The sequence below is a fragment of the Schistocerca nitens genome, chromosome 4 (assembly GCF_023898315.1).
Source record: "Schistocerca nitens isolate TAMUIC-IGC-003100 chromosome 4, iqSchNite1.1, whole genome shotgun sequence".
NCBI classification, from domain to species: Eukaryota; Metazoa; Arthropoda; class Insecta; order Orthoptera; family Acrididae; genus Schistocerca; species Schistocerca nitens.
Window position 1 is genome coordinate 445101769 of NC_064617.1, and position 1066899 is coordinate 446168667.

At 41.6% G+C, this 1066899-nt stretch overlaps 1 protein-coding gene across 2 annotated transcripts; it reads right to left on the bottom strand.

The window, feature by feature from the left end:
• Positions 1-485594: 485594 nt before the first annotated feature.
• Positions 485595-951645, bottom strand: LOC126253711 (phospholipid-transporting ATPase ABCA1-like). Of its 2 annotated transcripts, none has more exons than XM_049955246.1 (26): positions 951434-951645; positions 913809-914157; positions 859922-860128; positions 853897-854000; positions 843266-843424; positions 804690-804927; positions 793894-794058; positions 785753-785937; positions 783430-783685; positions 731198-731352; positions 715670-715825; positions 689283-689354; positions 675415-675553; positions 668765-669014; positions 615706-615800; positions 611828-611940; positions 587853-588308; positions 587465-587747; positions 559565-559690; positions 559271-559459; positions 549142-549375; positions 525815-526044; positions 525590-525737; positions 513010-513220; positions 502059-502278; positions 485595-487179 (listed from the first exon to the last, which is right to left on the bottom strand). In XM_049955246.1, exons 2-26 carry the CDS (start codon positions 914110-914112, stop codon positions 487000-487002), a joined length of 4875 nt encoding a protein of 1624 aa, XP_049811203.1. In that variant the 5' UTR covers positions 914113-914157; positions 951434-951645; the 3' UTR covers positions 485595-486999. The 2 variants fall into 2 exon arrangements, with proteins under 2 accessions (XP_049811203.1, XP_049811202.1); XM_049955245.1 differs by lacking the exon at positions 951434-951645 and adding an exon at positions 938945-939156.
• Positions 951646-1066899: the final 115254 nt, after the last annotated feature.

Consider the following 1066899-nt stretch of genomic DNA (forward strand, 5'->3'; position numbering starts at 1 on the left):
GCATTACAAGGCGTTGAAGATAAAAAATGACCACAAGGTGCGTCACTACATGGCACATATTGAAGGGAAGTATTACGGCGATTGGAAGCAACGTACAGTACACTCGTAATAAATATTAGCAGACAGCGCACGTAATTATGTACGAAACCAGTGGACGAAATGTTATCATTGTTTTCAGAATCAATTTTCTCTATGCAGTGGAATGTGCGCCTAATTAAAAATTACTGGTAGAATAAAACTGCGTGCCAGACCACAACTCGAATCCGGTACGTCTGCCTTCCCCAGGCAAGTGTTTTACCGACTTAGTTATTTATGAACGACTCACGATCGGCTCTCACAGCTAAGGTTCCAGGTTCGAGTCCCGGTCCGCCACAAAGTTTTAATCTGCCAGAAAGTTTCAATATCATCGTTGTTAGACAATAGCTTCTGTTGGTAGAACATGTTCCTATTTAACAATTATAAAAAGCCCATTGTGGACAATTACAAACTAAAGCATTAATTCCGAAAAGCAATACAGCAATGACAAACTTCTGTGTGAAAGTGGAATACATTTAACTATTAATACGAGCGTGGTTGGATCTCGGCATTGAAGGAAGTGTGATACTTGCAAAAAGTAAAATGACCTGTACTGTTAGCCTTTCAAAGCAACATTTTTCAAAGAGGCACTGCTTGGTACGAGGCAACATGGTACAAATTTATCTTCAACAACGAAACGTGCTGTCTCCATTAACCATCCCATATCCATTACCAATCTCCACAACATTAAAACATAAAAGCAGGGGAAGGGAGGTTACAGTGTGGTTGCCGGCCGCAGTGGCCTAGAGGTTCTAGCCGCTTCAGTCTGGAACCGCGCGACCGCTACGGTAACAGGTTCGAATCCTGCCTCGGGCAGGATGTCCTCAGGTTAATTAGGTTTAAGTAGTTCTAAGCTCTAGGGGACTGCTGACCTCAGATGTTAAGTCCCATAGTGCTCAGAACCATTCGAACAGTATGGTTACTATTACTTAGGGAAGACGCCGGATAGAACTCTAAAGGGCTTTGATAGAACACGACAGATTTTTCACATATACTATCGCGAATAATCAACTGTGAGACAACATGCTTGAAAAAGGAAAACTTTAGTCGACTATAACTTGTCGCCACACTGCGAAACCGATTCTGGAGTAACATAGTAAAAACATCCAGTGGGAATATAACATCGGACAATACCTTACATGTCGGTTTGCATCGTTCGGATCAATCCATCGCGGTAGTAGAACAAAATCCCTGACTCTTTAGGTGATGGACTATCACAATTTACGTCACAGTCAATAGTTCAGCTATAAGAATGCGGTCAGTGACTATAGTTAAGTTAGCATTTCCCTATGGCCGAGGACTACTCGTCGAAAACTCATCGAAATGTAACCAGCTGACTAGGCTAAACGCTTGAGAAAATTTTGTTACCCATATAGTACTGCCGCAACACACGCAGGAAAACACTGTTCGCCAGAAATCTATCTGCTTCACATACCACATCGTGCACTCATTATTTAAAAAAAGGCTCTTCCGTTTCCTCAGAGACCAATGACGACCTCTTTAAACAGCTTTGTGGACAGCTGCTTCTAACCATCAACAGGACAATACAACAGTGCTGCAACGCCCTAAAACGTACCCACAGAGGATATTGTAGCAAATATTGAGGCAGGTATCCGTCAGCTTCCACAGCAGTCCGCTGACGTAATTAGGATGGAAACAGCTAGGATTTTACCTACATGCAAGCCACCTAACAATAATTTGTTGCAGGCAGAAAGGAAGGCGCTGAGGGATATAAATGCAGATACAAAGATTATTGTTCTTAATACAGAAAAGGGTAATGCCATCGTCATATTGAACAGTGAGGATTATCATGGAAATATCAATGATATTTTGGTTCCCTCCGATTACAAAAAAATTCAGAAGGATTTTAAGAATGATAAATCGACTGGTGAAAGCGTCTTCATTCTCCTCCGACGATAAGAAGCTGCTTTATAAAACAGAAGCGCACCCACCTAGACTTTATGGATTCCCCAAAGTGCATAAACCTGAGGTCTTGTTGAGGCCACTGGTCAGCGCTATAGGCGAACCAACACACGAGTTAGCTAGACACCTTGCCTCATTGCTGCAACCTTATGTTGATAGGACGGACAGTCAAACAAAAAATTCAGCTCATTTCACTGACAAGCTAAAGGAAATAAGAGTGGGCCCGGATGGTATCCTCGTCAGTTTTGATATTGTGTCGTTTTCTACTATGATTCCGGTAAACGAAGCTATCTTACACATACTAGATATTTTTCCTACCGATATTGTGGCATTATTCCGACACTGCCTCACCACAACCTACTTCCAATGCAATAATCACTTTTATGAACAGATTGACTGGGTGGTTATAGGCAATCCTCTTAGTCCTGCTGTGGCTGTCTTGTTTATGGAAACTTTTGAACAACGGGCATTGCAGACTGCCAGTAAGAGAGCAGCCAGATGGTATCGCTATGACGATGACACGTTCGTAGTATGGACACACGGAGCAGAGGGGTTGTTACCTTCCAGATACATTTAAACAGCACTAATCCGGAAACCCAATTTATTACGAGGATGTCTCTGTGATTAAAAGACGGGACGGAACGTTGGGCCATAAGGTGTATAGAAAGGCCACACATACTCACCGTTATCTGCATAAAGACTCAAACCACCACCCTAGATAAAAAAGAGGTGTAATGAAAACCATCCGGCCGGAGTGGCCTAGCGGTTCTAGGCGCTACAGCCTGGAACTGCGCGACCGCTACGGTCGCAGGTTCGAATCCTGCCTCGGGCATGGATGTGTGTGATGTCCTTAGGTTAGTTAGGTTTAAGTAGTTCTAAGTTCTAGGGGACTGATGACCTCAGAAGTTAAGTCCCGTAGTGCTCAGAGCCATTTGATCCATTTTTTTAAAGGAAAACCTTGGTAGACAGGGCGTAAAGAATTTGTGAACCTGTTTATTTAAAAGATGAGACTGAACATCTACGGTCAACTTTCGTGAAGAATGGCTATTCTATCAAGGATAGAGATCGAGCACTTCGCTCTAGGCAGAGAATCAGGAGCAACGACAAACAACAGTCGCCCAGCGGCAAGGTTTTTCTTCCATTCATTAGTAAGGTCACAGATGGCATTGGGGAAGTGTTAAGCAAGTATGGAGAGGAAATTATTTTCAGACCTGCCAGGAAAATAAAAGAATACTTAAGATCGGCCAAAGATGCACGACACTCTTTGGCTACACCGGGGATATATAAAATTAGTTGTAGTTGTGGACAGGTTTATATCGGTACCACAAAGATAAGTGTTAACAATCGTCTTGTTGAACACAATAGGAATTGCCGTCTGGGTCACACGGATAAATTGGCCGTAGCAGAACATGTTTACCAGTAAGGTGGTCATGAAATAAAATTCAGCGATACGAGCGTCATATCCAAAATCTCGCATTATTATGTGCGTATGTATAAAGAGGCTATCGAGATTGATAAACACCGTAATAATTTTAAGAGGAAAGACGAAGGTGTTAAACTGGATAAAATTTGGATGTCAGCGCTGCACCGCAAGCGTGATCATCGATTACTTCCAGTCGAGAATGTTGTCAATACCAGAGACAGTCTCATAGCCTACGCCACGTGACGGACTGTGGCGCCCTCTGCACTGCCTATACTCGTATAATCAGCGCTTCCTCGAGTTCTCTTTGCAGTTCGCCGCTTTACCTCGGAGGATGTCTCCCGCAGTCGGAGACGAAACGTCAGGGGAGAGTGTCATACATTGACCACGGCGTATCAACCCGGGAGTTTTTAAGTGAAGACAATACTGGTCGTGAAATCCTACATTGTATGATCGGTGCTCTTTTCTATTTCCACGGATTGTTCTCCATCTGACACTGAATCTTAGCTGCAGCGGGAATTTTTTGCAGAAGCTGACATATCTGATGTGCAGTTTGGTTCGGAGTTGAGTAGTCTGTCAGTCTATGTGTTAGATGTATCGGAGATCGTGTTTGACATTTCTCTGATGTTTATATTCCGCAGTTATAGCGCTTACAGTGGAAGATACAGCATACGCAAATCGTCAGTGCTTTATTGAAAGCACCACAGCATCCGCTTAATGCCTTCTTGGAGATTCACGAAAATTCATAATCTCGAAGCCCAAACCTGGATCTTAACTTCGCTTCCTCGAGATGTGTGTCCACTCCTTAAGAATTGGACGTCCCTGCTCGGTGTCTACGTTGACTTATCCGGGCAGAAAGTACTGCTGTGCAGCTGTCGCATCGTGCCCGCTCGCCCCAAGATGATCGGTTTCATGTTTGAATATATTCACCCAGGTAGTCTATTATCTATTCTAACATAACACATATTTTTAATTAATATATATTTAGGAATGATATTAAAAATAATTATTTTTACGTATCGGATTATTGCTCAGAATATAACGAGAATTAGTCTCCTCGTCACTCAAGACTACCAACGGAAACTACGGAGACTCCGACTCTGCAAGACGAGGACCGGAAACCAACGGCATTATCGTTCTAACAAGTCCTGCAATTAAACGGGAGCGCCGCTAAGTAGTGCGACGTTAATTAACAGCATAGCTCGGACAAGACAGGTGCCCTCTAAGGATTACTGCCCGCTCTGACGTCATTAATTACCTGCCACGCCTCCTCTGGACAGCAGCGAATCATCGATTTTTGTCCCTACGTGTTGCTCGCCAGCCAACGAAAGTCCACGTCCTCCCAACTACCAACAAAATGAAAGTTAAATATTCTCTTTTGTCTCTTCTTCTTCGTCCTCACGTCCTACTTACAACAATACTTCTCTCTTCATGTTGTTAGTTTGAGTCTGTGGAGCTTACACAGAGTTATACTTACTATACATTTCTTCTACAGAAAAGAAATTACCTTGTTTCCTAACATTAGCTCTCCAAACTCCTTTTGCCGATATCTTCATTCTTCGCTTGTGTTCCAGCTGATGCACCACTTGTATCAGTTTTTAAAGACATTTATTTTGTTCTTCTCCCTGTTATCTTCTTTGCCTCTTATAAAGCAGGACACGTTTACAGAGCCGTCTTCAGCAAATTTCGCCGTATCAAGGAGTATATCAAATATATGCTAGAAACATGCTTTTCACATTTGTGTTAGGAAGTTGTACTCCAATCTATACCACTGCCCTGAGTTTTACTTAGAAAAAAAAGAAAAAAGTGGCACTTGAAAATATCACAAATCTCTTTATTCTTCGATCTAGACACAAATTTTATAACTGCAATTTAAATCACTACACTGTAAGCCGGCCACTCCTTTTCAAACTATACCTGAGTGTTCATACAACATTATAAACCTGGTTTACATGCTGACCTTTACGAAGAGGGGCTTATGTCAGAGATGTCACAGTAAAAGCAATTGGTATTATTTTGGAGGACAAAATTTAACGCTAGAGATTCACGAAACACTGGAAAATTTGCTTTCTAGTAAAGCAGAAGGAAAAGATCACATTCCTACTGAATTTCTCTAAATATTTGGCGTTATGATGACCAAAAGATTATTCAAGCTAGTGTGGATAAGCTGTGAGACTGAGACATCAGACTTCTGGAAAAGCATCATCCATAAATTCACGAAATAGCGATGGCAGGTAAATGCTAGAACTATCACACAATCAGCAAACATTAGCCGGCCGCGGTGGTCTCGCGGTTCTAGACGCGCAGTCCGGAACCGTGCAACTGCTACGGTCGCAGGTTCGAATCCTGCCTCGGGCATGGATGTGTGTGATGTCCTTAGGTTAGTTAGGTTTAAGTAGTTCTAAGTTCTAGGGGACTGATGACCACAGCAGTTGAGTCCCATAGTGCTCAGAGCCATTTGAACCAATCAGCAAACATTTTATGCAGCCAAGATGTTGACAAGAATAATATACAGAAGAATCGAAAAGAAAATTATCGGTTTGTTAAATGGCAGTCTGTGTGGCTTTAAGGAAAGGTTAACGCACCCGAAAGGCACTTCTAACATTGCGTTCGATAATGGAAACAAGACTTAAAAAATAAAGAAACGTTCATAGGAATATTTGACACAGGAAAAGAGTTCTCAGCGAATTGGCGAAAGCTGTAAGGAAAGACGTTTATATGTACAAGAAGCAAGAGGAAAAAATAAGAATGGAAGCCCCAGAACTAAGCACTCGGATTATAAAGGGCGTGAGACTGGGATACAGTCTTTTTCCGCCGCGTGGGGTAACGGCGCGTTCTAGGGAGCGTTGTTACGGTTAGCGCGACTGCCTCCGTCGGAGGTTCGAGTCCTCCCTCAGGAATGTGTGTATGTGTATTGTGTAAGCCTAGGGACCGATCATCTCAGCAGGTTGGTCCCATAGTCCTTACCACAAGTTTCCAAATAATCTTTTTCCCTTACTAGTTAATCTATACATCTAAGAGTCAGTGACAGACATAAACGAAATGTCTAGGAGCGGGATTAAAATTGAAGGTAAAACGATAAGATTCATTGATTACATTGGTACTCTTGAAAGAGAATTACAGGACATGTTAAACAGATTCAGAGGTCTAATGAGCAAAGACTAGGGATTCAAAGTAAACTGAAGAAAGAAGAAAGCAATGAAAAGTGCAGAAATGAAATTACCTGAACATCAAACATTGCGACCACGAAGTAGACAAAGTGAACGAGTTGTGCTATCTTGCAAACAAAGTAACACATGATGGGCCAAAAAGCAGTAGATAAAAAGCAGACTAGCACAGGTAAATAGGGCATTCCTACCCAAAATAAATCTCCCAAACCTGCTGAGAATGTACGTTCTGAGCAAAGCATTTATGGTAGTGAATCATGGACAGCAGGATACTAGGAAAGAAGTGAATCCAAGCCCAAGCATTTGAGATTTGGTGCTATAGAAGGATCACTAATACTGACATTTTGGCTTCGAGAGAATCGGCAGCTGTATAGCTGTTTAAAACAATTCTCATTTATGTTTCAGTCTCAGCTGTACATTTTTAATTACATGACATGCTTCGATCTCTCTGGGTCATCTTCAGATCGAACCATTGCTACAGCAACCCATTTCGTCTGTCTCTGAAACTCATACAGTACTCTATGAGGTTATGACACAGACGAGTTGCTGGGACAACTGCCTCAATCTGATCACATTTATTAAGCAGTATGTGTATAACATTTTGTTCCTGATTTAGACTCTCTAATTATGATTACTGAATCGTTTACAGAAAAGATAGGCGCGCCAAAGGTAGTAGTCCTTACTCCCAATGTTATGAAGGACATAAATGACGCACTTTCGTCAGAGCTGTACGGGAAATGTCTGTGGTTTGTTCAACTGAAAATCTTGAAACGGAAAGTAGAAGCTGGTGTACAATAAAAAAATAATAATGAAAAAAGGGCTATAGCAAAAATGTAAGCAATTCCCTTTCCGAAATTACATTTTTCTCCCAAGTTTATTAAGTGCTCACAGAGAAAATAGAAGTTTGCTGTTTGTTGTAGGCATTAGATATCTTAGTGTGATTATCGTTCCCCATAACGAAAAACTGATTAAATCTTTAATTTTCCATCTTAGGTATAGCTTGTACATCACCAAAGGAAACGAGGCAGAGAACTTTAAATAACCCCCAATATATACTTCATGTGCTATCTATTACCTACTGCTAAGTTAAAATACCGTAACAGTTTCACTATCAGTTAGAAATTCTACTTTGTTGTATGTTTCCTGAATAACTGTTTCGAATAAAACAAAATTTTGAGGTTTTGTGTAAACTGCACATAAAAGGTGACACAAATTACTTAATTACGGATTATCAAGCATTAAACTTTGTTGTAAAAGTCAATATTTCGTACATTGCAGCGTTGAAGGAATTAAGGATTTTTCGTGGCTCTACCTATCCAAACCCCCCCCCTTCCAGAAAAAAAGGAAATTGTTTAGTTGCTCGTGATTGGCATGCGTTGGCAATATGCACCAGGGACTATTAAACACTGAGAATGCACTAGGGATGTTGAGCAACGAAATATATGTTGGGGAAACCATACAGGAGACATACACACACCAGGTGAGTTGCGGTAGAATTCAGGATCTGGAGGAGTATACGATGCTTCGAGAACGTAGAGAGCGTGTGATACAGATAAAGTAATTATGAAATAGGGAAAAAATATTTCCACTTACTACAGCAGAAAACAGCAAACTGATACCAATAAATACAAAGAAACGTTGTGAAAATATCACGAAGCTTCTATATGGTTTTCATATGTTTTCTGCGTTGTAAATATTTCACCTTGACTGTACTGAGCCAAAGACGCACGAGCGCGCTGCGCGGGTAATGGATAAGAGACGTGACTCTCTGTTTAATGTAACCTGTGGTGCGCCTAGTCCCCAGTCATTTGTGCAACGCCAGGGGATTCTTATTAGAAGGATAGTAGCGAGCAGTTGAGTTGGAGATTTCTAGAGCTATGTTTCAAGGTAACCAATGCACGCTCAAGAATGAAATGTTTATTTGTTGGAACTATTAACTGAAGGAACTCTTTGTTCCTTAGATAACTAATAATAGTCATGATTAGAGTTAATTTGTTCTCTTTCTTACCACTACAAATAACGTAATTTGTTTAAATGTCTACAACTGCTGTAATGAATGAATTTCGTAATTGTTAGAGTGTTCTTATGTTGTACACTCTTTCTTTGACAGTAATCAGAGTTTAAATTTTCAGGAACAGTTTTCTTTAAAGTAAAGACTTCCTCCATCATTATTGGTATAGTTTTAAATATTTTGTTGTGTGTGCATTGCACCTTTCGCCACACGCAGCCACAGACTGTTTCTAACAAGGAAACAAAAAAATTGATAGTGAGTAGATTACTCTGCTGATTTCAATTTGCTTTCAAGTACGTCAGTACACCAGAGACAAATACCATGTTGAGCAAGGGGTAAGTTACTTTCTCTTTGTGACCCGACGGCACTTTGCATTCTTGAGAACAAAGAGTAAATTGTGTTGCTTGAGGCTTTCCCGACGGACATGTTGCATGTACGGTTCTCGGGCGAGACGTCGGACGTCATAGTGAAAACTCCACAATATTTCGTCAGCGCAACTGGCGGACATCTTCAGGTGCGACGAACACACTGCTAAGGCAGTTTTTTTTTTACTTTATTGTTATTTTAAAACCTGTACAAATCAGGTAGGCTGGCAGCGGCACACGACGCCGCTCTTCAGCCATAGCGTTTTACAAGAGTATAAAAAAGGTGAATGACAATGAACAAAATGACGGGCAAAAGAGAGAGGTCACAGAGACACAAAAAACACGGAGTCGTTCACATGTGACGATAACAACACTGAAAACACGTTGGCACGGCGCACAAAACACTGATGAATCCGACGGCACAAGTGAACGTAGTAGTGGGACGGCGGACACCAAAAACACTATACGACGTCACACACACGAGACACAGAAGGCGACGATCTCCGGCGCGCAAATGTTCACTATGCGTGTGCGAGTCCGGGGACCTGCCAAGAGAGGAGGTGGAGGAAGGGGAGTGGGAGAGCGAGAGGGGAGAGCAGAGATGCCACGGGCAGGGGAGATAGGGGGGAGGGAGGAAGGGGGAGAGGAAGCCCGGGGGAAGAGGGGGAAGGGAGGGGACGGGGAGATGGAAAAAGAAGGGAAGAGAAGAGAAGGGAGGGAGGGTGCCGAAAGGAAAGGACACGGGAAGTGGGGGGCGGGGCAGGGTCAAAATTGATAGGAGGGGTAGATGGAGGGGACGAGGACATCATCAGGGAGAGGGAGCTGGCGGAAGCCACCTTGGGAGAGGGTAAGGAGGGTGGACAGATGGAGACCGGGCGGGACGTGGGAATACAGGCGCGGCAGTGGGCGGGGGTGGGAGAGGATCGGGGAGACGAGCGGGTGAGGAGGATCAAGTTTACGGGAGGTGTACAGGATCCGTATCCTTTCAAGGAAAAGGAGGAGGTGGGGGAAGGGGATGAGATCATACAGGATCCGCGTGGGGGAGGGGAGACGGATGCGATAGGCGAGGCGGAGAGCATGGCATTCAAGGATTTGGAGGGATTTATAAAAGGGAGGGGGGGCGGAGATCCAAGCCGGATGGGCATAACAAAGGATAGGGCGGATGAGGGATTTATAGGTGTGGAGGATGGTGGAGGGGTCCAGACCCCACGTACGGCTGGAGAGGAGCTTGAGGAGGCTGAGTCGGGAGCGTGCCTTGGCTTGGATTGTCCAGAGGTGGGGAGTCCAGGAGAGGCGACGGTCGAGGGTGACGCCAAGGTACTTAAGGGTGGGAGTGAGGGCGATAGGACGGCCATAGATGGTGATGTAGAAATCAAGGAGGCGGAAGGAAGGGGTGGTTTTGCCTACAATGATCGCCTGGGTTTTGGAGGGATTGACCTTGAGCAACCACTGGTTGCACCAAGTGGTGAACCGGTCAAGATGGGATTGGAGAAGGTGTTGGGAGCGCTGCAGGGTGGGGGCAAGGGCAAGGAAGGCGGTGTCATCGGCAAACTGGAGAAGGTGGACGGGGGCTGGCGGCGGCGGCATGTCCGCCGTGTACAAAAGGTACAGAAGGGGGGAGAGGACGGAGCCTTGGGGCACACCGGCAGAGGGGAAAAAGGTGTAGGAATCTGCGTTATGGATGGTGACATAGGAAGGACGGCGGGAGAGAAAGGAGCCGATCAGACGGACGTAGTTAATGGGAAGGGCGAAGGTTTGGAGCTTGAAGAGGAGACCGGAATGCCATACTCGGTCATAGGCACGTTCGAGGTCCAGGGAGAGGAAGATTGCGGAGCGACGGGAATTAAGCTGTTCGGAAAGGAGATGAGTGAGGTGAAGGAGAAGGTCGTCGGAAGAGAAGGACGGCCGAAAGCCACACTGGGTAACGGGAAGGAGGCGGTGCTGGCGGAGATGCTGGTGCATGCGGCGGGTGAGGATAGATTCCAGGACCTTGCTGAAGACCGAGGTAAGGCAGATGGGGCGGTAGGAGGAGACGGCTGACGGCGGTTTGCCAGGTTTAAGGAACATGAGGATACGGGAGGTTTTCCACAGGTCGGGGTAGTAACCGGTGGACAGGACTACATTGTAGAGCCTGGCCAGGGTGGAGAGGAAAGAGACAGGAGCTTCACGAAGGTGACGGTAGGTGACACGATCGTGGCCAGGAGCGGTGTTGCGTTTCGTGCGGAGTGTAGCAATGAGATCCTGTGTAGTGATAGGGGCATTGAGTTCCGTGTGTGCAATGTTGTCCAAGTACTGGAAACCAGGAGCGAGGGGAGGGACAGATGTGTCAGTTCGATCGCGGACATCCGGGAAGAGGGAGTAATCGAACTGCGGATCATCGGGAATGGAAAATACATCGGAGAGGTAGGAGGCAAAGTGGTTGGCCTTACTAAGGGAGTCAGGGAAAGGGTGATCATCATGGAGAAGAGGATAATAAGGGGAGGGCTTAGTTCCAGTAAGGCGACGGAAGGCCGACCAGAACTTGGACGAGTTTATTGGTAGGGTAGCAGCTAAGGCAGCACCAGGGCCCCTATTTATGCCAGTTTTAGGCAGGAAGAGCGCACGCGTGGAGGCGCCAAATTCGATGGCCAATAGCGACGATATCAACTGATAGCTGGAAGGACAGTAACGCCACCTACAGGATGAAGGACCAAATACTTCGGCGCACGCGCGGAGGCTGCCGCCGCTGCTCTGCACTGCCATCGGCAGCCCCAGCGACCTCTGTCGGATGCCGCAAGGGCGGAGGCTGCCGTTGTTACTCTGCGCTGCCATCGGCCGCCCCAGCGACCTCTGTCGGAAGCCGCAAGCAAATCTGCGCGTCCACGTAGGCGCCTTGATTATCCTCCCGTTGTCAACAGAATATTTATGTTGCTGGCGAATCGTCGTCCGTCTTATGACCAATAGTATTCCTCTCTGCTCGAAGCGACTCCAATATGGCCAGTGCAGGATCCCATGCTGAACTAAGCTGAAAGCCCGTGTCTCTATTTACAAGATTCGTGGAGCTACGTATTTCCAGTGCTTCCTTAATAACACTGTCCCAGTACGAACTCGTCGATGCGAGAATTTTTTTATGTTGATAATTCATAGAACGTCCTGTACTGAGACAATGCTCGGCCACTGCAGACTTTTCTGGTTGCTCCAGACGAGTGTAGCGTCGGTGTTCAGTGCATCTCTCTTCTACAGTGCGACAAGTTTGTCCGATGTACGACATGCCGCAGCTACTAGGAATCTCGTAAACACCGGGCCTTCTTAGGCCAAGGCTGTCCTTAGATGAGCCCAAGAGAGCTCTGAGTTTTGCCGGCGGACGAAAAACACATTTAACTTTATGCCTCTTCAATAGTCTTCCTATTTTTGAAGAGACACCGCCGATGTATGGCAAGATGACCATTCCCTTTTGTTCTTCGCCTTCTTCCACTTCCTCACGTTGGGTAACCCGCTTTTGTTGTAAGGCACGGCGAATCTCCCGTTCGGAATATCCATTTTGTTGGAAAATGGTACGCAGATGGAGTAGCTCATTGGATAAGCTGTCTGAGTCTGATATGGCTCGTGCTCTGTGGACCAACGTCCTCAGCACGCCACTTCGTTGCGAAGGATGGTGACAGCTGGTGGCCTGTAAGTATAAGTCCGTATGTGTTGGTTTACTGTACACTGCGTGACCTAACGTGCCATCTTCTTTTCTCCGTACCAACACGTCCAGGAATGGAAGTTCGCCGTTTTCCTCCATCTCCATCGTGAACTTGATGTTGGGATGAAGCGAGTTAAGATGCTCAAGAAAAACATTCAGCGATGCAATGCCGTGAGGCCAGATAACAAAGGTGTCGTCCACATATCGCCAAAAACACGTAGGTTTCAAATCCGACGTCTGGAGCGCTCTCTCCTCGAAGTCTTCCATGAAAAGATTAGCCACAATGGGTGACAGGGGACTACCCATTGCGACGCCGTCAGTCTGTTCAAAGTATTGTCCATTAAATAAAAAGTATGTCGAGGTGAGCACATGTTGGAATAAGTCTAAAAATTCCCCATCCAGCTTCTCGCTAATGAGCAACAACGATTCCTGCAATGGTACTCGAGTAAAAAGTGAGACTACGTCAAAACTCACGAGTATATCTGATGGTGCGAGTCGTAAGTTCTTGAGTAGACGAATAAAGTCTTGTGAGTTACGGATGTGATGCTCACACTTTCCTACTAAAGGGCTCAATTATGCTGCCAGATGTTTCGCGAGATTATACGTTGGTGCCCCGATATTACTCACAATAGGCCGCAGTGGCACATTATCCTTGTGAATTTTGGGCAATCCGTATAGCCTGGGAGGTACGGGCGCCTGTGTACGTAGTCTCTTAGCAACCACATCGGAGATCGTGCTGTTTTTCAGGAGCTCCAAAGTTTTTCGCTGAATTTTTAATGTGGGGTCCTTATTTAGTGTGCGATATGCAGAGTCGTCCAGAAGCTGGTGCATCTTGCTCAGATACATCGACGTGGAGAGGATAACAGTCGCATTTCCCTTATCCGCCGGAAAAATCACAATATCACGGTCTTCTCGTAGGGATCGAACCACTGACCTCTCTGCAGCTGTCAGATTGTTCCTAGGCACTTGAGCCCGTGTCAGAGCACGGCAAGTCTCCCGCCGGATCTCCTCGGCAGATTCCCTGGGAAGTTTTAGGATGCCTTGTTCGACGGAGCTAATGATGTCCAGAACAGGTGGTGTCCTCGGAATGGGTGCGAAGTTCAATCCTTTCTCCAGGACCGATACCGCCGCGTCAGGCAAAGGTTTGTCCGCCAGATTGTATACAGTTCGTCTATGAACTTCGTTGTTATCTTCTTGTGGTAAACGGTCCCTGAAGCGATGAAACTTATAAATTTGACGTGCTGCGTCTTGTTGTTGTTTCCAGTCTGAGAACGCCCAAGTAGCGCTGTCAACCCACGTCCAAGAATCAGCGGACAGTCTTGACGATATCTTCAAATGAAGTGCCAAGAGCTCTCTTGATACGAAGTCCAGTTCTCGTCGAGTATGGTGAATCCTTTCTCCTACCAGTGCGTGACTTGCTCGATTTTTTATCCTTTTAGCGGCTGCAGAGGTTATGAAGTGCGTCACCTTAGCGAACGTCGGAATAACTCGATGATCTCGGCATCTTAATAAAAACGTAAGGGCACATAGCAGTCTGCTCCTCTTATTCCGTAGTTTATCAAAACTGTTAACTTCTTTTACCATCTCCTCCCCGTACAGGTATCGGATGTGTTGCTTGAGGCTTTCCCGACGAACATGTTGCATGTATGGTTCTCGGGCGAGACGTCGGATGTCATAGTGAAAACTCCACAATATTTCGTCAGCGCAACTGGCCGACATCTTCAGGTGCGACGAACACACTGCTAAGGCAGCACCAGGGCCCCCTACGTACACAGGCGCCCGTACCTCCCAGGCTATACGGATTGCCCAAAATTCACAAGGATAATGTGCCACTGCGGCCTATTGTGAGTAATATCGGGGCACCAACGTATAATCTCGCGAAACATCTGGCAGCACAATTGAGCCCTTTAGTAGGAAAGTGTGAGCATCACATCCGTAACTCACAAGACTTTATTCGTCTGCTCAAGAACTTACGACTCGCACCATCAGATATACTCGTGAGTTTTGACGTAGTCTCACTTTTTACTCGAGTACCATTGCAGGAATCGTTGTTGCTCATTAGCGAGAAGCTGGATGGGGAATTTTTAGACTTATTCCAACATGTGCTCACCTCGACATACTTTTTATTTAATGGACAATACTTTGAACAGACTGACGGCGTCGCAATGGGTAGTCCCCTGTCACCCATTGTGGCTAATCTTTTCATGGAAGACTTCGAGGAGAGAGCGCTCCAGACGTCGGATTTGAAACCTACGTGTTTTTGGCGATATGTGGACGACACCTTTGTTATCTGGCCTCACTGCATTGCATCGCTGAATGTTTTTCTTGAGCATCTTAACTCGCTTCATCCCAACATCAAGTTCACGATGGAGATGGAGGAAAACGGCGAACTTCCATTCCTGGACGTGTTGGTACGGAGAAAAGAAGATGGCACATTAGGTCACGCAGTGTGCCGTAAACCAACGCACACGGACTTATACTTACAGGCCACCAGCTGTCACCATCCTTCGCAACGAAGTGTCGTACTGAGGACGTTGGTCCACAGAGCACGAGCCATATCAGACTCAGACAGCTTATCCAATGAGCTACTCCATCTGCGTACCATTTTCCAACAAAATGGATATTCCGAACGGGAGATTCGCCGTGCCTTACAACAATAGCGGGTTACCCAACGTCAGGAAATGGAAGAAGGCGAAGAACAAAGGGGAATGGTCATCTTGCCATACATCGGCGGTGTCTCTTCAAAAATAGGAAGACTATTGAAGAGGCATAAAGTTAAATGTGTTTTTCGTCCGCCGGCAAAACTCAGAGCTCTCTTGGGCTCATCTAAGGACAGCCTTGGCCTAAGAAGACCCGGTGTTTACGAGATTCCTAGTAGCTGCGGCATGTCGTACATCGGACAAACTTGTCGCACTGTAGAAGAGAGATGCACTGAACACCGACGCTACACTCGTCTGGAGCAACCAGAAAAGTCTGCAGTGGCCGAGCATTGTCTCAGTACAGGACGTTCTATGAATTATCAACATACAAAAATTCTCGCATCGAAGAGTTCGTACTGGGACAGTGTTATTAAGGAAGCAGTGGAAATACGTAACTCGACGAATCTTGTAAACAGAGACACGTGCTTTCAGCTTAGTTCAGCATGGGATCCTGCACTGGCCGTATTGAAGTCGCTTCGAGCAGAGAGGAATACTATTGGTCATAAGACGGACGACGATTCGCCAGCAACATAAATATTCTGTTGACAACGGGAGGATAATCAAGGCGCCTACGTGGACGCTCAGATTTGTTTGCGGCTTCCGACAGAGGTCGCTGGGGCGGCCGATGGCAGCGCAGAGTAACAGCGGCAGCCTCCGCCCTAGCGGCTTCCGACAGAGGTCGCTGGGGCTGCCGATGGGCCGAAGTATTTGGTCCTTCATCCTGTAGGTGGCGTTACTGTCCTTCCAGCTATCAGTTGATATCGTCGCTATTGGCCATCGAATTTGGCGCCTCCACGCATGCGCTCTTCCTGCCTGAAACTGGCATAAATAGGGGCCCTGGTGCTGCCTTAGCAGTGTGTTCGTCGCACCTGAAGATGTCGGCCAGTTGCGCTGACGAAATATTGTGGAGTTTTCACTATGACATCCGACGTCTCGCCCGAGAACCATACATGCAAAGAGTAAATTAGTCAGAATTTTCAGATGTTGTGCTAACTAACCAGATTAGTTTACAGTGAACTATGAAGGTTTTCTTAAGTAGTTATTTTATTTCAAATTGAGTAGTTTTTTATTTTGTGGAAATTTCAACTTAGATATTGCACTACATGTTACGTGACTTTAATAACGTGCTTCACTATTGAGTTTCAGTTAAATAGTTCTCACTGAGTACACAATTAATTTCTTTGGAGATTTAATGAGATTCATTTTCATCATTTAAAATCCAGCATTTCACTAAGATTAAAGTTTTGTTTCACGACACTGTTCTCAAGCACAGCACAGGGCAAACCAACAGTCAGTATTGCACAACAGTTGAATACGATATCTTAAGGACACGTTACGCGAGGAGAAAGTTTTTGAAAAAGAATATTTAGAGTTTCATATACAAATAAATTACACAGAAAGTTTACACGTGTAGAAAATTCTCCTTTGTACGTTCGAGGGAAAAGCTGACAGAAGGATGCAAAAAAACTAATTACAAGCAGACAAATGCGTTCTGTATGTGATAGTATGTTTTCATCAAAATCACTAATTATTCGAAGCAGAAAGAAAATAAACAGCAATATTCTTCCAAGTTCACAATGGATGAGATATCATCAAAAAGTTGTTGCAATGAACACGTATCTCTTTGTGGAAGGTATGACCGATGTCAGCACTTTCAGTGCGACAAACATGTGACAATATTTCTTACCATTGGTTAGTTTTCTATGAAGGACAGAAAAGCTTCTGTCATGAAAGAATGATGTAGTTCACACTACTTCCCAATCACATGGGATGAATGTGGTATGATATCTTATACTCATATCAATGTGATGAGTGAATGAGGTCTCTAAGCTGAAGTACGAAAAGGAATGTACGAGCAAATAATTCTCGCCTGTAGTAGCCTTATTCATTTTTCAACGCCGAAGAAATACAATAGAAAACGACGTGTAAAGGAACCCTCAATTCTGGTATGCTAAAAGCCCGGAGCGCTGTTAATTTAAATTTTTAATTACAGCTACCGTTTGCTTCTCTGCCCTGGAATACAGCACACCAATGTACGCCTCAGCCACGGCTCGTCATGTCGTCAGAATAAATAGTGGCAACAGGCGGAAAAAAGGAGGGAAAAGCGTGTGAAATATGCCACTGGACACCAAGTTACATCCGTGCTTCTTTTAAAGCGTACGTTCGTCGCTGAAAAGCGTCCTGACTCTGCACGACACGTAAAGCAAAGAATTTTCCAGCTGAAAAATATTCAGAAAGCAACATGTCCGCTTGTACTTCCAACCAACGGAATCGTATCTACGTACGTAATTACTTTTACAATTTAGAACACACCTTACAGAAAGCTGCTGGAAAGGAACGTCTGCAAGACGTTACAGTATTGCAAAGAAGATAAATTAGTTTTAGCATGAGTCAGCTTGAAAAAATCGAAATTATTGATAATATCCGAGAGTGACAGACACTGCAGATAAAATGGAAGGTCAAGCACTGGTGAATGTGGACTTCGTCTGATACATACGCAAGGGGATACCGAAAAGTGATGTCAGCAGTTAGGACATTATTACCAAAAGTGACATTGAAAAGACGGCATTCGTAAAGAAGTTTGAGTCTGGTTTGACAAAAGTAACTTTGTGAAGTAATACGCTGTTCTAAGGCTCAGGAACTTCCACGATGTGCCAAAACGAAAGTGACAGACTTGGAACACATCGAAATGTACTTCTGGAGAAAAATGAGCGAACAAAATGAAGAACAAGGACAGAGGCTGAAGTAATGAATTAAAATTTTTGCCATGACCGGGACTTGAGGGCTTGTTCGCTGCTCACTAGATAGATGTGCTATCCACCACACCAACAGGTCATTGTGGCTAACACCGCGTTGCAGACTACCCTAGTCGAGTGCGAACTGTTCATTCTGTTTCTAGTTAGTATGGAAATTAGCGTTTGACGTCATTGGCCAGGAGGCCCCTTGCGGGGCAGGTTCTGCCGCCTTGGTGCACGTCTTATTACATTCGACGCCACATTGGGCGACCTGCGCGCCGGATGGGGACGAAATGATATGAAAATCCCCGACCCAGCAAGGAATCGAACCCGAGCTCGTAGTACGGCAATCCGTCACGCTGACCACTCAGCTATCGGGGCGGACTAGTTAGTATAATAGAATAAAACGAATGATAAATACACGTGAAGGTGCATGTACTGATTACAAACAAGGGCATATATAGAATTTCCTTTCACTGGGATTAACGATCAGAATAAAGTAGTGACCCCACAGCCTAACTGCAAATGACATGTAAGCTCTCGAGATAGTGTGGTATCAAGCTGTGAGACATTGTATGACAACTAACAGTTGAGGAACAAGTTGTCCTCTTGATTGTCTTGATGATTACCTTTCAGTCTGAGTTAACTGTTCTCCTCCCATGAGCTTCAGTTTTGGTACAGACAGCTCTTTCTGAGGAGTATGTGCTAGAAAAAGCACTCCATGGTCTATTCATGCCTTCAAATAAAACGATGAGAGGTTTGAGACAAGGTTACATTCCTTAATTACAAAGTAACAAAGTGCTGAAGAAATTTGTTATTGTTCAAAGCATAAAGATTCTCTGGTGCAAACTACTTAAGAATATATAAGCGATAGTAAGCTAATCGAGCTTCGATGGCATTTAAAACATGTATCAAATGAGAATATTGACTACACAGACTGCTATATACATAACGCGTATATGTTTAAAGAAAAAACTGGGCAGTCACTTAAATGTGAACTGAACAAAGTAGTACCATAGCCTGCGAGCTGAATGGTGACAAATGAACACTGACCGTTAGCTGAGATGTTGTGTGTGAAGGAACTAGGTGCTGTGTGTGAAGGTAAAACGCCAGATAAACCCCATGTCATAGTCTCTATCAGGAGGAGACTGTATGTCTTCCGTACGCTCCGTAGCCAGAAGAGACTGGAACTAACTTGCACTGAGAGAAACAGTTATGAGCGCATTAACGACGTAGTCACGGAAGAAAAGTGAATCAGCTGTCACTAGACCTGTAACACGTCGTGTTACGAACCCTTGCAAGAGCGCCACGTGCGGTGATGAGCACGTGGGTGACCGCACAAGGCCGGAAGCAGAAGATGAACCGAGAAGTAATTAATTAATGTGAAATCATGGAACATATTCGGGAACTTTTGACAGGAACAAACCGCTGTTCTATGCATAATTTGCACATAAATTTAATTTCGAAGTATCTCAAGATCCAACCGCGAATTAAAGCATCTAAATAATTATAGAACCGAAAGAAACCTTGTTACAATAATTCCTTACGTTCAGAGGAACCAAGATCAGTAAACAGATCTCGACTGACGTCATTTTGAGAGGACTTAATAAATTGTTCAAATTGACGGCAGCCGTTAAAAATATTCAATCTTAAACGACGCGTCTTCTTCGTCTTGAGGAGTGCATGAACACAGAACATCCCGCCGTCCCAACGGCCGAGGCTGCGCCAGGTTAGGAAACTCCTGGGGTAAATAAGAAGCGACCATGTCATGGCTCAGATGGTGGCAGCTACGTGCTTCACACCCAGCAAGTTAGGAAGTTGGCACCGGAACTACTTTTTTCAGCCATAGGCGCATTAGTGTGAGGTGCCCACCAGCTAACAAAACCCCTGAGCACCACCACTTCACCCATTTCTAGTACGTCTTCTTGAAGGTCTCGCCCGCAACCGTTGATTGTCCGTAGGTACGCTCGGCCAAGTGACGATAACGGTTCGTATCTCCGGGATCAAGCTAATAAAGATGCTCGGATTCGTTTCGCGAATATTTCGAGATACTACGGGAGGGCAGCAGTGCCAGCTTTGAGATAAGGTTCACCGAATTCTCTTACCACCTTTTTGTTGCCAAAACATAGTTCTCTCATGGTTCAGGAGTCACACTCAGAAGTGTTCTCAGTTTAACTTGCGTAGTTGCATGTGACCGCCATCTCTACATGTCATTCCGTGAATGTGTGTATGTCAGTGTAGGCTGCCCTCCGTTAAGAGTATGTGGTTCTGTGCTCATTTCAGAATATATCTCTTTGTGATAGTTTCTAAATCTTTTGTGTTCCGATTTCCACCACCTTCCCTCATTATCGATTCAAATCAGTGACTCCCTGCAGGTAGGGTCGTAGTACTTAATCTTTCCAAGGTCTGCTACTGGATACAATACTATCATGAGATCCCGATGGCCTATCAATATTTATCTCGCCCTCTAACTGGGGCAAGCTCTTTTCTATCAGGCCGCTTGGAATACAAAAATTGTGGCAGTCCAGTCAGTTTAGGTGTGGTGGTGCAAACTATGCTACGTGCAACGACAAAGTCTACCGTGAAGCTGCAAGGACGTATAAAACTGTTTGTAGTCACCGCAACCTGCTGTAAAGAGCTGTATTCTAACGTTTTGAAAAGTGATATGGTAGTAGTGAAGTGACTTGCTTAAATTCTTTAATAACCACCTACTTTGATAAACCGATGCCAGAATTTATTCCACGAAAGAGAGTAATAGAATAAAATTGGTTTATTGTTGTTTAACCGAGTTTAGTTCTTCAGCGGGAAGATTTTGTATTTTCTTACTAGTTAATTTCGTTGTTTGAAATGTTTCATGTATATCTCCACCTGAAGTCGGGTGGGGAGCCTGAAGTTTCTACAGTGAACAGTCTACACACCTGAAGTTCACAGCTCAGGAAACCATTGGCTGAAATCGAGCAACCTGTTCCTAGTGTCTGCATCCGTCCGCATATCACTGCATCCCTCGGCATCCACTTCTGAAGTACAATTACTGTGAAGAATTGTTACTAACCACAACTTTTCTAACCATTGTATGTCAATATATGTAAACACCGAAAAGAATTAACATTGTTCGCTAGTAAAAATACTTGAAATGAAAGTATAAACTTTTGCTCAAAAATGTAAGCAAACACTCAAATCACGTTTCAAAATGTATAGAAAGAAAAACTGTACAGCATGGACGGAAAGTGTGGACTCCCTCGTTCTTTAAGTACTATCAGTGATTTGATACTATCTGAATGCAGAACTTTGATCACGGAGCATGGAATTTCGGTGTGTCTGCAGATCCTTGTCATCTGCGCAGTCCGCCATGTTGTAATTTGGCAAGAAAATTTCCACTTGTCTGTAATTAATAAATAATTTTTTACCTATTCTTGGTTTTAAGCTTTATTTCAATATCCAATGAATAGGCTGATGTAGAAGCAAAATCTAAAAATATTTCCATTCTCCATTCTCCTGACATTTCCTGGCAGCCGTGTTGCAATTAGGAAAGAAACCAGAAGCGAGCATCTTTGGGCGGCACGTTGAGACTGCTGGAGATCGACACCGCGACAGAATGGTGACTACTGTGTTATAAAATAACACGTAACTCGAAGCCCCACTTCTCTTTCACGTCTTGTCGTAATCAGTTTTGCCATCATTTCTCGATGAAATCATTGTGATTGTTCAGGTATGATATTTGAGGGAACAAAAAAAGGTAATGTCTCATGTGCGTGTTCTTAATAAAAAATGATGTATCAGCATTAACCTAGATTCGAAACACCGAGTTGGAGTATCACCTTCTCTGATACATGAAATCAAATTAATAGTCTTAAGCCATCCAAGTATTATTGAAATAATGAACTTTCAGTTCTATTTGTTTTTTTCATTTACAGCGTGCTTCGCTTCGTACTTTTATCTGGCGTGCGTAATTAATAACATAATTCAGTTATCTGATTGTTTTTCAAGACAGTTAAGAATCTGCATCCTTTGTTCCAAATTCCGAGTGTCAAAGTTTAATTAATAATATTACTTGACATAAATTTTTGGACGCCAGACACGACAGCTAGGAGAAGTGACATTAAGAACATACGATGTTTCCTCGTCGATGTTCTAGTCTAATGATCAGTGTTAGAATCACATGCAGGGATACGCACTAGTGACAGCCGTAAGAAGTTTCCGAAGTTTTATGCTGTTTTTATTGTTGTGAGACATAAAGCTGTATTTCGAGCAGCATTTGCAACTGCCTCGAGTTCTACACTCTTTAGTGCTGTATAATTATTAAAACTATTAGGACGATATTTCAATTACAGAATTTTATAGTGAGTAAAATTCTAGTTTTATAACTTGTTGATGAGTAAGCAATACTTCATCTACTGTGCAACGTCTTGTACATTGAAATGGAAGAATGTTTTGCTATGGAACGTGTGATTTTTGTAAGTGAACTGTGGTTCTTTATTATCTTAAGAAGATAACCAATATTGAAAATGGAAATTTGTTTTAGTTTTCAATAGTTTCTATATCAAAATGTGTTAATCTTGTATCTGGTTTTTGACCATACTTCTACTTAATTTGATTTCACTTATTAATTATTATTAGACAACTAATTTAATACATAGATAATTGCACACAATACTCACAGGCTTTTCTCGACTGCAACACCTTTAAATTTCATTTGTTCCTAGGTAGATGCTCATATTGTACCACGACACATTTTTTTCACATTTAGAAAAATCTTACTTTTCCAGAGAACATTATAATTTCCGAAAAGACTGCAACACAAAAAAGTGAATACTTTCCTTTAAAATTAGAGTGACAAAATATATTAAACTTCTATTATTCGGCTGCTTAGGAGTGAAAGTCTGAAAACTGTTGCAAAGCTCAATACTTCCCCTGCCAGCACACAATGCAGGAATACAGAGCAACGTAAATCGTCCACTTGCCGAAAATGAGAGTAAACAAATGGTAACACAATAGAAATGAACACTGCTCATTTAGTCAATCGTCTCGAGTTGAAAGTTTGTGTGAGTAGATTTTACACCAACGAAAAAACGGTGGATATGTTACTCATCTACGAAGAATGTCAGTTAACGGAAGAGTAACTGCAATAACGTTTTCTTATTTACAATACACTCTCGTCTAATTTACTACTGTAGCAATTGCAAGCAATATTAAAAATTGCCTTACCATTTCTTTTCTTACTGTAGCTGAAGGTAGGCTTCATGCTACTCTGTCAGAGGAGCAGAAGCGAGAACAGTAACTTGGCGACTTCGTCTTACAAAGAGACCACCGAAAATCGATTTTTTGTAATTTTCTACTCTTATGATAGGTGAAGTTCAAAATTGAAGTATCGATCACCAAAGCAGTTAGTTGCAACTGTCAAATGTTTCGAGAACATCGATTTTGAAGTTTTCCGAGGAACGTTTATTTACTAATAATATGGGAATGTTTCACTCCGTAGCGTTGGAGAATAGTAATTTGATCATCAATGGAGCGCTGATTCGAATATCGCTAAGGAATTTTTTTCGTTTTGTTTTTCTCTTGAAATTCAAATATCTACATTATTCAAATACAAAATTCATCAAATATACTCTAATAAACAGGAATCTAATCACCATTCCTTAAGAAAATGCACGTCTTTTCTTTCTAATAACATATTGCCAGCAAAATTCCAGATTTTATTGCAAATCTAGACTCTGAATTATCGATATTTCATAAATGTTTGTTACTAAATTTGCAAAGTTTTCTTTAAATTTAAAAATTGTTTATTAATATTTTATAAAATATCGACGATTAAGAATTTATATTTGCAAGAAAACTTGAATTTTTACAAATGATGATGATTAGATATGCATTAATTAGCATATATTAGACGAATGTTATTTTTAAATGATATAGGTATTCGACCTGGACTAAAAAGTAAATAAAACGAAAAAAGGCCACAGTGAGATTCGAACCAACTCTTCATTGATTAACCGATTACCAGTCTCCGACGCTACCGAGCTCTCTTTTTTATTTATTTTTTTAGCTTGTTTCTTCCTTCTTTATACCGACAGGAAACCACGTGACCCGCTGTGAAAACTGCATCAGGTTTGGGGAATTATATTTCAAAAATTACAAAAGTACGGATATTGGGGGGTATCCATGTGAACTAATTCTACGAGTACTACGTTGGCTTGGGTTGAAACATCCCTCTTCCTGAAGCGTCACAAAAAGAATAGAAAACATCCGCCGGAAAGGTGGGCGCGTGTAAGGGTATCATTCTCTGTAGAGTTTCTCTGCCCAAAGACACAATACTTCGCGATTTAGTTAAATATGTACTCAGAACGGTGTACTGGTATACCATTCAGAGAATTTTGCGAAAACAGACTGCTACACTCTCACTACCAAAGAGATTGCAAGAAATGTGACCAAGATAATCACTACTCGTGCATCTATAAGAAGAACTATGTGGTTTGTCTTCAATAACGTACATGCTCAGATTCAGGCAACAGATCTGTCAGTAAGTTCTAGGAGGTTCTGGCGGTATGTAAAGTAATCAGTCGACAGATTCAAAACGCTCATCCACTCTCTCTTGAATTATTTGACGAAGTAACCGAAGACAGTAGACACAAATTGAAATACTATATTCTGCATTTAATGGACATTCACTTCCGAAAATATTACCGGACCACCGTTTGACATTCGTGAACAACCAAGATAAGAGATACTGGAGGGTGCTAAGACCTCCATATATTGAAAAGACAATTAATTACTCAAAGCAAAAAAAAAAAAAAAAATACGTCTCTGACGAAGCTGTCATTGAGCTTTTCATCGAATACTCCATGAAATTCTGCCCTCCTCTAATTTGTATTTGTCGAGAACTCTCTTACGTATTGTGAATACTCCAAAATGAGTGGAAAACGTCTATTCTACTCACAGAAAGGGTGGAAGAATAGATGCGTAGATCCAAAGACCAATATTGTTGATTTTCGTTTTGCGGAAATCTCCTAGCCAGTCTAAGGGGTATTACGAACTTTTATTTTTGTTCGTAATTTTCCTCTTAAATTTTCATCCGCAATGTTGAAGCACAATTCAGTGTGGCATGCAGGGGGTGGACAAAAATGAGGAACCCCACCTCATGACACTAAGAAAATTATTGTCATTCCAAACAGCTCACATTCGTTTCGAAATGGGCAAATACGGCTCCTGAATGTTTCTCGAGGGATTCTTATACCAATCTTACAGCAAAATTATGGCAAGTTCAGGTAACGATGAAGGAGGTGTGTAGCAATCATGCACCGTTCTCTCTAAAGCAGACCACAAAGGGTCAACAACACTGAGATCTGGTAACTGCGGCGGCCAGGCAGAAGCAACACATCATCCTCGTGCTCACAAAAGCAGTCCTGGACGTTGCAAACTGTGTGATCAGGGGTCCTGCCTTCTTTGAACACAGCATCATAATTGTGGAGCAAACTTTCCACGATGGAATGGGCCTGATCAGCCAAAAGGGTAGGATAATCCTTGGCAGCAATATGACGTTGCGGACTAGCCGTGGGGACCATGAAATACCACGGTATGGCTGGCAAAATCGCCATAAAACCCCCGCCATGTTCCACTCCTTGGATGTAAACTCGGCCAGAAGATGGAAACACTGTACAACAAAACTCATCCGAGCAAACGACTTTCTTCCATTGCTCCACATTGCCGTTTTTATGGCTTCGGTCCCGCATTTTCTTGTTATGGGCATTTGTGTCACTGATGACTGGCTTTGGAATTCAAGCTCGTCCTGCAATTCCCTTTTTATAGAACTCCTTTCGTGCTGTTTTGGTGTTAATTGGTTTCGCGAGCGTGCACGCAATTCTGCAATGACTTTCAGAGCTATCGTCATGTAATTATTCGACACAATGCTCTTGAATGACCGTCTGTCACGACCAGTAAACATACACTTTAGTCTGCATTGTGTCTTAAAGGAAGTGCTTTTACACTTTCCCTACACGCATTGTGAATCTTTGATAGGGTGCCGCTTGAAACACCAAACACTTCGGCTACCTTAGCTATGCAGGCATCCACCATAAGAGCACCAACGAGTTGCCTACACTCGAATTCACTTAGCTTCGAGATAATGTACTCACAGATACACAGAACACTATTCTGGCCACGACTGGTACTTGCAATGTACTGAGGATATTGCACAGGTGCCGATCGTGGTCAGATACAGCAGCGCAATGTACAGGCTTGTCTAGCATCAGCATTCACGTTCAAGCATGCATTTCTCATAGTGTTTCCGTATTTGTCCCAGACTCATGATAAGGCAAGTAGGGTCGCTGCTTCAGCAAAAGTTCCTTTCTTTCTATGGGACGTGCGGATAAACTACACTACTGGCCATTAAAATTGCTACACCAAGAATAAATGGAGATGATAAACGGGTCTTCATTGGACAAACATATTATACTAGAACTGACATGTGATTACATTTTCACGCAATTTGGGTGCATAGATCCTGAGAAATCAGTTCCCAGAACAACCACCTCTGACCGTAATAACGGCCTTGATAGGCCTCGGCATTGTGTCAAACAGAGCTTGGAGGGCGTGTACAGGTACAGCTGCCCATGCACCTTCAACACGATACTACAGTTCTTCAAGAGTGACTGCCGTATTGTGACGAGCCAGTTGCTCGGCCACCATTGACCAGACGTTTTCAATTGATGAGAGAACTGGAGAATGTGCTGGTCTGGGAAGCAGTCGAACATTTTCTGTATCCAGAAAGGCCCGTACAGGACCTGCAACATGCGGTCGTGCATTATCCTGCTGAAATGTAGGGTTTCGCAGGGATCGAATGAAGGGTAGAGCCATCGGTTGTAACACATCTGAAATGTGACGTCCACAGTCCAAAGTACCGTCAATGCGAACAAGAGGTGACCGAGACGTGTAACCAATGGCACCCCATACCATCACGCCGGGTGATACGCCAGTATGACGATGACGAATACACGCTTCCAATGCGCGTTCACCGCGATGTCGCCAAACACGGATGTGACCATCATTATGCTGTAAACAGAACCTGGATTCATCCGAAAATTTAACGTTTTGCCATTCGTGCACCCAGGTTCGCCATTGACTACACCGTCGCAGACGCTCCTATCTGTGATGCAGCGTCAGGTGTGACGGCAGCCATGGTCTCCGAGCTGATAGTCCATGCTGCTGTAAACGTCGTCGAACTGTTCATGCAGGTGGTTGTTGTCTTGCAAACGTCCCCATCTGTTGACTCAGGGATCGAGACGATCCGTTACAGCCATGCGGATAAGATGCCTGTCATCTCGACTGCTAGTGATACGAGGCCGTTGGATCCAGCACGGCGTTCCGTGTTACCCTCCTGAACCCACCGATTCCATATTCCGCTAACAGTCATTGGATCTCGACCAACGCGAGCAGCAATGTCGCGATACGACAAACCGCAATTACGATAGGCTACAATCCGACCTTTATCAAAGTCGGAAACGTGATGGTACGCATTTCTCCTCCTTACACGAGGCATCACAACAAAGTTTCACCAGGTAACGCCGGTGTGGTGTGCGTACTGTAAGACCTTCGGTACACACACCATCAGATTATTTAGACTTGTCGCTCTAACGAAGTAGGCGAGTGTCAGCAATATGTCTCGTGGTCTTATTGTGGCGTGTTTATCTTATGTCGTTAGGTCAGACGATAGAAATGCCACTTGCACGCTTAGTGTAGCAGATTGACGGTGACCAACTTTAAACAGAACTTGATTAATTTTCACTCACATTTATTAAAATAATAAAAAGAGTAGACATTACATAACTTGATTGTGGATGCTGTTTACAAGTGACAATCTGAAGTTCCTTTGGTCTTGGTACGTTAATCTTATTCTCACATATCTCTGATACTTGGCAAAGTGTCTATTCATTTATCTTCATGGCTATGTACAGGAATATGGTAATCTTATTAGGTGTAGACTGAAACTTAACTACAGACTAATGCACACTAATGCAGACTGACTAATCGGAGATCTGTACACGCGTTATAATACCTCGCGCGTTCAGGTATCACTGCGCGAGTGTGATCCGCGAGGAGAAAAGGTTCTACGTTAGCAGCAATCTCATTGGCTGCGTTACATATTAATACGCGGATCGGCGGAAGCAGAATTTGGTCCGTCTCTAACTAGCGCCATCTCGTAGTGCGGAGACGGACGAGCGCTGCGGCTGCGCTGTTGTGCTTAGCGTGGCGCGCTCTAGTGGGAAAGTTACGTACGCGCTGACTACGCGGAACTATGTACACAACAGCCGGTCAACTGCTGTTTGTGTATGAGAAATCGGTTGGAAACTTTCCTCATGTCAGCACGTTGTAGGTATCGCCACCTGCGCCAACCTTGTGTGAATGCTCTGAAAAGCTAATCATTTACATATCACAGCATCTTCTTCCTGTCGGTTAAATTTCGTGTCTGTAGCACGTCACCTTCGTGGTGTAGCAATTTTAATGGCCAGCAGTGTATGCGTGTCGGTGGCCAGTAGGAAGCCACATATTGACCACTGGCTGCCAACGAACGTTTGGTATCCATGCAAAACTCACTCTGGCATTGGCTTTCAGCGAGCAATGACATAAACCATCTCCTCTCTTTTCTAATTCCTCGGACTGATCGACAGCCTCATAGGCCACCTGGGCAGGTCCGTTTGTATTCCGTCTAAAGAATATATCAAATTAACTCTTATATTGACAGGACTCCTTTTAGATGTCCACATCCTTAACTATCCCAGCCGAGATCCACTCTGACCCTGCACAAATTGATGCCAGGAGTGGGAGCTCCCACCTTTCGGTCCACAAGGAAGAAAATAATTTCGTGGCAACATTTGCCACGTGTCAGAAAGAATCTAGCTGGGCCGTGCGCGAATTAACTGGCACGCAGCCATTGCACGTCCACTGCAAGCCATCCGCCATGATCTTCACATTCATCACCACCAAGCAAAGCTGGCCGTGTCTGTTGCAGTTCCAGCTGTAGTCAGGCCACTGAAAGAACGTCCCTGACAGTTCACGCACTTAGAACGCACTGTGTGGAGGGGACGCTCTTGAGAAAGTCCGATCTCTGGAATTGTAAATGTTGCAGTAGTGATGGTGCCGTGCTGCCGCGCCTACAGCTCTATGTCGCGCATGGTGCTATACTTCTCGGTGGGTGCAAAGCGTTTTGCCGCGTGTGAATAGTTTGATGTGGACGACAAGTTACCGATTCACTTCGTGTTAAAGGTGCGGTGTAAAATGTCGTATTGTTAATTTCAAACGAATGTGATAAGCATGAATAATTGGGGTGAAAGGAATTGAAAGGAAACGAGTTGGGAAATAGATAGGATGGAAATAATGATTTCCTGCCGCACAGGTATATCCTCCCTCTCTCCTTTAATTGTGTCGCTGTTTCCGTATGGGTTTCCGCACGTTCGCTTGAACGGCTGGTTTTATTAGCTGGTAGCAATGAAATTCGCTACGTAAGCAAAAACATGTTAAATTAGGTCATGACGAAACTTCGTTCCCAAACACAAATATGCTCTCAGCATATACAATACACGTAGCTTATTGAAAACCGTATCAGTAATGCCCAGTACAAAACAATGGTACGGAGAGAGATGATACAATCACTTGCGTAGCTATATTCTGGCAACGATCATAACAATAATATCCTGTTCCGACCTGATTTTAACGGTGAAATGCTTTTAAGTGTTTCACTAGGTATTAATTTCTCTTTTTAAATGATAGCTGTTATTTCACTGTTGTTGAGCAAAGATATTATAACTGATAAGGACAGAACTTTGAAATTTATTTCCTTTTGTAAATAAAGTCTGACTTTAACGTAATGACCTTCAAATATTACGCGAAACTGATTGAAACTATCAAGTTTAAATCCAGTCCGGTAGACCGTGTGTGTTCACCAGCCAGCAGCACCACGTGACCCGAGTGTAACGGCATTAACAGCAGTCACAAGATAACTGTAATGGTGCCTTAACACTTTGCTGCAGAAAAGCCCGAAGCTCGTAAATAATTTATGTTGCCGAGTTTAACGTAATGGTCGCCTGTGTGCCGAAAGAATCTCTCTGCCAGATTCATATATTATTATTTTCTTAATTATTTCACATGGAGTGAGATGAAATGGAGGAATACGCAGATACATTAAATACATACATTGTGAAAAGACACATATATTGCCCTCTGCAAGAAAATACGTCCGTATCTTTTCGCTTCCAGAAGCTCCCTTCCAGCCTGTCACCATGCTGGTCCGTCACACAGACATGGTAGGGCCTACTGGGCTGATTTTTATTTTACTTTTATACCTTTTTTTTAAAAAAATATTCATTTCTTAGTTTTTTATGAAAATAAAACGTGATAGACAAAAATACCACAATTCCGAGACTCAAAAGAAAACAGTTTTGTCTAGGAAGAGTACACTGAGACAAAGCTCCAGAACAAGGACAAAAACAAACATATTTATCCAATACCTTCACGATTAAAGATAAGGTGCAACGTAGTTGCAAATAAGGCACCACAGCGTGGAAGCTTCTGCCAGTGCAATGTGCGTTCATCGTATATCTGCGAAAAACACGGGGCTAGGGATGGTTGTCACACACGACTAAGAAGTGTCCGTAGTATCGGAGGAGCCATAAGATCTAATTAATCTTCGTCCGAAGGAAAACCGAGGAAGAAACTTCAGCTGATCGGATAAGGAAAGCCAGTTGTCGGCGAATGCAGTATCGGTGTTCCTGACCGCAAGAGGCAAGCCTGTGTGGTGATGCATCAGGGCTAAGACCAATAAGATAGTGGCGTTCTTTGGTAGGGATCAGATTATGAATGACCCTAGACCACGATGAGGCGACTTCCATCGGGAGGATAGGAAGACTTACTTGGAACACAATACGCTTTTCGTTATTTATGGTCAATTAACAATTTCTATACCATGGATATATCTTTTGTAAATCATTTTACAATTTGTTTGGACCTTCTGGCGACTTTACTAATCGATAAATGACAGGAGCATCTGCAAACAACCTAATACGGCTGCTCAGATTGTCTCCTAAATCGTTTATGTAGATAAGGAACAGCAAAGGGCCTATAACACTACCTTAGGGAACACGATACTTCCGTCAATTACTACGAACTGTGACCTCTCTGACACGAAATCACGAATCCATCAACATAATTGAGAAGATATTCCATAAGCACGCCATTTCACTACAAGCCGCTTGTGTCGTACAGTGTCAAAAGCCTTCTGGAACTCTAGAAATACGGAATCAATTTGGAATCCCTTGTCAATAGCACTCAAACTTCATGTGAGTAAAGGGCTAGTTGTGGTTCACAGGAAAGATGTTTTCTAAATCCATGTTGACCGTGAAACATTCCCGTCTCCTCTATATCTCTTCTGTTACACAACCATCCCTTCTACAATAACCTATGAGACCTTCCCTTAGGATTTCTATACTTGCTTAATAATAACAAATGAAATCTTCCCTTTGAAATTAATTCTCTTTCTCAATAATAATAAGTGCAGTCTTCGCATACAAATTTAAATGCTGCTTATTAAAAGTGATTTGGTGATTATTTCGACGAAACATAGAATGTGTCGTCGTCGTGGTCCTCAGTCGTTACCTGCAATAACCCAAAACCGTTTCCTTACCTTTTTTATTGTTACTGGATCGCCATCTGACTGCTACATCGAACTGCGACTTGAATATGCTTACTCTGTTTTACTATACTCTATTAGCTGCTGATGGGTTGTCATAATAAGTGGCTGTATTTATTACCAAAGCTGACGTTATTCTTTAATAGCAAAGCTGACGTTATTCTTTAATTAATTTGACTGAAGTTACGTAATTCATGGTTAAACTTTTTCTTGACAACAATAAAATTTTGCAAAGTTTTACGTTGATGGTTTTTGGGATGGATTATAATCAGCAATGCAATATTGCTGGCAAAAATTAATTATATTCTGAAAACGATTCTTCAAATATTTACTGTTGGTAATGAAATGATTTTACAAACGTTCAAATGGGACTTACTTTTTACAATAATCGTACAACTAGCGTTGCGCAAACATACCTTCAGTAGTCTTGAGACCCTCAAAAAAAAATCAATAATATTAGTTCCTCTTATGATAATAGTTAGCTGATGTCTCTGTACATCCGTTTATAATCTCTTGTAAATCCCTGCCACCATTACAAAATATATCAATGCGCGGTCTTTCCCGCTCTTTTCTTAAAATGTATCCATACGCGGTCTCTCCCGCCCTTTTTAAAATTATATCAATGTACGGTCTCTCCCGCCAACAATACTTTGGTGCAGACATTCCCCGCTAACATACTTATTTCCTAAATGACGAATATTAATCCTATTAATAAAAATATACACATCTTTCATAAATTGTGGTTTGACAATAGACAATAGAAATATACATTTCTTACAACCGTGTGTCAATGGACCGTTCTCTTCGAGGTAATTCCCAATTTTCGAACACAATATATGCACCAAAATCCTTCTGCGTACCTACATGCATGATATGGGCCTATAATTTAGTGGATTACTCCTATTACCTCCCTTTAATTTTGGTGTGACTTGTGCAACTTTCCAGGAGTAACTACGCAGTCCTGGAGAGAAGTAAATGCATCATTGACAATTGTATCAGTAACAAGAATGTCATAATGGTCGGTAAAGTAATTACAGATCGCTCTGAAAATGTCACATAGGGACATCACTATATGACAATCGGTGTGAGTGAGGGACGCGATACACGCTCATTTTCGACTCGCCCGCAACCTGATAAGGTGATATAAGGAGATCAGTTAATCATGTAGGAAAGGGCAGGATTTTGATAGTAGCCTGAGTTCTTCTATTTCTTGTCTCTTCGACTGAAGAATCCATTAACCATAAGCGAGCCTGTCTGGCACGTGTATAAAGTTGTCTAAAGTTGGAATAATAAAATTCCTGGCTCTGCCGGAGATCTCTCGCCCTCTCAGCGTCGTAATGCATTAAAGTTTTCCGGAGCAATGGTTTTCCATGCCCTGACAATCATTCCACAAGAGAAGGATAAAGGGGGTGCAAACGCAAACTACAGACCCAAATCTCTGGAACGATAATCTTTAGGGAAGGGTGCTTTAAGTGAGATGTGTTCAACATCCAGGGGTGGCGATACAGTTGTCGAGGTTGTGGCATATGGTTTAAGAATACAGCTAGGCACAGTGTTCAGTGAAACAAGAGGATAGCACGTGTATCAGTAAGAGTCGTCCACATAAAGAGTTAGAAGGATAAAAACGATCGAGTCTGCCGCTGGAAGTAGCTGTCAAACGCATATACCTGAAGAGAGTGGGATAGTGTGAGATCCATGCATCGCGTATTTGCAAATAGCGCACCACATCGTCTGGTTCCTTACTGAAAAACTGGGAAGGGGGACTGAGCCACAGGATGCGATAAAATATCCGCCTAACTGCAGTTCCTGCGGAGTTTTACGAAATAAATAACTATATCCTCTTCGTAAAAGCGCGCTCGAGCTGAGGGGCGGGCAGATCCTGAAGGGGTCATAAAGAAGAATTAAAGTAAGATCACAAAAAGCGCAGCCTATCTCACAACCATTATAAAAAACTTCGAAATCAATCAGAGGTATACCCTCTCTGTAATAAAACGCAGTACAAGTAAATAATTCACGCGCCACAATAAAAAAAAAAGCAGAAAAGCCAGTCAAACAACACTTCCTGTAAAAATATCACGTCTGCACTAGAATCGTAAATAAACTGTCACAGCGTCAGAGTGGAGATAATTTTTTTCATATTCAATGAAAGAAAGCTCAAGGATGCAACAGTGTGAAAAAAATTCGAAAACGTAATGCCGCACTGCCCGCAGAGCGCCTAGCGAGTCGGTGACGCAACCCGCCCGACTTGGCTCAGCGCTAGGCCGTCGCACCAAGGTACGGGTGCTGCGAGTTACTAGCAAAACTCGCAAGTGACCTCTAAAGTCGTGTTGAAACCTGTTCACTATGTGTTTCTGTGTTTCTGTATGAAATTTAGCCCAACATTACCTGCCATTATATAAAATTCTACTTATTACCAAAGCTATGCATCTAGATACTGTTATCCAAATTTTTGGCTAATCAGAACCTAGTTTGAATTGAACTGTAACTAGTCTGAATACAGTTTGTCTTTATATTAAATGAGAAATTGAATTAAAACAATTATCTGACCCTAATCAGAATTTCCATTTACCTCACGTCTTGACAACATTATTGCACGTTTCTCGGAAGCACAACAGTAAACAGGAAGCAGGTAGCGACTAAGATGGATTTTTATTGCTAAATAAATCTTCAAACTGTTGCTACCACAAGGTGCAATGTGGTAATGCGTGATGGTAAAAAGCTAGGTTGCGAGACTATCTGTCCCTGTGGAACGATATTCAAAGACAACGACTTTAGAGTGAAGTATGTATTAAAAACGACTGAGTATAATTTCACGTGATCTTCACATATAACATCGATATGAACAATACTATGCTTAACAAAGTGAATGGTAATTTGAAAAGGATACAACGTTAACAGAAAATTTCTATAAAACAACTCAGCTTAATATTTGATGTCTTAATGCACGTCTCAGGGAAGTGGGATGGTCTTTCTCTAAGCAAGTTAACTATCTAACATTAATTATTTTAAAAATTAGCAGCGCAGTGCTGCAGTCTTACCTCAAACTTCTTCTCTTCAGAAATAATAACATCTATATTCTCTTCGCTTTCCAATACATTCATCTTATTCATCTTTAGTGCCTTTTACAATAAATCCTTCTTCATCCAACAAATATGATCATAAATCAACTCAACACTACTAAATACATCCATCATCTACCACACTTCAACTAAGGGTGTATCAGACTGCGCAGAGTCAAAGACTGTGCCACAGTAAGACCAAAGTGTAACACAAGAATAACTTGCGCTCTCTCTCTCTCTCTCTCTCTCTCTCTCTCTCTGACGAGCACTTCGATAACTTACAAAAATCAAAATGACTTGACCACGTGACAGTGTATCACAGTCCATGACAGAGTTAATTGATAAATTCGAATGTAAAGGATAAGATACCTTTCTTCCACGCTCTTTCCGTTTTTTTTTTTTTTTTCTTTTTTCGTGATGTTGCACGCTCAGGTTGAAATGCTGTTTGTTGCGGCTTTGCGGGAAGGCGACAGGCAACACACTGACGGTTCGTCGTTTACCATCACCACGTGTCCCACTCGATACAGGATGGAGTTCTGGAACAGGTTTATCCTCGCACAATTCCAAAGAGGCCGTCTAGGTCTCGGGAGATACTTCGGACGGGTGCTGGCCGCTTTCGAACTTTGAACAGCATCTGGTATCATCCTGGGGAGGGGTGAAGCCTCCTCCAACTAAACCTTTTCAGTAGAGTGGAGAAGAGCAGAGGAATCATCTGGGTCTGTCTATATTTGTTTTGAAGTGGAAGTGGCGACAGGGCGATAGCTACATGGCAAAGTCCCTACGCGAGATTAACGAAAATGCGTTAGGACCATCAAGTAATGCCTCGTGCTGCCCCCCCCCCCCCCCCCGTAACTTCGATAGACACAATGTCTGTCACTTGGGGAACCAGCTTCGCTTCTTACGTTGTTCGTAAGTGGATTTTTAGACCGTGACATGACACGTGCAATTTGCATGGAGCTGATCACTCTCATTACATGTGAAACAGGTCCCTTCTTATCCTGTGTAAATTGTATGTACCCAGTATCCACACACGTGCAAATGAGAGGTGAATTCCGTTTTACCAAACCTGCAAACAAAGTTGAGTGGACCAGCGTTCCCGCCGCATATTCCTCATGGCCTCAAAAGGAAGCAGGACGGTCTTGAGCAAACTGTCATCAGCTTCGGGCGAAAGGTTAAACACCCTACCATCCGTATATTCCACCACCACATTCCCCAGAATTACCATCTTATTAGAACCATCACAATGAGTGAAAGGGACTTACTGTCCATGCCACAAAAGGACCGTGTCAGTCTGAAGCGGATGTAGAAATTTAACATAAAACTTATACGATTCAGCATCGAAGGAAGTAAGCAGTGTGAACCTTTTCTGAAGTAACCCTGATTGTATCTACAAGCCAATCATAAATTTCTAACGAACTTAGCCGCACATGCCGTGTGGACAAGTCGAAACTAAAACTGGCGGTATCTATGCATGAAATGTTCCTGGGAACAATGGACGACATCACGGCGCAAGACAATGCCGCGTCAAAACTGAGTCACGCCCAGCGATAAACAACGATGCGACGCACACGAGTACTCAGGGGCAACAAGGCAACTCCCGCAGCGCTACGATAGCAGCGTGAAGCGGCAATGCCATTCGGATACAGTTTCCTTCAGACCTAAATTCCCGCTTTTCGCACCGCAGCGACTCTCACCCATGAATCCCCTTTGTTTGTTTTTTGTATTTTTTTTTAATTTCTTCATCTCAGAGCAGCACTTGCAACCTACGTCCTCAATTATTTGTTGGATGTATTCCAATCTCTGTCTTTACAGTTTTTGCCCTCTACAGCTCCCTCTAGTACCATGAAAGCCATTCCCTCATGTCTCAACAGATGTCCTGTCATCCTGTCCCTTCTCCATATCAGTGTTTTCCACATATTCCTTTCCTCTCCGATTCTGCGTAGAACCTCCTCATTCCTTACCTTATTTTCAACATTCGTCTGTAGCACCACATCTCAAATTCTTCGATTCTCTTCTGTTCCGGTTTTCCCACACTGCATGTTTCACTACCATACAATGCTGTACTCCAGACGTACATTCTCAGAAATTTCTTCCTCAAATTAAGGCCGATATTTGATATTAGTAGACTTCTACTGGCCAGGAATGCCTTTTTTGCCATAGCTAGTCTGCTTTTGATGTCCTTCTTGCTCCGTCCGTCATTGGTTATTTTACTGTCTGGGTAGCAGATTTTCTTAACTTCATCGACTTCGTGACCATCAATCCTGATGTTAAGTTTCTCGCTGTTCTCATTTCTACTACTTCTCATTACCTTCGTATTTCTTAGATATACTCTCAGTCCATACTGTGTACTCATTAGACTGTTCATTTCGTTTAGCAGATAATGTAATTCTTATGCACTTTCACTCAGGATAGCAATGTCATCAGCGAATCGTATCACTGATATCCTTTCACCTTGAATTTTAGTTCCACTCCTGAACCTTTCTCTTATTTCCATCATTGCTTCCTCGACATACAGATTGAACAGCACGGGCGAAAGGCTACATCCTTGTCTTACACACTTTTTAATACGAGCACTTCGTTCTTGGTCGTCCACTCTTATTACTCCCTCTTGGTTGTTGTACATATTGTATATAACCCGTCTCTCCCTATACCTTACCCCTACTTTTTTCAGAATTTCGAACATCTTGCACCATTTTACTTTGTCGAACGCTTTTTCCAGGTCGACAAATCCTATAAACGTTACTTGATTTTTCTTTAGTCTTGCTTCCATTATTAAATGCAATATCAGAATTGCTTCTCTCGTGCCTTTACTTTTCCTAAAGCCAAACTGATCGTCGCCTAACACATCCTCAATTTTCTTTTCCATTGTTCTGTATTATTATTCTTGTAAGCAACTTGATGCTTACAAGAATCTATCTGCTCTCTCCTCTGCATTGAAAAGTGGAATTCCAGTTGCACTCTTAATGTTACCACCCTTGCTTTTAATGTCACCGAAGGTTGTTTTGACTTTCCTGTATGCTGATTCCGTCCTTCCGACAGTCATTTCTTTTTCGATGTCTTCACACTTTTCCTGCAGCCATTTCCTCTTAGCTTCCCTGCACTTCCTATTTATTTTCATTTCTCAGCGGCTTGTATTTCTCTATTCCTGAGTTTCTCGGAGCATTTTTGTACTTCCTCCTTTCATCAATCAACTAAAGTATTTCTTCTGTTACCCATGGTTTCTTCGCAGTTACCTTCTTTGTACCTATGTTTTCCTTCCCAACTTCTGTGATGATCCTTTTTAAAGATGTCCATTCCTCTTCAACTGTACTGCCTGTGAGCACTTGTCAGTTCTTGCCGTCTTCGGAATTGTGTGGATGATGTTTTCCGAAAGTCAGATGGTACGTCGTCAGACTCAGATATTCTACACACCAACGTGAATAGTCCTTTTGTCGCCACTTCCCCCAGAACTTCTGATGGAATGTTATCTATCCCTTCTGCCTTATTTGACCGTAAGTCCTCCAAAGCTCTTTTAAATTTTGATTCTAACAGTGGATCCCCTATCTGTTCTAAATCTACTCCTGTTTCTGCTTCTATTACATCAGACAAATCTTCCCCCTCATAGAGGCTTTCAATGTATTCTTTCCACCTATCTGCTCTCTCCTCTGCATTGAAAAGTGGAATTCCAGTTGCACTCTTAATGTTACCACCCTTGCTTTTAATGTCACCGAAGGTTGTTTTGACTTTCCTGTATGCTGATTCCGTCCTTCCGACAGTCATTTCTTTTTCGATGTCTTCACACTTTTCCTGCAGCCATTTCCTCTTAGCTTCCCTGCACTTCCTATTTATTTTCATTTCTCAGCGGCTTGTATTTCTCTATTCCTGAGTTTCTCGGAGCATTTTTGTACTTCCTCCTTTCATCAATCAACTAAAGTATTTCTTCTGTTACCCATGGTTTCTTCGCAGTTACCTTCTTTGTACCTATGTTTTCCTTCCCAACTTCTGTGATGATCCTTTTTAAAGATGTCCATTCCTCTTCAACTGTACTGCCTACTGCGTTATTCCTTATTGCTGTATCTATAGCCTTAGAGAACTTCAAGCGTATCTCATCATTCCTTAGTACTTTCGTATCCCACTTCTTTGCATATTGATCCTTCCTGACTAATTTCTTAAACTTCAGCCTACTCTTCATCACTACTATATTGTGATCTGAGTCTATATCTGCTCCTGGGTACGTCTTAGAATCCAGTATCTGATTTCGGAATCTCTGTCTGACCGTGACGTAATCTAACTGAAACCTTCCCGTATCTCCTGGCCTTTTCCAAGTATACCTCCTCCTCTTGTTATTCTTGAACAGGGTATTCGCTGTTACTAGCTGAAACTTGTTACAGAACACAGTTAGTGTTTCTCCTCTCTCATTCTTGTCCCAAGCCCATATTCTCCTGTAACCTTTTCTTCTGCTCCTTCCCCTACAACTGCATTCCATTCCCCCATGACTATCAGATTTTCATCCCCCTTTACATTCTGTATTACCCTTTCAATGTCCTCATACAATGTCTCTATCTCTTCATCTTCAGCTTGCGACGTCGGCATGTATACCTGAACTATCGTTGTCGATGTTGGTTTGCTGTCGATTCTGATAAAAATCATTGAACTGTTCACAGTAACACACTTTCTGCCCTACCTTACTATGCATAACAAATCCTACTCCCAGTATACCATTTACTGCTTCTGTTGATATTATCTTATACTCGTCTGACCAGCTGACCAGAAATCCTTGTCTTCTTTCCAGTTAACTTCACTGACCCCTACTGTACTAGATTGAGCCTTTGTACCTCCCTTTTCAGATTTTATAGTTTCCGTACCACGTTCAAGCTTCTGACATTACACACCCCGACTCATAGAATGTTATCCTTCCGTTGATTATTCAACCTCTTTCTCATCGTAACCTTCCTCTTGGCAGTCTCCTCCGGAGATCCGAATGGGGGACTATTCCGGAATCTTTTGCCAATGAAGAGATCATCATAGCACTTCTTTAGTTACAGGCCACTCGTCCTGTGGATACACCTTACGTGTCTTTAATGCAGTGGTTTCCTTTGCCTTCTGCATCCTCATGCCGTTGATCATTGCTGATTCTTCTGCCTTTAGGGGCAGTTTCCCACCCCTATGACAAGAGAGTTCTCTGAACCTCTGTCCGCTCCTCCGCGCTCTTTGACAAGGCCGTTGGCAGAATGAGAGTAACTTCTTATGCTGGAAGTCTTCGGTCACCAATGCTGATTACTTACCAAAATCCAATCAGCGGCGTGATTCAAACCCGGGACCGAAGCCGTTCTGATTATGATCCAAAAAGGCTACCCCTAGACCACTGGTACAACTCCCCTACTCTCCGATTTCTCATTCCCATAGGAGTTCGGACGTTGGCTGTACATCATACAGCCATTACGCCCACAGAATTATAGTTATGAGTGGTGCTTGCTTTGTTGGATATGTGGGACAGAACAATCACCATTCATACCTATGATATGCACACCTTCTGAAGCCGTAGGAAAATCTCCAGGGCCGCTCCCTTAAAGGGCCACTCAGGTGAGCCCATATATACAGTGCTATCTTGTGGAAGAAAAGGATAATGGTGGACCTATTATACGCCTGACGAATGTGTAGCAGCATCTCAGAGAATTGGTACGATTTCTGTGAGAAAAAATAACGGGGGACAAGTGTGTTGGAGTTCTACAGGAACCAATTACTGCTCTCACCACTCAAGGAAAGCCAGAATGCACGCTGCTAAGACGATGGGACTCTGTAATATTCAATAGGGCGCAATTCTATGACTTACAAATGACTCTGGATAGTATGATTTTGGGTATTTATCCACTTCATTATAAAGCAATAAGACAATTAAACTGCTGACGTTTCCTGCGGTCCTCTTCATAGTGGTTAACTGCCATATAGTGATGTATGTCTTCCCATAGGGTATGTTATACAGGGCGATTCACGAAGATATGCAAATATTTTAATATGTTATTCTACAAGTAAAACTAAAGAGAAAAGTTCATATAAACATAGTCCCGCAAATGTTTAGTCAGGGAGTGAAACAGTGATTATTTTGCGTTCCATGCACCGTGTTTTTGCATTGGATGCCATCATTTAGACAGCAACCTTATACGTCACAACGGACTCTTACTTGGAGTACAAAACTCATCACGTCCATTGTGCAATAATGTTAATTGTGAACAGTGCAGATCCTCGCTGTGCTAGTGTTTAACAGAATACAGTGAATTCTGCCAGAACAACTTGGTATTGTTGGTGCGAGTAGCTCCTCTCCCTGCTACACAGTATTTCTTAAAGGGCACATCATAGCAAGCATTGCAGAGAGCAGCAGATCAACTGACGCAGGAAGGACCAGGTACATGGGTTTAGGCACTCGGTAGTTAAATATCCACCCCGTTCCTGTGTCTAGGGAGTGTTGTACAGTCTCGAGTGCTAAAGACTAGCTTTTATTAGCACTACATATATACCCCCTTTCTTCGCGACCGTGTTACAAGGTGTTTTGGCGATATCGTATCTCACGAAAGCCTACCTACCGTATGAGCTGGCTATCTGCGGCGAGGAAACAGAGAGCAGTGTTGCAGTGCTGGTACGGCACTTGCGAGGCACGCTGGGTTGCAGTCATCATTACACGTAATAGTGAGGGCGAGGTAGGTGACGACTGTTCAGTTTGTGGCAGCCTCCTTGCAGCGTAGTGTCCCAACCCGTGCTCAGTTGTACAGAACCCAGTTTCAGCTCGATTATTTAGGTAATCGAGCGCAAGACTACACACCCTAAACAGAAGGATGCAATTGAAGAACTGCGTGATAAGAGCATCCTCTTGCAATTCGAGAGTAGCTTCCTCAGTTGGCAGGAGAACGAAGGTCAGGATGGGGGCTCTCTTTCTGGGCAGGCCGATCAGCAACGAATGTCCGACTTCACTGGGCAAGGCCAGATATATGACTGGAAATTACACTACTGCCCATTAAAATTGCTACACCAAGAATAAATGCAGATGATAAACGGGTATTCATTGGACAAATATATTATACTAGAACTGACATGTGATTACATTTTCTCGCAATTTGGGTGCATAGATCCTGAGAAATAAGTACCCATAACAACCACCTCTGGCCGTAATAACGGCTTTGATACGCCTGGGCATTGAGTCGAACAGAGCTCGGATGGCGTGTACAGGTACAGCTGCCCATGCAGCTTCAACACGATACCACAGTTCATCAGGAGTAGTAACTGGCGTATTGTGACGAGCCGGTTGCTCGGCCACCATTGACCAGACGTTTTCAATTGGTGAGAGATCTGGAAAATGTGCTGGCCAGGGTAGCAGTCGAACATTTTCTGTATCCAGAAAGGCCCGTACACGACCTGCAACATGGGGTCGTGCATTATCCTGCTAAAATGTAGGGTTTCGCAGGGATCGAATGAAGGGTAGAGCCATCGGTTGTAACACATCTGAAATGTGACGTCCACAGTCCAAAGTGCCGTCAATGCGAACAAGAGGTGACCGAGACGTGTAACCAATGGCACCCCATACCACCACGCCAGGTGATACGCCAGTATGGCGATACCGAATACATGCTTCCAATGTGCGTTCACAGCGATGTCGCCAAACACGGATGCGACCATCATGATGCTGTAAACAGAACCTGGATTCATCCGAAAAAATGACGTTTTGCCATTCGTACGCCCAGGTTCGTCGTTGAGTACACCATCGCAGGCGCTCCTGTCTGTGATGCAGCGTCAAGGGTAACCGCAGCCATGGTCTCCGAGTTGATAGTCCATGCTGCTGCAAACGTCGTCGAACTGTTCGTGCAGATGGTTGTTGTCTTGCAAACGTCCCCATCTGTTGACTCAGGGATCGAGACGTGTCTGCACGATCCGTTAAAGCCATGCGGATAAGATGCCTGTCATCTCGAATGCAAGTAATACGAGCCGTTGGGATCCACCTCGGCGTTCCGTATTACCCTCCTGAACCCACCGATTCCATATTCTGCCAACAGTCATTGGATCTCGACCAACGCGAGCAGCAATGTCAGAATACGATAAACCGCAAACGCGACAGGCTACAATCCGACCTTTATCAACGTCGGAAACGTGATGGTACGCATTTCTCCTACTTACACGAGGCACCACAACAACGTTTCACCAGGCAACGCCGGTCAACTGCTGTTTGTGTATGAGAAAGCGGTTGGAAACTTTCCTCATGTCAGCACGTTGTAGGTGTCGCCACCGGTGTCAACCTTGGGTGAATGCTCTGAAAAGCTAATCATTTGCATATCACAGCATCTTCTTCCTGTCGGTTAAATTTCGCGTCTGTAGCACATCATCTTCGTGTGGTAGCAATGTTAATGGCCAGTAGTGTATTTAACAAATATCCAATCACCTGTGGTCTGTGGTGTAGAGGATCGTGAACTTAACCTTTGTCATTAATAAACAAGTTGGTAGACGTGACCGAGTGGCTAACTTCTACTTTACTTATTAGGTAATTTTTCATGTTATCTGCCCCCTGACTCGTGGGAAGCTAAGCAGAACTGTTCTGGAAGCTCTTGCTGTGGGTGAAACATTGTGTTCCCATGGATGTTTGAAATCCCCATACATAAGATGGGAAATGAAAAGGACACATGGAAGGGCGGACCCACGATAATTGCAACATTTTTCGTTTAACGTTTCATATTTCTTTACAGAACACATTACACTAGCAAACGGAATACAATTTTAATGGCCGGCCGGAGTGGCCGAGCAGTTCTAGGCGCTACAGTCCGGAACCGCGCGACTGCTACGGTCGCAGGTTCGAATCCTCCCTCGGGCATGGATGTGTGTGATGTCCTTAGGTTAGTTAGGTTTAAGTGGTTCTAAGTTCTAGGGGACTGATGACCTCAGCAATTAAGTCCCATAGTGCTGAGCCATTTGAACAATATTAATCACGTCAAAGAATCAGCAACTAGACAATCTTTTCTTTCTTTTTTTTACAAATAAGTGGTTTAAGCCACTGATATTTAAGCCACTGATAAGGCCCCAAGGCACAAGCAAGAAATGAGTAATAAATCAAAGTTGTAAGATAATGAGGCAAGACGCTTCCTAATTAAACCAATTTGACCTCAGAATAATTGAAAGAAATACTCTCCCCAAAACCTTAAGAACAAGTTGCCACTTATGGCTCTTCAAACGGTTTTTATGAAAGGAAATGTAAATTAATTTTAATCTTAATCAGATTAGCCTTTGAAAGGAACATCTACAACTGCGATTACTACATCACAAGTCCAAACATTCAGTCTTCTGAGCAGACCAACCATTAAAGTTAAATGCCAACTGTTACGACACAGCAAGATTTCTTTGACATGGAATGAATACAATACGGAAGTGATAGCAAGATATTTAGAAGAATTTTTCATACATTTACCACTAGGGAGATTAATCTTATAGTTTCCAAATATTAGCACAACAAGTACAGTCTGAAATCATCTGATTTACAAAATCTGAAGATTAATCATAAATCAGATTATATTACCCATTTCAGAAGAGATGTAAAATATTCGGCTGAAAATATTAACATAAGAGCTTGTAAACAAGAGCGTAGGCTAAACAAACTTAAGAAACACGCTGCTAGCGTGAACAGCTCCACTAAGGTAATGTTGGGCCACAAACACACCATGCCGGTGCGTAACGCAAACTGGTCCCCGCTGCCGAGCGCCACTTCAAACAGCTGACCCCCAACTCATCAAACTAAGAGCTGTTAACAAACGTCGTTCATACGAAACATGAGCTAAAAGATGCAAGTTAAGAAAATATTATTCGCTTATGCATTAATACCGTAATGGCGTAAAACCTTCAAATATGCCATAATAATCAAACAGTAACGTTACTCAAAATTGCGTAGAGCAAACACTGGCTAATAACATAAAACGGTGAAATGATTGCATACTAAACGTCACCCTCAAAACAACCTAATTGAATAGGGTGAAATCATTAATTTCAAAAAGTTACTTGCAATAGAAAAACAGTGACTAAGTCACGTAGGCTACACAATCAGAGACTTGTTTGGACCCAGTTGAAATTTCTATGAGCAACAGAAGATTACCTCTTGAAGGTGGTATTTAATTGCTCGCATTTACAAGTAAGGCCCTCTTCCATGGCTCTTAGATTTCAGAACTATCTAAAACACAATTTGAACAGCATATATTAATTTACAAATTTCCTTAATATAATTAAAAAAATTTTTTGTGATCCATAAAGCGAGAATCACGGAGGCGGACATATCACAGGGCGAGCGATACCAGCCATTGCTACACAAGAAATCGTTATTCCATATTTTGAGCCCAGTGCAGAATGCCAGCATCCAAAAGCGCACAGCATGGACATTATGGAAGACAATTCAACTGAAACACACTAACGGGAGTATTGAAAACTTCGATGCAGCCACTAACGGTACATTCGCAACCAACCGGTCTCAGCCCAACACAGCCAGCGGCCCACACAGCCGACGGGCCGACCGCTGTCCGTGTTGCCCTCTCGCAGACGTACCCTGACACATAACACACGTGAAGCTAAGGGTAGTTGATAATTCTTCCGGGTTATATGGCCGTGGTCCATGGAATTCTTCTATTCCTTACGTGAAACTTCCAGAAGTCTAACTGATTTCGAGACATTCTCCCCGTAGAGTCTTCTAAACATACAATGAAGGTTTTCACGGCCGGATGGTACTGTTGTTGATATTTCTTCTGGGTTATATGGCCGTGGTCCATGGAATTCTTCTATTCCTTACGCGAATTATCAACAACAGTACCATCCGGTCGTGAAAACCTTCATTGTATGATTAGAAGACTCTACGGGGAGAATGTCTCGAAATCGGTTAGACTTCTGGAAGTTTCACGTAAGGAATAGAAGAATTCAATAGACCACGGCCATATAACCCGGAAGAATTACCAACAACAGTACCATCCGGTCGTGAAACCCTTCATTGTATGAAGCTAAGGGTAATTCCTGCCACCTAGTCGGGCGCGAGCGGATGAGGGGCAAGAAAAGATTAAATGAAGCCACCACGGCTCAAGGTTGTTAGAGGAAAATTTGTCTAGTCAGTGCCACAAGTCAATATTTTTATTGGGTTCAGTCACATGACGAATGGTTCAAATGGCTCTGAGCACTATGGGACTTGAATTCTGAGGTCATCAGTCCCCTATAACTTCGAACTACTTAAACCTAATTAACCTAAGGACATCACACACACCCATTCCAGAGGCAGGATTCAAACCTGCGACCGTAGTAGCCGCGCGGTTCCAGACTGTAGCGCCTAGAACCGCTCGGCCACCTCGGCCGGCCATGATGAATGTTTGGTGGAGTATATTGAAGAGGTTCACGACGTGATGACGGCTTTGTGCCTTGATGTTTCTGAATCATAAGCTGTTAGTAACATATTTGAAGGAATGTGTCTGGAGGACAGGTCGCCGATTTTATTTTGTGGTTAGTCCTAAACCTTCTCTGAGTTAGGCAGGTTGGTGTCCAGCATCGACAGCAGTGATAAGAAGCGTGCTCTGGCACCATTCGCTTCTAGAACACGAGAGCAGTGATCAGCCGCCCAGTACGATCAACCTAATGTCAGGTCTAATAATTCAAGGTCAAGGGCATGTCTTCAGTGCAGCCAAGTAGGGTGCTTGGGGTGGAACTGCCCAGAACCACGAGAAAAGTGCGAGCAGAGCCGATGCTGCGCGAGTGCAGGCGGTTACATAGATGTATGGGTTTGAATGGTTGATGGAACGTTGCAGGAAGGTCGGGGATCTCGCACGGACTGACTTCGTGTGCGCTACTGTGAATCATGAACTGGTCTGTGTGCAGTTAGATTTGGTGTTATTGTTCACTGGTGAAAAATTTTCTCGTATTTGTAAGTTCCCTGGTATTCAGAAATCGAATATGGTGTGTCGCGCTGTCAGTGGGAGGTTATTACCGGTGGTGGGCAATGTGCGATTGCATCTTGGCCTATTGAAATCACTGTTGTTGAAGGATGAAACACTAACGTACTTCTTGAGCTCACCGTATGAATGTTAAATTACGTCGAAAAGGTCATTACATTCAAATTCAGACCGGGGAAGAAATATTTTTTGTGCAGGAAATGGTACAAGTATGGGGTGTGTTCTGCAGAGGCTGATGGATCAGCTGCCGGTCTGGCAGTCACCCCATTGGTTATCATCACCGAAGATGCGAAAATTAAGAAAAATTTTTGTTCAGCTTTTGACCGATGGTGTAACTGGACCTATGCATCACCAATCTTTTTGGTTTCCAAACACAGTGGAAGCAGTACTGGTCAGTTGTGGATTATAAAGCGCTACATCAGAAGGTAAATTAGAAATATGCACCCTTGCCTGCCCTACATAATTGTTTTAGTTTGTTTTCCAGTGCACAATATTTTAAGGTTCTTGACCTGAATCAGTCTTACTATCAGGTTCCTCTTAAAGCTTTTTGCATGGACAGGATCCTATTTGAATATAACCAAGTACCGTTCTGGTTGGCTACCTGATCGGCTATATTATCGACCATAGAAAATTCTGTGCTGGGTGACTAGAAATTTAAGTGGGCCTACACAATCTGAACGGCGTTGTTACATATAGCAAAACCTTCAGTGGGCACCTGGATCACATAGGCCAAGTCCTTCAGTATCTCTGGGAGGCCATACTCATCGTAAAACCTACTAAGGCCAACCTGGCCCAAAAAAGAGACCTCTTTCTTGTGTCTGGTGAATGTGTGAGAGTGTGAGGGTGGACACGATCGAACTAAGGTTATTCATCCGTTTCCCAAGCCAAGGATGAAAACTATATAGCCAGAATCATGGAGGAGGTGAATTATTCACGCAAATTCGTTCCTAACTTTGTGCAGCTGGCCGTTACCCTTAACCAACTGCTGACGAAGAGTGAGCATTTTCAGCGGCCTGATGCTCAACGGGCATCCTTCGTTACATTGAAGACTTTATTGTCTAGTGCAACCATTCTAGCTGTTCCAGATTTTGACGAAGAGTTTGTCTTGGAGACAAACGCCTCCATTTCAGATGTCGTGGCCATCCTCCTCCACGAGAAAGAAGGAGACAAGAGGCCTTATCGGTTACGCCTCCAGGTCATTTTCACTAGCGGAGAGCAGGTACTCGGTATACGAACTAGAAGCGCTAGCCATTTTATTTGGATCGAAATGACTCAAGTTTTATCTTGAGCATAAGCCATTCCATATTTGAGACTGACAACCAGACCTTATCATGGGTGCTAGCTACAATGTGGAAGATGGAGCAAATAGCCAGGCGGACAGGGCGTATATCCGCCTTCCGTTCTGTAAGGGTTACGGGTAATCGCGTCTCTGGCACTCTTAGCCAAATGTTTCAACACGAATCTGAGCCAGGGGATCTCCTGCAAAGCGAGATGTGGCTATTCCGTGGATTAGCCGAAAAACAGGACACCGATCCTTGACTATGAAAGTAAAACGAGCTTAAGGGAGTGGAAGAGGTGCCAGGGTATTTGCTTATCAAGAAATTGTTTTGTTTTCGTACTCAATATGGTGCTGATCTCTTCAGTATTTAAGTACCCCCATCATTCCTGGGGAGAGGGATTGGGATATATGTCAATTATATGGTTGACCTACGACTGTAACTTAGTGCACCAGTACGAGGAATGTCTGAGAGCGAAACGTAACTCCAGTAAGAGGCTAATGACGCTTAGCTCAAATAGGGAGGGGTATACTATGTGAAAGGTGTTCACCGATTACATAGGTCCCCTCCCACATGCTAAAAGAGGTAATTATTTCTGGCTACAACTGAGTAGGGCAGGCAGGTACTATGTGTATGACCACATAGCATCTTAGTCATAATTTCTCGGTCTTTTGGATCCGAAAATTTCTGGTTACTGGCAATGCGCCAACTTTTCTGTCCCTCATTTTCAAAGATTCTGCTTTACCAGCACTATTTCTCATATAATCAGCCTCCCCTACTACCCTTTGCGGAGCATGTGATCCGCGATATTAAATCTGCTTTGGTCGTCTACCATGGGAAGTTCCAGATGAAGTGAGATGAATCCAGTGGGTGGTTTAAAATTGCCTTCAACATTGCTGTTCACGAGACTCATATGACCACACACTCCAAAGTTACGCTCGCATTCCCTGTTAACTCTCTTCTTTACAACCTATGGTTGACTAATGTACTCCTTCCTGAAAAGAACGATCCATAGGTCATTAAGACTGCACTTGTGGTCTAGAGGCAGCTTCTCTGAGTAGTAATCAAAACGTCCTGGACCCTGGGTTCGACATAGCCACTGCTGAAGACTTCCGGCACAAGAAGTCATCCACATCCTGCCAACGCCCATGTCAAAGAGAGCGGAGGAGCAGACAGAGGTGCAGAGCACTCTCTAGCCCTTCGGGTGGGGAAATGGCCCCTAAAGAGCGGAAGAATCGGCAATGATCTACGGCATGAGGATGCAGAAGGCAATGCAAACCACTGCATTAAAGACAATTTGCATGCACAGGACATATGACATGTCTCTGAATTGGTAAAAGATTCCGTGCGGATCTCTGGGAGGGGAATGCCATAGGGGGACTAACCAAGAAAAAAAGATTGAATAATCGACGAAAAGGTAACGTTCTACGATTCGGGGCTTAGAACGTCAGAAGCTTAAAAGTGGTAAACAGGTTAGAAAAGGGAAACGCTAAGATTCAACCTAGGTATAGGGGGTCAGCGGTCAGTGAAGTGAAATGGAAACAAGAAAAATATTTCTAGTCAGACTAGTATATGGTAATATACAACAGAAACAGAAAGCGTTAAACGGGAGTAGGCTTCGTTATGAATGTGTAGATAGAGCAGAGAGCGAGTTACTGTGAACAGTTTCAGTGATAGGGTTGTTCTTTTCAGAAGCGCCAGCAAACCAAAATCAACAACAATAGTTCAGGTGTACATGCCGACATCACAAGTAGAAGATGAAAAGATAGAGAAAGTATATGCGGATACTGGACGGATAGTTCAAATCTCACTGTCTTGGGGAACTGGAAATTCGGTTGTAGGGAAGAACAACGAGAGAGGGTTATGGGAGACTGTGGACTTGGTAGTGGGCATGAGAGTGGAGGAAGAATAGCGAATACTCTGTTCAAGAATCACAAGAGTAGGAGGTACACTTGCCTTAGGAGTCAAATTAGATTACGTATTGGATTGTAAGGCGTACCCAGGAACAGCTATAGGATCATAACACAACTTAATAGTGATAAAGATTGAGAGACTAGTCAGGAAGAATAAGTGCGCACAGAAGTGGAATGCGGAAATACTAAGGAATGAAAGGATACGCTTGAAGTTCTCTGCGACTATAGACAGTAAGATAGCTCCTTGGACAGCTCAGTTGCAGAATGGACACCCCTAAAAGGGCGAATCATATAAGTTGTAAACAGTAACATAGCTACGAGGAAGGTAACTGCTAGGAAACCATGGGTAACAGAGGAAACTCTCCAGTGAAGAAGGAAGCACAAAAATGTTCAGGGAAATTCAGGAATACAGAAATCCAAGTCGCTTAAGAATGAAATAAACGGCTAGTACAAGGAAGCGAAGGTGAAATTGCTACTTGATAAATATGAAGAAATCAACAAAGAAATGAGTGCCAGAAAGAGTGACTCTGCATACAGTCAAATGAAAAGCAAGGTGTTAACATTAAGAGTGCAGTGGGAGTTCCACTGTTAAATACAGCGGAGAGAGCGGATAGGTGTAAAGTGGACACTGAAGGCCTCTATTAGGGGAAGACTTCCCTGATGGCGAGATGGAACAAGAAACAGGATTCGACAGGGGAAAGGTAGGGGATCTAGTATTAGAATTTAAAAGATATTTGGACGGCTTAAGATAAAATAAGGCTGAACGTATAGTTAACATTTCATCGGAATTTCTAAAATCATTGGAGGAAGTGGCAATAAAATGATTATTTACGGTAGTGTGCATAATGTACGAGTATGAGACTGTCGACATACCATCAGACTTTAGGAAAAACATCATCCACATACTTTCGCAGACAGCAAGAGCAGACATATGCGAAAATTATCGCACAATCAGCTTAACAGCTCGTGCGTCCAAGTTGCTAACAAGAATAATATAGAGAAGAATGGAGACGAAAATTGACGTTATTTAACGATCAGTATGGCTTTAGGAAGGGCACCAGATAGGCAGTTCCGCGTTACAGTTGAAAATACACACATCAAAAAAAGTTTTGCATCACCCTCGTTCCCAGAACTCCTGAAGATAGACGTTGACTGTGGATATTGTATCACAGACACAGTCCCTTCGACTGTTCAGAGATGTTACTACACCCGCTCAAAGATGTAAACAACAATGCATGAGCAGCGCCTGTTAGACAAAGGGGTTTCGACAGCCGATCAGTTTCAGTCGTTCCACCAGGAAGGAGGTACACGGCTCGTGTTGTCTGTAGTTCATCCATGCCTATACGGTCAATACTGCGGTTCAATCGCGTCCGCATTGTTACTTTGTGCCAGGTAGGGCTCTCGACAAGGGAAGTATCCAGGCGTCTCAGAGTGAACCAAAGCGATGTTGTTCGGACATGGAGGAGATACAGAGAGACAGGAACTATCGATGATATGCCTCGCTCAGGCCGCCCAAGGGCTACTACTGCAGTAGGTGACCACTACCTACGGATTATGGCACGGAGGAAGCCTGACTGCAACGCCGCCATGTTGAATAATGCTTTTCGTGCAGCCACAGGACGTCGTGTTACTACTCAAACAGTGCACAATAGGCTGCATGATGCGCAACTTCACTCCCGATGTCCATGGCGAGGTCCATCTTTGCAACCACGACGCCATGCAGCGCGGTACAGATGGGCCCAACAACATGCCGAATGGACCGCTCACGATTGGCATCACATTCCCTTCACCGATGAATGACGCATATACCTTCAAATAGACAATCGTCGGAAACGTGTTTGGAGGCAACCTGGTCACGCAGAATGCCTTAGACACACTGGCCAGTGAGTGCAGCAAGGCGAAGGTTCCATGCTGTTCTGGGGTGGCATTATGTGGGGCCGATGTGCGCTGCTGGTGGTCATGGAAGGCGCCATAACGGCTGCACAATACATGAATGCCATCCTCCGACCGATAGTGCACCCATATCGGCAGCATATTGGCGAGGCATTCGACTTCATGGAGAAAACTTCGCTCCCCCGTCGTGCACATCTTGTAAATTACACCCTTCAAGATAACGACATCGCTCGACTAGAGTGGCCAGAATGTTCTCCAGACAGGAACCCTATCGAACATGTCTGAGATAGATTGAAAAGGGCTTTTTATGGACGACGTGTCCGACCAACCGCTCTGAGGATCTACGCCGAATCTCCGTTGAGGAGTGGGACAATCTGGACCAACAGCGCCTTGATTAACTTGTGAATAGTATGGCACGACGAATACAGGCACGCATCAATGCAAGAGGACCTGCTACTGCGTTTAAGAGATACTGGTGTCTACAGCAATCTGGACCACCACCTCGGAAGGTCTCGCTGTACGGCGGTACAACATGCAATGCGGCGTGGTTTTCATGAACAATAAAAAGGGCGGAAATAATGTTTATGTTGATTTCTATTCCAATTATCTGTTCAGATTCCGGAACTCTCGGAACCGAGGTGATGCTGAACGTTTTTTGATGTGTGTAAAAGCAAGACTGAAGAAAAATAAAGACACATTCCTAGGAGTCTGTTATCACGTCAGGAAATAACATCCATGGCACTAGAGGGAGCTGTAGAGAGTAAAAGCTGTAGAGTTAGGAACACATCCAGCAAATAATTGAGGACGTATGTTGCTGCTCTGAGACGAAAAGGATGGCACAGGAGAGGAATTCGTGGTGGTCTACGTCAAATCAGTCAGGAGATGACTATAAAAGAGGTCATTAAGAGGAATTGGGAATCTGCAAGAAACAGCATCAGACTTGCACACCAGAGGGAGGTTGCACCAGAGGGAGGTTATCCGACATAGCAAGCGTGGGCGTCGAACCTCGCTACAGCCGGGAGACCGAGTTCACTTGAAGAACTTCTTGGCGAATAGCAAGAGGACAGAAGGTCACTTCTGAGATGTTTTCATGGTTTCTGGGGCTATAAAGAATAATTCAAATGATTTCCCCAGTGAGTTTCCTGATCTGGGTCCTGCCCGCTTGTAAACTGACCAGTGGTCATATCAGCCATCTAAGGATCGCCACAGGGAACCAGGATACTGTGGAATCCTCTTACATCTTACGGCCCCCGCCCCTGCTAGAGGGGGTGGGGGTGGGGCTTGTGCCATGCGTGCGCCACATATGGGCGCTCAGTTACCGATAGTGTCTACCCTGTGTATGTCTCTGCCTCTTTGCTGGGAAACTGGAAAACTGTGGCGGTCGGTGGTTATATGGGTGCATGCGTGACAAGCAGAAGTAAAGAGACTTGCTGGCGGCAGTGTGGAGAGTTGGAGGTCTTGGTTTGCCTATGACGTGTGATTGCTCCGTTGGGCCGTCATGGCAGCTGGAATTTAACTGTCAACTACACGAACACTGAAGGAAGCTAGCCTACTCGGTGAACCGCTGCGTGCCTATATTGTGGACTTACTGGTGCACCGTTTTCTGTAATTTGCAGTAATATAGTTCTTAACTGATGCGTGACCCACAGCATCCTGATGTCTTTCGGATCTAGTTAGTATTTGTGGCCGTTGTTCTGATATTCTGCTGTGAGCGAAGGCGCTCATTTGTACTTTTCTACCAGGCTGTGTTTAGCCGATTTTCTGGTTATGTATTCGCTATTTGCGGTGAGCGTGGATTGTAATTTGGATTTAGATTCCCACTTACCGTGTTACTTGGTAGCGTCGCTTGGGTGATTGCGTATGCAAGCCCACGCTTGCTGTTTAAACTTTTCTGTATGGTACGTGTCTGGCGTGTTATCTATTCAGTTCTTGCCAGCCTTATTTTATTCATTGGTGCTTTGTATTTTATTAGAATAGCGTCTAATTCTACTTACGTGTGCGTATTAAGGGACAGATTAACCTTTTAATACCTTGTTTATTGAATTCGAGAGCCGACTCGGAAAGGGGTCTCACTGTTCGCTTTAGTTGGTCTTGTGGTCTTCATCAGATCATTTTTGGTAACGTACATCTAAGGAAAACGTATATATTTCGTAATACAGCTGGCCAGCTGATTCTAGTAAGTCGGCATTAGACCCTACTTGCTTTTAGCTGTTTACCAAACTAGCCAACTGCATGATAATTATATTGCGATTTGTATGTTTACTGTTCGTAATTCTTTCTGTATCTTTGATCGCCTTCTGCCGTTGTTTTCGCCCGTAAACCCTAGAGATTAAATGTTTCCTTATATACTTCAATCGCTTATGATACCGGCCACTGGATTCTGGAACCGCGCGGCCGCTACGGTCGCAGGTTCGAATCCTGCCTCAGGCACGGATGTGTGTGCCGTCCTTAGGTTGGTTACGTTTAAGTAGTGCTAAGTTCTAGGGGACTGATGATCTCAGATGTTAAGTCCCATAGTGCTCAGAGCCATTTGAACCATTTTATAATTACTTTCCCTTATGATTTACTACATTCGATTCCTTATAGACTCCGCTTAAGTAAATCTAAGCAACACCGTTTAGAGGCGGCATTTAGTGTAAGTTTGATTCGGCCATTGACAGCACCCTGTACGTTCTAGCTAATTTGCCGTGTAACTCTCACGAACTTCATGCCTTGTACCTGGTTTTCCATCGCCGTGAGCACATTGACAGCCTGTCCGCGCGGCTGAAGCGCGTTTGGACGTAAGATGCCTTAAAACAATTACTAACGGGTATGTTGTATTCTTAATCAAATTTCGTGTAAATCCTAATGCCCCATCACCCATTGCACATCTTGTTTGCATAGTCGGCGAGCTTGTACTGTGGCGAGGACAAAAAGCAAACTGTTGTGCGTGTCGTTCTTAGGACCCAAAGCAAATCTGTCATTATTTCGCGCCCCAATATGGGTAAAGGCACGAAAGCAGGCCAGGCAACGCCGCCAATGGAAAGAGCCCATCAACGGCTCGGTTGACTAAACTTCCTGATCGACGGCAAAAGCAGCAAAAAGACGATCGCATGTCTGTGCCTTCTTTGTGAATCGAGTGCAAAGGCACAGAACAGACAGCGCTGTACAATCACATGGCGGACTGTCGTAGGCACGAAATCGGCGTCGAGTCCGCGGACTCAAACACTATGCTGGAGCTAATGACAGCGAGTGTCACCGACAACAGGGCGCTGAAAGGCGCAGTGGTTGCCCACATCGTCACTGCGCCCCTGATGATGAGGCCACCGCCACCAAAGCAACGAAAGAAGCCCCTCCGCTCCTGAGAGAGCTGCCGCGACGAAGTAGCAGTCCAGGAAGGTCTGTGACGTGCAGGATTCAGCGACGATGCAGTCTAGCTGAACAATAGGACGAATAGATAAAAGCCTCCCTTGTTTATCGTCCCCACACAAGCGGTAGCGGCCCTGGCGGCATCTTCGAACTGCAGAAACTACTTGCCTTCCCTGTGAAGACAGAAACTCAAGCGCCCGACCTGGGCCGTAAGTCTCGGTGTTTCCGGTGCCAGCAGGTAGGTGAGCACGACAATAGCGCCAGAGGCCATGGCAAAACAGGAACGCCGGCTTGTGCCAGATGTGGTTGGTCCCATGTCGCCAACTGACGACACTACCCGGCTTTCTCAAGTCGCAGCCAGAGTGATGGCGGGATGACGGGCCCGACCACGAGGACGCATCGGCGAAGAATTCAAGGCAGCCGACCCCGGTTTCGCGCACGTCATTCTGCGTGGTGCGCAGCTGCAGCAACTGCGGGAGGAGCGAAAGAAGAGACGGCAATCCACGTCATCTCTCCTCCGCGCCCGCAGGCCACAGGAGAGAGTGGGTGGATGCCGCCACGCAGATGGAGACCTCAAAGGCCACTGTAGGAATGCCGGAAGCCATGAAGGTGATCCTGGAAGAGGAACAAGAAACGCCTGCTCCATGCCAGCGGCCGCTCAGCAGGCCGCTCCCGACGCCGTCGGCGCACAGGGGTAAGCGGCGTCATGGAAGGCCGCTCAGCGCCAGCACCGGACTGTCTCCCTCTCCCAGATGAGAGCAGTGTGCTGGCAGTGCTGCAGATCTCCATGGCTGTTCAGGACAGCCTATTCTCACATCCACATCTGGTATTACGTGCCATCCTCCCCTGAGAAGACCTGAGAGACATCAACGTCCCAGTGTTCACTTCCTACCTCTGGGACCAGGTTGCCTACCCTGCGGCTCAGACGAAGGATTAAGAATAAGAAGCGGAGGAACTAACGGGAGTGCAATATCACACTGCCAGGTCCCCCACTTCACAACTACTAACCGCTTGCTTCCTAGCATATATGTGTTCTCGCAGTTTTTCTTGATTTCAGAATCATCTGCAGCTATTCCATCAAGGGAGACAACAAGAAAATCTGTAAGTCGCGACTGTCCAGAAATAGCATCCCAGTGCTTAGCCTGCACCTGAGGCCTAGGTAAGGCCTGTCATTCTGGTGACCGGTGACCAGTGTCGAGGTTGTTGAGGCGGAAATGACCATGATGACTATCGGGCAGCAGGAACTCTACGAATACGATCAGAAACGAAGAACACAAGCATAGAAAGACGAAATATGTGGTAAACATCAGCAGCACCAGCCACGGTTGTCAGAAATTTCCTTTGGCTGTAAGGCAAATGTTGGAGTTGTTCCCAGATCTCTCCATATTCCCAAATAGGAGATAACAGCTCTACTTAGTCGGTTCCATTTATCTCATATTTTGCTTGAATGTTGTAGAAAAGTTATACATGTTTCCCGTGAATTTGCGGCCAATTCTTCCTATGTAGCCGCTGAGAATAGGCTTCCTACGTGCTGCATTACAAACGCGAGAGATTTGAGGGAGTGTGTATCACCTTTTATGCTCACTAAAACACATGCCTCATCCGAAACCGAAAGCATCTGATTGCCATGAAATGCACAAGCCACGTTAAACCTTTCTGGAGGGGAGATTTTATTTAAGTGTCAATACAGATACAATGCAATCGTCTACAAACTGAAAGAAATGCCGCACTCTTTACCACTACGTCTTGCTGCCTGGGCAAAATTTTTCTGATTACTAACGCTAAGCTTTTTGGCCGTGGACCCAAAGTGTACACATCCGTAAAACTGCGTCTTGCAATTGCAGCTGCTTAAGTCGTTTCGATGCTATAGTATCTGTCCGATAGTAGTGTGAAACGGTGGAATTTTCTGAGTGTTGCCCAAAATGCAAAGCCGTTTTTTAGCGATTATTTAAGCGAAGACAGTTGTAGAACAGAGTATTACAAATATGCCTTCTCTACCGACAGTGCAGGTACACGAGGTGCTTCAATACTGCTCCTAGTTACGATGAGAGATGCACATAAAGAGGTGCATGATGTTGACGATATGGAGACCTCGGCTGTAAACAACGGTAGAGGACAGTCGATGAGAAACATAGTTATGAGAATAAAATTGTAGGTCATTTTGAAAATATGTCGTTACTGTAAACATGACTCAAATGTTCAAATGTGTGTGAAATCTTATGGGACTTTACTGCTAAGGTCATCAGTCCCTAAGCTTACACACTACATAACCTAAATTATCCTAAAGACAAACACACCCACCCATGCCCGAGGGAGGACTCGAACATCCGCCGGGATCAGCCGCACAGTCCATGACTGCAGCGCCTAAGACCGCTCGGCTAATCCCCCGCAGCGTAAACATGACTCATTTGGATAAAAAATATCACATTGGATGTACTTGAAATATGTTGCTTAGGTGAGTTTATTGAAGCTTTACTACATATTTTCTCGAAACAAGCAACTTGTGCCTTATCATTCTTTACAGCCGAGGTCCTCATATACTTCACGTTTTGTGGTGTTGTAAGAGTCATATGACGACATGATGATGATGATGATGATGATGATGATGATGATGATGATGATGCTAATAATATTGACGAAGCTGTTGATAAAGTTTTCGTTACGACTTAAATGCGAACGCTCCACTGGTGCTTTGTCCTGGCTAGTGATCTCAATATTTAGGGTAAATTCCTATATAAAACTAAAATACTTGAGCGACAGCTAAAAAACTATTTTTCTTTTTTTTTATGAATTTATGTTATGTGTGTAATCTGTGAACTTGTTGGTGCTGTGAGTATTTTGTTTTTTCGGCTGACTGGTTACTCCACCTATGGCAATATTTGTGTGTGGTATAATCATGCACCACCAAATGATTGCGCAAATGATACAACTAACTGTGACGCACAACTGTGATGATAAAGTTCACACACACATACACAAAAAAACCACACACACAGTTGGGCAAACACATGACTCTATTCGAAATATTAGCTCGATATTGTCTTAGGGTCGAGTCGTGCATTGTCTGCTTTCATGCCCAGTAGCTAAACTTGGTGCAAAATTGTTTTAACTCGTGATTTTGCAGTCTAAATTATCCAAGTTTTGGTAAGTAATGCGAAATTAAATAAAACATACGACGAAATAAATGAAATATAAATAAATGGTCAAAGAGGTGTAATTTCGATTAATAAATATCAAATTATTCAGATTGAACGAACTGATGATTTATTCAGTCAGTAAAAACACATAAATAATTAAAATGGCCGTGTTACCAACATGCCTAAAAGCATGACATAAAATAGCAAAACTAATCTTTGCAATAAAAAATTTGTATTTCCGACTGTTACCAAATTCCCACATACTAACCAAACATCATTCATTGGTTAGTGAAATATCAAGTCTTATTCCTCTGAACTGTACACAAATTAATCCCTAGATAATGTCTTTGCGCTGTACTTAAAGGTAATTTTGTATTTCATGTACTTATTACCACTTTCAAGTAACCAGTGACTTTATTGTAGAGTGAATTAACATTTAATGTGTTTTGCATTATTAAGGGGCTCCGGAAAGTTTCAAAATTATGAAATGTTCAATTTTTATTTTTTGTATTTTAAACATGTACAGTCTTTCCCGTTTCATTTGATATATGATTTATTCAGTTCAGAAGACTACAACTATTTTTGAAATATTTTAGAAGTATGTTCTGCATGAGCGTGACCCATTGTGGCGCTGTTAAACTGCTGTCAAATGTTGTACTCATGAATCTACATGCTCATCACGTAAATTTTAGTGTTACAAAATAAATGATGCAGCTAACCTGTGACACTTCGATAGATTTACTTATAGGCCTAAATAATAGATTTCAGTTATCAGTCCTCCTTTATAAATTTTATTGGCAGATCTGGATTTCTGTTACAAATTAGCCATTCTCAATGCACTATCATTTTTGATCAATGCATGTAATGCCTGTTGGTTGGGGTTCATCCACAGTTCATTAAATACTCAATATAACAGTCGCTGAGTGCAACAGCCTTCTGAATGGAAGGTAACCTGACTTCGATATATATTCCTCGCTCGATTGTCGTGTGTTTCATGTTTATTTACTCTTTTGTAATCCTGAAAATATTCGTAGTGAATTCATTGAAGTCTCTGTTTTATGGAAGGATAATCATGGGTAAAGGTAAAGTGACTAGAAATCCTCTGAAGGCTTTTAAGAAATTTGGAAAGTCAAAGGCAGATGTTATTACCGTAAACAATAAATACGATAACCAGGTGTGTGAACCTAACCTTGCTGGTACACCTGTCCATTGCAATGAAAGTGAGGAAGAAAATACTTCGCAGATGAAGCTTGATTCAGCTAGTGAAAAGTATGAATGTTTTACGGGCGAATCGGATGTGAATGAAATATCTGATATTTCAGTTCTCAATGAAATTTTTGCAAACTGTGCAAGATGTATTCAGTGTAGTGAAGTCGGTGTGTAACTCTCAATAAAAATCACGTAGTACATACCAGTGAAACTTAACTAAGGTGTGGTAAGTGTTCATACATGACCACCTTTTGGAACAGTGTTGCAGTAACTCCAGATGAAGAAAATGGTAGCAAATTCTACGAACACAAAATTAGATTTGTTTATACCTTGCGTACGATTGGTAAGTCAGGGCGCTGTTTCCTGTGGCATGATGAATCTTCCAAATCCCTCAACTAAGTTTATAGCCTATAATAGACTTATAGGGTCTAAAGTAATAGACGTCTTTATAGAATCTGTGAAGCAAGCTGTGGTAGAAGCAATAACAGAAAACAGTGGTAATAGAGACTTGACTGCAGCATTCGAATAGAGACTTGACTGCAGCATTCGATGGTACCTGGCATAAGCGAGAACACACGTCTCTCCATGGTATCTGCCACCAGTATGTATACGGTGAAAGTTTTAGATTTACCAGTAATATCTAAATATTGTAGATGATCACAAGAAAATAAAGGAACACATGCAAATAATTGCACGGCTAACTATAATGGCAGTAGTGGAGAAATGGAAGTGGCAGGTGCTGCTAGCATATTTCAACGTTCTGTTGCGTGTGATAAAGAGCAATGTGTGAATTACCTTGGTGGCGGTGATTGTAAAAGTTTCAAACATATTCAAGAACTGAAGCCGTATGGTGATGGTGTAGTGCAGAAATTTGAGTATATTGGACGTATACAGAAACGAATGGGATCAAGACTTCGGCGACTGAAAGCTCCGTACAAAAAACAAAAACTCAATGACGGTAATGGGTTGGAAAGGAAGGGGAGCTTAACTGACGGTATAATTGACGACAATATACAGAACTATTACGGAATGGGTAATGCCGATGAAATGACGAAGCTGCTTCGGCTCTTTTTTTTTTTTTGTTACTTTTTCACCTTATGAAAGGCCGCATAATTACTCGTGTCTCAAAGGAGAAAACAGTTGATATAAATACAACAAGGGATCGCTGACTGTTAAAGTGTATATTCTTAAACACAGTCTACCTGATGCGGTAATGAAGGTGATAAAACCTATTTTTAGAGACTTAGCAGAACCTGAACTGTTAAAAAAGTGTGTTCACGGAAGAACTCAAAACCCCAATGAAAGTATTGTGTTATATGGTCAAGAATCCCCAAGACTATGTTTATCGGAATAGAAAGACTACAATTTGGTGTGTGTGACGCTGTTGCTATTTTCAGTGATGGCAACGTTGTAAGGTGCAAAATATTTCGAAATATAAGAATGAAGATAGGTTTCAACATGGTACGAACGATGCTTTCTTTAGACAAGAAACGTCTTTGGGCTGCTGACAGGGCTCCAAATAGCCTAGAAACACAAGTCAGAGTAAACAGGAAGAGGACAAAGAGGAAGCTCGAGGAGGAGTTTGCAGAAGACAAAGATAATCCATCTTATGGACCTGGAGTGCTGTAAAAAGGCAATCCAAACTTTGTCGCTAGATTCCCAAAAGTTTTCTTTTTTCATACAAATTACATGTGTTCTCAGGATATACCGAATCTGTTTGCTTCAAATTTTCAGGAAATGTTGCACAGACGCTTCTGCGTAACTTAACACAGTCTTTTCACAAAACCTATATATTGTTTAATTTATAAACAAAAATGGCACAAAAAGCAGTGAATTTTCATTACAATAGAAAAAATTAAATTCAAACAAATTAAATCAAATTTTTAAAATTCTCTGTGTGACCTCGTAGCCAACATTCTAATAAATAATCTCTACAAATTTCAACATCCTATCTCAAATACATTCTGAGAAAATATATAATTTATGAGCGCTATTTTAACATTCGAAAGATAGGACTTTCCGGACCCCCTTGAGCAATGGAAGTTCTCTCTGTTTAAGCCAATTTCAGCAGTATTTGTCAGCTATTTTGTGGAGAATTTTAGTTCGTCTATTCAAGACTAAGATCACTCATCAGATTTCTTACATGTTACATATTATGCATTCTTTAGAATCGTAATGATTTATCAAGATTTCTGTGCTATTTATGCACGTTAAAATCTGATACTTATTTGCGAGTAGTAGATAATTCCTTTTCATATGTAACAGTGCCTGCCTGAGGGTTTCCAGAGTTTTTCTACGGGATTACCTCTCACTAATGATGTGTTTTTTGGTTTTTTACTAAGTAATAAATGCTAATCCCATCTTTCCACAGAATCTTTTGTGTTTGACTATATTTTCGGCACTTCACGTAGATAATTGTACATGAAATACTCAAATGTTTGTGTTTAGTTGAAGTTCGATTGCTCAGAAGTTGAATCCAATCTGTCTCCTGTCTTGACATAGTTACTCCCTCTCTTTTTTCGAAATGTTATTCCTAAAAATTGAAAATACTCCTCATATATTTTGTTTTTACGTTAGCTACGACTTTCTCTTCCCATGTCTCTTTAATGTTTATGCTAGCATACGCAAGCTACCTTGCAGCCGTTTCCAATTAATCTGATTTGTATTTTGCCCCCTCCACTTTGCCATAGCTAGTGCAATTTTATATCTAGTCCAGTTACAATTTTCCTTAGAACGTTCCAGTACGTTTTCATGTGGTAACCTTTGTCGTTATAGAGTTCTGTGTTCTGACTGTGGACGAGTTCCGGATATCGTATTTCCTACAACTTTACAAAAAGATTCATAAGTCCACGAGAAAAACTTAATTATTAGCAGTGAAACGAAGGATTTGCGCTCCATGTACAAAATTAATATTGGGATGTACCGTTTGTGATGGACGCTTTCTAATTGCACTGGCTTCCACGCGTGAACAGAAAGTTTTTAGTCCACAGCTACAGCATTGAACATTGTACATTGCTTGACATTTGCCAAGAAACAGAGACATCTTAACGACAGGAATAACCACAGGCAATGAGGGACGAGATGAAACACAGTACACGTAATAGAGGTGGAATGGAATACAGGGTGAACATTATTAAAACCTACAAACTGCAGGGACGGATTCCAGACTGGAAATAGAGGAAAAAAGGTCCTATGAACAGATATCCGCAAATTCATGGCTGCCACGGTAGATGGCGCTGGCAAATGACAATTCCTCTGACCATGTGTCGTGTGTTCCTTATGCATTGCGGCTGTGTGATTGGGGCAGCGTACTGCAAGCCGGTATTCATAACGGGAACAAGCCGAGACTGTGTTTGTGTACGTCCAAGCAGATGGAAACAGTCGAGAGGCAGCACGACTATACCAAAACAAGTACCTCACAGACACCAGCCACATCACACAACATTTCAAGCCCTTTTTGGGCGTTTGTGTGATCATGGGTCGTTTCAGACAGACAAAATTGCCGGGAGGCGACAGACTTTGCATACACCAGATTTGGAGGACCGGGTTCTACAGGATACTGAGACGATCTTTAGTACAAGCTCCAGGCAAGTGGCCCGCCAACATGGAGCAAGCCAAAGTACGATTAAGTGTATCATACAAGACAACCGCTACTACCCCTAACACCTGTAACAAACAAGGAACACTCAGCACGTGGTCAGATGAACTGTTTTTCCATCATTTCCAGTAAGGAAACCGGCCGTGCATTTTGTCGGTTTTATTAATGTTTACCCTGTATTTAAAACGAAAAATGATACAGATTTCACCAAATGGAAAAGCACGATAACAGAGATAGGCTAAATAACGTTCATGTTTGACACAGGTCAGACTGCCAACATGAAGGTCGATATAGGACTCTCGGTAATGACTATGCTCCTCTCAGAGACTAATGCACACTTTGGACCTGTTATTCATGCTGGCTACCAAACTGCTGAGAGTCCTTGAGAGGTATTGTTCCACTTGTCTCTCAAGCGGTTTTCAGCTCTTTGACGTCTGTGGAGTGAGTGTTCGTTAACATACACTTCTGCAGAGAGTATTCCAAGCATGATCTATAGGGTTTAGGTCCGGAGAGTGCGATAGCCCTTCCATGCGTGCCATAGCTTCACTTTCCACTGTGTCCGACGCCTCTGCCGTCCATAAACAGGAAGTCGGGACTTACGGCACCCCTAAACATTCGGACATTATCCGATTACCCTCCCTTCAATACCGCTGTACATAATGTCTACCTGTACCACATCGCTTATGCCATACTGACAATTGATAGTGTGTAATGTGTTTCCCTCTCTCTCAACACTAAATGGTGGCCAGAATCACTTGCCACAAAGAAGCGCGATTCGTCGCAGAACATCACTCTGTACCACTGTTGCTGACCCCTACCTAAATGCTCCGTACACCAATGGCGTGGTTGAAATGAAATACATTTAATAGGCTTCGGAGCATACAACCAGTCTGATTGAATCGCCGCGAAATTGTTCTGGTAGACACACGGTAGCGGCTGCAAAGTCTGCAGCGACCTGCCTAGAAAATGGCTCTGAGCACTATGGGACTCAACTGCTGTGGTCATAAGTCCCCTAGAACTTAGAACTACTTAAACCTAACTAACCTAAGGACATCACACACATCCATGCCCGAGGCAGGATTCGAACCTGCGACCGTAGCGGTCGTGCGGTTCCAGACTGTAGCGCCTTTAACCGCTCGGCCACTCCGGCCGGCTGACCTGCCTAGGAGTAGATGTCTATTACTATTTGACACTAGAACTATGTATCGATCCTCCAGAGGTGCCGTGGTCCTTCTATGACCACCGGCATACTTCTGCATAGCATTTCCACCTCCAGCGTCCTTTTTTAATCGCGAGATGACGCTTTTGGACACACGTATTACTGTGGTCACAGTAGCGGTACACTGGTCGGCTTCGGGCAGTTTAACTACTCGTCCATGATTGTAAGCACTCAAATGACGTCTTGCAGACATTTTTCCCCGTATGACACTTCGTCAAACACTGTACTACATGAAGTGTCGAACGCCTACAGAGCTTTCGTGACCAGGCTTCATTACTGTTAACACGTCCCGCCCATCACATTTCCTTTTACCACCATTTGTCATGAGTTCCATAGCAGTTGTCGGTTGTTCTGTAGCATTTGGCAGTTGTTCCTTAGCAAGTCTTTGTTGTTCCCTAGCAACTCTCGACCTGTCCATTAATCTACCGCAAGCATGGAATATGGACTAGGCAGTGGGCTCGTGCTGCTAGCTACCCGTCTCCTAGCATGCAGTCTTAAAGGTCACATCCGTAGCATGCAGGCAGGTACCACGAGAATCACTAGGACTCGTGCCCCCCCCCCCCCCCCTTCCTCCGGACCTGCAACTGTGCCCTGCTTTACACCTCCCTCCCACAGAGACCACGGCTCACTGCTCCAGGACACTTCTCCCCTCCTCCCCCCCTGTCTGTGGCAGTCATCATCAATCAGTGAAATACGGTGAGGTTCCATCCCCACTCTCTGCGTCTTGTCTCCTTGGGATCTTTTGCTGACCTGCTTTTAAATGACGTTTGGCAGCATCTGACCGCGTTCCGACAATGCCCCTGGTCACGTTTTGAACAGAACGTAGCACCGAGCGAAGTGGTGCAGTGGTTGCCACACTGGACTCGCGTTACAGAGGACAACAGTTCAACCCCGCGTTCGGCCATCCAGTTTTCGGTTACATGTGATTTCCCTAAATGGGTTAAGGTAAATGCCAGGATTGTTCCTTTGAAAGCACACGGGCGATTTTCTTCCCCATCCTTCCTTAAGCCGAGCTTGTACTCCGTCTCTAGCCGCCTCATTGTTGATGGATTTTAAACAGTAACCTGCCTACCTCCAGAACGAAGCATCTTAAAATTTTGTATGCTGCTTGCCAACTAGGTACGTAATGTCTTTCCTCTATGTAATATTTAGAGTAATATTTCTCAATGGTTCATCGCTTTTTAAGTGTTTTAAGAAATGATGTCTTTTGTGTGATCTACTTTTAACTGATGTTTGAGCTGGCACTTACGTTAGCGTGCTGCTGCATTTGGTTGATTTATGTGTATTTTTGATATTATACTTGTCATTTTATTTATCCCTTGAAGGAGAGAAATACATTTGCAGTGTTCTTCAAGTCTAGAAGTTCTGTTCAGTGTTTAACCAACACTTTTGATTCTGATCACTGAATGAACTAACTATATATGTAGCCGTAGCATATCCTGATATGAGTTAAGAGAGTTTAACTTGTTTTTGAAAGTTGAAAGTGACGAATTTTTTGTTGTTTACTGCTTTTCAATGCTTGTGATTTTTGCTGTGACTACCACTGCAGTTCAGGCTATTTGAGTGAACACCCATGTTGAGTCATATCATTTGTTGTTTAAGTAATCGTGGTTAAAGGACTTATCCCGCTAATTGTTTTGAATGAGGACATTCATATGTTTCTCGCAACTGTTTGCACTTGTAATGCAGTTATTTGTTACAAAATGTATTCACAATCTTGTACTAATCTCATTTTCAGCATTGGGTTTTATTATAATAGGCTTTTTTTTTTTAAGAATCGGCCACAATGAGTCTGAGTTATCTATTTTATATTAATGCTATTGAAAAATATATTGTCATTTTCTTTTTACATTTTCAAAGAATTTTTGTTAAATTAATGATGATGTTATGGGAGTTAAAACGCTCGGGATTTTTTATGATGTAGAAAATTTATGAGCGCTATTGATGCAGTTTTATTGGGAAATTTTATTTATATCCAGTAGTATTATGGACATGTCTGACTAATATTAAAATACATCCCACATCTAACAACATCATAAATATTGGATCTGTTCAAGTTGAATACCTTTGTGCTCATATTTTGATTTTGTTTTGTGTGGCCTTGTACATAGATATCTGATTAATGTTAACTAACAGTATTAAAACATAATATTTCTTGTAAAGTTAAGTCTCATTAGCCAAAGGCCAAACTAGATTTTAGCATTTTTCTCGACGTTTCTTATAATAATGTTAGTACAAGTGTTCTAGCTCATAAAGTGTACGTTTTGTAGGTCAAAAGCTGTACCTGTTGTTCATGCTGGTCAACTGCTTTGAAGGAGTTATACCATGAGATCACGATCCGGTCATTCTTTATGCCAGTTAAAAATAAATACAAAAATTAAAATAAATAAATGAATAAATAAAGCCCATCTGACAAATTTAGCTGATGAAGCTCTTGTTGCCTCTAGCTATAAGCCCCCGAAACGATTTCCCCTGCCCCCTCCCCCACCACCCCACACTTTACCGGAGCCTTAAAGAAGAGGGGAGGACTGTGTAGGTCGCCTAGCCTGTCTGAGGAGTATTTCTAATTTTTATTTTATTTGTAACTTTCCACTTAAATTTTCGTATGCAGTGTCCAAGAACGTTCACTGCGATCTACATCTTGTTAGTTCTGTGGAATATACTGACAAACAAGCCACTATTTACCGCTGTCATTAGCCAATAGGAACTGTGGAAGAGAAATCACGTGTTGATCGCTGACTGCCACCATCGTGCTTCACCACCGAGCAAAACTCTCTCTTACACTAGCTTTCAACTAGCAATGACATGCACCTTCTGGTCTCCCCCCTTATTTCTCGGATTTTGTTCCCACCTAAACTTAATATCATGTCATGTCATGTCCACCATGACTGGCTGACGGTCTCACAGATCGACTTGGGTGTGCCCGTATGTATTCCGTCCAAATAACATGTCAAACCAGAGTTTACTTAAGTCTTTTATTTTAAGGACTCCTTTCAGATGGCCATATTCTTTATTATAAAGGCCAGCAGACATTTTGATCCTTCACAGTTTGTTGAAGATCCTAAAACATCGTGTAATCTCAAACTTTCTGCTTTTCCCGCTTGAAAACCAGGTTCTTTTAAAAAATCGCTTCATTTAAATACTGTGTCTTCCAAATAGCAGATGCAGGTGAACATGTAGATTCTGTATGCCTAGGTTTCCACAAGGTGTTTGATTCGGTACCTAATTATCGGCGAATAACGAAGACATGATCATACGAAACGTCATCACTGTATACGATTGACTCGAAGAAGTTTTGTTAAATGAAGTCCAGTACCTTACGTCAACGTTCAGAAGATGTTAAAGTAACGTCTTGTTTATCCCAAGGAAGCATAATTGAACCACCAGTGTTTTAACTATGCATAAATAGTTTATCATATGGCATCTGCAGCATTATTAGTTTGTCTGTTGGTGACGTTGTCTACTTGTAAGTACCGTCATTGTATTATCATAAAGGAAGTGAGTAACTGGAGAATACTTTCACTTGGTGATGATTGACAACATTCTTTTGAAGTAGGGATAACTTCGATTAATGCCGATTATAAAGTGTCGGTCCTCCTGCTATCCCTGCCACGTACATCCCTTCCTACATCACTGTGTTTCGGGTTGCCTACTCCGCAGGCAAGGCTGTGAGCATTGCTAGTACAGGCAGCTGTTCAACAGAGATCGCCTTTGACGAAGGAACTACTTCACCCCACCACTTGCAGACACCAACCGAGAACATCGATGACATTATCCAGCCAGAAGAGCCAAACGGGGACGAGCTCGTTATCTCCGGCAGGAATCCAGTGTATCCATCCACGTGAAGTTATGACCTGCAGACCATGGACTACAGGACAGTCGCAGTCGCAATCTAGAGTCGCATTCTGGTGTGGAATCCTACAGACAACAATTTTCTTCTACAGTCAAGTATCAGTTACGAAGTTACCTGCAGGAGCTGTGGACTATTTAGAGAAGCCGTACTAGAATACGTTGTGTTAGTAAATAGACTCTGTTTCTGGAGGAGATTACTACAGGTGATCACTTGCCATGGACTAAGCTTTAGTTGTATAGAATATTTGTACGCTAGAGTTTACCTCAAGGTATTTTGTGAGCTGTAATAAGGTACACTTATTTTACTTACACTAACTTACCTGCATAGCAGTTTCAGAACACTACACTGTTAACAGTTAATAGTGACGTAGCTCAACGTAAGGAGAGGGCATATCGCTACTATTGCTACAATGACGCCTATGCTTCAGTCAATATTGGGACATGGGACTTACTCATCAGATGCATTTCTCCAGTTATTTGGCATATATACTTAAAACCACTGAAGTGGCTCCACTTCACTGAACATTTCGGACATCGCCGACAAGATATTTAATGTAGCTAGTATGTGGTATAGTGTACTTTTCCTCCATTATCTACCTTCTAGTGTTGTCTTAAAAACTTACAGTGCATTGTGGACATAATGGTCGACACAAAATTGGTTCTAAACTCTGGCATGTACTGGTGGATATAACTTGAATTTGGTTACTTGGTGGACACTGTGACTGGCGGCGTGCAGTTTGTGGTTTGCTTGCGGATTGTGATTGTGTGTGACCCCTTCCACATGGTGCACCAAACTGATCTTACTATTCCAAATTTTAATTTCCTCCAGTCCCTGCACGTAGAAGCTGGACACGCCACCAGTTTCTCTTTCGATTCGCCAAAGGAACGGTGCCCCAGATGCGTGGACACACTAAAACAACATTTTACTGCACACAGAATGTTGAGTGATGTAAATAAATAAGCATTTTTCTTGTACAGTGCTGGAGCTTATATGTATGAACAGCTTCAGCAGTTTTCCCATATAAAGACTCGTAAGACCTGAGTTATTCAGATGATAAGGACAGGTTTGGTGGTTATTTTGCGAGCAAACTTCTCGTTGCCGTGATATGCTATAACTTTTATCTTACTTACAGGACACTTGAACATTTCTTTAAAGAATGGATTGTCACTTTGCAGTGCCTTACTCGCGACTGGCGATTCCAGTGCGGAAAAAAAAATTGTGCTGTTTCCTTGCGGATACTGCTGTGAGGAATATGTTAATTGTCCATGCTCCAGACACAGGGCTACGACTGGACCTTATTCGTTTGAATAATCCTACATTAAATGAGTGCTTAGCAGTTTTTCAAGCTTTTGAACAGACCAGGCGAACATAACAGGTTTGACTGGAAGGCAACTGAGCTTTTTCAGACACATTTTAGGGGTGCGGATGTTCATAAAGGGAAACAAAACGGTAATCAACGCTAGGCATTTAGACCTCGAGCTATGACCCGGAAAAGAGCAAATCGTCTTCTACCGGTAACTCCTCTCAAGTTAAACCTGGGTCTCAGTTTTTTTGTGACCCACGATAGACTATCCTGTTATTACAAACGCATTAAGGGCTTATTTTATCAGAAGCTGGATTACAAGGCTGAAGTTTGTTTAAAGAAATTACGTCACACCATACTTGTATGTTAATAATACTGACGATTTTGAAAATACAATGTACAGTTTTCTATAACATGATAGTTTTGAAAATAATGTACACATTGTCCTCTCACATGATCTCATATCTGACGCTGGTAAATTTCAAAACAAATTGGAGAAAGTTCTTTCTCATAATAGCGAAGCTGTGTTTGTGGATCTCACAATTAATGGTCAAACGGTTCAATTTCACGTAGACACTGGTTCATCTAAATCTCTTAGACGTTGTGACATATGCTTTAATTGGCTTATCTACGTTGTTCATGTTCCAGAGAGTTTTGTACAGTACAGTACAGCTCAAAGGCATGTCAAATATAAAGACATCCACTCGCAAATTACACATAAAATACGCAATCACGTACAGCGGCCAATGTCTTGGGACTAGATCTCTTTCAGTGCCTACGTGTCAGGGTTCACAATTCCAAAGCCCACATTCAGGCCACAGGTGTGGCCGTGGTATGTGCACCACTGCCTCCTTCCATGCCCGGACTGGAGCCACTGGAGCCATGGAGTCGACTCCTCCTCTGTTCCGATGGACCTTCTATGGAAATGCATTGGTTCCACCTGCTGGACACCCACTTGGAATACCCGTATGTGGTACAAATGGACAACACAGGCACACCCCATACACTGCGGGCATTACGGCGGATCTTCGTTGTGGAATCTCTTCCTCGCAACTGTCTGAATAACTACTGCGCCTCCTTTCAGTTCAAAGCTGCTTTTCCTACTGCACGACCTAAGGTGTACAGCAACTCCATAGTCATGGGAAACAGCAGCTCACTGCCGCGGCCATGGTGACCACATCAGTGACTTAGTCAGGACAGCACAGTGACAAGCGCCGACCTTACGTCACCAGAACCCAACCGTATTTTGGGGCTGTCCTCCCTTGTAGATCATAAAGCCCTTTTTCATTTGCAGATAACAAAGTTGCAGTCTCTCAGCTCAGTTACAGGAGCGCACGTTTCAGGCGTGGTTTGCGTCATCTCGAAAAATAACCGCGGGGAAACCTCGGAGATAAGGCACTGTTACAGGCCGTAACATGTCGTAAATGTAACACTTGCTGTCCAGTTCACCGGCTTCGCGAATGAGAGATGATGGTGTTTGTACCCAACAGCATACAATACTGGTGCTCGGCACTAATGTAGGACGCATGTAATGTAGAAATGTTCGCTCTACTCGTAGTCTCTCCAAACGAATATGTCAAATGTGATGTTCGCAGAACCGGGACTCGTCTGAAAAGACGACATGGTGCCAAAGTACCAAAGTTGCAGTCCCTCAGCTGCATCTTCACTCATAGGGGAAGGGGGAATTTCAATGTAGTTGTGGTCTACCGTCGCTGACGCCCAGCCATCAACTGTGGGTCCTGGACATAGAGACCTGCAACATCATCGCGGAGGCCAGAATGCAGATGAACATAATCTGCAATTTATTGTAGCGTCTGACGAAGAAGAGGCGGCTCTTCCCTCTCCCTTTAGGATAGGGGTGTTGGATACTCTGGCTGCCCCGCCGGATAAATCCATTCCCACATCGCCCTGTTACAGACTGTCTACTCTGCAGGCAACACAGTGAGCAATGTAAGTAATGCAAGTATCGGTGACTGCTCAGCAGAGGAACAAATCTGTTGCACCTCCCACAGACACCAACCAGGGACAATGACGACGTCACCTACGTTCTGTATATAAGGAGATTGCGCTTCGGGTTCTCCTGTTGTTGTTGTGGTCTTCAGCCCTGAGACTGGTTTGATGCAGCTCTCCGTGTTACTCTATCCTCTGCAAGCTGCTTCAGCTCCCAGTACCTAATACAACCTAAATCCTTCTGAATCTGCTTGGTGTATTCATCTCTTGGTCTCCCTCTACGATTTTTACCCTCCACGCTGCCCTCCAATGCCAAATTGGTGATCCCTTGATGCCTCAGAACATGTCCTACAAACCGATCCCTTCTTCTAGTCAAGTTGTGCCACAAACTTCTCTTCTCCCCAATCCCATTCAATACCTTCTCATTAGTTATGTGCTCTACCCATCTAAACTTCAGCATTCTTCTGTAGCACCACATTTCGAAAGCTTCTATTCTCTTCTTGTCTAAACTATTTATCGTCCATGTTTCACTTCCATACATGGCCACACACGATACAAATACTTTCAGAAACGACTTCCTGACACTTAAATCTACACTCGATGTTAACAAATTTCTCTTCTTCAGAAACGCTTTCCTTGCCATTGCCAGTCGACATTTTATATCCTCTCTACTTCGACCATCATTTTGCTCCCCAAATAGCTAAACTCCTTTACTACTTTAAGTGTCTCATTTCCTAATCTAATTCCCTCGCATCACCCGACTTAATTCGACTACATTCTATTATTCTCGTTTTGCTTTTGTTGAAGTTCATCTTATATTCTCCCTTCAAGACACTATCCATTCCGTTCAACTGCTCTTCCAAATCTTTTGCTGTCTCTATCATCAGCGAACCTCAAAGCTTTTATTTCTTCTCCATGGTAAATCGAATTTAAATGTTGTTTGTGAAAAGACTGCGTTACATCTTGTATATAAGAGGAGATAAGTCAACCACCACGTGTCAGACATCGGCAGCGGCAGCGGCAGCATCGTGGACTATCGAGACTGCGGCTTATCGTTTCGCGATGTTGTTGTCTTAGTCGGGAACCCGTGACTGTCATCCGAATACAGCGTCGATGCGTTCAGTATGACTATACTCTTCGTAATGCAGGATCTCAATGGCCCCAGGCAACTAGCACCCGAGAGGATATACATAATGTTCACTCGGGCGTGCAGGATGGTACAGCTACAGCACGCACCTTTAGTCATCAGAATAAGCATCTGAGAGTGTGATGACGTCTGGAGTACGATGAACTGTCAGCACGACTACCTTTATTCCTTTATTGCTACTTCTTTTGACGGGACAGCAGAGATAAAAGCACTGACGATTGTGCGCCCAACGACAACAGAGGACACAGGAGTGTCACCACGTCGTCTTTTCAGACGAGTCCCGGTTCTGCGAACATCACATTTGACGTATCCGTTTGGAGAGGCTACGAGCAGAACGAACATTTCTACGTTACATCCGTCCTCGTCGCTCGTGCCGAGCACCAGTATTGTATGCTGTTGTGTATAAACACCATCATCTCTCATTCGCGAAGCCGGTGAACTGGACAGCAAGCGTTACAGTCACGACATGTTATGGCCTGTGGCAGTGCCTTATCCCGAGGTTTCCCCGCGGTTGTTTTTCGAGATGACGCATACCACGCTTGAACGGTGAGCTCCACACGTTTCTCGATGCAGAGGGTGCTCGACTTTTGCCTTCCCTGCACGTTCTCCACGTGTCTCACCCATCAAATTTCAGTTTTCAGAAGAATACATATTAAATCTGTAGGTGAGCTGGAGGGTGCAAAATTTAGTACACAGCGATGCCACCTTTGACACAAACAGTGGCTGATCGACTAGAAGATCAGCCACTGTTGCTGTCAAAGGTGGCAACACTGTGTACTAAATTTCACACCCTGTATGTCTCCAGGTCACCTACAGATTTAATATGTATTGTTCTGAATAACTGAAATTTCGTTATGAATTTTCAACATAATTTAGGAGTGAAGACCAGCAACTTGAATTACTCAGTTTTATTTCTTCAGTTTGTGACACAGTTGAGATTAAATTTATGTTTGTTGTGACTAGTTTCGCACTACGCTTTCCATTCTCAGATTACAGCCTTCGTTGTATGTTAACATTTCCAACAAAGGCTACAGTTTGAGATTTTGTCGTGCTGTTGCAATCTTAATGGGAGGCAGTGTACTGACAGACCCATGACTGTTTTGTATCGTTGGTTGCAGTATAGGCTGATGCAAGGTGTGGTCACCGAGATACTTGCTTTGTCTTTCTCCTGGTTTGCGAATTTTCAGTGTCTGTGTTGTTCCGAAGTAGGATGCACTGTCCCTTCGGACATGCATACATATCTCCACTCTAAGGCCATATACATAATGGATGTACTAGTGCAGGTTGTAGACGCATGGTTGCCGACATACGCAGGTCTGGGTCTGGCTGTGAAGCGTGCTCGGATAGCTTACTGGTAAGGCAACCGCTAGTGATAAGTGGGAAATCCGAGATCGAGTTCCGGTCCAGCACAAATTTTTACTGTCGTCATTCCACTATACAGCAGATGGTTGTCCACATTCACAGTCGCTAGTACTTTTCCTGCATCCCAATTTGAGCTGTTCCTCTGTTATGTATATGACTGGAATTTTACTCGGCATCGGTATTTACGGATATAAGAAATCAGATAAAACTGATTACTTTAATAGTTTAACAGTCTATGGACTCTCAAATTTAAGGGTGGATTCGGTCCTCCACCACCCTGCCTAGAAATTAAGAGCATTATACTTTAGACTATCATGACTATTTCACTTCCTTCAGAAAATTTCCGCGTCGTAACGATGGATGAAATAAATAAATTGGTGTCTCTGATGCATATGAACTTATTGCATTTCCTAATGAAGTAAAAAGTTAATTTTCTCTTCTTTTTAGCCATTTCAAATTAAAATATCTCATAGTTTGCATTCACAACTGTGTTGAGTTTTGTGGTGCGTTGGAAACGACTTTCGCGCGCCCTGTCATATATATAGACACAAGCGGTTTCTTCTGCGCTGGCGAAGCGAATGAATTCTAACGGCAGGGCAGTTTTTGGTACCTCTTCCTCTAGGAAAGCACCAGCATGTAACTGGAGGGCGGGAGGGCTTGCCTCCGCATACGGTATAATCTGTACCGATACAAGTCACGCACCAGCAATTCCCTTTTTCTTGTCGCTCTTACAGTTATTCGGACAGCAGAGCGCCAACTTTTTCTGCCACCAACTTGGTAGGTCCAGATATCACAGATGTACTGCAGCTCTCGCCATGAATATTCAGCCAGCTCGCTGTTAATTTTATGTAATCGCAACGCGGAAATGAAATTCTCCGCCCACATATAAAACCGAGGCACATCTTTACGCATTTGTTGACGCACATCCCGTGTAGATCGAATGCTCAAAATTTAGCAGTTCAGCATTTGTTGAAGGCCCGTCAAATGACACTCTGTACTGTCTATGCGACAACAGGTACTTACCCGCTAGCCAGAATGTGAGGTAATGTAATGAGACATATTAATATAATGAGAAATATTTTGTCATTATTTCATTAAAGAAATCTGTTGTCACTGTGGTCTTCAGTCCGAAGACTGGTTTCATGTAGTTCTCCATGCTACTATGTCATGTGCAAGCTGCTTCCTCTCCAAATAACTACTGCAACCTACACCCTTATGAATCTACTTACTGTATTCATCTCTTGGTCTCCCTCTACGACTTTTACCCCCAACACTTCTCTCAAATACCAGTTCGTGATCCCTTGATGTCTCAGAATGCGTCCTACCAACTGATCCCTTCTTCTAGTCAGGTTGTGCCATAGATTTCTTTTCTCGTCAGTTCCATTCAGTACCTTCTCATTAGTTACGTGATCCACCCATCTGATCTTCAACATCCTTCTGTAGCACCACATTTCTAAAGCTTCTGTTCTCTTCTAAAATGTTTATCGCTGACATTTCGCTTCCATACATGACTACACTCCACACTTACATCTTGATAAAAGACTTCTTAAGGCTTAATTCTATATTCGATGTTAACAAGTTTTTCTTCTTCAGAAAAGCTTTTCTTGCTATTGCCAGTCTGCATTTTATATCATCTCTATTTCGGCAATCGTCAGTTATTTTGCTGCCCAAATAGCAAAATTCATCTACTACTTGAAGTGTTCCAATTTCCTAAGTATCGCCTGATTTAATTTCACTACATTCCATTGTCCTTGTTTTGCTTTTGTTAATGTTCATTTTATATCCTCCTTTCGAGACGCTCTCCATTCCATTTGAGTGCTCTTTCAAGCCTGTTGCTGTCTCTGATAGAATTACAATACAGCATTTGTAGACATAAAGAAAGATTTGACAGCATTGAGTAGGAAAGTTTCTATAAAACTCTGATCCTAGCAGGGGTAGAGTACAAGAAGTGAAAGGCTATTTACAACTTACACAGAAAGCAGATGGCAGTTATAAGAGTCGAGGGACATGAAAGAAAGCAGTGGTTGAGATGGGAGCGAGACAAGGTTGGACACTGTCTCCGATGTTATACAATCTGTACAATGAGCAATCAATAAAGGAAACCAAAGAGAAATTTGTAGAAGAAATTAAAGTTGATGGAGAAGAAATAAAAACTTTGAGGTTTGCCGATTACATTGCGAATGCATTGTGTATGATTGTAGCGGAATTTGCACCCGTGCTCTAGAGGTAGCGTCTTAGATTAATCGAAAGTCCTCGGTCTCTGGTTCGAAACCCGCCACCACTTAAATTTTGATGAATAATTATCATTGGCGGCCGAAGACTTCCAGCATAAGAGGTTAACCTAATTCTGCCAACGGCCTTCTCAAAGAGGGCAGAGGAGCGGACAGGGGTTCAGGGCACTCTCTTGTCCTTGGTGGGGGAAACTGCCCCTGAAAGGCGGAAGAATCAGCAATGATCAACGGCATGAGGATGCAAAAGGCAATGGAAACCACTGCATTAAATACACATAACGTGTATCCACAGGGCATGTGGACTCTAATTGAAAAAGCGTAAAGATGATCTCTCCATTGCAAAAAGATTGTAGAAAAGTCCTCCATTTGGGACTCTGGAAGGGTACAGCCAAGGGAGAGGTCACAGTGAGAAAAAGATAGAATAACCTACGAAGGATGACGTTCTAATAGTCGGGCCGTGGAATGTCAAAAGCTTGAACGTTATAGGGAAGCTAGAAAATATGAAATGGGAAATGCAAAGGCTCAATCTAAATATAGTACGCGTCATTGAAATCAAATGGAAAGACAAGGATTTCTTTCCAGATGAGCATAGGCTAATATCAACGGTAGCAGAAAATGGTATAACAGGAGAGGGATTCGTTATGAACAGGAAGGTAGGGTAGAGAGTGTGTTACCGTGAACAGTTCAGTGATAGCGTTTTTCTTGTCAAAATCAACAGCAAACCAACAACGACAAGGACAGTCCGGGAGTAAACGCCGACATCGCAGGCAGAATATGAAGAGAGAGAGAAAATATATCAGGATATTCAAAGCATAATACAGTACGAAAGGGAGATAAAAATCTAATAGTTATGGGGACTGGAATGCATTTGTAGGGGAAGGAGTAGAAAAAACGGTTACAGAGAATATGAGCTTGGGACAAGGAATGAGAGAGGAGAAAGACTGAGTTCTGTAATAAATTTCAGGTAGTAATAGCGAATACTCAGTTCAAGAATCACAAAAGGAGATGGTATACTTGGAAAAAGCCGGGTAATGCGGGAACATATCAGTTAGATGACGTCATGGTCAGACAGATTCCGAAATGAGATACTTGATTGCAAGGCATACCCAGGAACAGATATAGACTCAGATACAATGTAGTAGTCATGAAGAGTAGGCTGACGTCTGATATTAGGAAGAATGAATACGCAAAGAAGTGGGATACGGAAGTATTCAGAAATGACGAGATACGATCGAAATTCTATAAGGTTATAGAGAGGGCAAGAAGGAATAGCATAGTAGGCAGTATAGCTGAAGAGAAATGGACATCTCTAAAAAGGGCAATCGTAGAAGTTGGTGAGAAATACCTAGGTACAAAGAAGGTAACTGCGAAGAAACCGTGGTAACGGAAGAAATCCTGCAGTTGATCGATGAAAGAAGGAAGTACAAAAAGTTCAGGGAAATTCAGGAATACAGCAATAAGTCACTGAGGAATGGAGTAAATAGGGAGTGCAGGGGAGCTAAGACGAAATGAGTGCAGGAAAAATTTGAAGAAATCGAAAAATAAATGAGTGTCAGAAGGACTGACTCAGCATACAGGAAAGTCAAAAAACATTCGGTGAAATGAAAAGTAAGGGTGGTAACATTAAGAGTGCAACGGGAATTCCAGTCATAAATCCAGAGGAGAGAGCGGGTAGGTGGAAAGAGTACACTGAAGGCCTCCATGAGGGGAAGATTTGTCTGAAGCGAGAGACGAAAAAACAGTAGTCGATTTAGAAGAGATAGGGGATCCACTATTAGAATCAAAATTTAAGAGAGCTTTGCAAGACTTAAGATCAAATAAAGCAGAAGGGATAGCTAACATTCCATCATAATTTCTAAAACCATTGGAGGAAGTGATAACAAAACGAATATCCACATTGGTTTGGCAACATACCATCTGACTTTCGGAAAAATATTATCCTCACAATTCCGAGGACTGCAAGAGCTGACAAAAGCACAATCAGCTTAACAGCTCGTGTATCCAAGTTGCTGACAATAATAATATACAGAACAATGGAAAAGAAAGTTGAGGATGTGTTAGACGACGATCAGTTTAGCTTTAGGAACGGTAAAGACGCCAGAGAGGCGATTTGGACGTTGCGATTAATGGGGGCAAAATTAAAGAAAAATCAAGATATGTTCATAGGATCTGTCGACCAGGGAAAAGCGTTCGACAATGTAAAATGGTGGAAGAGAAAAGCAGCGGTAAGCTATATGGAGAGACGGCTCATGTACAACATGAACAAGACCCAAGAAGGAAAAACAAGAGTGGACGACCAATAACGAATTGCTCGGATTAAAAAGTATGTAAGACAGGAATGTAGTCTTTCGTCCCTAGTGTTCAATCTGTACTTCGAAGTGGTAATGATGCAAAAATAAAAGAAAGATTCGGGAGTATGATTAAAATTCAAGGTGAAAGGCTATCAATGATACGATTCGCTCATGATATTGCTACCCTGAGTAAATGTGAAGACTTACATGATTTGCTGAATGGGTTGAACAGTCTAATGAGTACAGAATATGAACTGAGAATAAATCGAAAAAAGATGAATGTAATGAAGTAGCAGAAATGGGAACAGCGAGAAACATTACATCAGGCTTGATAGTCACAAGCAGATGAAGTTAAGGAATTCTGCTACCTATGCAGCGAAATAATCAAAGACGGACGGAGGAAGGACATCAAAAGCAGACTAGCACTGGTAAAAATGGCATTCATGGCCAAGAGAAGTCTACTAGTATCACATTGGCCTCAATTTGAGGAAGAAATTTCTGAGAACGTACGTTTGGTGCACAGCATTGTATGGTAGTCTTGTTCATGTTGTATATGACCTGTCTCTCCTACCGGTGGTAGGAAAACAGGAACAGAAGAGAATCGAAGCATTTGATATGTGGTGCTACAGACGAATGTTGAAGATTAGGTGGACTGATAAGGTAAGGAATGAAGATGTTCTGCGCAGAATCGGAGAGGAAAGGAATTTGTGGAAAACACTGACAAGGAGAATGGGCAGGATGATAGGACCTCTCTGTTAAGACATCAGGGAATGACATCCATGGTACTAGAGTGAGCTGTAGAGGGCAAAAACTGTAGAGGAAGACAGAGATCGGAATACATCCAGCAAAAAAATTGAGGACGTAGGTTGCAAGTGCTATTCTGAGATGAAGAGGTTGGCATGGGGGGGGGGGGGGGGGGGAATTCGTGGCAGGCCGCAACAAACCAGTCACAAGACGGACAACTCAAAAGAAAAACAAATAAAGTAGTGGCGGAAGCGAAGGTGGTACAAAATTTTTTGGAAGGAATCGAACCAGAGGACAGATCGAGGGAAGTCCTTTTGATAAACCTAGAACCTTGTTGGAAATAGAAAGACTTTATAGCCAAGTCGAGAGTATTACGCTGGCAGATCAGCATCGGACACGGGCACAGACAAGTATAGAGAACCAGGGAGACAAATGAAAAACAAGGTAGCGAGGGAGAGTGGTGCATGTTTCTCGTGTCACAAAGAATGGCATATGGTGCGTGATTTTCCTCAAAAGATAAAAAGTGACGAATCAGAGTTAAGACTAGAGCGACGGTCTCAGCCTGCAGAAATAAAAGTGTCAATTAAACAGTATAATAGGATAAGAATTTTTAGTCAGTGGTTAACCCTTCATAGGCGATAGTGTAAATGTCGAATCAGTATGTGCCTTGCTGGAATCGGAAAGTTCGGTTTCCATAATGGGGGAGCATTGGTACAAGACTAATCTCAAGGTGCATAAACTTCTGAAGTTACGCAAAAGTAATAAGAAATGCGAGGCTGCAGAAGGATCAGCACTGAAGACAGACGGAGAAATAGTTGAAAAATTATTATGATGTTGGAAAATGAATAGAGTGATGACTTATAAGTAAACGAATGGTTTTGTATTAGAATACACCAGTGTCCAAAACGGAATGAAACTATTACTGGGCGGTAAGGCAATTTTCATTTAGATTTCGGCCAGGGAATGAGCATCCGTTCTGTAACCATCAGCTGGGGAAGGGGATTAACGAGGTACAAGGAGTTCAGGGTTCGATTCTGGAGCAGGTTGATGTAGGGGATCTACCGCCCCCAAAAAAGGAGGAATTTGATAAGCTCCTGGAGAAATATGGAGCTGTACTGACGGATAGATTCTGTGTGACTAACAGTATCGAATATCACATAAGGTTAAATGTCCGCAAGCCAGTAAAGCAGAAGCCGTATAGGTTGCCTCCTCTCCAAATACAGGATCTCAAGAACATTATCCATAATTTATTAGCCGGCCGCGGTGGTCTCGCGGTTCTAGGCGCGCAGTCCGGAAGCGTGCGACTGCTACGGTCGCAGGTTCTAATCCTGCCTCGGGCATGGATGTGTGTGCTGTCGTTTGGTTAGTTAGGTTTAAGTAGTTCTAAGTTCTAGGGGACTGATGACCACAGCAGTTGAGTCCCATAGTGCTCAGAGCCATTTGAACCATAATTTATTACATCAAGTCGTTATTCGACCATCTAATTCGCCTTACGTGTCACCTATATTTTTTGTTCCTAAAACCGGGTGAAGGGTTTTCGAACAGCAATGGACTAGATACAATTAAATAAGAAAGCTATTTTGCAATCAGTTCCGTTAGCAGATCCACTTATGTGTTTTGCCTGGTTTAAAGGAGCTAGGTAGTTTACCGTTTTAGATTTGAACCAGGCATACTACCAAATACCTGGACAGACTGGAATCTTTTTGAGTACCAGCGAGTTCCTTTGGGGTTGGCGACTGTTTCTGCTGTGCTCTCTCAGTTGTTATACCCTGCAATTGATGAGATAAACTTAAAATTTCTGTACCATTACCTGGATGATGTGATCATTGATAGTGCTTCTCTGGAGGAGCACCTGCAGCACGTAGGCCAAGTGCTACTGTGTTTAAGCTGGCCTCACTGTGAAACAATCAAAGGCGTCTTGGTGCACTCACAGGTATTGTTCTTGGACCATATCATTTCGGAGAAGGAAGTTCAGATGGATGAAGAGCGAACAAGGACTAGTCAGAAATTTCTTCCTCCTAAAATCGTGAAAGGGGTAGCTAAATTTATAGGTATGGTGATTGTTTTTAGAAAATTCGAGCCAAATTTTGCTCAGATGTTGTATGTTAACCGGGGACCTAGAAACGACGGAGAGGCTCCGTCCCCTCGCAGCCGCAGTGGTCCACAGCCCCACGACGACTGCTGCAGTCCACTTCACCCTCCACCGCCCCACACCGAATCCAGGGTTACTGTGCGATTCAGCCCTGGTGGACCCTACCAGGGAAAGTCTCACACCAGACGAGTGTAACCCCTATGTTTGCGTGGTAGAGTAATGGTGGTGTACGCGTACGTGGAGAACTTGTTTGCGCAGCAATCGCCGGCATAGTGTAGCTGAGGTGGAATAAGGGGAACCAGCCCGCATTCGCCGAGGCAGATGGAAAACTGCCTAAAAACCATCCACAGACTGACCGGCTCACCTGATCTCGACCCAAGTCCGCAGGGAGGATTCGTGCCGGGGACCAGGCGTTCCTTCCCGCTCCGGAAAGCCGTGCGTTAGACCGCTCGGCGAACCGGACGGTCTTTGCTCAGTTAGTGGCACCCTTAAATGAATTACGTAAAAAAGTAAAAAAATCATCTGGACGGAGTCGCAGCATGCCGCCTTTGAAGGACTTAAGCAGGCATTCATCAGCGCTCCAGTACTAGCAGTTCCCGATTTTGAGAAGGAATTTATCTGTCAGACTGATGCCGTCCTTTTCCAAGAAGACAGTGGTTTACGTCGACCGATAGCTTATGCTTCCAGACCACTGTCAGAGTTAGAAGCTCGGAACTCCGTCTATGAGCTGAAGCCTTAGCTGTTCTATTTTGCGATGGAGAAGTTCCGTTTCTGTCTTGAACATAAAAGCTTTGCTTTGGAAACCAACAACCACGCACTGAGTTGGGTGCCGGCCCGCCCACGGAAAACAGGTAGAATTGCTCGATAGGCGGCCCGTTTAACAGCATTCAAATTTGAGGAGAGGCACATCACAGGAGGTCACACTATCATAGCGGACAGTTTCAGCCATATGCTCCAGGAAGAGCCCGAGGATGAGCTAGGCAAGGAAAATGGGGAACGCTACCAGGTATGTGAGTAAGTTGTTAAGATCAGTAACATATTGCTGAGTCTGCTGAAGCTCTTTAAGAACATGGGCGTCTGTCAGGAACAGGGCAGGGAATTAAAGATTATTAAGGAACAACTTCAAAGGGGAAACAGTGTAAAGGGGTATTTCGTAAGGAGTTCAATCTTGTGCTTTCGGCGATGTAATGCCAAAGAGAAAATAATCTTGCCCAAGGAGTTATTGGGGTGGTCATTTAGGGATTCACAAAACTCAAAGAAAAATCAAGGAATATTTTGTGTCGAAGGAAATAGATAAAAATATATGGAAGTTGGTGGGACAATGCAAGGTTTGTAAATTAGTAAACCTAGTAATGACAGACATCGGGGCTGACAGGCGTCGACAAGGGAACAGGCCCCTTTGGATGAGTTGTTTATTGCCTACTGGGGCTAATTGCCTAGGTCAAAGGAAGGTAGCAGATATTTGTTTGTGGCTCTGGATGCTTTTGAGGGACTTGTGTGGCTGATTTCAACTAGACGAATGGCGGCCGGTGTTAGTACAAGAGCCTTGTGGAATATTTTTGCTAGCTTTGGGCCACCAGAGACCCTAGTTAGTAACACCAGGCCACTGATCACATGAGCACCACTCATTTTTATCCACAGCCGTCATTTGCAGAAGGAGTTAGCAGGAACCTTAAAGCGACACTGTGTGTGTGTGATCAGACACCGTGGGATCAATCGAATCCATGGCTGAGTTATGTTTTCAATACTGTCAACGACAAGAGTCATAAGACCTCTTTCGGTTAAGTCTATGCCGGCATATACTACTAATTACGCGCTATTTAACATGTGGAAAATTGACGATCTAATACCTGAAAAATATTATCTTGGCACGGCCAAAAGGAACTGGCGCAAGGCGAGGGCTAACATGTTCGTCGCGCACCGCTGGCACTCGGCAAGATATAATCTGGGGAGACAAACCACGAGGATGGAAGTTTGAAATAAGCTCTTCATTAAGAATTTTTGGGCCACAATCAAAGGGGCTGATAAAGTAAAAGGGAAATGTTGCCCAGATTTATGGGTCACTGTGAAACTAGCCCCAGTCTCTCTCCTGGTACGGGATGTGGCGTCTGGAAGGACTCACAGAGTAAACATGTTCTAGACTAAGACGGCATAAGGCAGTCTCCTGGGTAAGGGTAGTGGTAGGGAGGGAAGGTGGAGTCTTGTTCTGGGGGTCACGATAACATCTTGTTTGCATAGGGAGTAAACGTGCTGATTTTATCTCGTAATTAATGTAACCAGTCGTTTAACTATTGACAGAACTACCGATCTAACTATCGATGCTCAAGCAACCACGCAAAATAAAAGCGAAGGGGATGACTTGTGGTTTAAGGGGGAAGGGAGATTGAACCATGTTACATTGGTTCGAGATTTCCGCTGGGTTCGACTGACTGGTTTGTCTTCATGGAATGTCATTGGTGGTTTGTACGAGGCGTGCGAGGCCATCGAGAGAAGAGATGTGCGTGAGCAAGGAGGAGAAATGGCTCTGCACGCGCAGGAAGAGTTGACGAGCGTAACAGCTAGTGTGTGGACGGCTCTAGTGAGGATGCTGGGAGCAGAGTGTGTGCATGTGTGTATGTGTGTGTGTGTGTGTGTGTGTGTGTGTGTGTGTAAAGGAAGGCACATGCTCTGACTTTCGGTAGTGCGGAGAAAGAAGACGGCACGCCATGGTAGCCATCTTGTGTAGAGTGATGGTGTGACGCTTTTGGAACTTTTGAAACTTTTGATCATTTAAACCGAGGGAACTGGTTTTGGTTTCACCCGATGAAGTGATCTTGTTCTAGAACATCTTAGAATTATGTTGTGAAGGTGACCTCTTAAGAAGAGGAGAAATATGTACAACGGCGGTAACGAATAAGTTGATTTGATTTGGTGGAAATAAGGCACGAACTATAACCTTCTGTATTGCTTGAGAAGGACCTATTGTTCTGGTAGTCAGGCCTAAGAAATGTGGTACGAGTAGTACAAGTCACGACCGGTTCAAGGAGTGGGTAGATGTTAAGTAATTTTAGGTAAGGTTAGTCTGTACATAATACTTTGATAAAGGGTTGTCTTTTCTGTTATTGTAACATCTCACTGTATGCTATTATATAGTACATTGGAATTTTTCTTGTTTAAGGACTGTGGGTATTGGAGCAGTGTAGTAATTACCGGAAATAGTGGAGAGCTCTCAGGTTAATATGTTGGTAATTGTTCATGGTAAACTAAGTTCTACAAATTGCATTTTTTTTGGTTGACTAACTGTAAACAATCATGTGAGAACTTAAGCTGATGATTTTCTGCGTGAGCTTTGGTTAATTATCAAGTGCTCTCGTAAATGCTCTTGGTAGACTGATATAACTTGTGAAAATTTAGTGGTAAGTGTCCTCTGTAATTGTTAGTTTATGGATTATTGTAAAAGAACTGTCTTGTGGTTTTGTCTGAGTTTTATTTTTTATTTTTTTTACTTTTAGATTTTGACCTAAGGAATTGAAATGAAACTTAGTTCAGTGTAGGTAGTTTTAAAAAAATCGTTTCAATATTGTTGTTTAAATTTTTTGGGCATTCCTTTTCAGTAAGCTCTTGTGAGTGAATGTTAGAGAACAATACAGAAGGATTTCAGTGTAGGATGGAACTGATTAACTAACGACTGTCGGTTCTTAAATAAAGGAAATGGTAGGGCACAGTGTTGACTGTTCAGCCAATGTACAAAAAAGGTTGCTGGGGTACTGAAAATTAATAAACTTTTGTAATGAGGATTGTATGACTTGGGTACAACCGGTCGGATCCACTTCCCCACTCCGGAACCGTGCGACTGCTACGGTCGTAGGTTCGAATCCTGCCTCGGGCATGGATGTGTGTGATGTCCTTAGGTTAGTTAGGTTTAAGTAGTTCTAAGTTCTAGGGGACTGATGACCACAGCAGTTGAGTCCCATAGTGCTCAGAGCCATTGAACCACTTCCCCACTAAATCCTGTCTCTACCTTTCATAAATATTTTCTAACCCCTAAATAATTAGTTACGCGCTTATCTGCTCTAGATGAGGTAATTCGTCATGCACTGCCACACCCCAGTGCTAACAATGTGTTTGAAAACGGACCCTGGTTTTTCCATAAGCGCTATTGACTTGTTTGTTGTCCAACACCGCCGACCTCTCACTGCTGCAGACGAATTATTTTCACATGTCCAAATAAAAAAGCTTAAGAGTATTTATCATATAACATACATGCCTCTTTCTGTACTATCGTTTCGATATCTTGAACCGTTTATGAAATATGGTGGTTATTATGATCACATGATTCCCTGTAGCTTACTCCAATTTTTCCTGTCTGGATGTTTGCCTACAACTCAACTCAAGCAACTACTGGCTTCACACCGTAATTTCTGCTCCACAGTTTAGGTGTCGAAACGGCAGTGGATATCACATCACTTACCATTGTTGAAAATATTTCCCAATTCGAGAAGTCTTATGAACATGTCTTGGTTTTTCTTTTACTTTCATTCTCAATCCTAACGTCACAGCTCTCTGTACGGTGTTCTTGCGATCAGTTAATCTGAAGTATGTCCACGATGCTACAACGTCTGTTCACCTGGTATTAGTGACGTCTGTAGACTGAATCAAACGCAGATGGCTTTACCGGCCCCTCAGACACTGTGTGGGTCGCAGTAAGGAATATCAGCGACGAAAGCATGCAACGTAGTTATCTCCTAGGCGTCTGAAACTAATTCTGCCTCCAGCAGCACCATCCAAAATGAATGGAAACGACCTCTTGGGAGGTTTCCGAAGCTGCTACCTTACCCACTATGCCACAACTGTGCCAACCCTCAGATACTCGGAAACGTTAAGGTTACTTGTAGTAGATATCATTTTGAAGCTCAGACCACCCTGTGTGATGATCTCTGACCATGGAATAGTTTATCAGTCAAGATAAGTACCAGAGGTAATTGCACTGCACCATCACTCACAGGATGACAACTGACTACTACCCACAGACATATGGCCTCACACAACGCTAGTAGATATGCTTTCCATGTACACTGAATTCGAGCAGACAGATTGCGATACAATAGTGCTCGTCACATCATTTATCTATAATTCAGCAAATCAAATAACTACAGCCTTTGCACTGTACTTTTTGCTCCAAAGTCTCTAGGCCAAAACGTCAGTGGATACATCGTTCCTGTTTCAACCGGACGATAATCGGGATGACAACGTGATACGCCACATCACCAGATCCAAAGAAGCAAGACGGCTGGCTCACTTGCGGTCCCTGGACGCAGGAGAAGGACTGAGTCCGTTATAACGTCACGCACAGGCCACTGAAGATACAGCCCAGGAAACTTGGTAAGGATTTTTTAGGCATGCGCAGAAAATGGTACTTTCAGAAATGTTACTTCAAAGCTACCTTAGGCCATACCGTACACTTCGTCGCTTGTCGAACGTCACCTAGGAAGTCGAGGATACTGACCCTTCTTTTCCCTTCAGCCAGAGGATAGCTACGCAGAGATGTAATCCATTTCCTCCGAGGTGTAGAGCGACAATGAGGATTTATTGTACAAAGAAACTGGAGGCCCGCTCGACGATCGTGAAGCTTCAACAGGAGGTTCTCATCACAGTGCTGAGGATGGGACAACATGACCAAAATGAAGGATCCTCACGCGCTGCCGTGTAGACGATCATTGACAAGATGTAGATCTAGAGCATCTGACACAATCTATGGCTGTTTTCCCATCAGAAGGAGCAATGCCGTTAACTCGACTGCACAGAGTAGTAGTTAGCGACTAGCGGTGAGCACCGCCAGCTGCAGGTCGCTAGTTCAGACCTGATCAGCAGCAAATAGGTGGTTTTCGAAATTTATATTTGTAATGTCTGCATATTCTGGAATATTTGATACTTGTATAAAGAGCAGCAGTCTCCATCCAGGAAGCAGTTCTGTTATGCCCTTATGTTCTTGGCCATAGCAAACATGCTTTCAGTGCCAAGTGTTGTACTTCGTTGGCGACCCTCCTTGAAATTTGTACTTCCTTGTGGTTACCTTGTGACATTATTTATGGCTTCTTAACGCACTACTTGGTAAACCAATTTCTTATATAAAGCTGAAAACCGAACAAACTCCACTTTCCTCCTACTAACATTTATTTTGAACCCGTTTTTGGCGTATTAGACCATCGTCCTGACAAACGAATATTATTGCAACGAAAACGGAGTTGATTTCTTTTTCACCTTTAAATATTGATACAAAATTAGAACACTCAATCGGATATCAGTTTTGACGGGAGTAATTCGCTGATATTCTCTCCCGATCAGCTTACTGAAACGCCACATTGTTTGAATAACTTTACAAGACTAGTGGACTAATGATGTTTCCATTGAAAAGAAGATATTCGGCAGTTGAAAGTTGTCTCCCATTACAAGGAAGTAGTGGTAAATGCGAACTACATTGCCAGGCACTGAAACTGCAAAGGCAGGAAGGATATCAGAAAGCGAAATTTCACATATTGAGCGTACACAGTGCATTAGAAAGTCCTTTCTTGTCATCAGTCTTCTGACTGATTTGATGAGGCCTCCCCCGAATTAATCTCCTATGCCAACCTTTTCATCTCAAAGTTGCACTTACAAGCCGGCCGCGGTGGTCTAGCGGTTCTAGGCGCTCAGTCCGGAACCGCGCGACTGCTACGGTCGCAGGTTCGAATCCTGCCTCGGGCATGGATGTGTGTGATGTCCTTATGTTAGTTAGGTTTAAGTAGTTCTAAGTTCTAGGGGACTGATGACCACAGATGTTAAGTCCCATAGTGCTCAGAGCCATTTGAACCATTTTGCACTTACAACCCAACTCCTCAATTATTTGCTGGGTGTATTCCAATCTCTGTCTTCTCCTTCAGTTTTTACCTTCTACAGCTCCGTCGAGTATTATGAAAATTATTCTTTGATGTCTTAACAGGTGTCCTGTCATCTTGCCCCATCTTTTCAACGCTTCCTCATGTATTTCTTTTAGCGTCGGTTCTGCGCGGCACCTCGTCGTTTCTTACCTTATCAGCCCACCTAAATTTCAACATTCTTCCGTAGCACCAAATCCCAAATATTTCTATACTCTTCTGCTCCGCTTTTTCACAGTCCACGTCTCACTACCACACAATGCTTGCTCTAAACGTAGATTCTCAGAGATTTCTTCCTCAAATTACGGCCTATGTTTGATACTGTTGGATTCCTCTTAGTCAGAAATGCCCTTTTTGCCAGTGCTAGTCTGCTTCTTTTGCTTCGTCCGTCATGGATTACGTGGATTATTTTGCTGCTTAGGTAACAGAATTCCTGAACTTCATCTACTCCGTTATCACCAATTTTGATGCTAAGTTTCCTGCTGTTCTCGTTTCTGCTATTTCGTATTACTTTCGTATTTCTTTGATTTACTCTCAATCCACATTCTGCAGTAATTAGTGTGTTCATTCCATTCAACAGATCCGGTAATTCTCTCCACTTTCACTGAGGGTAGCAATGACATCAGCTAATATATCACTCATATTCTTTTCCTAAAAATGTCGGAAATTCAAGAATAGCCAACAATACGCATACCAAAGTGACAGTCATCTAACAGGCCCCCTGTTTTCTGTTTTTCTGAATATTATTTTTGTCAGTCGATTGTGCGATAATTCTCGTACTTATCGCCTCTTCCAGTCTTCGGAAGTGTGTCGATGATGTTGATGGATGTCATGTATAATTTTGATCTATGAATTTTTGATATCTCAATCGATGGTGAGCGAGCAGCGATGTTGTAAGCTGCAACGCGGAAGTTAAGTTGAAACACGTATGTATTCATTACCAGCGATGGCGAAGCATGACAGAATCTCTGACCAGAGAGTTATTTATCGTTGCTAGTCTGCGCTTTACCGCGCGAGTGTTCTGTTGTACTCGGTCAGTAGTAGCGAGTAGGCAGTTGCGTGTAGCGAGTCGGCAGGAACAGTTGCACTCTGTCTGCAGTTGGATAGTAGTAGTCCGTGCTAGTCGGCATGCGTCGGCGGCGTGCTCTTCTTGTGACTCTGGTCAGGATTGTGGTGGATGATGAGTATTGTTGTAGAAGGTAATGAAGCAGCATTGCGCACATCTAGTAATGTATGTTAATTGTAATTAATCTGTTCAAAAAATGCCCTCAATAATAATTTCTTTTATAAAGTAACTCTTTAAAAAAAAGTATTCATTTCAATTTAAAGAATTTTTCCACTCTTTTCAAGAAAAATATTCATTCGAATTTAAAGAATATTTCCTATGCATTTCGTCCAAGAATCAAAATTAAATATACGCCATCATTGCACGAAGCTGTGTGGATAGATAAGAGCAGATATAGATGCAGTTTTTATTGAGGTAAGAATTTTTTGCTTTTTTATTCTGAATAGAGGGCCGAAAGTCAGCGCTGCTGTCCTTATAAAATTTATCAGGTTTAATTATTTTACAGGGCCGAAGGTCAGCGCTGCTGTCCTTATAAAATTTATCAGGTTTAATTATTTCTGTTCAGATGTTACATTCAGTTCATGGTTCATTATCTAATTAATATTATTGTGGATTTATGATCAATCATCATTCCTTAACTTTTGTGGGGAGTTTAAGCTTGGTTCCATTTTGCATTTTTTATTCATTAATTTTTGTGGGGAGGTTACACATGGCTCATTATCATTGTCTTTTATTTCTGCGGGGAGGTTACACTTGGCGACATCCGGACCAGGATCGTGTTTCTTTGTGAATCTTCTGAGAAGTAGTCATATATCTGCTCTTATTTACTTAATATAATTAGCATTTGGCGCAACGCATTTATTAATTTTGTCACTTTCTTTCGCAGATCATCGGCAATTCGTTGCTCTCTGTTGTATTTGTGTTTGTTGGATTTTGCATTGTCTTTGTTTCATTTGTGAATAATTGTGATTTGTGTAAAAATGCCGTGAAAAACTGTTAACAGTACATCGCGATGTATAATGAGTGAAGTAACCCACTTAAACAACTTGACCGATAGTACTTGCGACACGCAGTGTAATGATGACAATCTTCCATTTACAATCAGTGCTTACCGACCACTTGTAATGATTTTTATCTTAACGTTGAACAAACGAATTCAATTGTCTCCTCTGTTAATTTAACGACAATTGATGACGCGGAGCGTTCTGTTGCAATGAGCGCTGCCCAGCTTGACACACCCGGTTTGCAGGATTTACATGACAAACAGATAAATTATTTTAATGAAAATGAACAGTGTACTCAAAGTACGACATATTTATTTAATTCCGGTGTAGTGACTAATAGTGCACATCCGATTGGTAAACCTTTTCAAGAATCACAGAATACCCAAATGGATACACAAAACGTGACAATTGCAGGTACGCCATTAAACAGCACTGAGAATAGAGTAACTAATTTTGGCTCGGATCAAATTACGGCATTGTTGGTACAGATTATTGAACATAATGAAAGACAAGACAACAATCTCAAACAACTTAGTAAAGATTTCAAACAACAACTTAATGAAAATTCTAAACAACAGAAATAAAAGACAATGATAATGAGCCACGTGTAACCTCCCCACAAAAATTAATGAATAAAAAATGCAAAATGGAACCAAGCTTAAACTCCCCACAAAAGTTAAGGAATGATGATTGATCATAAATCCACAATAATATTAATTAGATAATGAACCATGAACTGAATGTAACATCTGAACAGAAATAATTAAACCTGATAAATTTTATAAGGACAGCAGCGCTGACCTTCGGCCCTGTAAAATAATTAAACCTGATAAATTTTATAAGGACAGCAGCGCTGACCTTCGGCCCTCTATTCAGAATAAAAAAGCAAAAAATTCTTACCTCAATAAAAACTGCATCTATATCTGCTCTTATCTATCCACACAGCTTCGTGCAATGATGGCGTATATTTAATTTTGATTCTTGGACGAAATGCATAGGAAATATTCTTTAAATTCGAATGAATATTTTTCTTGAAAAGAGTGGAAAAATTCTTTAAATTGAAATGAATACTTTTTTTTAAAGAGTTACTTTATAAAAGAAATTATTATTGAGGGCATTTTTTGAACAGATTAATTACAATTAACATACATTACTAGATGTGCGCAATGCTGCTTCATTACCTTCTACAACAATACTCATCATCCACCACAATCCTGACCAGAGTCACAAGAAGAGCACGCCGCCGACGCATGCCGACTAGCACGGACTACTACTATCCAACTGCAGACAGAGTGCAACTGTTCCTGCCGGCTCGCTACACGCAACTGCCTACTCGCTACTACTGACCGAGTACAACAGAACACTCGCGCGGTAAAGCGCAGACTAGCAACGATAAATAACTCTCTGGTCAGAGATTCTGTCATGCCTCGCCATCGCTGGTAATGAATACATACGTGTTTCAAAGCGAGTATCTTTGAGCTTCGCTAGGGGGCAATGGAGCAGATGATGTTTAGCTTCGGTAGAGAGAGTAGTCGAAGTTCAGCTGTTAGGCAGATAATATTAGGAGTAAGGAAGCTATGGCAATATTGTGATTCAAATTTAATGTCTCAGTTTATCATTTTGTTCAATCGACATGATTATGAAAGTGATTTGTGAAGGAAGAAATCTAATGGAATGTCAGGTAAATACAATAACGATGTTACTTTTTTTTTCACTGTTGCTGCGTCATCGAACTAACTTGGTTATTGTACTGAAAGTTGTTAGATTTGAGAGATAGGAAAGTGTATTGTTTGGATGTTGCGAAGTTCATCAAATTTAAAATCTGCCTTGAGCACTTTTTCTCAATACACACAAAAAACCTATAGTATTGTCATTTATGCGCATATTTCATTTCCTTACCAACCTTTCTCTTACAGTTCTTTTTAATGGATCATCCCACCAAGTATGTTCGATAAACAGTTCGATTTTCAGTTAACAGAGAACTCATTGTACCTCTCGAGTGCCTCTGTGTAGCTACAGTAATTTGCAGCTTTAGCGTAGCGGCATGCAAGACAGAGCAGTACTGCAACGCGTTATCCAGATTTGCGCAGAATGGAGGTAAGGAGAAAATATTACGATTTTTTTTATTTATTCAATCAGGGTCTACTTAACGTTATTCAGAGACAGTTTTTTTGATCAAATTTTGCAAAGCCAATCACTCTAGGTTTCATGTCAAAGTTATTCAGATTGCTAACTTTTACAGTATGAAATACTTCCCTTTTCATTATGACAAATAATTACTTTTACAGTGTAGGTTGGGTTCCACATTACAACACTAGCAGTTTCATTACGACAGTTAATTTATAATCACAGATCAGGCTTACAATAAGAAATAGAGTACTTCAGACACCTTTTTATTTATTTAGATAACATTCCCTATATTTTTATTTATTTAGATAACTTTCACTTGGCGATGTCCTTTGTTCAGTACGGGCGATTTAGGGATATTCTGAAAAACACTCAGAAATTGTATACTGCTCTGTCTTACTTTAATTATTATTGTACTTTAGCGTAACGCATATTTTGCTAATACTGTGTTTTGCCTTTCAGCTTTGATATTATTGTTCTCAACTTCGTCTTTTACATTTGTGATTTGTTTTTATATTTCTCTGTTAACATGTCACGGAATACGTTTGTCAGAAAATCACGCACTACGATGAATTCGCAAAAATCTGATTTGCAAAATGCAACCGACAGCAACAATACCTCTGCTGATCATTCTGTTGTCACTAACCATATTTCCGATGTAATAATGCAAGACGCAGTGTCTTTGCAACCGGATAGTCAAGTCACGAACATTGTGGATACTCTTGATACTGACAGGACTCCGCATTCAGATAATACTGTTTGTGGTAATTCTGATATTTTATTTCCAGAGAATACTAATACCACACACATAGCTGTGGAAGATTCTCCACCTTTGCCAAAATTCGACACCCAGCCTTTACGGAAATTTTCCGACAGAACTGTCACGCAACAGCGTCATTTGAGTACACACAGTACGAATTTCACGCCGCAAGCTCAGTTAGATCGTTTGTTTCGGTTCTTAGGTGAAATGCAAAAACAGAATAATGAACGTTTTGACGACCGGAAAAACAGCAAAGAGTCCCTTACAAAGCGATTTCAATAACTAAATGAAAAAAATGAACTAAAAATCATGAATCCCTTACAGAACGTGTTGATGTACTGGATACTCATCTGGAAGAGCCTAATCACAAATTCGAAGAGAAAAAAAAATCTTTAGATGCGCTCCGTGACAATCAGAAATCACTCTCTGACGAATTAAAAGACAGCCACAAATCTTTAGCAGACCGTATAAATGATATTACAACAGAGGTCACCAATGTCACATCTAGTTTAAGCGAATTAACTGCAGCTCATTACAACCTTAATGAACGTACGTGAAACAGAGAATCAGCCGTTGATGAACAACTTAATACCATTTCTGAAACTCAACGATGATACTACCAAAATTCACAACCAATATGGCCATCTAAAAGCTGAATATGATGAACTCGCCGACAAGGTAGCACAATTAAAATTAAATCATGATAATCACTCTGAAAGTATGCAACCGGTACACTTCACTGACACTGAAGAATTTCAATCACTTGAAAACTTTCGGCAGGGACAGATGCAAATTAATCGTCAAATCAAACAGGAACTTAATAAACTTAATGCTCGCTTGGCTGATAATAAGAACGATACCATTTCTCAGAACTGCTCAAATAAGTTTGCCACGCATTGTACCGATCACAATACAGGGTGTATCAAAAAGGATAGCGTAAACTTGAATGGCTGAAAGTACACGATAATAGAAGCACAAATGTCCCAGTAAACACGGGTCTGCAAACGTGCCGCTTGCGAGATAATGACGACTGTATCGTTCCACACCGCCACTGACGTCATTATTTGTAACATCGTCCGGTTTCCCCTTTGCGCGTTGGCGGCCGTCCTATGTTCGCTGTTTACACAACGGAACATTGCCGAGAGGTGGAGTTGGAATCACACCATACAACGTACAGGACGGATACGGTACACAGTCTCAAAGAGAATCAGTCGCGTCTGAGGAGTGCAACGTGTGCTGTGTTGTAGTTACAATGGAACCGTACAGTAACGAAGAGTATGCGGACATGCATTTCATGCACGGTAGGTCAATGCACAGGAGGCTACACGCTTGTACCAAGAAACATATCCTGATCGAAGACACCCGGTAAGTCGTACATTTACAAGGGTCCACCAGGGGTTTTACACGGGGCAGAGCAGGAGGTAGGCCTGCTCGCTTTGCGGCTCAGGTTGAGGATATGGTGTTGGAAGCAGTACAGCGCTTTCCAGAAACGTCGACGAGAACAATTGCCACAAAAGTGCCTGTACTAAGCCACAGTAGTGTATGGAGAAAAAATGGTTCAAATGGCTCTGAGCACTATGGGACTCAACTGCTGTGGTCATCAGTCCCCTAGAACTTAGAACTACTTAAACCTAACTAACCTAAGGACATCACACACAGCCATGCCCGAGGCAGGATTCGAACCTGCGACCGTAGCAGTCGCACGGTTCCGGACTGCGCGCCTAGAACCGCGAGACCACCGCGGCCGGCCTGTATGGAGAATTTTACATCGCAGTTTACAGTACCCTTACCGCCTCCAACTAGTTCAGTGTCTCAATGATGCGATCTTTGTTCCTAGAGTGATGTTTTGTCAATAGGTGTTTCTCATGTAACATTTTATTTACAGGTGAAGAAGGATTCACACGCGATGGTGTGCTTAACTATCATAATACACATTTGTGGTGTGAAATAAACCCACATGCTGCTCATGAGTCACCACATCAGCAACGTTTCTCACTGAATGTGTGGTTAGGGGTACTAGAATATCAACTCATTGGGCCACACATTCTGCCACCACAACTTAATGGACGGATGTACCTTAGCTTTCTGCGGTGTCATCTTCCAGGACTGCTTGAGGATGTTCCCTTTCAGCAACGTCGGAGTATATGGTCCATGCATGATGGAGCTCCAGCACATTTTGCTGCTGGTGTGAGACGGGATATACGGCCAAAGATGGGTAGGTCGAGGCGGACCTGTACCTTGGCCTCCAAGATAACCTGATCTAAATCCTCTGGATTTTTGTGTCTGGGATCACCTCAGAAGCAAAGTGCACACCACATACGTTAACACGGTTGAAGAACTGGAGTCTCTCTAGCGGTTTTCGAAAGGATTCGAAATTCATTGCAGAGACGAGCACAGTATTGCATCCAGATGCAAGGAAAACACTTCGAAAACCTCCTTCGACAGACACCCCATACGTGAAATGTGAACTAATTGCGATGTACAACCCAATAGTAAAGTCTAAATTTCAAATTAATGTGTACTAACTAGAATGATGTTTAGAACTATGTCAGTGTCGGCTTGGAACCATACAGTCGTGGTTATCTCGCAAGCGGCTCGTTCGCGGACCCGTGTTTACTGGGACGCTGGTGCTCCTATTATCGTGTACTTTCAGCCTTGTTAAGTTTGCGCCATCTTTTTTGGTACACCCTGTATAGAACATTCTTCTCAACCTCAGTTTACTAAACCGGTCAGAGAAAGTGACGCTTTACAATCACTTGACAATCCTTTTCAACGGACAGCATTCGTTTAACAATTTTAGAACCGATGGTTTCGACTACAAGCAGTTTTTATCCGTCAGAAAATTCAGAGTGTTTCGTAATGGTCCTAACTGTCTACATCCCTTGGAATGGATTCAGCAGTTTACCTTTCCTTAGCCGCCAAAGAGGTCTGTCTCTCATAAATTAGAATTTATTTGTAGCTTTTTGGAAGCGGAAACGTCAACGAGAATGCGACCTATTGCACGCCATTTCAAAGCGCTTTCCTCGCAGCGTACTGGTCTGAGACGACCGAGCGTGCTGTAAAAGACAAATTGATAAATTTGCCGAACTTCAACAACTCGAATTTTGAAACGTTAAGACAATACTTTGAATGCATGGTACAACAAAACCATAATTTACTTGAGCCATTCAGCCCGTCAGGTTTGATCCACTTCTGTATTTCAAAGCTTCCAGGAAATTTGAAATGTGCGTTTAGAGCAGGTCAACAAACATCGAACATACGTGCTTTCCGTGACGTTTTAAAATTACTTGAAATTGATCAGCTGTTTTCTCAGCAGAAGAATAATAATAACTTTTATAACAATAACCGCAATTTTCACTAAAAACACAACGGTGGTCATTCTGGTACGTTTTTCGATCACAATAAGAGTAACTGTTTTGGGAATGAAAGGTGTAACAGGAATTTTAATGGTAATCAGCAACGACATTTTCAGCAGAACCAAAGTCTTTCTAATGACTACCAACAGCAGAATGAAAATTTTCAGCAGTCTGGACAGCAATATGTTAATTCCGGACAACAGCAGCAGTCATTCTCGCAAAATGATTCTGCTAATAATTCTGTACACATGAACACTTTCCGTAACTATAGACAACAGCCGTACCAGCAAAACTCTTATGGCTATGCCCAGTATTTTCAAGGTCACGACGGTAATAAGCAGGGAAATAGAAATATTAATCATAATTTCAGGAATAAAGGGCACTTTAATAACAACCAGTCTTTATGTTTAAATGAACCAGATTCACACTTTCACCTGCGACAAGGTACTCTAAATCATTCAGAACCCCAGCGCACTGTTCAAATCATTGAAGTCGCTTCCACCACCACACAGAACGCTGCACAACAATGACTAGTGGACCAGGCCTCAGATGATGTTGACGCTGCGCCAACACAGGGTACATCGCGTTCTGCACACATTATAGATCATACGATCCGCTTAGAAGACATCAGGGATTTACTGTTACGTGAAACTGAACAGTCTCTCATACATTTTTATCATTCTGTTATTACCAATCAATGTGCAAACACGTATTAAAAGCAGTTCTGGATTCAGGTTCTCCCGTTACTGTCAAAAATCAAAATAAATGGGGGCGTACCTGGTAAAAGCGTTGAAGTTAAATTTCAGATTCATTTACAATTTTCTACTCAAGGTCACACATTTTTCGCCAACTTTCTTATTGTTCCATTATTAACAACGGAAGTCATTCTGGGCATCGATTTCTTAAACAGAAAGAAAGCAGCGCTGGATTTTAACAACTCTTGTATTACGTTACAAAACGACGGCAACATGATATCTTTAAATTTTGATCAGAGCTTCTCTAGCGAGGAACAAGATACCAATCGCCTGCATTTTCTTTCCTCAAATAGAAATATCGATTGGTACACCACACAATTTAATTCTGCTGACCCGTTCTGTGAGCACAACGATGACGGCACGGTGACTGACATTTTCGACACGATTCAGAACAAAGTTTACAACTGTAAAGCCACCATGATTTTCATAAACAACAATTACGGAAAATCTTACAAACTCATGCTCACGTTTTCGATAATTTACCTGTCACTATTCGTGGTTTTCTTTATGAATTTCAAGTTAAGCCACACAATACTTTTGTTGGACGACACTACATCATTTCTTTTGTTTATCGTCAGATAGTTAAAGAATAAATTACATCTATGCGTCAAAAAGGTATTATTGAGCCGGCTACAGCCCTTATAACTGTCCGCTTGATATTGTGCGAAAGAAAGATGGTTCACTGAGGCTTGTTCTCGATTCGAGACAAATTAACATTACTATTATACCGGAAACCGATAGACCGCAAACTATGGAAGAGTTCCTTCAGAAATTTCATGACGTCACAGTTTTCTCCTCCCTTGATTTAAAATCTAGTTTCTGGCAGATTGAATTGCACCCTAATTGCCGCATATATACGGCCTTTCCCCTGTTTTGCCATATGCTATCAGTTCCGTAAACTTCCTTTTGGATTAAATATTTCGTCTGGTGTTACAGTCAAACTGAGGAAAACTGAATTTGGCAAATCTAACATCAAATTTTTAAGTCACGTCATATCTGTTTCTGGCATTGAACCTGATCCAGATAAGTTGGAAGCTATCCGTGACATCACCACACCCACTTTCAAACGTCAAGTCAAAAGTTTTCTCAGTTTGGTAAATATTTTTCGTCGTTTTGTGCACTACAATGTTCCCTATACTCCACGTTTGTGCCAACTTAGCTGCAAAAACTCCAACTGGTTGTGGGACGACCAAGCTCAAAAAGAATTTGTCAGTTTAAAACAAGCTTTATTGAACTGTCGTTATCGGTGTTGGTTTGCAGTCGATTCTGATGAGAACAACTCTGCCCTACCTTCTTATTCAGAACTAATCCTCCTCCAACTGGACCACTTTCTGATGATGTTGATATCCAAGCTTCTGACGTTCCTCACCCCTACTCCTAGAACGGTATCCTTTCGTTGATTATTCAATATTTTTCCCATGGTCACCTCCGTCTTGGTAGTCCCCGCCCGGAGATCCGAATGGGGGACTATTCCGGTATCTTTTGCCAATGGAGAGACAATTTTTCAATTGCAGCACACATGGCCTGTGGATACACATTACGTGTCTTTAATGCAGTGGCTTCTATTACCTTTTGTGTCCTCAAGCCGTTGATTATTGCTGATTCTTCCGCCTTTTAGGGGCAGTTTACCACCCTAGGGGCAAGAGAGGGCCCTGAACCTCCGCCCGCTCCTACACCCTCTTTAACAACGTTGTTAGCAGAATGAGGGTGACATCTTATGACGGAAGTTTCGGCCCCACTGCTAATAATTTTTAGAAAGACTACATGATTAAAATTGTTCTTGATTTGGTAATTTGTAGGATGCGCCAACATCATACTGCGGTTGTTCCGACTACGCTGCGGAAGTTTCGCCGGGAAGTCCTTACCCATCCACCATACAGTCGTGATCTGCCCCCGTTGGATTTCCATATTTTTCGACCCCTAAAGAAAGACATTCGTAGTCGTCGATATGCTTCGGACAAGGAGTTGCACCTTTGGGTACAATCATAGTTCCGCAGGCACCCGATTTTTTTTTTTTTTTCAGTTATCCATTCACAGTCTTGCCCGACAGTGGGATAAATGTATTAACAGTTACGGTGATTATTTTTCCATCCGTCTCAGCTTAGTTTGACTGTCCCTTATACTGTCGTGCGCGGCTGAGTGAACAATGTCTATCCTCTCTGTTGACAGTTGAGATCCTGCATGGCGTTGAGCATGGCAGTCCTGAACCGATCGACTCTATAGTAGAAAGATAGTCATGGAATTCTTACCAGCGGGAGCAGCAATATGGAGGAACAACAATTCACAGTTTATATTTTCAAAAACACCTGTTTCTACATGTACCTGCATATGTACTCCACAAGCCAGCACACAGTGCATAGCAGAGGATACCTTGCGATATTGCTAATCATTCCTTCTCCTGTTCCGCTCGCAAATGGACTGTCCGTGCTTATGTGTGAGCCCTAACATCTCTCATCATGACTTTCGGGGTCCTTACTCGAGATTTACGTTGGTGGCAGTAAATTATTTTGTTGCCTTTAACGAATACCAGTGCTCTCAACATTCACCATGGCATTTCGCAAAATGAGCGTCTTCTTCCATTCAGCCTTTCCCATTTGATTTCACGGAGCATTTCCTCAATATTCACTTCTTGGTCGAAACTTCCGATAACAAATCTAGCAGCACGTCCCTGGATTGCTCCGATGTTTTCCTGTAACCCGACCTCATGGCAGACCCAAAACATTCCATCACCACTCAACAATCGCTCGCAGAGGTCCACAATTCGCCTTCTCACAAACTGACTTTCTGTGCTCGTTTAATTTCATATCACTTTTCAGTTTAACGCCTGGACATTTAATCGATGTGAGTGAGTCAAACAGCATACTTCTAATACTGTATTCAGACAGTAATGATTGTTTTCCCAACTCATTTCCATTACCTCGCGTTCTGCCACGTGTAGAGCAAACTGCCGTTCATCACCCCAAACAGAATTCCGTCCAAGTCATCTCTTACAGCCACTCAATGACGACACATTTCTGTACATTAAGCGTCATGAGTAAATTGTCTCAGACTGCTGCTCGCTCCACCCGACATATCGTTTATTTACACGTATACAGAGGACAAGAGCGGTCCTGTCACACTTCCCTGGGACGCTCTTGACGATACCTTCGTATGTAATGAACACTCATCGTCCGGGACGACGTAATGGATTCTATTACTCAAAAAATCTTCGAACCTGCTGCTCTCGAATTCCGACACTTGCTGGTACACGTCTCTCCTTCTTACATAAGGCGTAAAGCGATCGTCTTGCAAACAAAGAATTTTCAATTGCGATTTCTGAATGAGAAAAACCACTGAGTTATATTCTCTCATATACAAAATGTGGATGACTTTACCTCTACCTATTTCGTGCGGTTGCACTGAAATTACAGTCGTTTGCATATCCAAGTATACAAGGTGAACAAAGACAAGCCATCCAAAAATAACTAGATCGAATAAATATATCAAGGTGCTCGCCAAGTTATAGCGGACAATATGTCAGTTTTCCTGCCGCTTGCAAGTAATTTTTATCGTTCATAGTCGCCGAATTATGACGCCAACTTTCTTTTTTTCTGATGTAGCTATACACTCTGTCTGTGCCATTTGAAAGAAGTTTCTAAAAGAACTTCAACAACATAACTTGTTTGACACTTGATCAAAGAGTATCAAGATACCACTGCCCCCACTGTGTCAACATCAGAAGAGAATCCTCAAATGTCTTCCCTATTATAGCAACTGAAGCAAAGCACGTAAATCAAGTACGGTTTGTTTATAACAGCTGTCATACAAAGTGCTTCATATGTTGACCCTGAGCGTTGCTACATCGGAAACAATTCAGTACCTTGTATTTCATCTGGAGTTAACAGCAGCACACGCCCGTATTTAAGGCATTTCACGACTTCGGCAGTCTTTGGTGTTTCCTAATAGATCTCTTAATATTTGCCACACAAAAAAGTGTAGACATGTTGAGTTTGGCCAGTATTCAGATGACTTTGCGTTACCTAAACGACCATTCCAGTGCTCTCGAAATGTCCTCTTAAGACAGTTTGTCATTACATGAGCGGAATGGGAGGAACATACGTCTTGTTGGTGCCACCCTTATCGCCCAATGTCCAATGGTATGTCTTCCAGTAACTGCGGCAGCAGCATATCTTAGGAGCTTGAGTGTATTTATATTCCTATTAATAAAACAGGGGCAAATGATGCGGGTCTTCAAAAATAAAGAAGGCGCTGTTTATACTTACTTCCTTGAGTCAGCGTGGATTTTCAACTGATGATTAATGCATATAGCGAAGATTGACTTACCTATTGTTTGTAAGTGATGCTTGCTCCTTAAACAAAATTTTGCATATGTAAGCCACATCGCTTTGCACTTTTCGTAGATAATATCCAGACGACTATAACAAATTCAGAACTCATTGCTATGAAGGTGCAGAATCAGCGGAAAGTGAAAAGGCTAAAATATGATGCAGAGCACACGTTTGGTTGTTCGCTCTTAGACGCTTCTTAGAGATATTTTCATTGTGTGTTACTGCTGCTAAAATATTAGTTTCATTTTTTCATCAGTTTCCCTCCTTTTTCCTCTCCAAACTTCCGGTTTCTACAACTTTTTCTTATAATGTTTGAAAAGACATATCGTCCGTGCTTGGCATGATCCGGAAACTCTTCAGCATACAACCACACCGCTAAGCCTTACGATCAAGATATCTGATTGCTACAACGACAGAACACAGACTCGTGAACTTCAGGCGCACAGGTAAACACAATAAACGAACCTGAGTTATGCGTTTGCCTACATTTGGTTTAATGGGGCAAATGTTTGTGGATCATCTTCTCCTGACGACGGGACAGTTGTTTGCGGCTCTGCTGTTTTATGCTATTTGATCAAGTCCCAAACATGTTACGTCGCTGAATTTCTCTTAGAAGTTTCTTTCAAGTGCTACAGAAAAAAGTATATAGTTCCATTAGAAAAAAGCCGAGGTAAAAAGTCGAGGTCGTAGTTCGGTGATCACAAACGATAAAAATTACTTGCGAACGTCAGAAAATTCACTACACTGTCCGCTATAGCTTCGCTAAAAGCACGTATGGATATATTTATTCTTTCTCGATGTATCTGGGGTGACCTGTCTTAGCTGCTTCACACTGTACAGTACAAATTGACTTTGAGCCAAAATATTATATCTAAGTTAACGCTACGAACGATGCTTATCATGTACTGATAATATGTGTAAGATCTGTTTTTGATCTTTTCAAAGAAGAGCAATACATCTTGGGCAATCGATCTGTTACTAGGTTACACTTAATTTTTTCTGCGAGACCAAGCCATTTCTGTACCAGTAGTTTTACTATAAAAATTACATAACTGAACCAGTATCGGGAAAAGGTATTGAAGGCCTGGTCACAGTCAATAGAGTCATTCATGTTCCTCTTGACATTTTAAGAGTACCAGAGATGTCACGTATTCACAATCGACAGATCTGGTGTTAGGGGATCGGCTACAATCACTGATACCGAATGAAACTAAGACTCACCTCGTTTTTTTTCCAGATCCACTAGACAATGACAAAAGAAGTAAAAATTCGAAAGTATTATTCAAGGAAGTTTACTGGATTTCTAGAATGGAGTTTCCACAACATGTATTTTTTGTTCTCAGTAACAGTGATAATGCGAGTCGCCTCCAACACGACTCGATAGAAAGCAATTTCCTAGAGATTGGCGTGTTTAGCGATTCGGTGTGCATATAAAAATAGATCAGTTCCTCTTTCAGTTTCCACTCGAGACGAAAGCAAATTCTGGCCTCTGTGAAACCATAGACTCGGTGTGAAATTGAGCATCCTAGATCGGATTGAAAACTACTTTTAGAGCTTTGAGAGTTGTCTTTCATTGAACAGCCTTAAGATATCCGCCGGCAGCACGCCTATGCAGTTGTCGCGCGCTTTTCAAGGGGTGGGGTGGGGTGGGGGGGGGAGGGAGGGACAGAGAGAGAGAGAGAGAGAGAGAGAGCAGGGGGCGGGTGGTGTAGGGTGGTCTATGAAAGGGTTATCGCACCGTAACTGGAATCTTCATACAAACTGATCTCTCCAGCTCACTGTTTTCTACAAGGAGACGCACACACCGAAAACGAATTCCACTGCTAGAGAAGATAGCGTAACATGCGCGAAGCGGTTTAATTGTGTGCTTATTACTCAATTTTACATTTCGTTTCCCCACTTTCTTACTATACATGCGTAGGTTTTATCTCACAAACAACGGATTCACTTGGTACGTGATCCAACAGCTGAATATCGTATCTTGGGAATTGCATTGCTGCCTCGTGATGCAGTGGTCGTTGCTTCAAGTCCTGAAACGGGCACAGTATGTGAGTTTCAGATGTTCCTTTACTGAATATATCCTTTACATCTATTAGTATGATATTCGTAGAATACTTTGGATTCGAGGTGCTCGACATCTGCGTTATAGTCTAATAAAAAATATAAACATGTGACAGATCTTTAGATTTTGGAGTACCGTTAAACAGAACCCCATACAGATTTTTAAAAAACTACTACTAGCATCGAACGTTCGGGCAGTTCTTTTCTTATGATTCAGTGCCTCAATCGATAAAAATGGAACCCTTAAGGTCAAATGGTTCAAATAGCTCTGAGCACTATGGGACTTAACAGCTGAGGTCATCAGTCCCCTAGAACTTAGAACTACTTAAACCTAACTAACCTAACTATCACACATATCCATGCCCTAGGCAGGATTCGAACCGTAGCGGTCACGCGGTTCCAGACTGAAGCGCCTAGAACCGCGCGGGCACACCGGCCGGATGAATCCTTAAGGAATCAATTTGTTGTCCTTGTGTCTGCCTGTCTGTCCGAGTGTTAAAAACCCATTTTCTCATTAACGGGTGGAGTATCAAGTTGAAATTTGTCACTGCTGAGGTCTATTGTTCTTTAGCGGTGTAATAAACTGACGCTTCTAAGTCAATGCAGTCAAAAGGTAAGGCCATTTATGTCATATATTTTAATGCTCGCAAACTCACTCATCAAAAGATATAGCGTACTTCCCGTTGCCCTAGAATCATGAAATTGGAAGTTTTCACTGTAGAACCAAAGGAAAAACTCCGAAAACTGTAAATTTGTAATTATATCACACAAAAAGCTTTTGTGTCATTTATTCGACAATCTTTTCGTCCTTCCGTTAAGACCTCGTTTTTCTCAGGAACTGGTAGACGTATCAAGTTGAAATTTATTTCAATACTAAGGTCAATGGTCCCTTGGCGGTATAGTAAACGTTAGCTAAGTCAACTCAGACAAAAGGTACGGCCTCTTATGTCAGATATTTTGGTGCAAGGTCGCTTCAAGACCTACAGAGTACTGCCCGCCTATCTACAATGATGGAAATTGGCAAGAAGTGAGAGTTTACAGTACAAGTAAAAGAAAAAAAATAAGAATTGTTAATATGTAATTATATCCAAAGAAAAAGATATTTCTTTTGTCATTTGTTATCCGACGTCAATCAGTTGTTCTACATTATTACAATAATGGTCGCCTGCCTCCTGCATGACTTTGTCACATTTGTATTACTAGAACTAAAACAATCTCGAAAATTTTGTAACCCCTGGGACCGATATCTTGCCAATATCAATGTCTATAACAGGCAACAGTGGTCAAGATTATAGATACCCGGAATGGAATGAACTATATACGAAATTGAGTTTGTACTGAACCTTCAGTGCACCAGTCCTACTCGCACCTGATCAATTTTTTAATCATTGAACCCAGGTGAGTAAATTATTAAAAATTACACTGATAAGCCAAAACATTATTACCACCAGCTAATACCACGGTAGTCCACCTACGGAATGCAGTACAGCAGCCATTCTGCGTGGTTGCTCTCGAAGATGTCACACCAAATGTCTGTGCACAGGCCACACGATTTCCGTGAATTGCCGGTCGGTGATTTGTAAGCACAGCGTCCCATATGCGTTTCGTCGCTTTCAGATCAGGCAAATTTGGTCCCCGAGACATCAAGGTCAGTTCAGTATGATACTCATCAAGCCGCGCAGAGTGGCCGCGCGGTTAGAGACGCCATGTCACGGATTGCGCGGCCCCTACCGCCGGAGATTCGAGTCCTTCCTCGGGCATTGGTGTGTGTGTGCATTAGCATAAGTTATTTCAAGCTAGTTTAAGTAGCGTGTAAGTCTATGGACCGATGACCTCAGCAGTTTGGTCCCTCAGGAATTCATACACATTTGAACATTTTTGATGCTCATTGAATCAGTATAGGACGATTCTGGTCATGGACCATGGGCAGTTATCAAGCTGCAAGACGCCAGCGTTGTCATGGAAGACAGAGGGTGTGCGTGGTTCGCCACATTGCTCAGCTACTGAACTTCTGTCATGATGCCCTCATCAACTATCACGGATTCCATGGCAGTACTGTAGAATATCCTTCATACCATAATGCTGTTCCACAGCCGCCCGCGTCCGTGATGAGGTGCATGTTTGGAGAATAGTTCGCATGGATGACGGAAAATTCGGACAAGACCATCGATCTGGTGTAACAAGAAACCTGAATCATCCAATCAAGCAATACGTTTCTAATGATCCACGGTACCAATGTCTTTGGGCTCTTTATCACTACAATTGTAACAGACGATATCGTTCGATCAACATGTGGACACGAAGGGATCATTTGCTATAGTGAATCTGCTCCAACTATGTGCGCGGCCCGGTGTGCTCCCAAACGTGTCTCCATCAATATGTACTCTGTCGTCAGAACTGCCACAGGTCGCTACCTATTGTACTTTACAGACCAGGAAAGCCTCCGATCTCCACGTTCTGTGATAAGGCTTGAGTACGCAACATGTCGTCGTCTACTCGTGTCCCACCGTTTTCAACCAGTTTCGATAGGTGTTCACGACAGTACCACGCGAGCATTCAATCATCTTCGCTATTTCCCAAATTCCCGTTCCCAGACGCCAGGTCACAACATCGTTTATACCAGTGGATTTCCCCATTTGCGACCCACATCGTCGGTAGACTGATACCAAACTCGTCTCCACCACGCGCCTGCTTCACCACCAAACGACATTTAATCTCGCAGCGTACGGTGGTCGTAATTTTTTTTTTTTTTTTTTTTTGCTCATCAGTGTATTTAGTACTTTATTCTGCTTTTATTCGCAACATTTCCTCGCCCACTCCCAAACTCTTCGCGTTCATGTGGCCACCTAACATTTTGGCAAGCGGTATTATTTTTACAACGTGTGTGTGTGTGTTTGTGTGTGTGTGTGTGGGGGGGGGGGGGGGGGGGCGCGGGCGCGCGCGTGTAATGTGGCATGAGGTGCAATCTCGCAGAACTGCTTCATGCTTTTAAGAACCCCTAAAATGGAACTACTCACCACTTACCAACAGAGAACAACTGTACAAACCAGCTGAAAAACCGGATGATTAGTTTTTTTATATTTAACCTGGCGCTAATAGTACAGTCGTGCCCAAAAGTATGCGAACAACCTGAATTGCATTTCGCCTGGTTCGAATGAAACCCACATAGCGCATCTGTCTAGCAGGTCCTCTAATCGCCCCTCGGTACAGTCGTTAGACTATTGAAAATGGTTCCAACAAGTCACCACTAGAAAACACTGCTCTGTATCGCAATAACTCAAGATGTAAAGTAATACCAAGGTACTACAAATATCAGGGAACAGCATATCACAGATAAGACGGTTCTTCAGGTTTGTAAGCTCACATTTATTACAATAAATGACATACATGAAACGTTACCACTCTCATTATTACGTCAGATAGGTGATTCACGTAGTAAGTTCGTAGAATTCATGATTTCCTCTTCAAAAAACATACCGTAATTATTATTTAACACAAAAAGAAAGTTATTCACGAGCAGCTAGTTGAGAATATCTATGAACTTCAAATGACACGACGAACCGTCTCGTTCTGCGTATGGATTCAAACCCAGGTCATGCAGACTAAGCAAAGACTTCGTGACTGACGGAAACTAACAGTCATTCCTGACTAGGCATACAGAGAGTGATATACATCGATTTTAGACAGTATCAGTTAGCAAATATCAACTTTAAATTACATAACGTAAACATTTTTAACGGACGCGAATTCCTACCCAGCATCTATTGTCCTTGTTAACGAACTACGAGAGATGTTAAAATTGCTTCTTCACAAGTAACTTACCTGAAATGCCGTGAGGTAAAGCTTTGTGTTGGACAGGGATTCGAACCCAGAACCCAACTGGATTGTCATCGAAGCACAATCAACTGTGACATATCGCATTTTCTCGGCAGTAGCTAGATGTTTTAACTGAAATGACGAGACGAAACATTAATTTTTTTGCTTCCCAGGACTCCAACCCGGAACCTATCGCTGTTATATTCTAGAGAAAACGAACGTTAAATATGGGTTTGTTACACCAGCAGCGACATGTGAGCATGTTTCAACTAGAACTAATATGACGAAGAGTTCAGTGCTGACTGGGTATTGAACCCCACACATATCGTTGTTGACTGCACACAAAGAGACGTCAGCTACCGAATTTTTCTCCACCAGCAGCTCGGAACATCCTTGAATTTACAATGATTTCTCAAACAGTTCTGTGTCTCACTGGGACTCAAAAACGTCAGATACCGTTAGTGTTGACAACGAATGAAAATACATTAAAAATCAAAATTATTACCCACCAGCAGATAGGTGTTCTCATGCTAGAGCTTGATAATACATAATGAAAGCTTCAGTGCCGGGCCAGGATTCGAACCCTTTCACTCGCAATATGTGGAGATGTTGAGGAATCTGCAGTTTTCAACAATGCATGGGGCCTTAATTAAATATAATGCTAATAATTTTAATTTTAGTAGCTGTATGTCCGGCTACGAAGTCTCGTAAACGGTTGGCCCTGACTAGTATTAGTACGCAATCTGACTGCATAGAATAACAACAAAGAATGAAAGGAAACTTCCGTTAACACAATTAATTAATTAAGTCCCCAGCAACTATAAAAGCTACGAAACAACAAAGCACAAGTTTAACTGTTCTGTGTATGGAAGTGTGATTCAACGTACACATCTGGCACGGTTGTTCCTCAATACGACAAGATATTTTAAACACCATTTACACAGAAGTAATTAAAAAAAAAAAACAGAAATACTATAATTGCACATAGAAACCAGAATTACACTCTAATACATGAAAACAAGCCAGATGCTTCGTTGATTGAACCTGTGACCAAGAGGCATTGTTATTTAGGAAAATTGAAATTAATAAAAAAAATTTTTACGTTCATATATATTGACGAAAAATACACTCTGATCATTACAACATCCCCATTCGAACAACATCTGCTGTCTAGCCCATCAAAACAACTGCACACGACATGCTCACAACTAGTACTGCTATCGACATCCTCTCAACTACGACTGCCCACGGCAACGTCTGAACTACCACTTCCCACAGCAACTTCTGAACAAGCACTGCCAGTGGAGGCGGCGGAATAAAACTCTTTCGCGCAATCTCTGGCGCTGTGACTCAGTGTAGCCACCTTTCATATGCCCCTCCCCCACGGGCTAGAATTTGATGGTATTTTTGCCAGCATTGGTGGTGAAAATACCACCAAATTCGTCAAAAATAATACAGACAAAAATAAAAGATAATATTAATAAGTAAATATCACATAACTAGATAAATTTTGGCTTAGCACTGACCCTTCAATAACCTAATATATAAAATACAGTAAGGAATACAAATGCTTGCACACATGTGATTTACATAATAGTTTACACAAGTATCATTCAATCAATGGCACCAGCAATGACGAATAGGTGTAGGTAAGAGTCTCATAACATTTCATAAACAGTAAATACACAAAAAATCAGTTTATACAAATATTCACATAAAATCTTGTCAATAGTTCAATAAACAAATAGCACTCCTCAGAGTAGTTGACAATTCCAGCAGTAGCACCCAGCAATGGTCAACAGGTGCAAATAGCAGTCTCATAACATTTTATCAGCAGTATTTAAACAGCTCCAACAGTGGCACCCAGAAATGGCGAGCAGGCGCAGACAGCAACAAGTGACATTATTTCATTGGAAGCAGTTCCAACAGTGGCACCCAGCAATGTTGAACAGGTGCAGACACCAACAAGTGACATTATGTCAGTAGAAGCAGTTCCATCAGTGGCACACAGCAATGTTGAACAGGTGCAGACACCAACAAGTGACATTATGTCAGTAGAAGCAGTTCCATCAGTGGCACCCAGCAATGTTGAACAGGTGCAGACACCAACAAGTGACATTGTCAGTAGAAGCAGTTCCATCAGTGCCACCCAGCAATGCTGAACAGGTGCAGACACCAACAAGTGACATCATTTCAGTAGAAGCAGTTCCATCAGTGGCACCCAGCAATGTTGAACAGGTGCAGGTAACAGTCCATAATATTCACTATCACTAATCAGACAGTTCATCAGAGTTTATCAGCAGAAATTAAACATTTCCAAGTGGCAACCATCAATGTTAATACGTGTAAGCACGAACAACACTTTGAACGCACACACAATTGCTTTTACAAAATTATTATTAATGCTCTTACACTAAACATACAAATTATAACAAACACATAAATGATATCAGATAATTGTCATATTAACTATTACAATACACAAATAACAGTAAACCTATAATATTTGTGGGTGTCAGTGCAAGCCACAACAAACACGTAAAATAATATTTAGGAGATAGGTCGGTACCAATTATTTGGTATTAGGAAAGGAAAACACACAAAACACACTCACTCATCTTTCATCCACATTAAGTGCTACTGTGTAATTGAATAGTGTTAACTGTGTAAATGCAATTTTGTCAAAGATTTTATGTTCGGCATGTGTATCAAGTAGTAGTGGCAGCAATGTATAACAGTCGATAATAGTTAGTCAACGTCATAGTCATCATGTCAAGACCAATGTTTGCCAAGCCAGATCACAATGTACGGTTGCTGAACAACTGTCCTTGTGCCAAGATATGCAATTACTTCCTCTCTCCAAAAAATGTATATACTGCTTATTGATTTAACGAAGTGTGTGTGTAGACAATCTTCCTTCCACTTCAGTGTTCTAGTCTGCCATCTTCATCCTCCTTGTTCCATATAAACCAACAAAAAAAAAATATGCTCCTCACTTACTTTACCTCTTATCCACCAAAATTCCAATAATCATCACCATCACATAATCTTAATACTTCAATAATGCCTCTTACGGCGATACATATAAACCTTATCATCAATATCATTTACTTTACCTCTTGTCCACCAAAACTCCAATAATCATGAACTTCACACAATCTCAATACCTCAATAATACCTCTTCAATACGTCGACACATATAAACCTTATCGCCAATATCATTTCATCTCCATAACAACTCTTTCCTCTAGTCAGTCTCCTCGAACAAGTACAGATAAAATCCTAGTGCAAACTTCAATTCATCATCCCATACAATCCGAAGACACAATGTCCACACACGACCTCTGTGTAATCCATCTGACCCAAATCTTCTACTCATTATGAATTATAAAATACATTGTGGTTACCTTGTCCATAATTAAATAAAAGAAGTACATACATGACCTCTAACAGGCTTTAGTTTGAATAACTTTCAGTAAATAAGTACGAGTACGGAGTGTGAATGATCGTAATATTTCACAGTGTGTACACCACTTCAAGAATCATGGCAAAACAGAAGCAAACATGTGGAGTATTTCTTGTGTCAAGTATCACTTGCTATTTCAATTGCTCACGAAGAATGTAGTGTAATAACTGTCAATGGTTTAAACCTAGTGTTGGTATGTCATGTCGTTAGCTTCCTTCCTATTAGCATAAATTTATACAGCTTTCATAAAACCTCCAGCTCATGTGACTTCAATGAAGTTTCTTGTACTAATGTCGTTCGTAGCATTATAGTAGTTCATTTTCTTATCTTAAAATATAAGGCACTGAGTGTACGCAAAACATGCAATAGCGAGTAAATATACCAGTAGAGAACAGAATGTCAACAATTGGATGCAGCACAATCCCTATAACGAGGCTCTGCCAAGCGAACAATCTATAATTAATACCATAGTGTGACCTAAACTCCATGTTCATACACCGCATATCAGCATTTCTATATACCAAATTAAAGAGTAGTTATGACAACAAAACAGAAATGTGTAAATATGCAATCCATACGCAAAGCAGCAAATATATATCTTACATAATAACTAGGATATTAGCATCATATCAGCATAAGCACTTAAATGTTAATATGTAATCTCAATAAGTAAACATTAAAGCGCAAGCAGATAAATCACAAAGTATAACTTACATATATAACCACATCAGCACAACTAATCAGGTGACAATTATAATTTAAAGAAATAGGCACAGCAGGCACATAATAAAAAATATGACATCAGTGAAAAGGCAGAGCAGCCAAGCGATGTATAATATACACAAGTAACAACCCTGTTCATTAATAAAACATTGTCAAAATCAGTTAACACAAAGTATAAATCATGTAATCGCGAGCAGCAAATTACGTATAAAGTACATACCTAAGTAGAAATATGTTACTTGAAAAATAAACTCAATTAATAGTTACCTTTTTAGTTTATTAGTTTCTTCTTCGAAATTACATTCTTCCTGAAATTTTCTCGATAGCAAGTCCTCTTAACGTCGGACACACACAGAATTTACCTGAAGTTCTTAAATATTTTATACAACCGTATCCTGAAAAATACTGAACGTTAATAACATAATTTATCAAGTCACTATAGCTTTATACTGAATTTATTCGGAGAAATTAGACTGTGTATTTGTTTACGGCTGTCAGTGCATTCGCACTGAGCGCTCGATCAGCTGTAGGTACGCGTGACGTAGGAAGTAATTGTTTGCGGTCAACGACTGCCTTGTGCGGCGCGCAGACTTGACTGTTGCTTTGAGTATGTGCCGCCGCCGGAACACGGCGCGGTATCCTTGTACTCTCCGTGTGTTTATGTATAACTGTTGATGTCTTAAAAGTATGTCATTCCACAAAAATTTTAACGTTCGATATATGATGTATTCCTTTAGAGAGCCGAGATTTAAGAGTTTCTACTTCGACAGTGTTATCATGAATAATTTTGCGAACTCTATATGGACCGTTATAAAGCAGAAAAAATTTGCGACACAAGCCCTTTCCTTTGTGAGACAAACGATGAAACTTAATTAACACCTTTTGTCCAGCTGACAAGGTTTTTAAACGACCAGGACGTTTAGCTGATTTCTCTCTTCTAGCAGCCGCAAACACAATATTTTGTAGAGCCAGGTTGACAACTTCAGAATGCCGCAATTTCCGTGAAGGCGGAAAAGGAACGATTTCAAAAATGCGATTTGTCGGTGCTTTATTTTTTAATATCAATATAGGCGGTAAAGAAGTTGGATCATTGGGGAGTTCATTCAGAATGTTTTGAAAAATATGATGATACTGATCCCACGTTCTGTGATTCTGATGACAATAAAGACGACACAATTTATTGATTTCCTTCATCCATCTCTCTGAAGCGTTAGATTGAGGGTGAAAAAGTGAAATGGAAATTGGTTTAATCTTACGACGCCGTAGAGTACGAAGTCAAATTTTAGAGCGAAACTGTGATCCATTATTTGATATAACCTTATCAACATGACCCACTTCTTTAAGAAAATGTTTGATGAAAGCATTAGATACTGAACGAGCTGTTGCTTTGCGTAAAGGTGTAAAACACATATATTTTGATGTCAATTCCACTGCTACCAAAATGTGCGCAAACCATTAGTAGAACGAACCACTGGACCGAACAAATCGACTGCAGCCAAGTCCTTTAATTTCGCTGGAATGATAGGAAACAGGGTGCTCTGTGAGAAATAGTTGGTGGCTTAGCCTTTTGACATAATTTGCATTTGGCAAGAACAGATCGAATACGTTTCTCCATATTACTGAAGTAGAAATTTTCTCGTAATTTATGAAAGCATTTTCTCGGACCAAAGTGTGCATAATTGAAATGTGTATACCAAATCAATGTATTAACCCACTCATCAGGAATACAAACTAACCAAACGGAGTTGTCGACCGATTTTCGTTTAAAAGGAATATCATTGCGAACTAAATAATACTATCTAATCGCTACGCTTTCCTTTCCCCTCCACTTCTCCTTAATGTCCTTCCAGATTGGATCCTTGTTTTGCTCCTTAGCGATGTCCTGGAGCGAAGACGAAATAAAATTTTCAAACGCAACACCTTGAATATACATCAAACAATAATTGTTTTCTTTGCAGTCCTCCTCAGCATTTTGTTTCAAACCCATAGGTGCACGTGATAAAGCATCAGCGATAATATTTGAAAAACCCTGTATGTACACAATACTAAAATCAAATTCCTGTAGATACAGTGCCCATCGTGACAATCTTCCATGAGTTAATTTTGTTGACATAAGGAATTCCAGAGCTCGATAATCGGTGTAAACCTTAGTATGTCTCCCATACAAAAATGTCCGAAATTTTAAGCCCAAACAACAGCCAAGGCTTCAAGTTCCGTAATCGAATAATTCTTTTCTGATTTAGAGAGAACACGACTTCCAAATGCAATAGTTTTCTGTACTACAACGCCGTTTTCTTCTATCTCTTGAAATAAGTGTGCACCTAGGCCTTTGTATGACGAGTCCGTCGCCAAACAAAAATCTTTAGATAAATCCGGATGTGAAAGAAGTGGAGCAGCAACTAAAGCATCACGAAGTTGTTCAAATTCTGATTGAGCTTCCTCATCCCAACACCAATTAGAATTCTTTCCAGGTGGTTCACGTAAACGAGGTGTGGCCAAATTGTCCAATCTAACAAAGCGTCTAAGAAAATTACAGACACCAAGGAAACTACGAACATCACGTTTTGTAGTAGGAATAGCACAATTACGAACAGCATCTAGTTTCTCTGGATCAGGAAGGAACATCACGTTTTGTAGTAGGAATAGCATAATTACGAATAGCATTTAGTTTCTCTGGATCAGTAAGAATACCTTCTGTAGAAATAATATGACCAAGAAATTTCACCTGAGAACGACCAAATTCAGATTTTTCCAAGTTCACTGTACTGCCAACTCTTGCAAAAATACGTAATAATGAATCCAAAATTTTGTTATGTTCACTCCAAGAACGTTTAGCAATAAGAATATCGTCAACATATGAAGTAATATTGTCACGAAGATAAACAGGTAAAATTTCGTTTAAACTACGAATGAATGCTGCAGAAGATATAGTAAGTCCAAACGGTTACCAAAGGCCAGAAAGGCAGTGTATTTTCTACAATCAGGGTGAAGTTCTATTTGCCAAAAACTTGCGCGCATATCAATCGTGGATAAAACTTTAATTCCATGGAAATGTTGAAGAATTTCATCTAAATTTTGTGGACGGTCAATTTCAGGAATGATGATATTATTTATCTGTCTGGAATCCAGAACCAAACGAATTGACCCATCCTTTTTAAGAACGACGTGTAATGGGCTGGTATAAGGACTGACTGCTGGCTCAATAATGCCTTGATCTAACATGTATTGAAGTTCACTCTTAACCTTGTCTCTATAAGCCAAAGGAATAGCGTACGTTTTTCCCTGAAATGGTGTGTGTTCTTTTACTTTAAATAAATATTGTAAGCCTTGTATAGTTCCTGTGTGATGACTAAATACTGTAGCATGTGAAGTCAAAATTTGGTGCAGTTCTTCTCTTGCAACGTCATCTGGCACTTCAGCTTTATTAACCTTTTCATTAATTAATTCTTCGCTATTAATTATATCATCCATCGCGTCTCTGCATCTATTGTCGTTGTCATGAATGAACACATTGTCGTCATAATACTCAGCGAAAACATCAGAAGTAAGAAACCTTAAACATTTTGTGTCTGATTCAGATTTCGTTAAACACTCGAAAAACTTCAAACATATCGACATTCCGGCAACAGTCAAGTTCACACTTCCCTCCTTAAAGTTTAAAATTCCCTTATGTGTGTTAAGAAACTCCATACCTAATATAATTTGTGTACTGAGTAATGGAACAATAATAAAATTAGCAGAAAATTCATATCCTTGACAAATGAAATTTAAGTTGGTCTGTTGTTTGACTTCCACACTTTTTCCAGAAATAGCTCCTCGAATTGTAGTTTTAGAAATAGGTAACACAGGACAAGCAATAGTTCTTACACATATACGAAAAACTGATTCACTAATAACATTCAATGGGCTCCCAGAATCTAAAACCGCAGTGAACTTATTCTTACCCACACATACTTCAATAACAGGGTGTAAAAATGCGTCTACATTATTTTCCTTTTCGTCTAGCAAAATGTCTCTCATGTCTTCCAGGCGTACGTAGTGTAAAGTCGTAGTGTCATTACTTTCTGAACCGTCTATATTGGTGCCAGAAGCCGAAGCTACAAGTCATTGTCGATTGTTTGCGTCACGTCTTTGATTATTCCCGTCATTTCGCGGATCAATTTCTACGATTTGCACTTGTCTCTCTGAATTTCTGTCACGCGGAGGATGCCAATTAGGTCCCTCCTGTCTGTTACATGTAAATTCTTGGTTGTGTCTGTTATTAAAATTTCTGTTTTCCTGGCTATCTGCATGACTACTTCTTGTGTAATTTCGACTGTCACTTCTGAAATTATTGTTATGTCTACTACCCTGGTTATTTTTGTAGTAAGAATTTCTATTATTGTATGAATAATTTCTGTCTTGATAATACCCTTTACTGTTTCCGTATGATTGATCATTCCGGTAGGAGTTACCGTTATTATAATTGTCTGTGTAATTTCTGTTAGAACGTCTGTTATTGTCATACGGCTGGTATCTATTGTCCTGTCTGTTTCGTCTGTCATTCTCAAAATTACCCATATAACGTCCGTTTCGATCATTATCCCTTCTGTCTGAAAATCTATTGTGATTACTGTTACTGAAAAAATTACAAGAAGTCCCGTCGTCGTTGTCATACTCAAGTTCTTGTAGAAAAGTCTTAAAAGTCTCAGTGTCGTCATTACATCTTCCGGCTAAAGCAATTTGTCGTATGGATTGTGGCAGCTTAGTTAAGCAAATGCGAATTAACTCAGTCGGGCTATAATGGTTGGAAAGGAATTGATTCTTTCGAATCATGTCTTCAAAGTATTCTGCCAGCGTGCGGAACTCAGACTGTTTAAAATTACGCTGCATAATAAGACTGTTTGACTCTGTATTGCGTGTTTTCGGACCAATATGCCGATAGAAATGCATGATAAAAATCATTTAAATTATTACAATCTCTAATAAGTGCGCGCATCCGCGTCGCCGGTTCGTTTTCTAAATATCCACACATAAATTCCAGTTTGTGACTTAGTGGCCAATTTGGTGGAAGTGCGTACATAAATTGATCTAACCATAAACATGGATGTATGTCATTCTTAGAATTGCGAAAGATTTTAAATTTCCGAACAGTTAAAAAGTGTTTATAGTCAAAGTTTTCGCCTCGTGGCGACAAAGACCTACCGCGTCTGTCCCAGTCCCAATGTCGATTATTGTCAAGTTCGCGCCCCTGGCGCTCTCTTGTTGCTTCTCGTAAATGAAATAAATTATTTTCTTCAAAGCCCTCTGCTATCTGTGATTCTAAATTTCTTCTACTGTCCTTTCCTACGATTTCGCTTTCAATTTGTATGACTTGCTTTCATAACGCCTCAAATTCCCTTTTAACGCGTTCATTAAATTTTCCCTGATTTTCAATATGTTTATTTATGTTCTGGTACTCTTCGGTTTCTGCAAATGGCAATGGAGCTGTATCATCTGAATCTCTGTCCCCATTTAAACTAAGACTTGTCAATTTATCTGAAATCTCCTCAACCCTTTCCGATAAGTCACCTATTTGTTCTTTCTGTTTATTTATGTCACGACTCGGGTTTCAGTATTAACACATATAGTAGTTAACTGCTCATATTGTTGTGTTAGATTATTTATTCTGTCACTTGGTACGGATTCCTCGATTCTTTCAAATATTTCTTCCTTATCGTGTGCACGTTGTAAATTTAACTCTGAAAATTTTTGTACTATCACGCGATCTCTTCCTTCCTGTTCTCTATCCTGTTCCTTTTGTCTTATTTGTATTGAAATTAATCTATTATTGTGAGCATTCAAAATCGGTTGTACTTCTTCTCTAATTTCTTTCTTTAATTCATCTTTCATCTTTTTGAAACATGTCCCTATTCGTCAGTCCAACCGTGTTTCCATTGTTCCCATATCAGTTTCTAACCGTGTTGCCACTGTTTTTAATTCAGATCCCAAATTTAATATTGCACTCATCAACTGCTCCATACTAACTGGTTCGCAACTCCTTTCACCCCTAACATTTCCCGCAAAACCAACTTCTTTCGTCATAGCTGTAAAGCTATTTGTGTTCGATATTATTCCAGAATCTTCTGTCGTTAATCTCGTATTCTGAAAATTTTTTGATTGTGAAAAGTTTTGAACTGGGTCCGGACTATTTTCCTTCTGCTTGTTACATTATTTTCTACTTCATTATTCATCATACTGTTCTCCTGTGTCGGCGAGTTCGCCATGTTAACAATTTCGTCATTCTGACTATCCATCATTTTTGCCTTTTTCATCGTTCGCGTAATCATTTACAAAACATACAAAACTCGTCACTTTACGAAAATTACACACAATATGAGACTTTGTCACCAACAATACCATTCACACGAAATGCTTCCCGACAAACACGATTAACGAACAATTGAAATCTTCATATTTGCACAAAATAGTCAAACGCGTATACAAGACATCAAAAATTAAATTCTGCAAAAATACCATTAGAAGAAAGACAAGACAACTACAAATGTTCATTACCAAATCTACACATGCAATATAGACTAAAATTACTAAACTACAAATTACTACAACAATACTACTGTCTGCTATTTTTACTATCAAAACAATTCCAAGGGACGATCAGAAGCAGCGGTCGCCACGTGCATGGGGGCTTAATTAAATATAATGCTAATAATTTTAATTTTAGTAGCTGTATGTCCGGCTACGAAGTCTCTGACTGCATAGAATAACAACAAAGAATGAAAGGAAACTTCCGTTAACACAATTAATTAATTAAGTCCCCAGCAACTATAAAAGCTACGAAACAACAAAGCACAAGTTTAACTGTTCCGTGTGTGGAAGTGTTATTCAACGTACACATCTGGCACGGTTCTTCCTCAATATGACAAGATATTTTAAACACCATTTACACTGAAGTAATTTAAAAAAAAAGACAGAAATACTATAATTGCACATAGAAACCAGAATTACACTCTAATACATGAACACAAGCCAGATGCTTTGTTGATTGAACCTGTAACCAAGAGGCATTGTTATTTAGGAAAATTGAAATTAATAAAAAAATTTTTTACCTTCATATATATTGACGAAAAATACACTCTGATCATTACAATATCCCCATTCGAACAACATCTGCTGTCTAGCCCATCAAAACAACTGCACACGACATGCTCACAACTAGTACTGCTATCGACATCCTCTCAACTACGACTGCCCACGGCAACGTCTGAACTACCACTTCCCACAGCAACTTCTGAACAAGCACTGCCAGTGGAGGCGGCGGAATAAAACTCTTTCGCGCAATCTCTGGCGCTGTGACTCAGTGTAGCCACCTTTCAACAAACAACAAATTGCAGTCGAGCTGTGTTGTCACGAAGGGATCAAATTCCGCGTTAAGGGCGGTCTGAGTTGCATTCCCTGATCAGAAACAATTTTATCAACATACGGAAGCTCAAATTAAAGATGGAATAAGTGTCCTGTGACCCTACATAGCGTTTGTTTCGTCACTAGAAATAAATAACTAGTATAAGAAAGGTTACTGTTGATAGAGTTTCTACGTGTCGCGACTCCTGACTTTATTGTGGTTCAACCTAACGTCTACTTGGTAGAGAAGGAATATCATGTTTAACATGAATGTCAGACCACAATGCCATTAAACCTTCTTCACTTGGCGTAGCCAGAAGAGAACAGAATCTGTCTCTCCTTATCAAAAATCATCAGCAGAAGTTGGAAGCGAAACCACACCATAAGTATATGAACCTAGCATCAATCAAAGAGACCACCAATTTCTCTTCTCCAACACTCATTTTTCTACCATAACAATGTTCTGACACACAGACTCCCTGTAGTGGTTTGCAGCATGTTAAGTACATTCATTTACTTGGTTGACCTAATCGCCATGAACAGCTGCCTCGGGTACCCAGTGCATACATTCGACTCTGTTTTGTAATCACCGAATTAAAATCATGTAACTGACACCTACACAGAACTGCCAGCAGTGTAGGATGCAGAAATTTGAACAGGAAGTGTTCCTTTCGCCTTGAGCTACTCTATTGCGCTATCTGTTTATTAAAAACATCGTGCAGTGCAAAAGAAAAGCTGTAACTGTCTGTCCCTTAGAAGAAAGTAAAATTCTATGTACCGACTTAACAGAAAATCCTAGGAAGTTCTGGTCTTACGTTAAATCAGTAAGTGGCTCGAAACAGCATATCCAGACACTCCGGGACGATGATGGCATTGAAACAGAGGATGACACGCGTAAAGCTGAAATACTAAACACCTTTTTCCAAAGCTGTTTCACAGAGGAAGACCGCACTACAGTTCCTTCTCTAAATCCTCGCACAAACGAAAAAATGGCTGACATCGAAATAAGTGTCCAAGGAATAGAAAAGCAACTGGAATCACTCAACAGAGGAAAGTCCACTGGACCTGACGGGATACCAATTCGTTTCTACGCAGAGTACGCGAAACTACTTGCCCCCTTTCTGACAGCCGTGTACCGCAAGTCTCTAGAGGAACGGAAGGTTCCAAATGATTGGAAAAGAGCACAGGTAGTCCCAGTCTTCAAGAAGGGTCGTCGAGCAGATGCGCAAAACTATAGACCTATATCTCTGACGTCGATCTGTTGTAGAATTTTAGAACATGTTTTTTGCTCGAGTATCATGTCGTTTTTGGAAACCCAGAATCTATTATGTAGGAATCAACACGGATTCCGGAAACCGCGATCGTGTGAGACCCAACTCGCTTTATTTGTTCATGAGACCCAGAAAATATTAGATACAGGCTCCCAGGTAGATGCTATTTTCGTTGACTTCCGGAAGGCGTTCGATACAGTTCCGCACTGTCGCCTGATAAACAAAGTAAGAGCCTACGGAATATCAGACCAGCTGTGTGGCTGGATTGAAGAGTTTTTAGCAAACAGAACACAGCATGTTGTTATCAATGCAGAGACGTCTACAGACGTTAAAGTAACCTCTGGCGTGCCACAGGGGAGTGTTATGGGATCATTGCTTTTCACAATATATATAAATGACCTAGTAGATAGTGTCGGAAGTTCCATGCGGCTTTTCGTGGATGATGCTGTAGTATACAGAGAAGTTGCAGCATTAGAAAATTGTAGCGAAATGCAGGAATATCTGCAGCGGATAGGCACTTGGTGCAGGGAGTGGCAACTGACCCTTAACAAATCTAATGTTTTGCGAATACATAGAAAGAACTATCCTTTATTGTATGATTCTATGATAGCGGAACAAACACTGGCAGCAGATACTTCCGTAAAATATCTGGGAGTATGCGTGCGGAACGATTTGAAGTGGAATGATCATATAAAATTAATTGTTGGTAAGGCGGGTACCAGGTTGAGATTCATTGGGAGAGTCCTTAGAAAATGTAGTCCATCAACAAAGGAGGTGCCAGAATGAGATTTTCACTCTTCAGCGGAGTGTGCGCTGATATGAAACTTCCTGGCAGATTAAAACTGTGTGCCCGACCGAGACTCGAACACGGGACCTTTGCCTTTCGCGGGCAAATGCTCTACCAACTGAGCTACCGAAGCACGACTCACGCCCGGTACCCACAGCTTTACTTCTGCCAGTATCTCGTCTCCTACCTTCCTTTAACAAAGGAGGTGGCTTACAAAACACTCGTTCGACCTATACTTGAGTATTGCTCAACAGTGTGGGATCCGTACCAGATCGGGTTGACGGAGGAGTAGAGAAGATCCAAAGAAGAGCGGCGCGTTTCGTCACAGGGGTATTTAGTAACGATGATAGCGTTACGGAGATGTTTAGCAAACTCAAGTGGCAGACTCTGCAAGAGAGGCGCTCTGCATCGCAGTGTAGCTTGCTCTGAAAAGTCCCCTTTGAAAAATTTATACATGACTGTGCTTAAACTGACACACAATATTTTTTAGCGCAACGCAATCTGACTTTCAATAATTCCTACAAAAGAATGGCCCTGACTAACATTCACCTATACCTTTCACAAATCACTTACCTCACAAAAATCTTCGTTACTCGAACTACTGCTATACAGCGAGCGCCACTACTGCCAGCTAAATAAAAGATTCAAACTACTGAAGGCACTAACTACTGACAGGCATAGTTAGCAAATGAAAGATTTTAATAGAGAACAAACAATGTATTTACCTTAATAGTCAAAATATATATAGCAGTTCATGACACCCAGTGTTACAAATTTCAAAACTCCGCCATCTCTCTCCCCACATCCACCACTGCTGGCGGCTCACCTCCAACTGCGCAACGCTACGCGCTGTTAACGTCCAGCTGCCCAACACTACAATGCCAGACAACAATGCAAACTGGCCACAGACTGCACACAGCACAGCCAGTGATTTTCATACAGAGCGCTACGTAACGTTGCCAATAAGAAAACATAAACAGCCTACTTACAGCTCGCCAGGTTTCGAGAGGGTGCGTTTCTGGATGAGGTATCGAATATATTGCTTCCCCCTACTTATACCTCCCGAAGAGATCACGAATGTAAAATTAGAGAGATTCGAGCGCGCACGGAGGCTTTCAGACAGTGGTTCTTCCCGCGAACCATACGCGACTGGAACAGAAAAGGGAGGTAATGACAGTGGCACGTAAAGTGCCCTCCGCCACACACCGTTGGGTGGCTCGCGGAGTATAAATGTAGGTGTAGATGTAGATGAAGTCTAGATCCGGCCATATGCATTATCTCACAGCACTGTGCAATGCGCAAGTTCTGGAGGAACTGTTGTTGCGTTCCGGAGGTGTTGTAGCTATGTGTCAGCAAGTAGCGTAACGGTAAGCGTCGTGCACTGTTGATAAGACGTCTCGACTTGCGGTACATTCACTGGTACATTTTTTAAAACGCCATACTGCTGTTTGCTGAAGTTATCGATCTAATGGAACTTTGAACATAATTCCCTTCACTTCTCAACCCAAAATAGTCGGATGTGGATAAAGGGCTAACTTCTGCGACGTTTTGTTCTTTTCAGGTTTAATAGATGGCCAGGCTGCAGATGTATCTCGAAACTTTTGTATTATATATGGGGAGAGCGCAACGTGCCAGAGTACGTCAGAAAAGTATTTTCTACATTAGCTGCCGCGTCGCAATGTCATTTTATTCTTCATTAAACCTTGTTTGACAGCTTTAACTCGGAACAAGTTTTCTACATGCATGTAATCAATAAACTGCATGTGCATTGTCAGACTGTTATAGATAACATCAGAGAATTCGCATATATCGTTGATGATTAATTTTTCTCTCATGTTAACTAATGATTTAACAACACTAAAAGAAACCGTACGAAAATTGTGCACTGTATTATAAGAAATGAAATAAAACTACCCACGATAACCTACGACGAAAGTCTGTTTCAATAAAACTGAGTATCTGTATACAAGCGTGCATCTATCGGCACGAATTAGTAAAATACTAATCACTTAGATTTCGATTGGGTCTGTGTTTGATTGGTTTGCTGTGTCATACTCAAGTGGTATGCAAATTTGGCATTTCATAAATAAAGTTATGTATTCTTAGAAACCCAAAATTTGTTTATCAGCAGCGGAAAGAGGCGTTACCTGTTGTGCAGCATTGTAGGTTTTTCATCACTGCACTATGATCCGAAAGTATTTTCTTGCGATTTCCTTATCGATGTGTGATCTGATTTCTTGTAGCTCTTTCACAGAAGGGATAAAAACGTTACAGTCAGCAAGACTGGAATCACAAACCATAACACACGCTTTCTCTCAGGTGTGTGTGTGTGTGTGTGTGTGTGAGAGAGAGAGAGAGAGAGAGAGAGAGAGACAGAGAGAGTGAGGGAGAGAGATAAAAATAAAAAAGAATGAGAGAGACAGAGTAAAAAATTGTTGCAAAGAAACTAAATCATGGTATGTAAAGAAATATTTCATTAAAATGACACGTTCTACATCATTACGAAATGTCGTATTCATGATCTATAGAACAAGTATTAATCTAATCTAATCATATCATATTGCTGACTAGTCATGAAGAGGCACGAATTACAGAAATTTTCGCCAATACCAGTAACAAATCTCAACTTGAAAAAAAAAGACAATAGTTTTTTTAGTAAACCGGGACTCCTCTAACGACCCTTTCGTCCCTGTTAACTAACGACGAAAGAAGTGTGATATACCTCCATTCAGAAGGAACAAATTGTTCAGGCATTATAGATGAAGCGCATGATGTGAAGTTCTGTGTCGGAAATACGAATCCAGCACGCAATCGGATTGTTAACTAAGTAAAATCAAATGTTACGTATCGGTTTTTCTTATCAGCTGCTAGATGTTTGAATCTAAAATAAGAATACATATTTTTGTGCCTGAGCGACAATCAAACCGCACACCTATCGTCCTTCTATATCATCCACCAACATAGCTGAAGTAACACTTGCTTATTCAGCAACAGTAAGATGTGTGAGTGTTTGACCAGAAATAACGACACCTATTGCGATTGTTGGCAACACATGAACAGACATTAAAAATGCACTTTAATTTTCACTAGCAGACTGGTATGCACGTGATAGGGCTTGAAATGACATTATGAATATTTTGGTACTGGATCAGGATTCGGACCCACATACTTACCTTTGGAGGAGACCTAGAGAAGATTGCAGTCTTGGGAAAAGGAACGAAACGATTGAACTATACTGTTCCGAGAGATTCAGATTCTCGAAAGATGAGATACGAATTCGAATCACAATCCAGCACCAAACTTTTCAACGTCTGTAGTTCAATCAATTACAAGAAAAATAAGAGTCCGGTTCCTTTAAATGGCTATCGTTTCATCAAATAAAATAAAATTTTCTAATGTAAGTAAGTTCACTGGAAACAGTATTTCTGTTTACCATGACTTCCGCCTATGTCATTTCCCAACGTAAACCGGCTCTGCCCAATTGGTAATGAAGGAACGTGATGTTTAATGCGGATTCTGGATTATAACGTCGTTCTCTTGAGGTTACCAGAAGTAAAGTAAACCTGTTTGTGCCTTTTAAAAGCAAATGACTGAACCCACGCATTGCACCTGTGATAGTTCGTTCCACCAGACCATTGTGGCCACATTTCCCAGCCCCAGGAGTGTGCTGTAACGGATGATGTGCTTAGCTTACAAAATTAGTCACGGTGGAAAAATTGCGGGTCTATTAAATGGTTAAGTAGAAGTAATCTTGTGACGTGGAGATTATGCTATTCTCATGTCACAGGATGTGAAGACTCTTCTAGGCATCATAGCCTCGATGTAAAGCCATTTTGAAATATTCACTAATTCAGAAAATTTCTTAGTACAAGAAAATCCACTGTGAAATGTGAAGTTACCGCATAATTCGATTATTACCGTCACTGTTACTTTCATTTTCTTCATACCGTTGCTGGAACACATGTGCTTGAAGATCATTTAATACCTTTTGGTCATTATAGAAGTAGTTGCCCAAGAAGAGGTTCTTTCCCTGTCTACGGAGTCCTTTTCATGTTAATATCAAACATCAGCAATTACTCGCAAATTACATTAAAACTAAAGTAATTGATGAAGGCGTTACTTAATACCAAAAACGCGCTGCCTTTCTTAATTTACTTGCGCCAAGAAATGGCTGTCGAATACTGCCAAACCAAAAGCCAAGGGATCTTACTGCCTTTCGTTATACGTCGCTGTCAGTTCTTCCAGAGGATTTGGTCGGCGTGACCTGTTTCAAGTTGTGTACAGCAGAGAATGTTTTAGAAAAACAAATGTTTTCCTTTGCAATAAACAGAAAGATTTTCATTGTAAGCTATCCAAGGTCACAATTTTCGCATTATTAGTTCAGATTTAATATTCACTTCTATAATGTAGGAAAGTATTTCACAGTTGCTAAACCCGCATCCGACTCATTGACCTTATACTTAGTCGCTGACCATAAATTCTAGCTCAGAGTGACACCAGCTTAAGTAACCTACTGCAGCGAAGACTGTTTGCCAGTGCTCTTTTTCACCGGAAAATATGCAATTCAGTCATGGGGCTCCAATAGTACACTGTAACAGTAATTTCTGTGTGTATGCAATGCATGCGGATTGTGGAATTTAGTGGTGCTCTCTCTTCCACTTCTGTATACAATATGCCTGACCTAACCGGGTCCAGCCGGCCGCGGTGGTCTCGTGGTTCTAGGCGCGCAGTCCGGAACCGTGCGACTGCTACGGTCGCAGGTTCGATTCCTGCCTCGGGCATGGATGTGTGTGATTTCCTTAGGTTAGTTAGATTTAAGTAGTTCTAAGTTCTAGGGGACTAATGACCACAGCAGTTGAGTCCCATAGTGCTCAGAGCCATTTGAACCTAAACGGGTCCTTTATCATTACAATGGCAGTGCAACATCATACTGCCAATAGTAATGTACTTATACTGACAGCCTCACTGTTCGTTTTAGCTGATTTTGTAATGATTTAAATAGAACAACGTGACCTTCCAGTGGGAGACATTTGGTCCCCCTTTTCCTTGTGTGAAATTTGTTAGTAAGCTTTTTGACTTCCAACCAGCGAAATGCGGCAGAGTACGGCCACTAAACGATTCACATAACACGATTTAGTGCCGTTAAGACGATTTCTTTAAACATTGTCATGGCTGAAGGAATTTGGTTTCTTCTTAAATCGTCTTATGCAGCAACGTTCACAGATATCTCAAATAGGAAAAGCTCTTTATCCAGGTACGGAGGTTGTGAGACAAACTTCCCACAGTTTGTGTCAGGTTGAACTTTTCGTCTGGTAGCAGTGCATAAGTATTTTGTCTAAGAGGTATCACAAGTAGTGTTCCTCTAGCTGTGGGAATCATTGGTTGAAAACGAGTTTAACACCAATGGTTACAGACTGCCAAATATTCAAAATGATTATCAATCTAAGTCTGAGTTCATGCACAAACAGAGGCGCATTTGTAATACTGTAGTTAGACTGTGTATCCTTGTCTTCTTTGAGTGGGCATTGGAAGACATTTACACACACGTATACAATACTATGAACACTTCGAACGCTGTAGATATCGTTGCTCTCAAATCTAATTTTAGTAGATGGGAGGATACAAAGAAACAAACAGACTCATGTGTGTGGACAGAAACTAAAGGGCAGAAGCGGGCACTGTGCAGATCTGCGCTTCTTCATCTTTCGATCTATACAAATAATGTATACAAATCAGCGTATGCATTGCTTTCATAATGTTTCCCTCTTGTTTAGTCTTCTAATGGTGAAGTGGATCCACACCCATGAGTCTGATTGTTTCTTTCATCTACTATCTTTGTGTGTTACTGCTCGGTGTTCAAAAAGCAAAATATTATGCCTGCTCCCACGAGGTATTAGAACGAGGTCGCAAGAAGGCTAACGAATTATAATCAAAGTACACTGAGACGCCAATTTGTCCGTCGTCATGATGTTAAGTCGGTAGATATAGTTGGGTATTATTGACTGCATCACCGGCATCCCATTGCCGTCTTCTCTTTCGTTTGTGCGTTGCGCATGGTACAAGAGAAATTTGTGTTTTGCTTTTTTCTGTGACGGGTTTCAGCCCACTGAATGCGAGCAAGCTCACGAATAGACTGTCAATAATTGGAATTACGCAATAATATACTTAAAATGTGTATTTTTGCATTGTGTATCCCGATGAAAATAATTGTAAATAGATTATATGCCTACATGCTTATTACTCGCGCTTCTCGATGCTTTCCTCAGAAAATAAAAATAAAAATAAAGAGAGGGAGAGAGACAGAGAGAAGAAACAGAAATGTATGTCAAATATCAGCTCGGTGACGCTATGTTCGTCTCGTGATGTAAAGCAAGGATAGTTGATAGGTAGTATCTCGTTGTACTAGCGATATGTATGGCTACAGGGGTCTTTCTTTTCTCTCTGCAAACAAGCAGAACAGAATTCAGTAACAAAGAGGTAAGAAGACCTATGCAGTGCGACAATTAAACACTCAGTCTTTCTTGGTTATTTTGTTAACCCTTAACAATCGTCTGTAATGCAGTAAACATCTTTGATTACTCATTTTTTATTACTACCATTGTCATTGTTATTCGTCACCTCACAACAGATTTCCTATCACTCAACGCTGTCGATGCATGTTACGAATGGATCAGGATGAATGGAATGTGGGATGTTTCGTCACGGAGAATATACACATTCCTCTTGCGTATATTACCTCAGGGTAATATGAAAATCTCAGTAACAGCAGACGACAACGGGATGTCGGTGATACAAGCAATAATATACAACTATTTCTGTCGACTTAACACCATGACTACAGGCAAATTGGCGTCTCGGTGTATTTTGATTATAATTCTTTAGCCTTCTTGCGACCTCGTTCTAATACCTCATGGGAGCAGGCATAATATTTTGCTTTTTGAACACCGAGCAGTAACACACAAAGATAGTACATGGAAGGATACAAAGAAACAATCAGACTCATGGGTTTAGATCCAGTTCATCATTAGAAGACTAAACAAGACGGAAACATTACGAAAGCAATGAATACTCTGATTAGTATACATTATTTGTATGGATCGGAAGATGAAAAAGTGCAGATCTGCACTTTAGTTTCTGTCTTAATGGGCATGATTTTTAGTTTCTTCTCTTCTGAATTTTCAAATGAATTGATTATTACATGACACGGAATAATTAGTTAGCTGTGTTTCTTACAGCTTCCATTCGCACCAACATTTTTCTACATTCTCGTTCAATTCATGAAATTCTACTTCTATGATCACAAGACTGCACATAGATGCAATCGATTTCGAGGTTCATAGTGTTTGTTATCTTACTTTCTGTAACAGGTGGGCAAAGTTTATTTCCAAAAACTTTTTAATGTACTGAAATAATCTTTTGTCACAAAGTAACAAGCTAAGTGTTTTATTTGTATATATTTCGTGGGAAACTGAAATCGTTATGGAAGATTATACACCTGAATGTTTGACACAACTGGTAGGATAAAACGCTGCATATTAACCAAACCACACGCCTCATCTCCGTATCCTGCTATGACATGAGCAGGGGGTTCTCCTCACATACCGCTACAGAGCTGTTCCTAGTACAGCTGAGAATTGGCAACACCGTCACAAACATTTGGCAACACTGTGACAGTGCAATCACTTCCACGTATGATGCTGGATTGACTCGCTAAATTCGCTTGATATTCTCTTTCCATTTGAATGACTCTTGCTATATAATCCTCATGTCAAGTAAGACACTAAGACTGAAAATTCAATTTTTTGGCTAAAGAAATACTGTTCTTCACATAAGTGACAACTTTTATTATCTTTCACGATGTGTTATGAGGCCGAGCGACCAATACCATGATGAGAGTGGAGTGCTCGCAGCAGTGTGTCCGTAGTCCCGTGGTACAGCCCGAGTCTCGTGTCGCAACGGCTCAATGAATCGTCAGTTCTAACCGTGGTAGGAGCAAGCGTGTGCGAGCTTTTTTCTGATTTATTTAATGGAACTACGAATTTCCAGAAAAAATTCTGTAACGAAATTGGAAGAAAAACCTTTACACTTCAAGTCCTCTTGGTCATAGATCTTGGCTTTCTGACTGTCAAGCTGCTTCACAATACAAGCGTCTCTGAAGAAATTCGAATCGACCGTCAACGATACGAATTTCAATCTTGTTCTTCACATAAGACTCACATGCCAGGGTGATAAATATGAAGGGAATGAACCTCTTGACTACTGTAGTGCCTCTATGCTAAATTTCCACAGTAGCAGTTAGGAACTCTCTGCAGACATTTACTAACAGCGGCTCTAGTGACTTACTTTTTCTCTGGGTAGCTTAAAATATGGGCAATTTTGTCGCCCTAAATCCAATTGAATATTTTAAATATCACTTCTGAACAGCGTTCACTTCTCCATTAATTAATATAGAGACCTCAAAACAAGCAATATGCCTGAGTAGCTATGTAGCAGGTTCTGAAAGGTTTTGCATCCATTTACCAGAGGGAATCAAAGAAAGGAACCAAACACATTACATTGCATTTACTCTCTGTCCCTTGACTTACACATATGAATCCATGAAAAAAATAAATTATTTGAAGAATCTCTTGTGAAAGGAAAACGAACAGGATATGACACTTTAATTATAGCGCACTGGATCACAATGAAATTAAATCTGTGCCACATTGATGTATTGCATACTAGTGTAATAAAATACTCATCAAAGAAAAACGGTTTTGTGCCTCTGTTGGTACTCTATTGAGTATGAAACACATTTTGTAGACAGATTTTATGGGTCACCACTCAACAACATTAAAGCACTTCACATCGTCGAGAGTGAGGAGTGGAGCAGACGTTGCCGGCAGAAGGCAGCGCAGTGCCTCAGCCCCCGCCGGTAGGCAGCAAACGGGTCACAGAGAACTCAAACGCATGCGGTGTTCAGAGGCGGATGGTCGGCCAAGAAATCTTTCGCTAAAATATTATTACCACTGTGACAGAAAGCGAAATATTTTGTAGATTCGCTTGAAATTCACTCATAGCTTCAGCTCCAAGAGGAAAGGGGTGATAAAAATTATGTCGACGTGTGCTCTCGGTTGCCAGATGTCGTAGTAGCTAGTCGTGCGTTTTACCTCAAGACTACTTTTTTTTTCATACGCTCTCCTTTTTTTGCCTTCGGCTAGTTTCTGCACTTTATCAGTTGAAGTTTTCTTTTTTATCTTCTTCTTCTTTTTTTTCAGCACGTCATATACCTCAGGCTGACAACCTCTCAAGCTCCTCTTCTCGTAGTACGGCATGGATGTATCCGTTTCGTTCCTGCATTTGGCGGTGTTTCAGATTCCTGAAGGCGTGATTCTAAATTGTCATCTCTTAGCGTTGAGAGCATGTTCGCCGAGATTGCAGCTGTGCTGTTTTCTTGCAGTCATTTACTGAAAGTAAGTGGGTACTATGTACTAAGTTGCATTCCTTGTGAATGTTGGACACAAAAACAACGAGATCAGAGATTTCACTTTCAGCATCGTAAACAATAAATACAAAGATAAATTTCTTTATAGATGAAAGATTGGTATCTAGAACGAAATACTGCCTCGTATGTGTAAAACGTTGTCAAAATCAAACTACACATGTCTTCTGGGTAACGTAAAAAACCATGAAATAAGTACATGCTCCACAAGTCTGTCATCCTGTAAGCATACTGCTTCTCTCGTACCTTAGGTGCACACATTGTGCAAACTATGAAGCAGTGCAGTCCGTAGAACTGACAAAATAGATACCCTGATAATAAAAGAAAGAATAAATAAAGCAATGAACGTTCCCATTGGTTCGTACACTTAAAGCTTCCCATCATTCAAAGCAACGGTGAGAAAATTCTGAAACTTTTCTTTATACTTTCGTAATCGTTTGATCGCGTAATATTCGGCAAGAAGATACATATGATAATCAGAAAGTGTAGGCGTTTTAGTCGACAGCATATACAATAGGAACTGTCCAATTAACCGGGTATAGCTATTATTTTTAGATTTCGGAAATAATTGCCAGTCCGGGTGGAATATATCTTGCAGGCGTATTGCGGATGGCGTCGTTCTATTAATGATAGCCAGTTTCATTCTCGTCCAATTCCAGATTTTTGTCTGATCTCTGCAATGTAACTACAGTCGCTGTGGAAAATGATGCACTCAGACTGCACTCAAGACTTCCTCCAGGAAGTGACGAAGTCTACAATGTAGCCTGATCGAGCATATTGCGAGACATAGAATTCTGATGGCAGCACGACTGTATTGTCCACCTTACGGACAATTTATTTGTTTAAGACTGTAGATACAACACATATTGCACGCTGAACACCCAGAAAAATTAACAAAACAAAATTATTTTATGAGAGCAACTATAGCTACAGCGTTCGAAGTGTTCATAGTATTGTATACGTGTGTGTAAATGTCTACCAATGCCCACTCAAAGAAGACAAGGATACACAGTCTAACTACAGTATTATAAATACGCCTCAGTTTGTGGATGAACTCAGACTTAGATTGATAATCATTTTGAATATTTGGCAGTACTGTAACCCTTGGTGTTAAACTCGTTTTCAACCAATGATTCCCACAGCTACAGGAACACTACTTGTGATACCTCTTAGACAAAATACTTATGCGCTGCTACCAGACGAAAAGTTCAACCTGACACAAACTGTGGGAAGTTTGTCTCACAACCTCCGTACCTGGATAAAGAGCTTTTCCTATTTGAGATATCTGTGAACGTTGCTGCATAAGACGATTTAAGAAGAAACCAAATTCCTTCAGCCACGACAATGTTTAAAAAAATCGTCTTAACGGCACTAAATCATGTTAGGTGAATCGTTTAGTGGCCGTACTCTGCCGCATTTCGCTGGTTGGAAGTCAAAAAGCTTACTGACAAAATTCACACAAGGAAAAGGGGGACCAAATGTCTCCCACTGTAAGGTCATGTTGTTCTATTTAAATCATTACAAAATCAGATAAAACGAACAATTGTCAGTATGATGTTGCACTGCCACTGTAATGATAAAGGACCCGTTTAGGTCAGGCAAATTGTATACAGAAGTGGAAGAGAGAGAACCACTCTAGGCGCAAGTAAATTAAGAAAGGCAGCGCGTTTTTGTTATTAAGTAACGCCTTCATCAATTACTTTAGTTTTAATGTAATTTGCGAGTAATTGCTGATGTTTGATATTAACATGAAAAGGACTCCGTAGACAGGGAAAGAACCTCTTCTTGGGCAACTACTTCTATAATGACCACAATCCGCTTGCATTGCATACACACAGAAATTACTGTTACAGTGTACTATTGTAGCCCCATGAGCGAATTGCATATTTTCCAGTGAAAAAGAGCACTGGCAAACAGTCTTCGCTGCAGTAGGTTACTTAAGCTGGTGTCACTCTGAGCTAGAATTTATGGTCAGCGACTAAGTATAAGGTCAATGAGTCGGATGCGGGTTTTGCAACTGTGAAATACTTTCCTACATTATAGAAGTGAATATTAAATACGAACTAATAATGCAAAAATTGTGACCTTGGATAGCTTACAATGATAATCTTTCTGTTCATTACAAAGGAAAGCAATTGTTTTTCTAAAACATTCTCTGCCTTACACAACTTGAAACAGGTCACGTCGACCAAATCCTGTGGAAGAACTGACAGCGACGTATAACGGAAGGCAGTAAGATCCCTTGACTTTTGGTTTGGCAGTATTCGACTGCCATTTCTTGGCGCAAGTAAATTAAGAAAGGCAGCGAGTTTTTGTTATTAAGTAACGCCTTCATCAATTACTTTAGTTTTATCGTAATTTGCGAGTAATTGCTGATGTTTGATATTAACATGAAAAGGACTCCGTAGACAGGGAAAGAACCTCTTCTTGGGCAACTACTTCTATAATGACCAAAAGGCATTAAATGATCTTCAAGCACATGTGTTCCAGCAACGGTATGAAGAAAATGAGAGTAACAATGACGGTAATAATCGAATTATGCGGTAACATCACATTTCACAGTGGATTTTCTTGTACTAAGAAATTTTCTGAATTAGTGAATATTTCAAAATGGCTTTACATCGAGGCTATGATGCCTAGAAGAGTCTTCACATCCTGTTGACATGAGAATAGCATAATCTCCACGTCACAAGATTACTTCTACTTAACCATTTAATAGACCCGCAATTTTTCCACCGTGACTAATTTTGTAAGCTAAGCACATCATCCGTTACAGCACACTCCTGGGACTGGGAAATGTGGCCACAATGGTCTGGTGGAACGAACTATCACAGGTGCAATGCGTGGGTTCAGGCATTTGCTTTTAAAAGGCACAAACAGGTTTACTTTACTCCTGGTAACCTCAAGAGAACGACGTTATAATCCAGAATCCGCATTAAACATCACGTTCCTTCATTACCAATTGGGCAGAGCCGGTTTACGTTGGGAAATGACATAGGTGGAAGTCATGGTAAACAGAAATACTGTTTCCAGTTAACTTACTTACATTAGAAAAATTTTTTTATTTGATGAAACGATAGCCATTTAAAGGAAACGGGCTCTTATGTTTCTTGTAATTGATTGAACTAGAGATGTTGAAAAGTTTGGTGCTGGACTGTGATTCAAATTCGTATCTCATCTTCCGAGGATCTGAATCTCTCGGAACAGTATAGTTCAATCGTTTCGTTCCTTTTCCCAAGACTGCAATCTTCTCTAGGTCTCCTCCGAAGGTAAGTATGTGGGTCCGAATCCTGATCCAGTACCAAAATATTCATAATTTCATTTCAAGCCCTATCACGTGCATACCAGTCTGCTAGTGAAAATTAAAGTGCATTTTTAATGTCTGTTCATGTGTTGCCAACAATCGCAATAGGTGTCGTTATTTCTGGTCAAACACTCACACATCTTACTGTTGCTGAATAAGCAAGTGTTACTTCAGCTATGTTGGTGGATGATATAGAAGGACGATAGGTGTGCGGTTTGATTGTCGCTCAGGCACAAAAATTTGTATCCTTATTTTAGAGTCAAACATCTAACAGCTAATAAGAAAAACCTATACGTAACATTTGATTTTACTTAGATAACAATCCGATTGCGTGCTGGATTCGTATCTCCGTCACAGAACATCACATCATGCGCTTCATCTATAATGCATGAACAATTTGTTCCTTCTGAATGGAGGTATATCACACTTCTTTCGTCGTTAGTTAACAGGGACGAAAGGGTCGTTAGAGGAGTCCCGGTTTATTAAAAAAACTATCGTCTTTTTTTTCAAGTTTAGATTTGTTACTGGTATTGGCGAAAATTTCTGTAATTCGTGCCTCTTCATGACTAGTCAGCAATATGATATGATTAGATTAGATTAATACTTGTTCTATAGATCATGAATACGACATTTCGTAATGATGTAGAACGTGTCATTTTAATGAAAGATTTCTTTACATGCCATGATTTAGTTTCTTTGCAACAATTTTTTACTCTGTCTCTCTCATTCTTTTTTTTATTTTTATCTCTCTCCCTCACTCTCTCTCTCTCTCTCTCTCTTTCTCTCTCTCTCTCTCTCTCTCTCTCTCTCTCTCTCTCTCACACACACACACACACACACACACACGCACACAGTCTTTTTTTTATTTTTATTTGTTTGTTGTGCTCCACTATCGGCGAGGCACGAAAACGTTCGTCAATGATTTTCTTAGTTTTGAGTACACTTACGAAAGATATATAAAAACAACTATGAGAGTTACCGATTTATGAAGCTTAGTTTGCAGTCAGTTCTGAGTATTATTAGTAACTACGCTCCAGTCTCTAAACCCAGTTACAGAAATGTGAATCAGAGGAATTACGTATTCCAGGCCGTAGCAGCCGCGTCTTTGAGGCGTCAGCTATAGTCACTTCCCAGCCCATTGTTGAATCACATCAGTTCGTCTTCTTCCTGCTGGTAATGTAACTGAGATTTGGCAACAAGGCAAGGTATATTTGGCAACTCTTTGATCGACGAGTTACTTCCTGGTTTGCACGGAATTAAGCCTCAAAGTTCACTTGATTTTTCCTGTCATTTCCATTGAATAATCTGAGTTATTATTAACGCTTGAGCTGTAACAAAAGATTGTCAATTTACTGTTACAGCCCAGGAAAGTCGTTGCACGTGAAAATCGCATCTAATCTCGTCCTTTAAATAGCGGTTTACGAGTTCCACTCACTACTGGCCTCTTCCCTAGCACTCTGGAAACGTGCTAACCTGAGAGAAAGCGTGTGTTATGGTTTGCGATTCCAGTCTTGCTGACTGTAACGTTTTTATCCCTTCTGTGAAAGAGCTGCAAGCAATCAGATCACATATCGATAAGGAAATCGCAAGAAAATACTTTCGGCTCATAGTGCAATGATGAAAAACCTACAGTGCCGCACAACAGGTAACGCCTCCTTCCGCTGCTGACAAACAAATTTTGGGTTTCTAAGAATACATAACTTTATTTATGAAATGCCAAATTTGCATACCACTTGAGTATGACACAGCAAACCAATCAAACACAGACCCAATCGAAATCTAAGTGATTAGTATTTCACTAATTCGTGCCGATAGATGCACGCTTGTATACAGGTACACAGTTTTATTGAAACAGACTTTCGTCGTAGGTTATCGTGGGTAATTTTATTTCATTTCTTATAATACAGTGCACAATTTTCGTACGGTTTCTTTTAGTGTTGTTAAAAAATTAGTTAACATGAGAGAGAAATTAATCATCAACGATATATGCGAATTCTCTGATGTTATCTATAACAGTCTGACAATGCACATGCAGTTTATTGATTACATGCATGTAGAAAACTAGTTCCGAGTTAAAGCTGTCAAACAAGGTTTGATGAAGAATAAAATGCCACTGCCACGCGACAGCTAATGTAGAAAATACTTTTCCGACGTATTTTAGCACGATGCGCTCTCCCCATATATAATACAAAAGTTTCGAGATGCATCTGCAGTCTGGCCATCTATTAAACCTGAAAAGAACAAAATGTCGCAGAAGTTAGCCTTTTTTCCACATGCGACTATTTTGGGTTGAGAAGTGAAGAGAATCATGTTCAAAGTTCCATTAAACTGTTAACTTCAGCAGACAGCAAAATTGCGTTTTAAAAAAATGTAGTAGCGAATGTAATAGAACACGCGACGTCTGATCAACAGTGCGCGACGCTTACCGTTACGCTACTAGCTGACACATAGCTACAACACCTCCGGAACTCAACAACAGTTCCTCCAGAACTTGCGCATTGCACAGTGCTGTGACATAATGCATATTGCCGGATCTAGACTTCTGAGGGACAGACAGTTACAGCTTTTCTTTTGCACTGCACGACGTTTTTAATAAACAGATAGCGCAATAGAGTAGCTCAAGTCGAAAGGAACACTTCCTGGTTAAATTTCTGCATCCTACACTGCTGGCAGTTCTGTGTAGGTGTCAGTTACGTGATTTTAATTCGGTGATTACAAAATAGAGTCGAATGTATGCACTGGGTAGCCGAGGCAGCTGTTCATGGCGATTCGGTCAACCAAGTAAATGAATGTACTTAACATGCTGGAAACCACTACAGGGAGTCTGTGTGTCAGAAATCTCATCGAGCGTGGTGCAACATTGTTATGATAGAAAAATGACTGATGGAGAAGAGAAATTGGTGGTCTCTTTGATTGATGCTAGGTAGAAGTCAGTCTGCGCTTGTCTGCGCGAGTCTGCAGTAGTAGTCAGTCGGATACAGTGGTAGTCGCTCGACTTTAGTAGCGAGTGGACAGGAGTAGTCTGCGGGAGTCGGCATGCTTCGGCTGTGTGCTCTGGTCGCGACTCTGGTGAGGACTCTGGAGGATGAATATTGTTGTAGAGGGTAAAGAAGCAGCCTTGCGCATAATTAATAATGTATGTTAATTGTAATCTAATGTGTTCAAAAAATGCCCCAGTAATAATTTTTATAATATAAAGTAACTCTTTTGAAGAAAAAGTATTCATTTCAATTTAAAGAATTTTTCCAATGCATTATCATTGCTTCCAAGAATCAAAAAAATATATATATATACGCCAGCATTGCACGAAGCTGTGTCGATAAATAAGAGCAGAAATAGTTGCAGTTTTTATTGAGTTAAGAATTTTTGCTTTTGTTATTCAGAATACAGGGCCGAAGGTCAGCGCTGCTGTCCTTATAAAAATTACCAGATATTATTATTTCTGTTAGGAGGTTACATTTCGTTCATGGTTCATTATTTAATTTATATTATTGTTGGTTTATGGTCAATTTTCATTCCTTAATTTTTGTGGGGAGGTTACGCTAGGCTCCATTTCCATTTTCATGTAACAAAATTTCGTGTGGAGAGGTTACAACCTTCTGCACTACCCTAGACTGAAACACGGAAAAAGGGCGTACGTGCTACACTTGAAACGTTTAGTAAAGAAAACAGTGGATTTTGTAGCAGCACTATAAGTGCCTAACAACTTCTTTAAATTGTCCTTAGATCACACTACACAACTGAATACAGACATAAATATTTTCTGACAGAAAAATTGTAAAAAATTCCGGTTGATCCGGTTGTTACTCTGCCTGAAAATGTTCATCACTGTCAAAAGATAAATAAATATAAATAAAGAATCTGTTTACGTTATTACCGTCACTCTATTTTTTCGCTCTCCTGAAAAAATAGTTTTGTCTCTTACCTCAGTTACATTTTCCAGTCTAAAATGATTTTAATTAGTATTATTGGCATTAATGTAGCAATGTAAATAATAAATAGCTTCAAAACTATGTCTAAATTTCTGTGGATAAGTTGAGGTGCACATGAAATATAAGAACATGATTAATAATGTTCTTATATTTGACGTACTCCGCAGCTTCTCAGAAAATACACTGATAAGCCAAAACATGACGACCACTGTCCGCCGGCTGCTGTGGACGAGCGGTTCAAGGCGCTTTAGCCCGGAACCGCGCTGCTGCTACGGTCGCAGGTTCGAATCCTGCCTCGGGCATGGACGTGTGTGATGTCCTTAGATTAGTTAGGTTTAAGTAGTTCTAAGTCTAGGGGACTGATGACGTCATATGTTATGTCCCATAGTGCTTGGAGCCATTTGGAGCCATTTTGGACCACTGTCCACCGCGAAGTTGGATGCGGCCTGGTGTCCTTGGGGGCACGTGATGCGGCAACAAGTGTGTAAGCGGAGCAGATAGGGAAGGGAAATCGCCCTAACGAAGACATGGGATGCAAATGGGGAAATCCGTTGAGATAAGCTATTTTGAGAAAGTGCAGATTATTATTACACAGAGCCCGTGAACGAATACCTCGAAAACGGCGAAGCTGGTCGGATGTGTACGTGCTACTGTCGTGCGCATCTACGGAAGGAGGTAGAAAGGACTAAGAAACTACCACGAAGAGCTAAATGATTGGACGTCCACGACTCTTCACAGAACGTGTGTTTCGAAGCACACCATTCATCGTACATCGTTGAACACAGAGCTCCGTGGCAGACCGTCCCTACGTCTTCACTTACTGATCCAACGCATTGTCAATTACAATTACGTAGAGCTCCGTAGCAGAACCATCCCCATGTCTTCACTTGTTGACCCAAGGGCATTGTCAATTACGATTGCAGTGGGCAGGGGACCATCGGGATTCGACCGGCGATCAATGGAGACGTATCGGCTCTTCGGGTGAATCACATTTTTGCTACACCAGGTCGATGGTCGTCTCCACAAACGCCGTCATCATCATGAACGGTGGCTCGAAACGTGCAGTGCGCCACAGACGCAGACTGGTGGAAGCAATATTAAGCTGCGGGAGTCATTCTCCTGCGCTTGCATGGGACCTGAAGCCACAGTGACCAGTGATGGTTCCTTGGACATTACTTAAGGCAGGACATGTTTATTAATAAGGGGTCTGATAACCACAGACAGCAGTAAATGCCATGTAACGTGTTCCCATGCTGGTCAATTGGTTGGTCGGAGTTATTGTAATAGGGCGTTCCATTCCTTCACCAGCGAGGTTGAGAGCTGTTGGATGGTCATTGATGCATATGGACGTGCTGAAATATGTCTCTTCATCGCATCCCACGGGTGCTCCATGTTACTTAAATCGGGGGAACGGCAGGACAGTCCATTCGCTAAATATCATCACATTCCGAGGGCTCCTCTTCCTGCGCTGTTCAATGCGGTGTCTCATTATCAAACATAAAAATGAAGTCAGACTCATATCGGAAAAGGGTACAGTCTCACATCAACGTCGACCAGTGAATGCAAAGTGTTCAAAAATTGGGAAACTGGTGCACCCATGCAACGTTATACCTACCCATACCATAATACCTGGACCACCAAAACGATCACGTTCGATAATGTACCTGAACCCATTGCATGTTCATACCTCTCTCTATGTGATGGGAAGTCCAGCACTGTCAAACATGTTTGTGCCGATGTTCGATGTGTTATAGTGTGGGGAAGCAAAATTTTGCTTGGGTGTACTGACCTATAAATCTTTGAATACACTACACTCACAGGTAAACATTAATGTAACGATATACACCTTTCCCATGTGCGATTTTTCAGCAGTGCATCCTACCCTGACTTCATTTTTATGGGTCACAATAAGCGACCGCATCGAATGGCGCAGGCGGAGGAGCCCTTGGAACGAGACGATATTTGGCGAATGGACTGGCCTGTCCGTTCCCCCGACTTACATCCCATGAAGCATCTGAGGGATGCGTTGCGAAGCGCTACTGTAGTAGCTCCACATCCACTAACAACTGTGCAGCAGATGTCAACCACGCTAGTGGGGGAATGGAACACCCAACCACAAGAACTCGTTACCAACCTTGTGGTCAGCATGGGAGCACGTTGCAGAACATGCATTTCTGCCTGCGGTTCATCAGACCCCTCATTAAGAACCACGTCCTGCCTTTTTTTTTGTCCAGAGAACCATAATTTGTCGTAGTGACTTCAATGTAGTTATTGTCCTTTAATAAATGTCATTTCAGTCGTACTACTACATATTTCTTTCAGTTACCTTCTGTACTAGATTGTAGCAGGTCTTTCTACGTGTACTCCAATTTCATCGAGCAATGTTACTTGGCAACGAAACGTCATTCGAAATTTACATTCGTCCGTAAGTTTTGCACACCAGGAAATATTTTAGTTACTACGTTAATATTTTTGTTATAGTACGAGTGAAGAAAGAAGTTTATCTGTGCCTGCATGTATCACTGGGCCTCATCCTTCGTGATTTTTATCTATGAGGTTATAAGTGTTGCTTCCGCCAGTGACTCAAGTCGTCAGTGCCGGCCCGTCAATAATCACTCGGGTATCGCACAAAACGAAGTATCAATTTAATCCTGTCGTATTAGCGAAAACCCAAACACAGCCTAAGAACACAGCATGTAAATACACTACTGGCCATTAAAATTGCAACACCGCGAAGAAGACGTCTACAGACGAGAAATTTAACCGACGGGAAGAAGATGCTGTGATATGCAACTGATTAGCTTTTCAGAGCATTCAAACAAGGTTGGCGCCGGTGGCGACACCTACAACGTGCTGACATGAGGACAGTTTCCAACCGATTTCTCATACACAAACAGCAGTTGACCGGCGTTGCCTGGTGAAACGTTGTTGTGATGCCTCGTGTAAGGAGGATAAATGCGTACCATCACGTTTACGACTTTGATAAAGGTCGGATTGTAGCCTATCGCGATTGCGGTTTATCATATCGCGACATTGCTGCTCGCGTTGGTCGAGATCCAATTACCGTTAGCACAATATAGAATCGGTGGGTTCAGGAGGGTAATACGGAACGCCGTGCTGGATCCCAACGGCCTCGTATCACTAGCAGTCGAGAGACAGCCATCTTATCCGCATAGCTATAATGGATCGTGCATCCAAGTCTCGATCACTGAGTCAACAGATGGGGACTTTTGCAAGACAACAACCATCTGTACGAACAGTTCGACGACGTTTGCAGCAGCATGGACTATCAGATCGGAGACCATGGCTGCGGCTATCCTTGACGCTGCATCACAGATAGGAGCGCCTGCGATGGTGTACTCAACGACGAATCTGGGTAGACCAATGGCAAAACGCCATTTTTTCGGATGAATCCAAGTTCTGTTTACAGCATCAAGATGGTCGCATCCCTGTTTGACGACGTTGCGGTGAACGCACGTTGGACGCGTGTATTCGTTATCGCCATACTGGCGTATCACCCGGCGTGATGGTATGGGGTGCCATTGGTTACACGTCTCGGTCACCTCTTGTTCGCATTGACGGCACTATGAACAGTGGACGTTACATTTCAGATGTGTAACGACCCGTGGCTCTACCCTTCATTCGATTCTGCGAAACTCTACATTTCAGAAGGATAATGCACGACCGCATGTTGCAGGTCCTGTACGGGCCTTTCTGGATACATAAAATGTTCGACTACTGCCCTGGCCAGCACATTCTCCAGATCTCTCACCAATTGAAAACGTCTGCTCAATGGTGGACGAGCAACTGGCTCGTCACAATACACCAGTCACTACTCTTGATGAACTGTGGTATCGTGTTGAAGCTGCATGGGCAGCTGTACCTGTACACGCCATCCAAGCTCTGTTTGAGTCAATGCCCAGGCGTATCAAGGCCGTTATTACGGCCAGAGGTGGTTGTTCTGGGTACTGATATCTCAGGATCTATGCACCCAAATGGCATGAAAATGTAATCACATGTCAGTTCTAGTATAATATATTTGTCCAATGAATAGCCGTTTATCATCTGCATTTCTTCTTGGTGTAGCAATTTTAATGGCCAGTAGTGTACTTCCTGATTCCTCATTTTCATTTCGATCACAATAAGAAATCAAAATTACTTTTCTAAAACTCTTAAATCGTTTGAAATAGTAAATACAAACAAACTAAAAGTGTCGCTGATAACATCAGTACAGATTTGTTTGGGAACAAACGCTGATCGTGGTTCGCTGGTGAGATCAGAGAAGGTCGCCGCGCTTGCCTCTGGAGAGAGAGGGCCTAGGTCCAGAGCAAACGGAAGATGGCCAGCATGGGTTAGGCTTTCCACACGAGCCGCTCCGCCCCTGCTGCTGCCGCCCGGGGGAGTCGGCGAGTATCGGCGCTCCCGATCAGCGCGGAATTAGCATCCTGGGCGGAGAGCGAGGGCGCAAAACCGCCCGGGGGCCGTCCGTCGCGCAGCCGCCGTCAAATTAAATCCAGATAGCGGCGCCGCGCCGGCCCGGCAGATAACCGGCCCAGGGGCCGCTCCGGTCACCGCTGACATTTCTCCTGCATCTCTACGTCTCATTAAATACCATCCTCTACATCTGATATCCTGTCAACTTTCTTCAGACACGGAGGTAACACAGAAACTGGAAAACAAATAAAGAAGTATATATGAATATTACGCTAATCAACAAATTACGCAAATGCTTACAAAAATTGCAACATTCCAAAATAATGACCCAAATTAGTAATTTTTGAGAAAATTTCTCATGGGGAATTACGATCTGGCGAAATGTATAAGGGGCGCTCTAAAAGAAACTAGCCGTGGTCTGGTATGCACAAACCTGTCACAGGAAAGTAATCGTGGCGTGTGTAATGAGGTGTGATTCTGACCAGAGCGCGGAAGTTCGCAGCCCGTTGCTACAGGGCACGTGACTATACAGAGCTAGCAGCAGCATGTATCAATCGTCCACACGAGTGGAGGAAAGGTTATGCCGACGTTCTTCTTTTACCAAGATGGACCCCTTCTGGTTCACTTCCTGCAGCATGGGATAACAGTAAATGCCCAGCATTACTCGCAAACCTTGACCACCCTGCGCCAAGCGATCAAATCAAAACGACCAGGCAATCTTACCCGTGGGGTCATTCTGCTCCACGACAATGTAAAGCCTCATACGGCCAACATAGACGCGGCACTCCTGCAGAAATTCAAATGGGAGGTTCTCGGCCACCCTCCATACAGTCCGGGCTCTCTCCCTGTGATTACGCCATTTTTGGTCCCCTTAAAAAGGCTCTGAGGGGCGAACGATTCCCCTCGGACGACAACGTCCAGCTGTACGTGCGAAACTGGTTAACATCGCAGCCCCAGGAATTTTATGAGACAGCCATTCACTGCCTTGTGTCACATGGGACAAGTGTCTCAACAGTCAGACTCAATACTTCTAACATACAGGTACTGGTTTCTGTAATTTAAATATGAATATAAAGAGTCTCGAATGCATAAAACTTTATTTTGTAGTAACTTCAGCTGTTGTTCGTGGAGCCGTAACACCCTTTCCATTCACCGCCACCGCCTACCATTATGGCATGAGGTCTGAAGATGGTCAAAAACTGACCACAACTAATTAACACCAAATAATTTTTCTTCTTTACCAGATATAAGAGATAAGGAATGCGAAGTTTCTCGTCATAACGTTCTTCTATACAACGTTCTCGGTTTTCTTGTCACGTCCACGCTGACTAAATCCCCAAGCTTTCGATAGTCACTTACATCGTCTTCGTGAGGCGCAACTGATTCCCGTGACTGCTTTTTTATTGTTATTTCAATTTTTTATGAAGTGCGGATGGTCAGCAGATAAAATCGCTTTTCAGCCAGAGGTTTTATTTATTAATATATCTTTTTAAAAATGCGTGTCAGTTTTTTGATTTATAAAACTTTTTACAGGATCTTATGTTACCATTGAAATACAATGAACGATGATAATAATGTTACTATCGTTTCTTGAATCACAGTCTCCCTGTGCTGTGGCGCTCTCTACTTAAGTCGAAAACAAAGAAAAGAGAAAGCACACGTTTCTAATACGTATGAGAATTGGATACACGCCCTAACCTCGGTCTAGCCTTTGTCCTTGTCCGTCTCCCCCTTCCACTTTCTTTGCCCATCACCTCGTCCTTCTCTCTATCACCTCCTCTCACTCTCCATCTTCTCCACCCCCCCCCCCCTCTCTCCAACTCCTCTTGCACCCATTCACTGCCCAACTCCTCCTTTCCGTCTTCTCTGTTGGTTGCTTGATTTGGGGAAGGGGAGCAAAAAGCGAGGTCACTGGTCCCATCGGATTAGGGAAGGATGGGGAAGGAAATGAGTCATGCCCTTTCAAAGGAACCGTCGTGGCATTTGCCTGAAGCGATTTGGAAATCACTGAAAACCTAAATCAGGATGGCCAGACCCGAGTTTGAACCGACGTCCTCCCAAAAACATATCCAGCGTGCTAACCACTGCGTCACCTCGCTCGGTCCGTCTTCTCTGTCCATTTCCTCACACCCCTCTGGCCATCTCCTCTTCCTCTCCCCCCCCCCACTCCCTTCCCCTTTGTATCTCTCTTACCTTATACTTTGTTTATTGTTATTGCTACTTCAGATTCTGTGGTAGTATACTAATCATAAACACCTAAAAACGTGCTCATACTACAGTTCAAGTTTGTGTCAAAATTTCAAAGCAATCGATCAAGAATTATCGGTGATTTAACAAGTTTCAACAAACCAAATTTACATTTTTATATCGTTTCCTCTTTTTTTACATATATCTCACATGGCATTTCAGTACTCATATAAAAAACGTGAGTATTCAAATGCAATTTTGTGTTAAAATTTCAAAGCAATCCGTGAAGAATTTTAGGAGATTTGAGAGTTGGAAGAAATGAACACTGAAACGCGTACGTTTCATATATATTCATTACCAGCGATGGCGAGGCATGACAGAATCTCTGACCAGAGAGTTATTTATCGTTGCTAGTCTGCGCTTGACCGCGCGAGAGTCCAGTAGTGTGTGTGGAGTCGACAGAGAGAATGGTTCAGTTGCGAGTTGCACTCTGTCGGCAGTAGTAGTGTGGTTCAGTTGCGAGTTGCACTCTGTCTGCAGTAGCAGTCAGTCGGCAGTAGTTGTAGCGAGTGGACGGTTGTACTGAGCGGCCGTCGGCATGGGTCGGCGGCGTGCTCTCTTTGCATCTCTGGTCACGGTTCGGGACGAGGTATATTGTTATACAAGGTAATGAAGCAGCATTGCGCTCAGCAAATAACATATGTTAATTGTAATTAATTTGTTCATGAATTGCCCCACTAATAATTTCCTTATAAAGTAACAGTTTTGAAGAAAAAGATTCATTTCAAGTTAAATAATAGTTCCTTTGCATTCTCTCCAAGAATTAAAATTAAACATGGGCCAGCATTGCATGGAGCTGTGCCGAAAAATAAGAGCAGGTCAAGTGTAACCTCCCCACAAAAATTTAAAAGTCAATAATAGTGAAATTGTAACCTCCCAGCAAGAATATGAAAGTCAATGTTGAGTGAAATGTTATCTTCCCACAAAACTGCATAATAAAATGAACCAAGCGTAACCTCCTTGCAAAATTAAAGAATAATAATGGCCCAAATGTAAACTCCCCTAAAATTACGGGATGATAATTGATCATAAACCCCACAATAATATTAATTAAATAATGATCTACGAACTGAATGTAACATGTGAACAGAAATAATTAAACCTGATAAATTTTATAAGGGCAGCGGCGCTGACCTTCGGCCCTGTGCAATAATTAAACCTGAACACAAAAACCAAAATTCTTACATCAGTAAACTGCATCAATATCTGCTCTTATTTTTCGGCACAGCTCCATGCAATGCTGGCCCATGTTTAATTTTAATTCTTGGAGGGAATGCAAAGGAACTATTATTTAACTTGAAATGAATCTTTTTCTTCAAAACTGTTACTTTATAAGGAAATTATTATTGGGGCAATTCTTAAACAAATTAATTACAATTAACATATGTTATTAGCTGAGCGCAATGCTGCTTCATTATTTATAAGGGCAGCGGCGCTGACCTTCGGCCCTGTGCAATAATTAAACCTGAACACCAAAACCAAAATTCTTACATCAGTAAACTGCATCAATATCTGCTCTTATTTTTCGGCACAGCTCCATGCAATGCTGGCCCATGTTTAATTTTGATTCTTGGAGAGAATGCAAAGGAACTATTATTTAACTTGAAATGAATCTTTTTCTTCAAAACTGTTACTTTATAAGGAAATTATTATTGGGGCAATTCTTGAACAAATTAATTACAATTAACATATGTTATTAGCTGAGCGCAATGCTGCTTCATTACCTTGTATAACAATATACCTTGTCCCGAACCGTGACCAGAGATGCAAAGAGAGCACGCTGCCGACCCATGCCGACGGCCGCTCAGTACAACCGTCAACTCGCTACAACTACTGCCGACTCTCTGCTACTGCAGACAGAGTGCAACTCGCAACTGAACCAGACTACTACTGCCGACAGAGTGCAACTCGCAACTGAACCATTCTCTCTGTCGACTCCACACACACTACTGGACTCTCGCGCGGTCAAGCGCAGACTAGCAACGATAAATAACTCTCTAGTCAGAGATTCTGTCATGCCTCGCCATCGCTGGTAATGAATACATATGAAACGTACGCGTTTCATAACCCTCCACTGTGGGGGCAAAAATTTGGCAGCTATGGTGAGTCATTTGGACTTGCCACGAGCAACAAATTTTTTCTTAACTAATTAACTTTACAAACAGAGAATATACAGATGTAGAACATGAAGTAAATATGGTGCACATGCACCGAGTACAAAACATATTAGGCAATAACAAAATGTGAGTACAAAACATATTAACAAATGACATAAGTGCACATGCACTGCAAAATTCTTCAAAGTTTTCACAACAGATAGACGTAATGAGTACAAATCTCTTGACAAATGACATAAGTGCACATGTACTGTGGTTCAGGACATATCAGCAAATCAAAAAAAAAAGTATTGGTCATGAATACAAATCATATTAGCAAAAAATGATTTTCACTATGTTACAGGAATTAAGATAGGAAAGGGAAGGATTGCATCATGGTTGTAGCACTTTAGGTTGCACGCAGCTGTACTGAAAGTCCATATCTTTCTACTGTAGCACAACACCAAGTGAAACAATCTGAAGTTCTTTTCCCAGAAGTATTTATCAGCGTACCCAAGACACTGAAATGTCGTAGTAATATTCCATGTTATCATTTTGGTAGTACATTAGGTTCACCAAACAGTGGGACCATAATAACATCTCCATCGCTCAAGGTGGTGGACAGCATGTCATGTCAACACCACGTCCTTGTAAGGTACACCAACGTAGAATTAGTGCAAAAACCAAATATAGTGCTCCATGATCAAGAGGATATACAGGACAAACGGATATTGCAGTAATTCAGGGTAGTTAGGCCAGAAGGTGAAGGACATTAAGTCACAAACTAGTCTTCACTGAGAATTACATTAGTAGTTTGCAGCATTCGGGGCCCAGTTATTGAACATTTCTGTACCATGTATGTAGTATTACAGAATAATGTTCATAAATTGCTTTACAGAGAACATTGTCACTCATTGCCTAATTATAAATCATCAGAAGTCATTACTTAATAATATTCATATAGTGTTTTACAGAGAACATTGGCACTCATTCCCTAATTACAAATCATCAGAAGTCATTACTTAATAATATTCATATGGTGTTTTACAGAGAACATTGGCACTCATTTCCTAATTACAAATCATCAGAAGTCATTACTGAAAACAGGAGGTAGTCAATAACGTAGTATTACAGAATAATGTTCATAATTAATCATTAGTCATCTCAATACAGTAATCACTAGCATTCATTTCCCAGTTACAAAGCATAAAACAGGAGGTAGTCAATAACATAGTATTACAGAATAATGTTCATAATTAATCATTGGTCATCTCAATACAGTAATCACTAGCATTCATTTCCCAGTTACAAAGCATAAAACAGGAGGTAGTCAGTAACATAGTATTACAGAATAATGTTCATAATTAATCATTGGTCATCTCAATACAGTAATCACTAGCATTCATTTCCCAGTTACAAAGCATAAAACAGGAGGTAGTCAATAACATAGTATTACAGAGTAATGTTCATAATTAATCATTGGTCACCTCAATACAGTAATCAGTAGCATTCATTTCCCAGTTACAAAGTATAAAACAGGAGGTAGTCAATAACATAGTATTACAGAATAATGTTCATAATTAATCATTGGTCATCACAATACAGTAATCAGTAGCATTCATTTCCCAGTTACAAAGCATAAAACAGGAGGTAGTCAATAACATAGTATTACAGAATAATGTTCATAATTAATCATTGGTCATCTCAATACAGTAATCAGTAGCATTCATTTTCCAGTTACAAAGCATTATTATTATACTGTAACCATTACTCAAAGTCTGTGGTTGGAAAACATCATTTAGTATTACTCATAACTCTTTTAAATTGGTAGCATTATTTGGGACTGGTAATACTTTCCTTTTTTTGTGTTAGCAATGCATTGCATTGGGTAATTACAGGGGAAAAAATTGCTTTTGGGTTGTTGCTGAAAATGAAAATTTGTAACGTCATTCGTCATGAGTCAGCTGTAGCAAGATTATGAAACAAGTAGAGTATATGTAATCACCTTCATAAATGACATAGACTTAATGAACAACTGCTTATAGCACATTAATTTCATAAATAATTTCTCCTGCAAAATATACAAAATGGAATATTAAACTGAAAGAAGAAACGCATTTTATGCTGAAAAGTAGTGAACTTCGAATTAACAGGTAGTGAAATGTGTATAAAAAATAAATGTGTTCCATAGCTGTCCCTTCCAAAACCTTCAGTCATCATACTATGCAATATAATATCTACTGTCAAAACGAACTGCAGCAAATACTTAAATAATTAACATAGCATAAATACATAACTTCAACATTATCCTCATCTGTAAAGAAAAAACTTCATTATCCATCACTTCATTATCCATATTATCATAACTCCATTATCATCATCACCTGTAAAGAAAAACTTCATTATCCATAGTAGCATATTCTTCATCATTATTCATCAGCATTCATTATCATCTGCAAAAAAAAATCACTTCATTATTCATTACACAATTATTCCTTATTCCTAGCATATTTCCTCACTAAAACTAAGATGTGAAGTTCTGTCTGACAGCCTGCATCAATCGCCTCGTATTCTGAAAGAAAAAATTAGTTAAGACTTCTATTCTACGATGTGTATAGTATATTCTTGTTAATGCCTGTTAATTCTGATCCATTTACTCTTCATCACGAAGTATTGCATTCTCTTTCGTTCATTCCGAGGGTGAAATTCCCATTTATGTTTAATTTATTTCCTTTACACGTTATTTCTTTCTGAAAATGATGAACAAAGATTAATGTCTTGCATTTACATCATATACTCATTAAATAATGACTGGTTTATGGTAACATAATTAAGCATACAGCATAACACGACAGAAAGCGTAATATGTGAAAAAACATAGATAGTGTTCAGAGGCAAAAATGTACCCAGAATATCACAATGCAGCAGCAAAAGTAAAGTAGTCACGATGTTGAGATATCATAAGGCAAAATGTCAAAGTCAGCTGGTGTTTGCTATATCTTAACTATTTCATAGTGCATACAAGCAAAACATGAAAACAATCGTACAAACATAAAAAAATGAAAAATGTGCACGGTCTGATGTGTAACGACAAGAAAAGCGACCTACTAACCTTACCTTGCCGGGCACTTGCCAAGAAAAATACGATAATCATCAGTAAGTAGTCATGTGAATATAATTTCATAAGTGATCATAAAATTAGCAAATGGCATTATAGCATGTTAAATCATAAGGTATCTTCATTAAATAAAAGGTTTGACGTTTGACCAGTGGTGGTTTCCTTTCGATTTTCTGGTTCTCAAAGTTTCGACGTGTAAAACATTAGGGTGAGGAATGCTGCGAATTCGATATGGACCTGCGTATAGAAGCTCAAATTTACTGCATCTACTCTTTCCTTCGTTGGATAAACAGTGTGTTTGTACTAATATCTTCTGTCCAATGTGAAAGTCACAGCGTGTACAAACCTGTTTTTGGTGTCTTCTCTGGCGCTCTGCGGCACGTTTGATGTTGTTCAGCGCAATGTCAATTATTTCATGGTGTCGTAGGCGACGAGATGTAGGAAATGTTACTAATTCTTTAATTTTGTTAGGTGGTTCAGCATTTTTCAGTATAACAGACGGAGATAGCATAGTGGATTAATTTGGTATGGAATTAATTACATCCTGGAATGAGTGTATGTGTGTGTCCCAATCAATATGTCTTTTGTGGCAGTATATTCTACACAGTTTACCAATTTCTTTCATTAATCGTTCACAAGGGTTCGAAGAAGCATGGTACCTGGATATATAGATCGGAGAAATGTTTCTAGCTCGTAACATACGTGTCCATATGGCAGATCGAAACTGTGATCCATTGTCGGAAATTACTTTCATCACATGCCCTACATGAAATAGAAAATGTTTTACAAATGCTTTCGAAACAGTTTTAGCAGTAGCTTTGCGTAACGGAGTGAAGGTAACAAATTTTGAAGTGAGTGCAACAGCGACAAAGATGTAGCAAAAACCTCTATTAGTTCTGGGAATCGGGCCAAAAATGTCTACAGCGGCCATGTGTCTTAATTTAACAGGTACAATGGGATATAATGGAGGAATATGTGAAGTCGTGTCTGACTTAGCTTTCTGGCAGATTTTACATGACGCTAAAACTCGTCGTATACGTTTCTCCATGTTGGCAAAATAACAGTTCTCAGTATAAGAAAACATTTTCTAGCTACGTAATGTGCATAACTTAAATTAGTATACCAGATTAATTTGTTAACAAGCTCGTCAGGAATGCATAATAACCAATTGTTGTTGTCAGGATGAGAGCGGCGAAACAGAATATTATTGCGTACAGTGTAAAGGTTTCTAATCGTAACATTATTCCTATCTTGCCAAAGGTGTTTAATCTCTTTCCATACGTTGTCTTTACTCTGCTATTGTGCTATGTCTTGTAATGACGACGAAATAAAATTTTCAAATGCAACTTGTTGAATGTACATGACGCTGAAATTTGCTTTGCAGAAATTGGTTGCTATGTCTTGCTGATTGTTGCTGAGAGAACGGGATAGTGCGTCTGCTACAACATTTCGTGTGCCGGGAATGTGAACTATTGTAAAATTAAATTCCTGTAGATAAAGTTTCCATCTGCTTAATCTGTCGTGTGTAAATTAAGCCGAAAGTAAAAATTGTATCGCTCTGTGGTCTGTGTAAACGGTGGTATGTCTTCCATAAAGAAATTGCCTAAATCTCGTAAAAGCCCAAACAACACATAATGTTTCCAGTTCTGTAACAGAATAATTTCGTTCAGCAGGTGACAGAATGCGACTTGCAAATGCGATGTTTTTAATTACTGTAGAGCCACCTTCTTCAATTTCCTGGAAAATATGTACGCCTAAAGCGGTGTTAGAACTGTCGGTGCCAATAGAAAAATTTCTAGTAAGATCTGGGTGCGATAAAAGTGGTGCATTCAACAAGGCTTCTTTCAGGTTCACAAATTCAGAGTGTGCTTGCTTATCCCAGGACCAAATAGTGTTTTTACCTGTCAATTGACATAATCTAGGGGTGTCTAAAGCAGAGTAACGAATAAATTTACGAAAAAAGTTAATTAAGCCCAAAAAACTGCGTAGTTGTTTCTTCGTCGTAGGAACAGTAATGTCACGTAGAGCTTGAAGTTTTTCCGGGTCGTGCGCAATGCCTTCTGCTGAAATTACGTGTCCAAGAAATTTTATAGAAGTTTTACCAAAGTGCGATTTACTGAGATTAACTGTGAGTCCTTGTGCACGAAAAGTTTGCAACAGTCGTTCTAAAATCACATTGTGTTCAGACCAGTTAGCTTCTGCGATAAGAATGTCGTCTACGTACGTCGTGATTCTGTCTTTAAGTTCTGTCGGAAGAATTGTGTTCAAACCGCGAATAAAAGCTGCTGAAGAAATAGTTAAACCGAATGGTAATTTACAAAATTGATAACAGTCACCAAAACAGAGAAATGTTGTGTACTTTCTGTAGTTCGGATGGAGTTGAATTTGCCAACATCCCGATTTCAAATCTACCGTGGAATAAATAGCAGTACCATGAAATTTCTGTAGAAGTTCTTCTAGTGTCTGAGATCGATCTGTTTCATTAATAATTATGTCATTGATGTGACGTGAATCAAGCACGAGGCGAAGTGAGCCATCCTTTTTCTTAACAATATGGAGCGGGTTTATGTACGGACTAACTGCTGGTTCAATAATTCCTTGGTCAAGCATATCTTGCAATTCTTTCTTAACTTGCTCTCTATGAATATACGGAATAGGATAATGTTTGGCTTTAAATGTGTCGTGCTGTTTAACCTGAAATTCATTCATAAAACCGGACATAGTACCAGGAATGTTGTCGAAAACTGGAGCTTGCTGTAAAAGAATTTTGTGTAGTTGCGTGCGTTCGTCGTCTGTATTTGCACTGCTTTGTTTAACTTTATCAGAAATCATCTGCATTACGTCGTAGTCACCTTCGTCTGGAGTATTACAGTTATGTACGTACGTATCTGTGAACAATGTGGAATTACAGTCTATGCCACGTGATACGGAAATGACCTCTGTACAATTAATTGTTTGTTCTTCCGCAGATAAAGAGTGCTGAAATTCTAAAGCCAATTGTACATTTTCATCCTTTAGCATTAAATAGGAATTTTGAAAGTCAATAATTGCGTCGTGTTGTACCAGAAAATTAGTACCTAAAATAACGTGTTGTCAATAATGGAACAATCCAAAAATTTGAGTGAAATGTATGACCTGCAATACAAAATGATAAATGTGTCTGTAAGTTTACATCAACCCCTTTACTCGATACTGCTCCTTTCACTTTCGTTTTGCCTAATGGTAATGTAGGATAGGTATTCTCTTTGTTACACTCGTTGAAAGTTTCTTCATTTATTACTGACATAGGTGATCCGGAATCGATTACTGCTGAAAATTTCGATGAACCAATTTTAATTTCGATGACAGGATGTGAAATGGTTTTCTGAACAACTGGTCTTTCCTGCAAAAGAGTGTCTGTGATATCGTCAAAAGTAATAACATTTTCGTGAACAACATTCTGCGTGTCAAAAGTAGTGCTTGTGTTACTGGAAGATGCGACCTGTACTGTATCTAGTCAAATTCTATCTGACGTGTTATTATTTTCTGGAGGATGCTGTGGCATTTCCACTATTTGAACTGTTCTGTTATTTCTTCCAGACGTATTACGCTCTGGATGATACCTACTGTCGGGTTCATTCATGAGAATATGTTGTTGCTGATCATTTTGCTGCTGGTAAGACCGACTGTTATTATACGTACGCTGAAAATTGTGCTCATTAATTTTACGACTGTCTTGATAATCATTCCTATACGGTGCATTGCGATAGGAATTGAAATATTGTGTTTTCTGCACGTAGTTATTTCCTTGCTGCCGTGCGTTACTATTTGTTGGAGCTAAGACTATACGTGCACGCGGCGAAACATTGAACCCCGGCTGACCTTGCACACTGCATTGTTGGTTAGGTATGCTAACCGGCTGGCTTTGATGCTGTTGCGGAGAAAAACGTCTATTGTTATTAAAATGTGGTTCTTCTTGCTGATAATTTTGTCGATACTGATAGTCAAAATTTTGTCTGCTATTAAAGTTCTGGTGGTTGTCGTTCCTAAATCGTCTGTTACCTTTGCTATTGAAATTGCGTGGTTGATCGTAATTACTGTAACTTTGTTGGCTTTGGTTGTTATATGAAAAATTTTTGTTTACGAAGGAATAATCCGATTGCTGTACTTCCAAAAGCTGTAACAGATCTCTGAATGCCGAAATGTTTTCCTTCTGCTGATCCGTTAAAAGAGACACTCGTAATGATCGTGGTAATTTAGAGATACATAGTTGAATAAGTGCAGATTCACTATAAGGTTCACTTAAGTACTGGTTTTGTTGGACCATGTGCTCAAAAAATTGCGTGACACTGGAAAAATTTGAGTTCTCATAATCTGGTAAACTAATTAGTTGATCTTTAATTCCGCGCTGTGTCGTCTTCGACCAGTATGCTGATAGAAAAGAATTCTGAAATTCTTCTACTGAGTAGCATTGTCTCGCGATCGGTCTCATACGAGTTGCCGGTTCGCCTTCTAAAAAACTGCAAATAAATTCAAGTTTATGTGTAACGGGCCAAGTCGGTGGAAAAGCAAAACTAAATTGTTGTATCCAATCCAGTGGGTGAATCTGTGTTCTGTCATTTTTAAATACACTCCTGGAAATTGAAATAAGAACACCGTGAATTCATTGTCCCAGGAAGGGGAAACTTTATTGACACATTCCTGGGGTCAGATACATCACATGATCACACTGACAGAACCACAGGCACATAGACACAGGCAACAGAGCATGCACAATGTCGGCACTAGTACAGTGTATATCCACCTTTCGCAGCAATGCAGGCTGCTATTCTCCCATTGAGATGATCGTAGAGATGCTGGATGTAGTCCTGTGGAACGGCTTGCCATGCCATTTCCACCTGGCGCCTCAGTTGGACCAGCGTTCGTGCTGGACGTGCAGACCGCGTGAGACGACGCTTCATCCAGTCCCAAACATGCTCAATGGGGGACAGATCCGGAGATCTTGCTGGCCAGGGTAGTTGACTTACACCTTCTAGAGCACGTTGGGTGGCACGGGATACATGCGGACGTGCATTGTCCTGTTGGAACAGCAAGTTCCCTTGCCGGTCTAGGAATGGTAGAACGATGGGTTCGATGACGGTTTGGATGTACCGTGCACTATTCAGTGTCCCCTCGACGATCACCAGTGGTGTACGGCCAGTGTAGGAAATCGCTCCCCACACCATGATGCCGGGTGTTGGCCCTGTGTGCCTCTGTCGTATGCAGTTCTGATTGTGGCGCTCACCTGCACGGCGCCAAACACGCATACGACCATCATTGGCACCAAGGCAGAAGCGACTCTCATCGCTGAAGACGACACGTCTCCATTCGTCCCTCCATTCACGCCTGTCGCGACACCACTGGAGGCGGGCTGCACGATGTTGGGGCGTGAGCGGAAGACGGCCTAACGGTGTGCGGGACCGTAGCCCAGCTTCATGGAGACGGTTGCGAATGGTCCTCGCCGATACCCCAGGAGCAACAGTGTCCCTAATTTGCTGGGAAGTGGCGGTGCGGTCCCCTACGGCACTGCGTAGGATCCTACGGTCTTGGCGTGCATCCGTGCGTAGCTGCGGTCCGGTCCCAGGTCGACGGGCACTTGCACCTTCCGCTGACCACTGGCGACAACATCGATGTACTGTGGAGACCTCACGCCCCACGTGTTGAGCAATTCGGCGGTACGTCCACCCGGCCTCCCGCATGCCCACTATACGCCCTCGCTCAAAGTCCGTCAACTGCACATACGGTTCACGTCCACGCTGTCGCGGCATGCTACCAGTGTTAAAGACTGCGATGGAGCTCCGTATGCCACGGCAAACTGGCTGACACTGACGGCGGCGGTGCACAAATGCTGCGCAGCTAGCGCCATTCGACAGCCAACACCGCGGTTCCTGGTGTGTCCGCTGTGCCGTGCGTGTGATCATTGCTTGTACAGCCCTCTCGCAGTGTCCGGAGCAAGTATGGTGGGTCTGACACACCGGTGTCAATGTGTTCTTTTTTCCATTTCCAGGAGTGTACTTTAAATTTTCTCACTGATAGAAAATGTTTGTAATCAAAATTATCGTCTCTGTATGTCGGAACAGGTTCAGGATTGTATGAGAATCTGTTTGACTGTGACTGTTCGGAATCTAACTCACGCACTCTTTGTAGATTACCTAAATTATACTGACTGTGTGAGTGTGAGAAATGTTCGGAATTCGCCGTATGCTGTGACGTGTTATTAACTGAAATATTTTTTATCTCTGTTACCTCTTGCTGTAAACTTGACAATTTTCTACGTAATGTGTTATAGACGAATCGATCTCATTGATTGTCTGCTGTAAGTTTTGGAATTCAGGAGTTTGGTTAAACAAAATCGGTGCAGTATCGTCTGATTTGCTGTCATTATTACTTTCAATAACGTCAATACGACTGGCCAATTCATCATATTTTTCAGTCAGTATTTTTACCTGATCATCGTTTTTAGTATCTGAAGCATTAATCTTTTTTTGTAATTTACGTGTGGTTTCGTTCAATTTTTTAATGTCGGCTTTGATGACATCGGAATGCTGTGTTAGTTTTAATTGTTCGAGTCTGTCGGTCACTGTTTGAAAATCTACTGTGTGTGTATCTGTTTTTGATTTAAGATCAGAAATTTCATCACGTAATTCTGTGTTCAACTGTTTGATGGTATTAATTTCGTCAGACACTGTAGCAATATTGTTGTCTACGTATGTTTTTGCTTTCGCGAACAATGTACGTTTATCTTCTTGTCTCTGTGCGGTGATTGTTTCCATGACTTTGTCGTTTTACTTTATTCTGATCCTGTATAAATTTACGGAAACGCGTATCACTGTATTGTAGGTGAAGATTAAAACGTTCATCAATCTGAGTGTTCTGTTGGTCGAATTTCGCGTCTATCTTTGCATCCATTGTGCGCGAAAGTTCTGCTGTCATTAATTTAAACTCGACGCGTAATTGTGTTGCTTTTTCAGAGCATTGTTTACCGACTGCACTGCTTTCCTCTCTAAGTGTTTCTGTTGTAGCTGTTTGCATATCCATTAATTCTTGAGGAACAGATCTAATTTCTTCGCTACTTTTCCTAGCACAAGCCTCAATTTCCTCGCGTAATTGTTTCTTAGTATCATGACATTGTGCGACAACGGCTCTAATCTGTTCACTAAGCTGTTTGGAATTGTTGTCTAATTTTTCATTAAAGTATTGTTTGAGATTTTCATTATTTTCATTAAGTTGTTGGAAATTTTCACTATTTTGTCTCTTCTGTTCACTACGTTGTTTGGAATCTAATTTTTCATTAAGTTGTTTGAGACTGTTCTCGTTAAGTTGTATCATTAATGCTATGATTCGATCCATGTCAAAATTCGCTACTGTATTCTTTGTGTTGTTTAATGGCGTACCTGCAATTGTCACGCTTTCTGTAACCATTTGGTTATTTTGTGATTCTTGAAAATGGGTGCTAATCAAATGTGCATTGTTACTCACTGCACCGGAATTAATTAAATATGTCGCACTTTCAGTACACTGTTCATTTTCATTAGAAAAATTTGTCTGTTCGTCACGTGAATTTTGCAAACCGGTTGTGTTAAGCTGGGCAGCGCTCATTGCAACAGAACGCCCTGCGTCATCAATTGTCGTCAAATTAACAGAGGACACAATTGAATTCGTCTGTTCATCACTAGGATCAAAAACAACATTAGTGGCCGGTACGCACTGATTGTCCGTAATTGTCATCATTACTCTGCGTGTCGCAAATACTATCGGTCAAGTTGTTTAGTTCGGTTATTTCACTCATTATTCCTCGCGATGTACTATTAACAGTTTTTCGCGGCATTTTTACATAAATCACAATTATTCAATAATGAAACAAAGATAATACAAAATGCAACAAACACAAATACAACAAAGAGCAACGAATTGCCGATGATCTGTGAGAGAAAGTCACAAAATTAGTAAAAAAAAATGGCTCTGAGCACTATGGGACTCAACTTCTGAGGTCATTAGTCCCCTAGAACTTAGAACTAGTTAAACCTAACTAACCTAAGGACATCACACACATCCATGCCCGAGGCAGGCTTCGAACCTGCGACCGTAGCGGTCTCGCGGTTCCAGACTAAAGCGCCTAGAACGGCACGGCCACTTCGGCTGGCAATTAGTAAAAGCGTTGCGCCAAATGCTAATTATATTAATTAAATAAGAGCTGATATGCGACTACTTATCAGAAGATTCTCAAAGAAATTCGATCCTGGTCCGGATGTCGCCAAGTGTAACCTCCCCGCAAAAATTTAAAAGTCAATAATAGTGAAATTGTAACCTCCCAGCAAGAATATGAAAGTCAATGTTAAGTGAAATGTTATCTTCCCACAAAACTGCATAATAAAATGAACCAAGCGTAACCTCCTTGCAAAATTAAAGAATAATAATGGCCCAAATGTAAACTCCCCATAAAATTACGGGATGATGATTGATCATAAACCCCACAATAATATTAATTAAATAATGATCTATTAACTGAATGTAACATGTGAACAGAAATAATTAAACCTGATAAATTTTATAAGGGCAGCGGCGCTGACCTTCGGCCCTGTAAAATAATTAAACCTGAACACAAAAACCAAAATTCTTACATCAGTAAACTGCATCAATATCTGCTCTTATTTTTCGGCACAGCTCCGTGCAATGCTGGCCCATGTTTAATTTTAATTCTTGGAGGGAATGCAAAGGAACTATTATTTAACTTGAAATGAATCTTTTTCTTCAAAACTGTTACTTTATAAGGAAATTATTATTGGGGCAATTCTTGAACAAATTAATTACAATTAACATATGTTATTAGCTGAGCGCAATGCTGCTTCATTACCTTGTATAACAATATACCTCGTCCCGAACCGTGACCAGAGATGCAAAGAGAGCACGCCGCCGACCCATGCCGACGGCCGCTCAGTACAACCGTCCACTCGCTACAACTACTGCCGACTGACTGCTACTGCAGACAGAGTGCAACTCGCAACTGAACCACACTACTACTGCCGACAGAGTGCAACTCGCAACTGAACCATTCTCTCTGTCGACTCCACACACACTACTGGACTCTCGCGCGGTCAAGTGCAGACTAGCAACGATGAATAACTCTCTGGTCAGAGATTCTGTCATGCCTCACCATCGCTGGTAATGAATACATATGAAACGTACGCGTTTCAACACCTATGTTTGTACTTATATAGAAACTGTAAATGTTTCTAATCGAAAGTCTTTGCAAGTTTCTGACCCAATGCTTTGCAATTGTAACACAAAGGTGCATCGGAAAATACGCGTTTTCGGAATACCTACTTTTTAATATATGTAACGTATAACTTTCTTTAAATTTAATAATAGACGTGTTTTATTTTATATATATAAAATAGTAGGTACCTAAAAACACGCCTGTATTGAAATGCAACGTTGTGTCAAAATTTCAAATCAATCGGTCAAGAACTTTCGGAGATACACGATTTTGAAAAATCAAACATTTACATTTTTGCTTATATAGCCTCGAACAACAACAAAAAGACATCACTGAATAATGAGCACAGCTCTTGTTACGAGATGCTAATGACAAATGCGTAATTTCAGTTAATTTTAATAACTTGATAAATGTGTCTGCGTAGTGTTGCATTAATCGCTACGTCCCTGAGCGTCGTACACTACTCCGCTATACATATGCGTGTAACGCGTACTCAAAAGCAGCGGTCAGAACTGTGTCCTGCTCGTACCAGTGCCGATACCGGAAAAACTGAAGATAGAACACTAAAAACTCAGACATCGTGACAGACAAATGTTACACGAAATCCAGTGACTGATATGGCATAGAAGTTCGTAGCAGTTTGTGTGCTGCAAAGATAAATTACGGAACTAAATGCACTAAAACTCAAGAAAATTTGTGAATTTAGATACTACGCTGACCCTTATGCCAACACTAATTTTAAGTAGTCCTATTACTGGAGACATGAAATGTAGCAACGAGGCCAAGCAGAATAAAAGTGAGGGTCGTTCGACCAGCCTGTAGCCGGGGGCGGAGAGTTTTTTTGTTCGGGCATTTACGACACTGGTGTTGTGGGGAAAGAGAGCGCACGCCGTCTACACATTTCGGCCGTGAATATTGTAACTTTTCTACTTCATAGAACTCTCTGTGTGTAATGGAGAGCCGGCCGAAGTGGCCGCGCGGTTCTGGCGCTGCAGTCTGGAACCGCGAGGCCGCTACGGTCGCAGGTTCGAATCCTGCCTCGGGCATGGATGTGTGTGATGTCCTTAGGTTAGTTAGGTTTAACTAGTTCTAAGTTCTAGGGGACTAATGACCTCAGCAGTTGAGTCCCATAGTGCTCAGAGCCATTTGTAATGGAGAGTGCACGAAACTAATTACTGAAAAAGGTGATTGCTTAAGCCCTGTATGTCGCAGTCGAGTAAACAGAGGTGTGCTGTCTGACGCCACAGTGGACAATTTTGAGCATCTGAAAGATAATGCCAAAATAAAGCCAACAAAAATGAATTGCTAAGTTTAGTCTGAATAATTTATACAAATTACTTTAATAAATTGTACTGCTCAGTTACGTGGCTGACTTGCGAAACAAAACTTAGAATATGAAAATTGTTTCACTGATTGATATATCACACTGTTCACTGAATTGCACTGTGACAGTGGTACCATGCATCAAACACTGTTAAGGTGTCTTATGAAACAGAGATGTAGATGTAGATGACATCTCGGAACATGCTCAGTGGGGCGCAACCATTACATTCTCTTTGTTGTACAACCTGCAGCGTTGACCCTGCTTCAGACAACTCACACATGCCATATTACAGCATAGTAATGACAGATGATGATGATGTTTGGTTTGTGGGGCGCTCAATTGCGCTGTTATCAGCGCCCGTACAAATTCCCAAAGTTTGCTCAGTCCAACCTCGCCACTTTTCATGAATGATGATCAAATGATGTGGACAACACAAACATCCAGTCATCTCGATGCAGGTGAAAATCCCTGACTCCGCCTGGAATCGAGCCCGCGACCCCGTGCTCGGGAAGCGAGAACGCGACCGCGAGACCACGAGCTGTGGACATCGTAATGACAGACCACACGTGGTGTAGGATGTGCAAGAATTCTTCTGAGAATGACAGACGGCACTGATTCCCTACTCTAGACATGTCTGTAATGTGCTCGTTGGTCACTGTTGACACTTTGTAGATTATCATATTAAAGTCTTGGGGAGTTTGCTACGAACATTTCCAGCACATCATTCCACAGCACTTAGATGAATTGGCTGGGCCTTGTGAGAGCTACATACGACACTTTAATATCAGAGTTAGAAGTCATATAATTATCCAAAATTCTAATCATTTTTTAATTATGTGTCTAATCTGTGATTTGAACTTGATTTGAGTTACAGATAACTACTTGGTTTTGCAGTTTAAACAAATATTTGCTTATAGTCAACTCACCTTTTGACTCATCACAGTTTTATCATACAGTGATCAGACATCCGTAACGAAAAGTTACTCAACCAGGCTCAGTGTTTTCTCCAAGGAATCATTTGTTTGCTGTAAGAGGAAAGCAGGAAAATTCGTGACGGGAGCTGTGCGTGTTTGAAGTCTGCATTATGAGTGCTGCCTTATGAGTGCTGCGATGGAAAGTGGTGTAGTTCACATACTAAGAATCATTTTTTCATGAAAAGAACGTAGGACCCCAAAAATCACCTGACTGTAGTGTCCGATTTCCTACACGACGATGCTGCACTTTTTTCCAAACGACGTCATCCGAGCTGGTAACACAGCGCACCTACACATCACGCACTTCCCCTAACGAACTGAATTACACTCCTTTGTCTTTCGCCATCTTGAGGTTTACATAAATTACATAAACTCACTGGATCTCAACTTGTCCGAAAAATTTTGGTCATTATAGAAGGCCACGTCCAGCTCGTCGACAAGTACACCGTTCGTCATTATAGACTGCCTTGCACGAAGCTTACCACCACGTACTACATCACATCACATCCGCGGGACGATAAATTAATGGAAAACTTCATTGTCCCTTTACTACCGAGTGGTATGGAATAGGGGACCTATGTCAACTGTTAACTTCTGACCACATGATTCTTTATCTGTTCTACTTGTTTTTAGAGATCTTATTGTTCTGTAATTTCCTGAAAATCCAATGTTGCTCTCTATTCATTTTATTATTTTCAATTAATGTTGTACCATGTTAAAGAGAAAACATTTGGAGGCAGATAATGTGCAGTATATTAACAAATATGTACGATTCAAAATAGAAGATAAGCATTTGATAAGAGCTTAACAGCTGCACTAAACAAATTCATGTAATCGCGGTTTAGTCACATTGGGGAGCAATCACCTCTAAATATTTTTAACGACGTGTGTAATGTGTGAAACGTGTGGGGTGTGCAAATTAAAATAACACTCATGAGCAGCTAATTAATTTGGCGTTTTCAGTTTTAGACGAATGTGATAGCGAAGCGATGGAGCAGATACTTCTTTCTCCCAATAAGCATCAAGGAGAACAACCAAATTCGTAGCCACAGCCACTATCCAGATCTCCAAGAGTGTCTTTCACTTTCACACAGCAGGTCAGTGTCACGATTTGTAATCCATGATGCGGGAAACTGACCTATAATATGGTGCTAAGGAGGAGAAGCTACGTACCCTACCTCACTACCTAACAAGGATGCCCACACCCTTTGCCAAGGGGGAGGGGGCGCCCTCTACCCCTTCTCTCTAGCTCTCAGGGAAAGGAAAAACTGTAGTGTAGTCAGGCGTTTCTCCTTCTAGAAACCGATTTAAAAGTCGGTATTACGGAGGTTCCTAACAGGGTCGGAACTGTAAATATTTATGGCTACTTATAAGTCCCCGTTCGGCTTCCAAAATGTTAAAAATACTCCATACCCTTGGTATAGGCCCTCCCTACAACCTTTCGTGTGGGATTCCTTGGAGCACCTCCTAAAAGGGTTGCATTTATTGACCTAAAACATTTGAATACAGAAGTACATAAGCTCGGAGATACAGCAGTGACGATCGAACAAGAAAATTATGAAAGAAGTCAGTAACTAATGAATTCTCTATTAGTGAAAGGGAGGGCTAAGACGAAATATAAGAATTTGGTGTAGTAATTTGTTTTTAATCAGAAAGCGTTCTTCACTGTATCAAGTATATAATAATGCAACCTATGTGAATTATAGATTACGGAGCACCACTGTAATAGCTACTCAGTAGTATTACATGTGACGTAATATGAATGATAATATAGATGAATATAAATAAAATAAATCGACATCCTATGATGCTTTCCAGTCAATACGATTGAGAATTTTCCTGTAAATATAAATTTACGAGCTCACCCACCTACTCATAAAACTGGCCCCGCTAAAATCCATAATTAATTTATTACCTGTGAAAACAATAACTGAGCACTTAACGACCGTAAAGCTTTAATGAACAGTTTTATCATCCCCATAAACTTAGTAATTACGTTATATCAAACAAACAGAATTATGACCCATTTGTGACTTGCGAAAACTTCCGCAATGTGGCATTTTAATTTTTCATTCACATCACCTGCTGCAAAGTTAATTCTTCGTGATATGATAATCTAAATGATTTCGGTTCCTCGATTCGTAGGACTAATAAACTATATTGTAGCAATAGAGTTCAAATTAAGTTAAATGGTCCAGCACTGAACGCCATGACGAAGCTAGGTAGTTTGGCACCCACTGCGGAGTTTTAACTTGTCACAGTCAGTCAACGCACCCCATAAATTTCTTTTAAAAAAAATCGTGTAGAAGCTATGTTTTGATTCATCTGTTTAAGTAAGTAAAGTAGAAGGTTAACTATTTTTAAGCATTTCTTATGAATGAAAATTAATACGTAAAACGCACTTTTATAAATACCGCTGTTTAATTGCTTTTTAATGAAGCAGTACAAATATCCAAACATCTTTACAGTGAAGTGTGACTTCCGCATGTACTTTAGTCTCTTCCTTCTAACTTATACTGCTGCAAATTTTGGAATTGTCATCAAAATCGATACCTTTATCTAACAAATATCAGTTGACGAAATTGCCACACTAGAGACCCGTGCTTGACTCATAGAGGGCCTGAGATAATTCTTAGAGTTTTTCGTAACTTCTCTCACACAACGCTACCGAAGCTCACAAAGTTAAGAAAAAAACGCCAAGATGAGGCTACAAACAGATTCTGAAAATTTATTTTCAACAACGAACTGTAAGGATCTTAAAGAAGTTCAACGAACAGACTCTTCTTTTGGAGAAATCTTTGTAGGTGCGGAATTTCTGCAAAAATACCATCTTCAAAACTCTCATCATAGCTGTCAACTATACTTTTACAATCGTAGGAAGTTCCCTTACTGAGATTTTAATCAGATTACTGGGCTCTAAAACAGCTAAACGATCTACTATACATTCCACGGTTATGCAACGTGTATAGATTTCAAGTAGAAAACTGTTGATGGTTTCTGACATTGACTTTCTCAGTTCCTGGTTCAAAGTTAGTGTTTAGTCTGCAATCTTCTCTTCAGGCACTATTTTGTTCTTCCTGACAGTTATACTTTTTCCACAGGGATTTCCATTTAGTGACGTGCCTCCTTCGCAAATCTAAGTGCTTCGCTAGTAAGATAATTTCTTTAACCTGTTCAGTTTCTTTGTGAATGTCCTCTGTTACCGTTTCTCCTAATTCGTTACTTATCATAAGTTAATGACACTGAATTTTTTACGTGCAAAATCAAGGGACTCGGACTTAGTACGCTGGCGATGTTTCAGAATTGTAACACAAAATGTTTCGTAGCATTAAAATACACTCCTGGAAATTGAAATAAGAACACCGTGAATTCATTGTCCCAGGAAGGGGAAACTTTATTGACACATTCCTGGGGTCAGATACATCACATGATCACACTGACAGAACCACAGGCACATAGACACAGGCAACAGAGCATGCACAATGTCGGCACTAGTACAGTGTATATCCACCTTTCGCAGCAATGCAGGCTGCTATTCTCCCATGGAGACGATCGTAGAGATGCTGGATGTAGTCCTGTGGAACGGCTTGCCATGCCATTTCCACCTGGCGCCTCAGTTGGACCAGCGTTCGTGCTGGACGTGCAGACCGCGTGAGACGACGCTTCATCCAGTCCCAAACATGCTCAATGGGGGACAGATCCGGAGATCTTGCTGGCCAGGGTAGTTGACTTACACCTTCTAGAGCACGTTGGGTGGCACGGGATACATGCGGACGTGCATTGTCCTGTTGGAACAGCAAGTTCCCTTGCCGGTCTAGGAATGGTAGAACGATGGGTTCGATGACGGTTTGGATGTACCGTGCACTATTCAGTGTCCCCTCGACGATCACCAGTGGTGTACGGCCAGTGTAGGAGATCGCTCCCCACACCATGATGCCGGGTGTTGGCCCTGTGTGCCTCGGTCGTATGCAGTCCTGATTGTGGCGCTCACCTGCACGGCGCCAAACACGCATACGACCATCATTGGCACCAAGGCAGAAGCGACTCTCATCGCTGAAGACGACACGTCTCCATTCGTCCCTCCATTCACGCCTGTCGCGACACCACTGGAGGCGGGCTGCACGATGTTGGGGCGTGAGCGGAAGACGGCCTAACGGTGTGCGGGACCGTAGCCCAGCTTCATGGAGATGGTTGCGAATGGTCCTCGCCGATACCCCAGGAGCAACAGTGTCCCTAATTTGCTGGGAAGTGGCGGTGCGGTCCCCTACGGCACTGCGTAGGATCCTACGGTCTTGGCGTGCATTCGTGCGTCGCTGCGGTCCGGTCCCAGGTCGACGGGCACGTGCACCTTCCGCTGACCACTGGCGACAACATCGATGTACTGTGGAGACCTCACGCCCCACGTGTTGAGCAATTCGGCGGTACGTCCACCCGGCCTCCCGCATGCCCACTATACGCCCTCGCTCAAAGTCCGTCAACTGCACATACGGTTCACGTCCACGCTGTCGCGGCATGCTACCAGTGTTAAAGACTGCGATGGAGCTCCGTATGCCACGGCAAACTGGCTGACACTGACGGCGGCGGTGCACAAATTCTGCGCAGCTAGCGCCATTCGACGGCCAACACCGCGGTTCCTGGTGTGTCCGCTGTGCCGTGCGTGTGATCATTGCTTGTACAGCCCTCTCGCAGTGTCCGGAGCAAGTATGGTGGGTCTGACACACCGGTGTCAATGTGTTCTTTTTTGCATTTCCAGGAGTGTACTTCAGTTCGCTTAACATTTTGTGCATACAACGTGGGATAGCATATTGCACATACTTTCCTTGCAACTAGCAAACTATGTTGAATACTAGTTAACGTTTGTATTACTGCAAGCGTGACAAGTCATTATTTTCTGTAATGTTGGGCCATTTGTTATCTCTCTGCGCTTTTCTTGCTCCTCATACTGGTGCTGAGTTACTATTTGTACTGCTCTATCCACCAGAAAAAATTTCCTCCTCTCTAATAACGTGGGATATTGGCTGTTGCCGGCCGCGGTGGTCTCGCGGTTCTAGGCGCGCAGTCCGGAACCGCGCGACTGCTATGGTCGCAAGTTCGAATCCTGCCTCGGGCATGGATGTGTGTGATGTCCTTAGGTTAGTTAGGTTTAAGTAGTTCTAAGTTCTAGGGGACTGATGACCACAGCAGTTGAGTCCCATAGTGCTCAGAGCCATATTGGCTGTTACCATTTTCCCGACAACGTTTTCCTTGATATGCAAATTTTTCTTGAGAAATACTGTTCCTTGTGTTACTGATTTTCATTTTGTAAATTACAGGAGTTTCGTGAGCAAACGTTTAAAAAATAGAACGCAGCAAGGAGTCCCGTGTTGTTTTGCACGAACATTACACTTGTTGCACAGATGTTCGTAGGTGTCAGGTCCACACTTAGTGCAGTTGTAGAGCGCTATTTCTTTTTCTTTTTACAGGCACTTCTATCTTGATGTATACTGGCATCACCTTACATTGCGTAGGAACTAAACAGACTTCCTACGAACATGAAACACTATACACATTTGTTTCGTAAAACCTAGCAAATTTAAACTTAACGTCCTTGTGTTTTTTAGGCAAGAGCTCAGCAGGAACTCCACGTTTATTTCTGCGTAATATTTCCACTAAAGCTGGCTTCAAGACGACTAAGGTTCCGCCAGGTTCCGCCATGTGGGTTTGCCAGTTATCAACGGTTACGTCTCTCCCCTAGCCTTTTGTGTGATCCTAAGAATTTACGAACATCTGAAAAATGATTAGACTGTCTGAAGGAACCATCAGACTGCTTTCCTGCATACGCATCAAATGTGGGCAAATATAAAATTCGATATTGTATTTTAGCAACCTGCTCTTACTCCTAATTTCTTTGGGTATTTTAGGTAAATACTGCTTAAATGAGCAGCATCCTCGACATGGAATGAGTTATTCATCACTTGTCAAATATTCTGTATGGGTATACGCTTTCACACATTTACATATATGTTTGTAAATTTTTAGTTTTTAGTCATGTGTTTTCTGACTGGTTTGATGTGGCCGTCCACAAATTCCTCTCATGTGCCAACCTATCCGTCTCAGCGTAGCTCTTGCACCCTACGTCCCCAGTTACTCCGTCTTTCCCTACAGTTTCTGCTCTGCAGTTCCCTCTAGTACTATAAAGATTATTCCCTGATCCCTTAACATGTGTCCTATGATCCTGTCCCTTCTTATTGTTAGTTTTTCCCATGTGTTCCTTTCTTCTCCGATTCTGTGGAGAACCTGCTCATTCCTAGTAAGTTCACCACATTTTCATCACTCGTCTGCGATACCACGTCTCAAACTCTGCCTCCTCTTCTGTTCCAGTTTCCCCACTGTCCACGATTCACTATCATACAATTCTGTGTTCCAAACTTAACATTCTCAAAATTTTCTTTCTCAAATTAAGGACTATGTTTGACACTAGTACACCTCATTGCCAGGAATGCCCTCTTGCCTGTCTAGTCTACTTTTTACTTCCTCCTTGCTTCGTCTGTCAAATGTAATTTGGTTCCAACGCAACAGAATTCCTTAACTTCGTCTACTTCGTGATCCCCAATTTAATGTTAAGTTTATCGGTATTCTGATTCCGGTTATATCTTATTACGTTTGTATTTTTCCGGTTTACTCTCAATCCATATTGTGTGCTCGTTAGGCTGTTCATCCCCTTCCAACAGATCATGTAATAATTCTTATTCACATTCACTGAGGATAGCTATGTTATAAGCAGATTTATTATTCATATCCTTTTCCCATAAAGGTCTGAAATACTAGAATAAGGAGACCTCTACATGCCATAATCACGTATTACCTGTTCATCTTACAACTGCCGACAGCATAACACCAAACTAAACTTTTTTTACATAGTGACGGGGCTGAAGGCGTCCGACAATACTTGACAGTACACGAATGACGCACGTGGCTCGTCATTGTACAGTCACGTTATTGTCACTGTGCGTTGCTGCTGCTGTGTATTCTGAGCGTCTGCTGAAATGGACAGTGAGCGCGCGAAGATACGTTATCGAAGAGAACGCTCAGACGGAAAAGTTTTAATTAATAACGTTGTTCAGTTCTGTCGAGAAGAAAAACGGAAAGATTTGCTGATACTGGTAAAAAGAGCCCTGCAGAGAGTAGTTACGTCTTCCACCCTACAACTGTCATCTGAACCCCATCGAACTTATCTGGAGTTAAGTGAAACCGAAAGTTTCATCGAACAACGTCAGCACCGTTACCCTTTCGCAACTTTTAAACAGATGAGGCAGAATTGTGTGCAGAAGAGACAGGTGTTCAGCACTTACAAATGGATTTTAGGTTGTTGAAAATATTGAATTAACTTTTTGCATTAGGTCACAATTTTTGTTCCTCTCTTTCTTTTTTCATTTGTAATCCTGGTGTACGTGATTTTAATTATTTTTATCTACCAATCATAGTATTTAAAAGTTTGAAGATACTGGTGTATTGATTAAAAAATAAAAGTAGAATAATCTGTTTCTATTGGTTGTGCAGTGCGGTCAAAAATGTATTTTTCGGGACAAGATTTAGTAATATAGTGTTCAGTCTTTTCGATAAAGATTTGAAAGGGAAAGAAATGTTACAGCACCTGACAACATACGTACCTACAACGTTTTGCATAGTAAGCAGGACATGTTGCCTACTGCACTGCTTCAGCTGACAATATGTGCTACCTATTTTAATGGTATGGATCCGAAACTTTTCATTTATCGTCCATTAGTTACAAATGAGGACCCACTAGGATGAATCGCTCCAGGATGCGATACCTGGGACCCTAACCTACACCACCGCATAAATGGTTTCAAAAGTGGAGCCCCCCCCCCCCCCCCTGGGGACCTCTCTTTGTTACTTATTAGATCGTACACCAAAATTTCTACTTCATTTTCATTCCTGATGCTTTCCTACAGAATAATGTAGTAACAGTGAATGTATTTTTATATGCTGCACACCCAAGTCATGTCATTAGATCCAAAAACAAAAGTTTAAATTTCGCACGATTCTCTGTAGAATAATGTGTTAGTAGCAAATGTATTACGAGTTCGCTTCAGTTATTAGATCGTAACACGACAGACTTTTTTTTCATTTCCTACGTTTTCCTGTAGAAGAATAAATTAAAAACGAATGTACCGTTGTCTCCTAAACGCACGCGCAGCTGGATTGCTGGAACGTAAAACAACAGTTTTATACGGTTATCTTCCATTTCGATTGTTTTTCTGTGTATATTTGTTTTATCTGCTGTACGTGTTACATTTTCATTGAGCGCAGTTATACCGTTCGTGCGTCATCCGAAACAACCAATAGCAGCACACGTCAACAGTTCGCAGTGCGCCCAGCTAAAACGGCAATTGTAAACTGAACGGGTAATGCTTAATATGTAAATACCGAGTGACCCCAGTATGTGACGTCACAGTTGGATTAAATAATTAACGCATATTGTGTTTTCTTGTAATTTTCAGTGTCTTTTGTTATGCTACGGTAGTGTTCCTCTCCCAGAGTGCCACGGCACACTGTTGTACCGCCACAAAGTGAAGGGTCTCACACAAACATTTACATATTATTAAAAGGAATTAAGGGATTTCGATTTTAGACGTACCGCGAATTTTTATGTTTTTAAAGAAATTGAATGTAATTTATTTTCTTCGATTTTATTGCTTATTCTTTAATTATTGAACACATGCTGATTACTGTTATATTTTGATGGAAATAAAATGTAATTTATGTACCCAATATAGTCCTTATAGTTTTCTATCTTAAATTCTGTTCTATTTCTTAACCACTCCATCGGCTATGCTGCTAGGGTAAGTGTCTTTTTTAATATCGCATCTTTTATCTTCGGCTGGCTGTATGTGCTTTTCATAATATTCTGAGGATTAGCAAAAATATCCATCTCTTATTATTTTTGTTGCCTTGTTCTGATATTTGTTCCAGTTTTTAGCAGCTTCTTAAACTTTATTGCTCTTTTCGTTCGCCTCCAATAGACGCACACGTTATCAGACAATAATATCGCATTTGAATTCAACAATATTGTTGTTATTCCATCCTGGACTTCCCGTTGTTTTCAGTTCAGTTTCATCACAGCTATGATCCGCAGTAGTGCGAATATTGTGACCGCTATGCAATTATTTTCTATTACAGTGTTATTAAACTGCTTATTTTCGATATGGATAAGTTCATTGAACGAAGTGGTCCGTCCTCGATTACCCCAAGTAGTGAAACTATCGAGCCAGAAAAAATAGACAGAAAATAATTCAAAGGCAATATAGTGACAATTATTTATCTTACCCGTTTCTTGGTGTGGTGACAAAACATACCCAACTCCTCCCAGTGTCCCGCGTGCGTGAAATACTCACGTCAGTAATGCTGCTACGGTTCCCAGCAAACTGAAACCACATTTGGCAACAAAACATTCCTCTTTCTTAAGTGAAGATAGGAATTCTTTTCGTCAGTTGTTGACACAAAATAAAAAACAAAGAAGCTCATGACTGCTTCGGTACGAGTTTCGCAAACAGTAAGGAAGGCTAGCTGTAAGGTAGCCGAAATTATTGTAAAGCCCAAAAACCCACAACAATAGCAGAAACGTTGTTAATTCCCAAGCATAAAGAAAGAAATGGCCCTTGGGTCAGAAACTGCTACTGAAATTTCAAAAATTTTCCTCTCAGCTGAAGCAATCAACCGCCGAGTCGATGACGTGTCCAGTGACTTCGAAGAAATTTTTAAGGAGAAAATAAAGAGCAGTCATACGTTCTCACTTCAGATCGACGAGTGCACCGATTGGCGGTCACACGCTACTCCTTTCCCCACTAAGACATGTTGACGGGAATGTAACTGCAAGTAAGGTATTTTTTGCAAAGAGCTACACGAACGGACAAACGGCGAACAAATATTTCGTGCGACTAATGAATATTTGGTCCTAACGAATCACTTCGGAGGACTAGTGTTTGTACAGATGGAACCGCATCCATTAAACGCCGAGTGAAAGAATTCGTGGGTAAAGTACGTGAAGTACTGTAAATCATAACTTACGAAGCCACCATTGCCTCATTCCGTGCGAAGCCATTTCTGCTAAGTCAATCATGGCCCCCAAAAATGTGTCTTTTTAACGTTTTGTGTCAAGAAATGGGATTATGGCAGACAACATTCCTGTTACATACAGAAGTGCTATGTTTATCCGGAGGTAAAGTGTTTATTCGAATGTTTGAACTTAGACGAAGGGCATGAGTACGCAGGTTTACTTTCAGATGATCAATGAGTACTTAAGTTGATATACCTTTCCGATATTTTCGCATGCTTGAATGAACTAAACAAAAAATGCAAGGTAAGAACGAAAATATTCTGGTTAGTATGGATAATATTCAAGAATTTATTGATAAGTTAAATGTATTGATTCCTACAACTGAAAATGAATCGTGTGAGATGTTCCCAACTGCAAGGCTTCTTCTGACGATAATAAGACGCTGAAGTACTTAATAAAAGAACATTTGGTACTCCTGTATCAGAATTTAAAAAAAAAAATATTTTGGAGGGAATGCTGACGAATTTGACAGGGTTCATGATCCTGTCGTGGAACTGAAACATCTTCCGAATAATTTAGGTTTACAAGAGGAATTGACAGATTTGAAAGCAAACAGCAGAATGAAAGCAAAATTTTACGAAGTCCCTTTTGGATAGATTATGGTTGTCAATAAGCAGTAAATACCAGTTTATCTCCGAGAGGGCAGTTAATGTGTTATTACCACTTTCTACAACATTTATGCGCGAACTTTCCTTCTCGATGTTGACGAAAAGTAAAACACGAAAGAGAGAGAGTCTCAAATCTATCGATGAAGAAACGAGGGTCTCCTTGTCAACGGATCCACCATGGGGCACATGTGGGCAGCTAAGCAGGCCCAAATATCGCATGAAGGTATTTGTTTTAAAATTTGTGTTACGTCTTCCACAGTGAAGTATTTCTACTGTTAACCATGTGTTCAACGCAGTTACCTTCCTTGTAGCTACGTTTTTCTCTCCAACTTCTGTGATTGACCTTTTTAGAGATGTCCATTCCTCTTCGTCCGCAGTGCCTACTCAGCTAGTAATTATCGCAATATCTATAGCCTCAGAGAACTTCAAGCTTATCGATTCATTCCTTAGTACCTCCATATTCCACTTCTTTACGCACTGGTCCTTTCTGACTGATTTCTTAAAGTTCAGCCTACTCTTCATCATAACGAAATTGTGATCTGAATCCACGTCTGTCCTTAGGTACGTCTTACAATCAAATATCTAATTTCGGAATCTTTGGACAACCATGATCTAATCTAACTGGAGTCTTCCTATATCTCCCTTCCTTTTCCAAGTACACCTCATCCTCTTCTGATTCTTGAACTGAATATTCACTGTTACCATTCGAAATTCATTGCACTACTTCTCTTTCATTCCTACTACCAAGCCAATATTCTCCAATAAACCTTTATTCTACTCCTTCCCCTACAACCCCATTCCAGCCCAGGTGTTGGCTTGTTGTCGATTCTGATAAGCGGAACCCCGTGACTGAACTGTTCAGTAACTCACTCCCTCTTCTAGCTTCCTATTCATAACGAATCCTATAGCCATTATTCCACTTCCTGATGTTGTTTCTATTATGCTATACTCGTCTGATCAAAAACCTCTGTCCGCTCCTCCGCCCTCTTTGACAAGGCTGTTGGCAAAATGAGGGTAACTTTTTATGTGTAAATCTTCTGCCGTCATTGCTGATGATTTTTATTCAAAATTTAAGCAGTAGTAAGGTTCGAACGCGGGACGCAGGACGTTTTGATTACTAATCAAAGCCGGCCGCTGTGGCCGAGCGGTTCTAGGCGCTTCAGTCCGGAACCACGCTGCTGCTACTGTCGCAGGTTCGAATCCTGCCTCGGGCATGGATGTGTGTTATGTCTTTAGGTTAGTGAGGTTTAAGTAGTTCTAAGTCTAGGGGACTTATGACCTCAGATGTTAAGTCCCATAGTGCTTAGTGCCATTTGAACCATTTTACTAATGAAAGAAGCTTCCCCTAGACCACGCGTACATTGACATTGACTTTACGTTAGAATGAAGACAGCTTTTCTCGTCACCAGTAATGATAACGGATAGAAATGGTTGGTGTTGTTCACGAGCCAACTGATGAAGGGCAAGCAGAGGTGAGCGTATGGCCGTACACTTGTAGTTTTAGGATTATGACGTCACAGAGCATGCGGTATTCATACAATCGATTTTCGAACACTTGCCATTGCATGAAAATGTTGAACGAATGTGGATCATTGTGAATTAATGCGTTTAAACGACCTTCATCAAACCCCCAAAGGTCTTCCTGAATTTGGAGAGTCACTAATGTCAAAATGATCGTCCTTAAAACGAGGAAATCATTTTACTGCCGTGCTCTGTCCAATGACGTTATCCCGTGCACGGCGCAAAAAGTTTCGTGCTGGCTCCGCTGGCGTGATGCCCCCCTCCCCCCCCCTCTCACTCTCTCACTCTACCCCCTAATGAACTCAAACAGAAGAATTTGTCGGGTAGTTAGGTTTAAGTAGTTCTAAGTTCTAGGGGACTCATGACCTCAGATGTTAAGTCCCATTGTGCTCAGAGCCATTTGAACCATTTTAACACACACAATTTATGGATTAGTACATGCACAACTTTTTGAACAATTTTAATTGTTGGCCGTCCTGTACTCGGAGACCATTTTATTATATTTTAATATAATTTATTCTATTTATTTAAGAAATTTGTGTAAGAAAATTCTGATTTTTATTTATTTTTGGTATTTTTAGTTATGATTTCCAGTGGTTTTATTTAGGTTTTAGCTTCAGTCTTTTAAAAGCTAAAGAATGTAAGTCTTTGCTTTTAAATACCACAGGAGAGCTAGATATATGTCCAGAAGCATCGATCTCGCTGATACTCCTCGTTGGAACTGCTCCACCTGAAATCTCTAAAATGTTTATTTCGCTACGAAGATCGTTCTGCAGAACTAGGTGCTAGGTTGTATGATGCGTATGGATTTATGTATCTGACTTCATCAATCTTTTATAAATTTATAAATACACACCTTGAATGCATTCACAGTGGAGCTTAATAGCGTCGCACAACAATAGCAAAATCTCTCCTACTTAAAACATGTCCGATCCCTGTAATCGCTTGACACAGAGTCCTCAAATATACATCCTTGGTTACTTATTCCAGAGAGATGTGTCCGTAGCACGGAACGTCCAATTCTCGCAGGCTGTTTATACTACTCTCGGAATTAATAATTCGCCGCACCTTTACGATCCATTACATCATCCACATGAGTGCTGAAAGGAATCTGCTAAACTTCGATTACACGATAAATCACCCAAATGTAAAGACCGTAAATTCAACTAAACACCTCGGAATTAAAATTACGAACAATTTAAATTGGAAAGAGTACATAGAAAATGTTTTGGGGAAGGCAAACCAAAGACTGCGTTTTACAGGCAGAAAACTTAGAAAGTGTAGCAGATCTACTAAAGAGACTGCCTATACTACACTTGTCCGTCCTCTTTTGGAGTACTGCTGCGCGGTCTGCACCTCTATCAGTCAGGACTACCGGAGTACATCGAGGAAGTTCAAAGAAGAGCAGCACGTTTTGTATTATCGAGAAACAGGTGAGAGGCTATCACGGACATGATACAGGACACATTAAAACAAAGGCGTTTTTCGTTGCGGCGGAATCTTGTCAAGAAATTTAAATCACCAAACTTTCTCCTCCGAATGCGAAAATATTTTGTTGACGCCGACCTACACAGGGAGAAACGATGATCATAATAAAATAAGGGAAATCAGAACTCGTACGGGAAGATATCGGTGTACGATTTTTACGCGCGCTGTTCGAGATTGGAATATTAGATAATTATTGTTAAGATGGTTCGATGAACCCTCAGCCAGGCACTTAAGTGTGATTTGCAGAGTATCCACGTAGCTGCAGATGTAGATAAGAAGACGTGACCGAGGGTATTCACCTACCTTACGGTGCAGCCTATGAGTGAAGTCGTCACAGCCTGAGCCCACTCTGTAGTGTGGCCAACAAGTTGGAATCAGCAAGGCGTCAATTTAACTGCGCTGGACTGGATATGCGTCCAGTGAAGGTCGTGTGGGCAGCAGCTTCCAGATTAAGAGACAGCCTGCCAAGGGACAATATCTGCCGCAGCCAAGCTAGTCAGCCTCCGCCCGAAACAATTACACTGATGTCATCCATGTGAAGAGGTTTCCGACGTAGTAATGGCCACACGACGGGAATTAACAGATTTTGAACGCAGAATGTTAGTTCAAACTACACGCATGGGACATAGCATTTCGGAAATCGTAAGGAAATTCAGTATTTTGAGATCCAAGAGTGTGCTGAGAATACCAAATTCTAGGCATTACCTCTCACCAACGACAGAGAGCAGCGATGTTTGTGTAGATTTGCCAGTGCTAACAGACAAGCAACACTGCTTGAAATAACCACAGAAATCAACGTGGTACATACAACGAACGTATGCATTGGGACAGTGCGGCAAAATTTGGTGTTAATGGACTATGGCAGCAGACGACCGACCACCTTTGTTAACAGCACGAATCGGCTGCAGCGCCTATCCTCGGCTTAAACCTACAGAACCGGAAAACAGTGGCCTTCTCAGGTGAATCCCGATTTCAGTTGGTAAGAGCCGATGGTAAGGTTAGAGTATGGCGCAGATCCAACGAAACCATGGACCCAGCTTGCCAACAAGGCGCTGTGCAAGCTGGTGGTGGCTCCATAATGGTGTGGGCTGTGTTTACGTGGAATGTACTGGTCCTCTGATCAAATTGAACCAATCATTGACTGGAAATAGCTATGTTCGGCTACGTGGAATCCATATGCAGCTCTTCGTTGACTTCATGTGCCCACACAACGACGTCAACGATGTCATGTCTTTGGGCCACAATTTTCGCGATTAGTTTGAAGAACGTTTTCGACAATTGTGTGAAATATTTGGGCACCCAGATTGCCCGACAGGAATCCTATCGAAAATTTATGGAACGTAATCGAGATGTCAGTCTGTGCGCAAAATCCTGCATTAGCAACACTTTCGAAATTACGGAAAGCAATAGAGCAAGCATGGGTCAATTTTTCTGCATGAAAGTTTCAACGTCTCGTTGAGTCCATGCCATTTCGAGCTGCTGCATTTTGCCAAATAAAAGGATGCCTGACATGATATTAGGAGGTATCTCATGATTTTGTCACCTCAGTGTATACGAGTGAGTGTGTTTCTTACTGACAGATTTGTGACTGTGGGTGGTAGTGAATTGTCACATTGAACTCATAATGCCTCGTGCCTCATTTTGTGGTCTAGCACACACTTAAAGGTCTCATGCACTGAGCTTTTCCCCCTGCTCTGCATCTGGGGCTATGCTCTGCTCTGTGGTTAATCACTGAATTCTTTTTATTGTTTTCCATTTAATCACGTATTTTGGAGATTATTTATCAGTGTCATTCATTGCAAGTTGGGCCATGGGCAGAGTGCCCTACTAGGTGATGTTTGGTTTTGTCGATGAACAAAAATACCTACATTAAGAGTTTTCATCTATGAATCAATTGTGACTATTTTGGTGGTTCTTCTGTGTAATGCTATTCTAAAGGGTAGAGTTTAGGCTCCTCAGAGTCTCCAAAGAACTTTACCTGGGGTTAAAATTGTTCTAATTTATTTCTTGTTATTTACCTTTTGCTTTAGTTGTTTGAATCTTATTGTTTTGCTTCAGACTGAAAAATTCCATTTGCATAAATTGTTTGTATCTTATTTCGAAATAAATATAAGGGTCCAGCCCCATACCCCGACAGTCCAGGCGAGAACGAGGCAGGATGCAGTGGTGAGGTCCTAGTTATGCTCGAGAGCGCCAAGAAAACATCATTGACAATAACACACTTATTAGGCAGTAATACAGGATTGTCTTCCAAAGCACAACCGGGACGGCAGAATTATGCCTCGTCAATGGCGGCAAGTCGGCGTGCGCTCGACCCACAGAAATATGGCCAGCGCAGCAAAGCATTGGGTATCGTCTGCTACGTCGTGGGCAGCCACTGACTGCAGACTCCTGCGGCCTCCAGTCTGTGTATCGATTTCCAAAGTGTTCGCACGAACTTTGAAGGTTTGCACTCATGAGTCTCGACACAGGTCCACCTGAAGTGTTTGCTTGCTCACAGGGGTCGGCTGTCAGCCCCCGTTTAGGAGACAGGAGTCAGCAGCATCGGTGTCTGCCTCGGGAACGGGATGAGCAGCAGCGATGCCCATCCACTCGAAGATGTATGACGGACAGCATCCAAGTCACACAGTCAAGCCTCCAGCAGGCTTGCAGGGTGATGGCGGCTTCTGCGCCCATCGCTGTTGAATCAGAAGTTGGCAGTGCATCTGGCAACAGCACTGTCATTCCAGCCAGACTTGTCGAGCTCAGAATAGGGAAGGACGGAGAAGGAAATCGGCAGTGCTCTTTCACAGGAACCATCACGGCATTTGCCTTAAGTGGTTTAGGGAAATCACTTAAAACCTAAATCTGGATGGTAGGACGCGGGTTTGAACCGTTTTCCTCCCGAATGCGAGTCTAGTGTGGCTATCACTGCGCTACCACGCTCGTTGTTGTCTTAGAACACAGCATCACCATTGAGGAATGAACAGTGTACCATAGGAAAGACCTGATCATTAAAATGGTCGATAATTCCTCGCAGTAATGCGACCTTGCAGAATAATCGTTGGACCTCTTGCGTACCACGGTATGGCCGGCCAAACCATCACCGAACCCCTGCCATGTTTCGCTTTTGGGACATAAATCGGTCGTACGTTAGAATCAGTGTGAAACAAGACTCATCCGGCCAAGGGACTTCCTTCTATTGATTCATAGTCCATGTTTTCTGGTTAAGGGCATTTGTATCACTGATGGGTGATTTTTGAATTTCATCAGCGCCCTGCAGTTCCCTGCTTATCGGGCTCCCTTCGTGCTGTTTTGGTGCTGACAGAGTTCGCGAGTGCGACATTCAGTTCTGCAGTGACTTTTGTAGTTGTCGACCTATTTTACGTCACAGTCCTCTTCAACGACCGTCCGTCACGATCACTCGATACAGTGTTTCGTCCTTTTCGTGACTAGGCGGAAGATTATTTTTCCTCTTTCCCTATATGCGACATAAATCTTCGATAATGTTCCTCTTGAAATACCACACACGTCGGCCACGTTCATCACGGAAGCACCCACTATAAGACCACCATCAAGTTCTCCAGACAGGAATTCACATAATCCAATACAATGCCCTCATAACTTTACAGAACACTGTTCTCACCATGACTGACACTTGTAACGTACTGAGGACATTGAACAGGACCTGTTCATTGTCGAATACTACAGCACAACATGCAGGTTTAGCTGGCATCTGCATTTATGTTCAACTGGTTCAAATGGCTCTGAGCACTATGGGACTCAACTGCTGTGGTGATCAGTCCCCTAGAACTTAGAACTACTTAAACCTAACTAACCTAAGGACATCACACACAGCCATGCCCGAGGCAGGATTCGAACCTGCGACCGTAGCAGTCGCACGGTTCCGGACTGCATTTATGTTCAAGCATGCATTTCGTGGGTGTTTCTATATTTTTATCCAACGCCAATAAGTCATTATTAGTGAGTAGTCCTGTAAAGCAGTTGCGTTAGCTGCTGCAATCCATGCGAGGTTATAGTGAAATATAGTTGTCGTACCAGCACACTGCCACTGTTGTAGTGCGCGGTAAGTGCCTGTTCACCAGTGAAGAATGGCAACTTCGTATAGCCGTTCCATTACAGCAATGACACGTTCACTTTTTTTGTGAGTAGAGGCCAAAAAAATAAGATATTAAAAGGGAACACTTGATATACAAGCAGTTGTCAATAAACGAACAATTATGTGTACTGGTATTTTTATCAGTCTGTGAAAAAAACGAGAAACTCGAGAAAATGTGAAAACAACAGCAGAGCTTCCATTTACACTTTTCTTGTTGTTCATACGTTTCACCATTTGGCTAATTGCGGCAGTCTACGTCTGCCATTATTACGACAAAAAGACTAATCGGAGAATTCTTTTAACTTTGTGGATGAATTTATTAACGTAATTACAGTCTGACTTCTCTAACTCTTCAAAGTTGTTATTCGCCAAAGCTATTTGTCATTTTGCAGTTCGCCCACGTTGCAACTAAAATGTAACATTCATAAACACATTAAAGTGGACGTTTCCACTATTCCGGTAAGGTACAACACATTCATGTGCATCATGCGATGTAACCAGAATATGAGGTCAAAAATGGTTCAAATGGCTCTGAGCACTATGCGACTTGACTTCTGTGGTCATCAGTCGCCTAGAACTTAGAACTAATTAAACCTAACTAACCGAAGGACATCACACACATCCATGCCCGAGGCAGGATTCGAACCTGCGACCGGAGCGGTCGCTCGGCTCCAGACTGTAGCGCCTATAACCGCACGGCCATTCCGGCGAATATGAGGTCAAAGTCAAGGTTCAATCGTTATGAAATCAATAAAATAATTAATTACATTAAAAGTCGGTTCATATAAACCCTACCAACGAAGTAACCTTCCAGCTAGACAACATCATTAAAAACTCCCTTTTTGTCCTATCTCTTATTCAAAAACCTTTCGTTTTCGACGTACGGCGTTTCTAGCTGCAGGTAGGCTTCCGAGAACACACAGTGGTGTGGCCTCTATCGGCAGCTACCTGTCTGTTTCTCTGTACAAATTGCAATCAGGTGTCGCTGTTACATTGGATGTCGGAGCTCCCTGGAGCATTCGGCGACGCTGCACTGTGTTCCCTCTATGAGTGGCTGTGACTAGCGCGAATAGTTTGCGAAAACCGGGGAATTTCAATAATGGAAGGTGCAGTCCTAGACAATGTATGGTGCGTGCTCCGCGTTATAAGCGAATAGGGTCGCTTCCGAGAAATCACTCGACTCATATTTACCTGAAAAGTTTGACACACATAATTTCTTCACCTCAAATGTCCTTTGATTCGGCAGTAACATAGCTAACTTTTTTTCGGCTAAAACGAATGGTAACAAGAAGGAAGGTTAGAGTTTAACGTCCCGTCGACAGCACGGCCATTAGGGACAGAGCACAAGCTTAGATTACGAAAGGATAGAGAAGGAACAATCCCGGCATCTGGATCGCCTGACGGGGATTTGAACCTTAATCCTCCAGAAAGTGAGTCCAGTGTGTTAACCACTGCACCATCTAGATCGGTGAGCAGCAATTGTTTTTTCCAATCTTATTAACCACTGAGATCAAAACTTCAACATAAATTTTTCGAATTTATTTTATTTTTTTAATAGTAGTTCTCTCTGAAAGAAATTGAGTGATGTTAGTATTTCTACTTTTATGTTGAGACTAGAAATTCCAAAATACACTATGTGGTCAAAAGTATCCGGACGTACCCTGAAACATACGTTGAGGAGAATGGGGCGCTCCGCGGAACTCACGGACTTCAGGTTCACTGTTTCCGATGTGATAGTGAAATGGAAACGTGAAGGGACACGTACAGCACAAAACCGTATAGGCCGACCTCGTCTGTTGATTGACAGAGACCGCCGACAGTTGAAGAGGGCCGTAATGTGTAATAGGCAGACAATATCCACACCATCACATAGGAATTTCAAACTGCCTCAGGATCCAGTGCAGGTACTATGATAGTTAGGCGGGAGGTGAGAAAACTTGGATTTCATGGTCGAGGGGCTGCTCATAAGCCACACATGGCGCCGGTAAATGCCACACGAGCCTCGCTTGGTGTAAGGAGCGTAAACATTGGATGATTGAACAGTGAAAAAACGTTGTGTGGAGTAACGAATCACGGTTCACAAGATGGCGATCCGATAGCAGGGTGTAGGTATGGCGAATGCCCGGTGAACCTAATCTGGCAGCGCGTGTAGTGCCAACAGTAAAATTCGAAGGCGGTGGTGTTATGGTGTAGTCGTGTTTTTCAGGAGGGGGATTGCACCCGTTGTTGTTTTGCGTGGCACTATCTCAGCACAGGCCGACATTGATGTTTTAAGCACCTTCTTGCTTCCCACTGTTGAAGAGAAATTCTGGGATAGTGATTGAATCTTTCAGTACGATCGAGCACCTGTTCATAATGCACGGCCTGTGGCGGAGTGGTTACACGATTATAACATCCCTGTAATAGACTAGCCTGCACAGAGTCCTGACCTGAACGCTATAGAACACCTTTGGGATGTTTTGGAATGCGACTTCGTGCCAGGCCTCACCGAGTGACAACGATACCTCTCCTCAGTGCAACCTTCTGTGAAGAATGGGCTGCCATTCCGCAAGAAACCTTCCAGCACCTGATTGAACGTATGCCTGCGAGAGTGGAAGCTGTCATCAAGGCTAAGGGTGGGCCAACAGCATATTGAATTCCAGCATTACCGACGGAAGACGCCACGAAGTTGTAAGCCACTCTCAGCCAGGTGTCCGGATACTTTTGATCATACAGTGTACATGTAGATATAATGATTAAAATTGTCCTTATTCTGGCTGATTGAATGACACGTTAAAGTCGCTTAATGGTGGGCGTCAACGGAGCGCGAGGGATTTCATATTGAAATGGAGGTATGTTCGCTCTAGACGGAATGTCAGCACATCCCATCGGACGACGCTCACCTAGTGCGGCATGGCGCAAGTGCGGTTATGAGACACCATCCGTGATAGAAAATGTCGGAATACACACTGCCTGAATAAAAAAAAATCGCAGTACCAAGAAAGAGTTGGGCGACGTAAGGCGAAGTTAGTAGGCGTGTTTCTACATCTGAAAGATGGTGTTTATTCAAATTTCTCCATCTACATCTATATAGATACTACGCAAGCCACCGTATGGTGCGTGGCAGAGGGTGTCCTGTTTCACTCTCAAATTGAGCGAGGAGAAACGACTATCTATTGCCTCCATATGAGCCCTAATTTCTCGTATCTTCGTGGTCCTTACGCGCCAAGCATGTTGGCGGCACTAGAATCGTTCTGCAGTCTGCTTCAAATGCCGGTTCTCTAAATTTTCTCAATAGTGTTCCTCGAAAGAACGTCGCCTTCCCTCCAGGGACTCCCACTTGAGTCCCGGAAGCATCACCGTAACACTTGCATGTTGTTCAAACCTACTGGTAACAAATCTAGCAGCCCACCTCTGAACTGCTTCGATGTCCTTCTTTAATTCGACCTGTTACGGATCCCAAACACTCTAGCAGTATTCAAGAACACTATCGTCCTTTATGCGGTCTCCTTTACAAAGGAACCAGCTTTCCCAGAATTCTCCCAATCAACCAAAATAGACCATTCGCCATCCCCACCACAGACCTCACATGCTCATTCCATTTCATATCGCTTTGGAACGGTACGCCCAGACTTTTGAGCAACGTGACATTTGTTTTTCCTATACATCCTCATTAACTTCCATTTTGCTAAATTTAGAGCTAACCACATTCATCACACCAACTAGAAATTTTGTCTAGGTCATCATGTATCCTCCTTCAGTTGCTCAGCTCGACGCATTACCGTACACCACAGCATCATCATCAAACAGCAGACTGCTGCGCAACCTGTCCGCCAATTCATTCATGTTTATAAAGAACAACAGCTGTTCTATCACACTTGCCTGGGGCTCCCCTGACGATACCCTTGTCTCTGACGAACACTCGCCGCCACGGACAGCATACTGGTTTCTATAACTTAAAAAGTCTTCGAGCCTCTCACATATGTGGCCCTATTCCATGTGCTCGTACTTACTTTAACTATCTGCAATGGGGCACTGGGTCAAAAGCGTTCCGGAAATCTAGAAATACGAAATATGCTTGTTGCCATTCACTCATAGTTCGCAGTAGGCCTGTATCATGTGAGAAAAGGGCAAGATGAGTTTCTTACGTGTGATTCTTTCTAAAACCACGCTGGTTCGTGGACATAAGCTTCTCGGTCTCAAGAAAATTTATTATATTCGTAGTGAGAATAAAAAATGTTCATATGTGTATGAAATCTTATGGGACTTAACTGCTAAGGTCATCAGTCCCTAAGCTTACATACTACTGAACCTAAATTATCCTAAGGACAAACACACACACCCATGCCCGAGGGAGGACTCGAACCTCCGCCGGGACCAGCCGCACAGTCCATGACTGCAGTGAGAATATGTTCAAGGATTCTGCAGCAAACCGAAGTTAGGGATATTGGTCTGTAATTTTGTGGGTCCATTCTTTTACTCTTCTTATATACAGGAGTCACCTGGGCTTTTTTAAAATCGCTTGGGTCTTCGTGCTGGGATAGTGATTCACCATAAATGCAAGCTAGGTAAGGGGCCAATGCGGTAGAGTACTCTTTGTGAAACCGAAATGGGATTCTGTCCGAACTTTGTGACTTACTTGCTTTCAAATCATTCAGTTGTTTCTCGACGCCAGGGATGCTTAATACTATGACGTTCAAATGGCGGTGTGTTTGTACGATTCTCCTGCGTGAAAGATTTCTTGAACGTGAAATTTAAGGCTTCGGCATTCGTTTGCTATCTTCCACTGCCACATCAGATTGGTCAACAAAAGCTGGATGGAACGGAGCGCTTAGAGATTTTACATGGGACCGGAATTTTCTCGGGCTCTCTCACGCACAAGAGTGGCAACAGTAGCGCTACTATTCGGATGCATATCCGGTTTGCTTTAAATACACTCTTTAACGGTCGAGAGCGCTAGTTACCTTTGAGACTAGACGTGGAGAGTTGACGTTAAAAAACAATACCTTTAAAGTGAAAAAGACGTCATTATCAACACCTCACTCAGTTTGAACGAAGTCGTGAATTGGGCCACGAGAAGTTGGATGTTTCTTCTGCGATATTGCAGCAAGATAAGGCAAGAATGTAGTCACTGTACATGATTGCTGTCAGCGATGATCACGAGAATGTAAGGTCGGCCAGGTGGCACTATCGAGAGGGAAAACCATCCTGTTCGGCGTATGGCCCTGGCGCACCGTACTGCATCTGCAACACCAGTTTCAGGAGCCGTTGGCGCCTCAGCGACACAACGAACTATTACAAATAGGTTACTTTAAGGGCAGCTCCGAGCCAGACGCCCTGTAGTGTGCATTCCACTTACCCCGAGCCACTGCCGTTTGTCACTTCACTGGTGTCAAGCGAGAGCTCGATGGAGGGCAGGGTGGAGGTCTGCTACGTTTTCTTATGAAAGCTGATTCTTACTCGATGCCAGTGATGGGTGTGTGTAGTTTAGCGGGATGTCAGTTGAGGGCCCTCAACCAACCTGTTTACGTATAAGGCACACTGGACCTACACCTGGAGCTATGGTCTGGGGTGCGATTTCGTATGACAGCAGAAGCACCATTGTAATTATCCCACGCACCCTGACTGCAAATTTTTACGTCAGTCTGGTATTCGACCGTTGTCCTGCCGTTCATGAACAACATTCCAGGGAGTGTTTCCCAACAAGATAAGGCTCACTCGCATACCGCTGTTGTAATCCAACGTGCTCTACGGAATCTTGACATGCCTTTGTCTTCTCGAACTCTAGGTATGTCTGCAATGGAGCACATATGGGACATCATCGGACGATAACTCCAGCGGCATCCACAAAGAATATTAAGCGTTCCTATATTTACGGACCAAGTGCGACTGACGTGGAACTCCACCCGAAAAACAGACTTCCGGCACCCGTAGAAAACAATGCCTGGACGTTTGCCAGCTTGCATCCAACATATTGGCGATTACACCAGTTATTAATCTACCAGCATTCCACTTTTGTAATGGTGTATCTCACGCTTAAATTAACATGTGATCTTGCAACTTTAATCACCTAAATATGTTACCTAGACAAATGCATTCCCGACATTTCATTACTCCACATTAATAATTTTTTGGTATTGCGATTTGTCCGTCAATGTAGTATCAGACTTAAGGAACTAGTATCACAGTAGAGTTTATTAATGGCTAACGTAAAATTCACAACATATGCCCTTCACATAGGTTGTATGGCAAGTTGAACACATTGCTGAGAAGTGAGAAAACAGAATATGAGTCGTGCAACCATTTCAGGTCATCACCTTTCATTTTCTCGAGGAAATAAATACAGAAAACAATATCTAGGTGGCAAAACAGAGCCAGTTCATGTTATCAATTGGATTTTATTTCTTTTTAAGTAGCAAATAACGCCAAAAAACTTTTTTCTTCAGCAGTGCATACGTTTACACTACCGTAGAACTGTGAAACATTGTGACATTTCTAACACTTTTGTGACATAACATTATACAAGTATCTACTACTACATTTAATTTCCACATATAAGGAATTTTATAGCCATTTTCTTTCAATTTTGATAGAAATAAAATTTTTATACGCAACGACGTATTTCCAGTGTGGAATATTAATTGTCACAGAGTTACCCCCAGCTCAGTACAACATTGTGATATACAGTCTAAGAAAGGGAAGCTAGTGTTAAATGCATCGGTGACTACAATGGGATGACTTAGTGTTTCTTTGACACACAGTTGTAACATTGTTATAAATGAGCCCAGTATTAAGATTTGTTTCTCCACACAGAGAAAAACATTCGTCACAATGTCTGCCAATTTGGTGAGATTAATTTTTCTAGTTTTCTAAATATGAAATAATTATAGGCCCAGCGTCACTGAAAGAAAAGAGTGAAAAAAGTAGACTACATCAAGCAAAATTATTAAACAAAACTTTTACACACTTCTTTATGCATCAGTTTAGTGGAACCATATGAAAAGAAGACAAGTCACAACACTTACTTGTAATGCAATATCCGCTAAGCAAGGTAATTAGTTCAAGTTATCTAACACTTACAAGTTCCGTGGCACATGAAAAAAACAGGACACATTCAAAACAGTATTCCGAATAACTATGTCATATTTGGAAAGAAAATGATAAATCGAAACAGAACTTCGTCTTTTTACTGAACCTTTCACAAATGTCAGTTATTTCATTAATGAGACTTGTTTTCTACAATTCCAGTTGCCACACTTCTTGCTGCAAGTATTGCTGCTATCACAAAGATACTCGTGTAGTCTGTGGAAATAACATCTTTCCCTTTTCAGTGGCCGGTAGGAACGTTTGTAAAATTTATCTCTTATCCAGAATGATCTTCACATAAAAATTATTTATATGAACTTATCTTCAAGTAGTCAACTCTTCGAAGATATTGGCAGTAGAAAAAAGTTTCTTAGAAACCTACACACATATTTCTCCACCTGGCAATAAAATGGCACTGTGAACAGCTGAAGTGTAACGCATGTGCTTGTAGCTTCCATCAGGAATTGCATTACCATGCAAAAATGCAGTGCAGCAGAGACATATGTTTAATGTTGAGCCGGATTACAGAATTTAAGAATGAAAAGATGAAGTGCGCTGTTGTCACAAAGCTGCCCAGCATTACGATATTTCGAAAAAAATTTTAACTGAAAATTTTCAACTATTGCTTTCTTATTTATCCACAACGTAGACTTTTTCTGCATCCTGGAATATAAAAATTTATATTTTCCTCTTTTTCATGTACTTAGCATCGTTTGTGTAGGAAAAATGTCCGATTTCAAATGAAACTTCCGCAGTGTGTCACGAAACCAAAGCAAGCAATAAAATAACCATTGAAATCCGCTATTATAACTTGCATCAGCACCACGGGAAAATGTTAACTTCTGATGTTACCAGATGACCTCACTCCGTTCCCTCCCACCACCACCACCGCCACCACCACCACCACACCACCAACGTCAAAGTCAAAATTTATTCAGAAGAAACCTTGAGATAGTTCCATTATTGTCTCGTTCCGGTGATGGCCTTGGTGTACGCCACCACTTGCAATGGTCTGTGATGTGTTTTCACGTTCCCTTACTCTTTTCGTTCCGTGACGTCCATTGCGAGTCGTCCGTTACACCACGCCATGCTCAACAGTAAAATATATTGTGAAATAAGGCCACTTGAGTGTACGGACGAGACCTGTGACCTCTGTAACTGATTAAATTGAACAAATCGGTTTCTTGGTCCTATATTAGTTTACTGAAATTCATGACCGTTTTCGGCTTTGCGGCATCATCAGCTTAAACGAGCACAGCAACGAAACATATGTGAGTAGCCAGTAATGTACTGCAGAGGTAAAATATTTTGCCGGTATAGGACACGCTTGAACAGCTGTGCATTATCATTCGGAAAGTTTGAATGATGTGCAGCGAAAACAGTGACTGCATGCATTTGGTAGGTATTCACAGTATACAGCACACACATTAAGTGAACACGTACATACATTCCAACAGAACTGATTTGCTGCCGGCCGAAGTGGCCGTGCGGTTAAAGGCGCTGCAGTCTGGAACCGCAAGACCGCTACGGTCGCGGGTTCGAATCCTGCCTCGGGCATGGATGTTTGTGATGTCCTTAGGTTAGTTAGGTTTAACTAGTTCTAAGTTCTAGGGGACTAATGACCTCAGCAGTTGAGTCCCATAGTGCTCAGAGCCATTTGAACCATTTGAACCACTGATTTGCTGAAATTATTTCTATTGCACATCATTCATACCATCCAAAGAACACGTTTTTGAACTTGAATGTTGGCTGTTATATTTTCCACTAATACTGAATTATTTTTCATATTAGATACGACAGGTTTACTGCAAAGATAAAATTCTGTCCCTAGTTATGGACAGCGACCAATACGGCTTATCTTTGGGTCGATTTGTACAGTATTCAGGAAGAATCCTTAGCGTTCCAGTTTAGCGGACCAATCACCTCACAGCACACCTCGCCACAAACTCGGGGCAGTGTGTTAGAAAACACACTTTTGTGTGGTGAGATGCTGTCTGACGGTATACAAGACACCAGATTCGTAATATGAGTTTGCTATTCGTTCACATAAATCAGGACGTGTATGAATAATTATTTTTTTGGTCCGCGTTGCGTGATCTGGTCTTTGTGCATTTGTGAGGAATTTATTTTTCAGTGATCGCTACAGAATCTGTTTGCTATTACTTCGTCTGAATGATAATGCTCCCTACCAATGGATCTTTGTCAATGTTTTGCGAAATTTATAGACTTTAGTTCGCAGCAAATTGTTGCGGCGTTCTAGTACAAGTGGATCGTAACAAGTAGTTATAGAGTTCTTTCCATTTTTCAAGTTAATATCGAGCATTTCCAATTATTCTCAGGTTACACTAAAACTAACTTAACTGCTGAAGACATTATTTCATAACAAAAAGTGCATTGCACTACTTAATTTGCTTGAGCTTAGCAACCACGCATGTAAAATGCTAAAACTGGCGGTAAAAACCAGTTTTTGTAGCCAGAGGATATTAATGTCTTCTGTTAGGCGTCGCGATCATTCTCTCCAGATGGTGCGGTCGACGTTATCTATTTCAAATAGCACAAGGAAGAAAATATTGCAGAAGATAAACTGGTTTCCGTTGCAATAAACTCATTTTACGTGTTCCAAGTTCACAATTTCGCGAATTACTCTAAGTTTAGCATCCACTTCAAATATTTCAACTTGCAAAACTGACAACCGACTCAGAGGCCTTGCACTTGGTCGCCAAACACAAATTTTAACTCTGTGGAACATCAGTTTCAGTAAACTGACGTAGCGAAGTATGTTTACCATTGTTCTTTCTCACTGGAAAATTCACAACTCACTTACTGGGCTCTACAACTATACTGCAACAGTAATTTCGAGCGATAGCAATGCATGCGAACTGCAGAACTTCATAGGGCTCTAACTTCCAGTTCTGTATATCCCTGACCTAAACTGGCTCTGCATCATTTCAGGCCCAGGTATTAAAAGTCATACTGACACCAATAGCGTGCTCGAACTTGCCAACTTCATTGTTCGTTTCACTGAAATAAATCACATGACCCCACAGCACGAGAGGTTTCATTTCGTTCCTCCTCTTCCTCTGGGAGATACGTTTTCTGGTCAGTAGGCTTTTCCCTAATAACAAGTGAAATGTGGCCAGTAATCGCTCCACAACCCGTTATTTAGTGCTGTTAAAACATTTCTTTTAACGTAGTGCCTCAGCGATACAGATAGCCGTACCGTAGGTACAACCACAACGGAGGGGTATCTGTTGAGAGGCCAGACAAACGTGTGGTTCCTGAAGAGGGGCAGCAGCCTTTTCAGTAGTTGCAAGGGCAACAGTCTGGATGATTGACTGATCTGGCCTTGTAACAATAACCAAAACGGCCTTGCTGTGCTGGTACTGCGAACGGCTGAAAGCAAGGGGAAACTACGGCCGTAATTTTTCCCGAGGACATGCAGCTTTACTGTATGATTAAATGATGATGGCGTCCTCTTGGGTAAAATATTCCGGAGGTAAAATAGTCCCCCATTCGGATCTCCGGGCGGGGACTACTCAAGAGGATGTCGTTATCAGGAGAAAGAAAACTGGCGTTCTACGGATCGGAGCGTGGAATGTCAGGTCCCTTAATCGGGCAGGTAGGTTAGAAAATGTGAAAAGGGAAGTGGATTGGTTAAAGTTAGATATAGTGGGAATTAGTGAAGTTCGGTGGCAGGAGGAACAAGACTTCTGGTCAGGTGACTACAGGGTTATAAACACAAAGTCAAATAGGGGTAATGCAGGAGTAGGTTTAATAATGAATAGGAAAATAGGAACGCGGGTAAGCTACTACAAACAGCTTAGTGAACGCATTATTGTGGCCAAGATAGATACGAAGCCCACACCTACTACAGTAGTACAAGTTTATATGCCAACTAGCTCTGCAGATGACGAAGAAATTGAAGAAATGTATGATGAAATAAAAGAAATTATTCAGATAGTGAAGGGAGACGAAAATTTAATAGTCATGGGTGAGTGGAATTCGACAGTAGGAAAAGGGAGAGAAGGAAACGTAGTAGGAGAATATGGATTGGGGCTAAGAAATGAAAGAGGAAGCCGCTTGGTAGAATTTTGCACAGAGCACAACTTAATCATAGCTAAAACTTGGTTTAAGAATCATGATAGAAGGTTGTATACATGGAAGAACCCTGGAGATACTAAAAGGTATCAGATAGATTATATAATGGTAAGACAGAGATTTAGGAACCAGGTTTTAAATTGTAAGACATTTCCAGGGGCAGATGTGGACTCTGACCACAATCTATTGGTTATGACCTGTAGATTAAAACTGAAGAAACTGCAAAAAGGTGGGAATTCAAAGAGATGGGACCTGGATAAACTGAAAGAACCAGAGGTTGTAGAGAGTTTCAGGGAGAGCATAAGGGAACAATTGACAGGAATGGGGGAAAGAAATACAGTAGAAGAAGAATGGGTAGCTTTGAGGGATGAAATAGTGAAGGCAGCAGAGGATCAAGTAGGTAAAAAGACGAGGGCTAGTAGAAATCCTTGGGTAACAAAAGAAATATTGAATTTAATTGATGAAAGAAGAAAATATAAAAATGCAGTAAATGAAGCAGGCAAAAAGGAATACAAACGTCTCAAAAATGAGATCGACAGGAAGTGCAAAATGGCTAAGCAGGGATGGCTAGAGGACAAATGTAAGGATGTAGAGGCTTATCTCACTAGGGGTAAGATAGATACTGCCTACAGGAAAATTAAAGAGACCTTTGGAGAAAAGAGAACCACTTGTATGAACATCAAGAGCTCAGATGGAAACCCAATTCTAAGCAAAGAAGGGAAAGCAGAAAGGTGGAAGGAGTATATAGAGGGTCTATACAAGGGCGATGTACTTGAGGACAATATTATGGAAATGGAAGAGGATGTAGATGAAGATGAAATGGGAGATACGATACTGCGTGAAGAGTTTGACAGAGCACTGAAAGACCTGAGTCGAAACAAGGCCCCCGGAGTAGACAACATTCCAAACTACTGACGGCCTTGGGAGAGCCAGTCCTGACAAAACTCTACCATCTGGTGAGCAAGATGTATGAAACAGGCGAAATACCCTCAGACTTCAAGAAGAATATTATAATTTCAATCCCCAAGAAAGCAGGTGTTGACAGATGTGAGAATTACCGAACAATCAGTTTAATAAGCCACAGCTGCAAAATACTAACACGAATTCTTTACAGACGAATGGAAAAACTAGTAGAAGCCGACCTCGGGGAAGATCGGCTTGGATTGCGTAGAAATACTGGAACACGTGAGGCAATACTGACCTTACGACTTATCTTAGAAGAAAGATGAAGGAAAGGCAAACCTACATTTCTAGCATTTGTAGAATTAGAGAAAGCTTTTGACAATGTTGACTGGAATATTCCCTTTCAAATTCTGAAGGTGGCAGTGGTCAAATACAGGGAGCGAAAGGCTATTTACAATTTGTACAGTAACCAGATAGCAGTTATAAGAGACGAGGGGCATGAAAGGGAAGCAGTGGTTGGGAAGGGAGTGAGACAGTGTTGTAGCCTCTCCCCGATGTTATTCAATCTGTATATTGATCAAGCAGTAAAGGAAACAAAAGAAAAATTCGGAGTAGATATTAAAATCCATGGAGAAGAAATAAAAACTTTGAGGTTCGCCGATGACATTGTAATTCTGTCAGAGACAGCAAAGGACTTGGAAGAGCAGTTGAACGGAATGGACAGTGTCTTGAAAGGAGGATATAGGATGAACATCAACAAAAGCAAAACGAGGATAATGGAATATAGTCGAATTAAGTCGGGTGATGCTGAGGGTATTAGACTAGGAAATGAGACACTTAAAGTAGTAAAGGAGTTTTGCTATTTGGGGAGCAAAATAACTGATGATGGTCGAAGTAGAGAGGATATAAAATGTAGACTGGCAATGGCAAGGAAAGCGTTTCTGAAGAAGAGAAATTTGTTAACATCGAGTATAGATTTAAGTGTCAGTAAGTCATTTCTGAAAGTATTTGTATGGAGTGTAGCCATGTATGGAAGTGAAAAATGGACGATAACCACTTTGGACAAGAAGAGAATAGAAGCTTTCTAAATGTGGTGCTACAGAAGAATGCTGAAGATTAGATGGGTAGATCACATAACTAATGAGGAGGTACTGAATAGGATTGGGGAGAAGAGGAGTTTGTGGCACAACTTGACCAGAAGAAGGGATCGGTTGGTAGGACATGTTCTGAGGCATCAAGGGATCACCAATTTAGTACTGGAGGGCAGCGTGGAGGGTAAAAATCGTAGAGGGAGACCAAGAGATGAATACACTAAGCAGATTCAGAAGGATGTAGGTTGCAGTAGGTACTGGGAGATGAAGAAGCTTGCACAGGATAGAGTAGTATGGAGAGCTGCATCAAACCAGTCTCAGGACTGAAGACCACAACAACAACAACATTAACGTAGTCGTAGGAACACAGTTTAATCATAAAGCATACTGAGCAGCAACGTCCACAAATAAACTGAATAAGAGAAGCTTATCGTCCAGGTAAGAACAGGTTTAAAAACAAAGTCTACGAAACCAGTTCGATCTTTTCGTCTGATAGCACTGCCTAAGAGGTATCACACGTTGTGTTCCTGCGGAAATCGTTAGTTGGAACCGAATTTAAAATCTAAGGGTAAGGTACCGTTAAAAATACAAAACGATTAACAAACGAAGCCTGAGTTACAATTCACGTTGTCCTCCTAAATTATCAAGTCTTTGTTTACAATGAATTACGAGTGTTGTTCGGAAAGTAAGGAACGATCGGTCGCGAAATGGAGACCACAGTGAAAATCAAAACTGTTTTCTTTGCACATTTAGCTACACCTTCCAGGTACTTCTCTACATAGTCGCCGTTCCGACTTGGACAATTGTCGGAGCGTTATGCCAAATTTCCAACACCATCGTTATAGGAGGCAGCCGCCTGTGCTTTCCGATAATTCTCTACGCTGGTCTATAGCGCGTAGCGTGCGCCCAAGGTTTGTCTTCGTATCCAGCGTTTCATGTGAATAGAGACGAGCCAATTAGTCCGCAGGAGCGTCTTCACTTCCCCTGCAGAGTGCGGCTGAGAATTGCCTTGAAGAAGGAAGTGCGTGGCAGTTGTGTTACGTGGGCTGCATTCATTAAGGCGAAGCCTCTCAGCGGGCCCTCCTACTTGGCGGGAGACATTGTCGTTCTAGGCACCTTCACCCGCTCACAACTGAAAATAGCGTCTTGATGCGATCGACGGGCATTCTAGAGACACTGCCCAAAACGTCTGTGAAAAGCTTTGTCGGATTTTCACAGTGGTTTCCATTTCGCGACCGATCGTCCTCACTTTCCGAATAGCCCTCGTAAAATATGTAGAAGCGGCAGAAATCGAACCCAATAACAACCGCTTTACTTACTCCACTATCCCTCCCACATGTACGAAGCGCTATTACCGACTTTCGTCGTGTAATATGTAAGGTAACACAGTTAACTATGATAGCTGGTGCAACGTGACATGCATTATAACAAGAATTGAAATTTTACCTTTAATCTCCGAAAACGGTGTCATAATTACTACATATGATGTTTGCAGACACATTACATATCCACTATAATCCAAACAATACTCACAAGGGACTATCTTTTTAATATTTTTTCAGAGCATATAATCGGGAATGAATTTGACTTCTGAGACGAAAGATATGCTCTCCACCTTACGTCGAACTTTGTTTCCTCCTGGCTTGTCAATCAGTACTTACTTGAGAAATGTTACTGCTCAAGGAATTTAATAAAGGTCGCTTTCTTGCGCTTTATGAATATGGATACTGTATCAGCGCCATTCCCCCTACCATAGGATACAGAAAATCTACGATACATCTCTGGGTGAAGAGCATGCCGGAGGAAGGACACGTCGACCGTCGTCGTCGTCCACGGACTACCACAGACGATCAAGACGATAGTATACTCCCTTTAGGGCTAGTACATATATTAGGAACATCCTCCAAATAAGTGTAAGCAGGTCGACCATTCGTCGTCGTCGTCTTCACAAGGAAGGTAGTTACGGACCAAAATCAGCGGTTAAGGATATGTTGATGGAGCAACGTAAGGTTGCCAGCTTAAACTTCGCACTAGCTTACTGAAGGAAACCGCTTTCGTACTGGGAGCAAGTTATATTTACGGTCGAGAAGGTTTTTTTGTACTGCACCAAATGCTGTGGTCCATGTTTGTAGACCAAGTGGAGCGAGATTCGACAGCACTTATGTCCATCAGAGTCAAAAGTGTGGACGGACGGCTGTCACAGCTTGAGGATGTATATCAGCAAGTGTTGGCAGCGATCTGTGGCAACTAAGCTGTCTATTTCACTCTTTTCAGTCGTTAAATAGACTCTTGATTTTAAGTTGTTTTACAACTATTGATCAAAAAGACTGAGACAAACATCAAGCAATTTTTTCTGTCGCATTGCACATGATGTCATCATCAGAGAGAAAGTATGTAGTTTTTTTACGTCCAGAAAAAGCAACATATTAACTTGTGTTCTCTTTATTCACATGAAGGCAGGACTCCAGTATCGATGAAAGCATAAAGGATTCTATTTTCTTTTAATTCCAAACAGAAATCATTATTCATAAAGAGAAAAAGTGGTGCAGGAGCTGTGATGTACACGTAGTCCAGTGTCTGAGTCCACTACATCTCCAGTTATATACATATGATTCTTGAAAATTATGAGAACATAATAATTCTCGTTATCCTCCTAAACTAATACCACGAATTACAATTAATGGAAGTGACAAGATTCGAACCCCTTACCTGCGAATTAGAAACTGACCGCTTTAACGACTACGCCAGTCTACCAGTTGAGTAGGCTGTACTTACGGAATGGTGTAATATGGTCTGTGGTGTCACCCAGTTTCCATGAAAAAGAAGTGATTTACCGAGTGAAAGCGACGCAGAGCGTCTTCGACAGAAAAACAGACAGTCCATCTGAGTTCGAATCCATTAACGCAGTTATAAAGAACATAAAGTAATTGAAAGTGACACAGTAGGTATTCTGTTAGGTTTTGTCAGATGTTTTGGAGATGCCGTGTGTGGGAGAGTGTGAGAGTTTAATAGCTACCGACGCAATTGTCATAAAATTTCGGCACAGTTATGGCAGTCACTGATGTCGCAATTGCTCATTAAGAAAATGGCTTCAGAATCTTTGAAGCATATATTCTATCAGCATGACTGAAATGTATCAGAGAATGCAGGTGAACAGTACACTTATGATATCTATCTTACGAATAAAGTATGATGTGACGAAAGAAAACTATTTCTTTGAGACACAGTTGTGAAATGATTCAGGTATATCACACAATAATCAAAATATATATTTACAATGCAAATGTATTTCTTCTGATCCAGACACAAAAAGAAAGATATGAAAAAGCGTGCAATTACGCTATTCAATATGTTTTTCACCTCCAGATTTACCTCGGTATATTCACTGCTTCCATAACGTGCTTCTAGCGAGGTGGCGCAGTTGTTAGCACACTGGACTCACATTGGGGAGGACGAAGGTTCAATTCCGCGTCCAGACATCCTGATTTAGGTTTTCTGTGATTTCCCTAAATCGCTCCAGGTAAATGCCGGGATGGTTCCTTTCAAAGGCCACGGCTGACTTCCTTCCCCATCCTTCCCTAATCCGATGAGACCGATGACCTCGCTGTCTTGTCTCCTCGTCCAAAACAACCCAACCAATAACGTGTTTCTCGGGTAATAATTCCCTAAATGACAAGCAACACACAAATTACCGCCATTATGGTCCCTTTGAGCATTTTCCGAGCCTTTCTTGTGAGGTAGCTATTTTCAAAACATACACTTCTGATCACTCCTAGAATGTAGAGAATGGAGTTTGTGAGATGGCTTATGATGCAGAGATTGTTTTATGGCATAGTCACTGAATTTCGTTTTGGGCATTTGCAGATAGAATAAAGGAAATGCGAGAAAAAGTTCAGAAGTGCAGCGTTTCTCCATCGAGACCCTAGTCGGCTAGCATATCAACCAGCTCATTGGAAATCGAACTTTTTGCCGCTAAGCCAACACGACAATGCAGTGGCATACCTTTTTTCATTACGTTCTTGTTTCCTAATGTGGATTGCTCGGAACATGACATTAGAAAGCAGTTGTAGCTTAGGTGCCAAATGCCAAATCTGGGTTCAAACCATGAATTTTACTTACTCAGCGTCACACCTTAAGTGGAAGCCATTCAGAATATTTCATCGAAATGACAAAGAACAGTATTAGACGTAAGACCTGGCCGCCGACTAGCCGCCGCAGAGACATAGTAGTTTGCTTAAGGCGGCCAATATTTCTGAGGACCACTCAGAATTTTAAGTCTAGCCCTATGCACTATCTGCCGACACTAGGATGCGGAAGTGTATGTACGGAGGCCTGTCAGTCTTCTCGAGTTGTTACGAAAACGTATCTGCTTCTAGTCGACTGGTAAGCTTTGTGCTCTGTAAACACGAAGTCTCGTATTTGAGTCCACTCCATCCCTAGTTTTGTAAATCGCATATCAGACACCTATTTGATGGAACCTCAAACATAATTCGTTTCATGTTCTAAGCCACCTGTAATAGGAGAAACTTCCAGAAACATTTCCGCTAAACAACTCGTGGCTGTGTCAAGATGAAAGCACCCTCAACCCGCAGCAGCTACTCGCTACCAACCACTCGTCTCCCGCCGCCAAAGTCAGATTCCTCCGAAAAGATGAACTTGGCTCGACGCTATGAGTGTATTTTTCAACGGTCATTCCCTTATTGGAAGTTTTGGTATTTATCTCGGTGTTACGACTGGGTTTTTGCATTCCTGAAACTTATGAACGTTGTTGAAGTGCGATAAATTACAGTCACAAGTGGAAAAAGGTCTAACATTTGAGACATGTTGCTCGCTTTGGTTTTATTAGAGAATGACAAGGTAGCAGAGGCACATCTGAACCTTTATATTGTGTTTGGGGTGAGTGCTTTTGGGCAAAACACATCAGAAAAAGACATTTTCCTTCGAGAGAGATTGTTCTGGCATGAATGATTTTGCACATTCAGGGAGCCTCGATGACAACCATGTGCTGTGAAATACGACCATTTACGCTTTGTGCAACATTTGCATTCAATAGGCGAGGGTCATAAATCAGGAGCAGTAATACTTCATGCTCTAATTTACAACAACAAAAATCAAAGGGATGCCTATTACTGCATTTTTGCTTGATCGTCGTCAGTTGGCTCATTGAGAATTCCAATGCTATATTCCTACTGGTGACTAGTTATGGTGTCTTTATATGAATTTCTTAAGAATAACTAATGGCTGAGCCCTAACAAGACATATACAGGAGCAAAGGGCAGTTTGAACATAATATTTTGCCTCTTGTGGCTCAGAAAGGGTCTTGTGCATTATGAAAACTTCCCCAATGGAGAGTATACCGCAGCTAGTATTTTTTGCGAATAACTAAGACATTTATGGCTCTCAATGGAAGGAAAATTACCAAGAAAGTGTCATCGATTGTTGATATTATATGATAACACACTCTGCTCATTTTACTAAAAAAAAATCCAGGAGCTTGAGAAGTCATCCCTCAAACACTTATTCTTCTCACCATATGCCCTCACATGTTTACCTTTCCAATTCCTTACGGAAAATAGTCAAGAAAATCCCTCTCTGGACGAAAATGCACTTCAAACCTGATTTTACGACATCTTTAACTCAGATCCTGTAGGTTTCTGCAGGTAACGAATCGGTAAACTACTTGAACGTTGCCAGACTGTTTCAAATAATGCGAGATAATATACTGTTGCTGATTAATTTCTCTCTAATGTTTCCTATTATGTTCAATAAAATAATGGACAACGCTATTAAAATATGCACTGTCCTAATCCAAATAATATTCAGATTACCACAATATCCTTAGGATGAAAGTCTATCTTAATAAAGCATAAATTATCTGTAACAGCAGTGTGCCTATATCAGCACGAATTAGTAAGATGTTACTCAATGTGGACTTCGAAACGGTCTGCGTTTACTGCTGCCCTGTGTCATAATGAAGTAATCTGAAAATGTGGCATTTCATAAATAAATGAAATTTCGTTATTGAATTTCGATCTGCCTGCTTATCATTCTGCCACTAAACGGCTAAATGGTTCAAATGGCTCTGAGCACTATGCGACTTAACTTCTCAGGTCATCAGTCGCCGAGAACTTAGAACTAATTAAACCTAACTAACCTAAGGACATCACACACATCCATGCCCGAGGCAGGATTCGAATCTGCGACCGTAGCAGTCGCGCGGTTCCGGACTGCGCGCCTAGAACCGCTAGACCACCGCGGCCGGCGAAACGGCTAAAAATGCACTCTCAGCAATACAGTAACCAGGGACTAAAGCATCCCCCACTTTACCAGCGAACACATTACCTCACAGCTAGCAGAATATTGCAACATTTCGCTCTGACTTCTTGTTCCAGTTGCTGCTAGGACAGATAAGCTAGCAACGTAAACTTTCTGCCACAGCCGAGTGAATAACTGCTTGCATTTTATGACAATAAGAATTTTTTCTCATAGTTTGGAAAAACTAACACAGGTTCAGTTAGCAACAGTAATTTTAATTTACTGAACACATCTTGGCCCACTAATGACCAGTGAAAATCACTTCTTTTTTTATATATGTGAATAAGAGACTGAGCTGTCTTTGCGAATTTTAGTATATTCTGTAATAATTTGCTAAAACACAAATAGATTGTAACTCCCTTTCAGCACATGCTGTTGGGAAATTGTGTATGGCTTCTATCAAACTAGGAGCCATTTGGACTCCCTCACAGATACTAACACATCCTAATCATTATGCCGTCTATGGTGCAAAGTGATACTTCTCTGTACTGAGTGTCAGGTGTGCTGTGGACAACCTCCTAAGCATCAACCTTATTTGTAGCACATGTTCTTTCATGGCATTCACAAAGAAAATTATGTTACCTAAATAAACCATACACTCGCTCAGTTTTAGCCCTCACAAAACTCCATCTAACAAATACTGAAAGTGACTGGCACATTCTTTAACCCAAATCGCATATACTGATATAAGGATCCATGGTGAAGAAATGTCTGCAAGTCCTGGATTATCCAAAGTTTCCTATATATGTGGGATTGGATAAGCCTCTGTAATTGTATGACTATTGAGATATCTGTAATCTCAACAAAACTAATATGGTTTTAATTTTTTCTTTTGTGCCATCCATTCTTTCTGAAATGATAAACGATGGTGCTCTCCAAGGACTGGTAATTTGCCCATAACTGTTGGTCAATGAAGTCTGCCTTCGCTGGTTGCAGGTGATATGGCATTCTGTACAAATTATAATACACAGGCAGATGTTTCTCAGTTACGGTTCTATGCTGTGTCATTGGGGTCACTGGCAAAGGCCCACGAGGATCAAACGGATCTTAAAACTCTACTAAGAACTTTACCATTGTTAATTTTCCTGATCTATCCAAGTAGTTTACCGTTTCCCATAATGCAGTTACACAGGGGGCTTATGCAATTAAATCTATCCAAATCATCTTCATCTAAACTTTCCAAGTAGGTTACTATCAACCCCTTACGCAAGTCCCTATCTTTGGTCCCACAGTTATCTATTTTGACAGCACTGCCTGTTCAGTATCTAGTTCCAGTATGTGTACCACACTCCTGCATACAAAACACTGTACCTTATCTGACTCAACATTCTCTATCAGTAGTTCAGCCTCACATAATATGTTCACCGGAAATTTGACTCTTATGCTCACCCATAGTAATTTTCTCATATATATTACGGGAGTTTTCTCATACTTGCGGGAATTTATCAAGCAAATTAACCCTTAATGCGTTTGCACACAGTCTAATTGGGACCCTTTCTGGAGATATAAACTTTATGGCATATGGCACTGAGAGTAGTATCCTCAAATGAAACGATGCCCCGTTAAGTTCCATTATGCACTGTCCAATGCCAATCTTAGTGTTATATGCATGTAAGAAATCTAACCCTAAGATCACGCAGTAACTGTCGCCTATACGAGGAAAAACGTCCACACATCCTCAGAAGTGATTTGCCTTCTCCCATGAACCAAATAATTCTGATCCTAGTGAACACACATTACTACCACCCACACCACATAACCTATATCATGATGGGTTCAACTTCCTATTCCCTACGAAGTCCAAACTTCCCACAGACAACTACAAACCCATGTCCAATAAAACTTACATTCTCTTCCAGTAATTAAGTAAATTTTCACCTCTGCAGGTTTTAGTTGGACAGAATTTATTGTGGGCGCCATTCGGCCGGTCTGGAGCCAATTTTGCCATTTATTGGTAGGTTACAATACCCATTCAATGACCCTTTATCATGCCTCTTATTTCGCTTCTGTCTGCAGTCTCGTTCCGTGTGCCCTACTCGCGATATTTCCTATACTGTGGCCTATGGTACTCATCTATCTCTTCCCTCCCTCTAACTATTGTTACGACACGAGCAAAGTCCTTACAAAATCTTTCCAAAACTTTGCCCATACGTTTCTTGATACATGGGGTGGAAACCCCTGCAAAAATGCGCTATTACTCTTTTTTCTGCCTCTAGCAGTAGAATTCTGTTAGTATCATCATTTTCTGTCATCTCATACGTATTTATATTAAGCTTTCAAGTACTGTCCACGAAATCCTCGATGGATTCCCTCTGTTTCTGCGATACCTTGTTCAGTTTCTCCCTGTAATATCCACATTTGTTGTTATTCCTATATCACTGTACCCAACCAGTCCTCAGCATTACAAATGTCAGATTCATTCATGATACATCAATTATATTTTGGCACTGATCACCAAACGTAACTTGTCCATATGCAACAACAGCTCTTCTAACATCCCAGCTTCGTGACTATTAATAGACTATCTACAAACTCTAGCGCATTGACCCCTGATTTACCCAGAAAGAGAGAAAGTAGGGTAGCGATACTAGCATCTAGGATGGGTACTGACCTACTGGATGAGGATCTGTCATCTCTTTATGCATCTAGCTGCTTGCGCTTCATTTGTGCCACAAAATTCAGCATTGTTTGAAGTGCTTGCATTGTGGTAATCCTTTCTGCCCCTGGCTCACTTATTGGAAAGCTTGTGTCCACAACAAAAGAAAAAAATGATGGGAAACTTTTTAATTCCAATACCAATGCTACATTCATTCTTAAAGACACTTATGATTTCTACATCTGAGTGACCATTATGTGCATTCTCCACTTTTTATGGTGTAATGCGAAGGCCTCATATATTTAAAACAAATCACTGCACATGATTCAGGGCATGGAGCACTGTGCCCCAATAAGTTACACCGCCCACAACTAATTGGGCGCAAACTGCCATCTGTTTCTTTAGCGTGCTCTCTTAAGTCACTTACATCACTGATTGAGTCCACTTTCACCTGTCAGACCTTCAATCCACCCCCAGTTCAAGTGATTAGTTATTGTCAACGCAGTCTCATGATAAAACAGCAAAAAATAGTTTGTTTCCACTCCCCACGGTGGTATGATGTTGTTGACTGCTGTCCCATGACGCCGATTATGGTTACCAGCTTTATTCTGACACCAAATGTAATGTTATTTGCTACACCAATCCATGGGGCTTACACCACAATGACCCGGGACCTCAACCAAGTTACACAGATGCTCTGCGTCGAACCGAAGACCTTTGGAGTCACCTATAGTGCTGAATGAGAATAGCCTAGAGGAGGTCTCCTCATAGTGGCATCATCTCTAGACTCAGAACTATTGCATCTAGTAACTAGCTGATGAGGTTGGAGCTGTTTGGCCCCATACTCGACTTTTCAACTGACGTGGAAATTGTTCATGCATCGGCAGTAGTCTTAAGTCCAAAAACCACTCGTATAAGGAATAAAAATGTTGTTCATGGCTGTGTATTTATAGCCACTCCGCCTATCTGCGTCGTGACAGGAGCCCTCCTTAGGCCACTTAGGTGACCTTGAAAGTGCCGCATTATGCGAAAGCATGTGGAAATTCAGCTCACCACCGTTGCACAGTTCTTATATTGCAGGATTTACGGTTCGTATCTCTTCTGGGGGTATCTCATGGTGTTATATAAATGCTTTAACGGGATTTTATTTTCCCCCGCAGACTGTAGGAGCGTTTGCGCTTATTGCTCTGCTAGAAAATGTCGGTCGACTGGTCGATTAGCTCTTTTTTCTTTTTTAACTGAACCACGTGGTCGTAGGTCAGTTAGTTATGCTACCAGTCGAATAGGAGTTTTCATAACGCTTCTTTGACTCTATACAACGTTACAGATGCGTTCTGTTTGGTATTTTTATAGAAACTGCTGATCAGATTGTGTGACTTGTTATACTTCCTTTGTGAAGCGGATCACATTTTGGTAGGTCAGTTGGATGCGCCCCAAGTAAAGTGAGGGAATTCATGGTGTTCCTTTCTCTCTTAAAAAAATAAAAAATAAAAAAAATAAAGTTACCAATATGTTTTGCTTGCCTTTTCTGAAAATTCAATTAGTTTTATTTTACTACATGAGAGTCTAGTGGTGTTCCCACAGTCTACAGTAATTTCAAATTCAAATGTTCAAATGTGTGTCAATTCCTAAGGGACCAAACTGCTAAGGTCATCGGTCCCTAGACTTACACACTACTTAAACTAACTTATGCTAAGAACAACACACACACCCATACCCGAGGGAGTACTCGAACCTTCATCGGGAGGAATTCAAATTCATCGCTGGGCTATTACTGTTTGTATTGAATCAGCATAGCTCTTACGTGTACAATACTTCATGTTTCGTAAGCTTCCATACCTGATTAGTACCATAATAAGCAACTTCTCTAACCAGTGTCAAGTAATTAAGAACTGCAATAGACCCTTGTATCTCAACCTTCCCTTCCATATCTAAAGCGAGTTTGGTCTTTACTGCTGGTATGAATCACAGGTGTGTTATGTTATATGGATTTATGTTTCTTGTTCATTGCACCCAATATCGAGGTATAAATCGTAAGCTGACAATTTACAGAGTTAAATGTTTAACTCTTCAACCAATTCCTATTGTACCATACGGAGAACAAAATGAGATTCCTGTTTTTCTTACGTTCAATTTTAGAAGTGCAGGACTAGTTAACCTAGTTGATCTGGTCTGCTTATGAACAAGATAGAGACGGAGGGAAAAGTATAAAAAGCATGTATACGAAACTTTTTATGTGAAAAAAAAATACTAGTGGTGTATTATTTTCCTGCTAGGAATCCATGAAAGTTTTGATGCTAGTGATGTTCAGAGACGATATTCTAACTGCTATTTGATGGATATTGCTGAAAATGCCGCCCATTTACATTAATGCACTACTAGCATGTGCTTGCTAATGACGCTTGAAACAACCATATCTTCCACGATTAAGAGTAGCAGCTTAAGTCAGACAGGGAACATTGTCTTCTGGAGTTCCTAAAAATATCTCTTACACCAGTGCTTTATCTGTTTCATCCCTCCCAACGTTGTTGTTACAGCACGGGCCCACACCTCGCAGTCGAACAGTTGGGGGAAACGCTAACTAAAATAAAATTATGCATAGACACTCAACTATGTGTATAAATTTGTAGAGTTATTAGAGAAGATAGTGAGAAACACTTTTGCTACGTGACATAAACGTTACAGGAGCACCGAGAAACGGATGAAAGAGAGTACCGACCCAGACAATAGGTTTTCGTCTACGTCAGTGTAATAAGGGCCAGACCTCTTCACCTGGAGGTCACTTCTTCCCCTTTTCCCTTCCTCTCTCCACCTTGCACCGTTCACCTCCTCTCCCCCCGCCCCCTCTCTCCCAAGAAGCGAAAATCCAAAATGGTGATATAGCTCATTTGCGCTGACTTAAAAAAATTCAAGATGGCGGAGTTGGCATTTTATTATTTATCAATAAACAAGAACAATGGAGCAAGCAGCGCCTACCCACAAAGCATAAAGACTTGGAGATAGCTTTCAACTGGAGCTTGGTGCCATGCTGTGAAAAGTTGAGAAATAGGTAGAATTTGATGATCTCTTCTCACACGCTGCCGTGAAAGGACACAATTGTCTTTTGCTCTGCAGTATCCTCCCGTGCATGAATGATAATTGAGCAAGGTATGCAGAAGAGTTACTGTGTTTTGCTAAGTAGTAGAAATGTACTGACAGACTTATCTCTCAAGTCGTGAAACATGCCTTAATAGTTCAGTAGGTAAGATCATTGTCCGCAAAGGGGGAAAAGCCGAGTTCGAACCCAGTCCGACACACAGATTTAATCTTCCAGGAAGTTCCTGGGCAGTGTACCCTTCATTGCAGGATAAAATATTCATTCCGGTATAGATCGTATAATGTCCACGAGAGAAAAATTAGGGGAATTTAGGATTAAACAGGGGAGAAGACTTTCCCACGCACAGTCAACAAATGGAACAAGAAGGGAGGAAATGATTCTGGTACAGCTCGTCTCAAAGCATGCAGTGACTTGTGGAAAACAGATGTAGATTATTTAGAATATGAAAAATAGATGAAGATTAGAGTGTAATCTCTCGGTGACTTGAGGACACTAGATTGATATTGACGAGGATGAACTTATGATTCGACAGTGTTTTTGTTAAAGGAACCATTCTTGTAAAATGGTTCAAATGGCTCTAAGCACTGTGGAACTTAACATCTGAGGTCATCAGTCCCCCTAGACTTAGAACTTCTTAAACCTAACTAACCTAAGGACATCACACACATCCATGCCCGAGGCAGGATTCGAACCTGCGACGGTAGCAGCAGCGCAGTTCCGGACTGAAGCGCCTAGAACCGCTCGGCCACAGGGGCCGGCATCATTCTTGCATTTGCCTGAAATAATTTAAGGACAAGTGAACCAGTAAGTCCTGGCAGGGATTAGAAGCCCGCTTCTGTCGAACTTAGACCTTAGGTAACGATAAATGTGAGTACTCGAAAGCCCACAGCTGCAACCATCTTATGGTGGAAATAAAGTTGTGCAAGTTGTCAGAAGTTCGGCAGTAACAACATTATAGCAAAACATTTGAAGGTGATACTAAAATGTTGTTGTAGATGTCTCTGAGGATCTGTTCAAAATGACAGAGAATATTGAAATAAATGATTGCCTTTTGAGATAATGAAGACCATAATTCCATAAAGTTTGCTAATAAACACATATCTGTATTTTTCTATTTTGCTGTAGCATCTGGTTTGAAGCATCAAGTTAATGAACTATAAAATAAATCAGTTTCGGAAGAACCTTAAATATCAGTAGAGAAGGGTGACTGCTAAATATAACGTTACTTACAAAAAATAGCCGTCTCCTTGCGTTTGTTTCAATATGCAAATTCGCATATATTGCTTGGTCGAATGTAATGGTAAAGCGTGTGTAATTCAGTCGGCTGTCGATACAGCAGACTGTTTCACAGAGCGGGGAGCGCTCGATTGCTAATTACGAGCGCGGCCACTTTACGTCACACTGCGCGGGTGGACAGAAATCATTTGAAAACCGCATTAAATTAAGCACGCACCACACATTTTCATTAAAGTGCAGCACAGTGGCGCAAAAACGTATCTCATATTTATTTGTGAAGAGGTCTGAGGCGAGAATGAAACTACGTTCCTCGCTACACGGATGCACCGTAAATGTACTTCACAAGTGTGTCCTTTCATGGCAGTGTGTAGAAAGAAATCAAATTCCAACTACTCTTTTTATTAATAGATTGTAAACAAATGATTTAACGCAGTAAGTGAATCCTTCTGTTAATGATAATAAGTAAAAAGGCTTAGAGGAGAGGTAAAATGATTCCCGACTTATTGCATGAGTAAATAAAAGGAAGAAAAATAAGTATTTAACGTCCGTGATCAGTAGAGACGGAGCACAAACTCAGTATGGGAAAGAAAGTAGGACGCGTTCTTTTCGAAGGAACCATCCAACTATTTTCCTTAAACGATTTGGTGAACCCACAGAAAGTCTAAACTTGGATGTCGTGTTTTTACCTGCGTTGGACTGACTTCACCAGATATGACATGCTTCTATAATAATGTGCTATATTCTTACAAGACGTTAATTTATATCCATGTTAAGCAAATTTATTGAGCTGGTCCGCAGCTCGTGGTCGTGCGGTAGCCTTCTCGCTTCCCACGCTCGGGTTCCCGGGTTCGATTCCCGGCGGGGTCAGGGATTTTCTCTGCCTCGTGATGACTGGGTGTTGTGTGATGTCCTTTAGTTTAGTTAGGTTTAAGTAGTTCTAAGTTCTAGGGGACTGATGACCATAGATGTTAAGTCCCATAGTGCTCAAAGCCATTTGAACCATTTTTTTGTATTGAGCTGTATATTTTGGTCATCTTACACAGTACACAGAAAAAAGATGTTAATAGTCTAAGAATACTGAACTCCATAACGACGCGAAAGCCGAAATTTAGATAGTACAGAAGAAAAACACAGTAATATACAGTCAAATGGTTATGTATTCTTTCAAAAACATTTTTAAATTAGCTGGGTGAACGGTCGGGAATCTGAACCGCCGCCCTTCCGAATGCGAAGTTAGTGGCTCACTACTGCACCATCTCGCTTGTTGTTGCCTGGACGATTAGTTTGATAAATGGACTCATGAGCGATGCAAACTTTTCCAGTTATTAAACTTTACAGTTTTACACCGTCAAGTTTCTTAGCATATTTCTTAACATCCTCGTTCCATCTTCAAGTGTGTCAAGGTGTTTCTTATCACAAGAAATTCAGCGCGAAGTTTTTATAGTCTGTTCTTAGTTTTTCAAACTCTGTCCACAGTTGTATCTAACCTGCTCCTATACAATGAAGTGGGCAACATGAATTTGAAAGATACTCATACTAAAGATAAAGATGACCTCCATCGATATGGAGACGTCCCTGGATGTCCTAGCTCATTTGATACATAGATTTTAATTTGTGTACAAAGATACTGCCTCATCTCTAATTTTTTTCTGTCACAGTTATCACCCAGCCACAACACCCGTCATATTTTCGCGATCGTTTCACTTGTATTTTAAAAGTGGGATTTTTACAATGACTACAGAGCGTGTTTTATATATTGTGTGCTTTGACGTGAGTACAAGTTTGTTCCAGTGTAGTAAATTCTGTCGTTAAAATAATGCAAACGAAATAATCGTAACGAAGTGAACCACCACCAGTTTTTGCCACGCAGCTAGTTTTAATTCAGTGATCACTATCCGTTTCCCGAAGTTTTCACTAGCCAAGTCTCTTTTCAATGGACGCAACAAGGGCCTGATTACCTGAAATAGTAATACAATTTTTGATATTTCATCTGCACCTGCTACAAATATTGCCTATTGTAAGGAACAACAGCATATAATAAAATTAAGAGTGCAGAGCTGATCAGGAGGAAGGTCAGTTATAACATGCCAGGTGGTTATAATTAAACTGCAGCTACTGAGTGAAATCCAATGTGGACTGTAATTATCAGGCAAGGGCCTTGCCACAGTGGAGACACCGGTTCCCGTCAGACCACCGAAGTTAAGCGTTGTCGGGCGTGGCCGGCATTTGGATGGGTGACCATCCAGGCCGCCATGCGCTGTTGCCATTTTTCGGGGTGCACTCAGCCTCGTGATGCCAATTGAGGAGCTACTCGACCGAATAGTAGCGGCTCCGGTCAAAGAAAACCATCATAACGATTGGGAGAGCGGTGTGCTGGCCACACTCCCCTCCTATCCGCATCCTTATCTGAGGATGACACGGCGGTCGGATGGTCCCGATGGGCCACTTGTGGCCTGACGGCGGAGTGCATGACTGTACCTATCGTATGGCAGCGAAACTAGGTAGATATGCTAAGGCGTTAGTGCGGAACCAATTTACTCTGGACAAAAAATTAGTTCCAATTATGGTCACCAGGTGCAAATCTGTCGCTGTACAGCATCTCGTCGACGTCTCCGTTGCTCATATTCAACAAACTGTCTAACTGATGGTTAATAATAAAATCACTTGTCATTTTCTGCCCAAGTCCCATTTCGAAGCCACTGTATGTGGAAACATTTCTATAAGTCGTGCTTGCATTCACAGCGCCAGATTTTCACCGGGTGGCCAAGATTGGAACTAATTTCTTTTTGCGTATATCAGTTCCACATTAACGTATTTTATTATCTACCAAGCTTCGCTGCGACACGCGCAAATTCCAGCTCACACTGGACTTCTGTGAGTAGCTGCACTTTAATTTTAACAACCCGATGACGATCAGTGTGTCTTTAGGAAAGGTAAAGGCACCAGAGAGGCAGTATGACGTTCCGGTTGATAATGGAAGCAAAACTGTAGAAAAATCACCTTCAAAAACCGTTTGCCATCGTCAAATGGTGCAAGATTTTCGAAATAATGAGAAAAATCGGGGTAAGCTACAGGGAAAGACAGGTAATATGCGTTACGTACGAGAACGACGAGGGAACAATAAGAGTGAGAGACGAAGAACGAAAAGCTCTCATTAAACGGTTGTAACACAGGGATGTAGTCTTTCGCCCATATTGTTCATACAACGAATAAGCAATTAGTGAAATAAAAGGAAGGTTCAAGAGTGGAATTAAAATTCAAGGTGAAAGGATAACAATGATGAGATTCGCTGGTGATATAACCACCCATACTGAAAGTTAAGAAGAATTACTGGATCAGCTGAATGGAATGAATAGTCTAATGAGTATAGAATATGGATTACGAGTAAATCGAACAAAGATGAAAGTAATGAGAAGAAACAGAAATGAGAACAGCGATAAACTTAACATCATGATTGGTAATCAGAAAGTGGAATTCTGCTATCTAGGCATCAAAATAACGCATCACGGGATGGGAAAAGGAGGACATAAAAGCCGGACTATCACTGGCAAAAAGTGCATTCCAGGTCTACTAGTATCAAACATAGGCTTTAATTTGAGGAAGAAATTTCCGAGAATGTATGTTTGGAGCAGTGCATCGTAAGGCAGTGAAGCACGGACTGCAGGAGAACCAGAAAAGATGAGAATCGAAGGATTTGAGATGTGGTGCTACAGAAGAATGCTGAAAATTAGGTGGATTGATAAGGTAAGGAATGCGGAGGTTCTCCGGAGAATCGTCGAGGAAAAGAATATAATGAAAACTCTGTCAAGAAGAAGGGACTGTACTGTGGGACATCTGTGAAGACATTATGGAATAACTTCCATGGTATAAGAGGGGTAAATACTGTAGAGGAAGACAGAGATTGTAATACATGCAGGACGTAATTGAAGACGTACGTTGCAAGTGCTACTCTGAGATGAAGAGGTTGGCACAGGAGAGGGATTCGTGTCAGACCGTATAAAACCACTCACAAGACTTATGACTCGGGCTTATGTCGCATTCATGGCATCGTGTATCTTTTATTGGACCATAAATTTATTACACCAGGTCGTAAATACGAACGGTGCGACAACAGAAACAGATATAGGCAGGAGAGAGATACCGAGACACCTTGTAAAACAGTGCGGAGAGTAATTTCCGGAAGCTCGGCGAGCATGCACGCCCGTGGGTGGCAGTGTGCAAATAGAAGGCGCGGGCCTTCGACAGCCTGCCGCGCCGCGCTCCTCGGTTTTTATTTTCGGCGCTGCTACAGCCGCAGCCGCGCGTTGTGCCCATTAGAGTGTTGTTGACTCATCGCAGTAAGCTGCTCTGCACTCGTTCTGCCCTTGTGTAAATTTTGAATGAAAATATTACGTCCTTTTCCGTGCAACGCAAAAACGCTGGCGAACGATCCCGGCCCTGTTTACGTAACATTTGCAGATTCATTTTTCAATACAACGTTACTCTAGTTTTTTGTTCCCAGCATTCCATTTTATGCATTCTTTCACTGTTGTGCACTTTTGCAGTCAAAAGGCTGACTGCAATGCGCAATTTATCAGTTCCTCTCTGAGACGCCCTTAACACCGCATTTCAGGGAACTGGTTATTTCAACGTCTAATTGGCTAATAAAAACGACAGTTTTTTTACACTTATTTGTTTTGTATAGATGAGTATCTATTTTCGTTTCAAAGAGAGGCAGATTAATTTATTTTTCTGAGGAGACTGATTAAAAATTGTCGCATTCGTTGTTGTAAACAATAGATATCTACTGTAAAAGGACTAAGGTTAATTTTTAGTTTGTAAGTACTTTGTAATTCGTTTTTTCTTTCTTTTTTGTCAGTTTATTTGTTTGAATATATTCTGTTTTCATTTAATTTCTGTTAGTGCTGTAGCGTTCTTTTAAAAGGATATACCTCCCTCCTCTTATTACTTTCTTTATTCAAAAGTTCATTCTAAGAATTGTTAAATGTACTCAAGCCCGATCCGGCCATACTGGCGTATCACCCGGCGTGATGGTATGGGGTGCCATTGGTTACACGTCTCCGTCACCTATTGTTCGCATTGACGGCACAGTGGACGTTACATTTCAGATGTGGCTCTACCCTTCATTCGATCCCTGCGAAACCCTACATTTCAGCAGCACAATGCACGACCGCTTGTTGCAGGTCCTGTACGGGCCTTTCTGGATACAGAAAATGTTCGACTGCTGCCGTGGCTAGCACATTCTCCAGATCTTTCACCAATTGAAAACGTCTCGTCAATGCTGGCCGAGCGACTGGCTCGTCACAATACGCCAGTCACTACTCTTGATGAACTGTGGTATAGTGTTGGAGCTGCATGGGCAGCTGTACCTGTACACGCCATCCAAACTCTTTTTGACTCAATGCCCAGGCGTATCAAGGCCGTTATTACGGCCAGAGGTGGTTGTTCTGGGTAGTGATTTCTCAGTACCTATGCACCCAAACTGCGTGAAAATGTAATCACATGCCAGTTTTAGTATAATATATTTGTCCAATGAATACCCGTTGATCAACTGCATTTCTTCTTGGTGTAGCAATTATGATGGCCAGTAGTGTATGAAAGAGGGATGCTCTCTCAAATCTTGTAGGCATTTCTCGTTGTCTGAGTCAACCTCGATTATTTGATGAACTTTGGAACAGCGAAACCTCTGGGTGGCGTGTGTTTGCGTGTAGAATAGAACCTATTTTTCGGACGCTTGTTTTATAGAATTATATGTACGCTCTATGTCACAATTTCTTCTGTTATTCGCCCCATTTCTGAAAGTAGATTTCGTGAGTTCGTTTCAAGCGTGAGTTTGCCCTTGTTCCCGACTGCTTTTGTCCTGATTAGCACTATTAGCGAGATGTGATGAACATACACTGCTAACCATTAAAATTGCTACAAAAGAAGAAATGCAGATAATAAACGGGTATTCAATGGACAAATATATTATACTAGATCTGACATGTGATTACATTTTCACGCAATTTGGGTGCATAGGTACTGAGAAATCACTACCCAGAACAACCACCTCTGGCCGTAATAACGGCCTTGATACGCCTGGGCATTGAGTCAAACAGAACCTGGTTGGCGTGTACTGGTACAGCTCCCCATGCAGCTTCAACACGATACCACTTTTCATCAAGACTAGTGACTGGCGTATTGTGACGAGCCAGTTGCTCGGCCACCATTGACCAGACGCTTCCAATTGGTGAGAGATCTGGAGAATGTGCTGGCCAGGGCAGCAGACGAACATTTTCTGTACCCAGAAAGGCCCGTACAGGACCTGCAACATGCGATCGTGCATTATCCTGCTGAAATGTAGGGTTTCGCAGGGATCGAATGAAGGGTAGAGCCACGGGTCGTAACACATCTGAAATGTAACGTCCACGGTTCAAAGTGCCGTCAATGCGAACAAGAGGTGACCGAGACGTTTAACCAATGGCACCCCATACCATCACGCCGGGTGATACGCCAGTATGGCGATGACCAATACACGCTGGATTCATCCGAAAAAATTACGTTTTAGCATTCGTGCACCCAGGTTCGTCGTTGAGTACACCATCGCAGGCGTCAAGGGTAACCGCAGCCATGGTCTCCGAGCTGATAGACCATTCTGCTGCAAACGTCGTCGAACTGTTCGTGCAGATGGTTGTTGTCTTGCAAACGTCCCCATCTGTTGACTCCGGGATCGAGACGTGGCTGCACGATCCGTTACAGCCATGCGGATAAGATGCCTGTCATCTCGACTGCTAGTGATACTAGGCCGTTGGGATCCAGCACAGCGTTCCGTATTACCCTCCTGAACCCACCGATTCCATATTCTGCTAACAGTCATTGGATCTCGACCAACGCGAGCAGCAATGTCGCGATACGATAAATCGCAATCGCGATAGGCTACAATCCGACCTTTATCAAAGTCAGAAACGTGATGGTACGCATTTCTCCTCCTTAAACGAGGCATCACAACAACGTTTCACCAGGCAACGCCGGTCAACTGCTGTTTGTGTATGAGAAATCGGTTGGAAACTTTCCTCATGTCAGTACGTCGTAGGTGTTAACACCGGCGCCAACCTTGTGTGAATGATCTGAAAAGCTAATAATTAGCATATCACAGCATCTTCTTCCTGTCGGTTAAATTTCGCGTCTATAGCACGCCATCTTCGTGGTGGAGCAATTTTAATGGCCAGTAGTGTACATGCGTTTAGCTAAACGAAATCCGAATCTACACTCCTGGAAATTGAAATAAGAACACCGTGAATTCATTGGCCCAGGAAGGGGAAACTTTATTGACACATTCCTGGGGTCAGATACATCACATGATCACACTGACAGAACCACAGGCACATAGACACAGGCAACAGAGCATGCACAATGTCGGCACTAGTACAGTGTATATCCACCTTTCGCAGCAATGCAGGCTGCTATTCTCCCATGGAGACGATCGTAGAGATGCTGGATGTAGTCCTGTGGAACGGCTTGCCATGCCATTTCCACCTGGCGCCTCAGTTGGACCAGCGTTCGTGCTGGACGTTCAGACCGCGTGGGACGACGCTTCATCCAGTCCCAAACATGCTCAATGGGGGACAGATCCGGAGATCTTGCTGGCCAGGGTAGTTGACTTACACCTTCTAGAGCACGTTGGGTGGCACGGGATACATGCGGACGTGCATTGTCCTGTTGGAACAGCAAGTTCCCTTGCCGGTCTAGGAATGGTAGAACGATGAGTTCGATGACGGTTAGGATGTACCGTGCACTATTCAGTGTCCCCTCGACGATCACCAGTGGTGTACGGCCAGTGTAGGAGATCGCTCACCACACCATGATGCCGGGTGTTGGCCCTGTGTGCCTCGGTCGTATGCAGTCCTGATTGTGGCGCTCACCTCCACGGCGCCAAACACGCATACGACCATCATTGGCACCAAGGCAGAAGCGACTCTCATCGCTGAAGACGACACGTCTCCATTCGTCCCTCCATTCACGCCTGTCGCGACACCACTGGAGGCGGGCTGCACGATGTTGGGGCGTGAGCGGAAGACGGCCTAACGGTGTGCGGGACCGTAGCCCAGCTTCATGGAGACGGTTGCGAATGGTCCTCGCCGATACCCCAGGAGCAACAGTGTCCCTAATTTGCTGGGAAGTGGCGGTGCGGTCCCCTACGGCACTGCGTAGGATCCTACGGTCTTGGCGTGCATCCGTGCGTCGCTGCGGTCCGGTCCCAGGTCGACGGGCACGTGCACCTTCCGCCGACCACTGGCGACAACATCGATGTACTGTGGAGACCTCACGCCCCACGTGTTGAGCAATTCGCCGGTACGTCCACCCGGCCTCCCGCATGCCCACTATACGCCCTCGCTCAAAGTCCGTCAACTGCACATACGGTTCACGTCCACGCTGTCGCGGCATGCTACCAGTGTTAAAGACTGCGATGGAGCTCCGTATGCCACGGCAAACTGGCTGACACTGACGGCGGCGGTGCACAAATGCTGCGCAGCTAGCGCCATTCGACGGCCAACACCGCGGTTCCTGGTGTGTCCGCTGTGCCGTGCGTGTGATCATTGCTTGTACAGCCCTCTCGCAGTGTCCGGAGCAAGTATGGTGGGTCTGACACACCGGTGTCAATGTGTTCTTTTTTCCATTTCCAGGAGTGTATATCTGGTGCGTAACAGAGTCTTTCTTTCTTTTCTTTGATTTTGTTTACCTGTGTCGGAACTGATATAACTTGCACTTGTTCTTCACATGCCGTCTATGTCCGCAGCTTCGTTCCTCTTCGTTAAAACGGACATTCTGTGGAAAGACTAATACATTATTTGGGACAGAAAGTCAGAAAGAGAATATTCAGGTTAAAGACGCAAAGGCCACAGGACTGCTAGGATGTTTCATATGTGATTAGGTACAGATCAGTAGAATAGATAGTATGAGTTGCCTTTTGCAGTTAGAATCGTTGTCTGGTCTGTGCTTTTGGTTAAAGAGAAGTAAAATAATTTAGTTGCGAATCACGATTTCATATTTTGTGCAGTTTTAGTGGGCCGTACTGATTAAATTTTTGGATTATAAAATTATTTCCTTTGTGATTAAATTATTAACGTTACTCAGATTCGAAATTCAGTTTTAAGCAGATGCGATAAAAGTTGTCACTCACGTGTCACGTGCGCTTAAATATTCAATAACTGTCAGATGTGCTTGTACAGCCAGTGTCAACCAGAGCAACCTTGACTATAAAATGCTTTCAGCATTGAAGTGTATAATTTTCTATTTAAAATACATTACATTAAAAGGTGCTTGGATTTTTATCTTTTCCAACATTCCCTCAATCAACGATTCATGGCCATACAAGGCCGCTGGTCCAAACGACATTCTCAGAAATATATTTCTTAAGAAAATGCACTTCTTTGGTATTAGTACACTTCATATGGTGAGGAATACACTCTTTTCCTCTGATAGGCTGCCTCTTATGTCCACCTTGCTTCGCCCATCATTCGTTATTTTGCTTCTAAGGCAGCAGAATTATTGCATTTCATCTCGTTTCATAGAAGACAACAATGTCACCCGAGAACCATATCACCGACATTTTTAGCACGAAATATAATCCTACGTCTGAACATTTCTTTGATTTCCTTTATTGCTTCTTCTACGTATAGGCTGAACAGTAGAGGAGAAAGACTGTATCTCAACTTAGTTTTAATCTGGTGTCTTCTGCCTTTGTCTGTCACTTCTACTGTTTCCTGTTTATTCTTGTACATTGTGTACATTATCATAGTTTCCCTATACCGTGTAACTATTCGCCTAAAGATTTCAAACGTGAAGCACCTGTTTACACTCCACATTCACGCATAGTACACTCATTCATCACAGTCACCCATGCTACGCAGTTCAGAGGAAGACAACGATAAACCAACCCCAGTAGGAAGATTCTGCTACCCATATTCAGGTGTATTCGTCGATTCCAACCTTCACTAAGTATGGAACGTGCTTTGTATATGACGCTGTAAATTGGATGTTTAGGCTCACTGGAAGTGGAAATATTTCTGTACAGACTTTGTAACTTGACACTGTCGTTACTACCGATTCGTGAGATATAGTGGGCGACCAAAATGTCTCTGTTTCAAGGCCGTATTACAGTCTAGAATCTGTATGCCAATCAGACAAAATAGCCGTGAGCGTGAAAGCAGTGATCCCACCAAAGCACCAGGCTGAAGGTACGCTTTTATTAAAACATTGCGTGAAGAAGTCCGTAACTGCCTGCTGCACATCTTCGTCCGACAGGAATCATAGAGCTTTCAGGGCCATTTTCAAGGGACCTGAACCGTAATTTTACTTTCAAAATCTTTTCTTAAAGAATTTACTTTATTTACTAGTGATTCACCAAGAACATTAACACATTTAATCACACTAGATGAGCGTGGAAGTAGTTGCCAGGAAGTAACTGATGGAAAATAAAATTACCTTTAACAAATGTGAATTTTATTCCTAAAAGCCTTTTCAAAAACAGATTTATAATTACAATCAGAAATCACCCTCTAAATATCAAGTTACAATTATTCAAAGGTGCAAATCTGTAACACACCAGATTACTTTAAATTAAAAATTTTAACAACTCACACAACACATTAACTATGCACCCCGTAAGAGGGATGGAAATTGTCACCTAAAGTGCAATTTGTTTTTAAAAGGGCTCTTACGGTGGCAGGGTGACAACTTTATAAAAATAACTATTTAAATAAAACCCATGAAATTCAGACTTACATAAAATGAACAACATACTCTACATTACACATATACCGCCTCGCAAGATGATAGGCAAGATAAAAACATATTTCAGGAATTCGGCCTTTACCTTAATTCTATAAATTCGTCAACACCGAATCCGACAAACATGATAGAGGCAGCTATTAACGTACATCAGACTGAGGGGGGGGGGGGGGACGTTACTAAACAACCCGAACAGCAGATTGCTCTAAACCTCCCACAAGGGTAAAACAGATCACCCATTCACAAATAACCACCTTCCCGCGGGTGGGCAAACGGAGAAGAATGGTGGGACGACCTCAAAACAAAGCGGCTGGTGACCTCAACAAGAAAACAAGTAGAATTTAACAAGTAAATGGAACAACGTATCTCCAACCCCTTAACTTCTAATAAAATGCGATTTCTGGCGAAGACCTGGCGCAGCACCCCCAACGCTCTCCCGAACCGTCCGCTGCCAGCCGCTTCTACGGACGCAGGAAGGTGCGCCGATCTCCCGTCCCACGGCGTCGCAGCTCGCCCCGGCCAGCTCGATGTCGTGGTTTCGCTCCTGTTGCTCTAGTGTGAACCGCGAAGCCACTACCCCTTTCTATACGGCGCTGCCCACTGCACTCACGTGGGACCTCACATGCGCCGAAGCTCAATGCGGACACGTCATCTCATGTATCAGTGTGCGACCGACCAACAGACCGATCCAACCGGGCGACCACTAGCTGAGTTCTGTTACTGGCGGAGTGGCAAGACTCTCATTTTCTGGCTTTAAAGTTGATCCATGGGACAGACATCCTAGCGCCCCAACGACAGACAGACACTAACTGCCGCACAAATGCAAACGAGAGACAGACCAGCTACTGGTGACGCGAGACTGACCTACCCTCACTCCGACTGCCCCCCTGCCGAGTTTTTTTTTTTTCCTTTATTGATTTTCAATTCCCTCCGAAGGGGGAGGGCTGGCAGCAGCTTAGTACGCTGCTCTACAGCCTACAGACATTTATTTTAAAGAACGGAAGAAGAAAAGAAACAAGAAAAACAGGCGATAAAACGGTGACGTCATGTGTAAAATGGCGGAAAGTTAAAACAGAAAGCAAAAGGGGTGGGCAACGTTAATAAAAGACACAGGAATCAGACAAGTAACATAGAACACACATAATTAAAAAACACGGCGACAGTCTGGTTTCTGTTCGCAAGAGATAAAAGGCACACCCAGTGACAGTATGATGGCCGTTCGCAACACTTCCCAAAAAACACAACGCGGAACACTCACTGTAAAACACGCACTGTAGAACACTCACTGTAGAACACTGCACGAAAGTGGCGGCACAAAGATGACACTCCCGAGCCAAAGGCAGATGGGGGGGGGGGGGGACCTGGAGGAGGGGGAAGAACAAGGAGGGAGGAAGGAAAAAAAACGAAAAAGGGGGGGGGGACCAAGGAGGGAGAGGACTAATAAAGGGGGAGAAGGGCAGACGCGAGAGGGAATGAGAGGAGGCAGAGGAGGGAAATGTAAGAGGACTCGTGGGAGAGAAGAGGGCAAAGAGAGGGGAGGTGGGGAAGAAAGAGGATGGAAGGGGGGAAGATGGAGCCCGGGAAAAGGACAGAGGAAAGGAGGGGGAGTGAGGATCAGAGTTGATAGGAGGGATAAATGGAGGGAGAGAGGGCATCATCCGAGAGGGGGAGTTGATGGAAGCCACCTTGGGAAAGGAGATGAAGAGTGTAGAGATGGAGGGTAGGGGGAACACAACAGTGAAGACGTGGCAGGGGGCGGGGATGGGAGAGGAGAGGAGCAACCAGGGGGGCCCTGCCGAGCTGATAGCTCCCCTTAAATGCACGTGAACAGGCAACCTTTCCGCTTTCCCACCAGAGGGAGACACCAAAAGCTGCCATTGCCACAGTGGCGCCACCACCAGAAACGGAGGGCGACTGCTTCACACAACGCGCTGCTGCGCGCTCTTCAACAGCAATTTTTTTACCACGGCTCAGGACCGAAGCCGTGATAATCGCCTGGGATGAGGTGAGAACTACAGGACTGGTGCTCGACCGTCTTCCACTTGCATTGGCGTGACTTCTTCGTTACGAAGCTTGGGATATGGGGGCGTACGTTATTATAAAGCAGGAGCAGCCCCTGTCACTGACGGCATGCTGCCCCATACATATTCTTAATTCTCCGAAGGATATCAACCGGGCATCTTCCTTCGCCAGACAAGAAAAGAATAACAACACGTTTGTCTTGTTTGAACGCAATTGCTAATAACGTCGCCATAGTTCACGTTTCCGCGTTTATCGCGCTCACGTCCGGAAGACGCGAATGCCACAGTAATCCCTTGCCTACATGTCCGCTGGCCGCGGTGGTCTCGCGGTTCTAGGCGCGCAGTCCGGAACCGTGCGACTGCTACGGTCGCAGGTTCGAATCCTGCCTCGGGCATGGATGTGTGTGATGTCCTTAGGTTAGTTAGGTTTAAGTAGTTCTAAGTTCTAGGGGACTGATGACCACAGCAGTTGAGTCCCATAGTGTTCAGAGCCTACATGTCCGTGCTTATATACCCACATCGGAGTTGTGCTATGTTGCGTATACGCTGCAGCAATGCCGTCAAACGGAAACTTTTTCATTGCCAGTTAAGACAGTCCTACACCTTCGCTAAATAATTCCAATCACCCACACGTCGTTTTCCCCATTTGATCATCAGATTGCCTGATTCCTTTCCACAAACAGATGTATAAATACATTGCTGATCATTGAAATTGCAACACTGGAAAGGATTACCAAAACCGCTATTTTACCTATTCATAATGCACGGCCTGTGGCGGAGTGGTTACACGACAATAACATTCATGTAATGGACTGGCCTGCACAGAGTCCTGACCTGAATCCTATAGAACACCTTTGGGATGTTTTGGAACGCCGACTTCGTGCCAGGCCTCGTGACCGACATCGTTACCTCTCCTCAGTGCAGCACTTCGTGAAGAATGTGTTGTGTCTAGACAAGACAGCCTAGACACAATGAGAGGAAGCCGAAAGGCACGCGCTTAAACTCACGCAGGCTGGCGTGAGGTCTGAAACAGGATACGTAATGAATGCTGTAAAGAAAAGTACGTAGCTTCTGGAATACTTAACTTTAATCCACCTTTGTAGAACATCGCTCTTGATGATACATTAATAGAATCTCAATATCAATTGAATACGGCGCCTTGCTATGTCGTAGCAATTGTAGCTGAAGGCTATGCTAACTATCGTCTCGGCAAATTAGAGCGTATTTGTCAGTGAACCTTTCCTTGCAAAGTCGGCTGTACAATTGGGGCGAGTGCTAGTACGTCTCTCTAGACCTGCCGTGTGGTGGCGCTCGGTCTGCTATCACTGACAGTGGCGACACGCGGGTCCGGCGTATACTAATGGACCGCGGCCTATTTAAAGGCTACCACCTAGCAAGTGTGGTGTCCGGCGGTGACACCACAGAATGGGCTGTCATTCCCCAACAAACCTTCCAGTACCTGATTGAACGTATGCCTGCGAGAGTGGAAGCTGTCATCAAGGCTAAGGATGGGCCAACACAGTATTGAATTCCAGCATTACCGTTGGAGAGCCCGACGAACTTGTAAGTCATTTTGAGCCAGGTGTCCGGATACTTTTGATCTCATAGTGTAGCAGTCGTCTCATGTGCAGCGTTTATTTTACTGCAAGAAGCTGATCTTCTGAAAAACAAGAAAACACCACACTGATGTACAACCTCTCTTTTAAAAATAAGAGAACTGTGTTGTCGGACAATATCGTCTGACTTTTAAGCTGAATTGGAATATGGGCTATTTCATATCATCCGAATGGAAGCTACAGAGTTGCTATTGAATTGTGTAGGTCCTAAAATGATGACATCTCTTTTGAGAGACCTGTACCTGCAACAGAAATTAATGGTCAATCTGAGATATTAAATTAAAAATACTATAATATTAAATTTTCTGTATGTATTGAGTTCAAAACCGCTTTCTAAACTTAATAAAATGATTTTTTTCATTTCAATACTCATAATAACACCTAAAATAAACCATAGAAAAATAGAACGATTTTAATTATCTCTGTTCACTGTTATTTTTTACTGCGAATTTATTCTCCAGAAAGTTCATACTGCCAAATGCAAACCATATCGATTTGAACACTTCATCAGCGCTAACCTCTTTGTCGTTCATGGTGAAAAGATGTCAATAGTGCTTCATTTTCTATGCAACATCGCGCACGTCAATTTCTACCTGCTCACTTATTTCCGTCCAAGCGTCTAAACTTTCCTGTTTTATATTTATAATTGTAGTTTATAAGACGTAATAATCATTCTCATTCAGATTAAATACTGTCTCCGCATTCCACTTCATAGTTTTAAACCCAATAAATACACCTCCATTCTACAGACACAGCAAATCTCTGCTGATACAGCGAACAGTCAACCTACATCCATTCTAGGAAAGGAGTCCTAAGGCCAACCCACTGCCAACAACTCGAAGTTAACCGCTGGCAGGTGGAACTGCAACCAAGGCTCACCGTTTCGATGTCTACAATTGGCCATCTGTACATGGCCAGAGGCGTTTGGTAGTCATTCATTGGCCTAGTGCAGTGGTGCTCAGCTTTTCTGACTGCAATCAGATATTAGTTAGTATCTCGCCCCCCTCGCTCCACCGTCAAACTTAGGATGAAAAATAATTTTCTTTAAACAAACTATGAACCAGCGAGTCAATGGGACAATTGGTACTACTTATTTCTAACAATCATTTTTCATACAAAGACTAGCTTAGCGCCCGCTAGTTCATTCGCATAGAATGTATGGTCTGCAAAAACTTTTTTTTACCGTTAATCGAATCTTTATGTTGTTCACAAACTGTAACCCCTTCTAAAATTTTCATGCTAATTAAGGCCGTAGAAGCATGGTCTTTTCAGAATGTACTTCTGACCAAAAAGCGATTCTCGTAACTGCAGTCCAAGATTTTTGTCAACATGACTTTTGCGTTCTTGTGTTGGTACAGTCATGCCATCCCCTAACACATATTTCTTTATATCCAACCGAGAAGTGAAATACTAATTTTCATAGACTTAACTTTAAAAATATTTTAATATAACTAAATATTTTCTTAAAGATTATGATACCATATTTCACCTCCTTAGGGGCTGAATTTCCAAAAACAGTGAAACGTGTATTTTTTTTATTTTTGACTGAGAAACAAAACATCAATTTTCCTAGTTCTACCTTTAAAATTGCCTTAATAGTGACATATTTTCAAAAAGTTATTCATTCCCTATTTCACTCCCTTAGGAGTGGAATTTCGAACCATCCTTTCTTAAACGATGCCTACACTATAAGATCCACATCCTTTCCAAATTTCAAGTTTCTGTCCATAGTAGTTTTGGCTCAACGATGATGAGTCAGTGAATTAGTCTGGCCCTATTTCACCGCCTTAGGGGTTGAATTTCCAAAGACGGTGACAACAGGGCAGCCAAATACAAATTTTCAGAAATTTAGCTTTAAAAATGAGTTCGTAATGAAATATTTTCATAACACATTTCATCCCTATTTCACCCCCTTCGGGACATAATTTCCAGAAACAGAGAATCACTTTTTTTGTTTGTTGAAAGTAAACACTAATTTTCATGGATATAGCTTTAAAAATAGTTTAGTAGTTCTTTAAGAACAATTTATTAAACCTTCCACGAGTTATTTCACTCCATACGCGCTAAATTTCGGAAACTGCTGAAACACGCATTTCTTTACTTCTGACCTTGAAGCCATATGTCAATTTTCGTAGGTATAGCTTCAAAATTGCTTTAATAGCGACATATTTTCAAAAAACATTTCATCCACTATTTTAACCTTTTAGCTGTGGAATTTCGAAAGAACCCTTCTTAGACGAATCGTACAGTATATGATCAACGTGCTCTTCGAATCTGAAGTTTCCATCCTTAGCAGTTTCGGCTGGAAGCTGATGGATCAGTCAGTCAGGACATTGCCTTTTATATATACAGATGGAGAAATTCTCAGTGCATCACGAGTGCTACCTGCAACTCCGCAGAAATTCATGCTAATAGTCAGCACTGAGGGAAGACACTTGCCACAAAACGTAATTCTTCTGCAACACTCCTCTCTCCCTACCAACACTTGCTTCACCCAGAACCGGCAATCGCATTTAAAATCAACCACGTTGAAATGTGTGCACTATGCTTAATGTATGAAAATCACTTCATTGTTAACACTTTTTCCTTCTGGGATGACATAACCTGGAAGATCTCAGGCTGACAGTTCTTTGTGTCCGAGCACTGTCACCAGTGATAGTAAGAATAATATTACTGAAGAGGACTACAGCATTGTAGTAGCCATTACCCAATATTGCTAGATTGCACTACTAATTTGTTGCTTTATTACTGCGAAGTGAATAATGAAGCAGTTGCTGGTCTATAGTGGGAACTACCTACAACTAGGAGAAGACATTTTCATGAGAAATTTAAATATATCAGATATAGATTGAGTTGATAAAAGTAGTGGGCTAGCGATATGCAGATATTAGATGGCGGTAGTATCGCATACACAGGGTATAAAATGGCAGTTCATTCCCAGAGCGGTCATTTATAGTTAGGTGATCCCTGTGAATAGGTTTCCGATGTGATCATGGCCTCACGACGGGAACTACCAGTCTTTGAACGCGGAATGATAGAGCTAGACGCATCGGACATTCCATTTGGGAAATGAAAATTAGCGTATGGCATCGTTGGCCGCGGGGCCCCATCCGGGGAAATGCGGTCGCCAATTGCAAGTCTTATTTCAGTCGACGCCACATTGGGCGACTTGCGCGCGGGTGATGAGGATGAAATGATGATGACAGCGCAACACCCAGTCCCCGCGTGGAGAAATCTCCAACCCGACCAGGAATCGAACCCGGGCCAGCTTGCATGGGAGGCGAGCACGTTACCACCGAGCTAAGCAGACGGACTCCATTTGGGAATTCAATGTTTCTAGAACGCACTACTGACGTAAGGTTGCTAGGGAGTGGAAGGAGAGGGCCACGTAATGGCTGAACATCATTCATATCAAGATTTTTATTAACATTTCTCAGCAAAATAACTTTACCTATTAGGCTAATAGGACCTTGATGTATTAAGACAAAAATGTTGAGTTAAAATTATTTACGAACAGTTGCTGATAATCGATCAACAATGTTACATACTTCAGTGAGATTAAATACCAAAAGGTGATAGTGTTAATTCAAATGCTTGCTCTCAACTTTCCAAAAGTAAATCGTGGGAAGATGACGTATGAAAGTTTAAATTTACAAAAAAATATTATTCTCTTTCCAATATTATACAAATCTTGTGTGCCACTGGTTACTATTGTTGAAGTATTTACAGCAAATTTCAATAAGAGAGGCAAGATAATATTTCCCCAATTGAAGTTACATAACACTCTCTTCAAAGGATATAAGAAAACAGTCTTCAGATAGGTAGGTCACAGACATCTTTAGAATGTATTTGGCTAAAATACAACAAATAATTCAGGTTTACCTAAAAAGCAGTTCACTGAAAGTGAGAAAACAATTAAAGCTGCTTGATATGAAACCACCACGCGTCGTGCAATGTGGTCCGCACGAACGGACTCAAAATCACTTATGTCAGGCACGGAACGCCGCTCATCTCACTCCTCTTTTTCTGAGCAACCAGTGTGCACACACCCCAGGGCACAAACATACAATGATAGCCTGATGAGCGTAGAAGTAATTTTTAACCAAAACGAGTAATAGTTAACTCATCAGATTATTTGCTGGCAACGTAGAGAAAAGTTTTGTGAAAAGCCGCTAAAAGATAATAAGATAACTCGGCAAGGCAACTACCCCTACTTACACCTGGTAGTAAATACAGTACTGGCTATTAAAATTGCTACACCAAGAAGAAATGCAGATGATAAACGGGTATTCATTGGACAAATATATTATACTAGAACTGACATGTGATTATATTTTCACGCAATTTGGGTGCATAGATCCTGGGAAATCGGTACCCAGAACAACCACCTCTGGCCGTAATAAGGGCCTTGATATGCCTGGGCATTGAGTCAAACAGAGCACAAAAATGGTTCAAAATGGCTCTGAGCACCATGGGACTTAACTTCTAAGGTCATCAGTCCCCTAGAACTTAGAACTACTTAAACCTAACTAACCTAAGGACATCACACACATCCATGCCCGAGGCAGGATTTGAACCTGCGACCGTAGCAGTCGCGCGGTTCCGGACTGAGCGCCTAGAACCGCTAGACAACCGCGGCCGGAAAAAAAAACAAACATAGCTAGGACGGCGTGTACAGGTACAGCTGCCCATGCAGCTTCAACACGATACCACAGTACATCAAGAGTAGTGACCGGCGTATTGTGACGAGCCAGTTGCTCGGCCACCATTGACCAGACGTTTTCAATTGGTGAGAGATCTAGAGAATGAGCTGGCCAGGGCAGCAGTCGAACATTTTCTGTATCCGGAAAGGCCCGTACAGGGCCTGCAACATGCGATCGTGCATTATTCTGCTGTAATGTGGAGTTTCGCAGGGATCGAATGAAGGGTAGAGCCACGGGTCGTAACACATCTGAAATGTAACGTCCACTGTCCAAAGTGCCGTCAGTGCGAACACGAGGTGACCGAGACATGTAACTAATGGCACCCCATACCATCACGCCGGGTAATACGCCACTATGGCGATGACGAATACACGCTTCCAATGTGCGTTCACCACGATATCTCCAAACACGGATGCGACCACATGATGCTGTAAACAGAACCTGGATTCATCCGAAGAAAATTACCTTTTGCCATTCGTGCACCCAGGTTCGTCGTTGAGTACACCATTGCAGGCGCTCCTGTCTGTGATGCAGCGTCAGCGGTAACCGCAGCCATGGTCTCCGAGCTGATAGTCCATTCTACTGCAAACGTCGTCGAACTGTTCGTGCAGATGGTTGTTGTCTTGCAAACGTCCCCATCTGTTGTCTCACGGATCGAGACGTGGCTGCACGATCCGCTACAGCCAAGCGGATAAGATGCCTGTCATCTCGACTGCTAATGATGCGAGGCCGTTGGGATCCAGCACGGCGTTCTGTATTAGCCTCCTGAACCCACCGATTCTATATTGTGCTAACATTAATTGGATCTCGACCAATGCGAGCAGCAATGTCGCGATACGATAAACCGCAGTCGCGATAGCCTAGAATCCGACCTTTATCAAAGTCAGAAACGTGATGGTACGCATTTCTCCTTACGCGAGGCATCACAACAACGTTTCACCAGGCAACGCCGGTCAACTGCTGTTTGTGTATGAGAAATCGGTTGGAAACATTCCTCATGTCAGCACGTTGTATGTTTCGCCACCGGCGCCAACCTTGTGTGAATCCTCTGATAAGCATATCACAGCATCTTCTTCCTGTCGGTTAAATTTCGCGTCTGTAGCACGTCATCTTCGTAGCAATTTTAATGGCCAGTAGTGTAAGTTCTACGGCTATCCGAGATTCACTTCAAATTACGCAACGAGTTGGAAATGCTAAATACCTAACTGTCGCGCGGGACGGAAAACATAGGCTGATGAACCGCAACCTACGTGAACACAAGCCTGGCTTGGAAGTATAGCCCGCCAAAATACGGCAACAAGATTCGCCCCGCTGAGGCGCACAAGCTTACGGGCTCCAAATAACTGCAGAGAGTGACTTGTCGTTTTAGTACACAAAGTACTAGGCAAGAAAAATGTTTTAGACGTCATGATTAATGACATTAAACATAAAGAAATTTACAAAACCCCAACAATTTTGAAAAACGCAACCAAATCACTTCTATGACAGTTATTATGTTTTGATACGAACTACATGATCCTCATGTCTCCTGGCCAGTCAGAGAAACAGGGAACAACAACTGATTATACGTGTCGTAGAAGTAGCAGGGCGCAAACACACGCGGGAAGCGAACCAGTCACAATTATCACGCCCACACTGGGAGGAAGATCAGCCTTTACGAATACCGCATGGTTTCGGCACCGAAGCAACGAACTAAAAGTAGCTCACCAAGGATACAAAGCCGTTGTCCGATGACAAATAGTGGAAAAACTTGGAGCCGCCTGATGACGTGTGTATGACGACGGCCCACCGCTCGCCTTCATAGCTGGACGGCGAAAGGAATAATGTGTTGACTCCTGTTCCCGGTGCACTTACCTCGTGTGCGGAAGACGCTCAGCCAGACCAACTTGGAGGACACACGGGGGGGTAGAACAAACAGCCGGCCCTTTACCCAGCAGAAATGCGCTCTCCGTGCTGCTTCACTGACTGCCTCTCCCCGAAAAACGGCCTCAACGACATTCGCGGCAAAAGTGCCTCGGTTCCTTCACGCCGAAGAGTCTGTACCAGGAGACGTGGCGCGAGCTATCGATAGCGCGACAGTTGAATTCCGAAAGCCACAGAGCGTGCCGAGAAAACATTTTAGACATTACTTATCGCCACGGACAACTCTGGCTGGCCGGCCTTCATTAACGAACTAGGGCAACGAAGTTTTCGCAGTGTCAGTGCTAACAGATAAGCAACACTGCGTTAAATAATCGCCGAAATCAATGTGCGACTTAACGACGGACGTGTCCGTTAGAACAGTGCGGTGAAATTTGGCCTTAATGGGCTATGGCAGCAGACGACCGACGCGAGTGCTTTTGCTAACATTGTTAAAATTCATGGTGAAACTTTCAGCTGTCATTTATTTTGCACAGTTTGCTGTTAGTTTCGGTCTGTGAACGTTACCAAGCTTAGCTTTCTTGTGTAGGTAATTGTGGACGGCTGTAGAGGCAGCACTGCTCAATATTTCTGCAGGGGACTTCCACCGACTTAACTTTGATAACAGCCCGACATTCCCTGGAGCACCTCTCCTGGGCTCGTGACCATGTCGGTTGGACTCTAGACAACTGAAAAACCGTGACCTCACCAGATGAGTCCCGGTTTCACCTCCTAAGATCTGATGGTAGGGTTCCAGTGTGCCACAGACCCCACGAAGCGATGGACCCAAGGTTGACAGCAAGAGACTGTGCAAGCTGGTGGTGCCCGCATAATGGTGTGGGCTGTGTTTAAATGGAATACACGGGTCAAACTGAATCGATCATTGACTGGAAATGGTCATGTTCGGTTACTTGGAGACCTTCTGGAGCCATTCTTGGAGTTCCTGCCACCAAACAACGATGGAATTATTATGGATGACAACGCGCTGTGTTACTGGGCCACAATTATTTACGATTGGTTTGAAGAACATTTCGGACAATTCGAACGAATGATCTGGTCACCCAGATCAGCAGATATGAATCCGATCGAACACTTATGGGACGTAATCGAGAGGACATTTCGTGCACAAAATCCTGCACCGGCAATACTTTCGAAATTGTGGACGCCTGTAGAGGCAGCATTGCTCAGTATTTCTGCAGGGAACTTCTAAAGACTTGTTGAATCCATGCCATGTCGAGATGCTTCACTGCGCCGGACGGAAGGAGGTCCCACACGATGTTAGGAAGTATCCCATGACTTTTGTCACCTCAGTGTATATGTCTCAATGTTACTGTTTATAAATGCCTGTTACAAAGTATATCTGTTACAAGTGGATTATTTGAGGAAGACGTTCGTACATTCTTTTCACGAGCTGTAACCACCACCACACTGCATCACTTGATAATGACAGTGTTTGAAAAAAAATATAATTACTGATAACTTACATACACACATCAAAAAAACTTTTGCATCACCTCGGTTCCGAGAGTTCCGGAACCTGTACAGAAAATTGGCATAGAGATCAACATAAACATCATTTCCGCCCTTTTTATCGCTGAGGAAAACCACCACACAAGGAGACCTTCAGAGGTGGTGGTCCAGTTTGCTGTACACACATGTACCTCTAACACCCAGTAGCACGTCCTCTACAATGATGCATGCCTGTATTCGTCGTGGCATACTATCCACAAGTTCATCAAGGCACTGTTGGTCCAGATTGTCTCACTCCACAACGGCGATTCGGCGGAGATCCCTCAGAGTGGTTGGTGGATCACGTCGTCCATAAACAGCCCTTTCCAATCTATCCGAGGCGTGTTCGATAGGGTTAATGTCTGGAAAACATGCTGGCCACTCTAGTCGAATGATGTCGTTATCCTGAAGGAAGTCGTTTATAAGATGTGCACGATGTGGGTGCGAATTGTCGTCCATGAAGACGAATTCCTCGCCAATATGCTGCCGATATGGTTCCACTATCGGTCAGAGGATGGCATTCACGTATCGTACAACTGTTACGGCGCCTTCCATGACCACCAGCGGCGTATGTCGACCCCATATAATGCCACCCCAAAACAGCAGCGAACCTCCACCTTGCTGCACTCGCTGTACAGTGTGTCTAAGGTGTTCAGCCTGACTGGGTTGCCCCGAAACACGTTTCCGACGATTGTTTGGTTGAAGGCAGACGCGACACTCATCAGTGAAGGGAACGTGATATCAATCCTGAGGAGTCCATTCGGCATGTTGTTGGGCCCATCTGTACCGCGCTGCATGGTGTCGTGGTAGCAAAGATGCACCTCACCATGGATGCCTGGAGTGAAGTTGTGCATCATGAAGCCTATTACACACAGTTTGAGTCGTAATACGACGTCCTGTGGCTGCACGGAAAGCATTATTCAATATGGCGGCGCTGCTGTCAGGGTTCCTCCGAGCCATTATCCTTAGGTAGCAGTCATCCACTGCAGTAGTACCCCTTGGGCGGCCTCAATGAAGCATGTCATTGACAGTTCTTGTCTCTCTGTATCTCCTCCATGTCCGAACAACATCGCTTTGGTTCACTCCGAGACGCCTGGACCTTCTCTTGTTGAGAGCCATTCCTGGCACAAAGTAACAATGCGGACGCGATCGAACCGTGGTATTGATCGACTAGGCTTGGTTGAACTATAGACAACATGAGCCATGTACCTCCTTCCTGGTGGAATGATTGGAACTGATGGTCTGTCGGACCCCCTCCGTCTGATAGGCGCTGCTCATGCATGGTTGTTTACATCTCTGTGCGGGTTTAATGACATCTCTGAAGAGTCAAAGGGACTATGTCTGTGATACAACACCCGCAGTCAACGTATATCTTCAGGAGTTCTGGGAACCAGGGTGATGGGAAACTTTTTTTGACGTGTGTAATTAATGTTATAGACTTAGGAAATTGTGATAAAAGCGACGATCCTTCAAAAATAATTTAATTTAGTCATCGAAACACAATTGAACCCTCTGTTTTTATCCATGAAAAAATATCATTTTAAAACTCAGGGGTAATTACCCCGAGGATGGGAAGCACTGGCCCAGTGTGTACACGTGGTATAAGACGATTTTCTCACAACAGTCAAATGCGGTTTTTGAATGATAATCCTGCGATGTACACAGAATGGAGATTTCGTTTCTCTTAGCTACTTTATGATGCTGCGCTGAAATATTAATCATTGTCGTAGCCAATCACATAGTACACTACACGCTACTCTGACTGGCTGGGTGTTGTGTGATGTCCTTAGGTTAGTTAGGTTTAAGTAGTTCTAAGTTCTAGGGGACTGATAACCATGGCTGTTAAGTCCCATAGTGCTCAGAGCCATTTGAGCCATTTGAGCTACTCTGACGGTTGTTGCATAGCCCCTTCGTCGTGTTGCAGCTGTAATGGCCAACAGTGTATTTCACTCTCGTCGCGCTGCTGCATCGGTGGCTCCCCCGTTTCAGTGATGGCCGTCGGCGACGCGTGGAGAGCTCCGCGCAGTGGGCGTGCGTCAGCGCAGCCTCGCCGTCGCCGGCGCCGGCGAGCCGAGACAGCCGCCCCCGGGGATGCGTTTCCTTGGCGTCGCCCCTTATCGCCCTTTCCGGCACTTGTGGCGGCTAGTCGGTCGTAATAAGGATGCGCCTAAACGCCCATACACTCCCCTGCCGCCACTGCCAGCTAGCAGTGTAAATTGTGCAACACTCAGCCGTCCAATAAAACCTTCACACATACTCGCGATATAAACTACTAACTAACTTCGTGCCAGGCGCCTGAATCGTGGCAAGTGCCAAATACCGGGTTTCCCTCCTTCCGAACATTTCTTTTTCTTTTTTTGAATCATCCGTCTTATGACTGGTATGATGCGACCCGCAACGAATTCCTCTCCTGTGGCAAGCTTTTCATTTCATAATAGCACTTGCAACCTATATAGTTACCGCAGACTTCCGTAAGAAAGCGGAGACTGCGGGAGATTGCTTGGTCAGATAAAATCGTAACAGCGCTACCTGAAAGTTAGGTGTGTTGCATACTATCGGGCGTTACCTCACTTCGATCGCTTTGTTTGTGTTTGCGATCAGTGTTTCACTAGATTTCCCTAGGAACTGGAAGTTTTGAACCACCTAGAAACTGAGTGAGGACGTATTAAGTGCTTCATAACCTACAGAAAATTTTTTTGTTCTACATAATTATCCTCCAGTGTGTTACTTAAAAGTAAACAGTAATCGTAATAAAATTATTTCGGGTTTTATTCAAAAACTTTTGATTTCTAACGTGAAGCAAATGGAAATGGTGGTAAAAATATAAAAATATAGATTTATCATACGGCGCTAGAAAACGCAATTTTCTGAAGAAAAAGAAAACTTTAAAAAAACGCAAAACAAAAATCTATCGAACATAACTTCACCACTTCATCGAACTTATATATTATAAAACATGTTTCTGCTATTGCTAACAACTTGTGAACTTAATAATACCGAGCGAGGTGGCGCAGTGGTTAGCCCACTGGACTCGCATTCGGGGAGACGACGGTTCAAACCCGCGTCCGACCAATCTGATTTAGGTTGTCAGTGATCTCCCTAAATTGCTTCAGGCAAATTCCTGTATGGTTCCTTTGAAAAGGGCACGGCCGACTTCCTTCCCCATTCTTTCCTAGTTCAATGGGACCGATGGCCTCTCTCTTTGGTCCCTTCCGCCAAATCAACAAACCTTAACTATAATAACACGAAACTGTTATCTTTGATCATGATGAAAATCGTTGTGCTGAGTAAAAAAATAACTATAATTATATAGATTTTTTTAATGTTTGTGCATTAAACCTGTACTTGTATGAAAAGTAAATGTTCTAGTTACATAAGAAACGGATGTTATGTCATCAAATAATTTAAATTACTTGTAAAATGCAATTTATGTTATGTAAGGATATGAAATACACACTGGACTAACGCTGAACGACGTGCGGTTCTGATTACGTGCACAACAAACAAAAAACAGAAAACAAAGAGAAGTCGTCGGCTCTCAGTTTCTCCTTCACACATTCATTTATGTTCTTTTCCCTACCAATGCTACCAATACTGTCGGTAATCCCACCATTTACTACGTTATTTACATACAGTATCAAAACTACTCAACCGTAGTTTTAGTAGAGCGCATCTCTAGTTGTCAACGTCAGTCAAGCGTGCTCTCGCCGTCAGCCTTCGTTACCGTATAGTTCCGTAGACCTAAGCTACTTCTATACACGAGTAAAAGCTATTTGAGTTCTGTACGCTGTGAGTAACGGAAACTTTGCAAATAAAGGAAAGCTGTGTCTTCTCAAGGTCGTCCATCGCTACAGAGCGCACAGATAATAGGATGAGTATACGAGCTGGTTGTACGTGAACTCGGAACAGAGTAAGTTCCGATGGAGTTTAAAAATTGCAAATGGGAGAATCCTGGCTGGGAAGTATCATTCTTACCCATATGACGAAGCTGATGTGCAGGTTAAGAAACGAATCACAACAGCAGGAAAAGAGTCCACAAAGAAAACACAGTGCCCGTTTTCCAAATTTTTAAAGAGGAATATCAATATTTGAAAGATGAAGATTTAATTTCGTTGCAGATACGCAAAATTAAGAGAAATCTAAGGCTGCATTGTGTCAAGCAAGAAGAGACGACCCAGCACCCTGGCACTAGTTTGGAGAATACATTTTGAAATTCACTGAAGGCAACAGCTTACTGAAAACTGACGATAGGTCTGTTTTGAAATTCACTGAAGGTAACAACTTCTTGAAAACTGACGATGGGTGTAAACAAATGTGATGTTCAGTTGTGAAGAAGCGGAAAGAATCCCGCGTGAAAGTGTAACTGTTCTTATGGACAGAACATTAAACAGCTGTTTGAAACAATTCAAACCACTGCACACCACCCACGGTCAAACTGGAAGCACAAAAGAAGAGAACAAGGTATATCCTGTTTCATTTGCTTTGCTCCCAGACAAAAGAGAAGATACATGTGAAAGATGTCTTTCTGAAGTGAAAAATAAGTTAGGTGGGTGGTTACGGAACCTGCGGCGCTAGACTATGAAATGTCCCTAATTAAAGTGTTTCCCGAAATATCCCTTTTCGCTTGCGTTTTTCACTTCAGCCAATACAGCCAATCAGCCAAATACAAGAACTGGGATTAACGGAGGAATGCACGAATGGAGAAAAGTTCAGCTGCTTTGCCGCACGCGTGCAGCAGTGGTACGTCTTCCACCAAACACTATTGATGAAGCGTGGGTGGTAATAATGGAAAAAGGTCATGAAATTCGCAGACCATATGGTCAAAAAATTGATGGAAAATCCTAGTACACCAACAGAAATGTGGAATGTTTCTAACTGGTGGCACAGGACCAAGAATGTTGGCGAAGGTTAGCATACGAAAGAAAACGCCTCAATAAATTAAAAACAACCAGATGTATAGTTTCTGAAAAATAAGCTGAAGGGAGAAGCAATAAATGGTGTATTTGGAATTCAAAAAAATTCCATTGGACTGCCTCTTCAAAAAAGAAGATAATAGATCTTCACAAAACGACATTATAATAATATGTAACTACTCAGGGAGCATGTTTTCAAAAGTTGTTATTTTATTTACACAATCAGTGCCTCCACACCTCTACCGTCAATAAACTTTTTGAATGACACTTAGTCCAAATTTTCACAAAGAAAACATTTTGTTCTTTGAAAAATTGTGCTAGACGACTTTCTTTTTGAATCTTTTCTCCAAATCTACATTCTCCTATTACTTTCACTTATCTTCCTTCTTCATAAATGATTTCCATTTCCCCACACGCCATTTCGTCTCCCTTAACGATCTGAATATTTTGTTTTATCTTATAAGGCATGTTTTCAAATACAGTATAATCTGCGAAGCTTAGTAGACATCTATAAATATACTACCGTGGTGGTTGGTGGTCTTGTATCTATCTTGTCTACGATTATGCGTTCACTACGCTGCTCATAGTAGCTTAATCGCCTTTCTGTTTTCTTATTCATTATTAAACTTCGTCCTGCATTATTCCTATCTGATTTTGTGTTGAGAAACCTGTACTCACATGGTCAGAAACATGTCCTTCCTGCCACCGCATTTCAATTATTCCGATTCTATCTAAACTCAAAATCTTTAAACCCTCTATGTCATTAACAGGCCTACCATTAAACGGCCACTGAACGCCAGGGTTTTTCTTGTGATGAAATCCTCGTCTGGAAATCCGCAAGGGGGATTATTCCCTCCGGAATCTTCTACAGAAAAGGATGCCATCACAGTTAAAACATACAGTAGAACTGCATGCCCTTAGCGGATATAATAGGTGTAGTTTCACCTTACTTTCAGATGTTCGCAACACCAACATACACTGCCGAGAAAGAAATGCTGCATCTTCAAGCACAATATAATTTTATTAACAAGTGATGTGATAGTTCATCATTGTAGGTATGGGTGTCAAAACAATGGCATCAGTATTAAGTGTACCACGTGGCGTCAACGCAGGAGTGTATAGTCGCATGCAAATTATCACGAAGCTGTCGAATGACATTTTGCAATTGGTCATTCCAAGCATCGCACACTTTCTTGCAATTTGGGAACTGTTCTTGCTGGCTCCGGAGGGAGAATAAGTCCCAACTTCACCATGCGCCATACGCGTTCAATTAGCAAAAGATTTGGTGCTCTTGCTGGCCACGTCCGTTTTTGTACACCACGAAGAGCACTTTACGTATCAGCAGCCGTATGTGGAAATCCACTGTCCTGCTGAACGAGAAAATCACTTTCCTCACTTTCCTGTCGAAGCAAAGGTCGTAGCACGGGTATAACAACCTATGAAATGTAGCGGGCACTAATTTACTTTACACTGCTGAAAGACGTTGTAACTGGTGGCTCCCCACACCATGAAACCTGGGATGGGACCTGTGTGTCGTGGGTGAGTGCATTCTGGAATAGGTAGTTCAGAAGGTCTACGCAGTACACGTATACGTGCATCAGTCGCATACAAACGGAACCTACTCTCATAACTAAAGGCAATAGAGCGACATTCCACCCTCCACTCGACTCGTTCACGACACGAGAACAGCCATGCTTGGCAGCGTCGCAGTTTCGGTGGCTGCCTGGCCAGAGGCACACGTAATCTTAGTCCTGCCACAAGCAGACAGTTTTCAATTGTCCTTCGTGACACAGCAGGTGCAACGCACTCCTGACTTTCTCCCCTGGATGATATTCGGGCGACCACTGCTGTTCGAACAATACGTCGATCTTGACGCACGTCTGCACTACGCGGTAGTCGAGAACCCGGTCTACAGGTGTGGAAATGTTGAAAATACCACTGATGAAAGCAACGACATACCGCCGATGCACTGTGCCCAACATGTGCAGCAATCCGTCGATGGATGCGTCCATCCGGCTTTTCGCAGGCCCACCACGCGAAACTGTTCAAAAGGCTGCAGTTGTTGAAGAGAAATACGTACTCGTCGGCTGGACACGGTTACACCCTAGAATGAATGTTGCACTCACTGCTTACCTCTAAACTAAATACAGCTTCTGTCTGCAGAGAGCCGGCCGAAGTGGCCGTGCGGTTAAAGGCGCTGCAGCCTGGAACCGCAAGACTGCTACGGTCGCAGGTTCGAATCCTGCCTCGGGCATGGATGTTTGTGATGTCCTTAGATTAGTTAGGTTTAACTAGTTCTAAGTTCAAGGGGACTAATGACCTCAGCAGTTGAGTCCCATAGTGCTCAGAGCCATTTGAACCATTTTGTCTGCAGAGAAAAGGTAGAGGATGCACAGACAAGCCTCCTGTGCGCCATCTGATCGCCGATGCCCGTGACAAATAAATCAGCAACACTACAGCCTCTCAGCATGCACATATCATACCGCAGTGCCACTGAACACAATCCTTGAGGGTGCTGCATTTTTTCCGGCAGAGTAATAACGCTATTTTGGGCAATGTTACAAGGTCAAACCAGTCAATCATACAGAGCGCAATTGCTTGAAAGGCTGCCGTCCCGCTTCAGGCAGCATATGTTAGTCTGAAATTTGCACAGATAGCCCTCCTACCTACGCACCATGCACTCCGCCTCGCCTTCCATATACACCTCCTGTCTCCCACGCGGATCCGCTACGACCTGATTCCTTTCCCCCATCTGCTCCTTTTCCTCAAACATATCTGCGTCCTCTACACCTCCCGCCGCCTTGATCCCCCACATCCCCTGGTTGCTCCTCTCCTCTCCAACCCCCGCCCTCTGCCGCGCCTTCACCATCGTGTCTCCCCTACCCTTCACCACTACACCCTTCATCTCCTTGCCGTAGGTAGCTTCCGTCGACTCCCCCTCCCGGATGATGCCCTTTCTCCCTCCATTTATCCCTCTTATCAACTCTGATCCTGACCTCTCCCTTCTTTCCTCTGTCATTTTCCTGGGCTCCCTCTTCCCGCCCTTCCATCCCGTTTTTTCCCCATCTACCGTCTCTCTGCCTCCCTTCTCTCCCCCGAGTCCCTTTTGCTCTCCCTTCCACTGCCATTCCCACTCCTTCTAGCGTCTGCCCTGCCCACCTTTTCTATGTTCTCTCCCTCCATCAGTTCCCTCTTTTTATCTTTTCCTCTCCTTCCCCTTTTTCTTCTCATCAGTCCGAGTCCTCCTCCCCCCCCCCCCCCCGGACATCTGTTGCCGTGTCACCTGTATAGTGCTGTTTTAAGCGAGTGTTCAGTGTTGCGCGTCCCTTGTCAGTTGTGCGAACAGCAACCATATTGTCGCTTGTTGTTTTTTATCTTGTGCGAACAGAACCAGACTCCCGCCTTGTTTTTTTAATTGTGCCTGTCTACTTACTGTGTGTCTTCATCCGCATCGGCACCGCAGTGTTTTTGTATTTTAAATTCCACAACTTTCCGCCAAATGGTTCAAATGGCTCTGAGCACTATGGGACTCAACATCTATGGTCATCAGTCCCCTAGAACTTAGAACTACTTAAACCTAACTAACCTAAGGACAGCACACAACACCCAGCCATCACGAGGCAGAGAAAATCCCTGACCCCGCCGGGAATCGAACCCGGGAACTCGAGCGTGGGAAGCGAGAACGCTACCGCACGACCACGAGATGCGGGCAACTTTCCGCCATTTTGAAGTTTTTATAATGTCATTTTTACTGCCTTTTTTTACTTGTTTGTTTATATTTTCATTATGTTTTTTAACTTTTTGTGGGGGGAGGGGGGGGGGACGAAATGCAATAAAGGAAAAAAATCCTGCCTACAGGACACCTAACCTGTATTGTAGAGGTACGCAAGCCACCCCCAGTGGCAATGTGCATGGTTCGTAGAGGTATGAAGTACAATGTTTTTTAATTATACTGGATTTCTTTCTACCAACAGTAGCAACCGATTAACTGCAACTAACAATTAGCAGTGTGTAGAAACATTTTGGTGTACATTCTAAACATTAGACTTCTGCTTTAAAATTTTCCTGAGCTGAGAATGATGGATAGAATAGTAGTAGTTTTATTCGTCCGTAAATCACTTTCAGAAAGGTACTGGACCTATAGTAGTCTTACAACTTAACCACAGTAAAGATACCATAATTCACATGTATTACATGTATAGGGTAATAACGAGCCTGGCATTTGCTTGACGGTGGAGCGTTAGGGGAATCACGAAAATTTAAATCAGCATACTAAAGCAGGATACTGTTTTAAAATTTAAAGATATGTTTAATTTCATATTGTAATATTTGATTTTAAACTTACGCAGTCCTAAGTCGAAGGTCTAAAGCCACAGTTCTTAAAATTTCTACACATTTTTAAATATTTCAGTTATGCACCCGGTAGGACTGAGAGTCTACGTTTAATCTTGTTTTAGTCTGGTAACATCAGGTCTTAGGACTATCCCCATTCCCAGCCTCTTCTCCCAATAAGAGACGGTAACTGCTCACGCAGCGAGAGGTTTATAAAATTCTGTTCTCGCCACAGGCGCCTACATATGTATTACTGGTTATCCATCAACGGAAGAACATTTTAATAAAAGCCAGATGGCTCTGTTAGTTTTTATGATTCACTCGCGACATTGACATTAAGGATGAGTGTGGCTCACATCGAAATTTTATGCCAAGTTTGCACTAATTTTCATACTACCGCATAAACTTTCGGTAATGTTGTTATTGAGTGTGCTAAATTTCGTTACTCGGCCAGTAGCAAAAAAGCTCTTGTCTGTAAGTCAGTATGATGCCAACAAGTAAAAGACGTTATCTCCTTCACCAGGGCCGTTCTTTATGATAACAGAGCCATATTAAAGTATTCATTTATATACGTTGCCGTACCCACATAAGATTCTGAAACCTTAATTTCTCCCGGCGTATAAAATATTCAAATGACTTGAATGCACACCGCTGATGTCTTCGACATCCGCCAATATTTCGACAGGTGGGCATCCTGTCATTTTGAAGGCACAAATGCAGAAAGGAAGCTCTGTGCATGAGAATTTTAAACCTCGGCTTGCATAGCATACCCTGAAAGGTAGCACACACACACACACACACACACACACACACACACACACACAGACAAATGGTTCAAATGGCTCTGAGCACTATGGGACTCAACTGCTGTGGTCATCAGTCCCCTAGAACTTAGAACTACTTAAACCTAACTAACCTAAGGACATCAACACACATCCATGCCCGAGGCAGGATTCGAACCTGCGACCGTAGCAAACGCGCGGTTCCGGACTGCGCGCCTAGAACCGCGAGACCACCGCGGCCGGCACAGACAGACACACACACAAGATAACCGACGTCAGAAATCATGAAGAGTATTTCAGTAACAAACGGGTGCTGTAGCTTTAACTCTGTCCCTCTGTTTTCTGACAGAGAGCAGGATTTCACGAATGTTTTAAGCAAAAAAGTCCATCCCTATGTATAAGGTCACTTTTAACTGCTTCCTAAATAGCACAATCCCAATAGCTGGAATACATGTCAGAATCTTCGTGCTGTTGCATTCCACAGGATGACTGGCCCAAAAGCAATGTTCTGCAATGACGGATTTTCTCGGCTCTTGTAAACGTGCGTGACACTTAGTACATCGGTCCTCAACTGTTCTGGTGGCCTGGACAAAATGCTGCCACAATTGCAAGGACTACGACAGGCACACGCCTTATGTAAGCTAAGAGCATCCTCACGAGACGTCAACTCTAACTGCATGCCTATGGGGTATCGTTTCAGATTTGCAGGATTCATTGTTTTCTGTCTGAAAGAATACAGTTCGTAGTAATCGATGGAAAGTCATAGAGTAAAGTAGAAGGTCTTGTGTTGCCCAAGGAAATGTTACACGCCCTCTGCAGTTCCTAATGTACATAAGCGGTTTAGGAGATAATTTGTGCAGTCCATTTAGATTGTTTGCATTGTCCTATACCATCTATAAAATTCATCACAAGATCAAAACCGACTGAAAAGTGATTTAGAACATATATCTGTATGGTGAGAAATATAGCAACTAGGGAAAAGTATGAGGTCATCAACACGAATACTTAAAGCAACACTTTATATTTCGGATGCACGATAAATCACACAAATGTAAAGGCTCTATTCAACTAAATACCTAAGGATTACAAAATGGCTCTGAGCGCTATGGGACTTAACTACTGAGGTCATCAGTCCCCTAGAACTTAGAACTACTTAAACCTAACTAACCTAAGGACATCACACACATCCATGCCCGAGGCAGGATTCGAACCTGCGACCGTAGCGGTCGCGTGGTTCCAGACTGTAACACCTAGAACTGCTCGGCCACTCATACCGGCAAGGATTACAATTACGAACACCTTAAACTGTAATGAGCACATAGATAATTTTATGGGGAAGGCAAACCCAAGACTTCGTTTTATTGGTAGACCACTTAAAAAATGCAACAGATCTACTAAAGAGTTTGCCTGCACCACGCTTGTTCGTCCTCCACTAGAGTATCGCTGCGTGGTATGGGATCCTTACCAGATACGACCGATGGAGGACATCGAAACAATTCGAAGGCGGACAGCTTGTGTTGTACTCGTATTATCACGAAACTGGGGACAGAGCGACACGGATATGATAAGCGAGTTGGGGTGACAATCTTTAAAACAAAACCGCTTTTCGTTGCTGCAAGAATTTTTCATGAAATTTCGATCATCAGCTTTCTCCTCTGAATATGGAAAAATTTTATTGACCCCAGTCTACATAGGTAGAAATGATCACAATAATAAAATAAGAGAAAGTAGAGCTCGTAGATAAAGATTTAAGTGTTGAATTTTCCCACGCGCTGTTCGAGAGTGGAACAGCAGAGGAATAGTGCAAATGTGGTTGGTTTCACCCTCTGTCAGGCGCTTAAGTATGAATTGTAGAGTAGTCATGTAGATGTAGAGCCTTTACAGGTCCCAGATCAGGTGCCTTTTAGCATCCGTAAATGATGATCATGGTTTCAGTAAGGTGGGTGCCTATTGTATTCCTTGAAGCTGTGGCATGTCACGTATTGGTACCATCAGAACTGTGGAGGGCAGGTGAATTCAACATAAGCGTCATACACGCTTACAACAGCCGAGCAAATCTGCTATTGGAGAACAGTGCCTTTGCACTGGGCATCCTGTTGAATGTAAAAACAAGTAGATTCTGGCATGCACTTCGAGCTATTGAGATAGTGATATTAAGGAATCAGTTGAAATTAAACTAGCAAGTGATCTTATAAACAGAGATACAGGTTTTTTGCTTAACTTCTCTTCCTTGTCAAAGAAAAAAAAAAAAAAGAAAGGGACAGAGTTAATGCTATCGCACGTGTTTGTTGTTATTATCTAATGTTAATAATTTCTGACGTCGGTCATCTTTGATTATACGGTGGTGTTGGTGTTTACTGTGTTACTGTGTGTGTGTGTGTGTGTGTGTGTGTGTGTGTGTGGTCACGCGTACGCGCGATATCTTCCCGGATGTGCCGCGCCACCCGTGGTTGAAGATTCCCTTGGACAGCTCTTCTTTGCTGCATTTGTGCCTTGCAAATGACAGGGTGTGCTCCTATCGAAATATCGTCGGTTATGAAGACGACACTCGACTGAATTTTCGTAAGTTATTTGACCAGCTAAAATTGATTAGGTCGTTCTGAAATGGTTACATACTTGGAAAGGAATTGTTTTACATCGAAGGTGTACTTTGTACCACTTTGGAGGACTTTCTGGGAAAAGAAATTGTCTGGCGAAATTTTCCTCTAATGTTCACAATTTCACAGACACTACACAGAACAAAATTCACTTCTACGTACAAACGGTGTCCGGGAAACTTTTGTACTCAGTAACACTGTACCTACTCACTCGCTATTCGTTCTTTCTACTTAACGCAGAAAAGTGAAGCCGATGGTCCTCTGGAGGGACCGTCCAACGTCATCAAATGGAAACAATTTCGGTTGCCGCTTGGAAGCAGGAGTGCTCCGCGAACAGTAGAGCGCAATTCGCCAGGACACGTTGCCGAGGATCAAAAGAAAGTTTATTCCACGGAAGGCCCTCCTACGTTAAGTTTATTGCACACCACCGTTGGCGACGGAGGTCCTCTCCTGGGGCCAGGTTACTTGCCAGAGGGGAAGTGGCAGTAAAGGGAGACGAGAGGAAGGCGCCGTGCACAAAATTAGCTCCACAAAAGGACTCTACACAACGCACGAGTAGCAGCAGAAGCGACGCGTGGGTGGCGGAAGCCGAAGACATTCAGCAGGAAACGATAAAGTCGGCAGGCGGCTGAATTTCATACGGCGCGCCGATACCGCGCCAGTGGTGGCGTATACGCGGAGGGTGGCGTGGCTGCCCCGGGTTCGTTTCCGGAAAGGCACCGCATCCATTATGCATCTGGCCCACTCACCGAGGCGGCGGTCCGCCTGCGCTCGCTCTGAGCTGTTGTCTGCGACAGGCTGTGCGACAGAAATTCGTGGTGTAGCCCGTTAGCTTCCCTGCAGATTTTGCAAGATTGGGTAGACAACTGGCGTACACCCTGCAATTTCCAGGAAATGCCCGTATTTCGCGAGAAAACAAGGTTTTGACTGCATGGAGACACCGTGCAGTGAAGCTGGGCTATATCACATGTAAATTTTCCCCACGTTCCGCCGCCATTTTTGAAATGTTACCAGCTTCGGCCTGTTATTCTTCAGGAGGAAGCTATGTTATCCACCTTGGTGAGGCACAGCGATACACTTGTTATTTCGACTTCAGAGAATCCGATGTAGCCTGCAGAGAAAACTGCGGCCAAGCTCAAGACAGCGGGGGTGCCCCATTGCAGACTGTTAACAAAAGCATGAGCGTATGCAATAGGTTTCCAGACATGTGAGGGACTCAAAGACTTCTTAAGCAATAGATCCAATGAGTTTTGAAAAACATGTTCAAATGTGTGTGAAATTTTATGGGACTTAACTGCTAAGGACATCAGTCCCTAAGCTTACACACAACTTAACCTAAATTATCCTAAAGACAAACACACACACCCATGCTCGAGGGAGGACTCGAACCTCCGCCGGGACCAGCCACACAGTCCATGACTGCAGCGCCCAAGACCGCTCGGCTAATCCCGCGCGGCATGAGTTTTCATCGAAGACAAGGATAATGTCGGGAGTGCCCCAGGGAAGCGTGATATACATAAATGATATGATGGATAGATTGGACAGCAGTCTGAGGTTGTTTGCTGAGCCGGCCTCAGTGGCCGAGCGTTTCTAGGCGCTACAGTCTGGAACCACGCGACCGCTACGGTCGCAGGTTCGAATCCTGCCTCGGGCATGGATGTGTGTGATGTCCTTAGGTTAGTTAGATTTAAGTAGTTCTAAGTTCTAGGGGATTGATGACCTGAGCAGTTAAGTCCCATAGTGCTCAGAGCCATTTGAACCAATTTTGTTTGCTGATGATTCTGTGATGTACGGTACGGAGTCGAAGTTGTGTGCCTGTAAGAATATACAAGATGACTTAAATAAAATTTATAGTTGGTGCGATGAATGACCGCTATATCTTAATGTAAGTTGATATGGATGAGTAGGAAAAACAAACCCGTCATGTTTGGAAGCAGGATCGATATTTTTCTGCTTGACACAGTCACGTCGTTTAAAGATCTGTGCATAACGTTGTAAAACGATTTGAAATTAAACGAACATGTGAGGAATATGGTAGGTAATGCGAACAGTCGACTTCCGTTTATTGGGAGAATTCTGGGAAAGTGTGGTCTGCTTGTTTTGTTACCAGTAGGTTCGAAAAATACGCAAGTGTTACGGAGATGCTTCAGGAACTCAAATGGTAACCCCTGGAGGGAGGCGAAATTCCTTTCGGGAACACTATAGAGAAAATTTAGAGAACCGGCGTTTGAGCTGAATGGAGAACGATCCCCCTGCCACCAAAATACATTTCGCGTAACGGTCACGAAGGTATGTTACGTATCCCATGAAGTTAACTCTAATATTGCCTCACCAAACACGTGAAAGTCAATCAGAGTTTGAGAGGCATCATACTCGTCCTGCAAGTAGGCTGTTTAGGATTGTATGTTGGTAACGCCACGTAGTGCTCTGTATGGAAATCGCTGACAGCGCTGTGTGCAGTCTGTGGCTGGTTGGACTCACTGTTGGAATATTTGCTAGTGTAGCGCTGGGCAGTTGGATGTGAGCCGTCAGCAGTGGTGGATGTGGGGAGAGAGATGCCAGTTTTGAGAGGTTACTATGAGCGGACGGTTTGGACGTGTGTCCGTCAGAAAAAGAAAATTTATAAGACTGGATCTCATGAACTGATTATATACATATTATGACTTTTGAACACTATTAAGGTAAATACATTGTTTGTTCTCTATCAAAATCTTTCATTTTCTAACTATGCCTATCATTAGTTAGTGCCTTCAGTCGTTAAAATCTTTTATTTAGTTGGCAGTATTGGCGCTCGCTTTACTGCAGTAGTTCGAGTAACGAAGATTTTTGTAAGTGATTCATGAAAGGTATAGGTTATTGTTAGTCAGGGCCATTCCTTTGTAGGGATTACTGAAAGTCAGGTTGCGTTGCGTTAAGAATATCGTGTGTCTGTTTAGTGATGATCAGAATAAGTAAAGAGAGAACTCTTTGAGTACGTTCAGTTTTGCTCAGCTATTTAAAAATCAAATAACGCAAGACTTTTTCCAGCACTGTCATTCTTTACATTCAAAGGGGAAGTTTCAGTCCATCATCTCCCTCTCTACACAGAGTGGTCAGTAACAGTCTAAAAAGCTTGTAAGGGTGTTGCTGGATAGGTGTCGCTGAGAAATAACTGTTAAGAAAAATATACTGACGGAAAAAAATCACAGAACCAAGAGGGAGTTGTGAGAGATAAACGAAAGTTGGTAGGTGTGTTTCTACAGTGAAAGATGAGGTCAGTTCAAATTTCAATCCAGTCAAAAAAAAATGGCTGTGAGCACTATGGGACTTAACATCTATGGTCATCAGTCCCCTAGAACTTAGAACTACTTAAACCTAACTAACCTAAGGACATCACACAACACCCAGCCATCACGAGGCAGAGAAAATCCCTGACCCCGCCGGGAATCGAACCCGGCAACCCGGGCGTGGGAAGCGAGAACGCTACCGCACGACCACGAGATGCGGGCTCGATCCAGTCGCATAAGGGTGGCGGTAGTAGCGCCACTATAAGGATGCAAATCAAGTTTGCTTTAAATACATGCTGTGACGGTTCTGAGCGTTACTTACTTCTGAGATTGGGCAAAGTGAGCTGGTGTTAGTCAAGAGTGCCTTTAAGTCGTCGAAGACACCATAATCAACACCTCATTGAGGCCGTATAGGAGGGCTACGAGTACCTGGACATTTCTTCCACGATACCGCAGAAAGACTTGGCAGGTCTGTAGCCCTGGTTGATTGCTTTCAGTGATGGTCACGAGAGCGTGCAGTCGCAAGAGGCTCCACATGGTCATGTAGCACGACCGAGAGGGAAGACCATGACGACAGGAGCACTCTTGTGGTTTCCCACGCACCCTGGTAGCAAACTTATAGACCGTTCTAGCCATTAATGAACAGCATACCAAAGGGTGTTTACCCTCTCGCCCGCATACCTGCCTGCTCAATCACCAGATCTGTCTCCAATCGAGCACATATGGTACATCATCGGACGACATCTCCAGCATCATCTGCAAACTGCATTAACCGTCTCTGTATTGACCAACCAAGTGCAATAGGCAACGTTCGAATGCTTGTATTCGACAAAATGGTTCAAATGACTCTGAGCACTATGCGACTTAACTCCTGAGGTCATCGGTCGCCTAGAACTTAGAACTAATTAAACCTAACTAACCTAAGGACATCACACACATCCATGCCCGAGGCAGGATTCGAACCTGCGACCGTAGCGGTCGCCCGGTTCCAGACTGTAGAGCCTAGAACCGCTCGGCCACTCCGGCCGGCTGTATTCGACAATCTGGCGGTTATACTGGTTATTAATGTACTAGCATTTCACATTTGTAATGGCTTATCTCGTAATTACTTAAATATGTTACCTAGGCAAATATAATCCCCAAATTTAATTACTCTACATCAAATATCTTTTGGTGTTGTGATTTTTTCCGTCAGTGTATCTGATACATTGTGCCATTGCCTGCACAAATTCAAGTGGACCTTCATATACAATTACTGTCAGTTGTTGTCATAGCATGTATGATAGCGCACAAGACTGCTCAGTCTTTCACTTCAGTTCGATCCTTACTACCATCCCACGTCCAATTTTTGTGTCGCTTGTCGCTCTCTTGTCTGGTTATGGGAAACCAAGTGAAGAACATGTAGCCGGCCGGAGTGACCGAGCGGTTAAAGGCGCTACAGTCTGGAACCGCACGACCGCTACGGTCGCAGGTTCGAATCCTGCCTCGGGCATGGATGTGTGTGATGTCCTTAGGTTAGTTAGGTTTAAGTAGTTCTAAGTTCTAGGGGACTTATGACCACAGCAGTTGAGTCCCATAGTGCTCAGAGCCATTTGAACCATTTGAAGAACATGTCTGACAACACAACCTCTGGTGGATTACTTGAATTTGTGTGTATCACGGCCCGACTGACTAACTTCAGTGTTAATCATCGAGGAAACGGTGCAGCGTATTGCATATTTTTTCTTAACGCTTATTTCTCAACACAACCTACCCTGCAACACCCTGTTTTGTAACCACCCTGAACATTCCATCATGCTGCACAGACAGTTCCGCTCATGCAGTGAATACTGCACTAAAGCACTGACACATTGTGTATTATGTACCCCTGTATGTACTTCAAAATCTTTGGTGGGTGCTGTACGTATTTATTATAATATTATTAGTCTACCTTATTCTGCTGCTCTCTCTGTCCATCTGTCCCTCCTCCCTCCCCCCTCTACCCCCCCCCCCCCGAATCCTTTATCTGATTCTCACGCCCTTTATCTCCTCGTCTCCTCCCTTTGCCCATCTGATCCACCCTTCTCTCTCTGTCCATCTCCTCTTCCCTATCTTTGTCCCTTTTCTCATCCCGATCTCTGTCCTTTTCCTCCTCCACCCTCCTCTGTCAGTCCTAAAACTCCAGAAGAATGTGCATTATGTCGGAGAATAGCACATCTGATAATAAACTTAAAACAATTTGGAATGTTGGTAAAAGGGAAACAGGGCAACTGAGAGCACAGGAAAGACTTTATTTCTATCAAACTCAATGAAAAGTAACGTACATATGTACATAATATATATAATTTGTATGAATTCCCTGTTGTTTTCTCAATGGCTTAACGTGAATATCTTGCCAACGGCCTTACCGCAGTAGTAACAGCGGTTCCCGTCAGATCACCGAAGTTAAGCGCTGTCGGGCTGAGCTATCACCTGGATGGGTGACCATCCGGTTTGCCGAGCGCTGTTGGCAAGCGGGGTACACTCAGCCCTTGTGAGGCAAACTGAGGAGCTACTTGATTGAAAAGTAGCGGCTCCATCTCGTAAACTGACATACGGCCGGGAAAGCGATGTGCTGACCTCATGCCTCTCCATATCCACATCCAGTGACGCCTATGGGCCTTCCAATTGCTGCTTCAGACGGAGTTAAAGTGAATATCGTACATGGTTCATCCATCATCAGTCTTCAACAGAATCTCCTTCACGTGTTTTAAACCACTGCCAGTCATATTGTGTGTGTTAGCGAATAACAGTGCTCTTGTGGGACATAGCTGAGAATGAAGCACCAGTAACTGTTTTTGCTGTGCTGCTGCGTGGTTGAATGACTCCATGTCTGAAAGGTCAGGAAGACATCCAGTGGATAGTGACTGCTGCAGCTGTGTTTCCGGAGGGAGTATACCTATCTTGTCTTCCATCGTTGGATCAGGGGCTCGTTGCTGCCGCCGTGGCTGTGCTACTGCACAGCTGAACGGCACTAGATCAGACATGCTGCGAACCATGACTGCTGCAGTGACGTATGAAACGCCTGCGTGTTCTCGTCTGCAACAATAATCACAAATATAACGACGTACACACGTAATAATAATAATAATAATAATAAATAAAAATACTAGGAGATGGATTGACAAAATACTTACTGGTAGTCTCCTTCTCCTCAGCCAATCGCTGCTACTGCTGCTGCTGCTGGCAGCGCTTGATGTAGGACAGAAAATGATAGCACACGCGCAGTCAAATCATTAAAAAATTATTCGAAGGGTGGGGAACTCACATTTCATTGGCAGACAGCATGAAGGCATCGACGAACGGGGGGGCGAGTGGGTGGGTGGGTGATGGCAGGGTGCGGGCTTGCCCTTCACAGGGCAATGACGCAAAATGGCTCTGAGCACTATGGAACTTAACATCTGAGGTCATCAGTCCCCTAGAACTTAGAACTACTTAAACCTAACTAACATGAGGACATCACACACATCCATGCCCGAGGCAGGATTCGAACCTGCGGCCGTAGCAGTCGCGCGGTTCCAGACTTAAGCGCCTAGAACCGCTCGGCTACCGCGGCCGGCTGCAATGACGTGATGACGTCAAGATTCTGGGAATATGATCATAAAAAAGTAATGATGGATGCTGAGTCAGTGAATTCTGTCACAAACCGCAGTGACCCCATACTACTAAAATCCTAAGGTTCAAATTTACCGTACTTACTCATGCAAATAATGCACGTTATGTCCGGTATGAGGAGTAAATGTAGTTTTAACTTCCATTGTGAAAACGTGCGAAGGGTTGTGGGGTCATCGCAAGGGTTCTGAAGTCACCAAACTATCTTTTTACTCGCCATTTTTGCACCAATAAAACTTGATGACGCGCTGTCTGTGTGTAATGGGCAATTGACGCTTATACAGGCTGCCTTGATCTGGAAATTATTCGATGTGCCACCTGGCGTCATGAGGACCTCACAAAAAGTTATTTTATCAAATTAAACTCTTTGTACTTGCAAATCGAACACAGCATTTTTTGGTATTCTGTAGGTAAAGCCTAATAATGTTGTGCAGTTTTATGCAAAGTAGAACAAAAAGAACTTGCGTTGGATAGGAGATTATTTTGCTTTAACATTACATTATGTGTACGTATCTGTTGTGTTGATCCTGAATGTAAATAAATGTAACGTACCGTGCGTAATTAGGCTCTGAGGCCCATTACTGTTCGATTACCCTCATGGCGATACGCAATTGCAGACAGTGACTGTCGTAATATACCTTGGAGTAACTGTCCGGAGCGATCTAAACTGAAATGACTACATAAAAGTAATTGTAGAACAAGAAGATGCCAGGCTGAGATTCACTACAGAAATCTTAAGAAAATGCAGTTTATCTACAAACTAATTGATTTACAAACCATTCGGTCGGTCATTTTTTGTGAAGTAGTCGTCAGTCTGTGGCCCTTACCAGGCTGGATTAATAGAATAGAGCGATAGATAGACATATAAGTAGATAGATAGATAGATAGATAGACAGATCTGACGAAGAGCGGCGCGTTGAGCCACAGCTCGTTTAGTACGTCCAAAATCGTCACACAGATGCTGAAAAAACTCTAGTGGCAGACTCTCCATGGCAGAGGTTGGGGCATCATGAAGTGTTTTATTTTTTTCCTAGCTCATTCTTCCAAGCTGTCTAGAAGTTCACTTTACAACATTATGCAATGTTTGGTACTTCAAATCCTCGTCAGACTATAATTCAAAGGTCATTAATTTGTTTTGAGGTCTTAATGATGTTTCATCCGCAGTGACAGTCACACCTCATAACGGAAACCAAATTTTCTAGTTCGCAGGCCTTCATTTCAGGCGTGTTGGAGAGCGGAATCCAACGAGAAAAAGCCCTTTTTTATTTCAATGAAAAGAATCATGTCACCTATTTGGCCTTAAGAAGTTTCTAAGCTGGAAGCAACTTGTAAGTACGTAGGCACCAATTTATATGAATGAGTTTGCCCTCTGAATCAGATGTTCTATGTCGGAATGCAGATTTGGCAGTTAAATAATTTTCATGCAGTTCTTGGTGTACAGCAAGACATCTTTTAACAAAGGCTTGAAGTATGTCGGTATAATTTCGTTCCACCCTGTACGTAGCAAGAGAGAACACACACCACATCTAGGCTCTCAACGCAGTTTACATTCATAGACATCGGTTTCTCCTCGTTATGAACAAAGTTCAAAGTTCATTGTGCTAATAATCCTTGTACCCAGCCACGATGCTGGAGTGATATTTTGTTTATCAGTCGACAGGGCGTAACTGAATCGAGCTCTTTCCGGGTACCACAGAACACAGCGTCAGTATGGGTACGGATATCTGATGTCTTGTGGGTCTAATGGACGAATGCGTATCGTCGTTGAAGGAATATGAATATTTCGATTCGACACTACATAGCTAGACGTAGGACATTGAGGCTACGTTACATCAATGAGCCAAAAATTATGACCTCTGTTTAATAGCGAGTTGCTCCACTTTTCAAACACAGTACAACAGATTTTCTGCATGGCATGGCTTCTAAATGTCCATGGCAGGATTTCGAAATTGTGTGGCACCAGATGCCTAAGCAGAGGTCAAGCATTTCCCGCAAATTTCGGGATCGTGGTTTACGGGCACGCAGCTGGCGCCCGATATGTTTTCCAGTGCGTGCAAAGGGTTCAAAGGGTTCTGAGCACTATGGGACTTAACATCTGTGGTCATCAGTCCCCTAGAACTTAGAACTACTTAAACCTAACTAACCTAAGGACGTCACACACATCCATGCCCGAGGCAGGATTCGAACCTGCGACCGTAGCAGTCGCGCGGTTCCGGACTGCGCGCCTAGAACCGCTAGACCACCGCGGCCGGGCCAGTGCGTGCAGATGACGCACATTTGCTGCCCAAAATATCAGTGTGAGTTCACTATTAAGTCCCTCAAACCACCATAGCACCATTTTGACCTTGCAGCACGTACAGTTATCCTGCTGGAAGGTGTCATCGCCGCAGGGGGGACTTCAAGTATGAAGTGGTGCAGGTGGTCCGCAATAATGTTCACGTGGTTCACTGGCGTCATAATGCCTTCGATTATCACGACATATCTCATGGAAGCCCAACTCAGTGCACCCCGTACGATATTCTGCCCTCACCGGCCTGCATCAGTGGCGCGGTGCATGTTTCGTGCAGCCATTCGCCTAGATAACACCGTGTAGGGACCCATCCATCGACCTGGTGAAACAAGGAATGGGACCCATTCGACAGGCGCCACATTTCTATTGATCAAAACGGTGAAAACTCAGTGGTGCTGTGCCCACTGCAATCGTAACTGACGATGTCGTTGGGTCCACAAAGGAATACTTAGGAGTCGTGTGAAGTGGGCCTCCATGGTCAACAATGGCCTTTGATCGTTGTGCTCTGACGTCAGATCTGCCACAGATCGCTGCCTGTCCTAGATTACACAGAGAGAGAGATCCTCCGACCTCTGTGTTTGGTGATGAGACGTAGTCTTCCAATACCATACGGCCTACTCGTTATTTCACCATCCTTCCACCTCTTTCCAAAGGTGCTGACGACATTAGTACGCCAACAGACGACCAGTTTCGTCTTTTCAGACATTCTCGTTTCCATGTGGACACTGCTTGCAGAACAGACCGAATTTGTTGTGTCGGCCGGAACCCCCGTGCTGCTACGGTCGCAGGTTCGAATCCTGCCTCGTGCACGGATGTGTGTGATACCCTTAGGTTACTTAGGTTTAAGTAGTTCTAAGTCTAGGGGACTGATGACCTCAAATGTTAAGTCCCATAGTGTTTAGAGCCATTTGAACCATTTGAATTTGGTATGATGTGATTCGTGATGTGGCCATGTGCACAGTATGCCTGTCGTGACGAGTAGTGGTGCAATGAGGCGGGTGCAGTCGGCCCAGTGGGCCCATCGTTCCCTCCTGCATTCAGCGATTACAGATGTGCATCACTTGTTTCTGTCCGACACTACCACCGATTTCTCTGAAAGATAATCCGCAGTCCCGATAGGCAATTATTCTTCCGCGGTCGAACTCCAAACCGTGTTCTGAAGACGCTCGCTGTCTTCTACGAGGCATACTCAAGCTGCTAACGTAAAACAACCGCACAGAAGAACAATTTCATTACGTCCAACCGGCCAGCTTTTCCCCTTTTATATAGCGTTTGCGGGTGGCGCTGCTCACGGCCGTGATATGCGCCTGCGCTGAAATGCTAATCATCTGCATCTCTCGACGCTGCAAACGCATGCTCCAGATTCTATCTGATTTAGATGATTCCTGCAGGTTGTTGCATTTTGGGTGGCCAGCAGTGTAGGGGGAGATGCCAGAGGAAAAGCATATTTCGTGACACACCTCTCTTGGTCGCATGTCTAGGGAAATTTTATACTGAGGCCCCTTTTTTGCATCGAAAGTGAAAGAGCCAGTTAAATTCAAACTCGAAGACGAAGAAATAGATAATCTCATTCATAGACCTCACAACCCACCTTACCAGGAATTTACACTACTGGCCATTAAAATTGCTACACCAAGAAGAAATGCAGTTGATAAGCGCGTATTCATTGGACAAATTTATTATACTAGAACTGACATATGATTACATTTTCACGCAATTTGGGAGCACAGATCCTGAGAAATCAGAACCCAGAACAACCACCTCTGGCCGTAATAACGGCCTTGGTACGCCTGGACATTGAGTCAAACACAGCTTGGATGGCGCGTACAGGTACAGCTGCCCATGCAGCTTCAACACTATACCACAGTTCATCAAGAGTAGGCCACCATTGACCAGACGTTTCCATTTGGTGAGAGATCTGGAGAATGTACCGGCCAGGGCACCAGTCGAACATTTTCTGTATCCAGAAACGCTCGTACAGGACCTGCAATATGCGGTCGTGCATTATCCTGCTGAAATGTTGGGTTTCGCAGGGATCGAATGAAGGGTAGAACCACGGTTCGTAACACATCTTAAATGTAACGTCCACTGTTCAAAGTGCCGTCAATGCGAACAAGAGGTCACCGAGACGTGTAACCAATGCCACCCCATACCAAAACGCCGGCTCTTACGCCAGTATAGCGATGGCGAATACACGCTTCCAATGGGCGTTCACCGCGATGTCGCCAAACGCGGATGCGACCATCATGATGCTGTAAACAGAACCTGGATTCATCCGAACAAATTACGTTTTGCCATTCGTACACCCAGTTTCGTCGTTGAGTACATCATCGCAGGCGCTCCTGTCTGTGATGCAGCGTCAAGGGTAACCGCAGCCATGGTCTCCGAGCTGATAGTCCATTCTGCTGCAAACGTCGTCGAACTGTTCGTGCAGATGGTTGTTGTCTTGCAAACGTCCCCATCTAGTGACTCAGGGGATCGAGACGTAGCTGCACGATCCGTTACAGCCATGCGGATAAGATGCCTGTCATCTCGATTGCTAGTTATACGAGGCCGTTGGGATCCAGCAAGGCGTTCCGCATTACCCTCATGAACCGACCGATTCCATATTCTGCTAACAGTCATTGCATCTCGACCAACGCGAGCAGCAATGTGGCGATACGATAAACCGTAATCGCGATAGCCTACAATCCGACCTTTATCAAAGTCGGAAACCTGATGGTACGCATTTTTCCTCCTTACAGGAGGCATCACAACAACGTTTCACCAGGCAACGCCGGTCAACTGCTGTTTGTGTATGAGAAATCGGTTGGAAACTTTCCTCACGTCAGCACGTTGTATGTGTCGCCACAGGCGCCAACCGTGTGTGAATGCTCTGAAAAGCTAATCATTTGAATATCACAGCATCTTCTTCCTGTCGATTAAATTTCGCGTCTGTAGCATCTTCGCGGTGTAGCAATTTTAATGGCCAGTAGTGTAATAGACAAATTCTGTCATTCCTATGTGAGGAGCTTGCTATAAAACCAAAAGGGTTGGTAATATGGGAAAAGCCTTGCAGGGGATCATCTGAAACCACCCGCTGAAGAGCAGCCAAGTGTTTTCCCGCCGAGGAAAGAGCTGTGGGTATCACGGAGGAACAACTCACTTCTGCCATAGCAGCGATAGAAAGAAGACATGTCCTACGGTCGTCCCCGAGAAAGATACGCCCCTACTTCTGACGCGGATCTGCGCGCCACCACAGTCACAGAGGACACAACCGTTGCAGTACGCAGGTAAACTCCGTGTGCAGCAAAATTCTGCCTCAATTTTTCTCTGACATATCTCACGTTCAACGGATTCTTCCGACTACTGCTTGTAAATTAATAGTCAATAGGAATATACTCTTAAGACAAGAAAACGGCGCACCACTAAGGAATTATGCAAATGGGACGGAAATACGCAGTTGTGATGTCTCCATTCCTTCCAAGCTAATTATGTAAGTGGACATTAGATATGACTCAAATTCAAAGATACAGTATCGACAGCAATAGATAGATTCATACCGCATAAGTTAATAAGAGACGGGACTGATCCACCATGGTTCACAAAACACGTCAAGACACTGTTGCAGAAGCAACGAAAAAAGCATGCCAAATTCATAAGAACGCAAAATCCCTAAGACTGGCTAAGTTTCCCGGAAGCTAGAAATTTAGTGCGGACGTCAATGCAAGATGCTTTTAATAGTTTCCACAGTGAAACAGCTCTGAGCACTATGGGACTTAACATCTGAGGTCATCAGTCCCCTAGAACTTAGAACTACTTAAACCCAACTAAGGACATCACACACATCCATGCCCGAAGCACGATTCGAACCTGCGACCGTAGCGGTCACGCGGTTCTAGACTGAAGCGCCTAGAACCGCTCGGCCACACCGGCCTGCTCCACAATGAAGCATTGTCTCAAAATATGGTAGAAAACCCAAAGAGATTCTGGTCGTATTTAAAGTACACCTGTGGCGAAAAACAGCCAATACCGTCACTGCGCGATAGCGATGGAAATGTTACCTAAAATGCAGAGTTACTGAATACAGTCTTCCGTAATTCCTTCAAAAAGCAGAGTTACTGAATACAGTTTTCCGTAATTCCTTCAAAAAGCAGAGTAACTAAGTACAGTTTTCCGTAATTCCTTCACGAAAGAAGACGAAGTACATATTCCAGAATTCGAAACCAGAACAGCTGTTAGCATGAGTGAAACAAAGTAGATATCTTAGGTGTTGCGAAACAGCTCAAATCACCTAAGAAAAGCAAGTCTTACGGTCCAGATGGTGTACCAATCAGGTTCCTTTCAGAGTATGCAGACACAATAGCGCCTTTCTTAGCAATCATATACAACCGCTCACTTGACAAAAGATCTGGTCCTAAAGACTGGAAAGCAGCACAGGTCACACCAATATTCAAGAAAGGAAATAGGAGTAACCCATTGAATCACACACCCACATCACTAACCTTAATTTTGCAGTAGGATTTTGGAGCACATACTGCACTCGAATATTATGGATCACCTTGAGAAAATGACTTATTGATACATAACCAACACGGATTCAGAAAATATCGTTGTTGTGCAACGAAGCTAGCGCTTTATTCCCATGAAGTAATGAGTACTGTCGACAAGGGATCTCAGAGCGATTCCAAATTCCTAGATTTCCAGAAGGCTTTTGATACCGTTCCTCACAAGCGACTATTAATCAAATTGCTTGCATATGGAGTATCGCCTCAGTTGTGTGACTGTATCCGTTATTTCCTCTCAGAGAGGTCACAGTTCGTAGTGATACGAGGTAAATCATCGAGCAGAACAGGTTATATCTGGAGTTCCGCAAGGTAGTATCATAGGCTCTCTGCTGTTCCTCATTTACATAAACGATCTAGGTGATAATCTGAGCAGCCCCTGTAATTTACCGTCTAGTAAAATCATCAGACGATCAATTCCAGTTACAAAATGATCTAGATAGAATTTCTGTATGGTGCGAAAAATGGAAATTGGCACTAAACAAAGAAAAGTGCAGAGTCATCCACATGGGTACTAAAAGAAATCCGATATATTTTGGGTATACGATAAATCGCACAAATCTAAAGGCTGTCAATTCGACTAAATACCTAGGAATTACAATTACGAACAACTTAAATTGTAAAGACCACATAGATAATATTGTGGGGAAGGCGAAACAAAGACTGCGCTTTGTTGGCAGAACACTTAGAAGATGCGACAAACCTACTAAAGAGACGGCCTACATTACACTTGTCCGTTCTCTGCTGGAATATTGCTGCGCGGTGTGGGATCCTTACAAGGTGGGATTGACGGAGGACATCGACAAAGTGCAAAGAAGGGCAACTCGTTTCGTGTTATCGCGCAATAGGAGAGAGAGTGTCACTGATATGATACGCGAGTTGTGGTGGCAGACACTGAAAAAAAAAGGCGGTTTTCTTGGCGGCGAGATCTGTTTACGACATTTCAGTCACAAACTTTTTAAACCTTTTCGAATCCGAGAATGTGCCCTCTAAGACTTCAAGGTCCGGGCAGAGGGTGGGCTTATTGGTAGTTTGGAGCTCCAATGTTAGTCGCGTAATGGGGCCCCTTAGGGATATGGCGGCTAAGGAGGGGAAGAAATCCAGTGTGCATTCCGGGTGGAGTCATTCCTGATGTGGAAAGGGTCGTTCCGGATGCCATGAACAGCACAGGGTGCAGCCAGCTGCAGGTGGTGGCACATGTCGGCACTAATAACGTGTGTCGCTTTGGATCTGAGGAAATTCTCTCTGGATTCCAGTGGCTATCTGATTTGGTGAAGGCTGCCGGTCTTGCTTACGAGATGAAGGCAGAGCTCACCATCTGCAGCATCGTTGACAGAACCGACTGCGGACCTTTGGTGCAGAGCCGGGTGGAGGGTCTGAATCAGAGGCTCAGACGGTTTTGCGACCGTGTTGGCTGCAGATTCCTTGACTTGCGCCATAGGGTGGTGGGGTTTCGGGTTCCGCTGAATAGGTCAGGAGTTCACTACACTCAGCTGGCGGCTACACGGGTAGCGGAGGCTGTGTGGCGTGGACTGGGCGGTTTTTTAGGTTAGAAGGCCTCGGGAAAGTACGGGGTGGGCTGCAATCTCAAAGGGTGCATGGCAAATACAGGACGTGCTTGGATCAAGGAACAGTCGGAATTGTAGTTGTAAGTTGTTGTAGTTGTGCTGAGTCCCTGAGCTTCAAGCGCTAATAGAAAGCACAGAAGCTGAAATCGTTATAGGTACAGAAAGCTGGCTAAAGCCTGAAATAAGTTCTGCAGAAATTTTTACTAAGTCTCAGACGGTGTTCAGGAAAGATAGATTAGGCAGAATTGGTGGTGGAGTGTTTGTGTCTGTCAGTAGTGGTTTATCTTGTAGTGAAGTCGAAGTATATACTCCGTGCGAATTGGTATGGGTGGAGGTTATACTTAATAGCCGAACTAAGTTAATAATTGGCTCCTTCTACCGACCCCCAGACTCCGATGTTATAGTTGCTGAACAGTTCAGAGAAAATTTGAGTCTCGTAACAAATAAGTACCCCACACATACGGTTATAGTTGGTAGGGACTTCAACCTTCCCTCGATATGTTGGCAAAAATACTTGTTCAAAACCGGTGGTAGGCAGAAAATATCTTCCGACATTGTCCTAAATGCTTTCTCCGAAAATTATTTAGAGCAGTTAGTCCACGAAACCACGCGAATTGTAAATGGTTGCGAAAACACACTTGACCTCTTAGCCACAAACAATCCAGAGCTGATAGAGAGCATCATGACTGATACAGGGATTAGTGATCACAAGGTTGTTGTAGCTAGGCTCAATACCGTTTCTTCCAAATCCACCAGAAACAAACGCAAAATAATTTTATTCAAGAAAGCGGATAAAGTGTCACTAGAAGCCTTTCTAAGAGACAATCTCCATTCCTTCCGAACTGACTATGCAAATGTAGACGAGATGTGGTTCAAATTCAAAGATATAGTAGCAACAGCAATTGAGAGATTCGTACCTCATAAATTGATAAGAGATGGAACTGATCCCCCGTGGTACACAAAACAGGTCCGAACGCTGTTGCAGAGGCACCGGAAAAAGCATGCGAAGTTCAGAAGAACGCGAAATCCCGAACATTGGCTAAAATTTACAGACGCGCGAAATTTGGCACGGACTTCAATGCGAGATGCCTTTAATAGGTTCCACAACGAAACATTGTCTCGAAATTTGATAGAAAATCCGAAGAAATTCTGGTCGTATGTAAAGTACACAAGCGGCAAGACGCAGTCAATACCTTCGCTGAGCAGTGCCGATGGTATTGTTACCGACGACTGTGCCGCTAAAGCGGAGTTATTGAGCGCAGTTTTCCGAAATTCCTTCACCAGGGAAGACGAATGGAATATTCCAGAATTTGAAACACGAACAGCTGCTAGCATGAGTTTCTTAGAAGTAGATACCTCAGGAGTTGCGAAGCAACTCAAATCGCTTGATACGGGCCTTCAGGTCCAGATTGTATACCGATTAGGTTCCTTTCAGATTACGCTGATACAATAGCTCCCTACTTAGCAATCGTATACAACCGCTCGCTCACCGATAGATCTGTACCTACAGATTGGAAAATTGCGCAGGTCGCACCAGTGTTTAAGAAGGGTAGTAGGAGCAATCCATCGAACTACAGACCTATATCATTGACGTCGGTTTGCAGTATGGTTTTGGAACATATACTGTATTCAAACATTATGAATCACCTCGAAGGGAACGATCTATTGATACGTAATCAGCATGGTTTCAGAAAACATCGTTCTTGTGCAACGCAGCTAGCTCTTTATTCGCACGAAGTAATGGCCGCTATTGACAGGGGATCTCAAGTTGATTCCGTATTTCTGGATTTCCGGAAAGCTTTTGACACCGTTCCTCACAAGCGACTTCTAATCAAGCTGCGGGCCTATGGGGTATCGTCTCAGTTGTGCGACTGGATTCGCGATTTCCTGTCAGGAAGGTCGCAGTTCGTAGTAATAGACGGCAAATTATCGAGTAAAACTGAAGTGATATCAGGTGTTCCTCAGGGAAGCGTCCTGGGACCTCTGCTGTTCCTGATCTATATAAATGACCTGGGTGACAATCTGAGCAGTTCTCTTAGGTTGTTCGCAGATGATGCTGTAATTTACCGTCTAGTAAGGTCATCCGAAGACCAGTATCAGTTGCAAAGCGATTTAGAAAAGATTGCTGTATGGTGTGGCAGGTGGCAGTTGACGCTAAATAACGAAAAGTGTGAGGTGATCCACATGAGTTCCAAAAGAAATACGTTGGAATTCGATTACTCGATAAATAGTACAATTCTCAAGGCTGTCAATTCAACTAAGTACCTGGGTGTTAAAATTACGAACAACTTCAGTTGGAAAGACCACATAGATAATACTGTGGGGAAGGCGAGCCAAAGGTTGCGTTTCATTGGCAGAACACTTAGGAGATGCAACAAGTCTACTAAAGAGACAGCTTACACTACACTCGTTCGTTCTCTGTTAGAATATTGCTGCGCGGTGTGGGATCCTTACCAGGTGGGATTGACGAAGGACATCGAAAGGGTGCAAAAAGGGCAGCTCGTTTTGTATTATCACGTAATAGGGGAGAGAGTGTGGCAGATATGATACGCGAATTGGTATGGAAGTCATTAAAGCAAAGACGTTTTTCGTCGCGGCGAAAATATATTGAGTCCAACCTACATAGGTAGGAATGATCATCAAAATAAAATAAGAGAAATCAGAGCTCGAACAGAAAGGTTTAGGTGTTCGTTTTTCCCGCGCGCTGTTCGGGAGTGGAATGGTAGAGAGATAGTATGATTGTGGTTCGATGAACCCTCTGCCAAGCACTTAAATGTGAATTGCAGAGTAGTCATGTAGATGTAGATGTAGAACTTTCTCTTCCGAATGAGAAAATATTTTGTTGACACCCACCTACGTAGGGAGAAATGATCATCATAATAAAATAAGAGAAATCAGAGCTCGAACGGAAAGATTTAGGTGTTCCTTTTTTCCATGCGCCATTCGAGAGTGGAATGGTAGAGAAGTAGTATGAAAAAGGTTCGATGAACCCTCTGCCAGGGACTTAAGTGTGAATTCGAGAGTAACTATGTAGATGTAGATGTACCGATAAACAAATGTTACAGGTTCAGAAAAATTGGAAAATTTATACAAGAGAAAGAGCTTCACAAACTGAGCAAGTCAATAACGCGTTTATCCGCCTCTGGCCCTTATGCAAGCAGTTATTCGGCTCGGCATTGTCTGATAGAGTTGTTCGACGTCCTCCTAAGGGACATCGTGCCACGTTCTGTCCAATTCGTGCGTTAGAGCCTCAAAATCCCGAGATGGTTGGAGGGCTCTGCCCATAATGCACCAAATGTTGTCAATTTGGGGGGGGGGGGGGGAGATCTGCCGATCTTGATGGCCAAGGTAGGGTTCGGCAAGCACGGAGACAAGTAGTAGAAACAATCCTAGTGTGCGGCGAAAGCCCATGACGGACTGTCATGAAGGGCAAGAAAACAGGCCGTAGATTATTGTCGACATACCACTGTGCTGTTAGGGTGCCGCGGATGACAAGCATAGGAGTCCTGCTATGAAATGAAATGGCACCCTAGAGCGCCTCTCATGGTTGTCAGGCCATATGGCGGGCGACAGTCAGATTGTTGCCACACCGCTGTTCGGAAGTCTGCACACATGTCTTAGCTGGTCATACGAGCTCAGTTCGAAGCGGAACTCATCACTGAAGACAATTTTACTCCAGTCCCTAAGATTCCAGGCCGGAGATTGCAACATTCTGTGTCACAACACACCATAAATCAGAGATCAGCAGCAGCTGTGCCAGGGAATTACCACTTTACGCGTCCGTTGCTGTTAACACAAACGGCTGCATTGGAGTGGTGCCGTGATGGGGAAGTATGGACTGCTGATGAATGGGGTCACATCATGTTCAGCAATGAATCACGGTTCTGCACTACTTTGGGTGACAACCTCGGGTGATAATCCTCGGCGAGTATGGCGGCGACCTGAGGAGTGGACCCATTCTTCCAGTGTTTTGGGGAGACACTGCGGAGTTATTCGTGCTGTGATCCTGTGGGGAGCCGTCAGGTATACCTTCTAGACACGGCTGGTAGTGACTGAGGGAAGTCTGACGGCACAACGACAAGTTCTGCGTCCTCATGTTACCACTCACTCGACAGTATCACCGTACCCTTTTTCAGCTGGACAATGTTCGCCCACACATACCACATGTCTCTATGAACCATCTACACGTTGTTGAGTTATCCCTGTGGCCAGTAAGATCTCCAGATTTTTCCCCGCAAGAATATAAGTGAGGACAGCTGAGACATCATCCCAGTGCCAGAATCTAGGATATCAAGCATCATTTTCACCATTTGTGGACCAGAGTGTCTCAGGAGAGGATACAACGGCTTTACTCCAACCGAAACACTGCGTGTATCCAAGCCAGAGGAACAGCAATGTCATACTGAAAGTGTGCTCTTACTGCCAAGCTCTTTGGAAATGTCACTTGATTTTGCAGTCGCTGAAGTAATATCACATACCCTCCCCACGAGTAAAGTCCGATTTCGTTTTCTCTTCAACTTCCGAGTGCTTCATTCTTTTGTCAGGCAGTGTATTTTTTCACTCAGCTGTCATCATCAAAATTATAACTATGGGACAGTACTTTCGATACAAGCAATGTTTCATCTATGAGCACCATCCACAAAATATGCAGACGATATATAGCTACCGTGTGATTCGTATGCAGAAGCACTGTTACAAAGAGCATATGTCACCGACCTCAGTACGTTCGCTGCCCCCGTGTTAATTTATTGCTCCCCCATGCATCAGGTGTGCGCCGCCGCTACTTTGGGCGGAAGGATGACATCAAAGCGACATTGCGAGTGCCGAAGCAATTAGTGACAGTGTCCACTGATATAGCGATGGCGATGGCTGCGAGCGAGGAACTGACAACCAGCCGCGGGCACTCTGCACACGTCTCACAGCGTTGCGAGCTATGTCACTGTTTGCTGTAATTTTAATCTCAATGACCTATATCATTTTTTTGCGGTTTCACTGACACCTCAGACGTAAATGCGAGTTCTGATCAAGTATTGTCCGTGACGCGTAGGAAACTTTTATTGTTACTCGTAACTATGACGAAATTCTTTGTCCTGTAGCGCAATAAGCGTAGCACTGGTTTACAAGACAGTGATGTGAGCTGCATCCAGAGAAAATATATACGTAGAAGTATGTAACACTGATCTGATTCGCCAACCATCCTGGGAGTCGTCTCTGGGTGATTCAACAACAGCGTTTATGCTGCCACAAACATTTATAACAGGGAAACACAACGAATAGATTTTGACACAGTGATTTCACAGAAGTTCCCAAACCCTAGAACGTCATACCCACGAAGAGACAAAACTCTTGCCATGCATATCGTGTAAACCAGGTTGAGCATATGAAAATATTTTTTTTAATCATGTTACTCCTTAAGTTATGCTTTTGAGAATAGCCATCAAGAAAACAAATGTACGACAATAGCGCTTACAGCACATCGACCATGCGCCAGCCCTAAGAACGATACTCACTGGTGGTCGTACAAGTGAGGAACAATTAAAACTGAATGAGAACTATTTCTGTAAAGGAGAGCCAGGAAATAGCCTGCAGCTGTTAGAAAGCTACAATTGAAAGAAAATCAGCCCTCGTTCACTACTTTTAACAAATTAACATGGTTTCGACACTGCTAGGAGTGTCTTCCTCAGAATTTAAAACAAATAATGGTCTATATTCTATAACATGGTCACAGAATTATGACTAAAAATGTGTGATAGAGTATAAGTACGGAGAGACTGGCAGTACTTATATGTCATTTATAAAATAATAAATATGCCAAAAGGGCATTAGTCACAAAGAAATTTAAGATTAAGAAAACTGTGATGGCGACCCATTAAGGACAGTCCGTTTCGCAACCTGCACCATGCAAGTAACGAGCAGCCCTTAGTGGCTCACCATCACAGTTTTCTTAATCTTAAATGTCTTTGTGACTAATGCCCTTTTGGCATATTTATTATTTTATAAATGACATATAAGTACTGCCAGTCTTTCCGTACTTATACTCCATCATACATTTTTAGTCATAATTCTGTGACCATGTTGTAGAATATAGACCATTATTTGTTTTAAATTCTGGGGAAGACACTCCTAGCAGTGTCGAAACCAGGTTACTTTGTTAAAAATAGTGACCGAGGGCTGATTTTCTTTCAATTGTAACTATTCACGGTCTCTGAACGTGCAGCCATGTACAAGATTTTGTGTTCGAAAGCTGATTGTTATAGTCCAACCACTTGGAGTCCAAAGAAGTGGTTATTTTAGTACTGGAAGATGTCGCATGTAACACACATTACCACCGTTTGTGGACTGCATCACCCAGTTTCACAATTTAAAAAAAGGTTCAAATGGCTCTAAGTACTATGGGACTCAACATCTGAGGTCATCAGTCCCCTAGACTTAGAACTACTTAAACCTAACTAACCTAAGGACAATACACACATCCATGCCCGAGGCAGGATTCGAACCTGCGACCGTAGCAGCACCGCGGTTCCGGACTGAAGCGCCAAGAACCGCTCAGTTTTAGAATCATCTGAGCATGACAAACTCTGGTGGCTGCGGGTACAGTACTTGCTCGATGCTGTCAGAACAACTCGTCATCCCGAAAGTAGATAACAATAAGAAGTCATATGTTAAGTTACACGTTTGGACTTCTGATTTTTGGAGGGACAGAGATTTTACCATTGTATGACTTGCTGTTTAATGTGGGAGTCGAAACGACGAGTTCACCTCTCATCTACACTTTTTTATCTGACAGAAAACGAATATATATATATATATATATATATATATATATATATATATATATATATATATATATATATATATATATATATATATAGCGAACAGGATAGGACGCGATACATAAATACGTTGCACATTTGTGTTTTTCCAGAAAATGAAACCATGAACGCATCAACTACTCTGTCCATCCGTGCTGTCTAGGAAGACTGTTCAAACAAAGTGTTTTTACTTTAGTTAAAGCGATAACATACTATACAGTATTGGTGGATCGCGTGGGGGAAAAGAAAAGGAAACTACTGGATTTTCTGATAGCTAAACATATAACGAACGATGAAGAAGAGGAACATTTGCTGCAGACCAACACGAAGCGCACAGAAACAGTCACCAATACATTTTTGACTCTGTGTCTGTCAACAGTCCATTTTCCTTGGCAATGAAACCCATTTGTTTCTCTTTAGCACACTTGACAACCATTTTGCATACGAACTTTACATGAATTGCAGAAACTGCTTCACTAAGATGCAGCTTAGAGCGTATCAGACTCGTCCAGAACCAGGTGGTCTGTCACGCCTGACGTAAAGCTCTGGAGCACTGCGCATTGCGTTCTGTCGGAAAACACATTCACCATTTCGTCACTGTCGAAAGGACGACGCACTACGCCGAGTGCATTACGTATTACGCGACGCACAGTTTCTGCTGCTAGGAAAACCCGGCTTAAGCTGAGCTTTGCAATTTAGCAGAAAGCTTACTACGCAGACGCATATTCATGCGCTAGAGCAAAAAGCCATGCAACGCGTTTAAACTGCGAGTTTAGTTTCCGTAATATGAGGAATACAGCTAAGCAATTCGACGAGGCGAAATACGGTGGGTGTTTCAAAAGGTACGGTACAACTTTAATGTGTTGTATCATCTAAGCTACTTATGGTATTCACACCATGTTTGGCTTATGTGACAGACAACACATAAAGTTGTGTTTGTATGTGTTCCATTGACAACGCTTCAAGAAAAGGCCATTCTGTCGATGGCTTATTCAGACTAGATCGGACATGCAGCCACCCTCGCGGACGTTGGTAAGCCGGTGGAAAAGAAATTTTATACACACAGGAAGCGTTGATGTGACGCAAAATATTGGACGAACTGGGACAAGTGAAGCCGACATACAACGGATACGGATGGCTTTTCAACGTTCACTGCAGAAGTTTGTTCGGAGGGCGTAACAGGAGCTGCAAATCTCTAAGGCGACCGTGCACCCAGTTCTATTGAAACATTCACAGCTGTATCCACATCGAGTGCAAATGTTGCACGCACGAAACTAGACGATAAGCTGCAACGTATGTAATTCGCTGTGGACGTTCGCCACCGTTTAGAAAAGGGTGGAAATTTTCTACATAACCTTGCATTTTCTGACAAGGCGCAATTCCACGTGTGTGGTACGGTAAAAAAAAAGTGTTCGCATCTGCGGTACCTATATCGTGTTTGGAAGTTCCTTTGAACCAGCATGACCCGTTTGGTCTGAATGAACCATTCGACCCAATAAGCGTTTTCATGGACCGTTATTATGCTTCACTGTACACGCTAAGACGTGGTGCGCCGTTAGATAACGGCGCACCACGGAGGTATTATTCGAAAATCGCTAGATGTGATGTACATGTACAGACAAACCAATGATTAAATTTTCAGAAAAATTCGATGATTTATTTAAGAGAAAGAGCTTCACAAATTGAGAAAATCTATAACGCGTTGGTCCTACTCTGGCCTTTATGCAAGCAGTTATTTGGTTTGGCGTTATTGAGAGAGTTGTTGAATGTTCGCCTGAGGGATATCATGCCAAATTTTATCCAATTGGCGCGTCAGATCTCCACTATCCGGATCTGGTTAGAGAGCCCTGCCCATAATGCTCGCCGGCCGCGGTGGTCTAGCGGTTCTAGGCACTCAGTCCGGAGCTGCGCGACTGCTACGGTCGCAGGTTCGAATCCTGCCTCGGGCATGGATGTGTGTGATGTCCTTAGGTTAGTTAGGTTTAAGTAGTTCTAAGTTCTAGGGGACTGATGACCATAGATGTTAAGTCCCATAGTGCTCAGAGCCATTTGCACCATAATGCTCCAAACGATCTCATCTGGGGAAATATGTGGCGACCTGCTGGCCAAGATACGGTTATGCAAGCACGAACACAGTCGAAGCTCTTGTCGTGTGCGGGAAAGTATTATCTTGCTGAAATATGAGCTCAGCATGGCAACAAAACGGGGCATAGAATATCATCGACGTACCGCTGTGCTGTAAGAGTGTCGCGGATGACAACAACCAACCGGATTCTGTTGTTCGTTCCATCGTGCATAACGGGCAGTGGCCAGTCAGATAATTACCAAAGAAAAATCACCAAACAGCGGTATGTTTTCAAAAGTTGTTATTTTATTTATACTATTAGTTTCGGTATCTCAATAATGCCATCTTCAGGTCCCATTGTACTCCGTGTATCTGATCCTGTATACATGGAGTGTATAGGGTCCTGAAGATGGGCATTAATAAGATATCGAAACTGGTCGAGTAAATAAAATAACAACTTCTGAAAACATACGACAGTTTGGTGATTTTTCTTTGATAAACAACCGAAGGGGACCTGCTATGAAATGAAATATCGCCCGCCTTACGGCCCGACTACCAGCGTCAGTTATTCTGCTGTCGAAATAACAAAACTTATTTAGTAATTCTAATGTCCTGAACTTCAGTTTAGGCTACTGGCTGGCCAACAAATGTGACCAGTTGGAGTGGGATCGCTGGCAGCTATGCTGCCATAAACCATAAACTGTACCCATGCTCTCTGTTCACATTGTCGAAGCGTTTACTCACTGCAATAAGTTCTCTTATTTTTCGCTGCTGAATCCATGACTTCCGAGCACGTACACTGTTATCTTGAAAGTTAATAGAATGTCCAGCGTCAAGGTACTTGATCTTCCGGCAAGAAGTGTACTCGAGGATAATGTGAACGTTGACTAGTAAAACAGAGAGCAACCAACATAAGAAACATCAATAGTGCCGTTGTATATGCATGACCGTTTATGCGAATGAACTGCATTTATTTTGAAAAGAATAACAAGTATACTGAAACCGATTTACAGTTCGATGGCGCCGCGCGGGATTAGCCGAGCGGTCAAAGTTGCTGCAGTCATGGACTGTGCGGCTGGTCCCGGCGGAAGTTCGAGTCCTCCCTCGGGCATGGCTGTGTGTGTTTGTCCTCAGGATAATTTAGGTTAAGTAGTGTGTAAGCTTAGGGACTGATGACCTTAGCAGTTAAGTCCCATAGGAGTTCACCCACATTTGAACATTTTTTGAGTTCAATGGCGCTTAGCACACTAAAGAACTTCTTCACGCAGCAGACTCAGAACATGCAGCAGTCGAGCAGTCAAGACTGAACAATGAGTAAGTGTCGAAAAAAATGCCACATACAATTTCGGCAGTTTTTGCGAACTTCTGCGTTAAAACAGAACTTTTTGGAATCAACGTGTTGTATTTGGATTTTTAGGTATGCAGTGCCTTTCCATCGCCCATATCTCGGCTGTCACAGCCGCCCCGCTACCCGTTTTCCCACATCTACTCTCATCCCACTTGGGCAGAGAGAAATAAGAAAAAAGTTTCCAAATTTTCAGTTTTCAAAAAAAAACAATTGCATTTATTATTTTGGTAAAATGACACATAACATTAACAATATTTTCTCCTTTATTTCTGCCCCTAAAACAGCTATTCTTCCGTATATCACAGCACATAACAACTGCTGCACACTATCCAAGGGAAATTTGAATGGCAAACAAAAAGAGTTTTTTACGGAAATTGAAATTTAGTTAGTAAGAAAAACTTCTAAAGTCCCAAGTAAAAATATTAAAAAGTAAAATTACAACGCAGAAATAATATGACAAAAAATGAAATAATACCTATTACAGTATTGTAAAACAGAAACGAAAAATTGTATTTTAAAGAAGGATATAAAAATTATTTTCTGTTTCGAAACAATACTTCCTAGTGAAATTTATGTGCTTTGCTTACTAAAGTCTTTTTGTATTCCTCAGTTTCATATTTCCAAAAACTGTCTACTATTTTACAAAAATCAATATTTCAAGTCTTTCTGTTGTAATACAGGGTGTTTAATTGTGAAATGTGTGATGCAGTACTGAATGCAGTAAATCTACAAATTTTACTCCCGCCTACGACTGTCAGTTTCCAACGTTCCCACCAGGTGGCATGCGCGAATGGGTTATTCCAACAGTCATCATGGAGTCGTATAACTGCAGAGTGTGCACAGTGTTGTGTATGGTTTCATGAATCCAAATCTTCCTGCAGTTTCAGAGACAGTTCAGGACTAAATATCGCAAGCCACCACCTCAAAGGCAACCTGTTATTCGCTGGCACAATCGTTTCACCAAAACTGGCTGTGTATCACATTGGACACCGGATCAGAGTAGTCGATCAGCAATCTCTGCCACAACAACTGGACAAGTTCGGTAGTCTTACTTTGGTAACTGGCGTATCGTTACTGTGCATGCTCTGTTACAATAGGATCTGGGCACATAATTTATTTTCCACCAAGATGGTGTACCACCACATTATCGACCTGAAGTTGTCACGTATCCCCGTAGGAATGTGTTGACTTCCACTGGACCTCATGGAACAATAATCTGGCCACAACGAACACATGATTTGACCCTAATGGACTTCTGTGTATGGGGTCACATTAAAGCCAGAGTTTTTGTTCCTCCGCTTCCGGGAACGTCGACGAGCTGCGACAACGGATAACACAAGCAGTTGTCATCAGACATCGAGACTTCCTTAAGAGGATTTCGCAGGAAAGAGATTAGAAACAGAACATTTGTCGTAGTACAAAAGCTAGCCACATCCATTTGCAAATAAAACTTAAAGATATACTGCAGACAGTGCTGTATCAAACATGTCTGTCAGTTATTTATCTTTTTTCACAATTAAAGGTTAATTTTGTACAACTAATGTATAAAAATTCTGTATCACTAAATCAAATTTTATTAAGACTGCCCACTGTACGGAAGATAATGGAGGACCCCAGTCACGCTATAGTTAAGGGGAAAATTTGTTATAAGAGACGAAGGCTGGATGCCATTTCTGAAGAACTGTTCCATTGGAGGTTGCAGCACTTCTCTCTCCTGCGTTATAGGATTGGGTTTATGGAGTGACTTCAGCCAAGTTTTATTGGATATATAAAGATGCAAGTTCTCGGCGCAATTCAAAATTCGATCGTTTGGTGCCACGGCAGCCGTCGTCACAGGGAATAACTGCACGATGTTCCGTTGTCAATTTCACGGAGAAGAATTTGGACGATACGACACTGCCTGTTCAGTTTTGCACCTACACCTGGTACCCAATCTCTGATAAGTTTTGTGAGTGGTGTTGAAGAAACTATACGAGCCGGCCACGGTGGCCGAGCGGTTTTAGGTGCTTCAGTCTGGAACCGCGCGACCGCTACGGTCGCAGGTTCGAATCCTACCTCGGGCATGGATGTGTGTGATGTCCTTAGGTTAGTTAGGTTTAAGTAGTGCTAAGTTCTAGAGGACTGATGACCTCAGATGTTAAGTCCCATAGTTATCAGAGCCATTTGTTTTTTTAATTATTCACAGTAGCTCACTCTCTGCCTTACCTCCCTATTCTTGACGAATCCTGCTACAGTTACACCATTTTCTGCTGCTGTTGATATTACCCTATACTCATCTAACCAGAATCCATTACCTTTATTCCATTTTACTTCACTGATCCCCACTCTGGTCGGCTTGAATAATTCACTGAGATGTTTGTCCTCATCAGAATCGACAGTAAACCAAAACCAAAAACAGTAGTTCAGTTATACATGTCGACGTCGCAAGCAGAAGATGAAGAGTTAGGGACGTACAAAAGGATATTGAACGGGTAATTCAGTACGTACAGGGTGGTGAAAATATAATTGTCTTGAGGAACTGGAATGCGGTTGTAGGGGAAGGAGTAAAATTACGGGTTACCAGAGAATATGGGCTTGGTGCTAGAAACGAGAGAGGGGATAGACTAATTGAGTTCTGCAATAAATTTCGGCTAGTAATAGCGAACACTCACTTCAAGAATCATAAGAGGAGAAGATATTCTTGAAAAAGGGCTTGAGACATGGGAAGGTTCCAGTTAGATTACATCGTGGTCGGACAGAGATTCCAAAATCAGATATTGCATTGTAAAGCGAACCCAGGAGACTCAGATCACAATTTAGTAATGATGAAGAGTAACTTGAAGTTTAGGATACTAGTCAGGGAGAAACAACGTGCAAAGAAGTTGGATACAGAAGTACTAAGGAATGAAGAGATACGCTTAAAGTTCTCTGATACTACAGATACTCCGATAAGAATGGATGAGTAGGCAGTTCAGTTGTAGAGGAATACACATCTCTAAGATGAACAGTCACAGAAGCTGGGAAGAAAAACATAGATGAAGAAAGGTAACTGCGAAAATACCATGGACAAAAAAATAAATACTTCAGCTGATCAACAAAAGAAGGAAATACAAAAATGTTCAGGGAAATGCAGGAATACTGAAATACAAGTCACCAAGCAATGAAATAAATAGAAAATGTAAGGAAGATAAGGTGAAATGGCTGCATGAAAAATGTGAAGCAATCGAAAAAGAGTTGATTGTAGGAAGGACTGACTCAGCACACAGAAGAGTCAGAACAACATCTGACAAAATTAAAAGCAAGGGCAGTAACTTTAAGAGTGCAATGGTAGTTCCACTGCTAAATGCACAGGAGATAGAAAATAGATGGGAAGAGTCCATTGGCCTCTACAATGGGGAGGACTTGTCTCTTGACATGAAGGAAGAAGCAACTGTAATCGACAGGGATGAGATGGGGGACTCAGTATTAGAACTTAAAAGATATTTCGACGCCTTCATATCAAATAAGGCAGAAGGGATAACACAAGCACGGCAAAGAGACAGCTGAGATAGTTTAATGTCATTCTAAATGGTGGCTCACTAATGACGTCTCCATGCCCACTCACTCTGTACTGAGCTGTTGGAGAGGAAGAATGGTGCTGTCTTTATTTATTTGCTTCGTTTACTTTTTAGTGTGCTATCCTAATGCTGGATTGTCTTACAGCTGACAGCTGCCTTCACACTCCGCCGCCGACGTGCCCACTTTCCATCCCCCACCAGCACCACATTCTCCAAATGCGCGTGTATATGTTACCCTCAAAGTTCGAGACCAACTGCTCTAGTCCACAATAACACCTCCAGAGGGTGCTAGAAATGCCGCGCGAGATTATCCGAGCGGTCTGAGGCGCTGCAGTCATGGACTGTGCGGCTGGTCCCGGCGGAGGTTCGAGTCCTCCCTCGGGCATGGGTGTGTTGTTTCTCCTTAGGATAATTTAGGCTAAGTAGCGTGTAAGCTTAGGGACTGATGACCTTAGCAGTTAAGTCCCATAAGATTTCAAACACATTTGAACATTTTTGTGCTAGAAACTATCCTACAGCCACCCCCTCACCCACCCCCACTTATCAGCGCCCCTCCACTCCCACTTTGCCGTTCATATGTGTGTGTGCGTATATTTACCTTGCTGTGTGCCCTAGTCCACAATACCACTTGAAATTAGCAGGAAACTATTGTACAGCCACTAACGAAGAATTACCTCCTACCAATCTACAAGTTTATAGCAAAATGGCTCTGAGCACTATGGGACTCAACTGCTGTGGTTATCAGTCCCCTAGAACTTAGAACTACTTAAACCTAACTAACCTAAGGACATCACACACATCCATGCCCGAGGCAGGATTCGAACCTGCGACCGTAGCGGTCGCACGGTTCCGGACTGCGCGCCTAGAACCGCGAGACCACCGCGGCCGGCCAAGTTTATAGCAGCTGAGGAACTTGTACAACACACATACACACACACACACACACACACACACACACACACAGAGAGAGAGAGAGAGAGAGAGAGAGAGAGATCTTGGCCCATTACACAACACCATAACAGATGGAAAATCATTCACTGCTCTAATTAGACGTCGAAATTGTCATGGAAAAACCACCACTCATAAACAACAGATCAAATTACAACACACACACTGAGAATTGAGAAAAATTATTGTAATAACACACCTACCACAACAACCGGCCTCTAAATATGTCTTCAGAATGCCAGAAGCTGCAAGTACGTTCACCTTTTGGATACAGAATATGCAGTTTGGAACCAGTCTTACCTAGCCTCCTATGCCCCCTCCTCCTTCCTTCTCCTCAAGCCCCCCCCCCCCCCCCCCCGTCCTCCCTGTAGGTAAGGATGCCAGTTTTCCAGGCCTGTTCCAAAACGTTGCTGATGGTACACAAAGAGTTCCATCTGCTGCCAAGGATATACTGTTTCCAGTCTGTAGAAATCATTCACAGGTGAACAAAAGAATCAAGAACAGGACGCATCCTGCAAGCCGTTAAACTTATTTCTCAGAAAGATTGGCTCCCATGAAGCAATAACAAAATATCTGACTAACCTTCATGCATAAAGAACTGAATGGTCAACGGGAGCATGCTTTCGAACTTTCTACACATGCCAACACCATTTATAAGTTCTCTCGGCTAAGTAAAATCAGTCTCATTTAGGAAAAACATTGAAATAACACTTCCCACGTAAATGAGATGCACACGCATCTTTATACTAGTCGCATCACTGTGTGCCAGTCCACCTGCTCTGTCCCCAACAGGTGGTGAGCAGTGTCCACATTCAGTAGCGCCTGCTGCTGCATGCAATTACAACTTGTCATTACTCACGTTTGTTTTACATCTTCAGATAAACTATCCACAGGCTGTTTGGCAGAAGTTACAGATGCTCCACTGTACTCAATGACAGCTTTATGTGTGTGTGTGTTTGCATGTGTGTGTGACTGTGTGTGTGTGTGTGTTCTTGTATACTGTTGAAGGATGTTGCCTTTATCTCTGTTGTTTAGGAATATCCACCTAAGTATAATGCATTGTTGACAGTGCTCTAGGTTCATCTGTGGATGGTTGTAATATGCTTCAGAATTAATATGCACATGCAAGCACTGAAAGACAAGGTGTTGAAAGAGGGGCATTGCTGCTGTACAGACCGTGGAGTAATAGAGGGGGGAGAAATTTTACACAGGTGACTTGCTCCTCATGGAGCAACACACTGCATGTCTGCCTAGTGTGTTCATAACAGCTCAGTTTCTGTAATGACTGCTCATTCATTTTTTTTTAAAAAAAGAGACTGAATAAACACGAACACTCATTTGCTGCGTGAAGTATTACCATTGAGGTATTCTCCAGGTGTGATTTTTATGCTTGCTACAACGATTATTATATCAACAGAACTCACCTCACATCTTGTAAAGGGAGTAATCGTAGGATTTTAAAATGAAGATCGTGACGGTAACAGTCCAAATAGTGGATATAGTACTAAAATCAATGAAATCTCCAGGTAAATAAGTGTAAACGCACTCTTGTAGTGTACTTACTACAATAAATACTGAACCGAGAGCACGTGTCACGCATGTGGGTATTACACATATTTGAGACCCACAAATATCAGTACAGAACAGTGGCTTTTAAGCTATCAATTCGCGTGTTGGAACCGAAACATAGTCAGTTTTGCACCAAAACAGCAAGCTACAATTCGGATGCCCCATCTCTTTTCATTATTTTGTAACATCCAACTGAGTAAAACTAAGAATTTGGTCTACAATATTGTTGTCTATGATGAATGAGGAAACTGCCGAGTTAAGAGCTCTAAAACGATACATCTGACACGTTTATTAACCTATCCTGCATCTGTTGTACATGTCTACCGTGTATGAGATCGATAACACATTCTAAGTGAATCGAAAACCTCCACTATTTTGTTGTGAAAACTATCGATCACTGAAGAACTTGCTTGTCATTTCAGAAAGTCAATCTGAGTAAAAATGAGAACTTTAATCTCCAGAAACATTCAGTCTACCGAAACAGCTCTGTTATAAGCTGTTGTGTGACAAATTTTCAGTAGAACAGATGTATCTGACGTCACCTTACCTCCTATAAGCGACTAGCCATTAAAAAAGCACATTCACGATGATAATAAAGCAGTTATGTTTCCACAAGAACAGATACAACAGATTTCTTTGAGTTTGATGGACAAACTGGCATAATTGAGAGCATTCCTCATGTTCCAGATGATTGTGTGTGTGTGTGTGTGTGTGTGTGTGTGTGTGTGTGTGTGTGTGTGTGTGTGTGTCTGTGTGTGTGTGTGTAAGTCCTATAAATAAATTATGGTGCACATGGATGTTACATGAATTTCAGACGCATGAAATATGAATATAGAACAGTATATTTCACGTTCCCTATTTGCATATCGGAAAAAACACAGCTATTTTTACATTCAAAAACAAGTAAGACTCGCATCTGTCTTTCCTCATTATTTTGCAGCATCTGATGGAGTAAAACTATGAACTATGAAAGTTTCGCTAACGTCACCTGGTAGAGAACTGGATAAGAGTTTACTGCGTCTCTCTCATCAAACACATCGAAAACAATTACCATCTGCATGTTGACATCGAGCATATCTGGTGAACCCATTAAGTATACACATACTGATCCACTGGAGATGGTTATGTGAAAAAGGCAAACTGGGAGAAAACTAAGGACAAGGTTTCTTGAACACACACAAACAAACACATCAGCTCTAGGCTTCCATCTCAAAACTTGTAACCACACAATAGGTTCCACAGATGAAAATAGGAAAATCCTCCATCAAGGAAAAAAGTTAACTGTGAATCTTCTGGAGAAAATTGAAAGCCTATGTAACTTTAAAAAAATCAAAATGATATCCCCAATGAGCAAAAAGATTTGAAAAATAAGGCTTTCTTAGAGAATTTTTCTGATGTCTATCTCTTACCTGGTTCTATTCCATAACCCATCCCTCGAATTCTAACACTACTCCTCCCCCACGCCCCCACTCCCAATTCCCTTACGCTTGTCTTCATGATAAACCTTATGGCTTAGTTTTGTAATATGAAGAGATTGTGACAAGTTTTACCTAAAGTTTTAATCGAAATACCTGATGCCAGTGACCATTTTATTACTCATAATTTTCCTACATCTCTTGTTATGTTTCTTCAAGATGCAACTACACTACAAATGGATTGTATTATGGTTCATTATTAACTTCCTAAGTAATTACTGTCATTCATTATAAAATGTTGCTTAATATCCAAATGATTTACTTGTCATAGGTGTGTATGTAAGTCTTGGGCAGGGAGGTTTGACATATCTACTAATAACACACAGTTTATAATACAATGTTACATCACATGCATTTTTTGCTGTAGACTCACTATTAATGTAGCCCGTCTAAACCTTTGTTGCTCTTTTTAATTATGTAAATACAATAGCATATGATTATTGCATATGTATGTATATGTGTACCCTATTAATATTATTATATTGGTCTCTCCTGTTAAACATTAGTATAGTATTAATTCCTTGCTTGCACTGTAATATATTCAGAAGAAGTTAGATTTTGTTGTGAATGTGTTGTATAGCACTCAGCAATTCCAACAGTTATGTTATAATTCATGGACCTTTGTGCCAATGTTTCATTAAAGGTACAAATTTACAGTTGTTTCCATTTCATTAGATCATGTTTTATAGAGTGTCTGTCAGTGGTGTACACGTGCCACTTTTAACCTGCCCATGCTTGCCCGGTGGCCAGGCGGGCAGGCCGCCGCGCGTTGTCAACAGAACGGGCAGGCTGCTTCACTCCCAGCCAAGCCAAGCAGAACCCAACCCGGGCAGGCTGCGGGAAACTTGCTCGCCTGCTCATATTACTGCTGAGCTGCGCTACGCAGCCGTTTAGTCTGCGCGCGTCATTGTCGTATTATGAACGATAATTAAAAGCTTTTATTTTACCTGAGCACCAAAAGATAAACCCCAACATTATATATATATATATATATATATATATATATATATATATATATATTGGGGAACATTGCGCGCTCTGAAAAATTTCGGTTGCGCGTTGATTTTCAGTTCCAAATGTGCTGTATAGTTCGTAGCGCAACCAAGGCCCGGTGCAAAAATGTCTGCAAATTCTTCACACAGACTAGAAACACTGGCTGAAGGCACAGTCTGATTCACTGATAGGACCTGATTGACGATAGACAAGTTAAACAATTGAAATAAATCTAAACCAAACAAGTTCACTGCAGAAGAACGAAGGACGTAAAAAGACACAAGTTTTGTTTGTCCCTGGTATGTTGCAAGAAGGCTGCACTGTCCTAACACAGGGATCTTTTGTCCTGAGTAACTCGTGAGCTGAACATCTGCTGCACGCAACGGAGGTGCGCCCAGTTGTTTGTACGTGGCGTGATTGAGCAATGAAACTGCAGCTCCGTTATCGAGCTGGAACGGTATCACTTGTCTGGCAAAGTCCAAATCTACAAAAAGTTTATTGTCCTGCCGACGACAAGAGCGACTGTTTTGTGCAACGTGAACAGACACTGGTACAGAATCACGCGCGACGTGACCGGACTTCCGTCGACGTCGACGCACACTTTTTGTGGGACGAACACAGTCACTGTTAGCGAGAGGAACACTGAGCGGAGTGGCAGTAACTACATGAATGTCCATGGGCGAAGGTTCCCGAGCCTGTGTGTCCTTGATTCGATTCCGGCGCGAAGCAAAGGGCCTGGAATGGTTGTGATTGTCTGATTTGAGCTTTTTCTGGCAAACACTTTGAACATGTCCTTTCTTATGACAGAAAAAGAAAATAGCCTGGCGTGACTGGCAATTCTCACGCGAATGTCTAGTTGCACACCGCAGGCATGATTTTAGAACTGCATTGGCATGCTTACGCGGCACACGTGTTTGCGAGCAAGGCTGCAGCTGCGCGGACGTGCGCGAGGGCCGGTTAGCGTCCCGTGCTGCGCGCCCGGCGGGCCGGTTAATGTGACACACTGCTGGCGAAGTTGCAAATGAGTCCTGAGCAAAGTCAAGTGTGTCTTGCCTATCTAAAATGTCTATCACTTGTTGAAGGGAGGGATTGACGAGTTTCAAAATCTGTTCCCGTATGCGAACATCAGAAACGTTCTGTGCTATTGCATCACGCACCCTAGTATCTGAATAAGGGAGTCCACAGTCACATTCAAATGCACACTCCCTAGTAAGTCCGTGCAAAGTTGCAACCCACTCCCTATTAGTCTGACCGGCCGTACGTTTTGTACGAAAGAACGCATACCTTTTTGCAACGACATTTACTGTTTCCTTGAAATAGACATCTAAAGCAGACAAAATTTCTTCGTAGGACAGAGTCACTACGTCGCGTCGGGGAAACAATTTCACTATCACACGGTAGGTGGACACACCTACACACGAAAGCAAAAACGGCTGCCGCTCATTACCTTGAATTCTGTAGGCGGCGAGATGAAACCCAAATTGTCGAGACCATTCCGGCCACGTTTCTTGGGTTGAATCAAAACTACGGAAGGACGGTGCAACGGCGTGTTGTGGCTGCGGTAGCGATGAAGCGGCGGCGGCCGCATCGTTTTGCAGCGCACGTTGACCCTGGACGAGCTGTCCCAGGGCATCCAATAACGCCTGCGTCTGCTGATTCTGCAAGCGATAAAATTCGGACAGTACATCTGGAGAATGTGGCGAAGCCATGACACAAGCAAATTAGTGCAATACGAACGCTAAAGTCCCTTTTTAGACTCGTCGCCAATGTAGTGGACTGACAAGGCAGCCAGTCCACAGAGACGGGTAGCCGAAAGGGCACACGTACACACACGCCGACTGGCGCGAAGTCTGGAACAGGATACGTGATGAATGTGATAAAGAAAAGAACGTAGCTACTAGAATACTTAACTTTTATATCGTCCTTTGGTATACAGCATTCTTGATGATACCAGTGAGACTGTCTTGAGATACATGCAATGGTACAAATGGCGCCTTGCTAGGTCGTAGCCATTAACTTAGCTGAAGGCTATTCTAACTGTCTCTCGGCAAATGAGAGAAAGGCTTCGTACATGTAGTCGCTAGCAATGTCGTCCGTACAACTGGGGCGAGTGCCAGTACGTCTCTCTAGACCTGCCGTGTGGTGGCGCTCGGTCTACGATCACACAGTGGCGACACGCGGGTCCGACATGTACTAATGGACCGCGGCCGATTTAAAGCTACCACCTAGCAAGTGTGGTGTCTAGCGGTGAGACCACAGTTTTTATGAAATAAAATTTTGGAAAATCGACCGAAAAATTGGAAAATTTGAGAAAAACTGAAAGTGCGTTTTCATTGTGTCCGTGTGTTTGTATTGACGAAATTTTGCACACTATACCTTGAAACCAAGAGGAAGGTCACAGTCTACGTAAAATTTCGTAGGGTGCATGGCAGAGGTTTTTTTACCTAACGGAATTCGACAAATTGTACGTTTTTATTCCGATCTTGATGAAATTTGGCACACTTGATATGCAAAGCAGGATGAAGGGCGCTGTCTGCTTAAAATTCTGAATGGTGCATGACGGAGGGTACTTTACTTACACACTTCTACACCAACCTACAGTTTTATTCCGATCTTGAAGAAATTTTGCACACTTGACCATCAAGGGGAACATCACTGTCTAGATAATATTTTGGACAGTGCATGGAATAGTGTACCTTACAAAAGATTTTGACATCGTTTGGGGCCTCATAAACACACGAAAACGTTTCCCATGCGGCACTTGTGCTCTGTTTCGTTACCAGCATGTATTCGCCAGTTGTCAATTTTTTTTCAATCTCACTAAAGTTCGACCTATTCATTGTGCTGCCCCCACCGTTGCGATAAATGAACTGCGGGCTAACTACCTGGTTACTCTAGTCACGGTAGCTTGGCAGGCCTGCAGGAACCCAGATAGCCCGGGCTTGCTGGAGCCCAAGTCGGCCGCATTACCCACTATGTCGCAGTACACGGGCATTCTTGTGTTTACGTCGCGGCAGGCTGCCCTGCATGAATGGTTGCAGTGGAGCTAGGGGCAAGCAGGCTGCAAGCGGAATTTGTACACCTCTAGTGTCTGTAATTTAGTTCCTCTTATTTTACACATTACTGTTATTTTACATTTAGTGTGTTAAACACTCAACAATTCTATTTTAACTTATATTATATTTGACATGAGCTTCTTGTCAATAAGTTGTCTGTTGTGTGAAGTATGTTCTTATTCTCATGATGGAGTTCTCATGTTAATGAACAATGGGTCATATGTTCCTTTTTTAATTAAAACTGTTATTGTCAAATGCTATTATGTACATAACCTTCGTGTACATACACATGAAATCACGAGAATGTGTGTTCACTCTAGACAATATGTAAATTTGGCATTTACATATTCTTCATTACATTGTTTGTCATTTTATAACAAATACTTGACGTGGACAAATGTTAGACATGTCATCTGTTAGCTCATGGTATACATTTCGTGTGATGTGTTAGGTAAGTCATCTGTAGCCAAACATCTACTTTCCATTTCATGATTTTAAGTCTTGACATAAGCGAGTACATATTTTGTATAGTGATCACTTGCCTGGATTAGATAATTATTTTTCTGTTTCCCTCTCAACATATGCCCATAGTGGCTGAGCCTCTAATGCCTTTTAGCTAAAGCTTGACTTTGACAAAAAAAAAAAATATTCATTGTTACCACTGTTATATATAAGTGTTACCAATAATATTTAATGTCAATTCCGGGCCCATGATTAGTTACTCTGTGAGGTTATTTACCCTGACCTTCTTTATGGTGTTAGTGTTACTGATGATACACTAGGCTTCCAACTGAGTACTTTAACTGAACATTATGTTTTAACTTTTTTATGTTATGGACATTATTTTCATTAGATTTGTGATATATTGATGTTTCTTTATATACATTTCATGGAGTATATGCAACAGTTATGCTACTGCTTAACACCAGGAATTTATATTATTTTCTACCTTATATTGTAAGATCGATGTTATTCAATGTTTGGGTATAGTCTCTGGGTTTTTCTTTTTAAGTATAAAACTATACCAAAGATGTTAGCCAAACAGAGTCCTGTTCTCTGTATTCAGCAAGAATCTTATCTTTGAGATATTTTAGTACCATATGACTAAAATACTTTGTAAAGATCTTTGACCAACTCCTCAATATTTTGTACAATTGTAGCACCCATACCCCTGATCTTCTCTTTAATACTGCTCTGTTTACACATGCTATTAGTATGTTTGCCTTTAAAAGTCCTCCATGTTATACTAGAATTCATGTCATGCTCTACATATGGAACGTGACCATTATTTAAGTAATGACAGATGTGATGTTGTGGCCTAAACTCTTTTAACCCAGTAAGTATTGACGTATATTTTGCACTGCCTTGGAAAAGGATTTGTAACATTTCCTGTTTACCATATGTGTTTTTGTATCCTTGGATAGAACCCTTGAAGAATATCTGTGACTGAAAATGGTCGGTATTTGGGTCTTAAATAAAAAGCAGCTGGTGGTCAAACAGTCATTTTATACATTAGCATCATTTTTGTTGTATTTTCTCAATTTTACATATTTGACATAGATTTTCGAGAATTTACCAGGTATTCTCTAATTTCAATGTATGCCACTCAATTTTCTATTGCTTACAATGCATAACTACATGTGGAACAAGGCGGATATTCTACTACTACTACTACTACTACTACTACTACTACGTCATCAGGCCCAGTGGACCACACGCATCTACAAGTTTCCTCCTCCACTGTATTCTGTCCATTGCTGCTATCCGCCATCCGTTCACATCTATTGACACTTGGTTTAAATCTTCATGGAGACCATCCCTCCAACGCTTCTTGGGTCTCCCGTGCAGTCTCTTTCCTGTAGGTGTGAAATCCAGGAGCTTCCGAGGCCATCTGTGATCCTCCATCCGGGCCACATGGCTGGCCCACTGCATTCCTTTGGCTTTGACAGTTTCTGTTATGTTGGGCTGCTGGTATAGATCCTCAAGCTCTTGGCTGTATCTGATCCTCCATTCCCCTGCATCTACATCCAGAACCGGACCGAAGATATTCTACAGGGCTTAAACCATTAAACCACTGATAGTATGCACCATCAGTTTTCAGTCACACCAGTGGAGGGATAGAACGATTTTCATACACCCAGGCAAATATGTAAGGACCCTCACTTTGTTGTATTTTCCTCATTTCAGGTATTTTGAAGCAAATTTATCCAGGTTTTCCATAATTTCAACGCATTTTACCCAGTTACTCAAGTTTCAAACCACTGCTCTCGTCGACCTATCACGTCAACAAAACGTTTCATCACATTGATCCTGTGATTCTTTCAGCCAATGACATTGCAGCATGGTTCTCAATTTCTGTTTCATTCCTAAATCACCCCTCCATTACTAACGAGTCTGTGACGTTGAGTGACATAATACAACACATAACATCCCTCATGGAAACTAATAAACGTCGACAGTGTGATCCTAACGATGCATGTATACCAGAAAGTCAGACCTCATCCCAAACGTCTTATTCTTGCAAATTTGTAGCAGCGTCTTAATCGGCTTTCTTGGGAGAAACTGGTATTTAAACATCACTTAGGCCGACCGGAAATGCTATCTCATTGAGTGTCCTGACCCCAAAAACTTCTGTCATAGTCAACATTACTACAACCTTCTGCGTCTTTCAGTGAGCATACATTTCTTTGGCTTACAACTGGACGTGGGGGAGCTCTTGGTATGACAGTATTCATGGTTTGATGTTAGGTGGTATTGCTCATGCGCAGGGGGATATGGCCGTTCCGTCTCTATAACGCAATCTCCTTCCAGTATTAAGACATGTATGTGTATCATCAGTCCACTCTACCTCACAGAACATGTAGTTGTACTGATTTCGCCCAGTATTCCAATATGTGCCCAGTTTCCATTACTACTTACTGTAAGTGCTAATAGTTCCCCCCTTATAACCATATTTCCCCATACAGGAGATTTAAAGCCGTATGTAAATCCTGCTCGCACATCTACAGTTGCCCTTTCTTTCCCCAGTTACAGCTGTCTTTGCCATGTACCCCTGTTCTCGTTTCATGACTTCGATGCTGTGCAGCTCCACTTTTCTTTTTCGTACACGTAACACGTCAACTGTACTTAGAGGAGTAGGTTTCTTAAAAGGGAACAGTTTAAGTCTGTTCGATACATTGGTTCCTCTCCTTAACACTTGTGGGAAAAACATTGCTTAGGAGAATCATGTATAATTCTTTATTTTATCTATTTTCGGTGGTATAGTGGAGAACACTGTCCTGGATTGGAAGAAATATGTTTCTCCTCCTTTAATATAGCGCATGTGCGTAATACTTACTCGTATGTCGTCTTTGTTGGATTCGAAGTTACGAATCCCCACGTAGTTTACATGTGAATAATTAAAACTGTCTCGGAGTTTGACACTGTATCAAAATGCTCCCAAATCGCATCAAAAGTCTACCAAAATACATCCAAACTGCAATAAACTGTTCCTGAAGTACAACATCCATCATCACAACTCTTAGCTGCTCCATCACTAATAGAACACCCCAAATTGACTTGTCTTTTCTCCAGTACAGGTGACAAAACTTAGCACAGGACTTCAATTTGTCTATGGAAACGACCTCGATCACAGACCCACAGATGTAGCACAAGAGACATTTATTCTGTGAACTGATGCATTTCCACTACACTCTTAGTATAGGTGCAGATATCCAGTAAGAACATTTTGTGATTTTTTCCCACACTCCCTATATTTATCCACACACGCACACACACACACACACACACACACACACATATATATATATATATATATATATATATATACTTATTGTTTACCAGATGTAGCTTGCGATTTCTGTTTATGTTTACCAGATGTAGCTTGCGATTTCTGTTTATACCATCCAATTTCGATCATAACCCCCAAACCCAGTCATAGTATTTACAAACTAGCACAAAGAGGCACATGCACGTTAATGGATTATGTGGTGAGGTAGAGTGTTGATGTTATTCTTTTATAAACACACACATAGTATAGCACAGTTACGGTATTTTGTGTGTTGGATCCCTCTCGCTCACTCTAACGGCAACTGAGGGTCGGCGGTGGCGGATACAGAGCTTTCAGCTCACAAGTGAGTGCCGAGGAACCAACATATTGAACAGACTTAAAACATTCCTAATTAAGGAACTTACTCTTCTAAGTACATTTATCGTCCTATATGTACAAAAGAGAAAACTGGAGCTACACAACATCGAAGTCATGAAACGAGAACTGGGGTATATGGCGAAGACAACTGTAACTAGAAAAAGAAGTGGCGATTGCAGAAGTGTGAGTAGGGTTTATATATGGCTTTAAACATTGTGTACAGGGAAATCTGGCTACGACAGAGGGACTACTAGCATCTACAGTAAACGGTAATGCAAACTGGGCACATGTTGAAATAATGGCCGAAATCAATACAACTGTACGTTCTGGAGAGAGAGTGGACTGATGATACATACATTCATCTTAATAGTGGAAGGAGGGCGCGTAATAAAGATATGGTGTGAAGACGAAATTGACATATTTGCATACACCTGAGCAGTATTACCTAACGTTGGATTTTGGGGTCAGCACAGTTAATGAGGTTTGCATTTCTGGTCGTCCTGAGTGACATTTATGTGCCAGATGCTTCCAAGAAAGCCACTGAAGTCGCTGCTACAGATTTTCTAGCATAAGCACATTTGGGATGAGGCCTGACTTTCTGGTATACAACATTTTTAAGATCACGCACATTCAGAACGATTCGACATTTAGTAGCTTGCACGAGGGACATTGCTTGTTGTATTACATCAATGAGCATCATACACACATTAGTAATGGAGGGGTGATTTAGCATTGATACAGAAATTGAGAACCATGCTACAATGTCATTGGCTGGGAACATCATGAGATCAACCTGATGAGACCAAAATGTGTTAAAGCTGGTTTAGTACCTGACATAAATCTCAAAGTCCTTATATGAAAAGAGATTGTATGGCAGTGTACAAAGTTGTAATCACACACTGCTATTACAGTTTGTAGTCTTACTCCATCACATGTTATGAAATAGTAGAAAAGAGAGATGCAAGTTTTAGCTTACTGTTGAATGTAAAAAAAGATGTAGTTTTTCTCCAATATGCAAATAGAATACATGAAATACACGGTTCTGTATTCATATTTCATGTGTCTGAAATTCATGTACTACCCGCATGTACCACAATTTATTTACGAGACCTCCACACACACAAGTTTTGAACACAAGCAATGCTCTCAACTATGTCAATTTGTCCAACAAACAGAAAGAAATATGTTGTGTCTATTCTTGTGGAAAAATAACTGCTTTATTATGATTATAAATGTATTTCTTTAATCTCTAGTCGCCTATAGCAGGTAAGACGACGTCAGATACAACTGTTCCACTGAATATTTCTGTCACACAACAGCTTATAATATAGATGTTTTGGTGGGCTGAACGTTTCTAAAGGTTAAAGTTCTCATTTTTAGTCAGATGGACGTTCTGAAATAACAAGCACATTCTTAGGTGGTCAGGAGATTTCACAACAAAATAGTGGAGGTTCTCAAGTCATTTAGGATGTGTTCTCGATTTCATAGACGGTATACAAGTACAACAGCTGCAGGATAGTGGATGTAGGGTGATGGTGGGAAGTGGAACCAGGTGAGGGATGGCTGTAGGACAGTTCTGGGCACCCTCTGGTGGCGTTATTGTGGACTAGAGCAGTAGGTATTTAATCTTCGAGGTCAACATACACATGTGCGATCGGAAACAGAGTGGCAGTGTGGGGACAAGAGGCAGTGTAAAGTGGGAGCAGAGAGCAGTGGAGCATCGAGGCAGCTGTAGGGCAATCCAGCAGCAGGATAACACCCTCAAAATTAAATTAAGTAAATAAATAAAGATAGTACCTGACATCCTATCTCTCCAGCAGCTCAGCACAGAATGAATATTATTCCTGCCAATTCAAAAGTGGAGGATTGGAGGAGAAATGGGGGAGGTGAGGGGGAAGTGGAGGAGTGGAGAGAAAGTGGAGGAGGGAGCAGTGCAATGTTGCCATATCTACCCGCCCCCATCTCCGGGGAGAAGGAGGTGGAGGACACCCCCCCCCCCAGCTAGAGCCACCATTTTGAATAAATTAAAAATGTCCCAGCTCTGTCTTTGCCCTCCGTCGGAATTTCTAAAATCATTGGGTGAAGTAGCAACAAAATCATTTTTCATGTTGGTGTGTAGAATGTATGAGACTGGTGCTACACCATCAGACTTTAGGAAAAACATCATCCTCACAAATCTGAAAATAGCCGACAAGTGCGAGAATTATCGCACAATCAGCTTGACAGCTCATGCATCCAAGTTGCTGATAAGAATAATATAAAGAAGAATGGAACAGAAAGTTGATCCATTAGATGAAGAACAGTTTGACTTCAGGAAAGACAAAGGCATCACAGAGGCAGTTCTGACGGTAACGTTGATAATGGAAGCAAGACTGAAGAAAAATCAGGTCCCTTTATAGGATTTGCGACCTGGACAAACCGTTCGACAATGTCAAGTGATGCAACGCGTTCGCAAATCTGTAAAAAATAGGGGTAAGCTAAAGGGAAAGAAGGGTAATATACAAGACGCACAAGAACCAAGAGGGAACAATAAGAGTGGAAGACTAAGAACACAGTGCTAGGATTAAAAAGGACGTAAGGCAGAGATGCAGTCATCCTCCGTTGCTGTTCAATGTGTGCGTCGAAGAAGCAATGACGGAAGTACAACAAAGATTCTAAAGTGCTATCCTCAGAGGAAGTGAAGAACTATTGCAGTATTTACGGAATGCAATGAACAGCCTCTTGAGTACACAATATGGATTGAGAGTCAATCGAAGGAAGATGAAACTGATGAGAAGTAGCAGAAATGAGAACATCGAAAATTTGGGATCGCGGAATAGACGAATTAGGAAATTCTGCTACTGAGACAGCAAAATAAACCATGATGGACGTAGCAAGGAGGACATGAAAAGCAGACTAGCACTGGCGACAGGGAAATTCCTCGGGAAGAGAAGTCTAGTAGTACCAAACGTAGGCCTTAATTTTAGACATACATTTCTGAGAATGTACGTTTGGGACACAGTACTGTATGGTAGTGAAACACTGACTGTGTGAAAACAGGAAAAGAAGACAGTCGAAGCATATGAGACGTGGTGCTACAGACGAATGTGGAAAAGTGTGTGGACTGACGAGGTAAGAAGTGAGCAGATTCTCCATAGAATCAGCGAGGAAAGAAATATTTAGAAAACGTTGTCAAGTAGAAGGAACAGGATGCTAGGATATCTGTTAAGTCAAAAGGGAATACTTGCATGGTGCTACAGGAAGCTGTAAAAGATAAAATCTGTAGAGGAAGACAGAGATTGGAATACATCAGGAAAGTACACTACTGGCCATTAAAATTGCTACACAAAGAAGAAATGCAGATGATAAACGGGTATTCATTGGACAAATATATTATACTAGAACTGACATGTGATTACATTTTCACGCAATTTGGGTGCATAGATCCTGAGAAATCAGTACCCAGAACAACCACCTCTGGCCGTAATAACGGCCTTGATACGCCTGGGCATTGAGTCAAACAGAGCTTGGATGGCGTGTACAGGTACAGCTGCCCAGGCAGCTTCAACACGGTACCACAGTTCATCAAGAGTAGTGATTGGCGAATTGTGACGAGCCAGTTGCTCGGCCACCATAGAACATTTTCAGTTGGTGAGAGATCTGGAGAATGTGCTCGCCAGGACAGCAGTCGAACATTTTCTGTATCCAGAAAGGCCCGTACAGGACCTGCAACATGCGGTCGTGCATTATCCTGCTGAAATGTATGGTTTGGCAGGGATCGAATGAAGGGTAGAGCCACGGGTCGTAACACATCTGAAACGTAACATCCACTGTTCAAAGTGCCGTCAATGCGAACAAGAGGTGACCGAGACGTGTAACCAATGACACCCCGTACCATCACGCCGGGTGATACGCCAGTATGGCGATGACGAATACACGCTTCCAATGTGCTTTCACTGCGATGTCGCCAAACACGGATGTGATCATCATGATGCTGTAAACAGAACCTGGATTCATCCGAAAAAATTACGTGTGCCATTCGTGCACCCAGATTCGTCGTTGAGTACACCATCGCAGGCGCTCCTGTTTGTGATGCAGCGTCAGGGGTAACCGCAGCCATGGTCTCGGAGCTGATAGTCCACGCTGCTGCAAACGTCGTCGAACTGTTCGTGCAGATGGTTGTTGTCTTGCAAACGTCCCCATCTGTTGACTCAGGGATCGAGACGTGCCGGCCGAAGTGGCCGAGCGGTTCTAGGCTATACAGTCTGGAACCGCGCGACCGCTACGGTCGCAGGTTCGAATCCTGCCTCGGGCATGGATGTGTGTGATGTCCTTAGGTTAGTTAGGTTTAAGTAGTTCTAAGTTCTAGGGGACTGATGACCACAGAAGTTAAGTCCCATAGTGCTCAGAGCCATTTGAACCATTTTTTGTTCGAGACGTGGCTGCACGATCCGGTACAGCCATGCGGATAAGATGCCTGTCATCTCGACTGCTAGTGATACGAGGCCGTTGGGATCCAGCACGGCGTTACGTATTACCCTCCTGAAACCACCGATTCCATATTCTGCTAACAGTAATTGGATCTCGACCAACGCGAGCAGCAATGTCACGATACGATAAACCGCAATCGCGATTGGCTACAATCCGACCTTTATCAAAGTCGGAAACGTGATGGTACGCATTTCTCCTCCTTACACGAGGCATCACAACAACGTCTCACCAGGCAACGACGGTCAACTGCTGTATGAGAAGTCGGTTGGAAACTTTCCTCATGTCAGCACGTTGTAGGTGTCGCAACCGGCGCCAACCTTGTGTGAATGCTCTGAAAAGCTAATCATTTGCATATCACAGCATCTTCTTCCTATCGGTTAAATTTCGCGTCTGTAGCACGTCATCTTCGTGGTGTAGCAATTTTAATGGCCAGTAGTGTAATTGATGGAGTAGGTTGCAATTGCTACTCGAGGTCAGGAATCCATTACACGTAGGAGGCAGCTACATGGGTAGTGGGGGCTGTGTGGTGTGGACTGGGCGGTTTTTTTGGATCAGACGGTCTTGGAGAAACACAAAAATAGTTTCAGTCTCAAAGAGTTCAGACTGAACACAGAAATAACGTAGATGTGGGAACAGTCTGTATAACAGTTGTAAATTGCCGTAGCTGTATCGTGAAAGTACCAGAGCTCCTAGCACTTATAGAAAGCGCTGATGCTCAAATCGCTATAGGCTGAAAGCTGGCTAAAGCCTGAGATAAGCTCATCTGAAAGTTTTGCAAGGGACCTAACGTGTTCAGGAAGGAAACTCAAATCGCTATAGGCTGAAAGCTGGCTAAAGCCTGAGATAATCTCATCTGAAATTTTTGCAAGGGACCTAACGTGTTCAGGAAGGATAGCATACGTATAGTTGGTAGTCTCGTGTTTGTTGCTGTTAGAAGTAGTAGCGAAATTGAAATAGTTCTCCCAACTCAGATGATACGGTTGCTGAAAAGTTCAAAGAAAACTTAATTTCAAACACGTACCTTAACAAGCATGCCAAATTTAAACGAACGCAAAAGCTCGAAATTTAGTGCGGACTTCAATGCGAGATGCTTATAATAGTTTCCAAAACGAAACCTTGTCCCGAAATCTGATAGAAAATGCAAAGAGATTCTGGTCGTATGTAGAGCATGTTAGCGGCAAGACACAATCAGTGTCTTCTTTGCGCGATAGCAATGGAAATACTATCGATGACAGAGCTGCTAAAGCAGATTTACTAAAAACAGGTATCCGAAATACCTTCAGAATTCCAGAATACGAATCAAGAACAGTTCCCAAGATGAGTAACTTAGAAGTAGATATCCTCGGTGTAGTGAAGCAGCTTAAATCAGTTAATAGGAGCAAGTCTTCTGGTCCAGGCTGTATACCAATTACGTTCCTCTCAGAGTATGCTGATGCAATAGCTCCGTACTTAACAATCATATACAACTGCCAGCTCGACGAAAGATCAATATCCAAACGCTGGAAAGTTTCACAGGTCACACTAATATTCAAGAAAGACAATTGGAGGAATCCCTAAATTACAGGCCCATATCATTAACGTCGACATGCTGCAGGATTTTGGAACGTATATTGTGTTCGAACATTATGAATTATTTCGAAGAGTCCGGTCTATTGACACTCGGTCAAAGTTTAGAAAACATAGTTTTTGTGAAATACGTGAAGCTCTTAGTCATACGAAGTGCTGAGTGCTATCGACAAGGGATTTCAAATTGATTTCATATTTCTAGATATCCAGAAGGCTTGTGACACCGTACCTCATAAGCTTCTGGCCTGTAATCAAACTGCGTGCTTATGGAAAATCTTCCCAGTCATGCGATTGGATTCGTAATTTCCTGTCAAAGACGTCACGGAAATGATTTCTGGCGTCCCCCCCCCCCCCCCAAGGTAGTATTATAGACCCTCTGTTGATCATTATCTGTATAAACTATTTAGGACACAATCTGAGCAGCCGTCTGAGGCTATTTGCAGATGATGCTGTTGATTATCGTCTAGTAAAGTCATCAGAAGGTCAAAACCAATTGCAAATCGATTTAAATAAGATATCTGTATGGTGCGAAAATAATGAAGGCTGTCAGGTCACCCACATGAGTGCTAAAAGAAATCCCCTAAACTTCGGTTACACAATAAATCAATCAAATCTAAAGGCCACAAATTCAACTAAATACCTAGGAATTACAATTACGAACAACTTAAACTGGAAATAACAAATAGAATATGTGTTGGGAAGGCGAATCAAAGACTGTGTGCTATTCGCAGAACACTTAGAAGATGCAACAGATCTACTAAAGAGACTGCCTACAGTACGCTTTACGTTCTCGTTTGGAGTACTGCAGTGCGCTGTGGGATCCTTACCAAATAGAATTATCGGAATACATCGAGAAATTTCAGAGAAATGCAGCACGTTTTGTGTTATCGAGAAATAAGAGAGAGCGCGTCACGGATGATGCAGAATTTAGGGTGGACATTACTAAAAGGAAGGTGTTTCTCGTCGCGGCAGGATATCCTCACGAAATTTCGATCAGCAACTTTCTCCTCCGAATGTGAAAATATTTTGTTGACTTCGCCCTCCATAGGGAGGAACTATCATCATAATAAAATAAGAGACATCAGAGCTCGAACGGAAAGATATAGGTGGTCGTTTTTTCCACTTGCTGTTCGAGAGTGGTATAACATAGAATTATTGTGAAGGTGGTTCGATAAACCCTCTGCCAGACACTTAAGTGTGATTTGTGGAGTTCCTATATAGATGTAAATCTAGATGTAGACGAGACGAAAATGTTGACACCGGTTGTAAGGTGTCAGGCAAATCCAACACCTTCCATGAAAACCCTGTCATGATAGCAAATCCGACAGTATGTCACATAGCTCCGAAACAATCCTGATATTAAATTAACCAAAGTAATACGATCAACGAGTGAGCAAATGGAATACCACAGACTAACACAAGAACGCCTAAATGCATGTCATACCTTCCCACCGTGAAACAGACGCAGTTCTGAGGGAAGAAACGAGAACAGAAGAGGAGAGCAGAGTCGTGTAGGCTAGGAGGCTCTACGATAAGGGACGGACACCCACGTCGCCAACCGACCGCCAGGACCACCCACAAGCCCATGTTAAAAGATAGAGCCCTCCAGAAGAACAGTATAGATCTTACGATAACACTAAAAGGGCCACACCCGCTGAAAGTTTTAGCGTGAGATTATGCGCGTCTCTGTTACGTTGCAAACGTTAAAAACATTGCCCCACCATGAAAAGTATAACGTTTCTCATTGGATAGACAGAATTTTTGTAGGCGGAGCTTAAGGTTCACATTAAGACCCTGATTGGTCAGTTGAAAACACAGCCAGATACCTTTTTTTTTTTTTTAAACCAACTTCGGTAAATTGTAGTAAGAAGAAGCGAGGAGAGAGTTGCATCCAAGAGGGTGAGGTGTGTGGAGCTGCACCGCCCGCCACCCCCTGACGCTGCCTAAACATCGACAAGGTAATGAACGCACGCGGTGCCGCCATAAGGCTTCACTCAGAACTGCAGAAGTCTCATCTGTTACATCCCCTTCTTATGTAATAATAGTGTCGATCGTCAATTAAACTTCGTGGTATTCACATTTGCTACTAGAAGTTAAAATCTGAAACGCGATGATTTTTCTGTTATATAATTATTGAGAAGCCACATCAGCCACTGTAATTTGTGACAAGTTAAATAAGTAATTAAAGTTAATTGAGGGCCACTGTAGACCATTTTGATAGTTTTCTCTTTTATGAAACTTAACTTAAATCTAGATTATAGATGTGATATGGCATAGGTCATCCTTCGATCCATTGTAGAACTTGGAAACCCATTCAGGGAATATTCGTTCACATTTTTGTTGAAAGCAGTTGGTTTTTATCATCCTGTATTAAAATATTTCCTTTTATCAATAGTGCAATTTATAAACAAGGTTTTGTGAGTAGAATGAAATTTCCAATGGTAAACTTAACTGCTTTTTCGACGTTTTTTACCTGCTAACTAAAAATAGGAAAGCCTTGAACCCCTTCCACTATATTTAGTTAGTATTAAGATTCTTTTACAGGGAGCTGACGCTGAAATCATTAAGTATTTGATTATATCATCGCTAGTCTCACTGAACTCTTCTGAACTCTACATGTCATGTGTGGTCTGGCGTCTCCTTACCAGTAACAGGTCCCAGGTTCAAACTAGTCAATTCCCTAAAAAACACGCTCAGAGCGTCGTTGCGCGAAAGTGGTAGGGAGACACGACTTAGAACAAACAGACACCACGGAGAATGTTAGAAGGAGAAGAATTCGTGGCGGTCCCCGTCAAACCAGTCAGAAAAATAATGACTAAAACAAAAATCAAAAGAACTGTTACCAGTCAGTGGGTAGAACCTAAATCTAAGTGCTGGCACTGTCAACTTCTCCTCGCTCCAAAGATCTTAGTAGTGCAGCTTTACTGATCTTATTCGTTCGTTAGCGAATTTAAATTCGATGCTCTATCTTTCAAAGATGTTGAAAGCTTCATCTAGCAGTTTGTCGAATGATTATTTGGTGCTATCTGTTTCTGACAGCATCCTCGCTAAGACGTTACAAATCTAAAAAAATTCGTGATCTGTAAACGCAGGTGTTACTCTTTGACATAATGAATTAATTATTTACCAGTATCTATCTGTACATCGAGCTTAGTTGTGGAGTGCATATGACCATCAGATACGTCAAAATATCAAGACGACACTGGACCACTATCTCAGCTGGAGAACTAGTGTCCGATTGTAATTTAGTCAAACTATCGGTAAGGTGAACCTGACCAACCTGAAACGGGTACATTGGAATGACACTGGTGTTAGGCATAATGCCTGCAGATTTTACTGACAGATCGATTTGGATGGATGATTGTAATAAATTGCACAACACACTCGCTAAATTGATTTACATGTCCTTTCTCAAATTCATAATTGTTTTGGTAAGTCGTAGATAAGACAATAGGCACACTTCATCTAGTTGGCAGAATTCTGGGAAAAGGCTGTCTGCCTACAGGAGGGACTGCTTATAAATCACTTGAGCACCCCATCTTAAAATATTGGTCCAGTGTTTGGAATTCACACCAGACAGGACCAGTAGCGGTTATCGAACGTATACAATATGCGAGAATGTCATGGAAATGTTGAGATACCTGCAAACCGATTTCCCACGAAAGCCTACTTACAATGTACAAAGTGAAGATTCTAGAAATATAGGGCTATCTTAAGTGATTCATTCGTTTACACCTTTCTGTATTTTCCAATGTACATATACGAAATAAGGTTAATGAATGAATAAAACGGTAAATTTGCCGATTTTGCATTTTGAACTCTATAAACGTTCCATGAGTGCACCTCTGATCACAGCATATTCGTCCATACCTTGCGTAGCAATATCCTGTCAAAAACCACCTCAGCAGCACAGATGCTTTCTCTGACTGCTCCAGTGTTCTTCGTAGCTGGGGTACGTAAACGCGGTGTTAATATACCCCTGAAAGGGAAAAGACACAAGGCGTTAGGTGAGGCGATGTGGAAGGCCAAGGGAACAGGGCCACATCATCTTCACCAGTACGCTCAATCCAGCGAATTGTAAGTTCGTCGTTTAGGTAGCGACGAACTTCGATGCTCCAATGAGAGGATGCCCCGTCTTGTTGGAAGAAGAAATTCTCGGAATCAGCAGTCAGTTGTGGAGAAAACCACAACTGCACCATATCGAGTTAAGAGGTACCGTCACAGTCTTCTCACTGCGGAGGAACAATATTTACGGTTTCGTTTGTGACACTCCACAGAAAACATTAACCTTCGGCGAATCTCGTTCTTGCGCCACAGTTCCATGAGAATTTTCAGGGCCTCACAGTCTCAAGTTGTGGTGATTAACCTCTTCGGATAAATGGAAGATAGCTAAGTCGCAGAATATCAACTTGTAGGCGAGATGTTCATTCTCAAGTGCTTCCAGCATTGCGATGCAAAATTGGTGGTGCTGTGCATGATCTTCAGGTTTTAATTGTTGCACGTTACTGTTTGAAAAGCACACGCTCTAGGAAAATATTTCATACAGTTTACTAAAGTATTCCAAGTTTGTGGCTTGCGCGGACCGTTGGTTTCTTTACTATTGTCCTCTCCACTGTTGCGTCTGGCACACTTGGTCGCCCGGCACTTATCTATTTACAGAGACAACAGTGTCCTTACATTGTCGATACCAAAGCACAGTGCCCTGTTTACATTGTGGCTCTTTTCCATAATTCCTTCTGAATGCACGTCGCACCTTTCTAAAAGAGAAACATCTCACATATTCCAAAACACAAAAGCTTTTATCTTCTTTGTCGCCACTTTTTCAAGGCACTACGCTCGAAACGCCAACTAGTGGGCGCAGCGCAAACTCGGTGAGCTCGTGGTTCTATTCATACATCAATGGTGTGTCTATACATTGGAAATGAATTAATTACAGTAGTCGTGTATTTTTCGGACCCTGCATGTCGCTTGCGTAGGAATCATGAGGAGAAGATTAGACTTATTAATTCACGCACAGAAGCATCCTTCCAACACTCCATACGCGACAGGATCGGAACCGCGCTACATATCCATTCATTTCACAATGGTTTGCAGGGTATGTATGTAGTTTCGTTTTAAATTGAACAGAGGGGTTGAAAATAAAAGTAGTAATAGAAAATGGAGGCAACGACGCATCGTCTACTATAATGTTCGGAGACCTGTTGTAAGGCACACACACTACGAGACATGTAACGTTAACAAAATACGAAGTACATGGAGTCAAAGTGCAGTTTTTGGAAGGAGTACCACAAAGGACTCACAAATCCACTTTCATTATTACCTCCTATTAGCGCCGGTATTAGCATCAACCAAGGTACGTGGAATCGAATTAAAATGAATAAACTACGTTAATTATTGTCGGATCCCATTGTTGTTTAATTTCAACGTTTAATATCGTGAATGTGTATATTTTTTAGCAGCGCAGCGTTTATAATAATTACTGCATGTAGACGTAATGATGCCGATCCTTGGATATTTCTTTTACATAATGCACAGAGAGCAGCAGGAGCGGTCAGCGGAGGTGGACTACCATCAGACGCAGCTCAACCGTCTGGATATACAAGCTGTAACCAAAAAGTACGGCTAAACTTCAAAAAGTATTCCTCATACATAGAGGAATAAGATGAACTACATGAATATAGGCCCGGAAACGTTTTATTTCCATCTTAGGACTCATTTTCCACTTCCCTTCATAATAACCTTAACCACTGCAAAAACACAGAAACATAATGTACCAGCATAACAAGAGACGTTTTCTTACTTAAAATGCTCAAAATACATTCTTGGTTACATTTGGTTAGAATGTACAGTAAGCTGTAATTCTAAGGTTCACCAGCAGTCTTGGTTGTTCCAAGTGAACAAAGGTCATGTTGACATGCGATTTACTTCATAGCCTGTGTTGGCATGCGACGAATTCGTTGATCTATTAGTATCAAGCAAGTGGCATCAACTGTTTGGTGTCCGTCGCGGACTAGATTTCCGGTACAATGCAATGGATGTGTTCTCAAATGCGAGTTGGCAGATTCCCAAGATTGCTGTACGGATCAGCAGATAGTAACGGTCATGGCGCCCGAGATTTTTATCGGGAGAGATTTCCACAATGACAGTACACCGACAGGAGGACACTTGAAGTAACTGATCGTCGTCTTCGGGAGCGTGGGACGCTCAAGCCTACTTCTCGCGACCGGGAGAAGCCTAGAAGGGCGATGATACCTCGACTGGAAGAGGAACTTCTTCATGCAATTGACAACCTTAGTGTCAGTGGAAGACAATTAACTGCAACAAGCATGTTGACCACATGACTGATGTATCTGTACCAGGTACAACGTCTGCAGGCACTACCAAGTCAATTTTCCTGCAAAGGAATGGTTTATTCTACAATTGTCAACCCTCACTTAAGTGCAAATACGCTAAACGTGGATGAGGCTTCGTTTCAAAATGGATGAGTCGTGTGTTGAACAGTTGTAGAAAATTCTAACATGGAAATAAAGCGTTTCCAGACCTACGTCCATACAACATACTGCATTTTCTTCTTCTAGGTGTAAGAAATGTTTCCGGATAGTTCGTCCATACCCTTTTGTTATACCCTACACGACCTAAAGAGGTAGGGCTGCAATGTAAGTGCTGCGCGGGATTAGCCCAGCGGTCTCAGGCGCTGCAGTCATGGACTGTGCGGCTGGTCCCGGCGGAGGTTCGCGTCCTCCCTCGGGCATGGGTGTGTGTGTTTGTCCTTAGGATAATTTAGGTTAAGTAGTGTGTAAGCTTAGGGACTGATGACCTTAGCAGTTAAGTCCCATAAGATTTCACACACATTTTTTGCAATGTAAGCGGCCGGACACATACTCTTTCGGTATCTCCAACCATTCACGCAGTTTTCCTCAATCGTTCCTAGACTTCTGCTTCGTAAAAAATTCTTTGCGACAGCAGGTCATGCTTTCTTTTGGGACCTACGACCGTAGGTTAGCGACATGCAGAAATCTGCCCTTTTCCTCCCACGAAGCGGTGTGCATGTTCCTCTAAGGGTGGTGTGCTATCGGAAGTCAACACTCGTTACAAACTTGTCGACTGTAGTCGCCAAGGATCAGAGAAATGCTATACGCACCCGCATCACGCAAGTCTTTTACCCGCATCTGCATCCATTGGTCGTATAATTTTGTAAACGTATTCAACCCCATCCTGTAAGCCTAAACTCTGACGATAAACTGCCTCTGGCGTGAAATTACGTCTGCAGAAGTTATATGCCATACTCTAAGAGCATAGAGGCTCATCAGGACAAGATTGAAACGTTCGGCAAGTTACAAATTTTATCGTAGTCACTGAAACGAATTCTGTGCAATTTTTTGTGTAGTATTTCCACAACATCGGAAAATCAAATGAAGTAGAGTTACAAATCGTCGTCACATCATTGACACTGTTGAAAGTTAATCACATAGTTAGGTTACCAAATTTGAGTTGATTCACCGTAATGTTAGATCATGTTAACGAATTTTCTCACATAAGCGTGGCGTTGTGTACTTGCTAATATATTTAAGGACAATGCTGACAGATTTGCTTATTTTGTACCGAATTTTATGTATATCGTATTTAGTACATAAACAAGGGTCAGACGATGAAGCGAAGGTTCCCACGGATGGAGCGTTCATGTCGCTTTGTGGCAGCTTACGGCAATTGTATAAGTAATTTCTGTTGACTTGTCACGGGCACCGCACTGCTAACTGGCCCTCTCATCACGCCATCAGCCTACAGCGTGTAGCATTAACTCTGGAATCATCCCGTCGGCTGTGGCTAAACTGTTGTGATCCGTGCCACCCATGCGAGGGGCGAGCTCCTGTGTAGTTGGGCAGACGGGAGGGAGAGGTGCCGGCAGGCCGCGGCTTCGAGTGCGATCGCCAGAGTGAGCTGAGCTGATGGAGCGCCTCCCTGATCGCGTTACGAGTTTCGGTTTAATGCACCGTCATAATCCCGCTGTAAGTTTCTCATCAGCGCGAACTCTGTTACAGAGAACAGAACAGCCATTTCGTATCCATTCATTGTAGTTTTACTTTCTTTGTTACACGTACGTCGTCACTCCTTCCTCGTTTCTCCTGTAACCTCTACTATCCGATTTTTTCTCGTACTTTACTGTTCATTCTTCTCTCTCTCTCTTTCTCTCTCTCTCTTTCTCTCTCTTATTCTCTCCGTCTCTCTCTCTCTCTCTCTCTTCGTCGCTCTTATTCTCTCCGTCTCTCTTTCTCTCTTTCTCTCTTTCTTTTTCCTCTTTTCTAATGTATGATGTGACACCAGGCTAGTAGATTGTACTCGGTTTCCACAGCTACGATTTCTGTGATTTTCCTGATCCGCTTGAGCCAAACGCCTCGGACGTGCTGACTTCCTCCGCCATCCTTTGCCAATGAGATCATCGTAGACGGGACGTTAAACTCCTGCCTTCCTCCCTTGTTCTTCTTTCCCTCTCTCTCTCTCTCTCTCTCTCTCTCTCTTTTAGACCATTTTATCACTTACTATCAGAAGTGATGGTCAATATTCAAGGATATGACAGGAATGACCATTCGAAACAAAAAAGTCAAGTAAACATGGGCTGTAAAACGCATACTTTAATAACTATGAGCAATTAGATACCGTGAAACAAATTTCTTCTACTGCAAGCTATTTGCTTTCCGTATTTTGGGAAGTGGTAATATGGACAAAACAAGAAAAAAATGTGTGGTGTCACCGCTAGACACCACACTTGCTAGGTGGTAGCTTTAAATCGGCCGCGGTCCATTAGTACATGTCGGACCCGCGTGTCGCCACTGTGTGATCGCAGACCGAGCGCCACCACATGGCAGGTCTAGAGAGACGTACGAGCGAGCACTCGCCCCAGTTGTACGGACGACGTTGCTAGCGACTACACTGACGAATCCTTTCTCTCATTTGCCGAGAGACAGTTAGAATAGCCTTCAGCTAAGCTAATGGCTACGACCTAGCAAGGCGCCATTAGTTACTTCATGAATCTAAATAGTCTCACTTGTATCATCAAGAATGCTGTGTACCAAAGGACGATATAAAAGTTAAGTGTTCTAGTAGCTACGTTCTTTTCTTTATCACATTCATCACGTATCCTGTTCCAGACTTCGCGCCAGTCGGCGTGTGTGTACGTGTGCCCTTTCGGCTACCCGTCTCTGTGGACTGGCTGCCTTGTCAGCCCACTACAAAATGTCCAGTAAACATGTGCTGTAAAATGCATACCTTAAGAGCTATGGGCACTTGTTCATCTTCACTACTTTGAAACACACCTCTTCTACCGAACAATTGCTCAGAACTTTTAAGGTATGTATTTCAGAGCACATGTTGACTGGACTTTTTTTCTTGTTTTGGTCCATACTACAACTTCCCAAATGCGGAAAACAAAGAGCTTGCAGTAGAAGAAATTTGTTTCACAGTATCGAAGATAAAGAATTGCTCATACCTCTTAAAGTATGCATTTTAGAGCCTTTGTTTACCTGACTCTTTTTGTTTTGAATGATCACACGTGTCATATCGCTGAATACTGACGATCAGTTCTGAAACACGCTGTATAACTTCTCTTGCTATGTACTCGCCTTATTGAACTTTCCTTCACTAAACACTATCACTATAAAACTGCAAAAACTGTGTAACATCATCAGATCAGTAGAAAATTCAGACACTGTCCATTTCCGGAAAAAGGATATCGAAGTGAGGTGAGACTTACAGAAGGATTTGCCAGTTGAACGAACCACTGAGAAAGGAGTTAGGTAATAGCTTAAGACTCTTTTTAGTCCGCCACCGTAGCTGCATAGTGAGCGTAAACGGCAGCAATGCGGAAGACCTGATTTCGATTCCTGGTACTGTCAAGGTTTTTCCTTTGGTGGCAGAACTGATACTGCGTGCTCTCACCCTCTTGATGACAGCTGAGGATGCATTTGACTGGGCGGTAGCGACTCAGCGGTCTGTAAAGTCGGGAAAACAACGGGAGAGCGGTGAGCTGACCACGTGCCCCTCCATACAGCATCGGCGATACGCCGCAAGGCAGACAGTGACGCAACGGCCGATCGACATCCCTTGCGCCTTCAAGACCTGAACTAGGTGCTTGTTTTTTAGGAGTTTTTTTATAGGTGATGACTTTTTTATAAACTCAAGAGTAATTTCAGGTAAGGATGATCGTTATATACTGAACCAAATTATACAAATGCGGCAGAGACTTTGTTTAGAGTCTGTTAGTCTTAAAGATCAATAAATAAATATAAGAAAACATAATAAATAAGAAGATATTGCGAACTGTGATGAATGAAGGAGTCTACAGAGCAGTTAATAGGAGCTTATCGGTTTCCACCCCTTCAAGTACTGTATGTTTAGTCTTACGAAGTTCCAGATACCACTCTACAAAAAATGGTTCAAATGGCTCTGAGCACTATGGGACTCAACTGCTGTGGTCATAAGTCCCCTAGAACTGAGAACTACTTAAACCTAACTAACCTAAGGACAGCACACAACACCCAGCCATCACGAGGCAGAGAAAATCCCTGACCCCGCCGGGAATCGAACCCGGGAACCCGGGCGTGGGAAGCGAGAACGCTACCGCACGACCACGAGATGCGGGCACCACTCTACATTTCAGCCGCGCAATAAGATCTTTAATATTAATTACCGTCTTGTAAAGTCATCAGATGATCAAAACGACTTGCAAAATGATTTAGATAATATATCTGTATGGTGCTAAAAGTGGTAATTGACCCTGAATAAAGAAAATTGTGAGTTATTCACATGAGTATTAAAAGACATCAGCTAAATTTCGATTACGCGATAAGTCACACAAATATGAAGGCTGTAAATTCAACTAAATACTTAGGGATTTCAATTACATTTAAATTGGAACGATCACATAGATGATATTTTGGGTAGAGCAAAACAAAGACTGCGATTCATTGGCAGAACACTTAGAAGGTGCAACAGGTCTAATAAAGAGACTGCTTACACCACGCTTGTCCGCCCTATTCTGGAGTATTGCTGTGCGGTGGGGGATCTGCATCAGGTGGGACTGACGGATGACATCGAAAAAGTATACAAAAGGGCAGCTCGTTTTGTATTATCGCGAAATAGGGGAGATAGTGTCACAGACATGATACGTGAATTGGAGTGGCAATCATTAAAACAAAGTCGTTTATCGTTGCGACGGGATCTTCTCATAAAATTTCAATCACCAGTTTTTTCCTCCGATTGCGAAAACATTCTGTTGGCACCCACCTACATAGGGAGAAATGATCATCACGATAAAATAAGAGAAATCAGGGATCGCACAGAAAAATTTAAGTGCTCGTTTTTCCCTCGTGCCATTCGAGAGTGGAACGGTAGAGAGACAGCTTGAAGGTGGTTGATTGAACCCTCTGCCAGGCACTTTATTGTGAATAGCAGAGTAATCACGTAAATGTAGATGTAGAATTACATTGCATTGTATGAGCTGGCCCTGAATAACTGCGCAAAGTTCTAACCAAACGTACCTGTAAGTCTAGACTCATTAGTTTCATGTACGCATGTACACTTAAGCAGTAGGTCTACTATATGTTGTTGCTGTTGTTGTTGTTGTGGTCTTCAGTCCTGAGACTGGTTTGATGCAGGTCCCCATGCTACTTTATCCTGTGCAAGCTTCTTCATCTCCCAGTACCTACTGCAGCCTACAGCCTTCTGAATATGCTTAGTGTATTTGTCTCTTGGTCTCCCTCCACGATTTTTACACTCCACACTGCCCTCCAGTACTAAATTGGTGATCCCGTGATGCCTCAGAACATGTCCTACCAACCGATCCCTTCTTCTAGTCAAGTTGTGCCACAAACTCCTCTTCTCCTCAATTCTATTCAATACCTCCTAATTAGTTGTGTGATCTACCCATCTAATTTTCAGCATTCTTCTGTAGCACCACATTTCGAAAGCTCCTATTCTCTTCTTGTCTAAACTATTTATTGTCCATGTTTCACTTCCATACATGGCCACACTCCGTGCAAATACTTTCAGAAGCGGCTTTCTGACACTTAAATCAATACCCGATGTTAACAAATTTCTCTTCTTCAGGAACGCTTTCCTTGCCATTGCCAGTCTACATTTTATATCCTCTCTACTTCGACTATCATCAGTTATTTTGCTCCCCAAATAGCAAAACTCCTTTACTACTTTAAGTGTCTCATTTCCTAATCTAAGGGTCTACTATATGTTCAAGACAAAATGCTTGTTGCTGTAGCAGTTAAGGCGCTGATATCGCACGCTTTGTAAATAACTTCGTATCCTGTTGCTGTTTCACTTTTAATCGATCTGTTACGCATCGTCGTGATCCACCCCACTGAGAACATGATTAAATGTGAAGCTGCACTACATGTTCTCTTTACAACGGAAAAAACATTACTTCGCCTCACAGTGATATAGTCTTTAATGTACAGACGGCATCGTTTAACTCTCAGTGCTCTTTTCTTTACTTACCCTTATTTACTCTAAGGCCTCCTACGCACGGGTGATTTCCAGCAGAGCTGCGTGCGTCTTTCCCCGCGGTCTTTTTTGGCTGCTCTGCTTAGCAGCCCTGCTGCTGCGCGTAATCGGCGCCGCTCGCGCCGCTCAGTCGATGCTATGGACTCAGACGAAGAAGTATTGGCTCTGGCTTTGTTAATCAAAAGAAAATTCAGGCGCCAACGTCGTAAACGTGCACCCAATGTGCACCACTCACACAATATTCAGGCACTTCATAGTGTATATATTGAGTTACGTGTAGACAGTGCCAGGTTCTTCAACTACTTCAGGATGTCAGTACCGAACTTTGAGAACTACTACATCTGCTGAAAACACATATTTCACGCCAGAACACTTGCATGAGAAATAGTATTTCTCCAGAGAAATGTTGACCATCGCATTAAGGTAAGTACAAATAGTCTATGTAAAATGATTTTAATTTAGCAATTTGTGTTACATAAGAAAATTACAATATGTGTAGACATCCTAAAACAAATCATCGTCCACTAATGTATGAGAAAACTGAGATGGTGATTTCAACGATGCCGTTTGTGCTGCCTGGGCCAGCTGTTCCTCTTAAGTGGCCATGGAAGCAGAGGAGCCGTGTTCCACAAAGTGCGTTTCGCTTACATTTCCCTGTGATACAGCCACGTTTCCACGAGCAGTATAGTCTGTAATGAATTTTTGGAGCACCCTCATAAGTTCGAATTTAGCATTCTATCGCTTTTCTGCAGGTATGGCCTTGAAATGAGGTAACAAAGACGAAATAATCTATCAGGATCTTTCTCCATTAATTTTGATTTCTTTTGAACACTTTCTGCAAGTATCCTAAACAATTTCTGCTCTTCTAAAAGTCTCTTTTTGGGAACACTAGAGCCTGAGACAGTGGGAGATGGTTCTTGATAAGTGCTTGACTCTTCATTTGTCATATTGCCTGTTTCTTTCTCAACAGGAGGTTTAGTTTCACATACAGGCGCTAAAAACGAAAGTTACTTGAAGAAAATGTACTGCTTTCTGGCTCTGCCGCTGAACCACTCTTCACTTTTTTCTGTTTTTGCAGTTCTCGAGTGTACGAATCTCATACATTTTTCCACCCCTTTTGCAACTGTCTTGCTGAAATAAAAAGATTTATTTTATGATTTCAGGTATCTTGAATCAGGAAATACATTCACAGATCTACATTACACATTTAAATGTGGAGTTCCAACCATCTCAAGCATAGAAAAGGACACTTGTCAAAATATTTGGAACACTCTGAAACAGTCTACATTTCCGATGCTTACTGAAGAGGACAGGTTGAATATTGCAGATTGTTTCAAGACAAATGCAGATTTTCCAAACTGTATGCGGGCAATAGGTAGTAGACACATGCGTTTGATTAAGCATTAACTACAAAAATTTTTCTCCGTTGTGTTGTTAGCAGTTTGTAACGCAAATTATAATTTCGTTTACGTGGCTGTCAGGTCTTACGGCAAAAGTTCAGACTCACAAATGTTTAAAAATCGTACGCTATTCAATAACATAAGAGACAACAAACTGAACATTCCTAGACCGGAACCAATATGTGCCGGAGGAGAGCCACTGCCATTTATATTCGTTGCTGATGAAGCATTTGGTTTGACAGAAAATATGCAGAGGCCCTATCGTGGAAATAATTTACTAGTCATCAAAAAAAATATAATTATCGTTTACCACGAGCGAGACGTTTCATAGAGAGTACATTTGGAACACTCAGCAACAAATGCGGAATATTCCATCGTCCACTCAATGTTTCAATCGATTTGGCCTCTCATACAATAAAAGCATGCTGCATATTACATAATTTCGTTCGCCGTAGAGATAGGTATACATTCGAAGACACACTGATCATCGTTGGACTACGTTGAGTCGAGGAAGCCCTAATGCCGAGAACAAGGAACAAATCAGCCGCTGTTATCAGAGATAAATTTGCTGAATTCTCTGTAAGTGAAGAAGATGCAGTGAGTTGGCAACTGAACAAAATTTTATCTGGGGCTTCTAATATTTGTACATAATAATATAACATATTGTACATATAATTCTAAATACATACCTTTTTGGAGTCTGTCGTTTCATTTGCAAATCCTGGAATAAACAGCTCACACAATTCTTCCCGTACTCGGGATTTCACAATCTTGTTGCTGTATTCGCTACATCTTGAGTCCCAAATAGCAGGACATATTTCTGCCTCACAAATGAAACGCTCAGTATAAAAACTCATGGTGCTGCGACAACGATTGATACGCTAATGAAACGCCATGTGTGAAAGGTAACATGTGTGAAAACGCCTCTTGCCAGCAGCGGGCTGCCGCTCGTGCACAGATGGTCGCGCGGTTGCCCCTGCCGCTGGCGTACGAATCGCCACGTGTGTAAATGTCCCATCTACACTCCTGGAAATGGAAAAAAGAACACATTGACACCGGTGTGTCAGACCCACCATACTTGCTCCGGACACTGCGAGAGGGCTGTACAAGCAATGATCACACGCACGGCACAGCGGACACACCAGGAACCGCGGTGTTGGCCGTCGAATGGCGCTAGCTGCGCAGCATTTGTGCACCGCCGCCGTCAGTGTCAGCCAGTTTGCCGTGGCATACGGAGCTCCATCGCAGTCTTTAACACTGGTAGCATGCCGCGACAGCGTGGACGTGAACCGTATGTGCAGTTGACGGACTTTGAGCGAGGGCGTATAGTGGGCATGCGGGAGGCCGGGTGGACGTACCGCCGAATTGCTCAACACGTGGGGCGTGAGGTCTCCACAGTACATCGATGTTGTCGCCAGTGGTCGGCGGAAGGTGCACGTGCCCGTCGACCTGGGACCGGACCACAGCGACGCACGGATGCACGCCAAGACCGTAGGATCCTACGCAGTGCCGTAGGGGACCGCACCGCCACTTCCCAGCAAATTAGGGACACTGTTGCTCCTGGGGTATCGGCGAGGACCATTCGCAACCGTCTCCATGAAGCTGGGCTACCGTCCTGCACACCGTTAGGCCGTCTTCCGCTCACGCCCCAACATCGTGCAGCCCGCCTCCAATGGTGTCGCGACAGGCGTGAATGGAGGGACGAATGGGGACGTGTCGTCTTCAGCGATGAGAGTCGCTTCTGCCTTGGTGCCAATGATGGTCGTATGCGTGTTTGGCGCCGTGCAGGTGAGCGCCACAATCAGGACTGCATACGACCGAGGCACACAGGGCCAACACCCGGCATCATGGTGTGGGGAGCGATCTCCTACACTGGCCGTACACCACTGGTGATCGTCGAGGGGACACTGATTAGTGCACGGTACATCCAAACCGTCATCGAACCCATCGTTCTACCATTCCTAGACCGGCAAGGGAACTTGCTGTTCCAACAGGACAATGCACGTCCGCATGTATCCCGTGCCACCCAACGTGCTCTAGAAGGTGTAAGTCAACTACCCTGGCCAGCAAGATCTCCGGATCTGTCCCCCATTGAGCATGTTTGGGACTGGATGAAGCGTCGTCTCACGCGGTCTGCACGTCCAGCATGAACGCTGGTCCAACTGAGGCGCCAGGTGGAAATGGCATGGCAAGCCGTTCCACAGGACTACATCCAGCATCTCTACGATCGTCTCCATGGGAGAATAGCAGCCTGCATTGCTGCGAAAGGTGGATATACACTGTACTAGTGCCGACATTGTGCATGCTCTGTTGCCTGTGTCTATGTGCCTGTGGTTCTGTCAGTGTGATCATGTGATGTATCTGACCCCAGGAATGTGTCAATAAAGTTTCCCCTTCCTGGGACAATGAATTCACGGTGTTCTTATTTCAATTTCCAGGAGTGTATTTGCACTGTGGAACGCTGATCGCTGACGCCGCGGTGCTTAGCAGCGCTGCCGGAAATCGCGCGTGTGTAAGTGGCCTACTCTCCTGGCCCCACATACCGCAGTTGGTTTTTGGCCTCGTCAAATAGCCTCTTCCACAGTATTCTGTCTTCGGCATCTTCTTTTCTTGCTTCCTGTAGCTGGAGATATTTGGTAACGTGGTCTCTCCATCTCATTTTCGGCCTGCCTAGAGGTCATCGTCCTTCCGGTTTATTCTCTGAGACTTGTGCTCTCTACTATGCACGTGGCCGGCCCGTCTTAGTTTTCTTGTCTTGGCTTCCACAACTACATCTGGTTCATTGTATAGCTCCCTGAGCTCCCTGATCTTTCTTCTTCGACATTCTCCTCCCTTCTAGATTGGTCCAAACATCTTTCGCAGGGTTTTATTTTCAAAAATTTTTATCTTTCTCTCCACGTATTTATCTGTTCTCCGTATTTCTGCCCCTTATGGTGATACACGTCTGATTATAGTTTCATATATTCTTGCTTTGATTCATCTTGAAAAATTTTTAGATGACGATAGTTTATTGAATGAGTATGATGCTCTGGATGCAGCTTTCGTCCTCGCCTCTATTCCTTGCTTCTCATCGGTTTTGTTGTTTACTGCTCTCCCCCCCCCCCCCCCCCCAGATATTTAAACTCATCTACTTCTTCAAAAAGTGGTTATCGATCTGCAGAGTTTCCCGTCGTTTTGTTCTGTAATTTCTTGCTACTCTCGTGGACTTTGTTTTCTCATCATTTACCTCTAATCTAGCTTCCTTTGCTTGTTGAAAGAGTCTTTTTGCCAGTATTTTAAGGTCCTCCGGATTTTAAGCGATTAGTGCTACGTCATCTGCAAAGGCCAGTCCATTTATTTTCGTTCCTATTTCAATTCTCTCTTCTACTTCACTTGCTGCGTCCAGCGCTTTCTGTATTACATGTTGAGCAAGAGGGGTGTGATATTCCATCTCCTTGCCTGACGCCTATTTATATATCAAACGCCTTGGAATATTCTCCATCCATTTTCATTACCCCTTTCGAGCCTTTCAGTGTCATATTCACAAGATTTATGATCTTCTTCGATTTTTCGAATATCTGCATTTTCTCGCACAACTATTCTTTGTATATACTGTCATATGCTTTCTAAAATCAACAAATAGTATTGCCGTTGTTTTGTTATACGCCCGATATTTGGATATGGCTTCTTTCAGTATAAATATCAGGTCAGTCGTTGAGCGATTATTCGTAAATCTCGCTTGTTTCTCATTTACTATCTCTTTTAAATATGATTCTAATTTTCTCTAGAGGATCTTGGAGAACACTTTATAGGCAGTGCTAATTAATGAGTTGCCACTGTAGTTCCTGATTTGCTGTTTGTCGCCCTTTTTATGAATTGGCATTATTATCGCTTCTGCCCTTTCCTCTGACATTCTTTCTTCATTCCAGATGCTCGTAACAAATTTGTGTACTTGTTTTGCAATTTTTATTCCTCCCTTATTACACAATTCAACTTTTATGCCATCTCTCCCTGGAGCTTTGTTGTTTTTTAGTATTTTCATTGAGTCTATTGTCCCTTTCATTATCGGCGGTTCCACGAAGAGATCTACATTCTAATAATGATATTGTTGCTCCATTTCTGCACTTCTGTCTTCAACATTTAGAAGCTCCTCAAAATATTCCCTCCAAATTTCCGTACCATTGGATCTCTCAAGAACTGTATTGCCACCTTTATCTTCAATGCTATACATCCGTGGTACATATCTTTTTCTGAAAAATCTGATTGATCTGTAAAAATTTCTTGCATTCCCTGCACTTTTATCCTCCTCTGCTCTTTTGATTAAACTATCCGCATGTTCTCTGTTTTTCTTTCTGAGAATATTTTTAATTTCTCCATTAACATTTTCATAGGGAAACGGCCTTGCCACAGTGGATACAACGGTTCCCGTGAGATCACCGAATTTAAGCGCTGTCGGGCGTGGTCGGCACTTGGATGGGTGACTATCCGGGCCACCATACGCTGTTGCAATTTTTCGGGGTGCACTCAACCTCGTGATGCCAATTGAGGAGCTACTTGACCGAATAGTAGCGGCTTCGGACAAGAATACCATCTTACGACCGGGAGAGCGGTGTGCAGACACCATGCCCCTCCTATCCGCATCCTCCACCAAGGATGGCACGGCGGTCGTATGGTCCCGGTAGGCCACTCGTGGCCTGAAGACGGAGTGTTTTTTTTATTAACATTTAATAAGCTTCTTTACATTCGTTGGAATCTTCCTGTAGGTGTTTTTCTTTCGCTGCTTTTCTTTCTTTCACTTTTTGCTCATATTCTTCTAAAAACCGTGGATTTTTCTTCCTTGCTTTTCTTTTTCCGCATACTTCTAGTGATTGTGGTCTTCAATGTCAAGGTTCTCTTCGATTGTTAGAACATCAAATTTGTTTTGCAGCTTAATGAGAAACTCCTGTGCTTTGCCGTTACCTTTCAATCTGTCTATGTCAATGCTATGGTCTTTCCCCACTTGGATTTTCTATGGATATTCTTTGGCGTACCTCTGCTACGACTAGATGATGGTCTGTGCCTGCCTCGTCTCCCCTTGTGGCTTTTACATTCATTATACTGCTTTTATGTCTTTGATCTACCAGGACGTAGTCTATTTGGTTTTTTGTTCTTCCATCTGATGATGCCCAAGGCACCTTGTAACTGTCCTTCCGAGGAAAGTGTGTGCGCATAACCCTTAGGTTGGCTGCACTTGCACACCTTAGTAGTCTTACTCCATTATCATTATTTTCAGCATGTAGGTTTTCAATCCCAGCTAATCCCTTCCAGATGATGTCCCTTCCAACTTTAGCACTGGCATATCCCACAATGTGCTTCACATCACACCCTGATGTCTTACAAATTACCTCTTCGAGAATTTCATAAAAACTGTTTTTCTTTTCGTCCTCCGGTTCGTTGGTCAGAGCATATAGTGTTAACTACGTATTTGTGAATCCACCTTTTAATGTCCTGACAGCTATTCTATCATCAATCCGTTGGACATCAATTACTGCCGCTGCTAAAATTTTGCTGACCATAAAACCTACTCCCTTCTGGAACTTGGTACTTTCCATTAAAAAAAAAAAAAGTATCTGAGCACTATGGGATTTAACATCTGAGGTCATCAGTCCCCTAGAACTTGGAACTACTGAAACCTAACTAACATAAGGACATCACACACATCCATGCCCGAGGCAGGATTCGAACCTTCGACCGTGGCGGTCGCGCGGTTCTAGACTGAAGCACCTAGAAACGCTCGGCCGCACCGGCCGTCGTTTTCCATTTTCCTATCCACTGCATTATATAATGTGTCTGTCCGTTTCCAGTTTTCCTGGCCCTGGGTACCCAATTTCTTGCAGAGGTACAAGATCCATTTCATATCTGTCGAGCTCTTCTGACGGAATATTGAGAACTCCACGAATTGCCAAAGTCCTAATGTTCCAAGGCTTAAGTCCTTGTTCGTAAGCCGTTCTCTATATTCCTTGTTTCTACTTTTCTCCGAGGCATTTTCTTTACTATTAAATGAACACAACTGACTATATACAAAGGATTATTATTGAAGCTTTTGCCGTTACAACAGTGTTAATAACTGACTATCTGTAACAGTTAAGTCCTAGTTACCAAAACTGCGCTACAGCTCCAGCGCAAAAAAGTTGGAATACTCAAGCTTTAATCTGTGCTTACAATTTATAGTGAACTTTCGAAGCCACTGCGAGCTCTCTTTTCCTTATTGTAACGCAACTCGAGACGGTCGAGTAAATTTTAATATTTTGTAGTTCGTCGTGAGGACGCGCAACTAAATAGTAGTAATAAAGCTGCCACACATCGTTCTCAGCGACAGAACAAACTAAAAAAGCTCTACAAAATGATAATCCTAGTACTGATACGTTTACCTTGATAAAGCTATGTCATTATTTTACTGTCTTCTCCTTTTCCTTCGCTGAAGCAGTCATGTTTGTGTTACTACATACATTTGATTCTATTGTGAGACCAGGTCCTGCGATTCCCCATTTTAATTCGGCACCAGGCCAGAGTGTCATGAAAGTCAGAGCCTAGTAAAAAAAACGGAATATCGATTTATATACGTTTTCGTGGGCAGCTTTGGCCAGCAACACGAAAAGAAAATTTAAAAAATTTCTTATTTGCCAGTGAACTGATTTACTGCATATAAAAAGATCATTTACTATCAATGTGCAATGTGGAACAATAAGTTATTATGTCATTTGTTTCCTATTAAAGAAAGACGTTATTTGCACAAGAAAAGAAAATGGCGCAATGCCACGATGTAACATTATCTTTATCTGTTTGATTTTATTTTTCTGACTGGTACTTAAAGGGTATTATTACTCATTTTTTGAAATAATGTCTGCAAGCTAATAACAAAAGATAATCGCAAAAGTGCATTCTGCTTGAAATCGGAAAAGAAGTTTAGCTTCACTTCTACTTGTATTTCTGGAAAACTTCCTACATTGTACATTGCTACAGAAAGAAAGCATAATAAAGAAGGAGTATAATTTAAAAACCAAAATTGAGTTCTTTCTTCTATATTTTCAGTAAAACACGTCTATTACGGACAAATCCTACTTTTCTGGTAATTGGCTTATTACAGCAGGGAGAGAATCAGAGTTTTACAGTAATTCATTCTACATTAGAAATCAGCAGCTATTTTTTAAGGTTCATTTTCTTTAATTTCACCGATCGATGCCCAGATTATTCTTTGCATCTCAGTGCATTCATTTTAGCTGTAATGTTTCTTTCGCTGATTTACATTGGGCTAATGCGTGCCATCTGTCTGTTCCTCGGTTTTCTCTGCCTTCTCTAGAACAACTGCAGCCAAACTCATTAGTCAACAGGGCCAGGGATCAACAGCACAACTATTTAAATTTCTTTTCTGAGCGATTTTTTTAAAACTTGAACTATAGTGCGTTTAAAATAAGTTGCAACTTTTGACAGTTCAGTGTGGAGCGCTCGGAGGGCAGCGTAGTTGCATAAGTCACAGTGATGTGACTTCCGACGTTTTGTCGGTAACAGCTAGTTCCTTTCGTGTCCAATGCCAGATCTTAGTGCGATTTCTGCAAACAATGGAAAGTGCTAGCGCATCTACCAGTGGCCAGTGGCCGTAGTATGGGTCATGTTTCAGTTAAATCTTGCATAATTCTTCTCCCGTTAGAACTTTCTCACTGACATATCATACCATACCGGGTTTTACGTCTGACGTGAGGATATTGTAGCTTATGTTCTTCCAAATATTTTTCTAACTTTTTGTTGGATGTTTCAAATCTATAGCGTTTTGCATTTGCCTCTATTCAGTGAGATGTAGATCTTGGAAGTGGCATAGCGGTGAAGTGCTTCTTGCAGGTAAGTCATTTCCGTATAATATCTACGTACATATTCTAGACGGGCATTACTGTGTCCCACGTTAACTGCCTCCATGTAGTCTTTTGGGGTTAATATAGTCAACAGGCTTTTGGTTCCGCCTATGAGCTCATGTTGCTGTATTTTAGAAGTTCAGTTTATAAACACTGCAGTACACCGGAAAGGGATGTCCACAACACCCAAACCGCCATCTGTGCGAGACAAAGTCTTCGACTGAAGTGAGACTCTGAAAATGTTACCTCTCCATATATACCAGTACGCAGCCATCAACATTTTGTGTACGATATCAGATGGAACTGGCAGCACCGGCGGCAAGTGATACTTCTTGCTTAGGATATAAGTATTTACAAACAGCCCTCCTGGCAAACGATTCAGTGACCGGTTTGTGTGTTCTTTCAGCGTTACTTCCAAAGCACTGACCTTATGCTTCCAATTTAATTCAGTCATATCATGCGGATTCGGTGTTTAGATAATACATAACTGGTTTATCTTATCAGTTCACTGTAATCAGGATGTTGCTTATGATCAGTGTTCGGCCCTGTGGACATAATCTTGGATTTATGCTAGTTTAACTTCCCACTGCAGAATTGTTTCAGTTTCTAGCTTCGTATTTATAGGAACGTTTATCCGACGTGGAATACCGTTTGATGTTAAAAACTAGTACACCTTTTATATTTACGTACAGATATAAAAGTAGCGGTTCAACGGCTATGCTACACAGTCACAGATAAAGGGCACCCTTGTTTAACAGACTTACTGATACACGCAGGGCCTTTTAACTGACCATTGACCTTTATTCTGGAGTGTATTACGACTACGCTTTTGTCTATCAAATGGGAGAAACTAACTCATTCTACGCGTCACATTGAATAAACATTTGTCTCTGATCCTGTCAAAAGCTTTGTTGAACTCTAAAAGCATCAGGGAAATTTCACATTTGCATAACCAAGTTAAATACAAAATGTACCTACATTCGCATAAAAGTTAGTTATTATAAAAAATTGCGTTGATCCTGTCAGAGCTTTGTTGAACTCTAAAAGTATCCGTGCAATTTGACATTTTCGTATCCAAGTTAAATATAAAATGTATCTATATTCGGACAAGAGTTCGTCATTGACCTTCCTGTGTTACCTCGCTTTTGATATGGTCCAAGTATCGTCTTGAGGAGAGGCTCCATTTTGGTATTTGAGACGCGAATTGAAATTTCCAAGTCAGAGTTGAGGAGAGCAAGCGGTCGAAACTATTGCATCCTGGTGCTGTTGTGACTTTCTTGGGATGAGCACGACCATGCTTTCATTTAATTTTTTCGGAAAGTCATTGTCTTCCTACAGGTCAGTTTACATTGTCATTAGTTCATGTTCAATAACGTTTCAAAAGCGCGGGTAAAAGTCCACTGGTAAGCCACCTAATGCAGTAGCTCTTTTCCATAGTAATCCCATACTTATTATTTTTATATCTTCGTCATAGATGTGCTTTTTCTTCACAAGCTCTTCGTTAGCCTCAGGATTGATTGTAGGTTGATATTTGAGAGGAAAGCGTATCTCAAGGTCAAATCTGTCGCTTTTTCAGAATAGACATCCGTGTAGTACCGCATAACATGCCGCTTGATTGCTTGGTCGTCTCAAAGGTGTTGAAGAATCTTCTATTTGCCTGCTTTTGCTTCCCGCGCCACAGGCTGTGCCGAAATATTTTCTTGGGCTGTATAAATTGCGAGACGCCTCGCTCTTTGTCTTCTTCCAAAGACTGCAGAACCAGAGCAGTAATTTTCGCTTTGGTGCGTTTTATTCGATGAATATTAGCGACTAAATCTGTTGGGTGATTGTACACTTTCGTAGACTTAAGAAATAGCATTTTAGTGTCTACTCCCGGCCGTAGGTCTTTGTTCCAACAAAGTAAGATTTTTCTTACGTATTTGCAGTTTTGCAGCTCGAATCCACCAGACAAGACGCCTTGGCTGCCTCTGTTGGCTCAGTGTGCGTCGTGTCCATGTCTCTGTGACCTCTTTGTGCAGTTCCTCGTCATGCAGGAGCGACAGGTTTTATTGCCAGGCTCCGCCTCCCAGCGAGCACTGCTGTTTGATGTAGAGAGCGGTGATGTGACAGTCTCAGTGGCCCAAAAAATTAATTAGCTATACTCGCAGTCAGTTACAATACGTAGAAACGCTGTCCTAACGTAAATTCTGCCTGGCCTGCTTGTCGAGTGGCTACTGATACACGTATAATCTACGGAGCGAGAGCGGGGGTGGATCCATGTGCCTGTTAAATCTAATCCAGTCGTTCAAAAACAGTTAAAATTACATTAATTGGAATGTCCATTAATTCACAACTGCATCACCAAATAATACGATTCTGCCGCGTTTGCCTGTGGACCTAGTCAGGGCATAAACAGGCTGCCTCTCCTAAGAGCCATCAGGCGGTTTATCTCTGGTGTTTCGTCTGGCATTTGTAATGTCCTTTTTTCAGTGTATAGCTGCAGTCAGCCCAAACAAAGACTGCTCATCAAGTCTTTCAAACGGCGTCCACTGTGGACGGAAAACGTCAACTTGTTTCACGTTACAAACAAAATAATTTTTAAAGCCGAATTTTATATACCCATTCGACAGAGCGGACCAAAATTAATCTAGTGCGAGTATATACACTACTGGCCATTAAAATTTCTACACCACGAAGATGACGTGTTCCAGACGCGAAATTTAACCGACAGGAAGAAGATGCTGTGATATGCAAATGATTAGCTTTTCAGAGCATTCACACAAGGTTGGCGCCGGAGCCGATACCTACAACGTGCTGACATGAGGAAAGTTTCCAACCGATTTCTCATACACAAACAGCAGTTGACCGGCGTTGCCTGGTGAAATGTTGCTATGATGCCTCGTGTAAGGAGGAGAAATGCGTTCCATCACGTTTCCGACTTTGATAAAGGTCGGATTGTAGCCTATCGCGATTGCGGTTTATCGTATGGCGGCATTTGCTGCTCGCGTTGGTAGAGATCCAATGACTGTTAGCAGAATATGGAATCGGTGGGTTCAGGAGGGTAATACGGAATGCCGTGCTGGATCCCAACTGCCTCGTATCACTAGCAGTCGAGATGACAAGCATCTTATCCGCATGGCTGTAACGGATCGTGCAGCCACGTCTCGATCCCCGAGTCAGCAAAGGGGGCCGTTTGCAAGACAACAACCATCTGCACGAACAGTTCGACGACGTTTGCAGCAGCATGGACTATCAGCTCGGAGACCATGGCTGCGGTTACCCTTGAGGCTGCATCACAGACAGGAGCGCCTGCGATGGTGTACTCAACGACAAACCTGGGTGCACGAATGGCAAAATGTCATTTTTTCGGATGAATTAGGTTCTGTTTACAGCATCATGATGGTCGCATCCGTGTTTGGCGACATCGCGGTGAACGCACATTGGAAGCGCGTATGCGTCATAGCCATACTGGAGTATCACCTGGCGTGATGGTATGGGGTGCCATTGGTTACACGTCTCGGTCACCTCTTGTTCGCATTGACGGCACTTTGAACAGTGGACGTTACATTTCAGATGTGTTACGACCCGTGGCTCTACCCTTCATTCGATCCCTGCGAAACGCTGCATTTTAGCAGGATAATGCACGACCGCATATTGCAGGTCCTGTACGGGCCTTTCTGGATACAGAAAATATTCGACTGCTGCCCTGGCCAGCACATTCTCCAGATCTCCCACCAATTGAAATCGTCTGGACAATGGTGGCCGAGCAACTGGCTCATCACAATACACCAGGCACTGCTCTTGATGAAGTGTGGTAATGTGTTGAAGCTGAATGGGCAGCTGTACGTGTAAACGCCATCCAAGCTCTGTTTGACTCAATGCCCAGGTTAAAAGACAAAATCTAAGAACTTCCCTCTGTTATATATTGTGAAGACACTAATGCGAGCCGACTAGTTGATCCAAATTCGCGAGAGACATTTGTGGAAGGGCCCTGATTGCAGTTCATCGTAAATTCAAAATACAGCTATGGGAACAACATAACGGGCGGTTATCCGATTGACGATAGTGGTACAGGCAGCGCTCAGCCAGCACATCTTGCTGATGTTGACAGAATTGTAGTTCATCCTGAAATGGCACAAAGTGACTCTGAGCAGGCAGTGAATAACAACGTCGATAGGAACACTGATCAAACAAACAGAGGTCCTGTGCAGTAAGAAACTAGAAAATCATCCTCTCAGATGAAATGATTATTTTGCTTGTTTTGCAAAAGACGCAATGAGTCGCGATGACTGTGAAAAATGAAAGGAAGGCTTATATGATAAATGTAAGTCATTACTTGAAAACGATTCTTGGTCTCTGACAAATTTACCGCTAGGCAGAAAGTAAATCAATTCGAAGTGGTATTCAAACCCAAAGAAAAGTCAAAAGCTGAAACTGAAATTACCATGCTAGTTTAGTCGGAAAATGTTAAATCCAGATACCAGGAGTAGAGTTTGATAAACATTCTCACCTGTTGTTCACCATTCGTCACTTCGTACCCTGTTAACTTTAGTAGATGAATTAGATCTAGAGATGTTCGAACCGAGTTCCTACATTGTGATCTCGACGAAGAAGTTTCCATTCGTCGACTCGAATGCCAAGTGAAGGAGTGGGAGGGGGCCAAGGTTTACAAACTAAAGAAGGCAATTTACTCGTTTAAAACAGGCTACATGCGTTTGGCATCATAAATTAGATATAACACTGCCTAAAACAAGCCAAGGGAAGGTAGAATATGATCCAATGTACTTACTAAGAAATTGAGAAGTAAAATACATTTATTGTTACCATTTGTGTAATCAACGCCATTATTTCTCGAAGATAACTGAACAGAATACAAAGAATTGAAGAAGGAAGTGAGGAAAGAATTAATGAATCAATTAAGATGAAAGAGCTTGGTGAACTCAGTGTTTTGGATGAGAGTAAAGCAACTCAGAAAGCAAGGAACGATTAATATCGATCAACGCAAGTATGCAACGAACATTCTCAGAAATGTGGCATGGAAGATTATAGTCCGCTTACACATCTACTCGAATCTGGATTGAAGGTACAAAAATTCGAAGAAAAACTGACAGACGAGGAAGAACTTGTACTAGAGTGTATTCCTTATCAGCAAGCCGTCGTTCACTGCTAGGTTTGGCTCAAGGCACAGCACTTGCTATAAGTGTAGAAAGTAAATATAATTTCAATTACTGAAAAGTCCACTGGGAAGAAGCCAAATGAATTATGAGCTACAGCAAAGTATCAACATATCACTAAGATTCCGAAAAAGTGGAACAACAAAAATTTAAGGCTCCAGCGATACCAATCATGCATTATACCTCGATCAATTGCGATCATTGATGATACATATTTTACAGTTAGCTTATCAGAAATTTGACGGAATTAAAATGGCAACAAACGGTAGATTATCTACCTCAAAAGCCGAATACGCTTCCCTAACATCTTTAACGCAAGTAGCAATGTGCCTTCTCTGTGAGCTTTATCTTAAACAGAATGAAAAACCAATAACCTTGTTCTGTGGTAATAGATGTGCCGTTGTACTGAGCAGCACCGGTTTATATCACGCACGAATTGTACACATCCACGTGAGGTACCACTATATTCATGAGCTCATTAACGTGGGGAAGTTCAGTGTCAATGCGGTAAGTACCAACAAGCAGGAAACAATTTTTTGTCTCTCTCGTTAACTTGTGTGTGTGTTGGGAGCAACTATGTTTTTCTTTGCTGATAATCCTGTAGTAGTTCGTTGTTTTCATATTTGAGCACTGTTGTTGAAAATATCATGGAATAAATAGTTACGATAAGCTGTGTTCCCGGAAGTATGATATATGAATTTAATTTATTACTAAGTCAACTTAATATTGCCTTAGAGGACTCGTTGAATAAAGCATCTAGTAAACTAGTTGTCCAGGTAATGGACAAGCAACTGATTCACGGCAAATACTAAACACTCCGCATGGTTCTCTTCAGATGGACGGCGACAATGCTTAGAAATTAAAACACTGCTTATATTAATTTTAAGTTTCAACATACATTGTACCTTTTCCGCATACATCGGTCATTTATTTGATGGTACTGTAAAGGAATTTCTACCAGCAATTGTAAGAAGCCAGCTCACGTCCTTATAAATGACGCTGCGTTACAAGAACGTAAGTTCACCAGGGGTCCAACACGTGTCTGCGCCGAGTCGAGCTCGTCTGTTAAATGAGCGTGCCACGTGCCTGCGCGATACATTGCGACCTGTGTTGCCATGGATACGACCCACAACGTCCAGCCATTCAAGTGACCTAGTTGCCAAGGAAGGATGTTAAACTACACTCCCATACTCATTGTTTTAGATGAAACGCTTGACATTCTTAGGTAGACACTGTAAAGAAATAGAAGGTTAAACAAACTCTATTCTCTCAACTTCATTGCTATCTCTGTACTGTATCGAATGTGATCAGCTCACTTGGCCCGCCTTCGGGAGGACGGCAGTTAAAATGTCCCTGCCATCCACATTTAACAATTCCGTGATTCAAATAAATCGCTTAAGACAAATGATGGGGTGATTCCTTTGAAAGGACACGGCCGATTCCCTTCCCTGTCCCTCCCCAGTTCGAACTTGTGCTCCGCCTCTAATGACCTCGATGTCGACGGCACGTTAAATCTTAATTCTTCCCATCATCAGCTGGCTGCAAACAGACTGCTTAGCATGTGTCTTCAACTCCCAATACCAGTTACTATAACAGCTCATTACTATGATTACCATAGACGTAACTGCTTTACATTGAATGCATGAGCCGTTCGCTGTCTCATTCCTTAGCATATTGCTCAGTGTGCCATAACTTTCTTGACGACCTTCTCTCAACAGTTTTTTGTGTTGTTTGTTGTATGAATTTTATTTCAAAGTTGTTTTACCTTTTCACCTGGATGGGTCGTTTTAGACACATTTAAGACTCATTCGACTGAAAGCAAATTCATCGTCTGTTTCCTCTGTAGTATAAAGAGAAAGAAAGAGCAAATTCTGATAACTCCTTCGTGATACGTTGTTCTTTTTTCTTCTAGTATATGTTAAGAACTCTATGAATGTCCCAACTAGTGTGTGTTGCTGCAGAATGTAGGATAATCCAATAGAGTATGAAATAACCGATAGAATTGTTGCTAAACTCACACTGTATCTCAAATACTACAACTTAACGTGTGTCTGCAATACAGCTTTTATGGAAAGACAACGTGGACGATAAACAGCAAAGATCTGTAGACAAGATTTTTAGTTTGATTTCTATAAAAGAATGTCGAAAGTTATAGGTTAGACAAGGTAACTAATGAAGAGTTACCGAATTAAATCAGAGAGAAAAGGAATTTACGGCAGATTTCTCTACAGAGTTGTCCACGGTGTAACAGTAAATGAAAGGAATCCCGAATTATGAATATCACGCATGTACATACTGTATAATTAATATTAATTTGAAGTGGAGAATTAAAAATGCAAATTATTAATAAGAAGGTAAAAAAAATGACCACACCAACGAACTTTTGATCAATAAAAGTTTGGAAGAATATTGACTGAAGTCTTGAATACCAACACTGTCACTCCATTTCATCATATAACGAACTATAATTAATTGTATCATGCAACCTGTGCATTTTTATACAGCTCATTGAATATTTAACAAATTGTGATTTATATAGACTTTGTATAGAGCTTGACTGCATGTTCTTCACAACAACAGTATTGACACATAAATTTAGACGAATTACAATTGAGTACACGACCCTTATACAGTTTGGAACCAAGTGTTAGTTATCCTTATTGGTGGCCCTTGTTCCCACTGAAAACGTCTTAACAATTTAACGTATTATACGAATGTACTGTATCCCTATCCCACATATGATGAACATTTCCTGTTATAATATAACGTTGGTTTTAATCATCAAAGTTTAAACATTCGAAAGTGACAATACTAATATCTGCACACATTGCATTGTATTTTTATTAATGTGAAGCAACAATGAATTTTTCGACACGAACTTTATCCTCAACGATGAGGTCACGGCAGAGCTTTGTTCAAACTATGGCAGCATTCCACCTTCCTATTCATCTGGAAGCCGCTAAAGGTGGAACACCTGGAGGATTCTACAAAACTAAGGAGACACTTAACGCTGGTTGCCAGCGCCCATATGAATCACGGAGTGTCAAGGAGCAAGATTAAGTTGAAGAGGGGCTACATCGAAGAAAATTATGTTACAACTTGCTCTACGGTGCTAAGGATCCGTGCATTAGGACATCATACGCCGTGCTCGCACTACTACTCGTCTGTATCATCGATGTAAATGGCGGTCCCCTATGCGTGAAGAAATGCAGATGGTGCACTGGTCTGCAAAACTTAAGGACGGAGGTAACTTTCACATGAAGTGTCACTCCAAAGTATCAAAGCTCAATGAAACTTGGACTATAAACAGAGAGAAAAAAAATGATGGTCCGCTGGACATTACAAAAGGAGGGATGGTTCTTAATAAGGTGTGTGATCATCACAGACAGCAACGCATGCTCTGTAGCGTGCTTCCCTGCTGACCACAAGGCTAGGAAGGAATTCTTGAGGTAAGACGTTCCATTTCTCCACCAGCGCGGTGGACAAATGCTGAATGGTCATTACTGCATGTTGACGTTCTGCGATACGTTTGCTCAAAGCATCCCGCACGTGCTCGGTAGGATTTAAGTTGTGGAAATGGGCAGGCAAGTTCTTTCGCCGAATAGCCTGTCGTTCCATGAAATCCGCCACCTGCACTGTTCGATGCGGCCGCCCTTTGTCAGCCACAGAAAGGAAGTCAGAGCCGAATGCATCTCCGAAAAGACGCACTTGCGGAAGGAGTACAGTATCACAATAACGTTGTTGAAAGATCTGAAATGGAATGAGATAACGCCATATTTTGTTTAGGTTTAAAGATCTTAATTAACGTAGATAAGTATGTCCATGCAACATTATGACTCTCCTTATCGCAATGTCTGGACCACCAAAATGTTTATTTATTTATTTAACCTGGCAAGATTAGGGCCATCAGGCCCTCTCTTACATCTAACCAGGCATTCTACTTATTTTACATTCATATGTTTTAGTAAGCATGTTAAACTACATCTAGTACAAAAAGTGAAATAAACAATTTGAAAGGTACACCTGGAAAAATACATACATATAGAGTTTATATTCTTAGATCACAAGTACTGTTATAATTAGACATTATTGAAGAGACAGATTTTAGATAGGAGTGCTGGTAGCAGGGAGTATGAGGGAGACTCATGGTGAAGGGAGGAGAGGAATAGAAACATAATGAAACATAATTAAGGAAATATAAAGGAAAAGAAGATTGCGTGGCTAATAGAGATAGATGAAGAGGAAGGCATCTCAGGAGCAAGGTAGCTTTGCTATTTGACAGATGAGGGGATTGTCCTTGTACATTAATTTTGTGGAGAACTTTATGAGGATGATAGTAGGAAATGCTTCAACTTCTTCTTAAAAGCAGCAGGAGATTGAATTTTGCGGAAGGTAAGGGGCAGTTTGTTCCAGAGGCGGACAGCGGCAACTGAGAAGGAGTTGGCAAAAGTTTTTGTTTTGTGAGTGGGCACAGTTAGGATACCAAATAAGAGTGACCTCGTGTTTCGATTATGATGACATGACAGGTTTTTAATCTCTGAAGCAAGGTACTGTGGTGCTTGCGCGACGAGGAGTCGGTGGAGTAGACATAGAGTGTGGTAGTCACGCAATTTGTCCGGCCGCAGCCACCCTAGCTCGGAGTATGAAGCACTAACATGATCATATCGGCGAATGTTCAGGTGTAACGCACACAGGCATTCATGGTTAGCTCTAGCCATCTTTTGTTTTCACTACTCATGCCTTGTTGAATCACATCACAATAGTGGAGGTTCGGTAGAACGAGTGCTTGCACGAGCTGGCGTTTCAAGTCCTGTGGAAATATGTTCCGAAACTTTTTGAGAGCATAGAGACAAGCAGACGTCTTTCGGCACACTGCGACTGTATTCTCCGCCCAGTTGAGATGCTCATCCAAAGTTACACCCAAGTTCTTCACTGTTTTCTGATCTGGTATTGGAGTACCGTCGAGCAGAATAGGAGGTAGCCGTTCGCGGGAATCTGAACTTATTAATTTCTGATGGGCTATTAAGATTACTTGCGTCTTTTTTGCATTTAGTTTAAGCTCCAGGTTTTTCGCCCATGTCACTACTGAAGACAGATCATCATTCATCTGAGCGATTGCAGTGTTTACGTCTTCAGGTCTGACGCTTAGGCAGAGCTGGAGGTCGTCGGCATAGAAATGATATTTACAGGAGGACAGAACCGACGAAATATCGTTGACATATAAAGAAAACAAAAGTGGTCCTAAGACTGATCCTTGGGGCACTCCCGAGGAAACATGTTTCCAGGAAGATTTTTCATTTACGCAGACAACACATTGCTGTCTGTCTTTTAAGTAGCTTTCAAACCATCTCATTGCACTATCAGAGAAGTTAAGCTGTTGCATTTTTCTGAGCAATATGTCAAAGCTAACAGTGTCAAAAGCTTTGCTGAAGCCCAGTAGCGTCAAAATTGTTGCCTTTCGATTGTCGATGGCATATTTCAGGGCATCAGTTACTTTAATTAGAGCAGTGTTTGTGCTGTGATGTTTACGGAAACCGGATTGAAATTTGTCATATAGGCTGAATTCATGCAAGTGTTCAGTGATTTGGTCATGAACAATATATTCAAGTGCTTTGGAAACAGCAGGCAGTATGCTAATTGGTCGGTAATCACTAGGCAGTTGCGGGTTTTCGATCTTAGGGATGGGTCGAATTAGGCTTCTTTTCCATTCAGTGGGATATATTCCGTTCACGAGGGAAAAATTAAATATGTCAGTTAAGACAGGTACTAAGATATCGGCAACATTCTTAATCATGGTTATACCGATACTGTCGTTTCCTATTGCATCAGAAGAGATTCTCATTATTGCTTTTCTTGCCGTATTTCTTGTTACATGTTTTAGATGGAAGGTATCGTTGTTAGTTATCCTGTTTGGAGATTCTTGTGGACGGTAATTATCAGCTGTGCTGGTGGTGGTGGTGGTGGTGGTGGTGGTGGTTAGTGTTTAACGTCCCGTCGACAACGAGGTCATTAGAGACGGAGCGCAAGCTCGGGGTAGGGAAGGATTGGGAAGGAAATCGGCCGTGCCCTTTCAAAGGAACCATCCCGGCATTTGCCTGAAACGATTTAGGGAAATCACGGAAAACCTAAATCAGGATGGCCGGAGACGGGATTGAACCGTCGTCCTCCCGAATATTTAATTCGTTAGCTGACACATGAAAAGTAGTTTCCGATTTTGCCTTTCCGACCCCCAAGCTACGGAGATTCTTCCATAGAGTCGTGGGCGTCAGATCGCTGCATACAAGGGAGCGAGCGTGCCTGATTTTAGCATTGCGAATGGATTGTTTCACTCTGTTCCGTAGCATTCCATATTCTTCGAAACGCTCGGGTTTCGGATCTGCCTTGAAACGCCTGTGGGCAGCATCCCTATTAGTCATCATTTGACGTAATTCAGCTGTCAGCCATGGAGCAGGAGATTTTCTTACACGGATTGTGCGCACAGGTGCATGTTTGTCATAGAGGGCAGTGAGTTTATCACCAAGTTCATTAATTTTGCCGTCGATTGTGGGTTTTCTGATTATTTGATGCCATGAGATTTCTGAGCAATCGGCTGTTAGAGCGTCAAGGTCAATACGTTTCATGTTCCTACAAGTTATGTAACGCGATTTGATCCCTGGGGGCTGCACAGAGTAGGCCAGGAATATTACATCATGTGCTGAGAGGCCAGGGGCCGATGTTTGACCAACATCTCTTACTTTGTCAGTCTGTTTCGTTGCGATTACGTCTATAAGAGTATGACTGTGCGCCGTATGGTGTGTAGGTTGTAATGGAAGAATGTTCATGCTATTGCAACTAAACAGTCTTCTTAGGTTTATTGCGGAGGGAGTGTCTCTTAGCAGGTCTATGTTCAAGTCACCCATTACGATTACATGTTCGTATTGACACTGAAGTGAATGTAATTCCGACTGGAAGGAACTCATTGAGCTTATTTTTGGCGGCTTGTACACGACGCCAGTCAAGAATTTCCGACTTTGTATATTTATTTCAATGAACATGAATTCAGCCTCTTTTTCTTCAGCAGGATTTGACATACATAAGACTTTCGCTTTGAGATGTGTTCGTATATACGCGCCGACCCCGCCACCTCGCTTTTTTGATCTGTCTGCCCTAAGAAATGTGTAACCTGGGAGATAAAAAGATGCAGAGGATATGTGTGGTTTCAACCACGTTTCGGATAAGAGGATTACGTGGTAGTTTAGTTGGTTGAAGAGGAGGCTAAGTTCTTCGTAATGTGCAGGTAAGGACTGGATGTTGCAGTGAGCTGCTAAAAGCTCTGACGCGTTCCGCTGAGCAGCCTGGAGTAGGGTGGCAGACTGGTTTGTCCCTTTGTTAGGCACTACCTGCCGCGAGGGGCACTGGCCGCTGCTTCCGCCAATTGACATAACACAGGGGTGTCCGAGATTTTGCGCGCCCTGTTTGTGACACCGCGAGTGCCGAAAGAAAGGCGACTGCTAGAGATTTCCTGAGGTTGCGGGAGTATAGAAAATGGATTAGTGGTATTCGGTGCAAGGAGAATATGACCAAAATAGTGACGGCTGTGTGTCACTATGTATCCTCTGTCGTAAGAGGAGAAATGTAATTAGCGTATTTGAAACAGCTTAGGGTGGAAATAAGGGAAAAGGGAGTGATTTAAGAGGCCGATGCTGCCAGCAGAGAGAAATAAGCTTAATAATTAATAGATTATCGTAGGAAGCTAGAATTAAATTGAAATTTACTAAAGTGATACTGGTAGTGATTATCGTAGGAAGCTACAATTAGATTAAAATTTGCTAAAGTGATACTGATAGTGATTTTTGTTATGAACAATTTAAACCGAAGAGATGGGTGATTAATGAACTAAAGGAGAGACTAATAATTGCAATAGAACTATTTCAGAACGGAAGAGAGTAAACTGAGAAAATGATAAAAGTATTAGCAGTAACTAAAATTAAGTAATGGTTAGAGCTACAGACACAAAAAAAGTGAAAAGTTAATACAGTTACAAAAACAATTAGTTAAAGGTACAAATATGGGTATAATTAAAAAATTAATAAAATTACAAGACTATATCTGAGTATAGGGCTGTTACAATTTGCAAATGGTGTTAAGTTTGCACTTTTGGCTCGAGTAGCTTCACTTAATACTATTCAGTTCTGTCATGTTTGTGACTGTCTTCTTTCCAGCTGCTGTCCTAATGATTACTCTGCCATCCTGAGTCCACACATTCTGAAGACCGAAATGGGATATGGCACTGTTTAAAATCTTTAGCCGTTCGTGTGTCAGATCTTCCCTTATTGTAAGCCCTGTCCTTGCTAACTTCTTCTTCTGGGTAAAGATCTCTGCCCTTTTTCGGTACGAGACAAATTTAATTATTATTGGACGAGGTTTGGTGGCACCTGGTAGTTTTCGTCCCACCCGATGGCTCCTGTCAATGTCTGCCTTGGTCACTTCAACGCCTAATTTTTCACGCGCAACCTGTATAAGCAGGTTGTCCGTGTCTTCTTCCTTATTTTCTACTACTCCAAACAGTCGTAGACTATTTCGCCTTTGGTACTGATGTTCCTGAGTGCACTACGTATTCCCACATTTCGCCATATGAGAGTATGTCCAGAATCACCGTTCGCATGGTATCTGCTCTCATCCGAGAAGAGCACGCGACCCCACTAGTCGTTGCTCCAGTCCCTATGCTCTTAGCACCATCGCAAACAGTGCTGCCGATGTACGAGCGTCAACGGGGCACAACGTACTGATCGTCGGGTAAAGAGATCATCCCATGCAGTCGCCGTGGCAATGTGTAGAGTGATATAGCGTGTCATGCAGTCCTGTAAAATGTGGTTGCAATTTCAGTCGGTGTTTGACGTGAAACAAAGCTGCGAGAGATCCCAAACTGTGTGACTACACTCGTCACATTTCATCCTTCTTCCAGTTTCCCGATGAATCTTCTCCCATGTGAAGTCATCCAGATGTTGTCTCTGGGTCATTTTGTATTGAAGAACACCACTACAGTGCACCGTAAGTCTTCACTGACTGACACACACTACCTTTTCGCATTCCTTCAGCTGCTATGTGACGATCAGCTTTCTGTGCATGAGTGGACAACATGCTCCAGCACTTTCATTAATTCCTACAAATTTATTAATGTGTTGTGTTACTTTGTCTATCTCATCATTAAATTTTGCAGCACAATGTATTTATATGCTAAGCTCCTAGTGCTGACGTTTCCCGTAATTTTTATTTATTTATTTTCTTAGAGTTATAAGCAAATAGCTGTTCATCTTTTTACCAAGTCTCGATTTTTCTTTCTTCACATCATTTCACTCATGTTTTCTAACTGCTTCTGCCATCAAATACTACTAACAATTTCCTTCTAAAAATATTTGTTTCTGTTTTTTCTGATTTTATGTTATGTATTTCTAAATCTTTTATAGCTGCTCGGAGCGAGCTTATTGTTAATTACTTCAAAATTTGTTTTGTCAGTCGATTGTTATTCATCTTGTATCAATGTCCAAGATGTCAGTCTTATCTTCTTTACCGTTGCTGTGATTCTTTCTATATTTTGATATATTACGTCATTTTTCTGAATTTCTAAACTCCTGTGCTTCCTACTAGACCCAAAATTTTCCTCATGCTAATATTTCTAGTTTGCATAGTTTATAATAAGCGTTCACTTGCACAGAGACCTTCTGCTTACCCTAAGGCATTCTGGTTACACTACTTTGTTGTACTATACTCTTTCTGCATTTCTTAACATGTATTTCTTTAGCAAATACTTCTTGTTATTCCATATGCCATTTCCGTTTTCCAAATCCTTTCACTTGTGGCAGATTTTCTACCCCACTTCCTCCAACATTTGCCTTACACACGTAACTTTTTGACCTTTTTATATTTGAGTAATGTCTGTCCCCAAAAAATGTTGTGTCTCTTTTTTTTTGTCAGTACTAAAGTTGGTTTTCTGCGTAGAGATTCTTTTTCAGAGAGATTGTTTCCGGAGACTGACTTATATTTCCGCATCTGCTATATTTTCAGACCATTGAGCAGAAATGTGTGCAAATACCAGGTAGTTTGTTTCAATTCGCTGTTTCTCTATTCCCAGGTTTGTTGATGTACTCGATATTTTTAATTTTTCATTCCACATTCTATTTTTTCTAATACAGTTGAAGGATTCTTGCGGTGATCCATCACCTTATCTTACAACTGAATTTAATTTTAAAGGTCTTAGAAATTCCGGGCACGAACTTTAGGTTTGGGTCTGCGTCTGTCAGCGTTTCATGGACTAAATTAATAATGAAACAGATGATACTCTAAGGTATCACGAAAGTGGTCGCAGTTACGCGATGTTTTATGGAGCCGATAGTTATCAGTTGGATAGCGACAACTTGAACATTTTGGCGTGCTACTTGACGGTCGGTCGAGTGCGGGGTGGACAAGATGCGGCTCACCCGGTAAAGGCCAGATCGTGGCTGTCCGACACAGGGTGCTTTCCACCTCTGAGGAAGTGCAGGCACTTGATTTTACACCTGCCGTCGTGTCCACGGGATATCATGAGTGCCTCTATTCGGAATCAAAGGAGTAGGCAACAACGCGTTAAAGATAGTTGACGAAAAGTGATGTAGCAAAGAATAGATGATGAACCTTGATGAGGACGGGGTCCACAGTTTTAGGGGAATTTTGGAATGAAGTCATTCGGCATTACGCTGTTATGATAATACACACATCTAAAAAAGTTTGCATCATCCCGGTTCCCAGAACTCCTGCAGATAGACGCTGACTGTGGATATTGTATCACAGACACAGTCCCTTTGACTCTTCAGAGATGTCACTAAAACCGCCCAAAGACGTAAACAACCATGCATGAGAAGCGCATATTAGACGGAGGGGATCCGACAGCCGATCAGTTCCAGTCATTCCACCAGGAAGGAGGTACATGGCTCGTGTTGTCTGTTGTTCAATCATGTCTAGGCGGTCAATACCGCGGTTCGATCGCGTCTGCATTGTTACTTTGTGCCAGGAACCAAAGCGATATTGTTCGGACATGGAGGAGATACAGAGAGACAGGAACTGTCGACGACATGCCACGCTCAGGCCACCCAAAGGCTACTACTGCAGTGGATAAACGCTTCCTACGAATTATGGCTCGGAGGAACTCTTGACAGCAACGCCACCATGTTGAATAATACTTTTCGTGCAGCCACATGACGTCGTGTTAAGACTCACACTGTGCGCAATAGGCTGCATGATGCGTAACTTCACTCCCGACGTCCATGGCGAGGTGCATCTTTGCAACCACGACACCATGCAGTGTGGTACAGGTGGGCCCAACAACACGCCTAATGGACCGCTCAGGATTGGCATCACGTTCTCTTCATCGATGAGTGTCGCATATGCCTTCAACCAGGCAATCGTCGGAGACGTGTTTGGAGGCAACCCGGTCAGGCTGGACGCCTTGGACACACTGTCCATTGAGTGCAGCAAGGTGAAGGTTCCCTGCTGTTTTGAGGTGGCATTATGCGGGGCCGGCGTACACCGCTGGTGTTCATGGAAGGCGCCGTAACGGCTGTACGATACGTGAATGCCATCCTCCGACCTATAGCGCAACCATATCGGCAGCATATTGGCGAGGCATTCGTCTTCATAGACGACAATTCGTGCCCCCATCGTGCAATCATGTGAATGACTTCCTTTGGGATAACGGCATCGCTTGACTAGCGTGGCCAGCATGTTCTCCAGACATGAACCCTATCTAACGTGCCTGGGATATATTGAAAAGGGCTGTTTATGGACGACGTGACCCACCGAACACTATGCCGAACCGCCGTTGAGGAGTGGGACAATCTGGACCAACAGTGCCTTGATGAACTTGTGGATAGTATGCCACGACGAATACAGGCATGCATCAATGCAAGAGGACGTGCTACTGGGTATTACACGTACCACCACCTCTGAAGGTCCCGTTATATGGTGGTACAATATCCAATGTGTGGTTTTCATTAGCAATAAAATGGGTGGAAATGATGTTTATGTTGATCTCTATTCCAATTTTCTGTACAGGTTCCGGAACTCTCGGGACTGAGGTGATGCAAAACTTTTTTTGATGTGTGTATTTTAATAGCCTGAAGCGACCACAGTGCAGCAAATCACTCGCTAATTGAATTCTGGACAACAACCTGTGAGAAGCCATACCGCTCAGACCCACCGCCCCCTAAGGACTGTAGAGGGTAATACCTTCACGTACGCACATCACAAAGCAAAGATGCAGGAACGCCATTGATCATTCGTAGCATGCAAAATAGCCACCTGAATAGATGAGCGAAGTACGAAGTTGGTAAACGCTAGTGCAAGGTACGAGTACATCGAAAACCAGTTGAGACAATGCCTCCTACGTTCCCACAGTGAAAGTGGCCACTGATATCTAACTTTAACTTATGAGTACACAGGATGTTATGTCACCTGTTGTAATGAACTGAAAACATTCCCCCTTGTATTAAATTTGGCTCCCTAATGAACAATAACGCTATCTCATTACTTTTAGTGAAATATGCGGTAATGAACCAACTTTGAAAGGGCAACATGATACTAAATGGCCATTTAACATAAGATAACTAAAGATAAATTGTAATCTAAATCTTTGACTTTTCTGCTACAAACTGTCAGTGACTTTGTACCTGTCACAGAACCTGTCTCAGCATTCCAAGTCTTGGATACTGACGCTATAGAGCCAGTATTCTCGGTCAGCCATCTTGGATTTTGATGTCAAAGACCTTGTGCCACTTCAGTCAGTATGACAATGCGCCATTTTGGGCTTATACGTAGCACAACAACACTACTTCCACAGTTGTACGAACGCACTTGTGCACTTGGACATTTTGGGAATTTCCCGACATTTTTGAATTTCCCACCAAAATTTGAATTTCCTTCTATTTTATACATAAGGCATTTGACCCTTGTCAAATGGCGAGCGGGAGGGTTGAGAGGGAAAGGGGAAGTAGCGAGAGGTGAAATGGAGGAGGAGGGGTTGTGGTGAGGGAGAGGAAATCACATGACTCATCAGTGATGTCATCTGTTATGTCATCCGTCACACACACTGTGCCAGAAGCCGCATAGAATATCTACTGACGTAAAAGACGTTTGTAGCAGATGGGTTTCAACAAGACACCACACAGGCAAGTGGAGTAGGTCGTCTAGTGTGGCAGATGTTCACATTACATGAAACATGGTCTCTAATTCGTTTGCCATTACTGTCACCAGCAAGAGATAGGGAACCTCGATAGACCCATAATGCGCACTCATTGCCTTTTTTTAATGGTGATCCATCCTGCAGCAAACTTAGCTGGTTTGTCAATTTCATGTTCCATAAATCAGCACGATTTCTATCAAAAGATAAGTACAATATTAGGAAAAAAAAATGTCTCCACCATCCACCACTTAACAATACTATTGCGCAGATGTTAGCTAAGTATGCAGTCACAAAATATTTGATTGCCTCACTTATTAGTTAAATGCTCTAGAAGGTAATGAAAATTTAAAAAGAAATATGAATCGTTTCTACTTGACAATTCTTCCTGCTTCATGGACGAACTTTTGTGTAGACAGAAGTATGTTGTATGGTAAAACACATCAAATTTTGTTGAGGATTACAATTTTAAAACATCTGGTTGTTGTCATCTTTTCAAAGAAAAGCTTGATCTTATTTGCAAACCCACCGATACATTCCACATCATGCTGAGCTATCACACATATGATTCTTTGAACGTGACCTGCCTTTTTTACTCTTTTTTTTCTGTTTGCATGTCTAGTACCGTAGCACCAAACTGAGGAGCAAATGTCCATGGACATGGAAGGAGTCAGTACATGTAATTACATCACAAATGTTAATAACAAACAAACAAAATTTGCAAGAATCCTACGCAGGTGACAAAATGCTCTGTCTTTATTAGCATAACCAGCCATAAAATTTAGGAATTCCTCCATAGAGTAGAAGGAATGAGCCATGAGGAAATTCTTCAATTTGGACACGAACGTGCCAGGGTTACTATTAAGATTGTTTAATTATTGTGCTAGCTTATTGAAAATGAATGCAGCGGAATACTGTTCGCCATTCTGCACAATAATCAAGGAGGTGCGATCCAAATGCACATTGAATTTCTGCGTAGAATTAACTAAAGGAATGCTACTAATTCTTGACATTAAGTTCATATTGTTAACAACAAACGACATAAAAGAAAATTTATATTGAGAGGCCAATGTCAGAATACCCAGAGTTCTAAACAATAGTGAACCAGAGGTTCGTGAACTTACATCCAATACTCATCGGACTGCACGTTTCTGAGCTGAAAGTTCCATATGTAATAGGAATAGTTACCGAAGACTATAATTCCATGTGTCAAAGCGAATGAAACTAAGTACGAAAATTTTCGTTTATTACCGATAGTGGATACTGGTGAACATAACAGGCTTCACTTTTTGAATAAGATCCTGTACGTGGGATTTCCGTGGCAGCTTACCTTCTATCTCAACGCCTAGAAACCTGGACTGTTCAGAGTCACTTACCATGTTAATATAGGAAATGAATTTCTTGTATGAGTCCGTGATCATTATGAAAGTGGTGTGAAGTATTTTGAACATTAAATTTAAAAACATTTCTTTGGATTGGCGTGCCACCAGCGATTTATTGATTGCTCAATGAGTGAAAGGACTAGATCCTAATGAAGATTAAGCACCATTCGTAAAATACATAATAAAATTTATTTAAAACCACAGAACATATTTGAAATTCAGTCTTCAGAGAATATTTAAGTCAATTACCATAGAATTTAGTAGTGAGAACAATATTCCGATCAATACAGAACAAGGGTCTTTAGGTTTCATTAGAGCTTTGAAACAACAATTATCCTGAAATACTAAGGCAAACCAAGACCCAAACTGAATGTAATGGAACAGGAAACATTAAGCAGTTTTTAGACTTTAAAGGAACAAGAAATAATTTTACTAATCAGAGTCCCAAATGGGAAAGATCAAGTGTCCCAAAAGCCGTACTAAATCTCAGATCAAATTTTACAAATAAGAGCAGTAACAGAATAGCAGTGGTATCATAAATACAGAAAAGCATAAGAATTAGTACAAATCGCCTTGGTCGCTCAGGAGGAAGTACGCTATTACGTTCGGCGCCGACTGGCCAACTGACCCTCTGCACTGACCTTTAGGCTAAGCACTAGAACAGAACATGTCTATGAAACACACATGACAATTAAATATCAATTTAATCACGCAATCGCTATATCGGGTCTGGATTCAGCTTAGAACGGACTGACGAAACAAAATCTTCGGATCGGCAAGCTAAGAACGCAATGAATAATTTGTGTTAAGGTGTTATCTGTCTCTCCTTCTCCCGGAAATAGTAAACGAATCGCGAGGAGCCCCAGAAAGAAGTTTGGTTAGACCAATGACTAAATTTAACACGGGAGAGGACAGCGCACAAGAAGTAGCACCAAGTGCGAGCAAATTTAAGAAGGCTCGCTCACACTGCTTTTAAAATTGAACAAGCACACCCCAGGATAAATGGGTTATTTATTCTTTTCTCGAAAAGGAAGCAAGTTATACAGCAGAGCGGCACAAAATAGTAGGTCCACTAGGGTCACATTTTAAGGCACACATATACAACAGGATAATCAATATCCACAGCATTAATGTCTTAAACAGAAAATAATCAGCAGTGTCAATACAATCGGAGCCAATAGGTTAATGACCAGGCAGGCAGGGTCATCAAAATCTATCATACATACAGTAGATTAGTCCAGAATAGACAGAAGTGCCGCTAAGCTAGGAATACTTACAATACAGGGAGGCTGAACAAAGCCAATTTATAAATATAGTCAAATTACGGCTACCGTAGTACAACTAGCGCCCGTCATGATGACTCTTTTTTTTTTTTTTTTTTTGGTGGTTTGTTATGGCCCGTCATGAATTCCTATCCTTTTCCAACCTCTTTATCTCAGCGTAGCAACCTTATCAGTCCGCCTAATTCTCAACATTCTTTTATAGTACCACACCTTAAATATATCAGTTGCCTTCTTTTCCTGTTTTCCTCCCAAGTCCATGTTTCATTACCATACGATGCTCTGCTTCAAAAGTACATTCACAGAAATTTCTTTCTCGAAGTAAGACCTATGTTTGATACTAGCCGAATTCTCTTGGCCAGAAATGCCCTTTTTGCCAATGCTACTCTGCTGTTAATGTCCTCCTGGCTCCGTCCGTCATGGGTTATTTTGCTGTCTAGGTAGCAGAATTCCTTAACTGCATCTACTTCATGATCACCAATCCCTATGTCAAGTTTCTCGCTGTTCTCGTTTCTGCTACTTCTCATTACTTTCGTTTTTCTTAGATTTACTCTCAATCCATACTCTGTACTCATTAGACTTTTCATTCCATTCAGCAGATCCTGTAATTCTTCATTTTCACTCAGGGTAGCAATGTCATCATTGATATGTGCTCTTCTTGAACTTTGATTCCATTCTTTAACCTTTCTTTTATTTCCGTCGTTGCTTCTTCGATATATAGATTGAACAGTAGAGGCGAAAGACTACATCCCTGTCTTGTACATTTTTTAACCCGAGCATTTCGTTCTTGATATCCCTGTCTTATTGTTCCCTCTTGGTTCAAGTACATATTATATATTAACCTCTTTCCCTGCAGCTCAGCTCTTTTTTTCTCAAGATTTCGGACATCTTGCACTATTTGATTTGTCGAACGCTTTTTCCAGGTCGACAAATCTTACGAAGGTGTCTCGATTTTTCTTTGCTCTTGCTTCCATTGTCAAGATCGTCATCTAACGATCATTAGTTTTCTTACCCATTCTTCTGTATATTATTCTTGTCAACAACTTGGATGCATGACCTGTTAAGCTGACTGTGCGATAATTATCGCACTTATCGGCTCTTGCAGTCTTCGGAATTTCCATCGACAGGCTTTACACACCAAAATATTTTAGAAATTCTGATGCACCACATCTCAAATGCTTCCATACAATGCTGTACTCTAGACAGTTATTATCAGAAATTTATTCCTCAGATTAAGGCCTATATTTGATATTAACGGACTTCTCTTGGCTTCTTATTTCTTCTACTTCTCATTACCTTCGTCATTCTTCGATCTACTCTCAGTCCATACTCTTTACTCATTAGACTGTTCATTCCGTTCAGCGGATCATATAATTCTTTTTCACTTCACTCAGGATAGAAATGCCATCAGCGAATCGTATCATTGATATCCTTTCACCTTGAATTTTAATTCCACTCCTGAACCTTTCTTTTATTTCCATCATTGCTTCCTCGATGTACAGATTGAACAGTAAGGACGAAAGGCTACATTCATGTCTTACACCCTTTTTAATAAGAGCACTTCGTTCTTGGTCGTCCACTCTTATTATTCCCTCTTGGCTGTTGTACATATTCGATATGACCGTCTCTCCCTATAGCTTACCCCTACTTTTTTCATAATTTCAAACATCTTGCTCCATTTTAAATTGTCGAACGCTTTTTCCGGGTCGACAGATCCTATGAAAGTGTCTTTATTTTTCTTTGGTCTTGCTTCCGTTATTAACCACAATGTCAGCATTGCCTCTCTCGTGCCTTTACCTTTCCTAAAGGCAAACTGATCGTCATATAGCGCATCCTCAAGTTTCTTTTCCATTCCTCTGTATATTATTCTTGTAAGCAACTTGAATGCATGAGCTGTTAAGCTGATTGTGCGATAATTCTCGCACTTGTCAGGTCTTGCCGTCTTCGGAATTGTGTGAATGATACTTTTCCGAAAGTCAGATGGTATGTCGCCAGACTCATCCAGTCTAGACACCAACGTGAATAGTCGTTTTGTTGCCACTTTCCCCGATGATTTTAGAAATTCTGATGGAATGTTATCTATCCCTTCTGCCTTATTTGATCTGAAGTCCTCCAAACCTCTTTTAAACTCTGATTCCAATACTGGATCCCCTATCTCTTCTAAATCGACTCCTGTTTCTTCTTCTCAGATAAATCTTCCCCCTTAAAGAGGCTTTCAATGTGTTCTTTCCACCTATCCGCTCTCTCCTTTGCATTTAACAGTGGAATTCTCGTTGCACTCTTAATGTTATCACCCTTGCTTTTAATATCACCAAAGGAAGTCTTCACATTTTTCCTGCAGCCATTTCGTCTTAGCTTCCCTGCACTTCCTATTTATTTCATGCCTCAGTGACTTGTATTTCTGTATTCTTGAGTTTCCTGTAACATTTTTGTACTTCCTCCAATCATCGATACATTGATGTATTGCTTCTGTTATGTGGTTTCTTTGCAGTTACTTTCTTTGTACCTATGTTTTCCTGTTCAACTTCTGTGATGGCCCTTTTTAGAGATGTCCATTCCTCTTCAACTGTACTGCCTACTGAGCTATTCCTTATTGCTGTATCTATAGCCTTAGAAAACTTCAACCGTATCTCGTCATTCCTTAGTACTTCCGTATCCCACTTCTTTGCTTATTGATTCTTCCTGACTAATGTCTTAAACTTCAGCCTCCTCTTCATCACTACTATATTATGATCTGAGTCTATATCTGCTCCTGGGTACGCCTTACAATCCAGTACCTGATTTCGAAATCTCTGTCTGATCATGATGTAATCTAACTGATATCTTCCCGTATCACCTGGCCTTTCCCAAGTGTACCTACTCCTCTTGTGATTCCTAAACAGAGTATTCCCTATTACTAGCTGAAATTTGTTACAGAACTCAATTAGTCTTTCTCCTCTTTCATTCCTTGTCCCAAGCCAATGTTCTACTGTAACCTTTCCTTCTGCTCCTTCCCTTACAACTGCATTCCAGTCTTCCATGACTATTAGATTTTCATCTCCCTTTACATACTGTATTAACCTTTCAATATCCTCATACACTTTCTCTATCTGTTCATCTTCAGCTTGCGACGTCGGCATGCATACCTGAACTATCGTTGTCGGTGTTGGTTTGCTGTCGATTCTGATAAGAACAACCCGGTCACTGAACTGTTCACAGTAACACACCCTCTGCCCTACCTTCCTATTCATAACGAATCCTACACCTGTTATACAATTTTCTGCTGCTGTTGATATTACCCGATACTCACCTGACCACAAATCCTTGTCTTCTTTCCGCTTCACTTCACTGACCTCTAATATATCTAAATTGAACCTTTGTATTTCCCTTTTCTGATTTTCTTGTTTCCCTCCCACGTTCAAGCTTCTGACATTCCACGCACCGACTCGCAGAATGTTATTATTTCGTTGATTATTCATGGTAACCTCCCCCTTGGCAGTCCCCTCCCGGAGATCCGAATGGAGGACTATTCCGGAATCTTTTGCTAAAGGAGAGATCATCATGACACTTCTCGAATTACAGGCCACAAAAATGGTTCAAATGGCTCTGAGCACTATAGGACTTAACATCTGAGGTCCTCAGTTCCCTAGACTTAGAACTACTTAAACCTAACTAAGCTAAGGACATCACACACATCCATGCCCGAGGCAGAATTCGAACCTGCGACCGCAGCAGCAGCGCGGTTCCGGACTGAAGTGCCTAGAACCGCTCGGCCACATGGGCCGGCTACAGGCAACATGTCCTGTGGATACACATTACGTGTCTTTAATGCAGTGGTTTCCATTGCCTTCTGCATCCTCATGCCGTTGATCGTTGCTGATTCGTCCGCCTTTAGGGGCAATTTCCCGCCCCAAGGACAAGAGAGTGTCCTGAGCCTCTGTCCGCTCCTCCGCCTTCTTTGACAAGGCCGTTGGCGGAATGAGGGGTGACTCCTTATGCCGGAATTTTTCAGCCACAAGTGCTATAAGTTATCTAGATAGTCATACTCAAAATATATTCACTGGTCATATATCTACCTGAGTAATCAAAACATCCGTTTTTAGCCGAACTGCCTTCAACACTGGCGGCGCGGCTGTTATACTTTGCTTCTTCTATATCGTCAGGAAGCAGCGTTTCCACGAACAGGGCAGCTGACTGTTCCCAACTTTTTGTTACCGTCCATCATTTCCTTTGAGCGCGGATAAGACTGTTGGTGATCATATTTTCTTGCAGACTATTTTATATGGTACACCCCATGGATTGGTTTCTAAGTTAGCCTCCACGAATTGCTTCCATCGTTCTATTTTTGTTTTCCATAACTCTTTCTTAAAACGTTGTTTAACGTACCTGTATCTATGAAAGCTTCGTACTCATTCTTCCTGGACCATGTTGCTCTGGTATAGCTTCGCGGCTCTTCTTGTTTCACATCTTAATTTCTGCAGCGCCTCGGTCCAGATGCAAGGTACTCCACTAGCATGACCTCTGCTGACAGGTGTCATTGTCTCCAATGCTATATGTATAGCCTCTGTCAGTTCTTGCTTGTACTGACAACATGAAAGTGCGATTCATCTGTAATTTGCTAGCTTAGTAATTACTTATTTCACTGTAATTAGTCGAGTTAATAATTTGAAAAGGAGTGCTGTCTTGTCTCCTTGTCATATACATCAGTTGAACTTTGTTTTGAATCTTTTTCAGAGGCAAGACAGGAGAGATTGGAGGTGGATTGTACGAGGGTGAACTACCGAAACTATTCGTGTACTTTCGTCATTTGTTTCTCTGTCGGAAGCTAGAACTCCCATGAAATATTTCGTACGAACATTTCCCTTGCCGTGAGTAACAGTTTATCGTGAGAGTTGTGTGGGTTTGAAGGTTTTCCGCATTCTAACAATGACACCTACCAGCCTATTCAGTGGCCTGGTGCGGCCTCAATTATTCGAAAAATGATAATATAATGGAACAATGCAGGTAAAAATACAGTCAGAGTTGTAGAAATTCCAATTAGCTGAATCTTACGGCGTTCTTAAAAGAGATCATTGTCCGTCATCAATGTGTATTGACTCCATGCCGCCACTACAGGTATTTAAATATGAACAAAGACTATATAGATATCAAAATATTTTGAAAAATGTTTTTCATTATCTTGAACGAAAATGTCTAGAAAAACAAATATTCTTTACTTTTACAATGACTGTCGTAAGAAAAAGAGAAGAAAGCGTGGTTTCTCTGGATATCGTGGTGCCATTTTGTTAACTTTTCTAAGCAAATGGCCGCTACTTTTAGCTCGTACTTGGTTATTAACAATTACTTCTGCTGTTTCAGAAGACGACTGCACGAAACCTACATGGCATACAAAAAAAAAAAGACACATATCAGTGAATAGAGCGTCTCTCCTAGGTTTCAACTCACAGTACAGGTATTTAAGGTTCGTTCCGTTTGTGACCTGCAAAACGCCAATACGTGCATGCAGTTCACTGAACTCGCTGACACGAATCGCCTGGGAATGTGCGATAGGAGCGTGCTTTGGAAATGTGCTTGTTAGGTTGCCTATCTGCAGGCGCGAAATATTCGTCTACCGAAACCCCTGGCGGTTCGCATCAGAAAAGAAAAAAAAAAAAAAAAAAAGACCAGATGCACTTACGAATAACCCTGTATGTTCAGTGTGATGCTATCCAGGGTTTTAGTTGGAAAATTGTAACTTCCAGTACTCACCTAATCCTTTAAATCTTTTTCCAGACCGGCTGGAAGGGTTGTTGCACTGCCGTCATTCTTCTCTTTTTCAGTATGACAGTGGATGAATTCAGAAAGACGAGTTTCGGTTAAATTGATGAACGTCAAATCAGATACAAGATCCACCAAAAGGGCATCTGTTAAAAGTTTTGGAACCTCAGCCATGCATCTAAATGAGCGTTCACGCTGAGCTGTTGATACAGCAGCAGTTTCTGAAGCACTAAGCAGTGGCAGTAGATCACGAGGCTTCCTTTCAACATTTCTACATTCCTTGTACTCCCTGAAAGCACTTCTAAATTGTTTGCAGAGATGAACTATACTTTCTTCTCCGTACATCATATTTAGCTTCTCGGGCCATTCAGATGGACTTAAGACACAGAGGGCAACGGCCTTGCCGCAGTGGATACGTGTGACAATCATTCTCTGCTACGTCAAAATGGGTATAAACTCCCGAAGTTTTCCCATAAACCCGGTACAAGACTTGTAGTTAATGAAACCTACCGTATTGTGAAAATTTTATCAATATGGAACATGCGTTGCCCTGAAAATTTTTCATAGGTCTCTCTTTGGCTTTTAGATGACTCGCTATACAGAACATACAGTTTTTCTACAAATTTATACTAGTAATAATATGTGTGGACTTCTGTAGCACTACAGAAAAAAGGTATAAGGCATTTTTAAACATTATTCAATCATTCCAGATAAACTGAGTTTTTAAGAAGACCGGCAGGAATACCAGAAACCGCTCCACTCTCTAGTTCAATCAGGACTAAAAACATACAGTAGTTTGTCAGCTGTCAGTGTCCTACACAGACAGTTTCAAACAAACAACTAGTGTCCACTTTTTGGTTAATGCGGTCATTCATCTATTAATATATCAGCGCACACTCCGCTGCAGAGTGAAAATCTCATTCTACTTACTTTCTGTTTGCTTTCTACCGTATGTTTCACGATTCTTTCACGTATACCTTGTAACACGCCCGAGAGTACAAATGGGTGGTGTCCCTTTAACGGCTTCTCGATTCTGCTTTTCTTGACCGTGCGCCCTGTCCACACCACGTACCTGATACTCCCGCGGCGGTCGTACTGTTCTGCTCCACACTGCTGCTGGCTTACCTGAAATTATGAATCTACTTATGCGAGCGGGTTTAGGGGAGCCACTCAACGTTAAGCACAACACTGCCCTATGTCTGGTATTCTGAGACGATAAGAAATCACATGTTGCACTGTTTACAAAGTAAATCATGAGTTTTGATGCCAACTTCTAGATGAATATCTGTCCACAGTACCACTTGGACGAACGTACGCGTAACCGAGACGACGCGGGTGATTGTTGATGATGCGGAAGCCGAATGATCGAACGAAAGTTCTTACGCTCGTTACACATACAGATATCTGGTGCCAGTCCTCCTTGACACTAGTAATAATATAACACTGCTCATAAAGTTAATTTACAGTTCACAGTTCTCAATTGTACGATCGTGCTCGTAACCGTCGCTGCGCGGTAGATTGTTGATGATGCGGAAACGCGATGACCGAACGCATGTTCTCACGCTTGCTACAAGACACTGGCACTTGATTTCACTCTTTTATGGCAACTAAATTTTACTGATTCCCATTAGTTCATTCTGAGAGACCGAACACGGCGCGGATGATTGATGCTGTGCGACATTGTAACAGCTCAATGTCATTCAATACGACCACGACGACACCCCTCGATCGACGTTAACACTCGTGGTGTCACTCGCCTTCATACATGGCAGTGGACGTTTGAAAATTCGTGACGCCAGCTCAATGGTCGTCAATTGATTTAAATGTACACTCCTGGAAATGGAAAAAAGAACACATTGACACCGGTGTGTCAGACCCACCATACTTGCTCCGGACACTGCGAGAGGGCTGTACAAGCAATGATCACACGCACGGCACAGCGGACACACCAGGAACCGCGGTGTTGGCCGTCGAATGGCGCTAGCTGCGCAGCATTTGTGCACCGCCGCCGTCGGTGTCAGCCAGTTTGCCGTGGCATACGGAGCTCCATCGCAGTCTTTAACACTGGTAGCATGCCGCGACAGCATGGACGTGAACCGTATGTGCAGTTGACGGACTTTGAGCGAGGGCGTATAGTGGGCATGCGGGAGGCCGGGTGGACGTACCGCCGAATTGCTCAACACGTGGGGCGTGAGGTCTCCACAGTACATCGATGTTGTCGCCAGTGGTCGGCGGAAGGTGCACGTGCCCGTCGACCTGGGACCGGACCGCAGCGACGCACGGATGCACGCCAAGACCGTAGGATCCTACGCAGTGCCGTAGGGGACCGCACCGCCACTTCCCAGCAAATTAGGGACACTGTTGCTCCTGGGGTATCGGCGAGGACCATTCGCAACCGTCTCCATGAAGCTGGGCTACGGTCCCGCACACCGTTAGGCCGTCTTCCGCTCACGCCCCAACATCGTGCAGCCCGCCTCCAGTGGTGTCGCGACAGGCGTGAATGGAGGGACGAATGGAGACGTGTCGTCTTCAGCGATGAGAGCCGCTTCTGCCTTGGTGCCAATGATGGTCGTATGCGTGTTTGGCGCCGTGCAGGTGAGCGCCACAATCAGGACTGCATACGACCGAGGCACACAGGGCCAACACCCGGCATCATGGTGTGGGGAGCGATCTCCTACACTGGCCGTACACCACTGGTGATCGTCGAGGGGACACTGAATAGTGCACGGTACATCCAAACCGTCATCGAACCCATCGTTCTACCATTCCTAGACCGGCAAGGGAACTTGCTGTTCCAACAGGACAATGCACGTCCGCATGTATCCCGTGCCACCCAACGTGCTCTAGAAGGTGTAAGTCAACTACCCTGGCCAGCAAGATCTCCGGATCTGTCCCCCATTGAGCATGTTTGGGACTGGATGAAGCGTCGTCTCACGCGGTCTGCACGTCCAGCACGAACGCTGGTCCAACTGAGGCGCCAGGTGGAAATGGCATGGCAAGCCGTTCCACAGGACTACATCCAGCATCTCTACGATCGTCTCCATGGGAGAATAGCAGCCTGCATTGCTGCGAAAGGTGGATATACACTGTACTAGTGCCGACATTGTGCATGCTCTGTTGCCTGTGTCTATGTGCCTGTGGTTCTGTCAGTGTGATCATGTGATGTATCTGACCCCAGGAATGTGTCAATAAAGTTTCCCCTTCCTGGGACAATGAATTCACGGTGTTCTTATTTCAATTTCCAGGAGTGTATTTCCCGGCTGACTCTTAATTCAATTACTGCCACGCGGGTGAGGAGAAAGAACACATCCTGGTGGTACCAGCATTATGCGTATTTAGATGTTCTATTAATCTGAATGGTTTGCAATGTTCCAGCGATTCTATTCTAACTCTATGCTGATGTACCGACAAGGACCAATTTCGCAGATAAACATGCAAGTACGTAATGGATGTGCAGTTTCTCAATATAGTTCGTCGCACTCACATATTATACATTCACTATAAGAACAATTTCATGCATCTACATTTTTGGTGTCCCACAAAATTGGTTGGCTAAATATTATGACGATATGTTGCATACAACTTCCACAGATATTGTTTATCATGTAGTCAAGACTACGTAATGAAGCCAAAATCGTGGATAAAATTGAAATGCAGTTTGTTTATTATCACTTTTCTTCTCACTAACTAAATATGAAATAAGAATCGGGATTGGAGGTGATGATCCTATCCTTCGTATGTGGTAGTTAAAAAGCGAACTATTTTTATGCTGGCGCGTTGTTTGTATCAGTTACCCCCGCAACCGCCCAAGGATAAGATTCTCTTAATGTTCCGCGCACACGCGTTTCACAATTTCATAAAATTTAGAATTACGTAAACTATAGCTTTCCGTTGCGTACAACTTTCGTGGGTTCCACAACCATAATAGTTTCCCAAGAGTATTTTTCGCAGCTAACACAAAGTTCGAATTATGTTGTCGGAATCATTTTCACTTCACCTGACAATAAACGTCTCTGATCAATTCGTCACACGTAATGTATTTTAAACGTGCTTGAAGAGTCTTTAAATAATCTCCTTAACGAATTTCGCAGTCGCGTACCACTTTTTCATCGACTAGCCCGATCGCAATAACTGAAGGTACAAAGCTCAATAAAGTGCTACATGTGCTTTTATATGTATTAAAAAACAAACGCGCCCCTATATCTTTCTGTCCCGCTTGGTCTTTGCTACTTTGCTTTTTATTACTTTTCGTTATATTGCTTCTTAGTAATACTGTGCAGTTATTAATGTTTCGTGTTACTTTCCCCTTTTTAATTCTTCCTCGATTTTAATTAATATGATGCTAATTGACACGCCTGCCCGCAAAGTACCGTTATAACATGCAACGAGAGGATACACAAATACGTTATCGGCGGCACTGCTCGTTTTGAATTACATCTTTACGCACTTTCCTCTGAATCACTTCCATATTTCATTACCTTACTGTAATAGCACTTGCAGCAACACTTCAACTTCCAGAGTAACAATGCCTCTCACAGGCAGAGCTACCCACAACACAACAGTTCCGCGTCCCGCGCTCGACTCTGCATACGCGCTGCCCACATAGGTGCTCTGCAACCAAGCCAGTGATATGGCAGTACGCTTACAACCTTCAGCGAGAGGTGTGATATTAGTGGAGGAGAAATTTGTGGAAGGGTTCTTCCCATATTGAGCGTTTTAAGAGGCTGGATATTTATATTAACTGGCATATCAGTATAAGGTCTCCGTATTTTGCAATTCTGTAAGCCATTTTAAACTCACGAGCAGTGATTTTGACTTCTTCTTGTTGCACTGTTATAACTGCCTGTTCTAAAAATTGCTTTATGCTTAATCCTACTATTTCTGACGCAGATATGTGTGATTTACTTAAGTTATATTTACTAATTTTTTTCTCTAACTCTGTTGTTGAACTTTTATATCACTTCCATAACAATTTATTTCTCCTTACATCTATTCCTACCAAATGAGATGTCCTGGAGACTCGCTGGGAATAATATTTGCTCCTGAACATATCTTACATCCTAAGTTACCTTTATTAACAGTTACCTGTAGATGCTCAGCACTAAAATAATTTCATCGATCTGAGTTCCAACAAGGACACGAAAGAGCGGTATCACTGAATGAACCTTTCGCTTCACCGGTCTCACCAGATTTTTTTTGTTTTAACCTCTTTGGTAAACTTATTTTGCTTCTTATTTCATGACCACATACATAACATCTGTTTCGTAACAAATTCCAGTACCTACTGCTATCGCAATCGAGATTCCGTTTCATGCCTAACCTAATTCTAAGTACGATGAGTCTCGTTCACATAAAATGTAGATTAAATGTTTGTCTCAACGCTAAGCAGTAAGCGATTAACAGTTAACTTGGTTTGGTGCATGCGGTTGACTACGGTTAACTTCAGACGAACTAACTCATTGTTGAATCATATTTTTCTTTGTAGTCCATTGCATCGTGCGACAAAAAGAAATATATTTCTTCAGTATTATCGACACACCAATTATTAGCTGTATCGTAAGAGATTTTCTATTAGCTGACCCACTGTGTAAATTTATAGAATTTTTAAACAACTATAGGATTGGTATTTTAAGAGGTGATCCATATCGCCTTCGAGTTGCCGGTTTGAAAAGTTCCAGTGCTCTATTAGCTCAGATTAGGGGTGGCAAAAACCGACCGGTCGAAACCAATACCGGTATGTTAGTTTTCAAGAGCGGGTATTTTCAGTATATGTCTGGTCTATGTTATAACAGTTTATTTTTAATTTTTTACTAATAAGTGGATAAAAAACCAGCATATCAATTTGTCATGCAGCAGTGCTATTTTTTTAAATACAGCTTTTGTTACGTACAAATAATGTTTTTTCGTAAAATTCCCATTGCTTTGAAATATTGGCTTGTAAAAGAAACTATTAAAAGCGATCGGTGCCGTTTTAATAACAACGCTGACAGTTGGAAATTAGCAACAAAGACATGACGTAACAATCGGTGCACCATTACTGAGACAATAATGTACCTGTTGCCGTGTGTCGTTTCCAATTAGATGGTATGCGTTTAAGTGCGGACTTGCCCCCACATGGTCTGTACGCTAGTTTAGTGATGTCGTTCTTAGGCATCGGTTGTGTTGCAGAATGCCATGATTCCTAGGTTGCAAGTATTTAACGAAATGGGGTAGGAATGAAGTACAATGCTCCATTTGTTTTAGCAGGTTAAAAACAGGAGGAATCATGACAAACGTGCGACATCATATAAGGAGAAAGCATCCACAATGTCTCACTGAAAGTTTTCTCGGCTTTTTCCAATGATAAAATCTTCTCGGGTCATCGCCTGAAGATGATAAGTACGAAACTCACTGAAACGTTGCGACAAGGCGACGGACGCCACCACTTGGCTTATCATCCAAGAAGATTTTATCATCCGCAATGTTCCTTTCAAGAGAAGGTAAATTTTATTGATGTATGTATAAGGCTATTGACTTGCTATAAACTTGGGATAATAACTGAATCCTCGATTTTGTGGTTGCTTCAGGGTGAAAAATTGATAACATACGAAAGACCTCAGCTTGTAATATTTCGCTCTTCCCGCCGCCGCATCCACTCCTTCATCTCCGCCATTCTTGCTGGAGACAACGAGACCGATTCGGTTGCTGGAAATAACAGCAATTAAAAACACGAAAATCTGTTATTTCAGAGTCCGCAGCTCGTGGTCGTGAGGTAGCGTTCTCGCTTCCCACTCCCGGGTTCCAGGGTTCGATTCCCTGCGGGGTCAGGGATTTTCTCTGCCTCGTGATGACTGGGTGTTGTGTGATGTCCTTATGTTAGTTAGGTTTAAGTAGTTCTAAGTTCTAGGGGACTGATGACCATAGATGTTAAGTCCCATAGTGCTCAGAGCCATTTGAACAATTTGTTATTTCAGAAACTTGGCCTTTTGAGTGGTTTAACACTCAGATTAAACTGGAGACGAAAAAAAATTGATATAACCGAAAACCGGTTGCTTCAGCCATAATCCGCTATTGTTCAATCCCGCGTTCGGCCATCCTGATTTAGGTTTTCCGTGATTTTCCTAAATCGCTCCAGGCAAATGCCGGGATGGTTCCTTTCAAAGGGCACGGCCGACTTCCTTCCCCGTCCTTCCCTAATCCGATGAGACCGATGACCTCGCTGTCTGGTCTCCTTCCCCGAAACAACCAACCAACCTAACCCGCTATTCCTACGGGCAACTCTATAACTGCCGGTACGGTGTGCCGGTGAGCACCGACACATCTAACGCCCTGATACCGTCTCTAAAGAGAAAGGTTGGAGGCTAGACGTAAGAGAAGGACTGCAGGTCGTAATACAGCCGTCCGCTTGAGTTGGGCGTGAGTTATGTGTGGTCCGTAGCTAAGAATCTGGCCGGACTCGGATTATCCTCAGATGGCCCGAGTCCGAGCACATTCTCGCAGCGGACCACTCAGACTGTGCAGACTGGAGAGGCGGCCATTGTACCGTGTCAGCTGCGGAATTGACTCGCGCAGAGCGCGTGGCGCGGTCTAATTGGGCGCGAGAGGTGTCCCCATACAGCGGGTAATTGGTGCGGACGCAGCGGTGACACCAGCGCCGCACCGCGTCGTGGCGAGGCACCTGCGCGGCTAATCCGATGTGCCGCACGCACCTCGGGCGCCGCCGCCGCCGGCCCACACAAACACAAATTGGTTGAGGGGCTCTCTGCTCCTGCAGTTGCTGCTGCCCCGCGGACTCGCGTTTCCGCTGTCCGCATCCGGAACAGCGCCGATTGTCTCCACGTGGAACACGTGCGCCACTCATTCCGGATTTTTCCCTCGTTGAAGACAAACCAGGACGAAGGCATTCCCGAGAACGCTGAGTAATTGCATCACATTTTCTCGTGAAACGTCTGTAATTGCAGAATAGGGAGTAGTACGGATTGATTTCAAGTTAAATGAGTTCGTTGCAGAGCCGCGCCAACACACAGATAAGCTGTCTCTTCCACCGCTGCCTCTTCCACTGCAGTCAGCACTTCTGTCTCCAGAATAATGTTAGTTCCGACTATTTATTCTGGTTTCAAGAACTTAGGGGTAAGATTTAAAATTAACCCAGAGGCATGCCCAGGTGATCCTGCGCCCTTGGCAGAACTGCCAAATCTGCGCCCCGCCCCCCCCCCCCCCTTCCCCTCGTAAAACCACATTTCTGGATTTTTAAGTTACTTTAATAAAAATGAAGCTTTATTGAAAAATGTTAACTACCTTAACTATATTTATAAAACATTGCACACAACAAATCCTATACAGAGTGAGTCACTGACTACTGCCACCTACAATAACCCGGAAAGTATGATAGCTGAAAAATTTGTGGGACAAATGTTGCATGGAAGAACAGGGGACATAATTGACGTTGGTTTTTCGTTGGTAGTTTGGGTCGCGTCAGAGATATGGAGGTCAACTTTTTTTTAATGGAATGCCATAGTTTGGCACTTAATTTTGTGATAGCGGCTATCGAGACGAATCCAGTATGTGTAACAGTAACGTCTTTGAAGGTCAACGAAGGTCAAAAAGGTGGCATGAACGTCCACTTACAGAAGATGTTCGAAGTGATGGTATCAATGCAGTGCTGCAATCTTTTTATCATGGATTAAGTGATATTCCTTGTCACTGCGGAACTTATCGAAGCACATGCTCTGACAATATCGTCCAAATAGTAAATATTCGCCGGATAGGGCACATCCATCTAAGGTGCCATTGACAAGTAAACACCATTCGACGGTTTAGCAATATAACATTAATATGAACGATAAGACTAGTATCGTTGAATCAAGCGTATGTGAAAGATGTATTCCTCTGAAGATCAAGACGATATGCTTCTCATTTATGGAGAATGCCAACGAAATCCAGTGAGAGCTAGAGACTCAATAAGCTGAAAGATATCCCCAACGTTCTCACCCTACACGTCGTACATTTAAATATATGTGTGATAAATTGAGAACAGCTGGATATTTAACGCATCGGAAACATATCGGGCAAAGGAAAGTTACTAACGAGGAAATGCAAATTGGTACTCTTGCAACTGTGGTTCGAGATCCTTATGTTAGTTCGCGTCAAATCGGAAGGGAATCTGGTTCAAATTGGCTCTGAGCACTATGGGACTTAACATATCAGGTCCTCAGTCCCCTAGAACTCAGAACTACTTAAACCTAACTAACCTAAAGACATCATACACAACCATGCCCGAGGCAGGATTCGAACCTGCGACCGTAACGGTCGCGCGGTTCCAGACTGAAGCGCCTGGAGGGAAACTGGAATTAACTGGTACGTCGCTTTGAATTCTGCCGATGGGATCAACTTCAGATTCAGAGGGATGACAAATTTATTAATTTGATTTTATTTATTGACGTGGTTACATTCATGAACCGTGGAAATGTTATCTTGCATAACGTGCTCTGTTGGGCAACTGAAAATCCATAGTGGCTGCGGCAAGTTGCACTTCGAAATTGGACCCATTACTGACTGGAAACATATTGCCTGGTCGGATGAGTCTCGTTTCAAATTTTATCAAGCGGATGGACGTGTACGGGTACGAAGACAACCTCATGAATCCATGGACGTGCATGTCAGCAGCGACTTTTCAAGCTGGCGGGGGCTCTGTAATGGTGTGGGGTGTGTTCAGTTGGAGTGATATGGGACCCCTGATACATCTAGATATGACTCTGACAGGTGAGACGTACGTAAGCATCCTGTCTGATCACCTGCATCCATTCATGTCCATTGTGCATTATGACAGACTTGGGCAATTCCGTGGGCAGGACAGTGAGACTTCCCACAGGTCCATAATTGCTACAGAGTGGCTCCACGAACACTCTTATGAGTTTAAACGCTTCCGCTGGCCACCAAACTCCCCAGACATGAATATTATTGAGCATATCTGGGATGCCTTGCAACGTGCTTTTCAGGAGAGGTCTCCACCCTCTCGTATTCTTACGGATTTATGGACAGTCCCGCAGGATTCATGGTGTCAGTTCCCTCCAGCACTACTTTAGACATTAGTCGAGTCCATGCCACGTCGTGTTGGGGTACTTCTGCGTGCTCGCGGGGGCCCTACACGATATTAGGAAGGTGTACCAGTTTCTTTGAATCTCCAGCGTAAATGCCTGTATATAATGTTTTTTGTAGTTCTGCTCACTGTATTAGCACTATATAATGTTTCTATTAAATCGGTTAATAAAAGTAATTGCTTTGGCAGAAAAATAAAACATTGAGAATAAAATGGTTCAAATGGCTCTGAGCACTATGCGACTTAACTTCTGAGCTCATCAGTCGCCTAGAACTTAGAACTAAGGACATCACACACATCCATGCCCGAGGCAGGATTCGAACCTGCGACCGTAGCGGTCGCTCGGTTCCAGACTGTAGCGCCTAGAACCGCATGGCCACTCCGGCCGGCCATTGAGAATAGACACAGCTCGTAAACGCCTACATACTAAAATATGCTTCTATATTTGTCTCTTAGAAGTAGCTGCACTGTGTCGCAAACTCATCTTCCTAAGATTCCCGCTCGTGTAGCCTTCAGCATACAGCAGACTCACTCAGAGTAGCTCGGAAGAGCTCTGTAGTGGGGAAGCCAGAGCGCTCATCAGACTGGATTGCACTCACGGAGATTGGGCGCGCTCCGGCCGTGCATATTTTGACCAGAACTGTTCTAGGAACACTACTTCAACAACCCTTAACTCTTTCATGAGTGGAAGGTGAACCAACTTCCTAGCGGGTCGGAAAATGTATTGTTCTTGTTGATGCTTTCATGTTCGCAATTGAGTGATTATATAGATGGAAACCGCGAATGCCACAGTACACTCTGTAACTTCCACTATCGTGCTTCTGCGGTTATGATTGCAAGCAATGAATCCACGAGGGGTATTCAAAAGAAAAGGTTCAAAACAACACTGTGGAAATACGAGTATTAGAAGTCTTTATTCAAAAGTAATCACCAGAGGCCTGAGAACAACTACCTCACGTGCCAACGGATCCCCCATTCCCTGTGGTGCGACCTACAGTTCACCGTCAGAATTCAAGCGCTTCCCTTTGAGATGCTCTTTTACTAGACCAGACAGATGGAAGTTGCAGGTCAACATACGTCCAGGCTGTAGGCCGAATGCTCAAGCTGCTCCCACTTGCACTTGACCATCGGACGTGTGTGACCTTGGACACTGGTGGACAGACGTTATCGAGTAGCAGAATCATCCCTTCCGTGAGCAGCCACTGCGCTGTTTGCTCTTGATGGACTTTCGTAGGCTATGGGGCGTCTCAAAGTATGTGTCACAGTTAATGCTTTTTCCGCGCACGAGCAATTCGATGAGTATTGGACCTTCGACGCCGTAAAAGATGGTGAGCTTCACCTTGTCTGCTGAGGACAAAGCTTTAAAATTTTTAAGGGGAGGTGATGATGCATTCATCCATTGTCAATGTGTCTCATTACGTTATACCAAAGCCGCATATGCAAATTTCAAAGGATATGGTTCTTAAGACGTTTCGTACCTTCTCATTTGAATACGCCTTATAAATGGCGCTTAGTAAAAGATGGAAGAGTAGCATAAAAATAAACAGAGTTCATATTCAATAACCTGATAATACATAAAACCATGCTAAACATGTGTATCTTCATTTTTTCACGGCGTATTTCTTGATCGATAAAATTCTGATGATGCAGCCTCGAACAGAAGATCACTAGACATTTGGAAGCCGAAGAACTAGTTACTTCTGAATCCCTGAAACTTCTGTTCACATTTGTTTAAGATTTTTCTGATATTTTGTCAGCACGAGTGGCTGTCGAAACGGCAGGAAAATCGGTGAACAAATGTCGACTGAAGCTCGCAAGACAAAATCCCAGAGGTAACACATCAGCAAGTGGCCACGAAAGCTCACCAATTTTTTAAAAGATAGGCAGCTCACAACAACCAGTCATACAACTAGCCAGTCCACAGCATGTAGTCATAAAGCTAGTCAGTCCACAGCAGCCTCTCACAAAGCTAGTCAGTCCACAGCAGCCAATCATAAAACTAGACAGTCCACAGCAGTCAATCACAAAGCCAGGCAGTCCACAGCAGCCAATCGCAAAGCTAGCCAATCAGCACACCAATTCAATCCACTCGCTGAGTGGCAGTCAAGCATGGAGCATCTGTTCCGCTTACTCGCTTACGTTCAGCCATAGGCTCCCGCTTGTACGGGCGACAAAATAGGAGTCTTCCGGCTTTGCTTTTATGAAAGCATTGGCGCGTAACTCACATTGAGGTCTCGCAGCATAGCAAAACGGCACTTGGAAAGTTTTGTATGGCGTCATCCGACAGCGGAACTGTCGTGTCTTCTCGTCGAGGTGGGATGTCGAGCTTCGATGGTGCCTTGGGGTCGCAGCGGTCTCATTCCGCCGACGACAGGTGGCGCGTTCTCTTGCCGCGGGCCGCCTGCCTTTTCGAGCATCTCGAAGGCCAGGACCTGGAAGCAGGCCACAGAACCAAAGACAGGTTTTCCGCCGCCTCCGTCCAAAAATCCGCGTCTACCATCGTTCTATTAGGGCCAGCAATGTAACCGGGAAACCCAACGGTGCCAACAAAGGTTGTAACTGGCAGTCCCCTGGCAGCAACCCCCCTTCGCTCCGGACACTGCGACGTCTACAGAAAATGCAAATACACACAAAACACTGACAACTAATTACATTGCCAGTATTTGCGTTTCCCTCCCTCCCTCCCCTCTCCAGAGTCCGCTCCTGCTTGCCAACGCCCAAAATCTACTCTCTCAACACATCCTCGACCTAAATGATGGCAAGCAGAAGTCCCGTCAAGCGACTAAACTCCTTCCCAAACCCACAACTGCTACACAACCCCCCACCCGATCCCAATTCCTCTAATCCCCCCCACCCCCACTCAAGTGCACGTCCACGAAGCAGTGGCGAGCAAAGAAGGACAGAAAGGACAGACATAAGAAGATCAGGAATCCCACCCCCTCCCAACCCAAATCGCCCCCCTCCCTTCCCCTGAGGAGCCTGCAGCTCCTGAGCCACCGACAGCACCTGTCGTCGCCCTGGAAGGGAACCAGGAAACCGCTGCCCTGGAAGGGAACCATGAAACTGGGGAGGATTCAAGGGGCTTTGTGCTGGCGAGGAAAACCTTTCGCCAGCCGAGACTTCCACCTGCTCAGGCAATGGAACCCACTCCAAACAGGTTTCAGACTGTGGCCGATGATTCAGATGAACCACACGAAACAAAAGCACAGAATCACACATCACACCTCCTCCCACCGATCGTCGCAGAATTTCCCCGAAACTACGAGGAACTACACGACATGATCAAAACACAACTCAAGGGGGACAACTTCAAAGCGAAACCAACAGGGGGTGGGGGGGGGGGACAAAATAAAGATCATACAACACAGAAGACTACAACACCATAAAAAAGGCCATCACAGACAAAAATATACCACACTACACGTTCCCCACCACCAAGACAAGAAACAAAAACATCGTCATTAGGGACCTCCCCAGATGGCTCTCTGCCCAGGCAGTCAAGACAGACCTGATTGCCCAGGGATTTGTTGTAAAAACTGTCAAGCAGATAGGCAAAAATGGAGCAGAGAGTAAGCGGCCATTATTTCAAAACACTCTGCCGGACGTACCCCAGAACAGGCTAGAGATCAAAGCTGTTCTCAAAAATGGTTCAAATGGCTCTGAGCACTATGGGACTTAACTTGTAAGGTCATCAGTCCCCTAGAACTTAGAACTACTTAAACCTAACTAATCTAAGGACATCACACACATCCATGCCCGAGGCAGGATTCGAACCTGCGACCGTAGCGGTCGCGCGGTTCCAGACTGTAGTGCCTTTAACCGCTTGGCCACCAAGGCCGGCAAAGCTGTTCTGACAGTCCCTGTCATCACAGAGCTGCTCCGCCGCAAGAACAAGGTGGTGCAATGCTTCAGAGGTCAGGGACTGGATCACATAGCCGCCCATTGCCAGATGCCCGTGCGCTGCAGAAAATGCGCTGAACCCCACGACACCAGGACAATAAAACACATGGACCCGCAGATAAGGTGCACACTGTGTGGGAAAAACCGCATGGCAGGGTACCAAGGCTGTGAGATCCACAAAAAACACACACAGAAGGCAAAGGAAGCAAAGGCCGCCCCCCACACACAAAAACAAGACACCACCACCCCATAAAACCACACAGAGAGACAAAACAGGACAACACACACAGACAAATCTTGGGTAAAACCAAGGAATGACACACAAAGGGCAACATATGTGGAACTACTCTCTCCACCAAAGAGCCACGGAAACGTCGAGAAATCGACACAAGCCCAGTCACCACAACACCAGACACACATGCAAGAACAACACCAGGAAAAACTCAACAACAACCAGGTCCACCAAGACAGAGGGTACTCTAGGGAACCCCACCCTCAGCCCACCCCCTCAGATCAACTGTTAGGCATTAAGGTCCAGACCATAAACCTCGTCGTGGAAATGATGAAGGAATTCAGGGATGCCCAGAAGCAGAACACTCAGATCCTCATTGCCTTTAAGGCAGCAGTCCAGCAGTCGTACCCCTCTGCGAGTTCCTCAGTAGTTTCAAAGCCCCATCATGGATATGACCAGATGTCCAAGGCCTGACAATGTGCGTCTTTAACGCAGATGGCACTGTTAATCAAGAGGTCGTGTTCAGAGAACTCATGAAGGTGCTCTCCATCGAAATATGCATGACGGGGGAAAACCAACTGAGGTAGGCCCGACATGTTCACACAGCCCTCACTAGGAGGATCACGGGGTTTATAGCCACAAGGACAATCAACAGAATGTCCTCTGACCACAACCCAGTGATTCTAGAGGTCGATATGGGAGAACGGGTAGCACTCCCACGGTATCAGACGCCGTAGAGGTGTACAAACTGGGAGCGATACCGAAAAACTGTCGCCTCTAATATCGCTTGAGCTCCGCCACCTACTGCCGGACAGTAGAACAAGACCTAACAGGTACCATCTTGCAGGCAGCGGAAGATGCCACTCCCCCACAAAGGGACGGCCCGCCCCTGCAAGTACAACTCCCGAAACATTTGCTAGCTCAAATCGGACACAAGAACTGAGTGGCAAAAGAGTGAAAGATCACCAGAAATCAGACCACCATGAGACTGCTCAATCGTCTACAGAGAGAGCTGAAAGTAGCGCTCAATGAGTACAGAAATCAGCAATGGCAAAACCGCCCCACAGCCCTCAAAGTAGACGATCACACACTATGACAAGCAACCAAGCAATTCACCAAAAGATGCGTTAGGATGCTGCCACTGCATGGTGAGCGGTGTCTGGCATACAGCCATGCTGAAAAGGCCAACGCCCTCGCCGACATCTTTGAGAATCAGTTTCAATGATAACAAACACGAAGAGGTAGTCCGTCGTCAACTGGCTGTCTTCCTCAATGCTGAGGAGGACCCAGAGGACGAACCCACACTTTTCACCCCCGAGGACATGGAAAAAATAATTAGGCCCCTCCCTACAAAAAAGGCGCCAGGACACGACAGTGTCACCAACCAGCTAATCGAAAACCTCCCGCCCTCGGCTATCGAACACCTCGCGAACGTCTTCAACGAGATTACTCGTACCCGCGAGTTCCCAACTTACTGGAAACACGCGGAAGTGGTCGCGATACACAAACCAGGGATGTTCTGGGACATCCATATGGAACCGCTTTTAGACAGTTTGGAACAGAGCGAAGAAGTGCTAGAGGTGATAGCCTACGCGGATGACCTCCTCTTGCTGGTCGGCGGCCGAAGCCGCGAGGACATCGAACCAAAAATAGACAGAGCGATGACCAAATTACAACTGTGGTGCACAAATACCAAGATGACGGTCTCACCGACCAAATCGACGTACTTATTACTAAAAGGACAGCTGGCGAGGAACCCTACAGTTAGAATCGGAGGCTCACCAGTAATAAGACGACAAGAGACTCGATACCTAGGCGTCATCATCGATGAAAGGTGGAACTTTGGAAAGCACATTGAGTCCGTATCCCAAAAAGCATTGCAATTATTAAACAATCTCATCTCAATAGGTCACAAACGATTTCATCTTCCACCACACCTAATCAAGTTGTATCATACTAGCATATTAACTTCAGTAGTGGGTTACGGATCGGGAGTCTGGGCACATAGGCTCACAAGGGTGGTGCCAGCCGTGGCAGTGAGAAGAGTACAAAGAAACATGCTTCTAAGATCCATAGGGGCGTATAGAACTTCTCCAGGTAGTGCACTCTTAATAATAATGGGGCTCTGTCCTTTAGACATCAAAATTCGGGAACAAGCAGCTTGGTACTGGGTCAAGAAGGGGAACAACGCGAAAACAGAGAATATCATGGGAAAACCAGTAACAGATAAGAGAGAAATACGTAGAAGGGGCGAGGACCTATGGCAACGGTATTGGGAAACAGAAGAAACTGGCAGAAGAACGTTTGGGTTCTTGCCATATGTAAAAGAAAGGTTAGGGATGAAGTACTTTGAGCCAACGCGGGGTCTAATACACTTTCTCACTGGTCACGGGCCCTACCCGACATATTTGTGTCGGTTTGGGAAAAAGGCTACACCCGAGTGTGACTGTGGTGCTTCGGAGGGCACTCCCGACCATGTGGTTTACGAGTGCCCCCTTTTCGATGATGTGGCAATGACACTAAGACAACAACTTCCGCACAACAACACATGTGACCTATTAAGACACGAAGGTACTTTCGACACTTTAAACAAATTGGCAGACGAGGTGTCACGAAAAGTATTGACGGCATACCTGACTAACTTTCATGATTAAGACGTATACCAAATGTGTCCCATTACGAGATACATGAGGGTCGTTCACGATTAGTGACATTTACCGAATGTGACCAATTACCCTCATCCTATACCGCCTGTACGTGGACAGGTCGACTTCTTAGTTGCAATCCGCCACGGGCAGGACTAGGAGGATCAGGGTACACCAATGAAGACCAAAGCACCGGAATTGACGTAGGTTAGTAGTAGTTGTAGCTTTAGATATAGATATTAAGTTAGGAACCTGCAGCGATAAACAGTCTTGGCCAGCCCAGTGTCAGGGGCACGCTCATCGGGATTAGCTCGATGAGCAGGGCCTAAAGCAGTAGGTTTATATTTATGCTGACACACCTGTAACGCTGCAGCCAGCTAGGAATCAAATAGTTGAAGATATTAATAATTAGTAAGTAGAATTTAGCTGTAGTCTGCCTATTATTTTCTAGTATTCTGTCTGTAGCTTACAATAATTAACATAGCACAATATAACTAATAAATAGAAATAGCTGCTAGCATCTAAAATGTAGATCAGTTATGACCCACTAATCATTAAGGTAGTGGGTTCTATTGTATAAATATCATTGTTGAATAAAGAAAAATTAAAAAAAATAAAATAAAATAAAAAAAGACCTTTTATTCCCGCAGCACTACAGGCCGATTACCCTCTCGCCAACTCTCAGCAAGATCTATGAGCGACTCCTGTTAATTCCCATACGAGACCACGTCACCAACGAGCGACTTTTGTCGGATTTCCAATTCGGATTCCGACAAAAGCACTTTGCCCCACAGCAGATCATGAGACTACTGGAAGCAGATACAGAGGACTTCAACCACAGAGGCTACTACGGGATAGTGCAACTTGATGTAGCCAAAGCCTTCGACTCAGTATGGCATAAAGAGCTCTTATACAAGTTATACACGCAAGAGTTCTCTGGGAGTATAGTCAGGTTAATCCGAAGCTATCTCACGAACAGAGCTTTCTCTGTCAAGGTAGGAACAGCCACCTCCACCAAAAGGCGTATTCGTGTTGGGATGCCACAGGCATCAGTCCTGGGGCCTGTTTTGTACAGTCTGTACACTGCGGACACTCCCACAGCCCCCCCCCCCTGGTCCATACTGCACAGTATGCTGACGACACAGCCTTCTACACTCGTAATGCGAATAAGGACCTGGTCATTTGTAGGCTACAAAGGGTTTTAGATAACACAGAAACCTGAGCCCATTGCTGGCACATCACCATCGATCCTGAAAAGACACAGGCAATGCTGGTCACCTGGAGACTCGGGAGACGTGGATTCCCTCAACGCCCCCCCCCCTCCCCATTTCACCTGCACCTACATGGATCCCGACTCCTCTAGTGCAGATCCACCAAGTATCTAGGTGTAACCCTGGACTCGAGCCTAACATGGAAACTCCACATAGACGAGGTCCACAGGAAGGTCCTCAACACAACCAGCTCCCTTCCCTGCTATGTAGGAATAAATGTCTATCAGGCCCTTATACAGCCAGTAATGGAGTATCCGTGCCCTGTCTGGGGATACGTGTCGAAGCAGCATCTGGACAAACTCCAGAGGCTGCTTAACTGCGCACTCAGGAGGGCACTGCATCTACCAATGGGATTCCCCACCGACGATCTGCACGCCGCTGCTGAAATCCCCCTCCTCAAAGAAAGATTCCAAGGTCTGTGGAGGGCCTTCTATGAGAGCTCTTCCAGATCTGGAAATAACCCCATCCACTCCTTAGGTCGGTATGATAGGTCCCGTGATAAGCACAAATGCCCTATGACGATCTTCGACGACTAAGTCGAAGAGAAAAACCCAAAATCTCCGAGTCCTAATACCGATCCTTAATCCTTAAAATACCCAACATCTTGCCAACTTTAGGCAAGTACAAGACACCTCCAGAACAACACTACAATACACAGACATCCAAAAAATCAAAGAAAATCACACACACACAACATAAATTGTGGAGTAAAAGCCAACAGGATATAAACTCCTCCATACACTACCCAAAGGAGGGGAAAGTAAAAGGTGAGAGAGAGAGCCAATTCACTTATTCCATGAATGTCAGAATGACAGTTATCTAACATGACTGTGATATCGGCAAATAACAGCACACAGTGCAAGAGCTGTCTCATCATTGCTCTTGAGCTGCATCAATATTTAACATACCACAAGTTCAGGATGGTACGTCTTCCCACCCCTACCTACAAGAAGGCTCACCCCATAAGCTGAGCAGGGGTACACCATGTTTGACATGAGGTAGCTAGTCGATGAACCGCGTGCACCATGAAACAAACTATAAAACGAACTACCTTGCAACATCAAAATAAAACTTAAACCCTTAAAACAGCTGTCCACAAAAAAAATTTTATAGATGAATTTATTGCACCATAAAGATCTAAAGTACACTACTGGCCATTAAAACTGCTACACCAAGAAGAAATGCAGATGATACACGGGTATTCATTGGACAAATATATTATACTAGAACTGACATGTGATTACATTTTCACGCAATTTGGGTGCATAGATACTGAGAAATCAGTACCCAGAACAACCACCTCTGGCCGTGATAACGGACTTGATACGCATCGGCATTGAGCCAAAAAGAGCTTGGATGGCGTGTACAGGTACAGCTGCCCATGCAGCTTCAGAACGATACCACAGTTCATCAAGAGTAGTGACCGGCGTATTGTGACGAGCCAGTTGCTCAGCCACCATTGACCAGACGTTTTCAATTGGTGAGAGGTCTGGAGAATGTGCTGGACATGGCTGCAGTCGAACATTTTCTGTATCCAGAAAGGTCCGTACAGGACCTGCAATATGCGGTCGTGCATTATCCTGCTGAAATGTAGGGTTTTGCATGGATCGAATGAAGGGTAGAGCCATGGGTCGTAACACATCTGAAATATAACGTACAGTGTTCGAAGTGCCGTCAGTGCGAACAAGAGGTGACCGAGACGAGTAACCAATGGCACCCCACACCATTACGCCGGGTGATGGCGATGACGAATACACGCTTCCAATGTGCGTTCACCGCGATGTCGCCAAATACGGATGCGACCATCATGATGCTGTAAACAAAACCTGGATTCATCCGAAAAAATGACGTTTTGGTATTCGTGCACCCAGATTCGTCGTTGAGTACACCATCGCAGGCGCTCTTGTCTGTGATGCAGCGTCAAGGGCAACCGCAGCCATGGTCTCCGAGCTGATAGTCGAGGCTGCTGCAAATGTCGTCGAACTGTTCGTGCAGATGGTTGTTGTCTTGCAAACGTCCCCATCTGTTGACTCAGGGATCGAGACGTGGCTGCACGATCCGTTACAGCCATGCGGATATGATGCCTGTCATCTCGACTGCTAGTGATACGAGGCCGTTGGGATCCAGCACGGCATTCCGTATTACCCTCCTGAACCCACCGATTCCATATTCTGCTAACAGTCATTGGATCTCGACCAACGCGAGCAGCAATGTCGCGATACGATAGACTGCAATCGCGATAGGCTACAATCCGACCTTTATCAAAGTCGAAAACGTGATGGTACGCGTTTCTCCTCCTTACACGAGGCATCACAATAACGTTTCACCAGGCAACGCCGGTCAACTGCTGTTTGTGTATGAGAAATCGGTTGGAAACTTTCATCATGTCAGCACGTTGTAGGTGTCGCCACCGGCGCCAACCTTATGTGAATGCTCTGAAAAGCTAATCATTTGCATATCGCAGCATCTTCTTCCTGTCGATTAAATTTCACGTCTGTAGGACGTCATCTTCGTGGTGTAGCAATTTTAATGGCCAGTAGTATAACTACATAATTCGTAAACAAGGAATTTTGTTGTTGAAAATGTTCAAATGTGTGTGAATTCCTAACAGACCAAACTGCTGAGGTCATCGATCCCTCGACTTACACACTACTTAAACTAACTTTAACTTATGGTAAGAGCAACATACACACCCATGCCCGAGGGAGGATTCGAACCTCCAGCGGGAGGGGTCGCGCAATCCATGACATGACGCCCTAAACGGCACGGCCACTACCCGCGGCTATTTTGTTGAATTTAAGATACATATACAGGGTGGTTTTAGAAGAGGAACTATGCCTGTTGATATCAGCAGCAGCATTTCTGGAACTGATATAAGCATAAGCTTTTCCTGGAATCCTTGACTCCAACATCTGACGCTCAGCAGCAGCATTTCTGGAACTGATATAAGCATCAGCTTTTCCTGGAATCCTTGACTCCAACATCTGATGCACAGGCGATAACATTATTCCCGGTTCCCGGAATTCCTCCCCCTCCCCCGCCCCCATCACGGCCCCTTACCGCCCCCCCCCCCAATCTCTCTTCGGCCAAAAGCGATACGCATTTTGCAAAAACGCTGAAGGGCCCCAGGGCAAAAGTGGGGTATAAGGTAGTCCCGTCCCTCCCCCCAACACATATACACTGTTTCGGCAATTTTAATTTTTATAATTTATTGTGCGAGCGCTGTCATTTGCCGTTCATATGTATGTCTGGCCCTCATGAACGCATATGACGATATGCTTACTTTATTCAAAGAATCTTTAACAACTCTATTTGTTGTAAACATCTGTCAGACAAATGTGCTCACAGCTTTTTGCATTAGTGATGGAAAGGCATGATAATGAAAGAGCTTATGCCCGCAGACAGGAGGACTAGTGTTCAGCAGATAATGGCAATGTAGCACAACGGCAACAAGATGCATTGCCTGACTGGGTCTACCAACATAACACGTTGCATTTGCCTGATTTCCCCACCCTTTCCAAAACTGCGACGTTACCCAACAGTTTTCTGCTGAGTAGTAGCCCTCTGAATAGCATCGCACATGAGAAAACCAGTTGCGACGTCACCTGATGCTGCTTCCTCCTTAGGTAACTGAGTGGTCACTGCCCTGTCTGAAAGCAACAGCTCCATGTTAGGCATAGGGTCGAGCCGCGCACGTCTGCTTTCATGCCCAGCACCTAACTAGCTTTGATCCTGCGGTCAGACAGCCTATGCATTGGCTAGAATTGCGAATTAATAAATACACGGAAATATGAAATAAAATATAAATAAGTGATTTAATTTAAAAAAAGATTCTATTCTAACGTCTGTAATTGATGTACACGACAGAGAATTATTTTGAATAATATTTATTGATGGAAGCATATCTCAACTAAATGGAAAGTGGTCCCACGATATTCAGTTAAATACCGACAGAAAATAACCTTATCAAACGCAGTTGAGAGTATTATGAGAATGGTAGCAGAGTGTCCAATCAAAATAGTCATCCAAGACACACAGAAACTAATTCCCTTTTGAGATCACAAAACACGAAATATTCATCAACTCAGAATAATACAGAGTTCAACCTGATGATTTACAAATTAACTCACGTCAGATAACGAGTAGAGACTCATATTCTGTCCACTCTCAATTCCGTAATGCTGCCGGAAAAAGTTAGAGTATCTTAGTAGCTGTTCATTGCCCAGGATCAATCGCCCACACGACCGAATAACTCACATCACCTCAGGCAGGTGTGTCTTCTTCCAGCACAAACGTAAAAGTGTCCTCCCTCTTAGAGATCTAATGCAAAAGTGTACTAAAAAGTTAAACTCTTATAGCGGCCGTTCACCACCCAGAATCTATCAAGTACACGATCAAATAGCACACCACACCACACACAGGTATGCCTCCTTCAAGAACTCGAGACAAAGTGTCCTCTTCAAAACCTAAACCAAAACGTGCCTCGTAGTTAAAGTCTCGTAGTGGCCGTTCACCGCCGACAATCACTCACTCACTCAGCCTTCTTCAAGGACCAACGTAAAAAAGTCGAGAGTGGCTCCCTACTCTTGTGCTGAAGAATGAAAAACCACCGAACAGAATCAGAGAGCTTGTACCTTACCCGAACACACGTAAACTTCGACACAAAGACATAATTGATTTGGCTCTTAAAAATATAAAATCTGCAGCAGACAAAAGGAGAAAACTACACGGAAAAGCAAACGCAAAGAAATTGTATATTGGTCAGAAAGTTCTCATTAAAGCTCATTCATTGTCACATAAGAAGAAACACTTGAGTCACAAATTCTTTCTAGTTTACAATGGACCTTACAGAATCCGACGTATACCACATGATAATTGCGTTGAAGTTGAAACTCTGCGTACTAGGAAGAGTAAAGGTTTACACCACATTTCACATGTAAAACCGTTTATTGAAAGATAATCTGCTTTTTTTTTAATGCAAAATTTTGGTTTACTTGCAAATACATTATGGATTCAAGGTGCTTTCTGAGAGATACCAGATGACACAGTGGTTAGTTTATTTGACAGCTACACGACTATATCACGACGCTACTAATGTGTGACACAATTCACCTTGTTGCTTTTGAGGTGTTTCTGTTTTATATTTGCACAGTTTTCTGAATTCTTTTGGAAAGAAAAACATGTTTTATTAGTAACTTTTGTGGTATAGCTACAATGAGACAGCCTTTTTCGTGGCACAACAATACGTTACAGGACAGTACTTTCCTCATCACGGCAATAAGCGTAATAACTAAGATATCTATACGCAAAGCATTTCACTTTTGTGTATCATGAGGTAAGTACATTGACTTTTGTGGAACTCAGCTTTCGGAGGACGATATCTACGACACTTCCACAGAATTATCTTACAGCAAGACGCACATTTAGCGCTATAGGACACGTATTTGAGTGATTAATTTTGTACTTAAAACATTTATTTTTAAAGATTTTTGAATTACAAAGAAAGTTTTCCGAGATATATTTCATTCCATTGCTGTAATCTGTAACACCTGAGGGTATAATTACATTAATCCTCAGGGGGGTACACGCTTACTTTGTGTACCATGTGTTTGGCACGCACAAGGAGCCCTAGCTAATATGGTATTTGCTTATACAACTTTACACATCGGTACCATATTTCTCTAACACATAAATTACACAGCTATCTGATTATTTGACAGAGAAACAAACATTCTTTTTACTACATCAGTGACAGATGTTTACGTAATTACACAGTTGGATACCTTCACACTTACGAAATTGTATTTTGTCTATACTTTGTGAACTGTTCATATTTTTTTGGACCCATTGTGATACTATGAGAGCTTTGAATGATATATTTGGTAAGGGAGCATGATTTTAAAGTACGTTTGAGGTAGATGACACTACTGAAATGAGCAGAGAATTTTTCTAGGTTTTGAAATTATTGGAGGAAGCTACGACGATTTTGAGATTTGACTGAGGTGTTATGATGTTATTTTTACGACGACGATGTGTATTATGCTGCTGAGGTATGTTTATGGTCAAGAAGCTGATGCTATATGAGTTATTTGATTATGCTACGTATTTATTAACAGGAAATATTGAAGAAGCGTCGACGAATTTGTATATGTGTAATAAGGTAAGGAGTAATGAATAGTGATTTAGGGACTCTGATTTGTGATAAAGGTTGTTGGAAACCAAGAATCGTACTTTAAGAGTTGTGAAATGTGTGTAAATGCGTGAATGTATCACAATGCCGACGAAAATTTTTTTGGACACTGTTATATCAATAAGATTTTGTTTCTACAGATTTGCAACGCTAATTCTTGACCTGTGAAATATTTTTATGTGAGACTGTCACTGTCGTAAATATTTCAGTAAGAAAGGTAAGTGACCTTGAAGTAATGCGTCTTGAGCGGCCACCTGTGCCAGCCACCTGGAGAAACAGCCATTAGGTGGAGAGAAAAAAAAAAAAAAAAAAGGGAGGCCATTAGCCTCGCTATTGCCGCTCCTTTGTAGCGAGCATCGCAAAAACGACACGGTCGAACTTGAAAACATATGTTGACACAGTGGAGCTCTTAATTTATGATTTTTACAGAAATGCCTTATGAAATGACAGAAATATTTTTACATCTGCACACCTGATTATGACAAGCGTCTTTCTACGAGAGTTGAGAGAATTTCTAACTTATGAAATGTCACATGACTATTGAATGATATTTTTATGCTTTGGTTTGCGTAATTGCTTATTTCATTTAATATCTAGTTTCTAGCTGCACTGCAGCACTGGTTAAAATAAAATTTTATAGATGTACTAATATAAATATTTTCTGTCTGCAGATCTATTAAATAATAATTTTGTAATCCACATTCTTCGAAAAAGGAGCTCTTGGAATGGAAAGAACAATAAGAAGGGACTAATACCAGGAACTGCATACATAATTTTCTTTTCAACTACTGAGTAATTTTTTGTAGAATTAGTTTTTGTGGTGCACCACTTTAATTACTTAGACATTAAGATGTGATTATACATTTCCCTTATCTGCATTGTTATCTTTAGTGTACTATTTTTTCTGCTTGAGCTATGTCATATTTAGGTATAAGTTGCTGCTGTTTGCCAGGCATAGTGTTATTGAATTTGATTTTGTATTATTCTGTTAAGCCAGTTTTACTAATGATTTATTTTTATATTTTTATTGTTTGCTGCACATTGCCTTAGATTAGTTGTAATATTACAATTGCTTTGCTAATTTCTTAATACTGCTTGCTTCGCAAATCTGCGTTTTTTTTATTGCTGTTTATATTAATTGTTTTATGTGATGCTGCATTGCCTCGTCCCTTAGTTTAGCATCTGAGCTCAGTAGATATAAGTTAGCTTAAGGGGGGTTAGCCTATAAGATAATGAGTAGCGATTAATTGGAAAAAAAGCATTGAGAAGCTATACGAGTTAAGTACAGAAAGCAGGTATAGATAGGACTTTTGGAAATAATGAGGAATGAAGGGAGATCTGCGAGAAGTAAAGAAAGTTTTTGTTTGCAACATACTGCAGTAAAAGAAACCCTGTCCTTTCCTTGTGTTATCCCACTATGTATTTGTGTTCCCTTGTGTATTTATGTTTTTCCTGTATTTATATGTATATCTGATAAGACTTATGTTGTAGAATTTTTCTAATACTAAGCTACATTCACTATGATGAGGAATACTGTTATCCTCAAATATAATTTGCATTGATAATATGTTATTTACTTTGTAAAGATGTTAGACATTAGTAATTCTGTTCTATTTTAATGCTCATGTGTAAAGTTGATGTTTCAAAAGCTATTCTGATCTTTTATGTATGTACTTATGTCATTATTTTTGTAACACTAATGTATATGTTTATTTCTATTCTTTTGTAAAGCCCCTATTACTACGAATGTTATCTCTACTATTATGTTTTTAATGATGTTTTCTGTATCTTTGTAATTGTATTCTTATGTTATAAAATTGTAATTGACACCAGGTCATCAAATTAAGTAACTTGTAAGTTACATTTCACTGCACACGTTTCTGTTGGTCATAGTATATGGACAATATGTGAGAAGTAGGGAGTGATAGTGTTTGCATGTGATTTAATGATTCAGCAAGGGACTGGATAACAGCATTGCTGGTTCTGAGGACAATTCAAAAACTTTGTGAGTGCACAAGTGGTGGTTATGGACTTGCTATATTATCCGCAAGACTCTTCAATGGTGATTGTGCACCTGCACAGTCACAACAGATGGCTGCTGGCCATCTCTACAAGGACTACAGTGGGTCTGCATCTTTGATGACCCACCAGTACCATTATCTCTACAAGGACTACAGTGGGTCTACTGATGATCCATCAATACCATTATTTCTACAAGGACTGCAGTGGGTCTGCACCTCTGGTGGCCCACCAATACCATAATCTCTACCAGGACTACAGTGGGTCTGCTCTGTGATGACCTACCCACCAATACTCTTCAAAACTTCGACTGACTCCGCTGTGGGTTTGCTCTGTTGTGGCCCATTACCTGTCAGCATGTCAAGAGTCAGCACTGTCTTTCCGTTGGAAGGGCAACACTACTTCTTTAAGACTGCATGGAAATCCACTACTTGCGTGTGCATTTTCTTTTACTGCTCAGACTTTGAGAAAAACACTGCAATGTGATGAATGATCAGGACTGTCTTTATGGACTGTGAGAAAAAATTTTAGCTTTTGACCAACATTGTATCAATAAGTGTGTGCATTTGATTTCTTTGTTATTGTAATTACGATTATGAAAAATTTTAACAAATATGTGTTGCCCACTGCCCAACAAAATTTGTAAAATTTTTTGTGGGGAGCATGGGGGCTATGTAAGTAGGCTGTTTAGGTTTTTTTATTGGTAACGCCATCTCAGTATGAAAATCACCGGCTGTGCCGTGTGCAGTCTGTGGCTGCTTTGCATTGTTGTAATACTCAACCATTGTAGTGTTAGGCAGCTGGCTGTGAACAGCGCGTAGCGCTGGGCAGTTGGAGGTGAGCCGCCAGCAGTGGTGGATGTGGGGAGAGAGATGGTGGAGTTTTGTAATTTGTCATGATATCAAGGTAAATACATTGTTTGTTCTCTATTAATATCTTTCATTTGCTAACTATCCCTATCAGTAGTTAGTGCCTTCCATAGTTTGAATCTTTTATTTAGCTGGCAGTAGTGGCGCTCGCTGTATTGCAGTAGGCAAACAGCAGCAACTTATACCTAAACATGACATAGCTCAAGCAGAAAAAATATTACAGTAAAAATGGCCATGTTTAAAACTTACGTCACATCTTAACACTAGAGTGATGCATCACAAAAACTTACTCTACGAAAAAAATTAACAAGTAGTTGAAAAGAAAATTATGTATGCAGTTCCTGTTATTAGTCCCTTCTTATTGGTCTTTCCATTCCAAGAGCTCCTTTTTCGAAGAATGTGGGTCATAAAATAATTATTTAATAGATCTGTTGACAGAAAGTGTCCACATTAGCAAATGAATTTTTTTTTTTTTATAAAACCTATGCTGCAACACAGCTGGAAACTAGATACCAAATGAAATAAGCGACTATGAAAGGCAAAGCATAAAAATATCATTCAATAGTCATGTGACATTTCATAAGTTAGTGGAAAAATCTCTCAACTAGAGAGACAGTAGTCATAATCAGGTGTATAGACATAAAAATATTTCTCGTCATTTCATTAGGCATCCAGTGTAATCATATGTTTTCAAGTTCGACGGTGTCGTTTTTGCGATGCTTTCTACAAAAGAATGTCAGAAGCGAGGTTAATGGCCTCCCTTTTTGTTTTTCTACCTGTGCCGCTGGAAGGCTAATGGCCCTTTTTTTTTTTTTTTTTTTTCGGGCGGCTGTCGCCCAGGTGGGTGCCCGCGACGCATTACGTGCAGGTGGTCACTTAACTTTCGTACGGAAATATTTACGACAGCAGTTTTCGCTACAATGGCAGTCTTATATAAAAATTTCATAGGTCAAGCATTTGTGTTACAAATCTGTAGAAACAAAATCCTATAAATATAAGTGTCCAAAAAAAAATATTCGTCAGCATTGTGATACATTCACGCATTTACACACATTTCATAATTCTAAAAGTACGATTCTCGGTTTCCAACATCCTTTTCCACAAAGCAGAGTTCCTATCCACTATTCATTACTCCTTACCTTATTATACATATACATATTCGTCGACACTTCAATATTTCATCGTAACATACGTATCATAATCAGATTCCTCATATAGCATCATCTCATTGATAATAAACATACCTCAACAACATAATACACATCGTCGCCGTAAAAATAACATCATAACACCTCAGTCAACTCTCAAAATCGTCGTAGCTTTCTAATTTCAAAACCTAAAAAAAATTCTCTGCTCATGTCAAAAGTGTCATCTGCCTCAAACGTACTTTAAAAATCATGATTCCATACCAAACACATCATTCAAAGCTCACATAGTATCACAATGGTTCCAAAAAAATATGAACAGTTTACAAAGTACAAACAAAATACAATTTCATAAGTATGAAGTTATTCAACTGTGTAATTACGTAAGCATCTGTCACTAATGTAGTAAAAAAAATGTTTGTCTCTCTCAGTTAAATGATCTGATAGCTGTGTAATACTGTGTTGGAGAAATATGGTACCGATGTGTAAAGTTGTATAAGCAAATACCATATTAGCTAGGGTTCCTTGTGGTTGCCACACACATGGTACACAAAGTAAGCGTGTACCCCCCTGAGGATTAATGTAATTATACCCTCAGGTGTTACAGATTACAGCAATGGAATGAAATGTATCACGGAAAACTTTCTTTGTAAAAAAAAATCTTTAAAATAAATGTTTTAAGTATAAAATTAATCACTCAAATACGTGTCCTGTAGCGCTAAACTGTGCGTCATGTTGTAAGATAATTCTATGAAACTGTCGTAGTTATCGTCCTCTGTAAGCAAAGTTCTGCTAAAGTCAATGTACTTACCTCATGATACACAAAAGTGAAATGCTTTGTGTATAGATATCGTAGTTATTACGCTTATTGTTGTGATGAAGAAAGTACTGTACTGTAACGTATTGTTGTGCTACGGAAAAGGCTGCCTCATTGTAGCTATACTACAAAAGTTACTACTAAAACATGTTTTACTTTCCAGAATAAAACAGAAAACTGTGCAGATATAAAACAGAAACACTGCAAAAGCAACATTGCAAATTGTCACACATTAGTAGCGTCGTGATATAGTCGTGTAGCTGTCAAATAAACTAACCACTGTGTCACCTGGTACCTCTCAGAAAGCACCTTGAATCCATAATGTATTTGCAAGTAAACCAAAATGTTGCATTAAAAAAAACAGATTATCTTTCAATAAACGGTTTTACGTGTGAAATGTGGTGTAAACCTTTACTCTTCCTAGTACGCAGAGTTTCAACTTCAACGCAATTATCATGTGGTATACGTCGGATTCTGTAAGGTCCATTGTAAACTAGAAAGAATTTGTGACTCAAGTGTTTCTTCTTATGTGACAATGAATGAGCTTTAATGAGAACTTTCTGACCAATATACAATTTCTTTTAGCAACGTGGCCAACTTCACGTAAGAAATTTTTAACAAAGGCGTTGGATACAGATCGTCCAGTGGCTTTACGTAACGGAGTGAAAGAAACAAATTTGGAAGTAAGTTCAACAGCGACTAGAACGTACGAAAATCCATTCGATGTTCTGACAAGGGGTCCCAATAGATCAACTGCAGCAAATTCTTTTAATTTAGAAGGAATAATAGGAAACAACGGAGCACGGTGTGAGACAGTAGATGGTTTCGCCTTTTGACAAAGTTTACAAATAGACAAGACTCTTCGAATTCTCTTTTCCATATTGTTAAAATAACAAGTCGTTCGAAGAATATGATAACATTTTCGTGGACCAAAATGTGCGTAGCTGAAATGAATGTACCAAATGAGCTTATTAACAAAATCGTCAGGAATGCAAAGTACCCATAGCTTGTCATCAACAGTGCAGCGTTTGAACAGTATGTTGTTTCTAACCAGATAATAATGCCGAATCTGTGTGTGTGTCTTTTCATGCCATTTGCTTTTGATGTCTTTCCAAATCGGATCTTTATCTTGTTCATGAGCAATGTCCTTTAAAGATGTGGTGATGAAGTTTTCAAAGGCGACTTTCTGAATGTAAAGAATACTGAAATTTTTCTCGAGGTTGCCTTCTGTGTTACTTTTCTCAAGCCCAGCCGGTGCGCGTGACAGTGCGTCCGCAACAATGTTCTCCTTGCCGGGAATGTAGACTATTGTGAAGCGGAATTCTTGCAGAAACAATGCCCAACGTTTTAACCTGTCATGATTTAATTTTGAGGACATAAGAAATTGTAATGCACGATGATCACTGTATACCTTTACGTGCTTACCAGAAAGAAAGAAACGGAATTTGTTAAATGCCCAAACGATAGCTAAAGCTTCTAATTCAGTAACGGAATAATTTTTTTCAGATTTTGTTAGCACTCGGCTAGCAAAAGCAATGGTTTTCTGAACAGTAGTGTCATTTTCTGTGGCTTCTTGAAATAAATGGGCACCAAGACCGACTTTAGAAGAATCCGTGCTAAGGCAGAAATCTTGTGACAGATCTGGATGAGCTAGAATTGGCGCGTTAAGTAGCGATTCTTTCAAAGAATTGAATTCCAACTGTGCTTGTTCGTCCCAGTTCCAAATAGTATTTTTTCCAGTGAGAGAACAAAGTTTTGGTGTAACAAGGATTTGCATATTCAGAAAACGACGGTAAAAATTTACGAGACCTAGAAAACTGCGGACTTGTCTTTTTGTGGATGGAACTGGAATGGCTCTGATTGCTTCTAACTTTTCAGGATCCGGCTGAATGCCTTCAGAAGAAATAATATGTCCCAAAAACCTCACCTTTGACCTACCGAATTCAGACTTTTCCAAGTTAACTGTAATTCCAGATTCTGCAAAAATACGTAACAAACTGTTGAGGATGCGATTATGTTGTTCCCATGAAGCTTCTGCTATTAGAATATCGTCCACATATAAGGTGATGTGACGTTTTAAGAACTCAGGTAATATGGAATTTAGCCCGCGAATGAATGCTGCTGAAGAAATGTTCAAACCAAAAGGAAGTTTCCGAAACTGATAACAAACGCCGAAACAAAGGAAAGCTGTGTATTTTCTACATTCTGGATGAAGTTCGATCTGATAAAAGCTGGATCTGAGATCAATGGAAGACAACACATTTACACCATTGAAATTTTGAAGAAGTTCTTCCAACGTTTGCGGCCTGTCTGTTTCAGGAATAATGATAGTATTAATTTGTCTCGAATCTAAGACAAGCCTGATTGATCCATTTTTCTTCTCAACAACATGTAATGGATTGTTGTATGAGCTTACTGCAGGCTCAATAATGCCCTCGTCAAGCATAGATTGTATTTCTGTTCTAACACGGTCCCTATAATGCGCCGGAATTACGTATGGTCTAACACAAAATTTAGTATGCTCACGAACACGAAATTGGTATTGAAATCCCTTGATTGTTCCTGTTTTATGAGTAAAAACTGTGGAATGTGCTTGTAAAATCTCAAAAAGGTCTTGCCTATCATTGTCATTACAATTCTCAATTGTTTGAATTTTATTCTGAATTAACTCATTAGTATCAAATGCGCCGTCGATATCACCCCTGTCAGTACTTGCAGAGTGATTGTTAGTGTCAAGTTCCGTCGAAAATTCCGAACTGTTGTCTAACAGGAGGTAAAGCCGATTAATTTCTTCGTCATGGTTTGAGAGCCAATCTTCAAAATTCAAAGCTACTGACTTACCTTCTTTTTCTAAACTTATTTCAGCATCGTGAAAGCTTAAGATTGCTTTGTATTTATTCAAAAAGTCTACTCCCAGTATAATTTCCGTCGACAATAATGGAACAATAAGAAAGTTCATAGAGAAGCTGTGGCTTTGACAAAAGAATTCTAAGTAGGTTTGTTGGCGTACATCTACACTTTTTCCAAAGATTGCACCTTGTAATTTAATCTTACGTAACGGAAGTGTGGGGCAATCGTTCGATATGTTGCATTTTCTAAAAGCTGTTTCACTAATTACTGAAATGGGACTGCCAGAGTCAAGTACTGCCGTAAATTTTACGTCATTTACTGTAATGTGAATCACAGGATATGCAATGTTGTTATGTTTTACGTCGTGTTCTTGGAGTAAGATGTCCCTAATGTCTTCCATTTTTACGTAATTACTTGCTACGGCAGCTGCGTCGTTAGTGTCACACGTGCGTTTCGTGGCTGCCAGCTGTATGAGTCACTGCCTATTGTCTCTTTGTTGGCGCGCGTCATTATTGGGGTTTGGAGACCTAACTTCTACAAATTCACCATGACGAGACGGCCCTGCCCTGTTTAAATCCCGCCAGTTCTGATGCAATTCAGGTCTGTCGTTACGATCACATCGTCTGTCGTCATGTCGGTAGTTTCTGTGGTTTCTTTCTTGTCGGTTAAGTGGTGGAGAATTTCTCCCTGAATCGTGACTGCGCGCTGGACCGTTGCGTCTAAAGTTATTCTGTCCCTCGTAATAATAATTGTTTTCGTTCCCATATTGTCTGTTTCTCTGATTGTCTCTGTGATAGTCATTACCGCGGAGAGGTGATCTTTCCCTGTAATTATTACTACTCTGCCAACGGTTGTTATACGGGTGGTGTCTGTTTCGGTCACGATTTGTGTTGTGAGAATAGCCTTGTCGCGTCCAGTTATTATTTCTTTCATCGCGGAATTGCGACGGATGTGATCTGTAATTGTTGTGCTCGTGGGTTCCGCGATTGTCAGTGTCAATTTCCAGTTCTTCTAAGAGTCCTTGAAATGCTTCAATGTCGTCTTTGCAACGTCCTGCCAAAATAATGTGTCGCAAATGTTCAGGCAGTTTGATTAAGCAAATGCGGATGAGTTCTGAGGGGCTGTATGGGTTTGACAGGTACTGATTCTTGTGCAACATGTCTTCAAAATATTTCACAAGACTGGAGAATTCATATTGTTCGAAATGTTTCATCATTATGATGCTATGTTTTACTCGGTCTTGTGTGGCTTGAGACCAATATGCTGAGAGGAAGGCATGGTAAAATTCTCCTTCACTATGACAATCGTGAATGACCGAACGCATTCTTACAGCTGGTTCATTCTCTAAATAGCCACACATAAATTCTAATCTGTGTTCTAATGACCAGTTGGGAGGAAAACAATGAGAGAATTGATGGAGCCACGCTTGTGGATGAATGTCGTTGGCAGAATTTTTAAACGTTTTGAATTTACGTGTAGTAATGAACAGCTTATAGTCAAAGTCATCATGTCGGCGAGTCGCATATCGGTCATTGTTACGTCGTTTCGGCGGTTCCATTTCAAAATTCGGTGCACCTTGCCAATTTCTTTCATAATTTCCGAAATGCGCTGTTTATTATTTTGTGGCTGTTCCGTATTTCTATGTCTCTCTTCCTGTATTGTGGCGCGAGTGTCCTCTGAAATACGTAATTCTTGTATTACCTCTGTCAGCTGATCTTGTACTTCCCGGATTTCTCTTTGGTGTTGATTCAGATTTTGTTTCAGTTTCCTAATTTGTTCGCTCTCTTCTGTGTCATTAAAGACTACCGGTTTTGTGTCATTCAGATTTTCATCTACCTTCGTAGATAAATTAGTGAACTGATCCGAAAGTTCGGCTACTTTCTCTGATAGTGTACTTTTCTGTATTTTTCTGAACGAAGTTTCAGAGTATCTACTGTGTCCTTTAAATTTTCTTGAGTTTTTGCAAGTTGCGTAACCGAATCGGTAAATGCAACTGAGTCAATTTTAGCCGACAAGGTCTCATGATTTTCATGAACAATGGTTTGCAGTTCTTTTATAGCTGCTTCGTGATTCTGTAATGCATTTTCATGCCGCGAAAAAATAGGTTGAAAATGCTCACAAATTTGTGTTTTTACGTCATTACAGACTTTTTGACATTTCGATTCAATGTGATGTAACTCAGTAGTTAAATCTTCACGTGTTTGTTCAACCGTGGAGTCTAACTTTTGAAGCTGTTGCTGTGTTTGACTCTGATTTTGTTCCATTTGTTTCTGATTTTGTTCGATTGTGTCTAATTTTTCAAGCTTTTGTTGTGTTTGTCTCTGATGTTGTTCCATTTGTTGCATTAGCTGTAATAACAATGCATTAGTGTCTGGAATCTGTTCCTCTACGCTTTTCGGCAGTGCATTTGCACCGGCAACATTCACATTTTGACAAGCAGAAAATGTGTCTTGACTTATTTGAGAAAACGGTGAGGATCCAAAACCTGAATCTACAGTATTTGTGAGATCGTCTCGTGTCATTTCGGATTCCTGAGCCGCGCTATTGCCGACCGATCGATCGATAATGCTTCCCTGTTCTCTAATTGTTTCGCTGTCTACACCATTGTTTGCAACCCGCTCCATTTCCCTATGCACAATTACCAAATTACTACTTTGAACGTCTGTTAATTCATTACACAGTGGTGCTGGCAAACTACGCTCGTCGTCACTATTATTTCTCAGTTTGCTTTGGAGCCTAGTGTTACGTTTTTCACACGCCATTATTGTCACAGTATTTCACACGACAACACAGAAAAACACAATTTCAAGAGCAAAAATAAGAGAACACATTAACATAACACTGAAAATAATATCTAGTTAATTGCAGCTGCGAAATACTTGGTGCAAATCTACATGCATACCACGACTGTTTTATTGTACAACAATGAAAAACTACAACTACAAAGGAGATTTTCTCTAAAATTACGCGCTAGCAATAAACAAAAGCTACACTAATTACACAAACTACAAGAAAAAATCAGAAGATTCCAGTGAGGTATCCTAGGCTATGGGTCGACATATGAAACGTCCCCTTTTAACAATTCTACACGACTGTGCTTAACCTGACACACAATATTTTTTTAGCGCAACGCAATCTGACCTTCAAAATTCTCTACAAGAGAATGGCCCTGACTAACATTAACCTATACGTCTCACAAATCACTTACCTCACCAAAAATCTTCGCTGCTCAAGCTACTGCAATACAGCGAGCGCCACTACTGCCAGCTAAATAAAAGATTCAAACTATGGAAGGCACTAACTACTGATAGGGATAGTTAGCAAATGAAAGATATTAATAGAGAACAAACAATGTATTTACCTTGATATCATGACAAATTACAAAACTCCACCATCTCTCTCCCCACATCCACCACTGCTGGCGGCTCACCTCCAACTGCCCAGCGCTACGCGCTGTTCACAGCCAGCTGCCTAACACTACAATGGTTGAGTATTACAACAATGCAAAGCAGCCACAGACTGCACACGGCACAGCCGGTGATTTTCATACTGAGGTGGCGTTATCAATAAAAAAACCTAAACAGCCTACTTACAAAGATATCAGATATTTGTGATTGCTGCGTTTTTGTGGACAATAGGATATTCTGACAGACGTTTTTGTATGCTATTATCTGATACATCGTTTGTGCAAATAGCTTGACGCCGTTAAAATTTCCTTGTGAGAATTTTTAGCCACTGTAAAATATTAACTTCTGTGGTTTTAAAGATAAGACAATATCGTTGTGTCATTTTTTAAATTTTATTATTAATTCTGACATGATTGTGCATGGATAAATGCTAGAAAGTGAGCCAGCTTTTTAAAATAATTAAGTAATTTCTTAAATAAATAATATTTGTAAATGCATTACTTTTGTTAGGCGCGCTTAACAATGGCTTTCTGTGTAAGGTCCATTCCTATTCTTTTATTCTACCGTGGATATCTCTTCAAATGAAAACTTCTTTTGTCGGACTTCGAAAACATTTACTCACTGAAAAAATGGTTCGTACTGCGCTATTATGTCCATTTAATGAACATCGAACCTTTTACCATGTCAAGATACAGTATAGCTGAGATGGATTTTAAAATAAAATCGAACATATATTAAGTAATATCACTATATTCAATTATCACACATAAACAATAAATTTACAATAAGACTTTCATTAAATCAGTTGCTGTATGCAAAACCTGCGAGTGCACCTAGTGAAACTGCGCCTCATGTAAATGATAATGGCGCTGTGCCGTGTAAATCTCCCGTAATCACAGAAAACCGTCCGTCTTGGCTCGCTTCTAAAACAGAAAGATGCCGTCCCTTTGACAAAAATAATTGAGGGACGTAATTCTACATTTGTTTCTGCAGTTGTATCCAACAGTCGATACAACCGTTCACAGTACTTAATTTTTAATTAATACTTTATTTATTTATTTATTACGTTTCAAATTTTTCGTATGTAAATTCCACTCTTCGTACAGATGCGCCTTTAAACACTGGATGCTTCAAATTTTTTTCTGAGGTCAAAAATGTTTTCAGATTTGCTTTATTATTTTGCTGTCAATTATTATCGAATTTCAAAGCACTGTAAGAAGCCATCTTGCAGCTTGTCCGACACTCCACTCCACCATTGTTGACCACCGTCTCTTTTTCTAAGAGTGCGACCACTGTTCAGCTCCCCATTCTGGGAGTTTCCCGTTTCTGGCTAAGCTGCTCTTCTTCATACCTGGCTGGCCGGTACGGTAGTTTAGCTGGACTGGACACGGCGCGCACTCAGCCCTCGGGCCACGTAGCTTCACAAACAAATTCATCTCACCTTGTACCAATTCTAGTTGGCCATGTAGATCGTCTACATATGTGTAATGTTACAAAATGTATATCCAGTCTCACACCATTTCTAAAAAATATTATTGTGTGTGTATTCTGGTATGCTTAGGACTTTCTTATTGTAATTACAGCGCTAGCAGAACTGCTACTGCCAGAATCGTCACAACAGCCACCAGAGTCGGCTGTAGGGAAGGAAAGGGGGGGGGGGGGTGGAGATGTGAGGCAAACTGTGACAACACCCAGTGTGCGGGTTTTTTGAGACAGCAAAATCGTAAATTTTAACATTGCCCAAAAGGATGAATTAAATGAGACAATGAAAGTTTTGTTTTATTGAAGAAGTGCGAGAATAAGTTTTGAAAATGCGGATCATTCATAAAATGTGGTGTGTCATTGAAAATTGTCTACAGTATTGTGAAGCAGGTGACATAGGTTGCGCTGGAATTGGTCACCTTCGTTGCGTCCTTCAAAATAGCAAACATTGCTACGTACAGTGTTGGCAACTCTTTCTACCATCTGCGTACACAAAGCTTGAATTGCACTTCCGTCAGATTGAAAGCCCCTGCAGAAGCGAAAAACTTTATAATAAAGAAATAAAGATAAATGTCAGCACATCACGGCCTAACAATTTCTTAAACACCTATAGCGTTATCGCTAAGAAAATCGCTTTGCAATAAAACAGAGAAAGAATAAGCAAAATATGTACCGTCTTTAACATGACAATAGGAAAGTAAGAGGAGTTCTCACAAAGATAACGATATTGTCACATCCAGTGTCATGTTACACATTTAGTGTCAAGTAACACACTTGGCCGGCACATATTCAAGGTCACACCCCCTCCCTCCACATCTTCATCTTTTGTAAGTGGGACACTTGAGTGGGAGGCATTCATTTTGCAGCTGAGCGGTATAGAGAGAGGATCAGACTATGTCCGTTTAATAATAGTAGTATTATGACACATCACTTGAGTTTTATTTGATGAATTCTTCTCGGGTTATCAGCCGAGTGGTGGCGTCGTCTTGTCGCAACGTTTCGATGAGTTTCGTATCCATCATCTTCTGGCGAAGTGTCGGGCATATCTATATAGCTGCTTGGTCGTCGTCCGCTTTTGTAGGCCGGCCAATCACGTTACTCCGGAAGGGGGTATCGCGTCGGTGGTTGTGGGGGCCACGGCGCGGCCCGGCTAACTCACGCTGACACTGAAAATAAGAGCCTGTCCTTGGCTCGAGATGGTGCAGTTTAGACAAAACTGTCATTCCTGCGGTTCCTGGGGGGGGGGGGGGGAGAATAGATATTACCATTCTTGTTGATTTGTCCTTGGCGGTGGAGCCTGTAAAAGAGGTAAACACTCTCTGATGGGGGATTAGTAAAACTTAATCCCTCAGCAGGTTAGGCCAAGCGTGGTTGGCCTGTGATGAGGTTGTTGGTCCAGTCCTCGGATGAGCCAGTTGCGGGAGTGACCCGCTTTCTCGTAGAACTTCTTGACGATGGCACGGATCCTTTCTCGGAGCGTCAAGGTCCCGGTGTCCTCGTGGAGGTGGCGCGAAGATGCATGGCAGTCTTCAGGGCGCGATTCTGTATCCGCTGGAGAGTCACAATGTGAACATCTGCTGCTTTCCGCAAGACCACGGCCGCATACTCTAACAGTGGATGGACCAATGTTAGGTATAGCGTGATGCCCTGTTGCGGTGGCAATGACGACTGCGGGTTTAGCAACGGATACAGGGCGCGAAGGCGTCCTATTGCTCCCCCTTTGACATCACGGATGTGAGCCTGATGTCTAGGGTGACCCCTAGGTATTTCGCCGTCCCACTCCATGGGATAGGTTCTCCCAGGATTTCGACTAGCGTAAACCCTGGAGGCAGAAGTTTTCGGGTAAAGACAACTGCCTGGTTCGTCGTGGCGTTGAATTTCAGCAGCCATTTTGTTGACCACGAGCCCAAGGCGTCGCACCCACGTTGGAGGCGGTTTCTCAGCACTTGGGCGTTCATACAGCGAGTTAACAGGGCTGTATCATCCTCTTACAGCGCCAGTTCAACTCCTGCCACTTTCGGGGCGTCGGCAGTGTACAGGGAGTACATCGAGGGGCCGAGTACCGACCCCTGCGCCACTCCTGCACGTATCTTCCGGTCTGTGGACGAACCGTCGTCGGCTCTCACGTGGAAGGTTCGTTCAGACGGGTACTACTGCAGTAGCGTCATGGCCGGCCGCTGTGGCCGAGCGGTTCTAGGCGCTTCAGTCCGGAACCGCGCTGCTGCTACGGTCGCAGGTTCGAATCCTGCCTCGGGCGTGGATGTGTGTGATGTCCTCAGGTTTGTTAGGTCTAAGTAGTTATAAGTCTAGGGGACTGATGACGTCAGATGTTAAGTACCATAGTGCTTGGAGCCATTTCAACCATTTTTGAGTAGCGTCATGGACATCGGTATCCCTTGTTCAAAAAGTTTGAACTCGAGACCGTAGTGCCACACCGAGTCAAACGCTTGGGAGACGTCGAGGAAAACTGCCCCAAGGTATTCCCTTGTTTCCAGTGCCCTCATCGCCGGTTCTACCACCCGCAGGAGCTGGTGGGAAGTGGCATGTTCTTCTCGAAACCCGAACTGCTCGTCCGGGATTATGCCCCCCTGGATGACGTGCTGCATCAGTCTTCTCGCGTACAGCCTCTCGAAAACCTTCGAGAGGGACGGGAGCAGGCTGGTGGGTCGGTAGCTGGATGCCTGGCGTGGGTCCTTGCCGGATTTCAGAATGGCCACTACCTCCGCGTGTTTCCACGCAGAGGGGTAGACACCTGATCGGAGGATCTCGTTGAAAACATCGGCAAGTTGCCGGTGTAATCCCGGCGGAAGGTTCTTCAGCAAGATGTTTGTGACGCCATCGCTGCCTCCAGCCTCCTTGGGGTTCAGCGAGTGAAGCTGCACAGCAACTTCTTCCTCCGTTATCGGCTCGATAACGTCGCCTTCCTCCCTTGCGGCGCGGAAGGTTGGTAGTTGCTTGTGGACCCGCCGTATGTTCTCCACGTATATGACGTCGGCCACCGGTGTGAAGTCGCTACGAATGTGTCAGCCAGAGCGCTAGCTTTCGCGTCCGGGTCGCTGGCGAAGTCGTTGCCGACCTGTAAGGGTGGTATTCGCTGTCGCCGGCGTAGGAAGGATTTTTCCACCCTCCATGCACTACCATCCTCAGGACTGAGGGTAGACACAAGGTCTGCCCTTCCTGGTTCCGGTGTTGCTCGGCTGCTGCGTTAATTTCCCTTCTCATGCGGTTCAAGCGGCGCTTCGTGTCTGGTTGGCGAGTGAGCTGCCATCCACGAAACAGTCGATTCTTCTCGGTGATCGAGTCCAGAAAAGGGCGCGGTAGCTGTCGCGAGAAGTATCGTGGCCCTTCGCGATGTCTCGGCGTGGCTTCATCTGCTGTTCGGAGTATTCTTCGGGTGAAGAATGCTAGGGCGGCATCTGTCCCTACCTCTGCCGGGTTTGGTGCGTCCTGGAGCAGTTCGAGGGGTTTCATCCGAAAGCTCGGACGGCTTTCTGGAAGAGAAGTTCCGACCACGTCGAGGCCAAAAATGACCGGTACGTGGTCAGAGGACAGGACGTTTCGCGTCTCGGCGGTCGCGAATTGCCCGATGCCCTTGAGAAGAGTAATATCGAGCAAGTCCGGTTCTCCACGTACAGGGAAGATCGTGGGGTCGAACGGCCCGACGGTGTTCGCGCCGTTACGGTGAACAGCGCGAGAGAGGCAGCGCCCGCTGCGGTTGACAGTTCGCGAGTTCCATTCGGTGTGTTTCGCATTGAAATCCCCGGCAATAAAAGTTCGCCCCTCGAACGACAGGAGAGCGTCGAAGTCGGCTTCATCTGGCGGTCTGCCAGGCTGCCGGTACACCGACACGAAAAGAATCTTTCCGGCGGTAGTGTTGACTGCCATTCCTGTGGCCTCCAGCGCATTAAGCGCCGGCAGTTGAACCCGGTGGTGGCTCAATGACTTCTTCACGTAGATGGCAGTGCCGCCCCCGTGGGTGGCTCTGTCAACTCTGCAGCAGCAAAAATTTGCTTCTCGCACGTCGACCCCGGGTTTGAGGAAGGCCTCCTGCTCAAGGCAGATGTCGATCGCCTCGTCCCTTAGGAATTGGCGAAATTCACCCTGCTGGGGGTGGAGGACCCAAGCGTTGAACGTGCAAATGGTTAACTCATAAATATGGTCGTTATCCATTTTAAGGCTGGCTTCTCCCGGTGGTGGCCTGGAGGGCCGCCGTCACTGCTCCCACGAGCACCGGTAGCTGAGTCATGAGCTAATTGAGCGACTGCAGAAGCGCGGCCAGCTCGGTGGGGTCTTCCTTCGCCGTTTCGGGAAGGTTTGACTCCATCGCGACGTTTCCCGTTGTCGGTAGCGGAGCGGCGTGCTGGGAACGCCCTGCGCTGGCGGCAACCCTCCTAGCATTCGCGGGCGCCGGCAAGCCGGCCTCCCCGACTGCAGGCGGCGCCGCCGGCGAACGCAGCTGCGACGGCTGCGGTGCCGGTGCGGCCTGGCCTGCGAGCGGCCGTGGCCTCTCGGAGGGGGCGTACGGCTTCCCCTTAGTGACGTCCGCGAAGCTGCGACTCTGGTTTACGCGGCTGGCGCGCTTCCCGCGCTTGAATGCGGCGCATCCTCGATAGCAGGCGACGTTGTCCCCGTTGTAGTTGCAGCACTTCGGCCGGTCTTCTTTCTTCTTGGGGCAGTCCCGCGTCTGGAGCTCCTCGGCGCACTTGCAGCAGCACTCAGGCATCCTGCAATATTTTGCCATGTGGTCCATGCGCTGGCAGTTGAAGCACTGGGCTCGCCTGCCTTTCGCACGGAGTGGTTCGACTTTTACGTCGAAGTCGGCAGTGTTGTGAACCTGAAAAATTTCCCGGTTGTCAACGTTGTCAACTAATACCACTAGTAACAGGGGCATGTCCCTGTGGGTCCTGGGCGACCGAATCAAGCCGACGTGGCGGGTCTGGAAGCCGATTTCCTCCAGCTGCCGCTGTAGGAACGCCGGATCCATCTTCAGCGGCAAGTGGCAAAGGACGACCTTTCGCTGCTTCAGCTGTTCAGTGCTCTGCGTGAAGCAGTGCCAGTTCTCGATTTCGCAGAGCTGCATGAGTGGACCTCTATGCATTCTGCTCTAACCACGTCGGTGTCGGTTCCCGCGATCATCTTTTGCGGTTTTACGACCGACTAGAGCTTCTGTCTCAGCTCACCATAGCCCTCGCGCCAATGGATGGTGATCGGCGGCTGGCGGCGGGGCGGTTTCGTAGCCGTGGTCGGTGTGGTCCCGTGCCCTTTGGCCTCGGCTACTTCCAACAGATCTACATACCGGTTTGCAGCCTGGACCTGTTCCGGCGCCACCAGTTCGAACGCCTGGCTCTCGCTGTGTGGCGCCGGGATGGCGCCATGAAGCCTTCTTCATCGGGTTTCCTCGGCGATGCGGTCGTCCTGCGACGCACTCTCCTCTTCTTCCGCCTGGAGCGACTAGAACTTGCCTGAGGGGAGGGAGTGTCCTCTACGGCCGCGGCTGGGCGCTTCCGCGAGGTTTGCTCGGCCTCTGCAGGCTTGTCCGGTGTTGCCAGACTGTACGCTGGCGAGGGCGTGGCGGCTTCTGTAGCCGGCGTGGCTGGTGCGACTAATGGCACGGCAGCTCTCGTGGCGGCTGCGACATGCGCTTGGATGTCGCGACCCACGGGTACCGAGGACCGGAGTCTCGAGAGTACCTCCTCCCTGTCCTCTTCTGTACCCATGGCCAAACGTTGCATGGAGATGCAGCTCTCCTCGGGGTTCAGCCTGGCGATGGCGGCGGCAATTTCCTCCTTTGTCAGGGGTATCGGCGGCTCAGTGCGTCGTCTCCGTCCTGAGAGTGTGCGGGCGCGCCGCCGAACATTCGCTGAAATTTCCACGTCCATCCGGCGGCCGCGCGCATCACTCTCGCTCGTCGTCTTCGTCGGTGTGGGGTGTCAGACGCTGCCGTCGTCCGGGAAACTTCCCTTGGACCGTCATCTGCCACACCCTGCGTCTCGGCGAAGCGATCTTCTCGTTTCTGCCCCTCCTCCATGTCGTGGCCCAAACACGACAACTTTGCTTTTTTTTTAGAAACCGACGACAATTTTGCTTTCTTTGATAGGGGAGTCACGCCACGTGGATTTTGCCACCCGAGTCCTTAAAGGCCCTTGCTGGCTGATGTCGATTCTGGAAGAACGCTGGTGAGCGAGGACACACAAGGCGAGTAGCCAACTGCGTGAACCCGCGCGACCGGTCGCCACGAAATCACGAGCAAAGAGTTAGCCTCGGCAGCGTCAGCAGAGGGCGTCCGCGTGCTTCGGCAGCCACAGCGCAAGTGCGTGGCGCGGCCCGGCATCGAGACCCGGTGGCTATCCAATCTGTCTGCGGACGCCGCTGCCTTCAGATCGGAGCGTTCCTGACGTATTTTGTCAATTGCGGGATTCCACGCTGCACTGAGCTGAAAACCGCTATCCCTGTTTACTAAATTGTTGGGCAGACGTATCTTCACTGCCTCTTTGAAGATCGAGTCCCAGAAACCGTTGGCGCTACACAGCTTCTTCGTTTTTTCCGAATTCGAATGTGTGTCCCCCGATAAAGCTATGTTCTGCTACCGCGAACTTGTTTGTCTGTCCTAGTCGTACGTTCTTGATGTGTTCAGTACAGCGTTAGGAGATACATCGTTGTTTCTTCCCGATATATTCCATCCCGCATTCGCACTCAGTACTGTAAATGCCCGGCGTCTGCAGCTCCAGCTGGTCTTTGGTTGAGCCAAGAATATCTTTGACTTTTTGCGTTGCGCGAAAGATGGTCGTTATTTCGTGCGTCTTCAATAGTCTTGCGACCTTCGCTGTCGGCGGTCCAGCAAACGTCAGAAACGCCACATGTTTTGCTTCGTCTTCTTCTGGTTTCTCCTCACGCCTCTTGTCTGCACGCAAGGCGCATCTTATTTGTGTCTCGGTGTAGCCGTTCTTTCGGAAAGTTTCCCGCAGATGTGCTAACTCACACGGCAAACTGTCGCTGTCACAGATCGACCTTTCTCTTTGTACTAAGGTGTTTAGTACCGAGTTACGTTATGCTGGATGGTGGCAGCTCCGAGCATTGAGATATAAGTCCGTGTGCGTCTTCTTCCTGTAGACCGAGTCTCCCAACGTACCGTCCGGATTTTTTCCTGATCAAAACATCCAAGAAGGTAAGGGAGCCATCCTCTTCTACCTCCATGGTGAATTTGATGCTGTTATGTATGCCACTGAGATGGCGTAGGAACTCCTGTAGTTTTTCCTTGCCATGGGGCCACACTACAAAAACTACTCCGAGAACGACTGCAATCGCATATTGAGTTTTATTTCTTAATAAGAATATAGTATTACATCATTCAAGACACCAGCAGATACCACATCCAGGCAAATATGTAAGTACTCTCACTTATCCGTATTTTCCACACTTCTTTGTGTTTTCCCCTATTTTACTTATTTTCAGTCGTTTTGTTATTTTTACCGAATTTTCGACATTTCTCCCATTTTATTCAATTATGCAAGATCCACCTTGCTGCTCCCAACGTCTTATCGACGTCATGATGCTTTTACGCAATCACAATGCAGTATTACCCAAATTCGTTATGATTGCTATTGAAGTGCACATCCCCAGCTCAATCTTTTGTAACCGGGATACTGTGGAGCTGGGCAGCATAGGGAAAAGTTGTGGGAGGTGTCTATTTGTTATTAGCAATAGCATATTTCATCATCAGAGGCACCAGCAGAGGCCTCACCCAGACAGATATGTAAGTCCTCTCATTCTTCCCAAATATTACGTATTTTCGTGTTGTTTCCCTATTTTCAAGAGTCTTACGCATTGTACCCAATTATGAGAATTCCAACCCACTGCTCTCGACGTCATTGTGCCATGATTTCATGTCATGACATCGCTCTTCAGTGTTGTATCACATCCCGGTGTGCCACTGTACCACAGAACCATGTCGCTTCGTGTAGAGGTCATGACGTCATGATGGTCTTAATCAAGCAGAGCACTGCATGGTTCTTATTTATCATTGTTAAGCCACCACTACTTTACTGCTGTGTGAGACATCATAGTTTGTGTGCCTGTTGTTCTACGTGTAAGTACTATCGATTTCTAATAAAAGATAATGTGTGTATAAGATATACCACACTCACTAGATAAACCACTACTGTATTATTACATTGTGTGACGTCTCAGTAAAATTCTGAAGCTTCCAATGAAAGTTATTGTATGTGTAACACAGCACTACAAATTACGCTTCTAGAGAGGTGGTGAGCAGTATCTGCGACAATCTCAGCAAAAAGAAAGTCGCGTGCGGGATAGCCCACCATCGGACTCTAACATGCAGGGTATAGCTGCAAACACTGTGCCCCCAAACCATCAATGGCCGAGAAAGTTTTGGTGTTATCCTCTACGGCCTGGTAGCTGACACAAAAGACGCCGCTGCTGTACCAGTTCTCATCAAGGGATCTCCTACCTGCAGTAATGACAGTTGCCACCATGTCGGTGGAAATATCAGAGAAGTCTACAAATACACACCTAGATTACAAGGAACTACTCAGAGTAAGCCAAGTGAGATGCTGGTAAGGTCTGGAACTCCTTGAGCGGGCACTGCCACCACCGAAGCCCTTGCCACAAACGAGAGACTCCACATGTCTGCCCGACACAAGCCAGACCCCATGCCCCCCCCCCCCCCCTCCCTCCGGCATGAGAAATTTGCACAATGTATGCGTAACCGCTCTGGCCTGCGGACTGGCACGAAAGACAGTCACTCATTCAGGAGAGTGTAACGTCTATGCAAAGCAGTCCTAACTCGTAGACACCTACACCCTCACCAGACGAAATCTGCGGATGCCCTTGCAGGTAACCGTTGTTAACAAAGCGCCAAGTATTCGCCTCCCCTTCCACCCCCACCACCCCATCCCACCCAACCCTTTCTCTTTGAACCAATCAAGATCCCACTCCTTCCCCAACCACCACGCTTTTAAAACTAGTATGGGCGATTCCTTTTCAGCCAGACAGCACTCCTAGGTGGAATGAACACACATAATAATAATTTTGATATCTAAACAGAATAAACCCTGCAGTATTATCAGCTTGTGGCTATAAAACTCATAAACACAATTCTGCAGAAACACAGATTGTGGATGAGATCCACCAGGGCCCTCAAGCAGAATAAAATCTTGCATTATTAGTGATGCGACGCCACCCTAAGACTCGTAAATAGACATAGAAATACTCCGAAGTATATACGTTCTCACCACACACAGATTAGAGTGAGCAATGCCCACAGTGCAGTAAAAATAAACTGTTCCTACATACAAAGTCAATAACCCACAGAGGTCACAGCATCTCTCCCGCTATACGATAAAAAAGCGACCTTAGAGAAGTGTAAAGTTTGCACGTCGTCTACTGATGACGAAATGCTGCACATCTCAGTCGGAGCTATAATTTCAGGGACAGCGATGCTGGCACCTACACTGTAAGCGCACAGCCAGCCCTGGGAATAGTTACCAGAATGCGGAAGTCCGTCACTTATCTATATATGCACCCGCCAGTGCCGGAGAAGCGACCACAGGAAAAACGGCCTATGCAGACTAATAAACAGAGGGGATTCCCGACCTAAGTGTGTCACTAACAATAATGGCCAAGAAATTCCTTCCCGCCCTCCACCCTCCCCACCCACTCCCATCCGAACAATGATTGGAGTGTCCAGAAGATTGAGACAGCCATTGCCACCGTTAAGAAGTGATATCCAAGCAGCACGTACACACTAGCGATGGTGACTGTAAACGCCAGAGGTTGTTTGATAAGTGCACCATTGTGTCACCTGGTGAGAATGCGAAGCAGCCAGAGGAAGCTGTGTGAATCATAAATGTTCTAGTATTATTTTTATTACATTACTGTGAACTGCTGTATTCACCCAAGCAGTGTTATCGACAAAAATGCATTATTTAGTAGCAAAAAGCACCCTCCCTGTACTCGTTATATCATTAGGTGTAAAGTGTTGGACATAAAGATTTTTTACCACAAATCCACCTCTCCACTGGATCAGACGTATCATTAGAGCTCCGAGAACATCTTGTCAATTACATAGTTAGTGATGACGAAGCGCAAATCAGTTAGTGCCAGGGTCAATTTCGAAGCCTGATGTTTTTGGGAAGTAAAGCCTATAGAAGGGATATTTTTCGAAATATTTTTATCGTTCTCTCCTGTGGTGGTAAATGCAACATCTCGTTTGGAAAAACAACTGTAGAGCTTCTTGCGATGTTTTTCTCTTATAGGACTCGTCTGGAAGGTTTGCTTAGGGATCATACGAGGGTAAGTCAATTATTATCCACAAAGTAGTTATAAAATTTTATAGGAAACTTACAAGAACATCATTTTTCGACATAGTCTCCTTGCGTTTCAACACACTTGGTCCATCGTTGTACACGCTTCCTGATGCTCTCGTGAAAGAAGGTTCTCTGCTAAGCTGCGAGCCAGGAATGCACCGCTTCTTTCACTGCTTCGTCCGAGGCAAATCTACGGCCCCTTAATGGCTGTTTGAATGGACCAAACAAATGATAGAAGGGGCAGGATCGGGACTGTATGGAGGATGATCCAGTACTTTAAATCTGAGTTTCCGGAACGTTTCAGCAGTGTGGGCAGCAGTATGCGGACTGGCATTGTCGTTCAACAACACAACACCTTTTGACAGCAATCCTCGGCGTTTGCTTCGAACTGCAGGCTTTAGCCTGGCAATAAGCATCTCACTGTAACGTACACTGTTTATTGTTGTGCCCCTTTCCCCATAATATTCCAGGACTGGACCTAGTGCGTCCCAAAAAACCGTAAGCATCAGTTTTTCTGCGGACGGTTGGGTCTTGAACTTCTTATTGCAAGACGAATTTGGATGTTTCCATTCCATACTCAGCCGTTTACTCTCCGGTTCGTAATGATGGATCCATGTTTCGTCACCAGTAATGATCCTGTCTAAGAAGTTTCCCCTTCGTTACCATAGCGATCCAAATGTTTTTTGCAGATGTCCAAGCGCATTTGTTTATGCAACTGTGTGAGCTGTTTTGGGAGCCATCTTGCACAAACTTTATGAAACCCAAGTCTGTTGTGGATGATTTCGTAGGCAGAACCGTGACTAATTTGCAGACGATGTGTCACTTCGTTAATAGTTAATCGTCTGTCTAAGAGAATCATTTTACGTGAAAGCTCAATGGTTTCTTCATTTGTGGCAGTAAACGTTCGTCCGGCTCCTTCATCGTGCGTAACACTTGTGTGACCATTTCGGTATTTTTCAATCCATTCGTAGACACTCCGTTGTGGCAAAACACTGTTCCCGTACTGTACCGGAAGTCTCCATGAATTTCGGCCCCTGATAAGCCTTCCGACCACAAAAAAGGATCACTGAACGTTGCTATCCTTTGGTGCAAATAGACAGCGGAGCAGCCAAGATTAACAGCACGGCAGCGATAACGAAACTAACCTAGCAGCTTGAAAACTGCAAAGATATAACAGAAAATAAACAAAGCATGCGTTATCAACGTAAAACGACAGTACTACCAAAATAAACAAAAATATAACTAAATTGCGGATAATAATTGACATACCCTCGTACTTTAAGGTAGGGTGCAAATTAATTCCACATCTGTTAACCCTGCCTGGAATGGGTCTCATCTTAATGAGCAAATCCCATAACGTAGTTTTATAAGCTTGCAGACCACACTTCATTGCGGTGAATCCTTTGTTTATATAACACACACCTTACTAAGTACAAGGCTTTTCCCAAAAACTAATAACGTAATGTTGGACTTACTTGTATTCTGCAGGGACCGTGTGATTGCTTGTCAGCAACCTGGGTGCGTGAGCTGTTAAGCTGACTGTACGATAACTCTCGCACTTGTCGGCTCTGGAACTCTTCGGAATTGAGTGGGCTATGTTTTTCATAAAGTAAGATACATTATACCCATCAATGTGAATAGTCGATTTGTTGCCACATCCCCCAATGAATTCAGAAATTCTGATGGAATGTTGCCTGTCCCTTCTTCCGTATTCGATCTTAAGTCTTCCAGATCTCTTTTAAAATCTGATTCGAATACTGGATCCACTATCTCTTCTTCTTCTATCACTTCGTCAGACCAGTTTCCCCCCTAATAGAGGCCTTCAATGTATCTCTCCACCTATCAGCGCTCTCCTCTGCATTTTACGGTGGAATTCCCATAGCTTTCTTCCAGTTACCACCCTTGCTTTTAATTTCACCGAAGGTTGCGTTGACTTCTCTGCCGAATCAGTCCTTTCTACAGTAATTTCTTTTTCGATTTCTTCACATTTTTCATGGAGTTATTTGTCCTTAACTTCCCTGCACTTCCTGCTTATTTGAATCCTAAATGTATATTTGTGTTCCTGAATTTCCCTGAACATTTTTGTACCTCCTTCTTTCGTCGATCACCTGAACTATTTCTTATGGTACTCATGGTTTGTTCACAGCTACCTTCTTTTTACCTGCGTTTTTCTTTCCAACTTCTGTGATTGCCGTTTCAGAGATGTCTATTTCTCTTCAACTAAACTGCCAACTGAGCTAATACTAGTTGCAGTATCTATAGCCTCAGAGAATCTCAACATTTCTCTTCATTCCATAGTACTTCCGTAACCCACTTCTTTGTGTATTGATTCTTCCTAACTAGTCCCATAAACTTCAGCCAACTTTTCACCACCACTAAATTGTGATCTGAGACCTGAATACCTCTTACAATTCAATATCTGATTTCGGGATCTCTGCCTGACCATTATGTAATCTAACTGAAATCTTCCCGTATCTCCCGGCCTTTTCCAAGTACACCTCCTCCCCTTATGATTCTTGAACACAGTACTCGCTGTCACTGACTGACATTTATTGAAGAACTCAATCAGTATTTCTCTTCTCTCATTCCTAGAATCAAGCCCATATTCTCCCGTAACGCTTTCTTCTACTCTTCTCCCTACAACGCCATTCCAGTCCGCCATGACTATTTAGATTTTCATCTCCCGTTACATACTGTATTACGCGTTAAATATCCTCATTTACTTCATCTACCAGTTCATCTGGGCTTATGACATTGGCATGAATACCTGAACTACTGTTGTCAGTGTTTGCTGTCGATTTTGATGGGAATAACCCTGTCACTGAACTGTTCACAGTAAAACAATCTCTGTCCTACCTTCCTATTCATAACTAATCCTGTTCCCATTATACCATTTTCGGCTCCTACTGACATTATCCTATACTCATCTGAGCAGAACTCCTTGTCTTCTTTCCATTTCACTTCACTGACCCTCAGTGTATATTGACTGAGCTGTAGCATTTCTCTTTTCAGATTTTCTATCTGTCCTGTCACGTTCGAAGTTCTGACATTCTAGTCCCCGACTCGTAGAACGTTATCCTTTCGCTGCTATTCAATTTTTTTCTTATGGTCACCTCCTCCTTGACCGAATGGGGGCTAGTCCGGAATCTTTTGCAAATGGAGAGATCGTCAAGACACTTTTTCAGTTACAGGCCACGTGTCCTGTGGATACAAATTATGTGTCGTTAATACAGTGGTTTCCATTATCTTCTGCATCCTCATGAAGTTGATCATTGCTGATTCTTTCAGCTTTTAGCGGCAGTTTCCGACCAGAAGAGCAAGAGAGTGCCCCCTATCTCTTTCCGCTTCTCCGCCCTCTTTGACAAGGCCGTTGGCAGAATGAGGGGGCTTCTTCTGCCGGAAATCTTCAGGCGCCACTGCTGATGATTAATATTTTAAAACGGTAGCAGGACTCGAACCTCGGACCGAGGACGTCTTGATTATCAAAGACGCTACCCCTAGATGACAGGTGCTTAACAGTGGTACATAAATCAGGACCTTGTTATGTTGTGCTTGACTGAGGCCACCATGATACGGCTCTGCGGCATGGCAAGACGGGACACGACACCGTGACGTGACGTTGTGATACTATGCGAAGCATTGTCGCTGTGGCATTGAAAGAAATGGATCAGAACTCAGGTAACCAGGAAAAATGCGTAAAATTTGTGGAAAATACGGAAACGATACGAAAATACGTAAAATTTGGTAAAAATGAGAATACTTACGTATCTGTCAGAGTGGGGCCTCTGCTGGTGCCTCTAATGATAAAATATTATGTTGTTATTAACGAATAAGCCTCGAGTGACGTGATTTGTTATTAACAAATAGACACATCCTACAACCTCTCTCTGTGCTGCCCATTCCCAGAGTTTCCTCATTCACCTCAAAATAAGAAAATCAAGACAAGCCCCACTGCCGGAAAAGTCATGGTGACAGTCTTCTGCGTTCGTGATGGCATCATTCTCGTGGATGTGATGCCAAGAGGGTCAACCATCAATTCAGAAGCATACATGAAAACTCTGAACAAACTCAGGAACTGTTTCCAACGTGTTCGGTCGCACAAGAATCCAGCAGAAATCTTGCTCCAACACGATAATGTATGCCCACACGTAAGTCTGAGAACCTGGGAACGCATCGTAAAATTGGGTTGGACATCATTGCCTCATCCACTCTATATTCCAAACCTGGAACCCTCGGACTTCAATCTCTTTGGGTCACTTAAAGATCATCAACACACTTTGAAGATGACGAGAGCGTCAGTCAGGCAGTGAAAAATGCCTACGCCTATAGAACAAGAGCTTTTACCAGCAGGGAATACATTGCTCTCCCACAACGTTGGCGTACAGCCATAGAAAGTGATGGATACTACGTAGAAAAGTACGACATGGACAAGACATGTTGATGTTTATTGTCACTAAATTCTGACTCTTAGCAAGAAATATGTTCTGAGAAAAAAATGTAGGGTATTACTTATTGAACGACCCTCGTATAACAGTATTTAGTTCGCGTACATAGTGAATCTGTAGAAGTAAGGGATGCTACATTTGGATTAATAAACAACACAGTGATCTTGTTCTTCTTTCCTTTTGTAGCTCTGGCCCTTATTTGAGTATCCTGTGCCCTGAGTTCTCAATACATTACGTAAGTTAATGCAATGTGCCTTCTAAAATATGGCACTGGAGACCTCCACGACAGAGAAAAAGAGGAATACCCCAGCTACATTGGAACGATGGAGTGAGGTGTGTGATACATAACAGGGCCATGTAAGATGACTGGCACGATATAAGGAGATGGAAACTTGAATGCGAGAGATGAAAAGAGAAAACGAAAATTAATTAAAATAAGTAAAATTGGCGAAAATATGAAAAAATGCTGAAAATATTCCAGGGTGTGAGCTCTGCTGGTATATATCTCGAATGACATAATATTAAATCCTTATTAACAAACAGAACTCAAGTGAAGTCACCTAACGAAAATTATTATTAACAAATAGTCATAGTCTCATCCTCTCCGTATGCTTCTCAGCTGCAGAGTGAGTCCCTCCCGTTCAAGTGTCCCACTTATAAAAGACGAAGATGTGGTAGGGGTGCATGGGCCTCATTGGTCCAGAGGAGAGGGAAGGGGATGGGGGAGGGGTAGGAGGGGAGCGACTTTACATCATGGATACACAAATAGTCAATAAAGCCGCAATAAGCACGTCTAATATAAGGAGGATAGCAGCTGAGTCTGCCTGCTCAGTTAGTAAAGCATTGTACAGGTTGAAACTTTGTGGCAGATTAAAACTGTGTGTCAGATCGAATCTCTGACTCGGTACCTTTCCTTTCGCGGGCAAGTGCTCTACCTACTGAGCTACGCAAGCACGACTTACGGCGCGTCCACACACACAGCTTTCCTTCCGCCGGTACCTCGTCATCTACCTTCCAAACGTCACAAAGGTTCCCCTGCGGGCCTAACAAAGCCGGCACTCCCGGAAAAAAGGATATTGCGTAGACATGGCTTGGCCACAGCTTGGGAGATGTTTCCAGGGTGAAACTTTCACTCTGTAGCGGAGTGTGTGCAGATATGAAACCTCCTGGCAGATTAATACTGTGTACCGGATCAACACTCGAACTCGGGACCTTCGCTTTTCGGGGGGGAAGTCTCTGCCGAACTTCCTTTTCCCTCTAGACCTCTTCCATTTCAGCCATTGGCCCCTAACATCCATAATACCCTCAAAACCTGTCTAATCTACAAACAAAGACAATATCTAATGCCATTGCCACTTTTTCCTAAAAGCTAGCTAGGACGAATGTTTGCCACCACTGCAGGCTAGCCCTTGAATTGAAATTAAACACGCCTCCGATCGTCTTGTATAAATAGGAGGGAGAAAAGAAAAGGTACGATGCTGTTTTTAATTTAATTTTTTTTTTTCATCTTCTTCTTCCCGGAGTGCCAACAGTAGTCAGACGGTGGGCTGCCCACGTCGTCTTCTAGTTCATCGAGGGTTAAACACCCTATAATTACCGCTGATCTGTCTCGTCAGTCCGTCCTGTGCTATCGTATCTTCAATCTCTTCTCACGCTCTGTACACCTGAATGCTCTAGAGGGTGCATAAACAACGACTCCAAGTAATTCAAGCCGGCCGCTGTGGCCGAGCGGTTCTAGGCGCTTGAGTCCGGAACCACGCGGCTGCTACGGTCGCAGGTTCGAATCCTGCCTCGGGCATGGATGTGTGTAATGTCCTTAGGTTAGTTAGGTTTAAGTAGTTCTAAGTCTAGGGGATGATGACCTCAGATGTTAAGTCCCATTGTGCTTAGAGCCATTTGAACCATTTTGAACCAAGTAATTCACAAAGAGCGAACCACACGATGTCTTGCGCCTTGCGCCGTAGAACCGTGTAGTTGCTCGTTAAATAGTGTCAGAAATTTAACAATCCTGCAATGCGTTCACTAAGAAAGAATTATGTCGAATAGCAGGGTAGTAAGTGACGCCAGGATGGATCAGTGCGGTGGGGCCTACGGACCGAGGCGTCCGTCGCAGCAACAATGCCAACAGTTGGCAGCCGTACCATAGACGAAACGGTGCATGTCGGTGTTGACAGCGGCGCATCTGGCACAGAGAGGGTCCTCGGCAAGATGTGTTGCGTATAAACATTGCCGGATGGGGAATTTTTCAGTCGTTATTACATACCACATCTTCCAACCAGTCGCCGTATGTCGGCGTTCAATCACATTAGTAGGCAGTGTCCGTTGAAAGTAGCGGTATAAGTCCTTGGTTCTAGGATCCCGCGTAGTCGGTAGGACATCCAATAAATAACTCATATCGACCAGATAGGTGCGAATGTGAGATAGTGGCGGCGCAATATCCCTAACTGTCAGAGTTACCCAAGCAGAACTCACAACCTATTCACAGAGATTTACTTCCGCCAGTACCTCGTCTCCTACCTTCCAGACTTTCCCACGGAAGGCAAAGATCCAGAGCTCAAGTTTTGTTCCAGCGCACAGCTTTAATCTTCCAGTTTTACATCAGCATACACTCCGTTGCAGAGTGAAAATTTCATTGTGCAGGTTGTTTAAATTCATCACACTTGGGTGTTTAATTTACATGACGACACCTTCAGATTTTAACTCAGGTACTGCTTCTCCATACATACCGACAGCTGACGCGTCACCCTTTAATATGCTAATTCAGAGGAATACTCGATGGGTTGTATTCAGTCTTCATCTTTCTCTCTGTAAATTCTATCATACTTCACAGATAGTCCCATTCTCACCACCGATACTGAAGTCCAGTACCAAGATCTTGAATTTCTCTGTCTCAATCACCACATCAAAGTCACTGTGAGGTGCTAGGCCTACATTCAAATGCTGAGATCCACTTGCAGTCAAACTGTACGTATTGGTGAACAGAAGCATTCTGCTAGCACTTAGCTAAGACTAATGTCCCGGTAGCTGCGGCTGCTGCTGCTACTGCTGTGGCTTTGTCACAACATTGTCCGAACGGTTGGGAAAACATCCTATGGACAGTGGCTGTGGTTCAGGTGGGAACATCTGCATGTCCTGATCTGCAACAATATTAAGAAATGGCTAAGTATAACGAAACACACATATAATAATGATAACAATAATAATAATAATAATAATCAGAGATAGATGAATATTTAATGACATCTTCCTCATCCCAGACGATCACTAGTGCGGCTGCTGCTGGTGGTGGTTGTGCTTCAGGCTTGACAGACATTCAGATTGTAAATGATGGCATTCGTGCAGTCTAACTATAAAAATTGAAATTACTCGAATGGTGGGGATGGGGACGAGCTTGCAGAACATTGAGTCGTGGGGACGCTCCGAATTTCCACAAAACGCATCACCTACTGGCCACAAAGAGGAGGACGTTGGAGAAGGGGAATTCTGGGAATAATGTCATCGCCCAAGGGCCAGACGCTGGAGACAGCGATTCTGAGAAATGCTGATGCTGATGTCATCAATTCCAGGAATGCTAATGCTGAGATCAGTGATTTGGGCCAGAACATACACTACCCCTCTGCTGACGTTGCTAAATGGGTAAAAGCTACAAGAAACCGTCTCTGAGAGAGTAAGGAGCAAAAAAGGTCACATGGACATACAGCTGGAAATGGTTTCATAGGTGAAGATAGAAGACCTGTGACAGTGTAGGTTTCAGTTATTGAAAGCACCCATGGGAACACACCAGGGAAGTGGAAAAGTTCTATTTGTACTAGTGTTTTAGTAGTATGGTAGTAGCGAACCATCAGCACACGTTCAACCTCAATCTGTGGTTGAGATAACTGGTGACTGCTTCGTGGGGGCCAGTTACCCTTCCAAACATCCCACAGACGAGGCACATCTGTATTTCCTTGGTTGCCCTACCTCCCCTGATGGAACACGTGAATTTGGTGGTACAAGGGGTAACGTGGGTACTACATGCGGTTCTTCAGCTGATTTCCATGCACACACATCTCAACAACATCTGCCCCACTCACATATTGAGGCTGAACAGGTGCCGATGGTTCACTGCCACCATACCACTAACAAACTACTACAGACAGAACACGCCACTTTCCAAGTGTGTTCCCCTGTGAGCTTTCAGTCGCTAAAACCAACAAAGATCGTTTATCGCCACATTCAAGCGGTTGTACCCCCCTCGGAAAATAATTCCGACTATATATTCATATGACCTTTCTTGTTCCTCATTATCTGAGGGATAGTTTCCTAGTTTGTCCCCATTTAGCACGTTGCACATATATACGAATATTGCTGCATATTATTTAGGAAAATGTATATTTTAAATGAGAATACGATCATGTTATCATCTCGTCTGTTTATAAGTCGCCGTATCAATTCGATATGTGTTAAGCATAAAGTTATACTGTTCATACTAATGTAAACTGACTTATCCAATATCTTGTTGTATCTAACGTACAACAAATAAGTAGAAGGATCAACAAAAGTACAATACAATTAAGTACTATTCGTTCGAGAGCATGACTTTTTCGTGCGTTTCATGAGACATTTGACCAGTTCTAACTTGTTCTTGTCTCATTTTCTACACAGCTTATCCGTAGAGTACTTCCTCAAACTCGCCAAAAGGATTAAGCAGTGGCATATACATAAATTCATTAACTATTGAACGTTTAGATGCAAGTAACCGTCCTCTGCACCAGAAATTTTATATACTATGTAAATCCATAACTCATCCTGTGTAATTCACACCAATATTTATATGATGACATCATATATTATCACGTTCCCTTTTTTACCTTGCATTTTGTGTGAAAGAATGAATGATTATATATGTCTTTTCGTGTTTGCAAGACATGTAGCAGACTAGCTGCTTTCCGTTTGCTGCTGAATACAGGACAACTAATTTAGAATTACTTTTACTTGGGCAAAGAGGTCTATCCCCACTGCCCGTGTCTTGTTTGTCTATAATTTTGGCGGCGGAAATGACCCCTCTGGTATTTTCGTTTCAGCTGGCAGTTCTCTGGGTGCTATTGCTAGAGAGGCACTCTGCTGTTGTTTGATCGTTGTTGAGTCCGGTTCGTAGTAATTAAGCGTGGTCTTACTACTTTTAAAGTCGTTGTGAATGTGTCAGTTCTTCAGTCTAACTGAAGCGTTTTACCTCCTTTTCCGCAGGCCGCGGTGGCCGAGCGGTTCTAGGCGCTACAGTCTGGAACCGCGCGACCGCTACGGTCGCAGGTTCGAATCCTGCCTGGGGCATGGATCTGTGTGATGTCCTTAGGTTAGTTAGGTTTAAGTAGTTCTAAGTTCTACGGGACTGATGACCTCAGAAGTTAAGTCCCATAGTGCTCACAGCCATTTGAACCTCCTTTTCCGAGATGCGTCCATTTAAAAGCATAATATTTCTCTAATGTCAGGGATTTCGATTTATTCGGTAATCTGGGTTTGCTCCGTTCCTTTGGAACATTTTGGCGTGGAATGTTCGGCACCATCTGATGATTAGGAAAAGTTACAGGGGCCTTTAGCCTGTGTGAATGTCAGAATAATTGTGTCTTCGTGTGCGTGTTTTTCTTTCTATTCTAATTTATGTATCTTTTCCTGACTCAGCGTTATGTGTGATTAGACGTACCGATTTCCACGTGTGCTTTATTCCAACTACTTCCACGTGTTCGTTCAATGAGCCGTCAACTCAGATTTCTATATTTCAATGTGTGATCCTAATTAGATTAAATGGTCAGCATCTAACGTGCTATTTGACACCTTTATTTTCATAAATTTGTGGAATTTTAGTAACCTCTTTTGTCTATGGTGACGAAGTGTTGCGTGAACCAGGGGGGGGGGGGGCTTCAGCTTTCCTGGTCTCGTTGATCTATTTGCAATTTCCTCATCATTTCTCCGTAATTTCGTGATTTCCATCTGTTCCAACAAGGTGTTGCTCAATGAGTAATCTATTCACCCGCATGTTCTTTCACTTTCATCATCTGTATTGTGGACGCGAGTTCCCGTATCTTATAATTTTTGCACTTGTTCATTCGGTATAAATCCATTTTCCGTAATTGCCTGCTTATGGTAATGGTTAATTTCTCTCCGAACTTTATCTTCACGTGCGAGTACAGTTTGAGTGCATGAGACTATACGTTCCTTTTCCTCTCCTTTCACTACCCATATGATTGATTACTCGTACAATGGACGAAGTGGTATTACGTTAACGTGTTAAAGTGTATTGTTTAAAGTTCAGGCACCAGACAGCTATTGAAATAGTTTGTTCCTCCTTTTTATTTTTACCATGTCAATTTAAGAATTACTGTTCTCAGTGAAAATTAATACTTCGTGTCCTCTCGTATTCTTCCTACCTTACCCGGGTGTGAAAAAAAGTGAAAGGTCGTGTGGTGAGGGCCTCCCGTCGGGTAGACCGACGCCTGATGCAAGTCTTTTGAGTTCACGCCACTTCGGCGAATTGCGTGTCTTTGGGGATGAGATAAGGATGACAACACAACAGCCAGTGCCTGAGCAGAGAAAATCTCCGATCCAGCCGGGTATCGAACCCGGGCCCCTTGATATGACATTCCGTCGCGCTGACCACTCAGCTACCGGGGCGGACGTACCTGGGAGTCACCTTCATTATAAAATACAGTGGGCCTAATGCATATGTTTCCGAAGAATATTGATGTTGTTTCTACAAGTTGTAAAAAAGGTGGCAGTGATGGTTATGAAATATAATTTGACACAGTGCTTTCACCACTGGAGTGCATCACCTACACTTTATAAATTTACTGCTTACTTTATTGTGTTGTTACTTTTTTTGATTTGGCATAATTTGACTGAATTAAACTGAGCCCTATAGATACAAATCATTCAATCACACAAAATTTTCCAGTTCGGTCCGATCTTTCATGTGAAGAAGGGCTTGCGATGTTAGCGGCCCTGTAAATTTGTAAAGGCTCATACCTCACGTAGGTGGTTAAATAACAAAAACGTATGTCCGTCTACGTTTCTATCACTAGCGGGTATGCTACACCGCCATTGGCTGAGCATTTTGAGTGTAGAAATTACTTCAACTGTCTATAAACAAGTGCCCAAGTCTGAGTTCCCTAAGTTATTGCTGTTTTGTGAATTTCTCCTAATTTATAAAAATTGTCGATAACGTTTCTTCTTAAATTATTTCTCGTCCAAAAAATAATACACTGTAATGTTCAATGCGACGTGAGCTGACTTCCTGAAACAGTTCTTCTGAACTTCCAGATACTGATATTAAAACATCTGAGTAAGAACCTAAATCTGGAAGGGCAAGTGGTACCGCAGAAAGCTTGAAATTCGCAACAACAAGAAACGATGCAGTTACAGCTTGCATCTTCGTTGAGCAAAGTAATTGTGTTCTTTACGGCTAGCTATATAATATTCCAGTCTCGTTTGCAGCAGAATGAAGCTGTTTTCTTAGGCGCTTCAGCGGCAGTTCTCAAGATTATAACCCTTTTACAAACGCAAAGTGAATATTTTCTGGCAGTTATTCCTCGCTTATCCGTTTGTATGGCTTATGAGCAGCACATTTCTCCTGTTGCTGGAACACTTGGATTCATGTCACTTGCCATCTGCTTCGTCTTACGCAGAAAATTATCGAAGTATATCGTAGCACTGTGCGTTTAATTTTCCTTGTGTTGCCAGTTACTATACGTGCTTTGCTCTCGTGAAACTAAGAAAGGAAAAGGAAAAATAGCAGTCAACGAATTACAGAGGAGAGAAATAATCTGTATAAGAATGTTCTTGTCTGTCGTTCACAATACCTTACATTACTGCAACAGGCTGCTGTAAGAATTGAATCTGGTTACCGAAGACCTCGTGTTTTCAAGTAGGGGTTGAATGCTTTTTAATATGTAACAAATATTTGCCATTACTGCCTGACGACTTATAGCACTGAAGTGTAAGAAAGTTCGTTGTAAGTTATTACACAATTTATCTTTGGAAAGCAATAATGACGTTGCAGGTTTGAAAACCTACTAAAACAAATGATCGTAAAACATCTCGACTTTTTGTAGCATCAGAGAGACACACAAACTCTATACATTACAAGAATACTTCCAACTCCAACCATGATATCAAAAAGATGAGAATTAATGATTAGCTGAATAAAGTAAAATCAATATAGAAAAAATTATTGAGTTTCAAGTAGCTCACCAACAGAGCTTAGCTGTTTATTAAAACCAAATGATCTACAATATGGCTTTCATGGGCGCCAATAAATACAAGGGGTGGACAAAAAATGGAAACACCAAAAATGCAATACATTACCATGCCTAACACGGCGGAAGAAAACTGTTGACGTTCGAAACAGATTCCAGTCGCCTCATCATCAGGGGAATCTATTCTGTCTGCAAAAAAGTGGCAAGTTCAAGTAACGATGTTGGAGTTGGATAGCGATCACGTGTCCTTCTCTCCAAAGTAGACCACAAAGGCTCAATAAGACTGAGATCCGGTGACTATGATGGTCAGGGGAGTTGCAACAGTTTATCCTTGTGCTCACAGACCATTCCTGGAAATGCGAGCCCTGTCGTCTTGGAACGCAACATGACCTTTGGGGAACAAACATTGTGCCATGGGATGGACCTGATCAACCAAAATGGTCACATGATCCTTGACGGTAATGCGACCTTGCAAAGTGACCAAGGGGCCACCACGACATCACTGCCCAGATCATTACCGAACCCCAGCTATGTTTCACTCCTGGGACATAACGTCGGCCAGAAAAGTTGGAAACAGTTTGAAACAAGACTCATCAGTCAAAACGACTTTCTTCCATTGCTCCATAGTCCAGGCTTTGTGGCTTCGGTACCACATTTCACCGTATGGGTATTTGCGTCACCGACGAGTAGTTTTGGAATTCCAACTCGCCCTGGAATCTTTTGCTTTTGGTGCTCCCTTCATGTTGTTTTCGTGTCGATAAGGTTCCCAAGGGCGACAGCCAGCTCTGCAGTGACTTCTGTAGCTATCATCTCCCTTTTTCGTCTCTCTTCAATGACCGTCTGTCTCGATCACTTAACGCACACTTTCGTCATGCTGGGATTTAGCTGTGATGTTTTTCACTTTCTCTGTATGGGGTATAAATCTTCGGTAAGCTACCTCTCGAAACAGACACCTTGGATGTATTGGCTACGGAAGCACCCACCACAAGAGCACCAACAATTTATCCACGTTCAAATTCATCTAACTGCGACACAATGCACTCGCAGCTAGGGATGTTCTGATACAAGTCAGTATTCAATACTTTTGTTTCGATACCGTGTAATTTTAGAATCGAATCACTCTTTCGATGCTTACTAGGTATGCAGAGACGGTCAGTTATCATGTGCTAATGTGCTACAGCACACTGTAAATGTTGTTGTTGTTGTGGTCTTCAGTCCTGAGACTGGTTTGATGCAGCATTCCATGCTACTCTATCCTGTGCATGCTTCTTCATCTCCCAGTACCTACTGCAGCCTACATCCTTCTGAATCTGCTTAGTGTATTCATCTCTTGGTCTCCCTCTACGATTTTTACCCTCCACGCTACCCTCCAATGCTAAATTTGTGATCCCTTGATGCCTCAAAACATGTCCTACCAATCGATCCCTTCTTCTAGTCAAGTTGTGCCACAAACTTCTCTTCTCCCCAATCCTATTCAACACCTCCTCATTAGTTATGTGATCTACCCATCTAATCTTCAGCATTCTTCTGTAGCACCACATTTCGAAAGCTTCTATTCTCTTCTTGTCCAAACTAGTTATCGTCCATGTTTCACTTCCATACATGGCTACACTCCATACAAATACTTTCAGAAACGACTTCCTGATACTTAAGTCTATACTCGACGTTAACAAATTTCTCCTCTTCAGAAACGATTTCCTTGCCATTGCCAGTCTACATTTTATATTCTCTCTACTTCGACCATCATCAGTTATTTTACACCCTAAATAGCAAAATTCCTTTACTACTTTAAGTGTCTTATTTCCTAATCTAATTCCCTCAGCATCACCCGATTTAATTTGACTACATTCCATTATCCTCGTTTTGCTTTTGTTGATGTTCATCTTATATCCCCCTTTCAAGACACTGTCCATTCCGTTCAACTGCTCTTCCAAGTCCTTTGCTGTCTCTGACAGAATTACAATGTCATCGGCGAACCTCAAAGTTTTTACTTCTTCTCCATGAATTTTAATATCTATTCCGAATTTTTCTTTTGTTTCCTTTACTGCTTGCTCAATATACAGATTGAATAACATCGGGGAGAGGCTACAACCCTGTCTCACTCCCTTCCCAACCACTGCTTCCCTTTCATGCCCCTCGACTCTTATAACTGCCATCTGGTTTCTGTACAAATTGTAAATAGCCTTTCGCTCCCTGTATTTTACCCCTACCACCTTCAGAATTTGAAAGAGAGTATTCCAGTTAACATTGTCAAAAGCTTTCTCTAAGTCTACAAATGCTAGAAACGTAGGTTTGCCTTTTCTTAATCTTTCTTCTAAGATAAGTCGTAAGGTTCGTATTGCCTCACGTGTTCCAACATTTCTACGGAATCCAAACTGATCTTCCCCGAGGTCGGCTTCTACCAGTTTTTCCATTCGTCTGTAAATAATTCGCGTTAGTATTTTGCAGCTGTGACTTATTAAACTGATAGTTCGGTAATTTTCACATCTGTCAACACCTGCTTTCTTTGGAATTGGAATTATTATATTCTTCTTGAAGTCTGAGGGTATTTCGCCTGTCTCATACATCTTGCTCACCAGATGGTAGAGTTTTGTCATGACTGGCTCTCCCAAGGCCGTCAGTAGTTCTAATGGAATGTTGTCTACTCCCGGGGCCTTGTTTCGACTCAGGTCTTTCAGTGCTCTGTCAAACTCTTCACGCAGTATCTTACCTCCCATTTCGTCTTCATCTAATCCTCTTCCATTTCCATAATATTGTCCTCAAGCACATCGCCCTTGTATAAACCCTCTATATACTCCTTCCACCTTTCTGCCTTCCCTTCATTGCTTAGAACTGGGTTTCCATCTGAGTTCTTGATATTCATACAAGTGGTTCTCTTCTCTCCAAAGGTCTCTTTAATTTTCCTTTAGGCAGTATCTATCTTACCCCTAGTGAGACAAGCCTCTACATCCTTACATTTGTCCTCTAGCCATCCCTGCTTAGCAATTTTGCACATCCTGTCGATCTCATTTTTGAGACGTTTGTATTCCTTTTTGCCTGCTTCATTTACTGCATTTTTATATTTTCTCCTTTCATCAATTAAATTCAATATTTCTTCTGTTACCCAAGGATTTCTATTAGCCCTCGTCTTTTTACCAACTTGATCGTCTGCTGCCTTCACTACTTCATCCCTCAGAGCTACCCATTCTTCTTCTACTGTATTTCTTTCCCCCATTCCTGTCAATTGTTCCCTTATGCTCTCCCTGAAACTCTCTACAACCTCTGGTTCTTTCAGTTTATCCAGGTCCCAACTCCTTAAATTCCCACCTTTTTGCAGTTTATTCAGTTTCAATCTGCAGTTCATAACCAATAGATTGTGGTCAGAATCCACATCTGCCCCTGGAAATGTCTTACAATTTAAAACCTGGTCCCTAAATCTCTGTCTTACCATTATATAATCTATCTGATACCTTTTAGTATCTCCAGGATTATTCCAGGTATACAACCTTCTTTTATGATTCTTGAACCAAGTGTTAGCTATGATTAAGTCATGCTCTGTGCAAAATTCTACAAGGCGGTTTCCTCTTTCATTTCTTCCCCCAAATCCATATTCTCCTACTATGTTTCCTTCTCTCCCTTTTCCTACTGACGAATTCCAGTCACCCATGACTATTAAATTTTCGTCTCCCTTCACTACCTGAGTAATTTCTTTTATCTCGTCATACATTTCATCAATTTCTTCATCATCTGCAGAGCTAGTTGGCATATAAACTTGTACTACTGTAGTAGGCATGGGCTTTGTGTCTATCTTGGCCACAATAATGCGTTCACTATGCTGTTTGTAGTAGCTAACCCGCACTCCTATTTTTTATTCATTATTAAACCTACTCCCCCCCCCATGAACCATGGACCTTGCCGTTGGTGGGGAGGCTTGCGTGCCTCAGCGATACAGATAGCCGTACCGTAGGTACAACCACAACGGAGGGGTATCTGTTGAGAGGCCAGACAAACGTGTGGTTCCTGAAGAGGGGCAGCAGCCTTTTCAGTAGTTGCAAGGGCAACAGTCTGGATGATTGACTGATCTGGCCTTGTAACAATAACCAAAACGGCCTTGCTGTGCTGGTACTGCGAACGGCTGAAAGCAAGGGGAAACTACGGCCGTAATTTTCCCGAGGGCATGCAGCTTTACTGTATGATTAAATGATGATGGCATCCTCTTGGGTAAAATATTCCGGAGGTAAAATAGTCCCCCATTCGGATCTCCGGGCGGGGACTACTCAAGAGGATGTCGTTATCAGGAGAAAGAAAACTGGCGTTCTACGGATCGGAGCGTGGAATGTCAGGTCCCTTAATCGGGCAGGTAGGTTAGAAAATTTGAAAAGGGAAATGGATAGGTTAAAGTTAGATATAGTGGGAATTAGTGAAGTTCGGTGGCAGGAGGAACAAGACTTCTGGTCAGGTGATTACAGGGTTATAAACACAAAGTCAAATAGGGGTAATGCAGGAGTAGGTTTAATAATGAATAGGAAAATAGGAACGCGGGTAAGCTACTACAAACAGCTTAGTGAACGCATTATTGTGGCCAAGATAGATACGAAGCCCACACCTACTACAGTAGTACAAGTTTATATGCCAACTAGCTCTGCAGATGACGAAGAAATTGAAGAAATGTATGATGAAATAAAAGAAATTATTCAGATAGTGAAGGGAGACGAAAATTTAATAGTCATGGGTGACTGGAATTCGAGTGTAGGGAAAGGGAGAGAAGGAAACGTAGTAGGTGAATATGGATTGGGGCTAAGAAATGAAAGAGGAAGCCGCCTGGTAGAATTTTGCACAGAGCACAACTTAATCATAGCTAATACTTGGTTTAAGAATCATGATAGAAGGTTGTATACATGGAAGAACCCTGGAGATACTAAAAGGTATCAGATAGATTATATAATGGTAAGACAGAGATTTAGGAACCAGGTTTTAAATTGTAAGACATTTCCAGGGGCAGATGTGGACTCTGACCACAATCTATTGGTTATGACCTGTAGATTAAAACTGAAGAAACTGCAAAAAGGTGGGAATTTAAGGAGATGGGACCTGGATAAACTGAAAGAACCAGAGGTTGTACAGAGTTTCAGGGAGAGCATAAGGGAACAATTGACGGGAATGGGGGAAAGAAATACAGTAGAAGAAGAATGGGTAGCTTTGAGGGATGAAGTAGTGAAGGCAGCAGAGGACGAAGTAGGTAAAAAGACGAGGGCTAGTAGAAATCCTTGGGTAACAGAAGAAATATTGAATTTAATTGATGAAAGGAGAAAATATAAAAATGCAGTAAATGAAGCAGGCAAAAAGGAATACAAACGTCTCAAAAATGAGATCGACAGGAAGTGCAAAATGGCTAAGCAGGGATGGCTAGAGGACAAATGTAAGGATGTAGAGGCTTATCTCACTAGGGGTAAGATAGATACTGCCTACAGGAAAATTAAAGAGACCTTTGGAGATAAGAGAACCACTTGTATGAACATCAAGAGCTCAGATGGAAACCCAGTTCTAAGCAAAGAAGGGAAAGCAGAAAGGTGGAAGGAGTATATAGAGGGTCTATACAAGGGCCATGTACTTGAGGACAATATTATGGAAATGGAAGAGGATGTAGATGAAGATGAAATGGGAGATACGATACTGCGTGAAGAATTTGACAGAGCACTGAAAGACCTGAGTCGAAACAAGGCCCCCGGAGTAGACAACATTCCATTGGAACTACTGACGGCTTTGGGAGAGCCAGCCCTGACGAAACTCTACCATCTGGTAAGCAAGATGTATGAAACAGGCGAAATACCCTCAGACTTCAAGAAGAATATAATAATTCCAATTCCAAAGAAAGCAGGTGTTGACAGATGTGAGAATTACCGGACAATCAGTTTAATAAGCCACAGCTGCAAAATACTAACTCGAATTCTTTACAGACGAATGGAAAAACTAGTAGAAGCCGACCTCGGGGAAGATCAGTTTGGATTTCGTAGAAATACTGGAACACGTGAGGCAATACTGACCTTACGACTTATCTTAGAAGAAAGATTAAGGAAAGGCAAACCTACGTTTCTAGCATTTGTAGACTTAGAGAAAGCTTTTGACAATGTTGACTGGAATACTCTCTTTCAAATTCTAAAGGTGGCAGGGGTAAAATACAGGGAGCGAAAGGCTATTTACAATTTGTACAGAAACCAGATGGCGGTTATAAGAGTCGAGGGGCATGAAAGGGAAGCAGTGGTTGGGAAGGGAGTAAGACAGGGTTGTAGCCTCTCCCCGATGTTATTCAATCTGTATATTGAGCAAGCAGTAAAGGAAACAAAAGAAAAATTCGGAGTAGGTATTAAAATCCATGGAGAAGAAATAAAAACATTGAGGTTCGCCGATGACATTGTAATTCTGTCAGAGACAGCAAAGGACTTGGAAGAGCAGTTGAACGGAATGGACAGTGTCTTGAAAGGAGGGTATAAGATGAACATCAACAAAAGCAAAACGACGATAATGGAATGTAGTCGAATTAAGTCGGGTGATGTTGAAGGTATTAGATTAGGAAATGAGACACTTAAAGTAGTAAAGGAGTTTTGCTATTTGGGGAGCAAAATAACTGATGATGGACGAAGTAGAGAGGATATAAAATGTAGACTGGCAATGGCAAGGAAAGCGTTTCTGAAGAAGAGAAATTTGTTAACATCGAGTATAGATTTAAGTGTCAGGAAGTCTTTTCTGAAAGTATTTGTATGGAGTGTAGCCATGTATGGAAGTGAAACATGGACGATAAATAGTTTGGACAAGAAGAGAATAGAAGCTTTCGAAATGTGGTGCTACAGAAGAATGCTGAAGATTAGATGGGTAGATCACATAACTAATGAGGAGGTACTGAATAGGATTGGGGAGAAGAGGAGTTTGTGGCACAACTTGACCAGAAGAAGGGATCGGTTGGTAGGACATGTTCTGAGGCATCAAGGGATCACCAATTTAGTATTGGAGGGCAGCGTGGAGGGTAAAAATAGTAGGGGGAGACCAAGAGATGCATACACTAAGCAGATTCAGAAGGATGTAGGTTGCAGTAGGTACTGGGAGATGAAGAAGCTTGCACAGGATAGAGTAGCATGGAGAGCTGCATCAAACCAGTCTCAGGACTGAAGACCACAACAACAACAAACCTACTCCTGCATTACCCCTATTTGATTTTGTATTTATAACCCTGTAATCACCTGACCAAAAGTCTTGTTCCTCCTGCCACCGAATTTCACTAATTCCCACTATATCTAACTTTAACCTATCCATTTCCCTTTTTAAATTTTCTAACCTACCTGCCCGATTAAGGGATCTGACATTCCACGCTCCGATCCGTAGAACGCCAGTTTTCTTTCTCCTGATAACGACGTCCTCTTGAGTAGTCCCCGCCCGGAGATCCGAATGGGGGACTATTTTACCTCCGGAATATTTTACCCAAGAGAACACCATCATCATTTAATCATACAATAAAGCTGCATTTCCTAGGGAAAAATTACGGCTGTAGTTTCCCCTTGCTTTCAGCCGTTCGCAGTACCAGCACAGCAAGGCCGTTTTGGTTAATGTTACAAGGCCAGATCAGTCCATCATCCAGACTGTTGCCCCTGCAACTACTGAAAAGGTTGCTGCCACTCTTCAGGAACCACATGTTTGTCTGGCCTCTCAACAGATACCCCTCCGTTGTGGTTGCACCTACGGTACGGCCATCTGTATCGCTGAGGCACGCAAGCCTCCCCACCAACGGCAAGGTCCATGGTTCATGGGGGGACACTGTAAATATCACACTAAAATCAAGAAATTTCTCTTCGAATGCGAACCGGAAATTATACTAAAATTACGCCATTTATCTTTTAATGCGAGTTGGAAATCGAATTAAATTTACGCCATTTCTCTTCGAATGCATCCTGCTGCGCAAATAAAACGGACGCAAACGTGTATTACAGTGCTCTCTCCGTGGTAACTAAACACAGTGACGCATGCTGAAATGATGGTCAGCCATACCGCACTCAACTCACAAGGAACCTCTTGAGTGCGAGATCGCGTGTTCAATCTTTAGTAAGGCTCATTTGAAAGTATTGCGTTAGCAGTTATTGCTGTGTGGTCTTCAGTCCAAAGACTGGTTTGATCCAGCTCTCCACGCTGCTCTATACTCTGCGAACCTCTTCATCTCCGGATAACCACTCAAACGTACATTTCATTTCAATCTGCTTATTGTATTCATTTCTTGGTCTCCCTCTAAAATTTTTGCCCTCCACACTTCCCTCCAATACTAAATTGGCGATCCCTTGATGTCTCAGAATGCGTTCCGTCACCCGATCCCTTCTTTTGGTCATGTTGTGTCACAAGTGTCTTGTCTCCCCAATTCTATTCAGTACTTCCTCATTAGTTACGGGATCGACCCATTTAGTCTTCAACACTCTTCTGAAGGACTACATTTGGAAATCTTCTATTCTCTTCTTGTCTACACTGTTTGTCATCCAAGTTTCACTTCCATACATGGCTACACTAACACCTTCAGACCTACACTAATACTTTCAGAAAAGACTTCCTAGCACTTCGATGATAACAAATTTCTCTTCCTCCGGAATGTGTTTTTTTTTTGCCAGTCTCCTCTCTACTTCGATGATCATCAGTTATTTTGCTACCCAAACAGCAAAACTCACTTACTACTTTACGCCGGCTGGGGCGGCCGAGCGGTTCTATGCGCTACAGTGTGGAACCGCGTGACCGCTATGGTCGCAGGTTCGAATCCTGCCTTGGGCATGGATGTGCGTGATGTCCTTAGGTTAGTTAGGTTTAAGTAGTTCTAAGTTCTAGGGGACTGATGACCTCAGAAGGTAAGTCCCATAGTGCTCAGAGCCAAGCCTACTACTTTATGCGACTCCTTTCCTGATATGATTCCCTTAACATCAACTGATTTAATTCGACTACAGTGCATTATTCTTGTTTTGCTTTTGTTGATGTTCATCTTACATCCTCCTTTCAAAACAGCGTCCATTCCGTTCAGTTGCTCTTCGAAGTACTTTGTTGTCTCCGACAGAATTACAGTGTCGTCGGCAAACCTCAAAGTTTTTGTTTCTTCGCCCCGAACTTTAATTCTCACTCCAAATTTTTCTTTGGTTTCCTTTATTGCTTATTCAGTGTACATACTGCATGTGTTAAAAATTATCTGATGTAAATGATGAGTCATTTGAGGTTAATATTTATTGGCATTAACAATTATTACAGGAAAAATATTAGCTGCTACAGGCTCACCATGTGCATCAGGAGGGAGACAGAAAATGTGTTTCCGGAGATGCAGAAATCAATTTTGTATGGGATGTACTGTATGTATTACACTTTACAAAATGGATATCGTCGACATTCAATAAATCTTCAAAACAGACCATTAACTTGCACAATGCACCCCGAATGAAAAATGGCGCTTCACAGTGATAAAAAAGGCTCGCCCCATCGAGATCCAAGACGAACTCTTTGGGAGTTACACCCCGTGTAACACATTCAGTTACGTATCCAATCTTAAAGAAAGCATATAGAACCATATTGGTGTAATGGGATGATGAAAACTGATGGAATGTGATGACGTGCAACCGAATGCGAAACAGTCTGTCGTGGAGCTTATCGTGGAACAGAAGAGGTTCACATGGCTTGCTTCGATTCTGAATCGTATGTGTTTTATGTCAAGTTTCTAGACCCGCTTCAGGTTAAAAGGCTCCTTTTGCGGCACGGACAACAAATACCTTTTACTCATTACGAAGTTCTAATAGTATTGTTATCCTGGCGACTGCAGAAGTGGGGAGCCGGCCGGAGTGGCCGAGAGGTTCTATCGCTTCAGTCTGGAACCGCGCGACCGCTACGGTCGCAGGTTCGAATCCTGCCTCGGGCATAGATGTGTGTGTCATCCTTAGGTTAGTTAGGTTTAAGTAGTTCTAAGTTCTAGGGGACTGATGACCTCAGATGTTAAGTTCCATAGTGCTCAGAGCCATTTGAACCAAGAGCAGAAGTGGGGTTTACAAATATCAGGGTGTTTAACCTTCCGCCTGAAATTGATGACTGTCCGCTCAAGATATACGTCCGCTCAATATCGTAAATGAGTTTATAATGGTGTATGATCCGTGCGAAAGGTGGTAAAACGGGTTATCCGCTCTCATTTGCAGGTATATGGGTACCTAGTACATATAATTTACACAAGACGAGAAGGAACCTCATTTAAGTGTAATGCATCTGGCCACCTGCACCCAGATTGCAATCGTGGTGTCACTATCCTAAAATCCACTTATGGACATCGTAAAAGTCCAACTTTAATGGATCTCGTTCCCCGAGTCACAGCCATTGTGCCTAAACCAAGTCCCTGATGGGCAACGAGAGCCGTTGCTTGGTGGTTCTAGGTCATTTCCAACGTTAACGTTTAGCTACTTTACCACTGTAGCTTCCGCAACGCCGCCACCTCCACTTTAAAACAAGCGTAGACAGAGGCAAGATGGCGAGGAATCAGACGGTTCCTCTTCCTTTCTCCGCTCAACTGAAAATATTCCGTTGGAGGAGGCCTCTCCCTACCCCGAATTCGGACTGGATGATAATAAGTCAGCTGCTGTTCACGATTCGAAAGCATCCACCTCCCCCTACAATAAATCTCGGAATCAGGGAGGACCTGCTCCGGAGCTCCGTACTACATCTATGGACTTCCCGGAAATCCCTGAGAGTGTAACGTACTGCCACCCTTCTCCTGCGCTCCCGGATGGTGGAAGCCACTGCTGGTCAGACCCACACCGGCACACAAGCGCGCAAGTGGAACATATGGTGACGGTAAAAGACATACCGTCAGTTTTCACTTCCGTTGATTCTCAGGAGCGGCACCGCCCACCTGTGAAAGAGTGGGGTTTGTCTTCCGCACGTGATACTAGCTTTTCGGAGGAGACCTCCTATGTTGCCCCATGCAGCAGTCACCTTCGCTCAAGGTCACAACAAACAACTTTTTTAATCCAAGCGTGCTGCTACGCGAAAACAGAAAAAAAAGAAAGAGGGTGGAAGAGAGAGCTCCAACACTACATTCAGATTCATCCGTTGACTATGCCATGGACTGTGTGTGAAACACGACTTTAAAGATCACTTGCAATTAATCAGCAGAATTATTTTGGTAATAACTAGAAGCAGACCTATATCTTCGTTACCTTGAATGTGAACAGAATTAGTTTCGATCTTAGACTTGCGGCGCTCCGAAATTTATTTACGATTCAAGCACAGACGTGATACTTCTGCAAGGAATGTTATTTGACTATTTTTCTATTCCCAGATTTTCTACTTTCATTATTGTGCCTCCTGAACACACTAAAGCGCCCAAGAAACTGGTACAGGCATGCGTATTCAATATGTAAACAGGCAGAATACGGCACTGCGGTCGGCAACGTCTCTATAAGACAACAAGAGTCTGGCGCAGTTCTTAGATCGGCTACTGCTGCTACAACGGCAGATTATCAAGATTTAAGTGAATTTGAACGTGGTGTTATAGTCGGCTCACGAGCGATACGACACAGCATCTGCGAGGTAACGATAAAGTGGGGGTTTTCCCATACGACCATTTAACGAAAGTACCGTGAATATCAGGAATCCGGTAAAACATCAGATCTCCGCCATCGTTGCGGCCGGAATAAGATCCTGCAAGAATGGGACCAACGACAACTAAGAGAATCTTTCAACGTGACAGAAGTGCAGCCCTTCCGCAAATTGCTTCAGATTTCAGTGGTGAGCCATCAACGATTGTCAGCGTGCAAACTGTTCAACGAAACATCATAGATATGGGCTTTCGGAGCCGAAGGCCCACTATTCTACGCTTGATGACTGCAGGACACGAAGTTTTACGCCTCGCCTGGGCCCGTCAACACCGACATTACACTGTTGATCACTGGAAACATGTTGCCTGGTCGGACGAGTCTCGTGTAAAATTGTATCGAGCAGATGGATGTTTACGGGTATGGAGACAACCTCATGAATCCATGGACCCTGCATGTCAGCCGAGGATTGTTCAAGCTGGTGGAGGCTCTGTAATAGTGTGGAGCGTATGCAGTTGGAGTGATATGGGAGTCCTGATACGTTTAGATACGACTGTGACAGGTGACACGTACGTAAGCGTCCTGTCTGCTCACCTACCTCCATTCATATCCATTGTGCTTTTCGACGGAGTTGGGCAATACCAGCGGCACAATGCGATACCCTACACGTCCATAATTGCTACAGAGTGGCTCCAGTAACACTGTTCTGAGTTTAAACACTTCCGCTGACCACAAAACTCCCCAGACATGAACATTATTGAGCATATCTGGGATGCCTTGCAACGTGCTGTTCAGAAGAGATCTCCACCCCCTCGTACTCTTGCGGATTTATGGATAGCCCTGCAGGATTCATGGTGTCAGTTGCCTCCAGCGCTACTTGAGACATTAGGAGAGTCCATGCCACGTCGTGTTGCGGTACTTCTGCGTGCTCGTGGCGGCTCTACACGATATTAGACAGGTGTTCAAAAATGGTCCAATTGGCTCTGAGCGCTATGGGACTTAACATCTATGGTCATCAGTCCCCTAGAACTTAGAACTACTTAAACCTAACTAACCTAAGGACATCACACAACACGCAGTCATCACATTAGACAGGTGTACCAGTTTCTTTGGCTCGTCAGTGTGTCTACTGGTAGTGCGTTATTTTACAGAATGAGAATTCCAGTGATTAATTTCGAAGTTCTTGTTAACGGACGAGGGATAGGCTGCGCATTTTGTGACCATACTTTAATTCTTCTTTATACCCCTACAGGATCTGGCCATTTCACAGATCGAGCGTGTTTTTACAAAGAGCATATATTTTGGCAAAGATTTCTCGGGCTTCCAGCCGGGTGGCGGTGTCTTCTAACTGCGACGTTTCGACGAGTGACATACTCATCATCTTCTGGCGAAGATGATGAGTATGTCACTCGTCGAAACGTCGCAGTTTGAAGTCACCACCATCCGGCTGGAAGCCCAAGAACTCTTCGGCAGGTGTATACACCGGGAAAGCATACATTCACATAGCATATATTTTATTTATTTGGTAAAACTCCGCAGGTTCTTCATCTTCTGGCGAAGATGATGAGTATGTCACTCGTCGAAACGTCGCAGTTTGAAGACACCGCCACCCGGCTGGAAGCCCGAGAACTCTTCGGCAGGTGTATACGCCGGGAAAGCATACATTCACATAGCATATATTTTATTTATTTGGTAAAACTCTGCAGGTTCTTCATCTTCTGGCGAAGATGATGAGTATGTCACTCGGCGAAACGTCGCAGTTTGAAGACACCGCCACCCGGCTGGAAGCCCGAGAACTCTTCGGCAGGTGTATACGCCGGGAAAGCATACATTCACATAGCATATATTTTATTTATTTGGTAAAACTCTGCAGGTTCTTCATCTTCTGGCGAAGATGATGAATATGTCACTCGTCGAAACGTCGCAGTTTGAAGACACCACCACCCGGCTGGAAGCCCGAGAACTCTTCGGCAGGTGTATACGCCGGGAAAGCATACATTCACATAGCATATATTTTATTTATTTGGTAAAACTCTGCAGGTTCTTCATCTTCTGGCGAAGATGATGAGTATGTCACTCGTCGAAACGTCGCAGTTTGAAGACACCGCCACCCGGCTGGAAGCCCGAGAACTCTTCGGCAGGTGTATACGCCGGGAAAGCATACATTCACATAGCATATATTTTATTTATTTGGTAAAACTCTGCAGGTTCTTCATCTTCTGGCGAAGATGATGAGTATGTCACTCGTCGAAACGTCGCAGTTTGAAGACACCGCCATCCGGCTGGAAGCCCGAGAACTCTTCGGCATGTGTATACGCCGGGAAAGCATACATTCACATAGCATATATTTTATTTATTTGGTAAAACTCTGCAGGTTCTTCATCTTCTGGCGAAGATGATGAGTATGTCACTCGTCGAAACGTCGCAGTTTGAAGAAACCACCACCCGGCTGGAAGCCCGAGAACTCTTCGACAGGTGTATACGCCGGGAAAGCATACATTCACATAGCATATATTTTATTTATTTGGTAAAACTCTGCAGGTTCTTCATCTTCTGGCGAAGATGATGAGTATGTCACTCGTCGAAACGTCGCAGTTTGAAGACACCGCCACCCGGCTGGAAGCCCGAGAACTCTTCGGCAGGTGTATACGCCGGGAAAGCATACATTCACATAGCATATATTTTATTTATTTGGTAAAACTCTGCAGGTTCTTCATCTTCTGGCGAAGATGATGAGTATGTCACTCGTCGAAACGTCGCAGTTTGAAGACACCGCCACCCGGCTGGAAGCCCGAGAACTCTTCGGCAGGTGTATACGCCGGGAAAGCATACATTCACAGAGCATATATTTTATTTATTTGGTAAAACTCTGCAGGTTCTTCATCTTCTGGCGAAGATGATGAGTATGTCACTCGGCGAAACGTCGCAGTTTGAAGACACCGCCACCCGGCTGGAAGCCCGAGAACTCTTCGGCAGGTGTATACGCCGGGAAAGCATACATTCACATAGCATATATTTTATTTATTTGGTAAAACTCTGCAGGTTCTTCATCTTCTGGCGAAGATGATGAGTATGTCACTCGTCGAAACGTCGCAGTTTGAAGAAACCACCACCCGGCTGGAAGCCCGAGAACTCTTCGGCAGGTGTATACGCCGGGAAAGCATACATTCACATAGCATATATTTTATTTATTTGGTAAAACTCTGCAGGTTCTTCATCTTCTGGCGAAGATGATGAGTATGTCACTCGTCGAAACGTCGCAGTTTGAAGACACCGCCACCCGGCTGGAAGCCCGAGAACTCTTCGGCAGGTGTATACGCCGGGAAAGCATACATTCACATAGCATATATTTTATTTATTTGGTAAAACTCTGCAGGTTCTTCATCTTCTGGCGAAGATGATGAGTATGTCACTCGGCGAAACGTCGCAGTTTGAAGACACCGCCACCCGGCTGGAAGCCCGAGAACTCTTCGGCAGGTGTACACGCCGGGAAAGCATACATTCACATAGCATATATTTTATTCATTTGGTAAAACTCTGCAGGTTTTTCATCTTCTGACGAAGATGATGAGTATGTCACTCGTCGAAACGTCGCAGTTTGAAGACACCGCCACCCGGCTGGAAGCCCGAGAACTCTTCGGCAGGTGTATACGCCGGGAAAGCATACATTCACATAGCATATATTTTATTTATTTGGTAAAACTCTGCAGGTCCTTCATCTTCTGGCGAAGATGATGAGTATGTCACTCGTCGAAACATCGCAGTTTGAAGACACCACCACCCGGCTGGAAGCCCGAGAACTCTTCGGCAGGTGTATACGCCGGGAAAGCATACATTCACATGGCATATATTTTATTTATTTGGTAAAACTCTGCAGGTTCTTCATCTTCTGGCGAAGATGATGAGTATGTCACTCGGCGAAACGTCGCAGTTTGAAGACACCGCCACCCGGCTGGAAGCCCGAGAACTCTTTGGCAGGTGTATACGCCGGGAAAGCATACATTCACATAGCATATATTTTATTTATTTGGTAAAACTCTGCAGGTTCTTCATCTTCTGGCGAAGATGATGAGTATGTCACTCGTCGAAACGTCGCAGTTTGAAGACACCGCCACCCGGCTGGAAGCCCGAGAACTCTTCGGCAGATGTATACGCCGGGAAAGCATACATTCACATAGCATATATTTTATTTATTTGGTAAAACTCTGCAGGTTCTTCATCTTCTGGCGAAGATGATGAGTATGTCACTCGTCGAAACGTCGTAGTTTGAAGACACCACCAACCGGCTGGAAGCCCGAGAACTCTTCGGCAGGTGTATACGCCGGGAAAGCATACATTCACATAGCATATATTTTATTTATTTGGTAAAACTCTGCAGGTTCTTCATCTTCTGGCGAAGATGATGAGTATGTCACTCGTCGAAACGTCGCAGTTTGAAGAAACCACCACCCGGCTGGAAGCCCGAGAACTCTTCGGCAGGTGTATACGCCGGGAAAGCATACATTCACATAGCATATATTTTATTTATTTGGTAAAACTCTGCAGGTTCTTCATCTTCTGGCGAAGATGATGAGTATGTCACTCGTCGAAACGTCGCAGTTTGAAGACACCGCCACCTGGCTGCACCCGAGAACTCTTCGGCAGGTGTATACGCCGGGAAAGCATACATTCACATAGCATATATTTTATTTATTTGGTAAAACTCTGCAGGTTCTTCATCTTCTGGCGAAGATGATGAGTATGTCACTCGTCGAAACGTCGCAGTTTGAAGACACCGCCACCCGGCTGGAAGCCCGAGAACTCTTCGGCAGGTGTATACGCCGGGAAAGCATACATTCACATAGCATATATTTTATTTATTTGGTAAAACTCTGCAGGTTCTTCATCTTCTGGCGAAGATGATGAGTATGTCACTCGTCGAAACGTCGCAGTTTGAAGACACCGCCACCCGGCTGGAAGCCCGAGAACTCTTCGGCAGGTGTATACGCCGGGAAAGCATACATTCACATAGCATATATTTTATTTATTTGGTAAAACTCTGCAGGTTCTTCATCTTCTGGCGAAGATGATGAATATGTCACTCGTCGAAACGTCGCAGTTTGAAGACACCACCACCCGGCTGGAAGCCCGAGAACTCTTCGGCAGGTGTATACGCCGGGAAAGCATACATTCACATAGCATATATTTTATTTATTTGGTAAAACTCTGCAGGTTCTTCATCTTCTGGCGAAGATGATGAGTATGTCACTCGGCGAAACGTCGCAGTTTGAAGAAACCACCACCCGGCTGGAAGCCCGAGAACTCTTCGGCAGGTGTATACGCCGGGAAAGCATACATTCACATAGCATATATTTTATTTATTTGGTAAAACTCTGCAGGTTCTTCATCTTCTGGCGAAGATGATGAGTATGTCACTCGTCGAAACGTCGCAGTTTGAAGACACCGCCACCCGGCTGGACCCGAGAACTCTTCGGCAGGTGTATACGCCGGGAAAGCATACATTCACATAGCATATATTTTATTTATTTGGTAAAACTCTGCAGGTTCTTCATCTTCTGGCGAAGATGATGAGTATGTCACTCGTCGAAACGTCGCAGTTTGAAGACACCGCCACCCGGCTGGAAGCCCGAGAACTCTTCGGCAGGTGTATACGCCAGGAAAGCATACATTCACATAGCATATATTTTATTTATTTGGTAAAACTCTGCAGGTTCTTCATCTTCTGGCGAAGATGATGAGTATGTCACTCGGCGAAACGTCGCAGTTTGAAGACACCGCCACCCGGCTGGAAGCCCGAGAACTCTTCGGCAGGTGTATACGCCGGGAAAGCATACATTCACATAGCATATATTTTATTTATTTGGTAAAACTCTGCAGGAACTTCTGTTAGGCGGAGATTTGAATTGCGTTTGGCGTCCTGTGGATCAGAGCCTCAGTTTTAATTTCAGTAAGAAACTAGAGGATTTGGTGCACTATTCACAAATACGTCATGTATGGATATGTCACTATCCCACTCTCGTCACATACACGCATTTTACAGCTATTTACGGCAGCAGATTCGATTGTTTTTATCTCTCTGATTCTTTATGTGGACAACTGTTAGCGATTCACATGCTACCTACAGAGTTATGAAAATTACTAGACTCAAAGCGAAAAGCTAGTGTATCTCACTCTGGAATCATTCAGCCATGTGATATTGGCATTTTCACTTAATTACACCTATGTGGCAACATTTGCCTTTACTATTGATAGTGGTGTGCAGTCAAGCAGTCAATTGTTATTATTGAGGCAGGGATAGTATGATTTCAGCTGTTTTGGGCACAGTTTAATTCAGCTGGGTCCTACTTCAGGTGAGCTTATATTTAATGTATTATCAAACAATAATTAATGAGTCTCTCTACTTGACTTTGAGACATAAAGAAATATTTCCTTTACTATCAATAATTCTTTCTTTTCCAGATATTTGTTGGTTATGGGTCGGAAAAGCGATCTGTCGCCAAAAAAAGGTCACTACTATAAAACTGTTACTTGAAGAAAAACAGTATTCACAGCGATAAATGACAAACAAGTTACAAATTTCAAAAAAAATCTGTAAGCCGCATTTTCCAGGTAGCGAAATAGGCCTTAATTTCAATCACGCACAGTGAGGGAACTGTGGACACAAGAGCAAACTGTCCCCTAGAACTCGACGCAAACTTACCCAGAGGACGAAAAACCAACAGAAGAGCTACCAGCCAAGATTTCTTCAAAGTTCTGGAGAAATTTGGACTCAATGTTTGTACCTCGACAGTCCGCAGAAAGCTTACTAGTGCAAGGATTCCAATTCGTCGTCCACGTAAAAAAGCAAAACCTACTCCTGCAAGGAGTGCAACGAGATTTAAATGGGCTCATGAAGCTAGAAATCAATTTGGAGACGACTGGAGAAACTTTATTTAAGCCAACTGAGAATTTTTATGTGAAAATTTCTTTTTCATTTTTTTTCTTTTGAAAGATGAATATTTGTTTTCAACAAAATATTGAAAACAGGTAGGGGAAAATTTTCTTTTGTTCTTCTGTTCATACGAGCATATAACATCTGAAATGTTGGAGATTTTATGATTAAACTGTTTTTTTTTTCTTTCTTCCAGTCTGATTTTCTGACTAGTCTGTATTCTCCATGTATGAAGAAAGCAGCTAGTATGTCTGAAGAATTGTCGAAGGAGAGTTCTCAGAGTTCTGTACGATGCAAATCGTAAAACATCCCATATCTGTTATAGTGTTGCGTGTCGTGTCATAAAAGGGTGTTGGTTCCCTCTACATTGTGTAAGGCACTATGAATCAAACTCAGTATAGCAAATTTCTGGAAAAGAGGCTTTTATCTCAGGTGAAGGAATGGTTTCCCCATGATAGCTGTGTTCATGGACAATGGTGCACGTTGCCATAAAGCTAAGTCACTTGCACAGATCTTATTACAACAAGTCTGCAACTCATCGAGAAACTGATCCAAATATGGCATCATGCCGCACGGGTTAGGCGCGCGGTGTGTTGTCCTTAGCGTAAGTGAGTTCAAGTTAGATTAAGTAGTGTGTAAGCCTAGGAATCGATGACCTCAGCAGTTTGGTCCAATAGGAACTTACCACTACTATGGCATCATGATGAAGATCTCAAAAATTCATGATCAAGGCTCATAGAAACAATGACAGGACATGCTGAATTACTCATTAGGAATAAAGGCATGCACATAAAGTATTAATGTATTCTCATTTGGTGAATAAATGCTTCTAAACTGTAAAATGTGTCCATTTTAAGAAAAAAAAACAACCTTGAGTCTAATAATTTTAACATCTCTGAACTTGTTTCAAAATGGTTCAAATGGCTCTGAGCACTATGGGACTCAACTGCTGTGGTCATAAGTCCCCTAGAACTTAGAACTACTTAAACCTAACTAACCTAAGGACAGCACACAACACCCAGCCATCACGAGGCAGAGAAAGTCCCTGACCCCGCCGGGAATCGAACCCGGGAACCTGGGCGTGGGAAGCGAGAACGCTACCGCCTGAACTTGTTTCACTGATCACTGTGGCGCAGCTGTAACCTTAAATCATGTGCCACACCCAGGAAAACTGCATCGCCTCCTCTGGATGCTGAACACATCTCTCTTAAAGAATCCTTCCCTCGAGATCATCGTTCCAGAGGTTTGGGCCCGTAGCTTGCGTTCACATGACGGTTATCCTTCTGACCTAGGAATTTTATTATTCCGACTTGAGACAACTTTATGAAGGTGCCAGACAAGCTCTCTTAGGGATTATGGATGTCCGCCATGTTGGGGCGAAGCTTCTTCAGATAAAGAGACAACAAATGGAAGGACACAGGGTGCGATCAAAATCCTGCTCATTCCTATAGGAAAAATTGACCATGTTATATCATGTTATCCGGTTGCAGGCGAGTTGCAAAAGTTATTTTAACCAGTCATTGCCAAAAGCAGTGCCCATACTGTACTTGCAGTTCTCTTACGCTCATTTTCCCACTCTTACTAGCTGTAACGTAAATATTCCCCACTGCCCTGGCAACACCACACGCACGAGAAAGAATCGTGGGGGGGCAGAGCACCTCCAAATTCTCGCAGCACTTTCCACCCAATTTATTAGCCAGATTAACAGTCTACATAATTTTAAACTAATACGTTAAGACATTGATGTTAGGTGATCTTTATACAACTCTCTTGGTACCTCTAATTTCCATGGTTCCTTTCACATGAATTTCCTCTTCAAAGTGCCGTCCGCTGTGGCCGAGCGGTTCTAGGCTCTTCAGTCCGGAACCACGCTGCTGCTACGGTCGCAGGTTCGAATACTGCATCGGGCATGACTGTGTGTGCTGTCCTTAGGTTAGTTAGGTTTAAGTAGTTTAAGTCTAGGGGACTGATGTCCTCAGATGTTAAGCCCCATAGTGCTTAGCGCCATTTGAACCATCCTCTCTCTTCAAATCCCGATTGATCAGTTCTGAAAACAACGTCCTTACTGAACGATGGGATAATTTTATTTATCTCATCTACAAATTTTCTGGACGATTCTGCAGTTTGCTGTGCATCGTCAAGTTGACGCTTTATTTGAACTTTCGTTAGCTTACGTTTTCTAAATCTGTTTCACTATTTGAAGGCATGCAACCATCCACTGTTTCCCTTGAAATCACTATAATCTACGTCGCGCGCAATTTGATGTGCATAACGTAGTAGGTTAATAACATGCACTTCCTCTAAATTGTATGGAGCATCCTTGAAACACGCAGATACCAGGAACTAGTGCGTTTTGTCCTCCCTGGAATATCCGTAGTTTTTCTTATACGCTATATGGCCACATTGTTGCGGACTTAGGAAATATGTTCATATACTGTTGTTTAACAATGCTGCGGATGGTTTTCTATGTAGGTAATTATGTTTTAGTGTCCGCTTCTTGGGCAACGATTGTCCTTTACTAAGTTTCAATGCAGACGAGATTTGTAATTCACTGTCTGACAAGAATAATGACCCACAGGGCTCGACACTGTTTCAATATCAGACTCACTTGTTAAGGACGTATCGTCGTCTTTGAGCCCATCATGTACTTTGAGCACACAGTCTAGTGTATACAAAACCACACAATCCGCTGAGTCGTCTTGCAGAAAAGCTAATATTTCATCGGCCACTTCTTTCTCACTCTGAGAAACTCCTTGGGTTCCTTTCTGACGAAATGCCAACTTCTGCAATTGATGCTGTAGATATAATACAATATTTGCTTTGTTTATCGTTGCCACTGCTCTGCTTCGTATCAACATCATTAGCACCGAAGCACTGTTGTTCGTTACTCGTCGACTATGTAGTTCCACTGCATTTTCTAGCCTCATACTGTGCCCACCATTGGATACCGCCAGTCCCACCCCAAATTTCCATTAGCAGCTAATACTGTGGTTGCATGGTAGACAATACGTGGCGTGTCGAATGTCCTAAATATCGTTGGCTATTTGCGACCTCGCACTCAGGGGCTCCTAGTTAGATTCCTATATTTTCAGTAAAGTATACTATGTCGCAAAAATATTCTCGCCCCCGCGATGATGACGCCCAAATTGATGCAATTATACGGTCGTTTCTTTAGGAAAAGTCGTATTTTTTGACTCTGGTATCAAGTGGTAGCGAGGATCTGTCCACTTGGAGAGTTGGGACTTGCCAATATCAAAGTGAAGGCTGCAGTATTATTTATATGGCGTTATGTTTCTACTCGAGCTACACATTCCAGCCGCGCGGGATTAGCCGAGCGGTCTCAGGCGCTGCAGTCATAGATTGTGCGGTTGGTCCCGGTGGAGGTTTGAGTCCTCCCTCGGGCATGGGTGTGTGTGTTTGTCCTTAGGATAATTTAGGTTAAGTAGTGTGTAAGCTTAGGGACTGATGACATTAGCAGTTAAGTCCCATAAGATTTCACACACATTTGAAATTTTTTTACACATTCCATGGCATTTCGTAGCAGCCCTAAATTTTATATTATAATAAGTCTTCTGGGAGCCGACATTTTATCAATGACACACATTACCACCAGATCCTTGATTTCTTGTTAGGGAACACAATCATCCCTCTCCCCATTTGAAATGGTCGTGCCATTGATATCCTGAAAAACAGTGTGCTTTCACGTTAGTGTTCGTTTCTTCCCGATGGAAGTCGCCTCATCGTGGCATAGGATCATTCACAATAGCATCCCGACTATTGGTCTTACAGTTAGTCTGACAGGTCTTTGCGACACGTATCATCGGCCTGACTCAGTACCACACAGGCTTCTCTCCTGCGGACAAGCACACTGGCACTGGAATTGGGCGAATACTGGCTTTTCTTACCCGACCAGCTGAAGCTGCTTTCTCGGTTCAACTTCTTCTCCGTCCGAACTTTCCCGTTTTCCCTTGGACGAAGACGAATTCGATCGTATGGCTCCTCGCACACAATGCCCATTGTGTAGTCAGGTGTAACAAAGATCCCGACCCCCATGTTTTTCGCCAATATACACAAATCAAAAGAAGTTTTGCATCACCCCGGTTCCCAGAACTCCTGAAGATACACGTTGACTGTGGATTTGTATTACACAGTCTTCAGAGATGTCACTAAACCCATCCAAAGATGCAAACAACCATGCATGAGCAGCGCAATATTAGATCGAGGATCAGTTCCAGTCATTCCTCCTCCAGATAACTCGTGTTATCTATAGTTCAACCATGCCTAGACGGTCAATATCGCGGTTCGATTGCGTCCGCATTGTTAATTTTTTCCAAGAAGGGCTCTCAACAAGGGAAGTGTCCAGATGTCTCGGAGTGAACCAAAGCGACGTTATTCGGACATGGAAGAGATACAGAGAGACAGGAACTGTCGATGACATGCCTCGCTCAGGCCGTACAACGGCTACTACTGCAGTGGGTGACCGCTGCCTACGGATTATGACAGAGAGCAACCCTGACAGCAACGCCACCATGTTGAATAATGTTTTTCGTGTAGCCACAGGACGTCGTGTTACGACTAAAACTGTGCCCAATAGGCTGCAAGATGCGCAACTTCACTCCCGACATCCATGGGGAGGTCCATCTTTGCAACCACGACACCGTGCAGCGCGGTACAGATGGGCCCAACAACATGCCGAATGGACCGCTCAGGATTGACATCACGTTCTCTTCACCGATGAGTGTCGGATATGCTTTCAACCAGACGTATTTGAAGGCAATCCGATAAGGCTTAACGCCTTAGGCACACTGTCCACCGAATGCTGCAAGGTGGAGCTTCCCTGATATTTTGGGGTGGCATTATGTGGGGCCGACTTATACCACTGGTGGTCATGGAAGGCGCCTAACGGGTGTACAACATGTGAATGCCAAGCTCCGACCGATAGCGCAACCATATCGGCAGCATATTGGCGAGGCATTCTTCATTGACGGCAATTCGCGCCCCCATCGTGGAGTGGCCAGTATCTTCTCCAGACATAAGCCCTATCGAACATGCCTGGGATAGATTGAAAAGGGGTGTTTATGGACGACGTGCCCCACCAACCACTCTGAGGGATCTACACCGAATCGCCGTTGAGGAGTGGGACAATCTAGACCAACATTGACTTGATGAACTTGTGGATAGTATGCCCATCAATGCAAGAGGACGTGCTACTGGGTGTTAGAGGTACCGGTGTGTACAGCAATCTGGACCACCACCTCTGAAGGTCTCGCTTATGGTGGTACAACATGCAATGTCTGGTTTTGATGTGCAGTAAAAAGGACGGAAATGATGTTTATGTCGATCTCTATTCCAGTTTTCTGTACTGGTTCCGAAACACTCGGAACCGAGGTGATGCAAAACTTTCTTTGATGTGTGTATGATGAGCGAGCATTTGAAGTGGCAGATGCTTCCACGCTATCGTGCTTTAGGCTTTATTTGTAAATACTTTGTACCTTGTCTTTAATCGTCAAGGAATTGGTTAATTTTGCTTCTTTTCCTTGCTCTGTAACCTTCTTTCATTGTGTTCTTCCTAGAGAAAAAAAACTGTTTTTGAGTCCTGGAGTAGTGGAATTTATGTCTGTCAAGTTTTATTTTCATACAAAAAAGAAGTAAACATTTTTTTACAAAAATATAAAAAATAAAATAAAAAACCAGACTAGTTCTATGTTAGGAACCAGCACAGTAACAGGCGCCGGGGAGGAGTCGTGGCCAGGTCTTGGGATTCGCCCCCTCCCCACCTTGTCTCCATTCAGCCTGAAGCTGACAGTGTCTGTGGTAGAAAAAACTAAATGGAAGGTCGCGGGTGGGGGTGGGGGTGGGGGGGGGGGCGTCAAGTGAACGGACTGGGAATTCAGCAGCTCCGGTCCGATTACCACTGATACTACCTTTTCCTTTTTTTTTTTTTCTTCAGAACAAAATTCAGTCGCCAGTTCCAAATACAGTTTTTTTAAATTCCATTTTATTCCCCAAATGTTAAGCTATAAATTATAATATTTATTTATGTATTCAAACAGTTCAGTTTATTTTCATAAAATTAATAAAGTCAACTTAATTACGATTACTACACTTGTAAGTCAAAACACTGTAGGCCACCACATTGTAGCACAGTGGTAAAATTTTGCAGAGCCGCCACTCTTGGTACCAAAAGAAAAGTACTTATGTAAATAGATTTTATGTGCATATCCGAACAATGAGTGAGTGACTGTTTACTTGTGTGCTGATGTTAAAACAAGGTACAATTCGACGTTTCTCATGTTGGAATGCTTCTTACGTTTGAGAAAACTAATATCTGAAATAGTACCTGATAGTGTTGCAGCACTTCACATGCCAGACGCAGTGGAGATGGAAAAGCTCAACCAACTTACAGCTTCGTTAAAGCCTCTTGAATAAGCATAGGAGAAGTATCTAGACTAAAGTACGTTGCAATATACAAAATTATACCAATGACTAATTTTGGTCAACGAAACTTAATAATATCACACCAGTCTCACCAAATGTCAAGGAATGCAACTTGGGGGTTTTATTGAGAGAGCTGAAGAAGAGGTGTGAGTTAACGAAATTGGCTCTGAGCACTATAGGACTTAACGTCTGAGGTCATCAGTCCCCTAGAACTTAGAGCTACTTAAACCTAACCAACCAAAGGACATCACACACATCCATGGCTGAGACAGGATTCGAACCTGCGACCGTAGCGGTCGCGCGGTTCCAGACTGAAGCGCCTAGAACCGCTCGGCCACTCTGGCCGGCAGTTAACGAAATTAAATGATCATACATTCATTACTATTCTATTGGAACCAAGGTTCAAAAACCTGCATTTTCGAGATCCAGCAGCATGCGGACGAACGAGACAAAAACTCGAAAGCAGGGCTTTATTTCGGCCGGAACGCGCCAGAACGGCGTTTCGCACCTCTCAGAAAAATTTTTTTAACTCACTAGTACAAGAGGGCACCGGAGATTCAGTGAAACAAGTGAGCACCGGAGATATAAAATAGTACACGTTTATTAAATCGCAAGCTAACTACAATTTTTCACTGCGCCTGCGCCAGTGGACGTGACAATGGGTGACCAACGTGATGCGATGGCTAGGGGCCTGAGGTGAGGTGCTGTGTGTGTGTGTGTGTGTGTGTGTGTGTTTGTGTGTGTGTGTGTGTGTGTGTGTGTGTGTGTGAGTGAGTGTGTGTGTAGAATATACCCAAGATAAGTTGAGGTCAGTTCCGAGGCTGTGATCGGTACACATTGGTAAACTTCGCGTCGACTGTCCTTTTTTACGACTGCCAGCGACCCCAGAAGTCAACAGGACAACAAAGATAACTTGAATTACTCTGAGGAAAATAAATCGCAACACCAAAAAAATAATTAATGTAGAGGATATTTCGGTATTTGCTTAAGTGATTTAAATTGCAAGATAACAGGTAAATGTAATCGCTACATAAGCCGTTTCAGATGCTGGTACATTAACAAGCGCTGTAGCTGCAACAATGTTGAATTAAGCATGTAAACGTACATCGACTGTGTTTTACAGTTTCCGAATATCAGTTTGTGGGGTGGAGTTCCATGCCTCTTGCACTTGGTTGGTCGAAACAGGGACAGTTGGTGCTGTTTGTGGATGACGCCGGAGTTGTCGTATGATTGGAGACAGTTCTGGTGATCGAGGATACCAAGGCAACATGTCGACACTCTGTACAGCGTGTTGGGTTACAACAGCGATATGGAGGCAAGTGGTATCCTGTTGGGAAACACCGCCTGGAATACTTTTCATGAATACCAGCACAACAGGCCGAATTACCAGACTGACGTACAAATTTGCAGTTATGGTGGAATAATCGTAAGAGTGCTCCTGCTGTCATACGAAATCGCACCCTACACCACAGCCCCAGGTGTAGGTACATTGAGTCTAGCACACAAACAGGTTGCAGACGCTCAACTGGCCTCATTCTAACCAACACACGGCCATCACTGGCGCCGAGGCAGAACCAGCTTAAATCAGAAAACACAACAGACCTCCAACTTGTGCTCCAATGAGCTCTCGCTTGACACCAATGAGATTGCAAATGGCGGTGATCTGGAGCCAGAACCGTACGCTAAGCACAGTTGTCTTCCCTTTCGGTAGTGCCACGTGGCCGTATGGAGCCCGGTCTTCTCCCGACTGTACATTCTCGTGATCACCGCTGCCGACAGTCATGTACACTGGCTACATTCCTGCCGAGTCTTTCGGCAGTATCGCAGAAGGAACATCCAGCTTCCCATAGCCCTATTATGCGATCTCTTTCAAACCATGAGGCGTTGACAACGGCCCCTTTGTCGCCTTAAAGGCATTCTCAACTAACATCAACTCACTACGTCCAGTCTCAAAGGTAACTAACGTTCGCGACCCTTTCATTGTGTTTAAAGCAAACTTGATTTGCATCGTCACAGTGGAGCTACTAGCGCCACTTTTATGCGACTGGCGTGGAAGTGGAATAGGCATCATCTTTCAGACGTAAAAAAAAGCTTACCAACTTTTGTTTGTGTCGCACAACTCCTTCTTGGTGTTGCGATTTTTTTTCCTCAGTGTATATTCCGAATTTGTGGTTGGTGCATATCGAAATTATATTATATCTTGTGGTTTTATTGTTTTGATTGTAAGAAATTATTTTTAAAAACCTGGCATTCAAACCAGAATTTTGTTTAAAATTATCTATCATTGTATGGTTTGCCACAATATTTCAAAGATCTGGAACATGTGCAGTCTATGGGTGGGTGATTGGAAGGGGGGGGGGCATAATTTAAGAGCTGCCCGAAAGTGTGGTTTATGAGCTACAAAGCACTGCAAGTGAATCAGAGGAAGATACTGCTTCATCTATGGTACCACAGAAATACGACGTTTGGAAACATCATAAACAGTTAACACACGGCCGCAAAAAGAAAAGGAAACACAGCAAAGAGACGAAGTATCTCTTTACTTGTCAAACCCTCTGATATCTTTAACAAGCAATCCAATTTCAGAATGTAAAGACTTGAAAGACGACTTTCGTGTTTGTTCAAATAGTTCAACAATATATTCTCGTCATTGCAACATCTGTGCCTAGTTAGCATTACATTCAAAAAATGATGTAACTATGAATCAGAATAGAAATGTTCCCAGATACACACATCAAAAAAAGTCTAGATCACCCTAGTTCCCAGAATTCCTGTAGACAGAATTTGACTGTCGATATTGTATCAAAGATACAGTCCCTTTGACTGTTCAGACATGTCACTGAACCCACTCAAACATATAAACAACCATGCATGAGCAGCACCTATTAGATGGAAGGTGTCCGACAGCCGATCAGTTCCAGTCATTCCGCCAGGAAGGAGGTACACGGCTCGTGTTGTCTGTAGTTCAACCACGCGTAGACGGTCAATACCGCAGTTCGATCGCGTCCGCATTGTTATTTTGTGCCAGGAAAGGCTCTCAACAAGGGAAGTGTCCAGGCGTCTCAGAGTGAACCAAAGTGATGTGGTTCAGGCTTGGAGGAGATACAAAGAGCCAGGAACTGTCGATGACAGGCCTCGCTCAGGTCGCCCAAGGGCTACTACTGCAGTGGATGACCGCTACCTACGGATTATGGCTCAGAGGAACCCTGACAGCAACGCCACCATGTTGAATAAAAGTTTTCGTGCAACCACAGGACGTCGTGTTACGATTTACACTGTGCACAATAGGCTGCAAGATATGTAACTTCACTCCCGACATTCACGGTGAGATCCATCTTTGCAACCGTGACACTATGCAGCGCAGTACAGATGAGCCCAACAACACGCTGAATGGGCTGCTCAGCATTGGCATCACGTTCTCTTCACCGATGAGTGTCGGTTATGCCTTCAACCAGGCAATCGTCGCAGACATGTTTGGAGGCAACCCGGCCAGGCTTAACGCCTTAGACACACTGTGCAGCGAGTGCTGCGAGGTACCCTATTGTTTTGGGATGGCATTATGTGGAGCCGACGTACGCCGCTGGTGGTCATAGAAGGCTCCATAATGGTTGTACGATACGTGAATGCCATCCTACGACCGATAGTGCAACAATATCGGCAGCATATTGGCGAGGCATTCGTCTTCATGTACGACAATTCGCGCCCCCATCGTGCACATTTTGTGAATGACTTCCTTCAGGATAACGAAATCGCTCGACTAGAGTGGCTTGCATGTTCTCCAGATGTGAACCCTGTTGAACATGCCTGGGACAGATTGAAAAGGGCTGTATATGGACGACGTGACCCACCAACCACTCTGAGGGATCTACGCCGAATCGCTGTTGAGGAGTGGGACAATCTGTACCAACGGTGCCTTGATGTACTAGTGGATAGTATGCCGCGACGAATACAGGCATGTATGGGGGCAAATGCGCTGGGGCCTAGGTGTCATGTGGGGTGCAAGTCACTCAAGGGTTCGGACCCTCCAGGGTGTTCACTTGATAAATATCAAACTGCTATTGTAAAATAAATTTTTTGTCATACAGTAAATACGAGTAGAACACTGACTTAGCACCAGGATAGCCAATTTAGGTCTCGCTTTTTCACTTCAGTTGTTCTTACAGGCCATTTGTATAAAACTTTAGTTCGTGCTTTATCTTGAATGAAAAATTTTTCTTTAGACATTGTGCACTATAGCCTTCTTGTAACGGAGTTTAAACTGCGATTTATTTATACACTGAAGCGCCAAAGAAACTGGTATAGTCATACGTATTCAAATACAGAGATACGTAAATAGCAGAATACGGCGCTGCAGTCGGCAACGCCTATATTAGAAAACAAGTTAGATAGATTACTGTTGCTACAGTGCCAGGTTATCAAGATTTAAATGAGTTTCAACGTGGTGTTATAGTTGGCGCACGAGCGATGGGACACAGCATCTCCGAGGTAACGATGAAGTGGGGATTTTCCCATACGAGCATTTCACGGGTGTACCGTGAATATCAGGGATCCGTTAAAACATCAAATATCTGGCATCGCTGTGGTCGGAAAAAGATCCTGCAAGAACGAGACCAACAACAACTTAAGAGAATAGTTCGACATGTCAGAAGTGCAACTCTTCCGCAAATTGCTGCAGATTTCAGTGCTGCGCCATCAACAAGTGTCAGCGTGCGAACCATTCAACGGAACATCATCGATATCATACCCTTGACGACTGCACGACACAAAAGCTTTACGCCTCGCCTGTGCCCGTCAACACCGACATTAGACTCTTGATGACTGGAAACATTTTGCCTGGTCGGACGAGTCTCGTTTCAGATTGTATCGAGCGGATGGGGGTTTTCGGGTATGGAGACAACCTCATGAATCCATGGACCCTGCATGTCAGCAGGGGACTGTTCAAGCTGGTGGAGGTTCTGTAGTGGTTTGAGGCGTGTGCAGCTGGAGTGATACGAGACCCATGACACATCTAGACACGACTCTGATAGGCGACACGTACGTAAGCATCCTGTCTGTTCACCTGCATCCATTCATGTCCATTGTGCATTCTGATGGACCTGGGCAATTCCAGCAGAACAATGCGGCACCCCACATGTCCAGAGTTGCTACAGAGTGGCTCCAGGGACACTCTCCTGTGTTTGAACACTTTCGCTGGCCACTAAACTCCCCAGATCTGAACATTATTGAGCATATCTGGGATGCCTTCCAACGTGCTGTTCAGAAGAGATCTCCACTCCTACTCTTATGGATTTATGGACAGCCCTGAGGATTCATGACGTCAATTCCCTCTAGCACTACTTCAACCATAAGTCGAGTCCATGCCACGTCAGTGTTGCAGCACTTCCGTGCTCACGGGGGCCCTACACGATATTTGGCAAGTGTACCAGTTTCTTTGGCTCTTCAGGGTATGTTGTTGGAAAACCTACCATAACATTTCCCCAACAAATGTACATGGCAACACCTGAGAAACGTCGTTATAATATGGTAGGGTTGCCAACAACATTCAACGATAAGGCGCTTATGATTTCAACACAAGGTGATTTTATGCGAAATAATACATAAAAAATATTTTGCACTCGAGAATAAATACAAAATTAAATATATCTATGTGTTTATAGCTGCTCCGGAAGAATCGTAAACGTGAAAAAATGAAATGACCTGGAAGAGTACATTGGCCATGATAATGCTGCAGTAAAGACGTAATGTTAAGTAACTTACCTGGGAAGCCTCAGGTTACTTGGTATAACACTATTTACTGATCAAAAATGCTTGGTCTGCAGAGGTACATCTCAGTAAATTGGAGATCCAAATAACGGAAACTTCCTCACATTAGAGCTCTTGAGTCACTACGATCCAGTTCTCGCAAAATACATTAGCAAGATCAGAGATGGACAAGAATCTGGTAAGCATTTACAAGTGCATTATCTTTCAAGCGATACTCTGCATTAATTTATTTCTAGTTCTGCCCATCACGTCAGAAGTGCCATCTTAGAACAGGGAGAAAATGAAAAGTATTGCACTATTTTTGTTGAGGCAACTCCTAATTCAAATCATGTTGAAAGAGCAAACATTCGTCCTGCGTTACACTTTCTCCAATAAGGAAACTGATAAACAAGAAATAAATGAACGACTCTGGAATACGTAGATCGTAATCAGAAAACAGGAGTTGCTATTGCACACTAAATTCGATCAATACTTATGAAACAGTCAGTTCATAACAGCGAACGCCGCGGACAAAGTTTTGATAAAGTAAGTTACTATTATAACGTCTTATAAAAGAGTTAAGACACATTTTCCGTAGTGGAATCCTTTTGCAATAATCTCTCTAAGTGCTTCTCATCGCCTTATGTGGCGTACATGCAGCTGAGAGTTGTCATGAAGCAAATACTTTTCTTGGAGTGATTCAGCTTCTTTACAAGCTGTTCAGTTGCATCCCACAACGATGGAAAATTCTGAAACAGCATGCTGGAAGATCATTGTAGTCCACGCCTGACACCGGTTGCAGTGCTCGGGTTGACGCTGGAAGACTAACTGCAACTCACGCAGACAAGATTTACAACAGTGGCATCAATTCGGCCAAAGTTGGTGCCAACTGACTACAGAATCAAATTACTACAAGCCCGAAATATTACCATTGGTGCTGAGGTAAGACAACTTGAGAGCTTATTAAATAAGATATCTCCGCGAAAATTGGGACATAATTTCCCTGAATCTTAAGTTGCTGCTAGTGGAGTTAGTACCGATTCTGAATTTCCAGAGGTGTGCACTAAGAAAAGGAAATCATTTCATGATGAAACTAGGTACGAAGTGACAGATGCAAATTGAGATGATTTATGTAAGATAAACATTTTCAAGTCGTCATTGACAATCTAGTGTCTAACTTGGAAAAACTTATGTGGAACAATGAAGATCATAGATGAAATATTTGGGTTTTTATGGAAACCAAAGATGACTCATTATGAAGTCGCTGAGGTATGCATGTTATTTATCAGTTAATACTATACTGATGTCACAACAGACCTAGAGGAAGAAATTAAATATTTGAAAATTATTCATACTTCAAACTTTGAATGCATTTCATGGAAACAATTAGATCTCTTGAACAAAATGTAAGAGCTTAAAATTTCAAGCTTATTTCCGATGGTATGTGTAGCTACGCCCAACTTTTAAACTCTTCCATGGTTGTATCTCGATCAGAAAAGTCATTCAGCACTCTGGCTTGCATTAAAAACGGCCCCAGAGCAACTATGCATCAACAGCGTCTCTCAGATTTGGGGACCTTGGTAACTAAGTATAATTTGGCAAGGCAACTAGACTTTGATGCTGTGACACACACGTTTGCCAAACGAAGGCTCCCAAACGCCCATCGGCGGTGCTGTGGGCAAGAAGATTATGGTATAGTAGTAGTAATAGTAGTAGTAAGCCCGCCCGGTTGGCCGTGCAGTGTAACGCACGGCTTTCCAGGCAGGAAGGAGCGCCGGTCCCCGGCACGAATCCGCCCGTCGGATTTGTGTCGAGGCGGTTTTCCATCTGCCTCGGCAAATGCGGGCTGGTTTCCCATATTCCGCCTCAGCTACACTATGTTGGCGATTGCTGCGCAAACAAGTTCTCCACGTACGCGTACACCACCATTACTCTACCAAGCAAACATAGGGGTTACCCTCGTCTGGTGTGAGACGTTCCCTGGGTGTGTGTGTGTGGGGGGGGGGGGGGGAGGGGGCGGTGAAGGGGGCACCGGGGGGCCGAACCGCACAATAACCCTGGGTTCGGTGTGGGGCGGCGGAGGGATGAAGTGGATTGGGGTAGTCGTCGTGGGGTTGCGTTTCTAGGTCCATGGTTAGCATAATAGTAGTAGTAGCTTTATTCATCTGTAGATCTCTTTTTACAAGGATATAGGACATGTCAAAGTATTTGCAAGTTTAGATCAATTTAAAATAAGCTAATTCGTATACACATACACTTACAGACTTCTAGTTAGAGACTATCATTAGATTTACTCCTGGTATACGATAATTTTTTACAAATAACTTATTACATGATGTAATGCCACACTGTTCACTCATATCTCATTACCAGTCACTGCACACACTATGCACACCTTGTTTCGCAACACTTCACTCGCTCCACACACACACACACACACACACACACACACACACACACACACACACTGGTGATCTCTGGGCCATTTTCTGCACCGCAACTTCCCATTTGCTATCTTGAGAAACTGAGTCAACATCCCTCCACAATGAGTGAGATGTTGAGCTCAGAAAGGGGAAGAGGTGTTAGTATTGTGCTATGCATAGCTTGGAGGTAAGTTTTTCTAGAAAAGGAAAAACATTGTGTGAAGTTATTAAGTAGAATGTTGGATGTTTTATAATCATTATTATTATTTATTTGTATAACTTTTTAACCCGACCCCTACTCTGTTTTGGCTAAGTAATCCTACAATATATAAAATGTATTGCATACCAGGTACTTTTTAGCTGCCTTTTTAAATAAGTGTATTTTTGCAATTTCTTTAATCTCTTTTGGTAATTTATTGTACAGTTATATTCCTTGGTAGAAAACGCTGTTTTGAGTTTTGTGTTTATTTTTTCTTGGTAGATGTAAGTTGAGTCTAGATCTTGTTCCATGGTCATGGACAGAACTGTTTGTACAGTAATTACAAATACTATTTTTGATGTGTACAACTGACTGGTAAATGTATTCACAGGGAGCAGTTAAAATCCATAGTGCTTTGAACAGATCTTTTCAATGAGCTTGTCTACTATTTTTGGTTATTATTCTTATGGCTCTTTTCTGAAGTTTGAAAATTTTGTTCATATTTTGTGCATTTGTTCCCCAGAAAGGAATGCCATAGCTAAGAACTGATTAGACATATGAATAATATGTAACTAAAAGACACTGCATGTTACACACTGATGATAGAAGTCTAAGGGCATAACATGCTGATGACATTCTGTTTACAAGTACTTTTGTGAGTTCACACCACTTCAACTGGGAATCAATATTCATTCCTAGAAATTTTGCATTTGTTACAGTCTATAGGGATATCATCTACATTTAATTTAACATTGTCATTTTCCCTCTTCAAACTGAAATTCATGGCATTAGTTTTCTTTATGTTCGATGTCACTTTATTGCTTATTGACCAATCGTAAACTTCCTTGAGAGTTTCATTTGCTTTCTCTGCAAGGAGTTCTCTTGTTTTCTCAGTGACTATAATATTGCTGTCATCAGCAAAGAGAATATTTTCACCATGAGTAACACTACTGGGAAAGTCATTGATGTATATCAGGAATAGTATTGGTCCTAATATGCTACCTTGTGGAACTCCTATATCAATGTATTTGGGTTCTGATAAGTGTTTTACTAAATTTTTAGATCTATTTGAAGTATGTGTATCTCTAGTCTTTTTACCCTATCTGCTAGGTATGATCGAAACCAGTCATTAGCTACCCCTCTTATTCCTAATGCTTCTAATTTATTTAATAGAATCTTGTGGCCAACTGTATCAAAGGCCTTAGAAAGATACATAATATGCCTGTGACACACTCATCTTTGTCAAGAGCATCAAGTACAACTTTTGTAAATTCTACTATGGCTCACTCTGTATTTTTGCCACTTCAGAAACCAAACTTTTATTTGCTTAAAAGATTGTATTTATTCAGGTAATCCATTAATTGGTCTTTCATAACTGCTTCTATTATTTTTGAGAATGTTGACAGCAGGGAAATGGGCCAATAATTTTCTTTGTCTTCTGCATTCCCTTCCTTAAGCAAAGATACAACTCTTGCCTTTTTTAACTGCTCTGGAAATGTCCCTGACATGAAGGATTCATTTATTATATGTGTTAAGTGGCCTTGTATAATCTCTATGCATTTTTAGATCTATTTGAAGTATGTGTATCTCTAGTCTTTTTACCCTATCTGCTAGGTATGATCGAAACCAGTCATACACATAATGGTACTTCATCTAAGCTTACTGAGTTTTTAGTTTTTAATTTTTTGAACAGTTTTATTGACTTCATTCTCTGTGGTTGGAAGTAACATAACTGTATTTGGTGCAACATTATATACAGGTATTATATTTGTTTTGGGGAATTTTTGTTGTAACTTCTCTGCAACACTTGAAAAATGCTCGTTTACATACTTTGCTAAGTGTTGTGGATCATTTATTACTTTATCCCCCTCCCTTAGCGGTATGTTATTCAGGGTTTGTTTGCCTTTCCTTTTTTATAACATTCCAGACTGCTTTGCTTTTATTCTCTGCATTGTATATTAGCTTGTCATTAAATGACATTTTGCAGCAGTCAGCACCTTCCTACAGATCTTTTTGTATCTTTGATAGAAATTTAAGAATTCTGGATCATTGCGACTCTTTTTCATAGAACTGAGTTAGTTAAGTTTTTGGGAGGACTTCTTAATACCTGCTGTTATCCATTTGTTTTTGTGAGATGTTGATACAGACAGGCACACTTTTGGAAATGACTTTTCAAAGTTCAATTTAAATAATGTGGAGAATTTAGAGAATTTCGTATTGACATTGGCTTCCTTATATACGTCCTCCCAGCTTTGTTTTGCTAGTTCTTTTGAAAAATCTTTTATTTTGATTTCGGATGGATGTCGTTTGTGGGCTTGTAGTTTATGGAATGATTTGATGCCTGATTTTACTGTTGTTATTTGACAGAGATGGTCTGATAGTCCGAAATCTTTTACAGCTACATCACATTTTTCCCTGTCAATATTTGTGGCCACTTGGTCAATTACTGATGCAGTCATTGTAGTAACCCTTGGTGCACTATTGACCAATAGGGACATTCCAAAACTTTGAAGGATATTTATGAGGGTGCTGCTGGGTTCATTTATGATATTAGTGTTGATGTTAATGTCCCCACACAGAATTATGCTGACCTTTGTACTTGAGACTTTATCTAGAACTTCTGTTAATTTATTGAAAAAAGTGTCCACACTACCACTGGAAGGTCTACACACACACAAAATGGTTAATTTCATAGTGATATCAAGCCCTGTTAATTCAATAGCTGATATTTCAATGTGTTTGTCTTCACTTACTGTACTTAGGTCATGTCTTAATTTGAACTGTGTTCGTTTGATGATATAAATGCATGATCCTCCACCCCTTGAAGCAGTTCTGTAATAAGAGTTTTCCCTTTCAAACAATGGTAATACTACATGTTGGATGTGTGTCTCTACATCAGTGTTTAGCAACACAAACTACTGTGCAGTTCAAAGATTGGTGCTCAACTTTCAATAGTTGTATTTTATTTTGTATTGATTGCACGTTTTGATGGAGGATTGTTAAGTCTGTACAATGCCCCATGTTACTCTTTCCAATTGTTTGTTTTTCTTTGTGACATCTGGTATGTGTGATATTTGGAGTGTTAAAATCTGTCTTGTGAGTGATTGTTTTAGTATTTTTTAAACTGCTGGAGATACTCTTTAGGCAGGGGAACATGTTGTTTGGATTTATCCTAAAAAAGACTTACTTTTCCTACCAATGACAACAGATATTTGACCATGTGTGGCCTGAGACCCACCCCCTATACTTTCATGAATCAGCTGCCCAAATCTTCCCTTCCCAGTCCTGTTTAGGTGTAGGCCATGCCTAGAGAAACTGCATCTGTTGATAGTTCCAACGGGCACCAGAGCAACATGAGCAAAGCTGGCTGTCATCAGAGCCATCCCTAACCTCACATTGATTCACCTCACAGCTTCTTCAAGGTGTGATTGATCATGATGCTGGAACAGCTCAACAAAGTGTACATTGGTGCCATGAGTCAGAGAAGCTATCTTGCCCAGGTCACCACCTATGTCATATGCCCCATCCCTGTCCAAACTGTTTCCCGCCCATCCTCCCCCCCCCCCCCCCTCTATCACTACAAAAGTCTTCTATCACATGACTTAGTCCTGCATTTGGCTTGAAGATACTGGTGGCCTGGTACACTGCCCCTAAACTTTCCTACACCTCACCCATGGCTACTACCTAGCAGCAGCACTTTCTTCTTCCTAGCACTTTGTACATTCCTAGACTTCTTGGCCTCAGTTGAAGTGTGCTGTACATTTCCTGCTACTCATTCTACCTGAGGCTCTTCTCCACTTAACTCTGGCCGTGGTCGATACCTGTTTTTCATGTTGATGATAGATCTGTCAGATCGTATTCTCTTTCTTCCTATCATCCTACCAGCTGCCAGTTCCCAACCACCCTTCTCCACCCTGTCTCCCTTGATCCTTATCAGTTACTTCCTTGCTTCCTCCGACTGTGCATGAAGGTCACATATTTTCCTTTCATGTTCCACAATCAAAATGTTCCTACTGCATACTCCGCAGTTCCAGGAGAGAGCGTCTCCTGTTCTCCCAATATTCTCCCCACTGCATCCTCCCCAACGAAAATATTTCCTACAGGATTGGCAACAAATCCCTCTACTCACTACCCTATAACAGTTCCCACATTTCTCACTCACGGTCAGTTTCTAAAGAATAATTAAGTTTAAAAAATGTTTTGAATTTGTCATGGACGCGAGATTGGGTATATGAAAACAAAAAAGTGACACAATGGTGTTATGTGCGGTTGTTGTTGTTTTTGTACTGATTTAGATATGCAATGACAGAAGAATGAATTAGTAGTTACTTTGTTTCTAAAGAATTTACGTTATGAAGCGTGTTTGATCTGGTTTTTACACGTTTCTAACTCGGAAAATTTAAGCCTATATCGCGTCTATCTAACTAGTAAACAGTACGAAATGCGTTAGTTAAATACGATTTAGAAACGTCTAATTAGCCTTTTATTGCGACAATAGGCACTGATGAAAATAGTAGCTGTCTTTTTTTAACGAATTTTGCGCTATCAAGAAAACTTGAACAGAATATTTTGTGTTTATGTCATGCAAAATTTCTGGTTACGTCGTGATTATCGGGACTTCCAGGTAACACGAAGTTTTTTCAAGAACAAGCTCTACTGGGACGCTAATATCCAGTTGTATGACGAGAACGGACACTACAGCAAGTAGACGAAACAAGGAAAATTTAAATTTGACACTATTTCCTCTTAAATAAGTTATTTCAGCGGACGAAGAAAATACCTGTGATCTCACTCGTCGGCCATCTTGAATACTACCGTAATCGCTGCACAACTCATTGCGGTTTACACGCAAGTGCGCTCATGTCTGTTACTGAAATGTGTGGGGATGCCAAAGAACGAGCGGGAACAGAACACTCCATACCGCGTTGTTCCTGGCAGCAGACATTCGTGATGATGATGACGATTATGATGATGATGAGGATGATGTTTGGTTTGTGGGGTGGTCAACTGCGCGGTTATCAGCGCCCGTACAAAGACACGATTTTTACACAGTCCAATTTTTTTCACATTCCAGTTTAGTCACTGTCAGGAATGATGACGATGATGAAATGATGAGGACAACACAAATACACAGTCCCCGGGCAGAGAAAATCCCCAACCCGGCCGGGAATCGACACCAGGACCCAGTGATCCAGAGGCAGGAACGACCAGACATTCGTCAGTGCACAAAACAGTATAATACTTAGCCTCTTGTTTTAAAACGAAGTGAACATAAATGAAACCAATCAAAAAATAAAATTAAATGGAGTGTACAAACATTGTACAGTATTTCATTACTGAGTGGCATCTGAAGTCAAACTTATAACTTGGTCAGCCGTATCAGTATTCTCTCTAGACATGCAGATCTCAGTCGAGCTATCATCCAGTTCCTTAGCTGTGGTGTTCTTGGGTTCCTGATAATTGTCTTCATCACTACTTTTCAAACCAATATTTATTACTATCCTTTGCGTCTCCTAATCTATGAAAGCGTCATAGTGCTGGTATTCTCCATAGATGTACTTTGCACACCATTCATTCCTCTGAGTGGTGTGTTCTTTCAAAACAGCGGTGGGGGAAATCGAAGACATGGTCTGCGACCGTTTTTTGTTTTACTACATTCCACATTATTTTGATTGACACAGAACATTATACAATGTGTAGCATAATAACTCAAATTTTCTGAAACAACGCAGGACATGAAATTAAACATATTTTTAAATAAAGCAGTGTCCACTGATACGTCATTTTGATTGTGTTGTGATGAAGGAAACTGTATATTGTAATAAAAGTGCTGGAAGGACTTCATAGCAAAATGAGTGTGAAATTTAGACCATGGTCTTAGCAACGGCATGTCACGCAAGGGCCTTAAAACTGTTTTCTTTCTATAACTAAATATAATAAAAATTGCAAATACATTTATAAATGTTATTTAAATTTGTCGCTGCCGCAAGCTATTCTAATTTCCATTGAAAATGTGTGTTGAAATCAGAAATGTGAACACACAACATATGCTCGGAAAGCAGAAATTTAAGCGTCAGATCTGTAATTAGGAAACCTGTCTTTCCGCATTTTCGCACAAAACCATGTTATGAATTTTAATACTCGAAAGTAAATAAATAAATTTCGCAGAAGACATTCTGTGGCTTATAGTAACAAACTAACTTCGGTAGTTCATTATCTCCATGGTAAGAATAACAGGAGAAACAAAAGCATCAAAAATCTGAGTGATGCACACTGGTTTTTGCGCAGATAATGAAGCATTTGGACACGTTGTATTATCGATAAGTAATATTTATGTTCATGTCCTCTACAACCTAAGAAAATTATGAATAGTTACTCTGATGCACCAGTGTATAAGTATTGTCCGAACAATTCGTGCTATTTCTTCGGCGTCATCTGCTTTCTAAATATGATGCAATGACATGTCGCAGTCAGTATAATTTCCTTGAATGTTTACAGTCTCTGTAATACAGTATAATACTGCACCCAACAGGCAACCAAACTTAGTGCTATTAATCATGTGACTCGATGATACACGATGACACTGCGTGCTGTGATTCAACTTATTGTACCATGAACAACTGTAAGTTCGCTCGAATTCCGTCAGCAATATCTGGTGCAACGTGTAGTGCCGTTGTATACATCGCATTTGTGAACATATGTTTAGAGTTTAATAAGAAATTATATTTGTAGCATACTTCATCCCAATGACTGTTTTTTGTGTATTTTCAATACTTCTCGAATTGTGTTTCATTTAAAGCGTGTCAAACCTTTTTTAAAGTAACAGTAGAATGGGATTACTGCCTCTGGAGATGGAGCCCAATCACACATCCTGCCCGGGGTCTAGTCCTGGCTCTCAGCGCCCCTGACTGTGCCACACGAGGGTTCTGTAGCCCTGTATTTAAACTCATGTCCTAAGCTAATCACAACTCCGTGATGTACAATTCATCCGAGAAAATGACGGCCAACGATCTTTGCAGAACTAAAATCACGATCGCTTTGTTCACGGCGATTAAAGCTAATCTTTATGAGAAAACTGAAGACAGAAAAAAATTCAGTTTCAGCGCTAAAGGCAAACTGTAAGATCTTGCTATCATTGGTTACGTGAAACTACCCTCGCACTAGCTGCCACGTTACCAGTCCATCAGCAGTTCTCTTTGGCACTTGGCTGCAGATTTTAGGCGATACAGGCAGATTCCAAAAGAAAAAAAATGATAGGTAGCAAAACAAAAGAAAACAATATCAATACGACGACGAAAATGACACAACAAACAATTAGAAATAAAATACAGTACAAGTAAACCAATTAACTGAATAAAAAATAATAATCAGGCTCTTTTAATTAGATTTAGAAATAAAAAATCCCTAAGTTTGACAAGATTCTAACCCATGACTATCCACATGTCACGTTTATATGCTCACTCTCAACACTGGTGCTCCAGTCGCAACGATGAACTGCAGCCTTCAAAAATTCTGCCTCACGTAATGTCGTGCGAAGCTTATGTAATATAAGCCAATCTTCGTGACTATGATAACTGTATACGTGACGCTGAATTGCATCTTGTCGGAAGTATCCAGTAGCGTTTAGTTAGTGCTGTGTATAACGAATGTATATCATTAGCATCGTTGTGTGTGTGTGTGTGTGTGTGTGTGGTGTGTGTGTGTGTGTGTGTGTGTGTGTGTGTTGTTTTTGGTGTGGTTATCATGTGAGATAAAATACGAAATAAAAGTGACACACCCACGACTCCAAAGACATCAAGAAAGAATGCTGGACAAGGAACTGGAATTTAACTCACCATTTGTTGCGACAATTTGGCAATGGCGAAAGATTCGGGCGTGACGTTGAGCACTGTGGTTGGAGGGAACCAGCTCCATAGCGTGAAGTGTCAACAGTCAAGTAATTTTAATCAGACTACAGTAGCTGTGTAGCTCGCCGTAAGCAAGCTACGCTTAGTGTTTGGTGTTGCTGTGTCGTCCGAACAAGATACAGCCAGGGCAAAACCACCACAGGCGCAAAGATGTGAACTGGCGCCAGTGCCGTAGAAACTTGTCACTTGCGCGAGTTCCACCAGCGCCCCGGGTGGCACTGAGGATGAAGATATCGACTTGGCCTCGGCCAACTGCCGGCCGAGTACAATTCCCAATGACCGGACGATAACGGACAGAAGCCTACTCGGAAGATAGAAGAGCAATTCTGGCCCACTTGGTTACATATCATCGTCCGTGGCTGACTTAGACAGGGAACGTCGTTTAGTGAACCATTAGAAGTGAACAAACAGTTGTTGTCAATTGCATTTGCTATGTACTGTGGAGTTTACCTACGAATATTTGCACTTAGCCACTGAGGGCCTTTTTGTGTTAATTTACAAGTAGTGTTGCAAACTTCATTATTCAAATAGGTCACAAAGATAAGTAAACCTTTTAACTCATTTGTGTGATTTTGTTACTAATTCGTTGGAGTGTTGTAGAACCTTCGTTCTCCTATCTTGTAACCTGATCCTGGGGTATATCTGTTTAATAGTGGCAGGGAGAAATTGCCTTAGTGATTCAAATGGTTCAAATGGCTCTGAGCATTATGGGACTTAACATCTGAGGTCATCAGTCCCCTAGAACTTAGAACTACTTAAACCTAACTAACCTAAGGACATCACACACATCCGTGCCCGAGGCAGGATTCGAACCTGCGACCGTAGCGTTCGCGCGGTTCCAGACTGAAGTGCCTAGGACCGCTCATCCACAGCATCCGGCCCTTAGTGGAGTACTGCACCAGAAGCCGTTTCACGAACTCACAAACACGGCCTACCATAACAACAAGTGGCAACTCGACCTCCACAGCAGTAGTGACGAGGGTTTACAAAAGATATATCCGTAACAGTTAAGAGTACAGAGCTCTTTTTGCACAGCTGTTTACACTGCCCAGGCAGTGAAGACAAAGTTACCAACAAGCCCACAGAACTATCTGTTTATCAATTTCCAGCCAAGAGGATGTACAGAAACTCAGATCTGAAAAGCGGAGGTGCAAATTTTAATCATGTACATTTCAAAACCAGTTAGCTTAGTAATGTTAGTGCAATACTTTTATCCACTCGTGTATGTACGCTGATTTCAAATGTGATTTGGGATACCATTTCTTAAATGTTATATTGTGTGAAAGCGATATGAATCAGTCTCAACTGAGAGAGTCACTAGTGGACGAAGGTACAGCAGAATGCGATCGTCGAACAGCAAACTTCAGCTGCGCATGCTTAAAAATATGCAAGCAGCGACAGTAGTAAAGATAAGAAGTTTACATGTGCTTGACGAGTGGCAGGCTGATAATGAGTACAAATTCCCACGTGTCGTGGAGAGCACACCAGCCATTCCGTGCACAATACACTAGTATCACCACAGTGCAATTGCCTCTTGCCAGATATTATTATTCGTTCATACAATGTAAACTTTCACGGCCGGTATTGTCTTCACTTAAAACTTCCGGGCTGGTAGTCCGTGGTCGAAGTATAAAACTGTCTCCTGACGTTTCGTCTCTGACTGCGGGAGACATCCTCGGAGGTAAAGCGGCGAACTGCGAAGAGAACTCGAGGAAGCGCTGATTATATAGGCAGTACAGAGGGCGCCACTGTCGATCACGTGGCGTCGGCTATGGGATTGTCTCTGGTAATGCCAACATTCTCGATTGAAAGTAATCGATCGTCACGCTTGCGGTGCAACGTTGACATCCAACTTTTATCCAGTTTAACACCTTCGTCTTTCCTGTTAAAATTATTACGATGTTTATCAATCTCGATAGCCTCTCTATACAAGCGTGCATAATAATGCGAGGTTTTTGATATGACGCTCGTCTCGCTGAATTTTATTTCATGATCACCTTCCTGGTAAACATGTTCCGCTACGGCCGATTCATCCGTGTGACCCAGGCGGCAATTCCTCTTATGTTCGACAAGACGGGTGTTCACACTTGTCTTTGTGGTACCGATGTAAACCTGTCCACAACTACAAGGAATTTTATATAGCCCCGGTGTAGCCAATTAATTAGGATGGAAACGGGTAGGATTTTACGTACATGAAACCACCTAAATGTAATTTGTCGCAGGCTCAAAGGAAGGCGCTGAGGAATATAAATGGAGATAAAAACACTCTGTCTTCACTAGCTGTGGCCATGCCGTCTGTGCTAAGTGAAATACTGCTGACATGGTGCATTCCAAGTTTCAACTGGCAGACCACCTGCTGATTAACTTGCAGTTACTACAGACCATCTCCTCTGGTGGTGTATGATGCCTGGGCCATCTAGCTGCCCAACCACCAGTGCCGGTGCAGGCAGACACTATTCCAGTTTGTGACTCTGAACAGGGAAATGCTTCTTCCCCCTGAGCAGGCAAATGCTGTTACTGTCTGCCATTATCTGTGTAGACACACGTGAGCCATTGCCATCTGCACTGGGGTCCACAATTTGATTCTGAAGGCCTAGCTTGGCCCACGATGAGCTGCATATTCACGCTAGATGGACAGCTGCCAAAGTCAGCTGAGATAAGCTGTTCCGCTTCAGGTTCTGATTCAGCATCACCACTGCAGAGCTGACTACATCCTCTTGCCCACCATAGCCCACTGCCCAGGAAGACACTATGTGCTGGAAATTATAATAGAGCCATGAATGCTTCACCAGCTGAGTCCAGCCCTTGTCTTGATGGTGTTGCTCGCTGACCAATACTACCACGACTGCTGTACTTTGACATGGAATAAAAAGAGTGTTTATCACCGCTGTTTTTATGATAGTATGTAAGACGACTGCCTTGCACCAACCCACTACACCATATAACCACACATAGGTTAGTGAACGTCAGGCTTCCTCACTGTTAGCAGCCCAGTCCACAATCCACTGTAGAGGTCATTAAACAACGACTTCTAGAAGTGGTTTCAGAAGGGTTGCTGTCATGGAAAGGATGTTGCACTCTTTGCAGTCACAACATTGGACATATATCGATGACTTTTCCATAATTTTAGCTTCACCTAAATTATTCACCACAGTAATGTGTGCTTAAGTCTTGAGTGCAGTGTTGGGCAGGGGTTTATGTGTTGTTCTTTGCATAAGTCAGTTTAAGTTAGCTTAAGTAGTGTGTAAGTCTAGGGAGCGATGACCTCAGCATTTGTTCCCTTAGAAATTCACACATTTTGAGTGCAGTGTCGTCAGATCTCAGAGGGGTGAGTAGAATAATTGTTATGATTGTTTTTCCCGCCATTGTTTCGTGTTTGAGGTGAATGGTTGTGAAAAAGACGGCCAGAGGAACACGAGAGTTGAGTTTATGAGGCCAAAGGAACCCGCAGCTCTGCCACAGTTCCCTGTCAGTACTACGTGAGTTACACACAGTGCACCCTTTTGGCCCACAGCACATCTTGTACAGAGTCAGCAACAGTTAAGTGTTACACATTTAAATGGGATTGCCATTATGCAAAGCGATGTACTGAATCAAAATCATTAAACACAAAGATTAGAAATAGTGAAATAGTATGTTGATATTGCAGTTACCTATTTTGTTGTTGCCTAGGTGTGTTTTTCTCTGTTGTTGTGTTTTTATTTGGTGGGTAATGGTTCCACAACATCTGAGTCTGAGGCACAATTTGTGTAGGAGTAACAAAAGATTAAATCTATGGGAAATCAAGTAGCTCAATTAAAAGCAAACACTGAAATTCATAGGCACCTAGCTGCTAAGAGATAACGTAAAGCCTTGTCCAGTTTCACCACACCTTAACTAGATACAACTACCGCCAGATCGGTTAACCCATTTTTGGGCAAGACACCCGTGGATATTTCAGCGTTTATAGATGACCTATTGGAAGTTGCAGGACTAGGTTTCTGCGCAAATAAGCAGTTGATACAGGCCTTCCTCGCCATTTCCAGACCAGCTCCACCACCCATTGTAGAGGCCGTTCATCCGTCACCTCTTCAAGTGGTGTCAGATTGACGCTAGTAGCTATGAGTTGACAGGGTATGAAGCAAATAGTTATTGTCAAGGAAGAGGAATACAGGTCGTTGGATGCTTTCCTAAGGAGATTGCCACACGATATGTCAAGAAGGGTTCATGCAGGAACCGCAAAGGACCTGCCTAGCGCCATCAGGGTGGCTACAGAGCTCGGAAAGGTAACATACTAACAGGAGTCAGGAATAAAAGAAGTTTTTTTCTAATGTAAGATGTTATTGACGTGGGTACTGGAGTCACATTCAAAGGAAATGTCGCCAACCAAAGTGTAAAAAATGTGGATTGGTTGGGCTCTGAGAGTGGGAATGTAAACGTAAGAAGAAAAATGGGTAAGGATGAAGTAACTGACCGTTAAACACCAACAGGAACTCTATATCCGCGTTACACCAGTCCCATTAAATTTCGATGCTGTGGTGGTGTATGCGGAAGTGGAGTGTTGCTTAATTGGCGTAGTACATACTAAAGAGCATAGGTTGTTGTTAGAAACAGGGCCTTCCGCGTCTATGACAAGTGTCTTAGAGAAAGGCATATAAACCGTCCACAGTATATGTTGTGTGAGGCTGTGGAATAATGAGGTAGAGTCAGTAGGTTCAGCAATACTATGATTCTGAAGCAAAGAATTTCGGAGTGTGTATGGAAGGTTTCTTCCATGGGGTCCCTGGGGTTACGTTTCCTCTATAAACACCATGCAAAAATCGATCTTCAGCAGCACACAGTAGAACCCAGTGGGCCATTACACTGACTGGCAGAAGCTATTGCTAATGTTGTACTGTTGCATGGTTCATCCCTCATGAAACATGAACCAATTAAACTGTGTACAAAGTCACTGAGACTCAATTTGCGTACTAAAGTGCCTGAAGACATAAGGAAATTGCTCTGGATGAATGTAGAAACGAAACTAGATGTCAATATATTGTGTTTGGTAGAACCAATAGAGGAGAATGACGTATTAGGTGTCTCATGAGGTTTTATAAGCAGGAGTGTCAATACACGAATAGGAAGTAGACAGTGAGTTGCTGGTTGCTGTCAGTGTGGATAATTTTGGTGTCAGTGAAATAAGTTTGGCAGAAGGGTTTCTAACTGCCAATTTAAACGTTCTAGACAAGGATGATCAAAACAGGTTGAGTATGGGCCTTTGCCATAAGCAAACTGCTAGTACTACTGCATTATGTGCAAAATTGGAGAATTTACATGTAGCTGTTGCTAGAATTGGAAGACCTTTTAATCTTCGTGGCCCATTACCATCAACCCTCATAACACAACACAGGGTTCCTACTCGAGATAAATCACCTGTGTTTCGGAATCCACATAGAGTGCCCCATCATTTACATCTGAATGAATTTCATTTGGAAGTGATTCACAAACTGGTGAAGGAGCATGGAAAGCTGATGGGCTGAGCAGAAAGGCTGGGATAGTAGGGGCACTGAGTCACAGTCTTTCAGAAGGGCAGAAGGCACAACCTGCTGCAAATTGAAAACTATTCACAAGACAATTGCAGTCGCTCTTCATGTAGAACACTAGGCTTGGGCCATGTATAATAGTGCCCAGTGTGCTACAGAAAGAAGTATTAAAGCAAACAGATGATGATGTGTTATTTGAGGACAGAGGGCATAGGACAATAGACATAGCACAGCTGAGCATTGTTGGTGGAGAACACGAACACAAGATGTGGATCAGTATGTAAGAAATTCTGTGTCATGTGTACAACATGCTAATTTAAGTCATCAACAAGTGCTGCTACAGCGCTACATTCTGAATATCGTAGCTCAGCAATACTCAAGGCCTTTGCAAAGGTTCCGCCAAGATAATATCAGCCTAAGTCTTGTCACACACTGAGAAAAATGACTCTTCTAAAAATGATATCAATGTTGGTTTTATAAACGTTACTTTGTCTCTTAATGCGTAACAGCAAAAAAGAAGACACAAGCAATATAATAAATCTACAAAAATGCTATAATCAAAAACTAAAAACAGAAGAATTTAGCTTATTCAAGCAGGCATGAGGCGACTCGATACTCATCAATACACATGCATGCAGCAGCTGTGCTGACACACACAATCGCTGAGAATGTAATAAAACTGTGTGTGGCAGATGTAAAACAATGTACACTCGATGAAAAACACACAAAGCATCTTTCTTCTGTGCCACTTGAACGACACTGTTTCGCATTGAATTAACAATCTCGCAGGCTATATCAAACATGAAATAGTTGGTCCCCTTCAACACAACAAACTCACCCTGCAAGTTGATGAGTTGACTGATTTTGCTGGACTGTCCATCTTGCTAATAATTATAAGAGATCTATATACTCATTCACTCAAGAAAGACTTGCTGATGTGACCATCACTGCAAACTAACACTACTGCAAAAGACATTTTAATATGATTAACAATTTCTTTTGGAATGAACCAGGAGTGCCTATCACTAGTAAGAAGTAAAACACCTACCTGTAATTCCAGCTGTTGTATCCTGCATAGATAAGCGCTCGTGATAAAGAAGATGCTGCCAAATCTAAAACTGGTTCCTGATGATGCAGTAAAAATAATCAATTCCGTTAAATCAAACCCTCTTCATTGCCTGTTGTTTACAATATTGTGTGAAGATTGTGGGGGCAGACATAAAACACCGCTGCTCCACATCAGGGTTCGATTGTTATCTTGGAGAAGAATCTTAACAGGATTATGTGAACTAAGTGTTGTCCTAAAGCTTTTATGGCTAAAATTTCCTTTAAATTAAAAGACCATTTGAGAAATGTGACTTGGCTGTCCAGACTAGCTTTTTTGGCAGATATATTTGGAAAAATTAATGAATTAGATATATCTTTACAAGGGACACAGACAACAGTTTACCATACTAATAACAAAATTATTTTCTTCAAAAAAATTTAATTTTTTGATTGCTTGTGTTGGCAAGAGAAAACTAGAGAGTGTTTTAACATTGAATTTGTTCATTGGTGAGACAATATAATTACCAAATGAAGTATTTGAAGAATTGGTCCCATGTCTCCTAGATCTTTTGAGATGTATTTTCTTGAGGAGCAGAATACAAAACTGAATTCTGAATCATATTTTCTGAATTCACAGAAGCCAGAGGAATCATTGTTCCGAACAATGTCACTTGATGATTTTTGATGCAGGGTTTGTGATGAGTAGGCTATCCACAACTTGCCACACAGGCTCTGACTGTTCCTCTCCTATTGCCAACAACATATTTGTGTGAAACTTCAACTATCTTCCGTAGAGCCTGGCATTCAACAGTTGGTCAAAAATAAAAAAATAAAAACAATCTCATATCTTGCATTAAACGGAAATAATTTTATCAATTTACAATGGAATCAATAGTGTTATTTTGTGTAATTTGGGGGGGGGGGGGTGTTGTTTTGTATGTTGTTGTACAAGTCAGTAGTGTACAATGTACCTATTTTTGTATGACTTTCACTAAATGATAATAATTAACGAATGAACATAAAAGATTTTCCTTAATTTAGGCTTCCATGAAGGATTTAGTCTCTCCAAAGGGTTCTGTCACTAAAAAAGCTCGCACGTTGCTGTTACAGATCATCTCTCATGACATGTTGTGATGATTGCTGCTCCAAATCAACAGGTGAACACGGTAATGCATGCAATTTGGTCCCCTGAGATGATGATTGTCGATCAGGGTACCAGATTCACGCCAGGGCTGATGAAGCAGTTCTGTCACTTATAACGTATTGATAAACTAAGGATTAGCCCATTGCATCCACAATTTAACTGCAGAAAGGAATGCATTCCTTGAATCACCAGTAAGATGCTGCACTATTATGTTGGTAGCCACCAAAATGTCTGGGTTGTTTAAAAATGGTTCAAATGGCTCTGAGCACTATGGGACTCAACTGCTGTGGTCATCAGTCCCCTAGAACTTAGAACTACTTAAACCTAACTAACCTAAGGACATCACACACAGCCATGCCCGAGGCAGGATTCGAACCTGCGACCGTAGCAGTCGCACGGTTCCGGACTGCGCGCCTAGAACCGCGAGACCACCGCGGCCGGCCTGGGTTGTTTATTTTACCATACATGGTAATAATGTACAATTTGAAAATACATGACAGCATTGATCTTCCAGCATTTGAGGTTGCGTATGGAAGGAAAATGCCTTTGACATTTGACATAGCCAAATCGAAATTGGAATGAATGGGGAACCGGTACAAAGTTGCACTTGAAAGTGGAAATGAGTGCAAAAATGTGAATGCCAAGGCCCTTTAACATCAGGAGACTATGGCGTCATGTAGTGATGTATTAACAGAAAACTGAGTAGGTCTTTGAGTTGTATTAACGAGCCTACACATCTGAAGCATAAGACAAAGAAGTACATCACATGGCGTCAGGGGCTGTACTAATTTGTTGAAAAACCATCAGTGAATATCAAATTGGAATTGTCAAATGGACAACTATTGTTCATGTGTGGCACCTTTATGCTTTTAAATGCGCTCCAGATTCATTGCCATGGGTAGCATTGCTGATCATTAAGAGAGAGAAAGCATAGAATGCCAGAAAAACTCGCACAAGCCCTACATGAAATACCATATGCATTACGCCCACAACAGTGAAGGGTTAGACCACCACATCATATTTTAAGTGTGTTCTGTGTGAAGTGGGTTGTCTGTCTTGTAATTTTTGCTTGAAATAAAATCTAGGATGTTCATTGTTTGTGGTCAAGTGAACATGGTGTATAGGATGGTTGGGAATCATTGCTAATGGTTGTATTTTGTTCATGTAACTTTTTCTTGGCATATTTCTTTGCTAATGTAATGAATCTGAGGTCAATTTATTTTGATCTATTCTCTTATCAGTATATACGATTTGGAATTTATGTGGTAATTTTTAAGTCTGTTGAGAGTATGACGCTGTGGCATTTCTTATATAGCTAATAGTGTATCTATGGCTGTGAATCAAGAAAATCAGATCTATGTGATCTAAGGCTTTCCCGGCGAATGTGCTGTATCCAAGGTTCTCGGGTGTCCAGCCGGATCCGATCGTCGAAGTTCCACGATATTTCGGCGGATGGAATGTTCTGTCTGCGCTGTGTCCGTGGTATTTATGTCCGCGGGGTCCCGAGTCGCACCCCGGCGCCGACGGCCGGCGGAGTGCCGCGTGGTGATGGGGGGGAGGGGGGGGGGGGGGGGTGAGTAGCTGCAGCTATGCCCTGTGGTAGGCGCAGTTCATCTCCGTCCGCCGTGGCGGTAGGATCTCGAGTCCGCTCGCGGCGTTGCTGTTTGATGGTGTTTAACAATGGTTTCCAGGCCTTGCTAAGTTGAAACCCGGTGTCCCTGTTGATGAGGTTATCTGTTACGCGAATTTCTATGGCCTCCTTGTAGATACTGTCGCAGTAGGCACTTGTGGCCGTCAGGACTTCGTCTCTTCGAATTTCGCTGTGTGTCCGGTTTCAATGCAGTGTTCTGCTAGGGCCGAATGGCTGGTTTGGTGTAAGCGGGTGGGACGTTCGTGTTCCTTGCATCGGTCCTCGACCGTGCGAACTGTTTGGCCGATGTAGGATTTGCCACAGCCTCACGGGATTTTGTATACGCCCGCTTTCTTAAGGCCTACGTCATCTTTTACCGTTCCTATAGTTCAATTCTTTTATCTTGGCGGCTCGCGCATGCCCGCCCAGACGCGGGAGATTGCTGCGTTGCCAGTTGCACACGACGCACGCGCCAAGAGAAGCAGCGCCATAGTATAGCATAGTTTGCAAGCTTACGTTTACGTGGGAGCGCGCAGTTCATGAAGTAAAGCCACCACGGCCGCATTAACCCTTTTGCTGCTACAAAGACGTGTTCCCTGCATACCGCGCTGTGCGCGATTTTGTCATCACTGCACTGCTCGCCTGTGCAGACACATAGTGTTCCCACTGCTTTGACACACTTATCATTCGATTTCACAAAAACCATTTGGCCCAAAAATTTAATTTTTACACGTCTTCTTTACTGATACCTTCCCCCCATAAATGACAATTTTGTTTCGATGTTCAACGCAGTTATTATGCAACATTAAATGTAGTTAACCATTGCACGAAATTTTGAAGAGTTTGCAGAGGTAAAAGTCCATAGAGTATACTTTCCGTATGGTCGATTTTAGTTGCCACAATGTTGAGAATGAAATGTGGACAAGATACCTAAATTTCAAGTAAAATTTACTGTATAACATACCACACAGGTGTCGTATGTAATATTGAGAAATATTCCATCTTTCGCGATTGTAACAAAAGTCTTATTTACACTGGGCATATTTGGCTTTATTTTAAGGCACTTTAATCAGTCAAAAGGAAGTAGACAAAATACATTAAACAAAACTGTGGACTTACAAAAACATTAGGACTTGAATATACCGTCTATCAGTGAAGTGCTCTGAGCTATGTCAAATATAATTTTTGTGTGTGGCACCCACAAACAACACTTATTTGCTAAAACACTGATCAGCCAACACAAACGTTGAATATTGTGTTACCGCAGCACAAAACTACGAAAGGTGACTTGACAATGGAGGAGACAAAATACTGTCCACTGAAGATGCTTCAAAAGAGAGAAACGCGTCTGGTCTAAATAAGTCGCTCATTACAGTTGCAGAAGAGGAATATATTTCAATACCATTGGTAAAACTGCGACTGTGGAACAAAAACAAGAAAGAGAACATCAGTACCATTGTGTATGTGCCATACCTTTCATTGATTGAAGTGCTTTAAAACAAAGCCAAACGCGTCCAGAGTAAATAAAAAATTTATTACAGTCACGAAAGACGGAATATTTCTCAATATTACATACGACACCTATGTGGTACTTAAATTAAATGAGATATTGTTATACAGTAAATTTTATATGAAATTTAGGTATCTTGTCCACATTTCATTCTCAACATTGTGGCAACTGAAATCGACCATACGGAAAGTATACGCCATGAACTTTACCTCTGCAAACTCTTCAAAATTTCGTGCAATGGTTTACTACATTTAATGTTGCATAATAACTGCGTTGAACATCGAAACAAAATTGTCATTTATGGGGGGAAGGTATCAGTCAAGAAGACGTGTAAAAATCAATTTTTTGGGCCAAATAGTTTTTGTGAAATCAAATGATAAGTGTGTCAAAGCAGTGGGAACACCATGTGTGTGCACAGGCGAGCAGTGCAGTGATGACAAAATCGCGCACAGCGCGGAATGCGGGGAGCACGTGTCTGCAGCAGCGAAAGGGTTAATGAAGAGACAAAGCACTAGAAATTTCAAAAAATTGCATTCAAACGAATATAGTTCGTGAAGTAGGGCACTTCAATATTGTTTTTAAATAATGAAAATATTGAGCACTGCATAAGGTTTTAAGTCATAACCTTTCACATAGCAGCCCAACACCTTCACCGTTACGCTAACGCAGCTCGTCTGACTACGAAACGCCATGAGGACTGTACCACGTCACGCAAAATACTGACAAACACTGTTGGTATGACTATCAATTACTCATGCTTCATCGAAGTACAATAGGAAATAAACAATTACCGCTTTTCTTTATTGCGAAAAAGCGGTTCGTGAGATTGATACAAACACCTTTCCTTGCCATTGCCTGAATTAGGAGTCTTATTGCTTGTTTGGTTTAATTAATTAATATAATATGAAGCAATTGGTATAAAAAATGCTTTTTCCAAACTTTCTACAAAAGAAAGTCTGCTATCAAGACATTGCTTTTGTTCTATTACTTTATTTATGACTGAACGTTTCTAAAACTGAAGACACTCGTCCATGCTCTGCACTGCAGTTGAGATCTGGCAACGTCGTTCTCTGTTCATTGGCTGGCTGTGTTTTGTGACGTCAGATGCGCAGAACGAATCTAAACTCGGCCGCCAACATAAATGACGCGCACTTTAGTAGGTCACGAATCTTTGCTGGTGGTTGGAAGACTGTGTCAATCTTGTGTCGCCTTAATAGTCTCCCTATTTTTGAAGACACGTTGCCAGCAAACGGCAGAAAGGCCAGAGCTTGCTTCTCTTCTTCGGGTTGTTCTTCATCTCGGTTCTTGCTGCATTTCTGTTGTCGGAAGGCCCATTGGATTTGGCAGTTGCCATACCCATTCTTGCAGAACACGGTCTCCAGGTGTTTGAGTTCTGTTGGCAAGTTCTGTTCATCACAGATCGAGTGTGCTCTATGTACCAAGGTGTTGAGCATTCCATTAAGCTGCGCCGGATGGTGGCAGCTGGAGGTATGTAGGTACAGGTCAGTGTGTGTTGGCTTGCGGTACACACTGTGACCCAGTGAGCCATGAGACCTACGTTCCACTAGGACATCAAGAAAGGGTAGTTATCCATCTTCTCAGTCTCCATCGTGAACCGAATGTTACTGTGGACCGAATTTAGATCTTGTAGAAAAATCTGTTGCTGTTCCTGTCCAGGTGGCCAGATGACGAATGTGTCGTCCACGTAGTGAAAGAAGCATACAGGTTTCAGTTTGGCGGCTTCCAGTGTTTCCTCTTCGAAACTCTCCATGAACAGGTTGGCCACCACTGGGGAAAGCGGGCTCCCCATGGCTACTCCGTCGGTCTGCTCGTAGTATTGACCATTGAAGACAAAGTATGTAGATGTTAACACGTGCCCGAACAGTTGTGTCAGTTCGGGCCCGAATTTCTCACTGATTAAGTGGAGAGAATCTTCCAGCGGGACACGTGTGAATAATGAGACGACATCTAAGCTGACCATGATGTCGGATTCTCGTACTTTCATCTCCTTCAGGCGGCCAATGCAGTCCGTCGAGTTCCGGATATGGTGCACACATTTCCCCACATAAGGTCTTAGCATGCCCGCCAAGTGCTGCGCCAAGCCGGCCAGAGTGGCCGAGCGGTTCTAGGCGCTACAGTCTGGAACCGCGCGACCGCTACGGTCGCAGGTTCGAATCCTGCCTCGGGCATGGATGTGTGTGATGTCCTTAGGTTAGTTAGGTTTAAGTAGTTCTAAGTTCTAGGGGACTGATGACCTCAGAAGTTAGGTCCCATAGTGCTCAGAGCCATTTGAATCATATTGCTGCGCCAAAAGATACGTTGGTGCCCCTATGTTGCTGACTATGGGTCGCATCCCTTCTTTGTGCGTTTTTGGGAGACCATATATCCTCGGAGCTACCACCGAACGTTGGCGAAGTCTTTTGATGTCCTTGTCCACGAGCGCGCCATTTTTCAGCAAGGTGGCGGTGCTTTGTTGTATCTTCCTGGTCGGGTTTGTGTTGATTTTCCGATATGCAGGATCGTCTAGCAATTGCAGCATCTTCTGTTCGTAGTCGCGCCTCTCAAGAATGACTGTGGCATTTCCTTTGTCGGCGGGAAGAACGACTATCTCGTTATTGTCTCTGAGGGCTCGTAGTGCTGCTCTTTCTACTCCCAAGCTGTTGCTTCTGGCCGGTGTTGCCCTTGAAACAATTCGGCAAGTTTCCCTTCTGATTTCTTCTGCTTTGTCATCTGGTAAGCCACGGACTGCCTGTCCTACTGAAGAGATTATTGCATTGAACGGCAGAGATGCAGGTGTTGGTGCGAAATTGAGTCATTTTTCAAGTACATCTGTAGCTGTGTCGTCGAGTGGTTTACCCGTGAGGTTAATCATGGTCCGCCTAGTGGGCACTATCTCATTTTTCGGTTTGCCAGGTAGTCGTGCAAACTTGGTGATCTGCTTCTCCGTGGATTTTCGGTGGCTCCAGTCTGCCTGGGCCCAGGTAACACCGTCCACCCATTCCCAGGAGTGATCTTGGAGTATGGAGGATAATTGTAGGTGAAGATGCAGCAGCTCCTTGGCGTTCTTGTCGAGTTGTAGACGGGTGTAGCGAATCCTCTCCCTCACAAGGGCCAGACTGGCTCTTCGCTTAATACGATTTGCTGCAGGCGTGTATATGGGATGCATCATTTTGGCGAAAGTAGGTATGGTGTTTTCATCTCTACACCTTAGTAAAAAGGCGAGAGAACTCAGCAGACATCGTTTCTGGTTCCGAAGCTTATCCAGTTTCTTCACCAGTTGGTACATATCCTCCCCGTAGAGGTTGGTAATATGTGATCTGAGGCTTTTCCGGCAAATGTGCTGTATCCAAGGTTCTCGGGTGTCCAGCTGATAGTGGCAGGCCCTGCAGCCTGGTGCAAGCAAAATGCTGCTGATGTGGTGCTTTACAAGTTACAACTGGCAGGCCACCTGCTGATCAATTTCCAGCCACTACTGATCCCGTGCTCTGGTTGCCCACAGTGTCCAGCCCTCTAACTGCCCAGCTGTCAATGCCTGTGTGGGCGAACACAGCAGTTGTTGAATGTCACCCTGTGTGGACAGACACTGTTTTTATCTTTGTCATCTGTGCAGGTACACCTCACCACTGTGAACAACCACTGTTTGCACAGGGGTCCACAGCTCGATTCTGAATGCCTGCTGTGTCCCACACTGAACTGTGTACTCGGGCAATATGGTGCAGCTGCCTATACCTGCCAACATACACTGTCCTGCTTAGGGTCCTGAGTCAGTGTCACTGCTGCAGTGCCGTCTATATCCTCTTGACTGGCCGCCGCTGGCTGCAGCCCTGTGGGTTGCCACAGGCCAGCCCATGTCTTGAGGGCATTGCCCACCAAGTAGTACCATCATGACTGCTGTATTTTAACATGCGGTCAGAAGAGTATTTAACTTTGTTATTTTTATGATGGAACATCAGGCAACCACCTTTTACCAGTTCACTACCCCACTACAACAATGCCCAGCTCAACCACAGATGTCATTCCTTCCTGACCTCTACAGCACCTTCGTCACATTTAATATGAAACTGTCAGTGCTATGTGAATGCACCTGTGGGTGTTATGAGCCGTACTGAACTGCTATTAACTGTAATATATCCTGTGAGTCTTGAGATGATAGACAGCAAACTGTTCAGCCAGCACACAAACTGTGCTTACCACTGTCAAATAAGTTCTAATGCAGACTGCTTTTCCTCAGATCCTCAGAGAGTTCCAGTTCCAGTTAGGATAATTTTTAGAAAAATGAGTGCACCTGCCTCTAGTTAAAAGAAATTTGTAAATTTTAATACTGTATGCCTTTCAGGAAGCTATTGCTCTTGTGTACTTGTTGACACTTGTAAAATTTTTTCATGCATTCTTGCCCTCTAATGTGATGGATGGCATCTGCATGAGCTGTACCTGTTACCTTCTCAAGGGTCCTATGAGGAACCGAGCCCATCACACTTCTCACTGGAGCAACGAGACAATATTCTTCCATCAGTTTATGCAAGTGTTGTTATTAAACTGAAGAGCCAAAGAAACTGGTACACTTGCCTAATATTGTGTAGGCCCCTGCGGCAGCACGGAAGTGCCGCAGCACGACGTGGTGTGGGTTTGACTAATTTCTGAAGTAGTGGAGGGAATTGACACTATCAATCCTGCATGGCTGTTCATAAATCCGTAAGAGTATGAGGGGGTGGAGATCTCTTCTGAACAACATGTTGCAAGGCTTCCCAGACATGCTCAATAATGTTCAGGTCTGGGGAGTTTGGTGGCCAGCGGAAGTGTTTAAACTCAAGAGAGTATTCCTGGAGCCACTCTGTAGCAATTCTGGGCGTGTAGGGTATTGCATTGTCCTGCTGGAAGTATTAAGTTGATTTTGTATTAAGGAACTGAATCCACTGCTGAAAACAATGTGTCATGTCACTTTTATACTGTTTATCAAATAATTCAAATTTGCTATGTAAATGTATCTTCCTTTGGTTCATGTCACTTTGTCACAATTTATATCGATGTTTGATTGTATGCTAATGTAATGGCAAACAAGTTTGAATCCTGATATATTCCTACCCATACCTTTTCAAGTTAACCAAAATTAAACCTCGCTTTCAGGAGGGTGACGGTTCAATCCCACGTCCAGCCATAATGATTTTGGTTTTCTGTGATTTCCCTAAATCACTTCAGGCAAATGCTAGGATGGTTCCCTTGAAACGGCATGGGCGATTTCCTTCCCCAACCTTCCCTAATCCAATGAGACCGATGATCTTGCAGTTTTCATCTCCTCCCCCCAAATTAACGCAACCCTCCAAAATTAAACCAAATGAAGAGAAAATGAAGTTTGTACAAAATTATGAAAAAATGATAAAAAACAAGTAGGCCTTCCCGCCAAAATATAACTGACTAGTGAAGTGAGTGAAACTGGGATGGAACAGACACGTTTACACAGCAAAATGTCTTGCTGCAGCAGGGCAAAAGTAATACCAAACATTGAATTTTGTGTTCTCCATAACAGTTGTAGCCCTTGCTTTCAGTGATATAAGAATTCAGAGACACAGTGTGCACCCAGTTTGAATCTTTGTTGCACTTCGTTTTTTGCTCAATATATTTCAAAATTTGTAAATTTATATAGTCTTACACAGCCATTTTGCATTACATTCTCCTGATGTTTGTACAAGAAAGAACTGATAGAAGTGTGTGTATCTCACAAATGATAATAAACCACAAATAATTAGTGAACTCATCACATCAAAAAATTGTTATTATTTCAATCTTCTGAAATGAAAGGTATTTCTATTCATGGTTAAGAGATTAGGTAGAATTATTGTAATGTGTAATATATTTGTGTGTCTATCTGACACTGCAGCTTGAGAAGTTAACTGCGCACTTTCTTTATGTGTGTTTTTGAACCTGCATCTGCGTAATTTTTTTTCAAAGATTTATTTTAATATGATTTACAACTTAACCGTCATGCCTTAATGCTGTAGTATGAGGAAATAATTAAAAATTTATTTAGCCTACATTACATATTATATCAATAGCAGGGCGGCAGGCTCAGATCAACACATACATTGTGCTCTGATCATCAGAATCTGGCAGGCGACATATTGGTTTCAGCCAAAAGATCAGTTATCAGTGACCTTGAAAAGAAGTCTGAGAAAATCATTGCAGTATTTAGCAGTTTAGCCTAGTAATTAAATGATATTGATAAATCTGTTGTTCAGTATATAATTTGATAGAAGCTGGATGTTCAACACTTGATAATTGTAAGGCTGTAACAGCGTTGATTCACTTTGCTTACATTAGCAACTCTGGTGCACCAACGTCACTGACCTGGTGATGGCACCGTCCTTATCAGTGATGACATCAGTGATATCATCACTATTATCAGTGACATCATCATCTGTATCCATGACATCATCATCCATATCAGTACGAAACCACACACCTTCCTTATCTCTAGCCAGTCATAGCAAAGTGTCTCGAATCCATGATGGCAGGACTGACTCCATTTTGTTAGTGGGAAATGAAAAACAATGTCCTCCCCTTCACTATCTCCAATCACCCATAGTACAATATTCCTTATCTCAAACCAATCATCACACACTATAGAAAATTCATGATGGCAGAACTGTACCAACTGTGTTAATGAGAAATTAAAAAACATCTCTCCATATCATCTCCTCCTCCCTATATTCACTGTGAAGACAAGATGGCGGCGAATATGGATGTGCGCGATTTTGCTGCTAAAATGAATTATGGTGATGTAGCTAAAAAGATGGCGCGTGTGAAGTGCAAAAGTGAAATCGCTAAATATAATTAACGAATTTCAAGTTTACAATATGTAATCAATGGCCTCAGAAGAGAAAACGACAGCCTGAAGTGCAAAAATATGCAGCTGAAATAGAAGCGAAACATGAAAGCCGACTATTTGGCTGAATGAAAGAAAGTATCCAACAAAAGGAATGCATTAGGCGCAAAAATGTCACTAGCAGTAAATGATACAAGGTTTGAGAATGTAAACAAATAAATACCGGTATACTCTGTTCTAATAACAGTTTTCCAGTGAGGACTCGGAACTAAAGCTGAATTTGACTGTTAAAGCGACCTTGTAAATTTTCATAAAAAAGTTACGTTTCATTTGCCAAATCCTGAACTTCCAGCGTCGAGAAGAGAAATTTCTGCTGTGAATAAAACAACAAAGCGTGTTCATATTTTTGCAGTCATGGAAGAGATACGGCCGAAATGGTAAAAAACAGTATTAATAGTACTGGTGTTCGTGGAATCGTAAAACCTGGTGCGAAAATTCAGGAAGTCGTAGCAGGCTGCGATCCTGAAAGAGTAAAAAACGATTATGTGATTATAGTTGGTGGTTCGAACAATGTAGCCTGCAATGAAGGTTTCGATGTTACACGATCACTCAAGGAGAAATCAACAGCGCTTCAGCATTCTAAGGTATTTATTTTGATCATTCCAAAGAGACACGACTTAACCCCACAGTCCTGTGTAAATGAAGCTGTCTCTCAAACGAACTCTAAATTAGCGAAGACTTGTTAACAGTTTAGCAATACGTGTGTTGTAGTAGATAGGAGTAATTTTCAAAGAGAGTTGCTTACCAGTTACGGCAGGCACCTTAATAGGTCAGGTAAACAAACCTTAGGTAATCTTTTAATGCAGTCCTCATGAAAGAAATCAACAAAATACCTCCACAATCGGAACCTATTCCCCTTAAACGGCTCCAGCAATCCCATCCGAGTAATTTTCAAGCTCAGAATTTCCGCGCGAAACAGTTAACAATGAGCCTATTGTTTCTGAGCCCACAAATACTTTTTTAAGCGAAAGCAGCCGCTTTCAGCAAATACCAAAGCTATGACAATTTTTCACCGTAATGTAGGAGGACTTATAAACAAAGTTAACGAATTTTCTGTTCTTTTAGATGACCCACAAGAGATAAAGGATGCCGATGTTTTATGCTTTAGTGAACACCACATGAGAAATATTATAGGGCTGTGGTCACTGCCTAGCAACACATTACTGTAGATCTACCATGAAGAATGGTGGAGTAGTAATTTACTTAAAAAATAACGCATCATATAGCACATTGAATTTAAAGAGTCACGGTATTGAACAAGATAGGCCTATTGAAATATGTGGCGTAGAAATTACTGTAAGTGACTGTACAGTTGTAGTGTTAGCACTATACAGAGCTCCCTCAGGGAACATAAAGGTGTTCCTGAGGCAGTTAGATTCTGTCTTGTACTCAAATCTGTCTTGTACGCAAAATCCAAGGATCTAATAAATACAGGTGATATCAGTGTAGATTTCCTTAATGAAAGCAATGGTAAAGCAGATCTAGAACATCTAGTTGATTCTTATAATCTGATGACAGTAGTAAATTTTCCAACTAGAGTTACTGAGGACTGTCGAAGTCTGATTGACAACATATTTATAGATAAGTCAAGAGTCAACAATATCAGTGTACATCCAGTTCTTGGCCTTTCTGATCATGGTGGTCAATTACTTACTCTCACTGACATCAATCTGAGCAACAGTTCTGAAAGTTCTTGGAAATCTTTTAGGATAATAACTGATGAAACCCTCCAAAATTTCAACACCAGCCTGCAAGAGATAGACTGGAGTCCAGTTTTCAGTGAAACATATGTGGACAAAAAGTATAATATATTTCTGAATGAATTTATGTCTATCTTTGAAGCCACATCCCCCCCCCCCCCAAAAAAAAATTAGAAATAGTCAATAAGTCATGGATCACTGCAGGAATAAAAACATCATGCAGAACAGAGGATGCTATATTATTCCCTCAGAACTTGTAATGATCCAAAGAAATGTCAGCACTACAAACTTTAATGTAACATCCTAAAGAGGTAATAAATAAGTCAAAAAATATGTGCATTAAGTCTGAAACTGATAAGACTGACAACAAAATAAAAACCATTTGGAATGTAATAAAGCAGGAAATGCAAAAAATGAAATTAAACACAGTACCAATATTGTAAAGAAACCTGAAATAGTTGCAGAAATCTTCAACAAGCACATTTTGTCAGCAGCAGAGAAGACAGGCTGCAAAGGTTCTGTGGACGGGTGATTGGCTCTTCTACAAAAAGCTATCAGTAATAGACCCCCACAATTATCCTTACCTCATGTTACAGTAAAAGAGATTGAAAGAATTATTACCTCATTAAAAAATAAAAACTCTGTTGGTGTGGACAATATTTCCTGTAAAATAGTGAAATATTGCTATAAATATATTAGTTCAGTCTTATGCAACATATTCAATACATCTCTGCAAGAAGGAATAGTCCCCGACAAGCTAAAACTTGCTGTAGTGATACCATTCTTTAGAAAAGGTGAGAAATACAATGTTACAAACTATCGTCCAATCTCCCTCTTAACCATCTTTTAAAATTTTAAAACTCATGCAGAGGTTGACTGCCAATCATCTTAGCTTCCACAATATCCTAAACAAAAGTCAGTTCGGATTTCGTGCTGGTCTTTCTACAGAACAAGCAGTATTCTGTTTCACCAACTAAGTTCTGGAAGCCATGAACAAAAAAATGTTTCCAGTTTGTATTTTTATAACCTCTCAAAAGCGTTTGATTGTGTAAACTATCTAATCCTTTTGAAAAAGACAGAATATTATGGTTTGGGTGGTACCATTGGTTCCTGGCTCCAACCATACCTAAAGGACCGAAAGCAGACTGTAATGCTGAATGGCTCATCCAGAGAACCTGCCTCATCTGAGTGAGGCTCAGTAAGTTGTGGTGAGCCACAAGGCTCTGTTTTGGGTCCACTGCTATTTCTCATCTTCATTGATGATCTCCCACTTAGTTCTGATCCAAACAGTAAATTTACTCTTTTTGCAGATGATACTACAATTCTAATTGACGATTTTACAGAAAACAATGTTGAACAAAGTACGAATTAAGTTTTCAGTGATATTGTAAACTGGTTTTCTTCAAATGGTCTCTCACTCCATACAGATAAAACCCTTTATATGAGATTCCATACACCACAAAAAAATCCGGAAGTAATTAATATGAAGTGCAGAGATCAAGGAATACAAAAAGCTGAGGTTACAAAATTCCTGGGTGCTTATATTGACAGCAAATATAACTGGTCAGCACACATTCTTCATCTTTATAAAACACAGCTCAGCAATATTTGCACTACGGGTTATTGCTTCAGTGGCTGAAGTAGACACCATTAAGGCTTAATACTTCAGCTATTTTCATTCATTAATGTCATACGCTGTTATATTGTGAGGGGACCAACCTCTCTCAAAGAAAAATGTCATTAGAATAATGAGTGGTGTCCACCACAGGCACTCTTGCAAGTGCTTGTTTCAAAAGATGAGGATCCTTATCACCTCCTCACAATATCTCTTTTCCTTGTTGACCTTTGTCTGTAAAACCATTCTATCTACAAAGATAACAGCCAATTCCGTGACTATAACACAAGAACCAATAACTGTCTGCACATTGAACTGAAAAGGCTCACTATGGTTCAAAAAGGAGCTTATTACTCCAGCATTAAGCTGTTTAATGCTCTCCACCCCACACCAAATGCCTCCACAAAAGATTCCCAGTATTCAAACAAACTCTCAAGGAGTACTTGATAGAGAAATCTTTTTATACAGTTGATAAATATGGGAATGAAAATGTATATAATCACTAAATTTGTAAGTGTCGTAAAATTAGTATAATTAATTTTATTTTGAGTACTATCATAGGCATATGACAATTATTTATTGGTATTCCTGTATTTCCTTTGGAATATTTAGTTTATCTTCACTCCTGTATATATCACACATCCTTAGCATGTGAAACAAAAATGTTCTGTTAACTGAATGTGCTGTTGTTTAGTTGATATCTGATTTACATTGTACCTTTTATTGCATTTATGTAAGATATATTTCAACTGTGTACAATCTGACACATTCCATATCATAAATATATTATTCACCCTTAACATGTGAAACGCAATTTTCTGTTAACTGATTGTGCTGTTGTTTAGTTGATTTTTTTTTACATTGTATCTTTTTATTGTATTTATACAAATTATATTTGAACTATGTAGAATCTGACACATTCCATATCCTTGCGATTCACTTGCTACGAGGATCTATGTCATCCTTATCTCCAGCCAACTGCAGAACAATTTTTAAAATCAAAGATGATGGAAATAGATCAGTTGTGTGCTTTACACCCCTCCCCTTCCAACCTATCAGAGCATAGTATGAGAAAACAGCCCAATTGTGTTAATGGGAAATTAAAACCCTCTCCCCTCCTTATCTCCAGTCAGTCTTAGTGTAGTATTATAGTGTGCTGTGCATGCTGGGGGAAGAGTGAGGGGATGGTGACCACTGGTATGCCCAGGTGAAACGCTGTTGACAGTTACAAGTGACTTTTATTGATTTCAGTACATTAGGCAGTGAGGCAGACATGCCTCTTACCATTTCCCTGGCTGCTGCTGATGAATGGACGACAGCTTTTGCTCATAGCTGCTTAGCAGGCACCATACATTGCTGAGGTGAACAATCTATGGAGGCCATGACTGTTAATGGCCGCAGTGGTGGCATGCAAAGTCTGCCGTGTGTGGGATCAACCTGCTGTCCTCGGATAGGTGTTGTATGGCAGCTGTGGCACCAAGTCCCACTAGGGACTCAGTGGTCAGCAGGGCTGTGCGGCATCAAGACCCATGAAGGAATTGCTGCTTGAATCCATGGCTGCTGCTGGAACAGACCAGCTGTCTTGCTATGCAGTGTAGCAGTTGCATCACGGTGGTGCTGCTGGTTTCCAGCAATACAAAGTTATTCGTGCCCTAAAATCCAGACTTATTTACATGCATCCATTGTCCATTTGTTTCACTAAACTCCAGTACCTAGCCACATCACCCATAGCAAGAGACTCTGTCTGGTGTGATGATATCATCCCCCTTGCAACATACTTCCCACTGTGCGGCAACATTTACTTCTGTGCTTGTCTCTCCTTGCTTTGTAATCCACTAGTGTGTCTGTTATTATGACCCAAATATCACCACACTGGTGGCTACTAGCTTACAGCTGTTAACACAAATTTTGATGGTGGCTTGCATGTTACTTCTCCTTAGTGGGTAGTGGCATTACACTGCACTACCCTCTGGAGAAGACCTGGTGCCAAAGGTCTTACTTTGACCAGTATTCCACTAGAGTCAGCCTACCGCATATTCTATAGATGAACACATTTATTACTAGACAGGTTATTTCTGTTTACCAGACAGTTATCAGACTTATCCTGAAACTAAGAAACAACTCTCCACCCTTGTTTGGGGAATCCAGGCAACAGGGACTCAAATCACTCATGCACCTCCAAATGCCTCATCATCTCAGATACATCACGGCTATGCAAGCAAAATCAGAGTCACTATGACGTTAGGAATTGTGACACTATGTCATTGCTACTTGAAATCTAAAACTCCATCCATATAGGCCTCAGAAGGCCCAACAGTACCAACCAAGTGCCATGTCATCCTCAACCAATAGGCGTCACTGGATGCAGATGTGGAGGGGCATGTGATCAGCACACAGCTCTACCAGCTGTTAACAGTTTTTGTATCTGAGGCTGCTACTTTCTAAGTGAAATGACTCTTCAGTTGGCCTCACAAGGGCTGAGTGCACACCACCCACCAACAGCGCTCAGCAGACCTGGACAGTCACCCATCCAAACACTAGCCAAGTCCAACTGTTCTTAACTTCGGTGATCTGACGGAAACTGGTGTTACCAGTGCAGCAAAACCATTGGCACCTGATGGCTGACGTCTCAATACTGAATTACATGCTGCAGCAATTGTTTTGCTGTAATTCACCCCTCCTGTATGGCTATCATTTGACTTAATGAATGGTCTAGTCATGCTTCCCAGGTGAAGTTATCTTCTTAGGTAAGGTTCTGCCTGGACAAAGTCTCTAGGGGTTTCTCTGGCCAATACATCTATGTTTGTGTCTTATTTAGCAGAGTCATTCCCATCATAGTGGCTGGCAAATTTTATGTCATGTTCCACAGACCATTTTCCCGATTATTTTATCGATATGATGTGGAACAAGTCAGATTAAAAATTGAACATACATTACATAACATCATACTTAGTCCCATTTATCAACAATCCACTACTCTATAACTAAACATTTTGCTCCTGTGAGCCTCCCCTGTTCATAGTAACCAGCTACTGGTACCACATTAACATATATTGAGTATATCCAGTATAAACCTGAGCTCTGAAAATATGGTTTCACCTCTTTCTAGCATGGACATCCTTCCGCTCTACCTCTGAATAATTGCATGATACATGAACTTCCACATGTGGTGATCTTGTGTGCTGGGCATATAGCAACCAACCTGCTCTGGAATTGCTGAAGCTCATCCTCAGTCATCACTACATGTTGATCCTGTCATCCACTACCAGCAACACCACATCTTCTCTCACTTGCAAAAACTCCTCCACCATCATTAACTTCACCAGTTAAGTATGCATTGAGTAATTTTTAAATACAGTTCCCTCACTGACATGTACAGTTGTGCATTATCTGTCAACAAGTCCACTGCTGCACTACAGTGGTAGAATGACTGGTTCTGGCTACCTGGCTCCAATACTAGCTGCAGTTCAAATAGTCACTCTTTCTGAATCTTCCTCAATCCTTTCAGTTACTGCTCAGGGAAGAGCAAGACTGGATTCAACTGAGCGTGAAGAACCTGATGCACAGCTTCCTGTAAATCTGCCAGCTCCACTCTTACATCCCAAACATTAAACGCTAAGCTCAGTGACCAACTGTGGCTGGACAATACTATGTCTTGTTGCTTGGGTTGTTGGGTTAGGTTGTTTTGGGGGAGGAGACCAAACTGCAAGGTCGTCGGTCTCATCGGGTTAGGGAAGGATTGGTAAGGAAGTCGGCCTTGTCCTTTTCAAAGGAACCATCCCAGCATTTGCCTGAAGAGATGTAGGGAAATCACGGAAAACCTAAATCAGGATGGCTGGACGCGGGATCGAAGCGTCGTCCTCCCGAATGCGAGTCCAGTGCACTAACCACTGCTCCACCTCGCTCGATGTTGCTTGGAAAATACAAGTCCTCCATCTACGTGACGACCATGCAGTGCATCTACTCTGCCTCTGGCAAAGAGACACAGCTCTATCAACACTAGCATTCTTGTCCTCCGGTCCTCCACTATGCAGCACATGAGATAGGGAGCACTGTCACCTTCCCTTCCTTCAGAAGCTTGTTGCCCATAACAGCACGTCTCCACATACCATAGATAAATCCTTATATATAATCTTAACTCTTCCCAACATGCATGATTGTTTACCCTATAGGCAATTGTAGCTTGACAATTTCTGACGAAGTAGTCTCGATCACTTGGCAGAGGCCCTGCTATCATGTTACAAACGTCTCCATTTTTCCATTTAGAGTATAAGGACTTGATAACATCACCCACTGCCCCACTGTGTACTGCAGTAATGTTCCTATTTGCTTCACTTTACCTTCCTCATGGACTCTTCTTCACACTTCCTTCACTTTTCTTGAAAATTCCCAGACTGACTCAACATTCCTGCTTTACTTTAGTGTAATCATGTCGAATGGTGAAGGTATTTTCTTCCCATACACCACCACAAATGGCGACAAACCTGTGTGTGTACCTAGGAGTTATATGCAATCAATACAAAGCTTAAATATGTGTCCCAATCCAAATAGCAAGCATTCATGTAATAACCCAGCATCTTCCCTATTGTCTGATGTACCTGCTGTCCTGTTAGCCTGGGAATGAAGTGAACTTGTTCTTAATTCTTTCACTCTTAACTACTTCATCAGATCTAACACGAAGTCAATTCCTGGTCAATAATTATCATTCTTGGTACCCCAAACTTCAATATCCACCTGTTCACAAATGCTTGTGTGATCATACCTGCCTGTTGATCCAGCATTGGCACAATATTTAATCTTTCTCATTACACAATTTATTCACTGACAGAAAAAGCTGTTTTGAGTTTTTGTTTGTTTTCCTTGGTAAATGAAAGTCCAAACTGGTTTCTGCACCATGATCATGTCTAGTTCTGTAAGTGAAATACTTCATATGTTTTCCCTGATTTGCACCAAACATTAGTAGATGTAATCACCTGGTGCAGAAACGATGCCCAATTTTAAATAGTTATTTAGAAACAGACCGACTTCTTCTAGTTGTTACTATGGCCTATTGGTTTAAAAATGGTGTCCATGTTTTGTGCCTTTGATCCCTAGCCCCAGAAGAGGATCCCATAGTTAAGAACAGAATGTGCACAGGAATAGCATGTCACTTCAAGGCATTACTGTTATAAACTGATTATAGAACCCAAAGAAAATAACAGTCTGCTGACATTATTTTTGCATGCACCTTTGTGTGTTCATTCCATGTTAACTGAAAACCAGTAATCATTGCGGTGCTTCGTACACAGTCTATAGATTTATGAATGAAAGAAGTATTAGCGTCAGTGGTGTTGAGGAACAACTGAAATCATTAAAACTGAACAAAACTCCAGGCCCCGATGGAATACGTCAGATTCTATACTGAATTTGCAGCTGAGTTAGCCCCCCCCCCTCTTACTATAATCTTTCGTGGATCCCTTAAACAAAAAAATTTGCCCAGTTCTTCAAAAAAGATGCAGGTCACATCCTTCTACAAGAAGGGTAGAAGAGGTGATCGACAGAAGTACCATCCAGTATCCTTGACATCAATTTCTTGTAGAATGTTAGAACATATTCTGAGCTCAAACATAATGAGGTATCTTGAACAGGATGACCTCCTCAAAGCCGACCAGCATGGATTTCGAAAACATTGATCATATGAAACCAGCTTGCACTTTTCTCATCTGACTTACTGAAAGCTTTGGATCAAGGCAATCAGGTAGATGCTGTATTTCTTTATTGCCAAAAAGCATTTGACTCAGTATCACAACCATGCTTACTGTCAAAAGTACAATCAAATGGTGTATCAAGTGAAACTTCTGACTGGACTGAGAACTTTTTGGGATGGAGGATGCAACATATTATCTTGGATGGAGAGTCATCGTCAAATACAGAAGTATTTTCGGGTGTGCCCCAGGGAAGTGTGCTGGGACACTTGCTGTTCATGTTGTATTGTCCTTGCAGACAAAATTAATGGTAAAAATCAGGCTTTTTGCAGGTGATGCAGTTATCGATAATGATGTACTACCTGAAAGAAGCTGCATAAATATTAAGTCAGATCTTGATAAGATTTCAAAGTGACGTAGAGATTGGCAACTTGCTTTAAATGTTCAGAAATGTAAAATTTTGCACTTCACAAAACAAAAAAACATTGTATCCTATGACTATAATATCAATGAGTCACTGTTGGAACTGACCAACACATACAAATACTTGGGTGTAACACTTTGTAGGGATATGAAATGGAATGACCACAAAGGTTCAGTTGTGGGTAAAGCAGGTGGTAGACTGCAGTTTGTAGGTAGAATACAGGGGAAGTGCAATCAGTCTACAGTGGAGATTGCTTACAAATCACTCACGCAACTTCTAGAAAATTCCTCAAGTGTATAGGACCCATACCAGATAGAACTAACAGAGGACACTGGAACGTATACAGAGAAGGGCAGCACAAATGGCCAGAGGTTTGTTTAATCTATGGGAGAGTGTCACAGAGATAACGAAGGAACTGAATTTGAAGACTCTGGAAGATAGATGTAAACTATCCCAAGAAAGTCTACTAACAACGCGGCTTCAAATGATTACTCTAAGAATACGCTCCCCCTCATGAACCATGGACCTTGCCATTGGTGGGGAGTCTTGCATGCCTCAGCAATACAGATGGCCATACCATAAGTGCAACCACAACGGAGGAGTATCTGTTGAGATGCCATACAAACATGTGGTTCCTGAAGAGAGGCAGCAGCCTTTTCAGTAGTTGCAGGGGCAACAGTCTGGATGATTGACTGATCTGGCCTTGTAACACTAACCAAAACGGCCTTGCTGTGCTGGTACTGCGAACGGTTGAAAGCAAAGGGAAACTACAGCCGTAATTTTTCCCAAGGGCATGCAGCTTTGCTGTATGGTTAAATGATGATGGCGTCCTCTTGGGTAAAATATTCCGGAGGTAAAATAGCCCCCCATTCGGAACCCCGGGTGGGGACTACTCAGGAGGACGTTGTTATCTGGAGAAAGAAAACTGGCATTCTACGGATCAGAGCGTGGAATGTCAGATCCCTTAATCAGGCACTTAGGTTAGAAACTTTAAAAAGGGAAATGGATAGGTTAAAGTTAGATATAGTGGGAATTAGTGAAGTTCGGTGGTAGGAGGAACAAGGCTTTTAGTCAGGTGAATACAGGGTTATAAATACAAAATCAAATAGGGGTAATGCAGGAGCAGATGTAATAATGAATAAAAAAAATAGGAGTGCGAGTAAGCTACTACAAACAGCATAGTGAACGCATTATTGTGGCCAAGATAGATATGAAGCCCACGCCTACCACAGTAGTACAAGTTTATATGCCAACTAGCTCTGCAGATGATGAAGAAATTGATGAAATGTATGATGAGATAAAAGAAATTATTCAGGTAGTGAAGGGAGACAAAAATTTAATAGTCATGGGTGACTGGAATTTGAGAGTAGGAAAAGGGAGAGAAGGAAACGTAGTAGGTGAATATGGATTGGGGGTAAGAAATGAAAGAGGAAGCTGTCTGGTAGAATTTTGCACAGAGCATAACTTAAGCATAGCTAACACTTGGTTCAAGAATTGTAAAAGAAGGTTGTATACATGGAAGAATCCTGGTGATTCTAGAAGGTATCAGATAGATTATATAATGGTAAGACATAGATTTAGGAACCAAGTTTTAAATTGTAAGACAGTTCCAGGGGCAGATGTGGACTCTGACCACAATCTATTGGTTATGAACTGTAGATTAAAACTGAAGAAACTGCAAAAAGGTGGGAATTTAAGGTGATAGGACCTGGATAAACTTAAAGAACCAGAAGTTGTACAGAGTTTCAGGGAGAACATAAGGGAACAGTTGACAAGAATGGGGGAAAGAAATATAGTAGAAGAAGAATGGGTAGCTTTGAGAGATGAAGTAGGGAAGGCAGCAGAGGATCAAGTAGCTAAAGATGAGGGCTAATAGAAATCCTTGGGTGACAGAAGAAATATTGAATTTTATTGATGAATGGAGAAAGTATAAAAATGCAGTAAATGAAGCAAGCAAAAAGGAATAAAAACATCTCAAAAATGAGATCGACAGGAAGTGCAAAATTGCTAAGCAGGGATGGCTAGAGGACAAATGTAAGGATGTAGAGGCTTATCTCACTAGCGGTAAGATAGATACTGCCTACAGGAAAACTAAAGAGACTTTTGGAGAAAAGAGAACCACTTATATGAATATCAAGAACTCGGACAGAAACCCAGTTGTAAGCAAAGAAGGGAAAGCAGAAAGGTGGAGTATATAGAGGGTCAATAGAAGGGTGATGTACTTGAGTACAATATTATGAAAATGGAAGAGGATGTAGATGAAGATGAATGGGAGATACAATACTGCGTGAAGAGTTTGACAGAGCACTGAGAGACCTGAGTGGAAACAAGGCCCCAGGAGTAGACAACATTCCATTAGAACTACTGACGGCCTTGGGAGAGCCAGTCCTGACAAAACTCTACCATCTGGTGAGCAAGATGTATGAGACAGGCGAAATACCCTCAGACTTCAAGAAGTATATAATAATTCCAATCCCAAAGAAAGCAAGTGTTGACAGATGTGAAAATTACCGAACTATCAGTTTAATAAGTCACAGCTGCAAAATACTAACGCGAATTCCTTACAGACGAATGGAAAAACTGGTAGAAGCTGACATCGGGGAAGATTAGTTTGGATTCGATAGAAATGTTGGAACACGTGAGGCAATACTGACCTTACGATTTATCTTAGAAGAAAGATTAAGGAAAGGCAAACCTACGTTTCTAGCATTTGTAGACTTAAAGAAAGCTTTTGACTATGTTGACTGGAATACTCTCTTTCGAATTCTAAAGGTGGCAGGGGTAAAATAGAGGAAGCAAAAGGCTATTTACAATTTGTACAGAAAACAGATGGCAGTTATAAGAGTCGAGGGACATGAAAGGGAAGCAGTGGTTGGGAAGGGAGTTAGACAGGGTTGTAGCCTCTACCTGATGTTATTCAGTCTGTATATTGAGCAAGCAGTAAAGGAAACAAAAGAAAAATTCAGAGTAGGTATTAAAATCCATGGAGAAGAAATAAAAACTTTGAGGTTCGCCGATGACATTGTAATTATATCAGAGACAGCAAAGGACTTGGAAGAGCAGGTGAACGGAGTAGACAGTGTCTTGAAAGGAGGATATAAGATGAACATCAACAAAAGCAAAACGAGAGTAATGGAATGTAGTCGAATTAAGTTGGGTGATGCTGAGGGAATTAGTTTAGGAAATGAGACACTTAAAGTAGTAAAGGAGTTTTGCTATTTGAGGAGCAAAATAACTGATGATGGTCGAAGTAGAGAGGATATAAAATGTAGACTGGCAATGTCAAGGAAAGCGTTTCTGAAGAAGAGAAATTTGTTAACATTGAGTATAGATTTAAGTGTGATGAAGTCGTTTCTGAAAGTATGGAGTGTGGTCATGTATGGAAGTGAAACGTGGACGATAAATAGTTTGGACAAGAAGAGAATAGAAGCTTTCTAAATGTGGTACTACAGAAGAATGCTGAAGATTAGATGGGTAGATCACATAACTAATGAGGAGGTACTGAATAGAATTGGGGAGAAGAGGAGTTTGCGGCACAACTTGACAAGAAGAAGGGATTGGTTGGTAGGACATGTTCCGAGACATCAAGGGATCACAAATTTAGCACTGGAGGGCAGCGTGGAGGGTAAAAATTGTAGAGGGAGACCAAGAGATGAATACACTATGCAGATTCCGAAGGATGTAGGTTACAGTAAGTACTGGGAGATGAAGAAGCTTGCACAGGATAGGGTAGCGTGGAGAGCTGCATCAAACCAGTCTCAGCACTGAAGACCACAACAACAACAACAACAAGAATATACAACCCCCTACATATCGCTGACATAGGTATCATGAAGATGAGTTTAGAATAATTACTGCATGCAAAGAGGCATTCAAACAATCATTCTTCCTGCACTCCATATGTGAATAGAACAGGAAGAAACCCTAATAACTGGTACAATGGGACATACCCTCGCCATGCACCTCAAAGTGTTTTGCAGAGTATGGATGTAAATGAAGATTTATAAATTTGCCAATTCTTCAGAGTTTTCTATTATTTTACCCTCACGGTTGATTTCTATCTTATTACACTTGTGTCTGCCTTTTGTAATTTTATTTTTTATGGCATTGCATACCGATTTTCTTTTTTTACTTTCTTATATGTAATTTTGTTATTGAATGACATTTTTGTAGCAAGTGGTCCTCTCCTGTATATTTGTTTGTACCTGTGATAGTAATCTAAGATCTGCTGATGAGTTTATTGCCTTTGTGAAGTACTGAGGAATTGAAATGAAATGATCATATGGCATTGTTGACCGGGAGGCCCCATGCGGGGAAGTTCGGCCGCCGTATTGCAAGTCCTTTTTAGTTGATGCCACTTCGGCGACTTGCGAGTCAATGATGATGAAATGATGATGAACACACAACACCCATTCATCACGAGGCAGAGAAAAATCCCTGACCCTGCCGGGAATCGAACCCGGGACCCCGTGCGCGAGAAGCGAGAACGCTACGGCAAGACCACGAGCTGCGGAATTTAAGTATCTACACTCCTGGAAATGGAAAAAAGAACACATTGACACCGGTGTGTCAGACCCACCATACTTGCTCCGGACACTGCGAGAGGGCTGTACAAGCAATGATCACACGCACGGCACAGCGGACACACCAGGAACCGCGGTGTTGGCCGTCGAATGGCGCTAGCTGCGCAGCATTTGTGCACCGCCGCCGTCAGTGTCAGCCAGTTTGCCGTGGCATACGGAGCTCCATCGCAGTCTTTAACACTGGTAGCATGCCGCGACAGCGTGGACGTGAACCGTATGTGCAGTTGACGGACTTTGAGCGAGGGCGTATAGTGGGCATGCGGGAGGCCGGGTGGACGTACTGCCGAATTGCTCAACACGTGGGGCGTGAGGTCTCCACAGTACGTCGATGTTGTCGCCAGTGGTCGGCGGAAGGTGCACGTGCCCGTCGACCTGGGATCGGACCGCAGCGACGCACGGATGCACGCCAAGACCGTAGGATCCTACGCAGTGCCGTAGGGGACCGCACCGCCACTTCCCAGCAAATTAGGGACACTGTTGCTCCTGGGGTATCCGCGAGGACCACTCGCAACCGTCTCCATGAAGCTGGGTTACGGTCCCGCACACCGTTAGGCCGTCTTCCGCTCACGCCCCAACATCGTGCAGCCCGCTCCAGTGGTGTCGCGACAGGCGTGAATGGAGGGACGAATGGAGACGTGTCGTCTTCAGCGATGAGAGTCGCTTCTGCCTTGGTGCCAATGATGGTCGTATGCGTGTTTGGCGCCGTGCAGGTGAGCGCCACAATCAGGACTGCATACGACCGAGGCACACAGGGCCAACACCCGGCATCATGGTGTGGGGAGCGATCTCCTACACTGGACGTACACCACTGGTGATCGTCGAGGGGACACTGAATAGTGCACGGTACATCCAAACCGTCATCGAACCCATCGTTCTACCATTCCTAGACCGGCAAGGGAACTTGCTGTTCCAACAGGACAATGCACGTCCGCATGTATCCCGTGCCACCCAACGTGCTCTAGAAGGTGTAAGTCAACTACCCTGGCCAGCAAGATCTCCGGATCTGTCCCCCATTGAGCATGTTTGGGACTGGATGAAGCGTCGTCTCACGCGGTCTGCACGTCCAGCACGAACGCTGGTCCAACTGAGGCGCCAGGTGGAAATGGCATGGCAAGCCATTCCACAGGACTACATCCAGCATCTCTACGATCGTCTCCATGGGAGAATAGCAGCCTGCATTGCTGCGAAAGGTGGATATACACTGTACTAGTGCCGACATTGTGCATGCTCTGTTGCCTGTGTCTATGTGCCTGTGGTTCTGTCAGTGTGATCATGTGATGTATCTGACCCCAGGAATGTGTCAATAAAGTTTCCCCTTCCTGGGACAATGAATTCACGGTGTTCTTATTTCAATTTCCAGGAGTGTATAAGGACTTTCTATTACCCACTATTATCCATCTATTTTCCTTAACTGAAGTGGCTATTTTTGGAAATGTCTCCTCAAAACTTTATTTAAATAATGTGCAGAATTTAGAGAACCTACAATCTACATTGCTTTCCCTGTACACTTCATCTCAGATTTGATTAGCCAACACCTTAGTAAAAGTATGTATTTTACACTCCAAGAAGATTCTTTTGTAGGCCTGCAGGTTTCAAGATTCTACGAAACCTTTCTTTAGCTTCAGTATCTGGCAGTAATGATCAGATATGGCTAGATATTTAAGGAATGCTTTTCAATTTTCCCTGCCGATATCAGCAAGTACATGATCTAAGACTGATTCTGACCTTTTTGATCCTCTGGTAGCAGTCTTTCAATTTGTGTTGAGCCAAAAGTGCTCAAAATATTTAGGAAGTTATTATTAATTTCACCCTCAGCACTTGCGTTAGTATTCATTGCTCCACATATTATTGTGTTAATTTTGGGAAATGAGACTCTTTCTAGGACTTCAGTTAATTTGTTGAAGCAAGTGTTCACATTGTCAATAGATGAGCAGTACACAGACAGAATGAATAACTTGTTATGGATGTCTGGTTTTGTTGTTTGATGGCTGCCAATTCACAATGTTTATCTACACTAACTGTTTTAAGATATTCTCTAGCTTTCAAATGAGTGCTACCTCAGATACAAATAAGGTTGTTCTATAGCAGCAGCTTACTTATTCATTTGGTGATAGCATTATATGTTGTATTTCATTGTCTCTACACTAGTGCTCTGTAATGCATACCACTGCACTGTTCAAAGACTGTAATTCAATCTCAGAACCCCACACAGTATCTTAGGTGAGCATGTGCATCTGGATAATATGCCCTTTTGACTATTTTCCGAGTAGTAAATGCTTGCAGTACTTCTTTTAACATTAACCTAAGTGTTGAGTTTCTTTTATCTAAGATTATCTTGTAGTCACAGATCCAGAGATTTGAAATGGTTGCGTATTAACTGTTACAAGTGGTTGACATGGCTTTGTGTTTTGAGTGGTATGGAGTCACCCCTCTGAGAAGTACAGTTGAGTCATTTGCAAATAAAATGATTCTGCGCTCATCTAAATTCAGGTACAAGTCTTTGATACTCTGGAGGAACAGCAGATCCCCCAGTACTGAACTCTGAGATACCCTTTGCTTGACTGTTTTACTTTGAAATAGAATTTCAGTTACTGAAGTGAGCTGCTTGCCTGCATACATCATACTTATCTCCTACAAGCAACTGCTCAGGAGTGATGCAATCCATTTGTTTGTCAGTAATCTGATACCACATTGTTTCATGATTACAAGTGATATTTTACGATCCAGCCTTCAAAAAGCCTTTGATAGATGTGGAAATACACCAGTAATGAGTTGTTTCATATTAAAAATAATTATTATTCAGTTTATTAATCACTGACCACTTACAGCAAATACGTTTGAACTTTAAATATACAATTAAGAATAATTTTTGCATTGAAGTTTATACAATTTCATTCCACATCTTTTAGAAACATCCTTAACTATTAATGTCAGTCATTTTTATTTCGGATAGTTTGTATACAAAATGGTCACAAACCTACATAGCTCTTACAGTGAAGGTCACTAAGGCATCTCAAACACCTTTCTGAAATGGGCAGTTGACTAAATTGTTGCCCCTCTCACCTTTCTGATCAACAATACTTTCAAGACTGGAAAATTTCCCATGGTCCTGAAGGCTACTATTGTTATCCCAGTTTATAAGAAAGGGGACGAAAACAGATCTGAAAGTTACTGTCCAACATCACCAGTCATAGCCATAATATCTGAGGTTGTATTAAATTACAACTTTGTAGATATTTTGGGGGTCAAAATCTATTTTCCACTTCCCTTTTTGGCTTTAGGCCAGGTGTGTCTGCAGTAAATGCTATAGAAACTCTTGTTACTGACATTCTTGATGGTTTTGAGAAAAAATTCTTCAATTGTGGCTTACTACTAGATCTGAGCAAAATATTTGATACTGTGTCAGGTGAAATAAGTCACAAATAAGCTAAAGCAGTGTGGTACCAAGGGTAATGAACTGGCACTACTTAGACCTTTCTTGAATAACAGAACTCAGGTAGTTATGGTAAATAACTGTCAATCAAATGCACTACCAGGTGTTAGAGGTGTGCCACAAGGCTCACTGTTTGGACCCTTACTTTTTCTGGTCTACAAGAATAACTTGCCTGCTTTATAACCTCACATGTCTATAATATATACTGATGACATTATCCTGATTACCATGGTTAACAACTTGGAGGAGTTGAGGAAAGAAGCAAAAGCAGTGCTTGAAAAGTCTATCATATGGCTTAACAATAACAAGCTTATACTAAACAATAGCAAGACGAACTGTGCACTTTTTCCTGCACAAGCTAAATGAAAAAGTAAATGAGAATGATTTTGTTAAACTCCTTGGATTACACCTGTATACCAAACTGACTTGGGACGGCTGCACTGAACAATTATGTACCAAATTATCCAGCGTAATCTTTTTGTTAAACAAATTAAAAACATTCCTACTATCCTTTCTTTCAGTCTCATCTGCAATATTCAATAAAACTATGGCTCAACTCTCCCGGTGCTTAAACAGTGTTCCTGTGGCAGAAAACATCTATAAGAGTAGTCACAGGAATTACAGAAAGCATTTTAAAGACAACTTGGTTGCACCTTCCCTTTATATTAAAACAGGTCTTCTTTCCACAAAAAATAATAAATAAATAAATCAATAGAGAAATAAAAATAAAAGTAAATACATAAATACTTTACCTTGCAGAACAGCTATCCATTCCCATTAAACTAGACATAGAATTTACAGGACTGTGCAAGATCCAAAGTAGCTACACATGCACAGAAATGAAGCTATATAACAAGTACCACCATCAATGAGAGATTTACCAAGTGATACTTTCGAGAAGTACTGTCATAAATTGTTAGTTGATAAGTGTTTCTAATGTTACAGAATTTGAATGTACACAGTAAATCCCCTCATTCATATGTATTCTTCAAATTTGTCACTTACTATAATAATTACGCTAAGAGAGAAATAAAAATTCAATATTTTGTATTCCTGAAACTGTTAAAGTGCATGCATACAGAATTGTATAAAAAAAGTGTGTGTTTCTTACCAGTTTTAAATGCACCACGCAAAATCTGACAGTACTAAGAAAATTTCTAGCAATGAAATGGTAAAATAGTAAACATGATGTAAAACTTCAAATATAAAATTGTCTATTTCAACATATGTTGGCTAACAACAAATAGATAGATAAATTTTGTAGTCTGAGAGTGTGAATAATCAGTCACATATCTTAACTTTGAAAATATTATGGGGCAATGTCCAAAAAGGCATTGGAAAGGTATTAAAAAGGTTTTAGCATGTTATTTTGTGTGAGTTTGTGGTCTTTGAGAGTTGGTGTCTCAGTATATTAAGGTTCAGTTTGCCTTTAATGTTGTGAGGATGTATAGTCTCTGGTGTTGAACTCATTTGTTTTTATTTATCATGTTAAGCAGTTATATACAGCTATTTGCATAGATTTGTTGTGTCTAAACCAATATTGAAATACAGGGTGTTTGAAAAAGAACTCCCTAGTTTTAATGTTCCCTAAAATCTGTACAAAGTGACATACACTATTCTAGTTTGTGGTGTTTGATTCATCAACTCTCCAATTTTGGCCCTCCTAAAGTTGGCAGGTCTGGTTGACCTTGAGATGGCACCAGTACTGTTTTTTTCCTGTGTTCCATCAGTTCAGTCCAGGTGTGTGTGTGTGTGTGTGTGTGTGTGTGTGTGTGTGTGCGCACTACAGTGTAGAGCAACTCGGCAACAATGTGTATTTCACAACAGAAAGCGCAGTGTGTTATTTGGCTTGTAGTCAGTTATAACAGTGCAACGTAATTTTAGACATTAGTATGATGGTGAACCACCTGCGTGCAGCTCTTGACACTAACTTTCCAGGAAGGTGGATAGGTGGGGCTGGCCCAATACCTTGGCCACCATGAAGCCCAGACTTAACCCCACTGGTATTTTTCCTTTTGGGGCACATAAAAATGTTGTATACAGTGAAAATATGAGAGACATCAATCATTTATGGGAAAGAATTGTCTTGGCAGTTTGGATAGTTACACCAGAAATGTTGGTGAATAATGGTGATAAGTGGAATATCATCTTGACTTGTGCAGGGCAACAAATGGATCCCACATTGACGTATACTAACATTAAATTTTGTCTCACATTTTTGTGAAAACAGGAACTGCTTTGAGATTTTCAGTGACCTAGGGAAAGCAACTGTCTGGAAAGCACAACAACAATGGAAGGTTAGTGGTTCTGCAATAACAAGAGCAAATTTGTTAATGACAGTTGCTAGACTGCCAACTGTAAAGAATATTTTAATCCTCCAGGGGCTGCGACAGAATCATCACTGGCACTTCGCCGCAAAAGGCAAAGGTGCTAGGTTCAAATCCTAGTCTGCCATGCGGTTTTCAATCTAAAAAGAAGTTTCAGATCAGCATACACTATGCTGTATAGTGAAAATTCATTCTGGAAACAATCCCTTAGACTGTGGCCAAGCCTTGTGTCTGCAGTATCCTTTTTGCCAGGAGTGCTAGTTCTACAAGGTACACAAGTAATCTTCCTTCAAGTTTGGAAGTTAGCAGATGAGGCACTAGAGCAAGTAAAACCATGAGGTTAGGTCATGAGTCATGCTTGGAAGTGCAGCTACTGAGCACTTGTTCATGAAAGGTTCCCAGGTTCGAGGTCTGGTCCTATACAAAGTTTTAATTCTGCCTGAAAGTTTCAAATCAACACACTATAACATCTATTTTACTAAACAACAGAAAATTCACCTTACCTCTGGTTTTAGTCAGAAAATACATAACTGTTCAGAGAAATCAAAGACGTGGCATATCAATCGTAACAAATACTGACAGTGTTCTTATATCAAAGGTCTTCATATGACTTGCAATAATAAAAATAATTTACTGCTATATCCTTATATTTGCAAACAGAGTTCTCATTAGATTCCTTCCAATTCAGAAAAAATATAAGTCAAAGAAATCCTTTACAAAATTTCAGAGTATGGAAACCATCCTTGTAACCATTGATGCAACACTTCCTTATACACAGATATTCCGCACGTCCAGGGCCTCGCTGCAATGGAGCACTTCCTTTCATGCCGATCACCTGCCACCCTACCTAAAACCTCTCTCCCCATTACCTTAGCTAGCTTCATCCTGACACACAACTTCTTCACTTTCGAAGGCCAGACATACCAACAATTAAAGGGAACAGCCATGGGTGCCAGGATGGCCCCCTCGTACGCCAACCTATTTATGGGTCGCTTAGAGGAAGCCTTCTTGGTTACCCAGGCCTGTCAACCCAAAGTTTGGTACTGATTTATTGATGACATGTTCATGATCTGAACTCACAGTGAAGAAAGTCCGCCCCCGGTAGCTGAGTGGTCAGTGCGACAGACTGTCAATCCAAAGGGCCCGGGTTCGATTCCCGGCTGGGTCGGAGATTTTCTCCACTCATGGACTGGGTGTTGTGTTGTTCTAATCATCATCATTTCATCCCCATCGACGAGCAAGTCGCCGAAGTGGCGTCAAATCGAAAGACTTGCACCAGGCGAACGGTCTACCCGACGGGAGGCCCTCGTCACACGACATTTCATTTTTCACAGTGAAGAAGAACTCCAGAATTTCCTCCCCAACCTCAACTCCTTTGGTTCCATCAGATTCACCTGGTCCTACTCCAAATCTCATGCCACTTTCCTTGACGTTGACCTCCATCTGTCCAATGGCCAGCTTCACACATCCGTCCACATCAAACCCACCAACAAGCAACAGTACCTCCATTATGACAGCTGCCACCCATTCCACATCAAATGGTCCCTTCCCTACAGCTTAGGTCTTCGTGGCAAACGAATCTGATCCAGTACTGAATCCCTGAACCATTACACCAACAACCTGAAAATAGCTTTCGCATCCCGCAACTACCCTCCCGACCTGGTACAGAAGCAAATTACCAGAGCCACTTCCTCATCCCCTCAAACCCAGAACCTCCCACAGAAGAACCCCAAAAGTGCCCCACTTGTGACAGGATACTTTCCGGGACTGGATCAGACTCTGAATGTGGCTCTCCAGCAGGGATACGACTTCCTCAAATCCTGCCCTGAAATGAGATCCATCCTTCATGAAATCCTCCCCACTCCACCAAGAGTGTCTTTCCGCCGTCCACCTAACCTTTGTAACCTCTTGGTGGTCACCTCCACTTCAGGATCAGTTATCAATTCATTGCTGTGTTTAACATCTTATTTTATGTGTACTGTTTTGTGTTCTCCTCTTTCCCTTTTTATAATATTCCACATTGTTTTTAGATTGTTGCTGGATTGGTCAATGTGCTCATCATTGTGCATTGTTTCAGTATATTTTATCAACCATCTTAAGGTACAGGCGTAACTATTACAGTACACTGATTAGCGGAACATTATGACCACGACCCACTATCAATATAAACCTGTCCAGGCAATAGCAGTGTTGAGTGGTACTTAAGATAAGTAAATAAATTAGTGAAATCAAAGTGAAGTAGAAATTAGAAAATAAATGAAAAACTTAGTTTAGTTTAGAAGAGTTACACACTGGCAAACAGCGGGCAGAGCAGCAGAACAGAAGAGACAATGACCGTGAAGTCAGCAAGTTCAGAAGCCATCGCCCTCCCCACATAAGCGGACGCTGTCGATTCAGCCTTCAGGGCTGTAATGGAATACCAAGCAGCAGCCTCGGCGCCAGAAGACAGAAGTTAAAAGGTATTTGAAGTCTGATTTTTACGTACCCGGGTGACTCGTGAGGACGGGAAGGAGACGGCCTCACGTCAGCAGTCACCTGTGAGCTGGAATGAAGATCTGACAGCCGAAGACTGGCAAGCGGGAGTCCGTTGTTCGAGTCCGGGACACTGGCCTTCTCCCGCCGCGCCGCTCCGCTGGCCGACGCACAACACACGCGGCCGCTTAGAGAAGAGAAACACTGGGACGCCACATCCAAGGATCACCATTCGATGCACGACTTCACTCTCAATAATTAAACGGGCCACAGCACGATGCGCGTCTCCTGTCAACTGGGCGAGACGGCGACACAAGATACACACCGCCAGGCGTAATCAGACGCCGACGACGACACTGCCGCAGCAGAAGGCTTCGCAAATGACACAGCTGCCGATCTGTGAGGCAGAATATCGAGTAAGGAAACAGTTGTACGAAACTTCCAATAAAAGTTATCTTATATAAAAATGCTGTTTCATTCTACCTCATACCCGAGCCAAGGAAGAACCCACCCTGCCCACATGTTGTTAAGAAAGAAAAATTAATTTATTTAGTATTTTCACCCTGACATAATGCTTTAGAATCAAATGCCCTTTGCAGTAATGCTCATCCTGACAATTAACTAGCATCGAAAGAGAAAATCCAGTTACATTTAGTGACAGAATTGTTACATTTGATGTCAGAGAAAAAACCCTTGGCTCAATATGAGGCGTGAATGACAGTCACTAAAGGTCCACAGTTAGTATTGTTTAATGTGTAAGAGGATAGAGGTTTGCAGAGCAGTCGTAATATTTTCTTTATTTAGAAGTGTATTTGCTCTCATAATTTTAAGAATTTGTCGAAAATATTTAAACATCTTTTTAATTCAGTATAGTAAGATTGTGTAACTAATAGTTTGTAAAATGATGACACGAAATCGTACAAAGTCAGAGTCAGCACCACAAGTGGTTTCTACTGCGGAAGCTATTCAGAGCTTAGTTAATCAAATAGTACAGCTTAAAAATGATAATAATGCATTATTTAAACAGTTGTGTGAGGTTAGGCAAACCAGTTCAATCCCTCCCACCCTAGATTCCTCAGCAGCAGCCTTGGTAACTCCTTTTTCAGGTAAACCTGCCGAAGACATAACAGCCTTTTTTGATGATTTAGTAGCAGCTGCAAAGTTAGGATCATGGTCAGATGAACAGCTCTTACAAATGACAAAGTTAAGATTGATAGGAGAGGCTAAAGCACATGTATTATACCATAAAGAATTATGGAATGCTCCAAGATTTGAGGAATTGAAGAAAGGATTACTTAAACATTTTCAAAAACAGAACAGCTGTAGATTTTATAGGGAACAGTTAAACACTATCACTCAGAGGCAAAACGAGTCGTTAGAAAGTTTTGTAAATAGGATTAGAAAAGTTAATATTAACACCTATCAGTTGACAACTAGTGATGAAGCAAATAAAGTTATTTTACAAGAGGCAGAAGATAGAGCTCTGGATACGTTTTCACGTGGGTTACCTCCTGAAACGCCCCATCGTGTCAGGGCAGAGTTCCCTAAAAATTTAGCAGAAGCTGTATCTGTGGCGACGGCTTTCAAAGAAATAGACATTGCCACCAGATACAAGGAGAAGCAAAATGCATTTTCAGCAGGAGTACGATGTTTTAGGTGCGATCGACAGGGACATATAGCAAAAAACTGCAGACAACCTCAATGCACTAATTTTCAAAGAATAGGTGACACATTCAAGGAATGCAGGTCTAAGAAACTTTTTGGAAATAGAAAGCAGTTAAACTCAAACGGGAATGTCGGAGCCGCCGCCAGGCGTTCCCAATAAAATTTCATGCCATTAAGGCGAATGCGAAGGCGGAATGCTGGTTATCTGCTACCATACAGGATAAAGAGGCAAGGATACTGGTGGATACAGGTGCAAACATATCAATAGTGAGTAATGAATGTATTGGAGAAAAGAAATATGACCCTCCAAGGTATAGATTGAGTGGAGTAGGAGGAGGTACAGTGAAGTCGTTAGGATGTACATCATTGATTTTCTATATTCACGGTGTACAATTTCAAGAGGATGTAGAAGTGGTAACAAAGGTAACTGACGGGTACGACGCGATCCTAGGGCTGGATTTCCTGAATAAACATCACGCTAAAATCGAACTCAGACAGCAAACTGTAGAACTTAGCGGAATAGTGTTTCAGCTAGGTGACACCGCTGCAAAGGGCCCGCTGCTGCAAGATTTCCCCAACCGGAAGGCGAAATCAACTACACTGCGTGCAACGTCCTTGAAGGTTGATTCGTGGGATAAGATACCATTTGGGTCAGGAAAACTTTTCTGGATGACCGTTGACCCCGAGGTACCTACAGATACAATATGTCTAATAGAGCCACTAGAGGAAAATGAGGAATTAGATATATCACATTGTTTTGTACGTAGAAGTGTTGTACGGGTTCAAGACGTTGAGGGAGAAAGAAAAGTACCGGTACATATTGACAATTTCGGAGTGGAGGACAAAGAGTTGCATAAGGGAATATTAGTAGCTACAGTCAGTACTTTTGAAGAAGAAGAAGATTTCATTTGGTCAGATATTGATGATGGTCAGAAACCAGACGCCTATAAAACCGCATTACGCCAGAAGATTGAGCATTTGAAAGGAAATGATAGAGACACGATAGAAGCAGTTTTAGTTGAGTTCTAAGATTTATTTAATGCAGAAGGTCCACTACCAGCAACAGATATCACACAGCATAGGATCCCAACAGGAAATAGCCCCCCAGTTTATACGAAGCCTTATAGAGTTCCACATCACTTACAGCCAGTACTGGATGAATTTTTAGAACAGCATCTAAAAGATGGAATTATAGAATATTCTGATTCGCCTTATAATTCAAATATTGTAATTATTCCAAAGAAGTCTCCCGACGGTACGAAACGATATAGATTTTTTTGTGACTACAGACACCTTAACAAACAATCTATCTCAGATGTTTATCCTCTTCCAAACATTACAGATATCATTGACAGTTTGGGAAACAGTAAATACTTTTCAACAATCGATTTACGTAGCGGATATCATCAATTGGAAGTTGCACCTGAAGATAGGCATAAAACAGCATTTTCTACCCCTGGAGGCCACTGGCAATTTAAAAAAATGCCTTTCGGTTTGAAAAATGCACCAGCAACTTTTCAAAGACTACTCGATGGAGTATTGCGAGGACTCAGAACTCAGCAATGTTGTGTATATCTAGACGATATTATTGTATTCTCCAAAGACATTAATGAACATGCTGTGCATCTGCGTAGTGTTTTTCAGAGACTTAGAAAAGCTAAATTAACATTAAATATGGAAAAATGTAGTTTTGCATTGACAGAGGTTACATACCTAGGGCATGTCATTAGTGGAAAAGGAATTAAAACAGATCCTCGATTAATTTCGGCAGTTAAGGACTTCTCAACACCACAACGCATTAAGGAAGTACAAAGTTTCATTGGTCTCGCATCGTATTACCAAAAATATGTTCAAAATTTTGCTGAAATTGTCCAACCCTTAACCCAATTATTGAAAAAGGGTGCTAAATTTCATTGGTCTGAAGATTGTGAATCAGCATTTCAAACCCTTAAAGATAAGTTAACACACAGTCCAGTATTAGCCTATCCAGATTATAATAAAGAATTTTTTTTATCCTGTGACGCAAGTGGTCTTTCAGTAGGAGTTGTTTTGAGTCAGAATATTAATGGCGCGGAACACCCCATAGCCTACGCTTCGAGACAACTAACAACGGCAGAAAGAAATTATTCCACAACGGAGAAAGAATTGTTAAGTGTTATTTATGGCATCAAATACTTTAAATGCTACTTGTATGGTAGGAAATTCAAGGTTATTACAGACCACGCAGCTTTAAAATGGTTGCTTGGGTTAAAGTATCCATCTAGTCGTCTTACCCGTTGGGCCCTATGTCTTTCCGAAATGTATTTCGAAGTTACCCATAAACCAGGCAAAAGACACACGAATGCAGATTGCCTAAGACGGAAAATAGCACTTTTGGAAGCAACAGGCCGAGATACTGTGGACTGGAGAAAGGCACAAGATGAGGATACAGAATGCAAAAAATACGCAACTCAAAAACAATTTTGCTTTGAAGATGGTATATTATGCCGTAAAACAAAACTTGGACCGCGAATTGTTGTTCCTCAACACCTTAGACAAGAAATAATGGCAGAGGCCCACGATCATATCCTTGCAGGACACGGTGGACAGCGGACAACCGAAAGACGCGTAGCAGAGCGATTTTGGTGGCAAACCAGAAAGCAGGATGTTGTGCAGTATGTTCGTAATTGCATTGCGTGCGCACAACGAGCTGAACTTTCTCGTTTAAAAATACCCTTACAGAGGCTCCCCGAGGCTTCATGTCCATTTCAAATCTGTGGAATGGATCTATAGGGGCCATTTCATAAAACACCTGCTGGTAATAACTATGTTCTTACGATTATAGATCACTTTTCACGCTATCTAGCTATGGTGAGTCTCCCAGATCAGCAAGCAAAAATAGTTGCCCAAGCTTTAGTTAACAACTGGATACTTAAATTTGGCGTACCTGAAGCTATTATCACAGATCAGTGATCCAATTTTATGTCTGAATTAATGAAACAACTATACCACTTACTAAAAATACGTAAATTACGCACAACTCCGTTACACCCTCAGTGCAACGGACGCACAGAAAGAGTTCATCAGACAATTGGCAAGATGCCTAGTTATTATATTAACGAACAACATTCCAATTGGGATACATATTTACCAATAATTGTGTCGGTATACAATGCTAAAACGCATGAAGAAACTGGCATGTCACCTTATGAAGTGGTCTATGGGAGAAAAATGCCGTCCCCCTTAGGCAGAAAAACGGAAAAGTCGGAGAAACGGTAAAAGACTTCAGTCGAATGATGAAGGATGTATGGAAAAAGGTTCAAAAATCTAATAAAAAGGCTTTGGAACGACAGGAAAGATTAGGTAATGCCCAAGCTAAATATCCAAATTACAAAATCGGTCAGTGGGTGATGCTGTCAACCCCATACATTGCGAAAGGAAAAACGAAGAAATTTGTAACAAACTACAGAGGTCCTTATCAAATTATTGAGGACATAAACGCAGCCGTTTTTCTCTCGCTCTATTTGTCAGTGGAATAGAAAGGGAAATGACTAGTAGTTGTACAGTGTATACTCCACCACACACTTTATGGTGGCTTGTGGAGTATGTAAGTAGATGTAGAAGTAGAACAGGTCAGATAAATTTGTCATCAACTTACATACATACATTACATTTTCACACAATTTGGGTGCACAGACCTGAGAAATCAGTACCTAAAACAACCACCTCTGGCCGTAATAACGGCCTTGATATGCCTGGACATTGAGTCAAACAGAGCTTGGATGGCATGCACAGGTACAGTTGCCCATGCAGCTTCAACACAATACCACAGTTCATCAAGAGTAGTGACTGGCGTATTGTGAGAAGCAAGTTGCTCGACCACCATTGACCAGATGTTTTCAATTAGTGAAAGATCTGGAGAATGTGCTGGCCAGGGCAGCAGTCGAACATTTTCTGTATCCAGAAAGGGCCATACAGGACCAGCAACATGCGGTCATGCATTATCCTGCTGAAATGTAGGGTTTCGCAGGGATCGAATGAAGGGTAGAGCCATGGGTCGTAACACATCTGAAATGTAATGTCCACTGTTCAGAGTGCCGTCAAGTATGGCGATGACGAATACACGCTTCCAATGTGCGTTCACCGCAATGATGCCAAACACGGATGCGACCATCATGATGCTGTGAACAGAACATGGATTCATCCGAAAAAATGACGTTTTGCCATTCGTGCACCCAGGTTCATCATTCAGTACACCGTTGCAGGCACTCCTGTCTGTGATGCAGCATCAAGGGTAACCGCAGCCACGGTCTCCGAGCTGATAGTCCATGCTGCTGCAAACGTCGTCGAACTGTTCGTGCACATGGTTGTTGTCTTGCAAACGTACCCATCTGTTGACTCAGGCATCGAGACATGGTGGCTGCATGATCCGTTACAGCCATGTGGATAAGATGCTTGTCATCTCGACTGCTAGTGATACGAGGCAGTTGAGATCCAGCACGGTGTTCCATATTACCCTCCTGAACCCACCGATTCCATATTCTGCTAACAGTCATTGGATCTCGACCAACGGGAGCAGTAATGTCGTGATAGGCTACAATCCGACCTTTATCAAAGTCATAAATGTGACGGTACGCATTTCTCCTCCTTACAGGAGGCATCACAACAACGTTTCAGCAGGCAACGCCGGTCAACTGATTTTTGTGTATGAGAAACCGATTGGAAACTTTCCTCATGTAAGCACGTTGTAGGTGTCGCCACTGGTGCCAACCTTGTGCGAATGCTCTGAAAAGCTAAACATTTCCAGCTCTCAGCATCTTCCTCCTGTCAGTTAAATTTTGCATCTGTAGCGTGCAATCTTCCTGGTGTAGCAATTTTAATGGCCAGTAGTGTATTTGATCACTGCAGTTTTGTTTTTCCTACTCACATGCATAACTTGTGTGTGTGTGTGTGTGTGTGTGTGTGTGTGTGTGTGTGTGTGTGTGTGTGTGTGTTCACTAGCTCCAGAAAAGTTTGGTCCTGAAAGCTAGAAAGTTCTCTCTCTCTTTTGTGTGCGATTCAATATTTCTGCTATTCAGCGAGTGGTCTCCTTTACTCCTAAATTATTTAAAATGTTAATGGTGGGCTCCATGTGGTTCCGAAGTTGTGCAGTGACCGTAAACCATAAAAATACCAAATAAGCAGCAACCAGTTGCAAAATCATGTTTTATTTATTCACTTTTGGCGTGAATAAATAAAACATGATTTTGCGACTCAGCAGACTCACTTTTATTGTACAGAAAGTAATTCCTTACTTCAAAGAAGGATCTTCCGCCATGTAATCTGAACTTAATGACACTTCTGTCTCGCGTACAAAGTATACTTTTGAATGGGGAGAGCCTGAACTACCTCTCACAACATGATGCACGTAAGATGTGTCATTACCTCTGCAGTCATACTAATGCATCTATGCTTTCTTGTTTTCACACATTACAAGTAAGAATTAACAGCTCCCTCAGGTTAAGAGGGACCCACCTGGCGTCTTAGTGACCTGGCCTTCCTTTATAACCCTTCCTAACTTAGAATTTTGTCTAACAACAGTACTTGGAATTTTATTTCCGGAAGGTAAGAATTGACCAGTCACCTTGCAATTTTACAACCTTAGACAAGTTTGCCATTTCTCAGATAAAAAATCCACTGCTCTGTGGTACATGGCAAAATTAAGAACTTGAAGCTCCAGAGGTGTGGACTGACAGTTGTTACAAGAATGTTATGGTACCCACATTGAACAAAAATATAGAGAGCTAATGTCTACACAGGTGAACTGATGGCAACAATGTCATCAGAACCAATGATTGTTTTTCTGTTTACATACATATTATATACAAATACTATTTCTACTCTGATTTACCTAAACAATATCCTGCGTTAACAGGAATTGTCTTTACATTTTTACCATGGCAGAAGTGTTATGGGTAATGCCATTCAAGAAAGAGACAGCTGTATGTATTATAAAAACAGAAAGAAGGTTGCCAAGATCTTTTCACGTATGCTCAAGAAGTTTTGCTGAGAATCTTGAACACATCCTCCAGTAAGTTCTGATCTCTTGCCATACAATTCCCGTATTTTTGGAGCCCTGAGGAAAACAGTTGTGGTTGTCTTATTTGCTTAGGATGAAGAGGTGTACACCTGGGTACAATATTGTTCCATAGACAAGGGCAAACATTTTTCCACGAAAGCAATGATCATCTTGCCTCACAATGGGATGAATGTATCAACAGTTATGGGAATTACTTTTGAACTAATAAACAGTTTGCTTACTCTTTTTCCAACAGTCTTGTATTAATTTGATTGCTTCTTCTATCATGTGCTAAATTAAGTATGGTTATTAAATGAATATCAGTTTCCAAGCTGGAGAAATAAACCATGCTTTACTGCCGTTTACTATATGTAAAAAGAGAAAAACTTATTAACTCCATAATGACCGTATATGCTAAATTCTTTCAAAGATCTTTTTATTGCAGAACAATTTTATTTCCCTTTTTAAGATACAATTTCTTTGGCATTTATAAACATATAAAAAGAAGGCCACAGCACATAGCTCACATACATGATTCTTTTTATGTTATTTTATACATAAATGTACAAAAATGCACTAATACTAGAAGGCTCATGTAACTCATTGTCTTAGCACTTCAGTTAAAATATGTTAATACCTATTCCAACATGTATTACTTATATGCTACATAAAAAAGTCATCTCATAAATAAATCCATAAGTTAAAATGAGATTCGTAGTTTTTAGTCAACGTAATATAGCTGCACACTTTGAACATTACCAACAATTCAAATATTATAAATAAATAAAATATGTGGTGTATCTATCAGCTGCCTTACTGTCTTTATTACAATCTTTATGACAATTCATTTCCATGCTACTGATAATATGATACAGCAATCATCACTAGCATTGATTTGCTTCATTACAAAATTAAAGCTCAAAGACAAAACATTACTTGTCCGTGCAGTTCCAAGATAATACGAAAAAGAGATAATTACATAAAGAAACAACAAAAATAATAGCTGCACATCGCAGTGTAGTCCTTGTTCTCATCATCCCCAAAAGTAATACATTTTTACACTGCTTGTACATTTGAATATTCTGAATTATCTTCCCACATTTTAATGACTGTTCAGGAATCACAAAGTACACATATACTTGCATTTTCTATTTCCTATTCATAGTCCCTAACTTTAATTTATCCCAAGGACTGTAGTGACATGTCATCAATCTATCAATACTAACACATTCTGTCAACAACAACTTATGGGTGTAAAATGTCTCCATATTGAAGGACAATGAACCCTCAATGCTGAATCTCCCAGCCTAACACAATGCTTGCCTGAATAGACACTGCTATTCACTCCACCATTTTCCCCTTCTTCAATACGTACAATGTACTCTCTCAATATCTATGTCTTTCTTTGTTAATAAGCTTACATACTGTAGACTGTAACTGTTGCTGTTAAGCAAAAAACTAATTTTACTCAGTAATATTGCTTACTTTATAAGCAATCGACAGTACAGAATATTTGGCATGATTAAAAAACTGGCATGCCAGTACACTCCACAGTACACTATGTAATTCCCTGTCCAGTGAAATTACAATGTTAAATCAAATGCCACACTCAATATTTATTCAGTAACAAGACTAGCACTCTGCCAGTGGGAAAATAATTCTTTGTTTTTTCAGAGCTAGTTTTAATATCAAAAAGATAGAAAAAATAAAAGTTTTAAATAATCTTACAAATATGCATCATAAAGTTGTAAATAGTCTATACAAATATGCATCATTTTTACAGGAGTGATAGTAAATTTAAATTAATCTACACATATCTTTTTTTTTATTTTGTCTTTCTAAACTGATGCAATTCCGTCTGTATTCTGTCTCGCAAAAGACATAAAAATCTGCTCCAGTGTTGTTTCACTTACAGCATAGTCTTCTATCACTTTGAATTTTTTCTTCATTTCTTCTAATGTTGTAAACAATTGTTTCAGTGTGATTTGTGGATTGGTTATCTGATAATGAAGTAAACCCTAAAAAAATTGTTTTATGTATAATTAATTCTACTATCAGCAGATTTGTTATTGATACTCAACTAGAATATTTTACTTTAGGTAAGGACTGTTCAGAAAATACCTAGTTGTTTTGCGCTGCATATGTACAAATTAGCTTTCTGTTGAGAAATAACTTTAAAAGCAACATGAAAACACGTCTTAATATTAATTTGTCAAGTTATGTAACACAACCTAAAACATGAATGAAGATTAACAAAGAAGTTGTACTCCCATGGTTCAAGAGGGAAACATATGATTGAGGAAATCCTTTCACATAATTTCCATGCCTTACATCATTATAAATCAGCGCGTACTATACCTGTTATGAAGGGTACAGGATGAGGTGAAGAAAAGTAAGGAAAGAAAACAGAAATTTTCAGCAAGGTGGGAGACTGTTTGGAAGAGTGGAAAGTAGTTAACTGTACAGTTTGAGATGTAACTGTCAAGTTAATAAATCTACTTAATGCAGTAGTCATACCACATCCATATGGAAGTAGGCAATACACTTTTCAGTTACATTATTTGGCACCTCTTGACTACATGAATACTCTATAAATCATATTTTTATTATCTTCACCTGCAATCTGTATTCCTTAGATTTTAAAAGTTATTTATGAGCATTTAAAGTAATTTAATGACTTGTAGACAGGAAAGTACGTAATATCATTTTATATACTGGACTTTGAAAATATAGAGATCAATACTTCAAGGAGCCATGTTTCAGTTCAGCCTTTTTGTTGATATTAATATCACTTCAATGATTTAATACAGTTTTTTTTCTAAAATTCATAAATTTTTATCACAGAATCTGGTTATCCAACGTGTAAACCTTTTGAAGTATTAAGGACACTTAAATCACACCTTTAAAAACATTTCTGCCCATCAATCAATAGTGCATTAGTCTTGGATTATGTGTAAATAAAAGCAATGGGAATCTATAAGCATTTTGTCTATAAAATTTTACAATTTATTCATCAGCTACGAAATTTCACAAATTTTGGGTAAAAAAAAAGTATAAAAAAAATTATTACCTCAGATTTTTTCGTTGTTTACAAAAAATGTGTATAGCCACTGAGAATTATGTGAATATTTAATTTTCCATTATAAATATATAAGTTTACTGATCGCAAGAAATGTAATAACTATGCTTGTTATTTGAGAATTAAATCCTTTGCCTGCTCAAGATGTGTTAACATGTGTTGCTGCTACTGTCCCCAGGTGTTCTGTACAAGTCAAGGAGAGTGGGTCTGCGCATTAGCCGAGTCAGTCTGTGACGTGACGTGCTTTTGATGTTATGATGTGGGGAGTTGGCGACACCATGTCACGTGGCACGGCTGTATGCCACGAGGACCAGTTGAGTTGGAGCAACAAAGAAGCATGGGCTGCTGCCGGAAAGTATTAAAGTAGTATTGACACGGATGGCCAGTCGCGACCAGGATTTGCTAATACCTCGAGTGCTATGTGGATGGATGGCGTGTGAATTTCACACGAAGAAGAAAAAATTAATTGCCATGCTTTCGTGGTGGGTTCCTCCTTCTATATATAGTGAATATTATTGTGTACTTAAGGACTGCTACTGTTGCAGTTGCTTGTGCTAATGGCCAGTAAAGCATTCACTGAAGTGGTAGCAAGATGAGCTATGTTCTGGAACGGCCATGAAATTATGTTACTAAAGTGGCTAGAAATAGCGCCTTGCATTTGTAAGTTTGGATCTGGTGCTTGGTGGCACGCTGAAGGTAGTTGGTTCACTTTAACTTCATTTCTTAATTTAGTTATAGATTTAGAATTTTCTGGTTTTACGAATTAGTGGTAGTTGTTTTTTAATAATTTCTTGTGTGTATGGAAAGCAAGTGGCCATGATAAATATAGGTCAGATTGTGTTTTAGGGTCGGATAGGGGACGTGTGTATTTTGGTCTGTGGCCATAGGGGCCATGATTATTGCATTAGCGACCTATTGAAGTGACATATTGCAATTTCAAATAGCTATCTGAAGGTTGATTGTCACGTTAGGTGCTTTCCAGAAACGTGTATAGTGGTCGACGCGAGCAAACCTCGCCCCACGAGCTTGCAGTGCGACGGAAATCTCAGGATTTGAACTCAGGGCCATCAGGACCCGGTTAATGCGTGATTTCTCTATTCCGTTCAACGAGAGGCTTATTTTAGGCAGAAGATTTCCTACTGCCCAAAGTTGTGTATAAGTTCACCCTTTGGATCGTGTGTTTGTGAAATCATAATAAATTAACATTTGCTCGCATCCATCACATGTTCATCAAATTGACGTTTTGCCTTAAGCTTGCATAAAGTCTAGAATCTTCCGGACGCTGAGTGTAGTAGAATGCTAATTGTAAATAGAACAATTAATAGTACCCTTCAGGTCAGATAGCATCAAATTAATTTTACCTTTTCAGTAAGTGGAAAACTGAGTGAGAAAGGCGATAGCCCACATTGTAAACATTTGGTTGTTGTTACCGGCACATAAAGGGGCTGTTGTCACAAGTGTGACAGTTAATATTGTAAATACTTATTATGGATAGGGCCTTGATATGTAAATGTTGTTAATTGATTATTACTGCTGATGAATTTATGTGTATGTGTAATCAATAAAGAAGTGTTGCAACTACAAACTGGTTGTGTTACTGGCATACAAGGTTAGAGTGTGCAATCGCCACACCAATGGTAGCAGAGCACACTTTCCGCTGACGGCTTTAGTCTGTTTGTAGTTGCTATGCTTTGCCTTATATTGTTTCTTTTGTCTCTTTTCTGACTTGTCTTTTGTTAATACTGTGGACTTGTTGCTTTCAGCACTTCCTTGTCGCCATGGCCATTCAAATCTGCTCTGGCATAGTGTATTTGCATCAGGATCATCTAGTGCATGAGTTACATGTATGCATCCTGTCAACCGAGGGCAGCGTAGCCGATTTATTGGCCCGACTTCATGCCGCAGCTGACGCTCCAGTGTTGTTGTCCATGGATGTTTTCACCGATCAGAGTGAGTTTCTGTCTCGTCTGTCTACTTCCGTGGCTGAATTAGTGGCAACTATTTTCCTTTCTGAGCTTAATCCACCTACTCCTAAGCAGTTGTATCGCATTCAGGCCCACCTGGCCCATTACAACTCTTGTCTTATTGATTTAGCCACAGTAGGGGTGGCAGTAATCGTTCTGGGGTTAACTGTTTCAGAGCAGGATTGTGTTAACCACATACTGGAGGTAATCCACCCACAACACCGCACACACTTAGTTTTGGCGGAAAGGCCAGGTAGTTTCCAACAACTCCAAGGTCTGATTAATACGGTGGATGCTTTCAGGTACAGATGTCGTGTGGCCAATGGGCAAGAGTTGCGTCTTGGGGGAGGTAAGAGTTTAGGTGCTTGTACAAGTGTTTTCTTAGCCATCTTGTTACTGATAGCTGACAGATTGAACACCCCTCTCATTCTAGGGTGTGATTTCATTCAGGCAACACAGTTGGTATTAGACTATACAGGGGGGACATTTTATTTCAAGTTCCAGCCTGATTGCAAAATTAGGCTTTTGTAGTTGCAATCGTGCGAGTGGGGTGCACGCGGTGACTGAGGACGCAGAGCAGGTGGAGGTATGTCACTTAGATCTCGACCAAGCTCAGCAGGTGAAGCGGTTGGTGGATGATTATCCCCAGGTCCTGACCACCAGACTGAGAATGACGAATTTAATTAAGTATAATATACTGCTGACCGATAGTGTTCCAGTGCGCCATGCACCTTACCGTCTTTCCCCACCCAAAATGAAAATATTATGTGAGAAGATCGATCACATGTTACTGGATGGGGTTATTAGGTATTCAATTCTCCCTACGCTTCGCCTGTTTTTCTCGTTCCCATGGGACAGAGCAGTGACTATCGGGCCGTGGTTGATTACCACTCCTTAAACCAGAGGGTCACACTAGAGTCAGTACCTTTACCGGACCTCCGTAATTGTTTCACCAGGTTCAGAGGTGACACCATCTTCACGGTCCTGGACTTGAATCAGGCTTATTACCAAATTCCCCTCACTGAAAACTCTAAAGCAGCCACTGCATTTTGCACCGATTGGAATTTGTTCGAATTTAATCGTGTGCCCTTTGGATTGGCGACTGGTGCAGCAGTGTTGTCTCGGCTTCTCGATAATGTGCTTGGGGACCTCAAATTCAAGTGCATGTATAACTATCTTGACGATTTAGTCACTTTCAGTGATTCATTTGAGTATCATCTCGAACATCTGAAGTAAGTCTTTGACAGATTGTGTTCAGCAGGCCTAACGGTGAAGCCCTCTAAAGTTAACATCTGCCGTCTGTGTATATCCTTCTTATGACATCTCATATCAGCAAGTGGGGTGCGTATCGACCAAAGTCAATCAAGGAATTTCCGTCCCCTCACGTCAAGCAGGCAATTGCGTGTTTCATCGGTATGACTAATTTCTTCAGGAAATGTATCCCCAGTTTTGCCCAGATTGCGGCCTCTTTGAACTGGCTGCGAAAAAAGAATACTGCCTTCGTTTGGGGATGTGAAAAACAGGAGGCCTTTGAAGCCCTCAAGACGGCAATTGCTACCCCTCCGGTCTTGGCGATACCGGATTTTAACCAGCCTTTTATTGTCCAGATGGACGCATCTCATGCCGGCATTGCCGCGGTGTTATTGCACGAACAACAGGGCAAAAGGCACTCCTATGCGTCTCGGTGCCTTAATGATGCAGAGTGGAACTACTCCATCTATGAGTGCGAGGCATTGGCGGTCCTCTTTGCTTAAGAAAAATTCGCACTCTATTTGGAGCACCGTGAATTTGTTTTGGGATTGTTACAGTCAGGTAGGGAAGAGTACCCCCTGGATCGGATTTTTATTGATTACATGAGCCCTCTGCCCCTTACTAAAAGAGGAAACAGGTACATACTGGTTGCTATTGATGCCTTCACCCGTTTCATGTGGCTTCTGCCCACTCTTGGCATAACTACCGAAAGCTGTCTACGATCATCTCCCGGTTTGGACCTCCAAAAAGCTGTCAGTGACAATGCTCCCGCCTTCTTATCTAAGGTGTTCAAGGGGTTTTGCTTTGCTAATGGGATCAAACACATCACAACTACTCCCTATTATCCGAAGGCACCCTTTGCGGAGCGTGTCAGTCAGAATTTGAAGGCCGCTCTCTGCATTTATCATTCACGAACACCTACGTGTTGGGATGCTACCTTATCCTGGCTAAACCAAGCCAAACTCTGCCAAGCATGAGTCCACGGGCACTGCGCCTAGCTGTTTAATGTTCACTTATGTCCCAAAGTAGTCTCTCTCCAATTTATGGGACATTAACGACCTTCTTCCATGCCAGGTTACTCCGGTGAGTCTGCAGGAAAATTGGAAACGGGCTAAAAATAATTTTGATCTGGCCCACCGGCGCCTAGCCACTCGGTATAACCAAGGTAGGCGTCCCTTTCAGGGTAAGGTCGGGGATCTCGTGTTCATCAGGGATGTTGCTGGCGGTACCAGGTTTGGTCTGAAAGGCAAGCTTATGCCATGATTCAGGGGCCCATGCTGGTAGTGAAAATCCTTAGTCCGGTCAACCTTGTAGTCAAGGATCTCTCGTCTGGCCGTAATTCCAGGGTGCATCTCAGTCAGGTTAAACTCTGGAACCAGTGTACCCCATAGTCTGCTGCGGTTCCTAACCCCCCCCCCCCCTCATCTTTGGGGGTGGGGGTGGGGGGGGAAGATTGAGCCAGTCCGGTTGGTTTCTGGCACCAGGCGATATCGATTCTTACTTCCATCTTTGATTGTTGTCCCTATGCCTTGTTCTCTTTGCGTCTTTTGAGGCAGGCTATTAATGGTGGCGCGCATGTGCAAGTCGAGGAAAGTGGGACCGTGCATTAGCCGAGTCAGTCTGTGACGTGACGTGCTTTCGATGTTATGATGTGGGGGGCTGGCAACATCATGTCATGTGGCACGGCCGTATGCCATGAGGACCAGTTGAGTTGGAGCAACAAAGAAGCATGGGCCACTGCCAGAAAGTATTAAAGTTGTATTGACATGGCTGACCAGTGGCGACCAGGATTTGCTAATACCTCGAGTGCTATGTGGATGGATGGCGTATGAATTTCACACGGAGAAGAAAAAAATTAATCGCCAAGCTTTCGTGTTGAGTTCCTCCTTCTATATATAGTGAATATTATTGTGTACTTAAGGACTGTTGACTGTTGCAGTTGCTCATGCTAGTGGCCAGTAAAGCATTCACTGCAGTGGCTGAAATGAAAGTCAAGAGGGTTGAGGTCAGGAGAGCGTGGAGGCCATGGAATTGGTCCGGTTCTACCAATCCATTGGTCACCGAATCTGTTGTTGAGAAGCGTACGAACACTTCAACTGAAATGTGCAGGAGCTCCATCGTGCATGAACCACATGTTGTGTCGTACTTGTAAAGGCACATGTTCTAGCAGCACAGGTAGAGTATCCCGTATGAAATCATGACGGTGAATTGAGGAAGTACAGTACATACTGACAAAACTAAAATGAGCTCTAACATGGAAATTAAGCATTTCCGGACACATGTCCACATAACATCTTTTCTTTATTTGTGTGTGAGGAATGTTTCCTGAAAGTTTGGCTGTAACTTTTTGTAACACCCTGTATACTACAGTGTGTCTGCCGCTCATGTTTTCCTGTTTTCAGAAACGTGTATAGTGGTCGACGCGAGCAAACCTCGCCCCATGAGCTTGCAGTGTGACGGAAATCTCAGGATTTGAACTCAGGGCCGTCAGGACCCGGTTAACGCGTGATTTCTCTATTCCGTTCAACGAGAGGCTTATTTTAGGCAGAAGATTTCCTACCACCCAAAGTTGTGTATAAGTTCACCCTTTGGATCATGTGTTTGTGAAATCATAATAAATTAACATTTGCTCGCATCCATCACATGTTCATCAAATTGATGTTTTGCCTTAAGCTTGCATAAAGTCTAGAATCTTCCGGACGCTGAGTGTAGTAGAATGCTAATTGTAACTAGAACAATTAATAGTACCCTTCAGGTCAGATAGCATCAAATTAATTTTACCTTTTCAGTAAGTGGAAAACTGAGTGAGAAAGGCGATAGCCGACATTGTAAACATTTGGTGGTTGTTACCGGCACGTAAAGTGGCTGTTGTCACAAGTGTGACAGTTAATATCGTAAATACTTATTATGGATAGGGCCTTGATATGTAAATGTTGTTAATTGATTATTACTGCTGATGAATTCAATAAAGAAGTGTTGCAACTACAAACTGGTTGTGTTACTGGCATACAAGGTTAGAGTGTGCAATCGCCACACCACAGCTCTCAGTCCCAAAAATAATTGAGCATGAGAAGTTTCCTGGAGGCAGTAATTCAGCAACTTTGTTACAAGTACTCTGTCAATTTACTGATAAAATTTTCACAGTCAATATGTCTTTATTCTGGACATGAACCAATTTTGCTATCTCTAAGACGTTGGAGCAATGGTTCATCAGATAACCTCAATATACCATCCAAAGGAAGTAGAAAATATTGACATTCGAAGTATCTTCACTCTGAATGTGCTCTAATTTTGCCATTCCAAGTCGTTGAAGCAATTATTCATCAGATATCCTCAGTTCTCCATCCAAAGGAAATAAGTGTGGAATAAAAGCATTTGTGCTGTGGTATTGATTGATTGTTTATGTTCTAGATTTTACTGTGGATAAGACTGATCAACAGAAATTGGCTTCCACAATTTTTGGAAAAGTGATGAGATAGTGGCAGTACTCATGGAGCCATATTTGAAATGGGGACATAATATATATATAGCGACGATTGGTATTCCAGCCTAGATCTGCTCCTCTGGCTTCATAACCATGGAACAACCATATGTGGTACTATTTTCAGGAACAGGCACAAGAAGCCAAAACTACAGGACAAATTGAAATGAGGAAAAACCTATTTTATGTCCACTGATAAATGTTTGCACTGAAGTGATGTGAGAGAAGAAAAGTGTGGATTTTGAGCAACTGTAATACCGCAGAAATGTTCCAGATGGAAAACACTAACAGAAAGACTGGTGACAGGATATGCCAATTTCTTACAGATGATGACTCCGGTATGGGGAAGTTGACCATACTGACATGCTACAGATATCATTCAAAGCAATGTGAAAGACTGTGAAGCAGTATAAAAAGTTATTTTTCCGTGTATTCGACCTATGCATTTTAAATTCTCATGCTCCCCACTGAGTAGTAATAAAGTGAAAAAAATGGTAGTGTATCATCTGTCTCTGGTAAGAGAAATTGTTGAAGCTTATGTCACAGAAGAGAGGAAAGCTGGCAGATGAAGGCACTTTGATGACAAAAATCCTCTATGATTTACTGGGTAGCATTTTCTAAATATTACTAAAAAAAAAATAAATGCATCAAGAAACCAGGTACAAATGCCGAACATGCACTATACCGCCATGTTTCAAGGCTTATATTATAAAATAATTATTAACCGTGGATAATTGCACAGGAAAGATGAGATTACACTGATACTTGTCTAAAACTAAATGAAAAACAGAAAATAAAAATGAAACCAAAAACAAAAATTTTTTTTTAACTTTGCCAGTGCCAATCTAGACAGTAATGTATTCTAGAGAAGCTTTACGATACAAAAAACTTTAGGTGTCGAGTAACTGTATTTATTTTATATTGAGGGTGGCAAAATCCATAGCACCCGATGAAGTTGTCGCACCCAGTGTACCAGAAATATTCAAATGTTCAGAAAAAGCAAGGTGGCTGTGCAGCAAAACATTACAGGTAGTGACACAAAAGTTGTCTCTCACCACAATTTGCAGTATTAGGTGACAACAAAGCCATATTCGGCATGAAATGCAGTGAGAACATTTGCAGCGATCACAGGGTCAAGGGATAATGCTGAGCATGTAAATGTCACAGTTAGTTTATGAAGCTTAGATGCATATTCCATGTCAGTGTATACTGTGTGCAATTATTTGAGAACACATATGCAAGTGTGACAGAAAAATTGATATTTTATTCTGAAGTATGTGAAGTTCCTGGATCTCTCACCAAGAGAGACTGAAATATGACAATGAGCTGAAATTTGAGAAAAGATTTACAAAATTCTACTTACTTCTCCTGTCACAAAATGATGTGCTACAACAACATTTTTTAAATTAAAAACACAGTTGGACAATATACAACATTTTGCAATAGGTGGGTGTGAATGTCAAAGTTTCTTTATTTATTTATGTGTTATAAAACGCTTATTAATTTGTTCATTTAGATTAAAGGTCTTCAGAAAAACAGGGCAATCAAGAAGAAGAAGAAGGAGAAGAAGAAGAAGAAGAAGGACAATAATGATTATTACTATGGAGAATAAGTGCAGATCTTAATTTGTAAACAATAGTTTGTTCCTATCTAATTTCGAAAATCACTCTGAAAAATAGAGAAAATTACTGTGTACAATCAATACTATAAGCACTATCACAGTTTTGGAAGAATACCAAATCTGTTTGGCTTTACAAAGGATAACAGCATCAGAGAAACCATTATGACATTACACTTGACAACTGAAGCAAGGTCTAAGAAAAAATTCAAGACACTTACATAGTCTCTCTCTCTCTCTCTCTCTCTCTCTCTCTCTCTCTCTCTCTCTCTCTGTGTGTGTGTGTGTGTGTGTGTGTGTGTGTGTGTGTGTAAGGCATTCAACAGCATAAAATGATACAAGATGTTTGAAATGCATACCATGAGAGGAAGTCTCAGATTAAAGTGGATAGAAGGCAATCTTTCTTCTGCTTTGTTCAACAAGTCTATCCAAGCAATTAGCAATAAAAGAAAGGATCAGAAGTAGAACTACAATTCACTGTGAGAGGATAAAAAAAAGATGTAGGAACTCCAGAATCAGTGAGGAAAGAAATACATGGCAAACAATACGGTAACAGTGTGATAGGACCTATGCAAAGATATCAAGATTAATTTGCTTGGTACTAAAGACAGACAAGAAGACTTAATACTGTAGGAGAAGACAGAGATTGGAACATATATACAAATGATTGGGGATGTGATTAAAATAAAAATTATTTCAAAATACATGAAACAAAAAGAGTTTGTACGTCTGTAAGTACTCTCATGTTTCCTGCAGCTGAAAACTTAAGATATTGAATAGTAAGCAATTTCAAATTTTGGAAGTTTCCTTCTTATTCACTAATGGGCTATCAATACAGGCTTAACTGATTCAAAAGTAATTTTTCTCTCAAGGCTTGCAGGTGGTGTTAGCACAGGCACTTGAAAGCATTTAAAACTAACATAACAGAAGTCAGTACCAACAATTTCAACAGTGTAATTCTCAGTTAACAGAAATACAGTACATTCTTCATATACAGTATGGCTACAATATCAAGGCCTTCTTTAAATCACGGTGCACCTCCAATTTTCTCCATTTTAAGATTCTAAAGCTCAAATGTAACTGAGTGATACCAATTCTCTGACCAAGATACCTGAAATCCTGCAGTCCATCGCTTGTTGTGAGGGATTATCATTTCTTTCCATTATCATCACTCAATTACTGGTATGTTTAAGTCTCAGTATATTGAAATGAATTAAACTGGATGTGTACCACTACTGAAATAAAGCCTTCAATTGACTTTCTGCTGTAACATAATAGATCACTAATATGTCTTCGCATGTTTCTTTAAATTCATCTGGAGAATATGGCAATATATCTTTGAGTTAGTTTCAGGTTCTGTGAATCATTTGCACAATAAATTGTAATGACGTGGAATGAGTCATTTATTTAATCATAAATGTTGTAACAGCATACTGATTACTTACAAGCAGGTTAAAAAATGAGTTATTTATGAATAAGGGAGATGACTCACCGAAAGGCGGAAGTGCTGAGTCATTGATAGGTGCAAGAACAAAGGGTATGGAGCTTGTCTAGCTTCCTTTTTCTGTCTGTAGGAAAAACGCGCGTGTACGCCCACACACACACACACACACACACACACACACACACATACACACACACACACACACACACACACACGTGTCTCACTACATTGTGCTCAGTTGACTACCAGATCTGTAATAGCCCACAGTGACTATACTGGGGTGGAGGATGGGGTGTGGGGTGTGTGTAAGGGTTGGGGTGGGGGTGTGGGTGGCTGGCTTGTGGGAGAGTGGGGAGCCATCTGTCTGCTAGCTAGGGGTGCAGGTAGAGGGGGCAGTTGGCAGACTGCTTTGCACATGATTTCACATAATCTGGGATGAGATAACAGCACACAACTAACTGATGTGGGGACACAAATTGGACAGGGGTACTGGAGCAGGAGATGGCACGCGCAGATGGACTAGGATGTTGTGTAGGTTGGGTGGGTGGTGGAACACCACTTTAGAAGGGGTTCGAAGTATCTTGGGTAGGATGTCCCTAATTTCAGAGCATGATGATAGATAATCAAAGCCTGACAAGGGAAGTGAATCAGTCATTTCAGTCCGAGTTGGTATTGGTCGACAAGGGGGGATGCTTCTTTGTGGTTGGTTCTTGGGATAGATGTATCAGGTGTATGAGGATATGGCATGGGAAATCTGTTTATGAATTAGGTCTGGAAGGTATTGCCTGTCTGTCTCACAAATCAGGCCTTCAGCATACTGGGCAATGGAGTTATCTTTACTGCAGATGCTTCTACCACGGGTGGCCAGACTGTATGGTAGGGATTTTTTTTTTATATGGAAGGGGTGGCAGCTGTCAAAATGCAGGTACAGTTGGCAATTAGTGGGTTTGAGGTGGACTGAGGTGTTGATGGAGCCATCTGAATGGAGGACATCAGCATCTAGGAAGGTGGCACAATGTATGGAAGAGAACCAGGTGAAGTGGATGGGAAAAAAAAAAAAGGTGTTGAGGTTGTGGAGGAATGCGGATAAGGTGTCCTGGCCTTGGGGCCAGATTATAAATATGTCAAAATATGTCATCGACAAACTTGTACCAGATCAGGGGTTTGGGGTTTTGGGAAGCTAGAAATGTTTCCTGTACAGATGTTGTTGTTGTTGTTGTTGTTGTTGTTGTTGTGGTCTTCAGTCCTGAGACTGGTTTGATGCAGCTCTCCATGCTACTCCATCCTGTGCAAGCTTCTTCATCTCCCAGTACCTACTGCAACCTACATCCTTCTGAATCTGCTTGGTGTATTCATCTCTTGGTCTCCCTCTATGATTTTTACCCTCCACGCTGCCCTCCAATACTAAATTGGTGATCCCTTGATGCCTCAGAACATGTCCTACCAACCGATCCCTTCTTCTAGCCAAGTTGTGCCACAAACTTCTCTTCTCCCCAATCCTATTCAATACCTCCTCATTAGTTATATGATCTACCCACCTAATCTTCAGCATTCTTCTGTAGCACCACATTTCGAAAGCTTCTATTCTCTTCTTGTCCAAACTAGTTAACTTCCATGTTTCACTTCCATACATGGCTACGCTCCATACAAATATTTTCAGAAATGACTTTCTGACACTTAAATCTATACTCGATGTTAACAAATTTCTCTTCTTCAGAAACGCTTTCCTTGCCATTGCCAGTCTACATTTTATATCCTCTCTACTTTGACCATCATCAGTTATTTTCCTCCCCAAATAGCAAAACTCATTTACTACTTTAAGCGTCTCACTTCCTAATCTAATTCCCTCAGCATCACCCAACTTAATTCGACTACATTCCATTATCCTCGTTTTGCTTTTGTTGATCTTCATCTTATACCCTCCTTTCATGACACTGTCCATTCCGTTCAACTGCTCTTCCAAGTCCTTTGCTGTCTCTGACAGAATTACAATGTCATCAGCGAACCTCAAAGTTTTTATTTCTTCTCCATGGATTTTAATACCTACTCCGAATTTTTCTTTTGTTTCCGTCACTGCTTGCTCAATATACAGATTGAATAACATCGGGGATAGGCTACAACCCTGTCTCACTCCCTTCCCAACCACTGCTTCCCTTTCGTGCCCCTCGACTCTTATAACTGCCATCTGGTTTCTGTACAAATTGTAAATAGCCATTCGCTCCCTGTATTTTACCCCTGCCACCTTCAGAATGTGAAAGAGAGTATTCCAGTCAACATTGTCAAAAGCTTTCTCTAAGTCTACAAATGCTAGAAATGTAGGTTTGTCTTTCCTTAATCTAGCTTCTAAGAAGTCGTAGGGTCAGTATTGCCTCACGAGTTCCAACATTTCTACGGAATCTAAACTGATCTTCCCCGAGGTCAGTTTCTACCAGTTTTTCCATTCGTTTGTAGAGAATACGTGTTAGTATTTTGCATCCATGACTTATTAAACTGATTGTTCGGTAATTTTCACATCTGTCAGCACCTGCTTTCTTTGGTATCGGAATTATTATATTCTTCTTGAAGTCTGAGGGTATTTCGCCTGTCTCATACATCTTGCTCACCAAATGGTAGAGTTTTGTCAGGACTGGCTCTCCCAAGGCCGTCAGTAGTTCTAATGGAATATTGTCTACTCCCGGGCCCTTGTTTCGACTCAGGTCTTTCAGTGCTCTGTCAAACTCTTCACGCAGTATCGTATCTCCCACTTCATCTTCATCTATAATCCTCTTCCATTTCCATAATATTGTCCTCAAGTACATTGCCCTTGTATAGGCCCTCTATATACTCCCTCCACCTTTCTGCTTTCCCTTCTTTGCTTAGAACTGGGTTTCCATCTGAGCTCTTGATATTCATACAGGTGGTTCTCTTTTCTCCAAAGGTCTCTTTAATTTTCCTGTAGGCAGTATTTATCTTACCCCTAGTGAGATAAGCCTCTACATCCTTACATTTGTCCTCCAGCCATCCGTGCTTAGCCATTTTGCACTTCCTGTCGATCTCGTTTTTGAGACGTTTGTATTCCTTTTTGCCTGCTTCATTTACTGCATTTTTATATTTTCTCCTTTCATCAATTATATTCAGTATTTCTTCTGTTACCCAAGGATTTCTACTAGCTCTCATCTTTTTACCTACTAGGTCCTCTGCTGCCTTCACTACTTCATCTCTTAAAGCTACCCATTCTTCTTCTACTGTATTTCTTTCCCCCATTCCTGTCAATTGTTCCCTTATTCTCTCCCTGAAACTCTGTACAACCTCTGGTTCTTTCAGTTTATCCAGGTTCCATCTCTTAAATTCCCACCTTTTTGCAGTTTCTTCAGTTTTAATCTACAGTTCATAACCAATAGATTGTGATCAGAGTCCACATCTGCCCCTGGAAATGTCTTACAATTTTAAACTTGGTTCCTAAATCTCTGTCTCACCATTATGTAATCTATCTGAAATCTGTAAGTATCTCCAGGCTTCTTCCATGTATACAACCTCCTTTTATGATTCTTGAACCAAGTGTTAGCTATGCTTAAGTTGTGCTCTGTGCAGAATTCTATCAGGCGGCTTCCTCTTTCATTTCTTAGCCCCAATCCATATTCACCTACTACGTTTCCTTCTCTCCCTTTTCCTACTACAGAATTCCAGTCACCCATAACTATTAAATTTTCATCTCCCTTCACTATCTGAATAATTTCTTTTATTTCATCATAAATTTCTTCAATTTCTTCGTCATCTGCAGAGCTAGTTGGCATATAAACTGGTACTAATGTCATAGGCATGGGCTTCGTGTCTATCTTGGCCACAACAATGCGGGGAGGGGAAGAGGGAGAGGGGGAAGGGGGGAGAGGGGGAAGAGGGGGAAGGGGGGAAGGGGGGAGAGGGGGAAGGATGGAGAGGGGGAAGGATGGAGAGGGGGAAGGATGGAGAGGGGGAAGGATGGAGAGGGGGAAGGGGGGAGAGGGGGAGAGTGAGAAGGGGGGAGGGAGGGAGGGAGGGAGGGAGCGAGAGAGAGAGAGAGAGAGAGATATTTAATACATACCACATGCTCATCTTGGAGAATGCAGTTATTTTTAAATTTTTCTTGAAACCAAAATTTCAGTTTGTTCACTTGTTCTATGTCACTTCCAGATTTTATCTTTATCACAACAGTAAAACCTTGCCCAAACACTTGTTTCAGGTACTGACTGTTCCCCATGCACATGAACTGTCCGGCCACCATAATTGCCAGGCGAGTACATAAAGCTTCGCATTCCTCCATGCTGTAAAAAAAAAAAAAAAAAAAAAAAAAAAAAAAGTTGAATATTTATAATGGCTACTGCTCTAAAATCGTAAGTGAATTAGAACTAAAACTATGAAATAGAACAGCAGTAAAAACTAAATCCTCAGACATTCACTGAGACTTATTCAGCAAATGCAAGAGACGGTATGTTTGCAGGTGTCAAGTTGAACTGATGATTCCATTTTTATACATTAATAAAATTTCCAGCTTCTGCTTAAGGACACTTTTAAGCATCCACATATATTATACAACTGCTGTACATATGCATGCAAGTAAGCGTGTTCCACATCTCCTCATAACCACTGGAGTGATTCCAACCAGTCTTGGTACACTTATCACTTACTGTCTGGAAGTCATTGGTGTGGGAATAAGAACCAAAGTAGCTGGGGTGGGGAAAAAAACAAAGTTTATCACTCACTAATTTTTTTCTGTTCATGTAGTAAGACAACCACATGAAGCAGGACATTTTAATTAATTACTTTTTTGTTATTAATTGTATTCACAACATACTTTGCTGACAGTATTCATATATACTGCTGAATGTACCAGAAGAATTGTATCATTGGCCAACACGTAATTCAGGATATATGTCATGAACACCGAGGTGTGTGGAAAACACCTGCATCATGAAGTATGTTTAAATTTCTTACTCCACTGCTACTAACTCTACATTCAAAACTTTTCACAGACAATATCCATATCTGTCACTGATTGTACATACAAAAATATATCATTGTACAACATGTACTTCAGGAGGTATGATGTCAAAAGCAAAGGTGTATGAAAAACTGCCACATCATACACGATGTTTTAATTTATTGCTTCTTTACTACTAACTCTATTTGCAACACATTTCACAGGCAGTATCCACATATGTTGCATAATGGACCAACAAAAATATATCATTGTACAACACACAGTTGGGAGATACGATGTCAAATACAGAAATGTACAAAACCTGCAGCATCATGTACAACATTTAAATTTATTATTACTTTACTGCAACCTCTATTTGCAATACACGTCATACACAGTAACCGTATATACCACTGGATGCACATGTAAAATTGTATCACTCGGCAGCACATAGGTCAGGAGATATGACATCATAAACACTGAGCTGCGAGAGAATTAAACAGAAGGGCAAAATTCACTAGAGATACTGGTGAAATGTGTACAAATGTGAGTGAAATACATTAAATATATATGTGTTTGCGGGCAATGCCACAGGTAAAAATGTCATCCTAAATACCTGAACAACTTCAACCAAGTTTGGTAAAAGTATTAATTCCAATCCGAAAAGAAATACTGTGGGGTAATGTAGTATCATACCTTATTAATACTGCCAGTGCTGGTGCCTTGAAGATCCCTGCTGGTGATGTGAGTGGTACTTTGAACAGTGCCACAATGAAGAACCTCTATGACGCTGATCAATGAAGACCACCAGGACAGTGTCTTAAGTGGCGAGCACCAGTCTGCTTGTCTTTAATACTTCCGTGTCACTAGTTGGTGCCAAACATTACACCAAGCTGTTGATAGCTCACTCTACCAGCAAACATTCAGTATACATAGACGCATGCTCTTGTCAGACCTATGTTTACTGCTAGCTGCATCTGCCGCATGTTTTCAACAGTGTAGCAGTTCTTTTGCACAAGTTTGAGTAAATTATATTTCTTTGAACTGCACTTATGTCAATTAATTCTTTTGCTTGCCTGTCCAGATTCCTTTAGCGACAGACCCTCTGGCCACTTCCAGCAATTTATCATTTGCACACGAGGACATAACATTTGGTTCCTCGGAACATAACAGTTACAGACTCGCAACACAACAGGTAAGAGCCACCAGCGTCCTATTTGGAGCAGCAAGGAGAGAGAGAAGGGGGAAGGAGGAGATGGACAGACAGTGAGGAGGCAAAGATGAGATGGAAACAGATGTGTGGGGGAGGGGGGAGGGTGGCGGTGAGGAGGAGATGGGCAGATAGAGACAGAGAGGGGGAAATGGACAGGGAAATGAGACAGGAGTTGATGGACAGAGGAATAAAAGAGAAAGAGGTGGACAGAGAGAGGGGATAGGAATTGAGAAAAGGGGAAGAGATGGGCAGAGAGAGGGGACAGGAATTGAGAAAAGGGGGAGAGGTGGGCAGAGAGAGGGGACAGGAATTGAGGAAAAGAGGAAGAGGTGGGCAGAGAGAGGGGACAGGAGTTGATGGACAGAGGAAGAAAAGAGGAACAGGTGGACAGAGAGAGAGAGAGAGAGAGAGAGAGAGAGAGAGAGAGAGAGAGGACAGGAATTTATGGTCAGAGGACGAAGTGGACAGAGAGAGATGGGGGACAGGAATAGATGGACAAAGGAAGAAAATAGGAAGAGGTGGACAGAGACAGGAGAACAAAGAGATAGCCAGAGAGAGGAAGGAGGGGAAATGGACAGAGAGGGGGAAAAGGAGGAGATGAACAGGTAATGAAAGAGGAGGAGAGGAACAGGGAGTGGGTGGAGGAGGAGATGGACAGAGAAAGGGGGAGGAAGTGATAAACTGACAGAAGAGTAAAATAAATACATACCCAGCCAATGCCAGGTCCTCAGCTAGTAGATGATGAATCTATAGATTGTGAGATTGTGTAGCAAACACAAAGTTCTTTGGATGAATATCGATCGGAGGGAACGTACAAAGATACTGGCAAAAAGAATGTCCTCAGCATGCTATGCTCTAAGGATGTTAGCATGTTTGTAATAGCCAATGTTTTGTAGTAACATACTATGCCTACATTCTCTCAACTCTTAGCTATGGGATGCTTTTCTAGGGACTGAAGGCACAAAACATGGACACGGTTTTTAAACTTCAGAAAAGGGCAATAAGAACAATAAATGGAAGTAGTAGTAGGACTATTTAAAAATTAGGCATCCTTACTGCACCAAGTATATCTACTAAACTGTGGTTCCTATCATGGAAAATATTACAAAATACTAGATCAATAGTTCTACACACAGTAATGGAGCAGCAGCCATTTTGGAGTTACATTTATCCAGGAAAAACAAACAAAAAACTCAAAACAGCATTTTACACCACGGGATAAAATTGCATAATAAATTGCCAAAGGAGATGATAAAAATTACTAAAATAAATTTGTTTAAGAACACAGCTAAAATGTTCTTCACAAGTAATGTATATTACATAACTGAAGATCACTTAGAGGACTCACAGTAGTGGATGGTAATGAAAGGGGTAACTACAGCATCTTTTCACATGTCAGTACTTGATTGTGGTTTACTGCTTTCGCAGGTAACATGTTTCAAGATGTAAAATACATGGTTGTTGGTTTGTTGGTGGAGGGGACCAAACAGTGAAATCATCGGTCCCATTGGCTTAGGGAAGGAAGGCGGCTGTGCCCTTTCAAAAGAACCATCCCAGGATTTCCCTGAAGCGATTTAAGGAAAACCTAGATCAGGATGGCAAGAAGTGGGTTTGAACCATCGTCCTCCTGGATGTGAGTCCAGTATGCTAACCACTGTGCCACCTCGTTTAGTAAAATGCATGACAGGACTGTTTGTTGGGTTGGCTTTTCAGGTGGCAAGCAGCACACAGTTGAATCTGGAGTCTGGGATTGAGTTAAGCTTCACAGCAGTATCTTCAGAGTCCAGGAGTCTTTGGTGAACGTCTTAGAGTATGCATCAGTGAAGAGCAGAACTATGTTTTACATTGCAAGTAACCGGACACAGTCCAGGAGTCATCTGCAGGTGTCCTCAGTGTGTATGGCAATGAAGAACAGAACTATATTTTATACTGCAAGTTATCTGAAACAAACTGTGTGTAAATCAAGAAACATGATACAATAGGAAATTACTGAATAAAGCATCACAGCTGTTCAGACCTCATATTCTGGAGGTTGGAGCTGCTCTGTGTAGCTATTCCGATTTGGGTTTTCCATGGTTTTCCTAGATCACAATGGCAAATGCCAGGATTATTCCTTAATCAAGGCCACATCCGATCACCTGTCCTATCCCCCAAGACTACCTGTCCTATCCTCACAAAACATTTTATGTATTCTGTATATTTTGGACTATTTTGATTGACAATGGATTACCTTGACAAATCCTATATCATTGTGGGATGATTTTTGGATAAATAAAGATAAGTAAGTACATGAATTGCAAACTTCAAGGCTTGAACCCATGCTCAATCTTAATGCAGTTATAGCATATGCGAAAGACATGAGTGTGATCTTATGATCAGAACTGAACAGAACCTACAGAAAGTCAATAGTAGTTTAAATAAATATTAAAAAATTGTCTCGTTCTAAGCTAATTCTCAGGAAAACTAGCCTAATACCAATGTGGAGAGGATTCAAACTAGACTGCAAAAATAATTGCTGCAGTAGGCTGGTATATCCATAAGGGTGAAATCTTCAAGATGGGGGCAAATTTTATAACTCTCCAACCATAAAACAGTGACCTTGGGCTAATAGATGTTCATACAAAATGCTTTGCACTTTTGATATAGAGAACAGAGCAACTGTACCACAAATACCAAGACAGTGCACTACCTGGAACTATAAAGACATATAAGCCAGACAGTGTCCAAGTACTGATAAATTTGGGATAAACATATCAAAATGTTGCTGCTGGAAACTGGCTACCTCTGGGCAGAAACAAACCCACTGAAAGACTGAACCACTGCTCAATTATACTAGCTAATGAACATCAATGGAAGAGTCAGCCATATGGAAGCAACATATACCTATAACGACTGGGACATAACACGGAAGAATATTCACAATAAAGTGTTAAGAACTGACATAAGATCAGCCTCGTACAAAATAGTTAATGAAACATTACCAATGGAATAAAAATTTCACAAAATATATTTGTCATAAACATCTACATCTACGTTATTACTCTGCTATTCACAATAACATGCCTGATAAAGGGTTCAATGAACTGTCTCTCTACCATTCCACTCTCGAATGGTATGCAGGAAAAAATAGCATTTAAATTTTTCTGTGTGAGCCCAGATTTCTCTTATTTTATTGTGATGATCATTTCTCTCTATGTAGGTGGGTGCCAACAGAATGTTTTTGCAATCTGAGGAGAAAACTGGTGATTGAAATTTGACGAGAAGATCCCGTTGCAGCGAAGAACACCTTTATTTTAATGATTGCCACTCCAATTCACGTATCATGTCTGCTATCTCCCCTATTTCGCAAAACAAGCTGCCCTTCTTTGAACTTTCTTGATGTCATCCATCAGTCCCTCCTGATGTGGGTCCCACACCGCCCAGCAATACTCCACAATAGGGCGGATAAGCATGGTGTAAAGCAGTCTCTTTGGTCAACCTGTTGCACTTTCTAAGTGTTCTGCCAATGCTCTACCCACAACATTATCTATGTGATTATTCCAATTTAGGTTATTTGTAATTGTAATTCCTAAGTATTTAGTTGAATTTACAGTCTTCAGATTTGAGTGACTTATCACATTATCAAAATTTAACAGATTTCTTTTAATACACTTGAGAATAACTTCACACTTTTCTTTATTCAGGGTCAACTGCCACTTTTTGCACCAAACAGATATATTATCTAAATCATTTTCCAATTTGGTTTGGCCATCTGAAGACTTTACAAGACAGTAAATGACAGCATCTTCTGCAAATAATCTAAGAGGGCTACTCAGATTGTCTCCTATGTCATTAATATAGATAAGGAACAATAGAGGGACTATAACAATTCCTTTGGGAATGCTGGATATTACTTCTATTTACTCGATGACTTTCTGTCTATTACTATGAACTTTCTGACAGGAAATCATGAATCCAGTCACACAACTGAAGTGATATTCCATAGGCACGAAGTTTGGTTAGAAAACTGCTTGTGAGAAACGGTTCTGGAAATGTAAAAAATATGGAATCAATTTGACATTTCCTGCTGATAGCACTCATGAATTCACGAGTATAAAGAGCTAGTTGTGTTTCACAAGAACGATATTTTCTGAATCCGTGCTGATTGTGTGTCAAAAAATCGTTTTCTTCGAGGTTCTTCATAATGTTCGAACACAGTTTATGTTCCAAAACCCTACAGCAAATCGACATTAGTGATATGGGCCTGTAATTCAGCGAATTACTCCTACTTCCCTTTTTGGGTATTGGTGTGACTTGAGCACTTTTCCAGTCTTTAAGTACGGACCTTTCTGTGAGCGAGCAGTTGTATATAATTGCTCAATATGGAGCTATGGTATCAGCATACTCTGAAAGTAACCTGACTGGTATACAATCTGGACCAAAGGTCTTGCCTTTATTGAGTGATTTAAGCTGCTTTGCTACACCGAGGATATCTACTTCTATGTTTCTCATCTTGGTAGTTGTTCTTGACTGGAAATCAGGAATATTTTTTTGTCTTATTTGGTGAAGGAATTTCAGAAAACTGTGTTTAATAAGTCTGCTTTAGTGGCACTGTCATCAGTGACTTCACTGTTGTTATCTCACAGTGAAGGTATTGATTGAGTCTTGCCACTGGTGTGCTTTTTGTATGACCAGAATCCCTTTGGGTCTTCTGCTAGGTTCCAAGTCAGAGTTTCGTTGTGGAAATTATTAAAAGCATCTTGCATTGAAGTACGTGATATATTTTGAACTAAACTTTGCCAATCTTGGGAATTTTGCATTCTTTTAAATTTGGCATTCTTTCTTCATTGCTTCTGCAGCAGCGATCTAACTCATTTGTGTACCATGGGGGATCAGTACCATCACTTATTAATTTATGTGGTATATATCCCTAAACTGCCGTCGATACTGTCTCTTTGAAATCATTCCATATCTTTTCTACACTTACATGATCAGATCGGAAGCAGTGAAGGCTGTCTCTTAAAAAGGTGTTAAGAGCATTTTTATCAGCTTTAAGTAGACATACTTTGCATTTCTTTTTGATAGTTGTAGGTGTTATAGTATTCAGCCTAGCAGCAACTGCCTTGTGGTCGCTAATCCCTGTATTCGTCACGATACTCCCTATTTGTCCAGGATTATTTGTTGCTAAGAAGTCAAGTATGCTTTTGCAAACATTTATGCTTTGAGTGGCCTCATGAACTAATTGTTTAAAATAATTTTCTGAGAAAGTATTCAGTACAATTTTGGATTTTATGCCTGCCACGGTCTTTTAATGTATAATTTTTCCAGCATATCGAGGATAGATTGAAGTCTGATTGTCAAGTATAACCTGTACCCATACTATTTGGCAGGAACTATCTACTTCAATTTCACTAGAAGTTAAACTACTTCTGACAGCAATAAATACTCCGCCACCAACTGTATTTAATCTATCCTTTCTGAACACCATTAGACGGTTTGAAAAAAATTTGGCTGAACTTATTTCCGGCTTTAGCCAACTTTCTGAACCTAGAACTATTTGAGCTTGTTCAGTGCTTTCTATTAGGGCTTGGAGCTCTGGTTCTTTCCCAACACAGTTACGAGGATTACAACTACAATACCGATCATTTCTACAACTATCTTACTGTGTTCCATCTGCCCTTTTCTAGACGGACAACCTTTATGTGGTTTCCTGAGACCCTCTAACCTAAACAACCACCCAGTCCCTTCCACAAGGCTCCCGCTACCTGTGTAACTGCTTCCTGTGTGTAGTGGACTCCTAACCTATTAAGAGGAACTCAGAAACCCGCCACCTGATAGTGCATGTCAAGAAATCTGCAGCCTAAACAGTCACAGAACCACCTGAGCTTCTGATTCAGACCCTCCACTCAGCTCTACACCAAAGGACCACAGTCGGTTCTATCGACAATGCTGCAGATGGTGAGCTCTGCCTTAATCTCGCAAGCAAGAGTGACAGTCTTTACCATTTCTGTTAGCCACCCGAAACCAGAGAGCATTTCCTCCGATCCAAAGCAACACACATCATTGGTACCGACATGAGCCACCACCTGCAATTGGCTGCACCCTGTACTCTTCATGGGATCTGGAAGCACCCTTTCCACGTCCGGAATGACTCGCACACGGAGGGCACACTGACTTCCTTCCCCTCCTTGGCAGCCATGTTCCTAAGGGGCCCCATTATGCACCTAACATTGGAGCTCTGAACTAAAAGCAAACCCACCCTCTGTGAATGCCTCGACATTGCTGTCAGAGAAGCTTCCTCTCAAACAGCGTGGATTACTGCAACTGGTTTAGAGACTTTGTCAGCCACATATAACGCCCGAAACCTGTTTGTCAAGCAAACCGGGGAGGCCCCACGATCGGCGCCTTGGAAAGACTATCGCCGCCTGCCAGACTTTGGAATGATCTCCTCGGGTCCGAAGCCCCCCACAGTGATGCCACTTGGCAGCAGCCTTAAGCTGTGTGATGGAATCCAACACAGCCTGGAGCTGTGAGCTAAGGGTCACCAACTTAGCTTACATCTGTACACAACAAGCACAGTTCCTATCCATTACTGAAGTCGCTCCTCGTAAAAATATATAATAAACGAACGGTGCACTCAGCTTATTAGCAGTAGGAATTTAAGTGCTCTTTCACTGATGGTCTATCTGACACTGAGCTATGCAAAACAAAACAAACAAAAGCCTGTACGATATGAGGGTCGATATAAGAGTCGATAACAACAGCGGTATTAAAATAAAAGGTTGTGCCTAGTAAGCACTCACTCAAACACACAAGAAATTACAAAAATAAACTAGTAACTATACAGGTATCTGCAAATATAAGTCACTCTTGTTGGAAGCTCGTAAAAATGTAAAAATATATAACAAACGAACATTGTACTCGCCTTATTAGCAGCAGGAACTTGAGTTGCTCTCTCACCGATGGTCTATCAGACACTGTAAACGTATCAACACCCAGACACACATGTATGTCTGTGAAGAAATGGTGCCATATGGGTATGTGCAGAAAGAATGACTGATTTCCAGAACACTGAGACAGCACACTCATTAATGTTGGTTCTACAACCAGTTGGAAACTGTTACCACACAGCCAAGAAAAATACTTGTACATGGTTGGTAGGAACTACTGTGCATTATTTAACAAGTGACCAGGATGAGCAATTATATCTGGGCTATACTGTGTACATCGCAACTGGGGCACAACTACTAACGAAAGATGCTAAAAACAGGCAAAAGTATGCAAATTATATCTCAGCATTGGAGCTGATGAAAATATGAGGTGGAAAAAAAGGAAAAGAGAGAGACAGGTAAAAGACAGAGAGAGAGAGAGAGAGAGAGAGAGAGAACTAAGAAAACTACCACTGCAGTTTCTGTTTGATTGTCTGCTGCAGATGACTTCCTCCAATGAATTTTCATGCTTGCTAATGATTTTTCGAAGTTAAGGTGTTTTATTGCATATGCAGTGGCATTGGCTGTTCTATCATAAATGAAATTTACATGCTGTGTGTCTTTCAGAGCAGCTAAAGTGATGCTTTAGTACAAGACCAATAATCTTTAAGGTTCATACATTTGATATTAGTCTGTAGCATTAGGACTCTCGGCACATTATCGACTGAAGAACTATGAAAGTCATCTCCTCTTTTTCATGTTCCTCTTTGTCACTGAGCAATGCACTGAAAAGTAGTCTCTCTCTTTAACTGTTATCTGCAATACTACAGTCTTATAGTTGAATATTCCTGAGAATATATTATGGACTTTATTCAACTGAAAAAAGCCAATAAACATAGTGGTATGGTGTTCATAGCTATTCAGTGTTGGCGTAAACATGCTACTAGGATGACATATTGGCCGTGTGGTTTGAGGCGCCATGTCACGGACCACGCAGCCCCTCACGCCGGAGGTTCGAGTCCTCCCTCGGGCATGGGTGTATGTGTTTGTCTTGGCATAAGTTAGATTAAGTTACTTTAAGTAGTTTGTAAGCCTAGGGACCGATGACCTCAGCAGTTTGGTGCCTTAAGAATTCACACACATTTGAACATTTGATGACAAATGATACTGCCATATATATTCTGTTTAATTTTTATTCAGACTGCCTCTGTACTAAATGGTTAAAAGTCGATGCTGCCTTCTGAGCAGAAGATTCGAAGTTCAAATGCTTGTACCTCTTCAGTTTTTTTCTGAGATAGGGGGTCTGGAATGAGGTCCATTCAACACTTGTGACACCAAATGAGGAGCTGCTTGCATAAAGAGGAAGTCGCATCAGGTATCATCTACTGGCAGTAATGGCTGGAGGGATAGGCGACACACTAATCATATGTTCCGTGACCACAGGCTGCTCCTCCTACTGGCTTATAGGCAGCAGCTGGCCAGTTGGAACAGGTCTAAGGCCAAACCACACACACACACACACACACACACACACACACACACACACACACACACACACACACACACACACACACACACACAAAAAAAAAACCTCTTTCCGCACACCACTTCTCTTTCCTGAATGTGGATTTCATTTAGACATTTCTGCTACTGCTCAGTCTTAAGAACAAGATGACAAACTATGAGAGTACTTATGGCCTGCAGATCCTTTTATAAGATGCGGAGTGTTATGAAATTGCTTACAGTAATTTCAGTGTTGCAGACTACATAAGATCTTCTAAGAAGATGTCTTTTGTTTTACCATTTTTGTATTTTGAAGACTGTGTTTCAATTAGAGTTTTTTGAAATGATATATCAACTGTTTGCATTTCATATTCTACCACATACATAAAGTACAAACACCATTCAGATTTTATATTCAAAATCTGACTCTGCATGTAGAGAAGTGACTCACCTGTGAGATGTTAAGACAACAGCTTGTCCTGTCTTGTGGATCTTCCCAAGAACATTCCAAAGTTTCCGCCGTGATACTGGATCCACACCACTTGTCGGTTCATCAAGGAACACAATTGGAGGATTTCCAATTAGAGCAACTGCTGCACTCAGTTTTCGTTTATTACCACCACTATAAGTACCACAAAGCTTTTTTCTGTATTCATTCAATCCTGTTATAACATAAATCAAACAAAGTTTTGATTGACAACACTGTAAATGAAAAAATAATACTTCACATAAAACAGTGGAAGCATGTTGTAAGTTTATAATACCAATTAACACAAAACTAATTTAAATTCCAGCATCTAAGAGAGTTTGTTTTTTATGTATAAAGTGCAAAAAACTTACGAGCAATGTTTGAGAAGCAAGAGGAATTCTTCTTACATGTTAACTTGTAGTGAGTTAAACAATAATTCAAATATTATGTGCTTTGGCAATGGGAAACAGAGGCATGAAGTACATATTTTTGGAACAGTCAGTGTAGTCACCAAATTTGGTGCAATCTGTATTACCTATTCTTGCATACAATAATAATAATAATAATAAAATTGTGCCTAAATATTTATGTAAGTCCAGCAAAGCTGTCATAGGAAAAATGTATAGCCATTTACAGAAAAAACTAGTGGGATGGAATCTACTCAAGGGAGAAACATGTTCAGTGACCTATAGTCAAGTCAGTGTAAGAAGTTCCCTGATGTTGCAGTGGGCCGGGCATGGCAGCTTTGCCTCCAGCAATCATGTAACATGATTTTGTAAACGTCTCTACGGCAACACCTTAGTGTATTTACGGCTCTGCAGATGGCTACTGTTTTCACTTGCAGCCATCTGATATTTGCAGCTGAATGCTGCAACAGCACTGACAGCTGTCAGGGATCTTCTTATGCCAACTCAACTATAGAAGAAGACTGCATCTAATGTTACATGAAATTTAGAGAAGAAGGAAAAAAGGAGAAGTAAAAATAATAAAAAAAAGTCTTTCACTTTCATCAGGTGAAAAAACCTTACCCCTGCCCTTACAGCACTTATTGTTAAATTTTAATTAACTTACCCTAATTTTACTTTGTTTTAGTCTGTAATCACAATTTTTGATTTTGCCTACTGGCTACCAGTTTCAGTATGGATTACCAACCTCAGGCCATGGTATGATAAAAAAAAGACATTACATAGTTAAAATAATAATGTAAGCAAAATTTACAAAATATTTTCACTCTATAATAGCAAACATATGGTATTAAGTGCAGCGTAAAAATACACAGGTAGCCCCTCACTCCTGGCACACAGTTATCATGCTCACTTCCCAAGTAGCTACATCTCAGACTAAAAGTAAAGGTCAATGCTGACCTTTAAATAGATGCAAATTGTGGCAAGTAGTGATAAGTGTATCCCCTGTGTACAGAGTTTCTTGGATTTTCTTATTCAGAAACTGTAAAAACATTTAAAGAATAAAAATAGCACCAAATATGAAACAACATGATAAAACAAAGAATAAATGTTTGTTGGTTGGTGGCAGTTGAATCTTTTGCAGACAGTGCCACAAAAATGTTCACACTACTGGATTCGTATGAAGAAGAGTTAGGATTACAATTATACCTAAACTAAAATGCTCTGAACAATGTCATTGAAATTCCACTAAGGACACTAGACATTCATCTGTTGAATTGTGTAGCTTAGCAACACTGAACAGACATTCCAATAAAACCGGAAGCCAATACACAATGGAATCTTACATAGAGGTCAAGATTAATTAACACTGGAATCTCAACTGGAAAAATGACAATATAAACTTGCCAAATCATCCGATAAAATGTCACTGACTCCCCTTGGATACTTTCACATGGGGGGATTAAATAACCATTTGTGAAAAATTGCAGGTTAGTATTCATTGAAGTTACATTAAAAGTCATAGGCATCTCCTTAAAATTACCAAATATATATATATATATATATATATATATATATATATATATATATATATATATATATATATATATATATATATATATATAAAGAATGGTGCATCATTTCACTGTCTCACAGAAACACACAACACTCACAACACAATCTAAATAAAATTCTCACAAACTCTACAACAATGTGTTCATGTAGCAAACATAGCTAAGATATTTGAATTTCACAGGAAACAATGACAAAACAAATGTCTACTCAAATTACTTAGTAAACTTAAAGTTTCAGTTAACAGGCACAATCCTAACCTTTGTGTTGAGGCATAAAACAAGAGGCTTGAGACATGAGGCAATGGAGTGCTCAGCTGGCACAATTATCCAAAAGTAATTTAAAACTGACAGTAGTGAACATGTGTAGGAGGTGGGATTTATTGTCCATTGTAAAAAGAATACGTGTTACAAAACCTTGACTAGTGTCCCAAAGTCACTGCCAGCCAACTAGCAATGAACAAGTATAAAAGTGCTGTATACCATTCAAAACATGACTGCTCACGGAACAAGAAGTAATGTGTGGCAAGGAACTGTTAGAAGATGTTTAAAGGCACATGCCAACTAGGATGACATGAGCAATAAGGCTGTGACAGGTCCACAATCCATTATGACTATGACTTCTGAAAAGGTGGAGATCAGTAAGACATAGATTCTGCAAGAGTGGTGGGGAAGGGATAGGAAGCATATGGACTGAAAGGTGCAGAAGAGTGGAGAGTAAGGAATGGCATTGCAAGAAGTGTGAGGTGGGAGACAGGAGTGACAGTGCATCATTGCATGGCCATCCTATCACAAAGACAAAAGCTGTGTACTAGGGCAGGTGGTGAATAATCCCTCAGGTTTTGGATAGGTAACTTGTCAGGTGAAGGAGTTAGAATGTACTTTGACAATATTATGGAAAAACATTATTTTTTCACCCAAAACAATGTTACAACCCAAGCTATATCTTATCAGATACAAAAAAGATGGCGTCAAGGAAACAGTGTGGTGACACAGTGCTAGTTTCAAAAAGTCAAAAGTTTAACAGTTCATTGTGTAAGAAGTGCAAAAAACGTGTTATCAAAGGCGTCTTGTGTACAAAGTGCAATTTCTGGCTACATGAAAAATGTGCAGAAGTGACACTACAATTCATAAAGAACGACATTTCAGCTTTCCGTTTTTTGCTTATTACTAGCTTTCCATCTGAGCTCCTAATATTCATAATACTGTCTCAATTCTCTTGGATATATTGAACAGATTTGAGAACATTGTTAGCAAAATCCAAAATGTTACTGCAAAATGTGCCATTGACCTAGAGAACTGGTTTGATTTTGAGCAAGGGAGAAGCACGACAGATGCAATAAATAGTATTGTTGAACAAATAAGCAAATACTTAGACAAGAGCAGTAAGGTTACAGAAAATTTTTGTGACCTCACAAAGGCTTTTAGTTCTATAAACAGTACCTTGCTCACTTGCAAACCTAATAAGACTGGGATTGAGGGCAGTGGCTTACAGTGGCTTCTACTTATGGAATAGAAAACACAGAGTGCTGAATGGAGCAAATTACTATTCTTATTGAGCATTCCACATGGCTTTATACTAGTTCAAGTTTCATTTCTGTTCTATGTAAACAAGTTACATCAAAATCGCCTCCCTATTATTTTGTTTGCAAACAACCCTTGTGTTATACGAAAAACAAAACATAGGAAAAAAGCCCTGAAACATTGTTCAATATTCTCAGCAGCCTAGAAACTGGTTTCAGCTTAATAGTTGAATCTGGAACTATCTCAAGCTTATGTGATGTAGTTTACAACCAAACAGTAAAAATGTACACACACACACACACACACACACACAGAGCACAGAGTACCTAACAAACAAACTCAGCAGCTTCATGCAAATGCAAGTATCATCAACTGCAACTGACATGGACATATGAAATATTACTATGGACTTTGTAACTGTTATTAGGTACAGCATTATTTTTCAGGAAGTTCTGCCACACAAGAGTGCATACCAAAGATACAGAATGTAATGAAAATGGCGTTGAAGTATGGAATATGCAGCAGACTGTCACAAAAAGGACAATAAGAGGACAAATGTTAGGAAGAAGAGAGTGCTGCTGCTAGACAGCAGTCATGGCAGAGTTGTAGGCCCTGTATTGGAGGGCATTTAGGGAAGTGCTGGGTTAGATCAGGTGATAGGGGTTTAGGGCCTTTGTGTAATGCTTTTACAAAGGACAATCAGGTAGTGATAGTAAGTGGGACAGGTAACAGCTTGGATAGGGATGGGGCATACATCATAGGTGGTGACATTAATAAGATAGCTTCTCTAATTGGTAGCACCAATGTAAGCGTACTTGGCCCATTGTGGCAGCATGATCAGCCTTGTTTCGGCAGTGCTGTTCAGTGAGTCAATGCTGATCTGGAAATGGTGCTGACGACTGCTGACCAGGTGCACACTGGAATGGTTATATTGCAGACTATCAGGAGGTGGGGCTGCACTAAGTGAGGTTTACACCTCAATTGGACAGGGAGAGGGAGGTTGATGGAGCTAATTATTGAGGATGTAGGAGGTAAGTGTGGAGACATACATGGTAAAATATTTGTTGCCATTGTTAAGAGGACTAGTCTTCTTTTGGGATAAAGCATGACAGCAGGCTCCCCTCCCTTGTAAGTGTTTCAACCAGTTTAGAGATTTCTTCATCAGGTGCTCAGAATTTGACTGTTCCACATGAGAGTGAACAAACACTATGAAAATTTGCTTGGAATTATCTATTATTGATCAAAATGTGCAGTCCATTAAAAATAAAGTACACCAACTTCAAGATGAACTTCAGTCTTTCAACAGTGTGGTGGTATGCATTACAGAGCATTCGTTGCTGCTGTAGGACGACATTAAAGGCCAGGGAATGACATCTTTATATTACAGGTGGCACATAGTTCAAATCTAGTGATGATCTGATTACAATTAGTAAGAATAAACATTTTGAACTGGCAGCCATTGAAAAAAGCTACATGCTGTGAGAATTTAATTATTGCCACATGCCTAATGGTAATGTGGGCATTTTCTGTCACAAATTAACCAAAGTCCTGGAAAGAGTCTCAACCCTCTAAACTGACATAATAATATGTGGATATGTGAAGACACTCCAAGGGATTGGGTGAGGTGGAGGGGGAGGGGGGGGGGGAATTATTTACCATGAAGGAATTATTTGAATGCGGCAAAAATCAGATGATTTCCTGAAGAGAAAGAGATTCACACATTGAGCAAGTCAATAATGTTCTGGTCCACCTCTGGCCTTTACGTAAGCAGGTATTCAGCTTGGCACTGATTGATAAGAGTTGTTTGATGTCCTCCTTAGGGAAATCATGCCAAATTCTGTCCAGTTGGTGTGCTGAATTGTCAAAATCCCAAGCCCACTGGAGGACCCTATCCATAATGTTCCAAACGTTCTCAGTTGGGGAGAGATTCTGCTACCTTGTTGGCCAAGATAGGGTTTGACAAGCATGAAGATAAGCAGTAGAGACTCTCACTGTGTGCAGGAGGGCATTATCTTGCTGAAATATAAGCCCAAGGTGGCTTGCCATGAAGGGCAACACAACGGGGTGTAGAATATCATCAACATAGCGCTGTGCTCTAAGGGTGCTTCAGATGACAACCAAAGGGATCCTGCCATGAAATGAAATAACATCCCAGACCATCACTCCCGATCGTCTGGTCGTATGGCGGGCAACAGTCAGTTTAGTATCGCACTTCTATCCATGGCGTCTCCAGACATGTCTTCGCTGTTCATAGGGGCTCATTTCGAAGCAGGACTCATCACTGAAGAAAATGTACTCCTTTCAAAGACATTCCAACCTGTCATTTGGCCCAACAGCCAGAAGTGGTGGCCTGAGATGACATTTCTTTTTGTAGCAGTACCTATTTGTCATCTGTGGTACCCTTCGGCAGTGGTATGTCGACGATATTCTACGTTTCATTTTTTTGCCCTTGATGGTAAGCCATCCTGGGCTCACATTTCAGCAAGATAATTGTTGCCTGGACACAGCAAGAGTTTCTAGTGCTTGTCTTCATGCTTGCCAAACCTTACTTTGGTCAGCAAGGTTTCTGGACTTCTCCCCACCTGAAAATATTTGGAACATTATGGGCTGGCCCTCCGCCCAGCTCAGGATTATGACGATCTAACACATCAGTTGGTCATAATTTGGCACGATATCCCTCAGGAGGACATCAAACAACTCTATCAATCAATCCCAAGCCAAATAACTTCTTGTATAAGGGCCAGAAGTGACCAATGTGTTATTGACTTGCTCAACATGTGAAGCTTTTTCTCTTGAATAAATAATCCTATTTTTCTGAAATTTTAATCATTTGTTTGTCCTCAAATGTACATCACATCTATTGATTCCGACCAATTCAGATAATTTCTTTGTGGTGTGTCATTTCTTCATCTTCTTTTTCTCCCCCTTTGAGAGCCTGGAGTACTGGAGTTGAAGGTGAAATTACTAATAATTTTCTAAATATTTTAAATATAATTTATGTATTTTGAGCACTTTTGGCAAGGCCTAAATGGTAAACACTGCTATTAGGATATCAAAAAATTTAGCTTCAGTCTTAGACTATATACTTACAGATATCATCAGGGAATATAGTAAGTAATCTTTGCCTTTCTGATGATTACTCTCAGATAATAAAGCTATAGATGGACTTGGTAAAGACCACAGAACTGTAAATCTTCATAAGGATCTTCTCAGAATGTACAAGGTGTGCAACTTTGCTTCCACCATTTGCCGATAGGTGGCAACAATGGTAGGTAGTGGTCGAAAGAAACAGATCGCATACATCAGGCAGTTACCTTGGACCTTGGTCAACATAATCTCAGTCAAACACTAGTCGATTTGTGTCTGCATCATAAAGTTGTCTTGATTGAAAATATCAGTTTACGAGCCTAATACTCATCATTTGTGGGTGGTGTAATTGTTTTGTTTCAATATGAGGAAAACAGCGGCCGAGTCTCATTGAACGCTCTCAAGTGCATATGGTAAGGACGCTTTTGTGAAAGAACACGTCGTGAGTGGTTTAATCGCTTCAAGATCGGTGATTTTAACGTCATAGACTGGCATAGTAGTGGAAGATACAGAATTGGAGACATTGCTGAGTGAAGATCACATCAAACTCAAGAAGAACTGGCACAATTAGTGGGAGTTGAAATATGCTCACTATTTTTTATATACTGTATGTAGCATATTTCGCGACAGTACCTTTTTCGTGAAATGTTTACAAGACGATATTTGTCTTTTTGTGTTGGCTTCAGTCATCTAGTGAAAGTATGATTCCAGAATGCAGTTTTGTCTGCTGCAGAAATGACCTGGTTCAATGCATTTGCCTCATTTTTGGTGCTTCAAATACCATTTCTTCGAATGTGGTTTCTTCTTGATGTTTATATAAAAAAATAGTAACATAATTCATTTTTCCTGAACACTAGCAAATTATTATGACGGCGACCTGCACATTGTTCCACCATCAACACACATCGAGAGTTCACTGCCGTCTGACTACGGTCAAAGACGACTCCAGCGTCAAAGAGATTTTACACAACACACAAGCTTCCACTTGTAACCAGTATCTTTGATATTCTTCGTCACACATACTAATATTAATCAATATGCTGTCACTCTCAAAAATGTAAGTAAATTAGCATAAAATAAGGCAAATCACAATTTTAAAAAAAAATCTGACAAAAATATAAGAAAACATTTACAACTTCCCTCATTACATTTGGTATCGACAAATCCGGTAGAAAATAACACATCCCCCAGATCCATTACAGAGTGACACAGCAAGACATTTCAAAACATCTCAAGGCAATGGGCATGATTCAGAAAGAAGGATCTTGGGTCCTGTGTGAGCTAAAACCAAGAAACGTTGAACAGCATTTGTGTGTTTGTGAATAGTTGTTTCAGAAGCAGAAACGGAAGGGATTTCTGCATCACATTGTGACTGGGGTTCATTACAATAATCCTAAACACAAAAAATCATGGGGATATCCCGGCCATGGTTCCACGTTGACGGCCAAACCAAATATTCACGGCTCCAAGATAATGCTCTGCATTTGGTGGGACCAGCTCGGCGACCTGTACTATGAGGCATTAAAACCAAGTGAAACAGTCACAGGTGCTCATTATCAAACACAATTAATGCATTTGAGCAGATTATTAAAAGACAAACGGCCGCAATACAGCGAGAGGCACGATAAAGTGATTTTGCAGGATGACAACGCTCGACCCCACACTGCAAAAGAGGTCAAAACGTACAAGAAAACATTAAAATGGGAAGTCCTACCCCACCTGCTATATTCTCCAGACATTGCTCCCTCTATCACCTGTTTAGATCAATGGTGCATGGCCTGGGTGCCCAACACTTCCAATCTCATGAAGAAGTCATGACTGCATTGATTCATGGATCGCTTCAAAAGATGAACAATTTTTTCAATGCGGGACCCTTACACTACCCAAAAGATGGGAGAAAGTAGTGACCAGCGATGGAAAATACTTTGAATGATACATGTGTAACCAGTTTGTTTCATTAAAGCTTCAAATGATTGGGGGGAAAAAACAGCGGAAGCATAGTTGTACCCCTTGTATAATACATACTTTTTCTAAAAATATCAACAATATCATGAAAAGAATAGACTGCTCTTCACTGTAAAGATGACACTTTAAGCTGCAAACAGCCACAACATAAAAACTGTTGCACATTGAGCTTTCGGCCAATGCCTTCTTCAGAAAAGAGAAAACACACATATTCACACAAACAAGCACACATCATGTACACTTCAGCACTGTGTCTGGTTCCTGTGGCCAGAATGCAACTGTCACATGGAACGAAAACAGCTGTCTGGAGTGGGGTGGGGAAGGGGAATGAATATCAGGGTACGGGTGGGAGGAGAGAAGAGCACTCTAGCACTGTCTGGTGAAGCATGCAGACTGCAGCATGACAAGACTGCCAGGTATAACATAAAGAGGCTGTGGGGGATGGAGGAGGTGGGAACAGGGACTGTTGCAAAATGGGGAGGGGAAGAGAAGAGAATGAGAAAACTGTTGTGTGCATAGGCAGAGAGCAATGCACAATTACGGTAAGTGGACATGAACTGGGAGGAAGTCATAGAGCAGAGGGCGCAGAAACTGTTGGGTGGAGGATGGGGGAACAGTAGGTAGCCTTTTTGAGAAGACATTTCCAAAGTAGCCACCTCTATAGAAACAGCTAAGGAAAAAACTGATAACAGTAGGATACCTCAGAGACACTTAAATTTCTCAGTCCTTTAAAAAAGGACTGCACTAATTCACAGTTCCTAGATTACTATCACGGGTAAAGAAAAATTATGACAGGAGGGCAATGTTTGTTGCAAGATCATTCAATGACAACATAATATTTAAGGCAGAAAATAAAAGCAAACTAGCATGGGATGTCTTAAGACAAGAAACTGGAAAAGGCTGGCAGATGTGAATGACTATTTCTCGTATTTCTCTAGTATTGCAGAGAAGCAGAAACAAAATCTTCCTATAACACACAAAGCATCACAAAGACCCACAAAGCAACAAAGCAACCACAATGATGTTATTTTCCTCAACAAAGCTTGAAGTCAGGAAAACAGTACAGAAAGTAAACAATAAGAAGTTGGCAGGTATGTATGAGGACCCAGTTTCTGTTCTAAAAGTGTGCACAGACAGCATACAACCCCCATTAATGAGCATAATAAATGAGTCCTTCAGTCAGGCATTTTTCCAGGGTTCCTAAGCATGCACCAGATGTGCACTTACTAAAGAATGGTAATGCACAAAGTAATTGAAAACTATTGGCCCATTTCACTACCATCTACAATAATAGCCATTACTGAGTTCACACAAGTGGTACTTTAAGATCTTGACAAGGATGACTGTATTTTAGGCATATTCTTAGACTTGCCTTGAGTTTTTTACACTGTAGATCAGAAATTACTACTCAACAAGCTAGAAGCACTAGGTGAAAGAGGAATAGCAAACAAGTTTTTCCAGTCTTACATGCAAAACAGAATGCAAAAGACTGAGATAGTTCAAAAGTCTGCTAATGATAAGTTTTTAGTAGAACAGTTGTCAGACAAAAGACACATAAACATAGGTGTTCCTCGGGTTAGTGTATTGGGTCCACTCCTGTTCTTAATATAAACAGATGATTTTCCAGATAGTGCAAGACATGGAGAAAAAGTTCTTGTCACTTTAATATAAACAGATGATTTCCAGACAGTGTAAGGTATGGAGAAAAAGTTCTTGTCACTGGTGACAGCAACATCATAATCACTGATATAACACCAGAGCTTGTGTTAGAGAAAGCAAATGAAACCATCAAGAACATTTATGGTTGGGCAGTGTGTAATAAATCTGCATTGAACATAAAAAAAGACAAACAATATGCACCTCACCAGACAGTGAAAACAATTCTATCACAATAGGTGTAGATAATAAAACTATTGATTGTTTAACAAGCACAAGGTTTTTAGAGATCTATATTGATTATCAATTAAAGTGGAATGAGTGCACAAAGATATTGGCAAAAATAATGTCATCAGCATGTTATGCTCTTAAGGTTTTATCATCAGTATGTGACAGCAAATGTCTCGTGCTGACATAATATTCCTATGTTCAAGTATTTGCTATTGGGATTCTTTTCTAGATTTATTTACAAAATTGGGCAGTCTTATTGCACCAAGTGAGCACATCTACCAATCTGTGGTGCATATCAAGGATAATACTGCTAAATATTCCACTAATAGCTCTTTTTACAATCATTGAACAGGAGCCAGCAATGGACTTACATAAATCAAGGAAAACTGTCCAAGGAAATGAAAGACATTACTAAAATACATCTGTTCAAAATGGCAGCAAAAACATTCTTCATAACCGTTGCATACTACACAATTAAAGATTACTTGGAGGATTCAGAGTAGTGGGTAATAACAAAAGGATTAACTACAAAGCCCTGTTACATTTCAATACATGACTGATTTACTGCTTTTGCAAGGAAAATCTGTGTCAGGATCTAAACTGCATGGTAGTAATGTTTTGTACAGGCCACTGTGTGGGAAATTCTGGGCAGAGATGGAGTAATCCATTGTTGTTGTTGTGGTCTTCAGACCTGAGACTGGTTTGATGCAGCTCTCCATGCTACTCCATCCTGTGCAAGCTTCTTCATCTCCCAGTACCTACTGCAACCTACATCCTTCTGAATCTGCTTAGTGTATTCATCTCTTGGTCTCCCTCTATGATTTTTACCCTCCACGCTGCCCTCCAATACTAAATTGGTGATCCCTTGATGCCTCAGAACATGTCCTACCAACCAATCCCTTCTTCTAGTCAAGTTGTGCCACAAACTTCTCTTCTCCCCAATCCTATTCAATACCTCCTCATTAGTTATATGATCTACCCACCTAATCTTCAGTAATCCATAGAAGCCATATTTCTGGCAAGTGGTATGGGTGTTAAGACCTCATCATCTGCTGTGATGTGGGGAATAAATGTATTAAACTGATGTCATGGTATTTGCTGATGTTAGCTGGAGCACAGCCCCTCTTGCAGTTCCACACACAACTGGCAGGTGAAGAAGAAAGATTAGCGGGTAAGACTAAAACTGAGTAGTAGTTCCAGTCCACTACTGCAAACAGTGACCAAATTATTTAAGGGTATTGTGAGTATTCTGAACACCCGATGAGATGGTGTGTGCACTTGCACATAATACATATGCAAGTACAAGCATTAATCAAACTACCGTAACACTGCAGCACTTCACAACACCTTTACTGAAACTGTTGACTGCAGCTGGACTTCGACTGTGTACTCTCCAAGCTTCTTACTCTGCATCAACTTCAATACTCCATGAGCTATTGCCATTTTTAATGAGAAAAATACTACTTCTCAGTTGCTTAATGGAGTTCAGTGTACCAACAAAGTCTCTAAACAATTGATATTGACTTGTAAAAGGGTTACTTCTGTACATTTTATAATTACAAACATATTCTTTAACAGACAATATTATTAAAATTAAAACACATTAAGAGGACATCAATACAGAAAACACCAGCACCGTATCAGATTAATATGATAACAACCATTAATGATGATAAAAATCAACCACTCACTGTATGGAGGAAGCAGCAATTAATGACACACACACACACACACACACACACACACACACACAGAGAGAGAGAGAGAGAGAGAGAGAGAGAGAGAGAGAGAGAGAATCCTTCAACATTTACCAACTTTTCCACTTGCTCTGTTCAGAACAATCCATTCCAGTATTGCAGCAGTCTCAGGAGAACCAGAAGAACTTAGGGCTCTCTCTCTCTCTCTCTCTCTCTCTCTCTCTCTCTCTCTCTCTCTCTCTATCTATCTATCTCTCACTCTTTCTGTGTGTTAAGTGAAAGGAAGACCTTTGACCAAAATGTTTTGCCTTTCAGACAGTACAATATGAGGAATAAAACAACAGTAACAAATTATTTACAGTACATGAAACAAAAACATCCTAGGACAATGAGGTAAAATTCAAATTTTACTGTATTTACAGCTTACCTAGTAAGTTTGTCCACAAATTAATCTGAGAAGTAATCAAAGTATCTGGAACACCACGTAGCTTGGCATACATTGATAACATTTCGTGACCAGTCAAATGTTCATCAAGAGCATCAAATTGCGGGCAATAGCCAATGTGTGACAAATACTAGAAAAAAATATTGAACATTGAAAAAATTCTGCAATTTGAGGACATGTTGAAAAGAACAAACAAAGTAAAATTACCTTCTGTTTATGTTTTCTGAGATTGTACTCAAAAATTGAAACTTCTCCTGAAGTGGGTATAATATCCCCCGTCAACATTTGAAATGTTGTTGTTTTACCAGCACCATTAGTTCCAAGCAAGCCAAAACATTCTCCCTCTCTGACACCAAAACTAATTCCTGTAACAGCTGGCAAACTGTGGTATTTCTTCACCAAATTGTAGACCAACAATGCATCATTCTTTACAATTCCTGCAATGAAATAAGATAATTTTAAACTTCATTTGCAGAAATACAAAAAGTAAGTGTAGGACAAGTAACTGATACATGTTCATTAATTTAACACTTATTCTTAAAGAATGTATTACACAGCATCATATTACAGTCCTGAAAAACAATCCAAAGACTTTCCGATTTTGCTATTATAATACCTATCAGACTCATGAAGAAACAGGCACAGGGTACATGATGTAGATTTTTATACATGATTGGGAAATGCATAAAAGTTATTGTTGTTGTTGTTGTTGTTGTCGTCTTCATTCCAGAGACTGGTTTGCTGCACCTCTCCATGCTACTCTATCCTGTTCAAGCTTATTTATCTCTGAGTAACTACTGCAACCCACTTCCTTCTGAATCTGTTTAGTGTATTCATGCCTTGGTCTCCCTCTATGACTTTTATCCTCTGCACTTCCCCCCAATACTAAATTCATGATAACTTTATGCCTCAGATTGTGTCCTACCAACCAATCCCTTCTTCTAGTCAAGCTGTGGCACAAAATCCTCTTCTCCCCAATTCTATTCAGTACCACCTCATTAGTTACGTGACCTACCCATCTAATCTTCAGCTTTCTTCTGTAGCACCACATTTTGAAAGCTTCTATTCTCTTCTTGTCTAAGCTAGTTATCATTCATGTTTCACTTCCATGCATGGCTACACCCCATACAAATACTTTCAGAAACTACTTCCTGACACTTAAATCTATACTCGATGTTAACAAATTTCTCTTCTTCAAAAACACTTTCCTTCCCATAGCCAGTCTACAGTTTATACCCTCTCTACTTCAACCATCATCAGTTATTTTGCTTCCCAAATGGCAAAACTCATCTACTACTTCAAGTGTACCATTTCCAAATCCAATTCCCTCAGCATCGCCTGATTTAATTCGACTACATTCCATTATCCTCATTTAACTCTTGTTCATGTTCAGCTTATATCCTCCTTTCAAGACAATGTCCATTCCGTTCAACTGCTCTTCCAGGTCCTTCGCTGTCTCTGACAAAATTACAATGTCATCGGCAAACTTCAAAGTTTTTATTTCTTCTCCATGGATTTTAATTCCTACTCCAAATTTTTCTATTGTTTGCTTTACTGATTGCTCAATATACAGGTTGAATAACATCAGAGATACGCTACAACCCTATCTCACTCCTTTCTCGGTCACTGCTTCCCTTTCTTGCTCCTTGACTCTTATAACTACCATCTCACTTCTGTACTAATTGTAAACAGCCTTTTGCTCCACGTACTTTACCCCTGCCACCTTCGGAATTTGAAAAAGAGTATTCGAGTCAACAATGTCAGAAGCTTTGTCTAAGTCTACAAATGTTGTAAACATTGGTTTGCCTTTCCTTAACCTATCTCCTAAGATAAGTCGTAGGGTCACTACTGCCTCGCATGTTCCGACGTTTCTACAGAATCCAAACTGATCTTCCCTGAGGTTGGCTTCTACCAGATTTACCATTCATCTCTAAAGAATTTGTGTTAGTATTTTGCAGTTGTGACTTATTAAACTGATAGCTTGGTAATTTTCACACCTGTCAGCACCTGCTTTGTTTGGGGTTGCAATTCTTCTTGAAGTCTGAGACTATTTTGCCTGTCTCATACATCTTGCTCACCAGATGGTAGAGTTTTGTCTGAGCTGGCTCTCCCAAAAGCTATCAGTAGTTCTAATGGAATGTTCTCTACTCCCGGGGCCTTGTTTCCACTTAGGTCTTTCAGTGCTCTGTCAAATTCTTCACACAGTATCTTATCTCCCATCTCATCTCATCTGCATCATTTTCCATTCCAATAATATTGCCCTCAATAATATTGCCCTCAAGTACATCGCCCTTGTACAGACCCTCTATATACTCCTTCCACCTTTCTATCTTCCCTTCTTTACTTAGAATTGGTTTTCCATCTGAGCTCTTGGTATTCATACAAATGGTTCCCCTTCATCCAAAGGTCTCTATGATTTTCCTGTAGGCAGTATCAATCTTACCCCTAGTGATACATGCCTCTACATCCTTACATTTGGTCTCTAGCCATTCTTGCTTAGCCATTTTGCACTTCCTGGCGGTCTCATTTTGAGGAGACGTTTGTATTCCTTTCCGCCTGCTTCATTTACTGCATTTTTATATTTTCTCCTTTCGTCAATTAAATTCAATATCTCTTCTGTTCCCAAGGATTTCTACTAGCCCTCTTCTTTTTAACTGCTTGATAATCTGCTACCTTCACTATTTCATCTTTCAAAGCTGCCTATTCTTCTCCTACCATCTTTCTTTCCCCTGTTCTTGTCAATCGTTCCCTAAGCTCTCTCTAAAACACTCTACAACCTCTGGTTCTCTCAGCTTATGCAGGTCCCATCTCCTTAAATTACTACCTGTTTGCTGTTTCTTCAGTTTTAATCTACAGTCCACAACCAATAAATTGTCGTCAAGAGTCCACATCTGCCCCTGGAAATGTCTTATAATTTAAAACCTGGTACCTAAATCTCTGTCTTAACATTATATAATCTATCTGAAACTTTCCAGTGTCTCAAGACGTCTTCCACATATTCAACCTTCTTTCACGATTCTTAACCTAGTGTTAGATATGATTAAGTTATGCTCTGTGCAAAATTCTACATGGCGGCTTGCTCTTTCATTCCTTACCCCATTCCATATTCACCTACTACTTTTCCTTCTCTTTGTTTTGCTGCTATTGAATTCCAGTCCCCAATGACCATTAAATTTTCATCTCCCTTACCTATTCGCATAATTTCTTTTATCTCATCATACATTTCTTCAATATTTTCATCATCTGCGGAGATAGTTGGAATATAAACTTGTACTACTGTGGTAGGCGTGGGCTTCGTGTCTATCTTGACTACAGTAAAGCGTTCGTTATGTTGTTTGTAGTAGCGTGCTCCTAATTTTTTTTTTTTATTCATTCATTGTTAAACCTACTCTTGCATTATTGCTATATGATTTTGTATTCAATAAACCTGTATTCACCTGATCTGAAGTCTTGTTCCTCCTGCCACCGAACTTCACTAATTCCCACTATATCTAACTTTAACCTATCCATTTCCCTTTTTAAAATTTTTAACCTACCTGCCCCATTAAGGGATCTGACATTCCATGTTCCAATCTGTAGAGTGCCAGTTTTCTTTCTCCTGCTAGTGACATCTTCCGTAGTCCCCACTCGGAGATTTGAATGGGGGACTATTTTACCTCCAGCATATCAGAATATTTTATCCAAGAGGACGCCATCATCATTTACCATACAGTAAAGCTGGATGCCCTCGGGAAAAATTATGGGTGTAGTTTCTCCTTGCTTTCAGCCACTGCAGTACCAGCACAGCACGGCCGTTTTCGTTAATGTCACAAGGCCAGAACAGTCAATCATCCAGATTGCTGCTCCTGCAAGTACTGAAAAGGCTGCTGCCCCTCTTCAGACACCACACATTTGTCTGGTCTCTCAACAGATACCCCTCCACTGTGGTTGCACCTAAGGTACAGCAGTCTGTATGCCCAAGGCATGCAAGCCGCCCACCAATGGCAAGGTCCATGGTTCATGGGAGGAGACCGTAATTAGTGTTGTGAAAAAGAAAGACTGTGCATAGATATCAGCCATGGAAAAGTCGCAGGAAAATTCTTGAACAGAATTTCAAATAACTATCATGTTCAAATTTAGTGTTGGTTTCAGCATTGTAATTGTGGCATCCAGAACACAAAAACAATAAAATTGAAAATTATTAAAAGAGATATTATTATCTTCATTGAAGTTCACACATTTTTATGTGAAACAATATTACTTAGTCTTTGATCTCATTCCATTCTAATTAAACACATACTGAAACGACGATGACTACCTTCACCAAAGCTTCGTGATTCACTCACTCTCTCTCTCTCTCTCTCTCTCTCTCTCTCTCTCTCCCTCTGTGTGTGTGTGTGTGTGTGTGTGTGTGTGTGTGTGTGTGTGTGTAGACAAACATGACATTACCTTATCTAGTTCTCTTTCCTGCAGCAATGTTATAAGTGGACTGCCACAAATATTACCATGAAGGATAAATTCTTATACATAGGAAATTATAACTGAGTGCACTCTTGGGGATAATGACTATAAAGGAGTAACATGAAAAGAACAGTTTTTTATCTTTTCTGTGCTATGCCCCTGACCTACCTCCCGTACAAAAATGAGCTATATAGCATAATGGCGTATTTCAAGGGATATGCTCTGAATTCTATACCAGACGAAATGAAGAAGAAGACAGGGGCAGATCAACAGTACATAAAAACAGGTGAGGAACACAATTCCCAGCAGTGATGCATAAAAAATGCCTATCTGCCTGATGACCTTCAAAAGTATGTCATTGGTGATTAATTAAATTAATGTTCAGTAAAAATAGTATGTCTAGGAGCTCAGGTGTTACATAATCAAGGACCTAGAATCATTCTGCAATGATTCTGCACAAGGGCCTCAAAGGAATAGGTGAGGTGAGGAACAGTCCGGAGAGGGACTGGATGTACAATGTATGTGGATAATAGAACCAATTACAGTTCCTAACATATCACACATGATGCACTGTAGTGTGTTATCCAAATATAATAATTAGATATGTCTTAACAATGCTTTGAACAAATGTAATAGTATCTGGATTATGATTATGGTGATGTGATGGTTTCAAGTCTGTTATCAACATATTTATCAGCACCCTTCCTGACTATTAACATATGAATCTACACAAAGCCATGCCTCTGAGCAATCTTACTTGATTGCAACTCCCATTGTGGGGCATAAATACAGTAACATCTTTTTACTGGAAGACACAAACTTAGCGAAGGTCGTGTAAACATATGGACAGTAAATGACAAAGCATTTTCACCACAAAATATATTTACAGTGATTAAAAAGACATTTACAAATAGTTTCAAGAACATGGATCACTGTCAGATGATGTAACCCATTTATTAGCACGAATAAGAGCTTTTAACATGTAATAAGTTCTGGCACAAGTGTGTAACTTTCATCAGATTGTTTGTTTCAAGTCCATTTGCACGAGAACATATTGTGTAGATACATCAAATGTGTTTTAAACAGGCATTGTTTATTATAACCATGAAATCTTAATATGTTTACATTGGTGTTGCCTTAAGTCTTAACACTGATCTGATTCATCTCCTCATGCTAGTCTATCCTGAAAAAGCATTTTCATCTCTGCATTGCTATTGCAATCTAGATTCATTTGAACCTCCTTACCATATTTAAACCTTAATTTTCCTCTACAATTTTACAATTAATGTGCCCCCCCCCCACACCCACCCACACACACACACACACACACACACACACACACACACACACACACACACACACACACACACACAATTTCTTAATGTCACACAATGGGCCAAAATCAATCCCTTCTTTTAGTCAAGTTGTGCTGAAAATTTCTTTTTTTCTCAATTCAGTTCAGTACCTGCTCACTAGTTATTCAATCTGCACATATAAATTTCCTATTCTCTTCTTGTCTGTAGCGTTTATAGTCCATATTTCACTTCTATACAAGGTTACACCCCAGAAAAATACTTACAGAAATTACATCCTATCATTTACATTTATATTCCAAATTTGTCTTTTTCAAAAATATTTTCTTGGTACTGCTAGTCTACATTTTATATCCTCTCTACTTTAGGGTCATCATCAGTTATTTTCATGCCTACTTCTTTCAGTGTATCATTTCGTAATTTAATTCCTTCAGCATCACCTGATCTCACTGAACACATTCCAGTATCTCTGTCATTTCTTAATTCAATTCCTTCAGTATCAACTGATCTCATTCAATTAAATTTCCATACCTTTGTTTTACATTTGCTGATATTAATCTTTTAACCTCTTTTCAAGACATTATACATTCCGTTCAAATGTTCTTCAAGTCCTTTGCCATATTAGAATTACAATGTCATAGGCAACCTCAAAGTTTTTCTTCTTCCTGAATTATATTTACCTTCCTACATTCTTCTTGATATTCTATGTACAGTTGGAGTAAAACTGCAGATAGGCTACAACCCTGTCTCACTCCCTTCTCAGATACTACTTCCTTTCACTGTTCTTTGATTGTTGCAACTGCAGTCTGGTTTCTGTACAAATAGTATATAACATTTCCCTCTGTGTATATTATCCCTGTTACCTTCAAAATTTCAAATATTGTAGTCCAATCATCATTGTCAAAAGCTTTCTCTAAATGTACAAATGTAAGAAATGTTGGTTTGCCTTTAGTCAAGCTATATTCTAGGATAAGTTGTACAGTCAATATTGTCCTTTATGTTCCTGCATTTCTTCAAAACCCAAAGTCATCTTCCCTAAGGTCATCTTCCCTAAGGTCATCTTCCCTAAGGTCATCTTCCCTAAGGTCATCTTCCCTAAGGTCATCTTCAATCAATTCTGTCCATTCTTCTGTAAATAATCTGTTTCAGGATTTTGCAATCATGATTTATTAAATTGATAGTTCAGTATTATACACATCTGTAAGCACCTGCCTTGTTTTGGAACGTGAATTCTTTCATTCTTCTTTAACTGAGGGTATTTAGCCTGTTTCAAGTATCTTTCACATCGAGTGGAATAGTTTTGTCATGGCTGGCTTTCCTAAAGATCTTATTTAATTCTTCGGTAATGTCTTCTTCTCTGCGGCCTTGTTTCAACTGAGGTCTTTCAGCATTCTGTCAAATTCTTCTCACAGTACATCTCATCTTCCTTTAGTTCCTCTTCTTTTTCAGAAACAATATCTGGAAGTTTTTTCCCCTTATGTAGCCCTGCTACATATTCTCTACATCTTTCTCCTTTCTTTTCTTTGCTTAATAATGGCTTGCTGTCTGAGCTCTTGATATTCACAGAGGCACTGTTCTATTTTGCAAGTACCGTCAAATGGGGTGATTTCAGACACACGGGCAAATTCAGACAGTATGTCTTATTTGCTCTTTGCCAATGCATAGAAACAAAGAGTTACTTATTTTCATGTCTGTGCACCAGTTATTTTAAGATTGCATTTATCGCTTTCCACAACTTTTATTTTGCGTCAATTGTTTCCCTAGGTGAATAATTGGCGAACAGTCTCGGTGTTAAAAATCCATGCATTATCGTAAAGTGGAAACTTTCTACTGTTGCGCTGAGTGGGAAGTTATTGTAACCGTAATTGTTGACGTGCTCAGAAGCTAACAGCATTGAGACAATTTCTGTACAAGTTTGTCGAGTTTCTCGTGCAAGATTATAAAATAATAACGGTTTTTGTAAGACTGTACTGTGTGGGGTGATTTCGGACAATGCCAAGTACGTATAAGAGCAGGAGAGGTGCTACAGTATGGTGTAATTATGACCTGGAACTTTTAGATAAAGCTGTTCGTGGCATTCAGAGTGGTAAATTATCATACAGAAAAGCGTGTGATTTGTATGGTATACCTCTAAGTCAACCCTACAAAATAAAGTGCAGGAAGCACATCCGAAAAAAGAAAAAAATGGGAGGACAGCCAGTGCTAAATAAAGAAGAAGAAGAAGAAGAAGAAGAAGAAGAAGAAGAAGAAGAAATTTTGAAGCAAGGTATCTTGAGGGCTGCACATTGGGGATTTCCCTTCACTAAATTGGATATTAGATATTTAGTTAAAGGCTACCTTGATAAATCTGGCCGAAAAGAGAAGAATGAGTGCATTTATTCCTCAAATGACAGTCAGAAGATCTTTCCGTTCACTTAAGCAAAAATATTAAATGAGCTCGTGCAAAAGTGAACAAAGAGACTGTTAAGATGTTTTTCTCCAATATCAAAGCAAAGCTGGAAAATCTCCCACCTAGCAACATGGTAAACTATGATGAAACCAACGTGTCAGATGATCCAGGCAAGCAGCAGATAATTACGAAACAAGGGAGTAAGCATGCTGAAAACGTGATGGACTCATCAAAATCTAGTGTCGTAATAATGATGGCAGCTAGTGCTGATGGTAAACTACTTCCTCCGTACGTCCTTTACAAATCAGAGCATTTGTGGGACACATGGCAAGAAGGTGGACCACAAGGAACCCATCTCAATGGGAACAAAAGTGTTTGGTTTGACCTGCCAGTAGTTTGAAGACTGATTCTTTACAATTGCTTTGCCCTATTTGAAGAGGCAAAATGGGCCAACAGTCATGTTTGGAGACAACTTATCCAGTCACGTGTCTTTACGTGTTATTGAAGAGTGTGAGCGGAACAATATTTCATTCATTCTCCTTCCCCCCCAACAGCACGCACCTCCTCCAACCGCTCGATGTAAGCTTCTTCAGGCCAATGTAAGCAGTGTGGCGAACTGTATTAACTGATTGGAAGAAACACACTCGTGGGACCATTTCCAAGGATGCCTTCCCATCTCCTCTGAAGCAGACACTGACTAAGGAAAACATAAAGGATGGATTTCGCACTATGGGCCTACTCCCTTTTGATCCAGATCACGTCTTATGAAAATTGCCTGATAATGAGGAAAGCCAGCAAAGCAATGCAGACACATAATCTTCCACTTTTGAAGAAATTCTTGAAGAAATTCGTTATCCTCCAAATAAGCTTGGTAGCTCCCACCGCCACCGCAAACTAGACATTCAACCTGGAAAATCAATCACTGGCCAAGATTTTCAAGGAAACAAAAACAGTGCTGAAACAACTGACAGTGCTTCTAGCAGTAGTGAAAGTGAAAACGACACATCATCCAATGAAGTTTTACTGCTGAAAGAAAAGGATTTTCTTGTTGCAGAATACAAATATAAACATGGAAACAAGGAGCAAACAAGGCAGTATGTTGGAGTGGCCACAAATGTTGGTGCTATGGAAGTAAGTGTGAAATTCTTGCGCCTACACGAGAACAGTAAAAACATATTTGTGTTTCCTAATGTCCCCGATGAAGACACAATACAAAAATCGCAAATTTCAAGAATACTTCCCACATCAGTTGAGAAGAGAGGAATGTTCATTTTTTGAGAAGATGTGCTTTAGACCCGAAGACAATCGTTTATTTAAAGTGTCTGCGACTTAATTTAGAATGACGAGTGAGAAAAATTATTTTGACCTTTTAGTTAAATTACTTTGTTTGTTTCTGTCTATTTTTAATATTTCAGTTAAGAACTGTAAAAAAAATTTATTTAAGCAAGTGATGGACATACAATTTTTTTCAGACCAGTTACAGTTCTGTATGTAGCATTAGAATCTACACATCCATTTTTGGAAGCTCCAAGGAGAAAAAAACATTACCAACTTTTAGTTTTCATCATCACACCTAAATTCCAGTCAGCATAAGAAGAGCCCCAATAATTAACTGCATTATTGCCAACTTTCAGCTGTGTAATGCTAACAGCTGCAGGCAAAAATGATAATCATCTACACAGATGCGACAACAATGATGCGTTGTCATAGAGACATTTACAAAGTCACCTTATATGATTGGCTGAGATAGACATGCAAAGCTGCTGTAAACCAACTCACTGTTACTGCCAGGGATCTTCTTACACTGATTTGACTACAGCGTGATGATACAGTGTGCTGTTAGGTACAAAACACAATCATCTCTGGTCTGTATAATCAACAATTTGGACAGAAAGCATTATGTTTCTGGCATGTCCTATCTTCAATGTCACCCTAACATTATCTTTCATAAAGGTAACACATCATTATCTACCATGATAAAGACGGTGTTTGACTGCTGTCCTGGGTAGCACGTTCTCCAGATCTCTCACCCACTGAAAACATCTGTTCATGGGATGCCAAGAGACTGGAACCCCACCACTCATTAGCCACTAATGATTTATACTCTCTGGCACATAGTTTAAGCAACATGGAATGACATACCAGTACCTGTCATCCAAGCTCAGTTTGAATCAGTACACAGTCTGGTCAGACACTCTACTGTTGCCAGGGATGGTAGCTTTGCGTATTAAATTTCACACTTCGTACACCAACAAAAAATCTACCTCATTCAAGTAAACTGTAAAGGACCAGTCCCAAGTTCTTCCATGAAGTGCGTGATCTTGGATGCCTCTGTGCCAGTTTATGCAACAAATCCTGATGGAATTTTAAGTAAAATTAAATCATCAATGTGGTGTGTGTGTGCATGCCACCGAAACTTAGCAAGCAAATTTCACTGCCCCATGGGGGTTATATGGTGGGGTAGCCCTCATTCCCCATGTAACTGTGGTTTGTCTGTTCTTGCCACTATAACTCCAGCACACACTCACTCAGTACTGCGGGGGATTGTATGGTATGTCAGTCCTCCAATCCCCATCCATGAAGAAGGTTTGGAACTGCAAGGGTCTGGTTTGCAGATATGGGTGTCCAAAGCGTGTATCACACCAATGGACTTCCTATGGGAAGATGGTGAAGCAGCTTGGAATGTAGTGTCAAAGTGGTCAAGACTGGCCAGAATTTTCCTTCTAGAATGTTGTATAAAGTTAAAAATCATCTAGAATATTTGAGAATGTTCTAAATCTCTGAGGTAATCCAGAATTAACGGGAGGCTAATTACTAACTCATTGAGGACAGTTGCGGCAAATGCTTGCAGTTATTCCGAAGACAAATCCAACAGCAAAAATCGATGCACATTTGAAGAAATTACTTCTGTGGCCTCAAGTGAGGAAAGTACAGTTAAGAACAAATATGAGAGTTCAACTTTCCAAAGAAAAATCCAGGATGGAATAACGATATTATTATGAAAAGAATAGATTGCTACTCACCATAAAGAGGAGATGTTGACTCACAAACAGATACAACAAAGAGACTGCTACACAAGTGAGCTTTTGGCCAAAAGTCATTCTTCTAAAGCATACAGCACACACATATTCGCCCAAGTACAATGAACACACACGAGCACTGCCTCTGGCCACTGAAGCCAGACAGCAAATAACTGCTTGTGATAGGAGAAGCAATCTGTGCTGTGGGGGTAAGGAGGGGGCTGGGATGGAGAGGGTGGGGAATAACAGGATAGGGGTGGGCAACAGTAAAGTGCTGCTTGTAAGGATACATGGACATGCTAGGGACAGGGCAGGGCAGGGCAGCAAGGAGAAATCGGGTGGTTAGACATGGGATGGGGTAGGGAGTGGGAAAGGAGAGAAGTAGGGGAGAGAGCGAGAGAGAGAGAGAGAGAGAGAGAGAGAGAGAGAGAGACTACTGGGTGTGCTGGTGGAACAGAAGATTCTGTAGTGTTGGAGTGGGAACAGGAAAGGGGATATGTGAGTCCAGAATACGGTCTAATGAAGGTTGAAGCTAATCGGTTACGAGAACATAGGATATATTGCAGGAAGAGTTCCCGCCCAAGCAGTTCGGAAAAGCTGGTGTTGGTGGTAAGGATCCAGGTGGCACAGGCTGCGAAGCAGTCATTTAAGTGAAGAACACTGTTTTGGGCAGCATGCTCAGCAACTGGACAGTTCAGCTGTCTCTCGGCCACAGTTTGTCAGTTGCCACTCATGCAGACAGACAGCTTGTTGTTTGTCAGGCCCACATAGAATGCAGCATAGTGGTTGCAGCTTAGCTTGTAGATCACATGACTGCTTTCACAGACAGTCTGCCTTTGATGGGATAGGTAATGCCTGTGTCTGGACTGTGTGGATATAAGCCGTGAGGCAAGGGGGTTGGGTCAGGAGGGGAATAGGGATGGACAAGGATATTGAGTAGGTTTGGTGGGTGGCAGAATACCTCTGTGCAAGGGGTGCAAAGGATAGTGGTTAGGATAGTCCTCATCACAGAGCACGATGAAATGTAGTTGAAATCCTGGTCAAAAATGTGTATCAGTTGCTCTAGAACTGGTTGGTACTGAGTCACAAGGGGAACGCTTTTTTGTAACTGAATGGGGTCTCCGGGAGGTGGTGAGTGACTGGAGAGATGAGGCACAGGAGACCATTTTCTGTAAAGGTTGGAAGGGTAATTACAGTCTGTGAAAGCCTCAGTGAGACCATTGGCATATTTGGAGAGGAACTGCTTGTCACTACAGGTGTGACGGTGGCCATGGGTGGCTAGGCTGTATAGAAGAGACTCTTTGGTATGGAATGGGTGGCAGCTATCAAAGTGGAGGTATTGCTGTTGGTTGATAGGTTTGAACTGAAGTACTGAGGTAGCTATCTTTGTGGTGAAGGTCAACTTCAGACCTACCACCCACCATCAATTCCTCCACTTCACCAGCTGCTATTCATTCCATACCAACAACTCCCAACCATACAGTCCATCCACCTGTGGCCTTGCATTTCTAGTGACGAGCACATCCTCTCCAAATATACTGATCATGTCGCTGAGAACAAAATTACCTTCCCAATCTTGTAGAAGGAGATCTCCTGTGCCTTATCTCTCCAGTTACCCAACACCTACTAGAGGCCTACTGTTCAGCCCAAAGGGGCGTTGCCCTTGAGACTCATTACCGCCCAGGACTCTAGCAACTGAGTCAGATTCCCCACCAGGGTTTTGACCACGTCTTATCATGCCCTGAAATGAGGAATATCCAACCGACTATCCTTCCCACCCCTGCCACAGTGGTACTCTGCCACCTGCTGAACCTACACAATATCCTCATCCATACTTATTCCACCCCCACACCCAACCCCTTGCCTTATGGCTCATAGGCCATAACTGATCCAGGCGCAAGACCTTTCTCATACATCTTCCCCAATCACCAGGACAGTCACAAGCATCACCCAACGCCTCAAAGGCAGGGCTACCTGGGAAAGCAGTCAATTGATCTATGACCTACACTGCAACCACTGTGATGTATTCTACAAGGGCATGACAACCAACAAGCTGCCTGTTCACATGAATGGCCACCAAAAAACTGTGACCGAGGGGGAACATGACCACCCTGTTGCTGAGCATGCTGTCAAACACAATGTTCTTCATTTTAATGACTGTTTCACAGTCTTTGCCATCTGTATACTTCCTACCAAGCCCAGCTTTTCTGAACTGTGCAGGTGGGAACTCTCCCTGCAATATTTCCTATGCTCCCGTAACTCCCTGGCCTCAACCATCATTAGTCCCTGTCCTTCACCCACCAATCCCCTTTCCCTGGTTTCACTTCAGCACTACACAGCCTTCTGTTCCATCAGCACACTAGTCTCTCTCTCTCTCTCTCTCTCTCTCTCTCTCTCTCTCTCTCTCTCTCTGTGTGTGTGTGTGTGTGTGTGTGTGTGTGTGTGTGTGTGTGTGTGTGTCTCTCCCTCTCCTCCCCTACTTCTCTCATTTTTTTCCTCTCCACTACTTCCCTCCTTTTCCTCTCCCCTACTTCTCTCCTTTTTCTCTCCCCTACTTCTCTCCTTCACCCCCCCCCTCCCAAATCCTCCCCAGTCTAGTCTCCCGACTGCACCTAGCTGCCCTACCCTGTCTCCAGAACATTCTTGCATGATCTCACAAGCAGCAGTTTACCAGCCCCCAGCCCTAACCTGCTATCCCTCCCACTCCCCACCTCACCCTCCTCCTTCTCCCACAACCCAGATTGTTTTTCTCATCAGGCACAGCTGCTTGCAGTCTGGCCTTAGTGGTCACAGACAGTGGTCATGATGTTCTGTATTTTAATGACTATTTCACAGCCAGTGCCATCTGCATCCTTCCTACCAACACCAATTTTTCTCAGTTGTGCAGGTTGGAACTCTCGCTTTTGACTGAAACTTCAAATGTTTAGCAGTCTCTTTGTCTGCAGCTCAATATCTCCTCTATATGGTGAGTAGGAATCTATCCTTTTCACAATACTGTCAACTTTCCAATGATGAAGAAGCAAAACATTTTGTCAGAAAACTCTTAAAAATTAGTGAAGGCACTCACAAAATTGATTGTGTAACTGGCTGAATTAAACTTATGAATGATTTATGTAACATTATCAAGAGCTCAAATAAATTAACAGTTGAAGTTTTCCTACACTTTGTTCAAAATTACTTAAGTTGGTTATTTGAAACAATCATTTTAGCAGTAAGAAACGAAGTACTTGATGATATTAATTCAAAACAAGAAATACTCATGAACAGTTAACAAAGAATATAATAAAAGCAAAGGTAGTATCAGGGGGAAAAAACAACAGCATTTGTTCTAAGGATTCCGCTCATATATACAGAACTGCAAGTTTGATTCAGAAGACTGCAATTTCCATTGTGAACAGCATTTAGTATCACAAATGTTAAGATGGATATTAATCTGAAACACACATGCTTTTCTCATAGTCAGTTATAAGCAGCTTGCTCTAGGGACCAGAAACGCAAAGAATTTGTTCATCTAGTCACCAAATAACAAGATGACAAATGTAGTTCATTAAGCAAGTATTGTGATTAAGTAAATTATGTATGAAATACTAGTTAAAACACAGCAAAGCTAGCTTTCACTAAATTAAACACAGCTACATTGAGAATATAATGAGTTATTACAGCTATATAATTTCTTTATTTAAAGATGATTCTTTTGATTTTCATTTCAGATGATACCCTTGGGACCCCTGCTGTGTATTATAGTGGTTATGCGGTGGGAGCTGTTGTGCTTCTGGAAATGTGAGTGTTTGAAGTGGTCAGTATCACACTGTGGTGGGCACCAAGACATCATTTATCTCTTTCGCATCAATGCATATTTTAAGGGAAAATTTTGAGATTTATCTATATTTAGCTATGGACATTTTTAAATGTCAATGAATGTTTTAAAATGTTCTAAAATATTTTCTAATGTTGTAGGTTTTAGAATGTTCCACATAGTTTCTGAATTTTTTTAATGTTCTCGAATGTTTTGAAACATTTTCAATGTTCTATAAAGAAGTGACAGGCAGAGTACTTTATTTCAAACTAGACAATGTAAAGTCCAAGTTGGAATATCAACAATTATGGAAAAGATAGATTGCTACTCACCATAATGATGACATGTTGCATTGTAGACAGGCAGAAGGAAAAGTCTGTTACACATTAAGTTTTCAGCCAAAGCCTTTGTCAGAAAATGGAAACATGTCAGCATTCACATAAGGAAGCACACTTCAGGCATACATGACAACTATCTCAGGCTGCTCTAGCCAGCTTGAGACAAGTGTGTTAAATGGGACAAACAATACATAGTGGATCGGGAAAGAGGGAGGGATTGCACAACATGGGTGGGAGAAGTGGAAACAGTGCTGCCTGGCAGATAGTGCAGAGACTAGAGGGGGCACACAAGGCTGTGTTGGGAGAGGCTGTCGGAGAGGAAGAGAAGGGCACAAGCGAAAAAGGAGAGGAGCAGAGAAGGGGAAAAGATCAGTGGTTGCATTGGCATAGAGCAGTACACAATAATGGTGGGTTGTGAGAAGATGATAGGACAGAGGGAGCAGAAACTGTCACGTGGAAGGTGTTGAGATAACAGGTTACCATAGGTTGAGACCAAGATGATTTCTGGAGTGGAGAATGTGTTTGAAAGATAACTCCCATCTGCACAGTTCAGGAAAGCTGGTGGTGGAGGGGAGAATCCAGATGGCCCAGGTTGTGAAGCAGCCAATGAAATTAAGCATGTTATGTTTAGCTGAATGTTGTGCAATGGGGTTGTCCACTTTGCTCTTGACCACAGTTTGGCACTTGCCATTCGTCCCAGTGGACAGCTGGTTGGTAGTCACTGCAATCATTGCAAAGCTTCTTATATTGGTTTGACAACCAACTAGCTATTCACGAGGATGAATAGTCACCACAAAACTGTGGCCAAGAGCAAAGTGGACCAGCCTGTTGAGTAACATGCAGCTGAACATAACATGCTTGATTTCAACAGCTGCTTCACAGTGTGGGCCATCTAAATTTTCCCCTCCACCATCAACTTTTTTAAGCTGCCCACATGGGAGTTATCCTTACATCCCAGCCACAACCTATGGTAACCTATTGTCCCCAAACCTCCACCTAATAATTTCTGCTCCCTTTTTCCCTCTTCCCTCCCTCCCTCACGGCCTCCCATTGCTGTATCTGGCTGCCTTGTCCCCCACCTCTACAACCAGCACACTCCATCAGGGAGCACTATTTCCTCTCCTCCCACCCATACCCTGTTATACATCCACATTCCACACTCCAGTTTGTTGCTCCCGTTCAACACGTTTCTGTTTCAGTCCGTCCTGGACAGCCAGCATAAAATGGAATGGAAGTTTATTGTCTCGTAACAGACAATTTCAAGCCATTGACCCTATGTACAGGAGACTCGTCACAACACAAAAACTAGTTTACAATTTTCCTTACAATATCAGTAATATAATATATGTTACTGAATAATTAATTAAATACTTAATTGATTAGTAATTTTTCTTCAAAGTAACAAACTTTTACAAATAAACAGTCACAAGTACTTGCTCTCTCCTGCTCAAATTTTCAGGTTGTATTTTATGAATTACTCTGCTGAATAGTAACATTTCTGCACTAGTTTCTCATATAAGGTTTTTTTTAGTGTTTTTAACTTTATGTTGAGCAATTCTCTTCCTTTCACTTTGTTACAAATTTTCATACCCATATAATGTGGAGTGAAATAGAAAATATAAGTGTGACAAAATTTTTGGGTGTGATAGTTCAGCAAGATTTAAAATATGGTGTGTGTGTGTGTGTGTGTGTGTGTGTGTGTGTGTGTGTGTGTGTATGTGTATGTGTATGTGTGTAGCAATCTATCCTTTCCATAACTTGTATTTCAAATTATGGTACTGTTGAATACTTCATCAGGTTGAAGAGTACTGCAGAGTATTTTTGAGTATTCAAGAGCACTTTTTAGCATTGCATAGCAAAACCATTGGCAAAAATTTTCAACCTCTCTCTAGATACTAGTGTCTTTCCAGATGTTCTGAGAATAGCAAAAGTTTCACTGCTGCTAAAAAAAGTTGTTCTAATAAACTATCAAACTACCAACCCATGTCAGAGTTAAATTCCTTCTCAAAAATTCCAGAAAATTTCTGTGCCACACTCATAAGTTTCATACATAAATCTCCTCTAATCATCCAACAACATCCCTTTAAAAAGTCTAAGACTGCACAAACAACAATTTATGGATTCTTAGACTGTATTTTTACAATCCCTTGACCAACATAAATTAGCTGCAGGTATTTTCCAGGACCTTTTATAAGCTTTTGATATCCTGGACCATAAAACTCTGCATGAAAAATTAGAAATACAAGATGTAAGAGGTGTAGCACATAGTTAGCAGTGTTCATAGAGTTTACACTATGAATAAAACACGAAACAACTTGTTCCTTTCCAACAAATTAACAATAAAATATGGTGTACCTCAGGGCTCAATGCTAGAACTATTACTCCTCTTGATTTAGGTAGATGATTTGTTGAATATGTAAGTACTCAAAAAACTATCCCATTTACCAATGATTCCAGCATTGCTCACTGGATCCAGCCCAGAAACCCTACAGCCAATGGCAGAAAGTTCTATGGAAAGACTTTCAGAGTGGTTCACATAAAAGAAATTCACTGGAAATCTTTTATGTCTCAACATTCATTTATTTCCACCATCTATCCAAATGTCTATTCAAATATGATTAAAAGTGATCCTCTAGAAAATATAAGTGTGACAAAATTTTTGGGTGTGATAGTTCAGCAAGATTTAAAATATGGCATGAACATAAATAATTCATCAAAGGAGCTCACACTGGTATGCTATGGTCTACAAATTATGTGGGATCATTTTCTGAGGGCACTGAACTCTCTAACATAAATATTTTTAGAATGCAAAAAAGAGTTCTAAGAATAATTTTTATCTTTAAAAAGATGGAATCCTGGAAATTTCACTTTGCTAAGCTTGGTTTTCTGCATGTTCTAGGCTTATTAATTTATGAAACTATTTTGTTAAATAGGGACTACCTCTTGAAAACAGGCAAACCACCACAAACAAGAATTACCGTACCACAGGGAAATCAAATACACACCAAGCATATTCAGAAAAATGTCCTATCAAATGAGCATAATTAACATTTATTTCAAACAACCGAATAAGATATCATAGGAAAGAAGAATGATACTAAGCCAATATTTAAAATAAAACTAAAGGCATTTCTAATAAAGCACTGTTTCATTTTGTGAAATAATTTCTGAACATGTAAAATAAATGGAACTTAAAAATTTAATTGTATGAATAGTTACCCAATTTTAAATTTTCACACTGTTTTTCCGATACTGGGTATTACTGCTTCTTTATTTTGACCTGTAGTGTATTACGATGCTGGTACATGTTCATTTAGGTGAAGGGTACATGGGGTTTGACATGAAATTGATGGATTTTGTGCTTGTATGGTCTTCTGTCACTCTCCATTTGTACTGCATTTTTGTAAAATCTTCCAAAATTTAGTGGTCACATCTTGAAGAGCACATTGGATGTTTATCTCTAAAATATTTGGGGATGGTATTTTAGACAGATGGAATCCTATATGTTGTCTTTGTAAATGGTGATATGGTGAGCTTTAGGAGTCAATCTAACATGAGTTTGTCCTTGCCTTATCCTCCTTTTAATTGTCTTTGCTAACAAGCATGGCGTACCATCAGCCTATTCCAATCCTTTAAGTGTGAAGCACTTACTTCTGTGGCGATGAGTGAGATGTCCCAGTTTCATTTACCACAAACTGCTAGGACTTCTTATGACCTGTTAATATGTCCAAGTACTTCCACTTATGAACCTCAATGGGTTTAGAATATTAGGTTTAACTTAAAGACAGATATATGAGGCTGTTCCAAAAACTGAAAGCACCATATGAGTACAGTGATTTTCTCCACTTCACTACTTATGCTCTTCATCATCTTCTTTGTTTCAGTGAAGGCTTCCCCCCCCCCCCTCCCCCGCCACCAAACCCTCTTTCCAAAAAACACCTACATTATAAGTTATAAGTTACTAAGTTCATTGTAAAAACAGCATGTGCACAGCTATTGTTCCAAGAACACATTAACAGGGTTGTAAAAACACGAATCAAGCAGACAGGCAGCAGTAGGTGATAAATTACATATTTCCAAAGGTTCTCCAGAGCTATTCATGAAACAAGTTTTTCCCTATAAACTTTTTTTTTAACTTCTAAGTAGAATGAGGTAATGCTAAGTGGAGATTTTATTTCAATATTATTACAGCATATATCTAAAAACAAAGATGATGTGACTGACCAAACGAAAGCGTTGGTATGTTGATACACACACAAATAAACACAAACACACACACACAAAATTCAAGCTTTCGCAACCCACGGTTGCTTCATCAGGAAAGAGGGAACGAGATGGAAAGACGAAAGGATGTGGGTTTTAAGGGAGAGGGTAAGGAGTCATTCCAATCCCGGGAGCGGAAAGACTTACCTTAGGGGGAAAAAAGGACGGGTATACACTCGCGCGCACACACACACACATATCCATCCACACATATACAGACACAAGCAGACATATTTAAAGACTTTTTTTAATTAGGGTGTTGTGGTTCCAGATTGTGTTGATTGGAATTTTGAGGTTTTGGAGGGAGTGGAGCTGGAAGTGGGAGGTTGAGTAGATGGGAGAGACTGGGTTTGTGTGCAATGAGAGGAGGTTGAGGTTTGCTGGAAAGGTTGTGAAGGGTGAGTGAGTTGCCTTTCCGGAGGTGGGAAACCAGGAGATTGGATAGTTTTTTGAGGTGAAGGGTGGCATGCTGTTCTAATTTGCAGTTGGCCTGTAGGAGGATGCTCTGAACAGCCGGTGTGGATGTGGGAGAGGAAAGATTGAGGACTTTTATTAAGGATAGGAGTTGACGGGTGTGTTCATTGGCTGAGTTGATGTGTAGATGAAGGATTAGGTGGGTGAGGGCAATGGATTGTTCAGTTTGGACATATATATATATATATATATATATATATATATATATATATATATATATATATATATATATATATATGTGTGTGTGTGTGTGTGTGTGTGTGTGTGTGTGTGTGTGTGTGTGTGTGTGTGTGTGTGTGTGTGTGTGTGTGTCTCTATCAACATACCAACGCTTTCCTTTGGTAAGTCACATCTTTGTTTTTAGATATATTTTCCCACGTGGAATGTTTCCCTCTATTATTACAGCATATCCATTATAGAGCTATACAAAATCTCTTACAATTTCATATAATCTATTTCACCTCATAATTTGTAAAAGAGCTATGAGAACCCACAGCATTACTACTAATAACATTTTTACACACACTGTAAAGTCAAAGCGTAAAACCTTTAGCTACTAGTCTCCAAGACCCTGTCATTAAACCTCTGATATCTGCTAGCATGGTGCACTACATAAATAATAGTAAGTAATAATCCACAAAGGATTGATGACTCCTAAAAGAAGTTGTGAAATGTAGACTGGAAAGCTACAAGCAAATGTGCTGTAAAGGAGAGATGTGATATACTATACTACCTAATACAGCCACAGGCTAATCCGAAAAGCTATGCCTTTGAAAAAAAATTACATACATAACAAGCTATCTTTTTTTCTATTTGATAGTGGTGTTTTCTTAAACAGACTTAAATATGCGGCAGTCAAGTAACTTTACAAAAAAGATGGTGATAAAACAGTAAAAAGTACACAACTACCCAATCACTGTCAGAATTTCCAAAATGTTTGTAAGATTACTATTTACAACACAAATACTTAAAACAGAAAAATACTCAGTAGCCAATAGTTTGCATTTTAAAAGCGTCTCTGAACTGAATAGACTATATTTACCTTGATACTTGATACACGATATCTACATCTAAATCTACATGTAACTCTGCAAACCACCATGAAGTGCATGGCACAGGGTATGTCCCTCTGTACCACTTATTACAGTTTCTTCCCATCCCATTCAAATATGGAGCAGGGGAGGAATGATTGACTGAATGCCTCTGTGTGTGTCACAATTATTCTAATCTTGTCCTCGCAGTCCCTATGTGAAAGATAAGGAGGGGGTTGTAGTATATTCATAGTCATCATTGAAAGCGAGTTCTTGATACTTTCTTTGTAGACTTTCTATCTTCAAGAGTCTGCCAGTTCAGTTTCTTCAGCATCTCTGTGACACTCTCCCATGGGTCAAACAAACCTGTGACCATTCATGCTGTCTTTCTCTCTCATCCTCTGTTAGTCCTATTTGGTATGGGTCCCACACACTTTAACAATATTGTAGAATGGGCCACACAAGTGATTTGTAAGCAATCTCCTTTGTAGACCGATTGCACCTCCCCAGTTTCTACCAATGAAGTGAAGTCTACTACCTTCTTTACCCATAACTGAGTCTATGTGATCATTCCTTTTCTGTCTCTACAAAGTGTTTCATGCACGTATTTGTATGAGTTTGCCAATTCCAGCTGTGACTCACTGATGTTATAGTCCATACGACGTTATATTATTTTGTTTTGTGAAGTCCACAATTTTACTTTACATTTCTGAACATTTAAAGCAAGTTGTCAATCTTTGCACCACCATGAAATCTTATCAAGATTTGGCTGAATATTTATGAAGCTTCTTTTCAGACATTACTTCATTTTATAGGTAACTGCATCATCTGCAAAAGTCTGAGGTTATTATTAATATTGTCTGCAAGGTCATTAATCTTAAACATGAACAGTAAATGTCCAAACACACTTCCTTGCAGCACGCCTGAAGCTACTTCTTCATCTGATGATGAGTAACCATCCAAGATAACATGCAGTATCCTCCCTACCAAAAAATCCTCAGCCCAGCCACAAATTTTGTTTGGTACACCACATGATCGTGTTTTTCTAATAAGTGCAGATTTGGTACTGAGTGAAATGCATTTCAGAAATAAGGAAATAACCCATCTACCTGACTACCTTGATCCAAAGCTTTCAGAATGTCATAAAAGTGAGAATTGGGTTTCACATGATCAATATTTTCGGAACCCATTTTTATCAGTATGGAGGAGGTGATTTTGTTGGAGGTATCCCATTATGTTTGAGCTCAGGATATGTGCTAAGATTCTACAACAAATCGGTGCGAAGGATAATGTACAGTAATACTGTGGATCACTTCTACCACCATTCTTTCAATTGTGTGTGACCTGTGCTTCCTTTCAACTACTTGACATGATTTGTTGTTTGAGGGCTCTATAATAGATTACAGTGAAAAGAGGGGTTAACTAAGCTGCAAATTCAATACAGAATCTGACAGAGATACCACTGGGTCCTGGAGCTTTGTTCAGTTTTAAAGATTTCAGCAGTTTCTCAACACCACAGACACTAATACTTATTTCATTCATCTTTTTACTGGTACGGGGATTAAATTGGGGTGATTCTCCCGTGCTTTCCTTTGTAAAGGAACATTAGAAAACCGAGTCTAGAATTTCAACTTCTGCTCCGCTACCCTCAATTTCGATTCCTGTCTCATTTGCTAGAGACTGGAAGCTAACGATGGTGCCACTAACAGCCTTTACATATGACCAGAATTTCTTTGGGTTTTGTGAAAGGTCATTTAACAATATTCTGCAACAGTAGTCATTGAAGGTTTTGGGCATTTCTCTTTTTATGCCAAACTGGGTTTCATTCAGCATCACTCTATCTACAGTCCCATATTTTGTTTTACACCGATCACACAATAGTTTGTTTCTTTAGAGCAACAAACCGGAAATAACTGTAAGTGGAAATATGCTCACCAGAGGCTTTTGATTGTGTGGAGCATGATATCAGCATACAAAAATTAAAATATTTTGGGATACTTACATAGCAGATTCATGCTTTTTCTATCAACTGCATGACAGAAGAAGGTGTGTGCTGAAACAAGACTTTAAGGGTTTAAAATTATAACTGACATGAGAGAACTATACTGGTGCATGTGTATTCAGCAACCTGTCGGAGCATACTGAATGTCTTGTGGAAGTTAAAGTGGAGTTCAAGTCTGAATAATAAAACATAGTATGGCAATTCTTTCTACTTCACTGAAGAACATTTCCACAGGAATTTTTATATTAGGTCCTAATATAATTAAAATTAGCACTACAATACTATAATCATTCACAAAATTCGGTCATATTACTTAATAGCCTTAAATAAAATATACACCCTTGATTTCCTTACACATCCCAGACATTCATGGAATGTACCATGCGATCTACAGAACAAGATGTATAAATAGATGTATGATGAATGGATAACTGAATTAATGAATTATCAGAGTAAGTATTACTTTACCTTGCAACTGCATTTTTACTCTAAGTTCTTCTTCTTTCACATCATCATCTAAAGACCCTCTTACTATCGTCTCGCTAAAGACAAGTTTTTCAATTAATGCATATATTTTCTTAGTCAAACCATATTCTATCAGCAGCAAGATGAAAAAGAAGACCAAGCCATCAATTACAAAGAACATTATATCCTCTGTCAAGGTGAATTCTTTGGGTAGTACTGTTGCAAAATATGACATATCTGAAACACAAAACACAAAGGAAAACATTTTCAAACACATCATACATATTTCTATAAGTAGTTTCTTAAGTATAATTCAGAAGCAATCTGTCATTTACAACACTATGTGAAACCAAGTGGTGTTGGTGGCATAACACACAAGAGATTGTCATGAAGTTGTAATTATCGCCACACAATATAAAGTTACATAATTAAGTTTTTGATTCTTTGTTTCCAGCTCATGCATCTTTCACTGTCTACATAACCTGAATGTATAAATATTAATCAAATGCTTTCTTGTAATAAATTCTATATTCTTTGTTTCTTCATAGTTTTGTGCAACATTTTTGTCATATTATATTGGCTTAGTATTTTGCTGATTACAGCTGAGAACATTTCTTGATTATGAGTTCAATGAGCTCAAAGTGGCAATTAATAATGGTTGTAGTTACAGCAGCAAAATATATCTATGTGGTTGGAAACTTCAGTGCCGTCTCACTTCTATGTTCGTTGAAAATCAGGATGCATGGAACAATTGGGAATCATTTAGTATCTTTACTACCGTAGAAACTTGGTTTCAGATAAATGGGTTGAATCTAACCATGTTCAAGACCCACATGATGAAGCTCAAACCGATCAGTATAAATGTGAGTGGATTACAATTATTCACAACAACCAAGATGCAAAACAAACTGACTCAGTCAAATCTCAGGATTAAATCTTAATAAAAATTTGGAGTGGCAGATACACAAAGTACCTAGCAAATAAATTGCACAGATTTACATTTGCTACGCAAATATTATCAACTGCAACTGTTACAGTCACACAAAAAAGTAGCACATACATGTTGAATCTGTTATTAGGTATGGTTCTCTCTCTCTCTCTCTCTCTCTCTCTCTCTCTCTCTCTCTCTCTCTCTCTCCCCCCCCCCCCCCCCTTTTTTGAGTGTGGGGTGGGGTATGACTGTCGACATGTTGTGCCTACTAAAGATGCAGAAAGAAATCATTTGGAATATGTGCACCATACATCATAAAGAACCATGTTATCCATTATTTAGAAACCTAAAAATATTAATTGTCTGATCCCTAAACATTTATGAAATTGAGGAGAGTTTTTTTTTTCCTTCTTTCCAAAACTGGCTACAGACAAAAAACTGAATTTTTGAAGAAGTGCATTTTTAAAATACCAAATCAAAATTCTTATAGTGCAAAACAAGATAATTTAAGATTTACACAGATTTTGCAGGCAGGATTCTGATTGTGTGTGTGACTTTTCTAGGCTTTTCATTGTTATTTCAGAATGGAGGGACAAAGTTTCCACATATTTGATTGAAGTTAAAAATATTTTGTGTGTGTGTTTATCTACTTCACTGCCTATTTTGCAAAGAAATACAATAACCTACTGCAATAACAGTTTAGTAACATACTTTTCCATAAACATTTCATAAGCAGAAATGCAAAGTAGCAACAAACGCTATTGAAATAAAACACAAAATACTAGCAACAACAATACTCAAGTGGAAATCTATTGCTCACTTTCAACACTGTTCTTATAAAATTAATCTGCTCCTTCTGGCATGTTAAAATTCCTTATAATTTTTAAGATATACTTCTTCTTTTCTTGGTGATCATGTTGTACTTTTCCAAGACAGCTGTTTTCCTTACTTCCTGGCTAGAGTTTCTGGATGTCCTTGTCTCACACTCTACTCTACAGAATTTCCACTATAAGTATCCAACACCGATAACAATACCTTCTTCTTAAACCTTTCATACCCCACCATTTGCTAAACAGCATTTTGAAAGACATCTTGCAAGGAACCCTCTGAGTGCAAGGCAGCAAAAGGCCTACGATGTTTACCACATTTGATGCCCCACATATTGTCACAATATTGGCTGCTTGTGACAAAAGGGGGAATTAATGGAGGTATCCAACACTGAGCACAGCATGAGGCTATGGAGCGTAGCTGAACTGCTTAGTCGATGAGTGCTACACTGCTACAGTACTAGTAGTGTTGATACAAAGCAGACCAATGGCAATGATAAACACAGCAAACATTGCATTTGTTGTGCAAACCACCCATTGAAGCTTTTGCTTCAACTGGCTGAGAGGAACTATTCAGTTTTGCAAAAATTCAGTTTTCAACACCCTATAACAATGACAAATATCAGCTTTTGACAAAATCATTTCAATAGAACGTGCATGGCTACAAGCTTAATTTGTAACTACAAAAATCTACATTTTGAACAAATGAGCATTTACTGAGTTTTGAAAAAACGCTCAATTGTTTCATTTTGTATTCCACACAGCAATTATTTGCGGGAAAACATTTTGTTCACACATGACGCAGGGGTGGGGGGGCTGGGGGGGCTGGGGGGGGAACCTTTGTGTTTTGCACCCTGAGACTGTATGCCCAAGCTCCTGGATACATAGAAATGAAAACTTGTAATAAAATTAATAAAATAATATGGAACAAATTAATGCCAATGAAGTTAGGTTCACTGAAAAGAAAGTTATATGAGGCACTGATACTGAAATGCTATTACTCATGCAGGACAACTGGTAATTTGAGCTGGATACTACTTGTCACTTATCCTAAGAATATGTAGCTGTTCATAGAAATATCATCTTAGAGTTATATTATTAATTACTAGAGCAAAAATTATTAATAGTCATGCATCCTCCCCACAGCTTAACGTCTGCAGTTGAACATTATGTATTTAAGAAGTGGACCCCAAAATCACTCATGAAAATTTCAGTCCAAAGTGGGCACAGACTGTTAATAATATCAGGTCACGATACTAATTAATAGTCTCATCTCAAATATTAATAATTTTGTGGTAAGCACACCTACTTGGCTAGCCAAATGTCACCCACTTAATATTGATTCTGAAAATTTATTATTGTCAGGATAGTTACACGTTGACCTGTGGATAACTTGGAAAACAATCGGCTCACACCTAAATATTCACACTAAGTTTGATGTGAAATAGGTGAGGTTTCCATGATTCATTATGTCAAATGACTTAACATTTGATGGTCAGGTTTGAATTTCATTTTAATGACAGGATCTAGTCGTCTTGCAAGTTTGTGGGATGTGACTAAAAGAAAACAAACAGAGTAGAAAGAATAGCCTTTATTTTGGGGGTTAGGACGACCATACAGTTAGGGGACTACTGATCTGTGTTAATTATCAAACTGGCCTCATAATCAGTTATTATACTTTAGCAAGCCTGTTTTTAATTTAGTCATGAAATAATATGATGCAAACCTGAAAACATGTCATAACCGAGGGGAAATCAATAAGTTGATCGTTAATCATTCTTATTCTGTAGTAATACGCTGTTGTCATAGTTAAAATGATGGCTTTTTTGTTGTTTATTCTTTAAATTTTTGTATGATTCTGTCTTTGATGGTGATAATTGTTGTTTGATAATGGACTCATAAGTAAAAGTTTGTTGGCAACTAAAATGCAATAGGTTATTCACAGTCAATGTTTTTAATTCTTAATTATGAGGGTAAATCAAACAGAAATGGGACTTTAACTATTTTTGAAATTATTTATTGATAAATAAAAAGAAACTGTAATATATTTTCGATACATTTTCTGGATTTAGAAAAAGATTTTTTCCAGCAAGGAGGAAGGCTTTTTTATCCCAGTATTGTAGAAGGAAGCTGGTTGTCAACTGAACAAGAATCCCTCCATGCCCTCATCATCTTCAAATCGTTGCACCGCTAGAGCTTCTTTCAGCAGTCCAAACAAATTAAAATCACAGTGCAATAGGTCCGGGCTATAGGGAGAATGGCAAAGATGGCAGACAGTGTGAAATACAGACTGTATCAAAAAGAATCATTCAATTTCAAAAAATCATAACTATTATGTTATTTGAGATGTGTGTGTGAAAGATGTACTGTTTGAAAGAGCAAACTCTCGAGTTTTACGTGGTTCCCACTAGGTTGCAGCATTATATGTCCACTTCAGTTCTAGTAAAAATAGTGTCAGGACAACAGAAAGCATTGTCTGTTCAACATTTTACGCAGTGCGGTCAGTAATAACTGTTCAGCATGACTTTCATGCTAGGTATGGTGTGGATCCTCCTACAGTACAGAGCATTAGACAATGGCATGCACATTTCCAAGAAACAGGTTGTTTGTGTAAAGGCAAATCGCCGAGCTGTCCCTGAGTGTCTGACACAGATGACCAATGCAACTGCCATGGTTTCACAAGGAGTCCACAGAAATCCGTTCCCCATGCAGCTTGAAAGCTCAACATGCCCCCAAGGTATGTCTGTCATGTGTCACGTTGACATTTACACATGAAACAATGCAAAATTCAGCTACTGCAAGCTCTTCATGAAGGTGACAAACAACAACATGTGAAGTTCTGTTATTTCATTTTTGGCAAGATGGAGGATGACAGTTTCCTTTTAGACTTAGTGTTTCATGATGAGGCAACATCTCATTTAAATGGAAGGGTGAACCATCATAATGTGAGAATATGTGGTATGGGAAAATATGATGCAGTTTACAACATGAGAGCGACTCTCCAAAATATGATGCGTTTTGTGCAGTTGCACATGAAAAGGTGTAGGGTCCATTTTTCTTTGGCTAGAACAGTGTTACAGAAAGCACATATCTCGATATGCTTGACAACATTCTTTTCTCACAGTTGGAGGCTGCTTCAAACGACTTTATTTACCAACAGGATGGGGCACCTCCACACTGGCATCTGGAAGTGTGAGAATTTTTAATCAAAGGATTACTGAACGATGGATCTGTCACACTAGACCAAATGATTCGGCCTTACATTATTGGCCTCCAAGGTCACTGGAACTTACACTACGTGATTATTTCTTATGGGGGTTTACAAAAGACACTGTTTATGTGCCTCCGTTACCAACAACAATGAATGAACTGAGACATCGCATAACACTGTGGAAGCTGTAACTCGACATGCTCGCTGCAGTGTGGGATAAATCTGAGTATCGCATTGACATATGCCGTGCATCTTAAGGGGGCCATACTGAACACCTATGAAAAGGGTATGAAAGAAAAAAAAAAACCATTTTGAGTTTCCCATTCATCAAAAAATGAAATTCACTGTATATTTTTTATTAGTTTCAGAAATATAGATACGCCAAATTGGATTATTCTTTTTGCTACACCCTGTATTATAGTGCTGCTCCTCCTCAACAAAGAGCAAATTTTGCTGGTAAAAAGGAAGCATGTGTAGAATGTAAAGGTGAAACATCAGACCTAAACAAAAGTATTTCTACTTTGCAACTTGTGATCAGTGTGCTGTAATGGATGTAAATAAACATGCATCTGAAAATAGTGAGCTGATGTTGAAGCAAAGTATGATGAAATTAAATCAAGAAAATGCTATGTCCTCAGAAAGTGGAAAACCAAAACAAGTGTGAAAACAGCATGAATTTCTTGAACAACAACTGCTATGAAGCACTAACTGAAATGAACCATGAAAAGTCAACAAGTGAACGAATTGCTCTCAAACTGTTAGGAAATGGTAAGGGCAGTAACACCTTTAAAATATGCAATGGAAACAGCAAGAAAGTGGAAAACAAAAAAAGAAATGTTTGTAAGTAGTGCAAATTTAGTGGGCAACTGCTATGAAGCAAAAAGAGAACTGAACACAACAAAATTTCCACATGATAGTTTGACTCATTCCAAGAAACATACATATACAAAATCAACCAAGAATGTGGTAAACAAAAATGTGCTGACCTTAAGTTAAGCTGTAATGATGCCAATGTCAGTAATGTTGCCACATGGCTGGATAATGAAGACATGCAAAGACAAAAGCACACTACTTCTAGTATCCAGGAAAGTGCATTGTACAATAGTAAACACGCCTCATGTACTAAATGCACAGAAAATAACATTAGGATGGGATCAACAATCTCACCACAATCCTTTTCTAGTTTAGGTAAGGAGATGGACTGTTTTGACAAAGTATAAAGTTAATTACATTCAGACAGGACAGACCTCCTATCTTATAACAAGTCTGTGGTATTTTTGCAAGTCAACATCACAGCTTTAAAAAATAAGGCAGGTGATTTTACTGTTCCTCCTACTATGAGAAAGTAAAAATGCTCTTATATATCCTACTGAACAATGGCTAAATGAGAATCAATTATATTTGTGTGAGCCAAAGGGCTACTGTTTAGTATGAAGTTTTTGGAGAAGTCTGAACAACTGGGGGGTATTTTGATGTGTGTCAGCTATGATCTTTCGGCAAAATGCACTAATCCTGAAATCAGTAATTTCTGCACTGGAAATATATTTGCAGCAGCTTCTATACTATTGCCAGATCCCAAACTAATTGTAGTGTCTGCATACTGTACCCCTGACAGCAATGTCGATGTCTTCACGGAAGTACTAGGTAGAACAATCTCCCGATTGCAGAAATACACCCAATATAAAATTTTAATCTTTGGGGTTATTAACACTGACACTTGGGGACAACAACAAAGCACTTACACAAGCATAATGTCCTCAGGTTCCACAATATGTTTTGTGCAATAACAACCCAACGAGGTATCTATCATGTCCAGACAATGTTATAACATATGTAGAAAGAAATATATATGAAATAGAGCTTTTTAATACCAACTATCTATCAAATAATGAAGGGATATGGTTAAAATTGCTGACAAAAAATCCCACAGAGCAATGAAAACAACCCAAGTACATTAGAATTGTTAATTATTCTTATATCAATGCTCTCATATCGTAACTGTGTATGACAGAATGTTCAAACTTCCTGTTTCACTTTACAAATGTTGTTAAAGCTTTTGACAACTTTGTTAATCCTTTTTCTAATATCTTTAATAAGTGTTGTCCTAAAGAATTAAAATGATGCAAGGCGAAACCAAGCAAAATTAATTGTAGAAGTTTGTATCAATAGTTTACACCTGACCTCAAAAAATTAGGAGCACAGGTCATCTATCTTTATATCAAAGAACAGTGAAGAAGATAGACTTCAATAGCTTCAACTAAGGGAAAGGTACAGATCATAAATTAAACAACAGAAAGAAATAGGAAATGATAACTATATTTAGCAATCAGAAAACAAATGTAAGGCTGCTTAGAGAATCATCAAAGCACAATTGGGTAATACTAATAGAGCCACTTGTGACACTAGCAGTATCAAACACAATGTTATGAACAACTTCTTTATTAATTCTGGCAGCAAAGGATACCCAGCTCAACAAACTGTCAACTTAAAATCAGGCGTTAATAAACATTTAGAAAATACAAAGTTATTGATATCACACAACAAACCCGCAAAATCCTCATTCAAGTGGGCACAAGTTGCTGTTACTGATATTGCAGTAGCTACAGTAAAATTCATCAATTCTAAATCAGAAGACTTGCATGGCCTATCAAATTCTGCTATTAAAAAGATAGCAGATATTATACTACAATCACTCTGTGTACTAATAAATTGGATTTTTAGGAGTTATTATTTTCCAGACTGTTTAAAGGTGACAGTAGCTGTCTCTCTAGATAAAAAAAGGGGACAAGCCATGTGTTGACGACTATCATCCTATTTCTCTTGTACCAATACTTTCGAAAATAGTTGAACATTGCATGTACCAACAAATTTACAAACATTTCACCTGTAATGGAACATTGACAAACACTCAGTATGGCTTCTAGGAAAAGTCGTCTACACTGAAAGCGGTTGAAAATGTTGTTTCAACAATACTCAGCACCTCTGAAGCAAAATCATCTGTTGATGCCCTACTGATTAACCTAACCAAGGCATCTGATTGTGTGTCATCAGATTCTAATAGATAAACTGAGGTGCCATAGCATTCAAGATACAGAACTCACAGTTAGAGAATCGTATCTTGACAATAGGAAACAGGAGGAACACTTAATGGTGTGAGCTCTGGATTCCTAGATGTTTCGAGAGGCATGCCTCAAGGTTCCGTAGTGGGACCCTTATTGTTTATAATCTACATTAATGACCTACCTAGTCCCATGCCATGTAGATCAGTTCTGTACACTGATGATACCACTTTCGTTGCAACTGGAAATGACACAGAGTATCTAAACAGACAAACCAAAGCCAACCTAAGAATTTCTAGTAACAAGTTTAAAGACTATGAATTAACTGTAAATCAAAATAAAACCAAATATGTAATTTTTTAATTTGTGAAATATCAACAATAACAGTGTGTCAGTCAAATTTGGATTCCAACTTAACTTTGAACCCCCACACAGATTCTATATGCACTAAATTATCAAGAGACATCTATATATTACACAAACCTAGAGCATCTGTGAGTGAAAAAAATGACGCTCAGTGCTTATTACACATTTTTTCATAGACACACAATGTACTGCATACAGCTTTGGGGCAGTTCCACTGGGGACAATGAGTTTTCATGTGGAAGAAAAATTTTATCACATGTTTAGCTGTTATATTCAAAAAGAATGTATCTTGTAAGCAACTTTTCAATAAGCTGAGTGTCATGACAGTCCCATCATTACTTACACTTAATTGGCTAGTCTACACAAAAGAAAACCAAGGCAATCATTTCATTGTCACAATACATGTCACAAAGAAAAGACTGACTAACCCCTTAAAAGATTACACAAGACTGACAACAACTATACACACCTTGGAGTAAAACTGTTCAGTGCACTGCCGCAGAAATACACATTACCTAATTAAAAACCTTTAGAAACGTTCTACAAAATTGTCTTAAAAGGAAAGCTTTCAATGCTATAGATGAATTTTTTGATTGTGAAATGGAATATCTCAAATTTAAACTTACTCTCATTGTGCATTTGGATGCAAATTTACATGATTTAACTGTTTTCTTTATTATTACCTGTACCATTATGTATTATTCAATTTGTACAAACTATTAAAATCAATAGCCCGCAAAATGCTTGAAGATGAAATAAATGAATTAATTAATTAAATAAAAGGATGATCAAGTTTAGTCCAGCATATTTCTTCAAGTTTTGAGATCATCAGAATTGCAGTATGGGCCTGGAGTTGTTTTGGAGATGCACCCTTCATCATGTTAACCAGATCACAGCAGTAAGCAGCATTGATTGCCCATTGCTCATGCAAAAAATCAATGAGCACAGTATCTCACGGCCAAAGAAAATTGTTGAAAGAACCTTGCGACCTACAGTCGAGTGCTGACTTTCACTGGAGATATGTCCTCTTTCCTCTGTCACTCCATACTGGCTTGTTTCAACTTTGAAGTGTAGTGGTGGACTCTAGTTTCATTGTAGATGGTGATCAAGCTCAAAAATGCATCACTTTCTTTCACAAACCTTGCTGTAAGCCTCTGAGAGACCTTTAAATGTCTCCATTTCTAATCTTCAGTAAAAACACTAGGGACCCACCTGACAAGTACTTTAGGGAACTCAAGTTGATTGCTTGAGAGCTCCCATAACTTACTCCAACCTGTTCTGCAATTTTGTCTACACTAACCTGTTGATCATCTTCAAGAATGTCTTCATGTAAATCTTTTTGTGTGCAATGCCGGTCCAAGGATGGTGATTCCGATCCTGATTTTCACTCATTCTCATCCTTCCACAAACTCTTTAAGCCAGGCAAACACATGGTCCTTGACAACGTTAGGTCCCTGAATTGTGCAGTCAACCTCAGACATGGTGAGCACCACTGACAAGCCACTAACTGACTGGCCAGCTCTCCCCCTCCTAAGGACCCCTCCCAAACATACTACAAACACAGGGTCAGTTCTAACTGTAAACATGCAGCAACAAAAATCCTGTGTGTACTTGATTTAAACTTGTTTGAAACTGATTTTGCGGGTAATAATCAACAAATCAATATATAAAACCATTTTCCGAAACAAAAAAATTCTACAATGAATTTTATTTATGATTAAGTCATTGTCATCTTTACCTTCATCGCAGCCTGGTTGTTTAGTGACCACACAGTTAATCCTCATTGCTGTTATTGTGGCATATTTCTTCATGCTGCTTGACAATGTGTAGTGTGGTATCATGTGAAGCACTGTATCAATGATTTTTCTTTCAGTATCAAAATTTGGACTCAGTGACATGAGATACACTACAACACATCCTATTAGACCTGAAATATATTATAAAATTATAAATTAGTGTGTCAAAAAAGATACAAGCGCGACACAAAATTACATTATATACACATATGAAGTTATGTTGACAGTGTACCTACCCACAATAAGATTGGTAGTCACTATCAGGTTAAATGCACTAGACACTGTTCCTCTCAGATAACTACAAACATATGTGAATGGAATTGCAGAGAATCCATACAATATCAGTAACATGACAAAAACACCTGAAAAATTTGCAAAAGAATTAGAACTCAATTGTTTCAGCTTCAGCTTAGATCAAAAAAATATATAAATTTTGACAAACAGAAAATACAAATAAAATTTAATTCATTAAATTTGCTTTAAACAACTGCTCAACAGAACAAATTAATACACTTGTTGTCTTCTTTGATGTATGACCCCTTATTCTGCAGTAACAGCAATATAAGTTATTTATAGGTTCAATACAGTCTTTTTCAACTGTAATAACAGTATTTCAAGACCAAATGCATTTTGCTATGTTTTAAGGCATCTTCAGTGGTCACTGCAGCTTATAATCAATGACTTTACACACAGACAATACAATGGATATGCACTGTGACTATTCATGCACATGCAGCATATATATTTTTTTCTGAATTCTTGCATGTAACTTAACAAACAGCAGAGATCAAAATCCAAAAACTTGGAATAATACCTATTGCTGCAAGTACACGAATGGTCACAATAAATAATGATTGTTTCATCAATGAAGGAAGCCACCAATCATCACAAGTCACAGTGACCACTGAAGATACTCCAAAATAAAGTTAACATGTTTGGTCTTAATAACACTTTTATTAAGTCACAAAAGACTGCATTAGCCTATATATATCATAACCTGCAGAACAAATTAAATAATTGTCAAAATGGTCAGTTGTCATATATCCTTGTGCTGAAACAGTTTTCGTTACATCTGACACAGAAGCAATTAGCAAGTATGTGGAAACTATACAATAGCTGGTGATCATTAAAGAATATCATAAAAGTAATTTTGAAATTAACAAGTGAAAGTCCATAGTAATGTAACAGGAAAAAATAAAATATAAACATTAGGGTGAGTAGTACTTTCTGTTTGTTTTAAAAAGACAACATACAAACTCAAAAAAATATTGGGTGAATGGGAGACATGCTACCAAGAACACTCCAAAATTTCAATGAAAAACCACTGAAGGAAAAGCAAATACCATGAATGACCATGGACACAACCGTCATGATAAAGAACTGCTTAATAAGCACACATGGCAATAAATTAATCTTTACCTTTTGGAATTCATGAATCTTTTTGCAGTACCAAATGACAAGTGTTGAGAAAGAAAATGTTGAAATATATGTAGACCATGATCCGTAAGAATGCCCTTGCAAGGTCTACATAATCAGATTAAAGTAACAACAGAGTGTAGAAAGGACAAGTAAAACTAAGATTACAAAACTAGGACATTAAGAGAATTTGGCTCTTGCTTCATATTAATTATCTACCATTTTATTTGAATCAGGATGCAGAATTTAGTCCTGTTTGTATATGATAAAGCATTGTTGTGAAACTGAATGAAGAAGCAGCAACAGATAAAATAGTATACGAAGTTTTCATGAAAGTTACTGACTAGTTTTGCACAAACGGGTTAGAATTATACTTCGTAAAAACACAGCTAATCCAGTTTTGTAATGTTAAAAAAAATCTGATTATTTATTGTCCAAGTATACCATCAAGAAATAATAAACAGTGCAGAAAGTATGTTATAAGGCATTAGGTATGCATTTTGAAGTGTGTGCCACACAAGTAGAAACACACAAAAGAAAACTAATTATAGTCGCAATATACAGGGCTCCAACTGGTAATTTCTAGCTATTCACTAAACAGCTTGATGCAGTATTAAATTTCTTAACTTCTAAAAATAATGATCTCATACTAAGTGGAGATTTTTATTTAAATTTTCTGGAGGATAGTCACTCATGATCCATACCATAGTCTCTTAAGACTTCTTGTAATCTCATTCCCTTAGTACAGTTTCCAACCACTGTTATGGATACCAGCATCACTACTACCGATAACATTTTCATAGATACTACCATACTAGCAAATCATAGTATAAATCCAATATTTAATGGCCTTTCAGACCACTATGCCCACTTGCTTACATTTAATATAGTGGGGTCCGATTCAACTAACAACAGGAAGTGGGAAACTATATGAATAATTAATTAAACAGGAATTGAAGGTATAAAAAACTGTTTGAGGAATACAGACTGGAAAGATGTATACAATTCATTGGGATAAATGAAAAATATAACTGTTCCTCTAATATAGTCATAGGTCACATTGAAAACTGCTGCCCTAAGAAAGTAATCAAAGCAAATAGATTAAATGTTTCAAAACCTTGGATTACAAACGAAATAAAAGTATCTTGCAAAACAAAAAGAAGACTGCACTTAATGTCAAGGGAAAATGATGACTACAGAGCTAAATCACTTACAAATTATATTGTAAAATTCTAAACAAAGTAATCAGAATCTCAAAATGTATTTATTTTCAAGAAAAAATAAATGCCTCTAATAACAAGTTAAAAACTATATGGAACATAGTAAAAAGGAAAACAGGAAAAACAAATCAGGCAAATGAGGAAATTATGTTAAATGTAAATAATGAGTTGATTAGAGATACTTCCAAAATTGCAGACACTTTCAACAACTTTTTCCTTTCAGTAGCAGACAACTGTTTGCACAGTTCCTCAGAAGACACCTTAAAATATTTAAAAAATGCATTTCCGCAGAAGTTTGACAAAATTCAACTATATCGTATCTCAGTGAAAAACATTTCTAATATTTTTAGCTCTCTTAAAAATAAATGTTCCAGTGGTTATGATGAAATCAGCACTACCATAATTAAATGTTGCTCCTCAGAACTTTGTGACATACTGAGTTACTTATTTAATGAATCCCTCCACAGTGGTACTTTTCCAGAGAGGCTTAAATATGCTATTGTCAAACCATTACACAAAAAAGGGGGCAAATCATCGGTGTAAAACTTCCGCTCCATTTCATTATTCGCAATATTTTCAAAAGTGTTTGAAAGGGATATGTACAATAGACTTTATAAACACTTATTACAGAAAAATGTTCTCATTCACAATCAGTTTGGATTTCGGAAAGGATTGTCAACTGATCAAGCTATATTCACTTTTACAGATGATATATTAGAATCAATAAATCAAAAGTTATTACCACTTGGAATATTGTGTGATCTGGCTAAAGCTTTTGAGTGTGTAATCATGATATCCTTATACAGAAGTTAAAATATTATGGGATAACAGGAGTAGCAGGCTCATGGTTCTCATCCTATCTTTTTAATAGGAAACAGTGTATGTCTTTATCAGGCTTACCACATAACAATAGTCATTCAAACTATGAAATCATCAGACAAGAGTTGCCCCAGGACTCTATTTTAGATCCCTTGTTGTTCCTATTATATATTAATGACCTTCCATATGCAGTGTCACAAAATGCAAATTTTGTCTTATTTGCAGATGTTACAAGTATTGGTATAAAAAACAGTACCCATGATCTCACTGAGAAATCAGCTAATGAAATATTTTTAAGTATCAATGGGTGGTTCACAGCAAATAGATTGTCACTGAATTTTGACAAGACCCAGTACATACAGTCTAGTACCGCACAAAGAATACCTGATCCTATGCGTATAATGTATTTAAACAATGAAATTAAAGCTGCAGACAGCGTCAAATTTTTTGGGTTATAAACTGGCCACAACCTAAATTGGAAAACTCACACTCTAGCCTTAATGAAACGCCTTAGTTCAGCTACATTTGCAGTAAGCATGATGGCAGAAGTAGGTGATTTACAAATGAAGAAGTTAGTTTATTCGGCCTACTTCCATTCACTAATGAGTTACGGAATCATCTTTTGGGGAATCTCCTTTCACAAAGAGAACATTTTCAAAATTCAGAAATGAGTCATTAGAATTATATCTGGTGTCAGTCCTAGCTCATCAGGCTGAGACTTCTTTAAGAAACTTGCTATTCTAACTATTACTTCTCGTACATATACTCACTGATGTCCTTTGTCATTGCCAACATGTCTCTTTTTACACAAAATAGTGCAAAACATGATTATAATACCAGAACCAAAAAAAATCTGTATAAGGACTATAAAAGCTTAACATTAGTACAAAAAGGAGTCAAATTCATTGGTACTCATATATTTAATATCATACCAGAGCATATCAAAGGTCATGTAAGTGATAAAGACTGGTTTCAGAATGAATTAAAGAACTTCCTGTTGGCCAACTCCTTCTACTTCATCGATGCATATCTTCACAGGGATTATAGCTCATAATTCTGTCTGCATTAGAATTGTACAATATCCATGCATCTGAATTTAAAAAAAAAACTTTGACTCTTCCCACATCTGAGAGACTCCTCTCCAAGGGATCCATGAAAAACGATAAATGTAATGTAATATTGATGAAAACTTAAATTGGAAAAGTCATAAAGTACACTTGCTACAACACTTAGGTTCATATACTTATGCCATTAAAATAATTGCCAGCTATGGGTATATAGAAGTCAGTAAGTTAACATGTTATGCATATTTTCATTCATTCACTGATGTCTTATGCAATAATATTCTGCGGTATAACAATATTACGAAAAGGATAGTTGCTTCTTACCATACAATGGAGATGCTGAGTCACAGATAGGCTCAATGAAAAGACTGTCATGAAATAAGCTTTCAGCCAACCAGGCCTTTGTCAAAAATAGATCGCACACGGGCGCACGCGCGTGCTCGGCAAAGTGCTTGGCAAAGAGCTCTGCAATCGCGTTTGCGTCGGTAGATAACACGCCATTTATGGTAACACTGGGAACACCTGTTGGGGTCTGGTATCCAAAAATATGTTTGATCTTTGCCCAACTTGGGAAGGTGACATATGGCACCCAATGATTGAGACGTATCTCTCCCAACACTCCTGCTTCAGTCATTTGATAAGTTGGGAATGTGGGCATGGAGCCATTTAAAGGCTATGAGGTGTTCCAGGGAAGGGTGCCACTTATGCCACTGTAGAGCTCGCTGATGCTCCGTAATTGCTTCAGCGACTTCCAGCGACCACCAAGGAACTGCCTTACATCAGGGACCCCCAAAGAGCGAGGGATCACGTTTTCTGCCACAGAAACAATTGTGGTAGTCACCTGCTCAACCGTGACATCGATGTTACCGTGTGGGGGAGATTCAAAGGTGATAGCAGAGGTGAAAGTTTCTCAGTCTACCTTGTTTAAAGCCCATCTGGGGAGGCTACCGGGGGCCTGATGCCGGGGTAGGGACAGAAAGATGGGGAAGTGGTCACTACCACACAGGTCATCATGTGCTCTCCAGTGGATAGATAGGAGAAGTCCTGTGCTGCAAATCGATAAATCAATGGCCGAGTAACTACCATGAGCCACATTGAAATGTATGGTGGCCCCAGTATTTAAGAGGCAGAGGTCAAACTGAGACAGTAAAGTTTCGATATCTCTGCCTCAGCCAGTAAGCATGGTGCCACACCACAAGGGGTTATGGGCAAATAGGAAAGGTTTAGGGAGTTGATCAATCAGTGCAGCTAATACATTCAGGGGTACTGCACCATCTGGAGGAAGATATACATTGCAGACAGTTATTTCCTGTGTTGTCTTTATTCTGACAGCTACAGCTTCAAGAGGCGTTTGAAGGGGCACAGTGTCACTACAGACTGAGTTTAGGACATAAACGTGAACTCTACCTGACACTCAATTATAGTCACTACGGTTCCTGTAATATCCCTTATATTCATGGAGGGCAAGCATCTGCATTGCCGGGAACCAGGTTTCCTGGAGGGCAATGCAGATAGCAGGTGTAAAGCTTAACAGTTGCTGTAGCTCAGCCAGACGGTGGAAAAAACTGCCGCAATTCCACTGGAGGATGACGTCATGAGACTGGGAAGGCATGGAACATTCAATGAGGCAGTTTACACCTCAGAGTCACCTGCTGCCACTGACTTTTTGCTGAGCAGTCTATATCCATCGTTTCTGGGGGTCTGGCGAGATTTAGGTCCTCAGTGGATGCCAGTATCTACACCCCATCTTCAGACACAGAGCTTGTAGGTAGCGGTGGTGTGGGTTCAAGAATTTCCTTGGTTTTAGGGGTTTTCTTCTTCGATTTCTGTAGCTACTCCTTGGGTTTCCCTGGCTGGGAGGACGTCACTGGCTCAGTTTCCGGGACTGAGGATGAGCGTGAAGCCCTATGACCAGCTGCTTTTGAGCTCCTCAGACAATGGTGGATGTCATCTTTCCCACAAGCAGAAACCTGGAAAGGGAGTGACCCAAGAGACCCCTTCCTAGCAAGAGAAGCCAAAGAAGACTTACGCTTCTCCGGCTTAGATGTGGCGACAGATGTCCACGATGGTTTGGGGAGGGAGGGGGGTGTTGCTCCTGAAGTAGGTGACTGGGGTTGGCAGAGCTGATGATACCAGAACTGTTGTAGCGGCGGCATAAGATGATGTCCTACATACAGGATGCAGGCGTTCAAATTTTCTCTTAGCCTCAGTGTAGGTCAGTCGGTCCAGGGTCTTGTACTCAATGAGTCTCCTTTCTTTCTGGAGAATCCTGCAGTCTGGTGAGCAAGGTGAATGGTGCTCTCCGCAGTTGACACAGATGGAAGGCGGGGCACATCCAGTATTGGGACGTGATGGGCGTCCAATTCCCAACATGTGATGCTGGAAGTACAGAGGGAAGACATATGGCCGAACTTCAGCACTTAAAGCACCACATCGGGGGAGTGATATAGGGCTTTACATCACAGCAGTAGACCATCACCTTGACCTTCTCGGGCAATGTATCACCCTCTAAGGGCAAGATGAAGGCACCGGTGGCAACCTGATTATCCCCCGGACCCAGGTGGACCTGTCTGACAAAATGTACACCTCGCCGCTCTAAATTGGCATGCAGCTCATCGTCAGACTGCAAAAGAAGGTCCCTATGAAATATGATACCCTGGACCACATTTAAGCTCTTATGGGGTGTGATGGTTACAGGCACATTCCCCAGCTTGTTACAAGCGATTAACATCCGTGAATGGGCAGAGGATGCCATTTTGATCAAGACTGACCCAAATCTCATTTTGGACAAGCCCTCTACCTCCCCAAACTTTTCCTCTAAATGTTCAACAAAAAATGAAGGGTTCATCGTCATGAAAGATTCCCCATCAGCTCTCAAACATACAAGATCCGCTGCCATGCTTAGCCTGACGTTCCTCCCATGGTGTGGCCAGGCAGGGGTACAATTTGGAGTCTTACTTCTGTGCATTGAATTGAGCTCATGAATGCTGAGAGACTACTGGAGTTTCACCACCAACAAGAGATGATTGACTATGCTTCATTGCTTGTCATCCGCCCTGATGTCATCCACTCCGACCAAGGGCCCTCCCCACAGGTGCCACCCAGCCACAGCAAAGGCCACCTGGCAGGATGGCCATTGCTGGGAGCCCCAATGTCCCATGGGGATGGGCATCTACCCCTTGACAAACATGGGGAGTTAACGGCGCAGACATCAGTAGAGCGATCCCTGTGTGGTCAGGGGGCTACAACCAACAGGGTACATGGCGGCCCCACCACAACAGACTGGCTACCATGCTGGATATCAGATGCAAAGAAGTCCATGGTCATCGTTGACGCAGAATGCAACACTGGATAGTGCATGGTGAAATACCCATCCAGGAAGAGTCTTCGGCCAAGAGATGGAGAATGGGCGGGACTGAAAAGTGATGACAAGAAAGTGGGCTAAAGATTTCAATGCACGATGGACACAATGCACCATGTAAGGCGCCCTTCCCCAATTGGCTCACTCTTCTGGAAAATTTTGAAGACTGGAGGTCAAACACTACAGGGGACCATCACATAAACACCAAAATGTGTGAAAATCCTTTTAGTCGCCTCTTACAACAGGCAGCAATACGCCGGGCCTATTCTTACCCCCGAACCCACTGGGGGAGGGGGAGTCTGGGTGTGTTAGTGGAATAGAGGGCTTTGTCATAATAGAATGGGAACAGGGAAGGGGCTAGATGGGTGAAGACAATGACTAACGAAGATTGAGACCAGAAGGGTTACTGGGATGTAGAATATATTGCAGGGAGAGTTCCCACCAATGCAGTTCAGAAAAGCTGGTGTTGGTGGGAAGGATCCATATGGCACAGGCTGTGAAGCAGTCACTGAAATGAAGAACGTTAGATTGGGCGGTGTGCTCAGCAACAGGGTGTTCCAGTTGTTTCTTTGTCACGGTTTATTGGTTGCCACTCATGCAAACATACAGCTTGTTTGTTGCCATGCCCTCATAGAATACAGCACAGTGGTTGCAGCTTAGCTTGTAGATCACATGACTGGTTTCACAGGTAGCCCTGCCTTTGATGCGATAGCTGATGTTTGTGACCAGAGTGGAGAAGGTGCTGCTGGGAGGATGTATGGGACAGGTCCTGCATCTAGCTGTATTACAGGGGTATGAGCCATGAGGCACGGTGTTGGGAGCAGGGGTTGTGTAGGGATGGACGGATACCGTGTAGGTTTGGTGGAACATGAAATACCACTGTGGAGCGTGGGGGGAAGGGGGTTTGAAAGGATAGTGGGTTGGACATTTCTCATTTCAGGGCACAACAAGAGGAAGTCGAAACCCTGGTGGAGAATTCAGTTTGCTCCGGTCCTGGGTGGTATTGAGTTACAAGGGTAATGCTCCGCAGTGGCTTGACAGCTGGACTTTGGGAGGTAGTGGATGACTGAAAAGATAAGGCACAGGAGGTCTGTTTTTGTACAAAGCTGAGAGGGCAATTAGAGTCTGTAAAGGTCTCAGTAACTGCTCACTTTGGCAAAAAATATTCTTGCCACGAAAGAATGTAATTAGAACCATGTGTGGGGTTCATACACATACATCTTGCAAATATTGCTTTAAGCAATGGGAATATTAACCACAGCCTCACATTACATTTATTCATTTATAAACTTTATTATCAACACTCCATCCAAGTTTGAGACTAATGGACATACTCACCAGTACAACACTAGAAGGAAAAATTATTTGAATTATCCTTTAATGAACCTAATTTATCATGGAATGGGGTGAAATATGCAGCTATAAAACTCTGTGGCAACTTACCCATGGAAATAAAATAGACAGACGGCAGACGTGTTTTTATATTATACGAAGGTTGTTTCTCCTAACAACTCTTACTATACCATACCACATCAAATCATTTATCACGAATACGATCTGCAAAACAAGTACCTTCACTGCCCATTAGAAAAGCAAAACATCCACAAGACATGGTCAGGTGTCAATGTATTTGCGTACACGTATACACCATCGGCGGGTATGAAAATGATTAAGGCTGCAATTCTCTGTAAGGAGTAGAATAATGGCCATCAGAGTGCATTACTGTTGTTACAAGGCCTGAAAGTGAATAAAGGGGCACAAACAGCATCCATTGAGCGATCACTGTGAAGGAGGCAGATGTGCTACATACTCATGTGTGACAGTGTTGTCAGCATCTGACACGGTTTGAATGGAGCCTCACTGTTTGTCTCCATTTGGATGGATCGTCAAATCACACAGTACCTAGATTTGTGGGCCATTTGAATGTCACAGTTGCCTGATGTTGGACTGCACTGGAATGTGAACAAGCAGACTGTAAACACTTCACAGCTGCACCTCTTAGCTGACAACAAGTAATGGGCTCCCTGCTACATTCTGTGTCATACCGTACCACTGGTGGAATACTAGCACCAGCTAGACTAAGAAATTACTGTCCCATGCATAGGCTGCCATTAACACCACAACTGCATTTGAATAATGTGATGCCAGCAAGATCCCCAGATCTCTACCTGATAGAACATGGGTGGAACCAGCTTGGACATTAACTCTGTACCGGTGCCAGTACCCATGTTATCAAGGACCAGTTACAAAAACAGTCAGCCAGATTGCCTCAGGAGGATACAATGGCCTTATGACACCATTCCTAACTAAATCAGCGCATGCATCTGGACCAGAATGGGTGCAACATCATACTGACAAATGGGCTTATACTGCCAAGTTATTTGTAAGGCTAACTCAATTTTGTAATCACTGAAATAACCTCGCTTACCCTCTCAATCCCTGTAATTTCTTTCCATTTCTTCCTCCCCATCTGGAGGGAGGGAGGGAGGGAGGGAGGGGTGTTCCCTGAGATTACATACTGAATAATTGAAAAGCACTTTCTGGGACTGAAATCTGGCTGCAATGGTATTACCTGTAACTTCATTAACTTCATATGTTGCTGGATTCTTTGATGTATTAACCTTTCATCATATGAAAGTTCTGGAAGAATGCAACTCTCTCTCTCTCTCTCTCTCTCTCTCTCTCTCTCTCTCTCTCTCTCTCTCTCTCTCTCTCACACACACACACACACACACCTATGCCCCTACATAGTGCAATCAGACACATACTGCAAGGGTTACATTTCAACAGGTGGATGGGTGTAGCGGTTGTGTCGTTGGACTGGGTAGGTGGAGAAAGAGACAGGAAGCAGGAGGAGAGGTTGGGGATGGATACCAGTGGCTCAGGGGGAGCCAGCAGCAGGTGACAAATTGGTACCAAAGTCAGTGACGTGCAGCACACAATGAAGATGATGTGGAAAGATGGATTGGGATAGTGACAGGATACAGGCGAGGGGAAACTGTTTGTTCGTTACAGGATGTGGGCACAGTGGATTAGCGGAGGTTGGGGCTATGGGAATTATGGGAATGAAGTATGTTTTGCAAGGGAAACTCCCATCTGTTGTTGAGAAAAGCTGGTGTTGGATGGAAGGATCCACATGGCAAGGATGGTCAACTTCATTTGTGGCTACAGTTTGGCGGTGGCCAATCATTCTGATGGACAGCTTTTTGGTGCTCATGCCCACATGAAATGCTGTGAAGTGATTGCAATACAGCTTGTATATGACATGTCTGTTTTCACAGGTGGCCGTACCCTCTGATGGAACAGGGGGAGCCTGTGAGAGGACTGGAGTAGGATGTGCTGGATGGGTCAGGCAGGTCTTGTGTCTGGGTCTTCCAAGGGATAGGACCCTTATGGCAAGGGACTGTATGTGGACACTGGGGGGTGGAGGTGGGGATGGAGGTGGCACTGGGGTGGCTCAGGCTGTGTGGGTGTTAGAGGACTACTTTAGGAGGTGGTTGAAAGGTTTAGGTGACAGAGGGGGGTAACATCCCTTTGCAGCTGATTATTGGGGATCGTGGGGGTTTAAGGAGGATGCAAAGGAAATGGCTTGGAAAATATGTTTGTAGACTAGTTTTACTGAGTAGTGCATGTTTCTGAAGGTCTTGGTGAAACCTAGAGCATGCTGGGCAATGAAATTATTGTCACTGCATATATGCTATTCACAGTTGGCCAGGCTGTATGGGAACAATTTTTCGACGTGAAAGGGATGACAGCTGTTAAGATGCAGGTACTGTTGGTGGTTAGTGGATGTAATGGAAGAATGAGGACAGGGTGTTTTGGTTCTGAATTCAAATCATGAAGAAAAGAAACCATCAGTGAATCTGAACCAGACGAGTGGTTTGGAGTTTTGGGAATCTGCGAAGGTTCCCACTTGATGGCCAACAAACAGGTTGGCTTAGGAGGGAGACATGCAAGTGCCCAATGCTGTGCCATGGATATTTTTGTATACCATCCCTTCAAAAGAGAAATAGTTGTGTGTAATAACATAATTGGTACGGAGTTAGCATCCCACTTAGTAAATGAATCAACTTCATTTATTTCCGGTATGATGGACATGGAAGAATTATGGGCAAATTTTAAACACATTGAAAATCACTCATTGGACAAGTATGTGCCGAAAAAGTGGGTTACGGATGGAAAAGACCCATCGTGGCTTAACAGCGCAATTCGGAGAATGCTCAGGAATCAAAGGCAGTTGCACTCGCAGTACAAGAAAGATCGGGAGCATGAGGACAGGCAAAAGTTAGTAGAGATTTGTGCTGCTGTAAAAAGAGCAATGCGCGAAGCATTCAACCACTACCACCCTCATACCTTAGCAAAAGATCTTGCTGAAAACCCAAGGAAATTCTGGGAAGTGGTAAGCAGGTCGAAGGCTTCCATCCAGTCACTCACTGATTAGTCTAGCCTGGCAACAGAAGACAGCAAAACGAAAGCTGAAATTTTAAATTTAGCATTTGAGAAATCTTTCACACAGGAGGATCGCACAAACATACCCCCATTTGAGTCTCGTACAGATTCCCATATGGAGGACATAGTGATAAGACATCCCTGGGGTTGCAAAGCAGCTGAATGGGTTGAAAATAAATAAGTCGCCAGGTCCTGATGGGATTCCAGTTCGGCTTTACAGAGAGTACTAGACTGCATTGGCTCCTTACTTAGCTTGCATTTATAACGAATCTCTCGCCCAATGTAAAGCCCCGAGCGACTGGAAAAAAGCGCAGGTGATGCCTGTATATATAGAAGGGCAGAAGGACGTATCCTCAAAATTATAGACCAATAGCCTTAACATCGGTTTGTTGCAGGATTCTCAAACATATTCTCAGTTTGAATATAATGAATTTCCTTGAGACAGAGAAGTAGTTGAAACTTCCTGGCAGATTAAAACTGTGTGCCCGACCGAGACTCGAACTCGGGACCTTTGCCTTTCATATCAGCGCACACTCCGCTGCAGAGTGAAAATCTCATTCTGGAAACATCCCCCAGGCTGTGGCTAAGCCATGTCTCCACAATATCCTTTCTTTCAGGAGTGCTAGTTCTGCATGGCTCGCAGGAGAGCTTCTGTAAAGTTTGGAAGGTAGGAGACGAGGTACTGGCAGAAGTAAAGCTGTGAGTACCGGGCGTGAGTCGTGCTTTGGTATCTCACTTGGTAGAGCACTTGCCCGTGAAAGGCAAAGGTCCCGAGTTCGAGTCTCGGTCGGGTACACAGTTTTAATCTGCCAGGAAGTTTCATATCAGCGCACACTCCGCTGCAGAGTGAAAATCTCATTCTAGAGAAGTAGTTGTCCATGCATCAGCACGGCTTTAGAAAGCATCACTCCTGCGAAATGCAACTCGCCCTTTTTTCACATGATATCTTGCGAACCATGGATGAAGGGTATCAGACGGATGCCATATTCCTTGACTTCCGGAAAGCGTTCGACTCGGTGCCCCGCTGCACACTCCTAACTAAGGTACAAGCATATGGGATTGGTTCCCAAGTATGTGAGTGGCTCGAAGACTTCTTAAGTAATAGAACCCAGTACGTTGTCCTCGATGGTGAGTGTTCATCGGAGGTGAGGGTATCATCTGGAGTGCCCCAGGGAAGTGTGGTAGGTCTGCTGTTGTTTTCTATCTACATAAATGATCTTTTGGATAGGGTGGATAGCAATGTGTGGCTGTTTGCTGATGATGCTGTGGTGTACGGGAAGGTGTCGTCGTTGAGTAACTGTAGGAGGATACAAGATGACTTGGACAGGATTTGTGATTGATGTAAAGAATGGCAGCTAACTCTAAATATAGATAAATGTAAATTAATGCAGATGAATAGGAAAAAGAATCTCGTAATGTTTGAATACTCCATTAGTAGTGTAGCGCTTTACACAGTCACATCGATTAAGTATTTGGGCATAACATTGCAGAGTGATATGAAGTGGGACAAGCATGTAATGGCAGTTGTGGGGAAGGCGGATAGTCATCTTTGGTTCATTGGTAGAATTTTGGGAATATGTGGATCATCTGTAAAGGAGACCACTTATAAAACACTAATACGACCTATTCTTGAGTACTGCTCGAGCGTTTGGGATCCCTATCAGGTCGGATTCAGGGAGGACATAGAAGCAATTCAGAGGCAGGCTGCTAGATTTGTTACTGGTAAGTCTGATCATCACGGGAGTGTTACGGAAATGCTTCAGGAACTTGGGTGGGAGTCTCTAGAGGAAAGGAGGCATTCTTTTCGTGAATCGCAACTGAGGAAATTTAGAGAACCAGCATTTGAGGCTGACCGCAGTACAATTTTACTGCCGCCAACTTACATTACGCGGAAAGACCACAAAGATAAGATACGAGAGATTAGGGCTCGTACAGAGGCATATAGGCAGTCATTTTTCCCTCGTTCTGTTTGGGAGTGGAACAGGGAGAGAAGATGCTAGTTGTGGTATGAGGTACCCTCCGCCACGCACCATATGGTGGATTGCAGAATCTGGATGTAGATGTAGATGTAGAGTGTGAGGTATGATATGATGGGTTTGGAATCTGAAGGACTTGGAAAATTAAAGTGATCAATAGTGGCAAGTTATCAATAGTGGCAAGTGATGATGGTGTACAAGGAGGTGGCTTCAACAGTGACAAGTAGGGATTCAGGTTGTTCATACCACCATCCAACTACATCCCTTCCCCCTCCCCCCCCCCCTTCCCTAACCCCTCCCACTAAACCACCACCTGACCAGTTACCAGTAGTTTCTTATCTATAACTTGAACTCACCATGTTTCCCTAGGTCCAGAACACACACCTCACAACAAAAGAAAGGACAGACTTTCACAACCTTCAAAGAGAATCCAATTCCACCATTCTTCCAGCAGACAAAGGCTCCATCACTGTCATGTTGAATCTCAGTGACTACCTGAAAGAAGAATTCTGTCAGCTGTCTCACTCCTCAAACTACAAACTACGCCACAGTAATCCCATTCTAGAGGCCAATTCCAGAATATCTCATCCGAGTCGATCTCCTTTCTCGCCCCTATAACACCCTCCCTTCCACCCTCCGCTCACACCCCTAAACGCTTCCCAAACTTCAAAAACCCAACAATCCAGCATGCCCCATTATAGCTCGTTATTGTGATCTCAATGAAAGAATTTTCACCCTTATTGACCAACTTCTACAATTAACAACCTGAAGCCTTCCCTCTTATATCAAAGACACTAATCACTTCCTTCACTGCTCTCAACCATCCCCACCTCATTATCACCTCGAACCCTACTCAACACTGTTGATGCAGTGACAGCTGTCACCCATTCCACACAAAAAAATGTTCCCATACAACCTGGCCAACTGTGAATGGAGTATCTCCAGTGACAATAATTCCCTTGCCCAGTATGCTCTAGATTTCACCAAGACCTTCACAGCTGCTCCATATACACCAACACCCCTCATGTATATGGCCTTGTAGCTACTGGATAGTACCTCTCTCAACATCCTTTCAATTCCAAAAACCTGCAGCACAGCCTTGGGAATCCACCTGGCACCCTCCTAAGCCAACCTGTTTGCGTGCCATCTACAGGAAACCTTTCTAGCCTCCCAAAACCCCACAACCCTCTGCTGGTTCAGGTTCACCAATGATATCTTCACCAACTGGACTCAGGGTCACAACACACTATCCTCATTCTTCCACAGCTTCAACTAATTCTCTCCCATCTTACAGAGCCAGTGCTATCAGCAGTACTCACAATGAATCTTTCAAGACTTCCAGCTACTTTAATAAGTTGTTCTGTTCTGTTTTTTGCCTTTTCCTGCATTGGGCACCAGAATATTTTCTTAAAGGAATTATGGGTGTGAGAAATCCTGAAAAAGTATTAAAAATTGTAGCAAACTGAATATCAGTAACTAATAAACAAGCACAACTAATAGGTAACAGGTGCAGAAACTTTTTAGTTGACATAGTGGCACTAGTGAAGGGAAGAAAGCAACCAAGGCTACAATAGCTGATGGTACAAATGTACAAGTTAGGACAGGAATGGCAAATAAGACAGGACATGCACAATATGTCTTCAGCCAACTAGAAATCACTGTTATGAGGAACTATGATTGGGTTATTCATGCTACCACAGCTACTTCTTTACATTATTTATTTTTCTCATCTACATGAAATTATAAAAAAATTGTTGTCCCTTAACAGATTTCAATGGGCAAATTAATAAAAATGCAGTACATTATTTCCAAAAAATAGTAAATTATGAACAAAAAGACTTGACTGGGGCACCCAAGATACCCCCTCTCAGGTGTGCAACGTGTTTCCTATGGGGAACTTGCTAAAACTATTTTGGGAACATCAGCTTTTTTATTGGCAAGCCATGGCAATAAAGCTGATGTTCCAACAATTCAAAAACATTTCAACAGGATCTTCCATCAGTTCTTGGTAGAACAACATTACTTCCCACACTGTCTGTTCGTACATATTGCCATGTTCCTGTATTCTTTAAGTTCTTTTCTTTTATTGAAGTTGTCTGTGTAATCCATATAGATTGTAGTTTAAATTGTTAAGGCTTTCTTTTAACTGGTACTTGTATTACTGTCCATGTTTAACACCTCTTGTAATTGTCTCATCAAATATTGTTCGGATTTTACTTGGTTCATTTATTTAATGCAAACTGTTACATAGCCACAGATCTGTATATATTGTTAATGTTAAAATGCAGCACCACCACGCTCTCAAAGACTGCATTATGTTCCCTCAAACTCCTCCATTTTCCTGCATTTATTTATTTCTGTTTGTCTTATTGATATTGCTTAAGTTCCTTATGTATTCTGTAATTGCACTGATAAATGTTTCTTCTTTTAATTGGTTTGTGTATCACTCTACATGTTTTATACCTTCTGATGTAGCCTTGTCAAGTATTAATTTTATTTTGTTTTATTAGTTTTCTTTATTAATAGAAACTTAATGTATGCATGCTGTTCCTATTTACTCCGTTTTTACTTATTTACAAATCAATTTTTTACTGTTTCATTGCATTACCACCACACTGGCAAAGATGTTACTTACTGTATGTTTCTGCTTCAGTCCAGACATGTTACTTCTCTTCCAATGTTGTTTGCAAACATTGTAACTTCTTTGGAGACAATACTCAGTAAATGTCTGAAGACGGCCTTGTAAGCCAAAAACCAGTGAAAACAATAAAAACTAATACTGTAGATTTCAAAAACACATTTTTCAATAAATGAACTTCCCTATTAATCACTCTACAATACAGAAATGTTATTTATCAATGCATTTTTATTTAAGGTCTATTTTATTCTGATATCTATTCAGTATACACAACAGAGTCATGAAAGAAGATAGAGCACTAGTTTTGCACATGCACCATGAGGAGAAGGAGGCCACTCCAACCAACTGAAGACCTCATAACCTGCCTTTTCGAGGATGGGGATGAATCCCACTCCCGTGACCAAAAATGTAAAATACTAATTACTGAAAAAAAATTAACGTAGGACACCAGTTATGACAAGGACTATATGCAACTTGCAGACAACTACACAGATGGCTTGAGGGTTGAGGAATGGGCAAAGGGAAACAACGTGAACATAATTGAGGTTCATGACATGGTTGTTATACTGATCTATGTTTTGCAAGTTTTGGTACAGAGGAGAATCAAATTCATTAAAATCATATTCTTAAATCACAACATCATCCACTGGTCTCGGAGTTTTTCCATCTCTGGAAACAACTGTGTTATTTCGAGAAGAAGATTTATTTATTTTCTGGGAGACAAATTGAGATGCTTTGAAGAGTCTGATATTACCTTTGAGTATATGGTTGCAATGCCCCAAAATTATGATATTCATAACAGTAAGAAATGTGACATTTACTTACATCTTTAGAGGTTCCAGTTGACAATGCTTTCCCAGAATGACAAACTGGAACATAATACTTATGGAAAGATATTAGAAACTGCATGAAAACTGCCTTTTTGCTGTTGAGATTACCAAATGTGGAGAAGCGATGATGCATACAATGAGAAATGCAAGGCAAAGGAAATGGATTGACATCTTAGAAAAACTAAACATGACCCACAGCAGCAAAATCTCTTGGAATCTAATAAAGTAGATAATAGAAAACGAAGACCTATCAAACTGCACCATAATAATAATAGACCAGACTGACACCACTTTATGCTTAGAGAGAATGTTAATGGAAAACCAGCTGGGCCAAAAATATTATGTGAGCCAAAGAAGGCAAAAGAGAGATTCACTACCTGTTTCTTCTTAAAATTTAAACACGACATCAATAATTTTTCTAAAAAAATTGTAAAGCAGCTGTTGTCGATGACATTTCTGCAAAGCAAATTAAAGTTTTTGGACCTATTCGGTATTAGCACAGAAATTCAAAAGTAGCTGCCTTCTGAAACCCAGATAAAGTTCAAATATGTTCCATAATTATCTCTTAAAACACCTAGGTAGTTGAAGAAAGCTGGTGTTGGAGGGAAGGATCCAGATGGTTCTGGTTCATGTTGCGAAGCAGCTATTGAACTTGAGCATGTTGTGCTACTGTATGGTCAGCTTTTTTACTGGCCACAGTTTAGCAGTGGTCATTGTGGTGTGCATACTGTAAGACCTTTGGTACACACACCATCAGATTATTTGACTTGTCGCTCTAACGAAGTAGGCGAGTGTCAGCAATTTGTCTCGTGGTCTTATCGTGGCGTGTTTATCTTCTGCCGTTAGGTCAGACGATAGAAATGCCACTTGCATGCTTAGAGTAGCAGATTGACGGTGACCAACTTTAAACAGAACTTAATTTTCACACACATTTATCAAAATAATAAAAATCATAGATATTATGTAACTTGATTCTGGGTGCTGTTTACAATTGACAATCTGAAGTTCCTTTGGTCTTGGTACGTTAATCTTATTCTCACATATCTCTGATACTTGACAAAGTGTCTATACATTTCTCTTCATGGCTATGTACAGGAATATGATAATCTTATTAGGCGCAGACTGAAACTTGACTATAGACTGGTACAGACTAATGCAGACTGACTCATCGGAGGTCTGTACACTCGTTATAATACCTCGCGCATTCAGGTATCACTGCGCGAGTGTGATCCGCAAGGAGAAAAGGTTCTACGTTAGCAGCAATTTCATTGGCTGCATTACATATTAATACGCGGATCAGCGGAAGCAGAATTTGGTCCGTCTCTAAAGTGAGTGCCATCTCGTAGTGCGGAGACGGACGAGCGCTGCGCCTGCGCTGTTGTCCTTAGCGGGGCGCACTCTAGTGGGAAAGTTGTGTATGCACTGACTACACAGAACTATGTACACAACAGTCGTTCATTCTTGTGTACAACTTATTGTCACCCCCCCACATAAAAGGCTGTGCAATTATTACAACAGAGTTGGTATATGACACAGCTGCTCTCACAGGTGGTCTTGTCTCTGAAGGAGTAGGGTAAGTGGGTGACGGGACTGGAGAGGGATGTGCTGTGTGGGTGCATCGGGTAGGTCTTGCACCAGGGAGCTCCCCTGGGATATGACACCTGTGGCGAGCATTTGGTAGTGTTGGTGACATAGGGAAGGACTATGGGAGAAAATTTAAATGTTCATACAATCCAAAATCTGCAAGCTGTTCATACTCTTCAGTAGAAGCAGAGACAACATTACCAGATATTATTACAATGTCTGCAAAGAAAATCACTCTCTCAGAGCAGAACGATTTGAAAGTTCTCACTGAAGTTAATTACTGGCCAGAAAATGAACTTGTTATGAGCGGGACATGTGAGCTACAGAATGAAGATGCTTCTGCTGTTTCAACAGATAATACTGGCAGATCATTTTCTATGGATTGGTTTTATATGAAGTCAGAAAACTGCAGAGAGTTTTAAGGACATGGTGTTGTACTCCTGTGAAATGTGCTATATATTGCTTTTCTCAGATGCTTTTTAAAAAATAAAATAAAGGCTGAAGTTTTTTGTACAGCTACACAGTTTTAAAACAGGGAAAAAACCTAACCCCAGAGTATTCAATCATGAAAAAAGTTGTCATCTTGTATAAGTATTTGCAACTACAAAAATAGGAAACAATCAATGAGGCTGTTTAATTAGAACAACATTAAATCATTTGAGAAATGGAAAGCTGTATCAATAAGAATTCCTGATAGTTTATTGCCTTTAGCTATACAATCCTTACCCTTGCATGGTCACTCAGATGAGTTCCTGGAAGTGATAACTATGGAAATTTCCTTGAAACTTTCAAGTTACTTGCCAAATTTGATTCAGTTGTGAATCATTATCTTCACTAAGTTTAGCAACCAGACAACTATGTTTTGCCTTGTCTTTCTCTATGAAACCAAAATGAATTCATCAAACTACTCTGTGATCGTGTCACAACAGAGATTTTTAAGAAAATTTTTAAGGCTAAGTATTACACCAGATATACTGCATAAGGACCAAATGTCTCAAGTAATTTATTATCAACATAATGAAGGTTCAGAAGTCTTAACAGATGAATACTTTATTGACCTCATTGTATCACATGGGAAATCCGTTGGTGCAACTGCAGAACATATTTGTGACAAGTTACAAGAAGATGATCTGAAACTGGAGTACTAATATGGACATGGATATGATAATACTGTGACCATGACTGGACACATTAGTGATACTTGGAGATGTATGTGGGATATAAGCCCCAGAGCAGTGTTTGTGCCATGTAGCAGTCACTCACTCAATCTTACTGGATTACATGCTGTTACTGCTGAAACAAAATCTGTGATTTTTTTTTTTTTTTTCCGAAAGTGTGCAAAATCTGCACATTTTTCTGAACCTTTACACATATGTGAGATGCTCTTAAACAACATGTTCCAATTAACATGAAGAGATCCTGTGACACAAGATGGAGTTCAAAGTATAAATCTGTACATGTGCTTGCTGAACACATTGAAAGCAGCTTTGTAAGCCTTGAGTGATGGATCAGAAGAAACCAGGAATCAAAAGAGATGCAGGCAGTTTGTTGGTTTGCATTATGACCCATCCTTTCTTCAAATTCCTTTATTTTTGGAGCCAGTACTTACCAAATTGAATGATGCTCAGATATACCTACAACAAAGAGGACTTGGTCTTGATTGATGTGTTCAAAAGCCGAAAGCACTGACTATTTCGTGAGGAGACGCGTGATTCTCTAGGCACAAAGATGCTGAGAGCTGTGAAGATACATAATGTATTTGATTTTTTAATAGAAAGAAGAATCAGAAGATGAGAGGCAATGCCTGGTGAGAAAAGTATCGACTCTAGCTTCAATTTCATTCTGGAGACTCATTGGGAACAGCTTGAGACACTAAATAAGCTAAAATCAGTATTTAAAAAAAAAACTTATGCTGCAGATAATGTACTTCATTAGATATTTGCCTTCCATCAAATTCAAATGCTACCGGATGCAGAAAAAGTAGTAGTCATTTTTTGATACATTCAGCATTTGTGTGAAAAATATTCTGAATTGAATGATTCAGTTATGATTACTGTAGTACATAATATTAGATGCACACTATATTAGACGGAGAGAATATTGCTGCATGGACTACTTTAGAATTATTAAGCATGATAATTAAAAGGAAGATGCAAGAAAGTTTAATCAAACTCAAGACTGTTGTGACACACAGAAATTTTCTTTCTATCACTGTGTCAAATGCTACTTGTGAAAGAGGTTTTTCCATTATGAGCCAGGAATAGCTAACTCACCTTGCAATTTTATGAAGTGAAAGAAACACAAATATAAATTTTAACCATATAATTGAACAATCTGCAAGAATAAACTCCAGAAGATATTAAATAAATGGAATTTATATATACTGCAATGTAAAATCAAACAATGGAACATCCAGGATAGAATAATGACAATATTATGAAAAGGATAGCCTGCTACTCACCATTTTGTGGAGACGTTTAGTGGCAAATAAATACTACTGCTAAATAAGTAAGCTTTTGGCCAGAAGGTCTTCTTCTGAATTAGGCAGGGACAAGACGGAGAGAAATTAGGGCAGCTGAGTGCAGTAGGGAGTCCCTACCATACAGCCTAGCCACCCATGAGTTTTACATTTGTAGTGATGGGCAGGCCCTCTCAAAATATACCACAGATCCCACCGTGGCCTTCACAGACAGTGATTACCTTCCCAGCCTTGCACAGAAATCTCCGGTGCCTTACACTATGAGATCAAAAATATCCAGACACCCTCAAAAACATACGTTTTTTATATTAGGTGCATTGTGCTGCTATCTATTGCCATGTACTCTATATCAGCGATCTCAGTAGTCATTAGACATCGTCAGAGACCAGAATGTGGTGCTCCGCAGAACTCACAGACTTCGAACATGGTCAGGTGATTGGGTGTTGCTTGTCTCATATGCCTGTAGGCGAGATTTCCATACTCCTAAATATCCCTAGGTCCACTGTCTCTGATGTGATAGTGAAGTGGAAACATGAACAGACACATACATCTACATCTACATCTACATCCATACTCCGCAAGCCACCTGACGGTGTGTGGCGGAGGGTACCCTGAGTACCTCTATCGGTTCTCCCTTCTATTCCAGTCTCGTATTGTTCGTGGAAAGAAGGATTGTTGGTATGCCTCTGTGTGGGCTCTAATCTCTCTGATTTTATCCTCATGGTCTCTTCGCGAGATATACGTAGGGGAGAGCAATATACTGCTGGACTCTTCGGTGAAGGTATGTTCTCGAAACTTTAACAAAAGCCCGTACCGAGCTAATGAGCGTCTCTCCTGCAGAGTCATCCACTGGAGTTTATCTATCATCTCCGTAACGCTTTCGCGATTACTAAATGATCCTGTAACGAAGCGCGCTGTTCTCCGTTGGATCTTCTCTACCTCTTCTATCAACCCTACCTGGTACGGATCCCACACCGCTGAGCAGTATTCAAGCAGTGGGCGAACAAGCGTACTGTAACCTACTTCCTTTGTTTTCGGATTGCATTTCCTTAGGATTCTACCAATTAATCTCAGTCTGGCATCTGCTTTACCGACGATCAACTTTATGTGATCATTCCATTTTAAATCACTCCTAATGCGTACTCCCAGATAATTTATGGAATTAACTGCTTCCAGTTGCTGACCTGCTATTTTGTAGCTAAATGATAAGGGATCTATCTTTCTATGTATTCGCAGCCACATTACACTTGTCTTCATTGAGATTCAATTGCCATTCCCTGCACCATGCGTCAATTCGCTGCAGATTCTCCTGCATTTCAGTGCAATTTTCCATTGTTACAACCTCTCGATACACCACAGCATCATCTGCAAAAAGCCTCAGTGAACTACCGATGTCGTCCACCAGGTCATTTATGTATATTGTGAACAGCAACGGTCCCATGACACTCCCCTGTGGCACACCTGAAATCACTTACTTCGGAAGACTTCTCTCCATTGAGAATGACATGCCGCGTTCTGTTATCTAGGAGCTCCTCAATCCAATCACACAATTGGTCTGATAGTCCATATGCTCTTACTTTGTTCATTAAACGACTGTGGGGAACTGTATCAAACGCCTTGCGGAAGTCAAGAAACACGGCATCTACCTGTGAACCCGTGTCTATGGCCCTCTGAGTCTCGTGGACGAATAGCGCGAGCTGGGTTTCACACGACCATCTTTTTCGAAACCCATGCTGATTCCTACAGAGTAGATTTCTAGTGTCCAGGAAAGTCATTATACTCTAACATAATACGTGTTCCAAAATTCTACAACTGATCGACATTAGAGATATAGGTCTATAGTTCTGCACATCTGTTCGACGGGGATGACCTGTGCCCTTTTCCAATCCTTTGGAACGCTATGCTACATCACAAAAGCGTCTACATCTACAAGGTTACTTTGCAATTCACACTTTAGTGCCTGGCAGAGGGTTCATTGAACCATTTTCATACTACTTCTCTACCATTCCACTCCCGAGTGGCGCGTGGGTAAAAGGAACACCTAAATCTTTCCATTCGAGCTGTGATTTATTTTATTATGATGATCATTTCTCCCTACGTAGGTGGGTGTCAACAAAATATTTTCGCATTCAGAAGAGTAAACAGGCGATTGGATTTTCGTAAATAGATCTCACCGCAAATAAAACCAACTTTGCTTTAGTGACTGCCACCCCAACTCGCGTATCATATCAGCGACACACTCACCCCTATTGTATGATAACACGAAACAAGCTGCCCTTCTTTGCACTTTCTCGATGTCCTCCATCAAACCTACCTGGTAAGGATTCCATAGCACGCAGCAATATTCCAGCAGAGGACAGACAAGTGTAATGTAGGCTGTCTCTTTAGTGGGTTTGTCACATCTTCTACGAGTTCTGCCAACAAAGCGCTGTCTTTGTTTCGCCTTCTCCACAGTATTATCTATGTGGTATTTCCAATTTAAGTTGCGCGTAATTGTAATTCCTAGGTATTTAGTCAAACTGATAGCCCTTAGATTTGTGCGATTTATCATATACCCAAAGTTTATCGGATTTATTTTAGTACCCATGTGGATGACCTCACATTTTTCTTTGTTTAGTGCCAATTGCCACTTTTCACACCATATAGAAATTCTCTCTTCATCATTTTGTAATTGGAATTGATCATCTGATTATTTAATAGACGGTAAATTACAGCATCATCTGCAAACAATCTAAGGGGGCTGCTCAGATTATCACCTAGATCATTTATGTAAATCAGAAACAGCAGAGGGCCTATGACACTACCTTGCGGAACATCAGATATCACTTCAGTTCTACTTGATGATTTACCATCTATCACTACGAACTGTGACCTCTTTGAGAGGAAATCATGAATCCAGTCACACAACTGAGACGATACTCCATGTGCACGCAAATTGATTAATAATCGCTTTTCAGGAATGGTATCAAAAGCCTTCTGGAAATCTAGGATATGGAATTGATCCGAGATCCCTTGTCGACAGAACTCATTACTTCATAGGAATAAAGAGCTAGCTGTGTTGCACAAGAATGATATTTTCTGAATCCATGTTGGTTGTGTATCAGTAATTCATTTTCTTCAAGGTAATTCATAATGTTCGAGTACAGTATATGCCCCAAAATCCTACTGCAAATTGAAGTCAGTGATATGGGTTTGTTGGCTGACAGAGACCACTGACAGCTGAAGATGGTCGTAATGTGTAATAGTGACGAATCACAGTACACAATGTGGCGATCCAATGGCAGGGCGTGGGTATGACAAATGCCTGGTGAACGTTACCTGCCAGTGTGTGTAGTGCCAACAGTAAAATTCGGAGGCAGTGGTGTTACGGTGTGGTCGTGTTTTTTGTGGAGGGGGCTTGCAGCCCTTGTTGTTTTGCATGGCATTATCACAGCACAGGCCTACATTGATGTTTTAAGCACCTTCTTGCTTCCCATTGTTGAAGAGCAATTCGGGAATGGCGATTCCATCTTTCAACATGATTGAGCACCCGTTCATAATGCACGGCCTGTGGCAGAGTCGTTACGTGACAATAACATCCCTGTAATGGACTGGCCTGCACAGAGTCCTGTGCTGAATCCTATAGAACACTTCTGGGCATTTTGGAATGCCGACTTCATACCAGGCCTCACTGATCGACATTGATGCAGCACTCCATGAAGAATGGGCTGCCATTCCCCAAGAAACCTTACACATCTGATTGGACGTATGACTGCGAGAGTCACAGCTATTATCAAGGCTATGGGTGGGCCAACACCATACTGAATTTCAGCATTAACGATGGAGGGCACCACAAACCTGTAAGTCATTTTCACCAGGTGTCCGGATACTTCTGATCACATAGAGTCTCTCTCCACTCACCTATCACCTCCCAATGTTCCATCATCCGGCCAAAGAGGAGCATTCCCCTCATGACTTGTTACCACCCAGGAATGGAGAAACAATCATATTTTCCACTGGGGTTTTAACTACCTCTCACTGTGCCCTGAAATTAAGAATGCCTACCCACTATCTTTCCCATCGCTCCCAAAGTGGTACTCCATGGCCCACTGAACCTACACAATACAGTCGCCTATCCCTACAAAACCCTTGCCCCTAACACCATGCTTCATGGCTCATATCCCTGTCATGGACCCAGATGCAGATCCCCCACAATAACCTACTCTGGTCCGATCGTAAGTGTCACCTATCCCATCAAAGGCAGGGCTACTATCTATGAACCCAGTCACGTGATCTATAAGCTAAGCTGCAACCACTGTGCTGTGTTCTAAATGGGCATGACAACCAACAAGCTGCCTGTCTGCATGAATGGCCACCAACAACCTGTGGCCAGGAAACAGCTGGGCCACCCAGTTGCTGAGTACACGGCCCAACATAAGGTTCTTCAATTCAATGACTGCTTCACAGCCTGTGCCATCTGGATCATTCCTATGAACACCAGCTTTTATGAATTGTCCAAGTGGGAACTTGTCCTGCAATATATTCATTCTCGTAACCCTCCTGGCCTCAATCTTTGTTAGTGTTGTCCTTCAGCCAAGTACCCCCGTCCCCGTTTCCACTCCAGCATTAAACAGTTTTCTATTTCACCAATGCACCCACAGTCTTTTTACTTCCTACCAACCTATGTCTAGCCTCCTGACTGCACCTAGCTGCCCTGTCTCCATCTTGTCCCCATATGCTCCCACAAGCAGCACTTTACAGTTCCCCAACCCTACTCTGTTCTCTCTCTCTCTCTCTCTCTCTCTCTCTCTCTCTCTCTCTCTCTCTCTCTCTCTCTTCCCCCCCCCCCCCCCCTCCCAACACCTAGATTACTTCTCATATCATGTACAGATGATCGCTGTCTGTCCTCAGCAGGCAGCAAAAGTGATCATGTGAGGGGGAGTTGTGTTTGTTGAACATATGTCTGAGTATGTTGTCCAATTTAGAAGAAGGCCTTTTGGCCGAAAGCTTACTTGTTTAGCAGTCTTTTAGTTGTGCCCATCTGTGACTTATCTCCACTATGTACTGAAATGTTTAATAGTCAATATTTTCTGTCGCCCTATTTTGTTACAATTGTATTGGTACCTACTAACTGTTACAGTTTCAAAGTAATTTGATTTTCTGATTATAATTGTAGGATTTGAAAATAAATAATTATCAAATTTGGATTTGTAACAGCTTACGAGGGGCACAATATTTTAAATTTATCCTGGAACTCAAACCCCTATGGTAAACCAGTGACTCTACATTTGGAGTCATGAACAATGGCAGTCGAGTTTAGAAGAGTTCTGTGCATCTACATCATTCATACTCTGACAACCAATAAACGTTTGTTAGTGTTATCAGCAGTCTGCTGCAAATGTCATAGCCAATGCGACCATTAAACATGATTGCAGCGAGTTATTTTTATTCCATCTGTTGAGAGTTTTCAAGGGTGGTGATGGTGGCAAGTAAGAAATTCTGCACAAGCAAGTGAGACACACAATTTGTAGCACACACACTTTCTGTAAGTGCACAGTATGTATATGCGCTTACTGCAACTGTCGCTTGGAACCAGCAACAATGCAATCCCCGTCTATGTCTCGAGCTGCGTGAACTGCCATCATTTACAGATTGGACTATAGACATTATTTAACTTCTTAGATACATAAAACAAAAATACTGATGTACTACTCCCATTTTTCCTTCATTTTTAAATACTGTCTGTTTCACTCAGAGTCTAGGAAAAAGGCAAAACAAATTATATTGTGTATTCGTAAAGTGATAAACACAGATATAAAATATTATGCAACACTAGGCACTCTTGAATATTCTGTAACCCGTCTTCATAGTAAGTTTTTGGAATATATTACTTCACTTCTAAGTGACAACAGTAGCAGCAATGTCAGCAACAGCAGCAGTAGTAGTAAAACTGAATAGACTAGGATATATACAGAAATTTAGAAGTTGTTTCTTCCCCCTTCCATCAGCTGTGAAGGGAAGAGGAAAGGAAGAGAGGGAGGATGGGACGAAAAATAATACTGCTTTCAGTACTCCCTACCATATAATGTATGGCAGTCCAGGCAATGTGACTGCAAGTGTAGATGTGGGACAAACTGAACACTGACTTCGAATTCCTCAGATGTAAAAGCCAAATAAACATATCTCAGTCACAAGTTCTAGAAGTCAGAACTAAGTCTAAAACTGACAATAGCTTTTAGTCCAGATAGACTAAAAACAATGTGAATAACATAGTGTAGTGTAGGATTTCCAAAAACACAAAATGCTTAAAACCATACTTACATAACATCTCTGGTTTAGTGAAAAATCCATGATGATCACACACAATAATACAGACAAGTAGCATAACGATTACAACTGTAAAACACACAAAATCCCACAGAAAGTGGGATAGCCAGTATGTTATAGGATTCACTCCAGCCATAAATTTTATTTGTTTTGACTTCGCTACTCTTTCTAACAAGGGAAGCGTAACAAAGTTGGATACCACATACAAGACAGCAAGAGGTGTTAATACCACCCAAAGCAGACCAATTATTTCAACTGGAACAGTCTCTTGTGGCTCCTGCAAAATGATAAAAATAAATCAAAAAAGCATTTATTCCAGTTCATAACTTTTCATGCATAACATGATTACATTCAATGAGATAAGAGAATAGAAGTTACTCACCTTTGTCTTAAATGGATGATAAGAGAAAACAATAGAAAACTTATTGTTGAAGAATTTCAACATAGCATTGCTCATGATATTTACTGATATTGGAAAACCATGCAATGCTACATTTGAATACAATGCATTTGCCTGCACACTATTACTATCACATTTAAATTCTGCAGCAACAATTATTTTCTCTCTAAACTTTGCAATATTTGAAACACCTTGTTGGAGAAGTACATCTCCTATGTCATTAGAACTGCTGATAACAGTTAATGTTGACTCTGTGGATTCAATCTCTTTCTCATAAGACTGTATTAAATCCTCACTGCACAATCCAGGCTGTAAAAACACTTCGGTTCTTCCATAATCATTCAACGAAAACACATGTGCAGGGATCTCTTTATCAATAACCATGTATTTGAGAGACAGAATTAATGTGTAACTTACAAATCCTACTGCCAATAGTACCTGAAAATTAACCAAATGAAATCAAGAAGACAATACAGAATATTACATTACAAAAAAGAAAGAAAACTTCATTACATCATTAAAAGCTAAAATGGTTCACCGAAACTAATACAGGAATTATGAATTTCTTTGTCAACTTAATGTATAAAATTTTTCCCAACATATTCATGCTTTATTAACAACCTGAATTTGATAGATCATGGGAAGTTAGCCAAAGATAAAATTTTTGCATCACACACACACACACACACACACACACACACACACACACACGCACACACGTGTGCGTGTGCGCGTGCTTTGATTAAAATAAAACATGACAAATAGAAGAAATTTGATTATCTCTGTTCACATCTTACAATCATTCAGTGTGAGCACCCATCATCATATGATAGTGTGTTAAGTCAATAAAAGTATTCTTTCCACACTCTGACCATTACATACAGAATAACCAACGCTACACCTATTTTAGTATTGTTTCTCTTGTCAAGAAGATTAGACATAAGCAAATGCACGAATATAATTTTTCATGTTTGAACAACTTAAGAGACTAAAGTAATGTTACGTCTTCAACAACCACTGATATTTTTATAGGTGAACACCCTGTCATTTTCAAGGCACAAACGTAATGAGAGAGTGCTATGCTGGGAAATTTAAAACCTCAGTATGTGGGGCCACACCCACCGAAACCATAATATGGCATATGCAGAAAGACAAAACACACACACACACACACACACACACACACACACACACACACACACACACTGTAAACACTTAGTGCCACCACATAAACTAAGTCAGAAGTATCTATAGTGAACATTAATTACCAGCAGGTGAACAACCAGCATTAACTTTGTCCTTATGTTGTATGACCAGCAAAAGAAAGAGCAGGAGTCCAAGTATAATTTAAAGAAAAATCTCCATCTCTATTTAAAAGGTCACTGCTAATTTAATCTCAACTGGTTCTTAATAATACTATCACAACAGTTTGAAGTGAACACCAGAGTTTGTGTGGTGTTATATTGCATAAGATGACCAGTAAAAGGGCAACATTCTGCAATAGCAGATTTGGTAAGCTGTGGTAAGCATGTGTGATGCTTGTTGTCTGGTCTTCAATGTTCCCGATGTTCTGCCCAACTGCATGGTAGACACTTGCCTTAGAGAAACTAAGAACACGCTTTACAAAACCCAAATTGGATCTAATATTAGATGGTAATCAAACACTCAACACCATGCTTCCACTGGATATGACAAATCTCTTTTCAATTCTACCTGCCTAAGACATAACCCCACCTACTGAAGATTTAAATTTCCCAGGCCAAATGGTCATAGATTTTGGTTCCACACTTACTTTTATCATTCCCAATTCCCAGTTGGTCAAAAGAGCAGTGTGAGCCTCATCTGTCTTTCACTATAAACTTTCTGATGAAAAGTGACTCTGAGATGTGCTAACTCAGTTGATTAACTTTCCCGCTCTGAGATACACTATGTGATCAGAAGTATCCGGACACCCCCAAAAACATACGTTTTTCATATTAAGTGCATTGTGCTGCCACCTACTGCCAGGTACTCCATATCAGCGATCTCAGTAGTCATTAGACAACATGAGAGATCAAAATGGGGCACTCCACGGAACTCACGGGCTTCAAACGTGGTCAGGGGATTGGGTGTCACTTGTGTCGTATGTCTGTACACGAGATTTCCACACTCCTATACATCCCTAGGTCCACTGTTTCCAATGTGGTAGTGAAGTGGAAAAGTGAAAGGACGCATACAGCGCAAAAGTGTACAGGCCAACCTCATCTGTTGACAGACAGCGACCACCGACAGTTGAAGAGGATCGCAATGTGCAATAGGCAGCCATCTATCCAGGCTATCACACAGGAATTCCAAACTGCCTCAGGATCCACCGCAAGTACTATGACAGTTAGGTGAGAGGTGAGAAAACATGGATTTCATGGTCTAGCAGCTGCTCATAAGCCACACATCATGCCAGTGAATGCCAAATTACGCCTCCCTTGGTGTAAGGAGCATAAACATTGGACGACTGAACAATGGAAAAACGTTGTGAGGGGTGACGAATCTTGGTACACAATGTGGTGATCCAATGGTAGGATGTGGGTATGGCGAATGCCTGGTGAACGTCATCTGCCAGCTTTTGTAGTGCCAACAGGAAATTGGGAGGCAGTGGTGTTACGGTGTGGTCATGTTTTTCATGGAGGGGGGCTTGCACCCCTTGTAGTTTTGCATAGCACTATTAGAGCATAAGCCTAAATTGATGTTTTAAGCACCTTCTTGCTTCTCACTGTTGCAGAGAAATTCAGGGATGGCAATTGCATCTTTCAACATGATCGAGCACCTGATCATAATGCACGGCCTGTGGCGGAGTGGTTACATGATCAGAAATCCCTTTAATGGAATGGCCTGCACAGAGTCCTGACCTGAATCCTATTGAACACCTTTGGGATGTTTTGGAATGCCAACTTCATGCCAGGCCTCTCCTCAGTGCAGCACTCCGTGAAGAATGGGCTGCCATTCCACAAGAAATCTTCCAGCACCTGACTGAATGTATGCATGCGAGAGTAGAAACTGTCATCAAGGCTAAGGGTGGGCCAACACCATATTGAATTCCATTGTTACCAATGGAGGGCACCACAAACTGCTAAGTCATTTTCAGCCCGGTGTCCGGATACTTTGGATCACAGTGTAAGGTGAGCCCTATGAACTGAGATATGAAATATCCCTTCCTGCTATTCCAAACCATCTTATTCACCAGACAACTACATGCTGCAGTGGGGAAGATGTGTTACAGACACAGTTTCTATCTTTTTGCCAGGTGTCTATGAACAAATTCCCTGCTAGATAAAAGATATAGCCAGCTCATTCTGCCCAAGCAATTTAATGTGTAAAATTTTACATCATTTCACTCCTATGCCATCACTGACTTCTTGTTAACTGAATATGTGTTGAACCACAGAACACCCTCTCCCAGTTAAAGATGATGAAGGCTTCAAATATAATTTGTAAAACAGGAGTCTAAATTATGACCCAGGATAGTAAAAATATGTTAGTTTTATTTCATGCCTTAGGCAAAAAAAATTGGGACCTTCTTGAATAAACTGTGAACAGAAAAGATTAATTTAATGTAACAGGTTAAATAAAGGAAATGCAAGATGCCCAGAACTCAGGATCAGAAGAGACTTAGCAAGCAGGACAGGAAAGAAAATGTTGATTGTTGGGACCGCATAAGCCACAATTTCAAAACTCAAATCATGTCCAGTCTAGTCCCCAGCAATCACGCTTTCCTCCATCCCGTCTGGCAACCCAGGCTACTGGGCAACTTTTCCATAATTCTCCCCATATCCTAAACCTCAACAGTCGTTTCCCTTCATCCCTCCCTCCTTCCCCCTCGACCCTCTTGTCAGAGAATTGAACCAATGGCTCAGAAAATTTCTTTAACTTACATATATGATTTCTCCTGAGATATAGCATGGCTGATTTGCATATGGCCCTGCCTTTTATTAGGTAAAAAATGCTTGTGGGTTGACTGCAGGAGAAGGTGGTGGATGGGTGTATGAGACAGGTCTAGCGCCTGGGAAAACCACAGGGCAATGATCCATGGGGTGCAGGACTGGGAGGTCAGGTGTGCTGGACGGTGGATGATAAACTGGTTTACTGGTGTCAGAGCAGCAGATAGCATGGAAGATTTGTTTGTGGGTGAGCTGGATAGGATATTGACTAAGTAAAAGCTCTGGTAAAATTATCGGTATATTTCAACAACTCTTGCTTTCCAATGAAGATTCAGCTTCCGTGGATGGTGATGCTGTAAGGAAGAGACTTTTTAACATGGAACTGGTGACAGCTGTCAAAGTGGGGGTTCTGTTGGTGTTTGGTGCACTTGATATGGACAGATCCATTTATGGAGCCATCTTAAAGGTGGAGAGTGACACCTACGAAGTTGGCTTCATGAGCTGAGAAGGAACAGGTGAAGCGAGTTTGGGAATAGATGTTGAGTTTATGGAGGAAACAGCAAAGTTTGTCCTTGCTGTGTGTCCAGATCAGATGGGACTTTTCTCACTAACCTAGTCCCATTGCCTCAACTTACCTTTTCCCTTTTCATTTCTGTCCACATTACTCTTTCACCGCATAGATCATGAGATGCCTTCTCCCACCACTCTTCCTCCCCCCCTAATCATGCAAGCATTCATATCTCTCTCTCTCTCTCTCTCTCTCTCTCTCTCTCTCTCTCTCTCTCTCTCCCCCCCCGCCCTCCCTCCCTCCATCCATCCCTTTATCTACCCCTCTCCATCTCCCCCCCTACTCTCTCCCGTACTTTTCTCCCTCTTCTTCTCATCTCTACCTTCCTCTCCCACCCCTCTCCCACTTCCGTTACCTCTTTTTGCTCTACTCTCTGTACTCCTTTTGTCTTGTTGTGCGGCCATACAGTCATCTGTCCAAGGAGTTGCTTCTCTCCCACTAATGCCTCTTTGCAGCCTTCCTTAGCCCCTCTGCAACACCATCAGCTGAAGCAACTGCTTTCAATAATCAAGTATCAATAATCAGTCTCACGATGGCCACAGGAGTGAGCATTTGGGTGTCTGTGTGTGTACTTTTGCTCGAAAAAGAGGAAGACCTTGAAAGCTAGTGTGAATGCTGTTTCCTGTGATGTCTTTCTGTGCTCCATGTGTTGTTCCACATGTCGATGAGTGATTGCTTTCCCTTATTTTGTGTATTGCTCTACTCATGAGTTTCCAACATTGTTATAAAAGGAATCTAAAAATCCTATTGGGAAACTCCAATGCACTGTTGGAAAAAAAAGAAATATAAAGATGTAATTAGAAAATGGGGTCCACAGAACTTTACAAAGAAGAATGCCCAAAGATTTTTAGAACTCTGCAGAGAATACAGTCTTATATCTAAATCAACATATTTCAGGAAGAAGCCAATTTAGGTTAAAACATTGAAACACACAGACAGGATGAAGGGAGAATGGCAGCTAGACCATGTACATAAGGAAAGTTACAATGTTAAAGTATTAATAGTAGTAGACGCAAGCTCAGGCCATTACATAGTTAAAATCAAAATCAAATTCACTCTGTTGAAGCAAATGAATGGAAAAACCAATAAATGAAGGAAACACTCGTGGTAGACATCAGAACGTGAAAAATCATATGAGGAAGCACAGTTAAAGCTTCAAATATACAAAACAGAGGAAAATGCCATGAACCTCAAAATGAAAGGAAAAAATCTGTACAATACATTAACAAAATCAAAAGAGGATTTCACAAAGGCATAACAAACTCTATAGCAGACAACTATCAAAAAACCAATTTCGGGAACTACTATGAAATCTTTAGGAAACAAGTAGAGCAGTATGAGCCCTCTCCACTAATAGTGAAATATGAAAATGGAAGAATGACACACACTAACCACGAAAATGCTGAAATCATGCAGAAGCATTTAAAGGTGTGCCTCCAATAGCAAGTAATTCCTGCAAATAATTTTTGCAAGCACTTGCTGAGGCGTTTACATTAGAACAAAACTAGTGCAAGTTTACTTTTACAACTGGCATGGGCAAGTTAATTTCAGGAACCTGGAAAACTGTTTCCACTAGATATACGCAAGTGGAAGTTTACAGTGTCATGGTTAAAACTCAGTGCAGCCAACATCATCGTTGCATTGTTATTGTTATTATTATTATTATTATTATTATTATTATTATTGAAGTAAGGTTGTTAAGAAAAACAAAGTTGAGAAGAGAAAAAATGAAGAAATGGATACAAAGATGTACGTAGGTTAACAAACACCACTGAATGGACAAAAATCAGAGGACTTTACTCAGATTAAAAACTATGTGAGAATTTTATATGCAAGTTTCAAAAATCTCTTGTCCATTTTACAATAAAATATTCAAAAATGGGATGCAAAAATGCTGCAAGCTGTATCACCAAGAGGTCACCTGTTAATTATTTCCTAATTTTTGCAATAAATATTTATTACTTTGAATGCAACTGAAATGTATCCAAACACAATATACAAAAATTTTGTAATCTATCTGTATCACCAAGAGATTGCTTTTAATTACTCTTTCATTTTTACAAACACAACTCATTACAAACATTTATGTTTATGCTAAAATTTAAAGACATCCCTACTGTCATTCTTCTTCCCCTTCTCTTGAACCAAATCCATCAGTAAATTCATTTTGCAGTTTCTTGGTTGAGAGTGGTCAATTATTTATGTTTCGGGGTTCCAATGGTACATTTGTTTGTGTCAATCTGTCTTTGCACCATTCTCCTTTTCAGCAATGACATTTTTGTATTGGCACTCAACATACAAAACTTCTACAAGTTTGAGGAAAAGTTCCAACTGGCAAGCACTTGCAACAAGATGCAAGAAAATGTTAGTACTAACTCACAGAAGCTACTTCTACAAATTGATGAAACTTGCAGTAGTCAACTTTCTGGGCGTGACTCCACATCAAAGAACTTGCAGAAGCAGCTTCTGCAGGTGACTCACAGAAGTTTCTTTGCTAGTGGACACATGCCTTAATAACTGAGGAACCCCAAAGAACTCCTACAAATCAACAGAAAACACCGGTGTAAGAAAGAAGTAAAAGTACTCAAAGGGGAAAACAATTACAAGGTATGTGGAAAAGATCAGGTTTCTGTCAAAACGTGGAAATATTCATGTGACAGATTCATGAACTCCTTACATGACTAACAAAAATTTGGACAGCTGAATAATTCTCCAAAAATTGGATCGTGGCCATCCGCTCACTACACAGAAATGGGGATAAGAGCAATTTTAACAACTACAGACGAATCTCTCTTAGAATTCACTCACAAGATTTTATCAAAGGTCCTATGTGGAAGAATCAAGGAACAACTAGAACAGGAGTTACAGGATTACCAAAGAGGTTTCAGACCAAAGACAATCTGTACAGAGCAGTTCATTAATTTAAAATTAATTGTGGAATATTACAGGAAACAAAACAAACCTCAAGCATAACATTTGGTAACCTTCAGCATTAAAAATTCTATAAATCTAGGAATCAATCAAAAACTAGTTAAACTAACAGAATTTACCCTAACCACCATCAAATCAATTGTCAAGTTTAGAAGATAAATTTCTGGAGCATTCCTCATAAAAACAAGCTTAAGACAGAGTGACTGCCTATCACCATTACCATACAAATGGGCACTAGACTACATAATGAGAGAATGGTGCAATGTTAACCCAAGGAATATAAGTGTCGAAAGCACCAAAATTGATACAAGTTTAAACTGCTTGGTATTTGCTGATGATCTTCCTCTGCAGCTGACAATGTTCAAACATCCAGACACCAGCTGAAGTCACTGCAAGAAATTGGATGGATTATCATTAGGGAGGAGGGGGGAGGGGAGGGAGGGAGGGAGAGACTGTAAACTTGTCACCTACTATTTGCAAGCAAAATTACAATCAAAAATCAGTATCACAAACCACCTGGCTTAAGCCTCTGCTAACCTGTCACGCACTGCCTTGTCTAAACTTTTCCCTTCTTTCTTCTGTCCACACCACATCTTCCCTTGTCCAGATGATGTACTGCCTTCTCACAACCCCCTCTTCCCCCTCCCCCCCACCCAGACAAGATGTCTGCTTGTGTCTGTATGTGTGGATGGATATGTGTGTGTGTGCGAGTGTATACCTGTCCTTTTTTCCCCCTAAGGTAAGTCTTTCCGCTCCCGGGATTGGAATGACTCCTTACCCTCTCCCTTAAAACCCACATCCTTTCATCTTTCCCTCTCCTTCCCTCTTTCCTGACGAAGCAACCGTTGGTTGTGAAAGCTAGAATTTTGTGTGTATATTTGTGTTTTTTTGTGTGTCTATCGACCTGCCAGCGCTTTTGTTTGGTAAGTCTCATCATCTTTCTTTTTATATATATATATATATATATATATATATATATATATATATATATATATATATATATATATATATAACAGAGGGAAACATTCCACGTGGAAAAAATATATCTAAAAAGAAAGATGATGAAACTTACCAAACAAAAGCGCTGGCAGGTCGATAGACACACAAACAAACACAAATATACACACAAAATTCAAGCTTTCGCAACAAACTGTTGCCTCATCAGGAAAGAGGGAAGGAGAGGGAAAGACGAAAGGATGTGGGTTTTAAGGGAGAGGGTAAGGAGTCGTTCCAATCCCGGGAGCGGAAAGACTTACCTTAGGGGGGAAAAAGGACAGGTATACACTCGCACACACACACATATCCATCCACACATACAGACACAAGCAGAAAATATGTCTGCTTGTGTCTGTATGTGTGGATGGATATGTGTGTGTGTGCGAGTGTATACCTGTCCTTTTTTCCCCCTAAGGTAAGTCTTTCCGCTCCCGGGATTGGAATGACTCCTTACCCTCTCCCTTAAAACCCACATCCTTTCGTCTTTCCCTCTCCTTCCCTCTTTCCTGATGAGGCAACAGTTTGTTGCGAAAGCTTGAATTTTGTGTGTATATTTGTGTTTTTTTGTGTGTATATTTGTGTTTGTTTGTGTGTCTATCGACCTGCCAGCGCTTTTGTTTGGTAAGTTTCATCATCTTTCTTTTTTTATATATATATATATATATATATATATATATATATATATATATATATATATATATATATATATATATAGAGGGAAACATTCCATGTAGGAAAAATATATCTAAAAACAAAGATGATGTGACTTACCAAATGAAAGTGCTGGCAGTTTGTGTGTCTGTCGACCTGCCAGCAGTTTCATTTGGTAAGTCACATCATCTCACCCCCTTCCCCACTCACCCCCCCCCTCTCTCTCCCTGACCACACCCACCACCTGACAACCCCTCTCCCCCCCTGCCTTTACACTTTTATCACCCAACCCCTCTCTCCCTGCCCTTACCACTTACCACCCCCACCCCCCTCTCTCCCCACACTTGCCCTCTTCCCCCCCCCCACCACACCTCTCTCTCCCTGCCCTTACCCCCTTACTGTGCACCGCCCCTCTCCCTCTACTCTTAGCCCCTTACACCAGACTGCCTCTCTCCCCCTGCCCTTACCCACTCACCTCCACCCCCTCTTCTCCCTGTCCTTACCCACAAACCCCCATCCCCTCTCCCCCCTGTCCTTACTCATTAATCCCAACATTAAATTCAACTGGCAGCAGCAGTTCCTAAGAGACGACCATGAGTTTCAGGGATTCACAAGCTTGCTAACAGTGTCTCCCTCTCACCTCACATCATAAACCCTGAGTACTGTCTAGCCTATGACACATCATTGCAGTCTATATGCCACTGAACTTGAACTGAAAATCATTTGTGTTATCAGTAGCAGCAAAATATTTCTGTTAGTAGCTAGTTTTGTAATGGGAAAAAATGAAAGGTATTCACTTAATGAAGGCTATAAATTAAAACTTATAGCATGTGCTTAAGAATATGGAAACAGAGCACTGACTGGCATTTCAACCTTCCACCAACAGGGGGGGGAAAAAAATTATTCACGATTGGTACACTAGTACAGGAGAACAGAAAAAAATTAAGACTAAATGTACAAATATAGGACTGAATGCCAAATGGCCAAAACTAGAAGGTGCTGTATTGAAATATATTCAAAGACATTGTCAGAATGGCGCTGGAATTAATACAAACATGATTTAAATACATGCTTGTACCCTAGCACTACAGGTGAACTTAACAGACTTTAAGGGTTGAGTTGGTTGGTGCTACAGGTTCATGAAGCGTCATGGACTTAGCAAGCAAATCAATACCAAAATATCTTGAAAAATGCCACAGGAGGGTGAAGAGAAAATATTATCTTTCCATTGTTTTATTATACAATATCGAAAGAAAACCAGTGTGGAACTAAGCGGAATAGCAAACATGGACAAAACTACTCTGATATTTGATGTGCTAAAACTGTAACTATAAAAAACAAGTGGACATGAAAAAATGCACTACACTGTTGTCCTTTCATGTTGTGTTGACAGTGCCAAACTTCATCCAATGATCATTTTCAAGCACAAAACAATGCCAAAACAGTCTTAAATACCACCAGGTGGTGGTGTTCATGTACATGACAAGGGTTGGATAGATGGGGCTGGTATGAAATTATGGATTAACAGAATGGGGAGAGAAGGAAAGGTTCTTTGAAGAAGAGTTCTCTATTTGTACTATATCAGTTTAGTAGCCATTTGAAAAATTCTGTGAAAGAGAAATTAAGACACAGAAATCCAGAGCTTGTTGTTAATCCGGGAGGACTTACTTCACAACTGCAACTTCTTGATGTCTCAATAAGTAAACCATTTAAAGTGAACATGAGAGAGAGAGATGGAACAAATGGATGATGGATGAAACACAACATGAATTCAGCTGAAGGGAGATTTAAAATGACCTACAATCAATCAAACAGGTGCGTCATTGGATAAAACACTCTTGGTCTAGAGTGAGAGAAGACATTATTGTTAAATTTTGAAGCAGTGCAACTTAAGTAATGCTCTTGATGGTAATGAAGACCATATTATATATGATGAGGGCACTGATGAGGAGGAGGAGGGGGAGGAGGAGGATTTACTGGGACTTTAAAGGTCAATTTGGTTGTTAAACTAAGAGTTTTATTTTAGTTTCACTTTGCAATACAATCTAATGGCCAATGGCATTGCCGCAGTGGTACGATTCCCATAAGATCACCGAAGTTAAGTGCTGTCAAAAATTTTTGTCCCAAAATTTGACTCCTAATGGAACAATCCAATGAATGGGAAAATTAAGATAATTAACAAAGAGGGCAATGACATTGTACTGAGTTGGCTCAGTGCTTGGGATACTAATATTGTTGATGTTAAGGGAGTGACGTGGAAGTATCAGCTCTAACATCATGTGGAACTGTTGAGTCTTAAGTAGCTGAAGTGCCAGATGGCATGAATGTGGGCTGTACCAAAGTGAGTAAGTATGTGGATAGCAAAACGTATGATTTAAGTCCAGTACTGTCTACCCCACTGGATGATAATAGGTGTTGTTTAGAGGTCATGGACCCTGGCCCAGATGTACCGTGAAATGCGTATGCCACTGATTTTTGTGTAGTACAGAGTGGAACTGTAGATGATGATGATGATGATGATGTAGATACCACAGGGAATGCATAGTTGATATTGCAGATACTGTGAAAGGAATAGTAAACACACACACACACACACACACACACACACACACACACACACACACACACACACACACACACAAATTACCTCAAAATCAGTGTGAGTGTAGGAGAAGAAAGAGGGGATGTGTTGGTAGAGTGAGTGATTGAGAAGACAAGTCGAAATCTTTTGAGAAGTGTACAACTGAGGTTCAGAATGTAATAGTAACTCGAGTACTGGGTCACAAACTTGCAGAGCAAGCTGCTCAAGTGTGCTGCTGCTAGCTGTTCTGTTTACAACACAACCACAGCTTGATGATCAGATGAGTGTAATGTAGGTGAAGGGCACAAGGCAAACCTGGGTATAAATTTTCTGTCCAAATATTATACCAAAATTAGCCTTTGGTAATGCACAGAGGTACCCAGAGAAACAAAATTCCAGCTAGTGTAAACTGTTGCCAGTGGATTGCTGTTGCAAGGTTCATGCACATTAAGGGACAAATTGATTAAACTGTGAACAAAACTGCTAAGGCTTAAAGCAAACAACACTGTGCCACAAGGTACCAGGAAGTTGCTTTGCATGGGCAGGAGTACCTGACAGCTGAGCATTTCGGGGCAAATCCAGTGTGTGATTAGCAACAGAGTGAGAGTGTCTCTGTTGATGTATTCTGGGTGGTAGTACCATATGAGTTCATATGTGAGAACAGATTTGGGAATACACTTTCTAAGAAAGCATAATCGAAACTGTTGTTGCAATGGCAAAGAACAAACAATGTTCCTAAATAACCGGTTATAAAACCACCAGACAGACAAAAAAAGAAGCTGAGCATAATAGTTTAATGGAGTCTGTTCACATGCTTTTAAGGATGATTTGTCAGGGATAATTTATGGAGGGAAAGAGTTCAGTTGTATTATTCCAAGTTTGCAAGTGAGTGATAATGGTTGTAAGCATGGCTATTCACTATTTTAATAGGAGTAATGTTATGAAACGTATTCCCTACTATTTACAATGACGCAAAGAACTACTGCACAGGGCATGGGCCCACGGTTAGGGTTAGGCGACACCACAAGAGATACAATAGTGGCTTAGCTAAGTGTAAGAGGACAATAACAGTTTTAAGTTGGTTTTTTTTTTTTTTGGGCGCAAAACTGCTACGGTCATTAGCGACCGGTCCGTGACTTAGGAAACAATAAAAACCGAAAATAGAAACCAGCAGAAATGGGAACGAAACTCAAAAAATTGGAGAAACTAAAAGCAGAAGGAAGGCTTAAAAATCCACTACAGAAAGGGGTTGGTGGTCCCCAAAAAAAGCTTCAAATGACTGACGTCATTTCACTGGCACTAATAAACTCGAGAACGTGATCCGCCGAGCGCGTGTCATCTGCTAAAATTGACGATATATCAGGCGACAGCTGTAGACGGGCGCGTAACAGAGTAAAATAGGGGCACTCAATTAAAAGGTGTCTTACCGTCCACAGCTGAGAGCAGTGGGGACAGAGTGGGGGAGGATCGCCGCTTAAAAGATGTCGATGGCTAAAAAGACAGTGCCCTATCTGGAGTCTAGTTAAAATTACCTCCTCCCGACGACGCGTTCGGGAGGAAGAGGTCCAAGCACAAGGAAGAGCTTTCACGTCCCACAATTTATTATGGGGAAGTGTCGACCAATGTGCGTGCCATGAAAGAACAACTCAACGACATAAAACGCTCTGTAGATCGGTGAAGGGAATCGATTGAATAGCTGGCCCAAGAAGAGAGACTGCAGCCTTGGCCACTATATCGGCCGCCTCATTTCCACAGATATCAACGTGTCCTGGGAGCCAGACGAACGCCACCGAGACGCCCCCCAGGTGGAGCAAGCGCAGACAGTCCTGAATCCGGTGGACCAGAGGGTGGACAGGGCAAAGAACTTTGAGACTGAGGAGAGAGCTGAGAGAATCTGAGCAGATAACATACTGTATCCACTGATGGCGACGGATGTAGTGGACAGCCTGGAGAACGGCGTAAAGCTCCACAGTATAAACCGAGCACTGGTCGGGAAGACGAAATTGATTTGGGGTGTCGCCAACAATATAGGCACTCCCTACACCTAACGATGTTTTCGAGCCATCAGTGTAAATAAATGTGGCTTTCTTCACTTGTGCACATAGAGCAGCAAATGCCCGACGATAAACAAGTGAAGGGGTACCATCCTTGGGAAATTGACAAAGGTCACGGAGCAGGCAGATCCGGGGACGGAGCCAAGGCGGTGCTGTACCCCAAGTTGTCAAGAAGGTTTTAGGAAAGCGAAAGGAAAGAGAATGGAGCAGTTGACGGAAGCGGACTCCCGGTGGTAGTAGGGAGGAGGGGCGGCCTGCATACCCTACATCAAAGGAGGCGCCGATAAAAATGTCATGGGCTGGATTAGCAGGCATGGAAGACAGATGGCTAGCATAACGACTCAGAAGGACTGTTCGCTGATTGGACAGCAGAGGTTCAGCAGTCTCAGCATAAAGGCTTTCCACAGGGCTGGTGTAAAAAGCTCCAGACACTAAACGTAATCCACGGTGGTGGACAGAGTCGAGACGACGAAGAATAGACGGCCGAGCAGAGGAGTAAACTATGCTTCCATAGCCCAATTTAAAGCGCACTAAGGAGCGAAAGAGGTGGAGAAGGACCACTCGGTCTGCTCCCCAGGGGGTACCATTCAGGACACAGAGGGTGTTGAGGGATCGCAGACAGCGAGCCGAAAGATAGGAAACATGGGAGGACCAGCACAGTTTTCTGTCAAACATAAGACAAAAGAATTTAGCGACGTCCGAAAACGGAAGGTTGACAGGTCCTAGATGTGAGGAGGGTGGAAGAAACTCCTTACGTCGCCAAAAATTAACACAAACGGTCTTACTGGGAGAAAAACGGAAGCCGGTTTCGATGCTCCAAGAGTAGAGGCAATCGAGACATCCTTGAAGACATCGTTCAAGAACGCTGGTCCATTGAGAGCTGTAGTAGATCGCAAAATCGTCCACAAAGAGGGAGCCTGAGACATCGGGAAGGAGACAGTCCATAATTGGATTTATGGCAATGGCAAACAGTACAACACTTAGCACAGAGCCCTGGGGTACCCCGTTTTCTTGGGAGAAAGTACGGGAGAGAGTAGTGTTCACCCGCACTCTAAATGTGCGCTCTGCCATAAATTCGCGAAGAAATAGTGGCAGCCGACCTCGAAAGCCCCAAGAGAACAGTGTGCGGAGGATGCCTGTCCTCCAACAGGTATTGTATGCTCTCTCCAGATCAAAAAATATTGCTACTGTTTGGCGGAGAAAATTGTTCACGATATAAGTGGAGAGAGAAACAAGATGGTCAACTGCAGAACGATGCTTTCAGAAACCGCATTGGGCAGGTGTTAAAAAGACTGTGGGACTCCAGCCACCAAGCTAAACGGCAATTCACCATACGCTCCAAAACCTTACATACACTACTCGTGAGAGAAATGGGGCGATAGCTAGAGGGGAGATGTTTGTCCTTTCCAGGTTTCGGAACAGGAATGACGATAGCTTCCCGCCATCGTCTGGGAAAGTACTGTCGGTCCAAATTTGATTATAAATGCGACGGAGGTAACGCAGACTAAGGGTTGATAAATGCAGCAACATTTGGATGTGGATACCATCCGGTCCTGGGGCGGAGGAGCGAGAAGAAGAGAGTGCATGTTGGAGTTCCCGCATGGAGAAAACAGTATTATAGCTTTCGCGATTTTGAGAGAAGAAAGCAAGAGGTTGCACTTCCGCTGCACGTTTCTTCGGGAGAAATGCTGGCGGTTAATTTGAAGAGCTCGAAATCTCAGCAAAGTGTTTACCCAAGGAGTTAGAAATTGCGACAGGGTCCACTAACGTATCATGAGCGACAGTGAGCCCAGAGACCGGGGAGAAACTAGGCGCGCCAGATAACCGTTGAATTCTACTCCAAACTTCCGAGGAGGGAGTGAAGTTATTAAATGAGTTAGTAAAGAATTTCCAGCTCGCCTTCTTGCTATCGCGGATGACGCGACGGCATCGTGCACGGAATTGCTTACAGCGGGTACAGTTGGCCAAAGTAGGATGGTGGCGGAAAATGCGAAGAGCACGTCGCCGCTCACGTATTGCGTCACGGCATGCCTCGTTCCACCAAGGAACTGGGGGGCGCCAGGGCAATTCGGAGGTGCGTGGTACTGAACATTCCGCAGCTGTAAGAATAACGTCGGTAAGATGTGTGACCTCATCGTCGACGCTAGGAAAGTGACGGTCATCGAATGTCGCTAGAGACGAAAAAAGTGTCCAATCGGCTTGGGCAAACTTCCAGCGCCGCGGGCACATATATGGCAGTTGAGGCTGCAGTCTAAGGACACATGGAAAGTGGTCACTCGAGTGTGTATCATCAAGGGAGAACCATTCGAAGCGCCGAGCTAGCGGAACAGTACCGACCGAAAGGTCCAAATGAGAGAAATTTGTCGTGGAGGCAGACAAAAATGTAGGGACCCCAGTGTTGAGGCAAACTAGATCTGCTTGGTGGAAGATGTCTAGCAATAGTGAGCCACGTGGACAAGGATGTGGAGATCCCCAAAGCGGGTGGTGGGCATTGAAGTCCCCAACCAGCAAATAGGGGGGTGGAAGCTGACCAAGAAGATGAAGGAGATCAGCTCGTGCCATTGGTGTGGACGATGGAATGTATACAGTACAAAGAGAAAAGGTATATCCAGAAAGGGAAAGACCGACAGCGACAGCTTGGAAGGAGGTGGTTAAGGGGATTGGGTGATAATGGAGAGTATCATGGAGAAGAATCATGAGTCCACCATGGGCTGGAGTGCCTTCAACAGAGGGGAGATCAAATCGGCCAGACTGAAAATGGGGGAGAACAAAGCGGTCATGGGGACGCAGCTTTGTTTCCTGAAGACAGAAGATGACCGCCGAGTAGGATCGCAAGAGGATCGACAATTCATCCCGATTGGCTCGAATGCCGCGGATATTCCAGTGTATAATGGACATAGGGTAAACAGAAAATGGAGGAATGTGACCAAGGTTTCCGTCAACTCAACGACTGCTCAGAGCTTGCGACCAACAGCATGGAATGGCATTCAGCTGAAGGCAGAAGATCCTGATCCATAGGTTGTTCAGGAGCAGCTCCTGCCACCAGCGATCGGCCGGTTGATCGGCCGCCAGCAGTGCACCTCGGCGACACAGAAGACGGCCGAGGGCAATTTCCACCAGGTGGTGCTGTAGATGGGACACACCTTGGCGGAGAAGGAGATGAACTGGGTTTCTTATTAGCCTTCTTGGAAATATGATGTTTAGATGAAGGAGGAGCCGATGGTTGTGAAGCTGCGGAACGTAAAAAATCTTCATGACTAAGCTCTTTTTTCGAAGTCTTGGTGTCTGACCTTTGGGCTCGAGATTTAGGAGAACCCGATGAAGGCTGAGCCATAGAGTGGGCAGGCGAAAGTGGTGAGGTTGAACGGGCGATCTTTGCGCTGGCCGATCTGACGACCGTGGTACTAAAGGTGAGGTCCCAAGTCTGCGTGGCTGCCTCCTTTGCTGGCCGAGGAGAAGCAAGGACAGTGCTGTATTTTCCTGTCTGAGGCACGGCGGGCTGTCGACTGGCGAATAATTTTCGAGCAGCAAAGGTCGACACCTTTTCCTTCACTCTGATTTCCTGGATGAGCTTTTCATCTTTAAAAATGGAGCAATCTCGAGAGGAAGCAGCGTGGTCACCCATACAGTTGATGCAGCGAGGGGTTGGAGGTGGACAAGCACCCTCATGGGCATCCTTGCCACACGTAACACATCTGGCCGGATTGGAACAGGACTGGCTGGTGTGATTGAACCGCTGACACCAATAGCAACGCGTAGGGTTTGGGATGTAAGGGCGAACGGAAATTATCTCATAGCCTGCTTTGATTTTCGATGGGAGTTGAACTTTGTCAAATGTCAAGAAGACAGTGCGGATTGGAATGATGTTCGTGTCAACCCTTTTCATAAATCTATGAACAGCCGTTACGCCCTGGTCAGACAGGTAGTGCTGAATTTCTTCGTCAGACAATCCATCGAGGGAGCGTGTATAAACGACTCCACGCGAGGAATTTAAAGTGCGGTGCGCTTCAACCCGGACAGGGAAGGTGTGGAGCAGTGAAGTACGCAGCAATTTTTGTGCCTGTAGGGCACTGACTGTTTCTAACAACAAGGTGCCATTCCGTAATCTGGAACAAGACTTTACAGGACCTGCAATTACGTCGACACCTTTCTGAATAATGAAAGGGTTGACCGTGGAGAAGTCGTGACCTTCGTCAGACCGAGAAACAACAAGGAACTGTGGCAACAATGGAAGAACTGTCTGTGGCTGAGACTCAGTGAACTCACGCTTGTGAGCTGACATAGTGGAAGGTGAGGAAACCATTGCGGAAGAATCCCCCATGATTACCGGCGCCTCCGATGGCGTGCTCCTCCCTTGTGGGGGCCCTCTCTGAGGGCACTCCCGCCTTAGGTGATTGTTCACACCTCAGGTCACACCACCCGACAAATGGACGGAGGGACTAATCGGCACTTTCGGAAGGCATCAGCTCGGGTAATCACCCCTCCCCGGGCCTGGCCGTTACCAGGGAGTACGTACGTGTCCTACCTGTCTACCCAGGGCGGGGAATTACGCGTTACCCCGTCACTGGCTACGCATAGAAATGCGTGGGTCGGCCTTCAGACACGCACAGGGAGGAAAAAAGAGAAAGGGAAAGGAAATAAGAGGGGTCTCAAACGCCGCAGCGAAGAAAAGGGCAAAGAGAAGAGGTAAGGAAAAGAGAAGGACAGAAGAAGGACGAAGACTTGCAAGCGGAGAAAGCAAAGAATTTGTTACTGTTTCGAGCGTCCGTCTCCGGACGTAGGCACAAACCATACTCCCAGGGGGGGGGGGGGGGGAGGGGGAAGTAAAGAGCCAGATGTGAGGGTGGGGGGGGTGAAGATGGGGGATGGGGAAGGATGTGGAAAGGGAAGTTATGCAGCCCGGAAAGGAAGGAAGGCCACATTAGCTCGGGGTCCCGTGCTCGCTATGCACATATCCACAAAAGAGTTGTGGACCCCCTGGGGGGAAGCCCAGGAGTTAAATCAGTAGAGAAAATTCGTAGTCTTTAACCTTGCAGCTCAAGCTGCCTAGTATTTAAAGGAGAAACCTGTAAAATATTGTACATTGTGTCCATGTATGTTGAATTCTGTTGCAGACCAGCTTGAGGTAAACACCAGGGGCTTCTTTATCTGAAGAGCATTTTTGGGCATTACTAGTGAAATTACCTGCACTAGGTACAGCAGTAGAAGGCAGTTGGAGGACACATGTTTCCTCCAGCATCAGGGACTTTTCAGACAGCACGAGATAAATTAGGCCAGGTATTGTAATACTGCAACCACACTGGTAAAAATGAACTCTTGCAGTGTGAGACAAGCTGTTGCCACACGCTAAAAATAAGGATTTGTTGTACAGAGTGTGGCTGGAAGCAGCCACATGGCACAACAGGTAGGCTGGGAAGAGTATAAATGAACATTTATATGAGCCCAGGCATCAGCAGTCCAGGAGTGCCAACAGAGATGGGAACACCACACTGGATGACTGGACACCCTTGGGTAGTGTGCAACTGCTACTATTTCAGACTTCCACTGCCACACCTTCTGCTAGTGCCAAGTCCTCGACCTTCAACTTTCAACTTCATACTTGTCTTTTGGTGGGCTGTCACCTGGCCAACTTCCGGCAGTTGCCTGACTCCTGCCCTGGAGGGCAGCAACTCTAGACCCACACAGTTCCGATTCCCATCCTTCTGTCCTAGGTGCCTTGGCAGTCACTTGCAGGGGCGAGCTCTACTGTCAGAGTCTAGCATCCCCAGGAAGAAACACTGGAGCATCCAGCACTAGAGGCTCTGCTCATAGGTGGCCATGTCCCAGTAATGAGGCCACATGCCACTGTGTAAGACGCTGCAGTCAGCATTTGGGGAGGGGGGGGGGGGCAGCTTATGTGGCTTATGTCACAGTGCAGTAACTGTCAGATTGCAGTAACATTACCAGATGCCAAGTTTGTTTTGTTTGCCAATGATACAAATGTTGCAATAAATAGCAAATCAAGTGCAGTCTTAGAAAGAACGGCTAATAAAAAATTTGTGGACATTAATCACTGGTTCCTAGCCACTTCTTTGTCACTAAACATTGGAGAGAGAGAAAAAAAACTCTAGATGCAGTTCAGGACTTGTAAGGCGTGTCCCACGAGTATATGCCTAACGTATGATGACAAGCATATAGAAGAAGTTAAATTCTTGGGATTACAGCTTGATAATAAATTCAACTGTGAGGAGCACTCCACAGAACTGCTGAAGCATCTTAACAAATCTGTATTTGCAATGCGAATTGTCAGACATAGGGGATATAAAAATTAAAATGCTGGCATACTATGCTTACTTTCACTCCATAATGTCATATGGGATTATTTTTTGGGGTAATTCATCAAGCCAAGCTACAGTTTTCTGGGCCCAAAAATATGCAATAAGAGTTACATGTGGTGTGAACTCAAGAACATCCTGCAGAGGCCTGTTTAGGGAATTAGGGATAGTAACTACTGCTTCCCAATATATTTATTCCTTAATGACATTTGTCATTAAAAATATATCACTTTTTCAAACCAACAGCTCAGTTCATGGAATCAATGCTAGAAATAAGAATAATCTTCACAAGGATTTAAAGTCACTTACTCTTATACAAAAGGGTGTGCATTATTCAGGAATTCACATTTTCAATAACTTTACGGCAGCCATAAAAAGCCTAACAACCAATTAAATTCAGTTTAAGAGAAGCCTAAAGGATTTATTGCTGGCCAGCTCCTTCTACTCCACTGATGAATTTCTCAGTAGAACCAACTGATTTTTTTGTGTGACATCTGCACAATTTCAGTGCACTAATGTGTTCATTCCAAGTAAGTACTGTAGTAGTTGTATTGTATGGTTATTACCGATAAACAAATAAAAAATTTAGATTTTAAATTAAGTGAATTAATGCTATATTAGTAAATGAGTTTTGTAAAAATGATCCTTTCATATAGTGTTCATTAAAAAATAAATAAACATAAATTACGATCATTCCACTTGGGATCTGTGGAAGTTATATTAACTTATTTGTTTTAGTTGTAAATATTTGTCATGTATTATTGTTTTTCTGACATGTTCTACATCCTGAAGGACCTCCTCACTATGGATCAACTGGAATGAAAGTAAATCTAATCTAATCTAATCTGCCATCATATGATGCCTCTCCACATGCTGAATGGGGCAAAACACCGTCTCCACCAAGAAACTGCCATTGTAGACAAATGAGTGTTAATAAAATGTTTTAACTTTTTGATATTGTCAGTCCGAACTATCGACAGCCTGTTTCCACAACCTCCATGCACTGCCATGACCTGACTTCACAAAACGTTGCCCTACATTTCAGGACCACTTCAGTGTTGTTTGTGTGAATGTATTTTTGCCAGAAGAAGAGCATGCACTTAAAAGCTAAACTGAATACTATTTTCTGTTACATGCATCCATGCGCCAGACATCAGTCCGCTACTGGTGAGTGGTTGCTGTTCTCTTATTTTACATATCATTCCATCCAGCAATTTCCATTATTATCATGTCTTAAGCCTGCGTCACATGGAATAAATTTTGTTATAAATTACAGCTTACATGTAGGCACCACTGACTGTTATGCTACTTGCCTGCAAGGAGCTTTCCATGTTTTTTCGGTGATAGTTCCGATACTACCTCCCTTTTAATATTTTCTGAATGCTACCTGTGCAGGCCAACAAAGAGTCTTGCTAGGATGGAACATCAGAACGTGCAAGGTGGGCCCCGTGACAAGTGTCACCGCAGTAGGGAGGTGCTCAGGTGGAAATTAATATCGAAGCGTCATTTAACTCCACAGAACAGAAATAAAGCAGTATTGCTTGAATAGATGCATATATGGAAGAGTAGTGTTTAGATGCTAAGAAAGCAGCCACCCCTCAGCCAGGTAGCCTATACAGTGATGTGCACCATCTAGCAAACTTACAGTGATGCTTACTGCATGTAACACTGGCTTCACAATAACTGTGTGTGTGTTATATGCATTTTCATATTGTACTTCACCATTTTGAAAGAATAATATAATGACTTGCATTCGAATTGGTGGAATACGGGGGTGGTTTGAAAAGTTCTCGGAATCACCATGAGAGGTCAGCACTAGCGCAACGAGTTGCCCACGTGATATTTACTGGACTGTTGCCGGTAAACATGTGCCATGTCAGTGCTCTTGGAAGAGAGCTGTGGCAATGGTGTGGCCCATATGGGGATTTGGGGGGGGGGGGGGGGGGGAGATTTGAGCAGTGATTAAGTACTTTGTAAAGAATGGTATGAAAGCAAAGTACATTCATGCAGATTCCCAGAATACACGGGAGGACTCTGCTCCTTCATATTCAGCTGTTGTCAAGTGGACAAATGAATTCAAATTTGGTCTGGAGAGCTTAGACAATGATCCGCACAGTGGTTGACCAAGACGTGTCACTACTCCAAAAATCATTGCAAAGTGCACAAAATAGTCATGGAGGATCACCAGATGTCATCTGAAAGGGTATATCACATTTTAACTGAATAATTAGAAATGAAAAAAATTATCTGCAAGATGGGTGCTGCGACTCTTGATGGTGGATCAAAAACGCATGAGAATGGACATGTCAGAACAATGTTTGGCCCGTTTTGGGAGAAAATAACAATATTTTTTGCACCAGCTTGTGACCACAGATGAAACTTGTGTGCACTACTATGCCCCATAGATAAAACAACAGTCAAAGCAGTGGAAACATGCCAGCAAAGAAAGCAAAGACAATTTCTTCAGTGGGAAAGGTCATGGCATCAGTGTTCTGGGCTGCGAAGGGGATTCTGTTTGTAGATTATCTCCCCACTGAGCAAACAATTACTGGAGAATACTATGCTAACCTCCTGGACAAATTGCAACAAAAGATACATGAGAAAAGGCCAGGTTTAGCAAGGAAGAAAGTCATCTTCCATCAGGACAATGTGCGCCCGCACACACATGCTGTCGCCATGGAAAAGTTACATGAACTAAGGTATGAATTGTTGCCACACCCGCCTTATGCACCTGATATGGCTCCATCTGACTTCCATCTCTTCCCAAAACTGAAAATGTTTCTTGGTGGACAAAGATTCACTTCAAACGAAGAAATGATAGCCAGAGTTGACAATTATTTTGCAGGTCTGGAGGAAACTTTTTTCGAGATGGGATCAAGGCACTGGAACATCGTTGGACCACGTACATTAATCTACAACGAGTCTACACTGAAAAATAAGAAAAGTTTCAGTGTTGTATTAGTTATAATAGAGGGAAACATTCCACATAGGAAAAATATATCTAAAAACAAAGATGATGTGACTTACCAAATGAAAGTGCTGGCAGGTCGACAGACACACAAACAAACACAAACATACACACAAAATTCAAGCTTTCGCAACAAACTGTTGCCTCATCAGGAAAGAGGGAAGGAGAGGGAAAGACGAAAGGATGTGGGTTTAAAGGGAGAGGGTAAGGAGTCATTCCAATCCCGGGAGCGGAAAGACTTACCTTACGGGGAAAAAAGGACGGGTATACACTCGCACACACACACACACACACACACACACACACACACACACACACACACACACACACACACACACACACACACACATATCCAACCACACATATACAGACACAAGCAGACATATTTAAAGACAAAGAGTTTGGGCAGAGATGACATCTCTGCCCAAACTCTTTGTCTTTAAATATGTCTGCTTGTGTCTGTATATGTGTGGATGGATATGTGTGTGTGTGCGAGTGTATACCCGTCCTTTTTTCCCCCTAAGGTAAGTCTTTCCGCTCCCAGGATTGGAATGACTCCTTACCCTCTCCCTTAAAACCCACATCCTTTCGTCTTTCCCTCTCCTTTCCTCTTTCCTGATGAGGCAACAGTTTGTTGCGAAAGCTTGAATTTTGTGTGTATGTTTGTGTTTGTTTGTGTGTCTGTCGACCTGCCAGCACTTTCATTTGGTAAGTCACATCATCTTTGTTTTTAGATATATTTTTCCTACGTGGAATGTTTCCCTCTATTATAACCATATATATATATATATATATATATATATATATATATATATATATATATATACTTCCCCCCCCCCCATTCTGATAACTTTTCCAACCACCCTCATATTTAAAAAGACAATGATTTCAATTCAGTCTACAAATATTTCAACAATAATAAAAAAGGAATAGCAATAAAAATCTGCTTTTGTACAATGATTTGTTATACATATTAGTATTACCTTTGTAAGATGTGTAAACCAATTTCTGTATGTGAACAGAATATTGTTTACAAGAAGTGCTAGAAACTGCCTGAGTATCAGCTTCAACCCACTGACCCGAGACCTGGTTAGTGCTGTTCGAAAAGAACAGAAGTATCTTAACAAATAGGATAAATGTCATCATGAAGGTCACGAATAATATTAATATTACCCAGGACATATGAGATTGCTGAAACGGTACAATGGTGTGATATTCAGGTGATACTTACAGGAATTGTGATGAACTGACTCTCAGTTATGTGCAGTTTAGAGAGTGATTTCATTTCTTATAAATAAGGAGTCTGAATGGCATATAGCAAATAGAGCTTTCAGACTGCTATGGTGACCAATGCATCTTTAGAGTAGTGTACAAAGGTTTATGAAGCAATTTAAGAATGAAAATCTGACAGTGCAATAAGATAATCACACTCCACTACCAGTGATGAAAAAATGGTGAACAATCTAATCAGGGAAACCTGCAAAATGTACTAATCACGTAAACTAAGCTGACACCCGGCACAGTGGCTCATTGAAGTGACTGTAAATGCATTTCCCATTTACAGTCGCTCCTGTCAGCCACCACGCCAAGTGTCAACTTATTTTGCATGAATAATACATTACTGTAAAAGTAATCAAAAATCAATATCATGAAAAGTGTTGCAAATAGGAACCACTGTTTTTTATTATGAATATGATGAACGATTCAACAAGTGTGAGTGGGAAATTTCTGTGCTTTCTTGTTTCCATCCAGACCACCATTTCTTTACATTTGTAAACAATAAGATGTAAGGGATATAGCATGGTACGAATCATGAGGTGGAGTTAGGTGTGCATCAGATCCTCCATGGGACTATAGTAGAGTTCTAGAGGAGATGGTACTTGCAAACTTTGAAAAATGAAAACAATAGACAATTCCAAATGGAAACTTTGTCAAAGACTGAAACATATGTATTTTTAGTGGCAGTTGTTACAGTCTTTGATTTTTCTGATTTAGAAGAAAGCTTTTGGAATGTAGACAGCTTTTCGAACAATATTTTTATCTGTTAAGTAAGAAATGATTTTCCCTTCATTTCATAAACATTTATAAATAATCTTTTTTTTAAGAATATTAAGCAAAAGCTACTTATATCAAATCTGACATTTGACACAGATTAATTTTCAGACTAGCTCATACATTTGGAGACTTTTATAACTGAAAAGACACCATCTTTAAAAATAGTGAAATCCCTGGACTAGCAGGACAGAGCGGATGAGGTTACATTTGTGGAAAGGGGCCAAAATAAGTTGCTGTCAGATGCATTCAACATGTAAGCTTCATTTGTGAAAACACACAATAAAATGAGCAAGAATTAAAAACTCTCAAGGTTTTAATGAAAGAGCTCCATTGATTTAATTTAAATCGGCTGAAGGCCACATATGAAAAGCCTAGGTCCAAGGCCTACGCAAGGAATTGAGGTACAGGAGTTGTTCTGCAAGTTTCACTTCTTTTAAAAAATTTTTTTTCCTTCAATAAAAATAGGCTGAAGGCCTTAGCTTAAATCTCTCCCATAGAACTCCGCTGAAAGCCACACATTAAGCAAGAAGAGTGTTACGGCTTAAGGCCAAAACAAAGATTTTCAATGTTAATTCTAAATAGGCTGAAAACTTGGCTGAAGGCCGCATATCAAGAAAACAATTTAATGGCTTAAAGCCTAGGAAGAAGAGCTTTCAATTTAAAAAGGCTGGGGGCCTTAGCTTAAAATATTTCATGTAAAGCTTGGCTGAAGGCCTCATACTAAAGAATAAGAATGTTATGACTTAAGGGCAAGACCAAAATTTTGAATTTTTAATTAAGAGGGATTAAAACTCGACTGAAGGCCACACACACCACAGAGAAAACAATTTTACAGTTTAAGGCCGAAAAGAACAGCCTTGCACCTTCAATGAGCTGAAACTTGGCTGAAGGCCACACACTGTACTTAAAAGTAAAAGGAAATCACCATGTAAAACAGAAGGAGTGGCACTCAGAAGGTTCCAAGGGTCAGCCTGGGAAGTAACAGTAACGCATGCTTAGGTGAGACAGACAGCCCGACCGACAAGCTCATAATCGGAAGGCAACACACCCAAGGGACGGTTCACGACCGACCGACAATTTGACCGATTTCCAACGGTCAGATCCAACTGCACAGATAATGGAAAATATCGGACAATGAAGAGTAATTGAGATACCAATAACATCAAACTGGGCCTTATAATGATCAAGGCATCAAACATCAGTCAAGACGAGTTTAAAAGAATCCGAAAACACAAGTCACAACTGTCAAGGCACTACCGGAGGCTGCAGATTCTAGGCAAGAAAGCACACGATTTGTTATCACACGCATCATGGGCTGAGAAAACTCCCGGAGACACTGGCTTGGACCCAACCATGCAGAGGGAACACAACCGACATCTCTGCACACGAAAGAACCAACCGAAATACATGTCGTCGATTAGACAACTGACCAAACGACCAAGCAATGGTCGTCCTCGCTGGTAATGGCTGTGCGGACCTCACTGGGGCTCCGTCCCCAACTGCACTGCTGCTGCGTCCCGACCGCCCTCCTGGTCCGTCTCAGTCTTCACTGCTGATCCATCTCCAACTCACTTCCAGACAGACAATGATGGAAATAGTATTGGTCGCTCCAGAGATGGTATGACAGTGCACTTATCAATAAGCACTGCTGCTGCTGCTGTCACTCACGGGCAAGTAAGGCAGGAAGTTAGTGACGCCAGTAAATGGAATAGAAAAACGAGGCGGCAGAACCATAATAGAAGATGACAAACAATAAATGGCATGAACAGGAGCCATGCACGGCTCCAATATGCTCACCTGAATATCACACCACTGGACTATACCAGCAATCTCTTATGTCTTTGGTAATAATAATATTGTGACCAACTTTAAAAATAATGAGAAAGTAGTACTACTGTAGAGTCATTACCCATTTATCTTACAATAAGCTCTATATAACAACATATCTGCACCTTAAAAGAGTGTTTTGTTCTCATGTCTTTTCTTAGATTACTTTTTAAAACATGGTGAAGATAACTTTTCATTAACACAGGAAGGAGTGAATCCCTTTTAGTTATTTTACATTAATCTGGTGCTGCTAGATGAAAAATAAATGGGAGCATGACTGATTTGGGATACTCCAGATCAAAACAGATTTACTATACCATGTAAAAAAAACATCATATATAGATGATGTGACTTACCAAATGAAAGTGCTGGCAGGTCGACAGACACACAAACAAACACAAACATACACACAAAATTCAAGCTTTCGCAACAAACTGTTGCCTCATCAGGAAAGAGGGAAGGAGAGGGAAAGACGAAAGGATGTGGGTTTTAAGGGAGAGGGTAAGGAGTCATTCCAATCCCGGGAGCGGAAAGACTTACCTTACGGGGAAAAAAGGACGGGTATACACTCGCACACACACATATCCATCCACACATATACATATTGTGTCTGTATATGTGTGGATGGATATGTGTATGTGTGCGCGAGTGTATACCCGTCCTTTTTCCCCCTAAGGTAAGTCTTTCCGCTCCAGGGATTGGAATGACTCCTTACCCTCTCCCTTAAAACCCACATCCTTTCGTCTTTCCCTCTCCTTCCCTCTTTCCTGATGAGGCAACAGTTTGTTGCGAAAGCTTGAATTTTGTGTGTATGTTTGTGTTTGTTTGTCCGTCTGTCGACCTGACAGCACTTTCATTTGGTAAGTCACATCATCTTTGTTTTTAGATATATTTTTCTTACGTGGAATGTTTCCCTCTATTACAATTTTATATGGAAATATAACAATGTAAAATATGCATATGAAAAATTTATACTCACCATCTGTAGTGTCTACAAGTCTATGTGATTCATCAATTGTTTCACTCCTGACACTGCCATGCTCACTAGCTTCATCTTCACTCTCTTTTCCCACACTGAAAGAAAATTGTAGATGGTTATTAAATATGAAATGTGGTAGGAATGGACTTTATAGTATGGCATTTTGTAACAAGTAAACTAATTGACACTGGTGCATTAAATTTATGAATGAAAAGTACCGCACCTAACAAATTATAACAGCTTCCCATAAATTATACACAAAGCTCAAAGCAACTATACAATAATGTATGTTATATAAAATATAATGAAATACATTAGGTACACACAAAAACCCATATACACTACCCGATCAAAAGTACCTGGTCATCCTTATGTAATGCAGAATTCAGCACTAGAGGTCATGAGAGGCAGATCTGTCATCATAAAATGAGATGGGAAATATTGTTTTCTCAGTAGAGAAGCAGTAACAGCAGGGCAGATCAGTCAGGAGATCACAGAATGTGGATGTCACCTGAGTAACAAATCCACCAGGCATTTCAATCCTCCTAAAGCTGCCTCTGTTGACTTTTGGTGGTGTGATTGTCAAGCGGAAATGTGAAGGAAGAACCACAGCTAAATCAAGCTCACGCAGACCTCGTGTACTGACAGACAGAGACCACCGAGGATTGCAAAAGGCAGTTATAAAAACATCTCGTGAAATCAGAAGAAATAATCATTTGCGAGTTCTAAAGTGCTATCAGCAGTTCAGCTAGTACAATTGTGTGTAGGAGTTGAAAAGAATGAGGTACAATGTTCAGACCATTCCTCATAAGGCACATATTTCTGTTGTCAATACTAAGCAATGTCTGAGTTGATGTAAAGAGCCACTGGATAGTGAATGAATAGAAAATGAAAACGAGTGATGAATAATGCGATATCTTGTTGAAATCCAATGACAGGGTTTAGATTTGGTGAATATATGAAGAAGATTGGCTGCTGTCATGTGTAGCACCAAAAATGAAGTAAGGAAGAGGTGTCTTTCATGGTTAAGGTGCAGTCCCCTTATTGTGCTACAGAAAATGATACATGCAGAAGGATATGAACACATTTTACAGCATGGTGTATTGCATAAAATAAAGAAAGAGTTTGGAGATGATGATTCTTTATGTTAGCAAGACACTGAACCACATAATAAAGCAGCATCTGTGAGGCAATAACTTTCCTGAAATGGAGTGGCATGTCCAGAGTCCTTAGCTGAACCCAATGTAACATATTTGGAATGAGACAGAATGTTTACTTCACTCCAGTCCCCAGAGTCCAACATCACCATCTTCTCTGGTTTCAGCTCATGAGAAGAATGGGCTGCCATTTCTCTACAGGCATTCAGACACTTCACTGAAAGTGTCCCCAGCAGAGTTGCAGCCATCACAAAGGTGAAGGGTGGCCACACCTTATATTTATGTCCACTAATAAATGTCTAGATACTTTCAATCAGATAGTGTATTTGGTGGTGGTATATAGAGGGAAACATTCCACGTAGGAAAAATATATCTAAAAACAAAGATGATGTGACTTACCAAATGGAAGTCCTGGCAGGTCGACAGACACACAAACAAACACAAACATACACACAAAATTCAAGCTTTCGCAACAAACTGTTGCCTCATCAGGAAAGAGGGAAGGAGAGGGAAAGACGAAAGGATGTGGGTTTTAAGGGAGAGGGTAAGGAGTCATTCCAATCCCGGGAGCGGAAAGACTACCTTAGGGGGAAAAAAGGATGGGTATACACCCGCACACACACACATATCCATCCACACATATACAGACACAAGCAGACACATTTAAAGACCAATGTGTCTGCTTGTGTCTGTATATGTGTGGATGGATGTGTGTGTGTGTGCGCGAGTGTATACCCGTCCTTTTTTCCCCCTAAGGCAAGTCTTTCCGCTCCCGGGATTGGAATGACTCCTTACCCTCTCCCCTAAAACCCACATTCTTTCGTCTTTTCCTCTTCTTCCCTCTTACCTGATGAGGCAACAGTTTGTTGCGAAAGCTTGAATTTTGTGTGTGTGTTTGTGTGTCTATCGACCTGCCAGCGCTTTCGTTCGGTAAGTCACATCATCTTTGTTTTTAGATATATTTTTCCCACGTGGAATGTTTCCCTCTATTATATAGTAAGCATTACTCATTCTTAGAATTACAGGTTGGAAATAACTCAGTACCACCCACACTTTGAAAAATTCAATCACATCGTTCACTGGGGCATCAATTTTACCTCATCCACCTTTCACAAAAAGTATTCTGTTGCCCACCCAAACTATACAATACCTTATTTCACCCCCATGCAAATCACACTACCAAGAACGCTCCAGGGATCATTTTTCTGTGGCACTCCCCCTCCTCCTTTCCACACACACACACACACACACACACACACACACACACACAAAACCACACACACAGAGAGAATGAGAGAGAGAGAGAGAGAGAGAGAGAGAGAGAGAGAGAGAGAGAGAGAGAGGTGCTATGAATGAAAACAGCCTCATTATTTACTGCCTAAAATAGTCACCACTAAAGTAAAAGTAGCCAAAAACACTACCATTCTATCGTTAAATAGGGTGTACACCAAAACACCAGTGACTCAAGTTATTCAATACTTGTGCTATTTAGTTCCTCCCCTACGCACTAGTTCTGAATTGTAAAATTGGACAGTATCTCTCCAGCACTATGTCTTTTTCTACCATACCCATGGACTTTACCCCCACGCAAGCTAGTGTGTGTGGGTGCGCATCTGTGTGTCACTATACTGGGAAAAATAGGAGGTAAAGAGCCTATAACCAATCATCTGTATATCAATGGTTGCAAGTCACTTGAAAATCTTATACATTTTGATACATAGCATGAAATCCTAACTGAGCTAATTCAATTTTTTTAATAAGATCACAAAATAAACTATCACAGCACCACAATTAGTCAGGAAATGACAGACAGTAATTTGGCATGAAAAGTGACAGAGGAGAAAACAAGATCTCAGACTTTCTTTCCCACTGAATAAATCTTGCACTTTTTGAGAAGACAGAGTCCTGAATGAGAACTCAAAATTAGAGTTTAGCCCCTAATTATCATGACCCATGCACCAAATTTACCGATGTTTCTCCCCTAACTACACTTGACACAAAGAAATGCTACAAAATGGTTTAGTCACATCCTAGAGATAGTTTGAGGAATTAAATGTTCACTCTACTCTAAAATGCCCTCTACAATATTTTACAGAATGATCATTGTTCCCAGCATCCACCTAAACTATCTAAAGGTATGCAACAGTATAGTAAATACATCAATTATTAATGAATGAAAGAAACATTAACAATAAACATTAAGAAACAATAATAATCAAGTCATAATATGTCAATAATATGACTCTTTGGTTTGCCTGCCTTTTTAGCTAAGATTACTAATATACACTCATGTTCATAAAGTAAGGATAAATGCAGAAAATGGTGCCACACAATGTGGCACTACACAAAACTGGTGCTAATAGCATAGGCACTTAGGGAACACACACTGTACAGATCTGTAAGTCCACAGTATTGGCGATAAGTTGAGAAAACCGTCCCGAAACACATGTGCTAAAAAACGCCACTGTTTCCAGCGCATGTACCCTGACATCAATATGGGATATGATCACCATGCGCATGTACACAAGCCGCACAACAGGTTGGTGTACTCTGGATCAGGTGGTCGAGCAGCTGCTGGGGTATAACCTCCAATTCTTGCCCCAGTGCCTATCGGAGCTCCAAAAGTGTCATAGGGTTTGAAGACGTGCAGCGATATGTCGACCGAGAGCATCACAGATGTGCTCGATGGGGTTTAGGTCTGGAGGACAGGCAGGTCACTCCATTCGCCTGATATGTTCTGTTTCAAGGTACTCCTCCATGATGGCAGCTCGGTGGGGCCGTGCGTTATCATCCATCAGGAGGAAGGTGGGACCCACTGCACCCCTGAAAAGGTGGACATACTGGTGCAAAATGACGTCCCGATACACCTGACCTGTTACTGTTCCTCTGTCAAAAACAAGCAGGAGTGTACGTGCACCAATCATAATCCCACCCCACACCATCAAACCACGACCTCCATACAGGTCCCTTTCAAGAACATTAAGAGGTGGTATCTGGTTTCTGGTTCCCGCCAGATGAAAACCCGGTGAGAATCACTGTTCAGACTATACCTGGACTCGTCCGTGAACATAACCTGGGACCACTGTTCCAATGACCATGTACTGTGTTTCTTGACACCAGGCTTTACGGGCACTCCTGTGACCAGGGGTCAGCAGAATGTACCTTGCAGATCTCCGGGTGAATAAACCATGTCTGTTCAGTCAGCTGTAGACTGTGTCTGGAGACAACAGTTCCAGTGGCTGCAGTAAGGTCCTGAGCAAGGCTACCTGCAGTACTCCGGTGGTGAAATATCGGTCTTCTTGTGGTGTTGTACACTGTGGACATCCCGTACTGTAGCACCTGGACACATTTTCTGTCTGCTGGAATCATTGCCATAATCTTGAGAACATACTTTGTGGCACACGGGGGCCTGTGCTATGACCTGCTGTGTCTGACCAGCCTCCAGTCGCCCTAGTATTCTACCTCTCATAACATCATCAATATGTTTTCTTTGAGACATTTTCAACACACAGTCACCATTAGCACATCTGAAAACGTCTGCACACCTACTCGCTGCACCGTACTCTGACATTTATCAACACACCTCTGCGTATGTGGACTGCTGCCAGCACCACCGTGCAACGAACGCAGGTCAAATGCACCGCATGGTCATACCCGAGGTGATTTAAGCCCACAAACCACCCACCAGAGCGTTGCTTCACCATGCATCAGCATTATCCTTAATTTATGAACATGAGTGTAAATACCTGTTTGTTGGGGCTCAGCCCATGGGTAGCCAGCACGAATTCTAGTGTTGGAAGAAATTTTGAACATCATTTTCTGAGCATCAAGGGAAACAGAGGTATCTATGGAGTTCTTTAGTATAAAAGTTTACTCCCATGTCCTGGACTAAGTTCCAAATTTCTGTGAGAATGTCTCAAAGTGAGACCCACACCCACTAAACAATAAAGGCTCTTACCATGCAAACTACTGAAATGACATTAACAAGGAAAGTCTGTATGGTGTCATGAGCCAAATGTGTATTATGCACTAATTCCATGAGTTTCATAAAGCTAAGAGAACAAAATGCAAACAATACGGTACATAAGTAAAATAACAAGCAATAACTCAGATGGTAGACTCTCAAACACAGTAGTAGTAAACACCTTAAATATCTCCATATAAATAGCAAACTACTGTAAAACATTCTAGCAGCTTTACTAATGAAAGTGAGCCTCTTACAGAAGCATATATCCTGATACAAAAATGGTTCAAATGGCTCTGAGCACTATGGGACTTAACATCTATGGTCATCAGTCCCCTAGAACTTAGAACTACTTAAACCTAACTAACCTAAAGACATCACACAACACCCAGCCATCACGAGGCAGAGAAAATACCTGACCCCGCTGGGAATCGAACCCGGGAACCCGGGCGTGGGAAGCGAGAACGCTACCGCACGACCACGAGATGCGGGCTATCCTGATACAAAAGGCTGGCTTAATTTTTCCTCAGTTTGAAGAAACAAAATACGATGCATTAAAATTACAGCAAAGAAATAAATTAATCAAATTATCTTTGGAACAACCAAAAAAATGCCTTTAGAAATGCGAGCTGGGAATACAAGGACTTTTCCAGGACAAAATTTGTTAACCCACAATTTGTAACCAATAATCTTTATACATATGCAAGCCTACTGAAAAATCTGCAGAGATGTTCATGCAAAAAGTGGGATCTGTTATAATGAAGTTTTAACAACAATGGTCACAAAATGAAAATTATTATTTGAGAAGTAAGAATGTATCCATCCTTGGTAACCTGGATGAGCAGATAGTAGTTATATACCCCAAACAGGAGAGCTGTTGAGAGGTAAATTAAAGCACACCAGATTTCAGGAAAACAAGGAAGAAAGATTTTTCTGTAATTATCATGGCTTTAAAACCACAAAAGTTGTTTTCCAGACAATTCTTGTTTGGATGAAAACCAAAATTAGTAGCAATGAAATGAAAGACGGTATGATAAACTACTGTTATACACTACTGGCCATTAAAATTGCTACATGAAGATGACGTGCTACAGATGTGAAATTAAACCAACAGGAAGAAGATGCTGAGATATGCAAATGATTAGCTTTTCAGAACATTCACACAAGGTTGGCACCGGTGGCGACACCTACAATGTGCTGACATGAGGAAAGTTTCCAACTGATTTCTCATACACAAACGGCAGTTGACCGGCATTGCCTGGTGAAACGTTCTTGTGATGCCTCGTGTAAGGAGAAATGCGTACCATCACATTTCCGACTTTGATAAAGGTCGGATTGTAGCCTATCGCGATTGCGGTTTATCGTATCGCGACATTGCTGTTCGCGTTGGTCGAGATCCAATGACTGTTAGCAGAATATGGAATCGGTGGGTTCAGGATGGTAATACGGAACACCGTGCTGGATCCCACCAGCCTCGTATCACTAGCAGTTGAGATGACAGGCATCGTATCCGCATGGCTGTAATGGATCATGCAGCCGCGTCTCGATCCCTGAGTTAACAGATGGGAACGTTTGCAAGACAACAACCATCTGCACGAACAGTTCGACGACGTTTGCAGCAGCATGGACTATCAGCTCGGAGACCACGGCTGTGATTACCCCTGATGCTGCATCGCAGACAGGAGCGCCTCCGATGGTGTACTCAACGACGAACCTGGGTGCACAAATGGCAAAACGTCATTTTTTCGGATGAATCCAGGTTCTGTTTACAGCATCAGGATGGTCGCATCTGTGTTTGGCAACATCACAGTGAACGCACATTGGAAGCATGTATTCGTCATCGCCATACTGGCGTATCACCCGGTGTGATGGTATAGGGTGCCACTGGTTACACTTCTTGGTCACCTCTTGTTCGCATTGACGGCACTTTGAAGAGTAGGATGTTAAATTTCAGATGTGTTACGACCCGTGGCTCTATCCTTCATTCAATCCCTGCAAAACCCAACATTTCAGCAGGATAATGCACGATCGCATGTTGCAGGTTCTGTACGGGCCTTTCTGGATAGAGAAAATGTTTGACTGCTGCCCCGGCCAACACATTCTCCAGATCTCTCACCAACTGAAAACGTCTGGTCAATGGTGGCCGAGCAACTGGCTTGTCACAATACGCCAGTCACTACTCTTGATGAACTGTGGTATCGTGTTGAAGCTGCATGGGCAGCTGTACCTGTACACACCATCCAAACTCTGACTCAATACCCAGGTGTATCAAGGCTGTTATTACGGCCAGAGGTGTTTGTTCTGGGTACTGATTTCTCAGGATCTGTGCACCCAAATTGCGTGAAAATGTAATCACATGTCAGTTCTAAAAATGGCTCTGAGCGCCATGGGACTTAACATCTATGGTCATCAGTCCCCTAGAACTTAGAACCACTTAAACCTAACTAACCTAAGGACATCACACAACACCCAGTCATCACGAGGCAGAGAAAATCCCTGACCCCGCCGGGACTCGAACCCGGGAACCCGGGCATGTCAGTTCTAGTATAATGTATTTGTCCAATGAATACCCGTTTATCATCTGCATTTCTTGTTGGTGTAGCAATTTTAATGGCCAGTAGCGTAAATTAATTTTTCCTCTGACATGTGGGATACTGCCCCATTCCATTACTGAACTACTATTATATAATCAACAGTAATTGTTGTGGAAAGCTTAAAGCTATAAGATCTGCATTCTAGGTGCAAATATCATCCTCTTTGGTCTCCATACATTACACACTGTACTTTCTAATGTTTCCATAACTTAGAGAGATTTTTGAGACAAAGGATTTTGCATTTTTGTCAAAACATGCACCAAGTGATGAATGAGCAACTGCACAGAATACCATAATAATTTTTTAATTATACACATTCTTTTTATTTCAAAACAATATGACATGCAATGAGCATGAAGGAGACTATTTTCATACATGCATCAAATTACATCAGAAAGCAATCACAGGACTGCACATCATTGATCATTTCCCTCAGTACAGTGTCTGTGAAAGCAAGAGAGCATATAAACAAAGAAAACAATCCTCTAGCAATGCTGAAGTGCATCTTCTAGCCCCTGTACTGATGTAATTGTCTTGTATCAATCTGCAGCAGATGGCAGTTCAGTCACACTGCTTGTTACACATGTTAAAATCTCTTTAGAGATACAGTTTGTGGAACAACAGGTCTTTGTCTAAGTATCTGTCACAAGAGAAACAAAATTTTTATTTTCTTAGTAATTACACTGTGGCAGTGAACATTTGTTCATAGTTATTGATAGAAAAAAGTACTTTTTGCCACCTTTCAATCAAACAGCTGCTCTTACGTTTGCTCTCTCACCACTGAGGCCATCCTTTCTTATCTGCATCTGTCTTCCACAAACCACTTAATGGTGCTGGGTGGAGAGTACTTCATGTATCACTGTCATTTCCCAATTTCCTATTCCAGTCGCAAATAGTGCACCGGAAGAACAATTGTTGGTAAACCTCCTTGTAAGCTGGAATCTCTCTCATTTTACTTCACAGTCTTTTTCACAAGATATACATAGGAGTGTTTCTTCTAAGCATGTACACTCCCAGAATTTTTCAGTAAACCACATCACAATGTTCTACATGTCTCTTGTAGTGCTTGCCACTGGAGCTGGGTGAGTATCTCCACAATGCTTTTGTGCTTTTTAAATGAACCTGGGACAAAATGCACTGCTCTTCTTTATGTCTTCTATCAATCCTACGTGGTGAGGGTCACAGACTGTCAAGCAATGTTCTAGTATCAGTCGAACAAGGGTTTTGTAAACTACCTCCTTCATAAGTGGCCTGTACTTTCCAGAGATTTTTCCAGTTAATCTCAATCTGTCATTTACCTTTCCAGGAATTAGATTTATGGGGTCGCTCCACTTCAAATTACTCCACATACATATTCCCAGATATTTAATGGATTGTTCTGCCATCACATCATAATACAAAAACGGGTCTTTCTGTCTGTTTATGTGCAATATGTTACATTTGTTTATGGTGAAGGTCAACTGCCAATCCCTGCATCAACAGCTAATCCCTGTATTTCACAAGAATTCTTTCTTCTTCTTCTTCTTCTTCTTCAACATTTGTCTCTCGGTGTAGCAGTGTACACTCTTTTGGCCCTCTGCCTCTACTTGATGTGTTCTTGTGCTTTGTCAGGATGGTGGCCCTCTATCTTGAGGTATATATGGAGAGCATCTGGCGTATGTTGCCTCAGTCTCCCAATAGGTAGTTTACCACTGACTTTCAACAAAAACCCATATTTTGTTTCTGTATCTCAGTCTGCTTGAAGTAAGTGTCCATACCTCCATAAGAGGGCTTTCCCTCACCTTCTCAACCGTGGGTGCCACTTTGTATCACCTGTGAATTTCATCATTGGCCACATGATCATGAAGGGAGTGGCAAGCAAGATGTCCACTGAAGCACTATGGTTTCCATTACAGAAAGTCATTACTCTGCTTCTTCCAACATTCTGCGCCAACTGGTCAGATTGCAGAGTGGTATGCTTTCAGCTTGAATTGGTATGGCATCATCTATTTAAAAAAAAAATAAAAATGAAGCACACCAGTCATTACTTGCCATTTAAGTGATGCACTGCTAATGCAGTTGTGATTTTAAGAATTAGTGTGCTATCAGAGGCAGTTTTTTAGATAAGACATCTGAAGATCTTTAGCGAACATACACTCTCGGTCTTGACTGTGTCCGTATTATTTGCATCTGTTGAAAGGTACTTCGTTTTCTTTATATTAAGGCACAGTTCAGTTCTTCCATGCTTTGAGTTGTCACTGAAGGAGATTCTTGTCTTCAGTAGCCAGTAGATCACCTCAGCGTACAGTGGAGTCCAAGGTGTTAATTTCTGGAGATCTCTGTCGACCATGTCCATTAATGTAATGACCAAAATGGAAGAAAAGAGCAGATCCATGATGAACACCCACAGAAACAGGAAAATCATCTGACATCCCAACAGCAGATTGTACTTGATTTTTAGTACTGTGGTAGAGTAGCAATACACTTTCAATTAGTTTTTCAGATACATACTGCTCTCTGAGAACAAACCATATGAGATCCTCTGGTACTCAGTCAAAAGATTTTTCTAGTTCCAGGAAAGTGAAGTGAAGAAACTTAGACATCTCACATTCCTTCTCAGTAAGCAAGCAAGTTGAATGAATAGAACTGGAAGGCCAGCAGCCTTCCACAAAGGCACACTGATTGATAGTGAATAACTGGTTGTGAATAAACAATGTTACAAGTAACACGCAAATCTGAACTCCAGTGGCATTTATTGCTCCAATTTTCAATCATTTATTAAACATACATACTTTTCATCACTTTTAAATTAGTTTTCAAAAGAATGTTTTTTTTCTTTTCTTTTAACATCTCATCAGAAGGATTTGCGAAGAATTGCCATTGTGAAACATTAAAGAAAATACACTCTATACATGTATGGAGAATATCGATGCATTATATCCTTTGAAATTGTCTTTATTTTAGGATACCAATATAAGACTTTCAAATCACAATCATCTTCAGCAAAAATTTTCAGTTTTTTTGCAAATAATTTATTGTTGTGGTTCCATGTTACCTTACCTCCCAAATCCCGTTTAAAAAAATATTCCTTTGAGGGTATAATGTGATTTGAAACTCATGACCCAATTTCTTCAACTTTTCTTTGGCTGTTAAATGTTCGTAGTTTGTTGTAGGCCCCCCTGGATCATATATAGCAACACAGATGAAATATTTATTTTTAAATCATGTCTAATACAGTGCTGGAATAATTTTAGTTCAGTGCAGAAATGCAAAAGAAATCTTCCAATTTTCTCCTGACACTTCCTTGATAAAAAAATTTGCCAATGTGCTGCAAATTTATGAGCTCTTTTGTGCAACCAAACCTCTTCCGAAATACTTCGGTCTCAGAGCTCTATGTAACTGCATACACACATGCAACAGACTACTTTAGAAGTTCAGCAGTATTCCATAAATGTTTTATGTGACTAGTTGGAAAAAGCTGGTGACTTCTTGCTTGATTCAATCATCTTGTAAGAAAGGTGTTGAAGATTAACACAGTTGAATGCCGCCAAGAAGTCTGTAGTCTAAATGGTAAGGCAGTCTGCCTTTAAGTATTTTTACATTTCATTTGTTATGCTGTAAATCAATTACAGCTGTGCTCAATCCAAAGGTCGGTTGGAACACTGCAGTGCCTTACTAGGCATGGTGGTCTACCCTTGACTTCTTCCCACCTCTAAAATGATTTGTACAGCTAACATTTCAACATATATTCCAAAACAAGGTGCAACTTGACTGTTGACATTGTTGTAGGCGTATGAAGCAATAAGAAACAGAAAATTGTACGACCAACTGGGGATCGAAACAAAAATCTTTAGTTTTGTACTCTGCAACTTAAACTATTGAGCAATCAAAACATGTTTCTGTACAAACCATTACTATGTTATTTAACAAATATAAACTGCACTGAGCCTAGGAAACAAATACTAGTGATAGGATCCTGTACAAGAAGTGAACAAAGAAAATATGGTGGCATTATAATGTCATATAAGTTATGAATAATTTATTGGCAAATAAGTTTGTTTTTATACTCTACTTATTTGAACTATTATCCAGACAGAAATTTATTCAAATAATATCCATCTCCGCTTACAACTATAACTTCCATTTACTTCCTCTTTGTGGTCATTGCAGTTAATACCATCAAATGTAATGAGCCATTGCTCAATTTACTCATTAGAACTTGGATTGAAATTTTTTGTCACTTATAAACAATGCAGACAAATTTAATCAGTAGTCATGTCTTCAACATAAATCTGTTTCATTTTTCCAGTCGAAAATATGTCTTAGTGCCAGTGTGATTTTGGATGTGAGCATTATTTCACTAGCTTCTGTTCGTGGACATACAAGACTTCCACGGCTAAATCAATGACCTCCAATAACATTCAATATTGGATAATCACTCTAAATTTCATTATACATAATTATACACAGCTGCTGTGGTAATACTTTGTGAATCTCAGGTATACAGCAGACATTTTCTGCATAGAAAACAAGGAAAACTGACAGCTAAAAAGATATTCTAACCCTAAATGAATACCAATGATTGCTGGCCCCATTAGTGAGGCTATATTGTGATGAAGCTGTATAGTGTCCATGTTTTCTAGCTGCATGGCAGGAGGACCACATGGCTGTTGCCCAGCACTTAGTAAGCAAACACTACACAGTACCATGTGAAACTGCATGGTACTGACTATGAAAACACTTGGCCACTTGCTTCCACGTGCACATGCAAAGCAAGCGATGGTCAGCAAGCATTACTCACATGGTTTTGGCACACTGATGCAGTGCTCTAGTGGTGGGTGGGTGTATGGAACAAGTCTTGCACCTGGTTCAGTCACAAGAAAGTGATCCATAGGATGCAGGATTTGGAGCAGGACTGGGATGATAGGGATGGACAAAGACATTCTGTAGGCTGGGTGGGTGGCAGACAACTACTCTGGTAAAGTGGGTAGAATTTTGGGTAGGATGTCCCTCATCTCATGGAACAACAAGATGTAGTCAGAGCTCTGGTGAAGGGATGTGGTTGAGCTTTTCAAGACCATGGTGATACTTCATGATCAGATGTGTGCTGGTAAGTGGCTGGTTAACAAGTTTACTAGAGACAGAGGATGAGCTGGATAGGATATTGTCTGTCAGTAAAGGCTCATGAAATATTTCAACAACTCCTGCTTCCTACTACAGATGTAGTGTCCACAGGTGTGAGGCTGCAAGGCAGAGATGTTCTGACACGGAACAGGGAATGTGTACTGCTGTCAAATCGGACGTACTGTTTGTTGTAGGTGCAACTGATCAACAGATGTCTTTACAGAGCCATTTGAGACATGGAGAACAACACCCAGGAAGTTGGTTTATTGAATTGAGAAGGACTAATTGAAGCAGATTTGGGAACAGGAGTTGAGGCTGTGGAGGAAAGAGAAATAGTTGTCCTTGCCTTGAGTCCAGATCATGAAAATGTCATCACTGTGTCTGAACCAGACAAGAAGTTCCAGGTGTTGACTAGATAGGAAGGATTCCTCCAGATGGTCCACAAATAAATTGGAACAGGATGTGCCAAGGGAGTACTCATGGCATTACCAGAGATTCATTTAAAGGGTTGGCTATTCAAAGTGAAATAATGTGGCATAGGAAGTTGTTGGTCAGGAGGATTAGGGAAGAAGTGGAGGGTTTGGTATCAGGAGGACACTGGGATAGATAATGTTCCACACCTGCAAGGCCATGTGCATGGGGGATGGTGGTGTGTAAGAACGTCGCATCCACAGTGACCAACAAGGAGTTTGATGGTAATGGGACAGGATGGTAATGGGAAGGTAGCGAAGGAAATGTGTAGTACTTTGTGATGTAGTATGGGCACTTATGGACAACAGTTTAAGGGTGTTGGTCACAAAAGACAAAGATTTGTTTTGTAGGAGGAGTGTAACCAGTTACAATGGCATGGCACACTGCGTCCAGTGAGGAGATCTGTGAGGCTACGTTTGTGGAGTGGAAAGGGGGAGGGGGGGGGGGGGGTTGCTAATTTATAAGGCTGGAGATGGATTCAGATGTCCTGTTTATGAAAGGACCTAAGACCTTGAGGAGCTGATGGAAGCCATATGGGGCTTCAGCAATAGTATCATTGTCATAAGGCTTGTATTCAGAGGTATCGGAAAGTTTTGGAGACCCTCAGCTACATAGTCATTGCAATTCATGACCATTATGATGGAGTCTTTAACTGTAGGAAGGCTGGTAAACTCTACATTGGTATTCAGGTTACAGATAGCTAGGTGTATCTATTGATACGTAATCAGCATGGTTTCTGAAAACATCGTTCTTTATTCGCACGAAGTAATGGCCGCTATCTACAGGGGATCTCAAGTTGATTCCGTATTTCTAGATTTCCGGAAACCTTTTGACACTGTTCCTCACAAGCGACTTCTAATCAAGCTGCGGGCCTATGGGGTATCGTCTCAGTTGTGCGACTGGATTCGTGATTTCCTCTCAGGAAGGTCACAGTTCGTAGTAATAGACGGCAAATCATCGAGTAAAACTGAAGTGATATCAGGTGTTCCCCAGGGAAGCGTCCTGGGACCTCTGCTGTTCCTGATCTATATAAATGACCTGGGTGACAATCTGAGCAGTTCTCTTAGGTTGTTCGCGTTCGCAGATGATGCTGTAATTTACTGTCTAGTAAGGTCATCCGAAGACCAGTATCAGTTGCAAAGCGATTTGGAAAAGAAATGCTGTATGGTGTGGCAGGTGGTAGTTGACACTAAATAACGAAAGTGTGAGGTGATCCACATGAGCTACAAAAGAAATCCGTTGGAATTCGATTACTCAATAAATAGTACAATTCTCAAGGCTGTCAATTCAACTAAGTACCTGGGTGTTAAAATTACGAACAACTTCAGTTGGAAAGACCACATAGATAATATTGTGGGGAAGGCAAGCCAAAGGTTGTGTTTCATTGGCAGGACACTTAGAAGATGCAACAAGTCCACTAAAGAGACAGCTTACACTACACTCGTTCGTCCTCTGTTAGAATATTGCTGCGCGGTGTGGGATCCTTACCAGGTGGGATTGACGGAGGACATCGAAAGGGTGCAAAAAAGGGCAGCTCTTGTTGTATTATCACATAATAGGGGAGAGAGTGTGGCAGATATGATACGCGAGTTGGGATGGAAGTCGTTAAAGCAAAGACGTTTTTCTTCATGGCGAGATCCATTTACGAAATTTCAGTCACCAACTTTCTCTTCCAAATGCGAAAATATTTTGTTGAGCCCAACCTACATAGGCAGGAATGATCATCAAAATAAAATAAGAGAAATCAGAGCTCTAACAGAAAGGTTTAGGTGTTCGTTTTTCCCGCGCGCTGTTCAGGAGTGGAATGGTAGAGAGATAGTATGATTGTGGTTCGACGAACCCTCTGCCATGCACTTAAATGTGAATTGTAGAGTAGTCATGTAGATGTAGATGTGTTCCATAGGAGTAATTTTGGACTCACTGGGGACAGATTTAGGCCAGTAGGAACATGTTAGAAGTAGAGATTCCTGAAAGATTACCAGGGGACAACGGGAGGGGGGATGTTTACATTGCAGAGATCGAGCAAAGGAAAGGTGAGGCCTTTAGGGAGTACTGAGACTTCTGCAAGGATCAGAGTTTTGGTAAAAAGACTGAAAGAATTGTTACAGGATGGGTGTTCAAAAACAGTGTGCTTCATGGAGGATGGAGGAAGCTTTGGGGGGATCTGGAATGTGCAAAGCATGGTCTGGCAACAATAAGAGGTTGACTGGGGGTGGAGGAGAAATCAGAGTGGTAGTCTCTATTGGCAAGACGTAATCCCATGTGAGTATAAGATAGTAGTAGATGAGAGAACTTCCTCAAACACAGGTGGTGCTTGAAATGCTGTTCCAACTGCTGGAGGGAAAGTGTTTCTACCACAGTGATTGCATTCAGGAAGTTGTTATCACAGACAAAAAAGATTTTGCGAAAGAAGCAGAGGCTGTCAAGTATGATTTTAGATTGGATTCTAGAATTATGTAGACCAGACTGGTGAAAGGGAGGAACTGATGGAATTAGAAAAGGGGAGGGCTTTGTGGTAGGATGGGTGACAGTGCAAGATGCCAATTTTAATGGCAAGCGCATTAGGTAGGATCCCATATGCCTGAAAATATTTCCAAAATAGACTATGTGATTGCAGTTCTGATAAGGCAAAATGTTTTAGAATTGGTGGAGGTAGAATGAGCAGGGATTCATAGTTAGATAGACCAGAGCCAAAAGGAGTGACTGAAAAAAATAGTAAAAAAGTTAGAAATAAGATTGTCAAAACTCATGGTCGAAGTGATACGATGGAAATAAATGGTTGGTACTATATAGAGAGCTATGTAGGATGTTAGGAGGAAGGTCAGAAAATGTTTTTAAAGAAGCAGTATGTAGTAAAGGAGCTCAGAAATAAATATGCTCAACTGCAAATTGATATGTGCATCTGTAATAAAACAAGTGTAATTGTACAATGTGATCATAAATAAACATAAATGATCAGCTTACAGTCAGGTTGGCCAGCATGAGCTGGCAGTGGAGCGTATATTAAAAACTGTACTCTCACTGCTACCACAGCCATGCACAAGGAGGTAAAAGCCAGTGTTAACTGTGTTTCTGTGCACTACACACCAGTCCACTGTATAGTAAGTGTTTGCCTTTCCCTTATTTTATATATCTGTCCACCCAGGAATTTCCATTACTGTAATAGGCTAGGAAATGGAAAAGGGACAAATCAGTAATGTATAAAAATAACTGAAATTCTTGGATGGAACTATACATAAAATAAGGGAAAGGCAATCACTCAGCTATAGCAAACTCATATGTGGTGTAAAGACACACATAACAGAAAACAGTATTCACTAGCTTTAGAGCTCAGGTTGTTTTCTTTTCCTAGTTCCTCATGCCATCAACCAGCCCACACTTGTACCTTTTACCTACTCCCCAAATTCCACATATCCAACAACATGCATCTCCCTACTGGTCATTTCATTGGGGCTGTGAACAATGCTGCCAAAGAATGAACCTCTAACTTTGTTCACCAAAACCTCCAACCTATTGTCTGTAAGCTGCCAGCCTACATATGCCACATCCAAGACCTCCTACATCTACAGTTACATGACTACTCTACAATTCACACTTAAGTACCTAACAGAGGGTTCACTGAACCACCTTCACACCATTTCTATACTGTTCCACTCTATAGCAATGTGCAGAAAAAATGAATACAAACCTTTACATATGAGCTCCGATTTTTTTCATTTTATTCCGATCAGCAGTTCTCCCTTCATAGGTGGTTGTCAACGAACACTTTTTGCACTCTGAACAGAACATTAGGGATTCAAATTCTGTGAAAAAAATTTCACCTCGATGAAAAAAGCCTTGATTTTAATGACTTCCACACAACTCACTTATCACATCTGTTACACTCTCTTCTATTTCACAATAATATAAAATGACCTGCCCATCTTTGAACTTTTTTAGTGTCCTCCATCAATTAAATCTGGTAGGAATCCCATACTGCACAGCAGTATTCTAGCAGACAACAGATAAGCATAGTGTAGGAAGTCTCTCTTAGTAGAGCTGTTGTATCTTCCAAGTGTTTTGACAATAAAATACAATCTCTGATTTGTCTTCCCCATAACATTATTTATGTGACTGTTGCAATTTAAGTTGTTTGTAATTGTTATTCCTAGGCATTTAGTTGAACTGACATCTTTTAGATTTGTGCGATTTCTCATGCAACTGAAATTTAATGGAGTGCTTTCAGTACTCACATGGATGACTTCCCACTTTTCATTGTTCAGGGTCCACTGCCATTTTTTGCACCATGCAGATATTTTATCTAAATCATTTTGCAATTGGTTTTTATGTTCTGATGACTTTACTAGACAATAAACGACAGTATCATCTGCAAACAATCTAAGAGGGTTGCTCAGATTGTCTTCTAAACTGTTTATATACAGATTAGAGGCAGCAGTGGGCTTATAACAACTTTGGTGAATGTCATTAACTTCTGTTTTACCCAATGACTTTCCTTCAATTACTACAAACTTTGAACTTTCTGACAGGAAATCACGAATCCAGATGTACAACTGAGACAATACTCCATAGGCATGCAATTTGATTAAATGTTGCTTGTCAGGTACAGTGCCAAAGCCTTCTGGAAATCTAAAAATAAAGAATCAATTTGACATTCCCTGTCAATAGTACTCATTACTTCATGTGAATAAAGAGCAAGTTGTGTTTGACAAGAATAATATTTTCTGAATCTGTGTTGACTGTTTGTCAATATTTTCTTCGAGGTGATTCATAATGTTTGAACACAGTATATGTTCCAAAATCCTAGCACAAATCAAAGTTACTAATAGGGGTCTACAATTCAGTGGATCACTCCAATTTTATTTCTTGGATATTGGTGTGACTTGCACAAAAGCAAAATATTTAGGTACAGATGTATCAATGAATGGTTATATATAATTACTAAGTATGATGCTATTGTGTCAAATACACTCTGAAAGGAATGATAAGTGGTATACCACCTGGACTGGAGGACTTACCTTTATTAAGTGATTTTAGCTGCTTTGCGACAATGAGGATATCTATTTTAAGTTAATCATGTAGACAGCGGTTCCTCATTTGAATTCTGAATTACTTATTTCATCTTTTTTGTTGAAGGAATTTCAGACAAAAACATGTTTAACAACTCTTGCTTTAGTGGCACTGTCAACAGGAACATTATCTTTGCTATTGTGCAGTGAAGGTATTGAGCCTTTCTTGCCAGAGTTATTCTTCACATACAACCAGAATCTCTCCGGATTTTCTGCCTGACTTCAAGCCAGAGTTTGGTTGTAGAAACTACTGAAAGTGTAACACACTGAACGCTAAATTTTGAGCTTCTGAAAAACTCCAGCAGTCTTGGGGTTTAATTTTTTTTTTTATTTGGCATGCTATTTTTGTTGCTCCTGCATCAGTGTTATGACGCAACTTATGTACCCTGAAGGGTCAGTTCTGTTTATCATGAATTTGTTTGGTATAAACCTCCCAGCAGCTGTCAATACTAACAGAGGTTATAATTAAAGTGCAGCTACTCACAGAGGTCCACTGTGTGTGCTGTAATTATCTTATGGCAGTAAAACTTTGTAGATATTCTAATGCATCTACATCTACATGATTACTCTACAATTCACATTTAAGTGCTTGGCAGAGGGTTCATCAAACCACAATCATACTAACTCTTTACCATTCCACTCCCAAACAGCGCGCGGGAAAAACAAACACCTAAACCTTTCTGTTAGAGCTCTGATTTCTCTTATTTTATTTTGATCATCATTCCTGCCTATGTAGGTTGGACTCAACAAAATATTTTCGCATTCGGAAGAGAAAGTTGGTGACTGAAATTTCGTAAATAGATCTCGCCGCGAAGAAAAACGTCTCTGCTTTAACGACTTCCATCCCAACTCGCGTATCATATCTGCCACACTCTCTCCCCTATTATGTGATAATACAACAAGAGCTGCCCTTTTTTGCACCCTTTCGATGTCCTCCGTCAATCCCACCTGGTAAGGTTCCCACACCGCGCAGCAATATTCTAACAGAGGACGAACGAGTGTAGTGTAAGCTGTCTCTTTAGTGGACTTGTTGCATCTTCTAAGTGTCCTGCCAATGAAACGCAACCTTTGGCTTGCCTTCCCCACAATATTATCTATGTGGTCTTTCCAACTGAAGTTGTTCGTAATTTTAACACCCAGGTACTTAGTTGAATTGACAGCCTTGAGAATTGTACTATTTATTGAGTAATCGAATTCCAACGGATTTCTTTTGTAGCTCATGTGGATCACCTCACACTTTTCGTTATTTAGTGTCAACTACCACCTGCCACACCATACAGCATTTCTTTTCCAAATCGCTTTGCAACTGATACTGGTCTTCGGATGACCTTACTAGACAGTAAATTACAGCATCATCTGCGAACGCGAACAACCTAAGAGAACTGCTCAGATTGTCACCCAGGTCATTTATATAGATCAGGAACAGCAGAGGTCCCAGGACGCTTCCCTGGGGAACACCTGATATCACTTCAGTTTTACTCGATGATTTGCCGTCTATTACTACGAACTGTGACCTTCCTGAGAGGAAATCACGAATCCAGTCGCACAACTGAGACGATACCCCATAGGCCCGCAGCTTGATTAGAAGTCGCTTGTGAGGAACAGTGTCAAAAGGTTTCCGGAAATCTAGAAATACGGAATCAACTTGAGATTCCCTGTCGATAGCGGCCATTACTTCGTGCGAATAAAAAGCTAGCTGTGTTGCACAAGAACGATGTTTTCTGAAACAATGCTGATTACGTATCAATAGATCGTTCCCTTCGAGGTGATTCATAATGTTTGAATACAGTATATGCTCCAAAACCCTACTGCAAACCGACGTCAATGATATAGGTCTGTAGTTCGATGGATTACTTCTACTACCCTTCTTAAACACTGGTGCGACCTGCGCAATTTTCCAATCTGTAGTACAGATCTATCGGTGAGTGAGCGGTTGTATATGATTGCTAAGTAGGGAGCTATTGTTTCTGTGTAATTTGAAAGGAACCTAATCGGTATACAATTTGGACCTGAAGACTTGCCCGCATCAAGCGATTTGAGTTGCTTCGCAACCCCTAAGGTACCTACTTCTAAGAAACTCATATTAGCAGCTGTTCGTGTTTCAAATTCTGGAATATTCCATTGGTCTTCCCTGGTGAAGGAATTTCGGAAAACTGCGTTCAATAACTCCGCTTTAGCCGCACAGTCGTCGGTAACAGTACCATTGGCACTGCGCAGCGAAGGTATTGACTGCGTCTTGCCGCTTGTGTACTTTACATACGACCAGAATTTCTTCAGATTTTCTACCAAATTTCGAGACAATGTTTCGTTGTGGAACCTATTAAAAGCATCTCACATTGAAGTCCGTGCCACATTTCGCGCGTCTGTAAATTTTAGCCAATCTTCGGGATTTCGCGTTCTTCTGAACTTTGCATGCTTTTTCCGTTGCCTCTGCAACAGCATTCGGACCTGTTTTGTGTACCATGGGGGATCAGTTCCATCTCTTACCAATTTATGAGATATGAATCTCTCAATTGCTGTTGCTACTATATCTTTGCAAATGTAGATGAGATGTGGCTCAAATTCATAGACAGTTTGGAAGGAATGGAGATTGTCTCTTAGGAAGGCTTCTAGTGACACTTTATCCGTTTTTTTTAAATAAAATTATTTTGCGTTTGTTTCTGGTGGATTTGGAAGAAACAGTATTGAGCCTAGCTACAACGACCTTGTGATCACTAATCCCTGTATCGGTCATGATGCTCTCTATTAGCTCTGGATTGTTTGTGGCTAAGAGGTCAAGGGTGTTTTCGCAAACATTTACAATTTGTGTGGATTCGTGGACGAACTGCTCGAAATAATTTTCGGAGAAAGCATTTAGGACAATCTCGGAATATGTTTTCTGCCTACCACAGGTTTTGAACAAGTATTTTTGCCAACATATTGAGGGAAGGTTGAAGGCCCCACCAACTATAACCGTATGAGTGGTGTATTTATTTGTTACGAGACTCAAATTTTCTCTGAACTGTTCAGCAACTGTATCATCGGAGTCTGAGGGTCGTTAGAAGGAGCCAATTATTAACTTAGTTCGGCTGTTAAGTATAACCTCCACCCATACCAATTTGCACGGAGTATCTACTTCAACTTCACTACAAGATAAACCACTACTGACAGACACAAACACTCCACCACCAATTCTGCCTAATCTATCTTTCCTGAACACCGTCTGAGACTTCATAAAAATTTCTGCAGAACTTATTTCAGGCTTTAGCCAGCTTTCTGTACCTATAACGATTTCAGCTTCTGTGCTTTCTATTAGAGCTTGAAGCTCAGGGACTTTCCCAGCACAACTACAACAATGCATTAATGTGAAACCTATTTATGCTGGGAAACAAATTAGTTCCAATTTTGGCACTGTGAATGATAAAGATGAATTGAAATGTTTCCATATGTAATGGATTAGGAATGGGATCTGGGCAGAAAGTGTCAAACAAGTGAGCAAGACATAATGTTGATTTTATTATTAACTGCCACTTACACAATTTGTTCAATATGAGTACTGGAGATGTCAATGAAATGCTCCATCTGTAAAACAACATGTCAACACTTTCTCACAGCAGTTATGATAGAATCTGAGCAACTTGTTCCTGTGTACTGGCCTTCAGATCAGTTAGAGACTAAATGTGTCCCTGGTAAACACATTCTTTTGGATATCCCCAGAGCCAAACATCTCATGGATACAGATCAAGTGGTCTTGCAGTCTATGCATATAGAAAACCTCTGGAGTTAACACATTCGTGGAAGTTTGCATTAAGAAGATTTTCCACTGGGTGCGTGCCATGAGGGGTTGACCCATCATGTATGAAATCAGTGGTTTCCATGCAGTTGCACTCTTTCAAAGCAGGAATCACATGATGTACAAGGATGTCTCAATAACGTGTACGTGTCACACTACAACTGACAGATCCTCTTGGTGTATTCTCTTCAGAGAAGAATGGACTGAGAATAACGGTGCTCATCAATCCTCACCACACAGTCAAGTACAGTGGGTTCAAAGGACCTTCGTATACAACACATGGTTTAACAATACCACAAATTCTGCAGTTCTCTGTTTTCACTGTACCCTATAGCATAAACTGTGCCTTGTCACTCCATAGAATATTACTCAGCCATATATCACGAACTTTGATCCATGCCAGAAACTGAAGAGCAAAATTCCGAACATTGCTGTAGATCATGAGGTTTCAGTTGCTACAGCATCTGGATTTTATACAGGTACCAGTGGAGAACAGACCACAAACCTTTCCGTACTTTTGACCATGAGATGGACAATTCTCTTAGCACTGCACAAGCATTAGCTGGGGCATGTGCTGCATGGGCCGTTACAGCAACATCGAACTCTTCAGTAATCCACAGGGATAGGATGCCTTTGTCTTCCAAGTGCCATACCAAGCTCACTCGTTTTTGCGAATTTCCTTATCATCTTCTTTAAACTATTTAATGACTTCAGGCCTCTCCTCAATGATTTCACTCAGTAATACTCTCTCAATGCAGCACTGTGATAGGTGCCATTCACATAATTCAGTTTCACTAACGGTGCACAATCTCTCAACTCGATATCCATACTGTTCACTCATGTTCTAGTTGGTAGAAGTCATATCATCATACAATGGTGCACATACCAGATCTGCACCTGGTAGCCACTATTGGATCTAATGTGTTATCCAGTGTTAATCCATTCCACATTAATGCATTTACCAAGTTTCGCTGCCATATGACAATGACAACACACACATTGGACTACTACGAGTAGCTGCACTTTAATTATAACCACCTGGTATTTCTTTGAATTTAAGCCACACCTGGTCTAACCTTTCATAGTTAGTTTGGAAGAAATGGAGGCTGTCTCTTATTGAAGGCATCATGCAAATTTTTATCTGCTTTTTAAAAGAGATATATCCTGCATTTATTTTTGGTGGTTTTGGGTGTTACAGTATTCATGCTTGAAACAAGGTCTTGTGGTCACTAAACCCTGTATCCACCGTAATGCTCCCTATTTGTATAGGGTTACATATTGCTAATAGGTCAAGTATGTTTTCACAACCATTTACACTTTGAATGGGCTCCTGACCTAACCACTCAATATAATTTTCTGAAAAAGCATTTAGCGCAATTTTGGACAAAGTTTTATGACTGCCACCAATTTTAAAGATATAATTTCACCAACACATAGAGGGTAGATTGAAGTTGGCACCAAATATAAATGTATGTGTGGGGTACCTATTTGAAATGAGACTTGTCTTATTTGAACTGTTCAGCAACTGTATTATTTGAGATGAAAGATTGGTGAAAGGAAACAATTATTAATTTTTTCTGGTTATCAAATATAATCTCTACACACACTAACTAGAAGAAACTATCTAATTCAATTTAACTACAAGTTAGACAACTAATAACAGCAACAAACTGCATTTAATTTATCCTTCTGAACATCACCAGGTATTTGTAAAAAATTTTGGCTGAACTTATCTCTGTTTTTAGCCAGCTTTCAGTATACATAACAATTTTGCCTCAGTAATTTCTATTTGTGCCTGGAACTCTGATTCTTTCCCAACACAGCTACAACAATTTACTACTGTATATAACTATGGATCCTATGTCAACCCTTGTCCAGTGTTTAACCTTTACCCTTTGAGACTGAAAACCTTTTTTGTTGTTGCCTGATACCCTCTAACATAAAAAACTGCCCAGTCCACTCCACACAGCCCCCAATACCCATGTAGCCCTTCCTATGTGGACTGGACCACTGGCATACTGCTCATTTCCTTCAACACTAAACCACAGTCTTGTCCACCACACTGCTTGTAGGCTACTGTGGACATGACATTCTTGTACACCAACATCTCCCATGTCCATGACCCTGTGGCCATCCTCCTGATACCACAGCCTGATCCACAGTCATTTCACTTTTGAATGCCAAATCATAAAACATGCGAACTCAGTTGGCACCACACTATGCCAGCTTATTTACGGGCCATGTGGAGGAATCCTTCCTATCCAATCAACACCTAAAACTCCTGGTCTGCTTCAGACTCTTAATAACATTTTCATGATCTGGACTCATGGCAAGGACAACTATTTCTCTTTTCTCCATAACCTCAACTCCTACTCTGAAATCTGCTTCATCTTTTCCTTCTCAATTCAACAAGCCACTTTCCTGAGTGTCTATCTCCACCTCTCAGATGGCTCTGTAAATAGGTCTCTTGGTATTAAGTTCAACTACCACAAACAGTACCTCCAATTTGACTGCAGCACACATTCCCTGTTACATGCCACAACATCTTTACCTTACAGCCTCATCACCTGTTGATGCTACATCTGCAGTAGAAAAGTGCAGTTCTTGAAATGTATCGAGAAGCTTTCCAAAGCCTTCATTGACATACACCATCTTAGTCAGCTTATCCGTAATCATATCTCCCATATTCAATCTCATCCTCTGGGATCAGTAAACATATCAACTAACCACTAGCCAGCAGACCTCTGATCACATCTCAGTCTTAAGGAATATAACACCAGGTCTAATTTTGTGCTTAGTTTTGTGTATTTAATTAATTTCCCAATTTATTTTGACCATTCCTAGTTAATACCTTCGTTATAGGGTGAAATCAGTAATTGTTTCATGACTTGCTTTGATCAACCTCTGGGCATTCTTCAAGCAGTTATTCGGTTTGACACTGATTTACAAAGTTGTTGGATGTCCTGCTGAGGTATATAATGCCAAAATCCGTCCAATTAGCGCATTATATCGTCAGAATCTCGAGGTGGTTGGAGAGCGCTGGCCATAATGCTTGAAATGTTCTCAATTCGGCTTGGAATCTCGATGACTGGAGTAGAATTGTCTTCGGTGATGAGTAATGCTTCAAACTGAACCCCGATGGCCAGCGAAGACGTGTCTGGAGATCCCATGGACAGCAGTGGGATACCAACCTAATTGTCGGCCGCAATACGGCAGGACCTCAAGAAGTGGTGGTCTGGTGTGGCATTTCATTTCAAAGCACATCTTCTTTGGTCGTCATCCGCGACACACTTACAGCACAGCGGTACGTCAACGATATTCTATGCCCCGTTTTGTTGCCCTGAATGGCAGCCATCCAGAGCTTAAATTTAATCAAGCAGACGCCTGCTTGCACATGGCGAGGGTTTCTACTGCTTGTCTTCGTGCTTATCAAATGCCATCTTATCCAGCAAGTTCACCGGATCTCTCCCCAACTAGGAGGGTGAGTCAAATGAAAACCTTAAATTTGTAATAACAAATCGAAATTTCGCGCCGTTATCTTGTAAGCTGGTAAGCATGCTACAAACAGCATAACAGAATTGCCTGTAGGTGGCAGCATAGTGCAGATGCACACATACCATCGCAGTATCAGTATAAAGATGGCTGCCCCCACTTGCGACTTGCACCAGGGAAGAACAGCGTTCTGTTATTCGGTTTTTGCGTAGTGAAGGTGTGAAACCTATTGAAATTCATCGACGAATGAAGGTTCAGTACGGTGATGCATGTTTGTCACAGCAGCAAGTCTACAAATGGAGTAGGAAGTTTGCAAATGGTGTGACTTCAGTTTAGATTCCATTGTTGACTTATAAACAAATATAAATTGTGTACTAATTATAAACATTTGGAAGAAGAACTACTAGGATTCTTGAAGTATTTATTTGGCTCCATTCGAAAAAATATTAGCAAAACCAGCCCTTGTTTAGTTCTCAAGTAATTACCAGATTTGTCAAAAGTATTGCTTGCATAGCTATATCTGTTAATTTCATCATTTAAACAAATAATTCGCCATAATCTTTGTGGTAGAAGAAACTGTTAAAAAGAAGTAATTTATCGATATATTCAGTTAATTGAATGAGTTATGTTTTAATTGTAATTTCTGTAAATTGAACATCGAACAATGTATAGTTTCAGTGCCTATTATTGTGAGGATATATAAAGAATGGATTTTTGGTCTCTACACAGTCAGTCCATGGCTGATTTTCAGAGGGAAATTATGTACTGTTTCAAGTAACAATAATACATCAACTTAACAGCAGAATTAATGTAACCCAAACAGGCCATGGGTTAAAACAATGACAGTGTTTGCTCAATTTATTTGAGAAATAGTGTCACATGTATCTTACTATTCTGCAAGAACTGTGAATTGTGTGGTTAGGTATTTACTGCTCACAGATGTTCAACAACAAACTATTGTAGCAGTATGCTGACATTTGCCTGCAACCTATTAATGAGACTTAACATTTACCAATAGTGACCTGGCCCTACAACTGTGTAATACTGGGGGGTTGTGAACAGTGAAAGTAAAGAACTGTGAAACGCAACTGTGCAACTGATGGCTACATCATTTACAGTAGTCAGTGTTGTACTTCCACCCCCCATTTTTCAGCCAGTATAACAATGCAGTATATGTCAACACCGAGGACTATAAACGAAGAAATAAAGCAGGCGAACGTCACAACATGTTCCATACAACCACCCACCAATAGAACACTGCATCGTTGTGTCAAAATGATGTGAGTACCTCTTGCTGCCCATCACTTGCTTTGCAAAGCACGTGGAGACATGTGGCCGGCTATTTCCACACTCATACCATATGGTTTCACACTCTATCATGCAGCAGTTGCTTACTGAGTGCTGGGCAACAGGCGTGTGGAGGGAGGGAGGCTAGCACCTCGGAAGGAGACAGCTCATTTGCTGACTGGGAATGTGCAAGGGAGGTAGGCAAGAACACAGCTTAGGCATGTGAAGCAGGGTTGTCGCAGCCAGTGGGGAGTGGTGTGTGCAAAAGGTGACAAAGGGACATGCATTGGGAGGAGTGACAGAAATTGTTGGATGGAAGGTGTAGGGGCACTGGGTTTTACTGGAGACTGTGGTCAGGATGATTAAGAGAGAAGATGATTTGTTGGAAGGACAACTCCTACCTGCGTAGTTCAGAGAAGCTGATGGTCGAGAGAAAGATCTAGATTGTCCAGGTTATGAAGTAGCCATTGAAATTGAGCATACTATGCTCGGCTGCATGGTGTGCCAGCAGTGATCAACTTTGTTCTTGACAGTAGTTTGTTAGTGGCTGGTTGGTAGCCATATTAACATTAAAATGAGGTGCAAACACTGCACACAGAAGCAAAGTGCTTATAATCTTTTTTTTTTCTACCAGTGCAGAGCTATAGCTATGAGACCTTGGTACTGAATAAACACATTAAAAGAAAATTCGGAACAGTCCAAAGAGCTAGTTAAAGGTTCATGTCAGGGATAAAAAGTTATGCTAACTGCAAGTAGGACTCTCGCTCTGAGGGTTCCGTACAAACTTAATTATGTATATAAGTAGTTAATCCACCCCAGGAGTCGAGAATCTCAATGGTTTTTGCCCGTTATTGATACTGGCAAGATATCAGTCCCAGAAATTCCAAGACTTTCGAAAATGTTTTAATTTTAAATTTCAGGTAAAATTTGTTTTATGTTATTCAAGAACACCAGTCTTCTGCATATTTTGGATGTGTCCAAAAAGATAATATCTGAATTGTTAAGGTGTATGCACAGTGAGAATCCCATGCTGGTCACGTTGGTTGGTTCGTTGACTGGTTTAAGGGGGGAGGGGGGAGGGGGGGAAGGGGGCGGGACCAAACCACGAGGTCATCAGTCCCTTGTTCTGAAGGAAACAATGCCACAAGGGTGAGAATAAGACAATGAGACTTACAACACAAAACAGAATGAAGGAAAAACCATAACAACAACTGAAGGGCAACAAACACTTAAATGGACAAAAGGGGACAAGAAAACCACAAGACAAAGACAAAGAGGATAAAAAGGAAAAGCCAGCCACTCTGCAACACATTAAAACTTCCACCCTGCAAACAATAGGGTTGAGGACACACAGGGACAAAGGACATGTGCTAAAACTTAGAGCACATGCTAAAACTCACCCTCAGGAATAACACATAAAACTAAAGCTGCTGTGAGGCATTGTCACCCAACACCGAAGGTAGGGTGCTGGGAAACTTAAAAGTCCGCCGCAGAGCGGCTAAAAGAGGGCAGTCCAGCAACAGATGGACGACTGTCATTCGTGAGCCACAGTGACACCGAGGTGGGTCCTCACAATGGAGGAGGTAACCATGCGTCAGCCACGTATGGCCAATGCGAAGCCAACAGAGAACCACAGAGGCGAGCAAGGGGGTCTTCCACACATTCATAGCTTCCTTAATGGCACGCAGCTTGTTGTGCATACTGAGGTTATGCCATTCCATCTCCCAAAACCGCAAAACCTTGCGGCGTAGTACTGAACGCAGGTCAGTTTCAGAGGAGCTGATCTCCACGGGCAGTTTCCGCGTAGCCTGTGTGGCCAGCCTGTCGGAAAATTTGTTGTCTGGGGTACAGACAAACACCACTGAACGACTGGACCATTCCTGGGCATAGATGGACCCCTGGATGGTCGCTATCACAGGATGACGAGGGTAGCACTGATTGATAACTTGTAGGCTACTCAAGGAGCCAGTCCACAGGAGAAATGACTCACCTTGGCATGAGCGGATGTACCCAAGAGCTCAAGATATGGCCACCAGCTCTGCAGTGAGAACACTGCAGCCATCTGGTAAAGAATGCTGTTCTATATGTCCTCCATGAACATAGGCAGTTAGCCTTCTGCCGCCGAGCAGTGTGTCAGCAGTGCACAAGTAGCAACAAGTGGCTAATTTAGCGTTCATATAAGCGTAGTGGTCAAGTTGAAAATTTGTTTGAGTGTTCTTAGCGTACTTGATTAGTTAAATCCGTCAAATCATTGTGTAGTTTTGTAATTACCAGGGGCAGATTTGCATTTTAATATCTGTGATGTGTAAAGTCACGTAGTCGTTTGTCATTTGTTTATTTCTTTCAAATAGTCTCTGTACATTACTGACAGTACAGTTAGCCTTCTGCCACCGAACAGTGTGTCAGCAGCACGCAAGTAGCAGCATTACTGCATTTACTAGGCAGCCTTGTATTTTAATAACCGTTTAAATTTTGTGTCAAATTGTTTGTGTTCTCTGTAGATTAGTTCAGACGTTCTTTGCACAACAGTATTTAGCATGGATAGGGACTGTGACTGCTGTGTTCGGATGTGGGCTGAGTTGGCATCCCTGCGCTCCCAGCTTCAGGCAGTGTTGGTTTCGGTCACACAGCTTGAGGCTGTTGCCAATGGGCATCACTGTGGGGGTCCGGACGGGGGTTTGTCGGGGATGGCCAGCTCGTCCCACGCATCCCCCAATCAGACTACAGTTGTGGCTGCCCAGGATACTGCCCAGATTGAGGCTGACCCCTCACCCGTGGTAGAGTGGGAGGTCGTCGCGAGGTGTGGCAGGGGGGTGAAAGACATTCCGGAGGGCTGAACAGAAGGCCTCTCCAGTTTGTCCGACGAACCGGTTTCAGGCTGTGTCTCCGGATGATACTGATCTTCGGCCAGACATGGCTGCTTCTCCTGTTCCAGAGGTTGCCCCCTCAGTCTACAAGATCTGGGCGCTCGCAAAGGGTGGGCTTACTGGTAGTTGGGAGCTCCAACGTCAGGCACGTAATGGGGCCCCTTAGGGATATGGCTGCAACGGAGGAGAAGAAAACCAATGTGCACTCCGTGTGCATACCGAGAGGGAGTCATTCGAGATGTGGAAAGGGTCCTTCTGGATGCCATGAAGGGTACAGGGTGCACCCATCTGCAGGTGGTCGCTCATGTCGGCACCAATGATGTGTGTTGCTATGGATCATAGGAAATCCTCTCTGGCTTCCGGCGGCTATCTGATTTGGTGAAGACTGCCAGACTTGCTAGAGGGATGAAAGCAGAAATCACCATCTGCAGCATCGTCAACAGGACTGACTGCGGACCTTTGGTACAGGGCTGAGTGGAGGGTCTGAATCAGAGGCCGAGATGGTTCTGCGACCGTGTGGGCTGCAGATTCCTCGACTAGCGCCATTGGGTGGTGGGGTTTTGGGTTCCTTTGGATAGGTCAGGAGTCCACTACACACAGCAGGCGGCCACATGGGTAGCAGGGGTTGTGTGGCGTGGACTGGGCAGTTTTTTTAGGTTAGATGGTCTCGGGCAAGTACAGAAAGGGCAACAGCCTCAAAGGGTGCGGGCAAAGTCAGGACATGCAGGGACCAAGCAGCAATCGGTATTTTAATTGTAAACTGTCGAAGCTGCGTTGGTAAAGTACCGAAACTTCAAGCACTGATAGAAAGCATCGAAGCTGAAATCGTGATAGGTATGGAACGCTGGCTGAAACCAGAGATAAATTCTGCTAAAATTTTTACAAAGGCACAGACAGTGTTTAGAAAGGATAGATTGCATGCAACCGGTGGTGGCATGTTTGTCGCTGTTAGTAGTAGTTTATACTGTAGTGAAATAGAAGTGAATAGTTCCTGTGAATTATTACAGGTGGAGGTTATACTCAACAACCGAGCTAGGTTAATAATTGGCTCCTTTTACCGACCTCCCGACTCAGCAGCATTAGTGGCAGAACAACTGAGAGAAAATCTGGAATACATTTCACATAAATTTCCTCAGCATGTTATAGTCTTAGGTGGAGATTTCAATTTACCAGATATAAACTGGGACACTCACAAGGGAACCTCCCCATCGCACCCCCCTCAGATTTAGTTATAAGTTGGCACAGTGGATAGGCCTTGAAAAACTGAACACAGATTAATCAAGAAAAGAGGAAGAAGTTGTGTGAAACTATGAAAAAAATTAAATATACAAACTGAGTAGTTCACATGTAACATATGCAACATCTAGGAGCTTGTGAAGTCAGGAGCGCCGTGGTCTTGTGGTTAGCGTGAGTAGCTGCGGAGAGAGAGGTCCTTGGTTCAAGTCTTCCCTCGACTGAAAATTTTACTTTCTTTATTTTCGCAAAGTTATGATCTGTCTGTTCTTTCATTGACGTCTCTGTTCACTGTAATAAGTTTAGTGTCTGTGTTTTGCGACCGCACCGCAAAACCGTGCGATTAGTAGATGAAAGGACGTGCCTCTCCAATGGGAACCGAAAACATTTGTTCGCAAGGTCATAGGTCAACCGATTCCTCCACAGGAAAACACGTCTGATATATTCTATATGACACTGGTGACAGCATGTGCGTCACATGACAGGAATGTGTTGCCAGCCCACCTAACTTGTACACTTGGCGAATGGGTAAAAAGATTCATCTACCTTGCCCGATTTAGGTTTTCTTGTGGATGTGATAATCACTCCCAAAAAAGTGATGAAAACATAAGAGTATGTCACATAAACTGAAAATAAAAAATTAAACTTTTTACTTGAGGGAAGACTTGAACCTAGGACCTCTCGTTCCGTAGCTGCTCTCGCTAACCACGGGACCACGATGCTGCTTGTCCCCCATTGTCCTTGATGTTGCGTATCTTGGATTACACTACTCAGTTTGTATATTTTACTAATTTTTTTCATAGTTCCACACAACTTCTTCCTGTTTTCTCGATTGATTTGTGTTCAGTTTTTCAAGGCCTATCCACTGTGCCAACTTATAACTAAATCTGAGGAGGGTGCGATGGGGAGGTTCCCTTGTCAGATGTTTAGGACGGGTGATAGGGACAGAGCATAGAGTGACATTATACTGAGTGCACTATCCGAAAATTACCTCGAGCAATTAAACAGAGAACCAACTTGTGGAGATAACATCTTGGACCCACTGATAACAAACAGACCCGAACTTTTCAACTCTGCAAGCGCAGAACAGGGAATCAGTGATCATAAGGCCGTTGCAGCATCCCTGAATATGGAAGTTAATAGGAATATAAAAAAAGGGAGGAAAGTTTATCTGTTTAGCAAGAGTAATAGGAGGCAGATTTCAGACTACCTAACAGATCAAAATGAAAATTTCTGTACCGACACTGACAATGTTGAGTGTTTATGGAAAAAGTTCAAGGCAATTGTAAAATGCGTTTTAGACAGGTACGTGCCGAGTAAACGAGTAAAACTGTGAGGGACGGGAAAAACCCACCGTGGTTCAACAACAAAGTTAGGAAAATACTGTGAAAGCAAAGAGAGCTTCACTGCAAGTTTAAACGCAGCCAAAACCTCTCAGACAAACAGAAGCTAAAAGATGTCAAAGTTAGTGTAAGGAGGGCTATGCATGAAGCGTTCAGTGAAATAGAGTATGACATGTGTAAAGCTGAAATACTAAACACCTTTTTCCAAAGCTGTTTCACAGAGGAAGACCGCACTGCAGTTCCTTCTCTAAATCCTCACACGAATGAAAAAATGGCTGACATCGAAATAAGTGTCCAAGGAATAGAAAAACAACTGAAATCACTCAACAGAGGAAAGTCCACTGGACCTGACGGGATACCAATATGATTCTACACAGAGTATGCGAAAGAACTTGCCACCCTTCTAACAGCCATGTACCGCAAGTCTCTAGAGGAACGGAAGGTTCCAAATGATTGGAAAAGAGCACAGGTAGTTCCAGTTTTCAAGAAGGGTCGTCGAGCAGATGCGCAAAAGTATAGGCCTATATCACTGACATCAATCTGTTGTGAGACATCTACAGACGTTAAAGTAACCTCTGGCGTGCCACAGGGGAGTGTTATGGGACCATTGCTTTTCACAATCTAGCCTTCTTACTGTTCCTTTTCTTGGGAATGTGTTTTTCTGCGGCCTCCTTGACAGTATTAGCTACTTCTGTCCACATCTCTTGCGAGCTTTTGTCCTCCAGCTGTAATACATTAAATCTGTTTTGTACCTCTGCAGCATAGTCGGAGGGTATAGAGATAGATCAGCTATGTTTGAATTAAATAAAGATTTGCAGAAATTAGCTAGAAGAGATAAAAATATATTCTTTAATGAACAGTGCAAGGAAGTTGAAGATAGTAACGTAATGGGGAAGACAAGAGACCTTTATAAGAAAGTTAGAGAAATTAAAGGAAAATTCCAGGCAAAAATTGGAATGATAAAAGATAGAAACGGGAAAGATCTGAGTGAAGCAGAGGATGTTAAGGAAAGATGGGCAGAATATGTAGAAGACCTATACAAGAAAGAACTGCATCATGACAGGGCTCCTACTGCTGATGTTAATGTTAATTTAGAACTAGAGCCAGATATTTTGGAGAGCGAAATCCAGTGGGCCCTTGAAAATATGGCTGATAACAAAACTAGTGGACATGATGAAATACCAGCAGAATTGTTTAAAGTCACTGGAAAGGATGCAGTGAAAGTGCTGCACTCAATATGTCAAAAAATATGGATCATGCAGCAGTGGCCAGAAGACTGGAAAAGATCAGTATTCATCCCCATTCCAAAAAAGGAAAGTTCTAAAGAATGCTCAGATTACCGAACAATCGCACGTATTTCACATGCTAGCAAAGTTATGTTGAAAATCTTACAAAATAGACTTCGCCAATATCTAGATCGAGAGCTGCCAGAAGAACAAGCTGGATTTAGGAAAGGAAGAGGAACTAGAGATCAAATTGCTAACATTCGGTGGATTATGGAAAAAGCGAGAGAATTCCAGAAAGATGTGTACCTCTGCTTTATTGACTACGCCAAAGCCTTTGACTGCATCGATCACAACAAATTATGGACCGTACTGAAAAACATGGGTGTACCAGATCACCTCATTCATCTGATACGGAGTTTATACCTTGACCAAGAAGCCACGGTGAGAACTATGTATGGAACAATGAAATTGATAAAGATTCAGAAATGGGTCCGGCAAGTCTGCATACTGTCACCGTACTTATTCAATCTGTATGCAGAACATGTCATGAGGAATGCGAGGCTAGATGAAGGAGAAACAGGAATTAAAATAGCTGAAATAAATGTAAACAACCTCAGGTACGCGGATGATACGATCCTGTTGGCAGAAAGTGAAGAAGAATTGAGAACACTCTTACTGAAGGTGAAAGACGAAAGTGAAAAGGCTGGTCTTATGCTGAATGTGAAGAAAACGAAAATTATGGCAACTACACCTACCAATTCGTGGGATATAGCAGGAGAAACCATGGAGGTAGTGACCACATTCAGTTATCTCGGTTCCCAGATCTCTGCTGACAGTGACTGCAGCCATGAAATCCGGAGACGCCTGTTGCTCGGTAGACAGGCGATGTCAAACCTTGACAAGGTTATAAGGTCCAGAGATATAACACTAGCAACAAAGATCCGTATTGTGAGGGCTATGGTCTTTCCAGTTGTGATGTATGGATGTGAGACCTGGACCATTAGAAAGGCTGAACGGCGAAGAATTGACTCCCTCGAATTGTGGTGTTGGAGGAAACTTCTTATAGTTCCATGGACTGCAAAGAGAACCAACAGATCAATATTGGAGCAAATTAAACCAGATTTCTCCCTGGAAGGTCTAATCTTAAAACAAAAGCTGACCTACTTTGGACACACAATGCGAAGGCATGCCTCGCTAGAAAAAACATTAATGCTGGGGAAGATTGAAGGAACTAGAAGAAGAGGACGTCAGAGGATGAGATGGATCGATGGCATCACAGAAGCAATGTGTTCCAACCTGGAAGGTCTACGGGAGAAAGTGCAAGACAGGAAAAAGTGGCATGATTTGGTTCATGGGGTCACGAAGAGTCAGAACTGACTAAACGAATAGAGAGAGAGAGAGAGAGAGAGAGAGAGAGAGAGAGAGAGAGAGAGAGAGAGAGAGAGAGAGAGAGGATAGTGTCAGAGGTTCCATGTGGTTTATCTCGGACGATGCTGTAGTATACAGAGAAGTTGCAGCATTAGAAAATTGCTGCAAAATGCAGGAAGATCTGCAGTGGATAGGCACTAGGTGCAGGGAGTGGTAACTGACCCTCAACATAGACAAATGTAATGTATTGCGAACACATAGAAGAAGGATCCTTTAATTGTATGATTATATGATAGCGGAACAAACGTTGGTAGCAGTTACTTCTGTAACATATCTGGGAGTATGCGTACGGAGCGATTTGAAGTGGAATGATCATATAAAATTAATTGTTGGTAAGGTGGATGCCAGATTGAGATTCATTGGGAGAGTCCTTAAAAATGTAGTCCATCAACAAAGGAGTTGGCTTACAAAACACTCGTTCGACCTACACTTGAGTACTGCTCATCAGTGTGGGGTCCGTACCAGGTCGGGTTGACAGAGGAGATAGAGAAGATCCAAAGAAGAATGGGGCATTTCGTCACAGGGTTATTTGGTAAGCATGATAGCATTATGGAGATGTTTAGCGAACTCATTTGGCAGACTCTGCAAGAGAGGCACTCTGCATCACGGTGTAGCTTGCTGTCCAGGTTTCGAGAGGGTGCGTTTCTGGATGAGGTATCGAATATATCGCTTTCCCCTACTTATACCTCCTGAAGAGATCATGAATGTAAAATTAGAGAGATTCGAGCATGCACGGAAGCTTTGAGGCAGTCTTTCTTCCCGCGAACCATACGCAACTGGAACAGGAAAGGGAGGTAATGACAGTGGCACTTAAAGTGCCCTCTGCCACACACCATTGGTTGGCTTGCGGAGTATAAATGTAGAGGTAGATGTAGATCATCAGCCATCGAGCCATCAGTGTAAACCACTTTATGACCCCGGTACATGTCGAGCATCGAGAGGAAGTGACAGCGGAGAGTTGCAGGATTAACTGAGTCCTTAGAGCCATGTGAAAGGTCCAGGCAAAGACGCATCCTAGGTGTCACCATGGAGGTGTTCATGAATGAACCTCAAGTAGAGGTGGTAAAGGCAAGGACTCCAGTTCGGAGAGAAGGGATCGCACACAAACTAAAATTGTAAGCCCAGACCTGGGCCGCCGATGAGGTAGATGAACCGCCGTGGCCGGGAAAAGGAGACGGTAATTCGGATGCGCAGGAGAACTAGAAATGTGTGCAATGCAACTGGCCACCAGTTGTGCACGCCTAACCTGCAATGGAGGGACTCCGGCCTCCACCAGGACGCTGGTCACTGGATGCGTTCTAAAAGTTCCTGTTGCTTGGCGAATGCCACAGTGGTACACTGGGTTGAGTAAACGCAATGCTGAGAGTGCTGCCGAACCATAAACCAGACTCCCATAGTCAAGACTGGATTGAACAACGGCTCTGTAGAGCTGCAGCAGTTGGTATTGCTCAGGCAGTGAAGGGCATTGCGGTGCTGCCAGCACTTCCGCTTAAGCTGACGGAGGTAAGGAAGCAAAGTCAATCAGGTATCGAAAACCAGTCCTAAGAATCGATATGTCTCCACTACAGTTAGTGGATCGTCATTAAGGTAAAGTTCTGATTCCGGATGAATGGTACAATGCCAACAGAAGTGTGTAATACATGACTTTGCAGCCAAAAACTGGAAGCCGTGGGCTAGGCCCCATGACTGCACCTTGTGGATGGTTCCCTGTAGGCGCCCCTCAGAAACACCAGTACCAGTGGAGCAGCACATAATGCAGAAGTCTTCTGCATACAGAGATGGTGACACGTACGGCCCTACATCTGCTGTGCCGACCACAGCCCACTTATTGTCAGTGTATAAATGGAAGAACTGCGTCATGCAATGCAGAACTCTGGGCCCAAGGTGTTTTGCCACTCACCAAGATGGCAATGACGTTTTCACAGAGTTGGCTGACTATTCTTCATAGTTCAACAAATTTGGAATGGAATATTTATAAATTATACATGCAAAAGTCCTCATAAATCAATTTACTATCCAGAAAAAAACCTATCAAAATCTCTGCCGTGTTTCCCAAGAACAGCCTGGACTTACAAAATGAAGTTAGCAGCGCACTTCAGTTTATATATGTAGAGAGAGAATACGTAATAAAATATTTTTATTTATTTATTACAACACAACTACAACTTACATTTTATCTTTGCATGTAGCAATATTTTTCTATTATGCTTTCAATGGATGATGACTGCAATAGAAGTTCTAATGGCATAGAGATAATTTTTATGTGATATAATGACAATTTAACAATTTTCAGTTTTTTTCCCTTACTTGTGTTGTAAAACCTTCCTTCTTGCCAAATTTCATGATTATAGGTCAACAGGTTTCCATCTGAGCTCTTGATATTCATACAAGTGGTTCTCTTTTCTCCAAAGGTCTCTTTAATTTTCCTGTAGCCAGTATCTATCTTACCCCTAGTGAAATAAGCCTCTACATCGTTACGGAGATAACTGATGATAGCCGAAGTAGAGAGGATATAAAATGTAGACTGGCAATGGCAAGGAAATCGTTTCTGAAGAAGAGAAATTTGTTAACATCGGGTATAGATTTAAGTGTCAGGAAGTTGTTTCTGAAAGTATTTGTATGGAGTGTAGCCATGTATGGAAGTGAAACATGGACAATAAATAGTTTGGACAGGAAGAGAATAGAAGCTTTCGAAATGTGGTGCTACAGAAGAATGCTGAAGATTAGATGGGTAGATCACATAGCTAATGAGGAGGTATTGAATAGAATTGGGGAGAAGAGGAGTTTGTGGCACAACTTGACTAAGAGAAGGGATCGGTTGGTAGGACATGTTCTGAGGCATCAAGGGATCACAAATTTAGCATTGGAGGGCAGCGTGGAGGGTAAAAATCGTAGAGGGAGACCAAGAGATGAACACACTAAGCAGATTCAGAAGGATGTAGGTAGCAGTAAGTACTGGGAGATGAAGAAGCTTGCACAGGATAGAGTAGCATGGAGAGCTGCATCAAACCAGTCTCAGGACTGAAGACAACAACAACAACAACAACAACAACAACAACAGGTCAACAGGTGAAATGCTATTGATTTTAAGGAGCCATGATACGTGTTGTTCCCGGAACAGAAATATACCAAAGGTCAGGTTTGCAGACCAATAGGAAAAGCATATCCAGAAAGTCACCGATATCTGAGAACAGTCCAAGATCGTACTAACTTGAGACAACTACCGAAAGCATAATTTTGTTTAGAAGTGGGTGGCTGGGTGATTGTAATACTGATGATGATGATGATGATGATGATGATGATGGATGATGACAGCTAGAAAAATTCTTCATGTCATAAGTGAGGATGAAGGTTTTCAGTCTTATTAACTGTACCACACAACGCTCGTTCATGTGATTAATAAAATAAAATAAACACATAAAATGCAGGGAAACGTAAAAGAGGGAAATTACTTTTTACGCACTAAAAGTTAGGTATAGAATCACCCCCACCCTCTCCCCTATTTTCATTTTCTATTTTATGTATGATACGAGCACATAATATGCATCAAGACTCACTGAAGACTCTTTATTAATTAGTAAAGGCTTCCGGAATTTGGTACTATGTTTAGATGACCACCGATATAGCACTTCAACGCTAAACACAAGAAATCACACTAAAATGATGCATTTTGAAGAGAGGCAGATAGCAGCATACCAAGCACCTACCATTTTAATTTGTGTGTTTGTGAAGCCAAGACAGACTGTTCTGCAGTTTTTGTATTTACACTTGCGTACTACAAAAATATACAGTTTAAGTGTTACATCACATTCAAGATATCTCCAAAGTATATTACTTTTTGTGCAAATTGTCCTGCTAAACAGTGAGGAGAAGCAACATTAGCAGCTGAACATAGTAACCTGAACTTATCTAACCATTTTACAACAAACAGTGCATTAAATACTGCATGTGAATGTAGAGATCAGGCTGCTTTACAGATCAATCTGTCACCATAGTATTTATTTCACATTTAAATTCATTAGCTTCACCAATTCACAACCAAATTGTTACCTACAAACTTAACCTAGACCTTGGGCTATGCTATGGCTCAGTTTGTCACCACACCCAAGATTACAGGAGAGCGGGAAGGGAGAGGCTGTATCACACTTTAGCTGTTAAGCACACACTTCAAAACAGTAATTTATCATTTCATTTATAATACTAAACTTAAATGTGGATGGCTTACATAAATGAGACAAAATTATCAAACAGGCGGCACCGTAGTTCCTACTATTTAACAAAAAAAAAAAGGTCCAAAACTATAGATATTTTAATTTTTTTTCTTTTTGTGAATGTTGTCAATGTGGTTTTCCAATTAATAAACGCAATGGAAAACTTTCATATATACATCTACAGCAGAGGTATATTTTTTTATTGATTTCATTGCTGTATTTTCATCTGCAATATAAGAAACCACACTGGCACCATCACTACATATCTTGCACTATCATCATTTTCCTGTATATTAAAGTCAGTCACATTTTCAACACATAGTCTTTCTAAAGTAACAAAATTGTTGTCAATACATAAGAAATCTTTGACCAGATGCTTCAACTACAGCTTCTACTGCAATGAAGCAAGTGCAGTTTCTGTATTGTCATTATTACTCAGATTTGGTGCATCAGACCGCTTTCCTTTGTCTGCTTGAATGTATCCCATTTTTTGAAAGCTGTTGGAGATGGTGAGTCCTTAACCTCCCTGCATGCCTTGATAATGAAGTGCAAAGCATCTAAAATTGACACTTTAAAGTTTCCACAAATCTTTGCCTTTTAGGTCCATTCAGCTTCCACAAATCATAATGCCTTTTCCACAAAAGCTTTCCTGCAATAACTTTTAAAGGCATGGATAAATGCCCAAATACAAGGACTCGGGCTTTCTCGGGCACTTTTGTGACAGTAACTACACACAGCAAAAAATTAAAATTTATTTATTTATTTATTTTTTTTTTATGCACAGAACAATAAGTCACAAACAGGAGACTTTTCGTGTTACAGATTCCAATTCTTGCATTAAGGTTATGCAACTGCTTCTCTAATAGCTGTAATGTCATCCACACTTTGTTATTGGCTCTGTTGTTCGTGGACAACGTTTTTAGTTTCTTAATTTTTTTTTTCTAATCACAAATAGTTTAAATCTTTCTGAGTCATCAGTATGTGTGTCAAGGATTACTGCCTACTTTATAGTGTTTTTCCACCACACTAATTTTCTCTGCAAGTCCATCTTTATCCAAGATGGTTGCAGGACCTCAGCTGTTCGTATAAAATGTCAAATGAAAACACCTTCAGCTGTCTAAATTTCCAGTTATATTTTATTTGTGGTACCAGTTTCAGTATTACATTGCACCATCTTCAGGCCACCTGACTGATACGTAGGAAGAATCCCAACTCTTGTGCAATTGAAATAGGGATCAGCATACATTCACTACCATCCATAGACTACTACTTAATAAAGTGATCCCTTCGATCATCACTTGCAAGTGATGATTGAAGGTATTGCTGTGTTAAGAAGTAGTTTGCAGATACCAGTGACTCTACACTGGCCCCTATTTAGTTGTACGAGAGGTGGGATTCTTCCTATATGTCAGTCAGGAGGCTTGAAAATGGCATAATGCAATGCTGAAACTGCTAACATAAATAAAATGAAACTGGAAATTTAGACAGCTGAAGGTGTTTTGATTTGACATTTTGTAGTGATTTTCATATTTAAAGGTCAACACTTTGTTTGGAAGAGTGCTGAAAAAGATTTCACCTATGTTGAAGATATCTATCGGTTTATACTGCTTTCTAAGTTACTGTAATCTATCATTCTGCTGTTCACCAACAGTTTCTTTTGTTCACAATGTTTCCTTTGCCAAATACACTTCTGTACATCACATTATAACATTTCTTCAACCTTGCAATCTGTCTGTTAGATGTGGAGCAGTTCTCAATTACACATATATTAGCCACCTACAGAACCTTTTCATGCAACATAACACCTCTGAGGTGTCATAAATGATGTCTGAAACCAGTTTTTCATTATTTCTCCCAGATCCATATACTTATGGTAACTGGCATATTTAATTTATTTTGAACCTGGCCTACTGTTACTTGCACTTTCCAAAACAGAGTCTTCATTTTTGACAGTGTGCAACACAAACACAGGTATCACTAAGCTCTATGGTAATGCAATCCGCGTTCCATAATGAACTTCAACTCTTCCATGAATTTTTACTTTGTCTTCCATCCAAAGTGTTTTCCAACCCCCTTTTCAGAATATTTTCCACCTTAAATCAGCAACAGAAAACACTAAACTACTACCTGAAAGAAGCAGCTAACAACACAACATTTTGATCACTTACACAAAGCTATGAGCAACACTAGATGATACTACAGTGTGAACAGAAAACAGTAAAGTTTTCAATTTCAATGAGTTCTCAAGAAGTGAACCTGCTTCTCGCTTCTACATTGTCACTTCTTAGCAGTACATTCATTTCCGCTAACCAGAACAAGACAAAAGTTTATACTTTTTGAATTTGAAATTGTGTTCACTTTGTGCCAGCTGCCTTTGTAGGAATTTGGGCCACAATTGATTTCTTCATGTATTATATAATCAGAACATTGAATTTCAGTATGTATTAAAACATACGGTGATCAGCCAGAACATTATGATCACCAACCAACTATCGATATAAACCCAATCAGGTATAGCAGCATCACCTGCCGAGGAATGATTGCTAGTCAGATACATGCATGGTGCATGTGGACTCAGTGAGTGTGCTGTCCATGCACAGAATGGGAAAGGTACACAATCCGTATAAGTTTGATCAAGCACAGATTGTGACGGCCCAGAGGCTCGGCATGAGCATTTCGTAAACTGCAAGATATGTTGGGTGTTTGAGGAGTGTTGTGGCGAGTGTCTTCAACATGTGATGAAACCAAGGCGAAACCATGCACGGGTGTCATGGAGTTGGGCGGCCACCCTTCATTACAGGTGTCTGATGTTGCAAGCTGGGCAGACCAGTAAAGAAAGACAGGAGGTGAACATCAGACTTTAGTGCTGGGCAGAGTACAAGCATGGCTGCACACACACAAAGCACCACACACTCCTAACAATGCACATCCGCAGTTGACGACCCATGCATGAAAATGGTCATGTGACCATTGGCACTGGACGTTGGCGCAGTGGGACTGTGCTCCACGGTCTGATAAATTTCCATACCTGCTTCAGGATGCTGATGGGAGTGCATGAATCTGTCATCTTCCAGGGGAACAACTCCTTTATATCTGTACTGCGGGATAGATACAAGCTGGCAGTGATTCCATTGTGCTCTAGCGAACATTCATTTCGCATCCATGGGTACAATGGAGCTTATTCAGTTCACCATGACAATCAAGGAGTATCATATGCAGGTTGCAGACCACGTACAGCCCTTCATGACAACTATGTTTCCCGACAGCAGTAGCATTTTTCAACAAGATAATGCATCATGCACAAGGCCAGGAATGTGAGGAGGGGTTTGAGGAACACAATGGCAAGTTCCAATTGATGTGCTGGCCCCCCAGCTCATCAGATCTGAACCCGATTGAACAAATCTGGGATGTGATGGAATGTAGCTTCACAGCTCATCATCCTCCTCCCTGGAATTTTCGGGTATTAGGTGATTTGTGTGTGTTTAAATGTAGTGCCAACTCCCTCCAGCGACTGACCAAGACCTCACTGCTTCCATGCCATGATGCTTTGCCACTGTTATCCATGCCACAGGTGGACATACCAGCTATTAGGTACATAGCCATGACATTCTGGCTGATCAGTGTATAATATAGTTGCAACAACAAACACGGAGAAGTACAGAATGAAATATTCCATTAATTTTCGAACATTATGTGAAAACTGAAAGGAGTAAAATATTTTGCAGACAAGTTGTGACGAAAGTAAATAATCTCTGTTTCCAAACCAAACAAATACGTGTAACAGGCACCACGAAACATTATGGAAGTTTGCCCACTGTCTGTCAAGGCATCAACAAGTTAAAAACGAGCAGACATCTGTGGTCTAGAGGTAGCATTAGAGACTAGTGTAGCACAGGTCATTGGTTCAAGACCCACAATCTGTGGATTTTAATGTAAGGCATTCCTTTATATGGATCAGTATATCTGTGTCAACCGTCAGACTTCAATTAGATGTGTTGTCAGTGCATGAAAACTAGTCCTGAAGCCTGTTTTACACAGGAGCAAGCACAAGCGAAAGATGATCATCAAATGTGAATCTTCTCTGGCATACATGGCAGCAGAATGTGAGCAGACAGTATTCGGCCGAGTTCGCTTTGCTCTGACAAGTGCTCACTCATGTTCCACTGGTCCTCAGTCTTTCAGCAAACCATCCTAGGAAGATCACTACTTCCGCACTTTGGCACTAGCAGAACAGACAGCACCATTCTACTCTTTTAAGAGTGTACTTTTATTGCTGACAGAAACCATGGGAGTGATAGAGGGATCTGAAGAGAAGGTGATGTTTCTTATAGCTTAATATAAATGTCTAGGTGCTTTTAAAATCCAAGAGATTCACAGCACAAAAGCTGAACAAAAAAAGAAACAAAATACAGTTACCTGTAAATTGCTAAAGCATAGAAAGACCCAACAGCTGAAAATTCATTAGATGCTTTGAACAGGTATGAACAGAGTGAATGGGGTCAAGCTTTATATTTATTTTTAATAAAAACTTAATGCACAATTAATGCTCTTGAAAGTATACGAGTAGGAATATTTTTTAAATTATTTTAGTTGACTCATTTGTGCTTATTATAATTAAACATATACAAAAGACCTAATCATTCACTTAGCTTAAGTTCATTGAAGCTGTACATGTCTGATGTACCATTGTTATTTCAGAAATTTTTTATGTAATAACCAAATAAATAAGAACTGCTATCACGCTATATGCCCTCTGACCAGCTATATAGCACATTTTTATCAAGCAGTATATGTGACAGGCTATCTGAATACTCACATTTCATTTTACATACTTTATTGACATTATCTGTCATTAATAAAATTCTATAACTGCTTCGCATGTTGCAGCTATCAGGAATTACTGACATACAGCTCTATTCAAAAGTGAAATAATTTTAGTAGTGTCCTGGCTTTAAAATTCCCACTCAACTGTAATGCAAAACCAGCAAAAAGAATTACATGAGAATTGCAAAAAGTTTTGGAATAATTCTAAGAAAGGCTGGAGCTGCAACTGAACGATAAGGACACTACTAAAGGGCAAAGCTGTCAATCAAAAAATATGGCTACAATAATGTCAGCATACTTCCTTAGGAATAGCACACATTACTGGAAACTAAGGCTTGTAGTGACTAGAAACAAGTGAATGTTTATCTGAAGCTGCACCTCCTTCAGACTCCTGGTGACATTTATTTCCATCAGCAACCAAGGCAAGTAAGAGCTTGGTAGTGGCAGAAGACAAAGTACTAAGATCACAAACTGTTCGAAAATTTTACTAGAGTAGAGCACCCAAGGCTCAAGAAAATTAACCATGTAATGTTTGTAAAAAGTATTTGAACACCAACAAACTGTCAAAATCTTTTGAAGTGAGACCTGAGTTTCTCCTGGTGTATACAACTTTCAAACAACTTATGGGTATTCAGCCAGGTAAAATTTTCAGCGACCGCCGATATTTCAGATGGAGTACACTCCGCCATTTTCGAGGCAAACTGCGACAGACTGGCAATGTACAGAAAAACTTAAAACCTCGGTTCTTAGACTGATGCAGGAAAGTTAACACACACTGAACACCAGTGACACCAAAAGATGACCAAAGTCAGAGATATCGATAGTGAAACTACGAACTAGCAGGTGAGGTAACATTGACTCTGTCTATCTGTTTTTTTGACAAGGGAGAGAACAGGATTCCAAACAAAGTTTAAACAAAAGGTTGGTTGGTTTGTGGGATTAAAGGGACCAGACTGCAACGGTCATCGGTCCCTTGTTCCAAAACTTAAAAACTACCACACAGAGTAAAAAAATGGATAATAGAGACAACAGACAACACAGGACAAGAAAAACTCAGACAAAGAACAGACATAACAAATTAAAATCACACGGAGTGTGGCGGTGGTTGGCCGACCATAGAATAAAAAAGGAAAAGCCAACCACTGAGAACACATTAAAAACTCAGTTTAAAACCATAGGCCAAAGGCCAGAATCAACACAAAACAATAAAATAAAACATAAACACTCAAATTAAATGATAAAAACCCCCTGCCTGAATAAAACTTAAAACTAAGCCAGCCATAGTAGGGTCATCAGTTAAAATGGCAGGGAGCGTATCAGGCAGCGCAAATGCCTGCCTGACCACAGCTAAAAGGGGGCAGGCCAACAAAATGTGGGCCACTGTCAAAGCCGCCCCGCAGCGACACAGAGGAGGGTCCTCCCGATGAAGTAAGTAACTGTGTGTCAGCCAAGAGTGGCCAATGCGGAGCCGACAAAGGACGACTGAGTCCCTACGGTTGGCTCGCATGGATGACCGCCACACAGTCGTCGTCTCCTTAATGGCACGGAGTTTATTGGGCGTGATCCGATCGCGCCATTCAGCGTCCCAAAGCGCAAAAACTTTTCGGCGGAGGACTGCTCGCAAATCAGTCTCTGGGAGGCCAATGTCCATAGATGGTTTACTGATGGCCTCTTTCGCCAGCCGGTCAACATATTCATTGCCCGGGATACCGACATGACGGGGGTCCACACAAAAGACCACAGAGCGGCCGCAACGGGCAAGAGTATGCAAGGACTCCTGGATAGCCATCACCAGACGAGAACGAGGGAAACACTGGTCAAGAGCTCGTAAACCGCTCAGGGAATCGCTACAGATAACAAAGGACTCACCTGAGCAGGAGCGGATATACTCTAGGGCACGAAAGATGGCGACCAGCTCAGCAGTGTAAACGCTGCAGCCAGCCGGCAATGAACGTGGTTTGGAATGGTCCCCTAGAGTAAGCGCATAACCGGCATGACCAGCAACCATTGAGCCGTCAGTGTAAGCAATGCCAGAGCCCTGATACATTGCAAGGAGGGAAAGAAAGTGGTGGCGGAAGGCCTCCGGAGGGACTGACTCCTTCGGGCCCTGTGCCAATTCCAGCTGAAGGCGAGGGTGAGGGTGAGGCACACACCATGGGGGTGTACGCAGAGGTGCCCTGAAAGGAGGCGGAAGAAGTAAGGCCCCAAGTGTGGAGAGAAGCTCTCGGACGCAGACCGTGATCGTACTGCCAGCCCTGGGTCGACGTTCTGGAAGATGGACGTGTGACTCTGGGAATAGTAGCTGATAGTTAGGATGCCCGGGCAAGCTGAAAACATGGGCAGCATAAGCGGCCAGCAAACGTTGGCGCCGTAACCGCAGTGGAGGGACACCTGCCTCCACTAGTATGCTGACCACAGGGCTGGTACGGAAAGCACCAGTGGTAAGACATATCCCGCTGTGGAGGATTGGGTCCAGCACCTGCAACGCAGATGGGGATGCTGAGCCATAAGCCAGGCTCCCTTAATCCAGACGGGACTGGATTAACGCCTGGTAGAGCCGTAACAGGGTAGATCGGTCGACGCCCCAGCGGGTGTGGCTCAAGCATCTCAGAGCATTTAGATGCCGCCAACATGCCTGTTTAAGCTGCCGAATATGAGGCAGCCAAGTCAGCCGGGCATCAAAAACTACACCCAAAAACCTGTGGGTCTCCACCACAGCAAGGAGTTCATCGGCAAGATAAAGCCGCGGCTCAGGATGGACCGTTCGGCGCCGGCAGAAATGCATAACGCGGGTCTTGGCAGCCGAAAACTGAAAACCATGCGCTACAGCCCAAGACTGCGCCTTGCGGATAGCGCCCTGTAGCTGACGTTCAACAGCTGCAATGCCAGTAGAGCTGTAGTAAAGGCAGAAGTCTTCAGCAAACAGGGAAGTGGAGACAGAATTTCCCACCGCTGCAGCGAGCCCGTTTATTGCGATTAAAAACAGGCAGACACTGAGGACAGATCCCTGTGGTACCCCGTTCTCCTGGACTCGGGAGGAACTATGAGAGGCCGTGACCTGCACGCGGAAGGTACGATACGACAGAAAATTTCGGATAAAGAGCGGCAGAGGGCCCCGAAGACCCCATCCATGAAGCGTAGCAAGTATGTGATGACGCCATGTCGTATCGTATGCCTTTCGCATGTCGAAAAAGACAGCGACCAGGTGCTGACGGCAGGCAAAGGCAGTATGGATGGCCGACTCCAGACTCACCAGATTGTCGGTGGCGGAGCGGCCTTTACAGAATCCACCCTGAGATGGAGCCAGAAGGCCCTGAGACTCCAGTACCCAATTCAAGCGCCGGCTCACCATCCATTCGAGAAGCTTGCAAAGAACGTTGGTGAGGCTAATGGGGCGGTAGCTGTCCACCTCCAAAGGGCTCTTGCCTTGTTTCAAAACGAGGATGACAATGCTTTCCCGCCATTGCGACGGAAACTCACCCTCAACCCAGAGACGGTTGTAAAGGTCGAGGAGGCGTCGCTTGCAGTCCACTGAAAGGTGTTTCAGCATCTGACAGTGAATGCGATCTGGCCCAGGAGCGGTATCAGGGCAAGCAGCAAGGTCGCTGTGAAATTCCCACTCACTGAATGGTGGGTGCGAAAAGAAAGGCTCCGACGTTCCTTCCGCTCTTTAATGGAGCGGAAGGCCAGTGGGTAATTGGAAGAAGCGGAACTAAGAGCAAAATGCTCTGCCAAGCTGTTGGCAATTTCGTCGGAGTCTGTACAAACTGCTCCTTTCAGTGAGAGCGCAGGGACGCTGACAGGGGTCCGATAGCCATAGAGGTGTCGGATCTTGGTCCAGACCTGCGATGGAGAGACATGGAGGCCAATGGTGGACACATACCGCTCCCAGCACTCCTGCTTGCTTTGGCGGATAAGGCGGCGGGCCCGCGCACGCAGCCTATTGAAGGTGATGAGGTGTTCAATGCAGGGATGTCGCTTGTGATGCTGTAGCGCCCGCCGGCGATCTTTAATCGCCTCAGCGATCTCAGGCGACCACCAAGGCACAGTCCGCCGCCGAGGGGACCCAGAAGAACTGGGAATGGCAGATTCTGCGGCAGTAACGATGCTGGTGGTGACTGAGTGAACCACCGCATCAATGTCGTCACTAGAGAGAGGCTCAATAGCGGCAATGGAGGAGAACAAGTCCCAGTCAGCCTTATTCATAGCCCATCTGCTGGGGCGCCCAGAAGAGTGACGCCGTGGCAGTGACAGAATGGAAAATGGTCACTACCACACAGGTCGTCATGCACACTCCATTGGACAGACAATAAGAGGCTAGGGCTACAGATCGATAGGTCAATGGTGGAGTATGTGCCATGCGCCACACTGAAGTGTGTGGAGGCACCATCATTTAAAATCGAGAAATCGAGCTGCGCCAATAAATGCTCAACGGTGGCGCCTCGACCTGTTGCCACTGACCCACCCCACAGAGGGTTATGGGCACTGAAGTCGCCCAGTAACAAGAAAGGTGGCGGCAATTGGGCTATCAGCGCGGTCAGGACATGCTGCGCAACATCACCATCCGGTGGAAGGTAAAGACTGCAGACAGTAACAGCCTGCGGCGTCCACACCCGAACAGCGACAGCCTCTAAAGCTGTATGTAGAGGGACAGACTCGCTGTGAAGAGAGTTAAGGACATATATGCAGACGTCACCAGACACCCTTTCATAAGCTGCCCGGTTCTTATAATAAACCTGATAGCCACGGAGGGCAGGGGTTCGCATTGCTGGAAACCAAGTTTTCTTAAGTGCAATGCAGAAGAAAGGGTGAAGGCTGATAAGTTGGCGGAGCTCAGCTAGATGGTGGAAGAAACCGCTGCAGTTCCACTGGAGGATGGTATTGTCCATGTCTGAGAAAGGCGTGACGGGACTGGGAAGGCAGATTACGCTGCTGGGTCACCTGCTGCCTCCGAATGAGCGCCTGTGCTAGTGCTTTCCATGGCGTCTGAGGGACCGGCGAGATCGAGGTCCTCAGCGGACGCCAGAATCTCCATCTCGTCCTCAGATGCAGTGCTTGTAGGAAGCGGTGGGATGGGTGCCACCGCAATGTCGTTAGCCTTGGGGACTTTCTTCTTCTTCTGTTTCTCTCATTGTGCCTTCGGTGGTTCAGGCTTGGAGGGCTTCACTGGGTCAGTCTCAGGGATCGACGACGACCGTGAGGCCCTACGACCAGGCTTTTCCACTGGTCGGAACTTGTGAAGGTAGGTCCCCAAGGGACCCCTTCCTGGCGAGAGTAGCCAAAGAAGTCTTACTCTTCTCCGGCTGGGAAGGGGGAACTGATGTCCCCGATGGTTGGGTGGTTGGGGGGGGGGGGGGGTTGCTCCTGAAGAAGATGGAGCAGGAGCAACAGGGAGTGAAGTGCCCCCCACAACCAAGGGGGCCGGTGGATTCTGACAGATCTTAGAGCCAACGATAAGTGACGATGGGAGAACCGTTGTTGCAGCAGCGGCGTAGGTCGACGTCATTGCCACAGGATGGAGCCGCTCATACTTCCGTTTAGCCTCGGTGTAGGTCAGGCGGTCCAGGGTCTTATATTCCATTATCTTTCGTTCCGTCTGGAAAATCCTACAGTCCGGCGAGCAGGGGGAATGGTGTTCTCCACTGTTAACACAGATGGGAGGCGGAGCACACGGAGTATTGGGATGCGAAGGACGTCCACAATCTCGACATGTGATGCCGGAAGTACAGCAAGATGACGTGCCCAAACTTCCAGCATTTAAAACACCGCATCGGAGGAGGGATATATGGCTTCACATCACAGCGGTAAACCATCACCTTGAACTTTTCGGGTAAAACATCACCTTCGAAGGCCAAGATGAAGGCACCGGTGGCTACCTGATTATACCTCGGACCCTGATGGACGCGCCGGACGAAGTGAACACCTCGTCGTTCTAGATTGGCGCGTAGTTCATCGTCGGACTGCAGAAGAAGATCCCTGTGGAATATAATACCCTGGACCATGTTTAAACTCTTATGGGGAGTGATGGTGACGGAAACATCCCCCAACCTGTCGCAAGTGAGCAACCTCCGTGACTGGGCAGAGGATGCTGTTTTGTTTGGACAAGCCCTCCACCTCCCCGAACTTGTCCTCTAAATGTTCCACAAAAAACTGGGGCTTGGTTGACATAAATGATTCCCCATCTACTCGTGTACACACGAGGTACCGGGGTGAATAATCTCCACTGCCTTCTTTGGACAAACGTTCCTCCCATGGAGTGGCCAGGGAGGGAAATGATCTCTGATCAAATTTCTTTCCATTGAGGTTAGACCTCGATCGCTTAGAGACTGCTGGTGGAGACCCACCAGCAAGAGATGATGTACCACGCTTCACTGCGGGTCATCCGCCCTGATGCCACCCACTCCGACCAGGGGCTCTCTCCACGGGTGCCACCCAGCCGCAGCAAAGACCACCTGGCAGGATGGCCTTTGCCGGGAGTCCCGATGCCCCAAAGGGATAGGCATCTACTCCTCGGCATACGTGGGGAGGTAGCAGCTCAGGCATCAGCAGTGCGATCCCTGTGTAGTCAGGGGGCTACCACCAAGAGTGCACATGACGACCCCACCACAACGGACTGGCTACCGTGATTGATGTCAGGTGTCGAAATATCCATGTACATCACAAGGGCAAAGATGGAAGTGCACAATGGAGGGAAGGGATGCTATCCGGAACACACTGCAGCACATGTGGCCGGAAGCTCGATGTAAGTCCAACTCCATGAAAATATCAGGTGTGCCAGATCTTAGGGCAAGATGGATTTGAGATTCACCACGTAAGGTGTCCTTCCCCAAATGGTACGCACTAATGGAAAAATTTGGAAATAGAGTGGTCAAACCCCTCAGGGGACCATCACATTAAAGACCGAAACAGTTGAGACTCCTTTTAGTTGCCTCTTACGACAGGCAGGAATACCGCGGGCCTATTCTTACCCCCGAACCCACAGGGGGGAAAGTTTAAACAAAAACCTCCATCCCTGTTTACAAGGTTGCTCGCTAATTTAATCTCAACTGCCTCCTTAATAACACTGTCCCAATAGTTGGACGTGCATGCCAATATCTCTGTGTTGTTATATAGCACGGGGTGACCAGTATCCAAGCAATGTTCAGCAATAGCAGATCTACTTGGGTGCTGTAATCTTGGAGTCAGTGCCTTTGAAACCCGCCTGTTTCTTCAGATATGTTGACAATACTTTTGTTGTTTGGCTTCATGGTAAGAAGAATTTGAATGTCTTTCTAGAACATCTGAACTCGATCCACCCAAACATTCTTTTTACGATGGAGATGGAGGAGGATGGTTGCCTTCCCTTTCTTGACATTCTGGTTAGGAGGAAGGATAATGGATCATTAGGACATGCAGTTTACAGGAATCGACTCACACCGCCTTGTATTTACAGGCTAATAGTTGTCACCATCCGACTCAGCACGAAGGGGTACTTTGTACCTTAGTACACAGGGCACATGTCGTTTCCGATGCTGAGACTTTGCCAGCTGAGCTGTCCCATCTTGAAATTATGTTTTGTCAAAACGGTTATAGTGACAGACAGATTGAACGTGCATTGCACTATCAACCAACTGTGCATCGAGTGATTGATGATAATTCTGAGTCAACACTTAAGTCTACTGCCTTTCTGCCTTACGTAGGAAGCACTTCCAACAAGATCAGTCTTATTTTATAGAAATACAATGTGAAATGCGTTTTCCAATCTCCATCCAAAATTAAAGTGCTTTTGGCTTGTGTTAAGGATGATCTTGGTTTGCGTAAGGAGGGTGTATATTGCATTCCTTGTAGCTGTGACATGGCATATACTGGTCAAACTATCGGGACTGCGGAGGACCGATGTACTGAGCATAAATGGCACACACACGATTACAGCAGCCAAGCAGATCTGTTATTGCCCAACATTGCTTGGATACTGGTCACCCCATGCTATATAACAACACCAAGATATGGGGACAGTATTATTAAGGAGGCAGTTGAGATTAAATTAGTGAGCAACCTTGTAAACAGGGATGGAGGTTTTTGTTTAAACTCTTTGGAATCCTGCTCTCTCCCTTGTCAAAAAAACAGAGGGATAGAGTCAATGTTACCTCACCTGCTAGTTCATAGTCTCACTATCGATATCTCTGACTTTGGTCATCTATGGTGTCACTAGTGTTCCTGTGTCAGTCTAAGAACCGAGGTTTTAAATTTGCCTGTACATTGCCAGTTCATTGCAGTTTGCATTGAAAATGGCAGGGTGTACTCCCGCTGAAATATCAGCGGTCACTGAAAATTTTACCTGGCTGAGTACCCGTAAGTTGTTTGAAAATCTTTTGAAGTCAATTATGTCCGTTTTTTCTCAAAAACATTGTTTCATAAAGCATAAATCACAGGAAAATTATAAATATGTTAACAAAAAAATGGGTGCAAAAGAACAACGTGAGCATAGGAAATTTGGTGGGAGAAAGAAAACTGTTGTAAAGGGTGGGGAAACATTAATTCCAGGAACATAAAAGTGGGTTTACATTACAGTTTGAAATAGGAAATGCAGAATAAACCAAATGGGATACCACATGGACTTGGGTGTTTGTAAGATAAGAAGTTCTCAAGTAGAGGAATGAAATGTTAGTTTCAGTCCTGAGCCTGAACTGAAATTAACTGAACATATCTGACAGGTTAAAACCACATTTCACACTGACACACTGCCTGTAACTGTTCCTAATTTATAAGGAGGGTTCCAAAATCTGAATGGTTGTTATTAAATATAGTAAAACACAATATGGTAAAAATACGGGGATATTGCAGTCGGAAATTATGTACACTATTTGTGATGTTATTTGCTATGAAAATATCAAGGCAAGGTCACATACATAAAATGCATAAATATTAAACTTTTTCTTTAAACTACAATGTGTGTCACTAAAAACCTATGACAGTTGCTTACTGTTAATATTGTCTGGGCAAGTATCACAATTCAATCAACCACATGGAGTGTTTACTTACTTCAGAAATACTTCCTCCATTGTTGTAAGTGATACACCAATTCCACCAATTTTGAGAGTATTTTTATTAGCTTCTAATGCATCAAACAGACTAGGAAACTTAGATGTGCTCTTCAAAGGTAATGAAAAGCACATAATAGGTCCATTCAAATTTTTGATCGCAGCTTCTGGTATATTCTTTGTAACGGTTTCCCAAACTGCTGATTCATTGCACCCATCTAATTTAATAATGGAGAGATTGTATCCACTACCTGGAAATACACATCAGTGGTCAAATTGTGAACAAACTGCAATAAAACATTTAGATTTTATTTCACTGTAATACAAAATGGAAATTTATCAACAAGCACTGGCAGATTTAGTGTGAAAATAAAAACAAAGCTACACTTTTCTGTAGCTCTATATTGCATCACAGTGAAATAATGGCAACACTAATTCTGGAAGTTTTTTGGAAATTTATAATACTAATTTTTAATTGCCATGAATGAGTCGTGATTGCAATTTGGCACACAGTGCATTATGCACCTGCCTATTAATGATTCCAGATTCAGACTAGGTAAGATAAGAAAAGTTTTTTTTCCAAGCAAGTCGACTGTTGGCATAGTGTTAGTTGTAACATCTGTATTGGAGACTCGCAATGCGTGTTAAAACAAACCACAATACACATTTGAAAATATTAGAATAAGCTTTTACAGTTTGAACTTCAATTATGGCTGAATCCACCTTGAAACATTTTCATCAGCATACTGTAGTTCCCTATGAAAAATGATGTTTATTCTGTGTCACTACTGGACATAATAGGAAACAAAAGTGATTTTGTTTTGTCAGGCAGAGTAATAAGAAAACAAAAATAAAGAAGATAAGCACATCTCCATTTGATTTTTTTTTTTTTTTAACCTTACAATATCTTTATATCTTAATAGTTCAGACAAAAAGAGAATTGAAGCTTTCGAAATGTGGTGCTACAGAAGGATGCTGAAGATTAGATGGGTAGATCATGTAACTAATGAGGAGGTACTGAATAGAATTGGGGAGAAGAGAAATTTGTGGCACAACTTGACTAGAAGAAGGGATCGATTGGTAGGACATATTCTGAGGCATCAAGGGATCACCAATTTAGTATTGGAGGGCAGTGCGGAGGGTAAAAATCGTAGAGGGATACCAAGAGATGAATACACTAAACAGATTCATAAGGATGTAGGTTGCAGTAGGTACTGGGAGATGAAGAAGCTTGCACAGGATAGAGCAGCATGGAGAGCTGCATCAAACCAGTCTCTGGACTGAAGACCACAACATCAACAACATCTTTATTATGTCATCTTGCATAATACATTGATCGTGAACCAACTGGCCTCCTCCTAACTGGAGACATTGTTTTGTTTGGTTACACATACTTCTTGCTGTAATGTCGAGATAAGCTTGTGGTCTACTGTCCCATTCCTCCACAGCAGCCTCTATGATGCCCTGTAAGCTCTCTGGCAAGAGAGGATGATTGCAAATGGCACATTTTAGCATGGCCCATGCATTCTTAATGCAGCTGAGATCTGAAAAACATGGAAGCCATTCCATTTAACAAATTCTATGTTCCACAAGGAAGGTGACCCTATCACTGGAAACTTTTTCCAGGTTCTAGAGATATCACTTTTGTTTACAGTAACATTCACTGCAATGTACACCTGTCTCACACTCTGCTCCATTAGAGTGACTATTCAAAGCCTCATATCATACATTACTGTTGTCCAGACCATCCCAAAGCAACACAACTCTTATGACGACGCACAGCACAAGTACTGCAATGTTTACAGGTGTCACTGTTACCATAGACTGCACATACTGGCCCCCAATGTTAGAAACATGGACTGTTTCTGCTAGAATTACATTACAGACAAACCAATGTATTCATATTATAACTTATTTCTGGATCACAATGTTCAGTGTTAAAGTTTTAGCAATATGCAAAATTTGTTTTAACCACTGTATTACTCATCCTTGAAGTTCTAAGTAACAGAGACCCTAAGGCAAGTTGGAATCATTAAGTCCAATCTATTGACAGACATAATAGAGTTTTGACAGGAACTTTGAAGTAGGAGCCATGTAGCAACTGCAGACATCACACTTTTGCCCAAACAAATTTCAAATTTATCAGTGGATGAACGAATAGTTAAGATAACAGATTAGTATACTTAGTTTTACTGTGCTGTGAGATCCAAGATGTAATACCAGGAACTAGAAGATAGAATAAGAAACACTGGTGACAGGTTCCCAAAAGGGAACACTTCTATGCCACAGAAGAGATCAGTAGGAGACAAACACCAGGTTTCAAAGAGTTTAAGTGACCGGGTCAGCAGAGACGATCAGAATGGCTAAGTTATGTCAGGCGGGTAGCAATGGCAAAGAGGAGCCATTAAAAGAACGGCACAGAGTTTGAAGCTGGGGAAACACACCCCTAGACTGCAGCTTCAATATAAATGCTGAATGTGTCCACATTTTGTGATTCCAGTGACTAGTGCAAAAGAGTAGTACATAGTTGCTTTTCCCTCCATGGAAGGTAATGTTGTATTGTGCATTCCACATGCAATTGAATCACGTTTAGCAGATCAATCTATTCTAATTCCAACTCTCAGTTTTCCTCCACTGTATCTTATGTATAGTCCAATTAAAATTATTTGACAGTTGACATCTATCACCTGTAACTACAGTGTTGCCACATTGGCTGCTGGCTACCACTCAGTTATAGGTGACGCACAAACATAGCGGTCACTTCACTTCACAACTGTTATTACTACAGCTCAATACCCATGCTCTGAAAGAAAACACAGTATGTTAATTCTATTGCTTTCAGAAATATTTCAGTTTAAGAAAGTTGAAAATTGTTCAGTTCCACTCCAATTGATTGTAACAGTTGCAAAGAAAGGGTAGAAAAGTGCAAATTCTGTTCACACATTCCAGCAGTTTTAACTGAATCTTTGTCCTGCTGATAAACTGCACTTTGCAGTAATTAGATACAGTGCCTGAGAACGCCCTGTAACATGGACAAAAACTGGCAACTCAAGTAGAGATAAAGTGACCTAGATGGTGCCTTTTTTTGTTCAAGCTCAGAAGATCCTGAATGAATCTTTCACTCTAGCAAGGTGTGGACTAGTTTGAAACTTCCAGACAGATTAATTTATTGGGGCTCAAATCCACAATACTTTAAATAGCAAAGTTGTCCAGGCCCTACTCACAACTTGTCCTCACAGCTTCACTTCTGTCAGAACCTCTCTCCTGCTTCCTAAGCTTCAGAGAAATTATGGAGTTTGTCAGAAGTGCATGGTGAGATGGTACACCGCAGTAACCCATGGAAACTTTAAAAACAAGATGTGGCCATGCTGTGCTTTCTTTTTGTGATGAGAGGAAGCTGCAGCTGAGCCAGAGTGAGCAATTTGTCAGCTGTGGAGATGTGGGACTGGAGCTACACAGAGCTTAGTAGCCAAAAGGCTCTTGCCGTGTCATTAATAGGTGGCGGCACCCTTTGGGCCTCAGTGATTAGTGGACATAATGAGTGTAAGAACCAACAAGACTGCAGTTCAAGTAAACACATGATCTGGATGTGTAGCTGGGAAAACACACATCCAGCCACTGACAAGAAACATAGTGCAGTAGTGAGCATGGCTGAAAATTTGAATACAGCTAGTTACAGAGAAATCAGATATAGTTACAAAGACAAACTTCAGATGAGTACATGGGTGAAAATGTGCCCTCACTATGAAAGCAGTTTTTTAAATTATTTCCTGTGTAATATTTTATGAATAAAATGAACTATAACAATTAATATCTTAATGATGCCTTAAGCAATTTTCACAAACAAAGTATCAACTAACAAAGAGATAGAGGGGCTGGCCAGTACTTACCTCAGCTCAGTACAGCCGATGTTTTGTGTTATCTATCAGCTGTACTGAGCTGAGGCAAGTACTGGCCAGCCCCTCTATCTCTTTGTTAGTATTTGTTTCACATCTTTATATGAGATTTTCCATTAATCATTTACAAACAAACTATCTACAGATAGGTGTCACAGAGCACTATCAGACTACTGTAGCAGATTTTTTTAATAAACATTACCTATTTTAAATTACAGTACAGTCCAGCATACACATTCCACATACAAAAAACTGAATTTTCATATTAATAATAAATGACACATTAAAAGTAGTGGTAGTGTTACAAAGTAAACACATATAAGGAAACATGAATGTACTTAGTTTCAATTGTTTATATTTAGAACACCACAAAGTAGAGTTTACCTGAACAAAATCGCTATCTATGAGCAAGTTATTTAAGATGGAGAAAAACTAAGAACAGTACTAGAAAGCTTAGGAAATTTATATATTAACTGACGTATGATACATGTATGAAACATTAAATTTATATTTTTAAAGTATGTTGCATAAGTTGGAAGTGCTTGCACTTGACATCATGGTAAGGACTTTAACTGGGTCAGCCTTCTTGGCATGGGCACTTTACTTGACATTCGTTCATCAGTCAAGTCTGAGATCTAGAACAGGGAGTACATATGCGTGGCAGCAGGTCACATCTTGAGCTTATCAAAATTATCCTAAGTGTCAAGTCGTGAACTTGTGATATTTGTGAGTGTCGCTAGCAAAAACTCTGAAATATTTTTGACTTGGGGGCTTTGAATATTTCGAGTTTTGTGAACTACTCTAAACTCCAAAAATTTACTGCAGTTATTTTTTGTGAGTGATGTGCCCTTGGAATTCACTTAGTTCACAGGTGTGGAACTTCACACTTGCACTAAAGGAATTTTGATTGCTTTCCTGAAGTTTATGCGAATGTAGGATACTGTTCTGTTTCATTTAAGCCCTTGCTTGGATATTTATTAATTCAATTTTAAACCATAATTAACTTGTAGTAAATGTTGCAGTAATCACATAAACTAAGTTTTGTTAAAATTTAAAACAGTACAAGTAGTGAACATTATTTTTCACTCGAATTCCTGCCTGCATGTCTATGAACTCAGAGACTGGATTTTTTTTAGGGTTAAAGTGACATGTGCATTGGTTGGCCCCTAGACTGTAGTGCAGCCAACTTTTAGAAACGCAACAACATTCTGAGGACACATAAACAGTGACTTTTTTATTTACAACTTATTATTTCTGAAGATGCACTTGGGGGCTCACATTACAGAAACTTGTTGAACAATATTTTGTTAAATCAACAAGACAACCACAGCTGCAACTCTCCATTTATTATCCATTATGTCACATATGTTGGTCTCTTATGGTTCAACAAGAGTCAGCAGGAACATTCTAATTATCTCATCACAACAGTATTCAGTAAAACCCTGTGATTGGGAGCCTGTTTGTCTTTGGCTGATCCAAAGCACTGACTGATTTTCTTCATTGATCTGTGTACTGTCCTTACACTGTGCATTTGGAAGCCTACTGTGTGGTACAGATTCATGAACAGCAGCTTTGTCATGTGGACTCTTGATGGAATCAGTGAAGGAGTAACAGCTGCCCTTTCTTGGTGCACTACCAATAAGAAATAGTGCAAACATTGGGCCATAATGTGTATCTCACACCCATGTACCCAGATTGGTATTTACATAAGCTTTCAAATCACTAACCGAGCCAAAAGAGGGAGCATAATCAATAGCCGTGTAACACTTGAGAAGAACATGTGAATCTCAGCACCTTAGAGACGATATACAACATTTCAAATGGATTGTGAAGAATAATGGGTACTCCATGAAGGACATCAAAAGTGTGAGGGAGCATAACACCTGGCCAAATGACATCTTCACAGAAGTTCTGGGCATGGCAAGGTGAAGGACACAATTAGCTGTGTACCGCAAAAACACAGCATAAAGGCAGAATACAGACTGATCAAGAAAATCAATTAGTGTCTCAGATCATCAAAGACTAACAAGACTGACTCACAGCATCAGAGATTTACTGAATACCTTAAACTTGCAGAAAAATGAACATCAGAATGATGACACAGTCCATTAACACCATAATCATGGAACATAAATGAACTTGTGAGCTGGGTCAGGCAGGAAACTGATCGTGGCTGAGCATGCAGTGAGTGATGTGAAACACTGTACAAAATTTGCCAAAACTCAAGTTATATCCGTGGAAAGGATTCCCATATCCATCTGTTCCAAGTGGTCACTGAGATCTGCAAGCATAATAATAATTTCGACAAGTGGAAAAGCTTAGGCTAAGGTGATGTTTGATTTGTGTCTTACAGGTAACAACCACCACATGTAGGAAATGGAAAGGCATTCTGGTAATAATAATGGAAAACCCTCAGACAATGCTGTCATAATACCTCCTCACTCGTGAGCTCGACTTCAGAACAATGTCAGCTAATCTTGAGGATTAAATGTATTATCCATCAAACAGCCACTGACCATTGGCCAAGTAAAACCTATAACAGTATACATGTGTAAACTTTTTTTTTTTTAAGTAATGATATTACTGTTCTTCAGTGAAAATACTCTAGTAATAAGTAGATGTGTAACAAATATGGGAAAGATGTAGACTTGATAAAACATGTAAGCAACTATGAAATATAGCTCCTACAGAAGAAGAGTTTCATTTGAAATTACTAAGTTTGAGATACTGACAGAAGAAAGCATAATGTCATTACCATACAGCTTTTTCAAAAAGAGTGTTGTTCCATAACATTTAATCTTTCCATGGTCCATAATTGCCACACGATCACCGAGAACATCAGCTTCTTCCATATACTGTGTGCTGATAAGAATTGTCTTCTGGCCCCTCATGCTCTGAAAATACAATAAAAAGTTACATTTTATAATGCAGGTGTAACACTGAAATATAGACAAATTTAGAGGATTCATGTGACTGAATACTAAAAAAACACTACAAGCTACTGTATGGAGCATGTGGGAGGGTTCTATGTTCCAATATTAGCCACTGCCTGTCCTATTCCATTCAAGTATGGAGCAAGAAAAATGACTATCCCTATGCACCACCACCCACACATCGTAATACCCCCCCCCCCAATCTCTCTCTCTCTCTCTCTCTCTCTCTCTCTCTCTCTCTCTCTCTCTCTCTCACACACACACACACACACACACACACACACTTTTGGGTGCTCTGAATCACACATTGCAGGATAGCATGTCCAGATATGGGGCAGTTCAGAGCAGCTGATATTATGATAGACGAAGAAGGAACTGCTGTTGAGAGGTCATTTGCAAGAACAGTATTTCACATACTAGATATTTGTCAGAGGAGACAATGTGTAATCTATAAATTTGAAAATTAAAGCAAATGAAAATTTAAACATTCATAACAAAGAATTCAATAGTGCTCAACACTTCTGCTGTTCAGTGAGTTGTTACAGGGGTCATTATCCTTAGAAAAGCCAAAAGAGACTGCATGTAGCATCAGAACAGTTTGCTGTTAGTGAGAGGGCAGGTAAAGTGACAGCAGTGTGCATCACATGATTTCACTGTCCGAGATGAATGAAGCAACAACCTCATGTTTATTTTGCAACATGGAAAAATAGGCATTTCAAACAGTGACTACACACTTCTATTAAAAAGGCTCAACATTGAAACAGATCAAAGCAGGGCTGGATGAAGTTCATGGCACATCTGCTCATGTGTTTGCAACTGTTTACAACTGGGTAAATGAGTTTAAACATAGTTGTACATTCACAAAAGCCTTCAGGATATCCTGTGGAATGACCACTCCTCCCGAAATTACTGACAAAAATCGAGATATGGATTTGAGTGACCAACAAATCAAAGTGCACAAAATAGTTGAGGCCACAGGCATATTGCAAGGTATGCTGTTTTCAATTTTGCATGAAAAAGTGGCATGAAAAAATCTCAGTAACATGGCAGCCATGTTTGCTATCAGTGCAGAATAAACACAACCTTGTGTTTGATGCTGAGGCTGTTTTGGCACTTTTCCCTTTGAAATCCTACCAAGTTTCTGCAACAATGCATAACTGTCGATGAAATCGGGATGCACTACTACATTCCGAAGACTAAGGAAAAATCAAAACAATCAGTTTTTGAAGGCAAACTGACTCCGAAGAATGTGAAGATACTTAAACTAGCTGGCAATGTGATGACCGTGGTTTTTTGGGATGTATGAGGAACCATCTATGTCTATTACTTGAAGAAGGGGCAAATAACAATGAGAGAGTATTATGTATCATTATTGGACCAGATGAGTGGAGATACTCCATACTTGGAAAAGAAAAAGTTGTCTTCCATCAGTACAATGCACAGGCGCACACCTGCGCAGTTTTGATGGCTACAATTAGGGAACTGAAGTTCAGTTTATTGCAACATCCATCCTACTCACTAGATTTGGCCCCCAGTGAGTTTTTATTTCCAAAAAAAAAAAAGAACAGTTCATCAGACAACAGTTCACACCAAACCAGGTGGTCATCGTCCAACCAGATTTCTATTTTGGAGATGATCTGTAATTCTACTTTTTGGATGGCTTAAAAAAGTTGGAGCAGTGCTTGGCAAAGCTTATAGAGTTAAAAGGTGATTATGTTGAAAAATACAAAAAGAATCCCAAAATAATTTGTTTTTATTTCTTTTCTATGCACTTGTTTATATTCCACCAGGCATTTCAAATGCAATAAATGAAATTACAGAGATTTTGTCAAAGTTCTAACTATGTTACAAGTACGCAGTGATGTGCAATTTGTGTAAACTTCAACAAAGAATTCCTACATAAAGGACAATCTCTGACTTGTGACCATGAGAGAAAAGCTGTATGCTCTGTGATGCATAATACTTTTCTCTGGACTTGGCAAATAAGCAAGTAATGAAATGAAATAACTCACCCTGGTGTTAATTATACAATGGAGTAGATTTGTATTGAATTTGCTACGGAACTAATTGAATGTATTGTTGAAAGTCAGCCATCCTGCAAATTTTCTAATTCTAAAAGGCGATGAATTGATGAAGTCAAAATAAGTTAAATATCAACGCTGATTCCTGCTGTGTAGGAAGAGTACTGAAAAATACATCATTGTTTACCATGAAAAGGAAACTATGATTTTATTTTACAGATGTATATGAATCCTGACGTGTTGCACATTGGAACAGACATTCAGACAGACATACTTTGGTACCAAATACTCGAGCCTGCGCAAGATCGGAACTTCCCCGAGGGAATTTTTATTCACCGCAAACGTATTTTCGTTATTTTTGAGGTTTTCCTTGGATGGATAATGCCAACCGGATTTCAGTATAGAGAGCTGTTATTGCTTAAACAACTTCCCAATGTTCTAATAAAATTTTCTCGGGCTTCCAGCCGCGTCAGGTGGTTAAAATCCCACGAGTTTTTCACCGAGCTCTTCTCAGTCATTGTCAAGTGGTAAGAATGACTGCTGTGTCATCATTGCCATGTCGTTATATAGACGCACTGCTGGCTGTGGTGTCACTGGTACTCTCTTCCTCGCCATATATGGTAATGTTTTCATCCCCTCGTCCGTCATGCCCGTTTTAACCTCACGATGGCTGGGTCACGGGCTGTGTTGAGCTGCAAACTGCCGTCCTTGTTAATGGTGTTTTCAGAGGTTTTTATATTAATAGCTTCTTTTATGATGCTATCCCAAAATCCCTTCATCCTCAAAACGACAGATGTTTCATTGAATAGAATTCGGTGTCTAAGGCGTGTTCTGCCACGGCTGATTTTTCTGGATGGCGTAAGCGTAAGTACCTCTCATGTTCCATCCGGCGTTGCTCCACAGTGCGTACTGTCTGGCTGACATAGTAACAGCCACACTGGCATGGTATCTTGTACACTCCAGGTGTTCTAAGCCCTAGATCGTCCTTCACAGGCCTCACTCATGAGCTATCAAATTTTTGCTGGGGGCCTGAACACCGATGAAATGTTATATCTCTTCAGGAGTGGGCTAATCTTTCCCAATACAGTGCCACAGAAAGGCAAAAACACAAGTTCCTTGCTTTCTTCTTCGGCGGTGTTCTGTTCTCTGTTGTTGTGTTTCTTGTGTGTCAAACCAGATATAGCCTGTTACACCTGTCCGTGGCTGTACCCGTTTTCCCGCAAGACTTTCCGGAGGTGGCTCAGTTCTAGTGGCAGACTTTCAGCGTCTGAGACGACTTTAGCATGATGGATGAAGGTATTCAGAATGCCACGTTTTTGTGCCAGATGGTGGTGGCCGAGAGCGTGCAGATACCAATCTGTGTGTGTTGGTTTCCTGTAGACACTGTGGCTGAGGTGCCCATTAGTTTTCCGTTGAACGAGGACATCAAGGAAAGGCAATGGACCACCTGTCTTGACTTCCATCATAAACCTGACATGGCTGTGACCACACGACCACACACACACACACACACTCACACACACACACACACACACAGGCTTTAATGGCCGAAGACTATGATTGTGTGAATCTCTTTATTGTGCCTATCGCGACTCGGCATCTCCGCTATATGGTGAGTAGCAACTTTCCTTCTCTCGTATTGTTACATTCCATCCTGGATTTTCCATTGTTTGATATTATCACTTAAAGATTTTCTTTTTGGCAATGTCAAATTTGACTGTATTCACGTTTTTAATTATTATGTTTTATCACTGTAACAACTTGTGCACTTGGCAAGCCCACTATAGACCTTACCTACTGACTCTTCATTTACTGCATTCTGTACAGTTTTATGACTGACAAAAATGAATAGACTTAGAGTAGTGACATCCAATGAGCTTACGGCATAAACATATACTGATAAGCCCAAACATTATGACCACTGCCCACCATGATGCTGGATGCCGTCTGGTGGTGATGTGGGCATGGGACACGGTAACAAAAGTATGTAAGCAAAGCAGACATGGAAATGGGATCCTAGCGAAGATATGGGCTACAAATGGGGAAAATCCATTGAGATAAGTGCCTTTGATAAAAGACAGATTGTATTACACAGAGTGTGTGAATGAGTAGCTTGAAAATGGTGAAGCTAGTTGATTGTTCGCATGCTGCTGTCATGAGCATCTACAGAAAGTGATAGAAGGGCAATGAAACTAATACTAGGAACTAAACGGTTGGATGTCCATGACTCTTCACTGAATGTAGGGTTCAGAGGCTTGTCTGCTCTATAAAGTAAGACAGATGGTGATGTGTCGCATTTCTGCTAAAAGAGCATAATGCTGGTGCATGGAGAAGTGTTTTGGAGCACATCGTTCATTGTACAATGCTCAGCGCGGAGCTCCACAGCGCACCACCCCTGTGTGTTCACACAATGACTCAATGACATCATCAATTATGATTGCGGTGGGCCTGAGACCATGGGAATTTGACCACTGATCAATGGAAATGTGTCGGCTCTTTGGGTGAATCACATGTTTGCTACGTTAGGTCAATGGTAGTCTCCACAAAAGCCACCATCGAAGTGAGTGGAGGGTGGAAACATGCAGTGCACCACAGACACAGGCTGCTGGCAACACTATTATGCTAGGAGACCACTACGGTCGCAGGTTCGAATCCTGTCTCGGGCATGGATGTGTGTGATGTCCTTAGGTTAGTTAGGTTTAAGTAGTTCTAAGTTCTAGGGGACTTATGACCACAGCAGTTGAGTCCCATAGTGCTCAGAGCCATTTGAACCATTTATTATGCTATGAGAGACATTCTTCTGTGCTTGCATGGGACCTGTTGTAGTGATCGAAGAAATACTGACAGCTGAGAACCACCTGCAACCCCGATATCTTCCCCAACAGTGATGTCATCTTTCAGGAGTTTAACTGTCTGCGTCTCAGTACCAGAAGGAGCATTATAGTGAACTCACATTGATGTCTCAGTGACCAAATCCATTTGCCATAAATCCTATGGAACCCATCAGGGTCGCTATCGTACGCTAGCACAGTGTACGCAAATCAGTGGCCGGTTTTTTACGTGAATTACATGACCTGTGCAAATACATCTAATGTCACATACCTCTACAAACCTACCAACAAACTGTCAGATCCACAATACGAAGAATCAGTGATGTATTTCTTTCCAAAGATGGGCAAACAAGCTATTACGCAGCTGGTCATAACGTTTAGGCTCGTCAGTGTGTGTTGTGGCCAAAGCACTGAAGTTTGTTACGAACAACAGCAATAGAGGCAGTATGATTCTGCCATATCTGTGGCCTAGTTAAATATCTGCAACAATGCTATGCTGATTTTGTGTATATTTTACGACACTGTCACTATGACTTTATTATATTAGGATATGTTATGATACAGGTATGTCTTGTCATATTTTAAGTGCAATGTTTTCATATATGTGAAAGTAATAATTTTTCATCATGGACTATTTTATTGTTCTAATATGTAATCTGTTCATTATTGTATTTCATTTCTCATATTTTGCTGAGATCTGGAGGTGGTCATTGCTGACCATAACTGGTAGTTTAAGGACCATAAGTTTTATGAAAGTTAACATAAATAAATTAATTCTACCATTCCTAGATCACTGTTTTAATCTGTGACCATGTCACAGCTTGTGACACAGTATTATGTCTGTGCAGAAAGTGGAACTTTGGATACTATGAGTTGTATAGCATCACTTGCAGGATTTCACATACAAAGTCAATAGTTATGGGCCATCTTCAAGAAGATAAAACCATAGAGACTTCATCCATGCCTTCCATATGAAGCCGTACTACAATCCTGAGACACAGATCAATGATGGGGGATTGTCTTTCAAGGCAATTTTCAATGGCAGGGGCTATCTTCAGTGCTCATCATAGTGAAGAGGATATGAACTAGAGCATGACGATCGGCCAGACACGCCGCATAGATGTCCATGGCCAAGACCTAGGCTCAGGACGCTGCAGGCAGCTCCAATCAGAACTTTCAGAAAAGCAGGTCACTGTTTCTCCATGAGAGGCAGGAATGCTGCAGGCTGAACTGCTTGCAGTGTGGCATTGCAGTTAGTGTTGCTGGCTGGCTTGTTGCAGCTCACCATTTAAAACTCAACTGCCTGTAATTATTTTTCGTTTGGTAGTTAACATTTCTGGAAGGTTTGTCAAATTTCTGTTGTTTGTAGTGTTTATATAATTTGCAATATTCGAAGATTGTATAAATAGCTACACTTCTTGTCCTGGAGTTCAATTCTGTTCCGGCTGTGCACTGGTATTAATAAAATATATGCGTTCATTTCTACAGTTTTATGCAAGTTTTTCTAACACTTGATTCATTTATTTTTGGTAGCTCCAAAAACAATGCAGAAGGATCAAAAATACCTAAATCAATGCAGAATTTTATTGCATCATACAATGCACAATTTGTGATAATGTTATAAATACAAGTTGCAGTTTGTTTACTCACTGTTGTGAATTCTGTGAAGTTTAGCTTGAAACTAGATGCTCAAATCAGACCTAATAAAATGTCCTGATTCACTGCATTCAGTTATTACATGGTCCAGTCACATTAATGCGATCACTGTCTATGTTTAATGTCAATGTGCAATAACCACTCACAGATGGCAGGTGGCAGCACTACCAGTGGAGGGCATATAAGGCATGGAAGGGAGCTGCAGAAAACAGTGCAGTCATCATTGTAATGCAGTAATGGAGTGATTTATCTGACATCCAAAAGAGCATGATCATTGGCTTTTGGGCCAAAGGTGGAGGCATTTCTGAAATGGCTAAGTTTGTAAACTATTCATGTGCCATTGTGGTTAAGGAATACTGTGCATGGTAGAATGCCACTATCAAAATTAACATCGAGGTAGCTGCAGTGCACCAACGACCGTAGATAACAGGGTTGAAAAGCCGCTGTGGAGATGTGTATGGGTGAATAGACATGCAAATGCCAAGCATCTGACAACCCAGATGAACCAGTGGGCTACCAAAAGTGTTTCCTCAATGATCGTTCAGCGAACACTGCTGTGTATGAGCTTCTGTGGCCGGTGCCCAGTTCATGCACCAATGCAGACGGCTGTTCATTGGCAACACTCACAACTGGACATCCACTGAATGGCAACAGGTGGCCTTTTCAGGTGAAATACACTTTGTGCTCTATCAGACTGATAGCCAATGGCATAGAAGGTGTGAAACAATTGAAAACAAAACACTCTGCAACAATCGTCAGAAGGTTCCAGGTTGGAGGAGGGAATGTTATCGTCTGGGGAATGTTTTTGTGGCATTTCCAGGGTGATCTCATCATTCTGGAAGGCACAATGGATCAACACAAGTACATATGTATCCTTGGGGACAATGTCCACCGCTACATGCAGCTTGCTTTTTGCTCAGCATGATGGCATCTACCAGTATGACAATGCACCATGTCTCACAGCTCACAGTGTATGTGCATGGTTTGAAGAGCACAGCATGAATTTTACCATACTCCCCTGGCCACCAAACTCCCCAGATTTAAACCCAATTTAGAATCTGTGGGACCACCTCGATAGGCCTTTATGAGCAATGAATCCACAACCAAGAAACCTACCGCAGCTGGCCACATGTCATGGGTTCAAATCCCTGTCAGTACCTCACTGAAACTCTTCGTGGCTGTCTTGCAGCAGTCCACACTGCAAAATGTGGTTATTCAAGGTTTTGACAGGTGGTCACATTAATGTGACAAGACACTGTATGTTTATATTAAAATCAGCAGTAGTTGTAATTCTTTTTTTATCCTCTTTCTCTTGTTAGTTTCTGTAAGGACTCCTTAGTTTAAACAAAACTGCTTTTGTTATTTCTTTACCTGGGATTCTATGTACTATAATTTTTAAAATATTTTGTCTCTTCAATTCTTCACAACAACTTTCAAATACCCTGATCAACGAGAACATTATGACCACCTACACAATAGCCAGTATGTCCACTTTTGGCACGGATAACAGCGGCGAGGCGTCACGGCATGGAAGCAATGAGGCCTTGGTATACCTTGGTATATCACTGGAGGGAGTTGGCACCACACCTGCACACACAGGTCACCTAATTCATGTAAATTCTGGGAAGGGGGTCAATGAGATCTGACTTTACATTCAATCATACTGCAGATGTGTTCAAACAGGTTCAGATCTGGTGAGTCGAGGGGCCAATCAATTTGAACTTGCCACTGTGTTCCTCAAACTACTCCATCATGGCCTTGTGACATGGTGTATTATCTTGTTGAAAAATGCCTCTGCTGCTGGGAAATATGATCGTCATGAAGGGGTGTACACGGTCCACAACGATACTCCTTAGCCATCATGGTGCCTTGCATGAGCTCCCCTGGATCCATGGATGCCCACATGAGTGTTATCCAGAGCATAATGGAGCCACCACTGCCACCCTGTCTCCATCCTGCCATTCAGGTGTCAAGGAACTGTTCTCCTGGAGGATGACAGATTTGCTCCCTCCCATTGACATGAAAAAGAAGGTATCAGGATTCATCAGACCGTGCAACACTCTGGCAACTGTACCAACGTCCAGTGCTGATGGCCACGTGCCAATCTCAGTCATAGTTGCCAATGTTGTTATCGTAACATTGGCACATGCATGGTTCATTGGCTACAGAGGCCCATAGTTAGGAGTGTTTGGTGCACTGTGTGTTCAGGCACACTTATACTCTGCCTAGCACTAAAGTCTGATGTTAGTTCTACCACAGTTCACCACCTACTCTCTTTTATACGATATCTGACATCCGTATTGAGAGGTGGCACCCAACTCCATGATGTCTAGGCACGGTTTCGCCATTAGTTGAAGATGCTCACCACAGCACTCCTCAAACATCTGACAAGTTGTTGAGTTTCTGAAATGCTCATATTGAGCCTCTGGGCAATCACAATCTGCCCTCGATGAAACTCACATAGATCATGCACCTTCCCCATTCTACACATGGGCAGCATGCTCACTGATATTACATGCACTGTATGTGTGTGTGACTAAACGTAACTCCTCGCCAGGTGACGCTGCTATCACATGGATGGGTTTATATTGATAGTGGGTTGGTCGTCATAATGTTGTGGCTGATCAGTGTGTGTCAACAGTTAGGAAATTATCATCATCTCTTATGTTATATGCTAAAGTATTTTTAGTCAGTATATGGGAACCCTCATGAATTTTGTTACTTCTACAAAAACTAATAGCTACAATATAGTTCTCCAATTCATTATTACAGAGCAGAAACTTACGTTAAACATATGTAAAATTTTCTTAAAGTCATCTTCAGCCAGCATGAAACTAGCACAAGCCAGACCAATGCCCCATCTTGCAATCAAAATGACAAACAAGCACAATGCCGACATCGCAGAAAACGGAACAAATCCGAAAGAGAGTGACCCACTTTGTGCGACGAAAAGCTTGTAATTGTAAACTCAGCAACATGAGCTAAGTGAACTGAGGCCATCATATGACTGTAACAGCACAGTTTGAATTTGTAAGACAGAGTAAAAGTTTCACAGGAACTCTTATCAGTCTGATGATATCATGGAAAAGCAACAAGCTGAAATTCTGAAAGAGGGGTGAAGACTGCTGATGAACCTGAAAAAGTATCCCACATTTGGTCATCATTGGTCCAACATATGGCCCAACATAACATCACTGCCTCAAGCCAGTAGTAGTAAATACTCAGGTAATTCACAGCATGCTGACTGGCCTGCCCCACCACGCTCCAACAAACAGTAGAGCTTTCAACACAGGTACTTACATTAGTAAAGAATTTGATGTAATCTTTTGTGTGTGTGTGTGTGTGTGTGTGTGTGTGTGTGTGTGTGTGTGTGTGTGTGTGTGTGTGTGTGCGTGCGTGTGCCCGTTTCCTTTCTGAAGGAACATTTGGCTGAAAACTAACAGTCTTTTTTTGTTCCAGTCCACAACTCAATGTGTCATCTCCATGGTGAGTAGTAATCTATCCTTTTCATAATATTGATGATATTCCAACCTGGACTTTCCACTGTTTGTTTCATATATACGCCATTTATGTTTAAATTCATCAAGAATGTGCTTTTAATAGTTTTAAAGACACCTTTTTTATAGTTTTTTTTTACCTTTTATTCCTTCAGGCAGCCTGTCACCCTCATCACTCACATTCATTTTCCTTTATTGATCATAATTTTGCATATTTCAATAAACATCTTGCTTACTGTTGTAAACCCTAACCAAATGCATGCCATGCGTTGTAAGTTACTAGGATCTATAAATATTATTCCAAGCTGATTACACTATTCTCTGATGTTGCAATTTATTTTGCCTGTATATTTAAGGATCACAGATCTACTGTGGATAATGCCACTTACTACTACTCTTGATGTACAAGTACATTTTCTGAAGTATTAATCACATTTCTTGTTTCAGTGAAGAAGCATTATTGATTGCAGCTTCAAAAGCAATCTGTCCCCACATAGATAAAAATTCCTTTGTAGATTGCATTATAATTTATATTCTCTGTTAGGCTATGTTGTGCTTCCAGCATATTTTTTAATGTTTATTTAGTTGACGAATTCTTACACTTCAGTGAACATTGATTGTGCAATCTAAGCTATCAATTTTTAAGCACAAAATCTCTCATTATTAGAAATTCATTTTCAACAGTTCGTTTAGTACCATATGTACTGTTTTTGTAATTTATGTTTGTCCATTTTTATTTTTCTGTTAGTTTTGTACATAGTTTATTATTTGCAGTTTTGCCAAACATGCCACCTTATATTGTGGTTATGTTTTGTCACTATATCTGTATTTTCAAAAGCACATGCATGCTTTTCATTTTTGAGTCTCACACTGGAACATTACAAATGACAGTGATGTTATACAGTTTGTTATAATTTAAGTGCAGCTAATCACAGAGATGAAGTGTGGGCTATTATTATTGTAGGGCAGCAAAATTTCATAGATATTCTAATGCATTAATGTGGAACAAATATACGCTGGAAAACAAATTAGTTCCAATTTTGATCACCAGGTGCAAATGTGATACTGTGAATACAAGATAGATTTATAGAAACATATCCATACATAATGGATTAGGAATGGGATGTGGGCAGAAGAGGTCAGAAAATTGAGAAAGGTATAATGTTAATTTTACTATTAATTGCCACTTACACAGTTTGTTCAATATGAGCACTGCAAATGCCAATGAGATGCTGCACCTGTAGAACAATGTCACCAACAGTTGCTCACAGTAGTTACCATGGAATATGAGCAACATGTTGCTGCATACTGGACTTCAGATCAGGAAGAGGCTGAGCATGGTGCTAGTGAATGCCTTCTTTTAGATATCACCAGAGCCGAAAGTCACATGGGTTCAGATCAGATGATCTTGCAGGCCATGCATCTGGAAAATCTCTGGAGATGACACGTTCATGGAATGTCACATCAAGCAGATCTTCCAATGCACGAGTGACAAGAGGTTTTGCCCTATCTTACATGAAAACAGTGTTTCCACACAGTTGGGCTCTTTCAAAGCAAGAATAACATGCTGTATAAGGAGGTCTCAATAATGTGAGAAGTCATGGTACACCTGACAATCCCTCTGGGTGTATTTTCTTGAAAGAAGAAAAGATCGAGAATGAAGGTGCTCATGAATCCACAACACACAGTCACATATGGTGAGTGCAATGGTTCTTCGTGCACAACACATGCTTTAACAGTACCCCAAATTCAGTAGTTCTGTGTATTCACCTCACCCTGTGGTGTAAAATGTGCTTCATCACTCCCTACAGTTGTGCCCAGCAACATGGTGTCAACTTCAATTTGTGCCAGAAACCAAAGAGCAAATTTAGAACTTTGCAGCAGAGCATGAGGTTTCAGTTGCTGCACCATCTGGATATTGTACAGGTATCAATGTAAAATACACCACAAAACTTTCCGCACCATTGACTACGGGATGGACAACCCTTGTGAGACTGCACAAGCACTAGCACTACCCAGGAGTGTGATTCACAGTCAGTTACCATTTAATGACACTGGGCCTTTCCTCATACCTTTCAGGTGGCCATTCTCTGTCAATATAGCACTGTAACTGTTGTTCACATACAACAGTTTCACTAACAGTGCACCATCTCTCTCCCCAACATCCATACCATTCACTCATGTTAAGGCTTGTCAAATGACAGCATGGATGTCATACCGTCATAAGAACAATATACAGTATCAAATTTGCACCTAGTGACCATAACTGTATCAACCTCATTTTTCAGCATAAATTGGGTCTGCATTATTGTATTAGCATATCCGCCAAGTTTCACTGCCATATGATAAATACAGCCCACAATGGACCTCCATTAGAAGCAGCACTTTAATTACGAACACCCAGTATAATGGTGATGACCTCAACAAGCAGGTGCCACAATCCTTTGCCGTTTTCTTAAATGGATTTTCTGTCACTGGTTGGGAGACCCCCCCCCCCCCCAATTTTTTTTTTTTTTTTTTAACACTTCTATCAATTTTACTGAATAAAACTTTTATATGACAACAATATAAATGTATTATGCAAGTTGAAGATGGGTGAAAGCTTGAAATGTATCTTGGCATAAAACAATGCTATAACAAAAATGGCAGTTGCTATCTTCATTCGAGAAATTTAAATAATTCAATTCAAAGCTATAGAGTTCACCCGCCATTAACATGGACAAATCAATGTTCAATGTGGCAATTTCTTTGATCCACTGATTCTTCCATCCATTTCTTCATTTATCTCTATAATTCCACCAGACTTCCAATACCAAAAGTTAAGTATTTTAATTATTTTAATTAATGTTTTCTATTACTTGAGGTCATATGTAAATGGTCAAAATCCAGCATATTTAAACATTTAATATTCTGTAAAAAGACTCTTTCAACACCATTACAACATATCGTGCAAAGTGTTCCATGGAACATGTAAGTAAATAAGTCAGTAATTAAGTAAGTAATTAACTAACTAACTAACTAATCAACCAACCAAACTTTATATTAAAATCCTTTTGGGTACATATGTATTACAAGTACATATGTATTACAAGTCTCCCCTAGTGTCAATCATTTAAAGCTGACACCAGCATTAACTGTTAATGTTAGTTATTTGCATATTCTGTGGATCACAACTGTGGCCTCTCACTAAGATGAAATAAGATGGTTTTACAATCTTAGTACACATCCTCAGTGAAACATTTGCAAATAACCTGACCATTTACATGATTTCTTATGTTACTCCCCCTCCCTCAACAAACACACACACACACACACACACACACACACACACACACAAAATCCTACAATACATTCAAAAATTCTATTACAGAGGGGGAGTGGTTGTCAAACACATATGACATAGTTTGTGTCTGAAGTTAAGTTTAGACTATGCAGCATCTACAAATGGCTTCTGTTACAGACATTTTATGCAGCTGGCTTCTTTAAAAAGGAGGAAAACAATTTTTTGCTAGTAAAGCTGCCATCTTCCAAATACGATATATGTAGTTATAAGAAACCACGAACATTCTCTCTCCCCCCCCCCCCCCCCTTTCGAAACACAGCATCTGAAAGTACGGTTACGGTTACACTGAATTGACCACATGACTTTCACAGCTGGCAAATTAATCATGATGACGTAACTTACCAACAACAAGTTCCAGACCTGTCTTCGGACTTCTACATCCATCCCTGAAGTGGGTTCATCCAATATCAACACCTGTAACATTCACAACAATTAACACACATTTACAAGCACAGCCATATCTGCAACCCACCATACCTCTCACACATGCACCACAACCTCAAATACTTGGACATCAATGTGATGTACAGCTTCATCTCACACACACACACACACACACACACACACACACACACACACACAAGCTTGATAAAGTTATTGAAATCATTGATATTGGCATGGCTGGAGTTGGCCAAAGGCCAGGAAGACCACTGATGCCAGGGAGCAAGCAGTGGCCTGAGGGTGGCTTTTCCCATAGCCCAAATGGTGAGACAAAGTTGGTGGCTTGGCAGCCAGAATCTAGAGGGCAGAACTGGCTTTCACAAAATAGCAGATAATGGCTACTAAGAAATACTATAAAATTATGTGTAACAACGAACTATCCATTTACATTTGAATTTATGTTGCAATTTACAAATTCATTAACAAATTCATCATATCACATTCCAAACACAGTAGCATCTTCATGGCCATGGGGTGCATGTAATTACATTTCATTATTATTTATATTATAAAAACTACAGAAATCAAAATATTACACAAACCATTATAAACTAATACCCCTTGAACACTTAATGCAATCTCTAAGATCAAGGTATTGGATAATAGCTGAGGTCGTCACTGAAAGTCACATTTGTTTAACTACTTCATTTATTGTATTGTACAATGTTTTATGTCTCCTTAACTACGCAGGTGTGCTAGAACACCATATTCTTCACACTTATTCAGAAAATGAATACAGGATGACATACCTTGATCCTTTCCCTACGTAGCCACATATCAAATGTATAGTTTATTACACAATTTCTCAATTAATTAATTTCTCAATTAATTAATTTCTCAATTAACTAATTAATTGCTGACCCTCGAATCATGAAACGACGCAGTCATGTTTTCGATTCATGAGGGTCAGCAACTGATAAAAAAAATGGGGCCCCCCAAGGTCGCGATGGCGGCGTCACTGTCCCGCCGAGATAATTTGTCCTTTAAGGACAATTATCTGAGCAAGCACCCACGCCAGCAAAAGGTTGCCTGACACGTGCTGTTCGATAACGTAATGTAAAACGGACTCGGAACAGAAAGAAAGGATGTGTCATGCTGATATGATCAACTGTATAATCTAGGGATAAGATTCCAAATTAGAATGTAAAATTTGAAAAATTTTATATGGCAAGGTATCAGAATATTAATTTTTCAGCAGCTTTTTTGTGATTATATATACAGCCTGTCCCATTTATCTTGACCACCCTAAATAACTGTTGGTCCGGATGCAAATTACAAAATGTTTCAAGCAAATGTTCTTTAGCCGTCAAGGGGACATCAATCATCAATCAGCGTGATTGCTTTCGTTGTAGCTTTTTTTCAAAGATATGAACAGCAGTATGACTTTTTTAAATGGCACCCAGCATTTTTTATTTAGTAATTCATTTCCTGTCCTAAAGACCTATACAAAAATGTATCACAGTGTACCATTCACTGAAACACAACGTTATTAATTACATAGCACAACATTGACTTTGAGCCCGGGATCACAAACTCGTCCACTTGCTGGAGTTGTCAGAAAATAAATGAAAGCCAAGTTAAAACATAACACAAAATTGAATTTGACTCTCCTGTACCATTGCCCAGGAGTAGAATATTCAAAGGTGCTCAAAGTGGTGACCCTGGCAACCGATACACTGGATAACTCGTTGAATGAAAGTATTATATACCGCTTCCAGTGTTGCCTGCTGAAAAGAATTACAAGCAAGCACGATACGTTTCTGCATGTCCTCTGGAGTTGTTGGAATATCGCGATAGACAATGTCTTTAATGCATCCCCAAAGAAAAAAGTCCAGAGATTTAAATCAGGATATCTAGCAAGCCAAGTTACTGTTCGTCCTCGACCAGTCCATCTGACAGGATACCTTCGGTTCAGAACACGACGTGCACGCAAGGCATTATGTGCTGGACATCCATCTTGTTGATAGCACGTAAGCATTCTGGTTCTTAGCGGCGCTTTATCCAGAAGAGGAGGAATTCGTTTGAGGAAGTTGGCATATGCTGTGCTGTTTGTACTACCATTGATGAAATAAGGGCCAGTAATTGTAGTACCAAGCATCCCACACCAGACGTTAACTCTCCATTGACGCTGATGTTCCACCTGTCTAAGGCAACGCGGGTTGTCGCTGGACCAATAATGCATGTTCCTTCTATTTACCGATCCTTTATTTGAGAAGGAACATTCATCGGTAAATAGAACATCGGAGAAGAAGTTTGGATTGGCGAGGATTTACTGCTGTGCCCACTGACAGAACTTTACACGATTCTGGAAATCATTCCCATGCAATTCTTGATGTAGGTGTGCATGGTAAGGATAGAACTGGTGATGTTTAAGAATACGATGTACACTTGTTTTAGGAATGCCAATCTCGTGTTCAATCTGTCGTGTGCTCACATGTGCATTCACAGCAACGGAAGCGAGAACAGTAACTTCGGTAACTTTGTCTGTGTGAGTGTTATGACGGTTGCGTTGTCGTGGGTTTAAACTTTCCTTTTCCTGAAGCGTCGCAACTAGACGAGAAAACACCCGTTGGGAAGGTGGTTTCTTGTCAGGATATCGCTCTCTGTACTGCTCCGCTGCCCTCTTAGCATTTCGCCTACCTTCAACAACAATAAAAGTAATGTTATGTCGATGCAGTTTGTAGGAAGGACAGCCTTTATTGTATGTCTACTCTACATAACAGTATTTAAAAGGACTAAACTACTGTACTAAATGTACCATACGTAAGAAAACAGTATTGCAATTACTGTTCTGCCAACTTACATTCCCCATAGATGAGTAGCATTTCTACCTTCTCTTCGTTGGTGTACATTCTGCTCATACAACTCTTCAATTGACGATGGTTGACGGAATGACGGGTGTGCATTCTACTTATGTTTTTGTTTGTCCTCTGCCAACGTCAGCACGTGAATGTGTTCTATACCCCGAGTACCAGCACTAAGCGCTGGGAGCGTCAACGTCAGTGTTGTGTTATGTAATTAAAACGTTGTGTTCCAATGAATGGTACACTGTGATACATTTTTGAATAGGTCTTTAGGACAGGAAATGAATTACCAAATAAAAAATGCTGGGTGCCATTTAAAAAAGTCATACCGCTGTTCATATCTTTGTAAAAAACAAAGCTACAACGAAAGCAATCACGTTGATTGATGATTGATGTCCCCCTGACGGCTAAAGAACATTTGCTTGAAACATTTTGTAATTTGCATCCGGACCAACAGTTATTTAGGGTGGTCAAGATAAATGGGACAGGCTGTATATACAGGGTGTTTCAAAAATGACCGGTATATTTGAAACGGCAATAAAAACTAAACGAGCAGCGATAGAAATACACCGTTTGTTGCAATATGCTTGGGACAACAGTACATTTTCAGGCAGACAAACTTTCGAAATTACAGTAGTTACAATTTTCAACAACAGATGGCGCTGCGGTCTGGGAAACTCTATAGTACGATATTTTCCACATATCCACCATGCGTAGCAATAATATGGCGTAGTCTCTGAATGAAATTACCCGAAACCTTTAACAACGTGTCTTGCGGAATGGCTTCACATGCAGATGAGATGTACTGCTTCAGCTGTTCAATTGTTTCTGGATTCTGGCGGTACACCTGGTCTTTCAAGTGTCCCCACAGAAAGAAGTCACAGGGGTTCATGTCTGGTGAATAGGGAGGCCAATCCACGCCGCCTCCTGTATGTTTCGGATAGCCCAAAGCAATCACACGATCATCAAAATACTCATTCAGGAAATTAAAGACGTCGGCCGTGCGATGTGGCCGGGCACCATCTTGCATAAACCACGAGGTGTTCGCAGTGTCGTCTAAGGCAGTTTGTACCGCCACAAATTCACGAAGAATGTCCAGATAGCGTGATGCAGTAATCGTTTCGGATCTGAAAAATGGGCCAATGATTCCTTTGGAGGAAATGGCGGCCCAGACCAGTACTTTTTGAGGATGCAGGGACGATGGGACTGCAACATGGGGCTTTTCGGTTCCCCATATGCGCCAGTTCTGTTTATTGACGAAGCCGTCCAGGTAAAAATAAGCTTCGTCAGTAAACCAAATGCTGCCCACATGCATACCGCCGTCATCAATCCTGTGCACTATATCGTTAGCGAATGTCTCTCGTGCAGCAATGGTAGCGGCGCTGAGGGGTTGCCGCGTTTGAATTTTGTATGGATAGAGGTGTAAACTCTGGCGCATGAGACGATACGTGGACGTTGGCGTCATTTGGACCGCAGCTGCAACACGGCGAACGGAAACCCGAGGCCGCTGTTGGATCACTTGCTGCACTAGCTGCGCGTTGCCCTCTGTGGTTGCCGTACGCGGTCGCCCTACCTTTCCAGCACGTTCATCCGTCACGTTCCCAGTCCGTTGAAATTTTTCAAACAGATCCTTTATTGTATCGCTTTTCGGTCCTTTGGTTACATTAAACCTCTGTTGAAAACTTCGTCTTGTTGCAACAACACTGTGTTCTAGGCGGTGGAATTCCAACACCAGAAAAATTCTCTGTTCTAAGGAATAAACCATGTTGTCTACAGCACACTTGCACATTGTGAACAGCACACGCTTACAGCAGAAAGACGACGTACAGAATGGCGCACCCACAGACTGCGTTGTCTTCTATATCTTTCACACCACTTGCAGCGCATCTGTTGTTGAAAATTGTAACTACTGTAATTTCGAAAGTTTGTCTGCCTGAAAATGTACTGTTGTCCCAAGCATATTGCAACAAACGGTGTATTTCTATCGCTGCTCGTTTAGTTTTTATTGCCGTTTCAAATATACCGGTCATTTTTGAAACACCCTGTATAATCACAAAAATGCTGCTGAAAAATTAATATTCTCATACCTTGCCATATAAAATTTTTCAAATTTTACATTCTAATTTGGAATCTTATCCCTAGATTATACAGTTGATCATATCAGCATGACACATCCTTTCTTTCTGTTCCGAGTCCGTTTTACATTACGTTATCGAACAGCACGTGTCGGGCAACCCTTTGCTGGCGTGGGTGCTTGCTCAGATAATTGTCCTTAAAGGACAAATTATCTCGGCGGGACAGTGACGCCGCCATCACGACCTTGGGGGGCCCCATTTTTTTTATCAGTTGCTGACCCTCATGAATCGAAAACATGACGCGCGTCGTCGTTTCATGATTCGAGGGTCAGCGGTTAGCCTGTAGGAGGATGCTTTGAACAGCCGGTGTGGATGCAGGAGAGGAAAGATTGAGGACTTTTATTAAGGATAGGAGTTGACGGGCGTGTTAACTGGCTGACTTGATGTGTAGGTGAAGGATTAGGTGGGTGAGGGCAATGGATTGTTTAGTTTGGAACTGGTATACGGACTGATGGAAAAAAGGGTTGCAGCCAGAGATAGGAACTTTAAGTGTGAGGCCTTTGGGGGTAATGCCAAATGTCAGACAAGGCTGAGAAAATAACATATGGGAGCGTAATCTGGCTAGGGCGAAGGCATGTTTGTGGAGGGAATGTAAATAAAACTTAATGGGATCGTTGTGTGTGTGTGCGCGCGAGTGTATACCTGTCCCCTTTTCCCCCTAAGGTAAGTCTTTCCGCTCCCGGGATTGGAATGACTCCTTACCCTCTCCCTTAAAACCCACATCCTTTCGTCTTTCCCTCTCCTTCCCTCTTTCCTGATGAAGCAATCAGTGGTTGCGAAAGCTTGAATTTCGTGTGTATGTTTGCGTGTCTATCGACCTGCCAGCACTTTTGTTTGGTAAGTCACATCATCTTTGTTATATATATATATTCATTTCAGCCTCATGTTACACTTTCCACCTTCTAATACCATGTCACCCTCACAACACCCCCACAACCACCCCATTAAGTTTTATTTACATTCCCTCCACAAACATGCCTTCACCCTAGCCAGATTACGCTCCCATATTTTATTTTCTCAGGCTTGTCTGACATTTGGCATAACCCCCAAAGGCCTCACACTTAAAGTTCCCATCTCTGGCTGCAACCCTTCTTTCCATCAGTCCGTATACCAGTTCCAAAACTGAACAATCCATTGCCCTCACCCACCTAATCCTTCACCTACACATCAACTCAGCCAATGAACACACCCGTCAACTCCTATCCTTAATAAAAGTCCTCAATATTTCCTCTCCCGCATCCACACCGGCTGTTCAAAGCATCCTCCTACAGGCTAACCACAAATTAGAACAGCATGCCACCCTCCACCTCAAAAAACTATCCAATCTCCTGGTTTCCCACCTCCGGAAAGGCAACTCACTCACCCTTCACAACCTTTCCAGCAAACCTCAACCTCCTCTCACTGCACACAAACCCAGTCTCTCCCATCTACTCAATCTCCCACTTCCTGCTCCACTCCCTCCAAAACCTCAAAATTCCAATCAACACAATCTGGAACCACAACACCCTAATTCAGTAGTTAACCTTTCCTCCAAACCTCTCTCCCAATCCGAAACCTCTCTCCCAATCCGAAACCTCTCTCCCAATCCGAAACCTCTCTCCCAATCCGAAACCTCTGTCCTATCCTACAAAACCTTTCACCTGACTCCATCAACCTCCTGACCCCACCGACACCCCGCACCCCTACCTTCTACCTTCTTCCTAAAATTCACGAACCCAATCATCCCGGCCGCCCCATTGTAGCTGGTTACCAAGCCCCCACAGAACGTATCTCTGCCTACGTAGATCAACACCTTCAATCCATTATATGCAGTCTCCCATCCTTCATCAAAGACACCAACCACTTTCTCGAACGCCTGGAATCCTTACACAATCTATTACCCCCGGAAACCATCCTTGTAACCATTGATGCCACTTCCTTATACACAAATATTCCACACGTCCAGGGCCTCGCTGCGATGGAGCACTTCCTTTCACATCGATCACCTGCCACCCTACCTAAAACCTCTTTCCTCATTACCTTAGCCAGCTTCATCCTGACCCACAACTTCTTCACTTTCGAAGGCCAGACATACCAACAATTAAAGGGAACAGCCATGGGTACCAGGATGGCCCCCTCGTACGCCACCCTATTCGTGGGTCGCTTAGAGGAAGCCTTCTTGGTTACCCAGGCCTGCCAACCCAAAGTTTGGTACAGATTTATTGATTACATCTTCATGATCTGGACTCACAGTGAAGAAGAACTCCAGAATTTCCTCTCCAACCTCAACTCCTTTGGTTCCATCAGATTCACCTGGTCCTACTCCAAATTCCATGCCACATTCCTTGACGTTGACCTCCATCTGTCCAATGGCCAGCTTCATACATCCGTCCACATCAAACCCACGAACAAGCAACAGTACCTCCATTACGACAGCTGCCACCCATTCCACATCAAACGGTCCCTTCCCTATAGCCTAGGTCTTCGTGGCAAACGAATCTGCTCCAGTCCGGAATCCCTGAACCATTACACCAACAACCTGAAAACAGCTTTCACATCCCGCAACTACCCTCCCGACCTGGTACAGAAGCAAACCAGAGCCACTTCCTCATCCCCTCAAACCCAGAACCTCCCACAGAAGAACCACAAAAGTGCCCCACTTGTGACAGGATACTTTCTGGGACTGGATCAGACTCTGAATGTGGCTCTCCAGCAGGGATACGACTTCCTCAAATCCTGCCCTGAAATGAGATCCATCCTTCATGAAATCCTGCCCACTCCACCAAGAGTGTCTTTCCGCCGTCCACCTAACCTTCGTAACCTCTTAGTTCATCCCTATGAAATCCCCAAACCACCTTCCTTACCCTCTGGTTCCTACCCTTGTAACCGCCCCCGGTATAAAACCTGTCCCATGCACCCTCCCACCACCACCTACTCCCGTCCTGTAACCCGGAAGGTGTACACGATCAAAGGCAGAGCCCCGTGTGAAAGCACCCACGTGATTTACCAACTGACCTGCCTACACTGTGAAGCTTTCTATGTGGGAATGACCAGCAACAAACTGTCTATTCGCATGAATGGACACAGGCAGACAGTGTTTGTTGGTAATGAGGATCACCCTGTGGCTAAACATGCCTTGGTGCACGGCCAGCACATCTTGGCACAGTGTTACACCGTCCGGGTGATCTGGATACTTCCCACTAACACCAACCTGTCAGAACTCCAGAGATGGGAACTTGCCCTTCAGTATATCCTCTCTTCTCGTTATCCGCCAGGCCTAAACCTCCGCTAATTTCAAGTTGCCGCCGCTCATACCTCACCTGTCCTTCAACAACATCTTTGCCTCTGCACTTCTGCCTCGACTGACATCTCTGCCCAAACTCTTTGTCTTTAAATATGTCTGCTTGTGTCTGTATATGTGTGGTTGGATATGTGTGTGTGTGCGTGCGAGTGTATACCCGTACTTTTTTCCCCCTAAGGTAAGTCTTTCCGCTCCCGGGATTGGAATGACTCCTTACCCTCTCCCTTAAAACCCACCTCCTTTCATCTTTCCCTCTCCTTCCCTCTTTCCTGAAGAAGCAACCATTGGTTGCGAAAGTTTGAATTTTGTGTGTATGTATGTGTTTGTTTGTTTGTGTATCTATCGACCTGCCAGCGCTTTCATATGGTAAGTCACATCATCTTTGTTTTTAGATATAATGAACTATGTTTGTAATATTCATTACGGGGAACACCCATGTCCCACCAATGAGTAGATACTCCTACTCAATAGCTTCAGCCATTTGAATGGGGTCGCACTGTCGGCCTGCGGGAAACTGAGTGGACGTATCAATGGCTTGCTGCACATTTTGGGCACAATGTATAGGTGGTATATCGCTGCTTTCAACAGTGGTCTGTGGAACATTCCCACATCTGTGGACAAGATTCTAGATACCCGTGTAGTCAGACGCACACCAAGACTGACACACTATGCGAGCAGTGGTGGCCAACTGATCATCATCCATTTGTTTGCTACACTGTTGTTATCCCTCTGCTACTGCCATTTCTCAACAGGAAGGTGAAATGGCTTTTTGGCAGGACAATGCATGTCCACATACGGCTGCTGTAGTGTACTGTGCTCTTTGTGGTATAAGACTGCCCTAGCCAGCAAGATCCCAACACCTCTCACCAACTGAATATTTGAGGCACATGATGCAATGGGAACTTACTTGTTCTTCAAGGCCTGTGAGAACCATTGCTGGACTGCAACAAAAGGCACAAGAAGCCTGGGACAATCTATCAGAGGATGCCATCCATCACCTTTACAACAATTTACATGTGAGAATACATGCTTGCATGTCTACCAGAGTGGGTTGCACTGCACTGATGCAACTGTTTGAGCACAGTTTACTATGAGTTTTCCATCATTTGGTCTGAAATTGTTATCATATACTCTTACAATGATGAACTCCCTATAGCCTCACTTGCCAATAAAATGCCCACATGCTTGCATACACCCCTTGCAGCAGTGTATTAGACATAGAGAACATTGTGTGTGGAATGAGGGGGTGGGCAGATCTAGACACTTCTTTAAACATATATGTTGTATTTGTCAATTGTATCTATTTTAAATTTTGATCCATTTGATGTATTTTGTGACTGTTGTAAAATTTGGTGGGCTTACAGAGATCATTGAACTTTGAACCATTTCAGCTACATTTTTGAAATAATACTGGCTAAGCAGTAGAAATCTACTTGTGATTGTGTAAGTTTAGATATGTTAACTATTATATTGACCTTGCTTTATTGATGAGCTGGCAATTATTTTCTGTACATTTTGGTGGAATAGGAACTGGCATTTCTGAACCACAACTATTTAGTTAGTAGTCAGAGAATTACTACCACATAAATATGAATTAAATGTTCTTTACTGCAACTGATAATTATTGTTGTTTTACTTTATGCTTAATCACATTTTTTGTAGGACCACCATTTCAATTATTTGTGTGTTTTACTGACTGAATAAATGATCAGTTCATTTAATCTACATGCTTTCATGTTGCCTATAATCAGTCATTCCAAAGACTACAACCTTTTTACCATTTTATTAATATTTCATTTATTTCAACTTGTATTTAATTTAATTTCATTTCATATAACATACTGAAACTTACATAATTTAGAATGCAGGGTTATGACTAAGTTTAGCTACTGAACATGATGTTGCATGGCTCAACTCCAAGATAATATTGCACTAATCTTTAAAATAGAGTCATGCATTTTCCCAGTCATGTTGTGAGAGTGACATAATCAACTAATAGATACATCTACATGTACATATATACTCTGCTAGCCACCAAGCCTTGTGTGGCAGACGGCAATATTCGCGCCAAAGTCATATTCTCCCCCCTGTTCCACTCGCGGATCGCACGAGGGAAAAACGACTGTCTGAATGCCTCGGTACAAGCTCTAGTTTCCCTTATCTTTGAATGGTGATCATTGCGTGATCTGAAAGTTGGTGGTAATAAATAATATATGCTCTACATCCTCAGCGAACATTGGATTTCGGAATTCAGCGAGCAGCCCCTTCCGTTTAGCATGTCGTCTACCTGCAAGTGTATTCCACTTCAAACTTTCATGAGATCTGTAACACTCTCGCGATGACTAAATGTACCAGTCACAAATCTTGCCACTCTTCTTTGGACCTTCTCAGTCTCTTGAATCAGACCCAACTGGTAAGGTCCCATACAGACAAACAATACACTAAGACTGGACGAACTAACGTATTGTAAGCAATTTCCTTTGTTGAAGGATTGCATCGCTTCAGGATTCTACCAATAAACCGCAATCTAGAGTTCGCCTTGACCTTTACTTGTGTAATCTGATCATTCAATTTGAGATCATTTAGAATAGTCACACCCAGATACTTGATGGATGTTACCACTTCCAAAGACTGGGCATTTATTTTGTATTCTTACATTACTAGGGATTTTCGCCTTGGTTATACATAGTAGGTTACACTTACTAATATTGAGAGATAAATGCATGGTGTAATGAGTGACAGTTATTTTCTGCAAATCCTCATTGATCTGTTCACAACTTGTGTGTGATACTACTTTCCTGTAGACTACAGCAACATCGGCAAACAGTCTAATGCCGCTGTCAATACCATCAACCATATCATTTATGTAAATCGTAAAAAGCAGCGGGCCTATTACGCCGCCCTGTGGCACACCTGAAGTTACGCTTGTTTCTGCTGAAGTCACACCATTCAGGACGACATACTGCTCTCCGTCTGATAGAAACTTTTCTATCCAACTGCATACGTCATTGGATCCCCTCCATGAACCATGGACCTTGCTGTTTGTGGGGAGGCTTGCGTGCCTCAGCGATAAAGACAGCCGTACCGTAGGTGCAACCACAACGGAGGGGTATCTGTTGAGAGGCTAGACAAACGTGTGGTTCCTGAAGAGGGGCAGCAGCCTTTTCAGTAGTTGCAGGGGCAACAATCTGGATGATTGACTGATCTGACCTTGTAACACTAACCAAAATGGCCTTTCTGTGCTGGTACTGTGAACGGCTGAAAGCAAGGGGAAACTACAGCCGTAATTTTTCCCGAGGGCATGCAGCTTTACTGTATGATTAAATGATGATGGTGTCCTCTTGGGTAAAATATTCCGGAGATAAAATAGTCCCCCATTTGGATCTCCGGGCGGGGACTACTCAGGAGGACATCGTTATCAGGAGAAAGAAAACTGACGTTCTACTGATCGGAGCATGGAATGTCAGATCCCTTAACGGGGCAAGTAGGTTAGAAAATTTAAAAAGGGAAATGGATAGGTTAAAGTTAGATATAGTGGGAATTAGTGAAGTTCGGTGGCAGGAGGAACAAGACTTTTGGTCAGGTGAATACAGGGTTATAAATACAAAATCAAATGTGGGTAGCACAGGAGTAGGTATAATAATGAATGAAAAAATAGGACAGTGGGTAAGCTACTACAAACAGCATATTGAACGCATTATTGTGGCCAAGATAGACATGAAGCCCACAGCTACTACAGTAGTACAAGTTTATATGCCAACTAGCTCTGCAGATGACGAAGAAACTGATGAAATGTATGATGAGACAAAAGAAATTACTCAGATAGTGAAGGGAGACGATAATTTAATAGTCAGGGTGACTGGAATTCAATAGTAGGAAAAGGGAGAGAAGGAAACGTAGTAGGTGAATATGGATTGGGGGTAAGAAATGAAAGAGGAAGCCGCCTGGTAGAATTTTGCACAGAGCATAACTTAATCATAGCTAACACTTGGTTCAAGAATCATAAAAGATGGTTGTATACATGGAAGTGGCCTGGAGATACTAAAAGGTATCACATAGATTTTATAGCGGTAAGACAGAGATTTAGGAACCAGGTTTTAAATTGTAAGACATTTCCAGGAGCAGATGTGGACTCTGACCACAATCTATTGGTTATGATCTGTAGATTAAAACTGAAGAAACCGCAAAAAGGTGGGAATTTAAGGAGATGGGACCTGGATAAACTGACAGAACCAGAGGTTGTAAAGAGTTTCAGGGAGAACATCAGGGAACAATTTACAGGAATGGGGGAAAGAAATACAGCAGAAGAAGAATGGGTAGCTTTGAGGGATGAAATAGTGAAGGCAGCAGAGGATCAAGTAGGTAAGAAGGTGAGGGCCAGTAGAAATCCTTGGGTAATGGAAGATATATTGAATTTAACTGATGAAAGGAGAAAATATAAAAATGCAGTAAATGAAGCAGGCGAAAAAGGAAAAGAAACGTATCAAAAATGAGATGACAGGAAGTGCAAAATGGCTAAGAAGGGATGGCTAGAGGACAAATGTAAGGATGTAGAGGCTTATCTCACTAGGGGTAAGATAGATACTGCCTACAGGAAAATTAAAGAGACCTTTGGAGAGAAGAGAACCACTTGTATGAATATCAAGAGCTTTGATGATGGAAACCCAGTTCTAAGCAAAGAAGGAAAAGCAGAAAGGTGGAAGTATATAGAGTGGTACACGGGTTATGTACTTGAGGACAATATTATGGAAATGGAAGAGGATGTAGATGAAGATGAAATGGGAGATATGACACTGCGTGAAGAGTTTGACAGAGCACTGAAAGACCTAAGCCGAAAGAAGGTCCCGGGAGTAGACAACATTCCATTAGAACTACTAATAGCTTTGGGAGAGCCAGCCCTGACAAAACTCTACCATCTGGTGAGCAAGATGTTTGATACAGGTGAAATACCCTCAGACTGTATGTAATAATACCACCCCCAAAGAAATCCGGTGTTGACAAGTGTGAAAATTACCGAACTATCAGCTTAATAAACCACGGCTGCAAAATACTAACATGAATTCTTTACAGTCTAATTGAAAAACTAGTAGAAGTCAACCTCGGGAAAGAACAGTTTGGATTCCGCAGAAATGTTGGAACACGTGAGGCAATACTGACCCTACAACTTATCTTAGAAAATAGATGAAGGAAAGGCAAACCTACATTTCTAGCATTTGTAGACTTAGAGAAAGCTTTTGACAATGTTAACTGGAATACTCTCTTTCAAATTCTGAAGTTGGCAGGGGTAAAACACAGGGAGCAAAAGGCTATTTACAATTTGTACAGAAACCAGATGGCAGATATGATTCGAGGGGCATGAAAGGGAAGCAGTGGTTGCGAAGGGAGTGAGATAGGGTTGTAACCTATCCTTGATGTTATTCAGTCTGTATATTGAGCAAGCACTAAAGGAAACAAAAGAAAAATTTGGAGTAGGAATTAAAATCCATGGAGAAGAAAGGAAAACTTTGAGGTTCGCCGATGACATTGTAATTCTATGTCAGACACAGCAAAGGACCTAGAAGAGCAGCTGAACTGAATGGACAGTGTCTTGAAAGGAGGATATAAGATGAACATCAACAAAAGCAAAACAAGTACAATGGAATGTAGTTGAATTGAATCAGGTGATGCTGAGGAATTAGATTAGGAAATGAGACTCTAAAAGTAGTAAATGAGTTTTGCTATTTGGGGTGCAAAATAACTGATGATGGTTGAAATAGAGAGGATATAAAATGTAGACTGGCTACGACAAAGCAAAGCTTTTTTGAAGAAGAGAAATTTGTTAACAATGAGTATATATTTAAGTGTGAGGAAGTCGTTTCTGAAAGTATTTGTATGGAATGTGGCCATGTATGGAAGTGAAACATGGGCAATAAATAGTTTGGTCAAGAAGAGAATAGAAGTTTCTGAAGGTGGTATTACAGAAGAACGCTGAAGATTAGATGGGTAGATCACATAACTAATGAGGAGGTACTGAATAGAATTAGGAAGAAGAGAGATTTGTAGCACACCTTGACTAGAAGATTGGAACAGTTGGTAGGACATGTGCTGAGGCATCAAGGAATCACCAATTTAGTATTGGAGGGCAGCATGGAGGGTAAAAATCATAGAGGGAGACCAAGAGATGAATACACTAACCAGATTCAGAAGGATGTAGGTTGCAGTAAGTACTGGGAGATGAAGCTTGCATAGGATAGAGTGGCATGGAGAGCTGCATCAAACCAGTCTCTGGACTGAAGACCACAACAACAACAACAACAACAACAACATGTCATTGAATAGACCGTAAGCACGCACTTTTTGGAGCAAGCAACAGTGTGGAATTGAGTCGAATATCTTTCGAAAGTCGGGAAATATGGCATCAACCTGGGAGCCGGTATCTAGAGCATGTTGTGTATCATCCACAAAGAGGATGCTGGTTTCTGCAGATGAGCTTCTCAGAGTCTAGAAAAGTCAACGTCTGAATACAAAATATGTTCCAAGATTCTACAACAAATCGCTGTCAGTGAAATTGGCCGGTAATTATGTGCATCCAAATATCTACCCTTTTCATAGATTGCTATGACCTGGGCCTTCTTCCAGTCCCGTGGAACTTTCTGCTGTTCTAATGATCTCTGATAGATGATTGATAAGAATGGTGCTATATTTGTAGCACAGTCAACATATAATCTTATGGGGATACCTTCTGGGGCAGATGCCTTCCTGGCGTCTAAGGATCTTAACTGTTTTACGATCCCAGATACATTAAACACTATGTCAGCCATCCATGCGCTTGTTCAATAATTGAGAGGGGGAATGGTGCTGCAGCCCTCTACTGTAAATGAGTTTTTGAAACCTAGGTTTAGAATTTTGGCCTTCTGTTTATCATCATCTGTTACATTACCCGTACTGTCAGCATGAGAAGGTATTGAATTATTTGTAGCGTTCATAGGTTTTACGTACAACCAAAATTTTTTGGTGTTATTTTTAGAATCTGCAGATAAAATATTGCTTTCAAATACGTTAAAAGAATCTCTCATTGACCGTTTGACAGCTGCTTTAATTTAGCATAATTTCTGTTTGTCAGCAGGGCAGTGACTACATTTGAAATGACTGTGCAAAATTCTCTGCTTTCTCAGCAACTTCCTAAAATGTTTGTTGTACCAAGGCGGATCCTTTCCCTCCTCTATATTTTTGCTAGGAACATACTTCTCTTGCATGTGGTGACAATACCTTTAAATTCCAACCAAAGATGCTCAAAATCTTTGTGTCCCATGGTGAATGCTTGGGGCTGTCTATGAAGATATTCATTAATGACACTTATTTGCTTTCACAAATAAGAAAACTCTATGCTGTTTCTTTGGTTTTCTTTATGCAACTTCCACTGACATAGAAGCCACAACGACATTTTAGTCGCAAGTACCTTCTTCTAGATTAACTTCCTCAAAAAGATCAGGTCTGCTCATAGCCAAGATATCTAATATGTTCCCATCTCAAGTTGGTTTTCCAGACAATTGATCAAGGTTGTATGTTGAGAGCACTCCTAGAATAACTTCACAAGAGTCTTTGCTTCTGCCTCCTGTGATAAACGTGGACTTTTCCCAGTCAATGGCTGCCAGATTAAAGTCTCCACCTATAACTAATGGATAATTTGGATATTTATTTCCTATGTACTCAAGACTTTCCCAGAAACATTCTGCGAAAGTTGTTGCAGATGCTGGTGGTCTATAAAAACATCCTAATACAATGGTCAGTCCTTGTCTGATTAACAGCTTTATCCAGACTACTTCACAGTCGACCCAGTATCTATCTCAACTGCGATTAAACAGCTTTTAACTGCAATGAACACACCACCTCCCATAGCATCAGTCCTATCCTTCCTAAACATTGGCCAATCCAAGTTCAAAATTTCACTGCTTTTTATGTCTGGTTTCAACCAGCTTTCAGTACCTAATACAATATTGGCATTGCTACTGTTTTATTTTGGACAGTAACTTAGGGATCTTACTACAGACACTTCGACAGTTTACTAACATGAGAGTTAGCATATTTACATCCTCTGGAATGACCAGTTTAGGTGAACTAGTAATTTTTACAGTTGGCACACCCACATCAGGGTCATGAACTGGTAATTTTTCAGTCCAACGGTTTATTTCGAAGGGGGAGGAACCTAATCTAAAAATAAACCACGTGCACACCACAAGTACTGTGTACCCATGTAGCAGCTTCCTGTGTGTAGTGCATGCCTCATCTTTCGAGGGGCATCCTACAACCTTCCACCCCATAGCGTAGGTCAAGGAATCTACAACCATTTTCGTCGCAGAGTCAACATAGCCTCTGGTTTAGATTCTCCACTCGACTCCAAACAAGAGGACCCCAGTCAACCCTGGGTATGATGCTGCAGATCATCAGCTTGGCTTCCACTCCTCGCGAGATGGAGGCCACTTTCACCAATTTAGCCAGCTGTCGAAAGGACCCAAGCATTTCCTCAGATCCCCGATGACAAGCGTCGTTTGTGCCAACATGTGCAACAATCTGCAGCTGGCTGCACCCCGCACGGTTGATAGCCGCCGGAGGAGCCTCTTCCACATCCTGAACGAGGCCCCCCTGGCAAGCGCACCAAGTGTACATTGGACTTCTTCCCCGCCCTAGCTGCTATGTTCCTGAGGAACTCCGTGACCTGCCTAACATTGGAGCTCCCAATAAACAAACCCCTACCCTCACATGACTGTCCGAACCTTGCTGAAGGAGCAGCCACTAGCCTGGCCGAAGGCGCTTTCTGATCCGACTCGGCCTCCCCCCCCTCCCCCTCCAGCATCAGATAGTACACTTAAGCTATTAGCAAAGTGCATGGGATTTGGCAGGAGCCTGCATCTCCCATGCAGCCTTCACCTTGAGGCTAGAGACCTCGACACAGTCCGCCACCCACACTGAGGTGAGAGTAGGCCGGCCGGCTCAGTTGCACCTGAGGTCGGCTCAGTGGCTGAGAGCTGTGACATCCCCCCCCCCCCCTGCACATCTAGTACAGCAGAGGCTGCCCAGGCATCACATGCCCACCGCACTTCAAGATGGCACTCTGGAGCTTGTTGACTGTGGCCAATAAAGCTTCCAGCTGCATTTGGACTGTGGCCAACTACTCTAGCATCCACACACAACAGACACAGTCCCTATCCACCTAGCTAATAACTGATTTACTATAAGAAACTTAAGGAAACCTACTGCTCTACTGCCACACAAGGTTAACACCTACATTCAAGTTGGCAGAAAGGACACTCAACAATGAAAAACAATAAAAGTGTATGGTAGAAGCTAGATCTGGTGCTTACTTTCCTGCTAGAGGCCGTCTAGTGAATACTAAAGAATAAGACAGTTACCTACAGTAAACTGCTAGGGGCTATCTAGTGAATATTATTAACAAATTAAACAGTAACCTATGGTAAGCTAAAACTACTGATTATCCTTCATATTTATAATGGAAACAAGCGTTTACATACACGCAAAAATGACCTAATAAAACTATAAAAACTGCTACCTTAAACGTACAGAGTCTAAATGACACAAATAAACATAAATACTGAGTATTGTACACTGACATATGCAGGTACAAAACAAAACCTTTAGCTAACAATAAGAGTTCAGAATGTAAAACACAACTACGAACTCTACTTTATTGGAACCAATGGGCTTACAGTACACAATCACTGAAGCACACACCAAGCTAAGGAATTTAAGCAGATGGCGAGGTGAGTTTAAGCGATCTGCTAACTAAACTGTATGTAAGAAGGGCTCAGAAGTTGTGTTGTAACACTGATTTACTCAGATATTTTAGTGTAACACTAATTTACCACGTATTTTACATTTGCTTAACTGTTAACGGTCACAGGTTGCACTAGTCAAACATTTACAAGTGAGGTTATAAATTCAGTGTCAGTATCACTTTCCCTAATAAAACGTATAAGAACTGCTACCTCCAATGTATCGAGTCTAAATGACACTAATAAACGTAAATACTGAGTACTGTGTACTGACTTAATTGATAATCTTGTGTATTTAATGTCAGTTAAGAATGTAAAAAAACATTTACCTAAAGCGAAACTGTCCTAAACAGAAACTTCGCTCATATTATTCAGATGCAAATAAAAACTAAAACCTTCAGTTTATCACATCTATCTGACACTAATGCACGTAAATTCTATAGAATATACAGCAAAAAACAATTAATTACTAGCTAAATTCCTTATCTCGTAACACAGCAAGCGAAAAGCGCTCTTAGCTGGCGCCAGGGCTGCACCAAACAAGTGCAGCATATTTTTAATCTCTCATGTTCTTTATTCCTGCCTGTTCTGCATTGTTTGCCAATGTGCCATCTGTTATTCATATCTGTGTTCAATAAAGTGGAATTTATTACACCATAATTCAGTGTAAGTGTTTTATACGTAGAACGTAGTGTCCTTACATAACTGGCGACCCCAAGGAAGAAACTGTGCTCGCAAGGATAGGTTATCTGCTGCGATGCATGTCGATATGTACAGTCATTACTATTGCATATAACCTCTTGCACACTATTGATGGCATCATCCAGGACATTAAGAGCAAGGTCAAGATTCTGCAGTACCCATCTCCTGTGCTGCAACCATCACATGCAGCACGTAGTGATCCACCTTGGAAAATTACGGTTTCAACCACGTCAGTTGCAACACTGAACAGTGAGATGCAATCATAGAACAGTGCTTCATGTAGCCATACAACAGACTTGTGTGCCATCAAACACAATGTAAACATGCTCCTGGTTCTTTCACCCACAGGAGTACTGCTTATGAGAGCAATAGATCATCCACTCTTCAGCTCTCATGGTCCTCCCACATCGCATTTGTAAATTTTGGCCCTGCCATTTGCACCCAATCAACTAGAAATTTGGTTTGCATGGTGACATTTTTGAACAGTTGACCTTAGTGATCATTAATCTCAATGAATGTGCTACATCAATGGTGTCAGATATTATACTCTGAAAGGAAAAAAAATAGTACACCTAGAAAGATGACGATGATTTTGACCCGATGATGGCATACATCACCTGGGGGTTAGTAAATGTACTGAGTGGTTTCTACACCATCCGTCAACAGACGGCATAGCTACCAGATGCCATCTGTGTCTACTCTAACTGAGAATGCTCACAGCCATTAGGATCAGAGTGATGCAAACATGTGAAGCAAGCAAGCAACTATGTCGCAGACACACACTTGTGCTTCCTACTGCCAACTGACAGAGTTTGAAAGGGGGCAAATTGTCGCCTTCTGAGTGCCGCGATGGTCCTTTCAGAGAATTTCCACACAAGTTGGATGTGCTGCATCAGTTGTGCTGATCTCAGTGGTCACATGAATATTCTCACACCTGTAGTCAAGTTTCTGGATGTCCAGCATCACAGAAGCCCACCACGATCATCATATTGTAAGGGCAGAAGGGGCAGATTGAACAGCTCGCGCAGCACTGATAACAGGGCTTGTGAGCCCAGATGTCAACATTAAGTGTTGCAAACCGGTTATTAGCAGTGGGACTATGGACATGCACATCTCTATGCCACCTTCCACTCGTACCACAGCATCGATGTGGATGGCTCAACTCTTGCTGTCAGAAGATTGCTTGGAGAAGGTGGAATGATGCATCTTGGTCTCAGCACTGAAAGCAGTTTCTGCCTACACACAAGTGATTATCGTTTGCACATATAATGTAGACCTGATGAGTGCTGTCTCTTAGAGTGCATTCGTCCTTACGGTCTGGGGTGCGATAAGCTGTAACTATCGTGCACCTTTGGTGTTTCTGGAGGGGTGCTAACCAGTGCTCGGTACATGCAAAATGTTGTCAGATCCATTCTTTTGCCATTGTTGCAACAGAAAGGTGATGTATTGTTCCAACAGGATAATGCTCACCCACAGACTGCACTTGAAACTCAATGTGCTCTGCAAGACATGCTCCAACTTCCCTGGTCAGCACAATCTCCAGACTTTTCTACAACTGAGCACATGTGGGATATGACGGGACGAGAAGTGACTCATACAACTTGTCAACCAACAACTTTTACAGAACTACATGAACAGGTTGAGCAGGCATGACATAACTTATCCCAGGAAAGTATTTACCACCTGTACAATCAATTGGATGCCCGAGTCTGCACCTCCATTACTGTCCACTGAGGTTACACCATGTACTAATATGGGTGTTTTGGCATGGGTCGATACCTAGTACCTGAGGACTGCTTGTGCTATTGATATGTAAATGTAATCATTTCATATAACAACAAAAACAATCAATTTTTTACAATATAATGTAATGTAATTGGACAGATAAGAAATCTACTCACCAAGCAGTGGCAGAACACACACATAAAAGAAGGTTATAATTAGGCAAGTTTTCGGAGCTAGTGGTTCCTTCTTCAGGCAAAAGGCTGCATGGAAAAAAAAAAGAGGGTGAAAGGACTAGAGAGGTCTACGGAAAAGGGATGGATTTCAGAAAAGTCACCCAGAATCACAGGTCAGGGAAGACATAAGGATGGGATGAGACGGAAAGACATTGTTCGGAACTGCACTTGACAAGATTTGAAAATCTGATAGCGTAAAATTGGAAGACAAGGTAATATGCAAGACAGAGATTACTGCTAAAACACTGTGTATGAGTTAATAAGAGTAAAACACTAAGTGCATTGTACATAACAGAGGTGGGAAGGGGACAGCAAAAAATAGACAGGTAAGAAAATGAAAGATGTAGAAAAGTAAAACAGACTAAAGAAAGGATTAGTTACTGTGAAGAAATGCTGAGACAGGAGAAATTAACATACATTATGGCCAGGTGCGAGCTGTGAAACACAGTCATGTTGCAGTGCCAGTTCCCACCTGTGGAGTTGTGAGAAGCTTTTGTCTGGGGGAAGAATCCAGATGACGCATGGTGAACAGGCACAGAGGCCATGATTGTCATGTTGTATAACATGCTCTCCAATAGGATATTGTGTGTTGCCAATATACACCCTCTGCCTCTGCCCATTCATCCTAACTGATAATTTGGTGGTAGTCATGCTGATGTGAAAGGCCGAACAGTGTTTACATAAGAGCTGGTATATGATGTATCATTTCATTTCACAGGTGGCTCTCCCTTTGATAGTGTATGTTTGCCTGTTACAGGGCTGGTATAGGTGGTGGTATGAGGGTGCATAGGGCAAGTCTTGCCAGTGGGGACAGTCACTGCGGTAGGAGCCTTGGGTTAGGGATATGAATGCAGAAGGAGTATAGGGTCTGACAATGTTGAGGAGATTGGGTGGGCAAAAAAAAGCTATTCTAGGTGTGGCAGGCAAAACTCCTAACAGAATGCATCTCATTTCAGGGCACGATTTTAGGAAGTCATAGCCTTGTCAAGGTAGCTGATTAATATGTTTCAGACGAGGATAAAACACAGCTTTTCATCACCCTTCCAATCTCCGCAACATTCTTTTCAAACCCTATGCTCCTTCTGCACCCATCTCCCTACCCTGCAGCTCCTCCCCCAGTGACTGTTCCACTGCAAGACTTGCCCTATGCACCCTCCTACCACCTTCTTACCGGCCCTGCAACTGGTGAAACGCATACTATCAAAGGGAGAGCCACCTGTGAGAACGACACGACACATACCACCCGTTATATAAACACTGTTTGCCTTTTACATTAGCATGACTACCACCAAATTATCAGTAAGGATGAATGGGCATACTCGTCCTCCCCTGGTAGCTGAGGGGTCAGTGCAACAGAATGTCATGCCTAACAGCCCGGGTTTGATTCCCGGCTGGGTTGGAGATTTTCTCCGCTCAGAGACTGGGTGTTGTGTTGTCCGTATCATCATTTCATCCCCATCGACATGCAAGTCACCAAAGTGGCGTCAACTCTAAAGACTTGCAGCAGGCGAATGGTCTAACCGACCAGAGGCCCTAGGCACACGGCATTTCCAATGGGCATAGGCAGGGGGTGTATACTGGAAACACACAATATCCTGTTGGAAAGCATGTTCTATAACATGATAATCATTACCTCAGTGCCTGTTTCAGCACACACGCCATCTGGATTCTTTCCCCAGGCATCAGTTGCTCACAATTCCACAGGTGGGAACTAGCACTACATGTCCTAGCCTGAACTTACATTATTTTCTTCTGTCTTAAATTTTTTTTGCACTAACTACTCCTGTATTCACTCTGAGTTTTCTACATCTTTCATTTTCTTACCTGTATTTTTTGCTGCCCCCCTCCTACCCCTGTTACATGCAGCACTTGGCTTTTCACTCTTATTAACTAGTACATGATGTTTTAGCAATAATCTCTATCTTGCATATAACCTTGTGTCCCACCTTCAAGCTTCCAAGTTTTCAAATGTTGCCCAGTGCAAGCCCCAACATTGTATTTCCTTCTCATCCCGGCCAGTAAGTCTCCCCTGACGCGCTCTTCTGGACGATTTTTCCTAAAAGCTACCCATTTTCCTAAATCACTCCAGTCCTTTTCCTTCACCCCTCTTCCTTCCCTTCAGTCCTTCTGCCTGAAAACGGAGTCACAGGCTCCAAAAGCTTGCCTGGTTATAACCTTCTTTTATGTGTGTGTTCTGCCATCACTTGGTGAGTATAGATTTTTTATCTATACAATGACATTATGTAATCATTTCATGTACTACATGTGGAATTTTTTTTTTTTTTGTTGTGTATTATGGACAACCCCTGCAACACTCGCAAGATGACACTGATTTTGCATTTCACACAGCTTGTACATCAAGGACTAACACTAACTCTGTACCATGAGAGGTGTGGTGACAAGACACCATCAGAATTCTGGAGACTTTTGTACGGAATGATTGATCCCAGTATCACTTTCGATGCTCTGCTGTTACACATTTGGCAACTACAATTGCCAACCCAAATACAATTAACCTTACTTGCTCATGAGGGGTAGCCATTACGCAAGTTGCTCCAAGCTGCCAATAGAACATATATCTTTCTATACTCACATGCCATGGTGGCTGCTATAACATATCTATCTTATAACAGCGACTCCAATCAAATTATAACTTAACCATCTTTCATGGCTACCGAAACTAGATGCCTAACTTGCTGTTTCTGAAAGTTCATAATCTGAGTTGTGTATCTCTTTGCTGAAATAATTTTCAACTGCAAGAAAACTTGGGCTCTCCATGTGTCATGACAGACTCATCAGGTTAAGCAAATTGACTAAATGAAGTGGTCAAAACAAAAATCCAATTAGTTACTTGTTTATTCACACCACACATATGACATAATGCTGACCTTACAAAACCTGCTTACAATAATCAAAATACAAATACACACATTGTTTAAAACAGTAATTTTGAAGGTTACAATTAAAAGTTGACTGGTTTCCCAAAACAAGTTATAGAATTTGGATCTACAATAAGTTATAATCTTCGCAGAATAATTAACATGCCGAAATAATAGTGCTACCATTCACCAAATTACAAGAAATATCCTTCCATGATAACGTTTGACATAGAAATGCTTATATCCTTTTACACTGAAGAGCCAATAATACTGGTACACCTGCCTAATATCGTGCAGGGATCCCGCGAGCACGCAGAAGTGCAGCAACACGATGTGGCACAGATTCGACTAATGTCTGCAGTAGAGCTGCAGGGCATTGACACAGTGAATCCTGCAGGGCTGTCCATAAATCCGTAATAGTACGAAGGGGAAGGGATTTCTTCTGAACTGCAAGGAATCCCAGATATGCTCAATAATGTTCATGTCTGGAGAGTTTGGTGGCCAGCGGAAGTGTTTAACCTCAGAAGAGTGTTCCTGGAGCCACTCTTTAGCAATTCTGGATGTGTGGGGTGTGGCATTGTCCTGCTCGAATTGCCTATGTCTTTCGGAATGTACAATGGACATGAATGGATGCAGGTGATCAGACAGGATGCTTATGTACGTTTTACCTGTCAGGGTCATATCTAGACTTATCAGTGGTCTCGCATCTTTCCAACTGCACACACCCCAAATCATTACATAACCTCCACCAGCTTGAACAATCCCCAGCTGACATGTAGGGTCCATAGATTCTCCATACACATACATATCCATCCACTCCATACAATATGAAACAAGACTCATCCGACCAGGCAACATGTCATCAACAATTCAATGCTGGTGTCGACGGGCCCAGGCGAGGAATAAAGCTTTGTGTCATGCAGTTATCAAGAACATATAAGCAGAACTTCAGCTCCAAAAGCCCATATCAATGATGTTTTGTTGATGGCCCAGCACTGAAATATGCAGCTATCTGCAGGAGGGCTACACTTCAGTCACTTTGAAGATTCTCTTCAGTCGTCATTGATCCTGCTCTTGCAGAATCTCTTTCCGGCCGTAGCGATGCCAGAGGTTTGATATTTTACCAGATTCCTGAAATTCGCAGTACAGTCGTGAGAAGGTCATAAGGGAAAATTCCCACTTCACACTACCTCAGAGATGCCATGTCCCAACGCTCGTGCACTGACTATTACATCACATTCAAACTCACTTAAATCTTGATAACCTGCCACTGCAGCAGCAGTAACTGATCTAACAACTGTGCCACACACTTGCTGTCTTATATAGGCATTGTCGACTGCAGCGCCGTATTCAGCCTGTTTACATATCTCTGTATTTGAATATGCATGCCGATACCAGTTTATTTGATGCTTCAGTGTAAATACAGGTTTGTTTTTGATATGAAAATAAACCCGAGACCAAAAAAGTGACTTTGTTGCCCAAGAATTTTGGGCACCTAGTTAACGGAAAGAGATTGTGTAGTCATACATGTAGAGAGAGAGAGAGAGAGAGAGAGAGAGAGAGAGAGATAGCACATTCTAGCTTGAGAAAGAATTCATGTACCAGGACTTCCCACAGTCATAAGTAAAAGAGTTTACGAAGTATAAAAAAGGTCTCCATCTGAATTTGACTCAAGTTTTCACCACTGGCAGGCTTCCTGTCTGATCCTAGTGATGCTCATTATAAAATTTCTTTGTGCACCACATGAAAGATTCTAAGGTGTCCAACATTGCCCCTTTCAACAGTATTATTTAGCTTTTGAAAGAGAATGTACATCTAAATATTGTAGAATAATTTCAAGGAGCTAATGCAGAACAGGTGTGAAACACAGTATACGAGGGGCGTTTGAAAAGTCCGTGCAAAAATAAAAACTAATTACGTGTTTGGGGTAAACCTTTTTTATTTTTTGACATAGTCTCCTTTTAGACTTATACACTTCATCCAACACTGTTCCAATTTGTTGATCCCTTCCGAATAATAGGAACTGTCCAAGTCTGCAAAATAGCTATTAGTTGCAGCAATCACCACCTCGTTTTAATAAAATCTTTGTCCTGCCAGCCATTTCTTCAAATTTGGGGAACAGATAGTAGTCCGAGGGAGCCAAGTCTGGACAATAGGGGGAATGTGAAATGAGATGGAATCCTATTTCCATTAATTTTGCGACCACAACTGCTGAGGTGTGTGCTGGTGCATTGTCGTGATGGAAAAGGACGTTTTTGCGGTCCAATCGTGAGCGTTTTTCTTGCAGCTTGGTTTTCAAACAGTCCAATATCAATGATTAATATGCACCTGTAATATTTTTACCATTTTCCAGATAGTCGATGAGGATTAACTCTTGCGAATCACAAAAGACAGTCGCCATAACCTTTCCAGCCAAAGGAATGGTCTCAGGAGTACAGTAATGTATCCATGTTTCATCCACAGTGACGAAATGATGCTTAAAGTCCTGTCTGCCTCCTCCACCTCTCTTCCTTCCCCTTCAACTCCTCTACCTGAATGAGGTGCCACTGGCTCCAAGAGCTTGCCTAATTATAACCTCCTCCTCTTTGTGTGTGTGTGTGTGTGTGTGTGTGTGTGTGTGTGTGTGTGTGTGTGTGTGCTGCCACTGCTTCGTGAGTAGATCTTTTTCGTAAATAAATTGAAAGGGTTTCCATATGTTATCTTATTTTGAACTCCATCTCCAGTGAGGTACAATGCAAAATTAATATACTCAGGACTCACCTTTGCATCACCTGACAGTGCAACACCAAGTGACAACTTTCGTTTCATCCCTCCTGACAACTCTGATGGTAAACAATGCTTTTTCTTTACAAGATCCAATTTGTTCAAAATATCTTCTGTCTGATATTTTGCTGTTTTCTTTGACAATCCTTTTAGCTGAAAAAATAACAAATGTAAACTGATATTAACATTAACACAACAAAAATGCAATGATTTTTTTAACCTTATCCCAATTTTCAAATAGAGGAAAAGTTTTAAAATGCACGTCTGAATTAAACTGGTGTTTACGTTCAGTCTTTAACAAGCAGCAAGTACTAACAAATGAGCAATAAGATAACTTGGCATTGAACATTTTCTTCTTTTTTTTTTTCTTCAGTTGATTAAAAGAAATCAGAAATGACCATTAAGCAGTCTGGTTGGAAATAAGCAGAAAAGTACATTTTACGTTTAATTATACTCACACACCCTGTTTTAGTAATAAAACATGTTCACAAGCATGTAATGACCTGAATATCTATAAATCTGCTGACTGTTTAACACAAAAAGTTACAGCTACTGCTAATTAACATAAATTTAAGGAGGCAGCCATGCAGTAGCATCTACATCTACACCTACACAAATGCTCTGCAAGCCACCATATGGCACTTGACAGAGCGTACCCTGAACCACTACCAGTCATTTCCTTTCCTGCTCCACTTGCAAATAGAGGGAAAGAAAAACAATTGTCTATGTGTCTCTGTATAATCCCTAATTTCTTGTATCTTATCTTCATGATCCTTACAGGCAATGTATGTTGACTCGGCAGTCAGCTTCAAAAACCGGTCTCTAAATTTTCTGTCGTGTTCCTCAAAAAGAACATCACCTTCCCTCCAAGAATTCCCATTTGAGTTCACGAAGCATCTCCGTATCATGTAAGTGTTGTTCGAACCTGCCCGTTCGAAATCTAGCAGCCCGCCTCTGAACTGCTTCAATATCTTCCTTTAATCCAATCAAGTACGGGTCCCAAACACTCAAGCAGTAATCAAGAATAGGTCACGCCAGCATCTTATATGCGATCTCCTTTACAGATGAACCACACTTTCCTCACATTATCCAAATAAACAAAAGTTGGCCATTTGCCTTCCTTACAACAGTCTTCACATGCTTGTTCCTTTTCATATTGCTTTGCAACGTTACATCCAGATATCCAAATGACATGACTGTCAAGCAGGACACTAATAATGTAGTATCCAAACATTACGGGTTTGTTTTTTCCTACTCAAATGCATTAACTTACATTTTTCTACATTTAGGGATTGGTGCCATTCATCACACCAACTAGAAATTCTTTGTAAGTCATCTCTTATCTTCCTACTGTCACTCAACTTTGACACATTACTGTCCACCACAGCATCATCAGCAAATTGCAGCAGATTACTGCCCACCCTGACCAACAGATCATTTATGTATATAGATAACAACAGTCATCCTGTCACACTTCCCTGGGGCACTCCTGTCGATAGCCTTATCTCTGATGAACATTTGCTGCCAAGGACAACATGCTGGGGTCTATTGCTTAAAAAGTCTTCATGCCACTCACGTATCTGTGAAGCTATTCCATATGCTGGTATGTTCATTAACAGCCTGCAGTGGGGCACCGTGTCAAATGCTTTCCAGAAATCCAGATATATGGAATCTGTCTGTCACTCTTCATCCATACTTCACACCTATACCATGTGACAGAAGGTCAAGCAGAGTTTCGTATGTGTGATGATTTCTAAAATGGTGCTGACTAATGGACACAAGCTTCTCAGTCTCAAGAAAATTTATTATGTTCAAATTGAGAATATGTTCAAGGATTCTGCAGCAAACCAAAGTGAGGGATGTTGGTCTGCAATTTTGTGGATCCGTTCTTTTGCCCTTCTTATACACTCCTGGAAATGGAAAAAAGAACACATTGACACCGGTGTGTCAGACCCACCATACTTGCTCCGGACACTGCGAGAGGGCTGTACAAGCAATGATCACACGCACGGCACAGCGGACACACCAGGAACCGCGGTGTTGGCCGTCGAATGGCGCTAGCTGCGCAGCATTTCTGCACCGCCGCCGTCAGTGTCAGCCAGTTTGCCGTGGCATACGGAGCTCCATCGCAGTCTTTAACACTGGTAGCATGCCGCGACAGTGTGGACGTGAACCGTATGTGCAGTTGACGGACTGAGCGAGGGCGTATAGTGGGCATGCGGGAGGCCGGGTGGACGTACCGCCGAATCACTCAACACGTGGGGCGTGAAGTCTCCACAGTACATCGATGTTGTCGCCAGTGGTCGGCGGAAGGTGCACGTGCCCGTCGACCTGGGACCGGACCGCAGCGACGCACGGATGCACGCCAAGACCGTAGGATCCTACACAGTGCCGTAGGGGACCACACCGCCACTTCCCAGCAAATTAGGGACACTGTTGCTCCTGGGGTATCGGCGAGGACCATTCGCAACCGTCTCCATGAAGCTGGGCTACGGTCCCGCACACCGTTAGGCCGTCTTCCGCTCACGCCCCAACATCGTGCAGCCCGCCTCCAGTGGTGTCGCGACAGGCGTGAATGGAGGGACGAATGGAGACGTGTCGTCTTCAGCGATGAGAGTCGCTTCTGCCTTGGTGCCAATGATGGTCGTATGCGTGTTTGGCGCCGTGCAGGTGAGCGCCACAATCAGGACTGCATACGACCGAGGCACACAGGGCCAACACCCGGCATCATGGTGTGGGGAGCGATCTCCTACACTGGCCATACACCACTGGTGATCGTCGAGGGGACACTGAATAGTGCACGGTACATCCAAACCGTCATCGAACCCATCGTTCTACCATTCCTAGACCGGCAAGGGAACTTGCTGTTCCAACAGAACAATGCACATCCGCATGTATCCCGTGCCACCCAACGTGCTCTAGAAGGTGTAAGTCAACTACCCTGGCCAGCAAGATCTCCAGATCTGTCCCCCATTGAGCATGTTTGGGACTGGATGAAGCATCGTCTCACGCGGTCTGCACGTCCAGCACGAACGCTGGTCCAACTGAGGCGCCAGGTGGAAATGGCATGGCAAGCCGTTCCACAGGACTACATCCAGCATCTCTACGATCGTCTCCATGGGAGAATAGCAGCCTGCATTGCTGCGAAAGGTGGATATACACAGTACTAGTGCCGACATTGTGCATGCTCTGTTGCCTGTGTCTATGTGCCTGTGGTTCTGTCAGTGTGATCATGTGATGTATCTGACCCCAGGAATGTGTCAATAAAGTTTCCCCTTCCTGGGACAATGAATTCACGGTGTTCTTATTTCAATTTCCAGGAGTGTACTTGGGAGTCATCTGCGCTTTTTTCCAGTCACTTCAGACTTCGTGCTGGGTGAGACATTCATGATAAATTCAAGCTAGGTACTCTATATAAAACCAAATTGGTATTGCATCCAGACTGGTTCCTTACTTGCTTTCAAATCTTTCAGCTGTTTATCTGTGCCATGGATGTTTATTACCTTGCCATCCATACAGAAATCTGTCTGGTGATCAAATATGGTATGTTTGTACAATTCTCCTACATGAATGATTTCTTGAACACAAAATATAAAATTTTTAGTTTTGCTATCTTTAACTACCAGTCAAGATTGATCAACAAGGACTGGATGGAAGTCTTAAACCCGCTTAGTGATGTTACATAGGACCAGAATTTTCTTTGGCTCTCTGCCAAATCTTTTGCTAAGGTATGACAGTGTTAGTTGTTGCAAGCTTCTCACATATATCTTTTCACAGACATTCTAATCTCTACCAACCTTTGTTTGTCATAAGTGCGTTCTCTTTTGAACTGGGACTGCAACAACCTCTGCTTCCATGGAATTTTCCAAATTTCATTATTAAATGTTGGTGAGTCTTTTCCATCCTTTATCCACTTAGTAGGCACGTAACACTCCAGACCACAACTTACAATCTACTTTGCCCATGATTTTTCTTCGTCTATCTTACTGAAAGTAAGTGATGCCATTTGTCTGTCCATTTCTCTGTAAGTGAGATGCTACCAACTGCTTATCTGCTCTTTCTAGCAGAAACACTCTCCTAGCACTCTTGGCTAATTTATTAACATGTAATCATAATTGTTATAATGATATCATGATCACTAATTCCCATTTCTATACCAACATTTTTATATGGTCTGGCTTGTTTGTAGCTACAAGGTCTAAGACATTTCCATAGCAGGTGGGCTGCCAAAATAGCTGCTCACGATAGTTTTCAGAAAACTATGTTCAAAAGTACTTTGCACGACAGCCTTTCTGTACACCCTGCACTGAATCCACAGACATCACAGTCTATACTTGATAGGTTAAAGTCGCTTCCAACTAGAATTGCATGATCTGGGTGATTATGCGCTAATGACTGCAGACTTACTGTGACAACTGTCACAGTGGAATCAGGTGACCAGTAAAAACATCCAACAATTAACTTTATTTCACCTACACCTACACTCTCAACTTTGACCTCAATACGGACAATATTTTTGTCAACTGCAATGAACATTCCCCCTCCTATAATCCCTAATCTGTCTTTCCAATATACATTCCATGACTCGCTAAACATCTGAGAGGTTTCCACTTCAGGTTTCAGACAGCTCTCGGTCCCAAGAATAATTTGAGACAACAACTTTTCTGGAGGGCAGTAAATTTCGGAATTTTGCTGCAAATACTTTGACAATTTACTGGTAAAATTCTGACAATCAAAGTGTCTTTCCTCCGAATGCAATCTCACTTCCTTTGCTGTGTATCAGCTGGCGAGTGTTCATCAGAGTACCTCAAATTACCTCCTAGACTAAAAAATCATGATGTGCACTCCACAACCACTCTGCTACCCAAGTAGCTGCTTCAATTGCGTAGTGCACCCCTGACCTGTCAAGAGGAGCACTACAAATCCCCACCTGATAATGCAGGTCTAGAAATCTGCAGCAAAGAGTGTCACAAAGTTGACGAATCCTTTGGTTGAGACCCTCCACTTGGCTCCAAACCGAAGAACCCCAATCAACTCTGCAAACAATGTTGCAAATTGTGTGCTCTGCTTGCACCCCATGTGCGAGGCCAGCAGCCTTCACCACTTCCGCCAGCTGCCTGCATGAACTGAGGATGGCCTCAGTACCCATACGACAGATGTCATTGACGTCGACATGAGCCACAACTTGCAGATAAGTGGTACATTCAATAGCCATGATTTAGGCCCCGAGGCAGACATACTGAGTGCATATTGGTTTCTTTCCAGCCGTGAATGCTATCTGTATTGGGGGGCTCCATAACATGCCTAATATTAGAACTCCCAATAACTAGTATACCCCTCCCCCCAATGTGCCTGCTCTGACTCTGCTGAAGCAGCAACCACATGTCCTCTCATAGGTGAATGGACGAAGCCAGACAGCCAGTCTCCACACTGGGCCTCTGCTCAAGCAATGTGAATGTGTTACCGCCCACCACACACCTTGCTGTGAATGTGGATCTACTGCATAGGGGACACTAGGAGCTGACTCGACAGCAGAGCCCGTGGGTGAAACAAGCAACACCTGAGGAGCCCCGTGTGATGTGCCAGATCCTCTGCCATCATTACACACCAAAACAGCAGCCTGTAGGTGACTGACAGTAGCCAAATGTGCTTTCAGATGTTCACAAACTGTGGTCATCTCCTCTGTGTGCGCGCGCACCCACGCCCACACACACACACACACACACACACACACACACACACACACACACACACACACACACACACACACACACACTATCCATCTTAGCAAGTTAACTAAAGACAGACTGTAAAGGCAGACAGAATCCTAGGTATGTAACTTTGTACACTCTTGTTGTGACACCAATGAACACAGATGTGTAGATGAGCTATGCAGCTGGCTGTTCAGAAGAAATGGAAACTGCTCTACAGACAGAATGAATATACACTTACAAAATGCGAGATTAAACCTTAAGTTCTAAGGTGATGCAATTGTTCTATATTTAATTTCTCCCATGTGTAAATGAACTATGTTCTTCTGCTGCATGTTAAGCATTTAGCATGTGAATCACTCTAAATGAAACATTCACAGAGAGTATTCTTCCAATGAAACCATCTGTGCATGCTTCGAGAACTTGCTTCAGATTTCAGTTTGGCACGGTCTTATATAGCATCATATCACTTGGTGAGGTGACATATTGCATGCCATCTTCCAATCCAATGAACAATGATCACTGCCATAAAAGTTTTATTTAAGTAATGAGTTTATCAGAGTATGCTGTTCAGAAGTTTGTTTTCCTTATGTGCAAGTAATCTGGAGTGGATGGAGGCAGGGTACTGGCAAGCAGGGACAGTTACAGCAATCTCATTGCTGTTTGGGTGGTTTACTCCTTGTTGTTGTGTCCTGGCTTTGAGACATGGCGCAAGCCATGGAAAAAGAACTGCAGTGACAATCACAGTGAGACCATGGAACAAGAGAGAAACTGATCTGTTAAATGCAATTCAATTCTGTTATCTGAAACTGTCAGTTTTTTACACTGTCCATACTTGTGTATTTGTGGTGTTCCAGGTAACAAGAAATTGTTATACATGGCCACTTCGAGCAATGTTGTTGTTGTTGTTGTCATTGTCATTATTGTTTTAGGGCACAAAACAGCTAAGGTAATAAGTGTGCGTCTCATAACTAATTGGTCAATTACCACATGAAGTTGAAGTTGATAATACTCAGAGCCTAATCAACTCGAGTAGATGGATAGCTAAAAATAATCTCTTTCCCTCTAGGGAGGCTGCTCAACTTGTACTATTGTTGTTGTGGTCTTCAGTCCTAAGACTGGTTTGATGCAGCTCTCCATGCTACTCTATCCTGTGCAAGCTTCTTCATCACCCAGTACCTACTACAACCTACATCCTTCTGAATCTGCTTAGTGTATTCATCTCTTGGTCTCCCTCTACGATTTTTACCCTCCACGCTGCCCGCCAATGCTAAATTTGTGATCCCTTGATGCCTCAGAACATGTCCTACCAACCGGTCCCTTCTTCTCGTCAAGATGTGCCACAAACTCCTCTTCTCCCCAATTCTATTCAACACCTACCCATTAGTTATGTGATCTACCCATCTAATCTTCAGCATTCTTCTGTAGCACCACATTTCGAAAGATTCTATTCTCCTCCTGTCCAAACTATTTATCGTCCATGTTTCACTTCCATACATTGCTACACTCCATACAAATACTTTCAGAAACAACTTCCTGACACTTAAATCTATACTCAATGTTAACAAATTTCTCTTCTTCAGAAACGATTTCCTTGCCATTGCCAGTCTACATTTTATATCCTCTCTACTTCAACCATCATCAGTTATTTTACTCCCTAAATAGCAAAACTCCGTTACTACTTTAAGTGTCTCATTTCCTAATCTAATTCCCTCAGCATCACACGATTTAATTTGACTACATTCCATTATCCTCGTTTTTCTTTTGTTGATGTTCATCTTATATCCTCCTTTCAAGACACTGTCCATTCCGTTCAACTGCTCTTCCAAATCCTTTGCTGTCTCTGACAGAATTACAATGTCATCGGCGAACCTCAAAGTTTTTACTTCTTCTCCATGAATTTTAATACCTACTCCGAATTTTTCTTTTGTTTCCTTTACTGCTTGCTCAATATACCGATTGAATAACATCGGGGAGAGGCTACAACCCTGTCTCACTCCTTTCCCAACCACTGCTTCCCTTTCATGCCCCTCGACTCTTATAACTGCCATCTGGTTCCTGTACAAATTGTAAATAGCCTTTCGCTCCCTGTATTTTATCCCTGCCACCTTCAGAATTTGAAAGAGAGTATTCCAGTTAACACAGTCAAAAGCTTTCTCTAAGTCTACAAATGCTAGAAACGTAGGTCTGCCTTTTCTTAATCTTTCTTCTAAGATAAGTCGTAAGGTTAGTATTGCCTCATGTGTTCCAACATTTCTACGGAATCCAAACTGATCTTCCCCGAGGTCCGCTTCTACCAGTTTTTCCATTCGTCTGTAAAGAATTCGCGTTAGTATTTTGCAGCTGTGACTTATTAAACTGATAGTTCGGTAATTTTCACATCTGTCAACACCTGCTTTCTTTGGGATTGGAATTATTATATTCTTCTGAATACCTTTTAGTATCTGATACCTTTTAGTATCTCCAGGATTCTTCCAGGTATACAACCTTCTTTTATGATTCTTGAACCAAGTGTTAGTTATGATTAAGTTATGCTCTGTGCAAAATTCTACAAGGCTGCTTCCTCTTTCATTTCTTCCCCCCAATCCATATTCACCTACTATGTTTCCTTCTCTCCCTTTTCCTACTGACGAATTCCAGTCACCCATGACTATTAAATTTTCGTCTCCCTTCACTACCTGAATAATTTCGTTTATCTCGTCATACATTTCATCTATTTCTTCATGATCTGCAGAGCTAGTTGGCATATAAACTTGTACTACTGTAGTGGGCGTGGGCTTCATGTCCAACTTGGCCACAATAATGCGTTCACTATGCTGTTTGTAGTAGCTAACCCGGACTCCTATTTTTTTATTCATTATTAAACCTACTCCTGCATTACCCCTATTTGATTTTGTATTTATAACCCTGTAATCACCAGACCAAAAGTCTTGTTCCTCCTGCCACCGAACTTCACTAATTCCCACTATATCTAACTTCAACCTATCCATTTCCCTTTTTAAATTTTCTAACCTACCTGCCCGATTATGGGATCTGACATTCCACGCTCCGATCCGTAGAACGCCAGTTTTCTTTCTCCTGATAACGACGTCCTCTTGAGTAGTCCCCGCCCCGAGATCCGAATGGGGGACTATTTTCCCTCCAGAATATTTTACCCAAGAGGATGCCATCATCATTTAATCATACAGTAAAGCTGCATGTCCTCGGGAAAAAATACGGCTGTAGTTTCCCCTTGCTTTCAGCCGTTCGCAGTACCAGCACAGCAAGGCCGTTTTGGTTAATGTTACAAGGCCAGATCAGTCAATCATCCAGACTGTTGCCCCTGCAACTACTGAAAAGGCTGCTGCCCCTCTTCAGGAACCACAAGTTTGTCTGGCCTCTCAACAGATACCCCTCCGTTGTGGTTGCACCTACGGTACGGCCATCTGTATCGCTGAGGCATGCAAGCCTCCCCACCAACGGCAAGGTCCATGGTTCATGGGGGGGAACTTGTACTATAACAAATAAAAAGTAAAACACAATCTAAAGCTCATGCCATGTCTGTTAGTGCCCAATATACAGCCGAGCTAAAACTATCTCCTCACAATGAAAGGGGTGAGAGGAAGTCATCCAAACTACTGGGAGGTGTTCAATTTTGAAGAGTGCTTCCATACACAGAAGACCAGTGTTCATGACAGAGGGACACAATATTCCTACATGCAGCAACACAGAGATCATCTGAAGGGACAGAATAGGTAAAATGCCTAGATAGCTGGACTGCAGCTTTGGCAACAGCATCAGCAGTTTCATTCCCCCTCCCCCCGACACACTTCGTGACCAGGGACCCACATAAACATCACATTGCCTCCATCATCAGCAAGTGAGTGGAGGCAATCATGCATTCATTGTTTACTAAGGGGTGGTATGTGGATAGTACACAGAGGCTCTGGAGGGAATTAGAACGTAACTCACAACTGAGAAGCCCGCATTGTCAGATATACTGGGTGGCCTGATAGAGTGCGAAAGGCTCTGCAGTTAAAATCGAATACTGCTCTGGAATCTGATATCTAAAATGTTTCTTGTTAATGACTAAAGTGCATCTGACACCATAATCAGTTTTAGAGCTATCAGTGTAGACGAAGGTGCTGTCTCCAAGTTGCATGCAAATTTTGAGAAACTTACAGCAATAGGTCAAATCTAGAGTAGGTCTTGGGAAGTGAACTAAGTCCAAGATGAACGCTGACCTCTGCATGAAGCCAAGGCAGTGAAGAGCTCTTACCCACTGGGACCATGGCAGGTAACATAAGGTTAAGCTTCTGAAGCAGTATACAAAAGTAAACTCCACGCGACAACAAATAAGTTCTGCTTACCCCACACTGACGGTCAAGGGAGTCATCAAAAAAGGATGCATAAGATGGATGGTTGGGCATAGAGGTGACGCGGCACGTGTATCTGCTGAGGAGAACATCACACCAGTATGACAGCAGTAGTACAGTAGTGTCTGCACAGAGACTCAGAACTGTGCTAGTGTAGAAAGCTGCAGTGGTCAAACGTATGCCTCAATTGTTGGAAAGCCATGTTTCATGAATTATTTGGCTCTCACCATCTAGTTTCATGAAATGAAAACACTGCATCTGTGTGCCTAAAGGTACAGAGACTGCTTCATATTTCACAAAAACAAGATTTTGCAATAAGGCCTCAAAAGAAAAGCGAGGTATCGTTTTGGCCACTCTCAATTAGTATGACACCTAGAAAAAAACTCACAATAGTGACAACTGTCAGTGTATACATCCTTTCCCAAATGCCTGTTTGAGACACTGTGACATCGCTTGCACCCTTACTGCCCCAATGGAGACAGAAATCTTTTCATCGAGTTCGCAGTTACCAACATAGGTCATTTTACAATGCCAGCAGATGTATTCATTTACAGGTACACTAATAATGCATAATCCGTGACAGTATATGGAATCAGAGGTTGCTGGTAAGTTTTGTTAAATTCATTATTATTGTCTTTTACCATTCATTTCCATGTATACAGTTCCCTTCTGTCTGAGCGTCTCACTTCCAGGCAAGATGATAAAGTATCATAACTTGCAATCTTCTGTCATATCATCCAATGTATTGTACTTGGATGTATATCTGTGCAATTCTGAATAATTTTTAGTTGGTCCTTGCAGCATAAAAGTGACTGTCAAGCAAGATTGGGACATTTACTACAAAATTTTGCAATCGAGGATGACTTCTTCAGGATAGAAAACTCATATTAGTTGATTCATAAGAATTAATAAATGCTGACTCTGGGGATTGATTTATTCACATAAAAGGCAAACTTGTGACATTCAAAATGAATAACAACAAATTCAAAAGATAGTGAAAATTACCTCAAGAATTATTATTATTTTGTATTTTCAATTTTTTAATGAAACAGTACACAGTTTTGGTTGAAAGATTTGATTGTTATCATATTTGTTTAGCACAATGAAATATAAATTCAATAAACCAAAAACTGGATGGTTAGATGGAGATTTGATATCCACTCCTTTCAAATTCACATCCAGTGCTTTAACTACTTTGCCATTTTGTCCAGTGAATGAATAAAGAGGAGAGGTTTCTATGTTCATTAATTAGCCCGCCTTAATACTTCCGTTGATCTTCTTTGTTGTGCCATAACTTAGTAGCAAATGAAAATCTGGTTCTTTCTGCAGCAGACTGCACTACGTATGGCAATAACAAGTACAACTGCATACTTTTATTTCTGCTATGGACGACAAAATGAAAATGTTAAACTTCCTGCACAGCTGTCAAGTCAGCCAGCCGTTTAACACATTCATATGCATCATGTTTGTACATGTATGAAATTGCATCCAAAAGTTCCTAAAATTTAAATTTTGCATGCAAAAGGTTCTTTGTGCACTGAAATACTTCTACATGGCTCTCTATACATCCTCCTTTAATCAGTGAGGCAAATAGCTGTGAGTTGTGTGGTTTGGCTGTTGGTGAGCATATTTCGATTGTCTTGTTTGTGTGCATGCATGATTTTGCGGTGATTGAATTGGAGAAGCCATGTGTCTGTGTAATGGTTTGGTTAAACTCAGAAACCCACCATAGAAATTCACTAAAAGCTCAAGCAAACTTTTGAAGACAATGCTTTGGCTCAGAGAGAGACTTACGACTCGTACAAGCATTTCAAAAGTCTAACATTAATTGGTGAACATCAACTGGTATCACACCAGAAACTATTTAGAAGTGAGGAATCTGATTCTACTAGATCATAAACAAACCATACAAGATTTCTGCAACACCATGATAATAAGATATGGAACATATGAATATATTCTGTGAGAAGAATTGACCACAAGAAGGATTGCCATGAAGTTTTTGCTGCAAATGCTTCAAGATGATAAGAAGCAACAGGGAATGAAAACAATTACTTCAAGACACTCCAAAGTTTCTTTTAAACACCGTGACAGGTGACTAAATGTGTGTTTATGGATATGGCCCTATGTAGAAATTATCACAATGGAAGTGTCCTTCACCTCAACAAAATAAGAAAAAAAAATGCTCCACAAGTCAAGAGCAACAATAAGTCCATGTGTTTAACTGGTTTATCTAAAAACAAAGATGATGTGACTTACCAAACGAAAGCACTGGCAGGTTGACAGACACACAAACAAACACAAACATACACACAAAATGCGTGCTTTCGCAACCAACGGTTGCTTCATCAGAAAAGAGGAAAGGAGAGGGAAAGACGAAAGGATTTGGATTTTAAGGGAGAGGGTAAGGAGTCATTCCAATCCCGGGAGCGGAAAGACTTACCTTAGGGGGAAAAAAAACGACAAGTATACACTTGCGAGCACGCGCGCGCGCGCACACACACACACACACACACACACACACACACACACACACACACACATCCATCCGCACATACACATACACAAGCAGACATTTGTAAAGGCAAAGAGTTTGGGCAGAGATGTCAGTCGAGGCGGAAGTACAGAGTCAAAGATGTTGTTGAAAGACAGGTGAGATATGAGCGGGGGCTACTTGTAATTAGCCATTTGAAATCCGCCACTCATATCTCACCTGTCTTTCAACAACATCTTTGACTCGGTACTTCCGCCTCGACTGACATCTCTGTCCAAATTCTTTGCCTTTACAAATGTCTGCTTGTGTCTGTGTATGTGCGGATGGATATGTGTGTGTGTGTGTGTGTGTGTGTGTGTGTGTGTGTGTGTGTGGGTGGGTGGGTGGGGGCGCGCGCTCGTATACCTGTCCTTTTTTCCCCCTAAGGTAAGTCTTTCCGCTCCCAGGATTGGAATGACTCCTTACCCTCTCCCTTAAGACCCACATCCTTTCGTCTTTCCCTCTCCTTCCCTCTTTTCTGATGAAACAACCGTTGGTTGCGAAAGCTTGAACTTTGTGTGTATGTTTGTGTGTCTATCAACCTGCCAGCGCTTTCGTTTGGTAAGTCACATCACCTTTGTTTTTAGATATATTTTTCCCACATGGAATGTTTCCCTCTATTATATTCATATGTTTAACTGGTTTGTTTGTTATACTGATGAGATTCCTGACAAACTATTCACTCTTCCTTGTCAGTCAGTAAAGAAATGTTCTGATTTGTTCTAAGTCATCTGATGGTAAGCAGGAGAACAAAACATCCACAGAAGTGGTGTACGAATGACTCAGCCTACATTACTCAAGTCTTTTACATTAAAATGAGTTGACTGTTGTTCCACCACCCACCATGTTCACCACTCTTGCCTTCATGTAACTTCCACCAGATGAAAATCAATTTGAAGGCTCAAAAATTTGATAAACTATAGGAGATTTACGTGGAATCACAGAGGGTACTAAAGACCCTAAGAAAGACAGATTTTTAGCATGCATTTTAAAAGTGTCAGAAATGCAGAGTCATGTAATCATACCCAACTAGGTACTTTGAAGACATCATACAGAATAGGATCTAAGAAAGACTTCACATTTTTATTAGTATATTTCAGGAAGTTTTGGATGCCACCTTGTTACTGTACAGGATGAGTGTGCATCATAAGCAAGGGTACTGTCTGGAGTGCTGCAGGGAAAAAGTTAATGTGGATGAGTAGGAAAAACTACCCCGGAATGTTTGGATACAGTATTACTACGGTCATCCTTGACAGTCACATAGTTTCATTCTCTGGGCATGATGGTGCAAAGCGATGTGAAATGGAACAAGCATGTGAGGACTGTGATAGGGAAGACGAATGGTCGACTTTGCTTTATTGGGGGAATTTTATGGAAGTGTGTTTCCATCTGTAAAGGAGACCACATGTAGGACACTTCTGGGACCTAATCTTGATTATTGAGGATCTGCACCGGTTTGGATTAAAGGAGGACTTCAAAGCAATTCAGAATGGCAACACCTCTGTAGACAGCTACTGTTTTCACCTACAACCATTACCTCTTCACAGTTGAAATTTTGCAACAGAGCTGGGAGCTGTCAGGGATCTCCTTACACAGTCTTGACTATAGTAGTGGTACAGGGTACTTTCTGCCACTCATCGAACAGTGGCTTGCGGAGTGTGTACATAGATGTAGACGGTGGAATATTCATAGTACAAGAGTTTCACCACCACCCTCCCACCCGTCCAACCCCATTCATGGACAGTATGAAGGAAGAAAGAGTGTCCCTCCTCATGAGGCCAAGTTCCCCTAATTTTAATGAGTAATGAATTGGAGGAAGTTGTATGTTTCTTGGATTGCTCTTCAATGTGGGATCTCAGAATTATGCACATAAACTTCCAACGTTTTTCTTGTAATGTCTCCCACTGCAGTTTGCTGAGAACTTCCGTGACACTTTCACACTGACTACACAAGCACTCGTTAGTTAATCCAACCTACTAAGGATCCCATGCTAACAAACAGTATTCAAGAACTAGTCAAACAATGGTTCTGTAAGTGACCTGCTGCATGACTGCTATTACTAGTTAATGTTCAAGAAGAAATACAGGTAAAAAATAATGATGCAGAAAACACAAATAAATAAATTTGCAATTGGAAAAACAAAATTGCTCTATGCACCTACAACATGACAAAAAACCACTCCATCTAGTACGAAGTATGATACTCCAAATCTGAAACTCTTTACTGATTTAAGCTGTTGCATAAACAAAATTTGGAATGCTACCCTTAGCTTAAGTAGGCCAGCACAAAATAAATGTATTTCAAATTGAAGTGAATTTGTGAGTTCTTAGCCAATTTCTTGCTTCCTATGGGAAGTACATCAAATTCTACACATCAACAGCATACACTTTGTATGATGTATTCTGAAAATACTTGTGAATTAACTGTTGAAACAAAATCTAGACTGTTTTCCTGTTTGTACTTGTTCCTTCTACGATACTTTTTATTTCTGAAATGCTTTCAAAATTATATTACTCCTGTTTTGATGGTTAATGGCGCACCATATTATTACATGACTCACAAGAGCCCAATATAAAAAGTGCTGCGATATTAAAAGAACAGAAATTTCATTTGACATGTAAATTATTTGTGTGAGAGAAAACCCAGGTTTATCATCATTGGTGAATTTACAAATGTCAGAATTAATTAATATTGAACATATGTGAGACAAGCACCAGTACATTATTTTCATTACAAAATTCTTAAAGCATTTTGTCTCTTTAAGTAAATAAATAACTAATGGAAAGAACCAATTGATTCAAAAACAAATAAGAAATGAACATATATTTCATATTTTCTTTTTGGCATATGAAGCAAAATCCAAATTCACTACTAGTAGGAAAATTAACATAACTAAAGCATCACAGATAAAAGTTAGCATACCCACCATGCCAAAAAATATAAGGTGTTCCTCAACAGTCAGCTCGCAAAACAGCATGTTTTCCTGTGGGCAAAGCCCTAAGTTCTCACGAATTTTGTCCAAATTATCTTTGGTGTCATAGCCGTTTATCATCACAGAGCCACTTGTTGCTGAGAACATACCTGTTTTTGGGAACAACATATCGTCTTTTTAGTACATAAAGAAGTACTTCAACATCCAACAGAGAAAAAAAATGTTAAAGATAAGAACAAAGAATTTTCCCCAATACAGTAAATATGGAAAACGAAAAACTTACATGTCTCAAGACATTATATAAGAATCCGCATCTTTTGAAATCTGGGATCTCAGAATTTAAAACTACGACTCTAACATACTTCTTGTAATCTCTCCCATGTGGAACTTCTCAAAGCACTTTAAGTGTAAAATGTTACTGAACAAGATTTTTCAGGATTCTAGATCTGGCTGATATGAGCAAGAACATATTCATAGCTCAGGACACCACTAACTACTGCCTATTGTAACAGCTGATAGACAGGCCAATATACAACACATCACACACCACTTCAATGCTGGGCAACAGCAATCAGTGAACAGCCATACTACCCAGAATCACATCCCCAATGTGAGGAAAAGAGGAATGATTGTTTATGGATTTAAAGGCACTAAACACCTCTGTTATCAGTCCCTCATTTTACTGGACATTCATGCAAAGCAAAGTGAAATGGAAAAAAGAAAGTGGTTAGCTGCAGGATCTGTGACCTTGTTATCACGAACGAAAATTTGTGGATCAGTATCTTATGTCAGATAGTTAAAGTTAGATAAAATCCAGGTAGCTATAAACCGTAGCTGGTCACAGAAAATAGACACCAATGCAGATGTGGAAGTGGTCACAGCTGGAGTCCCCCTGCATCAGGTATCTGTGGCAGGAGTTGCACCCTTCACTCCTATACCATAATTTATCACTGAAGTGTATGTCAAGGGTCATCATAGTCAGTATGACTAAAATGGGGTGAGAAAATGAAGACTATCGACTACAGAGCTGATTAGCTAAAACAGATGAATACAATATGTACATAAACTTAAAAAGTGCATGGAAGTGCAGAAAGAGAAAGGGGCTTGAGGCCATTTGGGGTGCACACAACAAGAGGTACTCCCATCACATCTACCCCTGACACCTAAAGTTGAGATGCATTAAATCTGTTACAAAACACATTTTCCACTAGGAACTGTTTGACTTTCTTAGCTGCTATCCCATCATCTGCAAATGCAGAGGTTGGACAAAAATGTAGAAACACCAGAAACATGATACTATACATAATAAGGTGCAGGAAACCAATTTCCATTCAAAACAGCTTCTTCCAGTCATCTCAGAATGGACATATACAGGTCCTGTATGGCTTTCAAAGAAACCTTTTACCATCCAAAGTAGTAGCAAGTTCACGTAACAATGATGAAGGTGAATAGCAATCATGCACTGTTCTCTCCAGAGCAGACCAAAACGGCTCAATAATATTGATATCGGGTGACTGTGGAGGCCAGTGGAGATCCAATGAGTCACCTTCACACTCATAAAACCAGTCTTGGATGATGCAAGCTGTGTGAACAGGGGTCCTGTTGTCTTCGAACACAGTGTCACCAGTGGGGAACAAAACATTGTGCCATGGGATGGACCAAATCATCCAACATGGTCACATAATCCTTGGCAGTAAAGCGACCTTGCAAAGTAACCCTGGGGTCCATGGAATACCCTGATATGGCTGCCAAAATCATCACCGAACCCCCACAACATGTCAGTCTTGGGACGTAAACTTGGCCAGAAGTGGGAAACAGTGTGAAACAAGACTCATCTGACCAAATGACTTTCATCCTCTTGCAACACCAAACACTTCAGCTCCCCCACCACACAAATGCCAACAATTTCTCCACATTCAAATTCACTTAGCTCCAACATACTGCACTCACATCTACAAGAACACTATATAGACCATGACTGACACAACATGTTGAGGACATGGCACAGCTGCCGTTTGCAGTCAAATATAACTGCACAACATCCAGGCTTGGCTAGCATCTGCATTTATGTTCAAGAATGCATTTCTCACAGTGTTTCCATATTTTTGTCCAACCCCTGTATGGAGAAACAGACAGGCAGATACACACCCCAGACACCAACCCAATGACCAACAGTACACACCCACTCACCACAGACACACACAACATCTCCACGAACAGCTGACTCGCAAGCCAGGCCAAACCCAACACCAACACAAGCACCAGCGGCTGCCAAAACCACCGATAATCCACATGTCGACACTTGCAACATCAACACAACACTCCGACAAATAATGGTAACATTATCCCCCAGACTCACAGCCACCGAAATAATCATGAATATTATGGAGTGTGTCTCACAACTCTTCATATAGTTCATTCAGGCTTGCTCAACTAGACTAACACACAAACTATTTTCACACCAATGTTCACACCAATTCACGGACAACAACACACCAGCCAAGTAACACAAAGGTCAACACAAATTCACAGATCCTATTTTGGAATGCCGATGGGGTTTATCCAAAAGAACTGAATTGGTTGTGTTCACGGAGTGAAAGGACATCCAAATTGCTCTAGTGAACAAGACACTGCGTACAACTCACGAACAGCTAAACATCCCAGGCTAATGCATTTATCATACCAACTGAGTGGACAACAGGAAGTGGGGCAGCACAGCCATCAACATACACAAAGACACAGATTTCTTGAATGATGTTCTTGGATCAGCAGGATGGTAAAAATGCACAAAAGCATCACTGTTTTCCAAATTTATTCTTTCAACCTCTGTAAGCCACCACACTGTCCATCATACACACATGCCACTATGTCATTCAACGTTAAAGACAGATGTAATTTTACTGACACAAAGATCCTCATAAATTTAGGTTTCTGATGTCACACAACATTGAACTAAGTTTTCTTCAATGCCAAGGAATTTGTGGAAATGCCTTGTTCCTTTTATTGCTATACAGTTTTCAAATCTGATTTGAAGTGTTGTTTTCATATGCAGAACCACTTCTTTCTTGGTCCATCATATTTCGGGCTTGCAGCCAGATCACGTTGACATCTTGGCATGATATTTCGGCTAACAAACATGCAGCCATCTTCAGGTGAGTACGAGACTGAAGATTACTGGTGCACGGCATTCTATATATACCGAAAATTGGCGCGGCGGCACCTGCGCAGTGGAGAAGGCTAATACCGCGCCCCCTATCTAATTTGGCGCGCTCTGCAGCAAAAGCGGGCCATGCATGCGTAGTGGTGTACCTACATTTGCGCTATCTGTCGTAAAGCGCCTTCGCGTAGCTGAGGCGCGGTAGTCGAAAGTGTAAAATCAATTTTCGTCAGCCGTCCCACTAGATGCAGACCCATGTCTCTGTGAAGCGATTAAAGAAATTACAGGATCCCATGCTTTATCCATCTGAAAGCCGCCGTCTCGATTAATAAGATCTTCTGCCAATCGTATCTCCACGGACTCCTTGATAATGGATTGCCAAAAAGATCTAGTTGTCGCTAAAATTTTTGTTCCACAATAATCCATGGAGTGTCCCGTTGAAATGCGACGCTGTCTGTACTCGGAAAAGGACTTGACTTCGCTCCTACACCTAACACTCCACCTTTCGCGGATTTCATAAGTGCTATTGAAGAAGCTGTTAGACCCCTTCCCAGCGACGCAGCTGAAGAAATCAGGCGTGAAACATGCCGTGCACTTAAGAAAGCGACTCCTCTGAAGAACAACATTTCTTCTAGCGAAAGGGCTGCACTTCGCAAATTACGTGAAGATCCTCACACTGTGGTTCTCCGAACGGACAAGAGCAATGAGACGGTACGTTTGCCAAGAAACATCTACAACGGGAAGATTTATAGCCTCCTTGGTGAATCCACATATCGGAAGATCGACAAGGATCCGACGAGCAGAGTAGAAAGAAAAAAGACAGTTTTGTTAAACTCTTCTACGCTTCCACTTGAAGTCATTAAAAGACTGAAACCGCATACCTCTGTTCCACCGAGGCTTTATGGTCTTCTGAAAATTCATAAAGAGGGACTACCATTACACCCTATTGTTAGTAATATCGGTGCGCCAACCTATGACTTAGCACAACATCTGTCTTCGTTACTGAGACCTTATGTGGGCAAGTGTCCACATCACATTCGTAATTCCACCGATTTTATTAGTAGACTGAAGTCGCTCCAACTCCACAATTCTGACTTGTTAGTGAGTTTTGATGTCGTCTCTTTATTTACTAAGGTTCCACTGATGGATTCACTGGCACTCATTAGCAGAAGGTTCAAAGCCGACATAACAGCATTATTTCATCATTGCCTGCCCTCAACTTATTTCTTATTCAATAATGAATATTTTGAACAAGTTGACGGTGTTGCCATGAGCAGTCCTTTGTCCCCTCTGGTAGCAAACCTTTTTATGGAGGACTTTGAGGAGAAGGCACTCGAGTCGGCTGAATTTAAACCGAAAGTCTTCTGGCGTTACGTGGATGACACATTTGTAGTTTGGCCCCATGGAGAAGAAAAACTGGCAGGATTCTTAAAACATCTGAATTCCATTCACAAGAATATTCAGTTTACCATGGAGGTCGAAAAAGATAGATGTCTGCCGTTTCTGGATGTCCTTGTCAATCGTAGAACCGATGGATCTTTGGGGCACTCCGTCTACCGGAAGCCCACACACACAGATCTGTGTTTGCAGGCGACAAGCTGCCACCACCCTGCACAAACCATGGGTTTGCTGCGTACTCTGGTGCACAGGGCACTTATGGTATCTGATAAGGACAGCCTTCCTAAAGAATTAGAACATTTGCAATCTGTCTTCAGGGAGAATGGATATTCTACACGGCAAATCCGCACAGCTGTAACAAAGAAGAAATATAAAGAGAAACAAGAAGAAGAAGAAGACAAAGAGGTGGTCAGGTCCAGGGTGTTTCTTCCGTATGTGGGTAACCTCTCCTCTAAAATAGGAAGGATTTTAAAGAAGCATTGTGTTAAAGTGATCTTCCGACCACCTACGAAAATATCGGCTTTGCTTGGCTCTGTGAAGGACGATCTGGGTCTGAGGAAGGCGGGTATTTATAAGATCTCTTGTCAATGTGGCAAATCCTACATTGGCCAAACTACTCGCACAGTACGGGAAAGATGCATGGAGCATGAGCGCCACACACATCTACTACAGCCCAACAAATCAGCCATAGCAGAACACTGTATTTCGACGGGACACTCCATGGATTATTGTGGTACAAAAATTTTAGCGACAACTAGATCTTTTTGGCAATCCATTATCAAGGAGTCCGTGGAGATACGATTGGCAGAAGATCTTATTAATCGAGACGGCGGCTTTCAGATGGATAAAGCATGGGATCCTGTAATTTCTTTAATCGCTTCACGGAGACATGGGTCTGCATCTAGTGGGACGGCTGACGAAAATTGATTTTACACTTTCGACTACCGCGCCTCAGCTACGCGAAGGCGCTTTACGACAGATAGCGCAAATGTAGGTACACCACTACGCATGCGTGGTCCGCTTTTGCTGCAGAGCGCGCAAAATTAGATGGGGGCGCGGTATTAGCCTTCTCCACTGTGCAGGTGCCGCCGCGCCAACGTTCGGTGTATATAGAACGACGCGCACCAGTAATCTTCAGTCTCGTACTCACCTGAAGATGGCTGCATGTTTGTTAGCCGAAATATCGTGCCAAGATGTCAACGTGATCCGGCTGCAAGCCCGAAATATGATGGACCAATCAATACGCTGGGAAAACTTCAAGATACACTTCTTTCTTGATCAGAAAATAGGTAATGCCGTTAATATTATCCTTGCAAAAGACAGACATGTCCTGTACTGTGAGAATTTGGTCTGTGGTTGGTCACTGTAGGCTGGCTTTACTTACTTCACATTTTGTTGTACCTCCTACTCCATCACATGCATTTTTACTATTGCAAGATGCAAGAAAGTGCCATTCAGCCTCCAACCCAAAGATTTGAAAAATTCTTTTTGTTCTTATACTGACTACCACTTCCATCTGAAAAGTATATCAGCTTCTCAACCTTGGGAAAATTTTCTTTTGTGTAATTTATCACATACTTTTGAAACACATGTACAGCCAAAGTGTTGTGCTCCAAGTAGCCACTTAGAATGCAAATTGAAGAACTGGAAACTTCATCTTTTTCATTTTTAAAGTACAGAATAAATGGATGCACTGTTGCTTGATCATTGACTTAGTGATATCACTGTATTGCATTCTGAATCACGAAGGTAAAATTTCCTGCAAAATCAGCAAGCACTACGCATTCAGTTACATGAAGTTGTGCTTTTTTGTCCTTCAAAATCTTACTTTGAATTTTAGAAACATAGTGGTGACTTTTGAGTTTTTGTAAGTTATCAATTAAAGATTCCAAGTACTCTGCCTGAGATTTAACCACTGTTACCATTTCTTCACTGTAAGTTGTGACCCACTGTTTGAAGGTAATACTGTCCGGCAGTTCCTCATCATATTCGTGAAACAATTCAATAACAGTTTCCTTACCAAGGCATTTATTACACAAACTAATCATGCAATCATAACTGTTAGTGTCACAGACCATTAAATATAGTAAATCTTTGTAGTTAAGATCACCGAGTTTTGCACCTGCACTCATCAGTTTGACATTTTGATGATATAAACAAACACATATGGAGTGTGTACCTGAGGATCCAGCCAAAATACACCACTTGACCTTCCAATTTTGCATTCAGAATGAAAATTTTTGTAAGCTACATAAAGTTCATTTAAATTTGACAGCACTAGTCATTTCTGCTTTGTTACTCTAACTCCATTTATAACAGCTATTTTGCTACCTTTGCAACTCCACATCCGAGGTTTTCAAAAATTTGATGGCACAGTTGCAATCATAGATCTGTTAACTAATAGTTCTTAGATGTTAACAACCAAAAGATTTATGGAGTAGCACTGAGATATACCTTGTAAGAAGCTCATGGAGTTGATACAAACCAAGAAGTCCTTTGTTGTGAGAGTTTAAATGTATTACAAATGCCCGTAATATGGCAACCAACTCTGTCTCGTATACAATGCATGTACTCAGCAGATAATACTTCTCATACCCCTCCTGCATGTATAAAAGTATAATCAACCATTTTGTTGATTTTCAATCCATATATGTAGACACATGTTGAATTGGGGTAGTCATGAGGAACTGAACGGAACAGGCATCAGAGAATTTTTTCCTTAGGGCCATGGAAGGGATCCATCTGATCGCAAGACTGCGTACATACCGTGAGGGGTGCCATGAGAACTCCATGCTCACAGACAAGAGGGGACAGTTAGAGGCTCCAATTATACCCCAGCTATTTTTTGGAAAATTCATGAAAAATCTAAACTTTTGACTATGAAACGGAGTTAAGTAACATGAGTGGGTAAGCATCTCACAGACTGTGACTGTAAAGCTTGCTAAGAGTTGCTGGCATCTGACCTGCAGTCATGGGACATCAGCTTCCCCCAAGGGGCTGTCTATGACACTTGTATGGAAGGCTCCAGCTGCCAACTGCACACGAGTGTCATGGACAGGGTCTAACAACCTCAATACTGATGGTGCTGGCAGCCTGTAGGCCGCACATCCACAGTCCAGGCAAGATAAGATCAAAGCTTTGTAGAATCACAGAAGAACTGTGTAGTCTGCACCCCTGGATGTGCTGCTGAGAAATCTAAAGGTATCATGTTAGCTCATGTAATTAACATTTAGCTAGCCTACATGTGACAGCTATGTTAACTTACTGTCAAATAAAAGCGCGAAGATTTTAAAATTTCAAAGACATCAAGTAATTGTTTACTGAGGTAAAGTTGTGAGTGAGGATGCTTAATTCTGAGTTTACAAAAGGGCACGACACACGTTTTCGTGGGTGAACATTGATAGCAATGATTCAGAGCACTGTTATGTGCTTCCTGAATGGTCCCCTGATGCTGACACACTGCGGGGAGCATTGATAGCTGTAATGCAGACAAAAATCATCCAAATACAGTAACATTAAGACTATAGGTTCTACTGCAGTCTCGATACCACTGAGTGCAATAGTGATGATATTATGCTCAAAACCAATCCCTAAGGGACTCCAGTCTCCTGTACATATTAGTTGCTCAGAATTGAATTTAACCAAAACCGAAACAGTCAGAGGGATTAAAATGGATAAGCAAACCCTGAAGCAACACTTACGCACTGTACACCTGTGACAACACTGAGTTGTTTCACATGCCTTCTGCAGGTCAAAGAATACAGCAATCAGTTGGTCTTGATGTATGAAAGCACTGCACGCTGCAGATTCCAGATCTATCAGTTGGTCTATGATGGACCAGAGTGCTTGAGAGCACTTTTGAAATAGTGTCCTCTGGCTTCCAGGCACCAACACATTCATTGATTGGTTACAAAGCCTTTTCTTGAGGGAGATAACTAGTCAAAATTTGAGGATATCTTCACAGTTTCACGATAGGAATATCATCAACCTCCTGTCATTTGGAGTAAAGTTCCCTTTGCTGCAAAATTTGATTGAAAAACATGAGGATGTGTTTTATACTGTTGTTACTAAGATGTTTGGGACTTCTCTCAGTAAACTGCTTAAGCACTGCTGAACTCCATTTCAGTAAATGGAATACACTATGACTTGAAACCTTATGCATGGAAGGATAAAAAGTTTTGATATGTCAGGCACTTCTGGGCCAGGAAATTAGGCTGGTAGTTATTGCATGTGGACACTTCGTGATATGTACGGTAAAACATTCAGTAATGACCACTGAATCAATACACATCACCTCGGGTTACTGTGTATGGTTGATGGCTGCAAATGCTGTGATGTTCAGTCAACACTTGAGACATCTGGGTGCGTGCCTTTACAGATAACATACACAATTCCCAACACTCCTGCTTTCTTGTTTTTATTAAAAACCAGGCCTTCACTTGAAGTATTTTGAAAGTTTAAATGTTCCGCAGAAGGATAGCATTTGTGTCACTGAAGTATTCTTCTGCACTCTCTGATAGTTGCAGCTGTTTCTTCAGAACACAGTGGTACAAGTTTCCAGGGGAGTGGAGGGGGAGGGGGGAGGGGGCGGCAGAGGGGGAGGTAATAAAGAAGAGAATGTAGTGCCTCATCTATCAGCTGGTGGTTTGGGAAAAAGATAGTAAGAGGAAAATGGTCACTGTCACAGAAGTCAACATGGACATTCCATGGATCAAGAATTAGATGCTAGTGCTACATATTGTAGCAACAATGGCTGATTATGTTCGATGGAATACTGAAGTGCTGAGGAATGGTGAGATGCATTTGTCGTTTGCTAATTATGTCAATACTGCGATATGGATTATCACAGTATCAGTACAGTTGAAGAGGAGTGGACAGCTCTAACAAGGGCACTCACAGATATTGGACAGTCAGACATAGGTACAAAAAAGGTAACTCTGAAGAATCCCTAGGTAACAGAAGACATACTTCAACTGATCGATGAAAGCAGGAAGTACAAAAGTGTACAGGGAAATACAGGAATACAGCAATATAAATCACTTAAGAATTAAATAAATCTGAACTGTAGGGCACCCCAAGTGAAATGGCTGCAGGAAATTGTGAGGGGGAGGGGGAAGGAGGGAGGAGGCCATTGGGAGGATTGACTCCACATACAGAAAGTCAAAATAACCTTTGGTGAAATTAAAAAACAAGGGTGAAAGCATGAAAATTGCAATGAGAAATCTGAGAATTCCACTGTTAAATGCAGAGGAAAGAGTGGACAGGTGGAAAGAGTGGACAGGTGGAAAGAGTACAATGAAAACCTCTATGAGCAGGACGACTTTTCTGATGATTGGAGTCAATAAGAAAGACATAGGAGATCCAATATTAGAGTCATAACTTGAAACAGTTCTCGAACACTTGAGAGCAAATAAAGCAGAAGAAATAGATAAGATTCCATTGGAATTTCTGAAACCATTGGGGGAAATGGCAACCAAGCAACTATTCAGGTTGGTATACAGAATCTATGAGACTGGTGATGTACCATCAGACTTTCGGAAAAGTATCACCATTCAATTCTGAAGATAGCAAACTATCACACAGTCAGCTTAACGTCTCATGCATCAAATCTGCTGACAAGAAAAATATACAGAAGAATGGCATCTAACAGGTACTCAATTTACTTTTACAATCCGTTTGGCTTCAGGAAAGGTGAAGGCACCAGAGAGAGAGTTCTGACTTCACAAAGAAGGAAGACTGAAGAAAAATAAACTCATAGGATTTGTCAATCTAAAAGAAGTGTTCAACAATGTAAATTGATACAAGATATTTGAAATTCTGAGAAACATATGAGTAAACTACAGGGAAAGATGGGAGATATACAATGTGTACAAGAATCAAGAGGGAACAACAGGACTGGAAGAGCAGGAACAAATTGCTCAGAATAAAAAGTGTATACAACAGGGATGCAGTTTTCATCACTACTATTCAATTTATACATCAAAGAAGTCATGATGCAAATTAAAGAAACGTTCAAGCATGGGATTAAAATTCAAGATGAAAGGATAGCCAGTATACAATTTGCTCATGATAATGCTATCCTAAATTAGAGAAAAGACTTACAGGATCTGTTGAATGGAATGACTAGTCTAATGAGTACAGAAGATGGACTGAGAGTAAACCAGAAAAAGAAAAAAATGATGAGAAGTAATGGAAATAAGAATACCCAGAAACTTGGCATCAGAACTGGTAGTCACAAAGTAATTGAAGTTAAGAAATTCTACTACCCTGGAAGCAAATTAACCCATGATGGATGAAGCAAAGAGAATATAGAAAGCAAACCAGGAAAGGCAAAGAGAGCATTCCTGGCCAAGAGAAGTCAACTGTTATCAAACATATGCCTTAATTTGAGGATTAGAATGTACATTTGGAGAACAGCATTGTATGGTACTGAATCGTGGACAGTGAGATGACCATAACAGAAGAAAATCAAAGCATTTGAAATGTGATGCTACATAAGAATGTTGAAAATCCACTGACAAGAAGAAGGGACAAGATGGTAGAACAAGTGTTAAGGCATCAGGGAATATCCTCCATGGTGCTAGAATGGTCTATAGGGGGGTACCTATTGCAGGGGAAGACAAAGTCTGGAATGTATCCGGTAAATAATTGAGGGCAGGGTGCAAGTGATACTCTGAAATGAAGAGATTGGTGCAGGAGAGGTATTCGTGGCAGGTTGCTTCAAATCAATCAAAGACTGATGAGTCAAAAAAAAAAAAAAGGGAATGCTATTTTATGACCTTTTAGCTACACACCAGTAGGAAACCATCATGTTCTATTACCGATCATTTCTCATGACAAAATGCAGAAATTGTGATTCTGAACAAACAGGCAATTACTGGGACAGAGGTCATCATGAATAACGGTTTGTTAAAGTTTGGTGTCTCTGAAACAGGAATTGTGAATAAGGTAATGACTTCATGTCACACTTTAAGCAGTTACATCATTTATTAAGGGTTCAGCAACTAAGGTCCAGACTGTTGCACCCACAAGCTAATGGTAGAACTGAGTGTGAACACTGTACTACTGTCAGGGTTTTGAGCTGCCGTGGTTACTCCTACCATATTGATTGGGGTATTTATTTACCATTTGTTGTTGCAGCATAGATTTCCAAGGTGCAGAAGAAATATTACATGGCCTGTAGTGAAATGTGTTCTGAAATTAACTGTTCTATTACTTGGCCCCTGCTAGATGTGTTTCGGCTGCCACGTGAAGAACTGTGGACACTGAAGTCCCCCAGTAGGAGAAAGGATGGAGGCAACTGTTCCACTAGCTCCACTGGCTCATGATATGGTATAGATTTGTCAGAGATGGATGGATGTTACGTATTGTCACCCTAATTGAAAGGTGGTCATGAACACCCACAGTTGCTAATGCAGTGTTTAGTGGCACCTGCTTAATGAAAGACTCAAATTGTACGAACTTGCAGACACCTCCATACACCTTCTCACCATTAATACATATTTTACAGTATCAGCCATTACAATTCTATTGGAGGAAAATCAGATTGGGAGGGCAAACGGGTATGAATTAATCTGCTGTCAAGTCATGATCCACATCAAAGTGAGATTTTTCATTGGTATTCATAAGCCTCATCTCAGGAGGATGGGAAGCCAAAACAAGCAGAGCAGTAGAAAGAATATGGTTAACTTTTGATTTTTTCCTTCTTAACCCAATGAGGTTTTGGTTTCTGCAAAAATTTTCCTTTCTTCACTCCTGGGACAGAAAGAGACTGTACTTTTGTATGTACCACAGCCATGGTTGGTGATACACTACTAGTTTGTGTCATCCTGGGATGGGTGCACCTTGGAAGCTGTTGTCTTGCCTGGTGATGCCAGAAGAGGTTGAGGCATCTCTAGCTGCACCAATGGGATGGTCACGACTGGTGATGTGAGTTTGGGGGTGGATTCCCCTTCCTGGACTGTAAAGAAAGCAATGACATGTGGCTGGGATCAGAAGTTGGAGCTCAGGATCTAATTATCATACAAGGTGTGGGCTCTGACACAATGTTTGCAAAGTTTAAGGTCATATCAAATGGGTTGAGTCATTCAAACTTTTTCTTAGAATCTTGATATGAAAGGTCATCAAGTGTTTTATATTCCCGAATTTTCTTCTCCTTCTTGAAAGCTTAACATGCTGGCAAACAAGACAGTTGGTGTTCTAAGCAGTTTACACATGTAGGGGGTTTGCAATGTCTACCCAGTGTGCTGTCCTTCCATGCATCCCACAAGTAACTTCATTAGTACAGTGGGAGGATGTGTACAAACTTCTGGCATCTAAAACCACTCATACGAAGAGGACAGTGTAGTGTTTGACGTTAGATGTCCTTTCTGAATGTGATGAACAAAATGTACTCCATACCATTCCAGGTTAGCATACAATTTGGATGTTTACAGCATTCGATCCCAATGCAAGATGAGACCTTAAATCTTGTCGAGTCTGTTATGAGGTGAGATGGTGGCTGGCATATCTACAAGTGCCAATGATTGGTTAGCATTCAAAGTAAGTAAGTTAGTTGCATGTTCTATAGATCATGTGAATGATTCTTTAAATAAAATTATTTGGAATGAGTCAGTTTACAGGATACATATACATGACTGGTATTAACATTAATGAAAATGTTATTTTTTTTAGTCCTACTCATACAGTTAAATTCTTTCAATTTATTTTTTGTACTGGTTGTCAATTTGTAAGTAAAGATTCATGAATGCAATAGGATGACTTGTCCAGGAGAAATGATTTTAAATTAGATTTAAATATTGCTTTGCTACTCATCAGACATTTTATGTTACTAAGTAACTGCTCAAAAATTTTTGTTGTTGCCTACTGAACTCCTTTCTGACCCATTGACAGGTTTAACAATGGGTAACAGACGTTATTTTTATATCTAGTGTTTTACGTATGTACATCACTGTTCTTCTCAAACTGTGGTGGATTATATATATTGAGATGGCACAGTTAAAATGCCTAGATCTATGAAGACATTTGTGGGTTAACACAGAACAGGAGCCTGATACATTTGTTTCCAAGATTAGCATTTGTATGAAGAGCAAAAGTGCTGAACTTAATTGTGTGAGATGCACAGTAATATGCTTCTTCCAGTTCACGTCTAAATCAATATGTACACCCAAAACTTTGGAGCATTCTACCCTATTTACTGACTTCTGCTAATGTACTACAATAGTTGTTGGTATGGTCTACTTGTATGGACCTTCTTCTTCTTCTTCTTCAAAATTTAGGGAGAGTTCATATTCAGGGAACCATTTAATAATTATTTAGAAAATATCATCTACCAACTATTTTGTTGCTTTCTCTCTAACAGGATTTATTATAGCACTATTATCATCTACAAAAGGTACCAATTTTGCTTTGCTTGTTGAATGTTAAATGGAAGGTCATTCACATACATAAGGAGTAGTAGAGGACCCAAAACTGAACCCTATGGGACTCGGTTTTGTAGCGCCCCCCCCCCCCCCCACCTGCCCCCCCCCCCTTTTTTTGTGCCCCAGTTACTAAAAGTCTCTATCTTTCCAACATTGTCTAAATTATTAAGCACAAAGTTTTGCAGCAAGTATGATTCAAACCAGTTGTGTTTACAGCCATCAATTCCATATAGCTTGAATTTTTTTAAAGAGATCAACACGATCTGCACAACCAAGCACCTTGGAAAGATCACAAAAAATACCAGCTGGCAATATGTTATTATTTAAGGCTTTTATTATTTGACGAGTGAATGTATAAATAGCATTCTCAGTTGAACAACCCTTCTCAAACCCAAACTGTGACATACTAAGTAAACTGCTTTCACTAAAGTGTGCAACTACTATTGAGTATACCACAACATTTTCAAATATTTTGAAAAAAGATATCAGTAAGGAAACTGGATGATAACTGTTTAAATCTGTCTTGTCACCTTTCTTATGAAGTGGTTTAATAAGTGCATTTAACCTGTACAGAAAAATGTCTTGTGCCAGTGACACGTTACTAGTGAGACTAAGGACGTTACTTATTTAAGTTCAACAACTTATCAGAATTCTGTTTGGAATTCCATCACTCCTGTATGAGCTTTTTTTAAAATAATTTTTATAATTGTATTAATTTAAGTGAAGTATGTTGGTGCTCTTTCTAGTAGCTTGAAGTTCTGTGGAACAACATTTTTAATATATTCTCTTGCTTCTTCGACTGAACCATTTAATCCCACATTTGCTCCTATGTTTAGAAAATCATGGTTAAAAGTACTTGCAACTTGTGAATTACGAGACACAATATTGTCATTTAGTTTAATTGTTATGGAATCCTGCAAACTGACTGGCTGTACTATCTTCTGTTTGTCGATGTCCCATGTAATTTTAATCTTATTTCTGCATTATTTATTTCTGTCAGGATAAGTGCACCCCTGGACATTTTAATGACTTTCCTTAAAATGGTTTTTTTATAGTATGGAAGTAACATCAGATCTTGACTTATTCTGGCTTTCACATAAATTTCCCTCTTTCTCTTACACAAGATTTTTAATTCCCTTCATAACCCACAGCTTACTTTATGTTTAATGACTCTTCTGATTAATTTTTTAGGATAGTGAATTTCAAATATTGACATACATTTATTATTGAGTAAACCGAATCAGACATTAGCATCTCTTTCTACATATACTTCATCCCATACCACCCCTTTCAGCTTACTCTTAAAACATTTTATCCAGTTCTCACCACTAAGCCTCACTACCTTGTACAAAACTGCCTCTGGGTTGTAAGATGCCGGACTGCTTATTTCCATTAATTGTGCATCATGATCAGATAGTCCATTAGCAGCTGAGTATACATTAATTGTTTTACCCTGAACATTGTCTCTAAGCATGTTATCAGTGTCCTACTATTTATTTTTTTTTTCTTCACACAATTTGGAAAATTGACTACTTAAATTAGATTCAAACATGCAAATAATAATTCAAACACATTTTCCTGTCTGTATCTTTTAAGAAATCTACTCTGAAATCTCCACCAACTGCTAACTGTTTCTTCTTGTCTGATAGGTAGCTCAATAATGCAGTTAGATTTCTCATAAACAGCTGAAAGTTTTCTTGATGGACTCTGTTGACTGTTACAAATACCAGGGAAGAATTCTGCAGAAACAACTCACAAGCACCTGCTTCTAGAATTTTATAAACACAAAAAATGTTTATTTCAATATTTTTGGCTTTGTGTCCAACTTTTACATATGTAGCAACTCTTACTTTTTCCATGTTAACTCTACTCAAAAAAATTTATCACCCTAGATCTACTTTTCATTTTCAATATTACTGCAACTTCTCCAAAACTATCATCAATATTTTCAACAAAAAAACAATGGCTTCATTTTGAAAAAGATTCTACATCAGTTCTGGAGCACACCAAGAACTAAGTGAAATGTCCCTCCCCCTCCCCCCCCCTATCTCACCCCCCCCTCTCTCTCTCTCTCTCTCTCTCTCTCTCTTTGCCTGATTCTCATTCCACAGTGCAGCCAAAGACAGACCAATGGGGTTTGAAGTCACTGCATCAAAATCTTGTTTTCTATCTGCTGGGATGACTGTGTTGGCTTGGCCAACAGTATGAGTGAGGTTGATCCATTTCATTGCAGATCGTCCACCCTGATGCCACTCTCCCCTTGAGTGCCACCCCACTGCAGGCACCTACACTTTAGCAGACATGTGGAGGTTACAGCACAGGTATCAGCCTTGCAATCTTTGTGTAGTCAGGGGCTACAACTGGGAGGACACATGAGCATCATCCAAAAAGGGATTGGCTACCAAGCTGCATGCTGGGTATCAGGTCTGAACATAAACCCACTCTCATAGTAGCTGCAGGATATTAAAGCACATGATGGATTGATTATGCACCAAGTAAGGCATCCTTCCCCAAATGCCCTGCACTTCTGGTGCTTCTGAAGAATTGGCTAACACATTAGTACAGTGTAAGTGTCCCAAGAAAATTGCAAATTTCATCATGCTGATTCTGGATAGCAGCAGTATGTATACTCATGCCTGGAACTTGCACCAGTCACACTGCTGAACATTTTGCAAGAACCACTGCTGCATTCAGACTGTCAGTTAGGACCATCAAAACTGATTTTCTGGTTCTGGGCTTTGAGCACTGGTGCCGGCTTCCTCTTTCACCTCATTACCATCCATATTTTTAAAAAGCCCTCAATAGTAGTATGAATGGTAAAACACTGTTTTGTCTTGGCATCAACAACAGTCTTTAGTAAATGTGGCATTGGCCAGTGACTGTGTAAGTGTACCAGTCAGTGACTTTAAAGAGCATTTCTGAGTATCACAATAAACACTATTACCTACACTGACTGTACACCATAAATATTGTTGAAGAAATGCTAAATGGTGCAGAAAATGTCTAAAACATTAGTCCATCTATTCAGCTTTTGTTCCAACATTGTCAGGGAGATGTGTCCAAGCAGAAAAACCGCTAGGGCAAACATTTCTTGCATTACCCTATATACATTCAAAGACATTCACTACCAACTTTTACAGCCAGCACTTTCACCACTTCTGTCTCCTATACAGCATGTATGGGATGGAATCATTCTGGTCTAATAGCATATTCTGGCTATACTGACATTGTGTTTCATTTTTGTGCAACATTCTAATGTCCGATTCAGTTTTGATGTTATGTGTACTCACCACCTAGATGCCAACCCGACTGTGTGGTAAGATTCTAGGCCATAAGCACATGCAACAGCAAAACACACAGCTTCCGAAGAAGAAAGATGGGTCAGCCATCGAAATATTGTGCAAAAATCATAAAGTCGACTTGGCGTTTACTTGGAAGCATGCCATTAATCTATCATGTCCAGAAACTTGGAGAGGTGCTCTGATTTACATTACCATCAGCATCTCTTGACGAATTGTTCCATCAAGTCAATGTGGTGGAAAACACTATCTCCCACAATAATATCTAAACTTACATGGTTATCTCTGTGTACAACTTGGAGGTACCACTGTAGCTAGAGGAATCTGTACAAGAACTTTCTTCCTTTTTATTTTCTCTTAAAGTTGGTTTTGCACTCCTGAATTTCTACAGCTCCTCTGCAGCAATGATTGGACCTTTGTAAAGCATTAGTACATCAACATCTACATGGACACTTTGCAAGCCGCCATATGGCGCGTGGCAGACGGGACCCTGTACCACTACTTGTCATTTCCTTTTCTGTACCACTTACAAATGGAGCGAGGGAAATACGACTATCTGTTTGCCTCCATATGAGCCCTAACTTCTCGAATCTTATCTTTGTGGTCCTCTACGGACAATGTATGTTGGCAGCAGCAGAATCATTCAGCAGTCAGCTTCAAATGCCAGTTCTCTTGCGCTTTTCGTTCAATAGTGTTCCTCAAAAACAATGTCGCCTTCACTCCAGTGGTTTCCATTTGAGTTCCCAAAGCATCTCTGTAACACTTATGTGTTGTTCAAACCTACTGGTACCAAATATAGCAGCCCACCTCTGAATTGCTTCAATGTCTACCTTCAATCTGACCTGGTACAGATCCCAAACACACTGGCAGTACTCAAGAATACGTCGCACCAGCATCCTGTATGCTATTTCCTTTTTCTTTCATAAAATTCTACCAACAAACTGAAGTCGATCATTCGCCTACCCTACCACAGTTCTCACATGCTCGTTCCATCTCATATCTCTTTGCAATGCTACACCCAGATATTTAAATGGCTTGACTGCATCAAGCAGGACACTACTAATACTGTATCCAAACATTACAGGTTTGATTTCCTCCTCATCGCATTAACTTAAAACAAGTTATAAAGAAAATAAAATTCCCGATTAAAAATGTATTTTTTCCCAGGGGAAAGTACACTTTCTTCCACGTTAAGTGACAATATACTTTCCCTTCGAGCTTAGAAATCATTTCAATGCTCTACACACACACACACACACACACACACACACACACACACACACACAAAAATCATAAATACAAATTTCACCAATTACAGCATGATAGTTTTCAAATCACTGAAATCAAAATTTAACCATGCCTGTGAGAAGGATAGCCAACCAGCTAATCCCAAGCCCACATAAAGTGGGAGGGTTAGTCATTGGACTAACCATTCAACTCAGTAAAAAACTGGAGGGTTCCTACGAACTTACACTTAGCCTTCAATTGGAATGGATGTTATGGAAAACAACCCAACCTTACGAAAGGGAACATGGAATGTGAACTCCTGATAGAAAAATCAACAATGAAGAAAAAAAAAGAGATTACTACTTACCATAAACAAACCATGTAAAGTTGTAGACAGGCACAATGAAAAGAGACTTAAATAAAGCTTTCAGACACAGACTTCATCACTAAAAGATAAGGACACACCATTCATACACACAAGCAAGCATGCCTCATGCACATACGAGTGCCAACTCTAATACCTCAGGCCAGAATGGGATGCAAGCAACAGCTGGAAGGGGAAGGGGAAGGGGAAAGGGGAAAGGGGGAAAAGGGGAAGGGGGATAGTAGTGTACGAGTGGGGAGACAGCTGAATGCTGTCGGGTGCAGGGCGCAGGGCATCAGGAATTTGTGGGACAGGGAGATGGCGAAAAAAAAGAAGCGAAACAAAGAAAAGTGGGAAGATGGGCGGATGCTTTGGCAGAGGGTGGCTAATAAACCGGGTGGGAGATGAGAATGGAGAGGAGATGATACGACAGAAGAGGTGGAAACTGTTGGGTGGAGGGTGTGGGGACAGTATGTTACCATAGGTTGAGGCCAGGATAATTGTGGAAGCAGAGAATATGTTGTAAGGATAACTCCCATCTGTGCAGTTCAGAAAAGCTGGTGGTGGAGGGAAGGATCCAGATGACTTGGGCAGCAAACAGACAAAGATACTTGATGAAGAAGAACAGAGCAGTAGTAGTAGTAGTAGTTGTAGTTGTTGTTGACTTCAGACTGGTTTGATGCAGCTCTCCATGCTACTCTATCCTGTGCAAGCTGCTTCATCTCCGAGTAACTACTGCAACCTACATCCTTCTGAATCTGCTTAGCGTATTCATCTCCAGGTCTCCCTCTACAATTTTTACCCTCCAGGACTAAAATGGTGATTCTTTGATGCCTCAGGCCTCAGAACGTGTTCAATCAATCCTCTTCTCTCCAATTCTGTTCAGTACTCCTCATTAGTTACATGATGTACCCATCTATTCTTCAACATTCTTCTGTAGTACCACATTTCGAAAGCTAGTATTCTCTTCTTGTCTAAACTATTTATCATCCATGTTTCACTTCCATACATGGCTACACTCCATACAAATACTTTTAGAAAAGACTGCCTGACACTTAAATCTATACTCGACGTTAACAAATTTCTCTTCTTCAGAAACACTTTCCTTGCATAGCCAGTCTACATTTTATATCCTCTCTACTTTGACCATCATCAGTTATTTTGCTCCCCAAATAGAAAAACTCATCTACTACTTTAAGTGTCTGATTTCCTAATCTAATTCCTCAGCATCACCTGATTTAATTTGACTACATTCTATTATCCTCATTTTACTCTTGTTCATGTTCATCTTATATCCTCCTTTCAAGACACTGTCCATTCTGTTCAGCTACTCTTCCAAGTCTTTTGCTGTCTTTGACAGAATTACAATGTCATCGGCAAACCTCAAAGTTTTTATTTCTTCTCCATGATTTTAATTCCAACTCCAAATTTTTCTTTTCTTTCCTTTACTGCATGCTCAATATACACATTGAATAACATCAGGGATAGGCTACAACCCTTTCTCACTCCCTTCTCAACCAGTGGTTCCCTTTCATGCCCCTCGACTCATAACTGTCATCTGGTTTCTGTAGAAATTGCAAATAGCCTTTTGCTCCCTGTATTTTACCCCTGCCTCCTTCAGAATTTGAAAGAGTATTCCAGTCAACAGAGCACAAGGTGAATATTACAGCCCTGCAGGAGGTAAGATGGCCTGGGTAAGGCATGCACAGAGAGAAAATCTTGACAAGTCAAGATGGCACCGATAGGAAAGTGTAGTAACATTTCACTCTCGTCACAAAAGCATAAAACAAACAGTTTTTCATGTAGAAAATGTGAAAAGTGAGTGATGAAGGGTACTTTTTGTGTGTCCTCCACAAAAAGCGCGTGAAAGTAAACCTAAAATTCATCAATGATGATATTCCATGGACATGCTATTTTTGTTTATGAGCTAGACTCAAACAACGAAATTATAAAGTTGCTGCAAAAGGACATTGAGGCATTAAATACTGAAATAGTGACTATAAAAAAAGAAAAAGATAGATTAATATGGGAGAAACAGGCCTGTGTGTGTGTCAAACGGAAATAAAAGAAGCTACAAAAAAGAAATTATAAAGCAGCTACACAGAATTACTGACTACAATGAAAGAAAATGATAGATTAACTCGAGAAAAACATTTCTGTGTGTGTGATATCCATCAAATGGAAATAAGCGAAACGGAATCCATGATTTCTGAAAAACACGAATCAAGTATGAAACAAAACCTTCAAAATACACACAGTGTGTGAAATGGGATCAAAAACCCACCCACCGGACTATCTGTAAACAAATATAAATGGGAAACAATGACCCACAAAAAGGACAAATGTGAAAGTGCCAAAGGAAAACCGATTGAAAAAATACCTTTTTTGTTGGCGACTCCATACTTAAAAGTGTTACAGCTCCAGGCTGTGAAATCGATGTTTGTACCGGAATCTGATCGCATCAGAGCAGCAGGCGCTTTCAAAATATTCTAAATTCGAAACAACGTGAAACTGAAAGTGGAAATGAAAAAGAAGGACAAATACGAAGGTGTTTTCATTCATGTCGGAACAAATTCCATCCAGAACAGCAGTGGGAAAGAAATGATCAGTGAAACACAGAATTTGATCCGCTCAGAAAAAAGTGTTTGCAAATTCAAAAATTGTTATTAATACAATTTTACACAGAAGGTCATTAAGTGATACATACCTAAACAAGATAAACAGTGGAATTGGGGAACAGTGTGACAATCTGGGTGCAATTTTCGTAGACTCAAATAGATTTGAAAGTGGTAAGTGTCAGAGAGGATGGGCTACACTTGAACAGGTTAGGTTCAATGACTTCCAGCAAAACGATCGTCAACATCCGCAGAATCATTAAAAGCAAGGGAAACTGAAAACTTCCGAAAGGGGTGAGAAAACAAAAGTGGTGGTCCAAAATGTAAACTGTAAATATATTCTCTTCAAAGTATAAACAAACTCAAAAATTCTATCTTGACGCATCTAAATATAAACGGTTTAGCAGAAAAACATCCAAATCTTCATTATTCTAAAATTCATGAACTTCTATTCTTTCTGAACTGGCAAACATAAAGGTAATCGCTTAAATGAACACTGGCTCACAAAAGACTGTGTAGACGTTGTAAATAAGAGTAGTAATTTCAAACTTGCCAGCAGCTTTTGTGGGGGCTTCTGTATCTTATTGCACCCTCTAAATGAAGAATGTATTTTTGAAAGCTGTTGTGTAGAGCTGTGTGATTTAAATACTGTGACATGTTCTTAGAAAAATTTCAGTATCTCTTAGATAAACCTGTAAAAGACAGCAAGAAAAAGATTGTGATTGCAGGAGACTTCAACTTCAATACATTAATTGAAAGCAGTGACATTGGAAAATTTTGCGATTTAATCCAAAACTCTGGTTTCAAGTTAAACTTTACCATGTGCACTAGAGAAAACTTCTAGTCAGCAATCTGCATAGATAATATTACTACAAATTATCAGTTTGATAATACAAGGAAGTTTTGCCTAGATCTAGGGATATTTGATCATTCAGTTTTGTTTTTAGAGCTCCCCAAAGCAGAGAAACTAAAATCTGAATCTTATACAAAAAGGAATTTTAGCAAAGAAAAGTTAGATTTGTTTTGTGATAAGTTAAGTGTTATAAGCTAGCCTTTAGACCACTGTGATTCAAGCAACAAAAATTTTGATAATTTTGTGTGTGTGTGTGTGTGTGTGTGTGTGTGTGTGTGTGTGTGTGTGTGTTCAATGAAACATTTCCCCCAAAATATTATAAAAAAGAGTCAGGAATAAACTAAATTGTATTACACCAGACATAAAAATTTCAAGTGCCTGAAAAAGACGGCTCCACGATGAGCTCAAAGTAAATAGAAACCCTAATTTTGTAACTTACGTTAAGCACTATGAGACTTTATTAAAAAAAGTGATACTGGCGGGGAGGAAAAAAACTGGCAAATAGTATATTCATAAACAAAGAAATAAACCAAAGGCAGTCTGGTCTGTTGTGAAAACAGAGTTGGTAGTCAGTGTTAAAAGTCAAGAAATTTCTCAAATTATGTTTGAGGGTGATATTATCGTAAATCATGTTCAAATGTCGAACTGCTTCAACGATTTCTTTGTCAAAACAGCAAAATCTGATGTAAACATGACAGCCCATCAGGACAATATGATTTTCAGGCATAGAGACGACATACAAAACATTTGTTTTTAAAAAATTCAGAAAAATCACTCAGAAAGATGTGAAAGACACAATATTATCATAAAAAAACAAAAATTCAGCTGGGTGGCATGGAATACCTTCCATGGTAATCAAGGCAGCAGCACACCATATTATTTCATACCCACTGACTATTATTGTAAACCAGTCCTTTGAACATGGGTCTTTCCCAGATGTCCTAAAATATGCAGAGATTAAGCCATTATTTAAAAAGGAATCATATGGGAAATTACTGACCAATCTCTCTCTCCTTCCTGTTTTTTCTAAAATATTCGAAAAACTTGTGGCAAAACAACCAGAAAATTTCCTTACAGTATTTGTAAAAATCAGTTTGGTCTTCAAAGAGGAAAAAGCACTATAAATGCCATAGGAGAATTTACAGAAAAAAAATTAGCACATCCCTTGACCAGGGTACAAACATCTCAGGAATATTCCGTGATCTAACGAAAGCCTTTGACTCAGTGAACCACTCATTATTACTTCATAAACTGAAGAGTTGTGGGATCGACAAAACTGCATTACAGTGGTTCAACTCTAATCTGACAGAAAGGAAACAAAGAGTTATTTTAACACCAAATTCAGTTACCTACCAATCTGAATGGAAAAAAAATTCCCAAGGAGTTCCACAGGGTTCAATATTGGGTCCTTACCTGTTCTTGCTACTGCGGAAGGCAACGGAATACCACCGCAGATTATCTTCCCTGCATAATGCAGTCTCCATTTTATGCACAAAAAATGGCTTCCTCTCATGTTAAATCAGTGTCCGGAGGTAAAATAGTCCCCCATTCAGATCTCCGGGGGGGACAACTTGAAAGGAGGCAAAAAATCAAAACGAGAATTGGTACCTGGAATGTCAGAACTCTGCTACAAGCAGGAAAACTAGAAAACCTTAAAAGAGAGATGGAAAAGAATCATATGGACCTCGTAGGAGTTGCTGAGGTAAGATGGAATGGACATGGAGAGTTGCAGTCAGATGAATATGTATTCTGCTACTCAGGAGGAGAAGTAAAAGGAATTAATGGAGTAGGAATGATTATGACAAGGGAATTGGCTAAATGTGTGGAATATGTGGACTATGCAAATGACGGGTTATTGGTGTAAGGCTGAAAGGAGCACAAAAAGATTTACTGATTGTCCAGGTGTATATGCCAACTTCAGAACATGATGACCAAATTGTAGAGGAAACGTACAGTGTAATAGAGAGAATAATGGACGAAAATAAAAAATGCTGCAAAATAGTAATGGGAGACTGGAATGCCATTGTGGGAGAAGGGAAAGAGGGAAACATAGTAGGCAGTCATGGTCTTGGAAAGAGAAATGACAGAGGTGAATGGTTAATTGACTTCTGCAGGGAAAGGCAGCTGATAGCGGCAAACACATGGTTCAAGAACCATAAGAGGAGGCTCTACACTTGGAAATCACCAGGGGATAAATACAGAAACCAAATCGATTTTATACTGGTAGAAGAAAGATACAGGAATGGAATCAAGAAGGTGCACACATTACCAGGTGCAGATATTAATAGTGACCACAACTTACTTATGGCAGAAATAGAAATAAGAATGAAAAAACTGAAAAAGGCGACAATGGTGAAGAAGTGGGATTTAGAGAAGATAAGGTCCAACAAAGAACAAATTACAGAAATGCTGTCTCGGGACTTTCTAAACACATTACGAGACAAAGAATCACCTGATAATGCCTACGAGTACTGGAACATGCTGAAAGAAGGAATCATTAAAGCAGGACAGCAAAATATAGGATATGTAAAAGGGAAAAGGTCAAAAAAACCATGGGTCACACAAGAAATGATTTCCAAGATGGAGGAGAGAAGAAAATTGAAAAACAAGAACACTGAAGATGCAAGAAAGATATACCGAAGGTTAAATAACGAACTGCGAAGAGAAACAGAGCAGGCTAGGAAAAAATGGCTAAAAGAGGAATGTGATGAAATTGAAGAACTGGACAGGAAGGGAAGATACGACTTACTATACAACAGAGTAAAGACTATGACATGGGAACAAAACAGAGCAGGAAGTGCTACTATGGAAATTTTGAGTAAAGACGAAGAGATAGTGTACAAAGATCATGACGATGTCCTCCAGAGATGGGAAGAATATATAAAAGAGCTATATGACACAAATAGCAAACCAGAAACTCTGGAACTTGAATCACACAACAGTGTAAGTGATGAAGAGAAAGGACCGACCATCATAATGGAAGAAGTAAAGTCTGCCATTGCTGCAATGAAAAATAGCAAAGCAGTAGGTACAGATACAATACCGGGAGAAATACTAAAATGCTTGAACCACAATGGAATAAGAGAAATATTGAGGTTATGTAATAAAATATATGACAGTGGTGAATGGCCTGAGGACTTTTTGACAACAGTAATGATTCCATTACCGAAAAAACAAGGAACCAAGAAATGCAGCGAGCACAGGACAATCAGCCTCATTTCACATGCAGCCAAAGGGACGTTAAGAATAATTAATAAAAGACTTGAAAAAGTAATAGAGCAGAATCTCGGCGAGGAGCAGTTTGGCTTTAGACGGAATACAGGCACCAGAGATGCAATAGGGCTCCTACGAATCTTGGGAGAAAGGTTTATTGAAAAAGGAAGAGACCTATATATGTGCTTCATCGATTTAGAAAAGGCATTTGACAATGTGGTTTGGGACAAGCTGGCGACTATTATGAGGGAAAAGAGAGTGGACTGGAAAACCAGAAGACTTATAAACTCATTATACCTTAATCAAAAAGTTTCAGTTAAAGTGAAAGGAGAAAGTACAAACTGGATCAGACTAGGGAAAGGAGTAAGACAAGGATGCTGTTTATCACCTACTCTTTTCAACCTGTACTTGGAAAATATGATTGACCAATGCTCATTAGATGACAAAGGAGTAGAAATTGGAGGAAGAAGAGTAGGATGCCTGAGATTTGCTGATGACATGGTCCTTCTAGCCACAGGGGAAAAAGAATTACAGGATTTGGTGGACACCATTGCAACTAACGGAAAAAAAATATGGAATGAAAATTAACACAAATAAAACAAAAGTATTGGCAATAGGAGGAAATAAGGAAATAAAAATTGTGCTGAATGGAGAAACACTAGAACAGGTGCAAAATTTTAAGTATCTTGGAAGCAGGATAGACACCGACTGGAAGTGCACCACAGAAATTAAAACAAGGATAGCAATGGCAAAAGAGGCGTTTTATAAGAAAAGGAGAATCTTCTGCAGCGGTCTGGACAGAGAACTCAGAAAGAGACTCATAAAATGTCTTGTATGGAGTGTTCTTCTATATGGCGCTGAAACATGGACTATGAGGAAAAAAAGACAGAGAAAGGCTGGAGGCTTTTGAGATATGGACATGGCGGAAGATGGAAAGAATAAGTTGGATGGACAGAGTAAAAAATGAAGAGATACTGAGAAGAGTGAGAGAGAAAAAGACAGTTACTAGATGTAATAAAGAGAAGAAAAAGAAATTGGATTGGGCATATATTAAGAAAGAATGACGGACTGATAAAAACAGTTTTAGAAGGTTATGTAGAAGGGAAAAGGAAGCGAGGAAGGAAGAGATTCCAGATACTGGATGACGTGATGGACAGTACAACATACAGCAGCCTTAAGAAGGATGCAATGGATCACAGAAAATGGAGAGGCAAATGACCTGCTAATATAGCAGATAACTGATGATGATGACCTGTTCTTGCTGTATATAAATGATTTACCATTTAATATTGATCCTCATTCAGACTTGTTTGCAGATAACACCTCAATCCTGATAGAAAATGATACAATAGAGAAGATTCCAGATAGTATGCAAAATGTTCTGGGGAAACTGGAATCCTGGTTCCATAAAAATGGACTAAAGCTCAATGTCAAAGGCCCAGATAATGCAATTTGCCTCTAAAGTGCCAGATATATGTCTTAGACAAATACCCCATAATAATCAGCTGATGACAGAAGTGAGCCATGTGAAATTCTTGGGTCTAAACCTTGATAAAAGTTTACACTGGAAGACACATAGACTTCTTGGCAAATAAAGTCCCTATCCTTTGCAATGTTTGTTTTATGTGTATCTGGCGCCACTCATATGGGCACAAGAAAGACAGTCTCCACAGTTATTTTGAATCTGGTATTTGGAATGGGATAATTTTCTGGGGAAACTCTACAAGAAGTACAAGACTACTAATTCTTCAGAAGAAAACCATTAGAAATGTGTGCTGCCCACAAAAATGAGTCATGTAGCACCATGTTCAAGAAATTAAAAATACTAACAATTACTTCACTGTACAGTTTTGAAATTTTGAGTTTTGTATATAATAATCAACATAACCTTGAAAAGTTCCATTTTAAGCATTGCTATGGTACTCGTCACAAGGAAAACTTCAAATTTCCTTCGCAGCACTTAAAGCTTTATGCACAGACACCACTATACATGGGGCTAAAAATATTTTTCAAATTAAAAGGAAGAAACATAATAACAATGGACCTTGGTTCACTGAAAAGTTTACTCCAAAGTATTTTAAGAGAGAGATGTTACTACACCATTTAAGAATTGATGGAAGACAGTCTGACACTTTGAACAATAAAAATCTATAGCTAATATTGCAGTGTTGTGTGTGTACAACAAAGAAAATTGTTAAACTGTTAATTTATAGTAAATATTGTAGTGCTGTATTTATTGGCATTATTCTTAAAATAATGTAAAAAGAATTTATGTAAAAATTATATATTATATTTTTGCTACGGCAAGAACACTACTGACAACCAGACATAGGCATGGTTCAGCTTGCACACTGAATCAAATGATAACACTATAAGGCTCATCAACTTGCCCACAGCTAAAACATGAAAATAGCCAGTACATCATTTCCCCATAAAGACATACATAAAGCAACCTGGTCCTCTATGGATGGACTAACTAGGAAACAAATAGATGATGCACTGATAGGGAAAAAACATAAAAAGGCAATGAGAGGAGCTGGTAGGATCAGACAGTTCTCTTGTGTTAATAAAGATGGAACAGTCATTACCAAAACAACCAAGCAAGAGCAACAGTGGCAAGAGAACACAAAGGATAGATGTGATTAGGCTAAAAGAGAAGGTGGTGAATATACAGTTTAAGATTAAGCTTAGAAATAGATTCACAGAATTAGAGAAAGCAATAGGAAAGATGGTGAAAATATCAATACAAAATGGAACAAGATGATAACAGTTATAAAGGAGACAACACAGGAAGTACAAAGAGATAACAATAGTAGCAATATCAAGTGCAAGCCCTGGTCCAATGAAACATGTAGAAAAGCAGTTCAGGGCAGGACGAAATCCAGACAGGCAATGCTCAGCACTAACAAATATGAAAACCAAATAAAATACATGACAGCCATGAGAGAAATTAAGAGAACAATCAGATGAGAGAAAAGATCATTCAGAAATAAACAGATACAAAAGGCAGACAGAGGAGGACCATAGCCAGAACAGTAAACTGTTATACAGGACAATGAGAAGCTACAGGAAGGAGTATAGAGCTAAACCTGTGATGAAGGAAGGATAAGAATGAAAAACTTATCACTACAAATGAAGGGAACTTAGAGAACTGGAGGAGATATTTCAAAGAACTACCAAACAACCCAGTAGATACCTACAATGACAAAAACATGATAGAAATCAACCAGAACATACAACCATTAGTTAAAGAACCAACTCTAATGGAGGTGAAGGCAGCAATAAAAAGACAGAGAAATGGGACGGCCCCAGGCATAGACATGATATCAGCAGAGCTTATCAAAGAAGGGACAGACAAGACATATGAATGATTAGCCAAACTGATAGACGAGGTGTCGAGGAAAGAAGTAATGTTGGAGCAATGAAAAATTGCTGCTGCATGTCACATATGCAGGAAGGGAGACAAACTGTTGACGCAGAACTATAGAGGGATATCTCTCCTATGCACATGCTATAAAATAACATGAAGAATTGTACTGAACAGGCTCAAACCATACACTGAAGAAATATGAGACACAGCACAAGTAGGGTTCATAAAGGTTAAGTCAACAACAAGCCGAATATTCACTCTAAGACAAATACTAGATAAAAACTGGAAGCGCAATCACTATGTTCATCGACTACAACAAAGCATAAGACACTATAGTGAGAGAGGAGATGTGGAGGATAATGGCAGAGTGTGGGATACCAGACAAGCTAATAAAGCTAACTGGAATCAAAGTGCAGAGTGAAAGTACAGGGGAGTTTTCAGAAATATTTGAGGTAAAAACAGGAGGGAGAAAGGGTGATGATATATCACCAACCCTGTTTAATTTGGCACTCAATAACATCCTGAGGAAAGTAACACAATGATGTACAGGAGTCACCATAGGGAAAAGATAAATGCTCTTGCTTTCGGGGATGATATTGTGATGACAGGAAAGAACATAGAAGACCTGAAGAAAATGGGAAATGTATTGATGAAAGAAGCTAAGAAAGTTCACAGTAATAGGAAGAAGAGTTCAATTAGGACTAAACCATCTAACAATCAGGAATCTAACAATACAGGAGACAGACACATTCACACACCTTGGTGTCAATGAAAAATAACAAAACCTTACAGAACAAGAGTTGGTAATGAATATTCAAGCTGAGGGAAGATGTCTAGGAGCTGTACATAACCTCATGAGATCTAAGTTACTATCCAGGCAGGCAAAAATAAGAATACATCAAACCAATAGTGTGCTACGCAAGCAAATATAGTACTGAGAAAAATATATGGACCACTGAAAGAAAATTAACAGTGCAGAATAAGGAAAAACTGAAAATTCAGACAATCATACAAACTACCTGACATTGTAGCGTGTGTTATGCAGACACGTTAGGAGTTGAGGGGACAACATAGTAATAAAGGAAGTAACTGAAGGAGAAGCTGAAGGAATGATAATTAGAAAAGCTGAAAATGAGATGGAAGTATAATACCATGGGAGACATTCAGATACTGGGTCTGGGAGATGAAGATGCAGCCGACAGGAAGGTGGGGAAGGCTGGACTGAGTGAGGCCAAGACCAGCTGTAGTTTGTGGGGCCAGTGTAAGTAAGTAAGTAGGAAATCAAGATTGTGATGCAATTTTATCAGCCAATCACAGCTCGTATAATGTGATTCCCCAATCCATGACAGCAGGTATTCAGAGCATAGAACTTGTGATGTAGTCAGCCAATAGCAGCATCAGTGTTAAGTAGTACCAACACGCAAATAGGGAAAGCTAATGGTTTAAATTAATAAACATTCAGTATAGCTACATGAAAAGCTAAGCTTTCATCTATAAGATTGGTTGTCAAAATTTTTTTTTGCTGTTTTTCCTGAGGGTGTGGTTAGGCAGGATCCTAAGAGCACAGCTTATATTGCAGAGCTGAATATTTCTGACAAGCACAATTACAAATTTCACTACTGTGCACCAAAAATTTCGTGGGGTACCTGGATGAACAAATGTTCTGACAAGCACTTCGACTTTTCCATAGAAAAGCCAATAATGTGTGAAACTGCTCAACAATTCACCTCGCACTGTTTTTTGAAGGATCATGATTACATAATTTTTAATATATAAAAGGGCTAAAATGAAACACTAACTTTAAAGCTTGGTCTTTCTCTTGTGTATTACCCTTTAAGATATATCAAAGACAAACACGCCAGTAAGTTTTAAATAATGGCATAAATGGCTGGACTTCTGGGCCCAAAATTTTTCCAAGCAGCTGGACCTCAGGGTGTAAAGTTTTGAATAAGAGTCAAACATTCCGTGATTTAAGAAATTAATTGTCATTCTCACATTGAACACAATCCATCTTGCATAAAAGGTAATTTACTTTGAAAGAAACACTTCTAAAATCACCAATGACAATATTTTCCTGCAACCTGTTGTAAATGTGGACAGTTGTGGTGTCACACTCATCGAAATCAGTTTGTTGTTATGAAGTATTGCACAGTCTTCGTCCTAAAGCCTTTGACACATTTCAGTGTCTATAGGTGCTTGTGTGAGCTGCTTGTTTTGCTGTAAATGGCAAATTGGAACTAAAATTTTATTTTGGTGTTATTCTCTCATTTATATTTTCTTGCTTTGTTAGAGTATCAGTTCTCACCAGTAAAAATTCAGTTGCAAGATGGCCGCCGAGTTAGTGACGCCAGAAACTTTTTCCAGAAAGTTAAGTGATTTAGACAGGAATATAATTTAGTTTAACACCGACAACAAATTAAATACGTGCATTAGTGTATCGTTTAGTCTTGCCGTTAAAGGTTTGACTTTTCTTTGCGTATTTTTTCAGAAAACACGAAAAGATCGTAACTTCGCGAAGTCGCGCTTAGGCTTAAATTTTGTAAACGTGTTTGTTTCTTGTTTCACGGTAATTTAACTAGTTTCTCGATAACAAATAAGTAAACTACCGTAAATAGCGTATAACTTCATCGTTTTAATACAGATTTCAGAAAAACAGCATAACTTTATATCAGAAACTTGCTTATATACATTTGTTTATAGGCCTAATTCTCGTAACGTTTTTGGAGAATCAAACTTAAAGTATCTCGTTTAATTGTCCTTTTTTTCCATTCCATCGAGTGAAATATATAATAAATAGCGTATACCTTAATTGTTTTAATACAGATCTCAGAAAAACAGCAGAGTTTTAAATCAGAAACTTGCTTATATACATTTGTGAATAGGCTTAATTCTTGTAACGTCTTTTTTGATTTTCGGTAATTTAATTGATTTATTCTATCTAAAGTATTATTTTTGCCATGAGTGAGAAGTGCCTGACTTGCCGTAGAATTGTTAGTTCCGGGGTTTGGTGTGATGGATGCAGTAGTTTTTTTCACTGGGGGGACTGCAGTGGCGTGGGTGTCGGGAAAGTGGATCAGGCTCATCAGTGGTTATGCAGGACTTTCAGCAGAGATAGGAAGATAGTGGAACAGGAGGGGAAAATTGCTGCCCTTCCGGCTGAGCTAGATCAGGCTAGGGAAGATCTGGACAGGTTAAGGAGGGAGAAGGGCAAAGAGAGGTGGGAAGTGGCAACAGGTAACAGAAGGAACAGGCCTAGAACTAAGTCTGACAGTTTTGTGGTGAATGTCAAAAATAAGTTTGACCTGTTGCTTCAGTTAGAAACTGATGAGCCTCAAGCAGAGGTAGGTGTAGACAGGACACAACAAACTTTCAATAGAAAATTGAAAAAGAATGTAGGAAAGTCATCGAAAAGGAAGAAAGTTTTGTTGTTAGGCAGTTCTCATGCCAGAGGTGTAGGCCAACTTCTGCAGGAGGAATTAGGACCAGAATACCAGGTCTCAAATTTTTTCAAACCAAGTGCTAGTCTGGATCAGATGACAGAGGATTTAGGTTCACTCTGTAAAGGATTTACCAGGGAAGACACCGTGGTTATTGTGGGAGGGCCAGGGAACAGCATCGACAGAGATCCTGGGTACAGTATAGAGTGTGACCTGGTAAAGATTGCGTCGGCATCGAGACACACCAATGTTGAATTTTTATCTGTCCTGAGACGCCATGACCGCCCTCATTTGAACTCTTCTGTTGGGAGAGTTAATTTGGAGTTGGAACAGCTGCTTGGGTCGGGTGCGGGGGCTCATATTGGTGTGGTTCCTGTTGATTCTCTCAGTAGGTGGGACTATACCAGGCACAGCCTACATCTCAACAGGAAAGGGAAGGGGAAACTGGCTGGGGTAATAGCAGGAAATTTAAAGGGGGGAGGCACTACCAGTGGTTACAGGTGTTGGAGCAGCACCTTTTTTAGGATAGGTAAGACAGAAAGATGTCAAGTTCTACGAGAGGTCAGGATTGAATCAAATTTTCAGTTTAGGAAAGAAATTAAACAGCACAATTCTAGCACATTGGATCACCAATCACAGCTGTCAATTATAAATTTTCACCAATCACCAGAAATTTTATCTCCACCAAGTTGTATCTCAGTCCTAGGTAATTGCATTGATGAATTCAAGTCACCCAACCCAGTTGACATAATCTGCCTCTCTGAACACCATGCGACCACTGGTATAGGAACTAGGCCTAAGCACAATGAGAAACTCAGACAGGAGAGTACTGCAAATGTTAGAATAAGGAAAGGTTTCCATAAAAGTATAATTAGAAATAATGTAAGTATATTTCATCAAAATATTGGGAGTTTAAAGAATAAAATAGATGAGCTTCTGGTTTGTTCAGAAGATTTAGAAGCTGAGGATGAAATAGATATACTATGCCTGTCTGAGCATCACATAGTTACTGATATGGATAAGGTAAATGTAAGTGGATATAAGCTCTCTGCACATTTAATGAGAGAAAATATGGAGAAAGGAGGAGTTGCCATATATGTCAAAAGTTATCATTGTGCAAAAAGTATAGAAACAAAAAAGTTTTGTGTAGAGAAACATATAGAAGCATGTACCTGTGAACTTAAATTAAATAAAGGCACATTTATAATTGTAACTGTATATAGGTCCCCATCAGGAAATTTCCATCTATTTCTGAAAAATTTGGACTTCTTGTTGTGCTATCTGTCAGACAGGGGGAAGCAAATTATTATCTGTGGGGACTTCAATGTAGATTCTCTGAAAGAGGGTAATAGGAAAAATGACCTTGAAGTATTACTCGGTTCTTTCAATTTGACACCCGTTATTGATTTTCCTACTCGGGTGGTAAAGGATAGCAGCTCACTGATAGATAACTTCTTTATAGACCAAGATAAGTTTAACCAGATAAATGCTCAGCCTGTTGAGAATTGTCTTTCTGATCATGGTGCACAGCTAGTTACAATATATGACATAGCTCCATTCAGCAATACTAAACAGTCCTCCAAAGTAGTACGTTCAGTCAATGATTTAACAATTGCAAATTTCAGGGAAAGCCTACAGCAGTTAGACTGGGATGAAGTGTACCGTGAACCTGATTCCAATTTAAAATATAATTTATTTCATGACATTTTTGTAAATGCATTTGAAAACTGCTTCCCCAAGAAAATAGTTAAATATACTCTTAAGAAACCTCGTAACAAACCATGGCTTACTAAGGGTATAAAAATATCTTGTAACCGGAAAAGGGAAATGTATCTGACAGCAAGAAAGAGTAGTGACCCAGAAACGATCAAACATTATAAAAACTACTGTGTTATATTAAGAAAAGTTATTAAAAAATCCAGAAGTATGTGTATCATGTCTGAAATCAGCAACTCTGATGGTAAAATTAAAACAATTTGGAATATTATTAAAAGAGAAACAGGTCAACCAAGAGCACAGGAAGACAGTATTACCATCAAATTGAATGAAAACTTTACAAACAAAAAGTCAGAAGTTGAAAATATTTTCAATAATCATTTTCTAAATGTTGTGGATATAGTAGGATCCAGGTGTTCATTAGAAGATGCTAGGCTGTTAATGGAAGAGGCCATACCTATGCAATTTGATACAATTGAAATCTCACCCACTTCTCCCTCTGAAATTAGGAAAATAATAAACTTGCTTAAAAGCAAAAACTCACATGGAATTGATGGCATTTCCAGCAAAATACTAAAAGCTTGTTCTCAACAGATAAGTAAGATTCTCAGCCACCTGTGTAATAGCTCTCTGGAACAGGGCATTTTCCCTGATAGACTGAAATATGCTATTGTTATACCTTTGCATAAAAAGGGGGATAGATATGATGTCAACAATTACCGTCCAATCTCCCTTCTAACAGCTTTATCCAAAATCTTTGAGAAAGTAATGTATTCAAGAGTAGCTTCACATATCTGTAAAAATGAAGTACTAACAAAATGTCAGTTTGGTTTCCAGAAAGTTTTTCCAACAGAAAATGCCATATATGCTTTCACCAATCAAATTTTGAATGATCTGAATAACCGAACACCACCGATTGGGATTTTTTGTGATCCCTCAAAGGCTTTTGATTGTGTAAATCATGAAATTCTGCTAGACACGCTCAAGTATTGTGGCATGAGTGGGACAGTGCACAAATGGTTTAATTCGTACCTAACTGGAAGACTGCAGAAAGTTGAAATAAGCAGTTCTCATAATATGCAAAGATCAGCAAATTCCTCAAACTGTGGAACTATCAAGAATGGGGTTCCACAAGGGTCAGTCTTGGGTCCTTTGTTGTTCCTAATATATATTAATGACTTACCATTCTATATTCATGAAGAGGCAAAGTTAGTTCTCTTTGCTGATGATACAAGTATAGTAATCACACCTGACAAACAAGAATTAACTGATGAAATTGTCAATACTATCTTTCAGAAAATTACTAAGTGGTTCCTTGTAAACGGACTCTCACTGAATTTTGGTAAGACACAGTACATACAGTTCCGTACAGTGAATGGTATGACGCCATTAATAAATATAGACCTTAATCAGAAGCATATAGCTAAGGTAGAATATTCCAAATTTTTAGGTGTGTCCATTGATGAGAGATTAAATTGGAAGAAACACATTGATGATCTGCTGAAACGTCTGAGTTCAGCTACTTATGCAATAAGGGTCATTGCAAATTTTGGTGATACACATCTTAGTAAATTAGCTTACTACACCTATTTTCACTCATTGCTTTCATATGGCATCATATTTTGGGGTAATTCATCACTGAGGGATAAAGTATTTATTGCACAAAAGCGTGTAATCAGAATAATAGCAGGAGTCCACCCAAGATCCTGCAGACATTCACAGTAGCTTCTCAGTATATATACGCTCTTATGAAATTTGTTATTAACAACCAAACCCAATTCAAAAGTAATAGCAGTGTGCATAACTACAATACTAGGAGAAAGGATGATTTTCACTATTCAAGATTAAATCTAACTTTGGCACAGAACGGGGTGAATTATACTGCCACTAAAGTCTTTGGTCACTTACCAAATAGTATCAAAAGTCTGACAGATAACCAACAAGTATTTAAGAAGAAATTAAAAGAATTTCTGAATGACAACTCCTTCTGCTCCATAGAGGAATTTTTAGATATAAATTAAGAAAAAAAAAAGAAAAATTATTTTAAAACATTTTAGAAAATAAAAAAAATTAAAACAAAAACAAAAAAATAAAAAAGTTGTTATATTAACTTAAGTATGTTGTTAAATTAACTTAATTATGTCATGTATTGGAAAATTTGACTCGTTCCACATCATTACGAAATATCGTATTCATGATCCATGGAACTAGTATTAATCTAATCTAATCTAAACATTTAACTGGGAACTAACACAAGAAAAATTCCCAGAATTTTAAAAAGTTTACAGGCTTTTCCCAGATTTTTCCCAAATGAGAATATTCCCGAGCCTTTTCCCAGATTTACAGGTTGTCCCAGGGCAAATACACTCTGTAGTATTAGAGGATTTAATTCGATGCTCTCCTGGTCCCAGCAAATGATTAGCTAGCACTGATGTATCTGCATTGCTGTCAAGGTCACATCAACTGTGATAGATGCTATCTCAGAGTGGTGGTGACCATTTCAAAATAGATTCAATGAACCACTGCTGAAACAAATTGGCCCTTTGCCCCAAAAACTCCAATGTTAAGATGTATCTGCACCACAGTAGGGAAGTATGAGAACTTCATACTGAAGTTTCTTCTTTCACATTCCTTCCAAAATAATGACTTTTCCACATTCTTCCTATACAGATGGTTGGTTATGTAATGTGGGCTTTCCCTGCTGGTACTTATGTATTTGACCTTATGGAAAATAGAAATTAAAGTACGATGAGAATAATTAAAATAAAAAACACACACACATCTGCAGTAAACTGAAAATCCATCATTGCAGCCCACTCTTCTGACCTCCACACTGGAATTTGTAACTGACAAGTCGCTGTTGCAGTACTGGAGAAGGAAAAGAAAACTGCAAAATTGTCAAAAAATAAGAGCCACTCTACAGGACTCCTTATTGTAGACATTAAGGATATGTATAGTGCTTCTAACATAGGTAAAAAATATAATGTTTCCATCAACACATTTCTCATAATCTTCGAAAGCTGTTTTTCATTACAATTTTTAAAACATGGAACTAGCACTAACAGGTAAAAGAGATTGCTGACTAACAGGATTAGAAGATCATGCTGAACAAAGTAGGAATTAAATCAAAATGTTGTAATAAGTCACAATTGATTGACACACTAAATGGACTTTGTCAATGGCTTGGAATCCAAACACAGCCAGAAACATTTTGCATCAACAGTGAATTCACTACTCACAATGTAAGTTGCTGTGCCCCATTCTTATAACACACTAAGCTGGAGAATTACCCCTGCTACAGAATACTCAGTTTACTGTAACATTGTCTGACAGTTGTTCCCATGTCTACCTGAAACTCACTCAGTCAACTGTCCATGACCAACATTATCAGATAATACTTTGAAGCAGTGCTTGTGTGGCCTTGGGAGACAACCTCCACATCCAAGGAAAACACTGGGGCTTCTGACAATTGTTCTGCAGCTCTCTGACTGTCACAAACTGATGCCAAATAGCCTACTTTGTGGCACATTCCATACATGGTGTTCACATTTGGGCAATTCTGCTTCCCCACCTGCCAAATGTCAGGAAATATATCCCCTGCTACTGCCGTAAGTTCATGTGATTCTGCAATCTGGGCAACTTCAGCTAAAGAAGGTTTGGACAAGGCCAATTCCCTAGTTTAGATCTCAGAAGCTAGTGTTCACATCTCTAATTAGCAAAGCAGCATACCCTCCTCAGATCCCAGGTGACATAAATAACACACCAAATTAGTAAACTTTATATAGATACAGTTCCAATGTAATGCCAGAGATACAGCTGTTAGAGTTTCCCAGGCATCTGCTAGAGGTCTACACAGATTCCTTCAAGTCTCGGCAGTCAGGTACGTAAACTGACAAGTCTAATCATTGTTTGATGAGTGCATGCAACAAATAACAGACAAAATGATGTCAAGATGTTGGAAGTGTCTATTTATTTACATTGTATGTTAAAAAATACTCCTATTTAATATGTGACCACATTAATACCACTGCTGTAGTCACATTAATGCACTGTGCTACAAAATAATTTGTACACATGTTGGATAGGACACAACGGAACTGTATTACTATGTACATTAGCATACATGTCTCAAAACTTATTCATTGATAGTCATTGAGTATCTTTAGTCTTGCTTTATACATTTGGTACTGATCTTCTGAAGTAGCATTTATATCTGTAGATTTCTCTTTTGTTCAAAATAAGAAAATTTTTCCTCCTTTAGTGTCAGATGCACAGATAATTAAGAAGTTGGAGAGATCTCTAGAGTTTGATGGAGACAGAATTTGATGGAGACATCTCACAAATCAAAGGCACATCCAGTGCCGAAGAATACAGAGCAGATATTGTTTTCGCAACAGAGGTGGAAAGTGATGGTCATTTATGTGACATTGCTTAAGATACTGCGACAAAGTGGTGATAGACAGAAAGCCAGAAGTGCCCCTTTTTGAAGTTATATTTCTCAGACTCAGTAGACGGCTTTAAATTTTTCACAGAGTTATACAATCCCACACCGCTGAGCAACAATAAGGTGATTAACCAACTGGATTGACAATATGCCTTAACTGGTAATGCAGCAGGAACCAGCACAGGTAATTCTCCCACTTTTCTGTAAATTCATCAAAATTGGCGGATGGCATGGGGTCGGTGGAGGAAAAGGCTCTTTTGCAGGTGCCTGGTCCACCACCAGCCAGTGTGGGAGCAGAGCAATCCCACACACTGCTTGAAGGAGTCCTTCACCTACTCCTGAGGCAACTGTTGTAGTTGTTGCTTCTGGAGGCACAATTTTCTCTGCCAGCATTACAAAAATGTCGGATCCACATTGGCCACAAAGGAACAATATGATATGGAATAAAAGTGCCGCACGTAGAACATCATCCATATCACCACTTTTGTATTTGCACAGGCATGCCATCACTGCAAACCATCCTGACGGTACAAATGTCACTGTTCTAGAAAGCTTTACATGTGGTCAATCTACAAGCGCACAGTCCAAAACCACTTTCAGTTCACATATGGTATTTTACTCTCAGAAATGGGCACTTGGAGCAATAATTTGTGTAATTTGTGTAATTTTCTTTAATGTCATGTCTTTCTTGTTAACAATGTGAGCTTATTCCCAAGAATTAGCAGCTTTCACACAGTTAATACTGGGCAGAAATCAAATCTACATTGGTATTATACCTCCTTAACTCTTGTACAGAAAGGCATGCAGTTTATTGCAGCATTTATTTTCAATAAGCTACCACAAGAATTAAAAAATCTTAGCAGTAAACCTCACACTTTCACATCTAACTTGAATTCACTCTAGGAAAAAAAATTAAGCAAATTCCTGTGTTATATTGTTGACTATGCTAACATATACTCAGCAGCTTGTGGTCTGTATACGTTTGATGTAAATTTTTATTTTATTCATTATTAACAAGTAATTTCATGTGCTGACTCATTCCATGAGCATGGGGATTCACCTCATCAGTTTGGTCCTGTAGAACTAAATGTGTGAAGCAAGAAAATAAATAAAATATTCCTGCACCAATCACTACGGAAAACAGAGATAGTAACAACTGTATAGGAGAGTAAGGTCTCTCATAATCACATCCTTGGATAAAATTTTCTCCTTCTTCTTGAAGTATCAAATTTGAATAAAAACTCATACTTTTAATTATTATATCCATTGTCTTCATCAGGAATAACTGATGTTGCAACTGCTGCTGTAACCGTCCAAAATGAGATTATGCATCATCTGCATATCTGTGAAACGTGGGCTTAGATTATAGGACAGTTGGTAATGAAAAACTAATAAGACTGATGAATCTAAAACAATACAGTGTTTCCCAGAAGGAATTGTCAGTATTCTCAAATATGACAGATATGATCATTTGAAGAAAATAATTCTACTAAATATTTGCTTTAAAATGCGTACCCTAAGAGCTATGAGCACTACTACATCTTCAATAATGTGAACAAAATGTCTTCTATGGCAAGCTCTTTATTTTCCATAATTTGAGAGGTGGTAGTACAGGCCAAAACAACAACAAAAAAGTCCACTACACACAGGTTCCCAAGCGCATAACTTAAGAGCTATGAGCACTTTTCATCGTCACTACTGTGAAACACATCTCTTCTGCTGAACAAGTGCTCACAGTTATTAAGACATGCACCTTATTGTCTCATAAACACAGGCCCTTTTTTCTTGTTTTGCTCCATACTACCTGCTCCCAAAATACGAAAGTAAAGAGGTCACAGCAGAAGAGATTTCTTCTTCTTCTTCTTCTTCTTCTTCTTTTTCTTCTTCTTCATCATGTGCCTTTGTCCCTCAGCAGCACACGGTCAGCATGGTTATTAATGAATTTGGCAATTTTAGTTTAAGGGGCAGCCAGATGCATTTGCTATCACCATCATGTTACACTATCCCCACCCCAACTGTCTGCATGCCAGCACACCTCCCTGTCCCAGAAGCAGCGCCTTAATATGCATGGCGACCCAGGCAGTATGTACTTTAGAGCCCCTGTTTTTTGGCCCCCTCTTTTTTTTACTGCTTTGAGCGATTGTTCCTGCCACGCCCCTGAATACTGACCATTCTTCATGGGACACAGTATGTTTATTGTGAAATAAAGACAAATAAATAAAATTATATTATTAATAAAATAAAAGCAGTCTGTTCAACAGTGCACATCAGCAAAATCAAAATCTGCTGTTGGGTAACACTCAAGGCTGCTCTGTTCCACACCATGTTTTTTAACATGATTTGGTCTTTCACAGCATGCTGTCTAAAAGATGGTGAAGTCTTTGTCACTCAGGCTTGTACCTGTCTTCAACGAGGGCCAATCTGTAGTCATTCAGTGCATGTGGAGAGCTACTGGTGAAGGCAAATTGTAGATTTCAACTGATCCCAGGTATGCCTAATCCATTTCATGTCAGCGGATAACACAACCATTCCATTCAGTTGATTCCTGCCTCCTGGAGGAAGGCCTTTACAGGCATGCACAGGGTACTCATGCAGTAGTGCCTTAAAAGATGAACACATTGCTGAGATGTTGACTTTAGGGGTGGGCAAAAGGCAAGAGGATCCTATTGCAACGCTGTAAAGTCCTCAAGTAATAAAGGATAGTAGTGAGAAGTGTTCAATATCTGTACATTACACTGGCCACAACATAACTGACCTACCTGTCTGCTGAACTTATGGGACTGAATGCTTGGGAAGCTGTATTGGTACATAGTTCCTTTCACACCTTTCCACAAGTATTATCAGGTGTCTGACAAATCCTACATTCATTCATAAAGAAAACCAACTGCCATTGATCCAGATTCCAATCCAGAGGTTTCCTTCACCACCTCCTTTGCACATCATGGTGCTTAGATTCTGTACTGCTCTTTCTAATGGAGGCCTAGATACCAAACTCATCATGTGAAATGAAATAATCATATGACATTATCAGTCAGGAGAAGCCGCCTGGGGTCGTTTGGCAGCTTGGTGCAATTCTTTCTATTTGATGCCACTTTGGTGACTTGTGCATTGATGAATATGAAATGACATAATTAGGGCAGCACAAAAACCCAGCCTGAGATTGAAAAAATCTCCAATATGGCTGTGAACCAAACATGGATCCAATGATCTAGGCAAAGCAACACTAACCACTAGCCATGAGTTAAGGACCTGTATCCTGTGGAGATGGTTGCGTATTATCTGTGTTAACGAAGCCATAAGAGTAGTTTACAGCAATGCAGATCACAGTTCTGTAACATTCTCCTGTGAGCCACAATTTACAAGAAGAGCTTGTCAACTGGTGGTGTGAACTGAGGGCATACATCTTAATTGTTTTGTGTCTCAGAATAGTGGTTGAATGTTCAAATGATGTTTCTATGATGTACACCAACCCAGCAAGCAACTTTCCGCTCTAACAACACTTCTTGCACTCACAATCTAAGGTTGAATGAACTTTTTGAAGTACACTGACAGACTGAATAGTGTACACAAGACACATCGCCCAATTCATGACTGGATACAGCATGTATTCCAGGACAGCTGTAGAAATGCAAATTTCCTTTTCTACCTCCATTAAAAAAGTAACTGTGTGTAGTGATTTTCTATGGTAAATGCATCATTAAGATGATTTCTGTGAGCAGTTTATAACAAACAACTGGGTGAATTTCTGTATAGTCTCTCTACATCGACAGGCTGCTTCTGTACACTACAAAGACTGTAGCCGCTGTACTGGCTTTTTGATGCACATGCATTCAATGTGGACAGAAGAGAGAGAACATTTTAAAAAGGAATAAGAAAATGTCTGTAGAATGGTCTGTGACAATTTACAAGTAATAATGCTTGTAAAACTAATAGGGCACTTCATCCCAGAATATCTTTGAAATCTCAACTGTGTTCTTACTAAGGAGGGAACAGGTCTGCAGATCGTTCTCCTGTTGTGAGTGATCCCACTTACACATTAAAAAATATCACAATATTGCTGTGTCACATAGTAAAAGTGGTCCTTAATGAGTACGTGGGTCCCTAAAATGTTTCACTGTTGTCGCAGATGATGTCTGTTCTTAGGCATTATCTGCCAAAAATGTGCACTCTGGAGGAGACTTGCAGCAAAATTTAACTCACTTAACACAGAATAAAACTACGTTGTTGGAAGATGTTGCACTTCTACCCTTCTTGGGAAGAAACTCCCAAACTGAACATCTACTGCATATATAAACCAAAGAAATCATTATACACTGATATCCTTCCTCCTCTCTTATCCCCATTGCCATTTGTGCACTGCACATAATTAACCTCTCATTAAAGAGTAAAGCCAAAATTACATAAAATCCTAAGCACTAACATCTACAAGAAGTATGTTCTGTATCTTACAGCTCCACTAGCACACCTGGCAACACTTCTCAATTGTTACAAATGTATGGGAATTGGATGTATGTCCTCCCCCCGCCTCCCCTCCCCCTCCCCCCCCCCCCCCCCCTCTCACTCTCTCTCTCTCTCTCTCTCTCTCTCTCTCTCTCTCTCTCTGAGCCTATGTTATTATCACTGTAAATGCAATCTTGATTGGCAACTGAACTCACTTAAAAACAAAAAAAATGGGTAAATCGGTTGGGATCACTGCCATACAGAGTATGAGAGACATCACCAGCTGCTGGATCTGTAGGGAATCTAGTTTCAAAGACAGTTTTTGAAATAGTTCTGATCTGTTAACACATAGGATTATAAAGTTTTGGGTGATTCAGATTCCACAATAATTTCTAATCAGAAGCGGATAAGCCATAAATACAAATTTCATGCATACTGTTAAAACTGGCCCCAACAAAGAAAATGAAACTGCACATCTGCACAACACATCAAACCATTTTCTTTCTACTGTCGGTTTTAACAGAAAACATCCCCCCCCCCCCCCCACACACACACACACACACACACACACACACACACACAGTGTGTTAGGGGTACAACTACAGATATAGTGTCAACTGCCACCTTAATATCCATCCACTTCAGTGTGTTCTCTGCATCAAATATTCTTCTCACAAATACACCACATAATTTACCTAGTATTTTCTGTACAGTCTCAAATGTACCATGAAGTAGACTACACCTATCAGTGTAGACCATCTGTTTTGCACCCATGCGTCCACACTTAAATACCTGACTTTCTGGCCATCAAAAATGAACATTAATGTCTTGCTTATGGCTTTTGTATTAATCAACTCTTAACAGCTATACTATTAGTGTGTAAATGAAGTAAATACTGATGTAATCGTGTTCAGTACACTGTCCTCAGTCACGAACAGAAATGTACGTATGAATACACCTAACATCCCACAAACTGGCTATGTTTGCCCTAATTTTTTTTTTTTTTTTTTTTTTTTTTTTTTTTGGGGGGGGGGGGGGGGTTAGGGGCGCTCAACTACTGAGGTCATTAGCGCCCAGTCACAATTGTTAGAGCACATAGAATCTAGTAAAACTCAAGGGGAGGGTGGGGTGGGGTGGGGTGGGGTGGGGTGGGGTGGGGTGGGGTGGGGTGGGGTGGGGTGGGGTGGGGTGGGGTGGGGGGGGGGGGACACCAGAAAGTCCTTACAAAGATGCAGATAAAATAAGTAAAAGAGTTAGATGTCTTTGGACAAGCCAGTTAAAGTTATAAAACGAAGAACACGAGCAGCTGCTCGAGCGTCATCAGCTAAAATATCCGGTAAAGTAGGTGGCAGGGTCAGGACAACATGAGATTGACTAAAGCGGGGACACGACAATAAAACATGGCGCACTGTTAATGCTTGACCACAAGGGCACTGCGGGGCTGGGTCACCGGAGAGCAGGTAGCGGTGGCTAAACCGGCAATGCCCAATCCGCAACCTGGTCAGAAGGACCTCTTCCCGTCGAGATGGTCGGGAGGAGGCTGTCCAAGCAGTTGGGAACGGTTTTACTGCCCGGAGCTTGTTTCCTTGAAGGGATGACCAAGTATCCCACCACAACGACGCAAGCCTCTTACAAACAACCCCACTAACGTCAGATGACGGGACACAATGGGAGGCTGGCCGAGGCAGGAGGACTGCAGCCTTGGCTGCAGCATCAGCAGCCTCATACCCAGGCACTCCTACATGTCCGGGAACCCACAGAAAGCTGACAGGAGAGCCATCATCAGCGAAAGAATGGAGGGACTGCTGGATCCGTTGCACCAAAGGGATGGACCGGATAGGGAGCTCCAAGGCTCTGAAGAGCACTGAGTGAATCAGAGCAGAGTACATACGATGAATGGCGGTGGCGGCGGGCATACTGAACGGCCTGATGGAGAGCAAAAAGCTTGGCCATAAAGCTGGAACATTGGTCGAGAAGCCGGTATTTAAAGGTGACGGCCCCGACGACAAAGGCACAGCCAACACCATCGTCAGTTTTGGAGCCATCGGTGTAAATAAAGGTGTGACTGGCAAGTCGAGCACGAAGTTCGAAAAACCGTGAGCAATACACTGCAGCCGGAGTACCCTCCTTCAGGAGCGAGCTGAGGTCGAGATAAATATGAACCGGAGCCTGGAGCCAAGGTGGTGTTGGGCTCTCACCCTCTCTGAAGGTGGTAGGGAGGGCAAAATCCAATTGTCGAAGCAGGCGGCGGAAGCGGACTCCAGGGGGCAGCAGGGCAGACACATACAACCCGTACTGACGGTCGAGAGAATCGGCGAAGAAGGACTGATAAGAGGGGTGGTCGGGCATTGACAACAGCCGGCAGGCATACCGACACAGCAGTACGTCGCGCCGGTAGGTCAATGGTAATTCGGCAGCTTCAGCATAAAGACTCTCGAGGGGACTAGTGTAGAAGGCTCCAGTCGCAAGACGTAACCCCCAATGGTGGATGGAGGTGAGACGGCGTAAGAGGGATGGCCAAGCAGACGAGTAGACGAAGCTCCCATAATCCAGCTTCGATCGGACTATGGACCGATACAAGCGAAGCAGGACAGTACGATCCGCTCCCCAAGATGAACCACTAAGAACTCTGAGGACATTAAGGGAACGTGTACAACGGGCCGCCAAATAAGAGACGTGCGGAGACCAACAAAGTTTCCTGTCCAATGTGAGTCCTAGAAACTTAGTTGTTTCCGCGAATGGGAGAACAACGGAACCGAGATGTAAGGATGGCGGAAGGAACGCTTTATATTGCCAAAAGTTGATACAAACCGTCTTCTCTTCAGAGAACCGGAATCCATTTGCCACGCTCTATGAGTATAGGCTGTCTAGACAACGCTGAAGGCAGCGCTCCATGAGGCATGTTCTCTGGGCACTGCAGTAGATCGCGAAGTCATCGACAAAGAGAGAGCCTGAGACATTAGGTGGAATGCAATCCATAATAGGATTGATCGCTATGGCAAAAAGGGCTACACTCAAGACGGAGCCCTGAGGCACTCCGCTCTCCTGGAGGAAGACGTCGGACAATACGGAACCCACACATACCCTAAACTTTCGATCTGTTAAAAAGGAATCAATAAAAAGGGGCAGGCGACCGTGTAGACCCCACCTGTGCATAGTGCGGAGGATACCTCCTCTCCAACAGGTATCACAAGCCTTCTCCAAATCGAAGAACACGGCTACCGTTTGGCGCTTTCGCAAAAAGTTATTCATGATGAATGTCGACAAGGTCACAAGGTGGTCAACAGCAAAGCGGCGGCGATGAAAGCCGCATTGAACATTGGTAAGTAGCCGTCGAGATTCAAGAATCCAAACTAACTGAGCGTTAACCATGCGCTCCATCACTTTACAGACACAGCTTGTAAGAGAAATGGGGCGGTAACTAGAAGGAAGGTGTCTATCCTTCCCAGGTTTGGGTATAGGAACAACGACGGCGTCACGCCAACGCATGGGGACTTGACCTTCGGTCCAGACGCGATTGTAGGTACGAAGAAGGAAGCTTTTGCCTGCCGGAGAAAGGTGGGCCAGCATCTGAACGTGAATGGCATCTGGCCCCGGAGCAGAGGACAGGGACAGCGGAAGCGCACATTCGAGTTCCCGCATAGTAAAGGGGGCATTATAAGTTTTCAGATTCAGCAAGTGGAAGGAAGGTCGCCGAGCCTCTTCTGCCTCTTTCCTGGGAAGGAAGGCAGGGTGGTAATAGGCGGAGCTTGAAACCTCCGCGAAAAAGCGTCCGAAGGCGTTGGAGACAGCCACAGGATCAACAAGGACCTCATTACATGAGGTGAGGCCAGGTACCGAGGAGTGGGCCTTAATACCCGACAGCCGGCGCAGGCCACCCCAAATGACAGAAGAGGGAGTAAAACTGTTAAAGGAGCTGGTGAAAGAGGCCCAACAAGCTTTTTTGCTGTCTTTGATGACTCTACGGCATTGCGCTCGGAGTCGTTTGTATCCAATACAATTCGCCAACGTAGGATGGCGGCGAAAGGTGCGTAAAGCACGTCGTCGAGCACGGATAGCGTCTCTACAAGCCTCGTTCCACCAGGGGACGGAAACACGACGTGAAGAAGAGGTAGTATGAGGAATGGAACGTTTGGCAGCATTGATGATAACAGCCGTGAGGTATTCGACCTGACTGTCACAAATGAGAAAATCGTGGTCCGGAAAGGTCGCCAGGGAGGAGTAAAGTCCCCAGTCAGCTTTCGGTATGTTCCAGCTCGAAGGACGTGGGGATGGGGTGTGGTGCAGGAGACGAACGACACAGGGGAAGTGGTCGCTCGAATAGGTGTCAGAAAGGACATACCACTTGAACCGACGGGCAAGAGTGGTAGAACAGATCGAAAGGTCCAAGTGGGAGTAGGTATGAGTAGAGTCTGAGAGGAAAGTCGGGGCGCCAGTATTGAGGTAGACAAGATTGAGATGGTTGAAGACATCCGCCAACAGGGAGCCTCTTTGACAGGATGCAAGAGAGCCCCAAAGGGGATGATGGGCATTGAAGTCGCCAAACAATAAAAACGGCGGAGGAAGCTGAACAATCAGGTGCATCATGTCAGCCCGACTATCTGCGGATGACGATGGAGTGTAGACGGTACAAACTGAAAAAGTAAAGGCAGAAAGAGTAATACGGGCAGCTATTGCTTGGAGTGGGGTGGTCAATGGGATGGGATGGTAATAGACATCGTCCTGAACGAGCAACATGATCCCACCATGAGCTGGAATAGCGTCGACAGGGGTGAGGTCATACCGCTCCGAGGTATAGTGGGTAAAGGCAATACGGTCAGTGCAGGCGGAGGATCAGTTGTAATTCCTCCCGATTAGATTGAATACCTCTTATGTTCCAATGTAACAAGGCCATCGCCAGTCAGAAAAAAGGGGGAAACGAGACAGGGGAAGAGCTGGTCACCTCGACGGCTGCGGAGGGCCAGGTTTCGAGGTAACAACACTACAACCGGCGGGAGGCGGATCCTGTTCCATCGAGTCGTCGCCAGCTGCAGCCGCTGTCCCGGGTTGCGTAGGAGGGGCAGCATCATTTGCCGACGAGAGGCCAGCTGAGCGCCTGGCAGCAGAGTGCGCCGGCGAAACTGAGGACGGCCGGGAGCAGCGACTCACGGATGGAGCGTCAGACAAAACGCGCCGGGGTGGAGAGGGGGATAGAGACTACTTCTTGGAGGCCTTCTTGGCCGAGGAGGCACAGGGAAGGTGGGCTGGACCTGAAGAAAGTCCTCACGCGCGGGGTCCGTTTTGGAACGCCGGACCTCGGAAGCCGGGGTCCGGAACGTTTCCCCGATGGACGCCTGAGAAGAGGATCGCTTCTCAGGCGACGGGGGGGAAGGGTGGCCCCCTGGGGCAGAGGGGGCGGGGGCCACGGGGGAGGAGGAGGAAGGGTGGCCCCTGGGGCAGAGGGGGCGGGGGCCACGGGGGAGGAAGAGGAAGGGTGGCCCCTGGGGCAGAGGGGGCGGGGACCACGGGGGAGGAAGAGGAAGGGTGGCCCATGGGGCAGAGGGGGCGGGGGCCGCGGGGGAAGAGGATTTGGAAGGGAGGGATTTGGGAGGCGGAGGCATAGACCCCGGATGGGGGGAGGAGGTGGAGGGGGGACAGGATAGGGGTGAGGATACCGTGGAAGGAGTGGACACGACTGAGGCAAACGAAGTTGTCAACATCACGGGATGGAGGTGGTCATACTTCTTCCTGGCCTCAGAATAAGAGAGACGATCCAAAGTTTTGAGTTCTTGAATCTTCTTCTCCTTCTGATACGCGGGGCAGTCTAAAGATCTAGCCGAGTGGATGCCAGGACAATTAACGCACCGAGGTAGTGGGGTGCATGTATGTTCCTCACGAAGAGGACGTCCACAATCGCCACAAAGGGGCTCAGCCTCACACCGTGACAACATGTGCCCAAAGCGCAAACACCGAAAGCAGCGCATAGGAGGCGGGACGTAATGTCGTACGTCGCACCGGTAGCACATCACCTTTACCTTCTCTGGGAGAACGTCCCCCTCAAAGGCGAGGATAAAGGCCCTGGTGTCGATGAGACAGTCTTTGGGGCCGCGCTGGACTCGCCGGACGAAATGCACGCCTCGGCGCTCCAGGTTGACCCTGAGCTCCTCATCAGATTGCAGCAGGAGGTTCCGATGAAAAATAACCCCCTGCGTCCTATTCAGTGCCAGATGCGGGACAATGGACACTGGGATGTCCCCTAGTCAGTCGCACGCCTGGAGTGCCGCTGACTGTGTGGCAGAGGTGGTCTTTATAAGAACGGACCCCGAACGCATTTTACTGAGAGCCTCAATTTCCCCAAAGATGTCCTCGATGTGCTGAACAAAGAACATGGGCTTGGAGGTGGCGAACGTCCCCCCATCAGTCCGAGAACAGACTAAATAGCGGGGGAAGTACTTCGCCCCAACCGGCGGGCCTGTCCTTCCTCCCAGGGAGTGGCCAAGGGGGAAAGGGCAGGAGAACCAGAACCAGAGACAGTACCTTTCTTTTTAAAAGACTCGGCCGCAGAGCGACCTGATACATGTTGACGTTTCATCTTCGAAACGTCCGCCCCATTACCACCCACTCCAACCAGGGGCTCTCCCCACGGGCGCCACCCAGCCTCAGCAAGGGCCACCTGGCAGGATGACCGTTGCCAGGAGTCCTGATGGCCCAAGGAGATGGGCATCTACTCCTTGGCCGACGTGGGGAGGGTGCAGCTCAGGTATCGGCAGTACGATCCCTGTGTTGTCAGGGGGCTACAACCTAGAGGGTACATGACGACCCCACCACAACGGGCTGGCTACCATGCTGGATTTCTGGTGCCATGGAAAGTCCATCATGATCGTAGGTGCAGATGGGGACACACTATGGGCATAACTTGTACAACCCATCAGGCGTTTAGGCCCAATTTGAGGAATAGTGGGTATGGTTACAACGCAGTTACAATGCTGAGTGCCAAGGTCTTAGTGCACAGAGGACCAGTGATACACCACGTAAGGCGTCCTTCCCCAAAAGGCTCGTACTTCTGTAGAATTTTGAAAAATGGAGGTCAAACCCCAAGGGGGACCATCACACGGAAGACTGAAACGGTTGAAACTCCTTTTAGTCGCCTCTTACGACAGGTAGGCATACCTCGGGCCTATTCTTACCCCGGACCCGCAGGGGGGATGTTTGCCCTAATGTTTACTAAAGCATTGTGTAAAAATTCAAAACGATTCGGTCAAGAACTTTTCGAGAATTTTGGAAAGCACACTTTGCTTTTGTATTAGTATAGATAGATATATACACACTGAAGTACCAAAGAAACTTGTATAGACATGTGTACTGAGATATATAAACAGGCAGAATACGGTATTGCGGTCGTCAGCACCTATATAAGACAACAAGTGTCTGGTGTAGTTGTTAGATCGGTTACTGAGGCTGCAATGGCAGGTTATGAAGATTTAAGCAAGTTTGAACATGGTGTTCTACTCGCTGCATGAGCGATGGGCCACAGCATCTCCGATATAGCAATGAAGTCATGATTTTCCAGTATGACTATTTCACAAGTGTACCATGAATATCAGGAATACAGTAAAACATCAAATCTCTGACATCGCTGCGGCCGGAAAAAGATGTTGCAAGAATTGGGCCAACAACTGAAGAGAATCATTCAATGTAACAGTAGTACAATCGTTCTGCAAATTGCTGCATATTTCAATGCTGGACCATCAACAAATATCAGCATGTGAACCATCCAACAAAACACCACTGATGTAGGCTTTTGGAGCCGAAGGCCCGCTTTTATACCCTTGATGACTGCACGACACAGAGCTTTATGCCTCACCTGGGCTCGTCAACACCGACACTGGACTGATGATGACTGGAAGTATGTTGCCTGGTCAGACGAGTCTCGCTTCAAATTGTTTCGAGTGGATGGATGTGTACGGGTATGGAGACAACTTCATGAATCCATGGACCCCGCATGTCAGCAGGGGACTGTTCAAGCTGGTGAAGGCTCTGTAATGGTGTGGGATGTGTGCAGCTGGAGTGATATGGGACCCATGATACATCTAGATACAATGACAGGTGAGAAGTACATAAGCATCCTGTCTGATCACCTACATCCATTTATGCCTATTGTGCATTCCGACAGACTTGGGCAATTCCAGCAGTACAATGGGACACCCCAAATGTCCAAAATTGCTAAAAATGGCTCCAGGAACACTGTTGTGAGTTTCAACACTTCTGCTGGCCACCAAAGCCCATAGTCATGAACATTATTGAGCATATCTGGGATGCCTTGCAACTTACTGTTCAGAAGAGCTCTCCGCTCCTCTTACACTCTTATGGGTTTATGGATAGCCCTGCATAATTCTGCATAATTCATAGTGTCAATTCCCTCCAGCACTACTTCAGACATTAGTTGAGTCCATGCCATGTTGTGTTGCAGCTCTTCTGCATGCTCGTGGGGGCCCTACACAATATTAGTGTGGTGTACCAGTTTCTTTGGCTCTTCAGTGTATAATTATATATTGCACAGGATCATGAGGAACTGTCTTAGAAGCTTGTAAGTCTGTTTCAGGGTATATTGTGCTGAGAAATAATTGTTAAGAAAAACATACGATATGCTGCACAATTCCCAAGTTAGTTACCACTGAAGTTAGCCAATCAGCCCATTGTCGGCAAAAATTCAAGCAGCCCACTAGTGACTGTGTTGCCAAATGTGTTTTTCGTTTAATTTAACCAAACAAGAAAGCGATACAAAAATTGTATATGGAATGGTATTAAGGATCACACCTGGGTGAAAGGCTTAGCTTCAATCTATCCTATGAGAACAATTGACATTAACTGTATCTGGTGGGCCACTTGAATTTGCACATGCAATCGCCTGATTGGCTAACTTCAATGCTAATTAACTCTGAAACAGTGCAACATATCAAATTTTTTTCTACAATTATTTCTCAACACAACCTACCCTGTAAAACCCTTACAAGCTTTTCAGACTGTTTCTGATCACACAGTATATTTTTAAAAATATGCAGCCTATGTCTGTCCAAATGTTTCTTAGAGTAACATGAACAATTTTAAGTACATCAGTTGAGAACTTCGAGATTTTGGGGTTACAACATTAATAACAACTTGCCTTTACATAATAGTATAGATTATGGAACCAATTACTCTGTAATGTATGCACACAGACAAAATAATTCAATTTGTACAGTGACAAAAAGCAAATAACAAGTAAAATGATAAAAACACTGATAATCAATACCTGAAAGAATAGACATTGTAGTGGTTTTACCAGCCCCATTGTGGCCCAAGAGAGCTGTAATCTCTCCATTATAGATATCAAGAGTTATGCCTTTCACAGCCACTTTTGATTCAGATTTTCTTAAAGAAGTGTAGATCTTGAATAAATTTTTAATTTTTATTCCTGGCTCCAGATTATCAGGTGGTGCTTCAAAGTTCCTTTGAACATCTGCCTGTGTTTCCAAGTTTTCTATACCATTGTTACTACGAAAACATTGCTGGAAAAAAAGTGTCATAAGCATACAAATAATCCCCATGCTGTTTGAAGATATCACTAGTAACATGAATCTGAATCTACTAGCCATACTCCACTATTTTTTTACTCATATGTCTACCATTTGCTTAATTTGCTTCTATTACCATTTTAAGGCTCAAATTTTACATTATTTATTATCATCAACACCTGATCGCAAATATTACTCATTGTATATTCAAGACACTTTCCTTGGCACTGATTTCCCAATCCACTTATGTGTGTACACCTCATGGATTGACTGAAATCTTCAATTTACTAATGCTGCTACAGCTTCTTTTCTTCTGCTGTTCCAAACTGTCTAGAGACTCTTCAACAACAACACCATTTCTAATACAGGGCAGTAAATTTGTGGGTCCAAGATCAAATACAAAAGGAACAATATCATTCACTTACAGACATAAATTCTGCTCACTGACACATAACAACCTACCTAAACAGCAAGGTGACAACACGCAGAGAAATGGTACACTGCAATGCTATTTCATCTTTGAATCTTTCTTCTTTGAAACTGTAACCAACACATTTTCCAGGTATTTAGTAAAAAACTGAAAATTTTCAAGCCAATACTGGTTTCATGACTCATCTGACCAATATGGCATGCCCATTGTGTATCTCAGCATTCACATCATCTGGGACTTCATTCTTCAATTATCAAATTGATTCATTCAGTATAACAAAACAAATATGTCATTGTAAATGGCTACATTTACAAACTGATATAGACATAGTCCAGAAGTGATGATGATGATGATGATCTTTTCTCTTCTCTTTTTGTCAGAATTCCCAATGACACTTTGTTTCTTCCTGTCCTATCACAGTAGTAATGACAGTTGTGTACAGTGATTCGACTGTCTTGCTGTGTGAAAAAATATTGACTTTATTGAAAATAACCATTAATTTTTGATAAACGTCAAAAAAGAGACAGTTGCCTGTGAGTGACTTCAGCGCTCTCAGACTCTCATAAATACTCTTTGAATATAGTAATGTAATCTTATATGGATAATTACCTGTAATATTATCAAAAAGTAGGAAGTCTTTATATTGTGGTACATTATGAAAGGGTGCCTTTACACAAAACCATAACCTGCTTAAGTCAGAATACTAACCAGATAATTAATTATTTCTAAAAGCATGTAGTATGAAAGTACTGTTCAGAGAATATACCAAGAGTATATAAATTCTAAATATGTTCATTTATCATTTTCAACAGTTTCCTGATTTCATATGAGCAGCAATTAGAAGCCACTTAGGTCTGTCGCAATTAATGCAAACTGATCTGGTGCACGAGCTGGATGCAGTCATGGCAGTAACAGGATGAATTTTGCTCTCTTGTTTAAAATTATGAAATTGATGGGACTACAATTCACTTCTCATTAAGCTGCTGTCACTGCACAAGAAAATAATGTGAGAAGAATAAATACGATTTAAGGTTTCAGGGTCTTTGAGGTCTGCACACTCGTAGGAGAAAGTTCCTCAACATTCTCCAGCATGCAAAACATCATCAACTAAATAAATTTTACTGTTGTTCCGAAAATATAGTTACACCATTATCAGTACTATCATTCACACTTAGTTACATATTGACAAGACCAGGTGCAATCTTAAGGGTTATTAATTTGAAGTTATCATTTTATTTTTTTTATAAAATTTCTTGAAATTATTTTTATTCAGAAACAGAGATTTTCAGTTTGCATTCAAGTCAGACTAGCTTCTTGTCATGCAACTCTTTAAAGTACACTGTGCCGGCTTCTCTTAATGATTCAACCATAAGCTGCACAAAATATTCCTAGTACCAGTCTGACTGATTTGTGATGACCCTACTCATCTACACAGTTTATGCTGAAACTTTCTCTCATTGCAATGAATTTTTTGAAACTTATGAACAGTACCAAAATTAGTTAAAACAAGTAGCACCAAAACAGCAATAAGAACAAATTCATGACACGTATGGTGCTGCACTATTTGATATCAGATTAAAAATGTCATACAATGGCATAAATATTTTGACAGTAACACAACTGGCACTTACCGCAAACATGTAATACCAAGATCTGGCAACACCATATTTTCCTGGCTTAACTGTATCCATATAATTAGTAATTAAAATGTAAAGAAGTATACTAAGAAAGTACATTAAAAATACATCAGCCATAGTTAGGTCTTCAGGATTACCAACTGGAGGAGAAATCACAGTATTCCACTGAAGTCCATCACCTGTAAACAGAAAAATGCACAGTAAAGGAAATATTTTTGCGCACACACACACACACACACACACACACACACACACACACAACATTTGTTAGCTGTGAAAACTTATGCCGTTCTTATGGGACAATGTGTGCAACTTGCAACTACAATCTAATTAAAATTATCTGTTAACTGATATCTTTTGCTCACCACTGTAACATGCAGATGACAGTTATCATATGCTTCTCAGTTAAGGCTTGGTCGAACAGTAGTGTTCTTTAAGCTAAATGACATTGAGAGCATCAACTATTGTGTAGCTCAAGCACTGCCAAGTGAACTCGTGCTCTGTTGTGGCATGGTACAAGAACAGATGTCCCAAACATGACATCTTCAACTCTAATTGGAGGTTGGTTGGTTGGTTTGGGGGATTAAAGGGACCAGACTGCGACAGTCATCGGTCCCTTTTTCCAAAAAAATTAAAACCGCCCAAAGAGAATAAAAACAAACAGGGAAGACGTCAGACGACACGGGACAAGAAAGACTCCGACAGAGATCAGACAAAATGAAATAAAAGCACACGGTGGTTGGCCGACCACAGTAACAAAAAAAAAAGGAAAAGCCAACCACCGAGAACACATTAAAAACCGAGTTTAAAACCGTAGGCCAAAAGCCAGAATCAACACAAAACAAAATAAAACACAAACACTCATATTAAATGATAAAAACCCCCTGCCCGAATAAAACGTAAAACTAAGTCAGCCATAGCCGAGTCATCTGTTAAAAGGGCAGGGAGCGTGTCAGGCAGTGCGAACAACTGCCTGAGCACAGCTAAAAGTGGACAGTCCAATAAAATGTGGACCGCCGTCAAAATGGAGCCGCAGCGACATAAAGGTGGGTCCTCTCGTCGCAATAAGTGGCCGTGCGTCATCCACGTGTGCCCAATGCGCAGCCAGCAGAGGACAACAGACTCCTTGCGAGAGACCCGCAAGGAGGAGCGCCACACACCGGTAGCCCCCTTGATGGCCCGAAGTTTGTTGCGTGAAGGCAGGGCGCGCCATTCAGTGTCCCAAAGGTCCAGAATTTTGCGGCGTAGGAACGCTCGCAAATCTGTCTCCGGGAGGCCAACGTCCAGAGATAGTGCACTAGTCGCCTCTTTCGCCAGCCGGTCAACATTCTCGTTGCCGGGGATCCCAACATGGCCTGGGGTCCACACGAAGACCGCAGAGCGGCCGCAACGCGCAAGAGTATGCAGGGACTCATGGATAGCCATCACCAGACGGGAACGAGGAAAACACTGGTCGAGAGCTCGTAAACTGCTCAGGGAATCGCTACAGATAACGAAGGACTCACCTGAGCAGGAGCGGATATACTCTAGGGCTCGAAAGATGGCGACCAGCTCAGCAGTGTAAACGCTGCAGCCAGCCGGCAAGGAACGTTGTTCGGAATGGTCCCCTACAGTGAGCGCATAACCGACTCGACCAGCAACCATCGAGCCGTCGGTGCAAACAATGCCAGAGCCCTGATACGTGGCCAGGATGGAATAAAAGCGGCGGCGGAAGGCCTCTGGAGGGACTGAGTCCTTCGAGCCCTGTGCCAAGTCTAGCCGAAGGCAAGGGCGAGGAACGCACCACGGGGGTGTACGCAGAGGTGCCCGGAAAGGAGGTGGAACAGGGACAAGCCCAAGCCCGGAGAGAAGCTCCTTGACGCGTACGGCGATCGGACAACCCGACCGGGGCCGACGTTCTGGCAGATGGACTGACTGACTGCGGGAACAGGACACGGTAATTTGGATGCCCGGGCGAGCTAAAAACATGGGCAGCATAAGCAGCCAGTAATTGTTGGCGTCGGAACCGCAGTGGAGGGACACCTGCCTCCACTAGGACGCTGACCACAGGGCTGGTGCAGAGAGCACCAGTGGCAAGGCGTATCCCGCTGTGGAGAATGGGGTCCAGCACCCGCAACGTAGATGGGGATGCTGAGCCATAAGCCAGGCTCCCATAATCCAGACGGGACTGGATTAACGCCTGGTAGAGCCGCAACAGGGTAGAGCGGTCGGCGCCCCAGCGGGTGTGGCTCAAGCATCTCAGAGCGTTTAGATGCCGCCAACACGTCTGTTTAAGCTGCCGGACATGAGGCAGCCAAGTCAACCGGGCATCGAAAACCATCCCCAAAAACCTGTGGGTCTCCACCACAGCAAGGAGTTCATCGGCAATATAAAGCCGCGGCTCAGGATGGGCTGTTCGGCGCCGGCAGAAATGCATAACGCGGGTCTTGGCTGCCGAAAACTGAAACCCATGCGCTACAGCCCAAGACTGCGCCTTACAGATAGCGCCCTGTAGCTGACGTTCAACAGCTGCATTGCCAGTAGAGCTGTAGTAAAGGCAGAAGTCGTCAGCATACAGGGAAGCGGAGACAGAATTTCCCACGGCCGCAGCAAGCCCGTTAATGGCTATTAAAAACAGACAGACACTTAAAACAGAACCCTGTGGCACACCGTTCTCCTGGACGTGGGAGGAACTAGACGAGGCCGCGACTTGCACGCGGAAGGTACGACACAACAGAAAATTGCGGATAAAAATCGGCAGAGGACCCCGAAGACCCCATCCATGAAGCGCAGAAAGGATGTGATGACGCCATGTCGTATCATACGCCTTCCGCATGTCGAAAAAGACAGCGACCAGGTGCTGACGGCGGGCAAAGGCAGTACAGATGGCCGACTCCAGGCTCACCAGATTGTCGGTGGCGGAGCGGCCTTTACGGAACCCACCCTGAGACGGAGCCAGAAGGCCCCGAGACTCCAGTATCCAATTCAAGCGCCGGCTCACCATCCGTTCAAGCAACTTGCAAAGAACGTTGGTGAGGCTAATGGGACGGTAGCTGTCCACGTCCAGAGGGGTCTTTCCAGGTTTCAAAACGGGGATGACAATGCCTTCCCGCCATTGCGACGGAAACTTCCCCTCGACCCAAAGACGGTTGTAAAGAGCGAGAAGGCGCCGCTGGCAGTCCACTGAAAGGTGTTTCAGCATCTGACAGTGGATGCCATCTGGTCCAGGAGTGGTATCAGGGCAAGCAGCTAGGGCACTGCGAAATTCCCACTCACTAAATGGAGCATTGTAAGATTCTAGGTGGTTGGTGCGAAACGAAAGGCTCCGACGTTCCATCCGCTCTTTAATGGAGCGGAAGGCCTGGGGGTAATTCGCAGAAGCGGAACTCATAGCAAAATGCTCTGCTAAGCGATTTGCAATGACGTCGGAGTCAGTACAAACTGCTCCATTCAGGTGGCCGATAGCCGTAGACGCGTCGAATCTTGGCCCAGACCTGCGATGGAGTGACATGGAGGCCAATGGTGGACACATACCGCTCCCAGCACTCCTTCTTGCCTTGGCGGATAAGGAGGCGGGCCCGCGCACGCAGCCGTTTGAAGGCGATAAGGTGGTCTATGGAGGGATGTCGCTTGTGATGCTCGAGCGCCCGCCGGCGATCTTTAATCGCTTCAGCGATCGCAGGCGACCACCAAGGCACAGCCTTCCGCCGAGGGGACCCAGAAGAACGGGGAATGGCAGATTCGGCGGCAGTAACGATGCCGGTGGTGACCGATTGAACCACCGCATCAATGTCATCAGTAGAGAGAGGCTCAAAAGCGGCAGTGGAGGAGAACAAGTCCCAGTCAGCCTTATTCATAGCCCATCTGCTAGGGCGCCCAGAAGAGTGACGCTGTGGTAGTGACAAAAAGAGCGGAAAGTGGTCACTACCACACAGGTCGTCATGCACACTCCATTGGACAGATGGTAAGAGGCTATGGCTACAGATTGAAAGGTCAATGGCGGAGTAGGTGCCATGCGCCACACTGAAGTGTGTGAAGGCACCATCATTTAACAGCGAGAGATCGAGCTGCGCCAATAAATGCTCAACGATGGCGCCTCGACCTGTTGCCACTGACCCACCCCACAGAGGGTTATGGGCGTTGAAGTCGCCCAATAGCAAGAAAGGTGGCGGCAATTGGGCGACCAGTGCAGCCAGGACATGCTGCGAGACATCACCATCCGGTGGAATGTAAAGACTGCAGACGGTAACAGCCTGTGGCGTCCACACGCGTACAGCGACAGCCTCTAAAGGCGTCTGGAGAGGGACAGACTCGCTGTGCAGAGTGTGAAGGACATATATGCAGACGCCACCAGACACCCTTTCATAAGCTGCTCGGTTCTTATAATAACCCCGATAGCCACGGAGGGCGGGGGTTCGCATTGCTGGAAACCAAGTTTCCTGGAGAGCAATGCAGAAGAAAGGGTGAAGGCTGATAAGTTGGCGGAGCTCAGCTAGATGGTGGAAGAAACCGCTGCAGTTCCACTGGAGGATGGTATTGGCCATTGCGGAGAAAGGCGTGACGGGACTGGGAAGGCAGATTACGCCGCTGGGTCACCTGCCGCATCCGATGGAGCACCCGTGCAAGTGCTATCCATTGCGTCTGAGGGATCGGCGAGATCGAGGTCCTCAGCGGACGCAAGGATTCCACCTCATCCTCAGATGCAGAGCTTTTATGTAGCGGTGGAGTAGGTGCCACCACAGGTGTCTTGGACTTACGGGTCGTCAAAGTCGTTTTCTCTCGCTGTTCCTTTGGTTGCCGTTGGTGAGAGGGCTTATTGGAGTCAGTCTCTGGGACCGAAGCGAAACGCGAAGCCCGTCGACCAGCGACCTGTGGCTGCTTCAGCCACTGGCTGGTGTCTGCTGTGCCGCTGGTAGGAACCTGGGAAGGGAGTGACCCAAGGGATCCCTTCCGAGCGAGAGAAGCCGAAGAAGACTTACGCTTCTCCGGCTGAGAAGGGGGGACTGGTGTCCCCGATGGTTTAGTGGGTGCTGCTCCCGAGGTAGATGGTGTGGGAGCAACAGCAAGAGAAGGGGCCCCCATTGTCAAGGGGGCAGGTGAGGTCCTCTGATTCTGAGAGCTGACTGTATATCTTGCAGCTGAAGGAGCTGGAGCAGGAGTGACAGTGGAGGCATAAGATGACATCATGCGCACGGGATGTAGTCGTTCAAATTTCCGCTTAGCCTCAGTGTAAGTCAGTCGGTCCAGGGTCTTATATTCCATGATTTTGCGTTCTTTCTGTAAGACACTACAGTCCGGCGAGCAAGGGGAATGAGGCTCTCCACAGTTGACACAGACGGGAGGCGGAGCACATGGAGTATCGGGATGAGATGGGCGTCCACAATCTCGACATGTGAGGCTAGAAGTACAGCGAGAGGACATGTGACCGAACTTCCAGCACTTAAAGCACCGCATCGGGGGAGGGATATAGGGTTTGACGTCACACCGGTAGACCATCACCTTGACCTTCTCTGGTAAGATATCACCTTCGAAGGCCAAGATGAAGGCACCGGTAGCTACCTGATTGTCCCTCGGACCCCGATGAACACGCCGGACGAAATGTACACCTCGTCGCTCTAAGTTGGTGCGCAGCTCGTCATCGGACTGTAAAAGGAGATCGCGGTGAAAAATAATTCCCTGAACCATATTTAAGCTTTTATGGGGGGTGATAGTGACAGAAACATCCCCCAACTTCGTACAAGCGAGCAAGGCTCGTGACTGGGCAGAGGATGCCGTTTTTATTAAGACTGACCCTGACCGCATCTTGGACAAGCCCTCCACCTCCCCGAACTTGTCCTCTAAATGTTCGACAAAGAACTGAGGCTTCACAGACACAAACGATTCCCCGTCAGCTCTGGTACAGACGAGATACCGGGGCGAATACCTGTCGCTCTCATTCATAGCCTTTCGTTCCTCCCATGGTGTGGCCAGGGAGGGGAACGATTTGGGGTCATACACATTAGCCTTAAAGTGAGCTTTGGAACGCTTAGAGACTGCTGACGGCTGGCCGCCAGCGAGAGATGATGTACCACGCTTCATTGCGGGTCATCCGCCCTGATGCCACCTACTCCGACCAAGAGCTCTCCCCACGGGCGCCACCCAGCCACAGCAAAGGCCACCTGGCAGGATGGCCATTGCCGGGAGTCCCGATGCCCCAGGGAGATGGGCATCTACTCCTTGGCATACGTGGGGAGGTTACGGCGCAGGCATCAGTAGAGCGATCCCTGTGTTGTCAGGGGGCTACAACCAAGAGGGTACATGGCGGCCCCACCACAACGGACTGGCTACCGTGCTGGATCTTAGGTGCAAAACTGTCGAAGGTCATCGTCGCAGATAAAAGAAACACTGCAGAGTGCAGCGTGGTAATCGCCCAAGAGATCGAAAACGAGCGGGACACCATTGCAACGACGAGAAAGCCGGCTAAAGGTCTAATTGCACGACGGATACAGTGCACCATGTAAGGCGCCCTTCCCCAATTGGCTCGCTCTTCAGAATAATTTAGAACGATGGAGGTCAAACCCGAGAGGGGACCTGCACATAAGGCCGAAACAGTTGAGACTCCTTTTAGTCGCCTCTTACGACAGGCAGGAATACCGCGGGCCTATTCTAACCCCCGAACCCACAGGGGGGTCTAATTGGAGAAAACCAGTTCCAAGGTGTCAAGTGTTGATGAACAAGCAGTTTTAGTCAGATTCTAGTAGCAAGCTTCAGGAAAACACTATTTGCATGTAATAACCTACACAAGTGACAAATAACACAACAATTACAATTCTTTCCCTTCCAAATGGCAACAGTAACAGTGGTACGTAAAGGGAGTAAATTAGTGGCCACATATTATCAAGTAAAGCACAAAAGTACTGCAGTCTTTAAGAATAAACATTAAAGAGAAACAAAATGTATTGAGAAACTCATTTTGTTAGTGAAGTCAATACTGATGGAGCCCAAGTTCGGTTTTTACAAAGATGTCACCTGCATTATTTTTTGCAAAACAATACCACAATTGAAAGGTAGTGATTTAAAGGAGTGTTTTTTCCTGGTTAAGAAAATAGTTTTTGGTAACAATATGATGCAACAACCACTTTATATAACATCAGAACTGTAGGTCAGGTTGTATCTCATAATGAAATCTTTTCCTTGTGTCATTACTGCTCTAAGGATTGTTTACCCCTGTATTGCTCAGTGTCTGACTAATCTACATGTGGGAGGGTGTGAAACTGAATAACACCAAGTTCAGTTATTTGTAAAAGGAGTTCTCTGGTAATGAACTGAATCCCAAGTTTTTCTTTAACTACTTAATAATAACTACTATGTCAAAATAAAACAGCAACCATTTTAGTTTTGACTGCTATTGTCCACACAACATAAGTACAAAGTAAACTCCTTTCTGTAGTTTAAGTAAGGAGAGGATGAAATATTATTCTTATGTTGTAGTTTTAATGCTTGCCAGTGCAACCTGAATGGGTAATATGGAGATTACAAAGTCTTTTTACAGATTCTGATCCTTGTAGCAGACAATTCTGTGTCTTACTGAAAGACTCCTGATACAGAGTTGTGATTCTGTAAAATGTACGAAAAGGCTGGAAGTGTGTGATGGTGTGCATTTTTGTGTTCTCGTGGTGCAATAACTGATCTATTAAATTTCCAGAGTCCACCCGCAGAAACTACCCTTCTTCTTCTTCTTCTTCTTCTTATTCTTCTTCTTCTGCTGCTGCTAATGCTACTATTTTAGCTGCATACCTTGTGGTCATCTTCATAATGAGCCACATACTGACAGTACAGCACTCATTCTGCCATTTTAAATAACAGACATATAACCATCAGATGTTGAGTGGCAAAAACAGTATGCATAAATTGAATCTGTAGCTCCATGGTGAAAGAAGCAGTTAAATTTCATTTAGTGAAGAACAGAGATAGCAGTTTCAACCTCAAAAAATTATAGAATCTGGTGCTTTCTTTAATATACTTGCCAACTTATCACTACAGTGCAGCTAATTACGATACATTGACATTCCAGCAAGGATCAACCACACAGTTGTGGTTTAAAACACTGGAATTGGTACTGTAGCTTCAATTTACTACTCAGTTCAGGATTCCTCTTGTGATATGTGCAGACTTACCTCTTAACTCATACTGCCACATTATAATCAGACCACGAAGAAGACCCCCTTGAGGCAGCAGACACAGTAATTTTTCAACTAACTTTCCTGCTGTTCCAGAGAAGGCATGTACAGCAAAATACAGCAAAAACCATGCAGAACTTCCAAATGTCACAGCCATAGTTGCTATAAAATGAAACATTGTGTCAACAGCAGCTATTTAACTCCACATTACACTACATTTACATTAAAATAAAGTTAATGAAATGTGCATGTGGCTAGGACCTCCCATGGGGTAGACCATTCACCTGGTGAAAGTCTTTTTAGCTGACGCCAATTCAACGACTTGCGTGTCAATGTGGATAAAATTATGATGGAGATAACTCAAAACCCAATCAAAAAATGATTCAAATGGCTCTGAGCACTATGGGACTTAACTACTGAGGTCATCACTCCTCTAGAACTTAGAACTACTTAAACCTAACTAACCTAAGGACATCACACACATCCACGCCCGAGGCAGGATTCGGGCCTGCGACCGTAGCGGTCGCGCGGTTCCAGACTGTAGCGCCTAGAACCGCTCGGCCACACTGGCCGGCTAAAGCCCAATCCCCAAGCAGAAAAAATCACCGACCCAGCTGGCAATGAAACCTGGAGCCCTTGCCTAGGATTCTGCTATGCTGACCCCTCAGCTGCAGAGGCGGGCAATAAAGTTAATGAGAAGTATCGTTATGAGAAATTACGAGAATGAATTTTCAGTCATGTTATTTAATAGTGGCACAGGTAATTGGCACACAGCTATAATCAAAATTCACATCTATGTCCCCAGAGAGTGTCTGTTACAGAAATGATGACTCACTGAAACCACTGGTCACCAAATTCTATTATTATTTCCTAATAGTGGAAACAAACAAGGACCTTAAACATAAACAATGAAATACTGATTCATTAGATTTACTCCAACACAACTATTTCACAAGCATCACTAGTAATCAGTTTAAACAACACAATCCTTAAGAAGAACAGGAACTCCGTTGAGTCACTAAAGTGGTTATGATGATGTTTCTAGAAGTGGAAAAAGATCTTATATGGGCTTGATAGGGCCATCCTTTAGCAACATCCTTGACAAGATGGCGGTAAGTATAGATGTACATGATGTTACTGCTAAATTAAATTACAGTGATGTAGTTCGAAAGATCGCTTGTATGAAGTGCAAAGATGAACTTAAAATGTATAGTGAACATATTTCAAGTTTACAATCAGTAATCATAGGATTAAGAAGAGAAAATGACAGCCTAAAGCACGAAAATATGGAGCTTAGGTCGAAACAAAACATGAGTGTACTGCCGAAAGTTAGCAACTATAAGTTGATGGAATGGAAAACAGTGAACGGCAAATGTAAAGCCCAAGGTGAAAAAATGTCACCTACAGTGAGCAAACCAAGTCTTGAGTGTGAAAACAATTTTAATATCCTGTATTCCGAAAACTGTAGTCAAGTGACTGGATCGAAATATGAGGTTATTTCGAGTGTGTCTATGGAAAACTTTACTAAAAGTAATCTTCGCAGCAAAAAAAAAAAAGTGAAAACTCTCGCAAAACAGTTAGACTTGCACTACCTGTGCCTCAGCTCTTACCAGAAACCAATAGTGATAAATGTGAAAGTGTGAAATGTGGTGAAAATGAATTTCATAAACTATGCAGTGGAGGAAAAAAAAAAAAAGGTAAAAAGTACGATCGTCAAACCGTCGAAAAAAAGGTATAACATTCTCTTATTAACAGACAGCCACGGCAGAAATTTGGCGAGCGTTTTACAGGACAATTACAAAGGTATCCAAGCAATAGGAATAGTGAAACCAAGTACAAGTACGAAATCTGTTACTGATGTCAACCTGCAGGGAAACAAGAAAGAAGAGAATGAATATCTAGTGTGTATAGCTGGTGCCAATGACATCAAAAGAAATGAAGAATGAAATTGCCTAGCAAGCCTGGAAAACCTCCTAGAAAAAAATAAATCATGAAACACCATTATTACAACGCTGCCTCACAGGTATGATCTCATGTACAATTCGTGCGTAAAAAAGTTGATTCGAAAAACAAACATTAAAATGAAACAAATGTGTACTCGTTTTGGCAAATGTAAAATATTAGATATAGGCAAACTGAAAAGAAGCCTACATACCAGACATGGTACGCACCTAAATTCTGAAGGCAAAAAATTCTTGTGTGACAAAATATGGGAAATTATCAAAGAAAAAGACAAATTAAATAGAATTCTCTGTCACAAAGTAAACAGTGATGTGTTTTTTAGACGAAAGCATAATAAATTAACTGTTGCATATCAGAATGTCCAGTATGTAACTAGTAAAACAGAGCAGCTGAGTGTTTACCTAAATGAAACTTAGCCACACCTCTTCCTAGCAAGTGAATTGGGATGCAAGGAAGAGGAAGCATATGGTTACAGGCTAAAAAATTACAAACTTATAAACCTGTACTGCAGAAAGACACACAAAAGTGGTGGGGTAGGCATTTATAGTAGAAATGATATAAAATGTGAAAAAGTGAAATGGATAGATGATCTGAGTACTGAAATGGTATTTGAGGTTGCAGCAGTAAATCTAAAGAATGGAAACAACAGCCTTATTATAGCAGCACTGTATAGGTCACCTGGAAGTAACACAGAAGAGTTTCTAAATTGCCTAGAGGATTTGCTGGAGGGGACAGCAGTGTATAAAAAACACTTGTTGCTTGTTGGAGACATCAACATAGACTCATTAAATAATAGTGTTAATTATTTGCACTATATGGATGGATTACAGTGTTATAACTTTAAACAAATGAACTCAGAACCTACACAAGTCACTGCAAATACGAAGATCATATTCTCACAAATGTAGGAAAAGAGAAAGTAAATGTAAACATCTTAGAAAACTACATTAAAGTAAATAAAGCTGTAAACCGTAAAGCCGAGAATCTCCCTTCTGAAATTATTGAACTGAGGGAGAAAATGAAAGATTGCTGTATTCTTTTTAGAGATACTAAACTACAATATTTCTCAACAAAATATAAACTGCTCAGAAAAACGGAGTGTCCTTGACTAACCTAAAAGTGCAGAAATATACCTCTGAAATAAGGAACCCTAGCTGTATCAGTAAAACTGCCTGGAAAATAATGCATAAAGAAAGTGGGAAACAGAATTTCTGTGAACACTGCAACATAACATTAAAAGAAAATGGTGAAGAAATAAATGACCCACAAGAAATGTGTGAGAAATTTATACATAAGTTCAGTACAGTTGGTACAAATGAAGTTCATGTCAAGCCATAAAATTTTAGTCCTGGAAAATCTAGCCAGTCCTTTTATATCAACGGCCTTACTGAGAGGGACGTCCTAACAATCATATCAACACTTCGACCAAAAATGTCTTATGGCTGCGATGACATTTCACCTAAACTGCTAAAAGAATGCAGGAATGAATTAGTGAAACCCCTGACTCACTTGATAAATACCTCCCTCAGTAATGGTGTATTCCCTAACCTTTTGAAAATTACTGAAATTATACCAGTGCATAAAAAGGGATTAAAAACTGACACTAAAAACTACAGGCCAATATCATTAACCTCGGAACTAGGCAAATTGCTAGAGAGAGTAATACTAAATCAAGTTGAATCATATTCCACCAAACACAATCTGTTAAACAACCAACAACATGGATTTAGAAAAGGGTGATCTACTACAACAGCAGTAGCATCTTTTATACATGAAATATTAAATAAGCTGGACAAAAGTAATAGGCACTTTCCTAGATATGAGTAAAGCCTTTGATACTGTGAATCATACCATTCTTCTGTGTAAGCTAGAAGAGTACGCGTTGAGAGGACTAGCCTTGAAAGTACTTACTTCCTATTTGAAAGACAGGAAACAGTGTATAAAGCTAACTTATAAAAATAATGAGCAGTTCCTAGCAACCAAATCAACCTTCAGGACACTTCAATGTGGCATGCCTCAAGGAAGCATACTAGGGTCTTTTCTCATCCTTGTTTATGTAAACAACTTATTTTAACCCCAAAATTGCATGATTGTAAGCTATGCCGATGACATATCCTTCATCAGCTGTGGCAGTGATATGCAGTCTGCAGCTAACAGTACCGAGATCAGTTCCAATACTCTGTCAGCTTACCTTACAGCAAACAAGCTTCTTGTAAATAAAGACAAAACGGTAATAATGAAGTTCATCCACAGTTATAATGCTGCCATAACTGATACTGTATTTACATCCCCATTGGGTCTTGCATATGCAAACTCACATAAATTTCTGGGCATCGTTGTTGATGAAAACTTATCATGGAAAGAACATGTAGATAACATTTGCAAGAAAATCAGTAGAAATGTGTATCTACTGAAACGGGTCTCAGCCTTCTTGGACCATGATACTTTAAGGCAAATATATTTTGGGTTGATTCATCTGCGCCTTCAGTATGGTACTGAGATATGGGGTGGGGCATCAGCAGTTCATATAGACTTTTTAGATCACAAAAAAAGGCAGTAAGAATGGTAGCCAAGGTAAAGTAGAGAGAGCCTTGTAGAGATATCTTTAGGAAATATAAAATTCTTACAGTGTACTCCATGTATATACTGGAGACAGTCATGTTTGTGAAACAAAATCCTGAATTTAAAATGACAACCAGTAATGTACACAACTATGATACACGGGGAAGGGAAAATTTTCATAGAATTGTGACCAATGAAAAGGCAACTGACCACAGCCCACATAGAATGGGAGCAATTTTCTACAATGCACTACCCTGTGAACTCAAGAAAGCAAATCTAAAGAGTAGACTGAAGCAATTATTAATAGAGACGTGTTGTTACTCTATAGAGGACTTTAAGTTGTAATGCCATCTTGGTAAACGGTGTATATAGACAATGTCTCCAATCTATTAGATGTATGAAAGAATGTAATTATACACTGTATTATGTGTACTGTACTATTATAAATATAAGCTAAATTGTGTTATACTATAGAGGAATCTACTTGTAGTGCCCTTTTGAAAAATAGTGTGTACAGACACGTGTCTGATCCATATGATGTTATGAAAGAATGTAAATATTTTACTGCATGTGTGTTATGTAAGCTAAATTTTACCGACAATGTCCAAAAACTTTTTGTTATATGGACAGAAAATAAATAAATAAATAGACCTTTTCAATCAGTGTATGTCTTGAGGTGTAATTCCTGAAAGATTTAAACCTTTCTATAAAAATGAGTAACAATATCATCATCTTGTAATGCAACAGATGCTGAGGACATACACATGCAGACTCATTTTTGAATGGGCATGCTTGTCAGTAATGGTGGTGACAGTCCAGCCCAAGGGCAGAACTTAAGCACAGCTGCTAGGTAGGTAACATTCAAGGTGTAAGAGATACTGAACACACAGTGAATTCTCCTGCTGCCAAAATCCATCACATCTGCATACACTATCATGGGGAGAATACTCACTGAAATATAATATGCCTAGGGTAAAAATCTTACATTTAGTGGCACATGATCCAATAACGCTACGTCAACACCAAAGCCACCAAGCTGTGTCAATGTGACGAGTTCATCAGCACTTGAAATGTTTTTGTATGCCAATGACTATACAAGTTAAAGCTATATTAATAATTGTTATTTGTGCCAATTTTCTTAATGAGTGCTACAAACTGGAATGAGGTGACGACTGAAATGCACTTGTTTGTACTACCTAGTATGGAAGTAGACCACCACACACCTTTCTAAGACCTCGCATGTTTTACATTGACTTTTCAATAAATTTATGCCTCAACAGTTTTTATAGCTAATAATAAAGATCACTTTAAGATCAGTTGCAATAGCAAGTTATTAGCTGGAGATTTAAGTGCCATATTAGTAGAACACTATGCTAGTAAAAAGACACTTGACTTCTACGCATGTCAGATGTTTAGAAGTTGGCAAGAATGTGGGGAAAGTATAGCACAGTGGGGCTCAAGGTTAGATACCATGCAACGCCATTTCAGGAAAGCTATCAGAGGTACCATGCAAGAATCAGAGCTAGAGGGCAGCTTGGTCTCATTTGGAAATCAAGCCGAGCAGTGTTTATCCGAGGGTTTTAAGATGACAGGATAAAGACAATAGTGCATGCGCGAGGTGAGCAGCTAATATTAGCAGAGGCTATAGAAATAGCTCTGACACAGGAGAGTGCAATAGCCTCAGCCTGAGAAAAGATAATCACCCGAGGTGGTGGTGCAGTGCCGTGGACCAAGAAGAAATCCTCCAAGTGTTTCATGCGTGGGAAGCTCAGCCGTATGGTGCGAGAGTGTCGTGCAGATAATAGAGTAAGTAGGTGGTGTCAGCTGTATCAAGAAAATGCAGGGAAACAGACCAAACATGAGTAGTGAGGCACTCACAATATAATTCACCAAGCCATAAACGCCCATGTGTGCGTCAGAAGATCTTAACATGTTTTAAATGCACGTGAAATGGTCATTACATGAGAGACTGCTCAGAAAGTGTTTGCCATGTACAAAATGCGTAAAGGAGAAGTAAAAGCCAGGAAAACTATGTAAAGGTGTAAGCAAGCAGTTGCCTTACACCTTACCTGGAAAGATATTAACAGTCAAGTGTGAAAGCACAAATGAGTTTATACAACTGGAGTGTCAGGACAGATCTCCTAATTGCCTGAGATTTCTCATCAGTAGTAGTGTGAAGATAACCCTAGTTGGGTGTAGATTCAGGGAATCACCAACACATTTTCAGGGACAGAGGGAACTGTAGCCCTTGAATGTAATGCAAGTGAGCCATCATTTCTATATAATTGGGGAAGGTGTGGATATTCCATTTGACTAGCTGCAGGGCTGAAATTTTTTCAGAGTACATGAAGTCATAATCTGTTATGCCAACAGAAGCCCTTGGATCCACAGGGAACAGATCAGAATGAAGACAGAGTAAGAGGGTGAGCTCCACCCATTGCAGATAGGTATTAGTATTCAGACTCTTACTAATATGATTGTGCAGGTAGAAGAAAGAGATTGCTCTTTCAGAGAATCGTCATATGCGGAGTGAAAGGCATGTAAGGAAAGGAAAATGGAGTTACAGGATGAGTTCCGCTTACTACATTCAAAGAAAATAGGAGCTCTTGTGAGATATTCTTAAGCACAAAGCGAGAAACTTTTGGAAAGATGAGAGCATGTAGTGACAGAAACACATTAAGTATTGCATCACAATAGGGACAGGCAACAGGTAATGCCAGACAGAAGCAAAAAGAGCACAGTTTCAGAGCATGTTTCAGTATTAACAATAGGACCCCGGGAGGAACGAGTGTCCTAAACACTACAGAGGAGAATGTGTCAGTAGACTGTCCACAAGTGGTAGCAGAAGCAATTCCAGAGGGGACACTGTATTGGTAATGGTTGTAATTTTCCCTTGATTTTAATTCCAATAAAGAAAAATATACCCAGAAATGTGAAAGTTATCAAAAGAAGAAGCTTACTAGGAAACACAAAGTTGCCTCTGGAGATCACAAAGACGCCTGAGCATAGACAGTACTGACAAACTGTTACAGCAAGCTGTAATTTTGATCACCGTTAACCAACAGCTGGTACAACAGACAGGGCATTTTCAATGAGCAATATCAGAAATACAATATGTTATTATTAGTGACTGTCAATGCTCAGGAAGCTATTCTAGAGCTGCATCTGATCAATCCCGCTCAAATTGTAAAGAATGTAGAATTAATAAGAGACAAGGGGTTCCAGAAGCGATCTTGATGTTTTCATTGCTGGAACATCTTAAGTTATGTGTTAAAGGTCCTGCTAGTAGAGAAAGACATGTATAACCTCTACAAAATACTATCATTATCATCAGAAGTGGGCATAACAAATATTGCCCCAGAGAAAGAGCTACTGCTAGTAGATGACGCAAAACATCAATATGCGAAGGTAAATAATGGGAAATTACAGTGTAAAACACTAGGTCAGAGCCTTAGAATTTTGAAATGGTATTTATACTTTTGTTCAGATCTTGGAGAAGTGTGAGGCTAAGATTCTGCAACCAGTGCAAAGAATTCTGAAGGATTGTGTGCAGAAACTAATTATGTTAAACGCAAGTCTGAGAACACCATTAAGTAATAATGAATAGCTGTTTGTTGCTGCAGTAGACTAAGGCAATTTCATGTGTCATGATGGAAGTCCCATAGTTATGATGCTCCGAGGCACAGGGAAGTTAAAACTTTTAGTTAAATATCATAGGTGTATGGCTCAGATGCTGATACAGTCTGAACATATAATACAAACAAATGTGCCAAGCAGTGATACTGTTCTGAACTTAAGCATGGAAACAGGTTGCTGCATAGAGAATAATGACACAAGGAATATTAGTAAATTTAAGCTGCACCTGAAAATACAACTTACAATTAGGCAGTTAGATAACCTAATGGCTGCAGGACATAAGTTGGATGAGCTACAAAGTGAGTTGAATAATAGGACAGATGTGCCTTCAGTAACTTCTCGTTGAGTCATTTCTGTTTCTAGGGTTTCATGGGCTCTGGTGTAGTAAATACTGTGATGATATGCTGCCTATGCAGATATTGTAAATGTTGCTGAGACTGTTTTAACTTTGTGTGCAGAACAAAGTGTAACAATTGTTGTAGAAAAATGAGTGTTAAAAACGAAATAGTAAATAAGAGCCCAAAGATGGATAAAGTCAGGTACCTGCCTATGAGAAGCACAACTTGAGACAGGGAAGAGGCAATTTTTGACAGATCTCTAATGCCTGCTAGACACGTTAGAAGTGAAGTTAATAGTGGTGTTTATCAAAGTATTAATACAAAAATGGACAAATGCTGAAAAATGATAACACTGGTACAAGGTGTGAAAAAAACTAGTGTGAAGTGTTTTCTCTTTCAGGTACTGAAATAGTAATTAAGCTATGAAATGTAAATCAATGTATCAAGTGCAATTCACTGTAAAGTTGATCGTAAAATAGTATGTACACCCATCCCACCAGAAAAGAGAATTGGTAGGATGATAAATGTCTCGTACTATAAAATACAATGTATCTTACTACAGGCATTAGGATATGTAACAATGATATTAAGTGTGAAATGTAAAAATGTAAACGTTTCTCAAACAGGAAAAGATTGACTTTTATGTATTTTTGTCATGGACAGTTTTAAAGCAGTTTTGCACATCTTTGAATGTTATTGTAAAGCAAATATGTATGTTTCCCAATTAATGCAATAAAATTTTGTGAAAAACATGGTATAAGAATTTGTAGTCACTGAGGAGAGCACTTACAAACCTTTCCCTACAGGGAGTGGGGGGGGGGGGGGCATATTAAAAAATGCGTGCCTGAAAGGCAACAGAACAGCAACCGGAACAATTCAGTTTTCTAGAAAGTACTCAGAGTACAAAAGATACACCACAGGAAGGGTGTTGTAGACTCATAAGGTATCACGTGATCTCCCTGCGAGGCACAGCTGTGCATTGGCAGTGACCATGTATGGTCATACACAAGGCCCTGCAGGTTGGTGTCCTGAAGTACCAACATGGAAGGACCAGCGTGGGCTGCAGCACAGTACAAAGACAGGGCGGCATAACCCATGGGAGAGTTCAGGACAGACAGCGGTCCAAGAGGGACATCTATGGAGGTCAGGCCCAGGTACTGGACTTTTAGTATTCGCTCTGGCTCTGCTCATATTCATGCTCAGCCATGTACCTCCTTGCATAGGATTTTGCAATCAGGAGTAGTGTATTTCATTCGAGTCATTATTCAATGCTTGCTTAGATGAGCAATTAGAGATTGTAGTTTTCAAATCTTGCCTTTGTTTGACTATTTCCCAACCAAGTTCCATAACGCTTTCAAACTTCCAGCAAGTGATCTCCATGTTAACTGACTCAATGGACTACAACAATAATTCAACATCTTACTATTATCACTAAGAATGAAATGACCAAGAGAACAGTATGTTAAAATGGTGTTATGGAAGGAATTATCCTGGAGCACCTGAACAATAAAAGGAAAGTATGGAAAATAAGTAAGTATGGCTAAATTAGAAATACAAATTAGCTTAACGTCTTTATTTTATCAGTGTGTCATTGTTATCCAACTGTTAGCTCCACAATGCCATCCGAAATTTCCACATTAACCTGCCTTTTTCAAGACCCAAGTTAGTTTTTCCTCATTTTCATTCATTGTTCTTTACATTTAATTTATCTCCAATTTCATTATGTCATTTCCTAACATAAGAACATTTGAAGTTCCAACACACAATACTGGAAGTATGAGGCACTAAAAGACCTGTAACTAATTGTATTTCTAATTTTCTTTCAAATTACAGCTGTATTTGAGAGCAAACGTTCAATAGTGCTAACTGACAGGGTATAGCAACTACACAAACATCAAATAAACTTGAGATCAAAAATGCCAAATCGAAGGTAAACATGGGGGATATCCAGCTGCCTGATTGCACAAACTGCATAACACATCCACACATCATTGTGAAACAAACACTCTGATAGGAAAAAGAATGAGTAATTGCTCTTTATGCTGCAAATTCATGAAAAAATTTATGCCTATACAAAATATTCTGGGTATTCTTGTAGCATCAAACAAGAGTACAATCTTGAGCTATCAACAGTTATCTTGAGTTTGTACATTAGTTTGAGATGACAAGAATACCAAGAACATATCATACAATGATGTTGTAATAAGGAACTTCATACCCAAACTCATATCTGAATAACTATTCAACATAGAACAGTGAACGTTCAATTTAATTAACTCACAACATCATACTTACCCTTATCAAAGAATGAACTTATGGCAAAGAAACAAACGATTGATGAGATGCAGAACACAATAAGAAAAACCCATAACAGAGTAGCATCAGCTTTTTCTATTAGAGGTGGCATCTTTCCCACGCCAAGCTTCATTACTAGGACAATACCAGTAACAGAGATCATATTTACAAATAAAGCATTAACCAGCCAACCAGTCCAAAGCATCCAGGATTTAAGGCCCATCAGTTTCATTAATTCCTGTAACAAAGAAAAAAAGATGTTTAAGTGCCATACTGAAAACATACAAAAGAAAACTTTATTTTTATGCATGCATCATGTATGAATAAGAAGAATAATTTGATAGAAAATGGTGCAATGCAGGACACTGAAATAATCTGATGCTGTGGAAGAATGTAAGTCAAACAGATTATACACTGAATTGTGATACATGAAGTGAATTCAAGCAACCAAAGAGTATTACTTTTGAACTCAATAAAAATAACTTCTCAGTCTGTTAGTTCATGTAAACCTACATGGATCCAATATCAAAAGCCTATATACATTCACTGATGTGGAATACAAAAAGTTAACAAACAAAGCTAAAATTCAGATTACTGTTACTTCTTATTGTTTGTAGTTCCCAGTTTCAGTAACACAAATGGGCTAATCTATATCCTTATTTTACCATTTGCATTACGAGCAATACATGAAGGCTGTACTGTGAAGAGGAATGTACCCAGTATGTACAGTGCCCCCTTTCTCATCCCACCAAATATATCTAAAGTGTTTCATATTTACGAGGGGCGTTTGAAAAGTCCATGCAAAAATAAAAACTACTTATGTGTTTGGGGTAAACCTTTTTTTACTTTTCGACATAGTCTCCTTTTAGACTTATACATTTCTTCCAATGCTGTTCTAATTTGTTGATCCCTTCCGAATAAAAAGAATTCTCCAAGTCAGCAAAATAGCTATTAGATGCTGCAATCACCACCTCGTTTGAATAAAATCTTCGTCCCACCAGCCATTTCTTCAAATTGGGGAACAAATAGTAGTCCGAGAGAGCCAAGTCTGGAGAATAGGGGGGATATGAAACGAGTTGGAATCCTATTTCCATTAATTTTGTGATCACAACTGCTAGGTGTGTGTGCTGGTGCATTGCCGTGATGGAAAAAGACTTTTTTACGGTCCAATCACGAGAGTTTTCCTTGCAGCTCGGTTTTCAAATAGTCCAATAATGGTGAATAATATGCACCTGTAATAGTTTTACTGTTTTCCACATAGTCAATGAGGATTATCCTTTGTGAATCCCAAAAAAACAGTCGCTATAACCATTCTGGCCGAAGGAATGGTCTTCGCCTTTTTTGGTGCAGATTCTCCCTTGGTAACCCATTGTTTAAATTGTTGTCTGGTCTCAGGAATATAGTAATGTGTCTATGTTTCATCCACAGTGACAAAACAATGCTTAAAGTCCTGTGTATTCTTCCTGAACAGCTGCAAACCATCCATGCAACACTTCAGACGATTTCATATTTGGTCAAGCATGAGCAATCGCGGAACCCATCTTGTGGATTGCTTTCTCATTTCCAAATGTTCATGCAAAATATTATGTATGCATTTATTTGAGATTCCCACAGCACTAGCAATCTCACACACCTTAACTCTTCTGTCAGCCATCACCATATCATGGATTTTATCAATGATTTCTGGAGTCGTAATCTCCACAGGGCATCCAGAGCGTTCATCAGCATCACTTGTGCCCATATGGCCACTCCGAAAATCTTGAAACCACTTATAAACTGTTCTAATCGAAGGTGCAAAGTCACTGTAATGTTTATCAAGCTTCTCTTTAGTCTCCTGAGGCATTTTGCCTTTCATAAAGTAATGTTTAAATCACCAAACGAAATTCTTCTTCATCCATTTCTTGACAATAAATCTACTTCTTGATTCACACAAATGCCAAACACAAAGAAATAGACCAATATGGCTGAAACTTGGTGTGCATTCTTTCCAAAGATGCTGCTAACTAAAGATGACCTCGATACGCACCAGTGATGCCATCTCTAAAGACTTTGCATGGACTTTTGAAACGCCCCTCATATCAAACAGAAAATCCAGGATGGAATGTAACAATATAATCAGAAGGAAAGTTGCTACTCACCATATTTCAGATATGCTGAGTCACAGATAGGCACAACAAATAGACTTTCACAATTAAAGCTTTTGGCCATTGGCCTTTGTCAACAAAGGTCAATGGCCGAAAGCTTTAGTTGTGAAAGTCTTTTTGTTGAGGCTATTTGCAACTCAATATCTTCCCTATTTGGTGAGTAGCTATTTTCCTTCTCATAATAAAGTGTTTCATATTTATGTTTGATTTCATTCCAATCAAATTTTATGATGTACAGATTTGTTGGCAGACATAAGTAATCATCCAACTTTGAAGATAATGTGGTACACTCATAGTATAATGGTCATGGAAGAGATATTCCATTTCTGCTACAGAGTAAACTTAGTTTGCGAACTGCGTGCTGATTCTCTTGTCTAACTACACAACCTGATTCATAGGAGACCAACAGTTTAACATGGACTCCAAATCACATTGCATCCTTGCTAATCCCCCCCCCCCCCCTTTTGAATCACCCATCTTTGGGGTATGTAAGATCAATCACTTGTTAGATGCTTGTGCTCTCTTTTTCTCCCAATAGTTCCTCATTCTATCTGATCTCTTCTTTCTTTCCTCCTCTGATATTTGAATCGGTTTCCCGGTGCTGATCTTAACCATTATCAGTAACAAGAGTAGAGGGAAGGCCTTCCAAAGAGAAAATGCGAGCTAGAGCATTGGTGGTTGCCACGTTGGTAGGTGACGTGCAATGGACAATGAAAGGAAAGTTAGAGTAGGTGTCAATAACGAGAAGGCAATAAGTACCTAAAAAAGGTCCCACGAAGTCAGCATGAATACGCTCCCAGGGCTTCTCAGGCGAAGGCCACGGTGACAAAGATGACTTCGGGGTGGCGGTCTGTGACGCACAAGGGCCACAGGCAGCGACCATGTGTGCGATTTCAGAGTCGATGCTGGGCCAGTACACATGCCGGCACACCAGAGATTTTGTGCGAGAGACACCCCAGTGCTCGTGGTGAAGCAGGTGCAAGACCGAAGCACACAAAGACGCAAGTACCACAACACGCGGCGAAGCATTTTCGGTAGAAAGGAGGATAACACCATCCCTAGCCATGAGGCGGCAATGCAAAGCGTAGTAGTTCCGCAGCGGATCAGAAGTCTTAGCGGACGGACAATCTGGCCAACCCTTCTGAATACAGCATAAAACCCGGGAGAGGGTAGGATCAGAACCCGTAGCAGCTGCCAGCTGGTCCCAGGTGATGGGGAACCCGTCCACAACCCGCTGCTCAGCAACATCCAGGTGAAAACACAAAAGTTCGTCCCTATCGAATGCCAGATCAGGACCCATGGGAAGGCAAGACAGTGCATCAGCATTCACATGTTGAACAGTCGGCCGGAAATGAATCTCGTAACTGAAACGAGACAATTGAAGAGCCCAATGCTGGAGGCGGGGTGCAACCTTGTCGGGAATGACATTGCTGGATGAAACAAGGAAACAAGTGGTTTGTGATCCATAACAAGATGAAATTTGGATCCATAGAGAGAGAGAGAGAGAGAGAGAGAGAGAGAGAGAGAGGGAAAAAAAAACTTATGAAGAGCATAAATAATGGCCAAAGCTTCTTTATCAATTTGAGAATACTTTTGTTGGGCATCCATGAGCGTTTTGGAGGCATAAGCAATGAGTTGTTCAGAACCGTCAGAAAAACGGTGCGCAAGGATTGCACCAACCCCGTATTGAGAGGCGTCCGTGGCAAGAACAAGATGTTGACCAGGTCAATAAGTAGCCAGGAACGGGGCCTATTTCAGCATAGTCCTCCTTAACAGATTTAGGGCAAGGAAGGGCATCGATCGCAGCATCAGTTTGCTGCAGCAGACGAATACCATCCCAAGAGAGTTGAAACCCCAAGTACGTGACAGATGCCTGAAAAAATTTCGATTTCTGAAGATTACACTTAAGACCAGCAGTCTGTAAGACATGAAAAAGTGTGCGGAGATTGTGAAGATGTTCGTCAGTGGTGGAGCCAGTGACAACAATGTCGTCCTGGTAATTTATACACCCAGGGACAGTGAGCAATAATTGTTCCAAGAATCACTTAAAGAGAGCATGGGCACTGGCAACCCCGAATGGCAATCGTTGGTATTGATAGAGGCCGAAAGGTGTGTTACGGAACAGAAACTGCCAGGAAGCAGCTAAGTCACGTTTAAAAAAATACTGGCCTCCAGCAAGTTTAGTGAACAATTCTTCAGATCGAGGCATAGGGTAAGTGTCGATAAGGCATTGAGCATTTACAGTGGCTTTGAAATTGCCACAGAGACGAATATCACCATTTGGCTTAGCAACGACAATGACAGGAGATGACCACTCACTGGAAGTGACAGGAAGCAAGACCCCTGAAGCAGTGAGTCGATCCAGCTCCCGTTTGACCCAGCCACAGGAATGGGCCGAGCCTGAAAAAACTTAGGCCGAGCAGTGGGTTTGAGCGTGATATGAGCTTAAGTCATTTGCACGGTCTAACCCAGGAGAAAAAAGGGACGAAAATGTCGTCGACAAGGAATCCAATTGAGCATAAGGAATAGCATCAGAGAACGATATTGACACAGACATCTATGCAGAACCCAAAAACGCGAAAGGCATCGAAACCAAAAAGATTCTCCATGTTACTATGGTCGATCACAAATATGGGAACAGTGCGAACGACAGCTTTGTAAGATACCTCAGCGTCAAATTGTCCCAAGAGAGAAATCTTCTGTTTATTTTAAGTCCATAATTGCCTAGTGACAGGAGTCAGGACTGGAGAACCCAACTGAAGATACATCTGAGAATTGATGATAGTGGCAGCAGAACCGGTATCCACCTGCATGCGAACATCTCGACCAAGTATTTGCAGTTAGGAATAACTTCCCTGAAAGGGAAGAAGTACAATTGACAGACAACACAGAATCAGAATCAGCGTCATGTTCATGAACATCATGTATGTGGTTGGATTTGCAAACGAATCACACATGACCCTTTTTTTTGCATTTGTGACACACGGCCCAATGTTGTGGACAATCTTCTCGGGCCACGGCTGCGCTTGGGAGCGTACTGCGGCCACATCGGCCGGTGGGGACACGACTCACACACTTCGTCAACACCGCACAGAGGTTGTATTTCCTCGACGTCACCCCATGCCTCTATTTGCGCTCCAGCAGCGCGAGAAATTTCGAAAGACTGAGAGATGGATAGGACTTCATCTAGAGTCGGATTTGCCAACTGAAGGGCACGTTGCCTAACTTCTTTGTCGGGCGCTGAACAGGTAATAGCATCCCGTACCATGGAATCGGCGTAGGATTCTTTGTGAACTTCAGTAACAAATTGACACTTTCGACTGAGGCCGTGAAGTTCAGCAGCCCAAGCGCAATAGGATTGATTCGGTTGTTTTTGACAACGATAAAAGGCAGCACGACAGGCTACCACATGCGTATGCTTTTGAAAATAGATGGACAGAAGTGAGCACATTTCAGCAAAGGACAAACACGCAGGATCTTTCAAAGGAGCCAATTGCGACAACAACCGATACATTTGAGGTGAAATCCATGAAAGGAACAGAGACTTACATGTTTGGTCGTCCGTGACATGAAATGCCAAGAAGTGCTGTCGAAGACGTTTTTCGTAATCAGACCAGTCTTCCGCCGTCTCGTCGTAAGGAGGAAATCACAAATCGCATTTGTGAGAAGCGTTTGCTGTTCTATGATACCTTGCAATAGTTGCTCTAAATTACAACGCAATACATGAAAATCACAGATCAAGTAAACAGAGTAAGACGTGTGTACACTTCAACAGTCAAAGCATAGCGGAGTCCGAGTCTAGCGGCCGCTGGCTGGCTGGCCACTTAGGTGGCGCTGCTTCTGCATGGCTGGCAGACAGCGCCGCATTTAGAGGACGTGCGTTACTGTGCGGCGGCACTTTGAAAGATCGGCAAGTCACAACACTGTTATCCCATATTTAGGTAGGCCTAGTAGTAGCAACTGTGAAGTAACCACCAACCCAGGTACTTCACCTAATAGTTTAACATCCATCACATAAACGAAATTCTATAGAAACACCCTACTAAAATTGTAAATTTTGAGTATCCCTTAAATAAGAACAGAAGAAAATTTTCAACTCCTTTATCCATAAGAACTTTACCAAATGGAGGAAAATTCATGGCTTGTGTGTTCAAAATCTAATGAAAAACTTTGCTATTGTGCCTTCTTACAAAAATGATCTTATTTCCGAGCTTCAAGAAGTAAAATTCTCCATTTTGACAGATTAAAATACCAATATTGCTTCAATCAGTTCTGCTTGTTTTGTTGTGTGTTATTATGACCAAATGGAAGGCTAAATATTTAGAAAACTCTTCAGTTTGGCCGAACGAAAGCGCTGGCAGGTCGATAGACACACAAACAAACACAAACACACACACAAAATTCAAGCTTTCGCAACAAACTGTTGCCTCATCAGGAAAGAGGGGAAGGAGAGGGAAAGACGAAAGGATGTGGGTTTTAAGGGAGAGGGTAAGGAGTCATTCCAATCCCGGGAGCGGAAAGACTTACCTTAGGGGGAAAAAAGGACAGGTATACACTCGCACACACGCACATATCCATCCACACATATACCATCGACCTGCCAGCGCTTTCGTTCGGTAAGTCACATTATCTTTGTTTTTACATATATTTTTCCCACGTGGAATGTTTCCCTCTATTATATTGATATCACTCAAGCCTTAGTACAACATAATATTCCATTAGGAAACTTAATTAGTTTCGGCTCTGATGGTGCAAATGCTATGGCAGGGAAGCACAATTCAGTGTCTAATCGACTAAAAGAGTCCCTTCCTGGAATCATACCAACAAAATGCATTTGTCATTCAATTCCACTGTGTGCTAATGTTGTTTGCAAGGCATTTCTTAGCTGTTGTGAGACACTTGCACGAGATGTACACAATTAATTAAAAAACTGAGCTCACTGACATAGCCATTTCCAACTTAATTTTAATTAAGTTGCAAATGGCTATGTCAAATAGCTCAGTTTCAAAGATGTATGCAGTTTAAAGTACAATAAAAACTACATCCAGTGCAGACTCATTGGCTTTCACTTTTTCTGTTGTCAAACAGTGGGCAGTGGGCAAGAGAAAAGTTTATTAGAGAAAAGTTTATTAAGTCCAAAGAGATCCTAAACTTGTTGCATGATCCATTTATTAAACTGCCAGTTTCTAAGGTGGATTTTGCTCAAATTTTATACAATGAATATTTACTTTCAATCTTTAAATGTTCTAGTGCTGACCTTAAAGAAATAAATGGAATAATCTTTTATACACATTTTACTAACCTACACGAAATAGGATTATGTTCACAGAGAATATATGGATACAATTATTGTGGAGCCTGTAGAAGCTGCAGGTGAGGCCTATTTTCAGACATTAATAGCAAGTATTTAGGTGCAGAACTTCTGGAAGCAATGAAGTTGAAGGATTTTTTGGTCATGCTTCAACTTATATGGGAACTTAGGGAGAGGTGCCACAACTTCTTATATTGTGGGTGTAAAGGAATACAGATGCAGTCTGATATTAATGAGCCTCTGCTAGATCATTTACTTGTATTATGTCCAAAAAGAACATTGTATTATACAGAGATTGAAATTACACATACTTTAACAACGCTGCCAGATCTTGCACCATGTGTTAAACCAACTGAAATGCAAAAAGTGACCTTGGGTGAGCTTCCAGCAAATATTTCTTCAGAATTTGAACCTGATAGATTTTGGCACAAGCTGTTCATACTAATATGCTAAGTACAAACTTCTAAAATAACATAAGTTCGAATCCATGTATGATGAGGAAAATTGTTATGCCATGCTTTTAATGTACATAAATACAGGCATAATTAAAGGAGACTATATACATTGATCAGATTGGACAAATCTCATGGTGCTTTAGCGAACTTCACCCTGGCGTGCTATCACTTCCACAGTCCACAGCAGAATGCAGTGAGCACTATACGAAGATAAAAATCATTACTGCCAGAAGATTGTAAGCTGTCTGCTTGTTACTGTTACCACCCTTATCAGCAACTAGCAATATCATTTAACCCTTAAGCAGTCGCACGGTGTGTTCAGAACACCCCAGTAATCCTTACTGATGGATTATTACATAATGGACAGGAGTATAACGTCATGTTCTTTTGTACCTTTCTAGGACGTAATATGAAAGCTTTGAGTAACAATAGAATCTACAATGGAAGACCAAGTTCCAAGAAAACACGCAACAATGTGCCTTGGGATGTTGTCGGCACCTCGCGTGACTATGTTGCAGTGCTGCGAGAAAGCGTACAGTTGTGTTCTGTAGCAGCTGCTTGTATTTTGTTGCTCTCTGCAGTTAAAACAGCTATGGATCATTATGAAATAGAACAAGAAAGAGTACGGAAGCTTCTGGAAGAGGTCTTAGATGAAACTTCTGAAGGAGGAGAAGAGGAAGAGGAGGAAACGGACAGTTGTGAAGTTCTCTCTCATCACAGTGCCACGGAAACGGAGGATGAAGATAACCTGGAACTGGAACCACAAGTACGTGCAGCGGATAATGAAAGCAAGCATGATTCTTTTATTGGAAAGGATAAGGTTACAAAATGGATGAAAAGTTGTCCTAGTCATAACGTAAGAACTAGAAGTGTAAACAACATTATTCATCTCTCTGGTGTGAAAGCTATCGCAAAATCTGCAAAAACTGCTGTGGACTATTTTTTGATATTTATAAATGACATAATAATTAGAATGATTACATCATGCACAAATATTTACATACAACACATTGAATCAAATTTCACAAGAGACTGTGACGCCAAAGCCTGGAAGACTTTATGGGACACAAATGGTTTTGGTATTGCAATATTTCATGGAACAATGAGTTTACAGCACTTTTGCTTCTTATTGCGTTGTTTGAGATTAGGTGATATTTGAGAAAGACCACAGCATAGAGAACGTGATCGCCTAGCTGCGTTCAGAGAAGTATGTCAAACTGTGTCAGTAATTATACTGTGTCTGAATATACACCAGTGGATGAACAACTGGTTGCATTTAGAGGCAAATGCAGTTTCTGACAGTATATACCAAGCAAGCCTGCAAAATATGGTTTGAAAATTTTCACCTTATGTGACGCAAGAACATGGCATACTTCGGGACACAGCCAGAGGGTCCCTTTGCACTGTCAAACTTGCCTTAGGAGATAGTAACTAGACTTGTACAGCCTATTGAAGGTACAGGACACAATGTGACACTAGACAACTGGTTTTGTTCCATACCACTGGCTGAAGAGCTCCTGAAAAAGAAACTTCCAGTAGTTTGCACGAGAGGTCATGAACTTAGAAGTAGCCTTTTTGGCTTCAGAATGGATATCACCATAGTTCCATATGTACCAAAGAAGAGTTAAAAACTTTATTCCCCTTTCATCTTTGCATCATGACGGTGCCATTGACACTAATATTGTGGAGTAAAAGACATCAAAAATTATAACAATATACAATAAGACCAAAACAGGTGTGGACACTATAGATGAAATGTGCACCTACAAATGACAAGAACAGGAAAGACAAGAAAGTTACTGATAGTTTCTGGGAAGAGCTAGATGATACACTGAAAAACATACAATACAGACATGTAAAGATACTAGTAGGAGATTATAATGCACACATTGGAAGAGAGAAGCAACATAAAGGAGTAGTGGCCGAGTACCTTGCACACCAGCGGACAAACAAAAATGGAGAAAGACTAACTGAACTGTGTCAAGAACACAAAATGAGATTGATGACCATATACTTCAGGGCCAAATCGTGTAAGAAAAAGACATGGGCAAACCCATGCACCCGCCTTGGGTAATTCCAAATTGACCAAATAGCAATCAACTGGACAAATGCTAAAGAGATTATGAACACAAAGGTGAGGAAGAACACAAGAATAGAATCGGATCACTATCTTACAGAAGTTAAGTGCCTTTGGATTCCAAACAGGGACAGACTGCCACAGACAAATAGAAGAACAGAAAACATAAAGGTAGACATGAAGCACCATGCCGTTCAAGAAATTCAAAATCCTCTAAACTGAAGAAAAACAATGTACATTTCTTTGGAACCCTAAATATTAACTCGCTCTTGAAGCCGGGAAAACTGAAGCAGCTCACCAAAGTCTTGAAGGTATATAAAATCCAAATATGTGCGCTGCAGGAAACCAGATTTACAGATGAAGATTTAACGGATTATGAAGGATACAGAATATTTAAAGGAAAGAAAGGCTGGAACCCATGTGGAAGAGGCCTTCCCCACCTTGGAACAGGCTTCATCGTGAAATCTAACTGAGTAAACTCAATAACCGACTTCCAGTCACCTAATGAACGCTTATCTTTTCTCACATTCCACGCCCTAAATAAAACCTATACACTTATTAATTGCCACGCACCCATCAACAATGACAATAAGAAAAACCCTCAGAAAGTAGATACATATTGGGAATCTCTAGACCACGAACTTTCTAAAATCCCAACATCAAATGTGAAAATACTGTTTGGGGACATCAATGCACAAATAGGCCAAGAAAAAAAATACAAAAAAACAGTAGGAAACTACCCGGCTCACAAAAGGACAAACAGAAATGGAGAAAGATTAATAGAACTATGCAAGGGTCATAACTTAAAATTAATGTCTACAAATTTCAAAAAACCTCCTAAGAAACAGAAAACATGGAAATCACCAAACACAAGTATTGGAGAGTTCCAGATAGATCACATAGCCATCACACACTATAATCAAAAAGAAATAATGAATGTGAGAGTTCGGAAAGGGGCAAACATTGTAACTGACCACTACTTATCGACAATGAAATTAAATGTCATACCACAAAGAAAGAAACAAATACAAAACAGGACAACTCAAAAGATAGACGCAAACATCTTGAAAGAGAAAAGAGAAGAATTCTGTCAAAACATAGTTATATGTTCGGATAAATGGGAAGATATAAAAGAAGAAATGATAAGATCTGCTCAAGAAGTCGCAAAAATGAAAGAGAGAAAGAAACACGAATGGTGGGATGAGATATGTGAGGAAGCAATAGAACAAAGGATGAAGGCATGGAAGAAATGGCACTCAACCAAAAGTGATAAGGACTACCTGGAGTTCAAACAGCAAAGATCTTCTACAGCAAAACTCATTAGATCAGTAAAAAGACTATTTGAAAAGAACCAACTTATACAAATGGATAAAGATTTTAAGAGAAACAATAACAGATCCTTTTACAGCACATTCAGACAGAAACTACAAAAATATGTAGCACCAAATCTGTGTTTTAAAGATACCAGTGGAAAACTGGCAATGAATAATGAAGAAAATTGTGAAATATTAGCAAAATATTTTGAACAACTCCTCAACTGTCAGGAACCTATTGAAAAATTACCAGCCAACACCCCAAACACAGTAAACAATAATTCTGAACCCCCATGCCTCATAGAAATTAGAGAAATCATTAAAAACCTTAAGAACAATAAAGCACCAGGGGAAGACATGATAATTGCAGAAATGTGGAAAAGTGTGGATAATACAACTCAAGAAAAACTACTGGGAATAATCAATGAGATTTGGAGAACGGAACGTATACCGGAAGAATGGAAAACTGCATTAATCCACCCAATCTTCAAGAAAGGGGATAAAACCGATGCAAATAACTACAGAGGGATATCTTTACTTCCGGTAATGTATAAAATTCTATCTAAGGCCCTACAAAACAGATTAGAGAAACAACTTGATCAAGAAAATGGTGAATACCAAGCAGGCTTTAGGAAGGGAAGATCTTGTGTGGAGCAAATTTTAAACTTGAAGTTAATTATTAAATATAGACGATTAAGAGGAAAAGACATCTTTATCACGTTTGTTGACTTCAAGAAGGCATACGACTCCGGTGACAGAACAACCTTGGTTAACATCCTTAGGGAGTTTGGAGCAGACAAGAAAACAGTCGCAGTCGTCAAAGAAACACTTACGGATACCTATGCAAAAGTAAAGTTCCGTGGTGAGGTATCCAGACCATTCAAAATCAGAACAGGATTAAGACAAGGAGATGGGTTGTCACCTACCCTATTCAACTGTGTGTTAGAAAAAGTTATTAGAGAGTGGAGGAAGAAAACGACTGAAGAAGGAATACAAAAAATCAGATTAGGAAGAATAAAGGATGGATTAGAAGTAGATTGCCTCGCTTTTGCTGATGACTTAGCGATTCTGCCAGGAAATTTGGAAGAAGCAGTCAAACAGATCAATATTCTGAATGAAACAGCAGAAAAAGCAGGACTGAAAATCTCCTTTGAAAAGACAGAGTACCTAACCAATGTAAAAGAGGCACCGAACAATATGATTACAAAGTATGGCCAGATAAAGAAGGTTTCTAATTTCAAATATTTAGGGGAAATCATCCAGCCCAATGCTTCAGATAAAGAAGGAAATAAAACAAGAACAATAAAAATGGAAAAGGCATTCCAGCTAACAAAGAATGTGTACAACAAGAAGTCAGTATCAATTAACGCAAAAATAAGGCACTACAACACTGTGATTAAGCCAGAGTGTCTGTATGCATCTGAATGTTTAGCAATGAACACTAACAAGGAAATGGAAGCTATAGCAAAAAAGGAGCGAAAAATCATTAGAAGAGTACTTGGGCCGAGGTTTGAGAATGGGACTTGGAAGCTTAGAAGTAATAGAGAAGTGTATGACAAAATTGAGAAAGTGGGAGATACTATGAGGAAGAGAAGAGTAAGCTTTTACGTCCATTTGAAAAGAATGAATGATGAAAGGCTGACAAAGAAAATATTCATGTTTTTTGACAAGAACCCCAGAACCCAAATTACCTGGTTCAAAGAAGTCAAAGCAGACTTGGAGGAGATGGGTATGGGAGAAGATAATATAACCAACAGAGACTTAATGAGAGACAAAATTCAACATTTTGAAGGATTTGAAGTGAAGAAGAGAAGAACTGGAGGAACAGTGTGGACAGAAGACCGAAGGGAGCAGCACAGAGAGAGGATGAAGACATATTGGCAGAAGAGAAAAGAGGAGGAGCGCAATAGGAGAAATGTACATTGAAAAATAGTTGTTTAACGCGGTCCCTAGATGGCCAAAATCAGAATTTTTTTAATTAAAAAAAAAAAGGGGTAGACAGAGAAATTAAGACACAATCGATCCAGATATGAGGAAGGAATTGAATCATTCAATGAATGGGTTGACATGAAGCGAAATATGGCGAAACAGGCTGAACTATGGGGAAATGAAGAAAAGAAACGGAAGCACTGGTGGTGGAACAAGGAATGTGAGGAAGCGGTAGAGACTCGCAGGAAAGCCTGAAGAGACTGGAGCAACAAGGAGGACCCGGAAAAATGCAAAGTTTTCTTAGGAGCAAGAAAGGAAGCGGCCTGAACAATAAGATGGACCAGAAGACAGAACATGAAGCAGGAACTGGACGAGATTGAGACCAACTGCAGGAAAAACAACAGCAGACACTTTTTTGGGAAATTAAAAAAAGAGTGTGATTGGATACAGGGGTAGAGAATTGTTTATAAGAGATAAGAAAGGGGGGCTGGCCGTCAGTGCGAAGGAGAACTGTCGAATTTTTGCAGAGCACTTTCGAGACCTGCTGAACTGTGAACCACCTGAAGAAGAGCTGGAACTGGGGACTGACACAGAAGAGAGAGAGCCACGCCCTCCATGAAGTTGCACATGCCATAAGCAATCTGAAGAATAATAAGGCAACTGGAGAAGATGGTATAGCAACTGAATGATAAAGTGGGGGCAACAAAGCAATAGACAACATGACCAACATTATTCACCAGATCTGGAGAACAAAGAAGTTGCCAGAAGGATGGAAGAATGCAATTGTAGTACCAATACACAAGAAGGGGGACAGAGATGCAAACAACTACAGAGGAATATCGCTACTAGAGGTCGGATACAAGGTGCTTTCAAAACTATTGCTCAAGAGAGTAGAAGAACAGGTAGAAGAACAGGTAGAAAGTACAGTTGGCGACTACCAAGCGGAATTCAGGAAGGGAAGAGGTTCTGTAGAACAGATATTTATCCTGAAGCAACTGATAGAACATAGGGCCTTAAAAAAACAAAAAGACAGTAATAACCTTCGTGAACTTCACAAAGACATAGGACTCCATTGACAGGCAGATTCTTGTTAGGATCCTGAAGAACAGAGGACTTTATGGAACTATACAAGAAATCATAAAAGAAATTCTGACAGACACAACAGCAAGGGTGAGATTCAGAGAAGCACTGTCAGAAGAATTTGAGATCAAGGCTGGTGTTAAACAGGGAGATGGATTGTCACCATTGTTGTTCATTATAGCGCTGGACGAAGTGATCACGCAGTGGAGAGCAATAAACGAGGAAATGGGGATACCAAACACCCATGTGGGGGACAAAAATTACAACAGGGCTCAAGTGGACTGCCTAGCCTTTGCAGATGACATAGCAATAGCAAGTGAGATGGAAGAGGACACAAAGACACAACTCGACAACTTAAGTAAGGTAGCCAGGAAGGTAGGACTGAGGATAGCCTATAACAAGACAAAGACATTAAACACCTCTGCAGACTGGGAAACAACGGAAGGCACTGTGCAAATGGTGGACAAATTTAAATACCTGGGAGAATTTATAACAGGAAGGAACAGGAGCAAGGAGGGAATAACAGAGAGGATAAAGAAGATGAGGTCAGCCTTCTGCATGACGAGAGAGATATACAATAAAAAGAATATATCCACAGAGGCAAAGATAAGCCACTACAAGGCAACAGTGAGGAATGCAGTATTATATGCTGCTGAGACGATGACACTAGGAAGAAATGGGGCAGAACAACTAGAGAAAGAAGAGAGAAAAATACTGAGAAAAATACTAGGTCCCAAAAGAGGTGGAGAGAGGTGGATGCGAAGACCTATGAAAGAATTGTACCGGAACATGAGAACAATATCTGGCGAAATCAGACTCAAAAGGGCAAGGTTTGCTGGGCATGTAGTTAGGATGAGTGTGGACAGAATGACGAAGATATTGTGGGAATCAACAGGGAGGACAAGGGGAAAGACAGGAACCAAGTAGATTGTTGAACTTCGGAAGGACTGGTTGGAATTGGGGACCAAGGTCGAAGGAAAGGAAAATTGGAGGAACAGATATACACTGACAGATATGCCGGAGATCAATGACAGAGAAGAATACAGGAAAAGATTAGAAAGTCACCAGTGGAGCCGCCAGGAGAAACGGAAACTGCAGATATCAGAAGAACAGCAGGAGAGAAGAAGAGAAAGAATGAAGAGGTTCTGGGCGAAGAAGAGGAAAATTCAGTCCACCAAGGGGCTACCCGTGGTCCTACAGAGGTCATAACGCAAGAAGAAGAAGAAGAAATGTGCATTACTTATTCAACTTCAAGAAAAACTAGATGCTGGCCACTTGCCCTATTTTTCCGAATGACTGACATTGCTTGCATTAGTGCCTTCATCATATATGCAAATAATAACAATGAGAGAATTTCCCAGGGATTGTTTTCACTTGATGTCGGAAGGTCATTAGTACATCCCATAGTGTGCAACAGAGCAGCCACTCACTCCCTGCATAAACAAGTCAGGGATAAAGCCGCAAAAATGGTGGGAATTGAAGACATCAACAATGCACCACCTTCTGAACAAAGAATACTCAAGCCCAGGCACACACCGTTTGTCCTCAGAGAAAAGATATAAAAGTTGAATCGCACTGTGCTCGATGTTTAAAAGTTATCTGTGTAAAGCACATGAGAAATATGTGTGAAGTGTTACGATAACGCACACCTTTGCAGCCAATGATAGTGACTGATTTCATAAAATGTTCGTACGAGTTCACTGAACAAATGTTTAATTATATGTATAATGTCTTATACCTGTTATACAATATGAAGAATAACAGAAATAAATAATTAAACAAAATATTGTAAGAAAATGGGAATTATAGCATATGTTTCAAATAACCCAATTTAACACTAAAATAATATTAAATAAAACGCTAATGTATCAGGAGATAACATTCTAAATAGCCATTTGTAAAATAAACATATTCATATCAGTGATACGCTGCACAAGAATGTCCTTATAGCCACTTTTATTTGGGGTGTCAGCAACACCCCATGCGACTATTAATGTTACGAAAAGCCGCACGACCGCATAAGGATTAATGAATGAGGAAGAGTAAGAGATAAGACAGTCCAGTTTCAAAATATTCAGTATTATTCTTTAAACATAATTTCCTTTTTAAGTGTTTGTTTTCAGCAAGATATTCAGAATGAAAACCGATGTGAGAAACGAGCATCATGTCTAAAATGAAAGGAACTCTCCATCCCACTGCGCCAAATGGTCCTGTGATTGCTGCACCACATTCCAACTGACCAAATCTAAGATTGAAAGACTGGTCACTGCTCATATTTACCCATCGAATGATTCAGATGAAATTGATAAATTTCTGACTATATCAAGACAATTATATTGATGTCAGTGACAATGAATAAATTCATCCAGACAATTACAAACAGTACTAGCAGTGACATTGTTAATTTTTATTTTTTTGTTAAAATGTTTTGATGTTTTTTTGTAACTATGGAATGTAAGCCAATTAACACTATCAGCATAGACCGAGATGGTAGTAGGTGGGAAGAGAGACTGAAAAATAAAAATGTATGATATTTTCAGTGGTAGTACAATATTCTTGAAGTGAATTGTACGATCCATTTGCAGTGACTTCCTAACAATCCTGCATTTCAAGTAATAAGTTTTCAAGTTTTCTTGGCCCTTGAGCTGTGACAAAAATGGAGAGTGAAAGTACATGGTGAGAGTACAGGTACAGAAAGAAGACTTTCCACTATCTTACTCAGTGCTGACAACTCTGGTGTGAGATTTTTATTGATCATTTTTCATGGCAGAAATGAAACATGGAAGTAACAAGGTTTTATGAAAGCTTGTTACATGGAGGTTAATGTTCAAATGTTGTGCTTATCTGCAGCAATTAATATGAATTAGCTAGACACTGTTGGATCTCATATATTGGCCACAGCTGCAAGCGGCTCAGTCTTCTGATTTCTACTGAGAAGTAAACAGCTTTTAACAATGGGGGCATGGCGAGCTTGCACCAGTGCATTGCACTGTTTGTTGTTCACTTTGTTTGATACAGACGTGAATTTTAAATGGGGAAAAGGAAATTTACTTTCTCCCAAACTCTAAGTAGAGTTGCCTTTCTTGAAGCAAATGGCAACATCTTTGAATGTAGAATGTGATTTAAGTCCTTCAGTTTTCTGCATTGAACATGGAGGAATGCCAATACAACACAACACATTAAGAAGCACAGCACATGCTGGCAGTTTCCGTGAGGGCTTCCAGCAGTATGACTGCCTTTGTAAGTACGAACTGACTACAAACTGAGCAAGATAAACACATCACTGCTGAAGAACAGCTGTGTGTTTCATACTGCAAAACACAACCACTCATTATGTTCAATGGACTACACAGCTCTTATCGTCAGAACTTTTTGAGAAGAAAATCATGTGCTCCAGGACAAAACATGAGTCAATTTTTGTGCATGTTTTATCGCCATAGCAAGGCATGAAGTGCAATCAGAATTTAGAGACTAAGTACGTGTCTGTGATAGTTGACGGATCAAATCATGAAAGCTTAAAATTAGTCCCAATTTTAGTTATCTATTTCACTCCTACCAAAGGTATTCGTATAAAAAATCTCTCTTCTGAACCTTGGTGGAGAAACAGCAGAATTATTAGCTAGTTATGCCCTGGGCATCTTAAGAAAGCAGAATTTATCTGCCAAGTTTGTCACCCTTTATGCAGATAACTAATGCTAATTTTGGTGGGCACAAGAGGGCTGGGACAAATATTTATTCCAAACTGAACAGTGTATTCAAGGCATTGGTTGTGTAGCCCGTGTGGTACACAATGGTGCAGAAACAAGTTGAGACATTCTTTCTATCAATATAGAAACTGTAGTTAAAAAAAAGATTTCAGCATTTTCATTTTTATAATGTGTTTGTAGAAAAACTGAAACCATCTTGCGATTTTGTTGCTAATGAATATAAGCAGGTTATAGATAGTGTTAAAACTAGATGACTGTCATTGCTGCCAGGACTTATAAGACTTAATGATATTTATGAAACTGAAGTTTTATTCCATGTCTCAGGACAGGTGTCACGCAATGCTGAAACAATGATTTGAGAACCCACAGTCATTTCTTTGGCTTCATTTCACACAATTCCACCTGAAAAAGCTATCAAATTCAATCCAAAAATTGGAAAGAACAAATATTTCTGGTACTGAATCAGCTGAGTAACTAGAATTGTTTAAAGAAAAAAAACAACAACAGAGATGTAGTAATCATAACATGTAAGCTTTCACAGCTGGCGTCTTCATTAATTAAAACTTCCGGGCTGAATTGCCGTGGTCCATAAATAAAACTGCTTCTCCTTCCTGATGCTTCGTTGCCTACTGTGGGCAACATCTTCTGAGGTGAGTGGACGACTGGCTGCTAGGCGCTGGAGGTCCTGCTTATATAGAGCACTTAGATGGCGCCACCACTCATCACGTGCTTTCGACTTTAAAACTATCTCTGGCTACTGCCATCTCTCTCGATTATTGGTAATCAATAGTCACTTCATTGGTACAGAGTCGACCGCCATATCTTGTTGTTGTTGATGTTATGGTGGTGGTCTTCGGTCCTGAGACTGGTTTGATGCAGCTCTCCATGCTACTCTATCCTGTGCAAGCTTCTTCATCTCCCAGTACCTACTGCAACATACATCCTTCTGAATCTGTTTAGTGTGTTCATCTCTTGGTCTCCCTCTACGATTTTTACCCTCCACGCTGCCCTCCAATGCTAAATTTGTGATCCCTTGATGCCTCAAAACATGTCCTACCAACCGATCCCTTCTTCTAGTCAAGTTGTGCCACAAACTTCTCTTCTCCCCAATCCTATTCAATACCTCCTCATTAGTTACGTGATCTACCCACCTTATCTTCAGCATTCTTCTGTAGCACCACATTTCGAAAGCTTCTATTCTCTTCTTGTCCAAACTGGTTATCGTCCATGTTTCACTTCCATACATGGCTACACTCCATACAAATACTTTCAGAAACGACTTCTTGACACTTAAATCTATACTCATAGTTAACAAATTTCTCTTCTTCAGAAACGATTTCCTTGCCATTGCCAGTCTACATTTTATATCCTCTCTACTTCGACCATCATCAGTTATTTTGCTCCCCAAATAGCAAAACTCATTTACTACTTTAAGTGTCTCATTTCCAAATCTAATTCCCGCAGCACCACCCAATTTAATTCGACTACATTCCATTATCCTCGTTTTGCTTTGTTGATGTTCATCTTATATCCTCCTTTCAAGACACTGTCCATTCCGTTCAACTGCTCTTCCAAGTCCTTTGCTGTCTCTGACAGAATTACAATGTCATTGGCGAACCTCAAAGTTTTTATTTCTTCTCCATGGATTTTAATACCTATTCCGAACTTTTCTTTTGTTTCCTTTATTGCTTGCTCAATATACAGATTGAATAACATTGGGGAGAGGCTACAACCCTGTCTCACTCCCTTCCCAACCACTGCTTCCCTTTCGTGCCCCTCGACTCTTATAACTGCCATCTGGTTTCTGTACAAATTGTAAATAGCCTTTCGCTCCCTGTATTTTACCCCTGCCTCCTTTAGAATTTGAAAGAGAGTATTCTAGTCAACATTGTCAAAAGCTTTCTCTAAGTCTACAATTGCTACAAACATAGGTTTGCCTTTCCTTAATGTTTCTTCTAAGATAAGTCGTAAGGTTAGTATTGCAACACATGTTCCAATATTTCTACGGAATCCAAACTGATCTTGCCCGAGGTCGGCTTCTACCAGTTTTTCCATTCGTCTGTAAAGAATTCGCATTAGTATTTTGCAGCTGTGACTTATTAAACTGATAGTTCGGTAATTTTCGCATCTGTCAACACCTGCTTTCTTTGGGATTGGAATTATTATATTCTTCTTGAAATCTGAGGGTATTTCGTCTGTCTCGAACATCTTGCTCACTAGATGGTAGAGTTTTGTCAGGACTGGCTCTCCCAAGGCTGTCAGTAGTTCTAATAGAATGTTGTCTACTCCGGGGGCCTTGTTTTGATTCAGGTCTTCCAGTGCTCTGTCAAACTCTTCACGCAGTATCATATCTCCCATTTCATCTTCATCTACATCCTCTTCCATTTCCATAATATTGTCCTCAAGTACATTGCCCTTGTATAGACCCTCTATATACTCCTTCCACCTTTCTGCTTTTCCTTCTTTGCTTAGATCTAGGTTTCCATCATCAAAGCTCTTGATATTCATACAAGTGGTTCTCCTTTCTCCAAAGGTCTCTTTTTCTGTAGGCAGTATCTATCTTACCCCAATTGAGATATGCCTCTACATCCTTACATTTGTCCTCTAGCCATCCCTGCTTAGCCATTTTGCACTTCCTGTCGATCTCATTTTTGAGACGTTTGTATTCCTTTTTGTCTGCTTCATTTACTCCATTTTTATATTTTCTCCTTTCATAAATTAAATTCAATATTTCTTCTGTTACCCAAGGGTTTCTACTAGCCCTCGTCCTTTTACCTATTTGATCCTCTGCTGCCTTCACTATTTCATCCCCCAAACCTACCCATTCTTCTTCTAGTGTATTTCTTTCCCCCATTCCTGTCAATTGTCCCCTTATGCTCTCCCTGAAACTCTGTACAACCTCTGGTTCTTTCAGTTTATCCAGGTCCCATGTCCTTAAATTCCCACCTTTTTGCAGTTTCTTCAGTTTTAATCTGCAGTTCATAACCAATAGATTGTGGCCAGAGTCCACATCTACCCCTGGAAATATCTTACAATTTAAAATCTGGTTCCTAAATCTCTGTCTTACCATTATATAATCTATCTGATACCTACTAGTATCTCCAGGGTTCTTCCATGTATACAGCCTTCTTTCATGATTCTTGAACCAAGTGTTAGCTATGATTAAATTATGCTCTGTGCAAAATTCTAGCAGGCGGCTTCCTCTTTCATTTCTTAGCCCCAATCCATATTCACCTACTATGTTTCCTTCTCTCCCTTTTCCTACTGCTGAATTCCAGTCACCCATGACTATTAAATTTTCGTCTCCCTTCACTACCCGAATAATTTCGTTTATCTCATCATATATTTCATCAATTTCTCCGTCATCTGCAGAGCTAGTTGGCATATAAACTTGTACTACTGTAGTAGGCGTGGGCTTCGTGCCATATCTTGTCTAGTTTTAATCCTCCTCCTTTTTTATTAAAATTATTTTCGTACTTTTAGATCTCTATAGCTTCTCTATACATGCGGGTATAATAATGTGACGTCCTAGCTATCACGTTTGTTTCACTAAATTTTATTTTGTGATCACCGTCTTTGAAAACGTGTTCCGCTACAGCTGATTTGTCAATTTGTCCCAATCTACAGTTCCTTTTGTGTTCCATCAGGCGGGTATGAACACTCCTTTTAGTTGTTCCAATATAAACCATGCCACAGCTACACGGAATTATATACACACCTGGGGTAGCTAAGGGTTGTCGTGTGTCTTTCACTGATCTTAAACTTTCACTAATTTTCTTGGTAGGTTGAAAGATTGTCTCCACTTGAAATTTGGCCAAAACTTTCCCAACATGGTCCGAGATGTTATGAATAAACGGAAGAAAAACTTTTCCAGCCGACGGTTGTTGTTGTCGTGTATTTTCGGACACTTTTCTTCTAGGGCAGAGTGCTCGATCTATTTCATTGTCAGTGTACCCATTTCTCTTAAAAGCCGTTCACAAATTGCTTAATTCATCTTGCAAATAAATTGGCTCACAGATGTTATTAGCCCTGTCCACTAAAGATTTTATGACTCCTCTCTTCTGCCTAGGATGATGATTCGAATCCGTATGTAGGTAACGATCGATGTGTGTCTCTTTCCTATATACCTTGTGCCCTGAAGTCCCATCTGCCCGTTTAATAACCAATACAACCAAAAAATTTAGTTGTCCATTACTCTCTTTCCCCATGGTGAATTGTATCTTTGGATTGAAACTGTTTATGTGCACCAAAAAATCACTCAGTTCCTCTTCAGCATGATTCCATATCACAAAGGTGTCATCCACATAGCGATACCAGTTCAAAGGGCTTTTTTTGGCCGACTACAGCACTTGTTGTTTGAAAAATTCCATAAATAGATCAGCAATAGCAGGGCTCAGAGGGCTACCCATGGCCATCCCATCAATTTGTTAATAAAACTCATTGTTATATCGAAAATAACTTGAGGATAGACAATGTCGAAACAAAGCTATTATTTCAGTAGGAAACGTATCAGCTATGTAAGAAAGAGCTTCGTCACCAGGGACCATGGTGAACAGGGATACTACATCGAAACTGACAAGGATGTCACTTGGACTAACTGTGATCTCCCTCAGTTTTTCGATAAAATGCATGGAATTTTTAATACGAGTGTCAGTTTTACCTATGTATGATTGCAACAAAGAAGCAAGATATCTAGCCAGCTCTTGAGTAGGAGCCCCAATGGCACTTACTATCGGTCTCAAAGGGACATTGGGCTTGTGTATCTTAGGTAACCCATACAGTCTAGGAGGATAAGCTTCCGTTTTGCAAAGGTATTTTTTATCTTCTGTAGGAATGGAAGAGCGTTTTATGAATTTCTGGGTAGCAGTTAACACTTTCGTTGTAGGGTCCTTTTTCAGTTTTTTATAGGTGGTAGGATCCAAGAGGTCACTGATCTTTCTATGATAATCCTCACTCTTCAGGACGACAGTAGCATTACCCTTATCAGCAGGAAGTACAATAATATTCCTGTCCGCATCGATCTCCCGAAATGCCTTCCTTTCTCCTAGGGATAAATTACTGCTGGGTGGCTTGGCTTTACGTAATATCCTGGCTGTTTCCATCCTGACTTCATCGGCAGAATGCGGTGATAACAGACGAATCCCTGCTTCTATATTGGCAACAATATCTTCCGTGGGAATCTATGATGGAGTGATAGCAAAATTTCCTCCTTTCGAGAGAACAGAGACTTGCTCCTTGGATAGTCCTTTCTCTCGAAAGGAAGATGAATTAATTGAGAGTTAGGATATGTGAACAAAAGTGTTTCTAGAAAACCTGAGTAATGGGAAGAAAATGTGGCTACTGATAAAGAGATGGTGTGATGTATTCCACATACTTAAAAATGTAGGCATTTCTCGTATAAATATAGAGGTGCTTTTGAGTTTTTCTCTTGCTGTGTCATGCACAAATGCTGTTGTGGAAAGTCTTTTCAATTGTTAACTCCCTTTGGATCAATGAAAAAAATCATTTCACAACTGAAGTAATTGAAATTGTTAGATACTTATTTTCAATACATCAGCTGTAAGTAATTCTACTACCTGCTATTAAGAAATCCAAAACTTTTACAACATATCAGGTCTTCTGATAAGAAAGAAGCCTTAAGTTCGCAAATGACACTTTCACTCAGCAGTGGAGTGTGCACTGATATGAACTTCCTAGCAAATTAAAACTGTATGCCAGACCAAGACTTGACTCAGGAACATTGCCTTTAATGGGCAAGTGCTTTGCCAACTGAACTATCCATGCAAGACTCATAACCCCTTCTCACAGCTTTACTTCCACCAGTGCCTTGTCTCCTACCTTCTACACTTCACTTCACAGAAGCTCTCCTGCTTTGTAGGATGGATTGCTCAAACAAAATTCAGCTTGCCCTTTTCTCACATGGTAGCCTGAGAACCTTAGATGAAGGGCAACAGCCAGATTCCATATTCCTAGATTTCCAGAAAGTGTTTGACATGTGTCCCACTGCGGATTGTTGATAAAGGTCTAGATATGAGAATGGTTTGTTTCTTTTTAATAATAAAATCCAGTACACTGTCCTCAATGACTAATGTTCATGAGAAACAATGGTATCGTCAGTGCAGCCCCACAAATGTGTGCTAGGACTGCTCTTATCCTCTATGTACATAGGGATCTAACAGACATGGTGAGCAGCAAGAACAGCAACTTGCTCTAAATGTAAAAATAAATAAATAAATAAAATAAAATAAATTAAGTTCATGCAGATGATCAGGATACACAATCCTGTAACATTTGTATACTGCATGTTTAGTGTACTTCTTGACACAATAGCATCAATTAAATATCTATGTGTAACTTTGAGAAGCAATGTGAAATGGAATGAGCACATTAGGTTGCTAGCAGAGAAGGCAAATGGACAAGTTAATTTTATTGGGAGAAATTTGGGGAAGTGTAGCTCATGTATAAAGGAGACAGTTTATAAAACACTAGTGCAGGGCTTCACAACATGCGTGCTCGCGGAGCAAGCTGTGAGCAGCAAGGCGCGAGCACGGAGCAGCGCGAGCACGCTACCCCCACTATCGGACCAGAGCGGAGAGTGGGGAGAGTCATGTGAGGCACACAACAGCTGCCGCCAGTCAATGTAAATCCGCGGCCACCAGCTGGGATATCACTCACGAATTATACTGCGACAAATGAAACAAATAAAGGAGAATGTACACGTGCCAGATAATTTTATTAGCTTAGTGTAGGCCTCTACATTCGTATTAATTTGTGAACTGTTACACAATAAAAAGGTGTCACTGAAGTGTGGGATTCTCGGTTATCTTGTACTTTTTGCCCTTTACAATTGCGTTTATGTTCGGAGTAATTGTTCTTGTGCATTGTAGGCGCAGCGTGCAGTTTAAATTTCGATCAGAAAATGCGTTTCTCAGGCGCGTCTTGTTACATTTCATTGCAGGGAACAGTTGTTCACAAACATACGTGGAACCGAACATTGATATTATTGTAGCCACCAGTTTGTGCAAACGAGGAAATCTATGCTGAGGGAAGTGTCTGTAGAATTCCAAAATGTTTTTCTTGTTCTGAAATTTGTCTCTGTATTCTCTGTCACACTGCAGGTCAATAATTTCTAGTTGCAGCTCAGGACGAATCTCTTCAATTTTCGCTGAATATGGAGAGGAGAACAGTCTAGTGCTGTCAGATCTTGAAAGCGTTGATCAAATTCTTCCTTAAGGGCAACTAAACTATGTGAATAACGTTCACAGTTTTTGTGAACATCTTGCATGGATGGTAATTTAGGAAAATGAGCTAGGTTTCCTGTTTCCAGCTGACTCACCCAAAGTATCAATTTCATTTTAAAAGCTCGTATTCGATCGATGTTCCGCTGCAACTACCAAACATTCTTTTATTAAATCGCCATCAGTGAAGGGGCGTAGGGATTTTGCTAAAAGCAAAGCAATTTTGTAACTCACTCTGAGAGCTGCCTCAGTTGATTTTTCTTCGTCGTTCAGATCTTCTTCGGATAGCTTCCTTTTAAGTTTAATAACTTCTTGTGCATGATCTGGTCCATCACATTTTCCACTTCCGTAGTCTTTCGCGTGGTATGACATATAATGTCACTGCAAATTAAATTTCCTAAAAGAATTCAGCGTTTTGTGACGTACTAAACATTTTGCAACTTCATCTTTTTCTGTAAACAGATACAATTCCTCCCAATGGGGTTTGAACTGCGAAAGCATGGTTGGGGTTACACAACGGCGACTTGACATGATTCTTAACCAGCGAAGTGACTGTTAGAGCTGATCGTAGTACTTTAAACGTTACACAGTCGGTGCGAATTCAATAGGCATGCTGCGGCGCTATTCAAACGTGCGCGCGCATTTCCCCTCCCTCCCCTCCTTCCCTACTCCGCGACCTTGCACCTGCTCACGAGCACATGCCTGAGCAGACGCGAGTACTCGCACTCAAAACCGGCCAGTTGTTAAGCCCTGCACTAGTGCAATCCATTCTCAAGTACTGCTCTACTGTTTTGGATCCCCACCGAGTCAGATGAAAGGAAGGCAGTGAAGCAATTCAGAGGCATACTGGTCGACTTGTTACTGGCAGGTTCAATCAGCACAAAAGTACTATGGAGTTGCTTCATAAACTCAAATGGGAATCCCTGGAGGGAAAAGGATGTTTGTTTCATGAGGCACTCTTTAGGAAATTTAGAGAATGAGCATTTTAGGCCAACTGCAAAACAATTCCACTGCCACCAAGGTACACTTCACATAAGGACAATGAAAATAAAATTCATGAGATTAAGGCTTATACTGAGGCTTTTAGACAGTCAGTTTTCCCTTGTTCTGTTTGCATGTGGAACAGGAAATGACTAGCAGTATACACTCTGCTCTACACTGTACGGAGGCTTGTGGAGTATATATGCAGATGGGGCTGTAGATAGATTGCTACTCACCAAATGTCCTGACATTCAGAAGCAGGACACACACACACACACACACACACACACACACACACACACACACACACACACACACACACACACACACACACCTACTGTCTGTGGCCACCAGTGCCTGAATGCGGGTTGCACTAGTATCTGGCATGAGTAGCAATTCAAGGATGGGAGGGGGGTGGTTAGGATGAGGCATGGAGTGGGCTAGGGGGAAAGACAGCAGATTATGAGGTGGGGAAGATGTGCAGGGACACTGTAGAGACAGGAAAGAGTGGCTAGGTGCAGAGTCGGGGTGCCTTGCTGGGGGAAGGGGAGGGGGAGAGGGAGAGAGGATGTAGAGAAGAGGGAAGGACTAGTAGCTGCATTGGTGGAATAGAAGGCATGTGTAGTGCTGGAGTGGGAGCAGGGAAGGGGAGGAGGACAGGGGCTAGTGAAGTCTGAGGCGAGGGGAGTTGACAAGAATGACTGATATGTTGTAGGGAAAGTTCCCACCTGTGCAGTTCAGAAAAAGATGGTATTGGTAGGATGGCATGAAGCAGCCATTAAACTGAAGCACATCATGTTGGGCAGCATGTTCAACAACCAAGTTGTCCAGCTGAGTTGTCACAGTTTGGTGATGACTATTCATGTGGATAGACAGCTTGTTAGTTGTCATACCCATGTACAAAGCAGTACAGTTGTTGTAGCTTAATTTGTAGATTAGTTGACTGCTTTGACAAGCATGCTACCTGTGAAAGCAGTTTTGAGATCTAAGAACTGACCTGCAACCATTGTGTTGCTTCCCACATTCCCACATATGCATAACAACTAACAAGCTGTCTTTCAACATGAATGGTCACTGCCACATTGTGGCAGAGAGAGAGAGAGAGAGAGCGAGAGAGAGAGAGAGAGAGAGAGAGAGAGAGAGAGACGGACCATCCAGTTGCTGAACATGCTGCCCAACACAACAGGCTTCACTTCAGTGACTATTTCACAGCCTGCACTATCTGGATCCTTCCCAACAGCACCAGCTGCACTGAACTACACAGGTGGGAACTCTCCATCCTTCATCCTGTAGCCCCCCTGGCCTCAAGCTTCCCAAGTCCCTGTCCTCCACCTCTTCCCTATGCCCACTCCAGCACTATACGCCTTCTATTCCACCAATGCACCTATAGTCTTTCCCCCTTCTCTAGATCTCTTTTCTCCCACTCCCCATCCCCCCCTCTTCCCAAGCCCAGTGTTCTGCCTCTGCACCTAGCAACCATTGTGTGTGTGTGTGTGTGTGTGTGTGTGTGTGTGTGTGTGTGTGTGTGTGTTATAAGAAAGTAACAGGATTTTTTTTAATTTCACAGGATTTATACACCCAATTTTCAAAGTTTTTTCTTTTATCTTCTCAGTACACATGTTCCTGATCTGTGATTGCATTTTCAACTGTTTTGAATATTTAGTTTACTGCTGACAGTCAAAAGTGTTATATGGTGCTTGGTGAATTTTTACTTATGAAAATGACAGATCAAAGAATTTTTATTAAACTTTGCTTGAAAAACTGAATAAAGTGCAGCATCATGTTGAAAATGTTGACTGTGGCTTTCGAAGAATCTACTATGAGTAAAGTGCCTGAAGAGCCAAGGTAAAAAGAAAAAAATTAATAATTTCGATCACGTGTGAAGGTTCTTCTCACTGTTATCTTCAATTATAATGGGATAGTGCATCATGAGCTCCTGCCTTATGGTCATACGTTTAGTAAGATATGTGACTTGGAAGTTAGGTGCCACTTGCATAAAGCAATCTGCAGAAAACGTCCAGAAATGTGGCAAAGGCACTTATGGAAACTGGGTCATGGTAATGAGCCCGATCACATCTCAATACTTATTCATGATTTTTTGGCAAAAAACAAAACTGTAATGTTGTCTCAGCACCTATATTTGCCAGACATGACCCCCTATGACTTTCTTATATTCGTAAGGTTGAAGAGAACCATGAAAGAAGTCGTTTTGCCATCACTGATGAGATAAAAAACAGAATTGCTGAAAGAGCTGACCGCCATTACGAAAAGTGAGTTCCAGAAGTGTTTTCAAAACTGGAAAAATGGTGGCACAAATGTGTTATATTACCTTGAAGGGGACCTTATTGATTAATAAATAAAGACACTTAAAGAAAATCAAAAATTCTCATTACCTTTTTTTTTTTAAACCTTATAAAAGAATAGTTTGCTACTCACTATTTAGTGGAAATGTTGAGTTACAGGCAGGCACAACAAAAAGACTGCTAAATAACTAAGCGTTCACTGTCTGGCTTCTGAGGCCAGATTGCGGCCAACTGAGAAGCAGTCATGGTGGTGAGGGTAAGGAAGAGGCTGGGAGTGGGAGGATAGTAGGGTAGGAGTGGGAGACAGTGAGGTGCTGCTTGTGGGAGCATAGAAGGACAAGGTGGAGAGAGGGTAGGGCAGCTACATGCAGTCAAGAGGTCAGGCAGGGGGAAGGTGGAGAGAGGGTAGGGCAGCTACATGCAGTCAAGAGGTCAGGCAGGGGGAAGGGGGAGAGTGGAAAAGGAGACTCAAAGAGACTATGGAAGCACTGATGAAATAGAAGGCTTTGTATTGCTGAAATGGGGACAGGGAAGGGGATAGGTGGGTAAATGACAATGACTAATAAAAGTTGAAGCCACAAGGATTATGGAAATGCAGGAGATGTTGCTGGGTGAGTTCCCACTTGCACATAAAAGTTCGTATCGGTAGGACGGATTCATGCGGCACAGTCTTAATTTTAATGACTTTTGTGTTGGGCAGGAAATTCAGCAACTGTTTCTTGGCCAATATTTATCGGTGGCCATTCATGTGGACAGACAGATTGTTGATTGTCATGCCCATGTACAATGCAGCACAGTGGTTGCAGCTTAGCTCATAGATTACATGACTAGTTTCAAAGGTAGCCCTGCCTTTGATGGAATAGGTGATGCTTGTTACCGGACTGGAGCAGGTGTTGGTGGAATGTTGTGTGGGACAGATCTCGCCTCTAGGTCTATTACAGGGATCTGAGTCATGATGCAAGGGATTGGGAGCAGTGATTGTGTAGGGATGAGCAAGGATATCATGTAGGTTCAGTGGACAATAATACCACTGTGGGAGGGGTGGGAAGGTAGCACATTCCTCATTTCAGGGCATGGTAAGAGGTAATCAAAATTTTGCAGAAAATGTGATTAAGTTGCTTCAGTCCTGACTTTTACTGAGTCACGACAGGAATGTTCCTCTGTTGCCAGACAGTGGTACTCTGGGAGGTGGTGTGTTTCTAGAGAGACAAGCCATGGGAGATCTCTTTTGGTACAAGGTTGGGAGGGTAGCTGTAGACTGTGAAGGCCTCAGGGAGACTCTTGGTATATTTTGAGAAGGGCTGCTCATCACTACAAACGCGAAGGCTACAAGTGGCTAGGTTGTAAGGAAGGTATTTCTTGCTATGGAATGGGTGGCTGCTGTCGAAGTGGAGGTAATTACTAGTAGTTGGTAAGCTTGATATAGGCAGAGGTACTGATGTAGCCATCTTTGAGGTGGAAGTGAACGTTTAAGAAGGTGACTTACTGGGTTGAGAAGGAAAAGGTGAAGCAAATGGGAGAAATGGTTTTGAGGTTCTGGAGAAATGTGGATAGGGTTTCACTATCAACAATCCAGATCACAATTTCATCAATGATTCTGAACTAGATGAGGGGTTTGGGATTCTGGGTGGTTATGAAGGGTTTCTCTAGATGGCCCCTACATATATTGGCATATATGGTGCTCTGTGGGTGCCCATTGCTGTGTCCCAGGTTTGTTTGTAGGTGATGCCTTCAATGGAGAAGAAATTGTAAGAACAGAGTCTGTCATGGTGACTAGGAAGAAGATTGTAGGTTTGTAATCTGCTGAGCATTGGGAAAGGTAGTGTTCTATAGTGGCAAGGCCATGGGCATTAGGTATGTAAGTGTAAAAGGAGATGACATTGACAGTGACGAGAAGGGCACCATGTGGTAAAGGAACAGGAACTGTGGAGAGCCAGTGGAAGAATGATTGATATGCTTGACACAGGAGGGTGAATAATGGGGTGAAGGTGGTGTTGGTCTACGAGAGCAGAGACTCCCTCAGTGTGGGCACAGTAATCAGCCACAATGCAGCATACTGGGTGGTTGGATGATGGACCTTAGAAAACATGTAAAAGGTAGAAGTGCCAAGAGTAGTATGGGTGAGGCAGGATGCCCCATTGTGGCTGGTTACTGTGCCCCACTGAGAGAACCTCTGCTCTCATAGACCAACACCTTCACCCTATTACTCACAATCTCTTCTCATATATAAAACATAGCAACCATTTCCTCCAATGACTCTCCACAGTTCTTCTATCTTTACTGCTTGGTCCCCTGCTCAGCACCAATGAAGCCACCTCCCTTTACAATAACATCCCTAATGCCCATAGCCTTCCACTATTGAACACTACCTTTCCCAATGCCCAACAGATTGCCATCCTACGACCTCCTTCCTGGTCACAGTGACCAACTACATCATCACACACAAGTACTTCTCCTTTGAAGGCTTCACCTACAAACAAATCCGGAATACGGCAAGGGGCACCCACATGGCACCCATCATATTCCCTGGCAATGTTCACCTGCATGGCATCATGATATGAAAACCCAAAAGAGTGCTCCCTTCGTCATCCAGTACCATACCAGACTGGAACAACTGAAACACATCCTTCTCCAGGGCTTTGATTACTATCACCATGCCCTGAAATGAGGGCATCCTAGCCAAGATACTTCCCACCCCTCCTAAAGTGATGTTCCGTTGCCCGCCTAACCTTCAAAGAATTCTAGTCCATCCCTATGCCATTCCTAATCCCAATCTCCTGCCCCAAGTATCATGTCCTTATTGAAGAGCCAGGTCCAAGACCTGTCCAATCCATCCCAGCACTTCCTATTCCAGTCCTATCACAGGTTAATCCTATCCCATCAGGGGTCGCACCACCTGTAAAAGCAGCCATGACATATAGCAGCTGTACAATAAATCATCTTCAGCTTGTTCCCACTGAGACATTTCTCCCGCCTATCCAGAATCATTGAATTATTCTTCCTTAACTTCAAAATTTTTTGCTCACTCAACAAATGTGACATCTGCAGCACAATTACAGCAGTCTGTGAAACCTAACGAATACATGCACAAATCTCACGACAATGTGAGCACATAGTGGCTTGATTAGTTGCAACAACAGCTCTTACATCCGTTGCGGTTTCTTTCGAAGTAGTCCTACAAACTGACTGCAGAAGGCAGTACCTTTCAAGGTGTAGAAAGAGAGAGAGAGAGAGAGAGAGAGAGAGAGAGAATCCATACAATGTTCTCATATGAAATGAGTAAAGTTTTAGAGTGACAGGTGAATCATGCATCGAGAAAATCGCAGCCTGAGCTAAATTCTGGTACAGTTCTTTTGAACACACCTTTTGTGGCTTGAGTCATATTCAGGCTTTGCAGCCAAACTGGTAGCCAAAGTAATAAAATTGGGGGGAGGGGGAGGGGAGGGGGAGGGGGGTGAGAGGGAGCTTATAATATACCTGAGATAGGCGAAATCAGTTTGCAATCAGGCTGTTAGTGTTAGGCTGCCAGTGTCAGTGTGGGTCTGTCAAATACGTCAAATGCTGGCTGCTGGGTATCACACCTTAGGGAGCTCGCATGTGTGTGTGTGTGTGTGTGTGTGTGTGTGTGTGTGTGTGTGTGTGTGTGTGTGTGTGTGGAGGGGGGGGGGGGGGTGACATCCAACCAAGTTACAAAGATGCACGACATCCCACACTAAAGAGTGTGCCACAGCGCACGATTCAGTACTATGTTTATATGGGTCACATACAAATTACTGAATATGCATTAAGTTGAAGGAAGACTTCATGCACATAATGTTATAAATTAATAATAATTTAATGAAAAATTTTACGTCAGTGATCAATGTGTCAGCTTAAAGAGCTTGGGGAGGGGGACACCCACACCTTTGTCAGCAATTACAGCATTCATTACGAAACTGCAGTTATATGCTAGTGTAGTATAAAACCACTGTTTTTCAAATTCTAAGACAACTACATGACAGCAATGTGGTATGTGCAAGCAGACTTTCAGTAACACCAATCGCACTATTTATAATGCATATTTTTGTCATTTATTATTTTAATTCCAGCCAATTAATACATTCACTACCAATATCGACCATAACTTATAGTGTAGTAACCCTATTATAAAACTTATTGTGCCAATGGAAAGGGCAGTTAATTTTTACAACAGGATTAACATTGTAAATTATGAATTTTAAACACTGTTATACAATGAAAGCATACAATGAAAGTGATAAGGTTTTTGTTAATTGTGAGTGAACTATATGACATAAGACCTCCTGCAACAGCTTGTTTTCATCTTTCAACCATTCACCCGAATGAGTATTTTATTTCTAACTATAATCATATACAATTTGGAAAACTATACTGGTGTATAGCTGTGACCCTAGTGAGCAGTCATTATGGAAAATCCACCTCACTGTTATATAAAGCCAGTTAGATTCTTGAGAGAGATCTTCAGTTTTGGAACATGAATGAGGCAGAATTCACATCAGTTTGTGTGTCAAGTGAGCCTTGTGTTTTAGGTTGAACGCAGAATTTTACACACATGCTCTCAGCACTTGTAAATTTTTATTTATTATTTTAAATGTTATAAACAATGTGATTATTTTTAGTCTTTTTTCACATAATGCTATAAACAATTAATATCAAACAGGCATCAAATTTCTGGTATACAGGAGTGAACTCTTGTCTGAAAAAAATGTTTTTTAGGTTTTTTAACAAAAAAATGAAAACTATTCTACATCTCACCTAAAATCAATGCATTTGGCACAGAAAATTCTAATTTTTTCCATCCTCATAAAAATAATTTTCCAATTTTCCACAATAATCATTTACAGCACTGATACACTCTTATTTAATTAAAATCTATTTCCTGAAAGTTCGTCGTCATCATCTTGGACAGTTTCCAGCCTCTGGCCAGGTCTGTATGGAACATAGCCCTCTCCATCATCATCTGTCTTGCCACCATCTCATCGTCTTCACCTTGGACTGGTCTTCTCCCTTCTTCTGGACACATTCCTCTACTCCTTTCACCCATCTGTCTCTCCGTCTTCCTCTTGGTCTCTTTCCTTCCAGCTTCATCTCGTGTATCCTCCTGGGTATCCTCTTCTCCTCCATTCTCTTAACGTGTCCATACCATCTCAGCCTTGATTTCCTCTATCTCCTCCTGTAATGGTTCCACCTTCCTCTCATTTCGTAACCTGTCTATCTCTGTCACTCCAATACCGTTTCTCAAGAATTTCATCTCACTAGCTTGTACTTTGCTTTTCTCTCTTCCTTTCACAACCCAGGTTTCAAAAAATGGTTCAAATGGCTCTGAGCACTATGGGACTCAACTGCTGAGGTCATAAGTCCCCTAGAACTTAGAACTACTTAAACCTAACTAACCTAAGGACATCACACACATCCATGCCCGAGGCAGGATTCGAACCTGTGACCATAGCGGTCGCGCGGTTCCAGACTGTAGTGCCAGAACCGCTCGGCCACCAGCGGCCGGTGCAACCCAGGTTTCTGATGCGTATGTCAGGATCGGGACATAGTATGACTGGTATATAACCTTTTTACTGATTTGGGGTACATCCTTGCTCAACATCAGGCTTCTGACACTCTTCTGAAATGCTGCTGCTTTTCTCCCCCGCTCATTCACTTCTCCGTCATTTTTTCCATCTTCCTGTATCTGGCTTCCTAAGTACTTTAAACTCTCCACTCTCCTCAATCATTCCCCACCAATTGTTACTCCCATTGTTCCTCTCTCCATCTTTCTTGTTGTGATAATCATCTCACTCTTACTTATACTAAATTTCATCCCATATTCTTGTATTGTTCGTTCCCATACATCCAACTGCTCTTATACTTCCTCCTCCTTATTCCCCCTAATCATCAGATCATCTGCAAACACCATAGCTTTCATCTTCCTTTCATCGATTATTTGTGCTACTGTACTCATTATATCATCCGTCACTACAATGAATGGTAATGGTGTAAGTGCACTTCCCTACCTCAAGTCATTCCTCTGTTCAATCCAAGCTGATCTCTCTCCTTCCACTTTCACGCAGCTCACACTTCCATAGCACATTTCCCTCATCCTCAAAATAGTCTGTTTTGCTACTCCTCTGTTCTCCAGGACTTTCCACGCTTTGTTTCTACGTACACTACCATATGCTTTTTCAATGTCCAGGAAGGTCATTAGTAGATCTACTTCATATTCATGGTGCTGTTCTTGCAATTGTCTTACAGCAAAAATTAGATATACCGTGGACCTTCCTGTTCTGAAGCCATGTTGCTCTTCTCTCATTTTTCCTTATAATTTTGCCCGAATTCGTGCTTCCAAAATTTCCTCAAAAATCTTTGCACAATAACTCATTAATGTTATCCGCCGATAGCTCTTGCACTCTTTTCTATTTCCCTTCTTAAAGATCAGGACAATTATTCCCTTCTTCCAGTCTTCTGGGGTCATCAGTCTCCACACAATTTTCATTACTCGTTACAGCCATTGTATCCCCACCTCTCCTGTTGCTTGCACCATCTCTACACTTGGCTCATCCAGACCAGGTTACTTCCCTCCCTTCATCTTGTCCAATGCCTCTTCCACTTCTTCCCATGTAAGGTGTTCTTCTATTTGCTGCTCCTCCTCTTTTTTTCTCTCCTTGGCTTGTTCCTCCTCATCCAGGTCTCCATTCGGGTTCAGGAGTTCTTCAAAATACTCCTTCCACATATTCTTGAGTTCCTCCTTATTCTCTACATCTTGTCCACTTTTGTTCACCGTTAGAGCATAATCTGTCCTACCGTTCTTCCTCTTACTTTTAATCATCCTCCATCATTCTAGTCCACTGTTCCATCGACTTTGTTCTTTCCTCCGCCACCACTCTTTCTGTTTCTTCCTTGCTTGCCTGATACTCTTCTCTTGTCTCTACTGTTCTCTTATGGAACCATACCCTAAAGGCTCTATTCTTCTTATGTATCATATCCTTTTTTTTATTATTCCACCAGGGTGTTTCTTTCCATCTCTTTTTGTTGCTTGTCCTCCCACATATTGCTTCCGCCGCTCTTACTAATGTTCTCTTGAATCTACCCCATTCCTCTTCTGCCATTTTTGGTTCCTCCTTTTGGATGCTTTCATTTACTACTTGTAGGTACTGTAGCCTGCTTTCTTCCTCCTTCAACTTCCATACCCTTATACATCTTTTTGGTTTTCTGTCCCTTTATTATCCTTAGTCCCTCTCAGGTTCATTACCAGCAAATGGTGGTCGCTATCCAGAGCCTCTGATGGTATTACCTTAATGTCAATGATGTTCCTATTCATCTCACTATCATACAGGGAGTAGTCAACTGTCGACTTTCTCTTTAAGTCTTGACTGTACCAGGTAATTTTGTCGCTCTCTCTTTTCCTGAACCATGAGTTCCCAACCAGCAAGCCATTCCTTTGACAGAACTCCAGTAATCTTCCACATTCCTTATTTCGGCAGCCCCAACCCTCTGGTCCAAGCACACTTTTGCAGCCTTGTCTTTCCTTTCCAACGTGTGCTTTTAAATCTCCCATTACTATCATATTCTTCCTTCCCATCTGCTTCTGCATTTCCTCTTCAAACTCTTGCTTCTCCTCAGAGGTGCAACCCACCTGCAGTGCATACACTTGTATTACCTCTATGGTCATCCCCTTGAGTGATATTTTGGTCTTCTTCATCCTATCACTTATTCTCTTCACTTCCTCTTTTAATCCATCTCTTACTACTATTCCAACTCCATTTCTCCTTCCCTCCTCATTTCCACTCCACTACAGTCAGTAGCCTTTCCTCAGTTCTCTCCTTCCTTCTCCTTTCCATCTCATTTCAGCTAACCCCAATAGGTCTAACTTCCTTCTTTCCATCGTGTCTAGCATCTCCTCCACCTTTCCAGTCAATGTTTGTATATTTAATGTTCCAAATCTTAGTCCGTGTTTATAGCTAGTTCACTGTCAATTAAATCTGTCCTTTCCTTCAAAGTTACTGTCTGAATTTCCTAGTGAAAAAAAATAAATAAATAAAAATAGCCACAAAGACCAATCTGGATACTGTAATGCATGAGGAATTATTACAAAAATCAGATTTCACATTTTTGTCTTTGCAAAATCCAATGCTTGAACAAGCATAGTGCCTTAGTGCAAATGCACTTTTATGCAAGCTCATCTTGGTCACTACTTCTACTCACTACTGCTTCTAAACACTATGTATGCAGTCCATTAATACTGTAGAGTAAGAGTGAGCCTCTTTTTTACCATTTCCAAATAGTCAGTTATAATGATACTCAATGAGTTTAAAAACAGTCATTATCAGTTTACTTGACAATAAAACAGTGTTGTTGCTGCACCATCACCTTTGCCAACATACTTAGTTTGATAAAAATTCTCTTGAGGTCACAGAACAGCAGTAACAAATGATATAGTGCAGGAACTGGCACAAACTAGATGAAGGCATTATCCAAGCATGGAAAAGGCCACAACTCAATTTAGAGGCCATAATAGCCAATTTTGAAGAAAGTAGTACACATAATACACAGTAATTCCAGTAGCCTTTTGTGATTAGCCTATTACGCAAGTCTCTAGCATTTCAGACAGAAGTCAAGCATTTTCTCCTTGCAATTTTATGACCCAAAAAGAATGTCATGCCCTGCTCGTCAGAGCTCATAATCTTGTGAAAATGTTCTGCCGCTCTCTGAACTACATCTGCCAGCACGAAAACCATACATGCAGAACTGCTGTATGGCGCTCATCCTATATAACAAATGTTGTGCTTAAATAGCTTGCGAGTCCTCATACGATTTACAGATGTATTTTTATTGAGTAATAGTTTCATTTGGATTATATACATGTCAAAAACAATATACATATGCCCAGATAGCAGGATGGGACAGGCACTCATTTTCTACACAATCACAGCAAACTTCATTACAAGCAGCAACAACATATGCTTTTCATAATAAGGACACACTGTTCTTTACTCACATGTATGTTTGAATGTATATGCAGATGTACATGTAGATGTAGAATGTATTCTTAGAATTTGTCCATGTGTCAACACATGACCTCTGTCAGTAGACACTTTATACCTACACAAAACCGCAATTTAGTTGATCACTGAAAACTTTCAGCCTTTACCGGCAGTTTCTTCCCAGTTTTCAGTCAGTAAGTTTTTTTTTTTTTTTTTTTTTTTTTTTTTTTTTTTTTTTTTTTTTTTTTTGCTTGTGTGCGGAACCAGAACATATGTGAACTCCAGGAAAATGGGAAAATGGTCCACAGTATTCATTGATGTAGATGCACAGAATTTTGTCAAGATGAGTGACATAAGAGATCTTAATTATTGCTTATAATTTACAATATATATATAATATACAGCCCATCAGTTACATAAGTTTTATGTAATAACCTTGACCAGGTTGTTAATCATTTATAGACTTAAGAAAGGACGTATAAATGATACAAAACGAGTACTACATACAATTTACCTTGTTTAAAACATCTAAATATGTATCATACTGATGTAAGAGTTGTGTATTTGATACATTTCAGCCCTTATCATACTACTAACACCCAGTGAGTGGTGTGCTGTACGCGATGTTTACCTGGTATCATTCGGTCCAATGTCTACTCTTTTAACATGCTGCACTTATGTAACAATTTTTACTGTTTCCAGATTATTGTGTTCCATATCATTCTACTGTTTGACTACTGCTCCTTAGCTCATTATGTATGTTTACTGTTTTAACGTCATGTAATTTATGTAAGTACCAGTTTTATTCCATGTTCTCCTTTTCAGAGTTGTGAAGTATTAATTACTATAGACATTTATTTTACAATTTGTTTAAAACATCTGTTACTTTCCTTCTCAAGAAGGTTTTACATTAAACTTATGCAACAAGTTGGCTGTATACTTTATATACCGAAAATGAATTTATGGTTGCCGCTGTCAACCATGTTTAAAATTGTGCTTCCAATTTAATTATGTAAATTGAGTGAAATTCCCTTCTCCTACCACTTACCTTTACACCTGTTTCTTTCTCACTAACAATACGCTTGAGTATTGTTGAACACAGAAATGAAAATCCCAACACAATTAGTACTGCGAAAAGTTGACCCAACACAGTAGGTGAAACGTGTGTGGAAGGTGGATAAGGGAATTTCTGAACAAGCCGCGTAATCTGTGGAGAAAAGAAACAATAAGTGACAATTCACCAGCACACCTGAAAACTCTCCTAATTAGAAAAAACATATTAGCCCAATTAAAATACTAGGATAACTGCTACTATGAGGTACAGCTAAGTGCATTTAAAATACAGCTGCTTTTAAAAGGTTTTTTTAAGTTTTATTATCAAAGCTGTGAGAATAGCTTCCTCTACACAGCAAGCTTTTCTGAATACAATGTTGGCTTCTGTAGTACACAGTATTTTAATATATGAATTGTGGCAATACCCCTCCATGCAGACTTTACAACCTATAGTGTGGCAGGTTAGCTAGCTGCCTGTGAAATCCTGCTGCTGGGACCAGGCTATTATGTCAGAATGACTGAAGACTCCAATCCACCCCAGTCATGGAATGAATTACCTCTCGCCAAGGCCTGACACTATACTGCCTTGGTCCCCAATGTGACCTAAGACTGGGATCAGTCATAAAGATGGGCAGGGCCACTATAAATACATGACACTCAGACCCAGCAGTATCTTGTCTTGTCCATGACTATCAATACCGAGGCATACTCCACGGGAGCCAACAATCCAATGTGGGCTAACCATTTTCATCTGCATCTAGTCACTGTATCTGCTAGCTGCTTGCCTACAAGCTGTGGCTAAATATGCTGATACCGGGGCTCGAGGCAGAGCCACCAATAGGGGACCCACCTCAACGGTAACTTCAACCAGTCTCTGGACATCCCCAAGAGGACTTGGTTTCGGAGCCTGCACGCCTTGCACCACATGCTTGACTAATTGCCGGAACAGCCTGCTGTCCATAGACAAACAAACCTGCTGTCTGCCGATGCCAGAAGAGCAAAATGCTGACACTGGCAAATCACTAAGCCAATGCTCCTGCCTGGTGACCACATGCTGCATGCTGAGGTAGCTTCTGCTGCCATTCGCCATCTTCAGCTACTGTACGGGCACCTTACTAGTTAAGAATGTATTTTTCAGTTGAGCTCTACTGATATCATGACGGCTGAGTAGCCAGTGTTATGCAACCCAGCTACACGTATACTCTGCAAGCCAGTGTACAGTGTGTGGTGGAAGGTCCTGTAGTACTTCTAGTCATTTCCTTTCCTGTCCCACTCAATTGTCTAAATGCCTCCACATGAGCCCTAATTTCTCTTATATTATCTTCGTGATTGTTACACAAAATGGACAATGGTGGCAGTAAATTGTTCTAAAGTCAGCTTCAAATGTCAGTTCTCTAAATTTTCTGAATAGTGTTCCCCAAAGAGAACATCATCTTTCCTCCAAAGACTTCCATTTGAGCTCCCGAAGGATCTCCTTAACACTTCAGTGTCGTCTGAATCTACTGGTAACAAATCTAACAGACTGACTCTGAATTACTTTGACATCTTCCTTTAATCCAACATGGTACAGATTCCAAACACTCAAGCAGAACCCAAGAATAGGTCTCCCTAGTGTACTATATGCAGTCCCCTTTACAGATGGACCACACTTCCTTAAAATTATGCCAATAATCAAAGTCGACCATTGCCTTCCCTACTACAATTCTTACATGTTCATTCGATTTCATATCACATACCTGGGAACCTATTCCGTATGCTTGTACTTTCTTTACCAGTCTGAACTGGAGCACCATGTCAAACACTTTTCAAAAATCTAGGAATATGGAATCTGACTGTTGCCCTTCATCCACATTTCACAGGATACACCTTCCTGATTCGTGTACACAAGCTTTTCCCTCTGAAGGAAATTTATTATATTTGAACTGATAATATGTTCAAGAATTGTACAGCAAACTGATGTTAACAATATTGGTCTGTAATTTTGTGGGTCCACTCTTTTTCCCTTCTTATATACAGGAGTCACCTCCACTTTTTTCCAGTCACTTGGGACTTTGTGCTGGGTGAGAGATTTGCGATAAATGCAAACTTAGTAAGGGGTCAATGCTGTAGAGAACAGTTTGTAAAACTGAAAAACCAAATCGGGATTCCATCCGGACCTGATGACTAATCTGTTTTCAAGGTATGATGTTGGTAGAAGTTGTATGCTTCACACATACATCTTTTTACAGACACACAAATCTTTGCCCATCATCATTTGCTTGTTCTCTTTTGAAATGAGAGAGCAACAGCTTTTGTTTCGTCAGCTTTTTCCGAACTTTGTTGTTAAATCATGGTGGGTCCTTTCATCCTGAATCCACTTACTAAACACATACATATCCAGAGCAAGATTTACAATCTGTTTAAAATTTGCCCTCAATTCCTCTACGTCCATCATACTAGAAGAAAATGATGACAATTCATTGTCTAAGTGAGATGCTAACTACTACTTAAGTAACCATAGTCACTATGATGACAACACGAGCACTAATCCCTGTCTATATACTGATGCCATTGATAAGTTCAGACTTCTTTATAACTACAAGATCTAAAATATTTCCACAATGTGTAGGCTGACGAGCTAACTGCTCGAGATAGCTCTTAGAAAACATGTTCAAAAGTATTCTGTAAGACTGTCTGTCTGTATCCCCTACAATGAATCCACTGATGTCCCAGTCCATAATCAGTAGGTTAAAGTCGCCTCTAACTAGTGTCTCACAGTATTTATGCGCTACTGACCGTAGACTTTCTTCAAATCACTCTAAGCCTGTCACAGCGGAATCTGTGGTGGCCAGTAAAAACAACCAACAATTAACTGGATTTCAGCTAGACCTGTTATACACAACCAGATAACTTCACTGTCACACTGCAATTCAACCTCAATAGAGAGACGACGACGGCGATTTCGGTTGATGGGGTGCTCGATGTCTTAGTCATCAGTGCTCTAATGAAAACTCAGCATGCAAATCCCATGGGTGGGAACGAAGGCTGTCCCCACATGCAGAGCAGTTTATAGTATATTACAGACTGCTGCCCTTTCCCACCAATGAGGCCTTGTAACCCTGGAACCGGTGTCTACCAGGATTGTGGGCAGATCTCCAACGAGACTGAGGGCTGCCAGCCAGAGGAGGAAGTCGTGTGTTAAAGGGCTATGCCTGACGCACAATCTGGTAAGCAGATCTTCCTTCCAGCAGCGAGGCTGATGCGAAGTTCGCCATGCCTTTGTGGTTGATTTGAGTGACCGCAGTTTTTCTCTGTCACCTGCAGCCAAACAATCTCCCACTGACACATGATACATCTGTCAGAAAATGAGATGATGGCATGCAACAGCATGGAACATTGATGGACAGCACTGTCCCAACATGCTTCCTTGGAGGCTTTGTTGGTCAATTTGTTTCCCTGTATCCCAATGTGGCCATGTACACAGCAAAAGATCACCTCCATGCCACGATTTTGGAGCCGCTGTAAGGAGTCATGGATGAGCTGACTCAGCTGTTCTACTGAATACATTTGGTGAAGTGCTTGTAGTGAACCAAGCAAGTGAGAACAGACAAGAAACCTTGTACGGTGATGTCTGTGAATCCTCTTCAGTGCCATCAGAATACCATACAATTCAGCATCATAATTTGTAAATTGTTCTGGAAGATGCACCTTAAAAACACTACCAGGGAAAACAGCAGAACAACCAAGAGCATTTTCTTGCTGGGATCCATCTGTATGAACAATGATAAAACTGTGGTACGTACTTAAAATAGATGAAAATAAAATCTGGAGTACAAGTTTTCTTGTACTGTGTAAAGCTTAAAATCACTTTGGGCCTCTGAAGATGCCAAAGTGGCAAAGCATTCCATCCCTGGCTGTGAATTTTCATACCTGAGAGATCCAGATCCTTGAGTCAGTCTGTAGCACATATACCAACTGGCTTGGTCGCATGGAGCCATTTCCTGAACAGTGGGTTGGACCACAGACCTAAATGCCAACAACTGAGGAGATGCAGAGATTTTCAGAACCTGACGAGCCAAAAGGATATGTCGCCGAATCCAGAGTGGCGGTTCACCAGCCTCTGCACATAGGCTTGAAAATGGGCGTCCAAAAGGCTCCAGTCAATATCTGAATGCCCTCATGATGGACTGGATCTAACATCCTGAGATAGGAAGGACAGGTCGATCCGTAGACCACACTGCCATCTAAGCGTGATCAAACAAATGTCTTATAAAACTGCAGGAGGCGGGACCTGTCAGCTCCCCATGTTTTGCCAGTAAGACATTTCAAAATAGTCAATGACTGGAAGCCCTTTGTTTGTAGGTCCTTCAGGTGTGGGAGCCAAGTTAATTTCGAGTCAAATAATAAACCCAAAAAGCGCACAATGTCTCAAAAACGTAAAATACAATCCCTCACTGTGAGCACTGGTTGGTGCAAACTCCGACGAGCATGATTAAAACTGACACATGTAGTCTTCCCAGGTGAGAACTGAAAACCTGTTGTCTGGGCCCAGGTTTCCAGCCTCCTAATGGTCAGCTGTAGTTACCTTGTTGTCATCTTAAGATCAGAGGAAAAGTAGAAGATTGCAAAGTCATCCACAAACAAAGAGCATTGACAGGTCTCCTGACTGGGGAGGAAGTGTCATTGATAGCGATTGCAAACAATGTGACACTGAAACACTGCCCTGGGGCATCCCATTCTCTTGAACATAGCAGTCAGACATGGCATCATCACCAATGTGATAAAGGAAACACCGGTCCTCGAGGAAGGATTGGATCAGAAGCAGCAAGCATCCGCTTAGTCCCCATTCATGAAGTTGGCAAAGGATGTTGTACCTCCAAGTAGTGTCATATGCTTCTTGGAGGTCAAAAAACACACAAACCAAATGGTTTCGGCGTAAAAAGGACTCCTGTATTGCCATCTCCAGTAGAATTAAGTTGTCAAGGGTTGAACATGATGATGGTGGTGGTGGTGATTATTATCATCATCATCATCATCATCATCATCATCATCATCATCATCATCATTATTGGTTTGTGGGGCGCTCAACTGTGCGGTTATCAGCACCCATACAAATTCACAACCTTACTCAGTCCAATCTTGCCACTTTCATGAATGATGATGAAATGATAAGGACAACATAGGCACCCAGTCATCTCGAGGCATGTGAAAATCCCTGACTCTGCTGGGAATTGAACCCGGGACCCCATGCTCGGGAAGCGAGAATGCGACCATGAGACCACGAGCTGTGGACATGGGTGGAACAGTACCGCCTGAAACCACACTGGGAGTGGCTCAGGTGACCTTGGGATTCTAGTAGCCAGACGAGGTGGCGGTTGACCATGTGTTCAAGAGTTTTACCCATGCAAGTGGTAAGGGCGACAATCCGGTAACTGTTTGGGGCGTTATGATCCTTGCCTGGTTTCCAGAATGAAATTAATATTACCTCCTTCCAAGTCATGGGGTACTGTCCATCAAACCAGATCTGATTGAAACAAGAGAGGAGGTGTCCTTTCGCTTCAGGGCACAGATGATGAAGCATGGCATAATGGATCTCACATCAGGTCCTGGAGCAGTGTATGTGGCTGCAGACAAAGCTGATTCCAGTTCCCACATGGAGAATGGAAGGTTTTAGACTTCCTCATTATGCGAGAAGAAATTGAACCTCCTCATCTCTGCAGTCCTATGGAACACCTGAAAAGCAGGAGCTTGTCTGGATGGCGTAGTAACAGTAAAGAAGTGTTCAGGTAAATCCTGAGCCATGTCTTCTGCAGTGTCCACCAAGACCCCATTACTTGACAAGGCTGTAAGGTGGCGTGTACTACCCTTGCCTGAAATCTGTCTTATTGATTCCCAAACTTGTGCAGTAGAAGTGAATCGATTAATGGATGTCTGAGTTCCCTTCAGGAAGCCCTCTTCTGCTCTTTTATCATTTGCATCGCAAGTGCTCTTGCAGATCTGAAGGTATGAAGATTGTCTGTATTTGAATACCATTTGAAGTTCCACAGGACTGTTCGTCTGGCCCTGATTGCCAATTGACAGTCATCATTCCACCAAGGTACAGGCTGTCATCTAAGGTGGTTACTAGACCTGGGGAAGGACTGTGGCAGCCCATTGTATCTCACAAGTGATATGGGCAGTTGCCTCCTGTGCACAATCCTTTTGTTCAAAAATAGCCTGTTTACTGTACTGCAACCCATTTGCCCTTTGCATCATCCACCTGTGTGGTCTCCTGTTAGCCACCGTCCTAGTTGGCAGACAGGTCCACACTGGGAAGTGGTCACTAGAATGTAAATCTGGAGCCACTTTCCCACTAAACTGAGGCTGCAACAGCTGGGGAACAAAAACAAAGGTCAATGGCTGAAAAAGAAACCCTGAATCTTTGGAAAAATGTGTCATCTGAGCCGCATTCAGAAGGCAGACATTCTCAGAATGGCCGATTCGCTCAATCATCCGACCCCTGGCACAAATTGTAGCCGAGCCCCACAGCACATTGTGTGCATTGAAGTCCCCCACAAGGAGGAATGGGTGTGGGGGTACCCGAAAGAGTTCTGCCAGTGTGTCTGCATCCAAAGCGTCATTAGGGGGAAGGTACAAAGAACATGCTGTGATATTAAAGGGTGTGAGAACTTTCACAGCAGTTGCTTGCATGGTCGTAGTAAGAGGGACAGGAGAGGAGTGGCATCTGTCATCAATGAAAACAGCCACTCCTCATTTAGCCCTGTATCCAGTAGTATCATCCTTCCTGTATGCATGGTAGTCCCATAATGCAGGTGTGTCGGTGACATTAAGATGTGTTTCTTGTAAGCAGATGCAGAACCATTTCTCCTGGACCAGTAGCTGCAATTCTTCCAAATGTGAGTGACATCCATTCGAATTCCATAGCAACACAGAATTCCCTGTGGAAGCCATTAGTTTGAAATGACTGTTCTTGTCTTTCTCCCTCAGAGGCGGTGATTTACCGGGAAGGTCAGGAGGAATGTTAGCTGGTTACTTGCTTTCCGGTTCCTCTGATTGGAAGCCCATATACTCAAGAGCATAGTCCCCATCAAAAAGGAAGAGAGCTTGCCGATCCAAAGGTTTAAATATCACTTACAACTATTTTTCAAAGGATGTTTGTCTTTAGCGACGGGAGAAGGTGGTTGCGTGGGTTGCGGGGATGGCTTAGTTAGCTACTGACGTTGGGTAGTGGAATGTGGCTTAGGTGATAAGCCTATTGCTGATGGCTTCCAAACAACTTTAGTTTCGAGTGGAGTGTTTCCCCCACAGGTACATCGCAAGTGCTTGTGCTTGCACTTGAATCTGTAGTCTGAGTTTGTGAGGAGGCATCACATTTAGTGACTGGTGTCTTAAGGGCTGATGCAAAAGAAGTAGCAAAAACCAACGGTCGCATAGCTCCGAGAGCTTTTTCAGCTTCACCACAAAGTATAAATCTTGTTACTTTCAACTCCTGAATGTTTCCTTTCCGCGTTGTAAACCTCACACTTTCTGCTCCACATTGGGTAATGCCCGAAACAGTTTACACATTTTGGAGGAAGTGTACAAGAATTGCCCGATTCATGAGCTAAGCCTCCACAATTGCCACATGTACCCTTCCCATTACATCCCACTGTGGTATGGCCAAATCTTTGACAGTTGTAGCATCGCATTTGGTTAGGAACAAACAGGCGAACCTTAAGAAGGATATAGCCTGCAAGATATGTTCAGTTAATTCTGGAATACTAAATGTTAGAATAAATGTTGCCGATTTTTCAAATCTCCCATTGACTCTCCTCATATAGTTCTGCACTTTTGTGGCGCTCTTAGTTTTCCATTTCTCACGTAATTCTGTAGGTTCCACCTCCATTATATTTGATCGGGTAACCACGCCCTTACTACAGTTAAGGGTGTTATGCAACTCCGTCTCGACTGGGTAGTCATCTAACACCTCATATCCTTGAAGCTTAGATATTTGGTTTGAATCAGCAGTTTCAACTAGAAGTGTTCCATTATTAAGTTGTTTGACACTTTTTACAGACCCAGCAATATTTTCCAATGCCTTGTCAATATAGAAAGGGGAGACCTTCTCAAAGGTTCCCCCTGTTCATTTGATTACAATGGAAGTGTTATGGCACACTAATAACCTGTTACTACGATTCTGAGGCTTCTTTTCGGGAGGACTGACCAACTTAGCTCTCTTTGAGGAGTGGGTGTAGGTACTACCTGATGGTACATCTGTCACGTCAGAACTAGTAGTTTGATGAGAGCATTCCATAAGGATTCCACGAGATGCTAGGGAAACAACCTTCATGCCTGAGCAAGCCTTATACAACTGGGGGGGGGGGGGGGGGGGGGCCAGCAGGTGCCCCAGAGGTTACCTGCTAGATACTGTTTTACCTCAACAGCCATTCACCTCATCAGCGCTTAGCACACCTTGAGGTTGAGGTTTTTTCTCCCCCTGTTCTCTGAAAAACACAACATTCCACCACTTGGCTGCATGGTGATCGCTGAAGCATGCCCAGAGCTTAAGGTGACAGAAGGCTGACAGTGCTTACCAGTCCCAAGCTAGGAACCCTGGGTTCACCAAACCCATGCTCAGCAATGCGGAGCCCTTAGGGGTCAATAGAAATAATATTTCTGTCAACTGCAATTAACAATCCCCCTCCAACGGTGTCTAATATGTCTTTCCGATACACATTCCAGGATTTAGTAAATATCTCACAGCTTTCTACTTCAAGTTTCAGCCAGCTCTCGGTGACAAGAATAAATTGAGCACAAGAACTTTTCTGGAGGGCATTAAATTCAGGAACTTTGCTATGAATACTTCAACAATCCACAAATAAAATTTAGACTGGCAAGTGTCTTCGCTCTGAATGTGATCTGACTTCGTTATCTGTGCATCATTTGGCAAGTGTTCATCAGAGTACCTCAAACTACCATCTAGCCCAAAAAACCTTCATGTGCCCTCCACAGATACCCCACTATCTGAGTAGTTACTTCCTTTGTGTAGTGCACCCCTGACCTATTCAGGTGTCTCCTACAATTCCCCGCCTGATAACACAAGTCCAGAACTCTCCAGCCAAGACCTGTCACAGAGTCGACGAAGCCTATAGTTAAGATGCTACACTCGACTCCAAACCAAAGGACCCCTATCAACTCTGGAAGCAATCCTGCAAATGGAAAACTAGCAGCCTTTCATCACTTCTGTGAGCCACCTGTAGGAATTGTGGATGGCCTCAGAACCCATGTGACAGGTTTTGGTGCCAACATGAGTCACAACTTGCAGAGGACTGCACCCTGCACGCTCGATAGCCACAGGCAAGGCATCCTCCACATCTCCAATGAGGTGCCCCGGCAGACATACTGAGTGCATGTTGGCTTTCTTTCCAAGCCTCAATGCTACCTCCTTAAGGGGCTCCATAAAATGCCTAACCCTGGTGCTCCCGATAACTAACAGCCATGTGACAGTGTTGAAAACCACAATGTTTCAATGAAAATGAATACTGCTACATCCCAGCTACTTGCCTGTCATTACAGTTACCTGGAAGACACCTGTGGTCAGTTTGTAAATGCTTCATGCAGGAGACAGAACATGTTCCAGCAATATAAACATGGGATGGTACACACACCATGTTTGTGGTAACATTCTGGACAATAACATCAGCTGGCTGGTTTGTTGTCAATAGTACCCTCTGCAGTCAACACAAAAATGTATGGCACTAGACTCATTCCGAGAGGCACCAGCTTCGTCACCAGCGGCATGAGTATTACCATCAACAGTGCCTCATTCGCAGGCACTACTTTACCTAGGTGAATCATGTGCCCTCTGAGTGATAAGCAGATATCCTTGGGCTGGGCAGGCATTCAGGGTGCCATGTATTGGGTGCCATCCAGCTGCTGCGGGGCATTTTAGTTTGCTGAGCCAACTGAGGGCCATCTCTCTGAATTGTCCATATAGCCCACAGTTTTAATGCAAAAACAGGACCCAGTTGTCAACGCTTTACCTGGACTTCAGCATCTTCTAAGTCCTCTATGAGCTGCCAGTCATTCACCTCATGCAGTCCTCTGCTATCTTGGCCTCCACTGCCAAGACCTAGTATCCAGAGGTCTTAGATTTTTTCTGTGATTGTGCATTTCAGACAGGTGTCCAACCTGTGGTACATCATAATATAGAAATTTATTCTGTCAGACTTACAGTGAGGGTGCTTAATTACAAACTGTAAATTTAAAGACTGGTCACTGATCATCAAGCAATAAGACAGTTACCAGTTCACATCACCTCAAAAAGTAATGTTTAGTTTTCTGTGACTGATTTTATTACAATGTTTGTGTTGCTAGTAAACTGTTTATCATTCATTACCTGCCTGGGAACCTGCTCTTTCTGCATTAGCCCATACTAGTCCTTATCAAGTACGACATGTGTCGAAGTTTCACAGCTTTTCAACACTGCCATTCAGCCAGAAACTCTAGAGCTTTTCATCAGCTGTATACATTATGAAAGCCAACATTCACACACATCACACAATTTGTTTGGCCACTGTGTTTCAGATTTGCTCTGTTAGTCCTTTTAGAAACACAAACACAATAAATTTTTTCTGCATAAAGCAATAACAACATAAGCTCACTTACATTTAAGTCCTTATTGTGCACTCCAGACTCTTTTCTGGCCATATCAATGAAGAAACTGTCAATGTACAGTTGTAATGCTGCTACACCAGCCTTTATATATTGTTCTGTGTTGAAAAAAGTAAACAAATATCTGATTACAAAGAGATATAATAATGAAAATAATCATTTTAATAGTATACCGTAATTGGGTGATGCTGAGGGAATTAGATTAGGAAATGAGACACTTAAAGTACTAAAGGAGTTTTGCTATTTGGGGAGCAAAATAACTGATGATGGTCAAAGAGAGGATATAAAATGTAGACTGGTAACGGCAAGGAAAGCATTTCTGAAGAAGAGAAATTTGTTAATATTGAGTATAGATTTAAATGTCAGGAAGTCATTTCTGAAAGTATTTGTATGGAGTATAGCCATGTATGGAAGTGAAACATGGACGATAAATAGTTTGGACAAGAAGAGAATAGAAGCTTTCGAAATGTGGTGCTACGGAAGAATGCTGAAGATCAGATGGGTAGATCACATAACTAATGAGGAAGTATTGAATAGGATTGGGGAGAAGAGAAGTTTGTGGCACAACTTGACTAGAAGAAGGGATCGATTGGTAGGACATGTTTTGAGGTATCAAGGGATCACCAATTTAGTATTGGAGGGCAGCATGGAGGGTAAAAATCGTAGAGGGAGACCAAGACATGAATACACTAAGCAGATTCAGAAGGATGTAGGTTGCAGTAAGTACTGGGAGATGAAGAAGCTTGCACAGGATAGAGTAGCATGGAGAGCTGCATCAAACCAGTCTCAGGACTGAAGACCACAACAACAACACAACCGTAATTGGATACATAAAAAATCTGCTCACCAACTCATGGCAGGAGAACACATGTATGTGTATATAAAAAAGGAACTTCCCTTCACCCCTCTTCCTTCTCCTTCAACCCTTTTGCTGGAAGAAGGGGCCACTGACTCATAAGCATGCACAAGTAAAGCCCTTTTTTTTATATGAGTGTTCTCCTGCCGCCACTTTGTGAGTAGATTTTCTATACATCTACTTACATTATTTTGATTATAAAGAGAGATTATGTAAAAATTATATGAGTTCTTATTAACATACTTCTTTCTAAACAGAAATATTACACACTTAAAAAGTTCACAAATGCTGATTAGAGGCATGGATGGGAAAAGCTGATACTAAACAATAAATCAAGATAAAACGTGGACACAAAAACCTGTTTACCTGTTACTGAGACACTTCTGCTCCTAGTTACCGAGACAGTAGTAGGTATGTCACACATACAAACCTTTCCCACATTTACATGTAACAGAAACACATATTTTATACCAACTTCGATTAACACCACTGAGGCCGTAACACATGAGTAACTGTAGAACCACTGCCTATGCCAATAAACATAAAGAGTATCACAGGTGATGTGAAGTATAATCCCATGGAGTTCCCTGCAGTATACAAGGTGCATCATATGTCAGATGAAGCAAAAGTTAACAAAGTGGCAGAATAATGGATACATTCATGGGCTAAATTAATCAACAATTTATTTAGAGATTTCTGAAAAATTATTTTTAATAAGTTTTGAGGCCAAATACATATCAAAACTGAATTTTTAAACGAGTTAAATTTTTAAAATAGTCACACAGTAAAATAATTTTGTCTGTACGGTTGTGCATGTGGTTGTATGTATGAATGTGTGTACTACTGCTGGAAACAGAATTAGTGTTTGAAAGATACTGTGAATGCTGTTCTCTGTTGTGTGTTACTGTTCTCCATACCCCAAAAGACATTTGCTAGAGTACCTATAGAATTCCTGATACACAGTCCAACCAATTCACTGGATGAATTTTTCCTGTTTCGCAGGGAAACTGGACAATGTATAACAAAGCAAGGTGGGATATTTTACTTCCCCTCTTGTTTTGCCATCTGCCGCCTTAGAATTTGTTTTTTTGTTTGTTTTTTTACCATTAACATAAGTGAATGTAATTTGCATTTTCATACAAGAGAAAGACAGATCCTCAGTTTTAAAGAATATAACATCAGATCTACTTTTGTGCTTAGTTTTATGCATGTAATTGACTTTCTAATTTATTTTGACTATGCCTAGTTAGTATCTTTTGTTATGAGGTGAAATGAGTAACTGTTTCATAACTTGAATTCTATTGATGACATATAAAAAAATATAAGTTCTCTAATAATTGTAAACACTTGGAAGACAAAATGCTAGTATTCTTAAAGTATCTATTTAGCTCTATTCGAAAATATGTTAGCAAAGTAATTAACAGTTTTGTCAAAAGTATTGTTTGCATAATATATTTATTAATTTTGTGATTTAAACAAATAATTCGGCTTAACCCTTGTAGCAGAAGAAACTGTTAAAAGGAACGAATTTTTCGATATATGCAGTTAATTTAATGAGTTAAGTTTTAATTGTAATTTCCGTAAATTTAACTTTGAACAATGTGTAGTTTCAGTACCTACTATTGTGATGATACATAAGGGCCCAATTTTTTGTCGCGAAACATGTCAGTCGACGGCCTAGTTTCAGACGAGAAGCCTGTGCTGGTTAGAACAACAACAATGTATCAGTGAAATAAGTGTTACACAATTAGGCCGTGTATTTAAACAATGGCAGTGTCTGCTCCATATGTACCTTTCTAACCTTCAAGAACAGTTAATTTTGTGGTTAAGTTTTTACTGCCCGTAGATGTTCAATAGTAAACTATTTTAGCAGCATGTGAATGTTTGCCTGAAAACTATTAATGAGGCTTCTTGAAAGGTGAACAATAGTGCACTGGCCATATAAATGTGTATATGGGGGGTTGTGAAAAGTGAAAGTAAAACTGCTGTGAAACGCAACTGTGCATCTGTCAGCTACATCAGTTACAGTAGCCAGTACTGCACATCCACCCCGTATTTTTTCAGTCAGTGTAGCAGCCAGTACATCGACACCGAGGACAACAAAAGAAGAAAAAGTAGGCGAACCACTAAAAATGTGTTAAGGAATCCAATCATGCAGACTGATGCAAACAGACAGAAGAGGGATGCATCCAGTAACAGGTAGACAATAATAAATAAGACAACAGACCAGGGCAGCCAAAAAACTGGTGAGAAGAAAGGCACATAACTTGCAGCACAGACCAGGGCACTTCAACCAAAATAATCAATACAGTATTGGTCATCTGTTGCTGAATGCATTCTTTGTGCTGTTCCAGAGATTATGGTAACAATAAAGCAATCCATAATCAGTAAGTCATGAATTCCAGTACTACTAGACAACAAGTTTAGCACCTGAAATACGACAGCAAGTGATAGGTAGTGGGCAGCGGCAGTATATTTAAGTTCTAGGGCTCGACATAGAATTAGCCTACGCAACTCCTTTTTGTGGGCATGGCCCATAGGCAATGTTACCTGCTAGATTATGTTGCCTGCTAGATTTTTGTCTCTCTACATTCTGGTGTTCTATCTGGACTGTTTTCAGTCTGAGACACTGTATTAATGTTTTTACAATATTGACCATCCTGGATTTTCCATTTACCTGCATGTTCAGTGTGCCACTATGCTCTGCAATAGAGATAGTACAATGTGCTGTTGAATAGTCACTGTTTGTGTTATCAATCATAATTATGAAATTGTGATCTCATAGAATGGTGTAAGTACACATTAAGATAAAAACAATAAATTTTTCAGTATTAAACATTTGAAGCAACTGTTTTGCAGCAGTACAACACTAGTGGATTTGGATTAATACGAGACACTGTTGTTCTCGCAAAAGTAAATTATTGCTCTTAAATTTGTTCAGCAGTTACTACATACACTGAGGTGGTAAAAGTCATGGGATAGCAATATGGCTGTAGTGTCACATATGCAAGGTATAAAAGAGCAGTGCACTGGCGGAGCCATTACCTATCACCACAGATAATGGAAATGGCTGACGGCCATCAGTTAATAACCGAAAGCAGCAGCGATTGCATAGAGTTGCCAGTGCTAGCTGACAAGCAACAAGGGGGAGAAATAGCAGCAGAAATCAATGGGGTTGTATGACAAATGTATCCATTAGGACAGTGTGACAAAATTCGGCATTAATGGGCCCTGGCAGCAGACACCTGACCCAAGTGCTTTTGCTAATAGCATGACATTGCCTGCAGTGCCTCTCCTGGGCTCATGACCATATCAGTTGGACCCTAGACGACTTGAAAACTGGTCTGATCAGATAAGCCCCGATTTCCTTTGTAAGAGCTGACGGTAAGTTTCGGATGTGATACACACTCCATGAAGCCATGGCCCCAGGTTGTCAACAAGGCACTGTCCAAACTGTTGGTGGCTTCATAATGGTGAACTGATCATTGACTGGAAATAATCATGATCAGCTACTTGGAGACTATTTGCAGCTATTCATGGACTTCATGTTCTGAACAATTATGGAATTTTTATGGATGGCAATGCATCATGTTACCAGGCCACAATTGCTCACTATGGTTTGAAGAATATCCCAGAGCTTTTGAGTGAGTGATTTGGCCACCAACATCAGCATAGCTCAATATTTCTGCAGAGGACTTCCAACGACTTGTTGAGTCCATGCTACAGAGCTGCTGGACAATGCCGGGCAAAAGGTGGTCAGGCATGATATTAGGAGATATCCCATAATTTTAGTTGTGTACAATTGTACATCTTCTGATGTAGCCACCATTAATCAGTGTCAAAAACTGGTAAAAGTAAAATTTTGTTAATAACAGTTGGCTGCTTTATACGTATCACAAATCGAATTTAAATTTTATGTTTCATAAATTCCTGTGTAGCCCTTGTGTATGTAAAACTGGAATGTGGGTTGTGTCACTTGAAAAGGATGTCTTGTACATTCATGCATTTTATACTGTTGTCCAGCATAGTATCAGAATCAATATGTGCTACTGCAACAACAGAGCCAGCCATCACGGAGGGATCACTCAGAAACAAATATAGCACTACCTCCAGCTTTTCCACCCTTCAACAAAGGAGAACGAGAACAGGATTCCTATTTGTGCTTGTTGCAACAACACTGCAAATAATCCAAGGACAATTTACAGTGTTATTCCACATCTCCCATGAGCTGCATGTGAAATGTTACTCCCCCCCCCCCACCTACCCCTTGTCAGACACAGTAGCACTGCCTTTCAAGAAAATGCGTGGACTTTCATTGCCTTATTATTAGTAGAAGTGCCATAATGGTAGTCTTATTACTCATGGATCACAGATTTAAACTCTTCCTTCGAAGTTCAAATTCCAAAATGTTGTTTCACCATTTAACAATTCCTATGTCAAATTTCTAATTGAAGACATTCCTGTCCAACTTGCGCCTAATCAATAAATTTGAAATGAGGCACTAAAATGATATGAAGCATCTATGAACAAGTAGTTTGCATTACGCAATCATTCAAACAGGAAGGTTAAACCCTAATCGCCCTTGAATGATGACACCAATAGAAACAGAGCACAAGCTTGGATTGGTGAAGGCTGGGAGAAGACATGTGTAGGGCTCTTTCAAAAGAATTATCCTGGCATTTGCTTTGACTGACTTAAGGAAATAGTGGGAAACCTGTTTATACAGATGGCTACATAGATTTGCACCATTGTTTCTAGCAATGAGTCAAGTACTTTAGCACTGTGCCACCTAGCTCATTGCAGTCGTTCCAAATAGTTCAGGGAGTCAACCAACATTTTGAAGTAACTCAAGAGGTAGTGACAGGATTCTCACAACACTTTTCATGTATTTCATGCTGGCCCCCTTATCATTTGACACTGTCAACTGAGTCTTCGCTAGAATTAGTGCACACACAAAGTTCAGTAAAACATCTTAAGCGTCTGCTACCATCACATTTGACGTATCTCAAAAACCATATCACAGGTGACAGTTTGCATCAATGGGATACTTGCACGACCTACCATAAACAGCAGCATGTCACGGCAGTTTGTCAAAACATGGAAATAAATCTCTTTAACATACAGTGTTCATTATGGATCTAACAAAACAGCTATTGCACCTACCAGATTCAACATTTGGTCCTTCTGGGGCAGCTTCCGAAAAAGTCGCTTCTATATTTAAAGTTGCTTCTGACCTCACCCGATACCTTAAATTTGTTGGTATTTCATCTTCTTTAATGTTATCAAATATTATACCAATGAACTTGCCACCACCTTCAAATGCGTTATAAGCACTTACAATATCATCTTCACTCTGTACGCCAATGATTGCTAAAATAAACAAATCATTAATCAATATATATTGAAATGCACAGTACAACATTTTTACAGTAATCCTCAAACAACATTTTTACAGTAATGCTCACAAGTTGCATTATTAGCAACACCACATTTAGACTTACCAGCAAATTAATGCTTACAGAGCACATTTACAAGCCCAATCACCCTCCACACAAAATACAACAGTCCCATACTCACGGAATGAATGTTGGGGAGCAAGTACAGGAACCCCACACAGCCATCCTGGGAAAGTTCCTAGTGTATGTGGTTTTCCATTACTTCCCTCTGACCTGTTATGAAGTGTCAAATGTGTACCTGTGTTGTGTGGTTGACTGTGCTTGTACAGTGTATTCTTGTGTTTGTGTTATGGATGAGAGGAAGGAAGAGGTTCATCCTCTCCCTTCTTCTCATCCATAACAACAAAAACCCAAGAACACTGTGCAGGGTTTTCTCCAACAGCATCTGATACTGAACTATGAAGTTGAAACACTGCACACAATATCATTATATTTTATTTATAGCACAATGAGTATAATATTTATGTTGCCAGGGCAAAGAATTAATCAAAAATGAACAATGAAAGTACTGTTATATGTCACAAACATTTCACTTTTATTATTTTATTATCACATTTTCCTACTTCTACAACTGTTTTTATTTCATTCCCAACACCCGATCCCTTTCTCCTACAATTCAATCTAACATCATATTCGATACACTATCACTTTATCTACACTCAACTTTCTGGTATTTCAACACGTTTTCCACGTTTAGATCACATCATTCAAATCCAGCACTCTCAAGCAAGATGCTAATTGATGAACCTTGCATCAAAGTTGAAGTTGATATAAAATGAATCACACACCATTTCAAGCTTATCCTAAACATATGTACATACAGAATACACAGCTGATAAGGCTTTACACACACTGATCACCCAGAACAGTTATGATCAAATACCTAATAGCTGGCATGGAAGCAGTAAGGTCTTGGTAGTTCGCTGGAGGGAGTTGACACAACATCTCCACACACACGTCACCTAATTCCCATAAATTTTGGAGAGGTGGTTGTTGAACTATGATGCCACATTTAAATTGCACCCCGATGTTTTCGATCGGGTTCAGGTCTGGCAAGCTGGGCGGCCAGAACATCAACTGGAACTTGCCACTGTGTTCCTCGAACCATTTCACTTCATCGCACATCCCACCTTTTAACATGGTGCATTATCTTGTAGAAAAACGTTACTGCCATTGTTAAATACGATTGTTATGAAAGCGAGTCATGGTCTGCAACCAGTGTAAGATATTCCGTGGCCATCATGGTGCCTTGCACGAGCTCCACTGGACCCATAGATGCCCACATGAGTGTTCCTCAGAGCATCTGCAATGTTCTGCCACTGCACTAACATCCAATGCCCATTTCAGTCATAGTTGCTGATGTCGTGGTGTTAACATTGGCACATGCATGGGTTTTTGGCAGTGGCGGCCCACTGTTAGGAGTGTTCAGTGCACTGTGCGCTCAGACACACTTGTACTCTGCCCAGCATTAAAGACTGTTAGCACTGAAGTTAGTTCTGCCACAGTTCGGTACCTATCCTGTTTCACCAGTCTGTCCAGCCTATGATGTCTTACATCTGTAATGAGGGGTGGCCACCCAGCTCCACAACATATGGACCTGGCTTCACTGCGTGTTGAAGACACTTACCACAGCAGTCCTTGAACACTCAACAAGTTGTGCAGTTTCTGTAATACTTGTGCCGGGCCTATGGGCCACCACACACTGTCCTCAGTGAAACACAGATATATCACGCACCTTCCCCATTCTATAAACTGACAGCACTCACTGATACCACATGTACTGTGCATGTGTACAACCATCACTCATTCCTCACCAGGTGACGCTGCTATTACGTGGACAGGTTTATATCAGTAGTAGGTCAATGTTCATAATGTTCTGGCTGATCAGTTTAAATACTTCCAACAATAACTCAGACAGTTCAGGAACTATGTACATCAAAGATGACCATCAAATCATCATCCACCTATTGATAAAGACCACTACAGTTTTATCTGGCAGCTTTCAGCTGAGTCTGCATTTGTCCTCAAATAATCTGAAATCTTCCAATGAAGTAAATTTTAAAAATGCTTCAAAACAAACTATTCTGGAAGTCACATACATTCTAAATCCTGTTACAGGTGCTTGCACTGTCTACCACTCTTATCTTTCCATCACAGGACAGATATGTCTATACCCTTCTGCAATGGCAGATTTCTGCTTTCTTTGCCACTTGAAAAGAGTGCTAGCATCACACATGGCACCATATTCTTAACTTAATTCTTCTACACATGTGCTATTACACATATCCTTTCCTGGCATTTAACTGAACATGTTTTAAACTTTTTCCAGTATGTTAATCAACTTCATATTTAATCATAACTATTTCATTTGTGTATGTCATGATAACAAACCAATGTGACAATATATGAATAAGAACATTAGCATTTATCCTAATCTCCCTGAGAGATTGAAAACTGGCTGGTCATCGGCCCTAGTTACACACTACATCAGAACCTAATAATGTCTGTGAAATGGCAAGACAGAGAACAATAAAAGTGACTTAAAAATACTATATACCACAGATTAGACACAAAAATGTACAAATAATTAGTATCGCAGTACAAGATCTCTGACTGTTAACACAGTATGATGTGATGCACACAAATGCAACCAGAGTCTTTAAACATTGTGGAATGGAATCCAAGGGGACCTGGATTTGTTCCTGGGGAATCATTCTCATAATTTTTTAATGTAACTTCACAAAGCATAAACAGTGATTGCTACAAGACTACAATGAACAACATGCAAACAAACTGTATCAAAGATACATCCAATTGTCGACAGGCCATGAGAATAAGCATTTCAGGGAAGCAACAGTACCCATAGTTCAAAGAAAAAAGCTTGAACGTTTCTCACAATATGTGCCTGGGCATGTCACTGCTGAAATCAAATGTGTAGAACTATCTAAAGTCTACCTAACTGATACTCCAGTATAACTGCCTAGTCTTCCACAGCCAAAACTGGTTGACAATGACGTTTTCCAAGTATTTTACCACATCATAAAAAAAAAAACAACTATACTGGAGAAATCAACATTTTGGCCACAGTTACAGAAGACCCAGAAGAAGGTAATTGTAACCATGCTAACTATTATGTGGCAAGACAGGTAAACACTGTTGACATACCCTTCATGACCCGAGTACCAGGTGGCATATTTCACCAGGATAAATCAAAACTCTACACTACAGTTCACACCTCAGACACACTGAGGAATGTGTGGATCCTCGAATGTCATGCTCAAGTCCTCTGATTCTACACCCATAGAGCAAGTCTGGGATGCGATGACAAGACAGATACAGGGTGGTTATAGTTAAACTTTCACTACTTGAGAGGGCCCCCATGAAAAACTAGTGATCGTATGAGAACGAAACTTTGTGGAAAATGTGCAAGGACACATGGAAGGGAAATAATGAATAAACCAATAAAAGAAACACATTTTAATTTTCATATGAAAGGGTAACATTCACTAATTGTGCATCATGTTTACACTCCAGGTTATGAACTTTGCTCAATATGACAGCCTGTAACCACACAAGAGATACCACTTCATAACTGTTTGCAAAACTTTTCAAATAGTGGACAGTGGGCTGGTTATCTGTTGTGACACCCTTCATGCACTGTATGAAGATCAGATTAGATTAGATTAGATTTACTTTCATTCCAATTGATCCGTAGTGAGGAGGTCCTCCAGGATGTGGAACATGTCAGAAAAACAACAATACATGACAAATATTTACAACTAAAACAAATAACTGTGTACAGCATTCTCAGCCATGGCAACAGTAACTTCTTCAACAACTTGTGGTGCAATTGGCTGTCAGCATCTTTCAAGAGCAATCCACAAACACCAAGGTAATTCGAAATTCTGAATCATGTTCTTCAATTCCTTGCAGAAAGAGAACCTCTCCATATTCCTTTAATGCATCGATACTACCGAAGAGCAGGAGTGCTACTGTGATGTTTTGAAAAAATGGCTTTACAAGTATAGCCCTACTCACCTTGTGCAGACCCAGTTGACCGTCTGCAACTGTTATGCACAATGATGCTTGTGTTTCAACCCTACATCGCTGTACCAGTACCTGCACCTAACAGCAAGTCATAAAACTAACAATACTAACAACTCAAATCCTGTAGCGTACCTATACGGTAAATAGTTTTTGGTCTATACTAGCTCAAGCAGTTAAAGTTTAATTATAACCACCCTGTACCATCATAACAGCCTCCAGCCAGCAATTTTCATGAAATGACATGGTATTTGTTTCAGACATGGCAATAAATTCCTCCAGATATCTGGAGCTTTTTGCTTCCATATCACAATGAATACAAGAGAGTATTCATGACTGTGGGGGTCACACAAAATACAGATGTTGTTGACTGGCATCAGTTCAGAATAGAATGAAAGTTTAATCATCTAATACGTGCTGTTGTTGTTGTTGTTGTCGTCTGCAGTCCAGAAACTGGTTTGATGCAGCCCTCCATGCTACTCTATCCTGTGCAAGCTTCATCTCTGAGTAGCTACTGCAACCTACATCCTTCTGAATCTGCTTAGTGTATTCATCTCTTGGTCTCCCTCAATGATTTTTATCCTCCAACTTCCCTCCAATACTAAATTGTTGATATCTTGGAAAAAAAAATCCATGAAGTCTGATAAATGCTTTACTTTTATTTCAAGGCAAAACACTTTCCGTTCCACTCAAACCATGATCATTAGGTGCAATTTGCAACTTGAAATGTGTGTGGTTTCTTGGCACAATAACATGTGCACTAACTTTTTTGTTATGGTTTTATGGCGCAAAACTGCTACGGTCATTAGCGCCCAGTCTGTGACTTAGGAAAAGGTAAAAAAACGAAACTGGAAACCAGCAGCAACGGGAGCAAAACTCAAAAAAGTGGGGAAACCAAAAACAGAAGGAAAGCTTAAAAACCCATTATAGAAGGGGGATTGTTTGCCCCCAAAAAGAGCTTCAAATTACTGACGTCATCTCACTGGCACTAACGAACTTGAGAACTCAAGAACGCGATCGGCTGATCGCATGTCATCTGCTAAAATGGAAGATATATCAGGCGACAGCTGTAGACTGGTGCGTAACGGAGTAAAATAGGGGCACTCGAGTAAAAGGTGTCACACCATCCACAGTTGAGAGCAGTGGGGACAGAGTGGGGGAGGATCGCCGCTTAAAAGATGTCGATGGCTAAAAAGACAGTGTCCTATCCGGAGTATAGTTAAAATTACCTCCTCCCGACGACAAGTTCGGGAGGAAGAGGTCCAAGCACAAGGAAGAGCTTTCACGTCCCACAATTTATTATTGGGAAGTGTCGACCAATATGCGTGCCGTAAAAGAGCAACACGACGACATAAAACACTCCGTAGATCGGCGAAGGGAATCATGCGAATAGCTGGCCAAAGAAGAGAGACTGCAGCCTTGGCCCCTATATTGGCCACCTCATTTCCAAAGATACCAACATGCCCTGGGATCCAGAGGAACGGCACAGAGACGCCCCCCAAGTGGAGCAAGTGGAGGCGGTCCTGAATCCGGTGGACCAGAGGGTGGACAGGGTAGAGAGCTTGGAGACTGAGGAGAGAGCTAAGAGAGTCTGACCAGATAACATACTGTATCCGCTGATGGCGACGGATGTATTGGACAGCCTGGAGAACAGCGTAAAGCTCCGCAGTGTAAACCGAACACTGGTCGGGAAGCCGAAATCAATTTGGGGTGTCACCAACAATATAGGCACTTCCAACACCAAACAATGTTTCTGAGCCATTAGTGTAAATAAATGTGGCATCCTTCATTTGTGCGCATAGAGCAGCAAATGCCCGACGATAAACAAGAGAAGTGGTACCATCCTTGGGAAACTGACAAAGGTCACGGAGCAGGCAGGTCCGGGGCCGGAGCCAAGGTGGTGCTGTACCCCAAGTTGTCAAGGGAGTTTTAGGAAAGTGGAAGGAAAGAGAATGGAGCAGCTGACGGAAGCGGACTCCCGGTGGTAGTAGGGAGGAAGGGTGGCCAGCATACCCTAAATCCAAGGAGGCATTGAAAAAAATGTCATGGGCTGGATTTGCAGGCATGGAAGGCAGATGGCTAGCATAACGACTCAGAAGGACAGCTCGTCGATTGCACAGCGGAGGTTCAGCAGTCTCAGCATATATGCTTTCCACAGGGCTGGTGTAAAAAGCTCCAGACACTAAATGTAATCCACGGTGGTGGATAGAGTTGAGACGCCGAAGAATATACGGCCGAGCAGAGGAGTAAACTATGCTTCCATAGTCCAATTTCGAGCGCACTAAGGCGCGATAGAGGTGGAGAAGGACCACTCGGTCTGCTCCCCAGGAGGTACCATTCAGGACACGGAGGGTGTTGAGGGATCGCAGACAGCGAGCCGAAAGATAGGAAACGTGGGAGGACCAGCAGAGCTTTCTGTCAAACATAAGACCAAGAATTTAGCGACGTCCGCGAACGGAAGGTTGACAGGGCCTAGATGTAAGGAACGTGGAAGAAACTCCATACGATGCCAAAAATTAACACAAACGGTCTTACTGGGAGAAAAGCGGAAGCCGGTTTCGATGCTCCCAGAGTGGAGGCGATCGAGATATCCTTGAAGACATTGTTCAAGAAGGTTGGTCCATTGAGAGCTGAAGTAGATCGCAAAATCATCCACAAAGAGGGAGCCGGAGACATCAGGAAGGAGACAATCCATAACTGGATTTATAGCAATGGCAAACAGTACAACACTTAGCACAGAGCTCTGGGGTACCCCGTTTTCTTGGGAGAAGGTACATGAGAGAGTAGTGTTCACCCGCACTTTAAATGTGCACTCTGCCATAAATTCACGAAGATAAAGGGGCAGCCGACCTTGAAAGCCCCAAGAGAACAGTGTGCGAAGGATGCCTGTCCTCGCAACAGGTATCGTATGCCCTCTCCAGATAAAAAAATACCGCTACTGTTTGGCATTTCCGGAGAAAATTGTTCACGATACAAGTGGAGAGAGCAACAAGATGGTCAACTGCAGAACGTTGCTTTCGGAAACCGCATTGGGCAGGTGTTAAAAGACTGCGGGACTCCAGCCACCAGGCCAGACGGCAATTCACCGTACGCTCCAAAACCTTACATACACTACTCGTGAGAGAAATGGGGTGATAGCTAGAGGGGAGATGTTTGTCCTTTCCAGGTTTCGGAACAGGAACGACGATAGCTTCCTGCCATCGTCTGGGAAAATTACTGTCGGTCCAAATTCGATTATAAAGGCGAAGGAGGTAACGCAGACTATCGTATGATAAATGTGGATACCATCCAGTCCTGGGGCGGAAGAGCAAGAAGAAGAGAGTGCATGTTGGAGTTCCCGCATGGAGAAAACAGTATTTTAACTTCCGCAATTTTGAGAGGAGAAGGCGAGAGGTTGCACTTCCGCTGCACGTTTCTTCGGGAGAAATGCTGGCGGGTAATTTGAAGAGCTCGAAATCTCAGCAAAGTGTTGACCCAATGAGTTAGAAATTGCGACGGGGTCCACTAATTTGTCATGCGCAACAGCGAGCCCAGAGACCGGGGAGAAACTAGACGCTCCAGATAACCGCCGAATCCGACTCCAAACTTCCGAGGAGGGAGTGAAGGTGTTAAAGGAGCTAATAAAGAAGTCCCAGCTTGCCTTCTTGCTATCACGGATGACACGACGGCATCGCGCACGGAACTGCTTACAGCGGATACAGTTGGCAAGGAACTGGGGGGCATTGGGGCAATTCAGAGGTGCGACGTATTGAACGTTCCGCAGCTGCAAGAATAACTTCTGTAATATGAGTGACCTCATCCTTGATGCTAGGAAAGTGACGGTCATCGAACGTCGCTAGAGACGAAAAATTGTCCAATCGGCTTGGGCAAACTTCCAGCGTGTCAGGCGCATATATGGCACTTGTGGCTGCAATCGAAGGACACATGGAAAGTGGTCACTCGAGTGTGTATCAGCAAGAGCGAACCATTCGAAGTGCCAAGCTAGCGGAACAGTACCGACCAAAAGGTCCAAATGAGAGAAATTTGTCGTGGAGGCAGACAAAAACGTAGGGTCCCAGTGTTGAGGCAAACAAGATCCGCTTGGTGGAAGACGTCTACCAACAGTGAGCCGCACGGACAAGGATGCGGAGATCCCCAAAGCGGGTGGTGGGCATTGAAGTCCCCAACCAGCAAATAGGTGGCGGAAGCTAACCAAGAAGATGTTGGAGATCAGCTCGTGCCATTGGTGTGGACGATGGAATGTAGACAGTACCAAGAGAGAAGGTGTATCCAGAAAGGGAAAGACAGACAGCGACAGCTTGGAAGGAAGTGTTTAAGGGGATTGAGTGATAATGGAGAGTACCATGGACAAGAATCACGAGTCCTCCATGTGCTGGAGTGCCTTCAACAGATGGGAGATCAAATCGGACTGACTGAAAATGGGGGAAAACAAAGCGGTCATGGGGACGCAGCTTTGTTTCCTGAAGACAGAAGATGTCCAGTGAGCAGGATCGTAAGAGGATAGACAATTCATCCTGATTGGCTCGAATGCCGTGGATATTCCAATGGATAATGGACACAGGGTGGACAGAAAATGGAAGAATGTGGCCAAGGTTGCCCTCAACTCAACGACTGATCAGAGCTTGCGACCGACAGCGTGGAACAGCATTCAGCCGGAGGCAGAAGATCCTGATCCATAGGTTGTTCGGGAGCAGCTCCTGCCACCAGCGATTAGCCGGTTGATCGGCCGCCAGCAGTGCACCTCAGCGACACAGGCAGTGCTGCAGATGAGACACGCCGTGGCGGAGAAGGAGAGGAACTGAGTTTCTTATTAGCCTTTTTGAAAACAGAACGTTGAGATGAAGGAGGAACCGATGGTTGAGAAGTTGGGGTACGTAAAAAATCTTCACGAGTAGGCTCTTTTTTAGAAGTCCGGGTGTTTGATTTTGGGGCTCGAGATTTAGCAGAACCCGGTGGAGGGTGAGCCATAGAGTGAACAGGTGAGAGTGGGGAGGTTGAACGGGCGATCTTTGCGCTGGCCGATCTGACGACTGTGTTTGTTGGCCGAGGAGAGACAAGGACAGTGCTGTATTTACCTGTGTGAGGCACAGTGGGCTTTCGACTGGCGAATAACTTTCATGCAGCAAAGTTCAACACCTTTTCCTTCACTCTGATTTCCTGAATGAGCCGTTCGTCTTTAAAAATGGGGCAACCTCTAGAGGAAGCAGCGTGGTCACCCATACAGTTGATGCAACGAGGGGATGGAGGTGGACAAGCACCCTCATGGGCATCCTTGCCACACGTAACGCATTTGGCCAGATTGGAACAGGACTGGCTGGTATGATTGAACCGCTGACATTGATATCGACGCGTAGGGTTTGGGATGTAAGGGCGAACGGAAATTATCTCATAGCCCGCTTTTATGTTTGATGGGAGTTGAACTCTGTCAAATGTCAAGAAGACAGTACGGGTTGGAACAATGTTCGTGTCAACCCTTTTCATGACTCGATGAACGGCCGTGACGCCCTGGTCAGACAGGTAGTTTTCAATTTCCTCGTCGGACAATCCGTCGAGGAAGCATTTATGAACGACCCCACGTGATGAATTTAAAGTGCGGTGCGCTTCCTCCCAAACAGGGAAGGTGTGTAGCAGTGAAGTATGCAGCAATTTTTGTGCCTGGAGGGCACTGACTGTTTCTAACAAGAAGGTGCCATTTCGTAATCTGGAAAAAGACTTTACAGGACCTGCAATTGCGTTGACACCTTTCTGAATAATGAAAGGGTTGACCGTGGAGAAGTCGTGACCTTCGTCAGACCGAGAAACAACAAGGAACTGTGGCAACGATGGAAGAACTGTCTGTGGCTGAGACTCATTGAACTTACGCTTGTGAGCAGACGTAGTAGATGATGAGGAAACCATTGAGGAAGTATCCCCTATGATTACCGGCGTCTCCCATGGTGCGCTCCTTCCTTGTGGGGGCCCTCTCCAAGGGCACTCCCGCTTTAGCTGATTGTTCACACCTCAGGTCACACCTCCCGACAAACGGACGGAGGGACCAATCAGCTTGGGTAATCACCCCTCCCTGGGCCTGGCCATGACCAGGGGGTACGTACGTGTCCTACCTGTCTACCCGGGGCGGGGAATTATGCGTTACCCTGTCACCGTCTACGCATGAGAATGCGTGGGTCGGCCTTCAGACACACACAGGGAGGAAAAAAGAGAAAGGGAAAAACAAAGAAAGGGAAAGGAAAGAAGAGAGGTCTCAAAAGCCATAGCGAAGAAATGGGTAAAGAGAAGAGGTAAGGAAAAGAGAAGGACAAAGGAAGGACAGACTTGCCAGCAAAGAAAGTGAAGAAGAGAGACTGTTTTCCATTTTCGAGCGTCCGTCTCCAGACGTAGGCACAAAACATGTTCCCAGAGGGGGAGAAAGGGAAGGAAAGAGGCGGAGGTGGGGAGGGGGGGCGCAGATGGGGGATGGGGAAGGATGCGGAAAAGGAAGGTATGCAGCCCAGAAAAGAAGGAGGGCCACATTAGGTCCCGTACTCGCTACGCACGTATCCACAAAAGAGTTGTGGACCCCCTGGGAGATGCGCACTAACAGTCTGACTTGCAGCAGACTGCATAAAACAATCAGTTCAGAAAGTTCCACATCTGCTGCAGTAATCCAGTGTCAAGTAAACACCAAATAAAACTGTAGAGTCTATCACCACCAGACAGACAACAAACCACAGGCTTCTCACTATATATAATCATGTTCTAACTGCACTCACCATACGGCTTTCTGTCTGCTTGTATAGATTAGTTGGTCTCCTGGAATCTCACTGGCTTCCCATTTACCTGTCCCATGAACTGTGGACCTTGCCGTTGGTGGGGAGGCTTGTGTGCCTCAGCGATACACATGGCCGTACCGTAGGTGCAACCACAACGGAGGGGTATCTGTTGAGAGGCCAGACAAACATGTGGTTCCTGAAGAGGGGCAGCAGCCTTTTCAGTAGTTGTAGGGGCAACAGTCTGGATGATGGACTGATCTGGCCTTGTAACATTAACCAAAACGGCCTTGCTGTGCTGGTACTGCGAACAGCTGAAAGCAAGGGGAAACTACAGCCGTAATTTTTCCCGAGGACATGCAGCTTTACTGTATGATTAAATGATGATGGCGTCCTCTTGGGTAAAATATTCCGGAGGTAAAATAGTCCCCCATTCGGATCTCCGGGCGGGGACTACTCAACAGGACGTCGTTATCAGGAGAAAGAAAACTGGCGTTCTACGGATCGGAGCGTGGAATGTCAGATCCCTTAATCGGGCAGGTAGGTTAGAAAATTTAAAAAGGGAAATGGATAGATTAAAGTTAGATATAGTGGGAATTAGTGAAGTTCGGTGGCAGGAGGAACAAGACTTCTGGTCAGGTGACCACAGGGTTATAAACACAAAGTCAAATAGGGGTAATGCAGGAGTAGGTTTAATAATGAATAGGAAAATAGGAGTGTGGGTTAGCTACTACAAACAGCATAGTGAACGCATTATTGTGGCCAAGATAGACACGAAGCCCACAGCTACTACAGTAGTACAAGTTTATATGCCAACTAGCTCTGCAGATGATAAAGAAATTGATGAAATGTATGACGAGATAAAAGAAATTATTCAGGTAGTGAAGGGAGACGAAAATTTAATAGTCATGGGTGACTGGAATTCAGCAGTAGGAAAAGGGAGAGAAGGAAACGTAGTAGGTGAATATGGATTGGGGGGAAGAAATGAAAGAGGAAGCCGCCTTGCAGAATTTTGCACACAGCATAACTTAATCATAGCTAACACTTGGTTCAAGAATCATAAAAGAAGGTTGTGTACCTGGAAGAATCCTGGAGATACTAATAGGTATCAGATAGATTATATAATGGTAAGACAGAGATTTAGGAACCAGGTTTTAACTTGTAAGACATTTCCAGGGGTAGATGTGGACTCTGGCCACAATCTATTGGTTATGAACTGCAGATTGAAACTGAAGAAACTGCAAAAAGGTGGGAATTTAAGGAGATGGGACCTGGATAAACTGAAAGAACCAGAGGTTGTAGAGAGTTTCAGGAAGAGCATAAGGGAACAATTGACAGGAATGGGGGAAAGAAATACAGTAGAAGAAGAATGGGTAGCTCTGAGGGATGAAGTAGTGAAGGCAGCAGAGGATCAAGTGGTAAAAAGACCAGGGCTAATAGAAATCCTTGGGTAACAGAAGAAATATTGAATTTAATTGATGAAAGGAGAAAATATAAAAATGCAGTAAATGAAGCAGGCAAAAAGGAATACAAACGTCTCAAAAATGAGGTCGACAGGAAGTGCAAAATGGCTAAGCAGGGATGGCTAGAGGACAAATGTAAGGATGTAGAGGCTTGTCTCACTAGGGGTAAGATAGATACTGCCTACAGGAAAATTAAAGAGGCCTTTGGAGAGAAGAGAACCACTTGTATGAATATCAAGAGCTCAGATGGCAACCCAGTTCTAAGCAAAGAAGGGAAGGCAGAAAGGTGGAAGGAGTATATAGAGGGTTTATACAAGGGCGATGTACTTGAGGACAATATTATGGAAATGGAAGAGGATGTAGATGAAGATGAAATGAGAGATAAGATACTGCGTGAAGAGTTTGACAGAGCACTGAAAGACCTGAGTCGAAACAAGGCCCTGGGAGTAGACAACATTCCATTAGAACTACTGATGGCTTTGGGAGAACCAGTCATGACAAAACTCTACCATCTGGTGAGCAAGATGTATGAGACAGGCGAAATACCCACAAACTTCAAGAAGATATAATAATTCCAGGTGTTGACAGATGTGAAAATTACCGAACTATCAGTTTAATAAGTCACAGCTGCAAAATACTAACGCGAATTCTTTACAGACGAATGGAAAAACTGGTAGAAGTGGACCTCGGGGAAGATCAGTTTGGATTCCGTAGAAATGTTGGAACACGTGAGGCAATACTAACTTTACGACTTATCTTAGAAGAAAGATTAAGAAAAGGCAAACCTATGTTTCTAGCATTTGTAGACTTGGAGAAAGCTTTTGACAACGTTAACTGGAATACTCTCTTTCAAATTCTGAAGGTGGCAGGGGTGAAATACAGGGAGCGAAAGGCTATTTACAATTTGTACAGAAAGCAGATGGCAGTTATAAGAGTCGAGGGGCATGAAAGGGAAGCAGTGGTTGGGAAAGGAGTGAGACAGGGTTGTAGCCTCTCCCCGATGTTATTCAATCTGTATATTGAGCAAGCAGTAAAGGAAACAAAAGAAAAATTCGGAGTAGGTATTAAAATTCATGGAGAAGAAGTAAAAACTTTGAGGTTCGCCGATGACATTGTAATTCTGTCAGAGACAGCAAAGGACTTGGAAGAGCAGTTGAACGGAATGGACAGTGTCTTGAAAGGAGGATATAAGATGAACATCAACAAAAGCAAAACGAGGATAATGGAATGTAGTCAAATTAAATCGGGTGATGCTGAGGGGATTAGATTAGGAAATGAGACACTTAAAGTAGTAAAGGAGTTTTGCTATTTAGGGAGTAAAATAACTGATGATGGTCGAAGTAGAGAGGATATAAAATGTAGACTGGCAATGGCAAGGAAATCGTTTCTGAAGAAGAGAAATTTGTTAACATCGAGTATAGATTTAAGTTTCAGGAAGTCGTTTCTGAAAGTATTTGTATGGAGTGTAGCCATGTATGGAAGTGAAACATGGACGATAACCAGTTTGGACAAGAAGAGAATAGAAGCTTTCGAAATGTGGTGCTACAGAAGAATGCTGAAGATAAGGTGGGTAGATCACGTAACTAATGAGGAGGTATTGAATAGGATTGGGGAGAAGAGAAGTTTGTGGCACAACTTGACTAGAAGAAGGGATCGGTTGGTAGGACATGTTTTGAGGCATCAAGGGATCACAAATTTAGCATTGGAGGGCAGCGTGGAGGGTAAAAATCGTAGAGGGAGACCAAGAGATGAATACACTAAGCAGATTCAGAAGGATGTAGGTTGCAGTAGGTACTGGGAGATGAAGAAGCTTGCACAAGATAGAGTAGCATGGAGAGCTGCATCAAACCAGTCTCAGGACTGAAGACCACAACAACAACAACAACCACAACACATAGGTAGGTAGTAATGTTGAAAAAATGTTCGAATGTGTGTGAAATCTTATGGGACTTAACTGCTAAGGTCATCAGTCCCTAAGCTTACACACTATTTAATCTAAATTATCTGAAGGACCAGCCGCACAGTCCGTCACTGCAGCACCTTAGACTGCTCGGCTAATCCGGTGCAGCAGTAATGTTGACAACAGGGATAAGAAACAACTGCATGAGAAATGAACATGTATGGTTCATGTTGGTCTGCAGGCCAGAGGGCAGGAATAATCTATGCCGAGAGACTTTCTTCCCTTCCACCCCAATGCCAACCCTACACATGGGTAAGAAAGAAATGGATTATACATGTCCCCCCTCCCAACGGCAGATGCAAATGGCATCCTTAAAAGAAAGTGAAAAGGCTAAAAGTGTAAATTAATACCACCAGGACCAACAGTAGTAAAACAAAGTGAGAGAAATAACAAGAATTGAAGGCTAGAATAGAACCCACTGTCTTGGTAGAACCATAAAAACGAGTTCAATTGTTCTTTTGTTATCAGTTATTAACAACAATAGGGAATCTTGATGTTTGCATTCATCAGGGTGCTGCAAAAGTAAAATAGGGTGTGGCAGAAAAAGGTCTAGCCACATCTAAAAGTAATTAAAAACAGAGCAAAAGGACGATGACCAGGGCAGCTGGTGGAGGAGGTCCTCCCCAGGACCAGTACACAGTGGGAGGCACCCTAACTCCAACCACCCCCACCCCCCCATGCCCCCCCCCCCACCCCAACTCCAAACATCCCCCTCCCAACTCCTTCCTGAAAGCAGTTTATCATGTTAGATTTGAGCATAAACATCACTTGTGAATCTGGAATGAGCACTGCAGAATAAGATAAGATTGGTTGGTTGGTTGGTTTGGAGATAGAGAGAGCCCAAACTACAGGGTTATCAGTCCACGTTAGTAAATTGTCGATGTGTCTGTAGCAAGATCACTGAGTTACTCTGCAAAATAAACAGTAGTAATGTCAATATAGTATTAGGTACCGAAAGCTGATTGAAACAAGACATAAATAGCAGTGAAATTTTGAACTCTGATTGGACAATGTTTAGGAAGGATGGGACTGATGCTATGGGAGGTGGTGTCCTCATTGCAGTTAAAAGCTGTTTAAATGCAGTTGAGATTGATACTGGGTCGGACTGTGAAGTAGTCTGGATAAAGCTGTCAATCAGCCAAGGACTGACCATTGTATTAGGAGGTTTTTATAGACCACCAGCATCTGCAACAAATTTCGCAGAATGTTTCTGGGAAAGTCTTGAGTACATAGGAAGTAAATATCCAAATTATCCATTAGTTATAGGTAGAGACTTTAATCTGGCAGCCGTTGACTGGGAAAAGTCCACGTTTATCACAGGAGGCAGAAGCAAAGACTCATGTGAAGTTATTCTAGGAGTGCTCTCAACATACAACCTTGATCAATTGTCTGGAAAACCAACTTGAGATGGGAACATATTAGATATCTTGGTGACAAACAGACCAGATCTTTTTGAGGAAGTTAATCTAGAAGAAGGTATTAGCGACCATAATGTCATTGTGACTTCTATGTCAGTGGAACTTGCAAAAAAACCAAAAAAACAGTAAAGAGTTTTCTTTTTTGGGAAAGCAAATAAAAGTGTCATTAATGAATATCTTCATAGTCCGCTCCAAGCATTCACTGCTGGACACAAACATATTAAGCATCTTTGGTCGGAATTTAAAGGTATCATCCAGCACATGCTACAGAAATATGTGCCTAGTAAAAATATAGGGGAGGAAAAGGATCCACCTTGGTTCAACAAACATATTAGGAAGTTGCTGAGAAAGCAGAGAATTTTACACAGTTGTTTTAAACATAGTCACTGCCTTGCTGACAAGCAGAAATTATGCGAAATGAAAGCAGCTGTCAAAAGGTCAATGATTCTTTTAACTAATTTGGAAGCAAGATTTTATCTACAGATTCTAAAAATAATCCCAAAAAATTTTGGTTGTATGTAAAACCTATGAACGCTACAAATAATTCAATACATCCTCATGCTGACAGTACGGGTAATGTAACGGATGACGATAAACAGAAGGCCGAAATTCTAAACCTAGCTTTCAAAAACTCATTTACAGTAGAGGACTGCAGCACCATTCCCCCTCTCAATTATCGAACAAATGCAAGGATGGTTGACATAGTGTTTAGTGTATCTGGGATTGTAAAACAGTTAAGATCCTTAGACGCCAGGAAGGCATCTGCCCCAGACGGTATCCCCATAAGATCATATATTGACTACACTACAAATATAGCACCATTCTTATTCATCATCTACCAGAGATAATTGGAATAGCGGAAAGTTCCACGGGACTGGAAGAAGGCCCAGGTCATAGCAATCTATAAAAAGGGTAGAAATTCAGATGCACATAATTACCGGCCAATTTCACTGACATTTATTTGTTGTAGAATCATGAAACATATTTTGTGTTCAGACATAATGACCTTTCTAGACTCTGAGAAGCTCATTTGCAGAAATCAGCACAGTTCTAGGAAACAGCAGTCATGCGAGACACAGCTGGCCCTCTTTGTGCATGATATACAACAGTTTCTAGATTCCGGCTCTCAGGTTGATTCCATATTCCTTGACTTTTGAATGGCGTTCAGCTCAGTTCTGCAATGTCGCCTGCTCCAAAAAGAGCACACTTACAGTATATCTGATGGCAGATAGATGTGGTCAGATAGAAAGTTTTCTAACAGACAGAGAACAGTATGTCATCCTGAATGGGGAGATTTCAACAGAAACAAGCGTAACACCAAGTGTGCCCAGGGCAGCGTATTAGGTCCACTGCTTTTTACAATTTACATGAACTATCTGGTTGATGGTATTAACAGCGGCATTAGACTGTTTGCCGATGTTGCTGTAGTCTACAGGAAAGTAGTATCAAAAAAAAGTTGTAAACAAATCAATGAGGATTTGCAGGAAATAAATGTGTGGAGTAATGACTGGCAGTTATCTCTCAATATCAGCTAGTGTGACTTACTGCATATAACAAAACGAAAATCACAATTGATGTATGAGTACAAACTAAATGCCCAGTCTTTGGTAGCAGTAACATCCATCAAGTATCTGGGTGTGACTACTCAAAATGATCTCAAACTGAATGATCAGATTACATAAGTAACGGGTAAGGCAAACTCTAGATTGTGGTTTAGTGGTAGAATCCTGAAGCGATACAGTCCTTCAGCAAAGGAAATTGCCTCCAATACTTTAGTTCATCCAGTCTTAGTGTATCGTTTGTCTGTATGGGACTCTTAACCAGTTGGGTGATTCAAGAGATTGAGAAGGTCCAAAGAAGAGCAGCAAGATTCGTGACTGGTACATTTAGCCATCGTGAGAGTTTTACAAATCTCATAGAAAGTTTGAAGTGGGACATGCTTGCAGATAGACGACGCGCTAAACGTAAGGGGCTGCTCACTAAATTCCAAAATCAGATATTCATCGAGGATGTAGAGCATATATTATTATCACAATGATCACCATTCAAAGATAAGGGAAGTTAGAGCTTATACTCTTATACTCAGGCATTCAGACAGTTGTTTTCTCCTTACGCAATCAGCGAGTGGAACAGATTGGGGGGGGGGGGGATATGACTGTGGCATGAACAGTGCCCTCTGCCACACACTGCTTGATGGCTAGCGCAGTATATATGTAGATGTAGATGTTTTTCCACATTCAAACAGGTCATGGAGTAAAACCATTCCCGAAAAGAGTCTGAGAAATAAAAAGGCAGAAAGCTAACTACGAAACACAGTGAAAGAGGAAACAAAAGAGTCAAAATGTGCATCCAACAGTGAAAGAGGAGAAGAAGGTATGGCTTGGGCTGGCTGATCGCAAGAAGAAGAAAGGATGAGCCAGCCACTCTACAACACACTAAAATCTCCAGCACAAAAGAGAAGGCGAGGGGAACATGACAGGGAAAAATGAACACCAAGGCAAACAAACAGCAAAGAAAGAGTGAGAAAGAGTTAAAATGGAGGGAAGGTAGAGGCCTGGGAGTGAAGTCCAAATACCCACACTTAGCCATTGAGACCTTGTCTCCCAACACTGTTGGCAGTGGGATGGGAAAGTTAGAAGTCTGCCTCAGACAGGCTAAAATTGGGCAATCCTAGAAAACGTGGATGACAGTCACATGGGAACCACAGTGACACTGAGGTAGGTCCTCATGACTGAGGAGGTGATTGTGAGTCAGCTAAGTATGGCCAATGTGAAACTGGCAAAGGACAACTGAGACCCTGCGAGTGGCTCATATGGATGAACACCACACAATTGTTGTCTCCTTAATAACACGTTGTTTATTTGATGTACTGAGGGTGGATCATTCAGTATTCCAGATTCCAAAAACTTTACGGCATAAGACCAACAGGAGATCAGTCTGCGGTGGGCCAATTGCCAGAGTTAGTTTACTGGTAGCCTGTTTGGCCAGCCTGTCAGCAATTTCATTGCCTGGGATCCCGACACGTTCTGGGGTCCAAATGAAGGACACTGAATGTCCACTGTTTCCAAGGATATAAAGAGACTTCTGGATAGTCATTGCCAGAGGGTGGCGAGGGAAGCACTGGTCGACAGCTTGTAGGCTGCTTAAGGAATCACTACAGATGACAAAGGACTCACCTGCACAGGAGCTACCAACTCTCCATTGAAAGCAGCCATCCAGCTGTTCAATATGGCCAATATGAGTATAAGTGAAGCCAATGCGGCCACTGATCAGTGAGTCGTCAGTGTAGACTATTTCTGAGTCCTGGAACTTACCAAAAACAGAGAAAAATTGCCGGCATAGGGCCTCAGGTGGAATTGAGCCTTTTGGGCTTTGTGATAGATCCAGATAAAGCTATGGCCGAGGCATGGACCATGGAGGCATATGTGAGTGGACCCACAGGAAAGTGTCGAGTGCAGTAAGAAGCAACCAAACATGGATTCCAATTGGAATCCCCAATCTGGGCAGCTGTTGCAGGAGATGGACTGCTGTGTTCAGGAAAAGGGAACAGTATTTTGGATGGTGAGGCAAACTACGAATGTGGGTAGTATAATTCGCAAGCATTTGTCACCTGATTCACAATGGAGGAACACCAGCTTCCACGAGGAGGCTATTTACTGTGCTCATTCAGAAAGCCCCCATCGCAAGCCAAACTCCACAGTGGTGTATAGGGTCCAGCAGCCACAATGCTGAAGCAATGTGAAACCATACACCAGGTTCCCATAGTCAAGACAGGACTGCACAAGGGCTTTATACAGTTCCAACAGTGTAGGGTGATCAACACCACAGTTGGTGTGGCTCAGACATCAAATAATATTAAGATGCCACCAGCACTTTTCCTTAAGCTGATGAAGATGGGAAAGCCAAGTTAAGCAGGTGTCGAAGGTAAAGCTGGTCATCGGAGTAAAGTTCCAGTTGTGGCTGGACAGTACGACGATGACAGAAGTGCATGATGCAAGTCTTGGCAGCTGAAAATTGAAAGCTGTGAGTGAGAGCCCACAACTGCACCTTTTGTATGGCTCCCTGCAGTCAAGGGTCAGCCACACCAACAGAAGAGGAGCAGAAAGAAATAAAAAAAATCAGCAGCACATAAGAAGGGGGGATACTGACAACCCCACAGATGCTTCGAGGCCATTAATGGTAATTAAAAGAGAGGGAGAGGGACGTTCAATAGAGAGCCCATTCCCTTGGATGTGGGGCAGACTGTGTGAAGCACGAACTGTAACTCTGAAAGTGTGAGGCAACAAAAAGTTCAGAATAAAAATCTGAACCAGGACCCGGAGACGCCACTTGTGCAGAGTAGTTAGGATGTGGTGTTACCAAGTGGTATTGTAGGCTTTTGTCAGGTCAAAAAAGATGACGATAAGGTGTTGACGCCAGGAAAACACTGTTAGGATAGCAGACTCCAGGTATACCAAGTTGTCAGTGGCAGAGCGACCTTGGCAAAAAACACCCTGGGAAGGAGGCAGACTGCCCCAAGATTCCAGGAGCCAACAAAACCACTAGCTCACCATACATTCGAGCAGCTCGCACAGAACATTGGTGAGGCTGATAAGATGATTGCTATCCACATCTAGCTGGTTCTTACCAGGCTTTAGCACTGGAATTATGATATTGTCCCACCACTGTGATGGGAATTCGCCACTGCTCCATTTGCAGTGTAGCCGGCAAGGAGGTGGCACTGGTAATCCGCTGACAGACATTTAATCATTTATGGATGGATGTGGTCTGGCCCTGGGGAAGTGTCAGGACTGTTGGCAAGAGCACTGAGAAATTCCCACTCACTGAAGGGAGCATTATGTGGCTCAGGGTGGCATGGAGTGAACGACAGGTGTCATCATCCCACCCATTGTTTCAGGAGATGAAAGACAGGGTGGTAATTCTCAGATGCAGAGGTGTGAGCATAATGCTCGACAAGTCGCTGTGCAATTACGTCAGCATCGGCAAGTACAGCTCCATGTGTGAAGATTCCAGGTATACCTGCAGGGGTCTGATATCCATAAAGATGTCTGAGCTTGGTCCAAACATGGGAAGGAGAGGTTCGTGTTGCAATGGTGGAGACGTATCTTTCTCAACATTCCTGCTTCCATCATTTGATGGATTGACGAACCTGGGTACGGAGCCATTTGAAGGCAATGTGGTGCTCCAGGGACAGGTGGCACTTATGACGTTGGAGAGCCCACCTACGGTCTCTAACAGCCACAATGATTTCCAGTGACCACCAAGGCACTGATTTTCACTGGGGGCAAACTGAGGAACAGGGGCTTGCCAATTCAGATGTCATAACAATGGCAGTAGTGATGGTTTGGATTACCTCATTGATGTTGCCATGCAATGGATATTCAACAGTGGTAGCAGAGGTAAAGCGTCACAGTCATCCTCGGTAAGAGCCGAACTGGGCAAGCGTCCAGGTGAGTGACGCTTGGGGAAGGACAGGAAGAGTAGAATGTGGTCACTACTACCACAGAGTCATCGTGAGCTCTCCAGTGGAGAGACGGGAGAAGGCCAGGACTGCAAATCGAGAGATCAATGGCAGAGTATGTGCCACGTGCCATACTGACATGAGTGGGGGGCGCCTGTATTGAGGAGGCAAAGGTCGAATTGAGTTAGTAGATCCTTGACATCCTTACCACTGCCAGCAACTCCACAAAGGGTTATCGATGGTAAAATCAACCAGAAGTAGAGAAAGTGTGTGTGTGTGTGGGGGGGGGGGGGGGGAGTTCGGAAATTATGGTGACCAATACATAGGGGGGCACTTCATCATCTGGAAGAGGGTAGATATTACAGATAGTAATTCCCTGCACTGTCTTCACCCTGACAGCCACAGCTTCTAAAGGTGTTTGAAGGGGCAAACGTTCACTTCAGACAGAGGTAAGGACGCAACAGATACCAATAGTTTGTCACAGTCAGTATGGTTTTTGTATTATCCCCAATAGCCACAAAGGGTGGGGGTCTGCATTGCGAGAAACCAGGTTTCCTGAAAGGCAATGCAAAAAGCAGCTGTAATGCTTAAAAAGTGTGACAACTCAGACAGGTGGGAGAAAAAACTGCCACACTTCTGCTGGCACATGATGCTGTCATTTGTCTGGGAAGGCATGAAGAGACCAAGGAGACAGTTTAGGCCTCAGGGTCACTTGCTGCCAACAGCCGAGTGCTGGTATCCAGGACCATTGTGTCTGAAGTGTCAGCACGACCTAGGTCCTCTGAGGATGCTAGAATCTCCATCTCATCCTCAGACATGAAACTATTATGGGGCTTTGGTATGGGAGGTAATCAGAGTTTCCCACTTCCTAACAGATTTCTGCTTTATCTGTCTGGCCTCTCACCACTCTGTAGGGGCTTGCTAGAAGGGCTTCTCTGAAGTAGCTTTAGGGACAAACTAAGACTGTGTAGCCCTTTGACCAGCAGCAAGTGGCTCCTTCAGCCACTGGCTGGTGTCCACTTTACTACGGGGGGAGACTGTAGAATAAAAAGTCCCAAGGGATCCCTTCCATGTGAGAGGAGCCAGAGGAAGTTGTTGCTTCTCTGACTGGGGTGTGGGGACTGCTGTCCCCAGCATTTGGGGAGGGTGGTGCTCCCAAAGTAGAAGCTTCGGGAGGAACAGAAGAAGATGTGCCCCAGCCACTAGGAGAGGAGGATATAGACGGATGATCCTGAAGGCCCACTGGAGAAAGCTTTAACAATGAATGTAATGGTGTCAATGAGGGTGATGTCGTCATAGCAGCAATGTAAGATGACAGCAATCAAACAGGGTTCAGCCTTTCGTATTTCAGTTTAGCCTCACAGTAAGACAGCCTGTCCAGGACCTTGTACTCCATAATTTTCTGCTCCTTTTGGAGTACTGTGCATTCCGGAAAGAAAGTGGAGTGGTGCTCTCCACAGCTGCCACACAGTTGGGAGAATGGGCACGTGGAGTATTCATATGCAGTGGACATCCGCAACCTCGGCATGTGGCATCTGAATTGCTCTGGGAGGACATTTGCCCAAATTTCCAGCACTTAAAGCACCACATAGGGGGAGGGACATTTCGTTTTACATCACATCGATATAGTATCACCTTGACCTTTTCAGGTAACGAATTGCCCTCAAAGGCCAAGATGAAGACACTGGTCGCAAGCCTATTCTCTCTAGGCCCCCTATTGACACGGTGCATGAAGTGAACGCCCCGTCATTCTAAATTGGCGTGCAGCTGGTTGCCGGGACTGCTACAAGAAGTTACAATGAAAAATAATTCCCTGGACCATGTTGAGGCTTTTATGGGGAGTGAGTGAAATCCGAATATCGTCCAGCTTGTCACAAGTGAACAACACCCGGGACTGGGCTGAATCAGGAATGACCCATTGTGCATTTTGGACACCACTGCCACTCCCCCAAACTTATCTTCCCCTTGATGTGGTCAACAAAAAATAGAGGTTTTGTATCCTGAAAGGAGTCCCCATCTGCAAATAAGTCTCTCTCTTTTCCACAGCCTTACTTTCCTCCCATGGTGCAGCTAGGGAGGGGAACGATTTAGGGTCATACTTGTCAGCCCTGTAATCTACCTTGCCCTTCTTAGAGACTGCTGATACAATTTGGTCACAACCAAGCGATGACTTGGTCCATTTCATTGTGGGTCATCCGCCCCATGATGCCACCCAGTCCAATCAGGAGCTCTCCCTGCGGGCGCCACCCACCCACAGCAAAGGCCACTTGGCATGATGGTCATAGCCAGGATTCCTGATGCCCTAAGAAGATAGATAGCTACTCCACGGCACACATGTGGTGTTTGCAGGTCAGGCATCATCAGCAGTGCAATCCCTGTGTTGTCAGGGGGCTACGACCAAGAGGGTACCTGGACAGTCCCACCACGACAGACTGACTACCAGGCTGGGTATTGGGTGCGGAGATGACAGGCTATTTTCATATTGTCATTGCTTAAGAGAGCATGATTTGGTACCATTGGAAATATAGAGGTAAGGTCCCCACTTTGGCAAGCGGACTGTCTATGGGATTAGGCCATAAAATGCTCGTGGCCTGTCTTACTACGTGGTGATGAACAGGGTCCAATAATTTCAAAGCCAAAGGTGGCACTGTGCCACAGAACTGTTAACCATACACCAGGATCCAGTAAATATGCAGCAGAGTAGCACGTATAGCAGCACAAGAGGTATTGGCAAGGAAGCAGGGATAGTTATGCTTTTGCAGGCAGCTAGTTTAAAGTTGACAAATATGGGACCACCGTGTCAGCATTTTGTCAAAGAGCAGCACCAAAATTCAGGACTATGCAACAACATCCAAATGCTGGATATCAAGTAGAATTCTAGGTCAGGATGAACCATGGTACAATGACAGAAATGTATGACCCGCACTGACAAAACTGAAAGCTTTGCCCTTTGGATGGCTACAAGGAACTGGAAATCAGTCAACTTTACAAACTGGGATCTATACCAAACTCAAAAGTCTTCAAAATATAGTGCAGGGGTAACCACAATTATGCCAGTCATCACTAGCATACTGATGGCAGTAAGGAAGAGTGTTAACACTTAGCATGGGGACCTGAAGGAGATTCTCTTGGATGCAAAGGCCACTGAGGGAGGTACCAACTCTTAAACCAAAATGATCATATGGAAAAAAAAATCCATGCATAGCCTTGAATGCCCTAGTCATGAAAGGTAGGTAAAATATGATGATGCTAAGTAGTATCTTATCAAAAAGAACTGCAATAAAACCAAACTGGATTGCTATTTCCTAGCTAACTAGATAGATAGTTGGGGATCATCACTCTTGGAAACTGCACTGATAGGAAGGCAAAAGTCCCCAAAATTCACGACCCCAGCATACCTGTCAGGCTATCATTCTTTTCAACCGTTTGTGAAGCACATTGGTGAGGTTGATCAGATGGTAGCTATTGATGGACATTGGTATTTCTAGTTCAAGGATTTGGATAATGACACTCTCCTCCACTGCAAAGGGAAAATTCTTTCTAGCAAAATACAGTTGAAGATGCTGAGTAGATGGAATGTATAAGTCCTATTCAGATGTTGGACCATCTGTTTATGAACTGAATTAGGGTCTAAGGTGATATCACGAGACAAGTCAAGAGCCTCCATCAGTTCCTAGCCAGTTAAAGACTCATTTTGTAATTCATGGTTTACAGGAGGCAAAGAATAGGTGATGTCTTCATCCACTCTTTTATGCAATTGGAAAGTGGCCGAGTATGAAGAAGACTTAATTCTATTGCAAAGTGGGTGACAAGAAGTTCAGCAAGAACTGACAGATCCACAGAAATATCATGAAAAAGAAAGAGACCTGGAACAGTTGTTGATCTTTGGCAGATCAGCAGATTTAAGAGATTGTCATGCACCTGAGATGAAGAGGCACACATCTTCAAGTAGGAGACATAGCACTCCCACCGTCCATTCTCTTTGCATTTAATTAGGAAGCAATTTTTTGCATTTACCTGCTTAAAAGTGACAAGGGCAGTCTCCGAAGGATATCACTTGAAAAACTGAAGGTTCCTTTGATGGTCCTGAATATCTCTTGCAACGTCTCATTCACCATAAGGTACCAACTGCTGGTAGAGGATGCCTGTAGAAAGGGGGCAGCAGTTCCAACAGTGCAGGTCATCATGTCACAGGTATCAGATTTGAAGCACTGGATTGGGTGTGAGAAACACAGCTATAATGGTATTCCATGATTTTAAATTTCTTAGGATGCAAATCCCCTAAAAATTAAACCATGCACCCTGTTCAGGCTCTTATGGGGTGTTATGGTATCAAGTATTTAACCAAGTTTCTTGCAAGAGAGTAAAGCATAAGACTGGGAAGAATTCACTGTTTTAACTAAGACAGAACCACTTCATAGTTTACTGAGGGAAGAGATTTCTCCAACTACATTTCTGATATTCTCTACATAGAATACAAGTTTAGTAGATAGAAAGGACTCTACACCAGTCAGATGCAAACCAGGAACTTGGAGGAGTTAATACCTGTAGTTTGCCAGATTTTGCTTTCCTTCCATGAAGTGGTTAAGGGGCGAATATTTCTTGGGGCCATAACAATTTACAATGGAGTATTCTGGTCTCTCTGAAGAGACTGATGGGTCTCATGGTCACTGACATAACTTAGGTTTTTTATTGCGCAAGATACCATTATGATGGCACCTACTCCAGTTCAGGATTCTCTCCACATTCACTACCCTGGAAGAGCAATGGCCACCTTTCTTGAAAGCCACTTCCCTGAGTCCCAGTGCCCCCAAAACAACATGCACCTACATAAAAACATACAGGAAGGTAACACACTGGGCATCAATGGAATGTCCCTGTATAATCTGGGGGGCTATTACTGTATGAGTATCTGGAAATTCCTCAACTTGGACTACCTACAGTTCTGAGTACTGGGCAACAGGCCCTACCAGACTCGCAGTTCTGTAAAAAAATTTGAAAAGGTGGATGTACAAACCAAGTCTGTGTTAACCAAAATGAGCAAGGTAAAATAATATTTCCAAAAAGAAGGGGAAAAGCCATAAACAATGCCCTAAAGACAAGCTAGGTTGTTAACAATGAACCTCTCCTGCTACATACTATCTTATAAAAGCTATAGTCAAAGAACAGGAAAGGAAGAAGTACTGCAAGGGCTGTGGGTCCCCATGAAAGTGATCGAGGGGGGCTGTTTGACTCTCCCGTATGCAACTCTAGCCCTTTATCCCTGAGCCACTTCACTCCGCAACATTTCATTTCAAGAGCTGCCTTCTCATGTCATATGTCCCGTCTCTGCAGCAAACAGATTCGTTAGAATATATGTGTCAGAAACATACAGAATGCTGGGCACAATGGTACCCTCAAATTATCATACCAACCATATCTGAATACTTTTCATCCCTGACATTATTAACTATTCCTCAAATACCATAACACTTAACACCAAGCAACTCAATTAAAGAAATCTGTTTACAGACACTATTGGGGAACAAATACAATCTTAAAGAAACATACTCTTCTTACATTTAATCTTATTTGCTGCAAGATAAACACAATTTAACCATGTCAATTGTAAACTAAATGAAATTTAAGTCTTCCCAAAGTATTAGGCATGCATATAACATAATTCATAACAAAAGGGCAGATGACTATGAGTAATGTCTTGGTTACGCACAAGTGGAGGATTGCATTCCATCAATATATCAGAAGAGCAGTTCAACAACCTGCTAATTAATTTAGAATGACACAGAATGACACTCTGCATCTACAATACTTAATAAATTTATTATATTTTCTACATAAAATAAAAATTACATGGTTAATGGCAACAAACAGGACAGCACTATTCTATTACCATACAGTGATTATTGCAGTGGGAGACATATTCTGCAAAACTTTTGTGTGTATGTGATGCGCGCGTGCGCCCACACACACACACACACACACACACACACACACACACACACACACACACACACACACACACACACCGAGAGAGAGAGAGAGAGAGAGAGAGAGAGAGAGAGAGAGGTAGGGGAAGAAGTGTGGAGGAGGCAGTCAGTACTTGACCTGCATGGAGTGGACGGATGAGAGAAGGGAAAAGGGAAGATGAGATGGTGGTAAACAAGTTACTGTAGGTTTAGACAAGGGGAATTGTGAGAGTGCAGGATATGCAGTAGAGACAATTCCAAACTGTATCGAACGCCTTCCGGAAGTCAAGGAAAATGGCATCTACCTGGGAGACTGTATCTAATATTTTCTGGGTCTCATGAACAAATAAAGCGAGTTGGGTCTCACACGATCGCTGTTTCCGGAATCCATGTCGATTCCTACGGAGTAGATTCTGGGTTTCCAGAAATGACATGACATGGGAGCAAAAGAAATGTTCTAAAATTCTACAACAGATCGATGTCAGAGATATAGGCCTATAGTTATGTGCATCTGCTCGACGACCCTTCTTGAAAACTGGAACTACCTACGCTCTTTTCCAATCATTTGGAACCTTCCGTTCCTCTAGAGACTTGTGGTACACGGCTGTTAGAAGAGGGCAAGTTCTTTTGCGTACTCTGTGTAGAATCGAATTGGTATCCCGTCAGGTCCAGTGGACATTCCTCTGTTGAGTGATTTCAGCTGCTTTTCTATTCCTTGGACACTTATTTTGATGTCAGCCATTTCTTCGTTCGTGCGAAGATTTAGAGAAGGAACTGCAGTGTGGTTTTCCTCTGTGAATCAGCTTTGAAAAATGGTGTTTAGTATTTCAGCTTTACGCGTGTCATCCTCTGTTTCAATGCCATTATCATCCTAGAGTGTCTGGATATGCTGTTTCGATCCACTTACTGATTTAACGTAAGACCAGAACTTCCTACGATTTTCTGTCAAGTCAGTACATAGAATTTTACTTACGAATTCACTGAACGCTTCATGCATAGCCCTCCTTACACTAACTTTGACATCGTTTAGCTTCTGTTTGTCTGAGAGGTTTTGGCTGTGTGTAAATTTTCAGTGAAGCTCTCTTTGCTTTCGCAGTAGTTTCCTAACTTTGTTGTTGAACCACAGTGGATTTTTCCCATCCCTCACAGTTTTACTCGGCACTTACCTGTCTAAAACGTATTTTACGATTGCCTTGAACTTTTTCCATAAACACTCAACACTGTCAGTGTCGGAACAGAAATTTTCGTTTTGATCTGTTAGGTAGTCTGAAATCTGCCTCCTATTACTCTTGCTTAACAGATAAACTTTCCTCCCTTTTTTTTTGTATTCCTATTTGCTTTCATATTCAGGGATGCTGCAATGGCCTTATGATCACTGGTTCCCTGTTCTGCGCTTACAGAGTCGAAAAGTTCGGGTCTGTTTGTTATCAGTAGGTCCAAGATGTTATCTCCACGAGTCAGTTTTCTGTTTAATTTCTCAAGGTAATTTTCGGATAGTGCACTCAGTATAATGTCACTCAATGCTCTGTCCCTACCACCCGTCCTAAACATCTGAGTGTCCCAGTCTATACCTGGTAAATTGAAATCTCCACGTAATACAATAACATGCTGAGGAAATTTATGTGAAATGTATTCCAGATTTTCTCTCAGTTGTTCTGCCACTAATGCTGCTGAGTCGGGAGGTCGGTAAAAGGAGCCAATTATTAACCTAGCTCGGTTGTTGAGTATAACCTCCACCCATAATAATTCACAGGAACTATCCACTTCTATTTCACTACAGGATAAACTACTACTAACAGCGACAAACACGTCACCACCGGTTGCATGCAATCTATCTTTTCAAAACACTGTCTGTGCCTTTGTAAAAATTTCGGCAGAATTTATCTCTGGTTTCAGCCAGCGTTCCGTACCTACCACGATTTCAGCTTCGGTGCTTTCTATCAGCACTTGAAGTTTCGGTACTTTACCAACGCAGCTTTGACAGTTTACAATTACAATACCGGTTGCTGCTTGGTCCCTGCATGTCCTGACTTTGCCCACACCCTTTGAGGCTGTTGCCCTTTCTGTACTTGCCCGAGGCCATCTAACGTAAACAAACCACCAGTCCACGCCACACCACCCCTGCTACCCGTGTAGCCACCTGCTGTGTGTAGTGGACTCCTGACCTATCCAGCAGAACCCAAAACCCCACCACCCTATGGCGCAAGTCGGGGAATCTGCAGCCCACACGGTCACAGAATCGTCTCAGCCTCTGATTCAGACCCTCCACTCGGCTCTGTACCAAAGGTCCACAGTCAGTCCTGTCGATGATGCTGCAGATGGTGAGCTCAGCTTTCATCCCGATGCACAAGGCGCAGGATTGGGAGCTGAATTGGAGTAGGGATGGACAAGGACTTTCTGTAAGTTGGGTAGCAGCAAAACACTATTTTGGGTGTCTATGGACAGCATTTTGGGTAGAATACACCCTATTTCGGGCTTGACGAGAGACAGTCAAAGCCCTGGTGAAGGATGTGGTTGAACTTTTCAAGGCTAGGTCAGTACTGGTTGGTTAGAGGATTGCTGATCAGTGGCTGATTAACATAATTACTGGTGTCAGAGGCATGGCAGATATGTTTATCGGTGAGCTGTATAGGATAGTATCAGTCAATAAAGTCTTTGGTAAGTTTATTAGTATATTTTAACAACTCCTGCTTTCCACTGCAGAAACAGCATCCATGGATAGTGAAACTGCATGAAAGAGAACTTTAACATGGAACGAATGACTGCTGTTAGTCAAGATACTGCTGGTGGTTGGTGTGCTTTATGTGAATGGATATATTTAGAAGCCATCTGAGAGGCAGAGATTAATACCTAGGAAAGTGATTCACTGGGTTGAGAAGGACCAGGTGGAGTTGATTTGAGAGTAGGTGTTAAGCTTATGGAGTAAAGTATGACGCTTGTCCCTGCCACGCGTCCAGTCACCATCAAAACATTATGTGTATGTAAGTGAGCTAATCAGCTGTCTAGAATTGGTACAAGATAAGACGAATTTGCTTGCTGGGCTGGATGAAAGTCAATGGAATGAGGATGTCACACAGCTGCTCCATGCAAGCCAGATGCAGGTAGGTCAACAAAGGGCCAGATGTGGGGAAAACCCGTAAGCTGCGAATTCTGACAGCTGTTACTCACATGACCTTTGTACAGGAGAAGTGGAATGTCAGACAATCTTCAAGATGACTAAATTACAGTTCTTTGAGATTCGACAGCACCTCACAGTACAGTAATAATGCAAATCTGAATACATTGACAATCTCAGACAAATGAGTTGCATCCAATGACACAACAATATTGAAATATCTTTAAAACTACAGAAGTTAATATTTCAGAGTGAATAAACACTTACACAATGAACCTCTGAATAAACAACTTTTACTTGCTTCATTCGATTTCAACAAACAATATCTCCGATGGGCATCTTCATATTTTCGCAGCGCAAAGATTGTTCCATAAAATTTCGAGCAGGCAGCTGCATAAATTTGGCTTATTTTTCTTCTAATGTATTGGCTGAAAACCATCCAGCCATCTTCAGAGTGAGCCAAGGTGACTGACACTCCAGCACTTGCTCTGTCCCTTTAAACCCACGGACCAGTCCACTGCTCATGCGGCCACAGATACACAAGCCATTAGGGATGTTTGTGGTGGCAAAGAGGTATAACATATGGATGGAATTAGATCTATGGCTGCGCAGTTGATTCACGTGGTGATATCGATGTATCACTGCAAGCTGCACTGTCGTGACATCTTCGTCAGTTTGTTAGAGAAATTGCCGGATTCAAAGATTTGTTCAAGCTGGAGCCACTATCTCTATTAATTAAATTCATTGACAACCAAATTTCAATTGTTTCTTTCACTACCGAGTCCCTGAAAGATGAAGTCGAGGTTAAAATTTTGAAATTATCATACACCATAGAGTGTCCAGTGTCAATACAGTACTCTGCCACCACAGATTTATTAGTTTGTAACAGCTGGATGTACATGCGGTGCTCTGTGCATCTCTCCTGGACTGTACGTGTTGTCTGTCTGAGGTATGAACGCCCACACCAACAAGAGATCTTGTAAAACCCAAGCTTACGAAGCATCAGATCATCTAACGGAACCCAGGAGTGCTGCTGTCTTTGGTGGAGGGCGAAAAATCACTTTCACTTTGTCTTTACTGAGGGTCCGTCTATTTCTGATGATAGGCTTCCCACGTATAGTAGAAAAGCCATAGATTTAAAACTTTCCGTGTCTTCTTCTGCATTTATTATACCCACTGTTCGCTTCATTTGTAGTGCCTTACATACCTGCTATCGAGAGTATTCGTTCGCTTCAAAAACTCTTCTCAAGTGTAAAAGCTCGTCCTCCAGATTCCCTTGTCGGCAATGACGTGTGCTCTATGTACCAGGGTTCTAAGTACACTCATTGCCTGCAAAGGATGGTGGCAGCTATTTGCACGTAAATATAAATCCGTATGGGTTGGCTTTCAATATACTGAATGTCCTAATGTGCCATCATCTTTGCACTGTACCAACACATCCAAAAATGGAAGACATCCATCTTTTTCGATTTCCATCAGGAACCGAATTTGTCTGTTGATAGAATTCAAATGGTTTAAAAATGTCACAATGGGTAGTCCTTTGTCGCCCTTGGTGGCCAACCTTTTTATGGACAACTTCGAGGAGAAGGCACTGGAACCCGCTAGCTTGAAGCCCACAGTGTTTTGGAGGTTTATTGATGACACTTTTGTAGTGTGGCCCCATGGTGAAGGCAATCTAAAAGAATTTTTAAACCATCTGAATTCCATCCACAGACAAATTCAGTTCACGATGGAAATCGAAAAAGATGGATGCCTTCCATTTTTGGATGTGGCACTTTGGGACATTCAGTATATCGAAAACTGACCCATATGGATTTATATTTACATGCAAATAGCTGCCACCATCCTTCGCAGATGATGAGTGTACTCAGAACCCTGGTACATACAGCAAACGTCACTGCCAACGAGGACAGTTTAGAGGATGAGCTTTTACACCTGCGAAGAGGTTTTGAAGCCAACAGCAGATACGTAAGGCACTACAAATGAGGCCCACATTGGGTATAAGAAATGCAGAAGAAGACACGGAAAGTTTTAAATCCATTGCTTTTCTGCCATACGTGGGAAACCTAGCATCAGAAATAGGATCCTCAGTAAACACAAAGTGAAAGTGATTTTTTGCCCTCCACAGCAGCACTCCTAGGTTCCGTTAAAGATGATCTGATGCTTTGTAAGCCTGGGGTTTACAAGATCCCTTGTGAGTGTGGCCATTCATACATCAGACAGACAACACGTACAGTCCAGGAGAGATGCACAGAGCACCGCAGGTACACCCAGCTGTTGCAACCTAATAAATCTGTGGTGCCAGAGCACTGTATTGACACTGGGCACTTTATGGTGTATGAAAACATCAAAATTTTAGCCTTGACTTCATCTTTCTGGTATTCAGTTTTGAAAGAAGCAATTTACATTTGGTTGGCGATGAATTTAATTAATAGAGATAGTGGCTCCAGCTTGGACAAATCTCTGAATCTGGCAATTTCTCCAATAAACTCACGAAGACATTACTATGGTGCAGCCTGCAGTGATACATCAATATCTCTGTGTGGATCAACCGCATATGGTATACCTCTTTGCCGCTGGTCAATATCTCTAATGGCTTGTGTATCTGTGGCCGCATGTGCAGTGGTCTGGTCCATGGGTTCAAAAGGGCGTAGCAAGTGCTGGAGCATCGGTCACCTTGGCTCACTCTGAAGATGGCTGGATGGTATTCAGCCAAAATATTAGAAGAAGAAGTCAAATTTATGCGGCTGCACACCAGAAATTTTATGGAAGTATGTCAGATGATAGCATTGCACTATAGCTAGTCCCTGAAAGCTTATTTATTAATTTACAATGTCTTTACATTGCTTTCATTATGAAAATGTTTGTCAGAATGTCACACAGCAAATGAACACAGCATGAATACCTCATATTTTGACACACAAATGATCTGGCAGACAGAGTGAACAGCAATTTATGGCTGTTTGCTGATGATGCTGTGATGTATAGGAAAATGCCATCATCAAGTAACTGTTGAAGGATACAGGATGAATTAGACAAAATTTATAGTTGGTGTGATGAACGGCAGCTTGCTCCTGATGTGTAAAACTGTAAGTTAATGCAAAGAGTATAAAAAAAATCATAATCTTCGAATACAGCATTACTAATGTGCTACTAGACAGTCACATCAATTAAATATCTAGGTATAACATTCCAAAAGTGATATGAAAGCAAATGAGCACGTCAGATTGGTAGTCAGGATGGTGAATGTGGAGATAATTTAAGGAAAGAGTAGCTCATCTATGAAGAAGACAGCATACAGTGCAACAGTGTGACCCATTACTGCTCAAGTGTTTTGGATCCCCACCACGTCGGATGAAAAAAAGACACTGAAGCAATTCAGAGGCAGATGCTAGATTTGTTATCGGTAGGTTCAGTCAGCACACCAAGTATTATGGAAATGCCTAGTAGACTCAAATGTGATTCTCTGGAGGAAAGACGACATTCTTTTCATGAGGCACTATTGTGGAAACTTAGAGAACTGATATTTGAGGCTGAATGCAGATCTTTTCTACTGTGGCCATCATACATTTTGTGTAAGCACCCCTACGAGAAGATGAGATAAGTTAGGGCTTGTACGGTGGCTTATAGGCAGTCATTTTTCCCTTGCTCTATTTGCAAGTGCAACACAATAGGATGACTAGTAGCGGTACATGGTACCCCCTGCCATGCACCATTTGGTGGTTTGTGAAGTATGTATGTAGATGTAGATAGGTACTGTTCCATGGCCAAAAGGCCAAGGGCATGGGGGATGTTGGTGGATCGCATCCACAGTGGCCAACAAGAAGTCTGGTGGTAACAGGACATGAACTGTGGAGAGGTGGTAAAAGAAGTGAGCAGTGTCTTGAACGTAGGATGAGAGGGTACGTACAATAGTTTGGAGGTGTTGGTCAACAAATGCAGAGGTTCATTCTGTGCCAGCATTGTACCCAGCCACAATGGGACATTCACTGGAGAACTGTGGGTTGGGTTTGTGGGGGTTTGAGGTGCAGGTAAAAGGTAAGTCTGCAGGTGTGAGGACAGATGAATTAAGGTGTCAGAATTTGGGATGGACAAAAGGCTTTGAGGAGCTGCTTGATGCCCTGCTGGACTTATGGGACAGGATGTGGTAATAATGTTCATTTGCAGAGGTGTCAGAAAGTTGGTGGAGACACTCAGCCACATAGTCACATAGTCACTATGATTCACAGCTGCTGGGGATAGTCTTTGTCTGTGGGAGAGATGATTTGGTAAGGAATGGTTTTCAGGTTACGAATAGCTGTGTGTTCCATAGGGGTGCTGTTGCATTCAGCAGGGAGGGATTTAGGAAAGAAAGGTGAAACAAGATTAGAAGTGAGGAATTCCTGAAAGATAACCAGAGGATGGCCGGGTGCAAGGGGAGGAGAATCACGGTTAGGAGGAGGTTGGAACTGTTTTAGACAATGTTCTATGTGGAGTTTGGGTCAGCTGCATCAGTAGGACACATGGCTCAGAAATGTTGCCATTGCAGAGAACAGGTAATGGAAGTTGCGGTCACAGAGTAAAAATATTTCAGGATTTTGCAAAAGAAATAGAGGCTGCCACATATGGTTTGAGCTTTGGCTGTTGGAGTATAAAACACCAGATTGGTGAGTATGAGGGACTGATGAAATCGGAAAAGATGGAGGGTCTCGTGGTAGGATGGGTGACAGCCTGAGACACCAATTTTAATGGTCAGTCCATTAGGTGAGATATCATGTGCCAGACAATATTTCAGGAAGACGATGTGTGCCTGGTGTTTTTTTGAGAGCTAAGGAGACCTTTCAGAAATGGCGGAAATAGAATGAGCAGGGATATGACTGGATGGTCGGGAGATAAAAAGAGTGACAGGGGATTAAAAAAGTTGAAAATAAGGTGATAAAAACTTATGGTTGACGTGAATGGTAGGTACTATATACAGAGCTATGTAAGAAGTTATAAGGAAGGTCAGGAAAGGTTTAAAGAAGCAGAAGGTAGTTCATAAATAGATATGCTCAATTGCAAATTTACACGCATGACAGTAAAAAACTGTGCACTCATACAATGCAATCATAAATAAACACACATTATCAGCCCACAGCCAAGCAAAAGTTGGCAGTGCAGAAAACGTAAAAGGAGCATGGAAATTAAATGTCTGAGAAGGGGCAGCTCCTGTGAGAAGTGGGAGTTGTTGTACGACACTTATTAGCGTGGTGGGCCATTACAGAAGCTGGCATCCAAATTGTGCAACAGAGGGTTTTGAAGGCAGGTACTGCATGGGAGAAGAAAATACAGACATATTAAACAATAAAGAATGGACAAATTACCTGCAGATAAGTAACAAAAGACAGTAACAAAGATAAAATGGTATGAGATGGAAGAGAGGTAAATTGGCAATGTACAACAATAACAGAAATTTCTGGATGGGAAAATCTATAAAATAAGGTAAAGGCTACCACTTATCTATAGAGGAATTGTGCGTGGTGCACAGAAACATGTAACAGAAAACAACCGAAACTAGCTTTTGAGCACTTGCTCTTTTTCTAGTACGAACACACACATTCACACATACAGCCACTAAGACAATAAATGTACATGCCCACAGAAGTGCAGAGAGTGATTACTGAATATCAATTATTGCCAGCAATTGCCAGGGTATATGAAGGCAGAGAGGGAATAAGGAAGAACACATGACGGAAAGAGGGGGGTAGCAGGATAGTGTAAGTTATGTCTTCTTCCAGATGACAAAGAGGCTGCATAACAAGACAAAAGGAGTTCAGTGGGGTAACCATACAAGGGATAGAAGGATGGAGAGGAGAAAAGGAGAGGAAGATGGTGATGATGAGAGGATCAGAGAAGGGAAAGATTAAGGGGGAGCAGTGGCAAAAACAGAGAGAGAGAGAGAGAGAGAGAGAGAGAGAGAGAGAGAGAGAGAGAGAGAGAGAGAGAACTTGGAATAATCAGTAGTCAATAATCAGTTACACCATCACTGCAGACATGTACATTTGGGTGTCTGTTGCCTTTATGGTCATGTGTGTGAATATGCATACTCTCAGGCTCGCTTCAGCCACATGTGGTCTTCGGTGTTGGAGAGCAAGCATTCATGTAACTGGAGAGCACCACTCGCTGGGTCAGTCCCCAATGCTGGAGTCTGTCTTTTGCTACAAGAACCATAGCATGCCTCTGTATCGGCAGGCAATGTACTTGAGGGCAATATTATGGAAATGGAAGAGGACTTAGATGAAGATAAAATGGGAGAGGTGATACTGTGTGGAGAATTTGACAGAGCACTGAAAGACCTAAGCCAAAATAAGGCCCCGGGAGTAGACAACATTCCATTGGAACTTGGGAGAGCCAGCCACGACAAAACTCTACCATCTGGTGAGCAAGATGTATGAGACAGGCAAAACACCCTCAGAATTCAAGAACAATACAACAATTCCAATCTCAAAGAAAGCAGGTGTCGACAGGTGTGAAAATTACTGAACTATTGGTTTAGTAAGTGATGGCTGCAAAATACTAACATGAATTTTTTTACGCAAATGGAAAAACTGGTAGAAGCTGACCTCAGGGAGGATCAGTTTGGTCTGTGTAGAAATGTTAGAACATGCGAGGCAATACTGACCCTACGACTTATCTTATAAGATAGATTAAGGAAAAGCAAACCTATGTTTCTAGCATTTGTAGACTTGGAGAAAGCTTCTGACGGCGATGGAACTGACGGTGATGGAATTAAATCAGTTGATGCTGAGGGAATTAGATTATGAAATGAGACACTTAAAGTAGTACATGAGTTTTGACTAAAAGAAGGGATCAATTGGTAGGACACGTTCTGAGGCATCAAGCGATCACCAATTTAGTACTGGAGGGAAGCGTGGAGGGTAAAAACCATGGAAGGGGACCAAGAGATGAACACATTAAGCAGATTCAAAAGAAAATAGGTTGCAGTAGGTACTCGATGATTAAGAATCTTGCACAGAATAGAGTAGCTTGGAGAGCTGCATCAAACCAGTTTCTGGACAAAAAATAAATAAAAAATAAAAAAATAAATTTTGGCTTTACAGGATTTCCATGGTGATAGTTCTGATATGAATCCGATGGCTTTCTTTTGAAGTTTTAAAATTCTCTGAATATGGACTTCTACTGTTCCTCCACATATTGATATATTATGGATACAATATTACTGGAACATACCCACACAAAATCACACATTTGCTATACATGGATGGTCTAAAACTACTGGCAGCAACAAATCAACAACTCAACCAATTACTAAAGATAACAGAATTATTCAGCAATGATATAAATATGGCTTTTGGAACAGACAAATGTAAGAAAAATAGCATAGTCAAGGGAAAACACACTAAACAAGAAGATTACATATTGGATAACCACAGTGACTGCATAGAAGCGATGGAAAAAACAGATGCCTATAAATATCTAGGATACAGACAAAAATAGGAATAGATAATACAAATATTAAAGAAGAACTAAAAGAAAAATATAGACAAAGACTAATAAAAATACTGAAAACAGAATTGACAGCAAGAAACAAGACAAAAGCTATAAATACTTACACTATACCAATATTGACCTACTCATTTGGAGTAGTGAAATGGAGTAACACAGACCTGGAAGCACTCAATACACTTACACGATCACAATGCCACAAATATAGAATACATCACATACATTCAGCAACAGAAAGATTCACATTAAGCAGAAAGGAAGGAGGAAGGGGATTTATCGACATAAAAAACCTACATTATGGACAGGTAGACAATTTAAGAAAATTCTTTCTAGAATGAGCAGAAACTAGCAAAATACACAAAGCAATCACTCATATAAATACATCGGCTACACCACTGCAATTTCATAACCACTTCTACAACCCTTTAGATCACATAACATCAACAGATACGAAGAAAGTAAATTGGAAGGGGAAGGCACTACATGGCAAGCACCCGTATCATCTAACACAGCCACACATCGATCAAGACGCATCCAACACATGGCTAAGAAAAGGCAATATATACAGTGAGACGGAAGGATTCATGATTGCAATACAGGATCAAACAATAAACACCAGATATTACAGCAAGCATATTATTAAAGATCCCAATACCACAACAGATAAATGCAGACTTTGCAAACAACAAATAGAAACAGTAGATCACATCACAAGTGGATGTACAACACTAGCAAATACAGAATACCCCAGAAGACATGACAATGTAGCAAAAATAATACATCAACAGCTTGCCTTACAACATAAACTTATAAAACAAAATGTTCCCACATACAAGTATGCACCACAAAATGTACTGGAGAATGATGAATACAAATTATACTGGAACAGAACCATTATAACAGATAAAACAACACCACATAACAAACCTGACATCATACTCACCAATAAAAAGAAGAAATTAACACAACTAATCGAAATATCCATACCCAATAAAACAAATATACAAAAGAAAACGGGAGAAAAAAATTGAAAAATACATCCAACTGGCTGAGGAAGTCAAGGACTTGTGGCATCAGGATAAAGTTGACATTATACCAATTATACTATCAACTACAGGAGTCATACCACACAATATCCACCAGTACATCAATGCAATAAAGCTACATCCAAACTTATATATACACCTACAGAAATCCGTAATTATTGATACATGTTCAATTACCCGAAAGTTCCTAAATGCAATGTAACATATACCGTACAGTTAAAAGGAAATCACGCTTGATCGAGGTCCGCATCACTTTCCATTTTTGACCAGACATAACGTCTGAGAAAAGAAAGAAATAATAATAATAATAATAATAATAATAAGGCCCGGGAAAAGAATAGGCCTCCGGTATGTTCTGCCAGTCGTAAAAGGCGACGAAAAGAACAAACCACTAATAGGGCTAACCCCCCTTTTAGTGTGATGAGTTGGTTCAGGACAGAACTAAAGAAGCCTCGGACAAGCGCCGTCATGGTCGGGGACGACGCGTGAACCCTATGCCCGCCCACATTGGTAACGACACTGCTAGTCAACTGGAAAATGATTTAAATCCAAATAGAGGTGTTTTGCAGGATATGCTTCCTGCAACCACCCTAGAAGGAAAACAAAGGCAGAGGATGAGGATGAGATGGTCAGATGAAGTTAATCGACACCTCATGTTCTGTTATTACCAAGCAACAAACCTAGGAACCAACACAACTGGATACAGATCACAAGTATACACAACATTTATTACCAGATACCCAGAATTAAAATTTTTAACAGAACAACGACTAGCTGATCAGATCCATGTAATAATCAAAAATAACAGGATACCCCAGTCAGAATTAGAAAACATCAAGCAACAAGTACAACAAATACTGGAACAAAATAATGTGCAATCAGAAGAAGAAAATACAGTAATGGACGCAAACATCCCAGAGCAAACAAACAAAGAACAACACGCATCAATTAAACAATCAGAGGAAAAAGAAATCTTACGACAGCCACCAGAACAAGCACAAATAGAACACGAAGTGACACTCATGTTAGATATAGAAGAAAATTTTCAGCTGACATATATAGAATACAAAGACACAAATACAGACATTAGACCATTCTTGGATAGACTGCCAAGTAACCCACAAGTCGAAACAACAATAAAAACTATCAACACAATCATACACAACAAAATAAATGAAAACACAACTATGGAAGAGTTACAACTACTGGTTAATATAGGAGCACTCACTACACTAAATATACACACTAGGCAGAGATCAGAACCAACCAACACAGAAGAAACCAACAAAACCAGCATGACAATACAGGCTACAGATCAGAATAGAAAAACTGAGAAAGGACATCGGACAGCTAACACAATTTATAAGAAATGAAATGTCAGAAAAAAACGAAAAAAGTTAGGTAAAATCTCACAACAAGAAGCGATAGACCAATTAGATGAGAAGAAGCAGAAATTACAAGCATTGGCCAAACGACTTAGGAGATACAAAAAAAGTGAAAATAGAAGGAAACAAAACCAAACATTCAACACAAACCAAAACAAATTTTACCAGACAATAGATAACACACACATTAAAATAGACAATCCACCAAACATAACAGACATGGAACACTTCTGGAGCAACATATGGTCAAACCCGGTACAACATAACAGGCATGCACGGTGGATACAAGCAGAAACAGACACATACAAGATGATACCACAAATGCCTGAAGTGATAATTTTGCAACATGAAGTCACCCAAGCTATTAATTCTACTCACAATTGGAAAGCCCCTGGAAAAGATAAAATAGCAAATTTCTGGCTAAAGAAGTTCACCTCAACACATTCACATCTAACTAAATTATTTAACAGTTACATTGCAGACCCATACACATTCCCTGATACACTTACACATGGAATAACTTATCTGAAACCTAAATATCAAGCAGACACAGCAAACCCAGCTAAATATCGCCCCATAACATGCCTACCAACAATATACAAAATATTAACTTCAGTCATTACACAGAAATTAATGACACATACAACACAGAACAAAATTATAAATGAAGAACAAAAAGGCTGTTGCAAAGGAGCACGAGGATGTAAAGAGCAACTGATAATAGATGCAGAGGTGACATATCAAGCTAAAACTAAACAAAGGTCGCTACACTATGCATACATTGATTACCAAAAAGCTTTTGATAGTGTACCCCACTCATGGTTACTACAAATATTGGAAATATACAAAGTAGATCCTAAATTGATACAGTTCCTAAACATAGTAATGAAAAATTGGAAAACTACACTTAATATCCAAACAAATTCAAATAATATAACATCACAGCCAATACAGATTAAGCGTGGAATATACCAAGGAGATTCATTAAGTCCTTTCTGGTTCTGCCTTGCTCTGAACCCACTATCCAACATGCTAAATAATACAAATTATGGATACAATATCACAGGAACATACCCACACAAAATCACATATTTGCTATACATGGATGATCTAAAACTACTGGCAGCAACAAATCAACAACTCAACCAATTACTAAAGATAACAGAAGTATTCAGCAATGATATAAATATGGCTTTTGGAACAGACAAATGTAAGAAAAATAGCATAGTCAAGGGAAAACACACTAAACAAGAAGATTACATATTGGATAACCACAGTGACTGCATAGAAGCGATGGAAAAAACAGATGCCTATAAATATCTAGGATACAGACAAAAATAGGAATAGATAATACAAATATTAAAGAAGAACTAAAAGAAAAATATAGACAAAGACTAATAACAATACTGAAAACAGAATTGACAGCAAGAAACAAGACAAAAGCTATAAATACCTATGCTATACCAATATTGACCTACTCATTTGGAGTAGTGAAATGGAGTAACACAGACCTAGAAGCACTCAATACACTTACACGATCACAGTGCCACAAATATAGAATACATCACATACATTCAGCAACAGAAAGATTCACATTAAGCAGAAAGGAAGGAGGAAGGGGATTTATCGACATAAAAAACCTACATTATGGACAGGTAGACAATTTAAGAAAATTCTTTCTAGAACGAGCAGAAACTAGCAAAATACACAAAGCAATCACTCATATAAATACATCGGCTACACCACTGCAATTTCATAACCACTTCTACAACCCTTTAGATCACATATCAACAGATACGAAGAAAGTAAATTGGAAGGGGAAAGCACTACATGGGAAGCACCCGTATCATCTAACACAGCCACACATCAATCAAGATGCATCCAACACATGGCTAAGAAAAGGCACTACATACAGTGAGACGGTAGGATTCATGATTGCAATACAGGATCAAACAATAAACACCAGATATTACAGCAAGCATATTATTAAAGATCCCAATACCACAACAGATAAATGCAGACTTTGCAAACAACAAATAGAAACAGTAGATCACATCACAAGCGGATGTACAATACTAGCAAATACAGAATACCACAGAAGACATGACAATGTAGCAAAAATAATGCATCAACAGCTTGCCTTACAACATAAACTTATAAAACAAAATGTTCCCACATACAAGTATGCATCACAAAATGTACTGGAGAATGATGAATACAAATTATACTGGAACAGAACCATTATAACAGATAAAACAACACCACATAACAAACCTGACATCATACTCACCAATAAAAAGAAGAAATTAACACAACTAATCGAAATATCCGTACCCAATAAAACAAATATACGAAAGAAAACAGGAGAAAAAATTGAAAAATACATCCAACTGGCTGAGGAAGTCAAGGACATGTGGCATCAGGATAAAGTTGACATTATACCAATTATACTATCAACTACAGGAGTCATACCACACAATATCCACCAGTACATCAATGCAATACAGCTACATCCAAACTTATACATACAACTACAGAAATCTGTAATTATTGATACATGTTCAATTACCCGAAAGTTCCTAAATGCAATATAACATATACCGTACAGTTAAAAGGAAGTGACACTTGATCAAGGTCCGCGTCACTTTCCATTTTTAACCAGACTTAACGTCTGAGAAAGTAAAGAAATAATAATAATAATAATAATAATAATAATAATAATATCATCAAACTCTTAAGAAAACTATGACCACGGAAATCCTGTACAACAGAATTTAAAGCATTAACATCACTAATTTTATATCTGTATGTGGTGTGACAATAAAGTAATGAGACCAATTATTTTTTTCTTCCGTGGGGTGGCAACCATGCAGCCTGCCACTACAGGCAATGTGTGGCCTCAGTCTTTCCTCACCACAGCCGCTGGTGGTGTGCATCTACAATGTATGTGCCACGAGTAGTAGCTTGAAGAGTGACGGCCTGTGTTTGCTCCTCGGCATACAACGAAATCTCAAAATATTGCACAGCAGTGTGCCATTTCTTTGTGTTTGGAACTCAGTGAGAATTTCGCAGTAAAAAATGGGAAGTTTCAGCAGGCTTTTGGAAATGAGGAATTTCATTGGCATAAGATTTTCTGAAGCCTCAACCAACATGGAAGGTGAGAACTGCAGTTGGCGACCATCAAGAGCACAAACAAAGGACAATACAGCCGGGGAGAATGAACTTGTGCAAGCTGATCGAAGATTAACGGTGAAAATGATTGCAAACAAACTGAAAATTAACCATGAAACTGTTGGTATAACATTGACTGAAAATCCACAAATGAAAAAACTTTCTGCCAAAATAGTTCCCAAAAATATCACACAGCAACAAAAACGTCAACAAAGGACTGTGACTGTGAATCTGTTGAAACAACTGGAACTGAACCCCGAATTACTGAGCTGATTTATCACTGGTGATGGAAGTTCCGGCATGATCTGAGAAAAAAATGTCAAAGTTTGTAATTGTGTTTGAAGGAATCACAAAGACCAAAGTAAAAGCACATGTCAAAGTCAAAGGTGAAATGCATGTTTTTACACTTCTTTAGTTACACGTGTATTGTGCACAAACAATGGTTTATCTCCAAGACAGACAGTGAGCCAATACTACCAAGAAATTTGTAAGAGATTTTGAAAATGAGTCCATCGTGTCTGTCCACACATTAATAACAACTGCATCATGATAAAGCACCATCAACGTACTGCATTGTCTGTTGGGCAGTGCTACCACAACTTCCTTATTCACCTGACATGGCCCTGTAGGATCTTTTTATTGCCAAAAATGTAATCAGTTGTTAAAGAACACAATTTTGCACCAGTGTTTTGTTATTTTTCCTGGGTGTATTCCAATCCGTCTCTTTCTCCACAGTTCCCTCTAGTACCACAGAAGTCATTTCCTATTCAGTGTTTTCCAAATATCCCTTTCCTCTCTGATTCTGTGCACAACCAGCTCATTCCTTACCTTATCAGCCACCTTACTTTCAACATTCACCTGTAGCACCACCTCACAAAAGCATCGATTCTCTTCTGTTCTGATTTCCCCGAAGTCCATGTTGCACTACCATATAATGCTGCGCTCCAAACATACATTCTCAGAAATTTCTTCCTCAAATTAAGGCCTGTGCTTGGTACTAGTAGACTTTTCTTGGCCAAGAATGCCCTCTTTGCCAGTGCTAGTCTGCTTCTGATGTCCTCCTTGCTCCGTCCATCAGCGGTTATTTTGCTGTCTAGGTAGTAGAATTCCTTAACTTCGTTTACTCTGTGACCATCAATCCTGATGTTAAGTTTCTCACTATTCACATTTCTGCTACTTCTCACTACTTTCATCTTTCTTTGATTTACTCTTAACCCATATTCTGTACTAAGGCTGTTCATTCCATTCAGCAGATCATATAATTCTTCTTCACTTTCACTCAGGATAGCAATGTGATCAGCAAATCGTATCACTGACATCATTTCACCTTGAATTTTAATTCCACTACTGAATCTTTCTTTTATTTCTATCATTGCTTCTTCAATGTAAAGATTGAACACTAGGGGGCAAAAGACTACATTTTTGTCTTACACCCTTTTTAATCCAAGCACTTCATTCTTGGTCATCCACTCTTATTATTCCCTCTTGGCTCTTTCACATACTGTATATTACCCGCCTCTCCCTACAGCCTACCTATATCTTTCTCGGATTTTCAAACATCTTGCACCATTTGACATTATCAAATGCTTTTTCTAGGGTGACCAATGCTATGAGCTCCCCTAGATTTTTCTTTAGTCTTACCTCAATTAGTCTTGCAGTAGTATAGGGCAACCAAACAGCTTTAACAAGGCCTTTTGCTGGTATACAAGAAGATGAGTTTCAGAGATGCTACCAACAATGGAAACACCAATGGTATGAGTGGGTGCAGGTGCAATGGAGTTACTTTGAAGGTACACCTGTGTTGTTGGTTACACACGTAAGTAAAGGTATTTTTTCCAGCCAGTCTCATTATTTTATTGTCGCATCTTGTACAAGGGTGAGTCAAATGAAAACCTTAAATTTGTAATAACAAATTGAAATTTGGTAAGTGTCTACAAACAGTGTGCAGAATGGCCTGTAGGTGGCAGCACAGTGCAGATGAACACATATCATCGCATTATCAGTATAAAGATGGCCGCCCCACTTGCGACTTGCACCAGGGAAGAACAGCATTCTGTTATTTGGTTTTTGCGTAGTGAAGGTGTGAAACCTATTGAAACTCATCGACGAATGAAAGATGCTCCTCATCCAGGTCAGGCACAACGAGTTGTGACTCCACAGAACATTGCAGAAGTTGAAGCAATAGTGAAGGAAAACCGCTGAGTGACACTGAATGACATTGCAGCATGTTTACAGATTAGTCATGGGTCAGCATACCACACTGTGCATGACGTGCTCCAGTTTCACAAAGTGTCTGCAAGATGGGTGCCACGGCAGCTGACTCCTGAAATGAGAGAACGACGTGTTGATGCTTGTGAAGAACTTCTTCGGTGCTTTGAATGAGAAGGTGATTGCTTTCTTGCAAGAATCATTACTGGGGACGAAACCTGGGTTCACTTCCACCAACTGGAAATGAAGAGTGTGACCAAGGAATGGTGCCATTCCTCATCACCAAAACCAAAGAAGTTTTGAACAGAACCATCAGCAGGGAAGGTTATGCTGACTCTCTTTTGGGATGAAAAGGGTGTGATATTGGAGCATTACATGACTAGAGGGACCACTGTCATCAGTGCATCATACACAGATCTCCTAAAAAATCATCTGCGGCCTGCAATCAAACCAAAGTGACGTGGATTGCTGTCAGCAGGTGTCTTTTTGCAACATGACAATGCACGGCCCCACACTGCCCGCAAAACAGTTGCAACAATCACAGATCTGCATTTTGACTGTCTTCCTCATCCATCATACTCACCAGACCTTGCCCCCAAATGATTTCCATATGTTTGGACCATTCAAAGACACAATGGGAGGAAAGAAGTTCCGTTCTGATGACGAGGTATGCCACGCGGTGCACGAGTGGTTGCATGGACTACCAAAAGAATTTTTTTCTAAAGGAATTTATAAACTTTGTATGCGCTGGAGGATTTGCATTGAGCATGGGGGAGATTATGTTGAAAAGTGATACAGCTTTGTACCACTTCTGCACAATAAATAATATTAAAAAATATTTGAGGTTTTCATTTGACTCGCCCTCGTATATCAGAATACCTCTTTGAAGGGTAAGCTGTGTGCATCTCCAAACACAGATTTTCATGATCAAACACTACAACTAGAGAATTATGTCAGCGGCAAAAGGCTGAAAATGACAGATAGGATGGATTGAAGCATGTGAAGCTTGTTTTATATCTGGCTATCACTTAGCATAATCAGCATAAAGGAACTGAGCACCATCAAAAGAAAACTGATGGAACATCTCATCTTTGGATGTGGATATTAGATGAAGCAATATTTCCAGGAAAGTTCTTAGACCAAACTTGCACTGATGTGACAAAAGTCATGGGATAATGATATGCACGTAAACTGATGGCAGTAGTATCATACACACAAGGTACAAAAGAGCAGAGCATTGGCATAGCTGCCATTTGTATTCAGGTGATTCATGTGAAAAGATTTCTAATGTGGTTACGGATGCAGGTCAGGAATTAACATACTTTTAAAGCTAAATAGTAGTTGGAGCAAATTTCAAGGGACATTCCATTTCAGAAATCATTGGGGGATCCAATATTCTGAGACCCACAGTGTCAAAGAGTGTACTGATAACACCAAATTTCAGGTATTACCTCTCACTATGGACAACATCAGTGGCCAACGGCCTTAAATTACTCACTTAGAGCAGCAGCTTTTGCGTAGAGCTATAATTGCTAAAAAGACAGGCAACATAGAGTAAATATAAATGTAGGTTACACAACAAACATATCTGTTAGGACAGTGTGGTGAAATTTGGCATTAACAGGCTGTGGCAGCACACATCAACTGCAGTGCCTCCTCCTGGGCTCAAGACCATAACAGTTGGATCTCAGACAGCTGGAAAACCATGGTTTGGCCAGTTGAGTCCTGACTTCAGTTGGTAAGAGCTGATGGTAGGGTTCAAGTGTGGCAAAGACTTCATGAAGCCATGAACCCAAGTTATCAAGAAGGAGCTGTTGCAAGCTAATTGTGACTCCATAAAGGTGTGGGCTGTGTTCACATGAAATGGACTGGGTCCTGTTACCGGGCCACAATTTTTCGAGATTGGTTGGAAGAACATTCTGGACAACTCAAGTGAATGATATGGCCACCCACATTGCCCAACATGAATCCCATTGAAAATTTATGACACATGATTGAAAGGTCAGTTCATGCACAAAATGCTGCACTGGCAAAACTTTTGCAATTATGGATGGCTACAATGAGAGTATGGCTCAGTATTCCTGCAGGGACATCCAACGTCTTGTTGGGTCAATGCCATGTCGAGTTGCTGCTCTATGCTAGCCACAAGAACGTTCAACACAATATTAGGAAGTGTCCCATGGTTTTTGTCACCTAAGTGAAAATAAGAATAATATCAAACATTTCTTCCGCATGTGGAAACCAACTCCCTGAGCAGGGAAAAAAGGAAGATACAGCGTAGTGCTGAAAATACAGTCCTAGAGAACACACAGTCCAAATGAAATGCTGCATCTCTGGCTCCGTGTACAGTGCAAATATAATTTTGAAAAACAGGGGGGGGGGGGGGGTAGGCGAATAGGGGTGAGGAGATGATGGGTGAGGAGGGGAGACGGGGGGGAGACGAGGGGGGAGGGGGGGGAGACGGGGGCGAGGGGGGGGAGACGGGGGCGAGGGGGGGGAGACGGGGGCGAGGGGGGGGAGACGGGGGCGAGGGGGGGGAGACGGGGGCGAGGGGGGGGAGACGGGGGCGAGGGGGGGGAGACGGGGGCGGGGGGGGGGGAGACGGGGGCGGGGGGGGGGGGGAGACGGGGGCGAGGGGGGGGAGACGGGGGCGGAGGGCAGACGGGGGCGGAGGGCAGACGGGGGCGGAGGGCAGACGGGGGCGGAGGGCAGACGGGGGCGGAGGGCAGACGGGGGCGGAGGGCAGACGGGGGCGGAGGGCAGACGGGGGCGGAGGGCAGACGGGGGCGGAGGGCAGACGGGGGCGGAGGGCAGACGGGGGCGGAGGGCAGACGGGGGCGGAGGGCAGACGGGGGCGGAGGGCAGACGGGGGCGGAGGGCAGACGGGGGCGGAGGGCAGACGGGGGCGGAGGGCAGACGGGGGCGGAGGGCAGACGGGGGCGGAGGGCAGACGGGGGCGGAGGGCAGACGGGGGCGGAGGGCAGACGGGGGCGGAGGGCAGACGGGGGCGGAGGGCAGACGGGGGCGGAGGGCAGACGGGGGCGGAGGGCAGACGGGGGCGGAGGGCAGACGGGGGCGGAGGGCAGACGGGGGCGGAGGGCAGACGGGGGCGGAGGGGAGACGGGGGCGGAGGGGAGACGGGGGCGGAGGGGAGACGGGGGCGGAGGGGAGACGGGGGCGGAGGGGAGACGGGGGCGGAGGGGAGACGGGGGCGGAGGGGAGACGGGGGCGGAGGGGAGACGGGGGCGGAGGGGAGACGGGGGCGGAGGGGAGACGGGGGCGGAGGGGAGACGGGGGCGGAGGGGAGACGGGGGCGGAGGGGAGACGGGGGCGGAGGGGAGACGGGGGCGGAGGGGAGACGGGGGCGGAGGGGAGACGGGGGCGGAGGGGAGACGGGGGCGGAGGGGAGACGGGGGCGGAGGGGAGACGGGGGCGGAGGGGAGACGGGGGCGGAGGGGAGACGGGGGCGGAGGGGAGACGGGGGCGGAGGGGAGACGGGGGCGGAGGGGAGACGGGGGCGGAGGGGAGACGGGGGCGGAGGGGAGACGGGGGCGGAGGGGAGACGGGGGCGGAGGGGAGACGGGGGCGGAGGGGAGACGGGGGCGGAGGGGAGACGGGGGCGGAGGGGAGACGGGGGCGGAGGGGAGACGGGGGCGGAGGGGAGACGGGGGCGGAGGGGAGACGGGGGCGGAGGGGAGACGGGGGCGGAGGGGAGACGGGGGCGGAGGGGAGACGGGGGCGGAGGGGAGACGGGGGGGAGGGGAGACGGGGGGGGAGGGGAGACGGGGGGGGAGGGGAGACGGGGGGGGAGAGGAGACGGGGGGGGAGAGGAGACGGGGGGGGAGAGGAGACGGGGGGGGGAGAGGAGACGGGGGGGGAGAGGAGACGGGGGGGAGAGGAGACGGGGGGGAGAGGAGACGGGGGGGGAGAGGAGACGGGGGGGAGAGGAGACGGGGGGGAGAGGAGACGGGGGGGGGGGAGAGGAGACGGGGGGGGAGAGGAGACGGGGGGGGGAGAGGAGACGGGGGGGGAGAGGAGACGGGGGGGGGAGAGGAGACGGGGGGGAGAGGAGACGGGGGGGGAGAGGAGACGGGGGGGGAGAGGAGACGGGGGGGAGAGGAGACGGGGGGAGAGGAGACGGGGGGAGAGGAGACGGGGGGGAGAGGAGACGGGGGGGGAGAGGAGACGGGGGGGGAGAGGAGACGGGGGGGGGAGGAGACGGGGGGGAGAGGAGACGGGGGGGGAGAGGAGACGGGGGGGAGAGGAGACGGGGGGGAGAGGAGACGGGGGGGGAGAGGAGACGGGGGGGGAGAGGAGACGGGGGGGGAGAGGAGACGGGGGGGGAGAGGAGACGGGGGGGAGGAGACGGGGGGGGAGGAGACGGGGGGGGAGGAGACGGGGGGGAGAGGAGACGGGGGGGAGAGGAGACGGGGGGGGAGAGGAGACGGGGGGGGAGAGGACACGTGGGGGGAGAGGAGACGTGGGGGGAGAGGAGACGTGGGGGGAGAGGAGACGTGGGGGGAGAGGAGACGTGGGGGGAGAGGAGACGTGGGGGGAGAGGAGACGTGGGGGGAGAGGAGACGTGGGGGGAGAGGAGACGTGGGGGGAGAGGAGACGGGGGGGAGAGGAGACGGGGGGGAGAGGAGACGGGGGGGAGAGGAGACGGGGGGGAGAGGAGACGGGGGGGAGAGGAGACGGGGGGGAGAGGAGACGGGGGGGAGAGGAGACGGGGGGGAGAGGAGACGGGGGGGAGAGGAGACGGGGGGGAGAGGAGACGGGGGGGAGAGGAGACGGGGGGGAGAGGAGACGGGGGGGAGAGGAGACGGGGGGGAGAGGAGACGGGGGGGAGAGGAGACGGGGGGGAGAGGAGACGGGGGGGAGAGGAGACGGGGGGGAGAGGAGACGGGGGGGAGAGGAGACGGGGGGGAGAGGAGACGGGGGGGAGAGGAGACGGGGGGGAGAGGAGACGGGGGGGAGAGGAGACGGGGGGGAGAGGAGACGGGGGGGAGAGGAGACGGGGGGGAGAGGAGACGGGGGGGGAGAGGAGACGGGGGGGAGAGGAGACGGGGGGGAGAGGAGACGGGGGGGAGAGGAGACGGGGGGGAGAGGAGACGGGGGGAGAGGAGACGGGGGGAGAGGAGACGGGGGGAGAGGAGACGGGGGGAGAGGAGACGGGGGGAGAGGAGACGGGGGGAGAGGAGACGGGGGGGAGAGGAGACGGGGGGGAGAGGAGACGGGGGGAGAGGAGACGGGGGGAGAGGAGACGGGGGGGAGAGGAGACGGGGGGGAGAGGGTGAGGAGGGAGGAAAGGGGGAGGATTTGGAGAGAGGGGAGGAGGGGGAAGGAAGAACAACTGCTCGTTTAAACTAACATTTTGGAACCTTTTCAGGTGGACTTCAACTACTGGTTCCTTCATTTATAACATGACGAGGCATGCTGCAAGTTAGTGTTACAACTGAAAAACATGATCAGTGATGGAGGAATTTCAGTAGATCTACTTAATGGAAGTAAATGGTTTATTTTATTGGTTATCAATGGAAATTTAGTGAATGTTCCTACCATCATACGGCATCACTTTCCTTTTAGAAGGCATATTTACCACTGCTCCCAGAGGTGGAGTGCCAAGAGCAGTGAGGATCCTCTAAAGGGCAGCCAGCAACCACAGTTGACAAACAACACCAAGAGAGTATAATTTGTCATTGTATTTCATGTAGGCAGACCATTCTGCAATCTTCAAAACCTTTCTTCGTGGAGAGTGGCTCACTAGGAATAATCCTGCTTTATTTGTATATTCTTTGGGCTTTCTGCCCTTATCTCACATTTTTACCACTGCTAACAATTATGTTGAGTGAGGCATGTGTGAAGTCCATGCTGTACTTGGTTTGTTTTATTTGTTGTCTGACTTGTTTTATTCGTTGTCCAGTCTCACCAATGAGAGTCAATACACAATGAAGTGGTTTAAAAACTCCTTACAATGTTGATCATTTTTGTTAGTTTGCTTGTTTAAGGCACTTATCAGTGCTCTTACAGCACTTTATGAAATGAATGTGGTCAAAAAACATAAAAAAACAGACATGCTAAATGCTAGGTAAAATCACATTTACTTTTTCCCATGCTTTCTCACATTAGCACACACAGTCTACGTGTTAAGATATACTATTAAAATATGAATGCACAACCAGGACACAAAACAGTAAGTCCAGAAACTGAGGCTGGCTGTTCACTTACAGAATAACTGGATGAGCCAGCCACTCTATCCACAGTATTAAAAATGCCTGTTACAGAAAAAAAATACTTTGTAACTATGCCTCATTTTCTTTTCAACACATTATGGTGAGAAAAATTATAAACCGAATGGACTGTGATCCCTTTCATTACTGAAGCTCTCTGTTTTGTCATTTTCATAAAAATGTAGCAAAAATTTCACTTACGATTTGCTAGAGTTTTTTCTAATAATCTATTATTTTGCTACCAAATCCTAAATATTACATTTACTGCAGTTAATGACTAAACAACAGTGAGCAACCAACCCCCCCCCCTCCCCCCTCGGAGCCATGTCCTCCTGGAAATGCATGGAACATCGTTCATTTGGCACCTGTTGAGGGGCTAGAATATATTGGAAATGAAACATGCTGAAATCACTTTGCCTTCAAAGAAAATTGGTCCCTTCCACATCATGGGGTATCACAAATACTTATCAGTTTCTGAAAGGCCAATACCTCATATTTTATAATTCAATATACTTGTTTCAGCTATGTGAAACCATGCCTTGTCCATCAAGAAGTTGAGAATGGCTGGCGAAAATCGCTTTGAATTTGCTGTAGAACTCGTGTATGATACATCAACATGTTTTAACTCTTGCAAAGCCATGACTTTCTATGCCTCGGGTTGAAGTTCTTCAGGAGGCCACAGCACATTGTTCATGTCTCCCCCACCCCTTATGACAGGTACTTTCACAACTTACTGACGCTCTGTAACATCTGCTTAAGAATCTCTCCTCCATACCTTGATCCTTTTGATATGAAGCTAACCACATTCTGTACTATGCACAGGTCCTGTTGTCTCTCTCTCTCTCTCTCTCTCTCTCTCTCTCTCTCTCTCTCTCTCACACACACACAAAGTGAGAGAGAGAGAGAGAGAGAGAGAGAGAGAGAGAGAGAGAGAGAATCTGATCTAATCTACATTAATTAGATGCTAATTAGAATGCCATGGAATAAAATTCTAGTGCATCATTACGAAGTATGCCAAATAAAGTGGGGTTCAACAACAAAATGTAAGGGGACAACCTGTTTTGTTTGTGCAAACTGTCAAACTGAATCAGCACCACCATAACTGCCTGGAATTTTCATTTGTAGACCAATGTGAAGCATAAGGTGTACCAGAACACTCCACAATGATCCCCCCCTTCCCCCCTGCTTTCCCAATAACAGGAGACTTGCCCCTGAAAGTTGTAAAAACAGCTTTTCTTGCCAATTATCTACACCAAAATTCTGATTACATGGCTGTTATAACCTAATTATCTAGTCACATACAGCATAAGAAGTTTTCACTGGCACCAGCATAACAACAACATGAAAACTGTACTGGAACAATGCTAATCTTTAGAGTCAACTGATTAGCTAGACAGTTATTAATTATGATATGCTAACAGGGACTAAAAGTAAGAAATATCATAATACGATTGAGTACAATTGGTGAAACTACTTTGTAACAGCAATACAATTAAATTTTGGCTTCCTAAAACAGTATCCTTTGAAATGACTTTTTAATTTCTGCCATCCCCTTTCTTTTAATTCACAAGTGTTTCATATGTCAGGCCCAAAGAATTTGTTTAAATCAAGTCTGGCTTCCAGTAGCACATTTGGCCAGCCAAATAATATTTTATCTCCCATTTACCAATCACATAAAATCACTGACAGTGTGAAAAACATGAACAGTAGGATGACAAAATTTGCTCCAAAGAGCTCCCTTTTACGTATTTTGGCTTACATAACTGTACTGTGTAACAAACACCAAGGAAACAATCCACTTCAAAATAAAGAAAGGCAGCTTATTTCCTTATGGTAGGTCCATAGTAATCTTTAAGAATTATAATGTTACACAGATAGCTGCAAAGAGGAACTTACATCGTCTTACGCCACGTAGAGCAGTATCTACATTATTCATGAGTTTATCAGTAAAACTTGTAGAAGGAGCATAATATATACGAGTGTCATAAAATGCCAAAGATGAATGTAGCACTTCAGCTGGATCCTGAGGTTCAAACACTACAGCATCTGATTTGGGATAGCTTCCAGGTAATACACAAGCCAGAACCAGAATGAGTACTACTGGTACAACAATTTCAAACAGTGTTACAATTATATTTCGTCTCCTCACAACAGCATGTTTCCAAAGAACCAGATTAATCTGCTGTAGTAGTTTAGCCATCCTTCTTCTGTGTGAGGGTTGGTTGTGTCCACACTACAGTTGCCCCTGTGGAAGAAAAATTCAATTAGACATAAAATATCTCACAGCTATACCACCAACAGAAATAAGTTTTTAACTTTATCATCTACTTTTATTCTTAAGCAACCTAAACCCCCCTTCCATCTCTGTGCAACAATAATAGTAGCACCAGCAGCATGGAAAAATAAATATCACTTTGGCAATAACAATCTCCAAAAGTTATGTCTCACTTCTGTTTGTTGTCATTATGAAGGATGAATGAAACAACTCATGATATAAACCAAGATTTTAAAAATAAAAAAATAAAAAATTATTCCAAGAATAAATTTCACATCTAGAAAGTAAGTGTATTATAGAGTAATGTCACTATTATGTTGGTGTCATTTATTTACCCTACTATCAGAATCAGACCTTTCATACATAACACATTAAATTAAGCAACAAGTATAGCATGTCAGGAATGATAGATTATAGAGACATTGCAAAAAGGATCAATTATTTAACAAATATACCTATCCAAACAGCAAAAGATATTGGAGATACAAACAAAGGAAAGGAAAAGAAAATCTACTAAACTACTAAGGAAATGATAGCAGTTTTAATTGATCAATAATAGGAACAAGATGGAATGTGATGAATAAAACAAAAATATTCAGAAATCTCCAAAAGTTGCTGTGAGAAGAAACAATCTGAATCTGTTTATGGAATCAATGTAAAACATTAAAAGTATGGAGAAAACAAAATAGGGGACTGTCACATTTCATTAGCTAAAATGGGTAGTGGCACAGACAACCAGCAACTGACAAAATTTTACAAGTGTGTGAAGATTTCTTGGAACATATGTATCGTTTAAGTGGAGCATAAAGAAACAATTAACAAGAAAAACAATAGCATTCTTGAAGTAACAATAGATGAGGTGTATATAGTAATTCAAGATACAAAGAAATTAATGAAACCTTCAGATGATGATTCAATTGTAATGGTTAAAGTTTGAGGGGAAAAGAAAAGAAACAGAAAGAAAAAAATGTGCAAACTTATTTACAGAAAGTCTTCAAAGGAAGACAAGCCCCTCAACACTGGAACAAAGCTATGACACTTCTACTTAATAAGAGGGGAGACAAGATAGATAGTACTTTTACTAACCTCTTCTCCAAAATGTATAAGATAATCAATAAAATTATCACCAACAACTTATGGAAAAATGTTAAATTTTCATAAATCAAAGGAAAAAAATGACTTTAGAAGTGGATATAATACAACACATCATTTACAAGTCATAATCAAAATTGTAGAATGGAGAAATCTGTATGAATTACAACGTGGCCTGAGATTCAGTGATTGAGGGAGCTACTCATTCAATTTCCACAAAATTTGTTTAAACTATTCTTGTAAAAAGCCTAATTAAATCAATGTTAGGAAGTGAAGACTGTGTACATCATTGCCATAGCTTCCATTAATTTCATCATTATAGTGCAAAATTAAGAAATGAAAGAGTCTCAATGCAAGAAGATCCCATATCACCCAATTTATTGCCATTTTATTTAAATTCTCTAATTTCAGTGGATATATTTAGGTTGCAATCCTCTGGTACCAAGGTAAACTGAATAGAGAGATTCTTGTTTAGCAAGGCCCTTTAGTTCCCAGGATATAAATGGTACACAACTGTTTTCACCAATGTGGTACCATATGCTGGCCAAAACTGTATGATACAAGACTGTCTCATAACTTGTTGAAATGAGATAAAATCCCTATTTTAATCAAAACACACATACATCCTAGAAGTGTGTGAATTGTACATAATCCATTTCATTCACAAAATAAAAGTTACCCTATTGAAACACTGGAGCTGCTGCAGAACATTTTGTGTGCAGTGCTTGTAACCTAGTGATTCATGTCCATAGCAACAAACAAAATGCCCAACCCCTTATGTTGTGCAATAATATGTCACTTTAATGGACTGACTATTGAAAAACTAGTTTCATTCATATTTCAGAAACATTTTGTTTAAATCCTCTGTTTCCAAAGCAGATGCTTAAATTCTATGGAAAATGGTAAAATTTCCATGTCTTGAACTTAGTAATTCTGTTCCAAAGTGACACCTACATTTATGCACAAAATAACTGTTTACAGTGCTATGCATTATGACTCGTATTACGTGTGCTTCTCAGTACGATGACACAAAAGACCAAAATACCAAACTTTTCCAAAACTGTTTCACTGAGAAAGATCGCTCAGTAGATCCTCCTCTAAATCATCACACAAATGTCAAAATAACAGACACTGAAGTAAGTGACCACAGCCCAGTTAGCCGTGCGGTCTGATGCACGGCTTCCCGGATTGGGATGGAGCATCTGGTCCCCGGCACAAATCCGCCTGGTGGACTTGTGCCAAGGTCTGGTGAGCCGGCCAGTCTTTGGATGGTTTTTAGGCGGTTTTCCATCTGCCTCGGCAAATGCGGGCTGGTTCCCCTTATTCCACCTCAGCTACACTGTGTGTCGGCAATTGCTGCACAACCAAGTTCTCCATGCCCGCGTACACCACCATTACTCTACCAAGCAAACATAGGAGTTACACTCGTCTGGTATGAAATGAGATGTTCCCTGGTTGGGGGGGCGGGGGGGTTCCACCGGGGGGCTAAACTGCACAATAACCCTGAAAGAGCAGTTCGGTGTGGGGCCGTGGAGGGGTGAAGTGGACTGTGGTAGTCGTCATGGGGTTATGGAACACTGCGGCTACGGCAGGGATGGAGCCTCTCCATCATTTCTACGCCCCCAGTTAATATACAATCCAATACAAGTGACCACATTAAAACAAAGCAAATGAAATCACTAAGCAGGGGAAAGGTCACTGGATGTGCTATGATTCTACAAAGAGTGTGCGAAAGAATTTACTCCTCTTCTAGCAGCAGTGTAGTCAGTGGAGCAGTGGAGAAACGAATATTCCCGTCTTCAAGTAGAGCCATTGAACATATGCACAAAACTATAGGCCTATATCTGACGTCCATCTGTTGTAGAATTTTTGAACATGTTTTATGCTCGTATATCATTACATTTCTGAGGACTGAAAATCTCCTCTGTAGGAATCAACATGGGTTATGAAAGCAACGACTGTGTGAAACCCAGCTCACTCTGTTTGCCCATAAACCAATAAAGCAGTAGATGTTGGCGTCAATGTTGCTATCTTCCTTGACTTCTGGAAAGCACTCAATACAGTTACACACTGCTGCCATATTATCAACCTGCAAGCATATGGAAAATCAGACCAGCTGTGTGATTGCATTGAACACACACACACACACACACACACACACACACACACACACACATTCTAAATGCAGAGAAATCTTCACACATAAAAATAACTTCGTGTCAAGGGAGAGTTGTTGCACCATTACTGTTCCTGATATGTACAAGGTGTTTGATAGTCTTTAGGACAAACATGTAGGTGCAATAGAACACGTCAAGGGGAACAATTCCTGTTTGAGACAAAATGTTCACTGATGCTTCCAGTGATGCTAGAAGTACTTTAGTATTCACTGGTCTTTGGACAATGCAATTTCACCGAACTAGCAGAGTATACTAACCAGTTGAGCAGTCTACTACCTGCCCCAATAAACTGAGAGTGTTATTTTCAACAGTAAAATTATAAAACTGAGTATTTCTGAGCAAAGAAAGATATTTACAAAGTGTATCAGGAACTTCAATCTTGCTCGGCCTACCATCTGGATAATAGCCAACACACATTGCACACAAAACTACAGAGCACCTATGCCCTGCCACCTCTTAGGGGAATAACCAGTCTTAAATGATGCCTAGCACTGCCAGGAAGCATCAACAAACCTTTTGCCTCTAACAAAAGTAGTTCCCATGAAGTTATCTATCATCCTTACACGTTTGTTGCAAATACTTTGAAACACACTGTGTAAGTAACCTAGAGGACAGCATGCAAGGTGCGGCAATTTGATGTCGATATAAAAAAATTTAATGTACTGCGGTGCTATCAAGGAAACAAGTACTGTCTATACATCATGTGTTCATGGACATACTTCTGTCTGCTGGGTACTTAGTGCCAAGTACAGCCTCCAGTGGGCAGTCAGTTGCTCACTTGGTTCTAGGCCAGGAGCCAGCTACATTCTTAGGTCATCAATTTGAAATTGCCAAGACCAGGCAGGATGTTCAGCTCCATTCCATCTCCATATTGCTCCACGTCATGCCAAATGGCGCAGCCCCCACAGACACCGCCTTACTGCCACTCAGGATGAAGCTTCCAGCACATCTCTTATCATGCCAATGAACACTGTTTCTGTTATCGTCAAACGATCATAAAAGATTTTTCAGCAGTTCCTTGAACTAACTTTTTAATGAAATTGTGTTGTGAATAAAATGTTCTTACCTCAACTTGGAAATCATCAATTACAACAGAATGCATCACCAAGAACAACACTCTCGTGGTTACAAGCCTGGGTCTCACATGCGTACTTTTTTGAAGTTGTTTTCTCTATCCTTGTCTGCCATATATGAAATTGATGGTGATAGTGGTTTTGTGAGGTTTTTCAGTGTTCTCTCATCCACCTTAAATAATATTTCTTGCTGTGTGCTGGAGTATCATTCCATTTCTTTTTCACTTGTTGAGAGGTTTTCAAGTAAATAGATATTCACTTGTGTGTTACTTTAGTTTGATGGGGCAGTGTATTCATGTTTATGCTGCTGCTCACAATCAGCAAACCGTATCCGTGACTCACAATGGTTGTCCGGATTTTTAGGTGTTCGTTTGCAGTTTGTGTTGCAAATGGTGCCTCAATTTTTAGTAGCTGCATGTTCGTGACACAAGTTCCTTGATAGTTCTATTTTCTGGTTGTCTGGTCACGTTTTGTGGTCCCGTGGTTAGCATGAGCAGCTGTGGGACGAAAGGTCCTTGGTTCAAGTCTTACCTCGAGTGAAAAGTTAATTTTTTATTTTCAGACAATTATTATCTGTCCATCCATCCGTCCGATGCGAGGTAACTGCGCCGTAGTATGGGGACGCTACACCTAAACAAACATCGAAACACACGACGTCAGTCGACCACAGTGCAAGGAAGAGAGAGTATTCCTGCTAACGAGGCTCCCTGGCTGGCAGTTGACTGTTCGCTACTTTGGACAAGAGTGCATTAAATACGTGAGATGTATTCCATGGGCAATATGAATCCAGCAAATATAGCTTGCAACTTCAATTACAAGGTCAATGACAATAATTGTCTGAAAATAAAAAATTAAATTTTTCACTCGAGGGAAGACTTTAACCAAGGACATCTCGTTCCGGAGCTGCTCACACTAACCACGGGAACACGGCGCTCCTGGGTTCAGACCATCCTTGATGTTGCATATCTTCCACATGGACTACTCAGTTTGTATATTTTGCTTATTTTTTTTATAGTTCCACACAACTTCTTCCTGTTTTCTCGATTGATCTGCGTTCAGTTTTTCAACGCCTATCCACTGTGCCAACTTATAACTAAATCTGAGGGGGGTGCGATGGGGAGGTTCCCTTGTGAGCCCTGGATTTTGCCTTCATGGAAATTTCTCTGCAAGCCCTGGCTATGCCCGGCCAAACTCTCCATTGAGTGCGAAAGCCACTTGCTGTTCTATGAGGACATGGCATGGTTGTTCTGTTGGGATCATTTCCTTGTGTTAATTAATGGTTTAGTTCAGTATTTTCTTGTGCCTTATGATGAGCTTTTGGAAGCTATTATGCATTGTTTGTGTGTTTTTTGTATTCTTGTGTATCACTTGTCACAAGTCCTTTGCCCCATGCTCAGTAGTCTTGTTCATTGCATCTCGCACTCTCATCTAGAGATTTATGTCACTTCATCAATTTTTGTTATGTACATTGTTTTGTTCTGTTCAGTCTTTGTGGACTTGGATGCCAGTTGTTGTTTGCTATTTCCAGGTAGTTTTTGGAGGTCACTACCAATGGCAAAACAATGTCAGGAAAGAGTTTATCACTGGTATCAAGTCCGTGATGAAATGATGTCAAGAGAGGCGGTTCATCACTGATGGGCGGTGTTGCATGCCCATGTATCCGGGTTGGCCCAGCAGGTCTTCACCAGGCTCCAGCAACTTCATGATTTTCCTTTCTAGTGATGCCCATGCTTCTTCAACTGATCCCTAATGAAATTAAATATTTGTAGTAGAAAGGTGGTGTGAATTGCAGGAAATCTTAACGCACCCTTATGAGCTTTTGGAAGCTATTATGCATTGTTTGTGTGTTTTTTGTATTCTTGTGTATCACTTGTCACAAGTCCTTTGCCCCATGCTCAGTAGTCTTGTTCATTGGATTCTTACTGTCCTTTATGCTTCCGTATGCCATTAGGATTCCTGCTGCCATGCTACAGAGACTTGCCACATTGAAGAAAGCCCTTAGTTGACACTGTGCTTTATGTTTGGAACTCATCTGACTGTATATATTATCTTGGTTTTTCAATTGTAATTTCTCTTTTTTTGAAGAACATAATTTTTAAATTCTGGCTTCAGCTACCAGAAACTGGTCAAGTGTGTGCGAGAGTTGGGTTTGTGCGTGCGCGCATGTTGGATTTTCCATTGTTTGAATTTTTTAATTTGTTTGCTGATCTAAAATATCACCACACTTCTCTTCATAGGCAATGAGTACATTCCAGCTATTGAATTATTTATGTATTTCACAAGACATTTAACATTTAAAAATTATGAATCATTCAGCAAGTTGTAATGGTCAGAAAGGAAATGTGATATGGCATTCAATCCGTGAACTGTTTCACCAAACAAATTTTTTATGAGGCTGCCAATTGTAGAACTTGTGATCAAATAAGGTAAATTTTAAAGAACCACAAAAAATTGCCATATCCTGCACCCTTCTTTTTTAGCTTCTACATACTTCTTATCGATTTCTTTCATAAGTGACATTTATTGTTGTATTCATCTTTTCCTGAACATTGTTGTACTTCTTTTGTTGATAATTTAAGTGTTTCATCAGTTACCCACAGTTTCTTTGCAGTTACCTTCCTTGTACCTATATTTGTGTGTCTATACCTATATTTGTGACAGTTAGTAATCGTAGGTTCTCCTTGGCCACCTACAATGTTTATGATCAGTTCCAGCATTTAGATTTCTCTTATGAGCCCGAGTTGCTTTTGAATCAACAAAAGCTTCACAGCTTAACTGAGCATCTTGATTGATGACAGACACTCATCTCGGTGATGATGGGATAGCCACGTCTTCAACAGCAAACTACTCAGAGCAATCTTTGTTATGTGCGCTTGGTGGAACAGTTTTGTCAGTCAGGAACTCTGATCTTCCACAGCCTACGACTGCTTGTGAGGCCTGCAGAAAGTCCCGTCCGTAAATAGCATCACGATTTCATTCTGTTATAATTACTTATTTGAACACCTGTATTCTGTCATTGATAGCTATTCTTGCAATATGTGTTCCTGTCCACTGAACATATTTCCCATTTGCTACCTCCAATACAATTGTTTATGTATCATGAAACAGTGTTCTTTAGCTGGCGACTATAAGCATTTGGCATTACGGAAAAATAAATACTGAAGCTACTTGCAGCCGGACTGGTTGGACATCAATGAGATTTCAGGGCCTCTTGTAACTGTCATCTATGGAAGATTGTCATCTGTGGTGGCCTCACCTTGATACATGGTCGCTTAGCTCGGTTTTCCTCTATTCAGTGGCTAGTCAAACAGCTGATAGCTCTGTATGGCAATGGCATGTTGGGCAGATGACCTTATCCAAATATGGCGTTGTCAACTGCAATCGTCTGCTGTTGACTTACATAAATTGGAGAGTTGTGGTGGTTGATGTCTTGCAGCTTAATAGTCATCGAAAACTCACTTCCTCTTCAGTATCGCACAGTGTGTCCAGGGCATCTAAGTGAAAAAGACTGGTGCATTGGCCTCCATCCTCCAAATGCCTGTTCATCGGTGGGGTGTTTTACTTAGTGGAGAAGTTGGTTATGCCTGTGCTGGTCAGATTGTGGATGGTTTTTTTTTTTTTTTTTTGGCAGTGGCAGCATAAGTCTGTTTTGACCAAATTCAGTCTTCATGGTGGGTTTAACCGATACTGGAGACTGGTGCCAAAGACCGATACACTTCTTCTCCAACATTCTCTATTACCTGCTAATGTATGGGGTTGATGTTCATGGCTACTATCTCTTGTGTACTTGGTCTGAAAGCTCTGGTTGCTATAAAATGTTGCATAACTTCTCTTACAATCTGGCGTACAAGAGAAGCAATGTCGTGGTGGTTTTCTACAACTGCCACGGAGACCACATTCTGGAGATGGTCATACCCCTTTTGTTCTACTCTTATGTTGTTGCAACACCCTTTATCAGAAGTACTTGATACATGTCTACTGCAACTCCTTTCATCCAAAGAAATTTTCTGCACTTCATTTCATTTTCTGCACTGCATTTCATGCACTTGTCATATTCGGGTTCACAATGATACAAAGGGCCAAAACATTTTGTATGTCTCACCGTGTCATTTTGTCATGATGTTGGACCCTATTCTTCAACTGTTGTTCTGCTAAGTGGACTTGCTGTTGTTTGTAATAAAATGTTTTCATCAGTCCAGCCTGGAATTTATCCCAGCTATTTAACTTCTCTTCAATGATCTCAAATCAATGCTGGGCTGTGTTGTCTGAGTAAAAGCACACATTTACTGCACACATCTTGTCATCCCACCTGTTGTATCTGGAAACTACATCAAAGCCTTAAAGCCACTTAGTTTAGTCCTGAACAGCATCTCCTGCAAACACTGATGGAGCCTAATGTGCAGATGTCTTACTGCTGTTATGGGATCCACTGGTCTTCCAAATATATGTACCATGGGAATGATGAACTGCTTTTATTCCAGTTTGTGTACATGTAGGCAACAGCTTTTATACTGTCTAATGAGAGCCATGGTAATGTGGATGTATCTAAGTATGCAGTATCTCCCCCAAACAGTAAGCCCTCACAACAACAATCAAGTTCAACTCTTAAGGCAGGATCGTCAGTGAAATGCAACACTTAGCACTGGAACCACATTTATTATCGATTCCAATTTACAGTTAGAGCAGAACTAACCTACTGAATGGAGAGAGAAACTATTTTATACAAACTCTGAATATTCCAAAATGCTTGTATTTATACATTCATCAAATATTTCAGAATGTACATACATTAAAAACTTAAGTTCTTTCAAATATCTTCAAAAAATATATAAACACTAAATAATTGATGGTGCTAAGGTATGAAATAGTGACCCATAACACATCAGGCAGCAACACTGCATGCATAACAGCTCATGGCAATCTTAGTTACTAATTTCTGGATTCTAAATGTTAACACATTTACTGGATAATAAAAAGCCCCTGGAATGTCCCAGTACTCAAAAGGTATAACCTTGTGAAACAGGCTGTACATGCTCTTTGTAACACAGCTGGGTAGAGTGTGTGGGGACTTGCCTGCTTGCTGCTCCATTTGCTGACAGAGTATATCCTCAGTGAAATTGAGGAAGAGTTGTAGGTCTTGTTGAACTGAATGAACAATTTAGCAAGCACACACTATGAACTGAGAGTAAGCCAATAAAATACAAAAATAATTAAGAGTAACAGAAATAAGATTAACAATAAACTGGATTTTAAAATCTGGGACCATATAGTACAAGCAGTGAAGAATTCGCTATCTGAGAAGCGAAATAAAGCATGATAACTGAAGTTAGAAGTGTATAAGAAGCAAACTAGCATAGGCAGAGAGCATTTGTTGCTAAACCAAGTACATTAGATCAAACATAGGTTCAAAGTTGAGGCATACACTTCTGAGACTGTATATCCGGAAATAGCAGCGTAGGGAAGGAATAGTGAATTGGGGGAAAACTGGATATGCTAGGCGAAAACCATTTGAGACACTGTGTTATTGAAGGATTTTGAAAATCAGATGAACTGATAAGATTAGAATTGATGAGATTTTCTACTGAATCTGTGAGGAAAAGAATTTGGTAAAAATGGCTAGCAAGGAGGAAAAGGACAATAGGACATTTGTTAAGACCTAAGGGAGTAATTTCGGTGGTACTAGGAGCAGCTCTAGGTGGTAAAAAGTGTACAGAAAGACAAATAATTGATGATTTTGGGAGTAAGAGCTATGAGAGGAAAAAGGTGGAGGAGAGGAGATAAGCAACAAGTAGGGCATTAGAGGTGCTTGTGGTGGTGGTGGTGGTGGTGGTGGTGGTGGTGGCGGCGGAAGAGGAGGAGCTGGAGATGGTACTGGTACAATTGCAGGTGATGACAAAAATTAGTAATGTCTGTGACTATTGTATCATCTCTAATTTTAAAATGCTTATCATGCAGCTAGTAAAAAGACATACAGGATGCTCCTGCTAAGATCTTCTGCATATTTTCTCTGGTGTTTTGACAGATATTTGCAATTTCATTTTTGCAATGTGAAGCTGGAGGCAGCCCAACATATACCGCTCATCATGTTTTTCATGTGACATCCAGTGTCAATGAAAAGTGTTGGTCTGTTTCCCCATTACAAACAAAATAATTTTTTAAGCCTAATTTTATATGACTAATCGATAGAGCATTCCCAAATTAGTCTAAGGCAATATTCATTTTATCAATATGTGTGAACAGGGGCAGTAAAACAAGAATAATAAACAGTAGTCCAGGAACGACAGCACTGCCCTGACCTGGACCATGCAGTAGCACTGCAGTCACAGCTGGAGTACTTATTATTTGTAGTGTTTTACTGCCCCCTGTTAATACATATCAACGAAAAAATATCACACTAGACTAATTTCAGATAGCTCCATCGAACGGCCATGTAAAACTTCACTTTCAAAGTCACTTTCTTTGTAATAGTGAACAAACTGAAAGTCATTTTGTTTGTAACAAGAACAACTTGAAATATTCTGTGAACAATAGGAATCATTCAAAAGACATGATGAGCAGTATATATTTGGGATGAATTCAGTTACGTATTGCAACAACAATTGCAAACATCTGCTGAAACATTGAGGAAATGCGACTGGTGACTCGTAGGAGAGACGATCTGTATAATGATCAGGTTCTTATCCTTTAGTCCTTTGTATTAGATGCACATTATAATATAAAAAAATTAAGTAAAGCTAAGCCAAGGCATGACCTATCGATAAATCTCAGCATTTCTCTAAGGCAAGGATTATAGCGCACGGACAGGTCAGCGAGAGGGCGTGCACATGCCGGAAAAGGGTGACAGTACAGCACATGGTGACACAGTGGGAGATGAGTGGCGGTTGCGAACTTAAATGGTGCAGTGCTAGCTAGTGACCTTCCAAGGTTCCTGGGTCTGATAGAAAACATTGTGGTCACACAAGACACAAGGCACGGAGAGTATGATGCTGGTAGGAATGGAGCAGAGTGGTCCGAAGGGTCTGGTGTATCTACAGTGGGATCAGCTGTTGGAGGTGCGATCTGTTGGTATTAGGGATTATGTCCGCTGACTTTCATGCTACTGTCATCCAGATCAGCAACCTTCAACAACAATTAAGAATCTGGTTAGCACTTACTTGGCATGGGATTATTCAAACTACGGTTCCATTTTTGTGCTGCATTTAAGTGGTGGACCATACGGGTTAATTTGATGGCTAGTTCATGGTTCCACAGTAAGAGTTCCATCCAGGATCATAATGGTTGCTAGTTGTAGTGTCGGTAGCCAATATCTGACCAAGTTCTATAGTGATCCTGCTCAGCCTGCCTGTGTTTCACATGTTCCCAGATTAGCGGTACTTGTTCTACTTGAGGTATTCTGCGTACAATAGATCACAATGCCCATCCCTACCTGGTCGTTAACCTGTGGGTCCCAGTCGTATTAATATCGCTGATTATTTTCAGTGCAAGACATTAGTGCTGTGGATACCGATTTTAATGTTACGTTTGTGAATCTTAAACTGTGAAACATAGTGGGCCTGCTACTAGCATGGGGCTATTCTGTTGTGTAACTTGCTTCCTTTTCGCAGGATGATTAAAGTGCAAATACCCAATAGAAAAGTGAAACATTTGTCCTGGGCTGTGCTGGCTCAATTTTAAGAGCAGTGTGTGAGCAAGTCTCTTTAAATTTTCTGGCGCTTTATGTTACTTTTGTGCGCTCTCTTCTCCCGTGTTAGATTTTGTCATTAGTCTAACCTGATCTCTCTCTGGAGCTCCTCATCAGTTATTACTATTGCAGAGGAAGGAGAGGCAGAAAACACTAATTATTCATTGTGCTCTTAGCTGGCTCACCTGCAGATTTCATTTCAACGATCTGTCCTAAGCTGAATTCCCAATTGATATTGTGTTTGGAGCCTTGAATTGATATTTCATTATTATGGGTACTTCTAAGAGAGTATTTTGTGAGTTATAGACGTGTTCCATTCCTTTGCTTAGCCTAAGGTCAGTGCAACAAGTCAGTTGGCCAATCAGCCCCGGACGCGATAGTGTACTCCCATCTGGAGGGCTAAGGCAGTTTGCACTAATTCTGAAGTTGCTATATTTATGATATCGCTGTTATTTTGTAACTGCTCTCTTTGGTAAAAATTTTTAAATGTTGGTATAGCTGTTGATCTTTCCCCTTTTGGATTTCTGATTAGTGGTGTTAATTCTGTAAAGACTAATTACTGCTTAATAACCCTTGTTAAATTACATTCAAATTGTGTGTTTGTTTGCCATTAGCACTTAAAAATAATTGTTCAGTTGTTGAAACTTCCTGGCAGATTAAAACTGTGTGATGGACCGAGACTCTAACTCAGGACCTTTGCAACTAGGCGAAGGTCCCAATTTAGATTCTCGGTCCGGCACACAGTTTTAATCTGCCAGGAAGTTTCATATGAGTGCACACTCCACTGCAGAGTAAAAATCTCATTCTGTTCAGTTGTTGTTTCAAAGCTCTGAAGACAGCATTTCAATTTTGTTATGTAGTTTCAAATAAACTGTCTTATTTATTCTATGAATGGTGAGCAATCTTCATTTGCATCCAACCTTTCCAAACCTTGAGCAAGCAATAAATCGCAGGAAACATGTGAAAATATATTACATTTAAAATATGCCCATTCTCTTTTACTTGCATGACAGTTCATTACTTCCCCATACCATAAAAACTGAATTATGTACCCATATTTTCCCTACTCCGAAACATTAAATGTCTCAGTTGTTATTGTGAGTGATCTGTGTACCACTGTTTTAAATCCTCCAATTAAGCCTAATGTATATAGCTGTGACCCAAAGTTGCAACCCTGGTAGTTAGACTTCCCAATCAACTAGAGCTACACTCAATGACAAACTCACCAGGCAAAACAAATCTGCCAGCAACTTCTAACAGCTGGTGACAGAAGTTGCTAACATCATGGAATTATGGTTCACATCATGCATCACATAGAACAAAGAGTGCAGAGCTTTAGTACCAACAAGTGATACATTATAACTCACCCTGCACCGCTTAATAAGCACAGTTTCTCCAAGAGTGTTCATGGAGTGTTTTTGCACAGTGTCCGAGTGTGTGCTCTAAAGTTCCAATTGTATTTGCCGCTACAGTTCTAGCCATTGCAGCTTACCATCTGATGAGGATCTGCTGTTTTTGGACTGTGCCTGTGCCAGATAGACGACTGTATTGTGCATATACTGGACTTAGCCTCAGAGCAGCACTAACACAGGCTAGGAGCACTGCACAATGATCTCCTGCAGTTGGGTATTTGTGTGTCATCATACAAATGTGTGTTTTTTGAAACAAAATTACAGTTATTTCAGTAAATATACTTATAAGCATGTGTGGCTGATGTTTGGTTGCAAGTAATGCCCCCGCTGCTATCCAAAAAAAAGCACTGAGGTAACTGGGATGCACCACGGGCCATTGATGACAAGTGTGTGCGACAGCTGAGGAGAAGTGTAGGGATGAATATACATGCAAACAGATATGCAACTAACCACCCAGATGAACCAAGGATCTACCAACAGTGTCTTCTCAAAAATCATTCAGTGAATGTTGTTGCACAAGGTCCTCTACAGCATGCAACTGGTTCATGTACCCCACACTGGCTGATGATCACTGACGACGAAGGTTGGAACTTGCATGCCAATACTGCAACTGGACATCCACTGAGGGGTGACATGTGGTCTCTCCAGATGCATTACATTTTATACTCCACTGGACAGATGGCCACTGACATGTAAGGCCCTGCAGGATCATTGGAAGGGTCCAGGCCAGAGAAGGGTGCATTATGGTCTGGGGAATGTCTTCACAGCATTCCCTGCTGATATTGTCATTCTGGAAGACACATCGTATTCACACAACTATACATCCATCGTTGTGGACTGTGTTCAGCCCTACCTGCAGTTTGTTTTTTCCTAAGCACACCAGCATCTACCAGTAGGACAATGCAACATGTCACACAGCTCACAGTGTGTGTCTGTGTTTTGAAGAGCTTCAGGATGAGTTCACCACATTTAAAAAAAAAGTAAATGACAATAACATTAAAATGTCAGCTGACTAAAAATGCCTTCTATTATGAAGCTTGTCGTATCCACCAATGAAGCATGTGGAGAAAACATTTTAAAAGAAAGAAATAATACTGAACAAAACTGCAATCAACTGAAGACAGAACGACATAACTAGTTACCTAGCTCCAGCAGCAGTACAACATACATACGTAACCATTTTCAAATTAACCACCTTCTGGGATTTCATTTCTTCATTCGACAAAAATGAGGTGTCAGGGGAAACTGGACTTCCACTTCCAGCATAAAATACTATACTTTGTTAGGGTCAAAAGGAAGATATTCAAGCTTTAGTTTACATGGGTGATAGCTGTGTTAACACTGTCATAATGCACAAAACCACCTCATAGGATACACCTTCATGCACTGCTACTTCTATTTCATGCAGTTTAAGATTTAAATTAAGCAGGAAGGAAGGGCCGTGAAAATACTGTGCCAATTCCAATTGGACACTATGAACTGACAATGCACTCATGGACTGTTTGATCACGAAGGAACATAGGTCATATGCCAGCTTGAGTGCTTCAAGTATAAGGGAGCAAAAAAAAAAAAACACCACTCAGAAATGGATACATAAGCCTGCAAAGTTCAACTTTATTCATCAGATTCAACGAGATTCACAAACACGACAAATCCAAAGCTTCCTCTTGCCAGGTGTGATCAGCAAAGTAGAGTATGCAAGGATAAAACAGACTCAAAAGACAAACCTAGTATATATCATAAAGTGGAGATTAGCTCTGCAGTTCTCAGAGAATTAATTGGAAGAGGATACAATACTTCCTGTCACTTGCGTCAAATTGCAAAACACTGCATGAGAAATGATAAGCTTGAATAGTACCATTTTAGAATAACGTAAGAAAGCATGTGCCAATCAAAGAACAACTGAATTCATTGGGGAAAAACCACACACACACACACACACACACACACACACACACACACACACACACACACACACAAAATGACTGTGCGAAGGATCAGACAGGCAATGAAATACCTGTATTTTCATTCACGTTGCCCTGTGTTGGATGGAGGAATCTTGAAATACTGAACAAATTGTAGTGGAAGTTTTCCATTTCAGATTAACCAGATCCTTCAATATTGCTTCGTCAACCCGCAATCAAACTAATGCCTTTCAACCTAATTTAGGCCTTTGACTACACTACACACCAGTATGTCACCACACCTGAGATTTCATATTCACATTCATTAGCATCACCAACTTGCAACCAAATTGTCACCTTAGAAACCACACCTATACCCTGGGCTACGCTATGGATCAGTGTCGTCACGAACTATACTATGTAAAAAAAAGTAGACCCTAAAAAATTACATTCTCCTCATTTTTGCACGTTTATGCCATCACACATCTCCACATCATTACATCACAGGAATGAAGCTGACATCCAGTATCAGTAGGTTTAGCTGACTGCCCACTCCAATCCCTCCTCCCCAATTTTAGCAGATCACTTCACATTCCCTACTAAGCGTGTTTTACACCAGTATACTTAAATATTATTCTGAATAATTGTGGGTACGGCTAATTACCATTTTCTATAAATAGCTAGTATTTATGATTATGTTCCATGTTGAAGAGCTTTCAGCACTAGTGATAGTAATCCATCAGTCTTTCATGCAAGGACTACAAATTTCAGCATTACAGAAGTGTCCAATTCCACCCTTCTGCTTTTACCCATGATGTCCTCGATATGGCGGAAATGGCTACTTCCAATGTACACAAAATGATTTCCCTTGACCAATATAGCTCAAAAACGACAACTTCGAAAAGCAGAATCTGACATTTGGCTTGACCTATATAGTTCAACAGCAGCTACTGATACTGATAAACCAACACCTACAACTCCGAAAAGTGGAACCAAAACCACTATAAGTCAAAAGCCCAAATACCCCATATTAACTACATCAGTTAAAACAACCGATCAACATGAATATACAACACACAAAACATCACAATTACTATAGAATAAAACAAAAACACACATCACTTACCAACAAAAGCCTCAGCATGTCCATATCCCTACCAGAGGGTACCATCAAATACAAAACACTACATCCACAATACAGTCAACTCAAAAGCTCTGTGCTATAGCGACATTAGACACCGTGACACCATTATGTCATGGGTCAAAGCAAATTGGTGGAATCTGATGCTTCTGTTGACTCCAAAATTCTCATTAAATCCTCATACAATCAACAGAAGTATAAGAATTAATGTATGTATGATTATCGGTCCCATGTTGGGATTTGACAGTTACCTCCATTGGGCACAACCCCCATTGAAACCGGGGAAAGCTCACCACTCTGTCACAAGCAGCGACAGCAGGTACTGAGAAAATAAACTATTCACCATGAAAAATTAACTGGTCTGGCCCCCAGGTTGGGGGTTGGGCAGTGGCATAACAACCCTTCTCATAAAAAGGAACCTATTACAAAATGTTAAGAACATGCCTCGGATGAAAATGGAAACAAGGGACATCAAAAATAGCTTATGAACAAGGTCTTTTGACTTGGAACAAGGAACATTAGAATATTGGCTACACCTGGGGCTCATAATATTCTGTCAGAAGAACTCAACAAATATGAAATACACTCCTGGAAATTGAAATAAGAACACTGTGAATTCATTGTCCCAGGAAGGGGAAACTTTATTGACACATTCCTGGGGTCAGATACATCACATGATCACACTGACAGAACCACAGGCACATAGACACAGGCAACAGAGCATGCACAATGTCGGCACTAGTACAGTGTATATCCACCTTTCGCAGCAATGCAGGCTGCTATTCTCCCATGGAGACGATCGTAGAGATGCTGGATGTAGTCCTGTGGAACAGCTTGCCATGCCATTTCCACCTGGCGCCTCGGTTGGACCAGCGTTCGTGCTGGACGTGCAGACCGCGTGAGACGACGCTTCATCCAGTCCCAAACATGCTCAATGGGGGACAGATCCGGAGATCTTGCTGGCCAGGGTAGTTGACTTACACCTTCTAGAGCACGTTGGGTGGCACGGGATACATGCGGACGTGCATTGTCCTGTTGGAACAGCAAGTTCCCTTGCCGGTCTAGGAATGGTAGAACGATGGGTTCGATGACGGTTTGGATGTACCGTGCACTATTCAGTGTCCCCTCGACGATCACCAGTGGTGTACGGCCAGTGTAGGAGATCGCTCCCCACACCATGATGCCGGGTGTTGGCCCTGTGTGCCTCGGTCGTATGCAGTCCTGATTAAGGCGCTCACCTGCACGGCGCCAAACACGCATACGACCATCATTGGCACCAAGGCAGAAGCGACTCTCATCGCTGAAGACGACACGTCTCCATTCGTCCCTCCATTCACGCCTGTCGCGACACCACTGGAGGCGGGCTGCACGATGTTGGGGCGTGAGCGGAAGACTGCCTAACGGTGTGCGGGACCGTAGCCCAGCTTCATGGAGACGGTTGCGAATGGTCCTCGCCGATACCCCAGGAGCAACAGTGTCCCTAATTTGCTGGGAAGTGGCGGTGCGGTCCCCTACGGCACTGCGTAGGATCCTACGGTCTTGGCGTGCATCCGTGCGTCGCTGCGGTCCGGTCCCAGGTCGACGGGCACGTGCACCTTCCGCCGACCACTGGCGACAACATCGATGTACTGTGGAGACCTCACGCCCCACGTGTTGAGCAATTCGGCGGTACGTCCACCCGGCCTCCCGCATGCCCACTATACGCCCTCGCTCAAAGTCCGTCAACTGCACATACGGTTCACGTCCACGCTGTCGCGGCATGCTACCAGTGTTAAAGACTGTGATGGAGCTCCGTATGCCACGGCAAACTGGCTGACACTGACGGCGGCGGTGCACAAATGCTGCGCAGCTAGCGCCATTCGACGGCCAACACCGCGGTTCCTGGTGTGTCCGCTGTGCCGTGCGTGTGATCATTGCTTGTACAGCCCTCTCGCAGTGTCCGGAGCAAGTATGGTGGGTCTGACACACCGGTGTCAATGTGTTCTTTTTTCCATTTCCAGGAGTGTAGATCTAGTTGCACTACAAGAAACAAGATACCCATTAACAAGAAAGCAGGAAACGGACCAACATATACTATGTTACAGTAGATCAGAAGATGAAAAATTCCAAAATGTTACAGGTTTCAGGGTCAGTAAAAGAATAGCAGTGTCAATAATTAAGTTTCAACCAACTGATGACAAAAAGGCTGCTATAGGACAGAGGTAGGTTCAAACATATGACATTAGCTATGCTAATGACCCAACTGATGTAGCAGAGGATGAAAAGAAAGACAGTTTCTATGAAATATTCGAAGAGGTAATCAGTAACACACCAGAATATGATATGAAGCTCATTGTTGGAGATGTAAATGCTTAAGTCAGTTGTTGTTGTTGTTGTTGTTGTTGTGTTCTTCAGTCCTGAGACTGGTTTGATGCAGGTCTCCATGCTACCCTATCCTGTGCAAGCTTCTTCATCCCCCAGTACCTACTGCAGCCTACATCCTTCTGAATCTGCTTAGTGTATTCATCTCTTGGTCTCCCTCTATGATTTTTACCCTCCATGCTGCCCTCCAGTACTAAATCGGTGATCCTTGATGCCTCAGAACCTGTCCTACCAACCAACCCCTTCTTCTAGTCAAGTTGTGCCACAAACTCCTCCCCAATTCTATTCCATACCGCCTCGTTAGTTATGTGATCTACCCATCTAATCATAAGCATTCTTCTGTAGCACCACATTTCAAAAGCTTCTATTCTCCTCTTGTCCAAACTAGTTACCGTCCATGTTTCACTTCCATACATGGCTACACTCCATACAAATACTTTCTGAAACGACTTCCTGACACTTAAATCTATACCTGATGTTATCAAATTTCTCTTCTTCAGAAACGATTTCCTTGCCATTGCCAGTCTACATTTTATATCCTCTCTACTTCGACCATCATCAGTTATTTTGCTCCTCAAATAGCAAAACTCCTTTACTACTTTAAGTGTCTCATTTCCTGATCTAATTCCCTCAGCATCACCCGACTTAATTCGACTACATTCCATTATCCTCGTTTTGCTTTTGTTGATGTTCATCTTATACCCTTCTTTCAAGACACTGTCCATTCCGTTCAGCTGCTCTTCCAAGTCCTTTGCTGTCTCTGACAGAATTACAATGTCATTGGCGAACCTCAAAGTTTTTATTTCTTCCTTAAGTCAGTAGGAAGGGAATACCAAGGATAGAACACTTGCATACTCAAAGTAATGATAATGGAGTGAAACTTCTTACCTGTGCAAATGCCACTGACCTAAGAATTATGAGACATTCTTTCCTCAGAAAGACATTTACAAGCCAACTTGGGTATCAGCAGATAGTAGAACAAAGCAACCAAATAGACCATGCACTGATGATCAAAGGAAGAAAAGCAGTATAAAAAATGTGAAAACTATAAGGGGAGCTGAGACAGGCACACACCACAACCAGTCAAGACAGAGGTAGGACAATGAATGGCTATAGAAAAACCAAGGGGAGGAAATGGTATAAAAGAATGGGCGCTTGATGTGGACAAACTAAAAGATAATGAAAAGGTGTGGGAATTTGTCATCAAGCATTTTAAAAAAAAGTTTAGTTTCTAACAATGGAAGACATCCTCGATATTGAAGGCCAGTGGGAAATGATAAAAACAAATGTGAAAGCAGCAGCACAAGTGCGATAAAAAAAGAGAAAAGAAAAATCCATGGTTCTAAAAAAAAAAAAAAAAAAAAAAAACAACAACAACAACAACCCGCACATGAAGATTCCAATGAAAACAAAGAAGCATGTCGAAAGTCTAGTGAAAAGAGCAGAAGATGATAAATCTGTAGAGAATGAAAGAGATTTTAACATGTTAATAAGGTTCTTCAGATAAGGAAACACACCAAAGATGTATAGGACTAAAGATAAAAGTGGTATAAATTTGGAAGTCTAAATTTTGGGGAGTTTTTAAATGTTGATGATGGAAATATAGAATTGGAAGAACGACATATATGTGAGAACATAATGCCCTTAATTGCTCTGCCGACGTTGAATGAGAAAGTGGATGCAATAAAAATGCCAAAAACAAAAAAGTTTCAGGGATAGATGGACTAACAGTTGAACTACTTAAGAAGGTAGGAGATACAATTGCAAATTGGAATGAATTGGGTGGAAAGAAGTGGTCAGAGGGCAATAAACAAGAATGCAGAAATCAGGGGCAGCTCATTACTTAGCATAGCATACAAAGTGCTCTTCAAGATTCTCCATAAAACAATGGAATCATATTTAAGAGAGATAATAGATGAGAAGCAAGCAGGTTTTATGAAGACTCAGTCCCCCATGGGTAAGATATCTGTACTGACAATAGTGTTTGTTGATTTTAAGAAAGTATATGGCAACATAAACAGAGAAAAGTTGTGGGAGAAAATGCAGAATTTTGGAATACCAAAGGAAGTTACAAATCTTATAAAAGTTACAGTGGAAGACTCAAAGGGAGAGTGAAAATGTGTGGAGAATATCCCATGGGTTTTGACATAAAAACAAGTGTTAGACAAGGAGATGGAATATCACCATTCTAGTTCAATGTAATAATACATGAAGCACTGGGTGCAATAAGTGAAACAGGAGAGGGAATCAGCATACAAATAAAAATGAATGTATTGTCCTTTGCAGATGATGTAGCATAACTGCTGAAAATCTAGATGACCTGAAAATACTGGCAAGAAAGCCATTTCAAATAGTAGAGGAAGTTGGATTGGTTGTAACCAAGTGTTTAAAGAAGCAGAAGAGTAAATACAAACAAGACATAGAAGTGAGGATACAAGTGGCACCCAGAAAATCTTATTCACTCTACAAACTACTGTCATCCAAAATTTTATCAAGAGGGACCAAAATAAGAACACACAAAACTATAATCAGACTAACATTATTATATAGGTCAGAAATATGGTGAGCAGATAAGCATACAAAGAAAATGTTAAAGGTTTTCCAAAATAAAATCCTTTGGAAGATATTTGGACCAATTTGCAAGGGAGAAGAATGGTGAAGAAGAAAAAACAGGGAGCTCTGGGAAGCGTATAATGAACCAGACATTGTTGCAGAAGCTAAGACAAAGACAATGAGATGGGTTGTGTACATCAATACAAGAGAGGAGGGATTAAGAGAAGTCTTGGAGAAGTAACCTGAAGGTGTAAGACCTTTAGCCAGATTGACAATCAGATGGAGAGATCAGATCAAGAGGAATGTTTGATTTTAGCCGTCAGCTTTGGCCAGTGACAATGTTAATGACTGCCGTCAAATCACCTTTTCGTTCATATATTCACAGACTGGTTGTGGTGACACACTGATATTTAGCTTAGCAGAGGTATAGGTTCAGTTTGAAGGTAATAGTTTGGTTGTGAGTTGGTGAAGCCAACGAATGTGATAGTAAAAAAAATCCAGCTGTGGTGACATATTGATATGTAGCTTTGTCCGAGGTCTAGGGTATGTTGGAAGGTGACAATTTGGTTGCGAGTTGGCAAAGCCAATGAGTGTGATATTAAAAAAATCTGGTTGCAATGACAGACTGATCTGTACTTAGCCCACTCGAGATAAATTGCCAATAACATCACATTATAGTCACCATAATGTTTACAGCATTTGTCATGTTTCCTACATCAATGGTCAAAGCCAACAAATCATATAAAATGTTCCTCTATATTCAAGAGACTAGGTGACCAATGATGTTTCGATATTTGGAGCAAGGGAAGTAGATGCCAAGGACAGAATGTTGTGTAGGAGGATCCTCGATATGGCCAAATAACGACTGCAAATTTTGGGGGCAGATGAGTAAGAGTAAGAATAAGTACGCATTACAACTGGGGCCCATGAACTCTATTTCTAGCCATTACATTATGGAGCAATTTCAGATTCTGCATTCAGTAATGACCAAGTAGTTTTGAACTGGAAATGACAGAGTTAAGAAACCTCTACTTTAAATTTAGAAATTGAATATATTGACAGGTACTGTATTGTATGGAAGCGGGGACCTCGAAACGATGGAGAGGCATTGTCCCCACAGTAGCCCGCAGTGGTACACAACCCCACAAGAGGTTACAGCAGTCCACTCACCACACCGCCACCCACACCAAACCCAGGGTTACTGTGTGGTTCGGCTCCCTGAGTTGAACCCCCCCCCCCCCCCCCGCCCCGGGAACGTCTCACACCAGACGAGTGTAACTCCAATGTTTGCATGGTAGAGTACTAATGGTGTACACATACAAGGAGAAAGTGTTTGCACAGTAATCGCCGACATAGTGCAACTGAGGTGGAATAAGGGGAACCAGCCCGTATTCGCTGAGGCAGATGGAAAAACACCTTAAAAACCATCCACAGACTGGCTGGTACAGCGGACCTTGACACTAATCTGCCGGGCGGATTTGTGCCAGGGCCTTCCTGCCCAGAAAGCAGTGCGTTAGACCACACGGTTTACCGGGTGGGCTCATTGATAGGTGGTTACCTAGGGTTTTGATTGCAATGAAGTAAAACTACCAATTTCTTTATTGTAGCTACAGATGAACATTTAATTGTCACTCAATTCCACTTTATTATATTAACTAAATAGTATTGTCTGATACTGCGTAAATCAAGTGATATGAAAGTGAATGCTTATGGAGGATTACTGAGCCACAAAGCATACTATCATTCAAATGTAGAACACAATCAAATAACATTCTTTCCCTTCTAAAACACGATAGTAAAAGTCTTCACACTATTTGTTTCTTTACGCATAATGCTAAATCTCCTTCAGGCACTACTGCAAAACACACTGAACACATAATAGCTACTGTTTGGAACAAGTATTTAACTTAAGTAATCTTTCATTTATAAAAAGAAGGGTATTCGCATTTGTTTTGATGCAATATGAGCAAATCAAATGACTGCCAACAAAGCTAAATATGAACTAGAATAGAATACCAGAAAAGTTATGACACTGGGTAATTGCTAGAACATGTCACCACAAGACAACTACGTAACTGTATCATGTTGATAAAATAAAATACTCACAAACAGCAACATGTAATGGAAAGTCTTCCTTGAGATGATAAGACTCAACTATCAGTAGAGGGCTGACAAATATACAGATGACATAGGAGGTTCAGACGAGTAATTTGCTATTCTCGTACAATCAATACCAAGAATATACAGTAGGCCTATCCCCTGCAGCTGAGAATAATGTGAGTCACCTAAAATGTTTGGTACCAGGAATCCACTCTGACCCACGATAATGATGCGTTATGTAATTTAATATGTAGTACATGTACTTAAAATTTTGCATATGTGGAGAGGAAGATTTGTAACACATATACTGCTTGCAGTGCCATTCTCTAGTGTTGAAGTTTGACATTAGGAAAGTAAGTGTTGTCACTGTGTTAAAATAGGGTGTTTCCGCAGACTATATTAGGTTCTAACACGGGGGGAAACGAATCAAAATGGTGAGAGTTCCTCTGTCATGATTTAGAGACAGCTTCATCTGGTAGTTGTGTGAGATTAGCCTATGTAGGTTCATATGGTATGGAACATTATAAGAAAAAAGTACACTGGCGATTTACAATGTAGTTTATTTGACCGTTCTGTATTCGCGTGAGGTACTGTGACTCCCAGATGGTCAACAACTAGCAATATGTTAACCTTTTTTTAAATTGAGCAATGTGTTCTGAATTAATTAATTATACCGGGCAGATCGAAAAAATTTGTGCAGAGGAGATTTTTGGTGGGTGGAGGTAGCTTAAAAAAAGTAGGTGATAGTTTTTGTGTTATTTACCTTGTTTAACGATTTTTCTTTTTTCGCTGGTCTTTAATTTACGTTCGATCGATATTTTCGTTACACTGCAGTACTTGAGCATTTTCCACTAGGAAGATAGTGTCACTTCTTTCGACAGTTCAGTGAATTTCTTTTAGCTATATAGGTTAATAGAAGTTTATGACACAAGGCATATGTCTATACAGTCGTGTTATTTGGTCTGACTGAAAAGTATCTATTCGTGGTTGGGGTGTGAGTACTGTGCATCTCATTTGGGCTATGCTGGGAAATATGTGGTAACTACATGTATCCTACTTTGTAAAAAGGTTATTTCGTAGATGCACCCGTAGTACACTGCGGTCTGAAGATTTGGATTATACTAGGAACACCTTTCGTTCCACATCTCTATATTGAGGAGACACTAAATTATATATGAATGTCAAAAACTACCTTTGCAGAGAATATAAAAGGCCCTCAAAAATTTTTATCACAATTGTGACAGTAATTCAATTCGGACCTACCTTTGGAGCGGGCGTATTTCTCTGGGCTAAACTACCATTGGGGTCTTTATCCGGTATCCAGTGCCCTGGATAACATATCGCTCTATTTACATGCCATCACCATCTTTCACTTATACTCACACGCAAAACAGAAACATAGCTCACAGCATAAAACAGATCATCAATATTCTACCCCAACTGTCAAACAACGGCGTTCTGTACCCCCAGACATGTCAACATCAGAGATATACCTTTTCAACAACGAACAAAATCGATCAATCGCAACAGTTCTAGAATAGAAATTCTCTCGATCGATTGACGTTCGACGTCAACGGAGCACAGAAGGCAGCGTCACTGGCCAATGGAAGGGTGTTCATATTAAGGCCCGTCCACATGTTACGATCTGTCTGCTCACATAACATCTGCGCAGACAGATCGTTGCGTGTGGACAGAAGATTTGCACCAATCTGAGGTGTGTGCAAACCTGGAAGTTGGAGTTGGAGGTTTGAGCGAAACCTCTCAAATCTGTGGGTTCAAACCACATCTGCGCAGACAAGTTGGAGCGTGTGGACAGGAGATCGCCGCAAATCTGGCGCGAAACAGCTGTTTGCCCAGTCTAGTGTTTGTATTTGTGCGCACAGGGCATTAAATTGGCTGATACTCGTCAGTGTTCTCGAGAGTTTGTAAGTGAATTCATTGAAATATGTAGAAACCACCCATGTTTGTGGAAGATTAAAAGTAAAGAATATAGTGACCGAGACAAAAAGACTGCAGCATACAATGCTCTAATTGAGTTATCCAAAGTTCAGAAATCTAGATCTGGTGTAGGAGTAGATCAAGTATACCAGCCAACGTTATGGTATTTTGATCTGCTTGGCTTTCTTAGTGATCAAGAAACACCAAGACCAGCAGGAGTACAATTGAAGATGAAATTGGACTGTCAATGTTACCGCCAGCCGTTCATGAGGAGAAATTGCCCTTCTCATACAAGTATTTTTTCTCATAATATGAAGGGTTACAGGCTTTAAGAGATAATTATAAGTTTCGACATCCATCCGCAAATAATTTCGCCAGTCGTTAGGTTCGTCCTGCAACTCTCTCAGTAAATTTACGTGAGAAAACTGCTTTCGCTTTAGCAGCCACTGTCTACACCATTTTGCCCGCTTTCTCTGTTTCCTGCGGTTGGTCTGAATGTTTTTTGCAACACAAGTTGCGAACACAGACCACAACAGAACTTCCTCCATTTCTATATTTCAAAATAACTGAATTAAATATTTGACGTTTACGGGGAGCGTAGTCGCTTGCCACTGATATTTCTTTTCTACACCGACAGATGGCGGGCGAGTAGTAGATTGGGGTTTGTGTCGTGTGAACACACCACATTTGCAGCGATCTTTTGCATGAACAGACATCTGCACCGATGTCTGCACAGACAGATCGTTGCGTGTGGACCGGGCTTTAGACGAAATGTAAACAAAACATCTCTTAGCTTAGCTTAGTCCTGAATAGTGAAAGTGACTTTATGGTATACCATCCAAAATACAAAAAATCTGAATATAGTATCAGAATTAAGGAGCTAGGACAAGTAGATTTTTTAAATCCGATTCACATTGGATGTCAATGGAATGGGAGGCGACATCATCATGATGTGATGGTGTGTTCACAATAGACGGAACATCAAGCAGAATATAGAATCAAAATAACGTAACTGGCAATTATAAAGTTTATTAACTGGCACCGTAAAATTTACGATCGTTATACTTGACAAAAATTTTGATGAAAAACTAGGAAAAGCTTAGCCCAAACATCACAAAACAGAAGGCAACGCGTACAGATGTTTAAACTTATCTATTGTTTCTTTTTCTTTCTAAGTACCGAATACCGTTATTTGAGCTTACTTTGCTCCATAGGGTCAAACTATTCTCCATTTGAAAAAAAGTTTCTTTGGTTCATAGATGCTACACCACTTGCTGTATATCTGTGAGCAATGTTTTCTATTAAAGGTAGCACTTACAGGTTGGCACCCTTGCTTGCATGTTCAGTTTCGGCCATTTTGAATTTTTCACAAGGATCTTAGTAAAGACGTTCATAAGTGTGTATAAAATTAAGCTGGAAAAATCTGTGTTTTTCACAGCTTGAACTGGTCACTGTGAAGGTCAGTCACCGTTATTTTAATTACTCAGAACGTCTAGCTGCTGAAAAGTATCGTAGTTTTTCGTTTGATGGACTATTGTTTGTGTCATTGTCAATTTATTGTTGTAGGTTACGAAATTTCTTACTTTGGGGAAACATTGCACCACAACAAAAGTGGTGCAAAGTATCCCCAGGGTGCATTTCTTCCACATCTACGAAGATTTCTGACTTATTTTATCTCCGTAGTGTGCTGCTGGCAGTGAACAATGTTTGTAATCTGTTTCAGACTGGTGAAAATGCCACGGTAGTATAAGAGAATTGTCGGAAATAGGCGATACTATGATTACAGCCCAGAAACTCTGGAGAAATGCCTACAAGCCATTAGGAAGAAGGAGATATCACAAAGGAAAGCTGAAAAACTGTTTAATATCCCAAGAAGAACCATAATTAATAAACTTTAGTCAAAGGAAGGACGTAATTCACGTCCAGGATTCCCACAGATTTTTACTAATGAAGAAGAAACAGAGTTTGTAAAATGTGTTTTGCAGTTGAGTAAATATGGGTTCCCTGTTACTCCACTGGAACTCCGAATGATTGTGAAGTCATACCTTGCCAGACAGGGACGTAAAGTTCCTAGATTCAGAGATCCAGGCTATGAACGGCTCTTGGGCTTCACCAAATGCCACCCTGAACATTCTGTACATTTTGCATCCAACATTAAAAGGAGTAGAGCTGCAGTTGATGAGCGGGTTCACAGAGAATATGTTGAACATTTGCAAGTTGAACTGAAAGGCATGCCAGCTAGTAATATACGGAATTTTGATGAAACCAACCTAACTGACGATCCGGGGAAAGAGAAAGTACTCACAAAATGAGGTTCAAAATATTCAGAAAACGTCTGTAATTCCTCCAAGAGCAGCATGTAATGTTTGCTGACAGTGCTGAGGGAGAAGTTTTGCCTCCATTTGTTGTTTACAAATCAGCATGTCTATGGTCTACATGGACGGAAAATGGGCCCACTGGCTGCCTTTAGTCACATAGTCCTAGTGGATGGTTTGGATGGTTTGACAGTAACACATTTAGCGAGTAGTTCACCAAGTTGATGCTACCAAGACTGGAAAAGCTCGAAGGAAAGAAAGTAGTAATCTGTGACGATTTGTCCTCACATTTGACAACTTATGTTCGAGAGCTCTGTGGTGAGAATAACATTTCGTTCATCTGTCTACCAGCAAACAGTACTCACATTAAACAGCCTTTGGACGCTTCTTTCTTCGGGCCCATGAAAATGGCCTGGAGACAGGTCCTTACAGAGTGGAAAAGTAGCAAGCAAGTTTTCAAAGACACTGTCTTGCAGAAACAGAATTTCCCATTTCTGTTAAAGCATTTCTGTTAAAGAGATTAATGGATGTAGTTGGCAAGAACTCAACAAAGAACCTAATGGCAGGTTTCCAAAAGAGCAGCATTTATCCAATCAATGTTGATGAAATTCTTTGCCGTCTTCCATCACGAACTTGTGACAAAAATGGGGTACAAGACTCTTTCGTTGAAGCTCTTGAGAATAAGAGAACTGAATGGACTACTGGTGTTGCCAGTAACACTACACCTGCTAAAAGTGTGACAGTAATGCAGAAAAAGGTTTTGAAGAAATACAGAATAAGTCACAAAAATCAAGATAGTAGTTCAGGAGAAGATTCTGATGCCATCTCTCTCAGAGATTCTTCTGAAGATGAGGATTATCTTAGATCTCAAGTCAGATCATCATCACCTGTAGAGTTTGAAATGGATGAAACCCAGTCACTAACCAAGCCAAAGAAGAAAAGACCAGAATCTGGTGAAGTTGTGCACACTGTGGGCTATTGTGATTTTCAAATATGAGGGGGAATATTTTCCTGGATTAATTACTGATGTAAGCGATGATGGAGCTACAATAAGTTCAATGCAAAAGTCTAAGAAATCATGGAAGTGGCCAATGCTGAAAGATGAAATGAAGTATTACTTTGATGAAATAATTTGCACCATTCAGCATCCAAAACAGATAAGCAAACATGGTTTATTCTCCATGACACAGCTTGAGGGATATTGGACCTATTAACTCACAATATAAGCTACATTTTGTGTTAAATCTTCAATTTGTTAAACTATTTAGGTAATAAAATTGTTTCTGCTAACGAGATTGTTATTTTTTCTAAATTCTGATGATCAGTCATTGCTTCAGTACTCTGTACTCCTTATTTCTTTAGTAATTGCTTTATTCCCGTTCATTCCTATGGTCAAACATAACTCCAGACCTCTGTAATCCTCATTTTTAATGAAATTTAAGCATCCGGTGCAAGGAATCCCCAGAGCAAGGAAACTTTGCACCACTTTTTTAACAAACAATAAAAAATAGAAATAAAAGGGTATTTTAAGAGATATAAATACAGATTACTTTACGAAAGACTGTTGTAACTAATGTAATCATTTTGAGAAACAAAAACATTAAGGAACCACTGTTTTTAAACTATCAGAAAAACTGTAAAAAGTGGAGCAAAGTAACCTCAAATGATGGTACCTATTTTTTTCTTTCAGTAGAAGAAGAATAGATGGCTCTTCTTATTTAGACTAAGTGAAAGCTACTTCTTTGTCCAGGTATTGTGAAACGTAAACCATTTTTTGCATTGGATTGGCAAGCTAAATGCTATAAATACACTCCTGGAAATTGAAATAAGAACACCGTGAATTCATTGTCCCAGGAAGGGGAAACTTTATTGACACATTCCTGGGGTCAGATACATCACATGATCACACTGACAGAACCACAGGCACATAGACACAGGCAACAGAGCATGCACAATGTCGGCACTAGTACAGTGTATATCCACCTTTCGCAGCAATGCAGGCTGCTATTCTCCCATGGAGACGATCGTAGAGATGCTGGATGTAGTCCTGTGGAACGGCTTGCCATGCCATTTCCACCTGGCGCCTCGGTTGGACCAGCGTTCGTGCTGGACGTGCAGACCGCGTGAGACGACGCTTCATCCAGTCCCAAACATGCTCAATGGGGGACAGATCCGGAGATCTTGCTGGCCAGGGTAGTTGACTTACACCTTCTAGAGCACGTTGGGTGGCACGGGATACATGCGGACGTGCATTGTCCTGTTGGAACAGCAAGTTCCCTTGCCGGTCTAGGAATGGTAGAACGATGGGTTCGATGACGGTTTGGATGTACCGTGCACTATTCAGTGTCCCCTCGACGATCACCAGTGGTGTACGGCCAGTGTAGGAGATCGCTCCCCACACCATGATGCCGGGTGTTGGCCCTGTGTGCCTCGGTCGTATGCAGTCCTGATTGTGGCGCTCACCTGCACGGCGCCAAACACGCATACGACCATCATTGGCACCAAGGCAGAAGCGACTCTCATCGCTGAAGACGACACGTCTCCATTCGTCCCTCCATTCACGCCTGTCGCGACACCACTGGAGGCGGGCTGCACGATGTTGGGGCGTGAGCGGAAGACTGCCTAACGGTGTGCGGGACCGTAGCCCAGCTTCATGGAGACGGTTGCGAATGGTCCTCGCCGATACCCCAGGAGCAACAGTGTCCCTAATTTGCTGGGAAGTGGCGGTGCGGTCCCCTACGGCACTGCGTAGGATCCTACGGTCTTGGCGTGCATCCGTGCGTCGCTGCGGTCCGGTCCCAGGTCGACGGGCACGTGCACCTTCCGCCGACCACTGGCGACAACATCGATGTACTGTGGAGACCTCACGCCCCACGTGTTGAGCAATTCGGCGGTACGTCCACCCGGCCTCCCGCATGCCCACTATACGCCCTCGCTCAAAGTCCGTCAACTGCACATACGGTTCACGTCCACGCTGTCGCGGCATGCTACCAGTGTTAAAGACTGTGATGGAGCTCCGTATGCCACGGCAAACTGGCTGACACTGACGGCGGCGGTGCACAAATGCTGCGCAGCTAGCGCCATTCGACGGCCAACACCGCGGTTCCTGGTGTGTCCGCTGTGCCGTGCGTGTGATCATTGCTTGTACAGCCCTCTCGCAGTGTCCGGAGCAAGTATGGTGGGTCTGACACACCGGTGTCAATGTGTTCTTTTTTCCATTTCCAGGAGTGTAGATCTAGTTGCACTACAAGAAACAAGATACCCATTAACAAGAAAGCAGGAAACGGACCAACATATACTATGTTACAGTAGATCAGAAGATGAAAAATTCCAAAATGTTACAGGTTTCAGGGTCAGTAAAAGAATAGCAGTGTCAATAATTAAGTTTCAACCAACTGATGACAAAAAGGCTGCTATAGGACAGAGGTAGGTTCAAACATATGACATTAGCTATGCTAATGACCCAACTGATGTAGCAGAGGATGAAAAGAAAGACAGTTTCTATGAAATATTCGAAGAGGTAATCAGTAACACACCAGAATATGATATGAAGCTCATTGTTGGAGATGTAAATGCTTAAGTCAGTTGTTGTTGTTGTTGTTGTTGTTGTGTTCTTCAGTCCTGAGACTGGTTTGATGCAGGTCTCCATGCTACCCTATCCTGTGCAAGCTTCTTCATCCCCCAATACCTACTGCAGCCTACATCCTTCTGAATCTGCTTAGTGTATTCATCTCTTGGTCTCCCTCTATGATTTTTACCCTCCATGCTGCCCTCCAGTACTAAATCGGTGATCCTTGATGCCTCAGAACCTGTCCTACCAACCAACCCCTTCTTCTAGTCAAGTTGTGCCACAAACTCCTCCCCAATTCTATTCCATACCGCCTCGTTAGTTATGTGATCTACCCATCTAATCATAAGCATTCTTCTGTAGCACCACATTTCAAAAGCTTCTATTCTCCTCTTGTCCAAACTAGTTACCGTCCATGTTTCACTTCCATACATGGCTACACTCCATACAAATACTTTCTGAAACGACTTCCTGACACTTAAATCTATACCTGATGTTATCAAATTTCTCTTCTTCAGAAACGATTTCCTTGCCATTGCCAGTCTACATTTTATATCCTCTCTACTTCGACCATCATCAGTTATTTTGCTCCTCAAATAGCAAAACTCCTTTACTACTTTAAGTGTCTCATTTCCTGATCTAATTCCCTCAGCATCACCCGACTTAATTCGACTACATTCCATTATCCTCGTTTTGCTTTTGTTGATGTTCATCTTATACCCTTCTTTCAAGACACTGTCCATTCCGTTCAGCTGCTCTTCCAAGTCCTTTGCTGTCTCTGACAGAATTACAATGTCATTGGCGAACCTCAAAGTTTTTATTTCTTCCTTAAGTCAGTAGGAAGGGAATACCAAGGATAGAACACTTGCATACTCAAAGTAATGATAATGGAGTGAAACTTCTTACCTGTGCAAATGCCACTGACCTAAGAATTATGAGACATTCTTTCCTCAGAAAGACATTTACAAGCCAACTTGGGTATCAGCAGATAGTAGAACAAAGCAACCAAATAGACCATGCGCTGATGATCAAAGGAAGAAAAGCAGTATAAAAAATGTGAAAACTATAAGGGGAGCTGAGACAGGCACACACCACAACCAGTCAAGACAGAGGTAGGACAATGAATGGCTATAGAAAAACCAAGGGGAGGAAATGGTATAAAAGAATGGGCGCTTGATGTGGACAAACTAAAAGATAATGAAAAGGTGTGGGAATTTGTCATCAAGCATTTTAAAAAAAAGTTTAGTTTCTAACAATGGAAGACATCCTCGATATTGAAGGCCAGTGGGAAATGATAAAAACAAATGTGAAAGCAGCAGCACAAGTGCGATAAAAAAAGAGAAAAGAAAAATCCATGGTTCTAAAAAAAAAAAAAAAACAACAACAACAACAACAACAACCCGCACATGAAGATTCCAATGAAAACAAAGAAGCATGTCGAAAGTCTAGTGAAAAGAGCAGAAGATGATAAATCTGTAGAGAATGAAAGAGATTTTAACATGTTAATAAGGTTCTTCAGATAAGGAAACACACCAAAGATGTATAGGACTAAAGATAAAAGTGGTATAAATTTGGAAGTCTAAATTTTGGGGAGTTTTTAAATGTTGATGATGGAAATATAGAATTGGAAGAACGACATATATGTGAGAACATAATGCCCTTAATTGCTCTGCCGACGTTGAATGAGAAAGTGGATGCAATAAAAATGCCAAAAACAAAAAAGTTTCAGGGATAGATGGACTAACAGTTGAACTACTTAAGAAGGTAGAAGATACAATTGCAAATTGGAATGAATTGGGTGGAAAGAAGTGGTCAGAGGGCAATAAACAAGAATGCAGAAATCAGGGGCAGCTCATTACTTAGCATAGCATACAAAGTGCTCTTCAAGATTCTCCATAAAACAATGGAATCATATTTAAGAGAGATAATAGATGAGAAGCAAGCAGGTTTTATGAAGACTCAGTCCCCCATGGGTAAGATATCTGTACTGACAATAGTGTTTGTTGATTTTAAGAAAGTATATGGCAACATAAACAGAGAAAAGTTGTGGGAGAAAATGCAGAATTTTGGAATACCAAAGGAAGTTACAAATCTTATAAAAGTTACAGTGGAAGACTCAAAGGGAGAGTGAAAATGTGTGGAGAATATCCCATGGGTTTTGACATAAAAACAAGTGTTAGACAAGGAGATGGAATATCACCATTCTAGTTCAATGTAATAATACATGAAGCACTGGGTGCAATAAGTGAAACAGGAGAGGGAATCAGCATACAAATAAAAATGAATGTATTGTCCTTTGCAGATGATGTAGCATAACTGCTGAAAATCTAGATGACCTGAAAATACTGGCAAGAAAGCCATTTCAAATAGTAAAGGAAGTTGGATTGGTTGTAACCAAGTGTTTAAAGAAGCAGAAGAGTAAATACAAACAAGACATAGAAGTGAGGATACAAGTGGCACCCAGAAAATCTTATTCACTCTACAAACTACTGTCATCCAAAATTTTATCAAGAGGGACCAAAATAAGAACACACAAAACTATAATCAGACTAACATTATTATATAGGTCAGAAATATGGTGAGCAGATAAGCATACAAAGAAAATGTTAAAGGTTTTCCAAAATAAAATCCTTTGGAAGATATTTGGACCAATTTGCAAGGGAGAAGAATGGTGAAGAAGAAAAAACAGGGAGCTCTGGGAAGCGTATAATGAACCAGACATTGTTGCAGAAGCTAAGACAAAGACAATGAGATGGGTTGTGTACATCAATACAAGAGAGGAGGGATTAAGAGAAGTCTTGGAGAAGTAACCTGAAGGTGTAAGACCTTTAGCCAGATTGACAATCAGATGGAGAGATCAGATCAAGAGGAATGTTTGATTTTAGCCGTCAGCTTTGGCCAGTGACAATGTTAATGACTGCCGTCAAATCACCTTTTCGTTCATATATTCACAGACTGGTTGTGGTGACACACTGATATTTAGCTTAGCAGAGGTATAGGTTCAGTTTGAAGGTAATAGTTTGGTTGTGAGTTGGTGAAGCCAACGAATGTGATAGTAAAAAAAATCCAGCTGTGGTGACATATTGATATGTAGCTTTGTCCGAGGTCTAGGGTATGTTGGAAGGTGACAATTTGGTTGCGAGTTGGCAAAGCCAATGAGTGTGATATTAAAAAAATCTGGTTGCAATGACAGACTGATCTGTACTTAGCCCACTCGAGATAAATTGCCAATAACATCACATTATAGTCACCATAATGTTTACAGCATTTGTCATGTTTCCTACATCAATGGTCAAAGCCAACAAATCATATAAAATGTTCCTCTATATTCAAGAGACTAGGTGACCAATGATGTTTCGATATTTGGAGCAAGGGAAGTAGATGCCAAGGACAGAATGTTGTGTAGGAGGATCCTCGATATGGCCAAATAACGACTGCAAATTTTGGGGGCAGATGAGTAAGAGTAAGAATAAGTACGCATTACAACTGGGGCCCATGAACTCTATTTCTAGCCATTACATTATGGAGCAATTTCAGATTCTGCATTCAGTAATGACCAAGTAGTTTTGAACTGGAAATGACAGAGTTAAGAAACCTCTACTTTAAATTTAGAAATTGAATATATTGACAGGTACTGTATTGTATGGAAGCGGGGACCTCGAAACGATGGAGAGGCATTGTCCCCACAGTAGCCCGCAGTGGTACACAACCCCACAAGAGGTTACAGCAGTCCACTCACCACACCGCCACCCACACCAAACCCAGGGTTACTGTGTGGTTCGGCTCCCTGAGTTGAACCCCCCCCCCCCCCCCGCCCCGGGAACGTCTCACACCAGACGAGTGTAACTCCAATGTTTGCATGGTAGAGTACTAATGGTGTACACATACAAGGAGAAAGTGTTTGCACAGTAATCGCCGACATAGTGCAACTGAGGTGGAATAAGGGGAACCAGCCCGTATTCGCTGAGGCAGATGGAAAAACACCTTAAAAACCATCCACAGACTGGCTGGTACAGCGGACCTTGACACTAATCTGCCGGGCGGATTTGTGCCAGGGCCTTCCTGCCCAGAAAGCAGTGCGTTAGACCACACGGTTTACCGGGTGGGCTCATTGATAGGTGGTTACCTAGGGTTTTGATTGCAATGAAGTAAAACTACCAATTTCTTTATTGTAGCTACAGATGAACATTTAATTGTCACTCAATTCCACTTTATTATATTAACTAAATAGTATTGTCTGATACTGCGTAAATCAAGTGATATGAAAGTGAATGCTTATGGAGGATTACTGAGCCACAAAGCATACTATCATTCAAATGTAGAACACAATCAAATAACATTCTTTCCCTTCTAAAACACGATAGTAAAAGTCTTCACACTATTTGTTTCTTTACGCATAATGCTAAATCTCCTTCAGGCACTACTGCAAAACACACTGAACACATAATAGCTACTGTTTGGAACAAGTATTTAACTTAAGTAATCTTTCATTTATAAAAAGAAGGGTATTCGCATTTGTTTTGATGCAATATGAGCAAATCAAATGACTGCCAACAAAGCTAAATATGAACTAGAATAGAATACCAGAAAAGTTATGACACTGGGTAATTGCTAGAACATGTCACCACAAGACAACTACGTAACTGTATCATGTTGATAAAATAAAATACTCACAAACAGCAACATGTAATGGAAAGTCTTCCTTGAGATGATAAGACTCAACTATCAGTAGAGGGCTGACAAATATACAGATGACATAGGAGGTTCAGACGAGTAATTTGCTATTCTCGTACAATCAATACCAAGAATATACAGTAGGCCTATCCCCTGCAGCTGAGAATAATGTGAGTCACCTAAAATGTTTGGTACCAGGAATCCACTCTGACCCACGATAATGATGCGTTATGTAATTTAATATGTAGTACATGTACTTAAAATTTTGCATATGTGGAGAGGAAGATTTGTAACACATATACTGCTTGCAGTGCCATTCTCTAGTGTTGAAGTTTGACATTAGGAAAGTAAGTGTTGTCACTGTGTTAAAATAGGGTGTTTCCGCAGACTATATTAGGTTCTAACACGGGGGGAAACGAATCAAAATGGTGAGAGTTCCTCTGTCATGATTTAGAGACAGCTTCATCTGGTAGTTGTGTGAGATTAGCCTATGTAGGTTCATATGGTATGGAACATTATAAGAAAAAAGTACACTGGCGATTTACAATGTAGTTTATTTGACCGTTCTGTATTCGCGTGAGGTACTGTGACTCCCAGATGGTCAACAACTAGCAATATGTTAACCTTTTTTTAAATTGAGCAATGTGTTCTGAATTAATTAATTATACCGGGCAGATCGAAAAAATTTGTGCAGAGGAGATTTTTGGTGGGTGGAGGTAGCTTAAAAAAAGTAGGTGATAGTTTTTGTGTTATTTACCTTGTTTAACGATTTTTCTTTTTTCGCTGGTCTTTAATTTACGTTCGATCGATATTTTCGTTACACTGCAGTACTTGAGCATTTTCCACTAGGAAGATAGTGTCACTTCTTTCGACAGTTCAGTGAATTTCTTTTAGCTATATAGGTTAATAGAAGTTTATGACACAAGGCATATGTCTATACAGTCGTGTTATTTGGTCTGACTGAAAAGTATCTATTCGTGGTTGGGGTGTGAGTACTGTGCATCTCATTTGGGCTATGCTGGGAAATATGTGGTAACTACATGTATCCTACTTTGTAAAAAGGTTATTTCGTAGATGCACCCGTAGTACACTGCGGTCTGAAGATTTGGATTATACTAGGAACACCTTTCGTTCCACATCTCTATATTGAGGAGACACTAAATTATATATGAATGTCAAAAACTACCTTTGCAGAGAATATAAAAGGCCCTCAAAAATTTTTATCACAATTGTGACAGTAATTCAATTCGGACCTACCTTTGGAGCGGGCGTATTTCTCTGGGCTAAACTACCATTGGGGTCTTTATCCGGTATCCAGTGCCCTGGATAACATATCGCTCTATTTACATGCCATCACCATCTTTCACTTATACTCACACGCAAAACAGAAACATAGCTCACAGCATAAAACAGATCATCAATATTCTACCCCAACTGTCAAACAACGGCGTTCTGTACCCCCAGACATGTCAACATCAGAGATATACCTTTTCAACAACGAACAAAATCGATCAATCGCAACAGTTCTAGAATAGAAATTCTCTCGATCGATTGACGTTCGACGTCAACGGAGCACAGAAGGCAGCGTCACTGGCCAATGGAAGGGTGTTCATATTAAGGCCCGTCCACATGTTACGATCTGTCTGCTCACATAACATCTGCGCAGACAGATCGTTGCGTGTGGACAGAAGATTTGCACCAATCTGAGGTGTGTGCAAACCTGGAAGTTGGAGTTGGAGGTTTGAGCGAAACCTCTCAAATCTGTGGGTTCAAACCACATCTGCGCAGACAAGTTGGAGCGTGTGGACAGGAGATCGCCGCAAATCTGGCGCGAAACAGCTGTTTGCCCAGTCTAGTGTTTGTATTTGTGCGCACAGGGCATTAAATTGGCTGATACTCGTCAGTGTTCTCGAGAGTTTGTAAGTGAATTCATTGAAATATGTAGAAACCACCCATGTTTGTGGAAGATTAAAAGTAAAGAATATAGTGACCGAGACAAAAAGACTGCAGCATACAATGCTCTAATTGAGTTATCCAAAGTTCAGAAATCTAGATCTGGTGTAGGAGTAGATCAAGTATACCAGCCAACGTTATGGTATTTTGATCTGCTTGGCTTTCTTAGTGATCAAGAAACACCAAGACCAGCAGGAGTACAATTGAAGATGAAATTGGACTGTCAATGTTACCGCCAGCCGTTCATGAGGAGAAATTGCCCTTCTCATACAAGTATTTTTTCTCATAATATGAAGGGTTACAGGCTTTAAGAGATAATTATAAGTTTCGACATCCATCCGCAAATAATTTCGCCAGTCGTTAGGTTCGTCCTGCAACTCTCTCAGTAAATTTACGTGAGAAAACTGCTTTCGCTTTAGCAGCCACTGTCTACACCATTTTGCCCGCTTTCTCTGTTTCCTGCGGTTGGTCTGAATGTTTTTTGCAACACAAGTTGCGAACACAGACCACAACAGAACTTCCTCCATTTCTATATTTCAAAATAACTGAATTAAATATTTGACGTTTACGGGGAGCGTAGTCGCTTGCCACTGATATTTCTTTTCTACACCGACAGATGGCGGGCGAGTAGTAGATTGGGGTTTGTGTCGTGTGAACACACCACATTTGCAGCGATCTTTTGCATGAACAGACATCTGCACCGATGTCTGCACAGACAGATCGTTGCGTGTGGACCGGGCTTTAGACGAAATGTAAACAAAACATCTCTTAGCTTAGCTTAGTCCTGAATAGTGAAAGTGACTTTATGGTATACCATCCGAAATACAAAAAATCTGAATATAGTATCAGAATTAAGGAGCTAGGACAAGTAGATTTTTTAAATCCGATTCACATTGGATGTCAATGGAATGGGAGGCGACATCATCATGATGTGATGGTGTGTTCACAATAGACGGAACATCAAGCAGAATATAGAATCAAAATAACGTAACTGGCAATTATAAAGTTTATTAACTGGCACCGTAAAATTTACGATCGTTATACTTGACAAAAATTTTGATGAAAAACTAGGAAAAGCTTAGCCCAAACATCACAAAACAGAAGGCAACGCGTACAGATGTTTAAACTTATCTATTGTTTCTTTTTCTTTCTAAGTACCGAATACCGTTATTTGAGCTTACTTTGCTCCATAGGGTCAAACTATTCTCCATTTGAAAAAAAGTTTCTTTGGTTCATAGATGCTACACCACTTGCTGTATATCTGTGAGCAATGTTTTCTATTAAAGGTAGCACTTACAGGTTGGCACCCTTGCTTGCATGTTCAGTTTCGGCCATTTTGAATTTTTCACAAGGATCTTAGTAAAGACGTTCATAAGTGTGTATAAAATTAAGCTGGAAAAATCTGTGTTTTTCACAGCTTGAACTGGTCACTGTGAAGGTCAGTCACCGTTATTTTAATTACTCAGAACGTCTAGCTGCTGAAAAGTATCGTAGTTTTTCGTTTGATGGACTATTGTTTGTGTCATTGTCAATTTATTGTTGTAGGTTACGAAATTTCTTACTTTGGGGAAACATTGCACCACAACAAAAGTGGTGCAAAGTATCCCCAGGGTGCATTTCTTCCACATCTACGAAGATTTCTGACTTATTTTATCTCCGTAGTGTGCTGCTGGCAGTGAACAATGTTTGTAATCTGTTTCAGACTGGTGAAAATGCCACGGTAGTATAAGAGAATTGTCGGAAATAGGCGATACTGTGATTACAGCCCAGAAACTCTGGAGAAATGCCTACAAGCCATTAGGAAGAAGGAGATATCACAAAGGAAAGCTGAAAAACTGTTTAATATCCCAAGAAGAACCATAATTAATAAACTTTAGTCAAAGGAAGGACGTAATTCACGTCCAGGATTCCCACAGATTTTTACTAATGAAGAAGAAACAGAGTTTGTAAAATGTGTTTTGCAGTTGAGTAAATATGGGTTCCCTGTTACTCCACTGGAACTCCGAATGATTGTGAAGTCATACCTTGCCAGACAGGGACGTAAAGTTCCTAGATTCAGAGATCCAGGCTATGAACGGCTCTTGGGCTTCACCAAATGCCACCCTGAACATTCTGTACATTTTGCATCCAACATTAAAAGGAGTAGAGCTGCAGTTGATGAGCGGGTTCACAGAGAATATGTTGAACATTTGCAAGTTGAACTGAAAGGCATGCCAGCTAGTAATATACGGAATTTTGATGAAACCAACCTAACTGACGATCCGGGGAAAGAGAAAGTACTCACAAAATGAGGTTCAAAATATTCAGAAAACGTCTGTAATTCCTCCAAGAGCAGCATGTAATGTTTGCTGACAGTGCTGAGGGAGAAGTTTTGCCTCCATTTGTTGTTTACAAATCAGCATGTCTATGGTCTACATGGACGGAAAATGGGCCCACTGGCTGCCTTTAGTCACATAGTCCTAGTGGATGGTTTGGATGGTTTGACAGTAACACATTTAGCGAGTAGTTCACCAAGTTGATGCTACCAAGACTGAAAAAGCTCGAAGGAAAGAAAGTAGTAATCTGTGACGATTTGTCCTCACATTTGACAACTTATGTTCGAGAGCTCTGTGGTGAGAATAACATTTCGTTCATCTGTCTACCAGCAAACAGTACTCACATTAAACAGCCTTTGGACGCTTCTTTCTTCGGGCCCATGAAAATGGCCTGGAGACAGGTCCTTACAGAGTGGAAAAGTAGCAAGCAAGTTTTCAAAGACACTGTCTTGCAGAAACAGAATTTCCCATTTCTGTTAAAGCATTTCTGTTAAAGAGATTAATGGATGTAGTTGGCAAGAACTCAACAAAGAACCTAATGGCAGGTTTCCAAAAGAGCAGCATTTATCCAATCAATGTTGATGAAATTCTTTGCCGTCTTCCATCACGAACTTGTGACAAAAATGGGGTACAAGACTCTTTCGTTGAAGCTCTTGAGAATAAGAGAACTGAATGGACTACTGGTGTTGCCAGTAACACTACACCTGCTAAAAGTGTGACAGTAATGCAGAAAAAGGTTTTGAAGAAATACAGAATAAGTCACAAAAATCAAGATAGTAGTTCAGGAGAAGATTCTGATGCCATCTCTCTCAGAGATTCTTCTGAAGATGAGGATTATCTTAGATCTCAAGTCAGATCATCATCACCTGTAGAGTTTGAAATGGATGAAACCCAGTCACTAACCAAGCCAAAGAAGAAAAGACCAGAATCTGGTGAAGTTGTGCACACTGTGGGCTATTGTGATTTTCAAATATGAGGGGGAATATTTTCCTGGATTAATTACTGATGTAAGCGATGATGGAGCTACAATAAGTTCAATGCAAAAGTCTAAGAAATCATGGAAGTGGCCAATGCTGAAAGATGAAATGAAGTATTACTTTGATGAAATAATTTGCACCATTCAGCATCCAAAACAGATAAGCAAACATGGTTTATTCTCCATGACACAGCTTGAGGGATATTGGACCTATTAACTCACAATATAAGCTACATTTTGTGTTAAATCTTCAATTTGTTAAACTATTTAGGTAATAAAACTGTTTCTGCTAACGAGATTGTTATTTTTTCTAAATTCTGATGATCAGTCATTGCTTCAGTACTCTGTACTCCTTATTTCTTTAGTAATTGCTTTATTCCCGTTCATTCCTATGGTCAAACATAACTCCAGACCTCTGTAATCCTCATTTTTAATGAAATTTAAGCATCCGGTGCAAGGAATCCCCAGAGCAAGGAAACTTTGCACCACTTTTTTAACAAACAATAAAAAATAGAAATAAAAGGGTATTTTAAGAGATATAAATACAGATTACTTTACGAAAGACTGTTGTAACTAATGTAATCATTTTGAGAAACAAAAACATTAAGGAACCACTGTTTTTAAACTATCAGAAAAACTGTAAAAAGTGGAGCAAAGTAACCTCAAATGATGGTACCTATTTTTTTCTTTCAGTAGAAGAAGAATAGATGGCTCTTCTTATTTAGACTAAGTGAAAGCTACTTCTTTGTCCAGGTATTGTGAAACGTAAACCATTTTTTGCATTGGATTGGCAAGCTAAATGCTATAAATACACTCCTGGAAATTGAAATAAGAACACCGTGAATTCATTGTCCCAGGAAGGGGAAACTTTATTGACACATTCCTGGGGTCAGATACATCACATGATCACACTGACAGAACCACAGGCACATAGACACAGGCAACAGAGCATGCACAATGTCGGCACTAGTACAGTGTATATCCACCTTTCGCAGCAATGCAGGTTGCTATTCTCCCATGGAGACGATCGTAGAGATGCTGGATGTAGTCCTGTGGAACGGCTTGCCATGCCATTTCCACCTGGCGCCTCAGTTGGACCAGCGTTCGTGCTGGACGTGCAGACCGCATGAGACGACGCTTCATCCAGTCCCAAACATGCTCAATGGGGGACAGATCCGGAGATCTTGCTGGCCAGGGTAGTTGACTTACACCTTCTAGAGCACGTTGGGTGGCACGGGATACATGCGGACGTGCATTGTCCTGTTGGAACAGCAAGTTCCCTTGCCGGTCTATGAATGGTAGAACGATGGGTTCGATGACGGTTTGGATGTACCGTGCACTATTCAGTGTCCCCTCGACGATCACCAGTGGTGTACGGCCAGTGTAGGAGATCGCTCCCCACACCATGATGCCGGGTGTTGGCCCTGTGTGCCTCGGTCGTATGCAGTCCTGATTGTGGCGCTCACCTGCACGGCGCCAAACACGCATACGACCATCATTGGCACCAAGGCAGAAGCGACTCTCATCGCTGAAGACGACACGTCTCCATTCGTCCCTCCATTCACGCCTGTCGCGACACCACTGGAGGCGGGCTGCACGATGTTGGGGCGTGAGCGGAAGACGGCCTAACGGTGTGTGGGACCGTAGCCCAGCTTCATGGAGACGGTTGCGAATGGTCCTCGCCGATACCCCAGGAGCAACAGTGTCCCTAATTTGCTGGGAAGTGGCGGTGCGGTCCCCTACGGCACTGCGTAGGATCCTACGGTCTTGGCGTGCATCCGTGCGTCGCTGCGGTCCGGTCACAGGTCGACGGGCACGTGCACCTTCCGCCGACCACTGGCGACAACATCGATGTACTGTGGAGACCTCACGCCCCACGTGTTGAGCAATTCGGCGGTACGTCCACCCGGCCTCCCGCATGCCCACTATACGCCCTCGCTCAAAGTCCGTCAACTGCACATACGGTTCACGTCCACGCTGTCACGGCATGCTACCAGTGTTAAAGACTGCGATGGAGCTCCGTATGCCACGGCAAACTGGCTGACACTGACGGCGGCGGTGCACAAATGCTGCGCAGCTAGCGCCATTCGACGGCCGACACCGCGGTTCCTGGTGTGTCCGCTGTGCCGTGCATGTGATCATTGCTTGTACAGCCCTCTCGCAGTGTCCGGAGCAAGTATGGTGGGTCTGACACACCGGTGTCAATGTGTTCTTTTTTCCATTTCCAGGAGTGTACATCAAACAATATTAAAAAAAAACAATACATGGAGCCTTTTAATTGTGTTTTTCTCTAAAATCAGGAAGACATTTTCAGAGTAAAACATCTTTAAACTATAATTGTTTCATATACACGTTTTTAGTTTTATGTACAGTGAAGGCTTTATTTGTCATTCCCGATAATGGGCCTTATCTTGTGGAAGAACACTCGTGGGAAAAATATCAAAGTCCTCATGGAAATTCGTGTCACAAAACCAATCAATCACTAAAATGAAGTGGCACATAAGTTTCTCATTGTGTATGTAATGTTCAGACAACTTACGGGAATGCAGCCAGATGATGCCTTCGACAACCGCCGATATTTCGACAGTTGCAAACGTGTCAGTTCCGTGACACGAATGCAACATGGAACCTCTGTTCAAGAGAATTTAAAATCTCGGTATACAGAGCATTTCTGGAAAGATAACACAATCACACGCTGTAAACATTAACACAGTCTAAATGGCTCCACTGTGACTCACACACAAGCGATGGATTGCAATGATCCATCCCATGCACAGTTTGGATTTCTGAAGGGTTCTGATATCGAGAAGGCTATTTACACCTACAGTGAAAATGTACTTAATTCATTAAATGACAAGTTACAAGCAGCAGGTATTTTCTGTGATTTGTCAAAGGCATTCGACTGTGTCAACCACAACATCCTTTTAAATAAATTAGAATTCTATGGTGGAATGTAGTCGAATGAAGTCAGGTGACGCTGAAGGAATTAGATTAGGAAATGAGACACTTAAAGTAGTAAAGGAGTTTTGCTATTTGAGGAGCAAAATAACTGATGATGGCTGAAGTAGAGAGGATATAAAATGTAGACTGGCAATGGCAAGGAAAGCGTTTCTGAAGAAGAGAAATTTGTTAACATCGAGTATAGATTTAAGTGTCAGGAAGTCATTTCTGAAAGTACTTGTATGGAGTGTAGCCATGTATGGAAGTGAAACATGGACGATAAATAGTTTGGACAAGAAGAGAATGGAAGCTTTTGAAATGTGGTGCTACAGAAGAATGCTGAAGATTAGATGGGTAGATCACATAACTAATGAGGAAGTATTGAATAGGATTGGGGAGAAGAGAAGTTTGTGGCACAACTTGACCAGAAGAAGGGATCGGTTGGTAGGACAGGTTCTGAGGCATCAAGGGATCACCAATTTAGTATTGGAGGGCAGTGTGGAGGGTAAAAATCGTAGATGGAGACCAAGAGATGAATACACTAAGCAGATTCAGAAGGATGTAGGTTGCAGTAGGTACTGGGAGCTGAAGAAGCTTGCACAGCATAGAGTAGCGTGGAGAGCTGCATCAAACCAGTCTCAGGCCTGAAGACCACAACAACAACAACAATGGTGTCACAGGCAGTGCGGCAAAATGGTTCAAGTCATACCTCGCTAACAGGAAACAAAGGGTGTCAGTGCAAGGAACTAGTGAATTAAGTCATCAGTCATCATCAGAATGGGAAGAAATTACATGTGGTGTCCCACAGGGATCCATTTTAGGGCCATTACTTTTTCTTGTGTACATTAATGATCTCTCATCAGTTATACTGCCAGAAGCTGAGTTCGTTTTGTTTGCAGATGACACAAGTACTGCAATAAATGGTCTGTCGAGAGTAGTTCTAGAAAAATCTGCTAATGATATTTTCATGGATATTAATAAATGGTTTAAAGCCAACTCACTGACATTAAACTTCGAAACGACTCACTATATGCAATTCAGAACCTGTAAGAGGTTTCCACCCAGCATATGCATAAAGTATGAAGAAGAGCAGACAGAAGAGGTTGACAGTCTTAAATTCCAGGGATTACAACTTGATAATAAATTCAGTTGGGAGGAGCATGCCACAGAACTGCAGAAAAGCCTTAACAAATCTGTATTTGCAATTAGATTATTAGCAGACATAGGCGACATAAAACTGAAAAAGCTTGCATACTTTGCCTACTTTCATTCCATAATGTCATATGATATAATATTTTGGGGTAACTCTTCAAGTCAAACAAAAGTTTCATAGTCCAAAAGCATGTAATACGTATTATTTGTGGAGTAAATTCACAGACATCCTGTAGAAACCTCTTCAAAGAACTTGGTATACTAACTACTGCCTCTCAGTATATTTACTCCTTAATGAAATTTGTCCTAAATAATATATCTCCTTTTCCAACAAACAGCTCAGTTCATACATACAATACCAGGAACAAAAATGATCTGCACAAGCACGCAAAAGCTCTTACTTTAGTTCAAAAAGGGGTCCACTACTCAGGAAAACTCATCTTCAATAATTTGCCAGCAAACATAAAAAATTTAGTTACAAATAAAGATCAGTTTAAAAGGAGCCTGAAAAACTTACTGGTGGCCAACTCCTTCTACTCCACTGACGAATTTTTTAATAGAAACAAATGATGTATTGTATATATTCATACTATTAGTATTGTTATTACAGCTTTTTAAAAAAAAATTGACATGTTCCATATCCACGAGGATCTCCTAAGCACGGATTTATGGAACAAAAAAATTATCTAATCTAATCTAATCTAATGCGATATTAATGAAATCGGACGTTCGTCTCGTCTTCGCCACGAACAAGCAATTTGCCAAATAATTTCAACAAGTAGTATGAACGCTACTGTGTCGAGAAGTTACATTGTGGAAATGGATCTATTATGTTTAACAGCAGTGAAAATCGATGACTGTAAAAATAAATTAATTAAAAAAACGGGAATTGTATTTTGTTAAAATTTTTTGAAATCCTTGTCTTCGTAATTGAATGTTACTTTAGAGAATATATTACATTTTCCATTTACATAAATTGGATTTTGTACACTTTTCTAGTGTGTTAATACAATTCACTTTCATTTGTTAGCCTTCAGTTCCATTTTTATTAATTGGGCTTATATCTACAGTATACAATATTTTTTGAAATCCCAATGCGTCTGTAGAAATGTGGTCAATAGCTGCACTGCTGATTACCATGACTGTTGTAACAAATTGTAAAAATGGGAGTTCGATTATATACGAGAGACATGAGTATAGCTGTATTTGCTATGAACATTTAAATTAAAATATCCACTTAATATTATGATACCTGTTCATCATTATGTATAAAAATTAAAAACGTTAATGATACGGTTTGTGCACTTGTTTCATAAAATCTCAAAATCAGCAAATGGAGCCCACTGTATTGTGACTGTTTCCACGAATTTCCCACCAATTCAGTTTCTATGGCACTAGCTCCAAAAGGCTAATCACTGCTAAACTGGACGGTATATTTAGTAATGTGAGCATTAGTAAATTGTCAAGAGATGTGAATGATTGTGAAATAAATGTTAAAACTGCCAAATATCACTGATTCAGTGACATAAGCTAAAACTTATTCATGGAGAGCTACTTTCGAATATGTGTATAATTGCAGCTTACTCCGCTGAAACAAGAGAATATAAACACATATATTCCAAACGCATATTTCTGGTGTGGGTCCGTTATTATTATAGGCGCTTTCCTTGACATGTAACAATTTCGAATGGAGCCTCATGTTTCGCAAATTCTTAAACTTCACTCGACTTTCTCATGCACAAATATATTTGTAAATGTACCTAATTATTTTTACTTCCGAGGGGAATGTGTTGAAGAATCTTGCTGTCTGTGGCTCAGATGTAGCAACAATTATGGAACTGGTTTCTTCTGTATTGGGAAACAGTTTTATTGTTTTTGACGTTGTATTACCATGTGGCTTATTTGGTACATTAAATAAGCTTGGCGTTTCATTCCACACAAATTTCTTACATTCCATATTCACTTATTTCACTGAAAGTTTAGTGAACAAACCTTAATGTTGCTGATTAGGTATACGATGTCCTTCTGCGAAAAGTCAGGTCTTCTGATGTTTATAGAAATTTGTTTGTTATTAAAAGAAAACGAAATTCTTTGGGCAATATCTGTAGCGTAAAAAATAATCATACACGAACGGTCCTTGTAATGCACCATTTTATATATCCCAGGATCCTTGGAAAGCCAAAATAAGACAAATGTAGTGACAATTCTACTTGTTGCCGACTTTGATGGCACTACATACCCAATCTAACTTAAAAACTAGTTTACAAATCGGTATAAACAAAACTATTCGCACAGATCCAATATCGCATTACGAAGTCTAGCTCACTGTCCGCTTAGACTGCTGTTGTTGCAGTGTATAACAAAAATGAACAGAAGTGTCATGACTTTATGTTAAGCCAGGTTTCCACAGGCATGAGTTTCTTGCGCATGCTCTCCCCCTCCACCACTCATGTAAGTCATCTTACATGTGGAAACATATGATTTGCATATTGTAATGCCAGCTTATGTGGACGTTACTAAAGCTGAATGGTGTTCTACTTTCTTGCATTAATTTGCTTCCCCTTCCATCGCGTATGAGCTTCACCAGCTGCCGCTAGGTGAGTCTGCTCCCAAGGGCACCCACACATTGGGGCATGGGGTGCTGCAGCTAATTTGAATTCTCTTTTATAAATACTTGGCCAAGTATTTTAGGAAGAAGACAAAGTTTTCAACAGGGTCAGAACTGTTACTTTTTTATCGCATCTTATAAACCATTATTCGTCTTCCAAAATATTAAAAATACTCCATACCATCCAGGTCTAGCCCCTACAAACTACCATATCAGCGCTCTTGTCTGCTCTGGTTTGTTTGACAGCACAGATATAGAATCGTTTATATATATATATATATATATATATATATATATATATATATGGGAAGTTAGCATCATGCCAAAATAATGGGCTTAGTCTTCAAGTAAATAAATAAATACTTTCTGAAGTGGCAATGTGTTCTTAAACAGTGTGATAGGAATATCATTCTAGCATTCACTAACTCCTTATAATCACTTATTTGTAACAGAGTGGCACATCATCATTTTAAGTAATTAAATGGATTAAGAGTACTGGAATTGAGGCTCATAATAATGCAGAACAATCAGTATTGAAAAGGTCCTTTTTTACTTCAGTATGATGATGATAATTTTTTGCTTCAATCTTTGTGTATAAATATTACTGTGAAATAAAAATTTATTTCCGTCTTTGGAAATTTGAAATTACACTTGACCCTTGCTGAAACCCCATGAAAAATTTTTTTGTTTGTATCGGCATTACAGTTGAGTAATGAGTGTTCAGCACAGTATATATATTGGTTACAAAATTAAGTACCAGTGCCATACCAGTAAAACAAATGTATATTTACAGCACTTATGAACCATCAGCATCTTGGTTAGCTCTGAAAATAAAAACAAAACTGAACTGTTGAGACAAAAATCTTACTTTCCAATGTGCATTCTGTGCTTTTACTTAGTAGGTGATAAAAATTTTGTCAAAGAAGATTATTCTAAAAATTTGTAGAATGAGGCACATATTTATTAGAGAACATAAGTGTTTCTATAACAAAGACAGTGTTATCGTTGACAATGTCAGAGAATCATTACTGGAAAAGAAAAAGCGAATCCTTACGAAACTTTTTTGTTAGCTTTCTGAGATCGTTGTTTCTCCTGATCTGAAGAAACAGCTGTGAACTGTACAAACATCTAGAGTTGTGTGAGAAAATGGAACAGTATTTTGTATAGTTTACAAATACAGAGTATGAAATGTACAACTGTTTGTGAGTTAGGCAGTCATCGAGTACTTTAATCTAAACCAGATCTGAACTAAGAAGACTTAGTAACATTAATGTCTGATTCACCTCCTTTACAGCTCACACAGGTGCAGCTATTGACAGATTGACAGGAGTCGTGACATAACAGACCTTACAAGAATCACAGTAAACAAAGAAGTAAGAAGTCGAACATTAAAATATTTATAGATGCTGGACTGTCTGAGTACATCAATAACCTAATGAACAGAGCTTATCAAGGTAGATGACTCACCACAGCATCATAGTATTATGTAAAATTGACATTTCAATGAATAATACATAATCAAACTTTTTATTGTTTTATTAAATTTATTGTATATGGCGACCTTATTGTGCCTGTAACAATCGTCATATAGTTATATATGTTTGTAAAACACTGATTGCTATGTACATAATAATGGAGGTAAATATTCATTCCAATTACATGTTAAAAACAGAAGTGGAATAAGAGAAATAAGGAGGAAGAAACATATGAAAGAATGAATAAGACAGGTAATGAGTTTCTTGCAATATTGTAGTAGAAAGAATAAACAGTATTCAAGGTAAGATGAAGGCTTGATATTTATTCACCTGTAGTCTCTCAAACAATGTACAATTAAATTCAACAGCAAGAATAGTCTTTTTCTATTAAGTTTTTCTAATAGGAACTTTCAGCAGACTGTAGTATTCTGTGTTAGCCATTTTATACCACAAAGAGTATCGTCACAGAAAATAGTAGCCACCTTGCTGTGCATGACTGCCACACTAAAAGCTTTCTAGTATATGATGAACAGGTACAATTCACAGTAATATTTTCACATGTGAACCTCTGTTTAATCATTAAAATGGAACCAACCAAAAGAGAACAAATTAATGAAATATTTTAATTAATCAGACTCAGGAAATAGTAAATGTTGAGAAGCTGACACGGACAATAGATATGGTACATCATCAGTTGTTGTTGTTGTTGTGGTCTTCAGTCCTGAGACTGGTTTGATGCAGCTCTCCATGCTACTCTATCCTGTGCAAGCTTCTTCATCTCCCAGTACCTACTGCAACCTACATCCTTCTGAATCTGCTTAGTGTATGCATCTCTTGGTCTCCCCCTACGATTTTTACCCTCCACGCTGCCCTCCAATACTAAATTGGTGATCCCTTGATGCCTCAGAACATGTCCTACCAACCGATCCCTTCTTCTGGTCAAGTTGTGCCACAAACTCCTCTTCTCCCCAATCCTATTCAGTACCTCCTCATTAGCTATGTGATCTACCCATCTAATCTTCAGCATTCTTCTGTAGCACCACATTTCGAAAGCTTCTATTCTCTTGTTGTCCAAACTATTTATCGTCCATGTTTCACTTCCATACATGGCTACACTCCATACAAATACTTTCAGAAACGACTTCCTGACACTTAAATCTATACTAGATGTTAACAAATTTCTCTTCTTCAGAAACGCTTTCCTTGCCATTGCCAGTCTACATTTTATATCCTCTCTACTTCGACCATCATCAGTTATTTTGCTCCCCAAATAGCAAAACTCCTTTACTACTTTAAGTGTCTCATTTCCTAATCTAATACCTTCAACATCACCCGACTTAATTCGACTACATTCCATTATCCTCGTTTTGCTTTTGTTGATGTTCATCTTATACCCTCCTTTCAAGACACTGTCCATTCCGTTCAACTGCTCTTCCAAGTCCTTTGCTGTCTCTGACAGAATTACAATGTCATCGGCGAACCGCAAAGTTTTTATTTCTTCTCCATGGATTTTAATACCTACTCCGAATTTTTCTTTAGTTTCCTTTACTGCTTGCTCAATATACAGATTAAATAACATCGGGGAGAGGCTACAACCCTGTCTTACTCCCTTCCCAACCACTGCTTCCCTTTCATGCCCCTCGACTCTTATAACTGCCATCTGGTTTCTATACAAATTGTAAATAGTCTTTCGCTCCCTGTATTTTACCCCTGCCACCTTTAGAATTTGAAAGAGAGTATTCCAGTCAACATTGTCAAAAGCTTTCTCTAAGTCTACAAATGCAAGAAATGTAGGTTTGCCTTTCCTTAATCTTTCTTCTAAGATAAGTCGTAAGGTCAGTATTGCCTCACGTGTTCCAGTATTTCTACGGAATCCAAACTGATCTTCCCCGAGGTCGGCTTCTACTAGTTTTTCCATTCGTCTGTAAAGAATTCGTGTTAGTATTTTGCAGCTGTGGCTTATTAAACTGATTGTCCGGTAATTCTCACATCTGTCAACACCTGCTTTCTTTGGAATTGGAATTATTATATTCTTCTTGAAGTCTGAGGGTATTTCGCCTGTTTCATACATCTTGCTTACCAGATGGTAGAGTTTCGTCAGGGCTGGCTCTCCCAAGGCCGTCAGTAGTTCCAATGGAATGTTGTCTACTCCGGGGGCCTTGTTTCGACTCAGGTCTTTCAGTGCTCTGTCAAATTCTTCACGCAGTATCGTATCTCCCATTTCATCTTCATCTACATCCTCTTCCATTTCCATAATATTGTCCTCAAGTACATCGCCCTTGTATAGACCCTCTATATACTCCTTCCACCTTTCTGCTTTCCCTTCTTTGCTTAGAACTGGGTTTCCATCTGAGCTCTTGATGTTCATACAAGTGGTTCTCTTATCTCCAAAGGTCTCTTTAATTTTCCTGTAGGCAGTATCTATCTTACCCCTAGTGAGATAAGACTCTACATCCTTACATTTGTCCTCTAGCCATCCCTGCTTAGCCATTTTGCACTTCCTGTCGATCTCATTTTTGAGACGTTTGTATTCCTTTTTGCCTGCTTCATTTACTGCATTTTTATATTTTCTCCTTTCATCAATTAAATTCAATATTTCTTCTGTTACCCACGGATTTCTACTAGCCCTCGTCTTTTTACCTACTTGATCCTCTGCTGCCTTCACTACTTCATCCCTCAGAGCTACCCATTCTTCTTCTACTGTATTTCTTTCCCCCATTCCCGTCAATTGTTCCCTTATGCTCTCCCTGAAACTCTGTACAACCTCTGGTTTTTTCAGTTTATCCAGGTCCCATCTCCTTAAATTCCCACCTTTTTGCAGTTTCTTCAGTTTCAATCTACAGGTCATAACCAACAGATTGTGGTCAGAGTCCACATCTGCCCCTGGAAATGTCTTACAATTTAAAACCTGGTTCCTAAATCTCTGTCTTACCATTATATAATCTATCTGATACCTTTTAGTATCTCCAGGGTTCTTCCATGTATACAACCTTCTTTCATGATTCTTAAACCAAGTATTAGCTATGATTAAGTTGTGCTCTGTGCAAAATTCTACCAGGCGGCTTCCTCTTTCATTTCTTAGCCCCAATCCGTATTCACCTACTACGTTTCCTTCTCTCCCTTTCCCTACACTCGAATTCCAGTCACCCATGACTATTAAATTTTCGTCTCCCTTCACTATCTGTATAATTTCTTTTATTTCATCATACATTTCTTCAATTTCTTCGTCATCTGCAGAGCTAGTTGGCATATAAACTTGTACTACTGTAGTAGGTGTGGGCTTCGTATCTATCTTGACCACAATAATGCGTTCACTATGCTGTTTGTAGTAGCTTACCCGCATTCCTATTTTCCTATTCATTATTAAACCTACTCCTGCATTACCCCTATTTGACTTTGTGTTTATAACCCTGTAGTCACCTGACCAGAAGTCTTGTTCCTCCTGCCACCGAACTTCACTAATTCCCACTATATTTAACTGTAACCTATCCATTTCTCTTTTCAAATTTTCTAACCTACCTGCCCGATTAAGGGACCTGACATTCCACGCTCCGATCCGTAGAACGCCAGTTTTCTTTCTCCTGATAACGACATCCTCTTGAGTAGTCCCCGCCCGGAGATCCGAATGGGGGACTATTTTACCTCCGGAATATTTTACCCAAGAGGACGCCATCATCATTTAATCATACAGTAAAGCTGCATGCCCTCGGGAAAAATTACGGCCGTAGTTTCCCCTTGCTTTCAGCCGTTCGCAGTACCAGCACAGCAAGGCCGTTTTGGTTATTGTTACAAGGCCAGATCAGTCAATCATCCAGACTGTTGCCCTTGCAACTACTGAAAAGGCTGCTGCCCCTCTTCAGGAACCACACGTTTGTCTGGCCTCTCACAGATACCCCTCCGTTGTGGTTGTACCTACGGTACGGCTATCTGTATCGCTGAGGCACGCAAGCCTCCCCACCAACGGCAAGGTCCATGGTTCATGGTTCATCATCAGATGATGCCAATATTAATAGCATTCACAATCTGGATTTGACAGAAAATATAAATCAGAGAATTTTTCCAATTAATATTCCAGTGCATACAGAGGACGATTTACCACCACAATCAACATTCAAAAATATTTTTTCCCAGAGCAGCTATGAACAAGGTATCGCAAAACAACAAGAAACTTCATGTAGTTTGATGTCATGTGAACAAGGAACGTTTATGAGTGGAGTAGTATCACAAACATTAGGCAACATTGCATCAGTTGATACAAACAGTGCAAATTGGATGATGCAGTTTCCAAGGAATGTGTTTCAAAAATTCGATTTTAAATTTACAAATCTTGCTCTAAAATTTGGTCAGAGATGTTTGCAAATATTAAATGAACAAATGAAACCTGCAGTTAGATTAGATGAGCTAACTGTGAAAAAAGACAATTTACAAACTGCACATGATGAATTAGCAGAAACTGTTACAAAAATTCAGATAGAAATTTCTGAACTGCAAACAGTTTTCAAGGATTTTCTCAACAAAATACAAAAGCTGTTGGAGGAGTTCGGATTTATAAAGCTTGACAAAACTGAATTAGTAGCAACATAAAGGAATGGAACGACCATGTAGGAGCAGTAGTGCTGTACAGTGATACCATACATGCATAAGAATTTATAATACAGTATGTAACTTACATCAATGAGACACAAAAGTTGATGTCTGAGAAAGAAAAGAAAATTTTTGATTATGTATACATTAATATCAAAACTGCAGTGCAACAAATTCGTTCCAAATTGAACACTGGTAGGATCAGTTCGAACAAATCAACTAAAGTTAATACAAGAACCATGCCAGTTTCCTACGTAGACATGAGGATAACTCTCCACCTTGACGGGAGACCTTCTGGCACATATAATCAGTTGCTGCCATTAATAAGGAACTAAACAAGTTACAACACACCACTGCATATGTCAACATTACATACACTGGGAGCAGATTCTAATCTTTTGTCGATATTAGATAATGAAAGCATTTTGAAACACAGAAAATTTCAGTGTTTACTATTTAACTGAAAAAGGTACATCCAGTAACATTCATGAGATCATTTTTTAATGTACTGACATGTATCTGGTATGAATAACAAAAAGTATGCTACTTGGTGGAGTTTAATCGAGGTGATCCATTGACTTGGGCTGCAGATACAGCAGACCAATATCAGACCTATGAACAATTCGAGCAGGCCTTTTTGGACAAATTTTGGTCAAAAGCTGTCATAAAACGATTGCAGTGTGAAATATTTGACCCACAACCATTCAGTTGCAAAGAGGGAGGATTAAGAAAATATTTTGAGAAATATATTAACAAAACAAGATTTTTGAGTAAACCTATATCTCATGTGGGTGTACTGAAGATTTTGAAAGGACGATTGCCACGTTGTATTCTAGAAAAACTTGTCATTAAATCAGAGTCACACCTGCAATAATTTTTTTTCACACTGAGTAACCTAGGTGTACAACTGGGTTTCCAAAGTAACAAAAATACAAGATCCCACAATAACAATAACAATAAAGGCCATGGTTAGCATCCTTATCCACCACCACAAGACAGTAGGTAGAGAAATAATAACCATCAAGGAATTAAACATTAGCACAGAAAAGGAGATCATAAATATAATCCAGGGTACCATCATTCACTCAGTCGCAATAACCGAAAAACAATGTAGATAATAGGCAAAGAAATACTGAAACACGTCATGAGTTCACGCCAATGAATCTGGAGCAATGCAAAGCAGAGATTAGACGAGGTTCTCACTGCAACCAAGAGACAAACTGGCGCAATATAGAACAGATAGTACACATAGCCGAGACTGTTGACAGTAGTAACACACCAGAATGAAGGAGACAACGTAATGGCGGAATTAAAGCTGTGAGAAGAGGTTGTGAGTCATGGTAGAGCAGTTGCCCATGAAAGGAAAGGTCCTGAGCTCGAGTCTCGGTCCGGCACACAGCTTTAATCTGCCAGGAAGTTTCAATAGTAACACTGCTCCATCACTACCAACAGAAAACACCAGTTGGTCGCGGTAAGCCCTTCAACAATGACCGATAATGGGGATATACAGAACGAATGTTTACATTTTCTGAGATACGAGCAAGATAAAGATGTAAGAGATGAGCTGTATTCTGACTTCTAATGGCAAAGAGGCAGATGAAATGATACAGTACTAAATGTAAAAGAAGGTGATATATCTATAGACATTATTCATGACTTAGGCACTTCAGTGAATGTAATGCCAGTTAGTTTATTCAATGAATTTAAAAGAAACATAAATCTACCTACCCAGCCTGTGCAAAATTGCAGAATTGTTACAGCAATGGGTAACAAATCACAAGTAGTGAAAGCACCAGCTGCTATATTATAATAAAGTGTGGCTTTCTTACTGTCGAAAAACTAATAGCCACCTGCATTCTGGATATGAATTATTTTTGATAGTATGAAGTGAAAACAGACTTAGGTAAAGGCAAGTGATATTTTCTAGTTGAATACCATGCATTCTGTCTTTATGTAGTCAGAAATTAACAGGAAGTAGATTTACAATTCTTTTTTCCAGAGATATTTTTCGTAAATGAAAGTATGTCAATCAGGCTTCAGATATATATACTAATGTGTGAATGATACAGGGTAAGGTGCAAGAGTCTTCTTGCCTCACCATGACCTAAAGAAATGAATTAAGTGAGCTACTCTTAAAATATATGCAAATAAAATACGAACAAGTACTGGTGCCATTAAGGGTTGTATGTAAAAGTTGGAGGTATAGCACCCCTCCCTCCCTCCACACCTTTTGTCATTCTTTTATGCAATATCATCTGCTAAAAGGGAAGCACTGCACAAAAAAGTAGCGAGAATGATAAATCTGGAAATAACTGAATGTTCACAGTCATCTCACTTTAGCTTTCTTTAAGAGGTTGCGAAACAGAATGTCAATGTCCACCTACTTTTAGATGTCAGAGAAATCAACAGAATCATTAACCTAGTTAGAATAAAGCTAGAAAATTTATATGAGCAATTGCTAAAGTTTCAAAAGATAAAGTACTTAACTAGCATAGATTTGTGTGTCTCACGCTGGCAGAGAGCCATTAATCCTGAGAGAAGGAAGTATACAGCATTTGTGTGTTCAGGTAGAAGTTACCAATTTTGTGTACTTCCCTCAGATTAAATCTTAGTATGGGGATGTTCATAGCAGCCTTGGATACAGTATCAGGTCCAGAGTTACTAAGTAGACTGACTGTGTACGTGGATAACCTGTTGGTTGCTACCGCAACATAGAAAAGACACTTGGATCTGTGAGCAAAGTGTAAGAAATGTCCAGGGAGTATAATTTCACAGTAAACTTACAAAAGTTTGAGTTTGGAAGTCAGGAGAAAATTGTTTATGTCAGGTTATTTCCTCAGAAGAAGTAGTACCAGATAAAGAAAGATCAATGCGACAATTTTCCATCACCCCAAAATAAAAGACTACACAAAATATTCTTAGGCTTAACGTCCGTTTTCAGGAAGTTCATGCCAAATCAATTGCTAAATAGTGATACGCTCTTAAACCTATTGAGGATGAACAATACATGCCTATGGACAACACAATGCAAAAAGATATTGATGCAATTAAAGAGGCCCTCGTCAATGCTAACCTGTTAATCTCCTGATATGAGCCACAACTTCTATCTATGGATGCATCATTACAGGAAGTGGCGGCAGAAACTCTGCTGTATATGTGATTAATGTCGCAAGTAGAACCTTGATAGTATGTGAAAGGTCTTATTCGCTGACAGAGCTGGAAGCAATCATTTGAGCGTTTGGGAATCTTCAGTACAATTTATGGGGTAAGCGTACTAAAGTACCCTGTCCTGTCTGTTAACCTGCAAATTGCTGCACACATGTTCTGCCCATTAGTGTCTTTTCTTACAAAAGGAGAACAGAATATATAGCAGGAACACTTTTACGAATGCCACAAGTTTTACATGAATTCAGTGAGTTGACAGAACAAATTTCTGATTTTCGAATTTTTCTTATGTATGATGCACCTACTGTCCATACCATTTAAGGATGTGTCGAAATATGAGTAACTTAAGGCAGAAGATGCACACTGGCAGAACATATAATGGAGACTACAAGAAGATATCAGTGAAGCACTGGATATCTACTATATTCTGCATCAGTGAGTGCTGCTTCAATGTATTTATTTATTTATTTATTTATTCTTTGCCCATTGACTCCAGCTGAAAATCCAGCTGAGAGTATTGGGTGTGTCATACAATAGCCTATTAACATCAAACTTGATTTCATTATGTATAAATGAAACAAATAATTAAACAGAAATAGTCCATAATCATACAAAGGTTTTACATGTTTCACATTATATGTACACACACATCCAACAACATACAGAAATGATAATTTTTAAAGGTACATATCAGTAATGATATATTTCAACACCATCTTAGTATTCACTCAAACTGTATATACATTTCTCCATGAGATGTAGTTGCAAATGTTTTTTAAAACATTTTAGATCTGTTTTTAATGATTTTGGGGAGTTTTTTAAAAAACCTTTTGCCTGCTTCTTCTGGGACAGTCATAGACAGTTTTAGATTTCTGTTTATCATGTAGTAATTTTCATTTCCTCTTGTACCGTGTTTGTGTACATCTTTATTTAGGAGGTGTTTATCACTTGACCTTAGCGCCATTATGATTTGGTATATGTACAGTGAATATACTGTCATAATATTATAGTGTACAAAAGCTTGCCTACAGGTCTGTCTTGGTGGTATTTTTGCAATGCATCTCACTGCCCTTTTCTGAATTGTGAATATTCTTTTTAGGTAGCCAGCTTGGTGCATTTCCCCATATATGAACTGAATAAGACAAATGTGGGAAGACAAGTCCATAATACATTGATCTGAGGACTTCATCATCCACAGTCTTAGCTATTTTATGCATGATGAAGATCTGTTTGTTTATCTTTTTACACAGTGCATCTATGTGCTCCCCCCATGCCAAATGTTTGTCTATTATAGTTCGTAGAAAATTTGTGCTGATTACTTCTTTAATAGGCTTTCCATTTATATTAACATTTATATTATAATTTTCACTATGCTTGGTCTGAAATACTACATTCATTGTTTTAGACTGATTCATAAACAGGTTGTTTTGTGTTAAATATTTATTTGCATTTTCAATAGTCAGAAGTGCTTCCTTCTCAAGCTCCTCCTTTGTGTCAGCTGTGCAAATGATTGTTGTGTCACCAGCATACATTATAAGTTTCTGATTTATATAGCTAGGGAAGTCATTTACGTAGAGTATAAATAGTATTGGCCCAAGCACAGACCCTTGCGGGACACCGTGTTTAACTGTTTGTAATTCTGATCTGTAGTTTGTTATATTTCCCCCACTAGTATGTCTGATTTCTGTGCATTGTTTCCTATTTGTAATGTATGATTTAAGTAGTCATAGCATTTTCCTCTAATTCCATACTGATATAATTTCATCATTAATTTTGAGTGGTTCAAACAATCAAATGCCTTAGATAGGTCAATAAAAATCCCACAAGTCTATTGTTGCCCGTCAAGTAAATTAAGAATGTGCTCAATTATATCTGTTGATGCTGTGTTTGTTGACTTCCCTTCTCTGAAACCATGTTGTGATGAACGCAGTATACTGTACTTTGTTATAAAACTTACAATTCTGTTCTTTATTATCATTTCATAGATTTTAGCAAATTTTGGGATCAATGATATTGGCCTGTAATTTCCTAATTCATCCTTGTTCCCTTTCTTAAATATTGGCTTCACTTTACTTACTTTCAGTGAATCTGGAAATATACCTTCTTCTATCGTAGCATTCAGCATGTGTGTCAATGGTTTTAATATACATTCCCTGCATTCCTTTATGAGATATGATGTGACACCATCCAAGCCAGATGAATGTTTAATTTTAGGTTGTTTTATTAGGTTTGACACTTCTGCATCTGTTGTAGGTATGAAAACCATAGTATGATTTGTATGTGGGGGGTTTAACAATTTACTTACTGCCCAGCAGTGTTGGCCTAGTGATGCACATATTTGCCTGATGAGGATATTGACAACTTCATTAAATTCACCCACCATGCTTGGGTACACCTTGGCGTATGAAAGTGTACAGACAAGATCGTTTTCTACTGTCATTTTCCTAATGTCCAACACAGAATACACCGAGGCACAAGTAAATGTATCATTTATCAAAAGGTAGAACACCCAAACCGATCTAGAGTAACGGAAGTGCATCCAATTATCCCTTCTAAACCAGTGGAGTTGGTCTCCCTAGACGCGTGGGGTAAAATATGTTACTGCATTATATGATATTTTTTCTGAGTACCTTCACATGTATGCAGTTAAAACAGTGACTTCCACACCTATTTTCAGAAGAATTACAAATCATTGTCTACCGAAAGTTGGCAAACTGGTAGCAATATTAACTGATAACGTTTCCAACTTTACAATCAGTAATTTGAGAGACTGTTTGAAAGAATAACAGATAAAACACATTGTAGTTTTATGCTTCCACCCAGAAACAAGTCCATTAGTAAGAACATTTAAAGAGTTTAACAGATTCATTAGGACATAAACCCCTCACAAACACAATACATGGATAGAATATTAGGCCCCATTTCAGCAGATATTAAATAATCTTCCACACTCCTCTACAAGATTCACGCTGACCAAGTTGATGTTTGGATAGACTGAAATTGATGAGTGGGTCAACCCACTATTATTAGAAGAAAAAGTCATACAAGCATTAACAACCCCTACTGCAAGAGCAGAAAAGGAAACACAAAGTTATGATAAAAGATTAGGATGAACATGCTCTTTTCAACTTACACATGCACCCTAAATCCACCAAACTAAAGAAACTAAAATGTAAGCAGCAACTACTGTATGCAAGGCCTTACATGACAGCCAACAACCGACACCCTGGATGTTATACTTAATGTCAATCCAATTGAGGAAAAAATGGAGGGATTATACTCACACAAAGACATAAAGAGTTTTATGTGATAAAGTCAACTAGGTAAGACAATACATCCTATTACCAGATTAAAATAATAATTAGAAATTAAAAAAGAGATTAAAAAACTTATGTAAATGTAAATATTAATTTTTAGGCTTATGTTAAGGAAGTAAACTAGAGGGCAAGTAGGAAGAAAAACAAATATGAACACGAGAGGAACAAGTACACTAATAGCAACCTAAAAATATACTATTAACAATATTCACACTAAACCCCTCCAGTGAGAAACTATGAAATAAAAGGTAATATAACTAAATGATATAATTAAAGTGGGGAGAAATAAGTGCGATTTTTAGGAGGTAACCATTAACTAAATTTCTAACGAAATCCTCATTATACAATCCGATGAGTAAAATGCTTAAAAAGTAAGTTTTTATTCTCTGCAAATGTACGTGTTGTAAGACTAAGCTGCCCAAACACAAAAGACAAAAATGTAACTCCACTACACAGACTTTTGTCTGAATGGACTCAGTTTTAGTACTTATGGACTGTACAACGAATATGAATAATGTTTCGCAAAAATGGAGAATAATGCACACTGAAACTATTCTAAAAATTTTGTGCTTAGGTACAAGTGACAAGCTGTCAAGCAGTTAAATTGTTAATTTAGTATTAGTTATATGGAAATGATACAAGTGCACATCCCACCCATTGGGAGTGGATACATCAATACAGTGGTAGAAGCTGTGAGGATCCTGCTTGTAGAGTAAATAATTATGAATAGATATATAAGTATGTGTGATGCCAAATGATATGTAGAATAGTGAAACATACATGAATGTTCGTTATGTGAATATGAAAATAATCACTACTATAATGTAACAAAACATACTATTTCTGACACATGTACAGTGAATTGGGTATGAATGACTGATGCATCTAGCTACACAACATTTGAACACTTATGCTTTTGTCTATTAGCATAACGCATTTAGCAGTAAAGCAATGAGTTAACCTCCGCCCTTTCCCCATAGATGTAGTCGTAAACATTTCAGACAAGTTTAACACATGTATCCACACGTAGATGGTAGAAAGTTATTACAAAATAACTTTTTAGGTATCTTTACACTGCAGATGTTGAGTAAAATAGTCAGTATTGTACATAATTGAAGTCATTGTATTAGTACTCATGATACGAAGAAGAAGAACTAGTGAGATGAATATTCATAGTTACATGAACAGTTCTTAAAAAGTTGATAAAAACAGACCTGCTGGGTCGCTATCCTAAAGCTAGAAAGATCATTATAATGAACATCATATATTCACAGGTATAAAGAATATTTAAGTTGAGAGGTGCAAACAATACTGCAGCAGTAGAAAACATTATTTGACACAACAAAATAAGTTACACTGTCACCTTCCATATGGAGCCACATGTACATAAACCTGTACATAGTAGGAACAGTAATAAGTAACTGTTAAAGTACAATTCAGTACAGAACTTTAATGTTCATTACAGTAGCACATTTCCATAGTTCTTTAGCAAAGTTTTACTAGGAGTAGACTATGTGTCTGACTTATGTTAAGTCTTGTCTTATGCTTCTGCAACTGAAGAACAATTTAGAAGTATATTTCATGGTGAATTCTTCTGCAGTCATTGTTGAATCTAATTTCCATTGTGTTCTGTCGTTTAACCCTTTAGCAGCGCTATAAGTTGGCAATACTCAGAATGTTCATTTGCCTAAAAAGCATTAAAGCAGAGTTAACCTGCATCTTCAAGGAATCTTATAATTTGTTTTATTATTAGTTAAGCTTTCACGTTTTTCGCCCAAAAATCGTTGAAATGCTCTGAATGTGTAATAAAATCTTATTACAGCTTGAATATGAAAAATGGATTCATGTATATATGTACATGTAAAGAAATATTAACTTCTGTATAAATGACAAATTTACCTGTCATCGATAAAAAAACTAGGTGCACATGATCTAAGCACAATGGGACTCATAAGAAAAAGGAAATTCTTCTAATAATGACGAATGTTTATGAACAAGTTTAAAGAAATCTGATTTGTGTAATGAAGTGAAATTTTGAAGGGGTATGAGAAGAGGCAAGGGTGCACATTGGATCAAAAGTCCGATGGCCAATGTTCTCCTCAACAGCTGTAAACTGTCATGCAGCGACAAATTACAAGCCTCAAGATATCAATCTCTCGAGAGACAAGTTTTTCCTAAAACATGTCACTACAGGCACAGTACACAAGGCAATTATGAGAATCTCTTCCAAGGCAGTAGGAAATGATGGAGTGAGCTTTGGCATGATTAAGAACGTTGTAGACACTATTATTCCAGTTATCACAGACATCTTCAACCTGTCTCTTGTCAGTAGTACATATCCTACTGAGTGGAAGCAAAGTTTAATTCAACCTATACCCAAGACTGACAACCCAAAGTCGCCAGGTGACTACAGGCCGATCAGCATACTACCTGCAATACCTAAAGCCCTAGAATACATCGTCCATGAAAAGCTGATGGATTACCTCAAAACTCATAACACCCATGATAAATATCGGTCAGGCTTCCAAAAGCACCATAGTACAGCAACTGCATTAATCAAAGTAACTGATGAGATTAAACATGCTATGGACAGATGTGAAGCTACCATCCTAACACTGCATGACTTTAGCAAGGCTTTTCATACAGTTGACTTTGATATATTACTAACTAAAATGAAACAGCTGAATTTCTCAAACAGCGCAATACACTGGTTCGACTGCTACCTCAAAAACAGAAATCAACAAGTCCTTTGTGGTTCGGAGAAGTCATCATGGAAAAACGTGCCCTCTGGAGTTCCCCAAGGCTCCGTCCTTGGTCCATTACTCTACTCACTGTACATTAATGATATTGCTTCAGTGATTCACTCCTGCAACTACCACCTATATGCTGACGACATCCAACTGTACATAAGTGCAAGCCCCAAGAACAATATTGACGCAGGAGCGAGTACGAACGCAGATTTTTTGCTCTGTTTATCGATGGGCACAGAACCTAGGTCTGAAACTAAACCCCAAGAAACCCCAGGTCATTCTTATATCTCATCCAATGTTAATCAGCCGGTACTTTCGCGAAACAGTCCCTCAAATACTCCTCAATGGTACCCAACTACCATACCAAACAACAGTAAAAGACCTTGGAATAATCTTGGATGAACACCTAAACTGGGAAGAACAAATAGTCACACCTTGCCGGAAATCGCTCTCCTCCCTACATGCAATCCAAAAATTTAAAAAAATATTTCCAACCCATGTTAAACAAAAATTAGTCCAAACACTAGTCTTGCCCAATCTTTACTGCTGTGATGTTGTGCATCACGGCACAAATAGTGAAAATTCGATATGCCTTGAGCTAGTGATGAATGCTTGCATTATACGGTTGTATGATCATATCAGTCCTTCATACTCCCATCTAGGTTGTATATGCCCACTTAGGGCACGCGATCTCCACACGATGTGCTTACTTCGTCGATTTCTTAGTCACTGGTGCCCCCAATACTTATCTTCTCACATTAAACTCTTATCATCATTCCACAACTGCAATACCAGATCAGATACATCTAGCATCTTGGCTGTACCTTTACATAACACAAAATCTTTCTGTGTGTATTCTCCATCTCAGCCATATGATTATGGAATGCGCTCCCTTGTGATCTGCGTCTTATCAAGAAACACCCAACATTCAAGAGGGAACTCAAAACTTACATATTAGGGATGGTATAGCCACCATTGTTGTGCCCCTCTCATCTCTTTCTTTCTCCTCTCCATCATTGCTTCGAATTTTACCATTCTATTTCTCTTCCTCTAACCTAGCTACCTCTCCTACATCTCTTTCACCCCAATCTATCGTCTTATGTCTCTGCTCGATGTGAATAACTCACAAGCTGCAAGAACATAACGAGAAAATTCCCAACTAGAAATAGGACTGACATTCATAAAAGAAAAATATGATTACTTTTATATACATAGTGATTACTATTATTACTGTCATTGTTCTTGATTGTTATAATTTTTTATTGTTATAATTATCCTTGTACTACTGTTATAATCACTATTTTTTCTTTAACATTAATACTGTATAACACGTGGTATGTCCATAATGTTCTCTACAAACTGAAATTCGTTCAATCTGAGTATGCCTGGTTAGGTGTAAGAGAGGGCCTGAAGGCCCTAATCTTGCCAGGTAAAATAAATGCATAAATAAATAAATAAATAAATAAATAAATAAATAAGGCAAACTACATCAAAGTGAGTTACAGACATGTTATGTATTTACCGAGCTAATGGCTTGCTTAGAAACACCTCATCTTGAGTCATCTTCAGTTTTCACTGTGCCATAAGTGAGCCATCATAGTAACTTGGAGATGTGACTTGAAGATACAAGGCGAAATATGGTGTTTGGCTTGATGGGACTGCTGCACACATTTACTCACACTATACTGAAAGTCAACAACGCTGTGAGCTCTAAGAGCCAGCCAAAGAATGCAACAACATGAAGTCCGACACTAAGAATGATGTAGCTCAATATAGCATAACTGAGGTGTTTAAGTCACATGAACTAACCAAAATACAAATAAGTCCAATTTGTCAAATATGACAAAAACATTGAATAATAAAACAGTGCTTTGTGTAAGTCAGAATAAGTGTAATGGCAATGATGAGTACCTAACATTCAGTATTTTATTTCATTATATGCTGTTCTTTGTGTACTATTGATTGTAGAGAAAGTAAGCTTTAGTTTTCAACTGAGTAAACACTTGACTCTTGGGAGATGAAAAGTACAATAAATCCCTCACACTCTTTGCTGTTCTCCAGTCTCAAAGTACATCCCTTGACTAATGCAAACATTACTCGTAGTTAAAAACCTGTGATTTTCAAAACCATGTACGTCACTTTTAAATTTTATAATCACAGTAACAACTACTACTGTCAGCTGTTGTAAGCAAGAACTAATGTATGCCCTTCCAGTATACAGTAGTCGACAGAAGTAATATTACAAACACAGTACAATTACTGAAAAAGTCAGAGTATCATTATTGGAAAAGAAAAAGTGAATCTATACAATTTTTTTTCCTTATTTTACAGAGATGGTCTCTTTTCCTGATCTAAGGAACTTGGTGTGGGTGTACAAATAATCTTGATTTGTATGAAAAAATGGAACAGTATTTTGTGTAATTTGCATGCAAAATACACAGCATAAAGCATATAGGTCTTTGTGAATTAGCCAGTCGTTTAGTATTTCAATCCAAGACAGATCGGAACCAAGATGACTTAACAACATTAATGTCTGATTCACTTCCGTTACATCTAATGTGGGGTCAACAATCGAAATGAGTAATGACATAATAGACCTAACAAGGATAACAGGAAACAAATAGGTAAAAATTCGAATTTTAAAATATTTACAAGCACTGGTCTGTATGAGTCTGTCAGTGAACTAATACACAAAGCTTCTCAAGATAGATGACTACAGCCTCACAGGATTACGAAAAATTAACATTTCAATTTTCAGTAAATATCTATATGTTACAAGAGACACGTAAATAAACTGCTCAGTAATGTATTGTGTGCATGTGGGTGTGTATGTATATGTATTTCTTGTAACACTGTCAATCAACTTTTTCACTATTTTATTAATTTATTATACTTCAGTCTATTGTAAATGACACAAAAATTTTGGAATAATGCTCTTTGGAATTCAATGCGTATATTGCCATGACTCCATTACCATCTATTTCAATCTAACTTGTAATTTTACGTGATCTGGCAAAGCGTTTCATATACTTGTTTTAGACTTTTGCTCAGAGCCAGAAATATGGCTCACAAATATTTCAAAATTTATTTTAATCATTCTAAAATTAGTTTCGAACAAAAAGTCATTCTCATCAGATAATTTCCACCTTATTAGCAGGTTTGATAGTGCCAACCTATTCCTACAAGATGTCCTTTTCCATATCCAACATCCATGGGTTCCATTTCTCTTTGTGAATGCCTTTATAAGTTCTTTAGCTAAAAGCTGCGCATCTTCCATATGAATATCATTCCTCGCCTTCTTGAAAGCCCTGTAAGTCGTGTTTCCAGTTCAGCCATGTGTAAACGCTAACTTGCGTGTAAGGGCAATGATGGGGGAATGCACGTGTAAGAAATTCAAGCCTGTGGAAACCCAGCTTTAGACCACACCCTAACATGTAAATCATGACCCTCTCTGCTGCTAAAGATTTACTGTTTGACAGCTGGAGCAACATTAGTGCTCAAGGCGGTGAGAAAGCAGACTGTCACATGGTTGTAGGGAAATTTCTTGATTCTAATTATTTTTCTTCTTAATAAACAAAATAGATATTATATTTTTACATTTTATCCATTAGTAAATTACCAAGACACACGAACTATCACTAAATAAATGTAGAAACAGCCAAACGTCACTAATTCAATGACATAAGCTACAACTTATTCATGAAGAAATAGTCTTGAATATGTGCATAACTGCACCTCACTGTACTGAAAGCAAGATAATATATACATGTATTTCATGCCTGAGATGAATGGACTTGTATTGTTGTCTTTTTTTTATTATAATAGGCACTTTCCTTCATAAGAAAAAAGTTTGTATTGGTCTTCTGATTCATCCATTCTTACACGTCACTCGATTTTCAAGTATACAAATATCTTTATAAACGTAATCACTTTTTCTTCAAAAGTGAATGTGTTGAAAATGCTTGCTGTTTGTGGCTCAGATGTAGCAACAATTGTGAAACTAGTTTCCTCTGCATTGGAAAACAGTTTTATTGCTTCTGACCTTTTATTATCACATCTGTGTGGTTTCCCCTTTGGTACGTTAAATATTGTAGGTATTACAATTCGTGTAAGTTTCCTATGTCCTACATACTCTGATTTGACTGGAAATGTAGCGAACGAAACTTTGCGTTGTTTGGTAAATATGAGACGTCTTTCAGCAAAAGGCCAGGTTTTCTGCTGTTTACTAGCAATTTTTCGTGCTGAAAAGAAAACGACAATCTTCAGGAAATATCTGTATGTTACAAGAGATGCAGAAATAAACTGTTCAGTAATGTATTGTTTCATACCTCCCAGGGTCCTTAGGATACTAAGGAAAAGCAAATATGGCGCCATTTGTTAGTTATTGTCTATTTTTATGGCATCACATACGCACCCTACTGTAAAACCTATGTTAAAAATCAGTATAAACCATACTATTCCTACTCATCTGACATGGTATTCAGGAGTGTAGCTTTCTGGTCACTTGGTGCACTGGTATTGCAGTGAGTAACATAACCGAGACAGTGTCGCGACTGTTATGATCAGTGATTTCTATAATATAATAACTAGCTGTAGATGTATGATTGTAGAGCATGGAACTTCGACATACCAACACTCTCACTCTGAAGTGGGCATTGCGTTCTACGGATGTTGTCAACATTAAACTGGAACTGTCACGTGATCTCGGTTCGACGCCGTTTGTTTCGATGCCAACTCGCACTGGCTATCATGTCACTTCAAAACATTCCACACTCCATTTAAAATGGCGACATTAACGCAGGTTGTCAACGGACCATCACATCATGTTGCAGTATGTAAAGGGGTAATTTACAAGAATGATTGCCTATCGAAGTCGTGAAGTCCGAACGATACACATCGAACGTGCGTTTGTAAATCGATCATGCGGCTGGTGGCGGGCGTTATGATCAGTTATCTGTGATCGTCATTTTTATCTGTTTTCCGTCGTTCCCTTAGTTGCTCCAAATTACATACCTCCATAAATCATTTGTGAGTCGCTGAGGAAACCCAGACGATTATGTCGGTAGTGAGTGGGATGTCTGGTGTTCTTGACGCTTCTTTGGAGGATTCTCTCACATGGACAAATCTAATTCCATGCTTATCCAGCATGGAAAATTGTTTCACATTTTGTCGCAAATATGAAGAACTACCGGACGAGGAAAGGAGGGACCGCACAGACTGTGGTGGTGCGAAGTGTGTAAAACTTTGTAAGAAGTGTTTCGATGCTGAAATACCATTACAATTTCATTGCGGACAGTGCGGAAAACGAACAAGTATCAGGAAGAATACATCGTTCGACTCTTCCAAATTATCCATTCAGACCAGCGTAATTCATCTATGTTGCTGGATTCGTGACGGCACCTTGCAAGTAACAGCACCGGAGACTGACTTATCTGCTACTACCGTGTGCGACTATTTCGTGTTTTGCAGAGAAGTATGTTATGTGGTAGTGACGAACGACAGTGTAGCGACTGGTGAACCGAGTAAAGTTGTTGAAGTGGACGAATCACACATAGTAAGAAGCAAAACCAGAGAGGACGGCCTTCAAAGAATGAAATCAAACGTATTGGGGTATTCTGTTATATAGAACGAGAGTCCTAAAAGTTTTTTGTTGCGAAAGTGTTGTCCAGAGACAAGTTAGCTTAGTCGGTCTGATAAAGCACTTTATACCGCCCGGTATTAAAGCCATTACAGACGGCTTTCAGTCCTACAAGACACTGAAAGCGGAAGGATTCGCCCACGAGGTCATCAACCACTCTGTTGAGTTCGGATGACCCCAGTGTGCACATGCAGAACATCGAGTCGCTATTGAAATCTGTGAAGTCTTCTATTAAAGGAGAAGGGCGTCCAGGACAAAGAGACGAACTATACTTGTTTCAGTACTTCTATTTCCACAAGTTGCGTTTGCAGGGAAAAGTTAATGCAATTCCAATCACCAGCTTTCTCCTCCGAATGCGAAAATATTTTGTTGACACTGACCAACATAAGGAGAAACGATCACCACTATAAAATGAGGGAAATCAGAGCTTGTGCAGAAAGAAATAGGTGTTTGTTCTTTACGCGAGTTATACGAGATTGGAATAATAGAGAATTGTTAAGGTGGTTCGATGAACCCTCTGCCAGGCACTTGAATGTGATTTGCAGAGTATCCATGTCGATGAAGATGTAGATGAAGTGACACTCTACCCATGTTTTTGCGTGATATTGGCAGAGTTTACCCAGGCTATGACAAAAAGGGAATTGTTCCCGTAGCGTACACATCACATGGACTTTCACATGGAGACAACACCGACAACGAGTAAGATAAGTCGCCTCCTTTGTAATTACAAGTATTTTTGTAACGCTCTTCTTTTGTCGTTGCTGTAGTGACCACCGTAAACATACTCATAACACCCGTCACCAGAGTCGCATGATCGATTTACAATCGCACGTTCGATATGCATCGTTTGGACCCCGGGATTTCGATAGGCAATCATTCTTGGAAATTACCCGTAAAGGTTACTCAAGAAGAAAGTTATGACGGTATCGTCGTCTGCTAACATCGTAAGTTAACCTATTTCCGCAGCATGGTTTAATAGTGGACTTTTGTCTCTTCGTGATCTTGATTTTTCTCTTTTTTTTTTAATTTTATTTTTTATTATTATCGCATTGTATTCGAGGAAAACTGTAAATGTTCCATGACAATTTGGATTTTTTTCATTGAGTGTTCCCAAACAAACGCGGACAGATACCTGAAAGCGAAAATTTATTTGGATTTTACATTAACTAAACAGAGCTGTCTCCCACAATGTATATAAATAAGAACATAAGTTGACAAAGTATTTTCCATTACATAACATTTTAAGTGAGTTCAGCTTCAATGATGGAGAAAAATACGGTTGTTTATGACGTTACACAAGAAAAAAATATAGTTGGTAAGGTAAACAAGCACCATTTATTCATTTATAGCTAATTTTTGTCGTGTTTTTATGTTTTTATTTCCCTTAGCAAATAAATATCGATGTTTTGAAGTATTGTTTCTTATTTAAGCATTTTACCAAAGAATGTTTATCAAGAACATTCATTATGAAGTCTGCCTCAGTCATTAATAGCCCTTGTTGTTGTTAGTTCCTAAATTCAGATTGCATATTCTGACATCTTGTGTTACAGATTGTGACTCATAACCTCACTTTCACCGTTTCTTACTGGTTTAAGCGAACTGAAGTGACATAATATGACAGACACTGTGAATACACGTTGGTGTCAGAGTGACATGATGTGATGCCTGATCATTTTGCTAAGCTAAGAGTCCAGTTATGTCAGGTATCAAATACAAATTGTTATGGTGTCTAAGAAAGCCTACAAATGGAATCTGTGTGTACTAATGATATTATGACATTCAGAATTTATGGGATGTATAATGGTAAAACCTATGCTGTCTCAAGATCATATGACCTTGGTGGCAATGTATGTTGACAACAGAAAATCAGTTCTGCACACCTGAACGTCACTCCAGAGATATTTCTACTCAATGGATACGCCTCCCGGTTCCTGTCATCTGCATAGTTCGCCATGTTGTAACTAGACAACAGAACTTCTAAAGATCTGTACATAATAAAAAATTGTTTAATGATTTATGGCTTTGAACTTTACATTAATATACTATGAACAGGTTGATGCAGGAGCAGAATCGAAAAGTATTTTCATTTTACATACTCGTGACTTTTTGTGGCAACCATTTTATAATTAGGAAAGAAACAAATTATGTGCATTTGGGCTGGCATGTTTATACATCTGTGGTTAGACTGTGACACTAGCACTACAACTAAACATAATCAAAAGTGACCAACATCAGGAGTTATCAATAGTGAAAATTAATAACCAATGGGTAAGGTAGCATTAACTCTGCTCCTTTGTTTTTTGACAAGGGAGGCAGTAGTATCCACACATATTTTAAACAAAAACCTTCATCTCTCTTTATTTATAAGGTCATTTTATACTTTAATTTCAACTCCTTCCTAAGTAGCAGTACATTAATAGCTCTAAGTACAAGCAATAATTTTCCTATGTTATAATTCACAGGATGACTGGTTCCAGGATAATGTTCTGCAATAACATATTTACACTGCTTTGTAAGAGTGAGTGACACTTATGCTCAGTACACCAATACTCCACAGTCCTGACAGTCTGACCAATATACGACATGCCACAGCTGAAAGTATTACAATAGGCACCTGCTCACATTACGCAAATCAAGATCATCCTTTATGTATCCTGAAATGGACTGTCATCATAGACAGTATCCGAAAGAAACATTTCTCATCATATTTCCACAGAATATGACCAATCCTGTTCGAAAAACTTCCAGTGTAAGGTAAAAAGCACAAAGACCTTGGTATTATCATCATTCATCCCACGCACAGTTGGGTGGTATTGCAACACAAGCCTGAACTGCCCTCCACTAGACCCACAGCATGTCCCAATGTGCCATTAACATTCTTATTGGCCAAGACATCAAGGAAATGAAGGCAGTCATTATTTTCCACATTCATTGTGAAATGAATATTTGCGTGGAATGAATTCATACATTCTAAACAGCCATTCAAATTTGGAGTACCAAAAGACTAAAGAATAAGAGTATCATCCACATATGTGAAAAAAGACACATGTTCAATGGCTGCCAATTCCAAGTGTAAGTGGGCTGCTTCTGTGTTGGTAACGCTGTGTAGCGCTTTGCATTGGATCTCTGACTGCACTATCTTTGTAAGAGACTCTGTGGCTGTTTCGACTCGTTGTTGGAAGTTAATTGTCAGTAGTGTTGGGTAGTTGAAAGTTAGTAGCCAGCAGTGATGGAAGTACTGTTGGGCAGCTGGAGATGAACAGCCAGCAGTGATGGATGTTAGATGTGAGAAGTTAGTATTGATGGAGGGTAGAGGTCTGAAGTGTTAGTGTAGGCTAATGATCTGTACATGCTCGACTTGGAGAGTGAATATTATTCATGATTATATACCTCTGTACTAGATGTCAATGACGATTTATATTCGTGTCTGAACTGGATGTCACATTGTTAAGGTAAAAATACATTATTTGGTTTGCAATAAAATCTTTCCTTCGCTAACCACATGCCTATTAGTAGTTAGTGGCTTTAGTAGTAAGAATCTTTTACGTAGCTGGCAGTATTGATGCTTGCTGTATTGCAGTAGTTCACATAATGAAAATTTTTGTGAGGTAAGTGCTTAATGAAATGTATAGGTTATTGTTATGATTTCTTTTTAGTCAGGGCCATTCTTTTGAGTTAATTATTTTAAGTCAGGTTGTCCTTTTTTTGAGCAGTCAGATTGCGTTGCGCTAGAATATTGTGGGACAGTTTTGATATGATAAGAATAAGTAAAGAGAAAGTAGACTCAGTACGTTCAGTTTACTCAGCTGTTTCAGAATTACATAAACTTCAACTTCCCATTTCATTCAGCAATAGAAGCAGAAAAGAATTTTAATCAAGAAGTTTCACAAGGCACTCCAATTGGCTATAACACGCAGCAACGGGCTTCTCATTGGGATCCCTCTCCTCCCCCTCCCCCCCCCCCCCCAATCTGTCTGTTTATAAGCCTGGTCACTGGATAAAAGTAAGCTGAAGTTAACACATTTCTTAATGCGTTAGACAGAAGGGAGGGACAGACCATAACAAAACTTACAAATAATATCAGACTCATTCAAACAAGTTCCAGCTAATCGACATAAGAAATCCGGTATCAGATTTTTCCATCTCATTTTCATCTGCTTCCTCTTGCAACTCAATGTGCTACAACTGTTCTAATCTCACACGAGGTCAAACAATTGCAGCACTGATTTAAGGTAACAAACTATAAAACGAAATTCACCTTTAAACGAAAAAGATTTGTTACTACCGTTCCCATTTGGCTTGCACCCATCATTAACACTTAATCACACAGAGGGCTCATAGACCATGCATGATCTAACCTCTTTATCCGACAGCAGACAGCCATTACAAACCACATTGCCTGCTCTGCATACTTCCTCCACAATTAAGTCACATGCCGAACATATCTGGTCAAAAGAGTTGCTGCATACCTGACCACCATTCACAACCTAATTCTATGCAGGTATTTATATACTCTGTATATGCCAATATGTTGGTCTATCATTTGAAATTTATTACTTTTTGATTTCACTTTGCAAAGTTATTAACATGACTTTACATATTGTGAGCCGCAACAACAGTCAGTAGAGAATGGTCCTCCTTTGTTTAGCCTTGCCAATTCTGCACTACGTTATTCAAAACATTTTCCCTACGAACAATAACGTGCAAATTGTTATTGAATTAACCACAGACAGTTACATCATTGTTAGCAACTATTCGTGCAGAGTCTAACCATTTTGTGTTATCAGTGGAGAACTCGACTTTTGGCACACAGTAGTATTAATCTATCATTTTGTTCATAATAAATCGTTTGTCTATTTTATCCCTTTGTCAAATATATTGTTGCTAAACAACGCTGCAACTGATTGTCAACACAGGCGGCACGAAGTGCAAACAAGCTGGGAGCTTGTTTCATCAGACTATGCGAGAGGGAAGTCAAGAACAACTGATGCAGTACTTTAACAACAATGTGATGTAGACAGAATGCTGTACTGTAACAAGACTAAATGCAGTAACTTCACCTACAGATGACACAAGTACACCTTTCAGGATGCAAACTTCGCATAATTGAACTCCCTGAAACCCTGAAGTTAAACACTACAACGGCCGAGACACTGACAGGCTCAGAAAATAAGAGCTCATTCGATCAACAGTGTGGAAGGGATCATGGCATCATCTGCTATAAGACCTCTGCCCTCCTCAACCTCATTTGCGGAGTGAGGACATTCCATCTGCATCACCAATACTAATGGAAGACCAGCTCTATTAAGTTTCAGGATGCTCTAAAAGCTGCCGCCAACTTGGAGTCCACAGCAGACCAGTCATGGAGCAGACTTCTGGTCTATAAACCACAGTCCTGCCAGTCAAAACGGCGACAGATTGAAGATGCAGGATGCCCAACTCTTTCCTGGGTGAATAACTGATCTGCCCATCTGGAAGCTATTGAACTTAGGTGCTGTGCGCTGTTGTAGCCATTACTGGTGCTGCACAAGTATGGCTTTACCAGCTATATGATGGGAGCACCACTTGTGTCTGTCCTTCATACTGCTGTTGGGTTTTCTGTCTCCACACCATCTTGACAAATGACTACAGGGTTATGCAGTATTCTCGAGAATGAGCCTAAGTGTAGCTTCACTCATTGAGAGCTCCAACAGAAGACCATAGTGACACTGGGTTGCGGATATGCACAGCCACGGCACCCTCCTTCTGGCTGAGGCACTGCATTTAGTCAACACTGGGACCTGTGCTCAGCAAGTTCCTCGTCAGGCACTGATATGCCACCTCACACTTTCAGGCAGCATAGAATGTGTGGTAGCTACTAGACAGAGCAGGGAAAAAGATGGAGTGACTGTAAAACTCTCACCAGTGAATTATTTTTAATTGAATGATGTTTTATTAGTGCCCTGGCACTCATCTAAATCACTTACTTCCTCTCTTCATTCGACCTCTTGACAACAACACAAACCCAGCCTGTGCCATAACATTGATGTCAAGAAGTAGAGCTGACACATAACATTAGGGCATACCCCACTCACGTCAGAGAATGGTTCTGGCCCACTGCATGATGCCAGAATAACTTGCAGTCCTACATGTTGGGTGCCTGTGGTGCTGACGATGGCTCTTGCCTCAATAGACGGACCACACCTATACATCAGCACCCATCAGCATCTGTCATCATGCAGTGCAGTGACTGATCAGTTTCTGTCGGCCAACTTCCTTTTTCTTTTGTACTGGGTCCATGTTGGCTTAGAAGGAACTGCATAGTAATTTGAAAGTCACAGTACATAGGCCAAGGGCCTATCACAGTTCAAGGGTAACTGTAGGGAAGAATTCTTAAGGCTGACTCGGTGTTAGTAATTCATTAGGGCATGAATTACTAGGTACTAAAGGAGTTTCACTAACGTGTGAAGCTTGTAGACGATTTTGCTGTGAAGCATGGCAGTGCAGTCAGTGTTGCTGGACTACGACATGGAGAAAAAATTAGTATAGTTATTTTTGCTTGTTGATATTGCTTTGAAATACTGCGGTCTCAATTGATCTGTAGTATAAAATGGATGTTATACAACGACCAGAAACACGTCCAGTACCTTTGAGCTAAACTGTTGTAGTTGCATTACTTCAGGATAAAGCAGAACAAACCCAGGCTACCGATGAAATGCAAAGGATATTAGAAGCATTACATGCAGGAGCTGTACTTGATACAGCCACAGGAGTGGATAGCAAGACTGTTGTCAACATACCCATCGCACCAATTGATGCTATAGCATTATATCTTTTCCTTGGAAAACATCTGAGGATGTGTCAGCTTTTTTGGATGATGTTCAGGAAGTAGTTCAGTTAGGAAATTGGTATGATGCAACATGTCTTCCTATGTCTTAGTTACAGGTAACAAGGGACGTTAAAACAAGTGTCACATAACGTGGCTCTCTTGGTGAGGTACAAGCGTTTAAGCAGCTGTCTAAAGAACTAACCCAACACTATTGTGATCAAAATAGAGAAAAGCTCATAGGGTTTATGTAAAAAACATGACTCAGCAGAGACGTTCTCTAACGGTATTCGTACGCTGAACTCGCAGACTTATGAATTAATGCACAAAGCAGAGGCTGAATTCTCTTGCAGGAAGCAGAGAATAGGGCCTTGGATATAGAGGGTGTTACAAAAAGGTACAGCCAAACTTTCAGGAAACATTTCTCACACACAAATGAAGAAACGATGTTATGTGGACATGTGTCCAGAAACGCTTAATTTCCATGTTAGAGCTCATTTTAGTTTCGTCAGTATGTACTGTACTTCCCCGATTCACCGCCAGTTGGCCCAATTGAAGGAAGGTAATGTTGAATTCGTTGCTTGTGTTGACATGCGACTCATTGCTCTACAGTACTAGCATCAAGCACATCAGTACGTAGCATCAACAGGTTAGTGTTCATCACGAACGTGGTTTTGCAGTCAGTGCAATGTTTACAAATGCGGAGTTGGCAGATGCCCATTTGATGTATGGATTAGCACGGGGCAATAGCCGTGGCGCGGTACGTTTGTATCGAGACAGATTTCCAGAACGAAGGTGTCCCGACAGGAAGACGTTGGAAGCAATTGATCGGCGTCTTAGGGAGCACGGAACATTCCAGCCTATGACTCGCGACTGGGAAAGACCTAGAACGACGAGGACACCTGCAATGGACGAGGCAATTCTTCGTGCAGTTAACGATAACCCTAATGTCAGCGTCAGAGAATTTGCTGCTGTACAAGGTAACGTTGACCACGTGACTGTATGGAGAGTGCTACGGGAGAACCAGTTGTTTCCATACCATGTACAGCGTGTGCAGGCACTATCAGCAGCTGATTGGCCTCCATGGATACACTTCTGCGAATGGTCCATCCAACGAAGTGTCAATCCTCATTTCAGTGCAAATGTTCTCTTTATGGATGAAGCTTCATTCCAAAGTGATCAAATTGTAAATTTTCACAATCAACATGTATGGGCTGACGAGAATCCGCACGCAATTGTGCAATCACGTCATCAACACAGATTTTCTGTGAATGTTTGGGCAGGCATTGTTGGTGATGTCTTGATTGGGCCCCATGCTCTTCCACCTACGCTCAATGGAGCACGTTATCATGATTTCATACGAGATACTCTACCTGTGCTGCTAGAACATGTGCCTTTACAAGTACGACACAACATGTGGTTCATGCACGATGGAGCTCCTGCACATTTCAGTCGAAGTGTTCGTACGCTTCTCAACAACAGATTCGGTGACCGATGGATTGGTAGAGGCGGACCAATTCCATGGTCTCCACGCTCTCCTGACCTCAACCCTTTTGACTTTCATTAATGAGGGCATTTGAAAGCTCTTGTCTACGCAACCCCGGTACCAAATGTAGAGATTCTTCGTGCTCGTATTGTGGACGGCTGTGATACAACACGCCATTCTCCAGGGCTGCATCAGCGCATCAGGGATTCCATGCGACGGAGGGTGGATGCATGTATCCTCGCTAACGGAGGACATTTTGAACATTTCCTGTAACAAAGTGTTTGAAGTCACGCTGGTACGTTCTGTTGCTGTGTGTTTCCATTCCATGATTAATGTGATATGAAGAGAAGTAATAAAATGAGCTCTAACATGGAAAGTAAGCATTTCCGAACACATATCCACATAACATATTTTCTTTCTTTATGTGTGAGGAATGTTTCCTGAAAGTTTGGGCGTACGTTTTTGTAACACCCTGTATATGTTAGAGGTATTTCAGCTGATATGTCGTGAAAGGTAAGATTGGAGAATCCTAGCGATTTGTCCTCTGCTATTAGAATGGCCACACAGCTGGAGGAAATAGATATTACAAGTTGGGAACGGAGTGACGAAGACGTTTTCTCCTCTGATTTTAAATGCTACAATTGTGAACAAATGAGCCATGTGAAGAGGCAATGCTGCCAGTTACAATGGCTTTGAATGTGGTGATGCAGGACATAAGGTTTTGGGACTTCAGAAATAGTAACCAGGAGCTCAATAAGTAGAAGCACTCGTTAAATGCATATGGGAGTCCCTTGACCACTGGAGGTCATTCCCAATAAAGCAGTACACTGCAAGGACAAGTCCAAAGATGGATTGTTGCTTGATTGATGTAGTAGGGAATAATGAGCATAAATTCTTGGTTAACATAGATGCACATGTGTCAGTTATTAGTCTGGACCTGTTAGGTAGGAAGAGACTTCAGTTTCCATGCTGTCAGTTACATGGAGTGGGTAACAATGAGGTAGTATCATTGAAAACTGCTCGCTTTTGAAATTTTAGCTGAAAAGTTTAAGGTGCATATGGAAGTGTTGTCACATGTTGGTGAAGAGTACTGTCCATTAATCGGAGTTGATTTTTAAGGTTTTAGGTTACAGCCACATCCTTTGGCACATGGCGGTCTACTGTGCAAAAGTACAAAGTGCAGATGATGTGCAGTGGTTCCTGCATCATTAAGAAACAAAGTACTGCAATAGAATCGAGATCATTAGTTGGCAAGCCATCGAGGATACTGAACAACAGATAGATGCATAGCAGAAAAGTCTTGCAAGAAGCTGACTAGTATGTGAAAGACTATGTGTCATGTGTACAAACAGCAGATTTGAGTCACTGTCGTGTGCCATTGCAAAGATTACCAGAAGCGAAGAAACCCTTCGAAATGTTTGTTTAGATATTACTGGACCTTTTAGTAGGACAGCAGCTGGGAACAATTATATTCTAAAGATAATAGAACATATTTGTTTTTTAAATAAATAAGCCTTCTCTTGTTGCACTGTATTTCATTCTCCCAGACGTGTTTCGCCTTTTTTCACTTTAAGGCGTCATCAGTGGAATGTATGTATAATGATACAGTTATGATATGCTTTCGTTTTGTTATTTACAATTCGTAGATTATAAAATAGTTCACTTCTCGCTTTTTACACGAATAGTCAACACCATAACTGTGATACATATCTGCAATATGCCTCAGAATGTAAATCAAACATGCACAGTAGAACAGATCTTTAACCATACGAGGGTGTATATAGCAAAAAGATGTCACCTCCTGTTGATATTCTAAAACCTAGATTAGCTGTCAAAGAGGAGTCGGTGAGGAAGGTTGCAAAACAGGTAAGAAAAATCTGACAGAAGGTCAAACCATTGAATACAATAGCACAAGAACATCAAGAAAAGACATGGAAAGGATAAATTGCTGCAGTATCTAGTAGGTCAGTGAGTGTTGGTAACTGACCCACACAAACCAAAAAGGAGAATGAAAAAGTTTTTAACTAGGTACCGGTGAATGTGAAAGTACAGTTTCTGACGAAAACGTTGATTAGTCTTTGCTAGTCAAGTCAAACCCTTCGGTAGAGTGCTATGCCGCAGATTCCAAAACCGTAGGTGGTATGGAATAAACACTCAAGGAAGGCAAAGAAGCCAGTCATTAAAACTGTTCAGGATTCACATAGCATGTCGTTGTTGTCTTCAGTCCTGAGACTGGTTTGATGCAGCTGTCCATGCTACTCTATCCTGTGCAAGCTTCTTCATCTCCCAGTAGCTACTGCAGCCTACATCCTTCAGAACCTGTTTAGTGTATTCATCTCTTGGTCTCCCTCTACCATTTTTACCTTCCACCCTGCCCTCCAGTGCTAAATTGGTGATCCCTTGATACCTCAGAACATGTCCTACCAACCGATCCCTTCTTCTAGTCAAGTTGTGCCACAAACTCCTCTTCTCCCCAATTCTATTCAATACTTCCTCATTAGTTATGTCATCTACCCATCTAATCTTCAGCATTCTTCTGTAGCACCACATTTCGAAAGCTTCTATTCTTTTCTTGTCTAAACTATTTATCGTCCATGTTTCACTTCCATACATGGCTACACTTCATACAAATACTTTCAGAAACTACTTCCTGACACTTAAATCAATACTCGATGTTAACAAATTTCTCTTCTTCAGAAACGCTTTCCTTGCCATTGCCAGTCTACATTTTATATCGTCTCTACTTCGACCATCATCAGTTATTTTGCTCCCCAAATAGCAAAACTCCTTTACTACTTTAAGTGTCTCATGGGGCACTATTTTACCTCTGGAATATTTTACCCAAGAGGACGCCATCATCATTTAATCATACAGTAAATCTGCATGCCCTTGGGAAAAATTATGGCCGTAGTTTCCCCTTGCTTTCAGCCGTTCACAGTACCACAACAGCAAGGCCATTTTGGTTAGTGTTACAAGGTCAGATCAGTCAATCATCCAGACTATCATATGCTTTAAGATTATGTGTTTAGTTACCTTGTGTTAATTTGAACTATTGTCTTTGTTTCAACCATTGGGGTTCATATTTTCTGTTTTGGGGATTTTGTTCTTGTATGTGCTAGTTGGTTTAATGAGCTCGTATTATGGAGCATTCAGTAATATTTTATTATGAGCTGAAGCTTTTAGAAGGAAGGAGGGAAAACGATGAGAAATTCCTTTTTCTCCATGGTGTGCCAGCATGGGCAACCAGGAAGAGTATGATCATTTTGAAGCTTCTACACATTGTACAGAGGGGAATGGGGGGTGAACTACAGAATCAACCTCTTGACTTTTGGTGTTGTGTTCTCAAGATAATGTTCTGTTAACGAGGCATCAGTGGACACTTAGTTTAACTCTGAGCATATGGAAAATGAGAAATGAGGGACGCTGGTTAGAAGATACCGATGGGGAAATGCAGAAAGAAGCTGAGAAAACGGGAGTTCTAATGGAAATGGAGGGGCTATATCATGGATTATAAGTCTGTCATAAAAATCTGAGGAAACCGTTGAATCAAGTAATCGACATGGCGCCAAGAACATTGATTCAGGGTGGATAAACGCAAGTGGAAACTTTAAATGATAGCTTTTGGGACAGCAGATGATGGAGATATTCGAAATTTCAATAACACACTAGGTCAGGTACAAGCAGCAGCAGACATTAAAAAGAGTAAGGAGGAATGGCATACCAGCCAACTGAGAGACATGGAACAGGGTGTACTAAGTAATACAGGTGTGGTACAGGAATTAGCAACAGATTTGCTGCAGTACACTAGAACCACGAAGTAGATTATAAATGATGATCTTAAAAGGGTACAAAACCGACTACAGGAAATAAATGGGCAGATAGTTGTAGCCAGAGTGTTACAGATTTTGTCAGATATTATCACTGACACAAGATTAGAGACAGTATTATTGCAGGAAGCTGTTTTCTGTGCCATACATGGGCACCTAAGAGCTACACTATTGCCACTGCAGCAGTTCTTAGCAGGACTACGGGGACACAAAAGGATTTTGTAACTGAGTTGCAACTTATAGCTGAACCAACTGAAGGCAATTTAACATTATTTTATCACATATCAGTAGCTAAAGTAAGAACAGATGGAATGTGACTACACGTGTCAACATGTTTTCTGGTAGTAGGCTTAAACGCCTGGTTTTGGTTTATACACCCTTAGCCTGTGGAATGCAGCACAGTAGGATAGTGGGTAAAAGTATGCACTAATGAAGTACTGATAATTTCAGAGAACAGAGAAACATATATGCTGATGCCCAGGGAAGAGTTACCAGAATTGCCAGCGAGAGAGTATTATGGTTTGTCCAACCGGAGTGATCTCTGACGCACACTCTTGTGAACTACAGTTGTTCCTGGGGAAATATTAAGCAATAGAATGACAAAGGAAGGTATTATCAGCTTATCCACATTTCCAAAGAATGAACATGCATTGGATATAAGCATTATAGGAACTGGAGACCATAATTTTGAATTGCTATAAAAAATGTAAGCCATAGGGTATGTAATACCACAACCCTTTGGGATCCTACATCCTTTTACCAGTCTCATCCCCACTCTCCCAAAGAGGTCATATGTGTAATATCAGTATGCTACTTTGATTTTGTCTTTTCTGGTTATCCATATTCGAATACACTGAAGATTTTCTTTTGCAGAAAATTAATAATTAGTATGAATTTAAGCTACTGATTTGACATTGTTTATGTTCGACCTCACCAATATGCAGAATGAAGGAAATATGTTGGGTTATAAGGTGATGTACCATCAGAATGTGTACATAAAAACTTCAGGCACACAGTAGGAATAAAATTGCTATTGTAATTATGGTGTAATTAACAATTAAAGTTTCGATATTTCGAGTCATTGAAATACAACTATTTTTAAGTTTTCAAACTAAAAAACAAATTATGTCCATAATAGAAATATGAAATGACAATTTTCAGTCGAAATTAAGCATTCTCATGTTTTGGTTGGTGTTAGTTAATGGAATTGTAACTACGACCATATAGAAATATAAAACGTTACTCATACAAAATTTAATTGATTGAACCTAGGCCTTTCTTCAATGAAACTGATCCCTCTGATCACCTGAAAACGATAGGGTGATTATCTTTTAAGTAAGTAAAATAATATATGCAGATTTACGAAATACATTGTTGTAATGATAATATTTGTAATTTGTAGTCTTAATAGAAACAGATTCTTTCCTGTCTTTGTATGAAATTATTCAATGTTATTTCACGTAAATTTCTATGTAATTTGGGAAGATATATGTAAAAGTTGTAATTGTTAAACCTAAAAAATTTAATATGTAACAGTGTTAGTAATTGTTTAAAATCATATAAATAGAGGCGATTTGTACGCTGTCATATCACAGTTGGAGTTCAGTGCGACAACAGTCATGAGACAGTGTTAAGTCAATTTTACATTTAGTTCACCACCAAACATCTAGCATGCAAAATAAAACTTATTGTGAACACAAATTCTTGGAGCTTATTTCTACCATTGCATGATTCCCGAGTGGCAATGCAGTAACATGAAGATGAACCTACAGCAGCATTAAGAAGCAGCACCCCAGATTACACAAGATACGTATTATTTATTTGGTGCAGGATATCTGTAGTATGACGTGGTATATTGTTTTCTTGTGTTAAGCAGCCATACATATCCAAACTTCGCCAACACACAAAAATCATTTTTCGCCACGTTATATTAGAGGTATGTCCAAAATGGAGCTAATAAAACGCACGGTTTGCAATATACCCAAAACAACTTTACACTTACCACCAAGAGTTATGGGTAAAACAGTAATCGAGTTGACACAACCTTTGATATTTTCACCACACTCCTGCGTTGACTGGATGAGATTTTCACAGCGACGCCCAACGGTTGGCAAAACTGGCACATGATGAAAAGGACGAACATTCATAAATGTGTACCTCAGGTTTCCAGCCACACAGTTGTAGCCAGAAGGTCTGAAAGAGATAATGTGTGTCTAAAGATATGAAGAGACATTGTGAACAAAACTGGGAAAATCTGAAGTAAAATAGAATAACATAAAATGGTGCCATAAGAGTCTTGAGGTGCCATCTCTGATATTACACTTCAGTGAGGTAATAATCTAAGGATCTTTACGTTAAAGAACCAAATATCTGACAAATATTGATTGAAACAGTTTCATATTTCTGTGTGCTACAAAAGGAACCATTACAACCTATTAAAGGACTTTTTTTTTAAGAAGGTAGACGTCCCAGTAGTATTTTTCTTCCCATTCCTCTCACTGTAACGGCAATTGTGACAGAGCACATGTGGCTCTATGAAATGATCTGCCTTGGACTGAAACATGAGCCCATGAACTACCAGTCCGAGGAAACTAGGACAGGTCGAGAGTCAAGATTATTATCTGCTTGTAAGTGGACTCATTCTGGAGGCTAGCTATGAACTAGGCCTACCTGGTCATAGAAAGCGTCAATCCTGCACCCGAACCTTTAGGAATGTGGAACAAGTTAATGTAAACATTATCAAAAGACAAGTGAGTCATAAAACCATAATCTGAAGTAGTAGGGTAGGGCAGTTTCAGGCTGGCGAGTGCATTGTTGCCAGATGTATCCAAGATGGCGGCGATGACATCACCCAAGATGGCGGCCTGTAGACTTGGCAACAGCACATGACGTCATCCAAGATGGCAGTGGTGACGTCACCTGATGTCGCGAGTACCATTTTCCAAGATGGCGGCTTTCAGCGGGATAGTCCACGTCCCCTCCACGCCCCCTGGCGGGAAGTTTGAATTTTGGTGGGAAATTGAATTATGTGCTTCTACGGATCACCTGGCGGCCCCTGCCCCCTTTTCAGACTTTTTTAAATGATTGCACTTTACCCTCTAGAAAAATGGGCGAGAATTTCGAATTTTGGAGGGAATTTTGCTCCAAGAGCATACGCCTGCAGCTGACGGGAGTTAGTAGTGTTGTGCCCATTAGAGACTGCTCATGATGTCATTCAATTTGTATATAATTTGTTTAATTTGTTGAAATTTGTATAAATTTTTTATCTACCTCCAGCAGTAGCGGCTTAATGTGGTGTTACCAGCACAAGAGGCTGAGATATCAGTGCTTGATGAGCTGTCGGTGTGAAAGGAGCATGTGTTCAATTAGCGAGATGTTGGTGCCAGACAGGAGGAGTTTTAATAGCTGCATTACATGCACTCATTCAGACGAGGAGTGCATCCACAGCTCACTGCATGAAGAATGGAATCGAGCATTAATGCTTGAACATATGAAGAGGAAGAAAACAGTCCTACAAATAAATGTTTGCATCAAGATGAATTAAAGATGCATTATACAACACATGGAACGTCTGTCTCTGCAGGAACTGTCTGTCATTTCTAAAACCTACATATAAGCTCCCACCCCACAAGAGACAACTGGCTCCGATCCAGCAGACCAAAGAACTGATGTAGTTCGCAAGTTCACTGCTAGACCGCACCGCGATAGATCACATGATTGTGCAGTTCAGCTGGGCATGCAGTGGCCACTACCGCTGACTCGCACTGCCTGGCATGTGCTTTGACAGTTGTGGAGCACGTATGGCTGGCCCCCCTCCCCTCTCAGTCATCCAGTCATCGTTCGACCGCCGCTGCCGCACTACTACCTGCTGCCCATAAGAACAAAGGATTCGCTCACTCACATCCCACGCCGGCGCCACGACACAAACACCTGCAGGAATCGCTTCACTCTTTCATAGCAGCTAATAAAAAAGAAACACAAGGAACTTAAGAGTTTTCTTCACATGCTGGTCTTTCTGAAAATAGGTTCACTCTCAACAGTATAAACAGTGGCGCGATGATGCTGGAAGTATTCACCAACGCAAACAAACACCACACCCGAGCTGGACGCAGCCACCTGCAGGAGTCTGAGAATACTTTCATAACAGGTTACAATGACAACAAAGGCATCGCGAGCCCCTTAAAAGGACTGAGATGTTTATCTTTCCCAAAATAGAAATAGCGTAGACTAAGACAAGACACTGCTCAGAGTATTTGCACTACTGGAGAAGTTTTTCATACTCTGCATTCAAACGTGCCGCCACACACAGGTTTTCAGTTCATAGCAGCTACGAACAAAGCTATTCACATACAGGCATTTCCCAAAACAGGAACGATGTAAACAAAGGCAATGCAGTGCTAGAGAACACATGCTGGTGTTCTTAACAGCAATGAACAAAGCTATTCACACAAGGGCCTTTCATAGCAGCTACGAACAAAGATATTCACATACAGGCTTTTCCCAAGACAGGAACGATGTAAACAAAAGGCGATGCGATACTAGGGAATACATGCAGGTGTTCATAACAGCGTTGAACAAAGAGTACAAGCATTGAAAGACTATGAAAGGCATCTGTTAAACACATTAGATATTTAACTCGAAACATAAAACACATCAGCACAAAAGCTATAACTATGCATTTCCAGAAAAATTTTCCCAGCATCCTGCTAGATGCACAGCAGAACGAGGGAACAATAATTTACAGTGGGCTATATCTTTCCCTCTAGCGTTCTCTGCTTTATTATTCTGTTGCAAGTATCATTCTACCACTCAAGTAAGATGATATTCACCTTTGAGAAACATTTACAGACTTAACAAGACATTGAAAGACTTCTATTAAACTTACAATGAAATGAACACCCTTTGCTGCTTATAGGCGTTGACATACGTCAACGGGAACAGATGCAAATGTGTGCCCCGACCGGGACTCGAACCCGGGATCTCCTGCTTACATGGCAGACGGTCTATCCATCTGAGCCACCGAGGACACAGAGGATAGTGCGACTGCTCGGATTTAGCTCTGGCACGCCTCCCGCGTAATCCACATTGTCAACGTATTGTCCCGCACTAATTCGTAGTGCCCCCGCCCATTATACTCATTACTCGCGGCGCGTTGTCGATTCCCGTAAGAGTTCGGGCACTGTTTGTGCATTAGCACAGAAGAAGAAGATGGTCAAGTGGCCGGTGAGCCTTAACTAAATATATAAATATATACTATATATAAATATATACTATATATAGTATATATAAATATATACTAAGATGGTATCTGTTCTTTTGGACATGTCCAAAAGAACAGTTACCATCGGTGACCATGCAGCTCGTTAGAATAAAATTACAATGAAATGAACAGCCTTAGCTGCTTACAGGCGTTGACATACGTCAACGGGGATAGATGAAAATGTGTGCACCGACCGGGACTCGAACAGGGGATCTCCTGCTTACATGGCAGACGCTCTACCCAGCTGAGCCACTGAGGACACAGAGGATAGTGCGACTGCTGGGACTGATGTGAAATTCACATTCTCAACGTAGTGTCCCACACTACATTCGTAATGCCACCGCCCATTACACTCATTAATCGCGGCGTGTTGCCGATTCCCATAAGAGTTCAGGCACTGTTTGTGCATTTCATTCTAATGAGCTGCATGGTCACCGATGGTATCTGTTCTTTCGGACAGCAGGTACCATCTTAGTATATATCTATTAAACTCATTAGATATTTAACTCCAGATCTCAAGAGTTAGAAACATATAAAAAAGAAGTGTGCACATGTAGTTATAACCATCCGTTTCGAGAAAATCGATGTAAAAATTTTCCAGCTTCATGGTAGAATAATGTACTAAACTTTCAGTCGTCATATAAGCCTTCGGTTCCACCGATAGCATTACTTGAAATTTGATTTTTACCACTGTATACCTTTACTAAATAGTAAAATTCTCTGTTTTATCATCTGAAGGCTTTGTAAATCATTTGCTTCAGTGTTTACGAAGCTAAGCTAAATGTAGGAAACACTAGGTAAAACAATCAAAGCTAGTGTTAATACCAGAATTTCTCGTATATAACATTCACCGTGGATAATCACGAAGCTTTCAGACCTTGAGGGAGTTTCACTATCTCATCAACCAGACGATAAGTGTTGAAAACATTATCGCATTCAGTAAGTTGTAAAAAATACTCACTTCCTTCATGGAGCTGCGAATCCAACTATTTGGCAGAATATTTCTAGAGTGTTCAGATAATTGGAGCTCTAATTTCGTTCTCCACAGCTGAAACTTGTGATGGAAATATCTGCTGAATGCACTGAGCTAGTAATACAGTGTGGTTAATTAATGAACTACACATAATGACTCCAGATGCAGAGGCCGAATTCAATATCATCCAGCGTGTATTCGAAATAGTGGCGTTACGCATAATATGAATTCTATCGCTGTAAATCCATAAATTATCAGAGACTAAGGTCTCTTCGATGTTTTGGACGCATCTGGCTAGTTCAGGTTCCAGTCGCCAGGGATACTAGTGGACTCAACCCATCCCACCCAAGAAACTCAACATCCATTGGCTAGTGTCTTAGTGACCTGGGAGGAGGCTCGGCATCCCAAATGGTTCAAATGGCTCTGAGCACTATGGGACTTAACATCTATGGTCATCAGTCCCCTAGAACTTAGAACTACTTAAACGTAACTAACCTAAGGACATCACACAACACCCAGTCATCACGAGGCAGAGAAAATCCCTGACCCCGCCGGGAATCGAACCCGGGAACCCGGGCGCGGGAAGCGAGAACGCTACCACACGACCATGATCTGCGGACTCTCGGCATCCCATTTAAACCCCAGCATACCCATGTTCTCCCTCATTCCCATACAGTCAGACAGTCCGTCTGTCTTGTTTCGTTGTCTTATTCAGCCATATAATGAAAAGATCTTCAGTGCACAGCAGCGGTGAGGGGAAGCGCCCTCCCTGAACGAGGTTCCACGTAAGTTCTTACTTTTATGTGAGTGTTATTCAGTATGTGAAATCCTGTTTAGAATACAGAACTGTTCTGTGCATATATGAAGTAAGTATCTACTTTGCTCTATTATTATTATTATTATTATTTCTGTAGCAGCAACATGTGATGCTGATGATTACTCTTCTCTCTCAGCCAGATGTATCCATAGAGTCCCTCTCCAGCTTGCTGGGATCAGCACAAGTGTCAGCAAGATCCAACCTGCCAGGATCGGCAAGTTCCTACCCATCGGATCCCGCACATGTGGTGGCGGCAAGCTCCAGCCTGTTGGGAGTTGCATCCGGGACATCAGTAATTGAGGTCTCAGCCATGAAGGATCCTCTAACACAGCTTCTCAGCATGCTGGATCAGGATAATGAGACTCAGTTCTCTGTGCGACTCATACTGTAGAGTGTGCAACATCCTACTTGGCTCCATCAATCAACCAACAAGTAAGACTAAAAGCACGTAAAGTTTCAGAACTGTATGGCAGACCTCAGCTTTTCAAACTGTTCAAATCACAAAATTACAGCAACATAGCATGAACCTTTGTTGCTCATCATCATCAGTGTAGGAACAGATGGCTTACCGCACTGGTGTGGATGTTGTGGATGAGAAGCACCCACTCCCCTGTGCGCCGCCACCTTTACTATTCGTCTCATGTTATACCTTAACAACTAGCGGTTCAAAGTGTCTTCATCTAGGAATTGAAGTTTCACAAGACAGTGACGTGTCAGTTGTCGTAGTGCTCGAAAATGTGCCAAAAAATATTAAATTCCGTTTTTCAGACTATGACTGGGATGAACTCTGTCACGTATCATCAAGAGGCATATGACTACGGAATATGTTCCATCCCAATGCTACCAGGACATCTACTGTGGAGGCCTAACTGTGAGTATGTAACGCCGGAAATGCATATCCTCCTATTTCCATCTATTGTTCCATAATTTTTCCTTATTTTGTTACCTGAAGATATAACATTTCTGTGTCTTTATATATTGTAATTGTTTTAATATTTGTATATATATATATATATATATATATATATATATATATATATATATATATGCATTAATGTCGATGTATAATTGGTTTGTTTTGTAAATATTATTTGTATTTTACGCTGGGGTTTGCCTAGGGAAAACTATGCTATCGAACAAATACATCGATAGGTCGTGTGAAGAACGAAAGTGTGTAGGATCTTTGGTAGTGTTAACTCTGCCGCGTGGAACGCGGGCAGCGAGAGGGAGTCTGGTTGGAGTAGTGCGATTGAGCAGGTGTGTTGTGTGACACTCCCGCAAGTTGCCGGGCTTTCGGGGTTTGGCAGCATGTAATTGCGATCGACTGGCTATGGTAGTTTCTAGCACGGTGTCGCGGATGGGAAGCATTAGCTGGCACACATCAAGAGCCAGTTTCGCCTGGTGACCGTGTCGAGAAGAAGGCGCGCCAGTATCCAGCTTCTGCAACAGCGACGGCCGACAATGAGTGACTGTCGCCACCTCCTCGATCGGCGACTTCAAACCTTCAATCAACCAACAAGTAAGACTAAAAGCACGTAAAGTTTCAGAACTGTATGGCAGACCTCAGCTTTTCAAACTGTTCAAATCACAAAATTACAGCAACATAGCATGAACCTTTGTTGCTCATTGTCCCAATTGCATTGCCAAGCAGGGTGCCTTCCTTTTCCGAAATGAACCCGAGTGTCATTGAAATTCAAACGCCAGCATTAAAGCATTATAATTCGGTTTCACTGCTTTAATTTCAAAGTTCAGTTAAAGTATTCATAGCTGGCTACAATATTTAGATTACACAAGCACAAATTAAGAGTGCGAGTTTTGTTACCGTATTTTAGCTTACCTGTGACTGCAGCTCAACTTGGTATGTACAAAATTTTACTATTGTTAATTGTTCAGAATCATTTAATTCAAGTTCAAAGTTAAATCTCTTATTTCTAAATTGCGTAGAGTCAAGTTGCTTTTGAAATGATTGTTGAGGTAGTCCAAGACTAACCGTATTTTACTGAATTTCGATGTGCTTCAGAAAGAAAGCGCACTATTAACTTCAGTCACTAAATTAACTTTCGATTTTCCGGTTTTATTAATTCTTTTGCTAAATTAAGTCAGAGTGTAGCGAAATTTATTACTTCTGACAAACTTTCAGTTTTCACACTACACGTGTCAACCTTCAGTTGCCACGCTTCTACTGCTAATTATATGTGTAATAACCTTTCTTTTTCAGTTACTATAGTAATTGTCCTTAGGACTGGCGACCGTAATTTCCACCAGATCTCAAATATCTAATTACCGCTAGTTAATTGTTAACGTAACGGCCGCACATTTACTTTCTTTATTAACTTTACCCCTTTTCAAAATTAATTTCCACCAGTTTCATTTGCTTTTTTCCTTTCATTTAGATGTAAGCCTTTCCTCCCTCTTTACCGACAGATTAACTTCGGTGACGATTGCTTTCCCAAATTTCCATTAGGTACACGCGGTTTAATTTTTCACTGTCATTAAGGTCGATAAGCGAGGGGGAGGTTACAAGTATATTATCAGTGTATGATGATGCGAAACTAAGCGTTAACAGTACCGATGGGCAGAGTATTTACATGCAACACTCAACAGTTGATAACTTGTTCAATCTGCACTCAGCGATAACTGCTAAGATGGAAAGACTAAATAGATGGCTCCCTTATGTTCAAGCTGTATACATTGATATCATAAACTGGCTTCGCACATGCAGCATTCACATAGAAGATATAGACCACTATTTTAATACCTGTATAAGTGCAGTGCCCTAGCCTTGCGCTATTCGTCGAATAGGTGTGGAAAATGTGGAAATTGAATTTACTGATGGAATACCAGGCTATTGCAATGCACCGATAACATTGGGGGATATACGTGCAGGATTTGACGGAAATAAAAGCAGCTGTTTTCCAAATACTGCACTGCTGTTGCACCGATTAATAGAGAAGCAAGTGTTTTTTTTATGGTGATAATTCTATGTATAATTGTCAATATTTATTATCTCAAATTTGTGTTTGTGTTATTTCTCTGGTAAAATGACACTGCATATAATGTCACATGTGATTACGCACGTTTATGCTCATATTTTCTTTTTTATAAAAAAAACACAGTAGGTATCATGGCAGCACCCTTGCCTCAAGGACTTTGTTGTAGGTGACTGGTACTGCCCGATGATGAAGATCCAGAGCTGAAGACTAAGAATAATGGAGTGCTCCTTCACGACAGCATACGAGTTATAATTGTAGGTCCCTCCAACTGTGGCAAGACAACTGTTCTCATGGCTCTCCTACCCAACACTGATGGAGTTCACTTCGAGCACTCCAAAACACTATTTCAACCCAATTATCAGTTACTGCAGAGAATATTAGATGGTGTACATAGTGTAACATACGGGGCATTCAGTGAAAGTGAAGACATCCCTCCACCTGAAGAAGTAAAGCCAAACACAGTCTTCATATTTGACGATGTAGCTGTCGAAAGCACTACCAGATCCGTAGATATTTCTGCTTTGGTCGTCATATAGGTGTTGACGTATTTTATCTGAGTCAAACATATTCCAGGATCCCAAAACAGTTGGTGAGGGATAACGCCAACATCACTATAGCATTCAAACAAGACAACCTCAATTTAAAACACATTTACCAGGCTCGTACAGGCACTGACATGTCGTACAATGAATTTGTAAAGATATGTGGAGATTACCGGAATCACTTACAGTACAGGTTTCTCGTTATTGATAAAACTTGAAAACTGAATGATGGTAGGTACAGTCGGAACTTCCAGGAGTTACTGCATAAAAATGGAAATGCCGTGTGGCTAGGGCCTCCCGTCGGGTAGCCCGTTAACCTGGTGCAAGTTTTTCGAGTTGACGCCACTTCGGCAACTTGGGTGTCGATGGGGATGAAAAGATGATGACAAGGACAACACAACACCAAGTCCCAGAGCAGAGAAAGTCTCCTAACCAGCCGGGAATCGAACCCGGACCGTTAGGTATGACTGCCGGCCGCGGTGGCCGTGGAGTTCTGGGCACTTCAGTCCGGAACCGCGTGACTGCTACGGTCGCAGGTTCGAATCCTGCCTAGGCCATGGATGTGTGTGATGTCCTTAGGTTAGTTAGGTTTAAGTAGTTCTAAGTTCTAGGGGAGTGATGACCTCAGATGTTGAGTCCCATAGTGCTCAGAGCCATTTTTTTTAGGTATGACATTCCGTCGCGCTGACGACTCAGCTACTAGCGGCAGACGTTTCTCCAGATATAATCGTACAAAATAGGTGAATGCAGCAATATACTCAACATCATAGACAAATTCGCACGCATGTCGGCGCTCAGTCTGAGAGGTTAGGTTTACATAGACAAAATGCTCGCATGTATACTGATATGAAATGTCAAACTCTTGAGGGAAGACTCAGCATACTCGGAAAAGCTGTAAAGGAATTAAAGGACAATCGGTAAGTTTTTGCGCTTGACCAATACCGGCTAGTGTAAAGAATTACAGCCACCTGAAGAATTGCAACGATACTTCACCAGCAAAAGACGAGTTTTCTATAATTTTCAGCGATATCAGGGCTTTAACAGATACTTGTGTGGACATCTCTGCATCATGTTCTTCCTCACATCCCTGATGCAACAGCATGTAAAACTACAACAAAGATAAGTGTATGCTCAACGTCCAGGACGGTTGACGTATATAAGAGCCATCATTGAACTTGCCCCCCCATCAGTTGCGGTTTAGCTGCAATCTCGTACACTCTTGCGTTAAAAGAGCGGGCGTCTGTATTACGTGGAAATTACTTTCTGTCGATTGATTTAAGTTCTGGTGTCTGGCGTACTGCACGGATCGCTCTGGAGACGTATAACAGCATCCCAAATATCACAAAGGCCAACAATAAACTGCATCTGGAAACTGACGGTCAGAAGGATAGCCTAGAAATACAACCTGATGCCTACGACATTGATGATTTAAACAAAGTCTTAAAACATTCTCGAAAAGTAAATTTAACTACGCCCAAACATCAATACGCTTAAATCTGAAATACAAACAGACGATCGACTTTAGGCAGACTATTCAGTAGGTTCACTGCTAGGTTTTGCGAAAGATCGTGTTTTGGTGAAGGATTCCAGTAAATTTTACCCATCAGATCAGGCTGTGGACATACTACCAGTCAGCGCAATCCACGTTGAGTGTAATATAGCTACAAACTCATATCTCAACGATAAGTTGATTCACTCTATTTACGGATTCTTCCCTACAGTTGGAACCGGGTATGAGATACTTCAGACCTCCACAAACGCGATATACCTGCCATTGACATTTCAGACATTGGAATACCTGGAACCGGGTATGAGATACTTCAGACCTCCACAAACGCGATATACCTGCCATTGACATTTCAGACATTGGACTACCTGGAGCTGCATATTGTGGATCAGAATAATCGACTTGTCGACTTTCGGGGTGAAGAAATCGTTGTACGGTACGTCTGCATCTAAGACAAGATGGGGGTAAGGTATAACGCTAGTAAGCAGAGCTCACAGTCCGTCAGTGTGCCACATAAGCGCAAGGTGATAATAAGCTTTAATTACGAATTCCTTATTTCAATTGGTCTCAAGCCGTGCGATGACCTCACTCAACGTAACGCAGTCAGTGGAGCATGATGGTCGAAGTATACGTCGTGAATTCCACTCACATTAGCCCTACGCTTTAACCACATTTAACAAAAATGATGAAATTAGGACTGTTATTCAACACCAGGACGCTTTAACATTACCTTGCAAGAGCTTCTTATAACTGGACTGCACATTTAAGAAAACTGATGGTGCTGTGGTAACACTCTCGAAGCTGACACAGAATGCTCCGGCATTCCTGTTTCAAGAGATCCGTTATGAACTTAATGGAATAGAAATCGACCACACAAGTAATTTTGGGCTAGCATCAACGCTTAAGACGTACGTTTCAGCCTCAACCTCCGATTCGAATAGCTTGGAAAATTCGAGGTGGTTCATAGAGGGGCCAGATGTCGGATATACTCGATTTACTGCTTGCATGCCTCTAAAAATGCTTATTAGTGTTACTTTGAGGACATGCAACGAATTATTATAAACGCCAAACAGGAACTTATTTTGGTGCGGAGTGCAAGTGATGCCAATTTATACACTCAAGCAGAGGCAGAGGAAGTCGAAATCAAGATAATAGTGTAGTGTGGAAAATGCCCCACATCAATTTTGCTGACGAGGAACGCTTGAAATTTTTAAAAGTTCTGAATTCTGGCACTTACCTGCCGCTAACTTTCCGATGGTGTGAGCGTTTTGAATAGCCTGTCTTACCTACAGCGTCAAAACATATGCGCTATTAAAACATCAGTTCAATTGGAGGCACTCGATTCATCATACTTGCGTTTAGAACTGAAAGGCGAGGGAATGTATCAAAAGGCTCAAGTGAATTTGACCACTGCACGTTAACTAACGCCAGAGTCTACTTGAATTCGGAATATTATCCATATGAGAATTTACATCTACAGTGGGTCAGCGATGTATACAGTCTAACATTTTACATATATGCGAGATTCCGTGTATCTTACAATGAAGGAGTTGAAAATGAGGGATGTACACTCAGTCCACTTAATTTCAAGAAGCTGGCACCAATAATCGTGATTTACTGCTCAAACCAGAATGAGATAATTAAATCAGGACCGGTAGATGTACGAATTGAATTTGAATCTTCAACAAACTTGCCAGATCACACAGCAGCGTATGCTCTAGTTCTGCATGATCGTGTTGTTCACTACTGTCGACTCACAGGTTGTGCGGCGAGTTTTATAAATTAATAAATGCTCTGCTAGCTCCAGCACAGTTCACGATGTTACCCCAGGGTGTAAGGATCGTAGCTGACGTTCAAGGGATTTATTACAACGAACGCAAGCGATTCATAATTAAAGACTGTACAATAATAGCCTTCATACAAAGTGATGGAATAATAGAAACATTCACAGAAAGCGTTGCATCGCCGAAACCTTTCAAGGATATGAAGTGCGTTAAAACAAGGAGAAGTGCAAAGTGGCTAACACGTTTCTGTCATGGACTCCACTGGGACGATCCCGGTATACCTTATAAAGAAATGATTAGCTCACTTCGAATATTCGATCATCCTGAGACCATCATCTACGTCAAAGACGAGGAGAAGATCGCATGGATGCAACGAATCTTCAAGTTTGCATCTATTCAAGACATGGAATTCTACAGGTGCCTGCTGTCCATAAGCTCAAGAAGAAGAAGAAGTTTGAAAATAGTGTTGCGTCTGCTTATGAAAATGTAAAATTACTTTTAAGTTGAATTAATGAAAATAAATGAATTTTTTACCTCACAATCTGTGTTTTTCTTTCTTTCTATTTAGCTCCTACTTAGACAGCACGTAGCTTTCCCCAGATCATATGTCTGTGGCTTTGTTCAAGCATAAGAGATATAATTTCAGGCACGTTTGCTACATGTCTTTGGATGCGGACACGATTACACGCCGCCTGTTCCCAAAAACCTATACGTGCAGCACGATAGGCGAAATCCCATGCTATCATTACATATATTTTGTTTTCCTCCAATTTAAACGTCACCTCCCTCATCCTTTAAACTAATATATTCTGCATCTTGCATGGCCTTTATATTCATTTGTAAGGGTAAGGATTTGTGAAATAACAACAAAGACGTATGGTGACGAATAATAATTTTTTATTCCCACATAAATATTCACAGTGGTAATAGAGCTTTAGATCCACAAATCTTGTTATTTTTTAGTTCACGAAGTAATACTGCTTTTAAATACACAGTTCTTATAACTGTTTGAAATTTTTTTATTTAAAGCCCATAATTTTTAAAAATAATAGTAATGATTGAAAAAAAATTTTTTGTACTTTACATTGCAGTAGTGGTTACAGCTAATGCAGAGGTTTAGTTTCTCTTACACAAATACTATTACTAGTGAAATTCCGCCCAAACAGAAGACTTAATTTATGGTGGGAACTGGGTGGCTCTAAACATTTTCCACCTCAAGCAGCTAAAATAATTTAATAATGCAATGAAGCGGATGGCCCTAAAGTGTTCATCTCAAACAGTTGCACTAAAATGAACTGGGTGGAACTCACACTTAAAGCAAGTATGACTTGGATAACTAGCGGTAGGTGAAACTTAAAAACTAATCTACTAACAAATGCACTGATCCACTCACATAGGCACATGAAGTTCAAAAGCGAGAAATAATAAGGTAAACTATTTTTTCACTTCATTTACATTTTTTTGATGATTTTGTTTCAATTTATTAAATCTTTTATATACATTGCTCATTTATTATTTTTTTTGATAATTTTTGCCCAGCATGTACTGCTTATGTAGTCCTGACTAGATATTATGGTGCTTACATATTTACACAGACATCCACACTCAAACGCACTCACAAGCATACATAAGCACTCACACGCTCAGGCACGCCATACATCACACACACAATATTTAAACTATGATAAAAGAGCCATACTATTAGCTACAAGCCCTCACTCAGCCAGTCACTAATCACTCTCTCTCATTCACACCATCGGAGTCCCCCTCTCACGCTTCACGTAAATAGTGTGAATACAGGAGGGTTTCGATCCCGTCATTACAAATGGCTCTTTTATCACCATGAGGCGACAATCCGACTTTAGATTGCAGCACAGTTTACACCTCATGACCATGTGATCGAATACTAGTTTGCTGTACCAAATGCAGCGGTTGTGGCGGAGCACCGTGAACGCCGCTGTACAGTCACTATAAGTAGTCTTCGTTCATGAGGACACGTGATGCCGCACGTCGCACACCCTTAGCCCGCCTCTAGGTGGCTCCATCTATTGTACGATATGCATACATTTCGGATCTTAGACCCACAAACTCCACAATCGGCAGTCCACCTGCCTCATCTTTCATTAAGCCGATAACCTTCTTGTTCTGAGCAACAATATCGTAAGTATTATCGGCTGCGTATCCCGATGTGTCAAATTAATTACCGTGACACCTAATTACTTCATATGGTTCGCAGTTCTTCACCCAGTACATGAAGCTATCTGTATCCATATAAAGTAACTTTGGCTCCACGAATTGAGTTTTAGCAAACTCATAGTGGAATCGGTACATGCGGAGTTCGGAGATGTCCAGTATACGCATACCCAAATAGATTGGTTTCGTAAACTTTCGACATCACCACAGGAAAAAAGTTCTCACTGAAAATTTGACCCGCATAAAATTCGGGCTGGCGATGCACTTTCTTACGCCCCAACGCCCATCCCACTCGGTCCTAATCAAAATATCGCGTTCATTTCTCACGTTCTACATGGTTTTACCGAAAACTGAATTATTCATTAATTTGTAAGAGTCTTCTTCGAAATCGCTAGTCGCGACTGTCCTCTTTTCGGTATTTAATTCAATATACTCCATCAGCCAGGTGAACTGATTGAAGGAGCTAGCTTGGGTGATTCTACCTAGCTCCATATCTAAGCTGAGACACTGCTGGTGATCACAATAATTAATTACATACCTCTGCTTGTGTCCAACAGTGGTCATCAGTTTAGGGATAGTGCTACCTCACGGAACTTGTTGCTCTGGACATAACGGCAAGTCCTTGTCACTTCATGCAAACTAACAGGGTATATGAGGTCTGCCTCCACCACAAACCCTTCATCAGAATCAGGTGCCAGATCCAATATTTTTCCGCGTAAACCCTCTAATTCGCTTTCGGGCACCCATTGAAACCTGCCAACCGGCAGTGGCTGCATCATAGCGTGCCTGTATAAGTCATTCACATCCAAATATAGAATATAACTCGGATCGAGAGATGCCTTAAACCCAGCACCCATACATGTATTTTTGCCTTGGCATGTCTATGGACACAGTGGAAAAGTCCTCCACGGATCCCACACTCAAAGAAAAGAAGCATATCGGCATCAGTCAAAAGTTCGACGCTGCGCCTCGGTTTCTTGAGCATTGCGTCCCAGGACAACCCAGGTGCCATGTAATAAAAGATGGGGTCCAGAGAGTATGTGGCCATACATACACTCCGGAACTTTTCAAAAACATCCACAAGCAAGCACATTTCGGTGTACATGCATAGTCTTGCATATTCACGCAAATTTGGAATGTTGAATTCCCGCCAGACATTCATGGCATGCTCATAATCTGCACTAGTTATGGCATCGCCTGTGAGAGTACTGGTAAATGGAGAAATGTCGGGTAGCCTGGTTTTGTCGAGTTTCACCTTATCATCCAGATACTCATAAGGGAAAACTCCTTTCCTAGTCACAAGCCGAAACTTTTCCTCATTGGGGTATGCAGATCAGTTGATGTGCATATCCTCTTGAGGTAGAGTTTCAACGAGTTTCTGGAGTGACGCCTGCATAAAGCTTAGCTTTTCAAGGAAGCAGAGCGTAATTTTTGGCGTCACTCGTTTGCAGAATGAAATATACTTCTCAACACTCTCAGGCAAGACACTGATCTGATTTTTCTCCCAACCGAAATTAACCAATTGCTCAACTAGAAAGTGAGCGTCATACCCACTTAAGTGATGGAAGAAAACGGGTATGTGTCTTGGTAACTGATACTTCAAATTGCATGAATTGTGAACTACAGTGCGGAACTTCCCCATAAGATGACAATGATCTCTACGCGGAGTTTCAGCTTTTCAATCTACCGGCAGCCCACAAATATGACAGTTAACCGCATTATTGTATAGTTTGTTAGCCTCCTCCGATTCGGTCATGGGGATGTTGGTGATGTAAAGCCTATCACCATCCCATGAGAGTTTCTCAAGCTCAGTGAGCAACCAAACAGCAGGATTATCCCTGACATAAGAATCATAGCGGTTAAGACTTGAATCATATGAACATGCAGTTTGGTATACTGCCACATATGGTATGTGTTTCTGCATGCAGGTGGTATGTGAGACTAAGGGGTTCCATTCACAGCAGGTAATAGGGGCAGGGAGACATTCAAAGTCTGTATATACAACAAACGAATATCTTTCATGGTGGTGAGCATTATTTACTTTAATGAACTTATTTTCTTCTTTAGGCATAAAAACATGTACCAGTTCCATGGATTCACAATCCTCCTCCTGAAAAGTTATTTAGACATCTAAAGAAGATGTGTTGTTTTTCTTTTTCGACAACTGGCTGCAAAGGAGACAGGATGTGTCTTTGATCCATACGTAACGCTGATTATCACCTTCAGAGAAGAGCAGCATGTTTATATGAAGATCACGCTCACCTGCATATTTCGAAAAATGGAGTGGTCCAACTAGAGTATGCTTGTCCTGCTCATCTGGCTTGCTTTTCTGCTTCTTCTTCAGGCCATAAACGTAAACTGATATTCTGGGACTTTGCGCCTCAAATTTTGGTATATCCTGAATCTTTATGGGGAACTCAATACCGTCAAAGTTATAACATCTACAAATGTTAAGATATATTCCGTATCGAGATATACGCTCTGGATTTTGTTTAATTTTTCTTTCACAAGCCAGGATTGACCATGTAAAACAAGGTTTATCTTTTTCATTTTGAGCGTTAATGCAAGCATGCTTTTTCTTAATATCCTCAGGGAGTTTGATATAACAGGACGGACCCTCCATTTTACGGATCGTAGACATGCACATGGATGTCAAGGTGTGCTATTTGGCTGAGTGCTTTAGCTGACCCTCTTACCTCCATCTCAGAAGACTGGGCCAGTATAGCATCCAAGGTGGCTTCACGATACCACTCGGCAATTGATGTACTCCAAGATATAACGCCATTATCATTCCAGATGTAATGTAACGTTTTCTCCTGAGCAGCACCCTGCTGTTTTGGCGAGTGGGTCAACTCACAGCAGATGATTGCATTATATTTAACGGCAATATATCTCGGATCGTCTAGGGCTTTCAGGAGCTATGCCTCTAACACCAGGAAGCACACTTCTAGAAACCTGGCTGGGTCACGATACCTTTATTCTCTATTCTATTAAATGAGATACTCCCCTCAAAGGCCCTAACAACCGCCGACTATGCTAGAGGGGTCATAACGCCACTAATCTGATGACCCACAGATCCGGGTGGACTGAACCTTGGCCGATAGCTTTGCGGTGTTTGGCGTGATGCACAGCTCTGCTCATCGTAGTGGGCCTCTAATGACAGTGTGACACACCCGGACTCCTGCCACATGAGCTACAGTCATCTGAGGCTTCACCTCTGTTAAAAAAATAACAAGCATCGCATTATAGAGCATATTGAAATAATTGTAAATAGACTGATATGGAAGTATGATGATACTAATAATAACAAGAATATGAAAGCTATAATAATAGTCTCCTTCTTCGTTCCTGGACCATGGCTCAGTCACAGCAGCCAGCCCTTCATCGTGTATTTTGGTATCAAAGTCCCCATCCGCCTCAAACTGTATCGATAAATGCCCGCTCCTGGGCTATAGCTGTCTCAACCGTCTCCACCTCACGCTGAAAATGCGCATTTAAATAGTCAATCCAGTCCAAATTAACTCTAACAAAAAGCATTAGAATTAGAGAAAAAATGTATTTGCATACCGATGAAATCGAATCTTATGCAGGACAGATGGCTGCTCCTCCTCCTGGTGAACATCACCTTCCTCTAAATTAGAGGGCTCTGGTGCACCCTCTCTCAATAAATCTACAACACCTACAATGAAGTGTACGTTATATTACGGTATTATCGCACGCTCGAGATGTTACGAAATCACAAAAAAAATTTCATACTCACGTTTTTGAGCTGACGGGGTCGGATTCTCCCTTCCCAGTGCATCATCCAGCGCGCCCAGCACCTCAGCAATGAATGCAGAAATGAGGAGAAAACAAATTCGCTTTCACACATGCACAGAACAGTGCTGTATTCTAAACAGGGTTTCACATACTGAATAACACTCACACGAAAGTAAGAACTTACGTGGGACCTCGTTCAGGGAGGGCGCTTCCCCTCGCCGCTGCTGTGCACTGAAAATCTTTTCATTATACAGCTGAATAAGACAAAGAAACGAGACAGACGGACCGTCTGACTGTATCGGAATGAGGTAGAACATGGGTATGCTGGGGTTTAAATGGGATGCCGAGCCTCCTCCTAGGTCACCAAGACACTAGCCAATGGATGTTGAGTTTCTTGGGTGGGATGGGTTGAGTCCACTAGCATCCCTGGCGACTGGAACCTGAACTAGCCAGATGCGTCCAAAACATCGAAGAGACCTTAGTCTCTGATAATTTATGGATTTAGTGCGATAGAATTCATATTATGCGTAACGACACTATTTCGAATACACGCTGGATGATATTGAATTCAGCCTCTGCATCTGGAGTCATTATGTGTATTTCATTAATTAACCACACTGTATTACCAGCTCAGTGCATTCAGCAGATATTTCCATCAGAAGTTTCAGCTGTGGAGAACGGAATTAGAGCTCCAATTGTCTGAACACTTTAGAAATATTCTGGCAAATAGTTGGATTTCAAATGGCTCTGAGTACTATGCGACTTAACTTCTGAGGTCATCAGTCGCCTTAGTTGGATTCGCAGCTCCATGAAGGAAGTGAGTATTTTTTACAACTTACTGGATGCGAGAATGTTTTCAACACTTATCGTGTGGTTGATGAGATATTGCAACTCCCTCAAGGTCTGAAAGCTTCGTGATTTTCCACGGTGAGTGTTATATACGAGAAATTCTGGTATTAACACAAAGCTTTGACTGTTTTACCTAGTGTTTCCTACATTTAGCTTAGCTTCGTAAACACTGAAGCATATGATTTACAAAGTCTTTAGATGATAAAACAGAGAATTTTACTGTTTAGTAAAGGTGTACACTGGAAAAAATCAAATTTCAAGTAACGCTATCGGCGGAATTGGAGGCTTATACGACGACTGAAAGTTTAGCACATTATTCTACCATGATGCTGGAAAATTTTTACATCGAATTTCTCGAAACGAATAGTTAACTACATGTGCACACGTTTGTACTAAATTATTATACGTTTCTAACTCTTCGGATCTGGAGTTAAATATCTAATGAGTTTAATAGATGTCTTTCAATGTCTTGACAAGTCTGTAAATGTTTCTCAAAGGTGAATATCGTCTTACTTGAGTGGAAGAATGATACTTGCAACAGAATAATAAAACAGAGAACGCTAGCGAGAAAGATATAGCCCACTGTAAAGTACTATTCCCTCGTTCTGCTGCGCATCTAGCAGGATGCTGGGGAAAATGTTCTGGAAATGCATAGTTATAAATTTTGTGCTTTAGTATTACATGTTTCGAACTCTTTCTTTATAGTTGGAGTTAAATATTTAATGTGTTTAACAGATGCCGTTCATAGTCTTTCAATGCTTGAACTCTTTGTTCAACGCTCTTATGAACACCTGCATGTATTCTCTAGTATCGCATAGCCTTTTGTTTATGTCTGTTTTATTTTGGGAAAGGCCCTTATGTGAATAGCTTTGCTCATTGCTGTTAAGAACACCTGCGTGTGTTCCCTAGCACTGCATTGTCTTTGTTTACATCGTTCCTGTTTTGGGAAAAGCCTGTATGTGAATAGCTTTGTTCGAAGCTGCTATGAACTGAACATCTGTGTGTGGAGGCACGTTTGAACGCACAGTATGAAAAGCTTCTCCAGTAGTGCAAATACTCTGAGCAGTGTCTTGCCTTAGTCTACGCCATTTCTATTTTGGGAAAGATAAACATCTCAATACTTTTAAGGGGCTCGCGATGCCTTTGTTGTCATTGTTACCTGTTATGAAAGCATTCTCAGACTCCTGCAGGTGGCTGCGTCCAGCTCTGGTATGGTGTTTGTTTGCGTTGGTGAATACTTCCAGCATCGTCGCGCCACTGTTTATACAGTTGAGAGTGAACCTATATTCAGAAAGACCTGCATGTGAAGAAAACTCTTAAGCGCCGTGTGTTTCTTTATTATTATCTACTATGAAAGAGTGAAGGGATTCCAGTAGGTGTTTGTGTCATGGCGCCGGCGGGGCTGGGAGCGAGCGAATCTTTTGTTCTTATGGGCAGCAGGTAGCAGTGCGGTAGCGGCGGTCGAACGACGACTGGCTGACTGAGAGGGGAGGGGGGCCAGCGATACGTGCTCCACAACTGTCAAAGACATGCCAGGCGGTGGGACCCAGCGGTAGCGGCCACCACATGCCCAGCTGAACTACACAATCATGTGATCTATCGCGTTGCGGTCTAGGAGTGAACTCGCAAACTACATCAGTTCTTTGGTTTGCTGGATCGGAGGCAGTTGTCTCTTGTGGGGTGGCAGCTTATATGTAGGTTTTAGAAATGACAGACAGTTCCAGCAGAGACAGAGTAGCGGCGGTCGAACGACGACTGGCTGACTGAGAGGGGAGGGGGGCCAGCGATACGTGCTCCACAACTGTCAAAGCACATGCCAGGCAGTGGAACCCAGCGGTAGCGGCCACCACATGCCCAGCTGAACTACACAATCATGTGATCTATCGCGGTGCGGTCTAGGAGTGAACTCGCAAACTACATCAGTTCTTTGGTTTGCTGAATCGGAGGCAGTTGTCTCTTGTGGGGTGGCAGCTTATATGTAGGTTTTAGAAATGACAGACAGTTCCAGCAGAGACAGATGTTTCTATGTGTTGTATAATGCATCTTTAATTCATCTTGATGCAAAGCATTTATTTGTAGGACTGTTTTCTTCCTCTTCATGTGTTCAAGCATTAATGCTCACTTCCTTTCTTCATGCAGTGAGCTGTGGATGCACTCCTCGTCTGAATGAGTGTATGTAATACAGCTATTAAAACTCCTCCTGTCTGGCACCAACATCTCGCTAATTGAACACGTGCTCCTTCCACACCGACAACTCAACAAGCCTCTTGTGCTGGTAACACCACATTAAGCCCCTACTGCTGGAGGTAGATAATAAATTTAAACAAATTTAAACAAATTATATACGAATTGAATGACATCATAAGCAGTCTCTAATGGGCACAACACTACTAACTCCCCTCAGCTGCAGGCGTATGCTCTTGGAGCAAAATTACCTCGAAAATTAGAAATTCTCGCCCATTTTCCAAGAGGGTAAAGTGCAATCATTTAAAAAAGTTTGAAAAGGGGGCAGGGGACTGCCAGGTGATCTGTAGAAGCACATAATTCAATTTCCCACCAAAATTCAAACTACCCGCCAGGGGGTGTGGCAGGGGACGTGGCACTCTCCCGCTGAAAGGCGCCATCTTGGATAATGGTACTCGCGACATCAGGTGACGTCACCACCGCCATCTTGGATGACATCATGCGCTGTTGCCAAGTCTACAGGCCGTCATCTTGGATGACGTCATCGCCGCCGTCTTGGATACATCTGGCAACAATGCACTCTGCGCCAGCCAACAACCGCCCTACCCTACTACTTCAGATTATGGTTTTATGACTTATTTGTCTTTTGTTAATGTTTACATTAAATTGTTCCACATCCCTAAAGGTTCAGGTGCAGGACTGACGCTTTCTATGACCAGGTAGGCCTAGTTCATAGCTAGCCACCAGAACGAGTCTATTTACAAGCAGATAGTAATCTTGACTCTCGACCTGTCCTGGTTTCCTGGGACTGGTAGTTCATAGGCTCATGTTTCAGTCCAAGGCAGATCATTTCATAGAGCCACATGTGCTCTTTCACAATTGCCGTTGCAGTGAGAAGAATGGGAAGAAAAATACTACTGGGACGTCTACCTTCTTAAAAAAAAAAGTCCTTTAATAGTTTTTAATGGTTCCTTTTGTAACACACAGAAATATGAAACTGTTTGAATCAATATTTGTCAAATATTTGGTTCTTTAACGTAAAGTTCTTTAGATTATTACCTCACTGAAGTGTAATCTCAGACATGGCACCTCAAGCCTCTTATGACACCGTTTTATGTTATTCTATTTTACTTCAGATTTTCCCAGTTTTGTTCACAATGTCTCTTCATATCTTTTGACACACATTAACGTAATACGTTGCATAAAACTTTTGTAAAAGGATTTTAATCCATTAATCTCATTACAAAATTCAAAAAGCTTTTGTCACAGTGTAATCCCAAAAGAGAGACCAATTGTCCTTTATAACTTACTTGCATGTACATTCTGTTGCTTGCATTTATGTATTCACTACGTATTTTGCGTATCCCACATACACTGCCCTTTAAGATTCATTGGCCGGTTACTGTCTTCAATAAAAAGTTCAATGTCTTGGATGTACACTACAGGTCCTCGATGACGCATATTCATGGCGTTTGCACTGGTCGTACGCAACAGCCTCAGTTGTGTTTCCCCCATATAATGCTTTATTCAGGTTTATCCTCTGACATGATGGTACCTGTATGACTCTTCTTGTTATAGTATGTCTTTGCTATCTCCTCACATGGCTTCGTGTAACCGCGTGATGTACATATTTTGTACCTAGTAGTGGTAGTAGAAGTAGTAGTATCTTTATTCATCTGTAGATCTCTTTTTACAATGATATGGGACATGCCAAAGTATTTACAAATTTAGACCAATTTAAAATAAGCTAGTTCGTATACATATACGTTTACAGACTTCGAGTTAGAGGCAATCATTAGATTTGCTCCTGGTATACAATACTTTTTTCACAAATAACTTATTAAATAATGTAATGCCACACTGTTCACTCATATCTCACTATCAGTCACTGCACACACTATGCACACATTGTATCATAACACACACACACACACACACACACACACACACACACACACTGGTGATCTCTGGGCCATTTTCTGTACCGCAACATCCCATTTGCTATGCTGAATAACTGAGTCAGCATATCTCTATAATGAGTGAGATGTCGAACTCAGAAAGAGGAAGAGGTGTTCTGATTATACCTGTTTTTGTATTCTAGCACCTATGATGACTATATTGTAGTTGAAATCTGGATCTGCAGTAAATTACGGATTTTTGCGACTGACTGCTGTACTTCCTTAAATTTGTACTTTATAAAGGTTAAGCTTTCGGATTCCAGAAACTTAAAAGCTGGTGTAGCGCGATGGACGTGCAATTTTAAGAACCAAGCTACAACCACGCAGAATTAGCTGTTGACAAAATTCAGAGGCCACAATTTTTTTCCGACCTGAAGAGGAGAGCTACAGAAGATAAATACCAGAGACCATAAAATCTCATACAGAATAAACTGAAAGTGAGGACACACAGAATCATTAAAGATGTCAACGGCGTAGGTTAATCCATTGACAAAGCTAGGCGGAATATTCTGCCGAAATTACCTTCCAGTATTGAGGAGGTTCATGTTGTTCTGAACGCATTAAGTGTGAATGCTGCACATGGGATGGATTTCTTGTTAAATGATGATGTCAGATAAAAACATTGTAATTTTCAGCGAAGCTGTTAACGGACATTACATTCTAGCGGGTTTGTTATTTATTGAACGATAAGAAAACGTCGTCTTATCGGCATATTTTTTCAACAATGTGATAATCTAGGTCTGAAATTAACACCTCAACAATGTGATCAGACTTTGAAGAAAGTATTACGGAAGCTGGAAGCTACATGTGAACTCCAAGGACGTAAATTTCATCCAACACACAGCTGGTGGCGAAAGATACAAATACTCGGCCTTGCACGTGACTTATTACAGAAATGAAATCAGAAAATTTCTGTCTCTTATATTTGGCTTGCCAGTGCTGCATCTTGATAGGGTTTATGGCTGTTTTGTTGAAGACTGAAATTTCGGCGATGCTTATGACTGAAAAACCACAAGCGCTTTGCGACTACTTAGCGGGTACTTATACAGACGAAAACGGACGCAATCCTCCATCCATATGAGCAAAAATTCGCTGCAGCAGACAGAGAACAAGCAATGCTTACGTTAAAGTTCTGCAGTAAGGACAATAGACACTTCTACTCCAGCAGCCCAGATATATAATATACAGATTTATCGATTCTCTGAAGCTAATTCAACATGACACCAAAATTGCTATTGCAAAAATAAAAAAAAAGGTAAGGTCTTTTCTGGCTTTATAATTTATGGTGCAAGGAAGTGGCGAAGCTCACAGCTGAAAAATTACAAGAGTGTGAGATGTGAAATTATTTTCCCATAAAATAAAACCTGGAAGTGCAAACTAAAACGGAAAATATTGCCCATTTTAAAGATGGATGTACATCATAAGCCACTGTGACAATGAATTTGAAAATACTCCTATGCTTAGAAATAAGTAAATGTAAATACTTTCGGTGTATGAGACACTTCGCCTCCTCGTGGTGTACCCTGGGTAACGCTAAAGTTTCGGTTAGAAGCAATTTTGTAGCTAATTGGTTTGAAAGGCAGGACCGGGTCTCATCCCTGACCGCGGTAGGCGTGACTCCTGCGCCTGAAGGTTCTGTTGCTTGATCAGATTAACTGAACATGACGGATGGATGAATGAATTAACGAGTGCGTGAATAAAGTACGAATAGCCATCTTTGAAACAGTGGAGCACTACATAACCCTGATGCCTGAAGTGAACTTCCGTTGCGATAGCGTGCGAGGATGAACTGAAGCCGGCCGAGGTGGCTGAGCGGTCTAGGCGCTACAGTCTGGAACCGCGCTACCGCTACGGTCTCAGGTTCGAATCCTGCCTCGGGTATGGATGTGTGTGATGCCCTTAGGTTAGTTAGGTTTAAGTAGTTCTAAGTTCTAGGGGACTGATGACCTCAAAAGTTAAGTCCCATAGTGCTCAGAGCCATTTTAACCATTTTTGATAAACTGAATTGACTCTGTCACAACGGTTCAACGAGCGCAGGCTATCCGAGGCAGACGGGTGTCGTCTGTAATGGTGTTAGCTAATGTTCACCAAGCAGAACAATTGATACTTGGATTTTCTGACTGGATCTTATCTATTCTGCTGCTGATTGTGTCGAATTGCTTTCTCCGATGAGATACGTTTCTGAAGTCAACACTACAGACACAGGAGTGTCTTTGTCGTATTCTGGAACACGTAGGAGTCAGTCTTGACCGATTTTGTTATCAATCCATCCTCGAAGATAATGTTTATCCGTACATGGTGATAGTGTTCCCTGGGAAGAGAGGGAGGGTGGGCTGATCTTTTAGCAAGTTACTGTACCTTACGAAGCGGCTAAAAGTACCAGCAAGTTCCTGGGCGAACATGATGCAAACTTAATCACTGTCTCATGCCCCCACGATTTTTTTGAGAAAGCAAAGCGAGCATATTTAAGAAACCTCGACACTGGGACTTCGCAGTTCGTAACCTCTGCGACGCATATTCTTTCAGTTGTTGAAGTACTGCTGTTGCCGTCAATCGTGGGACAGGACAGAACTAATTTACGAAAACGAGTATGCATATCTCATCTACGAAAGAAAACAATATTGGTTGATAGAATATTGGTTGATAGAATATAGTTTACAAGTGCCATAAACCTTAGTTCCATTATATGCAAAACATAATTGTAACACTGTTTACAGTAGAATCTGTTAAAACAACTTTACGTCCTACGCCACTGTAAAATTCGTCTTGTAGTAATAAATCAATTTGTGCGATTTTCGGCGATCGTTGCCCGTCTAGCTTCTTTATACGCCGTGCAATCGATAGATCGATTTGTAAAACCATCAAGTATTTGTACTTCGTTACTTCACGTAGATTCTCAGTCACAGACATCACACAGCGCCTCCAGTGAACACAGGTGCGGTATAAAGGAAAAGTGAACTGTATTTACTCTTCTAAAAGCATTTCTTCTTAAAATCCGGTAAAATTTTGCATTAACTTTCCTTATACATTTAAGAATTTGCTTATGAAGCTACACTACTGGACATTAAAATTGCTACACTAAGAAGAAATGCAGATGATAAACGGTATTCATTGGACAAATATATTATACTAGAACTGACATGTGATTACGTTTTCACGCAATTTGGGTGCATAGATCCTGAGAAATCAGTACCCAGAACAACCACCTCTGGCCGTAATAACGGCCTTGATACGCCTGGGCATTGAGTCAAACAGAGCTTGGATGGCGTGTGCAGGTACAGCTGCCCATGCAGCTTCAACACGATACCACAGTTCATCAAGAGTAGCGACTGGCGTATTGTAACAAGCCAGTTGCTCGGCCACCATTGACCAGACGCTTTCAATTGGTGAGAGATCTGGGGAATGTGCTGTCCAGGGCAGCAGTCGAACATTTTCTCTATCCAGAAAGGCCCGTACAGGACCTGCAACATGCGGTCGTGCATTATCCTGCTGAAATGTAGGGTTTCGCAGGGATCAAATGAAGGGTAGAGCCACAGGTCGTAACACATCTGAAATGTAACGTCTATTGTTCAAAGTGCTGTCAGTGCGAACAAGAGGTGACCGAGACGTGTAACCAATGGCCCCCATACCATCACGCCGAGTGATACGCCTGTATGGCGATGACGAATACAAGCTTCCGCGATGTCACCAAACACGGATGCGACCATCATGATGCTCTAAACAGAGCCTGGATTCATCCGAAAAAATGACGTTTTGCCATTCGTGCACCCAGGTTCGTCGTTGAGTACACCATTGCAGGCGCTCCTGTTTGTGATGCAGCGTCAAGGGTAACCATAGCCATGGTCTCCGAGGTGATAGTCCATGCTGCTGCAAACGTCGTCGTGCAGATGGTTGTTGTCTTGCAAACATCCCCATCTGTTGACTCAGGGAACGAGACGTGGCTGCACCATTCGTTACAGCCATGCGGATAAGATGCCTGTCATCTCGACTGCTAGTGATACGAGGCCGTTGGGATCCAGCACGGCGTTCCGTATTACCCTCCTGAACCCACCGATTTCATTGGATCTCGGCCAACGCGATCAGCAATGTCGCGATAGGATAAACCGCAATCGCGATAGGCTACAATCCGACGTTTATCAAAGTCGGAAACGTGATGGTACTCATTTCTCATCCTTACACGAGACATCACAACAACGTTTCACCAGGCAACGCCGTTCAACTGCTGTTTGTGTATCAGAAATCGGTTGGAAACTTTCGTCATGTCAGCACGTTGTACGTGTCGCCACCGGCGCCAACCTTTTGTGAATGCTCTGAAAAGCTAATCATTTGCATATCACAGCATCTTCTTCCTGTCGGTTAAATTTCGCGTCTGTAGCACGTCCTCTTCGTGGTGTAGCAGTTTTAATGGCCAGTAATGTATTAGTTCTATGGCGGAACAAATTACAAATAAATTCTCCAAAAGAATCAGTGATTAGATTTCTGCCTTTTAATTTGTCTGAAAGAAAAACACAGTGTCATTCTTATATACATCGAAAGTTATAACAGCAATAAAAAACTTAGACGTACCCAAGGCATTATTTCAAATAAATGTTTGAGCGATTGTCAATAAGAAAAAGCAACTCTGGAGCTTCTTAAGATAAACTTAATTTAGCCACTTTTGTCTTTTGGATCAGTAATATCCTGTAGAATTATCTTCTATTGAAGAAAGAAATTCTTCATTGCATAAAAGCGTACAATGACCAAAATATCCGATTCTCATCCATTATCACCTTGTATACACTTGTTTAAGTTTTTTCATATGTGAATGTAGAGTTTCCAGACTTATATTGCGGACAAAATCTTCTCAGACTTCCATCCGAGTGGCTGCATTGAAATACCGCGATGTTTCTATGAGTGTCACTCTCATCATCTTAGCCAGATGATCAAAAGAAGATTAGTTTGTAACAATTGATATAGTTTTCTCACACACTTATCGTATTCCATAACCGTACTTCACATTGGAGGCTTTAGTCGGTGATGAGAGTAATTAAAGTTGTAAAAGTTAGCACTAATTGAAACGTCGCGGAATTTCAACGCAGCCAAGGGAATACAAGCCCCAGAAGATTTCTCGGAAAGGTATCGGATATTGTAAATGCATATATCGGTGCGCAAAACTTATGGACGAAAGTAACTTTCGCATGATGTGTCACTGCCAATAGCTCAATGAAACTTGGACCATACCTAGAAAGAAGTGCTGCAGTATAGTTGTAGAAGATAATTAGAAGTAACACACAATGAGACGGTCAGAAATGACACTTTTATTCAAAGACGATAATTATAATGGAGTTACCGCAATTCATAATGGTTCTATGGACTTACAAACGGCGGAACATGATATTAACATGGTCTATGTTCACCACAGACGGTAATGCACACTAAGCAACACGCTCCCGCGCTGGCCAGAAGGTTGGTAAGGAATTTTTGTGGTAGGACGCGCCATACCTCTACAAGTGGTTGGCATCTACTGGACGATCGATAGTTGGTGCATGTGGATGTGCTGCACAGCGTCTCCCCACGAACTCGAACGAATTTAAGGCTGCTGAACGGGCAGGTCAGTCCATTCGCCGAATGTCCTCTGGTTCCAAGAGCTCCTCCGCTTGTGCTGTTCGATGAGGCTGCGCATTGTCATCCACAAAAATAAAGTTGGGGCTCATTGCACCAATGGAAAGAGGCACATTGGAAAGGAGTATAGTGTCACAATAACATTGACCTGCGAGTGTAACTCGTCCAAAATATTTGGAGGTCAGTACGCCTATGTAAAATTGTGCCTTCTCGCCTCATAACACGTGGACCACCAAAACGATCATGTTCGACCATGCTCCTGCGTTCATTATGTGTTTCCATCACTCGCCATATGAGACTACGCCCAACAGTGTCGAACATGACCGTTTTGGAGGTCCATGTGTTATGGTGTGGGGAGGCATGAAGTTGCGTGGGCTTACTGACCTCCAAATATTTGAACACGATACACTCATCGGCCAATGTTATTGTGACGCTGTACACCTTCCCTACGTGCGTCACTGCATGAATACATGAACCACTAAGTTCATTTTTATGGATGACAATGCAAGACATCTTCAAACAGCGCAAATGGAGGAGCACTTGGAACCAGAGGATATTCGACGAATGAACTGTCCTGCCCGTTCCGCCAGCTTAAATTCGGTCGAGCAAGTGCGAGAATCGTTGGAAACCCATACTGCTGCACGTCCACATTGTCAGCGGCAACACAGCATTTGTCAGCCGGTTGCGGAGGAATCGGACAGCCTACCTTGTGGCCAGTGTGGCAGCACAATGCAGATTATACATGAACACATATCACATTAAGAGCTATGTTCCGCCGTTTGTAAAATCCGGGGAACCATCAAGAATCGTGGTAATTTCCGTGTAATTATTCTGTCTGAAAAAACCTGACATTACCGTTCCTCTCATTATCTATTTCTTTCAGTTAACATGTGTACTGTATTGTAGCAGTTATTTCTATATGTGGTCCAAGTTTCATCGAGCTATTTTACTTGGCACTGGCGTATCATGCGAGAGATACTTTCTTTCTTAAGTGTTGCATACCAGTGCATTAACAGCACCATCCAATCTCATGAAGCCTTCGCATATAATTCAGTGCACTTCTGAAGGAACAACGTGTCCGTAAGCAGACTATGAGAAGAAAAATTATCTTCAGTATACTGTATCTAAACTTTCTTCAGTTCAGAAAGAACTGAATATTCCTACTACCAGAGCCTTTTACCCCCAAAACCATGGATATTGCCGCGATGCGGTAGCTTACGTGCCTGAAGAAGGAAGGGAGGAACGAAAATAAGAGTTTAAAATCCTGTCGACAACGAAGTGATTAGAGACGGAGCACAAGCTCGAATCGCTTCAAGGATGGGGAAGGAAATAGGCCGTGCCCTTTCGAAGCAACCATCTCGTGATTTTCCTGGGGTGATTTAGGGAAATCTGGAAAACCTAAGTCGAGATTTGTAGAACTGAAACCGCATATATAAATACCCCGTCCCTTGGCGACAGTTGAAGATCATTCAGTGCACATGCACTCTTCGTCCGACATCTTGCGCGAACAGCGTGATGCTGCGAGCATTTTGGGTAACGGACAGTGGACGCAACGTATATAGTGTGCGACAAGTTGGGAATTTGAAATGGACCTGAAGCGTGCACGTAATAGCCGAAGCGGGTAAGGCGACCGCTCGGGTAAAACGGGAAATCCACGTTCGAGTCCTGGTTCGACACAAATTTTCACCTGTCGACGCTGAAATTATTTCAACGCCCGATTTCAACTAATTTGGAAATTCAATTTCTTCATCTAAATCAGGGTGCTGGGACGCGGATTTGAACCTCAGTCCTTCCGATCGCGAGTTCAGTGTCCTAACAACTGCGCCAGTTCGCTTGGGGTACGTGAAGAGCGACGTCAGCCGTTTCGGTAGTTACACGTGCCACAATTTGAATTATTGATTGGTCTCGCCTTGTAACATTAGCCACTATGCCTTGCTGTGTTGGCACTGCGGCAAACCCTGAAAGCTAGAAACTACACACAATATACGAGTATTCCCAGTTTAAATGCTGTGGATTATTTTCAGAATTCTCCTGAGATTTACTGTGAAGTAGTAGTTAAAATATCACACTCCTTAAACATTTAGCTAGCTGATGATAATCGTAGTTGAATAGCGTTTAGTTTTCTTCAGAATGTTTTTGTCGTATATAATTTTTATTTCTTAACTGCACCTGCATCATAATATGATTCCGGAAAATATTATTGAATTGTACAAGTTAGAAATGTTAATTTACTGATTTGTTTATTTCTTGCGTGACACAAAGCGAAAATGTAGCTGAACTGAGTTTTATCTTTTAAGTTCGAAAAGGCATTCCTTCTTTAGCTAGTTCTGGCCGATTGGTACACCTGATTGATTCGAAGATTTTTTCTTACTAACTATCGGCTACAAACTAAATTGATCATTGCTGTTGTGACCCCAAACATGCAGAACTGAATATGTTGGTTTTTTTAATGGAAAGAAACAACACTTGTAGAAAACAAGTTTATAAATCGTCTAACATTCTGCGTGGTTCTGTTTGTTCTAAATCGTGCCTCCCTAGCACTTTCGCGCAACGACGCTCTGAGCGTGTTTTTTAGGGAATTGACTAGTTTGAAGCTGGGACCTGTTGCTGGTAAGGAGACGCCAGACCACACATGACATGTAGAGTTCAGAAGAGTTCAGTGAGACTAGCGATGATATAATCAAATACTTAATGATTTCAGCGTCAGCTCCCTGTAAAAGAATCTTAATACTAACTAAATTTAGTGGCAGGGGTTCAAGGCTTTCCTATTTTTAGTTAGCAGGTAAAATAACGTCGAAAAAGCAGTTAAGTTTACCATTGGAATTTTTATTCTACTCACAAAACATTGTTTATAAATTGCACTATTGATAAAAGGAAATATTTTAATACTGAATGATAAAAACCAACTGCGTTCAGCAAAAATGTGAACGAATATTCCCTGAATGGGTTTCCAAGTTCTATAATGGATCGAAGGATGACCTATGCCATATCACATCTATAATCAGGATTTAAATTAAGTTTCATAAAAGAGAAAACTATCAAAAATGGTCTACAGTGACCCTCAATTATCTTTAATTAATTATTTAACTTTTCGTAAATTACAGTGGCTGATGTGACTTCTCGATAATTATATAACAGAAAAATCATCACGTTTCGGATTTTAACTTCAAGTAGCAAATGTGAATACCACGAAGTTTAATTGACGATCGACACTAGTGTTGCGTAAAAAGGGGATATAACAGATGGTACTTCTGCAGTTCTGAGTGAAGCGTTATGTGCTCTTATGCGGCATCGCGTGCGTTCATTACCTTGTCGGTGGTAGGCAGCATCAGGGGCGGCGGGCGCGGCTGCTCCACACACCTCGCCGTTTTTAATGTTTGCTACGTAACAGAGACGCATATAGTCTCACGCTAAAACTTGCAGCTGGTGTGGCCCTTTTAGTATTATCATAAGATCTATACTGTTCTTCTGGAGGGCTCTGTCTTTTCATGGAAGGTGTTGGATTTGCCTGACACCTTACACTCGATTAATCAAATTTTTTCTTTGTAGCTGGACGTTTATTAGGATCGATTGCAATTCTGCTTAAATTGCAAAAACCACTGATTCCGCATTGATGTGTAATTACAGGATAGGTATTTACACTTGTGACAAACAATAGTGCCTAAGATTGAACCTATACTCGAACAGCTTAGTTAGGAGATAAGCGTTCTGTGTTTCCTGTGTACTTGTATTCGGAAAACCTAAAACGCCACAAGAACAAGGAAGTCAGTGAAGTGTGAAGATACATCGCCCACTTTCAGACGCTCTTTGCACGTCGCTTTACGATAGTCGTGACCGTCGCTGGCGGCATTAGCTACCTCAGGTGACAACATTACATCCGCGTGCCTCGGCCCGAACTGACACGGAAGTGGCACTTCATACAGTAGAAATATGGCTCAATAACCAGGACTACCACTGTTCTTACCCGTATTACTTTCTCCCCTCCGCCGAAGTCTAGCATCTCGCGTGTGACATCTACCCTTTGTGACGCATGTTGCAATGTTTCGTGGGTTCAGGGTGCCGTGGCATCGTAATTTGGCATTATCAGCTGTCGCCATTCTTTCATCATATAAGTCTAAATTCACTTACAACAATACGTACGATTTTTCACATACTTCGTGTATTATGCAGCCATACCTCACATTATGAGCCTTAAATCGGTGATGAGTAAAACTGCAGCAGTTTATCAACATACACACAGGCGCATTTGCATTCTTTTAAACTGAAACAGTGTTGTTACAGTCAGCTGTAAATTGAAATTTGTTCCACAGTTTCCCCCCTCCCTCATCCCACCCCTCCCTTTCCAAAACTCGCACAGCTTAGGCTTCCGTGAGATTGTGAGGCTAAAGACAAAATTCGGTGTAATCTTTCAAATATTTCCAGTTGCAAAACCCATGTCTCACTTCAAATCGTCTGTGGTCTGACTGCAATGAAGCTAGTTCTACAAAAAACCGAGTTCTAAAACATTCCAACCTTCCACATGAGTACTCGAAGTATTCATATTCATATTCATATTCATATTCGGCATTATCACTAATTTTAAATCCATCTGTTCTTTCGTAAACTCCTAAACCGAACCCAAATGCACGTGAAACTTTAATTCTACAAAATACTGCCTGGCAGCATTGCAACAACATGTGGTTACATTGTTGACTATTAATTACGGTTTTCAATAAAGATGCGTTTACACGGGCATTATTCTACAGCAGTGTACCGTCAGGACTGCTGCGTTGTAGCTACAGTGCACACCAATAATGAGGGATGTCCGGGAAATATTGTTGGTGGATCAGTCTCTCGTAGGTAGTTGCAGACATATTGCCGAAATGTTGATCGCCATGAGTGGAGAATATTTCGTATTGCCGAACAATATCTGTCTCTGTCCTTGTTGGCAATTGCGTCTCTCTCACTCTTGGTCTTCTTCCTCTTTTTCACTCGGATATCTGTAACTAAATCCACGTCTATACTCTGCGAATCACGGTGAAGTACATGGCAGATCATACGTCCCATTGTGCCAGTAATTTGGGGTTTTCCCGTTCCACTCACATATGGAGCGCGGGAAGAACGAGCTCAATCTACTGATGAGAACCTCTAGGGAACGGTCATGTGGTCTCTGTGAAAGAAAATAAAAGTCACCTGCTGGACAGTGGGATTCAAGATCCTCTTCTTCTTTCTCTCCTGCTTTTATAACTAGAACACTTGAGTGGGTGGCTTCATTTTAGTTCTGGACTCCATAGTGAGAGGATGTAGTTTCTTATAAATAGCAATTTTCTCTCTCTAGGGAAAGGATAAGGAAGTAATGACAATTTTTAACAAATAAACTTGTGGTTTGTTAAAAGTTTTTTACAATTCAATTTGTTAACAAAATTTTTTATAATTTCTTTTTACAAATCTGCTTATACAGTTTTTGTCAGTCTCTCAATACGATTTATATATTTTAATCGATTCTTTCTGATTATTTTCCTATTTACAACGTAAGGGAAACAGGAGTAGTAGCAGCAGGTGAAGAAAAAACACACACACAAATACATGCATACTCACACGCAAAACTACGATGGAAGTGTTTCATCCATCTATTCGGCACACACATCCACAATAAATTAAGTTGCCACACACTCAATCATACAGTGCATAGTGTGAGTATGGCAGGGTCATGATTCTGTCTCCACAGATGAAATGTTTGTCATCATGATGCGACAGCCCAACTTCCAGCTGCAGTGCAGTATGTACCCATGGCATCATGGTGTAAAGACTACTTCATGTGCCCTATGTGGAGCACTGCCAGTGACCTCAGGCAAGCAACTCTTGTAGTTTTCAATCATGAGATCCTCTGATGCTGGATGAAGCACACAATTTGCCTTCCTCTAGGTGGTCTCTGCATCTATGTGGTATGTGTACATCTCTGACCTGCGCACCACGAACTGCAGCCCATTCGCTCGACCTTCATCAGCCCAACAACCTTCTTGTTTTGAGGCGTTATTCAGTAAGGATAATCAGCCACATATTTACATGTGTATTTTTTGGGATTTACCTAATTATTTAATATGGATTGCAGCCTTTCATCTTGTAGGTGAAACTGTCTGTATCCACATAAAGCAATTTGGGATTGGTGAAGTTTGTCTTCACAAACTTGTAGTGAAAGTTGTACACATGGGGTTTGGAGAGCTCCAGAACACATGGACAGGCTTCGTGACCCACACCGAAACCTAAGACATCTCCACAGCCACTCTTCCTTGACTTAAGACGTTGGCCCAATTTAAATTTGACCTGGTGATATAATCTCTTGCACCAAAACATCCATTACTAATCTAAATGAATCTCATTGTATTCCCTGACATTTTCCATTGTTTTCCCAAAAACTGTGATGTTCATTAATTCGTGAAAATTCTTTTTCAAAGTCACATGTCGCAGATACACTCTTTTTGGACTCATTAACCTATATGACTGGAGGTGTTGCGGGTGTTTCCAGCAAGCTACATCCCCAACCTAAGACATTGCTGGTGAATACTTTAGATCAGAATGTGTCTCAGCTTCTTCTGTAGCGTTATCATCAGCTTGGGGATGGAACCTTTGCATTGGATTAAGTGCTCTGGACACTGCAGGAAGTCACTGCGCACATCATGCAAATAGGTCGATGTCCCAAGTCTGTCTCCAGGACACATCCCTTATCATACTCTCCAAATCACATTTAAGTGCCTGACAGAGGGTTCATCGAACCACCTTCACAATTTTCTGTTATTCCAATCTCGAATAGCGCGTGGAAAGAACAAACACCTATGTCTTTCCACATGAGCTCTAATTTCCCATATTTTATCGTGATGATCGTTTCTCCCTATGTAGGTCGGCGTCAACAAAATATTTTCAAATTCGGAGGAGAATGCTTGTGATTGGAATTTCGTGAGAAGATTCCGTCGCAATGAAAACGCCTTTCTTTTAATGACGTCCAGCCCAAATCATGTATCATTTCAGTGACACTCTCTCCATATTTCGCTATAATACAAAACGTGCTGCACTTCTTTAAGCTTCTTTGATGTACTATGTCAGTCTTATCTGGTAAGGATCGCACACCGTGCAGCAGTATTCTAAAAGAGGACGGACAACCGTAGTGTAGGCAGTCTCCTTAGTAGATCTGTTACATTTTCTAAGTGTTCTCCTAATAAAACGCAGTCTTTGGTTAGCCCTCCCCACAACATTTTCTATGTGTTCCTTCCAATTTAAGTTGTTGGTACTCGTAATTCCTATGTATTTAGTTGAGTTCACAGCCTTTATATTTGACTACTTTAACGTAAACCGAAGTTTAACGGATACCTTTTAGCACTCATGTGTATGACGTCACTTTTCGTTATTTAGGGTCAACTGCCAATTTTCGCACGATTCAGATATCTTTTCTAAATCGTTTTGCGGTTTGTTTTGAACTTCTGGTGACTTTATCAATTGATAAACGACAGCGTCATCTGCAAACAACATAAGACGGCTGCTCAGATTGTCTCCCAAATCGTTTATATAGATAAGGAACAGCCATGGGCCTATGACACTACCTTGGGGAACGCCAGAAATCACTTCTGTTTTAATCGATGACTTTCCGTCAATTACTACGAACTGTGACCTCTCTCACAGGAAATCACAAATCCAGTCACATAACTGTGACGATATTCCATAAGCACGTAATTTCACTATAAGCCGCTTGAGTGGTACAGTGTCAAAACCCTTCCGGAAATCCAGAAATACGGAATCGATCTGAAATCCCTTGTCAATAGCACTCAACACTTCATGCGAATAAAGGGCTAATTGTGTTTCACAAGAACGATGCTTTCTAAACCCATGTTGACTGTGTGTCAATAGACCATTTTCTTCGAGGTAATTCATAATGTTCGAACACAATATATGTTCCAGAATCCTGCTGCATATCGACGTTAATGATATGGGCCTGTAATTAAGTGGATTACTCCTACTACCTTTCTTGAATATTGGTGTGACCTCTGCAAATTTCCTGTCTTTGGGTACGGATCTTTCGTCGAGCGAACGGTTGTATATGATTGTAAAGTATGGAGCTAATGCATCAGCATACTCTGAAAGGAAGCTAACTGGTATACAGTCTGGACCAGAAGACTTGCTTTTATTAAGTGATTTAAGTTGCTTCTCTACTCCGAGGACATTTACTTCTACGTTACTCATATTGGTAGCTGTTCTTGATTCGAAAACTGGAATATTTACTTCGTCTTCTTTTGTGACGGCATTTCGGAAGGCTGTGTTTAGTAACTCTGCTTTGGCAACACTGTCTTCGGTAGTACCTCCATTCCTATCGCGCAGAGAAGGCATTGATTGTTTCTTGCCGCTGACATACATCACATACGACCAGAAACTCTTTAGATTTTCTGCCAGGTTTCGAGACAAAGATTCGTTGTGGAAACTGTTATAGGCATCTCGCATTGAAGTCAGCGCTAAATGTCGAGCTTCTGTAAAAGATAGCCAATCTTGGGGATTTTGCGTTAGTTTATATTTGGCATGTTTGTTTCGTTGTTTCTGCAACAGTGTTCTGACCCGTTTTTTGTACCAAGGAGGATCAGCTCCATCGTTCGTTAATTTATTAGGTATAAATCTCTCAATTGCTGAAGATACTGTTTCTCTGAATTCAAGCCACATCTGGTCTACACTTGTATCATTAATTTGGAAGGAGTGGAGATTGTCTCTCAGGAAAGCTTCAAGTGAATTGTTATCTGCTTTTTTGAATAGGTATATTTTTCGTTTATTTTTACAATATTCAATCTCGCTGCGACAACCCTGTGTTCAATAATCCCTGTATCTGTTCTGATCCTCTTGATTAACTCAGGATTATTTGTTGCTAAGAGAGCAAGTGTATTTTCACAACCGTTTACTATTCACGTGGGCTCATGAACTACCTGCTCGAAATAATTTTCAGAGAATAGCACAATTTCGGATGATGTTTTATGCATACCTCCGGAATTAAACATGTATTTTCGCCAACATATCGAAGGTAAGTTAAAGTCACCACCAACTATAATCGTATGAGTCGGGTACGTGTTCGAAACCAAACTCAAGTTTTCTTTGAACCTTTCAGTAACTGTATCATCTGAATTTGGAGGTCGGTGAAAGGATCGAATTATTATCTTACTACGGTTGCCAACAGTTACCTCTGCCCATAGTAACTCACAGGAACTATCTACTTCAATTTCGCGACAAGGTAAACTATTCCTAACAGCAACAAACACGCCACGTCCAACCGTGTTTAGCCTGCTCTTTCGGAACACCGTTAGGTTCTACGCAAAAATTTCTGCTGAGTTTATCTCCGGCTTTAGCCAGCTTTCAGTGCCTATAACGATTTGAGCATCTGTGCTTTCTATTGGCGCTTGGAGCTCTGGTACTTTCCCAACACTGCTACGACAATTTACGACTGTTAACCGATGGTTCCTGTATCTAAGTTCTTCCTATGTTCGGCTGCACCCTTTGTGGCTGAAGCCCTTCTTGTGTTTTCCCGAGACCCTCTAACCTAAAAAATCGCCCAGTCCACGCCACACGGCCCCTGCTACCCGTGTAGCCGCCTCCTGCGTATAGTGGACACCTGACCTATTCAGCGGAACCCGAAACCCAACCACCCTTTGGCGCAATCTGCAGCCTACACGCTCGCAGAACCGTCTGACCCACTGATTCAGGCCCTCCACTCGGCTCTGTACCAGAGGTCCGCAATCGGTCCTGTCGACTATGCTGCAAATGGTCAGCTCTGTTTTCATCTTACAAGCAAGACTGGCAGCCTTTACCACTTCTGTTAGCTGCTCGAAAGCAGAGAGAATCTCTTCCAATCCAAAGAATTCGTACCGACGTGAGCAACCACCTGCAGTTGGCTGCACCTTGTGCTCTTCATGGCATCCGGGTGGACCCCTTCCACATCTGGAATGACTCCACCCAGTATGCACGTGCAGTGGACATTGGTTTTCTTCCCCTTCTTCACAGCCATGTCCCTAAGGGGCCCCATAACGTGCCTAATATTGGAACTCCCAGCTATCAATAATCCCACCCTTTGTGATTGTCCGGATCTTGCAGGCTGAGAGGTTTCCTCTGAAACAGGACCGGCGACTGCATCTGGCTCAGCGACAGCATCAGCCACAAACAGCGCCTGGAACCTGTTTGTCAGACAAACCGGGGAGGCCTTACGTGCGGCCGCCTGGGAAGTGTTTCGCTGCCTCCTACGCCCTGGGGAGACAGCCACCTCGACCACAGGTGACGGGTCAAACTCAATACGAGCAGTAACTGGGCTGTCCACTGGTGAAGACCGATCGGAGGACTCGGCCGTGCTGGATCCCCATGGCCAGCCCACAACAGTGGTGCCCATCCACTGCAGCCTCAAGCTGTGTAACAGAAGCCATCACAGCCTGAAGCTGAGAGCAAAGTGTCACCAGTACGGCTCACATTTGCAAACAACAGTCGCAGTCCCTGTCCATACTAAAGACCGTGGAAAACTAAACTATGCAGATAAACGGACAATCAGACAGTGCTGCGCAATTGTTAGATATTAAATAAACACGCAGAAACACAAGAAACTAAACTATTAAAACACACAGATGATATTATAAAATTCGCTCCTGGTTAGGGATTCGTAAAAGTCACAGAATCGGTTACTTGCTTGTTGCTGTTTGTGTCGCAGCTGGCTACTGCTGCCTGACTGATTTTCTTTCAGTCTGGCGATTTTCCCTTTGGACATCCACTGTAACCCTCCAGTTGGCACAGACTTTTGCATGGTTTGCCTGTAGAGGATGTTTACATCCAAGTAAGGGATGTAGTTTTAACTGTCAAGTGGTCTGTACTCCTCTTTGGTCATTTGTGAGTTATTTGCTTTGTTGCACCTATTCAAGCACTGGCAAAGTCCTCCACAAATTTCACTTTCGAAGAAAAGCAACATATCAACATTGACCAATAGATGTTCTTCTTAGCCTTGAATCCCATGAAAACCCCAGCACTGTGAAATAGAAGGCAGGATCCAGAAAATATGTGCCCACGCATACAGTCTGGAACTTCTCAAAGATGATTATGAGCATGTTTACATCTGTGTTAATGTATATTTTTCAAATATTTTAAATCACAGATATTGAACTCATTCCAAACATTTGCCACATGCTTGTATGCTGCATTGATTATCCCACTGCCTGTCAGTTTCCTGGAGAATGCTGTTATATGGTCTCATGGGGTCCCTCCTCTGCATCCAGGTATTTGTAAGGAAATACTCCATTCTTTGTCGCAAACTGAAAGATTGCATCATCGAGATATTTCTGTCCTCCTGACACATCATCTAAGCAAGTTTCTGAAGAGATATATGCATAACATGTAGTGAATTCCGATAGTGGAGAGTATTCTTGATGCCATTCTTTTCAGGAAATGAAATGTACTTTTCAGTGGTATTTGGAATAGATTTAATCTTGTCGCTCTTCAAACGCAGATCACTCAATACTCCACAACAAAGTCAGCATCATACCATCTCAACTTATGGAAGAAGCTTGGTATGTGTCTTGGCAGCTGGTACTTCAAGTTGCATGCATTCTGGGCTGCGCGGTGGAACTTCCCTGTTAGATGACAGTGGTACCTACATTGGGTTTCCACTTTCCTATCCAACAGCAGTCCACAAGTATGTGGTTAATAGCCCGTTCATACAAAGCATCTTTCTCCTGAGAGTCAGGCAATGGAACACTGTATATGCAAAGCATGTTTATTAATCTGTGCAAATAATAATGCAAATAACCTTAATTTATACTGAGCTAATGCTGGTTACGGAACTGTGAAGTGACGCCAGAAAGCGCACGCTGCACGGATACTTGGCTGCCGATTCCGATGTCATCGGTTGGGCGAGTTGCATACTAAGTCAATGCAAGGAGAAGTTTTAACTGGCGGCACCATAGCAATTGACGAGCGTGGGCAGACGAAAAGGCAGCTCCATTCGCATCAAGATCTTGCTGCGTCAAAGGTCATTGCTAAAAAAATTTGTGTGGGCAAATTTTATCTGGAGCTACTGCAGCATTGTCGACGACGACTATGGCTTCATCTCTTTGACAATGAACTAGTGTAAGACTGTTCTACTTAGTTCATGTTTTTTAGAACTGTAACGGCATTATACAGTGATATTGGTGAACTTTTAGTTTTACTAATAATTACCGCAGAAACTTAGAAACTTTAACCTAATAATTACCACAAGTTATTATTACCAAGTAGGTCCCATGTCCATTCAGTTACTGAAACAATCCAAGCGTCGTTTATTTGAAAAGAAAGAAAAATATCAAAATTATTTTCAGTGCCAGTTTGTTCTTTATTTTTTTAATAATTTTGAAAACAGAAGTAAAAGTATTTTTAATGCACCTCAGTAACTTCACTGTTGAAATAAATGTTGTTTAGAGGCACAGTTATTCTTGCAGATCAAAAGTAAATTGAGTTATATGAGAGTTAATTAATTCCTGGCACTTCAAACTAAAGATTTTATTTTAAAGAAAACGGATATTGATACTTGCTAATTTTACATAAACTTGTGATGCTGTTTTGTGTGTTGGCCTGGTTCTTATGTCGGCGTTGCAGTCGTGTTGACATTAAGTGGTAGTTCTTTTATTTAAATAATTCTGAAGTCAGTTGAAGTTTTTTTTCATGTTTAGTTGCGATTCCCGAATTAGGAAACGTGTGTGAATGCTACTGTGACTTTACACAACTATTTAGAATGACAATAGGCAGCCCCCAGTTAGTCAGCGTGAGATTTATTTATTCTATATTCATTTCCTTGTGTTTATTAACGAGTGTAGTAATAACTGATATTCTTTCTCATTATTATTTCATGATGTGTTTTCTTACTGCAAAAGTGTTTGTAGCCTTCTGTTGTCGCATGTATACAAATTATTCCTTACTCATTGCCATTCGCAATTTTGATTACTTAGTGAACAGATAGTGCCCAGCTGGGCTGGCAACCGTTTTTTCACTTATTCCAAAAATATTATTAAAGTTTATTGTTTTGTATCCCGAGTCCCATGGGTCCCCTTTTCATTGGAACAATATGTGAATGACTGCACAATTTTTGATCATTGAACTTAATTTAAGTGAATATAGAGTAGTCCTCAGAGATAACTTGTAAACCTCTCCCTCACTAATCGGTGTTATATTTTCCTTCAGAAACGATAAAGAGGGCAAATTTTATTTCCTGTTAGGTACACATGAACACAGTCAAATATGTTTTCGCAAAAGCCGTTTATGTAAAGGGGGACATCACAAAGTCCATCAATGCCGATTCCTCAGGACCATCCAGTACCGCTACCTGTAAGCCAGTGAATACCTGCCACTGTCCTCAGTCTTTAATGTTTAACATTTTACCACCATGCATTTTTTGATAAGCAAATAAACACTAGCTATAACTGAAACATGTCGACCTTACTATGAGTGTTAGAAAAGCTGTAGAAACGCATTTTAGGCGCCGTCTACAACACACCACGTTTCATAAGCCTGCTACTACACAAGACACAGTTGGATAGTAGATTCCTCTGGTGGGTGGTCAGTAATGGTAGTGTAGTATGATTCTCCATCGATAGTACTGAGTAGACTCTCTCAGACTGAAGCTTATACCCTTAAGGATAGTTATGGCAGATTTTTACTCATAGCTCTCCTTCCCCACTTCTGATGGTTACATTCATCACTGACATATACACACCTCAACAAAACTTTGAAATGTGGCATGGTTTAGTACAATGACTTCTTGTAGCACACCCATTGAGGTTTGTACATCTTATAAACAAAATAAACATAATGATTTATGATGGCAGAAGCAATTTTGGTTGGTTACAAAAAAATGGCTCCATCCTAAGTGTACACCTTGAAAACAAAAACAGGGAAAAATCTTTATCTCATGCAAATGATTATCACTCTTTAGTAGTGATTATGTCCTCCCCTCTCATGAGTGAGTTCTTCAACTCCGCAAGGCATGCTCTGGATGAGGCCTTCAAGTTTATCTCGGGGTATGAGGTCCCACTCCTCAGTGACAATTCAGTGAGGTCCTCCAGATTGTTAGGTGAATTTGGACGCTGTGCAATGACCACTTTCAACAGGTCTCGTGCATGTTCAGTTGGATTCATGTCTGGGGACCATGCTGGTCAATGCTTTCGATTTTGTTGCATCTTTGAAGATACCGAGACATTTCATTGTCTTCGACTGGGATGAAGTTATCACCGACTACACATTGTAGGTCCTTACAATCGTTTGTAGGACCTCTTGGATGTATCGGGGACCAATCAGATTGCCATAGATGGGAATTAGAGGGATCTGCCATTCCGTCATTATTGCCACCCAGAACATTACACTTCCAACTGCAAACGGAAAGGCTTCTTCAACGTATCGGCGTCCCTGGTGTCACCTAGCACTTCTGCAAACCCTAACACGTCTAGCGTCCAGTCGCAAACCAATCCTTGACTCGTCAGCAAACATAACTTTACCCCATTCTGCAATGGTCCCATGCTGAAGCGCAGGAATCCAGGTCCTTTGACTGCATCGGTTCCGTTGGTTCAGTGTAAAACTTCTCATTGGTCTTCTGGAATGAAAACACCTTGAAGCAATCTTCTATGCACTGTTTTGTCTGAGATAAGAATCCCTGTTGACTGGGAGAAGTCATTTCCAATATTTCTGGGAGCTGATGTTGGGCGTCTGAGAGCCGACAGTTGGAGGAAAAGAACCTGCATTGGTGTTGTCATACGAGGATGACCACTGTAAGGTGTATCGTTCACATTTCCTGTCTCTCTGAACTTTCTCTACACCTTAGACACACCACTTTGAGTGACATGTAACCGGTCGATAACACCTTGCTGTGTATGACTTGCTAAAAGTGAAACCACTATCCTCACTCCATCAAGGTGTTGCATGCCTCTACATGGCATGTTACTGCATTGCTGAATGCAAACTGAATGAAGTTATTTTTGATAATGGCCTGCTCGCGGTGCGCCACTGCTGCAGCGGTATGTTTACATGATTAGGAAACGGCCACAAAGCATGCCATTAGTACACACTGGCCAGTATATGGGCTCTAACTGGGTAATGCAAGAAGCGCCTGGGTCAATGAGACGTCTAGTATTGTAGACGACATTTTACAATAGTATTCCAAACTTTTGTTGAGCAATTTTCATTATTTTTGTGAGGTTGCATTTTTGAACTCGACTTGAGTTTCACAGTTTAACTGAGCGTCCAGAATGATGACTAGAAGCTATCTTTTTAACGAAGTAGAATAAATATGTTTTCTGTGATAGACAACCATTCTGAGCAATCACTGTTGTGTAAAATTGTTAGAACAGGTTCATTAATATGGACCTCCAAAATTCCACAGTCTATGGCTGCTTCTGATCCCTTCAGAAACTCTCATCCAGCATAACGTTATGGTTCCATCCCGCTAAAACAACAAATTTAAATGGCTGTCTTCTGTCATTGATAATGGTTATGACAACAGAAGTGGGCTGGACGAATTTTCCGTTTGTAACCTGCAGCAAAATGGTCTTTTAATCTCGGAACATAACATTCTTCAGACGATAACCTTCTGATATTACAAAAAATGATGCTCCAGAATCGACTAGACAGGTTGATCGTCGATGTGATTTTCCGACATCCAAGGAGGATTTTAAACGATCTCTGACCTTGAACAGGGAACAGCGATGGCCTTACCCTGCAGGTCTGCTTTAGTCATCTACACTTACCTGGCGTGCGTAGTTCTGTCAATTAACATCTTGCCGCTTAATAGTTGTTGGAAATTCTTCTTCTTTCTTTACAGTAGCAGACGATGTGACATGGACGTCCAGAATGGAAACACAGCAACATGTTATTCTCCTTTCTCCAGTCCGTTTACTGTTTCACTGAATGAGATTTTCACTCTGCAACGGACTGTGCGCTGATATGAAACTTCCTGGCAGATTAAAACTGTGTGCCGGACCGAGACTCGCACTCGGAACCTTTGCCTTTCGCGGGCAAATTCTCTGATTGGTAGAGCACTTGCCTGCGAAAGGCAAAAGTCCCGAGTTCGAGTCTCGGTCCTGCACACAGTTTTAATCTGCCAGGAAGTTTCATACTGTTTCACTATTGAAATGACGAGGGACAAGTTGCATCTGTGTCGTCGAGAATCTGAATGTTCTCTGATGGCTGCAGTGTATGTCTGTGGTTTTCATCTTCATATCTCACCGATTAGATGGCGTGCAGAGATTAGTTCCAATGATCGACGAACTTCTTCTTTAATTAACAACGCCGCCTTGTCAAGGTTGGGTTCGACAGTCAACACTGTTATCTCGTACCATCGTCTTCCGACTTTAACAAACACCATGCACTCACCTAGCGCTTCGCTTACTGATTACTGTATTAGCAATGCGAGGTCTTCATGGGCTTTCAAGACTGCCACTCAGAAGTCTGTTGACTGTATTTAATGTACTCTTTTCTGGTGCACTGTCCAAATGTGCTGCAGCTATTTGATGAAATATTTTGCAATGATGACATTCTTCAACAGGAACGCTATACAGATGACCTCTGCCACATCTTTCTTTTATTTTATTCACATCAAATTAAGGAGCCAATATCATGCTCATGGAACGAGTCAATACATGAAATTATATCAGAAAAGGTAGTAATAAAATAAATTGTACACAAATTCTGTGTAGATAACGAGCTGCTGATTAATTATTTTACAGGAACTCCCTGACGGAACAGAAGGAGTGAGTCACGAAGAAATTTCCCATTAGACTTGCAAGAGCAAGGATTACGTCTGAGACTTTAACTTTTGTGGCAGCTTATTGAAAATGTATGCAGCAGATTTCTGTACACCTTTCTGCACAAGAATCAAGGAGGTGTGATCCAAATGCTGACTACATTTATGCTTAGTTTTAATTGAGTGAAAGCTGCTAATTCTTAGGAAAAAAACTCATATTGTTAACAGCAAACGACATTAAAGAAGATGTATATTGACAGGCCACTCTCAGACTTCCCAGACCCTGTAGAGGGGTCGACAAGCGGTTCATGAACATCACATGCTGCACAAACTGCCCCTTTCTAAGCCAAAGATATCCTTTGTGAATGGAACAGTTGTCCCAGAATATAATGGTGTATGCCATAAGCGAATGAAGTAAGCAAAATAGACTAATTTTCGTGTTGAACTCTTACAAATTGCAGATACTCTTCTAATGGTAAATATAGCAGTATTTCTAAATATCGGCTTCCTGTGATAACTTATCATCTATCTGAAAACCAAGAAATGTGGATTTTTCAGAGTCGTTAATCATATGTTCATTCTATGTTAAAAATTGTAGTTTAATCCAAATTGTGTGTTAGAAACTGTAACACCATAGTCTTACTGTGATTTAGCATAAATTTATTTTCTGTGCCCCATGAACTTATGTCTTGGTGTATAACTTTATTGGCTTCCATCATATTGTGATATATTGTGTGACACAGCATTACAATACTATATTTAGGACAGTGTCTAATCCCGGCCATGTGCTCTGTTCTTCATTTGTTCCTCAGCTATGCAGGCCTGCTGATGAAAGCCGCAAAAAATTTTTCTAAATTTATACCTGAAATGCGTCCCATCTCTTCGGCTTTTCCTCATTTTTGTCAGTCCACTACTGAGCTGACCATCCAAATAAATGTAAACTTTGGAAAGACAATTTACGTCATCTGATCAGTTGTATGTAGTGACATGGCCGAAGCTCTTTACCCATTTTGTTGCATCCTGACCATATAAAATGTTTTGCTGGTTTGGGGGATGATCTTGAATACTTAAGTTCTGTAGTTGTTTCTTCTCAGATGTGGTCATGTGACTGTGCATTAAAAAGTAGCTCATCCATTAAAATGCATCCTGGTAATTCAGTAGGCATCTCAAGACAGTTTTTGTAGTACATTATTTATTAAAATTATGTTGTTAACACATAAGAATTACTCTTTTACTAATTTATTTCTAAACAGTCATATCTGATTCAGGATTAACACAAAACTGCCCAAAGACTGACACAATACTGGAGCCAAACTGACACAATACTGGCATAAGACCAACACATTACTGGCTTGCCATGGCTACTGCCATTGACCATTATGTAACAAGCAACAGTTACAAGCTCTTTTTATTTATTTTGTATGCCTCTATAAAACTGGTTACAAATTTTGGTTAGGCAAATCATAACATTTCTGATATATTAATATGTTGAGATATCTCAGTTTTCATAATGGAATTTCATGAAATATACACTGATAACACTACTTTGACTATTTTTGTTAATTACTTCACAAATACTTCCTACCATATTTTCTGTGTGAGTTCTACCGTTATTACTATTAGTCTTTACTATATTATTTGTACAAAGGATGATTTCAGTCAGTATATACACTTGGTTTAACATATTTTTGGTTTGTAGTACAATCTTTCTATAAACAGATCAGAACTGAATACTGTTAGTTTAATATTGTCATAAATCAACTAGTTTTCATAGATACAGCAAGCAAGTAATGATACAACTGAAACTTCTGAATGTATATAACATTGCATATAGAGTAGATAATAGCATCAAATATCTCCTAAATGTAAGAAATTGTACAACCCCCAGAGAATCACACTTAAGAATTATAGCCGGAACTTTTTTACTGCATGTGTGCATGCACCAGGATGGAATTTTGTTATACAAAGTGACTATAGAAACTGTACGTGTTTGTGAAATAAAGTACTGTAGTGATAAAGTCTAATCTGTTTCTTACATTACATAGAAATCTTATACAAAGTACTGTATTGACATATATAACATTATACAGACTACTAATTCAGAATGCAAACATTCTTCATTGTGATGTTATTTAATATCAATGATGCATTGTAGCCTTTTGGGACATCATCAGAGTGTCTATAAAAACAACAAGCCAATGAATTAGAGATAAATGGTTCTGTTTTGTACTATTACAAAGGTAAAATGAACTGAAAGTAATGAAAACTTACGTAAAAGTAGCTGCATATGTAACATGTCTGTCATAAAGACATATACGAGAGTTGGAACTTTAATAGTGGCAACTATTTATTTACAGCTTGTACAAAATAGATATGTGTTTCAATGTTTTACTGACCTTCACAGTAGTCACCAGCATATGTATAACCCATTGCCAGCGAAGTGGAAGTCGTAGGATACTCTTAGCAGTTTCACTTGTGTTGACAGCTCGAGCAGCGCGGTCTATCGCCAGACGAAGTTGTAGCAACTCTGAAGTGAGTGCTGTGAATTGTTTCCTTCAGGTCTGAAATCGAGTTGAACTCACGAGGGAGGGAGAGCAATAGGTGGGACAGCACTTAGCAGGCCCATCAGTCAAACAAATCAGTAACAGCTTGCACTGTATGTGCTTGAGCATTGTCCTGAGAAATGATGGTCAGTCCTGCAGAAAGTGTCATCACTTCTGTCTCTATGCTGTTCATTTTTGGAACACAACCTACGACCAGCTTAGAGACACAACACTCGCTTCAGAGTTGCTACAAATTCGTTGTGCAATAGACCACCCCACTTGAGCTGTCAACACAACTGGCACTGCTACGAGTATCCTACGACTTCCACCTCGCCAGCATCGGGTTATACACAATGCTGGTGACTACTTTGAAGGTCAGTAAAACTTTGAAACACGTATCTATTTTGTACATGCTGTATATAAAAAGATGACACTATTAAAGTTCCAATCCTCGTAAAATAGATGTAACAGTAACTGGGCATATTATTCATCAACCATAAAACATAAAATGCAAAGTGGACCTAATTAAATCAAAATAAAATCGCCAGTGTACCATCAAAAAGGTGCAAGAAGGTAGTGTAAAAATTTTAATGACTGTCGCATGTTACCTTGTACACACCAGCTGATTCCGCCATAGTAGTACAAAATAGGGCCATGCTTACAAAATAAATGTGGTATGAGTTGCACACAGAACAATGTCCATTTGGCATGCATATGCATTACTGTGCCAGCTCAACACTCAAACACAGTGTATAGTGTGGCAAGATGTGCCCAGGTGGAGCACATGGCTGGTGTAAGACACACTTATGCAACACAAAAGCTACATAAAACTAATAAATTAAGATACATATATGTAAACCATTGCAATGTTATGAAGCCAAAGCCATAAAGGCATCTCTATTCAAAGCAGTAAAAACAGGTAAAAGGATGACATACATATAGTAAGTCAAAATATGTCATTAAAACTGTGTTATGGAGTAAAACAGGTAAATTTTAAAGTGCACATACGTGTAAGCATACAAGATCAAAAATCCAAACATCACGGCATCAGAATCAGGGGCAGTCATAAGCATTGCAAACTGAATGCAAAAACCTATTTTTAGTCATTAAAATAAACATATATAAGACATAGAATATAAAAGGTTAAGTCATCTCGATACAATAAGGCCATTAATAAGGCCTGCTTGAAATATATCTCCCCTAACTTCACTCACATCAAAATGAACAAGTTGAATGTGATGCTGTCGCCCTAAAATGAAATGTATCATTGTAGCAACATTGTCAACACTGGTAACATTGTATCATAATATACTTGAATTCTGCTGATCAATTTATCATTCAGTAACTCGTCCTTATCAATATAAAGATGTTTAACAATTTTCACCCCTCAAGCAGATTCAGCTTTTTCCTCTTCTGAGCATGGTGTGGTATTCTCAAGTTTTCTAGTGTTGGAGACTGGTGCCTGCTTGACTTAAGATGTTCAGCAAATGTAGAATTATGTTTAACCTGTCTTTTCTTAGTCAGTACACATTCACTGAACCTGGTCTTAAACATTATGGCAGCCTGACCCATATATGACTTTTCACAATCACTACACTCTAATTCGTATTCGCCTGACTGTGCACACACATCCTTGTCGGGGCATTGATTGTGAATGTAATTATGCCGAAATTTATTACCAGTAGTAAAATTCCACAAATCCTAATTTTTAAAAATCTTAGCCAAATAATAAGAGAGGTTCCCCATGAATGGGATCTACACAAATTTGGACCTCGAAAACACCAAGACAGGGAGATCTCTGTGCTCAGCTACTCATGTTATTTCTTTACATGGCTTATCAACGACTGGAGGACCATAGGCATTATTTACATCGATGCATTTCAAATTTGCTAACTCTTTTTATATGGTGGATTGACTGAGTGGTATCTCATTGATGTGGTTCATCCTAGATTTTAAAAAAACTCAACTAATACTGATGAGGATATCAGGGGGAAGTTTAGATTATAGAATCGTTAGTTGTGGTTTTATGGTAGATGTCAAACTGAATAATACCCTCAACGAGCTCAAGTTGTAAGTTCAAGTAGTTAGGCGTCTTATTATGGTCCATCACTTCATGAGTGAATAACATCTTTTCGTGTAAGGCATTAAATGCCTCTGCTGGCAATGTAAGGTCAGAGATAATGTCAGAAACGAATCACTGAAGACGATAATACTTCATCTACATACAGGTGATAAAGTAGTACCTGCTGAGAGAGATTAGTGTTCTGTCTACAATATTTACACTCTAGATGACTGACAAAATTAACCGTGAGGCACCTTGCTTTATTATGGCTGGGTTATATATTAAGTTATTTTTATGTATGTTTCTGTTACTTTTCGTTTATTTTTCCTGCGTAGTCATACATTATAGGACAATGCCCCTTTCTCTATTTGCCTCTAATTGATTAGTTTCTTGTTTTTATAGACAGTCTGATGATGCCCCAAAAGAGTGAAGATGTCAGTGATGTTAAATAACTTCATAACCAATACTGTTTCTATTCCAAAATAATTCTAAACTAGTTGCTGTAACTTTGTGCCATAACGACATGGAATATTTGTTATAGATTATGACATATATTTTCTTTTATAAATGCCTTGTGAACATCCTTCCTCCCCTCAGTGAACTTTCATGCAAAACAAAAGCTTGTGCCTGAGTCATCATCATTCAATCCCAATTCTCTTCACTTTAACTCTGGCATTTTGTTTTTCCATGAAATAATATGCAGCCTCCACTACCGTCAGTTCAGTCAGACCACAACTTGAGAAAAATATAAACAATGCTAAATGATTGAAACGCAAAGTTAGGTTTTACTGTTTCTAATATTACACAATTAAAAGTTAAATCTCTGACCAATTGTATTATTAAATGATTGAAATGTATAATGTAATCGTTTATGTTTCAGATAGTAAAATGTATTCATATATAAAGGTTCTTAGTCAATAGTATTTTCCATATTCAGCATTGTGGATGCCTGCACTGTATGTGGAGCCAAGGTTTACAAGATAAATGCTAATCAAATGTATTACTAATTAGAATGGGCTTGACTGATTGTCAGTTCATCAAGTAGCATTCACAGCATGACACTATATTTGTTAGATGAATTACAAATTGTTTTCTTATTCTTCTTTCAAATTTGCTTTGGTTATTTATGAACACTGTCTAGTAAATTGACAGGTAGTAATTACATGCATTTGTATCTTCAAAGTCTTAGATGTTCTTTATACTATGATATTTTGTTTCAGTCTAGAATACTCCTGTTTATTACAGATACTTCTCCATATTTCTGTCAACATAGTGTACATCAATCGTGCATCTCAAATAATAATAACAGACAAATATTATAAACAGCATTCCATATTATGATGTTTTGCTGTATTAAAGTCAATTTACTTAATTATTAATCTTCTGAGCTTGACACTTCAAATATGAAACTAATATTTGCATAAAATAATACTAACAGACAAACATTATAATAGCATTCCATATTACAATGTTTTGTTATATTCAAGTAAATTTATTCATGTGTTAATTTTCTGAGCTTGATACTTAAAATATGAAGCTAACATTTAAATATAATATCATGTGTACACAAAAGACATGAAAAACCTTCCATACAGCGACGGTTACTGGAAATATCATATAACTTAAATTATAATAATCAGGTAGTGTAAACTGTTTGAATGGAGTAAACTTATTCCTCAGTCTGTATGAATACAAAATGAAGTAAAACATGCTGAATCAAAAGTATTGCAGGTCTACCTTTCATGTAGGTGCTTTTCAAATATATAATACCTCATCTGTATGTTTATATTTCATATATGGTAAAATGTAGTCATGACAACATGATAAAATAACAAAGCCTGTTCTTTGCTGAATACAAATTTGAAAAATTATCCTCATACATTATTTATAATTGATTGTACATAATTCTAAGAATATTCCCACAGCAGTTTCAAATGGCTACGACACAATTTGCCTCTACAGAGTAGTGTTCCATTAAACCAATACTATTTTGTCAGAAAATTATTTCATAATAACGGAACATTTCGCACTTCATCATAAAATACCACCCCTAACATCATTTCTACATCAGAAACATGTTTTTGGTTTCACTTAAGTTTGAATAATCCCCACTTCCTTCTTGAGTATTATTCTCTTTGAACTATCCAGACTTGCTACAAGAAACACATAGCTAGTCCAAAATACTAGTCACAAACATCACTTTATCCCAGACAACTTTCATAGGAACTGTTCCACTGTTTTTCATTACCTCAAGAGATGTCCTATTACAAACACATCAGATATAGTCAATACATTTCTTCATATTACTGCCAGACATATGTAACAACACTTCATCTTATTTCTTGATACAGACACTTACTTCATGACACAATTGATCATCGCATACTCCAGTATTTCCCTAGTACACAGCAACCTTGTCTTAACGATCATCTCCAAGTTACTACAATACATCTATACTTCATCAATATCTCATCAAAACATGAAAAGAATCCCTACATTTCATCACCGCAGCATATATACACCTATCTCAACATAACTTCATAATACTCATAGTCAACTCTCAAACTTCGATGTAAGCTCAACCTACTGTCTCCACATTACAAAAGTATTCTGACCATAGTGTATGAAATCTATAATCATAATATCCAACCCATGTTATATACTTTGTTGTAAGTTTCAGCTAACTATTTTCTTCTCATAACAAAATCCTCACATATTCTTTCATTATAATGGTTATATTTATATGCTGACTGTAGCTATTGAATATCACAATAGAACACCATCCACTCTGACTACACATTTTTCCAGTTACAATTATAGCATAATAGTTCTCAAAGTAGACCCAAAATTTGTGTTTATGCAATTTCCATAAAACTGGGCAACACAGAAACCTAATGTAGCTATAATGTCACCATATGGAAAAACTTTTGGCTTGAACACGGCCAAATAATATACCTACTCAGAATCCAAGGCAACTTCTTCACTATGCGAGCATTAAAGTGAATATATCACTTCATCATAGCAGCCCTTTAGTGCAACAATGTTTCATATATTCTCAGATTTAATCAGTTGAACACAACCTTTATTCAAAAAGTATAAAAAAATTTTGTCACATAGACAAATACTAGACAAAATTTTTATTAATAGTTTTGTGAAACTACATCTGCAAAACTACAGTATGAGTTCACCTAAAACCTACTGCAGAACGATAGCGTGATAGCAGAAAGTAATGTAAAAGATTTACAGATAACTCAAGAGAATGACTCTCAAAAGCGAAATTTTTTGACATAAGATCAGCATTAGGTTGTGGCTCTGTGTCCAACAGTCACATAATATACAAATGGGAATATATCCCTTAGAGTCTTCGAAGTAAAGTTGCACATAGAGGAAATCATCATTACTTTCAAATTTATCTGCCTCTACTTCTAACACTAATTTATTTTAATGCATTGTTTTGACCTGACATATGGCATATGTTTTTGATTTTAAGAATGTCTTAGTATAATTGTGTGCGAGATAACTACTCCACAGTTTTGAACTAAACAAAGCCATAACATGTTGGTTTCCTTTGGTAACATTTGCAACTTTTTCATTATTTAGAGCAAATAAACATTTTCAATGCAGTTTACTTTTGAAATAACATTTCGTTGTTCAATTTCAGTTAAGTTTACAAATCCCATGACAAAAGCCTTGTCACAGAGGTAACACCATCCCATCAGATCACTAAAGTTAAACGCTGTTGGTTTTGGCTAGCACTTATGTTCATCACCATCTGCATCTGCTGAGCGCTGTTGGCAAGTGGGGTGCACTCAGACCTGAGAGGCCAACTGAGAAGTTACTTCATCGATAAATAAAGGCTTCGGTCACCAAAACTGACAAGGGCTGGGAGTGTGATGTGCTGACCAAATGCCCCTCCATATATGTATCCAGTAATGCCTATAGGCTGAGACTGACTTGGCGGTCAGTCGGTACCACTGGGCCTTAAGAGGCCTGTTTGTATGGTGTTTACAAATCCTATAGTAGTATCTTCAGTACTTTTACTTCTACTTTTGTTAACGTTTGTAAAGCTTTGCTTGTAACATCTGTAAAAACTGTAATTCGTTTTTGACATGCATAACAGTGTGTTGACAAATAACATAAAATTGTTGCCAACCTAACTACATTGCTAATTACATTCTTAAAATGTTCCAACATTACATTGTCTACGGTACAAGTGTTTCCTACTTCATTTATATGATTGATTGTGCTGTGATTCTACAAGTTGTTTTTTTAGTACTAAAACCTAGTGTGTAAAGATTGACATCTCGTTTCTCAAATTTTTTGCTTTATTGTTCATAACATCAAGTTTATCACCTATGGAAGTATAACTCTATATGGTAGCAGATGACAGCTAAATAACACATTAGCCCTGATAGGTCTAAATAAACATTTATTAAACTTCAGATAATACAGGAGGCGCTCACCATCTAATGTCACTTGCTTGATACTAGTGTGCACAGGGCATAGCTCGGCAGAGCACTGAGGAAAGCCCTTGTCTGTAAGGCACATGAGGTGTTAAAGAGCAGTGCTTGCTGTAGAGTGGAGATGATGTGCATCTGATATGATGTAAACCAAGGAGGAGCATGATGTGACCACCTGTAGTGGGAGGTGAGAGTTGCTAGCTTTGTCTGTTCTACTGTTGACAGTTGCGTTGATCTGTTGGTTGTCATGGTGTGATTGGCGTGAATATTTTGGGTGGATAAGGTTGTCGTGGTGTTAACCAGCAGACCGATCTTTAGTTCACCCTCATGCGAGAGTTCTCATGACACAGCTGTGAAATTCATCATCTTCGTCAAATTCACCATCTTCGTCAGGCAGAAGATTCAAAGGAGGCTGTTAGCAATAGCCTTAGTCGTGATTCCACAGAACTGTAATTTGCTTCTATGTATATAACATGGCCGCAATTTCATCTATATGACAATTTCGCACATTGATCGTGATTGTTTCTAGTTGGGCAGGACGCGATTCACTCATAAGACAGATGTCTGGGTCGTCCTAATCCTGTACGCTATTCTTGTCATTTTGCATGATAAATATCTACACTAGTTTCAGTCTGTTAATTGAGGTGCTTGTGGTTTTTCTGTTGACAACGCCGAAAGCGTGAGTTCCACATTTAACCACTCAGAATGGGCTGTTGCAGAACGACTGCAATGCCATTCATACAGTACCATCATGTATCAAGATGTGTGTGTAGTTTATGACTTTCATGTATGAACAATTTGGGGACAGCGTGTCTGGATGGAGGAGGTCCATAGAATTGCGAATACAGTTCTTGATTCATTGAACCATCGAGGAAAGGTCCGATGGCTTAGAGATGGGTGCTGGTAATGCATATTCAGCTGCAATGTTAACATCTCACCATGGTGTATCTCTACGAGAAGGCTTGTAGATCGCTTTTAGTCCTTTACCAGTACCAGAAAGTATCCATGGGAGAGCTTCGGTCCATGCACCTCCATTCCATATAAGAGCTATCTACATCACGTGGTACCATCTCTCTGCTAGACCTTTGCTCTGGGAGTGGTACACTATGATGTAATGGCAAGAAATGCCCCAGAAATTACAAAGAGATATGAAGAGTGCCAATTTATATTGGCGTTCCCTGGTCTGTGGTGATAGTATTCCGACAACCAAAATACGATATCCAAGCTCTGATAACAGCCTTGACTGTGGATTCCGCTTGATGGCTATTAGAAGAACAGCATCTATCCAGCCTGAAATTCTGTTGGATATGAATAGGAGGTATCTGTAGCCCTCTGACTCTGGTAGAGGTCCCACTAGGTCTCAGTGTACGTGGAAGAAGCGCCAGCACGGTATTTCGAAACTGCTGAGCAGTGCCAGCATTTGTTGGCACACCTTACTTCGTTGACAGTTGAGGCACATGCACATCTAGTTGTGGCAGTCATGTCTAACACCTGGCCAAACAAATCACTCAGTGACCAGCCATGTCATGAGTCAGATACCTGGGTATACAAGGTTGTGTAGGTGATGGAACTGGACAGGATCAGATGGATCCCATGTTATGATACATTGCAAAGGATGTTGACCCCTAACCCAGGGATCGGTCATTGTTCAATTGTGAGATTGGAAAAAGTGGCCACGAGCAAGGCTTGAACTGACATGTCCTTTGATTGTTCTTCCACCAACCTGGCATAGTTCAGGGTGAGGTGGATTGTGTCCTCTCGAGAAAGGTAGTCATCCATGTTGTCATGTGCCCTGTGCAATACCAGTCTTTGGTTGAGAATTTAGCAATCAAATCCAGACGGTGGTATTGCCTCAGGTTGACCATTGCTGATGGATGTCATATGGCCTCCACTAATGGCTTGTGGCTGGTGTATATGATGACATTGCATCCCTCTGTACCTTCATGAAAGTGCTGTACAGCTTCATACACTGCTAGTAACTCCCAGTCGAATGCTGAGAATTTTGTTTGCGATGCTGTTAATTTCTTAGAGAAGAGCCTGTGAGGCTGTAAAGTATCTCTCCTCTTGTAGTAAAGCACCGGTAGCTGAGTCGCTGGCATCAGTTTTGAGTGTAATCTGAGTGCTCAGAATTGAGTGTGCTAAGAACGCTGCCAGGGCCAGAGATTCTTTACAATGGTTGAACGCCTTTTGCATTCTGCAGTCTATTCTAATTTATGTTTCCATTGTGTGTGAGGGCCACCATGGCGCCAATCTGATGTGCCTGTAGTTTCCCTGCATGAGGCAAATGGTGTCGATAACAGTTCAAAATACCAAGAAACCGGTGAAGGTCGTGGTAAAGGGAAGGTAGCAGGCAGAGGGATTCAGTTCAGTGTGAAGTTGGTTTGATTCTGTCTGCGTTGAGGGTATGGCCAAGGAAAGTAACTAAACGGTTTCGCATTTGCAATTTGTCGTCATTGATAATGACATCTGCGTCATGGAGGCCTGTGAGAACGAGTCAGAGGAGCTTTTCGTGGCTGTGCCAGCAACAAAAATTACAATATCGTCCTGATAGCCATATCAGCAAAAGAATCTTGAACAGAATTCCATCAATAGAACATTGACACGTCTGTGCCACGTTTTTCAGTCCATATGCCATGCCCAAAAACTCTGAAAGTCTGCATGGCGAAGGAGTAAGCAAGGCAGATAGCACTGCATGAACTCATATGGTTTGGTGGCATGCTGCATCATGTGTTGTGGTGTCAGTGGACTGCGGCAGTGAGGGGTGGCCATCCAGTGAGTGTGTGGCTCCGTGCGCCACTGCCATGTTGGTTTGTGACAGACTTTGGAATTGGCCACGTGCACGCACGAGTGCGAGGGATGTTTCGTACATGTGTTGCTGCAGGTCATCGTTATCAGAGCATAATTGTTGTGAGCAGATGCAAGCCTCACACAGTTGCTCTTGAACTGTGTTGATTGCTTCTATTGTGGTAATGCACTCGTGTAGTAGAGGACAGCTTTTGGTAAAGGCAGTGACAAGGGTCCTCAGCAGGAGTGAACTGTGAATCGTGGACCATGATGAGCTTGGGACAAAAAGCCTCAGAATGAACTGCTGTGAAGCATGGTGGTGTAAGGGACCATTGTAGAGATCAGGCGAGAAGTTGACTTGAGGTGGAGGTCTAGTCCTATCACCAGTTCAGCGACACAGAAGGTCCAAATGCAACATAGCTCATTGGGAAGGTGGACCACCAGATTCAGAGTGCCATGTAAATGGATGCCTGTGTCGCTAGCCATTAGCAGTTGCAGTCCTAGGTTTGCAGTGTGTGATCAGATAGTATATGAGGTACCACACAACTATCTAATCCTGTGTTGATGAGGAAGTAGATATATCTTGCATGGTCTCGAATGTATAGGTGTCCCTTGTTGGCTTGGGTTGATCTGGTGGAAGAGACCAAATGGCGAGGTCATACGTTTTCCTCGGATTAGGAAAGAATGGTGAAGGAAGTCGGCCATGCCCTCTCAAAGGAATCATTCCGGCATTTCCCTGGAGCGATTTGGGGAAATCATGGAAAACCTAAATCAGGATGGGCTGATGCAGGATTGAACCGTCGTCCTCCCAAATGCAAGTCCAGTGTGCTAACCACTGTGCCACCTCGCTCAGAAGGTGTCCCTTGTGTGAAGCTGCTATGGTAGAAGAGAGGCACTTGCTGATGTGGTGCAGTCTGGTGTGCCTATTGCGATGCGCAGTTGTCATTTGGGTATGACTGTGGCTGGTGAGAATTGTGTGCAGTTGCACTGTACTGTACATGATACCAGCAGTGCTCTGTCAGCTGACATGGCGTTTGTGTTGCCGTTGTGGTGTCATGTGCAGTTAGCGCTTCAGTACTTGGAGGGGGCTTATAATGTCAACCACGCAAGTGGTCAGGTGGCGTCATGATTGTTCGAACTGGGTGCTGGCTGACTGAACAGAGGAGGCAGGGGTCCAAAAACTGATGTTCCATCTGTGCTGAGTTGGTGAATATAATCTGCTCCCTAGGGCTAATTCCCTACCTGGTGGTTCCACCTTGTACCCAGTCATTGCAAGCTATAACTGAGACAGAAGTTTGACAATCTATAATGTCTAAAGGGTTGAGTTCAGCGTTAGTGTGAGCTGCACTGATGAATGTAAAAGATGCCAGAATTGCGAAGGGGCTCCCTTGGTGAGCTGCTCGTCGAAACAACTTGCCACATCTGTTTTCAGAAGTGCAAACAATTTGTTGTAGTAACGCTGTTTTTGCTGTGTCGTTCTCATTGAGTGGAGGAGGGGAAAGCACAATGACATTATTTCCAGCTATTCCACGAGTGGCAGATTAAAATCACAAATTTTGAGTTGCTGTTGACAAAGCTTAGTGAAGCGAACACGTACTCAGCCTTTGCAGATCACAGTGACACTTCATCAGGTTGGTATGATAGGAGATTTGGTTGTGGTGCCGTTCTACAATGTCCTGTGAAACTCGATAACAGGTGAACTGCATGAGCTGAATGAAAAGGCATGATCAGGGCAGGGTCCATCGATCGCAATGTGCTTGGAGGTGGGAACATGGCGTCGACGTTGCACATAGATGGTGTCTACAAGGTGACTGCGTCGAGCATCGACGATGCCACGCAGCAGACCTGGAAGACACTGTCGGCACCATGTCCGATCGCATGAAAACCAATCGCAAACTTTTCTTGAAACGGGTTGGCGTAGGGTCGGCATGCAAGTTCACTAATAAAGGATCCGATGGTGGCCATTGTTGAGTCACAGTCATTGTATTTTGAGAGGCAACGTTTGTGCACACTTGTCACTCCGTATCCCGCGCAGTTTGTTGACGAAGGATGAGCACACTGCACTACACCGCCATAAAGTTGCGAGGAACAACGAACAGAGTAAACTTCACGTCCATTGTTCATGTGCTATAGCGTGGCGTCCACTTCTGCCAGGGTCACCAATGTGGAAGTATACCACAGTATGGTAGTAGGTTACACGTAAATAACATGTGAGCGCCTATAGGTCTAAATAAACATCTGTTAAACCTTAGACAATAGGGAAGGTATCCATTATCTAACGTAGCTCTGTCTAAGCGGGCGTCCATGGCACAGAGGCTCCACACCTCCACTCTGTACTGGTAGTCAGTGATTCTCTTTGTCTAGATGTCCCCACACACAATGAGAAGTCGATACTATTATTTATTTAGTATAAATTGTTACTCAGTCCTTTTTGGGTTTCACCCATATCTTTACATAGATTCTCAAATTGTTCCTGTGTAAATGCCATTAGTTGTTCAAAGATGGACTGCAAACACTACTAACACTTCCATATACCGCTCCCTCGACAATTCTTATTAAGTTCAACATTATTTCCGCCTCGCTAAGACTATTGCTATGTTCCCTACTGCCATTTAAAATTGGTTCATTGTTGGTTACTTCTTCCTGATTTTCCATGTTTACATACTTTACATACTTTACAGACTAAAAACTTTTTCACACCACCTAATCACTGTCTTTCACTGGAGTACAGAAAGAGTATGGGATTTATAGCACTTATCTTTTTTGATGTTCATGATGACAATATCCCATGGAATGAGTTTCTAGTGATTTAATTCGTCACTTTGTTTTGATTTCTTGTCAGTTGCATTCTCAGCTAGTAATGCAACTACTGTCATCCAAATCGTTCAATGAATTTTTTCTTTCTGTTCTGCTTATCAACATTTTTTTTTCTTACAGTGTAGACCTGGAACTGAGAAAATAATATTATTACACCAGTCTTAATGTTTTCAGAATATCACAGCTCATTCACGCAGTGTTGTAATCTTTCACTAGTTCTAGGAATACATACTCAACATTTGTAGTTGTTTCTCATCTAATGCATGATGTGACTGTACTTAAGTAAACAATCCATCCTCTAGTATACTAATTCAGTCAGCTTGTCAAGGTAGTTTTTGTGGTACATTTATTATTAAAATGGTATAGTCAACATGTTCAAATTACTCTTACACTAATTTATTTCTTCAAAAGCATGCACTGAAATCTGATCCAGAACAAATACACAACTGACCAAAGGCTGACCCAATACTAGAGCTAATACTGACGTGAGACTAACACACTGTTGGCTCGCCATGACTACTGTCATTGGTCCTTGTATAACAAACAACAATTACAAGCTCTCATTATATACTGTTTAAACTGAACATAGTTAAAGTTGCAACTGAAATTTGTAGGCTTTAATAAACCTGATTACAAATTTGGACTTGGTAAATCATGAAACATCTTTGATATAATTAATATGTTGAAAATCTCGTCTTTCATAATGAAATTTCATGAAATATACATTGATAACAATACTTCTACTATTTTTATTAATTACTTCATAATTACATCATAACTTTGGGTTCTAAAATAATTTTGGTATCTTTAAAATGATTTCTACCATTTTTACTATTACTCTTTTGTACATTATTTGTAGAAAGGAAGATTTCAGTCTGTGTTTACAATCAGTTAAATACATTTTTGGTTTTTACTACAAGCTTCCTATGAATTGATCAGTACTGAATACTGTTGGATTAATTTCATCATAAGTCAGCTAGTTAACATAGATACATTAAGTAAGCAACAATACTATTGAAACTTCTGCATGTTTATAACTTCATGTAAAGATTGTATGATAGTATCACAATCTCAGAAATGTAACGAATCATACAGTGCGTTTTTTACTGTACTAGTCTATCACATTACACATAGGAACAGCTTACTATTTGTATTCTGGTTTCTGCTATGAAGGTGACTTATTTTCACATAGCCTAATTGGAGCCACAGAAATGCAGATGTTCAAGATATCTGGTATCTCCACCAGACTGTCATGAGGAATCCAGTACTGGTTGATATTAGAGTCATCAACATGAATGACATCATGCTAATGGAACATTTTTAAACACACACATGAAAGTACAGATAGAGCTGAGTGGCCTGGCTGAGCAAAGAGTGCTCTTATTTTATATGTATAGATATTCTTGTAAAATATGAGAGTTCTTAAATAAGACCCAGTAGATTCTAGAACATATCAAATGATAAATAGCTGCTGGTAGCTTGATTCGAACAGAGAACTGTACCTTATTAGGCAATGGCTATAACTACCTTCATCTCAGCAGACAGTGCACATTACATGACAGTATAGAACCCCGTGGAACACCATTAGTAATTTTGTTCCCATTCAGTAGAAAAATCTTCATTAACTCGGCATGAGCTATCCGACAAGTCCCCTTGCTTACTAAGCATTGCATTTAAGGTCAGTTACTTATTCTTTGTATCTTTAAAACCATAAACTTTGAGTTTGTACAAACCAATTTTGTGTTTTGCACATTCTAATGTTTAACACACATCACAAATAGGTGACATTTATTGACTAAGTTATTTTAATATTCTATTGGTGAAATATTAATTGGCGTATTTAGGGGGAAGTACTACAGGAATTCAGATCATAACTGCCTCAGTTTCTATGTTATTATATCTTTCTGACCTCACGATCCCATTCTTTATGAGTTTCTCACCCTCATAGACCATCTTCCTGGCTACATCTCTTCTGATTTCCTACACAGCCCTGGTCAATTGCAATGAGAATTTCATTGGTGGTGTCAGCATACCTACTCTTTCCACAGTATCATAGTCCCAATCCAGCAGCATACCTGCCTGAGAAAAAGATTCACAGCGGTTATCATTTTAGGCTCACCAAACTTCCTTGAAATAATTATTGCAGAAGTCATTCATTTAACTGAAAGAGACCACCTGCCTTTCACTCTCAGTATTCTCTGCACACAGCCCGTCACATACACAGTTTCAATACCCATTTAAAACGTGTCAGTGACTATTCCTTCACATACTGGAATGCCTTCAATGAATCTGTTGACTTGACAACAGAAGCTATACAGTAATCTTCCACAACATGACATTATCCCTAGTGTCCCTTATCACAAGTAGATGTTGTCAACTGCTGTACTCATCCGCTTAACTGGGAAACAGTCATACACCACTAGCAAATACAAAGACACATGAGAAACAATTAAATGCTAAATAAAAGTTGTATGAGGATTGAATTCAGACAATGTTCATAGTTAATGCAGCACTGCACATAAACTACTCCAAGTGGTGGATAGCATTCCTTTGGCTCACTGGTAGTAATTCTATACTCTGTACCTGACAACCTAAACAAAGATTATCACTTTCTATTCCATTTATCTGACATAAAAATTCCTGATAGCTCTCACTCTTACTACTCTCTATTCCCTATAGTTTATAAATGTGGAAACTATGTTATTCCCCTCCTCACTCTCATATTCCACTATTTGAATAATGTAACACAGACAGCACTGAACATACTAATCACAACTTTTAGCAAGGATTTTGAATCTATCATCTTCTAACATATTTATAAACAACTAAATCAATACAGATCCCTTTCTGTTAATTATCCTGACTCTGACCCCAACTTCTGTTCTGTTGACAAACATCTGTACCTTACTGCTCCCCCATGTCAATAACTGAAAGCCCAAAATACACCTATGTACACTGACCCAGAATAATTATATGGCAGTGTGTTGGATTCTGGTCTCCTTTTGAACTCTATTTCTATACAGTTCCAACCATTCACTTTTTTCTAGTCTTAGTGCATCCTTTCGATCCAATTGCTCAAGCTTTGTGAGTATTAACATCACTTCAGTACTTTCCATTCCACTGTAGATGTATCTCTTTCCTCTTTTATGTATCCTCTACATTGCCAATATGTCTAAACCACTGTTTCGTATTGATTTCCTCCAATATGCTGATGACACTCTTTCGAAGCCTTTACCCTGGCCTGAAGAAATCCTATCACTCTGTCCACCTCCATGTTAAGCAATTCACCTCCAGGTGCAACTAAATACTACCACTCCCAGCAAACCCGTGAACTATATGCATCTTCCCTTGCTTTCATATCTGATTACCTTCCCCTACGTGAATCTTCTACCAGATTAGCAATTTTTTCCTTCCTTCCTTCCTCGCCTCTACTGAACACTTCTGCATATCTTATGTATCATGCACACTCAACTACAACAATCTCAATGTTTTACCTTTCCTTTTTGAGCCCTGTATCCTGTCGCACATACACACTCACTTACTTCCTCCCCCATTGCTATCCAACTGACTCCTACTCCCATACAATGAGTTCTGCACTGATACTTATCATTACTATCAAATTCTACCTATTTCTCCATATCCCTCTCCAAATAAAGGGCTCACTGTCCTCTCCATTCCTTCCTCTTCTTTCCTCTTCGCAATCAATGCATGCCTACCATTATTGTTACTCCTCACAGCATCATGTGGGTTCCTATATCACTTCCCACATTACACTAATCCATATGATCCAGCCTAACAAACACATCCGTCCTCTATATTCTGTAATCCTATACCTTTAGCCAACCTTCCCTCTCTCAGTTTTATTCTTACTCAGCGCCACTCCTTCCTATGCAGTGCAGCGTTACTTTTAAAATTTTCTCTTATCGTCATCATCATTTTCGAAAAAGACAACCATGATTATGAGTATTTCTAACATTAATAATGAAAGCCTTCATTTTAATATTTTAAAATTACTGACAATATTTCATAATGTTAATTATTTATTTCATAATTCTATTTCAAAACTTTTAGCTGAAGAGCGATCTGTTGTATCACTGCAAGCCAACTCTCACTCATCACAGGGGAGGAGATGAAAAATTAGTAAGGAAAAAGCAATATAGCACTAAATGAATAGTAAACTTACGAGAAGTAATATATAATTCCATTGCAGATGCTACTGTGGTATGCCTTTTGGAGGATGATGTCACGATAGGTTGCATGTCCACAGGCAGCAAAAACTTGCAGATGCATTTTCTAATCAACACCCTCTGAGATCAGTAAATGTTCACACAAGCATAATGCCATTTTCTACATGCACTGTATTGAAGATATCGTCAACTGCAATACGTCCTGCAGGCATAAATGTAACAGTGCAGAGTTGAGCCAAAGAGCTCACCGAAACATTAATGAAAAAAACATACTCTTACAAACATTGGGTGTGAAACTGGGTTTCTCACTGAAATCATTGGAGGCAACAAACACTCTAATAAAAGTAATACTGAATGAGGACAAAATCTCCTTCGAAAAATAAATGAATAATACTTTTGAATTCCTTTTGAGCTACATTTTTTGCTCTATATGAAAGTAACAGACACATACGTGAGATAAAATGACAGCTCACCTTTAGTTATAAGTAACACTGAGATACTTGGTGTTTGAAGATGTCTTTGTTATCACAGTTGTATTGTAACTGCATTCCTAAAAGCACAAATTATAAATTTTATTTGTAACTGTGGTTGCTACTTAGGATACCTAGAAAGTAATTTGGAAAATAATAAACAAATCTGTTTTGTTTTCTTTTTATTTTTAGGGTTAGTAAAGTTTCCAGTATGTCACAGGTGCTGTAAGTATAACTTTTCCTTGACTTAATTTTCTAACCGAAACTCTGTACTACTGTGCTAAACCATTCATCATTCAGTGACTGCAACAACAAGAATTCTGTTGTATTTGCATTGGAATCTAATTAAGTCAAGATTTTCTTTACAACTACAAAATATTAATAACGAAAATGTAATTACGAAAACTGTTGATGGCTGGACTGGAGGCACATCAATCGATGGAAGAACTATTAACAACTTCCATTCTGCTAATGACACCATGCTTTTAGCCAACAGCTAGGACAAACTTGTTGAGATGCTGACTAATATAAAGGACTTTAGTGTCTCATATGGATTAAACATCAATTTCAGCAAGTCCCAGCTCATGATAATTGACTGAGGAGCACAAGTCCAATTCATTGGTCCATTAAAGAAACTGGAAGTTGAGCATTCTTTCATCTGTCTTAAATAATCATCTGTGTCATGGGAAGCTGTGAAGATGAGATAAGAAGGTAGATCATGCTAAGGCAAGTAACTATGAAGAAGCTCAGGGCATAAGACAGAGTGGAGGAAAGTGAGCATGGGGAGTGACTACATTAAGAACTCCAATGTACACCTTCAGCAAGTGCTAAGAGAAGGTAGTGTACAGGATGACAACACTTGGTACATACGGTCACAACATTCAGCAACCTGTACAGTGCTTATGATGATGAGCTTTACATCTCTAAAACACAAATAAATTTTCCATTTCCACTTCACTGTAATATTTTCACTCAATGATTAAAGCAAAACCTACATCATTACAGTGGAATTAAAATGTATTTACAATTCCGGTAGTGACTATTCTACAGTTATATTAACCTTAGCAAGTCCATACTGTCAGTTACAATACTTATTTAATATTTAGCATTACTTCAAAAGAAACTGTGTTACTTTATTAAAAAGGAAAGGTCATAAGAAATTGTTGAACCTAGTATGAGATCCTTATAGAAAAATTCTGCCCCTTATAAACAGTTTATTTACGTAGTTGAAGACAAAGAATATTTTATGGCATGACTCTAAACATTCATGGACACAAACAAACGACTGAAGTCCTGTGTTTTCGAAATAATGACAGCAGAATCCATTTTCTTATCTGTGCAGATGTCTGTGCGTAAGTGCGACACAGTTTCAATCTACTGCTGGCTTCAGTCTGTCGGTCGAGGAAATAAATTTTACTTACAAGTGGCTACACTCTCGCAGATGATGTTTCAGTTTCCCATAATTTAGGCAATTCGATTATTGTCGAAGCAACTCTTCCAACAAACAAACAAAAAAGAGAATATAGAGCCAGAACGATTTAAATAGTCGAGACATTGACCCCCTAAGCAATAACAGTTTTTGCGCACTAATTTACTTCATGAGCTACATGGTGAACATGAGGACTTACAAAATTGTCTGCAAATGGACACGAAGAAAATTAAATATCAAATCGATGCTCATTATTCCTCTTATTCGTCTTTCCCAGACACTGTCTCTCAACTTTCGGCCTCAACCGTATTGTTGCTGTGTCTTCGTTTTTCCTGATAGATCACAAAGCACAAGAGGTTAAAATGCCACAATTCTGGGTTATTTGCTAATTTTAGATAACATTGTTGATAAAACCGATCTGTTAGTTAAGTAAAATTAGTAAAAAACGGTCTCAGGTGCACAGTCATCGATGAAAAATATGACCAGTTTAGGCCGCTAGTACTAGGCCACATCAGATGATGCACCATCCAGCTGACGATGATGACATTTGTACCCCACTCGCAAAACTGTGTTTAAAAAACCAAACATATGCAGGTTAAGAAAAACTTTCAATTTCTATGTAAAATAACAGAAATGAAGTGTCTGATTAAAAGGTTTCTTTGATAGTGTAAATTAAGTAAATAATATTACCTCCATCGATATTATATAAGACAGAATTAAACTACCTCATTTAGTGTTAAAAATGATTTGCATCATACGCCTTAATGCAATAAAAAAGGTAAGCTGACTAGGAGAATGGGTTCATACCCCATTTGTAGAGGTACCAATTCTTTTTAATGAACAATAACTCTACAAAACGTTTCTACCTATCGACATCAATGGCAGGAACGATCTTGTCCATCTCATCAAACACGTGATTTGGAGTTCGAACAGGACTAGAGATCAACTTACTGTGTATACCCGGGCCGCTGAAACATGTCACTTCAAGGTCAATACCCAAGTGCCTTAGAGTTGGTAGTATAACTAACAAACAAGTGAGAACGAGAGGCGCCACATCTTCTGAACCAATAATAGCACCGAATAAAAGCCGGTTCCGGCGTCGAGGCTACCACGTTGCCGGCTTTCGTGTAAACATTGTATGTTAGTGCGCGAACGCCTGCTGTTGTGTTACCGCCATGATTACCACGTCTCAAAAATGATATCGACAGAAAGTGCAAAATGGCTAAGCAGGGATGGCTAGAGGACAAATGTAAGGATTTAGAGGCTTATCTCACTAGGGGTAAGATAGATACTGCCTACAGGAAAATTAAAGAGACCTTTGGAGAAATGAGAACCACTTGCATGAATATCAAGAGCTCAGATGGAAACCCAGTTCTAAGCAAAGAAGGGAAAGCAGAAAGGTGGAAGGAGTATATAGAGGGCCTATACAAGGGAGATGTACTTGAGGACAATATTATGGAAATGGAAGAGGATGTAGATGAAGATGAAATGGGAGATATGATATTGCGTGAAGAGTTTGACAGAGCACTGAAAGACCTGAGTCGAAACAAGGCCCCCGGAGTAGGCAACATTCCATTAGAACTACTGACAACCTTGGGAGAGCCGGTCCTGACAAAACTCTACCATCTGGTGAGCAAGATGTATGAGACAGGCGAAATACCCTCAGACTTCAAGAAGAATATAATAATCCCAATCCCAAAGAAAGCAGGTGTTGACAGATGTGAAAATTACCGAACTATCAGTTTAATAAGTCACAGCTGCAAAATACTAACGCGAATTCTTTACAGACGAATGGAAAAACTGATAGAAGCCGACCTCGGGGAAGATCAGTTTGGATTCCGTAGAAATGTTGGAACACGTGAGGCAATACTGACCCTATGACTTATCTTAGAAGAAAGATTAAGGAAAGGCAAACTTACGTTTCTAGCATTTGTAGACTTAGAGAAAGCTTTTGACAATGTTGATTGCAATACTCTCTTTCAAATTCTAAAGGTGGCAGGGGTAAAATAGAGAGAGCGAAAGGCTATTTACAATTTGTACAGAAAGCAGATGGCAGTTATAAGAGTCGAGGGGTATGAAAGGGAAGCAGTGGTTGGGAAGGGAGTGAGACAGGGTTGTAGCCTATTCCCGATGTTATTCAATCTGTATATTGAGCAAGCAATAAAGGAAACAAAAGAAAAGTTCGGAGTAGGTATTAAAATCCATGGAGAAGAAATAAAAACTTTGAGGTTCGCCGATGACATTGTAATTCTGTCAGAGACAGTAAAGGATTTGGAAGAGCAGTTGAACGGAATGGACAGTGTCTTGAAAGGAGGGTATAATATGAACATCAACAAAAGCAAAATGAGGATAATGGAATGTAGTCGAATTAAGTCGGGTGATGCTGAGGGAATTAGATTAGGAAATGACACACTTAAAGTAGTAAAGGAGTTTTGCTATTTGGGGAGCAAAAAAACTGATGATGGTCGAAGTAGAGAGGATATAAAATGTAGACTGGCAACGGCAAGGAAAGCGTTTCTTAAGAATAGAAATTTGTTAACATCGATAATTGACTTAAGTGTCAGGTAGTCGTTTCTGAAAGTATTTGTATGGAGTGTAGCCATGTATGGAAGTGAAACGTGGACGATAAATAGCTTAGACAAGAAGAGAATAAAAGCTTTCGAAATGTGGTGCTACAGAAGAATGCTGAAGATTAGATGGGTTGATCACATAACTAATGAGGAGGTATTGAATAGAATTGAGGAGAAGAGAAGTTTGTGGCACAACTTGACTAGAAGAAGGGATCGGTTGGTAGGACATGTTCTGAGACATCGAGGGATCACCAATTTAGTATTGGAGGGCAGCGTGGAGGGTAAAAATCGTAGAGGGAGACCAAGAGATGAATACACTAAGCAGATTCAGAAGGATGTAGGTTGCAGTAGGTACTGGGAGATGAAGAAGCTTGCACAGGATAGAGTAGCATGGAGAGCTGCATCAAACCAGTCTCAGGAGTGAAGACCACAACAACAACAACACACAATGTCACCAAAACGATGGCTTTCACCAAGCGACGATCTGTTGCGCCGTAGAGTGACATTAAATAGTCAGGCTTTGGAATTACTACGGAGGACGCGTGAGTTTACCGTGCAAGAAAAATAATTTGTTTCTGTTCATGAGCATGCGTCGATTCCTGCCGGTAAAGTCTTAGAGTGCACCTCGAAAACTCTCGGACTCAGTGAAAGAACAGTTACAAGGAAAGGGATGCTACTTCAAGACTTACAAGACAGTGAAGTAAACAGTGTGGAAGAAAGCCCCTGTGGAAGAAACAGTGTGTTTTTAAGTACTCCGGGCAAGAAAAAAAAAGCAGCCTCGTCCTGTTACAGATATTGATTCTTTCCAATTCGATGCAAATTGTCGGCACATATACTAATATTATAAAAGGAAAGAATACCCCACAACAGCGAAGTTGCTAACTTCTTTGAAAGAAAGTGAACTTCCCTTAGGGGTGAAAACGTCACTTACGATGATATTAAAAAATATGGGCTTCCGTTTTAAAAAGTTAGACGAAAAATGTTACTAGAAAAAGCTCATGTCGTTGCAGCTCGTACCATCTTCATACACAAAATTGTAGGAAAGTACATACACCCAGTCATATGGTTAGACGAAACCTGGGTCAACGCTGGAGGATCAGTTGAGAAATGCTGAACAGATGATACTCCGAATAGCAGCGGTCATCAGCCAACAGGAAGAGGATCCCGATTAATTGTGGCCCATGCAGGTCTTCAAACGGCTTTGTGCCTGTATGACTTCTAGTTTTTCGATCGAAAGAAACCGGTGACT

Coding starts and splice junctions, on each gene's coding strand:
- LOC126253711 (XM_049955246.1), bottom strand. CDS start 914,112: ATGGCTAAACTACTACAGCAGATTAATCTGGTTCTTTGGAAACATGCT. Junction 675,554..689,282: donor AGGTCTGGAACTTGTTGTTG/GTAAGTTACGTC, acceptor TTGTATTTTCAG/AGCATGAGGGGCCAGAAGAC. Junction 615,801..668,764: donor ATGGAGGAAGTATTTCTGAA/GTAAGTAAACAC, acceptor ATTTTCTTTCAG/TGTGGGAAAAGAGAGTGAAG.